General features: G+C 49.2%; 9 protein-coding genes, 14 long non-coding RNA genes, 3 other non-coding genes and 3 pseudogenes across 319 annotated transcripts, besides 180 other annotated features; 13 read left to right on the top strand and 16 right to left on the bottom strand.

Moving 5' to 3' along the window:
* Positions 3936-4826: an enhancer, noted in NCBI's record as "H3K4me1 hESC enhancer chr8:142608084-142608974 (GRCh37/hg19 assembly coordinates)". NCBI's record gives its function as "activates a minimal SCP1, AML or CMV promoter by ChIP-STARR-seq in primed H9 embryonic stem cells {active_cell/tissue: H9 hESC(primed)}" and the evidence as "EXISTENCE:reporter gene assay evidence [ECO:0000049][PMID:30033119]".
* Positions 12614-13132: an enhancer, noted in NCBI's record as "H3K4me1 hESC enhancer chr8:142599778-142600296 (GRCh37/hg19 assembly coordinates)". NCBI's record gives its function as "activates a minimal SCP1, AML or CMV promoter by ChIP-STARR-seq in primed H9 embryonic stem cells {active_cell/tissue: H9 hESC(primed)}" and the evidence as "EXISTENCE:reporter gene assay evidence [ECO:0000049][PMID:30033119]".
* Positions 19628-20441: an enhancer, noted in NCBI's record as "H3K4me1 hESC enhancer chr8:142592469-142593282 (GRCh37/hg19 assembly coordinates)". NCBI's record gives its function as "activates a minimal SCP1, AML or CMV promoter by ChIP-STARR-seq in naive H9 embryonic stem cells {active_cell/tissue: H9 hESC(naive)}" and the evidence as "EXISTENCE:reporter gene assay evidence [ECO:0000049][PMID:30033119]".
* Positions 21330-21829: an enhancer, noted in NCBI's record as "H3K4me1 hESC enhancer chr8:142591081-142591580 (GRCh37/hg19 assembly coordinates)". NCBI's record gives its function as "activates a minimal SCP1, AML or CMV promoter by ChIP-STARR-seq in naive H9 embryonic stem cells {active_cell/tissue: H9 hESC(naive)}" and the evidence as "EXISTENCE:reporter gene assay evidence [ECO:0000049][PMID:30033119]".
* Positions 24498-25487: an enhancer, noted in NCBI's record as "H3K4me1 hESC enhancer chr8:142587423-142588412 (GRCh37/hg19 assembly coordinates)". NCBI's record gives its function as "activates a minimal SCP1, AML or CMV promoter by ChIP-STARR-seq in naive H9 embryonic stem cells {active_cell/tissue: H9 hESC(naive)}" and the evidence as "EXISTENCE:reporter gene assay evidence [ECO:0000049][PMID:30033119]".
* Positions 27050-27550: an enhancer, noted in NCBI's record as "H3K4me1 hESC enhancer chr8:142585360-142585860 (GRCh37/hg19 assembly coordinates)". NCBI's record gives its function as "activates a minimal SCP1, AML or CMV promoter by ChIP-STARR-seq in primed H9 embryonic stem cells {active_cell/tissue: H9 hESC(primed)}" and the evidence as "EXISTENCE:reporter gene assay evidence [ECO:0000049][PMID:30033119]".
* Positions 41422-42413: an enhancer, noted in NCBI's record as "H3K4me1 hESC enhancer chr8:142570497-142571488 (GRCh37/hg19 assembly coordinates)". NCBI's record gives its function as "activates a minimal SCP1, AML or CMV promoter by ChIP-STARR-seq in primed H9 embryonic stem cells {active_cell/tissue: H9 hESC(primed)}" and the evidence as "EXISTENCE:reporter gene assay evidence [ECO:0000049][PMID:30033119]".
* Positions 42414-43405: an enhancer, noted in NCBI's record as "H3K4me1 hESC enhancer chr8:142569505-142570496 (GRCh37/hg19 assembly coordinates)". NCBI's record gives its function as "activates a minimal SCP1, AML or CMV promoter by ChIP-STARR-seq in primed H9 embryonic stem cells {active_cell/tissue: H9 hESC(primed)}" and the evidence as "EXISTENCE:reporter gene assay evidence [ECO:0000049][PMID:30033119]".
* Positions 45909-46171: a silencer, noted in NCBI's record as "fragment chr8:142566739-142567001 (GRCh37/hg19 assembly coordinates)". NCBI's record gives its function as "represses an EF-1alpha promoter that drives an FKBP-Casp9 reporter gene in an ReSE screen in HepG2 liver carcinoma cells {active_cell/tissue: HepG2}" and the evidence as "EXISTENCE:reporter gene assay evidence [ECO:0000049][PMID:32094911]".
* Positions 50350-50849: an enhancer, noted in NCBI's record as "H3K4me1 hESC enhancer chr8:142562061-142562560 (GRCh37/hg19 assembly coordinates)". NCBI's record gives its function as "activates a minimal SCP1, AML or CMV promoter by ChIP-STARR-seq in primed H9 embryonic stem cells {active_cell/tissue: H9 hESC(primed)}" and the evidence as "EXISTENCE:reporter gene assay evidence [ECO:0000049][PMID:30033119]".
* Positions 50850-51351: an enhancer, noted in NCBI's record as "H3K4me1 hESC enhancer chr8:142561559-142562060 (GRCh37/hg19 assembly coordinates)". NCBI's record gives its function as "activates a minimal SCP1, AML or CMV promoter by ChIP-STARR-seq in naive H9 embryonic stem cells {active_cell/tissue: H9 hESC(naive)}" and the evidence as "EXISTENCE:reporter gene assay evidence [ECO:0000049][PMID:30033119]".
* Positions 53801-54305: an enhancer, noted in NCBI's record as "H3K4me1 hESC enhancer chr8:142558605-142559109 (GRCh37/hg19 assembly coordinates)". NCBI's record gives its function as "activates a minimal SCP1, AML or CMV promoter by ChIP-STARR-seq in naive H9 embryonic stem cells {active_cell/tissue: H9 hESC(naive)}" and the evidence as "EXISTENCE:reporter gene assay evidence [ECO:0000049][PMID:30033119]".
* Positions 54306-54810: an enhancer, noted in NCBI's record as "H3K4me1 hESC enhancer chr8:142558100-142558604 (GRCh37/hg19 assembly coordinates)". NCBI's record gives its function as "activates a minimal SCP1, AML or CMV promoter by ChIP-STARR-seq in naive H9 embryonic stem cells {active_cell/tissue: H9 hESC(naive)}" and the evidence as "EXISTENCE:reporter gene assay evidence [ECO:0000049][PMID:30033119]".
* Positions 67261-67846: an enhancer, noted in NCBI's record as "H3K4me1 hESC enhancer chr8:142545064-142545649 (GRCh37/hg19 assembly coordinates)". NCBI's record gives its function as "activates a minimal SCP1, AML or CMV promoter by ChIP-STARR-seq in naive H9 embryonic stem cells {active_cell/tissue: H9 hESC(naive)}" and the evidence as "EXISTENCE:reporter gene assay evidence [ECO:0000049][PMID:30033119]".
* Positions 84081-88139, bottom strand: C8orf90 (chromosome 8 open reading frame 90). Its single transcript, NM_001395960.1, has 2 exons — positions 88035-88139; positions 84081-84594 (listed from the first exon to the last, which is right to left on the bottom strand). The coding sequence occupies exons 1-2, from the start codon at positions 88111-88113 to the stop codon at positions 84095-84097; spliced, it is 579 nt and encodes a 192-aa protein (NP_001382889.1). The 5' UTR covers positions 88114-88139; the 3' UTR covers positions 84081-84094.
* Positions 85867-86161: a silencer, noted in NCBI's record as "tiled region #1869; HepG2 Repressive non-DNase unmatched - State 19:H4K20, and K562 Repressive DNase unmatched - State 20:ReprD". NCBI's record gives its function as "represses a minimal TATA promoter and a strong SV40 promoter by Sharpr-MPRA in HepG2 and K562 cells {active_cell/tissue: HepG2 | K562}" and the evidence as "EXISTENCE:reporter gene assay evidence [ECO:0000049][PMID:27701403]".
* Positions 85924-86124: a silencer, noted in NCBI's record as "peak7193 fragment used in MPRA reporter construct". NCBI's record gives its function as "represses an SCP1 promoter by STARR-seq MPRAs in K562 erythroleukemia cells {active_cell/tissue: K562}" and the evidence as "EXISTENCE:reporter gene assay evidence [ECO:0000049][PMID:32103011]".
* Positions 88247-88541: a silencer, noted in NCBI's record as "tiled region #1454; HepG2 Repressive non-DNase unmatched - State 23:Low". NCBI's record gives its function as "represses a minimal TATA promoter and a strong SV40 promoter by Sharpr-MPRA in HepG2 cells {active_cell/tissue: HepG2}" and the evidence as "EXISTENCE:reporter gene assay evidence [ECO:0000049][PMID:27701403]".
* On the top strand, positions 88595-90201 carry LOC105375791 (uncharacterized). Of its 3 annotated transcripts, none has more exons than XR_928727.1 (3): positions 88595-88654; positions 88902-88952; positions 89261-90201. It is a non-coding gene; the product is annotated as an uncharacterized LOC105375791 (long non-coding RNA). The 3 variants fall into 3 exon arrangements; XR_001745743.1 differs by lacking the exon at positions 88595-88654 and having other exon boundaries at positions 88684-88952; positions 89261-89509; positions 89678-90201; XR_928726.1 differs by lacking the exon at positions 88595-88654 and having other exon boundaries at positions 88684-88952.
* Positions 90202-93024: 2823 nt separating this feature from the next.
* On the bottom strand, positions 93025-95491 carry LOC124902031 (uncharacterized). 2 transcript variants are annotated; one of them, XR_007061132.1, is made up of 2 exons: positions 94763-95491; positions 93025-93943 (listed from the first exon to the last, which is right to left on the bottom strand). It is a non-coding gene; the product is annotated as an uncharacterized LOC124902031 (long non-coding RNA). The 2 variants fall into 2 exon arrangements; XR_007061131.1 differs by having other exon boundaries at positions 95450-95491.
* Positions 94600-94779: a silencer, noted in NCBI's record as "silent region_19593". NCBI's record gives its function as "represses an Ori minimal core promoter by ATAC-STARR-seq in GM12878 lymphoblastoid cells {active_cell/tissue: GM12878}" and the evidence as "EXISTENCE:reporter gene assay evidence [ECO:0000049][PMID:35858748]".
* Positions 94730-95250: an enhancer, noted in NCBI's record as "H3K4me1 hESC enhancer chr8:142517660-142518180 (GRCh37/hg19 assembly coordinates)". NCBI's record gives its function as "activates a minimal SCP1, AML or CMV promoter by ChIP-STARR-seq in naive H9 embryonic stem cells {active_cell/tissue: H9 hESC(naive)}" and the evidence as "EXISTENCE:reporter gene assay evidence [ECO:0000049][PMID:30033119]".
* Positions 95492-95580: 89 nt separating the features above from the next.
* Positions 95581-168985, top strand: MROH5 (maestro heat like repeat family member 5 (gene/pseudogene)). Of its 3 annotated transcripts, NR_160399.1 has the most exons (30): positions 95581-95740; positions 106309-106490; positions 107327-107472; positions 107873-108001; positions 112534-112693; positions 114207-114259; positions 122362-122469; positions 122784-122900; positions 123484-123603; positions 124045-124191; positions 124912-125034; positions 125328-125407; positions 126663-126885; positions 128583-128678; positions 129856-129960; positions 131619-131754; positions 132047-132213; positions 135262-135411; positions 136247-136401; positions 153061-153220; positions 154722-154903; positions 161031-161174; positions 161553-161667; positions 162441-162584; positions 165948-166124; positions 166742-166897; positions 167561-167683; positions 167884-167986; positions 168185-168259; positions 168752-168985. It is a non-coding gene; the product is annotated as a maestro heat like repeat family member 5 (gene/pseudogene), transcript variant 1, non-coding (transcript).
* Positions 108202-112267: a meiotic recombination region, noted in NCBI's record as "meiotic double-strand break mapped by DNA meiotic recombinase 1 chromatin immunoprecipitation followed by single-stranded DNA enrichment and sequencing in the germ cells of some male individuals with the PRDM9 A/C genotype". NCBI's record gives the evidence for it as "EXISTENCE:chromatin immunoprecipitation-seq evidence [ECO:0000229][PMID:25395542]".
* Positions 109527-110667: a repeat instability region, noted in NCBI's record as "repeat instability region; HaeIII fragment containing the CEB42 minisatellite". NCBI's record gives the evidence for it as "EXISTENCE:restriction fragment detection evidence [ECO:0001124][PMID:10435440]".
* Positions 109594-110578: a minisatellite, noted in NCBI's record as "CEB42 (D8S358) VNTR, 41 nucleotide repeat".
* Positions 110098-110972: an enhancer, noted in NCBI's record as "OCT4-H3K27ac-H3K4me1 hESC enhancer chr8:142501938-142502812 (GRCh37/hg19 assembly coordinates)". NCBI's record gives its function as "activates a minimal SCP1, AML or CMV promoter by ChIP-STARR-seq in primed H9 embryonic stem cells {active_cell/tissue: H9 hESC(primed)}" and the evidence as "EXISTENCE:reporter gene assay evidence [ECO:0000049][PMID:30033119]".
* Positions 112061-112076: a nucleotide motif, noted in NCBI's record as "nucleotide motif; similarity to the predicted 16-mer PRDM9 C binding motif, CCNCNNTNNNCNTNNC".
* LOC105375789 (uncharacterized) lies at positions 137856-163816 on the bottom strand. Its single transcript, XR_928722.3, has 3 exons — positions 155697-163816; positions 148067-148175; positions 137856-137955 (listed from the first exon to the last, which is right to left on the bottom strand). It is a non-coding gene; the product is annotated as an uncharacterized LOC105375789 (long non-coding RNA).
* On the bottom strand, positions 142582-143793 carry HNRNPA1P38 (heterogeneous nuclear ribonucleoprotein A1 pseudogene 38; annotated as a pseudogene).
* Positions 155261-155335, bottom strand: LOC124900270 (small nucleolar RNA SNORD5). Its single transcript, XR_007061208.1, has one exon. It is a non-coding gene; the product is annotated as a small nucleolar RNA SNORD5 (small nucleolar RNA).
* Positions 164867-167690, bottom strand: LOC107983985 (Putative chemokine-related protein FP248). 2 transcript variants are annotated; one of them, NR_188164.1, is made up of 4 exons: positions 166657-167690; positions 166323-166502; positions 165290-165407; positions 164867-165100 (listed from the first exon to the last, which is right to left on the bottom strand). It is a non-coding gene; the product is annotated as a Putative chemokine-related protein FP248 (long non-coding RNA). The 2 variants fall into 2 exon arrangements; NR_188163.1 differs by having other exon boundaries at positions 166323-167690.
* Positions 168771-169459: an enhancer, noted in NCBI's record as "H3K27ac-H3K4me1 hESC enhancer chr8:142443451-142444139 (GRCh37/hg19 assembly coordinates)". NCBI's record gives its function as "activates a minimal SCP1, AML or CMV promoter by ChIP-STARR-seq in naive H9 embryonic stem cells {active_cell/tissue: H9 hESC(naive)}" and the evidence as "EXISTENCE:reporter gene assay evidence [ECO:0000049][PMID:30033119]".
* Positions 168987-169139: a silencer, noted in NCBI's record as "fragment chr8:142443771-142443923 (GRCh37/hg19 assembly coordinates)". NCBI's record gives its function as "represses an EF-1alpha promoter that drives an FKBP-Casp9 reporter gene in an ReSE screen in phorbol 12-myristate 13-acetate-treated (for megakaryocytic differentiation) K562 erythroleukemia cells {active_cell/tissue: K562(+PMA)}" and the evidence as "EXISTENCE:reporter gene assay evidence [ECO:0000049][PMID:32094911]".
* Positions 170223-171203: an enhancer, noted in NCBI's record as "H3K4me1 hESC enhancer chr8:142441707-142442687 (GRCh37/hg19 assembly coordinates)". NCBI's record gives its function as "activates a minimal SCP1, AML or CMV promoter by ChIP-STARR-seq in naive H9 embryonic stem cells {active_cell/tissue: H9 hESC(naive)}" and the evidence as "EXISTENCE:reporter gene assay evidence [ECO:0000049][PMID:30033119]".
* On the bottom strand, positions 170356-210789 carry PTP4A3 (protein tyrosine phosphatase 4A3). Of its 28 annotated transcripts, none has more exons than NM_001438242.1 (7): positions 210726-210789; positions 181200-181422; positions 180465-180629; positions 177670-177762; positions 175741-175871; positions 174986-175060; positions 170356-171883 (listed from the first exon to the last, which is right to left on the bottom strand). In NM_001438242.1, the coding sequence occupies exons 3-7, from the start codon at positions 180567-180569 to the stop codon at positions 171766-171768; spliced, it is 522 nt and encodes a 173-aa protein (NP_001425171.1). In that variant the 5' UTR covers positions 180570-180629; positions 181200-181422; positions 210726-210789; the 3' UTR covers positions 170356-171765. The 28 variants fall into 28 exon arrangements, with proteins under 28 accessions (NP_001425171.1, XP_047277244.1, XP_047277253.1 ...); XM_047421288.1 differs by lacking the exon at positions 210726-210789 and adding exons at positions 185453-185549; positions 186271-186684 and having other exon boundaries at positions 180465-181422; XM_047421297.1 differs by lacking the exon at positions 210726-210789 and adding exons at positions 185453-185549; positions 186271-186684 and having other exon boundaries at positions 180537-181422.
* Positions 186558-191563: an enhancer, noted in NCBI's record as "VISTA enhancer hs1882". NCBI's record gives its function as "enhancer in: blood vessels[8/8]" and the evidence as "EXISTENCE:transgenic organism evidence [ECO:0001131][PMID:17130149]".
* Positions 187117-188076: an enhancer, noted in NCBI's record as "H3K4me1 hESC enhancer chr8:142424834-142425793 (GRCh37/hg19 assembly coordinates)". NCBI's record gives its function as "activates a minimal SCP1, AML or CMV promoter by ChIP-STARR-seq in naive H9 embryonic stem cells {active_cell/tissue: H9 hESC(naive)}" and the evidence as "EXISTENCE:reporter gene assay evidence [ECO:0000049][PMID:30033119]".
* Positions 189997-190844: an enhancer, noted in NCBI's record as "H3K4me1 hESC enhancer chr8:142422066-142422913 (GRCh37/hg19 assembly coordinates)". NCBI's record gives its function as "activates a minimal SCP1, AML or CMV promoter by ChIP-STARR-seq in naive and primed H9 embryonic stem cells {active_cell/tissue: H9 hESC(naive and primed)}" and the evidence as "EXISTENCE:reporter gene assay evidence [ECO:0000049][PMID:30033119]".
* Positions 195003-195503: an enhancer, noted in NCBI's record as "H3K27ac hESC enhancer chr8:142417407-142417907 (GRCh37/hg19 assembly coordinates)". NCBI's record gives its function as "activates a minimal SCP1, AML or CMV promoter by ChIP-STARR-seq in primed H9 embryonic stem cells {active_cell/tissue: H9 hESC(primed)}" and the evidence as "EXISTENCE:reporter gene assay evidence [ECO:0000049][PMID:30033119]".
* Positions 199137-199900: an enhancer, noted in NCBI's record as "H3K27ac-H3K4me1 hESC enhancer chr8:142413010-142413773 (GRCh37/hg19 assembly coordinates)". NCBI's record gives its function as "activates a minimal SCP1, AML or CMV promoter by ChIP-STARR-seq in primed H9 embryonic stem cells {active_cell/tissue: H9 hESC(primed)}" and the evidence as "EXISTENCE:reporter gene assay evidence [ECO:0000049][PMID:30033119]".
* On the top strand, positions 210189-212942 carry ASTILCS (antisense transcript of PTP4A3, liver carcinoma survival associated). Its single transcript, NR_187488.1, has 2 exons — positions 210189-210402; positions 211659-212942. It is a non-coding gene; the product is annotated as an antisense transcript of PTP4A3, liver carcinoma survival associated (long non-coding RNA).
* Positions 211097-211717: an enhancer, noted in NCBI's record as "H3K27ac-H3K4me1 hESC enhancer chr8:142401193-142401813 (GRCh37/hg19 assembly coordinates)". NCBI's record gives its function as "activates a minimal SCP1, AML or CMV promoter by ChIP-STARR-seq in primed H9 embryonic stem cells {active_cell/tissue: H9 hESC(primed)}" and the evidence as "EXISTENCE:reporter gene assay evidence [ECO:0000049][PMID:30033119]".
* Positions 218070-218687: an enhancer, noted in NCBI's record as "H3K27ac-H3K4me1 hESC enhancer chr8:142394223-142394840 (GRCh37/hg19 assembly coordinates)". NCBI's record gives its function as "activates a minimal SCP1, AML or CMV promoter by ChIP-STARR-seq in naive H9 embryonic stem cells {active_cell/tissue: H9 hESC(naive)}" and the evidence as "EXISTENCE:reporter gene assay evidence [ECO:0000049][PMID:30033119]".
* LOC101928037 (uncharacterized) lies at positions 220501-228594 on the bottom strand. The gene is made up of 3 exons (XR_007061125.1): positions 228375-228594; positions 224764-224888; positions 220501-220730 (listed from the first exon to the last, which is right to left on the bottom strand). It is a non-coding gene; the product is annotated as an uncharacterized LOC101928037 (long non-coding RNA).
* Positions 225481-226255: an enhancer, noted in NCBI's record as "H3K4me1 hESC enhancer chr8:142386655-142387429 (GRCh37/hg19 assembly coordinates)". NCBI's record gives its function as "activates a minimal SCP1, AML or CMV promoter by ChIP-STARR-seq in naive H9 embryonic stem cells {active_cell/tissue: H9 hESC(naive)}" and the evidence as "EXISTENCE:reporter gene assay evidence [ECO:0000049][PMID:30033119]".
* Positions 226256-227031: an enhancer, noted in NCBI's record as "H3K27ac-H3K4me1 hESC enhancer chr8:142385879-142386654 (GRCh37/hg19 assembly coordinates)". NCBI's record gives its function as "activates a minimal SCP1, AML or CMV promoter by ChIP-STARR-seq in naive H9 embryonic stem cells {active_cell/tissue: H9 hESC(naive)}" and the evidence as "EXISTENCE:reporter gene assay evidence [ECO:0000049][PMID:30033119]".
* Positions 227032-227806: an enhancer, noted in NCBI's record as "H3K27ac-H3K4me1 hESC enhancer chr8:142385104-142385878 (GRCh37/hg19 assembly coordinates)". NCBI's record gives its function as "activates a minimal SCP1, AML or CMV promoter by ChIP-STARR-seq in naive H9 embryonic stem cells {active_cell/tissue: H9 hESC(naive)}" and the evidence as "EXISTENCE:reporter gene assay evidence [ECO:0000049][PMID:30033119]".
* Positions 229062-229685: an enhancer, noted in NCBI's record as "H3K4me1 hESC enhancer chr8:142383225-142383848 (GRCh37/hg19 assembly coordinates)". NCBI's record gives its function as "activates a minimal SCP1, AML or CMV promoter by ChIP-STARR-seq in naive H9 embryonic stem cells {active_cell/tissue: H9 hESC(naive)}" and the evidence as "EXISTENCE:reporter gene assay evidence [ECO:0000049][PMID:30033119]".
* Positions 229686-230309: an enhancer, noted in NCBI's record as "H3K4me1 hESC enhancer chr8:142382601-142383224 (GRCh37/hg19 assembly coordinates)". NCBI's record gives its function as "activates a minimal SCP1, AML or CMV promoter by ChIP-STARR-seq in naive H9 embryonic stem cells {active_cell/tissue: H9 hESC(naive)}" and the evidence as "EXISTENCE:reporter gene assay evidence [ECO:0000049][PMID:30033119]".
* Positions 233665-233847: a silencer, noted in NCBI's record as "fragment chr8:142379063-142379245 (GRCh37/hg19 assembly coordinates)". NCBI's record gives its function as "represses an EF-1alpha promoter that drives an FKBP-Casp9 reporter gene in an ReSE screen in phorbol 12-myristate 13-acetate-treated (for megakaryocytic differentiation) K562 erythroleukemia cells {active_cell/tissue: K562(+PMA)}" and the evidence as "EXISTENCE:reporter gene assay evidence [ECO:0000049][PMID:32094911]".
* Positions 234212-234761: an enhancer, noted in NCBI's record as "H3K4me1 hESC enhancer chr8:142378149-142378698 (GRCh37/hg19 assembly coordinates)". NCBI's record gives its function as "activates a minimal SCP1, AML or CMV promoter by ChIP-STARR-seq in naive H9 embryonic stem cells {active_cell/tissue: H9 hESC(naive)}" and the evidence as "EXISTENCE:reporter gene assay evidence [ECO:0000049][PMID:30033119]".
* GPR20 (G protein-coupled receptor 20) lies at positions 235524-246340 on the top strand. The gene is made up of 2 exons (NM_005293.3): positions 235524-235609; positions 244863-246340. Exon 2 carries the CDS (start codon positions 244887-244889, stop codon positions 245961-245963), a length of 1077 nt encoding a protein of 358 aa, NP_005284.2. The 5' UTR covers positions 235524-235609; positions 244863-244886; the 3' UTR covers positions 245964-246340.
* Positions 242637-243233: an enhancer, noted in NCBI's record as "H3K27ac-H3K4me1 hESC enhancer chr8:142369677-142370273 (GRCh37/hg19 assembly coordinates)". NCBI's record gives its function as "activates a minimal SCP1, AML or CMV promoter by ChIP-STARR-seq in naive H9 embryonic stem cells {active_cell/tissue: H9 hESC(naive)}" and the evidence as "EXISTENCE:reporter gene assay evidence [ECO:0000049][PMID:30033119]".
* Positions 245084-245705: an enhancer, noted in NCBI's record as "H3K27ac-H3K4me1 hESC enhancer chr8:142367205-142367826 (GRCh37/hg19 assembly coordinates)". NCBI's record gives its function as "activates a minimal SCP1, AML or CMV promoter by ChIP-STARR-seq in naive H9 embryonic stem cells {active_cell/tissue: H9 hESC(naive)}" and the evidence as "EXISTENCE:reporter gene assay evidence [ECO:0000049][PMID:30033119]".
* Positions 245706-246327: an enhancer, noted in NCBI's record as "H3K27ac-H3K4me1 hESC enhancer chr8:142366583-142367204 (GRCh37/hg19 assembly coordinates)". NCBI's record gives its function as "activates a minimal SCP1, AML or CMV promoter by ChIP-STARR-seq in naive H9 embryonic stem cells {active_cell/tissue: H9 hESC(naive)}" and the evidence as "EXISTENCE:reporter gene assay evidence [ECO:0000049][PMID:30033119]".
* Positions 250070-251049: an enhancer, noted in NCBI's record as "H3K27ac-H3K4me1 hESC enhancer chr8:142361861-142362840 (GRCh37/hg19 assembly coordinates)". NCBI's record gives its function as "activates a minimal SCP1, AML or CMV promoter by ChIP-STARR-seq in naive H9 embryonic stem cells {active_cell/tissue: H9 hESC(naive)}" and the evidence as "EXISTENCE:reporter gene assay evidence [ECO:0000049][PMID:30033119]".
* Positions 256343-256963: an enhancer, noted in NCBI's record as "H3K4me1 hESC enhancer chr8:142355946-142356566 (GRCh37/hg19 assembly coordinates)". NCBI's record gives its function as "activates a minimal SCP1, AML or CMV promoter by ChIP-STARR-seq in primed H9 embryonic stem cells {active_cell/tissue: H9 hESC(primed)}" and the evidence as "EXISTENCE:reporter gene assay evidence [ECO:0000049][PMID:30033119]".
* Positions 258189-262261, bottom strand: LINC01300 (long intergenic non-protein coding RNA 1300). The gene is made up of 4 exons (NR_024441.1): positions 262138-262261; positions 260334-260469; positions 259595-259852; positions 258189-258466 (listed from the first exon to the last, which is right to left on the bottom strand). It is a non-coding gene; the product is annotated as a long intergenic non-protein coding RNA 1300 (long non-coding RNA).
* Positions 260137-260637: an enhancer, noted in NCBI's record as "H3K4me1 hESC enhancer chr8:142352272-142352772 (GRCh37/hg19 assembly coordinates)". NCBI's record gives its function as "activates a minimal SCP1, AML or CMV promoter by ChIP-STARR-seq in primed H9 embryonic stem cells {active_cell/tissue: H9 hESC(primed)}" and the evidence as "EXISTENCE:reporter gene assay evidence [ECO:0000049][PMID:30033119]".
* Positions 263786-264080: a silencer, noted in NCBI's record as "tiled region #12881; HepG2 Repressive non-DNase unmatched - State 20:ReprD". NCBI's record gives its function as "represses a minimal TATA promoter and a strong SV40 promoter by Sharpr-MPRA in HepG2 cells {active_cell/tissue: HepG2}" and the evidence as "EXISTENCE:reporter gene assay evidence [ECO:0000049][PMID:27701403]".
* Positions 266799-267298: an enhancer, noted in NCBI's record as "H3K4me1 hESC enhancer chr8:142345611-142346110 (GRCh37/hg19 assembly coordinates)". NCBI's record gives its function as "activates a minimal SCP1, AML or CMV promoter by ChIP-STARR-seq in naive H9 embryonic stem cells {active_cell/tissue: H9 hESC(naive)}" and the evidence as "EXISTENCE:reporter gene assay evidence [ECO:0000049][PMID:30033119]".
* Positions 272632-273166: an enhancer, noted in NCBI's record as "H3K4me1 hESC enhancer chr8:142339743-142340277 (GRCh37/hg19 assembly coordinates)". NCBI's record gives its function as "activates a minimal SCP1, AML or CMV promoter by ChIP-STARR-seq in primed H9 embryonic stem cells {active_cell/tissue: H9 hESC(primed)}" and the evidence as "EXISTENCE:reporter gene assay evidence [ECO:0000049][PMID:30033119]".
* Positions 273167-273703: an enhancer, noted in NCBI's record as "H3K4me1 hESC enhancer chr8:142339206-142339742 (GRCh37/hg19 assembly coordinates)". NCBI's record gives its function as "activates a minimal SCP1, AML or CMV promoter by ChIP-STARR-seq in primed H9 embryonic stem cells {active_cell/tissue: H9 hESC(primed)}" and the evidence as "EXISTENCE:reporter gene assay evidence [ECO:0000049][PMID:30033119]".
* Positions 278284-278784: an enhancer, noted in NCBI's record as "H3K4me1 hESC enhancer chr8:142334125-142334625 (GRCh37/hg19 assembly coordinates)". NCBI's record gives its function as "activates a minimal SCP1, AML or CMV promoter by ChIP-STARR-seq in naive and primed H9 embryonic stem cells {active_cell/tissue: H9 hESC(naive and primed)}" and the evidence as "EXISTENCE:reporter gene assay evidence [ECO:0000049][PMID:30033119]".
* Positions 294287-294526: a silencer, noted in NCBI's record as "silent region_19592". NCBI's record gives its function as "represses an Ori minimal core promoter by ATAC-STARR-seq in GM12878 lymphoblastoid cells {active_cell/tissue: GM12878}" and the evidence as "EXISTENCE:reporter gene assay evidence [ECO:0000049][PMID:35858748]".
* Positions 294522-395636, top strand: SLC45A4 (solute carrier family 45 member 4). Of its 28 annotated transcripts, none has more exons than XM_047421997.1 (10): positions 296859-296945; positions 302665-303411; positions 348181-348821; positions 381045-381233; positions 382981-383160; positions 383781-384799; positions 385621-385720; positions 386840-387051; positions 387335-387407; positions 390254-390864. In XM_047421997.1, the coding sequence occupies exons 3-10, from the start codon at positions 348581-348583 to the stop codon at positions 390769-390771; spliced, it is 2532 nt and encodes an 843-aa protein (XP_047277953.1). In that variant the 5' UTR covers positions 296859-296945; positions 302665-303411; positions 348181-348580; the 3' UTR covers positions 390772-390864. The 28 variants fall into 28 exon arrangements, with proteins under 28 accessions (NP_001273575.1, XP_011515475.2, XP_011515481.1 ...); XM_047422002.1 differs by lacking the exon at positions 296859-296945 and adding an exon at positions 391113-395636 and having other exon boundaries at positions 301304-303411; positions 390254-390613; NM_001286646.2 differs by lacking the exons at positions 296859-296945; positions 302665-303411; positions 387335-387407 and adding exons at positions 294522-294714; positions 391113-395636 and having other exon boundaries at positions 390254-390613.
* Positions 294547-294646: a silencer, noted in NCBI's record as "silent region_19591". NCBI's record gives its function as "represses an Ori minimal core promoter by ATAC-STARR-seq in GM12878 lymphoblastoid cells {active_cell/tissue: GM12878}" and the evidence as "EXISTENCE:reporter gene assay evidence [ECO:0000049][PMID:35858748]".
* Positions 301319-302167: an enhancer, noted in NCBI's record as "H3K4me1 hESC enhancer chr8:142310742-142311590 (GRCh37/hg19 assembly coordinates)". NCBI's record gives its function as "activates a minimal SCP1, AML or CMV promoter by ChIP-STARR-seq in primed H9 embryonic stem cells {active_cell/tissue: H9 hESC(primed)}" and the evidence as "EXISTENCE:reporter gene assay evidence [ECO:0000049][PMID:30033119]".
* Positions 302168-303017: an enhancer, noted in NCBI's record as "H3K4me1 hESC enhancer chr8:142309892-142310741 (GRCh37/hg19 assembly coordinates)". NCBI's record gives its function as "activates a minimal SCP1, AML or CMV promoter by ChIP-STARR-seq in naive and primed H9 embryonic stem cells {active_cell/tissue: H9 hESC(naive and primed)}" and the evidence as "EXISTENCE:reporter gene assay evidence [ECO:0000049][PMID:30033119]".
* Positions 303060-303766: an enhancer, noted in NCBI's record as "H3K4me1 hESC enhancer chr8:142309143-142309849 (GRCh37/hg19 assembly coordinates)". NCBI's record gives its function as "activates a minimal SCP1, AML or CMV promoter by ChIP-STARR-seq in naive H9 embryonic stem cells {active_cell/tissue: H9 hESC(naive)}" and the evidence as "EXISTENCE:reporter gene assay evidence [ECO:0000049][PMID:30033119]".
* Positions 312423-313078: an enhancer, noted in NCBI's record as "H3K4me1 hESC enhancer chr8:142299831-142300486 (GRCh37/hg19 assembly coordinates)". NCBI's record gives its function as "activates a minimal SCP1, AML or CMV promoter by ChIP-STARR-seq in naive and primed H9 embryonic stem cells {active_cell/tissue: H9 hESC(naive and primed)}" and the evidence as "EXISTENCE:reporter gene assay evidence [ECO:0000049][PMID:30033119]".
* Positions 318740-318954: a silencer, noted in NCBI's record as "fragment chr8:142293955-142294169 (GRCh37/hg19 assembly coordinates)". NCBI's record gives its function as "represses an EF-1alpha promoter that drives an FKBP-Casp9 reporter gene in an ReSE screen in phorbol 12-myristate 13-acetate-treated (for megakaryocytic differentiation) K562 erythroleukemia cells {active_cell/tissue: K562(+PMA)}" and the evidence as "EXISTENCE:reporter gene assay evidence [ECO:0000049][PMID:32094911]".
* Positions 320202-321011: an enhancer, noted in NCBI's record as "H3K27ac-H3K4me1 hESC enhancer chr8:142291898-142292707 (GRCh37/hg19 assembly coordinates)". NCBI's record gives its function as "activates a minimal SCP1, AML or CMV promoter by ChIP-STARR-seq in naive H9 embryonic stem cells {active_cell/tissue: H9 hESC(naive)}" and the evidence as "EXISTENCE:reporter gene assay evidence [ECO:0000049][PMID:30033119]".
* Positions 323959-324768: an enhancer, noted in NCBI's record as "H3K27ac-H3K4me1 hESC enhancer chr8:142288141-142288950 (GRCh37/hg19 assembly coordinates)". NCBI's record gives its function as "activates a minimal SCP1, AML or CMV promoter by ChIP-STARR-seq in naive H9 embryonic stem cells {active_cell/tissue: H9 hESC(naive)}" and the evidence as "EXISTENCE:reporter gene assay evidence [ECO:0000049][PMID:30033119]".
* Positions 324033-324112: an enhancer, noted in NCBI's record as "active region_28054". NCBI's record gives its function as "activates an Ori minimal core promoter by ATAC-STARR-seq in GM12878 lymphoblastoid cells {active_cell/tissue: GM12878}" and the evidence as "EXISTENCE:reporter gene assay evidence [ECO:0000049][PMID:35858748]".
* Positions 324123-324192: an enhancer, noted in NCBI's record as "active region_28053". NCBI's record gives its function as "activates an Ori minimal core promoter by ATAC-STARR-seq in GM12878 lymphoblastoid cells {active_cell/tissue: GM12878}" and the evidence as "EXISTENCE:reporter gene assay evidence [ECO:0000049][PMID:35858748]".
* Positions 325793-326369: an enhancer, noted in NCBI's record as "H3K4me1 hESC enhancer chr8:142286540-142287116 (GRCh37/hg19 assembly coordinates)". NCBI's record gives its function as "activates a minimal SCP1, AML or CMV promoter by ChIP-STARR-seq in primed H9 embryonic stem cells {active_cell/tissue: H9 hESC(primed)}" and the evidence as "EXISTENCE:reporter gene assay evidence [ECO:0000049][PMID:30033119]".
* Positions 330648-331317: an enhancer, noted in NCBI's record as "H3K27ac-H3K4me1 hESC enhancer chr8:142281592-142282261 (GRCh37/hg19 assembly coordinates)". NCBI's record gives its function as "activates a minimal SCP1, AML or CMV promoter by ChIP-STARR-seq in primed H9 embryonic stem cells {active_cell/tissue: H9 hESC(primed)}" and the evidence as "EXISTENCE:reporter gene assay evidence [ECO:0000049][PMID:30033119]".
* Positions 331318-331988: an enhancer, noted in NCBI's record as "H3K27ac-H3K4me1 hESC enhancer chr8:142280921-142281591 (GRCh37/hg19 assembly coordinates)". NCBI's record gives its function as "activates a minimal SCP1, AML or CMV promoter by ChIP-STARR-seq in primed H9 embryonic stem cells {active_cell/tissue: H9 hESC(primed)}" and the evidence as "EXISTENCE:reporter gene assay evidence [ECO:0000049][PMID:30033119]".
* Positions 344037-344558: an enhancer, noted in NCBI's record as "H3K4me1 hESC enhancer chr8:142268351-142268872 (GRCh37/hg19 assembly coordinates)". NCBI's record gives its function as "activates a minimal SCP1, AML or CMV promoter by ChIP-STARR-seq in naive H9 embryonic stem cells {active_cell/tissue: H9 hESC(naive)}" and the evidence as "EXISTENCE:reporter gene assay evidence [ECO:0000049][PMID:30033119]".
* SLC45A4-AS1 (SLC45A4 antisense RNA 1) lies at positions 345993-348243 on the bottom strand. The gene is made up of 2 exons (NR_161376.1): positions 348039-348243; positions 345993-346369 (listed from the first exon to the last, which is right to left on the bottom strand). It is a non-coding gene; the product is annotated as an SLC45A4 antisense RNA 1 (long non-coding RNA).
* Positions 355813-356493: an enhancer, noted in NCBI's record as "H3K27ac-H3K4me1 hESC enhancer chr8:142256416-142257096 (GRCh37/hg19 assembly coordinates)". NCBI's record gives its function as "activates a minimal SCP1, AML or CMV promoter by ChIP-STARR-seq in naive H9 embryonic stem cells {active_cell/tissue: H9 hESC(naive)}" and the evidence as "EXISTENCE:reporter gene assay evidence [ECO:0000049][PMID:30033119]".
* Positions 357360-357529: an enhancer, noted in NCBI's record as "active region_28052". NCBI's record gives its function as "activates an Ori minimal core promoter by ATAC-STARR-seq in GM12878 lymphoblastoid cells {active_cell/tissue: GM12878}" and the evidence as "EXISTENCE:reporter gene assay evidence [ECO:0000049][PMID:35858748]".
* Positions 361445-362427: an enhancer, noted in NCBI's record as "H3K4me1 hESC enhancer chr8:142250482-142251464 (GRCh37/hg19 assembly coordinates)". NCBI's record gives its function as "activates a minimal SCP1, AML or CMV promoter by ChIP-STARR-seq in naive H9 embryonic stem cells {active_cell/tissue: H9 hESC(naive)}" and the evidence as "EXISTENCE:reporter gene assay evidence [ECO:0000049][PMID:30033119]".
* Positions 363467-364025: an enhancer, noted in NCBI's record as "H3K4me1 hESC enhancer chr8:142248884-142249442 (GRCh37/hg19 assembly coordinates)". NCBI's record gives its function as "activates a minimal SCP1, AML or CMV promoter by ChIP-STARR-seq in naive H9 embryonic stem cells {active_cell/tissue: H9 hESC(naive)}" and the evidence as "EXISTENCE:reporter gene assay evidence [ECO:0000049][PMID:30033119]".
* Positions 364026-364585: an enhancer, noted in NCBI's record as "H3K4me1 hESC enhancer chr8:142248324-142248883 (GRCh37/hg19 assembly coordinates)". NCBI's record gives its function as "activates a minimal SCP1, AML or CMV promoter by ChIP-STARR-seq in naive H9 embryonic stem cells {active_cell/tissue: H9 hESC(naive)}" and the evidence as "EXISTENCE:reporter gene assay evidence [ECO:0000049][PMID:30033119]".
* Positions 371585-372440: an enhancer, noted in NCBI's record as "H3K4me1 hESC enhancer chr8:142240469-142241324 (GRCh37/hg19 assembly coordinates)". NCBI's record gives its function as "activates a minimal SCP1, AML or CMV promoter by ChIP-STARR-seq in primed H9 embryonic stem cells {active_cell/tissue: H9 hESC(primed)}" and the evidence as "EXISTENCE:reporter gene assay evidence [ECO:0000049][PMID:30033119]".
* Positions 372441-373296: an enhancer, noted in NCBI's record as "H3K4me1 hESC enhancer chr8:142239613-142240468 (GRCh37/hg19 assembly coordinates)". NCBI's record gives its function as "activates a minimal SCP1, AML or CMV promoter by ChIP-STARR-seq in primed H9 embryonic stem cells {active_cell/tissue: H9 hESC(primed)}" and the evidence as "EXISTENCE:reporter gene assay evidence [ECO:0000049][PMID:30033119]".
* Positions 374153-375006: an enhancer, noted in NCBI's record as "H3K27ac-H3K4me1 hESC enhancer chr8:142237903-142238756 (GRCh37/hg19 assembly coordinates)". NCBI's record gives its function as "activates a minimal SCP1, AML or CMV promoter by ChIP-STARR-seq in primed H9 embryonic stem cells {active_cell/tissue: H9 hESC(primed)}" and the evidence as "EXISTENCE:reporter gene assay evidence [ECO:0000049][PMID:30033119]".
* Positions 379604-380342: an enhancer, noted in NCBI's record as "H3K27ac-H3K4me1 hESC enhancer chr8:142232567-142233305 (GRCh37/hg19 assembly coordinates)". NCBI's record gives its function as "activates a minimal SCP1, AML or CMV promoter by ChIP-STARR-seq in primed H9 embryonic stem cells {active_cell/tissue: H9 hESC(primed)}" and the evidence as "EXISTENCE:reporter gene assay evidence [ECO:0000049][PMID:30033119]".
* Positions 380343-381082: an enhancer, noted in NCBI's record as "H3K27ac-H3K4me1 hESC enhancer chr8:142231827-142232566 (GRCh37/hg19 assembly coordinates)". NCBI's record gives its function as "activates a minimal SCP1, AML or CMV promoter by ChIP-STARR-seq in primed H9 embryonic stem cells {active_cell/tissue: H9 hESC(primed)}" and the evidence as "EXISTENCE:reporter gene assay evidence [ECO:0000049][PMID:30033119]".
* Positions 383119-383654: an enhancer, noted in NCBI's record as "H3K27ac-H3K4me1 hESC enhancer chr8:142229255-142229790 (GRCh37/hg19 assembly coordinates)". NCBI's record gives its function as "activates a minimal SCP1, AML or CMV promoter by ChIP-STARR-seq in primed H9 embryonic stem cells {active_cell/tissue: H9 hESC(primed)}" and the evidence as "EXISTENCE:reporter gene assay evidence [ECO:0000049][PMID:30033119]".
* Positions 393479-393986: an enhancer, noted in NCBI's record as "H3K4me1 hESC enhancer chr8:142218923-142219430 (GRCh37/hg19 assembly coordinates)". NCBI's record gives its function as "activates a minimal SCP1, AML or CMV promoter by ChIP-STARR-seq in primed H9 embryonic stem cells {active_cell/tissue: H9 hESC(primed)}" and the evidence as "EXISTENCE:reporter gene assay evidence [ECO:0000049][PMID:30033119]".
* Positions 393987-394494: an enhancer, noted in NCBI's record as "H3K4me1 hESC enhancer chr8:142218415-142218922 (GRCh37/hg19 assembly coordinates)". NCBI's record gives its function as "activates a minimal SCP1, AML or CMV promoter by ChIP-STARR-seq in primed H9 embryonic stem cells {active_cell/tissue: H9 hESC(primed)}" and the evidence as "EXISTENCE:reporter gene assay evidence [ECO:0000049][PMID:30033119]".
* Positions 396570-396979: a silencer, noted in NCBI's record as "silent region_19590". NCBI's record gives its function as "represses an Ori minimal core promoter by ATAC-STARR-seq in GM12878 lymphoblastoid cells {active_cell/tissue: GM12878}" and the evidence as "EXISTENCE:reporter gene assay evidence [ECO:0000049][PMID:35858748]".
* LOC105375785 (uncharacterized) lies at positions 399451-404821 on the top strand. Of its 3 annotated transcripts, XR_007061124.1 has the most exons (4): positions 399451-400308; positions 403584-403673; positions 404000-404100; positions 404566-404821. It is a non-coding gene; the product is annotated as an uncharacterized LOC105375785 (long non-coding RNA). The 3 variants fall into 3 exon arrangements; XR_007061123.1 differs by having other exon boundaries at positions 403584-404100; XR_001746124.3 differs by lacking the exons at positions 399451-400308; positions 404000-404100 and having other exon boundaries at positions 402429-403673.
* A 2184-nt stretch (positions 404822-407005) lies between these two features.
* Positions 407006-474221, bottom strand: DENND3 (DENN domain containing 3). Of its 31 annotated transcripts, NR_148197.3 has the most exons (24): positions 474001-474221; positions 466019-466301; positions 464673-464788; positions 461486-461607; positions 458551-458662; positions 451857-451976; positions 450973-451191; positions 446840-446961; positions 442023-442178; positions 439381-439477; positions 437521-437624; positions 436421-436620; positions 434285-434806; positions 429069-429483; positions 427351-427610; positions 426049-426219; positions 424614-424743; positions 421956-422063; positions 417532-417671; positions 413664-413824; positions 412393-412526; positions 410361-410479; positions 410147-410284; positions 407006-408777 (listed from the first exon to the last, which is right to left on the bottom strand). NR_148197.3 is itself a non-coding variant. In XM_011516933.3 (23 exons), the coding sequence occupies exons 1-23, from the start codon at positions 474100-474102 to the stop codon at positions 409656-409658; spliced, it is 3861 nt and encodes a 1286-aa protein (XP_011515235.2). In that variant the 5' UTR covers positions 474103-474221; the 3' UTR covers positions 407006-409655. The 31 variants fall into 31 exon arrangements, 25 of the variants coding, with proteins under 25 accessions (XP_011515235.2, XP_011515236.2, NP_001339819.2 ...); XM_011516933.3 differs by lacking the exon at positions 429069-429483 and having other exon boundaries at positions 407006-409880; XM_011516934.4 differs by lacking the exon at positions 429069-429483 and having other exon boundaries at positions 407006-409056.
* Positions 409684-410184: an enhancer, noted in NCBI's record as "H3K4me1 hESC enhancer chr8:142202725-142203225 (GRCh37/hg19 assembly coordinates)". NCBI's record gives its function as "activates a minimal SCP1, AML or CMV promoter by ChIP-STARR-seq in primed H9 embryonic stem cells {active_cell/tissue: H9 hESC(primed)}" and the evidence as "EXISTENCE:reporter gene assay evidence [ECO:0000049][PMID:30033119]".
* Positions 410185-410685: an enhancer, noted in NCBI's record as "H3K4me1 hESC enhancer chr8:142202224-142202724 (GRCh37/hg19 assembly coordinates)". NCBI's record gives its function as "activates a minimal SCP1, AML or CMV promoter by ChIP-STARR-seq in primed H9 embryonic stem cells {active_cell/tissue: H9 hESC(primed)}" and the evidence as "EXISTENCE:reporter gene assay evidence [ECO:0000049][PMID:30033119]".
* Positions 417454-418408: an enhancer, noted in NCBI's record as "H3K4me1 hESC enhancer chr8:142194501-142195455 (GRCh37/hg19 assembly coordinates)". NCBI's record gives its function as "activates a minimal SCP1, AML or CMV promoter by ChIP-STARR-seq in primed H9 embryonic stem cells {active_cell/tissue: H9 hESC(primed)}" and the evidence as "EXISTENCE:reporter gene assay evidence [ECO:0000049][PMID:30033119]".
* Positions 419109-419248: an enhancer, noted in NCBI's record as "active region_28051". NCBI's record gives its function as "activates an Ori minimal core promoter by ATAC-STARR-seq in GM12878 lymphoblastoid cells {active_cell/tissue: GM12878}" and the evidence as "EXISTENCE:reporter gene assay evidence [ECO:0000049][PMID:35858748]".
* Positions 419329-419378: an enhancer, noted in NCBI's record as "active region_28050". NCBI's record gives its function as "activates an Ori minimal core promoter by ATAC-STARR-seq in GM12878 lymphoblastoid cells {active_cell/tissue: GM12878}" and the evidence as "EXISTENCE:reporter gene assay evidence [ECO:0000049][PMID:35858748]".
* Positions 420139-420248: an enhancer, noted in NCBI's record as "active region_28049". NCBI's record gives its function as "activates an Ori minimal core promoter by ATAC-STARR-seq in GM12878 lymphoblastoid cells {active_cell/tissue: GM12878}" and the evidence as "EXISTENCE:reporter gene assay evidence [ECO:0000049][PMID:35858748]".
* Positions 421222-421722: an enhancer, noted in NCBI's record as "H3K4me1 hESC enhancer chr8:142191187-142191687 (GRCh37/hg19 assembly coordinates)". NCBI's record gives its function as "activates a minimal SCP1, AML or CMV promoter by ChIP-STARR-seq in primed H9 embryonic stem cells {active_cell/tissue: H9 hESC(primed)}" and the evidence as "EXISTENCE:reporter gene assay evidence [ECO:0000049][PMID:30033119]".
* Positions 424034-424083: an enhancer, noted in NCBI's record as "active region_28048". NCBI's record gives its function as "activates an Ori minimal core promoter by ATAC-STARR-seq in GM12878 lymphoblastoid cells {active_cell/tissue: GM12878}" and the evidence as "EXISTENCE:reporter gene assay evidence [ECO:0000049][PMID:35858748]".
* Positions 424094-424183: an enhancer, noted in NCBI's record as "active region_28047". NCBI's record gives its function as "activates an Ori minimal core promoter by ATAC-STARR-seq in GM12878 lymphoblastoid cells {active_cell/tissue: GM12878}" and the evidence as "EXISTENCE:reporter gene assay evidence [ECO:0000049][PMID:35858748]".
* Positions 428893-429392: an enhancer, noted in NCBI's record as "H3K4me1 hESC enhancer chr8:142183517-142184016 (GRCh37/hg19 assembly coordinates)". NCBI's record gives its function as "activates a minimal SCP1, AML or CMV promoter by ChIP-STARR-seq in naive H9 embryonic stem cells {active_cell/tissue: H9 hESC(naive)}" and the evidence as "EXISTENCE:reporter gene assay evidence [ECO:0000049][PMID:30033119]".
* Positions 429393-429894: an enhancer, noted in NCBI's record as "H3K4me1 hESC enhancer chr8:142183015-142183516 (GRCh37/hg19 assembly coordinates)". NCBI's record gives its function as "activates a minimal SCP1, AML or CMV promoter by ChIP-STARR-seq in naive H9 embryonic stem cells {active_cell/tissue: H9 hESC(naive)}" and the evidence as "EXISTENCE:reporter gene assay evidence [ECO:0000049][PMID:30033119]".
* Positions 437866-438160: a silencer, noted in NCBI's record as "tiled region #5779; HepG2 Repressive non-DNase unmatched - State 23:Low". NCBI's record gives its function as "represses a minimal TATA promoter and a strong SV40 promoter by Sharpr-MPRA in HepG2 cells {active_cell/tissue: HepG2}" and the evidence as "EXISTENCE:reporter gene assay evidence [ECO:0000049][PMID:27701403]".
* Positions 444125-444244: an enhancer, noted in NCBI's record as "active region_28046". NCBI's record gives its function as "activates an Ori minimal core promoter by ATAC-STARR-seq in GM12878 lymphoblastoid cells {active_cell/tissue: GM12878}" and the evidence as "EXISTENCE:reporter gene assay evidence [ECO:0000049][PMID:35858748]".
* Positions 445035-445810: an enhancer, noted in NCBI's record as "H3K4me1 hESC enhancer chr8:142167099-142167874 (GRCh37/hg19 assembly coordinates)". NCBI's record gives its function as "activates a minimal SCP1, AML or CMV promoter by ChIP-STARR-seq in primed H9 embryonic stem cells {active_cell/tissue: H9 hESC(primed)}" and the evidence as "EXISTENCE:reporter gene assay evidence [ECO:0000049][PMID:30033119]".
* Positions 448111-449069: an enhancer, noted in NCBI's record as "H3K4me1 hESC enhancer chr8:142163840-142164798 (GRCh37/hg19 assembly coordinates)". NCBI's record gives its function as "activates a minimal SCP1, AML or CMV promoter by ChIP-STARR-seq in primed H9 embryonic stem cells {active_cell/tissue: H9 hESC(primed)}" and the evidence as "EXISTENCE:reporter gene assay evidence [ECO:0000049][PMID:30033119]".
* Positions 467534-468152: an enhancer, noted in NCBI's record as "H3K27ac-H3K4me1 hESC enhancer chr8:142144757-142145375 (GRCh37/hg19 assembly coordinates)". NCBI's record gives its function as "activates a minimal SCP1, AML or CMV promoter by ChIP-STARR-seq in primed H9 embryonic stem cells {active_cell/tissue: H9 hESC(primed)}" and the evidence as "EXISTENCE:reporter gene assay evidence [ECO:0000049][PMID:30033119]".
* On the top strand, positions 472669-478132 carry DENND3-AS1 (DENND3 antisense RNA 1). Of its 13 annotated transcripts, none has more exons than NR_183307.1 (3): positions 472669-472786; positions 476339-476604; positions 476952-478132. It is a non-coding gene; the product is annotated as a DENND3 antisense RNA 1 (long non-coding RNA). The 13 variants fall into 13 exon arrangements; NR_183309.1 differs by adding an exon at positions 473005-473172 and having other exon boundaries at positions 476339-478132; NR_183299.1 differs by lacking the exon at positions 472669-472786 and adding exons at positions 474500-474577; positions 475253-475271 and having other exon boundaries at positions 476339-478132.
* Positions 473130-473960: an enhancer, noted in NCBI's record as "H3K27ac-H3K4me1 hESC enhancer chr8:142138949-142139779 (GRCh37/hg19 assembly coordinates)". NCBI's record gives its function as "activates a minimal SCP1, AML or CMV promoter by ChIP-STARR-seq in primed H9 embryonic stem cells {active_cell/tissue: H9 hESC(primed)}" and the evidence as "EXISTENCE:reporter gene assay evidence [ECO:0000049][PMID:30033119]".
* Positions 473130-474675: a biological region, named in NCBI's record as "H3K27ac-H3K4me1 hESC enhancer GRCh37_chr8:142138949-142139779".
* Positions 473816-474675: a silencer, noted in NCBI's record as "silent region_19589". NCBI's record gives its function as "represses an Ori minimal core promoter by ATAC-STARR-seq in GM12878 lymphoblastoid cells {active_cell/tissue: GM12878}" and the evidence as "EXISTENCE:reporter gene assay evidence [ECO:0000049][PMID:35858748]".
* Positions 474794-475625: an enhancer, noted in NCBI's record as "H3K27ac-H3K4me1 hESC enhancer chr8:142137284-142138115 (GRCh37/hg19 assembly coordinates)". NCBI's record gives its function as "activates a minimal SCP1, AML or CMV promoter by ChIP-STARR-seq in naive H9 embryonic stem cells {active_cell/tissue: H9 hESC(naive)}" and the evidence as "EXISTENCE:reporter gene assay evidence [ECO:0000049][PMID:30033119]".
* Positions 482732-482931: an enhancer, noted in NCBI's record as "active region_28045". NCBI's record gives its function as "activates an Ori minimal core promoter by ATAC-STARR-seq in GM12878 lymphoblastoid cells {active_cell/tissue: GM12878}" and the evidence as "EXISTENCE:reporter gene assay evidence [ECO:0000049][PMID:35858748]".
* Positions 483744-484312: an enhancer, noted in NCBI's record as "H3K4me1 hESC enhancer chr8:142128597-142129165 (GRCh37/hg19 assembly coordinates)". NCBI's record gives its function as "activates a minimal SCP1, AML or CMV promoter by ChIP-STARR-seq in primed H9 embryonic stem cells {active_cell/tissue: H9 hESC(primed)}" and the evidence as "EXISTENCE:reporter gene assay evidence [ECO:0000049][PMID:30033119]".
* Positions 488648-488727: an enhancer, noted in NCBI's record as "active region_28044". NCBI's record gives its function as "activates an Ori minimal core promoter by ATAC-STARR-seq in GM12878 lymphoblastoid cells {active_cell/tissue: GM12878}" and the evidence as "EXISTENCE:reporter gene assay evidence [ECO:0000049][PMID:35858748]".
* Positions 489328-489467: an enhancer, noted in NCBI's record as "active region_28043". NCBI's record gives its function as "activates an Ori minimal core promoter by ATAC-STARR-seq in GM12878 lymphoblastoid cells {active_cell/tissue: GM12878}" and the evidence as "EXISTENCE:reporter gene assay evidence [ECO:0000049][PMID:35858748]".
* Positions 489883-490402: an enhancer, noted in NCBI's record as "H3K4me1 hESC enhancer chr8:142122507-142123026 (GRCh37/hg19 assembly coordinates)". NCBI's record gives its function as "activates a minimal SCP1, AML or CMV promoter by ChIP-STARR-seq in naive H9 embryonic stem cells {active_cell/tissue: H9 hESC(naive)}" and the evidence as "EXISTENCE:reporter gene assay evidence [ECO:0000049][PMID:30033119]".
* Positions 490403-490924: an enhancer, noted in NCBI's record as "H3K4me1 hESC enhancer chr8:142121985-142122506 (GRCh37/hg19 assembly coordinates)". NCBI's record gives its function as "activates a minimal SCP1, AML or CMV promoter by ChIP-STARR-seq in naive H9 embryonic stem cells {active_cell/tissue: H9 hESC(naive)}" and the evidence as "EXISTENCE:reporter gene assay evidence [ECO:0000049][PMID:30033119]".
* Positions 495857-496196: an enhancer, noted in NCBI's record as "active region_28042". NCBI's record gives its function as "activates an Ori minimal core promoter by ATAC-STARR-seq in GM12878 lymphoblastoid cells {active_cell/tissue: GM12878}" and the evidence as "EXISTENCE:reporter gene assay evidence [ECO:0000049][PMID:35858748]".
* Positions 497343-497890: an enhancer, noted in NCBI's record as "H3K4me1 hESC enhancer chr8:142115019-142115566 (GRCh37/hg19 assembly coordinates)". NCBI's record gives its function as "activates a minimal SCP1, AML or CMV promoter by ChIP-STARR-seq in primed H9 embryonic stem cells {active_cell/tissue: H9 hESC(primed)}" and the evidence as "EXISTENCE:reporter gene assay evidence [ECO:0000049][PMID:30033119]".
* Positions 497891-498439: an enhancer, noted in NCBI's record as "H3K4me1 hESC enhancer chr8:142114470-142115018 (GRCh37/hg19 assembly coordinates)". NCBI's record gives its function as "activates a minimal SCP1, AML or CMV promoter by ChIP-STARR-seq in primed H9 embryonic stem cells {active_cell/tissue: H9 hESC(primed)}" and the evidence as "EXISTENCE:reporter gene assay evidence [ECO:0000049][PMID:30033119]".
* Positions 506784-507783: an enhancer, noted in NCBI's record as "H3K27ac-H3K4me1 hESC enhancer chr8:142105126-142106125 (GRCh37/hg19 assembly coordinates)". NCBI's record gives its function as "activates a minimal SCP1, AML or CMV promoter by ChIP-STARR-seq in primed H9 embryonic stem cells {active_cell/tissue: H9 hESC(primed)}" and the evidence as "EXISTENCE:reporter gene assay evidence [ECO:0000049][PMID:30033119]".
* Positions 508029-508262: a silencer, noted in NCBI's record as "fragment chr8:142104647-142104880 (GRCh37/hg19 assembly coordinates)". NCBI's record gives its function as "represses an EF-1alpha promoter that drives an FKBP-Casp9 reporter gene in an ReSE screen in both phorbol 12-myristate 13-acetate-treated (for megakaryocytic differentiation) and untreated K562 erythroleukemia cells {active_cell/tissue: K562 | K562(+PMA)}" and the evidence as "EXISTENCE:reporter gene assay evidence [ECO:0000049][PMID:32094911]".
* Positions 512879-513008: an enhancer, noted in NCBI's record as "active region_28041". NCBI's record gives its function as "activates an Ori minimal core promoter by ATAC-STARR-seq in GM12878 lymphoblastoid cells {active_cell/tissue: GM12878}" and the evidence as "EXISTENCE:reporter gene assay evidence [ECO:0000049][PMID:35858748]".
* Positions 513169-513538: an enhancer, noted in NCBI's record as "active region_28040". NCBI's record gives its function as "activates an Ori minimal core promoter by ATAC-STARR-seq in GM12878 lymphoblastoid cells {active_cell/tissue: GM12878}" and the evidence as "EXISTENCE:reporter gene assay evidence [ECO:0000049][PMID:35858748]".
* Positions 515153-515653: an enhancer, noted in NCBI's record as "H3K4me1 hESC enhancer chr8:142097256-142097756 (GRCh37/hg19 assembly coordinates)". NCBI's record gives its function as "activates a minimal SCP1, AML or CMV promoter by ChIP-STARR-seq in primed H9 embryonic stem cells {active_cell/tissue: H9 hESC(primed)}" and the evidence as "EXISTENCE:reporter gene assay evidence [ECO:0000049][PMID:30033119]".
* Positions 516021-516170: an enhancer, noted in NCBI's record as "active region_28039". NCBI's record gives its function as "activates an Ori minimal core promoter by ATAC-STARR-seq in GM12878 lymphoblastoid cells {active_cell/tissue: GM12878}" and the evidence as "EXISTENCE:reporter gene assay evidence [ECO:0000049][PMID:35858748]".
* Positions 516301-516350: a silencer, noted in NCBI's record as "silent region_19588". NCBI's record gives its function as "represses an Ori minimal core promoter by ATAC-STARR-seq in GM12878 lymphoblastoid cells {active_cell/tissue: GM12878}" and the evidence as "EXISTENCE:reporter gene assay evidence [ECO:0000049][PMID:35858748]".
* Positions 516381-516450: a silencer, noted in NCBI's record as "silent region_19587". NCBI's record gives its function as "represses an Ori minimal core promoter by ATAC-STARR-seq in GM12878 lymphoblastoid cells {active_cell/tissue: GM12878}" and the evidence as "EXISTENCE:reporter gene assay evidence [ECO:0000049][PMID:35858748]".
* Positions 526884-527674: an enhancer, noted in NCBI's record as "H3K27ac-H3K4me1 hESC enhancer chr8:142085235-142086025 (GRCh37/hg19 assembly coordinates)". NCBI's record gives its function as "activates a minimal SCP1, AML or CMV promoter by ChIP-STARR-seq in naive H9 embryonic stem cells {active_cell/tissue: H9 hESC(naive)}" and the evidence as "EXISTENCE:reporter gene assay evidence [ECO:0000049][PMID:30033119]".
* Positions 527675-528465: an enhancer, noted in NCBI's record as "H3K27ac-H3K4me1 hESC enhancer chr8:142084444-142085234 (GRCh37/hg19 assembly coordinates)". NCBI's record gives its function as "activates a minimal SCP1, AML or CMV promoter by ChIP-STARR-seq in naive H9 embryonic stem cells {active_cell/tissue: H9 hESC(naive)}" and the evidence as "EXISTENCE:reporter gene assay evidence [ECO:0000049][PMID:30033119]".
* Positions 528477-529476: an enhancer, noted in NCBI's record as "H3K27ac-H3K4me1 hESC enhancer chr8:142083433-142084432 (GRCh37/hg19 assembly coordinates)". NCBI's record gives its function as "activates a minimal SCP1, AML or CMV promoter by ChIP-STARR-seq in naive H9 embryonic stem cells {active_cell/tissue: H9 hESC(naive)}" and the evidence as "EXISTENCE:reporter gene assay evidence [ECO:0000049][PMID:30033119]".
* Positions 529477-529976: an enhancer, noted in NCBI's record as "H3K27ac-H3K4me1 hESC enhancer chr8:142082933-142083432 (GRCh37/hg19 assembly coordinates)". NCBI's record gives its function as "activates a minimal SCP1, AML or CMV promoter by ChIP-STARR-seq in naive H9 embryonic stem cells {active_cell/tissue: H9 hESC(naive)}" and the evidence as "EXISTENCE:reporter gene assay evidence [ECO:0000049][PMID:30033119]".
* Positions 535203-535704: an enhancer, noted in NCBI's record as "H3K27ac hESC enhancer chr8:142077205-142077706 (GRCh37/hg19 assembly coordinates)". NCBI's record gives its function as "activates a minimal SCP1, AML or CMV promoter by ChIP-STARR-seq in primed H9 embryonic stem cells {active_cell/tissue: H9 hESC(primed)}" and the evidence as "EXISTENCE:reporter gene assay evidence [ECO:0000049][PMID:30033119]".
* Positions 540317-544553, bottom strand: LOC105375784 (uncharacterized). Its single transcript, XR_002956733.2, has 3 exons — positions 544302-544553; positions 543831-543889; positions 540317-542832 (listed from the first exon to the last, which is right to left on the bottom strand). It is a non-coding gene; the product is annotated as an uncharacterized LOC105375784 (long non-coding RNA).
* Positions 542413-543110: an enhancer, noted in NCBI's record as "H3K27ac-H3K4me1 hESC enhancer chr8:142069799-142070496 (GRCh37/hg19 assembly coordinates)". NCBI's record gives its function as "activates a minimal SCP1, AML or CMV promoter by ChIP-STARR-seq in primed H9 embryonic stem cells {active_cell/tissue: H9 hESC(primed)}" and the evidence as "EXISTENCE:reporter gene assay evidence [ECO:0000049][PMID:30033119]".
* Positions 560571-561360: an enhancer, noted in NCBI's record as "H3K4me1 hESC enhancer chr8:142051549-142052338 (GRCh37/hg19 assembly coordinates)". NCBI's record gives its function as "activates a minimal SCP1, AML or CMV promoter by ChIP-STARR-seq in naive H9 embryonic stem cells {active_cell/tissue: H9 hESC(naive)}" and the evidence as "EXISTENCE:reporter gene assay evidence [ECO:0000049][PMID:30033119]".
* Positions 563714-564338: an enhancer, noted in NCBI's record as "H3K27ac-H3K4me1 hESC enhancer chr8:142048571-142049195 (GRCh37/hg19 assembly coordinates)". NCBI's record gives its function as "activates a minimal SCP1, AML or CMV promoter by ChIP-STARR-seq in primed H9 embryonic stem cells {active_cell/tissue: H9 hESC(primed)}" and the evidence as "EXISTENCE:reporter gene assay evidence [ECO:0000049][PMID:30033119]".
* Positions 564339-564964: an enhancer, noted in NCBI's record as "H3K27ac-H3K4me1 hESC enhancer chr8:142047945-142048570 (GRCh37/hg19 assembly coordinates)". NCBI's record gives its function as "activates a minimal SCP1, AML or CMV promoter by ChIP-STARR-seq in naive H9 embryonic stem cells {active_cell/tissue: H9 hESC(naive)}" and the evidence as "EXISTENCE:reporter gene assay evidence [ECO:0000049][PMID:30033119]".
* On the top strand, positions 564773-566253 carry LOC124902030 (uncharacterized). The gene is made up of 2 exons (XR_007061121.1): positions 564773-565105; positions 565906-566253. It is a non-coding gene; the product is annotated as an uncharacterized LOC124902030 (long non-coding RNA).
* Positions 564965-565589: an enhancer, noted in NCBI's record as "H3K27ac-H3K4me1 hESC enhancer chr8:142047320-142047944 (GRCh37/hg19 assembly coordinates)". NCBI's record gives its function as "activates a minimal SCP1, AML or CMV promoter by ChIP-STARR-seq in naive and primed H9 embryonic stem cells {active_cell/tissue: H9 hESC(naive and primed)}" and the evidence as "EXISTENCE:reporter gene assay evidence [ECO:0000049][PMID:30033119]".
* Positions 566254-569914: 3661 nt separating the features above from the next.
* Positions 569915-579265, bottom strand: LOC105375783 (uncharacterized). 2 transcript variants are annotated; one of them, XR_007061120.1, is made up of 3 exons: positions 579181-579265; positions 574112-574294; positions 569915-570196 (listed from the first exon to the last, which is right to left on the bottom strand). It is a non-coding gene; the product is annotated as an uncharacterized LOC105375783 (long non-coding RNA). The 2 variants fall into 2 exon arrangements; XR_928708.3 differs by having other exon boundaries at positions 574112-574326; positions 579181-579263.
* Positions 575010-575860: an enhancer, noted in NCBI's record as "H3K27ac-H3K4me1 hESC enhancer chr8:142037049-142037899 (GRCh37/hg19 assembly coordinates)". NCBI's record gives its function as "activates a minimal SCP1, AML or CMV promoter by ChIP-STARR-seq in naive H9 embryonic stem cells {active_cell/tissue: H9 hESC(naive)}" and the evidence as "EXISTENCE:reporter gene assay evidence [ECO:0000049][PMID:30033119]".
* Positions 575010-576712: a biological region, named in NCBI's record as "H3K27ac-H3K4me1 hESC enhancers GRCh37_chr8:142036197-142037048 and GRCh37_chr8:142037049-142037899".
* Positions 575746-576040: an enhancer, noted in NCBI's record as "tiled region #11335; K562 Activating DNase unmatched - State 5:Enh". NCBI's record gives its function as "activates a minimal TATA promoter and a strong SV40 promoter by Sharpr-MPRA in K562 cells {active_cell/tissue: K562}" and the evidence as "EXISTENCE:reporter gene assay evidence [ECO:0000049][PMID:27701403]".
* Positions 575861-576712: an enhancer, noted in NCBI's record as "H3K27ac-H3K4me1 hESC enhancer chr8:142036197-142037048 (GRCh37/hg19 assembly coordinates)". NCBI's record gives its function as "activates a minimal SCP1, AML or CMV promoter by ChIP-STARR-seq in naive H9 embryonic stem cells {active_cell/tissue: H9 hESC(naive)}" and the evidence as "EXISTENCE:reporter gene assay evidence [ECO:0000049][PMID:30033119]".
* Positions 579160-579870: an enhancer, noted in NCBI's record as "H3K4me1 hESC enhancer chr8:142033039-142033749 (GRCh37/hg19 assembly coordinates)". NCBI's record gives its function as "activates a minimal SCP1, AML or CMV promoter by ChIP-STARR-seq in naive H9 embryonic stem cells {active_cell/tissue: H9 hESC(naive)}" and the evidence as "EXISTENCE:reporter gene assay evidence [ECO:0000049][PMID:30033119]".
* Positions 579871-580581: an enhancer, noted in NCBI's record as "H3K4me1 hESC enhancer chr8:142032328-142033038 (GRCh37/hg19 assembly coordinates)". NCBI's record gives its function as "activates a minimal SCP1, AML or CMV promoter by ChIP-STARR-seq in naive H9 embryonic stem cells {active_cell/tissue: H9 hESC(naive)}" and the evidence as "EXISTENCE:reporter gene assay evidence [ECO:0000049][PMID:30033119]".
* Positions 581293-582004: an enhancer, noted in NCBI's record as "H3K4me1 hESC enhancer chr8:142030905-142031616 (GRCh37/hg19 assembly coordinates)". NCBI's record gives its function as "activates a minimal SCP1, AML or CMV promoter by ChIP-STARR-seq in naive H9 embryonic stem cells {active_cell/tissue: H9 hESC(naive)}" and the evidence as "EXISTENCE:reporter gene assay evidence [ECO:0000049][PMID:30033119]".
* Positions 585611-586172: an enhancer, noted in NCBI's record as "H3K27ac-H3K4me1 hESC enhancer chr8:142026737-142027298 (GRCh37/hg19 assembly coordinates)". NCBI's record gives its function as "activates a minimal SCP1, AML or CMV promoter by ChIP-STARR-seq in naive and primed H9 embryonic stem cells {active_cell/tissue: H9 hESC(naive and primed)}" and the evidence as "EXISTENCE:reporter gene assay evidence [ECO:0000049][PMID:30033119]".
* PTK2 (protein tyrosine kinase 2) lies at positions 600731-944910 on the top strand. Of its 181 annotated transcripts, XM_047422019.1 has the most exons (38): positions 601528-601685; positions 654087-654144; positions 677061-677149; positions 681678-681996; positions 712041-712267; positions 723173-723339; positions 738411-738498; positions 756132-756211; positions 756488-756550; positions 772284-772338; positions 783790-783930; positions 784456-784533; positions 799160-799267; positions 802234-802351; positions 809426-809456; positions 813284-813336; positions 832011-832094; positions 833218-833235; positions 838520-838576; positions 840422-840442; positions 841548-841645; positions 850494-850578; positions 855950-856050; positions 858043-858158; positions 859480-859580; positions 863703-863792; positions 867355-867559; positions 885101-885212; positions 896605-896691; positions 900103-900240; positions 901788-901919; positions 916116-916178; positions 927311-927350; positions 928406-928512; positions 933075-933083; positions 934386-934541; positions 937813-937893; positions 943132-944910. In XM_047422019.1, the coding sequence occupies exons 4-38, from the start codon at positions 681897-681899 to the stop codon at positions 943342-943344; spliced, it is 3423 nt and encodes a 1140-aa protein (XP_047277975.1). In that variant the 5' UTR covers positions 601528-601685; positions 654087-654144; positions 677061-677149; positions 681678-681896; the 3' UTR covers positions 943345-944910. The 181 variants fall into 181 exon arrangements, 173 of the variants coding, with proteins under 173 accessions (NP_001339628.1, NP_001374516.1, NP_001374515.1 ...); XM_047422021.1 differs by lacking the exon at positions 654087-654144; XM_047422016.1 differs by lacking the exon at positions 681678-681996 and having other exon boundaries at positions 677061-677145.
* Positions 601094-601513: a silencer, noted in NCBI's record as "silent region_19586". NCBI's record gives its function as "represses an Ori minimal core promoter by ATAC-STARR-seq in GM12878 lymphoblastoid cells {active_cell/tissue: GM12878}" and the evidence as "EXISTENCE:reporter gene assay evidence [ECO:0000049][PMID:35858748]".
* Positions 601534-601863: a silencer, noted in NCBI's record as "silent region_19585". NCBI's record gives its function as "represses an Ori minimal core promoter by ATAC-STARR-seq in GM12878 lymphoblastoid cells {active_cell/tissue: GM12878}" and the evidence as "EXISTENCE:reporter gene assay evidence [ECO:0000049][PMID:35858748]".
* Positions 616223-616342: a silencer, noted in NCBI's record as "silent region_19584". NCBI's record gives its function as "represses an Ori minimal core promoter by ATAC-STARR-seq in GM12878 lymphoblastoid cells {active_cell/tissue: GM12878}" and the evidence as "EXISTENCE:reporter gene assay evidence [ECO:0000049][PMID:35858748]".
* Positions 625986-626510: an enhancer, noted in NCBI's record as "NANOG hESC enhancer chr8:141986399-141986923 (GRCh37/hg19 assembly coordinates)". NCBI's record gives its function as "activates a minimal SCP1, AML or CMV promoter by ChIP-STARR-seq in primed H9 embryonic stem cells {active_cell/tissue: H9 hESC(primed)}" and the evidence as "EXISTENCE:reporter gene assay evidence [ECO:0000049][PMID:30033119]".
* Positions 629406-629700: an enhancer, noted in NCBI's record as "tiled region #10587; HepG2 Activating DNase matched - State 5:Enh". NCBI's record gives its function as "activates a minimal TATA promoter and a strong SV40 promoter by Sharpr-MPRA in HepG2 cells {active_cell/tissue: HepG2}" and the evidence as "EXISTENCE:reporter gene assay evidence [ECO:0000049][PMID:27701403]".
* Positions 647574-647653: an enhancer, noted in NCBI's record as "active region_28038". NCBI's record gives its function as "activates an Ori minimal core promoter by ATAC-STARR-seq in GM12878 lymphoblastoid cells {active_cell/tissue: GM12878}" and the evidence as "EXISTENCE:reporter gene assay evidence [ECO:0000049][PMID:35858748]".
* Positions 652778-653766: an enhancer, noted in NCBI's record as "H3K4me1 hESC enhancer chr8:141959143-141960131 (GRCh37/hg19 assembly coordinates)". NCBI's record gives its function as "activates a minimal SCP1, AML or CMV promoter by ChIP-STARR-seq in primed H9 embryonic stem cells {active_cell/tissue: H9 hESC(primed)}" and the evidence as "EXISTENCE:reporter gene assay evidence [ECO:0000049][PMID:30033119]".
* Positions 653046-653340: a silencer, noted in NCBI's record as "tiled region #1764; K562 Repressive non-DNase unmatched - State 7:EnhWF". NCBI's record gives its function as "represses a minimal TATA promoter and a strong SV40 promoter by Sharpr-MPRA in K562 cells {active_cell/tissue: K562}" and the evidence as "EXISTENCE:reporter gene assay evidence [ECO:0000049][PMID:27701403]".
* RNA5SP278 (RNA, 5S ribosomal pseudogene 278) lies at positions 662147-662248 on the bottom strand (annotated as a pseudogene).
* Positions 709421-709634: a silencer, noted in NCBI's record as "fragment chr8:141903275-141903488 (GRCh37/hg19 assembly coordinates)". NCBI's record gives its function as "represses an EF-1alpha promoter that drives an FKBP-Casp9 reporter gene in an ReSE screen in K562 erythroleukemia cells {active_cell/tissue: K562}" and the evidence as "EXISTENCE:reporter gene assay evidence [ECO:0000049][PMID:32094911]".
* Positions 710326-710954: an enhancer, noted in NCBI's record as "H3K27ac hESC enhancer chr8:141901955-141902583 (GRCh37/hg19 assembly coordinates)". NCBI's record gives its function as "activates a minimal SCP1, AML or CMV promoter by ChIP-STARR-seq in naive H9 embryonic stem cells {active_cell/tissue: H9 hESC(naive)}" and the evidence as "EXISTENCE:reporter gene assay evidence [ECO:0000049][PMID:30033119]".
* Positions 710955-711585: an enhancer, noted in NCBI's record as "OCT4-NANOG-H3K27ac hESC enhancer chr8:141901324-141901954 (GRCh37/hg19 assembly coordinates)". NCBI's record gives its function as "activates a minimal SCP1, AML or CMV promoter by ChIP-STARR-seq in naive H9 embryonic stem cells {active_cell/tissue: H9 hESC(naive)}" and the evidence as "EXISTENCE:reporter gene assay evidence [ECO:0000049][PMID:30033119]".
* Positions 870157-870246, top strand: MIR151A (microRNA 151a). Its single transcript, NR_029892.1, has one exon. It is a non-coding gene; the product is annotated as a microRNA 151a (primary transcript).
* On the top strand, positions 920323-920482 carry LOC124902099 (uncharacterized; annotated as a pseudogene).
* Positions 956303-957502: an enhancer, noted in NCBI's record as "P300/CBP strongly-dependent group 1 enhancer chr8:141655407-141656606 (GRCh37/hg19 assembly coordinates)". NCBI's record gives its function as "activates an origin of replication core promoter dependent on BRD2, BRD4, P300/CBP, MED14 and CDK7 cofactors, with strong dependence on P300/CBP, by STARR-seq in HCT116 cells {active_cell/tissue: HCT116}" and the evidence as "EXISTENCE:reporter gene assay evidence [ECO:0000049][PMID:35650434]".
* AGO2 (argonaute RISC catalytic component 2) lies at positions 960497-1082654 on the top strand. 7 transcript variants are annotated; one of them, XM_047421697.1, is made up of 20 exons: positions 967177-967325; positions 996896-997013; positions 1017499-1017691; positions 1029878-1029998; positions 1040176-1040357; positions 1042300-1042436; positions 1043281-1043415; positions 1044238-1044325; positions 1045574-1045721; positions 1046524-1046643; positions 1046792-1046914; positions 1051374-1051507; positions 1053512-1053696; positions 1055183-1055342; positions 1058507-1058597; positions 1061452-1061646; positions 1063356-1063490; positions 1067241-1067342; positions 1070195-1070394; positions 1070658-1082654. In XM_047421697.1, the coding sequence occupies exons 3-20, from the start codon at positions 1017615-1017617 to the stop codon at positions 1070764-1070766; spliced, it is 2442 nt and encodes an 813-aa protein (XP_047277653.1). In that variant the 5' UTR covers positions 967177-967325; positions 996896-997013; positions 1017499-1017614; the 3' UTR covers positions 1070767-1082654. The 7 variants fall into 7 exon arrangements, with proteins under 7 accessions (XP_011515270.3, XP_047277653.1, NP_036286.2 ...); XM_011516968.3 differs by lacking the exons at positions 967177-967325; positions 996896-997013 and adding an exon at positions 960497-960617; NM_012154.5 differs by lacking the exon at positions 996896-997013.
* Positions 964527-968575, bottom strand: ERICD (E2F1-regulated inhibitor of cell death). Its single transcript, NR_170171.1, has one exon. It is a non-coding gene; the product is annotated as an E2F1-regulated inhibitor of cell death (long non-coding RNA).
* Positions 966613-967012: a silencer, noted in NCBI's record as "silent region_19583". NCBI's record gives its function as "represses an Ori minimal core promoter by ATAC-STARR-seq in GM12878 lymphoblastoid cells {active_cell/tissue: GM12878}" and the evidence as "EXISTENCE:reporter gene assay evidence [ECO:0000049][PMID:35858748]".
* Positions 967663-967832: a silencer, noted in NCBI's record as "silent region_19582". NCBI's record gives its function as "represses an Ori minimal core promoter by ATAC-STARR-seq in GM12878 lymphoblastoid cells {active_cell/tissue: GM12878}" and the evidence as "EXISTENCE:reporter gene assay evidence [ECO:0000049][PMID:35858748]".
* Positions 968172-968938: an enhancer, noted in NCBI's record as "H3K27ac-H3K4me1 hESC enhancer chr8:141643971-141644737 (GRCh37/hg19 assembly coordinates)". NCBI's record gives its function as "activates a minimal SCP1, AML or CMV promoter by ChIP-STARR-seq in naive H9 embryonic stem cells {active_cell/tissue: H9 hESC(naive)}" and the evidence as "EXISTENCE:reporter gene assay evidence [ECO:0000049][PMID:30033119]".
* Positions 968316-968365: a silencer, noted in NCBI's record as "silent region_19581". NCBI's record gives its function as "represses an Ori minimal core promoter by ATAC-STARR-seq in GM12878 lymphoblastoid cells {active_cell/tissue: GM12878}" and the evidence as "EXISTENCE:reporter gene assay evidence [ECO:0000049][PMID:35858748]".
* Positions 968939-969706: an enhancer, noted in NCBI's record as "H3K27ac-H3K4me1 hESC enhancer chr8:141643203-141643970 (GRCh37/hg19 assembly coordinates)". NCBI's record gives its function as "activates a minimal SCP1, AML or CMV promoter by ChIP-STARR-seq in naive H9 embryonic stem cells {active_cell/tissue: H9 hESC(naive)}" and the evidence as "EXISTENCE:reporter gene assay evidence [ECO:0000049][PMID:30033119]".
* Positions 971772-972272: an enhancer, noted in NCBI's record as "H3K4me1 hESC enhancer chr8:141640637-141641137 (GRCh37/hg19 assembly coordinates)". NCBI's record gives its function as "activates a minimal SCP1, AML or CMV promoter by ChIP-STARR-seq in primed H9 embryonic stem cells {active_cell/tissue: H9 hESC(primed)}" and the evidence as "EXISTENCE:reporter gene assay evidence [ECO:0000049][PMID:30033119]".
* Positions 974220-990561, top strand: LOC107986982 (MAGE-like protein 2). Its single transcript, XM_017014159.2, has 2 exons — positions 974220-979518; positions 979549-990561. Exons 1-2 carry the CDS (start codon positions 979386-979388, stop codon positions 980559-980561), a joined length of 1146 nt encoding a protein of 381 aa, XP_016869648.1. The 5' UTR covers positions 974220-979385; the 3' UTR covers positions 980562-990561.
* Positions 976688-977688: an enhancer, noted in NCBI's record as "H3K4me1 hESC enhancer chr8:141635221-141636221 (GRCh37/hg19 assembly coordinates)". NCBI's record gives its function as "activates a minimal SCP1, AML or CMV promoter by ChIP-STARR-seq in naive H9 embryonic stem cells {active_cell/tissue: H9 hESC(naive)}" and the evidence as "EXISTENCE:reporter gene assay evidence [ECO:0000049][PMID:30033119]".
* Positions 977689-978688: an enhancer, noted in NCBI's record as "H3K4me1 hESC enhancer chr8:141634221-141635220 (GRCh37/hg19 assembly coordinates)". NCBI's record gives its function as "activates a minimal SCP1, AML or CMV promoter by ChIP-STARR-seq in naive H9 embryonic stem cells {active_cell/tissue: H9 hESC(naive)}" and the evidence as "EXISTENCE:reporter gene assay evidence [ECO:0000049][PMID:30033119]".
* Positions 992871-993842: an enhancer, noted in NCBI's record as "H3K27ac-H3K4me1 hESC enhancer chr8:141619067-141620038 (GRCh37/hg19 assembly coordinates)". NCBI's record gives its function as "activates a minimal SCP1, AML or CMV promoter by ChIP-STARR-seq in naive H9 embryonic stem cells {active_cell/tissue: H9 hESC(naive)}" and the evidence as "EXISTENCE:reporter gene assay evidence [ECO:0000049][PMID:30033119]".
* Positions 1003488-1003577: an enhancer, noted in NCBI's record as "active region_28037". NCBI's record gives its function as "activates an Ori minimal core promoter by ATAC-STARR-seq in GM12878 lymphoblastoid cells {active_cell/tissue: GM12878}" and the evidence as "EXISTENCE:reporter gene assay evidence [ECO:0000049][PMID:35858748]".
* Positions 1003588-1003657: an enhancer, noted in NCBI's record as "active region_28036". NCBI's record gives its function as "activates an Ori minimal core promoter by ATAC-STARR-seq in GM12878 lymphoblastoid cells {active_cell/tissue: GM12878}" and the evidence as "EXISTENCE:reporter gene assay evidence [ECO:0000049][PMID:35858748]".
* Positions 1004817-1005319: an enhancer, noted in NCBI's record as "H3K27ac-H3K4me1 hESC enhancer chr8:141607590-141608092 (GRCh37/hg19 assembly coordinates)". NCBI's record gives its function as "activates a minimal SCP1, AML or CMV promoter by ChIP-STARR-seq in naive H9 embryonic stem cells {active_cell/tissue: H9 hESC(naive)}" and the evidence as "EXISTENCE:reporter gene assay evidence [ECO:0000049][PMID:30033119]".
* Positions 1005038-1005087: an enhancer, noted in NCBI's record as "active region_28035". NCBI's record gives its function as "activates an Ori minimal core promoter by ATAC-STARR-seq in GM12878 lymphoblastoid cells {active_cell/tissue: GM12878}" and the evidence as "EXISTENCE:reporter gene assay evidence [ECO:0000049][PMID:35858748]".
* Positions 1005668-1006007: an enhancer, noted in NCBI's record as "active region_28034". NCBI's record gives its function as "activates an Ori minimal core promoter by ATAC-STARR-seq in GM12878 lymphoblastoid cells {active_cell/tissue: GM12878}" and the evidence as "EXISTENCE:reporter gene assay evidence [ECO:0000049][PMID:35858748]".
* Positions 1008835-1009335: an enhancer, noted in NCBI's record as "H3K4me1 hESC enhancer chr8:141603574-141604074 (GRCh37/hg19 assembly coordinates)". NCBI's record gives its function as "activates a minimal SCP1, AML or CMV promoter by ChIP-STARR-seq in naive H9 embryonic stem cells {active_cell/tissue: H9 hESC(naive)}" and the evidence as "EXISTENCE:reporter gene assay evidence [ECO:0000049][PMID:30033119]".
* Positions 1008989-1009038: an enhancer, noted in NCBI's record as "active region_28033". NCBI's record gives its function as "activates an Ori minimal core promoter by ATAC-STARR-seq in GM12878 lymphoblastoid cells {active_cell/tissue: GM12878}" and the evidence as "EXISTENCE:reporter gene assay evidence [ECO:0000049][PMID:35858748]".
* Positions 1011519-1011658: an enhancer, noted in NCBI's record as "active region_28032". NCBI's record gives its function as "activates an Ori minimal core promoter by ATAC-STARR-seq in GM12878 lymphoblastoid cells {active_cell/tissue: GM12878}" and the evidence as "EXISTENCE:reporter gene assay evidence [ECO:0000049][PMID:35858748]".
* Positions 1013590-1013819: an enhancer, noted in NCBI's record as "active region_28031". NCBI's record gives its function as "activates an Ori minimal core promoter by ATAC-STARR-seq in GM12878 lymphoblastoid cells {active_cell/tissue: GM12878}" and the evidence as "EXISTENCE:reporter gene assay evidence [ECO:0000049][PMID:35858748]".
* Positions 1023072-1023171: an enhancer, noted in NCBI's record as "active region_28030". NCBI's record gives its function as "activates an Ori minimal core promoter by ATAC-STARR-seq in GM12878 lymphoblastoid cells {active_cell/tissue: GM12878}" and the evidence as "EXISTENCE:reporter gene assay evidence [ECO:0000049][PMID:35858748]".
* Positions 1034033-1034790: an enhancer, noted in NCBI's record as "H3K4me1 hESC enhancer chr8:141578119-141578876 (GRCh37/hg19 assembly coordinates)". NCBI's record gives its function as "activates a minimal SCP1, AML or CMV promoter by ChIP-STARR-seq in naive H9 embryonic stem cells {active_cell/tissue: H9 hESC(naive)}" and the evidence as "EXISTENCE:reporter gene assay evidence [ECO:0000049][PMID:30033119]".
* Positions 1042131-1043330: an enhancer, noted in NCBI's record as "MED14-independent group 3 enhancer chr8:141569579-141570778 (GRCh37/hg19 assembly coordinates)". NCBI's record gives its function as "activates an origin of replication core promoter dependent on BRD2, BRD4, P300/CBP and CDK7 cofactors, and independent of MED14, by STARR-seq in HCT116 cells {active_cell/tissue: HCT116}" and the evidence as "EXISTENCE:reporter gene assay evidence [ECO:0000049][PMID:35650434]".
* Positions 1044591-1045790: an enhancer, noted in NCBI's record as "MED14-independent group 3 enhancer chr8:141567119-141568318 (GRCh37/hg19 assembly coordinates)". NCBI's record gives its function as "activates an origin of replication core promoter dependent on BRD2, BRD4, P300/CBP and CDK7 cofactors, and independent of MED14, by STARR-seq in HCT116 cells {active_cell/tissue: HCT116}" and the evidence as "EXISTENCE:reporter gene assay evidence [ECO:0000049][PMID:35650434]".
* Positions 1052427-1052927: an enhancer, noted in NCBI's record as "H3K4me1 hESC enhancer chr8:141559982-141560482 (GRCh37/hg19 assembly coordinates)". NCBI's record gives its function as "activates a minimal SCP1, AML or CMV promoter by ChIP-STARR-seq in primed H9 embryonic stem cells {active_cell/tissue: H9 hESC(primed)}" and the evidence as "EXISTENCE:reporter gene assay evidence [ECO:0000049][PMID:30033119]".
* Positions 1057364-1058141: an enhancer, noted in NCBI's record as "H3K4me1 hESC enhancer chr8:141554768-141555545 (GRCh37/hg19 assembly coordinates)". NCBI's record gives its function as "activates a minimal SCP1, AML or CMV promoter by ChIP-STARR-seq in naive H9 embryonic stem cells {active_cell/tissue: H9 hESC(naive)}" and the evidence as "EXISTENCE:reporter gene assay evidence [ECO:0000049][PMID:30033119]".
* Positions 1074359-1074858: an enhancer, noted in NCBI's record as "H3K4me1 hESC enhancer chr8:141538051-141538550 (GRCh37/hg19 assembly coordinates)". NCBI's record gives its function as "activates a minimal SCP1, AML or CMV promoter by ChIP-STARR-seq in naive H9 embryonic stem cells {active_cell/tissue: H9 hESC(naive)}" and the evidence as "EXISTENCE:reporter gene assay evidence [ECO:0000049][PMID:30033119]".
* Positions 1074859-1075360: an enhancer, noted in NCBI's record as "H3K4me1 hESC enhancer chr8:141537549-141538050 (GRCh37/hg19 assembly coordinates)". NCBI's record gives its function as "activates a minimal SCP1, AML or CMV promoter by ChIP-STARR-seq in naive H9 embryonic stem cells {active_cell/tissue: H9 hESC(naive)}" and the evidence as "EXISTENCE:reporter gene assay evidence [ECO:0000049][PMID:30033119]".
* A 3001-nt stretch (positions 1082655-1085655) lies between the features above and the next one.
* CHRAC1 (chromatin accessibility complex subunit 1) lies at positions 1085656-1091488 on the bottom strand. 3 transcript variants are annotated; one of them, NR_040712.2, is made up of 3 exons: positions 1090785-1090814; positions 1088315-1088441; positions 1085656-1087684 (listed from the first exon to the last, which is right to left on the bottom strand). NR_040712.2 is itself a non-coding variant. In NM_017444.6 (3 exons), the coding sequence occupies exons 1-3, from the start codon at positions 1091308-1091310 to the stop codon at positions 1087563-1087565; spliced, it is 396 nt and encodes a 131-aa protein (NP_059140.1). In that variant the 5' UTR covers positions 1091311-1091488; the 3' UTR covers positions 1085656-1087562. The 3 variants fall into 3 exon arrangements, 1 of the variants encoding a protein (NP_059140.1); NM_017444.6 differs by lacking the exon at positions 1090785-1090814 and adding an exon at positions 1091164-1091488; NR_023360.3 differs by lacking the exons at positions 1088315-1088441; positions 1090785-1090814 and adding an exon at positions 1091164-1091488.
* Positions 1090426-1090735: an enhancer, noted in NCBI's record as "active region_28029". NCBI's record gives its function as "activates an Ori minimal core promoter by ATAC-STARR-seq in GM12878 lymphoblastoid cells {active_cell/tissue: GM12878}" and the evidence as "EXISTENCE:reporter gene assay evidence [ECO:0000049][PMID:35858748]".
* Positions 1090776-1091785: a silencer, noted in NCBI's record as "silent region_19580". NCBI's record gives its function as "represses an Ori minimal core promoter by ATAC-STARR-seq in GM12878 lymphoblastoid cells {active_cell/tissue: GM12878}" and the evidence as "EXISTENCE:reporter gene assay evidence [ECO:0000049][PMID:35858748]".
* Positions 1091796-1092005: an enhancer, noted in NCBI's record as "active region_28028". NCBI's record gives its function as "activates an Ori minimal core promoter by ATAC-STARR-seq in GM12878 lymphoblastoid cells {active_cell/tissue: GM12878}" and the evidence as "EXISTENCE:reporter gene assay evidence [ECO:0000049][PMID:35858748]".
* Positions 1092016-1092095: an enhancer, noted in NCBI's record as "active region_28027". NCBI's record gives its function as "activates an Ori minimal core promoter by ATAC-STARR-seq in GM12878 lymphoblastoid cells {active_cell/tissue: GM12878}" and the evidence as "EXISTENCE:reporter gene assay evidence [ECO:0000049][PMID:35858748]".
* Positions 1093963-1094143: a silencer, noted in NCBI's record as "fragment chr8:141518766-141518946 (GRCh37/hg19 assembly coordinates)". NCBI's record gives its function as "represses an EF-1alpha promoter that drives an FKBP-Casp9 reporter gene in an ReSE screen in HepG2 liver carcinoma cells {active_cell/tissue: HepG2}" and the evidence as "EXISTENCE:reporter gene assay evidence [ECO:0000049][PMID:32094911]".
* Positions 1099414-1099614: a silencer, noted in NCBI's record as "peak7190 fragment used in MPRA reporter construct". NCBI's record gives its function as "represses an SCP1 promoter by STARR-seq MPRAs in K562 erythroleukemia cells {active_cell/tissue: K562}" and the evidence as "EXISTENCE:reporter gene assay evidence [ECO:0000049][PMID:32103011]".

Raw genomic sequence — 1106938 nt, 5'->3', positions numbered from 1 at the left:
GGACCGATTCTTTCAGGAGCTGACGGTCACCCTGAGGAGACAGCTGCCTTCCAGTAAGCCACCGTTCCGAATGGGGGTGTGTCCAACGTGGCCGAATCAAACCAGACTGTCTCTGAAATTCCTTCAGGCGGGCCCACGGTGGCCTCCCCACACAGCCTGTCCACCGACCAGCCCAGCAGGGCAGGAGCTCCCAAGCTGCCCTCTGGCTGCCCCACGCCCGTCACAGGACCCTCTAGGCACGGAGATCTATAAGGCAACACCAGGGCCCTGTGTTCCCAAATCGTCTCCACCATTAACACCACTGGAGTTGCCCTTCGCTCCTCCTGGGTGTTGAGGAAGCAAAATCTGATTAAACCCCAGTGTAACACACACAGGAAAGGTACTATGTTCCCCAGCACCTCCCTCAGCTCACACGCTCTCGCTCTCACTCCTGTGCTCTGTCATCCTCTTTCTCCCCTCCTCCCTCCCTCCTCCTCCTCTCCCTCCTCCCTACCTTCAGCATAAGTGCCAGCATCAGCTGGGTATCAAAATACCGCATGAAGAAGCTAAGTGTAGATATGTAGATAATATTATATAATATCTGTACACGTACATACAGTCACATACTACGTATGACATCTTAGAGACAATCGGCAAGTAATAAGTGGGCGTTTGTCTGCACAGGCTCTCTTTGTGTTGGTGGTGGAAGCAACACAAGGCAAGTTAGCCCCAAAGTGGGGCTTAGCCAGCAAGGGTTCTTGGCTTCACCCAGGAAAGAACCCAAGGGCCAGCCAGAGGTAGAAGGGAAGAGTTTTCCTGACGCAGCAGCTCAGGTCACAGCTCCGAGGTGGCTCCTGCGGAGCAGGCTCCCCGAAGGCAGGGAGCAGCAGCCCACGGCAGTTCAGCAGTCACAGTTATACCCACTTTTAACTGCATGCAGATTAAAGGACGGTTTCTGCGGAAATGTCTAGGAAAAGGGTGGGAATTTTGGGTCTTGGGTCATCGCCATGGAAAGGGGCGGTCACTCCCAGGCACTGCCATGGCAATGGTAAACTGACAGGTGCACTGGTGGGCATGTCTCAGGGAAAGCAGCTTCCACCCGCTCCCTGTTTTAGCTAGTCCTCAGTGTGGTCCTGCCTCTGGAGTTGAGTCCTGCCTCCTACCTCAGAAGGAGGGTAGGGAAAGGCAGAGAAAGACTGTGTTTGTATCCAAACAGACCCGAATAATTCAAACAGCAGTGCTTTTTTCAGAAGGACACTCAATGAGTATCTGCTCTGAAGAATTAAATTTTTCATCTTCACCACGTCATTAAGTGAAAACAAACACATTGCTTGACAAAAACAACAGCTAAACAGCTAACACATATGTGCGTGCTGGGCTCCAGGCACGTATGATACAGCCTACCAGGTCAGTGCCATCACAACCCCACATTATAGCCAAGGAAACATGCACAGAGAGACCAAGTCCCCCAGTGCAACCCACATCCAGGCCCTGGCTCCAGGCTCCAGGTTCCATCTCAGGAGGGAGGGGCAAAGGGCAAGCAACAGGGCCAAAGGTCACTGGTGTAGGTATCCTTAGGCCAGGGGTCACTGGTGCAGTTGTCCCGGGGCCAGAGGTCACTGGTGCAGGTGTCCCGGGGCCAGAGGTCACTGGTGCAGGTGTCCCGGGGCCAGAGGTCACGGGTGCAGGTGTCTCGGGGCCAGAGGTCACTGGTGCAGGTGTCTCGGGGCCAGGGGTCACTGGTGCAGGGGTCTCGGGGCCAGGGGTCACTGGTGCAGGGGTCTCGGGGCCAGGGGTCACTGGTGCAGGTGTCTCGGGGCCAGGGGCCTGAGGTCCAGGTGTGCTATCTCTGCCCTTCTGTAGCAGTGAACTTCCGGTGGCAGTGAGGGGTAGATGGTTAAGGAATAGGAGGCCCAGAGAGGGTGCGCAAGCTGTCCAGAACCACACAGCCCAGAAGAAGTAGAGCAGGCCTGCTCACACCTGCATGTGTAGAGGGTGCCTGGCTGCAGCCAGGACCAGGACCAAGTCTCCACCACCTGCAGATGCCAGGCCAGGCTGCCCTCCCTCCTCAGGCCAGCCAGCCTCACCTGCCTTTTCCCCACCTGTGCCCCAGAGCCCCCAGCACAGCCACTTCCTCCAGCTCAGCTTGAGATTTCTCATCTCGCACTTGGGCTCCACTGGCAGCCACCCTCATGGGCCCGCCCCTGTAGCCAACCCCCAGAATAATAACATAACGGCATTCCCTGCTCAGCCAGGTATGCGATCGCTGCCTTTGTTTATTTGATATTAATGTCCATCCCCTGGCAGCCAACACCTTCGTCGGGCTCTGCTGCATTCAAAGGGAATTTATGGCTGGTGGAGAACAAGATAAGATGTGTAAGGCCTGACGTGCTGTGACCTTTCTTTTTCCTCCGAAAACCACTTGCTTAAGAAAACTCTCAGCCATCGTAAATCACCATCACTCAGGAGCACGTGGGCCCACGCTGGAAGCTCAGGGGCATTTATCATGGTTTTGGGACTTTGACAGCCCGTTCACTCTCAAGTTTACAAATTGCAGCACCTTCCCCTCTGCCACCACTCCTCCTTTAACAGAGTAAAGTTCTTCAACTGGGATCCCCTTCCCCCTCCAGCCTCTAGGTGTCACCTCCTATTTCAAGGTAGCCTCAGACATCACCTCCTCTAGGAAGCCCTCCCTGACCGCCTCCCTACGACTGAGTTTGTTCATGAGAGAGAAATCGGTGCTGTTGACAAGGTCATGGCAAGACTTTCTAATGATGATGTTCATTTCTCCAGGATCTGAGCACGCACAAAGGGATTTTCTTTCCTGTTGACCAGTCAGCATCCCATAGCCTGCCGATCCCATCCAGCCCGCTGTCTGTTTTTATAAATAAAGCTTTATTGAAACAGTCATGCATACTCATTTCTGTATTGACTGTGACTGCTTTTGCACTACAATGGCAGAGTCGAGCAGCTGCAACAGAGACCATGTGAGCCATGAAGCCTGAAATATTTACTCTCTGGGCCTTTCCAGAAAAGGCTAGCCAAGCCCTACCTTTGACCTTGACTACTCCCCATGAGTGACTGCTCTCCTTGTGAGCACCTCCCGGTGAGCTGGTGCAGAAAGAAAAGGTTCAGAAATGGTCAGAGGACCTCCCAGGGCTGCACAGCAGCACATCCTGGAGGCAGAAGGCTGGAACCCAAGCTGAGCTCTCCCAGGCCAGGCCACACTCTGCTCCCCAACAGCCCTCCTGGAGGTCTGCATGTTCGACCTTGAAGGCTGAGCTCACCTGGAGAAAGAGCCAGAAATGGGACATCCAGAGGAGGGGACAGCGTGATCATTCCAGCGGACTCCCCCGAGGCTCAGCAAGCCCAGCCCCAAGCCTGCCTCTTCTCACGTCCCAGCTTCAGGAGCAGCAGCTTACAGGCCTCAGCTGTGTGACCGCGCCACTCATTTCCTGAGACCGACCCCCTCTGCCCAGGGGAAAGCTTTCTCAGCCCAGAGTTGACCATGGGGGAGCGACCCCCAACCCCTGGCAGCCAGGCCGCATCACACATCACAGAGCACCCAAGAAGGGGGACAGAGGAAGCTTCCAGAAAACCAGCTCCAGGCTGCAGGCTCAGAGAGGGAGGAAGCCCCAGGTGGCACAGCAATGCGGTGGGCACCTGGGCTGGGGTCCTGACGGGAGCGAGAGGACACAGTCACGGGTCACTGAGGAGACTCTAAGGGAGGAGTCTCACAGAGGACGGGCAGGGCTAAGGACCCCAGCAAGGGACACCGAGTCACCTAGAGAGTGGCGGTGGCAGGAGTCGGGACCCGCCTGTGGCACAGGGGCTGGGCGGGAGAGCAGGCATTGAGACTCTGCCAGAGCCAGAGGGCAGGGTCGGCAGGGTCTAGGGGTCAGGTGGAGGAAGCCACTGCCACACAACCACAGCTGGAGCTGGCATGGCCGTGGAAAGAAACCGCAGACCTCTTTCTCCTCCCACCCCCAATCTCCTGCCAGGGCCTCCCAACGCCAAACCCAACCATGACCTAAGGGCAAGGGAGCCTGGAGGGGCGCAGTTCAAGGGCATGGCTGTGGCAACGTACCTGTGCTGTGTTCTAAGACTGGCCTTTCACCCGCCTGGTGGGGCCAGTGAGAGCTCCTGCTGTAGGGATGGAAGAGACGGAGGCCAAGGGGGAGGAGGAAGGAGGCTCTGCAGTGCTCCTGCCTCAGAGGAGAGTCCTCAGGCCGTGGAAGGTGTGAGAAGTACGAGTTCTGAGTCAGGAATAGCCACTGAGTGAGTGGGAGCTGCAACCTCTGAGGCAGTGCCTGCCAGAGAGCCCCAGGCTCATGCAGCCTGCAGCTGAAGAGCTGAGGTCAATGGAACTAGCGAGCTCCAGTAGAAGCAAGCAGACCCCCAGGAAAGTGAGGGCAGGTCAGGCCTGAATTAGGAGGCGGAGATGGGTAGGGAAGAGCCTCCCAGGCTGAAGGAACAGCCTGTGTAGAGGCCCACACGGGAGACGGCGAACACAGTCAAGAAATAGGAGGTCAGGCTCAGTGGCTCACGCCTGTAATCCCAACACTTCGGGAGGCCGAGGCAGGAGGATCCCTTGAGGCCAGGAGTTTGGGACCAGCCTGGGCAACCTGGTGACACTGTCTCTATAAAATTTTTTTTTTAATTATCTGGGTTTGGTGGCTTGTGCCTATGGTCCCAGCTACTCGGGAGCCCAGGATGTCAAGGCTGCAGTGAGCTACAATTGCACCACTGCATTCCAGCCTGGGCAACAGAGCACGACCTGTCTCTAAAGAAGGAGGCAGAGAGAGTCGAGGCTGCAGGGCTGTAGGCACTGAGCACATAGGGCATCACTGGCCCAGCAAGGAGCCGTCTCTGTCCTACGGGCAGCGGGACCCAGCCCTCCGGCTGCCTGGTGGGGACTGTGTTATGGGAGTCTGGAACAGGGCTGGGAGACCACACTCACCCACTCTGCCAGGACTCAGAGGTGTGGGGTGATGGATTGCAGGAGCTAAGAAAGAAAAGGGGGAATTGATGGTGGAGACCCCCACAAGGCCTCCTCCTTCCCCCACCCCCCGCCCCAGCCACCATGCCGGGTGTTTTCGGCCCTCTTCGGAGCAGCATCTTCTGCCAGAGTTGCCGGCATCGGAACAGGACACCATACAGCCAAATACAGCCATTAGAACAAATGCCTCTGAAAGCCTGTGCCCCCATGCTGATGAAGACAGGAAGCCACTGCCATGCCCATGGTTCCTGTCGGGGTGTATGAAGAGCCCAGAGAGGCTCCCTCCGGCCCACCCTAGTATGCACTCTGCCCCGCCCGGACCAACATGGGAGGAGAGACCCAGCCCTGGTTAAGGGAGCCCACGGTCTACGTGGGCGCCTGACACAAAAGCAAGAGTGGTGCAGACAGTCACACGTGCATTCATTCAGTGAGCGCCTACTGCGCACCGGCCCTAAAGGGGAGCAGAAGGCCGGCCTGGCTCCCACCCCACGGCCACGATTGGTCCTGCAGGGGTCAGGCACAGCTGCTCACCAACCAACGTCAAACCTCTGTGGAGGGAGCAGGCCCTGGGAGCAACTCTGATGGGGCCTGACCCAGCTGGGCAGGGGAGAGGGACTGGGAACTGCATGCCATCGGCGGGGAACAGAGCATGTGGAAGGGAGGACACAGGCCGCAGCTGGAACTGGGGATGTGGCGGTGGCGGAAGCCGGAAGGAGCCTTGCGGACCTACATGAAAGGGTTTTGTCTTTATTCCAAGAGCGAAGAGAAGCCATTGCGTGTCTGGGTTTTTGGTTTGGGCTTTTTTTTTTTTTTTGCCGGGCGGGGGTGTGCTATGATCAGCTTCACAATGTGAAGTGGGAGAGCTATTTAGGGGGAAAAATTGACAAGGCAGGGTGGTGGGTGGGGTGAGGGGAATCCAGACTCCAGGCTCAGATCCTCCATGGAAGGAGGGCCCTCCCCAAGCTGGAGGGAGAGCAGGGGAGAGAGAGAGAGAGGGAGGGAGGGAGGGAGGGGGAGATCAGGAGAGCAGCTTTGACTCGAATTAAAGGGCCCATCTCTCTTTCTCTCAGGGGAGGCACGGGGCTAAACTCTTGGGCTGCCAAAGGAGGTCTGCCAGAATGGGAGCTCCCCCAGGGCGCCCTGACCTTGTCCAGGAATCTCCTCCTCCCACTGGACAAGCCTTGGGAAGTCCTGAGGCCTGTCTGGAGCCCAACCAAGGAAGGAGACGCTAACACCCCTCCCCAGCCTCCTCCTGAGTCTTAGATGAGGGACCCCGTGAGGGGATGCGGGAATACGGTCCTCAGAAAAGCTGCCTTTGGGGACAGGACAATGGTAGGCATTCTGCCGGAATCTGTTTGTTGGAATTTTCTTAAATGCCTGGAGCTTAGGCCTTTATGAAATCTGCCTGCATATTCATGCAAATAATATGCAAATCACACCACCCCCAGATCAGCTGCAGGGAAGTGTAGCTCTTTGTCCTCCTCCCCGAGGGTCAGCTCCACCCAAGCAGCTGGGCCAGGAGGGACCTTGTCATTTGCCCTCACACACCTACAGCTGGGGAAACTGAGGCCAGGGAGAGGGATGGGCATCCCTAAGATCACCCAGCGTGCCTGGGTGGAGCAGGGCAGGAAGCCCCCAGGCTAGGTGCTTTCTAGACCCCCTGCTTCCTTCTACTTAGAGAGAATGAGCCAGGCTCCCCACTCTGGCAGGGACCCAAACAAACAATGTCTAGGATCTCACTGCTGGAAGGAGGCGTCTGCAAGAGGCTCCTAGATGCCTCTGAGAAGAAACAGTAATATTTGCTCCTAAATCTACTCCCAAGGGACATAGCTAACAATACCCTCCCCAAATCAAAGCCAGCTCCAGAAATAAAGCATCCGCCAGCCCCTGCATAGATTAAATGTCACCACAGAGAAGCGGAGGAAGAATGATTCTATGTAGAGTCGGCTGAGGGAGCTGGGTGCCGAGGGAGAGAGCGCCTCTCGCTTTCAGATAACCCCTGAAGGCCCGGCCCTGTGCCTGCTCTGGGCCGGTGCTGGGCTGGGTGCTTAGTCACCTTGAGTCTGCTCCCCACAACCAAGCAGCTCTCAGCCTCTAGCGCCATTGCTCAGGTGAGAAAACTGAGGCTTAGGGAAGTTAGTAATGCTTCAGGAAGAGCATGTGCAGGGGCCGAGATTAGAACCAGGTCTCTGGTCTTTGGCTCCCATGCGGGGATGTGCAGGAGGCTCGGATCTGCCTCTCTGAGGTTCCCCAGGCGCCTCGGAGCCAGAACACCAGGGAGACACGTGTGCTAGGGTTCAGGGCCATGGCCCCCTCTGCTCTGGAGCCTGAAGGCCCCGTGCGCTGCAGACAGGCCTACAGGATGGAACCCCAGGGGTAGATCCCACCGTGCTGGCACAGCATGGGGGGCACTGTGCAGGACCTGAGGGGCCTCTTCTAGGGAGTGGAGGCCAAGAGCAGGACTCGCAGTGAGACAACATGAGGCCATGCCCTGGCTCTGCCACTTGTGACTCACTGGGGCCTCAGTGTCCTCATCTGTAAAATGGTGTCAAAGCAGTGCTTACTGCTCAGGGCGGCCATGCGGACAGGGTGAGATCTGGGCTCTGGAACATTAGCACTAGAAAGAACCACTCATGAGTGCATGACAAGGGTTTAGGAGGGTACACGGCAGGGTGGGGAGGCTCCAAAAATGCCAGCTGTGGTGGCCGTTAGCACTCTTAGAGATGAGAAAACAGGGTCAGCAAAAGCTAACAGCTCCGGGGCCCAAGGGCTGTCTTCCTCCACAGAACTTCTCCAAGCTACACACGCAGAAACCTGTCCACACTCCCCCAGTATTTCCTAAATGGCCTCCGGGCACTTCTGGGGACAAAGGGACACTGAGGAGGGAGGCCCAGACTGGGAAGTCTGGAGCTTAGCACAGCAGATGAACACTAAAGGGAAACCTCAGACCTGGGACTTCTCCGGACACTCAGCTGACCTCTCGCCTCGTATAACAAATTACCCAGAATCTAGTGACTTCAGAAGACAACCAGGTGCTCATGAATCTGCAAGATGGGCAGGGCCCTGCAAGGATGGCTCATCTGTGCCATGAGAGCAGCTAGAGTGGTGCCGGAGGACTTCCTTTTTACGTGGCTCACTCAAGTGGCTGGCAGCTCAACCAGGGCTGTGAGCCCTGGGCCTTGGCTTTTCTCCACATGGGCCTCACCACGGGCGACTTGGGTTCCTTACAACATGGCAGCTGGGTCCTAAGTGTAAATGTCCTCTGAGAGCAAGGCAGAAGCTTACCACCTTCTGTGACCCAGCCCAAGAAGTGACCTAGCATCATCTCTGCCCTCATCACAAGGCCACTGGGGTGCAGGGGATGGGGACACAGACTCAACCTCTCTCTGGGAGGAATGGCAAAGCCACATGGCAAAAGAGCATGTGGCATGGGAAAGATTGTTGCAGCCTATTTGGAAGTGGGAAGCATCCATGGTCTCTGTCATTACGTGATGGAGTGGGAGAAACCCTCATCACCCAGCCACAGGATCTGGACCCCTGCTCCCTGTCACAGCCACCCTGACATGTCACCTTTGTCCAACACACCACAAGCCCCAGCATCCGGTCTGGCAGCAAATTCTGTTGGCTTCTCCCTCAAGGCACACCCAGGTCCCAGCCAAGTTTTTCTGTTCTCACGGCCACGGACCCCACCATAGCCATAGGTCCTGTTAAAGCCCAGGTCACACCCTGTCCCTCCCTGTGTGGCCCCTGACCCACTCAAAGTAAAACCGGATTCCACACCACAGTGCATGTCCCCTGGCTCACTCTGCTCCAGCTACACTGGGCTCCGTTCTGCTCCTGGGACCCCTGCCCGCCCCTGCCTTGGGGCCCCTGCAGCACCGTTCCCCCTGTGGGAACTGGGCTCTCCCACACCTCCTTCACGTTTCTGCTCAGAGCTCCCTGCTCAAGGAGGCTACCCAGACCCCTCTTCACCCTCAGTTCCACATCCCCCTCATTCCTCTCAGCTTTTCCTTTCTCCTCTTGTCCAGCTTGCTCTAGAAGGCCTTGATTACAATGTTTCATATGCTTTGTCACACATACACACCCCTGCACACATGCACACACACCCTCATGTGCATGAAAACACGTATGCACATGTGCACCAGAAGGTAAGCTCCACATGCCTGCTTTGTCACTCATGGCTCTGGGGATTCTGCTGATGACACACGCTGCCCCGCTGTCCCACCACCTTGCCTGTGCAGACACTGGTCCCTCAGCCTGCAGTGCCTTCTCCCAGCTCACAGTGCAAATCCCCTTCATGGTCCTGCCACATGCCTAGGACAGGGCAGGGCGCCACCCTCAGCGTGCTCCAAGGCCCTGGGTGCCCCTTCCCAGCCTGTACCTCCATGTGTGGGAGCCGTCTGGGGACCAGCTTGGGTCTCCCTGCACAATGGGGGCCCCTTGAGAACCAGACACAGGTGCCCTCAGCCACACCTGGGAGCCACGCCACCTACCTGTCCCCGTGACCAGGCGTGGCTGTGATCTCCATGCCCCCTCTTATGCCCACCCGCGGGTGTCGCCATCTTGGATGTGTGGCCACTGTGGGCCTGACCACGCTCCCTGGCAGGAGAAATTGTGACGCCTCCCGCATCTCCATGATGAATGGTGTGTTCCATACCTGGAGCTCCCGAGAGGAGGTCGCCTTGGAGGCGGCATGGCCTCCCAGGCCGGAGGGAATGAGGCTGAGATTTATGAAATGGCAAGAAGACACCAGGGGCAGGAGATTTAGGGAACGTGTGAGTCCCACAGCTCTCAACCAAAGAGGCTGGTACGAAAAGGGGGGAAAGTCCATCTCTGCAAGGAATCAGTGGCAACAGTCAATCTCAGCGCTTCCCGGGGAGAAAATAGAGCCAAGGAAGGCGGGGATGGAAAGAGGAAGGAGGGCAGTTTGATCCCTGGAATTTAAACACACGCCTCAGAGCTCAAGACTGGGCCCAAAACAGATACACACACTCAACTGAACCAAGCAACACACACCCAAGCTGAGGGAGCAACACACACCCAAGCCGAGGGAACAACACACACACACCCAGGCTGAGGGAGCACCACACACACACCCAAGCCGAGGGAACAACACACACACACCCAGGCTGAGGGAGCACCACACACACACCCAAGCTGAGAGAACAACACACACTCAGGCTGAGGGAACAACACACACACACCCAAGCTGAGGGAACAACACACACACACCCAAGCCGAGGGAACAACATGCACACACCCAAGCTGAGGGAACAACACACATACACCCAGGCTGAGGGAACAACACACACACACCCAAGCCGAGAGAACAACACACACACACCCAAGCAGAGGGAACAACACACACCAAAGCTGAGGGAACAACACACATCCAGGCTGAGGGAGCAACACACACACACCCAAGCTGAGGGAGGACCACACACCCAAGCCGAGGGAACAACACACACACCCAAGCTTAGGGAACAACACACACACACCCAAGCCGAGGGAACAACACGCGCACACCCAGGCTGAGGGAACAACATGCGCACACCCAGGCTGAGGGAACAACACACACACACCCAAGCCGAGAGAACAACACACACACACTCAGGCTAAGGGAACAACACACACACACCCCCAAGCCGAGGGAACAACACACACACACCCAAGCCGAGAGAACAACACACACACACCCAGGCTGAGGGAACAACACACACACACCCAGGCTGAGGGAACAACACACACACACCCAAGCCGAGAGAACAACACACACACACTCAGGCTAAGGGAACAACACACACACACCCAAGCTGAGAGAACAACACACACACACCCAGGCTGAGGGAACAACACACACACACCCAAGCCGAGGGAACAACACACACACACCCAAGCTGAGGGAACAACACACACCCAGGCTGAGGGAGCAACACACACCCAGGCTGAGGGAACAACACACACCCAGGCTGAGGGAACAACACACACACACCCAGGCTGAGGGAACAACACACACACACCCAAGCTGAGGGAGGATCACACACCCAAGCTGAGGGAGGATCACACACCCAAGCTGAGGGAGGACCACACGCCCAAGCTGAGGGAGGACCACACGCCCAAGCTGAGGGAACAACACACACCCAGGCTGAGGGAGCAACACACACCCAGGCTGAGGGAGCAACACACACCCAGGCTGAGGGAACAACACACACCCAGGCTGAGAGAACAACACACACCCAGGCTGAGGGAGCAACACACACCCTGGCTGAGGGAACAACACACACCCAGGCTGAGGGAGGATCACACACCCAGGCTCAGAGAACAACACACACACACCCAAGCTGAGGGAGGACCACGCGCCCAAGCTGAGGGAACTTCGACCTCTGCCCAGGTGGGAGGAGGAGGAATGAGGAACAAGGGCTGTGTCCGCCTGGGGTCCCACACAGGGCAGGCACTGAGACGCTGCCTCATTCAGGCTGCACGACCTCTGTGGGAGAGAAGTTCTGTGACCCTGTTTCACAGAAAAAGAAACTGAGGCTCCGGAAGTTCCAGGCAGAAGCATGGATGGCAGGGCTGAGACAAACCCACTTCCACACAGCACAGGGCCTCCCCCAGCACAACTCCGTGAAGGCGAAGAGTTCTCTCCCCAGTGTTGGGCAAAGTGTGCTCCATCTCCCCTCACCAGGCTCCACCACAATGGGGACGTCACCCTCCAGGGAACCTTTTCAGTGTTCCAGCATGGGGGCTTGGGAACGTGGGGGACAGTCTCCACTAATCACCAGCACTCCAGGTGAGGAGACCTCCCACCTTCACTCAGAAGGGGAGGGAGCCAGGCCTTCCAGAGGAACAGGAGCTGGAGCCGCCAACGTCCAGAACAACACTGAGTGCCCTGTAGGTCTCTAGGGGTGTTCCCTGCACTGTCCCGAGGTGTGGCCCCTGGGAAAGCTGATGGGGCTGAGGCGGTTTCCAGGGCTGAACATTCCTTGTTGTTCCCTTGCAGGGACAGCACCCTCCCTGCCTGCCCCTGCAGGCAGCCCCCCTGTGTCACCCGTACTGCAGATGCTGGGGAGGTGGAGAGAGTGTGGGGCTCGGATGGACATAGGTTCAAGTCCAGGCTGGGGCATTCCTGAGCTGTGGGGCCTTGGAAAGCTGGGTCTGCCTGCAGGAACATGAGGAGGGCGTGGAACAGATGGTACCGGTCGGCGCTGCCCCTGCCGGACTCAGGCGGCCCCCATAGCAGCCCCGCCTCTGCCTGCAGATGACCGCTGTCATTGCAAGCCCTGATCCCTGACCCAAGCCCTGGGTCCAGAGGGAGCGTGAATCAGAGTGTTTGGGATTTTAGAAGAGCGGTATGGTGCTCTCTTATCACAAAGTGCCTATCATATAACACCCTCTTGGGGCTGGGGGCTCCCACAACACAGACAGCAGTAGTTTCGCAGCAAAATCCATTCATATTCACACTGGGTGAGACAGACAGAGATCCCAGATGCATCTGTTGAGGTTGGGTGCACCGCCACACAAATTTCAAGTGGGCTGGTTTGTTCAAGCACATTTTGGGTTCATGTTGCGGATGGGGGCTGTGAACCTGCATGCACGATTTGCGGATGAGGAACCTGAAGGTCAGAGATGCTGAGTCATTCACCTAGGGTCACGCAGGCTGCAGGAGAGGGAGCCCGCACCAACCAGGTCAGGCTGTCAGTCGTAGGTCTGGCTGGCTGGCTTCAGCAATTTTGCTCACTGGCCCTGTCCAGTCTGACTCCCAGTAGGGACAGCAGGGGAAAGTGTGGGCTTCAGAGATGGACACACTAGAGGTCAAAGCCTGGCCCCGGCCCTGGAAGTTCCAGGGGTTGATTGATTTCCTGAGCCTCAACCTTCTCCTCTGCGAAATGGGAAGAATACCCACTCTAGGGGACCACTGGAGGGGTAGAGACAAGCTGTGTTGGGCATTATCAGAAGGCAAAGGCAAGGCATCCAGTAAAACTCTCCAACTCTTCAATTCTCTCCTTCTCTCTGGCACACACACACGTGCACGCGCACACTCACACGCCTGTACACACGTGTGCACACACATACACATGCACACACACGCCTGCACACACATACATACACACACACATGCACATATGCACACACATCCCTGATATGTCAAGGTTGAGAGCCATCGTCGGGAATGTGCCCAGCCTCCCGGCCCCACTGGCTGTCTGCCCTGCACAATTCCTCTAGCTCCCTGACCACTCTAGGCCCTCTTAACTTTTCTGTCGCCAGACACGGGGATCCCACCACTCCTTACCTTGAGGGACTCTGGGTCTGAGAACTTGCCTGGATCTGGCACCAGGCAGCTGACATTGACCTTCCGCTCATCCATCCTTGACTTCTACTGATTATATATTAGCAGATGTCTTCATGCCTGCCCAATTATCTTGCCCCTAGGAGCACAGTGTTCTAGGGCCCCCTATAGTTCCCCCCACCTTGCTTCTGCAATGAAGTAGAGTCCCCCACCAGCTTCTGCAAGTCTGGCACCTTCTCACCCTGTTGCTTCTGGGGGAGCCCAGTTCAATAACAGCAACTCCTGCTGTCAACAGCTAGAGAGGACAGGCATCGCCGAGCCTCTCCTCGCACAGGTGGCCCTTGTTGGGGCAGTCCTGATCACCTTGGTGAACACCTGGTGGGCTCCAGTTCCATGCAGTGAAACTCTCCCGGCAAGACCACTCCTCAAAGCTTCCTGACCCCATCCTCTGGGGCTGGGCGTGCAAGTGCTGGCCTCTCCTTCATTTAATGGAAAGCTTCCAGGAACTGCCCCAGGAGCAGAGCAGCCCGGCTGCCCAGGACCCTGGTGGGCCAAAATCCAGCCTCAGGGGAGAGCACCCCGAGACCCACGGGCTCCTTTATCTCCCTCCGTGCCCACCTCCCCGCCACTTCCAGCAGCACCTCGCCCCAGGCCTGCAGGCACCACCACCAGGCTAGCAGCTGCCCCCTCAGCAGGCCCAGCTCCTCCCTCCCATTTTGCTGGGATTTGACCCTATTGTGAGTCCAGCTGGCAGATCCAGGAAGGGGCAACACTGTCTTGCAGGTACCCACCTTACTCAGTGCCTCTAGGGCCGTGTCTGTAGAACCCCAGGGCAGGGCAGGGTGGGGAGGGGCTCAGGGTTCTCACTGCATCTCTCCAGAAATGCCCCCAGGCTCAGGGTCTGCCCCTTCCCCGTCAGGACCCAGCGGTGGTAGGAGACCCAGCTTCTGAGAACTCAGCTCCTCTCCTTCCTTCCAATTCAGTCCTGTGTGTCTTCCCAAGCCTGCTTGGCCCCTGATGCAGGGAATTAGTTCTCTTCCAATGCTTCCAAGGAGGCCCTCCGACCCCCACAATTTGTGTTAAATTGATGACTAACAGATCTGAGTGTGTCAATTTGTCTCTTGTAATCGTCAACGGCTCTTAGCCGCAGCCTCCAATTGCGCTGTCCTCATGGCCGTGGTGCCTCTCATCCCCTCCGTCCCCGCCGAGATGTGCCTCCGCTCCAGGTTCTTGTCCACCCTCCAGCTCTCTCGCCCATGTCCCCTTCCACCTGGGCTCCTCCTGGCTCACTCTGTCCATCAGGGAAGTTTCGTCTTGTCCCCTAGCCCCACTCCCAGGCTGGCACCCTCCTGGGGCAGATACAATGGCAGGACAGTGTGAGGGCCCCAGAAGCTGTCCTGCTGGTGGGGTCCTTGCTAGGACACAGCTCGCTGATCTGGGGCGGGGTTGGAGGGCTCCCTCATTCTGCCTGTAATTACACGAATATAGGGGGACAGTGGGGACTGTGGGAGCCTGCCTTCCCCTCCTCTGGCTTTCCATACACCCCAGCTTTCAAGCACATCTCTAGAGGACCCAGAGAATCATCCCATCACGGACATTAATAATGGAAGACTGCACCCGGATCATAGAATAAAATAATGAGATCACAGAAACAAGTCATGTAGTCAAAACAGAAACTGAGCCTCCCAGAATAGAATCACTGCACTTAAGTATTACCGTGGGGTTGGGTCACAAAACCACTGGACAGGCCCAGAGAAGGCTGGATCTAGAAGGACCGCAGGGGTTACTGAGTGGACACCTTCAACTTCTGGATGAAGAGACAAGAAGTGAACTGCCCAAATTCACAGTGAGTCATCACGTCCCAGGCTTCCCAGGAAGTTGCTGCTGGGAGTTGGGGAATCTCAGGGGAGGGGCACCAGCCTGCAATGAGCTATGCTCCCTTCAATCCAGCAAGTCTCCGCTGAGCAGCCCTGGAGGCCCTGCCCCACACACCGAGCAGGAAACTGGAGGCAGAGGTGTTGACTGAGGGTTCAGGCAACCGGGAGTCTGGCTAGAGCCACACCCAGTGGCACAAACACGTGGGCAGGAGTGGATAAGAGGCAGGCAAAGCCACAAGCCAGCAGGAAATTGAAGGCAGTCATGGCCACACTGGAGTCTGGTCTCGGGAGCCGGCATGCCATGGGGCTTCACGACCTCGTGCAGGAGTTTGTTGAGTGAATAAACAAGTCACCAGGATGCAGACTCTGTGAGAACAAGACACCCGCCTGCCCTGCCAACCTCTGTGTCCCCAGCCTGTGCCCAGCACAGTGTTGGTGCTCGGTTGGTATTTCTGGAGTATCTGGTGAAGAATCACAGCTAAGGCTTTTTTTAAATTGAGGCAAAATTCACATCACACAAAACCAACCATTCTGAAGTGTCCAATCCGACAACACTGAGCACATTCACGATGCTGCGCAGCCACCCCCTCTCCCTAATTCTAAAACATTTTCATCACCCCAGAGGGAAAGCCTGCACCCATGGTCAGTCCTCCACATCCCTCCCTGTGGTGCCTGGCAACCCCCTGTCTGCACTGCGCCCATCTCGGCAGATGCACCCGTCCTGGGTATCTCCTGGGTGGGATGTGAGGCCTTTTGCATCTGGCTTCCTCCCCTTTCACTAACACTTCCTAAGCACTGACCACATGGCAGGTGCTTCCTCTTTGGCTGTGGGCAGCTGTCCCCCTGCCCTCCAGTGGAGAACTGGCCCCAAGACAACATAGCAGGGCTGTGCCTTTTCTCCCCATTTTACAGACAAGGAAACTGCAAACCAAAAATAAATTTATAAGCCCCCCAACCATCTTCATGGACTTCCTCCTCATCCAGGGCACTCTAAAATTGAACCTGAAAGACTGGCTTAGGTCATGACGGGAAGCAGGGGGGTGGACACGCCTCATTATACCTCTCCGGCATTCACATCAACACAGAACTTGAGTCTGATAAGAAACATTTGCAATCTCTTTTCTCTAAAGCCTGCTACCTGGAGCCTTCATCTGCATGAAAAAAATAATTCTTCCAACCAATTGCCAATTCGAAAAATTTAAATCTACCTATGACCTTGTATTAGTCCATTTTCACACTGCTGATAAAGATGTGCCTAAGACTGGGCAATTTACAAAAGAAAGAGGTTTAATGGACTTACAGTTCCACATGGCCGGGGAGGCTTCACGATCACAGTGGAAGGCAAGGAGGAGCAAGTCACATCTTACAGGGATGGCAGCAGACAAAGAGAGAGCTTGTGTAGGGAAACTCTCATTTTTAAAACCATCAGATCTCTTGAGATTTATTCAGTATCACGAGAACAGCATGGGAAAGGTCCATCCCCATGATTCAATTATCTCCCACCAGGTCCCTCCCACAACATGTGAGGATTATGGGAGCTACAAGGTGAGATTTGGGTGGGGACACAGAGCCACACCATAACAGACCTGGAAGCCCCTGTTTCAAGTTGTTCCACCTTTCTGGATCAAAGCAGTGTATATCTTCAATGTATTTGATTGATGTCTAATGTCTCCCTAAAATGGATAAAACCAAGCTGTGCCCTGACCAGCCTGGGCACATGTTCTCCACCTCCTGAGGCTGTGTCATGGGCCATGATCACTCATATCTGGCTCAGAATAAATCTCTTCAAATATTTTACAGAGGTTGACTCTTTTCTTCAACAAAACTAGGATGCAAGGAGACTAAGACACGTGCCCGAGACCCTTCAGCCAGGGAGAGCCCAAGTCGCATGAAAACCTGCCAGACCTGGCCCTGGGGTCTGTGTCCTGGACCATGAAACTGACCCGCCTCACTCCATGACAGACTGAATGACCAGGGAGGGCTTTCTGGGGAACATGAGGCTGGGCTGAACCTTCAACAAGTGCGTGTGAAGCATCTACTATGTGTTGATCCAGGGTGAATGACCAGGGAGGGCTTTCTAGGGGACATGAGGCTGGGCTGAACCTTCAGCAAGTGTGTGTGAAGCACCTACTATGCATTGGTCCAGGGTGGGTAAGTGTGCAGTGGACTCATGTCCCCACTGTCCCCCCCACATTCGTGTAATTACAGGCAGGATAGGGGAGCCCTCGGGTATATCCATCGCGTAGACAGGTCCCCCTATGGGCCTTTCACTCCATCCACACCTTGGCTCCTCTTGCTCCTGACAGTCCCCAGCCTCGGCCTGCTGCAGTCTCTCGGGGCTTGGGGAAGACAACTCTCCCTGATTGCTGTGACCCTGAAGGATCTGAGACAGACCTCAGTCAATTTAGAAAGTTTATTTTGCCAAGATTAAGGACACACCTGTGACACAGCCTCAGGAGGTCCTGATAACATGTGCCCAAGGTGTTCAGGACACAGCTGGGTTTTATACATTTTAGGGATACGTAAGACATCAGTCAATATATGTAAGATGAACATTGGTTCAGTCCAGTCAGGCAGAGCAACTCGAAGTAAGAGGCTTCCAGGTCGCAGGTAGATAAGAGACAAGCAGTTGCATTCTTCTGAGTCTCTGATTAGCCTTTCCCTGAGTCCTTAGTGTAGCTCAGTGAATCTGCATTTTTACATAAACAATAGGGCAGAGGAAGTGCATTAGTCTGTTTTCACACTGCTAAAAAGAACTACCTGAGACTGGGTAATTTACACAGAAAAGAGGTTTCATTGACTCACAGTTCCGCAGGGCTGGGGAGGCCACAGGAAACTCACCATCATGGTGGAAGTGGAGGCAGGCACATCTTACATGGTGGCAGGAGGCGGGGAGCAGGGGAAGTGCCACACTCGAAAACCATCAGCTCTCGTGAGAACTCACTCACTATCATGAGAACAGCAAGGGAGAAATCTGCCCCATGCTCCAGTCATCTCCCTCCAGGCCCCTCCTTCATCACGTGGGGATTATAATTCAAGATGAGATTTGGGTGGGGACACAGAGCCAAATCATATCAGAAAACAATCAGATAAGTATTTGTCTCAGGTGAGCGGAGGGATGACTTTCTGTCCCATGCCTGTGAAGATAAGCTATCAGTTTACATTGGTAAAATTCAACAGAACTGCTTCATAGTAAAGATCTTGAGGTCCACAGGGAATACCCTGTGGGCAAGTGGTGAGGGAGCTGTGTAGCTTTTTTATCTTCGTAGCTGTCCTATTTAGGAATAAATCGGAGACAGGTTTGCCTCACGCAGTTCCCAGCTTGCCTTTTCCCTCTAGCTTAGTGATTTGGGGTCCTGAGATTTATTTTCCTCTCCCATTGTCATTGTCTCAGTCCGTTTGGGCTACTACACCCAAGCTCCACAGACTGCATGACCTACAAACAACAGAGATCTATTTCTTGCCATTCTGGAGGCTGGAGGCTGAGATCAGGGCACTGGCAGTGTCTGGGGAGGGACATTTCCAGGTTTCAACCCCACCTTCTCACTCAGTCCTCACACGGGACCAGGCACCTCCCTGGGGTCCCTTTTATCAGGGCGTGGTACCATTCATGAGGACAACATTCTCACGCCCCCCTCCCCTCCCATAGGCCCCACCGCCTCATACCATCACCTTCGGGGCTAGGATTTCAATGTGTGAGTTTGGGGGACACAAACATTCCATCCTTTGCACCATTTAAAGCCGCTCTGCTGCCAAGCCCACTTTCCATCTCTGGAAGCAGGACTGGCCCAGAACTGGCTTTGGCCTACAGAATACGGCAGAAGAGATGACCCCGAGCCTGGGCCTCAAGACACGGCATGAGCTTCTACCCCCCTGCCTCCCCAGACCCAGCCCCTGCCATGAGAAGCCCGCAGGGGAGCGAGCCCACCCAGCCCCACTGTCCCAGGCATGTGAGAAGGCCCAGGCCAGACCAGCAGAGCCTCCCGGCCAGCCCGTTGCTAACCACAGACTTGCCAGCAAGCCTCGCAGGTGGATTAGACCCACCCGAGGCTCGGGAGAAACCACGGCACCTTGTTGTTTTGAGCCACTAAATGGCGGGACGCTTGTTCACGCTGCTGCTATGGCAAGAGCTAGCGAGGCGGCTGGTACCGGGTGATGCTTCACCACGGCTTTCCAGAAAGCGCTCCGTGACCCCAGGCCCACCCTTCCCGACACTCACGGCTCCCTCAGAAATGCTCCTCTCAAATCTCTCACTCTCCCGGCAGCCTTTGTTGTTTCTTTTTTCTTTCTTTCTCTTTTGCAAGATGGGATCAAGGAAAGGTCTCAGACACAAAACGCAACATTTTTCTTCCATGACAGATCAGATATTGAAGGGCTCAGTGAGGAGCCCTGCTCTGGGACAACTCCATGATTAGCGCTCCAAGAGGCAGTCACAGGGAAGCAGGTGCTCTGTTCCCCTCCTGGCTCAGCAATCCCGCAGTCCTCCCGTCCCGCTCCAGGCCCAGCCAGCCTGGCTGCTTGGATCCGAGACAATAGCTTGGTCTGGAGGCGGCTCAGGGTGGGAGGGACCCAGGGACCCGGGCACCAGTACAGCAGCTGGGAATTCAGGCCCAGGGATAGGGATGGGGCACAGGACACCACCCCCATCTCACACAGGGAGATGAAGGTGGGATCCAGCATGGGGACTGGACATCCCTGAGTCCAGCTGCCCCGTTACAATGGGGGAACTGAGATCCGGGGATGGGATAGTTCTCGAGCATCTCCCAGTTCTCACAGAGCTGGGAAGAACCGAGATTCCTGCCCCAGCCTGTGCCCCTCAGCCTCACAGTGCCAGCTCACAGAGAAGGGGGAGGTGGCAGCACGCACTGATGCCCGGGGGAGCCTGGAGGCCCTGCGGAGCCCGCTGCTGCTCAGTGCGGCTCCTGGGCACAGTCACTTACCCTCCTGAAGCTGCAGCTTCCGGTCTCTGCAACCACAGGCCTCTGCGGGAGCCCACGGATGGACCCAACCCAGAGAAGGAGAGGCCAGGTCTTTTCCAAGACAGAGTCCGGGGTTCCCACATTCGAGGAAGGCAAGTGGAGGGAGCTAAGCAAACAGAGGTCTCTGCTCCCCGCGGGAAGTTAGACAAAAAGAGAACAGGAGTCAAATGCAGCTGGATTACGACCTAAGATAGCTGCTCAGCTCAGCCAAGAAAGAGCCTGGGCGCCTGCTGGCAGTCGGGGGCTGAGTGTCCAGGTGCTGGCAGGAAGGCGGCCTTTGCCCTCAGCCCACCCCCATCTTGGGGCCCAGAGCACAACAGCATGGCCAGCATTGACTGGGCCCTGGTTGAGCACTTTCTATGGATTAACTCATTTCATCCCAACCACCCCCTTATGAGGTAGCTAAGACTCAGAAACCAAGGCCCAGAGGTCCACTCACAGTCCGAGGTCACACGGCTGGAAGGTCGGAGAACCCCACGTGTACCCTTTCATCTCCGATGGCAGAGCCAGTGCTTGTAACTGTTATGGGAAGCAGCAAGGCCTGGGCTGAGGAGAGAGACGCAGGGTGACCCACCTGGGAGCGCAGAGCCCTAGGGAACCCCAGTCACGCTCTGGGGGAAGACCCAGCACAGCACAGAGCTCTCTACATCCCTCCTTGGCCTCACCCTTTCATCTCTGCCCTCTGCCCTCTGATCTCAGCCTGCCCCTTGCTGAGTCTGTCCCCTCCCTTCACTGGTCCCTCCCCTGTCTCTCCTGCCCTCTCCCTCCCTCCTGCCTCCAGCTCACCCAGGCTGAGCCTTTCCAAGGGCCGCTCAGACCAGGGACAGTGCTTTCAGGCAGTTATTCTCCGTTCCTGTGCCCGTCTTCAAGATGGAACTAAAAATACTCCTCCCTTCCTCGACATGCTGGGGGCGGGCAGGGGGCCGATGACTATGGGAAATGCCCGGCTCTGGGCCTGGCACCCAGACGGAGTCAGGCATGTCCCCTGTGCCCTCCTCAGCGCTGACTCCTGCTCCGCCTCCCAGCCTCGTGACTGCCTCGCCGAGGCGGTCTCTGTCTGTCTCTCTCTCTGTGCATCTGTCTGTATGTCTCCCCATCCCTGGGTTTCCCGCCTCTTTCTGTCTCTCTCTATCTCCCTGTCTGTCTCTCCCCAAGTTTCTCTCTGTTTCTGTCTCCCTGTCTGTCTCTTTCTCTGTCTCTCTGTATCTCCCTATTTCTCTCTCCCCAAGTTTCTCTCTGTTTCTGTCTCTCTCTCTCTGTTTCTGTCTCCCTGTCTCTGTCTCTTTCTCTGTCTCTCCATATCTCCCTGTCTCTCTCTCCCCAAGTCTCTCTCTGTCTCTCTCTGTCTCTTTCTGTCTCTCTTCCTGTCTCTCTCTCCCAGTCTCCACCTGTCTCTCTCTGTCTCCCTGTCTCTCTCGGTCTCTCTGTCTCTCTCCCAGGCTCTCTCTGTCTCTATCACTGTCTTCCTGTCTCTTTCTGACTCAACATTTTGTCCCCCACCCTCTCTCAAGGGGTGGACGGCCCAGGCCCTGCCATCAGCTCCTGAAGGGCCTGGTCCAGCTTCACCAGTGTTGCCCCAGCTGCCTCTCCCATCACTCATCACAAAGCCATGAGGGGTAGGCCTCAGGAGGCAAGAAGTGTCCGAGCCCCTTTGCCCCATGCGGAGCTTCCTGTCCACTGCACACAATCCTGAGGCTCCCAGCCCCACCGCGGCTCTGTGTCTCTGGCTCCTCCGCGGGGCTTTGGGTGGAGGGTCCTTCGGTCTTTTCGCTGTTAGTCGCAACAGCTCTGCCCTGGGGACCCTGACTCCTGACTCTCGAGGTTCCGCCCCATCTCAGTCCCATCACAGTGTTGTCAGCCGAGGGGCGCTCCCGGCTGGTGGCTCCCCCAGGCAGTGTTGTCAGCCAAGGGGCACTCCTGGCTCGCGGCTCCCCCAGGCAGGAAGGGTCTTCTTCAGTTACGATTTGATGGGTCTGCTGTGTGGGTCGGGCTGAGGCCTCCCCTTCTTCATCCTTGATGGAGAATCTTCTTCCACTACCCCCGGGGCGGGCGAAGAGACTGCAGCCGCATCTAGCTCCTTCCAGGCCCTGAGCACTTTAGAAGGGCTGCTGTGGCCTGGGGGGCTCCCAGGGAAGGGGAGACTGACTCAGGCCTGGAGGCATCCACAGAACTGTGTGGCCAGAGTGAGAAGCACTGCCCCTCAGCAAAGAATCACCTGGATTTCTTTTGGGGGAGCCCCCTTCCCTCCCTGGAGGTGCATGACAGAGGGTGACCCGGTCAGAGCACCAATGCCCCTGGCCACAGTGGCCGGCTCAGAGCCGGGCCCGTGGCGCCAGGTGGTCAAACAGAGGGATCACTGGGACTGAGAGGAAATTGCTGTGAAGATGTTTCCCGTTTGCCATGAACATCAGCCTGGCAGGAATCTGGCCAGGAGGTGAGGGCTGTCACTCCGCCTCCGCGGGAGCCCACAGATGGACCCGACCCAGAGAAGATCAAAGGAAACGAGAGAGGCTGAACGCTGCAGATACTGTTTGTGCAGTTGGAAATGAACGCTGGAAACGAACGCTGATCTTTTCAGTTACACCAGCCAATAAATATCCTTTCATGTTTAAGCCTTTTTGAGTTTCATGTTCTTCCACTCACAGCCCGAGCATCCTGGTGGTTAAGCTCTCTTTTCCAGGGGAGAGGGACACATCCCAGAACGTCCTTCCCATTTTGCACCCTTACTCCTGGCCCTCCTCCTTCTTGCAGGCAACACGACGGCATGGACAGTAGGGGTGGGCCCAGGCCACCGTGCGCTGAGCCGCATGTTGTCATGTGGCCCAGAGGTCCTGTGGGCTCTTGCACAGCCAGGCCACTGCTCCAAGCATGTATGGGGACCCCAAGACAGCCGGAGGCAGCAGAGCAGGAGCAGAGAGCCTGAGCGACAACCTGAGAGACCAGAGTCACATCAACCCCGCAGAAACCTCTCCAGGAGCCCAGGGCCCCACATGCCCCGTGGAGAAGAGAAAAGGATGCAGGGGTCTGCCATGCCTGCCTTAGGGCCTGCTGGCCTCCCACACCTGGCACTAGTGGGCCCTCGGCCCCCCGACACCTAGGTGCTGCCCCCATGTCCACACAGTCCTCTCCCCACCAAGCCGGCTGTTCTTGGAGTCCCTCGGCTTCCAGCTTCCACGCCAGGAAGCCTGCCTAAATTGTCCTGACCACGTAGCCAAGCTGACTTCCTGGACTTCCAGAGTACAGATGGACTCAGCCTGATGCTGTTACTTAACTGTGTCTGGAATGTCCGTCTCATCCCTGTAGTCACACTGTAATCTCTTTAGAGGGATTGGTAAGAAGGCATCAAGATTCAGGCTGTGAACAGAATCAGGGCTCTGTCAGTGGCCAGGATCAGGGCTCAGTATATAAGGGGATCAGTGCCCAGTCTATAACCAGGGTAACAGTTCAGCCTATGACCAGGGCTCAGTCTGTGACCAGAACCAGGACTCAGAGTGTGACCAAGGGCAAAGCTGTTTCCACAGTCCCTTCCAAGAGTGGGACATTTCTGCAAAACTGGAAGAAAATTCGGGACCAGCAGGACCTTCCAATGGCCGTGTTTTCTCTATGTCCACTGAGGGAGCAGGAGCCTGGCTCGGCCCTTCTGGCAGGGCCTCCTGACTCTCGTCCTCCTCCCTCACTCCCACCCTCCTGGATGGACCTGCCTCTTGGGCCTTGAAAAGGAGAAATGAGCTGCCAGCACCTCTCTGCCCATCTCTTCCCTGCCCATCTCTTCCCTGCCATTCCACACTGTAAGCTCCAACTCATTATTCCCCTTCCCGGCAATTGTGAGACTCTCAACCAATTCATCATGATTCCCACAAAACCCTGAGCCATCTCTGGGCTGTGGGATAAGAGGGAGGACGCTGAGGGCTCACAGGGGGTCCAGCCATGGGGGCAGCAACGCCAAGACACTGGCCCAGGATCCAGCCTGCATTGCAGCACAGAGGCCGGGTGACCGCACCTCCTGCTTCAGTTTGCAGTCTTCAGAATGGGCTGGTGGAAGGGGGTTGCTGAGGAGTGAAGGTGAGCAACCTCTCTGCTGGCTACTCCTCTCCTCCTGCCCTTGAGGGGTTGATATGACCCAGCCCCATCTGTGGGGTTTTCACCTCAGGTACCATCTGTGGGATTTTCAGCTCCAGCCCCATCTGTGGGACCCTCACCTCCAGCCCCATCTGTGGGACCCTCACCTCCAGCCCCATCTATGGGATCCTCACCTCCAGCCCCATCTGTGGGATCCTCACCTCCAGCCCCATCTGTGGGTTCCTCTCCTCCAGCCCCATCTGTGGGATTTTCACCTCCGGCCCCATCTGTGGGATCCTCATCTCTAGCCCAGCTCTCTCTTCCAGGTTACAGGTTCCAGACCAAGTGCTCCCATCTCCCAGGAGGTCCCTCAGGTACCTCAACCTTATCCTGTCCAAAGCCAAGCTGTCAGCCAGCCTTGCTAGTCACCCCCCAGGACTTCGCAGGGGAAGTGGCTTAGGCTCAGAACCAGGTTCTGACCTGGGTTGAAACCCCATTTCTTCCACTTTCCCATTGGCCGACCATGGGGAATGTCTTTGCTTCTCGGAACTTGCTTCCTTGGAGGCAGAATGGGAACAACAGTGGCTGCTTTTTGTGGTTGTGGGCATTTGAGACAATGCGTGACAAGTGTCCTACAATGCGTAGGCTGCTGGGAAATGGTGGCTGCACTGGTGGTGCCCGTGTTGCTGGAGCGTGGTGTCTGCTTGCCTCAGCCTCACCTGCATTTTGGGTTCCTGTTATGGGTCCAGGTCACAGCCACAGCATATCTGCTCAGGCCTCTTACCTGGGCACTGCCCCAGCTCCCTCCTGGGGCTCTCCAGCCCCTGCCTGCCCATGTGCCCTCCTCCAAGCAGCCTCCACCTTCCTTCTCTAAATGATCTGGCTGCAGCCCACGTGTGCCCAAGCACGGGACAGGCAGCACCACTTCCCGTAGGCCAACCCCACCTCTCAGGGGCTGGGGAGACCTCACAGCTGTCCACAGGGCTCCTTCCACCTGCAAAGAGAGAGGGGAGAATCCCCAGAGGAGGCTTCTCATTATGTCCTCCACCCGCCAGAGCCACACATCAGGGCTCTGATTGTTTTGCTTTACTGTATCTTGGCAGGGAAACAATGGGAAGACAGAGCCTCAACCTCCATTCGAATGCCAATGCCTCCAAATTCCAGGGGAGGGTTTCTGAGCACACACCCTGGACCCTGTGGCCAACCGAGGGGTATTTGGACACTGTGGGGATACAAGGCCAGTCCCAGCTCCTACTACTGCCTCAGCAACCCCAGAGAAACACCCACTCCAGAGCCAGAGAGGAGCTGTGGTCCCAAAAACGGACACTTCACAGCAGAGGCTGGTAATCCAGTGAAGAAGCTGTAGGAACCCAAAGAAAGCAGCAACCACCTGGAGAAGGTGGCCTTGGGATGGAACCAGGGAACGAGGGGCAGGGGAGGAGATGGAGTGAGACAGGCCCGGGAAGGGGTCATGGGGTGCACTTGGATTCTCCTCTTAAGAAAGAGTGGGGGCTGGGGGTGCCAGGGCCTGAGCTGGTGGAACTACAAGGTCAGGGTGATGAGATCATGAGGCTGGCAGTTTGCAGAGGACACACCAGGTCGACATCTAGGAGCTCCCCTGGCAGCCGTCTATGGTGGGGAAACTCCTGACCCTCCATGTCTGGCCCAGCCACTGGCTACGCTCCTCATACTTACCCCTCAGTCCACATTCTGCAGCCAAGCCCACGCTTTCTCTCCACTGTAGTCTCTGCTCAAAGGCCGCCTCCTCCGAGAGGCCGCCCTGACTGCCCACCCAGCCAGCAGAGCAGTCACTCAGAGACGCTTGTTCTTGACTCTCGTCACTCTGGGGCACCGTGTTCTTGTGTGTTTATTACCAGCATCCGGCAGGGCTTGGGAGCAGGAGCCGGACCACCTGTGTGCCAATGCTGGCTGTGTCCCTCCTGAGTGGTGACCCTGGAGGTCACTTGCGGTCCCCATGCCCAGGGTCCGTGTCTGTAGCACAGGCAAGCGCAGCCTCCCCTGAGAGCTGTGGTCGGGACTGAATGGGGTCAGATTCACGGAGCACTTAATGCCAGGCTGGGTGCAGAAAGTGCCCTGTGGATTTCTGTCATCTGAAATATAAACTTCAACCCTCTCTCCCAGCATGGCTGCTCTCAGGGCTGGGCCTTCTCTTGTTCACTGCTGAATCTGAAAACCTATGACAGTGTCTGGCTCACAGAAGCTCTTGGGGAATATTTCTTGAATGAGCAGACAAGCCCCAGCTCTAGGCATCCCAAGATAGCAAAGCTGTCACAGAGCTAGAAAAAGCTCCAGCCTGCCATAGTGCTGGGGACAAGGATTAGGGGTCCCCAGCATCCCAGGTCATCCCTGCCTGGGTGTACCTGGCTCCTGCAGTGAGTGGGCAGCAGTGGACCGGGGCCTTCTGAGCTGCACCCTCATCAGTCCTGGTACCCAGAACTTTGAGGGCTGGGGGATCTGCAGGCTGGGACCCCAGCAGCAGCACCGAAGCAGCCCCTGGAAGGGTTTGAACAGGGCCTGGCATCTCAGAACCATCCCTGGGTCACAGAGAGACCCCCTCCTCTCTGACAGACAGCCCAGCATGCTTGATTAACAGGGCCTTGAGCTGTTTCCTATGACGTCTGCTAAAACCTGATCATGCCCTCATTTATTCAACTCGTCAGCTTTCATCTGCCACCCACTACTCGGGCACATGGGGGGTTTTGGAAGTGAGCGCTGAGTCTTCTCCTCTCCCCAGGCATGCTTCCTGGAGGGAACCTGAAACCACTGTTGTCCCCCGAGGGCAACACGGTTCTTGGCAGGCAGGCAGGATCAGCACTGGGAGGGGCAGGGCAGGGCAGGGACCACCCGGGGCATGTGGGGCAGATGAGTACTGGCTGGCAGGGAGCCCAGAGAGCATCTAGGCCAGCCCCTCCCTGGACAGATGGGGAAACCGAGCCCTGAGGATGAGAAGCTATTGGCCCATAGTCAAAGAACTCAGTGAGCCAAGATCGTGCCATTGCACTCCAGCAGTCTGGGTGACAGAGACAGACTCCGTCTCACAAAACAGACAAACAAACAAACAAAGAGCTCACAGTGTAAATGCCAGCCCCACTCAGAAGCGAAGGACTTCAGCACCTGCCCTGAAGACAATGTGGCATTTGCCACCTGAGACGTGGGTTCATGTCCTACCACCGCCATGGTGGTGGTGGGGCTGACTGGCACCTTCAGCAAGTCACTGGATCTCAACGAGCCTCCACGTCACTCGAGAAATGCAGCTGCAAGGATACCCCCATGGCCCAGGATCAGGGATAACTAGGACAACAGATTACCCAGAGCCTGCGGCTCGGCCAGTGCCCTAGAAACACAACTGCTATTCAATCAAATGTCTGCCTGTGGGCCCTGCACCCCTCTGAGGGACAGCCCCCTCCCATGGTCTGTGCCCAGACTGGACCCCACAGGGCTGAGCCACAGGGTCTTAGCATCTCAGGCTGGGGATGGCCTGTCTCTGCAGCAGGACGTCTGTGAGTTCAGGAGACGTCAGACAGGCTGCAGGTGCTTCAAGTGCAGCCACACCAGGGCCACTTTCTGCTTTGCTGTAAAGATAAAGGTGAGAACCCATGGTGGCTGCACAGAAAAGAAAAAGCCAAGGCAGGTGGGAAAGGCCAGGCTGTTCCCTCAGCTGGAATGTCCACCTCTAGTCCCCTCAGTGCTTCAGGGTCTCACTGCAGAGCCACCTCCTCCAGGAAGCCTTCCCTAATGCAGATTTCCACCCGTCACCCGTGGACGGCATCTCTTCTCCTCCAGACTCTCTCAACACATCTGCTCCTCTTCAGTGCCTCCTCTGGGTTATTTGAAGCCTTGTGGAGCTGCTGTATGCCTTTCTGCTAATGCATAGTCTGTTCACTGTGCATTGAAGAGTCCTCTCCTCCCCTTCTCTTCCTGACAAACTCTTACTCATCCCTCAATACCCAACTCAACGCTCACCTGCAAAGGGAAGCATGCTCTGTCCTCCATGAGCTCCTGGGCTTCCCCCACCATAAGACGTCCCACTCCTGCCTGGAACTGCCTACGGAAGCTCCTCTCCCCCTGCAGGCCAAGGCATGTTCCCTGCTCATCACCTGTCATGGGTCCTAGCACACAGGAATGGCCTAATAAATGCTTGTTACATGAATGAAGGAAGGACTGGAGCCCATTGGGGCCTCTTTAGCTTCCTCCCTGGCCTGATCAGCACCAGGAGTTTGAAACTGCCCCGTGGGCCTCCCAGGTCACCACAGACAGAGCTGCGGAGATGGGCAGGGGACTGAGCGGGGGCTCAGGACTGGACACATCAAGTGACCCAAGGACTCACCGCAGCTGCCTGGGTATGAGGAGCCTGGGGGTTGTCTCCAGAAGCCCCCAGCTCAGAGGGCTCCTGAGTGCACAGTGGAGGACACAAGCAGCCGACTCTTGTGCTGCTTCCTGTCTCTCTGGAAGGAGCTCCCTGCTCTGCCCAGACAGGACCATGCTCCCTCCCCCGAGCTGTGAACCCTCTGGGGACAATCTGCAGTGTGTCCAATCCAGGGTCCACTGAGTGCCCCAAATCTGTTGCTCCTGGTTGTGTGACTTGTGACCACTTTGTACCCTCTAGGAGCCTCAATTTCCCCATCTGTGAAGGCGAGCAGACTCCAATCCCAGGTCCAGCTGAGGCTGGCAGGAGTCACTGAGGAGCATGTGAGGTGGAGTCACTCTGCGGCCATCCTCCCCGGGGGCTGCCGGCTCTGCTGCCTGCCTCTGGAATTGTTACCAGTTGAGGGTAGTTGTCCAGGTTCTTGGCGTTTTGAACAAAGAATTAGACAAAATGCACAAATAAAGCAAGGCAGCAAAAGTAAAGATTTATTTTAAATGAAAGTACACTCCACAGGGTGGCAGGACACTCAAGCAAGCAGCTCCACGGCCATCAGTTACAAAATTTTCTGGGGTTTAAATACCCTCTAGACTTTTCTCATTGGTTCACTCAAATGAAGTAGTGGCTCACAACCAGTCTGATTGGTTGCATGAGGGGACCAATCAGGATGAAGAGTAGCCCTGCAATCAGTCTGATTGGTTGTGGGAGGGGACCAATCAGAGTGAAGCATAGGCCTGTGACCAGCCTGATTGGTTGCAAGAGGGGACCAATCAGAGGTACTTTCATTTTTCAGCCGCTGTGCAGGAAAAAGAGCAACCTCTGATATCCAGTGAGTGTGAATCAGCCTTAGGTTCCCTGCATGCAGATCCTATTCTCCTACCTCAGAATCACCTCCTGGGGGCCCTGAGGACCAGAACATCTCACCAGCCTTGCTCAAGGCCATACAGGCCAGTGGGAGCTCCAGAACCAGCTCCCCCATCCTGTTCAGGCCATAGCTCAGGTTGTCTCCTGCCAGCCAAGCCCAGACCCCAGCACGCCTATGGGAGACAGTGCTGTCCTCGGGCACCTGGACCAGCCTCAGGCCTGGCACATCCTGGAAGGTGGCTCTGACAGACATCTGCTCCCACACTCGGCCTGTCCAGGGGTATTAAATGGTTGGTAAAGTTTAATACCAAAAGCGGGTTTTAAGTTGATTAAAGTTTATGACCAGTGCCAGCTCCATCATAATCACTCCAATGGCTCCTCCGCCCTCCCCGTCCCCCCCCGCCACCCCGCCCTGCACACAGCTGCATTGCTCTCAGGCCCCGTGCAGGCCACTCATCACCGAAGTGTCCCTGGCAGTCATAAAAGTACAGCCAAGAGGGCGGTGCATCGGCAGACAGAGTAAGTCATGGCCTCCCAGAGTGATTCAAAATACCCCCACTGACTGTTCCCTGGAGAAGGTGTGAAGGTCGCACCTGGAAGATGTTTGAGGAAAAGCTCTGGCATCTGCAGGTGGGGCCCGAGCAGCCTCAGAGCCCCCTTCTGCACACTGCTCTTCCTCACTGCCCCCCACCGAGGACTCAGGCTCACCCCAGCACTGAGACAGGCCCAGCAATGAGACCACCGCAGCCAGGTACCCAGAGGTTTCCCAGGAAGGTGGGCTGTGCCTCCGGGACCCTCCCTCAAGCTTTTGACAAATAGTCATGGGAAGTCCACTCAGAGCTGGGTGCGGGGGCCAGGGGATCAGACCCTGCCCGTTTCCCAGGGGAGCACCAATCCCTGTGGGCAAGGAAGACACCAAGGAAGAAAACCGGAGAGCCAAGTGTTTCAAACTTCCTTGCGTCTGCCGGCTCCGGGGCTCCAGGCATCTCTGGTGCATGTCCACAGCACTCTAATCTCAGCTCCCGGTCACACAACCCCATCCACCATCTTAACTGCCCTTCCCTCCCTCTAACAAGGACCCTTTACAAGGTATGTTTCTCCTCCCAAAATCCTCCAATTAAACACATCGGCAAACAACAGTTTTCCAAATAGCACCCCGTGCACAGGTTCCAGTGATCAGAGTGTGAACATCTCTTGGGGGGCTACTTTCAGTCCCTGACAGTGGGGAGCTGAGAGTTGAGCATGGCTGGTGGGCGCAGGAGGGCCGCTTCCCCAGCTCCTCCGCTGTCACCTCGCTGAGGCTGAGCAGCTCCCTCCATCTGGTTCCAGGAGACACCCCCTCATCATCCAGGCAGCTCTTCTTGACTGGGGCTGGGCCACTCTGCCCCCTCTGCCATGTGGTCCCAATAGCAGGGCTGAAAGTGTCTAAGGACATCCCTGGGGAGGGGCTTCTGGTTCAGGCAGCCCAAGCCTGGCTCCTTTGGGTCACCGGGTGGACAATGGATGGGAAGGCAGAGACAGAGCAGAGCGTGGGCTCCAGGAGGCAGCCCAGGAAGAAACTGGAACATGGGGCATGGGGCGTGGAGGGAAGTGTGGGAAAGGATAGTGGAAGGAGAGGTGGCCGCGGACTGGATGATGGCAGATCCAGGGCCCCTTTGTGCTTCCTGCAGATCTAGGGCTGCTGTCTACTCAGGAGCCTCCATTTCTTCACCTGCCACCAGCTGGGTAATGACACCTGCTCCAAACCACAGCTAAGAGCAGAGCTGACCATAGGCTTGGCCCTGCCAATCCACCCCCACCCCACTGGAAAGCAGACTTGGCCATAGACGACTGGGCTTGGGTGGAGGAAGCCCATGGGGTATGGAACGTGAGAACTGCCGGTCTCTAGTGTTTGGGGCAAGCGTCCCAGTGAACAGGATCCCACTGCCACTGTCCAGCCCTCACCCTGGAGAGCCAAGGCTGCTCTGCTGGGTGCTGCATGGGGCCGCCAGTGTAGACAACCAGGGCAGGTGCCATGGGAGCTGGGGACAGGCTGGCTGCCCACACTCCCCCACAAAAGCCAATAGGGTTGGGGAGGGGGGCTGTGCTGGGTATTCCTGCCACGACTGTGAGCCCTGGGTCTCAGGGGCACCCCCACCCCACTGGGGAGCCCCTGGGACCCTCAGTCCCTGACCTGAGACATGACCCCCAGGTGTCACCCACCCAGCTCCCTGCCCCCGATATGATTTGTCTGTGTTCCCCACCCAAATCTCATCTTCAGTTGTAGTTCCTATAATCCCCACATGTCGTGGGAGGGACCCAGTGGGAGGTAATTGGATCATGGGGGCGGTTACCCTCGTGCTGTTCTTGCGATGGTGAGTGAGTTCTCGCAAATCTGATGGTTTTGTAAGGGGCTTTCCCCCTTTTACTCGGCACTTCTCTCTCCTGCCACCACTTGAAGGAGGACGTGTTTGCTTCCCCTTCGGCCATGATTGTAAGTTTTCTGAGGCCTCCCCAGCCATGCTGCACTGTGAGTCAATTAAACCTCTTTCCTTTATAAGTTACCCAGTCTCGAGTATTTTTCATAGCAGTGTGAGAACAGACTAAGACACTCCTCAAGCATGAGAGTTCAAGGAGACCAGGTCCACTGTCCAGGTCTTGGCCAGGGCACAGTGGACAGTAGGAACTCAATCAGAAAGCTCCAGTCTCTTGCCTCTACCTTGTCCCCAGGTCCTGAAGCCCTTGGTGCAAGTAGGGCCTCCTGTGCACCCTGTGCCCTCCTGTGCACCCTGTGCAGCCATCAGCGTGTCACCAACAGTGCGGTGTTTATGACCAGGACCACCCAGGAGGTTTCTAATTCGGACCACAGCATACTGAGGAAACAGCTTTCTGGCTGAACTACACCTTTCCCCAAAGCCCAGCCCCCTGACCCCCGCAGGGCCGGGGAAGGGCCTGATTGTGCTTCTAGGTTACCACCCTTGCCCCTACCTAGGCCACATACAGCAGGTGGTGTCAGTAAACATCCAGCTGCCGAGGGATCAGGCAGGCCTTTATGGGCCCAGAGTAGCCCCAGCCACCCCATGTCACCTCTCCCTCCACAACTTCCCCCATGCCAAGGTCTTGGATTTTCCAGCTCAAATCATTCATCACCCACTGAGCTCAAATATCCTCCTTACAGATGAGAAGGAGCACACCTGGCCCAAGGTCACCACCAGACTCGCCGGAGGGTCCTCAGCAGTGGTGTGGCCCCAGCATCACTTTCTCATCAGCACACAGCCCACCCCCATGAACTTGAAGAGGCTTCTCTCCCAACTAGAAATGCACAGATAGAATGGGCTGAAAAAGCCAGCCTCACGCAAGGAGAGAATTTCAAGGAATCTGGAAACATAGCTAGTGAGAGCTGGAAGCTGAAGGGGTCAGGCCTACTGGGGGCGAGTCTGTCCAGGAGGCTAGGCTGGGGGACCCCTGAGCTTCCTGCATAGCCCTGAGAAGTTGCTCAGCCTCTGCAGCCTCAGCCTCCTGCAGGATGGGGTGCAGGTGGCACCTGCAGGACAGGATGCAGGTGGAGCTCCAGGGCAAGGCACTCACAGGCTGGCCTGTGATGGGTGCTGGGGGGATCCAGAGGCCCTCCCCTCTTCCTTGTGGGAACTGTATTCTTTCTGGGGGCCCTGACCCAGCAACCACAGCCAGGCCAGCACCTGGATCCAGGGGAGGGGCTTCTCCCCCTAATACTTCTCCACTCTTCCCTACACCCCACCAGGCCAGCAGACTCCAGACCACTCCACCTGGAGTGTCCCAAGGCCACTGTCCCTGAAGCCCTCCCCCACTCCTCACCTTTGTTCTGCCTGGGTGTTTCAGGTGGCTCTGCTTAGGGTTGAGGCCTCCTCACCCCAGCCTACCCCTGCCATCTCTTCCAAGGCTCTCCTGGTCCCATGGTGGGGGCAATGCAGCTGTCAGTGCAGGACAGGGAATGTGAGTCTTTTACTGCTTCACCAGATGGATGGATGAGCAGCACCACGTTCCCAAGACGGCAATCCCAAAACCCCTGTCTCGCAAAACACAAAATCCCAGGAGATGCTACGGAAGAAAGACTCTAGGTCCAAAAGATCTCAGGAAATGCTGCCTCCTACAGCCTCTGCTCTTAGAGAGTCACCACAGGCACAAGCTTGTCAAAGTCCTGCCGCAGAGGCCCCTGCTCAACTGTGTCCAACCCTGAGACCCCCAGACTCCACACACCCACAAGACTCCCAGAGCCCCAGGAGTGTGAGGGGTCCCCAGAACCCCCAACCAGGACCTAGACGACATGAGACAGGTCTGTTGGGTCAGAAACAGCGGCCCGGCGGGGTGCTGCACCGATGGACTCAGCACAAAGCGGCCTTGGTCATGGGGGCCGCAGGCTGCAGATAAAGTGCTTTGACATCCCAGGCCTCACCCCGTGCTTGGTAGCAGGGCAGGGAGCACTAGGCCCCTTTCTCAAGGAGGGGCCCAGCCCGTGGCCACAGTGCAGCCAGGAGAGGAGTTTGCCATCCCCTCTCAAAGTGCAGCCCTGGCCTCACTGAGCAAGCCACATTCTCCCCGCGGTCCTCTATACGCTGCCTCGTCCACTCCCACGTCCCTTCTTGAATCAGCATTCTGTCCATTTCCTCATGGCCTCCCCAGCCCCTCCCGCATACTGAACCTGCAAGCACCATGACTCAGCCAGGCTTCCCAGCTGCTTGGGCTTCCTGGATCTCCAAGGAGGAATGCTAGGAGAATCATTCCTTCCAGAGGTGACTCAGAGGGCAGGCTGATCCCCAAGGTTCTGCCCAGAAACAGAGAGAAAATTACAGCTGCCGCTTTATTAGGGCACATAAACATCCTGCGTGTTTGATGCCCACTGCAACCACACACTGCCATGAAGCAGGCAGGCCGTACTTCTCTCCATCTCCCCATGGGTCCCATTTGAGCCTAGCATGGCCGAGTCATCTATCTAAACAGGCCTCCCCTCTGAGACAGGTCTGTCTGGAGACCAGCCTGTCCAGGTAGCCAATCTCCAGTACTGACCAGGCTGCAAGGGCAGCAGGACTATGGCCAGAAGGAGAAAGACAAGGCAGGGTCCCCCCTGGCCAAGTCCAGCCTCGGACTGCCACCTCCAACCAACCATTCCTGAGGACTTTGATAAGCAGGCAGGTGCAAGGCACTTTCTCAAAGAGGTGCAATCTCATTTAGGGGGAAGCGTTAGTGCCGGATTCCTAGAGGAGAAAGCCATGGTTCAGAGCGTACCTTGCTGCAAGTCACACAGCCAGGAGGTGGGAGAATCAGCTACACGGTGGGCTTCTTAGGAGAAACCAGCGAGGGCTCCGTGCATAACAAACTCCCCCAGCACCACGCTGAGCACATGGCGAATGCTGAATAAACACTGCTGTGGTCACCGCGTGCCTGGCCCCACTCTCGGCACTGCTCCCACTAAGCCTTGTTTCTACCCACATTCAGCCCAGGGAGTCAGGCTATGAATTCAGGCCTTGAAGCTGAGAGAGGCTAAGGCAGGCCCTGATTCCTCCGGCAGGGGCACTTCACGCCCAGCCTGTAAGCTCAGGTCAATCTGACCCACATCCCTGCTGTAAGAGGCTGACCTAGTTCAGGAGAGGAAGTGACCTGGGGTACAGAAGACTCAGCATCCCTCTTGGAGGCCGTGACAGGGAGCTGAACAACTCTCAGGAGTGTCGTGCTGGAGATGTGGAGGCTGGCATTGTCTGTCCTCAAGGGTGGAGCTTTGCTCCTGGGGCATGGGGCCCCCATCTTCCCAGCTGCCCCCGTGCATCCTGAGCGCCTCCTGGGGCTCCCATGACAGCTGGACAGAAGCACTGAGAGGCACAGGCGAGCTTGAGGCTGGAGCCATCGGTGTGCAGGGCAGGGTCAAGAAATCCCTCTCCAAGGAGTCCCCGGGGGTTGCCACCTGGAAGATGGCACAGGTCTTGGCCAAGGGGGGGTTTCCCTTCTATTTCTCCCCACACAGACGATGCCCTCTCAGGCCCTTGAGCCGGGGCACCCCACCCACTTTCCCGCTTTGCCTGCACTCTGGCCCCCTGGCCACCTGCATAGTTGTGCTTCGGGGAGCCCTGTGGCCTGTGATGGGCAGTGAGGTGCTCTGTCCATCTCAAACCTCCCTGTGGTCTTCCAGCAGGAAGCTGGTCTTCACACCCCTGAGCTGCCTTCACGCCCAGCCCTGCCCCTCAGGGCTCCCCTTCCATCACAAATGCCCTCATCCTTTGGTGCTGTCCATGGTGCTGATTGACAGAGCGTCTCTCTTTTCAACTAAGTTTAAAACCGGCCCCAGTGTCTGTCCCTTCCTGCCCCACAGCAAGAGGCGGTGGCCTCCACAACTGCTCTCAGGAATTCTAGAATCAGGGCCTGGTAGCAGCTGTCCCCAGGATCGCTGGACCTCACATCGCAGGGCCTGACCCTCTTTACATGGTCGAAAAGGACGAGCTTGAAAGCAGGACCGCTGACCAGGCGGGGCTTTCGTCCCTCCGGGGGCAGCGTCTGCTGTGGAGTGCGGCCTGCATCTCCGTGACAGGTCGTTATCAGTGAGAGGGCATCAGAGCCTCATCATCTGATCTTCTTAGAAAGCCTTATTCTTCTGCAAAAGGACAGAGAGGTCACATTCATCTTCAAATCCCCAAAGGAGAGGCTACGACCACAGCTTTTCTGGGACAGAATCACGCAATCACCAGGCCTGACCTTGGCACCTGGGGCCATGGCAAGCTTGGAAAGAGGACCCCAGATATCCCCTCAGCACAGCCAACTAAATGCCAGGAGCTTTTGTGTATTAGGCACTTTATGTTTGTGAACTAATTGTAAACTCACAACAAACATACAAATCCTTCCACTTATAGATGGGAGGACTGAAGCTCAGAGAGGTTAGGCAACTTGTCTGAGGTTGCACAGTGGTGACTGGAACGGGGCTTGAACCCAGGCCCCAGGCTCCAATGCTCTTGGAGGTTCTCTATGGTTCTTGTCCCACTGCTGAGAACAAACACAGTGACAAACAGATTGAGAACTGACCACTCTACAGCACCCAGAATGCCACTGACAGAGCCAGAGCTGAAGGAACCTCATGCTCCCTCAGAGACAACCCCCTAGCTCAGACCACAAGGCTGCTAAGTACACCACAGGCCACCCCAAGCCAGAAGATTCCTTCACCCGCCTTCAAGGGCCCAGTATATCCTGCGCCTGAGGCCAGCAGGGATGCCTGTGTCTCTACTAGGAACAGGTAAGAATCTTTGTTTGTGAGCTGATTCAGCTTCAAAGAGATCTCTGGGGGCCAAAGAGGTGGGCCCAGGGCTTCCCAGGCAACCATGGGGAAGAAGGGGAGAGAAAGGGCAATCCCAGAAACAAGGCAGGGAAGGGCTGGGGCGGGGGACAGCAACCACAAGTCACCCAGCATGGCTGGAGCAGGGCAGCCAGGCTCTGGGATTAGAGGTTTGGGACAAACTGAGTTCAACAGACTTCACAGAGCCTGTACCAGGCTGGTAGCAGTGACTCCCCAAGAGCGGCATGGGAGAGGTTGTGGTTCCCAAATACACGTGCCCCCCTCCTTCCCCACCCTCACAGAGCAAAGTCTGGGAAACCTGAGGGGGGACTTCAGGGAGGGGCAAGGCCTGATGGGGGATAAGGCAGAGGCCCTGCCCAGCCTGTCATCCAAGGCCCTCCAAGTCCAGTCTGAGGATGAGGGCACAGGGAGCTGTGGGTGACTCCAAGGAGAAGAGGACCCTGATATGATTTCCAGAGAACAGAGAAAAACACTGCAGAGCATGGGCTGAGTGAGATGAGCTCATGGGCCTCAGATCGGGGGCAGGAAAGGGCAAGGGGAAGAGAGTCAGTCAGCCAGTGAGAGCAGCTGGAAGTCTCATGAGGCCGTGAACCCACATGCCTTTAGATGGTACAGGGCTGGTGATAGGGAGCCATTGAAGGTTTTAGAGCAGGGAGAGACGGCATCAGGGTGGAGGTTTGAGAAGCAGCATCTGATTGTGATGGGGGAAAGGTGAGGCCTGAGGCAGGGGCCTAGCGAGGGGGCTGAAGCAGCTGTCTTTGCAAAGGACTTTGAGGCCAGAGGGACTGCCCAGATTGGGGTCACACTCCAGGCAGGCCACACTGTTGTCAGGAGATGCTGGGGCTGCCTGCCAGGCAAGGCCTGGAAAGCCCTAACTGTGCACCACTGGCCCCTCAGCTGCAGCTCCTGGGGACCATTAACCTGGCCACGCAAACTCTTGAGGGGGCAGCTGGACTCAGTGGGCCAGAGTTTGGCCTCGCCATGGAAGGTCAAGAGCGAGGTGGGAGTCAGGGACCCTCTCACCCAGAAACACAAACCCCATTATTCTCCTCTGCTCCTATTTGCACCCCCTATCCTTTATGAACAGAGCTCTAGACCAAAAGCTGGGAGACCTGGGATCAAGTCCAGCCCCTTCCTGACCAACTGGGCCCCGGGTGCATCACCCAACCTTTCTGAACTGCAGTTTGCTCATCTCATGAAGAAAGGTTGCTCAGCTGCCTCAGAGCATGTGATCTTGCACCACGCCTTGAGGGTGGGAGCACTCAATAAATAACTGCTTTCCTGCTCCTGGCTCAGTCTACCCACCTGCAGAATGGGAGTAATCTCCAAGTCCAGCCTGTCTTCTCTCCTGGAAGGTGTCATCATAACTTCCAATCCATCACCACCACAGGCCTTTGCACACACCGGCCTCTCCTGCAGGAATGCCCACCTCTCCTTGTTTACCACAACAACCTGGGTTAATCTTCACAGCCCCTGAACAGAAACAGCTTTTCCTCCTCCCAGCTCCCTGGGCGCTGTGTCCCCCTCAGCCCCCATCACTGCTCTGACTACATTGGGTTTCAAGGATTTGTGCCCAGATCAGTTGCTCTAGGAACAAGGGAAAGGCATCTTTCATCCATGGTGTGTAATAGAACCTTCCAGAAGGAACGCCAAACACACCTTTGGGAGTCAGTGATTGTCCACCCCAAGAAGGGTTTCACATGTGTTACTTTATGTTGAATATTCTCTCCGATTTCCTTTTCTTAACTAGAATCTGTGCTGGGATCACACAGATCCTTCTATCAGGCTGTACTATTTTTAAATGCAAAGGATAAATTTAGAAGTTACATGTGTGTCTCATGCTAACATGGCACTCCCTGACAATATGGCCAGCACTGTTTTAAATGCTTGACTTGAATTAACTCTTTTAATCCCCCACAACAATCCTGACAGGGGAGGTATCATAACGATCTCCATCTTAGAGATGAGGAATCTGAGGCACAGAGAGATGAAGTGCCTTGCCCAAAATGGGGAAGTGAGTCCTTCCCTACTCCCCAAGGAGTAGTTACCTCACCAACTTGGCCCCCAGTTCCACAGCCCACCCCACACCTCAGCTGGCTACAGCACAGAGCTTGGGGATAGGGGGGTGGTGTTTCCTGCCACTGACCCCTCACCTGCCTGGGAGGGCCTCCAGTTCAGGGCCCATGTGGATGATTCATCCTTGGATCCCCAGGGGCTGACACAAATAGAAACTTGGTGGATACTTACAGAAGGGATGAGAGCTTGCCAGATGGATAAACTGGTGGATGGATGGATGAATGAGGTTGGAGGGGTGGATGAATGGATGGACAGACAGATGGATGGATAAATTGATTTATCTGGATGAATAAACTGGTGAATGGGTGGATGGATGAACAGATGAATTGGTGGATGGATAGATTGGATGGATGGATGGATGGATGGATGGATGGATGGATGGATGGATGGATGGGTGGATGGATGGATGCTTAGAATGAAGGATTGGATTGGGTCCAGCTGGAGTGCTACATGGGTAGGGCCAGCCCCTGCAAAGCCCTGGCACCCAGTGGGTGCTGTGTGCATGTGTGTGAGCATGTATGAGCAGGTGAGGTAGAGTAAGTGCAGGAATTAATCACACCGGCATCCCCTGGGCCCTTTATTAATCATGCAGGGATGATTTGCTCCTGCGTCTCTCATACACGGCCGTCATTTCCGTCATTAAGAGCAACATCAATCATGATGCCAGGCACGTTTCCCTGTGGGAGGCCAGCCAGGGGGCACCAGCCAGTTCCCTCAACTGGGCACCATCTTGGCCACCGCATTGGGCTGTGTCCTGGGCCCCTGTAAGCAGTGAGGAAACTGAGGTAGGGAGGGGTTTGGCTGGTGACCCCTGATGAGCAAGGCCTGGGTCTGGGTCACCCCACTGTGACCCCCATGCCTGCCTGCAGCCGGGCATGCCTGTGCATGTGTGCACACATGTGAGGTGGATGTGTGTGCGCTCATAAGCTTGTGTCAGAACACGTGGACAGGGCAGCTGCATGCCATGTGGCCTGTGCATTCACATGGGGCCCGAGCTCTCCAGGCCTGCTGCTTGGTTTAATGCTCTGCTGTTGCCGTCGTGGAATGATTAATAACTTTTTAACAATGGGCTCTGAGTTTTCATTTTGGAGTGAGCCCCAAAATTCCACGGGAGGCTACAGTCAGGGGCACCTGGTATCAAATGCCACCTACCTCAAGTAGCGTGGCCTCCTGTGGGGCACCAGCCTCTCCCGCTGTCTCTGCTGCTGAAATGGGTGCAGTGCTGTGCAGAAGAAGCCCCTAACACTCGACCAAGTTCTGGCCAGTCACAGGCTGCAGAATCAGTGTCTTCCCCTGCTTGCCACCCTCTTCACCCACCCGCTGGGCCCCGTGCACAGTCCCTGGCTCCATCAGTGTGCCAGGAGAGAGCAGTGTGTCCGGGAATAACAGATAACGCCATTAGGGAGGCAGAGCGGCTCCATCCTTCCGAGGAGAGAAATGAGGCTGTCAGGTGGCGGGGGGACCCAGGCCTCCAGGTCATGATTAACGGGATCTGGCGGCCCACACGCTGCGGCAGAGGGTGCCAGGGGATGATTGCTTACAAAATGTACCAATTACCTCCACGCCTTCCCTCCCGCCCCCGCTGCCAGGCAAATAAACACATCAGCTGCCAGCCTGCTCCAGCCTGGGCTTGGAGAGGGCCCAGCAGCCAGTGGGCATGGTGGGAGGGGCTGGAAATGTCACATTGGAGGGTGCAGGAGGAACACCCTGTCCCCACAAACCTGGGCAGCCGATGGGACAGTCAGTTGGTACAGGAGGTGGCATCATTGCCCAGGGAAATGTTTAATGTTTAAGCAGGGATACGGGAAAAGACCGAAGGCCTGCCCAAAAAGCTTCATTGAGGCCAGGCACAGTGGCTCACGCCTGTAATCCCAACACCTTGGGAGGCTAAGGCAGGAGGATCACTGGAGTCCAGGAATTTGAGGCTGCAGTGAGCTATGATTGTGCCAATGCTCTCCAGCCTGGGTGACACAGTGAGACCCTATCTCTAAAAAACAAAACAAAACCATAAAAACCTCACTGAAAGGGCTGCTGAGGCTGGGTGCACCAAGCTGTGCACACATAACAGGCAAACTCAGGGCCACTCCAGGCTTCCTGCCAGCTCTCCAGAGCCACCGGCTGTGTCCCACACGAGGTGTATGTGTCTGTGTGCTCATGCTTGTGTCTGGACATGCACTGCATGTGGCTGTGGAGGTCCACGTTCTAATGTTCGTGTATCTGCGTCCGTGTGCCTGTCGGGTTCATGGGATGCGTGTGCATATAGCCACGCCTGTGTGTGGCATATGCATCTGTGGACCTGCATCTGTGCATGTATCTGGGTCCCTGTGTGTGTGTGCTGTGTGTGTGCAAATGTGGTGTACCTACATCCATGAGTGTGCCTAGGTGTCCGTGTGTGTGTGTGTGTGTGCTGTGTGTACATATGTGGTGTATCTGCATCTGTGCATGTATCTGGGTGCCTGTGTGTGTGCTGTGTGTGTGTATGTGGTGTGCCTACATCCATGCATGTATCTGGATCCCTGTGTGTGTGCTGTGGATGCATATGAAGGCACAAGTGCACTCTCCACACCCCAGTCCAGACCAGCATGAATGGGCAAAGGGAGGTGCTGGTGAGGTCAGGAGCCTCCTCGGGGCACCTGGCCTTCATCTGGAGGACAGTGGCCAGGGTCAGACTAGAAGGAGGCTGGGAATTTTACTGCGGGAGGGCCTGGGGCAGCAGCATGGCCATCCAGGGCCTCCATGGGCACAGCCAGGAGCAGGGACACGAGCGTAGCTTGGCTCAGCCCAAGGAGGGACTTTCTCACAGGCTCACAGTGTGCACAAGGCAATGGGTTGTCCGCAAGGTGGTGAGCCTCCTGGCCCTGGAGGTGTGCAAGCAGGTTACCTCCCTTTCCAAACAAGCCTGTCATTTAGGACACTGAGAGGCTCCTCCCTTGAGGGGGATGGGCCAGAACAATGAAAGAAGCTGAGGGAGAAGAGCAAAGAGAGGCAGGGCCCCGAATCACACACGCATGCACACACACACAGGCTCGCATGCACGTGTCTGTTCACCTCCAGGCCCTAGAGACAGCCCCCAGTGACTTCATGACGTTCCGACATCGACACTGGTACATTCTCAGACACAATCTGGGCTTCTGCAGGGACAGGGAATTTACTCCCGCTGACAGACATGGAGCAAGAACCTTTCAGGTTGATGCCAATTCTGGCCTCACTGCTGCGAATTGGCCGACAGTAGGCTGGTCACACACCCTCAGTTTCCAGTCTTGGAAAACGCAATCATAGCTGCAGCCTTGGCATCAGTCCCTCCTCCCTGGAAAGCCAGTCGCCGCCCACCATCAGCCATGCCCGATATGGGCATGGACTTCTGGGTACTGCCCGGCCGACCCTCGCAGCCCCTAGTGTTACGGCTCGTGCACTCGAGTCCCTCTTCCCCTGGCTCCCTCCCTCCTCCCCTGCCCTCCATCTGGCTCCCTCCTGGGAGGAGGACAGAGGCCTCAGATTCCACCTGGGGCTGGAGGACGCTGACGGTTCAGACCCCAGAGAGCACCCTGCCCTCAGCACAGAGCCTGGCACGTGGCCACATCCAGTGCCTGCCTCCCTGTGTCCCCTGAAAGGCAGCTGTTACATTTTTGGACTCTGTCTCCACTCAAAGATGCCCCCCTTCCTGCCTCCTAGCCCGGAACCACACACCCCTGCACCCCGCCCACCCCACCCCCTCTCCTGCATTTTCAGTGCACAGCAGAGCTGGGTAGAGGCACTTGTGGCGGCCCCACAAGGATGAGGTGGCCAGTCGGCCATTCACCAGGGGTGGCCTTCCACTGTCCAGCCCCCATGCCAGCCACCAACACTGTCACAGGAAGGCCCGCTGGGCTGCATGGTGGGACCTGAGCTCACTCGGGTCATCCCCAGCTCCAGCAGACATTCCAGGCCTGGGGCATGGAGATCAAGTCTGAGGATGTCGCCCCTGACCTCCCAAGCCTGGGACTCGTGTCCTGCCAGCACCTGCTCCTGGGATCCACGTGCCTCCAAATACCCACCTCACTGGCCAGCACTTGAGTGTGTCCAACTCCAGGCCAGCTAAGAGCAAGCCCCTTAGCTCTTGCTGCCAAGTCATGACAGGAAAGTGAGCCTGCCTGGGAGCCATGCTCACACTTGCCAGGGCAGAAGGAGAGGATGCGGGGGCAGAGGTGAGGGAGTGAGGGTGTGGGGATGAGTCCCAGCCCCTGCGCCTCACGCTGAGCAGCTCTGCTGGGCTGCCTGTCCTCTCTGAGCCTCGGTCTCCACTGGCTGCTCGTGAACAGTATGCCTGTTCCCTGGCTCAGCTATGAAGGGTGTGGCCCGTTCCCTGCCCTGAACAGGAGTGACCTCTCACTGCCTCTCAGCCCAGCCAAGTCCTAACCACCCTGCGGGCCACTGCCTAGGTGTCCCCACTCCCAGGAAGCCCTCCCTGACTGGTCCTGCTGTGGCCATCTTTCCCTCTGCCAGGCACAACTTCTCTCTGCCTAATGTTCTCGGCACACAGAGGCCAGGGCCTGGGACGGAGTTGGGATTTTCATTCCAGCCTTGATCATGTGGTAAAGGTCCTGAGTAAGGCCTCTAATTTCCTGAGCCTCAGTCTCCTCATCTAGAAAATGGGGACGGTCATATCAAGAGCTTGCACTTGCTGGGCTCTCATTGCCCATCCCAGGCACCATGAAAGCCTGTGGCCTGCACTTCCCCCTTTCAGCCTCACACCAGCACTGTGGGGTGGGTACTGTTACCAACATGCTTTATGCATGGGGAGACCAGAGCTCAGAGAGGTCAAGACACCTGCCTGAGGTCACACAGCTGGTCCGTGGAGAAGCCAGGGCTCTGCTACCCAGGTCTGCCTGACCTTGCCCCACAGCCTCCATCCGATGCTCTTGCTGAGGGCACCACATGGCTGTGGAAAGGGTAAGTGAGGTGGTGAGCTCAAATGCCCTTTGAAGACCAACCTCCGGGCGACTGTCAGCTGCAATGCCTCTCTCTGGCCCCCAAGCCAGACGAGCCATCTGAGGCGCAGGACGAGGTCTCTGATCCCAGCCCCAGCCCTGCTCCCAGCACAGGGCCCAGGAAGCGAGAGGCCTTATTCAGCAGCATCACCAGCACCGCGAGAAGGTGAGAGGGGCACATGGGAGGGGTAGAGCCCATTTAGGGAGCACCTGCTAAGTGTAAATACGTCCCGACGGCTGACCTAATTTATCTCTAATGACCCCAGAAATCCTGTGCGGGAGAAATGGGACGCCCTGTGATGGTTTATTTATGTGTCAACCCGACCGGGCTAAGGGGTGGCCTGGCTTGGGGTCCAGAGAGAGGCATGACAGCAGATAGTCGCCCAGAAGTTGGTCTTTGAAGGGCATTTGTGCTCATCACATCACTTACCCTTTCCGCAGCCATGTGGTGCCGTCGGCAAGAGCATCGGATGATGGCAAGATCAGGCGGACCTGGGTAGCAGAGCCCCGGCTTCTCCACAGGCCAGCTGTGCGACCTCAGGCAGGTGGCTTGACCTCTCTGAGCTCTGGTCTCCCCTTGTATAAAACGTGTTGGGAACAGTACCCACCCCACAGTGTCAGTGTGAAACTGAAAGGGGGAAGCGCAGGCCACAGACTTGCGTGGCACCTGGGATGGGCAATGAGTGCCCAGTGCCTAGGGCATTTGTGCTCCTCGTGGACACACCTTCAACACCATGAAGAAAACATGATTTCTGGGTATATGTTTGGAAGTTAGCACTCAGGGCTCTCAGGCCTTCAGACCTGGGCTGGGCCTTACACTCTCAGCTCCCCTGGGTCCTGGGCTTACAGATGGTGGACCGTGAGATTTCTCAGGCTCCATGATGGTGTGAGCCAAACCCCCACAATAAAGCTCTCTTGATGGATCCAGCAGTCTATCTACATAACGCCTACTGGTTCTGTTTGTCTGGAGAGCCCTGACTAACATCCACCTGAAGGCAGAGAAGCCCAGGTCAGCGACATCAACAGGACATTGAGCCGTGAGCCAGCCGTGCAGGCCCACACAGGAACCTGAGTCTCACAGAGCCCCCACAGGCTGGCACGCCCACGTGGGGCAGAGCTGGGCACCCCCATGGGCAGGCTGTGCCAGAGCCCAGGATCCCCAGGGCCCTCGCACGTTGGCCGGGTGTAATCGCATCTGGTCTCAGGGCTTTATCTCCCTCCAGCACCTTGCAGCCCCTCCCCGGCAGGCCTGGCACCCGCCTCCCTCCACTTAACCCGGCACAGGCACCCCTGACTGCTCAATAGCTAGAAATGAATTTACAGCGGGGAGAGGCAGCGGTTTGTGGGTCCTGGAGATGGGACATTTATCTTGTTTGACTGTTCTTGGAATGTCAACAATAAATGCCAAGATGAACAATGAATAAAAATATTCCCAGAAATAACGGGAGAGCAGCTCTCCCCAGACAGACACATGAATGTGGGGATGGGGTCTCGGGGATTGGGCCAGTGGGAGTTCTCAGCCCAAGCGCCCCAGTGGACAGACATGCCCCTTTTATGTCCAGACCACAGGGATCTCAAAGATGAGACAGGAGGCAACGGGGTGATGGCAAGGAGGGAGGGACCCAGGAAGCCACCAGCGGAGGCAGGAGGTGCTGGATGAACCGCAGCTCTCTCACACCGCAGCTCAGCATCCGGCCTCCCTGGCTGCCCTCCAGGGTCTCCAACAGGTTTAAGTGTCAGTTTCCCAGAGCAGTGGCCAACTGGGCCACACGCCCCCAATGGGCTGCCCTCCCTTCCTGGTGTCACCCCTGTTCTGGGTTGAATCGTGCCCCCAGGCAGTTCACATCACCAGAACCTGTGAATGTGAATTTATTTGGAAATAGGGTCTATGCAGGCGTCACTAAGATGAGGTAGCGCTGGATTCATGTGAGCCCTAATCCAATAGGATGGGTCTTCATATGGAAAAGAAACTTGGGGCCAGGTGCAGTGGCTCACGCCTGTAATCCCAACATTTTGTGAGGCTGAAGCAGGCAGATACCTGAGGTCAGGAGTTCAAGACCAGCCTGGCCAACATGGTAAAACCCAAACTCTACTAAAAAAATAAAATAAAATACAAAAAAATTAGCCAGGTTTGGTAGCATGCACCTGTAGTCCCAGCTACTCAGGAGGCTGAGGCAGGAGAATCACCTGAACCTCAAAGGCAGAGAGGTTCAGTGAGCCAAGATCACACCACTGCACTCCAGCCTGGGTGACAGAGCCAGACTCTGTTTCAAAAAAAAAGAACAAAAAACATGGATGCAGGCACAGAGGGACGACAGCTGTGAGACGATGAAAGCAGACTGGGGGATGCGGCCACAAGCCAAGGAATGCCTGGCGCCACTGGCAGCTGGAAGAGGCAGGAAGGAGCCTCCCTGGGAGCCTCGGAGAGAGGGGGCCCTGCCAGCACCTGGATCTCAGGCTTCAGCCTCCAGAGCGGTGAGACAGTCCACGTTTGCAGTTTAAGGTGCCAACTTTGTGGAATTTTGTTACGGCCACCTGAAGACTATATGCCCTGCATCCCTGGCCAGCTCCCAGAGGACCTGCACCCTTCTCCCTGTCTCAAAATCTTCAGTGGGGCCTCAAATTAAGACAAAACTTCAACAGCATCCCTCCTGCACCACGGTCAAGACAACCCTGGGAGACTCAGTGGCCTGGGCCGGGCCCCCTCGCAAGCTTTGGAGGGAAACTGGCGAGATTTAAGCCTCAGCCCCACCAACACTAACTGCAGGACACTGGCCAGTGCCAAGCTCATGGAGCCTGGGGTCCTGGGCCAGCCTGCTGTGGGTAGGAGGCCCACCTGGAAGGAAACTCGAGGCAATCCCATGGAATGACCCAGGAAAAGCAGCAACTGGCAGTTCCCTGTCCCCCCAGGCTTCTGTCATTCTACCTCCTATATGGTCTCCATCAGCCTCCATTCTCTGTCCCCTCCCAAGCTTCTCTGTCCCTCCTGGCCTCAGCCCAACTCTCACCCTACACTGGGAGGGTGATTGTATTAGTCCATTTTCATACTGCTCTGAAGAAATACTCAAGATTGGGTAATTTATAAAGAAAAAGAGGTTTAATGGACTCACAGTTCCACATAGCTGGGGAGGCCTCACAATTGTGACAGAAGGCGAAGGAGGAGAAAAGGCATATCTTACATGGTGGCAGGCAAGAGAGAATCTGCAGGGAACTTCCCTTTATACCACCATCAAATCTCATGAGACTTATTCACTATCGGGAGAACAGCCCAGGAAAAACCTGACCCCATGATTCAATTACCTCCCATGACATGTGGGGATTATGGAGCTACAATTCAAGATGAGACTGGGTGGGGACACAGCAAAACCATACCAGTGATTTTTCTCTAAATGCCTGTCAAATCAAGCCACATGCCTTCCCAGGGCCCCCCAGGGCTCCACTGCTCCAGTGCCCAAGTCCCCACATCAAAGACCTTCAGCAAGAGTCCAACCCTCCTTTCTAGTCTTTCCTTTAACAAGCCTTTAACACATGGACATGCCTCCAATGCCATGCACACTCTTTCAGTATTGTGCATAGGCCTCCAACAGATGGACACACTTTCAATGGCATGGACACACCTCCAATGCAATGGACATGCCTTCAACGGGATGAATACACCTCCAACGTGATGGACATGCCTCCAACGGTGTGGATACACCTCCAACACCATGGATACACCTCCAATGCCATGAACATACCTCCAACACCATGGACACACCTTCAACACCATGACACACCTCCAACACCATGGACACACCTCCAACACCATGACATACCTCCAACACCATGGACACACCTCCAACACCATGACACACCTCCAACACCATGGACACACCTCCAACACCACGACACACCTTCAACACCATGGACACACCTTCAACACCATGAACCACCTTTAACACCATGACACACCTCCAACACCATGACACACCTTCAACATCATGACACACTTTTAACACCGTGAACATGCCTTCAATGCCATGAGAATGCCTCCAACACCATGGACACGCCTCCAACACCATGGACATGCCTTCAACAACATGGACACACCTCCAACACCACAACACATCTTTAACACCATGACACAACTTCAACACCATGGACATGCCTCCAACACTATGACACACCTTCAACACCATGAACATGCCTTCAATGCCATGGGCATGCCTGCAGTGCCATGGACTTGCCTCCAGCACCATGGACACACCTCCAACACCACGGACATGCCTCCAACACCATGGACACACCTCCAACACCACGACACACGTCCAACACCATGGACACACCTCAGCTTCTGCCCAGACAGGAGTTTCTCTCCCCTCCTGGCCCCTCTGTGGTTCCATTTTCCTCCTCCATTTCTCTCAACAAAGCTCTACCTTCCCTCTCTGCCTCCCTTCCCTGGAACCTGGAGGTCTGAAGGTGGCCACTCCTCTGCCTCGTGCCTTCTGAGCAGGCAGGTGCACAGTTCCAAGTCCAGTGAGACCTGACCACACTGGAGACCAGGCAGTGAAAGCCACCACCCCTCCTCCAAGTGCAGTGTTCAGCCTCCATTACGTCCTCTGCCTGCTTCTCTTCTTGCGTGCAGGCGCTGTCTGTCTCTCTCTTTCTCTCTCTCTCTCTCTCTCTCTCTCTCTCTCTCTCTCTCTCTCAAGTTTAAAGGCAAAATAAAAGTAATCTTAGCCAGCAGGACTAAGATTTGGGCCTTCTCTGTAGAGATGTTGGTGGCCTGGTTCTCTCTGCAGACCTGCCCGACCCTGCATAATACTTGGTGCTCAGGGCCTGAGGAGCTGTGTGATGTAATCCCTTCCTGGCCAGCAGCCCTCAGGCCCCCTGTCCCTGTGCCTGAGCTCCCTCACCTCTCCCTGCTTCTATTCCAGGAGCCTCCCCTCTCTCACTCTTCCCCCAGCCTCACCACAGCCAGGTCAGGAGTGTCTAAATTACTTATGTGTGTTTAACCATTACAACAACCAATGAGTTTGGAGTCTAATATTTTTAATCCTTATTTTTCAGATGAGGAATCAGCCTCAGGGACATTACGAGATGCAGGGTTTTGCATCCAGGTTTCTCTGTCTCCAAAGTTTGTTCTCTTAACCACCTCACCATAGGGAGTCTGATGTCCCTCTCATAAGGATGAGCCAAGCAGTGGTGGTGATGAATCGAGTGTGTCAGTTCCTGTCGTGGTATAACCATCACGCCAAAAACTAAGCAGCTTCAAGCAGTGACATTCTGTGTTCACAATCCTGAGTTGGTCGTTTGAACAGGGCTCAGCTGGGATGGGTCCTCTGCTCCACAGGATGCTGTCTGGGCTCACACGAGCCTTTGCAGTTTGCTGGCCTCACCTGCACATCTGACAGGAGCAGTGGGGATGGCTTGGCCGTGTGTGTGCCTCATATGGTGCGACGGCCCCGCTGCCACTGCTAGAATCCAGTCCCTCACTGGCCCGCTCCATCTCACATGCCAAAGACCTCAGTGCTGATAGATCGGGGAAGAGCCTGGACCTGGAGCCAAAGTCCCAAAGCCTCAGAGCAAAAAGGACCTTGGCAAAGCCCGAGGCAGCCTGCCCCATGCTACACAGGACAAGCCCAGGCTGAGAACTCAGGGGTTTGCTCAATGCACAGAGAAGCCTTGGCTCTAAGCTGGCTAGCTCTAAGCCACTTCCTCAGGACACCTCCTCCAGGAAGCCCTTCCTGATCTATCTGTCAGTTCTCAGTGCCCATCTGTGAAGAGGTAACGGTACCTGAAGGGCCAACCAGTGCCTGTCCCCTGCGTGTTCGGCCTGACAGCCTAACCTACCCAGGTCCACCCTCGGCCTGTGGGCAGGGCCGTCTCCGCTGTCCAGTGCCACTGTCCACATCTGCAAAATGCATGTGCTACCCTCCGCTGCTGGACCCCTGGCTGCTATGAGGACTCTATAAAATGAGATGAGAGATACGAAAGCTTTTTGTACAGTGATGGTGAAGACAGTGAGGAAGAGTATGATGAAGAGAGCTCTGGAAGGTTAAGCCGAGTCCCCTTGATGCCTGGGGGATGCTCCCAGCTGGGCGGCTGTTGCTGAGTCGGCATCTACCCTGCTTTGCAGCGCCTGTGTGGGCAGCTTAGCCCTAGAGTGAATATCTGGAGCATATGGAAAGATATGTGCACTGTGTGTATGTCAGCATTCACTGAGCATTCACAATTGCTCACAGGTGGGTGCACACTCACACAAACTCATGCACACACACCATTCACTATTAGACTAAAATCAGCCTACACAGATCAAGACGGCACTGGGCAGCAGGAAGTTCCACTGTTCACACTTAGCACCGCTAGCATCAGGCCAGAGTTATGAGCAAGCATTTGGGACAGGAAGCTGAGGCCAGCTGCCCTTCCAAGCTGCCCAGAGCAAGAGATGGGAGGGCTGAGGGACCCTTGGTAAGTGCTCAGGCAGTGTTTGTTGAGTGACTGAATGACTGAGTCTCCTTGAGTCCCGGTGAGCTTCAGATAGCCCAGCCAGGGCCACACGCCCTCCCTATGGACAGTAGAGCCACCATGCCACACGGGTCAAGGCACCAGTGTCCCTTCTGCCCCTAAGGAACTGGCAGGTTCGGGGGTACAGTAGGGGAATTGAGGGGTGCCTGGAGAAGCAAGGCACAGCAGGAGGGGAGGGGGCTCCTGGGGACTGTGAAAGGTGCTTTCTGCTACTGGCCCTCCACCTGTTCTGAGTAATTGTGTGCAGGGTCGCCCTCGAGCAAGGAAAATGCAAGAAGCAATTCTGTGTCTCCTGTCAAAATGGGAAGAGGTTAAGTGAATGAGTAGTGGAAGATCCAACCTGGCAACCACTTAGGTTTGGTGCTTTTTCGGAAATCGGGAAGGGCGTCTCAGTTGCTGTTCCCACAGGAGAGTAGCAGGCATCTCGCACAGCCAAGAGCTGGGCTGAGACTCTCAAGGACACTGGAGGGAGGCCCAGGGACCAGAATGAGGCAAAGAGAGGCAGAGAAACTGCTCAGAGAGGGAGGGGGAAGGAGCCAGACTTGGGGCCTCATGAGCAGGAGGTGGAGCTGGCCGGGTCTGGAAGGGATGGGGCTGGCGCTGCGTCTCCTGGCATCCCAGCTCAGGACAGCTGAGGTGGGCATGGCAGGGCCAGACTGCAGGGAAACTGGTGCCTGCAGGAGGGACATGGGCCAGGGTAGGGCGGAAGGGGATGGGGCCGAGCATGGAGGTCGGGGGGTGGGGGGCAGGCATGGCTCCACCTGCAGTTGGGGGCATGAGGGGGTCGGGGGCTCTGCCACCTCTGCTGCACTCCCTTCATGTGGCATGTAGCCACTGAGGGAGCGGGACCGACTGTGCCTCCGTGCTAGGCCTGGGTGTGCCCAGCACATAAAGGAGCAACTCTGCAGGCAGCCCCTGCTCAGGATGGCCAGGGAACTAAGGTCCTCTAGAGGGGCGCCAGCCCAGCCCCCAGACAGACCCCAGCCCACCAGGCGGAAGCGCCCCGGCCCCCAGACAGACCCCAGCCCACCAGGCGGAAGCGCCCCGGCCCCCAGAGAGACCCCAGCCCACCAGGCAGAAGCGCCCCGGCTCCCAGACAGACCCCAGCCCACCAGGCAGAAGCGCCCCGGCCCCCAGACAGACCCCAGCCCACCAGGCGGAAGCGCCCCGGCTCCCAGACAGACCCCAGCCCACCAGGCGGAAGCACCCCGGCCCCCAGAGAGACCCCTGCCCACCAGGCAGAAGCGCCCCGGCCCCCAGAGAGACCCCAGCCCACCAGGCGGAAGCGCCCCGGCTCCCAGACAGACCCCAGCCCACCAGGCGGAAGCACCCCGGCCCCCAGAGAGACCCCTGCCCACCAGGCAGAAGCGCCCCGGCTCCCAGAGAGACCCCAGCCCACCAGGCAGAAGCGCCCCGGCCCCCAGAGAGACCCCAGCCCACCAGGCAGAAGCGCCCCGGCTCCCAGACAGACCCCAGCCCACCAGGCGGAAGCGCCCCGGCCCCCAGAGAGACCCCAGCCCACCAGGCGGAAGCGCCCCGGCCCCCAGACAGACCCCAGCCCACCAGGCGGAAGCGCCCCGGCCCCCAGAGAGACCCCAGCCCACCAGGCAGAAGCGCCCCAGCCCCCAGAGAGACCCCAGCCCACCAGGCAGAAGCGCCCCGGCCCCCAGAGAGACCCCAGCCCACCAGGCGGAAGCGCCCCGGCCCCCAGAGAGACCCCAGCCCACCAGGCGGAAGCGCCCCGGCCCCCAGAGAGACCCCAGCCCACCAGGCAGAAGCGCCCCGGCTCCCAGACAGACCCCAGCCCACCAGGCAGAAGCGCCCCGGCCCCCAGAGAGACCCCAGCCCACCAGGCGGAAGCGCCCCGGCCCCCAGACAGACCCCAGCCCACCAGGCGGAAGAGCCCCGGCTCCCAGACAGACCCCAGCCCACCAGGCGGAAGCGCCCCGGCTCCCAGACAGACCCCAGCCCACCAGGCAGAAGCGCCCCGGCTCCCAGACAGACCCCTGCCCACCAGGCAGAAGCGCCCCGGCTCCCAGACAGACCCCTGCCCACCAGGCAGAAGCGCCCCGGCTCCCAGACAGACCCCTGCCCACCAGGCAGAAGCGCCCCGGCTCCCAGACAGACCCCTGCCCACCAGGCGGAAGCACCCCTGGCCCCTGCTCCCTCTGCTGCATGTGCTTTTGCGGCACTAGCCTTGCTGAGGAGTCCTTAGCCTGGAATCTGCCTGACGGTGGCCATCCTCCTCCCTGCTCACCTGGTTTGTCTTCTGATGTCCACCCCGACCCACTGGATCACCGTGCTTGGCAGATACAGGCCCAGCTCTGGGCCCGTGGGGAGCTGACGGGCCTGACTGTGAAGGGTGGCTCAGGACATGGGTTCCAGCTGGGAGTGGCCCACCCAGCACTGAGCACATGCAGGAGAGACGACGTGGAGCCCTGGGGGCAGTGACGCCTGCCGGGGACTCACAGGGTACGCCTGTGTCAGCAGGTGGTAAGGGAAAGCATCAGAAGAAGGCTGGGTGCCTGGGGCAGGATGACCCATGTCATGGGGCTGCAGAGGACAGGCCTGGGCTGCCCGTGAGGCCTGAGGACTCCTTGGGGACAGCTGGGCTGGGCCAGTCCACTGAGTGACAGGAGGAACAGTGCCCTCCACTATGAGGCCTCCTGGGCCGAGCAGAGGGGTGGAGCCTCAAGCGGGTGGGCTGGCTCAGGAAGACACCCATTGCTCCTCAGTGGCAGCTGCGGGGTACACGGGTGCTGGGACCCTGACTGCTGGGCTGGGCTGAGCTGCCTGCGGAGACAAGAGGCCCGCCGCCCAGCGACCCCAGGCTCTACCTTCTGTCCTGGAGACCCTGGTTCTGAGCCACACACCGCAGCCAAGGCCCTGGCCAGTGGTTCTGAGCCACACACCACAGCCAAGGCCACTGTGGCAAGTGGTTCGGAGCCACACACCACAGCCAAGTCCACCGTGGCCAGTGGTTCTCAGCCACACACCACAGCCAAGGCCACTGTGGCAAGTGGTTCGGAGCCACACACCGCAGCCAAGGCCACCGTGGCCAGTGGTTCTGAGCCACACACCACAGCCAAGGCCACCGTGGCCAGTGGTTCTGAGCCACACACCGCAGCCAAGGCCAACGTGGCCAGTGGCGAACAGCCTAGGACATAGAGGTGGGGGCTTTCCAGGTTGAGGCACACCCAGCCAAGCAGTAGGCCAGGGGACAAGCCAGGAAGGCAGGACTCATCCCCAAGTCCCCAGGGGCCCAGTCCAGGGAGGAAACGGAGGTACAGTCGGTCCTGCTCCCTCGGGGGCCACATGCCATAAGAAGGAAGCGCAGCAGAAGTGGCAGGGCTCCTGCCCACCTCATGCCCCCAACCGCAGGTGCAGCCAGCCGGGAAGGAAGTGAAGGCAGTGGGCCTGGGCCCCATCACCTTGGCACCCCTTCCCTGAGCAGGGCTGGGTGGCCCCGCAGGACTCTTCCTGCTGGAGCCCAGGATCCAAACCTACTCCACTCAGAGTCTGGCTACCAGCCACAGACCTGGGCCCATAGTCCCGTTTCTAGATCTCTGCCCTGCAGCTCTGAGGAAGCCTCATGCTGGAGGGTAAGGGCTGCTGAGAGCATCCCTGAGGGGCCACCTCTGAGGACCCTCGAGGGCAGTGGCGGAAGAGGTCCTGTGAGACGCCAGCCCACCTGACCCACCAGCATCCATGAGGTGCTTGTGCCTGTGAGGACAGTGCTGGCGGGCACAGAACCACAGGAGCCCCAGGCACTCTGGAAGGCCACCTTGCCAGCCTGGGGCCCTGGGAGTCTGGGGGCGGGTGACGTGCTGCTCAGGAAGCAGAAGCACAGGCAGGTAAACTGAGCCTGAACCAGCTCCTGGGTCTGCATCCCCACCCCGGCCCTCCCTGAAGCCCTGTGGGGACTCAGCTCAGACCGCCCCTGCCACCCCACGAAGGGCAGACCTGGGTGGGGAGGAGGGGGAGGAGCGTGCTGCTGGCCGGACCTAGGGTGGATGGGGTGACAGCTGGCAGAGGGAGAGTGGGCGTTCAATTCTGACCCAGAACACGGCCCGCGGAGAACCAGTTCAGGACCGCAGACAGGGGCGAGGATAATTCTGAGGCTATTTTCCTCGTCCTTCCTCCCTCCCTCTCTGGGGCACGGAGGCTGAAGCTTCCACCATTAAGCATGCCCCTGGAGCCCCTAAATCCTGCCTGCGTGTTCTCTGCCAGCTTCCACCGCCGGCTAATGTCACTGCAAAGGCATCTGGCTGGCCCCAGGGAGCACTCACCAATTGCACTCAAATGTTAAGTAAGCCCCAGGCCCGCCTCCTTCCAAATGTCACTTTCTGGAAAGATGCAATGAGCCTCGGGCCCCTCCCAGGACACAGGCAGTCAGACCTCCTGACTGCCCTTCCCAGACCCAAACCCCACCCACCATGCAGAGGCAAAGCAGGGCTCCAGGGCATGGGGATCCTCCCTGCACCTAAAGAAAACCACAGTGGTGGGCACTACGCGTTTATCAAGCACCAACAGATGCAGTGCCTCCACCAGGCTCCTTCACTGGCAATCACATTCGATTCTCACACGACCTCAACAGAAGACGATTTTCCCGATTGTACAGCTAAGGAAACAGGCTTCAAGAAGCAGAGTCATTTGCCACAGACACTGTGACCAGGAGAGTTGTACTCCCACACATTCTGTCTGCTCCTCCACTCTCCCAATGGGCTATGAGAACAGATACCATGTCCCTTCTAGGCCAAAGTCCAGAAGAGCCAGTGGCTGGCTGCAGTTTCCCCTCCCCTTCCTGCATTGCCCAGCAATATACCAAAGGTGGGTCTTTCATCACCCTGGAGCCCTGAGTGACTCTGTGGAGCAGACCCCCCAGCCTCACTCGGTCACCCCTGCCACCCTACAGAAGTCTGCATGAGCAAGAAACAGCCACTTCCACTGCCACATTGCCAAAGTTGGGAGGTGTTGGAGAAACTGAATGCATGTGGCCACATGCAGCGCTGCTCCTGCCTTAGTACCGATCATCCACCAAGCGCTCCCCAGGGCAGAGGGCCAATCCTCTGAAAACGCAGATAACCTGGAGCCCAGCTCTTGGCATGTGGACAAGTAATCCTAATATAGGTGGAGCATCCCAAATCCAAAAATCCCAAATTCAAAATGTTCCTAAGTCCAAAACTTTTTGAACACCAACGTGACATTCAAAGGAATGCTCAGTGGAGCATTTTGTACTTCAGATTTCCAGATTTGGGATGTTCAGCCAGTAAGTATAATACAAATATTTCAAAATCCAAAGAAATACAAGACACTTCTGGTCCCAAGAATTTCAGATCAGAGATGCTCAACCATGATACGAACGGCAGATGACAAAGTCGCATTGGCATAGCTTGTACGTCCAGGCAGTGTGGCAGGGATTTGTTGCATTTTGACCCATTCAATTCTGGTGACAATGCTGGCAGTGACCTTCTGCAAGGACCCAAGACCCTCAGCCTTAGGAACAGGCCACGAGTGTGGCCTAGGCAGTGGCCCTCAGCCAGGGACGGTCAGGAAGTGGTGACTGAAACATCCACGTCCCCACCCTTGGGGTAGCGCATATCTGAGCTGTGGGACCCACATCCCAGATCCCAGCCCAGCTGAGCTTCAGGTGCCACCATGGTAACTGCCTTGATAACAGACCCCTCCTCCCGAACAGCTGCTTCCTGAGACATCTCACACACCCCAAAATAAGCCACGCACACTAGATTCCTGGCTTCAGAATCTGCTTCTAAGGGAATCCAACCAAACAGAACAACCCTCTGAAGCCTCCATTTTACAGAAGGGGGAAACAAGTCATGGAGTGCAGAGTGACTAGGGCCCCACAGCCAGGGGATGGGGATGCCAGGTCCGAGCCACCACCGTTTGACCCTGGCTTCAGGCTCTGCACCTCCACAAGGCGCAAGGCCCAGCCAATGGTCAGTATGCTTACCCATCCTCTTTCCAACCTCATGAGGCCCCACGTCCTCTCTTTCCAAGCCATCCATTGAGCCCCTCAGCCGTTCATGCATCTGTGCATTTATTAGACACACACTAAGCACCACCCCATGGAGACCCTGGGCAGTCATGATGCCACCATTCACCCTCAGCAACCCTGTGCAAGGCCAGCGTGTCCTGAGGGGTGCCCTGCATCCTGGTTTCGTGGAGACTGCACAGGTGTTTAGGGAGAGAGGGATGTGGGGTCCAAAACGTTTGTAAAAGTTTGGTATAGAAAATGTTGAACACATTTTCCACAGTGAGATACCATTTCACACCCACTAACATGGCTGGAACCAAAAAGATAGACAATGACTAAGTGTTGATGAGGAGCTGGAGAAATCGAACCCCTCCGACACTGCCAGCCGAAATGTGACATGGTGCCGTCACTTTGGAAGGCTGCTGGGTACATCCTCAAACAGTTAAGGATGGCACTGCCATGTGACCCAGCAATTCCACTCCCAGGCCTATCCCCAAGAGAAAGCAAAGCCTATGTCACACAAAACCTTGTACACAGATGTTCACAGCAGCTGTATTCCTAACAGCCAAAAAGTTCAAACAGCCCACATGCTCATCAACTGATGAAAAGACAAAATGCAGTCCATCCACACAACAGAACAATGTGCCGTGGTGAGGCGGAGCGCTGCACGGTCACAGACCACAGTGTGGGCGAGCCTTCAGAGCCCTAGGAAACGGAAAGGAACCAGACAAGAAAGCCACACATGGCCTGATTCCACTCATATGAAAATGCCCAGAACAGGCAAATCCAAGGACAGAAAGTAAAACAGGGGTCGCCAGGGGCTGCCAGGGGGTATGGAAGGGGCAGGGGCTAAGAACACAGCGTTTCTCTTTGAAAGTACGAGAATGTGCCAAAATGGACTGTGGTGCTGGTGGCACGGCCCTGCGAATATGCTGCCAACCCATCGGTTGTACACTTTAAAGCTGTGAATTGTGTGGTATGTGAACTGTATCTCAATAAAACTGGTTGTTAGAAATGTTAAAGCCTTTTTCTTCAAAGTGCCCCGGTTTTCCTCTTGGTAGGCTTTCTGGGAGCCTTTCCTGGGTGGACTCTGGGGTCTGCAGATGTCCCTGGGCCCCGCTCATGATTTCACCTTGACAATTTTCTCAAGCGGTTTTCTACAAAACTGCTTCCGGAAGCTCTCAAACTGGCCTGGCTTGGAGCAGGACAGGTGACTGAGCTTCAACACCGACAACCCCTGGCTTGGAGCCGTTGTGTCTCCACAAATGGAAAGAGAGCAGCAGCCTGGCTGTGGGAGGCAGGGGACACAGCGGGCGCTTGTCACTGTATAAACAGGAAGCACAGCACTGATGCTGGCAGCCCTTATGTGGAAGGCAAAGGACCAGAGGGAAGAGGCCACACCACGGGTGATAGCCGTCTCTGCTCTGCGCGGTGCCACGTGGGGAATTTCCACCTGCATTTCCTTTGCTGGCGAGTATCAGCTCATCTTTCCCCACTGGACAGGTAAAATGAGCATGATTTCAAAAAGGGGAAAGAAAAAGAATGAGCTGGCTCCAACACGTTCAGGTTTCTTTTCCACAGCTTTGTGAAGCCAGGGCACCGCTGTTTCCACTTGGCCCTGGAAGCAGCGGGAGCCACCAGTGAGTGGGGCTGGGAATGCCGAGAGCTCTTGGGGTTGGGGGAGCCTGCTGGGTCGGGAGTGGGGGTCTAGCCCCCCGGAGCAAGGCCTGCTCCTGGGAAGGACCGCATCCCTCAGGGCCTGGGTAGGGAGGCAGGCGGACGAGCAGGTGGAAGAAGGGCCGAGTCAGGGAGGGGGCATTTCCTGGCTGATCCTCTTCATTTCTCTCCCTTTCATGACTGATTTCCGCCTCAATTGGGAGTAATTACTCTCTACTCAGCGTCATTTCTTTCCTCCATTCAAGGAGAGGAAGAAACACACCAGCATCTCTTTAGAGGGGAGGAAATTCTTTCAGACCCTACACAGCTGCTCTCTGCAGGGCGGGGAAGAAGACTTCTTCAAAGTGTCACTGTCTTTTGTCCCCTGAAAGAAGCCCCATCCTTTCTTGAGGGAGTGTGGAGGTTGGTGATCTTTACATTCCTGGGAGTCTTCAAAACCGCAGGCCTCTCTGATCTCCAAGTGGCATTTGATCTAAGACCCCCAGACTGGCAGATTGGGGAGCCGACAGCCAGCTTCTCCCCCTGTAGGAGATGAAGAGATGAGGGCAGAGATGGGCCACACTGAGCCCCTCCCACCTGACCACCTTGTCCCACCCTGAGGCCCCAGGTCAGAGGGCACAGCCTGCATCTCACAGGTGTGGAGACGGAGGCGGAGAGTTGTGCTCGGGGCTGGCAGTGCCACACTGGGGCTCTAGGGTGCCCTCTGATCCTGCAATCACAGAAAGGGGTCCCACTCCTTGGAGTCTGTCCAACAGTTCCCAGAAGCTTAAGTGTGCCGTGCACAGGGACGGACTGGGGACCATGGGTGGAATGAAATGCCCAAGGAGCTTCCAGCCCCAGAGGGAGGAAAGCAGAAATCACAGCCACACAGCTGGGCATAAGAGAGCAGCGTGCGGGAGACAGAGGGAGAGGCCTCTCTCAGGTCCCAGCCTCGGGAAGCTTCCTGGGGGTGGTGCCAGGAGGTGGGCTAGGGTCTCAAAGTGGGGACAGAGTGGAAGGACCCTGCAGCGGAAGGAATGGCAAAGGCCCAGGCATGGCAGGGGAAGGTTCAGAATGGGATGGGGGAAGAGGCTGATGGAAGCGGACACACAAGGTGGAACCAGGATCAGTGGCAGCCTGCGCCGGGGCTCAGCCCCATCTCTCCCCTCTTCCAGGAAGCCCTCCGTGAGTTTGGGGCTGAGCCTGGTGCCCTGCGCCCACCCACCCAGGGCATCCTGAGCTTTGTGTCTGCAGGGATTGAGGTTCTGTCTTCCCCGCTGGACAGAGGCCCCAGGGGGCAGTGAATTGGCCTCCCAGGCTGTCGTAGCAAATTCCCATGCACTGCGCAGCTTGAAACAATCAGAGGTTGTTTCGCTCCCTGTTGTGGAGGCCTGAAGTCCAAGATCAAAGTGTTGGCAGGGCTGGCACCTTCTGGAGGCTGTGAAGGGGGAGCTGCGCCAGGCCTCCCTCTCAGCTTTGGGGGTGGTCAGTTCCAGGCCTCCCCCCCAGCTTTTGGGATGGCCAGTGCCTGGTGTTCCTTGGCTGGGGGACGCATCGCTCTGACCTCTGCCCCCGTCATCATGCCGCCTTCTCCTGGTGCCTCCGTGTCACTGTCTTCAGGCGGCATCCTCCCCTCTCTCTGTGTCTAAATTCCCCTCTTCTCATAAGGACACCAGTCACGTTGGATTCGGACCCACCCTACTCCAGTATGGCCTCATCTGAACTTGATGACATCTGCAAAGACCGTCTTTCCAGATAAGTTCACATTCACAGGTACTGGGGTTAGGACTTCAACACGTATTTTGGGGAGGCCACAATTCAACCCGAAATAGAGAGCTTGTCTACATCGCTCGGGGGCAAGCACAAGACAGCCACATGGGGGGACCCCCACAGTACGTCTGCTGATTGAATAATGGCCCCACTCCACCACTCCCTCCTCAGGAGCATAGCTCTCAGCACCTTGGGCCAGCGTCACCCAGGCACCCAGCAGCCAACTTGAACGTCTGAGTTTTCATTTCATGGGAGCAGACAGAGAGTCAGGCTGACTGGGTCCCCACCCACAGCCTGAAGGAAAGAGACCTCCAGCAAGGGGCCAGGGCCTCCAGCCTCCACTTGTCTCGGGGGCTCCTCCCCTTGGAGGACGGGAAGGTGTGGACCCTCCAGGGAAGTGGCAGAAGCGTCCCCATTCTCAAACCTCCCTGAAAGACCTGCAGAACACAGAGCAGTTAGTGTGATTTATTAATCTGCCAGGAACTTTTCAAGATCTTAATTTGAAATTTAAAATCTGCTTAGCTGGGTAACAAAAACATCCGATGCCAGGAACGGTAAATAATTTCCCCACCCATTGGGCCTTCCATGTGCCAGCGACTGCTCTTCCTTTCTCTGAGCCGCTTGTGGCAATTTTCAACTTTTTCTCTCTGCGTTTGGAACAAGTGCCCAGTTCATCAAAGAAAGCACCAATGGTGGATTTTAGGGAAAGCCAAAGAGGGACTCCTGCCAGTGTGTGATTAGAATACAAGACGAAGGATCAAGGTAATTAATTTTTTTAACTGAATTTTTTTTTTTTTTACTTTCTCCATCAGCTCCTGCAAAGCTGTGTGAATTCTATCTGCTTATGTAAATAAAGCTTCCGGGTGATAACATTAATTAGCAGCATAAAACTTTTGCTCATCCAGCTGGAGATAGCAGGTAGTTGGGAGAGAGGATTAATTTCTATTTTAATTAGAAATTTACATTTTCGGCAGCTTGGCCTCCAGCAGTGAACAATGTCAGTGCCCAGTGACAGATTCCAGTTCCTCCCAAATGTGCTGGCTTCTGAAAGGGCACCGCAGACTTCTGCCCCCAGAGGGGCATCCCAGCCAGCATGGGGCTGGTTGATTAAAAATGAAGTGGTGGGATGAGAAGCGTCCTTCATGCAGTCGGCTGGTCCTGTGTGGGGCTGGTTCCTCCTGGGGCTGCCTGCCCACCTCCAGCCTCCAGCAGGTGGGAGTCCTCCTGGGTCCAGGCTGTCCTGGTGGGACAGGAGGGCAGAGGGGAAGCCCGGGAGGAAGAGGCTGCAGGAGTGGGGTCCCTGATACTGCCCCATCGCCAGGAAGGCCTTTGTCTTTCATGAGCTCCATGCAGGAAGAAGGCATGCAGCTGAGAGGCCAGGCCTGGCGTGTCCTCAGGGACTTTGTGTGGCAGCCACGGGTGCCTGCTCACGGACGCACCTGGCTGGCCCCACCCAGGCATAGTGAATCAGACCCCAGGCAATCCCAGTGACCTCTGGAGCCTGAGAGCCCTGGTGTAGAGAATGCAGGACCTGGCCTTGCTCCGCCTGCACACATGTGTGCTGTGCACATGTGAAGGAGAGCCACGGCTTCTGTACAATGTATGTGTCTGTGTAACACGTGTGCCCAGCATGTGAAAGGTCTGCGTGCTTCCTGGGCTGTGCATGTGGAGCACTGGCTATGACAGGAACACACAACGGACATGGAGTTTGCAAGTGTGTGTGTGTGCTGTGTGTGCATGTGGTGTGTGTGTGTGCATGTGGTGTGTGTGTGGTGTGAGTGTGGTGTGTGTGTGGTGTGAGTGTGGTGTGTGTGTGGTGTGAGTGTGGGGTGTGTGTGATGTGTGTAGGTTATGTCTGATTTATGTCCACGTGGTTTGTGTCTGTGTGGTGTGTGTGTCTGTGTGGTGTGTGTGTGTCTGTGTGGTGTGTGTGTGTCTGTGTGGTGTGTGTGTGGTGTGTGTGCATGTGTGGTGTGTGTGTAGTGTGTGTCTGTGTGGTGTGTGGTGTGTGTGTGTCTGTGTGGTGTGTGGTGTGTCTGTGTGGTGTGTGGTGTGTGTGTGTGTGTCTGTGTGGTGTGTGTGGTGTGTGTCTGTGTGGTGTGTGGTGTGTGTGTCTGTGTGATGTGTGGTGTGTGTGTCTATGTGGTGTGTGTGTCTGTGGTGTGTGTGTGGTGTGTGTGTGGTGTGTGTGTGGTGTGTGTGTCTGTGTGGTGTGGTGTGTGTGTGAAGCATGTGCGTGTGGACAGGGTTGTGTAGATTGGATCCTGCGGCAATGGAGAGAACTAAAGGAAATGACACTAAACCACAAGAGTCTCTGCCCGGCTGCTGGGAAGTGGAGCAGGCAGTTCCGCAAACCTGGAGGAGGAGGGGTTTATGAACTCAATCAAGTGCCCCAGAAATTTCTCTGTGCAAGTCCTGCCCCCCAGGACCTCAGAATGGGACCATATTGGGAGATAGGGTCTTTAAATAGGCAGTGAAGGTAAGCTGAAGTCACTGGGGTGGACCCTGATCCAGGATGTCTGGTGTCCTTATAAGAAGAGGCGATGGGGACACAGGCACACTCAGAAGGACGACCACATGAGGAAGCAGGGAGAAGGTGGCATCTGCAGGTCCCCCCAGGAGGGACACCTTGATCTGGGGTCCCACCTCCAGGACTGTGGGGACCCATCTGTGTTGTCTCGGCCACCCAGCCTGTGGTGCTTTGTACCACAGCCCCGGGAACTAACTCAGGTGCTCTCCCCAGCTTGCAAAGAAAAAGGAGACCCGGAGGAGACTCAGGGGCTGGGAGTGGAGGCCCCAGCCTCGTTCTCAGCCGACAAGGACCTGGGCGTCTCTGCTCCAGGCCACAGGGTGTTAGTGGGTAATGAGGCAGGGCCTGCTGGCCCAGATGAGGGCTGAGACTGGCAGGAAGCAGGGCCAGTCCCCGGGCAGGACTGGACACGGAGACACAGGGACAAACCAGGGTGCTTCCTGCTCCATCCTGACCTGGAGGGGCCTGTCCATGCTCCCTGTGGACACCAACAAAGACCCAGCTACCCTGTGAGCCAGGGCCACGGAGACAGTGAGAAGGTCCCCCAGGGAGCTCCTGACCCAGATGTCACCCTCAGTGAGACCAGTGAGCGAGAGAGCATGCCGGGGACGGGTCCTGGGGGCACCATGGATCTCGTGTGTGTGTGTGGAAGTGTGCACATGGACACATTTGTGTGTGCTGCCTGTGTGTGCATGTGTCTGAGTGGGTGTGGCTATGTGCGGACACGTGCCTGTGTGTGTGTGTGCATGTATTGCACTGTGTGTGCACATGTGTCTGAGAGTGTGTGTGTGTCTTCGCATTTGCATGTGCAAGAGTCCGTGTGTGCTGGTGTGCATAGTGTGCATGTGGGTGAGGGGGAACCAGGGTTCACAGCCCTCTCTGCACTTCACCGCAAGCTGGGTGACCTCAGGCAGTCATCACAGCCCTGACCCTCTCTCTCCTCATCCAAAGCAGGGGGTGGAGGCTGCCTGCCTAGAAAGGCTATCAGTGACCAAGATGATGAGTGGGGACCCCTTTTCTGTGCCTGGATCATGGGAGGAGGCCAGCGCATGTGAGGCTCCCCAGCTTCCCCGCTCAGGGCTCTCACACACAGTTTTCTCAGACACAGGAGGGTCCTGACCTCTTCTGCTGGGCACAGCCCGAGCCCAGCCTCCTCAGGGAAGCTGTCCCAACCCCCAACCATGCCAGCTCTCCCTGCTGACCCACACCTCCCCACCGCCGAGGCCCTTGCACAGGAAGCCCTCAATCCAGCCAAGATCAGTCATTCCTACAGCTCCCACACAACCATGTCTCTCCCTGTCCCGCCACCTTCAGCTCCCGCTGCCCCAGCCAAGGACTGTGTGAGGAAGCTTCTGGGGGAGAGGCCCCCTGGAGCACCACGTGGAGGGTGACTGAGAAGCTCCCTGCACCTGGGCCGGAGAAGCGGTGCTGTGGTTGATGAGCAATGCTTGCAGGGGCCTTGGGGTAGGGCACGGTGTACACACCAACCTGCAGCTCCCAAGTCCTCAGCTGGCCCTGCGCCCTTCATGACATAGCCGCACCAGCGGCCATTCAGTCACTGTTTGACTATCACCTGCTCTGCGCCAGGGGCCTTGGACGGGGGCATGGTTTGAAAACATCACACAGAACCCTTTCCTGGGAAACCGAGTCAGCGGGGAGACAGCCCAGGAACTGTCCCAGTGGGTAGCTAATCGGGTAGGGCAGGGCAGGAGAGGGACCCCACACACAGAAGTGTCAGCCAACCCTCGGCTGATGGTCAGGCGGTCGTTAATTGTCTCTCTAAAGTAATAATTGGCCACAGCCGGCGCCAGGGAAAGGCCATCTCCCAACAGATAGGAAACACCTGAAACGTGATCCGCTGCTTCCGGATAAGATCTCAGGAGCTGGGTCAAATGGTATTTCTAGTTCTAGATCCCTGAGGAATCGCCACACTGACTTCCACAATGTTTGAACTAGTTTACGGTCCCACCAACAGTGTAAAACTTAAAGTATAAAAAAAAAAAAAAAACTCAGGAGCTGGGCGACTGGGTTCAAGCATGCGCGTGCGGACAGCACATCCCAAGGGAAGCATCAGGGCAGAAGGGCTGCAAGACACTGGAAGTGTGAGGCTCTGCAGCCCCATTCAGATCCGCCACCCGTGACATACTCTGGTGCCATGTGACTCGGATTGCTGCCACTGCCACCAACAGAACCAGTGAGGGAAACACTCCCATGGGGGTGCGATGGAGGAGGCAGAGTGAGGGAAACCCTCCTGTGGGTTGCGATGGGGGAGGCAGAGAGTGAGGGAAACCCTCCTGTGGGGTGCGATGGGGGAGGCAGAGAGTGAGGGAAACGCCCCCATGGGGTGCGATGGAGGAGGCAGAGACTAAGGGAAACGCCCCCGTGGGGTGCGATGGAGGAGACAGAAGCAGTCAAGGAGCTCTGGGAAGTGCCCTGCTCCCTGGACTGGGGCTGAGATCCACCCAGCTCCTCCCTGCCACTCCCACACAGAGCCACCTGTACCTAAGCAGCAACTTTGGACATGACACCTCTCCCCGCCTGGCCTCAGTTTCCCCATCTGTGAGATGCCCCCGCCAGGCTCTGACCTGCTGGGCCTTCTTGGATCTGCCATGGTGAGGGCCGTGCTGGGCCCATCCACAACCCTACAATTGGGCAGCCTGCTGATCACAGTGTCTCCCACCCCATCCATCCGAGGACACTCTGAGCCTAAACTCAGTGACTCCTGTACCCCCTCTGCCTGACAGGCTTCCAAGACTTGACCTCCTATGTGGAAATCCTGTTTCCAAATGGCTTCTGGGGGCACCAAAAGCCAGGCTGGGAGATGCCCAGGAAGGGAGACAATCTGAAGCCACCTGAGCCCACAGGTCAGGACCATGACCCAGCCCAGGGGGAGGGCAGGGCTGATGGGGAGAGGACGCAGGAGGTTGGGTGGCCTTCGTCATGATGACAAAGACGGTGGAGGCCAGTTCCCTGTCTGCCCGACAGCCTCCTCTGCAGGGAAAAAGTGACCCTCTCATTCTCCCCTCAGCCCCACTCTGGATGAGGAGGCGGCAGAGCCGTGTCTCTCTATTGCCCAGAGAAGAGCCCCTTCTCCCACGGAAGCTGCTCTGCTCTCCACCCTGTACGCCAGCTCCCAACTGCTCTTCAACAGCCCAGGCGCGGGCACGAGGAGGACGCGTTTGACGGGAGCCCACATGTCACCCTCCCTCCCAGCCGGGCGATGCCTCTCCTACAGCTTCCCTCCAACTGACTGTCCTAATCAGGCTCCAGAGGGGAGGCTGATTGGAGCTGCGGTGGGTGGAAGCCGGGATAGACTGGAAGAAGGACTTCCCAGACTCCCAGGGAGACCCAGGAAGCAGGGGAGGGTGTGGGACCCACTACAGCACCCCCACCAACCCAGGAAGGTCTCCAGCCCTGCTCAGACCATCACAGATTCTCACCACTGAACACCCCAGCCCTGCACACCCCAGCCCTGCACCGCCCAGGCCAGCCCAGGTGGAGGCTGGATCCCGGCCCATGGTGCTCACAGGCCCCCGCCCCGGGTAGCTGGGAAGGGCGTGCGGGCTGCGTGGCCTCCCCTCCAAGCTGCCCAGGGACAGGGACGGCCAGAGGAGAGCAGCCCAGGGCCAGGATCCCGCCCAGGCGGGAGGCAGGTGGCTGCGCAGGACACCCCCATGGAGCTGTCCACCTCACCTGCCCTGTGGCTGGTCACACTGCACGGCCAATGTCCCTTCACTTGTCGGGCCCCCAGCTGGACCTGAGATCCTGGGGACAAAGCCTGACAAAGGTAACTCAACTCTGAGTCTCTGGACCCCAGAACTGGGCCCAGCCCTGAGTGGGTGCCCCGGAGCTGATGGATCCTGACAGTCATAACAGCCCACCTGTTCTCAGGCTCCAGATCCATGGCCCAGTTGGATTATCCCAACTACTCACTAAGGTGGGGTGACTACTCCTCCATCTCACAGCTGAGGACATGGACGGCACACAGAGAGATCCATTACAGGGGCCAGAAGCAGACCCAGCAGCCCGGCTCCGAGTCCATGCCACCATGCCAGTGAGGCAGAACGGGGGGTGGAGGGGGAGAGGCCTCGCCGGCCCCTCTCCAGGCAGCCTGCAGGAATGGGGGACTAGGCTAAGGGTGCCATTCCTGTGCGGCCAGCAGGGCTCGTGGCGAGGCGTCCACTCTCCGCTTGAGGATGCAGAGCTCCACAGGGCCCAGGTAAGACACCAGGGGTCCGCAGTGAGGGAAGTGAGATGAGAATTCACACCCAGCACAGTAACTGATGAATGAGCGAATGCATGAGGGGGTGAATCTGTCCCACCTGTGCCAAAGGCAGGGCCCCTCCCTTGGTGCCAGGCAGGCCAGCCCTGGCTCTACCCCTCCTCTGTGTGACCGGGCAGTCCTGAGGCCTCTCTCCCTGGGCGTCCTTATCTGGGGAGGGACAAGAGCACCTGCCTGGCAGGTCCTTTCAGAGCGACCCTGAGGACAGACAGGCAGCACCTGGCACCCAGGAGAGCCTCGGGCAGCAGCTTGGCCTGGCCCTCTCCACCCAGAGCCAACGACAGGGACCCCAGCGCACCCATGCCTCCAGCAGAGAGGCCCCCGCCCCTCCCCGCCCCTCCCCACCGCCCGCCGCCCCCACCCGAGGCAGCATATGTTCCCGGCAGGCGGATCCGTCACCAGGCTGCTATTTTTGTGCAGCATGTTCTGCTTCTGAGAGCAAATGTTTCTGCAGCTCCAGTATCCAGGGACCAGCCAGCCCTGTCCCATCCCAGCAGGGGAAGAGAGGCACTGGCCCCGAAGCTAGATTTCAGGCCCAAACACAGCCCGAAAGCCCAGGAGATGGAGGCCATGCTGAGACAGCAGCGAAGCTCCAAGGTCACTCTCCGAGTCAAGGGACGGGCTGGGCCGGGAACCCTGGACCCACACAGGCTGCCTTGGGCCCGTGTCCTGGGCTGGCTGGCCTCCACTCCACAGCCTCACAGACCCCCCCAAGTGTCCAGGCCTGAGTCGGGGAGCGGGAGGAGGAGGAGCCCCATCCCCCAGGAGTGTGGGGTCAGGCCAGCCACGGGGCTATGGAGAGCAGCCCCAGACTCCCCAGTTTGGCCAAAGTTGCAGGGAGTCCGGGGTCCATGGAGTTCTCCAGGCACAGGCTTGGGGGCAGTCACTGTCAAGCCCCTCACTCAGGAAAAGAGGGAGCGTTTCCCACCTACAGGCCGCCATGCGGCCTGCCTCAAGCCCTGACTGCCCCCTCCTCCCCAGTCCCTCTGGTCACCCACTCCTGCCTGGCACCCTGAAGAGACTCACTCCGAGTGCCCACTGCATGCCCATTGATGGGACAGAGATGACCTTCCCCCTCCCCCTCGTGCTGCCTATCCAGGCCCACCCAGAAGCTGTCTCCCCTCCTGGCTCTTCCTTCCTGCCCACCCAGCTCCGGTCCTCCCTCCATCCGTCCCATCCATCCCATCCGTCCAACTCAGTTTCCCCGGTCAGCAGCATTTGGCAACAAGGAAGCAGTTCCCATGACAACGGCCAGGAAGCCAGCTCCAGATAGGGGGTTGCCCTGAGAAACTGGCTCTGCCAAGGCCTGAGCTGCAGGCCAGGGTGGGGGTATAGCCACCTGGGTGGGAGGACCCTGTGGTGGGGTCTGAGGAGGACCAGTGGGAGGAGGGGTGCCAGGCAGCCCTAGAGGGTAAAACAGCCCAGCTGGAATCCTTCCTTGCTAGGTAACCCTGGACAGATCAGTTCCCCCAAACCTCAGTTTCCCCCTCTCAAAAACAGACACATTGGGACATATTTCATTAGGTTTGCAGGAAAATGATCATTCCCAGCAATAACTGGTGCCAGGTTTAGAACCTCTACAAATGCCAGGCACTTTACAAACACTCTTCGGTCTTCAGAGGACACCTGTGAAGAAGTTACAACCATCCCATGTTCCAGAGGAGAAGACAGCGTCCCAGGGAGAAGAATGCATTTCACTCTGTTGCCCATGCTGGAGTGCAGTAGCGTGATCTCAACTCACCACAACCTCTGCCTCCTGGGTTGAAGTGATTCTCATGCCTCAGTCTCCTGAGTAGCTGGGACTACAGGCGCCCAACCATACCCGGCTAATTTTTGGATGGATTTTTAGCACAGATGGGGTTTCACCACGTTGGCCAAGCTGGTCTCAAACTCCTGGCCTCAAGTGATCCTCCCGCCTTGGCCTCCCAAAGTGCTGGGATTACAGGCGTGAGCCACCACGCCCAGCCTCAAGGTCATGATTTAATAAAAAGTATTTTCTGTGCTTCATCAAAGACAGTCCTAGGTGAAACTGACTGTTTTGGGGCTTGGGAGTTTTGCAAGCGTGTGGCACGGCAGAACCCACGCCCGCCTTCAAGCAGCATTGGGACCACTGCGGAGATCGGTGCTTGCAGATCCGCAGCAATACTGGTCATTGCTTTTGCACCATCGGGGAAAACAGCAAGAGACACCAACATCTGAGTATTCTTGCTGAAACAATTTTGAACTTGCAGATGCCCTGAAAGTATCTTGGGAGCCCAAGCTCAGGTGCTTTGCTGGGCCCAGCCCACCCCAATCCAGCCCATCCCAATCCAGCCCACCCCATCCAGCCCACCCCAATCCAGTCCATCCAGCTGACAGCACGTCCTAATTTCTTGGCCATGTCAGGCACGTCAAAAACATTTCAACCCTGGCATGGTGGTGGGGTCTTTCCATGTCCTGCCCAGGGACCACCTCCATTGGCTGGCTCCTGGCTCCCTGCACAGCTCCATCCCAAGGCTGACTTGCCCAGTCTCCTGCGGAGCCACTCCTCTTGGGGTCCCCCTCTTGAAAAGACCCCTGCCCAAAGCTCCAGCCCTGGGATGCTGATAGCAGCCGTGCTGAGATTGAGGCTGGGGTAGAGGGGCCATCTAGAGCAGTCGCTCCCACTACCTGGCAACTTTTGCAAGTTTCTCGTGCCTTTGTCCATTCCTTCACTGAAAATTATGCAGTCTGAGGTCACCAAATGGTGGCCCTCAGTAGAAAGGAGGAGCTCCAAAACCCATACAGAGCGCCAGGCATGTGGCTAGCTGCCTTGGGGAGCTGACAATGGTGGTGTCGGTGCTACTATTCCTGTGGATACTGAGCAGAAGGAGAGGCAGCTGTCCCAGGGCACACACCGCCTGGCAGGAGACAGACACCAGCAGTCAGAGAGAAGCACGCAAGTGCTACGTCAGGGAGTCCCCTCAGGGTCCCGCGGGACACAGAGCCTACCCAGCCACTGGCCAGAGACACCATGGCCCCCAATGGTATCCAAGCTGGGACTTGAGAATCAGTAGGAATTCTCAAAGAAGAGAAAGAAGGCTGTTCCTGGTGGAGAAAACAGCAAGGGTGAATGCCTGGAGGAAGGAGGGGGCAGGGTACAGCAGGGTGCATTCCAACAACCCAAACCCATTCCAGGGGACAGTGGGAGCGGCAAGTAAGGGTCATAGATGGTGGTGCGGGGCGTCTCCATCAATGTGACCCCCACGCATCTTAGGATCTTCAGATTTCAGAATCTATTTGGTTGGGTTTGTTTTTGTTTTGTGCTCTTAGTTTTACAGATGGAGCCTTGCTCTGTTACCCATGCTAGAGTGCAGTGGCACAATCACAGCTCACTGCAGCCTTGAACTCCTGGGCTCAAGCCATGCTCCCACCTCAGCCTCCCAAGTAGCTGAGACCACAGGTGCACGCCACCACACCAAGATAATGTTTTAATTCTTTGTGAGACAAAGTCTAGGTATGTTCCCCAGGCTGGTCTTGAACTCCTGGCCTCAAGCCATCCTCCTGCCTTGGCCTCCCAAAGCTCTGGGATTACAGGCATGAGCCACTGCAGCCAGCACATCAGGGAATCTAACAGCCAACGTGCTAGGCAAATAGCTATGCAGGACACTCATTCACTCACACTCTCATTTCACAAACATGCATTCATCAACAGATGTCAACCACTCCAGTTGGAAGAAAAGATTCCCTGGAGGAAGAAGAGACCCATGAACATTCTGGGGGCGAAGGAAGGACCTAGTTCCAGGGGCCGAGTTTAGCAACACTAGCTTCTTCCTCTGAGCTTTGGGAGCTACTGAAGGTTCTTGGGCAAAGAAGGGTCCGGCGCGTCCTCTGTTCCTCAGTCAGGGTTCTCTAGAGGGACAGAACCAATAGGATAGATGTATATATAAAGGGGGGTTTAATAAGGAGAGTCAACTCACACAATCATAAGGTGAGGTCCCACAAGAGGCCGTCTGCAAGCTGAGGAGCAAGGAAGCCAGTCCAAGTTTCAAAGTCTCAGAAGTAGGGAAGCGAACAGTCCAGCCTTCAGTCTGTGGCTGAAGGTCCAAGAGTCCCAAGGCTGAAGAGCCTGGAGTGCGATGCTCGAGGGCAGGAAGCATCCAGCACGGGAGAAAGATGAAGGCCGGGAGACAGCAAGTCAGGTCCTTCCATGTTCTTCTGCCTGCCTTATTCTAGCCATGCTGGCAGCTGATTAGATGGTGCCCACGCTGAGGGTGGGTCTGCCTCTCCCAGTCCACTGGCTCAAATGTTAACCTCCTTTGGCGACACCCTCACAGACACACCCAGGAACAATACTTTGCATCCTTCGATCCAATCAAGTTGATACTCAGCATTAACCATCACGTGCAGGCTGGCATCTCTGGGATGTGACAGGCCAGTGCTTGTGAGGGTGGACAGGCACGGGACAGGCAGCCTGGGACTCAGGGGACCTGCCTTCCTGCCCCTGCTCTGAGGGGCTGTGCTGCCTCAGCAGGTCCCCGGCCTCCTCTGGCCCCCACCTCCTTTCTGGGAAGCAGCAGGTTTCACATGCGGATCGTGAGGTTCCCTCGCAGCTCTGACGCACTCTGACGCAGTAAGGGGGGAAGCGCAGGGACGTGACAGGGCTCCAGGCTCTCTGCAGTCCCCAGTCGAAAATCAGCATCACTTTTTGAAAAATGTAAGTAGAAGACTTCATAAGGAGTTAATCGCATTTATTGCTGCAGCTTATCTCCGGGCAAAAACTCACAAATATGACATTAAAATCTATAAGCAGCATGATGGTTTTATTAATTTAATATTTTCATGATTGCCACAAAATCAAAGTGGCACTGTACAACCATAAAGACGGCCAAGCCGGCCGGGCGCAGTGGCTGACGCCTGTAATCCCAGCACTCTGGGAGGCCGTGGCGGGCCGATCCCGAGGTTAGGAGACCGAGACCATCCTGGCCAACATGATGAAACCCCGTCTCTACTAAAAATGCAAAAATTAGCCGGGCGTGGTGGCGGTACCTGTAGTCCCAGCTCCTCTGGAGGCTGAGGCAGGAGAATCGTTTGAACCAGGGAGTCGGAGGTTGCAGTGAGCCGAGATCGCGCCACAGCACTCCAGCGTGGGCGACAGAGCGAGATTCTGTCTCAAAAAAAAAAAAAAAAAAAAAAAAGGCCACCCTGAGTGCCCCCAGCACTGCGCTGTCCCTGGCCAGCGGTGCTCCCTGTGAAGGGAGCGCGTGGCAGTCGCATGCCCCTCCCCCAGGCTCCCTGTGCCCCTCCCAGGCAGTTGGCCTGCTGGGGCGGGGCAGCCCCCAACCACGAGGCTCCGTGGAGCTGCCAATCACAGCAGCCTTTTGGCCCAACAGCAGCTGATTGGTCCAGGGTGTGAGCGCATGACCCAGTGTGGACCAAGCAGGGACCTTCCCTGGGAGTCTTTTGAACTGGATCTGAGAAGACGTTTCATCTTTTCCCAGTGGAGGGGCCCAGCTAAAGGAAATAGAATGAAGACAGTGTGCACAAGTGGGCAGAGGGGCTGAGGGGAAGAGTGAGCTGTCTGGGCCTGCGTCTTGGCTCTGTCCCTGGGCGCAGCTTTCACCCTCTCCCTGGAATGAGGGTGATGGGGCTGGAGCCTGGGCTGGGCTAGAGCGAAGGCAGGACGCATCCCCACCATCACCGTCTCTGTGAATGCAGCCACCTGTCCTCAAGGGGGGTGGGGTCACTCTCCGTGGGGCTTCCCCAGCACTCCCACATCCACTGGCCCTAAGGACCTGGGGCCCCTTCTGTTTGTCTGTTGCAGGCTTTCGAAGCCAATGACTCTGCAGGGCACCAGCCGTGGGACCCTGGGCAAGTCACTTCACCTCCCACAGCCCCCACTTTATCACTGTGAAAGGAAGAGACGGGTGGAGGGATCTGGTAGGAGGAGCTCCCAGCAGACACAGGACCATAGCACAAGCCCTCTCTCTCATTTCTGCAATGAGACCACAAGGTCCTCACTGGGAAAGAGGCAGGGAAGCTGTGGACAGAATGTGGAAAGGGGCATCTCCATGTCACACCTGGTGACTGGGAAGCCAAGGATCATGTCTCCGCCATCAGCAAAGGAGCCTAGCGCCGCGCCTCTGTCCCTGAGGTCCACACCATTAGTCCGGGCACACAAGGCCTTTCCTGCATGCTCAGACCCACCACATCTGCCTCCCCTTGGGGCCACCGGTGAAGGGAGCTGAGGTCTTCCGTACATGTCTAAGGGCTTAGTCTCTGAACATGATCAAGACTCAGTTCATGGCTGGGATCAGGGCTCAGATTATGACCAGGAAATGGGCTGGGTTTGCAACCAGTGTCAAGACTCAGTTAGTGCCCAGAATCAGGGTTCAGCCTATGCCTGAAGTCATGACTCAGTCTACGACCAGGGTCAGTGTTTAGTATGTGAATGAGATCAGGGCTCGGTGTGTGGCCAGGGTCAGGGCTCAAAGCTCCAAGTATGACCGGGGATAGGAGCTCAGTACATGACCAGGATTAGGCTCAATGTTCAACCAGGGTCAGGGCTCAGGCTGGGAGTGCAAAATAAGGGTTAGCAAGGTAGGAGCCATCCTGTACCCCCGCCAAGCTCCAGTACTGCGTGTGCCATCAGAGCAATGTCTGCAGAGGACAGATCCGGAGAAACTGCCTGTCGTTTCTGACAGCAAGACACACTTGTTTTGCCTGATTTTTTTCCCCTCCCCTACCCTCAGCCCAGCCAGGCAGCAGGGGAAGGTGTAATTAAAAATCAGGTTTGTTAACACGAACACGACGTACATAATATTTAAAACATCCAAGCGCCTTTAACTCAATACCAACGTGCATTTGCTCATTAAGCAGGAATTTTTTTTTATGGCAGCAACACTGCAAATAGCTCTTATTGAAATGCTCAAAACACCATCTGGTCCTTAGCTGAGCCTCCGAAGCATCGCGAAGGTGGCCTAACACGCCTGGAGACCTGGAGATTCCCAGCAGGACGGCAAGACTGACTTTCCCACCAGCTCCCCAAGCACCCTGGGGTCCCAGGTACACCTCAACTCAGCTCGCCTCACCTCAGTTCATGGCACCTCCATTTTGCAGATGAGGGTATGGAGGCTTGGAGGGAAGGAGCCACCTGCCTGGAATCACACGGCTAATAAGAGAAGAAGCCTGGGTGTGAACCTGAGTTTTTCTGACTCTGGGCCCAGGCTGTCTCCAGGGAGTGCCTAGAGGCAGGGAGGAGGACGCAGCAGGGCAGCCTCAGCATTTGGTGGACGGGAGCCAGGGTCAGGAAGGCGGTCATTGTCTTGCTGCAGGGTGTTCACCAAGAGACACCATCCCCAGGGCTAGGTGGGGTGGGGCAAGAGCCCACCCTTCAGGAGGCTTACAAGAGAGACAGGGAAAATGTTTTCAAACTGTTCCAGGAACACTTCAACAGTTCACCTGGGGCGCTCCAGCTGAGGCTGGGGAGGGGTCCTGAGTCCCCCCGGGCTGGGCGGGTGGCCTGCTGGGGTTCGGGGGCTTTTTGCCAAACCTGCTGGTTCTTGGGCTCCAGGCCTGCCAGGGCAGGGCCCTGCTGCCAGCTGAGCTGAGGGAGTTCCCACGCCCATGCAGCTCTGAGCCAGAGGAGAGGCAGAGTCAGCCCCACACAGGCCCGGGTTGGAAGCTTCCCTCAGTCTCCTCACCTTCCATGCCTCTTCCTCTGTGTTTCTCCCTGCTCTCCCCTGCTCCCTCCTCCCTCCTCTGCCCACTCCACACCATGGCAGACATCACCAATCCATCAGAGTGCATGCCTGACTGAGCCAAGAACTCACTTCAGGGTCTTTCTCAACACATCACCGGAGGAGGCCCACACCCAAGAACCAGCAGCAGCACACAGCATGAAACCTGCCTGTCATCCCCCAGTGACATGGGGCTGGAGAGGTCAGGATCCAGTTCATCCTGAGTTCTAGTTGACATCTCATGTCACCTTGGTGACCACAGAGCATTCTGCGTCTGGCCCTGTGCATCCAGGCCCATGAGACTCAACCCTGCTGGGAATAGATGAACAGAGTGGCAGTCACACAGAGTGATGGCAGGTGCTGAGACGAGCCCGGGGGATCCCCAGCCTGGAGTGTGGGGAGGATCTGGGGAGGCTTCCAGGAGGAGGTGTGCCAGCGTGAGGATGTGTGGTCAGGGACCATCTGAGCCACAGAGAGGGAGAGAGAAGGAAGAGTGGGGAGGTAAGCAGGCTCCTGGCGGGGGTGGGTAGGGGTGGGAGAACCGGAAGACTCCCCACTGTCTGGCTGCACAGATGGCAGGGCCATCTTGGGAGAGGCCCAGCGGGGGAAGCCAGTTCAGGGAGGATTGCAAGTCTCATTTTGCCTTTGGGCCATTTGTGGAGCTCAGAGGTGCATGGCCAGGAAACCACTGAAGTAGGAGCCAGAGGCTCTTGAAGGGGAGAAGGACCACAGCATTGGTCGTGAAGGGTGTGGTAGGAGTGGGCACTGGAAGCAGGGCTGGTGAGAATCGCAGTGAGACCAACCAGGAAGCAAGGCAACAAAGACAGGAGGGGCCTCAGAACACGGTGTCCTGCCTGCTGCTCCAATCCACCACGCAGCCACCGCTGTCCTTCCCAGGGGGTCCTTATGGACATAGATGAGACTTACAGTCAGAAACCCAAGCCATGTCCGAGCCGGCAGGTCCTCTGAACCCTCTCAGCCTCAGTTTCCCCCTCAGTAGAATATGCATAAAATGACAGAGCTCAAAGAGTTCCTGACACAGAGAGGGGGCAAGGCAGGCATGGGGCTTCCAGAATTACAAGAGCTTTCTATTACCCATGTACAGAAACCACAGCGAGCGCAGGCACCCAGAGACACACACACACGAGGCACTCACACACAGGTGTGCATGTGTACTGCCATCGACACATCTACACACACTAGCAAACGATGTGCACACCTGCATGCATGCACAGGTGCACACATCTACACATGTGCGAAGCATGCATGCACGTGCACCGGATACCAGCAAACATGTGCACAAGCACAGAGGGCCCAGAGCTCCGCACAGCCATTGTTCCCATGCCTCGTGTGTGGCCGCAGTCAGTATCAACAGACACAGACAGACGTGGTGTTTGATTATAAGAAAATAACAACCAGATATTCCAGGTAATAAACTGATTTATGACCTATTGCAATAAAAATGAAAATATAGAAGCAGTGTTAAACATGAACAACATGCAGAAACTCCTCTCTACCTTCCCCTCAATCTGTCCTTGGGTCCTGTGAGGGGAGCCCGGCCCAGAGCCCAAGGGATAATGTCCGTGGATAATGCCCACAGATAAAGCCTGTGGATAAAACTCAACCCCGTACCTCCTCCTACCCAGACTGCTCTCCCCACTGACCTCCTGAAAACCCTGGAGGCCGCCCACCCTGGAGATGCTGAGGACGGACAGGATCTGGCATGTGAGCTCAGCTCTGGGCCTGGGGACTTGGCACACATGGGGTGTCTTTCCCTCAGCCCCTTCCGGGCGGTAAGTGGCAGTTTTTAGAAAGTGTCAACTTATTCCCAGCTGTTGTTGCCAAAAAAAGGAAAAAAGAAAAAAACCCTCATGGTTTCAAGGAAACTCACAACAACTTCAGAGAAGCGCGTGAACATGACGGATGGACTCATCTCACAGAATACGCAGCAAAGGCCGGGGCCTCAAGTTTGTCACATGCATTTTGGAGCTGCTGGAAGTGGGCCGGGGCCGGCCAGGGACCTCTTCCGGGTCTGGCATTGTTCCTCCCCAGGCGACGCCGGGCTTCCAAAAAGGATCTGTCTTTTATGTCTCTTTATTCCCAGGAATAATGGCTCTTGACATAAACGACTCCCGCTAGCAATTATCTGTGATTAATGTTGAAGCTGGCTGCAGAAGTGGAGGAAGTTCTGTGGAGGGGGGTGGGCAACAATTGCATATTCATGGATTTGGAACCAACATGTTGAATGAGGGAGTGGGGAGCTCCCTGGGATGTTTTCCAAAGCCCTTGGCCTGGGACTGGGCACAGGGCATGAGGTAGCCAATGATCAAGGGCAGGGCTGGGTTCAGAGTGCTGAGGCCCACCCCAGGGTGGCCCCACAGTCATGGACACAGGCACCTTGGGCATCAGACCCAAGCCCTGATGACGGGGGGAGACCCGGTCAGCCCTGTGGTCTAAGCTGGGCTGGGCACACACACAGTACGCGTCTTCTTCCGTAATCCCCAGTGATCTTCTGACAGTGGTGCCCATCACCCCACTCCACAGATGAGACCAGAGCTCAGAGAAGTTGGGGGATCCAGCCAGGCCACAGGGCAGTCATTAGCAGCATGGACATTGGGACTAGAAACCTGCAGTGTCACTCTCCGCCTGCCATTGCTGTGTGCCTCAGTTTCCCCAACTGCGAAATGGGGGGATGACGGGATCCACCAGGTCTGGGGCTGGGGTGTTCTCATGCCTGCCCCTGACCTGCCATCACTCTGGAGCCAGCTGATCCACCCACCTCTCATGGGGCCCACATGAGGCCCAGAGGGTGCCTGAATGTCAGAATAGCCTGTAAGCCTCCATATGCCACATTCTCGGTGGCACAGGGCAGGGCCTGCTGGAAGCCTCCCCGCCCGGGCCTCCATCTGTCCCTGACATCCCTCCTGGGCTCAGAGAGAAGACAGGGTACCCCCGCTTCTGGATTGCATTTCAGGGCTAGGTAGCGTCCAGTAATGAAAGGGCTAGAGGGCACTCATCACTTCCCAGGAACAGCCCAGCCTTCGGGCCTGAAATGGGCCTCAGCAACTCCAGCCCCACCCCAGGGATGGGAACCCACCCAGGACCAAGAGTCAGCTGCCCCATTTTGCAAATGAGAAGCCTGAGGGCCTGCCATGATCAGGGGCTCCAAGCGCACCTCTCCAGGGGCGCTTCAAGTGCCATCAGCAGGCAGGTCCTCGCTCCTCCCCCGGCCTGTTTGCCCGCAGCGTTCGTGTACTGAGCCCACCGCCTGCCCCTGGGCACCTCGGACTCCCCAGACAGCCCCAGCAGCCCCATCTCAGTGCACAGAAACCTCACCCTTCCCGCCGCCCCGGCCCCAGCCTTGCCGTCCTGACCCTCTCTCTCTCCGAGTTTGTGTCTACCCTTCAGGAATCCCTACTGGCTCCCCCTTCCAGAGGACCCCCGAATCCACCCACTTCTCTACCGCCGCTGACACCGCCAGACCCACCCAGCAAGTGAGCTGGCAGGGCTCCTCACGACAGCCCTGAACGCCTCCTGCCTCTGCCCCCAAACCTATTTCCAGCCCATGGCGGTGAAACGATCCTTCCAGATCAGCATCTCAAACTTGCTTTCTTTATCACTGCCCCCTAACCTAAGGAACGTTTATAGGCTGTTTTTTTTTTTAATTTGCCCGCCCACCATGGAATTTTAGAACCACAGACAAATATGCGTCTGTTTATGTGCCGTGTAAGTATCTGGGCTTTCTACATAAACAGTGAGATTTCTTCATGCCCCAAGAACCAAACACTTCCCTTGGGGCTGAGACCACCCCCTTGGGAATGCTTGTTCTAATGCATGAATGAGATCATGGCATTTCTTGGCTCCAGACCCACCCAGAGGACAAGTCCGAGTTCCTTCCGTCAGGCCTGGGTCCCGGGAGCCGCCGCATCCTCCTATTCTGCCCTCGTGGGCTGGAGGCTCGGGCCTCCCTCTGGCCTCCAGATTCCTGCGCTGGTGTTCCCTCTGCCCGGGCTCCCCACCCGCAACTGTCTACCTCCACAGAGCCCTCCTTTCCCTGGGGCCTCTGCTCAGTGTGCCTTCTCAGGGAGGCCTCCCTGCCATCCAGCGGGAAAGGATGCCCCTCTCCTCCGCCCTCAGGCTTGCTTGATGCCCTCGAAGGCACTTTTCTCACTGAGATGGCACACACTCCCCCATACCCTGTGCTCCATCTTCGTTCGGGAAGGCAGGGGCTCCCACTGGGTCCCAGGCCAGAGACCCGTGTCTGAAATGCAATAGGTGACCACCTGCTGAGGGAGGAAGCTTCCTCCTGCAGGCAGAAGGACAGGAGGAAAGTGAGTCACCTTGACTCATCCTCCCTGCGCCCCCTGAAGCACGGTCACACCCCTGCCCCATCCCATTCGGGCCCCACAGCCTCCCATTTCACAGATGAGGAAACTGAGGCACAGAGGAAGAAAGCCACTCAGCCGAAGCCACACATCCACACCTGCAGACCCCAAAGGACACCTGGGCCTGCAACAGAGCTGATGACGGCACAGGAGGCAACCTGAGTGGTCACAGACGGCCCGTGCTCAGAAGGCCCCAGCTGGCTCTAGCGTGCTGCCCCTGCTGTGCCAAATCTTACTAATTTTCCCACGGTGGGCTTGCATTTCACTTCACACTGGGCCTGCACATTACACAGCCGGGCCTGCCTGCTGGATCCTGTGCTGGTCAGGAGAGGCTAGATGACACTGTAAGAAAGCCTTCCCAAACTCTCAGGGGCTGGCATCACGACGGCTCGCCTCTCACTCACACCGCAGGTCCCCCGCCTTGGGCCAGCCCAGGACTCGGGTGGTGAAGGAGCCACTGTCTTGAGCACACCCTGTGGTGGCAGACAGAAAGAGAGCTCAGAGGCTCTCACACTGGCCATAAATGCTTTGACCCAGAAGTGACAGACGTCATTGTGCCCACAACTCGTCGGCCAGCACTGGTCACCTGCTGACCTCACCCACTGCAGGAGCCAGGAGGAGCAGCGCCCCCTGCGAAGTGCCAGAGGCCAGCAGAGAAAGCGCATGATGGACTCCACGGGCCATCACACCGAGCCCGCGGCCCCGACCTTGGCGACGAGGTCTTCATCTAGGCAGCTGCCGCCCGGGTCCCAGCCCTCGTTGTCATTCCAGCCCCACACGCCTTTGCCTAGGCCAAACATCTAAAGGGGAGGGACATAGAGTAGGTCCTCACAGCAACTCAATCAATTCTCCATCGGAAATTCTCACACAATCAATTTAAGTAGCTGGTCGACATCATAACACAGTAATTAGGAACAACTTTCAACTCTGGGCTTCCTTTGAAGATAGTAATTGCAATTAATTAAACATCCTCGCTGCTCCTCAGAGTCCGTTCCCAGGAAACTGGAGCAGGGGCAAGGAGAGGGGCGTACCTGACCCCATCCCCAGCGGCCCCAGAATCAAAGGAGGAACCCGTCTCCTTTGAATATCGAAGGGTATGAAGTCTCCGGGGACAGCTGGGGAGGTGGAAAGAACCTGGCCTCCCGATTCCAGCCAACACCCCGGATTCCTGCCCTCCCTCTGGGGCTCCGCCTGCACCCAGAATGAGCAGGGCCCCAGGAGGCCCCAGCCCCTCTGCTCAGCAAGCTTATCTCCCAGATCACATTGGCCTATTCAGAAAATACTGAGCACCTCCTGCGTGCCTATCCTGGTTCTCGGAGCAGCGCCTTACGGGGAATGGAACAGGTCAAACAGCATGCCCTTGCTGTGCCCTTGGCAACTCCAGCTCCCTATCGAGGCTGGTGTGTTCTGGGCTGAGCCGAAGAGATGGCTCCAGGGAGGATAAGAGGCACCCTGCAAGGCAACTGTGTTCTCTGGACAGAGGAGGGGTGGCCAGACAAGGGAACAAGTAATAGCCACATTTACAGAACACTGCATGGGCAGGTCCCCGGCTGGTTGCACCAGCTCATCGAGGCTGTACACCAGACATGCTTCTGACTCCCGTTTTACAGGTGAGGACATGGTACCCTAGAGAGGTCAAGAGGCTTGTCCAAGGCCACACAGCTGCAAAGAGGGGGAACATGTCTGCTTCTGATTCCAGAACCCTCTGAGCACAAGGGCCAGCTGGTGCTGGGGAAAAGCTGATGGCCCCCCTTAGCCCTGGGGAAGGTGTCTGTGCCAGCCTGCATATAGGGCAGGGAGTGCGGCCCATCATGGAGAAACAGCTGCCCTCTCTCTGTTGGGCTCTCACCGTGCCAGGCTGGGATCGGGGGCATGACCAACAGTCTCTCTCATGATCCCCTCAGCAGCTCCCCAGAGGTCCTGTTGCTGTGTTCCCCCTCACAGCTGAGGACTAAGGCACGAAAATCAGCAGTGGCGGCTGAGGGCTGCCCGGTCAGTGGGTGGAGGACCCAGCACGCAAGCCAAGTTCTGTCACCTCCCAGAGCCCGTGCTGTAGCCCCTGCCCACCCCAGTGGCACCAGGGCCCAACGACACAGTGGCTGGCTCCCAAGGAAATAGCCACGGTATTTCCACATAGGCCACCGGGTTTTGTTCAGAAAAGATGGCAGAGTCTCCTGGCAGGTCAGTGGGAAGAAGCTCGGGGGTGAATTGCTGCCAACCAGAGCTGGAATCCGTGACTTTACAAAAAAGGTATTTCCCCCCACTTTCCAAAAATAATTGAAGCATCATTCTTACAATTATAATCCAGGCATTGTAAAAAAAAAAAAAAAAAAAAAAAAAAAAAAAAAAGCCAGGCAGCTGGAGGGGACCACAAATCCAGAGCAGACGGGCAAGCTGCCCCAAAATGGCAAGCCTGGGAAGGTCAGAACAATGGGGCACAAATGTGCTTTGAGCATCCCAGCAGCCATAGCAAAAAGGGCAATATGAGGGCTACCTGGCTCTCTCTGTGTGATGGAGGGAAGCAGGGAAACTGAGTCCTAGGAGGAATTGCCCAGGCTGTTGTTCAAGGGGCAATGCGGGCAGTCTGTTGTCTTGACACCCTCCCAGCCCTCCATCTGCCAGCTCCTGGAGGCAGGAAGCATCTTCCCTCCGTGAATGCCCAGCCTCAGCATCAGGCACAGCACAGAACAGATGCTGAGAAAACAGATTATCGACTCTGCTTTACACAAAAGACAGAGACTCCAGCCTGGGGTCGTTTCTGACCATGCTTTTCTGTGGGAGCAGCCGGTCTAACTGGAAGGAAGTCATGAGATTTAGCAGAAGTCAGCCCTGGAGCAAATCCCAGGGTTCATACCACTTGGCGGTGCTGGACATGGAGGTCAGCTCCCCCACTGTGGGCCACACAGTGTTCTGGACCTTATTGTCACAATCCAGCCAATGTCACCCTACCCCCTTGCCACAGATTCAGGCAATACAGGCCTAAGCCAATCAATGCATGCTACTCCCTCGGCCGCAGGGATAGTTCAGGATTGGGCACATGACCCAACCAGACCCATGGGTCATGTGAGGAGACTCCCAGGGCTTTGCAGGACATACAGCTGCTCATCTGAGACAGCTCATGGAAGCCAGTGGCCTCTGGCCTTCTCAGTGGCCAGGCAGACTGTGTAGTCAGGAGCTGCATCTACCATGTTACCACTACTGAGGAAACTAGTCTGAGGGTAGAACTGGCATCACAGAAGATTGGGCCTCCATAACAACACTGAGCCCCTGGATCAAACCTTCCCTGAAGCTCATCTTATTTCTGAATGTTCCAATTACATGAACCATTTAGTCCCTTTTGTGGTTTAAGCCAGTCAGAGCTTCAAATAACATACTGCTCCATTTGCTCCAGCTTGAAAGAGCCCTGGTTCCCATTCTTTGACCCTTGAAGCTCTGTTTCATTCCCCAGCCTTTGCCCACACGGCCCCCTTGGCCTGAAGTGTCCTCCCCAATGTCCATATAACTGGCTGCTCCTCATCCTTCCATCCTCAGCTTCAACGCCGCCTTCTCCAGGGTGACTCGCCTCTCTGACCACCCTATTTGAAGTACAGTCAGTCTCTTCATGTCCTTCACAGTACTCACTGCATTTCTTCACCGTGTTTGTTTCCTATTTGATTACTTGCCTTGGGTCTGGGTTCCCTAGACCAAGCTTCCCATGCTAGCAGTGGTGAAGGACCAAGGTTTTTGTTTCCAATCTGACACAGCCCCACACTGCTGTAAACTACTTTAAAAATAAATTTCTAGAAAAATGTAGTTTTAAAAAGCACAAAGTATAAACCCCACATTTATCTTGTTACACTCTCCAGTCATAAAATTACTCATCGAATTGTTATAAACATTTCTCAGTGGTCACTGTTAGTTGCTGTTTTCAGGGGAGCTGGATGCATACCCCACAGGTAAGCCAAACTGCCAGTGATGACAAGGAGGTAGTAGTGCTTGGTGCCACTCTCCCTGGGTGGGACAGCTCCGGGGCACGCACCACACTGTCTCCCAGGGGTCCCCCATAGGACTGACCTCCAGTGCCCACAGGGGTAACTTGCTCCCATTGCACCCTTCCTGGCTTCTTTCCCTGCCTGTCCTGCGTCCTCACTCCCTGCCTGTGTTTCCAAGGACCACGTCTCAAACAAACCACTCGCACCAAAATCCATGTTCAGGGACTGCTTCTGGGGACCCCAATTCATACGCAATATAGGATATATAGTACCTAATGTCATTACTGCTGCTGCCCCGTCAGGATTCAAACGCATGGTTATTATTGCAATGTAACTGTGCATCTGTAGAACTGAAGAAACAAGGCCCCAGGTGGGAGAAGCCTGGAGCAGGGGCTGGCGTCTCAGCTGGGGCCGGTGGCAGCAGAGGAGGGGGAGGCTGGAGATGCCTCTTCCCAGCCCAGGGTTTCCTCCTTCTCCAGAGATGACTGTTCCCATCCACAACTGCTTCTTCAGCAAAACCAGGGCTTGGAAAAACCTTTTCTCCCCATGACTGGCATGTGATAAATAACTCCTGGATTCGGGAAAAAAAGAAAAGAAAAAAAAAAAAACACCCGGATTCCACCTGCACTTGATGTGGTCTCCCCTGCACGCCTGGGTTGCAAGCTCCCAGCGTGAGACCATGGCACCTCTCCTGAAGGCCACTTGGCCTCCCTGCTTGGTGTTCTGTGGGGAGGAGGAGGAGGAGATATCGGGGTCATGCCGTCGTCCCGCCCTGCCACCAGCGGGCCCACAGCAGAGCCAGGCCTCTGGCAGGGGTTTGTCACCTGCAGAGGGAGGTGGTCCAGGGCAGAGGCCAGGTCATTGCTGGCCATGCTGGGCTCAACAGACTCTCTCAGCCCCACACGGGGGAAGCAGGAGGCAGCCCCTCCCCAAGGACCAGGAAGGGGGAGGCAGCAAGTGAGGGGCAGGTGCCTTGTGGTGCCCCCTCCTTCGCGTCTCTCTGCCCCACGCATGCTCTCCACTCCTTTCCTTTCTCTTCCTCTGTTCTGCTGCGTCGCCCCTTCTCCCGGCCCCCTCCCCATCCTGCTGCCCCCTCTATCATGGGAAACGGGAAAGCTGCCAGACTTGGTGTCTGCATGTGGCAAACTAAATCCCAGCTGTTCCCTGGAGGCATGGGGCCTTGGTATGCTGGTCTGTGGGATGGGGACGCTAGTCCCCACCGCAGAGCTGTGGGGAGGGTCCCAGGGCGTGGGCACTGAGGGTGGAGGCCCGGCCCCCCCACCCACCGTACCCGGGTCCTCCTCCCTCTGAAGAGGGCCTGCCTCCGTCACCGTTTCTACTGCGAATATGTTCACTGCACCTTCGGACCCATGCGGCTTCCCAGGCCCACCGCTGCCCGGCCTGGCCCGGTGTCCCAGTTGGGTTCCTGGTCCACCGTCCCACCGTCCCACCGCCCCCCTTCCCCGCCGGGCCCAGCCGCCCAGGCCTGTCGGAGTGTGTGCAGAAAAGCGCCGGGCGCGGGAGAGCTGGGGAAACTCTTTATTTATTCTGTTCGCTCTCGGGGCAGCGGCGGGGCCTGGGCCAGCCTGGGGGTGCCGTCGCTGGAAGCGCTGGCCTCGGGCTCCGGGAAGGCGGCGGCGGGGCCGGGCAGCAGCAGGACGAGGCCGGGCCCGGGCCCCGCGCGCGGGCGCAGCTCAGGGCCAGCCGCTCCAGGCGCCGCTTGCGCATCGCTGCCTGGGCCGTGGCGTGCAGGGGCCGCAGCAGCGCTGGGGGCGAAGCTCCGGGGCCGCGCAGCAGGAAGTCGAAGTCTGCGCGGTCGCGGGGGTCGTAGAAGAGCGGCCCGCAGGCGGGGTCGGACCCCGGCGGCCAGGCGAACGGGAAGGGCAGCGTGAAGTTCTCGGTGAGCACGCGGATGGCGAAGTCGTCCTGCTTGCCCAGCGCGCGGTAGGCGCGCCCGATGCCGCGGAAATGCGCCTCCCAGAGCTGCGCGTCCCCGCCGTAGATGTCCGGGAAGGCGGGCTCCGGGGGCGCCGCGGGACCTGCGGGCGGAGGGGACAGTGAACGCCCGGCAGGGCGGGGAGGGCCGGGAGCGGCCCGCGCAGGCGGGAGACCAGGAGGCCGGGCGCGAAGAGAGGTGGCCAGTCTGGAAGGAGCCGCCGAATGAGCTCGAAAGGCAGAGCTGGGGATGGCCAGGGCCACCTGGTGATGAGGCGAGGCCGGGCCCTGCATTTCTGAGGGAACAGCAACAGCAAACCAGGAAGAGAGGGAGGTCCTGGGTGTACGGAAGGGGATGCTCACTAAGTACTCTTTGGGCAGAGCCTTCCCGATGGCGAGGAGGCTGCAGACTTTGGCCAGCGTGACCACGTGGGGACTGAGCGAGCTTAGGATGTTGAGGTTCTCCCTGAAGACAGTGGCCAGCTTGGGGCAGGAGGTGAAGCAGTCACTCTCAGTTGAAAGTTGATCCGGCCGCTGTGCAGAGAATGGACTTTGGGGGCCCAGCTTCAAGGTCAGATCCAGGGGAGGACAAGATGAACATGAGGATGGGAAAACGCCACCTGGGGAGAGGCTGCAGGGCCAGATCGCCAGGCCTTGTAGACAGAGACAGGGAGGAGCCTGTGGGAACAGCCTGGCTCGCAGCCTGGACACAGCTGACCCTGGAATCCAGAGGGAGGTGCGGCCCCAGGAGGGAGCGGAGGTGGAAGAGGAGTTTGGTTTTGGTTCAGTCATGCCACCCTTCAGCCTATCCGTGGTCCCCAGAAGGCACCCACGTTGCTGGCCCATGGTCCACACCCTGCCCAAATCTAGGTCCTCCATTCAGGAGAGACCCCTACATTCCTTCTTTCTTTCTTTCATTCAGCAAATGTGCTTAGCTGTAGGGATACTGAAGTGAGCAAAGCAGCCATGGGACCTCACTTGGGCACACAGTCCAGGAAAGAATGTAGTCAGGTGGACACAGGAGCCAGACCAGGCAGCTGTCTGGGGATGGCCACACTGGGAGGCTAGGAAGTGGGAATGGATGAATATGACCATGAATTGTCAGATCCTTCTCCCAACACCCTTGGGAGGGGTAACAATATTCAGTCTGTTTTACTGGTGAGGATACAGACCCAGAGAAGTCATACACAGATGCCAAGCTGAAGCCCTGGGCTGGGCAATCACTTTCCACTATGCCACGCCCCCGGCTCAAGGGCCTTTTGATTAACAGTCTCTTCCCTCTGCACAAATATTCACTGAGCACCTACTGTGTGGCAGGCAGGCTCTGTTTGAGCCATTGACTACAGCCATGAGGAGCACAGACGTGGGGGTCCTTCCACCTGTCAGGGCCTGGGCTAGTCTTTCACCTTCCATGAGCCTCTGAAAATGGAGCCAACCAACCCTGTTCTGCTGCAGTTGCAGATGAGATGACATTGACCAGCCTGTTTGATCAATGGGAAGTACTTTCCTAAATCAGCACCGTGGACAGCGCCATGCTGGGGATAAGAGTGGAGCCCAGAGGCTGGAGAAGATCCGCTCACACAAGAGCCTGGACTGCTCTGCTTGTAGAGGGGTCGAGGCTGGAGATAGACACTGGGGAGATGATGTTTAAGCCACAAAACTAGATGAATCACTGAGGGAGTTGGGTTAGAAAGGGCAGAAGCGCAAGCAGAGAGCTTCGGGTCCTCCCTCCTGACCAGGTCAAGGAGATGAGGAGCCAGTGAGGGCACCAAGAGGGAGCGGGCAGTGATGGGAGCGTGGGAAGTGTGGCAGCAGGGACCTGAGCCGTGTGCTGCCGGCGCATCACATCAAATGAGTCCAAGTGACCTCGGACTTACCAGCGCAGAGGTCATTGATGACTTTTGCTAGAGCTGCTTTAGTGAAGCACTGGAAATTAAAACCCGGTGAGAGTGGGTTCAAGAGCAAAGGAGAGGGGAGAACGTGGAGGCAGCAAAGACAAATGACCTTCCTGAGGTTCGGCTCTGAATGTGGAGCAGAGAAGTAGGGCAGGAGACGGAAGGGAAGTGGGGTCAAGAGACAGGATAAATCGCAGCATGCTTTCATGCCAGTGGGAACGACCTGGGAAAGAGCGGTATCATGATGCAGGAGAAAGAGGGTGAAGAGTTGCTGGAGTGACAGCGTGAGTTGGGGGATGGAATGGGAGAAGCTGAATGCTGCCTTTGGCTGGGAGGAGGGATGGGGCATTCACAGGAGCAGGCCGGGGTGGACAGCGCCCAATGCCACAAGTACAGTGGGTGGGCACCAGCAAAGTCCTCTTCCAATGCCTTCAGCTTCTCAGGGAAGGAGGGTGCAAGGCCAGCAGCACAGTGTGAGGAGAGAGACGATGGGGGCTTAGAGGGAGAGAAGGTGCGAGGTGGTTGCTAGGTGAGGAGAGGCTGGGCAGACCAGGGAGGGCAGCGGAGCCGGCCTCCTTGCTGCTGAAGCCAAGTGCAGGCATTAGCAAGGTGGAGTTCACTCAGCTGCAGCCCACTGCAAGGGCACAGGCAAGGGTAGCAGGGAGTTGGAGCTGCCAGACTAGTACAAGAAAACAGGAGAGGGGCCAGCGAGGGGGCAGAGGCCATGGCAAAGATGTGAGGAGGGGTGGAGGAGGCCAGACAGGTGGAAGACACTGTGGGCTTCCACCTCACTAAAGGAGTGCTGGGGCTGGCCCTCGAGGGCAGGAGCTGGGGCAAGAATCCCCAGAGTGCGGTGGGGACAAGGGGACTGCAGTTTGGGTACAGTTTGTCGGGTGGGTGGCTGGGTGAGAGGACAAAATCCTTACAGGAGTCCGAGGGGCTGAGAGAAATCACCAATAGGATGACAGGAGAGCTAGGGAGAGGGCAGGGCAGGGGCCAGGGTCTTTAGGAGTGAAGGCATTGACCATGAGCAGGGTGCACGGATGGGTGGGCAGATGAGTGGGTGGAGGAGTGGGTGGATGGGTGGATGGATGGATGGATGGATGGATGGATGGATGGATGGATGGATGGATGGATGGATGGATGGATGGATGGATGGATGGATGGATGGATGCATGGATGGTTGGGTGGATGGATGGATGGGTGGGTGGGTGAATGGGTGGGTGGATGGGTGGATAGATGGGTGAGTGAATGGATGGCTGGCTGCCCCTCCCACTGCCTCTGAGATCCAGAGCTGAGTTTTAGAAGAGGCAAGGGCAGGAGAATGATCCGGAAGGGGCCCTAAAGAGTGAGAAGGACCCTGCACACCTCCAGGTCCATAGATCCAAAGGCTTCAGGAAGAGAGCCAACCCCTTCCCTGGGGACTTCAGAGCATCAGAGCATTGGGGAGCGTAGGGAGGAGAAGGACCTTTACAGGGAGGCTTTGATGCCCGCATGCCCCCATCCTGGCCCAGCCCCACTGCCACTCTCCTTCATGACCTTGGCAGAGCATCTTCTTCTGGAAGATGGGTCAGAGGGCCGCTTCCTGCTCCCACATTCTCAGAGCCCCAGGTGCCCCGTCCCCCTTCCCGTCCATTCCCCTCCCTCACCAAGTGTCTCGCCTGGAGTGGCTACAGAAGGAGGGGGCAGACCTGCTGGGCTGGGGGTCCCAGGACAAGAGGAGGCCATGCCAGCAGCCCGGGAGACAGGCTTCTGTTTACTAGGCTGCCCAGGAGACGGGGAGGGGCCTCCCAGGGGAGGACAGAACCTTGCGTTTAAAGGGCCTCCACTCAGGAGTGGGCTGGGGCTGTGGGGGAGGCTGAGTGGGGACCTGTGGGCTCAGTGGCCTCTTGCGCACTAAACTCTCTGTGGGCATCACTGCAGCCCCTCACCCAGCACCCTGCCCCTCGCCTGGACCCTGCAGGGCCACCCTCTGGGCCAGCCTCCCATCCTTAACCCTTCCCATTGCACCCAGCAACCCTCCGAGATCAATCCCCAGTCACATCTGCTCACCTGCCCTGCTCAGAGACCATGAGAACCTGGCACCCAGAGACCGCCAGCCTGTCCCCACCAGCACTCTTCCTCCTGACTCACCTCGGGTCAGCCTGGTGTCCACAGCCGCAGCCTGTGAGTGCTCTCAGGGCAGCCGAGGCCTTGATCCAGCCTCAGCTGGCCTGTCCCTCCAGACCACGGGGCTCCCACAGGCATTCCCGAAGTCTTCAGAGCCCAGGTCAGCAGTCCCCATCTTCAGCAACTCCAGTAGTCCCTATGAAGCAGGTCAGACCTTGCCTCAGCCACAAAGAGCTCATGGGGATATCAGTTCCCCCAAAGTGGGATCAAGTGCTGGTAGGGGTGGGGACATGAGACAGAGAAGGGAACAAAGCCTGGGAAGACGCATCCCAGCACAGTTTTACCGGAGATGGCCTCAGAGCTACCCCGCCTGCCCAAACAGCCGTGGGCTGCTGTATCCCCAGCAGGTGTGGCTTGTAAGGAGCCTGGCAGCCAGAGATGGCCTCAGGGAAAGAAAGGTAAGTGCTCCCAGGGGCCTGAGCTGGGGCCTGGCTCTTCACAAGGAGAACCCCAGCCACAGACTGGGATGTGATTGAGCAGTCAATGCCCCTGGTGTTTGAGTGTCACTCATGCCAGGCTCTCTGTTACCACAGCCTCTAATACAGCAGGGCTGTGACGCAGGACAGGACGGGGCTTGACTGGGGAGCAGGGGCCCCTCCCCTCTCCTGGTCTCTGTATTTTTGCACCTCCACATCTCTGTGCAGTTGCCTTGAGAGGGTGCCCTTCCCACTCTCCTCTGCAATGCAAACTCATGCTCCCCCTTCAGGTTCTGGCTCATATCACCTCCTTCAGGAAGCCCACCTGGCCTGCTCTGTACCTGAGAGCCTCCCAGGCCTGGCTGGCACCCCATCAGAAGTCATCTGTTTGGATATGGTCCCTCCATTGCCTTCCATGGGCTCCCATGTGTCCTGGTGATGACCTCAGGCTGCACATGGTCCCATGTCCAGGGCCCTGCCCCTCGGGGCCACACCCTCTGAGCAGCCCAGGCTCCAGCTCCCTCCGCTGAGATTCCTAGGTCAGTGCCAGCCTCAGACTTAGGAAGGTGGGCATGCGGGAGGCAGGGAAGGCCAGGGTTGTCATGGCAAAACCCTGTACCCATTCTGTCTTCCCACCCCCCTGAGAACCCCTCAGGACAGGCCTGGGCCATATCCTCTGGGCCAGACTTAAAGAAAGGCCTGCTCAGCCCCAGCAGGTGAGCTGGAACCCTTCTCCCCAGACAAGCCACACTCCATGCCCTCCCCCACCTCCAGCAAGGCTGGGGTGCAGCCCAGGAGACCCAGCAGAGGCTGAAGCCCAGCCCTCCAGGCACCTGTAGGCAGGAGCACACCCAGCTCTCGGACCTCAGAATCAGCCGTGGTGAGTGTGGTCCTGTATTCACATGGCCAGCATGTGTTTTCCACCTTCCTGTGCTCCGGCCAGGTGGCCCCCCGACACCAATTCTCAAGGCAGGCGCAGGTCAACTTCAGCTCAGCCTGGTGGGCTCCGGCCGAATGATGGTCCTGAATGGCAGCTCAGCTATCAATATCATTGTGTGACTACAAGAGGAAGAAACAGTTCATCCTGACATGCTCATTCTGCAGACCGCCACTGAGCACCTCCTGGGGACCAAGCCTCAGCTGGCTAGTGGCCTCTAAACCAAGCTGTATCAGTCAGGGAGACATCTAAGCTGTTGCAACAAAGCACCCCCAAATACAGTGGCTAAAACAAGACAGAACATTTGTCTCCCTCCTGCAACAGTCCAGCCACTGCAGGCTTCGAGGGCAGCTCTGCTCCATGGGGATACTCAGGAGCCCAGGCTCTTTGGCCTGTGGCTCTGCCCTCACCCAGGGGTGGGTGTCCTCATCTGCGAGGCCGAGGTGCAGCGGCACGTACCACATCCCAGCCCGGGAGGGGCAAAGGCAGTCGTGGGCTGGCAGCTTCCTATGGAGAACACAAGGAGACACTGCCCACTCCACTTCTCAAATTCCAGGGCACTGCCCACTCTACTTCTCAAATTCCAGGGCACTGCCCACTCCACTTCTCAAATTCCAGGGCACTGCCCACTCCACTTCTCAAATTCCAGGGCACTGCCCACTCCACTTCTCAAATTCCAGGGCTGAGGATTTGGTCTTGTGGTCCCCCTTGGCTGCAAGAGAGGCTGGGACATGCCATCCACTCCTGGGTGGCCATGTGCCCAGCATCTGGAGGGACAACTTCATTTGGCAGCAAGAATGAAGCCCACCCAGTGCGTCTCAGTGTGGGCTCCCCTGCAGCTGAGAGTGCGCTTCCTGGAGCTGCTGTAACTAATTAACACCATCCTGGGTTAAAGTTGCATCCCTGGGCCAAAATCAAGCCAACAGGGCTACACTCGCCCCAGAGGTTCTGGCAGGAGCCTTCCTCACCTCTGCCAAAGCTGGTGGCCGCCTCCCTCCAACCTCTGCCTCCGGGGCCACACGGCCTCCTTTCTTTCTGTAGTCAAACCTGCCTCTGCCTCCCTCTTGTAAGGCCAGACATGATTGCACTGGGGGCCACCTGGATAATAATGTCCCTAAAGATTCTTAATTTCATCCAGCTACAAAGCCCTTTTTTGCCATAAAAACTAATAAGTCCAGGTGCCAGGCATGAGAGCATTGACATTTTTGGGGCATTTCTTCTGCCTACCACGCAGACCCCAAGGCAGCAACTCAGGGCAGGCATGTTCTTAGGATGTGATCCCAGGAAACACTGTGGGGTGGGGGAGGAAGAGAGACTCAGAAGGTGGGAAGCCGGATTGGCGTTGTCAAGCACTCAGCATCCTGGAAGCCACCGGGGCTTGATCCCACTGGGTCACCCCATCGGAGGGGTAGGGCTGAGCCGTCTGTCCCCGCCCCCAAATCACGGGTCAAGGGCTGCTCCCAGGAAAGCTGGATTCCCTGGTAGCTTCAGCAGTGGCCAGAGATCCCCCCAGAGAGAAACACAGGTGATGGCAGGTGAAGAATGGGAATGACGAGAGCCTAAGTGCGGGGTGAGGGAGCAAGAGCATCTGTGCCCAGCCCACCCTCCGGTGCCTCTCTACTGTAAGCGGGAGGGCAATAGAGAGAAACCCAGAAGGAAATGCCACTGTGAAAGGGAAATTTGCAGGGAGCTCTGACAATGTCGAGGTCGGGGGGACACTCTGTGTCCATTCTGTGATCTGAGATGGCCTTTCAGGGAATGATGCTGAAGCAGGGGGTAGGCGGGCCTTAGGAGCAGCGTGTGCAAAGGCCCTGTGGCAGGAAAAGCCCCAGCCCCTGAGGACCATGAAACATCAGCCCAGGAGGCCTGTGGCTGGTGAGCAGTGAGCCGAGAGGAGGCCGAGGGCACCGGCAAGACAGAGGAGACGCAGGGGACTTGTAGGAGCCAGCCCCCTTCTCCTGCCTGGGGCCACAGCCTGACATACATTCCTCCACCATCAGCATCACCCCCTCCCCCCAGCAGCCCCCCTGCTACACACTGGCCTTTGCTGCCTCCTCCAGCAGGTCAGGAAGGCCCCACCTTCCTGAGGGACAGAGAAGGGGGCCCGGCAGAAGAAGCCTCTAGGTGGAGGCATGCAGACCCAGGCCCCGGGGGGTGGCTGCCGACGGAGGAGGGAGAGCAGGCACAGAGGAGGGAGAGCAGGCTCGGCTGGCCTCCCCAGAAAGGCCCTGGGGGGTGGCTGCTGATGGAGGAGGGAGAGCAGGCTTGGCTGGCCTCCCCAGAAAGGCCCCTCCCAGCGCTCCCCCCGCCAGGAGTTATTTTTAAAATCTCATTTTCAGAAAGCGGAGGAGAAAACCTCTTTCTTTTGCCTTTTCTCCACTCTTTTTTCTGTGAAAGCGTAGGAGGGGGTGTGGAGGAGGAGGGGAGCCCTGGAAGGAGAGGAAGAACCCCTGGGCAGTGTCCCAGCTTGGGGACCCGGGCCTGGGGCTGACCGGGGCTGCCCCACCCTGTGGACCCCAGAGCCGCCAGTGGGACCCTCCCTAGGCAATCTTGGCATAGGAAATCAACCATCTGCAGGATGGGGACCACCCAGGGCCAGGAGGTGGGCACTCTCTCTGCCCCCCTGGAGGGGCCTCAGTCCATCCCTGCTGTGCATCTGAGGGCAGCGAGGCTCAGAGAGGACAGGGACTCCCTCAGCCGGGAGCACAGAGCCCCAGCAAGAGCCCAGAGCCCCGCCAGGCCGCAGCTGCTAGGGGAGGGCCAACCTGGAGGCCCTGCAGCCCCCCTTGGGGATCCCAGTGCTGCCACTAGAGGCTGGGTCGGGTGTGCTCAGTGGTGGTTGTTTGTGGTGGGTGTTTTTGTTTTTCTGTGATAAGAACACTTAACGTGAGATCTACGCACTTAACAAACATTTAAGTGTGCAGTGCAGTTCCGTTAACTATGGGCGCAATGTGGCACGGCGGACTCCTGCAACTCATCCTCACTGAAACTTCATCCCCATTCAGCAGCAATGCCTCCTTTCCCCTTTCCCCCGACCCGCCCTGGGAACCACTATTTTACTCTCTGCTTCTGACTTTGACTATTTTAGATTCCATGTAGAAGCAGAATCAAGCAGCATTGGCCTTTCTGGGTCTGGCTTTATTGCACTTGGCATAAAATCCTCCAGGTTTATTCACGTTGTCATATATGGCAGGTTTCCTTCTTTTTAAAGGTTAATATTCCATCATGTGTCTATACCACATTTTCTTTCTTCATTCATCTGACCACAGACACTTCGGGCGTTTCCGTATCTTGGCTATCCTCAACAAAGCCACAGCGATCATGGGAGTACAGCTCTATCTTCAAGATCCTGGTGCCATTTCCTTTGGCTGTAACCCAGTAGAGGGATTGCTGGATCAGATGGCAGATCTATCTTTAGTTTTCCGAGGAACCTCCATGCTGTTTCCTATACTGGTTGCACCATTTTACATTCCCACCAACAGGGTACAAGGGCTCCCTTTCTCCACACCCCGGCCAACACTTGCCATCTTGTCTTTTTGATGCCAGCCATCCTAACAGGTGCAAGTCGGTCTCACTGTGGCTTTGATTTGCATGTCCTGGTGATAAGTGATGTCGGGTGCCTTTTTATATACCGGCTGATTATTTGTCTTCTTTGGATAAATGTCGATTCAAATCCATTGCCCACTTTTTAATTGGCTGATTTGGTTTTCTGCTATTGAGTGACAGCAGTTCCTTATATATCTTGGATGTTAACCCCTTATCAGAGAGAGGGTTTGCAAATATTCCCTCCCATTCCGTAGGCTGCCTTTTCATTTTGTTGTTTCCTTTGCTGTGCAGAAGCTTTTGAGTTTGGTGTAGTCCCACTTGTCTATTTTTGCTTTTTCGCCTGTGCTTTTGGCTTCATATCCAAAAAATCATTGCCAAGACCCATGTCAAACAGCATTTCCCCTGTTTCCCTCTAGGAGTTTTACAGCTTCAGGTCTTATGTTTACGTCTTCTGTGGGGGTGTCCACTGGTCAAACAGGGCCACTGTCTCCTGGGAAGGGAAATTCACAGAGTCAGGCCTTGGGGCAGCAGCCAGGGGAGCTGGAGGTGGGACCCAGCTGGACAAGGGGCATGGGTGTCCACCTGGCCCCTCCTGTCACCTCCAGTCAAACCACAGCCCCCACCATCCCGCCGCCCAGTCAAGCCCAGCAAGGTTGAACAAACCGCCTCGAGAATAAATGCTATGGGAGCCCAAAGAAATCAGGGTGGCTTCCCCGAGGAGGTGGCCTGGGCGGGGGTCTCCAAGGACAAATAGGAAAGGGCAAAAATGAGTTTCTCTAGGAAAGTGGGGGGCAGGGCGCATTCCAGGAGGAAGGCACTGCACAAAGCCTCAAACCTGGCTGCAGCCTAGGAACCCCGGGGAGTTGGGCAGGGACACAGAGAAGGAGCCTGGGAGGCCAGGGGGCTGCCCGGCCCTTGAGTCTGGCCCCTTCCTCATTGCAGGCGAACAGCAGGAGGGGGAACGGCCTAGGCAAAGTCTAGGTGGTGGGACCCACGTGGCGCCCTCCGGCTTCACTGCCCCCAGTGGGTAGTGCCCGCAGCCCCAGGCCTAAGGCGGTGGGATGCCAGGCACCCCTACCCATGACGCCCTTTCTGCGGGTCCCTGGCTGGAGGGAGGGTGCGGCGGGGAGGGCGCGTGGGCTGGGTGGCACGTGCGCCTCTCACAGGCCCCCCGTCCAGGCCGCGGCCCTCCTGCCGCGCGAGTCCTGCCTGGGCCCGCAGCGCCATCTGCCGGCCGCGCGGGGGCCGGGTCGCGGAGCAGGCGGCGGGGAGGGAGGGGGTGCCACTGCTCCAGGGGCCTCGTCCTCACCCTAGACTCGGGTCTGGGGACCTGAGTTTGAGGCTCATCTCCACCACTGATTGCTGTGCGACCAGCCGCTGGCTCCTGGCCCTCTCTGAGCTCCACCCCAATCCCAGGGCGGTGAGCAGGGCCAGGCCCACAGCGGCCGCTCTGACCCTCGGTCCTGCTCCAGTCTTACAGACGGGGAGGAGTGCACAGCGAGGCACGGCGAGGTTCCCGGGCACGCGGTCAGCAGAGAGGGGGCTGGATTTGATTCGGGGCAGCCTGCCCAGCCCCACAGGCTGAGCTCCCAGGCTCTCCCCGCTCCTGGTTCCTTCGGCTGGAGAGGATCCCAGAAGCGGCAAGCACCCGCACCCAGAGGGGAGCCCACCACATGGCAGGTGCTCACTCTCACGCCCAGAGGGGAGCCCAGCACCTCGCAGGTGCTCACTCTCACGCCCAGAGGGGAGCCCAGCACATCGCAGGTGCTCACTCTCACGCCCAGAGGGGAGCCCAGCGCATCGCACGTGCTCACACTCAGACCCAGAGGGGAAGTCACAGCTCCAGCCCCGGGACCTGCCACCCACACAGGGACCTGGACTTAGCAAACAAATGGCCCAAGCCGGATCATCCACGGGTCTCCCAGGAGACAACTGAGGCCCAGAGAAGGAAGGGGCAGGCCCGGGACCCCTTGAGGACCCACGTCTGAGCACGCACCCACAAACACAGGCACACACGCACACCTGCTGTCCCCACAACACAGACAGACCCTAGAAAGGATGCTGTGGACACTGGAACCATTGTGACCTCAGGGGTGAGGTCAGGCCTGCCAGGGCGGGGGAGGGCCAGTGCCGTAGACAGGGCCGGCCCACAGGCGTGAGGCCAGAGTTAGTGGTGAGCTCCTGTGGGTCTGCACTGCACCCCAACCATGGACAGGCAGTGTTCTGAAAGGCCATACAGCTGCACCCCGACGGGTAGAGTGTCGTCAGCCGTGTCCCAAAACTCCAGGTCAGCTCAACCCCAGCAGGGACCCCCTGACCCCCCCCCACCGGTACTCAGCCTCCTCATCTGTCAGGGGAGCCTCCCTGCAGGCCATCCAGGGGCCCCTGTGCTGAGGAAGGAGGGTCCTGCCCCCAGGAGCAGCCTGCAGGGGTTGGAGTGGGGATCAGGTTGGAGGAGAGGAGGTCAGGAGGGCGGAAGCTTAAACTGGAGTGAGGGCCTTGCCCACATAGCCTGCACCTGTGTGAGGGCCAGAGGGACCATGGCCTGTGTTGCCAACAGTGCCTGCAGGCTGTGTGAACGGGTCAGTGAATGGATGGACAGACCGTTCACCTGCTTCTCTGGGCCTCGGCTTCTATTCAGCAGAATTGAGATGATACCACAGCCAGAGTTTCTGCAGAGATTTAAGGGACATGAATAAAGGAAGGTTCCTCCACAGCCTTCCAGGGTCCCCAGGGAACCCCAGTGTCCCAGGAACCTGGAAAGACACAAAGGGCATCTCTACCTTCCTGTGTCTGATACGCAGGTCAGAGCTGTCTGGCCCCCAGCCCAGAGCCCTGCCCGCCCCCTCTATGGGGACTCAGAGCAGGTTCTGCTGTCCAGACACTCGTCCACCCGGGCTGGGGCCCACAGCCAAGCCATGGGTTCAGAGCAGGATTCCCTGTTGCAATCCACGCTGCCTACGGTGGCTGTTCCAGGAATGTCTTGGTACCTGCCTGTGAACTCAGGTATTTCCGGCTCTCGCAGTCCACGTTTGAATGTTGTCAGGCCTCCCTTCTCTGCCATAGCTTCTGTTGCTGCTAAGCCAAGAGTACTCCTCTGCAGATGTTTGCTAATAGTGTGTTCACATCGTTTTTCTATTTTTAAAAATGCATTTAACTCTGGAAGCCACAGGGGCTGTGATGTGGGTTTGGAGGGGCAAGGTACAGGCCTCGCTGGTGCCTGCGGCCCATGCTGTTACCACTGCTGTGCCTGGGGGAAGCCGGGCTCTAGCTCCAACGGGATCCTCACTCCCACTCCCAGAGTGGGCCCCAGCCAGGTTTGTCTGGAAGGTCACCCTTTCCAGGATCAGGGAACTGGCTAGTTTTCTGAGAGGCCACAGGAAGGAGGCGGCTTCCAGAAGGGGTAAACTGTGTCTTGACCTCTCAAGGTCAAGAGAGCAGGGTCTGAGGGCCTCCCCAGAGCTGCCCTGGCCCTGAGATGCCAGGAGATGTCAGAACACGTGATATCTAGGACGGAGGCTCTAGAGCTCTTCAGACAGCAAAGCTCAGATGTGCAGAAATGCAGCTTCTCAGGCAACTCCAACCCTCTGCTGCAGTTATGGGATGGAGAAGCCTGGTGGGTATCCTCCTACAGCCCTGGCAAAGGGACAGAAAGAAAGGAGGAGAAGGAGACATGCTCTGGGCAGAGGGGCCAGGGAAGCAGAGCCTCACAGGGTCCACCAGAAGGCATTTGGGAAGCTGGATCTGGTGTGATGATTACAGGGGACAGACTGGATCCTGGAGAGGTGGGAGGGCTGTCACAATGCCATGTCCAAGGTCAGGACAGGGCCGGTGGTGGCTCTGGATACATCACCTGCTATGAAGCTCTCCATTCATTCTGCCAGTATTTGCTGAGCACCTGCTACGTGGACCAGGTGTTCTAGGTGTCGGGGATACTGCTGGGAACAAAAGAGATAAAGACCCTGCCCTCATGCCTTACATTCCAGGTAGGGAGACCTGCCAGTGAGACCAGAAGCAGGAAAGTAAAGGATATGATGTTACAGGGCAAAAAGTGACACGGAAAAAAGAGAGGGTGGGGAGGGGGAAGTGTGGGGTGAGGATTTAAATCAGTTCTTCAAGAAGGTGACAACTGAGCAAAGACTAAAATCAGGTGAGGGACTGAGCCAGGCAGCCATCTGAAGGAACGGCATTCCCCAGACGGAAGGAGTGGCCACACAAAGGTCCAGAAGTAGATGTGCACCCGGTGGTGGGAGCACCCCACCACTGGAGTGGAATAAGCAAGGGAGAGCAGAAGGAAATAAGGGCAGAGAGACCATTTTTGTTCTTATGTGTCTTTTTTCTTTTCGATTACAGTATGATTTACAGATGACAAAATTCACTATTTTTAGTGTATAGCTTTCAAATTTTGACAAATGTATATAGTCATGGACTCACCATCACAAACAAAATATGGCGGTGGGTACAGGATGCCCAGACAACTCCATCTCCCAGACACTCCCTCCCATCCCTTTGTAGTGAACTCTCTCCAACTCCCAGTCCCAGGGAACCACTGACCTGCTCTCTGTCTGTAGTTTCACCTTTTTCAGAATGTCATAAAAATGAAATGACACCAAATGTAGCTTTTGGAATCTGGTTTCCCTCCTGGAGCATCCATGTTTTTGTGTTTATCAGTGATTCACCTCTTTTGTTGCTGAGTAGCATTACTGTGAGTGTGACATGGTTTGTTTATACATTCCCAGGGTGAGGGACATTTGGATTATTTCCATGTGGAGATAGCATAAATAAAGTCAGTATAAATGTTTGTGTATATATTTTAGTCAGTAGTCATTTCACTTGAGTGAATGCCTAGGAGCGGGTAGCTGAGCCATTTGGTAAGTGTACATTAGACTTTATTAGCAAATACCAGGCTATCTTCCAAGAGGGCTGTGCCACTGTGCATTCCCACCAGCAATGTATGGAAGCTCAGAGCTATTCTGCAACCTCACCAGCACTTGGTATTTCCAGTGTCTCTGATTTTAGCTATTTCAGTAGATGTGTAGTGATAGCCCACTGTGGTGTTAGTTGGTTTCCCTCGTGAGAAATGTTGAGTGCTTTTCAGGTGCTTCTTTGCCATCTGTCTGCCTCCTCTGATGCCTTGTCCCAGTCTCCTGCCTGTGTTTCCTTAGGCCGCTTGCGCTTTGCTTTGTTTTGTTTTGAGAGTTCTTTCTATATTCTGGAGATAGTCCTTTATCAGATATGTGATTTGCAAATACTGCCTCCAAGTCTGCAGCTTATCATTTTTTAATGCATATCCCTTAATCTAAATAAAAGAGAGGGGGACCAGGTGCAGTGGCTCATGCCTGTAATCCCAGCACTTTGGCAGGTGGAAGCAGGAGGATCATTTGAGCCCAGGAGTTCAAGACCAGCCTGAGCAATATAGAGACAACCTGCCTCTATAATAAAAAAAAAAAAAATAGGCAGACATGGTGGCATGCATCTGTAGTCCTAGCTACTTGGGAGGCTGAGGCAGGATGATCTCTTGAGCCCAGGAGTTTGAGGCTACAGTGAGTGAGCTATGATTGTGCCACTGCACTCCAGCCTAGGCAACAGATCAAGTCTCTCTCTAGAAAACAAAAATAAAATAAAGACAGAGGGGATCTCTAAAAGAAAATGATATTTATTCAGGAATGGGCATTGCAATAGTAATACGTGTGCCATAGTAAACCACATGCCTATTCAAGGCTGGGGCAAGGGTAAGTTTTTAAAGGCAAAATTAAAATGATTGATTATATAAGTTGTTCTGAAATAATAATTCTTGGCTACAAGGGTCAATAACAAGGCTGGGGTGAGTCCTAGGTTGGAAAGACAGTTTTCTGGGTAGATGACCTCACAGAAGTATTTGTGTGTGTGTGTGTAAGGTTGCAATTGGCCTTTGTGCAAGGTTGTGGGTTTTGCAGAGTCTTTTGTGATCGTTCTTGCAGTCAGGCATTTGTGCATGAGAACCATTCCTTTAAGGCTTCCTCCAGCCCCATTTATCAGAGTTTTAACACAGTGACTCCATTTTGATTCCAACATGTTTCACGTATCTTTCAAAAAGCAGAAGTTTTTAATTTTTATGAAATCAAATTTATCATTTCTTCTTTTATATAGTGCTTTTGGTGTCACATCTAAGAAATCTTTGTCTAACCCAAGATCATAAAGATTTCCTCCTATATTTTCTTCTGAAAGTTTTAGAAGTTTAGGTCTTACTTTTGGGTCTATGATCTTTTTGAGTAAATTTTTCATATGGTGTGAGGTATGGATTAGGGGTTATTTTTTGCATGTGTCTGTTCAATTATTGCAGCAACATCTGTTAATGCTTTTTTAATAGAGTTGCTCTTGCACACTTATCAAAAATCAGTTGAAGCCAGGCACAGTGGCATGCATCTATAGTCCCAACTACTCAAGAGGCTGAGGCAGGAGAATTGCTTTAGCCCAGAAGTTTGAGACTGCAGTGAGCTATGACCACACCACTGTACTCCAGCCTGAGCAACAGAGTGAGACCCTATCTCTAAACAAAACAAAACAAAAATAATCAATTGACCTTATATGTGTGGGCCTTTTTCCGGAATCCATGTTCTGTTACACATATTTATATTTATGTGCTTTTATCAATATTACATTGCCTTGATTACTATAGCTTGACAATAAGTCTTGACATTGGTAATGGTCCTCCAATTTTGTTCTTCTACAAAATCTTTTTGACTATCCTAGTTTCTTTACCTTTCCATATAAATTTTAGAAACAGCTTGTTGGTTACTACCAAAAAAAATTCTTGCTGGGGTTTTTATTGAAATTGCATTGAATATTTAGAAAAAGTTAGAGAAAATTAATATCTGAACAATATTGAGTCTTCCAATCCATGAACATGGTGTATCTATCTATTTTCTTGATTTATTTCATCAATATTTTGTAGTTTACAGTATACAGACCTTGCAATTATTGGTTAGGTTTATGCCTAAATAACTCATGATTTTTGGTGCTAGTGTACATGGTACCTTTTTTATTTCAATTCCCAATTGTTCATTGCCAGTATGTATAAATATGAATAATTTTTGTTTATTGACCTTACAATTTGCAAATTTGCTGAACTTATTTTTTAGTTCTAGTAGGCTTTTCTGTAGATTTGGAATTTCCCACTTGTATAATAATGCCTTCTACAAATAAAAATAGTTTGTTTCTTCTTTCCCAGGCTGTATGACTTTTATTCCTTTTTGTTGACTTCTTACATTGATTAAGTCCATAGTCTAATGTTGAATGAGAGAGGTAAGAGCAGACTTCTTGCCTCATTCCCAGTCATGTGGAAAAATATTCAGCCTTCCACCATAAAGTGTGATGTTAGCTGTAGGATTTTTATAGATACTCTTTATCAGGTTGAGGAATTTTTCTTAATTCCTATGTTTATTTTTGAATAGATGTTGGGTTTTACCAAATGTTTCTCTGCATCTATTGAGATCATTGTATTTTCTTTCCTTAGTCAATCTAGTGAATTACATTGACTGATTTTTCAAATATTCAATTAGCCTGGTATTCCCAGGATAAGCCCCGCTAGGAGATGATGGATAAGCATTTCTGTATACTTTAAATTGTTTTATTAAGAAAGTTTGTGTCTGTTCATGGAAGATATTAGGCTGTAGTTTTCTTTATTTCCAATATCTTTATCTGGTTTTGGTGTCAGGTTTTGCCTCATGGAAGGGTTGGGAAGTGTTCCCTCCTCTTCAATTTTCTGGAAGAGTTTGTAGTATTGGTATTATTTCTTCCTTAAACACTTGATAGAATTCAAGAATGAAGCCAACTCAGCCTAAAATTTTCTTTATGGGAAAGTTTTCAACTACACATTCGATTTTCATAATTTGGGTTATTCTTGTTATTTCATTCTTGAGTAAGCTTTGGTATTTTATGACTCTAAGAAATGTGTCTATTCCATCTATGTCACCAAATTTATTGGCATAAAGTTATTCAGACTATCCCTTCATTATTCTTTTAATGTCTGTAGAACCTGTAATGATGTACCCACTCTTACTGATGTTAATAATCTGTGTTTTTACTTTTTTGCCCTAATAAATCCTGCTAGTGGTTTATTAATGTTTTCATCTTTTCAAAAAACCTACTGGTTTCATTGATTTTTTCTATTTTTTGTTATTTTCTATTTCATTGATTTTTGCTCTTTTTTTCTTGAGTTTAATTTGCTGGTTTTTTCCTAATTTATTCAGTTATAATCTGATTTCAGACCTTCATTCTTTTCTAATACAGGTGTTTTAATGCTGCACCCCAGGGATTTTTATATGCTGTGTTTTCATTTTTCTTTTGTTCAAGATGCCTTTTACTTTCATTACCTTTTATTTCTTCTTTACCGATGGATTATTTAAAATTATGTTATTTAGTTTCCTTATACTTAGGTATTTTCCATCTATCTTTCTGTTATTGATTTCCAATTTAATTCCATGTGGTCAGAGATCATGCTTTGTTGGATCTGAATCCTTTCCAATTTGCTAAGACTTTTTATGGCACAGAATATAGTCTGCCTTGGTAAATGTACCATGTGTATTTGAAAATAAAGTTTATTCTTTTGTGGTTAGAGTTCTATAAATGTCAATTCAGTTATGTTGGTTAATAATTGTTTGAGCCTTTTATATTCTTACTGATTACCTGTCGACTTATTTTATCAATTATCAATAGATGGATGTTGACATTTTCAACTAAGATTGTTGACTTGTCTATTTTTCCTTCTAGCTCTAACTTCTTTGCTTTATGTGTTTTGAAGTTCTGTGACTAGATGCATGAATATTTAAGATTCTTATATCTCCTTGATTAATGGACCGATTCTCTTTATCCCTGTTATATTATTTACTCTAAAATATACTTTGTCTGATATTAACATAACCACACAGTTTTTTTAATATTTGTGTTAGCATGATATATCGTTTTCCATCCTTTTACTTTTGATTGATTGGTAGCTACTATATTTCAAGTGGATTTTGTATAGGCAGTGTACACTTGGCTCTTGCTTTTTTATTCAATTTGACAATCTCTGCTATTTGATTGTGGTGATTTAATCATTTATATTTAATATGACTTTTGATATGATTTGGTTTTAGTCTACCATCTTGCAATTTGTTTTCTCTTTGTCTCATCTGTTTTTATGCATTTTTTTGTCTCCTTCTGCCTTTATTTGCATTGAGTATTTTTTATGACTCCACCTTATCTCCTTTGTGGACTTGTTAGCCACACATATTTTGTCTTATGTTGTTTTAGTCATTGCTTTTGGGTTTCTTTTTTTTTTTTTTTTTTTTTTTTTTTTTTTTTTTTTTTTTTTTGAGACAGAGTCTCGGCTGTCTGCAGGCTCTGCCCCCTGGGTTTCACGCCATTCTCCTGCCTCAGCCTCCCGAGTAGCTGGGACTACAGGCACCCGCCACCTCGCCCGGCTAATTTTTTGTATTTTTAGTAGAGACAGGGTTTCACCATGTTAGCCAAGATGGTCTCGATCTCCTGACCTCGTGATCCACCCGCCTCGGCCTCCCAAAGTGCTGGGATCACAGGCGTGAGCCACCGCGCCCGGCCTGCTTTTGGGTTTCTAGTATACATGTTAGCTTATCTCGGTCTACCTTCAAGTGAAATTATAGCTTCGAGTAAAATTAAGAGTATAAGCACCTTCCAATATTTTGTTTTCATTTCCCCCTCCTGGCTTTTGTGCTATTATTGTTATATATTTTACTTCTATATTTGTTATAAACCCACAATGCATTATTATTCTTACTTTAAATTTTAAAAATAAACAAATTCTATTTACCTAAATTTTTCCCATTTGTGGTGCTTGTTATTCTTTTGTGTAGTTTCCTATTTCCATCTGTTGTCATTTTCCTTCTGTCTGGAAGACTATCTCAAACGTTTTTTGTAGTGCAGGACTCCTGGTGATAACTTCTTCTGGTTTTTGTGTACATGAAAAGTGTTTCTATATCACCTTCCGTTTTTAAAGATATTTTCTCTAGGTATGGAATTCCAGCTTGGCAGGTTGTTGTTTCATTTTGTTTTTTTCTTTCAGGGCGCTAAATTGTTGCTCACTGTCTCTCAGCTTGTACCGTTTTCAACAAGAACTGTGCTCTGATTTTTCGTTCCTTTCATGTGTCTTTTTTCTATGGCTGGTTTTAAGATTTGCTCCTATCATTGGCTTTGGGCAATATTATTTCAATGTGTCTTCATGTAGTTTTCTTTGTATTTCTTTTGCTTGGAATTCGTTGTTTCCTGGATCTGTGGATTTATCATTTTCATCAAATTTGTAAAATGTATTTGAGGTATTTCCTCAGATATGTTTTCTTTCCCCTTCCTTCTGTGGGGATGCAAATTCCACATACAAAATGCCATGTGATGCTGTCCCACAGCTCACTAACGCTCTGTTTTATTTTTTCCAGTCTTTTTTCTCTGTATGTTTCATTTTTGGATAGTTTCTGTTGCTGTGTCTCCAGGTTCACTCATCTTCGCTTCTACATTGTTTAATCTGCTGCTAAACTAGTGTATTCATAGTATGAAATGTATTCTTCATCATTTTATATTTCCCATGTCTTTCCTTACCATGCTTATGTTTTGCTCTACCATGTTGAACATGAGAAATATATCATTGACAGTAATGGCAAAAGTCGCAATTACTTTTGCACCAACCTTATAGTTATAATTGTTTTAATGTCCTTGTCTACTAATTATATCATTTCTGTGTTGGTTTCAATTAATTGATTTTTCTCCTAATTGTAGATCATATTTTTTTGCTTCTTTCCATGCCTAGCAAATTTTGATTGGATGCTAGACATTGTGAATTTTGCCTTGTTGGGTACTGGATATTCCTGTACTTTTTAAATATTCTTCAGATTTGTTCTTGAACACAATTAAATTACTTGAAAAGTTTGGTTCCTTTGAGGCTTTGATTTTAAAGCTTTAGTAGGAAGAGCCAAAGCATTGTTGTTTAGGGCAGATTTTTTTCCCCCATTACTGAGGTCATACCATTAGCACTCTACCTAATGCGCTGTGAATTACCAGGTTTTCCATTCTTGCTGATGAGAAAAGGAACTCTTCCTAGCTCTGTGTGAGTTCCAAAGATTGTTCCCTCTACTCTTTTTGGAGCTTTGTGGTTCTTTTCCCAAACGTACTGAGCTCAGATGAAGACGGGGAATGCAGGGGATCCCCTGCAAAGCCCCAGAACTCTCTCTCCTCCTTTTGCAGCTGTCTCCTGTGACTCTTCCCAGCAAACTCCAGCCACTTTGGCTCCCCAAGACTTTCACGTCCACTTCCTCCACTCAGAGAGACTACTGGGCTTTATCAGGCTTCCTCACCCTGCGCCGCAAACTGGAAACTTCCCAGGCAGCTGGCTGTGGCCATGCTGGGCTCACCGTGCTGGTTTTCCATTTTCAGAGATCTTTGTCCTGTGCTGCTGTTGTCTGATGTCTGATAATCATGGTTTTGTATATTTTTCCAATTTTTGAGTTGTTTAAGGCAGGAGGGTGAAGCTGGTCCTTGTTACACCCTCGTGGATGGAAGCATCTGTGTCTTATGTCATCTTCAGGACTTTGGGTTTTACTCTGAGTGAAATGGGAGGCATATGGGTAGATTTTGAGTGGCATGATCTGACATGCATCCCTCCCATGGTGGGACAAATGAATGGGTAAAATATTGAGAGATGAACTGTCTTCTAATGTACCACAGAATTCACTGATTTGATTTGCTGACTTTATCTCATTCATTGATGCATCCCAGGAGCCTAGAACATGTCCCACCCATAGTAGGCACCTGGGAAGTGGGTACCAAGAGTGAACAAATGAATAAGGTCAGGAAGTGGGTGGAGCAGGAGCCTGTTCCTGCCCCAGGGGCTCACTGGCAGAACTCGTGATGGGGGACAAGGCTTGGGCAGCATCCCCAAAAGGAAGGACCCAGTCTCTTTTGGCCCTTTGTGGCCACTAACACAGCCTGAGGTAGTGCTTTCCCCATATTTGCAAGAGAAGAGGAAGGAGAGGAGGAAAAGGCAGAGGCCAGCTTGGAGGAAGGAGAGGAGGAGAAGGCAGAGGCCAGCTTGGAGGAAGGAGAGGAGGAGAAGGCAGAGACCAGCTTGGAGGAAGGAGAGGAGGAGAAGGCAGAGGCCACCTTGGAGGAAGGAGAGGAGGAGAAGGCAGAGGCCAGCTTGGAGGAAGGAGAGGAGGAGAAGGCAGAGGCCAGCTTGGAGGAAGGAGAGGAGGAGAAGGCAGAGACCAGCTTGGAGGAAGGAGAGGAGGAGAAGGCAGAGGCCAGCTTGGAGGAAGGAGAGGAGGAGAAGGCAGAGGCCAGCTTGGAGGAAGGAGAGGAGGAGGAGGCAGAGGCCACCTTGGAGGAAGGAGAGGAGGCCTTCCTTGGAGGCCCCTGCATCCTCCCTTGCTCTGCTCTCACTGCTCCTGCAGCTCCCCCACTCCCCTCGGAGACTCCACCAGATGTCTGGGTGACCAAGGCAGTCTCACATGTGATCGGAATGAGATTGGCTCTCTCAAATCAAGAGCCTGAGCTAGGGATACCATACCCTGAGCCCTGCCATGTCCCACCAGCCATGTCTGTCTCAAACCCAACCTCAGAACCTGACACTTGCACGGAGGCCAGGCCGCACCAGGCCTACAGGTGATGCTGCCTACTCAACAGTGTCCTTGAGGCCTCGAGACCCCTGCCCTCCTCCCAGGGCCCAGCCAGTCCATTGAATGGAAGGACAAACACATGGAAGGATGCAGCTGAGCCCGATGGAAGTCAATGCTGCGCTCAGCACCCCCTGTACTAACGCAGAAATATACACGCACTCAGATGCCAACACCCAGGGCCCCTCCTCCATTTCAGAATCTCCCCCCCTGTCTCCACATCCATGAAGGACTCATCTTGCATGAAGGTACACCAGGACTCTGCCCGCAGGGACAGATGGTCACACCCCACCACCATCCTGCTTCACAAGTCGCAGAGCAGCCAGGCCACACTGATGCTACAGGAGCACAGGATGTTCATGGGGGAAGCCTACAGTGCAGGTGACTGCCAGCCCTGGGCTCAGACAGGCAGGGGCGGGTCGGCCCAGATGGGGTCAGGCTCCAGCAGATCCCACCATGTCCCTCCACCAAAAGCAGTCCTGAGGGTGATGGCCAGAGGGAGTCTCCACTCCAGGACCTTGAGGGTATCAAGTGGTGTGGACATAGTGAAGCTTTCAGCAAAGAACCCTGCACACCCGGCTTGGCCTCTTCATGCCTCCTGAGGCACCATCCAAAGCCCAAATGATGCCCCAGCTCACCCTACACCCCGCCCTCCGCTATCCTCCCTTTCCCTTTCACACCTCGGAACCGCAGTCCAGGCCTGGCCCCTCCCTTATTCAAACACCATTGAATGCTGGATGACTGGATGGATGGTGAAAGGATAAAAGAATGGATGGGGGGATGGAGGGATGAATTCATGAGTGGGTGGGTGAATAAATTTATGAATAGATGGATGTTGGGCAGATGGGCAGGTAGATGAATGGAAAGATAGATGAGCAGGTGGATTAGTAGATGGAAGGATGGACAGATGGAACATGTGGGTGGATGGACAGATGGCTGGATGGACAGGTGGATGAGTGGATGATGGGCGGATGGGAATATGAATGGTGAGTGAGGACGTGCTCATGCACCTGCACTCCTGCTCCTTACCTATGTTGAACTCCAGAAGGTCCATCTGGACAGTCAGGAGGTCCTGGACTTCTCATACATCCATTCCCCAGTTCTCATTTTCAGAGCACTCCTTCCATCCCCAGACCCATCCTCCTGCCTGCCGAGCCTTGCTGCCACAATGTGAGCTACCCACAGCCTGCTTACACATGCCTTCTTGCCAACCTTAGCCACCGGCTTCAAGATGCTGCAGGACATGAACAGTGCTGACCCCTTCCACTTGAAGTACATCATCAAGAAGATCAAGAACATGGCTCATGGCTCCCCCAAGCTGGTGATGGAAACCATCCACGACTACTTCATAGACAACCCAGAGGTGGGGACAGCTTGGGCCACTGGGGCAGGCACAGGGGGCAGAGGGGGAGGGTGGGACCCCAAGGTGGGCTCAAACCCTAGATCCTGCCTAGAACAGCTACATGGCTTGGGGCAAGTCTCCATTTCCTCATATGTCAAATGGGCCAAGTGGGGAGGGAGAAAAGTGGACCCGCATGCATTGACCACCCTCAGAATGCGCTCATGAGGTGGCGATCCTGACCCTCACAGGTGGGGAAACGAAGGCGTAGGGAGGCCAAGGGATTTGCCTGGAGTCATAGAACCATGAAGTGGCAGAGAGAAATGGCTCCTCTCACACCCCTCCCCATCCACGCCCCCACCCACATCTCCCACACGATCTGACCTGATCTGTCCCCAAGCCACCATTGCTCTGCCATCCACAGATCTCCAGCAGGCACAAGTTCCGGCTGTTCCAGACCCTGGAGATGGTCATCGGGGCCAGTGACGTCCTGGAGGAGACCTGGGAGAAAACTTTCACACGGCTCGCTCTGGAGAACATGACCAAGGCCACGGTGGGCCTCCCCTCCCACAGCAAGTGGGCCAACCCCCCACGGGTTCTGGGAATGCCAGCAGCTGCCCCAGGGACCCAAGTGATGCTGGGCATGCCCAGCCTTGTGGGTTACCAAGCAATTTCCATCCAGTGACTCACGTTCTTACCCCCAGCCCCTTCAGCGGGACAATCATACTTTTCCATCTCACGTTCCCATTCCAGGAAGGTGAGGCTCAAGAGAGCATTGCTTGTCTAAAGCCAAGGGGCTCGTAAGTTGGGGGGCCCTCTCCCCAAAGGAGGTCTCTCCCTGAAGCAGGCTATGGTTCCCCTCTGCACCGCCTTCCTCACCACTGCATGGCAGCTGCCTGCAGCCCAGCCTCTGGAAGGCCTGCTGTGAGTCTAACCCAGTCTGCAGGCTGTAACTCTGCCCTTGCCCTTGGCCACCTTCTGGGTTCCTGCTTGATGGAGACTTGGGGGTCTGGACCTGAACTGTCCCACCCACCCCACCCCACCCCACCTGCAGCTTGCAGTCCAAGAGCCAGCCCTAGCCGCCAACAATCTCCACTCCAAGAGTGGAGACTTGGGAGCAGGTGGCTTAGACTGACTAGGCCAGGGCAGCCCCAGGGGACACCTCAATACGCACACACACTAGGGTGCCCCACAAAGCAGGAGTAGACACCATTTACCCTCCGTGTGGTGCCGAGTCTTAATTCATGATTGTGCAGGAGGCAAAGGCCACTGAAAGGTCTTTAATACTCAAAGCTCTCCCCAAAGCAAGAGGCACAGCACACCCCACGGGGCCACACAGGCCTGTCCCAGGCGGGGGTCAGAAAGCAGACAGAGGGACCATCTGAACATGCCTTCAGGGCCATGGTGGTGGGAAGTAATGAAGTAGAGACATCTCCTAGGAGCTACGGGGACACAGGCAGGTTGAGGGCATTGTAATGGGACTTCCATACTCCCCAAAAGATGTAAGCAGCTCCAGCTGCTCACCTGGCCCTATGATTCAACAAACTCAAGGAGAGGTTATTTGGAATAACAGACATCAAACAGCCAGCACAGGGCCTACAAGCATGGTCAACACATCCTCCACACAGGGGTTTGTGGCCCCATTTACGGATGCGGAGGCTGGAGCCCAGAGCCTTAGGGACTGGCCTGCAATCACAGCCCAGCTGGTGGGTGGCAGGTGGGACATGCCCCTGTGCTCCCCCAGAGAAGTGAATGAGGCCACCCTGGGTGTGAGAGACAGCAAAATGGGAAGCAAGGGCCCTGTCTACCTATTTCTTTTTTCCACCTCATTTCTTTTTCTTTTGGAATCTTATGCATGTGTTTGTCACACTCACCACTGCGAAGTCTTTCAGGCGTCTCTGCAGTTTACAGATTGATGATCCTAGGGAGATGGGGTTGGGGAGCAGTTTCCCCGGGGAGGCAAGGGCTTCGGGACACTCTCAGGGGTGTGGTCTGGCTTCAGCCTCCCTGAGGGTGGACAAGACCCTCCTGGGGCTTCATGAGGAGGGGCCCCTGCATGGAGTCTGGCATGAATGAGGCCAGGACTGGTCTACATTTTCTGCTTCTGAACACACTGCAGCCCCGCTCCAGCCCCCAGAGTAAGTCGACACTTCTGTGGGTCCTACCCGCCCCCTGGGACACAGACAGACACTTCTGTGGGTCCTACCCACCTCCTGGGACACAGAGGGACACTTCTGTGGGTCCTACCCGCCCCCTGGGACACAGACGGACACTTCTGTGGGTCCTACCCGCCTCCTGGGACACAGAGGGACACTTCTGTGGGTCCTACCCGCCCCCTGGGACACAGACGGACACTTCTGTGGGTCCTACCCGCCCCCTGGGACACAGACGGACACTTCTGTGGGTCCTACCCGCCCCCTGGGACACAGACGGACACTTCTGTGGGTCCTACCCGCCCCCTGGGACACAGACGGACACTTCTGTGGGTCCTACCCGCCCCCTGGGACACAGACGGACACTTCTGTGGGTCCTACCCGCCCCCTGGGACACAGACGGACACTTCTGTGGGTCCTACCCGCCCCCTGGGACACAGACGGACACTTCTGTGGGTCCTACCCGCCCCCTGGGACACAGACGGACACTTCTGTGGGTCCTACCCGCCCCCTGGGACACAGACGGACACTTCTGTGGGTCCTACCCGCCCCCTGGGACACAGACGGACACTTCTGTGGGTCCTACCCGCCCCCTGGGACACAGACGGACACTTCTGTGGGTCCTACCCGCCCCCTGGGACACAGAGGGACACTTCTGTGGGTCCTACCCGCCCCCTGGGACACAGACGGACACTTCTGTGGGTCCTACCCGCCCCCTGGGACACAGACGGACACTTCTGTGGGTCCTACCCGCCCCCTGGGACACAGACGGACACTTCTGTGGGTCCTACCCGCCCCCTGGGACACAGACGGACACTTCTGTGGGTCCTACCCGCTGCCTGGGACACAGAGGGACACTTCTGTGGGTCCTACCCGCCCCCTGGGACACAGACGGACACTTCTGTGGGTCCTACCCGCCTCCTGGGACACAGACGGACACTTCTGTGGGTCCTACCCACCCCCTGGGACACAGACGGGCATCAGGCACTCTGTTACCTAGGTCAGGACCAGCCGAGTTCAGACAATCTTCCAGCCCAGCATAGAGCTTGGAGTCAGTGAGGACCGGCCTGGGCCTGCACTCCTGTTGCCCTGCTCCGGTGGGGGACTGTGTTTCCTACACCCTAAGTCTCCCCTTTCCAGATTTACTTTCTTAAACTGGAGACAGACTTCAGCTTCCTGGAGGTGCTTCTTGGGGTAGGGCTTAAGGGAAGTAAGGTTTTGAGCCTGTGCATTTCCAGAAATCTCTGGATTTGATTTCACACTGGACTGTGGGTTGGCAACCGCTGTCCATTGTCCTCTGGCCCTCGTGGCTGTTGAGGATCCAGAGCCATCCTGAACCGTAATCCTTCACACGCGACCTGATGTCTGCTGGGGAGCTCGGGCTTGTGGAGTCTTTGTCCTGCCCATTCCGCAGGAGTGGAAGTCACTCTGGGGGCAGCATTAGCCACCGCGCTTTGTGGTCACGTATCCCTTCCATCTGGCTACCTGAACCCTTGGTTCCACCGTAGAGTGACCAGGTGAGCCCACTGCTGCCACCCTCACCCAGCTACGTCAGCATCTCTCCATCTTCCCTTCTACGCTCTGAGGAGTCCCAGGGAGACGCTCACCCAGGGGCCCTGCATAAAGGTCAGGGTCCCATCCCATGGCAGTCATGCCAGGACTGGCCTGGGAAGTGAGTATTCCCGGAGTTTACGGGCCTGGCAACCCCTGGGTAGAGACACTCATCTGCCCCCTCCAGAGACTGAGCCCCCAGAGTCTTGCTGGGGTGGGAGAGGGCCAGCTCCCTTCACGTGTGCAGAGTGTGGGAGGTACATCTACGGACTCAACTACTTCTAAAACCACGTCACCTTTAGTTTCAGCCCCTCCACTGCCCCTCCAGTTCTAGAGGCTGGGAGACAAGAGACCCCCCCAACTTCAAATACTGGGGGACAGTGCCGTGTGGGTGAGCTGGCCGCTCGGCCTCTGCTCCGCTAGCCTACACGTGGTCTTCAGGCCCCTCGCCTACCTGCTTCCCACTTCCACAGTGCGGTTGCTATTGTCCTTTTTAAAAAATCTCCTAAATGTAGTGTCAGCTGAGGTAGGTTTTTTGAAAGAGCAAAATCAGATTCAATCACCATCTTCACAAGAAGCCCCCATAACCATACTTTCCATAAGTTATAAATGATATATCTATTTCATGCGATGATTCAAGCTGCATGGCACGGCTCAGACACCCCCACTTTCAGACGCCCCCAAGTGCAGACAGGCCTCCTGTTCACCTGCCTCAGAGCCACAGAAGCTGCCTTATGGCTCCCATGAAGACTGAGAAAAGAGTAGAAATCAAAATTGCAGCAAGATCTAAAGGGATACCCACACGCTTGTTAAGAAAGGTCCCAGGTGTGACCACACAGAGCCAGGCTCCGGGACCCATGTGGTTCCTTCCTGCTGAAGATGCCCCTCCACTGGACAGTGGGGGCTTGGCCAGGGTCAGGGAGGCCAGGGACCCAGTCAGCGGGGCTCTGCCCTTGAGCAGCTGACGCCCTGGCTCTCTTGGACAGGAATATAGCCTCTGCTTCTGAATTCATGGTGAAAGATGTGACATTGTCCTGAGCCGCCAGGAGCTCAGGAGGAGAGGTGATGTGGGCTGGAGGTTTCAGGATGAGTGCCCTGAACCCAGGCCTTGGAGCAGGCTCTAAGTGGGAGTGGAGGTGAAGGCAGGCACACAGCGTGAGCAAGGGCTCAGAGGTAGGGAGGAAGAGGAGGAGGTGTTCCGGCAATGGACGCAGACCAGGAAGGCCTCAGGCTCCCTCAGCCTCAGTTTTCTACCAAAAGAAACATGGGCCGTGGCCGCTGTCCTGGCCCTCAAACCAGCCCTGGCATGTGAAGACGCGAGGTCTCGTAACAAGCCGCTCTTACTCTACCTCCCGCCCTGCCTGCTCCCACCCCACCCCAGGAGCTGGAAGACATATACCAGGACGCGGCCAGCAACATGCTGGTGGCCATCTGCAGGCACTCGTGGCGGGTGGTGGCGCAGCATCTGGAGACGGAGCTCCTGACGGGCGTCTTCCCACACAGAAGCCTCCTCTACGTGATGGGCGTCCTGTCCTCCAGCGGTATGTCGGGCGCCAGTTTGCGGACAGGGTGGGGTGGGTCATGGAGAGTGATCCAAGAGGTGGCTCTGAGAGTCCACATGGGCAGGGTACAGGGGCTGCACGTCACTTGTGCACCATGAGGTAGCTTCATGCCCGGCAGCAACAGGCTGCTGCCCCGAGGACCCCCATTGCCCACCACCCCTCAGAGGGCCCAGGCCATGCTCAGGATCTCCCTGGAAAGAGCGACACCAGGCCCAGCCGTGTCAGCCCCTCTGATGGCTCACCCACTCCTACTGTCAGTATTGCAACAGCTGGACCTGGACGGAGCCAGGATGACAGAGGAGGTCCCAGGAGGTGGCCCAGGACAGGTGTGAGGCTGGCACATGGCCGGGCAACTCCACTGCCAGCTGCTGCATCTGTCTCCTCCCTTGGTCACACAAGGCAGGTGGGCATTCCTCCCCTGGAAGGTGAAGAGATGGAGCTCAGAGAGGCAGCATGGCCGACCAGGGCCACTCCCAGCCTGTCACAGCCGGCAGTGTCTGGGCCCTGCATCCACATAGCCGCGGCCTCCAAGCTGCGGGAAGTGCCGGCCTGGACAGTGGGGCCTCTGAGGACCCCAGAAGAAGGACATTCAGAGAGTTGCTGACACAAAATAGCGAACACTTACTGAGCACCTACCCATGCCAGGCCCCCAGCCACACAGAGGCGAGGGGCAGCCTTCATTCATTCACTCATTCATTCACAGCATATGCTGTTGCGCTTCCCACTGGGAGATGCAGGGCTGCCTTGAGGGCAGCTGGGGTTGCCCAGAGAGGAAAGGGACCAGTTGTCCTGGGGCCATCAAGGAGGGCTTCCTGGAGGAGGCAGCCAGTATAGGCCACATCTAGAGGGATGCGTAGGAGGGTGAGGAGGGACACTCCTTCTGCCAAGGGCCTTGAGGAAGAGTTGGTCGGCAGCCACAGTGAGGGGTGGGGTTGGGGTGTGGCAGGCCCTGTGACCTGCAGGGAGGCCCAGGCCCAGCAGGGGTGTTTGGACGCTAAGACCTGAGGGGAAGCAGGACCTGCTCGGCTTGGCCTTGCACCTCCCACCCCAGGATTAGCAGGCTGCATGGAGGTCCCTCTGCACCTGGGGGTACTGCTGAGGCTGCCAGATCCCTCCCCAAATCAGCCTTTCCCTCTGGGGTAGGTTCCAAAGTTCCGGAAAAGCTCTCCACTCTCACAATGCCTCCCTCCCAAAGGCTTATTTTCCCACTCTTGAGAGGCCATGCTTGGCAGCGCCCCTCCATTCACCATGAGTGAGCCCGAGGCCCAGAGAGGGAGCCCAGCCCGCCTGAGGCCACACAGTAAGAGCAGCTGGGCCGCAAGCCCACCCCAGCTCTCTGAACCCAGAGCCAAGCCCGGCTCACATCCCTCCAGCTCCCGCGCCCCACAGAGGTAGGGCAGGCAGAGGCCAGCAGCATCAGCCCGGGCCAGCGCTAAAGGCCGGAAGAGACGGGTGTTAGACAGGGCCCTGTGACCCATCCCTCCTCCCACAGAGGAGCTCTTCAGCCAGGAAGACAAGGCCTGCTGGGAAGAGCAACTGATCCAGGTAGGGAAGGAGCCCAGCTCCCAGCCACCAGACCTTCTGTGGGGGCAACAGGGGAGAGGCAGCAGGATGGGTGCCTGGGAGGAGGGGTAGGGGGAAGGAGGGAGGAGGAAGGGAAGGCAGAGAGAGAGAAAAGGGGAGGGGAGGGAGAAGAGAGGGTAGTGGGGAGACAGGGAGGATGAGAGGAAGGAGGGAATGTCAGGGAGGAAGGAGGGAGGAATGAGAGGGAGGGGGGAAAGGAGGAGGAGGAGGCAAGAAGAGGGGATTGAGGGGGAGGGAGGAAGATGGGGGAACAAGAGGGAGCAGGGAGGGAAGGAGGGAGGGAAGGAGGGAGGGAAGGAGGGAGGGAGGCCCCTACTCTGCAGATGAGCACACAAGTCTGGAAAAGGGAGGGGACTGCAGTCACAGGGCCAGTCACTGCAGCACTGGGATTGGGAAGGGGACCACAGTCACAGGGCCCGTCACTGCAGCACTGGGATTGGGAAGGGGACCGCAGTCACAGGGCCCGTCACTGCAGCACTGGGATTGGGGAGGGGACCACAGTCACAGGGCCCGTCACTGTAGCACTGGGATTGGGAAGGGGACTGCAGCACTGGGATTGGGAAGGGGACTGCAGCACTGGGATTCGGGAGGGGACCACAGTCACAGGGCCTGTCACTGAGGCGGTGGGATTCAAACCTCGGTCTCCACATGCCTGGCACAGAGCACATACGCAACGCACTCAGCCAGAGCTGTCACCCTGGAAGGCAGGAAGCAGGTTGGGGTGAACAGAGGGAGCCCCAGCCAAGAAACAGAGTCCGTGCAGGCCCATCCCTGAACACACACCCGAGTGAGTGAGGGGCTGACATGGCTGAGGGAAGGGACACGAGACCCCCGCCCCCTGGATCCAAGCCCATATTCAACCAATCACCACTCTGTGACCTGGGGGACCCACTTCACCTCTCGGTCCCTTAGTTTCCTCATCTGTCAAATGGGAATCCAAGCACTTCACTCAAATGGTGGGTATGACGAGTATACGAGGTAATCCGTGGAAAGCATCGGGCACCGTGCCAGTGACGCAGGAAACCCTCGCTAATGTCATTATTGTCCTATGGGAAGAGCTGTAGTGGTAGTGACAGGAGCAGCAGCGGTGGCGGCAGGAGAATACTTGGAATGGAATGGTATCCAGTAGAAATAGCACCAGCAGCAACACAAGCAATTGATAGAACAAGAAGACAAAAAGTTACGGAGGATAGAGAAAACTTGAACAATACATTAACCAAATTCGTCTAATAAAGTGCAAACAAAATATTCGCCAGGGGGTTTGGGGGGAAATGGAGATGGTTAATGGGTACAAAAAATAGGAAGGATGAATAAGATCAAGGTGACTATAGTCCATTAGTCAATTGTAGATTTTAAAATAACTGAAAGAGGCTGGGTGTGGTGGCTCACCCCTGTAATCCCAGCACTTTAGGAGGCCAAGACGAGCCCATCACTTGAGGTCAGGAGTTCGAGACCAGCCTGGCCAATATGGCGAAATCCCATCTCTACTAAAAATACAAAATTAGCCCAGCATCATGGCACATGCCTGTAATCCCAGCTACTCGGGAGGCTGATATGGGAGAATCACTTGAAACCAGGAAGCAGAGGTTGCAGTGAGCCAAGACCACGCCACTGCACTCCAGCCTGAGCAATAGAGCAAGACTCCATCTCAAAATAAAATAAAATAACTAAAAGAGGGCCGGGCACAGTGGCTCATGCCTGTAATGCCAGCACTTTGGGAGACTGAGGCCGGTGGATCTCCTGAGGTCAGGAGTTCAAGGCCAGCCTGCCCAACATGACGAAACCCCGTCTCTACTAAAAAGTACAAAAATTAGCTGGGCATGGTGGCATGCACCTGTAGTCCCAGCTACTCGAGAAGCTGAGGCAGAGAACTGCTTGAACCCTGGAGATGGAGGTTGCAATGAGCCGAGATCGTGCCATTGCACTCCAGCCTGGGCAAAAGAGTGAGACGCCGTCTTAAAAAATAATAATAAAATAAAGTAAAAGAGTATAAGTGGATTGTTTGTAACACAAAGGATAAACGCTTGAAGTGACGGATACCTTATTTACCCTAATGTGATTATTGCACATTGTACACCTGTAGCAAAATATCCCATATACCCCATAAATTTATATACGTACTATATACCCACAAAAATTAAAAATATTAAATTTTTTTTTTAATTCACCAAGATAGACCATATGCTGGGCCATATATCAAGTTTCAACAAATTTAAAACAGCTGATATCAAACAGAGTACATTCTCTGATCAAAATACAAATTAGAGTCCAAAATAAAATACATCTGGAGAAACTTCAAATCCTTGGAAATTAAACAACACATTTCTAAATAACCCATCAGTCAAAGAAGAAATCACAAGGAAAATTAGAAAATATTTTGAACTGAATGATAATGAAACGCAACATATGAAAATCAGTGGGATGCGATAAAAAGCAATATTTAGAAGGAAATTTATATTTTAATGCCTACATTAGGAAAGAAGAAAGGTATAAAGTCAATTATCTAAGCCTCTATTTTAAGAAACTAGCCAAAAAATGAGCAGATAATAAACTCAGAGTAAGTAGAAGGAAGGAATAACAAAAACTAGAGCAGAAATCAAAGAAACAAAAAGAGATAAACAGAGAATGACTAGAACCAAAAGATCAATACATTGAGCCAGATGCCATGGCTTATGCCTGTAATGCCAGCTACTCTGGAGGCTGAGGCAGATGGACTGCTTGAGGCCAGGAGTTCAAGACCAACCTGAGCAACGTAGTAAGAACCTGTCTCTAAAAAAATTTATATTAGGGTTGAATATGAGATTTAAGAAAAAAAAAACACTTCTAAAACCTAGCCAGGCATAGTAGCTTATACCTGTAGTCCAGCTACTCATGAGGCTAAAGGCAGAAGGATCACTTCAGCCCAGGAGTTCAAGGCTGCAGTGAGCTGGGATCAAACCACTGCACTACAGCCTGGACAATAGAGCAAGACCAATCTCTATTTAAAAAATGATAAATAAATAAGTAAATTGATAAACCCCCTCACTAGACTGATCAAAAAGAGAGAAAACACAAAATACCAATTTCAGAAAGGAATAAGGAACACTACACATCCCTCAGACATTAAAAATTATAATGAAATATTCAATAAATTAGATAATTTAGATTGAATAGACAAATTCTCTAAAAAACACGTTACCAAACTGACATAAGAAACAAAAAATAAATAGTCCTATATCTATTAAATAAATTGAAATCATAATTTAAAACATTCTCACTAAGAAAACTTCAAGCCCAGACACTTCACTGTGAATTCTATCAAAAAGTTAAAAAAGAAATAGTACTAATTCTATACAAATGTTTTCAAGAAAATAGAGGAGGAAGGAATAACTTCCTAAATCATTTTATGAGGGCTACACAACCCAAAGACATTACAAAAAGAGAAAGAAAACTAAAGACCAATATATTTTATGAAAATAGACTCAAAAATAGTTGTTGTTGTTTTTTTTTGAGACAGAGTATCGCTCTGTTGCTGGAGGCACATGCCAGGCTGCAGTGGCACAATATCGGCTCACTGCAACCTCTGCCTCCCGGGTTCAAGTGATTCTCCTGCCTCAGCCTCCCAAGTAGCTGGGACTACAGGCACATGCCACCACCCCCAGCTAATTTTTGTATTTTTTTCTTTTAAAGTGGAGACAGGGTTTCACCATGTTGGCCAGGATGGTCTCAATCTCTTGACCTCATGATCTGCCTGCCTCAGCCTCCCAAAGTGCTGGGATTACAGGCATGAGCCACCGCCTGCCTGAAAATAGACTCAAAAATCTTAACAATATATTAACAAATTGAATAAAAGGATAATACACCATGATCAAGGAGGGCTTATCCCAGGGACACAAGGTCAATTTAACATTTGAAAAGCAATAAGTGCAATTCAACACATTAACAGAATAAAGTAAAAAAAGTTTGGTCATATTTATAAAAAATCATGTGGAAAAAGCATCTGACAGAATTCAATACCTGTCCATGATAAAAGCTCTCAACAAACTAGGAGTAGAAGGAAACTGCCTCAATGTGACAATGGACATCTAAAGCTACAGTTAACACAATTAATGATCCAAGACCAAACACTTTCCCACTAAGATCAGGAATAAAGCAAAGGTGTCCTTTCTCTCTACTTCCACTCAACATTACACTGAAGTTGCTAGCCAATGCAATAAGGTAAGAAAAAGGAGAAGGGAAAAAAGACAGAGATTGCAATTCAAAAAGTAAAACTATCTCTTTTGTAGACATGTGACTATATACATAGAAAATCTTACAGAATCATATTTAAAATACTAGAACTAATAATTACTAATAGTTGGATGTAGCAAGATCTCAGGATACAAGATCAATATATAAAAATCAATTGAACTTCTATATACTGGTAACAAATAATTAGAAAATAAAATTTTTCTTAAAAAATGACATTTTCAGCAGCATTAAAGATATAAAAGACTCAAAGATAAATGCAACAAAATATATGCAATATTGTTTCAAAGCATTGCAAAGAGAAATTAAAACAACCCTTAAAAAGTGGAGACATACAATGTTTGTGGACAAAATGATTTAATAATGGTAAGATGTCAATTCTCCCAAAATTTATTTGTAGATTGAATGCAATGCCAATCAATCTCAGAAAACTATATTGTAGGATTAAATATAAGCTATAGAATAAATTTTTATAAAGAAATTTTAAAGAACCTAGAATAGCCAAAACAATTATGAAAAAGAAAAAAGTTGCAAGAAATTGGCTACTTGATTTCAAGACTTACTATAGGGCTACAGCAAACAAGACATGAAGCATTGGCATAGGTTAAACAGATAAATCAATTGAACAGAATAGAAAATCCAATATCAAACCATACGTAAACAGTCGATTGATTTTTTTAAAGAAAAATATATCAAAGCAGTTCAATGGGGAAAGTCTTATAAACTATTTCATATATGTAAGAAAAAAAGTGAACTTTAGTGCCTAGTTCAAACCATTCGCAAATATTAATTAGAGATGGAGCCAAAGGCTAAAATGTAAAAGGTAAAACTCAAAAGTGTCTAGAAGAAAACATGGGAGAAAATCTTGCCAGCCTTAGGGTAGCTAGATATTTCTTAGGGCTCAGAAAGTAATCATCATAAAGATTTAAAAAATGATGTTAGATTTCATCAAAATTAAAACGTTTCATCAACTGATAATGCTAAGAAAATGAAAAGGCAAGCCACAGACATGGAGAAAATACTCACAAACTGGAAAAGAGCCTATATCCAGAATAAATAAAGAACTTGTATAACTCAGTAAGCAAAAGACAAAGAGGTCAATTTCTTAAATGAGCAAAAAATCCACAACGCACCTCAGGAAGGAAGACATCTCAATGACCAATAAGCAAGTGAAAAAACGATGAGCGTCGTTAGTCCTCAGGGAAGGCTCAGTTAAAACCACAAGGAGCCGCCTCCGTGTCTCTGCCAAGGGCACACAGGTGAAACAAGGACCACAACAGACATTGGCAAGGACGCGGAGCCAGCAGAACGTTGAGGGCAGGACGGGAAAATGGCGCAACCTCTTTGGAAAACTGACATTTTCTTCTGAAGTTAACATATGACTCAGCAATCCCACTTTTCGGTATTGTACTCAAGAGATGTGAAAACATCCATACACAAAATTACTTCTACAAAAATGGTCATAGCAGCCTTATTCATTCTAGCCTCAAACTGGAAACAACCCAGACGGGCAGGATGCCGCACATCCCCCTGAAAAGATCTAAAGTCAATCATCTAAGTGTCCGTCTCAGGAAACTAGAGAAGGATCAAGTTGAACCTGAACCAGGCAAAGGAAATGAAATAATAAAAGTTAAAATAGAAAAAGAGGAGTGAACTTGCGGCACATGCAACGACATGGATGAATCTCAAAAACATGCTGAGAGAAAAAGTTCCAGACACAGAAGATCACAGACTGCCTGCTTCCAATTACATGCAATTCTAGAAAAGGCCAAACTCATCGGCAGGGAAATCAGAACAGTTTTGTAGTGAGGGAGCTTAACCAGGAAGGGGCATGAGAGAGCTTTTTGGGGTGGTGGCAAATGTTCTATATCCTGAGAGGATGTAAATTACATGGGCTGGATTCATGAGCTCTACAGTAAAGATCTGTGCACTTCATTGTGAGTTAAAATATCTCAATTTTTTAAATACTTAAAACTTTAAAAATTAAAAATTTGGGGAAGAGATGTGCTTCAAAATTCAGAATATTTTAGATTTTTTAAAAAGTAATATGATATACACACTGTATATTCCAAGAACATCCTTAGGAGGGTCTGGGCAGATGTAGAATGAAATAGATTGGCGTCCCTGCTACAGAAGCAAATAGTCACACCAGGTCCCACAAATCGCATCACGTCAGTGCAGCTCAGTGTCTGCTATCCAATCAGAAGCAAATAGTCACACCAGGTCCCACAAATCGCATCACGTCAGTGCAGCTCAGAGTCTGCTATCCAATGAGGTTGCTACAAAGCTATGGGGGAAAAATGTTTAATTTTCTGAGCTTGGGAATTTGAATTTTAGACAAGGAACTGTGGCATTGTTATATGCAGCAGTGAACAAAGACAGTAAAGGTCTGGGGGAGGGGACCTTCTGGGGGACCTCAGGGCTTCCTGGGGGGCTGGGGTTTCATGGACATTCTGCCATCACCTGTTTTGTGGGTGAGACAGCCCCCCAGGTCCCGCTGTACCCCAGTGTTTTACAAATGGCCAGGAGGAGGTCTATCCTGGGCAGACAAGCTCTTCCAGATTCTACCATAAGTGGGGGGGGGATTTCCATTCCAGGGACCAAGGGATCAATTCCAAGGAGGATGCAAATGGTCCCACCTGTGTCTTCTGCCCCACAAGATGTCCCCTCATGCTCATGGCATCACAAATTTAGTATTCCTTTAGGATAAACTTCTAGAAATGGGGTTGCTTAGGGAAATTCTGTATATTTTCAACTTTGATATTGACATTGCCTTTTAATTGAGATTGAAAAAACCTTCCAAAAATGCAGATCCAATCACCCTCCCACCAAAGGACACTTCCTTGCTGATAGTCAGTGTTTGACTGTTTGCCAATCTTAGTCAAAACATTACATTAGTTTTCATTCCTTAAGTATTAGCAAGGTTGAGTTTACAGTGTCTTCATCATGTATGTATCCCTTCATCATTTTACAGTGTCTTGTTTGTCATCTTCTTATCGATTTATAAAGTGCGGGTTGTTGATCTCTGATGTTAACCCTTGGCAATAGGCAGCAACAAAGATAAAACAAAACTTTGCTTCATCTTTCCACTTAATTTATAGTAATTTTGCTGAACCAGCTTTTTTAAATGTTTATCTTCACATTTAGCAATCTTTGCTTTTAAGGTTTTTGGGTTTGGGATCATAATTTTGGAGGTTATCACCCACCCCCAAAGAATCTTGGGATCAAAAACTTTGGAAATATTGAATCACAGAATCTGGGAACACTTGAAATTGAGAAATATTGCAGTCATCGTTATAAAATCACGTGATGTTAGGAACAGAACTTTCAGGACCTTATATTTTGAAGGGACAGTTCATTCATTCATTTGATTTCTCATTTATTGATTTATAAAATTAATGGCCTATCTGCTGTGTGCCGGGTACCATGCAGGGTGCTGGAGATCCAGCTGTGAATAACCAGACGAGGCCCTGCCCTCCTGGCACCCACCGCAGAGGAGCCACCTTCAGCTGACACTCACTAATCATCTGCTATGTTGGAGACTCCTGGGTGGTGCCCAGGACACAGTCAGGACTCCAGTCTCCAGCCTCCTGGTTTCCCAGCCTCACCTTGAACCCCTCTGCAGAAAGAATCTTCGGGAATGAGTTCCCTGTCCCTGAGAACCATAGAACAAAGAAGAGAGCTGGGCGCTGGGGACTCAAAAGAAGGGAGGGACAAGGGGGTGATGGAATCAGGGTTCAGGGTGGCCAGGGTGGGCTGGGGCAGCTAGAATCTCAGGCCCTGCTCTCAGGTAGAGGGACAGACGGCTCCAGCCCCCCATGCCCCTCTGCTGACAGATGGCCATCAAGTCAGTCCCGTTCCTGAGCACGGATGTGTGGTCCAAGGAGCTGCTGTGGACACTCACCACGCCCAGCTGGACCCAACAGGAGCAGTCCCCTGAGAAGGTGAGCCCCACCCTGCCTCCAGGAGCAGCCCCTGCCTGCCCCCTACACAGCCCCAGGGGCTCTGTCCATAGGACACCCAGGGTCCTAGAAAGAAGTTGGTGGACTTGAGGCAGGGGTGGGGCCTGGACAGCAGGACTTGAGCTGCACTCGCTGCAGCCGCAGGCAGAGGCTTGGACAGACCACAGCCGGGTGTTGCGGTGGCTGCAGGGGCCGAGGGAGGCCAAGCCAGTGTGGTCAGGGGCAGCTGCTCAGAGGAGGTGGCAGGCCACCTTGGGGGGGGTCAAGCACAGGATAAGATGCTGCCCTTCCCACAGGCCTTCCTGTTTACCTACTATGGGCTAATCCTTCAAGCTGAAAAAAATGGTGCCACGGTCAGGAGACACCTGCAAGCCCTCCTGGAAACATCCCACCAGTGGCCCAAGCAGAGGGAGGTGAGGACCCAGGCCCCACCCTGTCCCCGCCACCACCTGACCGTGACCACAGGCTGAGCCTGATGGCTGGTCTCACACCATGCCCTAATCCTGACCACAGCCTGAGCCTTCTCCTTCTTCTCACCCCAACCCCTGACCCTGGTCACAAACTAAGTTCTGACCTTGGTCTACAGTTGAACCTTGACGCTGATCACAGGCTAACCCCTGACCCCAGTTACAGCCGTGATCTCAGCCGCAGCGTAGCCCTCCTCCTCCTTCTTAAACACATCTCCTCGTTGCCACTCCGGCACAGCCTGCTCATAGCCGGCAGTGAGGGATAATGGGCCTCCAGGGATTCACCTCTGCCCCCCACGCCCCTCACTCCCCCCACCAGACCCCATAAGCCGGGTGTCCCCTGGCATGGGCTCGGTCACAGGTCCTGACAGAGTGGGGTGGTTGCTGGCTGCCCTGGGGCCCTGGATGAGCCCCAACCCCCTCTGGGGGTCCTGTTCCTCCTCAGTTTTCCCTCCTGCCAGGGGAGGAGCCGGGTCCGGTCCTGGACTTTGGGGTCCCCTGATGAGTGACCCTGATACCCGACCCACAGGGCATGGCTCTGACCTTGGGGCTGGCGGCCACACGCCACCTGGATGACGTCTGGGCCGTCCTGGACCAGTTTGGCAGGAGCAGGCCCATCAGATGGAGTCTCCCCAGCTCCTCCCCAAAGGTACTGGCTCAGGGGTCCTCAGAGACCAGCAGGGGTCTAGGACAGCAAGACCCCCACCATCTGTGAAGGTCAGCCTCTGGGGACTCCTAGGACACTACCCCGTTCACCCACCCCATTCAGGTGGGTGTGGGAGGGGCCCCCACAAGGAGGGGAAGGCAAGGGGCCTGGACCCCAGCCAGCTCCAGCAGAGACGAGCGCCCCACACACACCCCACCCTAACACCCCACCCAAACCATGGCCCTAACAAGGCCCCAGCCATCCCCCAAAGAGCCAGTCCTAGTCCCCTTGTTTTCCGACTGAGGAGATGGAGGCTCACTGCCCCTCAGGACAGACACCTGCCCCCAGGGCCCTGCTAGAGCCAGGCAACCACCTCCACAGCTCCCCAGAGGAGGGTAGGGCGGGGTGCTGACACTCCTCACCTGCCTGCCACCCCTGGGCCAGAACTCGGAGGACCTGCGCTGGAAATGGGCCAGCAGCACCATCCTCCTGGCATACGGCCAGGTGGCAGCCAAAGCCCGGGCCCACATCCTCCCGTGGGTGGACAACATCGTGTCCAGGATGGTCTTCTACTTCCACTACAGCTCTTGGGTAGGCCTCTGGCTGCCCCTGCAACATCCCAACACCTGCCCCTCCCCACCAAGACCGAGTCCCGGACCCCAGCCCAGAGCCGCCCCACCGGCCTCTCAGAGCAGAGAATTCCAGGACCTCCCAGGGCCTTGGAGCCCACCCCCATGCCCCACCCCACCCTGGAATCATGAGGAACCAGGCCCAGCTTTCTGGTGGCCCAAGATTTCGTCCGTCCATCCCACCGAAAGTTCGCTGGGCTTCATGATGCCTCTACCCTCACTTCTCCTCTTAAAGCAAACCCTGGGTTTCACTTTGCGGGTGGGGGACATGGGTACGGAGAGGCCAGGCTGACGTCCATCGTGTTATGATGACAAGCCCCTGACTCCACACCTCACACCAGTGGCCTCCAGCCCAGGTCACTGTGAGGGGCCCCGCAGGGCTGCCCCCACCCCAAAGTAGCCACATCGCTGCCCCGGGTCGCTGCTGCTGTGGCCCTGGGGCATGGGGTTGCCACATCTCAAGAGACTTACAGGCACTGTCCCAGTGTTTAAACGTTGTAAATTACAGTTTTAAAACCATGCAGCCCCACCCCTTAAGAAGCCCCCCAGGTGCGGCCTCGGTGGGTGGTCTCTGCTGTCCCCTTTCAGCCATGACCCTGCTGCCCCTTGGATCACAGCCTCACGCTCTTGCTCCCACTGCACACTCCCGCGCCCTGGGCCCTGACCCTGTCCCCCGTTGCAGGACGAGACCCTGAAGCAGAGCTTCCTCACAGCCACCCTGATGCTGATGGGTGCGGTGAGCCGGAGTGAGGGCGCCCACAGCTACGAGTTCTTCCAGACCTCTGAGCTCCTCCAGTGTCTGATGGTGTGTTCCAGGCCCTGGGTGAGGCGGGCAGCCTCCCTCAGTTTACTCCCTGCGGAAGGAGTGGGGTGGGTTTCTAGGGCATGTCCTAACCTGACTCCAGTGGCTTTGCTCTGGTGCTCTGCCCTCCTGGTGGGGCAGCTCACAGAGGCCTCTCTGGGCGGGTGAAGGGCCAGAGCGTAATCCTGCGGTTCTCGGGGATGCTGGGCACTGAGGTCTTCCCAGGGTGGGGAGACCTGGCGTCGGAAGGGGGACAGGCCAGGCCTGAGCGGCTTGGTGCCACCTGGGACTTGCAGGTTTTGATGGAGAAGGAGCCCCAGGACACTCTGTGCACGCGGAGTCGCCAGCAGGCCATGCACATCGCGTCCAGCCTCTGGTAGGCCCCCCGCCTCACACAGGGCTTCCTCAGTGCCACGCAGCAGCCTCTCCACTTGGGTTTGGAGCTGGCAGGCAGCAAGGTGGAGAGGTCAGAAATGGAGCACCATTCTGTGTGCCAGGCACCATTCTGGGGTCTGAGGACCCAGCTGTGGGACAGCAGGGAACATTCCTGTTCTCCAAGAGCTGACCCTTGGGGGATGGGGACAGACCATGAACAAACCACACATCTCAGTGACAGCTGACACTGCTGCCTGAAGGCAGATGGAGCTGGGGGAGCGAGGTGGAGGGGAGGTAAGATCTTCATGGGTTGAGGGCTACAGGAGACCCTGCAAGGAGAATTGATTAACTGAATATTGGTGGACTGGGCACCCACCACTGGCCCCAAGCTCTTCTAGGCTCCAGGATACAGCCTGAGGCTGGGTTAGTCGGCCCTAAAAGGGGACTTTTGGGCAAAGACCTGAAAGGGTGAGAGAGTAGCCCTGCAGTTTCCAGCTGAAGGGACAGCGGGTGCAAAGGCCCCGAGGCTGGCGTGCAGCAGGGTTGCTGGAGGACCCGCAGAGGGCCAGGGTGGCAGGACTGGAATGCCTGAGGGCCCCGGGAGCCACGGGGAAGGTCGTCCAGGCTACTGCAGGGCACTGGCTCTTGCCTGAGCGAGGTGGGGCCTTGGGGGAGTCACACTTGAGAAGGAATGTCTGGATCCAGTGTGGGGAGTAGATGGAGCTTCCAAGAAAAAATGGGGGACCAGTCAGGACTCCCTAGAACAATCCAGGAGAAAAGTAACAAGTGTTCTGATTAAGAGTAAGAAGTCCTTAAATGTCGAATAAATTGTGATGGTAGAGCTGTCAGGAGCTGCTGGAGGGCTGGACGCAGCTTTCGAGGGAGGGAAAAGAATGGAGAAGGTGCTGAGGCTTCGCCCAAGCAACAAGGAGGACGGCACTGCAGTCCACTGTGATGGGGCGGGCTGCAGGTGCAGCTACCCTGGGGGAATGCATCAAGATGGAGATGCTCCTTAGACAGCATCAGGGTGGCATTTAAAGCCAGGGACTGAGAGGAGAGATGGACCAGGACATCACCTGGCCAGGATGCCCCAGCTCAAGGCCCTGCAGAGGCAGGTGGGCCAGGGAGGCAGATGTGTGCACAAGAGTCTCTGTGAACAGCAGAAGGCCTGAAGTCTGCAGGGATGAAGGCAGACGCCACTCAGGGACCTCCCCAGGCCCCAGCCCCATGCTAATGGCCCTCTGTCTTCCCAACAGCAAGCTGAGGCCTCCCATAGACTTGGAAAGGAAGTCTCAGCTCCTGTCCACCTGCTTCCGCAGCGTGTTTGCCCTGCCACTGCTGGATGCCCTGGAGAAGCACACCTGCCTCTTTCTGGAGCCTCCCAACATCCAGCTGTGGCCCGTGGCTCGGGAGCGGGCAGGCTGGACGCACCAGGGCTGGGGACCCAGGGCAGTTCTTCACTGCTCTGAGCACCTACAGGTTTGCTGTGTGCTATATGCTGCAGTGTGTTTGCCCACCTGTAAAATGGGGGTGATACTAACAGGGCCAATGGTACTTAACACTTGGCGACTGAACTGAGACACTGGGTGAGCAGTGGCGTGGAGGAGCACCCTGTAAACAGTGGCGCGTGTGGCCTCCCTCCCTCCCTGCCAGTCCTGAGAGCCAGCGGGAAGAGGCTGGCAAGCCGGTGCTGCCCAGCCCTGCAGGCCTTGGCCGCCATGCTATGTGGCAGGGTCAGGTCTGAGTTTTCGCTGAGCTCCCCAGCAGCCCAAGGGAAGCGGAGAGGAGGGGAGATGAGTTCCCCAACCTTGTAGGGATCCCTGCAACACCTGGAGTGAGTCACCTTCCCTGCAGGGTGGGCTCAGTCTCACCACACAGCTACTCAGAGGTGGTGCCGTGCCCAGGCCGTGCCCAGCCCACCCTGCCACCCCAGGAGGCTGGGGGAAGGAACTCCAGGATTGCTCTCAGCACTTGGCCAGTGCCCACCCCTTCCTGGGTTCTGTTCAGTAAAAGCCACCCCTGCAGAGAGATGCCTGCCATTGCTCATGGCCACCACTGGGTACATGAGTGGCTCCTGGGCACAGTCACCGTGCCTGGCTTCGGGTGTGTCTGCGGTCCTCGGCCTGTGGCCAGAGCCAGTGTTAACTGAGCCCCTGCTAGGTGCCAGGCCCTAGATCAGTTATCTCACCTTCCCAGCAGCGGCCCCAGGGTAAAGAAATGCTCAGAGAAATGAGGCTGTCTGGTGGGAGAGGCAGGGTTTGAACCCCGACCCTACCCCCCAAGGGTGAGTCCAGGCTGGAACTAGACAGACAGACACTTAGGGTGAGGTGGTGAGAGAACGAAGGTGTCCCGGGACCAGGGCAACACAGCCCTCCAGAAGGGTGGCCCCTGGCCACACCCCAATCCCACCACAGTTCAGAATGACCCCGTTACCTGATGACACGGTGACACTGAGGCTGGCTCACCCAGGGAGTGCCACCTGGTGTCTGGGGGTCCGGCGCTGGGAGCTGGGAGCACTGAGCTGGGGTTCCTGTTGACTCCAATCCCCTGCCTGCCTCCATTCTGGCAGGTGGGGCTGACTTCATGCCATTCTCAGGTGAGGAAAGTAAGCTCAGAGAGTCAAAGTAAGTCTCCCCAGGGCACCTACTGAGTGACCAGAGCCCCAGGGCTCTGCTCCTGGTGGGCCCTTGAAGGGAGGGTAGCTGGGGGCATTTCTCTGGTCCTCTCCTTCCCTGAACGTGCCCAGTAAGCAAAGCAGTGAAGATTAGGAGCATGGCATGTAAGACCCAGAACTCAGCCCACTGCATCATTGGCAGGGCCTGGGCAAAATGAAGATGCCAGCCCCTGCTTCAAACCTAAGAACCTCCAGAGCATTCACCCAGCGCAGGGCCCTTTTCAGCCCGGGACCCTGGGACCACTCAGGGCACCCTCCTGTGAAGCTAGCCCTGCTAGGAATGAACTCGTCCGGGCCACTGAGATACCTGTGCCCTTGGGTGATCACCAGAGGCCTCCCCACCCAGTCCCCACATCTGCCAAATGGGGGCCATGGCGGCCCCCTCGCAGGCATGGTGGCAAGCCCCAGTGGTGAGCAGCCCGGCACATGCAGGAAGTAGGCGCTCCTCAAGCCCTGCGTCCACTGGGCGTGGCACTGCCTGACCACCCTTGTCTCTACACAGAGCCTGTACAGCAGGACCATGGAGGCGCTGGACTTCATGCTGCAAAGCCTCATCATGCAGAACCCCACCGCCGACGAGCTGCATTTCCTGCTGTCGGTGAGGCTGCAGGGAGGCCAGTCGGCTGGGGCCGAGGGGTCCTCAGCCTATGGCCAGACTCCAAAGGAGGGCATCTCAGAGGAGACAAGGCGGGACCTGGGGGCTTCGAGTGGTCCAGGAACCAGGAGGGGTGAGGGCCACCCGCACTTAGGGATCACAGTGGTTTGGGGCACTGGGGAGGGAGAGACAGCAGGTGGCCTGGTAGAAAGAGGGCTGATAGGCCAGGCACAGTGGCCCACGCCTGTAATCTCAACACTTTGGGAGGCCAAGGCGGGTGGACCACTTGAGGTCAGGAGTTCGAGACCAGCCTGGCTAACATGGTAAAACCCCATCTCTACTAAAAATAAAAAAAAAAAAAAAAAAATTAGTCAGGCATGGTGGTGGGCACCTATAATCCCAGCTACTCAGGAGGCTGAGGCAAGAGAATCGCTTGAACCCGGGGGATGGAGGTTGCAGTGAGCTGAGATCTCACCACTTCACTGCAGCCCGGGCAAAAGAGAGAAACTCTGTCTCAAAAAAAAAAGAAAGAAAGAGGGCTGATGAGGGTCCCGCCCTCCCCTCCTAGAGAACTTCCCCTGCAGTGTCCCCTGAAGGGTCTCCCAAACCCGCTGCCCCCACTCCCCCCCGCCCTTCCTCACCTTGTCAGGAGAGAGACCAGAGCAGGCAATGACAGTCCCGGGGCAGGCGGAAGCCCAGGGAGGGGAGGCTGGCTCTGGCTCAGAGGTCAAGCCCAGCGGGACTTCTCGCAGCCCCGGCTGAGGACTAAGGCAGCCACAGGCAGAGAAGGGAAGGGAGGGGCCCAGCAGGCAGACGGCACGCAGGGCAAAGGTGAGCAGTGCAGAGGAGCCCAGCGCGTCTTGGGGAAGTCACAGATGTGTTTCTGGGACACCACTGGGTCACAGAATCTCCAAATACCATGTACCCTCATCCTACTTCAGAGCCACTAATTATATATCTAATCATATATCAGATTTGGCTTAAAAACTATTTGACGTACCAGTCTCCAGATGGCTTTGTAAGTGCAGCAGGCAGAGCCTGGCCGAGGATGGATGGGGCCTTGGGGCGGGGGGGGGCGGGGGGGGGGGGTCAAAGCCGGTGGGCGGGGCCTGGGCCGAGTGGGCGGGGCCTGGGCCGAGGGCCCCTTAGAATCCTCTCCCTGACCCTGCCCGCCCCACAGCACCTGTACATCTGGCTGGCGTCGGAGAAGGCGCATGAGCGGCAGCGGGCTGTGCACAGCTGCATGATCCTCCTCAAATTCCTGAACCACAATGGCTACTTGGACGTGAGTACGCGGTTCGCCGGTCCCACGTCCCGCACCCGCTCTGCCGGCTGGGCCTCCTGCCCTGGATCGCAAGGGCCCAGCCAGAGCCGCCCTCCTCCCAGATCCTCCCAGGGTTCATAGGGTTCAAGGCCCCCTGGACACCCGCCTCCAGGACAGAGTGGATCCCTGAATACCCGACAGCACAGCCGGGCTCCATATTGACTGGCGGCCCAGGCAATCTCCTTGCAACTGAGGGAACAGGCAGGGAGGGGCAGGACCTGCCCGAGGCCTCACAGCTGGGATCTGAAGGCAGGTCACCCTGAACCCTGACCCCTGACCCTGGAGCTAAGCACCTGTCTATGCACCTGAGGCCTTGTACAGGTGTTTCTCCTCAACGAGCCCCAGCTTTTCACCTGTAAAGTGAATGGAAATGACCCCTCCCTAGAGCGATATGGTGGAGCTCAGATGGGGCGGAGGCCGTGAGAAGGCTGGTAAACTGTACGGCCCTGCGCCTGATTAGGGGTTCCTTGCTGCATGGAGTGGCCACCCCACCACCCTTCCGCCAGTGCAGCCCCTATCATGACATGGCTCACAGCCCTCATCTGTCGCTACTGCCCTTGAGTTGCATCAGCACATTGTCAGAGAGTGCGCTTCCGCGAGTATGAGCCCAAACCCGCATTAACTCCCTAGGCATACTCAGGGGGATGGGGAAATAAGTTCCTTGCCCTAATGCCTGGTGGCTGCCTGATCTAATGAGGGCAGGAGGCAGAAGTGCTGGAAGGAGGGGGGACTGTTCTGCCAAGGGAAAGACCCTGCACCCCTAGGAGGAGGAGGACAATTAAAGTGGCTTCAATTTACTCAAAATCCATTTCAACATCAGAGGACCGGACCAGGGTAAGGCAAGCAAGATACTCACCTTGCGCACAAAATTTACCGCAAAACAAAAAACTCTGTAATCAAGATGATTCATGTTTTCATGTAATGTTTTTAAAACTCAATTTGGCAAGCTATGGCCCATGGGCTGACCACCTGCTTTTGTAAATAAAGTTTTATTAAACCAGGACCAGGATGAGGGTAGGACAGGTGAGGTGACATGCAAAACCAGGGTCAGATCCTGACTTTACTTACAGTTTTGAGATTTTGCTCACCACAGAGTTTTTTGCACTTATTCTGATTTTTCTAAATAGTGCATTAAAATATTACTTTTCTTTTTTTTTTTTTTCTTTTTTTTGAGACGGAGTCTCGCTCTGTCGCCCAGGCTGGAGTGCAGTGGCGTGATTTCGGCTCACTGCAACCTCTGCCTCCCGGGTTCATGCCATTCTCCTGCCTCAGCCTCCCGAGTAGCTGGGACTACAGGCACCCGCTACCACACCCAGCTAATTTTTGGTATTTTTAGTAGAGCCAGGGTTTCACCGTGTTAGCCAGGATGGTCTCGATCTCCTGACCTCGTGATCTGCCCGCCTTGGCCTCCCAAAGTGCTGGGATTACAGGCGTGAGCCACCGCGCCCGGCCACCTAAAATATTACTTTTCTTGATTACTGAATGTTTTGCCCAGCCCCCAGTCCCAGCCCTGCCACACCTTTGGAGGGTCACCTCTGATGTAGGCCGTGCTGGGTGAGTGTGTGGCAGGGCTCTGCAGGGAGGTTCTGCCATCAGTGATTCCCGTAATCTTAACACAGCCAAAAGAGGACTTCAAAAGGATTGGGCAATTGGTGGGCATACTGGGGATGCTGTGCCAGGACCCAGACAGGGCCACCCAGCGCTGCAGCCTGGAAGGGGCAAGCCATCTCTACCAGCTCTTGATGTGCCACAAAAGTGAGTTCTGTGAGTTCTGAGCACCAACTTCCACCCCAGCTACAACCTCTGGCAGACCCACACCCGCACCCCTGACCTCAACCTTGCCCCAAATTTACCCCCAGACCCAACCTGGATCTGAGCCATAACCCTGTAATGGCCTCACCCTGACCCCCACCACTCTGATCCCAGTCCCCAAATTGGGCACAGGCCTGACCCTGATTACAAATGACCCTACCCTAACCCTGCCCTGTCCCAAACTAGACCCCAAGACCACCTTCGCCCTGCCCTCACCCACCCTGCCCCTGGCCAGCAGGAGAAGCTTTGCAGGCAGAATCACAGGCCCCCAAGGAGCTCTCCCAGGCCCATTCGGACGGAGCCCCACTCTGGAACAGCAGAGACCAGAAGGCCACTCCCCTGGGCCCCCAGGAGATGGCAAAGAACCACATCTTCCAGCTCTGCAGCTTCCAAGTCATCAAGGTCAAAGTCCTTAGAGTGGAGGGCAGGGCAGGGGCGTGACCAGAGCACACGACATATCTGGGGAGTGGGGAGTGGTGGGTAAATGCGCTCGCTCACTCTCTCTCATGTTGTTGAAGTGGAGCCAGGAAGGTTTGGGGAGCCAGCACACATTAGATGCCTACTTATTACCTATGCCAGGGGCTTCACAGACATTACCACATCCCTTCCTCAAGTTTTATAAACTGAATTGAACCAAATGATGAAGAAATGATGGCACAGGGCTGGTCAGTGCCCCACTGGAATTTGATCCGGCCCCAGCTACTCCAGAACCCGTGCTCTCAGCAACTGTTGCAAGCCATTGGTGTGCTGAGGCCAGTTAGAAGTTTAGTGTGGAAAACCTAAAGCCCTAGGGCCAACTCACTGTTTGTGTCCAGAAGGAAGAATACCTTACTTGGCTGCAGTTTACCCTGCAGAACCTGCCCTGAAGGCAGAGGCAGGGCCGGGAAGGAAGAGTTTCACTGAAGGGACAGCTGCTTCACCCCATGTGGTCCCTGCACACAGACCATGGGTGTCCAGCTCTGGCTCTCCCCAGACAGATGGGAGCAGTAGGATGGTGCGGATGGGAGGGTCTGCTAATCACAGAACCATCATAGAACCACAGGGCTGAGAAGGTTCCAGCTGGAAAACAGATACTTTGGGCCTAGGTTCTGGTCCCAAGTTTGCCCCTAACTCCTCATGTAGTCTTGGATACATGACATCTTTATCACCACCCCCACTGTCATCATCACCACCAGCATTATCACCACGATCATGATCACTGTCACTGTCACCACTACCACCATTATCACCACCATCACCATCACAGCCACCACCACCAGCATCACTATCACCATCATCACTACCACCACCATCACTACAAGCATCATCACCACCACTACCACCGCCACCACCACCAGCATCATCATCACCACCATCACCACCATCTCCATCACCACCAACATCATCACCACCATCATGATCACTGTCACCACCAACATTATCACCACCATCATCACCACCATCGCTATCATCACCACCACCACCATTAGTACCATCACCGCCCCCACAGTCATCACCACCAGCAACATCACCACCATCATGGTCACTGTCACCACCACCAACATTATCACCACCACCACCACCATTGCTATCACCATAAGCATCATCAACATCACTATCATCACCACCACCACCATTAGTACCATCACCACCCCCACAGTCATCACCACCAACATCATCACCACCATCATGATCACTGTAATCATCAACACCACCATCATGGTCACTGTCACCACCACCAACATTATCACCACCATCACCACCACCATCACTATCACCATAAGCATCATCACCATCACCATCATGATCACTATCACTGTCACCACCACCATCACCATAACCACCATTGCCACGACCACCACATCACCATGACTACAACCACCATCACCATCTGCATTACTATGACCCTGCACCACCATCATTATCACCACCACCACCACTTCTACCATCACTGCCACCTTTATCTCACATTTATTCCTGCCCTTGATTGAAGGGAGATGGCTCCAAAGTCTTTACCAATCCTGAGATTGTAGTATTCTGAGAATCTAACCACCATTCCAAGTTGAATTTCTTCACAAACATTCTAAATGCTAGCTTTAAGCAAAAGTTTAACATTCTAGCCAATGATTTTATTCCTCTAACAAATATTCTAGCCAGATGTGTAACATAATATTCTTTTAAAAAGTTCTTACCACAAATCTTCCACTAAAATTATTTTAACATTCTAACCATTGTGCTAATACTCTAACATTCTCACAAACACTGTATCAAAATTTTAGAATTAAAAGATTCTAATAAATATTCTAACATCCATTATTTAACACTTAATTTGATATTCTAATATACTTAGAAATGTCCTAACAGATTGCAGGCACTCCAACAAATATCCTAACATGCAAAGAAGCATTTTGCCATCCTGACATCCTTGCAAATGCCCTAATTTTCTGTCAGGCTGCTCTCCTATCCCTCCTTTAGCTTCTAACTTCCTTCGGTTCAATGCTGTGTGTCCCCACTGTGCAGAGAACCCTCTGGGAGGATGGGCGTGTTCTATCTCTGTGCTACCCAAGGTAGCCACTGGCCACAGGGAGCCATGGAGCACTTGAAATGTGGCTAGTGCTACTGCAGAACTGAATTTTTAATTGTACTTAAATTGAAATATAAATAGCTGTGTATAGCTAGTGGTACAATGCCTAAAGTCTTTCCAGAAAGTTCTACCTTTGCAGCAGTGACTGAGGCCCAGTCCCCCCTCCAGGAGGCTATAGTCTGAGGCTATGAGGCGGGGGTAACACCCATCATCTTGCATTTCTCTAGAACCCCTTCCTTACCCCTGAGCTCACGGCTGCTTGCAGAGGCGAGACCCACCTTCCTGGACCTTTAAAGCCACTCCTAGGAGGAGATGGACAGAGGGTGTCAGGGTCCTGGGACAGTGCTGCCTGTCCTGGGACAGGAGCTGGGTCCTGGCTGCACCCACCCTGACCTGCTCCAAGGCTGATGGCAGCCTACACACCCTTCTGGGACTGGGGGTTGGCCCAGGTGACCTCGAAGCTCCTTCACAGCCAGGAAGTTCACTTTCTCTTTGATAAATGCTCATAAGGAGGACTGGAGCCTGGCAGGGAGACACCCCACAGGGCTGAGGCTGGCAGATGAGGAAGCCCTATGGGCAGAGGACAGCAGAGGAGGGGAGAGGGGAGGCTGGCCTGGCCACCCAGTCCTAAGACAAGCACGGAGTGTCAGCGTGGGAAAGAGCTGGGGCCGTGGTTGGCTCTGACAGATGTGGACGTGCGCAAGTCTAGACTGCAAATCACTGACGGGTGCTTGGAACCCAGAGGAGTGGGGCTTAGGAGGCCAGATATGCTCAGAGACTTGCAAGATCCTGGGACAAAGGAGAAGGGGTAAAAGCAGAAGTGGGGAGGCGGACGCCCAGGCCCAGGGGGCCCAAGGTGATGGCCTCTCTCCACCCCCGCTGTACAGGATATCATGCAGCAGCTCACACTGGCAGAGTTGAGCGACCTCATCTGGACGGCCATCGACGGCCTGGGCTCCACCAGCCCCTTCCGCGTGCAGGCAGCCTCCGAGATGCTGCTCACAGCCGTCCAGGAGCACGGGGCCAAGCTGGAGATCGTGAGGGCGCTGGGGCTGGGCCAGGAAGGGCCAGGAAGGGCCAGGGGGCGGAGGGCGGGCCCAGCAGTCAGCATCCAGGGCTCAGGTCCTTGAGCCTGATGGGGGAGACACAGATCCCACCCTAGGAAGCAACTAGTCTGATGGTTTTGAATGAGCGAATGAATGAATGAATGAATGGCCCAAGCAAGTCCCCTGGGTCCTGGGTGGTGACTGCGGGGTCTGAGCAGCCTCTGTGTGCGGAATGGTGGGAAAGGAAGGGGACAGCACAGACCAGCCCCTCGAGGAGCTTGAGGTCTCGGGGAAAACGGACACACAGGCAGATGTTGCCTGGACAGCGTATGGGGATATGATGTGGGGGAGGAGGACCCTGCAGGGAGGTGAGGGGTGCACCCCAGAGAGAGGATGCCCAGTGCCAAGTCCTGCAAGTGGGTGAGCTCAGACAGGGAGACTGGCACTGGGCATTAGGGATGAGCAGGAGAGACCCCAAGGAGAAGGCAGGGTGCCCCAGGCACAGGGCACCCCATGTGCAAAGTGGCATGTTTAAGAATGAGATGGGAGGCAGGGGGCCTGGACCTTCCAGTGTCTACCTGGGCAGTGTGGACAGCATACAAAGACCTCAAATGCCATGCAGAACATGGCAGGACCTGTCCCCCCAAGACTGGGACTTCTCTTCAGACCAAGCATCCGGGGCAGGGCTGTGGCCCGCCACCCAGATGGCTCAGGACAGGGCCATATCTGAAGGGGCTCTGTGCTCATCAGGGTGAGACCTCCCTCTGCCTTCAGGCTCCCAGGGCAGGGCTGGGCCTCCCTGCCAGACCTCTCCCTCTCTGCACAGGTTTCCAGCATGGCCCAGGCCATCCGCCTCCGCCTGTGCTCTGTCCACATCCCGCAAGCCAAGGAAAAGACCCTGCACGCCATCACCCTGCTGGCCCGGAGCCACACCTGTGAGCTGGTGGCCACCTTCCTGAACATCTCCATCCCCTTGGACAGGTGCCTGCCCCTCTTGCCTCACTGCCCACTCCCCATCCTCTCCCCAGGCAGGGGTGGTGACCTCTGCCCTCCTGTCTGCCCCCGCCATGGCCCACAGGGACTTCTATAGGGCTGGGTGCTTGGAGGGAGCCCACATCTGTTCATCATTGCATACCTCCTGGGCGGGCACATGGGAGGCACTGCTCACTGTCTCCTGTCCTGGCTCCACATGAAACACCTGCCCCAGCCAGGCCACACTGTCACCTGATGGAGAGGCCACAGGACCCTGGGTGCTCCTGGCAAGACCCCAGCCCACACTGAAGCCTCGCCGCCCAGCAGCAAACCCCTCTGTCTCTTCTCATCTACAAACACTCTATTCTCCTTCCTGCCCCTCTACAGACCACCCCACTATATCCGCCAGAGGCCATCAAAGCCCTCTCAGGTGGGGCTGGCTTTTCTCTCACAGCCCTCAGACCCCTGGGCCTAGAGATGGGCTAGGGTCCTTGTCACTGCTCATGGCCCTTCCTTCCCAAAGTCCCAGCTCTGCCTCCCAAGTCCTCAGTCCATACCCCCTGCCACCTACCTACCATGCACCTGTCCTGGATGGCCCCTCGCTCCAGTCAGGGACACCCCCTAGCTCACTCCCCATGCCTGACTCCTGGGGGATTTCCCTGTCTTCCCCTCACCCTGACTTCTCCAGGCCTGGATCTCCTCCCTCCCAAGGACCTTGTCTTCCATCCCCCACAGCCACCCACTCCCCCGGCCATCCCTTGGTGTGACCATCACCAGCTTCAGGCACTCCCACCTTTACAGCTCGCCTCCAGACCCAGCGAGCCTTGTCCCCAGGACCTGCCGTGCACTGCCCTGCACCCCTCTTACTCCCCCTCACCTGTCCTCACTGTCACCCTCCTTCCAGCCTGGGGCACACCTGGCAGTGAGACAGTGACTCCCGCACACACACAGGTCCCTGGCCCCAGCTGCTGGCCTTGCTCCCATTTCACTGAACACTCAGAAGCCACCAGAACAGGGGTGTCATAAGCTCCCAGAGCCCAAGAGTTGTTTCCAGGAAGATGTCTAATTTCCATGTGGAAGCGCATTTGTGGTTCTGTGAATAATTTCTAGTTTTACTGCACTGTGGTCAGAGAGTGTTGTCTGTAAAGTTTTTACTTTATGAAATTTACTAATCTTTTAAATGCTTTTTGTGAATGTCCCATTGGCACTCAAGAAGGAGGTGTATTTTCTGTTGTCAGGGTGTAGAGTTTGAGATACCGGCATATCTCAGGATATTACGGGTTCGGTTCCAGGCCACCACAATAGAGCAGTCACGTGTGCCTCCGTGTTTCCCAGTGCACATAAGAGTTCTGTTTATACTATACTGTGGTCTAGTCAGTAGACAATAGCATTGTGTCTTTTCAAAGAACAATGTACTTACCTTAATTTAAAAATGCTTTAGTTCTAAAAATTGCTAATGATCATCTGAGCCTTCAGCAAGTCGGGATCCTCTTGCTGGTGGGTGGTGAGGACTGCTGACTGGTCAGGGTGGTGGCTGTTGAAGGTTCAGGTGTCTGGCAAGTTCTTAAAAATAAGACAACAATGACGTTTTAGCATCAATGGACTCTTCCTTTCCTGAAAGATTTCTCTGTACCATGTGATGCTGTTTGATAGCATTTTGCCCACAGTGAAACTTCTTTCAAATTTGGAGTCAATTCTCTCAAACCCTGCCACTGCTTTATCAGTAAGTTTATGGAATATTCTAAATCCTTTGATGTCATTTCAACAGCATCTTCACCAGGAGTAGTTTCCATCTCAGAAACCACTTTCTTAGCTCATCCATAAGAAGCAGCTCTTCATCTCTTCAAGTCTGATCATGAGATTGCAGCAATTCAGTCTTCCGGCTCCACTTCTAATTCTAGTTCTCCTGCTATTTCTACTACATCTGCAGTTACTTCCTCCACCAAAGTCTTGAGCCCCTCAAAGTCATCTGTGAGGGCTGGAATCAACTTCTTCCAAACTGCTGTTCATGTTGCTCTTTTGCCCTCCTCTCCATGAATCACAAATGTTGTTAATGGCATCTAGCATGGTGAATCCTTTCCAGAAGGTTTTCAATGTACTTTGCCCAGATGCATCAGAGAAACAACTATCTATGGCAGCTACCCTCTTGCAAAGTGTATTTCTTCAATAATAAGACTTGAAAGTCAAAATGACTCCTTGATCCACAGGCTGCAGAATGGTTGTCGTGTTCACAGGCAGGAAAACGACATCGATCGCCTTGTACATCTCCAGCAGAGCTCTTGGGTGACAGGTGCATTGTCAATATGCACTCATATTTTGAAAGGAATCTTTTAGTTCTGAGCAGTAGGTCTCATCAGCGGGCTTAAAATATTCAGTAAACCATGAAGTAAAGAGATGCACTGTCAACCAGGCTTTGTTGTTCCATGTCTAGAGCACAGGCAGAGTGGATTTAGCATCGTTCTGAAGGGCCCTAGGATTTTCAGAATGGGAAATGAGCATTGGCTTCAACTTAAAATCACCAGCTCCATTAGCCCCTAACACAAGAGTCAACCTGTCCTCTGAAGCTTTGAAGCCAGGCTTTGACTTTACCTCTCTAGCTATGGAAGTCCTAGATGGCATCTTCCAATAGAAGGTGGTTTCTTCATTGAAAATGTGTTGTTTAGTGTAGCCACCTTCATCAGTGATCTTAGCTAGATCTTCTCGATAACTTGCTGCAGCTTCTCCACCAGCACTTGCTGCTCCATCTTGCACTTTTATGCCGTGGAGATGGCTTTTTTCCTTCCACCTCACGAACCAACCTCTGCTAGCTTCAGACTTTTCTTTTACAGCTTCCTCACCTCTCTCAGCCTTCACAGGGTGGAAGAGTTAGGGCCTTGCTCTAGATTAGGCTTTGGCTTAAGAGAATGTTGTGGTTGGTTTGATCTCTTCAAACCACTAAGCAATAAGGGCTGTTTCACTTTCTTCATATGTGTGTGTCCACTGGAGTAGCACTTTTCATTTCCTTCAATAATTGTTCCTGTGCATTCACAGCTTGGCTCACTGTTTGGCAAAAGAGTCTTTGCTTTGGGCCTATCTTGGCTTTCAACATGCTTTCTTCACTGAACTTAATCATTTCTAGTTTTTGATTTAAAGTGAGAGAAATGGGACTCTTCCTTTCACTTGAACACTTACAGCCCATGTTAAGTTATTAATTGGCCTAATTTCAATGTTGTTGTGTCTTGGGGAATAGAGAGGCCCAAGGAAAGGAAGAGAGATGGGGGAACGGCCAGTGGGTGGAGCAGTCAGAACCCACAACATCTATGGATTCAGTCTGGCATCTTATATGAGTGTGGCTCATGGTGCCTTAAAACAATTACAGTAGTAACAGCAAAGATCACTGATCACAGATCACCATAACAGATTAATAATAATGAGGATGCTTAAAATACTGTGAGAATTACCAAAATATCACACAGAGGCATGAAGTGAGCACACGCTGCTGGAAAAATGGCACCAACAGACTTGCTCGACGCTGGGTTGTCACAAACCCTCAACTCGTAAAAAATGCAATATCCGCAAAGTACAATAAAGTGACGCACAGTAAAACGAGGTGTGCCTCTATATGTATAAGGTTTACCTTGATTGTGTTGTCGAGGTTTTCTACGTACTTAATTTCTGTCCTCTTGATCTGTCTTGGACTGAGTGTGTGTTAAAGTCTCACTAAAGAAACATTGGTGTGTCTCTATCTATACTTTCAATCCCTGGACTTTTACTTTGTGAAGGTGATTGCCATGTTATTTGGCACATACATAGTCATAAGTATTCTATATATTTATGAACCATGACTTTTACTATTGAGATGCCCTGCTTTGTCACACTTAATGTTTTGGGGACTTGAATTCTACTGTCTGTTCAGAATCATTAACCTGCTTTTTTATTTTTCCATTTGCCCAGTATGCATTTCTCTACTTCTTTATCTTAGCCTTTGGGAATCCCTTTGTTTTAGGTCTCCATCTTATATACAGCACAAAGTTTGTCCTGATTTGTAATCCAAATTGAAAATCTTTTGTAATAGGTGAGTGAAGCTTGTCAATATTGATGCGATTGATATGTTTGTCTGTCATGACATTTTGTAGTTGTGTGTATTTCATGACATTTGCTGTTTCTTTTTCTACAAGAGGTGCATTCTTTGCTCTTCAGCTTCAATTTTGTTTTAATCTAGGAAATGTATTTTCATCCTAGTTGTTACCTTTGTGCTCCTAACTTATTTTAATGCCCTTAGTCGCTTAGTCCCCATTTTATTATTCAGCCCTTTAACATCAGGTTTATCTTTGTGTGTGTGTGTGTGTGTGTGTGTGTGTGTGTGTGTGTGTGTGGCAGAGTCTTGCCCTGTCACCCAGGCTGGAGTGCAGTGGTGCAATCTCAGCTCAGTGCAACCTCCGCCTCCTGGGTTGAAGCAATTCCCCTGCCTCAGCCTCCCAAGTAGCTGGGATTACAGGTGTGCACCACCACGCCTGGCTGATTTTTGTATTTTTAGTAAAGACAGGCTTTTGCTATGTTGGCCAGGCTGGTGGTCTTGAACTCCTGACCTCAGGTGATCCACCCCCTCCTCGGCCTCCCAAAGTGCTGGGATTATAGGCGTGAGCCACCGTGCCCGGCCAGGTTTATCCTTTTTATTTGATACTGATGCAGGGCAGGTGAGCCACAAAGGTGGGGCTTACCCCAGGAAGGTTCTTAGCTTTGCCCAGGAAAAAATTCAAGAGCAAGCCCATGGTGTTAGACAGCAACTTTGATTGAAGCGGCCCTGCACAGCAGCAGCAGAGGCCTGCTCCTTGCAGAGCAGGGCTGCCCAGAGGAGCAGCTCAGAGGCACTTCTGCAGTTAATTATGTGCAAATTACGGGGTAGGTTATGCAGAAATTCTTAGAAAAAGGGTGGTAACTTCAGGGTCGTCAGGTCATTGCCATGGAAAGAGGTGGTAACGTCCTGGTGTAGCCATGGCAATGGTAAACTGACATGGCGCGCCAGTGGGCGTGCCTTATGGAAAGGTGCTTCTGCCCTATCCCTGTGATAGCTAGTCGTCAATTTGGTCCTGTATCCGTGTCCCACCTCCTACCCCAATACTCTTTAATTCCCACCTGTTTTCTGCACAACAATTAGTGAAATTGTTCTATTTTCCTCTTTCTGTCTCCTTCTCCCATTTTTCAGTTACATATTTGTACTTTGTCAAAACATTGAACATTCACACTCTACTGCTCTACCCTCATCTCCATACTTTGTGTTTACAGGCACACCATCAGTTCCTAGGCTGAAGTTTTCCAGTCATCTTAGTCTGAAGAAGCTCATCCTCCAAAAGATTCAGAATTCTTTAGGTTCTTTTATGTTGAAAGTTCTTTATTTGAAGAATGGTTTGGCTGGATATAAAATTCTTTGTTCACATTTTCTTTTATTATTTTTTAAATGCTGTTGCATCGTTGCCTTGCGTTGTTTTTTAAAAGTTAATGACAATAGGGGTTTTTTTGGCGTTTGTAAGTTATTTGCTCTTTTTGCCCAGAGACTTTAAGATTTTTTTGTAATCTTTGAAATCTAATCATTTAGTTAGGAAATGTCTCAGAGCTGATCATTCGGGGTTAATGTTCCCAGGCACCTGGTACCTCCTTTGATTATGTAGATTGAGATCTTTTTTTTTTTTCAAGAGAATTAAATCATTTATTGATTACACATGATAATGGATGATACACAAGCTTCATTCCCATCTATAGTTTTATCTGGTACCATTATTCAATTTACATATATTTCATAGGATGTGCCAACAATCATTTTTATAACCAATTAATTCCATGACTTTTCTTGGGCCATCCCTTTTAACGGTGAACTTCAGGTGACAACAGTAACTGTCAGTTCAACTACACCAAGGTTTCTGAAGACAATGGCATCTCCACCCAAGCAGGTTGTACATAAATTCCACATAGAACCTGGCATCACCCTGAAGGAATTCTAACTTCACACTGTTGGGGAAATTTACCAAGATGGCTTCAGAGTAGACTAACTTTACACAACACATTAAAAAAAAAAAAAGACATTTATTCAGCATCACGATCAGACTATTACATTTAGCAATCAACAGCATGGGAGCAAAAAAAAAAAAAAATCTGCATTAAAACCCTTTGTTGGAAAGCTTTACACTTTCCACAGAACAGAAACTAAAATAACCTGTTATACAATTAGTCACAAATACAGTCCTCGAGTTTTTTTGCCCATACACATGAGTATCTGCCTAAAACATGTCTTCTTTGTAGCAGCTAGGCCCTGCCACCACAGTGCTTGACCAAGTTCACAAATCTGTTGTAACCCGTAGCTTCCCTGTCACGTCTATGGCTCTCCTCTCCTGCTAAGCTTTGTTTCCTAATTAAAATCTTCTGCCACTGCCATAGCTACCGCTGCTACTGGAACCACCATAGCCACCTTGGTTTCGTGGTTTTGCGAAGTATTGGCCTCCACCACCATAGGAGCCAGAGCTTCTGCCTCCAAAGTTTCCTCCCTTCATGGGGCCAAAATTTGAAGACTCGTTGTTCTAATTGCCAAAATCATTGTAGCCTCCAAAATGGCTTCCATCATTACCAAATCCATTATAGCCATCCCCACTGCCACCATATCCACCACCACCATGGCTGCCACCAAAGCCACCATAGCCACTGAAGTTTTCTCCATGACCAAAGTTGTCATTCCAACCAAAATCACCTCCACCACCACCACCAAAGTTTCCAGAACCACTTCGACCTCTTTGGCTGGATGAAGCACTCGCCATCTCTTGCTTTGACAGGACTTTCCTAACTTCACAGCTGTGGCCATTCACAGTAGGGTATTTCTGAATGACAAGCTTATCCACAGAGTCATGGTCGTCCAAGGTTACAAAGGCAAAGCCCCTTTTCTTGCCACTGCCTCGGCCCGTCGTGATTTCAGTCACTTCAATTTTCCCAAATTGTTCAAAATAATCCCTTAGGTGATGTTCTTCTGTGTCTTCTTTAATGCCACCAACAAATATCTTTTTCACAGCTAAGTGGGCAACTGATCTTTGAGAATCCTCTCTTGAGACAGCTCTCTTTGGTTCCACAGCTCTTCCATCCACCTTGTGCGGCCTTGCATTCGTGGCTGCATCCACCTCCTCCGCAGCAGCATAGTGACAAACCCAAAACTCCCGCCGGAACGCTTGGTGTTGGAATCTCTCATTACCACACAGTCCGTGAGCATTCCCCATTGCTCAGAATGGCTCCTCAAGGCTCTCATCTGTTGTTTCAAAGCTCAACCCTCCAATGAAGAGCCTCCTCAGCTGTTCGGGCTCTTTAGGAGACTCTGACTTAGACATGACAGCAGGAAGAAGAGAGACTTTAACGATGCTTCTTCAGGGGCGTCCACGGGCAGAAGAAAAAAAAGAATTGAAATTTTTTTGAGGTTGCTATTCTTGGAAAATTTTCTTGGTTACAGTTTTAAATATTAGTCATGTTCCATTGCTGTTTTTCTTCCTCAGGGACTCCAGTAATACAAATGCTATTCCTCCTGTCTTCCATTTTCACTACTTTCCCTCTGACCCCTTTTACTCTTTCTTAAATTCACTTTCATTCTCTTGGTTGCTTTTCTTGTTTTCCTAAATGCACCTTATTAAATTATCATTTGAGTCTTATCTCTCTTGGACACCTTGTACTCTTCCTTCATTTCTGAGATAATTTTTTCATCTCATCCATTTCTTTCCTGAAGTCAATCAACTCTCTTTTCAGATCCTGTTGGATTTTTTTGTCCTTTTTTGAACTCATAATTCAAGGTAGTTTTCACATTTTTAAATGCTTATTTGAGCATATGTAATGACACGTAGAATGAATGTTGTCTTAGGGTTTTTTTCCTGCATCGTGATTTTTTCCAGGGGGAGTTCCTTATTTTGTGTGTGCTGATTTTTGTTTTCTCATTTTTTACAATAATTCTATGGATCTGTTCATTTTGTTCCTGTTCATGTTTGTGTTCTTTGCGTGTTTTATATGATTTTAAGTTCAATGGCACCCTCTTCTGTCAATACAGCAAAGTCCAGATAATTTAATAGACTGTTTGGGTGGTAAGCAAAAGGATTATGGATCCTCCAATGTTTTGGTTCCATTTCTATTGCAGGGCCATACATTTTTCCCTTTTACCTCTTTCCCTATCACCACCTAATCTCCAAAGGATACCTCTGCTTTCTTTTTTGCCCTTTCCTTTCCCAAAATCTGTGCATTTTGAAGACCGCCCTCCAAAGCAGGCAGACTTTTAAGTCACTGCTATGTGATTGGGGCTCTGACACTTGAACTTTTTTTTTTTTTTTAAGACTTAGGGTGGACTTAGTCTTCTAGAAGGTGCTTTAGGCTTTATATCAATCTCAAGCCCTGTTGCTAACTCCTCCCTTCCCTCTTTCCCCTCAGTTTCTCTCAGCCTGCCTTTATCAAAGCCTTATGGTAGAACGGGATAGGGTGGGAGCAGTAGAGATTTCATGCTAAGGTTGATACTCTTCTCTTTGTGCTTAATTTTGAAGTTTGGGAACTCTCTGAATTTGCACTGGAGTCATAGTTTTTGTGCATTTTTATTTCCCTTCTTGTTTTTCTGTTGTATCTCAAGGAAATTTTGGGAGGTGGAGGCCTAGGCAACAGGCATCGTCTTCAGCTACCTAGAAGTTTACAGTTCTATTTTATGTATTGGAATTTTTATCTTATTTCCTCAATTCTAAGAAGCATTTTTTTTTACATTTTAACATTTATGAAATCGGGGTGCATTTTTCACTGATGGTGCCTTACACCTGGATTTATATAGTTTTCTGCCAGGCACCTGGGGGCACTGTTAGTTTGAGACCACTTTCAATTTAAAAGTCTCTGCTTGAGATTTTATTGGGCCACATTGGTGTGAATTCAGGCATCCAAAGAGGTTTGGGTTCAAATCCTCAGGACATTCGTACCCCTTCCCACTTCCACCCAGTGTGCTGACTGAAGCATGACAGTTTTCTCGATTTTTCTTTCTGCAGGGCCGAGTTTTGTTTGTTTATTTCGATCACCCTTAAACCGTACATGCAGACCTTTGGGTCCCAGCTCTATGTTGGGGTCTCCTATAAGACTCCCATCTTGGCCATTTTTTCTTTCTTAGAAATACGTGAAATCATGGTGGGGTGTGTCCTAAAAGTATAAACAGAATTGTACAATATGTAGTCTTCCAATATTCTTCTGTTGTTTGGCTTGGGTGTTTGTTTGTTTGTTTGTTTGTTTGCTGAGACAAGGTCTTGCTTAGTTGCCCCGGCTGGAGTGTAGTGGTACAATCATAGCTCATTGTAACCTCAAACTCCTGGGCTCCAGTGATCCTCCCACCTTAGCCTCATGAGTAGCTAGGACTACAGGCATGCATCACCACACCTGGCTAATTTATTTTTTTTGAAGAGATGGGGTCTCATTATGTTGCCCAGGCTGATCTCAAACTCCTGGCCTCAAGCAATCCTTCCACCTTGACCTCCCAAAGCGCTGAGATTATAGGCATGAGCCACCATGCCCAGCATGTCTGGCTTATTTTTTTCCTCCAATATGATGTGTCTAAGATTCATTTTAACATGTTGTAGTTCATTCATTTTTGTTGCTGTATAGTATTCCATTTTATGAATGCCAATTATTCTTTTTACTAGAGGTCAATATTTGGGTCAATTCCTGTTTGGTACTATGGTTAGCAACGCTGCAGTGAACTTGCTTATACATGCGCCTGGATGTACATAAGCTCTCAGTTTCCACAGTGTATGCATCTAGGATGGAAATGTCTGCATCATAAAGCTATACATATATCCAACTCTAATACATAATGCAAAATGTTTCCAAAGAGCTTGTACTGATTCACACTCTCAGCAGTATTTTTTTTAGAGTTCCCGTTACTCCGCAGTTTACTAACACTTAGCATTCACTTTTTAGCCAGTAATCAAAGTTTTAGTCAGTCTGGTGGTGCTATTAATCAGTATTGTGGTATTCGTTTCCACTTTCATGATTAAATAAAGAAGTTGAACATCTTTTCATTTCTTTTTAGCCTCTTTGGTGATATGCCTATTCAAGTATCCTGCACACGTTTCTATTGTGTTGTCCGCCATTGCTAATTTCCATTCCCCTGGCTCACCCTATCTAAGGTTCATCATTACTTTGCTTTCCTTTTATTTAGTTTTATTGCACCTATACATATTCCTAAAAGTACTTTATTGTTTTTCTAATTTCATATAAATTATAATTTCATGTGAGTTATAATTTTTATACTTTCATATGAAGGGCATTCTGTTGCATATACTTGGAGATTTCCATTTGCCTAATATTACTATAGTTTTTTAGAGTTTATATTGTCTAATATTAAGTGTCTAGTCATATAATAACACCAGTTTTCTTTTGTTGATATTGCATAGTATGCCTTTTTCCAGACTTTTACTTTTGCTATTTCTACATTCTTTTGTTTTAGATGTGTCTTTTGTAAACAGCATTTAGTTGGGTTTTTATAGCCTGACGACCTTTGTCTTTAATTGAAGCATTTATTCAATTTACTTGTAATATAATTGTTTATATATTTGGGATTGAATTTACCATCTTTACTTTCTTTCCAGACCAAAAAAAAAAAAAAGAACCTTCAGAGTCTTCAACTGACTTAACACACTCTCAATTTTAATGCCCTTGTTGTTTAACTCTGTATATTTTTAAATCTCACAAGTCAATATTCATTTAGAGTTGCCCCCATTTTCACTATTTTCTTTGCTCTTAATTTCTTTTTAAGCCTCACACCCCTCACCTGAGGCCATTTTCCTCCAACCTAAAGCACATCCTTTAGAACCCCCTTTAGTTTGGGTCTGCTGTTAGCAAATGCTTTCAGTTTTTATATGAAAATGTCTTTATTTCATCTTCAATCTTGATAGACACTTCACTGGGTATAGAATTCAATATTGGCAGTTATTTTCTTTCTGCACGCCAAGCTAACATCCCACTGTCACTGGCTTCCATTGCTGCTGTTGAGAAGTCAGCTCTCAGCAGGACTGCTGCTCTTTTCATCGTGCTATGTGCTTTATCCTGTGACTGGTTTTACAGTACCCTGGTTTTTTCTGGTTTGGGAAAGTTTGTTGTTTTGTTTGTTTTTATTTGTCTGATAAGTCACCACAGTGTGTCTAGGAATGGATTTCTTTATGTTTATCCTGTCTTGAATTCCTGTTCTGGAATATTCTGGTCCTGGAAGAATCCCAGCCATTATCTCTCCACATAGTGCTTCTCCTGCATTCTCTCTCACTTTCCTTCTAGGGCACTGATTAGGCACATGTCAATATCTTACCATATCCTCTATTTCACTAGATCACTCAGAGTGCTGGGGGGAACAGATAACACACTCAAATTGGTTGAGGTGGAAAATTTAATAAAAGAGCTCTTGGACAAGGGGTAGAGTTTAATGTGACTGACAGGGGAAGGGCCAGTGCCCCAGGAAAAGTAACAATGCTGACTCATTGCCACCTTCTAGACCTAAAGGGGCAGGGAATGGGAGTGCTCCCAGAACCAAGGATGTCTATATGGCTAGACCACAGGACAGATGGACACGGCAATCCTGTGGCCACCCACAGGGAGAGACTCTGCGGTATAAATACCCTGACTTCCCTCCACTCCCACCTTCTGACCTCTTGCTAGTGCTTACCATTAGCCAAGTCAACTGGAAGCCAAAGGTCAAGAGAGCTTCTTGATGCAGTGTATACAGGTCAGCTTCCTGGGGCATGAGGCAGGATGGGGAGCAGCAGAGATTATATCTGCAGGAGCAAGCGGAAGATATTCAACACAATTTCTTACTTCCCTTCTGCTTCCCCATATTTGTGTCCCTCATTGCTGAATTCTGTCTAATTTATTTTGAGTTATCTTCTAGTTCACTAATTCTCCTTTAACCATGTCAATGTGATGTTAACGTTTTCCATTGCATTTTTTTTATTTCAGATTTGGTATTTTTTATTTCTAAAATGTCATTTTGGTTCTTTTTCTCACCTGCTCTATCACTTATAGGTTCCTAGTCCCTGAAGACATTTTTAAGCTTGTCTTTTATTTCTGTATTCATAATCAAATATTTGTTTCATAGTTCATACCTGACGATTCTAATATCTAAGTTTTCAGATCTACTTTATTTGTTATTCTTGCTGTATGTTACCGATGGAGTGTGCCTTCCTCATGTGTCTGATTATCTTTTGACTACATACTGGATGTTGTTTTTGGAAAAAAAAAATGTAGGAATGATTTGGGGCCCACAATTAAGGTATTTTCCTCCAACAAAAACAACTTGTCTTTGCTCTGCCAAGCACCTAAGGATACCTAAGGTAAGCCCGTGATTACCTTAAGCCAAATCCAGTGCTTCAGATTCCCTGGATGCCCCCATTCAATTCAAACGTGGCTGAAATTTGCTTGGGTTTTTCACACCTGCTTAGGCACCAGTCTGAAAGTGGCCAAGGGTCTCCTATGAGATTAACCATGTTGTGCAGTCTGTGAGCTTAGGTCTCTGTCCCTTCATCCCACAAGGCTGTCAGAACAAAGGATCTAATTTTCCAGAATTGTCAGATGCCCCCAAGGCATCAGTAGCTTTCCTGCTCCCAACCCCTCAGGGTCATCATATTCCCCACATGTTGGCCTTGCAGTTTCTTACAGTCTTGTCATCTCTTTAATACTCTCAGGACCCTTGTTTATGTTTTCTTTTCTTTTTGAGACAGGGTCTCACTTCATCACCCAGGCTAGAGAGCAATGGCGCAATCTCGGCTCACTGCAACCTCTGCCTCCTGGGTTGAAGCTATTCTCCTGCCTCAGCCTCCCAAGTAGCTGGAATTATAGGCATGTGCCACCACACCTAATTTTTGTATTTTTAGTAGAGATGGGGTTTCACCATGTTGGCCAGGCTGGTCTCGAACTCCTGACCTCAAGTGATCTACCCACCTCTGCCTCCCAAAGTGCTGGAATTACAGATGTGAGCCACCATGCCCAGCCTACATGTTTATATTTTCTCCAACCTTTATAGTTGTTTTCAATGGAGGAGCTGATTCAAGTAGCTTAGTGCACCCCTACTGGAGGATGAAGAAGTCTTCTCATTCCTTTTTTTAAAAAACAGATTTATTGAGATATAACTCACATACTTTACAATTTGGCCATTTAAAGTGTACAATTCAATGGGTTTGGCATATTACATTATTTTTAATGGTAGTAAAATATGTATAATATAAACTTTGTCATTTTATTCACTTTTAAGTGTATGATTCAGTGGCATTAATTATATTTGCAATTGTTGCACAGCTATCACCACTGTCTAATTCTAAAACTTTTTTATCACTCCAAACAGAAGCTGTGTAACTATTAAATAATAATTCCCCATCTTCCCCTCCCCATAGCCCTTGATAACCTCTAATCTACTTTCTGTCTTATGAATTTGGCTGTTCTCGACATTTCATGTAAGTGGAATGATATAATATTTGTCCTTTCGGGTCTGGATTCTTTCCCTCCGCCTAATGTTTTCAAGGTTCATCCATGCCGTAGCATGTATCGGAACTTCATTTCTTTTCATTGCTGAATAATAGTCCACTGCACGGGTAGGCCGCATTTTATTTATCCATTCATCTGTTGACGGACACTCGGGTTGCCTCCACCTTTGGGCCGTCATGAATAACGATGCCGTCAGCACTGGCATACCAGCATGTTCGAGACCCTTCTCTCAGTTATTTTGGGTGTGTACCTAGGAGTGAAGTTTCTGGGCCATGTGGCCGTACTATGTTTAGCTTTTTGAGGAACTGCCGTACCATTTTCCATAGCAACTACACCATTCTCTATTTTCACCAGCAAAGTACCAGGGTTTCTGTTTCTCCACATACTCACCAGCACTTGGTGTCTCTCATCTTGGGGCTGTAGCCATCCTAGGAGGTGTGAAGTGACATATTTTGATTTGTGTTCCCCTGAGCATCTCTTCATGTGCTTATTGGCCATTTGTCTATCTTTTTTGGAGAAATGCCTCTTCAAGCCCTTTCTCCACTTTGGAGTTGGGTTGTTTGTCTTTGGGTTGTGACTTGTAGCTCCCATTCCTTCTTAGACCCACATGAACCAGACTTTGTCCACTGCTGCTCCAATAAAATGGTTCTCGTCAAGGTCACCAGTAACCTCACGTCACTAGGTCCAATAGTCCATTCTCTGTCCCCACCTTATGTGACCTGTCAGCAGAATTTGACTCAGCCAGTGACTCTCTCCTCCTGGGAACGCTGCCCTCCCCGGTTCTCCTCCTACCTCCCCGGCCACTCCCGCTCAGCCTCCTCCAGTGGCTCCTCCTCATCTCCCAGATTTCATAGCCCTGAGGCCACAGGGCTGACCCCTGATCCTCCTCCTCAGCTACACTCAGTTTCACAGTGACCACCTCCATTCCCGTGGCTTCAAATATCCCCTAAATACTGACACCTCTGGCCCAGGCCTCTCCCCTAACCCCCTGACGGCAGCCCTTGGATGTCACACAGGCGTCTCCCACTGACCCAGCCAGGCCACACCCCTGGCCTCCCCCAACCTGCCCCTCCTGCAGGCTTCCCCATGTCACCGCTGGTGACTCTGTGCTCCCAGCATCTCAGGCTGGAATTCTTGATGCCATCCGACTCCTCTACACCCACATCCCATCCCCTAGGAAACCCTGCCAGCTCCACCTCTGCCTGTGTCCCGCCCCCGCTGCCACCACCCTAGTCCAGGACACCACCGGCTCTCACCTGCAGTGACTTGCCCACTTCCAGTCGCCCACCCCCCAGTCCTTGAAGAACACACGTAGGCCCATGCCACGTCTCTGCGTAAGATCCTCCAGTGGTCCCATCTCATTCAAAGCCTCCACAGCAGCCATCAAGGTCGTGCTGTGGCCCCGATGATATCACCGTCTTCCTATCCTCCTCTCCCCTCCCCACTCCACCCCAATGACACTGGCCTTTCTTTCTGTCCCCTGAACACACCAGGATTGAGCTGTCTCAGGGCTGTCTCTCTGGAAGCTTCTCTCCCCCGCATCGCTGCCTGGCTCCCTCCCGATATCCTCAGGGCTTTGCTCAAGTGCCCCCTTCTCAGGGGATGCGTCCCCGACTGCCCTGTCTGAAACCGAAGGCACCCAGACTCTCCCCCGCCCCCCACGCTGCTTTTTTCTCTCAAGCAGCACTGAGCATCCGGCACACTGCGCTTCCTGCTGTGTCCCCGTGAGGCTGTCATGCACAGGAGGCCGGGGACTCCTGCCGATTCCGCCACTACTTGGTCCCCGGGACACTGTCTGCATGCAGTGGCGCTCGGCTCACACCTGCTGACTGGGGGGCAGGCCCGCAGGCAGCAGAATAGAAACACCCACCCTCTGGGCATGCACGCTCGCTCGGGGAGAATCCTCCCGCTTAAGCCTCTTGAGGCAGGCATTGCCCACTACTCTGCGGCCAGGAATCCAAGGCTCAGAGGGGTTAAGTGACTCCCCCAAGGTCACACAGCCAGCTTGGGGCAGAGAAGGGGTCTGAGCCTAGACCCTTCTGACTCCAAAGGCCCGGCTCTTTCCGGCTAGGTGGAAACTCACAGAGTCCTCCGAGCTGTCGTGCCCACCTAGCCAAGGGTCAGATGGTCCTGGAGTGGCTTCCCCAGGGTTTTAAGGAGAGCCACCCTTGAGTCTGTCTTAAAGCAGGGGTGGGAGCGCATGGAGCCACCCTTCTGTGGTCCTCGCAGCCCCAGCCTCCTCATGCCAGGGGCCCTCCTGCCCCTCGAACCCCTTCCACCCAACACTCAGACCCTAAGACCATTTAGGGCAGTAAACAGGGCCATCATGGTCACCAGCACCTCAGGGCAACCCAGCTGTCCCTTCCTTCCCTCCAGGCCTCACCGAGCCATGCCCCATGGAACCATGGAAAGGCCACAGGACTGGACAGCCCTGGCCTCCAGGATCCCCAGTTCCAAGACAGGGCCTTGATCAGGACAGGTCTCCTCTCTCCGGTCCTTAGTGGCCCCATCTGCAAAATGGGCACTCTACAAACTGTAAAGCACTGTGCTCATGCTAGTGAGGACCCAGCTGAGGAGCTGGGCCCCAGCAAACCCGGACTAGGAGGGAGTAGTCAGGGAAGGCTTCCAGAGGGAAGTGACTTTGTGGTGAGCCCTAAGGGCTGAGGGGGAATTAGTCAGGGACAAGGAGTGCTCTAAACACCAGGCCTGCACATGTGGGGGCCCAGAGGAAGGGAAGGACAGGCAGGGGCTGGAGGTCAGAGAGCAGAGAGCTTGGAGGCCGTGACTTTGAGTGCCGGCTGGGGCTGTGGTCTACAGGACCTGGGAGCCAGGGAAGATGACAAGCAGTTGGGAGACAGGGCACATTAGGAAACCTCCAGTATGAGTGAGGAGCTGGCGGAGAGACCTTGAAAGCGGGGAGATCCAGGAGGGGGCTGGTGTGGATGTGAGACCACAGGCAGGGACCAGGGGCCTCCTGTCCAGCCCCCGCCTTGGGCCCCTCCCACACCAACCTGCAATGCTCGTATCTGCCCTGAGCCCCATCCCACTAGGGTCCAGCTCAGGGCCCAGCCTAAGTTTGCTGTTCCAGGCACCCAGGCCCTGGTGATGGTGGCCTGCTCATGTGGCTGAGCCCAGCCAGGCCTCGGTGGCAGCACTGCCCTCACATGCCCTCTCTGCCCACAGCCACACCTTCCAGCTGTGGAGGGCCCTGGGGGCTGGGCAGCCCACGAGCCACCTGGTGCTGACCACACTGCTGGCCTGTCTGCAGGAGCGACCCCTGCCCACCGGTGCCAGCGACAGCAGCCCCTGCCCCAAGGAGAAGACCTACCTGCGTTTGCTGGCTGTGAGTCTCTGCCACCGCCCCATCAAATACTGGCAGCACCTCGGGCACTCACTCTGTGCCGGGCTGTAGGGGGGCACCCCATATCCAGGCTGCAGACACCCAGTCCAGCCCCAGCCTGGAGGAAAGCCGCCCAGGGCTGACCACACAGGCCCAGCTCCCACCTCCTAGCCGAGGGCTGTGAGCTCCTGTCTGTGAATCAGGACAGTCGTGTCAGTCCCCTGGGCTGGCAAGGGAACTCACTCACTCACTGTGGGGCGGCCTCAGAGAGGGGCTTCAGGTATAGGGAAGGGTGTGGAGAGAGTTGAGAACCCTCCCCATGCTTGGGTTCTGGGGAGTCATAGATTCTAGAGGAATCTTAGAGGCTGCCCTCTGCAGCCGCCACCCCCCTGTAGGAAGCCCCTGGTTTTCCTCATAAGCCCAGCACTGCTTCCACACTCCCAGGAGCCAGGAGCTCCCCTCCTGGCATGGCCACACCTGTCCCCCTTACCTGGACCCTGATGAGGCCACAGCTGTGTTCCTGTTTAGAGCTTTCCAGGCTGAGTCCCTGCCCCAAAGGCACCCCAGCAGTGGCCCAGAGCTCACAGCAGCTCCCCTACCACCCAGAGCCCCCCAGACAAGCTGCTGCCTGCAGCAGGGGTGTGATGAGGGCTTAACAATGGCAGCCGGTGGGAGAGCACCCCCTCGGCCTGGGGATTTATCAGCTGGCCATCCCCAACAGCCCCGCCCCGGTCGGCCCTGGGCTGATGCTGCCCCCCTACCAGAGGACCACACAGCAGCATGGGTGAGACCCACCCAGGGGTAGCAGGGGAGCCTTCCCTGCACCCCACCACACCGCCAGTTCCTGCCCTCCCCCCAGTTGTCACTGCTCAGTGCTGGCCCCACCCTGAGAACATTCTGGACTGAAGGCTCCGGCAGGCACATTCGGCCTTTGGGGTTGGGGGCTGCTATCAGCTGACTCTGCCTTCCAGGGCCATGGGTTCCCCAACTCCCAGGCATCAGGCCCTGCTGTGTGCCAGCCACAGAGCTGAGGGTACCGTGAGACCACACAGCACAGGACCTTGCCTTCAAGGCAGTAGAGCAGAGGGCCCAGACGCCAGCAGCTCACCCCTTAGACAGGAGCAAAGTGCAGAGGGCAGATGGTGGCATCCAGTGTGCGGTCTGAGGGAGGCCCTGGGTCAAGGTGGAGGTCTGCAGGAGTGTAGAGCGGACAGCATCCAGGTGGACAGCTAGGGGAGGCTGGGGACCACTAGGCCATCCAGCAGCAGCGAGACCCAAGCGGTGGGTCCAGAGGGTGCAAGAGACGGCCAGGCTGAGTCTGCAGAGGCACGGGGTCAGGCCCCACAGGGAGGGACAGCATGTGGACACTTGGACTTGGTCCTGGAGAGCTTGCAGCAGGGAGGGACGAGCATGCTTGGACGTGGCTTTTGTGGGACAGTAGGTCAGAACCCCTGGTCCCGGGACCCAGGGCCTGGGAGCCTCACTCCACGCCTGCCCCCGACAGGCCATGAACATGCTGCACGAGCTGCAGTTTGCCCGGGAGTTCAAGCAGGCCGTGCAGGAGGGCTACCCCAAGCTCTTCCTGGCCCTCCTCACCCAGATGCACTATGTCTTGGAGCTGAACCTGCCCAGCGAGCCCTAGCCCAAGCAGCAGGCCCAGGAGGCGGCCGTGCCCAGCCCCCAAAGGTAAGACTAGAGCCTCCCAGGCCTCCTGGCCTGGCCAGACACACATAGGGTTCCGCAGGCATCCGAGGGCAAAGACTGTGTTAGCCTCATAGAGCACAGTAACAAAGACGCATACCCCACGGACTCAAAGCAACATCTCCCAGTGCTGGAGGCCAGAAGTCTAAAACCAAGGTGTCACCAGGGCGTGCTCCCCTGAAACCTGCGGGGGCCTTCCTCACTGCTTCCGGTTCCCAGTGTCTCATGGCCACGCTGGGTGTTCCTGGGCCTGAGGCTGCACCACGCTCATCTCTGCCCCTGTGGTCACCTGACATTCTCCCTTGTGTGCCAGTGTTTAAATTTCCTCCTTTTTTTTTCCAGCTCTGTCAGAATTAAGCTTTCGTTCATGTCTGTTGAGTGGTTCAGCAGTTGAACAGTTAAATTCAGCATCTGAATAAATTTCCCCTTCTTATAAGGATACCAATCACTGGGTTAGGGCCCCACCCTAACGACCTCAACTTGATAACATCTGCAAAGACCTTCTTTCCAAATAAGGTCACAGTCACAGGTACCGTTGGTTGACTTCAATATATCTCTTTTCGGGGGGACACAGTTCAACCCACAACAGTCATGAACCTGAGCCCCATCCATGGCCAGGGCCACAGGGGCTGTGGGCAGCACCTGCAGACAGGTGTTCGTCCCACTTACCCGTCACCTGACGGTGCTTGGCAGTAGAGATACTTAGTGTCACTGCCATACAGCGACCTCAAGGGGACAGCAGTTACCAAAAGCACCCATGCAGTGAGCCACATCTTACCCCAGTGGGTTTCCTGCGAGGACTCGAGATGAATGTCGTTGTCCCTGCTCTACAGATGAGGCAACTGAGGCTCAGAGAGGGTCAGAGGCTTCCCCTGGGCCACACAGCATGTCCATGCAGAGGCGAACTGGGCTCACCCATGGGGCAGATGCCTTTCCATGCCCTCTTGGGCATCTCATTGGTCCTCAGCACATGCTCAGGCTGACATCACGGCCAGTTGCCCGCTCCCCCGCCCACCGTATTCTGGCCTCAGTAGGGCTGCCTGCCTTCATCTTCCCTCTGCACCAGGTCATATTTCCAAAAATCCAATAAGCAAGTCTAAAAACCGCTGGGGCCAACTCTTTTCATTTGTTTGTATTATGATGTGCGTCACGCAATTTGTCAGTTTTAACAGCTCTCCCCAAGGCAAGTCACTTAAAAAAAATGCCACTTCTTCTCATCTTGCCTCCGAATTCAAATGTGCACGAAGTTCCTTTTTTATTCAGTTCAACCATGCAAAATGCATGAATCTTTCCTAATAAGCTAATAAAACCTTCTCCTCCCGGAACGTGGGAGGGTTGGGAGAAAGCCTCACCCCGTCTGCTCCTCCCCCTGCTGGAATGTTCTTCCCCCAGCCATCCTGTCTCTGCAGGCTCTGCTCACCCGCACCTCACTGAGGCCTCCCCCACCACCCTCCAAAATAGCAGCCCCTTCGGCGCCTCCCACCCTCTGCTGCTTTATTCTCGCCGCAGCCCCGCCATCAGCTACCATCTGTGATCTGCGCCTTTTACCTGCTTTACTGCCCTCACCCATAGACTGGAAGGTCCCGAAGAGCCAGAGACATCTGTCTGTCTCTCGCGGGCTCCCCATACAGCAAGGACGTCTGTCTGTCTCACTGGGGGCTCCCCATACAGCAAGGACGTCTGTCTGTCTCACTGGGGGCTCCCCATACAGCGGGAATGTCTGTCTGTCTCACTGGGGGCTCCCCATACAGCGGGAATGTCTGTCTGTCTCACTGGGGGCTCCCCATACAGCGGGAATGTCTGTCTGTCTCACTGGGACCTCCCCATGCGGCTGAGACATCTGTCTCTCGCGGGTTCCCCCACCAGCAAGGACGTCTGTCTCTCTCAGGCCCCTCATACAGCTGGGACATCTGTCTGTCTCGGGCTCCTCATACAGCTGGGACGTCTGTCTATCTCTCTTGGGCTCCCCATACAGCTGGGACGTCTGTCTATCTCTCTTGGGCTCCCCATACAGCTGGGACGTCTGTCTATCTCTCTCGGGCTCCCCATACAGCTGGGACGTCTGTCTCTCTCGGGCTCCTCATACAGCTGGGACGTCTGTCTGTCTCTTTCGGGCTCCTCATACAGCTGGGACGTCTGTCTGTCTCTCTCGGGCTCCTCATACAGCTGGGACGTCTGTCTCTCTCGGGCTCCTCATACAGCTGGGACGTCTGTCTCTCTCGGGCTCCTCATACAGCTGGGACGTCTGTCTCTCTCGGGCTCCTCATACAGCTGGGACGTCTGTCTGTCTCTTTCGGGCTCCTCATACAGCTGGGACGTCTGTCTGTCTCTCTCGGGCTCCTCATACAGCTGGGACGTCTGTCTCTCTCGGGCTCCTCATACAGCTGGGACGTCTGTCTCTCTCGGGCTCCTCATACAGCTGGGACGTCTGTCTGTCTCTCTCGGGCTCCCCATACAGCTGGGACGTCTGTCTGTCTCTCTCGGGCTCCTCATACAGCTGGGACGTCTGTCTCACTGGGGGCTCCTCATACAGCTGAGACATCTGTCTCTCGTGGGTTCCCCCACCGGCAAGGACGTGTCTCTCTCTCGGGCTCCCCATACAGCTGGGACGTCTGTCTGTCTCTCTCAGGCTCCCCATATAGCAGGGACTTCTGCCTCGCGCGGGGCCACGGGTGGTTTCTGCTCAGGCCGCTCCGGGCAGGTTCTCCTGGAGCCCTGGAGGTGGCCCCGGCAGCTCCCGCAGCCCCAAGAGAAAAAACTCTCACCACGGGCACAGTCCTGGGCTCTGATTGGCCTAGCTTTGCTCACATACCCAATCCTGAACCAATCACCTTGGCCACAGGGGCCTGTGCGGCTCTGACTGGCCAGGCCTGGCTCCCACGCCCTCCAGGGAGCGGCATGGGCCCAGGCCTCTTCGACCACCGCGAAGGGGCCCAGGCTCCGGTTGCCAAACCAGCAGCCATGCCACCCAGCACCACCACGGAGCCAGGGAGAAAGGGAGGCCTGAGAGCAGAGTGACACCCAGGTGTATCCCGGTGGCTCACGGTCTGAGGTCCCTGCCAGGCTGCTGTGGCACTGTCAAGGTGGGGACAGGGGCCCAGAAGGACAACTGGATGAGCAGTGCTGAGTAGCCACTCTCTCTGCATGCCCAAAACGGTGGGGGCGGCACAGGACACCATGGGGCAGCAGGGGAGTCTTGAGGCCTGATGGGGCCAGCCCTGGGCCTCTGAAGTTCTCATGTCCTGCTTAGATGGACAGGCCTCTGGGACCAGGAAGCAGCGAGTGGGGTTGAGCAGGGCACCCTTCCCTGGGCAGGACTGCAACAGGTGCTGCCAGGCCTGCCAGAGGGGCCTCCCTCTCCCCTGCTCCTCCACTAACAAAGCCTTTTCCTTAGAGATGTTTCCTGCGTTGGTCAGTTCTCAGCTGGGTCCTCCTCCAGCCAGTCTCCACCCTGCCCCACAAAGGAATTCTCATTGTTCTCACACGTCATCCATGTGGGCCAACTCTATTTAATTCAAATGGGCTACATCGTTTCTCTTTATTTCGAAGGCACTCATCATTCTCACCCTCATCTCATCTTCATCTTTCCCTCTGTCCCCTGGGGATTTGGGGCCAAAGGCTTGTGATCAAAAGAAGAGGAGGAACTTCACACCCATTAGGTTGGCTACTGTCCAAAAAAAAATCAGAAAATGAGTGTTGGCGAGGATGTGGAGAAATCAGAAGCCTTGTGCACTGTTGGTGGGAATGTAAAACGGTGCAGCTGCTTTGGAACAGAGTATGGAAGTTCCTCCAAAAATTAAATATAGAATTACCATATGGCCCAGGAATTCCACTAATGGGTGTACACCCAAAAGAAAGGAAAGCAGGCACCTGGGACAGATATTTGTACGCCCTGCTCACAGCAGTGTTATGATAACCAAAAGGTAGAAGCAACACAAGTGTTCATCAATGGGTGAATTAGAATAAGCAGTGTGGTCCATCCATACAATGGAATACTATTCAGCCTTGAAAAGGAAGGAAATTCTGATGCTACAACATGGATGAACCTTGAGCACATTCTGCTGAGTCAAATACTGTGTGAGTCCACCTACTTAAGGTCCATGAGTAGCCAAATCTACAGAGACAGAAAGTAGAATGCTGGGTGCCAGGGGCTGGATGGAGGGAGAATGGGGAGTTAATGTTTAATGGGGACAGAGTTTCAGTGTGGGAAGATGAGAATGTTCTGGAGATGGATGGTGGTGATGGTTGCATAATATTATGAATATGCTCAATGCCACTGACCTGTACACTTAAAACGGTAAATTGTATGAGATGTGCATTTTACCACAATTAAAAATAAAACCAGAAGAGGAGGAGGTAATGGGAGAGGGAAGAGGGTCTCATGGACCCTCAGGCTGGGGAGGAGTATGGAAAGCAGAGGGGCTTTGCCTCCTCTTTCTCAGGTGCCTTTGCCCTCTCCGGGGCCAGAGTGGGGAAAGGACGGTTGGTCGAGTATGGGGCAGGCATCACTGGGATGCCAAGTGTCCAAAGAGGCTGCAGGCAGGCAACGACGTTGAGACCAGCAGGAACGGAGGATGGTTCCTTGAGTCCACAGCGAGGCAGAGACTCAAGGGGCTCCACCTTCATCGGTCTTGGGACTGCGTATGGATTTCAGGAGACACATGTCCTTGAGCATTGCCGGGGGTCCTGGGCTGGAGGTGGTTTTGTGTTCTATGGACCTGCAGGGGAGTTGGGCATGGATTCCCAAGAATGCTGAATCAGCCCATCTTTCTGGAAGCCCTGCTGGGGCTGCAGGGACAAGGCAATCTTGAAGAACAAGCCAATACAGTGCCCAAGAAGTCACAGGACCAGAAGCTTCTGGAGTCCTCCCAGAGCAAACAAAATGCCACTCCCCCCACCAAGTCCCCTTCTTCTGAAAACCATTGTCGCATTATGGCTGAGACCAGTGACCTGGAAAATGCTGCCTTTTTTTATGACACAGCTTGGGGTGAGAGGACAAGCCAGCTGGCATTTGGATTGGCACTGTCAGAACTTTCACGGATGGCATTTCATCATTTGACACTTGGTTTTGCAAATCTGCTCAGAAACGTGCCTGGTCCAAGCTGACAGCCTCGTCCAGGCATGCTCACACATCCAGGGTGATGCACTTACACTGACCGAGCACAGGGGCCGGGCCAGGGGTGTGTGGCTGGAACAGTGAGACAGGCCAGCAAGCCAGGGCCATCTCATGTTTCATGGGCCTGCATTCTGGGGCTTTCTACCTGTGCCCCAGGGACTGCGTTCAGTGACAGTGACATCCTGTGACAGTGACATCACTGGCAGGTTTGGAGCCAGGGCCCAGCTTGACCCCACCTCTGTGCCCTTGCCCAGGCTGTGTGACAGGACTGCTCCCTCCTCTGCTGAAGGACAGCGACAGTAGAGGGCCACCTCAGGCTGGGCAGGTGAGGCACCATCCATGGTACCTGGCAACTACCAAGCACACGGTGACACCACAAGCCGTGCACTCACAAGCGAGGGCCGGTGCCGTGGGTTTCTCCGTCACTCACAAGCAAGGGCCAGTGCCGCGGGTTTCTCCGTCACTCACAAGCGAGGGCCAGTGCCGCGGGTTTCTCCGTCACTCACAAGCGAGGGCCAGTGCCGCGGGTTTCTCCATGTCCTCTGAGGGCAGGAGTCTCAGGAGTGGAGAATGGACACTTCTCTGGGCTCCGCTACGCCACACGCCCTGAGTCTCCCACGCCCTCGCCCGCTGCTACCCTCCATACTCTTGGCCCATATTTAAATGCTGCCATCCTTGAGCTGAAGGGCAGGTGCCCTTCAGCAGAGTGCCCCTCCCTAGAAGGGCACCCCCTGGTCTCCTGCCCAAGCAAGGCCCGGGGTCTGACTGGGCACATGCTGCCTCCCCATGCTCGGCCCGGCTCCGCCAATCCTGGGTCCCAGCATTTCCGCGTAAAACAGGGCAGGAGGGAGTAGCCCCAGGGGGCCTCAGTGACGCCAGGCATAGGAACCAGAACGTGCCTTTCTATCTGGGTCAGGTGGGCACCCTTCCCAGGGCAGGGGGTGGCCCAGGGGGCTGCTTGTGGCCTGAGGCAAGCCCTAAGCCCCCTCTGCTCAGCTGCAGCACGTCACTGGAGGCACTGAAGAGCCTGCTGTCCACCACGGGGCACTGGCATGACTTTGCCCACCTGGAGCTGCAGGGATCCTGGGAGCTCTTCACCACCATCCACACCTACCCGAAGGGCGTGGGCCTCCTTGCCAGGTACGGTGGGGCCAGGGCAGGTCGAGGCAGCCTGCTTCAGGCCACGCCCATCCAGGGGACTGGGTATCTGGACTGCAGTGACAGGACACGGCCCCCTGCCCCCGGTCACAGGCACACGCTCAGAGCCTGTTGATGCAGTGTCTTCCCCCGGCCCTCACCCTGGCCTGTGACCTCCTAGGGAACAAGGGCTGTGCCTGCTTCTCTGTCTCCTGCATGTCCAACCCAAGCCTGGCACGCAGTGGGCAGCCAGTGGGTGGAAAGGAAGTGGGAACGTGCCTGCCACGTTGGGACCCTCCGGGATGCCAGCCCTGATGAGATGGGTGGGGGCAGGAGGGTGGGCTCTGAGCAGTGACCACCAGCCCAGGCCCACCCCTGCAGGGCCATGGTGCAGAACCACTGCAGGCAGATCCCAGCGGTGCTGCGTCAGCTGCTGCCCAGCCTGCAGAGCCCACAGGAGCGTGAGAGGAAGGTGGCCATCCTCATCCTCACCAAGGTAGGGATGCAGGCCAGCAGAGAGCACCTCAGATGTCTGAGCCTCCTTCTCCAGCCTCCTTGACACCCCAGCAGAACCCATGCCAGAGCTCACCCTGACTGGGGAGGCTGCCCAGACGGACCCCCTCGTACTCCTGCCTTCCCACTCCCAGCCCTTGGAGGGGGGCTGCACACTTTGGGGACCTGTCTCCCCACTCGGCCCTCCCTGGCACAATCCCTGCAGAGTTGCAGGGGCACTAGGTGCAGACTCAGGCAAGTCTAGGCTCCAACTTCAGCCCTGTCCTGCCTGTGGGACTCAGGGTAAAGCCAAAGGGGAATGGGTAGAAGCAGATGCCGCTGGGTGTGGCACACTTTGCAGCTGTGAGCTCAGGCAGGGGTGGGACTGGGGCGAGGAGGGTGCTGTTTCCGTAACTGACACTAGTAGGGGAACCCAAGCGAAAGCCTCATGCCAGCTCCCACCCACCAGCTGCCTAGGCCGCCCTCCATGGGCGCTCTACCCCCAGGTGCCCCACAAGCTCGGCTCTTGATAAAAGTGAGGCCTTGCCTCGCTGTGTGACCTTAGGCAAGGCCCTTTCCCTTTCTGGGGCTCAGTTTCCCCAGCTGTACATTGAGGGGTTGAACCAGGATACTTGTTCACCAAGATACCCAGAGGGTACTGGTCAGCCTCCCTCCCTGAAACTCCCACCGGACTCCGGTCCTAGAGCCCCACCCCTCAACACAGATGCAGGCGCCTAAAAAAGAGTGACCTGCCTGCCCTCCCGGGGGCCACCTCAGTTCCTCTACAGCCCTGTCCTGCTGGAGGTGCTTCCCAAACAAGCTGCCTTGACCGTGCTGGCACAAGGCCTCCACGACCCCAGCCCTGAGGTCCGCGTGTTGAGTCTGCAGGGCCTAAGCAACATCCTCTTCCACCCAGATAAGGTAAGGGCTGTCGGGCACTGTGGCTGGTGCACACGCAACCCCACAGAACAGCCGGTGCACCGGGTGTAGGCAAGGGCCACCGGGTTGGAATCCCGGCTCTGTCACTTCAGGTGGTGTGGCTTGGGACACCTGACTCCACCTCTCTGGGCCTGTTTCCTCATCTGTAGAATGGGGCAGGTTGTGGGAGGGGTCAAAGTGTCTATTCCCCGGACACAGAGTCTCCTCCACGCCCGAAAGAGAGAGGGGCCTTGTTGCAGACCTCCAGGTGGTCACCGTGAAGCCCACCAGATGGCATCCCAGGGCTCACCCAGAGAGGACAATGCCCTCTGAGAATCTTATGAATGGGTCTCCCCAACCCATTGCTGACTTCTCCAGTCCCAACCAATTCTACCTCATCACCATAATAACCCATATCCCATCATGGACAGCTGTGGGAGAGAAAGCCTGCGATGCCGCCTTTGGGGGATCTGCCCTTACCCCAGCTACAGCCCCCCACTTAACTGACATCGCCCTTGCTGTGGGGGCCCAGGGTACCATGCAGTGGTTAAGAGTCCAGGCCCTAGACCTATCCCCGCTCCAGCACCTTCTAGCTGGCAGGCTTTGTCAGCTCTCCAGGCCTCAGTGACCACATCTGTACAACGAGAGCAGTAATAATGCCTGCCTCCTGTGGTAGGCAGGTCATGAGTGCCATGCAGAGACCGGTCCCTGGCACGTGGTCAGCCCTAGGGGCACCAGCTGGCAGCAGCAGCAAACTTCCTGCCTGGCTGACTCTGCACCCTGAAAATGCTGAGTTAGAGGCAGAAATTTTCTCACCTGATCAGGAAGTGTGGAGCCTCAGCCTCCTCTCATCCACCCCAGGGCTGCATTAAGACCCCAGAGGGAAGGCGACATGCCCAGCCCCCATTTCTGTTGCTGTTGGAGGAGGCTGTTATGAACATAAATATTTTCAGGGCTTGTGGGAGAAAACTGTCATCATGGGAAGGCAGCAGAAGGGGTCGTTTCCAAAGAGATCCCAAAGTCATTTGCCTAGCAGACTAGTTCACTGTGATTCTGTTCCAACCACAGGCCTCCACATGGTTAACAAGACTGACTTCCATCAGGGTCACAGTTGGCAAAGCTCTTTGCATTGTGCGTGATGCATAGTAGGTGCTTAATGGAAGATGGAGACTAGATAGCACTTCCTCAATGATCTGTTCATCTCTCCATCCTTCATCCATCCACCCACCCACCCATTCATCCAGCTATTCACCTACCCATCCATTCATCTCTCCATCCATGCTTCCATCCATCCACCCACCCATTCATCTTCCCATCTATCCACTGATCCCTCCATCCATCCATCCACCCACCCATCCATCTACCCATTCATCCCTCCACCCATCCATCCATCCATCTACTCACCCATTCATCCAGCTATTCACCTACCCATCCATTCATCTCTCCATCCATGCCTCCATCCATCCAACCACCCATCCAACTATTCACCTACCTATCCATCCACTCACCCATGCATCCCTCCACCCATGCCTCCATCCATCCACCCACCCATTCATTCCTCCATTCATCCCTCCATTCAACCATCGACCCACCCATTCATCTCTACCCATGGCTCCATCCATCTACTCACTCATTCACCCGTCCATTCATCCATCCATAGATCCCCCCGTCCACCCACATATCCCTCCACCCACCCACTTGTTCCTTGGGTCCTTCATCTGTGACCCATTCTTGCATTATTTATTTTGTTCATTCTTTTTATGTCTATTCATTCACCCAGTTATTCACGTTTGCTCCCTCATTCATTCATTCAGTGTTCGGTTATCTGTGCACCAAATGTTCTCTCAGGCAGGGAAATGATCAGTAGGAAGTTTCCATGTGCCTCCTCTGTACCCTGCACTGAATACAGGGAATACAGAAAGGCAAAGAAGGGCCCTGCTAGATCAGGAGGACCAGGTCCAGAGAAGAGGGAATGGTTCCCCGCCTGGCATCAGGTGGGATATGGGCAAGCAGCCACAGCAGACCAGAGGAGACAGGCCCCGAGAGCACTGCCAGCCAGGGAGGCCTGCCGGCTTGGGGATGGGAAGGCTGAACCAGGTGTGGCTGGGGCAGGCCACCCCACTCCACTCTGAGTGGAAATACGCCATGCTATGCATTTTTCTTTTCTTTTCTCACCATTTCCATTACAATTTCATTCTGTTGTCCTGCTCTGACCTGGCCAGAACCCTGGTCTTCGAACACTGGCTGCAAACATAGATGCTCAGAAAGTGTAACTGTTGAATGACTCACTTGCTGAAAATGAATTTAATATTTTCAAAGCAAACAGCTAAGAAAGCCAACAAAGCTGCTTTAAACTTGTTTAAAAGTTGTAAAAATCACCCTGGTTTGCACCCAAGTCACTGCTAAGGGGCCCAATGGCAGGAAACATCCATTGGTGGGCACACTGCTTTCTGACCATTCATCCCGATAACTCAGGAAATCACTGCAAACACGCAATCAAGTGGAGAAGACGGAACTGGCTGAAAATTAATTAAAAAAAAAAAAAAAAGACAAGTCGAATGTGTTGGCTCACACCTATAATCCCAGCACTTTGGGAGGCCAAGGCAGGTGGATTGCTCAACCCCAGGAGTTTGAGACCAGCCTAGGCAACATAGTGAGACCCCATCTCCACCCAAAAAAAAAAAATAGCCAGGTGTGGTGGCACGCACCTGTAGACCCAGCTACTCAGGAGGTTATGTTGGGAGGATTGCTTGAGCCTGGGAGGTCAAGGCTGCAGTAAGCTATGGTCACACCACTGTACTCCAGCCTGGGTGACAGTGTGAGACCCTGTCTCAAAAAAGAAAAGAGGCCACCCTGTCCAGACCACGCAGCTCCTGGTGGACAAAGCCCAGTTAGGGGCACAGCTCCCCACGGCGGGCAGGGCCAGGCCAGGACCCACAGCTCCCCACGGCGGGCAGGGCCAGGCCGGGACCCACAGCTCCCCACGGCGGGCAGGGCCAGGCCGGGACCCACAGCTCCCCACGGCGGGCAGGGCCAGGCCGGGACCCACAGCTCCCCACGGCGGGCAGGGCCAGGCCGGGACCCACAGCTCCCCACGGCGGGCAGGGCCAGGCCGGGACCCACAGCTCCCCATGGCGGGCAGGGCCAGGCCGGGACCCACAGCTCCCCACGGCGGGCAGGGCCAGGCCGGGACCCACAGCTCCCCATGGCGGGAAGGGCCAGGCCGGGACCCACAGCTCTGAATCACCACCCCCCACCCCCCCACCCAGTGCAGATGGGGTGAGGGGGTCAAGTGGGAGAACGAGGCGGGGGCATGGGGCCAGCGGGTCCTAGTGCTCTCCGCCCACCAGCCGCCACCACCCCCAGGGAAGCCTGCTCCAGGGACAGCTGCGGCCCTTGCTCGACGGCTTCTTCCAGAGCAGCGACCAGGTGATCGTGTGCATCATGGGCACCGTGTCAGACACGCTGCACCGCCTGGGCGCGCAGGGCACAGGGAGTCAGAGCCTCGGCGTTGCCATCAGCACACGCTCCTTCTTTAATGACGTGAGCACTGGGGCAGGGCGGGGCTACCTCCTGCTCACGCCCTCCAGGACCCTCCTCCCAACCCAGCTCCCTTCCTCTGCCAAAGGGGGAACCCCAAGCTGCAAGCAGGGAGGCCCAGGCCCTGGGGAGCTGCCCGCTTGTGGCCCTCGGTTGAGGTGGGCGCTGAGCAGGTGGGCTGGGTGGGCCCCTGGCGCTCACCCCTTCTCCACAGGGCTGAACTAGTTCTCACGTTCAGTCTCCAAGTGCAGTGGTCTCCGGCCCCACGACAGCCTACCCAGATTTGCTTTCTGACATGTCAGCACGGTTAGCGTGGCTGTTTTTCCTTCACTGGGGAATCTGGGGGATAGGCGCCCCTCAAATGCATTCATGAGGCCTGGGCTGCCAGGATGCAGTTGTGGGTAGAAGGGAGATGTGATTCTTACATCCTCAGGGACACCAGAGAGCCCTGTGTGAGGGGGGAGCCCCAGCCCTTCCCTTCCCCGGGAGCCGAGAGCCTGGGTGAAGGAATCCTGCAGAAAGAACTGAGTTGTACCCCTACAAGGTGTGGGGTCCCAACTTGGACCAAAGCTGGGACCCCTGGACAGGTCTGGCCGTGCCTCTGAGCCTCTGCCTTGCAGGAGCGGGACGGGATTCGGGCGGCAGCCATGGCACTGTTCGGGGACCTGGTGGCGGCCATGGCAGACAGGGAGCTGAGCGGCCTGCGGACCCAGGTGCACCAGAGCATGGTGCCCCTGCTCCTACACCTGAAGGACCAATGCCCAGCTGTCGCCACGGTCAGTGCCCACCCCAGGAAAGGCAGGTGATAGGCCTTCACCTTGGCCAGGGCTGGGACCCACAGGAGGCCAGGGTACGGGGCAGACGGATGGCAGCAGCACTGCCTGAGAGTTGGGGGAGCTCCCACGGGGCAGCAAGTGGCGGGCAGAGGGTCTGGCCATCTGCACTGGTTTCTGTGACCACAGTTGGCCTGCCCGCTCCCCCACTGCGCACACGCATGCGAGCGAGACTTGCCGTCGATGCGGCAGGACCCGGTCTTTTCTGCTCACTGCTGTGCCCCCAGTCCCTGTAACGGGGCAGGGGGTCCAGCAGCTCACAGAGCTTGTGTGAATATGGACTGTGCCCTGCCTGCCGTGGCAGCACATGCCCTGTGCACAGCCCACGAAGTCAGAGCTTGGCCTCGCGGGTCTCCCTGCCATGGGGAAAAGGATACGGGGCAACCGTGGAAGGGGCAGGGCCAGGGCCGCGGGCAGACCAGCCTGGGCTCCGGGGGGCCAGGTGCTGTTGCCAGGGTCGGGGAGGCTTGCCGAGGGGCACAAGCAGGACAGAACCAGGGAACACCCGCACAGCAGGCTGCCTCCAGTGCCCATGGAGGCCTGTGGCCTCTAGGGGAAAGGGCTCAGACATAGGCGGTGGGTGACCCTCCACGCCTGTCCCTGCAGCAGGCCAAGTTCACCTTCTACCGCTGTGCTGTGCTGCTCCGCTGGCGGCTACTGCACACCCTCTTCTGCACGCTGGCCTGGGAGAGGGGCCTCAGCGCCCGCCACTTCCTCTGGACCTGCCTGGTGAGAGGCCTGGGATCGGTGGGGAGGAACAGGGCCAGGGAGTGGGGGAGACCAGGCTTGCGGCTCCCCCATTCACTCCCGTCTCACACACAGCTGCTATAGCAGCTCCAGGGGCTGGGCAAGGCAAACTGGGGCTGGAGGACCCTGGTATGCCCAGGGCCCCCAGCCCGTCCCAGCCAGGTGTGCTCTCCTCCGGCCAGATGACCCGCAGCCAGGAGGAATTCAGCATCCACTTGTCACAGGCCCTCAGCTACCTGCACAGCCACTCCTGCCACATCAAGACCTGGGTGACACTCTTCATAGGTGGGAGGGCGAGGCCGGGCTTAAAGACCCCCAGGCCTGCCCCCACCCAAGCACCCTTGACCCTCCCTGACTCACCACCCACAAGAGAGGAAAGGGGGTGGATGAGGAGGAGCTTGGGGCTGAAGAGGGGCAGGGGTGGGCTACAGCCCCCCAGGAGACAGGGAGCCCTGAGCCACCAGCTGCCCGTCTGTTACACAGGCCACACCATCTGCTACCACCCCCAGGCCGTGTTCCAGATGCTGAATGCTGTGGACACCAACCTGCTGTTCCGCAGTAAGCAGCCCTCCCTCCAGAGCTCCCGCAGCCCGCACCCTCCCACCCCTGCCCAAGCACTCTTAAGACCCACTGCACAGACAGCAAGACTGAGGCCCCAGAAGGGAACCCCCTCCTGCCCCCCCTACCCAGCATCAGCATCAGGACAAAGACACAGGCCTCCTGGGCAGCACCCAGCCGCCATCCCACCTTCATGTCTGGAGGCTGAGGTTGGCCCTTCCCCTCCCCAGGCCCCCATCAGGGCACCTGGGGCCTAAGGCTCACACTCACTCCACAGCTGCCTCATGGCACCAACAGAACAAGGGGCTGGGGAATGGGGGTGGTGGGTTAGTGGTGGAGGGAAGCATCCCAGGCCTGGAGTCACAGGAGGTGGGGTCTGAGCTGGCCCCACCCACCACCCACCCCACCCCCCACCCCCCCAACACCTGGGCTGGAGTAAAGGGGCTGCTCCTGCGCTGGGGTCACCTCTGACCTGCTCCTCCTCTTCTGGAGCTTTTGAACATCTCAGAAGTGACCCTGAGCCCAGCATCCGGGAATTCGCCACCAGCCAGCTCTCCTTCCTCCAGAAGGTGTCGGCCAGACCCAAGCAGTGACCTCCAGCCATCCTCCCCCACCCACCGCCTTCCCCTCCCGTGTCCACCTGGTCAGCCCTGCCCCATCCGCCCCCCACAGAGCTTGGTTGCATAACGTTTTTCCATTTGAAAGAAAGATCTAGATTCAACAAAAGAAGCGTTATGCGTGTCAGCTCCCTGCCCACCACAGGCCCCTCTGCTGTGACCAAGCCAAGCCCCAGGAGACACTGGCAGGACTTGGGGACAAACTCAGGGTCAGGCCCAGGGGACAGAGACAAACTATGAAGTCTGTGAAGTGCCCTGCAGGTGGATACCCGTCCACTCCTGGAGACAGGGTCACCTTGACTGGGGCCTGAGCCCAAGCCACAGCCTGCCAGGGTCCCAGGGTCCTGGGGGCTGGGGCTGGGCAGGCACTCAAATTGAGGGCAGCCTCCGCCCAGGGTGGCCACTCAATCTTCAGTTGTCTCCATCTTGGCGCGCCACAGTGGCTGGGGGCTGACGGTCGGACGGGGTCCCCTCAGTCGGGACCCCCAGCCTCGGGCCCCCAGCGTCTCCCTCCACCCCCACCAACATCCTCCTCAGTCCATTCAGGGCTAGCAGCAGAACCAGCCAGGCCCACCCTGGACACACTGTCGCCTGAAGCAGGAGTCTTGGTTCTCTGAGCCTCAGCTGTTCCATCTGTAAAATGGGCAGTAAGACCTTTCTCCCGAGACCCTTGGAGGGATGAGTCCAGAGGCAGGTACCCTGGACTCCCAGAGAGCCACCAGGGGACCTGCCCAACCTTCGGCCTCGGCCTGGGTTTCCGCCTGGCCTGGGGTCCACACAGCTCCTGGAGAGCCCCTCCCTGCAGAGCTCTGCCTGGGGCCCCATCCCATGCTGCATCTGTCTCGGGATCCTGCCAGGCCAGCCACCATCCCACCAATGGGATAATCCAGACTGCACCCCTTTTCCCCTCCTGGCCAGCGCGGACCCCCACTCCACACTCAGCTCAGGCAGTCCTTCCACCTGGGGCATCTCCCCCACCTCCCGACGTGGTACTCTGCACTGTGCCCCCCCCAGGCCCCGCCTCCATGCCCCTGTCCCCCTGCCCCCTAACAAGGTGGAGCACACCAAGGCCCCACCTCCATGCCCCCATTTCTCCTGCCCCACGAGGTAGAGCACACCAAGGCCCCACCTCCATGCCCCCATTTCCCCTGCCCCCCAAGGTGGAGCACGCCAAGGCCCCGCCTCCATGCCCCCCATTCCCCCGTCCCCCCGGCAAGGTGGAGCACCCTGAGGCCCTGCCTCCATGCACCCTGTCCCTCAGTCCCCCCAAGGTGCAGCACCCCAAGGCCCCACCTCCATGCCCCCTGTCCCCGCCACCCCCCGAGGTGGAGCACCCCTAGCTGTAACTGGGAGGCTTACCAGCCTGTCTTCCCCCCAACCCTGCTAGACTGTGAGCCTCTTGGGGCAGGGACATGGCTACACAGGGCCAGCAGAGGTGACCCCAAAACTTGGCTGGTGGATTGAAAAAATACAGCAAACTTCACCCAACATGCATTGGATTTACTTGAGTTCCAAATGTGTTTGAGGAAAGGAGAGAATAACCATCCGGGACAGCTGTTGCCCTTTCTCCACACAGGAGCTGGGGGAGCCAGGTCTGCGGCCCCCTTAGCCATCTGTCGGTCTTGGGGGCAGGGCTGCCTGAGAAGGGGCTTTTGGGGTTTCCACATCTCCCCATCTTGTCCACTGACCTCCTCCAGCACCTGCCCCAGTCGCTCCTTGCGGGAACCTCCTGGGGCCCCAGGACGGAGACCACTCCCAGGCTCTCCACACCCTGGAGCCAGCCCTAGGCCCACCTTCCTCCCCGCTGGGGCCATGCCCTCCATGCACCCCGGCCCAGGGTGGGGCCAGCCCCCAACACAGACACTGCACCCAGGAACACATGAGCATCTGGTCCACGCCCTCCGGCGGGCCCTGGTCCAGGCCTCTCACATCCAGCCCCAGGTGCCCAGGTGGCACCCTCCCTCCCTGGGCTGATGGATGGTGACTTCCTCCACCCAAGCCACCACCTGCCCCCTTCTCTGCGCCTCGGAGCCGGAAATGTGGACACCTGGTTTGGGCAGCACAGGGACCAACCAGCCGGACACAGGCCCTGAGAAGCTGCCAAATGAATCCCAGCCCATCCTGCAGAGGACAGTGCTGGTGACCTGCCTCGCCTTCCAATGTCACAGTCCCAAGAACCGTCAACACGGCCACCCTGGCCAAGGCAGGGCTCCCACCTCGGTATCAGGACAGGACAGGGCAGGCTGGCCCCTGGGTCGGGGTGCAAGGACCCAGAGCGGCCACCAGAGGGCAGCGCAAGAGCACGCGGGAGCCCCATCCTGGGCACCAGCCCAGGATCCAGACAGCAGCCTCTGGGGCCCCCAGGCCACCAGCCCGCCCCGCCTGACGCTGTAGCCCACTCCACACACACGGCCACGGCTCCTGTTTTATTGCCTTCGGGTGTCCGGAGCACCTGACTGCCCCGGGGTCTAATAATTTAAGGTGCCGAGAACAGGTCAGGACAAGGGGTCGCAAAAGAGGGGCTGGGGGCCCAGTGGTTACAAAATATACCCCCACCCCACAACAAACAGGCTAGAGGAGACCAGCCTGGCTGGTGTGGGAGGGGGCGGGCAGAGGGCGCCCGACCCACCTCAGAGAGACAGAGCCACGGCCAGCGCCGCCAGAGGGAGTGGCGGAGACAGGAGAAAGGGCCCAGAGGCCACCCAGGGCCCGAGGGGCTCCTCGCTCCTCGGACACAAGTGCACGGAGGTGTCGGGGAGGAAAAGGCGATGTGGGGCCAGCCAAGGCCTGGAGCCCCTGCTGGGCTGGGCAGAGCAGGGCTGGGCAGGGCCTCCAGGTCCAGCCAAGGTCCTGACCTACATGACGACCAGGCCCAGCCAAGGTCCTGAGCTACATAACGCAGCACCGGGTCTTGTGCGTGTGTGGGTCTTTGAACCGCAGCCTCTGTTTGGGCCGGTATTTCTCCAGGTAGGTGAGCTGCTTGCTGTTGATGGCTCCGCGGCGCTTCCTGGGAAGAGGGGAACAGGAACAGAGATCATCCAAGGACCTGGCTCGGCCATCTCACCTGCCCCAGGGAGCTGGAATCTGAGAGTGCAGTGGGCTGGAGTAAGGCCTTGAGGCTGGCCAAGCCCCTCCTGTCCCAGGGCCTTGGCACGGCTGCTCCCAGAGTCACAGTCACCCTTTCCTGGCCCCCTGCAGCTCACCCCTGCTTGCCTTCCAAACTCACCAAAGCGCCACCTCCTCCAGGCTGACTCTGGGCTCCCTACGGCCCCCAGGCTTCCCTAGCTCGGTAGGACCCACCCCAAGGCCATGAGCAGACAACAAGGGTGGTGCCTGGGCACCTCCACCATCCAGGAAGGGGGGCCTGTGAGTAAGGGAGGGGCTGAGCCCAGAATTCCAGCCCAGCTGCGCGACCTTCCCTTACAACAGGGACCTGGGCTGCATGCTCACCCTGTCCCCACCATCCCCACCACCTGGTCCTTACAGCGGGGACCTGGGCTATGCGCTCACCCTGTCCCCGCCACCTGGTCCTTACAGCGGGGACGTGGGCTGTGCGCTTACCCTGTCCCCGCCACCGGGTCCTTACAGCGGGGACCTGGACTGTGTGCTCACCCTGTCCCCGCCACCGGGTCCTTACAGCGGGGACCCGGACTGTGTGCTCACCCTGTCCCCACCATCCCCACCACCTGGTCCTTACAGCGGGGACCTGGGCTATGCGCTCACCCTGTCCCCGCCACCTGGTCCTTACAGCGGGGACCCGGACTGTGTGCTCACCCTGTCCCCGCCACCTGGTCCTTACAGCGGAAACCTGGGCTGTACGCTCACCCTGTCCCCGCCACCTGGTCCTTACAGCGGGGACCCGGACTGTGCGCTCACCCTGTCCCCGCCACCTGGTCCTTACAGCGGGGACCCAGACTGTGCGCTCACCCTGTCCCCGCCACCTGGTCCTTACAGCGGGGACGTGGGCTGTGCGCTCACCCTGTCCCCGCCACCAGGTCCTTACAGCGGGGACCCGGACTGTGCGCTCACCCTGTCCCCGCCACCTGGTCCTTACAGCGGGGACCCGGACTGTGCGCTCACCCTGTCCCCGCCACCTGGTCCTTACAGCGGGGACCCGGACTGTGCGCTCACCCTGTCCCCGCCACCTGGTCCTTACAGCGGGGACCCGGACTGTGCGCTCACCCTGTCCCCGCCACCTGGTCCTTACAGCGGGGACCCGGACTGTGCGCTCACCCTGTCCCCGCCACCTGGTCCTTACAGCGGGGACTGGACTGTGTGCTCACCCTGTCCCCGCCACCTGGTCCTTACAGCGGGGACGTGGGCTGTGCGCTTACCCTGTCCCCGCCACCGGGTCCTTACAGCAGAAACCTGGGCTGTACACTCACCCTGCTCCCGCCACCTGGTCCTTACAGCAGGGACCTGGGCTATGTGCTCACCCTGCCCCGCCACCTGGTCCTTGACCACATGTACCTGGCTGGGGTGAACAGGAAGACTTCCTGGAGAGGATGCTGCAGCCACACCTGAGAGGCCCTGAGGTGACAGGCGTTGAGGGGCGGGGGCTGCCCACCCAGCGCCTCTGGAGGCTCATCCATCCCCACCTGCCATGACCTCAGGCGTGGCCACAGGCTGGCCCTGGCCAAGGAAGTGGGAGCAGCAGTAGCGCGAGGAGTCTCTGCCCAGCAAAGCTGCAGGTGCCCCGTGTGGCTCCACCGTGCTCGTTTCCTCGCCCAGCAGCCGGCACACTGGGGAAGGCGCAGCCCTCAGCCACGCCTCCGGGTAGGGCCCCCACCAACAGACACGCAACAGGGGCAAGAAACGCCCGTGCTGTTCTGAGTCGTTGGGGTTCAGGCCTGGCTGTTTCCGCAGCATGGCCCAACCTGTCCTGACCAGCGCAGCCTCAGGTGCGGGGAGCCACACAGCAAAAGCCACAAGGGAGAGACAAGCCCTTGCTCGGTGAGACGTGGGGTGGGGAGAGAACCCGGGGAAGGTGTGCACCCGCATGTGTGAGAGTGCATGTCATGTATGAGTGCACACGTGTGTACATGCCTGAGTGCATCCATGTGTGTCCATGTGTGCAAATACCCGCTTGTCTGTATGTGCCTGTGTTCACACACCTGCCTGTGAGTGTGTGCCTGCGTATGCCTGGGTCTGTGTGGGCACACATGTGCTTGTGAATGTGTGCCTGTATGACCCCCATGCGTGTCTGTGTGTGAGCGTGCACATCCCATGGTCCCCAGGGAGACCTGAGCACCTGCAGGCCACGCTCTCGCACAGACCCACAGGGCGGGCCACGCTCTCGCAGACCCACAGGGCGGGCCACACTCTCACACAGACCCACAGGGCCAGCTGGCATGGCTGGGAACAAGCCTGCCTCTGGGAGGAAGAGATGGCCCCACCAGCCAAGCCTGTCCGAGGAGTACCACAGGTGTGTCACACTCACGGGCACACACATGGTGGGCTGGGCAGGGGCAGGCTTCAGGTGCCGCATCCGTTCCTCCAGAGTTGGCCCTGCCATCCCGGCCAGACTCCCCCAGGACCCCCTGGGCAGTGGGCAGATGGCAGCCCTCCCCAGGGAGGCCACCAAGTGACAGGGATGGGGCAGGCGAGCTGGCCTAGAAGCCTCTAAGGAGGGCGGGGAGGGGCTGAGCTGGAGAGCTCGGGGTTGGGGGGAGGGGTGGTGAGCAGCTAGACTCAGAGTAGTCCTGAGACACTAGCCCACTGTCAGCGTCCCTGGGGGTGGACACGGTGTGGTGTGGGGTTTCAGGTTCTAGTTTTTCATGGAGGGACTGAACTGGCTGGCTCTGGGGGTCCTTCCACCCCCGTCAGGATGGCTGCGACAGAAGGAGCTCTGTCTGTGGAGGGCGGGCAGGACGGCGTGGCGGGTGGCCTCGCTGTGTCCCTGTGTGGCTGCATGGTCACTCGGGGGCTGCTGTCCCCACCCATCAGAAACACCTCAGGCTTCCCCGTTTCTGCAGCAAGGCCCAGCTTGTGCTGATCGACGCAGCCTCAGAGCGACGGAACCACACAGCCAATGCCGCCACCCTTCGTGGGCAGCCGGATCTCCCCTCCCCCAGCGCTCACAGCCCACCCCACCACCGCGGCCACTCACTGGCGGATGAACTGGATGGCGTCCTCGTACTTCATCCCGCTCTCAATAAGGGCCAGCGCCACAAGGACTGGAGCCCTGGGGGCAAACAGCAGGGCGGGGGTCATCGGAGCCTGCGCACCCCTGTCCCCTTGGCAGGGCACCTGCTGAAGATGCAGGGCACGGGGGCCCAAGGGGCCCAGAATCCCCCCTGCCTGAAGCTCCCCCATGGAGGCCACAGCCTCACAGCCCAGCCTGAGCACTGGGTCTAAATCCTGGCTCCCTCCTAGGCAACCTCTCTGTGATCTGCTGGGGGAGGGTTAAATAAGAGCTGGCGGGTGAAGTGCTAAGAGCCGGATCCATGCCTGCTATCAACTCTGCTCGCCTGGGTCTCCCTCTGCAGATGGGGGTGTCCCACTGGTCATGTCATCCGATCCCAGCTGCCATTCTTCCTCCCGTTCTCCCAGCAGGGAGTCTGAGGCCCCAGCTGTGTGTGGGGGGATCTTTGTGTCTGGAGAGGGGGACGGCAGCCCTTTCCTACACAAGATGTCAGGATGGTTTCAACCATAGCAGGAAGAAGTTGGGTTAGACTTTGGGAAGCACTTCCTCTCTGTGATGCTGGGAGAGGACCAGTCTGGGAGCCCCAGCACTAGGGGCATGGGCCTCCTGGGAAGGTCGCGTGGACGTGTGTTCAAGACCCACATCCAAAAGCGAGGCTGTCAGACCACGAGATGCCCAACCACCTGACATGGCGAGCCCTACCCCGCCCCGACACTCACCGGCCCAGGCCCGCCACGCAGTGCACAGCCACGCAGCTGCCGGGGGCCTCACAGAACTTGGCCTTCACCAGGCTCAGCCAGTCTTCCACTACCTTGCCGGGCGGGGGCGCCCCATCGTCAAACGGCCAGTCCTACGGAGGGAAGCAGACATGAGGACCCCCGGCTGAGGGAGGGTAGAGAGGCGGCTCTGGGGCTCAGGCGAGGAAAGGGAGCTCTGAGAGGCAGAGGGTGCCAGGAGCCCACTAGGGTGGGGGCAGCAGACCCAGAGGGCACACAGGAGGGGCACAGCTTGCCTATGGGCACCCCATGGTGAGTGCTTCAGACTCCTCATCATTCCCTGTACACTGCAGCTATCCCCTCCTCCAGGAAGCCTTCCTGGACCACCCCACCCCTTTCTGAATAGAGCCTGCTCCAGAGTCGCACAAATCCTAATCCCCACACCTGTCAGCCCGAGCTCTGGTTCTGGGGTCACAATCCCTCACGCCTGTGTGCCGGTGGCAGCCTGAGAGGTTTTGGGTCGGCTGGTGCAAAGGGTCTCATCCCCTGTGCTGGCATGCAAAGATGGCTGGCACATGCCACACACAGCCCAGGTGCCAGGAAGGACTGAAGACAGGGCTGTGGGGCGAGACAGGGCCCACATTTCTGAGGGCAGGACTCGAAACAGGCGGTTCCACCGGGCCCCGGCCCATTGCTCCTGGGGGTTAATTTGGTCTTGGAAGATGACCTGTGCTTCCCACTGTCCCGTCCCCCAGCGCCCTAGATCGGTGGGCAACGTGAGTCTTCCTAGGGGAGGGCCCGGGCCAGGGCGCTGCAGTAGGAGTGGACACGTTTCAGTCTTGGGAAGGCGGGTTCATGCAGGGACTGTGCCAGGCATGGGGCTGTCTGGTACCAGGGAGAGCCCGCTGGGCCCACTGAGGCAGACACACAGCCCTCGGGGGCATCTCACCCCTCCCCAGCCTCCAGGCAGGGCAACTCCTAGAGACAACCGGTGTCACGGCTACTTACGTCTGACCCCAATCCCTCCCGCTGCTGTGGAAGGGGAGGGAGGGTGTGGGCGCACCCCGTGCGAGAAGCGGGGACATGCCTTTGCCTCCCATTCTTCCAAGCAGCCTCGCTTTGAGGTGAGGAACCCAAGGCTCGGAGTGACCTGCAGGGTCGCAAGGCTGGGGAGGGCAGAGGCGGGACGCAGCCCAAGGCCTGTCTGACCCCAAACCGCCAGCGCTGCCACCATTCCAAACCGCCAAGCTGAGGTCACAAAACTGCAACCCCAGCCAAAAGCAGAGTCCTGGGATGAAAAGCAGTGACTGAGGGGTGCTCCGCACTGAGGAGACTGAGGCCCAGGCGCAGCTGGGCAGGCCTGCACCAGGGGGGCAGTCGTCCACCGGGCCGGGGGTGGACCCCCCTGGGGCTGGCTCTGGGCCTGCAGCTGCTGTGGCCCACCCCCCCAAGGATATCGCAGCAGAACCGCCCCACCCCCCGCCCAGACCTGGGTCCCCAGGGCCAAAGAAGCCGAGGAAACTGCCCAAGGGCCCTCCCCAGGAGCCTGCTGCCTGGCAACAGGGCCCCAGCCGCCCAGGCAGCAAGACTGAGATGCACCCAAGACAGGCCCAGAGGAGGGCCTGAGACAGGCAGAGGAGCCCACCCGCCACCTTGGCCGATGCACCAAGCATGTGCCACCCCTGCCTGGCGAACCGTGCTGGCCCACCCTAGAGACAGAAAGACGGGTGCGCAAGGGTGACTTTCTTGAGGTCACACGGCCCAACACCCTGGCCTTCCCTTGATGTACCCAGACACACACGTGGCCCAGGCACAGACATGCCCAGGGCTGCCACAGGAGGGGCACCAAACCCTCTGCGCAGGCCCGGAGCCCCCCGCCCCACCCTCCCCCGGTGGCAGCAGTGACTAGGGTCCCCGTGGCGCGCGCCTCACCACAACGGTGATGCCATCCTTCTCCAGCGGCGTTTTGTCATAGGTCACTTCACACACACGCACCACAGTGGTAGCCCCGTACTTCTTCAGGTCCTGGGGGTGGGAGGACGGAGGAGGCAGGGCTGGGCTGGGGCTGCAGGGCTCAGGGGGCAGGACCCACTCACCAGGGCTCCCAGGGCACAGCTGTGTCCCCCACAGTCACCCAGGACTTGGACATGTCCCCTCAGACCTCTCGGGGTGGAGCCCTGTCCCCTCAGTCCCCTGGGGCAGGGTCATGGCCCCTGAAGCCCCCAGGGAAGGGCATGTCACCCTCCAGCCAGGCAGACCCTGATGCAGTGAGGTCCACCAAGAGTGGACTTCAGGCTCCACTACTGGTCGAGGTAGTGTCTGGCTGTCGAAGAGCCTGTCCTAGGTCCCTTGGGCCACCCAGCAGAGGCAAAGGTGTCCCCACCTACATTCACGGTAACTGGCAGCTGGGACCCCAGCTGCCCAGCACACCACTCCCTCCTCTGGGGTGCTCAGGACCCCAGATCTACCAGCAAGGACATTTCTTCCAGAAAAGCTACTGGGTCCCCACAGCAGGAACTGGACTCCCCAGCCCACGTGTGAGCCCCTGCATCCGAACAGCGACCCCAGCTGAGCCGCAGGGATGGGTCCAGTTTTTAGGGTCTAAGAGGGGCGGGCATCAGCTGGGGCGCCTCAGAGCAGGGAGGGTGGGCACCGCTCAGATGGCAGCCAGGAGGAAGCTGGGCCCTGTACGCCAGCAGGGAAGCCCCACACGACCAGGGAAAAGGTGGTGGTAGTTCACAGCCAGGCCGATAGTTATACCCCCACTGCGGAGGATCCACTCCACAGGGGTCACGTGCGGGGGCTGTTCCCACCCCACCTGCTCTCGTAGCTATTTTGGGAGGGGTGAGGAATCAGCTGATGGGTCTTGCTGGTCACGGGACAGGGACCTGGAACACAGAGAGGCCAGCACCCAACTATCTGAGAATGCAGGGAGCAGGCAGGGTGCTGGGCTCTGTGGCCATGGGGTACCTCAGAGGCCCTCTGCACCCTCAGCAGAGGGAATGGCCACCCAGCCCACGGCTCAGCCCTGGCCCTGGTCACAGGCTGAGCCCTTCCTGATCCTGGTCACACACTGAGCCCTGATCCTGGTCACGTCCTGAGCCTTGATAGTCACACACCTCTGAGCCCTAATCCTGATCACGTGCTGAGCCCCCAACCCTGGTCACACATTGAGCCCTAATCCTGGTCACATACCGAGCCTTGATCTGGGTCACACACTGAGCCCTGATCCTGGTCAGACACTAAGCGTTAACCCTGGTCACAGGATGAGCCCTCCCTAACCCTGCTCACCTACTAAGCCTCAATCCTGGTCACACACTGAACCCTGATCTTGGACACACACTGAGCTTCGACCCTGGTCACATACTGAGCCCTGATCCCAGACACACACCAAACCCTGGCCCTGGTCACACACTAAGCCCTGATCCTGGTCAAACACTGAGCCCCAACCTTGGTCACATACTGAGCGCTAATCCTGGACACACACTGAGTCCCAACCTTGGTCACATACTGAGCCCTGATCCTGGACACACACTGAGCCTCAACCCTGGTCACACATTGAGCCCTGATCCCAGACACACACCGAACCCTGACCCTGGTCACACAGAGCCCTGATCCTGGTCAAACAGTGAGCCCCAACCTTGGTCACACACTGAGACCTGACCTTGGTTACAGACTTAACCCTGATCCCAGTCATATTCTGAGGCCTCACCCTGGCCACTCACCGTGCTGTTCTCGCCAATCTTTCTGTAGATGCTGCTGTTATCTCAGGGGTCTCAGCTGCGAGAGGGACAGCCATCTTCTGTAGGGCACCTGGCTCAGTGTCCAGGGTCCAGGCTCCCTGATGGCAAGGTGCCCAATGCCTCCTGCTGCTCTACAGTTCTTAATGCCCTCTCACGCCCAAATCTGTTTCATTATGACAAGACCATGATGGCTTATCTCATGTCACAGGGGAAAGGACTCAGCCATAAATGACCCTGCACACAGCTGCAGCCTCTCACACAGCCTGGCACAGTCAGAGGCTCTGTCAACGGCCCCGCACACAACTGCAGACGCTGCAAACGGCCCCAGGCCTGCAAACAGCAGGGCGTTCTGCAGAGGCCAGGCTCCTCCAGGAGGCCATGCAGGTCGCTCCAGACTCCACTCCCAAGAAAGCTTCTGTAAACGCATCTCGTCCCATCTGCCAGGGTTGCCAGCGGCAGGTATCTCTGCTGCCTCTCCAGGGCACAGTGGTCCCTCCCTCCTGTGGTCAGCGCTGACCCTTGCTCAGTCCCTCCTCACACAGAGATCTGGGCCCTGAAGCCCCTAGTCCAGCCTGGTCTAACCTGAGGCCTCATCCAGAGCCCAGCAACATCTGGGACAGCAAAGGGCTCGGGAGGGCCCCAGCCCAGGCCACGGCTGAGCACGCACAGCCTGGTCCATGTATCCCCCTGCCTCACCCCCTGCCTCTATCCACACAGCGTGGAGTCCCTCCTATCACACGCCAGCCCCCTGCAGGCCTCCCAGGGGACCCCGTTGATCCCCCAACACCCTCAACCCCAACCCCCGGGGCACCCCCATCTCCCTCCTCCAGGATCCTGTAACAGGCGACTGGGCTTTGTTCCAAGGCTGTGAGCCCTGTCTGGCCAGCCGGGGCTGGGGACCCCTCTTGCGAGGCCTGAGGGCAGCTCAGCCGGGCTTCCCAGACACCTGGGCCACCTGCCTGCCACACCTCCGTCTCCACTCACCTCAATGAAGGTGCTGAGCGTGGCGTTGGTGGGGTTGTGGGTGATGAGGAAGCGCATGTGTTTGTAGCTCACCTCCACCGGGGCCGGGCGGTTCATCCGAGCCATGGCGCCTCCCGACGGGCCCGGCAGGGCAGAAGGGACTGCAGAGAAGGCTGGGGACACGACCTGAGAAGTCCCCACACACCCCCAAAAAATGAGGAGAACGAGATCCCTGTGCTTGTCCAAGAGAAACGAGATTTAAAAACCCACCCCCATACCCCGCACAAATATTGTGCAAATACTTGGGTGTGGGGGAGGAAGCTGCCCACTGTTTGGATAATTAAAAAAGAAAACCCAACTCTTAAAAAAGAAAAGGAACAAAACAGCCCGCCGCCCCCCCCAACCCAACCAAAGTAAAGCGGGCAACTCCAAACTCCCGTCTCTCAGAGCTGGATAGTCATAAAGAGGCAAAAAATAAAAAGAACAACCAAAAAAGCTCAGCAAAGAAAACTTAAAAACTCAAAGTGAACCCGGCCGCCAAGCAGTGTCCAGAGCTGGACCCCACACCGGGGGCGCCCTCTCCACATTGGTGGATGGGCAGACAGCCCCCTTCACTCAGAGGTGGGCCCCAAGCCCCCAAGGGCCAGAGGAAGAATGAACTTGAACTGAACCAACTCCAGCTGCCTTGGGCCAGGGGTCACGGGCAGTGGCCGTGGGGACAGCGGCCTCTGACGTGTGGGGCCTGTGTCACGTTACCCCATCGGGGTACGGTGAGTCCTGGAGTGGGGCAGGGGGCTCAGGCGGTAGAGCTGGCCCCAGGCTGGGCAGCAGAGGCCATCGGCAGGCGAGGGCAATGGTGAGAGCCAGTGGCACGGGGACCCCTCAGCAGGAGGCGCGGCGACCCTGGGCGCAGCAGTGCTTAGGGCTGGGCCCCGTGGCCCACTCCATGAACCCCAGGTGGGTCCACAGCACACAGCATCTGTGGGGAAAGACGAAGGAAATGAATAGAAAGGGATCACAGGGGGCCCCGCCTCCCACAAGGGGTTCATGCCTGTCATGAGCCCACAGTCACAGGCGACACCTCTCCCAGAGCCCTCCTCCTGACCATGCTGAGAGAATGACCCTTTTGGGTCTATTTCCTTATATGGGAGCACAAGGAAGCACGGCTCCTGCCAGGACTGACCCAGGGCCCAGAGGCGACAGGGTAGCCACCACACAGCCAGCAGGGCATGACGGAGGACAGAGGGGACAGGGATTTCAGGGACACACACACCCCCGAGGACATGATGAACCCCAGCACACAGATGACAGATCCCTCTGTGGGGACAGAGGCCGAGTTCCTAAGAAGCCTGAGCCTGGCCCCTGCCCACCTGCTGTGATCTGCGGAAACTCCACCCCAGGACAGCTGCCCTCTCCTCTTCCGATTCTCAGCCACTGTGAACATCTGAGCCCAGGTGTCTCTGGGTGGCCCATCCTCAGGGAATGGGGCCCAGGCACTCGGTCAGTGCTGCCAGCACAGGGAGGTGAGGGGCCTGGCCCCACACGCGGCCGTGGGCCACCCTAATCGCCTCTTGCTTTCTGCAGAAAGTCTCCTGCCTGTCAGCAGCCCCCTGTCCACCAGTGTCCCCCCGCCACTGTGTCTCCACTGCTCACACAGGTCTCAGCCAGGCTCGGGGATAAACAGGCCAGCTCTGCCCCTCCAGGAGCTCAGGGAGGCGGGGACAGAACACGCCAATGGGCCAGCCATCAGGCACACATGCCAAGGTGGTGACAGCACAGGTGGCCAGGAGTGGGTTCACACCATGACAGGGCCCTGAAGAGGGGAGGCGGCAGGGGGGGCCACAGCAACCCAAGGCACCTCCACGCCTGCCTCTCTCCCTTTCTGGGTCTCATGACCCCAAAGCTCCCAGGCAAAGGGGTTCCAGGAGCACGCAGCCCCCTTCCCTCTCTACGGAAGGGCTGGGAGGCCTTGAGCAAGGTGCCGGCCTCTTTGTTACCCCATGAGCACGATGAGGGGTGACACAAGTGACCCAAGCTGTATTTGGGCACTGCTGCTGAGGGGTCCCCGCACTGCTGGCCCTGGCTGTGACCCAGCTGTTAGCAGACTCTCCAGCCCCCTAGACTCAACCCAAGCCCGGCCCTGTCACTACTGCCTGCTACCCAAGGAAAGGCACTTCAGGGCCCCTCGCCCAGCAGAGCCCTCCATTCCCCAACCCACCCCCTCTCACCTGTGCCCCTGCCCCAGCCCCAGCACCCCCTTCCCAGCTGCCCACCAGGCAGGCTGGGCCCTTGGAGCTTCAGCCCAGGTGCAGGTAGGGCTTGAGGCCTGGGCCCCTGGACTCAGAGGGTGGCTACCTGGGACAGTGGGCTCCTCCCTGCCTGCCCTCCACACCCTGGGTGGCAGCCAGTGCTCATGGGCTCAGAGCAGCCGCCACACCTCAGGCTCTGTCCACTGCATGGTTCTGGGAAGGTTAAAATGGGCGGTGGGTGTCAGGCGCAGTGGCTCACTCCTGTAATCCCAGCATTTTGGGAGGCCAAGGCGGGCGGATCACCTGAGGTCAGGAGTTCAAGACCAGCCTGACCAACATGGAGAAACCCCATCTCTACTAAAAATAAAAAAATAAAAAATGAGCCAGGCATGGAAGTGCATGCCTGTAATCCCAGCTACTCGGGAGGCTGAGGCAGGAGAATCGCTTGAACCCTGGAGGCAGAGGTTGCAGTGAGCCGAGATCGCTCCATTGCCCTCTAGCCTGGGCAACAAGAGCAAAACTCCGTCTCAAAAAAAAAAAAAAAAACCGGTGGTGGGGTGGGACCCCCAGAAGGAGGTAAAGGTGGAGACAAGGATACTGTCCCTGGTCCCGCCAGTCCCCACCTTGCCCGACTGGAGGGAGCACAGGCTCTGAGTGTGGGTGAGGGAAGCCACCACGTGCTAACAGCACACAAACACCTGGGTCCCTCTTGGGGCAGCAGGATGTCCCTGTGTGTGTGCACACGGGAGCCGAGCTCATGTTTACAGAAAGAAAGGAAGAAAAGCACCAGAGAAACCACAGTATTGGGCCTCTCCCTGAGGGGCTGACCAACCCCTCACACCTACAGCTGCCAGGGACCCAGGAAGACCCCACAGGCACCAGCACGTGGCCTGGACCTGCTGCCTAGTGGCCCTGCACAGGTCCTCAGGGCTGCAGGCTACTGGGAGGGAGGAGGCTCCGAACCACCCCACACTACCCCCCACTGAAGGCCTAAGGATGCCACACATCTGCCGGAATCAGGGGGTTAGCCTGGGCTACGCTCAGGGGTCACAGCCCAGGCTAGAATGGGGTTAGGGGTCCAGGGAGAGGCTGGACCAGGGTCTTGCCACACATCCCACTTGTCTCTGCAGCCTAGGGCCCCTACCCCTGCCCCAGGTGAGAGCAAAGCAATGATGCCCTGGCACCACTATGTGGCTCTGCCCTGCCTGGTGGCTGTCCCCCAAGGGAGAAAACCCCTCCATAACCACACGCCCCCAGTGAGGTCACCAGGTAGGGCCCTGAGAGCAAGGGTTAAGGATCCCCAGGGATGGGCACTGAGAACTCCCTGAAGCCAAAGCCTCAGGCTTCCCATCTGCGAAATGGGGACAGGTTGCCCCTGCCTCCATGTGTCCTGAGTCGCTACCACCCCCACCAGGCCCGCGGCCCACAGCACGGGGACCCACTGGCAGCCGTGGCCCCTCTTTCCCTCCTGCTACCTCCTTCCCTCCTGCTACCAAGCCCTGCAGAACCCTTCCCAAGATCTGGCTCAGCCTCCTCGGGCCAGCAGGCCCAGAGCCCTCAGCTATTTCTCAAGACCCTTTAAGGGAGAGTCCATCCTTGTCCCTGTTTGCGAGATGAGGAAACAAGCCAGGGAGAGGGGAGAACATTCTCCACCAGGGCCACACCAGGCGTCCAGTTAACTGGGTTCTCTCTGGCTCAAATCTAGGAGGCAGGAACAACACGCAGCGCCCTGCACAGAAGAGGAAATCGAGGTTCAGGGAGGCTACCGCCCTCCTTCCCGATGGCACAGCAGCTTAAGAAGTTTGAATCCAGCCCCCGCTTCAGACAGGGCGCCCCCTGTGATTTTGGGGGAGGAGGCTGGAGGCCCGGGGCTCAGCGGGTCTCAGGAGAAGTAAGCTGCGCCGCGGTCAGGGCTGAGGCGGGCGCTCTGGGGAGTCCCGGGGAACCAGTCGCGGGTGGGGTCGTGGTAAGGGGCGCGGCCCCCTCCCTGGGTGCCAGCGGGGCTCCCGCCCAGCCCTCCGGAGGGCGCCACCTCCTCCCCGGCGGGGCTGGGGTCCCGGAAGGCCTGGGTCCGCCGCGTCCCCACCTGCCAGGCTCACCCGCGCCGCAGGCGTCCCACCGCCTCCATACGCGCCGGCCTGGCGGTGCCCACGGTGCTGGCCCTGGGTCGGGGCGCCGCCCCTCCGCCGCGGAGCCGGCTCCAGGCGCTGCCGCCACCGCCGCCTGCGGCTATTTATAGCGCCCGGGCGTCACGTGGGGGGCGTGACCGGCGGGCGACCCGGCTGCCGGGGGCTCCCACACCTGCCGCCTAAATATAGCCGCGCCCTGCCCGGGAAACAAAGGGGCCGCGCAGGGCGGGCGCGGGGAAGAGGAAGCCCAGCCAGGAAAGGGAAGTGCGGGGCGCGGCGAGGGCCGGGGGCGCTGCCGCCCGGGACCCCTCCTTCCTCCCGCCGGCCGGCCCGGCGCCCTCTCCCGGTGCGCGCCCTCCCTAGAACCTCGGAGCTCCCCCTGGCCCCCTCATGGGGCTGCACGGGCCTGTGGGCTGGGGGTCCGGAGGGCAGGAGCCGCCGGGCCGCGCTCCTGGTGGGGAGGCCTGGACAGAGCGCGCCCAGCTTTGGAAATGGAAATGCGGCCCCGCCGTGCAGGTGCTGTCCTGCACCCTGAGGAGGAGGGCGCCCGAGTCCCTCCAGTTCAGACCCCCTGCCCAGCCCACCAGCCCCACCGCCCGGGCACTCCTCCATGAATTTACTCAGCACCCACCGTGCCAGACACTGCTGTCCCCTCACTTAATCCTCACGACCCCGCTGTGGCTGGCTACGCTGGTCTCTCCTAGCGTACTGGTGAGGAAACTGAGGCACTGCAACGAGGAACACCCTGAGGTAACACCGGCAGGCAGGATTCAGCCAGGCGGCGGGCTCCACAAACTCTGAGGCTCGGCACTGATGCCCCCTCTTCCAGGAAGCCCTCCCAGACCCTCTCAAGCAAACGCCTCCCTGCGACTCCTGGCTCTGCCTCCTGGGAGCATTGTGCCGGGAACTCATGTGCTCCCCAGACTATGAACCCCAGGGATGCAGCTGGCATCACCACCCACTCTGTGCCCGCCCTGGCCACCCAGGGCCCTCAGAGCAGGGTGGAGCGGCAAGGGTGGTACCCCCAGCACAGGGTCCCTGGAGGTGTGGCCCTGCTTGCAGCTCTCAAACAACCTGGTCCCTGCAATCTGAGGTCATCAAGGGGCCCAGCTGAGAGCACGACCCCCCCTCCCCCTGCCAGGCTCTCCCCACCCACACTTCCAGAAAACATCACCATCAGCCTGGCCCAGCTGTGCCGGCAACCCTCGCCTCCTCCCACCTCCAGGTGGGCAAGCAGGCTGGGGAGCAGAGGACAGGAGGGCTGTGCCCAGTCTGAAGGGCCCCATGGGAGCCTCCACCCAAGGGCACACCAAGCCAGGTAGCCCTGCCTGCCAGCTCATGGACCCCCAAGGGTGTGAGCTCCCTGGCAAGGGCACCCACCCACGTGGGTGCACCCAGCTCCACAGGGAGACGCTAGGCTCTGACTCCTGCCCAGTGCTCTCAGCTCACCACTTCCAGCAGCGTCTCCCTGAAGGTTGAAGGCAAGAATGGGTCAGCTTCAGGGACTCTGCCCCACCAATCTCCAACCTCAGCCACTTTCTAAGGATACCAGGCTAGACACTGCATTCCACAAGCAAGACACACACCTGCCACACTGCACTGACAAACCATAACAGCACAGAGAAGCTGAGCAACCCTTCTGAGTCACACAGCCAGAAGGCAGAAAAACCACATTTGGAGCTGGGTCTTGCTGCCCCCGAGACCCTGCTTATCCCCACCCTAGCCCTCTGGGAGAGAGGACCTCTGGGGTAAGCTGCTCCTGCCCCCCAGCCTCAGTTTTCTTATCCATAAAAGGGGTCTCAGAGTGAAAGTTCCCATCAAGCTCTGTGATGCTACAACCAGACAGAGCCCGTCGCCTCTGGCGCTACAAAAGTGGACCCCAGCATCCTCATCACCCCCACCCGGGCTCCACCCCCTTGCCTGGGGCCCTCTGGCCGGGCCTGGGAGGCACCTGCTGCAGCTGGCACAGCCCCAGGCCTTTCGGAGAAGTCTATTTATAACCAGGCAGGAGCCGTTCCTGGAATCCTCCCAGAGCGGGCCCAAGTCCGCCCATTGCTAGGGGGGCCAGGAGGGGAGACCCAAGCAGGCCAAGCCCACGCTTGATGCACTAGGACGCCTTCCCGGAGTCCTCCAGGCCCCTGCACTCGGCAGCTCCAAGGGCCCAGCCTCCTCACTGCCACATCCCCCCATGCCATCCCATCCCCTCTCCCCACCCCACCCCACACCCTCTCCCCACCCCACCCCACACCCTCTCCCCACCCCACCCCACCCCAGTCCCCACCCCACCCCATCCCCTCTCCCCGCCACGCCCCCTACCCTTCACCACCCCTGCCCCCTGCCCCCCCGCCCCGCCCCCTGCCCCCCGCCCTCCGCGCACGTCAAAAGGGCCCACCCGGAGTCATGTGGGAGGCGGGGGCGCGGGGCTGGGCACTCCCCCGAAGGATCCCGGAACGCTCCGGCTGGGGCCTCGAATAGGGACCGGGGCCGCAGGGTCCCAGGGCTGCGGCGGGCACCCTGGTCCCGGCCAGAGGGCAGGAGGGTCCCTCCAGCGCTGGCCTGGGCTCTGGGGCCCACGGGGGACAGGGCGGTCCCTAGGGCCCTGTAACAGCGGGAGCGAGCGGGAGGGGGCGGGAGGGGGATGGCGCACGGAGACCCAGGCCCTGTAGTTGGGGTGGGGAAAGACTGGGGGCTGTCCAGGGCTCCGGCCTGTCTCCCCACTGCCTGCTGCAGGCTGGGAAGAGGGTCCCAGGGCCCGTTCCTTGCCGCGCTGGAGGGAGCCTCACTGCATCCCCACCACTTCCACCTGCCCACACAGAAGGGCCCGGACCCTGCAGCCTGCCCCGGCTTCACTCCCAGGTGGCAGCCCTGGGCTCAGCAGGCCCTCACTTCATCCTGTTGTCCCCATTTCCTCCAGGAGGAAGTGCAGGGAGACAGGGGAGGCGACTCAGTGGACCCCACCCAGGCCCCCCGCCACCCACACCCAACCCCCACCCCATATACACAACTTCTAACATAGTTCCTTCCGCAGGAAGTGGGAACTCCACCAGTGGAGGAGGGGCTGTTCCTGCAGTCCAGGGCCCGGGTCACTTGCCCCTCCCCCATCAGGATGCTGCCCTAGGCCTGGTGATATCAGGAGGGGGCGGAGCCCTCGTACCTCACCCTGGAAAGGATGAGGGGGCGTCTCTCAGGCCAGCCCAGCCCCCAGGACTCTACCTCCTGGGGCAGAGAGCGGTCACTAAGAAGTCCACCCTTATCCCTGCTCCCCCCAGCCACCAAGACAGCTGCGCCATAACTCACCACCCCCTGCCTAGGCACCCGATCCACCTGTGCCAGTCTGGGGCTGCCCAACAGTCCCTACCCCCCCCCCAGTCCAGGGCTCTTCCCAAGCTCAGTGCCCGCATTCTCCTCAGCCACCTGCCCGAACCTCTCCTGCTCCTCAAGACCCCGGCCAGGTGCAGAGACTCACACACCTGCCACCAGGCTGCTGCTCCCACGTGCCCTCTGTCTGGCTGCCCTTCTCTCTCCCTACCGGGCCACCTCTTCCAGCCTCCCAGTGAGTGAACCTCCCCTGCCCCAGCCACCTTCCACCACTACAGTCCCAGAAGCCAGGTCTACCCACCAGGCTGGGCCCCCAGACCCTAGGGCCACACTCGGCCCCTTTTGATCTCCCCATGGGAGGATACAAATCTCAGGGGATTATTGTACACAAATGGCCTAATGTCCAGCGAGTGGACAGGACAGCTCCACAATGGCAGGCCAAGTCGGTGGCTCAGACAGGACTCCCAGTCCAGTGCTCATGCCTTACCTCCCAGGATGACTGAGAAGCCAGTGTGGAAACCGCCCAATGGGAAGCTCTGGCAAGCACACACACTGACCTGCATACACAGAGATGTGTGCTCACGTGCACACACACACACACACACACACGCCACAGAAACAGATGACCAGATCAGATGCCTGTGCCGGGAAGATGGGGACCCCATTGCCCCGCAGCAGTCCAGCCCCACGACGCCCACCAGAGCCTCCAGGGACACCGTGAGCCCGAATCCTCCATGTCCTCCTGTCCACACAGCATCTTTACACCAAGAGCCCTGAATCCTCCATGTCCTCCTGTCCATACCGCATCTTTCATCTTGCCTGGAAGGCCTCTGCCCAGGCTGGAAGGAGGATGGCACAGCCACACCAGCTGTGGACCAGTCACTGCCCTCCCTGCGGCAACCCTGACCCATCTTGGAACAGACACAGCTGGACTCCTGAGTGTTTCCAAAGCCATGGCGTCTGTAACATGCAGGTTCCCAGGCCACACCCAGACCAGGTGCCCCACTCACATGCGCACACGTGGCCCCACCTTGCCCTGGGCAGGAGGGAGCCGTGTTCTGACGGCCCTAACCCTCCCTGCCCCCAGCCTCCCACCCCAGAGCTCTGTTATAACACACCTGCCAGCAGCAGCTTCCGTTAAGAGCCAGTCGCTCTGGAGTACGGGGTGTTGGGTCGGAAATTGTGCGGCTCCAGGATTCCAGACAGGAGGAAGCCCACATGAAGCCTGCCCTGGCCCTGGCATTAGGCCTGCATGCCCACGGTCCTGCTGCCTTCCTCCTGGGCCCCATTTAGCCAGTGCCATGCCACCCACATCCAAGGCCCCTGAAGGCCAGTACCCAGAAGTGGGCATGGTGTCCCGGAGGGCATGGAGTTTCATTCGGAGCTCACAGCCTCTGAGAAGGAGCCTCTCCCCGCCCCAGTCCCTGAGGCCCTGCCAAGAATGCAGAGGCCCCCAGCAGGCCCAGAGGAGGCCCCTGATCTGGCCTCCCGGAGAGTTCAGGGCCTCCCTGGCACACCAGGCACAGCCCCTACCCCTTCTGTGCCACACACCAGTGGACCCTCAGCAGACACAGCTGACTCCAGGGCAGGAACCGACCCCCAAGCTCTCCAAGGGTCCGCATGGCCTGATGGTCCCTCCTGCTGGCCGGAGGAGGCTGCCCAGGAAGGTCCTCACCCACCAGCATCAGCCAGAGGCCCCAAAGTGGTCCACAACAGGGGAAGGGCATGAGGCCAGCCCTGAGCCCACTGGGCCTGGCTAAGCCTCCACCCCAGGTGCCCCCTGGGAACTGCAAAACCGTCCCGTGCATGCTGTGTGCCTCTGGGCCCCTCTCCTGAGCTCCCAGACCTTGTTAGTCACCCACACAACATGAGAATTATGAACCCATCACCAGATGAGAATACACAGGAACTGCCCCTGGCAGTGCCCACAGAGTTGTCACAGAGGCTGAGAGGGCAGGGTGGGCAGTGGGCGAGCTCGCTGTGGGAGGGCTCAAGCTAAGCCTGCTCTGCAGAAAGGATCCAGAGTTTGGCTGAATTCCATGTGCCTGCCTGGATGGAGCCAGGCCTTGGGCCCACAGGGCCTCTCCACGGAGAAGAGGCCATGGCTCCTCCTCGGGACCCCTGGACCATCCAGGGGACAGGGCCCTGAGGGCCATGAGCATGCAGCCAGCACTAGGCAGGCAGGCAGCCCCTGCTTGCTGTTCCTGGCATGCCTGACCCCAAACCCAGGAGCAGACTCACACCCCACCCAGCACCTTCACGGGAACAGGAGTTCTGCCCTCTAGCAGGGGAGCCAATCCCTCACGCCCACCCAGCCACCCATGCTCACTTGGGAGGTGGGGAGCTGGGCCGGCCTGTTCCTCCACAGTGGGACCCTGTCAGCAGGGTGTCCAGGAAGCTTGTGGTCCCTGAGGGTGGCTGGACCTTGGGGCCACTTCCACCATACCCAGACGCCCTGGACAGGGCAGCAGGCATGTACACCTCTGCTGTGTCACAGAAAAGGAAGAGCCCACGCTTAGCCACTGCCCAGCGCAGCACCCCCATATACCCATGACGCCCCTCCCTGAACCCAGTGTCCAGTCCCATGGAAGGCGGAGAAGGCCCAAGAACCCCTCTGTGTAGTGGCCTCGCGTGGTGCCCTCAGCACAGGCAATGCCCATGTCCATCCTCAGAGCAGTCCTGGAAGGCGCCCATCACCCCATTTTGTGGATGAGTAAACCGAGGCTCAGGCTGTGCAGTCAGCGAGAGCTCTGAGAGGCTGAGACAGGATTCAGGGCCTACCCAGGGTGGGCACTTTCTCTGCATTTTCTTCTTAAAACAGCCAAGCCCTACACTCCATGTCAGCCCCAGCAGGCGCGGTCACCCTGTGCTCAGTCCCTGGGATCCCTTCCTCTGTGCCACCCAGGGCCCGTGGGGTCGGGGACAGGAAGGGGGATCGAGATCATGGAGCTAGCCAGGGCCACTGGCCGAGGCTCTAGTGGACGCACGTCAGAGGGGCCTGAGGAACCGCGGGAAAGAGCTCTGACCTGGCCTCGGGAGGCCACGTCCAAAATAGCCAGCCCTGCACGGTGAGGGGACTCAGCCGGCATGCACGTAGGCCTCTTGGCCCCAAGCGCTGCCAAGCTGGCTGCGGAAGGTCACAGCTATTTCTGGGCTGGCCCGATGGTGAGACGCAGCCTGGCACCCCCAGAGCCAGTGCACACGGCGCCACTGAGGCCCAGGGGGATAGGGCTACCCCCAGGACACATGGTGGAGGGGCTGGAGGGGCCCGCAGGTTCCCCATGGTGCCTAGATCCTACTGGGGGGACCAGTGCTGATGGCCTTTCCTCTCTGAGCCAGCTCCCTCCCAAAAAGCACGTGCAGTGCTATGAGTGGATTGGTTTCATAGTCACATCACTGGCTTTTACAGGCCACCACCATATGCCAAGCCTTGTGCTGGGCACTTGGGTTGACAAAGAACCAGACCTCGTCCCTGAAACAATCAAGAGGGGGCAGAAAAAGCGGGGCTCGGCCACTGTCTTCAGCTCCTGTGACCCTGGCATACAGGAGGAGGGTGGTTTGTGGCAGGGAGGCTGCTAGGCACACACAGGTCCACCCCATGCACACAGAGGTGCCCCACGCCTTGCCAGCCCACAACGCCAGTGCTGCCAGCACTGACTCAGGCTCCATCTACCCTGGGTCTTGGCCTTCCCCATCTGACAAATGGGGAACCTGAGGCTCAGAGAGGGTGCGAGACTCAGCCAGTGACCCCGGCTCAAAGCTCAGCTCAAAGCCAAGGCAGGTGGGTTCTCTGGGGTCCAGGGGAGGGGACAGCTCCTTTCCACCCGCAAGGCCTGGCCATTGCTCAGCCCATGGCCACTGTCCTCACACAGGGCTGTGTGACCTGGTTCCCCTCCTGGCTCCCCATTGTGAGCTGTGTGATGGGTACATCCCTCAACCTCGCTGTGCCTCAGTGTGCTCATCTGTAGGATGGGTTCGCTGGAAGGCTGTCCTCTGTGCCTCAGTGTGCTCGTCTGTAGGATGGGTTCGCTGGAAGGCTGTCCTTCATGGACCTGCCCTTGGTTTTCTCCTGGGATCTGAGGGACATTATTACCCTTTCCAAGAGGCCTCGCTTGAGTCCCTGGAACACTGGCACTTTGCCAGGTACCCACAGGGGCTGTGAGGACACCGAGCGCCCCAAGAAGACCACAGTTCCCAGCAGGTGCCTCAGAACCCTCAGGGGAGCCTGCGTGGATGGGGCTTCTTCCCCGCAGGGCTTCTTAAAGCCCCTGTTCCTCCACAGATGTGGGGACCTCAGAGCCAGGCAGGTGGCCAGCAGGGCATTTCTGGAATGTTTTTGAAACCAGGCACTAGCAACAATGGTGCCTCACCGAACCCCACCTTGGCAACTCCAGATTGGGCCAGCCCCACTCCCCCAGTCTGGCTGGGAGCCTGGGGGCCGGGGCCTCCCGACTCCTGCCCGTCTGTGTGGCTGTGGGCACTTCTGTGATCCTGGGGCCTCATCCATGACACAGAACCTCAGACAGCCCAGGCCATGGCATGAGGGGGTGGCAGGCAGGCCATGTGGGCTGTGACCGCGGTGACCGTCCGCAGCAGGGGCTGGGCAGAGCCAGGCCTGGTCACCTCCCCGACCCAGGCTGTATGTCCCCATGTTCGTCACAGCCGTGGTGACAGTGGCTTGAGGGTAGCAAGTTTAGCTCCCGGCTGCAGGCATTGGCTGCCATGACAACAGCCAAGGCCAGACTGGATGCCCAGCCCAGGTGGGTGGCAGGCAGGCACTGCCCCAGGGAGTGGGCCCCCGCAGGCACCGCTGGGCACCCAGCCACGGCCCCTCGCCAGCGCAAGCAGGGCAGGAGGGGGCCTGGGTCACATGGTGCATCCTGGGAGCTGGGCACGCTGGGCAGCCTGCACTGCCCGCTTTGAGCACCTGCCCAGCTCCCAGGAGAGAAGGAGGGGAACCATCAGAACCAGCGGACCTAAGGGAGACCTGCTCTCCCAGGCATCTGAAGGCTCAGCAGGCAGGTGGGGAACACACCAGGGAGGGGCCAGAAATCCACAGGCGCTTTCCAGAGGACCTCAGCTCAGAACACATCCTGCCAGCCTAGGGGCTATGTGGAGCCCTCTGCCATCTTATGCCCTGCCTGCACAGCCCCTCAGGGGCTCTGGGCATCGCCGTGGTGCCCAGAAGGGGTGGGCAGGAGGTCGGGCCACAATCACCAGGCCTGCAGGCAGACTGGGTGCCGGGTCCACAGATGGAGGCTCCCATCCCTCCCATCCCCCTGCCCCACCAGGAGCTGCCACCAAATAGCCCTGGACCTGAAGGGTGGATCTGGGGATGGAGGGAGCTCACAGGAGCTGATCCCTACCCCGCCAGCTCCAGGGCTCAGAGACAGCCCCGGGCCAGGAACTTTGCCCTGTCTGGCAGTGCTGTGGCCAGGCCATTCACACGGGCCTGTTGGATGCTGCAGCTCCCAGGCCTCCCCTAGCAGGGCCCAGGGAGGACTCGGGAAAGGCAGCGGTGGGTCAGCACCTTGGGGACTGAGAGGCCCTCAGGCCACACTGCCTTCATGTTGGGGCCAGGGATCCCCAGGGAACCATGCAGACTGGAACCCCACCCTCCAGAATCAAATGCCCCACCAGTCCACCCAGATGAGCAAAGAAAACAGGTTATACACATCAGGGCGTGGTGACACTACACGGCAGCGTGGGTACCTCACAACCTTGTCTGTGCCTTCACTCAACTCCCCAGTGGCAAGGCACTCTGTGAGGGCCGGGGAAGGGCCTTCTCACTCTAGTCTCTAGCGCACACCAAGCTCCTGCCCTGCCCTGAGCCCTGGGTGGGTGCCAGCATCCCTCTGTTCCCCAGCAGCTGGTGACGTCCCCACAGCACTGGGAACCCGGGGGCAGGGCAACGACACTTTCACCCTATTTTACGGACTTCTGAGAGCTGCTCAGGACAGAGTCTGTGTAGGCGGGGGTGCTATCCTAATTTATTTTTTGAGATAAAATTCATAACACATGAAATCCACCATTTTAGTCTTTTTTTTTTTTTTCAGACAGAGTCTCGCTCTGTTACCCAGGCTGGAGTGCAGTGGCACGACCTCAGCTCACTGCAACCTCCGCCCCCGGGTTCAAGCAATTCTCCTGCCTCAGCCTCCCAAGTAGCTGGAATTACGGGCGCCCATGACCACAACCGGCTAATTTTTGTATTTTTAGTAGAGACAGGGTTTCGCCATGTTGGCCAGGCTGGTCCCAAACTCCTGACCTCAGGTGATCCGCCCACCTTGGCCTCCCAAAGTGCTGGGATTACAGGCGTGAGCCACCAGGCCCAGTCATTTTAGCCATCTTAAAGTGTAACCTTCAGTGTTTTTAATATATTCACAGTGCTGTGTAATCATCACCACTAATTCCAGAACACTTCCATCGCCCCCTCCCACCAGCAGTCACTCCACCCCTCCTCCCCCAGCCCCTGGCAACCACAAGTCTGCTTTCTGTCTCTGTGGACTTGCCTGTTCAGGACATTTGCTGTGAATGGCCTCACACACCACGTGGCCCTCTGCGCCTGGTTCCTTTCGCTTCTCCTGGCGTCGTAAAGGCTCAGCCACGGCGCAGCCTGAGTCTGTGCCCGCTCCACCTGTTGGCCGCCTATATTCTACTGCAGGAGTGTGCAATCTTTTGGCTTCCCTGGGCCACGCTGGAAGAATTGTTTAGGACCACACATAAAATACACTAACGCTAATGATGGCTGATGAACAACAACAACAACAAAAAACCTCATGATGTTTTAAGAAAGTTTACAAATTTGGCCAGGCACGGTGGCTCACGCCTGTCATCTTACCACTTTGGGAGGCTGAGGCAGGTGGATCACTTGAGGTCAGGAGTTTGAAACCAGCCTGGCCAACATGGCAAAACCCCATCTCTACTAAAAATACAAAAATTAGCTGGGTGTGGTGGCGGGCACCTGTAATCCCATCTACTTGGGAGGCTGAAGCAGGAGAATCACTTAAACCCAGGAGGTGGAGGTTGCAGTGAGCCAAGATCCCACCACTGCACTCCAGCCTGGGCAACAGAGTGAGACTCCATCTCAAAAAAAAAAAAAAAATAGAAAGTTTATGAATGTGTGTTGGGCCACATTCAAAGCCGTCCTGGGCCGCGCTGCTGGCTGGGCAAGCTTGTTCTACTCTGTGGGCCTGCCACATTTCGTTTATCCTCAGCTGATGGACATTTGGGTCATTTCCAGCTCTGTCTGAATTTTACCCTCAGGGACTGAGCCAGGGGGCTGTGCAAGGTTGGGAAGAGGGCTACACCTTAACCATCACCCACAACTTCTGTTCTCCCAAGACCCCATTGGGTACGGGAGGTTGAGGTCCTACCAGATGCACCCTTACAGAAGCCCCAGCTTTGTGCCCACGTGTGTGAAGGAATGGAGAGGGCAGGAGAGGGACTGGAGGTGGGGAGGCCTGAGAGTCCAGGCCAGCATGTGGACTGTGGGGACACAGGGCAGGCAGGCAGAATCCACACCTTCTAGGTTCTGTCCGGGCTGTGCCAGGCTGCCAAGGGAGGATGCTGGGCAGGTCAGGGAGGAAGAGAGGTCCCAGTGGCCAGGGGAGTTGGGGAGGGACTCTCCAGGATCCCCAGCAGAGAGGGCAAAGGGTACCTCCCAAGGGCCTGACCTCCTCCCCTGGAGAGAATCCAGAAGGTGAAGGTGGCATCAGAGATGGGCCCTAGAGGACAGGAAAGATTTCTGAGCGCATTTTTGGAAGTTCAAAGCATAACCTGCATGACCTTGCACATACAGTGGGCACAGGGCAAAGACTTATTTAATTCGCTCAGTGGGAACAGCAGGAGGCAAAGCCGGCTCAGAGGAGGATTCAGGGCGAAGTGCCTACAGCCCTTGAGAGCTGGCAAGATGGATTAAGATGGAAAGAAGAGGCGGGCTGTCGGTGGCATGCAGGCAACACAGCCGTCACCACTCGCCATCTTCTGTGCCACACAGAATCCACTTGCACCTCTACCAAAACTGTAGTTCACGCAGGATGTCAATGAGTCTGGGCCCCGTTTGATCACAAACACTGGGGTCACATATCCCCAGAGTTGGCCTAATTGGTCCAACAGAGCAGAGTGGAAGAAGTGGGCATCCAGATGGGGGCGCGGCTTGAGCAAGGGCCAGAGGCAGGAGGGCAGGACTTCCCAGGGGGACACCCCAGGGAACTGCTCTCCGGAAAGGGCGGGCTCTGGGTGGCAGCAGAAAGAGGACGGCAGGACTTCCCAGGGGAAACCCCAGGGAACTGCTCCCCGGCTTCTCAGAAGTGCTTCAGGGCACGGACAGGCCTCCACAATCCCCAGTCCAGGCACATCACAGAATCAAGTGCAAGGTGAGGAAATGGAAAGTCCCCGGAATCCCCAGATGGGGCAGGAAGCAGCCGTGGGTGGCCGACAAGTGAAATGGTGACACCTGAGCCCAGATGCCTAAAGCCACCGCCCAGAGGGGCTACCGAGGGTCACCAAGAATCTGGGATACCCATCTGGCATCCTGGGTATCCCCACCACTGCCCCCACCAGTGTCCTCGACCTAAGTCAGATCATAGCCCCCTCCGCTCAAAGCCTCCAGTGGTGCCCGCGTCACTCAGGAAAGCCAAAAATCCTTATCGCCCTAAAGGCCCCACGCGAGCTGCTCCCTGCCCTCTGACCTCCTACCACTCCCCTCTCCTCATCTGCTGTAGCCTCACCTGCCTCCCAGCTGTTCCTGCAACTTGCCAAGCACAGTCCTGCCTCCGAGCCCTTGCACTGCCTGTGCTGGAGGCCAGGAGCATGCTCTGTCCCCACATCGTCCGGTGCTGGCCCCTTCTTACCACTCGGATCTCAGGTTCAGCATCCTCCTGTTCCTCCTGCTAGCCACCGAGACCTGTCCTCTGTCCCCCACACACAGTAGGGATCATCTGTCCCCCTTCTGGCAAAGCTTGTCAGCCTCTCTCCCCACGCAGGACAAGAGACCGGCCACAGCTCCACCCTCGGCTCCCTGGTTCTCAATGGGCACCGTACACAGCAGGTGCTGGCTCAGTGGATGTGTGAACATATTCGACTGTCCTGTGAGTGGGAGTAAGGCAGAGACAAGCATCCTCAGTGATGGATGAGGATGCTGAGGATGAAGAAAGGAAGACCCGCCCGCAGCCATTCCTTCTCACCCAAGCACTCCCAGCAACACAGTGACCAGGGCATCTGTGGGTGGACCCAAAGTCACTGCTTGGGTGGTCTTGGGGAAAACTGGCTCCGACCTCAGGGACCCGGAGGTTGGGGGGCCTGGAGGAAGGAGCGTCTGCTGGGTGTCTAGCCAAAATTGCCTGGGGAGCCCCCAAGGAAGACTGGACATGCCAAGCACCCAGAAAGAACTGGGGGCCACTTCTGCATGGGGCCCACAGGATCAGGAGCCAGGCATGCAAGGCCCAAGGGACCTGGGTCCCCACAGCCTCGCTGCTCCCTCACCAGGGGGCCAAAGCCCTAAACAGTCCCAGAGAGGTCCTGCTCATTCCTGGGTCAGCCCCTGCAGCCCTGTTCGTGACTTGTCTGTCCCTGTCATGGACTGTGGGCGGCAGACAGGGAGCGTTGACTGACCCATGCCAGGTCCCCAGGATCAGGCACAGGGTCAGGCCCAAAGCAGGTGTCAGTTAATGCCGTGGGATGAGGATTTCTGGCAGTTTAAATTACTTCTTGAACACTCCTGGCAATGTAGACAGTCAGTGCCCAATGAGTGCTGCCAGTTGGTGGTACTGGCAGCCTGAGTGCCAGGCGCTGCTCCATGCCCTTTATATGTAAAGGCTGTGTGGCCCCCACAGTGGAGACAGGTAGGTGCGGGAGGGAGCTCAGAGCTGGGACAAGCTGACTCAGAGCTGCCACTCCTACTTCCCCACGCACCCCATGGCTGCCTCCTCCTGGAGGCCCTCAGGGGGTCCTTGAGGATGGAGCCCCTGCCTCTGCAGAGATGCTCTGCCCCCAAGCCTCTGCTGACTCAGTACCACCTCCCAAGGACCCGTCCATTCTGTCCATCCAAATCCCACCTCCCTGGAGGCCCATTCACCAGCCCACACTTACTGGGCACCTACTGAATACCATGGCTATACTGTGGGTGCAAGAGAGCTCACGAGGAGAAAGGCTTAGTTCCTGGCATGACAGCAAACTTGGCAGAGCAATCAGGAGCTGGACTCATGGGGGCCAGAGACCCCAGGACCCCAGGACAGGGGGAGAGAGGCCCTCAGCTGCTGGGGGGCCCTGCCCCAATGGACCCTCCAATCCTATGAGAGTCCCCTATCCTTGATCCAGTTTCTACCCCAACCCCCTGAAAGGGGGAGAGGCGCAGAGGCCCCGAAGAGGGCCCACCTTGTCCTGCACCATCCGTCAAGTACAGCAGCTCCTCAAATAACACTGTTGCTTTCAACGTGGTTTTGTGATAACGCTGACGAGAAAAAAAAATCGCTTCCCTTTCAGGGCCATTGCGTGGCATGTGCACGAGCTCCCCAGGTCTGTGTGGGTTTTCTCCCTGTCCTCCGGCTCCCCCATACCCCAGTGCTGTGCACATCCGGTGAACAGGCGTGTCGCCGTGGCCCTGGCTGAGTGGGTGTGGCTGTGCATGGGAGTGTGCCCCGAGAGGGGATGGTGTCCTGAGCAGAGTCAGGTCCCACCTTGTGCCCAGAGCTGCTGAGACAGGCTCAGCCACTCATGACCCTGCACTGGAATTAGTGGGTTGGAAAATGAATGAATAAATGAATAAAAATTATTGCAAAATAAAAATTCGTCAAATAGACATAGTCAGACGAATGCGTGGCAATACAGGAAGCCGCCACGTTTGTGATCGTTTGATTTTGAAGTGCGTGGTGGCAGGAGGAGCTCCCGACCATGGTTGCCGTGAGATGTGTGTTCCGTTACCACTCACTGGCCCACGGAAAGCTGGGGAAGCAATTCTCTTCCCTGTTTAATTCACTTTTCTTACATGTATGTGTAGCTCACATTTACTTCAGTGTTTAATGTTAGAAGTGTTTGGGGTCTTCATTGGAAGCCTGGTGACGTTTTTGTGACCAGAAATACCTGGCAGGAACTTAACTCTTATCTATCTCTATCAACTTATGGGAACACTAGTGTCCTTAAACCAATTTTCACTTAAAACTGGCATCGTTTTGCTTAAAGCCGCAGCTTCCAAGAACTTATGGATGATGTGATGTGAGGACTTACTGTACACCATGCCCAGGAAAAAAGTCTGGGGTGCCCCTGTGGCCAGCCTGGGCCCAGCCAGGCCATCTCCCCAGGCTCGGGACTCTCAGACCAGAGCCTCCCCCAGAATCCCACAACATTCTCCCATCTCAGCAGCATCAGCAACACCAGGGAGGGCAGTGCCACGGCACACACGGTGCCCAGCCTCCTTGGCCCCGCGCGAGGCCGCTGCAGCCTTCCTCTGGGGCTGCGTGCTGGTTGCATGCCCTCTTTCACTTACTATCTTGAATGAGTCAGGAAGGAGAGGCTGATGGGGCTCATCCTGGGGTTGGCCCAGGGCTCTGCGTCTCTGACCTGGGGAGCTGGCTAACCCTAAGTCCCGTCACTCCCTCCGAATCAGAGGCACCCACACCCCAGGGCTGCTGGGAGGCTGGACGGAAGAACAGCGGCCCTGGTGCACACAGGAGGTGCTTGGGACCAGCCAGGGACCCTCCTGAGACATCTATTCCTGCTCTGGACCGGCCCGCTGGCCAGGCACCCAACAAACAAGCCCCCGGGCTGCCCGCAGGCACCTGGATCCGCCAAAGGCCCGGTTCTCACGCTCACTTCCTCTTCAGGGGAGGCTGGGGATGCTTGCCAGGCCCGAAACCCCAAGACACTCTCAGGGAGGGCTTTACTCAAGACGATCATGAGTAGGCACCTTCTAAAGGGATGAGAAAGCGGAAGCAGGGGGGAGGGGTGGGGGGAAAGTGAGGAAAAAGGGGAGCAGGAGGTATGGGGGAGGGGAAGAGGGGTAGCCAGAGGCGGAAGGGCCAATCCTCAGCCTCCCCATGTGGGCGGGGGCAGGGCTGCCTGCCCCCACTCCACCCAGCTCCCGAAGGCAGGAGGCCGGGACAGGCGCGAGGCCGCCAAGAACACAGGGCGCAAGGCCCCACGGAGGTCAAAGATCCCCCTAGGGCCAGGTAGTCCCTGCTGGCAGTGTCTGTGGGAAAGGCCCTGGGCCTAGCCAGCTACACTCAGGCCTGTCAGTGGGCACTGGGGCTGCCACAAATGCCGGGGCAGCTGGACCCATCCTGTGGAGTGGAAACCCAGGCCCCTGAGCCCACTCCAGGAGGGTCCAGACCTACAGGGTTATCTGGGGGAGCCCTCCCTGAGCAGGGCGCCAGAGGGCTGGAGGAGGTGGTGGAGAGAGGGGTTCTGCAGGGCCACAAGTACCCCGACTGGTCCCATCCATGCCTTCAGCCCCTGCCAGCTGTGCCTGCCCACCTCTCCCTTCACCTGCTCCACCCACACCTTGCAGCCTCAGACCCGTCACCCAGGGCGGCCTCCAATGTTTCTAGAGGCTGCACCCTCTGCTGGCACCCCTCTCCCCAACTCCCTTCTCCTGGACACCCCAGCTGCTGCCCAGGTCTCCTCCTCCAGCCCCGACCCAGGGTGGCTTGTGTGATATCAGGGGAGGTGTGGGATCCCGGGAGCTGGAGGAATGGCCCTGGCATCACGGGGCCCCCCTGGGCTGAAGCTGGAGTGGCCTCGTCCATGCCTTGAGACTGTGAGCTTCATGGGACTGGGCCCTGCTGGGGCCACAGCGGGGGAGGGGTAGGTGACTGTGTGGATGGACAGATGGATGCGCTCGGTAAATGGTTCTGTCCATGCTCCGGCCCACGTGCTCCAGTGCCTTGGAGCCCCGCTCCACCTGCTGTTCTCTGAGCTCCCTGCCCCCGCATGCTATCCTGGGACTCCACAGCACAGACCTCTGAGCCGATGGCTGTCCTCACAGGCCCGGGGCCCCTCGGGACGGCCCTTCCGGTGACTTCCTGCCAGGGAGGCCAGGGGGAGGGGTAAACAAGGCCTCCAGATGGCTTCCTGTGGCTGGGCAGCCGTGGGAACAGCCCGGCCCAGGGAGGCTACCAAAGGAGGGGAGGGTGGGAGCAGGGGCCAGCCAGCAGCATCCGTCAGCAGAGCATCTGCTGAGATGGACCCGCTGCCCTCTCGGAGCCTCCGACATGGCCGGGGGGACGTCACACCCTGTTTACAGAGGGGGACACTGAAGCACAGGCAGGCAAGTTACCCCAGGGCCAGCCCACCAAACCCAGTGCCCTCCCCTCCACACCAGAGACTCCCGTCTCTCTGGCCTCATCTGCAAAGGAGCAGATGAGCTGGCTGGCTAGAGGTCACCTCAACGACAGGACGTGCAGATGTGCAGGTGCCAGCTTGTCTGTCTTCCATCCCAGCACTGCCACTCCCCAACTGTGCTACCTAGCAGAGTGCCAGCCTCAGACACCAGCTTCCCTCCCTGGGAAACAGGACGACCATGGCAGCTGCCACCAGGGGACCCTGAGGTTTAAGGATGTGCCCTGGGTGAGCTCCGGCTGCTGGCCCAGAAGAGGCTCGCGACGGTGCCATTAAGAGTGATGCCGTTCCGTCAGGTCCTGGGTCCCCAGGAGGAGCCTGTCCTCACCCGGCTTGCCCCTTCCTGGTGCCTCGTGCATGACTCCCTCCGTACTGTGATGCCATCTCCTCCCAAAAGCCCACCCTGACTACCTGCTTCCTGCCCCACCACGACCTCTAAGTCTTGGGGACACATGCTCCAGGGAGGGAACTGCCATCTCCTACAAGTCCTACTCACCCATGGGATTTCTCTGGGGTCAGGACCGCCCCTCTCTGCCTACTGCCATCCCCACGGGGCCAGTGTGGACCCGGGCAGCCCCCCAAGAGTTATGGGGAGGCAGGAGCTACACAGCAGCCAGGATAGGGATGAAGGGGCTGGCAGACACACAGCCGGGCACCAACAACCCTCCCATCTGACCCAGGGTTCTGCCAGCGGGCCAAGAAAGACTCACCCCGGTGCCGAGACGCACATCCTGGCTGTCCATGGCCTCACTTAGGAGAGCCCATCATGGGGGTGGGGGGATGGCTGGTTAATAAACAAGCATCTGACCAGACCCAGAGACCAGGGTCCAAGGGTGCCATCGGGAGAGGACCCCAGTCAACACCCAGGGAAATTTCAAGTGACACTGTAAAACAGCACCCGAGGCCGGCACGGTTCTTGTGAAATGAAGCAGAAGCCCAGAGCTACTGCAGCCGTGTATTTCCCAGGCTGTTTGAATTTTTATAATGAACATCACCAAATGTGTGTCTAAAACAATAACCACGTTTGCGCCTGGCACAGTGGTGGGCCGGGCACAGATGTGGGCCGGGCACAGTGGTGGGCAAGGTGCAGAGGCGGGCCAGGCGCAGAGGTGGGCCAGGCGCAGAGGCAGGCCAGGCACAGTGGTGGGCCGGGCGCAGTGGCTCACACTGTAATCCCAGCACTTTGGGAGGCTGGGGCAGGAGGATCACTTGAGTCCAGGAGAAGCAGCCCGGCTAACATGGTGAAATGCCATCTCTACAAAAAATAGCTGGGCATAGTGGCGCATGCCTGTGGTCCCAGCTACTCAGGAGGCTGAGTCAGGAGAATCGCTTGTGCCTGGGAAGCGGAGGTTTGCAGTGAGCTGAGATCGTGCCACTGTATTCCAGCCTGGACAACAGGGTGAGACTCCGTCTCAAAAAAGAGAAAACAATAACTACATGTTTGAAGCGTTGTTCAAATGTCGCCTCTCCCCCATGTGAGCTCCTTGTGGGTCCCGCAGTGCTGCCATTGCACGTCCCCAGCCTGCCCCAAGAACACAACCTGGCAGGTAGGGAAACTGAGGCACCCATGGACAGCCCTCCCCCAGGTCACAGGCCTGGAAGAGAGTAAAGGGCATGCCACCAGGACCCCGTCCATCCATTGCAGTCACCGACTCAGAAGCAAGCAGCCTGGCTCAGGTGGCTGGAGCTCAGCTGCCAGGCCTTTGTCCTGATCCCACCCATCTGCTGTGGGGGCCGGGGTCTCCCCCAGGCTCCCCATTCTCCAGACACAAAAACGGAGGCCCAGAAAGGGCAGGAGCAGGGAGAGTCGGCAGAGCCAGGGCCAGGCCTTGTAGCTCCCCAGGGCCATGCGGAGGGGACAGGGAGGCCACCGAGGGGAGGGGCAGCCGGGAGCCCCGGGCACCCCCAGGGACCCCCTGAGCTCCACACGGCAATTCCCAGCAGATGGGCCTCTGGGCAGCTGGCCAGAGGGAAGCAAAGCCCGGGAGGAAGGGCCTCTGCGGCTGACCCAGGACGGGGAGATTAAAGGAGAAGATGTTTGCCTTGGCAGGGGCCCCAGGACCAGGCGAGCCAGAGGAGGGGGCCAGCGTTCCAGGCATCAGTAGAAGATGCCAGAGTGGGGGTGCCAGGAGTAAGAGGCACCGGCTCTAGGGGCAAGGGCGGAGTGGATGAGCAGGTAAAGCACACCGTGTGCCACAGGAGGGGTGGTGACAGGGACCTGAGGCAGGCGGGCAGAAACCCTGGGTGGGGTGGCGGGGAATCCTCCGAGCCCTCCCGAGCCTCTTCCAGGAAGCCTGAGTCACAGGAGGGACCCAGGGCCAGGAGAGCAGCCGGGAGCACCGGTCCCGTGGGAAGGGGACTGAGATGGGGACAGGGACAGGGCAGGGCCACCCGTCACCTCCTCTAGCTGGGCCAGGCCTGGCTTCGAGGTCTCCGTGGCGGGTGAGGACGAGGCCGTGGGAACAGGCTCCTGCAGCTCCCCAGAGGGACTAGGGGGTGGTAGAGCTAGACAGAGTGGGTCCAGCCCATCCTGCAGAAGGGGAAACTGAGGTCCAAGAGAAAAGCCTCCTGGACAATGACGTCATCAACTGAAGTGTCCCCTGGGCAGCCCAGGCCTGGACACTGGGGAGAACAAGGCAAGAGTCTCCCCAGCCAGGCCCTGAGCACCCTCATCCGGGGGTCTTCAGGTTCCAGAGTCCAGTTCTAGCACATCCACCCTCAGCCATGGACCCGAGACCCTCCAACTCCCAGGGTTAGAGACTTCCTCTTGATGCCCTATTTCCAGGACCCCACCCCAGGGAAATCTGATCCCCGCAGGCCCTGCTCCACCTCACCACCTCACTCTAGAACATTCCCTGGTTCCTGCCACTCCATGCCCCAGGATGGGAGTCAGGGACTTGAACCCTAGTATGCTGAGTCTGGGGTGTTCCCAGACGCCCGTCTGCCCACATCAGCAACGCTGGCTCCTGCAGGGGTGCTGGAATCTCTGGGAGTTGGAGGCTGTGCCTCAAGCAGAACCAAGCAATCAGGGAGTGCTTCCCAACTTATAACCACTCAAATGGTCCAGCCTCTTATTGGCAAGTGCAGAGCAGAGACTCCAAGGGATGTTATGCCCACCTCTGAGGGTCACCTAGCAGGAGACCTGGGCCCCACTGGCCCACTCCACCCCTCATCCAGCAAATAAACCCTGAGCACTGGCTAGGCCAAGCCCTGGGCAGAAGGCACAGGGGCCCTCTTCTTGGCCATCCCAACACCACTGGGCCCTGACCACATCTTCCAGGGCCAAGGGCTCCAGCCTGGGCACCTCCAAGCAGGCCTCAGGCAGACGCCTCCCTCCCTGCTCCGCCTGCGCTGACTGTCCAGGGTCCTGCATCCAGGTCTCGGCCCGTCCAGGACTGAGCCACACACAGCGAGGCTCACACATGATAAAGGCAGGAGCCGGGCCGACCCTGGACAGAGAGCGGGCTAGTGGTGCCAAGCCCTCAGAACCAGGGGCAGCAGGAGGAGCAATGCCCAACTCAGGTCCAATTTCTGCAAAACATTTTGTTCAACTCCCTTCCAGCTCTGATGGGCAAAGATAACAGAATCTCTCTGAACTATCCAGAAAGATCACTGCCTTTTATGGACAAGAACACTGGTCCCAAAGAGGTCGAAACCAGGCTCCACAGCCACCGAGGCACTCAGGCCCCAAGGCAGGGTTCTCATGACCAATACCCGCCCCGCCACCTGCCTTGTGAGGGTCTGCAGGGGACGTGCACCCCACCTTCACCTCCTGACTCACTGGACTCCCAACTGAGGCCAGCGGGGAGCATGTGCCCAGCGTGGGGCAGCCAGGTGGCGGAGTTGTCATTGTTCTGTACTTGTGGTAGGAGCTGGGCATGGCAGAGGCCCTTCCCAGCAGGACTCCTGCCCTCTCCCACCCAACCCCAACCCAGGACAGGCCTTACAGGCAGAAGTTTCAGCCCACCCGGGGGCTCCATTCAGGTCACTGGGACCTCCTTCAGAGAGCCCCCCACTGCCTGGAGCCTGTGTGACCTCATGAAGTGACAGAGCATCAGCCTCTCATTGTACAATGGGCAGGCAGCCTGTCCTGTTGTCACAGGGACCCACCAGGATGAGGTTGGCACAGCCCTGCACACCCTGGCAGCCACCTTCCCCGAGCCCCGGCTTCCCTGCGTGTAACACAGCTCTCACTCCGGCTCCAGGAGCCGCTCTGGCCCTGAGGAGGTGGCTAGAGCCAAATTCAACACAGATCAACCTGTGTTCATCCCCCTAGCCCTCTGGGGTCTTCCAGCCTGGCTTCCTCCCTGGCCGGGAAAACAGCAAGGGAGGAGAGGCTGTGGGCTCCAGGCCCCCAGCCAGCCCGGCTACCCTCCCACAGGAGTACCTGGCTCAAGGGCAGGTCCCAGAGAGCACAGCCCAGGCTGTTTCCTTCCCTGGATCGTTCATCCACTGTGTCTGGAACCCCAGCGGGCTCAGTGCACTCAGGACCCGCACGTCAGCTTGTCGGCTCCACACATGCAGCCCCTCGGGTTATGCGTGGTCTTGTCCCACGTGAGAAGGGAACACTGAGACTCAGAAGGTGACATGACCAAGCTGGCGTGGCCAAGCTAGCCCTTCCCGAGGCCACCGTCTCCCCACCCTGTAGCCCCCATCCCCACCTCATCTCTTCCTGGCCAAATCATCAGCGGTGCCCTTTGTCCCCCGTGTGCCTGTGGTGCAGCTGCTCCACTTGGCGCCAGCTCCTCGGGGCAGGGCTCGGGACTGTCCTGTTCCCAGTGGGCCAGAGCAGGCACACAGTAGGTGCTCCAGGGCTGTGGGCTCGGTGAGAGAGGAATGCTGGACGGGCTGCCCGGGGCCAGATTCCATACCACCTGATGACCTGGAGCTGCTCACCCCACTGGCACCATCACCCAAATGACCAGCACCCTCCCCTGCCCATTTACTGACCTTTCCCCAAAAAGGAGGCATGGCCAGCGTTCAAATTCCTGCTCTCCTCCCAGCAGTGACCCTGGCACGTCACTTCTCCCCTAGGGTCCTTCCCTGGCTCTAGGGCAGGACGGTAATATGAACACTTACCCGCCAGAGGTCTCAATCCTCTAGGATGAAGGGAGTTAAAATGCATCAAGTTTTACGTATGAGTCCATCACGGTCCTGACCAATGGCACCCACAGCCCAGATAATGGGGCCGGTTCTGGCTGTACCGCAATCACCAGGCACTGCCAAGGAGCCCCACCTTCACATGGCACGGGGTTACAGTCACGGCAGGGGTGGGGGTTACACATCAGGTTAGGCCTGCTTCCTCTGAGCCAGTGGCAGGGTTGGCGGGGGCAGGTGGCCAGGACAGGGTGGGAGAGGGGAGGCAGCCCCATCTGTCCCCAGCCAGGGTGGCCCTTGGCAGGCAACAGCAATGACTGTGCTGCATTTCCACTCCTTCTAGAAGCATAAGCCCTGACATGAGGGCACCCCTACATCTGGGGAAGACACCAGGAGAGGAGCCGGGGGGCATGGGAGCACCCCTACATCCCGGGAAGATGCCAGGAGAGGAGCCAGGGGACATCCCCACTGGGTAGATGAACGGGGGCTGCAGGAGGGAGGGGTGGCCCACGCACCTACCCCGGGTAGATGAACGGGGGCTGCAGGAGGGAGGGGTGGCCCACGCACCTTCCCCAGGTAGATGAACGGGGGCTGCAGGAGGGAGGGGTGGCCCATGCACCTATCCTGGGTAGATGAACGGGGGCTGCAGGAGGGAGGGGTGGCCCACGCACCTAAGGGGAAGTGGGGGTGCACTGGGCAATGGCCCCCAGTTCCCCTCCAGGAGGAAGGTAAACCTGAGGGCCCACTCTCAGGACCCCAGCTGAGCCCTGAGCCATGTGGTCATCCCTGACCCTCAGTTCCGCTTCCAAACCAGGAGGCTGCCACTAAAGCAGCCCAAGACTGAGTGGCACGTGCCTGGCGGGAAGCGATGCCCCACCTAGGGGTCCTTAGGGCCACACCCTTGGCTGGGAGGAACAGCCTGTCCTTATTTTCTGAACTGTCTTTTGTACAACAGCCTTGGCGCAGCTCAAAGGATAAGTGAGGTTCTCAGGGTCCTGACCTGAGGCGCCCCAAGGAGGGGAGACACGCGCACACTCTCTGCCAGGTGAACGCCTACTGGGCCATCGGAACCCACAGCTCGTGCCCCACCCACACTGGCACGGGCTGTGTCCACGTAGCCCTGATCCCGCTCGGCTAAAGAGCGCAGCTCTCAGCTGCCGTAGGTAGCTGCCAGGACCCTCCACCCTCTGCTCAGGCTCCTGGGTGGAAGGAAGCACCCGTCCCTGTCCCCGTCCCACCTTGGGGAGGCCCCCCTCTCTCCAGGGAGGCTGGCCTACCCGACTGGCAGGCGTGGGGCACACTCTGGGCCGCCCCCAACCGCACACACCCAACTCGCGGGGCGCCGAAGTCAGGCGGCGGCGATGCCAACCCGACCACGTAACTGTGCGAAGTGCAGTACCTCCTCCTGCAGCCCACAGCCACTCCCACCCAACTCTGAACTGTGCAGAGAGGACGGGGCTCATCGGCCCTCGGACCTTGCCCAGGTCCCTGCCTATGGGTCCTGCGAGCCGGTCCAGGTCAGAAGGAGGGATGGGAAGTCTTTTTTACCTCACACATGTTCACCCGTGTGACCAAGCTTCACCACTGTCCTGCCAGGAAGACCTGTCATTGCTCCCATTTTACAGGTGTGGAAACGGAGGGGCAAGAAACCAAGTATCCAGCAAGACACTGGGAGGCCAGGCCCTCCTGCCTCTAGCCCAGCCTCGGGCTGCTGCACTTGCTAGGAAACACCACTGCAGGCAGGGAGGGGTGCCAGGGACCAGAGGGAGTAGGTGACAGCAAGGGCGGCCAGGGTGGAGGTGGGGAGAAACGGTGCTCTCGAGGTGAGAAAGCGCCCTGGGGTGGTCTGGGACAGTGACCATCTGGTTACAGCCTTTGGTCAGATTTGGGACCTTCATGGAACAAGGCAAGCCCAAGGTCTTGGGGGGCGAAAAATCACCACTATCTGCCAGCCCCAGGCCCAGGAGCTCCCAGCTCAGCCCCTCTGGCCAAATGCCACCTGGACACCAGCCTGGTACACTTTCCACTTAACTCACCCTTTCGCCAGGACCTGCCAACCAGGGAGAGGCCTCCCCAAGCTGTATCACCGCCATCTGGATGTAAGTCCCTAAGGAGGTCACGTGCATAGGCATTGGGCACCAGCGGACACTCTGCCCACCCTGGCGGTGAGAGGGAGGGCTCACACCAGCTTATGCCCCCCTCTCAGTCTGACTGTGTGCACCTCTGCCCAAGTCCTCAGCCAGTAAAGTCACGTCTGTGTAGCTTGGGAGTAGTTACACCACAGAAATTGGCCAATGCCAATTCAGGATTTGGTTAAGCATCTGTTAAGCATGCCCTCATGTCATCTTTGAGCCCAGCCACCCATGGTGCCTCCAAGACCTCCTCGCCATCCAAACTGCCCACTTGTCTGAGAAAGCTGCCCACCTCCCGGCCTTCCTCCTGCCTCCCATGTCCAGTGCCTGACTGCATCAGCCAGCCACCCTCACCATGTTCTGGGCTGTTACTTGGGACAGAGAGGGGACCAGCTGAGGCCCCCAGCCTTACTCCAGTGGTCAGCGCAAGCTTCCGGGAGGAGGGCAAAGGCAGAGAGGAGCAGGCAGCTGAGGAAACCACCTGGAGGCTGCATCTCATCCCCGCCTGCATTTTCTCCCATCACGCCGACTGCCTGCGGGGGCCTGTCCGCAACCTGCCCCGCTCAGCCAGCCAGCCATGCCCCATCTCCAGGTCCAGCATTGGGCCTGGCACAGAGTAAGTGCTTGGAGAACACGTTGGGGGTGTTGAGGGGTGACCAGCTCCCTAGCGGGGCTATTTGGAAACAGCCCAGGAATTCCTACACAGGGCAGCTTCTCCTCCTTCGTAACCACAGTGAGGGGGGCCGGCGTGGTGATGGGGAGATCCCCAATGCCTAATTCCACTCAGGTGACAGGTTCGGGGCCCATTTACAGCAGCTCCAACGCCCCCTTTGCAGATGGGGACAACAAGGCTCTGCTTAGCCCCGCAGGCTAGGGGCTGCACCAACTCCACCTTTGTGGGCCTCAGTCTCCTCATCTGAGAAATGGGGTTAACGAACTTCTTGGGAGGATTGCAGGAACTCAGTGAAGCACGGCTCTGCACAGGGCTGCCAGGCGGCTTCTGTCTGTGCAAGGCCACAGGCACCCTGTGTTCAGTGACCTCCTCTGGTCTGCAGCCGAGGACACTGCTCCAACCTGGGAGCAGGGCCCCCAGGGTCCACAGACTAGGTGGATGCCCAACACCCACCATCGTGTGCGGGGCACACCCCAGAGCCCGCAGGCAGAGAGAGGGGGTGCAGCACGTGCCTTTCTGTCTTGGCTGAGGGTGCCCGGGCACACACTGTGACCAGCTAGCCTGGACCTCACGCTGCCCTTGGAGCCGCTATCACAGAGGGCCAGGGAAGCCTCCCTCATAAAGGGCTTCCCTCCGGGAACCGGCAGGGTGAAACTGCTCTGCCCACTTGGAGCTAAGCATGCCACCACCCCACCCCTGGGCCACCAGCTGCCCAGGGGCGTGTCAGGAGTCACCCGTTTAATCCCTGAGGCACGTGGATCAAGGCTGCTGACCTGATTCTACCGGGGTGTGCTTGGAGGGCTGAGGCGCCGCCCGAGTCCCAACACTGGTATGGTCTGAGGCGGACTCCACCCGGCCTGAGACCTGACGCTCTGCTTTCCCCTGACCTCCACTGACATCTACGACCCGCCCTGGAGGCACGGAAGGCTGTGGGGTTCCAGCCCCCCAAACTGTGCAGCTGAGGAAAATGAGCCGTGAATGGGGGCAGAGCCAGATCCTGGGCGGGACCCTGCGCAGGATGAACTCAGGGTAGGAGGTCTCCCGCGCACCCAGAAACGGGAGCGGGTCACCCCCTTCCAGCCAGGGGTGTTCTGTGGCTCGCCTGGGGAAACAGCGGCCTCCTGAGGCTCGGCCCCGGCACGTGGCAGCCTCCAGGCCCACGTTCCCGCCGGATCGGCCGCCAGGCGCAGGGTCCCGGGACGCGCGGGCAGGGGGAAGGCGGCGGCCCTCCCGGCTGCGCGGCCCCGAAGCCGTGCCCGGAGCGGGCGGCGGGCTCGCGCGCGGACGGCCCCCCACGCGCCTCCACAAAGCGCCGCGCGCCCCCGCCCCGAGCGGGCGCGGAGGAGACTGACCTGGCGGTCCGGGCGGCGCCGGCACGACGGGTGGAGGGCTCGGGACGCGCGCGCCCTCGCGCACAGGCGCGGCCGCGGCTCCACCGGCTTAGGGCGCGCGCCGGACCCGCTGGGTCACGTGGGGGCACGGCCCAATGGGAGCGCTCCCCACGCCGCGGCCGCGCGCCCGCCGCCCCCGAGGCCGCCCCTGGGCTGGGAGGAGGCGGCTCCGGTCGCGCGGGCGGCCTCGGGGACTGACCTTGGCTCCTGTGCCTGCCGGGCGCCTAGGCCAGGTCGGCCTGGGGCAGGCGGGCGTCGGAGGGGCAGTTTTGAAGCCCGAGCGAAGAGGCAGAGGGCGGGATGCGGACGAAGCCAGGGAGTTCACGAAACTTCTGGAGTTCTCAGTTTCCCCCTAAGTCGACTGGGGCTAGGTCCCGTGCCGCCAGGCGGGCTGGCTGAGGGGATGGGCTGGGGCGACAAGACGGCAGCCGCCTGGCCCGGGTACTTGGGGTCAGACCGGCTTCGAGGCCCCCGGACCGCCGTGTTATCAGGACGGGTAGGGAGCCCACGGGACGCGTGGTGCTCAGAAGAGCGGGGAGGCGTGTGGACGGGGCCTGCCCGAGCTGCACCACCGCCTGCCTCCAGGCTGCGAGGCCCGCCCAGGCGAAGGCGGCATCTCAGCCTCTAGCCCTTGGGGACCTTGAGGACGTCCTCTTATGGGTCAGCCGTTCCTAGGGAGGCTTGTGGCTCCAGTTACTGGAAAAACCAGTGCTGGTTCACGCAGGAGGCCCCAGTACAGGGGGAAACAGAGGCAAGCTGGGGTCTCCCAGGCGGCCTCACCCACCCAGCCCTGTTCCATGCCAGTCCCTGGACCCTTGGCCCAGTCAGATGTTCAACTGCTCCAGCCCTGCCTCCACTTCCCTGAAAGATGCTTTTCCACCCATCCACCCTCAGCAGCCAGAGGGACCCCGGGAAGATGGGAGTGAGAGCTGCCTTCGTCTGCAAAAGTCTCCAGACACCACCTCACTGGTGAAGGCCAGAGACCCTAAACTGTCCCAAGACCACCTGACTGGGCTGCCTCCCTGCCACCTGGCTGCCAGCCTCTCTCAGAGCGCCTGCAAGCTATTCCTCCAACCCAGAGTTTCCTTCCCAGCTAAAGGCCTTTGCACCTGCTGTTCCTTCTGCCTGGAAGTTCACCGCAGACTATCCCAGGGCCTCCATCCTTCCCATTGCATGGTCCCCATCAGCTGCCGCCGCCTCTGAGAGCTCAGTCTCCACTGGCCATCCTGTCTCTCAGCCCACTGCACTCTCCACTCTGCCAGAAAGTCCCCCAATCAGTGACAACACAGGTCACGGTCCACACCTCACCTGGTTTGTCCCCAGTGCCCAGCATCTGGCACCGAGCAGGTGCGTGCAAATCCTGGACAGGTGGGCAAGCTGATGGTGTCCAGAGGCCCCTGGTCCTTAAGGGCAGGGGTGGGGATGGCTCAGAGGACATAACCTTGCAGACCCGGGTTCAAATCTGGGCTCCTCAGCTCATTTGGTCCTCACACAGCCCATGTTGGGAGAGCTAGTGTTCTCCCTGTTTTGCTGATGAGACACAGAGAAGGTCAGCAACTCCCGAAGATTGCCCAGCAAGTTGGGAGTAAAGCTGGTGCAATTCCCACGTTTAGCTGCTAAACAGGGTGTCCTGTACTTGGTGTGTTCAAGCAGAAATCCACACATGGGAAGGTCAAGGCAACATCCCTGGTACTCCAGCTTTGAGGTCCTAGGAAAAAGGGAACCTCCCATTAAATGCTTCTATTGCCGGGAAGTTCAGCACCTGTAAAAGCAGCCCCTTCCCGTTTCACTGTGGCTGCATTTTAATTCTTATTTTTTAAATGTTTAGCTTAAGGCCGGGCACAGTGACTCACACTATAATCCCAGCAATTTGGGAGGCTGAGGCGGGAGGATCACTTGAGCCTAGGAATTCAAGACCAGCCTAGGTAACATAGTGGGACCCTATCTCTACAAAAAATAAAAAATTAGCCAGTCATGGTGGCATGCTCCTATAGTCCCAGCTTGGAGATTGAGGTGGGAGGATCACCTGAGCCTAAGAGGACAAGGCTAGAGTAAGCCCTGATCCCGCCAGCACCCCAGCCTAAGTGAAAGAGCGAGAGCCTGTCTCAAAAAAGATAAAAAAAAAAAAAGCATTAATAAATAAATGTTTGGCTTCATCTAGCCTGAGCAGCACCAACACCCCCTGCCTGTTTCATGCTATTTTCCTCCTCTCCTGCCCAAAATCTCAGAGAGGTTTCTATCCCAGCCACCCAAATTTGCTGGGGTGAGTGGGCTCCCGAGAGGCTGGAGCCTCCTTCCTCCCCACGCTCTTACCATCCTGCAGGGAGTCGGGAGCAAAGGAGGAGGCTCCTCCATGCTGGATTCATTTCAGTTCTCAGACATTCACCGAGTGCTGACCACATGCCAGGGACTTACACCCACCCACCAAGTCCACACTGAGCCCTGCAGAGGAATCCCTGACACCCCCATTTTGCAGATTAGGAAGCAGAAGCTAAGCGAAAGCAGAATCAAGATTCAAACCCAGGCACGGTGAAACCAGAGCTGTCCAACTGCTGTGAGTGGAATGGGCCGGGCATGAACAGGCTTGGGGAGAATCCTGGGATTTCATAGCCGGAAGAGAGCTCAAAGTGATCGTGTTTTACAGAGGAGAAAACGGGGCCTCAGAGATGATGGCTGAGCCGTGAAAAGGTGGGGTCAGAAGCCAGGCCCAGTCTCCTGAATTCCAGACTCCAGAATCTCCCCCAGGATTGAGGAATGTTCCACAGAAAGAATCCCAGCTCCACCTACCCCAGTCACTGGACCTGCCCAGCCCTGGAGGCATGGCCAGGAGGAGGCCCCCGCAGGTGGGGGATTGTTGGAGAGGGATGCCAACCATGCAGGACGATCTAGACAGTGGTGAGGCCCACTGGGGCTGGCAGGATTAGCAGATTAGCTCCAAGGAGGACAAAGACGAGGTCAGCGTTAAGTGGATTTCTGGAAAGCCTCCTCCAGCCCAGCAGGGCCCTACAGGAGGGGCCCAGGCTGGGGGACCTAGATCCAGCCACGGAGGGCATGGGTGGGCTAATGGCACCAGCAGCAGCTCTTGAGCCCCCATCACTGGGCTGCACACTTTGACCTCTCCTGGCCTCAGTTTCCCCATCTATAAATGTCATAGTAATAGCTCCAACCTCACAGGGCTCTTGGGAAGACCCACAAGATGGTGGCTGTCAAGTGCTGCGTTGCTTCTGCCTGCGCAGAAGTAGATGTCTTTATGACTGTCCTTTTGAATCCTCCTCAAGCCCTGAGCGTCAAACAAAATAAAAAAGAGCTTGTTGTTCAGTGGTTAGTTAGGTAAACAGGAGCGGGGTGCAGGAGTATACATCTAGGAAGAGAGTAAGTGTGCGGAACGATGCTCTCTGGGCCACTTCACGTCCCCTCTGTTCCCTGATTTCAGTGGCAGTGGCCCATTCTGAGCGAGCTTGGACCCTCCTCCTCAGTGCCTGCCTTCCGTGTGTACCAAGCCCTGAAGGGCAGAGGAGGGCCAGCCCTCCGCAGTGTGGCAGGGCTCTGGCGGATACACCTGCCTCCCATCTGCAGAAGGACCTTCCTCAGGTGTCCGGCACACTTCTCAGGAGGTCCTGAAACCAGCTGAGACCTCCATAACACACCTGTGTTGGCTCCCTCACCTGGTCATCACAAATAAACCACCTGCACCAATGTCCCTATCTCAGGCTCTGCTATCGAGGGAACCAGCGTAAGCAGCCACGCCCCTGATGCGAAGAGGAAGCAGGGCTTGAGGGAGGCCAGGACTCGGGGGATTGGCGTGCAGGAGCTGGGAAAGTCATTTTCATTTCCCTCCTTCCCCTAGTTTCGTTAATGCAGCCACGCTACTGTGATGGTGACATTTTCATTTGTGTATTAGTTGTGCCTGTAAAACCTGCTCTCTCTCCGCGTCTGTGGTCAAGAGTTCTGAGTGGCTGGGCGGGGCGGTTCTCTGGCTGGGGTCTCATGAGATGCAGTCAGATGGCCAGGGTTCCAGACATGCAAGGGCCCGACTGCGGCTGGGGGATCCCCTTCGGAACCCTCTCACTGTCCCAGCTGGCCAGGCCATGCAGGTTATTAGCTGCTGCTTCAGAGTCTTCCTCAAGACGCCCCTCTGTAGGGATGCTTGGGTGTCCTCCCAGTGCTGGGGCTGGCCTCCCCCACAAGGAGCTACCCAGGAGAGCAAGACACGTGTGATCTGACCTCAGAGGCCACCCAGTGCCACCTCACTGTGTTCTGTGGGGCACCCAGGCCTGCCCTGACTTGGTGTGGGCAGGGTGGGGCGGCTTCCCAAGCCTGCAGCTGGTGCCACCTACAAGGATGAGGGAAGGCCACTGCAGGCTGAGCTCCGGCCCCTTGGGGGCTGGGGTGGAGGTATGGCAGTGCCTGACCTGGACTTCTGAGACCACCAGTGAGGTAGGGTGTGGGAGTTTGGTGGGACACTGAGCTGGGACCTTTGCAGCAGTGGGGCTACCCTAAGCCTGGATGCTCTAGCTGTGTCGCCCATTGGCAGCTGAAAGCGCTCCTGGCTCCCCCTGCCCCTGAGTTTGGCAAACTTTCATTGAGCACCTGTGCCAGGCATCACTGGGACCTGCAGCGGGAGCCCCCCTAGACAGTGCTGCAGCTACTGTCGTGGGGGCATCCAGGAGGCACGTCCCAGGCACTGCATCTGAGCAGGGACCTGCCGGCCAAGCGTTCTTCCTGGAGGAAAGAGGCTGGAGCTCAGCAGGCAGGAGGGGCGCCTTGGCGGAGGGAGGATGGGGGAGTCAGCAGGGACCCTGTGGCCTGGTGCTGGGGTCCCAGGCAAGAGCTAGGGTGTCTCCTGGGGATGACGGGGCCTCCCTGGGGGTGACCGTGGCCAGGTGTCCCACCACACACAGCCCTGCTGGCCTCAGCCCCATCTGGCACCTGCCATTGCACTTGTGACCCCCAGCTCCTGGAGGACCACCGTCCATAGATGCTTCCGCCAGTGAGGAGGCCGGGACACCCACGCTGCGGCATTGAGGATGCCGGGAGGGTCGGGGCAGGCAAGCTTGCGAGGAGCGGGCCTCAGGCACGCCACACGGGCGCCCCCTCGTGGGGCCTGTGGGGCAGGGCCGCTGCACTGGGTACGAGCTGGGCACAGGTCACGGGCACCACCCTCAGCCCGGTTGAATGCTCTGCTGTTGCTGTAGGGCGACGTTGAACATTTTTGAATGAGAGGCCTGCATTTCCACTTTGCCCCAGGGCCCTGAAATTCTGTATCAGGTCCTGCCTGCGGGTCCCTACCTGGCTTCCTCATCTGCTGGGATTCAGGGGATACTCCAGCAAAAAGCGTCCACATGCCAGCCCTGCAGCACCCCATTCAGGGCAAGAGGCAGAGCCGCAGCCGGGGTCTGCTCCTCACCCCACAATCCCGGTGAAGGAGGATGCGATCTGCAAGCGCGGGGCCCTCCGCTCAGTCCTTTGAGGCTGAGTGTGTTCACAGCTTGACTGAGGCTCCCGCACACATGGCATGGCCAAAGGGAGACCTCTCGTGCGTCTGATGTGCCCCCATCCTGTGGCCCATCAAGGTGGGGTCCAGCTCCGTCCTCTCTGCACTGCAGGGTCCAGCAGAGCCGGCCTGGAGCGGCTGGTGGGGAAAGTAGAACCGTGCTCCCTGTCCGCCCCAAGAGCAGGGCTTTGGGACACCACAGCTGGGTGTGGCCTCAAGGGTGGTGGAGGGATCGGGGACTCTCAGAGCAGGCCTGGCAGCTGGTGGGTGTCGGGGGCTGGCCCAGCCACCACCCCCTACTTCCATCCATGGAGACTATGGCCCTGGGAGAGGCCTCCTCAGCACCCAGGGCTCCCAGGGGTCAGGACCCTCCCCCAGAGATCAGCCTGGAAGGGCCTGTCCTTTCACCCCCACCAATGCAGGGAGAGCCTGCTCCATGAGTTGCCCCCACCAGGTCCTGAGACCCAGAGCAGAAGCCCTCCCCAGCTGCAGCCCAGACCACTGGCAAGTGGGGAGTGACAGGCTGGTCTGCAGGAAGACCCCCAGCTGGGCCTCAGCAAGCCCGCCCCTCAGTGTGACTTAGGAAAACCTGTATCTTCAGAGGGGGAGACCCCACGGGAGGTCTCCAGGGAGAGTGGGGAGTGGCCTTCCACCGGGGCCTGCCCAACCCCCCGACCCACACAGGTTCAGAACGCCGCTCTCCCCTGTACCCCTGGCCCACCAGGGACCCAGGAGTGAGGCTCCTGCCTCCTGTCCTGAAGCCCTCACGTGTACCTCTGGGCAAGGGTATTGACAGAAGGCTTTCATCCCACCTTGTTTTCTGGGGACCTCTTAGACCCTGGAGGGGCCCACAGGGCTCAGAGACCCTTGCCAAACCAGGAAAATGACACTGTTTCTGGCATTGAAGTTCCCAACCCTCAATCCAAGAACAATTTGGAGAATTTGTGATGAGGCTGTTTCTCCTGTTTTTTCCAGATTCAGTGAAGGTCCCTGAGCTGAGGACGAGAGAGGAGAGATGATGAGGAAGGCAAAGAGGAGACAGGGGGAGGAGAGCGAGGAACAGAAGGAAGAAGGGGAGGAGGGAGAAGGGAAAAAGAGGGAGGGAGGGGGAAGGGAAAGAGAGAGAGGGAGGGAGAAAGGAGGGAGGAGGTGAAGGGGAAGATGAGAAGGGGAGGAGGCAGAAGATGTTCTGGGAAGGGACAAGAGACGGGCCTGGTGCCTGGGCCCCACGCCTCCCGTTCCTCAGCAGATGAGGCCTGTTGGGAGGCTGAGGAAGGGAGATTGGTGTCCCCACAGGGAGCAGAGCAGGGCTGAATCTAGGGATGCAACAATGCAGAGGGTCCAAATGTCCCCACCAGGCCCAGAAGAGGGCGGGGGCAGCTGGCCCCACCCAGGGACCCAGGCTCAGGCAGGCTGTGCACTGCCCAGCAGCAGGGAACGTGGGGCCAGGGCCTCCATGCCTGATGTGTGCTGAGCCTGCATGCTGAGCCCTCCATGGGGAGCCTGGTGGGGGACAGAGGGCAGCCACAGAACAAGTGACCCTCCCTGGAGGTCGTGGGGCCCAAACACTGGATGCTGCCCAAGACACGGCAGGTCCAGGCTGAGGAACCTGAGGTCCCGACCCTCTCACGTGGGACAGGGCCTGCAGGAGGCAGCCTCCAGGCCCCCCGAACCTGACAACCCCTCATCCTCCTGGCGTGTGGGTCTGTCTTCTCCACTGGCCTGGGATCCATCCACAGTTGCCATCTCCCTCGTCCCCACCAGTGGGCACTCAGGGACAGGAGTTGAGTGAGGCTCCATGTGAGATGCAGGGAACACAGGCACTGGTGGGGGCAGCACAGCTTGCTGGAGTCCCAGCTTCCTGGCCGCTCTGGAGTCAAGGAAGGCTGTGGGTCTCATACCACGTCCTCAGGGCTGCTGACCACCCTCCACGGGGGCCTTTATCCCAGGAAAAATCCCTCATTCCCGGGAAGCTACCATTGCCAAAAATATGGCCTGACAGGCACCCGTCTGACAGGTGCTCCTCAAGCACCCATCCGCGGACACATGCTGAACCCATACGATGCTCTAAACGGGGCGTGCACACTGCAGCCCTCTCAGCACAGGGGCCATGCACCACCAGTTACCAGGATAATCCCTGTGGATGTCGGATTACAGCCTGCTGGGCTGGAGAAGTGGCTGCCCTCAGCAGGGCGCGTGCCTCCCCAGTCATCCCAGTCCCCCTCTGCAATGACAGAGCCCCAGGGAGCTGCAGAGAAGGGGATTTCTTCTTGCAAACAAAACCCCACAGGGAGCCCCAAGATCTAGCTCTAGTTTATTCCTCTATCCAGCAAGCATCAGTCAGACACCTTCTGCCTGCCAGGCCTGTGCCAGGACAAGGCGACACCAGACCCTGTCCTCCGGCCACATCAGGGAGGGGTTGGCGAACAAGGGAAGGAACAACAGGAAGGTGCCAGTGGAGAGGCCAGGCGCGTGCCATGGCGGTGGCAGTCCTCCTTCCTGCAGATCACCCAAAGCCAAACAGCAAGGAAATGCAGGCGCGGGGAAGCAAAGCCAGGAGCCCCTGATGCCCATGCTGTTAGCCACCCATCCACCTGGGTGCAGAAGATGCTCTCGGGGTTCACACTGAGAGACAGGCTGGAGCTGGGCGATGGCCCAAGTGAGTTCGGAACAGGCTGTGGGGCAGGGGCACTCCCACATCTCCAGCAGGGCTTAGAGAACAGGCAAAAGTGGATTCCGATCTCGGCAAGGCAGCGAGTATCCCCTCCTTGGAGGATAACCGAGCCTCTCTGGGGAACTCCTGGGGTGGTAGACGGGAGAGGAGATTTCTCACCGGAGGGGAGACCAGCCTGCTGTCCTGGGCTCGGGAGCAGCTGAAACTCCTTTTGGGGAATGCTCTTGGGAGCTGATTTATAAGGCACAGGAAGAGCCCCGTGTGGTGCAGCCCCACCCCGCTTGTGTCCAAACACAGCCTGTTGCTGTGGACACCCTCACCTCGCTCCTGGCCCAGGGAGGGGCGACTTGCCAGGGCACACAGAGCCCCCTACCAGGAGCCAGCCTGATCCCTGACCTCTGACCCTGGGAGCATGTGGGAGGTGCTGGCTGAGGAAGCAAAACTGCCAGTGTGGCGTCCATCACACTTTCCACATGTTTTAGCAGCAGGGTGTTTGTTTGTTTGTTTGTTTGTTTGTTTAAGAGACAGGGTCTGGCTCTGTTGCCCAGGCTGGAGTGCAGCGGTGCGAGCATGGCTCACTGCAGCCTTAAACTCCCGGGCTCAAGCGCTCCTCCTGCCTCAGCCTCCAGAGTAGCTAGGACTGTGGCATGTGCCTCCACAGCTGGCTTAGCAGCAGATTTTTTCTTGCAAACAAAACCTCACAGGGAGGAACTCCAGGTTAGAGAACTAGCTTATTCCTATACTAGCAAGCATCAGCCAAACACCTTCTACGTGTCAGGCCTGCACAGGACAAGGTGATACCAGGCCCCGTCCTCCGGCCACATCAGGGAGGGGTCAGTGAACAAGTCAAGGAGCGACGGGAAGATGCTGTGAGCATGGCCAGGCGCGTGCAGGGGCAGCGGCTGCTTCCCCTCCCTGCAGAACACACCACCTAAGAGAGACACTGCTCATAACTGGAGATCAGCAACATGCCCAGTTCACAGAGAGGGAAACAGAGGCACGTTGGGAGCAAGTAACTGCGGAGGGGGATCAGTTATAGAAGGAATGCAATGGGATGAGGCCCAGGTATCTACCCAAAAGAATTAAAAGCCAGGACTTGGCTGGGTGTGGTGGCTCACGCCTGTAATCCCAGCACTTTGGGAGGCCGAGGTGGGTGGATCACGAGGTCAGGGGTTCGAGACCAGCCTGACCAACATGGTGAAACCCTGTCTCTACTAAAAATACAAAAATTAGCTGGGCGTGGTGTTGGGCGCCTGTAGTCCCAGCTACTCAGGAGGCTGAGGCAGGGGAATTGCTTGAACCAGGGAGGCGGAGCTTGCATTGAGCCGAGATCGCGCCACTGCACTCCAGCCTGGGTGACAGAGCGAGACTCCATCTCAAAAAAAAAAAAAAAAAAAAAAGCCAGGACTCAAACAAAAACTTGTATGTGAACACGCGTAGCAGTGCTGTTCACAATGACCAAAGCCAGGAAACACTCAAATGTCCGTCAACCATCACTGGATGAACAGACAAAGAAAAGGTGGCACATCTCAGCAGTGGAATAGCATGCAGCCATGAAAAGGAAGGACACTCTGATCCAGGCTGCAGTGTGGACGATTCTTGAGAAAATGAGGCTGAGTGAAAGAAGCCAGACACGACAGACTGTATATCACATGATTCCATTTATACAAAATGCCCAGAGTGGGCACATCATAGAGATGAGCACAGATTGTTGGTTGCCAGGGCTCGGCGGGAGGAATGGGGTTTCCCATTTCGGGTGATGGAAATGTTTTGGAAGCAGAGGTGATGGGGCTCCACCCTGTGAATGAAGGCGGGTTGCATACTTTAACATGGTGAATTTTGTGTTATGTGCATTTTTTCCCGAATAAGAACAGGACGCCGCTGTGGAGGGGAGAGACCGCTCACGGGGACTGGATGGCCAGGAAGCCACTGCTGTGTGCCAGGCCCCTTCCAGGCTTGGGGTCATGCCCCCTCATATTAGGCATGGCCACCACCACTGACTGTGGTCCTTGGAATGCGAGTAGAAGAGATGAATGTGATGGACACTTCAGGGACAAAGCTTTTAGGAACTGGTGCCCTGTTCTTCCACTCTCCCCCACCACAGGGGACCTGAGGCCTTGTGTTGAGACAGCACCGGCTGCAGGCAATGGCGGAGCCTCTGTCATTCAGGTCCCCGAGCCACCAAGGAGCAAGAGACCCATCCCCCACCACACCGACCAGCAATTCATGGCGTGAGCGAGACCCACACCTCCATCAATAAGGCCACAGAAGAATCAGGGGTGTGTGTGGCTGCAGCAAACCCAGATGGTCCTGGCCACCCACCTGCCCTGAGGGGCCAACATTTGAGCTCGGCCCTCAATGAGGTGAGCAGTGACCGGCCTAAAGGAAGAATGCTCCTGGCCAAGGGAGGAGCAGCGCGAAGGCCCCACAGCAGATGTGTGCCTGGTGTGTTCAAGGACAGTCAGGGGCCGGCAGAACCCGCAGTGGGAGGCACAGGCTATGGGGTGAAGCACTGTGCTTCCTCATCAAGGGGTGGGAGCCCCTGACGGTTTTCAGCAGGGAGGGATGCAATCAGATGTGGGCTCTAGGAGGACACTCTGCCATGTGGACACTGGGTACTTTGAGAAGCAAGTGACAGAATCCCAGGCTTCCCAGTGAGGAAATTTAGGAACTCACATAACGGGAAGTGCAGAGGGACTGTGGGCTCCAGGACAGGGTGACCACACCCAGCTGTGCCTCTCTAAGATTTTCCCCACCATCATTCTCAGGCAGGTTCCCCTCATGCTCACAAAAAGGCTGCCTGTCTATCCGGGGACAGGAGGGAGCTCAGAACCCACAATAAGCCTCTGGTCACCTGTCATTGGCCCAAAGCTGGCTAGGCTAACCCACCCTAAACCAATCACTGGCCAGGAGGAAGGGTAGCCAATCTGTGATTGGTCAGCAGTGACAATATAAAAGCCTCACAACCCAGCCATACAGAAAAGGCTTTGGGAGCTCAGACCCTCAGAAAGCCCAGCTCCAGCACTATTCAACCACTCGCCATAACTCCCCACTGCCTATAGGGCAGAGCACAAACTCCTGAGTATGGTATTCTAGGCTCTGTGTCTCTAGATGATTTCACCCTTGCAATGACCCTGAGAAGTTAATATGATTACTCCCTTGAGAGATGAGGCAACCGAGGTATGGGGAAGTTAAGTAACGTGCCCAAGGTCACTCAGCCATCAGGTGGTGGTGGCAGGACTCACACTCAGGCAGTGGCCCAGAGCCTCCTCTGCCCACACCGCCAGCATCTGACCAGCCCCCTCCATGGACGGCCATGGTATTTCAAGCCGCTGCCTGAGGTTTTCCCTGCGGGTCCTGCCGTTCACTCCATGGCAGGCACGTTTGCTCCCTGGTCTTCACAGAAAACCAATTCGGGCGTCCCCCACTCAAAAAGCCTTCCTGGGCTCACTCCACTTAGCAGCCTGAGGCCTCGCCTCAGCACTTCCCCTGTCCTGAGTGACCTCCAAGGCCTCGCCTGTGGGAACGAGAACGAGGACGAGGCTGGGAACAGGGCGACCTGAGACACTGTGTGGAAAGGACGCCCTGAAACCCCCATGGTCCCTGCCCTGTCTCCAGCCTCCCTGCCGCACCTGCAGTTTCTGCTGATGGCCCCAGTGTAAACACACCAAGGCGCGGGGAGAAGAAGTGTCAGCCCAGCCTTAAACAAACCTGCTCAGCCGGAGATGGGGAGCAGGCTCGCAGGCAGCATGGGCTCTGGCTGGAGGGATTTGGATGGGATTTAAGCAGGACTTGGTTTACAGAGGGAAAAAATAATTATCTACAAGGCCTCGGATAAAGTAAAGCCCATTTGTTCCTGAGTGAATGAAGGAACACGTGGAAACTGACGATGTCTACCTGGGACTGGGCTCAGACAGTTACTCAATGTGAGCCCAACTGGAGGCTGGCCGTGGGAAACAAGTGGGCTGACCCCCTGTATCCACTCGAACCGGCATCTCAGTGTGTGCGCAAGAGCCAAAGGCCGGCTCAGGCACAGCCACCCTGGCAGCACATCAGAATCATGGCAGAGTCCTTAAAATGCTGTGACCGGCCGGGCACGGTGGCTCACGCCTGTAATCCCAGCACTTTGGGAGGCCGAGGCAGGCAGATCATGAGGTCAGGAGTTCGAGACCAGCCTGGCAAACATGGTGAAACCCTATCTCTACTAAAAATACAAAAATTAGCCAGGCATAGTAGCGGGCACCTGTAATTCCAGCTACTCAGGAGGCTGAGGCAGGAGAATTGCTTGAACCCTGGAGGCGGAGGTTGCAGTGAGCCAAGATCACGCCACTGCACTCCAGCCTGGGAGACAGAATGAGACTCTGTCTCGGAAAAAAAAAAAAAAAAAAGTGCTGATGACCAGGTCTCTGCCCAGACCATTAAAGTCAGCCTCCCTGGGCCAGGCCCGGATGTCTGTGTTTGATGGGAACTCCCGGTGATTCTGATGCACAGGCAGCCATGGGCACACACGGGCTCACTTGACCCCACACAGCCACGGACCAGACCCAAACCACAACTGTTGCCTCATTTACTCCTCACACGGCCCCAAACATTGCTGTCCTCACTATGCAGATGGGGAAACTGAGGCACAGGGAGGCTAAGTAACTGCTTCTGGTGGGAGGCGGTGGGGCCCGGGTTGAGATCCAAATTTGCCATCCCAAAATGTCCCCATCACCCCGTTGATGAGTCATTTTTTGTTGCCTCCTCCCTCAGATCAGGGTCCCCAGGGCAGATACTGTCCTCATCAGACCTGCAGTCCTCAAGGCTGTGTCCTGCCTCCTGACTTGCTCCACAGGCGCCTGTGGGGAAGGGGCTGTGTGCTGGCATGGGTGGTCCTGGGTCTGAGTCCGGACTCTGCCCCCTGCCAGCTAGGTGGTCGGGGGTCCGCATCCCACGCCTCTGAGCTACAACCCCTGGGCCCCTTGGTAAGGGCTGGGTCCTGGCAGGCTTCAGGGTGGGGCGGGGGCTGGTTCCTGGGTCTGGGACTCTGGGGGAGGCAGCTCTGGTGGGCAGGGAGGTGTTTCACCCCTGCCCTGCCCCTGCCCAGGTGGAGGACATGACACATTAAGTATTCCCCCGGACGGTGGACAGTGCTGGGAGGCTTCCCTCACCCTGCCTGGCAGTCCCAACCAGATGGACCCAAATGCAGAGTGAGGAAGTGCAGAGCCCATGGCCCAGCTCCCAGCAGGAAGAACACTGAGCCAGGGGCAGCCTGGCCCTGAACACTTGTGGGACTTTGGCAATTACTATGCCTCTGGGCTTCAGGTTCTTCATGGATAAATTAAGGAGTCTGGACCCAATCCAGTCGGGGCCATGTTGCCTGCTCTGCTGGTCCACTGGGCCGGTTGCCCAGAGGGCCGGGGAGGGGGTGTCCATCCAGGCTCCTGGGGAGCAAGAGCCTCATTGATTGGTGACGCCTGCCCAGGACCAGCCAGGGATGAGGCAGGCGTGCGCCAGGGCTTCTCTCCTCCTGTCACCCTGCACCCACAACCTGGGAAGGGAAGTTGGCATTAAGCTACACATTTCTGCCTCTACTGATGTACAGGCCTGATGGTGATATGCAAGTGACTGAACAATTAGAGAGCAGAGGGGTTTCTGTATTAAAATTTTTAAATAAATTAATAATAAATACAAATCAGTGGAAAGAAGAAATTAACAGTCACCTGCTTTCTCCCGCCCAGAACTAATCCTTGCTAATGTCCTGCGAGGGTTGCTTCCAGTCACTCCAGGCAACTTTTTGCTGTTCTTTAAGGAAGAAAAGGACGTATGTTTATAGAACGGCACGAGCTCACCGTAAAGATGTCAAACACGGCCAGGATGTACAAAGGTGAAGGATGAAAGCCACCGGGACGCTGCTGCCTGGAACTAACCCCACACGGTGGTGGCCGGCCCCCCGGCAGCCTTCTCTGCCAGGGTCCTGGAGAAGGACAGATAGACACATGGTCAGCTGGACAAGTGAGGCGGATCTTCCACAATCCATTTCTCTTTGGATGTTGATGGGGCTCATCTGAGGCCCATCCCAGTCTCTCTGACAGAAATCTGCCCCTGAAGGAGGGTCTGGGGCATGGGGGCAGAGAAGCCCTTCCCAACAGCTGACCTGGCTCTAACTCTCCAACTCTCAGCGTGGCTTTGGGGGCTGCCTGCCCCATCTGCACTGAACGGGGCCGGACCACACCGTGGTTCTAACCCACGTGGGTTTTCAGACCCTTCACAGTCCCAATGGACCCTCATGGCACACACATGGGCAGTTGCACACACACAAAGTCTAGGGGTTCGTGAAGCCATTGGAGCTGCCCAGGACCCCAGATCCAAAACTCTGAATCAAAGGATGTTGCCCCCCCACCCACCCCAGCTAAAGGGACGAAAGATTCTAAGAGCTTCCTCTTGGAGAATATTTTCAAATGACCTGACTGTCCACCTGTCCCACACACAGGTGTCTGGTAGAAACAGAGGCTGGACTGGTGGCCAGGACCCCAGGGTCTTTGCTGGGTCTGAGAGGGCCACACCCCCTTCCCTACCCATGACCATGCCCAGTCTGCCCACTCCCCAGACACCCACAGGCGGGACACAGCAACCATCTGCTTCTAGACACGATCCCTCAGTAGCCCATCCCCAGCTGTCCTGCCCCTGCCCGCAGTGATAGGAGGCCCCACCCAGAACTGGCCTTTAGCCGTGACTCCCGCCTGAGACCTGCTGCCCCTCCCACCACCCACCAGTGGGGTCTCTCCTCCCTCCCCTCCAGGAAGCCCCACCTGCTCCTCCACCGACCGCCAACCTTAATCCCACCTGCCACACCAAGCAGGGCCTTTGGAGACGGGGCTCCCCCAGGTCTGGCTGGGGTCTGCAGAGTTTCTCACTTGCAGCCCTTGCACCCCATGGCCGGCCCTTGTGAGGAACAGCACAAGGTGGCTCCGTGCCCTGCTGCGGGGCCACTGTCATGAAGATACTGCCGTCACCACCATCGCTATCATGACGGCCAATTGTCCCTTTGTGTTTGTGGATCTGCTACCTAGTTTCCTGCCAGGCTCAAGGCTCTCACGCCCCCCACAGAGAAGGGCCTGAGTCGCAGGGTCAGGGAAGGCGCCCAGTCTGGGCACAAGGCTCATTTCCTGAGAGCAGGGTGGGGGGCGGGGGGAGTGGGGACTGGAGCCCAGAGTCCAGCTCATCAGAGGGAACACAGGGCCCAAAATCCAGACGTTCACCATGACCCTCTTCAAAAGCAGAGGCCCGAGCAGGATGGGAACCGGGGAGCTGGCCATCCAAAAGCACCCCGGCCATGGGCAGCCACCCTGCAGCCTGAGAACGTGCTTGCCCTACCCAGCCTCCCTCACCTCTTCCCTGAGCTTCAGCCGCTCCCAGGAATGTGCCTGCCCTACCCAGGCTCCCTCACCTCTTCCTGAGCTTCGGCGGCTCCCAGCCGCCCCCACCAGCTAAGCACCTTCCGGGCCTGCTCTCTGTCCTTCTGACACGCCTCATAAGCAGGAAGTGGCCTGGGGCCCTGCACGGGCAGGCCTGCTGGATCCCAGACCCCAGCAGCTCTACTGTGAGAAAGATGTGGGGAGAGCCTGGGAGGGGATGTGGGGAGCGCCTGGGAGGGGACTTTGAGCACCTCCCTATTCCTCACTGGAAAGAGGACCGCCAACCCCACCCCGGGACAAGGCGCAGAGGTCATGAGAAATGCCCTACGTAGGGCCACCTGGTCTATGAGAGGCCTTCTTAAGGGGGCCAGAGTAGATGGGGGGTAACCTGCATCGGGTTGAGTACCCTGACTGCTGACTCCAGCCAGAGGATGAGCCCTGATCTCGCTCGCACACTGAGCCCTGATCCCGCTTATGCACTGAGCCCTGATCCCGCTCACACACTGAGCCCTGATCCTGGCCACACACTGGTCCCCTACCCTGGTCACACACTGATCCTTGGTTCTAGTCACAGCCTGAGCCCTGATCCTGGTCACACAGTGAACTCTGACCCTGGTCACAGGCTGAGCCCTGACCCAGGCCTCACACTTGACCCCCCATATGGCCCCACGAGTTGGTCAGGACAGAGTCCAATGCTCTTGACTCCAAGTGAGCCAGCTGAGGCTCTGAGCCACGAAACCCTGGCCTTGGTCAGGGGCCATGCTGGGACCTGAGCCCGGGGCTTAGACTTTGAGCCTAGTTCTCACTCCCACCTCCAAAGCACCTGAGGACCTGGCCTCAGCTGGTACCCTGGAGGAGCAGTGACAGAGTTGGAGGAGGTAGCCCCTCCTGGATCAGCACCCATGGGGCTGGAGGCAGAGAGGGTCTGTGCCCCAGACAGTGAACAACAGCCGGTAGGGGTTCAGAACTAGGCAGAGCCAGGGCTGCCAGTGGGGGCTGAGCTCCCCTGGGAGGCCTCCAGGAAGACCGCTCAGGACAGAACAGGCCGATTTTAGGGGGTAGCAGAGACAGGGAAGGTACTTCCTTAGTGAGAGACTCCATAGCTCTTGGGACAACCTCAAACTGGGCCCCACCAGCAAGGGCTGGAATTCCGATCCCAAGGAGTCCTCGTCTCAGCCCCCAGGGCAGGTCCCGGCCACCCGCTGGTCCCTTCTCCAAGTCTCAGGTTTCTCGTCTGTAAAATGCAGGAGACAATCAGGTTCACAGTGGCTTGTAGAAACTTTTGAGGCTGTGTGCATTTCAGGGTCTGGCTCAGATTTTAGAAAGACAGTGAGATGCACCTAGCGGAGGTCACATACACCCCATGGGGTCTGGGAAGCACCTCCACCACACACACTGATACTTCTGCCACGAGCCTTATTGGTATGCCCACCGGGAGGGATAAATGGATGCTGAATACCCTCGGGTTGGGTCCAGTCAGTTTACGCGGCTGAGTGAGCTTGTGTCAAACCTACCTAAATGCTTCCCTGTCTCAGAGAAGTTTGGATTTCGGGGTCCTGGGCTGGGGCCTCAGCAGAGGCACGTGAGATCTGGTCTGCAGCCCCCGCCAGGGCCCCGCCTACCCTGTTGGGACCGCCCATTGGCGGGTGCCATCCACTCCCCTTTGCTCGGTTCCCAGCGCCCTCCCCCGCTTGCCAACCGGGAGAGTTGGCACCAGCCTTCCGGAACGTAACCTACCCCGCCAACAACAGCTTCCCTCCTCCCATTCCCGCGCACTCCTCCAGGGCGGCAGGCAGTCGGCAGAGGCAGCAGGCCTCTATAAATAGTGGCCCTGACTCCTCCACCGCCTCGCTGGGGTTGTACCCCCACTGCCCAGATGGACAGACCCAGGTCGGGAAGGAGACAGGCTGGGACTTGCCCAGGGCTCCCCTGGGAGGTAGGGGTCAGCCCTGGTGAGTAGGGGAGGAACCCACTGCAGGAGGGTCTCCGCACAGGGAAATGTGAGGCTCACAGCCATGGGAGCCAGTCCGAGGCCCTGGGCTCACCTGAATGGTTCAAATCCTGGCTCCACCTCTCAGTAGCTGGGTGGTTCCTCAGAGCTTAGTTTCCTTGCTTATGACAGTGGAGGTAACATCAGCGGTCCATCCCACTGCCGCCATCCCCCAGGACCACTGCATCCCTTTCACTTACTAAGAGATGGTCTCCTGGCCCCTAGGAGGAGAGGGCAGGGTGAGCAGGTCCAGCTCTTAGGAGCCAGAATGAGATGAAGCTGCTGCAGGAAGGACTAAGGTTAGAAACGGGAAAGAACTTCCTGTTCGTAAGAGCAGTGTGTGCCACCCCGGAAGGCTCTGTGGGAAAGTTTATACAGGCAGAAAAGGGGCCCAAGTGCCTGCAATGGGGCCATGGCAGCCTGGAGCCCTGCCCTTCCCACCCATTTTTAAAATGAGTAGGCATTTGCATTTATTGAGCTTCTACTATATACCTCCCCACATGCTCAGCAACAGAAAGGAGGAAGAAACCAGCGAAACGTTGGCCGTGTCTCAGAGGAGTCAAACATTTGGCTGGAGACAAACTTGGCCCAGGAAAATCCCAGCAATTGATCCAGGCCCAGACTGCCCTCAGAATTCAGGGCTAAGACAAACCAGTCAGGGCAGGCTTCCTGGAAGAGGTGGCCTTGTGGCTAGAGGCTGGTTTGGATCCGTGGGAAAGGCCTTCTAGGTGGAGAGAACAGTGGGGCAGAGTTGTGCAGGTGGGAAGGCTCTCAGGCTTCTGCAGAGACAGTGAGGAGAGACCTTGGGGTCACATTCTCGGTCCTGAGCTTGTGACCAGTGCTTGGGAGGGCTTGTCCCAGAAACCCTGAACCCAAGCAACTTCCTAAAAGTTGTTCTCAGAGCCAGAGAGTTCAGAGCCTGGGTCTCCACGTCCTGCTCCTTAGAGGTCACCAGTTTCCCTGCCCACCGGTGCCAGATGTCCAGCCAGTAGCTTTTAGCCTGTGCTGGCCTAGGCCATTTTGGCCACTCACAGTGACCAAAGCTCATTGCTATGAGGGAAGGTGGAGGGGTTGGGCAGAGAACAGCAGCTGCCACTGCAGCGTCCCCACACGGACACTACCCCTGGACATCCATGCTCCCTGCTCCTGGGCCAACGAGGAAGCCAAGGTCAGGAGAACCCGGGTACCCGGGGCCGCTCCTCTGAGGCCTGCCGAGCAGACAGACACAGACAGACACAGCTATTCCTGTCCCAAGGGGCCATCGGGGGCTGGGAAGTGCTGAAATAGAAAGCAGGTCCCGAGCCCTGCTGGGGACGTGGCCTGTTCTTGACCTGGGTGGACTGGGCCAACTCTAGAGGGAGTTGCAGCTCAGCCCAGCCTGGCCAGTTTGTGGTGGCTGGCCTGGGCCACCCCGGGCAGGCGCCTGGGCCCAGGAGGGATCTTAGACCTCACACTCTCTCCCCTGGGGTTCCCGGGCTGTGGGGTCCTTGTCACAGTTCCCCAGGTGATGGGTTCCTGGAGCTTCCAGAGAGAAAGCTCTGGCAATTTGGGGGCTTTGTAAGGGCTGAGAGACTCCAGGCCTGGTCCCAGCTCCACCCTCCTAGCTGCATGACCTTGGGCAAGTGACTTTGCCTCTCTGAGCCTCCCTTTCCTCTTCTGAAGATGGGAACAGGATGCCCCATTATAAGATTATTTGGGGGAATTAATAGACCTGAAGTGCTTCCCCTGTGCCTGGCCCGCCAGAAGCTCTCAGTGAGCGGCAGCTGTTATAGACTTGTCTCGGTGAGCGCTGCATGTTGAGTGACTGACCTGCTAGACCAGGGGTTTCAACCCTTGGATCACATCCCAGGAGGGCTCCACGCAGCAGTGCCTCATACTCTGCCCTGTTTTGTGTTCCAGTGCCTGGGATAAGAGGTGCCAAGCAGGGCCCGCATGGCCACCACCCCCGGCCACCAAGCCTGCTGGACCTGTGCTTGCTCTGGCACCTGTGCTGATCCCACTAGAGCCCCTCCCTGGCTGGGCCAAGTGTCAGAGGAGGCTGTGGAGAGAGGGAGCAGGGCCAGGCCCCTGAGAGGGTCCCGGGGCTTCCCCTCTCCCTCTCCCTGGGGAGTCTATTGCCACAGCAGCCCCAACGTGGGTCAGACCCCAAAGGCTCGGCCGCCTCCTCAAACCCCAAGTGGAAGGTCCCGGGGTGGTGGGAGCCCAGTGGCCTGGCCTCTGAGCTCCCAGGTTCCTGCCTGACTCTTCAGGGGCCCAGCTGTGTGAGCCCGAGGGAGGGAAGGGACTTAGTCCCCTTGCTCTCTGTGAGGACCCTCACCAGGAGGTGGGCGGGATGAGAAGTGCTGGTCCAGGCACAGGCCAGGTGGAACGGGACACACGGGAAGCCCCCCACGGTGGCAATCCTCTTCCTGCTGTCTCTGCCCTGGGGGAACCCACCACTCACCCAGCACCTCCTGGGCTGGCCCTGGGTGGGCCTGGAGACCCAGATGGTGGGAACTGCACCCCTGCCCAGCTGCCAGCTGTAACCTGGCTGGCCACAAGAAGGCCAGGGCGTGAAGGGGCACCCCTGCCCAGGTGGCAGGAAGGCTGGCATGGAGCTGAGCTGCCTCGGAGCTTCGATAGCTGAAGCCCCTCTCCGGCCTTCATCTCCACATGTATAAAAGGTGGGGCCAACTTGGCGGGTTCCAAGGTCCTCTGGTCCCAGTGTTCCCCCTGAGGCCCTGCTGCCCCATTCTGTAAGCTAAGACTCAGCTAGCCCCACACGCATTCCACACTCCACACTCAGACCTCACCCCAGGCTCCTGGACCCATGGCAAGGCCAGGCAGAGCCAGTGTGAATCCTGGGAGAGCCTGCAAGGCTGGTCACCAGACCTCCTCCACCAGCAATCCCTCCCGGATTGGGTCTTAGGAGCCTGGGGCTTTCCCTCTGCTTTCTCACCAATAAGCCCCGCGCTGCTGTCCCCCGCCATTCCCTGCGGGGACCCTCCCTGGGCTCCATGGGGCTCAAGGCTGCAGCTTCTTCCGTGTGGGCCCCTTCAGCAGTACCAGCCCACACTGAGTCTCACCACCTTGTGCCAGCTGTGGCCAGGGCCACAGCCCTGCCAGACCCCATGATGAGGCAGTGTTCTGTGGGTGCCCCTTCCCACAGTCCATGAGACTGGGTTTAACAGAAGGGTACTGGGGGGCTGCAAGCCAGGCATGGTTCCAGCCAGGGTCTGCATGCCCCATTTGCTGTGTGACTTTGGACAGGCCTTCCTCCCTTTCTGGGCCTCAGTTTCCCTGTGTGTAAGAGCAGATGTTGAGACAAGATGCCCTGGGGGGAACCCTCAGTGTTGAGCAGGCATAAGGGGGTGCCTTGGGGCACCGAGGGGGCCAGCCCAGAGGGTAGCAGTCCCAGCAGCCACCCTAGGATGACTCCCTAGAGCCCCAGAGCCGCGCGCTAACTGTGCACCAGGCACAGCACCAGGTACCCTGGACGTCCCCAGTTGTGGCTGAGTTCCAGGCATTCAGCCAAGACTGGCCTGGATGATCCCGGACTCTGGGTACTTCCCCACCCACCTCTCAAAGGCTCTGCCCTGCAGGGTCTCATAGCCTGCCCTGGTTCTTCTAGCCTCCACCCCTGGAGCCCCGACATGCTCTGCTACCGTGGGGTCCGCGTCTTCCCCTCAGATAGGAGGAGGCCGCAGACTGGGCCCAGGCTGCCCCTCACTGCTGTGGGCCTTGGGGCTGGTCCTGTCCCTGTACCCCCAGCCCAGTTTCCTTGGTTCCCACTGTGGGGCTGAGCCTCCCTGTGGAGCTGTGATGTGGCCGGCAGGACCCAGCGCTTCCTGAGAGGAGGGACGCCCCTTCCCAGCCGTGAGCACAGGCCACAGGGCCAAGGCTGAGGATCAGAGCAGACAAGGGAGGCGCCAGGCTGGGCTTGAACCCAGGGCTGCACAAGGGGCCCCCACATTCCCTGGACATGCAGGCTCACCTCTCCCTGGGGCAGAGAAAGGCTCCTGCCCACCCCAGCTCAATGGCAGGTGCCTGCCCGCTACCCAGCAAGTCCAGAGTGCAGGAGAGGGCCTGTGGGCACTGGACCCCCCAGGAAGGAGCCTGCAGGTCTCCCGATCACCCCTCATCTGGAAGCTCTGCACTCCCCCTCTGCCCCTCCTCCATAGCTCTGGCCTCTCGAGTAGGTGGGAGTCCTGCAGAGCTGGCTGGCATCACCCCACCTTCGCAGGCCCCCTTGGGAGGACCTCACCCCTGGACACATGGCAGAAAACGGCTGCCAGCCTCCCGGGGCTGTTTACATCCTCGAGTGGCACCAAGACGAGGGTCTCTCAGGAGGACAGACGAGGTCTGCGGTGTCAGGCACCAGCAGGGGTGGCAGAACCCGCCTGTCACCACCATCTGCTGTTCCCCATTATCCTGAGCCCTCTCCACCCCGGGGACTGCTCAGTGGCCCGTTGTTGGCTTCATCCCTCAGGATGGGGACCCTACAGTGCCAGCACTGCCCATGATGGGCGGGGCTTGTCAGTCTTGATTGCAGCGTTATGGGATTCCCAACTGCAGCTGCCACAGCGAGAGGGCCTTGGCGTCACAGGCCAAGGGTGGAGGACAGGAGCCATGGGTCCACCTGGCTCCCATGGAGGTTCACAAGGGGCCACTTCTGCCTCCTGCCCAGGGTGGCCTGGTAGCCCTGCTGGCGGCTCATGTGGAGATATCATTGTGGCGCTTCCCTGCACCCTGTCCCTTGGGGAAGGAGGAATGGTAGGCTGCTGATGCCTCACCGCTGGCAGGGCCTCCAAGGATGCTTCCATGGGCTTGAGAGGGCTCTCCACCAGGCCCAGTTCCCTACAGTGTCTGCCCAAGGGGCCCCTCCCACCCTGCAAAGTGTGCCAGAGCCCAGGATGAGCAGTCCTGCCCTGCGAAGGGCCAGTCAGACACACCTGAAGGGGTCCTGACCCTGGGCACAGCCACTCTCTGACCTCTGACCCCTGACCCCAGTCACAGACAGCCTGGCCTGACCTGCCAGCCTGATAAAGATGACAAGGAGGAAATTGTCCCTGTGCCCTGTCTCCTCTGAGGGTTGTGGAGTGTTGGCCCTGAGCTCGGGACCCCCATCCCTGGTGTCCCCCCAAGAGGATCCCTGGGTCCTGCTGAGAAGAGTCTCCCTGGGGGAGGAGTCAGGGAGGCTGGCGTGGGCTGTGACCCCTCCCCAGGCAGTTCCCCGCTGTTTGCTGGGGGACCGTCTCTGAGATTTCTCTGAGAACAAGCCTGAGAGTGCAAGGCTGGAGCCCCAGGCCCTCAGAGGTGGGCATGAGGCCTGGCACTGGTGCGGTGACTCAGCCACCCTCGCCTGCTCAGGAAATCTGAGCCTCCTCTGGCTCCAGCCCTGCCCAATCTGGGCTGCCTCCAGGCCACCCCCACACAAAAATGACATTGCATCCACCCCCACCTTCCACAAGCCCGGTGAAACCCTGCCTGCCAGGAGCCAGTCCTGGTCCAGAGAGGTGCAAGAGGCTGGTGGCCAGAGACTCCTGTGCCTCTCTGGGCCTCAGTTTCCCCAGCTAAAACAGACACAACGATGTTCTAAAGGAGATAATTGCAGCCTGTGGGCTCAGCCCTGCAGCCGCAGGGAGGCTGCTCCAGAGTGAAGAAACCATCCTCTCCCAGAACTTTCAATGGCTCCCTGTTGCAGCACTCTGGTACCCATAGAGGCTGCTGAGACTCAGTGTAGAAGTCCCCTGCCCACTCCCAGCTTTGCTCCCCAGGAAATATTCTGATGGCCTCCTGTCCCTCTGCCCATCTGGGCTGCCTGCCTCCTGTTATACCTCCCTCTGCCCCTTCCAGGAAGCCTTCCCAGACGGCATCCCTCCCCAGCAGGCTGGGTCAGGACCCTAGGGCCCACCTACTCTCTCCTGTTGGTCTGCATTACAACCAGCCTGAGCTCGGGAAGGCCCAGCCCCTCCCTTGGGGAGCCTTCCCTGAGTCTCCGGTGTGCAGTACAACCCACTCAGCAGGGCCTCGGCACTCAGGCGGCTGGAAGGTTAAAGTGTGAGTATCAGCAGAAGCACACGGGATGGGAACAAGAGGAGATGGTGCTCTCGGCAGAGGAGACACTAACTAAATGGCCCCAACCGCTCCCCGACAACCCCCGCTGCCACCCCAGGCTGGCCACAAGGCCTCCTGGCTCTGAAGCTGTCTGGGGAGAGTGGCCCTCCAGCAGCCCTCTGGGATCAAGCCTGTTGATGAGCTCACGCTTCCTCCAGCACTGAGGTCCGGGTCCCACACGCTCTCCCCACCTGCTGGCCTGGGTCACGTCCAGGTCTTTCCCACACACCTGACCCCACATGCCACATGCCACCGGTGCATGGGTGCAAACAGAGGCCCAGATGCCAGGTGTGCAGGCTGTCGGTCATGGGTACACACAGACACAGCCAAACCCAGGACACATGCAAAACAGAGAGCCATGCAGGAACCCAGGCTTGCGTGGGCTGAAGCTACCATGCACATGCCCCCTCCCGGGAAGGAAATTGGGCTTTCGTGTGCTCCCACCTCCTGTCCCGCACACAGCACGCACAAGTGCCAGCCACCATCTCCTGGATGGTGCAGCTGAGACTCAGCCCCTCCGTGCCTCAGTTTCCCCCTCCTGCCCCCCACACAGCACACACAAGTGCCAGCCACCGTCTCCTGGATGGTGCAGCTGAGACTCAGCCCCTCTGTGCCTCAGTTTTCCCCTCCTGCCCCGCACACAGCACGCACAAGTGCCAGCCACCATCTCCTGGATGGTGCAGCTGAGACTCAGCCCCTCCGTGCCTCAGTTTCCCCCTCCTGCCCCGCACACAGCACACACAAGTGCCAGCCACTGTCTCCTGGATGGTGCAGCTGAGGCTTAGCCCCTCCGTGCCTCAGTTTCCCACCTCCTGCCCTGCACACGGCACACACAAGTGCCAGCCACCACCTCCTGGATGGTGCAGCTGAGGCTCAGCTCCTCGGTGCCTCAGTTTCCCCCTCTGTCTCCAGTGGGTGTGGGGACTCTGGTGCCCCAGGCCCCTCTGTGCCTCGGTTTCTTCTTCTGTCTCCAGTGGGTGTGGGGACTCTGGTGCCCCAGGCACCGTCCCTCAGGCTCTGAGCCTTGACTCCTCCTGGGGGCGGGGAAGGAGCCTGCCCCGCCCCCACCCTGCCTTTGCCCAAAAGGAGCCCCAAGCGCTGGCCTGACGTCAGGCCGTAGGAAGGCGAGGTCCGGGCTGCATGCAGAGCTGAGAGCTGAGGACTCCCATCTCCAGCCTGCCCGGGTGAAGCGCGGTAAGTTCCCCTGTGGGCTGGCCCCAGCCTCCCTCTCCCCAGCTTCCCTAGATAGGAGGCTCCTGAGCTGCTCCCTGCAGGGGTTCTCACCCCCAGCCAAGCAGGAGTGGGAAGGGCAGGGCAGAGAAACTGCCTCCAGATCCGGGCTGGGGAGAGCTCAGAGCAGGTCCTGCTGGACAGGGAGCCATTTCTCAGATGAGAAAACAGAGACCTGAGGGAGAACATGGGCGTGAGTTGGGCTGGCTGCATAAGGGGGAGCTGCGCTGCTAGGTGCCCACCCAACTCTGGATTTCATTCATTCACTCATTCATCCCTCCGTTCAACACTCACCGAGCATCTGCTGGGTGCCCAGAGCTGGGTCTTGGTTTCCCCACCTGGCAAGGCAGCAGGGTGGCCCACAGGCCAAGCCAGGGACAGAGTTGGGGGACCCCAGAGGCACTTGGCAGGCTCTGGGGCCTCAGCCACCACCACCCCGCAGCTGGGGCAGGGCCATGGTGAGGGCTTTGTGGGCATGGGCTCCAAGCGCCATGCTCCCTCTTCAGAGTGCCCGTCCTGCCATCCCACAGCTCAGGCCCTCTGCAGTAGCCTTGGTGCTGTCTCTACCCCTTAGGGGTGGGGAAACTGAGTCCCAGGGAAGGCTTGCTTGCCAGCCCTCAGTGTGGACCTAGAAGCTGGCTCCAGCCCCGCGAAGCTCGCACTGGGACTGCGCTGTGAGAAGGCGGCAGGACAGGGTCCCGAGGGGGCAGCGGGCTGGGAACTGGCCAGCAGCCAGGGTGCTGGCGGGGCAGACGTGGAGCAGCTGGCGACCTCGCAGGACGGGGAATGCACCCCGCAGGAGGCTGGGCCTGTCCACTTGCCCTGTCTTCTTCCTTCAACAGCTGGTCATCCTGGGTCTTCCCTCCCCTCTCCCCCCAGGACTCATCCAGTCGCTGGGCTCCAGGGCGGTCTGCTGAGTGGCCGTGGCAAGTCGCTGCCCCTCTCTGAGCCACACGGTGTGGGCCCATCAGCAAAGGCGGGGTCTGCGGCTGGAGAGCCGGGCGTGGGGGCCATGCAGTTTGGACCATTTCTGAGCAGCTCCTGGAGCCCACGGGGTGGCTTCATTGTCTTCTTGTTAAGTGGTATTAGCATCTCCTCTTTATAGATGAGGAAACTGAGGCTCAAGGAGATCAGAGGGGTATTCTAAAATCATCCACTCCATCACTCAGCAGTGACTCAGTGACTCAGAGGGGCCAGCCAAGGCCAGGGCCCCTGAGGCACTCCAGTTCAGTGAGGGAAGCACAGCGAACAGGAAAGCAGGGACATAGGGAACTGCGCGTGGCAGGGCACTGCGAAGGAAGCCAGGCGGTGCAGGCGTGCGGGGCTGTGGGCTCTGGAGGGCCTCCCTGAGGAGGGGCGTCAGGGCCCAAAGAACCTTAAGTTGATCCCCTCACCATACGTCCCAAAGCCCTCCCCACGCCCCCGGTGTCTCACAGAGCCCTGAACACAGACTCTCCTTCCCACCTCTGGCCCTTCATGCTCACTGTGCCCTTCCTGCTGCCGGGAGCGCTCTTCCCTCTGATTGTCCTGAGGCCCATCCCGGCCGTGACCAGCCACCTCCCACCCTACCCTGAGCTGTCAGCTCGGAAAGGTGGGGCCAGGTCTGCCTGGGACCCATTTGTGCCCGCAGTGCTGGGGTCTAAGTCCTGGTCTGACACCTCCAAACTGCACGGGGCTGTGTGGCCTGGGGCCTCTGATTCCCTCCACACACAGGGCTGGGTGCCGCAGAAGGCTGATCCCAGGCACTGGGACAAAGTGCCAGCAGGCAGATTGAGGCAGAGCTCAGCCCCTCCTGCACCCCAGCTGGGTGAGCCCGGACACATGACTTAGCCCCTCTGTATTGGTTCCCCACAGGCACAGTGGGGCCAGAAACACCCACCCAGGGGCATCTTGAGGGAAGTCAATAAGACCCTGGGAAGGATGAGCCCAGCGGGTGCCCTTCAGATTGTGGGATCATAGCTCTCCCCCTGGGGCAGGGGCATCCAGGGCACTAGGGCATCAGAGGGGCTCAGGGAGAGCTCTGTGGAACAATGACTGTGGGTGCCCGGAGCCTTCACCAGGTGGCACAGGGAGAGAAACAGCATTCCGGGCAGAAGGAACAGCACATGCAGAGGGAAGAGGCTGAGAGGACCAGGCTGAGGAGCTTCAGGCGGAAGGACCAGGCTGAGGCCAGGCAGGTGCACATGACAGAATGCCTGTCCCAGCAGCTCCTGGAGAGGCTGAGGTTGGGGAGGGGTTTCAGGAGCTGCTGCAGCTACGGCTATCCCAGCTAGAGGTGAGCAATGAACTCGGTGATGGGGAGGAAAGGAGGGGCTGGTGGGTGACACGCAGGACCTCCAACTGGCCATGCCCCTCCCAGAGACACCCAGCTAGAGGTGAGCAATGAACCCAATGATGGGGAGGCAGGGAGGGGCTGGCAGGTGACATGCAGGACCTCCAACTGGCTATGCCCCTCCCAGAGACACTGGTGTTTCCGTTAGAGCCGCAGTCTCAGCAAGAGGGCTCTTAGCTGGTGGAACTGAGGCAGAGTCGGGTCAGATGGGGCCCAGGTGTCCTTCCCCACAGAGCTCAGTCTGTGCCCACCAGTGACGTCTCTCTCTGCACTGGGGTGGAGGGAGCCCTGGCCTGTGGGCGTGGGGGACAGGGAGAAAGACTTGGCTTCTGGCCAGGGTCACCTGGGACTTGCTAGGTGACCTGGGGTGAGTCTGACCCCATTTGGAGAGCTCAGCAAGCACCCACCTGCCTCTTGGTGGAAGAAACGGAGGCTCAGACTTATCAAAAACAGCAGATGATATTCAAAAGCAGATGCTGTGAAACCAAGAATAATCATAAAAATAAACAGGCAGACAGTTCCCCGAATCATGGCTATTTTAGCCCTGGAAGGCCATGAGGGCCACGCCGTCTGGGGTGCAGGCTCAAGCACACACAGACCCGTGGTCACACATGCGGCCTCAGGGCCCGGAGAATCCCCTTGTGCACAAACTCCCGGTCCAGAGATGCCTAATCCAGCCCCTCTGCTCCCCAGCCCGCACTCTGCTCCACTCCGGCCTGTGCCGGGTCCTGCCAGTGGACCTGGGTCTGATTCCCAGCCCCACCAGCTCCATGCTGGGTAACCGTGAGGACACCACTCACCCCTCTGGGCCTCCGGTTCCTCATCTGTAAAACCTGGGATTGCTGTGTGGATGCAAAGCGCCCTTAGCAGGTGCTCAGAGCCCCTCTGTGGGGAAAAGGCTGGGCCCGTCCTCCACACGTCCACAGACAGCACACAGGGTCCTGAGCCAGACCCCCAGGCAGGCTCAACAGCCACCCTGGGCCATCTGCTGCCCTGGGGCCGGGGCCACTCTGCTGCCTGGTCTCACATGTGGCAGGACAGAGGCAGACAGGCTGCTGGGCAGCCAAGAGAGAACTCCCAGGTTGGTGGGGTGGGTTTGAGAGGAGCCCAGGGAAGAGAGGACATAGCCCTCCCCACCCACCGGCCAAGGACGGAGGCCGGCATGACCCTGGTGCCCCGCTGGAGGCCTCTGGGCAGGTGCCAGCACCCCAAGCCCAGGGGTCTGGCCTTCCATGGCCGGGTGCCCAGCAGAAATTCAACAAGCTGTGGGTGAGGGCAGGGAGGCAGCAGCCCCCATCAGTGCTCTGGGCATGGACTAGTGGTGTGGCCATTGGGATGGATGGAGCAGGAACCCCCAGGGAGGGGACAGGGTCAAATAGCTTCCATGCTCGATGCTCGCTCCCACCCCTTGGAAGTTCCCAGGACCGTGAGTTTCACAAAGGCTCTGAGAAGTCCTGCACTGAGCACACGTGTTGGCCCTGGCCTCTCCCCACGTGTGAGCGGGCTGGTCCACACAGGGCCCCATCCAGGTGCCAAAACCAGGAGCCTCCCGTGCTCTTATATCGCACGCCTCCCATGTTGGGGGTGTCTGCAGTATTTCTCACTTAGTCCAGCCACCCTGCCTGATTTCATTCATTCATTCAACAAATATGGTTCCCAAAGTCCCAGGTGAGGGAACTGAGGCTCCCAGTGATGAAATGATTTGCCCGAGGCCTCGAAGGTGGCGGGTGGTAGAGCTGGCCTGCAAACCAAAGACCATTGCTATCAAGAGTGGTGATGGGGCCGGGCGCAGTAGCTCACGCCTGTAATCCCAGTAGTTTGGGAGGCCAAGGTGGGCAAACCACTTGAGGCCAGGAGTTTGAGACTACCTTGGCCAACATGGTGAAACCCCATCTGTACCAAAAATACAAAAATTACCCAGGTGTGGCACGGGCACCTGTAATCCCAGCTACTCCAGAGGCTGAGGCATGAGACTCACTTGAACCCAGGAAGTGGAGGTTGCAGTGAGCCGACATTTCGCCACAGCACTCCGTCTCAAAAAAAAAAAAGAAAGAAAGAAAGAGTGGTGATGGGAGATAGAGGGTGGGAAGGAATGTAAGTGTGGACACAATGGTCAGAGTGATTAGGACGGGCTTCCGGGAGGAGGTGTCAGCCTTGCTCGGCTGGGAGGACTCATGGGTAGTGACGATGGGGCTGGGGGTGGAAGCCAATTCCAGACCAGTACCAAGACACTGGGTAGGCAGGTTTCAGAGGGGGCCAGGCCAGGTGGCATTCACCCTGAATGCCAGGTTGAGAAACCAGGCCACACCTTGCCAGCCCTGATGAGGCTTGCTCAGGGCGTTCATTCAGACAAGGGGGAAGACGGGTGCTGCTCTCTGCCAGGCCAATCTGGGTGCTGGGCTGGTGGAACAGATGGGAGCTCAGCCCCCACCCACAGCCCCGCCTCAAGATGCTCAGAGTCCAACAGGGAAGCCTGCAGCACATAGCAGCGCCGTGGGATGAACCCTGGGATTGAGGAAGCGCAGGGTGCCCTGGGAGGATGCACCAGAGAGAGGCAGCCCAGGGAGGAAGAAGGCTTCCTTAAGGAGGCAAGTCCAGGGGGAAGTCCTAAAAATGGGCATGAATAAGCCGAAAGGGAGAGAGCAGGAACAGCTTGGGGTTGGGCCTGGAGGGCGCATGGAGTGTTTAGGCCCCGCTAGTAGTTTCGCCTGCAGAAGCATCAGTCAGGTGCAGTGACTGGAGAGGCACATCCCCAGCCCTGCCCAGCAGTCCAGGCCTCAGGCCCCTCCCAGGGAGAACCCCCAACCCAGCGGCAGCCCCGCCTAGGACGGCTGTTTTGTGATGTGATACCTACGGGGAGGGCATGAGGGACATCCTCCTTCACCCTCTGCCCCCTCCCCTGGAGGAGCTCAGCGAAGCCTTGAAAGGCCGGGGCTCTGGGAGGTGTGCCCACCTGGAGGGGTGGGGGCTCTGGGGGTCTGCCCACCCGGAAGGGTGGGCCAGAAACAGAAAAGAAAGAGATGCCGCAGCACACCTGCCCCTGCCCCGCCACACCTGCAGCAGGTGCTCTGTTCAGCCAAGGCCCAAGACAGCCATGCAGGGCAGCGTGTCCGGCCATTCCCACTTCACAGGAGGAGACACTGAGGCTCAGAGAGGACCCACCCAGGTCAGAGCCCTCCCTCCAGGCTGGCGGGGGCAGTGAGTAGTGTGGGAGCTGGACCTGGTCTAGGCTGCACACCCAGGTTGGAGCAGAGCTCGCCCCCTCGCCCTCTGGGTCCCCCGCTGGCAGCTTGTCCCATACTTTCATCACTTCCTGTGTCTGAGCCCCTACTCTGGGCTGGCACATCAGGACAAGAACCCCCAGGGGAGATTCTATTTTGCCCACTCTACAGATGAGGAAACTGAGGCTCAGAGACTGTAAGGCCACATAGTCCGTTCAGAGATGGAGCCAGGCTTTGGCAGGGCCATCCAGGCCAGAGCCAGGGCTCCATGGCCACACTCCAGGTCCCTACCCTGCTGGGTCTCCACTCACTGACTCTCAGCCCTGGAGAGCAGGCCCTCGTTCCCTCTGTTCTGTCCCCAAGGAAGTACCTGTGTGTGGGTGGGGAGCAGAGCTGGCCTGGGCCAGTGGAAAAGAGAAACCTCCCAGCCCTGGCACAGCCTCCAGGCCCTGAGCCCCAACACCATGTCAGCACGATCAGGACACGGTGCCAGTCCCTGCCCATGAGACTCTGGCCAGTTGGCCCCCGCCATGGAGTCTGCTGTCTCAGACAGACCCAGGGTGCCTGCCAGGAAAGAGGGAGGAGACAGGACCATCTCCCCCACACCCAGGTTTGGCTTAGGGAAACTAGGCTTGGGGACAGGGCCCTGCCTCCCCTCTCCGGCCGGCTCTGAGGGTAAAACCATGCCTCTCCCCTCAGTCCAGGCTACCAGGGCGAGGCAGAGCTGTGGAAGGCACGAGTGACCCCATTCAGCAGATGAGGACGGCCAGCCTACTGACCAGGCCCAGGTCTCAGCTGAGGGAGTGGCAGGGCTGGACTCAAACCCGGGTCTCTGTGCTGGTGACTGCTCATCACCCGGGCCCTCCGGAGAGCAGAGTCTGTGCCTCTCCCACAGGCAGAGCCAGGCTGTCCCAGGAGGGGCGGAACCTTCTCCTTTCCCCAGGCACTCGCCAGGGAGCCACTTCCATGGGCCCCTGCAGGGTCTAGAGTCCCCGCTTGCATTCCTCCTCCTTCTGAACAAAGAGGGTGGTGAGTGGGAGCCCCAGAGAGGCCCCGTAATAATCGAATCGGGACATCCGTCGCTGTGGGAGGCAGGTGGGGGTTGACAATATGGAGACAGAGACAGCCAGACGAAGCTGGGAGAGGAGGGCAGAGACAGGGACAGAAGGTCCGGGCTGAGGGCCCAGGTCGTGGCTGGGATCAGGGCTCAGAGCGCCACAGGAATCAACGCCCATTGTGCTATTAGGATTGGGGTCAGTGTGTGACCAGGGTCAGGGCTCAGAGTGGGACAGGGATCGAGGTTCATCACATTACTGGGATCATGGCTCAGTGTGTGACCAAGATGAGGGTTCAGCTTTGTTTGAGATCAGGGTCAGACCCTTAGTGCGGGGAATCAGAGCATGCTTTGCTAGCTCCCTCTCCTCTCCGGTCTGGCCTCTGGGGTGTCCAGCACATTCTGCCCATCCCCCCAGCTCCAGAGACCGCAGAGCCCCCACATCCCTAGCCAGGACCCCAGCACCGCAGCGTTGCTGGTGAGCCTGCTGGGCTGGCCCTGGGGAGTTTTCTGGGACAGCAGAATTCCCAGGGGCCAGCATCACCCTGGGACTCACTCCCACAGGAAACGTTCTGTGTTGTTTATGATTTGTCTCTGATTGGGACACTAATATAGGCCCCGTGCAGACAAATTGGAAAAGCAAAAGGCACATAGAAAGGAATCCCAAAATACTTTTTTGGCCATGCAGTCCCTCAGTCCAGCTGCAAAGCCGCCTCGACCTTTTCTGAGAGCGTTTCATCCACAGCAGGGGAGGGACGCATCTCTTTCGGGGGGACCTTCTGGGGCTCCTGAAGCCCACAGCCCTGAGACGCCAGGTTCCCAGCCCCCATGTGCCCAGCCTCCTCTCCTCCCCTGGCTGCCTGCTGTGCCCCCAAATCCCGTCTCTGGTGGCACACCTGGGCTGAGGGAGGACAGACCTATTCATCCAACAAATGCACCCATCAATGCCCGCGTGTCAGGGCCTGGAGATAGAGAGCTTGCTTGCAGTCGGGGGGAGCTGGGAGCTGAGCCTGGGCCCTTGTGTGGTGGGGGTGGCAGGAGGGGCTGGGCACAGGCCTGGGCAGCACTTGACTCCTCCCAGCAGCCTCCAGGGTAGCACGCACCCAGGGCTGGGGTCCCAGAGGCAGAGGGCATGCTGGGTGACCTCATGCAGGCACTGACCTCTCTGACTCTGAGGAAGAAGGTGGCCGCCGACTGGAGGGACCTGGCCCTCTGAAAGCAAGAGTTCTTTTGCTGCCCTGAGCCAGGCCAGGGGCTGTTTGAAGGCAGGGCTCATTGTTCCCCAGGGGTGGGATGGGGCCACGCACTGGTCAGAGGGAGTGGCGGGGCACAGCCTGTTTACAGCAGGGGCCACCAGGAGGGGAAGGGGTAAGTGTCCTCCCTTCTCCAGCAGGTGGGGGAGGGGCGCTGTGCAGAAGAAACGGCCCACGAGCCTCCCCACCCTGCTGGCCCCAAAGACTTCTCCTTTCTCCTGAAAAAGCCAGAAATGCCCTTATTTGGAGGGTCAGCCCAGCTGTAGGGTGGGGGTAGGGCCGTTAACCCTTCATTTATAAATAGAGGGATAAATCACTGCCGAGTTAAACACGCCAGGGCAGGAACATAAACAGAGTGGGTGGCTCCGGCACAGCCCCTCGCCCGCCCCCCACCCTGGCCCCCCTGCCCAGGCCAGACGGGAGCTCGGTGTTTATTTGACTCACACTCTGGCTCCAGGCTTCAGCCCCAACCAGCCACCCCACAGGGGCCTCTGTCTCCTTTTCTGTAGTTTGGGGGGATCATAGGGGTGCCCGCCTCTCAGGGCCAGTAGGAGCCTGGGGTGCCCAGTGAGACTGGTCCTTGGCTCCCATGCAGCCCCACTGGACAGCCTAATTCCCTTTGTAAAGGTCCCTCATGAGGACCCCCATCCAGGGCATTGACCTGATGCTGGCCTAGGAGGAGGGGAGAACAGATGGGTGGTCCCGGAGGATGGGGGCCATGACGGTGGGTGTGGGGACAGGGGAGTGGGCAGGGCAGTCAGAGGTCCCCACCATGAACAAGGCTCTGTCCCAGCAGAACTGGGTCATCAGCCACCAACTCTGCTGGCGCTGCCGTGCTGACCCGCTTGCTTAGTCACCCCAGCAGCAACGCGATCCCAGTGACATGGATTAGGAAGCAGGTAGAGAGGTTAAGTGGCCTACCCGAGCAAGCACACTAGTCAGTGGCACAGCTGGGGCTGGAGCCAGGCCCTGGAACTGCACACTGGAGCCCCGTGGTCTTGCCCTTATCAGCTCTCCATCCCGAGGACAGCCCTGCACCGCACGTGTTTCCGCCTCCCCCTCGTGCCAGGACGGTCGCAGAAACCTCCGTATTTTGTCGAGTCTCCACGCTGGCAAGTGCCAGTCCTGGAATTTGAACACGCGTCTGACTCTGAAAGCCTGTGCCTTTTCTGCTGCTGTCCGAGGCTCCCTCTGGGTAGAGCCAAGGGAGCAGGCATTTGAGGCCCCAGCCAGGCGAGGGCATGGAGAAGGGGGATGCTGGGCGTGCAGGGGCAGACGGGCCAGCTGAGTTCTGGGCCTCAGGGCAGGGCTTAAGGCCAGGCTGGCGCCTGGGGTGACCTGGTCTCCTTGCTTCCAGGCCTGGGGTGTGCTGGCTGCCGTCATGCCCTCTGTGTCTCCAGCGGGGCCCTCGGCCGGGGCAGTCCCCAATGCCACCGCAGTGACAACAGTGCGGACCAATGCCAGCGGGCTGGAGGTGCCCCTGTTCCACCTGTTTGCCCGGCTGGACGAGGAGCTGCATGGCACCTTCCCAGGCCTGTGGCTGGCGCTGATGGCGGTGCACGGAGCCATCTTCCTGGCAGGGCTGGTGCTCAACGGGCTGGCGCTGTACGTCTTCTGCTGCCGCACCCGGGCCAAGACACCCTCAGTCATCTACACCATCAACCTGGTGGTGACCGATCTACTGGTAGGGCTGTCCCTGCCCACGCGCTTCGCTGTGTACTACGGCGCCAGGGGCTGCCTGCGCTGTGCCTTCCCGCACGTCCTCGGTTACTTCCTCAACATGCACTGCTCCATCCTCTTCCTCACCTGCATCTGCGTGGACCGCTACCTGGCCATCGTGCGGCCCGAAGGCTCCCGCCGCTGCCGCCAGCCTGCCTGTGCCAGGGCCGTGTGCGCCTTCGTGTGGCTGGCCGCCGGTGCCGTCACCCTGTCGGTGCTGGGCGTGACAGGCAGCCGGCCCTGCTGCCGTGTCTTTGCGCTGACTGTCCTGGAGTTCCTGCTGCCCCTGCTGGTCATCAGCGTGTTTACCGGCCGCATCATGTGTGCACTGTCGCGGCCGGGTCTGCTCCACCAGGGTCGCCAGCGCCGCGTGCGGGCCATGCAGCTCCTGCTCACGGTGCTCATCATCTTTCTCGTCTGCTTCACGCCCTTCCACGCCCGCCAAGTGGCCGTGGCGCTGTGGCCCGACATGCCACACCACACGAGCCTCGTGGTCTACCACGTGGCCGTGACCCTCAGCAGCCTCAACAGCTGCATGGACCCCATCGTCTACTGCTTCGTCACCAGTGGCTTCCAGGCCACCGTCCGAGGCCTCTTCGGCCAGCACGGAGAGCGTGAGCCCAGCAGCGGTGACGTGGTCAGCATGCACAGGAGCTCCAAGGGCTCAGGCCGTCATCACATCCTCAGTGCCGGCCCTCACGCCCTCACCCAGGCCCTGGCTAATGGGCCCGAGGCTTAGTCAGCAGGGCTCTGCCAGGGGCCGAAGGTCAGGACTCATCTGGGCATGCCAGCGTGGACACCCACCATGCCAGGGGTGGCAATCGGTTCCATCTCGATTGATTGGTGATGGCTACCCAGAGCACCGCATTGAGCGTCTAAGGCCACTGTGCTGTGGTTGATTAGCAATGTCTGCCACTGGCTCCGATGGGATGTGGTGGCCTGAATGCCGGTGATTTGCTGTTCCTGGGGTATAGCACGTCCACTGAAAACTCACAGGGGTAGCCGGGAGCTGCTCCTCACTTTGGCCAGTTTGTCTCCAGAAGGAGTTCCTCAGAAAAAAGGGCACAGTGGATTCCATTGATTAGAAGGATGAGATGAAAAAGAAAAAAGAAAAAAGGACAAAGATTATTTAGGTGCTGGGAATTCCCAAGAGAGTTAAGAAACAACCTGAATTCCCGAGAGAGCTAACAACAACAATGCTCCCTCCAACACACACACAGGAGGAAGGACAAGGACAGAAAGAAAAGGCCAGGGAGCATTCGTGTTGCATTAATGGAGGTGGGGGGGGGTGCATGTCTCTGCAAGACCCCCCCACCTGAGGCCTCCGTGAATTGCACGATAAAACGGCAGACACCCACAGGCCGCTCTGCTGTGAGCAAGCACTGTGATATCTAGGTTGACACTTGAACCCACAACAACCCACAAAGGAGACGCTACTTTTCATCCATTTCTTGGTGCTGGAGGGGTCAAGTGACACACACAGGGGCCACAGCTGGGAAATGGCAGGGTCAGAATGAAAACCAGCCCCACCTCCTCCAGTGCCCTTGCACCTCCTTCCACAGAGAGTGCACGATCATCCCAAAGCCCCCACTCTAGGAATGGCCTCAGAATGGCTCACCTGCTGCCCCAGGTAGAGGCAGTGTTCACAGCCCCATCCTATGGATAAGAAAACCAAGAACAAAGTCACGCAGCAGTGAACCCAGGCATGCCGGGTTGTGGCCACCATCTCCCCATGCAAACAGCCATTTTCCTCCCCCCGGGGGCAGAGAGGACGTGACCAGCTGCTCTGGCCCAGCTCACTATGAGTCCCCATGCCTTCACTAGGGAGGGAGCTTTTCTCTGGCTGGGGCCTCTGATCATCTCCTCAGAGCTGGACTCCAGGATTTCCTCCCACGTGCCTTCTGCCGAGCGTCCAAGCTCCCAGCCCTTTCAGGACTGGTAATGGGGAAGGGAGCCTGTGGTGAGGAAGAGGAGTGTGGGGCATCCCTGGCACTTCCGGCTCTGAGGCCCTGCCATCAGACCTGGCCATAGCCACTGAAGCAGGCGAGATGGGCTCAGGTCCTCAGGCCAGGCCTTTGGCTACAGAGAAGTCCTACACACTCAGGGTGACCGTGGCCTGTGTGGCTGGGAGCAGGAGGGGGAGGAGGAGGAAAAGGCCGGGGCTCCCCGATTCAGCTCGAGGCAGAGTCTCCTGACCCCAGTTTAGGGTCCTGGACTTTATATCCCCATGTTACAAATGAAGAAACTGAGGCTCAGAGGGAGAAAGGGGCTTGCCAAGGTCATAGAGTGAGTGCCTGAGTCATCCAAGGCCAGTATTGTCCTCACCAACCCCAGCTGTGGCCATGTGGAGCAGCTGGGGTGGGGGGCACCGGCCCAGAGGAGTCAGAGGCGTGCCCCGCAAGGTGGTGGAACTGGGAGTGCTGCCAGGGTTACTTCCTCCCTGGGTCCGGATGCCCGAGAAGCAGTGGGTATCACCATGGCCGCCAGCATTCTTGATACTTACCAGGCACCAGGCACAATTCTGGAACCTTCCCCCAGCCCCCAGCTCTCGGGTGCTGCTCAGAGAGGGGCCGTGGCTTACCAGGGATGCAGGGTTCCACAAGGCAGAGGGGCCCAGCGTTCAGGAAAGGACGTGGCTGGGGGACAGGGCTGTGCATGCAGAAAAACCCCGCTGACCACAGGTGCAGCATTCACGGCGACTTTCAGGCAAGCAGGCACCAACAGCCAGCGAGCCATCATTCCCAGGGCTGCGAGCTGGCACCCACGTGGTCACATGCCTAGAGCTGAGGAGTGAGGGGTCAGGGCTCAGGTGTCCTGCCCAGCCCAAGCCATGAGCTTCTTCCAGGCTCATGTGGCCCAGCAGTCCCTGAATGGCCTTGCTTACCTGGGACCCCTCCACCCACGCTCACAAGTCATCCAGGGCCAGGGACTCTGGACTCCATTCCTCCAGGAGCTGTGGATCCTCTTGCTCCATCTTAGGGGGCGCCCCAAGCCCCAGAGACTACCTGCCGGCTCCCACTCCCGCCCCTCAAGCAAGCTCTGCACGTGGCCTAGAGTATGACACCCCTCTGCCCTTGGTCCCGCACTGTACTGTGAAGACCTCTCCAGCCCAGGGCTGCAAGGAGGCAGGGGCCAGCGGGAAGGAGTGCTAAGATGAGGGGGAATGGCCTGGGCAAAGGTAAGGCCAAGCGCCCGCCTCGCTGGGGCCAGTGAAGGGCCTTCCATGCAGCTTCCCAGCCCCTCCCCTCCCCTACCAGTCTTCCCGGCCCCTTCCCCGCCAGTCTTCCCTGCCCCTCCTCCACCGGTGTTACGTGCCCCTCGGGCCTTTGGCCTCCCCATCAATGACCCCCAGCCTGGCTCCATTCCTGGTTGTCACTCTAATTCACGCTAAAGAGTGAATGGCTGACACTTGAGGATTGCTGTGCTTGAAGAGGCAGGGCTTGCAATTTTTCTGGAACAATCCCTTTCTTCAGGAGGAGGGGTCTCTAAGGCAGGTGAGCCAGGTCCCCTCCTTGTCCCCACATCTGAAATCCAATCATTCAACTTGGGTTCCTCGGGCCTCAGAGGCTTCTCAGACTGTAAGAGGCCGGGAGGGGAAGGACATCCTGTCCGAAGCGGCAAGTGCGTCCACTACCACTCATGCTGGAGAGGACAGGCCGCCTGTCTTCTGTGGCCAGGGACACAGGCTTGGGGCCCACCCTCAGACCTCTGAGAACTGCCTGCCAGCCCCCGATGCAGAACCCTTGATAGGCAAGCCTCAGTTTCTCCACACCCCACTCCTCTTTCTCCTCTCCTCAGCCTTACAGCTGGAGGGCAGGGGGCTGGGGAAGGGGGTCACCCCAATGCCCTGGACTGGGCCCCACAGCTCCCCCGGCTGCTTGCTTCCTTCTCCTGACGGCCGGCTCCTTCCCACTTCAGCCTCCTCTGTGGGCACCGAGGCCCAGGAGCTTCAAAAGTCAGACCAAGACTGTCCTTGGTCCCACAGGGGCAGAGGTGAGATCTGTGCGTGCCCCCTCTCCACACTCACGGGGACAGGGCGTGAGATCTTTGCGCCCCCTCCCCATGATCTCCCTTTCCAGATTTTCAAAACGCCCAAGTGACGTGAAATGGTGTGTGTATTTATATCCGACGTAAACAATCTCCTTCACGAGATGTCCTCGTCTGGAATTAAAGCTGTTTATTCTATTCTTGCCCACGACTCTGGTCCTGGGCTGGTGGGGGACATGGAGCTGGCGGAGGGTATGGAGCAGGGTGGCAGCCCTACGCACGCCCCAACTCTGTGTCCTGCGGACCAGCAGGGCTCCACAGGGAGGCAGCGGCAGTGGTTTTGTGGTTTTGTCATCCCTGCTGGGAGGCAGATTTAGGGGCCTTGAGCCCTGCCCAGCTCTGATGGGCAGGGGATGGAGGGGGCACAAGTGGCTGACTTGCCAGCAGGGTGTGGGCACAGCAGCTGGGTGGGGGGCATGGACCAGCAGAACAAGGCGCTCCATCCCTGATCCCGAACCTGCCTACCCAGGGCAAGGACGTGGAGGTGGGCGAGGCAGCCAGACCACCCACAGCCACTGAGTCCTATCATATCAGCAGAGATATGGCCTAGAGGGAGAGGGAGGGGATAGGACAGCTGGTCCAACACACCAGGGAGAGGGAGCACTGGCCTCCCTGTGGGCCTACTAAGTGCCACTGAGTGGCCCCTTCACTGAACCTGGGAGGGTGAGATGACCACCTCCATTCCTAGAGGAGAAACTTAGGCTTTGGGGGTGGTCAGGGAGGGGGCTCAAACCAGGGCCCCCAGGTGCCCAGTTCTCGGTCTCTGGTCTGGCCCAGCAGAGCTCTGGGTGGGGAGGCGCTGTCTGGGGGCTCATCACTCCCACAGTCTGGCACCCGCGGCAGCCGGAGGCGTCTGGATGTAAATATTAGGGCCTGTTTAGATTAAAGCTCCATTAATAGCAGGAAATGTCGCCTGGGTGCCTGCCCCAGCTTCCTGGAGGCCTGAAGGCATGGAGCGGGGTGGGGGTGCACTATCTGCGCTGGAGACCCCCACCGTGTGCCCTATTGGAGCTGGACACCCCCTATCTCCACACCCGCACACCCTGCTTGCCACCTGGCTTAGCAGTTCTGACTCCAGCCTCCCTGCCTCTTCACACACAGCCCCTCCTCTCTCCTTCAGGGCCTCTGCAGCCCAGCGCTCTGTGCTCCCCACCCCTCACGGGATGAGAGGGGACCCACGTGGCCACATCCGCCCACCCTCCAGAGCTGGGCCCCCACCCGAAGGGGTCTGTGCACCCAATTCACAGCGGAGAAAACTGAGGCTTAGAGACATCATGGGACCAACCCAGCGTTCCCAGGCGCCACCTCAAAAAGGAGCTGGAATTCCCCTCCCAGCCCTGCCTGACTCCAGGGTCAAGGCCACCCCCTACATCCTGACCCCCCACCAGAAAGCTGTGGGCCAGGGAGAGGGGGCAGTCAAGCTCAGCGTCTGCAGAACGTCTCTGGCTGTGGAGGGGCGGGCCCAGGTGCAGGAGGGAGTGGAGGGGTGAGTAGGAAAGGTGGGAGGAGATAGAGGGGCCGAGGGGAGGGGCTGCGGCTGGAGGGCCAGGACAGGCCTGGGGAAGTGGCTCCGCCCATGAGACCACACTCTCCTGCTCCCAGTCCTGTCCCCTGCCATTCCCTCCCCCTGGATGGTCCCTCACCCCATCTCCTCGGACCACCTGCTCCATGACTCCTGGCCCCCGCCCCACTGGCCCAGCAGCCTGTGCCCAGCCCCAGCCAGGGCCTTCCGCTTGTCAAGTCCCACCCCCTCCTCTGCCCCTACTCTTCCTGGGGCTGCCTCTTGAAACTGATTCCTCCCCACCCCCACCCCAGGACAGGCCACAAGGCCCAGCCTCACCCTCCAGACTGGACCCTGCCCCACCTTTCCTCGGCCTCACTGAGCCCTCAAGGACTCAGCACGGATGACCCCTTCACCATCCCTCGGCTAGTTCTGGGCCTCCAGGTGTGTCTACCTAACTCTCCCCTGCAGCACCTCTCCAGAACTCAGCTGGAGCTGAGGCCAGGCCCCCTGCAGAGCCCTGGGGAGTCCTGTGCTCTCGTGGCTCAGCTGCAGGGGTGCTCAGATCCTACCCCCACGTGGCCAGCCCCAGGGAGAACAGTCACGTGTTGGGCACAGGACGGGGTCACCCAGGAGGGCTCCAATGAGGAAGAGGTGCTCGACGTCATTCCCTCCTGGTCCTCTCTTTGCCCACCTGGGCCAGGAGGGACTTCTTCCAGATGACTCCCAGCTGGGCCTCTCCTGGAGGGTGTGGTGCTGGGAGCGCCAAGTGCCGCGCAGACCTGGACAGGCTGGCAGGGCCAGGGGTGTCGCACCCCCGTTTTACAGATGAGCTCACCTGCTGCAACCACACACCCTCCTGCCTAGTCCAGCTCGGCCCCTGATTCGCTGATTCCAGGTCACCTCTGAGCCTGGGCTTTGCCCCTGTAGGTGGGAGCCTAACACCAAACCGCAGGTGCCCCTCACACCCGCCCAAGGGAGGCAGCGGAGGCCTGGCTGCTCAGGGGTCCCCCGAGACCTCAGCCATGTCCCTGCCCCTCTCTGGGCCTCAGTTTCCCCATCTGTAATCCAGAGCTTAGAACAAATGGTTCCCTAGCCCTGGTGTGCGAGGCACCCACCCAGTGCCTCTGGGCCCTGCCCACCTCCTCTGCTGCCCCGGCCCTCAGCACAGCCTCTGCCTATCACGCCTGCATGGGGACGCCCTCACAAGTTGACGCCAAGGGCTGACGTGGGAAAAGCTCTTGTGTTTATAAGCCAGCCCCAGGCTCTGAGTCTGTCCTTCTCCTACAGCCCCCCAGCTTCCCAGGGCACCAGCGTGGGAGTCCTGGACAGAGAGGGGAACTCGCCCGGCACCACAACCCAGGGAGGCCTCGGGACACTCTGCTGAGATGGAGTGGGGGTGGGGCATGAACCTGGGGGGAGGAGTGGGCCAGGTGGGCTGTCACTTGTCCTGCACTGGAACATCAGGGACCCGGGTGCCTCCCTGGCGTGTCACAGCATCGAGGGGCCCCTGGGTGTCCAGCGTGCTGTCTGACCACCCGGTGAGAGCTGCCCTTCGGACTACCACTTGACCCCAAGGGCCAGTCGGGAAATGCCACATCATCTATGTGCTCACTATTTCAATGACATTATAGCATCACTGGGTTTTGGGAATCCTCGGTGTTTTACATAATGGGAGTCCACAGGCATCTTCAGCCACCAAGAGTTCCTGGGGGAACAGGCACTGACCATCTGAACCTGGTGTGCCTGGGTGGGGCTCCCAGGGGACTGGGAGGGCTGGGGCCACCACTCTCCTGGTACCTGCCCTACTGTCCATGAGAGGCTCATCCCCTCCCAAATGCATTGCACATTTTACAAACTATTCTGCTTGGAAACTCAGCAAATGAGCTACCTGTGGGGGAAGGGGGCAGCACGGGGGCCCAACACCCATCAGACTTCACATCGGGGCCAGCCTGGGGGCTGAAGGACATCGGATCCCCTGTGTACTGCAGGCATCCAGGCGGTACCAGTGGCCTGGGGTCAGGGTCCTCCACTCACCCCCACGGGTGCCCCTCTTAGTGGCCTGGTGGGGGTGCAGGGTTGAGGTCCAGGAGTCTGAATCCCCCACCTCAACCATCCTCTCCAGAACAAAGCTATGGAAGGGTTTTGGGGAGCTCCCAGAACCCTAACTCGGGAGATCACAGAGAGGCTGCCACAGCCCAACCCAGAGCAGGCCCTCCAGAATACAGCCCAGGTAACAGGATGGCCCAGCCGCCAGGCCCCTGTATCACACTAGCCCCTCAGCAAGTTACGTGTCTTTCCTAAGCCTCAGTTTCCTCCTCTGTCAAGGGGAGATTGCGGACACCCTCTGCCTTAAGGCAAGGTTGCGAGAATTAAGTGAGTGTGTGTGGATCTGTGTGTAGGCACATGTTATGCATGCCTGCGTGTCTGTGTGTCTACATGTACGCAGGCATTCATGTGTACATGCAGGAATGTGTGTGTGTGTGTGTGTGTGTGTGTGTGTGTGTGTCTCAGTCTACTTTCTGTTGCTATAACCACATGTGCAGAACACCACAAACTGGCTAATTCCTAATGACTAGGAATTAATTGGCTCAACAAATTCTGGAGGCTGGGAAGTCCAAGATGGAGGGGCCCCATGTGGTGAAGGCGAGACAGATAGAGAGACAGACAGAGACAGAGAGTGTGCCAAACTTGTCCTTTCCCAAGGAACCCACTCCCAGGATGATGAACCATTCCCTGCTTTTACCTTTTGTTGCTTTGGGGGAAAAAGAACCATTCCTGAGATAACGTATTAATCCATTCATGAGGGTGGTGCCCGCATGACTCAAACACCTCCCAGTGGCCCCTCATCCCAACACTGTCACACTGGTGATCGAGTTTCTGACATGTGAACCTAGGGGCACCCGTGCAAACTGCAGCAGTGTGCATGTGTGAGTGTGTGTGTCCATGTACCTATGTACAGTCATGCGTCACTCACTGACAAGACACATTCTGAGAAATGCATCATTAGACCATTTCCTCATTAGGGGACCGTCACAGACTGTCCTTACACAAACCCAGATGGAATGGCCTCCAGCACCCCTCGGCTCTACACCGTAGCCTTTGCTCCTAGGCTGCAAACCTGTACCGCGTGTTACTGTACTGAGTCCTGTGGGCGACTGTAACACGGTGATAAGTATGTGTGCAACTAAACAAATCCACACATAGAAAAGGTAACGCACTGTGCCACAGTGTTACGATGGCTGGGACATCACTGGGCAACAGCCATTTTTCAGCTATTTGGAATCTGACAGGACCACTGTCATATACGCAGCCCATCACTGACTGAAACGATGTTATGTGGAGCATGGTTGTATATGTGTCTGCGTATCTGTGTGTATGTACGTGTATATGTATGCGAGTCTGTGTGTACATTGTGTATGTATGTGCATGTGTATGTATGTGTATATGCATGTGAGTCTGTGTGTGTGTTTGTGAGTCTGTGTATGTATTGTATATGTGATGTGTGTATGTGCGTGTGTGTACGTACGTGTGTGTACGTGAGTCGCTGTGTGTGTCTGTGTATGCACGTGTGTGTATGTTTGTGTTTGTATGTATACGTACATGTGTGTATGTGTGTATGTGAGTCTGTATATGTGTGTGTACATGTATTTACATTTGTGAGTGTGTGTATGTACCTATGTATATGTATATGTGCATGAGTCTGTGTGTACATGAGTCTGTGTGTGTGTGTGAGTCTGTGTGTGTCTGTGTGTGTCTGTGTGTGTGTCTGTGTGTGTATGTGAATCTGTGTGTGTCTATGTGTATGTGAGTCTGTATGTGTGTGTATGAGTGTGTGTGTATGTGAGTCTGTGTGTGTATTTGAGTCTGTGTGTGTCTGTGTGTATGTGAGTCTCTGTGTATGTGAGTCTGTGTATATGTGAGTCTGTATGTGTGTGTGTCTGTGTGTATGTAAGTCTGTGTGTGTCTGTGTATGTGAGTGTGTGTGTGTATGTGAGTCTGTGTGTGTATGTATATGTGTGTGTATGTGAGTCTGTGTGTGTGTGTGAGTCTGTGTGTGTCTGTGTGTGTGTGTCTGTGTGTGTATGTGAATCTGTGTGTGTCTATGTGTATGTGAGTCTGTATGTGTGTGTATGAGTGTGTGTGTATGTGAGTCTGTGTGTGTATTTGAGTCTGTGTGTGTCTGTGAGTATGTGAGTCTGTGTATTTGAGTGTGTGTGTGTCTGTGTGTATGTGAGTCTCTGTGTATGTGAGTCTGTGTATATGTGAGTCTGTATGTGTGTGTGTGTCTGTGTGTATGTAAGTCTGTGTGTGTCTGTGTATGTGAGTCTGTGTGTGTGTGTATGTGAGTCTGTATGTGTGTGTATGTATGTGTATGTGTGTGTGTATGTGAGTCTGTGTGTGTATGTGAGTCTGTATGTGTGTGTATGTGAGTATGTGTATGTGTGTGTGTATGTGAACCCTGTCTCTTCTTTTGGTGTGTGTGTGTGTGTGTGTGTGTGTGTCCTCCCATGGTGTTTGGCACTCAATCAGTGATTGAACTGAGCTAATGAAAGGAGCAGGGCTGTCCTCTGGACAGTCCCCAGCACGTTCATTCATTAATTCAATCAACAGTTTATCTACCCACCCTGTGCCAGGTATAACTGAGGGTCTCACTCCCAACAAAACGTCTGCCTCCCCATACACACACTTACATCCATGCACCATGATCACAGTGGCCGACCCCTCCAATGGGGCTCATTCCCCTGGGGCCAACCCTATTTTCTCTGGGCTTTCCCTGGAACTTGCACACACATAGGGGTGGGCAGAGCTAAGGGGGCACATTCTGGGCCCCAGCCCAGCCTGGGCGAGCCCCTCCAGCTGGCCCCAGCCCCTCCACTGATCCGCTGGGAATGCCGGCAGGATTGAAGTGCCTGGGGCATATGACCACCAGGTGGCGCTGCTGGCCTGGGAGCTGCTGCAGAGGCACCAGGACCCTCCGACCTTCCTCTGCCGCCTGTCTCTCCAGGCGTCGTCCCCAGAGCTGAGCAATCCTGGAAGAATGCTCAGAGGATCTGTGACTTCCTGACCGGCCTGGGAGAGGTTCTCAGACTGGACCTCGTTCCAGACTGCCCCTCCCTCTAGGTCTCTTTCCCCACCTAGGGGAGGGCTTGTGCTCAGGGGTCACAGCCTCGAGAGAATGTCTGCACTCCTCCTTACCTGAGTGGCCTTGCAGGTTCCTTTGCCTTCCCAACTTGGGGACAAGTGAGGGCGTCTTCACTGTGTGCCTGCCCCATGCCAGCCTTGCAGATGGAGTGCAGATGGAGTCGGGTACAAGTGCCCTCCACCCTCCACCCTCCACCCTCCACGCACAGGCAGGCTAGCTCCTCCCTCCTCTGTATACCCGGACAGGAGGGGTTCTTATAATGCCCTCCTCCCAAGCAGAAGGAGGCTGAGGCTCAGCGAAGTGAGCCCTCACTCTGCCCGGGGCACACAGCTCGGGGCAGAGCCCACTCCTCACCTTCGCCTTCTCTCCAGGTCCCGAGGTGGTGTGCTGCCTTGCAGAGCGAAACTGTTTTCCCTGTTGTAGAGATGGGTGGGGAGCATGCAGGGAGACAGAAAATGCCCTGTCTGGAGTCACCCCAGCGAAGAGCAGTGGGGCTGGGGCTGGGCAGCTGTGTAGGGGTCAGGGGGCAGCTGGGGAGCTGCCTCTCCTTCTGGATGACAGGCTGCACTTGCACTTGTCGGGGGAGCCAAGAGCCCCCACGGCCATCCATGGTCCTCAGGTTAAAAACCTCATTCATCACCTGTGAGCCCAGAGAGGTCAGAGCCCCCCACCCCGAGTCACACAGCCTGGCAGCCGAGACCGCTGTGTGGGCAGGAGTGAGAAACCAGCCTGAGGGCTCAGATGTCCTGACAGGCAGTCCTGAGCATTGCCAACCAGATCACTGGCACCTGCCCCAAAGCCGGTGGCAAGGGAGAGAGTGCTTGGGTGTGTGTCACTCGGCGGTCTCTGGCCCCTTGGGTCAGGCAGAGGGGACAGGCCCCACCTGTAGGGACAGAGGGAGACAGTGACAGTGTCCAGTAGACCCTGGCCCGACAGCTGGGCCACGCCCCTGCCTGTGTATCCATCTGCCCCACTGTGGTTCAGCTGAGGGTGGACTGGCCTGGCAGGTGGGCACAAGGCCCGGGCCCCAGATTCCTGGAGAGGTCGGTGGGAACTCCTGTCAGGGGGCCCCAGGGAGCGGGCAGTGTGGCCACTGGGCCCTGACACCCTCTGGGGAGCCAAGGCAGGGCCAGGCCAGGGGTCTTTCCAGCCCACTCCCGCTCCCGGGCTCCGAGTCGCCTGCCAGCTGTCTCACTTCCTTCCTGTCCACTGGCCCGCAGGCCACCTGCTGCCACCTTCTCCAGCACTTGCTCTGCCTCACCCATAGGCCTTTGCTGGACTGCGGGAGGCCGGAAAGATGGAAACAACTCCAGAACCCCAGAACCTTGATTCTTTTTGTTTGTTTTTAGTTTTGAGGCAGGGTCTTGCTCTGTCGCCCAGGCTGGAGTGCAGTGGTGCAATCACAGCTCACTGCAGCCTTGACCTCCTGGGCTCAAGCGACAGCCACCCTCACCCCAATGCCCACAGTAGCTGGGACTACAGGCACATGGAACCATAGTCAGATCTTTTTTTTTTTTTTTTTTTTTTTTTTTACTTTTAGTAGAAATGGGGTCTCAACATGTTGCCCAGGCTGGTCTCCAATTCCTGGGTTCAAGGGATCCTCCTGCCTCAGCCTCCTAAAGTGCTATAATTATAGGCATGAGCCACTGTGCCTGGCTGATTCTTTAAACCAGGATTTGAAATCCTTTCTTCATATCTTGTCCCTGCAATAGCTAATAGTTCTAGAACCTTCTATCCATTCACTTCCCTCTTCCCCTGTGGCATGACCCCCACAAGTCTCTCACAGAGGAAGCCTCAGGCCACAGTGCTTACCAACGACCCCTCTAAGGGGACAAGTTGGGGGCCAGCCTGAGGGAAGGGGCTCCCACTGTGTCTGTGTGGGAGCCCTTGGGAGACGATGCTGGCCCAGCAGGGTGGGTTCTGGGCCTGTGGGGGAAGGTGGAGATGCCACACCTGAGAGCCAGCCCAGGGGTCCGTGGGGCCACAGGTGCAGGGGAAGGTGGACAGGACGAGTGGTCAGATACACTGCCCACCCCTAGGGCCTACCTGAGCCCATGCTAGGTACGTAGTGGGGCTGTGTTTGCGGGGCTGGGACCAAATCCCAGGTCCAGCCCTTGACTGTTGTGTGACCTTGGAGCAGGTGAGTTCACCTCTGTAAGCCTGTTTGCTCCTTAGTAAAACAGCCATACTCACGCTAAATTCTTGGGTGGTTGAGATGAAATTGTGGGAAAGGGACAAGGCATTCAACTTAGCACCACACACAGCCCATCTATCATTCAGCAAGCATTTATTGAGCACCTACTATAAGCCTTGGCATGGAATCAGGATGAATGAGGGACAATCCCTGCCCTCAAGGAGCCCGCAGCTGCAATCCCGGGCAGTGAGGGCCTGTCGGAAATGTAAGCTGGGCTCAACTGCCTGCTAGAGAGGTGGGGAAGGCTTTCCGGAGGAAGTGACATTTAGCTGGGTTTTGAAGGATGCGTAGGAGTTTGCATCTGGAAGGGCATCTGCTGCAGCAGGAACTGTCGGGGCAGAAGTGGAGATGCGGCTGTGTAGTGGAAGCACAGAGGCACAGGGGTCACAGGGCCTGGCCGGCTGGCAGAGGAACCTCAGGAAGGTCACCTCCCCTCTCTGGGCCGCAGTTTCCCTGTCTCTAAATGAGGATAAGCGCGCCCGCCTCCCAAATGGGACAGTGGCTGTGGCAAGCGCGGGGTGAATGCTAATGTTCCCTATTTAATTTTCCATGTTCTGTTTTGAGGCCAGTCAGGGTTATTTCTGTCCACACTCAACTATTTCCAGGCCCAGAGTCCTCCTTTCCCACAGAGGACAGCGCTGGGCCTGCCCCAGCCCACTATCTACTCCCAGGCCGTGGTGGGAGGCCAAGGGCAGGGGGCACCTGGAGAAGAAATGCAGACTCAGGATGGATCAGAGGCAGGGTGGGGACCCAGCCACCCCAGGAAGCCCAGGGCTCCAAGGGCCCCGTTTGGTGTGCCCAAGGCCGAGCAGCCCAGTTCCAAGCCCCTTTTCCAGGTGAGGTGGGACGGAGGCTCCCATGTAGTCAGGGGAAGAGAGCAGAAGCATTTACCACACCCCCCAGGACTGCCCCGCTGCTGCCCGGCCTGCCCAGGCGAGGAATCTCCCCATCCCCACAGCCACAGCCTGGTGTGCCCCACCCGGCCTCCTCCCTGTTCTCTCAGCTTCCCGGTTCCCACCATCACCCCCATTCTGGCCCAAGGGGCTGACCCTGGGGTGTGACATCAGGGAAGACAAGAGGTGGGGTTAGGGCGCTGCCTGACCTCCTACAAAACAAGCTGCCTTCCTGGTAGCCCTGGGCAGCTGGCCCAGGGATGGCCCATGGGGGCCCCGCCCTCCAGCCAGGTTACCTGCTGCTGGCCAAGAAGCTGGGGTGCTCTGGGCTGCCTCCCTGTCCCTTCTGCAAAGCCCCTGATCCCCACAACCTCTCTCCCACCCTGAGAGCCTGCCGGGGGTTCCTTCCTGGCCATCCCTGGGCTCAGCCTCCTTGTCGTGGGGCACAGGATTGGGTGGCAGGAAAGAACAGGGGGGGCTGGGGCTGGGGCACAAGGGGGGCAGGGAAGAGACACAGAGTGGAAGGTGGGGAGGGACAGGCACAGCTGGAGACGACAGTGTGTGGGGGCTCCGGGCAAACACATCTCACCTCCAGCCCGTTCTGAGCAATCCATCAGTGTGGCTGCCCCTGGAACGTGCGGGGGCACCAAGGCGGAGTTGCAGAGGCTGTTACTGATATGTGTCGTGGGGTGAGTCGGGGTGGGGGACGCATATCCCCACTCAGAACTCTGCATCGTAGATCCCATGCGTCTTGACACCTTCGTCTGCTAACATCTAGAAACCTTAGCATTTGAGAACCTTCAGATCCAAGGGTTCTGAGAGCTTAGAATTGTAGGATTTGTGAATTCTAGAAACAAAGGCAAGAAGATCACCCGTAGGGTGTCTCCTCTGCTCATGCAGCCTGGAGGGACCTCTCGGTGATCCCCGGCCGACCCCTCCCCAGCACTCAGCCCAAGAACCAGCCTCAACCACCTCCCTTCCCAGCTCAGCCTCACCTGCTGCCCAACCTGCAATACCTCCTCCCATCTCCCATCCTCAGACAGCCCATCCCTCCTGCAAGGTCCAGTCCGAAGTCGTCACCTCCCCCAGGAGGCCCACCCGTCCTCCTCAGCCCAGCCTGACTCTCAGGATCAGGCTCACCCTGCGGAGGCTGAAGCCACCAAGTCATAGTCCCAGTCCCAAGGGGAAGACAGGCCTGGAGCAGGGAGAGGTGTGGGCAAGAACACAGCCTCCGTCCCACAAAGAGGAGTTCAAACCCCCGCTCCAGCCCAAATGGCCCGGGCAGTGCCCTCACTCGTCTGCTTCAGCAGCCTCACCCGACTACTCACGATGGCTGCAGGTGGAAACTGCCCACGCATCTCTCAGCAGCTGAAAGGATGACTCCACAGTGGACGATTACTCAGGTGTAAAAAGGAGCAAAGCACTGGCACATGCGATAATGCGGAGGGACCTGAAGCCACCGTGCTAAGTGAAAGAAGCCAGACACGAAAGGCCACATGGTGCTCACACCTCCAGAGATGTCCAGAACAGGCAAAGCCAGAGACAGAGCACAGACGTGCTAGCCAGGGCTGGCTTCCTTGGAGGCTCCCAAGGAGAATCTGTTTCCCTGCCTTTCCAGCCCCTGGGGGCCCCCCTGGACTCCATGGCTATGGCGGCGGGTGCCAAGGCCCTGCAGCAGGGCACGACCACCAGGACCCATTGGGAATTGGCATCTGACTCCCTTCCACCACCCCGGGTGCCCCCACTTAGGAAGAGCCGACTCTCAGCAACTGTGCCCAGAGTGGCCTGGCCCATCAACCATGTGCCCCCTCAGCCTTCCTGCAGCCATTCAGAGACAGCAGTAAACACTCCTCCATCCCAGTGTGTGGGCCCAAAGCTGAGATCCCAGCCCAGGTCTCCCAGCTCACAGCCCTGCCCAGGGCCATCCTCCTGCTAGACGTCACCACATCAATGAGCATCTACCCCGTGCAAGGAAGAGGCCGGCGATGGGGTCCAGGTGAGGGGACAGCCAAGCCCACCAGGCGGTGGCCTTCCCTCACCTGCCCATTCTGGGCTAGGTCAGCTCTACCTGGAGCCTGAGCCCAGGCCCCTCCAGTGCCCTCTGCTGACTGCAGCAGACTGACCACCCTGGAGACCCTCCTGCCCCTGCCCCGAGACCCTCCATGCCACCCTGCCTCCAACCTCTGTCTTCTGCCCCCATTGCCCCTTCATGGTCCTGCAGGCCGCCCATGCTCTGTAAATCCAGCCCACCTGGGCACCCCGTGAGACCTCGGACCCGTCACATCCTGGTCCCTCCTCTTCCCCCACCCCCACATCCGACTGGCACTCCCTTTGGGCAGCTCCATCCGGTGGTGTCCTCTCTGAGTCCCAGGGCCTGCATCGGGTGGTGTCCTCTCTGAGTCCCAGGGCCTGGCACTCAGCAGGCCCTGGGGACATCAACCAGGGGCCCTTGAAGCTGTGTCCCTGGACACAGTTTCCCTGCCCCAAGCCCTGGCACATTCGGCCCAGGCTTGGCAAAAACTCCTTGTCCTCCAAGGACTCGGCTGCACCAGCCACTCAAATAAATTGATGTTCCCATCTCTGCTGACTCATGGATGAGAACATCGGGGCTCCTGCCAATGGCCACACACACCCCCAGCCCCACCAGGGAATAGCCCTGCACCCTGCAGGGACAATGTCATGAGCCTGAGAAGCCACCAGCTTCCCCTACTCCGTGAGCACCAAACTCCAGCCTGCTTGAGCTGTTGGGGGCCCCCTGCCTTGGCACTGTTCCTAATAGAGCCTGGGATCTTGTTTGAGCCCTACAAGGAAGCAAGGACCCCAGGCATCATCTTACAAACAAGGAAACTGAGGCTTGGGGAGGGGAGGAGCTTGTGGGTCCAAGTTCCCTGCCGGCTGTAACACTGTAGGAGTCAGAACCTGGCCAATGCCTGGAGGGGGCTTCCTTGGCCAGGGCTGAGCCTCAGGCTGCCCCCACCCCATCTCTCCCCCACTCCCATTGCATATGGAAACCAGAAAATCAATCCTAAGACCCCCAGCCAAACGAACGGACCCTCGTCTTGGCTAAGGACATTCCAAAGTGAACCTGAAAAGCGAGTTCAGGCCACGGTGGGAAGCGGGAGACGGACATACCTTGTTATCCCCCCTCCCTTTTGGAATGACTGGCAGAACAGTCTTTCAGTCTGATAATAAACATCTCCCATCCATTCTCTCTGCAGTCTGCTGCCTGGAGGCTTCATCTGCATGATGAAACCTCGGTCTGCACAACCCATTATCTTAACCCAGACATTCCTATCTACCGACAATAACTCTTTCAACCAACGGCCAATCAGAAAATCTTCGAATCCACCTATGACCTGGAAGCATCCCCGCTTCCGGTGGTTCCGCCTTTCTAGGCGTAACCAATGTACAGCTTATGTGTATTGATTGATGCCTTGTGTCCCCCTAAAATGTATGAAACCTAGCTGTGGCCCGACCACCTTGAACACATGGTCTGAGGGTCTCCTGGGGCTGTCATGGGCCCCCGGCCATTCATCTTTGGCTCAGAATAAATGTCTCAAACACTTTACGGAGTTTGACTTTTTGTTGATATATACGTCCAGGGAGGCCTCACTGCAGACTTACTGGGCCGCAGGGGCCTCAAGGACCAATATGGCCCCTCCTCTTGGAACAGACGGCCCCAAGCCAAGAGGACTTGGGGACCCTGTGGCCCAAACGGGTCATTTCACAGAATGGGAGACGGAGGCCCACACGGGGAATGGAGGAGAGCGAGGTGGAGCAAGGCCCTTCCCAGCCCTGGGCGGCCCCTTGACCCTTTTGTTCCCCCTCGCTGCCAGGCCTGTGACTGGGTGGGCCTGGGTCTGCAGCCCTACGGGGACTGGAGGGACAGCTGAGTGAGCAGAAGGTGCCTTGTGGCCAAGGCACAGAGGCGTCAGGGCCCAGCTGTGTTCAGCAGGAAGAAGGTCTGTGAGTGGAATATGGGGGTGCAGCGGGGTGGGGGGCGGCCAGCCTGCAGCTCAGATGCTGCGCTGGGGCTCCGGCCGTGACCACGCTCAGCCTCTGTGTCCTCCCCGGTAAAGTGGGAGGAATCGCCTTCCACACAGGACTCGGGGCTGGGTGAGGGCTGGGCGGCCACCACCACCTGCCCTGGGGCAGCAGGAGCTGCAAAGCCAGGCTCAAGGCCTGGGGGAAGGAACCCGGCGCTGGGTGCCCAGAGTCCAGATGAGATGGGTTTGGGGGGAAGGAACCCGGTGCTGGGCGCCCAGGGCCCACATGAGTTGGGTGTCGGAGGAAGGCAACCCCACCCAGGCCACCCCAGCCAGGGCTCAGGGACTTTGCCCACATGTTACCCTCTGGATCTTTCGGAACATTCTGCTGAATAAAAACTGGATTTAAAAAAGAGGCCAGGCACGGTGGCTCATGCTTGTAATCCTAGCACTTTGGGAGGCCAAGGTGGGCAGATCACTTGAGGTCAGGAGTTCAAGACCAGCCTGACCAACATGGTGAAAACATGTCTTTACTAAAAATACAAAAATTAGCCAGGTGTGGTGGCACATGCGTGTAATTCCAGCTACTTGGGAGGCTGAGGCAGGAGAATCACTTGAAATCTGGAGGCAGAGGTTGCAGTGAGCTGAGATTGCGCCACTGCACTCCAGCTTGGGCAACAGAGTGAGACTCCATCTCAAAAAATAATGAAAAATAAAAAAGGTATATTCTATGAAACTCTATTTGGGGTGTGATCTCGTTTTTAACAAGTATTTAAGAAGTAGGCTGGTGCAAGGTGTTTCTAAATGCTTCACAGTGTTATCTCTAGCAAACATTTCATCTGACGGTCTTTTGAATGAGGAGCTCCTGAACGTTCGGCAGAGGAGGTGGAACAGAAGAGAGAGGGCAGGCAGGGGCGTCTCCCTTCTTATCAAGGTATGACTAAGGGCACAACCTTATTTCCAAACAGAACAGTGGACAAACCGGGAAAGGGAGAGTCTGGAGAGATGAAGCGATACTATTAGTGCGGCTGACATGTCAATCACGGGGCTGGCACCGTTCACAGCTCTGAGGCTGCTGGATCTTTCCTGCCTCTCACCTCTGCTCTGCTCAGGCAAGCCTAGCCAGGCAGGGACTGGAGTTGGGGGCTGTTTTCCAGTTCACAGAGGAAGTCACAAGGCCCTAGGACACTCAGGGCCTTGGGAAAGCCAGCCAAGGACCAGAACAGATGTTTCGGCCTGACAGCACCTACTCTTGGGTTAAGCATCACCCTCGGTTTGAAAAATAGAAGTGAGGCCAGGAGTGGCTCACACCTGTAACCCCAGCACTTTGGGAAGCCAAGGCGGGCAGATCACTTGAGGTCAGGAGTTCAAGACCAGCCTGGCCAACATAGTGAAACCCTGTCTCTACTAAAAATACAAAAATTAGCCGGGCGTGGTGGCCGGCACCTGTAATCCCAGCTATTTGGGAGGCTGAGGCTGGAGAATTGCTTGAACCCAGGAGGCAGAGGTTGCAGTGGGCTGAGATTGCACCACTGCACTCCAGCCTGGGCGACAGAGCAAGACCCTGTCTCGATAAATAAATAAATAAAATTTTAAAAATAATAAAAAAAAAACAGGCTAGGCACGGTGGCTCATGCCTGTAATTCTAGCACTTTGGGAGGCCACGGTGGGCGGATCACTCAAGGTCAGGAGTTCAAAACCAGCCTGGCCAACATGGTGAAACCCTGTCTCTACTAAAAATACAAAAAATTAGCTGGGCGTGGAGGCGCACACCTGTAGTCCCAGCTACTCAGGAGGCTGAGGCAGGAGAATCTCTTGAACCTGGGAGGTGGAGGTTGCAGTGAGCTGAGATCGTGCCACTGCACTCCAGCCTGGGTGACACAGCGAGATCCCATCTTAAATAATAATAACAATAATAAAACAGAAGTGGGTAGGGCACGGTGGTTGACACATGTAATCCCAGTGCTTTGGGAGGCTGAGGCAGGCAGATCACTTGAGCCCAGGAGTTCAAGATTAGCCTGAGAAACATAGTGAGACCCCGTCTCTACAAAAATAAGTAAATAAATTAGCCAGGCATAGTGGTGCCCACCCATAGACCCAGCTACTCAGGGGCCTGAGGCGGGACGATTGCTTGAGCCTAGGAGTTCAAGACCAACCTGGGCAACATAGGAGACTTTGTCTCTATAAATAATTTTTAAAAATTAGCCAGGCCTAGTGGTACACCCCTGTAGTACCAGCTACTCAGCAGGCTGAGGCGGGAGGATTGCTGGAGCCCAGGATGTTGAGGCAGCAGTGAGCTGTGATCATGCCACCGCACTCCAGCCTGGGCAACAGAGCAAGATCCTGTCTCTAAAAAGAAAAAAAAAGAAGTATTCGTAGGAGGATCACAGAAGACCCCCAACACCCTGGTGATGTCACCCTGAAGTCCAGGAGAGCCGAGGCTGAAGTCTCGAGGGGAAGGACCCGGCCTCGATTGGGCCGCAGCCTCGGCGCTGGAGCCAGGTCTAAGACACTGCTCTCTATCACGCTGGGTTCCCCCTGCGGTGCTGCACGGCGTGGGCTGGGCACCCCCTCTGGGATCAGTTTGCTCCCTGCAGGATGACAGGGTGGGCAGGGACATGTATGGGACTCACCACCCACAGCAGGGACCCAGGTCCTTCCCCGTCTGGCTGGGGTCAGCCTGGGAGGGGCAGGGTTCCGCCTGCCTGATGCATTGCCTCCTGCTCACCACCCCCAAGCAACACTCCGGTCACTTCTTACTTCCATACCAGGTCTTCGCACTTGCTATTCCCTCTGTTTCCCATGCCTTTCCTCAGGAGAGCTCCTATGCCTCCCACACACAGCTGGGCCGCCGTGTGGTCTGGGAAGCTGTCTCTGAGCAGAGGCAGCCACTGTGCCCCAAGCCCCGTGGGCCCTCGTCCTCACCTCCATTCAGCTGTGGCCCTGCTGGATCGTCACCATCCAAGTTGATACTCTCTCCCAGGGCCCCGTGAGCCCCATCAGTGCAGGGAGTCCATCTGCTCTCTCCCGACTCCCTGCTGCACCTGGTCCAGGGTTCCCCACAGAGGAGCTACTCCATGAAGGCTCAGGGACCAAATGTGGAAGTCCCAAACATGGGCTCCAGGGAGGAGGAGAGACAGGCAGGGCCATGCGGTCAGATAGGGACAGTGAGGAAACCATTGACACGTTGATCTGTGTCACCCACATAGGAACCCTGGGGAGATGCCAGTCTCTTCTTCCCAAGCTATGGGAAGGGGAAACTGAGGCTCAGAGACACAAGAAACCTGCTGGGTTTCAGGAGTCTAACCCACCAAGGACCCCAGGATGCCTCACACCCTCCCCAACCCCACTTCCCAGCACCAGGTTGAAGACAAACTGGACTCACACCCTGGTCAAGGACTACCACCACCCGCCGCTGCCCACGTGCAGCCTCCGGTCTTCCTGCCTGGAAGCGGGCATGAGTGTGCATGTGTGCATGTCCACACAGGCATCTGCTGCACACCCACCGGCTTCCTGATCCCCTAAACAATCTGTCAGCTGTGACTGCCCATGTCCTGGCCCAGGTGCGTGCAGAAGGGTGGGATTAGGGAGGGAGCCCCGAGGGTCTGCAGGGGAGGCCGGGTCCGGGTCAGGGACACAACCAACGTGGCTGATGGGGTGGAGACGGCTCAGGCTTTGAGCAAGGACTTGGAATGTAATCCTGTGTCCAGATCCTTGTCAACAGGAGGCTTAAAACATGGGTGAAAGGATGGCACTCAAGAAAGACTGACCTGCCCCTCCAGGGCCCAGGTAGGGCACACCTGTGGGGTCAAAGCTCTGGCTTCTGGTCCAGCAAGATCCAGCTGAAGATGGTCACTAAGAGGCCTAACTTCAGAGAGCACCCTGAGCTCCCTTACCTCCTGAGCCCTGACCCTGGTCACTCCTGATACACATTGAGCCCTGACCTCAATCACAATCTGAGCCCTGGCCCTGGTCACTCCTGATACACGTTGAGCCCTGGCCTCAATCACAATCTGAGCCCTGGCCCTGGTCACTCCTGATACACGTTGAGCCCTGGCCTCAACACAATCTGAGCCCTGGCCCTGGTCACTCCTGATACACGTTGAGCCCTGGCCTCAACACAATCTGAGCCCTGGCCCTGGTCACTCCTGATACACGTTGAGCCCTGGCCTCAACACAATCTGAGCCCTGGCCCTGGTCACTCCTGATACACGTTGAGCCCTGGCCTCAACACAATCTGAGCCCTGGCCCTGGTCACTCCTGATACACGTTGAGCCCTGGCCTCAACACAATCTGAGCCCTGGCCCTGGTCACTCCTGATACACATTGAGCCCTGGCCTCAACACAATCTGAGCCCTGGCCCTGGTCACTCCTGATACACGTTGAGCCCTGGCCTCAACACAATCTGAGCCCTGGCCCTGGTCACTCCTGATACACGTTGAGCCCTGGCCTCAACACAATCTGAGCCCTGGCCCTGGTCACTCCTGATACACGTTGAGCCCTGGCCTCAACACAATCTGAGCCCTGGCCCTGGTCACTCCTGATACACGTTGAGCCCTGGCCTCAACACAATCTGAGCCCTGGCCCTGGTCACTCCTGATACACGTTGAGCCCTGGCCTCAACACAATCTGAGCCCTGGCCCTGGTCACTCCTGATACACGTTGAGCCCTGGCCTCAACACAATCTGAGCCCTGGCCCTGGTCACTCCTGATACACGTTGAGCCCTGGCCCTACCCACAGTCTCAACCAGGGGCCTTTATTGGGCAGTGCCAGTGCTCAACCAGTCCTTGAGTTGGGATTGCAGCTCCATGACCTCCTGGCCCCAGCTCCAACACCTGAGGATGTCAGAGCTGCGTCCCCTGCCTGTGAGCTGCCCCGTCTCTGGACCGCGAACCTGCAGGTCAGTAGGAGTCCTCAGGGCTGGCCCCCGTGCTCCGCACGGAGCTGGGTACCAGGTACTGGGTGGAGAGCTGCATCACGTCCGCTCCCCCCGGGCACCCAGCAGGAGGCTGGAACAAGGGACTGGAGCTGAGGGCGGCGATTTCTCTCCAGAATATTTCCCGTGCTCCTACTGTTTACCAGGATCTGAAAGACTCACAGGCCCGTGGGTTCCCCTCTCTCCCAGGCTGCGGTCTGCAGAGGAGGTGCCAGCTGTGTGGGGTGCTGGGCATTCGAGCAGTCTCGGGTGGCCGGAGGTGTCAGCCGGGCAGAGTGGACAAGAGCCATACAGACAGAAGTGCGGGGGCCCCTGGGAGACCCCAACAGTCCACGGGAGGTTGGGGCATCCAGGTGGCAGCAGGAGGGTGTGGAGGACCCAAGGCCTGGAGGACAGAGAGGGGATGGCAGCAGGCTCTGGGAGAGCAGTGGGGCTGGGACAGAGAGGGACGAGGGGATGTGCATTTGCCGGGGTCTTGGCCTCTGGTTGTGAAGCCTGTGGTCGGGTGGGGCTGGGGGTAAGGGCCTGAGCTGAGCCCCAGGGCTCTGGCTAGGAGGCTGGGAAAGCGGTGGAGGTGCTTGTGCACACGGGTGTGCATACACACACACACACACACACTGTGTTTGCACCATTGGCTCCTGGGCAGATGCTTTTCCCCACTACCATCGTAACTTCCGTTCCCCTCCACCCTGCCAGGACATCTTTTCCCAGACTTCCCACCCCCATGCCCTTGCCCCACTTTCTCCCCATCTAAATCTTCCCAAACTGCCAGCCCTCCTCCTCCAGGAAGTCCTTCCTGTCTACTCCTGCCCCTGGGCTCCCCATTTTGGCAGAGGCTGGTATGCAGTGACTGTCCCTCCCCTCCTCAGCATCCATCCAGCACCCACCGCAGCCAGACCTGTCCTGGATCCTGAGGGCTGGGGCACCTGACATGCAGACATTCCAAAGACAGGTGGCATCCTACTGCACGTGCATTTCCTCATCTAGCCCTCACACTCTGAGTGTGGACACTGAAACAGTCCTGTTATGCAATGAGGAAACTGAGGCAGGAGGCTAAGACACTTACCCTCAGTCACAGAAGGAACTTCTGTGTCTGAAAAAGACCAAAGTCCCCCCCTGCCCCGCCAGGTCTCTATAAAACATCTTTGGGAAAGGGTTTGGCTGCCTCTGTCGTGGGATTGGGGCTGTTCACGGCCTGCCTGCGGTCTCACTCACCTGAGTCCTCTGTGGGTCCCTGCACACAACCCCAGGCTTTCCTCCAGCCCCTCCTCTCACCCCTCCCCTCCAGCTCCCCTCGGCTGCTTCCTCCTCCTCTTCCCTCCCACACTCCACACTCCTGTCCATCCTCGGTGCAAAGACATGAACTTGCTTCCCACGGACCCTGATCCCATCCCCTCCGGGCCCCACCTTGACTTCTCTAGATCTTTTCCTAAATGAATTCCAGGGAAGGATTGGGAGCTGGTCTCATGGTGATGGGCTTTGCTTCCTTTGCCCAGTGCTATCACATTTCATCTTTGCAGTGACCTGGCTTCATCCAAAGTACCAGGCCCAGCCCCTCCAGCCTCACCTCCCTCCACCAGCCGCCCCTTTCTCTGGCTCCAGCCCCTCCCTCCCGCCTCCAGGCCTGCCCCAGGTACACGCTCTCCACCCATCTCCTCCTTCACCTGCTCATCCCCTGCCCTCCACAGGTCCACTGAGACGCTGCTTGTTCCGGCAGCCATCCTGACCTGCTCAGTCTCCCTGATGATCCTTTGCAGGGGCCGTTCCCTCTGCCTGCAACACCCTGTCCCACCCCCCTTCTCCGGAGGCCTGGCTGTTTGTGCATCAGCAGGGGAGATGATCCAGATGTTCCAGATGGTCCAGAAATGCCATTCTTCTGGGCTAGAAAAGAGAACTGGGTAGGAGTCTCTTCTGTGGGGCCAAACCAGGTGCCAAGCCCATGAGTCCAAGGATGGCATCTGCTCAGAGGAGGGGATTTTTCTAGTTCTCAGGAAGGGCTGTAAACCTAGAGGCGGGTGCTGGCACAGTCGCCCCGATGCCCAGGGGCACACTTCAGCCCTCCCGGCACACCCTTCCCTGCTCTGTGCCCCCCTTACTAGAGATCAGTGTAAATACTAGCCCAATTATTTATTGTCAAACTAAATAGACAGGCTCCAGACTCCGGCAGGATCTTCCCATTGAATTCTCAAGAACATATTTTTGAATTATATCTTAGTATCCCATTTGATAAGAGGACACTGAGGCTCAGAGAGGTGAAGTAACTTGCTCAAGGGCACACAGCCCATTGTGACTGAGCAGAGCTCGAATCCAGAAATGCGGAAGCCCAAGGGCAGCCTCCCTCCCGTTCTGTCAGCCGCCTGGTTTCATCCAGCATGCTTACAGGGACCTGCTGCCCCCACCTGGGTTAGGGGTGGGCTCTAAAGATGATCAGGGTGCTCCTGGCCCCATCATCACATAGGCAGGGCTCCATCCTGCTTCTGCCACAAGTTGGGTGACCTTAGGCAACCTACCTAACCTCTCTGAGCTGCTGCTTCCTTTTCTGCAAATGGGTTACTGGGATTTATCCTGCATAAACAAGACATGTAAAAAAAAAAATCAAAAGGCTCAGGACAAAGCCTGCTGCACAGAACACCCTCAGTAAGTGTCAGCTTCAGGCAACAGCTCATGACTGTGTGCTTAACGCTGGAAAATCAAGGAGTGTTATAGGACCAAAGAAATGAGGCCCCACTGGTGAGGTTTCAGGCACAGTGACAGCATTCAGGGGGGTACAGGAAGCCCCACAAAGGCCCTGAGGCCCAGGGCCCTTCCCGGCAGCAGGTCACCAGGAAGCAGGTGAAGGGGTTATGGGCCCTGAGGATAGATGACCTGTTGCTGCCCATTCTTGTGGGGGTAAAGCGCTCCCCTCCCCCCAGGGAGTTTATGGTGAGCTCCCCTTTCTGCTTGGTCCTGGCCTGAGCATCTCCCTGGCATGGTGGTACCACTGCTCTGTGCCCTGACGCCTCTGCCCAGACCTCGGCTGCAGGGCCCATGTTGCAGAGAATTACTCCCAATTCCATAGACGGTCCTGAGGCCAAGAACAGAAGCAGGTGCTGGCCCAGCACCCACCTCTTGTCTGCATCCTTTCCCAGACCCCCTTCCTTCCTCCACACACCCCGGTCATGCCCACCCCGGGGTCCTTGGCCGCACAGCCCTCAGTGTTAACCCAGGACCTAGGCCCTGAGGACTGAGCTCATGGTCTCTGCAGAGGTCCCAGCAGGCAGGCAGGCTGGACACTATTCCCGGTGACAGCTCAGAGGTCAAGCAGGTACCCCCGGCCACACGGGCACAGGAGTGAAGTCCTGCAGGCTCCCCCTCCCCTAAGCTTCCGGCCAGTGCCCCCACCCCAGCTTTGGCTGGGCCTCGAAGGCTTGGCGGAGCCCCTGCGAGATGCTGCTCCCGCGGAGGACAGGAGGAGGGCTGTCCCATTGCGGTGGGTTCACTCCCCTGCCACTTTATTTTCCCAGAAAGGCAAAAGACACCTTGGGATAGGACAGTGGGATGGAGTCTGATGTATTTGAAATTGGAAGCAAAAAACCCAGCTCCCAGGGGCTGGGAGAGAGGCCGAGGGCAGTGGGAAGGTGGGGCAGGGACACACCAGGACGCAGGAGTCTGCTGGATCATAGCCAAGTGCGTGGGGCCCACTCAACCAAGGAAGAGCAGGGGGACCCAAATTAGGAACTCCCTTGGGAGGGGAGCAAGCACTGGAGAAAGCCCAGCCTGCCCTGCTGCCCTCCGCATCCCTGCAGGCTCCTGCCCGGCTGCCCTCCACGTCCCCGCAGCCTCCTGCCTGGCTGCCCTCCGTGTCCCCGCAGGCTCCTGCCCGGCTGCCCTCCGTGTCCCCGCAGGCTTCTGCACCTCTAGCTCACACCACAGGCTGCCCAGGTGGGGACCTGAACTCGGCTCTTCTCACCCACAACCTCCTGCACCAGGGCCAGCAAATGCTGCCCCTCCTGCTGTTCCCCAGCTTAATTCCCAGCTGAAAACAGAGCAAAGGCATTGGCAAGACCAAAGCCACTTGTTTCCCAAGGACCTGGATTCTGAAGCAGGTGCCCAGGTGTACGGCCACACTGGACACCCTCTTGATCCTCCCTGGAGCTGAGCTAAGGCCAAGGGCTGGCCCCAGCCCTGGCTGCCTAGTAACTATGCCCAGAGGCCCAGCACAGAAGGCGTAGCCTGCAGAGGCGCTGGGCAGAAGGACGGAGCCCTGAAAGTGTGCAGAGGACACACTGCCTGCGGGCAAGCGAGGCTGTGGGACTAAGTGAGCAGTGCAAGGTGCACCGCCTGCCGGCAGCCCTGGGCAGGGACCCCCATCCATCTGCTATGTGCTCCCCCAAGGCCAACCAGGTGTCTCTGCTGGAGACAGTCACAGTTTGTGATCTGTTTAACTGATTAGTGTCTGCTACAGACTGCCAGCTCCAGGAGGGCAGGGTTCTGTCCTGTCCCTTCCAGCTGGACCCCCACGTCCTAGCATAGTGCCTGACGTATCACATGAGCTCGGCCCATATTTGTGAGAAGAAGAGGAAGAGGGAAGGAGAGGCAGGCACCCCAGGGCCGACACGGAGGGCAGGTTGGAGGGTCTGGGAAACTTATTCAGAAGATGGGCCTGGAGCATGAGTGAGTTAGCCTCCACAGCAGCTCAGGGTTTGAGTCCTGAGAGCAGAGTTCAGCGCAGGTGAGAAAAGGCCACATCCCAGGAATGAGGAGCTGGGCCTGACACTTTCCTACGTGGCCACGGACGGCTCTCCTTTAGGGACCACGTGCATTCGCTGCCATCTCTCTCTGGCCCTAGAAGGGACGAACACCCCGATACCTCCATTTTCACAGAGGAGCAGCGGGAGGCCCAGAGGTGAAGGTCCTCACCAGGCGTGCAGCTAGGGTCTGTTCCTAAACCTGTCCTGTGCTGCCCCAGGTGCGGACAGGGGCTGAGGCTGAAGCAGAAGCCGGCCTGCTTGCCTGCTCTGTGTTCCCTGAGAACCCTGGCTGTCTAGTGGGGGCAACCCTGGCATGCCCAGAGACCCCACGCTGTGGTGGGGGAGCCCCTCACAGGCCCAGGCGCAGGTGCATGTCCTCCCTGCCCCAGAGGCCCTCGCCTCCTGCCGCTGCTGGGGGCCGCCCTGGCTGAGCGCCCACCAAAGTGTGAAGTGCTTCCCGAGGGAGTCCATGGGGAAGCCCCAGCCCCGCCTGCTGTGGCTGCATCAAGGAGGCGGCCTTCCTTCCGGGCCCATCGCCTGGGCCTCTGGGGTCAGGCCTCGGGTCACCCTCCGGCTGGGACAGGAAGCCTGACATGAGTCTGGAGTTGGGGGTAGGGCAGGGCCGGGAGCCAGCCCAGCGGGATGGGGATGCCGGCTGTCTGGGCAGACACCGGCGGGGTCAGGGAGGAGGCTGGGGTAGGGTAGCTGCCCTGTGACCTGCCCCCCTGGGATGCCGCAGAGCCCAGGCCCGCTGCTTCCCTCCGGTGCAAGCTGGGATGGGCTGGCAGCTGAATGGAGGGCCAGGAACCCCACCACAGCTCCAGGCCAGGCACCATCATTCCTGCCCTGGAAAAGGGCCTCCTTCCAGCCTCTCTGACTCTACTCCGGCCACCACAGCCCGATGTCCACGTATGTGTCATCCAAGACTGCGGCCTGAGTCTCATCCAAGATGTCATACAAGACTGCAGCCTGTCTTCTGAGTACATGAGGTGCAGCCAGTCCGAATTGAGTTGTACGGTAAGCGTGGAATATGTCCCCACCTAGTATGAGACAGACTGTGAAATATCTCATTCATAATTTGTTATATGAATGACACGTTTAAATAATATATTGGATATATTAGGTTCCATAAAATATATTACTAAAATAATTTGCATCAAATTCTTTTTCCGTTTTCCTAACGTGGCTGATAGAAAATTAGAAATTATTCACGAGGCTGGCATGAGATTTCTAGTGGAGAGTGCTGTCTCTGTGCCGACAGAGGGAGTGTCTCCAATCTAATTCACACCAGTCCCTTCCTTGCTTAAATAAAGCCCATCAGGTCAGGGGAAAGTCTCCCATGTCCGGTGTGGACTTCTCCCAGGACTCAGTCTCACCTCTGCCCACCAACCCCACTTTCCAGCTGCCCCGTGGTGCCACATCTTCCAGCTGCCCCCGTGGTGCCACATCTTCCAGCTGCCCCTGTGGTGCCACTACTGGGCCTCTGCAAGCTGCTCCTTCTCTAGGAGTGCCCTTCCCTAACCCTGTTTCCTCCTTTGTCTAGGGATGTCTTCTGGGCTTTCACAGATGCCTGGAGTGTCACCCTTTCTTCAGTGCTCCCAAGCCCACCTCCCCTGTCCACCCCCAGCAGCCCCTGCCTCAGCCCCGCTGGCTTGGGCTCCAAGAGGCGGGGCACCGTGCCGGGGTCAGGGGATTGAGTAACTTGCCTCGGAGCATCAGTTTGCTCATCTGTGAAACAGGTGCCCCATTCACGGGACCCACATCCCAGGCAGTCACTCAGCTCAAGTGAGGTCATCTAGACAGCCCCCTCAGGGCTGCCGCACAGAAGGGAATCTTTGGCTGGAGGATTAAATGTCCAGGTCGCCAAGCTGGCCACCCTCCTGAACAGAGCTGGTGAATCTTGAAAGAAAAAGAAAAATTGTTTCCGGAGCAGCAGCCCCACACTGGGCCCAAAGGTGATCGATAAGCAGGTCTGGCCCGGCGCCTCTTAGTGCTGAGAGGGCTCCTTCACTTAGGGCAGGGCTGGCTTTCAGACCAAAGCTGGCCAGCCACCTGTTTCTGTAGGACTGCAAGCTAAAATGGTTTTTACATTTTTAAATGGTTGAAAAGAAAACTAAAGAAGGGGCCAGGTGCAGTGGCTCACACCTGTAATCCCAGTAGTTTGGGAGACTGAGGCAGGCAGATCACCTGAAGTCAGGAGTTCAAGACCAGCCTGGCCAACATGGTGAAACCCCGTCTCTACTAAAAATACAAAAATTAGCTGGGCGTGGTGATGTGAGCCTGTAATCCCAGCTACCAAGGAGGCTGAGGTGGGAGGATTGCTTGAACCTGAGAAGTGGAGGCTGCAGTGAGCCAAGATGGTGCCACTGCATCCCAGCCTGGGTGACAGAGCGAGACCCTGTCTCAAAAGACAAACAAACAAAACAAAAACCAAAGAACAAGAATATTACATGAAGTTCTGCTTTCAGTGTCCACGAATCAAGTTTCCTGGGAACTCAGCCACACCCACTCCTTTACATCTGCTGTAAGGCTGCGTGCAAACTGCAGCTGCAGAAGTGAGTCTTACAACACAGACCTCACAGCCCGCAAAGGAGAAAAGATTTACTCCCTGGGCCCTTCCCGAAAGAGTTGGCCAACCCCTGCCTTAGGTAATCCTCCAACCCCTTGGGTGGGTGCTATTGGCCAAGGGGGAAACCGAAGCACAGGGGGGCTAAGTGTGTCCCCCGAGGGCCCCGGCCTTCAGCTGTGCTCCTACCCATCATGATGCCTGGTGCCCGCCCCCATCCCCAGGACCCAGAGGTCAACTACAAGTCCTGCTTTTCCCGCCCACCTCACACCCGGTCTTGGTGTTGTCTTGTTTTGTTGGCTGTGTGCCGTGTTTAGGAATCACTCACACTCACCGGAGGCCCTCGTCTTCTGGGCGTCGCTCCGTGCCTCGCACACATCTAAACAACCTTAACAACCCCCTGTCACCTGCCGGGGCTGCCAGAACAAAGTTCCACTCGCTGGGCGGCTGAAACAACAGGCATTTATTGCCTCACAGCTCCGGAGGCCAGAAGTCTGAAATCAAGGTGTCAGCAGGCTGGGTTCTTCCGAGGGCCAGAGGGAAGGGTCCGTTCCAGGCCTGCCTCCTTGGCTTGCAGAGGGCCATCCTCTCCTTCATGTGGCACATCTGTCTCCAAATCTCCCTTTTTCCAAGGACACAGTCACATTGGATTAGGGCCACTCCAACGACCTTATTCAACTTGATTACCTCTGTGGAGACTCCCTCCAAATAAGGTCACATTCTAAGGACTTCAGTTTGAATTTGGGGAGTCACAGTTCAACCCACAACACCCCAAGAAAGAAACTCTCCACCCCATTTTACAGATGAAGAGGGCTGGGACCCCTGCTTCAAGTGGGCTGGGGGCTGTAGCCCTCCCTGGAGAAGGAGGCTCCGGGAGAAGGTGGCTCCCAGCCTGGTGGGGTGAATCAAGTTTACCAGGGCAGTTGTTGCAGCTACATTTCAAAATCTGGCCCTTGCAACAGCCTCCTCCTCCTCTGCCTCCTCCTCCTCTGCCTCCTCCTCGACTAATTGACCTCAGGCATCCACAGGGGTATCGATGTCTCTTCTCCCGGTCCCACCCCACCTGGGGAGCAGCCCTGGCACCTCCAGCCCTGCCGCCCCACCCCCGGTGGGCATATTCTCAGCTCAGCCTGCTGCTGTCTAGCCGTGTGCCCCAGCAGGCGTCTCTCTGAGCCCACCTGTGAAATGGGTGTGATGAGGCTCGAGTGAGTTCGTACCGTAGCAGGAAACCCCGAAGGAAGCCCTGAGCCCTGGAAGGAGCTTTGCGGGAAGCAAGCTGCCGGAGACCCCACCATAGGCAGTCACAGCCATCTGCTGAGCTCCGGGGTGAAAGCTGGCAAGCTGGGGAAATCTCTTTAGTGCTTAGGGCACTCCTGCAGGGCTGGACTCGCCTAACGGCGGGGTAGGCAGAGTAGGACTGGACCTCAGGCTGCCAGGCTGGACCAAAGCTTCCCCTCCTCCGCCCCTCCTTGTCCCCCCGGCCCCTCGCCCTCCCTGGCCTCCAAGTCCCCACCGTCTCCAGTAAGGCTGTCCAGACGTCTGTGTCTTGAGCTGGTCCCAGCGTCTTTGTTCCTGCTCTGGAATAGGGATGGCTGAGAAAGCATTTGGGAGGGGCGCTGCGTTTTAGTTTAGATTGGAGGGCATGGGAGCTGGGCAAGGCCGGGCGGCATCTGACTGAAGGAACAGTGTGTGCGAAGAGGCCAGAGTATGGATGACCTTTGACCCCAGGCCCTCTCTGGGTCCTTGCCCCCGCCACCCCCACCCCCGCCTTCTGTGGCTGCAGCCCTCGAGGGGGCTGGCAGCCTTAGAGGGTCTCCAGGCCTTGCTGTTTCCGCAGCGCTGCTCCTTCAGCCGGGAACGCCTTTCCATCTTTTCCGTCTGCAGAGACCCTGCCCGCCCCTTACCTCCTGGCCAGGAGTCCAGCCCCCGTGTGCCCTTCACGTCCCTGGGCCTCAGCTTCTTCATTCACAAAGTGGGCTGATCCTGTCCTTGCCGCCCCTCGTGGTGGGGGTTGGTTGTAGGGTCGGCAGAGCCCCTGGGAGTACAATCCTCTGTGAACCGCAGGTCCCATGATGTGCTATGTGTGTCGGGGCCACGGCAGGTGGGGGGCCTCAGACCCCAGCATGGCAGGCACCACGTGGCAGCTTGCTCAGCAGCCCCAGGGCCTCCGCATCCCCCGGGGGGTCGCGTAGCAGCAGCCACACCACGGGGCGCTGCTGGGGTCAATGCCGAAGGCCGGTCGGGCTCAGGACCGAGGCCGGCTGTTGTCTCTTGGTTTTTCTTCACTCTTCTGGGTTCGACATTGAGGGACTGCCACGTGCTGATGCGAGAGCCCCCTCTCGCCCCCAGAGCTCGGAGTCAGAGCTGGGGCTGTGCTTCCCGGGGTGTCATGCTAGGTGACCCAGACTGAACGCTTCTAGTTCCCCAGCAGCTTCAGGGAGCCTGAGAAGCTTCCGGAAGGAGCTCACTCTCAGGGGTGCTATGGCCTTGGGGCTGAAGAGCTTGTGTCTCATTGCTGCCGTCTCATCGCTGCCCCCTTTATGCAGGGCCTATCACCCCCTCCTGCAAGGCCTGTGGTCCCGTCGGGCTGCATTCCCTGTCATGGGTGAGGAGACTGAGGCTCGAGGCGAAGGCTCCTCCCACCCACTGTGGGCAGAGTCCTGGAAGGAGCACAGTGTTCTTGAAGGAGCCTCCAGGGATGAGCAGAGACCTTATTCAGGTGACCCCAGGATTATGGCAGATGAGTGTCCTGGAGCCACCTGAATGGGGGATCAAGACCCCCCAGCCCCACCAAGTCAGCACCTCCTATAGCAGGCTGGCCTTCCTGGAGCCTCCATGTGGCACCACTTCACCCAGGGCCACCCATTAGTCCCCTGTTCCAAGGGCCCATGAGGTGGGTACTGCTGGTGTTCCCACTATACAGGTGAGGAGACTGAAGTAGAGCCCAGTGCTTCCCAGTGGCCAAGATTGGAGCCAGGATTCCAGCCCAGCCCTGGGGCTTCTGAGCTGAGGCCCAGGCCCCTCCACCACACCCCACTCATGGCAGCGAGGGGAGGGAGGGTCCCCAGACTCCTCGACAGGAGAGATACGTGAGGCCCAGAGGAGCGCAAGGCCTTCCAGAGGGCTCCAAGCATGGCGAGGACAGACTACACCCTGGACCTGCACAGCTTCTGGTGGCTTTACCCTGGGGAGCCCACAGCCCAGGCACGAGACTTCTGGTCTTATGTCTGCTGCAGGCCGGTCAGAAAGACTCTGTGCCTTGGAAGGCCCTGGGTGGGCGGAGCAGCCATGTTTAAGGTGGGTGGGTTTTGTTCCTCGCTGGCCTGCCACAGACCAGGCTCTGGGCTGGGCACCAGGACGGGATGGACAGCCTTAGTCCCTGCAGAAGTCACCATGGCGTCATCACGGAGGCCACTGGGAGGTGGGAGCTGCGCATCAGGGTCCTCCCCTGAGAGGCGTCTGTCCACCTGATCGGTGCTGTGCGTGCAGGCGGACACTCAGGAGCCTGCACACAGGACTCGCCTGGTCAGCGAGGCCCACATTTCCAAACCCAATGGGCCCACAGGACAGTGGCAAAGAGGGTGTGGCTGGCATTCCTTGCAGAAAGGAGGGGACTCCTCGAGGGGCACCTGGAGACACATCCCAGAACAGCCGCTGGACCGAGAGCCAACAGGGCGTCTGGCACAGGCAGATGGAGCATCAGCCACTAACAGGAGGACAGGCGGGGTGGCCTTGGCTCTCAAGGACCCCCACTGGGGCCCAGGCCAGGGCAGCAGGAAGAAGGGGCTTTGGTCCAGCGCCTGGCCAGTTCCTCTTTCTCTGAAGCTGTTCAAACCCTTAGGCCCAGGGCAGACTCCCTCAGGAAGACGTGAGTGACAGACAGAAACATGTGTCAGACAAAAGGGGCAGGGGACAAAATGAAAAGCAAGACACCCTGGGGCTGGGGCATGGGACACTGAGGGACTGTGTGTGTGAGCAAAGGACAGGAGGGGTGTGTGTGTGCCTGTGCAGTGGGGCACACCCAGCGGGGCAGGATCCGTGGGCACACATAGACCAGCGGGACAGTGGCAAAAGGGGAGTATGGGACAGCCGCCGGCATGTGCATGTGGATGTGTACATGTATGTGCATGCACACGTGTGTGAGCCTGTTCACCTGCAGTCTGAGGCAGAATGTGGGCATGCCTGTGCACTCTCAAATCCCCATCTGGTGCCCCGGTGGCCCCCACTCAATGGGCTACAAATCTGTCTCATTGGCCTCAGAGAAGCGAATGCTCACAACAACCTATACCAGTGCCATGTGCTATACACATGGGGAAACTGAGACACAGAGCAGGGAAGCAGGTTGTCTGATGTCATAGCTTGCAGAGAGTGGAGGGGACTCCAACACCTGGATCCAATTGTGCCTGTGCCCTTTGACCCCACCCCAACTTGGGGCCAGGGTAGCCAGGATGCAGCCTCCAGGTGGGCCTGGGGTTCATTCATCCATGAAGCCAGCCCCTCATGGCCCTGGAACAAGGGGGCTGAGCTGTGGTGTGTGTCACCTGCTGGGCCAGCATTCAGAGCAGAATCCATGACCCTCCCGGGCCTCTGTGAGGGGAGGTCACGGCCGAATGTTGTAGATGTGGGAAGTTGGCCTCAACCCTCCATGTGATCTCCCCCAGTCACAGACCGGGCTCCCTGGACATGCCTGCCTCCCACGGTGGCTGTGCACCTGCCCTCACCCTCGAAGCTGGTGGGGCTGAGGCTTTGCCTGGAGACCCAGGAGGGTCAAGCCCAGGTCCTCAAACCCATGTTCTCTGGAGACTAAGGAGGGTATCCCAAAGGCCCAGACCCCCCACGGCTAGGGGCCCCCAGCCCAGCTGCGACCGCAGAAGTCCCTGCTCTGGGAAAGAGCAGGTGGGGAGGGCGTAGCCTGAGGGTGCTCCAGGTGTGGGGTGCCAACAGGGTCAAACCAACCTGGCAGGTTGAGCAAGAACTGGGTTAGTCTCGTTCATTTCTGTACCCCACCCCTGCAGGATGAGAGTGACCTTATTACCGGCCTTGAGGACAGCCTGGGGCAATGGACAGAGGGGCCAGGGCTCTGCCTTCCCCTAACGAGTGTCCAGGCCACTGGGCCACGCCCAGGCCCATTTATGCATCGGTAAAGGGTGATCAGAATATGGCCCTAAAATTGCAGGTGGCCTCAAATGAGCAAGGGATGAAAAGTGTTTAGCATGGAGAATGCTCCATAGATGTCAGCTGTCATTGGTCATCGAGGCTCAAATGGCATCATGGTTGTGAGAGCAATGGGGTCATACCTGTGTCAGGAACCTGAACAGGAGTTGAGTGGGGAGCAGGGGGTGAGGGGCCCCACAAATGCCTGGTCACCTCTGAACTCAGAGATGGTATACTCCCACATCCAGCCCTTTGACCAACACAAGGCTCCAGTCTTTTTATTTTGTATTTTATTTTATGTATATTTATATTTTTATTTATCTATTATTATTATATTTTGAGACAGAGTCTCACTCTGTTGCCTAGGATAGAGTATAATGGCACGATCTCTGCTCACTGCAACCTCTGCCTCCCGAGTTCAAGTGACTCTCCTGCCTCAGCCTCCCAAGTAGCTGGAATTACAGGCACCCACCTCCATGCCTGGCTAATTGTTGTACTTTTAATAGAGATGGGGTTTCACCATGTTGGCCAGGCTGGTTTCGAACTCCTGACCTCAGGTGATCCACCTGCCTTGGCCTCCCAAAGTGCTGGGATTACAGGTGTGAGCCACTGCGCCCAGGCATTTTTTGTATATTTTTATTTTATTTTTAATTTTAGTTATTTATTTACTTATTTTTGAGGTCGAGTGTTGCCATGTTGCCCAGGCTGGAGTGCAGTGGTGCGATCTTGACTCACTGCACGCTCTGCCTCCCAGGTTCACGCCATTCTCCTGCCTCAGCCTCCCGAGTAGCTGGGACTACAGGCACCCACCACCATGCCTGGCTAATTTTTTGTATTTTTAGTAAAGATGGGGTTTCACCATGTTAGACAGGATGGTCTCGAACTCCTGACCTCGTGATCCACCTGCCTCGGCCTCCCAAAGTGCTGGGATTACAGGCGTGAGCCACAGCACCCAGCCCTTAGGTATATTTTTAAATTTTTAGTACAGACAGGGGTCTCACTTTGTTGCCCAGGTTGGTCTTGAATGCCAGGACTCAAGCGATCCTCTCACCTCAGCCTCCCAGTGTGCTGGGATTACAGGCATAAGCCACCGCGCCCGGCCTTACTTTACTTCTAATTCGAGTCCTCTTGCTGGGGAAGAGGCTCCACTATTAATGACCCTGACCGCTCTTGGGATCAGCAGTCTGGACTCTATGGCTGGATGACTTTGATGTGTCACTTAACTGCTCCAGGCCTCAGTTTCCTCATCTGAGCAGAGGGAATAATGATAGCACCTGGTCCAATGAAGCAGGCTCTTAGAGGGTTGGATGAGTTGCCGTGAGAGGTGCAGGCCCTTCAACCCCACCTGCGCCCTGGCCGCTCCTGCCCTGTCAGCAGGCTCAGGTCTCCTCCTCCTCCCAGCCAGCCCCTGCACCCCAGCCCTTCCTGCTTTGGGGCCTCAGAGTTCTCCCGGGGAGGCAGCCCCCTGCCCCTCCAACAGCCCGCTCTCTCCCCAGCCCTGTCTCTGGGGATGAGTTGCAGAGGGAAGGGGTGGGAAGGAGTGAGAAGAGGAGTCAGTTTTGGAAGAATTCTCAGATGGAGAGGCCTCAAAGGAGCTGGTCGCCTGGTCCAGGCCTCGGGGTGCAGGAGTGTCAAGAAGGAAAAGATGATTCTGGAAGCTCTGTGAAGAGGTACATGGAGAGAGGGCCAGGCTGGACACCAAAGCCAAGGTCTCGGGGAGGTGGGAGCCAAGGCCATGCAGCTCTGTCCTTCCAGGCGCCCACCCACCCAGTCCCTGCACCTGCACACCCCTGCACAGATGGCAGAGCACAGGGCCTCGAGGTCCCCCAGGCAAAGCCTTCAAGCGAGATGTGGGCAGATGGGGCCTCGAGGCTGCAGGGGTTTGGCCATTCCATCAAGCTCCCAGAGGATGGCACCCACCTGGGGACTCAGCCACCAAGGTCCCCACACACCCCAACGTGCCCCGTGTTGGCTTTTGTCTTTCCAGGGCACTACCCACCCTCACCTGCTCTGCTGCCCTGGCCTCCACCCACCCTTCCGCACCCGTCCCCACCCTTCCACCCGCCATCCTTGTCTGCCTCACGCAGGTTCATTCCTTTCCATTGTCTTCCAGACTCTGGTCCACCCAAGGTGGGTGGCCTCCAGAGCAGGGAGTGCCCACCGGCTGCTAGAGCAACTACTGTCACCTGGCAGGAACTGTCACCTGGGGCCCCCTCAGAGCCCATGAAGACCCACTGTCCGATAACTGAGCCCTCTTCGCGCACAGGTGACTCCAGCTCCCAACACTTGCCAAGCACTCATCTTGGCAACCAGCCTTTGTGCCTTTGCTCAGGTGGTACCTGCTGCCTGGAATGCCCTCCTGCCCCCTTCTTCAAGTGACCCAGCCTGCAAAACCTCCTCCAGAGAGCCTTACTGAGTACCTGGGGAAGAATGCCTCCCTGGCCCTTCCTGAGCCTCTAAGTTATCTTGGTGTGTTGTACAATTGAGACCCAACTGGGCTGCCTGGGAGATGGGAGGTCATTCAGGGCTGGGACTGTGGCTAAGTGGCCCTTGAGTCTGTAGCACCTAGGACAGGTCCTGGCACAGAGAAGATGGTTCTCAAATGAAAGAGAAAGAATGATGAATGGGGCTACTGGTTCAGTGAGAAGAGACCAGGACACCCTGAGTCCACTTTAGGGCTGTGACTGTCACATGGCCCTCATGTTGAGTCCTGGCCTCAGTCAAAGACTGAGTCCTGATCCCACTCGTTACTAATCCTCATAACTGACTGTCCTGATCCACACTGAACTCTCTAGTCACATTCTGAAACCTGATCCTAGTCACAGGCTGCACTTTAACCCTGGTCACACACTGAGCCCTGATCCTGGTCACACACTGAACCCTGATCCTGGTCACACACTGAGCCCTGACCCTGGTCACACACTGAACCCTGATCCTGATCACACACTGAGCCCTGACCATGGTCACACTCTGAGCCCTGATCCTGGTCACAGATGGAGCCCTGACCCTGGTCACATGCTGAGCTCTGACCCTGGTCACATGCTGAGTCCTGACCCTGGTCACAGCATGTGACCTGGTCACACTCTAATCCCTGATCCTGGTCACACACAGAGCGCTGATCCTGTGGTTCACATTGAGCCCTGACCCTGGTCACACACTGAGCCCTGATCCTGGTCAAACTCTGAGCCCTGACCCTGGTCACACTCTGACCCCTGACCCTGGTCACACTCTGACCCCTGACCCTGGTCACACTCTGAGCCCTGATCCTCGTAGCACACTGAGTCCTGATCCTGGTCATACTCTGAGCCCTGACCCTGGTCACACGCTGAGCTCTGACCCTGGTCACATGCTGAGCCCTGACCCTGGTCACACTCTAATCCCTGATCCTGGTCACACACAGAGCCCTGATCCTGGTCATACTCTGAGCCCTGACCCTGGTCACATTCTGAGCCCTGATCCTGGTCACACACTGAACCCTGACCCTGGTCACATTCTGAGCCCTGGCCCTGGTCACACACTGAACCCTGATCCTGGTCATACATTGAGTCCTGATCCTGGTCACATGCTGAGTTCTGACCCTGGTCACATTCTGAGCCCTGATTCTGGTCACACTCTGAGCCCTGATCCTGGTCACATTCTGAGCCCTGATTCTAGTCACACTCTGAGCCCTGATCCTGGTCACACACTGAGCCCTAGCCCTGGTCACACACTGAACCCTGATCCTGGTCATACTTTGAGTCCTGATCGTGGTCACACACTGAGTTCCGACCCTGGTCACATTTTGAGCCCTGATCCTAGTCACACACAGAGCCCTGATCCTGGTCACAGACTGAGCCCTGACCTTGCTTGGACATTAATCCCTGACCCTGGTTATATGTTAAACCATGATCCTTCCCTCGACTTAGCACTGGCTCTCATTTTACCCACTAAGCCCTGATCCTATTCGCTTCCCGGCTGAGCCTGACCCTGTTGACTGAATCGTGACCCCTTTGCTATCTGCTGTGCCCCTCCCTCACTAGGTAGCCTGGAAAAGTGCTCCCAGCTCAGCTCCACCCAAATCAGAGGTGGGCCTGGGAAGTGGCTGCTCAGGCTGTGGTTAAGGAGGGTGGAGCCTCCCCTCCCACTCATGGGTTGCCGGGCAGTCTGCTGCCTCCACCCTTCTCCACTGGCCCAGGGTGGCATCAGCACAGCCACCCCCACCTCCCAGCGTGCTGTCGAGGGGCTGACCCCGGGCACTCAGCCCAAATACTCAGAGCTCCTTGGAGCCGGAGAGCCCAGTAAACACCCTGGAAAACAGGCCTCCTGGCACCACTGCCTCGGGAAATGGGGTCAGCCCTCTCTGCAGCCTGCGTTCCTGGCTCCGGACCTCAGGCACCCCGGGCAACTTCTATTGGGCTCTCCCACCACAGGGCCAGACAGTAGCAACCCTGCCATGGGCAGCTGTCTAACAGGCTGCCACCCTTGACCCAGGATGCCCTGCCGCACCCAGTCACTGTGGCCCCAGTTGCCTCTGGCTTTAGCATTGCTCTCTCCCACCTCCCTTTTTCTTTCTATTTTCTTTTGAGTCAGGGTTTCACTCCCATGGCTCAGGCTGGAGTGTAGTGGTGCAGTCTCATCTCACTGCAGCCTCAACTTCCCAGGCTCAGGTGATTCTCCCACCTCAGCCTCCCTAGTAGCTGGGACTACAAGCGCACCACTATGCCCAGCTAATTTTTTGTATTTTTAGTAGGGACAGGGTTTCACCATGTTGGCTTGTCTTGAACTTTCAGGCTCAAGTGATTTGCCCACCTCGGCTTGCCAAAGTGGTGGGATTACCACTGGCTCACTGCAGCCTCAAACTCTCGAGCTCAAGTGATCTTCCCTCCTCACTTTCTGGAGTAGCTGGGACTATAGGTGGGTGCCACCATGCCTGGCAAATTTTAAAAATTTTCTGTAGAGACAGGGTCTCACTATGTTGCCCAGGCTTCAGTTGATCTTCCCACCTTGCCCTCCCAAGTGTTGAGATTACAGGCATGAGCCACCATGCCCAGCCAAAACCACTATTTGTTAAGCGCCTGTGGGGTATTGTGTACCCACGCCTAGACCAGTGCCCAGCATGAATGGGGCCCCATTGAGGCTTTGCTGAGCCAACGAGGGCTGGCTTCACTCCCACATTTTCCCTGGCTTCTTCTCACTAGAGCCTTGGCAGTGAGGTACTAGCACCCCACTTCACAGGCGAGAAAACTGAGGCTTCAGGAGGCTTATGCAAGCTTTTACAGCCGCATCCTACTCCCAGCCCTCCAGTGATTCCGCCCTGCAGCTTCAGTGTTTACCAAGAATCCGGCCACGGCTCCTCCACTGCCAACACCCTGCCTGCAGCCATCAGCTCCCTGAATTGTCAAGAAGCTTCCCACGTCCTGTGCCCTCCAGCCACCCTCAGCAGCAGCCTGAGCCTTTTTAAAACATCGAGATCCCTGAGTCCCTCCTCTGCTCAGACCCTCCTGGGGTTCCCGTACCCCACTCGGGGGGGCTTTGCTGGCCACCTGCTATCCATAGCAACACCCTCCTTGCTCTGCCCTCTTTGTGTATTTAGTACCACCTGGTCTTCCACTATGTATTTATTGCTATGTCCTTGGATGTAACGCCCTTGAGAGCAGGGACTTTATCCGTTCTGCTTCACACTCCACGGGACCCTGACCACCTGTGCTTCTTCCAGAACGGGAGGATGCATGAATGAATGCATGCGTGCATGAACGCAGGAGTGTGTGAGCCCGTGGGTGAACAGGAAAGCATCAGAACCAGGATGCGCCTCATTTCCACTAGTTTCTCCAGGGTGTGCCGTTTCCTACAGGGCCTCCTCCTAGGGGAGGGCACATTCCTGCACCCACCTGTACCCTAGACAAGATGCAGCTGGGAGCCAGGCCAGTCACGCTCTCTCATTCACTCCTTTCTCGTCCGTTCCTTTGCAAGTTGTGAACTGTGTACCAGGGACCCAGGGACGGACAGGGTGGGCTAGAGCCCACCCACATAGTGCTCACAGTTGAGGGCAGAGGGTCGAAGGCAGCTGGTGCTGGAAGGGGGCTGGCTGGCAGGGCCAGGAGAACTGCAGCAAGGTGGCTGAGGGCAGCCCTACTGTGCCTGATCGTGGGGTAGGGGGTGTCTAACTCCCACTGAGAGATGAAGCTAACTCCTCTGCCCGTTCCCTCTCTTCCTTCAGGCCCTTCCTCAAAGTCCCCTTCAAGGGGGACTCTGCCTGCCCCCTTCCCCGCATTTCCACAGCAGCTATCGCTGGCCGGCTTACTGCATGTCACTTGCTTCCTTGCTCCTTGGCTGTCTCTCAGCTGGGATGCAGATTCCAGGAGGTGTGGCCTCCCTAGCATCTATGTCAGAGTGCCTGGAGCAGAGCAGGTGCTCAGTCAATGTTTAGTGAATGAGTGAATGAACGAATGAATGATTAGAAATCACATAGGCCAGGCTTTGGCACCCAGGTAGGTCTCAGTGAGTATTAACTACTGGTGCAGTGACACCCCAGGTGAGCTCTGGTCCTGCCCTCACCTTTTAGGCCCCCATCTGTAAGGGGAGACCAGAACTGACTCCACAGGGCTGCTCAGAGGCTCCAATGAGACTGTGGACAGGACAAGCACGTTGTAAAGTATAGGCGGTTCTTTAAATGATGATTCAGGACTTAAAGCCTAGGTGGGCCTTATTTTTGCTATGTGCTGGGGGAGGCAGGAATTATTGAGAGCTGGGGTGGTCTGGGAGGGTTTCCTGGAGGAGGACACATGGGACAGGCAGACCCAAGGGAAATGGTGGGCACTACCGGCAGGATGAGCAGTGTAAGCAAACGCAGGAAAAGGGAGAGCCAACCCAGAGGGCTTAGGAGGCTGCTGACTAAGCAGGGGCAGGGGTGGGAGTCCAGAGACGAAGCTGGGCTGAGGACCACGGCCTGGAGGGGATGTCTGGGAGGGAGGCTTACCCTGGGTTCCGCCCTGCCCTGGTGCCATCAGCAGGTGGGGCCTGCCGCAGGGGTCCTGGGTGGGGTGACCCCAGACATCACCTGCCTTTACCCTTCACTGTGAGAAGCCGTGCCAGATGCTCCACCCTGCTGGCCGCCCTGGGTGGCTGCCTCCCTGCTTCCTTTCCAGGTCACCCTGGTCATTTGGTTCATGGCTATGGCTCCAGTGCCAGCCCCTGTACTGGGCCCTGCCCCTCCTCCCCATCCTGACAGGTGGGCTAGAGATGCCAGCAGATGCAGCAACCACTCCACACTCTGACAGTCTAGGAGCCCCTGGCAGGCCCTGTGACCTTGTGGAAGGGGGCACGAGGACTCAGAGCCAGATGGCCTGGGTTCAAACCCTGGCACAGTCACTGACTCGATACGTGACCCTAGGCCAGCTACCTCCCCTCTCTGTGCCTCAGTTTCCTCTTCTAGCAGATGGGGAATCTAATGGCACCCAGCGCAGGGCTGCTGTCAACACGAGATTACTTTGATCAGGCGGGGGCCCAGCTGGCTTTGGAGCCCTGTGGTAACTGATCCGCATCATTATCTGGGCCCTGACCAGCCCAGCTGAACAAGCACTAGCCAGCCACTGCCCCACTAGGCTCTAGATCCAATTTCTCAGCCCCACCCCATATGCCCCACACACGGGCCTCAAGGAGCTCTTTAAGACCCCCATCTGGCCGCTCGAAGACGTCCCCAGGAAAGAGGTCAAGTGCTGAGGCCCTCAAACCTGGACAAAGTCGGTGTCTGATCGTGTTGACTTATTTTACAGGTTTCATTGTGGGATATAAGACAGCTACAGAGAAAGGCATCGCAGAGCTGCAAGCGTGCACATCCTGCTGCCGGGCGGGCGTGGAGCCTGTCCCAGCCCCTCACCCCTCTCGTGCTTCTGAAACCCGGCCTTTGCCCAGGGCGGGCCCATGTGGGGAAGGCCCTTCAGTGAAAACCTGCCTCAGTCTCTTCTGGGGAATCTTCAGGTTCTGCCCAGGCCTGGAGGGCCAGCGTCGTGCTGACGGCCACAGCCAGTCCTGGGCAGCTGCCCTTTCCTGGCACTGTGGTCACTGATGAGCTCTTCCTAGTCAATGACCTCCGCTGGGCCCTGCACTGTCATTTCCTCACATAATCCTCTCATACAGTCCTTTGTGCTAGAGAAACAAAGATTCTGTCCACCTCACTGATGAGGAAACTGAGGCTCAGGGAGGGGATGGGGCTCACCCAGGACACAGAAGCAGTGGAATGGCCTGGATTGCATTGAACTTCCAATGAGACACACCAGTATGGGGAGCCGTGTGGCCCCAGGTGTCCATGTGACCTGGGGTATGACCCCGAGTGGCTAAATCACTCCATCGTCAGGTAGCTGTGTGACTCCTAGCGATTGTGACCGTGGGCAATCGCATGGTTCAGGTAGCCATGAGACCCCAAGAAGCTCACGATCATAGGATGCCACATGGCCCCTTGGTGGCCATATGACACCGGGCAGCCATATGACCCCAGGAAGAGAAGCCGTGGGACCCCAGAAGCCCATTGCTCTGGAGCCAATTCAGGTACCTGGAGGTTCCGACCTGGATTCGTGTCCCGGCCCTGGGGCTGCTCTGAAAGCCCTTGGCTGCCCAGGACACTGGGCAGGCACATGGTCTTTAGGGTCTCGGGTCCCCTCCTGGGCAATTGAGATCCAAGACCTGCGGGTTGTGGACCTACTCACCTGCATCCCAGGGCTTTGGCCCCTACCCTCTGTGGAGCTCACACCCTCTTCATTTTGCCTTGGGGCTCACAGAGATTAGGTATTTTCTCCAAGGTCACACAGTAAGCTAGAACTCTGCTCCTGCGCTCTTAGCCTCACCTAAGCAGAGGCTGCTCCTGGGGAAGGGGCGGAGCAGGCGGAAGGACGCTGGCAGGGTGAGTAGACACAGCCTGAACATCAGCGCCCTAAGCACGAGAGCCAAGCGGGGCAGTGTCTTAGGAACACCTGGTGATACATGAGCGTGCTAATTGACATATTGGGGTTTTGTGAACGAGTTTGTTTAAAAACGTGTTTGTTGCTTTGAAAAGATAAAAGATTTGTGAAGGAGCACAGGAGGTGTCACTAAGGGACTGTCTGGCTGGGACACTGCTTCAGCTCATCCCCTCTCTTTCCTCCCTCTTCAGGGCCCACCTACTTGCCGCCCCCACCCCACCGCTGTGTAGGCTGTGGTCTCTGGAGAGAATCCTGTGCCTCCATTCTCTAAGGAAGCTGGGCAGGGGTTGAGGGCAGCTGGAGCACAGCAGGCCCTTGGTTAAAGGCGGGTTGTTGTTTGAATCATAGTAAAATTGGAGCCAGTTCAGGGAGGGCTTCCATATGTACCACCTCCCTCCCTTTCCTTTCAAACTGGGATCAATGGTTGTTGCTCTCGGACACTTCCTCATGGCAGGAGAGCACCAGGGACACTCCCAGAAGAGAAAATGGCAGATGCAAAGGTCTGGGGATGGGCTCAAAAGGGTGGCACGGACAGTCACCTGGTGTGACAGAGGAGAGAGCCAGGGGAGGGGGGACCTGCCAGGCCTGCCAGGAATGTGGAGCTCCTGGCGCCCGCGGGCTCTACTGGCACCCGCGGGCTCTACTGGCACCCGCATGCCTCACCAGCCCTCTAGCCTCCACCTCCGTGGGGGCTTCCTGCCCGGAAGCCCTCCTGCTTTTCCTAGGAAGAGAGGCTGCTCAGGCAAGTCACGCTACCTCTGAGCCTTGGTTTGTTCGTCTGTGCAATGGAAAGGCTGACAGAGGGCCAGGGAAGCTGAGGGCAGGGGCTGGAGAAGTCTGAGTGGCCTTCATTCCTTCTCCTTCTCTCCTGATTTACCTGTTGTGCGGAGCACCTTCTACCTCTCTCCCATGGCCCAGTGTGTTCTCCACAAGGTCCAAAGAGGGCAGTCTTGTCTTTTCAACCAAGGTAGGAGCTGTCCATACCAGGTCACCAGCTGGCCTCTGGCTCAGAGCAGGTCACAGCCTGTTTGTGGGATGTGGACGTTTTGCACCAAACAGGCTCTTTCCTCTTCATTTACGAGGCACAGAGGAGAGGAAGGGAATGATGCCCAGCAATAGTAAGATGGGTGTGTTCACGGACGTCATTCATTCATTCATTCATTCAATCAGTCAGCCTGTTCACCTAACACCTAACCAGATATGACCCAGGTATAAATCCCGGCTCTATCGCCTACCAGCTGTGCGGCTACAGGTACCAACAACCTGTGTCGCAGCTTCCTCCTCTGCAGGATGACACCCATCTCACAGGAAGGTGTGCACACATGAGCGCTGGGGATGAGAGGGGCCTGGCCCTGCTCCAAGGCATCCCCAGGTGAGGCACGGAGAAGACAAGGTTGGAACCTAAGCAGTGATGGAGGCACCACGCCCTGGACTCGTCCCAGCATCGGGGAGGTTGTCATGCTCACAAAGATGCAGGATTTGCCACAGCATTTGTGGGGCCCTTCTTAAAAGCTGTGAAGCATTTAAAGATGGCAACAGCAGAGCGCTAAGCCAAGCGTGGAGCTATTCTGAGCACTGGGTATGTGTGACTACACAGGTCACACACCCATGACAGCTAAGGGCCCAGGCACGCCTGCTTCAGAGCCAGGCCAGAGTCCGTGTCTTTCTGACCCCTGGGCAAGAGGGCTTCCCCGTATCAAGCTCTCTCCTCACAGGACTGGGGAGCCAGCCATTTAAGGAGGGGGTGGAGTGGGGCAAAGATGTGTGGGGGCCCTGAGGATTCCATTCCCCGGCTTCCATGGGCAGCTGGACAATGGGGCCACAGGCCACTGACACATATCACCCTTCTTGGTGGTGGCAGGTAATATAAGGCCCTGGCCGGGTAGGCTGGGAAGGAGTGCTGCAGGGTGGCCCTGCCACTGCCCTCTTGCATAGGCATGCACACGCACACATGCACACGCACACACACACACATGCACACACGCACATGCAAACATGCACACACATGCACACACGTATGCACACACACATATGCACACACGCATGCACACACACTTGTTGAGGTGCTTGCACAATGGGGATATATTTTTTCTTAACTTTACTCTGGTCTCTGTGTTTAACTCCAGGTTATAGAAGTAAATTAGTTGGGTTTCCACATCTCAGGCTTAGAAACTGCCTTCTAAGTTTCATTCACAAGAAACTTCATGCCTACACTTACATTCTTTTTTTTTTTTTTTGAGACAGGGTCTTGCTCTGTCATCCAGGCTGGAGCACAGTGGTGCAATCATAGCTCACTGTAGCTTTGAACTCCCAGGCTCAAGTGATCCTCCTGCCTCAGCCTTCTGAGGGCTGAGATTACAGGCATGTGCCACCACACCCAGCTAATTTTTGAATTCTTTGTAGAGATGGGGCCTAGCTATGTTGCTAGGCTGGTGCCTATACTTCTATACTTGCATTCAGTTACTCTTTTAGAGGCTTTTTTTTTTTTTTTTTTGAGATGGGGTCTCATTCTATTGCCCAGGCTGGAGCGCAGTGGTGCGATCTCAGCTTACTGCAACCTCTGCCTGCCAGGTTCAAGTGATTCTCCCGCCTCAGCCTCCCAAGTAGCTGGGCCCACAGATGCACACTGCCCCAATCAGCTAATTTTTGTATTTTTAATAGAGATGGGGTTTCGCCATGTTACCCAGGCTGGTCTAGAACTCTTGAGCTCAAGCAATCCACCCACCTCGGCCTCCCAAGGTGCTGGGATTACAGGCATGAGCCACCACCATGCCCAGCCCCAAGAAATACTTATGGAGCACCTACTACAAGGCTGATCCTAGACTGGGCTCCATGGCTACCATGGCTGGTACATACCCCACAATGCACTCCTTAAGAAGAGAGATGGGATCATGTTCCCAGCTCCAGTACTAGGACCCAGCAAAGCGTGTGGCACATAGTAGGCACACACTCAGTAGTTGGTTACTGCATGAATGACAATGAAGACAATTCAATCAATACCAGCAATTTGTGAATAAACAAAGTCTTTACCTGTTCTGTCCTCTTGATTGTATTGTCATTTTAAAAAGCATCATTTTGCTATTTTGTTTAAGCTTCAGGACAACTTGTGAACTAGGTACTATTAGAATGCTCACTTATAGAAGAGGACTCAGGGAGGTTAAGTAGGCGCCCAGGCTCACACAGTTGGCTCACAGCACACCTGGAATTGCCGCTGCCTCTATCCTTTGGCCATTGAAAGAAAAATCACCAGGGAAGCAGATGTACAGTTTGAGCACTCATGATGTGTCTGATGCTGCTTTGGACTGTCTACAGACCATTGATGTACTTACTAACCCTCTGTTGAGATACTGCATACACATGGAAAAACACACACGTCTTTTTTTTTTTTTAATAGAGATAGGGTCTTACCATGTTGCTCAGGCTGGTCTCAAACTCCTGGGCTCAAGCAATCCACCCGCTTTGGCCTTCCAAAGTGTTAGAATTACAGGCGTGAATCACCGTGCCCCACAGGCACATGCATCTTGACTGCACAGCTGGAAAAGTCATCATAAACTGAGCACACTGTAACCAGCACTCAGACCAAGACACAGAACACAGCCAGCCCCCAGACACGTCCTCTGTGCCCTGCTTCCTGGCTCTGGCACCCCTCCCTCCAAGGGTAACCACTATCCTGACTGCTACCCCCATATACACCTTCTACCACTTTATCCACATGGAAACAAATATGGCTTTTTATCCTCTGGCTTCTTTTCCTCAACATCATTTGTGAGAGTCATCCATGTTGTTGTGTGTAGTTGATTATTCACTGTCATTGCTGTCATTCCACTGTGTGAATATATCACAATTTATGTATCCATTTAACGGCTGATGAGCATTTCAGTAGTTTCCAGTTTGGGGCAATTATAAACACTGCTGCTATCAACAGAAACACAATGTTAGGTGTGTATCTAGGAGCAGAATTGCTGGGTAATCAAGGCCTTTCAAAAAGATTTTGAAAGTTGTACCACTTTGCATGTCCACCAACAGTGTCTGGCAGTTCCAGTTGCTCCATTTCCTTGTCAACACTTGATATGGTCAGATTTTCCCATTTCCGATGCTCTTGGAGGCTCTGCTCTGCACTTCACTTCTAAATTCCTTTAGCAACAGGTGAGATGGATCTTACGATTTCTATTTTACAGATGAGGACGCCAAGGTTCTGAGAAATGAAGTAATTCCTCCAAAGCAACTTAAACCCTGGCAAGGGTGCAGGGCTGCGACGTTAACAGGGTTGGCCTCAGCCCATCACATCTGTCTGTTAAAGCCGCCTCCCCAGACCTTGTCTTGATGGGGTTTCCCAGCAGTCCTGCCCTAGGGATTGTGGCCCTTCTACACGTGGGGAGAGACGGATCAGTGTCCCTGGCCAGGGCCAAGCCTGAGAGGGAGGCCCAGCCTCCAGGAAGCTCCGGGTCGGGTCTTCGTCCTGCCCCGCTCTCCAGGTTGGAGAGGGGACCCGCAGAGCGCGGGGCGTTGGGGGAGTTGGGGACGGGGGCGTGGTCCGGGACCAGGTAGGAGGTCTTCGGAGGGTGGCAGGGAGGGGAAAACAGGAGAGTTTTCTCCTGCAGCGGAGGAGGGGCTGCAGCACCTGGATGGGGCCCATGTCGCCGCGCCACGGGCAGGGGCGGAGGGGGCGGGAGGGTGCTTGCCAAGGGGCTGGGCTGCCGGGGGCCGGGGCCTCGTGGCTAGCCGGACCCCTCTGCGACAGAGTGGCGAGAGGAGCGGGGAGAGAAGGTGGGGACAGGCGGGGGCCACCTCCTGCGGCTGCAGAGAGGGATGGGGTGGATTGCGGGCCAGCGCTTTAGGGGAGAGAGGGCGGACGCTCGGTGCGGAGGGGCCGGGGCCGGGGCCGGGGCCGGGGGCGTAGCGGGAGGAGGGCGGGGGCGGGGCTGGATTATGGCTGGGGGCGGGGCCATGGCGAGACGGGGGCGGGAGCCACGGTGCGCGCGGGGGCGGGGCAGGGGCGCGGCGGGGGCGGGGCGGCCGTTCGGGGGCGGGGTGGGCGGCAGCGGAGGCCAATGAGCGCGCGCGGCGCAGACCCCGCCCCCCGAATCCCCGTCCCGCGGCGGCGGGTGCTGCATAGTCATGAGGCGCAGGGGCCGGCGCTGCGTCAGCGGAAGCGGCGCGGAGCGGCTGTTTCCGACCCGATAAAGCGGCGTTGTCTCCGCGCGCCGGCCGCAGCCTCGCAGCGCTCTCTCCGCGCCCGCGTCGCTGACTGACCGCCCGGCCGGCCGGCCGAGGGAGCAGCCCCCGCCCGGACCCGCAGCCGCCTCCCGACCCCGGTGCGCCCGGGGCTCCGCGCCCCCGTAGCCCCTGCCCGGCCCGGCCCGGCCGCCCCGCCGCCCCCGCGGCCCCGGCCGGAGGAGACAGGTGAGTGGCCTGCCGCCCGCAGCCGCCTGCCCCGCCGCCCCCTGCACCTCGCACCTGGGCGCCGGGCACCTGCAGCCTCCCCACCCCCACCTCCCGCACAGCCTCGGCCTCCAGGTCGGGTCCGCGCCGCAGCCCCAGCCCCGCACCTTCTCCGGGGGAGGGGACGTGCCCCCACCCGGCTTGCGCTGGCTCCTCAGGGCCCCCCAATTCCTTCCCGCCTCCTCTTTCCGGATTGCACCTGCCCTGGTCCCCAGCCCTGCAGCCTCCCTCATTCCCCCCACCCCGGCCCCCACCCCGGGGCGCGCGCCTTCATTTGGACCCGGCCCGCTTTCGCACCCATCAGTCCTCCCCGCCCCCAGTTCCTCGGTTTCTCTACCCAGAGAGGAGCCTGGCGCCTCTAACTCCTGGTCCTGACCCTGTCTTGTCCTTCTAACCCCTGCCTGCTATCTCTAACTTATGAGAATTCAACCAGCGATACACCACTCGCGAAGTGGCCCCCTCTCCCCTCTGTCTGGACCGGTCCTCCCAACCGAACACACTCCCTTCTTCCCCTTCTTCCCCTTCCCTTCTTCCCCTCCTTTCCCTCTGCCCAGTGCACACACGACCCTGGCAGCACTGCTAGCCAGTGTCCCCCGCCTCGGACCCCCAGCCTGCACCGCCAGACTGTGGCTCTGCCCCGGTCTCATCGGCACTGCGCTCCCTTGTGTCCCTTTGAAGATACCTTGATTTCCTGAGACCGACCTTGTCCCTGGAGGAAAGAGGCCAGGGCATCAGTTCATCCGGGCCCAGATTCCCTGCTCTGTAGAAGTCCCCGCACCTTCTGCGTCTCAGCACCCGCTGCCCCTTTCCCCTTTGCGCTTAACCCGTTCCTCCCCCAGGTATCCTGCTCTGGATTGGAGCACTTCCAGCAGCGGCTTTTCCAGCGGAGGCGGATCCACACGGGGCCCAGCCTCCTGGTTAGCTATTCAGAATGATTCTAGAAGGCGGGGGCTAGGGAGGGCTGGGAAGGGCCGCTTGACCTCCTAAGGAGCCTGAGGTGTTTGTGTCTCTCCAGTGCGGGTCACTGATGGAGTGTGGCTTCAGGTTCACAGACCTAGCCACTGACCCCCATCTGATACCTCAGCTGACTCCAGCAAAACAGGGCTTGTCGTTTTTATTACTGTTTTGGGGGCTGTCTTTTCCAGTCTATGACCCGGAGCGAGGAGGGTTTACCAGATGAGTGATTGAACTAATTGTTGTGGGGTCAGATGATTCTTGTGGGCTGGTAGATTCTGAATCGAAGCCCATTTCTGCTGGGGAAAAGCCACTGCATCTGCCCAGCATTACTGAGAGCGCCCTGCGCTTCCATTCCCCAGACGGTCTCATCCTTCCTGTGTCATTGGCAGACAGGTAGAATGTGGTAGGAATCTTATCCTTCTGTTATTTTGTGCTGGCTTTAGGAAAAAATAAGAAAACAAAAAGCTGGAGTATTGGTGTACAGGTTAGGGAGTGTAACACATGGGGATCAGAGCAGGTAACACACACTGTCCTTAAAAGAAATGTATAGTGTCCTCACTTTTCTGCTAGGTTTGAATTATTGTTAAAAGAACGAGCAGAGATTATTTAAATGCTTGGGAGAGGTTTTGCAGAAGCCACTTGATGAGAAGAGGCAGCCCTGCAGGTTCCGGGTGGAGGAGACTCAGGCGCAGTAAAGAACTCATGTGTTTCTAGAGAGAGGCTGGGGAACTAGGTCGTCTTACACATCAAGGATTTCACACCCGTTCAGGCTAATTGTTTTTGTGGCAGTGGCTGTAAAGGAAAGAAGCAAATCGTTTGAAATGTGTTTGAAATACACACTGGGTATTTAAAGGTGTGTTTTTTTGGCCCAGGTGTTCACAGGGCGGGGAGTGGGGAGGCTGCCCAGGGCCACCTCCCGGGCCTCGTGGGGGGAGTGGCCTGCTGCCCTGCCGAGATGCGTGCTGCAGCTTTGGCCCTTGTCGCATCGTGAAAGCAGATCAGAGATTGGACTGGGTGAGCTCCAAGGTGTGTGTCTTGCAGCTTGTAACACCCTCTAACTTTGCTTATTGGAGGGGGGTGGGGGAGGGGCGGAGCAAGCCTGTAAACCGGATTCTGCCTCCTTTCCGTGAGCTCTGAGATCCCGCCCCAGCCCGCCCCGCAGATCTGCAGGGAAGGAGAGGGCTGCGGCAGCGGCAGCTCCCCACTTTCCCGATGGAGGAAAGGAGCCGAGGAAGGTATTTCAGCCAATCTTGAGGTTGCTTGGTGGTGAATGGATTGTATCTGTGTTGTCAGGAGAGAGGTGGGGAGGACAGAGGAGTGCAGCGCAGGGGTTCGGGCTGTGATTGTCGTTCTGACCGTGGTGCATCCCAGTGCCCTCTCCCGCTCTTCCCGAGGGTCCTGACGCCCAGTGGCTGGCTGGGGTGGTTTGTGACCAACAGCCTTGTGGCCTGGCACCGAGTGAGGGTGACTGACAAGCACTGTAGGTGGCAGACAACCCCAAATTGCCAGTGCCCTTCTTGGGAACACCCCTGGCAGAGTCGTGTCTGTAATTTGTGGAGGCAGAATATGCTGGAAGCCGCGTTCCTGCTAATGATGGGTGAGGACTGTTCCTCGCTGGCCTCCTAGGTTCCCCAGGTTTTCATCACTGCGTGATTATGCTGACGAAGGCGCACTTAGTGAAACACCATCAGAAGGGTTGTCTCCACCTGAGCCAGGAAACAGATTTGACCAGAGGGAGCAAACCTCCCAGCCGAAGAGCAGCCTTGTAGAAAGGAAGGGGTGAGAGGACCCCAAAAGCAGGCGTCTGCAGTGGGTTTTCATGCAGAGGACCTGAGCGGCTGCACCTCCCCCACCGGCTCCTAGACAAGGTCCCCTTGTTTAGATTAGCTTAATTACCCCACCAAAATCAATGAACAAGGATCTTTTTAAATGTGAAACTTTCAAAATGTGCTTCTAGTGGCCTTTTCCCCCGAGTATCAAATGCTAAGCTTTTGTGAAATCAGGCACTTTCAGAGGACCGGGAGACCTCTTTAATGTTCGTGGAAATGAATCTTCTCTACCCTGAATCAGGAGAGGGCCTGCCGAAAGGGAAGCTTAACAGGTCATATTGTCATTTTCAACCCCTTGCCATTTGGGTGGAGGTGACAGGAGAAACAGCATAGTGTTTACGAAGTGGCCTCCTTGGCAAGTGACTTTTGGAGGAGGCATTTTAAGAAGATTAAAAACATCCACAGACTTAGAGGGCAGCCGCATAACCCACTTAGTGTTTCATATCCCTGATAGAGTGGCCCTTTGAGAGCCGTGGATGGGTTGCTGTTGTTCCCACCTCAGACGACGTGGGTGTTATTGCCCCAGGAAGACGGGACACTTGGTAGGGGTCATTTGTTGAGTGCGACTGGTTAGATTGCGGGAAATAGCACAAAACCCTGATGATGGAGAGAAGGGCTCTGAGTTCTCTTTGGCTCAGCTGCTGTGTAGCTTGGGGACTTCAGGTGAGAGGGAGAGGAAGTTCTCTCTCTCCCCCCCTTTTTTTTTTTTTTTTTGAGACAGTCTTACTCTGTCACCCAGGCTGGAGTGCAGTGGTGCGATCTTGGTTCACTGCAGCATCCACCTCCCAGGTTCAAGCGATTCTTTTGCCTCCGCCTCCCGAATAGCTAGGACTACAGGTGCACATCACCATGCCCAGATAATTTTTGTATTTTTAGTAGAAATGGGGTTTCACCATGTTGGCCAGGCTGGTCTTGAACTCCTGACCTCAAGTGATCTGCCTGCCTGGGCCTCCCGAAGTGCTGGCATTATAGTCTCTCTCCTTTGCGTGTGTGTGTGTGTGTATTTAAGAGTCAGGGGGTCTCACTGTGTTGCCCAAGCAGGTCTTGAACCCCTAGGCTCAAGTGATCCTCCTGCCCCAGCTTCCCAAGTAGCTGCTGGGTTATAGGTTCATACTACCGCAGCTGGTGGGATTTCTCTTAAGTTAGAGGGGCTGGGCTGTAGCTGCATTATTTTGAGGGTCATCCCAAGGCCCACCTTCCTGTCTAGTGAGGGCTCCAGAACACAAGTTCACTCTCAGAGTCTGTCGGGAGCCGCGGGGGGGAATAGTGCTGGGCATTTTGTCCCCAGTGCAGGAATAAGGGTGCCAGCCAGTCCAGAGTGGGATCCTGAGGCAGCTGAAGGGATTTGCGTAACCTTTCAAGTCATTGAGCTTGGCCATCTCACCCTCCCACCTCTACTGGGCCCAGGCCCCAGTGAGGGAGGTATTGTTCAGACCTGGGTCTCGGTACTTTCATCCTCCTAAACCTGTTGAAGGATTTTGCTGGCAGTGAGAGGAAACTGCATTCCTGAACTCTGGCCCAGAGGTGCTTAATTTGCTGCATTGAAAAGTCCCTTCCAACCTGGGGTTCTGTTATGCTACTTGCTCTGAGTTTTTGTAGTTTGCCCCAAGGTTTCTCTTGGGGTTCTGCCTTGAAATCCTGGAGCCATCTGAATTGACTGGCAACCAAATTTTTCCTATTTCAAAGAAAGGAAAATCTTGAGTGAAAAATGCATAGCAAACCCTTAGAATAGATAATAAAGAGGGATCAACACAGTGCTTACCTGGTCAGGTGTGGTGGTCATTATACTTTTATATATGACCCTTATTGCACAATTTTAGGAAATCACTCAGGCTGGGCACAGAGGCTCGTTCCTGCAATCCCAGCACTCTTGGAGGCTGAGGCAGGAGGATCGCTTGAGTCCAGGAGTTCCAGGCCAGCCTGAGCAACACGGCAAAACCCCACCTGTCCAAAAAAAAAAAAAAAACAAAAATTAGCCGGGCACGATGGCACGTGCCTATAGTCCCAGCACTTTAGGCGGCTGAGGCGGGCAGATTGCCTGAGCCCAGGAGTTTGAGACCAGCATGGACAACATGGCAAAACCCTGTCTCTATAAATACAAAAAAATTAGCCGGATGCGGTGTCTCACATCAGTGGTCCCAACTACTCGAGAGGCTGAGGCGGGAGGATTGCTGGAGCTCAGGAGGTCCAGGCTGCAGTGAGGGGAGATCACACCCACACTGCACTCCAGCTGGGGCAACAGAGTGAGACCCTGTCTCAAAAAAAAAAAAAAAAAAAGACATTGTAAGGCCAGAAAACAAGAAAATAAGAAAAAACAGAAAATAAGTTCCTTATCACCAACAATGTAGTCATCATTTTAGGGAAATACATTTATTCAAGAGCATGGTTTTTGGTTTGGTGTATATGGGAAGGGAATATTTTGTAAGTTTTTTGAGGGGAGGGGTTTGACATCTCCACGCTGGAGATGAAATCGCATATTAAGAGCATGTTAGACACGAGGCGAGGGGGACTGCCTGAGTATCGTAGAGGCAGCTTTTTCACTGTCAGTGATGAATGAATTAGGAATGTTTTAGAGTTACATTGCTGTCAAGCAAAGGCCTGAAAACATTTTTGCTTATGTGTTCTGTAAAATAACTTTACGCCTGCCGCGGTGGCTCATGCCTGTAATCCTAGCTCTTTGGGAGGCCAAGGTGAGTGGATCACCTGACGTCAGGAGTTCGAGACCAGCCTGGCCAACATGGCAAAACCATCTCTACTAAAAATACAAAAATTAGCCAAGTGTGGTGGTGCACGCCTATAATCCCAGCTACTTAGGAGGCTAAAGCACAAGAATGGCTTGAACCTGGGGGCAGGGGTGGGGTCGGGGGGAGGGAGGGCAGCGGGGATGGGGGTGGTGGTGGTGGTGGTGGTGATGGTGAGTGGCGTGGAGGTTGCAGTGAGCCAAGATTGCGCCACTTCACTCCAGCCTGAGCGAAAGAGCAAGCCTCTGTCTCCATCTAAAAAACAAAAAAAACTTTGAAAAACTATAGACACATTTTTAAGTTGATGTTTAAATTTTTGGTCCTAATTTGAAACAACTGCAAAAGATGCAATTTCTAGTATAATGTTGGCATTTAAAAGTAACCATTGTATTGCTTTTTAAAAAGTATCCAATGTTAAATATCCTAATGATACCTACCATCAGTCACCCTTTTAAAAAATGAACAAATTGTTCTTAACAGTCTTGACAAGGCAGTTTTTTTCTTTGTGAACTTGTATGTTTGCTCCATTTGAAAGTCTTTTCATCCCTCATTCTTTTTTTTCTTTTTTGAGACAGTGTTTCCCTCTGTCACCCAGGCTGGAGTGCAGTGGTGGGATCAGGGCTCGCTACAGCCTTGACCACCTAGGTCTATGCAATTCTCTCTCTCCAGCCTCCTGAGTAGCTGGGACCACAGGTGTATGCTATCATGCCCAGCTAGTTTTTATTTTTATTTTTTGCAGAGATGGGGTCTCACTGAGTTGCCCAGGATTTTTTTTTTTTTTTTTTTTTTTTTTTTGAGATAGGGTCTCATTCTGTCCCCCAGGCTGGAGTCCAGTGGTGAGATCATGGCTCACTGCAGCCTCGACCTCCCCGGCTCAAGTGATCCTCCCACCTCCACCCTCCAGGTAGCTGGGCTTATGCCCAGCTAATTTTTCTTTGTATTTTTGGCAGAGACAGAGTTTCACCATGTTGCCCAGGCCGGTCATGAACTCCTGGCCTCAAGCGACCCTCCCTCCTGCCTCAGGCTCCCAGAGTGCTGAGATTACAGGCATGAGCCACTGCACCCGACCTATGGACTGTTCTCCATACTTCTCTGTGACAAAAGTATATATTGCAATTTAAAACATTTCTGTGATCATTAGGCTATGTTAACATCCAGAAGAATGTTTTATGTCATTGTAATTATCAGTACAGAATTGATCACAGAAACATAAATATCATTGATCTTGATAAACAATTACTAAATGCACAAAATACACCGGAAGGAGGTCTCAAAGAGCTGGGGGGTGGGGCCCGTTTAAGGTGCCTTAATTAAAGGGATAATTGAACTGTCCCTGGTACCGGGTACATCTCTGTTGCTGGAACGTTCCCTGGGAAGAGTGCCTTCCTCTTGTCTAGGCGGGGCAGGCAGGCTGGAGGTGGGGGCTCCCTGGGCACCGGGACTTTCTCCACAGCAGCTTCTCAGGCAGTCCAGTTTTAGGCAGGCGTTTGTGGGGACCTTGCGGCTCTCTGAGTTCCCCACACCGGAGGCCCCTCAGGATGCTCCTGTGTTTGCACGGGGCGCTTGCTGTGCTGTGTTCGCACACTTGGTCCACGGGTAAGGTCCACGCCACTTCGTCGAGTCACGGGGTCCGTGCTGCTCCATGTTAAGCTTTACTATTTAATTGCCTGTTTTCTAAATGCGCAGTGTTAAAGGGCAGAAGATGAACCATTTCACGAGTAAGCACGCTGCGGCATTTTCATCTGGTTGGGCTAAAATGTAAGACAGTGGAATTGTGCCTCGGGTTAAATTTTAATTTGACAGAAAGGTGTGTTAGAAGCAGAGAAGACTGACATGGCCAGACTTTAGATTTGCTAGAGGTTTTTGCCTGGCAGGAATCTGGTCACCCTGCTCCGCCCTTCTTCCTGCACAGGGCATCGCTGTGCCTGTTCCGGAGCGAGGCAGCTGGTCTCAGGCCATCAGGTTGCCATTAGGATCAGGGCCATGGGGTGGGTTGGGAAGGTGGGCCTCTGCCCGAGAACCAGATGAGGCTGGTCCGGGGCGTTGACACTTGGCATCCCTGAGAATTTGCTCAAATCTGGAGATGCTCAAAAAGTAGAAAGATTTACTATTTTTAGCCTTTAGACCTAATGAAATTTGGTAAGAAAATCAGTTTAGTAACCAAAAAACCACCACTTCCCATCCCACTCAGAAACAGCACGCTGAGGACTGAGAGCAGTAGAACTTTGCGTTGTGTGATGGTTTTATGACATAAGAGGAGATTTGACGGACCTGGGGTCTCTGGTGTCTCCCAGCTTTGTTGGAGGAAAGCAGGCTACTCGCCCAACTCTGTGGAATCGGTAATGTGGGTCCGGCTGAAGTTTTAACCTGTCTTCTGTCCTCAGGGCTGGCCATTAGGAGTCCACTAAGAATGCGTCACTTCCAATTCGGCCATGCAGCTATTTGGGGAGGCGATGATGTCGTCAGATCATGGGGCCAGTGCCTTCATTCCAGGGATGGGTGAGGAGAAGAGCAGTTCCACGGTCGTGTTCTAGGAATCCTGCGGTTTAAACAGTGAAGAACGGGACCAGGAAGACAGGCCAGCCCCTAATTACCCCCACAGAACCGGATTAAATCACCCTGGAAAGGGGATCCTCCATTGGTCCCTTCTCCAAAGCAGCAAATCCTTATATTTTCGTGGTATTTTGGGTATTAATACTGAAATCAATGTTTCAGTCTCTTAAAAGACTTTGAGAAACGTTTTGGCTGCTGAAGAAGAACAGGTACAGCAGAGTCCAGCTGGTTCTAGAAATTCCTGCCCTAACCTGAGGCTTTACTTCAGTATGCAAATCCGCTCCCAGCCAGGAGTACTAGAATAACTGCTAGTGGTTTTTTTCGTGTTGCTTACGTAAAACGGCATTAAAAGCTTGGAGTGTGGAAGTCCTCCCCCATCAGGGCCTGCGCACCACCACCCTCTGCTGGATGAAGCCGGATCCCGGGGCTGCGGCCACGGCCGCTCTGCTGTCCCTAACCGTGCCCATTTGAAGGGCAGCTCTGATTTGGTGGCGAGAACGACACCCACAGCTCAGGTGGTCTTGTTATGGACTTGCAGCCTGGAGCTGGTGTCTCTAGTGTGACAGGTGTCTCCCTAGGTAAGCCGAAGGGAATATCAAGGCTGTTGAAAACATGTCTAGTCCACTACTGAACTATTGAGGTGTCGAGAGTGTTTTTAATTCTTAAAGGCACGGGGCTCCCCGTCCGCTTTCTCCTTCCGTAGAAACATCATGAAGCCTGGCGTCCTCGTTGTGGGTGGGGTGCAGGGAGAGTTTATAGTCCGGGCTGGGCCCTCCTTGGCTTTGTGACCTTCCAGAAGCCACCCAGTGCTCGGAGCTTCTGCTTCCGTGTGGTAACCAGGGTGTGTGAGGGGTTTCTGTCTCCAGCACTCAGTAAGCGCCTGAGAAGGGGTCACAGCAGCACTCACGCTGCTAGACAGTGCGGCATCTGCATCCGTGCCGGGCGCCCAGCTGGGACCTCTGGAGCAGCGCCTGGTGGGGGCACTGGTGAGGGAGAGGAGCCACCGGATACGGCCGGCCTAGTGCAGTTGTGGGCCACTGGGTCGCACTGCTCATCAGCTCCCCCCACCCCCCACTGAAAAGTGCCGTTTGTCTTCTGCGTGGAGAAATGCAGCAGTGCCCTCCATGCCTTGGATTCGACTTTGAGGCACCTTTGCGGTCACTCCCCATGCCAGGTAGCTGCTGCTGGAGGGGGCTCTGTGGCCAGCCCTGCTGTTGGCCCACGCAGCATGCTAGTTCCCACACCCCTCCTCCCTGGCCAAGAGCTTGGAAGGAAGGACTCCTGGCTGCCACAGGTATGGGCAGCTGTGCCCAGCTGGCACTGCCCTCTGGGTTGGCTCCCTGGCTCCTGCGGAGGTCAGGGAGGAGGTGCTGCCGCTCCAATTTGTTTCCTTGTTTCTTTCGGGTTGGCCACTTGGCTTGCTGGGTTGAGCCTTTGGTGCCCAATTTTGCCCTCTTGTTGGGCACTGTCACTAGGCTCAGACTGTGAGCTAGCAGGGGACTGGGCCTGCTGTGGTATGTTCCATTCTGGAGATGGTCCCCAGGTGGCTGCTCAGTGCCAGGCTCAAGGCAGGTGCCTGAGAAGACAGCCATCTGGCCAGGGTGATGGGGCAGGCCTGGGAACCCCGAGGAGGGCATCTGACCCATGGCTGGGTGCGGAAAACGTCTGAGCAGGTAGTCCTTGAAAGAAACAGAATGTTCTTCTTAAAAACTTCTTACTGTGGTTGTTTTGAGACATGCCTAAAAGTAGTGAAAATAGTGTAATCGTGTTATCCCCAGATTCATCACCCGTTAGCAATTCTGTTGACTCTCACTAGTCTTTGAACTGAGTTTTAAAGGACATGGCCTGTGGGATGAAGGGAAGGGCTTTGCAGAAAGAGCCTGGGGAGTGTGGACACGGGGGATGGTGGGCCAGTCGGGCTTGCCGCAGGGCTGTCGCACAGCAGGTGGGCCTCCCGGGCAGCGCTGTGGCCCACCATCCACAGCTGGAGTGAGAAGCTGGGTGAACAGTCACATGGAGAAGGTTTTTTGTTTTTTTTTTTGCAATTTTGGGTGTCATGTCCTTCTCTTTAATACTGTGGCTGTGTGTGAGAAAAATCTTGCTAACTTTTCCTGAAATGAAATGAGGTAATGTTTAAAGCTAATCAAATTTAAAATAAAATTGGAACAGTTTTTTTCAACAAGTGAACTAGCCAGTGGCAGTTTTGCTAATTCAAAAATCTATGCAAAAAGAAGAAAGCATTTTGCCATTTCCTAGATCTCTGCAAATGGAAAGTCCACAGGTGCAGGCTGTGTGTGGCATGGCCACTGGCCGGGCTGTCAGTCCCGGGTTGGTTCCTGACAGTTCGTGCCATCTCTGCAGCAGCCAGGCTGTGTGCTGATAAGGGCCCGTGGCTGGTGCCAGTTTGTGGTTGTAAAGTTCAGATAGGTTTTTGATTAAGTTTTCTGGGTCTGTGGGAGAGCCTGGAAGCCCTGTAAATGCAGGCTGTGGTTTCTGCCTGGTGATGATAGGGTTCTGGGAAATAGATTTTAAACATTTCCATGTGGATTTTCTCCTGATCCCCTCAGAGCCTTGTCCATCTGGGGATTTATTTTTGCCCACACAGTTCTGCTTCGGCTTAGCGGGCCTTAGGCGTGGACCCCAGGCCTACCTCCCCCGCCAGCATCCACTTGCCGCATTGCCAGGCAGAGTGCCCGGCGCCCACCGGGTGCCCGCCTCTTCTTGGTGGAGCCCTGTTGCATTTGGCTTTAATAACTCAGAGGGGAAGGCAGCCAGGGAGCTGCCTGTGCTTCCTGAAGCACCAAGTGGATGGTGTAGAGAAGAACCAGAGGAAGCAGTTTCTGACCCTCCTCCCAAGGCCCTCACTGGTGTTTCTGGTTCAGTGTGGCAAACCTGGGGGGGACTCAGTAACTTAGGGTGGTCAGACTGCTTCAAACACGTACCGTAGACCAGGTGGCTTTGCAACAACAAAGATTTCTTTCTCAAGTTCTGGAGGCTGGAAGGCCAAGAACAAGGCACAGGCAGGTTGGTGTCTCCTGAGGACCCATTTCTTGGTTCAAACATCGCCCCTTCTTGCTCTGTCTTCATATGATAAAGGGCGTGAGGGTCTTTCCCTCCACTTTTTTTTTTTTTTTTTTTTTGGCAATGGAGTCTCGCTGTGTCACCCAGGCTGGAGTATAGTGGCATGATCTCGGCTCACTGCAACCTCTGCCTCGTGGGTACAAGCGATTCTCCTGCCTCAGCCTCCTGAGTAGCTGGGACCACAGGTGTGCGCCACCACACCCAGCTAATTTTTGTATTTTTAATAGGGATGGGGTTTCACCATGTTGGCCAGGCTGGTCTTGAATTCCTAACCTCAGGTGATCCACCCACCCCAGCCTCCCAAAGTGCTAGGATTACTGGCGTGAGCCACCACGCCTGGCCTTCTTTTTTTTTTTAATTTTAATTTTAATTTTAATTTTTTTTTTTTTTTTTTTAAGAAATGAGGTCTTGCTCTGTCACCCAGGCTGGAGTGCAGCAGTGCAATCATAGCTCACTACAGCTTGAATTCCTGGGCTGAAGCCATCTTCCTGCCTCAGCCTCCTGAGTAGCTGGGACTACAGGCGTGTGCCACCATGCCCGGCTAATTTATTACTGTTTTTTGAAACAGGGTCTCACTCTGTTGCCCAGGCTAAAGTGCAGTGGGCAACTGCACTTCAACTCACTGCAACCTCTGCCTCCTGGATTGAAGCGATTCTCGTGCCTCAGCCTCCTGAGTAGCTGGGATTGCAGGTATGAACCACCATGTCTGGCTAATTTTTGTATTTTTAGCACGGACCAGGTTTCACTGTGTTGGCCAGGCTGGTCTCAAACTCCTGGCTTCCTGTGATCCGCCCACCACAGCCTCCCAAAGTGTTGGATTACAGGCGTCAGCCACTGTGCCCTGCTAATTTTAAATATTTTTATATAGGGAGGGTCTCACCATGTTGCCCAGGCTGGAAGCCTGTTTCCTAGGGGCCAGGCTTGGATGGTGGTCTTGTCGGGCTGACCCCGGGCTGTGGACACCTTGTCCCTTTGTGCCAGAGGGGCAAGGGCTCCAGCACCAAAGCCAGGGAGCCTCTGACCTTACGAGATGAGCTCCGCACCATCCTGGGCGGTGCAGGGCTGCTGGCTGCTGGGGCACTCAAGGCCTTCAGCCTTGAGAAGTTGTTTTTTCTCATCACGTTCACTCAACCAGGGTAACCTTCCCAGGTGCTTCCAGCCTCTGGAGACCTTTCAGACTGATGTTGGGTTCCGAGTGGTCAATCGAGGGGCCTCAGTCAGTGCTGCCGTGGGGCAGTTCAGGGAGATGGAGTTGCTTGTGGAGCCGTTTACCCTGTTTTCTGCGTCCCCCTGGGTGCTGTGTTGTGGAAGTGGGTGTTCCAGACCAGCTTCTTTGCATCTTAGATGCCTTCACGTCATTGCAGAAGGGATTTCCTTATACCTGTCCCCTGCTGAGTGCGGTAGTTCCTGATAACACTTAAACTTTCAATGTTAATAGCCCTGTGATGCGCTGTTATCTCCATTTTAAAAAGAGAGAGATCTTCATGGAGGAACTGAGCCTAACTTGAAGGTGGCGGCCCTGGGAGTTCCGCCTGGTGCCCTTGGGCTCTTCCTGCCAGGACTGGGAGGTCCTGCAGAGATTGGATCCTGGTGCCTCTCTCAGGGGCCTGGGGCAGATCTCTAATTTCTCTGAGCCCCAGGGCCCCACCCATAAAGCAGGTGTGGTCCCAGCTTCCCTCCTGCTTTCCCTTCACCCACAGGGGCTGCCTTCCCTGGCTCACATGCCTCCAGCCTGTGGCAGCTCCTCTCTGACCACACAGCGCTGCTTCCTCCTGTCCAGTGTGTGTTCTCACTTCCCTCTCTGGAATGTCCACACCCCTCTGCCAACCCAAGACAGACAGGCCTGCCCGCAGCTCTCTCCTGAAGTCCAGTGGGAGGACTGTCCCCGGAGAACCTGGGGAACCTGCTGCCCCCACTCTGCCGGGTGTGAATGCTCCATTACCTGCCAGTTCCTGACTCACTTTCCTCACCTTCGAGCTGAGGCTGCCACTTGGGAGTGCCCTGGGAGCCCCCAGAGGGTTAGATGAGGCCTAGGTTTGGCATTGGCCCTTGGTGGGCTCTGCAAGTGGTGACTTAGGAGCTGATTCCCTCCCAGGGTGCCTCCCTCCCAGGGGTCCCGCACCAACTGGGCCTGGGGCTCAGCACCGCCGCTCCCCTCTCTTGTGCTGCCCTCTGTCTTCACATGTGTGTTTCTCCTGCCATGCTGGCTGGTGGCCCCCATTTAGCATGCATGGGTTCCCCGGGACGTGGGTTGCCACGTTGAGCTCACAGCCGTTCCTGCCACAGGAGTGCTGGTGCAGTTCCACTGCTCACAGGGAACTGGCTGTGAGGGGACCGCTCTGGGGAGGCCTCATGGGGCTCCACAGTCCCAGCCTTGGACCAGCAGGGACCGTGTGTCCCAGCAAGCCTCAGGCCAGCCTTGTCCCCACTGGCCATCTGCCTGCAGTGCTACCTTGGAATTGGGTTGGTGAGGCGGGGGCTGGGGTCAGGGCTGCCTCTGCTGACCTCCTGCTCTGCTTCTAGGCAGGGGCTGGCCCCGGTGCACGTTCCCTCTGCACGCACTGGTCCCTCCCGATGCGGCTTGTTCATTCACAGCAGGCGTTGACTGAGACCTGCTTCTGTCCAGCCACCCTGACCAGTCGCTGTGGGTTTTCTCAGGTGGCACATTGTCCCCAGGAAGCTCAGGCAGGGTCCCTCGGTTGGCCCTGGGGGAGTGCTATGCTAACAGTACACAGAGACCCTGGTCCACGGAGACCCTGGTCTACAGAGATCCTGGGCCACGGACTCAGGTCCTCCTGGTCTGCAGCGTGGTGTGCCCAAGGGTCTTCTTTTTGCTCCCAGCTGGCCTGAATCCCCAAACCAGATGTCTCAACCCTTGTTCAAACCATTTTTTCTCACTTTTTCTTCTGTAGATCTTTACCGCGGATGATTTTTTTTTTTTACATTTACTTTTTTTTTTTCTTGAGATAGAGTCTCGCTCTGTTGCCCAGGCTGGAGTGCAGCGACACTATCTCGGCTCACTGCAACCTCCACCTCCAAGGTTCAAGCCATTCTTGTGCCTCAGCCTCCCAAGTAGCTGGGAGTACAGGTGTGCACCACCACGCCCAGCTGATTTTTGTACTTTTAGTAGAGACGGGGTTTCACCATGTTTGCCAGGCTGGTTTCAAACTCCCAACCTCAGGCAATCTGCCCGCCTCGGCCTCCCAAAGTGTTAGGATTACAGGCATGAGCCACTGCTCCCGGTCTGTTTCCATTTTTTGATTGCAGAGAAGTTTTGTACACAGAAAATGCATTTCCGAGCATGCCTTCCCCCTTGTCCCAACACTCTAAGCTAAGCTCAAAGGCAGACATTGCCACACTGTCTTCAGTGGAACTTTGCGGATTCCACCCTGCACTTTGTACAGTGCCATTGCCGTGCATTTTATTTTCTTTTTTTTTCTTCGAGACGGAGTCTCATTCTGTTGCCCAGGCTGGAGTGCAGTGGCGTGATCTGGGTTCACTGCAATCTCTGCCTACTGGGTTTGAGTGATTCTCTTGCCTCAGCCTCCCAAGTAGCTGGGATTACAGGCACCTGCCACCACTCCTGGCTAGTTTTTTGTATTTTTAGTAGAGATGGGGTTTCACCATGTTGGCCAGGCTGGTCTCGAACCCCTGACCTCATGATCCACCTGCCTCAGCCTCCCAAAGTGCTGGGATTACAGGTGTGAGCCACTGCGCCCGGCCGCATTTTCTTTTTCACTTTGTGGGCTTGAGGAAGCAGGTGGCTGTAGTCACAGTGAACTGCTGGCGTGCATTACGTAGGCCCACGCATCCAGCCTCAGTAGGGGGGTGGGGGAGGATGGTGCTGTCCTCGAGTCACCATGCATGTGGGTGTCCAATCCCCATTTCCGATGACTGACCTGTAATCTGGGCCCTAGGGGGTATGTAGGCCCCTTGCCTGAGTGTCCCAGAGTCAGGCATCTGCGCACTCATCTGTCCTGCAGTTTAGAGCCAGCTTCAAGGCTGATGGTTCTAGTCTTGATTTGTTAACAAGCTGATGGAGAACTTCTTAGAGCCAGCCCTTCATCAGCGTTGATAGGGTGTGGTTTTTGTCGCTGACACCTTCAGTGACCCATGAAGACTGTGTATGCCTGTGTGTGTTGTGGAGCGATGTTAGTTGCTGTGTCAGTCAGGTCCTCGTGTTACCAGGCGGCAAGTGGCACCTGCAAGGAGAGAGAGAGAGGAGGCAGTGGAAGGACTGGACCGAGGGTCGGGCAGGGCTGAGGGACACCAGCAAGGAGGGGTGAAGCCTCATGCTGCTGCTTCCACTCCAGGCCCAAGGGGCACACGGAGGGAGCTGTTACTGGAACCCCCCAAGAGAGCAGGGGTGCAGGAGCGGGCCGCAGCCTTCCGAGGAGGGACCCGAGGAGCCTGTGTGCTTGGCCAGCCTCCCGCCCTGGGCGCGTGCGGGGCTCTGTGCTCCACGGCCTCCTTGTGTGGTTCCCTGTTGGGTGGGAGCTGTGGCCATAAGTTTACGGTAACTTAGAGCCTTGGGGAGGGAGCAGAAGTCTGTGTCGGCCCACATAGCTGAGGAACCTGAGCCCAGAGTGGGCCCAGTGTGCCACGTGGCCTGAGCCCACAGCTGGATTGGCGGGCCCAGAATGCCGCGTGCCCTGGTCGGGGATGTATGCAGGTCTCCTGAGTGTGAGCCGTTTTCTCCTGTGAGAACCTGCCCCAGGTTGTGCATGGACACCCGCTTGTCTGCCGTGTGCAGCTTCGAGGCAGCTCCAGGGCGGTGAGGGGCGGGGAGTAGGGCCGTGAGGTCTGGTTTCTCTGTGCTGTGATACCTAAGTTAGCGCATGGCCTCCCAGCACCAGGCACGCAGGAGCAGCAGCTCTGAGGGCCAACGCGGTGGCCAGACCCCAGAATCTGAGGGTTGAGCGGTAGTGTCCCAGCCGCTTCTTTGAACCTAACATGCAGATGAGATGAACGTTTTATCTGGAGGACGGCCTGTGCTTTGGTTATGAAATGTGAAACCAGTATTTTGCTGTTTTTTTCTAGCTCAGTCTTTCCTTGGCTGGGTCTGTCCTGGGTTACTTTTCAAAATGCATGAGTTAACACCTATACAGAGGGTTCACAACAAGCTCACACTGCCCTGGCAAGCCACGCCAGTAACATTGACCCAGGGACTCCACTCCAGACACCACTGCTCGCCTGATTTGTTTTATTTGACAGATGCCAGTAGTTTTACCTGTAGTCGTTCATACGTTTGTCCATTCCTCTTGGATCAGTTCTAGAAAATGTGGTTTGACTGTTACTTTCTGACATCACCAAGTACGTGTTTGATGAGCTTCAGAAAATAGCTCTGTAGTGATCTGCGCTGTTACTTATAGCTTTTCCTAAACTTAGAATCTATTTTCCTTTGTTTCTATTTGCCCCCCCTTTTTTGTTTTGGTATGAACCTAAATTGCCCAACTAAATTCTGAAGTAAACTACAAAAGGGAGGACTGATTTAAAAAAAAATTATGAGAAGATAATAACCACATCACAACAAAAATTCCTTTGGCCAGTTAGATGAACGCGTGTGTGTCCCCCAGCCCTCTTTCTCCAGACTGGGCTGGTTCTCTATCTTTTCTGGGTCATGGATTCCTTTGGAGATGTGGTGAAAGCTGTAAACTTGTTCTCACAAAAATGCAAATAGATGCAATTTTGTATACAGTTTAGGGAGTGTTTTGCCAGTGCGGTGGCTCATGCCTGTAATTCCAGCACTTTGGGAGGCTGAGGTGGGTGGATCACCCCCAGCACTTTGGGAGGCCAAGGTGGGCGGATCACTTGAGGTCAGGAGTTTGAGACCAGCCTGGCCAACATGGTGAAACCCCGTCTCTACTAAAAATACAAAAATTAGCCCGGCATGGTGGCAGGCACCTGTAATCCCAGCTACTTGGAAGGCTGAGGCAGGAGAATCGCTTGAGCCCAGGAGGCGGAGGTTACAGTGAGCTGAGATCGCACCACTGCACTCCAGCCCGGGTGACAGAGTGAGACCCAGTCTCAAACAAAACAAAACAAAACAATTTAGGTGTTGTTTATGTGTGTCCAGGAAAGATCCTCCCCAGGCCCCCCCGCCACATCCCTGCAGTCTCTGGACCGTAGGGTAAGACCACACGCAGCGTGGGCTGCCTGGTCTGTCTCTGGACCCAAGGACAACGTGCTTGACCTGGTCGTTCATGGGAGCTGTGTTTGGCAGCCCTGGAGGAGGGCGGCCTGGTTTCATCCCCAGTGGAGATAAATCCCAAGGGTGGCTGTCCTCACGCCTGGGTTGTTGTGTTTCATGTCGTTGTCATGACCGAAACTGGCCGAATTTGCAGAGTGACTGGAACGCTGCCATGGTGGTGGCATGAACACCTCATATTTACTTTGTGGGGAAACATCAGGTAGTTAAAATTAGCAGTGAGCACCACGGAAAGTCAAGGTTGTCCAAAAGAATTGTGCAATGTCACATTGAGAAATGTGGCAGAGATAAGACTTGGCAGCGTTGGAGTGGCGGGTGGAATTCTCAACCCTGAGCCCAGCCTGAGTGGGAGGGCCGGGCTTGGAGCTGCGGCACTTGGGGCCTTTCTGCCGGTGCCGAGGAGTCCTGGAGAGGAGCCTGGGGTCAGATACCTGCACGTGTGGTGAGCTCACAGCCAGATGTGCACCACGCACTTAAAAAAAATAGATTCCTTTATATACAGTGCAGTGTTAGATGACCGTAGATGTAGATCATGTATAATATATACATACATACGTGTATATATTATATATGGACATGTATAATTATACATATGATGTATAATGATAGTACTGTCTAGCATAATGTAACATAATATGTTTTTTGCTTTTTACTTCTTTAAAGTTCTTTGTAGGGCGATGTCTGGGTGTTGGAGTTCTCTGCTAGCTCATTTTCCCTGCTGAGGTGAGGGACTGCATGCTTTGTAGGGGACTGAGATCTGGGATCTGAAGCTGTAGGGCTGGGGGCACCTCGCTCCAGTGTCCGGGGCCTCCAGGGCAGAGTTGGCTCTTGGTGGGCTCCTAGTGCTGAGGACTTGGAGGGTGGTGAGGCCTTGCCTTACCTGGAGTGCTCCCTGGGCTGGGCTGGAAGACCCCGGGCCATGGGCTTTCTCTAGCCCTCACTCCAGGCCTCCCTGAGCCCCCCTCTGCAGAGGCCACAGCCGCAGGGGACCCCTGAAGGTCCCTCTGGCCCCTGACCTCTTAGCTTCTCTTACTACAGGAAGCTGACCCTTTCCAGCATGGCGTCCACCGGAGTAGGAAGCCAGCTTCTCAGCAGGCCAGCCGGCTCTTCTCCGCCCAAGGAAAACCCAGTCATACCCATTTGTACAAATCGCCTCTCTGCACTCTTCAAATAAAACTGATAATTCTCAGCAATCTGTTTCCCATCTGGAGCCCTGAAAGATTAGAATCCTTGTTTGAATGCTGAGCCACGGTTGAGATAACATCTTTGTGACTCTTAGACTTCACTCCAGATGACTGTCTGTCATAGATGGAAGGGGTGAGTGAGTTAAGGGGAACTAAGGCGTGGAACTTAGGTTTTTGATCAGTGTAGGATTTAATGTCTTTCACTAAAAAGGACAAAAGTACAACCCCTGTTGGCTCCGAGTCTCCCAAGCAGCAGCCCTGTTTCTCACTCCTTCTCGAAAGTGCAGTGTGCACTCCCCCGCCATCCCCGCCTCTGCCCCTTCTGCTCTCGCCCTGGCCTCTGTGCCCACTGTTCCCTGGCACCGCCTTCTCCGATCATCCTCTTCCCCAGGCCCTGACTCCATCGCGCACCTGGCTGGTTTCATGGCCGGCTGAGGCCCTGCTTATTCCTCTGGGACCACATCTCTGCCTCTGCCTCCCTCTTGGGAGCTGGGTTCCTTTCCTGGACCTCTTTTCCCACCCACGCCGAAGGATTAGCGCCTCGATGGTACTGACTCATCTCTGACTGCAGTCCAGACTGCTCCCCAAGTTCTTCTGCTGTGCCAGCTGCCTGGCCATCTGCATTTGGACGGGGAGTCCCACAGAAAATGTGGCTGCACGGGGACTTGTGCCCCTTGCCCTCGTCTTCCTGTCATCTTTCCCAACCCAGCAGTGGCTCTGCATGAAGTAGCCAGGGCCGGCACCCTCCGTGAGTGCCCCAAGAGCATAGGTTCCATCCAGTCCCTGCTGTGTGTCCAGCACAGACCTCAGGCAGTGTGACCCCGCTCACTGCAGCTTGCTGGGCCCTGGCTGCCTCAGTCCTGCAGGACAGGACAGTGCCATAGTCAGTACACAGGTCCCTGGCTGTGTGAAGTAGGCCTGTAGGAGAAATTCCTGTGTGTAGACTAGCTGGGCTCCAGAAGATCTAACTTGGTGGGGCAAGAGAAGTGTGCTTCTCATGAGCGGTCCAACCAGGCGTGGTCCCCATCAGACACGGTCAGGGCTTTTGCCTGGAGCCTTGTCCCGTGGTGGGTCACTCTGTCGTATGTGAAAATGTGGCGTACCGATGCGCTTGCAATTTGCATTTCTCTTACTGGACGTGAGCTTGAACACCCCTAAGTGCCATTTGCATCTCCTTTTCTGTGAACTTTCTGTTTCTGGTGTTTGTGTGTTTTGCACTGAGCGGCCAGCCTTCTGCAGGTTTTGAATGAGCTGCACAAGGGCAGCCCTCGAGGCTCTGAAGGGCAGCGTGAATATGAATTCCCAGCCTGTCTTAAAAAATTTAAGACATACTCAAGCCTGTCGCCCAGGCTGGAGTGCAGTGTAGTGGCAGGATCATGGTTCATTGCAGCCTAAAACTCCTGGACTCAAGCGATCCTCCCACGTCAGCCTCCCAAAGTGCAGGGATTACAGATGTGAGCCACCACCAAAAAGGAGGCTGTTGACATGACATAGGCTTGAAAGGGGCAAGGAGGGTGGGAGAAACGTGGGGGTCGGTGCAAAGCCGTCTAGTCCCCCTCGGTGGCTGGGCGCAAGAGGGTACGAGATGGAGCTGCTCCTTCTCTGAGCCCCGTCTTCCTCCAGGTGCCCCTGGCCCGGGCCCTCCTGTGTGCTACCCTGTGGACTGTGCCCTGGGAGGTCTGAGAGCCGTCTCCTCACCGCCCCACTGAGGCCCGTCTGCAGATGCTGGAGATTCTAGCTGTTCCACCCGGCTGCCTGCTTCTGCCCAGCAGAGAGCCTGCTGTACCTTGGCAGCTCTTGAACGGGGTGGCAGGTGAAAGGAGGCACTTTTCACCTGTTATGGCCTAAAGCATTCTCTCGCTAGACTGAAAAGATGCCGCACAGAAGATCCTTTTAAGCTAAATACATGCTAGTGTTCACAGAAAAGACAGTACTCAACTGTCTGTAATTGTCCAGTCAGCCAAGGAGGCCAGAAGCCCAGCGTCCTGGCCATGGAAATGGGAAACTCCAGACTTGCCGTGAAGGGTTAACGAGGGACTTTGGGGAGAAGGCCGGTCTGTGGCAGGGGCACAGTCTGCGCTCCGTGCCCTGCGTGTGGGTTATTTCCTCTTGTGAAAACACCTGTAGTATCCAGGTGACCTCACCTATCAGAGCATCAGAGCAGCTGAGTCACGATGCTGTAGTTAGTATCCGCCGGGAGAGGTTTTCATAGCTGCGGTTATGTCTTCTGCCTGTTAAAATCAGTCTTTTGAAGAAAGCATGAGCTGTGCTGAGTTTATAGTCTGTTTATTATAGGTTGCTGCTGGGCTCTGAAGGCCTCTCTCTCATGATGATACACACACCTTCGTGTGTGGTTTTCAGTTGTAGAATGAAAGCGTGTAGAAGTGGAAGGAACCGGGAAGTGCTCTGTTCACACCCTAAGGCCTCGCACATGACCTGGAGCGGTCAGGCGACTTCCTCAAGGTCACACGGTGCTTGGTCGGCCTCAGATGTTTTCTGATAGTCTTAGGATTTGGTGATAAAAATACTAACTTGGATGAGTTCAGGAGGGAGCCCCGTGGCCGCCAGCAAGAGAACTCTGCAGCTCCTCCCCACTGCAGCTGACATTGAACTATGGAGTTATTTTGGTTGGCTTCGTTGTAAGGTTTAAAGTAGTTTGTGAAGAGCAGCTGCTTCTATTTTTCCCAAGTCTTGAACTTAACTGGGGGAAGATGGGGAAGAGGTTGGAGGCCGTGGTATGGGGTCGGTGGTGGGGAGCGGGGGGGCGGGGGGGCTGCTGCTGATAAGCGAACAAGTGGGAAAGAAGTTAAAGTTGGGGCCTTACCCATTCCTGGGGCTCCTGGCTGATAACAGGGGGTCACATTTCTGGGGGGCAGGCTCTGAAGAAAGTGTGAGTAGGAAGCAGGGTCAAATGCAGATGGGTGCAGTTACTCTTTTAAATATTCAATGGGGGAAGTACTTTTCTTGTGAAGTATAAATTCCTCGATTTGCACCTGCCCTCATCTGGAAAGGGTTTCAAGTGGTTTAAGTAGGGCGTGTGGGTAAAGGGTGCCCCGAAAGGGACCAGGAAGATACATTGGCAGGCTTCTGCGCTTACCTGGCTCTGCTTGTAACAACCGCGCATGTGAGGCCACCTCTCGGACTGAGTTTCCTGAGGGCACAGATCCCATGTCTCACGCAGGGTGGTGAGGGTGGAGGCCTTTTCTGAACATGCAGTAAACCACCACCGCCCATTCTCCTCAGCTCCCGAGGGAAGGAAGGGGTGTCACAAGCCCATACCTCACCTTCCCGAGGAGGGGCTGTGGGCACCCAGTGCCTTGGGCACCCCAAGGGCTGGAGCCAGGCCTGTCTCCCCTTGTGCCTTTTTGACTCCTCTGGGCATAGCTCACGACCAGGAAGTCCCCAGCGGAGGGGAGCCAGTGTGTCCTTGGTCCCTGCAATGCAACTGCCCACGCCTGTGGGGTCAGTAACAAGAGCCACAGAGCCACGAGGTGCCGCTCACGTCTGCCCCCACCCCAGGCAACCGCAGGCCCCTTCACGCTGCTGGTTCTCCTGAGGAACAGTGTCAAGGAGGTGCCCGGCCCTGTTCTGTTGTGAGAAGCACCACACAGGTTCCAGAGGTCTTGAGGGTGCCCTACTGGGACCATGGCTAGAACTCACGATCTCACATCTTTAGGATGCACTCGGGAAAGACTGAAAGCCAAGGATGTGTTCAGGTGCCCTCGGCCGGTCAGAAGGGGGCACGGGGCGTTTGCAGACCCCTGCCCGGTGTCGTGCTTTCCGCCGTGGGTTGTGCTCCTGCCTCTCAGTCTTGTCCTGTTGGTCCTCGTTATCCCAGGGCGGCGCTTCCCTAACTTGGGGTGCGCGTCTCTTTGGGAAATATGTTTAAACGGACGTGGCCGTGGATGTGCAGTGGGTGGAGTGCAGACCTCACAGGACTTGTAAAGATGCATTTGTTGGAGGCTGACTGCTCGTGTGCGGTTTATACCCCTGGTCTTGTCTGAAGTGGGGTCCTTCCGCAGAAAAACATGACACACCGTGACCTCGGGCCAAGTGCAAGGCCGGTCACTGTGGAGTGGGGATTCGGTAAAGATTTAGTGAAGGTCGAACCCGTGTAACTGGGGAGCACACGGGGGAACCACCTATCTTCCAACGTAGGCGAGGCCCCGTCATGGCGCAGGCCGAGGAATCTCAGCCACGGCAGTGAAGGAAGCCATGAGGCTGCGTGACCCGAGGATGGCCGCTGGGGTGCGGGCGCGTTGTGGTTCCCAGCGGACGCTCTCTGGTGGCTGCTGTTGCAGGCAGGGCAGGGCAGTGACCACGTGCTGAAGGCAGGAGCTGGCGTTTCACCCGCCCTCAGTCCGTGCTGGATCCCGCTGGGCCGCTGGAGAGGAGAAGCTGCCTGTGAGGTGGGGGAAGTCTGCTTGGGAACCAGTGGCCCCGAGCCCCACTGCCAGCTCCGGACCCTGTTCTGCTCAGGCCTCTGCTGGCTACTGGTTCCTGTCAAGCCGGCCTTGCTGGGGGGCCGAGGCCCCAGGGAGTCGGGGTGTGGGGCGGCTCTGCATGCCACGGTGGACGCTTGGGACAGAGCTCCTAAATGTCAGCCGTGGCAGGGACAGGGGCGGGGCAGGGGGCACGGGCAGCTGTTCTCTTCCACAGTCAGGCCCTGGTGGGAACACAGAAGGGCCTCCTGGGGTGCGGAGGGGCAAGGAGCCTCCTGCCCTTCAGTCCTTCTTCATGGGACCCAGGCAGACACAGGCAGGCTTTGTACTGGGGTAGGCGTTTCATCCCCCAGGAGAGCTTTGCTCTAACCAAATAAACAGAGTTACTTGGGGCCACTGGCCAAACTAGAAATATTTTGGATCTAGTGATCTTTTTCTTTGGGTCACTGTTCACCGTAGGAGGTTTTGACCTGTATTCCATTTCAGAATAGGAAGAACGGCTTATTTTTCAGAGTGGCAAATAAGGAAAAGAATGAGAGTATCTCAGAGTCTCTGTTTTCAGCGGCCCTCCTGGGAGAAACATTTTTTATAGACACCAGACGTCCTCGCCAGCCCCGCCAACTTTCCTTCCCCGGATGGCCGTGGAGTGCTGGGGGTGGCCCCTCCCTCCCGAGCTGGTGCGAGGAGAGACCCGCACTGGCTGGGGTGGGCGCTGGGCAGGTGCCCTCAAGTGCACACTGCCACCCTGGCCCTGTGGCCACCTGTTCTTTGCTCTCGAGGCCCCAGGTCCCTGTGCCCACCAGCCGAGCTCTCTTTTGGGCTGTCCTTCTTACATCCCAGACCTCAGAGTCTTCATGACTTGACGGTGGACAGTTGACCTAGATGAACGATTGATCTAGGTGGACAGTTGATCTAGGTGCGGGTGGTTTGGGGGAAGGTGACTGTCATCAAATAATCACTGAGTCATTAAGCAAATTGCATAATGTGTACATGAAAGCCAGTGGAGAAAATATATCAGCAGTCCTAGTTAAAGGAAGCTCCTGCCATTAGGATGAGCAGGAAGACTTTGCGTCTCAGGCTTCCTCAGCCTCTTTAGGTGGCATGAGCTCCACACAGCCTGATTGGGTTTGAGCAGGTGAAACTCTCCTTCCGTAGAGCTCATGTGCAGAGCTGGGCTTTGATGTCCCTAAGTGCTTTGTAACGTGCTGGTTCTGGGAGTTTTCTGTTTTCAAATGTCCAGCCATCATGGGCCCTGCTGCAGTAGGGAGCAGGGTGGAGCTGGAGGTTTCCCTTTGTAACCTGGCTGCCGTTGATTCTTCTGGGTCCACGTGGAAGTGTGGCTGGGCTGTACCCACACTGCCACTTTTCTTCTGCTCCTTCAAGCTGCCCAGCAGTCACTGTAGGAAAATCCTTGAGGCTTTGCACTTGGGTGGCTGAAAGCTGACTGACCACAGCCCGGTGGTGCCCTTTGTCCCTTGCTGCCCCCTGGGACTAGCCTAAAGCGTAGGCGGGGGTGACACCGATGTTGATGCCTGGAATTGATTTCTGGAGCGGTTGGGACATCCAGGGATGCAGTGCGAGAAGCCTTCATTGGTTCTCCTCTCTGCTGCCTTCTCCTGCCTGTCCCAGGGTGCACTGCACTGGGAGCTAGAGGTAGGCCTGGAGCTTTGGGGCTGGGAGGGAACCTTCCCAGGACGTGAGACTGTTGGGCCTGCTAGGAGGCCAGGCACTGCCACTGGTGCCCCTTAGAGAGAAGTACTGAGCGCCACCTGCTCATCTTCCTCATGTTCGCAGAGGCTGCAGTGTTCTTGAGGTGTCGTAGCCTGGGCTCCCCACAGAGTCATGCTTCAGAGGTTCCGTATCTAGCATCTAGCTCAGGACTTGAGGAATCTCATGTTCGTGAGGTTGTGGGATAGGAGAAGCAGTGATGTGACAAATTTTGGATGCAGAAAATCATAAAATCACAAACATTCCAGAGGCAGTAGGGGTGGTTTATCAGCACTTCTTTATCCCTTCAGGTTTTGCCAGAAACTTCTGCTGGCCTCTGGCACTGAGCCTCAGGCAGGATGCCGGTCTGCAGCTTTGCCGCAGGTCTGTGCACGTCTCCGCTAGGCCTCATGGCCTAGGCACGAGGCCGCGCTGACATCGTGTGACCCCTGCCCTGCATCTCTGACTCACGTGCCAGCCAGCCCCACTTCTGGGCACCCAGATGAGAAGTCACTGTGGCACTTGAGCGGGAAAGGAGCTGAGCTCAGGCCCACGGACTTGCAGCTGCCTGTTCAGGCACTGGAGGCGCACGGCAGACTCTTGCGACATCGTCCCAAATCGCGAAGGCAGTGCCAGCCCCGGGAAAGATGGTTGACTTCTTGGCATCTGTTACCTGTAGCCCAGGCCTTGGACGTTGGGTTGAAGTTTAATGTTGTGAAGTGCAAAGGGGAGGCGAGTGCAGAGTTCATGGAAAAGGGAGGACCGCATCCACGAGCTGTGCACGGGGTGGTGTGAGCTGAGCGCAGCGCGCCCTGAGTGGTGGCCTGGAGAGAGGGCAGCGATGGAGGCGGCGTGCCCTGAGCGGCGGCCTGGAGGGAGGGCAGCGATGGAGACAGAGGCTCAGAAGTGCAGTTTGGTGGAGGCGGGGCCGCCCAGCGGGTGAGCTTGACTAGTGGCTGCTTAAGTTTGTGCAGCTGCCTTCTTCAGGCTCGTTCAGAGCAGCTGGCCAGTTTTCAGGAAATTCGAGGAAACTCCATCGTGGGGCCACCTGGGAAGGCAGGAGGAGCATAGTGTCAGGTCGGCTCTGCTCACGTGTCATTGTCCTCTTTGCTGAGGGCCCCCCCTTGGCCTCCCGGGCTCTGTTTCTACCCTGCAGGTTCGAGGTTGGGCAGGATCAGCTCGGATGCTCCTTCCATCCTCGACGTCCTGAGACCCGGGCCTGCCTGTATTTCTGACGATCGTCCTACTTCCAAAGGAGGTTCCCATGCATCCTTCGATTTGCTCTGGGCTTCCCCAGATGAGGAATTGGAGGTCAATCCTGGGAGCCCCATGGCTGACCCGTGTCCTTGCCAACCATGCGTCCTGGCGTTAGGAAAGGTGCCGTGCAGCTCGGGGCAGGAGCCACCACGCGTCCTGGCGTTAGGAAAGGTGCCGTGCAGCTCCGGACGGGGGCCAGGCTTTCACTGGCTTTCTGATAACCAGTGCGAAACACTTATTAACCTAAGGTTTTCGTTTTCTAAACCAAAAATATATCCCTTTTAGTGACAACTGGGTAAAAATCCTAATGAAACCAATGATATCATCATTATTAGATGATTCTTTTATTCTTTTGAGCCATTGAAACAAAAATTAGACCATGTTCAGTAGCTGCTGCTTTTCAGCTAGATGGTCCTGTGTTTTTTGTCTCTTTCAGGCTGAGTCTGTGTATGTGCAAACACTGTCATGTATTGAACCAAGGATTTGACTCATCCTAAGGCCATTTCAGAAAGTCGCCTTAGTTGACAGTACCTTGTCTCTGAGAGCAGTCGAGGGGCCACGTGCTGCCGCGGAGCTTTAAGGCCATTAGCAACCGCTCTGTCCGTGAGAGCCTGCTGTGACAGGCACTGTGCTGTGTCGCCACCTGCCCTTTACAACACTCGCAGTGTTGCTCCCATTTACAGGTGGGGAAACTGAGGGCTGAGCCTGTCACAGTCACAGCTACTGTAGGAGACTGATTCGGAGGTTTTTTTGTTTTTTGAGATGGAGTCTTGCTCTGTCACCCAGGCTGGAGTACGGTGGCGTGATCTCAGCTCACTGCACCCTCCGCCTCCCGGGTTCAAGTGATTCTCCTACCTCAGCCTCCCAAGTAGCTGGGATTACAGGCGCCTGCCACCACACCCAGCTAATTTTTGTACTTTTAGTAGAGACAGGGTTTCACTATGTTGGCCAGGCTGGTCTCGAACTTCTGACCTCAGGTGATCCACCCGCCTCAGCCTCCCAAAGTGCTGGGATTACAGGCATGAGCCACCACACTTGGCTGAGACTGATTCAGACTTTTAAAGTCTGTTTTTCTGCACCAGGGGAACTCGTGCGATGCTGAGAGGATGCCTGGACTCCGTTGTCTTTGAGTAGGAAAATGTGCAGGAGAAGGCAGCCTGGTGTAGGACGCACAGCCCGGTCTTGCGGAGACCTCACGAGGCCCTTTTCCTTTCCCTCCCCTGGGAGAAGCAAGGTCGTGCTAAGACAGTCCTTCGGGAGGTGCCCGGACAGGGACCTGCTCTCTGCACACCCACCTGTTGGGGAGGATTCCAGTTACCTGTGCGAGTCAGGCTCTGTCCTGACAGCTTGCTTCCTGTGTGTGTGGAGCTGCACGCTGTCGCATTACACGAACAAAAACCCCCATGGTGGAGGTACGGGTGGGGCAAAAACACACCCTGCAGAGGGTGGGCCAGCCTAGCACCCACTCAGCCTGGCTGTTTGGAGTCTCAACCTGGGATTGCTGATAGCAGGGGCCCCGAGTGACCCACTGCCCTCAGAGCCGGCCTCAACACCATGTTGCAGGGGCCCCGCGTGACCCACTGCTCTCAGAGCTGGCCCCAACACCATGTTGCATTTGGTTACCCAGGTTACTTAAATGTCTTTCAAGAAAGTAAGTTGGAATCAAATCTAAGCTTGAATGCTCCTTTGTTCCCTTTTATTTCCAACAATCATCTTAAAACCTCTCCTTTTAGTTAAGTCCATTTTCCACCTATTCCTGTTTGCTGTGGGTGGCTTATCTGTTGCCAGGCGCCTGGCCATCAGGGATCCAGGAGACAGAGTCGCAGTCCCGCCCTCACGAGCCAGTGACCCCAGGACAGGGTGGGCAGGGGGCACGTGGGGCCCAGAGGATTGGTGCCCTTGCTCTGTCTCACTCACAGTGCCCAAGGTGAGTCCTGCTGCTCAGCTCGCAGGGGGCTGCATGTGGAGTGTGACACGGGGTGAGGGGCCAGCGTGGTGCTGGGTGCAAGGAGGTGCCTGGGGAGTCGAACTGATGTGCGGCAAGGCTGGAAGCAGTGCCTGGGCCCATGCCTCGCTGCCCTGTGGCCGCCGCTGCTGCCGCTGGTTCTTGCTTTAGAACTGCTGTCTTGGCAGCTTTCACTTCTCATGTAGGCGAGTCCCAAGCTAATATTTATCCTCCAAAGTATCTTAACAATGCTAGATTGCTGAGTGTTTGGGGGGAACTTTATTAATCTTTGAAAGAGTTATTGTTACATTGATAAACTGAGGCACTGTTTACAATAGCCAGATTGTGTTTGGACTTGCAGCCTTTAATTCTGCCGTTAGTTTTTGTTCGCAGATGGAATTGTTTTGGCTGTTCTTGTAAAGACTCCTTTGTCCGTGTGGGTTTTGTTTGTTGCCGGCCAGCGCGGGGCGTGTGCCAGGGAGGGCAGCCTGGCCAGGGAGGGGTGCGCGATGCACCAGGTCAGGTGTTTCCACTGCATGATTGGCAGGCTTCTCGGGAATGCGGAATTGTGTACTCGAAGCCCCCAACTTTTTATGAATTGTCGGTTTACAACTGAAGGCATCTCCTTCCAGAGGGAAAGCTGGCCTCCCTCATCAAAGACTTGCAACGTATGTGAAAGAGCAAGTGACAGACGTAAGAATGGGGGTAGAGGGCATTGAGATGTGGTCCGTGGGATTGCAGGTGTAAAGGAAAATGACACTCTTAGCCGACTTGCTCCTTCAAACAAAGTCAGCTATGAGTCTGTCCTGCGGATGTTACTTTTCAGTAAAGCCAGACTTGTCCTGGCTCCCCTCCAGAGCCGTTTCCTTCACCTGGCAGCCATCCTGGGCTTCTGAGTAGGCGGATGGGAGGCAAGGAAAGGCCGCCTGGCACGGTGGGGATAGAGCCAGGGCCCCGAGGCCACAGGGGCTCCCACGAGCATCGGCCCTTCCTTTCCAGGCTGCGTGGGGGAAGGAGGTGAGAGGAGAACCAGCAGAGCCTGGAGGTGGGTCCCGCAGAATGTGGGAGCCGTCACAGAGGTGGGGGTCTTGGGGTGAAGGCTGGAGCTGGAAGGTGTGGAAGCCAGGCCCAGCCAAGCCTGTGGAGAGAAACTGTGCCCACAGGCTGGGGGCCAAGGTGGGGGCTGGGGCTTTGCTTGTCTGGCCTTGAAGGGGACAGAGCAGGCTGAGGTGTGCTGCCCTGGAGGCTGGAGCCCTGGCCCCCAGCAGCCTGGCAGTGAAATGTGCCTGGGGGCAGTAGGGACAGAGCCCGGGGCAAAGGATGCCCCCAGCAGGTCTGAGCAGCCCTTGCTGCATCCTGCAGTGCTGCCCACTCCCTTGCGGGTGCGTCTGTGCCTTGTTGAGACGTTAGCAAGGAGCCCAGCTTCCTCTCTGGTCAGCTGATTGCATTGCATTTTTCTGCTCACTCACAGTTCCTCTATTTCCTCCACTTGCTTGCCTGTGCTGCCCGTGGGGGCTGTGGTCAGCACTCAGCTGCTGGTGGCTAGGGGGCAGAGGCCTGTCTCTCCTTCGGCTGCCCGCCCCACCTCCACTGCAGGTGCTCACCCCTGTCTCACCAGTGTCCTCGTGGGTCGGCCGCCCGCCCCGCCTCCACCACAGGTGCTCACCCCTGTCCCGCCAGTGTCCTCGTGGGTTGTGCTCACCCCTGTCCCGCCAGTGTCCTCGTGGGTCGGCCGCCCGCCCCGCTTCCACCGCAGGTGCTCACCCCTGTCCCGCTAGTGTCCTTATGGGTTGTGCTCACCCAGTCTCGCCAATGTCCTCATGGGTTTCACAGACCGAGGAGTCCCAGTTGGCTCAGTTGTTGGGTTGCACCGAGATCCCATCGGGGAAACCCACTGCCTCACGAGTGTGGCCTCAGCCCAGGCTCCCTATGTGCTGCAGGAGCTCAGCTCAGCTGCCTGGTGCTGGGGCTGTCAGAGGGCGGGGCTGCTGCTGAGGCAGGTGCAAAAGTGTAAGGGTGTGTCCTGGAACTATTCGCAGATGAGAAGTGTGCTGTATTTAAAACAGTGACTTATAAGTCGGACATGGATGTTGGCATGCATCTGTAGTCCCAGCTGCTTGGGAGGCTGAGGCCGGAGGATTGCTTGAGCCCAGGAATTTGAGGTCACCAGTGAGCTATGATTGCACCACTACATTCTAGCCTGGACCACATGGTGAGACCTTATCTCTTAAAAAATTGTTTTTTTCACTTTGTGAGGCTGAAGCAGGCGGATCACGAGGTCAGGAGATCGAGAGCATCCTGGCTAACACGGTGAAACCCCATCTCTACAAAAAAAATACAAAAAAATTAGCCGGGCGTGGTGGTGGGCGCCTGTAGTCCCAGCTACTCTGGAGGCTGAGGCAGGAGAATGGCGTGAACCCGGGAGGCGGAGCTTGCAGTGAGCCGAGATCGCCCCACTGCACTCCAGCCTGGGGGACAGAGCAAGACTCCATCTCAAAAAAAAAAATGTTTAAAGATAACACAATTTGAAGATTTTTTTTTTTAAGAGTAAAAGGGTGGACTTTTTAGTGAACTAACAGTAAAATCTAAAACATCTAAAGTACGTGAATCATGTTGATTTTATCACGTCTGTGATAAGCTTTCAGGTCTCACTATCATTTGGAGTTCACATAAAGTAAATACAGTTTATTGATGAATTTGAGGACTCCATTGTGTCCAGAGTAGCTTGGCTTAATTATTTTTCTAGGTTTAAACACTGTTGTGTGTCAGCTTCATGAACCTTTGTCCATCACTTAGCAAGGTTTTAATATTCGGGCAGGGATCAGTTGACATTTCTGAAACTGGTCTTTTTGGTAGCCCATGATGGTCCTTTCATTCCGGTCCTCGCCGGACCCGGACCTGTCTTGTGTCCCCAGATGAGGAAGATTCTGATGAAGTTCACCAGTGTCACAGGATGCAGACAAAACGATGTCTGTCCACATGTGGCCGGCGTGTGTGGCTTTGCATTGCCCGTTGCCATCGTGGCGCACCCATCTGTAGAGGGCGGCGCGGGCTCCTCACCCCTGTGCCGGGCATCCTTCAGAGCCTGGCTCGCAGGTGTCCAAGGGCTCTGCCTGCCTTCCCTTGCTGCTGGGAGCTTGCTGGAGGCGACATCCTGTGCTGGCTCACAGGCGGCCATCCGATCCTGGAGGGCAGTGCTTAGGCCGGGGGGACGTCAGCACCTAGGAATTAATGAGTTGGAAAGGTGCCCGTGATATCTTCAGCTGAGGAGCCCGCGTGAGGTGTTTGGCCTTGGAAGCCCAGCGCTGTCTGGGCCTCAGGCAGGGAGGATGCTGTAAACTACCCAGACAAGAAGTAGAGCTTCTGAGCCCGTGTGGGCCTGTAGCAGACCATGTCCTGTGGTCTCTTTCAGCCTGGAAAGAAGGGAAAAGGGCAGTCGACTCCTTTCTTCCTGGTAGGCTCAGTGCCTTGTAGTTGGGGCTGACTCATGGATACCTGTGAGTGCAGTGCTGTGCAGAGGCGTGGGCGACACTGGGGCAGAGTCCGAGTGAGGTCCCCGCCAAGGATCCTGGAGGAATGAGTAGCACCTAGGTTCCAAGAACATTTGGGAGGAACCTGCTGTTTTCCTGGGTGGGGTTATGGACCTGCCACTTTCATGCTGTTGCCAGATTGGGGAAGGCTTCTGTAGTGTTTCCGTACCAAATAGCTGGACCCACTAGCACCTCAGTGCAGTCAGCTTTTCAGACTTGCTCTCCCTACTGAGCTTCAGGAGCTGCTCGCATCGCAAACCTCTGTTGGAAGGTCTAGGCCATCTGAGATTCAGTAAGTCATCTTAAAACACTCCTGAATGTCATATCACTTACCCAGACTTGTGTGATGTTGGACAGGGAACCAGAAAATCTGTTTTTAGAGGTAACTTATTGTTTGTTTGTTTTAATTAAAAGTAAATTTGGCCAGGCAAGGTGGCTCACACTTGTAATCCCAGCAATTTGGGAGGCTGAGGAGGGAGGATCACTTAAGCCCAGGAGTTCAAGACCAGCCTGTGCAGCATAGTGAGATCCCATCTCAAAAAATCAGCTAGGTATGGTGCCATATACCTGTAGTCCTAGCTTCTTGGGAGACTGAGGTGGGAGGATTGCCTGAGCCCAGAAGGTGGAGGTTGCAGTGAGCCGTGACTGAGCCACTGCACTCCAGCCTGGGTGACACAGTAAGACCCCATCTCAAAAAAAAAAAAAAGTAAAGTTTAGGTCCTATAGGAGCAGAAAGACTCTATGAAACATGCGTAAATAACACCTTTTTATCTGCATCCGTACCTTTCTAAAGAACTCAATGTGATCATAATGTAGTTTTAACCTGCTTAAACTTAGGTAGTGGGTAAGTATATTTGCATGTCAACAAATTGTCATTCATCATGATTTTGTGATTTTGTATGTGGATATGCCATGCTTTATTTTACCAATCTTTTTTGGATATTTAAGGTTTCTTAGTGGTGTAATAAGCATTGCTCTGTAGTGTTTCATGGTTGTTGTTGTTTTTTTTTTTTGAGACAGGGGTCTCACTATATTGCCCAGGCTGGAACACGCCACCTATTCACAGGTGGAGTCATGGTTCACTGCAGCCCCGAATTCCAGGACTCAAGTGATCCTCCTGCTTCAGCCTACCGAATAGCTGGGACCACAGGAGCATGCCACCAAGCCTGGCTTCCTGTGGCTTTGTTTTCTTATGATAAGTTCTAAAGGGTAAAATTTTGGGATCAAAAGTTGTACGCATTTTAAGGTTTTTGATACATATTAACCAGGACTCCAGTTTTTAAGAAGTCATTTTTGTTGACTTCGGGACTGTCCCAATTAATTCCCTAGGAGATATTGTTCATCTTGAACGTGGCTGCTGTCCATAATCCCAAGAAAACGCTTGGTTCTGAACAGCTGACTTTTCCAGATAAATGAGGGGCTGCTCGCTGAACTATAGACTGACTTTCCTCGTCACAGAAAATGGGGGACCACGAGGTTATGGGATAACTCCTCTCTCGTAGAGGAGGGGAGATGTTTCGTGGGTTTTCAGTCGAACCGATGTGGTTGGCGGAATTCAGAGCTGGCTCCTGCCGGCGCCACGCCCCGTAGAGTTGTCCAGCCACTTCCCTGCATGAAGACAGGAGAGCACGAAGAGAAAGTGGCCGTTCTGCCCTCTCCTCTGTCTCCCATCCGCAGTGGCCCTCTGAACCGGAATGCCCCTGGGGCCCCCTTTTCCTTGTGGTGAACCCCTGTTGTGAGTTTACACAAGGGATCCACGAGGAAGTAGAAGGGTTTTGCAGAGGGCCACAGGGCATCATGAGGTACTGTTAAAAGTGTCACCTTAGCCCATGTTTTTAGTGGCTCAGCCATGCCATGTCATCCAGCAAGTAGTAGAGGTGACCCATTCTGTCCCTCGAGATGGCTGACCTTCAGCCTTAGTTTCTGGCGGAGCCCCTGGTATTGAGGAGAGTGAAGGGGAGAGGGTCCCATGGTGGTTTTGTTGTTTACTTGGTCTTAGAAAGTAGGAATAAATCTAGCCCCAGGCCAAGGCCATATGTAAGTTTTGGTCATTCACCCACATTTCACTTTTTTTTTTTTTTTTTTTTTGAGACCGAGTTTCTCTCTTGTCGCCCAGGCTGGAGTGCAATGGTGCGATCGCGGCTCACTGCAACCTCCGCCTCCCGGGTTCAAGCGATTCTCCTGCCTCAGCCTCCCGAGTACCTGGGATTACAGGTGTCTGTCACCACGCCCAGCTTATTTTTGTATTTTTAACAGAGACTGGGTTTTACCATGTTGGCCAGGCTGGTCTTGAACTCCTGACCTCGGGTGATCCACCCGCCTCAGCCTCCCAAAGTGCTGGGATTACAGGCGTGAGCTACCACACCTGGCCCAAACTTTACATTTTGTTTGTTTGAGACTGAGTCTCCCTCTGTTGCCCAGGCTGGAGCGCAGTGGCGTGATCTCGGCTCACTGTAAACTCTGTCTCCCAGGTTCACGCCATTCTCCTGCCTCAGCCTCCAGAGTAGCTGGGACTATCGGCGCCTGCCACCACGCCCAGCTATTTTTTTGTATTTTTAGTAGAGACGAGGTTTCACTGTGTTAGGCAGGATGGTCTCAATCTTCTGACCTCATGATCCACCCGCCTCGGCCTCCCAAAGTGCTGGGATTACAGGCGTGAGCCACCACGCCTGGCCCAAACTTTACGTTTTTTAAAGACAAGCTTTGACATTAACATTGCTGAAATATCCGTCATACTTCCCTTCAAACACACGGACATCGTGTGTCCTGAGTGCACACCATAACTGAAAGAGCTCCGTATCATTGGACAGTTAGCCATTTCCATTTTTCACTTTCGTAGCACGACGTTCACTATGTTCTTTTCTGCTTGAGGTTAAGTTCAGGACCTGGAAACCGCTTTGATTTGACTTGATTTTACATGGAAGAACCATCAAAAGGTCTAATTCCATCTTGGCAGTCATTAGTGGTATTCCTCAATTGTGCCCTGTCTGTGAGGTCAGTTCTTGATTATATGTGTGTGATGTGAGGGTTTCTGCTTCCATGTTTGGATACCATTTAGCTGCTTCGCGTGCTGTCAGGAACACGCGACCTGCCTCTCCCACGCTGCGGGTGACAGACTCAGTTTGTTTGTACCTGCGTTTGCTCCTAAAGTAACCGCGACTCAGAGGAGACCTAGTTTATCCTAGGGCTTATGGGCATTTCAGGTTGATACTGGCGCTTGATTTTCCTGAATTCCCAGCTGAGATTTCAGGGGATGCGCAGGCTAGAAGCATGCCACCGTTTCCATGGCAGCCAAAGCGTCCTTCGGACCCTGGCACACACACCAGGTCAGTGCTTGAGCATTTGGAAAGAAGGGCACACCCCTCATTGCCTCTTAATTAAAAATCCAAAAACCTACTCAGCTGATCATGCAAATCAAGGAGACTATATACAGGTAAGAAGGGAGATGAGCAAAACTTTGTATGTTCTAACAGAAGCTCAGTGGCGCGGAGAATATTTTCTTTTGGGGGCAGTGTGTCCTTGTTTTCATGTGATTTCCTCTTAAATGAGCTCTTCTCGCGTGTTTGCTACGTGTCGGACACTGCATCTTCTTCCTGTTGACATTTAGGTAACAGTTTGTTTTGGTAGAAGATGAAGAGGGATTCTGTTTAAAAAGGTGTCTTATTTCAAATCCTAACACCTTAACCCTTAAATTTTAGAAAGTGGAGTAATAAATGCTTTGATTCGATGCAGTATTGAGGAGTATTTACCGTCATGTAAATTGTCACTGGCCTTTGCCTGTTGAAATACACTGTTGCGTTTACTTTCTGTCTGGTGTTGTGGAGGGAAGGGGGAGAGCTTGGGGTCCTGTTGGAACTCGGCTCCAGGCAGCGCTGGCGAGGAGGCTGTTTGACCAGTGTGCCTAGGACAGCACCACTGAGGGGCAGCGGGCAGAGGGTATAGCAGGAGTAGGGGGGGTGAGGGCCTAAGGCTTGCAGGTGCCGTGTGGCAAGGGCCCCGTGGTTGGGCTGGGCTGGCAGGCTCTCCGGAAGGGTTTGGGGAGCCAGGCAGGACTCCGTGAGGTGAGGAATGGCTGGTCTGACTCTGTGTTGTAAGGTACCGCCCTGTTCACAGTACTGACAGCGGGTACTGTGGGTAAGGGTGGAAGCTGTGAAACCAGTCACGACCCTCCCGTGGTAGCCTGGGCAGGAGATGCACTGGCACAGATGTGGAGGAGAAGGTGGGAGGGGAGGTTCTGGGTGCACTGGGAGACAGAGCCCAGTCTGCGAGATCAGCCGTAGCGCGTGAGCTGGTGAACACACCACACACCACCTCCTGTTCAGATTTTGGCTTTAGTGTATTTTGGGGACTGTCCTGACCTGTGTCAGCAGGCTTCATAATCATGCTTCTAAACTGAATGAATTTCTCTGATTAGAATATGGCAACCAGGGAGATTGCATTTCCTGTCTTTATATAGTTTTGAAGATCAGGAAGATCAATGAAAATGAAAATTTTTGAAAGAGACACTTTCAGCTCAGCATGCCTGTGTGTTGCGTGCACATGTGTGGGAATGGATGTGTGTGCGCAGGTGTGTGTTGCACACGTGTGTGAATGCATGTGTGTACGCAGGTGTGTGTTGCATGCACACGTGTATGGGTGCATGTGTGTACGCAGGTGTGTTGCACACGTGTGAGTGCATGTGTGAATGCAGGTGTGTGTTGCACACGTGTGAGCGCATGTATGTGTACGCAGGTGTGTGTTGCATGCACGTGTGTGAGTGCGTGTGTGTGTGTGTACACAGGTGTGTGTTGCATGCACACGTGGTGTGTGTGTTGTGTGCACACTTGTGTATATACACTCAGTGCCTGTCCTGTGCTGTGTTGGTGCTGGGGTGGTGTCAGGAAGAGTGTTGGTGAACTGCGGACTTCCCCTGACATATGATCATATCTGTGAGAGTGGCTCTCCCCTGCCAGTTGTTTGGGGGATAGAACGGTGTCTGGTGGAGAAGAGCTGAGCTTCCCTGGCCCCTTCTGAAATGGGGTCAGGAAGGGGATCAGGAGGGGGATTACCCTGATGCCTGCTGCCTGCTCCCATTTGATCCACCCACACAGCCTCTCGAGGTAGGGGCTTGGCACCCCGTTGTCCAGCTGTGTGTGGCCTTTCTGAATGACGTGGTTCTTGGGCATCTGAGCCAGTCGCCAGCCATGTGCCCTGCCCCACAGGCCCTGGGAGTTCCTGGTAGGATCCCACAGCTGTTGGCAAGTCTGAGGTTTGCCTTTGCAGATGGAAAAATGGCTTCCAGAATTGAGTGTGGTGCCAGCCAGGAGAGCCCAGAAGCTGTGAGGTGATGCTCTAGCCTGTGGTGCAGGGGCCTTGCCACCAGCATCCTACAGTTGGCCTGTGACTTCACCGGCAGGAAGGTCATCTTCTCCAGGAAGTCTCTGGGAGCTCTTCCAGTAAGCTCAGTTTCCAGTGGATTTCCTAGCCATAATGTGTGGGGTTAGCCCCGTGTGCTGGGCGCCGGAGGCGGGCAAGCGTTCTGGCTCATCAGTAACTATGAGAACAGCATTGTCGATGTCAGTCAGAGCCTTTGTGGGAATAGTGCCATTGTAGGTCCTTTACTCTGGCTTGGCGTTAGCACCCAAGGCGCTTCATTTGCTCATTTATAGGTCCTTCTGAGTCCCTGTCTCGCCAGGCCATGCCCTCTGCCTGCCCCTGGGGTCAGGGATCTTGCCGTGGCTGGGGAGACACAAGCACGTGACTGACTAGACAGGGAGGTACGAGCTGGTCGAGCTGGTGGTGCCGTGGGGACCCAGAGGAAGTCTTGGGGTCCAGGGAGCCCCCTGGGCTGGGGGAAGGGCCCTTTGGTATGTAGAGTTTACTGCTGAGAAAGCAGGCCCAGCAAAGGGAAATGAGCTTGCACCAGGCCTCCTGGAGGTCTGGGCGAGTCTGCGAGGGTCACGCTGGCATTGGACACGGGACAGAGACTCTGTCACCCTGGCTAGAGTGCAGCGATGCGATCTTGGCTCACTGCAGCCTCCACCTCCTGGCCTCAAGCGGTTCTCCCACCTCAGTCTCCTGAGTAGCTGGGACTACAGGAGTGTGCCACCACACCTGGCTAATTTTTTTTTTTGTAAAGATGGGGTTTTGCCATGTTGTCCAGGCTGGTCTGGAACTCCTGAGCTCAGGCGATTCTCCCGCCTCAGCCTCCCAAAGTGTTAGGATTACAGGCGTTAGCTACCGCGCCGAGCCTTTTTTTTTTTTTAATGTATTTATTTATGTAGAGATGGGGTCTCGCTGTGTCGCCCAGGGTGGTCTTGAACTCCTGGCCCCAAGCAATCCTCCTTCCTCAGCCTCCCAAAGTGCTAGGATTATAGTGGTGAGCCACCGCCCCCTGGTTTTCTTTATTGATGGAGTAATTATGGGTTGGACTGGCCCCTCTGCCTTTAGCACTTAGGGATTCGTTTCTTTTAAAGACCATCTGGGTGCCTGCGCTGCGTGTGTGCTGGACCCAGAGGTAGTCCAACTGCGCTGTGCCCTCAGGGTCTGTGGGGCAGGAGGCAAGGTCTGCAAGCAGGTGTGAGAAGGGCAGGGCAAGGGTCTGGAGGAGGCGGGAGGAGACTTCAGGGCACTGTCTGGGGCTTGGGCCAGGCCGCCCCATATGGTCAGCAGAGGAGTGCGGGGAAAGACATGCTGGGGGCATGCACACTGGGCTGCCTCTGCTGTGGGGATGCCAGCCATAGACACACTGTGGCCATACGGTGTCCGCTCATTCCTGGGGGCCCTTCCAGATTTTCCTTGATTCAGTTTCTTCAAACTTAGGGTATTTTACAAACACAACACATACACATGCACAGATGTACAGACACAGACATGCAGAGATAGACACAGACATACAGACACATATAGATCCATCCAGAGATGCAGAGACAGACACACACAGACACAGACACACATACACATGCCCACACAGACATACAGACGCAGGCAGACAGACACCCCCACACACCCCCCGCACAGACACATAGGCAGACATTGATACACAGACACACCCACACACACAGACACATAGGCAGACATTGACACACAGACACACCCACACACACACCCACATAGGCAGACATCGATACACACACGCGACACAGGCAGACATCACACACACACACACACACACACACAGACACATAGGCAGACATCGACACACATACACCTGGCCTCTGCCCACTCCCCTCTGCCGCTGCAGATTCACAGCAAGCTCTAATTGAAAGGAGAGCAGAGAAGAAGGATGGATGTGTGGTCTGCTGTGCGTCCTTTTCGGTTTCTGAAGTGCCCTGACTTGTGGCACAAAATGCACAAAGACGGTTATCAGAAGACTTAAGGCACAATTAAGCTTTAGATCATTCATCTCTGAAGTGCTGGGGTGTTCTAACTGGGACACTCTTGAGGGTGAAAGCGGGGACGTAGTAGCTGCCCCGCCAGGGTGACAGCGCAGCCTGGAGCTGTCGGGTGAGGTGGAGCTCGTGGCGCTCCCTATACAGCGTATGACTCAGGAGTGGCTGCAGTGCAGACTCTTGGTCTCTGATCCAGTGGGTCTGGGGTGGAGCCCCAGAACCTGCAGTTTAGGGAAGCCCCTCCACACTGATCCACGTGAGGCGCTGAGTGTTTGGAGGATGCCAGGATGTCACATGCCTCGTTGAAACTGGTGTGAACTTTGTATTTCTTTAGCCCATGTGTCTGGGACTAGAGGCTCGTTGTATGATCAGAGGCAGCCAAGCTGGGTTTTTCCAGGTGATGCATAGCACACCCGGAGATGGGCGCCTCCACGATAGGACACTTTGTTCAGGTGTAAGCAGGTGGCACAGAAAGCTTCCCCAAGTACGCGGCAGTCAGCATGGATGCCCCTTAATTCCTTTCTCATGAAGAGTTTTGGTTTCTTCCTAACACTGGACAACCAGGGATTATCAGGAGTTTTTGATTGCCTTATTTATTTATGTAAATACAAGGACACAACATTGAAAATCAACAAACTACTTTCTAGAGCAGTTTTAGGTTCACAACAAAATTGAGAGGAAGATAACAGATTTCCCGTGTGCCCCTGCCCCCACTCCCAGCCTCCCCCAGTGTCTGTGTCGCCGGCCAGAGTGGGACATTGATTACGGTGGATGAGCCTGCAGTGGCACGTCTCTGTCACCCCAGTGCGGAGGTCACGTCAGGGTCTCCACTCTGGGTGCTGTAGCTCCAGTAGGTTGGCAAATGCATAGTGACATGCGTCTGCCATTAGAGTGCCATACAGAGTAGTTCCACTGCCCTGACACCCTCCTCAGCCTCTCTTCTTCCCCAGGCCCTGGTCACCGCTGCTTCTTTTACTGTGTGCTTGATTTTGCCTCTTCCAGAAAGTCGTCTAGTTGGAATCACGCAGTTGGTAGCCGTTTCAGAGTAGCTTCTTTCACTTAGAAATACTCATTTAAAGTGCCCGCATATCTTTTCGTGCATGGCGTCAGAGCTCATTTCCGTTTAGCGGTGAATGACATTCCATCATCTGGATGTTCCACGGTTTATTCAGTCACCTACACAAGGACGTCTTGGTTGCTTCCAAGTTTTGGCAATGACGAATAAAGCGGCTCTCACATCTGAGCACAGGTTTTTGTGTGGACATAAGTTCTCAGCTCTGTTTGGTAAATACCAAGGAACTTGGTTGCTGGGTGGCATGGTTGAAAGTATGTCTGGTTTTGTGAAAATGGGCAAACCGTCTTTCGAAGTGGTTGCTGCATTTTACATTTCTGCCAACCGTGAACGAGCGTTCCTGCTGCCCCACATCCTCACCTGCTTTTGGTGTTGTCCGTGCCCTAAGCTTTGGCCATTCTCATAGGTGTGTGGTGGCACCACAGCTACAACCCCTTGAGGACCTCGAGTGTGGAGTATCTTTCCATATGCTCATTTGCTGTCTGTGTATCATCTTTGGTGAGGTGTCTTCAGACTTTTTGCCATCTTTTCCCCCATATAGCAAAAGATCATTTATTGGCTCTTGTTCTTCCAGCTCTTTGCTTTGAAACTGAGCAGACGCTACTCTTTAAGCCTCAAAATCCAACACATCATGTGCATCCTACTTTCTGTAATAAGAATCCATCTCACACAGTGTAAAGCCTTGCCTTGCCTCAAAAATGCAATTCCCTGGCACTGTCCGGCGTCATCAAGTAGTCACAACATTCTTGCCCGCACAGGGCTTCTGTGAACTCTGCAGGCACGCATGTGCACAGCCGTACGCTCGCTGGTGAGCCTGCCTCCATCCCTCAGCGTCTCCACTCCAGTGCAGGAGCCTGGACTATTGCACTGTGTAGCCACGCAGGCCCCACGGGACACGGCAGCAGGTGGTCTGCCGGCTTCCCAGAGCTGCTGCCCCGGTATCATTCCTGAAGGACAGCAGTGAAGCTGCTGAGGCCAAGGGAAGGCCAGAGTCCAAGGAAGGCAGTGGAAGTGTCACGGAAGTCTCCTGGCTTGTGGTGAATGCAGCACTTGCTATATGCGCACACAGATTTGGCCGTTCACAGGCAGGTCACCTGCCCCGTCCTGCCAGCCCCCGCAGTTCAGGGACCTGCCCACCGCTGTCCTGGGGCTCCCTTGCTGTGTCGTGTTGCTTGACTATGTGCCTACTCTGAGTCCAGTATAGCTCAAGACAGCTTGCCAGACCAGGGTACCACAAATTGTTAGAAAATTAATACTTCATTTCCTCATTTCCAGTATCTTAATGGTAGAGTGATGGCGGACATTTGTGGGAATAAGGCACTTCAACATCTGGGCCCTCTTGTTAGATCTGTTTTGGAAATTTCCGCCCTTCCAGCACACACTGCTTGCCCCACACTTCCTGCCCAGCCAGGCATGCACTGAATACATGTGGGGAGGAACTTGTAGAAGAGCTCATTTTCTTTTCGTTGAGTTTTAAGGACTCTTTGTATATTATGGATGCCAGTCTTTTATCAGATATGTCTTTTGCGAATACTTTTACCCCGTTTGTGGCTTGTCGTCTTCTTCCCTTGACACACACTGGTTTCATGCTGGAAGTCAGTGGGATTTCCCACATGCTTTTCAGGAAATAGCCTTAGACGCAGAATTGCCAATGCTGCTGTTAGTGTTCCTCTCCGTGGCCATCTGGAGAGGCAGGAAGACACGTGCCGGCCGTGACTGGGGGAACTGCATTGGTAAAGATTGAACGGGGCCGTCCGAGGCTGATGGTGGTGGTGGGTTTGTCTGACTGTGGGTGCCCCTACTCATGCCTGTTTCTGGGTGGTGGGTGCAGAAAACACACAGCCGTTCTCATGAGCCGGCCCTCATCAGCATGTGCCGCCCACAAGCGGTGTCTGCAGCCCATGGTGTCAGGCCCATGCGTGCGTGTACATGCGCTTCGTGTGTAGGGGCTGTGAAAGGGGCAGCACACGTTTGTGGTCACCGTGCGGACGCGTGTTGTCCGGACTCGCTAGACCGCTTCCCAGGAAGCATGGCTCACGGAATTCTCCTGTCGCTGTTGAACGCTGGGACTGTGCTGTAGATCTGAAAGTTTCACCCAAGCTTGAGGTGTGTGTCAGCAGCAACTCTCCAGTTACCTTTTTGGTGAAATTTAAGTTTACAGCCAGCTTTTCCACTCAGCAAATTGTAGGAAGTCATGTGTTTTGGCATCAGTTACCCTTAAATTAGAAACAGGACAATAGAGGAAGTTGTTGATTGGAACAATTGTAGTTTCGCTTGTCTGAGTGCATCTGCGAATCATAACAAAATTGTTGTCACCGAATGCCCCGACAGTCGCTGGAACAGATTCCAAAGGGAAGCTTGCTTTTCCATGCTGGGGAAAATCTGCCCGAAAAGTTTCACTGTTCTTTTGAATATGAGATACTAGAACAGGTCACAGCTTAACTTTTGAGCTTCTCCGCATTTTAAGCAGCTGAGGCGACAGCAGCTCTCAGGGGTACAGGATTGCCTGTGCTGGGGAAGGAGGAGCGTGACCTCCCTTAAATGGGTTCAGTGTGACGTCATGCCTCAGTAGGGAGTTTTCAGCTGTGTACTAGAGAAGAATCATTTTCCTTTTTTCAGATAATGCTCTCGTGCTTATATAAAATAGTTTCCTTACAGAAAACAATTTGCTTGCTCTAAGAAAGTGACCTCACGGCTGTAGTTTGCTGGGCGTTGGACTGGTTTTATGGTATCTGATTGCCCCCGCGCAGTGTGAGAACACGCCCCGCGCTGGCACCCAGCCCCTCCCTGCACACTCCTCCCTTCTCTTCTCAGAGCTGCTTTCCTTTCATTTCTTGTGAGGCCCTAGAGATGAAGTGACTGGGGGAGGCCGTGAAGGGAAGGATTTCAAACTGCCTCAGAGTCTTCGTGTTCAGGAAATATGCACCACATGGGCCCTTGTTCCAGTCCCAGCAAGGGCTGTGGGTGAGGAGGACCAGAGGGCCTCGAGGTGTCCACTGTTGTCTCTCGGGAAATGGACCATCACATCCAAACATGTGTCCATAAACTTTGGAAATACAATCCATCTTTAAGTTGGCAGCTATGCATATTTTGGTGATGGTTTGGTAGACTTGTTAATTTGGTTATATTCTTTTTTTTGTCCATTCTCGCTCAGACAACAAAAGAATTAGATTATAAACTGAAAATATAAGAATGAATAGCCTTAATTAGATGGGAAGGAACACAGGGGCCTTTCCAGCATGATAGACGGGTTCTGTCTTGATAGGAATTTGTTGAAACTGTCTGGGTAGTACCTTCTCACTGCATGTAAATTATAGCTGACTTCATAAACAACACTTAACAGCTGTCATGATCTAGCCAGTTAGAAAACATAAGGGCAGAGGAAATCCTATTTGCAGTGACCATGACAAAGGTTAATTAGGAGAAAACAATGTGGAAGACCATGGAAGGACTGCTTTTAAGTTCTCCCCGAAGGCGTCAGGGTGGACTTGGACAGGTGCAGGAGCGCTGTTGTTCTTGGAGAGAACGACTCAGCAGCCTGAGGATATTGGCTCCCCCCAGGCTAGTTTATAACATTAATGGAATCTCAATAAAAATACCAACAAAGACTTTTTTCCCAGAGCGAATCAAAAGTTCACGTGCTCATAAAGTTCTTGGCAATAAACATGAGAGAATTATTAGGACAGCACTGATGGGGAATAAGCAGCAACATCAGGACCCTCCCCTCCCCCAGCAGAGGTCGAGATGTCCCGGCAGCCTCTCTGCCTCCCGCGGCTAGGTAGACAGGCACATGGGTGGGACAGATTGCAGCCTTGAGAAACGGAGACAAGTGCACGCCGACATTTGGTGTGTGATAAAAGAGCAGTCTCAGGGCTGGCGGTGGACTCTCAGATCAATCATACTGCAACACCCAGAGGGCCACCGGGAGATGCAAAGTGGCTCCTGACTCACACCACACTCGAGCATATGGATCCAAGGCCTCACACGGACCCACATAGTTTTCCACTGGGAGCTGTCATCTGGGTTGAACATTCAGTAGCCTGTTACATGGATTTCCTGACCGGGACATGCTCTTGCGTTCTTAAACGTATCAGAATTTGCTGGTACCTTTCCCATGGGCTGTGGACCCAGGAACCTGTCCTTCAGCCTTGGCCCTTTAACTGAAGAAATACTCAGACTGGTTCTTCTGGCACCAACCCGGAGGCCACCAGCTTTCCTTTCAGAGTGGCCAGTGCTGGGGCCGGGTCACCATGGCCTTCTCTGTGTGCTGTCCCCTGCAGTTCCACCCTCTAGATCTTTCGGTATTCATAGCCACTCCTTGACAAGGTGATAGGACCCTTAATTAATTTATTTATTTTCTTTCTTTCTCTCTCTTTTTGTTTTTATTATTATTTTTATTTTTTTTTTTTTTGAGACGGAGTCTTGCTCTGTCGCCCAGGCTGGAGTACAGTGGCGCAGTTTCGGCTCACTGCAACCTCTGCCTCCCGGGTTCAAGCAATTCTCCTGCTTCAGCCTCCCCAGTAGCTGGGATTACAGGCACATGCCACCATGCCCAGCTAATTTTTGTATTTTTTTTTTTAAGTAGAGATGGGGTTTCACCATGTTGACCAGGATGGTCTTGATCTGACGTCGTGATCTACCCGCCTCGGCCTCCCAAAATGCTGGGATTACAGGCATGAGCCACTGCGCCCGGCCATGACCCTTGATTTTCTAAGTAAACACTTAAACTTTATTTATTTATTTATTTATTTATTTTTTCACAGTTTATGTTGACTTTATTTCTTTTTTCTTCTTCTTTTTTTAAAATTTTATTATTATTATACTTTAAGTTTTAGGGTACATGTGCACAATGTGCCGGTTAGTTACATATGTATACATGTGCCATGTTGGTGTGCTGCACCCATTAACTCGTCATTTAACATTAGGTATATCTCTTCATGCTATCCCTCCCCCCTCCCCCCACCCCACAACAGTCCCCGGCGTGTGACGGTCCCCTTCCTGTGTCCATGTGTTCTCATTGTTCAATTCCCATCTATGAGTGAGAACACGTGGTGTTTGGTTTTTTGTCCTTGCGATAGTTTACTGAGAATGATGGTTTCCAGTTTCATCCATGTCCCTACAAAGGACATGAACTCATCATTTTTTATGGCTGCATAGTATTCCATGGTGTATATGTGCCACATTTTCTTAATCCAGTCTATCATTGTTGGACATTTAGGTTGGTTCCAAGTCTTTGCTATTGTGAATAGTGCTGCAATAAACATATGTGTGCATGTGTCTTTATAGCAGCATGATTTATAGTCCTTTGGGTATATACCCAGTAATGGGATGGCTGGGTCAAATGGTATTTCTAGTTCTAGATCCCTGAGGAATCGCCACACTGACTTCCACAATGGTTGAACTAGTTTACAGTCCCACCAACAGTGTAAAAGTGTTCCTATTTCTCCACATCCTCTCCAGTACCTGTTGTTTCTGACTTTTTAATGATTGCCATTCTAACTGGTGTGAGATGGTATCTCATTGTGGTTTTGATTTGCATTTCTCTGATGGCCAGTGATGATGAGCATTTTTTCATGTGTTTTTTGGCTGCATAAATGTCTTCTTTTGAGAAGTGTCTGTTCATATCCTTCACCCACTTTTTGATGGGGTTGTTTTTTTTCTTGTAAATTTGTTTGAGTTCATTGTAGATTCTGGATATTAGCCCTTTGTCAGATGAGTAGGTTGTGAAAATTTTCTCCCATTTTGTAGGTTGCCTGTTCACTCTGATGGTAGTTTCTTTTGCTGTGCAGAAGCTCTTTAGTTTAATTAGATCCCATTTGTCAATTTTGGCTTTTGTTGCCATTGCTTTTGGTGTTTTAGACATGAAGTCCTTGCCCATGCCTATGTCCTGAATGGTATTGCCTAGGTTTTCTTCTAGGGTTTTTATGGTTTTAGGTCTAACATGTAAGTCTTTAATCCATCTTGAATTAATTTTTGTATAAGGTGTAAGGAAGGGATCCAGTTTCAGCTTTCTACATATGGCTAGCCAGTTTTCCCAGCACCATTTATTAAATAGGGAATCCTTTCCCAATTTCTTGTTTTTGTCAGGTTTGTCAAAGATTAGATGGTTGTAGATATGTGGCATTGTTTCTGAGGGCTCTGTTCTGTTCCATTGATCTATATCTCTGTTTTGGTACCAGTACCATGCTGTTTTGGTTACTGTAGCCTTGTAGTATAGTTTGAAGTCAGGTAGCGTGATGCCTCCAGCTTTGTTCTTTTGGCTTAGGATGCGATGCAGGCTCTTTATTGGTTCCATATGAACTTTAAAGTAGTTTTTTCCAGTTATGTGAAGAAAGTCATTGGTAGCTTGATGGGGATGGCATTGAATCTATAAATTACCTTGGGCAGTGTGGCCATTTTCATGATATTGATTCTTCCTACCCATGAGCATGGAATGTTCTTCCATTTGTTTGTATCCTCTTTTATTTCATTGAGCAGTGGTTTGTAGTTCTCCTTGAAGAGGTCCTTCACATCCCTTGTAAGTTGGATTCCTAGGTATTTTATTCTCTTTGAAGCAATTATGAATGGGGGGTCACTCATGATTTGGCTCTCTGTTTGTCTGTTATTGGTGTATAAGAATGCTTGTGATTTTTCTACATTGATTTTGTATCCTGAGACTTTGCTGAAGTTGCTTATCAGCTTAAGGAGATTTTGGGCTGAGACGATGGGGTTTTCTAGATATACAATCATGTCATCTGCAAACAGGGACAATTTGACTTCCTCTTTTCCTAATTGAATACCCTTTATTTCCTTCTTCTGCCTAATTGCCCTGGCCAGAACTTCCAACACTATGTTGAATAGGAGTGGTGAGAGAGGGCATCCCTGTCTTGTGCCAGTTTTCAAAGGGAATGCTTCCAGTTTTTGCCCATTCAGTATGATATTGGCTGTGGGTCTGTCATAGATAGCTCTTATTTTGAGATACGTCCCATCAATACCTAATTTATTGAGAGCTTTTAGCATGAAGGGTTGTTGAATTTTGTCAAAGGCCTTTTCTGCGTCTATTGAGATAATCATGTGGTTTTTGTCTTTGGTTGTGTTTATACGCTGGATTACATTTATTGATTTGCGAGTGTTGAACCAGCCTTGCATCTCAGGGATGAAGCCCACTTGATCATGGTGGATAAGCTTTTTGATGTGCTGCTGGATTCGGTTTGCCAGTATTTTATTGAGGATTTTTGCATCAATGTTCATCAAGGATATTGGTCTAAAATTCTCTTTTTTGGTTCTGTCTCTGCCAGGCTTTGGTATCAGGATGATGCTGGCCTCATAAAATGAGTTAGGGAGGATTCCCTCTTTTTCTATTGATTGGAATAGTTTCAGAAGGAATGGTACCAGCTCCTCCTTGTACCTCTGGTAGAATTCGGTTGTGAATCCATCTGGTCCTGGACTTTTTTTGGTTGGTAAGCTATTGATTATTGCCACAATTTCGGAGCCTGTTATTGGTCTATTCAGAGATTCAACTTCTTCCTGATTTAGTCTTGGGAGGGTGTATGTGTCGAGGAATTTATCCATTTCTTCTAGATTTTCTAGTTTTAAACTTTATTTTTAAATTATTTTCTGACTTCCCCTAAAGTGCTTACAGAATCCCCAGGGCTTTGCAGAAATAAAATGTTTGGAAGCAGCAGCTGCACCAGGTGGCATCCTGCTGTGAGCTGTTGGGTGTTGTCTTCAAGATACTCACTTTAAAACTGGGTTAGTCCAATGGGTGCATATCTTTGAGGAAATTAAGGTTGGTTAACATGAGGTGATGTTGTTGTAGTGGTTAATTTAGCCTTGTTAAGATTACTGTTTGGACAGTTGCCTCAACTTTGCCTGCTCTTAGAAGCTCGGAAGCTTGCATTGGTGTTAACACCCTAGGTTGATAACATTCCTTGGATAAGTTCATGAAGGTATGAGACATTTGGTAGATTTTTGTACTTACTGCTACTTTAAACAAACTCAAGATGTCTAAAGATATTTGTTGTTTTCATCAATATAGATGCCAGTGAGGTCACCTGTGTAAAATCCGTGTACTGTGCCCCTGCCTCTGCCCTGCTTGAGGAAGGGAAGCCAGCTGTGTCCATGCGTAGACTACTTGCGTAACAGGTGACACCGGTGCCATGCTCATGCTGTTTCATGAGGACTTCAGGGACGCATAAGCCGGTGGCTGGTCACCCGGGGCACCTGGGCGTGACTTCAGCATAGCTGGTGGGGTGGGGAATGGTTTTCCAGTGCAGATACCCCATAGTAACTATCAGCTGATCAGCCTTATTCATTCATTCGCTTCATTTGTTCATTTAACAAATCTTGTCAAGCTCTTGCTGTGTGGCTGGAAACGGTGCATATGGAAGGGAAAGCCCAGGTTCAAGAAGCATGGACGTTGCCCATTGTGGACCGATGCTGGGAGATCTGGGGACAGATGAAAGCGGGGGATGAGGGTCTCTTGAGGGGGCTTCTCTCACTGCTTGGCAGGGTTTTGCCACCTACCAGTAGCTGTCATAATCCTTTGTGCAAGATGGGGATCACCCGTTCTAAAGGGGTCCAGTGAGCCCTGAGAAGAGTCTCTAAAAACAGGGTGGTTGAGCTGAAGGTGGGAAGGGCAAGAGGAGATGCACGGGAGGAGATGCAAGAGGAGATGCATGGGAAGGGCAAGGGAGATGCATGGCCGGTGGTGTGGGCAGAGCCAAGCTCAGGGGAGAGACGGAAGGGTGCAGGCTGGCGGAGAGGCAGCCTGCTCCGAAGGGTGATCCCTCGACCAATGGGCAGCACTGCCCAGGCATGGTTCTGGAGCTGGGGGGCCTGAGGTGGGGCCTGTGTGCACGGCTGAACGTGCAGCGCCATCACTGGCGGGCTGGGTCAGCAGTGTCCCAAGGCGTGAAGCCGTCTTGCTGGCCCCTCAGCCTGCTGAGCAGCGGTGTCTGGCGGCTTGCCCTGACCGTGGCCATGCGGATACTCTGGGAGTGTGGGCTAGATGCCTTTCCCACCCAGATGCTGGTCTCCCTCCTTTTCATCTTCTCTTTGGAAGGCCAACTTTACACCAGTTGTTAGAAGTTTGCTAGGAAAGCCCCAACATGTCAGAGGAACTCCAGTGAGGCAGCTGACTTTCCATGTCAAGGGAGCGCTCCTGCACCACTCTGTCCTTCTGTGGACTTGTGACTCTGTTACTAAGGACACAGGGCCTTTGCTCCCTGAGGGCTTAGTTTTTTGAAATCCTCAGCTATTCCCAGGTAAAAAGACATCTTGTTTTAGAGTCTGTTTTTTTTTTTTTTAAAAAAAAGAGGTCTCACTGTGTCTCGCAGACTGGAGTTCAATGGCATAATTGTAGCTTACTTCAGCCTTGAACTCCTGGGCTCAAACAATCCTTCTGCCTCAATCTCCTGAGTAGATGGGACTATAGGCACATACCATCACATCTGGCTAATTAAAAAATAATAATAATAATTATAGAGATGGAGTCTTGCTGTGTTGCCCAGGCTGGTCTTCAACTCCTGGGCTCAAGCGATCCTCCTGCCTCAGCCTCTGGAGTAGCTGGGATCACAGGTGTGCACCACCATGCTGTCTTTGAAAAACGGGTCTGACTGTTGCACAGGCTGAATGAGTCTTTAGCTGATCCCTGAGACCTTTTGGTGGCCATCCCTGTGGCCCCAAGGTTGGAGTCCATGCTCCATGTGAGAGGCCGATGGTTGCCTGGGGCTTTTCTCTGTGGCTCATCAGTGATTCTTATGCAACCTGCTCTTTGCAAACAAGGTGCTGAGAAATACCACTGGCTGGAGCGCAGCTGAGCTGCTTGGGAAAGGAATGGCCTGTAGCGTTGCCACCTACACTCCTGGCCTCGGGTCGTTTAAGTCAGGACTGGACAGTTTAGGTGGCACGGAGCAGAGTGAGGCTGGGGGGTGTGGGAGCCAAGCAGGGCTCCACCGTCGCCTTCTTTCCTGTTAGAGAGACTCTGGCGACTTCCTGACCCTAGGCCAGGCCGGAGGGCAGCAAACTGTGACCCAGGGGGCAGATCCAGCGCAGAGCTGGGATTTACAAGAATGACCAGCAAGCTAAGAATAGGTGTTGTGTTTTTAAAGGATTGTTAAAAAAAAAAAAAAAAAAAAAAGGAAGAAGAAACAAAAAAGGAGAATGTACAACAGAGACCATCTGTGGCCCGAAATCCCGGAAATGTTCATCATCCAGCTTTACAGAGAAAGCTTCAGTGTCTGGTCTTGTCGGTGGACTCGGAATGGAATAATCAAGGGGTGAAGCATTTTTAAAGAAAGCCGTTTTCCTATTTAGTAATAACCCTAGAACAGAGTGTCTCCCTCTGGTGCTGTTGACGTTCTGGGCCAGGGCCTTCTCTGCTGGAGGCTGTTCTGTGCACTGTGGTGAGTTGAAAGGCATCCCTGGCCTCCGCCTATAAGATGCCAGTACTGTCCCCTCCTCCCCCTGTTGTCGCAAGCAGAGATGTCTCACGTCATTGCCAAGTGTCCCTGGAGGGTGCAGAGTTGCCCCTGGCTGAGAATCACTACCTTAGAATAATTCATATATTACTTATTACAGACATTTATTGCCTAACTCTCAGCTCTTACTGGAACGACTCTTAGGAACAGAGACGGCTTCACTTCAGGCACAAGTCTCCGAGGACACTGTAATGGGACAAAGAGCCGATTGAGCAGGCATGAAGGGTCTGATGTTTATAATTAAGTCATTAGGATTTCTTAGAAAACTAATTGCTTTTGTTCCTGCCCAAAACCCAGCTGATGTTTTCAGTCTTTGCAGACATGTCTGGGTGTTACTTCTTCTCACAAAAATGACTCTTCTTACCTGGTGGAAGAAAGCAGTTAAAATCATTGACCCTATTCTGGTACAAGATTGACAGACTGAAAACAGGGAAAATCGTGAAATTTTCTGTTAGGAATGATTCCGAAAAGGTGGGGGCGGAACAAGAATAGCAGAATGTTGGTCCTTATTAAACCTGGGTGGTTTCTTACACTATTCTGTTTACTTTGCATATGTTAGAAATAGTTCTGGCTGGGTGTGGTGCCCCACGCTTGTAATCCCAGCACTTTGGGAGGCCGAAGCAGGTGGATCATGAGGTCAGGAGATCAAGACCATCCTGGCCAACATGGTGAAACCCTGTGTCTACTAAAAATACAAAAGTTAGCTGGGCGTGGTGGCATGTGCCTGTAATCCCAGCTACTCAGGAGGCTGAGGCGGGAGAATCGCTTGAAGCTGGGAGGCGGAGGTTGCAGTGAGCCGAGATCACACCACTGCACTCCAGCCTGGGCAACAGAGCGAGACTGTCTCAAAAAAAAAAAAAAGTTTCATTACACAGTTTTTTGAAAAAATATTGCAGTAAGGTGACAGTTTGGAAACTCTTGTTTTAATTGAGATGTTTCTACGGTAGAGGACATTTGGAAAACTTGAAAGAATTCTCGAGGGCTGTCGTGTGGAATCGTAGCGACGTTCAGGGGACGTAAGAAGCAAATACATAGGTAGCACCACTTGAACCTTTGGTTCTTAAGGAATTAGTAGGCATTCTGGTTTCCGCTGCAGCGTGAAAGAAGATGTAGGGAAGAGCTGGGACGTAAGAGCCAGGCGCACGGCTTCCTTCCAGAACCTCCTGTACAGCGGAGTCTTCTCCCTCCTGGGGCCCACGTGCCAGGGACCCACCTTCTCCATCAGGGCTGTGTGAGAGAGGAGCCGAGTGAAGACAGCACCTCGAGGTTTCTGGTCTCCTCTGGGGAGAAAGAGAGGAGGAGCTAATTAAGACCACCTTTGGTTCGGTGGAAAGTAATGAGAAATATTTTTGTTGAAACCAGTTGTTGGAAAAATTCTCAGTAAGGTATTGGCCCATAGACCTACCTTAATATAAACTGTGAACACCATTTAGGTGTGTTTTTAGGGGCTCTAACACTTCAGTTGAACCGAACCCCATGTCTGGAGACCTAACTCCAGAAGTCCTGAACTTGGGGTGTTCCACATCCCCGATCTTATCTTACCTGAGGAGAGATTGACCTCATTTCCTAAAACATTTCCAAGGTGGCATTTCCAGTTAGCTTATTGCTGCTTTATTGTATGTGTTTGCCCAGGTGGGGAATTTGTCACCAAGCTGGGTTTGTCACTGGAGGCAGGGTGGTGGAAAGCCGAGGGTTGGGGTGATAGGGTTCCGTAGACCCTGGGAAAGCTGCGTGTGGGTTGGGAGTCTCCGAACCCCTAGGTACTATAGTCAGAGTTTGGCACATGCGTACATTTTTTTCTGGAGAAAAGGTCTATAATTTCATTTTATTCCCAAGAGGTTTTATAACCTAAAGGCCAATACCACAGGAGTCCAGGTGCCTTTGGGTAGACTTCGAACTCCCCCCGGACAGAGAATCATGCTATGCTCATTCCACCCAGCCTCCTACTTTTCATTTTTCTTTTCTTTTTGTTTTTTTTGTTTGTTTGTTTTTGTTTTTGTTTTTTGAGACAGGGTCTCACTCTGTTGCCCAGGCTGGAGTGCAGTGGTGCGATCTCAGCTTACTGCAACTTCCACCTCCCGGGTTCAAGTGATTCTCCTGCCTCACCCTCCTGAGTAGCTGGTATTACAGGCGCCCGCCACCATGCCTGGCTAATTTTTGTATTTTTAGTAGAGATGGGCTTTCGCCATGTTGCCCAAGCAGGTCTTGAACTCCTAATCTCAGGTGATCCACCTGCTTCAGCCCCCCAATGTGCTGGGATTACAGACTTAAGCCACCGTGCCCAGCTGCTTTTTATTTTTAATTTCCACCTCTCCAGGCAGGGTCTACAGTTTCCCTTTTTGGCTGGGCACGGTGGCTCACACTTGTAAATCCTAGTGCTTTGGGAGGCCGAGGCAGGGTAGATCGCTTGAGCCCAGGAGTTGGATACCAGCCAGGTCAATGTAATGGGGACCCTAGAAAAATTAGCTGGGTGTAGTGGTGCATGCCTGTAGTCGCAGCTACTCGGGAGGATGAGGTGGGAGATCACTTGATTCCAGGAGTTTGAGGCTGCAGAGAGCCATGGTCGTGTGACCGCACTCCAGCCTGGGCAACGGAGCGAGACCTTGTCACTAACAAATTAAACTTTTTTAAACAAAAGTTTTCCCTTTTGATTCTCTTTTGCCTACCTCCCCCACTTTTCCCTTCACCTCCTTACTTCCCTTTCATGATATCTGCAGCCACAAAGGGTGTCGCCAGCTGCCTCCAGCCTGCTGGAATAGTTACGTGCTGTGGTACACAGGGTGGACGATATTGTTACTGGCCAAAGAGTGAATATTTCCAGCGTTTTTCTCTGTCTGTTCTTTGATCCTGCTTTCCTTGATTGCCCCACCTTTGTCCTTCCCCAGGATTCACTTTCGTATGAGAAAATGTTTTTCTAGAAAGTAGGTTTGGTTATTTGCACAGACGTACCCAGAGTGAGTGGCAGAGAGCTGTGTGATCTTGGGTCGGGCCCTCGGGGCACACGGCTTGCTCGGGGGTCGGGCGGCGGTCCACAGGGCCATCTGGTGGCCGTCCCCTGACTCTCTGGCCGGGTTGTTTTCCTCTTTTGCAGATCATCCAGTCACTCGATGGGGATTACCAGCGGACCACCTGTTTGTATCACCTTCCCACCTCTCTGTAGCAAGAAAAATCACTTCAGCACCTCTTCAGTAATAATGATGAAACTGGTATTAACTGAATGGCAATTATGGATTTTTAACTCTAATTCACAGTAAACCAGCAAGCCATATGTTTAAAATCCAACCAAAAATCGTTCTGTGTTGCTGCATGTCTCATACCGTTGTGAGAAGTTGTGAGATAGCCACTTGTGCAAAGAGGAATGTAAGTGTTACCTGCCCGAGGAACACAGCAGAAGCAGAAAGAGAAGACGTCTTAATTTATCATTACAGATATATGAAAGCATTATTTATATAGATAGAATATATAGATAAATACATATATTTTTGGTGGTAATGAAAATGGCTCCGCAGAATGCCGACCCGGAATCTATGCAAGTTCAAGAGTTATCCGTGCCCCTGCCGGACCCGCAGAAAGCCGGAGGCGCAGAGGCCGAGAACTGCGAGACCATCAGCGAGGGGTCCATAGACCGAATCCCCATGCGCCTGTGGGTGATGCACGGGGCGGTGATGTTTGGCAGGGAGTTCTGTTACGCCATGGAAACCGCTCTGGTCACACCAATACTGTTGCAGATTGGTAAGTCTCCTCCCCGTCTGTGCGCAGTGAACGCTGAGCGGAGTGCTAGCGGACTGGGCGTGGCTCTGATCCTCTGGAGGCAGAGGATGGTGCGTCCTGGAGAGCCCCGGGCACTGGAGTCTTTGTCTCCTCTCCCTTCAGCCTGCCCTGATGGTGGTTTTCGTCTCCTGTTTTCAGCCAGGTTTGGGGAGGAGTGATCTTCGGATGTTGACGTTGAATTACAGTTTTGGCAAAGTGGTAGCTCAGCATCTGGGGCAGAATTGGCACTGATAAGTACTGGCTCTCGGCCGGGGCTCACCTCTCCCGCTGTCCCTGCCAGGCCACAGTGAACAACGAGGCAAAGGGCAGGGTCGCCAGCACTGACAGTCACTGGCTGTGTCATGCAGGCGAATTCGGGAGCCCTTCTGTGCCACACTCTGATTCTTTGTGTGTAAAGTGATTGCATTCGCAAACCAACCCTAAGAGGGTCCCAGGTGTGCTTAGAACAGTGCCTGGCTGTGGGAGATACTGGAAGATGCTGTCATCTTATCATTGTTGCTGTTGACTTGAATCCAAGGTTATTGTGGACAGTAGATGGCTCAGAGACAGGCATTTCCAAAAGCATGGAAATTCACAGGCACGCACAGGTGGGCATGAAAACACGGAAAATCACAGACGCACAGGTGGGCATGAAAACACAGAAATTCACAGACACACGCAGGTGGGCATGAAAACACGGAAATTCACAGACACACAGGTGGGCATGAAAACACGGAAATTCACAGACACGCAGGTGGGCATGAAAACACGGAAATTCACAGACCCGCAGGTGGGCATGAAAACACGGAAATTCATAGACTTGCAGGTGGGCGTGAAAACACGGAAATTCACAGACACTCGCAGGTGGGCGTGAAAACACGGAAATTCACAGACACTCGCAGGTGGGCGTGAAAACACGGAAATTCACAGACACAGGTGGGTGTGAAAACACGGAAATTCACAGACGCACAGGTGGGTGTGAAAACACGGAAATTCGCGGACACGCACAGGTGGGCGTGAAAACACGGAAATTCACAGACACGCAGGTGGGCATGAAAACACGAAAATTCACAGACACACAGGTGGATATGAAAACAGAAATTCACAGACACGGGCAGGTGGGCATGAAAACACGGAAATTCACAGACACGCAGGTGGGCGTGAAAACACGGAAATTCACAGACGCACAGGTGGGCGTGAAAACGGAAATTCACAGACGCAGGTGGGCATGAAAACACGGAAATTCACAGACACGCAGGTGGGCGTGAAAACACGGAAATTCACAGACGCACAGGTGGGCGTGAAAACGGAAATTCACAGACGCAGGTGGGCATGAAAACACGGAAATTCACAGATGCACAGGTGGGCATGAAAACACGGAAATTCACAGACACTCGCAGGTGGGCGTGAAAACACGGAAATTCACAGACGCACAGGTGGGCGTGAAAACACGGAAATTCACAGACGCACAGGTGGGCGTGAAAACACGGAAATTCACAGACGCACAGGTGGGCGTGAAAACATGGAAATTCACAGACACGCAGGTGGGCGTGAAAACACGGAAATTCACAGACGCGCAGGTGGGCGTGAAAACACGGAAATTAACAGAGACGCACAGGTTGGCATGACCAGGCTCGCATGGGCAAGATGTGGTGTCTCTTCCAGATTACCGGGCAGCAGAGCGGGGACCCTGTAGGGAGTCCCCACTGGGAGTGTCTTGGGCCCTAAAAATTTTGTCAGAATGTTTATTTTCTTTATGACCTAAGGAAGTTTTAAAAAAATCTGTCATTTTCCAAACCCTTAGCAATATAAGGTATCTGGTAAGAGGCAGACAGTTTAGAAGCATCCGTTTTATTCTAGAATTCAACATATTGCATGGTAAAGTATTTTCAAGCCTACTTATTTTGGTTGTTTTAGGGATGTTTGTTGATACAAACATAATAAAGTGTTTCTTGTTCCGTGAGCGCTCACTCAGCCTCGCTGCAGTGCGGATCCCTCGGTTATGTGCACGGATCTGACTCCAGTGTGAAATCGTAGCATTTTCTTTGATTGTGTGTGGGGCAGCCCCGCTGGCATCAGCACTGATTTCCTGTCACCCTGCCGTGGGAGCTGATGCTGATTATTACCAAAATCACAGGAGATACTGTGTCCATCCCTCGATCTTGTCACTTAATACATTAATGAAAAAGCACTCATCTTACTTTTCCAGTGCTTCCATGATTGTATTTCAGCGTGCTTTTCCGTCTGCAATCCTGTGTCTTTTTTCATCTTTAAAAACCTTGTTTTGAGAAGGCTTCATGAGAAGGCCAGAGGACCTGGGGCTCAGACAAGGTTAGAGGACTCTTCTGGAGGGTCGGGGGCTCGGACGTAGGAGACCGGGCGCAGCTCGCACTCTTGTTCTCTCCTCTGTGTGTGATTCTGCATTTATTCTGCTTGTGCTCCTTGGGTGCCTATCATATCCTAGGGCACGGAGGGTGGACAGAACCCACATCTGTGGGCCAGGGGGCTTAGCTCTGTGGCAGGGGGGGCGCTTCGAGAAAGAAAGTGACCCGACCAGCGAGGGAAAGAAATGGGCTGGACCAGTGTGGGAAGGCCTTCATGGAGAGCAGGGCAAGGGCTCTTGGGCATCACATCCAGAGGCTGAGGGAGGGGAGACCTGGCTGTGTTCGTGGAACTGAAGAACCACTTTCGCGACTAGACCTTAGCCAGGGGGAAGTTGGGTAGCAGTTAATTTTACTAAACATTTATTTCGTCCCTTCAGTATGTGAGGACTTGGCACCGAGCTAATCATGAAAGCACTGTCATAACAAAGCTGAGGCGCTTGGAATTACCAATTGGGCACCATCCTTCAGTTTCTGGACAACGAGTTGTGGTCGTGGTGACAAATACAAAATTTAGAACCTCCGGTTCCTGAGAATAAGTTGATGTGATAAAGAGTCATTAGGAACTGCTTTTCCCTAATTTTCTCTATGGCAGATGATGTGTATTGTGGCTTTGAAAACCCTAATACTTCCACAACACCTTGGAATTTTCATACTTTATAGATGGTGAGTCTCAATTTCTATGCACGTTTCATTGTTTTGTTTTGATTATTTATTACATAAGACTTGTATAGATTTTAGATAATTTAGGAGGACAAATACAGATGCTCCTCAACTTGCAACGGGGGTATGTCCCAGTAAACCCATCGTTGAAAATACCTTGAGTCGAAAATGGATTTAACACACCTACCGCACCGCACGTCATAGTCCAGCCTCACCTTCCTTAACCATGCCCAGAACACTCACATCAGGCTGGGCACTCTGGCTCATGCCTATAATCCCAACACTTTGGGAGGCCCAGGTGGGAGGATCACTTGAGCCCAGGAGTTCCAGCTAGGGCAACATAGTGAAACTCCGTGTCTACAAAAAATAAAAAATTAGCTGGATGTGGTGGTGCACACCTGTAATCACAGCTATTTGGGAGGCTGAGGTGGGAGGATTGCTTGCGCCTGGGAGATGGAGGCTGCAGTGAGCCATGATCATCCAGCCTGAATACAGAGTAAGACACTGTCTCAAAAAAAAAAAAAACCACTCACACCAGCCTATAGTTGGGCAAAATCATGTAACACAGAGCCTATTTTATATAATAAAGTGTTGAAGATCTTGTGTAATTTATTGAATACTGTACTCAAAGTGAAAACCAGTGTGTATGAGGACTCAAGATATGGTTTCAAGTGAATGTGTATGGCTTTCACGTTAGTGTGAAGTTGAACAATCATAGGTCCCACCATCATAAGCCCAGGACCTGTCTGCGTATGTACTTTACTACACAATATATGTAGTGCATATTGAAGGTCGCTTTCCAAAGTTGTAGGGGTGTCTGTTCCATAGATTCCATATAAACCTCCAGAAATGCTGACTGAAATGGGGAGAGTTGTAGTAAGTGGTTAGGCTGTGGCAAACTGACCCTCACCAGATGAAAGTAACCTTTATTGACCCTGAGCATTACAGAGTTCACGTAAAACTGTAAGCCCTGGTCTGTGTTCAGCAGGAGAGCAGGAATCATGAATAGAAGGTATTTTTACAGGTTATAGGAACAGGGCTTTAATGAGTTTGTTCTTAGACGTGCTTAGATTGAGTCCAGACAACAAAAGGCCCAATTTATTTCTCAGAGTTTGACTGAAATGACACTTACAAGGGCAACGTAGTGACCAAAGTTTTCCCTGATCGGAGTTGGAGTTTCTTTCAAAAGTTGTCTGCTGTCCATACCCAGAGCCACAGTGCTTATGATTGGATTTGGAAATACTGTTACCTTCACTCCGGGCAGTTTGACAGTTGGCATGAGATGTCCACAGTGGTGTGGCTGCCACCATTAGGACCTAGAATATTTTCATCACCCCAGTGCTCCCAAATGCCCCCCACATCAGCCCCCGCTGCCCCCAGCCACCACCAGCCTGCCTCTGTTGTCATGGTGCTGCCTGTTCGGGAATTGATGTAACTGGAATCACACAGCGTATGGTCTGGCTCTTGTCACTTAGCATAATGCTTTTCTGATTCATCCCCGTTACTGCATGAATCAGTACTTTCTTTGCTCCTTTTCTGTGCTGACTAGTACTCCACTGAATGGACCTGCCATCATTTGTTTTCATTCATCAGGTGGTAGAGATTTGGGTGGTTTCCATTTTGGAGGCTGTGATAATAAAGCTGCTGTGAACATTCACCTGCAAGGCTCTGTGTGGATGTGTTTCATTTCTCATGAGTGGTTCACTGGGAGTGGCTTGCTGGGTCCAGTGCTTTCCAGGGTGACGGTACCATCTTGCATTCCCACTGCAGCGTAGGACAGTTCCCATTTCTCCACATCGTCGTCAATGTTTAGTGTTGTCAGTCCTTTTCAACTTCATTCATCGAAGTGGGTGTGAACCATATCTCATTGCAGCTTTAATTTGCATGTCTTTTTTTTTTTTTTTTTTTTAAGATGGGGTCTCACTCTGTCACCCAGGCTGGAGTGCCACAGCACTATCACAACTTACTGCAGCCATGACCTCCCTGGGCTCAGCTGATTCTCCCACCTCAGCCTCCCAGGTAGCTGGGACTACAGGTGTGCACCACCACGCCCATCTAATTTTTGTATTTTTTGTAGAGATGGGGTTTCACCGTATGTTGCCCAGGCTGGTTTCGAACTTCTGGGCTCAAGCCATCTGCCCACCTCAGCCTCGCCAAGTGCTGTAATTACAGATGTGAGCTACAGGCCTAGCCTGTTTTGTTTTTTTATATATTCTTACACTTTATTGAGACGAGGTTTTGCTATGTCACCCAGGCCAGTCTTGAACTCTTGGGCTTAAGTGATCCTCTTACCTTGGTCTCCCAAAGTGCTAGGATTACAGGCATGAGCCACTTTTATTTATTTATTATTATTTTTTTTTTTAAACAGGGACTCTGTTTCCCAGGCTGAAATGCAGTGGTGTGATCACAGCTCTCTGCAGCCTCAACCTTCCTGGGCTCAAGTGATCCTCCCGCCTCAGCCTCCTGAGTAGCTTGGACTGTAGGTACGCACCACCACACCTAGCTAATATTTTAAATTTTTTAGGGAGATGGAGTCTCACTATGTTGCCCTGGCTGGTCTAGAACTCCAGGGCTCAAGTGATCCTCCTGCCTGAGTCCCAGAGTGCTGGGGCTATAGGCGTGAGCCACTGTGCCAGGTTCCTTTCCATTTTCCTAATGGTATCTTTCAGAAAGCAAAAGTTTTAAATTTTGATGAAATTTGGTGTATCAAATATGTTCTTTTTTGTTCTTTTTCAATTAAGAACTCTTTGCCTGACCTGAAGTCTTTTTTAAGAGCTGGAGGTCTCACTGCATTGCCTGGGCTGGAGTGTAGTACTGTGATCGTGGCTCACTGCAGCTTCAACTCCTGGGCCTGAAGTCTTAATGATTTTCCCTTATGTTTCCTTCTAGATGCCTCAGTAGTTCTCTCACCTAGGTCTGTGATCCATTTTGAGTGAATTTTTGTATACCGTAAGAGTTGAGGGATTCCCCCTCCATCTGGCACGTGGAAATTGAGTTGTTCCAGCATCACTTGTAAAAAGCCTGTCCTTTCCCATTGAAATCCATGGCACCTCTGTTGGCATTTACTGGCTACCTATATTGTGAATCTGTTTCTAGGCACTATTCTGTTCCATTGATCTATATGTCTGTTCCTGATACAACGATTGATTGATTTCTGTAGTTTTATGGGGCATCTCGAAATTAGGAAATATGCCTACCTTTTGGAACTTGTTTTGGGCCAGGCGTAGTGACTCACACCTGTAATCCCAGCACTTTGGGAAGCCAAGGCGGGAAGATTGCTTGAACTCAGGCGTTCGAGACCATCCTAGGCAACACAGCAAGACCTCGTTTCTAAAAAAGAAAAAGAAAACTTGTTTTGGCTGTTGCAGTTCTTTCACATCTCCATATAAATTTTAGAGTTATCAATTTCTACAAAAAGCCTGCTGGATTTTTACTGGAATTGCATTGAATCTATAGAGAATTGACATCTTAATTTCGAGTCCTTCGATCCATGAACATAATATATCTTCTCAACACACTTAAGTCTTTAATTTCTCCTAGGAATGTTTCATAATTTTTAGTATGTAGGTCCGTCACATACTTAAAGTATTTCATTGTTATCATGTTATTGTAAATAGCACTGCTTTAATTTCCATTTCTGGTTGTTCATCGTTCTATAGAGTAGTATAAGTGATTTTTATATATTGACCTTATACCTTGCAATTTTGCCAAACTCACTTAGTAGTTCCAGTAACTTTTAATTGTAAGACCTGTATTGATGTTCCTTCTTTCCTGATATTGGTAATTTGATCAGCCTGGTTAAAGGTTTATCAATTTTGTTGGTCTTTTCAAAGACTATGCTTTCAGCTTCATTCGGTTTTTTCCTCTGTTGTTTATTTTCTATTTTGTTAATTTATGCTCTTATATTCATTTTGTTTTCTTCTGCTTACTTGGTTTTAATTTGCTCTTTTTCTAGTTTATTATTTTTCTATTATTAGATGGTGTCTCACTGTGTTGCCCAGGCTGGCTGGACTGAAACTCCTGGGCTCAAGCAATCCTCCTGCCTCAGCCTCCTGAGTAGCTGGGATTGCAGGTGTGCACCACCACAACTGGCTACTTCTTCTAGTTTCTTAAGGTGAAGCTTATAGCATTGGTTTTTTTATATTTTTCTTTCCTAATAAAATCATTTATTAGAAATGGTTTCATTTCTAATAAATTTGCTGTTACACAGAGGGGTCAGGGAGGAGTATAAAGAGGCTCTAAGAGACCCCTGAGATACCCTCTGTGTGACCCCGTGACCTTCACCCCTTGGCTTTCACGGCCTTGTGCAATGCCCTCCCCTTGAGTAATTCCTGTTAACCAATAGAATATGGCAGCATCGAGGGGATGTCGCCTGACGCAAACGTGTGACTCCACCTTGCTGGGAGACCCTCTCTGTTGCTGCCTTGGCCTGCACATCTTGATGAATCAAGCTGCCTTCTTGGAAAGACCCATATGGCAAATAACTGAGCAGGAGGCCTCAGCCAACACCCCCAGGGCCGAGGCTCTCAGTCCAGGAGCCTGTGAGAGGCCCCAAACCAGAGCCACCCCGCAGAGCTGTGCCTGAATTCCCGGCCGCAGGAGGTATGTGGCCGTCACTGTTGCTCGGTGCCGCTGGGTGGTGTGCAGTTTGTTACGCAGCAGCAGGAAACCAGTACACGTGCTCAGAATATTCTGTTTGTCAGACTCTTTGCACTGCTTCCCCCTGTATAACTTTGGGTACATTGGAATTTTTCCCGTTGTCTCAATCCTCATCTTGGTAGAAGGGGTACGAAGGTACTACAGAAGCAGCATGTTTGTATTGATAAATATCGCAGCAGAAACCTTAGATTGTAACTCGTTTTGAAATATCAAGCAATAGCAAGTCTGCCCTTTCTCTCTTCCCCAAAGAAAACTTTCCCTTTGAAAATCAGCAAACTGGAAGCTGTGAGAAGCAAATTAGCTCAGTCTCTGCCATCATCAGCATCAGTAGAGGAGTTGTTTGGAATCTAGGAGCAGCCAGCTAATGCCCGTGTGTGTGAGGTGGCCCTTGATGGCAGTTTCCTAAAGCAATTCAGCCTGCACCATCCTTAGCCCAGGCAGTGTGCTATCTTCTTCAGAAGTTAGTGGTGACACTGCCTGCGATGCTGCTGGCAGACAGTGCTGCTGCCCCTGGGAGGCCCCTCCCTTCCCCCTGCCCTTGACTCCTGGGCCTAAGGCTGGTCTGGGGTTGGGACACGCTGAGGGTCTGTGAGTCCCATCTAGCTCTAAGAGTCCAGCCTCCTCTGAGCGGCAGGTTGGGAGTTGTCTGCCATCAGGTGACTTTGGTGTGCTTATGATGCTGAGACCAGATTTTGGGGTCTCCTGGGAGTCCCTGATGCTCTGGGATTCTGCTGGCTGCCCCCCGGGTCAGCCCTGGGGGAGGCAAGCAGTAAAGGGGGCTCTGGGAACCCTGGACAGAAGACGTGATGGAGCGGAAGGCCCATTGTTCGTTGAGTGATGAATTAACACTTTCCTTTATGATGATGATTCAAGTCCTGTTTCTGGTTTCTCTTTCATTTCCATTATTTGCTCAAGTGACAGAGATTTCCTGTCCCTCCTCGAAACGGTGGTGGTGGAGGTAGCAGCAGCCAGCAACCCAATGTTGGCTCCTCTTGGAGAATCCAAAAATCGACCATGTTCCAAGTGTGTAGCCTTACTTATCTCAGCAGATACCAGCATCTCCTTTCTTCTGGAAACGTGTGCAGAGTTGACACATATGATGTGCTTAGAACAGAGCCTGTAATTGTTAGCTGTTATTACTGTCATTATCTTTTTCTCCACTTGGGTTCGTAGTCAGCAGCCTTGGTGGTAACTTGTCGAGGGCCTGCCTCACACTTACTGTGGAAAAGTCACTCAGTGGGGCAGTTTGCACCTCATTCATTGCACCCCACTCTAGCCCAGCCTCCACCTCCACACCGCCCCCCCCCCCCACCCACGTCTTCTTGCTGAATGCGCAGGGATGTCCTCATTTCCAAACTCAGAGGTTTTCTGGGCCCTGGTGCTGGCCCTGTCTCCCATCGCACAGGGCTGAGTGGGCCTGGTTTCCGGCTCTGCCCTCCCTCACTCTTGTCCTGTGTGTGTCCCGTCCTGAGCCCCGTCGGTGTCACACTGGACAACTCCAGGGTCTGTCACATTCAGTATGTTTGAGAGAGCAGTGCTTTCGAAAATGGTGGCATCTTGGATTTGATGAAATACAGCCCATCTCCAGGCCAGACTTGTCTCTGCAGCTGTTTACTGCTCACATCCGCCTGGCCTGGCCCCTCTGCATGCTCCCACTCAACGCACTCCACAGTGTGTGCATCTCTTCAGTGTTCACATGTGCTCCAGGACCCCCTGCAGCCCTGTCTTTCCACCCGTTGTTCCTGAAGGTTGCCCTCTCCCTCCTAGACTGTGCATCCCCTAAGGACAAGGTCCAACTCACCTTTGTTCCCATGCCCAGTGTGGAACAAAGACTTGCAGGACTGAACGAGTGACTTGCTGATGAAGGAGAAATTGACCTGCCTTGGATGCCTCATATGGCCACATGCTCCTGTCCCAGGTCAGAAGCTGATGTATTACATTCCGGAGGAGGCTGGAGGCTACTCTGCCTCCGGCCCAGGCATGGGCTGGACTCCATCTGGAGCTGCTCGCTTGGAGGAGGCACAGGGGAACCTCCTGCAGGCAGGGCAGGGAAGAGGCCTTTCAAACCCAGGTGTTACCAGTCAGCACTGTGCCCGAGACAGAACCTCCTGTGACCTCAGGACAGGCGGAGCGCACCATGAAGAATAGGGGCGCAGTCTCCCAAGTAGCCGAGTTGATTGGGAGGGCAGTTGGGTATACAGCTGACCCTTGAGCAGCTCAGGTTAGGGGTGCCAACTCCCCATACAGTCAAAAATCCATGTGTAGCTTTTGACTCCCCCTAAAACCTGACTACCAACAGCTTCCTGACTGGAAGCCTTACCAATAATATAAGCAGTCAGTTGACACATACCTTCTATATTATATGTATTATATGTTTATAGTAAAGTAACCTGAAGAAAACATAGCTAAGAAAATTATTAAGAAGAGAAATGTATTTCCTATTCATTATGTGGAAGTGGACCGTCATAAAGGCCTTCATCCTCATCTTCATGTTGAGTAGGCTGAGGAGGATCAGGAGCGGGGGTCTTGCTGTCTCGGGTGGCAGAAGCGGAAGAAAATCTGTGTAAATGGACGGTACAGTTCAAACCCACGTTGTTCAAGGGTCAACTGTATTTTAATTTATTTTTGAGACAGGGTCTCTGTCGCCCAGGCTGGAGCACAGTGGTGCGATTACGGCTCACTGCAGCCTTGACCTCCTAGGCTCAAGCCATCCTCCTGCCTCAGCCTCCCAAAGTGCTGAGATGATAGGTGTGAGCCACTGCACCCGGCCTGTATTTAAATCTTGAAAGGTTTTTGGCAAATGTCATTTCAGGTTTAGTATGGTTGATGGCAAGTGGTTTTGTTTTTCTGACAGCGGAAGGAACGGCTTTTCCTGTTCTTAAAAAGCCTTTCTAGTTTGTGGGAATGAGAGCGCCATTGACACAGATGCCACTGCGCTTCGTGCTTGCTGCGGCGGGGGGCACCTGGCGGAGCTGCTCTCGGTCACATCCCCACACCGCTGTGTAGGCTTGCTCAAACCTTGCCCTCCCTCCGACATTGGAGGACCTGCTGAGCCACATGCAGTGTCTTGGGACACAGAAGGCAGACATGGGGTCCCCCTGACTTTCTGGTGGCCCGGTGGGGAGGACAGTCATGGAAACAGGTTGCTGCAAGGTGGTGCTCAGAGGGGGACTGACAGTGTGTGGAGGGACCCCGGAGCAGGAGTAATACTCCCAACTCTAGCAGGTTTTTCTGTGGCTCCCAGCAAAGTCTTGGAGGTGGAGCTCTCTGTCACCACCCGGTAGATGGGTCCTCGCCCTGCCGGCTCCCCGCTGCACACGGGCTGGCTTAGGTTTGAAAATCCCGTCGCCTCTTGTGAGAGATTCTATAGCCTCCTACCACATTGCGTGGCCTGGGATACACATTCAGGTCCACATTCAGCTTCCCGCGGTGTTTGTATAAACCCAGGATGGTGGTAGATGGGCTCCCCCAACGTGTGGCCTCCAGTCTCGGGCCTGTGCATTGAGGTGCTCGTGGAAGACAGTATCTGCCGGCTCTCTTCCCAGCAGCCTGTGAGTGAGAGCAGGGAGTGGCAAGCTGCCTAATGGAGGAGTTTGACTCAGCGACTTGTCCAGGGTCAGTGTTGGGCTTGTTATCTGGGGCACTCACCGATGTACCACGGGAGCTGCAGCAAGCTACGAACTGAGCAACTTTGTATTCTCATGAGACCCTCAGGCTCTTTTCCCAGCACTGTCTCGCCCGTTCTTGATAATGGGGGAGTATGGTGTTCTTTCTGATACTGGAGCCCGCGTTTCTAATCACAGCACTTCCCCCACTGGTCTAAACATCCTCTGTGGGAAAACAATGTAGAATTGTCACAGCCAGGAGCCACGTTCATTCCCGCTGTGGAAGTCACTTGGGCCTGGCCTATTAGATACCTAGGTTTAAGAAATTTAAAAATCACGGTGATTCCAGTACTTATTTTATTTCTTAAATTCTATCTGTCACATGAGCTGGATTATTTAGAAGACTCTGGGCCTTTTGATCATCGTCCTGGTCATCACTCTTAGCTGTGGAGGATTTTGTTTTTCTTTCACGGTGAAGTTTGAGTCTGTGGGTTTTTATTTTCAGTTGCCAGTTGTTCCCTGTGATCTCGGCTAAATGTGCGTATAATGATGGCCACACTTGGCGGGATGCGCCTCTCTTTTCATCTCATCTGTGCAGGGAGCTTGAGGATAGGCTCCCAGCCATGAGGAGGGCTGCCTGCTCTTTTCTGTCTGACCTGGAGATTCGGGCTGTCCCGCTGTCCGTGCGAAGGCCACCATACACTCCCTTGTCTTGTCCCTGTATGCACCATGCCTTCACAGCTGCCATCTGTGTCCCGGCAGGAATGGCCCTGCCCCCACTTCTGCCTGGCCAGGATGGGACCTGAATCCTTGATTCCACACAGCCACGTCCTTTTCTGAAGGCGCTCTAGAGCAGAAGCAGTGGTCCCTCCTAGTGCTGGGGGGATTGCTGGGCTCCCAGGCCTGGGAGGAAAGGCTTGGAGGCAGTGGGGGTGCCCAGACCTCTGGCTGGCTGTGAAGGGAGAGACAGCCCACCTGTCCCCAGAGGACCCTGTCAGCACCATCCCCTGAGCAGGTCCTGCCCCACAGAGCCAGCCCACCAGCGGTTCCCAGACCTGACTCAAAAGGGAAGCTGTTTTTCTTTTTTTTTTCTTTGACTGTATTGTAATGGATGCAAAGGCACTGTTTTTAAAATATGAATTCTACTTTCTTAAATGGACAGCGCCTTCACCAAGTTCAGAGTTGAGAAGTTACCATAGGGCAGACAGCGAGGTTTCCGTCCACTCCTGTCCCGCAGCCTCCCATCTCCCTTCCCCGAAGGCAGCAACATCCCCAGCTTCTACACAGTCGCACCATAGGCAAGCGTCCTTGGACCTCGCCACTGTCCCCAGAGCAACTCTTGGAGAACAACAGTGCAGATAAAGCCTCTGGTTCTGTGTCCACCACGTTGCCGGTGAGCCGTCTGTCGCCCTTCTTGGCTGTGCTGCTGCTCCGCCTGCCCGCAGAGCCACTGCTCACCGCAGCCTGGCCGTTTGTGACGCTGTGTGTGTTATGCACTACATTTCCACACCATTTATTGAACGATGCACTTCTGGAGGAGACTTTTAAAAATATGTACATTCTTAGCCCCAGGCTGAGTCCCATAAAGGAGATGAGAGCACACCCACAAACCGGTGCCCATAGGCCCACAGCGCCCCAAAGCGGGGAGAGCGGGAGGGTGTGAAGTGGCCCCGATGTTAGTCAAGACCCAGGAAGATACTCCCCCTCCCATGGATCCGGGCGGCTGCCCCCAGCTGCCCTCACAGGACGGTCTGGAGGGGAGAGGAGGGCTTTGTCTGGGAAGCGTCCTGCAGGCCCCACTCTGCACATCCACATGCGTCTCCACTGCAGCACGGCAGGTGATGCGTGTGGTGTCTCAGAGCTAGGATCCAATCACAGTGTCGGGCAGCCGGTTTCTCATTTTACTTATTTATTTGTGAGACAGGGTCTCGCTCTGTCACCCAGGCTGGAGTGTGGTTGTGCGATCACGGCTCACTGCAACCTCTGACCTCTACCTGCCAGGCTCAAGTGATCCTTTCACCTCAACCTCCCCAAGTGCTGGGACAACAGGCACTGTCCCCACCACTGGGCCTGGCCTGTGGTCACTTTTTAAAAGCGTGTTGTGGAACCAGGCTGCTCTGGAACTCTTTGGGAGCCGACCTTTCCAAAGAGCCAGCCCCCAGTCTCTGAGTCACGCTCAGCTCCGTTGGAGCACCCCTTCCCGCTGGGATGTGTTTTTCCCATGTAGCCTTTTTCCCTCGGGAAGGAGAAGTCCAGTCTCCCCTCCTGTTGATTGTTTTCTTCTTGGTTCAGGAAGTATACTCAGGGGAAAAGGAAAATCATGTAAAAGAAAAAAGGGGCGTTCTTTTGTTGCAGTCTCAGTTTGACTCATGAGTTAGAACTGGATTAACGTGAGAGCCTAACTTCTCTCCACTCGACGAAGATCGTGAGCAATAGAACATCCGAGAATGAATAAGTGACGTCTGCAGATTTATTTGTGGGGGAAGTCAGGTTTATTCTTGTCCGTCTCAATTCAGGAGGCTGGGCGTAATGACTAAAGCTATGCTCACTTTATATCTGTCCATTTGTTTAAAACACCAGACTTTCCATTCTTCATTGTCGTTTCGTGTGAATCGAGATTCCTAGGATACGGTTTGTTGTAGCTGGAAGCTCGCCTTTTCTTCCTCTGGGAAAAGTCTACTCTTGAAAAGCCTGCCTCACACAAAACACTGGAAGTTTTAAAACATACATTAAGTGCTGGTCATTGCCCTCCACTCCCTGGGTTGTGTGGGGCCCTGACCATTCTATGCTGGGTGCTGGTGGGAGCAGGTGTGCAGAGATGACCAGGCCTCAGCCCCGCACTGAGTCACCTGCAGAGGCCATGCCCTCCAGAGCCCAGTCTCATGAGCCCAGCCCTTCTTAGGAACTCAGCGTGTTGTCTCTAAAACCGGCAGCCGTCTTATGCAACTGACCATAGCTTAGTGTTGAAATCCACCTGAAAACACATCTTTGGCAAGAATTGAGAAACACATTCCTACCACGTTCAGGTGAAAATGCACCTCATGATGCTGTGTGTGTGCGTGCGTGTGTGTGTGTGTGTGTGTGTGTGCTTTGCTCCTGCACCCTCCTGGAGTAAGCACTTACTTTGCTAAGCAGGTGACTAAGCAGTTGGTTACTTTCCTTCTGCAGGATGTATCTAACTGGGCAACTGTGTGAAACTCGGAAGCTGAGCTGTGTTGCAATTCCCTTGCCTGGGAGGTTGGCAAGTATTTTAATAGTGCACTTCTGCAGTTCAGGTACACTCGATGCCTTTCTAGGAGTTCCTCTGTGTGTAATGACACTCTGAAAGGGGTTCAGTAAACCTATTTTGTTTTGTCTGAAAACACCCACTGACCCAGGGATGTCTGTGGATAGCACGCTCTTGGTTTGTCTTCCTGTTTTGAAAAACCACACTCAGCACCTAGCTAACCCTAAACAGTTTCCTTTTTGGCAGGAATAATTCCTAAGGGGCATGTTTGCCGCAGTCACGTGGGTAACCTGGTAGGGCTTTGTCACAGCAAGCATCTGGGGACTAGAGTGAACCCTGCAGAAATTCACCGCGTGGCCCAGGCAGCAGCCCTGGCTCACAGCAGCCGGGTGGTTAATTTTCTCCATCATGCTTCTGGTCTGATGGTTCTTTCCTCCCTATACTAACTCGGATGAGCTGGAAACTGCTGTTGAGGAACCTGGGGAGACTTTACTAGAAGAGTACCTGGCACTGGGGTTTCCCAGGCGCCCTTCATAGCACCTCCCACAGTCTGGGCTTTCATGGGGCTGCGTGTCTGCAGCTCCTCAGGGCGGGGCAGCCTGCTCTGCCCCGCGCCGGCCCCCTGGCAGCTGTACTGTGGGTGCAGGCACCCCACGTCTAGCATCATGCCTGGTATTGGGGAGGGTGCTACGTAAATCTATACTCAAGGGCTCCTCAGAGTTACAAAGTGAGCAGGTCTCTGTGGGGAATGGGTGGTGGATGCTGGAAGAGGCTGGAGAGCTTGGAGCCTGCTGCCCTCCAGGGGCCAGGGGGAGATGCGGTGGTGGGGGAAGACTGTGAATGGCCACAGCTGGATAGACTCGGTGAAAAGCTGTGTGATTCCACTCATAGGAGGGCCCTGGAGGTGTCAGATTCATAGAGGCAGAAAGCAGAATGGCGGAGGCCAGGGGCTGGGGGAGGAAAGAGGAGTGCATGTTTTGTGGGGACAGAGTTTCAGTCTGGGAAGATGGCGTCGCTCTGGGGTGAGTGGTGATGGTTGCACGGCAGTCTAAGTGCGCTCACCGCCCCTGAGCTGTGCGCTCACAGGGATTAAAAAGGTCAATTCGATGTTGTGTATATTTGATCACAATAAAAATGTGAAAAAAAAAGGGGCGACTTTACAAAGCTAAAAATTGGATTCCCTGCTGACTGGAGACTTATAGCTTGATGGTGACGCAGGTCCAGGCTTGGAGCTGCGACTGCCCACTCTAGTCCAGTGGGAGAGGGTTCGGAGACTCGGGCACGCGTCTGCTGCCCAGGAGTCCTAGGCGTCCACGGAGCAGCACAGGTGGCCCGTGGCCAGCTAACCGCACACTAGAGGGAGAACCACGTATGTGGGCTGGACAGCATTCAGGAGATCTTGACCAAAATAGTTGAGAAACTTCTTGTGCAAGGATGTTTTGTTTAGACTGGGAAGCCTGGATTTCCTTGCATTTCAGATCATTGTATTTTTTAAACAATAAAATGTCAACTATGGTAATTTTTCCCAAAGAGTTACACGCCTGTTATTCTTTCGTCAAGTACTTACGGAGCACCTACCTGCTGGATGCTGGGCATTGTGCCCAGGGCTGGAGGTGAAACGGGCAGCCTGAGGCCTCCAGCTCACTTGGAGATACGAGCACGTGACCTGGCGCTCCCAGTTCGGTGAGGTGAGAAGCGTGCTGAGAGGAGACACTGGCCTGCTGAGCACTCGCTCCAGGGATCGTGGAGCGCCACTTCGGGGAAGGCATGGAGGGCGGCGGTGAGGGACACCGTGTGGCTTTGGGGTGAGGGTTGTGATTTTTGCCCTGGAGGCCCTCCAGGTCTGGAGGAGAAAGATTAGGAAGGACGGTTAAAATATGAGGCATTACCTGCTCGCTTCTAAAGGTAAGCATGGAGTACAGGGGAACAGGGCAGAGGGACACCCAGCGCAATGCAGACAGAAAGATGGGCTGGAAGCCAGGAGGCAGTGCCCCCAAGTTGCAAGGGGTCACTAGGGGTCAGTGAAGCAAGGGTGGCCCTGGGCACAATCTGGGCTGTGGTGTGGTGGGGAGACTGTGGCATGTTATGGAAGTGGTGACTAGTCTAGCATGGCAGAAGTCTGTGAGCTCAGTGCAGAGTGGTGTTTCAGGCAGGGAAGGACGACATCACAGGAGGCCTTACGTGCCACTCCAGGGAGGTGATTTACAGAGAAACCTGAGCGATTCTGCCTTTTTTCAATATTGTGCATATGAGCACTGGTAAAGTAACAGTAGTTTTTAAATCCCATATAGTAAGCAATATATCATATTTTGGCAATTTCCAAACTTACTAGATCGCTATAATTTTCAAAATCTTAGAACATGAACCATACACATTTGAATTAAGACCAAAAAAATCAATTATTTCTGCCGAAAAATGATCATTTAACAAAAGCCAAAAGGAAATTAAATATTAACAAAACAGCACAAATGTGTTTGAACTGATAGGACTGGATACCAGCTAGCTCAGGGACCGATGGAGGTTTGTGTTGATCTGTGGGCCATGTGTTAGTGCTACCCTCTGGCCAGCCCTCCGCGCCCTCATCCACTGGGCACCGCCCAGTGGCTCTCTGAGGAAGGGCGCACTGTTCTCAAGGGAATTACTCCATAAATGTTTAATATTTCCCTAAAACATGTATCAAAATAAAGTTAAATTATGGAAATAAGTGGGCTTTTTGTGAAAGTAAGTTTTAGAATAAAATGCGGCAGTTACTTTGCCATTAAAAGCAATCAGTATACAAGGTGTCCACCAGCAGGATGCTTCCCAGATGATGGTCATTTTGTCATTTAAAAAAAACGGACTATTTAGATCTTACAGAAGGATAGGTACATGTGTAACTATGTCAATAGTATGTTAATAGGATTTGTCTTTGGGTGCAGAATAGGTTGTTTGCCCCCTTTTTAAAGTGAAGCATGGACTTGGATGTGCAGACGTATTTTCTAGCTTGTGAACTATTTGGGAACATCACAGAAACATTAAATGTTGAGTTGGAAGTAACTGTTAGACACTTGATATGTGAGGATTTGGGTGTAGATGTGTTACACAATGGAAAACTTTGGGGAAACTGAGAGTTTGAGTTCCAGTTTGAAGGCAGTCAGGGCTGGGCGAGAGGGAAGATCCAGGGACGGCTTTCTCTGGACGCCTACATGTTGAGTTAAACATGGCTTGGGAAGCCAGTGCCTGGGCTTTGGTGTTAGGGACAAAAGTCCTCAGGGACAGTCGGCACTGCAGGCTCTACGCAGGCAGGGGAGAATCCAGGCACTCACTCTCATGTTTGTTTTTGTTTTTGTTTTTGAGACGGAGTCTTGCTCTGTCGCCCAGGCTGGAGTGCAGTGGCGTGATCTCGGCTCACTGCAACCTCCACCTCCCGGGTTCAAGCGATTCTCCTGCCTCAGCCTCCTGAGTAGCCGGGATTACAGGCACATACCACCACACCCGGCTAATTTTTTTATATTTTTAGTAGAGACGGGGTTTCACCATGTTGGCCAGGCTGGTCTCGAACTCCTGACCTCAGGTGATCCGCCCGCCTCAGCCTCCCGAAGTGCTGAGATTACAGGCGTGAGCCACCACGCCTGGCCAACTCTGATGTTTCGTACATTTCAGTCCAGTTGTTTATTTAACTTTTTGAACATGCACACGCTTAAATTTTTCATTCGAGAACGTGACTAATGAGAATTGCTGCCTATGTTTTGACGGCATGGTTTGTTTTGTTTTTTACCTCGGAGCAGTTTTGTGCAATGCCTGCCCCTCTCTCCCTCTTCCGTAAACCCAGGGCCTGACACCTAAGCTCTGAAACAGTTCCCCATTCTCTGCCAAGCCCAAGGCCAGCCTGGCTCCCTGTGGCTTTGTGCTTTCTTCGGATAATTCACCAGTTCTTATAAGCTTTACGTTAGAATCGTTGTGGGGTTCACAGAGGGTCTTTGGTCCTTCATATTCTCCAGAATACGAATACGTCCTCCTCGTCACCGTGACCCTTGCTAGACCATGACAGCCGAGCATGATTTAACTGCAGCCACACCGGAAGTGCACTCTACAGACACACCCGCTGTGCCCTGGGTTGAAATGCCCCTCACGGTAACCTGACGCTCATGATTTATAAATGGGGCCGCCTGTGTGTCTCATGCATTTAAATTGCTTCACCTGCATGAAGAAGGGGGGTGGCATTTGAGCAGTCAGTGCCGTTCCCTGCTGGTTTCATATCACCTGGTTTTCAGTACTGCTGCTGCTGTGGGTCGGGGGCTTCGGAGTGTGACAACCTTGGACAAGCCTTAACAAGCCAAGCCATGGCTCCTGTGGGTGGAGAGCTGAGCGTGGTCACCTGCACCTTCACTCGGAGATGAAGCAACAAACCCAGTGCTGGAGAGTCAGTTTCGGTTTGCAGAGTGCCTTCCGAGCACCTGCTAGGTAGCGGGCGCATTCCTGTCCTCGGGGAAGGCAGACCAGCGCGGGGACACACATTTAAACAGCCAGTATCATGGTCACCAAGGGGGACAGCCGTTCCAGGCTGGGGAGCAAAAGCTCACAGTGACGCAATCCCAGGAGGTCGAGTCCTGCTGGAGCCTGGCTGTGCTGGGGGGAGGGGCCAGAGCGGAACGTGGAGGTGAGCTGTGTCCAGCTTTCCTGTGCCAGTCGAGACCTCTCCAAAGCCTGTTGTCATCAGTGTAGTTATCAGGGAGGTCACCTCAGGCCACCGCCACAGCCCTGACAGGGTCTAAGGGCCCTCTCCTGGCAGCGCGCAGGAGAATATCCCACGGCAGGCAGACTGCATCAGGACCTGGGGTAGGTTCAAGCTGGCAAGTAACACTCCCTGCCCACCTCTGGACCCTTTGCTGGTGCACACGGAGTCCTGTTGGGGAAGCCAGGCCACCTGCGACCCTGTTTGGGTAGAAAGATGCTAAATGTAGTAACAGGAAAGGGAAATGTCAAAATGGGGTAGCAAATAGGGTTCAAATTGCCAGCCATGAGCAGGGAACAAACAACGGACGCCCTTCTTCCACACTGGCCAGGAAGCCCACCCCGCACCCTTCAGTCCTGGGAAGAGCCCAAGCTAGGCCCACGAGGAGGTGGCCTCTGTCTCTAGAAACCAGGGCTCCAAAGGGAAAGGTGACCTCCTTGAGGTCCTGACGGTGAATGAAGAATGTGAATTGGAGGCCAGCACTTTTCCTTCAAACCAGGCTGCCTTCCACCAGCACCAGCAGGCTAGGGCTGAGGTTTCCGAGGGACGAGATGTGAATTAGGCCTCAGTGGACATAGAGAAGAACAGTCCCCACTCCCTCAGGTGAGCGATGCAGGCCCCGATGTTGGCGACGATTCGCTAATGGTTTATGCCAACAGTGAGCTGTTCAGGATGACTCAGTTCTCATAAAAGCCTGGTGATGATGTTTACAGATTTCTGCAGATCAGGAAACGGACACTCAACAGAGCTAGTAGATGGTAGAGCTGGGATTCAGACTCGGAATTCAGCCTCCACTCAACCATGGGGCCCTAGTGCTGGCCTCTGAAGCTCAGCTCAGCCCAGAGTCAGGTCCAGCCGCAGACCTGCTGGACCTGCCTAGCCAAGGCCCTGCACCAGCAAAACGGGAAAAGCACAGCAAAACGGGTGCCACGCTCCATAGCCGTTTCCCAGGGGCCTGCCGTCTTGGGCAGAAGTGTCATAAAGGGAGATATTGTTAGAGGGTTTTTTATTTCATTTTATTATTTATTTGTTTATTGTGAGACAGTCTCACTCTGTTGCCCAGATTGCAGTGCAGTGGCGCACTCTTGGCTCACTGCAACCTCTGCCTCCCGGGTTCAAGCAATGCTTGTGCCTCAGCCTCCCAAGTAGCTGGGATTACAGGTGTCTGCCACCATGCCCGGCTAATTGTTTTCTATTTTTGCTGCAGGTGGTGGGGTTTTACCATGTTGGCCAGGCTGATCTCGAACTTCTGGCCTCAAGTGATCTGCCTCAGCCTTCTAAAGTGCTGGGATTACAGGTGTGAGCCACCGCACCTGGCTGTGTTTTTTTTAATTTTTAAATACCCAAGATCTTTATTGATAAACTGCAATAGTAACCATCAGTAAGAATTCATTTTTTCCTTAATTTCCAAAAACTTGCTAGTTTTAACTTAATAGCATTCTCAAGCCACATCTAAATCAGTGTGTGGCAGTAGGCAGGGTACAATGAACGAATGTCTGCAGCCCAGCTGTGTGCTGGAACCAGCTCATCCTGGCTCCTGAGAGCCAGCTTAAATTTTCAAGAACTTTGCGGGCTGGCCGTTAACACATCCATTGTGAAAAAAGTTACTTGCTTACAGTTGATTTAGGTTAGCAAAGTTAACGCGCACTTAGCACTTCCTAATGCCCGACTCCCTTTCGCCTTGGTGTGTCTGCCTGCTGTACCTGCGGGGCAGAGGTGCCGCTCAGCGCTGGCTGCTGCTCCTCTCCACTCCTGTTCAGCGACGTCACCTCAGCAGCTTGAGATTGGGCGGGGTGGTAGCATCTACACCATGGAAAGTGGCAACCACTGAAAGGAGACGCCAGTCCAGCCCAAGCTGGTCGTGAGCGTTCACCCGGGAGCCATTGAGTGCGTGTGTTCCCGTTGCAGCTCGCGAGCGCTCACCTGGGAGCCACTGAGTGTGTGTGTTCCCGTTGCAGCTTGTGAGTGCTCACCTGGGAGCCACTGAATGTCTGTGTTGAGCCACTGAATGTCTGTGTTCCCGTTGCAGCTGGTGAGCGCTCACCTGGGAGCCACTGAATGTCTGTGTTCCCGTTGCAGCTTGTGAGTGCTCACCTGGGAGCCACTGAGTGTGTGTTCCCATTGCAGCTCATGAGCGCTCACCTGGGAGCCGTTGAGTGTGTGTGTTCACGTTGCAGCTCCTGAGTGCTCACCTGGGAGCCACTGAGTGTGCGTTCATGTTGCAGCAGCAGCATTCCCTGTCTTCACCTGAGGCCTTGGCGTGATTGTTCCATGCTTGGGCATTTGGGGTGTTTCTGGCCATCTGTTATAATCAAAGCTACAAACAGCAGTATATAAGGGTGGCAGCTGGATTTCCCATCTGTCCCTAATTCAAACCATAAAGGCTTATAGCTGAAGGGGACATTTGCTGTCATCTTGTCCAAGCCTTGGACGTGAACCAGCCCATGGCCAAAGCATGGCGCACAGAGCAGCGGGGCTGGCGTGTGATGGATTGTTGAGGTTCCCCGGCCCCATGTGTGGGAGCCTGAGGGGGGTTCCCCCGCCCCCTCCAGTCCCTAGCATCTGTATGAGCTTAGGCAGATGATATAATCCATTGGAGGCTCAGCTTCACCCCTGAAGACCCCTTCTGTAGGCCAGCGGCAGAGGAGAGATGCAGAGCCTGAGTCGGGCACTTGGCGTGTGGGGCCTGGCCCCACTGGAATGTACTGTTCCTGCCATTTTCACTGGGCCTGGGCAGTGCTACGTGACCTGGAGCCTTGGTTACCCAGGCACTACCTTCCAGTGCCCATGGAGGGAGGAGAACCTTGGTAAAGAACTGAAGTGGGGTCTCCTGATCTCGGGCCATTTGCCCTCACCAGGCGCTGTTGAGAGGCGTCGCTGTGTACTGGGCCTTCGCGCACACAGAGCAGTCTCATGTGGCAGTAACTTCCTAGTGGGATCCATGGCTCGGTGCCGTGTGGCAAGAGTGTTTCCTACTGTGCCTGTCAATGTAGTGGGCTGGGCAGGGCCCACAGTGGCTCTGTGTCTGATGGGGGAGGGTCCCCCATGGTCCCTGGGTCTCTGCCTGCACCTTGGCTCGAGGGTTCTTTGTCTGGAAGATGCCAGGTGGCCAGGTGACCCGACCACTCGGTGTGGGTCCCGCAGTGCCAGCCGTCCGCCCACCTGCTGTTGCTGGGTGCTCCCCCACGTGGCATCCGACTCCAGGTAGCTGCGCGGCCCTCTTGGAGCAGCCCCTCCTAATGTGCCCTCTTCATCCAGTGGTGACCTTGTGATCCAAGCCTTTGACCTCGGGGACTTAGCTGGTCATCTGGTCCAGGGAGTACTAGGTTGGACCAAACCGGCCTCCTCATGGTCCTCCCCCCACCAACTTGCAGCGTGGCCTTCACGGGGACCTGCGTGTCCCAGCCCAGGCACCTTTGAGGGGTCCCTGCTGCCTCTGGCGCGAGGGGCCACACTCTCAGCCCAGAGCCAAGGCCTTCCCGGCCTGGCTGTCCCTGCCCTGTCTCCGGCGCTCCTTCCCACACTGTGCCCTTCATCCCACCCTCCGCACCCATCCTGGGACCTGCCAGGTCCTTTCTCTTCCGGGGTGACCTTAAGCCCTAGAAACGTGACCGAATGTGGCTTCTCCCACACTAGTGTTCTTTGCAGAGAGGGCCTGTCAGGTGCTGGTCTTTCCCTCCATTTTACAGGGGAGAAGAGAGAGGCCGGGCGGGGTGGGGGAAATGCCTCACTGGGTGTCACACGCTGTTGCCGCCGCCAGCACAGCGTCCCCGGAGCAGGAGGTGCTCTGCCCCAGCATCCGCATTCCTGGATCCCCGGGTGGGGCAGGCCTGGTTCCGCGTCGTTGGGGCCGTCATCAGTGCCACGTTCCCAATTTGGCTGGCAGAATGCACTCACCACGCCTGTGCCACATGCTCTCTGGCAGCATTTCTCTTCTTTTCATTTCTTCAGAAAATGGACAGTGTCAGCATTGCACTTCCCTGGGCAGGAGACTTTTCAGGTGGCTAATTCCACAGGAAGATAGTGTCAGGTATAGGTGCCGGGGCAGCGGCCGGACTGTCCCCAGACACAGCGTGCGCTCGGGCAGCAAGGCCGGGCGGCAGAGGCAGCACTGGCCTGGGCGCTGCTCCTGGCGGCCCCCCAGCCACCAGGGCCCTACCTCCCCCGCTGCTTACCCCATCCTGGAGCTGGGCACGCTTGGGGCTTCAGACCTTCACGTGGCCACCGGAGCTGCTGTCTCAGGACCCCTCTCCGGCACAGCTGTTTGTCTCCAATACAAGGACTGTCCTGTGAGTGTGCAGGGCCCTGTTGGCCGTGCTGGGAACCCTCGGCACCCATGGGTCTTTGCGGCCGCTTCCCTCTCTGCCTTCTGTCCTGAGAGGCTTTCTGATGGAAGGGCGGGGACTTCAGGAGCGGCCCTCCCTTGTTGAGATGGGGTGCTCTGACAGCACCTTTAACTTTAAAGACCTCCAGGGCCCAGCCCTGACAGCCACAGTGGGTCTTATTTGAGTCGGTGATGCAGAAACAGAGGCCTGTGCTTCTTCAGCTTCTGGGAAACCTACTTCCAAGAGTCTACTCACCGGGCCGGCTGTGTTGTGGAAAATAGTCTAATGCGGCCTCTGACATGTAATTCATTTACCGAGAGTAAGTAGACTTGCAGAGAACTTTCTTATCATCGTGTAATGGTGCTGTGGTGTTGTCCTTCCAGCATTTTGAACTCACTGCCCATGGATGTCATCAGAGCACCACGGCCTCGGGAGTGCAGGCAGGGATCTAGTGTCCAGCGCTGAGCTGTGCGCACCATGTTCTCCTTTAATCTCCATAATGCCCACCTTTCCCAGCGTGCCCCTTTACATGCAGGGCAGCACGTTCAAAGCCCAAGCTGCTCCAAAGTCCCGCAGCCAGAGTGGGGTGGGCTGCAAGCTCAGAGCCGAGCATTTCTGCTTGGAGGCCTTGTGGCCCCTGCTGTTGGCCAGGCTTTGGCTGTGAGGGAGGTGCAGGTAGGGAAGTCAGGCTCATCACCCAGTGGGTCTGTTGTCAGGGCCCACCTGGCACGCACTGGAGTGGCAGCAGGGTCTCTGCCATGGGTGCAGGCCGTGGTCTGCGGGTGCCGTCACCTGCCACGTGCTTGTTGAGAGCCTCCTAGGATGCGGTCCTGGATGGTCCCACTGCCTTGAAGCTTGTGGCCTTGACAAGGGAGTGCCTGGACACCAGGGGAGCTGCCCCTACCCGGGGAAGGCACTGGCTGGACCCTCCCCAGTGGCCGTGGCTGAGGTTCTGAGCGGGATGTGAGCCTGGTGTTTTCTAGAAGAGGAGGTAGGGTGGGGTGGGCGGTTGGAGTCTGGTGTGGAGAGGGAAGCGGTCTGGCATGGGCTGTCCAGCCAGTGGGTAGGGTAGGGTGTTGTGGGCTGCAGGCATGAGGCAGGACTTTGAGGGCCCTGGACGCCACGGCAGGTGCAAGCAGTGGGTTTTAGGTGGTCACTCTGACTGCAGGTGGCGGGTGGGTTACGGAGGATGAGGGAGGAACCAGGGGTCAGTTGGAAGCCTGCTATGCTCACAAAACTCTGCTCCTGAGAGTGCAGCTCTTTTAAGGGCACTAAGCAGTTATTGAATGTCAGGTAAGGGGGGAAGGTAAAGTACTTCAGGCAGAGGCAGCAGTGTCTTCGAAGGTCCCATGGGCGGGAGGAGCCGATGGGGAGACAAGTGTACGGCGGGGATGTGCAGCCGAGGAGGCAGCGGCACCTGGCGCCAGGTGGGCTGTGGGGCGGGTGGTGTTGGTGCCCGGGGTCCTGACAGCATGAGTGGTGGGTGACAGAGCCTTTTCTCTGAGTTAGGGGACCCCAGAGGAGGTCTAGATATGAAGCGGCACATCCAGAGATGGGTTTGGGATGTATTGAATTAGAACTTTCCTTTCTCTCTTCCAAGGCCTGGGGTAGCTGTTGGCTTCTGGAACTGATTGACCCCTGAGCTTAGCCAGGGCTGCAGGACATGGCCTGACCTGCATTTTGTGCTCTTCAGGAAGCTTCCGGAATCTCAGGCCAAAGGCCATACGGTTGTTTATACAGCTACGATAACATCACTGTGTCATCACAAAGATGTTTGCTTGTTGCAACATCTGTTTTAAAGAGCCGAGAATGGGTGGCTGTGCTGATAGGGCAGAGAGGAGCCCATGCTCCAGCTGCGGGGAGTGCCTGCCCGAGGAGCTGGCCAGTGAAGACAGGTGCCTGCCAGTGAAGACAGGTGCCCACAAGCTGGACACAGGGTCGGCCCTGAGACAGGACAGCAGCTGCGGAATGTTCCCGCTGGCTTTCTGGAGCGCCAGCGTCCTGCTTGGGTCTGGCCAGGGGCCTCTAGCCAGGCTGTTGAGGCGCCCCTCCTTGTTGAAGAGGAGAAACAGTGGCCCCCTGGGAGTTGCTGGGAGGTGCCTGGCACAGGGCGGCAGGGACAGCATCATCTATGGGGAAAGCAAGCCCAGCCTCAGGGCTGTCCCGTCCAAAGACCCTTGTGAGTCCACTGAGGTCAAATCAATGGAGTCTTCAGAAAGGTTAGAATGCTCAATTTCAAAACTGCTGCCTCCACCCAGATCACTCCATCTAAAGCTTGCGGTGAGCCACAGCCTCTCGGGCACCCAACAGCTCCACTCCACACAGCTCTCCCCTCAGGGCTCTGCCTCACCCTCTAGAAATGAGGCGCTGGGTCCTGGGTTTCAAGTTTCAATTCCTCCTCTCCTACAAAAGGCCAAAGCCCGGGAACTTATTGTCCCCGGCCCTTCAATGCCAGATTCTCCCACAGGGTTCAGAGAGCCATGGCTGGCACTCCGGGAGGGGCTGGGTGGGCCGTGGGTGTTGGAGTGGGAAGGCGGCACATGTGAGAACACTCAAGGTGCTGCTGTCCCCTCCACCCTAAATGACGGGCCGGTTTGTAGTAGGCTCAGGAAAAGCACCTGAGCTTGCCCCTCTTTTCACCCCCTCCCTATCTTCCTGTGGCTGTAGTGGTTCTGGAACATTCCTTGCAGCTGTGGGGCCCTCGCCAGCACAGAGCCTCAGTGCCGGGGGCCCAGTGCCAGTGGCCCTTCCCCTCTTGCAAGCAGGTGGCCCGAGCCCTGGGGGCCCGGCTCCCCCGGCCCAGTGTCTTTCCTGTCTGGGGCCCTTCAGAAGTGGCTCCTGACAGTGTTCCTTGACTTAAATTCATCAGAGGTCACTCAAGGATGCTAAGCCTTTCCCACGCAGGACTTGTGCTCACGAGTTTCGCCGCACTGTGGCATTTGGTCCCAGCACACAAGCGTATCTTGATGTGGAAGCTTTGTCCATTGAAAGAAAGAATGCAAGTTCCTGTTCCCATTGCGGATCTTTTGTTAAACATTTATAGGCGACTTTCCCACTCCTTGCCCTCCCCACCCCCCGCCAGTCTCCCCTCACCAGAAAGTCCCAGTTTATCACACACGGCACTGTGAACAGGAGCCGCCACACGTGACCCGAGCGTCGCCCGTGACCTCACACAGCCTGCGGCCGAGCGGTGACACAGTATTTCCTGTGAACGGAGAGCCTTCCTGGTCTCACCATTGTTGTTCAACTTTTCCCTGGGAAAAAACAAAACTTATTTACTGGGCCCAGCGTTGTGTGTGTTTGGAGCCGGGCTGGGAAATGCCCCGTCAGAGCCGTCCCAGTGGCAGCCCCCTGCTACGAACGGGGGAGACCGAGTTCTCACCGCCGGGGACGTCAGAGCAGGACCTGCGAGGCAGGGAGGCGGCAGCTGTGCCCTCCCGGGGCCGTTTTGAAGATACGATGAAAAGTGTTTATTTTTCTTGCCAAGGTGCTTAAAACAAAGGAAGCTGTCCCCTGATACTCGGGACCACTCACTCCTGCAGCCTGGCTCTGTGGGCACCCGGCAGGCGTCCCGTGGCCGTGCTGCCTCAGGTGCTGGGGACTGAGATGGAGTCGCTGACTTCCTATTGGGCTTGAGCTTTCCTTGCAGCCTGGAATTCACTTTTAGGCTGACTGGGGAGGGAAGAATGAGACAGACACTGCTGGCCCTGTCCCGGCCCCCCGGCCTGTCTCTCCATCCTCGGCCTGACCTGCTCATGGTGTCTGCGGCCTTCACCCCGTGACCACTCCCGAGGGAAGCCGCCTGCGACCCTGGCAACCCTCCTGCCTTGTGTACCCCAGTCGTGGGTCTCCTGCTCTGGCCAGATTCTGGATTCCTCCAGAGGGGACAGGCCAGCACCTGGGGTGGCGCCAGGCCCACCGAGAGGTTCAGCAGCGACAGCTGTCGTTGGGTGTAGATGCTTGGTGCCAAGGCGTGCCGCCCCTTCCAGGGAAAGCACGTGGGGCAGGGCACCTTGCGCACCAGCATTGAGAGCACCCCAGCAGGAGGCCCGTGTGCTGCTCGCCGCACTGAGCATCGTGGGTGGGAGGCACGGGCGGTGGTGCCACGGTGGGCTCTGTGTCTCCACTGATCCCCTTTGAATGTGCCAAGTGCCAGTCCCGACGTGTAGACTTGGGGTTGTCCAAGCAGAGGGGAAAGATGGAGAAAGGAAGCCCCACAGTGTCTTGTTGAGGATTGGAACGCGGGCCCTGACACCGCAGGGTGTAAAGTTAAAATCACGATGTCAGGCCATGAGGAACGGTCCAAGGCTTCCAGGCACAGTCCATGGCAGCTGTGTGGTTTGAGGGGCTGACCTGGGTCCCAAGGCAGGCCGGCCAGATGTAGGGGTGAGTTAGTGGGAGTCAGAGAGAGGCGTGGGGAGGCCTGACCTAGGGCTGGGGGCTGGCAACACAGGAGAGACCAGGGCCGGGGCCGCACGGAGGCTGGGGCAGCTGTGGGGACTATAGGAGTCAGAGCTGAGGGCAAAGGGGAGGAGGCTGGCGGGTGGAGGTGCCCAGGGAGGCCTGGGGCCGGGTCCCACCAGGCTCTGGAGGGGCCTGTGGGACAAGGGTGGAGAAGCAGCCTCCACAGGAGGACTGGGAGCCGAGGGCCTGGCCCGGGCCTAGCGGTTCCCCCCAGTGCCCTGTGCCTTCTTGTCTCCCGGGGTGAGAAGCCTCCCTTCTGGGCTGGGGACGGCTGCCTGGTCCAGGGCTGCTCCGGACCCAGCGTCTTCCCGGCTCCCAGGGTTGGCAGCACAAAGGCGGGACAGGCCTGTGCACGCAGCGCCTCCTCTAGATTAGGTGGGCTGGGTCGCACCTGCAGGTCCTCCCCACCCTCCTGACACCCAGCCAGCGCTTGGGGCAGAAACCAAGTAGGAAGGTGATGGCTGGAAGAGGGAATGCCTGGGTTTCTCTCTTGGCACCGCTTTTAACCCGACTGTTGGCCTTCGTTGACGCAACACAGGGTGGCTGAAACTTGGATAGTTAACTCCACTCTGCCTTTCTTGAAGAACCCACAGGCAGAGTTCGGGTGGAGTTAGGAGATGGGGCGGGAATTTCAAACCCTCGTGTTAAATAAAACCATGAACACTCTCAGAGGAATATAGCAGTGTAGTCTATGACACATCATTCACAGTGTCTAGGATACAACTCAATGTTATTAGACATGTTTTTTTTAAAAAAGAAAAGGCGACCGTTGCTGGAGGACGGCAGCAGTGGAGGCTGACCCACGATGATGTCGCGTGTCGCACTGGTCAGATGGGTGTGCGTAACTACACCCAAGGACAGAAAACATGCTCAGAATGGAGAGCACAGAGTCCCAGCAGAGAAATGGAAGCTACAGAAATAGAGCCAAGTGGAAATTCTAGGTCTGAAAACTACAGTATCAAAATAGAAAATGAACCAGATGGGGTTAACAGCAGATTGGAGGGGACAGAAGAGTCAGTGGACTTCATGATATGTCAACAGAAATGATCATATAGAGATTAAAGCCTGAAAAAAGAAATGAAGAATGCTCCAGGAAACAGAGGGATGATCTCAAAGGTCTGATGTCTGTCATGGGAACCCCAGAAGAAAGGAAATAGAGAATGGGATGTAAAACCTTTGCAGGGGCAGGTGCAGTGGCTCACGCCTGTCATCACAGCACTTCGGGAGGCCGAGGTGGGCAGATTGCTTGAGCTCAGAAGTTTGAGACCAGCCTGGCCAGCATGGCAAAACCCTGTCTCTACAAAAAATACAAAAATTAGCCGCCGGGTGTGGTGGTGCACACCTGTACCCAGCTACTCGAGAGGCTGAGGCACAAGAATTGCTTGAATCCAGGAGGCCGGAGGTTGCAGTGAGCTGAGATTGTGCCACGGCATTCCAGCCTGGGTGACAGCAAGACCCTGTCTCCAAAAACAAAACAAAACCAAAAAACTCACAGCTTTGAAGTAAGACGTAACGGGATGAACGGGATGTTTTCTAAACTTGGTGAAACGTATAAATCTACAAATTCATAAAGCTCCAGAAAGCCCAACCAGGATGTGTGTCCAGAAATCCCTGTCTAGGCTTGTCATTGTCAAACTGCTGAAAAGCAGCAGTAAAGAGAATCTTTAAGGCAGCCAGAGAAAAAAGGATCCATGACATACAAGGGGACACTCATGGGAATCACCACAGCCGCCCTGTCAGAAACCATGGGGTTCAGGACACAGTGGATCACATCTTCGAAGATCTGGGCTGGGAGGAATTAACCCAGAATTCTGTGTGCAGCAGAAATATTCTTCAAGAGTGTAAGTGTAATAAGGAGAGTTCAGACAGAATCCAAGAGCATTTGTCGTCAGCAGAGCCCCTCCTATTAGAAATGCTAAAAAAAAAAAAAACTACAGAAAATCCTTCAGGATTAAGCGAAGGGATATCAGATGAAAAGTCAGAGTTTTCAGAAAGGAAAGAGGACTGCTGGAAATGGTAAAGTGGTTTGGTTCAGGTCAGCTAGTGTTCGAGCCCTCTGTGGGTCACAGGTCCCATCTGGTGCCAGACTGGGGTGAGTGGTGGAGAGAGAGGAGTGAGCAGCTACGGCCCTCTGGGGGCACGGTCTCTCGTGAGTGCATGTGGGTGGCCGAGGTGGCTTCAATGCTGTGTGGAAAACGCAGGACCTGGCGTGCGCAGGGTTGGCGGGGGCCTCCTGGGTGGATGGCCCCCAAGGAGTTTGAAAAGGGACAGCAGGAGGGGTTCCCAGGCAGGGAGGTGAGAACCAGCGCGCTGCTACAGGAGGCACCGAGAGCCCTTCTGGGTGCCCAATCCAGAGGAGCCAGGACCGCACACAGGCTCCGCAGCTCTGCGAGGGGCTGCCTGGCACGGGTTTGCCGACATACATTGGTACAGTCTGCATGTGGTGGGAGTAATGACCGCTTCCCATTCTTTCTGAGGTTTTGAGTGTTGCGCCCTCTGCGTAGTTTTGATAAAGAGACTTTTCTGAGAAATAGGCTTCCTGATGGATCATTATTAACAAGGGCAGGGACTCAGTTCCGGTGAAGCTGAGGAACCCGGGTCTGCCGTGTAAACTCTCACCCATCCAGCGGACACGCGTCACATACTTCTCGTTTCCTGAAACATCAGTCCTTTCTGCTGACTCCGAGTAGGAATAAAATGTACCCTTCCTGAAGTTGTGTGCAGTGCAAAGGTCAAAGCAAACACCTTAAATCCTCGGCCGAATGCATACATGTTTTAGTGAGCACATTAGCAATAATTTTGAAAGGTGCTTCCCTCCTCCTCTGAAAATGATTTCCTCCTCCCACACAAGTTTATTTTTCTTGCTAGCTCAACACAATATTCTCAATGGCTTTTGGCAGTGTACAATGTTAGCCAGATGAGCCGCTGGCGTGCCAAGCACCTTTATTTCGTAAGGAAGTGTTTTACTGACGTATAGTATGGGGAGAGGGCACAGATCTCAAGTCCCCTGTGGGATGAATTGGCACCGCGTGACTGGAGCGTGGGACTCCCATCCAGATCAAGAACAGACACCCGACCCCGCTTCAGCCACTGCCCCCTGCCCCCTGCCAAGGGCAACCGGCACCCAAGTTCTCACAGTGGAGGGTCCTTTCCGCGCCTTTGGACATCACACGACAGGCGTCAGAGGTGCGTGGTCATCTGTGTGGCTGCTTCGCTCAGCGCTGTGAGTGGGCTCGTGCTCACGGCTGCACAAGGCGGCCGCTCGTTCCCGTGCTGTGGTGCTTGTGACTGCCGACACTGTTTGCCCGCCTGGTTGGTGATGGACACGCGGGTTTCTGTGATAGGGAGGCAGCGTGTCAACTCAGGGACAGAGTTTGAAATCAGGTAGCCCTGGGCTGGAATCCTAGCTGTGTGACCTGGGGTGGATTACTTAACCTCTCTGAGCTTCAGTTTCTCTGTCTGCAATAGGCACCATATTTCCTACCTCCCTGGGTGGTCAGGAAGGAGAATGTGAGCATGACAGGTGCCATCTGCAACCCCTTGGCTCCAGCTGGAGACACTCATGGTGCATCCCCCTGCCCCCACTCAGTGGCCACACAGAACAGCCTTTTGCTGGCTGTGGGGACCCTCTGCAGGACCCTCCATGGTACATTTTCAGCCAGTGAGGTCTAGAAGTCGTGGGCCCTTCCTGCCTCTGTGAAGCTGCAGTCACCGTCCTGCTCTTGTAGACTGTCTGGTGTCAAGGGACAGTGGCCCTGTGCCTGCCACCCTCAAAGTGGCCTTCAGCAGCCCTGAGGCCCTGGACAGCACCAGCAGTGTGGAGGGGCTCAGCCCTGTGTCCAGCCCTGGGCGGGGCGCCCTCCATGTGCCTGCACAGTCAGTGTGTGCTGCCCCTTAGGCTCGGGCCAGTGCAGGTGGAGCCCACTGGCACTCCAAGGCCTGGCTGCTTTTCTCTGGCCATCTGATGCTTACAGCTGGGGCTGGGTTGATTTCAGGTCATCTGGCCTTGCAGAAAAAGGAAAGTCTACCCCGTGGAGACAACCTGAGCAGGGGATGTGCGCATGCGTGCGTGTACACAGAGGCACCTGCCTGTCGCGGGGCTCCCAGGAAAACTGTGGCAGAGCCCGGCCAGTGCCTGCGTGTGCGACGGCCCTCGTGTCCCTTGCAGGCCTTCCGGAGCAGTACTACAGCCTCACCTGGTTCCTGAGCCCCATCCTTGGCCTCATCTTCACACCTCTCATTGGGTCTGCGAGTGACCGGTGCACCCTGAGCTGGGGCCGCCGGCGGCCCTTCATCCTCGCCCTCTGCGTTGGCGTCCTCTTTGGCGTTGCACTTTTCCTTAACGGCTCTGCCATCGGTAAGTTTCTCGGCCACACCTGGTGTCCTCACAACACAGACGGGGTCCTGGCCCTGGGTAGCTCCTCTCATTAAAAGCTGAATGGTGTTGAATATTCAGGCTGACCCTCTGTGGGCCTGGCTGGGCTGCCGGGGCCACCCTGGCGGTGACCACCCCTGGCAGCGCCGAAGCTGGCCCCATGTGGGAAAGCCGGAGGAACCTGTTCACAGGGAAACGCTTCCTGTTGTGATGGTTTGTTTTTAATGCGTATCTGACACCACGTCCTGTTTCCAGCATTCTTTCAGAAATTATCTTGTCTTTTTTTGTTCTCCTTTTCTTCGACTTGGTGTTAAAATGTCCAGAACCTGGTTTGATGTTTGTGTTTTGCCTTCTTGGTTGTTGTTTTCTTTTGAATTAAAGCAACTCTGTGTGGGAAAATAGTTTTTGCCTTGAGGGCACCCATCAAAACTGTTAAAACATTTTTCTGGCAAGAACTTTTTGAGACAGAGGAGCTTAATCTGTGTTCTGAACTAGAGGAACTTGCCCCGGGCCTGCACTGATGCGGAGGGAGCTGAGGGAGTTAAGCGGCAGGAGGAGAGGCCCCGGGACGCTTCTCAGAGCCTGAGTGGGCACTGGCCATGGGGTGGGCTTCGTCGCCAACAGGCGATGCCTCTGACTGCGTGTGGGGGTGCGGCTGCCCTGGCGCCTGCTGGGCGCGGAGCTGCCGGCCCCCTGCCTGTCCGTGTCCCTCGAGAGCAGCCCTCCCCTCCCTGCTGGAACAACGTGGCTTCCCAGGGCTGTGTCCTTGGGGGTGGTCCTGCCCAAATGTGACCCAGATGGCAGCCAGCTTGGGAGCCCCAGCCCCTCTGCCTCGGAGCCGTCGCCTGCCCGTGGTCTGAGGAGGCCAGCAAGGACCACCTGGGCAGAAAGCCCTTCTCCCGCGCCTCCCACGGACAGGTGTGTCTGTGTTCAGGCCTGGGTCCCGGGCTCTGGCCCGCAATTCCTCTAATCTTGTCAGGAGGGCACTGCTTGTCTCCCTGGTGGGAAGTGGAGACCCAAGGTGAGCCTCAGCCATCAACATTGATCTGGATTCAGGGGCAGACTCCCCTGAGGCAGGAGGGACATGGGTGGGACTGCTTTTGAGTGCCGGCAGCCCACTGCAGGAGGACTCGTAGGTGAGGTGCGGCCACTGGCATCTTTCTCTCTAGAGCCACGTCTCCTGAACCCAGGCTGCCCCGAGAACTTGTGTGCAAAGCCCCTAAAGTTTGGGGTGTCGTTTCCTTTCAGACCTAGAGCAGGCCCAGCGAGACCCCCTGCGCCTGCCTCGCGAAGCCTCATCAGTGTCCCCTGCGGGTTGTCTGTGGCATGAGCGCCTTTCCCTGTGGGCGTCTGCACTACCATGTGCGGCCTTCTTAGCGACAGTGAATTCATGCTTCCAGCACAGCAGCCGTCCTCTGATGGCCGGGGTAGAAAGGTCTATTCTTCCCCTTTCTGTTTGAAAAACATCAAGGGCGCGTAAACCCTTGGAGGTCTGATAAACAGCTAACCGAACGGGGAGAAAAACCCTGGAACCCTCAGAAGTGCGTGGAACAAAGCCCAACTCCTTTCCGCTGCCTCTGTGCCTAAGAGCCTCTCTCTTGTGCTGGAAGGCTGGCATGGTTTTGTGGCCGTGCCCCCTCCGCATGCCCCTTCCATGTGGCTGTTTGCTATCAGGCCCACCCTGGCCAGTGCTTGAGGACCTGACCGCCCTCCCGTGTGCTCTGCGCAGGTCTGGCCCTCGGCGATGTCCCCAACCGGCAGCCCATTGGCATCGTGCTCACGGTGCTGGGAGTGGTGGTCCTGGACTTCAGCGCCGATGCCACCGAGGGGCCCATCCGTGCCTATCTGCTGGACGTGGTGGACAGCGAGGAGCAGGACATGGCCCTCAACATCCACGCCTTCTCTGCCGGTAACGCTGCCGCACCAAGGCTGGGTGGCCGGGTTCCAACGTGCCCGGGCCTGGTGTGGGGAGGGGACAGGAGCCTGTGTTGTCAGCGCTGCCTCATCAGGCTGCATGGAGGGTTGAGGCAGTGGGCAGGGTCTTAGGGCTGGAAGGTAACCAGGGGCAGCCCCTCCTGACCACCAAGCACAGTGGGGCCAAGGCACTGAGGAGCTTCAAGGGGCAGGAGGCCAGGCCTGCAGAGGGTGACATGCATGCTGGCACAGTGAACCTCCCAGCCCTGCACTGACCTTGCCCTCCAGCAGGGCAGTACTCCCATCCAGGGTGAACGTGGCCAGCTCCGTATGCAGAGGGAATGCCCTTCAGTGCAGAGAGGCGCACACTTGCATCCGTCCTGGGGTAGTCTGCCCTTCATTGATCAAGGGGCAGTTCTGTCGGGTCAGAATTCTCAGACCCAGCAGCAGCTGCAGTTTCTTGTTTTGTTTTCCTACTGCTTTCTCCTTCTCCAGCCCCTGACTCCCATCATGAGGGCAGCCCCGGCCCCCTGTTAGAGGGAGAGGCCCTCCCAGAGCTTCCCCCCCTGTGGCCTGGTGCCACCGGCTCACCGGCTGCTGCTTCCTCCCACGCAGGCCTCGGCGGAGCCATCGGCTACGTGCTGGGTGGGCTGGACTGGACCCAGACCTTCCTGGGCAGCTGGTTCCGGACCCAGAACCAGGTGCTCTTCTTCTTTGCCGCCATCATCTTCACGGTGTCCGTGGCCCTGCACCTGTTCAGCATCGACGAGGAGCAGTACAGCCCGCAGCAGGAGCGCAGCGCTGAGGAGCCCGGCGCCCTGGATGGGGGCGAGCCGCACGGCGTCCCTGCCTTCCCAGACGAGGTACAGTCGGAGCACGAGCTGGCCCTGGACTACCCGGACGTGGACATCATGCGCAGCAAAAGCGACTCGGCATTGCACGTGCCGGACACCGCGCTGGACCTGGAGCCCGAGCTGCTGTTCCTGCACGACATCGAGCCCTCCATCTTCCACGACGCCTCCTACCCCGCCACCCCCCGCAGCACCAGCCAGGAGCTCGCCAAGACCAAGCTGCCCCGCCTGGCCACCTTCCTCAAGGAAGCCGCCAAGGAGGACGAGACCTTGCTGGATAATCACTTGAATGAAGCTAAAGTCCCAAACGGAAGTGGCTCCCCCACAAAAGACGCCCTCGGCGGCTACACCAGGGTGGACACGAAGCCCTCGGCCACGTCGAGCTCCATGCGGCGGCGGCGGCACGCGTTCCGCAGGCAGGCCTCCAGCACCTTCTCCTACTACGGCAAGCTTGGGTCCCACTGCTACCGCTACCGGCGCGCCAACGCCGTGGTGCTGATCAAGCCGTCGCGCAGCATGAGCGACCTGTACGACATGCAGAAGCGGCAGCGGCAGCACCGGCACCGGAACCAGAGCGGGGCCACCACCTCCAGCGGGGACACCGAGAGTGAGGAGGGGGAGGGCGAGACCACGGTGCGCCTGCTGTGGCTCTCCATGCTGAAGATGCCCAGGGAGCTGATGCGGCTGTGCCTCTGCCACCTCCTCACCTGGTTCTCTGTCATCGCCGAGGCCGTGTTCTACACCGACTTCATGGGCCAGGTCATCTTCGAAGGCGACCCCAAGGTGAGTGCTCGGCCACCGGAGCGGGGCCGCTCTCTCTGCCCACCTGCGGCTCACGGAGAAGCTCACGGGCTGGGCCGGGGGGCCTCTTCCTCGTGCCCACGCGTGTCAGGGAGGCCACACAGTGCCTCCCGTGCAGGTGAGGGACCCGCGGCAGGCAGCTGGCCCGCGCGCGCCTCTGGGAACTTGGTGGGGGCCGTCCTGGGGTCATGGGGTGGGTTGCAGTGAGGCCCGCGGTGAGCAGTCGTGAATGCTGATACTGGTGTGAACGGGGTGTCTGTTACTGTGTGTCAGACTACCCCAAAACGGCAGCTAAGATAATGGCCTGCTGTTGACCATGCCAGGCTCATTGGTGGCCCTTCTGGCCCCTGTGGTAACGGCTGGGTCACACCTGTGGCTGCGTTTGCCAGGAGAACCAAGGTGCCCTCAGCACACGCTCGGGCCTCCTGTCTCCATACGGTCCCTCCCTTTCTGGTCCAGTCTGAGCTGCTCCATGCAGTGGCTCCGAGAGGGCCACGGCAGAGGCTGCGGGAGCGTCACTTCTGCAAGTCCAGACCAGCCCAGACTGGGGACCGGGAGACACACAGAACCCTCCGCCTCTTGCCGCGGTGGCAGAGTCACGTCACAGAACATTCGTGGTCTGGGAGGCATGGAAATGCTTTACAGATAGCAACCGACTTGGGCTGGGCTCTCCTCCTGGATGGGACTTTCCTGTCACCGCTCTTAGAATGAGCAGCCGGCCAGCAGTTCCCATGGGAAATACGCTCCTGGCCTGGAGGGCCCAGCAGATGCCCTCGTCAGCCCCCGTCTCATTTCCGGAACAGGCCCCCTCGAACTCGACCGCCTGGCAAGCCTACAACGCCGGGGTCAAGATGGGCTGCTGGGGCCTGGTCATTTATGCCGCCACTGGTGCTATTTGTTCAGGTAAGAGCTCCCCAAGTCAGGTCAGCACTCGCACCCCAGAAAACTCAGTGATTAGAAATGCAGACGAGAGAATCCTGCACCTTAGAAGCTGGGGCCATCAGTCGCACTGACTTCTGGGTCCCTCAAAACAGGGCCACCCCTTGGGGAGAAGCATCGAAATTCCCATGTCCTCGTTTTAGGGAAAAGGCCGCTGTGGGCTGGCACCAGAAGCAGTGTGGTTCTGAGACCCTTTTGGGGCCTGTCCTGCCTGTGCGGTCCCATGATGCTGTCCCACGTCAATGGTGCCTCCAGACACGCTGTCCCTGGCCCCAGCACAGAGCTGGATGAAGGCCTGATGATCAGAGCAGTGGAGGAGCAGGGCCCAGCACGTTTCACCCTGAGGGATGGGGCCGGGGTGACAGGCTTCCGTCCTGCAGCGAGGCTCACCAGGAACCAGGGGTAATTGGGTCAGGGGTCTCTGAGCCGAGTGTGAATCGGGCTGGCCTGCCTGGACTCTGAACATGGGGAAGGCCAGCTTCATTTCCGCCTGAGCCAGATGTGAGGATGGCCGAAGTAAATGCCTCTTGGTCAGCAGCAGCCGGCGCATTGGTAAACGGCATTGTCACCGCTTGAACAGAGGAATTCTCAGCAGAGCACTTTCCCAGGGGAGGTGCCGTCTGAGCTGCCGCATCAGGAAGGGTGAGGGAAGAACAGAGCGGTGCCCATGAGAAAAACCAGCAAAAATGTGTGTTCCCGAGGCAGGACTGTCCACTGCTACCCACATCAGGAGAAGAAATCGTCCTGGGTGTACGGCCAGAGAAGGCCACTGAGCGGGCCCAGATTGGCCTGGCAGGGCAGGGGGCCCCTGGGAGCTGCAGGAAGGGCGGGGTTATGGGGTCTGGGACAAGGAGGGCCAATTTCTGTCTGTGGTGCTGGAGCCACTGGGCATCCCAGCGGGCCCGTGAGCTACAAATACGTGCCGGAGGCCTGTGCCAGCTGTGCCTGCCTGACCAGGTCTGGGTTCAGCTGGAAGGAGTGGAGGTCGGGGGGATGTGGGGGGCGAGGGGAGGGATGGTGGAGGGAGCCCGACAGGAGCCAGCCGCCTGCCCACTGTCCTTGTCCCTGTGCCCCTCTCTGCAGCCCTGTTACAGAAGTACTTGGACAACTACGACCTGAGCGTCAGGGTGATCTACGTGCTGGGGACGCTGGGCTTCTCTGTCGGCACAGCCGTGATGGCCATGTTTCCCAACGTCTACGTCGCCATGGTCACCATCAGCACCATGGGCATCGTCTCCATGAGCATCTCCTACTGCCCGTACGCCCTGCTGGGCCAGTACCATGACATCAAGCAGGTGCGTCCACCGTAGCCCTGAGATCTGCGCTCCAGCCTCCTGAGTGCCTTCCCTCCATACAGAGCAGAGCCCTGTGCTTCCCCGGGGGGACGTTCACGACACAGATGGCCCTCCTTCCTCTCCGGTTCTGAGATGGCCCCTTCCAAAGCCCACAGAGCCACCACCTGCCCCTGATCGGTCCCTGGCCACAAAGGGTCTTCTCCTTCAGCCGCCCCCACCCCCCTAGCACCTCCAGAGGCTTCTGGAGGCAAAAGCACTGTCCCTGCCCCTTTGGTCCCCTCAGGCCCAGTCACATTTCCCTGAGGGGGAAGCTCCAGCCCCGTGTTTTCCACTTGGATGGGAGGAAAGCCACCCAGGTATGCCTAGACTTCCTGGCGGCCACGTTTAGAAAGTGAAAAGGCCAGTGAAGGCCATTTTCATAGCATATTTATTCAACCTGGTGTATCTAAAACATTATTTCAGCATGTACTCTATATGAAAAAAGTCATCGAGATACCTTACACTCTTGCTCATCGTTGAAATTGTGTGTATGTTACATCACAGCACATCACACATGAGACGAGCTTTATCTCAAATGCTCAGTAGCCGCAGCACAGGCAGACTCTTGCCTCTTTCTGGACTTTATGCAGCTGAAACATCTGGCTTCATCCTCTAGGATTCACTCACGTGCTTGCTGGCGGCAGCACGGCCAGCCTTTTCATGTCACAGTGTATGGCCAGATGCACCCTGCTTTGTGAGCCTTTGGGTGCTTCCAGGTTGGGGCCGTCACAGGTAGCACTGCATGAACGTCCCTTGCCACAAACACCTCCTGTTGTGCCCGTGCTGTTGGCTGACAGTCTCCTTGGAGTAGTGTGGTGTGTGTGGTTTGAGGTGGGGGTTCAAGACTTTTATTTTTTTCCCTACATATGGGTGTCTGCCTAGGTCATGACCCAGCACTGCTCCCCGCCCCTCTGTGCAGTGCCACCTTTGCCATAAATTGGGCTTCCGTGTAAGCATGTGTTTCCGCTCTCTTCTCTTCCGCTAGTCTCTCTATTCTTGCACAAATGTCAACTGTCTCTCACTAGTTTTGTAATAAGTCCTGAAAACTGGTAGTAGAAATCCCTCAACTTTGTTCTTCTTCAAGATTGTCTTGGCTATTCTCAACCATTTATTTGTCATCTAAATGTTAGATTCAGCTTCTGGGCTTTTAAAATTAAAAACAAATTATATGGGTCAATTTGGGGAGAGTGAATGACTTTGTAGTATGGAACTTCCTATCCCTAAGTGTGACATACCCTTCTATTATTAATCCTCAGTGCATCAGTGTGACATGCCCTTCTATTATTAATCCTCAGCACATCTGGAGATTCTTTGGGCCATCTACTTACACAGCCACATCATCTGTGTCTAATGAGCTCCGTTTTCTCCTTCCTGATCCTTCGTACCTGTTACTTATTTTCCTTGCCTTCTTGGAATGGCTGGAACCTCCAATACTAAATATGTAGAAGTGGTGTTTGCTCTTTCAAACTCAACAGGGGAGTATTTAATATCTTACTAGGAAGTATGATGCTTTTTTTTTTTTTTTTTGGAGACAGAGTCTCGATCTGTCGCCCAGGCTGGAGTGCAGTGGTGCAATCTCGGCTCACTACAACCTCTGCCTCCTGGCTACTCAGCCTCCCGAGTAGCTGGAACTACAGGCGCCTGCCACCACACCCAGCTAATTTTTGTATTTTTAGTAGAGACGACAGTTTCACCATGTTGGCCAGGCTGGTCTCAAACTCCTGACCTCAGGTGATCCACCCGTCTCGGCCTCCCAAGGTGCTGGGATTACAGGTGGAAGCCACTGTGCCCAGCCCAGAGTATGATGCTTTAATTTGTGTTTTTCTGAGAATGTGTCCATTTCATCTGCACTTTCAAGATTATTAGCATTAAATTGTTCTCTTATGATCTAATGTGATGGAACCTATAGTGATAACACCTTTTTCCTCCCGTGTTAGTTATCTGAGACTTTATTGATTTTATTTGTGTTTCAAAGAACTTTCGGCGTCTTAGTCCTCCCTGCCACGTGTCCGCGTGCTTGCGCGTTCACTGCCGCCCTTTGCTGTCTCCTGCCTTCCGTTATGTCTTGGTTTAATTTGCTGTTGCTCATTTCTTAGTCTGATTTCCAGGCTAATATTTGCATTTAAGGTCAGTTTCCCTCCACACACACCTTTAGCTGCACCATGCAGGTTTTAATGTTGGGTTTTCTTTTAAAAGATTTTTATAATTTTCATTACGATTTCTATTTTGAACCATGAATTATTTAGAAGGACACTGATGAATTTCTGACATTTGGGCTTTTTCCAGTTGTCCTGTTGTTACTGATTTCCAGTGTGACTCCTTAATGGCCAGAGAACATACCCCATGTGGTTGCAGCCTTACAGTTAGCTGAGGCTTCCTTTGTGGCCCAGCACATCACGCGTGTTGGTAAATGTTCCGTGTACGCTTGGAAAGAATGTGGGTCCTGCACCTAGTGCCCCGTCTCTGTCTGTGAGGTCAACCTTGACATTGCTTAGCTCTTCTCTTCCTGCTTCTATTTTCTGAAAGGTAGATAACCATCTCTCACTGTGATTATGGCACACACATTTAGAGCTGCTTTGTTTTTTAGCTTCTTAGTGGACTGACCTTTTTTTCACTATCTCTAGGAAAAAGCCTTTGCAGAGATGCTAATGGTAGTAATATATGTACAGCAGTTTTCTTTTGTATCTTTGTGCAAGAAACACAAGTGAAACTGCTCACTCTTTCCGTGGGTCCAGCCTTTGTTGCACGTGGCCACCTGCAGTTATACTTTGGGAGGCATCAACCTGGGCTCACAGCACCCCTCCCCACTCAGCCCCTGCTGGAGACCACCAGGGTGAGGGGGAGCCCGCCTGGTGGAGCCTGGCCCTGCCACCTCTCCTTGAGACTGGAGGCCAGATTCCTGGGAAGCCCACGTCCCGACTGGATTGACAGAGTTGCTTCCACGCCTGCCCTCTCCTTGAGCTAGAACTTCCCACCTCTTCCGCCTGTACAGTGCTGGACAGGAGCTGGGGGATTGAGGGTGCTCAGGCAGGAGTGGTTGCCAAGAGACTCGGTGGAAGACGGGTCATGTTTCCAGGCTTGTGGGTTAATACTCACAGTTGTGAAGCACGGGTAGCAGCCACCTTCTCCAGCCGCTCACCGCCTCGTGTTTCCTCTCTTGCAGTACATCCACCACAGCCCCGGGAACTCCAAGCGAGGGTTTGGCATAGATTGTGCCATCCTGTCCTGCCAAGTGTACATCTCGCAGATCCTGGTGGCCTCTGCCCTTGGGGGCGTGGTCGACGCCGTGGGGACTGTCCGCGTCATCCCCATGGTGGCCTCTGTGGGCTCTTTCCTGGGCTTCCTGACGGCCACATTCCTGGTGATCTATCCCAACGTGTCAGAGGAGGCCAAGGAGGAGCAGAAAGGCCTGTCTTCCCCGTTGGCCGGCGAAGGCAGGGCCGGTGGGAACAGCGAAAAGCCCACCGTGCTGAAGCTCACGCGGAAGGAGGGCCTGCAGGGACCGGTGGAGACAGAGTCCGTGGTCTGAGCCGCACTCCCGTTTACACACATTCCAGTGGGCGGGTGGGCGGGCGGGCGGGCGGCGGGGCCAGGCCATGGGCGGGAGCAGAGACACCGCGGAACCCTGCAGATGCTGTGGCCGACCCGGCAGTGCGGGCCAGAGCCCCTCCGCCCCCATAGCCACAATTCAGTAGTCGTAGGGTAGGTTTGAGCTACTAAGCAAATACCACACTAACCACTTTTTCGATAATTAAAAGAATCATTTGAAATATTTTTTTTAATTGAAAAAGATATTTTAATTTCAGCTCTTTTATTCTGCAGGTGTATTATTCTGCATGTTTTTAAATGATATAAAACATTTATATAGACAATAAGCAACTTAGAAAAAATAAGATTTTGCATTTCTAAAATTATAATTGAAAACAAAATCTGACATTCTCTGCTAAGTCTTATCTGAATGCTTCAGATAATGGTAGTGTAGTCAGTGACTAAAATATTTTTATCAAATTTCCTCTCTGTAGACGCCTGCAGGTATTGACGTCTGTCAGATCTCGTCACATTGGCTGGTGCCGCAGCTGTTGGAGAGTATTTTTCTTTATGATTATTTTAGAAAAAAAATTTTCTTTTCCACAATGTGGTTCTCTTAGAAGAATGACGTATCTTCTTTTCCTCAGCGAGTTGGACACATTGTGCCCAGGGCAGCCCTGTCCTTGGGCAGCGACCGCACACCAAAGCTGGGAGGAGGCTGGTCCGGGGGGCCTGGGCAGAAGACAGTGATTTGCAGGGGTGGCTCCCAGACACCCTGCCCAGGGATGGGCTGGGCACCACCTGGGGGCGGAGCGTGAGCTCCAGACGAGCTCCTGCGTGCGCGTGTGAGTGTGTCTGCGCCCAGCCATGTGACCCCGCTCGTCCCGTCTGAAGGACTCTCCTAGGAGGCCAGGTTGCCCCTCCAGACCGCTCCCAACGTCAGGGGGAAGGAAACGTTGACTTTCACTGCACTTTGATTCGTCTCTAAACCATTTGCTGGGGATTCCTGAGAGCAGAGCTCCCAGCGGGCCCTGCCTCCCAAGTCCCGCCGCAAGGCTACCTCGGGTGTGTGGATGTGCGAGGGCCTCCCCCGCTTGCGAAGGGGACATGCGTGCTGGAACCTGTCGGAACTCCATGCCTTCCTCGCCTGCTCACCTGCTCGACGCTGGAATCGGGACAGGTGCAAAGGGACGCAGACGTCTGGGACAGCTAAGGCCCGTGTCACCGGAGGGCTCCGCACAGTCGTTCTGGTTTCAACGAATAAGCAAAACTCGGGCAAGTACTGCAGCTATTTGGAAATGTTTTCCAAACCACAGTCTCTTTAGAACTAAGCCTATTTGAAACGGTCGGTGTAGGCTTACTGAGATCAGGAGACAGGGAGGCCCCGCACATCACACAGATAAAGTCAGACAATTGTAATTAATACTTTTGCTGCCTCAAGTTGTTTTTTAAATAAAGTACTTTGAAATGCATGAGAATCATGCTGCAATATGATCATTCTAGAGCAAATATATATATACACGTATATATATTTCAAGATGAAACTAAAGCAGTTTTTAAATAAATTACTTGAATTTTCTGTGTATTTAAAGGAACGACTGTTTAATGTACTTGATGGGCCTCTGGTCTTGCCGTGTCTCCTGCCGCTGGTGGCACTTTGTAGATTGTGTGTTTGTGTCCGGGTGGCAGTTGGGTACCTGCTCACGCACGGTGTGTCTGCCAGGCCACGGTGTCCCAGGATCGCAGAGGGCTGACTTTCAAGACTTCAAGAACATTTTCTGGATGTGTGGAAACTTGAGAATGGCCTTGTGAATCTCGTGCTTGGACAGGGCAAGTCCGACTACTGAAAGTGCTGCCAGCTTTGCTGCGAGCCCTCCGGCCAGCGGGAGCCCCGTGGGCTGGGCACTGTGGCCCTTCTTCTCTGGGGGACGGCACCCCTGGCTTCCTCACCTCGGCCGGGCGTCCGTGGCAGCTCACTCTATGCAACTTGATCCTCTAGCGGCTTTAAGACTGTAGATCCCCTCTCTGAGACCTGGCTGTACTTGTCAGGATCTCGAGGCGCAGCTCCCGTCTTAGCTGGTTTCTCCGGCTTCTCGTCCTGACGACTATAAAACAGTTGGAGGCAAGAAAGCAGCGGATGTGGGGTGGCAGTGGCCTGACCCGAATCAAGATCCGACCCAAACCACACCAAATGTGGGTTCATCTGGGGGCCACCCCTTGCCTGAGGCTTCCCACCCTCATCTGAAGGCCCAGGGGCCGGATCCAGGGCTCACCAAAGCCGATTCCTCGCCAGCTGGGAGTGCAGAAGTCTCAGGGCCTGGCTGCGACTTGATTTTTAGGAGGAAGAGGGGCTTCGCAACCCCCCTCTGAATAGTGTGTTAACCCTTGAGATCCCAGCCTCGACTAATCTGAAGTAAGGACAACAAAGGCCATTCAGTGCCCTCCACATGGCCTTGCCACAGTCACTGTCAGGGTATGAACGTGCCGGAAGCCAGTGCCAGCCAGGGACAGGCGTGACTGTTGTGTGCTCCTCGGTGACAGGAGTCGGTGGCTGCACACTTTGTAGACTCGTCAAGCTGTCAGCACTTCAGGTGTTTGCAAGCAAAGCCCTTCTTAGTGTGCAGGTCAGTGTGCAGAGCCCAAATGAGGGGACCGCAGGGGCTGGGGTCCAGGGTCAGTAGAGTCGGTTTCTGGAGCTGCCTTCCTGGGAGGCAGGTGTGGGTGACCGGGGCTCTGGCGGTGCGTGTGGGCCCGGCCTGGCCACAGCGGGGACCAGGTCACGACATCTTTGGCCTCAACCCCTCCCCTGCACTGAGATTATTTCCAGATTGCACTCACTTGAAACCGTCCGTGTCGTCACCTTGTGTCTTAAGGGAAGCCGAGAAGAAGGGCAGACGGGCAGGCTGTCTTGTCTGCAAAGCGCCATTGCGCCCGCAGCTTGTGTGGGTCAGGCTGCAGCTCGGGTGTCTGTGGCTTCTAACCTTGTACCTCAGACGGATGCAGTAACAAGGCGGGGCTGGGGACGCCGGTCAGTGTCAAAGGGGAGGTGCTCTGGCTGATAGCCTTGCCCGAGAGGGACGAGGAGGCCGTGCGGGTGCCCCCTGGGGAAGCTGGCCAGCCATCCAGTGCTGAGGACGCAGCTGGAGTTGGGCTCGTGGCACCCTTGGGGTGTGGGCTGTGCAGGCTGGTGGCCTGGGTGCCTCTGCACACTGAGTGGAGTGTCAGGCAGGGTGTGTCGGTTGGTCGAGTCTTGTGTAATGTGCGCAGACCAGTTACCAAACTAGGATAATGTTGGTCTCATTTGTGGTGGTTTTGTTCCCTATACAAGTCAGCTAAGTAAAGACTCTTTTAACGAGCTTCCCCTTAACACATGGCAGAAGTTTCCAGGTGCAGGAATGCGAGCTGGCGGGAAGGGGCAGAGGCCGTGAGCTCTCAGCTGGGCCGGCCTGCCTGTGTCCCCTTTCCTGGGTCTGTCGGCAGACTGGCATCATGACGTTCCCTGGTGGCTGAAGAGCTAGCTTTGGAGTGTTGTTTTTCTCACTCTCAGGCAGGGGCCTTAGCTGGAATCCTCCAACCTGCCACTGAACACGTCAGTGCTGTGTGCTGCCTCTTGGACACCTGCCCTTGAAAGCCTCAGGCCCCTGGGAGAAGCACTCTGTCCAGTCCTGTCCCCGGGGGGGAGGCAGGGCCACTGAGCCCTCCTCAGATGGTTAGTGGCTTCCAACAGCCATCAGGAGTGTTTCTTGAATGCCCCAGGTGTGGAGGACTTGGTCTGTGACCACCTAGAACCCCAGAGCTGAACAGGAAGCCGTCCCTGCAGCAACAAGAGGGCTGGAAGGGGGAGCTGCAGGCCACCCTCGGCTCTCCCACTGCTGGGGCGGTGATGTTCGGGTGACATGTTTGAAAAATACTCTTAAAGATACCAACTGTTCCCTTATATGGCTAATGGTTTGTGCAGCCACCAGCGATGGCGGCCCCTATTAGAGACCAGGTTTGTTAAAACACCAAATATTGCTGTCCACACTAGACATTAACCGGCTTCAGAAAAGATGGACACCTTTTCCCACGCTGTTTCGCTTCTTAACTTTGGTCCAGCTTTAGCCACCACACAGCGTGTGAGGGACTGCTGCTGCGGAGTCAGCCTCGTTTGTCCCTCCGCCTCCCACCAGCACGCGCCGCTTCTGAGAGACACCAGCTCCCTGCCTCCAAGCCTGGTGCCACAGGCCTGTCGTGAGGGACCCCTGCTTCCGAGAGCTCCTGGGGGGGTTCTGCCCTTCACCACCTGGGAGAGGTGTCAGTTCAGTTCCGAGTTGAACAAGGCCCGTGCACACAGCATGTTGGGGGCCCAGCCCAAAGTTCTTGTCACCTCCTCATGCAAAGCCAGCCATCACCCTCCGGCCAGAGCTCAAGGTGGCCCCTTGGCCAGCCCCTCCTTGGGTCCTCCAGGAGGACTGAGCACCCCTCCTAGCGGCATCCCTTGCCCTCCACAGTGCTGCCAGGGGCACGTCGCTCTGTGCCGTGGACTGAGACCATCCCCTGGTGACAGAATGACCCGTTTGTTGGAAATGCCTCGTTGCCAGAGAAACTCCCCAGGCATCTCGGAACGAAACTATTTAGTTCCATTGTGAACTGGCCACGGGACAGCTTTTTATCAACTTATTAAGTTGGAGCACTGTAATCGCGCTTGCTGAGTTAGCAGTGGTGGTAAGCGTGTGTTAAACACATAATGTTACGTTTTAGGAGAGAGAGGTCGTAAGGAAGTGTCGTGTCGCTCATGACTCTCTTCTATTAGTTGGGTAACAGTGGCCTCATGTTTGTGTCTGTGTGTACACAGAGCCCTTAGGTTCTGCTCTGTTTCTTTGCCAGGTGAATGTTTGTGGCATGCGCTGCTGTCCGCGCCCCTCTGTCCTGCGCAGGGTTCAGCTGTGCGGCGCCCTGATTTCCTCCATGCACACAGAACCTCCTTGTGTCTGTTTCTCTGTTCCTCTGTGGCTGACTCAATAAACTTTTCCCTCTGACATGATGATGTGGGTGTGTCTGTCACTTCCCTGTGGCCTCCTGCCCTCTGCCTTCCTGGAGCCTGGTGGGTCTAGTGGGCTGTCTGAGGCCTGCGGAGGGGAGCTGGGCCCAAGTACCAGAGCATTTGCTTCCCAGAGGGCCGCCAGCTGGCAAATCCGGGGCCTGTCCCTGGAACCCACACACAGGCCCACTCAGGTGGGGTTGAGGCCTGGGCCTTCTGCAGGCCTGTTCTGGTGGAGCCGGGGTGGGGCCCGCGGTCTACCTCTGCTGAAGGGTCCCTGACTGTCCCTGGAGCCAGTGTCTTAAGGAGGCAGCCTGCTTGCTGTTGCTGCCAGCAGGAGGGGCCACGCTGGGCTGAGGACGGGGTGGCCCGGTGTGTGCACCTGGCTTTGGCGCCCCAGGGGACATATGGGGTCCTGGGGCGGCTGGAAGAGCGCTCCATTGACCTTCCTACAGGCAGAGTGAGTCATCTCTGTCCTCTGGCACCCCACTGAGGGCTGTGACTGGCAGTTGGCAGTGGAGGAAATGAAAGGGAGGGGACTTGCCCCGGGTTACCCAGCTGCTGGGGTTTGAATCCGGAAGCAAGTTTTCTTCAGTGGCTCTTCTGATTTGTGGGGCGTGGAAGGGGTCCCAGCAGGGCCGGGGTGTGGAGTAGAAGGGATCTGCTCAGACGAGGGAGAAAGGGACGAGGGACTTTGATAGTTGGGGGGTGTCACCACGGGGCTCCTGGATGGGACCTGCGCAGTTGGGGGCCCACGGAAGCCAGGAACCTCCGGACCTGGGGACAAGTCCCAGCTGGGCCACTCTGGCGCTGTTACCTGGGCGCCCTGCTGCAAAACGCAGGCTGATGGCCCTGTGGTGGGGACTAAAGGGATGGTCGCTGTCCTTCGGCCAGACGGGAGTGGGGCGGTGAGCCAGGGCCGCCCAGACTCTGCACCCAAGACCCCATTTGCCATCTGGGACCCTGCCTGGCGCCCTGGCTGACGCGAGCCCGCGGCATCCCCTGTCGTCCACCCGGTGCGTGCGGCCCCGCCATGTCCCGCCCCGCCGTCCCTGGCAGGGAGGGGCTGTGGAAGCCTCCGCCCACCACGGCACGCCCGGCACCCCCAGACTCGTGGCTGGGCTTTGGGAACACAGGTGGAGGCCCAGGGCGCGGAGGGCGGCGGGACCCAAAATCCAGGCGCTTCCCTCCCAGGTGGGGGAGGCAGCGAGCGAGAACAGCTTCCTGCAGGGGACGCCCGGCCACCGCGCCGCAATCCCGCCGCGGCCACAGAGACGCTCCCCGCCCCTGGACAGGCCTGAAGCAGTGGGAGCCCGAGACGCTGGGAGCCCCGCACCCCGGTGGCCGCCCGGGGCCCAGTGCCTGTGGGCGGGGAGGCGGAATCGACACCCCACCAGGACCCCCGCCCTCGGGTGGTGGGCGGCCGTGACGGCGGCGCAGGGGCCAGGGGCGTGTGTTCCCCCGCCCGCCTCACCTGGCGCGCGGGTGCCTGGCCCACCTGAGCGAGCACCAGACCTGCACCCCGCCAACCAACGCTCCCCCCGAGCGACCAGGCTAGGAGGGAACACCCGGTGCTGCGCCCCTTTCCTGGCCTTTCCCCAGGATGCTCACCAAGGATGAGCCCTGCGTGCCCAGCGGCCATCACGGGGCAAGAAGAAGTCGCCAAGACAGAGAATCAGTGACCCAGGCCTCCCAACCCGGTCTTTGTTCGTTTTTGAGACGGAGTCTCACTTTGTCACCCAGGCTGGAGTGCAATGGTGCGACCTCAGCTCACCGCAACCTCTGCCTTCCAGGTTCAAGCGATTCTCCCACCTCAGCCTCCCGAGTAGCTGGGATAATTGACGCCCGCACCCGGCTAATTTTTGTACTTTTAGTAGAGGTGGGGGGGTCTCACCATGTTGGCCAGGCTGGTCTCGAACTCCTGACTCAAGTGATCTGCCCGCCTCGGTCTCCCAAAGTGCTGGGATTACAAGCGTGAGCCACCGCGCCCGGCCCGTCTTCACATCTTTGTCTCCACACTACTAATGTTAATTTTTTTTAAACGAAATTTGAACCACTATGCAGAGTTTTGCAACCTACATTTTTTGTTGTTGTTTAGCAAAATATTTTCAACTTTCCTTGTTCCTGCATGTAGACCTACTGCATTCTGCAATAGCTGTTAGCATTCCAGGGTGTAACTTCTTTTTTCTTTTTTTTCTTTTGAGACAGGGTCTCCCTCTGTTGCCCAGGCTGGAGTGCCCAAGGTTGATCGTGGCTCACTGAAGCATCCTGGGCTCTGGCCATCTTCCCGCCTCAGCCAGTTGAGTAGCTGGGACTGAAGGTGCACGCCACCATGCCCTGCTTTGTTTCTTTTTTTTTTTTTTTTTTTGGTAGAAATAGGGTTTCCCTATGTTGCCCGGGCTGGTCTCAAACTCCTGGGCTCAAGCAGTCCTCCTGCCTCGCTCAGCCTCTCAAAGTTCTGGGATTACAGGTATGAGCCACTGTGCCTGGTCTTGTTTGCCCATTTTTAAATTGAGCTGTTCATCTTGTTACTGATTTGTAAAAACTCTATATATTTTGGATAAAAATTCTTGTCAGATATAGTATTGCAAATATTTTTTTTTCCTTAATGATATATTTTGATAAAGTCCAATTTATCCATTTTTTCTTTAGTGTTTAGCTTTTTTGTGTGTTCTCTCTAGAAAAATCTTTGCACCAAGGTGGCAAAGATGTGCTTGTTTCTAGAGCTTCTAGCTTTACATTTAGGTGGGTGAGCCACCTTGAGTTAAGTTATGTGTAGTGAGGTAAGTGTTGAGCTGCTTCCCTTTTCCATACGTTTATCCAGTCATTGCAGCACCATTTGCTGAACAGACTTTCATTACCGAATTGTCTTGGAATTTTTGTTTTTTATAGTCAACTGACTTTATGCTTGCGCATCTAGACCCTACGTTGTGTTCCATTGATTTAATTACCTATATTTATGTCAAATCCTACCGTTTTAATTATTGTAGTTTTTTAGCAAAGCATAAAGGTATATGAGTCCTCTGGCTTGAGCCATCCCACCTGGCTTGATCTTCTTTTTGAAGGTTATCTTAAATATTCTACTTTGCATTTCCATATATGTTATAATCAAATTCTCAATTTCTTTTTTAAAAATTATGTTAGCATTTTGATTGGGATTAAATTGAATCTATCAGATCAATTTGGAGATAACTAACATCTTTACAATATTTAATCTCCCAGTCCATGAAAATGGTATATCTTTTATTTCAGTCTTTAACATTTTCTCTCAGCGATGTTTTTGAGTTTTCAGTCTTTTACGTCATTCATTAAATTTATTTCTATTGAATGTTTTTTATGCTACTGTATTTTAACAGTTTACAAGTTGTTTGCTGTTAGAATATAGTAATGCAATGATTGTATATTGACCTTGTATCCAGTACCTTATAGAAAAAACTAGAAAAATATTCTAGTTTTTAAAATAGATTCTTTAGGATTTATATAAATGGCCTTGCTGTCTTCTAATAAAGATTGTTTTGCCTCTTCCAGTACAATCATCTTTTTCCCCTCAATGTTCTGCTGAACCAGTACAATGTTTATGCCCCCCCCTTTTCTCCCCCTATTGCCCTGGCTAGAATCTCTAGTACAATGTTAACAGGAAGGGGGCCCCCTCTCCCTCTCCCTCTCCCTCTCTCCCTCTCTCCCTCTCTCTCTCTCTCTCTCTCTCTCTCTCTCTCCACGGTCTCTCTCTCTCTCTCTCCCTCTCTCCCTCTCTCCCTCTCTCCCTCTCTCCCTCTCTCTCTCTCTCTCTCTCTCTCTCTCTCTCTCTCTCCCTCTCTCTCTCTCTCTCTCTCCATGGTCTCCCTCTCCCTCTCTCCACGGTCTCTCTCTCTCTCTCTCTCTCTCTCTCTCTCTCTCTCTCTCTCCCTCTCTCCCTCTCTCCCTCTCTCTCTCTCTCTCTCTCCACGGTCTCCCTCTCCCTCTCCCTCTCTCCACGGTCTCCCTCTCCCTCTCCCTCTCCCTCTCTCCACGGTCTCCCTCTCCCTCTCTTTCCACGGTCTCCCTCTGATGCCGAGCCGAGGCTGGACTGTACTGCTGCCATCTCGGCTCACTGTAACCTCCCTGCCTGATTCTCCTGCCTCAGCCTGCCGAGTGCCTGCGATTGCAGGCGCGTGCCGCCACGCCTGACTGGTTTTCGTATTTTTTTGGTGGAGACGGGGTTTCGCTGTGTTGGCTGGGCTGGTCTCCAGCTCCTGACCGCGAGTGATCCGCCAGCCTCGGCCTCCCGAGGTGCCGGGATTGCAGATGGAGTCTGGTTCACTCAGTGCTCAATGGTGCCCAGGCTGGAGTGCAGTGGCGTGATCTCGGCTCGCTGCAACCTCCACCTCCCAGCCGCCTGCCTTGGCCTCCCAAAGTGCCGAGATTGCAGCCTCTGCCCAGCCACCACCCCATCTGGGAAGTGAGGAGCGTCTCTGCCTGGCTGCCCATCGTCTGGGATGTGAGGAGCCCCTCTGCCTGGCTGCCCAGTCTGGAAAGTGAGGAGCGTCTCTGCCCGGCCGCCATCCCATCTAGGAAGTGGGGAGCGTCTCTGCCCGGCCGCCCATCGTCTGAGATGTGGGGAGCGCCTCTGCCCCGCCACCCCTTCTGGGATGTGAGGAGCGCCTCTGCCCGGCCACGACCCCGTCTGGGAGGTGAGGAGCGTCTCTGCCCAGCCACCCCGTCTGAGAAGTGAGGAGACCCTCCGCCCGGCAGCCACCCCGTCCGGGAAGGAGGTGGGGGTCAGCCCCCGCCCGGCCAGCTGCCCCACCCAGGAGGGAGTGGGGGGTCAGCCCCCGCCAGGCCAGCCGCCCCGTCCGGGAGGGAAGTGGGGGGTCAGCCCCCGCCCGGCCAGCCGCCCCGTCCGGGAGGGAGGTGGGGGTCAGCCCCCGCCAGGCCAGCCGCCCCGTCCGGGAGGGAGGTGGGGGTCAGCCCCCGCCGGGCCAGCCGCCCCGTCCGCGAGGGAGGTGGGGGGTCAGCCCCCGCCCGGCCAGCTGCCCCGTCCGGGAGGTGAGGGGCGCCTCTGCCCGGCCGCCCCTGCTGGGAAGTGAGGAGCCCCTCTGCCCGGCCACCACCCCGTCTGGGAGGTGTACCCAACAGCTCATTGAGAACGGGCCATGATGACAATGGCGGTTTTGTGGAATAGAAAAGGGGGAAAGGTGGGGAAAAGATTGAGAAATCGGATGGTTGCCGTGTCTGTGTAGAAAGAAGTAGACATGGGAGACTTTTCACTTTGTTCTGTACTAAGAAAAATTCTTCTGCCTTGGGATCCTGTTGATCTATGACCTTACCCCCAACCCTGTGCTCTCTGAAACATGTGCTGTGTCCACTCAGGGTTAAATGGATTAAGGGCGGTGCAAGATGTGCTTTGTTAAACAGATGCTTGAAGGCAGCATGCTCGTTAAGAGTCATCACCACTCCCTAATCTCAAGTACCCAGGTACACAAACACTGCGGAAGGCCGCAGGGTCCTCTGCCTAGGAAAACCAGAGACCTTTGTTCACTTGTTTATCTGCTGACCTTCCCTCCACTATTGTCCTATGACCCTGCCAAATCCCCCTCTGCGAGAAACACCCAAGAATGATCAATAAAAAAAATAAATAAATAAATAAATAAAGATTAACAAAAACTAAAACTTTGATAACAATGTTGGAGAAAGTTTAAAGAAACAGATACTTACACACTACGGTGGAAATAAATAAGGATTTGGCAATCCAAAAAAAAAAAAAAAACAGGAAGGGGGAAAGTGAATATCCCTGCCTTGTTCCCATTCTTGGGGGAAAAGCAATTAGTCTTTCACCGTTAAGTATGATGCTTGCTGTGGGTTTCTTGCAAATGCTCTTTATCAATTTGAGGAAGTTCCCTTTTTCTGCATCTATTGAGATGATCGTTATGGCTTTTCTCCATTGTTCTACTGATGTATTAAGTTACATTGATTGAGTTTTGAATGTTAAATTCACCTTGCATTTTGCAACCCCACTTGGTCACGATATATTAACCTTTAAAAATATTGCTGGTTTCGATCTGCTAATATTTTGTTTAAGAATGTTGCATCTGTGGTGGTTTTTTTGTTTTATTTTGTTTTTGTTTGTTTTGAGACGGAGTTTCGCTCTTGTTGCCCAGGCTGGAGTGCAATGGCGTGATCTTAGCTCACCGCAACCTCTGACTCCCAGGTTCAAGCAATTCTCCTGCCTCAGCCTTCCAAGTAGCTGGGATTACAGGCATGCGCCACCAATCCTGGCTCATTGTTTTTGTATTTTTAGTAGAGACAGGGCTTCTCCATGTTGGTCAGGCTGGCCTCAAACTCCCGACCTCGTGATCCGCCCGCCTCGGCCTCCCAAAGTGCTGGGATTACAGGCGTGAGCCAGCATGCCCGGCCCTTTTGTTGTTGTTGTTTAATTTAGGTTTTTAAGGAATAGGTGGTGTTTGGTTACATGGGTAAGTTCCTTGGCGGTGATTTGAGATTTTGTGTACCTTCACCCGAGCAGTGTAGACTGTACCCAATGTGTAATCTTTCATCCCTTGCCCCTCTCTCACCCTTCCCCGCCGAGTACCCAAAGTCCATTGTATCATTCTTATGCCTTTGCATCCTTGTAGCTTAGCTCCCCATATCAGTGAGAACATACGATGTTCTCTATCACTTAGAATAATGGTCTCCAATTCCATCCAGGTTGCTGTGGATACCATTATTTCATTCCTTTTTTATGGCTGAGTAGTATTCCACGATGTAAATACACCACATTTTCTTTATCCACTTGCTGATTGGTGGGCATTTGGGCTAGTTCCATATTTTTGCAATTGCGAATTGTGCTGCTATAAATATGCATGTGCAAGTGACTTTTTCATATCATGACTGATTTTCCTCTTGGTAGATACCCCAGGAATTTTGCATCTATGTTTCTGATGGAGATTGATCCATAATTTTATTTTCCTGTAAGATCTTTGTCAACTATAGGTTCATGCTGGTCTCCTAAAATGAGTTTGGAAGGGTTCTCTCCTCTTCTATTCTTCTGAAAGGGTTTCTGTAAATTCTATTATGCCATACTTAAGAGTTTGTTAGAATTAACTAGTGAAAGCAATTGAGTCTAGAGATCTCGTCTTTCTGGGAGATTTCTTCTTTCTGGGAGATTTTTGACTACAAACCAATTTCCTGTATAGACTTAAGACTCCTCAGATTTTACTCCTCCTTGTGTTGGTTTCATAAAGTTATCTTTAAGAAATTTGCATATTTTAAACTAGTTATTCATAATATCCTTGTGATGTATGTAAGATTTGTATCTCACTTCATTCCTGATACTGGAATGAAATTCGTGCATGTGTGTGTTTTTCTTGATCAGTCTTGATAGGGGTTATCAATTAGAGAACGAACTTTTGGCTTTGCTGATTGTTTTCCCTTTCATTGAGTTTTGGTCTTTATTATTACCTTCCTTTACTTATTTTATTTAAACATGCTTTTATTTTTCTATGTTCTTATGATTAAAATTTAGATAGCTGATTTGAAACCTTTCTGCTAATAGAGGCATTTAAAGTTATAATTGTTCTTAGCTACATCTCATACATTTTGGTTTTTAATTTTCTTTAAAAATGAAGAGATAGCATCTCCCTATGGCTGGTCTCGAACTCCTGGGCTCAAGGGATCCTCCTGCCTTGGCCTCCCAAAGTGCTAGGATTATAGGCATGCACCACCATGCGTGGCCTGCATCCCATACATTCGGATACATTGTGTTTTCACTATCATTCAGTTCAAAATATTTTCTAATTTCCTTTGTGTTTCTTTTTTGACTGATTGGGTTATTTTGAAGTATGTTGTTTAATTTCCCAACATAATTTTGAGATTGTTAGGCGTATTACCACTGTTGATATGCCATTCCATGTCTGTGTGGTCAGAGAACACAGTCTGTAATATTTAAATCTTGAAATTTATTTTATAGCCCAGCATGTGATCCAGCTTGATGAACATTCCATGTGCACGTGACAAGAATGGATATTCTGCTGTTGTTGGCTGTAGTGTTCTATGTCAGGTCAGGCTGGTTGACAGTGTTGTTAAATCTATATCCTTGCTAATTTTTGTTTACTTTTTCTATCATTTTCTGAGAGAAGAGTGTTAAAATCTCTATGATTGTGGATTTTGTCTGTTTTCTCCTATAGTTCTACCGTGCTTGCTTCATCTCTCTTAAATCTCTATTATTAGTTAATTCATCTTCTTGATGAATTGACCTTATTATTATGCTTTTTCTGTTTGGTTCTTGTAGTATACCATGAAGTATGTTTTGTCTGATAGCAATATAACCATACCAGCTTTTTAATACTTACTGTTGGCATAGTAAAACTTTTTCTTTGTTTTCAGACAGGGTCTCACTCTGTCACCCAGGCCGAGTGCAGTGACATGAGCACAGTTCACTGTAGCATTGACCTCCCAGGCTCAAGCGATCCTCCCACCTCAGCCCCGTGAGTAGCTGGGCCTACAGGTCCGCACCACCACATCCAGCTAATTTGTTAATGTTTTTATAGCGATGGGGGTCTCACTGTGTTGCCCAGGCTGGTCCCGAATTCCTGGGCTCAAGTGATCCTCCTGCCTCAGCTTCCCAAAGTGCTAGGATTATAGGTGTGAGCCACCACATCCAGCCTAAAACTTTTTTCATGCTTCTACTCTTATCTCATTTGTGTTTTTATATTTAAAGTGAGTCACTTGTAGACAACTTATAGTTGGGTTTCCTTTTAGACCTAGTTTGACAACCTCTGCCTTTTAGTCGGAGTGTTGCATCCATTTACACTGAACATAATTATCAGTATGGTGAGGTTGAAGTCTACCATCTTGCTACTTATTTTCTACCTGTCACATCTGGCTTTTTATTCATCTATCACTGCTTTCCTGTCTTTTTGGTGAATCTTTTTTAATATTTCATTTTGTAGCCATCCCTGTGGGGGTGTCAGTGATGCTTGGACTCCACTAACTGCACCATTGTCCTACTCCATCTCCTTTGAGCCTGCTGTCAACCTCTGCACACATGGCCTCAGCCCCTAGCCCTGGATGACCACCATTAGACCCAGCAGAACGGCAGCAGTGGTTTGCTGGCCCAGCACCTAGAGCTGCAGAATATGCTCCCTTGACCCTCAGGGAAAGATGCAGAGCTAGTGAGACTTACTCTCCTCCACCACCAAAGTGAAGGTGAGTTTACCCTCTCCCTCATCCCAGGATCCTCCCTGAATGGGCCGGGAGCTGCTGCTGACACATCTCAGGACCGCCAGCTTCAGCCCCGCTCCCAGTGCCTTGTTAACGGTGAGAGCACTAGCGGAAAGAAAGGCGGCACGTCAGGGCAAAAGCAGCTTCTGAGGGCGTCTCCAAGCCCAGCCCTGCCTCCTTGGCAGTGAGGTATGCCCGCAACCTCCACTTTGCTCTTAGTACTGGGGCCAAAGTATCCTGGGTGTAAAATGGGGATGATCCTTTCCATGCCACGGGGTCCTGAGGATCATACACAACAGTGCCCCTAAAGCGCCTGGCACAGCACCTGACCGGAGCACACGGGCAACACACAGGCAACAAACAGGAGCTGGAAGAGTTTCCTGTGGCTGCCAGAACAAACACCACAAACCAGATGTGGCGGTGGGGGGTCATGCACCCGACATTTATTTTCTCACCGTTCTGGAGGCCAGAAGTCTGAGATCCAGGTGCCGGCAGGGCCACACCCCCTCTGAGGGCTCGGGGTAAGAAGCGTCCTGGCCTCTTCCAGCTCCCTGTGGCTCCAGGATCCTGGGCTTGTGGCTGCGTCGCTCCTGCCTCTGCCTCTGTCTTCACGTGGCCTGTCCCCATGTATCTTTTCCTCTCCTCCTCAGGACATTTGTCATTGGATTTAGGGCCCACCCAGAATCCAGGAGGGGCTCATCTTCAGATCCTTAATGACATCTACAAAGACCCTTTATCTAAATAGGTCAGATTCACAGGTCCCGGCGGTTAGGACATGGACATACGTTTTTGAGGGCGCCATTCAACCCGCAACGGGAGCCATCACATTCTCATTTCTCCTTCCTTAATGTTCTCACGGGCCCAGCACACAGGCCAGGATGGAGCATTCTTTGAGGTGTTCCTGGGAGCCCAGCAACAGACTGGGTGTTCAGTGTGCCCCTGTCGGTCTCCACGTGGGCCCTGCAAGAAGGAGCCACCCCCGTTTTACGGGGGGTTCAGGGCTTGTGGCCAGATGTGCAGCTAGGCCTGGATCAGGCTCCCGTCCGGCCCCAGTGCGTCTGCCGTGCCCGTGACCCCAGGCTGTGTCTCTCAGAATCCGCCAAGATTCCAGGGCAGGTAACTGCAGAGCTCCCCCGAGTCCTGTGCACGCCTCGGCTCACACTGCAGCTCAGCAGCAGCAACGCGGGTGACAGAAACCAGCTCTGTGTCTGTGAGCCTCTGCCTCACCTTCTGGGGGATGGCACAGTATTGCTCCAAGACATGCAAACAGCTGCGGGCAGCAGAGACAGTGAGGCAACCCTGCCACACTCTCCAACCATGCCCTCCTCAGGCATGCGGAGAAAGCACCCCTTCATCTGTGCAAGGAATCCTCAAGCAGCAGACAAAATTCATGCACTGTTAATTCAGATGTTACAGTCACATCCAGTGCTAAGGGCTGTCCTTTGAAAACAGCTGAGGTAGACACATCTTCCAAGAACAAATCATAGAAATGTTACCAGGCGATTGTCTTCACAACCTCTGCATCAGTGATGGGGACTTGGGGGTAAGCTTTTGGTTGGCGTTGTGAACAGTGCCAGCTCCCTAAAGCAAGCTTGCTTTTCTGTTGTTTGAAATACTGCAGGAGAACTGAAATTCTCTTAAAATATACCGGTTTCTGGTTCAAGAGAAATACTTTTTTGCACCAATTTAATTCAGGTTTCTAAAGCCGAGGCAGGGATGGCATCACAGTCTGTTGAATGAATTCCAGCTCATTTGGGGCCTTTCCATGACAAATCATTCCTAATGGAATCTCTCCAAAGCACAGGGGAAAAAATCGAAGGCATCAAAGTGCCCTTTCCATTTCAATAAACTCCACTGGCCAGGATTCTGTTTGCATAACACAGAATAAACATGGAACCCAGGCCTGCCCAGCACATTTACTCCCTGGTTAGCACCTCTGTTCACCTGTTTTCTCTTTTATATGAGTGACCATTTCCTAAAACGCAATCAATCAATCACTGTCAAGTAAGATCTTGAAATTATCACCATGGAGAAAAGACATGAAGAGTCTGCATTAAGGTAACGTGACCGGTGCCTAGAGTGAGGAAGGAGCACGTTCAGAATGGTCCCGGGTCATTTTCAAGACCTTCCCCCCGTCACTGTTGGATGAAGTAAGGAGCCGGACATCAGTGTTTATTAAACCAGATTTATTCTCCACAAGCTGAAGATACCTGAGGTTACATGAGGACTGGCATTAAATAATTTATAAATGTATTTTTGACTGACAGACTTTTATCATAAGGATTCATGTGTTTACAAAAGCAAAATCCAACCTCTCCAGAGCTAGAAAGTGGGAAGGTGCCCGGGCTGCAAGCACAGCCTTGGGGGAGGATGAGGCCACATAATTCTCTCTGCCCACACTCTCAGAATGCCCCAAGAAGTTAGTAGCTACACAAAGCCAAGCCTTGGGGGAAAACCTGGTCCGTGGTGTGGACTCTCCAAAATGCAGACCCAACCGGAGGCCGGGCCCGCCTTTCCATCTGGAGGCACTGCAGGGCTTCTGAAAGCGGCCCATCCCAGGAGCCTGGCAAACACCCCCAGAGACCCTCAGGATGCGCCAGCCCCGGGGCTTTGTCCTGAGAAGCTGGAGCTCCGTGGCCCAGCTTGTGGATGGGTGCCCAGGGGGCAGGCCCCATGCCCTCAGCACGTGCTGACACGCTCCCTCCGGCTCCAACAACCACACCAGAACCTTCCGTAGAACATTTAAGTAATGAAGTCTCAACATTACAGTAAAAAGGTGCAAAGGGTCTCTTTTACAAATATTTATGTACAGCCAAGATCTTGTTGAGTTCAGTATAGCATGCTGCGCGTACACATACGCAGTGTGCACACGGATTCAGGGAACTGAGCGGCACACTGAAGACGAGATCACACGTGTGCACACGGATTCGGGGAACTGAGCGGCACGCTGGAAGACGAGATCACACATGATGCTATTTTACTTTTGATCCCATGTGCTTTCCTGGGCATGATATTTTAGATGGAACTTTTTCTGGTCTGTGATCTTTGGTAGAAAAAAGGTCTCTAGGATTATTATAAAAATGTTGCATCTATTAAAAAGAAAAGGGAAAAAAGACAGCTTGCCTCAGCTGGCCCAACCCCTGTCGCAAACACCTGATCGCAGGGTGGTCCCCTCCACCTGGGTAGGCCCTGTCCACCTTCTGTGATGGGAGAGAGCCCACAGTGGTTACCCGAACCACCCTTCTCAGGCCTCGCTGGAGGCCCCGGGGCTCCAGGCTCCCTGTCATGTGCTCAGCCCAGTGTTCCTCGGTGATTCGTAAGGACTGGGTGAGTGAATGAATGAAGTAAGGAAAGGTAAAACCAGAGACGTGAGGGCCACGGGTCACCTGTGACTCGGCCAAGCTGCTGGCTCCAGTGCCAGCCCCTGGTTGTGGATTCCAGAACTTTCTAGGCAACAAAGTAACCTCCCAGCAGAGGTTATCACCAACAAGACGCAGCTGCCTGCCTGAGACACACCCCAACAGGAAACACCCTTGGTGCAGTTTAACCAGGGGGCCCGAAGGCCTGAGAGAAGGTGCGTGGCCATGGGTCTCGCGGCTGGCCACACGGTAAGTGGGCTCCATGCTGAGCCTGGGCTGCTCTGCCCTGCCACCCCTCCAGGCTTCTGCTCCTGGCAGGCTCTAGGGGGCAGCCAGTCCCCACACATAGGGCACAGTTCCACTTGGCAGACTCAGCCACGTTTATTCGCCTTTCCAAATGGCGACTTTCCCCTCCTCCCTGCCCGACCCACTCAGCACGTATCTGTCCTCAGCCGAGCACAGCGTCCTCACGGTGTCCATGTGCGCCACCAGCTCCTTCTCCACGGTCTTCCTCTCGGCGTCAATCACGTAGATTTTCCCCTTGGGTGTTCCCTGCCCCAGCCCTCGGCTGCCCACCCAGACCTGCCAGGGAGAAACGGGAGGGGTCAGCAGGGAAAGAAGCCCCTCCCAAGAGCACCAGGGCTTTGCCCGGCTACCCAGAATTGACGCGTGTGCCTCCAAATCTATGTCCTTCCTGGACAGGGCCTCTGCCGCCTGAGGGTCAGGGCCGCCTGGCAGGTGCACAGGACCCTTCTCGGGCTTAGAACCTAATGGCCGAGGGGCCTCTGGGGAAGAAGACTGCACTGCGTGCTGGAAAAGTGCTGGGGTGCATCTTAAGTGTTCTCACCAAACAACAGCCACCTGTGTGAGGTGACAGATATGGTAATTAGCTTGTGATTATTTCACAATGTATACTGAAATATCACCTTGTATACCTTAGATATATATAATTTTTATTCATCAATTATACCCCAATTAAGTTATGGGGGAAAACACTAAACGAATTCCGCCCCACCCCCGCCGTGTCTCCGACTTGCTCGGGGCCTGGAAGTCCAGCTTTCCTTCCAATTTCTCCCTTTTCGGATGAGAATGTCTAACCTCTGCCTGGCCCAGCCTTGTGTTTTGGGAAGAGACAGCCTGTTCTAGCTGCGCAGGTTCACGGTGCAAGAGGGGTTGGTTCTGCCCCAGGTGGGACCCGCCCACGGCTCACCCACATCGGAGGGCTTTGGCTTCACTTGGAGATTTGGGGCTCAGAACTGACACTGGAGGGACTGGGACTTCGGGGGATGTAGTGATGGAGGGGGTGTATTTTGCATGTGGAACAGATGTGGATTTAGGGGGCCAGAGGGCAGACTGTAATGGGTTGAACAGTGTCCCCCCAAATCCATATCCTCTGAACCTCAGAATGTGAGCTTCTTTGGAAGTAGAGTCTGCAGATAGTTCAGATGTGGTCACACTGGTTAATCCAGTACGACCAGCATCCCCATAAGAGACACACACAGGGAGAGAGAGTGCCATGTGGTGCAGGCACAGGTTAGAGTGCCACGTCCACAGCCAGGGCACGCCAAGGACGGCGGCCACATGAGCGGGTGGGGGAGAGAAGGGCCTGGAGTGCACGCTCCCCCCGAGCCCCCGAGGGAAGCGGCTCTGCCGACACCTTGGTTTTGGACCTCCAGCGTCGAGAACTGTGAGAAAATTAAGTTCTGTCATTTGAAGCCATCCAGTTTGGGGGAATGCGCTGTGGAGTGCTTGGACCACACCATGAAACCAGCACATGGTGACCTGTGGGCCCGTTGGCACCAACCCTGCACGTGCCTGTTAGGAGGGGAACCCTGAGAGGCGAAGGCAGGAGGGCACGAGGGCGTGCGGCTGGCTCTCGGGAGCATGGGGATGCGGCCAGGGCAAGCGAGACCTGCCGGGGATGCTGGGGATGGCGGGCCCTCCACCCTACCTGCTTCTTCACCCGGATCATGCAGTTGATCTCAGAGCAGTCCTCGAGGGGCACCCTCTGCGGGGGCTGGGCCAGGTCCTTCAGGCTCCAGATGTAAACCTCGCTGCGTCCTGCACAGGCCGCCCACAGCTGCTCCTCCTGAAACGCAGGGCACGGTGTGGGCTATGGGCCCCGGGCCACGCACATGCTGGGCCCACAGCCCCTGCTGGGATACCTCAGGAAGGAGCTGGAAGGCCAGGAAGGAGGTACTGGTGTCTTTGAAGTTCTCCTCAATCTTCAATTCTTGATGGAGGGATCCATTCATTTTCATGACCATGATGCTGTTACCTGTGCCTGTGGAAGGAAGGAGCTAGGATGGGGCCAGGCAGTGTCATTGGCAACATAAGACGCCAGCACCAGAGCCGGCCTCACTGCTCTTTCCAGCGTGGTGATGGGGGGGATCACCACGTGCCACCTGGCGCCTGAGGAATGCACAGGTGAGGTCTACTGGGAAAAAATGCAAGCTAGAACCCTGGGTCTTTAAGAAGAAATGAGGCTCACCAGAAAACGTAAATATATGGGCAGTTTCTTAATTTTTCTTAACTTTCTTGAAAGATCATTGACTGCTTAAGCAAAAATCTTAAAGAATGTATTATTGGGAGTACCACACTTGATACTGTTGTAAGCTTCTTACCCTATCCATGAAGCAGTATCATAGTTAGTTAAGGAGGAGGGTGATCGGTTAAGGTTGCATATTGCAATTCTTAGAGCAACCACTGAAAAATAAAACAAAAATATAATGCTTAAAAACAGTAAAGAAGATTAAATTGAACATAAAAATATTCAATACAAAAGAGGGCAAGAAAGGAAGAACAGAACAAATAACAGATGAGGGGAAGAAGGACAACCGTTGGCTTGCACCCAACCACGTCGCTACCGGCCCTGAAAGTGAGCGGAACAGTGGGCAGGGGCCTGCACAGGCGCTGCTCCCAGGGAGGCGTCAGCGGGCACCGGGCACACGACAGAGTGCTCAGCACCATCAGCCATGAGGGAGCCACAGATCCAAACCACAAGACGCCACTTCACTCCCGCGGGGACGGTGTCAGTAAAAACAGGTGAGAACCAGTTTGGGTGAGGATGTGAAGAAATGAAGCCTGAGACTGCGGGTGGCGTGGAAGCTGCTGCCGCCACTTCAGAAAACAGTCTGACGGTTTTTCAAACAGTTAAGCAGAGTGAACCCAGTGCCCACTTGGGGCAGGGGAAGGATGAGCATGTTCCATATGCACACAATGGACTATTACCCTGCAAGAAGGAACGAGCTATTGATATTGATACTCAGAACGTCAGCGATGAATACTATAAACATCCTGCTGTCTGAATAAAGCCAGATACAGAAGAAGGCCTACTGTAGAGTCCATTTGTAGAAAGTTCTGTAAAAACCAAATTCAGATGACAGAACTAAGAGCACTTGTATCCCCTGAATGGCGGCACGGCCTGGAAAGGGGCACAGACGCTTTCAGCTGTGACGGAAACGCTGCGTGTCTTGATTTGTTTCATGGTTATGTAGTTTAGATGTTTGTCAAAACACAACAAACTGAGCACTTTTTGGTGAGCTTTACTATATGTGAAACACGCCTCCATTACAAAAAAGAAAACATATTCCCAGCCGTCACTCATGTAATCTGGCACATGCCGAGGAAGACCTCAAAGTGCCGGCAACTTCTGTGCTCTGGGGCGTCCAGAAATGCAGACACAGCCGCCAGGCAAAGCACCTGCTCCTCCCATCGCCCCCCTGGCAAAATCCCCAGTCTGGGTCCACGGAGAGTCCCAGGCTGCAGCTCTGTGCCAAGCAGCCGAGGGGAACAGAGCACGGGCTCGCCAGCTGCCCCCAGGTGTGGAGACGTGACGCACACAGAGGCCTCCCAGGAGGAGCAGCCATGACTCCGGGGGACACATGGGCCAGCTTCAACCCCAGAGCAGGGCACAGCAAAAGCCAAGGTGAGGGACAGGAGAGCAGTGGTGCGTCCAGGCAAGACAGGCATCCCGTCAGCCGCTGGGTAGAAAGGCAGAGGGAGGCCTGGGGAGCCCCCAGGAGCAGCAGTGCAGGTGGAGTAAAGGTTGCTGCGACCACAGAAAGGGAACCCGAGTTTAAAATAAAGACTGGAAAGGCGTGAAGCAAAGGAAAGAGGCTTTCTGCTCTCGTTCAGCATCCTTTTCCCAGAGCAGGGAGGTAGGGTGCCCGCTCTGATGGCAGGGGCCGGACTTACAGCACCACAGGCGGCCGCCGTGCAGTCTGATGGACGTCAGGCCACCTCGCGGCAGCTGGAAGCGGCTGGTCACCTGCAGTGTGCTCACATTCCACACCAGCACCATGCCGTCCATGCTGCACGAGTACACGTTGCTGGGGGCACAAAACACACACACACACCTTTAACTTGGGCCCCTGAAAACACTGTGCACATTTTAACCCAAGAGAGAACCAAGTCGCCATGAGAGAAAATGTGCTCAACACGGATAACCTGCAAACATGATAATAACATGCAAACATAATAACCTGCAAACGTAACCTGCAAACATGATAATAACATGCAAACATGCTATGAATGCAGCCACAGCCAGGCTTGGCTCAAATGTAACTGACTCGGCAGGAAAAGGCGGGTTTCTCGGGACGCCCACCTCTCCCACCACCGCGGGCCGCAGGCTCAATGAGGTGTTGTCATAGAGCCATGACATGACCATGAACTGAAATGGAACCTCGTCAGCGGTCCCCGTTCACACAAGGGACCAGGGAGCCAGCACGATCCTCAGAGCTCTCGGGTGACATGGGCTGGCTGCAGGTGCAGGCGGCTGTGGGCGGGGCTGGGCTCGAGCCTGCACCCTGCGCCACCCCTGAACCTCCTGAGCCAGCTTTGCTTCCAGACTAGCACCTCCCTACCCACCCCAACAGGGCCTGACACAGGCGCCCCCGACACTAAGTCAGGGGAAAAAGGAGTGGGGAGTGTGGCCCCTCACCCAGGGCTGGGGCTGCCTGGACCAAGTGGGCAGCCTTGTGCACTTTCCCCACCATGAGCCTCTGCTCAAGGAGACCCCACCTCCTCCTCCCGTCTCCCTGGATGCCCCGTGTCCAGTGCTGCTCCCACTGTGGGAAACAGCAGCGAACAGGCAGCCCAAGGCCAACACTGAGCACTCAGGCGATTATCAGGCGAGTCCAGGCTTCTGACACCATGGCTGGTGCACCTCTGGGAGGCTGTGCCCTCTCGGGGCTGCCCCATGCCACAGTGCCCACAGCAAGCTCAGCAGGAAGGCCGGGTGTGGTGCCTTCATCACCACGCTTGGCCCACACTGGTGTCATGGGTTCTCCGCACCCGTGAGCAGAAGCAGACCGAGGACACCACCCAGCTTTCCTCGTTCTAGATCCACTTCACTCTGTACGCCCCGCCTGGCCCCTGTGGGCACAAGACTTGGGAACCCTACCCGCTGTGCCTTCTGCCCACCCACAAGCCAAACAGTCCCTTCTCCCCAGCAGAGCTTACTGCACCTGGGTGCCTCCTGTCCGTCCTGCACAATCAAATCCGTGACACTGGAGCAGTGGGCTGTGAGCTGCTTGTTGCAGGACATGCTGTGGACGTTGATGATGTAGATGACGGAGTCTTCCGAGCCAACCCACACCTGGTTCTGGTCGGCCATCACCATGCAGTTCTAACAGGAGGCCACGGGAACGTGAGAAATCAGTCAGTCTCGATACTGGTGAAGTCATATTCTATACATTTACTGCACGTGCTGAATTAGCGGATATGGAACCACTGCTCCTAGGGGACACGCCGGCTCAGGGTCCTGGGAGCCTCTGGCCCTGACGTTGTCATCCACCCATCAGTGCATAACCTTGTTCTCCGCGTGCTCTGTTCACAGACACCTTATTGACTACGTATGATTGATTCATTAACACGAAACCCACGGCCGCCAGCACTGTCACTGCGGCCTGAACCAAGCTCATCTCACACATGCATTTTCTCTGCAAGACACGTCACCGCCTCCTTGTGCTTAGGGAGCTCCATGCTTGAGGCTTTCTTAAATGGCAAAATCACCAACGAAAAGCAAAAAATGTGAAAACTGTGGCACCAATCAGGCCGAGGAGAGGACACTTGTTGGCCCAGAAAATCCATATCAGGTGACTCAAGTTTTTCCCCCGTCTGTGCACGTGGATGTCTGTGGATCACCAAGAAAATACCACGAGTATCTGTTTTGGGAGTTACAAGTAAATATTAGCAGGTGGTCGAATTTGCAAATACGGAATCTCCAAATGATGAGACCGACTGTATGTGAACAAGCAGAACTGGCAGTGCTCCCAGTGTCTAGAGAGTGCGCTCAGGGTTTCTGTCTAAGCTAAGCAAAGTCAACATAATGATTGCTTTTAGACTCTTTGAAATCAGAATTTTTATTTTTGTTTGTTTGTTTATTTTGAGACAGAGTCTCACTCTGCCACCCAGGCTGGAGTGCAGTGGCATGATCATGGCTCACTGCAGCCTCAGCCTCCCGGCTCAAGCGATTCTCCCGCTTCAGACCCCCGAGTAGCCGGGACTACAGCCATGGGCCACCACGCCTGGCTGATGCCACCACGCCTGGCTGATGCCACCACGCCTGGCTGATGTTTGGCAGTTTTAGTAGAGATAGGGTTTCCCCACGTTGCCCAGGCTGGTCTCGAACTCCTAGACTCAAGCAATCCTCCTGCTTCGGCCCCCCAAAGTGCTGGGATTACAGGCGTGAGCCACTGCGCCCAGCCTTGAAATGCTTATAACTAAGAACGAACTGAAAAAAATTAAATTTAGAAAAATAATTTCCCTAATTTTTCCTTTTTTTGTTGTTTGGTTTAAAGCATTACTAGACTTTTGTCAATATTTTTACTGTATCATGGATCCTATTACTTTATCATCTGAGGCTCATGATTTGAATATGGGGGGAAATGATTTAGCAGGCTCTTATTACCTTCTAACATGTAAAGTTTGCTATTCAGGTATCTCAAGAGTGGTCCCACCCTCTTGGTGGTATGTATTTGAGTTCACAGTATTTGTTTTATAGCAGTTTTGCAAGCACATACTGTGCCACGGATTTTCCCACATTATTTTTAGACAAGGGAACACAGCCATCAAAACTGATACCATGGCCGGGCGCAGTGGCTCACACCTGTAATCCCAGCACTTTGGCGGGGCCGAGGCGGGAGGACTGCTTGAGCCCAGGAGTTTGAGACCAGCCTGAGCAGCACGGTGAAACCCCATCTCTACTCAAAATACAAAAATTAGCCGGGTGTGGTGGTGCGCACCTATATAGCCCCAGCTACTCGGGAGGTCCAGGCTGCAGTAAGCAGCGATTGTGCCACTACACTCCAGCCACGGGCAATGGGAGAGGGACCCTGTCAAAAAAAAAAAAATGGTACCAGCCAATGCCTAATATATACTTAGGTATATACTCCACTGGAGTGTTCTTTTCACATTAAACATGTAAAAAAAAAAAAATCCTATCATGCTCAAGGAGTAAGGCATGAGGATTTCTCAGCAGATCCCATGATGGGGTGGCTGCTTGGAGGGTGACCAGATAGGAGGAGAGTGTAGATGCGAAAATATTTTGAAAACTATAAAATGCAATTTAAATGTGAACGTCATCTGCAAATCCATGAGCAAGAACAGGAGAAACATGGACAAAGGGCGCGCAGGCCACGGTGCGGGGGAGTGTGGGGTCTCAGAGCACGGGGAGCTACTCAGCGGCCTCTCGGGCGACAGGGAAGCGCACACAGATCCGCAGGGAGGGGCAGCTCACAGCGCTGACGGGCAAACAGGGAAAATCCCCAAGAAATGATGGTCTGCAGGCAGGAGGGGCCGCTGGGGGCCTGGAGGGATGAGCAGGGCAGGAATCCCAGCTTCCACACTCAAGATACCATGGTCATGGAAGAAGCGACACACCATGGCACTGCCAAGGACACACTACTAAAAATGTATTAACAGTTGCACTTGTTTTAAAATTATCAGAAACAATTCAAACTTGCTTTAAATCAGGGGTGTGCACTCTTGTGGCTTCCCTGAGCCACAGTGGAAGAAGAATTGTCTTGGGCCACACATAAAATACACTAACATTAACGATCGCTGATGAGCTAGAAGGAAAAAGATTGCAAAAAAAACTCAACATATGTTTTAAGAAAGTTTACAAATTTGTGTTGGGCCTCATTCAAAGCCGTCCTGGGCCACGTACAGCCTGCAGGCCACAGGTTGGACAAGCTTGCTCTAAGTGAGAGGAATAATGTGTGACGAGTGGACACTGAGTTTTGCTGGGCCCTGGTCTCTGCCACCTGGCACGTGGGGACAGGTGGATAACACTGAAGTCACTGCAGAGGCAGCTGTCTCCTCTTTTGCTCCAAAAGAGACCCAGTAACCACTGTGCCACCAGGAAACACCAGGGTTCCCAGGAAACACTGCAGGTTCATTTTAAGGCCCTGGTCCCTGGGAACCTTAGTGCTGCAGTACAGGATGGAAGACATCGTTCCCAGCCTGGGCAGCGTGGCAAAACCTCATCTCTACAAAAAATACAAAATTAGCCAGGCATGGTAGCATGCACCTGTAGTCCCAGTTACTCAGGAGACCGAGGTGGATCCCTTGAGCCCAGAAGGTCGAGGCTGCAGTGAGCCATGACTGAACCACTGCACTCCAGCCTGGGCAACAGAGCAAGACCCTGTCTCAAAAAAGAAAAAAAAGAAGGAAATTGTTCCCAAAGTGTGTGAAGCCTGTAATAAGCAGGCAGAGACCACAATGGCTCCACTTCACAGAACTGACGTCGATTTTTATTATTTTATTATTATTATTATTTGTCTGTTTGAGACAGGGTATGGCTCTGTCACCCAGGCTGGAGTGCAGTGGCGCGATCTTGGCTCACTGCAGCCTCGACCTCCCAGGCTCAGCGATCCTACCACCTCAGCTTCCCAAGTAACTGGGACTACAGGCACGCTCCACCATGCCCGGCTAATTTTTGTAGTTTTTGTAGAGATGGGGTCTCACTCTGTTGCCCAGGCTGGTCTCAAACTCCTGGGCTCAAGGCAATCCACCCACCTCAGCCTCCCAAAGTGCTGAGATTAGAGGTGTGAGCCCCTGCAATCTATTTTTAGATGGGGGCCTGAAATCTGTTTTTAGATGAGAAAGTCAAAGCCATTATCTTCTCCTTCAATAAGGACGTGTAAGTAGAAGTTTGGAACAAGCTTACATTTAATTTGAAAACTCCAGGTGAAAGTTAAGACCCCCTGTTTACAGAAACCGAGTGAGGCTGTGGAATAGCTTGTATCCTACTGTCGAATATGGATGAACACACTTGGGTTTCAGAAATCACGTGAATTCAGAGGCTTCTTTCCTGACGCTTCGTGTACTCACCACTTTTGCAGTGCCCACTTTAAAGGAGTGCTGGTGGATGGTCCATGAAGAAGCATTGAACACGGTCACCTTGCCTTCGCTCAGAGCACACCATAACTTGGGGTGAGCATCTTCAACTTTTTCGGCTGGGTCAAGATGCCCTAAAGAGGAGAGCAGCACAAAACTGTTAGGAGGAAACACTTCTGCTGTAGCAGCAGGTGACTGGTGCCCTTACTCAGGTGCCTCCTGGGCCCTCCTAAGCGCCAGGCCCATGTTAGGTGCTGTACGTACAAAGACGTGCCCAGGCAGAGGCTTCCCTGCCCTCTGGGAGCTCAGAGTCAAGGGGGGCAGCTGGCTGGTGAGAGGGCCACAAAGACAGGGTCAGAGCCGCAGGCAGATGCAGAGCCGAATGCCTGTGAGCTTTGCTAAGCCAGGACCTGCCAGCTGAGTGAGCATTCACTAGAGGAAACAGCCAGGCAGAGGGAACTGGAAGAGGAGCAGGTGGACACAGAGGGAGGGAGGCAGGGAGGGAGGGCAGCTGGAGAGACGGCGGCAGGGGCCATGGTGCCCCCCACACCCTCATGTGCAGCGGGCTCCGCGTCTTTCCCAACACTTGCTGGCGTCCGTCCATCTTTTTAATTTCGGCCATTCTAAGGGTGTGGAGCTTTTGGCTTTTAAATTGTGGTTTAATTGCATTTCTCTAATTGCTAATGAGCCTGATGGCTTGAACTGGCCATCCCCATGCCCTCTTGTGGGAAGTGTCTGTTTTTCGTTCTCCCTAGTTTGTGGCTGTTATTTTTTTTTATTTTTATTTTTTTTTACTTTTTAATAGACGAGGTCTTGCCATGTTGCCCGGGCTGGAGTGCAGCAGTGTTCACAGGTGCGATCACAGCAAACCACAGGCTCCGAGTCCAGGGCTCTGGCCACCCTCCCACCTCACTGGGACCACAGGCACGCCCGGCCAGCTGTTCCGGTGTTCTGGATATGAGCCCCTAACTGACTCCATGGTGCTGTATTCATAAATTACGTATGACATATAAAAATACCATAAAGCAAAAGACTGGTGAATCTGACTACATTAAAAGCAATGATTTTAGCAGCACCCATTTTAAAGATCCTTCCCAGTCTGCAGCTTACATTTTCACCCTCTCAAAAGTGTCTTCTGTCCATTTCCTGTGGCAGGGTCTGGGGAAGAGGCTGTAGGCGCCGTGTCCGGCCATGAAGATGGCAAGAAGCCTCTGAGACAGCCCAAGAAGCAGGCCCAGGAGAGGGACAGAGATGATGAGGCTTCCAGCAGAAAGCAAAACAGACCAGAACCTCAAGGGGCCGAAAGCACAGGCCGCAGGGAGGCCCAGCCACAGCTGGAACTAAGACCCCTGGCGGAAAGCACGCTGCTCCCTCTGCCTGGGCGGTGGCGGCCTGGACTCCACTCCTGTTTCAACACCTGCACCCCCGCCAGGACAGCTTTTGCCATCTTCAGCTAGAGTGAGCGTTGCCCTGGAGCCTGTTGCACTTTCAAGCATAAACTTTTCTTTTTTTTTTTAAATTAAAAAAAAAAAAAAACAAAACAAAAAACTGACAGTGTCACCGGACGTCTTCAGTGGCTTCTCACCCGTCATTCCCACCTGAGCCTGCCAGAGGGCGCTCTTTGGTCTTCTACCCTCAATTTTGTGTCACCGTGAATTAAACCAGCTCATTTGAAAGGAGGAAAAAAAAAGTGTCTTCTTTTTAAAATCATTGCTTTTGGCCAGTTGTGGTGGCTCACGCCTCTAACCCAGCGCTTTGGAGTCCAAAACCGGCAGACTGCTCAAGCTCAGGAGTTCAAGACCAGCCTGAGCAATACGGCAAAACTCCATCTCTACAAAAAAAAAAAAAAAAAATACAAAAATTGGCTGGGCATAGTGGTGTGCACCTGCAGTCCAGCTAATCAGGAGGCCGAGGGCGGAGGATCGCTAGAGCCCAGGAGGCAGAGGTTGCAGTGAGGTGTGATCGCGCCACTGCACCTGGGTGACAGAGTCAGACCCTGTCTCAGAAAAAATAAAAATAATAAAGTCATTGCTTTTAATATAGTCAAATTCAACATTCTTTTCCTTTATGGTATTTTATATATAATTTATGCATTTTTTTCTTTACCATAAAGTCATGAAAATATTCTTCTACCCTATCACCTAGAAGTCTGCTTGCTTTCATTGTTCACATTTGCCTTTTACCACCGCGTTGAGGTTTCGGCCCCCTTGGGCCTGACCGCAGGGCAGTGTGAAGGGGCGAGGTTTCACCTTTCCCCTGAGGATATTCAAGCGACCCCCCGCCCTGCAGTGCTGCCTCCGTCCTGAGTCCAGAAGGGCAGGCCTCCCGGTCTTTCTGGGGTGCGATTCCAGTGGTCTGTTGCTCCCATGGGTGAGACACTGCCGTCTCTGAGAGGCACGCTCCCCATGGGCAGAGCCTGAGCTGACCTGTGGCCTGGCCTCAGGGCTGGTTCTCCTAACTCCTAGGAACCTGTCGGAGACCCAGCCCCAAGCTAATGGGAATAACAAGACTCCCCCTTCTTGATGGGGCCTGACCCCACCTCTTGTCCCTGCAATCTCACAAGGCTTGCAAAAGCCCTGCTCGGCTACCAGCTTCTCGGCCACCCCTTCCAGAATCGGCAGCCACAGGAAAAGGCGGTTTCCCCATTCCCCACGGCTGCTTTGCACGCTCTCTGCAGGCCTTCGAGATGCTCCTGGAGGGGAAGCCGCCTGAACTCCTCGCCCGTCACAACAGGAAGCTCAGAGTGAGTTTCATTTCAGGGAAACCAACCGGGACCTAAAAATACCATGTATTCAAATGCCACGGTCAAAGTATCTTGGTCTGTGGAGTCATCTCTGGCGAAGTCAGCACAGAGCCTGGCTTAGACACATCAGGTAGGGCTCACGCGGGGCGGCCCTGATGACGCTGCCTGCTCACTCAGCCAGGGTCTATCGCGTTCCTGGGTTTCTTGGCCTGCCATGAAGAGAGAAAAACTCTCTTATGGGGAAATCGCTTCACACACAGCTTCTCTGCCCACCTGAAGCATGAGCTCCGTGTGTGAATGGCCAGGTGCTCTGTGAAGCCGCGGACATGGCCTGTGAGAGGGGGTGACACCTACATCTGCATCCCTGACACCTACGGCTGACACCTGCAGACGCAGATGCAACAAACAAAGTGACAATTTTAAAAATCCCTTCTGGGCTGGCGCAGTGGCTCACACCTGTAATCCCAGCGCTTCGGGAGGCCAAGGTGGAGAGGTATCGCTTGAGCCCAGGAGTTCGAGATCAGCCTAGGCAACATGGCGAAACCCCGTCTCTACACAAAATTTTTAAAATCACCTGGTTTCGGTGGCACGTGCCTGGATTTGGTGGTACAAGCCGATGGTCCCAGCTACCCAGGAGGCTGAGGCAAGAGGATCGCTTGAATCCAGGAGGTTGAGGCTGCAATGAGCCATGATTGCACCAACTACACTCCAGCCTGGGCAACAGAGCAAGACCCTGACTCAAAAAAATAAAAAATACACAAAAAATACAAATCTTTTCTGCCGAGAACTGTATTCCTTTGTTTTCCACACTGTAAACCCTCAGCATAAGCTTCCCTGCTGCACTGTCCATAAGCCAAAATTAAATAAAAGTATTTTCCACAGTTTCAACGTGCGACATGACAGCCATCTTTTTTTATACCAAGACTCTTGGCCGCGCCCATTTCCTTCTCCTGCCACCACCCTGATGCGGCGTGCAGGGTCCCAGGAAAGCCAAGCACAGGAGGCAGGTGCAGCCGCACCCAGCGGAGAAGAGGGACTGGCAGGCACTCAGGGCCGCTCAGGGCCACACAGACTCCTTGTCATTCCAGTTCCTATGACAACAAATATCTGAGGCGCCATCACCTTATCACCATGACAAGAGGATCCCATTAAGAGCTTCTGCGGAAACGATGTGAGCAAGAGTGCTTTAGAAAGTGCCAGTGTGTTAGCCAGACATGGTGGCGGGTGCCTGGGGTCCCAGCTACTCGGGAGGCTGAGGCAGGAGAATCACTTGAATCCAGGAGTTGGAGGATGCAGTGAGCCAAGATTCACCACTGCACTCCAGCCTGGGTGACAGAGCAAGACTCCGTCTCAAAAAAAGAAAGAGCTAGCGTGACCGTCGACTGCTCTAGAAGGTGAGGGACGGCAGCCCTGGGGCGGGAGCTCAAGTGCTGGCCCCAATTCCATCTCCCGTGGGCTCTCTGGCTCCAGTCACCGTGAGGCTGAGTCCGTGGAGCGGTCGTGCCAGCTGCACACCTGTCACTCAGCACTTCACCTCAGAAAGCAACAGGCACCTTGTCCCCACTTATCCCGTGACACTGGCTCCCCTTTCACTTCAGGGCTGACCCTGAACCCAAACCTAAGCGCATCAGATTGGCTGAAAACTGGCAGCGAGGCGCGGGCAGAGGGGCCTTACCTGGAGTGTAGAGCAGCACGTCCACCGCTTGTGGGAACGCCTCCCCCGCCGAGGGGTTGATTTTATGCTTCAGTGTTTCCAGGGTTGTCTCCGGAAGCGTCATGGGCACTGAAAGACAAGACACTTGGAGTGTTACTGTTGCAGCCTCAAGGAAACAGACGCGATGCAACGGCCTCACGCACTCTGATTTCTGCAGAATATCAGCTTGCAGGTAAAACTTCCTAATTTGTGAAGACGAAGGTCTCTTGGACCCGGGGCACTGAAAGAAAGCCATGCACCCTCGGCCTCCTTTCCTGGTTGTCACCTGGTGTGCGAGTGAGTGGCCAGGCGCATCCCCCACCTGTGTCCACACCACACCTCCATGCCCCTATGCCTCGAGCTGCCTTTGTTTAAACACAGCCTTCTTCTCTGCTCCTGAGCCATCCCTTGTGATCTCTAGCTACACCCAAACATGACACAGTGCCCAGCAAAGCGGAGATATAAAATTCTCCTCAATAACGAAGCCCTCCCAAGATGAAACCCAGAGACCTAACCCATGAGCGCGGTTTCCCAGCCTAGAACCAGGGGCGTGTTGGGCTGGATAATCCTGGCTGTGGGCGAATGCCCAGCATCCTGTGTGCCATGGGATGTGGAGCATCATGAGATGCCAGTAGCACCTCACACACAACCACAGATATCTCCAGGTGCTGTCAAAATGCCTCTCCGCAGTGAGGGGGTGCAACATCGCCCCCCGTTCAAAACCACTGCTCCTCAGGATATCCTAATGCTCCTCTTGCTATCCAATCCAACCCATGTTTCCAGGCAAAACCTAAAGCGGCCTCCTGCCTGGAGGCCCCCGGGCACAGCCTGCTCTGACACGGCTCCTCATTGCTGCCCGGAGGCCCCTGGGACCAGCCTGTTCTGCGGTCCCTCCTGCCAGCCCCTGCGGGCGCCTCGACCTCCTGCGTCCAGGACTCCCTCAGTCCCTGCCGTCCAGGGCCTGCCCCTTAAGTGCTTCTCTTCCATCATTTTGTTACTGTCATAGCAACCTGATGAGATTGGTCCCGTTATCCCCATTTTGAAAAAAGAAAGATGAAGAAACCGACACACGTCGACATCCGTGATCAAATGAAGATCACACTGTCAGCAAGGGGTCGACCAGGACTCCGCACGAGGCTGGCGGGCTACACCGGGCTGCGGTGAAAGCCAACTGGCCGCGGCCAACGCCTCTTCAGCTCCTGCCTCGGACTATGACATCTTCGGGTATTATTTAATTCCGTACAGTCTGAGACCTTCCATCATGAGTTGGCCATAAGCTACTAAATTAAGCTCAGGCTCATGTGTCCTGAGCTTTACACATGGGAAAATGTTTCCGGATTTGTAACGAGGGAGCGGGAGCCAGCGCACCACACCAAGTGACACCAGCATGGCGGCTCCTCGTCTGCCGTCATGCGCTGATAACAGAGGCGTTAGAAGGCTTTCCTGTAAACGCCCGACAGAGATTAGGCATGAGTTTGGAATGAGATCAACAGCTGAAGTAGGGGGTTTGTTTGATTTTGCTCCCAAGGAAAAAGAAAAGAGCAATCAATGTCTGGTTCCAGGACTGTCAGACAAAAGCTCCTTCAAGCCACTCAGCTGGCCTTGCAGGAACACAGGCACCTGAGCCCGGCTGCTGCTGCAGCTCAAGGTCCCTCTGGGTCACGTGGGAGAGGGATTCTGTACCCAGAAAGTGGCAGAGGTCCTGCAGTTGGTGACAGATGCCACAAAGAGAGCAAACTGTGCCCAAGGAAATAAACACGTAAGTGAGGTTTGTTCCTAATTCTGCGACTTTTTAAAAAGCCAGAGTCCCCTAGATCTACGCCCAAGGGAAATGAAAACAGATGTGCACACCAGAGCTTACACATGAATGCTCACAGCAGCCACAACACAGAGGCCACGCCAGTGCTCACTCACTGATGAAGGGACAGACCAAACGTCCTTCACCCAAACGGTGTCTATCACTCAGTCACAAGAAGACCAGAAAACCCTAGGCTTGAAGATCACCTTTCACAAGAAAAAAATGGGAGTCCAGCACCAGCCTCTATGGCTTCCAGAATGCGAGAGCCAGATGCAAATCTACAGGACAGTCAGAGGATTCCTGTCTGGGGAAGCTGACCCAATCAAGAAAAAAGCGGATCCTGACGTGCAGGGCCTCTCCTCACTCATGCAGCGGTGAAGCCCGTCAGTCAACAGGCCAGCTGTGTAGACGTTCCCAGCTTCTCAGCAGGTGTGTTCCTAACTGCAAGTCCCAGACACCCGCTCCCCACCAGTCAGAGATTCCAGGAGCCGCTCCACAACCTCCCACAGGTTTCTAGTCTGCTTCAGCCAGCCAGAGGAAAGGCTGTTGTTTGTAATTACGAATCACCACAAATGCTTGCAGTGTACATTGCAATGCTATCCAGACATTAAAACGACGAGGTGCCTCAATTGGATGCGCAAGGGGCTCCAAGGTGCACTGTGCAGTGAAGGAAGGAAAGATGCCGGATAAGGTGTGCGACTCGAGAGTAAATTACAAATATAAAAGAAAAAACTGGGGGAGCTGGGCTCGGTTCTACTTGATAAAACAGACATCGACCAGATAAAATCACTTAAGGCGTGTAATCAGGACAATGATCCACGCTAAGAACGGGCTTATCTTACTTTCGTTACTCATCTTATCAAAGTAGGATAACTTGGAGGCAGCGTAGATGGCGCCTGGTGACTGCAGTGTGCCCACGACGGCGTCCATCAGCAAGACGTTGGTCAGCGCCTGCTGGACGTAGTGAGGGTCCTACAACAGAAACACGTGCGTTTCAAAACAGCAAGAATCACTAAGATCAGTTCACCGGAGACCTTGTTGCAACACACAGGACAATCCTTCCAAAATGCCTTTTTCCAAAGTGACATGAAGAGTTTAGATCACGGATGAATTTGGATTTTATGTCATATATTTCTTCTCTTACTTAAGACAAATATTGATTGTTTATACCAGGGCTCAGCCAGTGTTTTCTAGAAGGGGCTAGGCAGGAGGCATTTCAAGCTTTGTGGCCAGTCTCAGCTGAGATCACCCACTGCCTGCCACTGCGGCATGGGAGCACCGAGGGACATTTCATAAACAAACAGGCAGGACTGTGTTCCAATAAAACTTTACTTACAAAGACAGTCCACTGGCCCACGGGCTTTGGTTTGACTATGCTGGTTTATGCTATGTAAACCAGTGGGTATAGCATCAGATGGCTAGTCTAAAAGCCACAGGGCACTGGAATCTTAGAAAGGACCCAGTCCCCCTCTGCCCTGTGACCGGGAACTTCCTGTAATAACAGCAACCCTCCCGCTGTGGCCCCATCTGTTCCTCCTAGCACTGCCACTGTAGTGGGTGCCATCGTCCCCGGCATTTCTCTGAGGATTAGTGGGGCTACACACCTCTTCATAACCTGGTGAACTGTTCCCTTTCTGTGAGTTCCGCGTTCATGGTCTTTGCCCATTTTCTAAGGCGTCTTCCTGTCTTGTGCCACCCTTGAGCAGCGTGGATGCCTCCTCTACACACCACCGGCCCATGGTTCCCTTCATTACTATGCAATTGTCATTTGATATCATCAAAGCTATCAATTTGGCCCAAAGTAAATTAAGGTACAACAATCCCTAGAAAAATCATCTCAACCCTGTGGAAGGAAAGCAGTACTGCCCCTGCCGAATTCCAAATCCTGTGACTGTGAAGAGTCGCTCAGAGCAGGGAAGCCCAAAACACCCAACTCCGGCCTGCGGGTGTGGACAGCACCAGCACCGTCCGCCCCCGGGAGGCCCCACTCTCTGGGATGTCGCCAGTCTGGAGCGGGCAGTGGGGCACCCACACCTGCCCAGACCGCCCTGCGTTTTCTCATCATGCTCTTCCGTAGCACCGTGAGGCCTCTCGCTGGGTCACACAGACCACATCTTCAATGCTTCTGTCAAGATGGTGTCCGACAAACTTACTCTGCTTAAGACACTCAGACCCGAGCCCGAGCACTCACAGCTGAGGACTGCCACAGGACCCACAGGTGGCGAGAGGCCCCTGAGGCAGCCACAGCAAAGGGCAGAGGGGACCCGCGTCTCCCACCTTGTGGTCATCGGCCAGCTTCTTCCCAGCCCACATCTCCTTCACCATCAGGTGCCAAAGGTCACACTCGGTTTTCAGGTTGGCTTCGAAGACTTCTTTCTTGGACGCCACTCTGATTTTTAAAGTGGGTATTCTCCGAAGTAGAAATGTAGTAGTGGTTCTCCTGACCTCCTGCAGAGGCAGAAAAGAAAAGTTAGGAATGTCACACTCAGAGAACACGTGGATTCACCAGAGACAGAGGCAGAGCGGGCTCTGGAATGAAGAGGCAGATGGGCTGCAGGCACGCATCCTGCTGGCATGTGGAAGGCAGGGCCCCGGGTGAGGGGCAGTGTTCCCATGGACGGCAGGTAGGATTCACCTGCGGTGCGGCACCTACACCCACCCACACAGCTGGGCTCGCCCAGTGTCCGAAGGCAGCGCATTCTTTCACATCCTTAAATACTTCTCTCTCCCTCTTTTTGTTTTTTTTTTTTTGTTTTGTTTTTGTTTTTTTTTACTTCCATCTCCCTTTCCTTATATTTATTTACATTTCTTTGGAATTCTAGAAGGAAGTCTGGAAAAGCAGGTGTGGAAAAAAGCATAAACTGAAGGCCAACAGCAAGAGGGGGATCTACTGGCCGAGCATTTACTATGGGCTGCGGCTGTGGCTTGACTGCCTTTCTGGCTTCTATGACCACTCAGCAGGTGATCACATAAAACATTTGTGTATCTGACATGCCTCTTACAGTCCCCTTAAATCTGGGAAAACAACTATAAGGCGTAAGAGGAATCAGGATGAAATTCAGATTTCCTCGACAGGGAAAATGACTACCTTTAGAATATAATGTTAAAACTGTTTGAAGATTTTTTAATTGTTATAAAATAAGCTTGTTATGTTTTATATGAACCAGGTCCGACTGTGACTAGAAAATGTGAGCTACTGTAGCTCACCGTGGCTGGCACATGGCAGTTTCTCAGTAAACATCTCATGGATGAACGAAGGCGTCCTACTGTCCCTAATGAGAATGTCAGCCCACATTCTTACTTCCTGCCTCCCAGATGCAAGTCAGCTGTGACAGAGAATCAGTTACCATTCTAAGCATGCTCCATATGCAAACTATTCAATCTCCACCACCCACTGAGAAGGTATCAGCCTTATTCCTACTTTACAGATGAGCAAACTGAGGGACAGGAAGGCATTCGGTCTGCAGAAGGGCTGCAGCTGGTACTTGGCATGGCTGGCAGACTGCTCAGGGCCCACTCCAGCCATCTGTCTCCTAAACACAGGTGGGGTCTGGCGCCGTCTGCCTGTGCTGTCCTTACCTCTATATTTCTGAAGGTGGAAATCTCCAAGTAGCCTGGCCTTCCTTCGGTTAGGAGGAACAGGCGCTTCTGGGTCATGGCGATCTTGCCAACGCCTAGGTTTGTCTTGACGGAGCTGGACAACTTACACACACACTCGTTTTTATCCAGGTGTTCCATCACCAGCCACGGCAGACTGACCTCCTGGGCTTCTGCTTCCGTCTCCTTCCAGCAGTTGTAGAAATCTTTGAATGTTTCTGGGTCGATTTGTTTCTCCTGTCCTTAGTTTGATAAGAAGAAAAGAGAGGTATCTTACAGCCACATACCTCGGGAGCCCCAAGGGCTTCTCCATGACCTGAAGAAACCGCACACTACCGGAACCCGGCAGCAGGTGGCGCCAGCACTCAGGGCGCTGGATGGAAACTGCCTAGAAGGTTTCCCAGGGCCTTCCCTGCAGCCCAGGTGTGTCCAGCTGTCAAGGGAGGGGCACACGATCTAGGCTGAGCCCGCAGCCCTTTCCAGCCGCCCGCTCTGGGATGGCCACGGGACCTGCTTCAGGTAGTCACAGCAACTCTTACCTTTGGGTAGGAAAGTCCTTCCGGACAAGGACACTCTTCTAATGGGGGCAAAGACCTTCCTCATCACTAGAACTGCTGGCCACTGTCTTGGGGTCACAAGGGGAGCTAGTCCTAGGATGAAGCTAACGCCGGGAAGGTTGGATCCTTAGCGCCGCTGCCCTGCCACTGGGTCGGCCTCTCCTGTAACTGGCCCGACCTCCACACTCTTTGGTTACCAGCAAATCATTGACTTTTGTTGTCTGCAACTGAAATCACCTCCGCTGATGAGAAGCAGTAACCTTCCCACGAGGCCAGCACTCACGGGCTCTGGAGTCAGAGGAGCCTGAGCCTGAAGCCCGCTTCACGACCTTTCACAGAGACTCCTGGCAAGTCGCGGAACGAACCTGCTTATCTGTCAGCGGGAGATGGGACGACCCCTCGGAAATCCCAAGTCCCTGCCGGCAGGTCCTGCCAACTCAAGCCCCTAGCCTGCCTGCTCGGCTCTGCCTCCACCCAGTGTCCCTCTCTCTGTCCCCTGACGTGCAGCAAGTCCCCCTCAGTTCTGCACAGGAAAACCCTCCTCAGTGGCTCCTGCCTTCAGAGCCACCCGCACTCACAGCCTGCTTTGCGTGGCACTCAGAGCCACTTTTCTCAAATGCAGAGAGGAGTTCCCGCTCCCATGTTTAACACTCAGGGCTGCTTCTGTATACCACAGCCACATTCTTCCAAGATTGGGCCCCACCTACCCACCCCACAGCCCAGCCGTACCAAGCATGCTCCCAAACAGGTCGTGTTGTTACACGCACACACACACTCATCCTGCCTGCTCACACCAGGAAACTCCTACCCATCCCTCAACACCCAGGTAGGCATGCCCACGCACGCCTTCCCCGATAAGGCAGAGACATCCTGGCCAGGCCACTGCTGAGCTGCACACCTGCTTCCCTTATGGCACTGCTGTATCCAGCAACACTTGCTACACCCCAAGAACCAGAATCCACTCTATATGGGGTCCCACTGAATCCTTACAGCCACCTTATGAGGTGGCTCATTCAAAAGGGGAAACTGAGACACAGAGAGGAAAGCCCTTTGCCAGCAGACCTGGGCCGTGAGGCTGGGCAGACGGTCTGCCCAGAGCTGGGGTATGCCTTCCCTGCTGGTCGCTGCTTGAAAGGGGAGTACCTGTGACCTCAGATCCTCAGATCCTCAGATCCCGAGTCTGAAACAGCAAAAGACGTGGCTAATGGTCCAGCTCCGCCACGCCCTGTTCCGATTCCATACCAAAGCGTCAACAGCGATGCCTGTCTAGGGAATCCGCTATCATGGCCACAGTTGAGTCCAGGACGACTGAGTCGTCACGGCAGCAACTAAAAGACGACCGCCACAGGAAGGAAGTCGGCGCTGTCACAGGCTCAGGAGGAAATTTCCTCATCTCTTACATCTCACTTCCGAGTCACAGGCACTGCCGGCCCTGCAGGGGTGAGCTGAGCGGGAAGGCAGGCTTCAGCACGCGGCGCAGGCACCAGGTGGTTATGCGAAAATCTCCACCAGGTGGCGGGATTCCCGATGAATTATTCTTTTGGCCCGTCGGTATTTTCTAGTCACCAGATCCAAACAGAAGAGAAATATGCACCAGTAAGGGTCTCTGTAGGCCTAGTGCAATTGTTCCAAAGAAGTCACAGAAGAAGACAAAGGAGGATGCTGTGGCCCAGTGGGCGGGGCCTGTCAGGCCAGGTCTCTGCAGCCCCTGTGCTGGGCAGCAAGGTCATCTGTGAGGTCGCGAAGAGCATGGGGGTCCTCTCCTGACTCTGTACCTAAGATTGTTTGCCAGAGTCTCCCTTCCGTTTTAGAAATAGCACCCAATGCAGCCACCTCCGCCTCTGACTGGGGTGCCTCAGCCACCTCCGCCTCTGACTGGGGTGCCTCAGCCTACACTTCCCAGGGGTTCTGAGTTGCTGGATTTATTTTAGTTTTTATTTTATGTATTTCTTTCTTTTTTTTTTTTTAAATTTAGAGACAGGGTCTTGCTCTGTCACCCAGGCTGGAGTGCAGTGGCGTGATCATAGCTCACTGCAGCCTCGAATTCCTGGGCTCAAGCCATCCTCTAGCCTGGGCCTCTTGAAATGTTAGGATCACAGGCGTGAGCCAAGGCACAGACTCTGGGTTTAAGGCAGAAGCACTTGTTACATGAATCACATCACATAAAGCAATCTTTTGGTCAGGTGGCCAGGCGAGGAGAGGCCCAAGAAACAGGAAAAGGAGAGCAAGTGAGAGTGAATCGGCGAAGCCATCACCTAATGAAGGAGCCAGACACCCTGAGTGTGGAGCCCCAGCCATGGGTCCTGCCCCTTGCGCCGCTCAGGGCAAATCTTCTTGCTGCCTGGTCCACAGCAGTTACTGGGGGGCTTGGCAGGGTGAAGTGTGTGTCACCAGAGCCTGACACAGCTTCTTCTCACAGATAACAGCGCTGACCTCAGTGTGAGGGCGCTCAGGGCTCTAGAAAACCCCAACCAAGGGAGGAGCAGCAACACCAAAGAAGTCCCATCAGGCAAGAAGCAACACTCACCGCAGCTGCCACCAGTGCTCAGCCAGCCTGTGGACACTACGCCACCAGCACTGCAGCAGAACAAGACAGTGCATGCCCAAAGTCACTGTGCAAACCCACCACCGTGCACACCCACAGACACTGTGCACACCCACGGCCACTGTGCACATCCACTGTGCACACCTACCACAGTGTACACCCACACTGTGCACGCCCACAGTCACTATGCACACCCACTGTGCATGCCCACCACCGTGCACGCCCACCACCGTGCACACCCACCACCACTGCGCACACCCACCCTATGCAGCGTGCCCACCACTATGCTCACCCAAGACACTGTGCACACCCACAGACACCGATATGCACACCCACTGTGCACGGCCACCACCATGCACACCCACTGTTCACACCTACCACAGTGCACACCCAGACACTGCACACCACCACCATGCACACCCTCGGCCACTGTGCACACCCACTGTGCATGCCCATCACCATGCACACCAACAGCGTGCACATCTAGGCACTGTGCACGCCTACCACAGTGCACACCCACGGCCACTGTGCACGCCCAGCACCGTGCACACCCACTACTTTGCACACCCATGGCCGCTGTGCACACCTATGGCTACTACGCACACCCACAGCCACTGTGCACACACACCAACACTGCACACTTATGACCACTGTGCACATCTGTGGACACCAGGCACACTCATGAGCCCATGTGATCCACAGCAGCTGTCATGCACGCAGTTGTTGCACACGCCCACGTAGACACAATGCCCAGTCCTCATTTGTCTCCAGTTTCACACAAACACCAGCCGTTAACCTCTCTCTCGTCACCCACACGCCTCCAATACAACTGTTCCTGCTCAGCTAGGTGGCGTGCAGGCAACGTCACCATTGGAGCTGCCCATGGACGTCTTGCTTCTGCACGGCCATGCTGGAGGTGGCAGACATGTCAGCGTCCCTGGGGAAGGCCACCTCACGGGCAGCTGCAACAGGGAGCATATTGGCCTTGCACTGTTAATAGCATATTTTGCCATTAAAGTATGTAATGATGAAATTGCAATATATTTTTCAATAAAATCTCTGATGTATTCTTATATCACATAAATTTGTCCAAAGATGGTGACATTGAGCTCTGACCAAACCTTGTTGTTTTTTTTAACAAATGCCCATTTGGCCAAAACATGTATTAGGTGCTGCTTTACATTGGTAACTTCAGGCTCACATATCCCAGAATCAAGACCATTTCCTAACCTAATCGGCAACGTAAGCAAGGCCAAAGTGACAACAGGGCCACTGATGGCATTATCACAAGCAGCCAGGTCTGCTGGACAGGGCCCACGCACCCTTCCCGGGCTCCCTTGCAACTGGGCGGCCACATGACACGATTCTGCCCAATGAGAGGAAACAGAAGGCACTGTGTGGCGGGGGTGGGGGTGCCTCAAAAGATGGACGGACCCTGCTCTTGCGGTGCTGATGCCCACGGGCTGGCTCGTGACCGGGAGACAGCAGGCCGCTCCAGGCCACAGAGGAGTGACAGAAGGAGCTGGCGCTAGATGACACGGAGGAGCCTCCATGCATGCCCTGGACTCCTGTCATGTGAGAGACAGTCACCCCCAGTGGGATTCAGCCCCTGCCCTGCCCCCCAGGTGGCTCCTGGGTGGTGCTCATCATCCGCAGGAGCTCGATGGAAGTGGGGCCCACCCCGCCCTGCCTGGCTGGTGCAGCATCTCAGCGTCCCCGAAGCACGGCACAGGGAGTGACCACAGAGCATCTGAGCTCACCCTCATCGGACTCCACAACTGGGACCAGTGAGGCCACGATCTGATGGCTTCTGAGCTCACCCTTATCAGACTCAACAACAGGGATCAGTGAGCGCACAATCTGATGGCTTCACCACGCAGGGAGAGGTACAGCGCGCGCACACACGCACACTCGCACACATATACACACATACACATTTTCACACCCACACACATTCATATACACACATACACACTCATACACACACTCGGCCATGACATCCCTCAGAGCCCACGGGCACGATAAGCAAGGAAACTGCATTCCGCAGCGCTTGTTTCACAGCCGGAAGAGAGACCTGCCGGGCCTCTGTCACCAGGACAGCTTTTCCCAAGGGCCTGAAGAGCCCTACACATCCCTAAGGAAAGGACAAGCAGCCCAAGATAAAAATGGGCAAAGACCATGACAACACAGCTCACAGAAAAGAAACCAGAACTGCTTCCAAGCACGTGCACTGTTTGTGACGTCAGTGTGGCATCCTTGCAGGCTCACAACGGGCGAGAGTCGAGACTGAGGAATGTGTGCTGCCTGGGAGCATGGAGGCGCGGCCCCCGCCAAGCCCGACTGACGGTTCTCACATCTCAAAGCAGGCCTTGGGTACACATCTCAGAGGAACTGACCCACACATACTCCAGGAAACAGGTGCGACACCACTGATGGTGAAACAGGTGGACAAATGGTGCCCACACACTACATACAGCACAGGCAGTGGTTGAAGTGAATGAACCCAACGGATGTGGAGCAACACAGATACGTCTTGAAAACACCATGAGTAAAACAGCACGTGCAAACTCAGACATACGGTGTGACAATTCCCATTCTCCCATTTTTGTGTTTAAACTCACGACCACTAGGTACCGCGTCAGGTGCATCCATTTGTAGTAAATGCATAAAAACATGGCCAGAAAAGAAAGCTCCAGCTTCGGACAGTGGCTCCCTCTGGGGAGGGAGGGAGAGAGGCACACGGAGCCCCCGCTGGGTCTAAGCACAAGCCCACTGCACTCCATGGGAAACGCAGCAGGTGTTAGTCTGGGCGCAGGACCCTGGCATTTGTCCCACGTCCCCGCTTTTGCATGTGTCTGCAGCATTTCAGCCGAGGCCATGGTTCTGTGCAGATGCTGAGCAATTCTCCCGGACAAGGAGCGTCTTCATCTCCCATCAGCAATTCTAGGTCCCTTCCACCCACACAGAGCGCAGCTCAGAGCCCAGCCTGGAGACAGGCTGTGTAAGATCTCAGGACAGGCACATTGCCTAAGGGCCCCGCCAACCACACCCGTTCCCAGGTAAGTGCCCAGGGCAACTGTAAAGACCACGGTGCTGCAGCGGTCTTGCCTGCCACCTGCTGGCGGCTTACCTCACCACTGCTGTTACCTGACCACTGTCGTTAAGCATTTAAAATATATAGGGTCAGGCGCGGTGGCTCACGCCTGTAATCCCAGCACTTTGGGGGGCCAAGACAGGTGGATCACCTTGAGGTCAGGAGTTTGAGACCAGCCTGGCCAACATGGTGAAACCCTGTCTCTACAAAAATACAAAAATTAGCTGGGTGTGGAGGCGCATGCCTATAATCCCAGCTACTCAGGAGGTTAAGACAGGAGAATCACTTGAACCCAGGAGGCAGAGGTTGCAGTGAGCCAAGATCGTGCCATTGTACTCCAACCTGGGAGACAGAGCAAGACTCCATCTCATAAATAAAGTAAAATAAAATATATGGGCCCAACGCAGAGGCTCACTCTTGTAATCTCAGCACTTAGGGAGGCCGAGGTGGGTGGATCACTTGAGCCCAGGAGTTCGAGACCAGCCTGGGCAACATACTGAAACCCTGTCTCTACAAAAAATACTAAAATTAGCCGGGCACGGTGTCGCGTACCTGTAGTCTAGTCCCAGCTACTCGGGAGGCTGAGGTGGGAGGACTGCTTGAGCCCAGGAGGTGGAGGTTGCAGTGAGCTGTGATTGCCAGTCCACTCCAGCCTGGGCGACAGAGCCAGACCCTGTCTCTAAATAATAAAATCTGTGATGGTGCCAGGCCTCCTCTTACCTACAGTCAAGGCCTCGAACAGCCGGTGTATGATGCTGGCGTCCTTCACGATCCCTGACTCCTGGACCCGCTTCATGAAGTCGCCCAGCTGCATGTGCTTCTTGGGCAGCTTGAACTTCTTCACGTGGTCGTCCAGCTTCGAGGCCTCGTGCGGCTTGTCCAGGATCTCGCTGATGAGCCTCATCAGCTCCGGCGCCTGCTCAGCCCCCTCCCACTCAGGGGCAGACATGGATTCCACCGTCCTCTTCACCAAATCAGTGGGAAAGATCCGTATGTCTGTTTTATACAGATTCTGGAAGTCCAAGAGGGCGTTCAGCAGCTGTCCCTGCATCAGATAAACGAGCCCTCGGAGGTACAAATAGCGGGCCAGGAGCAGAGAGTTATCGGGGGCCAGAAAGCACATGGCCTCGCTCAGCATGGAGACAAAGTGGGCATGGTATGCCTGCACGCACTTGCTCTCCAGCGGAAAGTGGATTTCGGGAATCTTGAATGTATACGGGGACTTCGGCGTGACATTCAGAACTAAAACATTCAGGGGGAAAAGGAGACCATTAGCACAGACCTTCCAAATGAACACGTGTCCCTGTCACATCATCTTGTCAAGGACAATGTTTCTCTGGATGCAAAATAAAATGAGAATGGGTGTGCTCCCTCCAGAAAGCTCCACACACCCACCCCCCTGGGAGGCATGAGAGAACCCTCACTTTGCTTCCATGGTACCCCAAGGAGAATAGCAGCTAGCATTCACTGAACAATTTGGTTTGCTACAACTAGTAATACTACTGAGGTATCGGGTACTGAGGCTTTATTTGAGGATGAAGCTAATAGCCTAAGCCAAGATGTACCTGCTAGGCAGGATGAAGCCCTTTAGAACCATTGTTTCATTTACCTTAAAGACAACTCAGGACAGGGGTATTATTACTATAGTCCCGTTCTACAGATGCGGAAACCGAGGCTTCCACAGCCTGGGTTACTTGTCCCAGGTACACAGCGACTAAGTGCCTGAGCCACACTTCAACCAGGTGTGTGTCTCACACCAACTCCTTCTATAGATGTTACCTAAGGGCCCTCCAGGAGCTAGGCACCAACTGGGTGCTGGGTTTCCTCTTCTCCCAGGAGCTCCAGAGGACCAAGAGAGCAGGAGGAGGGTCATGGGGGCTCCAGGGGAAGGTTCCGAGGGCAGGGAAAGCGGAGCATGCTCCCAGGGTGAGTGGGCACAGGGCACCTGCCAGCGGCAGACTGACAGATGTTCAGAAGAGGAACTGCAGAACCAGGGAGGTGAAGCTGCCTGCCCAGGGTCACACAGCCAGGGGCAGAAGGCTCGGACCCCACAGTGGCCTCCAGAATGTTCGCTCTGAGCTCCAGCGCTCAGCCGATAAAGACAACGTGGTCTGTCATTCATGCGCACTGCCCCTGCTAGACCATAGCCCTCGGGGTCATCAAGGTGTCACTCGTGCAGCTCCTGGGGTCCCAGCACAGTGATCAGGAGGAGCCACATGGTACTTGCTGCCTGGGCCCGAGACAGCAGCAGCAGGTGCCCTGGGGGTCAAGGCCCCGGCCTCCCGACAGTTTCTCCCATTCACTAGGGACAGGACGTACCTCCCCAAGAAGGCGCGAGGCTGGGCTTGGCCTCTCCATGCAGTCCCATCTCTGTGGAAATGTCCCAACCACAGTCAAGCCCCCTCCCCATCCCTGGCCCTGCTCACTTTAGCCCTGGCCCTGGAATGCCAGCTCCACGAGGGCAGGGGCACTGGGCTCCTTCACAGCTCCGGCTCTAGAAAGTGCCTGGTGCGCTCCCTGCCTCCTATCACACGTGTGGATGTGTAAATATGTATTTATACACATGCAATCCACACATACAGAGACAGGCACAGCCTACACCTGTGAAGGATGCCGAACCATGCCGAGCCCCCGTTATCTTTAGCGGTGACACTGGGTGGCAGAAAATACAGACGAGAAATAATTTTCTAGAAGGCATACCTTGGCAAAATGAATATTCTAAACATTTCAAATAACTCAGCTGCTAAAACAAGCCCACTCGTCTCTCCTGAAACAAGTCCCAGTTTTGCTCAATGACTTGCAGGTGCAGGAATGGTGGGACCGACACACAGCACCACAGTGGGGGGCAGCCCTCACCTGCGCTGCTGCCCCTACAGCCTGCGGTGTCCGTCAGCCGGAGCGAGGAGTTCCTGGGTGCCAGCTCAGGCATGGCAATGTCCTGCAGGTTGGGCATGCTGACCACCATGCGCCTGTGGGTGACATGCAGGTGCGAGGACTTCCGGGAGGCTCTTTTCTCAACGGTCGGTCTCCTTGGACTTAGAAGCATTCCATTTATTCTGGGGTACGAAAAAGCAACGCGTTAGTTTATAGACACAATAATGATTGAAGAATAAGCCTAAACTAAGCATTTTTCCCAGTGTGATGAAGAGCACATGACACTCTTGGACACCAGTGGAAAACAGACTGGTAAGAACATGTTGCCCAAATCTCACCAAGTGCAGCCTCAGGGGGACCCAGACACAAGCCCAGAAGAAACCAGCATAAGCCAACAGGGGCCCTGACTGCAGCAGACACATGTTGGAGGGGGCTCAGGAAGAGAGCAAGGAAGAGATGGAAAACAGCAGGCTTTGAGGATGGGGGGAGGTGGGAAGAGAGAAAGGAGATGAGAGAGAGCAGCACCGAGGAAGACGCAAGGGCCACAAACCACGGGGAGCATGCTAACATCGGGCACGTTTCAAGTGTTCCCTCAAGAAGTAGAAACAGGCCAGGAGTGGTGGCTCATGCCTGTAATCCCAGCACTTTGGGAGGCTGAGGTGGGTGGATCACCTGAGGTCAGGAGTTCAAGACCAGCCTGGCCAACATGGCGAAACCCCATCTTTACAAAAATACAAAAATTAGCCGGGCATGATGGTGGGTGCCTGTAATCCCAGCTACTCAGGAGGCTGAGGCAGGAGAATTGCTTGAACCCAGGAGGCGGAGGTTGCAGTGAGCGGAGATTGAGCTACTGCACTCCAGCCTGGGCAACAAGAGCGAGACTCCGTCTCAAAAAAAAAAAAAAAAAGAAGAAGTAGAAACATGGAGAGAAGAGCTTCCTAGCTGTCGCCCAGTTCATCATGAGTTTCTAAGCACAAGGTATTTCCCATTGACTTTCTCATTTACTCATTCGAATAAAACTGAGGTCCTTGAACACTGTGATTCCTAAAGAGCTGCAGATCCAAAACACAACAGTGAAGCACCTGTCCTCCTCCGACTGGGTGTCGAGGTCCATCTGAGCAAAGGCGTCCATCCTCCTATTGAGCCGGGCTTTAAGAAAAGAATGGAACATGTAGGTGTCTAAGACCTGGAAAAGAGAGAGGGGCTGGTCACTGGGCTGTGCCGACTCCCCAGGTCCCTGCTCCAAAGCCCCTGAGCCTTCCTGGCACAGAACTGGGCATCACCACTCACACCCAGTGGATATTGACTGAGTGAATGAACTCGAGGGTTTTCTGCTCTTCCTCATTCACACAGGAGAAGAAATGGCTGCCATACATTCACACACTGGGTCCCACATACCCACCCCATGAACAAAAGAGTATTTCATCATAGCTACAAGAGGTGGACACAAGCTTCTGGCCATAAGGCAGTAGACAAGGCTCAGACATATCCTCCTGACATAAACTATGAGGAAACTCGATAAAAAAGAGGAAACGACTGTTTTCAGATGCTGGACGAGAGGCAGGCTCGTGGCTGGCGCAGCTCCAGCACTGAGGGCATGGAGGGAGCTCACAGAGGCTGAGGCAGCTGGAAGCCTCGGGCAGGGCTCTGGAGAGGAGGGAATGATACAGGGAGCTCCCGGAGCCTGCATCAGGGTCTCCCTAAGCCTTTGCTGAATACCCCGCTGCCCAGTCATAGGGCGAAACCGCATCAAACCAAAGAACGACTGGGAAGCTGTAAGCAAAACAACTCTCCAAGCTCACAGGGCAGAGAGCCAGTCACGCTCCCAACAGCCAAGGCGGAGGGCCCTGGCTGACCCCTCAGCCATTCAGGAGACACCCGGGGCAGGGTACGTCACTTAGCAGATGGGTTAGGCTATAAACCAACCCTAGAGAAAGGCTGTTCTCGGCCCACCCCAAAGCTGTAAAAACAAACCCCCAAAGGATCAAGGGGCTCTTCAGGCAGCTTCAATCGCCTGCCAGGGCAAAGCCCCCAAGGTGATTATTTTTTTGTAATAGTCACAAATGGAAACAACCCCAATGCTCAGTAGCAGGTGGACAGAAGAACAAAGCGCACTCTGTCCCAACCACGGGACATTCCTAGCAAAAAAAGGAGCCGCCGCTGAGACACACAGTAGCCCAGCTCGGTCCGAGGCAGGAGGCTGAGGGAGAGAGGCAGACAGAGCGCAGACCGCAGGACTGCACAGCGCAAGACTCTGAGATGGGCCAGCCGTCTACGGGGATGCACACAGGTAGAGTTGCCAGGACCTGGGGAGGGATGGGGCAGACTGGAGCCATGGAAATGTTCTATGTCCAGGTTGAGGAAGTGGTGATACAGATATGTACATTTGTCAAAATCCATCAAACCACACACTTAAAATGGCCATATTTTAAGTAAATTATACTTTTTTTTTTTTTTTTTTTTTGAGACGGAGTCTTGCTCTGTCGCCCAGGCTGGAATATAGTGACACCATCTTGGCTCACAGCAACCTCCACCCCCTGGGTTCAAGCAATTCTCCTGCCTTAGCCTCCTGAGTAGCTGGGATTACAGGCGTGCACTACCACACCCAGCTAATTTTTGTATTTTTAGTAGAGATGGGATTTCACCATGTTGGCCAGGCTGGTCTCGAACTCCTGACCTCAGGTGATCTGCCCGCCTCGGCCTCCCAAAGTGCTGGGATTACAGGCATGAGCCACTGTGCCTGGCCACAAGTAAATTATACTCTTAAAAAGCTGATTTTTTTAAAAAAGAGGGAGAGCCACATGGTCAAAAGGAACCATGCTAAAACAAACTTTTTGGAAAAGTTGATACACTTGAGAACACTTATTTTGAAAAGTATTTAAATACAGAAAAGGATAATGGATTGAACACACACAGGCACACCCAAATCCCACAGCTCTCACCTGCTTATAAAACTGATGGTCCCCTGGAGCCCTGGTTTTGAGAAATTCTTCACTATTAAAGACTCTGTGTTCATAGTTTAAATGATTCTTTACATCCCTAACAAAGAGAAAGAGAGTCTGAGTGCTAAAACTTTCTTAAATACATGAAAAATATACCACTTTTAGTAGCAGAGAAATGGTTAGAAGAGATACGAACTTTGAAAAAGCCATGTTCTTCAGAAAGATTCTTGATTACCAAAATGATACGATGTGGATGTATTTTGTGGTCAAGCATAAATTTCCCCCAGCTAGAACGAAAGTACAGGAGGCAGTGTTCCTGTTCTCACCTTCCTCCAGCCCACTAGTTCCTTATGCAAATTAAGACACAAAAGTCAGTTGCGGTCCACACACATGAAACTGAGTTCAGGGTGGGGAGCCCAGAGGGGCAGCCAGACTCTCCAAGTGCTGACCAGCTCGGCCGCCAGCCTTCCCGGACAAGTCACTTCACCTCTGTGTTTGTTTGTCTGTTTGTTTGTTTAGACGGGGTCTTGCTCTATGGCCCAGGCTGGAGTGCAGTGGCACAATCTTGGCTCACTGCAACCTCCACCTCCCAGGTTCAAGTGATTCTTCTGCCTCAGCCTCCCGAGTAGCTGGGACTACAGGTACACACCACCATGCCTGGCTAATTTTTATATTTTTAGTAGAGATGGGGTTTCACCATGTTGGCCCTCAGGTGATCCACCCACCTCGGCCTCCCAAAGTGCTGGGATTACAGGCGTGAGCCACCGAGCCCGGCCCACTTCACCTCTTTGTACCCGGTTTCCTCAGATCATGTTACAAACTCGCGATTTTAGCACATGATCTCCCAGATCTAAAGTAATATATAAATAGAATGAATAACCTTACAGGGCATACTTAGTACGTAATGTGTTCAGTGTTTTCTTGGAGAGAATAAATTATTTCATCTAGGGGAAATAAAGTTTTATCATATGTAATCATATTTTCTGCCTCTTTTTTTTAAAGAGCCGGGATCTTGCTATGTTGCCCAGGCTGGTCTCAAACTTCTAGGCTCAAGGGATCCTCCCACCTCAGCCTCTGGAGTGGCTGGGACTATTCTGCTTTTCTGTCAACTCATTGAGTTTGTAAAATATTAAGAAATTAAAAAAAAATTGTTCATAAGATATTTCATCTTCAAAGAACAAAAGGAAAACAACATATTTAGGACCCCACTAATTATGCCTCTTTGAGCAGAGATAATATCACATGTCTGTAATACACCATCCCATTTTTTCCTAATAAATTATTCGCTTTATGCAAACAAATACATCAAAAGAATAGGCCATTCAGGCTGGGCGCTATGGCTCACACCTGTAATCCCAGCACTTTGGGTGGTCGAGGCAGGAGGATCACCTGAGGTCAGGAGTTGGAGACTAGCCTGGTAAACATGGTGAAGCCCTGTCTCTACTAAAAATAGAAAAAATTAGTTAGGCGTGGTGGTGGCAGGCGCCTGCAGTCCCAGCTACTTCAGAGGCCGAGGCAGGAGAATTGCTTAAACTTGGGAGGCGGCAGTTGCAGTGAGCCCAGATGGCGTCACTGCATTCCAGGCTGGGTGACAGAGTGAGACTCCATCTCAAAAAAAAAAAAAAAAAAAAGGCCACTCAAATTTCCATTTTGAAATAATCACGCAGAGTACGATCAAGCCAGCAGGCTCTGTGCTAACCACCTCCCAAAGCGGAAGGCCCCTCAAGAACAGAGGAGGCCAGCATCGGGGGTGCCTCCTTCACTGCTGGACTCAGGGAGCAACCAGCAAGAAGGAGAGGAAGAACACTGCCAGAGAAAAGGAGAAAGGGTGGGAGAAGCCCAAAGGCTTTTGCATTAAAAAGTACTTATCTATGAAGCTATCATTTTTGCCATACATTCCTTAAGTGACTGCCTATTTAGGCCAGAAATAGCAACTCAATACCTGTACTGTATCACACTGAAATAAACACACTTGACTTGTCCACTTAACCAATTCCAGCTCAGGTGCTGGGGAAGCAATAGCATGCAGGAGGTAGCTAATGCTGTAATTAGTGGAATGAGGAGAAAGAAAACTTGCTAACAGGCACATCTTGAGTGCCCCACCCGTCCTGTGGCTCTCCCATAGATGGTTTCATGATCTAGCTTATGAGTCACATCAAAATGGCCTGTCTGTCCCTCACTAGCCCCTGGATGCAGGCCTCTCGGGACAGAGCCCTCCACGGACTGAGCCAGAGCCCGGAGCCAGCACAGGCCAGAGTGACAGGTGCTCCCTGCAGGTTTATCAGATTTGCGTCTTCCTAGAGGGCTGTCCCAAAACAGCCACCTGCAGGGGGTCACCAGGAGAGGGCGTTAGTAAGGTAGTAAGGCACAGTCACCAGCAGGAGAAGCTGTTAGGAAGGCAGTCACCAGCAGGAGAGGGTGTTAGGAAGGCACAGGCAAGGTCAGAATCAAAAGAACAAACTCCCTGTAACTGCTGATTGTTACAGTCACAAGAAAAGCTTTGGCAGGGGGCGGGGACCACTCATGTTTGCCAGGCAAATGGTACTAATGGCCTGCCCTCTGGGGCGGGGTGCACGATCCCCATAGAATGGATGGCTGGCTGGTTACCTCCTCATGGACACTGGGAATGTTCTCTCACGTACCTGAAGATGCTCACGAGCAGCTGCAGGGTGGTCTGCTGTATCTGGCAGTTGAGTTTCTGCTGCCAGGACCGCCGGTGGGCTCGGCCCTCCTTCAGGTCTGTGCTGGAGAGGAGGTGGGCGGCGTGCAGCTCATGGTGGAGCTGGAGGCTCTGCACCCTGGAAGGAGGCAGACCGAAGCTAGCTCAGCCCCAGCAGCACTGGCCACGGCCGCTCACCAGCACACAGCCCACCAGGTAAATGAACACTTCACAGACACAAATACCGATCAATAATTTGAGGGGCGGGTGGTCATTAAAGTACATCACTGGGGCTGGACGCGGTGGCTCACGCCTGTAATCCCAGCACTTTGGGAGGCCGAGGTGGGTGGATCACCTGAGGTCAGGGAGTTCAAGACCAGCCTGGCCAACATGGTGAAACCCATTCTCTACTAAAAATACAAAAATTAGCCAGGCATGGTGGCAGGCACCTGTAATCCCAGCTACTCGGGAGGCTGAGCCAGGAGAATCGCTTGAACCTGGGAGGTGGAGGTTGTAGTGAGCCGAGATAGTGCCGCTGCACTCTAGCCTAGGCAACAGGAGCGAAACTCTGTCTTAAAAAAAAAAAAAAAAAAATACATCGCTGGAAGACTGGAAGAGTGGATTCACCTCCACACATGGACTCACATGGGCCTCGACTTGGACTATGCACACTTCACCCAGGCCAGCTCATTCCTGTCCTGCCACTGCAGTGAGGGCACTCCCCCTTCTAGGTCACCAAAGGCTTCCAGGTCAGGCTGCCTCTTGACGGGTCACTCATGGCTGCCTAGAAGGGACAGTCACAGCTCCCCCATGGCTTCCCCTCTGTACTTCCTGCCCAGGCAGGATCAGATGCCCCTCTGTGCCCTGCAACAAACGTCCCGGGTGTCACCACTCTTGGCCCACCAGGAGATGGCCAAAGGCTCACCCCAGAGGGCCTCACTCAGGGACAGGAACTCACAGATATCTGTCAACCCTGAGCCACCATGAGATTGGACCCCTGGCCTTCCCAACACCACTAAAGGCTGCATGTCTAGAGGGACGTTAGAAATATACAAAATAAACAGAACCAACGCATATCTGGTCACACATATTTCTTGAGCACCTACTGTATGCCATACACTGATCTGTGTGCTAGGGATGGGTGGTGGACACAGGCCAAGCCCCTGCCTGCGTGGCACTTCCATGTGAGTGGGAGGAAGTAGGAAAAGAGACAAATCAAGAAAACAGGAGATAATGAGGACATCAGGCAGAAACGCACATCACAGCGATGGGCTAGAGAGACACGGCAGTCAGACTGAGCGGGCAGAGAAGAGTTCTCCCAGGAGACGACCTGGAACCGGAGATGTGACAGGAAGACACAGACGGGGGACTTGATGGACCCAGTGCGGCCCAGCATGGTAGGGGGAGTGGGAGTGTGGGCCAGGTCAGCATGGCCGGCAGGAGCCAATCTTCTCTGTGATGGGAAGGGTGCACTGGCCACAGGCCCCTGCCGCTGCCTGACCCTCCTGGAGGCAGGGACAGGAAAAGGGAAGAACGGGATTCTGGGTGGAGTGGCCCACCAGGGGATGGTAGCAGGCAGGCACGCGGTGCCAGGGCCAGGACCAGGGTTCTCTCCAAACGTGCTGAGCAGCAGCTGCTGAGGGGCCAGCCCAGCCCTGGCTGACCAGACTCACAGGACTTGGGCAACTACCCTTGCCTAGATGGGTCTCAAGAACTGTGATGTTTACCAGCACCAAACTGGCCTTTCATCTGAAAGAACACGCAGAATGCCAGGGAAAGAAATTTTGATGACTTTCCTCATGTAAAAAGGGCTATGATGCCACCTGGAGTGGCAGCTTCTCTTACTGCATCTTCTGGTGCAGGGACAGTGGGGTCTGAAGGAGATGGCCATCCCCTCTCCCGGAACCCCATGCCTCCCTCACCCAAGCACGCAGCCAGCATAGCCCTGAGCTGGCGACCCTACCCCTGCTGCCCAGGGAGAGAGCGACTTCCATCAGAGATGAAGACAGCAGTGAAGAGAGTGACCAAGAGCCAAGGGTGCTGGGGAAAGCTGGGCAAGGAGGGGGCTGCCCCGTCCCTCCCAGCCACACGCTCACGTGCAGAGAGATGCATATTGTACTCCAGAGCCCCTTGAGCAGGCACCCCAACGACACCGCAGCCCACAACCTGTATCATGAGCTCAGAGGCCTCTTATAGACAGGTCACCCATGGCACAGGGATTAGCTTGTGTTTACAAAAGAGTCTCCAAAAATGAGGCTGTGGGAGACACGACATCCTGCATCCCCATTCTGGGGGATCTAGCCAAAGCGGGGCCCAGCCTCCGTATCGTGTGTGTTTCTATTCCGGAATTCTAACAAGAAGATGAGGATGCAGGCAGAATCCTACCTTCCTGGGAATGCTCAGAGCTTCAACACAGTCTCACAAAGCTCAGTTCTATTACAGAATGTCACGCTCTAAAAGTCAAGGAAGCAGCTGTGGCTTACCAGAAAGTAACTGAGATGATTGGGAAAGCACGTGTCTCCTTCAAAGTTCGCGCAGAGGACAGTTGCCAACAGAACAGCTGCTCAGGTGCCCTTGGCTGGGGAGGAGAGCCCAGCGATTCCACAGCCCAAGCAAGCAGAAACCAGCCTTGCCTGTGCAGGACCATCGCTTGGCTTTAAGGCCTTAGGGAATTTTTTAAGATGCAAGAACAATAATAAAGGTAGTTCTCCGACTGGGCGCGGTGGCTCACGCCTGTAATCTGAGCACTCTGGGAGGCCCAGGCAGGTGGATCACCTGAGGTCAGGAGTTCGAGACCAGCCTGGCCAACATGGTGAAACCCTGTCTCTACTGAAAACACAAAAATTAGTCGGGCATGGTCACAGATGCCTGTAATCCCGGCTACTCCGGAGGCTGAGGCAGGAGAATCGCTTGAACCTGGAAGGCGGAGGTTGCAGTGAGCCAAGATCACGCCACTGCACCCCAGCCTGGGTGACAGAGCAAGACCCTGTCTCCAAAAAAAAAAAAAAAAAGAGGTAGTTTTCCTAAACATTTTTCAGAAACCTTCCAGGTAGAAGGAATAATCCACACCAAGGTAAGAGTCAGAAATCAGAAAAGCCAGGTGAAAGGCCAGGCCAGAAACCGCCCTCCTCCTTCCCACTCCTCCCAATGCAGACAAAGGAAGGCGAAGAGAAGAAAGGTGATGGCTGACTGAAATCCAGACTGCATCACAGGCTTCACCAGAAGCAAGTACAGCCCGGCTGTTTGCAAAAAGCCTAAGCGCTCCCCTCCCTCCAGCGTCACCTCCACGACCGCACTCAGGGCCTGGCTGCAGTTGGACCCACAGGTTGTGAGGACTCAAGAGCAGGATCTCTCCTCCTGCTATCATTTTATAAAATGCTGAAGGGAAAAATGAGCTCCGCAGAGCAACCCCGAGGGAGCCCTGGCACTGAAGCTGAGTCACTGCTTGGGGCACACCCAACACCTCCGTCCTGACGTAATTAGCAATTACACCTCCTCTCACCCTCCCCTGACCAAAGTCCCTGCCAAGCCTTTGCACCTCGACAGAGACCTCAGAGCCCCAAAGCATGAAATATTATTTGACACTTGTTGGAAAAAGTTTGCTGACGCCTGATCTAAGCCAATGAGGTTGAGTAACAGAGATGAAAGAAAACATAAACTATAAAACGGTGTGAAAAAATTAAGTGCCAGGCCGGGCACAGTGGTTCATGCCTGTAATCCTAGCACTTTGGGAGGCTGAGGTAGGCAGATTACAAGGTCAGGAGTTCAAGACCAGCCTGGCCAACATAGTGAAACCCATCTCCACTAAAAATACAAAAAATTAGCCAGACGTGGAGGTGCAATCCCAGCTACTCGGGAGGCTGAGGCAGGAGAATCGCTTGAACCCAGAAGGCAGAGGTTGCAGTGAGCCAAAATTGCGCCACTGCACTCCAGCCTGGGCAACAGTGCGAGACTCCATCTCAAAAAAAAAAAAAAAAAAGGAAAGAAAAAGAAAAGATAAAGTGCCAATACAGTGGCGGGAGTGAAAGAAATGGACAACTTCTAGCTCGGACAGAATGCGTCATGCCCATCAGAACCCAGCAGACAAACTCAAGGGGCAGGGGCCATGGCTGTCCTGTCATTAGTACACAGGCACTGCCCAATTCCGGGTATACGACGGGTATGCAATACACATCTAGTGAATGAATGAATGAATGAATGAGTGAATGAATGAATGAATGGATAGGGAACTTCAAGGATCACAGGCACAGGATCCTGGGGCACAGCACAGAGGTTGAGTAGGTTTCCTCTCAAGAGACAGGATGTGACTGTCTCTTGACTTGAAGTAACATTCAGACAAGATTGGAATAAAGACAAATCACTTTCATTTCAAAATATTCATGGCCAGGTGCGGTGGCTCACACCTGTAATCCCAGCACTTTGGGAAGCCAAGGTGGGCAGATCACTTGAGGTCAGGAGTTTAAGACCAGCCTGGCCAACATGGTGAAAACTGAAAATACAAAAATTAGCCAGGCATGGTGGTGGGCGCCTGTAATCCCAGCTACTTGGGAGGCTGAGGCAGGAGAATCGCTTGAACGTGGGAGGCAGAGGTTGCAGTGAGCCGAGATTGCGCCACTGCACTCCAGCCTGAACAACAAGAGTGAGACTCAATCTCAGAAAACAAAATTCACAAATAATTTCCAAACTATAATATATAAAACATCTATCAGTTATATAAAATTGGAAAAGATACTCGAAGTGGCAAATACAGAATCTGAACAAAGACGGTCTGAAATTCATACCATTAATGTTTCCCGTTACCTCTGAATAAACGTCTGGGCTGCCAGGAGGGGGACATCAGGAATGTCCACGTTATCGTCCGTGGACTTGGAGTAGGTGATGCTCCCATGATCAATATTTATCAGAACTAAACCGTCGGCTTCCTAGAAAACAAGGAATCATCTGTAAAGATTGATAAAAGAATTTCGGAATTTGTATACCTCTTTGAAAACACATAAATATGTTTTGAGTTCACTAAGACAGTGTCATCATTAATTAAATGACCCTCTTTAAAATGCACACATAGGCCGGGTGCAGTGACTCATACCTGTAATCCCAGCACTTTGAGAGGTCAAGGCAGGCAGACTGCTTGAGCCCAGGAGTTTGAGACCAGCCTGAACAACACAGTGAGACCCTGTCTCTACAAAAAATTTAAAAGAAATTAGCCAGGTGTGGTAGCACATGCCTATGGTCCCAGCTACTTGGGAGGCTGAGGCAGGAGGATCCCTTGAGCCCAGGAGGTTGAGGCCGCAGTGAGCCGAGATCACACCACTGCACGGAAGCCTGGGCAACAGAGCAAGACCCTGTCTCAAAAAATAATAATAATAATAAAATAAAATAAATGCACACATAGCCTCATATTTTCTACACAAAAATCTAGTATATATCATGAGCTATGTTAATGGGCTAAATTTGATTAAATATGCCTTTCTCTTATTTTTCTTAATTGTGGTAAAATAAACATAAACTGTGTCAACGTAACCAATGTTAAGCGTGCAGCTCGACAGTGTAAGTGCATTCGAGTGGTTGTGCAAGCATCTCCCCCAGCCATCCCCAGAATGTTTTCATCATCCCAAAACTGAGACTCACTATCCAGCACAGCTCCCAGCCTCCCCTCCACAAGCCCACTAATCTGCTTTCTGTCTCCATGAATTTGACTCCTCTAGGGACCTCAAATGAGTGGATTCACGAACAGCATTTGTTCTTTTGGGACTGGCCTATTTCACTCCACGTTGATGTCTGTGAGGCTCACCCATCTGAGGCATGTGTCAGAACATCCTTGCTTCTTCAGCCTGAATAGTCCATTATTTGGAAAGACCACATTTTGCTTACCCATATGCCTTTCTCTTTCAGTGAAGATTCCAACACAGGCTGGGTGCAGTGGCTCATGCCTGTAATCCCAACACTTTGGGAGGCCGAGGTGGGTGGATCACCTGAGATCAGGAGTTTGAGACCAGCCTGGCCAACATGGTGAAACCTCGTCTCTACTAAAAATACAAAAATTACCCAGGCATGGTGGCGTGTGCCTGCAATCCCAGCTACTCAGGAGGCTGAGGCAGGAGAATCGCTTGAACCCAGGAGGCGGAGGTTGCAGTGAGCTGAGATCGTGCCATTGCACTCCAGCCTGGGCAACAAGAGCGAAACTCCATCTCACAAAAAAAAAAAAGAAAAAAAAAAGATTCCAATACATGTTGTTGACAAGGTTTCTCCTACCCTGGAACAAACACTGCATGTACTGCTTTTTGGGAGTCTTGGAGGGAGCATTCCAGAACTCCAGTGAGGGCACCACCAACCTCCAACATCCACTGTGTTGGCTCAGCTCCCCAGCCAGCTCCGCCCCTCCAAGCACCAGAGCATGGGCAGGGGCCTGGGCTAAGAGACCGCGTAGCCCTGGAATATTTGAGATATGCACATGATGACTTGGAGAGGCTCCTGTGACAGAGTACACAAATACTGAGTCACGCACCCGAGCCCTGCACTTCAACAGCCCCGGAATGCAATGCCAGGTTCCTGGGGAAGGCCCCGACTCCCCGGCTCTCATTCTGGGCCCCGCCCTTTGGAGTGCAGTTCAGGTGGCTACATGAAATATGTGCAAACACATTCTTGGCCTCAAAACCTTACAAGGCAAATACACAAAACGCTAAAGCAGCGAGGCACACAGCCGGTCCCGTGGATGTGTTAACGCCCAGCGTCTTTGGGAGACACAAGTGTTTGGTGGAGGCGCATAGGGTCACTGCCAGCTCCTTCCTGCAGATCCCACCGCCAGCCACAAAACACAAAAACAAAACACCCAAACAAATCCAGAAGAGCAGCTGCCTCTCCTGAAATCTTTCCCAACAGGTGAGTGCCTCAAAGGTGTCCCCCACTGCTGACTGGAACTGCTAGGTGAACATGTGGAAGAAAGTTGTCCTCCTAAAAGAGCCTGAAACACAATTTTGTTCCCCTAATGACTAAAAAAAGAAACAACTTTAAACTTCACAACACAGCTTATTTTCTCCTCGTCTGCGAGGCGGGATGGATGACGCTTTTCCGTTCCTTCCACAGAGGTCTGCCTGGCCTTTTCCTGAAGTGTGTTTTCCCCAGTGAGTCACTCGCCTTGGCAGGAACACACAAGCACTGTTCTCCCCCGCAGCGGGGACCCTGGCCGGGCCCAGCCAACGGGCCCTTCCCAACACTTGTGGGGGAAGCATCTGGACCCTGGGATTTGCTTTAAAACGCTCCGGGAAAAGCGGGGCTGGGGGTGACTGCGAAGCTGGCAACAGGCTGAGGACTGTGAGGGGCGCATGACACACGCTGTGTTCTTCTATTTTTGTGCACACTTAGAAATTTTCAAAATGGAGCAAGGCGTGGTGGCTCACGCCTGTAATCCCAGCACTTTGGAAGGCCAAGGTGGGCGGATCACTTGAGGCCAGGAATTTGAAACCAGCCTGGGCAACATGGTGAAACCCCATCACTACTAAAAATACAAAAATTAGCCAGGTGTGGTGGCACATGCCTGTAGTCCCAGCTACTCGGGAGGCTGAGACAGGAGAATCGCTTGAACCCGGGAGGCATTGGTTGCCATGAGCCGAGATCACGCCATTGCACTCCAGCCTGGGCAACAGAGCGAGACTCTGTCTCAAAAAAAAAAAAAAAAAAAGAAAGATATTGTTCAAAATGGAAAGTTAAATGTAAACCGACCCTGTACAAACCACCAATAACACAGGAAAAGATGCCCAATATCATTCGTCACCAGGGAAATGCACATCAAACCACAGTGAGATACCAGCTCCTCCTCACCGGGTCGGGGGCAGGGCTGCAATTCAAATGGCAGACAACAACCAGCGCTGGCGCGGACGTTAGGAGAAGCTAGAACCCTCGTACTGCTGGTGGGAGTGTAAAACGGCACGGCCGCTTTGCGAAAACAGCTTAGCAGTTCCTCAAAGGGTTAAACAAAGAGCTGCCTTATGACCCAGCAATTCCACTCCTAGGGACACACCCGAGAGAAACGAAAGCACATATCCACACAAAAACTTGCACACAAGTGTTCAGAGCAGCCAAAAGGTGGAAACAACCCACACGGTCATCACTGAACAGTGTGATGAAGATTTTATCACGACGACCTCATTGTGAGTGGATGGACAAAACTCGGTCTATTTATACAATGAAACCCTAGTCAGCAATAAAAATAAAGGGCTGAGAGATGCTACCACGTGGAGGAGTCTCAAAGCCATGACGTGAAGTGGAAGGAGCCAGATGGAAGGATAGCGCATGGAGCAACTCTGTTCCCACGAGAGGTCCAGAACCGGCAAACCCAGAGAAAAAGCGCATGGGTGTGGCTGTCAGGCCCTGGGGGCTGACTGCTAATGTGTGATGAAAATTTCCCTTCTAAAATTGGACGGCGGATGATTGCACAACTCTATAAATATCCTAAAACCCACTGATTCATACATTTTAATTGGGTAAACTTTGAGGTATGTAAATTGTATCTCAATAAAGCTATTTTTAAAAACCAAACCCAGTCCACCTCCTGGCATCATTGCAATATTTAGCACAAATCCATCAGCTCACCAACTAAAAACATGCTGTGTCAGATTCACAGAGGGGTCACAACAGTACCATCTATGAGCACCTGCTGCAGGCCCAGTGCTGGCTACTGCCTCACTCGGCCCTCACCGGGACAATGAGGTGGGCACACTCACTGTCCTGTCTCCACTAGGAGACTAAGGGGTCCCGGCTTCATCACAGGACAATGACACAGTGAGTGAACAGCCACTTCTCACGGTACCCGTGACCTCTCTGCGGCACACAGACCCCGCCTTCACCGCGGAGCACTTTCAGACGCATCTTCCCATGTGTCCCCGTGATGGACTCACAGGAATTTAGCATTCCAAGTCAAAGGTTCGCTACCTAACCTTGCTGACTTCTTCGAAGTGGTCGAGATGGCAGCCCATCAGGAAGGACGTGGGGGCCATGACGAAATCCAGCATCTGGTCCGACAGGATGGGCACGAAGGGGTGCTGCCACTGCAGCGGATACAGGTAGGCCATGAAGCACTCAGTGACCAGCGTCAGCAGAGCCCAGTCCGAGGAGAAGAAGACGATCCGCTGTTCCGTCAGGATGCATGTCAGGATCTGAGGGGAGAACCCGCCGCACTGAGTACATGCTTTTAAAAAAAAAAAAAATACAGACAGGGTCTCGCTGTGTTGCCCAGCCCAGGCTGGAGTGCAGTGGTGTGATCATAGCTCACTGCAGCCTCGAACTCCTGGGCTTAAGCAATCCTCCCACCTTGGCCTCCCAAGCAGATGGGACCACAGCAACGTGCCTCCACATCCAGCTCATTGTAAAATTTTTCTGTGGAGACAAGGTCTCCCTATGTTGCTCAGGCTGTTCTCAAACTCCTGGCCTCAAGCAATCCTTCCACTTCGCCTCCCAAAGTACTGGGATTACAGGCATGAGCCACCGCACCCGGCCCATGTACACACTTCTGATTCAGTACAATAAAGAGAAAATGCTCATAAACACACCACCCAACCAAACCAGACTGACTGCGGGCTCTTCCCTGGTCCCTCAGCTCCATCTGCCAAACAAAAGCCACCTGAGACTCTGCAAAGGGTGCCATTTGCAAATATCATGCACTGTAGGGAACATTGGCTTTAAAAAATAATAATAAACATTTCGAGTATACCAGTCGGTGCATTGTGGAATAAACTCGCATCTTCATCATCTCTGATCGTTGCTCTGATGCCCCACTAAGGCAGGGAGCACAAGACGCGCTCGCCGGGGCGGGGCCGCGTACCTGTAGCACCTTCTCAGGCCTGAAGCACAGCAAGGGCAGGTGAAGGTCCAGGTCCAGGATGGGGCTTTCGGGGTCTGCTCGGGCAGGTAACACAATCTGGAGCGACTTCATGTTAAATACCTACGACAACCAGTTCCCGTCATTAGTTCAGAGAGCTGCTCCGGGCAGAGGCTGACGTGCACTACTGTCACTATTTCGGTGCCCAGGGCATCAGAGTTAGAAAACATTTCTGAAGACACAGGCTGCCACGTTAAATTCTGCAGAATAACCAAACGGTCTAGAGATATACAGAACTGCCGATAAAGGCTCAAACATAAATTAAGTACTTAATGTCTTTTTCTAAGTAAGCCAAAATTCCTTAAGCTCTAATTAATCAGCAAACTACTCATTGTCTAGACAGAGATAAACTACAGGACAGATATTTGTCCCAATTAACACAAATTCTAAATCAAGCATGTTCAAATTATTCTTAGGTATTACATATTCTTTTTAGTTAGTGTATGCTATGAACTCTCTTTTAATAGCTTTGACAATTTAATAGTCAAAGCTCCTTCAAGACATGTGCATTTCAAATTTTAAGAAAGACGTTTTTCTAAATGTATTACTTTGAAGTCACACTTCAGTTCAAATTCTGTATTCACAGAATGGCTACTGAGACACGGCTGGACCTGGCGGAGGAAATCCAGAGGAGAAGGTTCAGTTCCTTCACTGAGGGAGGGCTTCTGAGCCTGCCAGGAAATGGGCTGCAAACAGCGAGTTCCTGCCACCCGGGTGCTGGCACGTGGGAGGCCCTCAGGAAATGCTGGGTGCCCAGCTCGGCACCCAAAGCTCCAGGAAACGAGCGTAATGGACGGATCTAAGTGTAAGCAAAGCACAGGGAAACAGAAAGGAGAGACATGATCAGAGCAGACAGCTGAGACTCCATCAAGGGAACACCTGGGAGGGTAAGAAATCAAGCGAAGCAGGGAGCCGGGGGGAGAAAACAGGTCACAAACAAGGTCTCCCGTGGCCCTGCTTTCTCCCAGTCTCCCAAGTCTGTATTCTAAGCATGCCTGCACACGAGAAACTGAAAACAAGAAAAGGTGGTAATTTCTTGGTGGTGGGGACACCAGCGTTGCTTCCTAACAAGACGCAGGTCCTTGAATAACATCGTTTTGTTATAATGTTGATGAGAAAAAGGAATCGCGTCCCAGCGGGGGACACCTTCACATTCTCCTCATGCCCGTGCCCGGCTAGGTTTTCTCCAGGTCCTCCTGAAGCCCAACCGGCACATATGGACAGGTCCCCGTGTGAGCAAGTGTGGGAGAGCGTGGGATTGGCCCTGCCATGGGACAGCATCCGGCCAGGGCTGGTTCCCGCCTTGGCCCTAAGCTGCCGGGATGGCCTCCGTCCACCCTCAACCCTGAACTGCAATAAGCAGGTAAATGATGTTCCTCCTTACTTTAATTAATTGTTCTTAAATGTGTGTACAGCTCCCATTTACTTCAATGTTTAATATCAGAAGTGCTTTGGGTCTTTATTTAGAAGTTTGGTGATTTTTTATGACCAGTAGTATGCCATAGGAACTTAACTCTTGTCTGCATCAATTAGTTTATGGTGAAATTGATTTTGTGACCCAGGGCTTAATGTTGCAGTTTCTGAGAACCTGCCAGCCACGCTGAGGACCTACTGTGCTTGGGTCTCTTTGCTTTCTTGTTACCAATTTGTGTACAGAAGCAAGCCATGTTAAAAATAAGGCAAATTCGGCCGGGTGTGGTGGCTCATGCCTATAATCCCAGCACTTTGGGAGGCTGAGGCGGGCGGATCACCTGAGGTCAGGAGTTCAAGACCAGCCTGATCAACATGGAGAAACCTTGTCTCTACTAAAAATACAAAATTAGCCAGGCATGGTGGTACATGCCTGTAATCCCAGCTACTCGGGAGGTTGAGGCAGGAAAATCGCCTAAACCCAGGAGGTAGAGGTTGCGGTGAGCCGAGACTGTGCCATTGCACTCCAGCCTGGGCAACAAGAGCGAAACTCCTCTCAAAAAAAAAAAAAGGCAGATTCATTTATGTGAATAAAGTTCTTTATGTAAAAGAAAAGAAATCAAAGTTAAATTATCCAAGTTGTGGCACAGTATTAATAATTGTCAACTTTACATGAAACATTTTCAATATTTCAAAAAACAAATGTGCCGACCAGCTATCCAATTAAAGATTAAAAAAAAAAATACAAATGCTAATCACTCCACCAGCCTTTGGTTGGTCTCGGGTGCATGCTAGAGATTTTCCAGCATATAATATTCATACTCTCTGAAGTGGGCTGTTATTTCACCCACTCCATAGATGAACAGACTGAGGAGAGAGATATTTAAGGTAAACAGTTTCCAAATCTCAGCTTGATTTGAGCCCCAGGAAAGAACAGGTGTCACATACAAAGCAACATAGAAAATGACTCAGATACGGTACAAGAGAAGAATGTGTGTGTGTGTGAGATTTTGCACACCCAATTAAGCCAAAGATTTGCAAAGCAAGTAAAATCAGTCCCGCTGGAGGGCAAGAAAAGGCAGGTGAGCGCAGAGTGGGGCTGTTTCTAGTCTTTGCCCTGCTCCGGCTGTTGGTCCATGCACCATCAGAGGAAGGGGGCTGAACGGGAACCAGGGAATCAAGGCACAGGGCATGGCTCTGTCCTCTACCCCCTGTGCCATGGGGCCCCCTCCCTCCTCCCTCCTTTCCACCAGCATAGATCAGAGATAACCCGGACCAGAAGTAATGAGGAACGCACACACACGCATTCAAAACACAAGACCCATCTCACTACTGCTCTCGAAAACAGCCTCTAAGCTTGCAGTGGGTTCTAGAAAATATGGCTGGGTTGGCTCCTGCATCAGATGAGAACCTTGGCCTACACTGACCTCTTGGATTTATTCAAAACAATAAACACTCATGTATGACATTCCCTAAAACAGATCACAAGCATTATACCAACTTAGAGCCAGTAGCTAATTAGACTTGGTATGGGAGAGCTGCACTGAGTCAAGCCCGATACAGACTGAGTCACTCATTCAGACACACGCACGGGACGCAGATCAGCAGGCACTGACTGGCTAACACAGCAATCCGAGGCATCCCTGCACACGCTCGCCCACCACACAGCTCACTGCTGGGCAGCTCTGTGCGGGCCCGGCTGTGAGCTCTGGATATGCGGTGCTGGGTGTGGCCTCTACCTTCGTGCAGCTCAGAGTCTGATGGGGGAGACGAACATTAAACAAAAACACATGCACAGAAGCCCTAATTACAAACTGTGCCGTGCCCTGCGGGATGAGAACTGGGTGCTATCGGAGAGACGGGGAGTGGGGGTCACTCAGAGAAGACGATCCGAAGACCTGACCGCTGAGAGTGACCAGAGATGAGCCACAGCTGGCCACAAGAAAATGGAGGAAACAGTGTTTGTGGAAACAGCGTGTGCAAGGGCCCTGTGGCGGCACCTTCAGGGAATGGACAGGAGTCCAGTGAGGCCAGACATCAGCACGCTGGGGGAGTGGCATAAAACAGAGCTGGACAGTGAGACAGGGTCCAGGCTGCAGGACTGAGGAAGGTAGACGGTGAGAAACTGTTGTGGGGCTTGGGGAAGAGAAGCAAAGCCCAATATCCACATGTTAATAATCTCTGCAGCCACTGTGCAGAGGACAAATGGAAGGGTGGAGAATGAACCAAAGCAGACAGGCCAGTGGTCCCCAAGTCACGCAGCGGGGAGCAGCTGGTGACCCAGAGTGAAGTGGCAGCAAGGAAATGGGCAAACTGGAAAGGAACACTGAAGGTAGTCCGGCGAGGCTGAGTGATGGACGGAATGGGTGAGGGAAGAGCAGGCCAGCGGCAACCCTCAGTCACCTTCCTCACGGGTGCGTCGAGATGAAGGAGCCGAGAGTCATCGGGCCAGGAGACCCGGAGCAGCGCTGGGAGTGCTACGCACGCATTCCTTATGTTCAAAGGCCGAGTGCAGCTCATTACTGCTGACCCTGAAACTGCTCTCAAGTCAGAGGTCTGGCTCTGTTCACGGATCTCACAGGCCCTCAGTAAATACTTGCTGCGTTTACAGAACAAGAACATAAACTTTGATGATTTCACTGCACATACTGTTGACAAGAAAATGCCAACTATCCACATAAAACACGCGGCCGATAAACATGCCCTACAAAGGCTTCTGGGAGCAGAGCTGACAGAGACGGGTGGCCTGCTGCGTATCTGGACTGGAATGCACCGGCAGGATTTTCCACCCAGCAGACTGCTGGGGTTGGGGTAATGTTAAAAACGCACATTTTAAGTTCACAATCATGTGTCTTTTGATACAAGAAACTTATTTTTTCCATTGTCAGTAAAGAAAAATGTAGAAGATCAAGATTAATACGTATAATCTTTCAGAGGACTAGCACAATGAAACTGAATCGACATTTACTAAACATTTTGAGACGTTTGACGGGTGTCTATTAAAGGAAAAAATAAAAAGCAGCATCCTAAGTACAGTTAAAATTAGTTTGGAACATGCTGAGTCAAACAGGTTTCTTCACATAGCTGAGCAACCTGACATGTTTCTCAACAAACAAAAGGGGAAGGTGGCCAGCCACATCTCCAGCTTCACTTAACCCCAAACCCTGTGTCTTGAAATCGCCAATAACATCTCTCAGAAAAAAAACCAGCCTGGGAAATGTTTGCCTGTTCATTAAGTAACACAGCACTACATCTAAGAGTAACAAAAAATATAAAACCAGTTACTTCTCATTAATCACACTGTACAAGAGAAAACACTAACAAATGAAATACAATATCCAGGGCGGGCGCGGTGGCTCACGCTGTAATCCCAGCACTTCGGGAGGCCGAGGCGGGGAGATCACGAGGTCAGGAGATCGAGACCACCCTGGCTAACAAGGTGAAACCCCATCTCTACTAAAAATACAAAAAATTAGCCAGCGTGGTGGCACGCGCCTGTAATCCCAGCTACTCTGGAGGCTGAGGCAAGAGAATGTCTTGAACCCAGGAGGCAGAGCTTGCAGTGAGCCAAGATCACGCCACTGTGCTCCAGCCTGGGTAACAGAGCAAGACTCCGCCTCAAAAAAAAAAAAATACATATATATATATATATATATATATATATATATATATATATATATATAATATTCAATATTAAAGACAAATAAACAAATAAATGAAAAATCTGTAATTTGAATAAATTCTTCTATAAAAGGATTCAGGTTTCCATGTATTATCTGCATAGGGAGCTATGAACTGACATGCTAACCACTGAAGTGCCACGACATATCACTAGCTCTGTTTATCACAGCCCACTCTGCAAAACTCAAGTCTAAATATTTAACTTTTCACCTTTAGGAAGAGTATATAAAATGTTCCCATAAGGACCTTGAGAAACATAATTTAAGCACAGTGTTAATGGAAAAACCAAACTCTATCAAATATTTTAAAGGGGTTTATTCTGAGTGACCGTGGCCTAGGGAACAGTCTAAAGAGTGGTCCCCAGAGGGCCGGGTTACAGTTTGGTTTTATGCATTTTACAGAGACAGGAGTGACAGGCAAAGACATACATCAGTCCATGGAAGGTTGAGGTTGGTTTGGCCCAAAAAGGTGAGGCATCTCAAAGAGGAAGGAGGGTATAAGTCATAGGTGGGTTTCAGGGATTCTTTACTTGGCAATTGGTTGAGAAAGATGAGCTACTGTCTAAAGATCTGAAGTCAGTGGGAAAGAAGGCCTGAGTCAAGATAAGGGGGTGTGCGGCTGAGGCCCTTGCTACATAAATGAAGCCTCACAGGTGGCAGCCCTCAGAGAGAAGAGATGGTGAATGTCTCTTTTCACACTTTAAAGGTGTCAGGCTCTCAGTTCATCTCTCCTAGATCTGGCAAAGGCCTAGGAAGGCAGGCCTGGCTGCATGAATAGATTCTCTACAGATGCAAATTTCCCCCACAAAAGACAGCTTTGCAGTGCCATTTCAAAATATGTCAAAGAAACATATTTGCAGTAAAATACTTTGATTTTCTTCAGGGTCTGCTATCTGTCATGGATGCTATACCAGAGTCAGGTTGGAAAGTAAGCTACATTATACCTGTTTAAGGAGCTCTTATGGTTTGTAGGGAGTGACTTAACCCTTGCTTTGTGTGACCTTAGGTTTTGTTCATAATTTGGAATCTTATGGCCACAGAGAGTCTGTTCTGTCGGTCTTAGGATCTCCATTTTAACCTAATGCTGGTCAGCTGTGCCTAAACTCCAAAAGGGAGCGGGCATAACAAGGCGTGTCTGACCTTCCTTCCTGTCATGGCCGGGAATTTCATTTTTAAGGTTTTTCTAGGGTCCCGTTGGCCAAGAGGGAACCTGTTCAGTCAGTAGGGAGGCTTAGGATTTTCGTTTTAGTTTACAACCCTATACACAAACACCCCATACACTCACGCAAGAGGGAGAGGGTATAACCAGGCGTGTCTGACCTCCCTTCCATTCTGGCCAGTCATTCTGTTTTTTGGGTTTCTCTGGGGTCCCCTTGGCCAAAAGGGGGTCCAGTCAGTCAGCTGTGGGGAGGCGGGGGGGTTAGGATGTTATTTTAGGTTTACAACAGCTAGAACTTCAGAAATAGTTGTGAGCATTTACATTATCTTCAACATCTTACTTTTACTATTTGCAAAGAAAAAACAATATAATTTCAGATATACTTTACCAAATGGAGCGGTCCAGGTGGCGGGCTGGGTATTAAAGACAGCTTCGCAGCGAAATCTTTTATATGACTGTCCACTTCAAAATCTTTACAGGGCTTCAGAAGAGCCAATAAACTGAAATTCGAAACACAAAACTCAAACCGCAAAATAAAGATGAGAACGCAGTTGTCATCGTTAGCGTTTCTAATCACACTGGAATCTCCCCAGCGTCTGCAGCAGCAGCTCCAGGACCTTTCACCAAAAGCAAAGTCACCAAGCTGCTGGGTGACAGCAGAGTGGCCCCAGGTCTGCGGTAGTGCCTGACAGGTGGCACAAAGGGAGGTATATTTTGGAAGGGGAAGTCCTGGTCATGCTCTGTTTCCTCATCTGGGTGCTAGTTACATGTGTGTGTTCAATTTGTGGGAAATCACTGGAATTTGTGCGTTTGTCTGTACGTGTGTTTTACCTCGGTAAGGAATAAAAGAACAAACACCTGGAAGGAGAGTGCTTGAGAAAGTCTGTCTCCAAAATGGACTCTGACTTTTAAAGTACTGTATACAATTTAAAACTATAAGAGGGGTGGGTGCGGTGGCTCACACTGGTATTCCCAGCACCTTGGGAGTCCAAGGTGGGAGAATCACTTGAGGCCAGGAGTTCAAGGCCAGCCTGCGCAAGATAGTGAGACCCCCGTCTCTACAAAAAATTTAAAAATTATCCTGGTGTGGTGGTGTGCGCCTGTAGTCCCAGCTACCTGGGAGACAGAGCTGGGAGGATCACTTGAGCCCGGGAGTTTGAGGATGCAGTGAGCTATGATAGCGGCACTGCACCGCAGCCTCAGTGGCAGTGAGACCTTGTCTCTCAAAAAAATTTGTAAATGAAAATTAAAATACCCAATGTAAATGACGAGTTAATGGGTGCAGCACACCAACATGGCACATGTATACATACGTAACAAACCTGCACGTTGTGCACATGTACCCTAGAACTTAAAGTATAATAAAAAAAAATTTAAAAAAAACTACCCATACTCTGATTCCCAAAACACAACTAAATATATTCTTGCCCATTTTTTGTCCACGTGGAGACATATTTTGCATATTATCACACTAACAGAACCGATTTTTTTAAAACTACAAATTCGTGTTGTCATACGGCAATTTGAATTTCTGTCGTTTGCCTCTTCTGGCTGTATTCTGTTTCTGTATTTCGCCCCTTCTAGTTCTGATCACACAGCAATGGGCAATGAGAAAGAAAGAAGCATGAAAATGAACACATTTTCAAGTTAAATATGTGTTTGCTTTAATGTCTAGCAGGAGGATATCTGTTGCCAATCACACTATGAAAGGTCAGTTGCTGAATAAACACACATAACATCGACCAGGAGGCGGAGAAAACACCTCCTTTCTTCCTGTCTTCCAAGGGCATGTGTCTGGCGACCACCCATTCATTTCAGCAAACAAAAGGTGGAAATAACCATCTACATTTTACAGAAGAGGAAACTAGAGATTAGTGAAAACGCTGTTTACCTTCAAGTAATGAAGATCATCAGTTAGTGAATAAAAGGGGACCATGTACAGGCTTGGCATTCTGTCACTTCCTGGGCGCTGGTGACAGACAGTCAACAAACATGCATGTGCTCAATTCACCTGCTCATTGGCTACGACCAAGTCACCTCTCTGTTCTCAACGATATTTTATGTCTATGGCAATAAAATGTAGGCTAGACCCAAACTATGTCCAAAAGCCAGTTATATTTTAAGAAGTAAACCACTAAAGTGCTGGGATTTGAATTACGAGTCATTGATTTGAACAGTAAGGTTCCTGCTCACTCTCCATGGGGCTCGTCCCTCTGGTCAAGGCAGAAGGTCTCAAATGACTGTGCTTTGCAAGAAGCAAGAACAGCACCAATTCAGCGATTTGCCGTGGCTCATTCTCCAGCATGATGACACAAAAGGGAACTGTTGTTAACTGCTTTCTCCTCGGCCTTTAATCAAACAAATATAAATTCTCAGACTGTAACTTTATGAGACTCAAAAGAAACGGCTCCGTGCACAAGTGCCCACTGGGACTGACCATGTCTGAACTTGGGCTACAGCCCCCAACATCACAAAAGCATCCTTTGATAATGAGAGCCCACTGGGTTCTATACGATGTCTTTCTGATTTTTCAAAAGTTCTTTACGTCCTCAGCCTTTCTACTCACCATCAGCAGGGAGACAGTTACAGATTCTACAAAACAAGATGACAGGGTCCTGCTCTGTAACCTAGGCTGGAGTGTGGTGGTGCAATCACAGCTCACTGCAGCCTTGAACTCCTAGGCTTAAGCCATCCTCCTGCGTTAGCCTTCCCAGTAGCTGGGACTACAGGCACACACCACCATGCCCAACTAGTTTTTAAATTGTTTTTTAGAGACAGGGTATTGCTATGTTCCCTAGGCTTGTCTCAAACCCCTCGGCTCAAGCAGTCCTCCCATCTTAGTCTCCCAATATGCTGGGATTACAGGTGTGAGCCACCACACCCAGCCAAGGTCATCTTTAAAATGTCAATAAAACTCATTGGAACAAACAGCAGCCTCCTAATATTCTCAGCTAGGAAAAGAGTTTTTCCTAATATATGCCTTTTTGTGAAAAACTAAACAAAATGAAAATCCTGAACATCAACCTTACTTCCGACAGTGTGGCTTCATCCCTTTCCTACCATGCCATTACCGTATGTTACCAGTCACAGAGAGGAGCGCCCGCTGCCACACCCCCTGCCCACTGCCCCCAGCCTTAAGCAACAGCCTAAGAGGCACAGAGAACTGCCCCTCCTACTGCCCCCAGCGCCCGGTCCCCCGGCTCACCAGGAGAGGAACAGAGAGCTGCCCCCCCACCACCTCCAGCCCCCTGGTCCCTTGGCTCACCTGGAGAGGCACAAAGAGCTGCCCCCTACCACCCCTGGCCCCCGGTGCCCCAGCTCACCAGGAAAGGCAGTCCTTGAGGGAGTTGTAATAGGGAAACCTGGAGACCACGCACACCGCGAAGGGCACGAAGCAGCCAGGACACTCCCGGTGCGTTTTGCCATTGTAGAAACAGTACTCATCCTACATGAAAAGCAACAGCGACATGGTCACCTCCCCACCTTGGCAATTCCAGTATCTGTTTCCAACTGGGTCACGTTTCAGCACACAGCAAGCTGAGAGTCCACCATCCCCACCCCTGCAACGCGTCCAAGCCAGCACCGGCCCTCCGGTCGAAGTCTACGGGGTCCCTATTTGGTGCTTGCACCATTTGAGGTGCTGAGGCTATAAAGAGAGCAAGATGCATTCCTGCCCCAGAGAAGCTGACAGCCTTGAGATAAAAAGGAACACACGATTAGAACACAGTAAGACCCAAGACACACAAAGGACTCTGCTTTACAAGGGGAGAAAATGCAGGGGCCACGCACAGGAAGCGGCACCCACACGTGCCCAGGAGGACGGAGCAGGAGAGGCCTCAGCCTGTGTGGGAGCCACGGCCGCAGGGTTCTAGAAGGCCCAGCACACTGTGGAACTTACAAGTGGCAAAGTATTTGGGGCTCACCAACTGGGGAAGTGTTGTTAGTTTGGGGTTTTTTGTAGGGATGGAAGGGCATGATGATAGCTTCAGTGTGAGAACTTGCTGAATTTAGGGTACTTATAAGATATCCAGGTAAAGGGAGACATCAGGAAACAGTCAGCTACATCATTTGTCTATCTAACAAAATTTAATAAACATCCACTTTTCTAGGGTCAGTCTACTCAAGTTCCAACCCTGCCTGCTCTGTCATCTCAGGCAGGTCTTTTAACCTCTCTCTGCCACCATTTCCTCATCTGTCATCTCCCAACCTCATTCGTTGTGGTTAGGATTAAATGAATGACTACACAAAGTGCTTACGTCATGCCTGGTGCTGAGCTGCTCACACGCGCGCGTGGCTGCTGCTGCTACTGTTACAGTAGCCCGGGAGGAGCTGGAGCTACCCAGACACAATATGGTTCCCACCCTCAAGTCACGTAGTGTCGGTGGAAAGGCAGAGGAGAGTGTATGAGAGGGGCTGGGGCTGTGTTATCAATAGAACGATAGTTGGGGGCTGGACATGTAGCTCACACCTGTCATCCCAACACTTTTGGAGGCTGAGGCAGGATTCCAGTAGTTCAAGATCAGCATGGGCAACATAGCAAGACCTCATCTCTACAAAAAATAAGAAAAATTAGCCGGGCATGGTGGTGCACACCTGTGGTCCCAGCTACTCAGGAGGCTGAGGTGGGAGAATCACTTGAGCTAGCCCTGGAGTTCAAGGCTGCAGTGAGCCGTGATCACACCGCTGCACTAAAGCCTGGGTGACACAGCGAGACTGTCTCAAAAAAAAAAAAGAAAGAAAAAAACGATAGATATAGCGTCATCCGGATACATAGTGAAGAAGGAGAGATGAGTGCTGTGGGACCTGGGGATACCCCGAAACTACACAGCTGCTGGGAAGGCAGGAGCAGGACCAGGCATGCCCACGCCAGGCCGGCACACTGGGAACAGTGGCATCTGCTGTACTCATGCAAACCAGAGGGACTGCTCCTTTTTTTAATATGTATTATATTTAATGATAACGAAAACAACATGCGCATTGCTCCTGGTAAGTGTTATTTCACAAGCAAACTCCCAAGGTGCTTTTCTGAAAGATCCAACATCGTGGATCCTTTCTCATCTGGAACACTGGCTACGTGGAGGGGCACCTTCCTCTCATCCCTCCATTAACATAACCCTGGAAGAAAGGCCTGGGGCTGCTGGCAGCCAGGTCACAGAGGCGGACGCTGGTCCCCTGCATGCACCGCCCGAGAGCTGACCTTGGTTCTGCTCTTGGCACACTGTGAAAATGACCTCTCCCAGAAACCTAAGATTATGCATTCAGAGCATCAAGTAGTACGCTTTGCTCCTGCATATTCATTAAGAACATCCGGGCCTGTCTGTGCTGCCCCATGAGCTTACAGGGACAGAATCCATGTGATTATACCTCACGCCTCCCAACACTCAATGTCACATGTGTAAGCACGCTTCTACCAACAAAAACACGTGTCCCGGGCTCCGAGGGAATCCAGGCCAGCCATTTCTCTCGACTGCATGGAACTCACAGACTTCCCTTCATGGCACCAGGGCACCTAAATTAAGGCTCCGGCTCGCTTTTTGCTTCGGGAAACCCTCTGGACGTGTGCAGCAGGTCACCCTGCACCTTTGGATACATCGTTTCCCCTACGAGTTCCCCAAAGGCCCACTGATTCACACACACGGCCCTACCCAGACAACACTCCCAATATGTGTGACAGATGTAATGTGTTGTAAAGTCTAAACGCCAGTCGCTCACACCAAAGACAAAAGGCGGAAACAACCCACAGGTCCATCGACGGATACACGGAGAAATAAAATGTGGTCCATCCAAACGATGGAATGTCACTCGCCATAAAAGGCCACGGGGCACTGGCACACGCGCCCATGCACATGAACATCAAAACATGCTGAGGGAAAGAAGTCAGACAAGCAGGCCACATGCTGTATGAGTCCACTTACACGAAGTGTCCAGAATACATACATCCAGAGACAGAAAGGGGATTAGCCGGCCGGGCGCAGCGCTCACACCTGTAATCCCAGCACTTTGGGAGGCTGAGGCGGGTGGATCACCTGAGGTCAGGAGTTCGAAACCAGCCCGGCCAACATGGTGAAACCCCGTCTCCACTAAAAACACAAAAATTAGCTGGGCATGGTGGTGGGCACCTGTAATCCCAGCTACTCGGGAGGCTGAGGCAGGAGAACCACTTGAACCCAGGAGAAGGAGGTTGCAGTGAGCTGAGATGGTGCCACTGCACTCCAGCCTGGATGACAGAGCAAGACTCCATCTCAATAAAAAAAAAAAGCAAGCAGATTAGCCATCGCCAGGCAGGAAGGGGAAGCAGGACTGAAGGCTTAATGGTATGGGGTTTTCAGGGATGATGAAAGCGTTTTGGACCTAGACATTGGTGGTGGTTGCACAATGCTGTGAATGTACTTAATGTTACGGAACTGCACACTTTAAAATGGTTAGAATGGTGAATGTTGTGTTATGTGTATTTCACCATAATAAAAAATCTAAACCCAATTTCAGAGGGGAGTAACGGGAACCACCTACATGCAGGGGCCGGTAGTACTGGGCCACCACGCCATAGGTCCTATTCCCGCAGACATCGGTCAGCACCAGGAAGTGGACGCAATCCTCCTTAGGTTCAGTGGCCACGCACACACCCCCTGCAGGCAGAAAGAGACAGAGAAGAATCCTGTTCTTGCCAAGTGGCCTGGGTTACCCACGAGCTGATTTCTTCACAGTGTTTAGGACACACCTCCACAGTTAGCAGTGGTGGTGCCTTCATGTCCAAGGCGGGTTCATTCTTCCGATCACGCCTCCGGCCGTCTATCCTCCCTGAGTCCCTCCCCACACAGCAATTTCTTTACAAGCTCTCAAGCACCTGCCAGCCAGTGGCAGTGCTTGCTGGGCACAGCCGCCCACCTGGCGCCTGTCCCAGGTTTATAATCCCTGTGACCAGGAAATAGCACCAAGTTCTGAGGTGGGTGCTTATGCTAGGTGCTTCGTCTGAGTTTCCTACCTCGGCCATTTTAACATTCCTGAAGACCACAGGAAAAATAACGCCCCAAAATGCAAGCTCACCTGTTAACTGGAACTGGCGAGCCTGGGGACTAAGTGCAGGCCTGTGCTTCTTGCCCCAGTGAAACGGAAAACGGGAGGTGGAAGGGAGAGGCTCAGGCACACTGGGGGTGGAACCGCTGCAGATGAACTGGATGTATTTTTAATCCATCTGCCAACCACTGCAAGACTTCATTTTAAGTCAAAGGGGAAAAGCCTTGAATGCACCAGGAACAAATGGTTTTACCTGGAAGTTCATGCAGACTCCCTTCCAGGACTCAATTCTCCAAAACACCGGGACCACACGCAATGATTTACATTTCCTTCAGCTTTAAAATCCCCAAGGTAGGTCGAGCACGGTGGCTCACGCCTGTAATCCCAGCACTTTGGGAGGCTAAGGCAGGTGGATCACTTGAGGCCAAGAGTTCAAGACCAGCCTGGCCAACATGGTGAAACCCCATTTCTACTAAAGACACAAAAGTTAGCCAGGCGTGGTGGTTGGCACCTGTAATCCCAGCTACTTGAGAGGCTGACGCAGAAGAATCACTTGAACCCAGGAGGCAGAGGATGAAGTGAAAGGAGATTGTGCCACTGAACTCCAGCCTGAGTGACAGAGTGACGCTCCGTCTCAAAAAAGTAAATAAATAAATAAATAAATATAAAAAATTAAAAAAATCCCCAAGATTAAGAAAACTAAATCCCACAAGAGGAGGCAGTGAGGGGTCCCTGGCTCTGCCGCTCACGTCACTTCCCTCTGCCTGTGGGTTTCTGGGAATAGACCACTCTGGGTGGCCGGCAGCAGGAGGCGCCCAGTGGTGCCCACCTCCTAGACATACCTGGGAAGCACAGCTGCGGCAGGGTGAGGAGGTCCACGCCGCCCGGGACGGCGACATCCTCAGGCTCTGGCGCTCTGGGGGGCCCCGGGAGGCCCTTCCACTGCTCTGGTCTGGGCTTCTCTCTCTTCTTTCTCAAGGAGCGCATCCGGGTTTTACCGAGAGTGCCGCAGTTGGCACCGGCCATTTGACTGTCCTCTTTACTGATAAAAGGAGGCACGAAAATGGACAGGACCTCTGGATCAAGAAGAGCAGAAAGATGTTTGACTCCCTTTTTATAAGCAACCTAAAAAAGGGAAAAATAAGAGTTACTGCCACAGCCTCAGCTCTTGTTCGAGGGTATCCTTTCTGTCTGAGCTTCACTGCTTGTTTTTCTCCTCCCCTCGGTGCCCATAAACACTGGCGCCTCAGGCTCCTAACAGTAAAGGGCTCCTGGGAAGCTTCTTTTAGGAACCTGCCAGGCCCTATGTTCAGGGAAGCCACGTAGACTCGCAGAGCCTGGCTCTTCAGCTGTGGACATGGACAGCAGGACCTCACCTCCTTCCTATAAAGCACTGCCGTCCAGGCTGCGGACTGGGATCCACAGACCTGAGTTCAAGTCCTGGCTGTGCCTCCACCTCCTGACAGCAAGCTTCTTTGTCCCTCCAAGCTTCCCTTTAAGCGGCGAGTACAGGGAATAACAGAGACAATGTGGGTCCGGTACTCAGCCCAGCGGGGCTGCCAGGAGCCTATGGATATACTGTTCAGCCCTCCCTGGGTGGGGGCAGGCTCTGTATATTGTCAAACCCCACACATACACATTTACCAGGGCCACGCCCTCCACACCCCCACGTGGGCCAGTGCTGCCTCCTTTCTACCACACTGATCTGGGAGGACGCATGGAGTGAGAAACAGCACTGGTGGGTACAGATGAGACATGTGCCCTTCCTCGGCTGACCAAACAGTCCCTCAAATCAATAAAAGGGGGGCATTTGGCCTGAATTCTTCTCAACTTTAACTTGGCATAATTTTTATTTTTGCCTTTTTTCTTCCCATTCTTTCCTAAAATAATACAAAGCACATGGGCCATCCCTTCAATCTCTCTTCCATGTTACTACTATGCCCAATACAGCTCCTAGTACAGAGCTAGGACAAAACAAATACTGCTGCCCGGCTGATTTCAGATCTTTCCAAGGTGGACACCCTGCAGTCTGCGAGCAAGAAGGAAGTGGTTCTGGTACTAAACTAGCCCGAAACAGCAAAGCTTGAAGCAAGGGGCCCTGGGTACCCAAGGCATGGAGAGACAGGAGGTGGCCAAAGGCAGGTAGTCAAGGGTCTTTAAGGGACCCTAGAAAGGACAGCATTGCCGGGTGCAGTGGCTCACGCCTGTGATCCCAGCACTTTGGGAGGCCAAAGCGGGAGGACTGCTTGAGCCCAGGAGTTCAAGGCCAGCCTGGGCAACAAAATGAGACCTCGTCTCTACAAAAAATAAAAAAATTAGCCAGGCATAGTGGCACATGCCTGTGGTCCCAGCTACACAGGAGGCTAAGGCAGGAAGATCGCCTGAGCCCAGGAGGTTGAGGCTGCAGTGAGCTGTGATCACACCACTGCGCTCCGGCCTGGGTGAAAGAGCAAGACCTGGTCTCAAAAAAAAAAAAAAAAAGAAAGAAAGAAAGAAAGAGCTGGGCGCGGTGGCTCATGCCTGTAATCCCAGCACTTTGGGAAGCCGAGGCGGGCAGATCACGAGGTCAGATCGAGACCATCCTGGCTAACACAGTGAAACCCCGTCTCTACTAAAAATACAAAAAAATTAGCCGGGCTTGGTGGCGCATGCCTGCAGTCCCAGCTACTCGGCCGGGCGGGGGGCTGAGGCAGGAGAATGGCATGAACCCAGGAGGCGGAGCTTGCAGTGAGCCGAGATCTCACCACTGCAGTCCAGCCTGCGCGACAGAGCAAGACTCCGTAAGGAAGAAAGGAGATAGCACTGCCATCCAGAGAAATGGGACCTTGGCTGACAGAAAACGCACAGCCAACACTCAACATTCCAATAAGACACAGCAGTGACAAAAGGGGAGTCTTACGCTGGAAGAAATTTCAACAACGGCAGCAGTTTCCATCAGTAAGCACACTCTGATCTCTATATGACGATTTGCACGCTACATCACTCAAATTCGGTCAACAATTGCTTTACATTTGGAGAAAAAAATGTATCAGTAGGAACCAGGACAAAACATGGGAAATCCGACTGGGAGCGGTGGCTTACGCTTGTAATCTCAGCACTTTGGGAGGCAGATCACGAGGTCAGGAGATCGACACCACAGTGAAACCCTGTCTCTACTAAAAATACAAAAAATTAGCCGGGCATGGTGGCGGGCGCCTGTAGTCCCAGCTACTCGGAGAGGCTGAGGCAGGAGAATGGCGTGAACCCGGGAGGCGGAGCTTGCAGTGAGCCGAGATCACACCACTGCACTCCAGCCTGGGCAACAGAGCGAGACTGTCTCAAAAAAAAAATAAAATAAAAATAAAAAATAAAAAATATGGGAAATCCATATTATTTTATAACTTAAAAGCTCTAGTGTAGCATGCACGAAAAGTCCATTTCCTCAATTACATGTCACTTTCTCTAAAACTTTCCCATCAGAATGGACAGTTCTGACCCAACTAATGGTGCACATTCAAGGCAGCATATGAGATGAGTGAGCAGCCCTCCTCCTGGATCCTGGAACTGTCTTGATCTCGCCTCCCTTCTGGTTTCCCTTGGTCTGATGGCTCCTCTCTGGCCCCTACAGACCCTTCTCAGTCCTGCTCACAGGTTGCGACTCCCAGGCCTGGGTCCTTCGCACCATCCTCCTGAAGGACCTCAGCACTCACAGCCCAAAGTCCTATTCCCAGCCCACACCTCTTTCCAGTCCCAGGCTTCCCCTGACTGCCTCCTGCCACCCCCACTGCACCTCTGGGGTCCCTTAAACTTACGGTCTCAAAAATTAAGCTTCTGCTAGTTTCCAAAAAGCCTGATCTCCCACCTGTGTTCTCCTCTGCAACAAACACAGTGCAGTTCGGGTCTTCAGAGCTGGTACTCCAGCCCCTCGGGCCCCAGCCCCACCATGCCCCACCTGCAGACCTACACCTCAGCCACTGGTCCTGGAGAGCCTCTCCATCAGCTCGATGCTGCCCCGCTGCACCATGTTTCCACACCAAGCACCTGCAAGACCCGTGGCTCCAGGCAGGTAGCAAGTAACCAGAAGCAAAGCCTTGGAGGTTTCTGTCAGGAGAAGGAGGAAGATGCTGCCTCCCACCCAGCCCAGGGCTCCCCACTAGCATCTGTGTCCACTCTCCCAACGAGGGACGTCCCTGTCTGACCGCAAACCAGATACTTTGTGGCCCCAACCCAGCCTTGAAGCATCACAGCCCCATCCCCACATTGAAGAAAGCAAAGAGTGTTTGTTTCGCCACATCATGATACTGTATCTTCCCACGTGTCATACGTGGGCATGAGTCAGGACAGTGCACCCCTGAGCAGCAGGCCAGCTCGCTCCCTAAGCCAGGATGCCCCCAAAGCCAAGCAAAACTAAACTCCCTGGGGTTCTCAGAACACACAGCACCTCTGCAATGACCCTGCTCTTCCATGGGCTCAGGCCCCAGCCCCTCGCTGCTCCACCTGCACGGGGGCAGACCCTCCACCCCCCACGCTCACTGCAGAAGGTCTCTGCCACCCCGCAGCCAGGACCACAGGCTCCTCCAGGCCTCCACCTCCCAGCTCATCACCCCCTGGAGCATCTCGGCCCTGCCCAGTGGTATTTTACCACCTTCCATTTGAGGGGATGCGGTGGAGCAGAGATTGTGTTGTATTCCTCTCTGTCCCCACATTTAGCAGAGAAGATGACTGAGGCGATATCGTTCCTCATTCACACTCCTGGCACCTGGTGATCTCTTAGAGGCATGCTCAGCCTGGACTGAACACTGGTGATCACACTAGACTCAACACCCCACCTGTCATTCCTCTAGTTATCTCTAGTCACTTATAATGATGTGCCCCAGATCCGATCAACTTGGCATTCAGTAGTTCACCATACACCTGTTTTTTCTCAGAATGAAATCTCTGTTGTCTTTTCTCAATGGACAAGCAATACAATCTCATTTTTAAAAATAACAATATAGAGGCCAGGCACAGTGGCTCACGCCTGTAATCCCAGCACTTTGGGAGGCTGAGGCAGGTAGATCACCTGAGGTCAGGAGTTCAAGACTAGCCTGATCAACATGGAGAAACCCCCTCTCTACTAAAAATACAAAATTAGCCAGGCATAGTCGTACATGCCTGTAATCCCAGCTACTCGGGAGGCTCAGACAGGAGAATCGCTTGAACCTGGGAGGCAGAGGTTGCAGTGAGCCGAGATGGCACCATTGTACTCCAGCCTGGGCAACAAGCGTGAAACTCCATCCCCCACAAAAAAAAATAATAAATATAGAAATAATAAAGGAGCTAATAGAAAGGGACGGCCCTCCCATAATTCCATGACACACTTTGCACAGGGTGGATACATCCTTCCCATTTTATGCCTTTTTGTGCATTTTATACATTTTAATGCATGTATAAACGTATAATTTTGTTTCATAAATGTAGTCATCCTACATAACAGGTTCCATTAGCTGTTTTAACTACTTCATGTGGCTGACCTCCCTGTTTACAACCGTACAGTATCACAATATCACAGCATGTGTCAACTCAGTCATGTATTGACCCAGCCTCCTCCTGAGAGATGTGTGGGTGGTTCTCAAGTCTTCACCACACTGAACAGAGCGGTGACACACACTTGCACGCACCCAGTTCTTTCCCTAGAATAAATTCCTAAAAATGGAAGTCTTGGCACAAGAGTGTTCCAAGGTTACTTGGTGATACAGGTTGTGGCTGCCCTGAACAACCAGACCCCGCCACCACCGAGACGCTAGTCACCTCTGCCAGTCTGCTGCAGGAGGTGAGGTCATTTCCCATTCTTCTGTCCCAGGTGCTGACTTATTAAACCCCTACCCAATAACCATCATTTTGGTTTTTAAAACTGCTAATTCAAAAGTAAAAACCAGAACACTCTAATTTACTTGAGTCACAGGTTAATTTCTAAGTTAGAGTACACAGTGGAATTCATCTTCACTATAGGATTGGCCATTATTAAGGGAATAAAACAGAAATTAATCAATTTTTTTATTGCTCTCCAACTGTTTAGTTAGAATTAAATGAAATTTTAAACCCAGTTTCTTAGCTCACTGGCCACACTACAAGCTCAGTGACCACATGTGGCCAGTGGCTATTGTACTGCACGGTGCAAAGAGAGGACACGAACTGCCATCACCCAGGAAGGCCAGCTGGCCAGTGCTGTTCTGAAACTGAAAGTCAGGACGATGTCCACCAAAAGCCATAAAAATGGAGCTTCACACGCAAGAATTATGCGGGTGACCTGTACTACGCAAGGTACTCAGAACACTTTCTACTCCTGTGTGATGGATTTATAATGGATCCTGTCACACCTATGTCTAGTCTCCATAGCAACCAATAATGGGGTTGGGGAGGGCTCTATAGTAAAGGGGTGGAGGGGAATGTAACTAACCACAGTAACTAACATTAGCCTGCATTCTCAAAGTCTCGGTCACCATTCCTAAAAAAACAAACACTACTCCCCCTTCTAGGAAATGAAACAAAAGGGCCCTCCACTATCCAACATGAAGCTGGATATTCCTCATACCTCCGGACCTCTGTTTTCCTGTGTCATCAAGAAGGAATGCCTGGGCCACAGAGAAATGGGGATTTGTAAAAGTCAAGGTAAAAATTATTTAAAAGCGGCCAGGTGCGGTGGCTCACACCTATAATCCCAACACTTTGGGAGGCCGAGGCGGGCAGATCGTGAGGTCAGGAGTTTGAGACCAGCCTGACCAACGTGGTGAAACCCTGTCTCTACTAAAAATACAAAAATTAGCTGGGCATGGTGGCACACGCCTGTAATCCCAGCTACTTAGGAGGCTGAGGCAGGAGAATTGCTTGAACTCAGGAGGCGGAGATTGCAGTGAGCCGAGATTGCACCATGGCACTCCATCCTGGGCAACAGAGCAAAACTCTGTCTCAAAAAAAAAAAAATATATTTAAAAGCCTTGGACATTCAAAATAGAACCGCCGAAAAAACATCTAAATAAATAAAATCATATGTTTGGTTAACTATAACATTAATATTGACCTTAAAAGTAGGATGGCTCCAAGAAATGGAATCCATCCCCTAACGCTCCTTATTTTCTTAGTCCTTCACTACTTTTCTCTCCACCCTTTGCCAAACCCCTAACAGAATCAAAAGACAGAGTAAAGAGGACAAAGTTAAGCATGCACAGTAGCAGACTGTCCATACTCTCACTTGACCTGGGAACATGAAAATGTTGCAGCGTGTTTAGTTCAGGAATGCACCACTGGCCAGGCGCAGTGGCTCACGCCTGTAATCCCAGCACTTTGAAAGGCTGAGGCGGGAGGATCACTTGAGCTCAGGAATTGGAGATGAGTCTGGGCAACACAGTGAGACCTCCTCTCTATTATTAACATAATAATAATAATAAAGAAATTGAAAAAAAGAAAGCACCACTGCAAATATTCCAGTTGATTCGCCCTGCCCTCAAAAGACATGTGTCACACCAAGCAACTAACACCCATGTTGTAACTGCCCCAGAGGAAAGACGTTCAACGGCTGAGGAGACCACAGCGGCAACTAGGTCACTTCCTATTCGAAGAAAAAGGAGGAGATGCCATCTGGCAAATTCGAGGTAGGGAGACAAATCAATCGATGACGTTGCGAGGAGACAGAGGTCAAACGGGATCTACTGACATGACAGGGCGTTGAAGGGAAGGAAAAGTTGAGGGAAACGAGGAAACTATTTCCATAGGAGAATGCTTTTTCACTGAAGTCGAAACTGGCTTGGTACTGACGCCCAGCAGGGGAAACTCCCCGGACACTCACAGACATTCATCTGGTTACTTGCAGGAACATCTGCCTTTCCTGGTGACACCCTCTGCCCTGCAGTCTTCATTTTCCCTGGATAGCCCAGCGTCATTTAAATACTCAGAAGCCTCTCTGCCTTTCTATGCTGTTGTCTGCAAAGAGATGAACGGACCTGTGCAGACGGCTGGCCAGTGACGCCGGGATCTCTAGGTAACATGACCCAGTCACGGTGTCACAGACAGGCGGACCAGGAGGAAACCAGAGACACAGATGGATTCCAGGGAAAGCCAGCGTTACAGAATTAAGAAAAGCTGGGGAAGAAAAAGGAAAACGAGAATTTCCAAAACTGCCGCTTTCCCAGCAGAAGGGAGATGAAGTTGTCACTTTGGCTGCGAGGGTGCAGAGATGGAGGAAGGGTTGGGGGTGGGGGTGGTACCGCAAGGGAGAAAAATAGCTATAGGCTTCATCGCAAAGGGGTTCATGCAGAATACGCGAGGCCGGCGGCTAACTCTAAGATTGCTCTCTCGTTATTCTGTGCCTGGTGCAAAACCCACTACTCAGGGGACAACACATCCCAGCATAAAGAATGAAATCATTTCAGCAGCGAGGGCTGGGCCCGCTAGACCGTGAGGCTCCGGCGGCTTCCGCCCGTTGTCTGGTGCACCCCACCTTCAGAAGCACCTGCCCAAGATGGGAGCGACTGAAGAGAGAGGCCCCAGAGACTCTCCGAGGGGCGGCACCCCCAGATTCCCGGCCGGCGGACCAAGTTCGCAGCTCTCAAAAGACATGTCTCACACCAAGGGCCCCGGGCGGGGAGAGGAGAGAAGAGGGGAGGGGAGCAGGGCGCTGCTCCAGGGCACCTGCCTGAGCTCGGGCGCGATCCCCGGCCACAGGCGCGCGGGGTCACCGCCGGGGGACCGGGACTCAGCCCTCGGAAAGTCCGCGCCAACCCACAGGGCACCCGGGCGCCCGCTCTCCGACTGCTGTCCCGGCTGCCGACTCGTGGCCCACGTCCGCCTCAGTTTCCCCGCCCCTCACCTGCTCGAGACTTCGGAGACTGTCCCGGGGGGCGCCCAGCAGCGCGCAGAGCTCCAGCAGCCCCGAGGGCAGCGACAAGTGCGGCGACGCGGCCTCCGCCATGGCTGCCCGCCGCCCGCCGCCAGTACCGCACTCGGGCGCCTCAGCCGCGCAGTCGCCCGCAGACCCCTGGGGACCAGCCGCGCCGCCTGGGGGCCGGGGGCGCTGCGAGCGCCGTCTGCGGGGCGGGGCTGGAGGCGGGGCCTGGAGGGGCGGGGCCCGAGCCGAGGCGGGGCCTGGAGAGCCCCAGAGGATACCGCGGGGAGACAGAGTTTGGGGGCGGGGCTTGACTGGGCGGGGAGGTTCTGGGCGGGGCCTGGAGTGGCGTGCCCGGCCCTAGGGACCGGGACTTGGGGGCGGGGCCGGTCCTAGGGCGGGTGCTGCTGGAGACCCGCGCGCGGTCGTCATTTCCTAACCCGCCTGCGGGCCCTGGCGCGTGCGCGGCGTCGGAGCAAGCGGCCCCTTCCTTCGGCCCCGCCCAGCCCCGCCGGCCGCCCGCTCCCTGGGGAACCGAGGGAGGAATGGGCGGGGTCCTCAGGTGCCCGGCGACGTCATCCAGCCCCCAAGGCTCCAGGACGCAAAGGGTCCCCTGATCTGGCAGTCCCTGGACCTACCCTGGAGAGCGTGGGGGGACAAAGGCCGGACGCGCCGCCCGCTGCCGCCTCCAGGAAGCCCTCCCTTGCCAGGACAGTGGAGTTGGCCGGGTGTGGACAGCAGGAAGGGCCGGCGGGAAGGGGGGGTGGAAAGAGCCACTCCTGGTTAATAACTCTGCGGGGTTAACCTAGGGCCGGCCATACTCAAGTACGGACTTGAGTAAAATTCAGCAGGAAAAGGAGCAGGGTGGGCGCCGCTAGAGGGAGGCTTCAGGACTGAGGGTCAGAGGCCCAAGGCCTGGCAGGGCCCTTCCCTGGTCAGCTCCAGGCTTGGCCTGATGCCCGGTGGGCCACGGGCCTCTTCCAGCCTCAGGCTGACCCCAGAGAAAGAGGACAGCCCACAAGCCCGGGAGGCCGGCTTGCTGCCTGGTCATTGCTGCAGAGCCTGGAGGGGGCCTGCGCTCAGTCCCCGCTGACCGTCCCCTCCCTTGACCCTGCCATAGCCATCTGTGTAACCCAGGGGAAATTATTCCAAAGGGACTTCCACTTCTGATAATCTATGATTCTATTTTCTAAAAAACAAAACTCTAAAATGCTTAATGTCAAACATCTGTCATCAGCTGAACAGGAAAAGGAACAGTAAGTACAAAGCAAGGCAACATCAGAAAAGGGAGCCCTGAGGAATTTCTCCCTCCTTCCCTGAGCCGGGTGAGGCCGTGACTGCAGCCTGACTCACAGGTTTTATTTCACTTATTAACCTAAAGATGGTGAGGATCTGCTGGTTCTCCCCCAGGCCTGGAGGCTGCCTACCATCGGTGGCTCTCATCGGTGAGCTGAGGCCACAGTTGTTATAGTCTCTGACTTCAAAAGAAAGACCGATTTCATGAACAATTGCCTGTCTCTCTCGACGGTGGCCTCGGTTTTTTGTTGTTGTTTTTCTGTTTGTTTTTGAGACAGAGTTTTGCTCTTGTAGCCCAGGCTGGAGTGCAGTGGCATGATCTCAGCTCACTGCAACCTCTGCCTCCCAGGTTCAAGCGATTCTCCTGCCTCAGCCTCCAGAGTAGCTGGGATTACAGGCGCCCACCACCACACCTGGCTACTTTTTGTATTTTTAGTAGAGATGGGGTTTCACCATGTTGGCCAAGCTGGTCTCAAACTCCTGACCTTAGGTGATCCACCCGCCTTGGCCTCCCAAAGTGCTGGGATTACAGGCATGAGCCACCACACCCAGCCTTGGTGGCCTCATTTTTAGCAGCCTCTGCAAAGCACACAGCCTGAATCCGTCACCTAGAGTCCCCAGCATGCAGGAGAGGCGCTCTCAACCCGGGCTGGAGCCATGAGCCACTCCCTGAGGGCACACAGGGCCTGAGTCTGGCTCCTGTGTGTTGCTGTGTGACAGGTGAGCTCAACAGCCCTAAGCCGTGACTTCCTGAGGGGCAGTGGTCAAGATCCAAGGGAGGTAAACACATGGCAGCTCTTGCCACCAGGACCCAGTAAGGCTCACGCGAGAGCAGGTCTCTGCTGTCCCTTTATCACCAAGAGGCCAAATGCTTTAAGGAAGAGAGCTCCAGCAGTGCACAGAGCTTGCAATCCACTCCTTTATGCCCCCTTTTCCTCCTCCTTAAAACCAGATAATTGGGCCAGATGACCTCTGAGGGGCTCCCAGTTCTGCACTTTTTAATACGCTCCCGTCTCTCATGCCACAGGTCCTTCCAAAGTGCCTACGGAAAGCTTTGTCCCATCCTTGAAAAATTGCTAATGGGTTTGGAGATACGAGGTGGAGATGACTAGCAATCAAACTCAAAGGTGGAAGTCACATCGAGGCAGATGAGCAGATGAGGGGACCTAGAGAAGAAGAGAGGTGCAAGGAGAGCCCAGCCAGCAGGAACATCTGCCCCAGTAGGCAGCACTGCCCCACATCAGAGTCGAGGAAAGCAAAGCTCGGATTGGATAAAAGAAACTTGCAAACACGGTCAGTGCTTACTGCATGTGGGCTCAGAGCACGTTACCCTCCTTCCCTGCATGTTCCTGTGAAACGGGTTTACTGCTCTAACTCTCAGGGACACTGTGAAGACCAAACGAGAAAATAGAAACAAACATAATTTATAAACCATAAAGTACTGACACCAAAAGAGGGGCGAGCACAGCATTGTGAATGTGCTGGTACTAAATGGTTTGTTTTAAGATGATTTTATGGTGTGTGAATTTCACTTGAATAAATTTTTTTAATGGAGTTCATGGGGACGCTGCAGGATGTCAATTAACTTTGGACATTTTAGCAGCGCTTTAGGTGTTAAAATTATTTTTTAAAAAATACAGGATGAAGGGAAAAGCTTCATGACATTGGATTTGGCAGTGATTCCTTGGATATGACCCCAAAAGCACAGATAACGAAAGAAAAAATAGTTAAATTGTCTTCATCAAAATTAAAACTTTTGTACATCAAAGAACTCTTTCAAAAGAGTGAAAAAGTCACAGAATAAGAGAAAATCATATACCTGATAAAGAATTAATATTCAGAGCCAGATGCAGTGGCTCATGCCTGTAATCCCAGCACTTTGGGAGGCCAAGGCAGGCAGATCACTTGAGATCAGGAGTTCGAGACAAGCCTGGCTAAAATGGTGAAACCCCAGCTCTACTAAAAATACAAAAATTAGCCAGGCGTGGTGGCGTGCACCTGGAATCCCAGCTATTCGGGAGGCTGAGGCAGGAGAATCGCTTGAACTCAGAAGGCAGAGGTTGCAGTGAGCCAAGATCACACCACTGCACTCCAGCCTGGGCGACAAAGTGAGACTCCATCTCAAAAAAACAAAACAAAACAAAACAAAACAAAGAGTTACTATTCAGAATATATTAAGAATTCCTACAACTCAACAACAAAAAAAAATCCAACCCAATTAAAAAATGGGCAACAGACCCAAATAGACATTTCTTAGAAGACACACAAATGGCCAATAAGCTCATGAAAACATGTTTAACATCACTAATCATTAGGGAAATGCAAATCAAAGCTAAAATGAGATACCACGTCACACTCATTAGGTGTTATTTTTTAAAAATAACACAACAACAAAAAATAAGAAATGTGGGCGAGGATGTGAAGAAATTGAAACCCTTGTGGACTGTTGTTGGGGATGTAAAATGGCGCAGCTGCTGGGGAAAACAGTATGGGAGTTCCTCACAAAACTAAACAGAATTGCCAAACGACCCAGCGATCCTGCCTCTGACATATACTGGAAAGAACTGAAATAAGGCGCTGGAACAGACACTTGTAACCCATGTTCACAGCTGAGCCAAAAGGTGGGAGTAACCCAAATGTCCATCAGTGGATGAATACTGGCAATAAAAGCTGTGTCTGGAGGCCACTCCGTTTCACACAGCTCTCCACACGGGTGAGGGCACAGCCTTCTCGTCTCTTTCCTATGCTGCATCTTCAGAGCTAGCTATGATATGATATGATGTGATATGTACATATCGAATATACATGTTTTACATGCAAATGCAACCAGTTTATTGAGGGCTTGATGGGGGATATGGGAGTTGCGGGGGAGAATGGTCTTGTATTTCCAATTTAAAAATAACAACAACAAAACGGGACAGAAGTGCAAGACTTTTAGTGTTCTCTAGAGCAATGTCACTCTGTCCCTAGACGAATGGTAGGAGCGGGACATGTTCATATGTCCTCGAGGTGTGACCGCACATGGGCACACAGTAGCCCAAAGCATATCCCAGCCGGGAGCAGTTCCTTTTATGGGGCCGCCTGGGCAGGATCCAAGGTGCTGGGTTTGAAACAAAAAGGAGTGACTCTGTCCCACACCAAGTAACACCAAACCTCACTGACCTCAGTTTTCTTATCTGTAAAAAGAGCAATGCGGGGGCTGGCTCAGTGGCTCATGCCTGTAATCCCAGCACTTTGAGAGGCCGAGACAGGTGGATCACCTGAGGTCAAGAGTTCGAGACCAGCCTGGCCAACATGGTGAAACCCCGTCTCTACAAAAGTACAAAATTTAGCCGGGCATGGTGGCACATGCCTGTAATCCCAGCTACTCAGGAGGCTGAGGCAGGAGAATTGCTTGAACCCAGGGGGCGGAAGTTGCAGTGAGCCAAGATCGCACCACTGCACTCCAGCCTGGGTGACACAGTGAAACTCCATCTCAAAAAAAAAAAAATTTTTTTTTAGATTTAAAAAAGCAATGCCTACCTTGCAAGGCTGCTGGGAAAATCAAATATGCCAATAGATGTGAACAAGCCCCGTGTAGAGAATGGAAAGCTGCCTGCCTATTATATTAGAGCTGTTTGGACAGACTAGGGAGCTCTCCTACCTGCATTAAAGGTCAAACTCTGGGACATCTACGAGACCCACCACAGTCTGGCCTCAAATAAGTGCTCCCGCCGCACCCCTCCCAAACAACTATGAATCACTCACTGTCCCCCTAAACGTGCCCTTCCCTGCGGGCTGCCCAGGACACACTTTTCCTACTCAGTCTGAAACCCACCTACTTGTCCTTCCAGGTCTTGTTCAAACAGCACCTTCAGGGAAGCCCTCCCTTCCCTCACCCCCAGCTCCCCCAGTGAAAACTGGGGGTCCCCTCTAAACCCCAGAACCCTCCACCCTGCATTCCAGGCGCTTCATTCTCAATGGCCTGGTGCAAATCCTGACCCAATAGTGGTAAGTATTTGACCCTGCACAATGCGTGGAGTGTCACAGAGACCATGGTCGCTGATAAAGGTGCAATCGGCGTTGCCCTCTGCTGTCATCATTCACAAGAATTCTCCTCAAGGGCCAGTCTCCCAGCCTGATGGTGAGTGAGGAGCAGGTGAGGTTGACACACATACCCCAGAGTGCACAGCCCTGAACGTCCACACATGGCAAACACACAATCCCGTGTGTGGTATTTGGATGCACTCTACCTTGTTACAACTGGAGTTCAAATATTTGGATTATGTATTCCTCGCAAAAACTTTGAAGTGGAGTTAGCTGGATCTCCATGCTATGATACATGCTAAGCTTCAGCCTTTCTGGGAAAGCATAATCACGTCTCCGTAAGCAAAGAAAAACATGAGCCTGAATGAGCAGCTTTCTCCAGGAGCGACATGATGGGGACACCATACTGCCATAGTGCAAGTCACATGCAAACACTTCCAAATCCAACCCCTGCTCTCACTAGCCCTGTGACCTCGGAAGTCCCTTAACCTCCTGAGCCGTGGTTTCCCCATTTCTTTTGAGATGTTTATTGAGCACCTGCTATATGCTTGGTCCTATGATAATGGCTAAGAACACAGAAGAATAAAATAAAACTACAGACCTTCCTGCCACAAAAAGCTCACAGTGCAGAAAATGAGTGTTCAGTGGAGAGAGGGAAGCAGAGATTGCCCTGGAAATGGAGAAGCAGGACCCCTGACCCAGCAGGGGATTCAGGTAAGAGGAGAACACAGAAAATCAACCATGAAAGGGGAAGAGGCATTTTCTGGGGGTACAAAGGCACAGAGGGCAAGACAGGCTCAGCAGCGGGAACAGCACTGCCAGAGGCGAGGCTGCAGGAATAGCACTGTGTGTGCAGAGGCCACCACAGCAACGCTTGGATACTGCCGAGAAGTGTCTGTTTCATGCTCGTTGCTCTGCCCAGTCCCTGAAGCAGTGCCCAGCGCATGCAGGTGCTCTGTACACACCGAGGGGAGCAGTGGAGAGGGCCAGTGGGCTGGCGTCTGTCCTGGGGTAGTAGGAGGCTAGGAGGACTTTGACAAGGGAGAAAAGGGTCCAGACTGGTATTTGAGCCAGGGGACCCCGGCTGCAGGGAGAGGCAGGAAAGTGCACGTGAATACTGCAAACTCCAGGCAAAGGCAGAGGATCCAAACAGGCCATGAGGGGAGCAGCAGGAAGAGGGGCAGGAGGCAAGTCAGGAGCACTGGGATGGGGCGGCGGTGGGGAGGGGGCCGGGGCCATCCACGTCTCAATTCCCTAACTCCACAGATGAAATTCAGCTCCCATTCCACCACTGCAGCTTTGACCCCACCGTAATCCAGTGGTTTGTGGGCCTGTCCTCCCGTGGATCTGTCCATTCCCTGAGGGCAGGGCCTATAGCTGAGATGCTCCTGCTGTGTCCCCAGAGCTGCACAGAGCAGGTCCCCACTTATGTGAGGAGAGCCCAGGAGCACCAGGCTGGCAGGGGCAGGGGCAGGCGGGGTGTGGAGGAGCCCCGGGGGGGTTGGTTTGGGACAGGTTGACCTTGCAGGACTGTGGACATCTAAATGGGCCATCCTGAAAGTGGTGTGTGCCTCTGTGCTTGTGCACGTGTGTCGTGTGTAGTGTGTAGTGTGTCGTGTGTGTGTTTAGCAACTGTGTGCTATCACGTTTAGGCCTGAGCCTTTCTCCCCTCTCTTGTGCTGGGAAGGGAGGGAGAATTGTAGAGAAAGCCAGAACACAGATACAATGGGGCTGTTGCCGCAGGCTCTGGGGAGTAGATACCAGAGAACAAACCCTTCACCATCCACAGTGAGAACGGTCACGTGATGGGGTCCCAGCAAACAGCACAGGTGCTGTGGACATCACCGTTAACCATGCCACAGGTGGGCCGCCTGGTCAAATGCCCCTGGCCTGCTCAGGCAGCCCCCTCCTGTCCCAATCAGCTATAAACCCATTTGTGAAAAGTTGGTTTTCCTTTAAAATATGAATAACTGAGAGGAAGTCATGTGTTGTCGAACACTAACTGTCTGGGCTCAGGTTAGATGGTGCAACCTCTACCCACCAAGTTCACGTGCAGACAGCGCAAGTTCTGAGCTCAGTGTCTCGTGGGGCTTTGGAGGGTGCAACGGCAGCTCTCAACACTGGCCACCAGTAAGACCCATGTGGAAGGTTTGGACAAACCCCTATGGCCAGGTCCTGCCTCAACTGCTCAGAACATCTAGGGGGCTGGGGTGTGGGCAGCTGAGGATCCAGCGGCGCCCCCAGGTGACTCGGATGTGCAGCCAGGCACCGCTGCTGGGCTAATGCTGTATTTTGTCATTTGTGAAACGAAAGTAATAGCACTTCCTCCTGAATGAGGAAAACATTTAGCTCCCCTCCATAAACACTTATTGCATGCCTACTCTGTGCTGATTCCCATAGCGCCTACCGCTGCTGGCACACAGTGGGGCTGAACACACGTGGTGAGTTCGGTCCTGCACTGACCTGGACCTGGCTCAGCACCTACAGCCTGGGTGACCCTGGGCCCCTTCCCTGAGCCCTGTGGACGAATGTTCCCATCACCTGGCCCTGTGGCTGACACACAAAGTGACGGGAGTACCATGAGTATTTGACGAATAAAAGCATAAAGGCTAAATTCCACTGTCCGCTGATCATGGTCCACCTGTGCAATGGGCCGCCAGTCGGCAGAGATTCGCTAACCCCACATGGAGTACAACACACACCGTGATCCCACTTAACAAAGTCCAGGAGCAGACAAAGCACACGTAAATAAGAAAACCACACAGAGGATCACCGCGGGGTGCACACCACGTGCAGGGTGCTGTACTCCCTGGGGGGGCCCTGGGGCCATCTTAGTGGCGCCCTGTTCCTTCAGCTGGTGGGACAGGGCTGTTCATGTTATAGTTATTAGATATAGTCTTTGCAAATATGAAATATTTTATCAGAAAAGAAAAACAAGTGAATTATCTCATCTCTTTCTGGAATTCTACTGTGTCTAAAACAAATTGCCCAACTTCAGATATCAAGCAACTATCCTAGAATCTAGAAAATGCCAGACTGAGGAAGAATGATAAAAAGATGGGAAAGGGGCGTGTTCTCTGGCTTCCTTTGTTGCCCCACAGCCTGGAGGCCTGATGGTGAGAAGGGCCTTCCACTCGGGGCTGTCCCCACTCTCAGCAACGCCTGCTCTGAATGGCCCCTAAGAAGCCATTGAAGAAAATTCAGCCGGGCACGGTGGCTCATGCCTGTAATCCCAGCACTTTGGGAGCCTGAGGCAGGCAGATCACCTGAGGTCAGGAGTTCAAGACCAACCTGGCCAACATGGTAAAACCCCCATCTCTACTAAAAATACAAAAGCTAGCCAGGTGTGGTGGTGGGCGCCTGTAATCCCAGCTACTCGGGAGGCTGAGGCAGGAGAATTGCTTGAACCCAGGAGGCGGAGATTGCAGTGAGCCAAGACTGTACTACTGCACTCCAGCCTGGGCGACAGAGCGAGACTCAGTCTAAAAAAAAAGGAAATTCTAGGAAGCCAGGGCTGAGGAAGGATGTCGGGAACGTGTTGCTCCTGCTGGCAGCTCAGAGCTGCATGGCCGAGCAGCCACACTCACTTGTGACATTCTCTTCCTCCTGGGTATGAAGAAAGACAGGAAGCTGTGGTCTGGCTGCCCCTGTGTGCTTGGTCAGGGAGGAAGGGGACAGATGTGAGAACTATCTTAACCCATCCGGACTGGGAATCAAGACAAACAAAAATAGACAACTGACAGTAAATAGGCAGAAAGGGGGAAGTCAGGTACAAACGCCACTCACCCAGGGCCCAGGAGGGAAGCTTGGACCTCCCAAGGTTATTCAAAGGCACTCTCTGCACCTGCTGCCTGCTGCTCTGAATGCCCTGCCCTCTCGTACTCCATGGCCAACTCCAACTTGTCTTACGTCGGCTCAGATACAGATACCAACTACCCCAGGAAGGCCTCTCTCCCCTGCCCCCTACTTCCTCCATCCAGGCTGTGGTGCCCCTACGCCTCTCAGGGCCTCCTCATGTTGCTTCTGACCATGACCATGTGGGGGACAAACCCGTGTCCTTCGTGCCTCTCCACAGCCCTGCCTTTGGGCCTCCAACTATGAACCAACCTGACCCCTCCCTTGTCCCCACTCTGGAGCCACCGCCCAGCCCCCGCACATGGGCACTTCTCATGAGGTCCCCATGGGAAGGGCACTGGCACTGGAGGAAGAAGGTCCCGGGAACGAGCCCCGCTCCACCCTTCCCCAGCTGTAGGGCAGGGAAGTGGCCGCACAAACCTCGAGGGGCTGTCATGCAGAACAGGGTGATGGGCAGGGCCTGCTGTGGGGTGGCACTCAGTGACTGCCAGGCACCCCCTGCTCCCCTGGCCTCAGGCTTTCCCCTGGTCAAAACCCGCTGGTTCTCTGCAAGGCAGGGCAAGGGCAGACATGGCGAGGGGCCACCCTAGTGGTGGTGACGATGGCTGCCAGTGGCTCATCTACCTGAAACTGGAGGCATTCCGCATGTGTGCACATTCTCTTACCAATCTTCTCAGCAACCCTATAAACCCTGTCACCCCATTTCACAGATCAGGCACCTGAGGCTCAGCCAGTTCAGCCACATGGCCAGGAGCACACAGCAGTGAGCACGGGAGCAGAGGTGTGCACCTGGGAAGATCCAACACCAAAGCCCAGGCGCCAGCCACTCCGAGGAGGAACTGCTTCTCCAGGTGGGGCCAGAGCCTTCCCAGGCTGGACTTCCACCCCCGTCCCCCGAATAGGCCCTGCCCACCCTGCCCTGTCACCCCTGCTGCAGGTGGTTCTAAAGTTTGCTTGGGGCTGGGCACGGTGGCTCATGCCTGTCATCCCAGCACTTTGGGAGTGGGTGGATCACAAGGTCAGGAGATGGAGACCATCCTGGCCAACATGGTGAAACCCTGTCTCTACTAAAATATAGAAAAATTAGCCAGGTATGGTGGCCTGTGCCTGTAGTCCCAGCTACTCATGAGACTGAGGCAGGGGAATCGTTTGAACCTGGGAGGCAGAGGTTGCAGTGAGCCAAGATCGCACCACCGCACTCCAGCCTGACGACACAGAGAGATTCCGCCTCAAAAAAAAAAAAAAAAAAAAAATATGGGTGACAAGACCTCCCATGCTGGAATCTTATAATTAGAAGAGATTTAAAACCATCTGGCCAAACTCAGTCAACTCTAACTCCCCTGGGCCCAGCGAAAGTTCAGAGCCGCTTCCTGCGATTCATTCTCACAGCTCTTTGTGAACACCCCAGTAGGGCCCCAGTGGTGTAGGTGCCGGGACTGACCGGTGGCTTCCCTGTCTCACTGCACCCAGGGCAGAGGCTTCTGCTGGGTCCTGAGTGCAGTGTCCAGCAAGGAGGCTTGGAGAGGACGCAGGGGCTCCCGGTCATCCAACGCCCAGATGGGGCTCAGGAATGCAGACAGCACCTGCAGGGCCAGGCTGGAAAAGCCACGTCCCCTCTGCCTTGAGCAGGAAAAATGCCTTCCCAAGAGCAGGGGCCGCATCTTCTGAGGGTTCCCAAATCCCCCAGCCTCCAGGAGCCCGTGCAGGCCAGCCCCCAGCAGGGCACACTTTTTCCCAGCAGCCCAGGAGGGGTGTCTGCTGCCCACCCCACAGGGCAGGGCATGACCTCCTGGAGGTGCTGGCCCAGCTAGCAGGTGGTGAGGTTGGAGGCCAACCAGGGGCCGCAGGCCTTGACCACAGGCACCTCCCTGACCCCTGGGCCTGGCTCAGGCCGGAGCATTACCCCAACTCTCCCACCCCCTTTCAGCCCTCTTCTCCAAACCCAAAGCCAGCGGGCCCCCAGGTGGAGGCAGGGCAGAGGCCTGGAGGCCAGCCACTGCCCAGCCCTGTCACTCCTCTCCCATCTGGCCATGGGCGGAGCCACCGACAGCCATCACCCAGGGATGTGTGTGTGTGTGTGTGAGAGAGAAAGAGAGACAGAAAGAGAGGGAGAGGGAGACAGGAAGAAGGAAAGAGTCAGGGAGAGAGAGGGAGACAAAGAGAGGGAGATAGCACAGTCTGTGGCTCCGTGGTGGGAGATGCCAGGCAAGGGGGGCCCTCCTGGACATGGGTCACCTCTGATTCCCCACTCACCCTTGACCCACTGAGACGTCGTTTTCAAGCACCTGGAATCTTTCCAAGAACTACACACACAGATCTTCACGGCGCCACCAGGAAAAGGAAGGAGCCGCACCTCCTCCCCCTCGCATCTGGGAACCCTTCCCTGGGCAGAGGGAGGAGGCAGCAGGCCCCATCCCATCAAATCATGCGGAAAAGCCTGGCGGGGAGAGTTGGCTAAGGGTGGATTTGTTTAAAAACAGCAAAGGCCTTGGGCCCCGGGTTTTTGCACCTGTGGGCTCCAGGCAGCAGTTTCTGTTTCAGGAGCTCTCCCGCTCCCAATGGGGAATCAGACCCAGAGGAGAGGGGTGATGAGCCCATGTTCTCTGGGCCCACACTGCTGACTGCACTGACACCCAGGCTGGGAATCTTCTCCCCTGCAGGTGGGGATGCCACAGGCTCCTCCACTCCCCATTCCCACCTTCTTCCACTCACTCCAACTCCCCCAGAATAGAGGGTCCCAGGAACCTGCAGGTGGCTCAGCAGCTCTCCTCCCAAACCCAGCTGCTCAGCCTCCACCTCCAGCTGTCCCCCACAGCCCTCACCCCTCCTGTGCTCCTCTCCCGCCCACCTTACCCACTGGACAGACTGGTCGTCCCGGGGTCTCAGGTCAGCACCATCAGCACAGATTCTATTGACAGTGGAACTAGTGCCTTCCCAGTGCACACCCCACCCTCTTGGGCCGCACCTGCGAGCTGGGGCCAGGGCATCCCCTCGGCTTCACGCTGTCCCCTACCCCAGCACTAGATTGGGGAACCACATCTCTGTGCCAGCCAGCAGTGTGGTGGGGGACAATAAGGTCAGGGGTCAGACCACCTCCCACGGTGACCCCTGAGCCCTGAGGCATGTCCTCGTGGACTCCACCCCTCCTGGGGCTCAGCATCCTAAGCCCAGACCCATCTCCTTCCCAAAACCTGCTCCCCGCAGAAAGAGGCCACAGGTCGGCAACCACAGCTGCCACCCTGGCTGACAGAGCCAGACACCTGGGTCAGCCCAGCCTCCTTGTGCCACTGCTGGACACTGGCCACCGGCCCAGTCTTCCCTTTCCCCACCGCAGATGAGCCCCTGCCTCTCAGGCCTGACAACTCTACATCCCTGCATCAGCCCAGGTCCTCGGGGAAGCCAACACTGAGACAGGATTAAACAGGCAGGAGCCGCATGACAGGCACCTGTGGGATAACCTGGGGATGGAGCTGGGGGCTGGGAGAGCCCTCGGAAGCTGGGAGGGAGTGAAGTGCCCCAATGTCCAAGTCTACCCAGAAACCCCGAATGTGACCTTATTTGGAAATAAGGTCTCTGCAGACGTAATGAGCTAAGTGAAGATGAGGTCATCCTGGAATAGGGTGGGCTTCCGATCCAATGGCTCCTTATAAGAGGAGAAGCCACCCAGAGACACACAGGGGAGACGAAGGCCGAAATTGGGAACATGCACAAACCAAGGGACACCGAGGATTTCCAGCCACCACCAGGAGAGGCAGGCAGCCTCCCCTCCCCCAGCCTGAGGGGAAGCCTGGCCCGCCCACCTTGGCTTTGCACTCGCCGCCCCGCCCCCCACATGCCCATCGCTGGGGAGGCAGGGGCTCAGTGCATCGTCTGTATTCAAAGCATCGTTTCAAGGAACCAGTGAGCAAATGAACTCAAATGTGTCCTGCTATTGTGTTGTTGCTACATGAACCTCAGCAGGGCCATGTGTTCATTCAGCAGCTGCTGGGACCCCTTGGCCAGTACCTGCACCAGGCTCCAGAAAGCAAAGAAAAGCAGCAAGTCCCCGGGGCCAAGGGCCAGGTCCAGAAGAGGAGCCCCACCCAGCCAGGTGCAGGGTGCAGGTGAGGCTCCCACAGCCCCGGTGCCTCCCCGTGGACTCGCGCTCACGGTCCTGCCCTCCCAGAGCTTGGGAGATGGCGGGGGTCTCTCCATCCTGCTTTCCTCTCCACCCTGCTGGTCTGAGCACCGGGGGCCTGCTGCTGCCCTTTGCTCCCTCTCCCATCCCCACTGCCACAGCCTTGGCACCCTCCTGCTCCCAGTCACCACAGTGCCACCCCCCACCCTGATGGAATAGCCTCTGGGCACAGGGCTCTGGATTACTCTAGTTCTGTGCTGCCAACACGGGAAACCAGCCACACAGGATGTGTCCCAATGGAGCTGTGCTGTGGGTGTGAATACATACGACGTCAAGGGTTTGGCAGGAAAAAGAACAGAAAGTACCTGGCTGTTCATTTATGGATTGATCACATGTTGACATGATAATACTTTCAATATAGTGATTAGTAAAATATTGTAGGAAAATAAATTTCACCAGCTTCTTTTTAGTTGTTTTTGTTGTTGTTGGTTTTTTTTTTTTTTTTTTTTATGGAGTCTCACTCTATTGCCCAGGCTGGAGTGCAGTGGTATGATCTTGGCTCACTGCAATCTCTGCCTCCCAGATTCAAGTGAGTCTCCTGCCTCAGCCTCCCGAGTAGCTAGGACTACAGGTGCCCACCACCACACCCGGCTAATTTTTGTATTTTTAGTAGAGACTGGGTTTCACCATGTTGGCCAGACTGGTCACGAACTCCTCAGCTCAAGTGATCCACCTGCCTTGGCCTCCCAAAGTGCTGAGATTACAGATATGAGCCACCATGCCTGGCCTCTTTTTACTTTTTAAAATGTGGTTTCTAAAATTACATCTGTGCCTTGAATTCTATTTATTTTTTTAAAACAATTTTATTTCTAATCATTATGAGTACCTGTACTTATATATGTATATGTGACATAGATGTGTGACACATAATGATCGCATGAGGGCAATTGGGGTGTCCGTCACCTCAAGCACGCATCATTTCTTTGTGTTAGTAAAATTCCAGTTCAACTCTTTTAGCTATTTTAAAATATACAATAAATTATTGTTGACTGTCTTCACCCTGTTGTGCTATCAAATACTAGATCTTATTTATTCTAACGATAGTTTTATACCCATTAACCATGCCCGTCCTGCAACTCTTCCCAGCCTCTGGTAACCATCCTTCTATTCTCCGTCCCATGCATTCAGTTGTTTTCATTTTTAGCTCTCACATATGAGTGAGAACATGCAAAATTTGTCTTTCTTCACCTGGCTTATTTCACTCAACATGTTGACCTTCAGTTCCACCCAAGTTGTTGCAAATGACAGGATTTCAACGGATTCTATTTCTTTTGGACAGCGCTAGTCCACTTGTAATGAGTCTCTTGAAAAGGAGTCTAGAAGGCACCTCACCTCACATTAACTGAGCACCTGTAAGTCAGGGATGTGGAGACACGGCAGCCAGGGTCCTGCCTTCTGGGACCTCCCAAGGGGCCAGGTGACCTGCTCCAGGCTACACTCCAAGGCCAACGAGGGTGCAGGTTTTAGAAGCGGGTCTTGAGGCTTGCTAAGCATGGGTGTTGGTCTTTCCTTCTCAGAGAGGCTGGCGTTCTGCCATGACCGACAGAGAGAAGCAAGGTGTTTGGAGCAAACCCAGCTCTGGGCTGAATCCCGCCTGGGTGATCTTCAAGTACCACTGCCTTTCTCTACGTTAAAGGGGAGTGGTCGTCCCAAGGGTCACAGAAGGGGACCAGTGTGGGTGACACGCCTACATGATGCTGACACTCCAAAGCCTCTCCAGTCATGGGCCCCAACTCCATCCCACCCTGCCCAAAACCCAGACATTGGAGGAAGATTTACAAAAAGGGCTTCTATGGTTTTGTATTTACTATGGGGTTTTTCTTACAATCATCTTACAATTACTATGGGGTTTTTCTTGCAATCATTTTCTTACAATAGCCCCTTACAAAGGGGACTATTTTTCTTAGCCACTTTTTAAAGACATGTAAATGAAGTGCTGAGTCAATCTGTAATTCTACTTTCCCTTAATGTGAAATCTTTCTTTAGACTAAAACTTGCTTATGTAAAAGAAGCTTTACTGAAATAAACCATGTGCTTCTCATGACCCAATCATTCCACAAGTCTTTTTAACCTCCAAACTGATCAGAAAGGCTGTTCTTGTCACCTCACCACGCTGGCCACAGTTTGGTGACAGATACTGAGTCCGCTGTTTAGTTTTCCCGAAAGTGTTTTATTCTCACCCTGGTTTTTGCTACCTTATCACACGAGTTAAGCACCTCCTCTTGCTGCATTAATGTCCAGTTTTAATCTTCCCAACTGGCTCATACATGAGACACCTGGCAAGTGTGTAATTGATTATTCTAATTGGAAACAAACACCCAGAGAAACATATAAAGGATGCATGCCGGGAAGCACACGGCTTCCTCACTGTCTGCAAAACTCTGCAGAGCTCTTTAACGCTGGTTTACGGAGAGGCCTGCATATTGACGACAGCCGCACTCATTGGGTTTTAGAGCTGTCTACACCTTCTCCATTATTTAATCCTCACCATACTTCAAGAGGGAAGAGCAAGCATGCCCATTTGACACAGAGAGAATGGGGGGTCCCAGCTAGCCAGCAGGTCCCGCTCACTAGGGGCCCGCTTCATCCCGGGGACTCTGAACAGGCTTCTCCCGTCGCCTCCAGGCTCCCGTTAGTCTTGCTTCAGAAGAAGTCCTGCTCAGAGGCACCCCGAAGTCCTGATCAGAGGCACCCCACAGCAGGTCTGCAGCTGGGAGTCCAGCCCCCATGTCCACATCCCTGGAGAGGCCTGGTGCCCTGCCGCGTGCAGCAGAAAGAAGCATTAGTGCTCTGCCCTGAAGCCTCGTTCCCCACACTTGCCGCCACAGTCCAGCCTTGGAGCATCTTTGTGGCCATGACCTCTTGGGCCGATCCCCCGTCTGCCTCCTAGTGATGGCTACGGGTGATCACCCCAGGCAGCCCTCCTCCCCAGCCTGGCCTGGTGGAGCCCTCTTTGGACCCTGCTAGGGTCTTGGCTTGACCCCAGCTCTCCCGCTGAGCTGAGGCTATAGCCACAGGGAGCCGGCCGTGCCTCTCTGGTAGCACTTTCCTGGCCGGGCAGCCACATGCTGGCCTAGGGGCCCAGGCCCTACTGATCTCTCCTCCTCCAGGAAGCAGCTCTCAGCGCAGACCCAGCCCAGAAGAAGGCTGGAGGTGCCACCTGACCCCCTCAGCCTCCGCTCTGTCCTCTGCCCTGGCCCCTGCATCTGGCAGTGCCTCCCAGTTTCCCTACCCTGGCGAAGCACGTGGATTGTCAGGCACCTCCCCTGCTTAATGATTCTCCTGCCTCAGCTTAGGATTCTCCAGTGGCTCCCAGTGCCCTCAAGACGTGCTGCAGCCCCACGGCAGATTCAAGGCCCTCCACAGGGCAACGTGTTCCGTCGAGATCCCTGCCAGCCCCTCTGCACATTCCCAACTCCCACCCAAGATAACCTTGGCTACGTCTAATTCTCCAGCCCTTCCTTGCCTTTGCCCAGGTGCTCCTCTGCTCCTTCCCCACCTGCCCCATGCAGCGGCTCCTCCTGACTCACCTGTGCAGGTGCTCCCTTGCCACTGCCCTCTCCCCGTGCACACACTGCTTTGTAACTACGGAACAACTACTGCAACTCAGAACAGGATGTCAAGTCCAGGTCCAGGAATGGCGGCCATGCAGGCATGGGGCTAGACCCTGGAGGCACAAGGATGGACGAGGCAGGGTCTCTCTACTCATGAGGGGCTTAACTGCTTGTCCAACAGACAGGTGCAGAAACAGTCCATCCCAACAGAATTCCCCAACGACAGCCCCAGAATGCCACAGAAACAGTCCGTCCCAACAGAATTTCCCAACTATGGCCCCAGAATGCTGCAGAAACAGTTTGTCCCAACAGAATTCCCCAAGGACAGCCCCAGAAGGCCACAGAAACAGTCCGTCCCAACAGAATTCCCCAAGGACAGCCCCAGAAGGCCACAGAAACAGTCCGTCCCAACAGAATTCCCCAACAACGGCCCCAGAACACAAGGGCGTTGGAGCCATGCTGTGGGAGGAGGGGCTCAGGAAGTCTTCCTGTGGAGGAGGCCGTGTGGGCAGAAGCTGGAGTGGCCAGCATCCTGGTTTCCCTGGGGCTGTCCCAGGTCTAGCACTAACAGCTCTGCTTCCCAGGAAGTCGCTCAGTCCCAGGCAAACTGGGACGGTCGGTCACCGTAGCAGAGCCAGGTGGCAGCCTCTTCGTGGTTCAGAGGCAGAACCGACAGGCAAGCAGCGTGGGGCCCTCAGGAAGGGCTTGTTATTAGCAGCCGATCCACTGAAATCCCGAAGGACCCCAAAGCTGGGTGCCCCCACCCTATTCTGCATACCCACTGGCCCGTCCTCCCTGACCCTACACATGGGCCCCAATAGCCTCGAAGTCTCTGTAGAATGTGTTCAGGTGTGGCCCACCTGAGAAGCAGGTTCAGGGCCCAGGGTGATGGTCTTGCATGAGTGAATGAATGAATTATTAAGTGAACAAAGGAATGAACACATGGCTCCTACTTTCTCTTTTTATTTTTTCTTTTTTTTTTTGGAGACAGAGTCTCCGTCTGTTGCCCAAGCTGGAGTGCTGCGGCGCGAAATCAGTTCACTGTAACCTCCACCTACTGGGTTCAAGGGATTCTCTTGCCTCAGCCTCCCCAGTAGCTGGGATTACAGGCGCTCACCACTGTGCCTGGCTAATTTTTTGTTTTTGTTTTTGTTTTTACTAGAGACAGGGTTTCACCATGTTGGCCAGGCTGGTCCCAAACTGCTGATCTCAAGTGATCTGCCCACCTCTGCCTCCCAAAGTGCTGGGATTATAGGCATGAGCCACTGTGCCCGGCCCTCCTTTCTCTTCAAAGACATTTTGCAAATAAAGGGCAGAGCTGGGGGGTCGTTCTTACCGTACACATGCACCCCTCCCACGACAGAAGCAAATTTTCATTTAATTCTGCCCTTGCCCTCCTTCTATTCTCAACATGCGATGGTCCTGCCTCACTCAGAGGAGAAGCAGGAGTGTGGGTCCCTTGCTCACAGCTGTATCCACAGCGTCTGGATCAGCCCCGGGAGCGGAATGGGGGCTCGTGAGAATTCCTGGGACCACGGCTGAAGGAATCCCCTCAAATCCTCAAGAAGAGCCACGGGATTCCCCTCTCAACCCAACCCTACAGATTTGCCCCACCCTGACCAGAATGACTCCAGGGGGCCCTGCACGCCTCTCGGCTGGAATGAGAGACAGACACGTGGCCTGCGTGGACGGCGTTGCCCGCAGGGGACATAGTGAGAATAGCATCAGGACAACAAAGCTGATGCGGGGCCTAATAGCTCAGGAAGTTGGTGCTATTGATAAGCAATTACCTATTTTAAAGATACATATATATATTTTTGAGATGGAGTCTCACTCTGTCGCCCAGGCTGGAGTGCAGTGGCACACTCTCAGCTCACTGCAACCTCCGCCTCCTAGTGGTTCGAGTGATTCTCCTGCCTCAGCCTCCTGAGTAGCTGGGATTTCAGGCACCCGCCACCACGCCTGGCTATTTTTTGTATTTGTGGTAGAAATGGGGTTTTGCCATGTTGGCCAGGCTGGTCTCGAATTCCTGACCTCAGGTGATCCCCCCATCTCAGCTTCCCAAAGTGCTGGGATTACAGGTGTGAGCCACTGCACCCAGCCATATATATATATATTTATATATATTTATATATATATATTTTTTTTATTTTTATTTTTATTTTTTTTTTGGAGACAGGGTCCTGCTCTGTGGCCCAAGCTGGAGTGCAGTGGTGTGATTACAGCTCACTACAGCCTCAACCTCCTGGGCACAAGTGATCCTCCCACCTCAGCCCCCCAAGTGGCAGGGACCGCAAGAGCATACCACCATGCCAGCTAATTTTTGCATTAGCCTCAAAAAGGAAGGAAATTCTGGTACGTGCTGCAACAAGACGGAAGCTTGAGGACACGGCGCTCTGTGAAAGAAACCAGTTAGGAAAGAGCAGATGCTGTGGGATTCCACTCACCTGAGTCCCTAGAGACAGTGAGAAGCGTGGTGGGAGCCGGGGCCTGGGGGAGGGGAATGGGGAGCCAGTGTTTCGTGGGGATGGAGTTTCAGCCGGGGAAGATGAAGCCGTTCTGGAGGTGATGGTGGTGATGGTCATACGATGTTATGAATGTGCTTAATGCCACTGAACTGCACACTTAAAAGTGGTAAACATGGCCGGGCGCGGTGGCCTGGCCAACATGGTGAAACCTCGTCTCTACTAAAAATACAAAAATTATCCGGGCATGGTGGTAGGCACCTGTAGTCCCAGCTACTGGGGAGCCTGAGGCAGGAGAATCGCTTGAACCAGGAAGGTGGAGGTTGCAGTGACCCAGCGGAGTTTTAGGGTCCCAGACAGCCCATGTTCCCAGCACTGCCACCTTCTTGCTGGCGGGCGCTGCCAGGACAGCCTCACAGCCAAGGGCAAGGATGGGTTTGTGCCCCCAAAACCCACCCAAGGTGGGCAGATGGGCTGGCAGGATCAGCTCTGCCCTCTAATGGGTTCCCGTGAGGAGAGACCCCAAGCACATCCCCACTTCATTGTTTAAAACTTTTTTTTTTTGAGACAGTATCTGTTGCCCAGGATGGCTAGAATGCAGCAGTGCCATTGCAGCCCACTGCAGCCTCGACTTCCCTGGCTCAAGTGATCCTCCTGCCTCAGCCTCCCAATTAGCTGGGACTACAGGTGAGCGTCACCACACCCAGCTAATTTTTTCTATTCTTTGCAGAGACAGGGTCTCCCTATGTTGCCCAGGCTGGTCTTGAACTCCTGGGCTCAAACAGTCCTCCTGCTTCAGCCTCCCAGTGTTGTGATTACAGTCATGAGCCACCGCACCCAGCCAAAACTTATTTTTATTACCCAAGTAATACACATTCATTGTAGAAAAAATGGAAAATACATATAAACAATTGGCAAAACAAACAGCAATCACCTATAATCCCAGCACCCAGAGAATTTATCATTAACACCATGTATGACCCAGATTTGTGCAGAGAAGTGCATATCAGCATTTTTAGAGGCTGACTTCATACTCATATCTCCAGAGTCCATGTGTCTCCTGCTATGACATTGACAAGGACGAAAAAGAACGTGGAGAATGTGAGGAACAGGGCCTGATGGATTCCAGTAGGGGAGGGCCCTGGTAGCCTCCCGAGGGAAGGCGTGATGTAACACAAGTGGCTTGACCTTGACCTTACACCTTCACTGTTGGAATTTACCCTAAAAACAACTGACCAGGCACAAGAAGGTGCCGTTGTGGATGAGCCATGCCAGTGGCCACATCCACGTGATGAGCATGATGCTGCTACCAAACAGAGGTGTGGAATCTATGTTCATGAAACATGGGAGGTGCGAGCAGATTCATGGTTTTCAAAACATTGGTTCTTCAATGGGTGAAACACAGAGCTGCCATCAGTCCCAGCAGTCCCACAGCGGGCACCTCACACACCCAAAAGAGCTGCAGGCATTTCACACACCCAAAAGAGCTGCAGGCATCACACACCCAAAAGAGCTGCAGGCATCTTACACACCCAGAAGAGCTGCAGGCATCTCACACCCAGAAGAGCCACAGGCATCTCACACCCAAAAGAGCTGCAGGCATCTCTCACACCCAGAAGAGCTGCAGGCATCTCACACCCAAAAGAGCTGCAGGCATCACACACACCCAAAAGAGCTGCAGGCATCTCACACCCAAAAGAGCTGCAGGCATCACACACACCCAAAAGAGCTGCAGGCATCTCACACCCAAAAGAGCTGCAGGCATCACACACACCCAAAAGAGCTGCAGGCATCTCACACCCAAAAGAGCTGCAGGCATCACACACACCCAGAAGAGCTGCAGGCATCTCACACCCAAAAGAGCTGCAGGCATCACACACACCCAGAAGAGCTGCAGCCATCACACACACCCAAAAGAGCTGCAGGCATCTCTCACACCCAAAAGAGCTGCAGGCATCACACACACACAGAAGAGCTGCAGGCATCTCTCACACCCAAAAGAGCCGCAGGCATCTCACACCCAAAAGAGCCGCAGGCATCTCATACACCCAGAAGACCTGCAGGCATCTCACACCCAGAAGACCTGCAGGCATCTCATACCCGAAAGAGCTGCAGGCATCTCACACACCCAAAAGAACTGCAGACATCACACACACCCAAAAGAGCTGCAGGCATCTCTCACAGTCAAAAGAGCTGCAGGCATCTCTCACACTCAAAAGAGCTGCAGGCATCACACACACTCAAAAGAGCTACAGGCATCTCACACCCAAAAGAGTTGCAGGCATCTCTCACACCCAAAAGAGCTGAAACTGGTCTTCAGATACTTGTACAGGAACATTTATAGCAGCATTATTTATGATGGCCACGATGTGGAAACTACCCAAGTTTCCATCAACAGATAAATGAACACATGAAATCGGGTATCTCCATACAGTGGGGTTGTAGTCAGCCCTGTGAAGGAATGAAGGGCTGACTCACGCTACAACGTGGGTGAACCTGGAAAACACCATGGCCAGTGAAAGAAGCCAGCCACAAATGCCCGCACCTTGCATGCCTCCATTTATAGGAGACATCCAGGATAGACAGAGAAAAGAGATAGAAAGTAGATTGGGGGTTGCCAGGAGCTAGGGGGAAGGAGGAGTGAGAGGTGACTGCTGGCGGGCTTGGGGTCCCCTTCGGGGGTGATGGAGCTGTCTTGGAACCGGATAGAGGTGGCAATAGAAGTTAGTGAGTGCAGTAAGTGCTACTGAACTGTGTACGTCAAAATGGTTGATGGTGAATTTTGTTATGTGAACTTTTCCCCAGTTGAATAAAACACTGAGTTTTCCTTTTAAAAAAAACTCTGAGTGGTGCTGTAAGGCCTCGCTTCTCAAAGTGAGGTCTGAGGACCAGCAGTGTCTCATCAGCCCAAGCCGGTCAAAAATGCAGAACCCCAGGTTCCACCCAACCTCCCCTGCCGTGGTCGTGTGGACACACCCTCCAGTCTGAGAGGCTGTTTAGCGGGGCACAGCTCAAGAGGAAGGGCTGTGCTAGATCCATCTTGGGGGTCCCAGCTCCCCATGTATCCCTCCTCAAAAGCTCACACCCCAACTCCTGCAGGCTACACTGGATCTGTTTGGGGAGACCCTGCTCCTCCCACATCCCCTCACTCCTGCAGCCGCGGTCACAGCTGATTGGACCAGCGGTGGTGTCTGACTGGGGTCCCTGGAACCTGCGCTGGGTGTCCTGGATCATCAAGGTGGGCTCCGTCTCTCTCTGGGATCTGGCCCAGGAGACCCCTGGGAAGCTGGGCTGGGAGCAAAGGAGGAGAAGAGCTGCTGCTCAAGGGGAGGAGCCACTGCTGGGGGCCAGGGCCCTACGGGCACCTCCAGCCACTCACTCGTCCCTCCTGCAGCCTTAGGTTCAACAAAGTATGGACAGTGTCTGGAAACAGGATTGGATGAAAGGGCTGATCTAATGTGAATAGACAGCAGGGAAACCCAGTGGGGCCTGTCCGTCAGGATTCTTCCCAGAAGGGCGTGGGGCAGGACCCTCTCTACAATGGGGGTCTTAGGACCTACAGTCAAATGAGGTAGTCAGATCATTTCTTTAGGGCCAGTTTTTACACAGAAAGGCAGAGAGAAAGTTTGCATCATATTTTTAGGTTTTATAGCTGCCTTTGGGAGAAAGGGGTTCTGGATTCCAGGACCTGCCTTGGGGAAGAGGGATTCTAGTCTCTGGTTGGCCTTGTGGGAGAATGAGTCTGAGACAGGAGGGCAGGAAAAGGTCAGAAAAAAACTTCTTTTTTTTTTTGAGACAGGATCTCCCTCTGTCACCCAGGCTGGAGTGCAATGGTGCAATCAGGACTCACTGTAGCCTCGACCTCCTGGGCTCAAGCAATCCTCCCAACTCAGCCTTCCGAGTAGCTGGGACCACAGGCACACCACCATGCCTGGCTCATTTCTTTTATTATCATTTTTTATAGAGATGGGGGCCTCACTATGTTGCCCAGGCTGGGCTCCAACTCCTGACCTCAAGTGATTCTTCTACCTCAGCCTCCCAAAATGCTGGGATAACAGGTGTGAGCCACCACACTCAGCCAACTTTAGCTTTTGAGGCTGCTTCTGAGTCCCTCATTTTGGGGTATTGTTTTCTGAGCTCCAACAAAGGTCAACCTCCCAAGGCCCCTGGGGCTGCAGGAGATGAGGGGCCCTGAGTGGGGTGGAGGTGGACAGGCTCAGGGCCAGGCTGACTCGGCTCGCACAGGGGCTCTGTATCACCCTAGGCTGGGCACCTTTCTGGCCTCCGCAGCCTCACCTGAATAATGGGCAGAAAGAGGCCAACCTCGCAGGGAATTGGGAACACGAGCAACCTCCACAGGGACTGTCCTCAACACAGCAGGGCCTGCAAGGGAGCCGCTGCCCCAGTCCAGGCAGCACCTGCCATGGAGCCCTGGGGGTGGAGCCTGCTGTTATCGGCGCTTCTCTCCAGAGGCTCAGCAGGAAGTGGGGAGGTTAAACGACCACAAGGAGTCAGGGCTGCTATGCCAAGAGGCCTCCACTGCCACGGCCACGCTCCCCGGGCCAGGACCCTGGGGCCTCACAACAGCCAAGCACCAGCACCCAGAGGAAATCAGCGAAGAGGCCGGGCACCTGTGTTCCATCCCCTCTCTCGCTGGGCCTTGGCCCCACATCCACCGCCAGGCACTCCCTGAGGTTGGAGCTGTGTCTTTCATCCCCATCCCCAGGACCAGCCCAGGGGAGGTGCCAGTAGGACTCAGGAAGACAGTGCAGAGCTCCCTGAAAAATCGGGAACAGATGATCCTCGGCACAGCGAACACAAGCTCAACTCAATGGTGAACAAGCTCCGAGTCGCTCAGTGTCACCCTGTGTACTTGAAAGCATTTGATTCTCTTATGCTGCACTGAATACAGCCTTGGCCAGGTTAGGCGGGAGAGGGAGGAAGCAAGATTAGGAAAGACTTCACTGAGGAGTCACTGTTTGGCTGGGGTCTTGAAGGTTGAATAGGAGTTTTCCAGGGGATGAAAGGAGAGAGAGGGGGACAGGCATGGTGGCTCACGCCTGTAATCCCAGCACTTTGGGAGGCCAAGTTGGGAGGATTACTGAGTCCAGGAGTTCAAGGCCAGTCTGGGCAACATGGTGGAACCCTGTCTTTACAAAAAAAGAAGAAAAGAAACTACAAAAATTAGCCAGCCGTGGTGGCACACACCTATAGTTCCAGCTACTCAGGATGCTGAGGTGGGAGAATCAATTGAAACTGAGAGGCTACAGTGGGCTGTGACGGCACCCTGCACTGCAGCCTGGGTGACAGAGAAAGATCCTATCTCAACTATAACAACAAAACAAACCAAAAAACAAAAACAAGAAAATAAAGAGAGGCAACTTCAGAAGAAAGAAAAGCCTCTGTCAGCTCATTCTCCAAAATGCGGTCCGGAGCGGCCCAGCAGCCTCCATCTCACCCGGGTCTCAGGGTCTCCGGCCTCCCCGAGGCCCCGCGGCATCACGTTAACAATGCCCGGGTGATGCGTGTACATGTGGAGGTTTGGGAGGCACGGACCGATCAGTTATTCAGCAAATACTTTCAGGGGGCGCCTGTCAGGCCCCAGGTGAGGCACTGAGGGCCCAGACAGGAGCAGGCTCCGGACGCTGCAGGGGCCCAGCCTGATGGGGAGGAGGGCAGGGCTGCCCCGAGTGGGCATATGCTTCTCTAGGTCTCCAAAGGGGAGTTGGTGTCCACGCAAGAGGGTCAGGTTGAGGACACTCTAGGTGCCTGGCAGAGGCATGTGGGTGGGCAAGCCTGGTTTACTCGGGGACCTGCAAATGGCTGGCCTGGAGGGGGATGACATGAGGACAGGGTGGGCTGGGACATGCTGGGAGTGCAGGACTCTGCCACCCAAAGGGCATGTGGACCCAAGCCCGGAGGAGAACTCTGCCGCTCAGCAGTGACGGCCTGGTAGCTGTGCAGACACAGGTGAGGTCCTGCCAGGGGTGCCCTTGGCCACCTCTGAGCCACTTGCACTGCAGGGACAGCTCCTGGCACACCAATAACTTCACCCCAGCACCGAGTCTCGGCCTCTCCAGCTGAGGGTTGACTTAGTGACATCTCAGGAGCTGGCTCAGCCTAGCCCTGGGCAGCAACAACGTGCAAGGGCCTCAGGCCCCCAGGGGCAGCCTCAACCAGTGAGGGATAGAAACCCCCGAAGCACCCAAGGGGTCCTCAGAGGGTCCCGAGGGGTGACCTTGGTGATGTTCATTTCTGTCACTCACAACTTAAGGAGATCTACATGAGAAACCGGCTGCCACCTCCAAGCTGTGCCCAGCAAGGTGGTGGAGGAACCCTGCCCGGTGAGTTCTGCCAGCCTGGTGCCTTTTCAGGAAGGGGCATGGGGAGGAGCAGTGGCACCGGGCAGAAGCCTGGGCCAGCTCTGCCCACCGAGCGCTGAGCCTGGACAGGGCTGCCGGCTTTGCTCCCAGGCCGCTGTTCTTTCCCCCCTCCCCGGTCCTAACTCCTGCACCCACCAGGAGCACTGAAGGGGCCTGGCTGGTGAACATGTCCCAGGAAAAGCATGGAAAAGAAGGCAGGAGGAAACTTTAGCCTCAGAGCCTGCGCCAGCAGGGCTTATATTGAGCAGCCCTCGTAGCAACCCTCAGAGTGGGGAGAACAGTCCTCATTTCTGAGATGAGAACACTGAGGCCCAGGGAAGGGACACAACCTGCCCTGGTCCGAAACCTGGTTCCTCCAGCTTCACGGCGGGAGCTGAGCTACTGCCCCAAAATATTTACAGCCAGGGTCGTGGTGACTGCGAGAACTGGAAGCTGTCCCATCACCTAACAGTGGGTGTGGCCGGGGAGTGAGTGAAAGGCACGGGAATCCATCAGTGGCTCCGGGGTAAGGACGCGACCCCTGCCGCGCTGGAAAACCCATGCGCCAAAGAACTGGATGGGGAAAAGTGGGCCCTGAACCCAGTTTCACCCCAATGCGGCCGTTCACAGGGACACGGATGGGTCATCAGAGTATCACGGCCGTGAGTGTTCCATCCCAGCGCCCGGGGCACTGTCCCCACGCGCTGCCCCTGGATGTCCAGCTCCCCAAACCAGGCTTGGGTCTTCCCAGAAATAGCCTTGCCCCATCTCACTCTTTCACTCATCTCCCCTGTGAAATGTGCCTGTTTTGAGTCCTGTTCATGGGGACAGCTCTGATAGTCATGAAAATCCCAATAGGCATGCTATAGTGCTTCTTCTTCTATTATTATTATTTGAGATGGAGTGTCACTCTGTCGCCCAGGCTGGAGTACAGTGGTGCGATCTCCGGTCACTGCAACCTCTGCCTCCCGGGTTCAAGCAATTCTCGTGCCTCAGCCTCCCAAGTAGCTGTGATTACAGGCGCCCGCCACCATGCCCAGTTAATTTTTGTATTTTTAGTAGAGACAGTGTTTCACCATGTTGGCCAGGCTGGTCTCGAAATCTTGACCTCAGGTGATCCGCCGCCTCAGCCTCCAAAAGTGCTGGGATTACAGGCATGAGACACAACGCCAGGCCAGTAGTGCTTCATTTTTATCATGCACGTGCAGACTCGTTATAAGCTCACTTGACCCTAATAAAAACCCTGTGATGGGCAAGGCAGAGGCTGCCCATCTTAGCCTGGGTTCCCCAGAAGCCCACTGTGAGTCAGGATCCCAGATGCAAGCTGTTTATTTGGGAAGTGATCCCCGGGAGCAGTGGGAGGGCAGTGGGGAAGGGCACGGAGAAGGGGGAAGCCACAGGGTTGTGTTCATGATACAATGACCACCTGCCTGCTTTGCCCAGACCAGAGAGTTTTCTGGGATGTGGGACTTTGGATGCTAAAACTGAGACCCTCCTAGACAAGCCAGGGCGGCTAGTCTCCCTGGTTCGTGGGCAGAGCTGTCCTGTGAGCAGCTGGCCTCCATCTGCTGGGGCTCTCGGGCGGATGCTGCAGAGCTGGCCTCAGAGCTGCCCCCCACAAGGAGTGAGGGAGCTGGGGTGTTTATCCTCCATGACCCGCGGCCACATGAAGAGCGGCTCCTGGGCGCAGCTCCCTGGCACGTGCACTCTGTCCTCCAGGGGCTGCTGGAGAGCATTCCTCCGGCCAGACACAGCCCTCAGGCAGAACCACGTGGCACAAGAGGGGATCATAAATGTCAAGTGGGCGTTGTGGGAGGGGGCATCTGTCATTCTTGCTTCTTCATGGTCTCCATTGAACGGGCAGGGAAACAAGCTGTGAGAGCTCACAGTCGTGGAACTGGGCCGGGGCTCCAAAACCCTCACCCTGACACTATTCTGGGCTACTTACAAATAATTTTGTTACAGTCATTTTGTCAAATCTATTATAATTTAATTTCCTCTCCAATATTCAGATCATGGTTTTTTCTCCTTTTTAAAATATGATTACAGTGAATAAACACCTTGATGACAATGATTCATTTCCCAAGTCGCTCTGTGAGGAGAGTCTGCCCGACACTCCTGGTCTCATGCCGGTATCCATGCTCCCCTTCCTCTCTGTGAACAGAACCCTTCTATTACTGCGGATGGTAACATGCTCAGCGAAACCAATGACATTTGCCAGCCTCCCTGGAAAACAGGAATGAGCAAGCTGCCACTGGTGACGCCTCCAGGAAAGTTCTTGTGCACTACACTCTTCCTTCTTTCTCTTTCCTGCTCCCTGGAGTTGAGATGTGATGGCTGGATCTTCAGCAGCCAATCTGTACCACAAGGTGATAAGGATGGCAGAATAGAAAAAGAGAAGGTGCCTGGGTCTCTGGTGACCATGGAACTCTCCTAGCCGTACACTATGTAGTTCCAGATTTTTTAATGTGAGAGAAACCAGCTTTTATGTTGTTTGAGGTTTTCTGTTATATGTTGTCTACTCTAATCCTAGTGGCTGCAGAAGGTATAACTCTTATCTCTATCTTATAAAATTTGACATTAAGCATCTACTATGGGCCAGGCTCCAAGCTGAGCTATTTACATATACAGTGTGATCTTGTGGAAAAGAAAAAAAAAAAGAAATAAGGGTCTCTGCCCCTGGTCCCTGGCATATAGCTCCTGAAACCCTTGTAATCTCGGGACTCTAAGAGTGCCTTTTGTGTGCTTATGAGACGGCTGATGCCTTGGGACTCCTGGATCACCTCAGGATGGGGCACTGGTTGAGGGTGGATCACCTGAGATCAGGAGTTCGAGACCAGCCTGGCCAACATGGTGAAACCCCCTCTCTACTAAAAACACAAAAAATTAGCTGTGTGTGGTGGCGAGTGCCTGTAATCCCAGGAACTCAGGAGGCTGAGGCAGGAGAATCACTTGAACTCAGCAGGCAGAGGTTGCAGTGAACCGAGATGGCACCACTGCACTCCAGCCTGGGTGACAGGGCGAGACTCCGTCTCAAAAAAAAAAAGAAGCAACCAAGCTTGTCCAACTCACGGCTCAGGACAGCTTTGAATGCAACCCAACACAAAGTAAATCCAACAAAGTAAATTTTTAAACTTTCTTAAAACATTATGAGATTTTGTGATTTTTTTTTTTTTTTTTAGCTCATAAACTATCATTCGTGTTAGTGTATTTTATGTGTGGCCCAAGACAATTCTTCTTCTTCCAGTGTGGCCCAGGGAAGCCAAAAGATTGGGCACCCCTGGAGTAGACAGTTGGGTATTTCAGCCCCAATCCCGCTTCTCTGGGGAGTGAAGTCGGGGCAGAAGGCTGTGTTGATCACTGATGGCCAATGATGTAATCAGTCATGCCTACTTAAGGAAGCCCCTCAAAACCTCAAAAGGACACGGTTCAGGGAGCCCCCAGATAGCTGAACACACACAAGTGCCTGGAGGTGGTGCTGGGAGGGCCTGGAAGCTCCACGCCCCTCCCCGTGCCTGCCCACACGTCTCCCCCACCTGCTGTGCATCCGCACCTTCGTCACCGCCTGTGTCATAAATGGGTAAACGCGGCTCAGAGTGTCCCTGAGTTCTGTGAGCCGCTCCAGCAATCCATCAGACCCGAGGAGGGGGTCGTGGGAACCCTGATTCATGGCAGGTCGGTCAGAAGCACAGGCCACACCTAAGGCTTGCGACTGGCATCAGAAGTGGAGGCTGTCACGTGAGACTGAGCCCTCCAGGTGGATGGTGTTGGAATTGAATTAAATGAGAGGACACCTGTTGGTATCAGCTAGGGAGAAGAATTGCTTGCTGGTGGACAGAAATCCCCACACACATTTTGATGAAGTATTCCGTGCTGAGTGGTAAATGATGTGTCTGAGAGTAGGAAAAAACCTGTTTGTTTTTTAATTCCAGATGCTGTCTTATTAATTCTCACAGCAGCTCTGGGGGTAGGTTTCATCATCCCTTTTTTTTTTTTTTTTTTTTCGCTCTGTTGCCCAGGCTGGAGTGCAGTGGCGCGATCTCGGCTCACTGCAAGCTCCGCCTCCTGGGTTCACGCCATTCTCCTGCCTCAGCCTCCCGAGTAGCTGGGACTACAGGCACCCGCCACCACGCCCAGCTAAGTTTTTGTATTTTTAGTAGAGACAGGGTTTCACCGTGTTAGCCAGGATGGTCTCGATCCCCTGACCTCGTGATCCACCCGCCTTGGCCTCCCAAAGTGCTGGGATTACAGGCGTGAGCCACCGTGCCTGGCCTCATCATCCCATTTTCTAGGGGAGGAGGCTGAGGTCAGGGAGGTAACACGGCTTGCCCGAGTCAGTAGCCAGGCCAGAACAGAAGGCCTCCTGACTCTGGTGTCCTTCCTGTCCTGGCCCAGCCACTCCAAAGGAGAAGAAGCTAGTGAAGGAAATGTTCTCTGCAATGGGACAGTGAGGAACAATTTGGGAGTAAGCAGGGCTTTCTGGCTCCCCTAAAGCTGCAGTGCCAGAACCTGTCTGTTCACAATGTCAACCAATCACCTGTTAAACGTTTAAACACTTAAACCCTCGGGGACTCAGTTTTCTCATCTGTAAAGTGGGTGGGGTGGGGGTGAGCTGCTGTCAGCCATCAAGACACCCCCAGCTCACCTCTGTGATTCTAGCAGTGTCCTCTCACCTGTTTTGTTTGTTTTTAAAACAATTCCATTAAAAAGTGAGCAAAGGATCTAAATAGACAAATAGACATCTCTCAGAAGAAGACACACAATGGCCAACAGGTATATGAAAAAAATGCTCAACATCACTATCATCAGGGAAATGCAAATCAAAACTGCAATGTGATATCATCTCACCCCAGCCAGAATGGCTGTTATTAAAAAGGCAAAAAATAACAGATGCTGGCAAGGATGTGGACAGAAAGGGATTCATCCACTGGTTGGTGGGAGCATAAATTAGTACAGCCATTATGGAAAACAGTAAGGAGATTTCTCAAAAAACTGAAAGTAGAACTACAAACCATCCAGCAATCCCACTACCAGGTATTTAAAGGAAAGAAAATCCATCTATTAAAGGGATGCTTGCACCCGCATAAACATCAACTGCAGCACTATTCACAACAGCAAAGATACGGACTCAACCGGAGTGTCACCAACAGATGAAAAGATAAAGAAAGGGCGGTATATTTACACAATGGAATATTATCCAGCCATAAAATGAGAATAAAATCCTGTCATTTGCAGCAACGTGGATGGAACTGGAGGTCACTGTGTTAAGTGAAATAAGCCAGGCACAGAAAGACAAATGTGGCACGTTCTCACTCGTACATGGGAGCCAAAAAAAGTGGATCTCATGAAGGTGGAGAGTAGAATGTTGGTTAACAGAGGCTGGGAAGGGAAAGGAGGGTGGGGGAATGAAGAGAGGTTGGCTAACGGTACAAACATACAGTTAGATAGGAGGAATAAGTTCTAACGTTGGATAGCAGAGTAGGGTGACTCTGGTTAACAACTACTGTATATTTCAAAATAGCTAGAAGAGAAGACTTGAAGTGTATCCAACACATACAAATGATGCATACTCAATGCTGGGCGCCAGTGGCTCATGCCTGTAATCCCAACACTTTGAGATGCTGAGGTGGGTGGATCACTTGAGGTCAGGAGTTCGAGACCAGCCTGGCCAGCATGGCAAAACCCCTTCTCTACAAAAAATACAAAGGGCATGATGGCAGGCACCTGTAATCCCAGCTACTCAGGAGGCAGAGGCAGGTGAGGCTCTTGAACCCAGGAGGCCGAGGCTGCAATGAGCCAAGATTGCACCATTGCATTCCAGCCTGGGCGACAGAGTGAGACTCCATCTCAAAAATAACAACAAAAAAAGGCCGAGTGCAGTGGCTCACGCCTGTAATCCCAGCACTTTGGGAGGCTGAGGCAGGTGGATCACGAGGTCAGGAGATCCAGACCATCCTGGCTAACACGGTGAAACCCCGTCTCTACTAAAAATACAAAAAATTAGCCGGGTGTGGTGGTGGGCGCCTGTAGTCCCAGCTACTCGGGAAGCTGAGGCAGGAGAATGGCGTGAACCCAGGAGGCAGAGCTTGCAGTGAGCTGAGATCGGGCCACTGCACTCCAACCTGGGCGACAGAGCGAGACTCCTTCTAAAAAATAAAAAATAAAAATAAAAATAAAAAATTCCCTTTCCTCCCCAACAAGGAGGGCAACATCAGAAGTGCTACCTGAGCCCCTGTACAGGCTGGGAGGGAAATATTTCTGTAGTTTGAGAACCTTCTGGATCAGGCAGGAGGCCTGTGGAAGCGAAAGAGGAAGCGTCCTTCTGTTTACCTCCCTCTGGTGGCGTCACACTTCCTTGCTTTGTGCATAACCTGCAGGCCGGCGGCCCACCCGTCCCCTGGGAGCACCTGGCTGGCTCAGAGGTCTCTGCAAAGCAGCGCAGAGCAGGCTTTGGCTGCTCCCCCAGAAGCAGGAGCCACTCCTCTGGAGCCCGTGGTGCTCTCACAAGCGTGTCTTTAGTCCGGCCACCCTTGGCAACGGCGGCACAGAGGTCAGCCATCAGTGGCCAGCACATCCCACGGGGTGTTCCTCGGTGCAGGAGAATCAGGGGTGGCTGCAGCCAGGTCTCGGAGTCCTCCGAGAGGGCAGGGAATTCCAGAAGGCACAGGTTCCAGCCCCAGTGCCTGGTTTGAGAACAGTGTCTTAAACAATAGAATTCTTTGTTTCAAAGAACGTTTTAGGCAAATCCAAGTGAAGCTGGGTGGGCGTGGGAGCTCAACCTTCCACGTCCCCTCCTCCTGCCCCTGGGACTTATAGAGGAACTCAGGGCCTTGGAAACATGGGGCTCCCAGGTCTGGAGCAGTGGGGCCTCCCTGCAGTCTCTCTTGAAACGGTTGATGGTAGCCACAAGGGTCATGAGAGTAGCAGTTCCCAGGATGTTCCGCTACGTACTCCACACCCGTCCTCTGGTTCACTCTGTCCAGGGTGCCCTGGGATGCAGGCTGACCATGTCACCCACCCCTCTGGCCTCTGCCCCTACCTGTGGGGTTTACAGAACTCAGTGGAGTGGCATAGACGCCGCAGGTGCTCAGAAAGGACACATGAGAGAAAGCTCTTAGGACAACGCAGGGGCTTAATAATGACATGCTCAAACGAGGGTCCCATCTACCCTGGGAGTAAGGACATCTGAGTTCTGGTCTGGCTCTGTCCATAACTAGCCTGGAACCCCCACCCCAGGGCCTCAGTCTCCCCACCAGTGAAATAAGAGCCTGCCCATGGGGCTCTGCGGGCCCTCCCGGCGCTGACACTGCAGCTCTGCCACCGTCAGACGCAGCTGGCTGGGCCGAGTAGCAGCCTGGGCCCGGGAAGGGCTGCTTCTGCCCTCCGTGTGGCTGTGGGCAAGGCACTTCCCTCCCAGCCCCAGGTTCCTCCTCGGTCTGGGGAGGGTGTGATCACGTGGTCAGACACCATCAGGCCTGGGACCATCCCGCACCCCGGCTCTGGCCACAGCCAGGGTCACAGGAACTCTCGAGAGAAGGAGCTCCAGCTGGGACAGCAGGCAGGTCTGCAGGAAGGCCCGAGGTCAGGCTGTGAGACCCAGGGTAAGGCTGGGCAGGAAGCAGACTCCTGTGAGGACCTCAGGCAGTGGCCATGCTGGCCTCTCACAGAACTAACACCTAAGGGCAGGAGGGAGCGTCTGCAAAGCTCAGACCCTCCAGGGAGTTTCAGGCTTTTCTCCATTTCTAATCTGTGCGTGGTTCTCGGATCCAGCAGTTCTCAGCTGGGGGAAATTTTGGGCCAGGTGCGGTGGCTCACACCTGTAATCCCAGTGCTTTGGGAGGCCGAGGCAGGCTGATCGCTTGAGGTCAGGAGTTCAAGAGCAGCCTGGCCAACATGGTGAAACCCCGTCTCTACTAAAAATACAAAAATTAGCTGGGCATGGTGGCAGGGGCCTGTAATCCCAGCTACTCGGGAGGCTGAAGCAGGAGACTTGCTTGAACCCTAGGGGCAGAGGTTGCAGTGAGCCGAGATCACACGACCGCACTCCAGCCCGGGCAAGAATGAGACTCCATCTCAAAAAAAAAAAAAAAAAAAAAAAATCAACTGGGGTAAATTTTGTTCCCAGGGAACATTTGGCAATTTCTCGAAATGCTTTTGATTGTCACAACTGTTCGGGGTCTGGGGGTGCCAAGTGGCATCAAATGCGTGGAGGCCTGGGATGTTGCTCAGCACCCTGCAGTGCACGGAACGGCCCCTCACCAGAGAATGATCCCCAGATGTCAATGTCAAGGTTGTGAAACCCTGGTCTACCCCAAATCCCGTCCACTCTCCGAAGCCCTGCTCCGATTCCACCTCCTCCAGGAAGACATCCCTGGTCCCCAGTGAGTCGTTAGTGACTCCATTGGCCTTGTATCAGGTTTTCTGATATTCTCATTATTTGTGGTAGCAGCACAGCTCTCATTTCTCACCTTTTCACGCAGCCTCAGAGAAACATACAAAACATGTGTGCACCTTAGTGATTATCACAAAGTGAATTCTTTTGAACCGCCTTCCAGGCCAAGAAAGAGAACTTTGTTGCCCCTGAGTCCCCTGAGGTACAATAACAGCCCTGCCTGCTGTTAAGCAACCAGTGTCCTAACTTTTAGGGAAATAGCCTCGTTGTGGGTTTTGTTTTACAGGCTTATCACCCAACCATCCTTCTCTAGATAATGTAGTTTAATCTTGACGTGGTAGACCATTTTTTTTTTTTTTGAGACTGAGTCTCACTTTGTCAGCCAGGCTGAAGTGCAGTGGCGCAATCTCAGCTCACTGCAACCTCCACCTCCCCGGTTCAAGCAATTCTCCTGCCTCAGCCTTCCAAGTAGCTAGGATTACAGGCGCACACCACCATGCCTGGCTAATTTTTGTATTTTTAGTAGATGTGGGGTTTCACCATGTTGACCAGGCTGGTCATAAACTCCTGACCTCAAGTGATCCACCCCCCCTTGGCCTCCCAAAGTGCTGGGATTACAGGCGTGAGCCACCACGCCCAGCCTTGTAGACATTTTTGACGTGCCTTTTGATAAGTCTCTAGTCACCTGCAGGCTGCGCCTCCCTCCCTGTCTTTTCCTCGCCGTTTCCTGCAGCCCGCATTGTGTTGCTTCAGGTTCACTCTGCTGTTTGACACCCTCCTCTGTCCTCTACGTTCTCTGCAAATTGGCAGCTGGGTCCAGAAGCTCCGTCAGGCTCCTGTTCAGTCCCTTGGCGAGCCCAAAGGTTGCCTTGTGTTCCCACTGCAGGGCACGGGAAGGCCAGCTTGTCTCTCCCCTGGTGACGTCAGTAGCTCTTGATGCTCCAGGCCCAGGCCCATTAATTCATCAGGGGCTGCAATGATGCAATTCTGACTCTAATGTTCCTGTTTTAGTTATTCTGTGGCACCCTCTTAGAAAGAGATGCTTCTTCTCATCTGCTGCTGGCTACCCAGTGGCACAGTTCAAATAAGAAATGGGGCTGGGCCAGCCATAGTGGCTCATGCCTGTAATCCCAACCCTTTGGGAGCCAAGGCAGGTGAATCACCTAAGGTCAGGAGTTCAAGACCAGCCTGGCCAATATGGCGAAACCCTGTCTCTACTAAAAATACAAAAATTAGCCAGGCGTGATAGCATGCACCTCTAGTCTCAGCTACTCAGGAGGCCGAGGCAGGAGGATCACTTGAACTGGGGAGGTGGAGGTTGCAGTGAGCTGAGATTGTGCCACTGTGCTCCAGTCTGGATGACAGAACAAAACTCCATTTCAAAAAAGAGAAAAAAGAAATGCACCTTCTCTTCTTTACCAGTTTTGGGAGAGTGACTTAGTTCCCTCTCACCTTCCACCATGGAACAATCAAGGTTTTCTTATTTAATAACACTACAAACACTTGGATTTAAACATATTTGAGGTCGCACGGGTGGCTCCCGCCTGTAATCCCAGCACTGTGGGAGGCCGAGGCGGGCAGATCACCTGAGGTCAGGAGTTCGAGACCAGCCTGGACAAAATGGTGAAACCTTGTCTCTACTAAAAATACAAAAAAATTAATTAGGCATGGTGGTGCACACCTGTAATCCCAGCTGCTTGGGAGGCTGAGGCAGGAGAATTGCTTGAACCCAGGAGGCAAAGGTTGCGGTGACCCAAGATCGTGCCACTGGACTCCAGCCTGGGCGAAAGAGCAAGACTCCGTCTCAAAATAAATAAATAAATAAACAAACAAACATTTGAAAGCTTCAATCAATGGCAATGACTATCCTTTTCCAAGCTCAAATGGTTTGATCTTTGCCCAGTGGATGCCTCTTAAGTTGGCGGCAGAAGCCTTGGAGGTGGCCCTGGTGGCTTTGACGGTTTCGTGCTATGCAATGTGTCAGGGTGGCTCCACTCATCTTGCATATTTCCTGCTCCAGACCTAGAATCAGCCATTGCTCCAAAAAGCCCTGGTTTCTTGCTGTAGGAGTTTGTATTTCAAGACCACAGTGTGGATTCTAGGGATGCTCATTGCTACTGGGTTGGTCTTTTTTTTCCTTTAAGACCTTTACAGTGGACAGAGCTAGGAAATATACCAACATTTTTTTAAAACATAAAAGGGCCTCATGAGTTCAAACTAATATTTCCAATTAGAATTCAGGACTAGAGTTTTGACTTAAACCCTACTATATTACATTTGCCATCTTCTTTCTTCCACACTTAGAATTCTGCTTCTCAGGAAAATGAATGTACACTGTCTCTCATAGTTGTTTATTTGCTCTTTTCCACTTTACACACTCAATGGTCTTAGAATAACAATAGTAAAATCCTAATGACAACCACCACTACTGCTACTAATACTCTACCAGCATTACTGAAAACAATTACATTGTTCTCATATGCTCTCCCCATTCTCCACCCAGTTTCCTTATCCCATCTGTATCTACACGGTCAGAAAATGTAGCCATCACACGCAAAACATAGGTCCTAATAAGGGAAAAGGAGTGAGGCTGGCAAAAAAAAAAAAAACTCAGATAAGCTATAAGTCTGCCTTTCTTCTTGATCCAGAACACATAGCCCTCCTGCACAAATAACTCACAACCTTCCCACACCTGACTCATCACCAGACCCTTGGCTGATAGAAAAATGCAAGTTAGCTCGCTGCAACCTTGGTGTTAGCGATACTTCACATGGCCCACTCCAGCACACAGCACGAGCACCGTCCTGCGAAATCCCCAGCAAGCCTCTGTCTCCTGGCAGTCAGCTCCTCTCTTGCTGATCTGCCCATTGCACCCTTGCAACGTCTTTCTTTTCTTTCTTTCTTTCTCTCTGTCTCTCTTTCTCTCTTTCTCTGTTTCTCTCCTTCTCTCCTTCTTTCCTTCTTTCTTTCGACAGAGTCTCACTGTCACCCAGGCTGGAGTGCAACAGTGCGATCTCGGATCACTGCAACATCCACCTCCCAGGTTCAAGTGATTCTTCTGCCTCAGCCTCCTGAGTAGATGAGACTACAGCCATGCACCACCATACCTGGCTAATTTTTTTGTATTTTTAGTAGAGACGGGGTTTCACCATGTTGCCCAAGCTGGTCTCAAACTCCTGACCTCAGGTAATCTGCCCACCTTGGCCTCCTAAAGTGCTAGGATTACAGGCGTGAGCCACTGCATCCTACCTTTTTTTTTTTTTTTTTTTTTTTGAGACGGAGTCTCGCTCTGTCGCCCAGGCTGGAGTGCAGTGGCGGGATCTCGGCTCACTGCAAGCTCCGCCTCCCGGGTTCACGTCATTCTCCTGCCTCAGCCTGCCAAGTAGCTGGGACTACAGGCGCCCGCCACTACGCCCGGCTAATTTTTTGTATTTTTAGTAGAGACGGGGTTTCACCGTTTTAGCCGGGATGGTCTCGATCTCCTGACCTCGTGATCCGCCCGCCTCGGCCTCCCAAAGTGCTGGGATTACAGGCGTGAGCCACCTACCTTTCATACTTCAATAAATCTGCCTTTCTTTACCTACAACTGTCTTGGTAAATTCCTTTACTTCCAGTGACACTGGCCCCAAGTAGTCGCTATCCAAGACACTATACTCTCCTTTTCAGCCTTGGTTTAGCCTTGGTTCCTTATCTAGTGCTTCCATTGAGGACTCTATTGGTTGCCTGAAGGTCATTCTCTGATAGGCTCCTTGGGCCCCTCAGACCCTGAGAACATTATTTCCTGAGTCCTTTGGGGCTGCTTTTTGTTTGTGCCTTTTATACTCCAAAGTCTGTTTTGCTGGGTGCATAGTACTTGGCTCACATTTTCTCTCGAGTATTTTAAGTACAGTATGTTTCTCCTTTTTCTTCTGGCAGAACGTGTTGTGGTTGAAAAGTCGCACGACAATCTAATTTTTATTTTAGTATAAGTCCCTCACTCTTTTAACCTGGACTCAAGGATTTTTTTTTTTTTTTTAGATTGGTAATTTTACTAGAACATGTTTTGATGTTGGTTACCCTGGGTCTGTCTTCTCAAATACATGGTGTACTCTTTCAATATGTAGTTCCAAATCTTTTTGTTTTAGGGAAGTTTTCTGAAGGTACAGATGTTTGTATTTATTCTGTTCTTTCCCTAGGGTCATCTCATGGGAAGAGATGTTAGTCTTGTCAAATGTTTTGTCACTGCCTAACTTGGGACCTCACTGTTCCTAGATGTCACCTCCTGCTGCTCCTGGCTCAGGGAAGGCAGCTTAGTCTCTCGGCAGAGCAGGCCACAGCCCCCAACACCCAGGCCAGCCCCCCAGCCAGCTGCTCCTGCAGCCAGACACCTCATTGTCCAACCACTGCCTGCGTCTGTGGGTCTACCTCACCCCCATCCAACATCCACAGGGCAGCCAGAGCCCCCAGGTCTCCCACCATGGTAAGAACACACCCAGCCCTAGAGGGGCAGGCAAGGCTCCCTGGGGGCACACCCTTGTCTCTATCTTCTTGTCTCCATCTTCCTCTCGTCTCCGTCTTCCTCTTGTCTTCTGGTCAGGTCAGTGCTGTTGCTGTGAGCGGGTTGAGGCTCTTGAGATGTGAACCACTGTGGGTTTCCCCCGGACTTCCTGCTACCCACAACCCTTCCCCCATCTGGGGTGAGTGGCCCGGGAAAGGGGTGGCAGAGCGATTCACGAAGAACAGAGGGGCTGAAATCGAGGCGGCAGCAGCAGAAACCCAGGCTCTGGCCATGCCCTGCCTGCCACCCAAGCCCACAGGGAGGGTGATACGAGGACAGACAGAGAGCCGGCCCCACCTCACTTTAGGCCAAGTCCCTTTCCAGGGTGGGGTGGGAATGACAGAAGCTCAGAAAAGTTTGGGGGAACTGAGAGAGAGGGGACTGGAAAGCCCTTTCCTTCACCTTCACTCCAGCCCGAGGCAGCCTCCCAGGCACACACATCTAGAGTGGCAGAGCGCATGTCCCCAGGGGCCCGAGGGTGTGCAGCTTTGGGCGGACCCACAGGGGCCTGTCTGTTAGACACAGGGCCCACAGCCATTTCCTGCATGGCGTGACGCCCAGAGACAGACGGAACTGGGGCCACCCGACCAGGTGTCAACACTCAGGGTCAGAGGCCCCAGCTCCATGCCAACCCCACAGCCTGGACTAGGACAGACTCCCAGGACAAGAGGAGGCCCCAGAGGAACTGAGAATAAGCTGGATAGTTAGGAACAAGCTGGCCACGACCCACATCACATTCAGCCCTAGAGCCACGTGCAGCATCGGGTACGGAGCGGGAGCTGATCAATGCTTTCAGAACTGGAAATCCCAAGTCATGTGAACAGAAGAATAGGTGCACTCTGTTTGACTAGTCAGGAAGCCAAGGAACTTGCCCAGTCACCCAGCAAGAACATGGGGACGCTGGGGTCTGAGCCGGGTATTCTCTGAGGCCTGAGCCCAGCCCACCACCCACCCATCACAAGCCATGCTGAGTGCTAAGTTGGCCCCAGCCTGGCTCCTGGCTGGTCTGGGCAGGCCACCACGGCCCTGGGGCTGCAAGAAGGTGTCGGGCTAATCCCCAGGGAGGGCACTCATCTGGGAGGGAGGCCTGGGCAACTCACGGAGCCAGGGGGTAGAATTGAGGCCTGAGCAAAGGCTATGCGGCTCAGCTTTGGAGTGTCTTCAAGAGAGAAGGATGCACCCCCTGCCGCAGAGCAGACCCTCCCAGCCCATCCACCCCACATGTACCCAGAAGAGGAGGAGCTTCTCAAACTGGTTCCCCAGGGCCTGGCCTGGCCCGGGGCCCTAGCTGTCCACCCCTCTGGCCTGAGCCAGGTTTGATTTCCTGCTACTTTGGAGGGGAGGGGTCCCGAGGCACCTAGGCCCCTGCCACTCTGAATGCAAGTGCAGTGGCTGCCAGAAGCCACTCATCCATTCACCGATTCCAGTTGTGCCCCTGTTATATGTCAGGCACTGTTCCGGGTGAAGAGGGCGGCAGAGAGCGCGCTGGCAAGCTGGCCTCATGGAGCTGGCATTCTAGTGAGGGAGTCAGACACCAAGTGAGAGGTGACATTGAGAACACAGCTAAATTGACACAGTGCCAGGTATTGTTCTAAGTGTTTTGTTCATGTCACTTAATTGTCACAGCACCCATGACATAGATATATTGCTGTCTCCACTTGCAGATGGGGAGGCCGAGACACAGAAGAGTGAACCTGAGGAGTCTGCGGCCAGAGTCCATGTTAAATACGTGAAATGGAGAGGGTATCAGATGTGGGAGTGCAGAGCAGACAAGGAAAGCAGTAGCAGGAGAGAAGCGCATGTGTCTCTGTGCGCACGTGTGTGTGTACGTGCATGTATCTGTGTGTACAGGTGTGTGTGTGTGTGCATGTGTATGGGTGTACATGTGTATATCTGCATGTACCTGTGTGCAAGCATGTGTGTACTGTATGTGTGTATGCGTAGGTTGTGTGCATGTGTGTCTGTCTGCATGTATGCATATGTGCGTCTATGAGAGGGTGCATGTGTGGCTATGTGTGTATATCTGTGTGTGTGTCTGTGTGGGCCTTGCGGGAGGTTGGTCACCATTTCTTCAGTCTTGTGGGTATACTGCTCTCTGGAGGGGGCTCTCCCGGGCACTTGAGGTGGGCTCTGTGTCTCCATTATGTGATGTGACCAGGGCCACAGAAACCAGGCTCCCTGTGCCCACGCCCACCCACTCCAGACCTGGAGAAGGGAGGTGGCACGCACAAGGGTGCACACGGCTAGAAGCCTTACCAAGCAGATGGATGCAGAGATGGCTCATTCATTCATTCTCCTAGACAACGTGGCAGGCAATGCACTGAGTTCTGAGGAAGGACCGGGGGAAGGAACCGTATTGCTGGGGACACGTTCAAATCCCAGCTCTGCCACTGCAGCTGAGAACTGAAGGACTGCAGGCCTCCCTTGGAAAGTTGCCCTGGGGATGGGGAGCCGTCGGGCTGTGAAGCACACACCCACCCACCTCCTGCTGCCACACAACCTCACGCCCCCTTTCCTGACTTCTTTTCACCCCGTCTGGGCCTGACAGGCTCAGTCCTGTCACTCCTGCCCTCCAAAGTCCAGGGGAGCTTTGTCCATAGGGCCGACTGCTCTCCCCACATTCACCCCTGCTGGGGCTGGACAGACAACTGGGGCTGTCTGCCAGAAAAGGCAGGCCCTGTGTTCTATAGAGGCACTGGGCCACAGAGGCAGGAGTGGGCTTGAGAAACGGTGCTCCTCGCACAGGCAAAGATGGGAAGGCCCCAGGATAGGGCACTGGGGCCCACAGAGGGACTGTGACCTCACAGGTGGCCATGCCTGAGACTTGCCCTAGCAGCTGGGTGTCTGCTCCTGACAGGATATGGGGTTGCGCCTGGACAGAGTTGATGAGACACATGGACAAATAAGACACATGGAAGAAGTGCCCGGAGGCACACTGCGTTGAGCGCAGACACTACCAGTGTAGACAGCCACACTGTGACGCGTTGTTGAATGGGGTGAATAGATGAAACCTCAGGTCCCAGGTCCCTCCGTCTCTGTATGGATTTGTTTTGCTACTGCCGTTCCCCAGGGCCCCCCAGTGCCTGGCACACAGCAGGTGCCCGATACATACATGCCAAACGAATAAGGAAATGGGCAAATGAGAAGGTGTGATGGGAAGGACTCATGCTGCCAGGTGGCAGGGAGGTTCTGGGTGACTTTTTCTTTTTTCTGATTTTTAAATGGCTTTGTAATAACTACAGTATATATAACTTCTAATATGAGAAAAAAGTTATTTCAATGTTTTGAAATAACCACACAGCGAGGGTAGCCACAGGGACATGAAGGGGCTTTTGGCCAGAAGCAGCCCTGTGACTCCCTCACAGTCACAGTGACCAATGTGGCATCCACACACGGCTGCGACGTGGACGTGGCCCAGGAACCACTGGCGCCGAGGGCTGGGCTGGGACTTTCTTTCCTTTTCTCAGTTCCTCCATGGCTGTCATGTTCCTGGGTGATCAATCATATTCAGGAAGGAAGGCGGGGTGGGGGTGCCCCCTGTGCAGGGGGAGTCAGCCACGGAGGTGGGGGTCGGGGCCGTGAGGCTGTGAGGGCTCCAGAGCCCGGGCTGCTCACTTCACTTCTTGGAGCCCCCATTTTCCCACCTGTAAAATGGGGTGCTGACGCAGACCCCTGGTGGTTATGAGAAGTGGCTGCTGCCGGCTCGACACTACTGTGTGCCTGGGAGGCCTCTTTCCTTCCCTTTCCCTGCCCTGCTGCTCACAGGGTTGAGCAAGACTGCTTATGCTGGTTTGCTGCCCCCAATCTCAGAACCCACAGTGGCTGCACATGGCAAGGCTGGTTCCCACCCCACTCATCACTGAGCGCCACGGCCCTGCTGCGGGCACCTCGCCCCTCTGTAACATGGGATCAGTAATGCCCATCCCTTGAGCCCCTTGAGATGAGTGGCTATGCTCAGAGGGCCCTCTGGCCCCAGCCCCACCCTCCCTCGTGGGGACCTGCACTTTCTCTGGCAGATTCCTCTACTGCGCCTGGCCACAAATATGATCTTGATAAATAACTCATCTTCATCTTACTGAAGGGACTTAGGGCAGAGATCTAGTTTACAACATGGTCCCCACAGTGTCTGACTCTAGTAGACTTCAAAAAATAACTGTTGGATGGATGCATCAAAAGGTAGACAGGTAGATGCAGGTGGGTGAACCGGAGAATGAAGGATAGGTGAGTGGCTGGTGTGAGTTTCAGTCACCTCCTTACAGCTTGCTAATGGCAGAACTGGCAAGGGTCCCACTTCAAGTCCAGACACTCAACCGCTTCTCTGAAAGAGGTCTGTGCTGCCTTTCACTCACACCCAACAACACATCTGCGTTCACTGGATCTGCACGTCAGGGACCCCCACAATCGCACACGTCAGGGACCCCCACAATCGCACCACTCTCCGGATTCCTCCCTTGGGATCCACCCCAGGAGGTTCCAGCACCTCCGACCTAGGCACATGTTTAATTTCTCCCTCCAGACATTGGCAAGGTCAGCGTCACGGACCTGGAGCACATGGCATCACACAGAGCTTCACTCAAAGGGCCCCACGTTGGTTTAATGTTCTGCTGTCACCACCATGGAATTATCAATAATTTATCTTTTTTAACATAGCCATATCGTGAAACAGATGATTTTATCTTTAAACTCGTGTTTTGTAAGTGAAGTTCAATGGGACAGCGTCAGGGTGTGTGAGCAGAGGAGACCTGTGTAATCCAAGTGTCCGGGTCCTTGCCGCCCTGTCCACATTCAGCGTTCACCGTGTCCTATGAGCACAGAATTCTGGTGGGGCTGACGTACCTGGGACGTCTGAGATCCGGGTTCCTATGGGGTGTTGGCAGAATGCACGAGCCCCAGAGGTGACAGTGGGTTTAGATTTGTGCAGCCTTTCCATTGTCCTGTAAGATCGAAATACACGTGCCTGTACGAACTGTGCACTACCCATGTGCCATTGTGGCGCGTTAGTGCACAAGTGAGACGCTCTGCGCCTAAGACGGCATCGCACCGTAAAATGATGAGCCCAACAATTCATGCGAATGACTCGACTGCTTGTTTTTCCTTTACTTAGAATGACATTAATTACCAAACTTAAAGAACCACAGCAAGTCAGGAGGAAGGAAGGGAATGGGAGGAGCCGGTGCTGAGCCCCTCAGGCCGAGTCTGGGCCCTCCCGGGGCCGCAGGAGGACCCCTGGTGTCACCGCACTTTCGCAGAAAGACCCCTGGTGGTGTCCACGGGCATTCCTGTGTTGGCTCATTCATTCATTCAGCCAGTCACCCGCAGCACGCACCGCCCACCTTCAGCGTGGCCTGGGACAGGACACCGAGGGGTTCCAGGTAGGGATCAAGCTGGGGAGGGCACTGCAGGTCACAACGGCAGGTGAAGGCGAGGAGGAGACACAGCCGGGCCCACGAACAGGGTGAGAAGAGCTTCCTGTCACTAGCAGGGACAGCGCAAGGGGGACACTGCGAGCAGGAGGTCCCTTCTCTTCCCGTGCCTCAGGGTCCCCAGAAGGAAGCTAAGTGCCTGGCTCCGGCTCTGAAGTCCCGGGGGCCGGCTCGCCTTCCCAGCAGCAGAGAACTCCGCGGAGAGGGCGCGCGCCCCCTAGCGGGCCCGGGGAAGAAGCCGGGCCGGTCCCAGCCTCCGCTCCCTTGCATACGCCTCTCCGCCAGCCTCTCTGGGGAGGGGAGGATGCCTAGCAGGTCGTGGTCTCAGCTGAAGCTTCAGGAGGGAGCTAAGCCTGACCCTGTAGGGGACTCTGCAGGGTGAGCTTGTGGCAGCAGGGCTTTCCTTACCCCCACTGCTAGTGGTTGGCTGAGGGCTGCCCTGGGAGATCTGAATTCCCAGCTACTTCTGACTCTGCATGTACAGACAAAGCAGAATCTGGTAGTCCAAGATCAGTCCTTCAGATAAAAGCTTCAGGCTCCAGCCCTCTAGAGGAAGCACACCCAGGTCAGGGGAAGGATGCACACCCACCCGCACGGTCTCTGTGCACAGGTGCACAACTGGGGCTCAGTACGGAGAATGCACACGGGACTTGCTTGCCTGTGTACAAACTGTCGCTGGACACACTGGGAGTCTGACATCAGTGGCTGCCTCTGGGGAGGCCCCAGGAAGCTGGGCAAGTCACTCTTCTGTACTCTTTTTAACTCTGCACGACAGATAACTTCTACCTACTCAAAAAATGTTATCACATTAAAAGCCAATCTTGCCACATTCATGGATCAGAAGGCTTACTAGTGTTACAATGGCAATAACTCAACAAATCGACATATGGATTCTGCGGAGTCAAAATCTATCAAAACCTCCCCTGACAATCTTGGCAGAAATTGACAAGCTGAAACTGAAGTTCATACAGAAATACAAGGGAACCATAATAACCAAAACAATCCTGAAAAAAGAATAAAATTAGAGAAGTCACACTGCTTCATTTCAAAACATACTACAAAGCTATGGTAATCAAGATTGTGTGGTACTAGCGTAAAGATAGATGAATGGAATAGAATTGAAAGTCTAGAATAAGCCCTTACATTTATGGTCAGTTGATATTTGACAGGGTGTCAAGACAATTCAGTTGGGGGTGGGGAGAAATGGTCTTTTTAACAAATGGTGCTGGGACAGCTAAATATCCACATATAAATGGATGAAGTTGGACTGCTCCCTTACACCACTGTGAAACTGATATATGGGATTTCATCCACGGTTCCTGACTTGTAACCCCCATAGCCCTTGCTATAATCTTTCGTTATAATGTTGGGGCACTTTAGGCCTCAGGAGCAGGCTGCAGAAAGCAGAATCTCTCTGACCTCCTTCTGTTTTCCTTTTATATGCCCAAGGCAGGACTCTAATCAGATTGTGGGCCAAAAGACCCTCATTCAGCCAGGTGCGGTGGCTCATGCCTGTAATCCCAGCACTTTGGGAGGCCGAGGCAAGTGGATCATCTGAGCTCAGGAGTTCAAGAGCAGCCTGGCCAACATGGTGAAACCCTGTCTCTACTAAAAATACAAAACTTAGCCAGGCATGGTGGCAGGTGCCTGTATTCCCAGCTACTCGGGAGGCTGAGGCAGGAGAATTGCTTGAACCCAGGAGGCAGAGGTTGCAGTGAGCCGAGATCGCGCCATTGTACTCCAGCCTGGGCAACAGAGACTCCATCTCAAAAAACAAAAACAAAAACAAAAAAAACCAGACCAGGGCGCAGTGGCTCATGCCTGTAATCCCAGCACTTTGGGAGGCTGAGGCAGGTGGATCACGAGGTCAGGAGATCGAGACCATCCTGGCTAACATGGTAAAACCCTGTCTCTACTAAAAAATACCCAAAAAATTAACCAGATGTGGTGGCGGGCACCTGTAGTCCCAGCTACTCCGGAGGCTGAGGCAGGAGAATGGCGTGAACCCGGGAGGCGGAGCTTGCAGTGAGCCGAGATCGCGCCACTGCACTCCAGCCTGGGCGACAGAGTGAGACTCCGTCTAAACACACACACACATACACACAACCTCATTCCAGAAAGGGTCCTGCCCCATACTCTGGAGGAAGGAATGCTACACAGAGGAGCCAAGAGAGGCCAGAACAGACAGGCCTTGCTGGGTTCAAATCATGTTCTTTCTGTCCAGTCACATTCCTACATGGTTGTTGATCGTGCCGATGTGAAGAAGCCTCCATAAACCCCCAAAAGGATGGGTTCGGGGCTTCCAGATGGCTGAACAGGTCCCTGGAGGGTGGTGCACCCAGGGAGGATGTGGAAGCCCCTCACCTCTTCCCTATGCCTTACTTGAGGCATCTTTTTTTTTTTTGAGACAGGCTCTATTGCCTAGACTGGAATGCAGTGGTGTGACCACAGCTCACTGTAGCCTCGACCTCCTGGGATCGAGCAATCCTCTCACTTCAGCCTCCAGAATAGCTGGAACTATAGGTGGACATCACCACATCAGGCTAATTTTTTACTTTCTGTAGACATGGGGTATTGCGATGTTGCCCAGGTTGGTATCAAACTCCTGGCCTCAAGTGATCCTCCCGTCTCAGCCTCCCAAAATGCTGGGATTCCAGGCGGGAGCCACCACACCCGGCCAGAGCATCTCTTCATCTGTATCCTTTGTAGTTTCCTTTATAACAAACCAATAAATGTAAGTAAATGTTTTCCTGAGTTCTGTGAGCAGCTCCAGCAAGTTAAGCAAACCCAAAGAGGGGGTCGTGAGTGACCCAACCAGAAGCCGGTCAGTCAGAAGTTCCCAAGGCCCAGGCTCGTGACTAGTGTCTGAAGCAGGGGGGAGTTTTGGAGACGGAGCCCCCAACCTGTGGGATCTGATGCTGTTTCCAGGTAGTGTCAGAACTGAAGAAGAGGACCCCCAGCTGGTGTTTGCTACAGAATTGATTGCTCGCTTACTGGGGAGGAGAAACCCCCACATATTTTGGGGTCAAAGAAGTCTTCTGTGTTGATTATTGTAGTTTTGGTGTGAGAGCAGAAGAAAAGCACATTTGAAAGGTTATTTTAAACAATCATATACAAAAATTAGCTAAATGTGGATCAAAGACCTAAACATAAGAGCTAAAACTATAAAATTCTTAGAAGAAAATACAGGAGTAAATAGATCATCACCGGTCAGACACGGTGCATGGTGGCTCACGCCTATATCCTAGCACCTAGGGAGGCAGAGGCAGGAGGATAGTTTGAGCTCAGGAATTCAAGACCAGCCTGGACAATATAGCAAGACCCCATTCTCTTTTTTTAAATTTTCTATTTTTTGAGACAGACTCTCACTCTGTCGCCCAGGCTGTAGGGCAGTGGCATAATCTCGCCTCACTGCAACCCTTGGCTCCTGGGCTCAAGCGATTCTCCTGCCTCAGTCTCCCAAGTAGCTGGGATTACAGGCACCTGCCACCATGCCCGGCTAATTTTTGTATTTTTAGTAGAGACAGGGTTTCGCCATGTTGGCCAGGCTGCTCTCCAACTCCTGACCTCAGGTGATCCACCCGCCCATAAGCCACCACGCCCAGCCAAGACCCCATTCTTGATTTAAAAAATAATAAAAGTAGCCGGGTGTGGTGGCTCACACCTGTAATCCCAACACTCTGGGAGGCCAAGGCAGGCAGATCACCTGTGGTCGGGAGTTTGAGACCAGCCTGACAAACATGGAGAAACCCCATCTCTATTAAAAACACAAAATTAGCCAGGCATGGTGGCGCATGCCTGTAATCCCAGCTACTCGGGAGGCTGAGGCAGGAGAATCACTTAAACCTGGGAGGCAGAGGTTGCGGTGAGCCAAGATCATGCCATTGCACTCCAGCCTGGGCAACAAGAGCAAAACTCCATCTCAAAAACAAAAAAAAAATTTTTTTAAGTAAAAATAAATAAATACAATTCATCATGACCTTGGATTAGGAATGGTTTCTTCGCTATGACATCAAAAGCACAGGCAACAAGAGGGGAAAAAATAGATAAGATAGGTGGCTTTCATTAAAAGTAAAAACTATTGTTCTTCAGAGGATTCATTAAGAAGTGAAAAGATGAACCACCGAATGGGAAAGAATATTTGCAAATCCTGCATCTGAGAAAGGATGTGAATCCAGAACATATAAAGAACTCTTACCACCTAAAAATGAAAAGGCTAATAATCCAATTCAAAAATGGGCCAAGGATGGAAAAAGACATTCATCTCTTCAAAGAAGATACACAAACAGCAAACAGCACGTGAAAAGACGTTCAACGTTATTGGCCATCAGAGAAAGGCAACCAAAACTAAAATGAGAGGCCACTTGTTTCGGTCTGTTTAGGCCACGGGGTGGCTGAAACAACAGAAATTTATTTCTTTACTGTTCTGGAGTCTGGCAATCCTGAGATCAAGGTCCCATCAGGGTTGGTTTCTCACGAAGCCTCTCTTCCAGGCTTACAGACAGCTGCCTTCTCACTACGTCCTCACATGATAAGAGAAAGAGAGAAAAATCTGGCATCTCTTCCTCCTCTTCTAAGGATGCCAGTCCTCTCGGATCAGGGCCCCACTCTCCTGACCTCCTTTACCTTTAATTACCCCCTTAAGGCCCTGTCTCCAAATACAGTCACTTTGGGGACTACGGCTTCAACACATGAATTTTGGGGAACACAATTCAGTCGATAACACGGCTCACACCCACTAGGTCGCTTACTCAAAAACACAATGACAAGTATCATAGAGGGTATGGAGGAATCGGAACCCTTGGACCTGCTGGTGGGAATGCGAAACGGCACGGCCCCTTTGGAAAACAGTCTGGTAAGTTCCTCAGTCAAACGCAGGGTTTCCATATGACCTAGCAATTCCACACACAGGCTTAAAAGAATTAAAAACATGTCAACACAACACACACGTACACAGATGCCCACAGCAGCATTGTTCGTAACAGCCAAAGTGTGGGAACAGCCCAAATGCCTGTCAACTCATGAACGGATCCACACAATGGAACATTCTCTAGCAGTAGAGAGGAAGTACTGACACACACTACGCAGCCTCCAGGGGAGGGACCGGGAAAACACACCGAGCGAAAGAAGCCAGACACAAAGGGCACACACACTTTGCATAATTCCATTTACATGAAATGGTCCAGAGAAGGCAAGTCATAGAGACAGAAAATAGATCCATGGTTGTTTAGGGTTGAGGATGATGGGGGAATTGGGAGGTTACTGCTTTTTTTTTTTTTTTTTTTTTTTTTTTTGAGGTGATGAAAATGTCCTGGCCAGGTGTGGTGGCTCACGCCTGTAGTCCCAGTGCTTTGGGAGGCCAGGCTGGGCGGATCACCTGAGGTCAGGAGTTCAAGACCAGCCTTGCCAACACAGTGAAACCTCGTCTGAAACCCTGTCTCTACTAAAAATACGAAAATTAGCCGGGCATGGTGGGGGGCACCTGTAATCGCAGCTAATTGGGAGGCTGAGACAGAAGAATCGCTTGAACTCGGGAGGCTGAGGTTGCAGTGAGCCGAGATCGCACCATTGCATTCCAGCCTGCGTAACGAGAGTGAAACTCCATCTCAAAAAAAAAAAAAAAGAAAAAGAAAAAAGAAAAATGTTCTAAAATTGATCATGGTGATGGTTGCACAAATCTGTGAATACACTAAAAATCGACGTACACTTTAAATAGGTGAACTGGATAGTATATGAATTCTGTCTCAATAAAGCTCTTCCAAAACAAACCAAAACGTAACAAAACCAGTCTTGGGAGGAGGGTTTAATTCAGCTGCAGGCTGTGAGGACGGCTGGAGCTGGGCTCAAATCTCAGCTCTCCACTAACCACCTGTGCCCCCTGGAGCTGACTGCTTCACTTTGTGAACGTGGGTTTCCTCCTCTGTGACCTGGAGCCAGTAACATCGCCAGCTCCGGGGCTGTCAGAGGGGTTAAGGCAGATGAGGCAAGAGACTGTCTCACAAGAAGGCTGCCCCCCAATCCGGGCTCAACCCTGGGGCCGTGGAGTGCCGTAAGACCTCTCCAGCCTCCTAGCTGACGCCCCACCCCGCAAAACACCTGACACAGGATGCAGGTCCCAGGGTCTTTGGGACCCTCTGTGACCACCCCACTTACGTCTCCAGCCCCTGCACTCACCAGCTTCCCAAATGTGAATAAGTCTCCCCAACTTCCACGACTTTACTGTTGTAGGTGGAATTGCGGCCCCCCAAAGATATGCTCAAGCCTGAAGCCCCAGTACCTGTGGATGGGACCTTACTGGGAAACAGGGTCTTTGCAGATGTCATTCAGTTAAGAAGAGGCCATGCTGGATTAGGGTGGGCCCCAAACCCAGTGGCTGGGGTCCTTATAAGAAGAGGTAAGTTTGCAAAGAGAGACGCAGGAGAAGGCCAGGTGAGGATGGAGGCAGAGATTGGAGTCATGTGTCTACGGAGCCAAGGAAGGCCAACTATGGTTGGCAACCACCAGAAACTAGGAAGAGGCAGGGAAGGATCCTGCCCTGGAGACTTCAGAGAGCATGGCCCTGCCCACACCTGGATTTTAGACTTCCATCCTCCAGCACCATGAGAATAAACTCCTGGTGTTCTAAGCCGCCCAGCTTGTGGTGCTTGGTCATGCAGCCCTGGGAGACAAATTCACTGACCTGTTCCCACTGTATCCGGAATTGGTGGGTTCTTGGTCTCACTGACTTCAAGAATGAAGCCGCATACCCTCGCGGTGTGTTACAGTTCTTAAAGTTGGCGTGTCTGGAGTTTGCTCCTTCTGATGTTCGGATGTGTTCGGAGTTTCTTCCTTCTGGTGGGTTCGCGGTCTCGCTGGCTCAGGAGTGAAGCTGCAGACCTTCGCAGTGAGTGTTACAGCTCCTAAGGCAGCGCGTCTGGAGTTGCTCATTTCTCCTGGTGGGTTCATGGTCTCGCTGGCTTCAGGAGTGAAGGTGCAGACTTTCCCAGTGAGTGTTACAGCTCATAAAGGCAGTGTGGACCCAAAGAGTGAGCAGCAGCAAGTTTTATCACAAAGAGCGAAAGAACAATACTTTCACAGCGTCGAACTGAACCCAAGCAGGTTGCCACTGCTCGCTCTGGCAGCCTGCTTTTATTCTCTTATCTGGCCCCCACCCACATCCTGCTGATTGGTCCATTTTACAGAGAGACTTGTGGTCTGTTTTGACAGGGTGCTGATTGGTGCGTTTACAATCCCTGAGCTAGACACAAAGGTTCTCCACTTCCCCACTAGATTAGCTAGATACAGAGTGTCCACACAGAGGTTCTCCAAGTCCCCACTAGAGTAGCCAGATACAGAGTGTCGATTGGTGCATTCACAAACCCTGAGCTAGACACAGGGTGCTGATTGGTGTGTTTACAAACCTTGAGCTAGATACAGAGTGCTGATTGGTGTATTTACAATCCCTTAGCTAGACATAAAGGTTCTCCAAGTCCCCACCAGAGTAACTAGATACAGAGTGCCAATTGGTGCATTCACAAACCTTGAGCTAGACACAGGGTGCTGATTGGTGTATTTACAATCCCCTAGCTAGACATAAAGATTCTTCAAGTCCCCACCAGACTCAGGAGCCCAGCTGGCTTCACCCAGTGGATCCCGCACCGGGGCTGCAGGTGGAGCTGCCTTCCAGTCCTGCGCCCTGCACCGGCACTCCTCAGCCCTTGGGCAGTGGATGGGACTGGGCGCTGTGGAACAGGGGGCGGCACTCGTCAGGGAGGCTCGGGCCGCACAGGAGCCCACCGCGGTGGAGAGGCTCAGACATGGCAGGCTGCAGGTCCCCAGCCCTGCCCCACAGGAGGCAGCTAAGGCCAACGAGAAGTCGAGCACAGCAGCTGCTGGCCCAGGTGCTAAGCCCCTCACTGCCCAGGGCCGGCAGGGCCGGCTGGACACTCCGAGTGCAGGGCCCACTGAGCCCACGCCCACCCGGAACTCACACTGGCCCGCAAGCACCGCGTGCAGCCCTGGTTCCCGCCGGCGCCTCTCCCTCCACACCTCTCCACAAGCTGAGGGAGGCGGCTCTGGCCTTGGCCAGCCCAGAAAGGGGCTCCCACAGTGCAGCGGCAGGCTGAAGGGCTCCTCAAGCGCGGCCAGAGTGAGCGCCAAGGCCGAGGAGGCGCCGAGAGCAAGCGAGGGCTGTGAGGGCTGCTAGCACGCTGTCACCTCTCACCACCACAACGCCACTACCATTTACCTTCCCCTGTCCCAGTACTGCCCCATTCTTCCAGGTCCATGTCAAAAGCCTTCTCTTCCTCCAGGAAGCCTTCCCCAGGTGTCCTCCTTCCTCCTCCCCCTCCCATTGCCACCTCTGCAAGAGTCTGCTCCTGCCCCCAACATCCCATAGCACCCTGTACCCGACTATAAAATGTATCACATTCTGCTCTAACGTGAAATATGCCAGGTGACCTTCTTAAAGGGGTTCCAAAGATGCTTCCTTCCTGGAAGGAAAGGGATTTTGAAGGATGAGTAAGAGTTTGCCAATTGGCCAAAAGTTTGATGGCTTTGTCCTGGTCAGTGAGTTTATTTATTTACTTATGTATGTATTCATTCAATAAGTATTTGTTGAGTAACTTTTGCACTGACTTGTTCCTCAGAATGTGGCCCCTGGGGGCAGGATAGCACCTCATGGATCTCTGGCCACACCCCTAACCACCATGCTTACCCCTCCCGCCCAAGAGCTCCTGGCAGCTCTGGGTCAGCCTCAGCCTGAATTTATGCTTAGCCAAGGTTTGTGAATCAAGGGTGTTTTCTAAGTGTGTGTGGCAGGAGGAAGAGGACAGAGGGCCTCCTGGGTTAGAGAAAATGGAGGCCCCTCTGTGTTGAAAAGCACACGGGCTGGTCAGACAGTCCCGATTCCAAATCCTTGCTCTGCTCCTTTCCAGCCGCGTGGCCTGGCAAGGTCTAAGGCCTGCTGCTTCTGTGCAATGGGGACGCGGGAGGCATCCCCGCTGGGCCTTGGAGCCCCTCCCGCAGTAACTAGTGCTGGCCAGCAGGGGGCGCAGTCGACACCGCCCCACCATCCCCCACCCACCTTCCTCGGGGCACAGGCCGGGCTGAATTCCAGGCGGCGTTAAAGCCAGTGCCTCTCTGCCCACAGGCCCCCAGCAAAGCTCCGAGAGGCTAGTGGCCGGCCAAGAAGGAGGAAGGAGGGTGGTGAGGCCTGCAGGCGCCAGATCACGGGAGCCGCTGGTGGTCTGAACGCAGGGGAGCCACGGGGTCTGGTGTGCGTCTCGAACTTTCTCTTAGGCGGTGGGGTGGAGAGGGGCCTGATGGGCAGGAAGGCCTGTGAGGAGGCCAGCGCCATCTCCAGGGGCAGCCCCAGAAGGCTCAGGACTCCAGGCTGCTGCGGCCAGGCTCCTCAGCCCGGCCTTTCTCAGTGGCCAGCGACAGAAACCCGCACAGGGTATGCGGTGGGAGGACCCAAGGCCTGCCATGCAGCTGCCTGGAGGACGCTGGAACCAGGGCTGGGAGAGCTGTGGGACTCCTGTCTGGCTCTCCTGTGTGCTCTTCTCAGCCTCGTGGCCTCCTTCCTCTCTCCTGCAGATGGTCTCTCTCCATGGGTAGTAAGCGTGGCCCCTGACATCTCCCAAGCCTTGTGTAAAAGTCTCAGGGAGGGAAGTCAGGGGCCCCTCTCAGGCAGATACCCACCCCAGACCATTAGTCTGTGCCTGGGGACAGTCAGGCAGCAGCATGGAGTGCCTGGGAGCCATCTGGATGGGGCAGGGATACACAGCTGCCAGAAGAAAGGAGCCACATCAGACCTCTGCAGCCAGCAGACCCCGGCCGTCCCGGCCTCGCGGACACCTGCTTTCCAAATAGGGACTTCCCCTAGTTTACACAAAGGTCTGTGCGATGGCCCAGACAGCTGGACGAGTCAGGCCCAGGCACACAATTCCCAGCGTGAGCCCACGTGTCTTCCCGAAGACCCAGTGCAGGAGGGCTTGGAGGCATCCTGAAGATCTAGGTTCAAGTCCTGGCTCTGTCACTAAGGTAGACTAAAGATGGCCACACATTCTTTAGCATCCTTTCGTTGAGAGGCAGGACCTGTGTCTGCTTGGCCAACAACATATGGCAGCAGTGATGTACTTCTGGACCTGGGCTTGGAGAGAAGGGCAGTTCCTGTCTCTAGGCCGCTTGCTCTTGGAATCCGGCTGCTGCAGCGTGAGGAAACCCAGGAAGGCGCCTCCAGCCCACAGAGAGCTCCCAGCACACAGCCTCAGAGAGCTCCCAACACACCACCGGCTCCAGCCAGCAGGCCAAGGGGGTGGCCCCGCTCCGAGGTGGCTACCTCGGCTCACGGAGCTGCCCTAGCAGATGCCACAGAGCACAGCCACACTATCCTCGCCAAGTCCTCCCCAGTCTACAGATTTGGGAACAAAACAAAGTGATTTATGAAATGCTTTAAGTGACTGAGTTTGTTACACAATCAGTACTAGAACCCTTATCATGAAAATGACCCTGGGCAAAATAGTCAAGTTCTGTGAAACATGTTTCCTCATGCAAAAGTGGACAGAGTCTCCGCCTTACAGGATTCCAGCACAGGGAAAGCACCTAACACAGCACAGGACGGGGACAGCCCCCATCCACCTCTGTGTCCCCAGCACGCAGTAGCTGAGAGGAGTTGAAACAAATGGCCCTGGATTGTGTTTCTTTGGGAGCCCCCACTTCTGAGTCCCCTCCTCTGGGGATCCCAGTCCCCCACTTGCCTGGCCTGTGCCCCACGCACTCTCTCCCAGATGGGCTACACAGCTGCCAGCATGCATGCCAGCTCGGAGTGCCCTGCGGGAGCTGCACATCAGCTCAGCCTCCGTGCACCAAGGCTTTTCAAGGGGGCCGAGTGCCCACCTGGCGCCTGCACCCTGCTAATGGGCCTCCCTACCTGGCATGTGCCCTGCCCCTCCCTGCGTGGCCTAACCCCCTGGGGCTGCAGGCAGGAGCTGGGGGTTTATGACCAGATGAAGGCTTTGGGGTTCAGTGTTGTCCAGCCTGGTCCCTCAGGCTTCGGGGGAGGCAGGGATCCCATCAGGGAGCCGTGATCAGTCAGCACCCAGCCCAGCTCCATTTCTCAACTTGATGCAGGAAGTCAGTTGGGAGGTTTACAGAAGCCTGAATCAATTTTCTTCTCAAGGTAAAGCACACACACACACACACACACACACACTCTCTCTCTCTCTCTCTCTCTCTCTCTCTCCCCGCTGGGGAAGGCAGGCAGGCAGGAAGAAGCCAAAGAATAAATAATGGTACTTTGTAATCCAAGCCACAAGCAGATGGCCGGGGAAGGCCAGGAGTTCTCTGCACAAGGCCCCTGCCCCAATACAGCGCGACCCTTGCCAAGGTCACAGCCTGGGAGGGACAGAACAGAGAGTAGACGCCCAGATGTCAGAGTAAGGGGGCCCCCTTACTGGGCCCAGGATGAGGCCTGCTCTGACTGTAATCTTTCTGAATCTCTTATGATGGAGACAGAGACACACAGTTTGTTACACTGTAACCACGCCCTTTCCTGGGGCTGAGGCAGCCTCACGTGCCAGCTGGGGCCAGGTAGGCTGCAGGAGTTGGGGAGTGCCTTGGTGTCAGGGAAAGCAGGGCAGGAGGGTGAAGGGGATCAGAACAAGCAGTCTCAGTGTGGGGCCAGCACCTGCAGGGGCCCAGAGGTCACTGTGAAAGGACACTCGGGCTGCAGGCAGGCAGGGCTGTTTTTAACCCTGTGCCTTTCCTGCTGTGTGTCCTTCGGGAAGTCACTCACCCTCTCTGTACTGCAGTAGCCTGGCCTGTGAAATGAGCCACAGCTGCTCCTCACAGGGGCATGGGTGACTGTGTGTGCACCTAACTGCCCCGAGGGCTTCCCCCGTAGTCACCACCCTGCCTCAGGGTTCTTAAGCCTGCCTGGACTGCAGGGGGAGGGGGCTCCCCTCTGGACCCCCCTGTGGACTCAGGCCCAGGCCTTGCTCGCCGGGGCTTTTTTCCAGTTGTGTCTGTCATGATCCCAGCAGGAAACAGATAACACACGCCAACGATCCTCAGGCAGGTGTTCAGCAGAAGGGCCGTTGACAGGTCTGAGAGCTGGGTTAAGAGAACCAACAAGGGAGGTAGCACCCCAGAAACAAAGACCACCCAAGGTCACCCAGGCAGTCAACCGGGAGTCTGTGTGGGACTGCACTTGATGTGTCACACCTGTAACTCCGGCACTTGAGAGGCCGAAGCAGGAGAATCGCTTGAGCCCAGGAGTTTGAGACCAGGCTGGCCAACACGGTGAAACTCTTGTCTCTGCAAAAAATACAAAAATTAGCTGGGCATGGTGGTGCGTGCCTGTAGTCCCAGCTACCCAGGAGGCTGAGGTGGGAAGATCACTTGAGCCCAGGAGGCTGACACTACAGTGAGCCATGATCACACCATTGCACTCCAGCCTGGGGAACAGAGTGAGACCTTGTCTAAAAAAAAAAAAAAACAAAAAAAAAAAAACAAAAAAAAACAAAAAAAAAACAACGATCAACAGATGCTTTTCACATAACAATTTTTTCTAAAATTGTTGAGGAAACACCCTGGCTGTCTGGGCATCCACTCACACACCACAGCCATAGCGTGCAGGGAGGGCCCTCTAGTAATGACTTCCGGGCTGGCTATAAAAAATAAGTGTGGGCCAGGCACGGTGGCTCACGCCTGTAATCCCAGCACTTTGGGAGTCCGAGGTGGGCGGATCACAAAGTCAGGAGATTGAGACCATCCTGGGTAACACGGTGAACCACCATCTCTACTAAAAATACAAAAAATTAGCCGGGCGTGGTGGCGGACGCCTGTAGTCCCAGCTACTCAGGAGGCTGAGACGGGAGAATGGCATGAACCCGGGAGGTGGAGCTTGCAGTGAGCTGAGATTGCGCCACTGCACTCCAGCCTGGGCGAGAGAGTGAGACTCTGTCTCAAAAAAAAGAAAAAAAGAAAAGAAATAAGAAATAAGTGTAGCCAGGTGTGTAGAAGAGCCCAGCACGGTCTGGCAGGAGGCACTCTGCAGATGTACTCAACACAGAGCCACCCAGGGCCTTGCACACAGCAGGTGCTTACTATGTGCAGATAAAATGAATGGGCAGATCCATCACTGAGGTGCAAAGGAGAGAGAAAGGTGGTGCTATGGACTGAATTATGTCCACCCTAAATGCAGATGTTGGAGCCCGGACCCCCAGTATGACTGTGCTTGGAGTAAGGAAGTCATTAAGGTTGAATGAGTCCCGGGGGTAGGGCCCTGCTCTGATAGGATTCACGTTCTTATAGAAAGAGAGCTCCTGGCCAGGCACCGTGGCTCACGCCTGAAATCCCAGCACTTTGGGAGGCTGAGGCAGGATCACCTGAAGTCAAGAGTTCGAGACCAACCTGGCCAACATGGCGAAACCCCATCTCTACTAAAAATATAGAAATTAGCCGGGCGTGGTGGCCCACGCCTGTACTCCCAGATACGTGGGAGGCTGAGGAGGGAGGATCACTTGAACCAAGGAGGTAGAGGTTGCAGTGAGCCGAGATTTTGCTACTGCACTCCAGCCTAGGCAACAGAGTAAGACTGTGTCTCAAAAAAAAAAAAAAAAAAAAAAGAGAGAGAGCCCCTCGCCCTCTGCCAAGTGAGGACACAGTGAGAAGGTGGCCAACTGCAAGCCAAGAAGCGGGTCCTCACAGAATCAGCGGCACCTTGATTTTGGACTCCTGGCCTCCGCGTCAGGGAGGAATAAATTTCAGTTGTTTCAGCTGTCCAGTCTGTGGGATTTTGCCGTGGCAGCCTGATCTGACATAGGTGAGAAGGCCATGGCGGAAGAGCCAAGGACAGGTGCATATTCTTTTCCTTATGTTGTTTGTACAAATGACCACAGAGCTGGTGGCAGAAGTGCCTCACATCTACTGTCTTACAGTTCTGGAGGTCAGGGGTCTGAAATCAGCTCCACTGGCCAAAATCAATGTGTCGGCAAGGCCTCCTCCAGAAGCTCCAGGGGAACATCTGTTTCTTCAGCTCTTCCAGCTTCTAGAGTTGCATCCCTTTCATTTCTCGGCTCCCGGCCCCTTCTTCCATCCTAAAGTCAGCAGGGTGGCCTCTTGCCTCAGTGGCCTCAATGCCCTCTTCTGTTTCAAGTCTCCCTTTACTTCCCTCTTTTTTTTTTTTTTTTTTTTTTTTTTTTGAGACAGAGTCTTGCTCTGTCACCCTGGCTGGAGTGCAGTGGTGCGTTCTCAGCTCGCTGCCACCTCCACCTCCTGGGTTCAAGTGATTCCCCTGCCTCAGCCTCTGGAGTAGCTGGAATTACAGGTGTGTGCCACCACGCCCAGCTAATTTTTGTATTTTTAGTAGAGATGGGTTTTTGCCATGTTGGCCAGGCTGGTCTGGAACTCCTGACCACTGCACCTGGCCAGTCAGCTCTTTTTGAAAGCTCTCAAACACAGAAGGGCTGATTACAGCAGAGCATTATGGAACAATGTGGCCTGACTCCCTTCTGAGGAGACCTCCATCCAGCTCCTGACTTCCTGCTCTGGCACATAGGCTGGGGGTCCAGCGTGTGGAAGTCCTAGGTTCCTTTGTGTCACAGGTTTCAGTAGCGGAGAAGGCACTGGGTCGGGTTGGCCTCCTTGCCAGACCCTAGGGGTGGAAACTGATTCCCATCATCAAGGCAAGAAAACCGGAGAGATTACAGAAGGCATTTTAATACATCTGCAGAATTAAACAGACAAAAAAGACAAGAAGGAAATGAAGGAATTGACTGATAGAATCATGTCGCTGTTTAGTGGGGAATTGTTCTTACATCCATCGATTAGCTGCAAACATGTCTTATATACTCGACCAAAACAAAAACTTGGCCAGATTTTAAAAAGCAGAGATTTTATAGAACACTTCTCTGATCATAGTCTAATAACATGAGGAATTAAAAAAAAAAAAAGATGACCAACAGCCTAACAACTTGGAAATTAAGAAACATTCTGGCCAGGCAAGGTGGCTCATGCTTGTAATTCCAGTACTTTGTGGGGCTGAGGCAGGAGGATTGCTTGAGGCCAGGTGTTTGAGACCAGCCCAGGCAGCATAGTGGGACTGTCTCTGCAAAATAATTTTAAAAATTTAGCCAGGTATGGTGGTGCATACCTGTAGTCCCAGCTACTCAGGCGGGGGTGGGTGGTTGAGGCGGGAGGATTACTTGAGCCCAGGAGTTGGCGAGTAGCCTGGGCAACATAGTGAGACCCCGTCTCAAACAGCAACAATGACAACAAGGCTTCTGAGGCTGCATATTCAGGCTCAGTGGAAAAAGTGCTGTAGCTCTTCACAGATGACAGCCATAGACCAAAGAGTGGTGGTCCCGTGGCCATGTGTACACTGCAGTAAGCTGAATAATCAATAACAATAAATAATCATACTAGATATCATGGCCCCCAGAGATACCCAGGTCCGCATCCCTGAAACCTGTGGAGGTTACCTTAGAAGGCAAAAGTCTTTGCAGATGGGATTAAGTTAGGGACCCTGAGATGGAGAGATTACCCTGGAGTATCTGGATGGGCCCTAAGTGTAATCAGGAATGTGATTATAAGGGAAGTCGCCCGGTCGCAGTGTTTCATGTCTGTAATCTCAGCACTTTGGGAGGCTGAGGTGTGCAGATCACTTGAGTCCCAGAGTTCAAGACCAGCATAGCGAGACCCTGTCTCTGGAAAAATATATACATGTATAAAACTTTGCTGGGCATGGTAGCATGCACCTGTAGTCCTAGCTACTTGGGAGGCTAAGGTGGGAGGATCACCTGAGCTTGGGGAGGTCAAGGCTGCGGTGAACCTTGATCACATCACTGCACTTCAGCGTGGGTGACAGAGTAAGACCCTGTCTCAAAAAAAAAAAAAGGAGCTGACTGCCCTTGGGGACTAGGGGCACTGGGACCGCTGGAAGAGAGAGTGGCAGGTAAAGTCATAGGCCTGAGCCTATCCAGAGTCCACGGCCTGGGCACAGCATCTGCCACGTGGATGCCACGGACACACGGGTCTCCCCGGGACAACTACAGTAATAAGAGCTGTACCGTGGTCTTCGCATGTAAGAGTTGAGAAGACAAGCAGAAAGAGATGAAATAAAGTGCCCAAAACCAGCACTGCCAGAAGAGCTGGGACCCACACCCAATCCTGGCTGTGTGACCTCGGACAAATTGCCGAACCTCCCTGTGTTCTGGTTTCCTGATCCATAAGATGGGCTTACTAATGGTGCCTGCTATGGTCTGAATGTGTCCGCCCAAATTCTTATGTTGCAACATAACCAGCAATGCCATAGCATTAACAGGTGGGGCCTTTGGGAGGTGATTAGGTCATGAGGGTGGAGCCCTTGAGAATGGGATTAGTGACCTTATATGAGAGGCACAAGGGAGCCGTTCATGCCTTTTTCCCTTCTGTTCCACCATAGGAGGACAGTGTTCATCTTCCTAGAAAAGATGCAGCAACAGGGCTCCATCTTGAAGCAGAGAAAACAGTCCTCACCAGACACGAATCTGCCGGCACCATGAGTTTGGATATCCCAGCCTCCAGAACTGTAAGAAATAAGTTTCTACGGTTTATAAATCACCCAGGCTGTGGCATTTTGTTATAGCAGCACAGATCAAGACAGCGGCCTCCTCAGAGGGTGGCTGCAAGTGTTAAATGCGAGATAATTCCTGTGAAGCACTTAGGACAACAGCATCCACAGTTACCTCCACAGGTTTATGTCCCCCCCATCCCGTTCCCCAGGAAGGAGCACACAGCGGCCCAGAGCCCAGCCTAGGGCACACAGAGTTCTGGGCACGCCTGGGCCCCTCTCTCTCAACACCCCCCTTAATCCAGGCCACAGTGGCCTCTTGCCCAGTGAAGTGGTGGGGGATGCCCTGCCCCTCCTCCCCTAGGGACAGAGAGGTCAGTCAGAGGCCTCCCATCTCCAGGCCCAACAGGCCAAACCCTCAGTAGCTGTCGGCATAGCCAGGAGCCCTGGAACCCCTAATTCCCTGAGAGAAAGGACCCCCCAACCCTGACCTGGCCCTTTCCTGCAGGATATCGCCAAGAGACCCGAGAGGCTGCAGCCCAGGCTGCTGGGGACAAGGTTTTTCCAAATCCACTTCTGGATCTAGGGGCTGACAAAGCACATCCATTGTTCTGATTTTATTTATATTCAACATGTGCTGAGAATGAATTGTTCTCAACAATATGGGGTGAAGGAAATGTCCGATTTCTGAAAGCCTCCTTTACAAGGCTGATGGGAAATTCAGTGCAGTCATTCCAGGACCGCTGCTTCCCCCAGTGACCCCTCAGGGCCCAGTTGTGCCCACATGGGCACCTGCAGTTCCTCAGCTCCTGGGCTGGGCCCAGGCACCCTTGCAGGATCCTGGCCACAGTGAGGAACCAGGTGCCAGGGGCCACATCCTGAGGGTCATCTGCCACCTGCCAGGCACCTGAGGCAGGCACTGGGCCCACAGCTCTGCCTCCCTCCCGAGCCAGTGAGGAGCTCTCAGAACTTCCCTCTGTCCCACCTGCCCCACTCCAGAGTGAACCCCTTTAAGGTCCGAGTACTTCCCCCTCCTTCCTGTGGATGGGGAGACAAGGGGCTAATACCAGCTGGTTTTTGTCTTCCTAAGATACAAATCCACAGGTACAAGTCCCTTTTGTGTTTAAAATACAAAAGAAGAAAAGAGAGCAAAAGTAAAGATCAGGCATTGAGCTCTTTGGATGTTTGAAGTCTAGAAGTAGGAGTGGCTGGGAGATAGTAGTTATCCTAGTATTAGTCAGGGGCCTACAGAGACTGACCAATAGGAGATGGATGGGTGAATGGATGGACAGACGGATGGAAAGACAGACAGACAGACGGAGAGATGAATGGATGGGTAGATTGATGCATGTATAGATGGTTGGATGGGTGGGTGGATGGACGGATGGATGGATGGACAGAGGGATGGATGGATGGATAGACAGACAGATGGACAGATGGATACATGAATGGGTAGATGGGTAGATGGATGGATTGATAGATGATTGATTGATTCATTGATTGATGGATGGGCAGATGGATGGATGGGTGGATGGACAGATTGATGGATAGATGGATGGACAGACAGACGGACAGATGGATAGATGGATAGATGGGTAGATGGATGGATGGATTGATAGATGATTGATTGATTCATTGATTAATGGATAGACGGATGGATGGATGGATGGAGATATAGAGAGGTAAGAGAGGGGATTTTTGAGGGGAGCTGGCGCACTCCATCATGGAGGCTGAGAAGTCCCACCACAATTGCCTCCACAAGCGGGAGAACTCTGCCGGCAGCAGAGTTCAGTCCAAGTCTGAAAGGCTCAGAACACAGGAAGCCAATGCTGTAACTCTCAGTCCAAGACCAAAGGCCTGAGAAGCCATGGAACCACTGGTACAAGTCTTAGAGCCTGGAATTCTGATATCCAAGGGCAGAAGGAGAGAGTCCCAGCCCCAGGAGGGAGAGAGGCATTCACTCTTTGTCTCCTTTTTTGTGCTGTCTGGGCCCCCAGTCAACTGGATGGTGCCTACACTCACTGGGGACGGATCTTCCCTACTCGGTCTCCTCTGGAAGCAGCTGCACAGACACACCCAGGAGCCACTCTTCACCAATTCTCTAGATGCTCCTCAATCCAGTCCTGTTGATGCCTACGATTAACCCTCATAGTCCACATGTGCTGGGCCTGCTATCTCTCCCCAGCCAGTGGGGGCCTGACTAGGCCAGGGTTGGGTCCAGCTAAGTAGCCTGGGGGAAGTCTGGGGAAGGGACTGGCATGAAGTCTGGGGACACATGCCCCAGGTTAGCAACCCAGAGGGGTCAAGTTCAAGGCTCAGGCAGAAAGTTCAAAACCAGGTTGATGGGCCAGGTGCGGTGGCTCACGCCTGTAATCCTAGCACTTTGGGAGGCCGAGGCAGGAGGATCACTTGAGGTTAGGAGTTTGAGTCCAGCCTGGCCAACATAGTGAAACACCGTCTCTACTAAAAATACAAAAGTTAGCTGGGTGCGATGGCACATGCCTGTAATCCCAGCTACTCAGGAGGCTAAGGCAGAAGAATCCCTTGAACCCAAGAGGTGAAGGTTGCAGTGAGCCGAGATCACTCCACTGCACTCCAGCTTGGGTAACAGAATGAGATTCCGTCTCAAAATAAAAAACAAAACAAAAAAAAAACCAACCAACAAACAAAAAACCCAGGTTGATGGAATATGGAAGATAGATGCCAGGCAGGGAGCAGGGAACCCCGACAGGCTGGGGCTAGGATGCCAGCAAGCTGAGGAGAGTGGCTTGGAGACCCTGCCCACACAGAGATGGATGCCACTGCAGGTTGGCAGGGGTCTGGTGGGACCTCCCTTCCGCCCTGTGCCCCAATTGGCCAGCCAGGCCCTGTTTGCCACACATTTCCCAGGGCTGGATTCTGGTACCACCCTTCCCTGCCTTGTCATATGGTCCCCACTCAAGTCCCATCTGGGTTCTGGCCATAATCCCAAAAGACACAATCCCAAACACTATAATTCCAAATGTTAAATCCTAACAGAGTAAAATCTCTAAAATCTAAAATCCACAAAGTCACAAATCCCGAAAGATCAAAAATCCTGAAAATATAATTCTGGAAAAAAATAATTTTTCAAAGTTATTTAAAAAATGTATTTACATTTTTAACAGGAGATTTACATGAGAAACATAAAAACATGACAGAACACTTCATAGGCCATTTTATACAATGAAATAGGCAAAAATGACATACATATATTTGCAAGCATAAACAGGTATGCTAGCAGCAATCATGAGGGTATGACAGTTATGAGCAGACAAAAAAGTGAAAGGTATAAGCACACATCACTGTGGCTGGTAATTAAGCATGGCTGGTAATTGTATGCACTCAGCTTTATAACTGCGGTCATCTGAAATACCCTGACGGACAACCTAAGTCTTTCACAAGATCTATCAAAAACCATGATGGGGCTGGGCGCAGTGGCTCACACACACACCTGTAATCCCAGCACGTTGGGAGGCCGAGGCAAGCAGACCATTTGAGGTCAGGAGTTCGAGACCAGCCTGACCAACATGGTGAAACCCCATCTCTATTAAAATACAAAAATTAGCTGGGCGTGGTGGCGGGCACCTGTAATCTCAGCTTCTCGTGAGGCTGAGGCAGGAGATTCGCTTGAACCCAGGAGGCAGAGGTTGCAGTGAGCGAGATCACGCCATCGCACTCCAGCCTGGATGACAGAGTAAGACTCTGTCTCAAAAAAATAAAAAGAAAAATTTTAAAAACCATGATGGGTCATGACAGCCTAGGCAGTCACCCAAAAAGCCGAGCTCTGAAGAAATTTTACCTTTCACACGTACAGTCATACATAAAGTGCACCTGTTCGTTTACTGAGGAAGTTTCGATGTTTTTCCATACATGTCCAATGCTTACACACACAGTCAGCATATGGTAATGCAGCTCCATGGAGTCAAATTTCTAATGTCCAAGGCAGCAGAGGAGAAGTCCCAGCTCTCAGAAAGAGACCAATTCGGGCCAGGCACAGTGGTTCAGGCCTGTAATCCCAGCACTTTGGGAGGTTGAGGCGGGAGGATCACTTGAGGTCAGGAGTTCAAGACCAGTCTGGTTAACAGGGCAAAATCCCATTTCTACTGAAAAAAAAAATGCAAAAATTAGCTGGGCATGGTGGCGGGCACCTGTAATCCCAGCTACTCAGGAGGCTGAGGCAGGAGAATCGCTTGAACCTGGGAGGCGGAGGTCACAGACAGCCAAGATCATGCCACTGCACTCCAGCCTGGGCAAAAGAGCGAGACTCCGTCTCAAACAAACAAACAAAAAAAGAGACAATTTGCCTTCTTACTTTGTTCTCTCAGGCCCCTGGCCAATTACATGGTGCCCACCAACAGTGAGGGGAGAGCTTCCCCACCTAATCCATCTAGACTCACTCACCAACCGCTTCTGGAAGCACCTTCACAGAAACACCCAAATTTCTTTTTTTTTTTTTCTTTTGAGACAGGGTCTCACTCTGTTGCCCAGACAGTAGCACGATCCCAGCTCACTGCAGCGTTTGACTTCCTGAGCTCAAATGATCCTTCCTCCTCAGCCTTGACCTCCTGGGCTGAAATGATCCTTCCTTCTCAGCCTCCCAAGTAGCTGGGACCACAGGTGTGCACCATTATGCCAGGCTAATTTTTGTATTTTTTAATTTTTTTAATTTTTTTTTTTTAGAGATGGGGTTTCACCATGTTGTCTAGGCTGGTCTCAAACTCCTAAACTCCAGTGATTTGCCCACTTCAGCCTCTCAAAGTGCTGGGATCACAGGCATGTGCCACCGTACCTGGCCCACGCCCAGATTCCTTAATCCAGCCAAGTCAACACCTGAAATAAAGTCCGCAAATCCACCCATTGTCAACTCGGCACCCATACACGTCTCCTTAAACCATGCTATTTCCAAATAAAGACAATAACAAGGCACTAGCTCGCCTAACTTGATGCAGTGAACATGGTGCAACTATCTCGTGTACAACCGAAAACGCACTGATCCTTTCCTCAGAATTTGGCTTTCAAGATTTCAACATTCAAGATTTTAACCTCTTGGAATTGTGATTTGGGGGATTTAGACTTTGGAGATTTTGACCTTTTGGGGTTTCAGTGTTTGGGATCACGGCATCGGGATTGTGTCTTTGGGATTATGATCAGCACCCGTCCCATCTACCTGAGTCCGTCCCTTGGAACCAGCTGGAACTGGACTTGCTGCATCCCCATTTGGGGGAATCATGACAGAGCCCACCAGCCTATCGTTTGTCCTCTCCCACCCATCATCCATCCACCTACTCCTCCATGAAATCTAACCCAGCAACTTTTGTCCTTGGTCATAATCCTTTATTCTTACTGTGTTGCCCAGATGTAAATTGGTTCAAAAAGTACAACTTGCCCACTCACTCCTTTATCCATCTACCACCCACCTGCCCACCTATCCAGCCACCCACCCACTTGTCTGCCTATCTATGTATTCACCATTCCTCCTCTACCTATCTATCCACAATGATCCCCTCCCCCATCTGTCTATCTACCTATTCGCCTATCCATCACCTCCCTACCTGCCTATCCACCCACCTATTCACTTATCCACCCAGCCAGAGATCCATGATCCCTCCACTTCCCCATCCAACTATCCATTATCACCACCCATCCTTCCATCCTCTCTCCATCCAGTCATCCATCCATCCATCCCACCATCCCCCCACCTACCTTGCCAGCAATCTCATTCCTTCTTTCATCAAAAGCCCTGAGCAGCTACTGTGTGGCGAACCTTGTTCCTAGGGGCTAGTGATATATAGAGATAATTAAGAAGCCTACACTCAACAGCAGGGAAGAGGAAACTCACATACATGAGCCATGGCAGTGCAGTGTGGCGACAGCATGAATGAATAGGCAGATGTCCAGGCTGCAGTGGCCGAGAGGAGGCACCAGCCTCTTTTTGTGGGGACACTGGGAATGTTTCTCAGATGATGGCACATTTGGGCTTCAACTGATGCACGGGTGGGCATGCCCCAGGGAGTGAGGGGACAAGCAGGTGCAAAGGTGTACAGGTGTGACGGTTTCCTAGCTGGGAAGATGTTCTCGGCTGGAAGGTGTGAGTGGCAGCTGCAGAGGGATTGGGCTGGGCAGGTAGGCTAAGGTCAGACTGCATAGGACTATGAACTTGGCCATGAGGGTCTAGTCAGCTCCTGGGAAGCAGCCAGACCCACGGAACTACTGAGACTACACCTTACCCCAGCGGCCCTCCTCCTCCCATCACTGCCCTGCCATGCCTCCCTCTGCCTGTCTGCACTAGCCTCTCACCCAGCCCCTGTCCTGTCCTGGCCTCCACCTCCACTTCTCGACACCCCCAACACCAACCACTTGGAGCCCCTGATAGTCCCCAAAGTCTGCCTCACCTTGTCTTCCCACGTGCTGTCCCACATCCTGGGGCACACGCCTTTGCTCTTGTTCTGAACCAAACTCCTTGACACCCACCGTAAATGACACCTCTGTCCCCTGCCCACCCTCAAGGGCAGTGGGCATTCCCACCCCACCCATCCAACTTGCCTGTATCTTGAACAGACCTCCACTGTCATTTTATCACCAGTGTCTGTCAAAGGGCCTGCGTCTCCTGATGGGTTGGAGACCCTGGAGGCAGGAACAGGGCCTTGTCCACCTCTGCAAACCTGGTGTTTAACTTGGTTCCCAGTATACAGCAGGTGCTCAATAGGTGCATGTTATGTAAAGTGAACAAATGAATGATGGAAAATAACTTTCAGCCTTGTAACCTGGAAGGCCTTATGTTAGCCTTAGCCGATTGTGAAATCTGAGCCCCCGAGGCCGTCAGAGTCCACTTGTGAGTGAGGATCCCTGGGAGGAAAACGACTGGGAACATTAGAGTAAACAGGCAAATTAAAAAACAAAACAAAATATTCTGCATAAAATGGAGCCATCACAGGTCAGGATCACCCTTTGAGCTCCCAAGGTTTGACCCAAGAAAACAATGCTTGGAATTGCGGTCAGGTGGGTTTAAAATCCATTTGCTGTGTATCAGCTGCGTGACCCTGGCAAGCCACTTGGCCTCTCTGAACTCAGTCTCCCCATCCGTCAAGTGGGTCCAAAAAAGAAGCATGAGGCCCTGCTGTGTGGCCCCAGGTATATGCACCAGGCTCACCCTGCCCTGCCCAGCTGGCATGCAGACCGGTGCCAGGGCCCCTTCTCAGCTTCCCTGAAAGTCCACAGGCCTTCCCAGGCCTGCAGTTTAAATGAGGCTCCCTCGGTTTTCTCTCTACGTGGCGCAGAAGGGCACCGTCTATCAAGCACTTCCCTCGTGACAGGCACGGAGCCAACGTTCCCGTTTGATTCTTCTCATCTCCATAAGGGAGGCAATGATGCCATCCACAGGGGACAGGGACACCCGGAGCGGTGAACGTACTGCTGAGGTCGCTCGGTCAGTAACTGGTGGAGACTTAGACACGAGGTGTCTGACTCCAGAGCCCCTGGCGGCCCAGAACCGAGATCTTGGCTGACTTTGGAACCACCGAGAGCTGCACAAACGCCGATGCTTGGGACCCCCAGATTCGATTTCACGGCCCGGGCTGCTGTCTTGACCGGGATTTTCCACACTCCATGGGTGATGGGCAGTGGGAGGGACGCTGCCCTCTGTCGTCTCTGCACACAGACCTCTGGTGGTGGGGGTGAGTCCTGTGCATCGTTCTGTCTGTCTACAAGTTCCACGTCCACTCTGTCCCCTGCTGCCCACCGACTGGGTCAGGGCCCCTTTGTAGGATCCTTGGAACCCTCCACTTTCACTTAAGGCTGGTCCGGCTTCCCCCTGAGGCTGCCCAAGAAGGCCTTAGGATGGGTTGATGGTGTCCCCGCCGTGTCCACTCAGGACCCCAGAATGGGACCTTATTTGGAAATGGAGATTTTGTAGACGTAATGAGTTAAGATGAGGCCATGCTGGATGAGAGTGGGTCCTAATCCAATGGCTGCTGTGCTTCTAAGCAGCAGCAAGGACACAGAAACACGCAGGGAAGGCCACGTGCAGACCGGGGCAGAGACCAGAGGGAGGCAGCCACGAGCCCAGCAGTGCGTGGAGCCACCAGAAGCTGGAAGAGGCAAAGAAGCTTCCCCCAGAGACTTCAGAGCGGGCAGGGCCCTGCCGGCACCTTCATCTCAGATTTCCGGCGTCCAGGGCTGCAAGAGATAAATTCTGTTGTTTTAAGCCGGTTTGTGGCAGTTTCTTAATGACAACCCTGGGAAACAAATATGGGGCTCATCCCCCCATTTCCTGCTCTGGTGGAGTTCTAGAAACAGCAAAAGCCCTGGAGCTTTGGGGGTGCGCTTGTGCAGGGGCGGCTGTGAGGACCTGCCGCCCAGCCCTCCGGCTTCAGGGGCTGCGGGACCCAGCTGCCATCCTGCCTCCCACGGGGGCTCCTGGCTGGAAACTGGGTGCAGTGGGGCCACCGAGGCAGGCCCGGTCCTGAGAGGTGCAGGCCGACTCTGAGGGGCCACTTAGGCTCAAGGACTCCTGATGGCCTTGCCAAACCTTCTGGACTCGGGACCACCCAGGATGCTCCTGCAGCCCCCTCCCTCCCCCTAAAAATGTTTCCGAGGAGCTAACCACTATGGGTCTGGCCCCTTGGGACTCCTCCCAGCCACCGCCCCACCCGTATGGCCATCCCCACAAAACAGATGCCCAAACTGAGGCTCGGAGAGGGGAATCGACTCGCCCAGGGCCACAGAGCTGCCCTCCACCCCCAGCCCGCCCCCACCGTCAGATCAGCAGTTCTCAGAGGCCTGTTGCCATGGTGCTGGAGGGAGGAGCAGATTCCTGAGCTACATCCAAAAATACACACCAGCTCCTTCCTCCCTCCTGACTTCCCTTCTCCCAACCAATGTCAAAGCCTCCTTTTGTGCAGTCTGAGGTCCAGGGCCGCTTCCTCCCAAAACAGCCAAGGAGCAACCAGCTGGGGGAGCCCCGACTTCCTGGGCTAATGGCTCCAGACCCCGCAGGGGCCCCTCACCACCCACCGACGAGAAACCACTGGTGGTTCCCAGAGCAGGCAGGTTTTTTCCTGCCTCTGTGCCTTCCCACATGCAGTTCCTTCAACCAGAATGCCCTTCCTCATCCTTCAGGTCCCAGCTCCAGCTTCGAGTCCACTGGGAAACCTTCCCGGAGGCTCTGCACCTACCTCCAGCACAGCCATTTTCTTGTTGTACCATGGGGTTGTTGGCAGGCCTGATGCTCTCACTGGGATGTGAGGAAGGAAGGGGGAGAAAGAGGGAGCTGATGAGATGTAAGTCCCTGCGGTTATCCTTCCACATTCACACAGATCCCAGGCATGCTGGTCCTTCTCATCGTTGCACCCACATCTCCCGGCACAGATCTCAGCCCTTTGCAGCCTAGCAGGTTCCTGACCAATGACGGGCTCCTCCCTAGGGGTCCCAGCTCACTCAGCTCTGTTCTCCAAGGGTCCAGAGTGGGTGCTTGGGGAATGCGTGGAGTGAATGAATGAACACCAGGCTCTCTCCAGGCTAAGGGGCTTTTCTGAGGCATGCATTCACCCCGACCTCTCCAGGACTCCGCATGGGAAGGCCCACCTCAAAGCCTGCATCACAGGGTGGGCTTGAGGTGGAAGAGGGAACGAAGCAGGAATATTTACCAAGGTCCTGAGCTGCGTGTGCACAGCCTGTTCCTCAGTCAGCCCTCATGACCACCCTGGCAGCAAGGATGAAGAGTAACAAGTAAGAGACTGATGAAGAGACTGCAGGTCAGAGAGGTGAAGTCACTGGCAACAGTCAGACTCTGCTGCTGTGGAGCCGACCTGACTGGTGCTGGCCACCCGGGCATAGAGGAAGGGGCACAGACAGCTCTGAGAGGGACCTGGGGCTGAAGGACACATAAGATCTCAGCCACAGGTCACTGAGAGCTGCCCGTGGTGGCCCCAGCTCAAGTGGGGGGAGAAACCGGTCAGACCTGTCAGGTTCCCAAAACTTTCCACTAAAAACCAGTCTCCCCGGCAGAGGTTACCTCTGAAACAGAAGGGGACTGTGGGCGGGGAGTGAAGAACTGGCAGCTTTTACTTTGCACAATTCCATAACGATTTGAATTTTTACCAAGAGCACAGATTATATATATTTTTTTAATAAAAAGAAAATTAACAGCTGACTACCCGAGCTCTCCACCTTCTCTGGAGCCTTTGGCCCTCGAGGGCAGGTGTGGCAAAGACACAGTGATTCTGTCTTCCACCTGCCCTCAACCAATCTGCACTTCCTACTAGCTAGGCCCCGCACCCAAAGTTGCAGTTTGGTTATTTATTCATTTGCTCATTCACTCCGTCACTACTCTGTGCCAGACCTTGCTCTGGGTACTATACAGGGAGTCAGGCCCCTGCCCTCGAAAAGTTGCCAGTCTAGTAGGGAGTCAGACATGAGAACCACATGGCACAAAACAAAGTGGAAAGCACTGAAAATGAATGTGAGGTAGGAGTGTGGCTGTGGGAGCAATCAGGGAGGGCTGCACAGAGGAGGTGACCTTTGAGTAGTGCCTTGGAATGTGAATAGGAGTTTGCCACAAGGAAAGTTGCTGGGGAGAAGATGTTCTGGACAGCAAGGAGAGTGTGAGCAAAAATGTGGGTGTGACCCAGGCATCAGGAGTTTAGGGCAAATGGAACATGGGGTGTGGGGTCTGGGATTGGGGCAAGGGATCAGGCTGGAGATGAAGATGCAAGCCAAAATCTCAAGGTACCTGAATGACCAACAAAGGACTTGGAGTTTTTCCTTTGGGCCAATGACTTTGAACTTGCTCGCTGAGGCAGGGCTTTTGGTTTTGGGTTCCGATCCAGTAGGCCAGGGTGGGACTGACACCCACACTCTGGAAAAGCTCCCCAGCAGATTCTGATGGCAGGGTGTCCACTGCTGCAGTTGGGACTGTTATAAATGCAAAAGCGGGAAGTGACAGGGTCCAGCTGTAGCCTCGGTGTGAGGACACAGTGCCCCAGTCCTGGAGGGCCGCCGTGGGGCTGAGCTAGGGTGGGACTGGTCTGGGGTAGGGCTGTGGGGCAGAGAGAAGGGGGTGGGCTTGGAAATATGGTAGAAGTGAACATGGCGGGGACCCCCAATGTCTGGTTGGGGACAAGGCAGGGACAGGTGACTGAGGCAAAGGTCCTCGTGCCCAGCACTGAGCCCTTGGCCCTCCCACGGGGCAGCTCAAAGGAGCCACTAATGACCCCAGAAGTATTGCTTCAGAACACCTTTTGCTGGGTGGCTGCAGGATGGAGGTCTCCTCCTGTGGGGAGCAGCTCGCCTCATGAGCTCCCCGGTCCCTGCACATTTCTGGTTAGGAGGGGCCACAGGAGCCGCTCCCGTAGATTTGGAGGGAGGAGGTGAAAGTGGCAGCAGCAGTTTGTCGCTCATACATGTCGCTGCTGATCTGCCTGCCGCCTCCCTGGCGTGAGGCAGTGGCGGGCCACAACTGGCCCACCTTTCCCTTGTCCCATTCTTGTGCCAGGTGTGTTTAGCTGTGTGACAGAGGCCAGGCTCAAGCAGGGCGCCCACACCACCCAGGTCACTGGCAGACACGGGTTTCAGCCTACGCCGCTGGCTCCAGCTCATACCTGTGGTTCCGGCTTGTTCTCCCTCTCGCCCATGTGTCCTCCCTCGTCCCTCCCTGCCTACCTGTCCTGTGGACCCAGAGCTTCAGCGAGACTCAGGATGGCAGCTATCTAGGGACCACAGGCTGCCCCCACCACCGAGCACGTGCCTATTCACAGACACCCATTCCATGGGGTCTGCTTCTTGGTTTGAGTCCTGACCTGTGGCCTCTCCCGCTTCCACAAAGCATAGCTGAAGTCCCTGACCCGGTCGGGGGGCACAGTTGGAGACCTCCTTCCTACCCCAACGCATATGACATGCACACAGTGAGCTGTGGGAAGGTAAACAGAAGCTCGGCTTGGTATTTCCTGGCTCACCAAGTAATGAACATTGCCACTGGTGGAGTCCCTGTTGGGGTCCTCGGAGCACCCCCTAACTGCCCTACCATGAGGTGGTAAACAGCTATATCTTCAGAAGGGTAAACCGAGGCTCACAAAAGTGAGCTGCCTGAGGCCGCAGGGATGAGGGACAGAGCTGGGAGTTAAACCCAGGTCATCGGACTTCAAGACCCTCTGCTTCAGACCACACAGCCAGCTCTCTGGAGCGCCAGTGGGGGGCTCATTCTCCCCAGGCCCCCTACTCATCCACTCCACATACCTTCCTGTGCCTGGCCCTGCTGCACGGGCTGCGGGGGGATAATGCAAAAGTGCTGGGTCATGCCTGGCCCTGCTGCACGGCGGGGTGGGGGGGATGCAAAAGTGCTGAGTCGTGTTTTGGGGTGTCTGTCTCCAAAGGCAGCAACGAAGGTGTACCCCGAGCTCCTCGGCTCCAACCCCTGCCTACGTCTTTCCTTCCCTCTGTGCGGCCTGGGCGGGAACAGCAAGTCTGGGCATGAGGCAGCCCCAGGTTCACATCTAGGCCACCCCACTGACGGGTGGGGTCTCGGGCAGATGCGTACTTCTCGGCCTCAGTTGAGGAGAGGACCACCCCCCTCAAGAGATCGGTGAAGATCCTGAGTGTGGGGCTCTGGGCGCAGGGCGGGGCACAGAACTGGGGCCTGAGAGAAGCCCACTCCCTTCCCGCAGTCCAGGCACCCTCTGCCTCAACCTACTGGAGCCAGCTTACCGGGGGTTTGCCACACCTGCCGGCCTTGTCTGCTGCCAATTAGGAAGCAAGGTAATTACACGGTGATTGCAGACGTGTGCTTCCACTTCTTAATGAGCTGTGAGTGCTCAGGCAGAAAGGGCAGCAAGGGCTCCATTCTCTGAGACTCGAGGGCTGGGCAAGCTGCAGGGCCCTGAGGGCCAAGCTGGAGCAGCAGCTTTCAAGCTTTCTAATCCCATTGGTGGCTGAATACATTCTACAAACAATGCCTTATATGGACACCCAGCATCAAAATAGGTGAAACCTGGGCTACCTTGGTGGAAGGGGAGTGTGGAAGGGGGGCTGGCAGAAGAGTCCAGAGTCCCATTTGCCCCAAGAAATGGGGTCTGGGGTGGTCTTGGCAGGGCACTCAGGGTAATCAGAACAGAGGGGGACCTCGAGGGAGAGCGGCCCAGCAGCCACTCTTCACCAATTGGCATTGGCATGGAAGGATTTCATTATCTTTTTTTTTTTTTTTTTGAGACGGAGTCTCACTCTGTCACCAGGGCTGGAGTGCAGTGGTGCAATCTCAGCTCACTGAAACCTCCGCCTCCCGGGTTCAAGCGATTCTCCTGCCTCAGCCTCCCGAGTAGCTGGGATTACAGGCACCCGCCACTATACCCAGCTAAATTTTTTTTTTTTTTGTATTTTTAGTAGAGACAGAGTTTCACCATGTTGGCCGGTCTGGTCTCGAACTCCTGACCTCGTAATTAGCCCGCCTCGGCCTCCCAAAATGCTGGGATTACAGATGTGAGCCATCGCACCTGGCCAGGATTTCATTATCTTAAGAACTGTATGTTCACACCAGTGTGGCAGGGCCAGTTAACTCAGCTTTCACAGCAAGAAGTCAGTCTATACAAATCAAAGTAGAAATGAATCCTTGAAAAAAGTCATAATGACTTCAACCTGTTAATGTTTTCACAGTTTCTTTTCTTAAACTTAGAGGAATGTTTTTGGGACACTATGTCTCATATAGAAGAAATATTTATGTGAATCCAATAACTCCATTGACTTCCCTTTTACTTCCTTCTGTTAAATTCAAGTAAAATTAAATTTAAAAGAGTATCCAAAATCTGGCTAGGCACAGTGGCTCGGGCCTGTAATCCCAGCACTTTGGGAGGCAGGGATGGGTGAATCACCTGAGGTCAGGATTTCGAGGCCATCCTGGCCAACATGGTAAAACCCTGTCTCTACTGAAAATACAAAAACTAGCCGGGTGTGGTGGTGTGCACCTGTAGTCCCAGCTACTCGGGAGGCTAAGGCAGGATAATCACTTGAACCTGGGAAGTGGAGGGTGCAGTGAGCCAAGATCACACCACTGCACTCCAGCCTGGGCAACAGAGCGAGGCTCTGTCTCAAAAAAAAAAAAAAAATAGTATCCAAAATCTGATCCTTCTGGTTTTGTAAAAGTATTTCTGCCCATCTGTTCCTTCATCCATCCTGTTTGTGTATTTGCAGATAGAGGTGTCCAAAATAATGTTCACCAAATATTAATGGTTATCTCTGGCTGGTGGGATTTGGGTTTTTTTTTAACTTCTAACTTTGGGATTTTCAGCATGTTTTGATTTCAGTATATGTAATGAATAGGTATCACTTTTATTCTTGAAAATTTTAATTTTTATGGACTATTTTTGGCTTGAGTTAAAAAATTATGGCCAGGAGCAGTGGCTCACATCTGTAATCCCAGCACTTTGGGAGGCCGAGGTGGGCGGATCACGAGGTCAGGAGATCGAGACCATCGTGGCTAACACCGTGAAACCCCGTCTCTACTAAAAATACAAAAAAAAAAAAAATTAGCCGGATGTGGCAGCAGGTGCCTGGAGTCCCAGCTACCCAGGAGGCTGAGGCAGGAGAATGGCGTGAACCCGGGAGGCGGAGCTTGCAGTGAGCCAAGATCATACCACTGCACTCCAGCCTGGGTGACAGAGTGAGACTCCATCTCAAAATAATAATAATAATAACAATAATTATAATGATTTTTTAAAACAACAAATTCTGATAATTTTTCTTATGGAGCACTACTGGAAGAAAACATATTAAGACTGTTGACCAGAATTGATTCTGGAAGTATTGAAATGATGGATGTTTGCTATTTCTTACTTTTACTTTTTTTTTTTGGTCTTTTTAACATTTCTAAAAGCAAGAAAAAACAATTTTACTTTTAAAATAAGGGGAAAAATAAATCATGGAGATTGTGAAACAAAACCAGCTGACATAACAGCTTGGCGATGAATTATTCATTCAACAAATATTTATTAAACAACTTGATGTCAGGTTCCAATGTTCACTGTCATTTTATGGCTTTAGGTTTTTGGTTACTACACTCTAAAGCTTTATTTTCTCTTTTCTTGTATATTTTCCCTGCAATTATCATATGTTGCCATTAGATGACAGTAAGCATATCAGTACATATTCTGGGACATGCATGCTTTGGCTGATGTCTCCGCTAAGACTTTCAGTGAAGCCACCTGTTACAGATTTATGAGTTCTCATTGATAACACATGCTTTTGTTGTTATACCATCTAACAATGTTTTCTTTTTAACTTGGGAACATTATAATTCATAACATAATCATGGCTGCTCAACTCTTGTCTTCCTCAAATAAATGCTTCAGACACAAGTCAAACCCATGATACAACAAACAAATGCAATGCGTCTGCACAGAGGCAGAATGGCCAAAGACAAAACACCTCGGCTTTGGAAGTGGATAGATCTCAGTTCAAATCCTGACTCTATCACTCACTTCCTTCATCATCTGAATCAAACTTCTTCACCTCTTTTGGCCTCAGTATCATTTATCTGCTGGGGACTTAATGGTGCGCACACTGCAGGATTGTTTTAAGATTGTCGTGAAATGGTATAGGTAAATAAATCAGGAAATAGCAGTTCTTATTATTCCTGTTGCCATTTTCACCTAGAAAATGCCTAGACATTCTTGAAGACCCATGTCTTAGTCCACTGGGGCTGCTGTAACAAAAATACCATAGACTGGATGGCTTAAACAACAATGATTTATTTCTCTCAGTTCTGGAGGCTGGGAAGTCCAAGATCAAGGTGCCAGTGGATCCAGTGTCTGGTGAGAGCTTACTTCCTAGTGCAAAGGTGGCAGAAGCCAGGATCATCTCTCCTGTGTCTCTTCTTATAAGGACACTAATCCCATTCAGGAAAGCTCTTCTCTCTTCTAAAGGCCCCACCTTCTAAAATCATCACATTGGGATTAGGATTTCAACATAGGAATTTTGGGGGTCCACACATTCAGTCCATAGCAAGCCAGCTCAAATAGCTCCTCCTCAGTGAAGCCTCCATTCACGTTCCTAGCAAAAGTTAGTTGCTGACTCCTCTGTCCTGTATTACACTCCTTAACCTATTAGGCTGTCAGTGTTTGCTTTATATCTTTTGAGGCTGTGTTATCAGGTGAATGCAGATTTGGGGTTTTATATCTTACTGTTAGAATGACCATTTTTTTCTTTTGAAATATCTCTTTATCTCCTAAGGTCAATTTTGTCTGATAATAGTTTACACCAGTTGCCTCCTTTCTTTCTTCTTTCTCTGTGTGTGTGTGTGCACATGCATATATGCACATATGTATGTGTGCGTGTATGTTTGCATGCATAGTATATTTTATTCATCCTTTTACTTTCAATTTTTCTGTATCCTTATACTTCAGATGCATCTCTTGAAAATAGCAAATAGTTGGGGTGGTGGTGTTTTCTTTTAAACCGGCCTGGCAGGCCAGGCACGGTGGCTCACACCGGTAATCCCAGCACTCTGGGAGGCCAAGGCATGTGGATCACATGAGGTCAGGAGTTCGAGAAAAACCTGGCCAACATGGCAAAACCCTGTCTCTACTAAAAATAAAAGAAAATAGCTGGGCGTGGTGGCATGCACCTGTAATTCCAGCTACTTGGGAGGCTGAGGCAGGAGAATCGCTTGAACCTGGGAGGCAGAGGTTGCAGTGAGCCCAGATAGCACCACTGTACTCAAGCCTGGGTGACAGATTGAGACTCCATCTCAAAAAAAGTGAAAAAGCCCGGAAATCTTTGTCTTTTTACTGGTTCATTTACATTTAATGCAATTACTGATATTTTTGGGTTTAAATTTACCATATGGCTATTTGTTTTCTATTTGTCTTGCAGAGTCTCGCTCTGTCGCCCAGGCTGGAATGCAGTGGTGCGATCTCAGCTTACTGCAATCTCCACCTTCCGGGTTCAATCGATTTTCCTGCCTCAGCCTCCCAAGTAGCTGGGACCACAGGTGCATGCCAGCACGCCCGGCTAATTTTTTGTATTTTTAGTAGAGACGGGTTCATCATATTAGCAAGGATGGTCTCGATCTTCTGACCTTGTGATCTGCCTGCCTCGGCCTCCCAAAGTGGTGGGATTACAGGCGTGAGCCACCGGGCCTGTCCTCTACATTCCTTTATCCCCCTTTCTTGCCCTTTTACTTGGTTATTTAAACATCTTTTGTTATTCTATTTCTCCCTTTATCAGATTAGTTATGCATCCTATTATTTATCTTTTGATGGTTATTCTAGGAGTTACAACATGCACCTTGAGTTTTAAGACATTACCATAACTTTTTAAAATCATTTATCACTTCCCAGATAATATGAGAATGTTGAAATTTAACTCCATGCACCCCTTTCCTAACTTTTGTACTGTTATTAATTCTTTTTATTCTATGTATGTTTTAAATCCCGTAAGATGTTACTGTCATTGTTAGAAACAGTTAATATTCACTTAGTTTTATCTATATATTTACTTTTTTGGACACTATTTCTTTTAGCATTATTACTTTCATCTGGGATAATTTTCCTTCTGCCTTCTTTAGTGTTTCTTCTAATGTGGACCTGCTGGTGACAAATCCTGACAGCTTTGGTTTATCTAAAAATATCCTTATTTCTTGTTCATTTTCAACTGCATTTTAGCTTAGTTTGAATTCTAGATTTGCAGTCGTTTTCTTTTTAAGAGATGGGGTCTCACTCTGTCTCCCAGGTGGGAGTGCAGTGGCATGATCATAGCTTACAGCAGCCTCAAACTCCTGGGCTCAATCCATCTCCCAGCCTCAGCCTCCCAAGTAGCTGGGACTGCAGTTATGTACCACCACACCCATCCTCCCATCCCTTTTTTTTTTTTTTTTGGAGCGAGATGGGGTCTTGCTATATTGTCCAGGCTATGGCAGTGGCTTTCTTTCAGCACTTTGAAGATACCCTACCATTATTTTCCATCTCCATGATCTCTTCTGAGAAGTCAGCTCTTGGTTCTATTATTGCTTTGTTTAAAATCTTCTTTGCTAGCTGTTTTGAAGACTTTCTCTTTGACTTCATTTTTCACTAGTTTGGCAATGACATGCTTCACTGTGACCTTTTTTTTTTTTTTTTTTTTTGAGATGGAGTCTCGCTCTGTCACCCAGGCTGGAGTGCAGTGGTGCGATCTCGGCTCACTGCAAGCTCCACCTCCCGGGTTCACACCATTCTCCTGCCTCAGCCTCCCAAGTAGCTAGGACTACAGGCGTCCGCCATCACACCCGGCTAATTTTTTGTATTTTTAGTGGAGACGGGATTTCACCGTGTTAGCCATGTTGGTCTCAATCTCCCAACCTCATGATCCGCCCACCTCGGCCTCCCAAATTGCTGGGATTACAGGCGTGAGCCACCCACTGTGACCTTCTTTTTATCCACCTTGTTTGAAATTAAGAGTTTCTTTCATTTGTGGCTTGATGTCTTGTTAATTTGGAAATGCTCAGCCTCAGACATTATTTCTTTCTTTCTTTCTTTTAGAGACAGAGTCTCACTCTGTTGCTCAGTCCGGAGTACAGTGGCACCCTCATAGCTCACTGCAGCCTGGAACTCCTGGACTCAAGTGATCTTCTGACTACGGCCTCCAAAGTAGCTGGGACTATGGGACTACAGGCACAGGCCACTGCACCTAGCTAATTAAAAAAAAAAAATTAATAGAGGCAGCTCTCTTAAAAGAGAGCCTTGTTGTCCAGGCTTGTCTTGAACTCCTGGCTTCAAGCAATCCTCCTGCCTCAGCCTCCCAAAATCCTGGGATTATAGGCATGAGCCACCATGGCCAGCCACAGCCATTATTTCTTCAAATATTGGTTCTGGCTTACTCTCTCCTTTTCTTCTGGGACTGTAATTAACATATGTTAAACTTTTTCACAATGCTTCATATTTCCCTGATGTTTTTGTCTATATTTTTCATCCTATTTATTCTTCCCATGCTTCAGTGTGAACATTTCTGCTCACCTAGATTCTACTTCATTAATCCTCTTTTCTACTGTGCCTAATCTGTTGTTAAATCCGTATATTGAGCTATTGGTTTTAGTTGTTATATTTTTTAGTTCTACAACTTCTATTTGGTTCGTTTTTTTTTTTTTTTTTTTGAGACAGAGTCTCACTCTTGTCGCCCAGGCTAGAGTACAGTGGCGTGATCTCGGCTCACTGCAACCTCTGCCTCCCGGGTTCAAGTGATTCTTCTGCCTCAGCCTCCTGAGTAGCTGGGATTACAGGTGCCTGCCACCACACCCGGTTAATTTTTGTACTTTTAGTAGAGATGGGGTTTCTCCAAGTTGGCCAGGCTGGTCTCGAACTCCTGACCTCAGGTGATCCGCCTGCCTCGGCCTCCCAAAGTGCTGGGATTACAGGCATGAGCCACCGTGTCCGGCCTACTTGGTTCTTTTTATAAGTTCCAGTTTTTGAAAACTCTCCATCTTGATATCTATATGTTAAACATTAATCACAGTATTTTCAAATCCAATATTGTGGGTTATTTTTCATTATCTGGGTTTGGTTTGGTTTTTTCCTCTTGCTTTTCTTTCATTGGCTCTGTTTGATGATATGCCTGGTAATTTTCTTTCTTTCTTTCTTTCTTTCTTTTTTTGAGACGGAGTCTCGCTCTCTCGCCCACACTGGAGTGCAGTGGCGTGATCTCGGCTCACTGCAACCTCCACCTCCAGGGTTCAAGCAATTCTCTGCCTCAGCCTCCCGAGTAGCTGTGATTATAGGTGCCTGCCATCGTGCCTGGCTAATTTTTGTATTTTTAGTACAGACAGGGTTTCACCATCTTGGCCAGGCTGGTCTTAAACTCCTGGTCTCGTGATCCACCCACCTCGGCCTCCAAAAGTGCTGGGATTACAGGCGTGAGCTACCGTCCCCGGCCTATGCCTGGTAATTTTCTATTGAACATCAGATTCTGTCTTTAAAAAAATCACAGAAGCTCTGGAGGATTTTATCTTCCCACAGAAATGGTTTAATTTTCTTCTTGCTGGCAGTTAGAGTTAGGAGAGATTACTTGGTGTAAACTAGGAAATGAGAGAAACTGAGGCTGAATTTCAGACTTTGTGAGGATTGACCTTAATCCTAGGGCATAGTTTATGTTTATTTTGAGGTTGGACACATATACCTCATGATTTGGAGGCACAATGTATGTTCACCGTGATGATAAGAGAACCAAGCATGTGTGATAAGAACACAGATCACAAGATTAAATCTGGCAGGGGAATCCAGGAAGGCTTACTGGAGGAGGTACCCATAAACTGGCCTTTGTGCCAGTTAGGATTTTAGTCTGCTACATGTATCAGCAACGCATCCTAGTGGCTTAACCATTAAGGATTCATCTTTCTTGTGAAACAAGAAGCCTGGGCTGGAGCAGCCATTTGAGATGCAGTGTTTACAGGAGTCTCCAAAGAAAACCAGGGCTGTTTACAGGCCGATTTTCCTTCAATAGCTCTGAACTTCCATTTTTTTCCCATGGCATCTTGAGACTACTGAAACTTCAGCTTATTCTCTCAGCAACCACTTTTTTGGGGGGTTTTTTGGCCTCTTCCCTGTGAGCACCTCAGGATTCAGCAAACATCATGAGGGCAATAGCTGCATAGGATGCCAGGCTCTCTCCTCCTTTTGAGACGGAGTCTCGCTCTGTCACCCAGGCTGGAGTGCAGTGGCATGATCTCGGCTCACTGCAACCTCCGCCTCTCAGGTTCAAGCAATTCCCTGCCTCAGCCTCCCGAGTAGCTGGGACTACAGGCACCCGCCACCACACCCAGCTAATTTTTGTAGTTTTAGTAGAGACGGGGTTTCACTATGTTGGCCAGGCTGGTCTCGAACTCCCGACCTCAGGTGATCCAACCGCCTCGGCCTCCCGAAGTGCTGGGATTACAGGTGTGAGCCACTGCACCCGGCCTGCTCTCTCCTCTTTAGTCTCCTTTTCTCAGAGTTCTTCAACCCCAGGAGCCTTGGGAGCCATGAACTCCAGTGGTTGTCTCTCCAGCTCTAGGAAGCTGCAGAAGCTGCGATGCTCCACATTGGAACACACCCTGAGGTGGAAAGCGATGGAGGTCTGTCTGACTTTATCATGTTCCCCTTTCTAGGGTCTTGACCCCCCCAATTGCAATTTACGCTACAAAGCTCTCCGATCAATTTTTCTTTCTTTCTTTCTTTCTTTCTTTTTTGAGATGGAGTCTCGCCTTGTTGCCCAGGCTGAAGTGCAGAGGTACAATCTCAGCTCACTGCAACCTCCGCTTCCCTAGTTCAAGTGATTCTCCTGCCTCAGTCTCTTGAGTAGCTGGGATTACAGGCGTCTGCCACTACGCCTGGCTAATTTTTTGTATTTTTAGTAGAGACGGGGTTTCGCCATGTTGGCCAGGCTGGTCTTGAACGCCTGACCTCAGGTGATCCACCCACCTCGGCCTCCCCAAGTGCTGGGATTACAAGCGTGAGCCACCATGCCCGGCCACCAATCGATTTCATTTTGCAATGTTTCCAGGCTTCATAATTGTCTTCTGCATGAGAGTTGGCTTGCTATGAGCTACTCCAGCATAGCTGGCAGCAGAAATTACGACACAATGTTGTAAATGCCTGTGCACCCGACTGGACGTCAGTGCCTCAAGGACAGGGACTGAGTTCCCTTCCCTTGGTATGGACATTGCTGCCACCAGGAAGGCTCTTCTCATCTCAAGTCTGGGTTAGGCACCCTGGTCTGCACCTGCAGCTCCACACGGTGTCCCTCACTGTAACACGCCTTCCACTAACTGCCATTGCTCTTCTACCAGTAAGCCTCCCTTCTGAACACGGGCAACCTGAGGGCAGGCAGGAGCTGTGAGCAAATGCATGCTGAACAAAGGCCGACTCGGGGCTTTACTCAGCACCAACTCCCCCAGTTCCTGAAGACCACAGGCTACTGAGAGCAAAAAGAAGCAAGCATCAGGGCAGAGAGGGCATTGAGTAACGAGGGAACCATACCAGCCTTTTAGATCCTTATGAATGACTCTCGGAAACGTCTCAGGACATCCTGGCCGGCACCCACTGGCTGCTCCAGCTTTGACAAAGCTACTCAGGAATGCCCAGGCTTAAGGGGCTCACTAACCTCACATGCAAGAGGGAGAGCTGGCAAGCTTGTACCTGTGTGTCCAGCCTCCACGTAGGCCTGCACAGACACAGGCAGGGAGCGCCTTTAGAGGACACCGTGGATGTGCCACCTGGGGACAATGGGGCCTTCTGCATCTGCAATACCATGGTAATAGGTAACATGTACTCGGCACTTTGTCACTCATTCTGCTCAAGTAATCTCATTGGCATCTCCTGGGTGTTGGCAAAATGATTCTCTCTGAGTTACACATAGGAGAATGAGGCCCAGAGAGTGTCATGACTGGCCACATATAAATTGGTAGAGCTGGGTTGGACCTAGGCAGCCTGACTCCAAGCCCGTAGGCATGGCCACCAGGTTTTGCCACCTCCTAGTGCGCCTGCAGAAAAGGTTCTGAAGTCCTCCTATCTGGGGCTGCATTTCTGAAAATGTCAGCTCTTGGTTTGTGGCTCTGAGCCACCCCTGCTAACAGCCCCCTCACTGATCTCTTTGCTGCCAGCTCCCCGCCCCTCAATTTCCGCCACACTGCCGCTGGAATCTCACCAAGCCACTCCTCGGTGTGGTCAGGGGCTCTCAACATGGAATCAGCCTGAGCTGCTTCTTCTTTTTCTTTGAGACAAGATCTCACTCTGTTGCCCAAGCTGGAATACAGTGGCGCGATCTCAGCTCACTACAACCTCCGCCTCCTAGGCTCAAGCGATCCTCCTGCCTCAGCCTCCTCAGTATCTGGGACCACAGGCACAGGCTACTATGCCAGGCTATTTTTCTTTTTTTGTATTTTGGTAGAGATGAGGTTTCATTATGGTGCCCAGGCTGGTCTCAAACTCCTGAACTCAAGCAATCTACCCACCTTGGCTTCCCAAAGTTCTGGGATTACAATCTGAGTTTTCTCTGTTGTTGTTGTTATTGTTTTTTGAGACAGAGTTTTGCTCTTGTTGCCCAGGCTGGAGTGCAGTGGCACGATCTTGGCTCACCATAACCTCCGCCTCCCGAGTTCAGGTGATTCTCCTGCTTCAGTCTCGTGAGTACCTGGGATTACAGGCATGCACCACCACGCCCAGCTAATTTTGTATTTTTAGTAGAGACGGGGTTTCTCCATGTTGGTCAGGCTGGTCACGAACTCCTGACCTCAGGTAATCCACCTGCCTCGGCCTCCCAAAGTGCCGGGATTACAGGCGTGAGCCACTGTGCCCGGCCACAACCCGAGCTTCTTAAGGCCTTCACGATCAAGCTCATTATTTATCCCCCATTATAATCACCACCTCCTCATGGCAACACACACATGCATGCCTGCACACCCTCATACACCTATGTGTATGCACACATAGACACGTGTGTGCATACGTGACTACGTGTTGTGTGTGCACATGTATAGGTGCAGGTGGGCACATGGGCACACACAACCATACACAGAAATGTTACATCCCTCTGACCAGAGTGAACCACCTCCTGTTTCCATGGAGCCTGCACTTCCCCACCCACTGCCTCGCTGTGGGCTCTCCCCGCACCTGTTGCCTGCTGGGTTCCTACCCAGCTAAAAAGATGAGGCAGACACTGCCCAGTGCCCTCCCAATATCCTTACTAAGCTCTGACTTTGTTCTGCCATGCTCAGGTCAAAAATCTCTTTTGCCGTAAGGAGTGGCCTTGGGGCCTAGCTCAAAAGCCCACCAACTCAGCCAGTGTGAGCCTGGCTGACTTTTTGCTTTTCAACCCTTACCCTTTCCTCCTTCCCTCCTGGGCTGTAAGCCCAAAGCCTAGAAATAGAGCTGCCATGTCGCAGCATGAGGACAAGCACCACGCTCTACAGAGGGTAGAGTGGGAAGCTGGAAGGAGCCGCATCCTTCACAGCCTTCTCGAGTGGCTGCTGCGGCCCTGGACTGCCTCCCTCCAGGCTTCTTGCTTTGTGAGAACAGTAAGTCTCTAATGGGCAAGCCGCTATGGATAGTTGCTGGCATATGTAGCTGGCTGAAATCCTAATTGGCAGAAAGACCAGTTCACAGGACACCTCCCCCAGTAAGCCTTCCTGGATTCCCCTGCCAGATTTATCTGGTGCTCTGTATTCTTATCACACATGGTGAATTATGTCATCATCGCAGTTAATGTACATTGTGACTCCAGATCATTAGATTCACCTGTCCTTCACTCACAATCAAATGTAAATTTCCTAGGACAGGTCCATCTCACTTGCCCAGCTATCCCACATACGTCTTAGCCTAGTGCCTGCCAAGATGTCTCTGTACAATGTTGAAGACAGAACAGAGGCATCACTCATGGAGCCCGGGTTCACGTCCTGGCCACCATGACCCAGCTCTGTGATGCTGAGTTACCTGTGTAAGCTGCTGTTTCTCCATCTATAAAACTACAACCATTCATCTCCTAGGTATTGCAATGTTCAAATGAGTTCATCCATATGAATAAGATTTGGAGACAGAAAAGCTGCACTGTACAAAATGGAAATTATCATCAACGTCACTGTCTGGTAAGGGCTGCTGAATCAGAGCCTTGTCATTCACTTAGGACCACAAATAGCAACACACACACACACACGATACACACACACAAACCACACACACAGGCATGGACAAATCTCTTAAGCCAAAGCAACTTGAACTTCCCTTGGAGGCCACCCAAACCAACCTTAACCACAAGATAGTTCAAGCTTGATGACATGGTGCTGATTTGAGAACTAGTTGGACTTCTATATGTTGTTTTCTTTGGACCACATGTGGTGTCATCACTGTATATTTTAGCATGTGGAGTCCCTGCTCCCTCACACTGAGACACAGGGGAGGCCTTTATATGGCTTCACAAGTGAGAGAGCTGGACATAAAAAAAATCTTTCCAGCCAGGCATGGTGGCTCACCCCTGTAATCCCAGCACTTTGGGAGGCTGAGGCGGGTGGATCACGAGGTCAAGAGTTGGAGACCAGCTTGGCCAACATGGTGAAACCCAGTCTCTACTAAAAATACAAAAATTAGCGGGCATGGTGGTGTGCGCCTGTAATCCCAGCTACCGGGAGGCTGAGGCAAGAGAATTGCTTGAACCTGGGAGGAGGAGGTTGCAGTGAGCTGAGATTGAGCCACTGCACTCCAGCCTGGGAGACAGAGCAAGACGCAGTCTCAGAACAAAACAAAAAACAAAAGAAAACAAAAACCCTTCCAACCAAGGCTGTCTAACTTGAGGTTTGGAGAGACACCCTGGCCCCTCCCAGTGCCTGCAGCAAGCAGAAAGCCCCTACTCCAGGCCTGCAACCGGGCCTGGCAGGGGCAAGAAAACCCAGCCTGGCTCAGGGCTGGCTCGAGGTAGGCAACCAGGGGGCTGAACCCAGGGTCAGAGGGTCCCAGGCCTCTCTCCCTCATGGTTCAGAAACAGTACCCAGGTTGCTCGTTCATTCAACAGACATTGCATGAGCACCAACTGGGTGTCAGGCCCTGGGCTCAGCTCAGGGAGTACAGGCTAGGGAAGGAATAGAAAAGAGACAAACATCTTCTGGGCACCCTCCTTGGGCCGTGCACTGTATTGGATAATTTCAAGAATTTCAGGCCGGGCGCGGTGGCTCACGCCTGTAATCCCAGCACTTTGGGAGGCCGAGGCGAGCAGATCACAAAGTCAGGAGATTGAGACCATCCTGGCTAACACAATGAAACCCTGTCTCTACTAAAAATACAAAAAATTAGCCCGGCGTGGTGGTGGGCGACTGTAGTCCCAGCTACTTGGGAGGCTGAGGCAGGAGAATGGCGTGAGCCCGGGAAGCAGAGCTTGCAGTGAGCCAAGATCACGCCACTGCAATCCAGCCTGGGTGACAGAGAGAGACTCCGTCTCAAAAACACAAGAACAAAAAAAAGAATTTCATTCAATTCCTGCACTGTAATCCCAGCTACTCGGGAGGCTACCCTTTGAGGCATTTGCTTATTTTAAATAGGTGTGAACAACTTTACCGGCTTAAGATACAAATAACATCGATTTTAAATATTAAAATTACTCTTACTGGAGCCTCCCAGATCAGCAGGAAGGCCACCCTATCTCTCTCTGTCTTTCTCTTTCTCTGTTTCTCTCTCTCTTCCCTTCCTTCCTGCCTTCCTCTCTCTCTCACTTTCCCTCCTTCTTGCCTCCTGTTTAGAGAGAGGAGAAGCTCAGAGCGGCCTTTTTGTGGGCCTGGGTTTCGCCTGCCAATGCTCTGCCACACACCTACCATATGGTCGGGTGCCACCCTTGCTCAGAGGTGTGATCCTGCACATCTGGCCCGGCAGCAGCTTCTTGTGAATGCGGTTGGGGGTTGGGCAAAGAAGGTCATCCCCAGGGCCACAGCCATACCACAGGGCTGGGCTCGCTCCCTTTAACAATGAGGGTTAGCCTGAGGCCCTGCACAGACCACAGTTACTCTTCAGGGCATGTAACTCAGCACCATACACCTTGCCAGGGTGAGTAGGAGTCAGGCCCCACCTCTCTCCACATCCACTTTGTTCCTCTCATGCCCTGACATGCTCATTAGCAGGAAATCCAACATCTCCATCTTAGGGCCTCTGCCCTCCTTGACTGTCGCAGAACAAACAACAGGTGCTGTGTTCTAGGGGCCAGTTCCCATTTGGGTCTGAATTTCCCAACAGCAAATGCACGGAGAGACAGCTGGGGTGTTCCTATTACTCCCAATAAAAAAGAGAAAATGGGACTAAGAGGGACGAAGCGACCAGATAAGCCACACGGCTGGGAAGCAGCAAGACCAAGAGGCAAGCCTGGGTCTGCCAGACTCCAAGTGGGGACTCTCTCCTACTTCACTGCTGTCCCAGTGTGGGGTCCCACCTATCAGAGCTGAGACAAGAGACAACTACTACTTTGTCTTGGAGATGACACTAGTACTGTCAGGACAGTGGGAAGGTGTGACAGGGACAGGGGTGAGAGAAGTAAAGGGTGCCCTAATGTGCAGGTGATCTCTGTGGACAACAGGGGACAACCAGGGCTCAAACCCACAGGCACTCAGGGAGTGTAGACTACACATAGAATGGCCTCACTGAAGGCCGAGGGAGCTGGGGCATTTATCCACCAACTTCTGTCCCTCACTGGTTGAGGGCGCTTCTGGGGGAGTGTGAACCGCTCAGGACTTCCTGCATGCCCTGCCCCAGGGCCTGCCAGCTTCTGCAGCTAGAAAAGGCCTCAGGTGGCCGGGCGCAGTGGCTCACACCTGTAATCCCAGCACTTTGGGAGGCCAAGGCAGGCGGATCACCTGAAGTCAGGCGTTTGAGACCAGCCTGACCAATATGATGAAACCCCATCTCTATTAAAAGTACAAAAATTAGCCGGGCGTGGTGGCATGTGCCTGTAGTCCCAGCTACTCAGGAGGCTGAGACAGGGGAATCGCTTGAACCCAGGAAGCGGAGGTTGCAGTGAGACAAGATTGCGCCATTGCACTCCAGCCTGGGCAACAAGAGTGAAACTCTGTCTCAAAAAAAAAGAAAAGGCCCCAGGCAGAGACAACCCTGCAATAACCTCCTAATCGCCTTCCATCAGGGTACAGGAAGGGCCAAGCAGTGGGAAATCCAGGAGCAGACACTGGTGTTGGGCATGAGAGTGGCATGATTCAGGAGGATGTGTACAGGCAGCTGCTAGCCAGGCACAGGGCTGGCCATAGAGCAGGACTCTTTAGGGGACGGCAAGGGGGCAACCTGGGGGCAAAACTCCAGGCTCAGAGAGGATTTGAGGGATCTGGGTGGAGCCAGCTGGATGGCAGGAGTCGGGAGGGCTGTGTTTTTTCCTGGCCAGGAGACCCGGTGGGTGGGGTGCATTGGAGCAGAGAAGGATGGGCTGTGGGGCCTTGACCAAGCCGAGCACAGATCATGTCCCAAGGGCAGAGCCAGGAGAATCCAGGGCAAGTCCTGAGTGCTAGGATGAGACCCCATATTGGTTAAGACATTTCTCCAAAGAAGATGTGCGAGTGGCCAAAAAACACAAAAAAGATGCTCAGCATCATTAGTCATCAGGGAAATGCAAACCAAATCCACAGTGAGATGCCAGGTCGGGCCCATTAGGAAGGCTACTATCAAAGGAGAAAAGTGAGTGCTGGCTAGGATGTAGGGAAACTGGAATCTCTGCCAGGCCAAGTGGCTCACGCCTGTAATTCCAGAACCTTGGGAGGCTGAGGTGGGTAGATCCCTTGAGCTGAGGAGTTCAAGACCAGCCTGGGCAACATGGTGAGACCCCATCTCTACTAAAAATACAAAAAAGATAGCTGGCCGTAGTGATGCACACCTGTGGTCCCAGCTACTCAGGAGGCTGAGTTGAGAGGCCTGCTTGAGCCTCAGAGGTCGAGGCTGCAGTGAGCTGTGATTGCACCACTGCGCTTGAGCCTGGGTGACAGAGCGAGACCCTGTCTCAAAAAAGAGAAAGAAATTCGAATCTTTGTGCACTGTTGCAGGGAGTGGCAGGTGGTGTGGCTGCTGTGGAAAGCAGTACGGTGGTTCCTCAAAAACTCAAAATAGAACTACCATATGATCCAGCAACCCCGCTTCTTGGTTCATATCCCACAAAACTGAAAAAGGGACTCTCACAGATATTTGCACACCCATGTTCATGGCAGCATAATTCACAATAGCGCAAAGGTGGAAGCAACCCAGGTTTCCATCTACAGATGAATGGATCAACAAAATGTAGAATATATCAAACAAAACATGATTCAGCCTTAAAAAGTATGAAAATTCTGTCCACGCTACCACATGAATGAACCTTGAGGACATTATGCTTTTGAATTAAGCCGGCTAGGAAAGGACAGATGCTGTATGAGTCCACTCACATGAGGTGCCTGGAGGAGTCACATTCTTGGAGACAGAAAGCAGAACAGTGGGTGCCAGGGACTGTGGAGAGGAAGGAAGGGGAGTTAGTGTTTAAAGTGGGGATGGAGTTTCAGTTTGGGAAGATGAAATCGTTCTGGAAATGGATGGTGGCGATGTGCGTACAACACCAGGAATGTACTTAATGCCACTGAAATGTACACCTAAAAATGATGAAGATGGTAAATTTTACGTTACACATATTTTACCACAGTTAAAACAACAACTGTAATTGTTTTATTATTTTTCACAATCCCTGTGGGTGATGAGTTTGGGAAGGGCTTGGTTGGGGATTCTGGTTGGTTCTGGATGGTTCTGGGTGGTTTTGGCTTGAGGTCTTTCATCACACTCTTACCTCCTTGAAGGCAGGAACCAAGTCATAGTTATCTAACTGACTAACTGGCTCTTCCAGCCTGGGGGGCCTCTGGGAGCACTCAGACCCTGGACAGCCAGGCAGCAGAGGGGTTCAGGAGCCCAAGGCCCACTGCCAAGAAGGAAGTGCCAAACAATAGCCCCCAAGAGGCCTGCCACTCTCACAGCCAGATTTGCACTTCCAGGGACAAAGGAGATTTCCTCTGTAGGAAATGATACCTGAGGGAGGGCTTCCTGCGGGAGCAAGCCAAGAAGGGGCTGGGGAGGAGGAGAGCAGCGGGGAAGTGAGCTCTGGATACTCACGTCCCTGGTTCTGGGCACAAAGCCAGCCCACAGGCCACTAAGGGCCTGGCATATTCTACATGAGTCAGGCTCTGAGCCTGGAGGTCAGCGGCCAGGGGATTAGGGTCATGAAAACACTCCTTTAAACCCCGGCTCCCCGTGTACCCGCTGTGTGACATACAGCCCTCTCTGTAAAAGGGGGACAATGATGAATTCAGTGTTCACTGGGCATCTAGGCACTGAGGATAGGATTGCAAGACCCAGACCCAGGCTTGCCCTCAGGTACTTCACTGCCTTCCTAGGGAAAACCAACAAAAATAAACCAGCAGAGGCAAATAAAAACAAAACACCATGAAATCCGAGTGTGGGGTATTTGAAGGTGTTGATTCATCTCACCCCCTCACCTCTGCAATTGGAATTAATTAGGAAACAGAATCAGCAGGTGGTAAGGGCTGAAGTGTCAGCTCCGTGCTGGAAATGTGAAGCTGCTGGAGTTGTTCTGACTCATAACCAGATGGGCTCTTGCTCCTTCCTCCTGAATTAAACATAACCATCCCAGGAAGGGGCCGAGCAGGGCCAAACAGGGGCGGTGCCCACTAGGGGAGAGCTGGCCACGGGGAGCCATCCCAAGGGCCACAGGCAGGCTGGGCTTCCCGGACTCCTCAGACTCCCTCTCCCCAGGGAGTGACGGGGAGGGACCAGTGCTGTTCTGCCCCCACCCGTGGAGTCAGCCTGCCTCCAAGGAAACCCGAGGAGGGGGCAGAGGCGTCCCTATGGCAGTAACAAATGTCCTGAAGGACCCAAATAGAGGCTGAGATCTAGAGTGACGGGCTAGGGCAGGTGGTAACCAAGCCAGGAATGGGACGAGATGCCAGAACCAGCAGGTGGGTGGGTTTCTGGGTGTGTGTGTGTGTGGAGGGGTCTTTTCCAGAAAGATGGACTGCCAAGTGCACAGACAGAGGAGGAGACCCTGGTGAAGTCCCGGCCCAGAGCTCATCTCCATTGCGAGGGGCCTCAGGAAAGGGCGCCTTCCCAGCCGCTTCCCTGTCACCCTCTGCTTGGAGCTTGGAGCCAGGCCAAGGGGGAGGCCAGGAAGAGGAGTGCAGGGGAAACGGGGAGAAGGGGGGAAGACTGAGAACTACTTACTCAGGACCAGTCAGAGGGAGGGAGGGGAAGATGAAGGCTGGAAGCAGAGGGGCAAACGGTGGAGGCTCCACAGGTGGGGGTGAAGCTGGGGTGGAAGATGCGCCTGTCCCCAGGAGCTCTTGGTCTTGCTGCCAACTGACTGGGTGTAGTCGGTGGCTCACTCCGGGAATCCCAGCACTTTGGGAGGCTGAGGCGAGTGGGTCACGGGAGGTCAGGAGTTCGAGACCAGCCTGGTCATCACGGCCCCATCTCTACAAAAAAATACAAAAATTAGCTGGGCATGATGGTGCACGCCTGTAGTCCCAGCCACTTAGGAGGCTGAGGCACGAGAATCATTTGAACCTGCGAGGTGGGCAACAGAGCAAGACTCTTTCTCAAAAAAAAAAAAAAGAGGGAGCACGGGTAGCTGTGGAGTGATGGGTGGGCTCTTTGTAGGGCCCTCCCATCTCTGCAGTTGCAGAGCAGCCAGCTGTCCTCCCAGGTGAGGTGGGGTCCGATCATTGTCCCCATGTGTAACAGTCTGAATTGTGTCCCCCAGGAGATCTGTTCAAGTCCTAACCCCTTGGTTCCTGTAAATGTGACCTTATTTGGAAAAAGGTCTTTGCAGATGCAAGTGAAGGATCTTGAGCTGACATCATCCTGGCTTTAGGGTGAGCCTTAAATCCAATGATCGGCGTCCATATAAGAAGTGGGAAGACAGAGAGGGAAAGCCATGTGAAGGTGGAGGCAGGACAAGCCAAGGAATGCCAGGAGCTGCCAGGAGCCACCAGGAGCAGGAAGAAGTGGGGAGGATCCTGCCCCAGAGCCTTTGGCGGCAGCGGCCCTGCCGGCACCTGGACATTTGGCCTCCAGAACTGGAAGAATAAATTTCTGTTGTTTGAAGACACCCTGTTGGTGGTCATTTGTTACAAGAGCTTTGAAAACAAATATACCACAATAGCCCTTCCACGATCCTGCAAGCCTGCAAGCAGGTGACAGAAACGTAGGTCTCCTTGGCACCCCCATCCCATGGAGCTTGGCCAGCCACGGGGGCAGCATGTGGGAGGAGGCAAGGCAAACATATTCTAAAGGTGGCGCTCACCCTGGCTGGGCTGGAGGCTGATGAAGCTTCAGCCTGTGCTCCTGAGACAGCGGAGGCTCTCCCGGGCCCAGAGACCTGCAGACCTCAAGGGGAAGCAATCTCAGCGAAAGTGCTGCCTGCGGTCCGCGGTCAGGCAAGGAGGAAGTGGTGAGCGCGGCAGGAGCTCAAGGCCGGGACATGGGGGTGTGCCCAGCGAAGCGAACAGCAAAGGTGAATTTGCCGGGATGCTGATAAAGCTTACGTTTCTGCGCCCCCTCTAAAGCCCTGTACCTGCTTTTGTAGTTTTTTCTGGAAGGGGATGCCCCTCAGTTGTATCAGCATCGGATCCCACAAACCCTGGATCCCTCCCTGCTAACACCAGGGCCACAAGAGCACATCGCGCATGCAGAGCCAATTGTGTTGATGTTTTCTCAGGTTTTCTGTTGTCTGACCATCCAGCCAACCAGTTTTTTTATGCAGTCGTTCATCCAGCCCTCTACACAGCCAACCAATCTCCATGATTGAGTCTCTGCCACGGGACATACTCCCTGCTCTCAAGAGACTCATGCTTCGAGGCGGGGGAAAGGGGGCATAAATAAGAAGCAATTAAACTGGCTCTGCCATGAGGAGTGGGGGCAAGAGGTGAGCTGAAGGGAAGAACAGTGGAGGGAATGATTGCCTCAATCTGGAGGTCAGAACCGCCCTACCACGGAGATGACCTGAGTTTTGAAGGATGCGTAGAAGTCACCATCAGACAAGAGGGAGGGCAGCTCAGGCAGGGGAACAGCAGGGGCAAAGGTGTGGGACAGCACTGGGCACTTGGGGACTCACTGTGACTCAGCCTGTGACTCAGCCCTCCTGTGGCACCAGGGCTGCTGGATGGAAAGGGAAGAGCAGGGAAGGCCAGAGCCAGGCAGTGGGGAGCGAGGGCAGGAGGGGAGATGGGAAAGAGGGCCTCACGGAGTGTGCTGGTTTCCTGTGGCTGCCGTAACAAAGCACCATACACATGCGGGCTGAAAACAGCAGAAATGTATTGTTTTAGAGTTCTGGAGACTGAAGCCTGAAATCAAGGTGTTGCAGGGCCAGGCTCTAAGGGCAGAACCTTCCTGCCTCTTCCAGCTTCTGGTTTCAATCTTCAGCGTTCCTTGGCTTTCAGCTGCCCCACTCCAATCTCTGCCTCCAGTGTGGTGTTCCTGTGGGTCTCTCGTACCTCTTCTTATAAAGACACTCAGATAAGTTTAGGCCCCCCAATTGAGCCTAACGCGATTGCATCTACAAAGACCCTATTTCCAAATAAGGTCCTATTCACGGTTACTGGGAGCTGGAGCTTCAACAGATCTTTTGGGAAGACACAATTCAACTCACGACAGGGAGGAAGAATTGCGAGTACTTGCTACTGCTGTGATGCCGTGGAGTGAGCAGAAAGGTGAGGAGTTCCTGGGTTTAGGAGGAAGTTGGGATCCACACATGCTGACGTGGATGGCCCTGGTCAGGAGCTGAGGCCTCTAAGATGAGCTGGGCATGGTCGGTGGCTTACAGGGGCTCCTGGTCAAGCAGGGAGGCAGGAAGGAGCCCAGCCCTGCCAGGCACAGAGATGAGCATGTCTTGGGGACACAGGGCAGGGGCAGAAGTGGCCTGAGGGGGCAGCGCAGGCCCCAGAGAAGTACCTGTAGACTCGAGCCAAAAATGCTGTCATCGTCTCTGACTGATGGCTCCCGGGTGTGCCCATCCAGCCTGGCCTCTCCTGAGCACCTGGCTCCCGTGTGTATCCACCAGCTCAGTCCTCTCTGTCCCATCAAGCTCCGCACACCCTCAGCCAAATCCACCAGCCTCGCTTTCCAAAACAGCTCTTCCTGTCTTCCACCCTGGCCTCTTCAAGAAGGGCCCTCCCCGAAGTCCCTCAACCTGCCCTTGAGGGTGGCCTTCCCACAACTCCCCCAGCCTCCGCCTCCACCTAAGCCTTACTTTCACTTGTTCCCAGGGTCACCCAAAGCTTCCAAGGATTTAGGCAGCAAGTAAAAGAAAACAATCCTTGGTCTGGGCGTGGTGGCTCACGCCTGTAATCCCAGCACTTTTGGAGGCCGAGGCGGGTGGATCACGAGGTCAGGAGATCGAGACCATCCTGGCTAACATGGTGAAACCCCATCTCTACTAAAAATACAAAAAAATTAGCCGGGCGTCGTGGCGGGCGCCTGTAGTCCCAGCTACTCTGGAGGCTGAGGCAGGAGAATAGCGTGAATCCGGGAGGCGGAGCTTGCAGTGAGCCAAGATGGCACTGCACTCCAGCCTGGGTGACAGAGCAAGACTCCATCTCAAAAAAAAAAAGAAAACAATCCTTCCCAGCCAGTCTGCCTCTGCCCGGCCTCCAGCAAGCTCCAAGCTGGTGCGTGTTTTCTCAACTTTCTTTAAAACAAAGGTATAGTTATCCTTTGATATCTGTGGGGGGATTGATTCCAGGACCCCCACAGATACTAAAATCCAAGGATGTTCAAGTTGCTTACATAAATTGGAGTATTACTTGCATACAACCTATGCACATTCTCCCGTACACTTCAAATCATCTCTAGATTACTTATAATACCTAATATAATGAAAATGCTATGGAAATAGTTGTTATACTGTATTTTGAAATTGTGTATTATTTTTATTGTTTTATTGTTATTTTTCATTGTGGATTTTTTTCCCCCAAATATTTTCAATCCACAGTTGGTAGAACCCAACCCACAAATCCCCGCAGATATGGAGGGCCAACAGTAATCGCCGTACCTCCTCCTAAGTTTGTTACAAAGAGTAAGTGAGAAAATACATATGAAGGATTTGGCACAGTTCCTACCAGATGTTATCACTGTTATTATAAGAACAAAAGGAGACCCATGGAAACTCAAGACCCAGAGGGTTAAATTTATTGGGGCCTTTGATGGAACTATTCACAAATCTTTGGCCGGATGTAGTGGATCATGCCTATAATCCCACAAGTTTGGGATACAAAAGCAGGAGGATGGCTTGAGCTCAGGAGTTTGAGGCCAGGCAACATGCCAAAACCCTGTCTCTACAAAAAATTAAAAATTAGCCGGGCATGATAGTGCACGCCTATAGTCCCAGCTACTAGGGAGGCTGAGGCAGGAGGATGGCTTGAGCCCAGGAGGTCGAGGCTGCAGTGAGCCATGTTTGCACCACTGCACTCCAGCCTGGGTGACAGGGGAAGACCCTGTCTCAAAAAAAGCAAAAAAAATATATATATATATACACACAATGTTTTGCCTTGGGGAAGGTAAACTTCTAAAAGATTGTTGGACTTGAAAATGGAAGCATAGATATAAACTAACTGGGCCGTTTTTTCTATGGAGAGCTCCTCCCCTATGGACGGTCTAAATTTCCTATTACTGAAATCTACCATGCCCACTCACTCAAACCTAGTCCCCCCTTTTTCTTCATTGTGTCATCATCTCAGTCACATTGGGGCAGAAAAATGCACACTTTAAAGGGATTTCACATGTGCCCAATGTTTATTCTTATGTCACTTAAATGTCGCCTCTGCTATGTACAAAAGCCTGGTTGAGATGAGCACTTAGAACGGGCAACATTTGGAGGGTTTGGCCTCACAGATGGTCAACACTCTGGGTTGGCAAATTCCAGTCTGGCTTTCTTTGCTGTTGTCACGGAGTTGCTGTTGCCATGGCATTTGTGTGTGTGAGGGAGACGATCCTGCATCTCGTCAGCTTCTGGAACACTCACCCAGAGCCTCGGAACAAGGTGGTGGGAAGACTGTCTGCAGAGAGAATAAAGGAGCGTGGGAAGGAGTCGTTCTGGGCTCTCGCACCCTGTGTTAATAGCAGCTGGGGAAGAGGAAGGGGTGCCTCTGTCATCTCTAAACCAGAAGAGATGGATTGAGGCATCGTGCAAATGTGGACAAGGGTGACGGCAAGGCATGCTGGGGTCTCAGCAGCACAGGCCAGTGAGGCAGGGGATGTCAGATGGAGGGCCTTCTACTGGCTTTGTGCCTGCCCCTCCCCTGCATCAGCCAGCTCCCCATTCAACAGCCCAGGTCACATTTTGAAAAGATAAATTGCATCATTCCACTGTTCAAAACGCCTCGGTGGCCTCCAGTCACCCTCAAAATAGAATCTGAGCTCCCTTCTTGGCCTACAGAGCACCACGTGATCTGAACTCCACTTCTGAGCTTTCCTTGATTCTTTCCTCTGGCTTCCCTCATGGCCCTCCACCGCGGTGGAGCTTCCTTCTGCTGTCCCTCACATTTGGCAGGTTCATTTCCTCCTCAGGGCCTTTGCACGGGCAGTTTCTTTCTGGAAGGCTATTTGTTCAGGTTTTCACAGGAGGGCTTCTCCTTGTCATTCAGATCTCAGGTCCAATGTCACCTCTCAGAGAGCGCCTCACCCCATGTGAAATGCACAAGTACAGATCACGCCTCAGACCCACTACATTTTCTTCATGTCACTCAGAGCTATGATCTGTTACTTGTTTGTTGCCTGTCTCTCCTAATAGAACAAAAGCCCAGTGAGGGCAGAGGTTTGCCTGTTTCCCAAGAACCTAAATCAGTGTATGGCACATAGAGAAGCCAGCATTTGTTGATGGATTCTGAATGAATAAGTGACCAGCAGCATTGGAACCCATGGTCTCCTTTCCTCAAAGCCAGTGCCCTTAACCCTGGAATAAATGAGGTGCAAAGCCTGGGAAGGCACTTCTCAGCCCCCTGAGGAGGGGCAGACAATACCACAGAAGTCCTCAGCCACAGACACCATTCCAAGGAGACTCTATTTCTAAGGATCGGTTCTTTGATGGTTAGTTGGTTAAAAACATCACACTGTGTCAAATGAAAAGAGACTCATCTAGAATCCTGCTATGGTCTGAATGTGTCCCCCCGAAAGCATGTGTTGGAAACTTAATCCTCGAGGCAACAGTTTTGGGAGGTGGGGCCTAATGGGAGGTGTTTCGGTTACAAAGGCTCTATTCTCATTAATAGATCAATGCCAGATCTAAAAGGACTTGAGGCTGTGAGTTCCATCTCTTGTTCTCTCTCACCCTCTTGCCTTCCACCATGGGGTGATACAAGAATGCCCTCGACAGATGCTAGCACTTTGATACTGGATTTCCCACCCTCCAAAGCTGAAAAATAAATTTCTTTCCTTTATAAATTATGCAGTCTGTGGTATTCTGTTATAGCCACATAAAATGGATTATGACAAATCCTGATCTTGTTCTTGACAGTAGATCCCAAATTGTAAGCTTCTCCCCGTAACAGACCATCAGATGGTCTGTTATTCCTGAGATCTGATCCTTGTCATTCAGATCTCAGGTCCAATGTCACCATCCCCATCGCTTCCTCATTATATGCCCAGCAAATGTGTAACTTGGTGCCTGACTGCACCTGCTCCTGTTCCCCTGTCACGCTTCTCCACTGCCCAGACTTTGGAGCTTAGGTTCTGGCCATGTCTCATGTCAACACTAGGCTGCCTGGACCCTGGAGAGCTGGGGCATCCTGTAGACAGAACCCCAAATCTACAGAAGCTGGTCTGTTTACACTGGGGGTGCTCAAACGAGGGCTGGGATCCAGGAAGCTGTACTTTAACATGCAACCCAGATGCCTCATTCAGGTGAGCAAAACTGCCATCGCCCCAAGCAGCACCACTCACCTGCTGGCCACAGAAAAGCTTAGAAAGTGGATGGGGTTCCAAGCAGAGGACCAGCTTCCCAGAAACTGATAATGGAAAACAGAAAGTACAAAACCATGCCAGGGGAGGAGAGGGTGGAGGTGTCTGCTCAGATCCAAGGATTGGATGCGGAGTGGAAAATTCCAGAAAAGGGGAGATGAGGTGGCAGAAAGGGTGGGGCAAGGAAGGAAGAGAGGGTCCAGGATGGAGCTGTCTGTACTGGATAGGAGTGTCTCAGCTAAAGCTATGCACCAGGAAGACGTAAATTCTCATGCTTAGAGGTGTACCCATTTCTTCCATGCCTCCGGTTTACCAGCTGCCATGCTAATTCCTTCACCTGTGTCGTCTCATTCAACCCTTGCATCACTGCTGAGAGATCAGTGTTATTGCTAATCCTATCTACTAGACAGGAAAACTGAAGAGCAGAGGGTAAACAATATGTCTAAGGGTTCCTAAGGGAGTAAATGTGAGAGTCAAGATTCCACTCCACGTCCATCCGATTTACAAATTCATGCAATTCACAGGTTTTCTTCTCACTCCCCATCCCAACAAATAATGCCACCAGGAGACAAGAATGAACAAGACAAGATTCCCACCTTCAAGGAATCATGGATCCAGCACTGGTGGCAGGGCACATACCCAGAAATATAGAGGACATGTGAGATTGCAGGGGCAGGACAGTGTCTGGCCTGGGCTGTGCCCTTCAGCTTCCAAGACAAAGTGCCCGTGAGGCAGATGAAGTCCACGTGCAGGTTGCTCAGGGACCGCCTCCACTCCACGGGTGCTCAGATCAAGGCCGCAGATGGCTGATTTACTCGAACAGCCTGCTGGGCTTTGCAATCTGGCTTCCCCAACATTGTGCTCGGTTCTAGAAACTGCAGCCCACAGACAGCAAGGTCACTTGGCTCATGGATGCGCTGCCCCAGCTGGACCTTGTATCCCCGGGCCGTGGGCTGCGAGACAGGGAGAGGGTCGGCGGCTCAGGGCAGCGAGCCTTGGTGGTGGCGTCACCACAGAGACACTGGGGGACACCTGGGGCAGCAGCGGTGACCTGCAGAAGGGACAGAATGGCTCCCGGGCAATCCTCGGCCCCACCACACCAGACTCACAGGTGCTTGGCTGTCTCATGATGTGAGCAGCTTGCCCTGGCTTTGAGGGGAATCTGAAGAGCCTGACCCTGGAGCTTTCTTTTGAACCTCCCGGGTTCAAGCGATTCTCCTGCCTCCACCTCCCAAGTAGCTGGGATTACAAGTGCACACCACCACGCCCAGCTAATTTTTTTTTTTTTAGTAGAGACAAGGTTTCGCCATTTGGGCCAGGCTGGCCTTGAACTCCTGACCTCAGGTGATCCACCCACCTCGGCCTCCTAAAGTGCTGGGATAGAGGCGTGAGCCACCATGCCAGCCTGGAGCTTTCTTTTTAAATACAGAACAAAATCTTGGCTGGAGGCCCTTTACTGCTGAGCTTGCATATTTATCTGTGTGTAAATCAAACCCAACAAGACCACCAGTGAAGTGTAACTGTGACATCTGACGTGAAGGAAGGACGCACTTTCCATCAACCGCTCATGCCTCCTTGTTCTTGTTGCCTCCACATGATGCGGATGACTAAACAGGTCACTGGAGCTGCCATTTAATTTGCGAGGAAAACATTAACTCCACCTTTTTACTTTTCAGCTCTAAAAGACAAGCATTTATATCCCGATTCAGATCAAATGTGTAAAAGTCTCTTCCTGGTCTCAGAATTCATTTCTTTGTTTCTCAGAGATCACAGTTATGGCCCTTCTATGTGCAGGCTTCTGTGCAAAGTGCTGGGAAGCGTTTAAATGAAGGGAAAGCAAGGAATGCTTGGATGACCTCATCATCAAATATTAATAGCAATCATGTAATGAGTTTCTATTAGGCATCATCTTTATTTCATGTAATCCTCTTAAGAACTTTATAGTAACATGCATTTGGCTGCAGATAACAGAAAACCCAACCCTCTGGCTTAACCAAGAGGAGATCATTTCTTACCTAACAAGTTCTCCAGAGATCAGCATTCCAGGACTGGTGTAGTGACTCAACAACCTTGTGAGAGACCGGACCCAGATTCTTACTGCCTTTCCATTCTGCCGTCTGTGGTGTGCTGGCTTTTGTTATCATGCTGGTTGCTTTGAGGTCACAAGATGACAACTCCATCTCCAACCCCAGCTTCATCTGATAAATAAGAACAATGTCCACAGGCACCACTAGCAGCAAAGAGATTTTGGAGGAGCATGTCAGGTGGGCACATTACCATCCCACACAAAATTAGGATGTGTTGGTAGTGAAGAAGGGGAGAATGGACCCTGGGAGAGAAACCAGCAGTTTCAGCCGAACTATACGATGGATATGATCTTCCTCTTACAAATGAAGCTCAGTGGCTGGGGGCGGTGGCTCACGCCTGTAATCCCAGCACTTTGGGAGGCCGAGGCAGGTGGATCACAAGGTCAGGAGTTCGAGACCAGCCTGGCCAATATGGTGGAACCCCGTCATTACTAAAAATACAAAAATTAGCTGGGTGTGGTGGTGGGTGCCTATAGTCCCAGCTGCTCCGGAGGCTGAGGCAGAAGAATCTCTTGAACCCGGGAGGCGGAGGTTGCAGTGAACTGAGATCGGGCTACTGCACTCCAGCCTGAGCCACAGAGCGAGACTCCATCTCAAAAAAAAAAAAAATTTTCTAGTCAGTTTCTACTACTGTCTTGAAGCTACTCTAAATGGCGTCCAGGAAATAAATATTACTGATTTAAGACTGTGCCTCTAATAAATGAATGAATATATATTTAACAACCTGCCTGCAATACTGGCCTCACAGACTTTTACATAGCTGGCTCATTCTTGTCATTCTGGGCTTTGCTCAAAAGTTATCTTTTCAAAGAGGCCTTTCCTGACCTCCACTGAGTCCCTCACCATTACAAGGTTCTATTTTGTTTTCTTATAGCACGTTGTAGTGTCTGAAATGATCTACACACTCTCCATTAGTATGTATGTAACACGTATGTATCTCCACAACCAGTTCAGTTCCTGGATCATTGTAGGCACTAATAATATTGGATGCATAAATTAATGAATTGATATGTTCTCAAATCATGGTAAGGTTTCAGAGCAGGTCAGTTGCAGAGAGATTTGCCCACTCCTTTGTGACCCCAGGAAAGTCACCTAGCACAATGCCCTAACCTAGTCTGTAAAATGAGCATAGTGATAATTATCCAGAGACGGTAGCTTGAAAGCATCTACAGAGTCCTGGCACCGGGCTCAGCCAGCCCATTCTTCCTTTACTGGGAGAAGCCGAGTCAGCTGAGCCATGGTATTGCTTCACTCTGGGGGTACCCACAGTTCCCAGCAATGGTGGAGCATCTGAAGGCACCAAGATGGGCAGTGAGGTTGACAGGGGCCATGGGATGGAATCAGTGAGGGGCTTGCCTGGGGGAGAGGGGCTGGGAGGTGAGTTGGGGCTAGGTCTCCCCAACCTGTTCCCTGTCCTCCCTCCTGGCCTTGTCTCCCTCTGCTGCTCTGTGCTTACTGGGTCCCCCGTGTTGCCAGGATCTGGGCCAGGACTGAGACACAGGAGAGCTAGGAGACTCCTGGCAAGGACAGGAAGCATGGTAGAGGCCCTGGGCCTGGCTCATCCTGGGCTGTCTTGCCCCCTGTGGGCAGCAGGCCTTCTTTGATTCAGTGCTTTGTGGTGACTCAGCGTCTCTCCATCTCCCCCCAGAGCTCCTGCTGCCATCAGCCAGCTCAGAGCTTAGGCTTACTCACAACTGGGTTTCCAACACCTCCTGCTTACTCAGGTTTTCCTCTCACTTACTCATAACCTTATCTCTCCCATGGCCGTCCTGGCTCCTGCTGCCTCAGGGCTTGCTGTGTTTCCTTTTAGCTCCAGCTCCCACCACCAACTCTGGATTCTTTCCACATCTCCCAGTCCCAGTGAATGAGACAGATCAGCTGGCCAGTTGTCCTGGCTTGGGCAGCTTCTCAGGTGCAGCCAGGTCGACAGCATGACCAGCCCACGAGCTCGTCTCTGAGGGTGAGCTGCTCACTCCACTTTGGTGGGGTCTGGGGCCATCTGCTTGAGGAGCACCTAAGATAGTTTCCCTTGGAAGGGAAGGCATTTGCGGGCCGCACCATGGATGTGTCTGGTACATCCCCTCTAACCTGCCTGATGCTGTAATCAACACCTTGATCTCCCACAAGCACCCCTTGCCTGCCCAGCCTCTCAGCACCTCTGCCCATTTGCCACCTTCTGCCTGGAGTGCGCTGCTGCTCTGCCATCCCAGCTCAGATGCCACCTCCTCAGTGGGATCCTCCCAGACCACCACAGTCAAATGGCACCTTTCCCTTCTTAGGGCCACTACATCCCTTTGTCCTGCTTCTTTGGGAGTATCTCATGACACTTTGACTTGTAATCATTTGTGTAATGGTCCCCCAAAGATGTCTGCACCCTAATCCTTCTGCCCTGTGAATATGTGTCCTTACGTGGCAAAAGGGACTTTGCAGATGTGATTAAATTATGGATCTTGAGATGGGAATATCACCCCAGAATATCTAGTGGGCCCAATATAACCAAATGGGTTTTTTGGTTTCTTTTTATTTGTTTGTTTGTTTTTGAGACGGAGTCTTGCTCTGTCACCCAGGCTGGAGTGCAGTGGCGCGATCTTGGCTCACTGCAAGCTCCGCCTCCCAGGTTCACGCCATTCTCCTGCCTCAGCCTCTGGAGTAGCTGGGACTACAGGCGGCCGCCACTATGCCTGGCTAATTTTTTTTTTTGTATGTTTAGTAGAGATGGGGTTTCACTATATTAGCCAGGATAGTCTTGATCTCCTGACCTCATGATCCACCCGCCTCGGCCTCCCAAAGTGCTGGGATTACAGATGTGAAACACTGCGCCCAGCCTGGTTTTTGTTTTTTATTGAGACAGAGTCTCGCTCTGTCGCCCAGGCTGGAGTGCAGTGGCACAATTTTGGCTCACTGGAACCTCCGCCACCTGGGTTCAATTCTCATGCCTCAGCTTCCCGAGTACCTGGGACTACAGGTGCCCACCACCACACCAGGCTAATTTTTTTGTACTTTGAGTAGAGACGAGGTTTCACCATGTTGGCCAGGCTGGTCTCGAACTCCTGACCTCAGGTGATCCACCCACCTCGGCCTCCCAAAGTACTGAAATTACAGGTGTGAACCACCACTCACGGCCTCAAAAGGGTTCTTCCAAGAGGGAGGCAAGAAGGTCAGAGTCAGAAAAGGAGGTGCAGTGACATGCAGAGGTTGGAGTGATTCATTCTGAAGGTGGAAGAAGGAGCCACGAGCCAAGGAATATGGGCAACCTCTGGGAGCTGGGGAAAGCAAGGCAACAGATTCTTGCCTGGAGCCTCTGGAAGGAACACAGCCCGGGCAACACGTTGGTTTTAGCCCATGAGACCCATATTGGACTTCTGGCCTCCAGAACTGTAGGACAAGGAATTTGAGTTGTTTTAAGCCTCTGAGTTTGTGGTAATTTGTTACAGCAGCAATGGGAAACATACAATTAGCTTATGTAGAATTGTTCCTATACTAGAATATTGGCTTCTTCAAGGAAGGGGCTGCGTCTTACACATCTTTGCACATCTTTGTACACATTTTAAAAATATCTACTGATCACATTATTCTGTTAGCTATTAACTGTATCAACCATTCATTCAGCACCCTTTTTCTACCTTGCTCTGAGCTTCTCCCACTAGAACAGTGTTGGGAGGAAACATTTTCTAGAGGACGGGAAAACATCTTCCCTGGACCATCAGCATCAGTCCATCCCTCCATACCTTTTGGTGTGTGTGTGTGTGTGTGTGTGTGTGTGTGTGTGTGTGTTTAGGGACAGGGTCTCTGTCACCCAGGCTGGAATACAATGGCACAATTATAGCTCACTGCAGCCTCAAACTCCTGGACTCAAGCAATCCACCCATGTCAGCCTCCCAAAGCACTGGCACGAGCCACCACACCTGGCCCATATTTTTATGATAGCATAAAACAATTCTTTTTACCATACAATTCTCATGTATTGTAAGGAAATTTTATAAAATTTCAAGGAATATCTTGCTTCAAGCAAGTCATTTTGGCCTCCATTTCAGGCCACGGGACAAGGTTTGAGAACTAGCCAAAAGATAAGATCTAAACTTTTGCGGCTTGCGTGCCAAGGCCATGCAATCTAAACCTGTCCCCTCCAGAGTCCTCAGTGGCCTTCCCTGACACAAAGCCTCTGCACTTGGCCTGTCCAATGCCAGGATTCTACCAACATCAAAACAGTTCCATGTTAGCAAATGTTTTCCCTCCAGCCTAGGGAGACTTTTCCAGCCCTGGGCCAGCCCTGCTCCTTCTGAAAGATTCGGCACAGTTGCCATATCCCCTAGGAAATGCCCTCCTGCAAGCAGAGGTCAATGGATGGTGGCTCCAAGCAGAGGCTGAGAATGTTGATGGTTTGAGCTATACCATCTCTATGCCAAACTGTTGCCCCATGGAGAAGCAAGAGGCCTCAGAAGAGCTCTCCCCTTCTGCTGTGGACAGTACCGAGCAGAGTTTAAGGTTGTGGCTTCTCAATATTGTCCCAGCCACATGGTGCCAGCTACAAAATTTGTGGAACTCAATGCAAAGCAAAAATGTGGCACTCCTTGGCTGGGCGCAGTGGCTCACACCTGTAATCCCAGCACTTTGGGAGGCTGAGGCAGGCAGATCACTTGAGATCAGGAGTTCAAGACCAGCCTGGCCAACACGGCAAAATCCCATCTCTACTAAAAATACAAAAATTAGCTGGGTGTGGTGGTGGGTGCCTGTAATCCCAGCTACTCAGGTGGCTGAGGCAGGAGAATTGCTTGAATCTGGGAGATGGATTCAGTGAGCTGAGATCACACCACTGCACTCCAGCCTGGGAGACAGAGTGAGATCCTGTCTCAAAATAAAAAGGAAGTGTGACACTCCAGTAGGAGGGGGAAAGGGGAAAAATGGAAACTATCTCCCCTTGCATGGTCATCACCCCAACCCATGGTGAAGGACAACCCCCAAAAGATGCACCCTCAGTACCCAGACATGTTTGGTACCTGGCTCAGAGGTAGGTGCCATGCTGCTGCCAGCCAAGGATGGGGACAGCCACTGCGGTGCCCCACCCCAGACACTGTGGGAGGCAGTGTTGCCACCACTACAGGTGAGCATAGGAAGAATGAGCTGGGCATGCCCAGGGCACCGGGACTAACACAGGGAGACAGGGAGGGGACGGGGTGGGGCCATGTGTGAGCTGAGGCTCCAAGCCCCGGTGTGTGCTCCATTTTCTTATCAGACTTTGCTTCCACAACACAGATTCAAGGATACAATTATTAAGAATTTCAAGTTGGTGACTGCAGAGGGTTAACCCCCAATCACAGGTCCCCCTTCTGAACATGAGGCCTTCTGTGACTGCAGTGGTCACATGCTCCAGAAGCCAGTCCTACAGGCACACTCTGCTCCATCTGCCAGACACAGCAGCCTGGGCCTGGCCGCCCACTTCCCGCAGACGTGGCCCTGCCCATCCGTCAGGATGGCAGCTCTGGGTCAGGCCCCAGCCAGTCTCCAGCAGTGCTCACAATAGTCTCTGGGAGGGCTTGTCCAGCACATTCTGGGCGGCCAGCATTTTCTTGGGCCATAATGGCCCCAAGAAAACAACCGAGAAGTCCAGGCCCTTGTCAGAAATACTTCTTTTTTTTTTTGTCTGTTGTTTTCCTGAGAGGGAGTCTCACTCTGTTGCCCAGGCTAGAGTACGGTGGCGTCATCTTGGCTCACTGCCACCTCTGCCTCCTGGGTTCAAGTGATTCTCATGCGTCAGCCTCCCAAGTAGCGGGGATTACAGACATGCGCCACCACGCCCAGCTAATTTTTGTATTTTTAGTAGAGATGGGGTTTCACCATGTTGGCCAGGCTGGTCTCGAACTCCTGACCTCCAGTGATCTGCTTGCCTTGGCCTCCCAAAGTGCTGAGATGACAGGCATGAGACACCACGCCCGGCCAGAAATACTTCTCTTATCCCCTACCCCATCGGCCTGATGCCATGCCACCCCACACACCAGGTCCCCAGCTGCACCCTTCACACTGACAAGAATCTCAACAGAGAGCTGTTCACGTGCCCGCAGGCCCCCTCCCCAGATGGAGAAACCAGTTCAGAGCTTCAAGGCGACACAGCTGGAGAGAGGGTGAGCTGGGCCACACCCTGAGCTGGAGCTGTCAGACCTGGAAAGCTGTGCTGCTATCGGGCCCTTCCCCCGTCTCGGCATTTGCAAGGCCAGGCCCAGCTTCCTTCCTGGATGAGCTGTTGCTATTTTCCCCCCTGCCATATGTACCTGTTCACTGAATTTACATTAACTATTCAAGAGCAAAATGAGCACGTGCTTCTGAATAGCTAGCACATCTCCATGTGCCTAAGACTGCTCTTCCGACACAGTTTCCTGTAAGGCAGGCAGCAGTCCTGGGCCCACTGCTCAGCCTTTGCCTCCCTGTCTTTGGTTAGTAGCTACATTTCCCCCCTTTCCTCTTTTGGTATGTTTCCCTGTGCTTATTAGATTTCTTCGCAGTGGCTCATGTATTTTCATGTCCAGTTAGTAATTTCTGCCTCCAGGAGGGCTGACCAGGACGGAGCCGCCCCCACACTCCCTGCAGCCTCTCGGGCCTTACCCGTCCTGCCGGTGGTCACCCTGATCTGCACTGATGGGAGGGCCAGACGAGCCCCAGAGCTCCAGGAAGCACAAACTCCTTATCTATTTCCTCCCAGCCATTGTTTTGTCTTAAAATAGGAGTACAACACTAATATATTTTGCAGGCCGGCGTGCTTGGTGGATGGAGTAAATGTTACGGAATGCACTGACAGGGGCCATGGGAGGGCTGCAGCAGTGGGAAAGACAGGGACTTCGGAGCTGTGTTACCTGGGTTCCAAACCTGGCTCTGCACCTATCAGCTGTGGGCTCCTGGGCCAGTTACCCAATCTGGGCCTCAGTGTTCTCATCTGTAAAATGGAAGTAACAGGAGTAACTACCTCATAGGGTTGCTGGGAAGTTTAAATGGGTTAAGACTGGTAAAGCAATCGCAATGGGGCCTGGCACATAGAAGTGTTATACAAGCGTTTGCTAGATAATTGACACTTTCCTCCTTCCCTTTTGCGATCTGGACCAAATGAGAAGGAAATTGGAGATCTGAAGATCAGCTTTATCACCGTTTGGGCTGAATTTGAGAAGAAGGCTTGACTCACAGCCACACTCATACACCCCCATAAGAATTCAGCATGCCTCCTGCTGCAGGCTTGCTGGGGATTGTTGTGGAAGCTCCCTGTGTCCCCCTCACCCTCCACCAAGGCTGGCAACCTGAGGACAGGGCAGGCTGGTAAGGGAAAGGGCCGATGGGGCTGAGCATGCCCAGTGCCGACGCCCAGTCTCAGGGTTCCCAGATCAGACAAGCTGGTCCCCCAAAAAGATGGCACAGGAGAGGTCAGAGCAATGCTCCCCTTCGCTCACACTTGGGAGTTTGAGAACAGTTGGGGAGCATTCCCATCTACCGAGGACTACTAACGATGGTCACGTATCAAACACCCGCTGTGAATGGCACACATGGGTCTTGTTGCTCTTCATAACAGTTCTACCAGGAAGCACCACCCTTCTAATTCTTCAGACAAAGCCATCAAGACTCACAAAAGTTAGGTGACTTGCCCAAGGTCACACACAAGGAAACAGCAGAGCTAAGATGGCTGTCTGATACTTTTTTTTTTTTTTTTTCGAGAGGGAGTCTCACTCTGTTGCCCAGGCCCACCCCCTCCTGGGTTCAAGCGATTCTCCTGCCTCAGCCTCCCAAGTAGCAGGGATTACAGGCGTGCGCCACAACGCCTGGCTAATTTTTGTATTTTTAGTAGAGACGGGGTTTCGCCATGTTGTCCAGGCTGGTCTCAAACCCCTGACCTCAGGTGATCGACCCACCTTGGCCTCCCAAGGTGCTGGGATTACAGGCGTGAGCCATGGCACCCTGCCAGCTGCCTGGAGTTCTAAGACGTGTGCTCTCCCCCACCCCACCCTAACCCTGGTTCCACGTGAGTAAAGTGCGGATTCACCATCGTTCTGGGAAGAGAAAGCAGAGTTTGGTAACAGGCAGTGAGTACTGTCCCTTTCCTGTGGGAGAGAAAACGCTCTGGGCATTGACGCTCTGTCCAGGATCGAGACACGACGTGGTGAAGGTGGTGGCGCACACCCGCCGTCTCTTCTCTTAAACGTGTCCCAGCAGCGGCTGGGGAGCGGGTGTCCTTACGGGGCTACACATGGGCTTCTAAGGGGGCGTGGCAGATGAGAGAGACAGAGACCCTACCACTGAGTCCCGCGGGCCCAGGCTCCCAGGTTCTGCCTCTGAGACCCAGGCATGACATGGCGTGACTGTCGCTGTCCTAAGGGGAGTACCAGAAAGAGCAGGAACAGAGAGTAAGGACCTCTGGAATCTCTCAGGGACACGTCGTGACTCACCAGGTGGACAGGCTCAGAGCAGGCACGCCGAGCAGTAGGGCCAGCACACAGAAGGCCTGAGAGGAGGGATCAGTCATGTGATTTGGGTGCAAGCAACAGAAACGAACTCTGGCTGACTTTAGCTCAAAAGGGATGCCTTGGACAGATGTAGATAGGTTAGCTCTCACAGTGAAAGGGAGGGCCAAGAACTAGGCTTCAGGTAGCCCAGGAACTAGGGCAGCCCTGCGTGGGTGGCCTTTGCCTGGTGGGCCTGGCTTCTTCACCTTTTCGGAGGTGATGAGGAGCCACCGAGGGTCTGAACAGGAGTTTGTGCTCTTGGAGCATGGCTTGTGGGGAGCAAGAGGCCATTCTGGGAAACTATTACCATAACACCCAACAGAAGGGAAGAAAGCCTGACCTAGAACAGCACCGATAAAGAAGGAGATCATGGGGGGATGGGCTAGAAAAGATTGAGGAGGTAGAATGGACAGGGACTGGTAGCTGATTGGAAGAAGGGAATGGGGGCAGAGAGAAGAGCTGGGGGAGGTTCTGGGTGGGGGTACAGGTTCCAGGAGCAGGAGCAGCCTGGTGGAAGAGGGGAGGCCTTCTCTTTGGGGTATGTTGAGCATGTTGAGCTTGAGACACCAGCTGGACCTCTGGGTCTGGAACTCTGGGCAGAGATGTGGCCCAAGGTCCAGATTTGGGAGCCATCAGGGCAGGGTGACCAAGGAGACTGCATGAGAATCATCAGAAGTGCAGGAAGCCCAGAAGGAGGGGAGAAAAGCTGGGCCTGGGGCCACGCCCTCATCACTCCTTGCCCCTCGAGGCCCGGCACCTCCTCAGTCCTGACCCCTGAAGCTCACACTGTGGTCTGCACAGGCCTCTGGGCTCTGCTGGCACCTGGTGAATGCTCTACTGGAGCCTAAGTGACCTCTGCTTCTTTGCTCTTCCAGGGCATGCAGCCTAGCACTCAGCCTATAGTAGGTGCTCAGTGAATACCTGTACCTGGACTTAATTGGAGGGAGACAGCAGGGTGCAGTAGGTGCTATCTGTATGCCAGAACTCATGCATCTTCAGGGATGACCTGGAGGGTGGTGTCCACAGCTGGGCACGCTTTCTGCCTCCCAACCCTTTAAGGCAAACAACTATGTTTATTTGAACAAGAAACCTCGACTTGGCATATCCGTGAACAGAAAGGGAATATAGGCTGACACATCCCTTCCAGCTCTCAAATCCTATGTTCTTTTGAGAAATACAAACAAATCCACACATTTCAGTACAGGCCACCCACTCCCACCAAAGGAGGATTCCGAAGGGTGATGAGTACACAGTGTTCTGGCTGGGTTTGAGATCAAATTCTTGCCTTACAACCCCTCATTCACCGGCACCTTGTGCCTGCCATGATCCTAACTCAGCATCCTTTGATCCCAACACCCTTGTCAAGGGTGCCTTGGCCAGGCCTGCTTCTCACAGAATGATCTGGGGCTCTGGTCTCATCTACATGAAATCTCAGCTGGTTCGTAACACCAAGTGCCTTGCAATTTGTTTGTCTTCAAAATCTGCTGGCTACTATAAGTCACTCTGTTGGAGGCAGGGAATTTTCCCAAAGCGTTGTGTTAAAACAGGCAAAATGATTTATTTGCTGAGCACCCACTGCCAGCTTTGCACTTCTTGTGCAAACAAGGCTTCATCCTTGCCCACGGAGAGAGCTGTCGGTGGGGACCGCTAATGGCCTGTCACAGGCTAAATGTCACCCTTTTGTGAGTTCATAGTTGACAGACCAGGAAAGTGAGGCTGAAGAGGGCAAACCGGCTTATGACTCCCAGCTCTGTATTCTTGTATTCTTTCCTCCAAGGCAAAGAAAAGCCTGCGATGGCTTTTCACCAAAAACCAGAGAGCTGCTGCTTTTCCTGTCTCTGAGGCATAGATTGCATTTCCACCCCACTGAGTCACCTGGGTTTTTTCTAGGTGGAGATGGCAATTACCAACCATGGCAAACCCAGAGTTACTAGGCCCCTGGTGGAGGTGGTTCTGGGCTGCAAACAAGTCTCAATTTTAGAAAGCTTAAGTCCTTCTTATCCTAAGGAGTTTACAGGTTAGGCAAGTCAAGAAATATAAAACAGCGGGGTGCAGCAGCTCACGTCTGTAATCCCAGCGCTTTGGGAGGCTGAGGTGGAAGGATCACTTGAGGCCAGGAGTTTGATACCAGCCTGGCCAACATAGTGAAACCCTGTCTCTACTAAAAAATACAAAAAAAAATTAGCTGGGCGTGGTGGCGGCACCAGTAGTCTCAGTTACTCAGGAGGCTGAGGCATGAGAATCTCTTGAACCTGGGAGGCAGAGGTTGCAGTGAGCTGAGATCACGCCAGTCACTCAACAAACACTGAATTCAGAATGTGGTAATCTACATTCTTAGCCAGGTTCTGCCCAGATCTCCTGCATTCCCCACGTGCCTCTGTGCTGATTTGCTGAATGCCACAAGTGAGTCATTTACCTTGCTATGCCTCAGTTTCCAACTTAGTATGATCATACTGGTTAGAAACACTGTAAGAAAGACTAGATATCATCTGCAGAGTGTTACTGTCTTTGGGGGGTTGGGTGCCAGGCATGTCATGCTGGGTGCAAATGACAGTTAAGAAAAATAAAAACATTCCCTGCCTTTAGGAACGCCCAGGGTAGAACCTAGGGGTGGGGAGGGGGCAAGAGAATAATTAAAACAAAGGATGACAGAGCTAGACATGGGGACTCTTTGGGAGCATAGAGCACAGCATTGCACCCAGACTGGGGAACCTGAGCTGGGGGCTTCCTGGAGGAAGTGACAACTGAGCAGAGTTGAGAAAGATGGGTGAGGAGGGCGGGCCAGGCCTAGGAATGGGCCAAGGGCCTTTGTTGCAGCGGGAGCAGCTTGAGCAGAGGCAGAAGAGCTGAGAGGGGTGGGAGATGACTTTGAGGGGTGGAGCTGAGAGTTTATGGGGGCTGGAGGAGGCGGCTAAAGCAGTGGGTAGAGGCCAGATTCAGAAGGGCCTCAGGGACCAGGGGAGTGGGCACTGGCACCCGCATGGGCTGCTGCTGAATGAGGGTTGAGTCGGTTCCAACCTGGTAACGGGAGCATGGGGACAGGATAGAGGGAGCCGAGCTAAGGAGCAATCGCCGATGGTTTCAGACCTGCCTGCGGAAAACTGCAGGGATGCCGGATCCAGCGTGAGATCATCCACACTCTCAGTTGGATTCTGCCTAGAACTCCAGTGCCCACACGGCTCTGGTGTTTATTTGCTGGATACTACAATTGAGTCACTTGCCTTGCTTCATTCAGTCTCCCCCTTTGGGTGACCATCCTGGTTACCAACACTGTTGACAAGTGATATGGTTTGGATCTGTGTCCCCATCCAAATCTCATATTGAAATGTAATCCCCAATGCTGGAGGTGGGGCCTGGTGGGAGGTGACTAGATCATGGGGGCGGTTTCTAATGGCTTAGCACTATTCCCTAGTGCTGTCTCCTGATTGAGTTCTCAGGAGATCTAGTTGTTTAAAGTTGTGTAGCATCTCCCCCCACCCTTGCTCCTGCTCCAGGCATGTAAGACGGCCTGCTTCCCCTTTGCCTTCCACCATGACTGTAAGTTTCCTGAAGCCTCTCCAGAAGCAGAAGCCACTTTGCTTCCTTACAGCCTGCAGAATCGGTATCTCTTTATAGCAATGCGAGAATGGCCTCATACAACAAGGATGCTGTGGGAACTAGGCGATGCGTCTGCCGAGTGTTAGGGTGTTCAGGGGAGTGGGTGCAGACTTTTCCCCTGTCATTTATTGGTAGCTCTGGTGCTCATGAACTCCTCCCAGCCCCGCTGCTAAACTATGTGCAGTGTTTGTGGGTTGTCACACACATTAATTATCTGGTGAAGGTTATAAACGACCACTTGCTTTAGCTAGATAACTTTCAAGAAAAGGGCTTAATCACTGTCACAGTTAAATGCAATAGCATAAAGCTGGAGAAGATGAGAAGGAAAATTGCTCAAGCTAAAGAAAAAATGACATTTCAGAAGAAGCAGCAGAAGTAGAGATGAAGACCAATTGTAATTTAAAGTGACAACAAGCCAGATGACATAATTGCTGGCTTCTGGGTTGTTTCATGTTAGAAGGAGGCAGGTACACACCAAGCCAGACAAGAGAACCTAGGGCAGGGGAGAAAAGGTTTGACCCTAGGCAGTCTCTTAACCTTGCTGTGCCTCAGTTTTCTAATCTATAAAATGAAATAATAATAACATCTAATACGTAAGTGACAATGAGAGAATGTGAACTCACATGCCTGAGATCTAATAGGTGCTCAAAGACTGTAGTCATGATCATTGAGATTCATGGCAGAGGAAACAAAAAGTAGGCACAGAATTAATCGGTGCTTAGAATGAATTTCATTTTGCTGGTCTAAGGTGGAGCTTTGTTTTAAATGGCCCTGTCTTATTTGTTTCCAAATCATGACAGTGTCATCTTATCAAATGAGATGGCATGTGGACAGACAATGGTATGCTTATAAATTAACAACAGGCTCTTGGTGGGGGGGAATCCTGATTTATGGTGTTTGTCAGTTTCCATAGTGTAAATATTTCCACCATGACCAATTTCAGGCTATCAATGTGACATTACTGAATGCAGAGTTGGGAAGAAGGAGGCATAGTAGCTCATTATTACGCAGTTTTATTCCCACCATATAGATAACCATAGACAAGAGCATAGGTAAGAGTACTTGTAGTAAAATAATTAGGGAGTGCCGAATTGTAAATATTTTTTACCTTCTTTTTTTTTTTTTTTTTTTTGAGACAGAGTCTCTCTCCGTTGCCCAGGCCCAGGCTGGAGTGCAGTGGTGCAACCTCAGCTCACTGCAACCTCTGCCTCCTGCGTTCAAGAGATTCTCCTGCCTCAGCCTCCGAAGTAGTTGTGATTACAGGCACCCGCCACCATGCCCAGCTAATTTTTGTATTTTTGATAGAGATGGGGTTTCACCATGTTGGCCAGGCTGGTCTCAAACTCCTGACCTCAAGTGATCTGCCTGCCTCGGCCTCCCAAAGTGCTAGGATTACAGGCGTGAGCCACCATGCCTGGCCACCTTTGTTTTTAATAGAATTTATTGTTTAAAAATGTCGGTGTTTAACAGTCGGGTCTCATGAGTCACCATAGCTAGCTCCAACACTTACCGCTTCATGCAGAGTACCTGGTGTGGAGGGCGGTACACAGTAAGAGCTCAATGTATGTCCATCCCTTTTCTCCAGCTCTGACATCATCTCACCGGCTATGAGGTGGGAGAAAAAGAGAGAAGAGGGGAACGACAGTGGAAGAAAATGCAAGAGGAACCACGGTAAGATGGAGCATGAGCTCAGTCTGGAAGGTTCTGGACCCTTCAGAGATGGAGAATTTCTATAAAATGAACTAAAGTGTGGATCCATGGGGGATGCTTGTCTCTTGTGGCTGCCTTACACCAACCCTCTTCCACCAGTATGAGACTCCCAGGGAGCGGACAGGACTCTTCCTCCCACTATAGAAACCCAGCAAGGATTCTCCTGCTCTCTCCTGGCAGCCAGGGCGTGGAACTACACCAGCCGATTGAATGCACCTAGGTGGAAGTTTCATTCTTGAGCAGTGATAGGAAGACAAGATCACTGAAAGAAGAGATTCCTGGGCGGGCATGGTGACTCATGCCTGTAATCTCAGCACTTTGGGAGGCCGAGGCAGGCAGATCACTTGAGGTCAGGAATTCGAGACCAGTCTGACCAACATGATGAAACCCCGTCTCTACTAAAAATACAAAAATTAGCTGGGGGTGGTGGTGCATGGCCTGTAGTCCCTGCTACTCAGGAGGCTGAGGCAGGAGAATCGCTTGAACCTGGGAGGTGGAGGTTGCACATGCCTGTAGTCCCTGCTACTCGGGAGGCTGAGGCAGGAGAATCGCTTGAACCTGGGAAGTGGAGGTTGCAGTGAGCTGAGATCGCATCACTGCACTCCAGCCTGGGTGAAAGAGTGAGCCTCTGTCTCAAAAAAAAAAAAAAAAGACCAGATTCCAGGTGGTATATGTGGCAGGGCAGGGGTTCTTCTAGAAGGTCCCCAATCTCCTGCTCCTCAGTTTCCCTTTGACTCACTGAGTACCCCCTGGCATCCTTCTGTGGCAGATCCTCCTGGGTGCTTCCTTAATTTCATTCTCTCCAATTTTTTTTTCTAATTTGTGATTTGCTGGCTAAAAGACTTCATTTCCCATCCTCTCTTAAAGCTGGTGTGGCCGTGTGAGCGGCTTCCTGCTTAAGGAATGTATACAAGAGCATTAGGTAGAGCCTTCGGGAAAGTGCAATTTGGCTCCTCCTCCTTCTTCCTTCCTGCTGCATGGAACGTGGAAGCAATGGCCGGAGCTCTAGCAGCCATCCTAGATCTTGAGATGATCTTGAGAATGGAAGTCATGTTTGGTGGAGCAAAAGCACAGAGTCTGGGGCTCTGATACACTAATGGAGCCTCCAGATCAGTTCTCTTCTTTCTGCCTCTGGGTTTTGTGTGACAGAATTAACCCCTGTATTTTCCCTATTGTAGTTGGGACTCTTAACCACAGCTGAAGCTAATCCTACTGATACACCTTCCAGTAAACCTCTTCTTGGGTTGGTTTCTGTAGCTAGCAGCCTTACTGACTCACATTCCATTTGTTCTCTCCTCCACAATCTCAAGCCCCACATTCTGGCAGGCCAAGTCTGGCCTGCCTTGTTAATGACCCAGCCAAGCCTGCCCTCCTCCCCAAAGGACATGTCATCTCACACTCCTGTGTCTCTACACATGCTGTGCCTTCTGCCAGGGATGTCCTTCCCTGACCTTGTCTACTTTTAACACTCAATGCAAACATCACCTCTGCAGCAATATGGCTTGGATGGCTTTGTGTCATAATTCCCCACCAGCCTGTGAGCAACCTGGGGTTTAGCATGCTGTGCAGCGATTCCTGGGGCTCAACACATGTGGCTTGAATGAGGGAATGAACATTATAGTCATGCGAGGCGATCTCAAGTGTTATAACTAGATCCATCAATCTCTTGCCCAGGCCTGCTGCCTACCTGGCTGTTTTCACGCATGGAAGAGATTTCTGTGCGTCACTGTGGCTCATTTCCTGCCATGAGGCACTGCTGTCCCTCATCCATTCCAAACACTGGTTCGATTTTGAATGGATGATGTGAGGCTTGAAGGTGTTTGGGACATTAACAATGTCCCTAAAAGCAACAGAATAAAGTAATGGATTATTACTCAAAGCAAAATAAATAAGTATCCATCCCTACTGATATAAATGACTGAACAAATCAACAAATATGGGAGAAGACAAATCTCTTATGCAGAAGAATCCCAAATTATTTATGTGGATACCCCGCCCTCACGGTGGGGGAGCATCACTCTTCATTCGTGAAGTATGGCTGCACATAGTGGCTTCTTCCAAAAGTGTACAGTTTTCAAGGGAGGGTGAGGAGGGTCACTATAAGTTGGAGAAACCTGACAGACACTACTTAGTGAACTAGGTCAACACCAACAGTCACAATTCAGGTCGATAGTATGTGCCCTTGATAAGATATGAGAATAATGGCATTTACTTCGGTGGTCCTCCTCCTGATAACCTATAATTCCAGACTTTCAATGGAAAAAATCAGACAGATTCCAATGGTGGCTCATCCTACAATAACATCCAACCAGTAGTCCTTGACACTGTCAAAAAAAAAACAACAAGAAAATTCTGCTGGGTGCAGTAGCATGCACCTGTAGTCCTAGCTACTTGAGAGGCTGAAGTGAGTGGATCCCTTGAGCCCAGGATTTCAAGGCTAGCCTAGGCCAGTTGCAGTGGCTCACGCCTGTAATCCCAACACTTTGGGAGGCCAAAGCGGGCAGATCACCTGAGGTCAGGAGTTCCAGACCAGCCTGACTAACATGGTGAAACCCTATCTCTACTAAAATTAGAAAAATGAGTTGGGTGTGGTGGTGCACACCTGTAGCTACTCAGGAGGCTGAGGCATGAGAATCACTTGAACCCAAGAGGCGGAGGTTACAGTGAGCCAAGATCACACCACTGCACTCCAGCCTGGGTGACAGAGTGAGACTGTTTCAAAAAAAAAAAAAAAAAAAAAAAAGCTAGCTTAAGCAACATAGCAAGACCTCATCTCTCTCTCTCCTTTTTTTTTTTCTTTTTTTTTTGAGACAGAGTCTCATTCTTGCCCAGGTTGGAGTGCGGTAGTGAGATCTCGGCTCACTGCAACCTCCACCTCTCAGGTTCAAGCGATTCTCTTGCTTCAGCCTCCCGAGTAGCTAGAATTACAGGTGTGTGTCACCACGCCTAGCTAATTTTTGTATTTTTAGTAGAGATGGGGTTTCACTATGTTGCCCAGGCTGGTCTTGAACTCCTGACCTCAGGTGATCCACCTGCCTTGTCCTCCCAAAGTACTGGGATTACAGGTGTGAGCCACCGCACTGGGCCTCATCTCTTAAATAAATAAATAAATAAAACGAGGAAATTCTGAGAAGTGGTCAACGCCAAGAAGAGACTTAGGAGACATGATGATTGAATGTCATATGGTGTCCTGGATGGGATCCTGGGACCGAAAAAATACGTTCGGTAAAAATGAAGGAAATACGAATTAATTATCGACTTTTGTTAATAATAATGTATCAATATTTGTTAATTAATTGTAACAAATGTATTTTACTAATGTAAGATGTTAATAATAGGGGAAATTGGTGTGGAGTATATGGGATCTCTGTACCATCATCTTGATTTTTGTGTAAATCTAAAACTTTTCTGAAAAGGTCTATTAAAAAGAAAAAATAATGTTCTCAAGACACTTGGGAGAGAAACAACAATAATAACATCTATTATTAATTGGGGGGCCCATAACTTCATATATGTTGCCAATTATCCTTTTTTATTTTTATTTTTTTCATTTTAACTGTTGTACAATATTTACCTCAGTCAATGATCTGCAGCAACTGTATGGGTAGGTGTCTCTATCAGTCAGGGTCATTTGTTAGCAATACAGGTAAACTCTGGCCAATTCAAGATAACCAGAAAGCGGAGGACACAGCACAATCCTAGAACTGAGGGACAGCAGCCAGGCAGCCCGGCCAGCTCTGCAGGAGCCATGCTGGTTCTCATGCGGGAGCTTGGGAGCACTGTCTCATGGAAATGCCTCCGTTCTGGTTGCCTTTTCTCTCTGAGACTCCAGAGTGGCATTTCTGGGAGAAAGTCAATGGCCCAGGAAGCTGGGTACCAACCTTGCCAACATCTCAAGTTGGGCCCACCCTTAGCCACCCTACTGGGCCCATGAAATGTAGGTGAGGCGTGTTCCTCAGGGAAGAGCGGGGTTCTATTACCAGAATAATGAGGCGAGGAGGGGATCTCCAGTATCCCTTCTCTTTCTACTGGCAACAAGCCCCCTTCCACTTCATGTCCCTGTGTTTTGGGTTGACTCTACCTCCAGTTTCAGGCCAGGCATAGAACCCGAGCCCGGCCAATCAAAGCCAAGGAGACTTTGGCTTCAGTTGCTGGAAAAGGCGCAGGCTTTTCTATATGGGAGGGACAGGATGGAAACTGTGTGGAGGGGGGCATTTTGTCATCACAAGGGGAGAGCTATGTGAGACTTGAATGTAAGGCTAAGAGATGGAGTGAAAGTCCTCAACAGATATGCCTCGGTCAGCCTGACTCTGACTCTGAAGTTTCAAGAGTGAGTCAGTTCCCTTTTTTTTATTTTTTGTAAAAATGTATGATTCAACGATTTGTAGTATATTTAGAGTTATGCAACCATCACCATTATCTCATTTAGCATGATATTCACGTTGCACATGGCAGTTGAAGGATATTTTGAAACATTCAACCATTGTCTTTGGATTTGCATACTGTATATGCAAAAGTTGTGTATATTATATGCAGGTATACAGATTTTGTACATGCAAAAGTTGTGTACATTATATACAGGTAGAAGTAACATGTGAAGAATGACACCAATTCTTGACATTGCTGACTAGAAAAATATTAAATATGAGAATGCAAATAATTTTGTTAAAATTTAAGCAAGATTTAATTATAATTTTGACATAAAATTTAAAAATTTCAACTATATTTAAATTTGATATAAAATTAATATATTTTGATATAAAATTAATATATTCGATATTAATTAATTATAGTTTGTACTTTTCATTTAATAGAAGATTTGGAATAGAAATACAGCCATAGAAGCAAACAGTTGTTTTGTAAACATATATGAAAATATTAATTTTTTATTGTTCACGTTACTATTTTGGTGAAAGCATATTCAAATATGTACATTTTGAACAGAATCAAGTCTTTTTTATTTTTTATGTTTTTTTTGTGTGTGCGTGTGTGACAGAGTCTCGCTCTGTCACCCAGGCTGGAGTTCAGTGGCGCAACCTTGGCTCACTGCAAGCTCCGCCTCCCAGGTTCACGCCATTCTCCTGCCTCAGCCTCCCGAGTGGCTGGGACTACAGGCGCCCGCCACCACGCCCGGCTAATTTTTTGTATTTTTAGTACAGACTGGGTTTCACCGTGTTAGCCAGGATGGTCTCGATTGCCTGACCTTGTGATCCGCCCACCTCGGCCTCCCAAAGTGTTGGGATTACGGGCGTGAGCCGTCGCACCCAGCTATTTTTTACGTTTTTAACTTTTTTCTTGAGATACGGCCTCACTTTGTTGTCCAGGCTGGAGTGTGGTGGTGCAATCTTTGCTCACTGCAGCCTCAACCTCCTGGGCTCAAGCGATTCTCCCACCTCAGCCCCCCGAGGAGCTGAGACTACAGGCATGTGCCACTATGTCATGCTAATTTTTGTATTTTTTGTAGAGACAGGGTTTTGCCATGTTGCCCAGACTGGTCTGGAACTCCTGAGCTCAATCGATCCGCCCTCCTCGACCTCCCAAAGCGCTGAAGATTACAGGCGTGAGCCACTGCACCTGGCCCAAGTCTTTTGTTAATCTTTCATTTATTTATTTTTTATTATTTTTTGAGATGGAGTTTCCCTCTTGTTGCCCAGGCTGGAGTGCAATGGTGCGATCTCGGCTCACCACAACCTCCGCCTCCCGGATTCAAATGATTCTCCTGACTCAGCCTCCCAAGTAGCTGGGATTACAGGCATGTGCCAACATGCCCGCCTGGCTAATTTTGTATTTTTACTAGAGATGGGGTTTCTCCATATTGGTCAGACTGGTCTCGAACTCCCAACTTCAGGTGATCTGCCTGCCTTGGCCTCCCAAAGTGCTGGGATTCCAGGCATGAGCCACAGCCCCCGGCCTTGTTAATCTTTTGAATTAATGCTGCCCACAGTTTGTTGCATGGAACTACAGCTGCTCTGCACACTGTTATCAACTCACAGCGGGAGAAGTACAGAGATTAAGAGTTTTAGAAACTTTCAAAGCAATTTGACAGAGTTGTTTTGAATCTAATAACAAAAATTGGCTCATGCCTGAAATTCCAGTACTTTGGGAGGCCGAAGTGGGAGGATCACTTGAGCCCAGGAGTTTGAGACTAGCCTGGGCAACAGAGCAAGACTCCATCTCTACAAAAAACAGAAAAAAAATTGGCTGAGTGTGGTGGCACATGCTGGTGTCCCAGCTAATCAGGAGGCCAGGGCAAGAGGATTGCTTGAGCCCAGGAGGTCAAGGCTGCAGTGAGCCATGATCATACCATTGCATTGCAGCCTGGGAAACAGGGCGAGACCCTGTCTCAAAAAAAAAAAAAAATTTAGGCTTGTGTTTAGTATGTCTTTACTATTTATTTATTTATTTCTCTGAGACAGGGTCTCTCTCTGTCGCCCAGGCTGGAGTGCAGTGGCGTGATCCTGGCTCACTGCAACCTCTGCCTTCTGGGTTCAAGTGATTCTCCTGCCTCAGCCTCCTGAGTAGCTGGGACTACAGGTGCATGCCACCACGCCCAGCTAATTTTTGTATTTTTGGTAGAGATGGAATTTCGCCATATTGTCCAGGCTTGTCTCGAACTCCTGACCTCAGGTGATACACCCACCTTGGCCTCCCAAAGTGCTGGGATTACAGGCATGAGCCACTGCACCTGGCCAGTATTTACTTTTTTAATTCTTCATTTCTAATTTTTAATTACATTTTACAAGAGTATGAGTCCACACAACATGAAAAGAAAGAACTGCTCCACACTACAGACAGTTTGAGAAGCATTGCTTTAGATCATTGAGAATTAGTACAAGTTAGGTGGGGTCTGGTGGCTCACACCTGTAATCCCACCACCTGGAGAGGCCGAGGTGAGACGATGGCTTGCGCTCAAGAGTTCGAGACTAGCCTGGACAACATGGCAAAACCCCATCTCTACAAAAGATACAAACACACACCTGCAGCCCCAGCTACTCGGGAGGCTGAGGTGGGAGGATCACTTGAGCCCAGGAGGCAGAGGTTGCAGTGAGCTGAGATTGTGCCACTGCACTCCAGCCTGGATGACAGAGCGAGATCCCATCTCCAAAACAAACAAACAAACAACCCCGAAAATACAAAAATGGAGCTCAGAAAAAACAAACAAACAAAAAACAAAGCTGAGAAGAAGAAAGAAATGGGAACTCTTCTGAGTGGCAGTCTGTTTAAATTTTACAAACTGGAAACAATGGAAGCCTTCTGTTGAACATAATTCCAACACAATTTGCAAGATTTGCAAAGAGGACATTTCTTTAATGAGGAGTTAATACTAACCAAAACAATAAAAAAGATCAAGAAAGGGAATTTTAGGCTGGGCATGGTGGCTCACACCTGTAATCCTAGCACTTTGGGAGGCAGAGGCGGGCAGATCACCTTAAGTCAGGAGTTAGAGACCAGCCTGGACAACATGATGAGACCCCATCTCTACTAAAATAGTACAAAAATTAGCTGGGCATGGTCGTGCATGCCTGTAATCCCAGCTACTTGGGAGGCTGAGGAGGCATGAGAATCACTTGAACCCGGGAGGCAGAGGTTGCAATAGGCCAAAATTGCGCCCCTGCACTCCAGCCTGGGCAACAGAGCGAGACTCTGTCTCAAAAAAAAAAAAGAAAAAGAAAGGGAATTTTATCAGTTCCATGACTGGAATCGGTTTGATGGCATCCCTGCAACTTCATGGTCTTTATAAAGTGAAGAATTTATGGCAGGGAGAAGCCCTGTGGGCCTCACCTAGACTCTCTTCCTAGTAGCCCTCAGGGCAGGCACGAAGACACAAGCCTGTTCCAGCAGGTGCTGTGGTGCTGTGAGCACCGTTTCAGAGCCAGACAAGCTGGGTTTGAATCCTGACTCTGCCCCTTACTTGCTGGGTAGACTGGAGCTGGATAGCCATCACCTTGTGGACTCAATTTACCCATCTGTAAAACATGCTTAGTAATACTTATCTAAGGCAGTTGTGAAAAGTAAAGGAGATAATGAATGATTTGGGGCAGAATTCCCCAGAAAATGTGAACACTTTTTCCCTCTAAAGGCTGTTGTAGGGACAGTAGCAGGTACAGAGTACTCGTTAGCTCTGGATGAACTGTGACTGGAGCCTTTGCTACCAGATCCAGAACAAAGGTGTATCTCAGGTCAGGAGGGTGGGGGATTGTCCCTGGCCTAGACCTGCTGAGCCTTGTGGAGGGGAGGATTTTCCTTCACACACAGTATTTTGAAGGAGGGGATGTGGGGGTGGGAGTGGGCTTCAGGCCCAGGCCAGGGAGCAGTATCCCTGGGACAGATCCCCACGGTGAGGTCCTGCTCTAGGCAGCTCAGCCTCCAGACAGGGCTTGCTCACTTCCACTCGGGGGAACTTGTGGGCACTGAGTATGGGTGAGACCTAGAAGAGGCCCTGTTACTGCCTCTTGTGCCACAGAGCCCTGGAACACCCTGGTGGGGTAAAGTGGGGGAGATCTATGTGAGCAGGAGGGGCTGGGATGCTCCCCAACCTAGGAAGAGTTGTTCCCACTTCCTCACAGGAGATGGGCACCCACTGCGGGAGCCCTCTTCCCCCTATCTCTGCATTCCTACATTACGTGTCTATGGAAAGTGAAATTTCAACTTGTAGTAAAACCTGCATAGAGGCCAGGCGTGGTGGCTCACGCCTCTAATCCCAGCACTTTGGGAGGCTGAGGCGGGAGGATTATTTGAGGTCAGGAGTTCAAGACCAGCCTGGCCAACATAGTGAAACCCTATCTCTACTAAAACTACAAAAATTAGCCGGGCGTGGTGGCGGGCACATGTAATCCCAGCTACTTGAGAGGCTGAGGCATGAGAATCGCTTGAACCCAGGAGGCGGAGATTGCAGTGAGCTGAGATTGTGCCACTGCATACCAGCCTGGGCAATAGAATGAGACTCAGTCTCAAAAAAAAAAAAAACAAAAAACAAAAAACAAAAAACAAAAAACCTCCATAGCCTAATTATCTTGTGAGCCCAGAATGTTCCTGAATCGTGACCACGGATTTGTTTTGCTCACTCCTGGGCAAGCTGTAAGTGGTGACTCTGTGGCCTCGGCAGAGGGCAAGGGCCCATTTGACTTTATACGGGACAGAATTTGGAGGTGAGAATCTGTCTTCAGCCCCCTCCTCTACCCCTGCTTTCCTTCTGGATGTCTTCCCTAGGGGCATCCCCTGCCCCTGACTTCTGCTCTTCCACTTTACAGAGGAGGAAACTGAGACTCTGGGAGGTTGAGCAGCCTGCTTGGAGCCATGGGGTTGTCACGTGGGGAGCTGGGATTGGAGGCCAGGTCTGTCAGACCCTTTCTCCATTCCGCCACTCTCCATATTCTTGAGGCCCAGCATGCCCTGGCGATGTAAGAGGCCCATAGCTCCCAGAAGCACATCTTACTGGATCAAAAATTACCCCAGGCACCTGTCCCCTGGGTCTCACTTTCTCTCATCCCAGCTTCTCCAGACAGATCTGCAGGGTGGTCAGCTGTGATGTGGGCAGGAACCTGGGCTTCAGTGTCTCTTCAGTGATATCAGCTTCCACGCCCCCATGACTGTGCATCCACCCCTGGCCTTAATGTGTGTTTCTGCTTCTCCAGCGTGAGTGAGCCCCTCCTGGGAGGGAGCCCTTAGCCGACCAGGGAGGTGGGGGGCTTTTCAAGGGGGAACTGCTCCCAGGCTCACTGCAGCTGCTCTGCCAACACACAGGAAGCTCTTCCTGAAAGCTTCCCACGCAAGGTCAGCGCTCACCCCATCTGGTGCAGTGCAGGAAGGGGAGAAGCCAAATTGTGTTCTCTGTTTGGTTTTTTTTTTTTTTTTTGTATGGGATATGAGTGCATCAGAGACTGCGCTGGGGAGAGGAAGGAGCACAGGCTTTGCAGTTGGACAGATGCAGCCTTGAATTCCAGCCCTGCTATCTGACTCATTGCTGCTGCTACTTCTTCTTTTTTTTTTTTTTTTTTCTGAGCAGTAGTTTTCTTTTCCTTTTTTTTTTTTTTTTTTTTTTTGAGATGGAGTCTTGCTTCTTCACCCAGGCTGGAGTGCAATGGCCCAACCTCAGCTCACTGTAACCTCCGCCTCCTGGGTTCGAGCAATTCTCCTGCCTCAGCCTCCCAAGTAGCTGGGATTACAGGCACGTGCCAGCACACCCGGCTAATTTTTGTATTTTTAGTAGAGACAGGGTTTCACTGTGGTTGGCCAGGCTGGTATCGATCTCCTGACCTCAAGTGATCCGCCCGCCTCGGCCTCCCAAAGTGCTGGGATTATAGGCGTGAGACACTGCGCCCAGCTGTCTGAGCAGTAGTTTTCAAATTTATAAAATGGAGGTGCCGATAATAGCGTCTACATCACAGGGTTGCTATGAGGTCTGGAGACAGCGTATTCAGGTTCTGACCCACAGAGACTGAGAGAAGTCAGCCTTCCTTGACTCTGTGCTCTGGTGGTCCTTTGCATACCCCTCCATCATCATGCAAATTATTAGTAATCGATAAAGCAATGCTATAGTCGATCAATAACACTTATATATGCTAAGCACCCTGCTGTTTTATGAGAATGGTTTGTTTCCTCTACAACCTAATTTTTTTTTTTGAGATGGAGTCTTGCTCTGTCACCCAGGCTGGAGTGCAGTGGCGCCATCTCCACCCACTGCAAGCTCTGCCTCCCGGGTTCACGCCGTTCTCCTGCCTCAGCCTCCCGAATAGCCGGGACTACAGGCGCCCGCCACCACGCTGGCTAATTTTTTTGTATTTTTAGTAGAGACGGGGTTTCACCTTGTTAGCCAGGATGGTCTCAATCTCCTGACCTCATGATCCACCCGCCTTGGCCTCCCACAGTGCTGGGATTACAGGTGTGAGCCACCGTGCCCGGCCTCTCTACAGCCTAATTCTAATGTACATCCTTTAGAGCCTCCATTTCACAGATGAGAAATTGAGGCTCAGAGACATTATACAACCTTCACAGGTTTATTGGTGAATGGTTAAACTTAAGCCTGGGTCTGTGCCAATGTTCATCTTACTCCTAAACCTGAGTTCTCAGGCACCACAAAGTGTGCCCAAGAGGTAAGACAAGCCACTGTTTCCTAGGTTTGTCCCTTTTCCCGTTTGTATCTCTGTTTGCCCTTCTCCTTTGCATCACTTCTTCCCGCCGTTTTCTGATTTCTTCTTTTACTAAGCATAATAATAACCAAAGCTGCCCTTCAAGAACGTCAATTTCAAATGTATCGTGGCAGAGTCCAGGAAACAATATTGTGTAACACACTACCCTAAAACCTAAAGGCTTAAAACCACATGTATTTTATTGGCTCACAATTCTGTGGTTTGGCAATTTGGGTTGGATTCAGCTGGGCAGTTCTTCCATCAGTCTCTCCAGGTCTTATGTATGCTTCACAGGGGCTGGGTGGTCTAGTACAGCTCACTCACATGTCTGGAGGTGGCACCTTGTTGGCCAGGGTGCCTCAGTTCTCTTCCACACGGCCTCCTCGTGAGGCTAGCTTGGGCTTAAGGGGGGAAAATGAAAGCAGCATGGCCTCTTGAGGCCTAGGCTTGGAATTTGTACAATGTCACTTGTGACACATCCCATTGGTCAAAGCAAGTTACAAGATCCCATCCACATTCAAGGGGTGAATAAATTCCACCTCTTCTTGGGAAAAGTGTCAAAGAATTGATGGCCATTTTTAGTCTACTATGCTAAGTGCAGCCCCTTCCCCCAAAGTTATCCTTAATGCAGTCCCTTTGTGCCTCCACTCTCCTCTTTTAATTCCCATGCTTTTCTTATCCTTTTAATAATAAGCTCTCACTTCACATCACCCAAAGCTTCGTTCATTCACTTGACAAATACTTACTGTGTGCCAGGACCTATTAGTGAACAAAACAAAGCCCGTGCTCTAATGAATCTAAGATTCTAGTGGAGAGAGCGGACAATCAAGAAATAAACAAGAACACAGTGTTGGGCTATGGTGAACAATAGGTGCTTTGGAGAACAACAGAGCAGACTAAGTGCGGACTGTGTGTGAGGATAGCAGGGCAGTGGGTGGTTCCTATTATATGAAGTGGTCGGCTGTATCAATGAGGTGATATATAAGCAGGGTATTGAACGAAGTGAGGAGCAAGAAGTTCCAGGCAGAGCAAATAGCACGCGCAAAGGCCTGAGGCTGGCATGGAGAGGCAATTCCTTACAATTTCATATGTAGTAAAAAGTAACAAAACCCAGAAAAACACCAACCTTAATACATCTCATTAAAGAACAATACAACCCAAACATTTAAATATGGTAAAATCTTGATAAGCAAAAGCTTTTTATTTTACTTCATTTTTACTTTTATAAAAGCTCCTAATGCAATGACGTGTGTCACCTCTCTGGGCTTCAGGGTGTTCACCTTTCAAAAGGCCTCGGTGCCTGTCTGTCCTGCTTCCTGGCTTGTGGTTAGCATCAAAATGACACCATAAAAATGAAAGTTGCAGCCTTGAGGGTTCTTCTGGTTTCATTTCCGACCACAAGGTTGCCAGAGTGACTTTTTTTTTTTTTTAAATAACACAAATCAGTTATCACTTCCTGCTTAAAGCCCTCCAAAGGTTCCCTGTTGCCTAAAGAATAAACTCCAGGCACCTAAGCAAGCCCCACGCAGCCGTCTGCATTTTTCAATCCCTCCAACCTCGCCTTTTGCTATTTCCCCCACCCCACCTACGGCACGTTCCGGTCATAACCAACTAGCTCCTCGCTGAAACTGGCTCACACCGCGGAAGCCCGGGTCGGTGTCGGGGCGAGCCTTCCCTCCTTTTCCTGGAGCCCGTCTCAGGTCTGTAGCCCTCGGGAGGGATTGCAGGGCTCGTTCCCTGCTGGCGTTCATTTAGGTAACCTGTCTACCTCCAGTGGACTTCTAAGTCCCTTTCATGATTTTTCATCTTCCAAAATCAAATAATGGCCCAGCCCAACTTAGCTATAATGCCATGAAAAGAATCTCTGAGCCTCAGTTTCCTTGTCTGCAAAAAGGGCCCAGGAACCGCTCGTTAGGGTCGGTGTGGTGCCTGGAGAGTGCACTGCAAGGCCCGGGGCCCGCAGCGGGTGCCCGACAGCGGGCGTCCAACTCTGGGGGCGGGGCCGCAGGGCCGCTCAGGAGGGAGGTTCTCCAGAGGGGACCCCTTCGGGATTTGGGGGCAGGGAAGGAGATGGGGAGGACTTTCCCGAAGTCCGTCTAATCCCGCTGGCGGAGAGCGAGGCAGGTGGGACCCCAGGATGTCCGCTCGGCGGGGCGACCCCGGCCACCCCCGAGACCAGGGCTTTCCTCGTCCGGCCGCCACGCCCGCGCGCAGCCTCGGGCCACCCCGAAACCCCGGCGCGGTCACTACAGGACAAATTACGCGAGCAGAGCCTAGCGGCGCGCTGGGCATGCGCGGGGGCGGCGCGCATGCCCAGTCCCCCCGAGAGGCGGGAACTCCGGACTGAGACCGGGTCGGGCGTGCGCTGCCGAGAGAGGACGCGCGCCTCAGCCGGCTGCCGCGCACGCGCGCGGGCCCGCGCCGACGCAGCACGGCCTCGAGGGCGCGAGCCCGCGCCGCCGCCGCCGCCGCCGGTCCCGGACCACTGTGAGCCCGCGGCGTGAGGCGTGGGAGGAAGCGCGGCTGCTGTCGCCCAGCGCCGCCCCGTCGTCGTCTGCCTTCGCTTCACGGCGCCGAGCCGCGGTCCGAGTGAGTGCGGGGCGCCGGGCGCGGGGCGCGGGTCGGGGGCTGGGCGGGCTCCTTCTGTGCAGCGGTCGTGGGCTGGGCCGCGGCCCTGAGGGCGGAGGGGCAGAGCGGGGCCGCCCAACCAGTCCCGGGGCGGATGCGGCGGAGACCGGCCCCTCCCGCGCCCCCGGCCCGGGTTCTGGGAGGAGGGGAGGCCGGTGGCCGTGAGGAGGTTGGGGGCCCTCGCGGAGGCCGAGAGGCTTAAGGAGGTCAGGGGGCGCGCTGGGAGGCGGGGGTTCGGGGCGCTGGGTGGTCGGGAGGCTTGGGGAAGACTGGGAGGCTGAGGGACGTGGGGAGGCCGGGAGCTCGAGGAGGTCGGGGGTTTTGGGGGCGCGCGGGGAGGCCAAGGGGTTCGGGGAAGACAGAAAGGCTGGGGGACGTGGGGAGTCCGGGAGACGTGAGGAGGAAGGGGGGGGCGGCTTTCGAAAAGGCCGGGCGCGCGGAGAGGCCGAGGGGCCTGAGGAAGACGAGGAGGCCGGGGCTCTGGGGGCGCGCAGGGCGGACAGAGGCGCGGGGAGGACGGGCCGGCCTCCGCCGGAGCGGACCCAATGCCTGAAAAACAAAAGGGGAGAGGCAGGAGGAGGAAGAGGGAAATCGCAGGGACGTCGGCAGGGTTCGCCCGGACGCGAGAGGGAGGCTCGCGACGGCCCGACCTCCGTCCCCCGGGCGCGGCCTCGCGGGCAGCCAAGGGTGGGCTCCGAGCGGCCTGCCGGTGCCCGAGCCCCAAGCCCGCCGTGTCCCCGAACGCAAACCCTCAAGTTTGGTAGAGCCCCGTGGGCTTCTTGGCGGGAGCCCTGGAGCCCTCACTGAAGTCCTCACTGGAGTCATTGTGCTTCCCAAGTTTTCTCCTCTTCCCCGCCCCCAGCCCCCGACTCTGCCGCGGTGGCTTAGGCGCAACTGTTTGCCGAATTTCTCTCTGGGTTCCTTGTGTAGCGGCATCCTGTTCTTTCTTAGAAGAAGGGGTGTGTGTGTGTGTGTGTGTGTGTGTGTGTGTGTGTGTGAATTGGTTTCATTTAATTGCAGAATTTTGTAGCTAAATTCAGTGAGGGTAAAGTTTCTTTTTTTTTTTTTTTCCGAGTCATTTCAACAGTGTCTCATTCTTGCATAGTTAGCCTGCAGCTGGGTTTTTGGCAATGAGACTAAGATAATAGTAATATTGTAGTAATTATGGGAACTGGTTATACATTCAAGCTGAAAGCTGAAGGCAGTGCAAGAGTTTGGGGATTTGTATTTAAGACTTAACCATCGCTAGGATTTTTACTTAGAATGTAAACGTTTTCATGGCTGGAAAAACAGACCAGTACTATTTGAAATGAAATACCAGAGCCTCAACCTTAATATTTTATTTGGGAAACGGGTAATGAAAATGATGTCTTCGAGAGTTGAGCACTCCGTCCCATATTTGAAAACTTATGAGCAGTGCGATGCAAGCACACGGATGAACTAGTTACAAGACACATAAAAGTAAACTAGCATTCAACGTATTTTTGTTGGGGTACAGTATAGATAATATTTTCATCCAGTTATACTAGCCAATTAATTAGAAAAGCCCTATGATATTCAAACAAGGAACATTTTAAGGATGTTTGTGTCCCAATATCTTTGTGTTTTGTATTTGTGGTTATCCTTGGTGGGGAAAAACAGGCTGAACCTACCATCATTTTGAACCTTCTTGTTTATTAAACTGCAGAAACAACAAGATCAATATTACAAGGTTTTCCTTTAAAGAATTTCAGGTCACTATCAAATAATCTAGTTTAATAATGAACACAGGCACAGATTATTTAAAACACATGCTTCCTTTATAAGGGAGCCGACAATCACCTAAGACTTCAGTGTAGACGCTGATTAGAAGGACCCATACATCATTCAGTGGTGATGCATCAAGAAGCAAGTCATTGGTTAAATAAAGACATGGAAATCAAAACTCCATGTTTACGGTTTGGGGCAAAGAATACTGGGGCAAACTCTGAGAGGAGATGGGACTTAAAAAGCCTTATTATTTGAGGCTGGAAGCCCATTGAAAGTGAATAATGTTAGATTAGGAGTGAAGTTCCATGAATCCAGCAGTGAAATTGTGAGGAGGCAGTGAGGATCATTAAAACGTTTTATACTAAAATGTTTTCTGAAAAGCACCATGCTTCTTGATGGAAATTACATAACTTACTCCCTCAGTCCTCAAAATCATGTTCTCCAGCTAGTCAGATAACTGTTCTTTCTAGGGAGTTGGAGAAATTGTCTAAGAAAATAGTTTTTTTTTTTTTTTTTTTGAGACGGAGTCTCACCCTGTGGCCCAGGCTGGAGTGCAGTGGTGCGATCTCGGCTCACTGCAAGCTCCACTGCCCGGGTTCATGCCATTCTCCTGCTTCAGCCTCCCAAGTAGCTGGGACTACAGGCGCCCGCCACCACGCCCGGCTAATTTTTTGTATTTTTTAGTAGAGACGGGGTTTCGCCGTGTTAGCCAGGGTGGTCTCGATCTCCTGACCTCATGATCCGCCCACCTTGGCCTCCCAAAGTGCTGGGATTACAGGCGTGAGCCACTGCGCCTGGCCTGAAGATCCTGTTGTTTTAAAGGTAGCCTCTTTAAAAAAAAAAGATTAGGTCCTGTAGATGAAATTATTTATATTGTATTCTATAATGTAAAAAATAATTTTGAAAACTGTCCTTTCCTGAATGTTGATTTGAGTTAGAGAGGTAGGATCTTAGTTCATATCTCTAAAGGTTATGGAAACCTTTTTCCCCTTGTATTTTATGATGTCTTAATTTTTAGAAAATAATTAAAATTATCTTGAGTTACAAAAGATGCATTTCAAAGTGTTTATAAAGTTTCAGTTTTGAAATTTAACATTTTCAGTTTAGGCATTCTAAACTGATGTAGATTTAGACCTAGATCAATTCTTGTTTTAAATTTCAGTAACATTAAAAGTTATACTGTTTGTATCATATTTGAAGTGAATTTTTCTTTTTTGCTGGTGAAAAACATCTGAGAAGTTTAGTTCCTGTAGTATAGGCATATCTTGGTCTGTTTCTAGACCACTGCGATAAAATGAGTCACACAAATTGGTTTCCCAGTGCATATAAAAGTTAGGTTTACACTATAGTAAGTGTGCAGTAACATGTCTAAAAAAGCAATGTACATTTCTTTTTTTTGAGACAAGGTCTTGTTCTGTCACCCAGGCTGGAGTGCAGTGGTGCAATCATAGCTCACTGCAACCTGGTCCTCCTGGGCTCAAGTGATCCTCCCACCTCAGCCTCCTGAGTAGCTGGCACTATACGTGCATACCACTACTCCCAGCTAATTTTTACATTTTTCGTAGAGATGGGGTCTCCCTATGTTGCACAAGTTGGTCGTGAACTCCTGGGCTCAAGTGATCCTCCCACCTTGGCCTCCCAAAGTGCTGGGATTACAGGCATGAGTCACTGTGCCCAGCTAATGTACATGACGTAGTCAAATACTGTTGATCATCTGAGCCTTCAGCAAGTCATAATCTTTTTGCTGGTGGATGGTCTTCCCTCAGTGGTGATGGCTGCTGACAAATCAGGGTGGTGGTTGCTGAAGGCTGAGATGTCAGGCAGTTTCTTAAAATAAGACAACAATTAGGTTTGCCACATCAGTTGGCTCGTTCTTTCATTAAAGATTTCTCCAGAGTATGTGATGCTATTTGAAAGCATTTTATCCACAGTAGAACTTCTTTCAAAATTGGACTCAATACTCCTAAACACTGCCATTGCTTTATCAATCAGTGTATGCAATATTCTAGATCCTTTGTTGTCATTTCAACAATGTTCACAGCATCTTCACCAGGGGTAGATTCCATTTCAGGAAACCACTTTCTTTGCTCATCCCTAAGAAGGAACTCCTTATCCGTTCAAGTTTTATCATGAGATTGCAGCAATTCAGTCACATCATCAGGTTCCACTTCTAATTCTAGTTCTCTTGCTATTTCTACCATATCTGCATTTACTTTCTCTACTGAAGTCGTGAATCCCTCAGAGTTATCCATGACGGTTGGAAGCAAGTTCTTCCAAACTCCTGTTCATAATGCTATTTTCACCTCCTCCAATGTGTCATGAATGTTAATGGCATCTAGAATGGTGAATCCTTTCCAGCATGTTTTCTATGTACTTAGCCCAGATCTATCAGAGGAATCACTATCTATGGCAGCTATACCCTTATGAAATATATTTAAGACTTAAAAGTCAAAATGTCTTCTTAATCTATGGGCTGTAGAATGGATGTGGTGTTAACAAGCATGAAAACCTCATTGATCTCTTTGTACATCTCTCTCAGAGCTCTTGGACAACAGGTACTTGGCCAATGAACAGTAATATTTTGATAGGAATCTTTTTCTGAGCAGTAGATCTCAACAGTGGGCTTAAAATATTCAGTAAAACATGCTGTAAACAGATATGCTATCATCCAGGCTTTGTTATTCCATTTGTAGAGCACAGGCAGAGTAGAATTAGCATCGTTCTTAAGGACCCTGGGATTTTCAGAATGGGAAACGAGCATTGGCTTCAACTTGAGATCACCAGCTGCCTTAGCCCCTAACGAGAGTCAGCCCATCCTTTGAAGCTTTAAAGCCAGGCATTGGCTTCATCTCTCTGGCTATGAAAGTCCTAGATGGCATCTTCCAATAGAAGGTGGTTTCTTCATTTAAAATGTGTTTAGTGTAGCCACCTTCATCAGTGATCTTAGCTAGATCTTCTCGATAACTTGCTGCAGCTTCTCCACCAGCACTTGCTGCTTCATCTTGCACTTTTATGCTGTGGAGATGGCTTTTTTCCTTCCACCTCACGAACCAACCTCTGCTAGCTTCCAGCTTTTCTGTAGCTTCCTCACATCAATTTACAGAATTGAAGAGGAGGAGCTTTCTCTGAATTAGGCCTTGTTAGGCCTTGGGTCAAGGGAATGTTATGGCTGGCTTGATCTATCTGGACCACTAAAACTTTCTCCATATCAACAATAAGGCTGTTTTCTTTTCCTTTGTTTTGTTTTGTTTTGTTTTGTTTTAAGAGACACAGTCTCACTCTGTCACCCAGTGGCGCGATCTTGGCTGACTGCACCCTCCGCCTCACGGGTTGAAGTGGTTCTCGGGTGTCGGCCTACTGAGTAGCTGGGATTACAGGTGTGAGCCACTGCACCCGGCTAAGGCTGTTTTACTTTCTTATCATTTGCGTGTTCACTGAAGTAGCACTTTTAATTTCCTTCAATAACTTTTCCTTTGCATTCACAACTTGGCTGTTTGGCACAGGAGGCCTCGCTTTTGGCCTATCTTTTTTATTTTATTTTATTTTATTTATTTATTTTGAGACAGAGTCTCGCTTTGTGCCCCAGGCTGGAGTGCAGTGATGCAATGTTGGCTCACTGAAACCTTCTGCCTCCTGAGTAGCTGGGACTACAGGCATGCACCACCATGGCCAGCTACTTTTGTTTGTTTGTTTTTTTAGTAGAGACGGGGTTTTGCCGTGTTCCGCAGGCTGTTCTCAAACTCCTGAGCTCAGGCAATCCGCCCACCTTTTCCCAAAGTGCTAGGATTACAGGCATCACCACTGTGCCCGGCCCTATCTTGGTTTTTGACGTTTTTTCTCACTAAGCGTAATCATTTCTAGCTTTCGATTTAAAGTGAGATAGGCGGGACTCTTCCTTTCACTTGAACACTTTGAGGCCATTATAGAGTTTCTTTTCTTTTTTTTTTTTTTTTTTGAGACGGAGTCTTGCTCTGTCGCCAGGCTGGAGTGCAGTGGTGCGATCTCGGCTCACTGCAACCTCTGCCTCCCAGGTTCAAGCGATTCGCCTGCGTCAGCCTCTGGAGTAGCTGGGACTACAGGCACGTGCCACCATGCCTGGCTAATTTTTTGTATTTTTAGTTGAGACAGGGTTTCATCATCATGTTGGCCAGGATGGTCTTGATCTCCTTATCTTGTGATCCACCCACCTCGGCCTCCCAAAGTGCTGGGATTATAGGAGTGAGCCACGTGCCCGTCCTTTTTTTTTTTTTTTTGAGACAGAGTTTCACTCTTGTTGCCCAGGATGGAGTGCAATGGCGAGATCTCAGCTCACCACAGCCTTTGCCTCCCAGTTCAGGCGATTCTCCTGACTCAACCTCCTGAGTAGCTGGGATTACAGGCATGTACCACCACACCAGGCTAATTTTGTATTTTTAGTAGAGATGGGGTTTCTCCATGTTGGTCAGGTTGGTCTTGAACTCCTGACCTCAGATGATCCTCCCACTTCGGCCCATTATAGAATTAGTAATTGTTCTAATTGCAGTATTTTTGTATCTCAGGGAATAGCAGGCCACAGGAGAGGGAGGAGAGCAGAAGAGACAGGGGCCCAGTAAGTGGAATAGTGGGAATGCACATGTTTATAGAGTAAATGTGTATCTCATGTGGGTACAGGTCATGGTCCCCCCAAAACAACTACAGTAGTAACATCGAAGACCACTGATCATAGGCCAGGTGCAGTGGTTCACATCTGTAATCCATTGTTTTGGGAGGATTGCTTGAGGCCAGGAGTTCAAGATCAGCCTGGGCAACATAGTGAGACCCTGCCTCTAAAAATAAAAAGAGATCCCTGTTCACAGATCACCACAACAGATGTAATAATAATGAGAAAGTTTGAAATATTGTGAGAATTACCAAAATGTAGCACAGAGACTCAAAGTGAGCACATGCTGTTGAATAAATGGCACTGATGACTTGCTCGATGCAGGGTTGCTGCAAATCTTAAGTTTTTAAAAACTTTTTAGTAAATGCTGTTAATTGTAGCTTGATTTGCATAAATACTCTAATGAAATGGTTTGTAGACAAAAGCAGGAAATAGTTGTTTTTGCCTTAGTGGCACTGTCCTCCCCCTTAGCAGTTGGAAGCCTCAGAGAGACACTAGTAGCATCACTACAAAGTTTACATGTTTTTAAGAACATGAAAGTATTTCCTTACAATGTTTAATTAAATTTTATTTAATTGAAATCCTACCCGAATCTTACTGATATACATTTTCTTTACTATAAATTCACTTTTTTCAGAAACAGATAAATGACAAAAATCATACCTTTGGGTGGGGTGCGGTAACTCACACCTGTAATTCCACCACTTTGGGAAGCCGAGGTGGACAGATCGCTTGAGCCCAGGAGTTTGTGACCAGCCTGGGCAACATGGCAAAACTTGGTCTCTACAAGAGATGCAAAAATTAGATGAATGTGGTGGCGTGTGCCTGTAGTCCCAGCTACCTGGGAAGCTGAGGTGGGAGGATCACTTGAGTCTGGGAGGTCGAGGCTGCAGTGAGCTGAGATTGCACCATTGCACTCCAGCCTGGGCGACATAGTGAGACTCTGTCTCAAAAAAGAAAAAAAAGTCATGTTTGTGGGTTATCTGTGCCTAGGGTCTCTTTTTTGCCCTCATATTCTTATTAAAATTCCTGCATTTTGGGTTTGGATTCTGCTGTGAACTGTAGGTGCTTGTTGTGTCTGTGTCTCTCTTGACCAAAACACTATATGTTTGTCTTTGTTGGTCCAATGAAAGAGCTTAACAGTTTTATGTGTTACATATTTTGTAGTAAAATGTGTGTTGTCTTGTGAGAATGTAAGCTCCACGAGGGCATAAACTTTGTTTTATACATTATTGAATCACCAGTGTCTTACACAGTAATATTTATTGAATGAGTAAATGAAAGAACCCAGGTGTATTGATTATTGGAGAACTGTTACTTGCATCAGCCAGGTGTTTACTGTTTTGTTTGCCCTGGTAAAGAACGTCACTTAAAAATCACATAGGGGCCAGGCACGGTGGCGCATGCCTGTAATTCCAGCACTTTGGGAGGCAGAGGCCAGCGGATCATCTGAGCTCAGACTCACATAGGGCTTGATACCAGGGAAGAACTTGGAGTTATCTTTTTCACCTTTGTCTACTGTATTTAAAATTACTACTATCAGACTTGGGCCAGGAAAAAAATATTGCTCTGCTCTTTCATAATTTTGGAACTTTTTTTCTAGAAATCAATCTTGTAGGAATTGATTGGGACTCATCCTAAGTTCTGAAGACATGGAAAATTGTTTGAGGTGACACAAAATGATGGAAGTTTTTATTACTGATCCAGAAGCTCTAATGTACCTTTTGCTAATCAACTGGATTAATTGGATGCTTTACAAAGGTTTAACATTATGCCCCTAAACCATTTAAAAGAACAAACGTCTTCTTAATGTTGAAGTGTGAGTTATGCACTGTGCCGCTCATCCTTGACCTTGTTCAGAGTCTTTTGCTGCTGTGCTGCTGTTCAGATAAAACATTTTGAAAGTGACAGTTCAAAATACATTCACTCAGGTAATGGAAGTCAACATTTGGGTACAGAATCTCTCCCTGAGATTTTGCAGTTTGCCTCTCAGTGAATTCCACCATAGTCTTGCTATAGTGTGAGGGGGTAACTCATTCACACTGTTCACGCACACGTTCCAGTAAGCTCCAGGGGCTTTCAGTGGTTTTCAGAGTAGTGACGGAATTGTAGCATCACTATCATCTAGAAACTTGCTAGAAATGCAAGTGCTGAGGCCCTACCTCTGGCCTCTTGAATCAAACACTGAGGGTGGTGTTCAGCAAGCTTTTTTATTTTGTTTTGTTTTTGAGACGGAGTCTTGCTCTGTGGCACAGGCTGGAGTGCAGTGGCACTTTCTCAGCTCACTGCAACCTCTACCTCTAGGGTTCAAGCAATTCTCCTGCTTCTGCCTCCCAAGTAACTGGGACTACAGGGGTATGCCACCACGCCCAGCTAATTTTTGTATTTTTTTTTTTTTTTTTTTCCGAGATGAAGTCTCACTCTGTTGCCCAGGCTGGAGGGCAGTGGCGCAGTCTTGGCTCACTGCAACCTCTGCCTCTCGGGTTCAAGCAATTCTCCTGCCTCAGCCTCTTGAGTAGCTATGATTACAGGCGCACACCACCACACCCGGCCAATTTTTGTATTTTTGGTAGAGACGGGGTTTCACCATGTTGGCCAGGCTGGTCTCAAACTCCTGACCTCAGGTGATCTGCCCACCTCTGCCTCCCAAAGTGCTGAGATTATGGGCATGAGCCACTGTGCCTGGCCTGTTGTTTCATTTTTTTTTGTTTTGTTTTTCTTTGAGACCGGGTCTTGCTGGAGTGCGCGATCACAGCTCACTGCGGCTTCGACCTCCCAGCCTCAGGTGATCCTCCTGAGTAGCTGGGACTACAGGCGCATGCCACTACGCCTAGCTGATTTTTGCATACTTTGTAGAGACGGGTATTTACCATGTTGCCAGGGCTGGTCTTGAATTCCTGGGCTCAAGCAGTTCTCCCACCTTGGCCTTCTGAAGTGTTGGGGTTACAGGCATGAGCCACCATGCCTGGCCTCGCAAGGTTTTTAAACTTGCCATCTTGGTGCTTTGATGCATGCTAATGTTTGTGAACCACTGCTTTAGGGTGTTTTGAAAGAAATGCAAGTCATAGGAGGCAAAAATTAGTCTTAATTTGAGGTATGTGTATGTTGTCTTCTTGACCACTTAGATTTGCTAAGGAGATTGCCCTCACTTCAGGAATCTAAATATGTTTTTTAGGATTTTCAAAATCTTGGAAAGATCTCAAAACTGCTTTTGTTAGGGATTTTGAATGTTTTATGCTAATACTGATTAATTATTTTTAATCTTGGTTTGGAATTTGAATGAACAATTTTACATTGAAATAGCAGTTTGTATGGCTCCTGGACTTGTGGCTTTTGGCAAATATCAGGAGAGTGTGTGTACATGTTGGTGCTTAAGGCACAAGCTCCCTGGTGGTTTTGTTTTGGTGCTGAAAAATTGGCTAGCATATAATAACAGGGTCAGGGTGATTGCCAAGTCTTGGGGTAACTAATGAAGCTGTATTGTGTGAATTGATTTTTATTCCTGGTGTTGAATTATTGCCTAAATTCAATACATTCTTTTGCCTTTTGCTCTTTTCTCCTAAGAAAAGGGTAAATAAAAATTAGACAGTCCACAAGGATGAAGTTGGTGATGTCGCTTAAATCTGTTATATCTTATGCAGAATTAGACGCATAACTTGGCAGACAGAATGTTGTGAGCTCAGAGATGAGGATTCTGTATTATCTGTTAGGTATCTTTGAGTCCCCCACAGCTTGATCATAATATCATTATAGGTGGTCAGTAAATAATGTAAGGAGTGAAAAAGAGTCTCCCGTCCATTCTCTGGGTTTTCAGCATGTTGATAATTGAGGAATATAGATATGTGAAAGCCCCGTAAAGAGTTTCAGGAAAGATCAAATATCTGAAGGGAGGCAATTAGAAAGACTAAAATGACTTTATTGTATAGTCTTTGTTGTAAAGGGTATTTAAGTATATGAAAGTTAACAAGATAGAGAAGAAGAGTAGGGATAAACAAAATTAAAATAATGTAATCTAAAAACAATGAGAAGGATGTTTCCACATGAATTTCCTACTGTGATCTTTCACTCAACTGTGCAGCTCAATGAAAGCAAAAATAATAGAAATGAGATGGTGGGAAAATCGACCTGGAACAATTTCTTCTTGAGACAATTTGTTGGCCTGGCATGTTGACTCACGCCTGTAACCCCAGCACTTTGGGAGGCCAGGGTGGGAGGATCACTTGAGCCCAGGAGTTTGAGACTAGCCTGGTCAACATGGTGAGATCTTGTCTCTCCCAAAGAATATAATAATAATAATTAGCCAGGTGTGGTGGTACATGCCTATAGTCCCAGCTATTCAGGAGGATGAGGTGGGAGGACTGCTTGTGCCTGGGAGGTCAAGTCTACAGTGAGCCATGATCACACCACTACACTCCAACCTGGGTGACAGAGGGAGACCCTGTCTCAAAATAAAAAAAAAAAAAAATTGGTCAAGGAGAGTTAAAGTTATAACTTATAGTCAGTTATATTCTGCGATGACCATTAAATGTACTTTTAAGAGTGCTTGGCCTGTAGTAGCTTTTCAGGAAATGTTAGTAAATAAGTGATTCTTCTGTTACTTGTCACTAAAAGGTTAGGCTCCAATCATTGACCATTTTCTCTGGTTACTTCAGCACTGTTTCCTCTTCTCTGCTCTTATAACCTGTCTCCCCTCTGCACCCCTTTTGATGGTTTATATAGTGTACCGCCTTGTGGTTTTAAATACTCTTTTTCTGATTATAATGAGGTTGCTCTTTTTTTTTTTTTTTGAGACAAAGAGTTTTGCTCTTGTTGCCCAGACTGGAGTGCACTGGTGCAACCTCGGCTCACCGCAACCTCCGCCTCCTGGGTTCAAGCGATTCTCCTGCCTCAACCTCCTGAGTAGCTGGGATTACAGGCATGCACCATCACACCCGGCTAATTTTGTATTTTTAGTAGAGATGAGGTTTCTGTATGTTGGTCAGGTTGGTCCCGAATTCCTCTCCTTAGGTGATCCGCCCGCCTCGGCCTCCCAAAGTGCTGGGATTACAGGTGTGAGCCACCGTGCCCAGCCGAGGTTGCACTTTTTAAAATAAATTTGCTGGCCGTTTGCATTTACTGTTTTGCCAAGTGCCTGTATTTTTCTATTAGGTCTTCTTTTTTTTTTTTTAAATTCATTAATTTGTAGCTTCTGTATATATTCAGAATCCAAGTCCTTTGTTGGTTTATATATCTTGCCAGTGTCTCCTGCTTTGTGGCATGCGGTTTCACTGAGTCTCAGTAGTTTTTTTGTTTGTTTGTTTTTTTGAGATAGGGTCTTGCTTTGTTTCCCAGGCTGGAGTGCAGTGGTGCAGTCATAGCTCGCTGCAGCCTCCTACTCTTGGGCTCAAGCAATCCTCCTCCCTCAGCCTCCTGAGTAGCTGGGAATACAGGTGTATCACCCTGCTGGCTAATTTTAAATTTTTTTTTTTTTTTTTTTTTTTTTTTTAGAGACAGGGTCTTCCTATGTTGCCCAGGCTAGTCTCAAACTCCTGAGCTCAACCAGTCCTCCCGCCTTTGCTTCCCAAAGTGTTGGAATTACAAGTGTGAGCCGCTGTGCCCAGCCTCAAAAGTGTTTTTTGGATAAACAGAAGTTAAGTTTAATGTAGTCCAGTTTATCAGTCTTTTCCTTTATAGTTCCTCCTTTTTTTTGTCTTCCCCACCCTGAGGCTGTGAAGTAATTCCTCTGTTATTTTCTAAATGTTTAATAATTTTGCATTTTATCTTTAACTGTATAATTCACTTGGAATAGATTTTGGTGTATAGTATAAGGAAGGGATTAAATCAACTTCATTTTAATATGTGGACATCTAGTTATCCCAACACCATTTATTGAAAAGAGTATCTTTTTCCCTACTTCTCTGCAGCGCCACCTTTGTTGTAAATCACTTGTCCGTATACGTGTGTGTCTTTTTTTTTTTTTTTTTTTTTTTGGGATGGAGTCTTGCTCTGCAACCCAGGCTGGAGTGCAGTGGCACGATCTTGGCTCACTGCAGGCTCCGCCTCCCGGGTTCACGCCATTCTCCTGCCTCAGCCTCCCGAATAGCTGGGGCTACGGGCGCCCACCACCATGCCCTGCTATTTTTTTGTATTTTCAGTAGAGATGGAGTTTTACTGTGTTAGCCAGGATGGTCTCCATCTCCTGACCTTGTGATCCGCCTGCCTTGGCCTCCCAAAGTGCTGGGATTACAGGCATGAGCCACCATGCCCAGCCATGTGGGTGTCTTGTAGACTCTGTGTTTTTAGATTCTTTGATTCCACAAGCACTAAGCTGTCTAAGTTATTATAGCTTTATAATAAGTCTTATCTCATTGTGGAACCCTTCCTACTTGTCTCTTCTTCAAGAGTACCTTGGCTGTTCTTGACCTTTTGCAGATCAATATATGTTTTAGAATTACTTGTCAACTTCTAAAATAATTCTTCCAGATGTTGTTTGGGATTACATTGAAGGTCTACATCTATTCGTGGAGAACTGGATTATTATAGATCTCTGAATATTTTTGTACAAGGCTTTGTATGGGTGTAGACTTTCATATCTCTTGGGAATGGTTGGACTAGGACTGGAATGGCTGAATCATATGGTAGGTGTATGTTTAACTTTTTTTTTTTTTTTTTTTGAGACAGGGTCTCACTCTGTTGTCCAGGCTGGAGTGCAGTGGTGTGATCACTGCTCACTGCAGCCTCAACCTCCCAGGCTCAAGTGATCCTCTGACCTCAGTCGCTGGAGTAGCTGGAACTACAGGCACTCACCATCACACATGGCTAATTAAAAAAACATTTTTGTAGAGACGAGGTCTAGTCATGTTTCGCAGGCTGGTGTCAAACTCCTGTGCTCAAGCAATCCTCCAGTCTTGGCATTCCAAAGTGCTGGGGTCATAGGAGTGAGCCACGTCACCTGGCCTGTTGAAATTCTTAAAGTGCCAAACTATCTTCTAGATTTGTACCATTTTGCATTCCCACCAGCAGTGGATGAGAGTTCTGGTTGCTCTGCATCATTAGGGCAACACTCGTTATTGTCAGTCTTGTACATTTTAGCCATTTTAATTCAGTGTGTAATGGAATTTCATTGTGGTTTTAATTTGCGTTTCCCAAATGACTGATAGTGTTGAGCATCTTCTTATATGGTTATTTGCCATCCGCATATCTCTGTGTTTAAATCTTTTATGCATTTTAAAGTTGTTAGCTGGGCACCGTGGCTGATGCCTATAATCCCAGCACTTTGGGAGGCCGAGGCAGGTGGATCACTTAAGGTCAAGAGTTGGAGACCAGCCTGGCCAACATGACGAAAACCCATCTCTACTAAAAATACAAAAATTAGCTGGGCATGGTGGCGGACGCTTGTAATTCCAGCTACTCAGGAGGCTGAGACGGGAGAATTGCTTGAACCTGGGCGGCAGAGGTTGCAGTCAGCCGAGATTGTGTCACTGCACTCCAGCCTGGGAGACAGAATGAGACTCTGTCTTAGAAAATTTTAAAAAAAGGTGTTTTTTTCCTCCATTTTTTTGGGTTTTGAGAGTTCTCTATATGTTCTGGATATAAATTGTTTATCAGATACATACTATATTTTTCTCCCAGGTTATGGCTGGCTTTTTCATTTTCTTAACAGTGGCTTGAAGAGCATAAATTATACGTTTTGATGATGTCCCATTTATGAGTTTGTTGCTTTACGGGTTGTGTTTTTGTGTATGTGTCATATTTAAGAGTTGCCAAATCCTAGGCCACAAAGGTTTTTCTGATTTTTTTCTCCTAGAAGTTTTAGATTTTACTTTTAGGTTTATGATTTAATTTTCATTTATGGTATAAGATTTGGATCCAAATGATTTGTAGGATTCTTTTGAGGCCTGGAATGAGGGTCGCTTCCTCCAGAGAACACTTACTTTTGCGTCAGCCAGTGTGGGATCTCCTTAAACCGAATTCAAGGCTTGAGATTGTTTGGACCCCTCATAGCTCTAGTTCTGCTGGATAGTTGGTTCATTACTGGTTTACTCTCTGGAGGTGTGTAGCCTTTTGGGTTCTTGCTTACTGTAGTGGGGTTTTGGGTTATATGTTTTGGAGGACCCAGTCTTTTATTCCTGTCTCCCCCTCTCTGCACTGTCTTAAAAATGAAAGTTGAGACTTTTCAGAATTGGCAAGTGCACTGAGGGCAGAGGTAGTTTCTGTGCTTATCTCTTTGACTTCCTGGTTTCACTTCAATTTTTGCCTGTTATTTATTTCTTGTCTTGTCAGGTTGTGGTTGCTTTTAAGATTATAAAAATATTCTGTCCATATTTTCTTTTAGTCTTTTTCAGAAGGAGGGTTGGACCAAATAACATTGCTTGAAATTAAGAAGCCAAAACGCGTTCTTTTTTATTTCACTCCAGAGTCTAGACCTGAACCTGATGTTTGATATGGTAACTGCTAGCCACATGTGGCCAATTAAATTGAAATTAATTACAGTTAAGCGAAGTTGAAAGGCCCATTCCTCAGTTACACTAGTCCCATTTCAAGTGCTCATTAGCCACATGTGGCTAGTGGCTACTACATTGGGCAGCGCTGGTATAGAACATTTTCATCATTGCAGAAAGTTCTAGTGGATAGATATGGCTTGACTATCAAAACCTCATCAGGGACTTGCACTGGTACGTGGATCTGCATTTGAAAACCACTAATATGGGTATCCTTGCTGTTTAAAGTTTGAATTTTTTGGAATCTATATAGCTAGACAGATGATTGAGTTCCTTTAATAGACTTACTGTGAAATCTATCCCTAAGGTACAGTGTAGATTCTTAGACTGATTTAGGTGGTGAAATGTGAATCTGTGGCACACTGAGTAGATAACTATTAAGTATTGATATTTTAACTTACAAATATGTCAGTTTTAACTGAGAAATTTTGTGAAAGCATTTATTATATGTTGATCTGTGTCTTAGACCCAGTGTCTCCCATTGCACTTGCCCTGCCATCCCTGCCCTTAGGCAGTCATAGTGCTGTGCAAAGTTGCAGGGCACTGTGGGGTTCTGGCGGGGGTGTCACAGCACCCACTCTTGAGGGAACAATGGGAATTAGCCAGGTGGGGAGAGGAATTAGCCAAGTGGAGAGGGGAAGGATGGGGGAAAAGGTTCTAGGGAGAAGAAAAACATGGGCAAAAGCCTGGATGTTGATGAGAACCGTGTGGAGATTGGTTTGAAGCATCTTAAATTTGATTTCTAGTATCAAGAGAGGTAGCTGAAACCATAGATTTTTAAAAATGTCATGAGGCCAGGCACAGTGACTCAATGCCTGTAATTCGAGCACTTTGGGAGGCCTGGGCGGGAGGATCACTTGAGTCTAGGAGTTTGAGACCAGCCTGGGGATCATAGTGAGACCTTGTCCCTACAAAAATTTAACAAAATTAGTTGGGCATGGTGGTGCATACCTGTAGTCCCAGGTACTCAGGAGGCTGAGGTGGGAGTATTGCTTGAGCCCGGAAGGTTGAGGCTGCAGTGAGTTATGATCATGCCACTGCACTCTAGCCTGAGTGACAGACTGAAACCCGCATCTCACAAAAATAAAAAAATAAAAAAAGAAGATGAAAAGCTATGTCAGGATATTCTGTCCATTTGCACAGTATTTCCTATTAACTGGTAATATAATGTTATTACAGTTGTGTTGGGATCTCTCATTCTAGCTCACAGAGTACCAATCTTTTGATTATGTGTCCACAGTTGTTAGGGTCAGAGGACATGCCTGAAGTAGTCCCAGCTGTCCCTTTCTGCCAATTTAACCGTGCACTAGATTCATGCTTGGTAGTTCCTGGGCACATTTCAAGGAACTCGGGGGATGTTGAGTGGAGTCATTCCCTTATTGTCTATTACTCTAGGAGGAGGAAGGGTTCAGATAAGTCAGTAAGTTGAGCTGTGGTTTAGGCTCTGTACAAGAGGGGCGGTAAAGATGAAGGAGTGGGACTGAGGATGGGTGTGGAGGAAAGGTTAGGGCCACTTTTCATCGCCACCTGGGGTAGCTTGCCAGCACATGTTTACCTTTGGTTTGGGATCACAGCAAGCAGAAGAGATGAAAGCTCCCTTTAACCGTTCTAGGATATGTATTTGAATTGGAGAAACTACCTCAAAATAGAGTGTGTGCAGGCACTATATGAAGGCTTCTCAGCGTTTAAGTGCATACATGCCACCCAGGGATCTCGTTATATTTTAAGTTCCAATTCAGTCTGTCTGGGAAGGGCTCAGACTTGCATTTTTCCTAAGTTCCCAGGTGATGCCAGGGCTGGTGGTCTGTGGACCATACTTGGAGTAGCTAGGCATTGGTTTTCAAAGTGTGGGTTGCAAGGTGGCACTGAGTCTTAGTTTGAAAGTTGAATAACCACTGTTGATTGCGGTAGTTAAGGGCATGGAGTTGGGGTCAGAATCCTGGCTCTATGATCTTGGGCTTGTTTGTTAAGTTTTCTAATCTCTATTTCCTTGTGTGGCATGTGATTGTACTACATGATTATGTAATGCTTAGTCTTTTTTTTTTGTTTTTTTTTGAGACAGAGTCTTGCTGTGTCACCCAGGCTGCCAGGCTGGAGTGGAGTGGCATGATCTCGGCTGACTGCAACCTCTGCCTCCCAGGTTCAAGCAATTGCCCTGCCTCAGCCTCCCGAATAGCTGGGATTACAGGCACATGCCACCACACCCGGCTGATATTTGTATTTTTAGTAGAGACGGGGTTTTACCGTCTTGGCCAGGCTGGTCTTGAACTCCTGACTTCAGGTGATCCACCCACCTTGGCCTCCCAAAGTGTTGGGATTACAGGCCTGAGCCACCGTGCCCGGCAGTGCTTGGTCTTATTAAACGCTTTATGAAAGGTAACAGTTATTAAAAGTAAATGTTTACATTAAAAGTTTGCCAGTTTTCAAAGTGCTGAGTCTTCCCTGCATCTTTGCTCAGTTTGTAAAATTGCACCTCCCTCCCTCCCTCCCTTCTTCTCTCCCTCCCTCCTTCCCTCCTTCCTCCTTTCCTTCCTTCCTTCTTCCTTCCTTCCTTCCTTCACTTCCCTCTCTCTAGGACAGTGATGAACCAGCCTTCTTGTACTGGAGGAATACACCATCCGTCTTCATAAAGACTGGCAGGCACATGGACAAGTTTACCAGTTATAATGCTTTTCTTACACATTAAAGAAGTAGGTGTTTGTATTGGGGCTTCAACAAGGACTTGGAAAACTTTAAGATAATACAACTACATAGTATTCCTTTAGGTGAATATCGTTTCAGTTTCTCAGATCATTGATGAAAGCCTTAACAAAGATTTTTTTTTTTTTTTTTTTTTTGAGATGGAGTCTTACTCTGTTGCCCAGGCTGAAGTGCATGATCTTGGCTCACTGCAACCTTCACCTCCTGGGTTCAAGCAATTCTCCTGCCTCAGCCTTCCGAGTAGCTGGGATTACAGGCACCTGTCACCATGTGTGGCTAATTTTTGCATTTTTAGTAGAGACAGGGTTTTGCTCTGTTGGCCAGGCTGGTCTCAAACTCCTGACCTCAGAAGATCCGCCTGCCTTGGCCTCCCAAAGTGCTGGGATTGCAGGTGTGAGCCACCACACCCGGCCTAGATTTTAAAATAAGCATCTGTTTGTTTCTTTTTTTAGTTGCCACTAGTAAGGATGATGGAAAACTATATTTTGTACTAAGGATTTTGAAAGATAGAATTCTTTCAAGTGAGAATTCTGTGACTTTTCTGTTAAATGCGTATTTAATAACTAAAAATACAAAGCTTCAATGTGAAAACCTTGTAGAAGTTTTCAAACATATACAGAAACAATGTTGTAATGAATTCCCTGTTTATTCATTACCACTTTCAGCCATGGTTATTATTTAATAAGTATTGTTAACTCTTTAAAGGTACTGGTTCATACTTAAAAGTTGTGAAGTAACTTGCTTCTGAAAACGTACGCTAACATTGGACAACTCCTGCTAAAATGTGACATAATTCATGATGCATTTCTTTAAAAAAGATAGGGAAGGAATTGAATATAGCTCTGCTGCTTTTCTAAGGTTCTTCTGTGAGTGGGTGATGCAGCTGACTGTCCTGTGTCTTTCTTTCTTTCTTTTTTTTTGGAGATTGAGTCTTGCTCAGTTGCCCAGGCTGGAGTACAGTGGTGCTATCTCGGCTCACTGCAACCTCCGCCTCCCGGGTTCAAGCGATTCTCCTGCCTCAGTCTCCTGAGTAGCTGGGATTACAGGCACCCGCCACCATGTCTGGCTAATTTCTGTATTTTTAGTAGAGATGGGGTTTCACCATGTTGGTCAGGCTGGTCTCGAACTCCTGACCTTGTGATCTGCCCGCCTCAGCCTCCCAAAGTGTTGGGATTACAGGCGGGAGCCTCCGCACCCAGCCCCCGTATCTATCTTAATGATGCAGTGTGTATCTATCTTAATGATCCAATGTGTATCTTAATGATCCAGTGAGCTAAGCAAGGCGGTGGGGACTCTCCACAGACTTGGAGCCTTTAGTTGGAAGGTTCTTTTCTTAAAACTGTACTTGAATCAAAATAAACTGTAGCTTGCTATGCTTTGCTGTATTGGTTTAATGTTCCTGATAGCAGTACATGTCTGTTTTTAACTGAGTCATTTTTTTTTTTTTTTTTTTATTGAGTTGGTGAAGCGTGGAGCTTTAATAGAGCAATATTTATGAAAGAAATATGCTAATCTTTTTCAAAAAATGATTAAACTGAAGAAATACAAAAGAATATGTGTAAAATATAAGGTAGAGATAATCTCTACCTTCTTCAAGAATGCTCTGAGCTCTGAGAACCTGGAGGAAGGACACCCAAGTCAGCCTTGGTTAAGTCCCTAGTTATGCCCTAGGTCAGGGGCTAGCAGACTTTCTTCGTGAAGGGCTAGACAGTAAACATTCTAGGCTTTGCAGGCCACCTGTGACCTCTCACAAGTACTCAGCTCTGCTGTACAGTGCTACAGCATCCATGGGCTGTATGTAAAGGAATGAGCTGGCTGTGTCTAGTAAAACTTTAGACACTGAAATCTGAATTTTCTATAATTTTCACATGCCGTGAAACATTGTTTTAGTTTCTTTAACCATATACGATGTAAAACCATTTTTAGCTCACAGGTTGTACAAAAACAAGTGGGGCCACATTGGCCTGTGGGTCATAGTTTGCTGTTCTCGTGTAGAGGGTGATAACAAAGCAAACTCCTAGGTACCTCCTGCCCAGCTTCAACAGTGGGATTTTCCCATGCCCTTGAAAGGCCAGTGTGTGTTCCCTGATCACATACCCTTCCCTCCTGCCCCACAGGTTCTGTCCCATCCCACTCCCACCCCTCACACCGGTGCCACTCTGTAAGTGAAGCCTTAAGTCACCTCTCCTGAAGACATCCTTCCTTGGCCCCGCTCAGTGTTTCATTTCTTTTCAAGCCCTTTTCACCATCTGTTACTGTTTGTATTTTACTTACTTTTTAGTTTCTTTCTCTCTTGGTGGTGACATAAAGTCTGAGGGCAAAATGTTTCTCTGTTCCCTGTTGAATCCCTGACATTTAAAACAGTGGTCATTGAATGATATTGTTTTTTTCCATTTCTTTTTCTTTTCTTTTTTTTTTTTTCCAGAGCAGGAGTGGAAGTTTATTAAAAAGCTTTAGAGGCTGGGTGCGGTGGCTCATGCCTGTAATCCCAGCACTTTGGGAGGCCGAGGTGGGCGGATCACGAGGTGAAGAGTTCGAGACCAGCCTGGCTAACATAATGAAACCCCAGCTGTACTAAAGATACAAAAAAAAAAAAAAAATTAGCTGGCCATGGTGGCGGGCACCTGTAATCCTGGCTACTCAGGAGGCTGAGGCAGGAGAATCGTTTGAACCTGGGAGGTGGAGGTTGCAGTGAGCCAAGATTGCGCCACTGCACACCAACCCAGGCGACAGTGTGAGACTCTGTCTCAAAAAAAAAAAAAAAAGCTTTAGAGCCGGAAAGAGGAAAAGTAGACTTGGAAGAGTCCCAGGCAGGCGACTTGAAGGACAAGTACCTGTTTTTGCCATTTCTTCGTGTTTTGTCTGTTTTGAACTTTATTTTATTTTTTATATTTTTGAGATGAAGTCTCGCTCTGTCGCCCAGGCTGAAGTGCAGTGGCGTGACCTCAGCTCACTGCAACCTCCGCCTCCCGGGTTCACACCATTCTCTTGCCTCAGCCTCCTGAGTAGCTGGGACTACAGGCGCCCACCACCATGCCCGGCTAATTTTTTCTATTTTTAGTAGAGACGGGGTTTCACCATGTTAGCCAGGATGGTCTCGATCTCCTGACCTCGTGATCCAATCCGCCTGCTTCGGCCTCCCAAAGTGCTGGGATTACAGGCGTGAGCCACCGTGCCCGGCCGAACTTTATACTAAGGGTATCATGCTATATGTCTTTATATGACTTGATTTTCTTTTTTCCTCCCATCCTGCACTCTGATTTTAAAACTTAGGTGCTGTATGATAGTTTTCATTCATTTTCACTGTTGTGTAATCTAGCCTACAATTGATGGGCAGTTGGTTTGCTTGCAGTCTCTTGCTGTACTGCAAACACTGCCACACAAATGTGAACACTCTTATTGCTCATAGACATGGATGTGCATAGCCTATGTATCTAGGAGTGTGATTGCTGAGTTATAGGGCTGGCCAGTCTTCAACCTGACTAGTTACTGCCAAATTGCTTCCCAAAGTAGTTATACCAATTTATATCACCACTAATATAATGACTCCTTGTATTAGTTTGTTTTCACGCTACTGATAAAGACATATCCGAGACTGGGTAATTTAGAAAGGAAAGAGATTTAATTGACTTACATTCCACATGGCTGGGGAGGCCCCACAATCATGGTAGGAGGCAAGGAGGAGCAAAGTCACATTGTACATGGATGGCAGCAGTCAAGAGAGCTTGTATAAGGGAACTCCCCCTTATAAAACCATCAGATCTCATGAAACTTAGTATCACGAGAACATCACGGGAAAGAGCCCGCCTTATGATTCAGTTACCTCCCACCGGTCCCTGCCACAACACATAGGAATTGTGGGAGCTACAATTCAAGATGAGATTTGGGTGGGGACACAGCCAAACTGTATCACTCCTGTTGTTCCACATCCTTGTCTGTAGTTTATTTTGTCTGACTTTTTCAGTTTTGTCATTTTGGAGGTTGTGTCATATCTTATTGTGGCTTTAATTTGAACTTCCCTTATTAGTAATGATGTTGAGCCACTTTTAATATATTTGCTATCTGTTTTGTCTTCTGTGAAGGACCTATTAAGTTTCTGGCCTTTTTTTTTTTTTAATTGACTTGTAGCTGTTCTTTCTATGTGTGGATTGCAATCCTTTATCATTATGTGTTGTGAATATTTTCTTCCAGTTTGTGGTTTGTTTTTTTTACCTGTGAGGTGTCTTGGAGCTAAAGTTCTTTTTTTTTTTCTTTTTTTTAATACTTTAAGGTTTAGGGTACATGTGCACAACGTGCAGGTTTGTTACATATGTATACATGTGCCATGTTGGTGTGCTGCACCCATTAACTTGTCATTTAACATTAAGTATATCTCCTAATGCTATCCCTCCCCCCTCCCCCCACCCCACAACAGGCCCCGGTGTGTGATGTTCCCCTTCCTGTGTCCATGTGTTCTCATTGTTCAATTCCCACATATGAGTGAGAACATGGGGTGTTTGGTTTTTTTGTCCTTGCGATAGTTTGCTGAGAATGATGGTTTCCAGCTTCATCCATGTCCCTACAAAGGACATGAACTCATCCTTTTTTATGGCTGCATAGTATTCCATGGTGTATGTGTGCCACATTATCTTAATCCAGTCTATCACTGATGGACATTTGGGTTGGTTCCAAGTCTCTGCTGTTGTGAATAGTGCCGCAATAAACATGTGTGCATGTGTCTTTATAGCAGCATGATTTATAGTCCTTTGGGTATATACCCAGTAATGGGATGGCTGGGTCAAATGGTATTTCTGGTTCTAGATCCCTGAGGAATCACCACACTGACTTCCACAATGGTTGAACTAGTTTACAGTCCCACCAACAGTGTAAAAGTGTTCCTATTTCTCCACATCCTCTCCAGCACCTGTTGTTTCCTGACTTTTTAATGATTGCCATTCTAACTGGTGTGAGATGGTATCTCATTGTGGTTTTGATTTGCATTTCTCTGATGGCCAGTGATGATGAGCATTTTTTCATGTGTCTCTTGGCTGCATAAATGTCTTCTTTTGAGAAGTGTCTGTTCATATCCTTTGCCCACTTGTTGATGGGGTCATTTGATTTTTTTCTTGTAAATTTGTTTGAGTTCATTGTAGATTCTGGATATTAGCCCTTTGTCAGATGAGTAGATTGCAAAAATTTTCTCCCATTCTGTAGGTTGCCTGTTCACTCTGATGATAGTTTCTTTTGCTGTGCAGAAGCTCTTTAATTTAATTAGATCCCATTTGTCTGTTTTGGCTTTTGTTGCCATTGCTTTTGGTGTTTTAGACATGAAGTCCTTGCCCATGCCTATGTCCTGAATGGTATTGCCTAGGTTTTCTTCTAGGGTTTTTATGGTTTTAGGTCTAACATTTAAGTCTTTAATCCATGTTGAGTTAATTTTTGTATAAGGTGTAAGGAAGGGATCCAGATTCAGCTTTCTACATATGGCTAGCCAGTTTTCCCAGCACCATTTATTAAATAGGGAATCCTTTCCCCATTTCTTGTTTTTGTCAGATTTGTCAAAGATCAGATAGTTGTAGATATGCATGCGGCATTATTTCTGAGGGCTCTGTTCTGTTCCATTGATCTATATCTCTGATTTGGTACCAGTACCATGCTGTTTTGGTTACTGTAGGGAACTAAAGTTCTTAATTTTAATGTCATAAGCTTTATTTCTTTTTTCCTTTATGATGAGTACTTTTTATTGTTTTGATTTTTTTAAGGAATCTCTCTTTATCCAAGGGCTAAGTTTTGATGTGAAGTATTTTTATTTAGTTCATAAAGCATTTATTATTATTATTTTGAGGCAAAGTCTCATTCTGTCACTTAGGCTGGAGTCCAGTTGGACGATCACAGCTCACTGCAGTATTTTTTTTTTTTTGGACAGTCTTGCTCTGTCGCCCAGGCTGGAGGGGAGTGGTGCTGTCTCGTCTCACTGCAACCTCCGCCTCCTGGGTGCAAGCAGTTCTCCTGCCTCAGCCTCCTGAGTAGCTGGGACTACAGGTGTGCACCACCATGCCCAGCTATTTTTTGTATTTTTAGTAGAGATGGGGTTTCACCGTGTTGGCCAGGATGGTCTCGATCTCCTGACCTCGTGATCTGCCCACTTTGGCCTCCCAAAGTGCTGGGATTACAGACGTGAGCTACCGCGCCCATGCTGCACACTGCAGTCTTGACCTCCCAGGTTCAAGCGATCCTCCTGCTTCAGCCTTCTGAGTTTCTGGGACTAGCAGGTGTACACATTACCACACCTGGCTAATTTTTAAATTTTCTTTAGAGATAGGGTCCCACTATGTTGCCAAACTTGGTCTCTAGCTCCTGGGCTTAAGCAGTCTTCCCGCCTTGGCCTCCCAAAGTGCTGGATTTACAGGCAGGAGCCACCACACCTGGCCCATAAAGCATTTATTGTTCTATTTAATAAAGAAGTTTAATATTTAGACATATTTTGTAAATTCTACTGATTCCTTTGATGATTCATGATTTATTTTAAAGTGTTTGATAAATTACAAACAAATGAGCTTTTTTTCATTGTATCTTGTGACATTTCTAGAATTGGATTGTAGTCAGAAAATGTGTTCTGTATGTTACCAATTCTTTGAAATTAATGTTGTCTTAAATAGACCTATATTGTAGTAGAATTTGGCTAAAATCTTGGTCTCAACTCAGAAACTTTTAGGTACCTAGCCACTTAAACTCCAGCTATGCCTAAGTTATACCTTAGTTATGAAAAAAAGATTAGACTAACATTATTAGGCTTTTTAAAAAGTTAATAGAGTTTCTATTTTCTGCCTCTGGAAACACTTGTGTTGTTTTCTGGCTGAAGTTGAGGTGTTAATGTACATTATCAGCTTTTGGATTCTGTTCTACCCAAACTGAAGCTTAAAGACAAGTGACTGCCTCAACTGCCAGTTTGTTTTAGCTTAGCTGACAGGCAAGGAGTTCATGCTGTGACTGCAGCTGCTTTCCTTTCAGTGGCATTTGTTAATTAAGCTGTTTAATTTTGTGTTGCTTTCCCAAGGACTGATTCTTAAGGAAAAGAGAAAATTTTTAGCTTGTGGTTATTCTGGGACCTTTTAGCCTAGTGTTTATTTTGGGTGTCCATTTCATTTTTTTCTCCCCAGAAAGTAGCATTAACTTGAAAATTATCAGTTAAATAGTGGCTCAGAAATTAAATTTTATCTGTCTCCTGAATCTCAGGCATTAGTAATTGAAGTGTCTAGGTATTGTGATTTTTGTAGAGAGGTATTGTGTAAGTGTCTAGATATTGTAGTTGTGTAGTCTGTTTAAGAGAAAATGCATTTTATCTAAGAAACAAGACCCAACTTCAAATATTGGCTCTGCCTTTAGTCATGTGACTTTTGGCAAGTTAGTTTCTGTGCTTCTCAAGTCCTTATTTATAAAGTGTAGTTTTTATGGTCTTAGCCTTTGAGGTTATATGTGCAGTTACTGTGTAGAGTGGTATACAAATGTAAGGTGCTAATGTTGTTAATAGTATCTTTAACAGACGTAAGTAGTGTTTTACTACTAAAGGCACAGGTCCTTTCCATTTAATGTGATTTCACCAGTTCTTGAGCTGGTTCATTCAGTTAATTCATTTGTTCGCCATTTAAAAAATACTGTTTTGTGCCTGGTACGGTATTAAGCCCTGAAGGTATAGACTTGAGGGGGAGTGAGACTGTTATAGTTCCCTGGCATGCAGCATGATGTGTGCAGTTGTCTCTTAGCGTGCTCAGGCAATCTGGAGGGCAAGTCCCTTGTGATGCCCAACCTCAGGGGTCGGCAGACTTCCCCTCTTAAAGGCCGGAGAGTAGAAACTTCAGCCTTCGGGGGTCGCATATACACATACAGCCTATCGCATTTCCTCTAATTTTTTCTTCCTTTCTTCCCCCTCCCCCCTCTCCTCAACGCTTTAATAATGTAAAAATCATTCTTAGTCCAGGAACCATGTAAAAACTGGCTGTGGACTAGATGTGGTGACCTCTTTGTAAAGTATTTTTCAGCGGAAGATGGGAAGTGGATTCCACTCATGTGCAAAGGCATGGAGGTGTGAGAGGCTGGGGTTTTGTGGAACTGAATATTTTTATCACATGTGGAGAAATAGGTTGGGTCGGGTAGAGAAGGATATGCAGTCGATACTGGGCAGGATCAAAGCAGTTTGCACTTGATTCTGATATAAATTTTTTACATCCTAGGGCAGCAAGAACAGATTTAGATGGTAGGAGGATGACTGGACTAGAGGCACAAGATCAGTAAGGAAGGTAGTAATCCACATTAGAAGGGGAAAAGTCACCCAACCTTTGTCATTAAGGAAATGGCTCACCTGCTGTTATTTAGTAAAGTGAGAGGGATAAAGTTCAGAGGTCGAATTTAGTAACATACAGTCTATTTAATAATAGACTGTATGTTCTTTTAATTATGTTGTACATATAAATGAAGGACTTAAGGGCACAACTGAGGAAATGGAGAGTAGGGATTGATGTGAAGCCTGTTTCTGAGTTCATCTACAGGCGTGACTAAGTAAGTGAAATGGCAAGGCTGAGAGAGAAGGAATCCAGCGTAATTCCAGGATGGCTTCCAGATTTTTTCTTTGGTGATGAGTTCATGAAGATCTTTTTGCTCTTAATTTTTTTTTTCCTGGAATATCTTAGTGATTGCTTTGATGAGGGAACATTGTCTCTTAGGTCCATGAACCCCTGAAATTCTAAGCAGAATTGTGTGTGTATGTGAGCTGTTTTTCCCTGGGGAGAGAATTCTAGAGCTTTCATCACATTATCAGAAAGGAGTCCAACCAAAAGGAGGAATCACTTTTTGTTAGATTGTACACATCTGGTGTACTCTAAAGGTTTGTGTTGGCAAGGGAAACATCATCCCAATCACAGGATTTTTACTTTAAATGTAATGCATCTCAAACTGCCAAGTAAAATGCAAACACATGCAACTGTTTTCTAAGTTGAACTGTATCAACCAGCAATTGGAATGTTTTTCCCTAGTTTCTCCTCCTTTCCGAAAGACAGAATAAGACACATTTTTGGTACATAAAAAGCGAGCTGGAGACTGACGGGCATGGAATGCTTCAACATGCTATGAACATTAGAGAAAGCTAAAGTTTGTAGAGTATTAACGTATCTTAGTATTCATGTGGCTATGAGAGATGGTGTCACTTTTAGGTAGGATACACCAGTACCATAAATGAGTGTAGTTTCCTCAGTTGGATTAGAAATGTGTAAATAGTGAGTTGTAAGACAATCCCTAAATCGTGCTGTCATGATGAGCCCTTAGTTGAGCAAAGCAGGAGAAGCAGGGTGGCCGCCGAGCAGTTGTTGAGATATGAGCATCAGGCAGATTCGTATTGTGTTCTGGAGTCTGCACTGGATTGGTTCATACTTGATGTCAGCATTATTACATGTAATTTAGGGATTACAGACTACAGATAATAGCAGTCCCTGCAGAGATTTGATGAACTTGGTAAGCTGCTCCATATGGAGCAGAGAGAACTTAAGAGAGTGAAAATGGGGCAATCTGTAAGAAAGTTTCTTCTTTCCTGTTGAGAAAAATTGTGACTTCTATTAAAGGCAAAGTGTGATGGGGCAAAGATATAAGAAATGATGGAATCTAGCAGTGGCATAGAAGTCAAAAGTGAAAACCTAGACTGGTTAAGATATCACTCTCAGAATTTCACGCTGGGGCTAATTGTAATTCCAAGGTAGGAAAAAAGCTTTGAATCTACTTTGCCTAGGTCATGGCAAAGTTTAGGTGGCAAGTTTTGTTTTCTGTTTGGAAAAAATAGTATTGGATCCTAAGGAATTGCCTTGAGAAATCAGATAGCAGAAATAACTTAGTTTAAGTGCATGTTGTCAACATGTGGGTTAATTTTAAACAGTACATGGTTGATTATGTGGTTGGCAAAGAGCTGATGTCTTTGATTTACATCTATCCTATGAGTTTGCCTTTTTGACCATTTTATTGGAAAGCAAACTTTTCTGCTGCTTTTTTTTTTTACGTGTGTGTGTATGTGTGCCCCTTTTACTCTTTGCTTTACGTAATCTAGAATTTTAGGGGTATATCTAAATTTAGGATCCAAAGCTTTTACTTTAGAGATGAGTAAGTAAATAACCCAGAAAAGTCAAATGACCATTTGATGGAGAATCATAGGTGAGCTTACTCTCCAGCCCCATCCAAAGGTCAAGCCTGGTGTTTGCTGTGGGTCAGGGTCCCCAGGTAAACAAAGACAGCTTTATCGGACGAGCTTCCAAGAGCTTAAAGATTACCTCCCAGGATCTGGGCAAAGGGCCAAACTTTTCTTTGAGCAAGGCGGTTAATCCTTTACTGCATAAGCCCTAGCAAAGCAAATTATTATTTCTGTCATTACTAGGGAGTTCAAGAAATTATTATTGCTCCTAGATATAAGATATGTTGTAACCACATACAGTAACATTTACCACGAAACTGAAAAATTAGAATTTCTACACACAGGTGAGGATGTCTCCAGAAGTGTGTCATACTTGACATCTGTTCTAACATTTCTATCAGGGATTTGAATAAAGAACAGGAGTCACACTGGGAGACAGTTCATTTTTAGAATTTTAGATTTTTAAAATATTTTGACAGGTGGTAATGAAGTGGTAAAATCCATAGGGTGAAATTTGTCAGCAATAAATGTAAAATGGCAGACTTAGTTTAAAAGGAAAAGCAACTGAGAAAGCTAAAGCTGGACAAAACGTGTCTTAACTCTACCAGTGTGCGGAAGACCTGGGAATCTAGTTGACTAAAACAAGGATCGGTGAACTTTTTTGTAAAGGGGCAGATAGTGAATATTTTAGGTTTTGCAGATGAATAGGCAAAACAAGAATATTATGTAGGTATTTAAATAATGAGAGAAAACAAATTTCCACAAATTTTCATCGACTGAATTCAAAATATAAAAACAGTAATTGAGGCTGGGCACAGTGGCTCGTGCCTGTAATCCCAGCACTTTGGGAGGCGGAGGGAGGCAGATCACTTGAGGTCAGGAGTTAAAGACCAGCCTGGCCAACATGGTGAAACCCCGTTTCTGCTAAAAATACAGAAACTTGCCAGGCGTGGTGGCGTGCGCCTGTAGTTGCAGCTACTCGGGAGGCCGAGGCAGGTGAATCACTTGAACCTGGGAGGTGGAGGTTGCAGTGAGCCGAGATCATGCCACTGTACTCCAGCCTGGGTGACAGAATGAGACTCCATCTAAAAAAAATTAACAATTATTTATTAATTAAAATAATAAAAACAATTGAGCATAATTAAAAAAATACAGGTCTAATGAGAGGAATGGATTTTTTTTTAGGGGAGGAGGTGGATAACATTTGGCTAAATTAGAGTTTGAACTTAGTGTTTGCTATTATCAACATCAATTACAAGTGTTCATCTCTTAATGCTAATCTGCAAGGAGATTTTACATATTTTATCTTTGAAAAATGTCTTAATCCTGACAGGATACATCGAAATACTGATAGCAGTTCAGGAGCATATTCATTGCTTAGAAGGCATTTATAGAATTCTATTAGATTCTCCTTGATAATTGCCTTCTAGCATGTTATTGCATTGCAGATTAATCACTTCCTATTGGTGGTTAGATGGAAGCACCTCAATTGCACAGTTAAATGGATTTTGAAATATGTAAATTTTCTTTGTACTTGCATCGGAGTTTGAAAAATGCTACTGGAATGTAGTTTGAACCCAGAAAATATATCCACTGCAAATTTGCACAGAATTGAAATCTTGCTTTTTGTTTTAACTTTCACATACGAGAAGTATATAAAGAAGCTTAATGCAACTTGTGATTCAAATGTTAGCTGTCATTGAAATGACTTTACTACAGTATAAATTCCTCATATAAGTACTGTTTTCCTTTGTAAACTTAAATTGAATCCATTAAGAAACATCAAGTCTGTAGAAAAAATTGATTGCAGAGCTATTCAGTGTTTGGTAACAGTGTTAACTGAAGGAGGCTCTTTTAGAAAAATTTGAGTCTTGACTCTAAGGTCATAAAGTTAGAATAAAACCTACCACTGTCCATTTAACTGCTGTGTGGTAGGCCAAGTCAAGATACTCAGTTTCTATTTCTGACAAATTCAAGGAACTGACAATGGTTAAGTCTACAAGAGCTAATGAAGTTCACTGTGGATGCTACTGGTCCAATAACACCTGACAGATTTAAATACTTTCTACATAGTACTTGCTGATGAATAACCATAATACTTTCATAATTTTTGTAAATTTGTGCAGCAAATCATTTGTCTGCTCCCCATATATTTTTACTATCACCAGTTATTATCATGCATCTTAGTAGATTCCACTTCAGATTGTACTAAATTAGTGTTTTCTCAGCTTTGAAAATATTATTTGTAGTTCCACACAGACTATTCTTAGAGACTAATTTTTTAGTTACTTCAAGGTTGGCATTGACTCCTTGAATAAACAGTTGAGCAACGTCAACAACCAAGGAAAATCATTCAAAAATATTTGCCTTTTTTTGACTGACATTGATGTTGTTATCAGTATCCTCAACTCTTTGAGCAACTGTTCTTATTGAAAAGCTTATAGTCTTAAGCAAGTTTTTTGTTTTTTGGTTTTTTTTTTTGACATATTTCTTTGTCTGTTGTAGTCAGACATGTTGTAGTCAGACAACTTAACATGGTTAAGTTATCCACATAAGATGGAGAGCCATTTAGGGTTTTGAGCAGAGAAGTGATGACATCTGATTGAGATTTGACTTCATCTGCAATCAGATTGAGATTTGACTTCATCTGCAATGTTGAGGATAGGCACCAGAGCAGCAAGGTTAGAAGCAGGGGACCTGTCAGGTGGCTGTTGAGTTCATTTGAGTGAATGGTGATGATGGCACAAGTCGTGGTGATGGTGGAGGATGTGGAGCAAAGTGGACAGTTTCTTGGCAGATTTGCCAGGAAGAGCTGACATTATTTGCTGACAAGGTTGAACATGGAGTGTGAGGAATAAAAGAGACAAGGATGACATCCATTGTTTTTTGGCCTGGACAACTGGAAGGAGAGAGTTGCCAAGAACTGACATAGAGAAGAGTGTGTAAAGAAGGTTTGGAGGAGAAAGATCAATATCTGAGCTTTGAAATGTCTCTTGGACATTTTTATTCGCTTAACTGATGTTTCACTTCTCTGAGGATCTAGAAGCTGGTCCCCAGCATAGTGTATCCATGAGGAATTGTTCAGGAAAAGAGAAGCTGCTCTAGACACTTTTTTAAATACACAGGATTATAGTCCTTCACTACTGTTGGAAGGGTTGGAGAATTGAAGGTCCAGGAAGCAGCTGTTCACAGTGTGTACTTCCCAGGAGCTCATCTGAGATGGGCAGAGGTCTCAGAATTGAAGCCTCTGCTGCTGTGGTTGAAGTGGATGGTTCTTGGAGTTTCTCCGAAGCTGCTGGGAATTCCTAGTAGGAGCTGCTCTATCTAGGTCTTAGTTTCAGAAGTAGGTCAGTTATTTTTTTCTCCCAGCACATCAGCCTACAGCTGCCTCCAGAGGGTAGTGTGCTCTTTTATCTTACCAGTCTTGCACGAGTTGCCCTTATTAGTTGACTCTAACCCTGAGTTGTAGCAGGAAGGGGTTTGTAGGAAATGTAGTTCTGGCTTCCCTATGTCACACAGGTGAATATAGAAGGTGGTAATGATGCAGAATTGACAACAGTCTAGCACAACAACCAGGCAACTGGATTTTCAAGTTGGGATTTTGGAAGAAATCTGAGCTACAGTTAGCATAAAGGTAGCTTTTAAAGTGAGCTTGCCTAGGAGGTGAGCATAAATAAGAGAAAGGACAGAGTCTTGGGGAACTCTAGAATTGACAAGTTTGCAAGAAGAGGAAGAACAGCTGTAGAGACTGGAAAGAAACCACCTGTGAGGTAAGAAGAAAACCAGGAGAAGATGGTGTCCTGGAAAGCAAGAGAAGGGAAGCAGGAATAATTACCTGTCAGTTGCAGCTGACAGAGGAAGTAATATCTAAGTATTGACCATTGGATTTAGCAGTATTGAGGTCATTGGTAATCTTGGATAGAGAAGTTCTGGTGGAGAGGTGAGATAAAGGGAAGATAATTAGTGATAGCAAGTATATTGTGTGTGTGCTTGTTTATAGGATTATTTGTATAATAGCTGTTTTAAAGTCTTTGTGAGATAATTCTGACCTTTGTGTCATCTCAGTATTGGCTTGTCTTGATTTTCTTTTTCTATGGGAATTGAGGTTTTCCTGGTTCCTCCTGTGCAGAGTAAGTTTGGATTGTATCCCCGACTTTTTGGATGTTATGTTAGGAGGAGACTCTGGGTCTTGTTTAAATATGCTGATGTGGTGGTGGTTTGAATTCTATTCCTCCCTCATCCACCTGCTACTGTTTACTTTTCAGAGTCCTCAAATAGCTTCTGCAGTTACTCTGTTCAGGCTTTCTAGTTGCTTTCAAGAGGAGTGACAGGGTGCAATGTGCTTATTTTTCCTTATCTAAACCTGAAGCTGTTCACTTCGCAAACTGCTTCTGTTACTCAGGTAATGGTCACCAGTTTCAGCTGGGCCATGATGCTCAAATGATTTTGCGTCCCTGATCAGTTACCTCTTCCAGCCCCCATAGGAGTTGCTGCTCGAATTATTTCTTGAATTTGGCTTATAGATAGATCCTTTTTTTGGTGTCTGTTCCCATAGTTTCTTTTGGTGTTTTTCTCAGGTAGACAACATGGCCCTTACCATATATCATGATAGCCATTAGTTTTCTCAAGTATGATAGAAGAGTTGTCTTGTGTTGAATGTATTGACTATGCCTATTGATTAGTTTAAGTAGAATAATGTCTCTTTGACATTTTAAGCCTTTCACACAATATAATTTTGTGGGGATATTTTTTACAATGCAGAATAGAACAGCGGTGAAGAGCACAAGCTGTAGACAGATTTTTGCTTTGCATTCATATCTGATCCTTGCTCCCTGTATGATGTTGACCAAGCTCCTTAAACTCTCTAATCTGTTTTTTCTCTTCTGTTTAGTAGAGATTATTGTGAATTGTAACTCTTTTGTAAATGTGATATATAGTTCTTAGTGCTTGGCTAGTCATATAAATAATTAAAAACGATTTTTTTTTTGGGCAGGATCAACTCGATGTTCATAAGTACAGTTCCTAACAGTGTAGTTATTTCTACTGTGGGAATTTAAGGGCTAATCTTCATCATTCCCTGATTTATATTGATCTAAAAACTGGAAAACAGTTTATATTCGTCATTTGCTATGCATACAAAATGGGCAAGTTATTACTGTTAATATTGGTTTTTAAAATTCAATAATTTTACAGCCTCTTTTAGGGTATTGGTTTAGTCAGTAGCTTAGTACCAGTTAGATGGCAAACCGTGTACTAAGCATCAGTGCAGAGATAGTGAATGAGACACAGTATTCCCACCTTTGAGCAGTGCCAGTCTAGTATTAGAATATTTTTGGCTAAAAAATTATTTTGAAGCATAAAGAAGCTTTTGTTTGCTCTGGTGATTTTCATAACATATTCACATTCTTAATGTATTTTTGGTTTTTCAGAAAGTTACTTCTGGCCTGTGTTCTTTCAGAATATAGGTTGCAGCTTGTGTTAAGTGCAGGAACTATTGATAGACTGAGTTTAGAAGAAGGGAAAATTGGTATAAAGTGGTTGTGTATTTTGAACATTGGGGAGCTTCATAGATGAGTTAAATTGTTAGGATATGGATTAAGAAATGTTGGGTTAGGCCAGGCGCGGTGGCTCACGTCTGTAATCCCAGCACTTTGGGAGGCCGAGGCGGGCAGATCACGAGGTCAGGAGTTGGAGACCAGCCTGGCCAACATGGTGAAACCCTGTCTCTACTAAAAATACAAAATTAGCTGGGCGTGGTGGCAGGCCTCTGTAATCCTAGCCACTCGGGAGGCTGAGGCAGGAGAATTGCTTGAACCTGGGAGGTGGAGGTTGCAGTGAGCCGAGATTGCACCGCTGCACTCCAGCCTGCATGACAGAGAGAGACTCCGTCTCAAAAAAAAAAAAAAAAAGAAAGAAAGAAAGAAAGAAATACTGGGTTTGAGCCTTATTTAGCACTTAGCATCAAACAGACATTTTCTTTTCCAGGGGCTCATCCTACTTGTTTAATTCCAGCCAGATAACTTATAATTTGTCAATATGTCATATTGAACATTACTCAGCTGTGGTAAGAACTTTCTGTCATGCTTGCTTTGGAAAGCCCAGATCATGTTTATTGTTTTAACAATATTACGTGGTTAATTTGGGAAGCAAGAATAGCAGCATGATTTTGAGTGCTGATAAACCAGTATTTGAATTCCTGGTCTCTCCCTTCTTTGCTGTGTGACCCTGGAAAACTTAGTAACTTCTTTAAGTCTGTTTCCTTGTATGTAAAGTGGAAACAATTATAGTAACCAGTTAGGGCTGTGAGGAGTAATGAGCTAATATAGACACTCCACACACATGAAGCTGCTATTGTTATGATCAGGATTGTTATTTGGAGGTAGTGAGAAAAGAATGATAGAAGGCTGGCCAAGTTGGATTGTGCATTGAAATGAGAACATTGAAAGCAAGGTGGTGAAAGGAAATATTCTACGTGATAATGAAGCACAGATTTAGTGTGGTATGGAAAATTTTAGTTTGTAGGTTAAAAGGGAAAAGGGTTCAGAGCAGCCCAAGCATCTATTTATACCTATCTTAAAATACACTCATTCATGCACAAAGGGTAGGGAATATCCATCTTAAAATATCTTCAGAGTTGAGAATGTGGAGATAAACATGTATATCATTGTATAATAAGCCAACTTTAATTTTTCTTTATCCATCTGGAGAAAAAGAATTTAAGACTTTTAATTTTATAATTTGAGAAATAGCTACTTTATACTCTGAGCTAGTTCAGATTTTTATACTTATATTTTATCAGTTTCATAGTTACAAATAGATTTCTGTTCTTAGTAAAGATGGATTAAATCATGGAATAAGAAGAGTTAGGATTCAACATGCATTAAATTGCCTGTTGCTAAAACAGGATTCAACATGCATTAAGTTGCCTGTTGCTAAAACAGTAAGTGGGCAGTAAGCCTAGTCTTGATAGAATGGAGGCTTGTAACTTGCTTAAATTCTCCTTTAACTACATAGAATAAAACATAAAGCAAAAAGCGGTTATCAGAATGTGGCTGAGGTACTCAATGCCAGTGTATCCATTCATTTATTCATTAAGTCATTCATGCATCATATAAATGTTTATCGATAATCATGCGCTCTAGATGCTGTTTTAGATAATGGTGCATACTGTTGGGTATACAATGGTGAACAAAAAGTAGATGTGGGGAGTAACTGGGATGGTTTGTCTTCATATTTAATGAAGAGAAGAAAGCCAGTTCCAAGAGTGTCAGAATAATTCAACAAGTGATGTTTTTAGGTTTACACTCCTAATAGAAAGGCAGGAAAGGCAGAGTGCATGGAAAGAAGAAATGCTTCCAACTGCAACCAACTGGAGCTTTTCTGACCTTTACTTTGGTTTTAATTAATAGTGCTTAAGTTGTTTACCTGGTGTTTAGGTCCTGAGGCTGCAGAGCTGAAAGAGGTTGTCACTGTCCCTAGAATCTTTCTCTTTTTGAGATGGAGTCTTGCTCTGTCACCCAGGCTGGAGTGCAGTGGCGCGTTCTTGGCTCACTGCAACCCCTTCCTCCTGGATTCGAGTGATTCTCCTGTCTCAGCCTCCCAAGTAGCTGGGATTCCAGGTGTGTGCCACCATGCCTGGCTAATTTTTGTATTTTTAGTAGAGACGGGGTTTTGCCATGTTGGCCAGGCTGGTCTCGAACTCCTGATCTCAGGTGATCCACCTGCCCTAGCCTCCCAAAGTGCTGGAATTACAGGCGTGAGCCACCACGCCTGGCCTAGAATATTGTTGTTTACTTGGAGGAGGAAGAGACTGACAGAAAAGGCAAAATTTTAATGGCCTCTCTAGTAAGCTTCACCACAAGATTCCTTTGGGGTAGGGTCATGTCTCTGGTACCGTGCATGTCCAATACCTTGTGCAGTGCATGGCTTGTGTCTGTCACTGAATAACCTATATTGAGTGAAGAAATGCTGTGGAGTGCAGGAGAGGGGCATCTAACCTGGGGTGAGACAGAACAGCCCCTACCACATGTACATCAAGTTAAGCAATGGGAAGAAGATCTAGGTAGAAGGAGCAGCAGATGGCATAGAGATGTGAGAGAAAGTACAAGTTGCTCTGTAAACTGACAATAGTTTAGTTTTGCCAGAGTGTAGGATTCATAAGAGACAGTGCTGAGAGACTTTAGACTAGAGAGTTAGACTTGGCTTGACAAGTAAGGGTCATAATAAAGAGTTTGGATTTTGTTTTCTTTAAAAGTAATAGTGTTTTTTTCTAAACAATAGAAATCAGGTTTCCTAATGCCCAGGCCGACACTCTTCATATTACATGATGCATGCAATGTCAAAAAAGGATTATTAGGTCTTAGTTTCCATATCCGTTCATGATAGCAGGACCATCAAAATTCTGTAAAGCCATTGGTGAATGTTCTGTCTTTTGGAGAGAAAGAGGATATAGGATAAATACCTTTTTTCTTGGGAGCAAAGAATATGTAGTTGAAACTCATTAAGGGCAAGCAAGGTCTGAGTGTCTTTGAATTTTTGTTCCTGGAATGATGCCAGGAATGTATAGCAGATCTCTGTACATGAATAAATGAAAAAACCTTTCTTTGCATTTGCATATACTGTTGCTAGCATTATACTTGGTTCTGAAAAGTAATAGTTAAATGAGAAATGGTCTCAGTGGCACATGCCTGTGATCCTAGCACTTTGGGAGGCGGAGAGAGGCCAAGACGGGTGGATCTCTTGAGTCCAGGAGTTTGAGACCAGCCTGGGTAATATAGTGAGACTCCCCTCTCTACCAAAAAAAAAAAAAAAAAAAAAAAAAAATTACCTGGGGCTGGGGGTGGTGCCCACCTGTGGTCCCAACTACTTGGGAGACCGATGTAGGAGAATCGCATGAGCCTGGGAGGTTGAGACTGCAGTGAGCTTGATCGCATTGCCACAATCCAGCCTGGATGACAGAGTGAGACCCTATCTCCAGAAAAAAAAAAAGAAATTAGCTGGCGCGTGATGGTGTGGCTGAGGGAGGCTCAGGTGGGAGGATTGCTTGAGCTCAGGTGTCTGAGACTACAGTGAGCTAGGCTCTCCTCACTGCACTCCAGCCTGGAAGATAGAGCAAGACCCTGTCTCTTAAAAAACAGGCAAATTATTGATTATAGTTCAGTGGGCTAAATCCTGTGGTAGAAACATTCATGCATAGGGTGGTGCATCCACATCAGTCTTAGGTGGGAGGAGGGTCATGGAAGGCAGATTTTTGGTTGCACTTGAACTGAACTTTGAAGGATGATTAGGAGTAAGCTGGGTGGGGGAAGGGAAGAACCTACCAGGCAGAAGGACTGGCATAAGTAAAGGCTTGTTTGTAAGAAGTAGCATGGCACATTAAGGGAAGTTGAGGTTGTTCAGTATGACCCTACCGTAGAAAAGGAATGAGCAAGTGATGGAAAATGAGATAGGAAGCTAGTGGTTTGGTTCTGTTCTTTCTCTCCTTCTCCCTCTTAACCCCCTAACCCCCCTCAAGTTCTCCTCTTCCCTGTTCCCCCTGGAATATTCTATTTGGAATGGGATGATGAGAAATATTTTGAGGAGGAAGAGGTAAAGGCTTAGAAGGTATGCTTTGATGCCCCAGATAAATGTCAGCAGAATAGGGAACACAGTTGGAAAATTGCTTTTCAAAGCAAAGAATTTCTAATATCCCTCAAAGTAATGAGAGCTGTTGAAGACTTTTGAGCGGTTGACATAATTTGTTTTAGGAAAGGTCACTCAGGTAGGTACTGGTGAAGAAGTTGAATTGAAGGGGGCACTGTAATAAAGAAAGTAGATCAGTTAGGAGGTTTTGTTTTGTTTTTGTTTTTGCAACACTGTAACTTGAATTAAATGGATGGCCATAGAATTGGAGAGCAGGGATCTTAGGGGTGAGAGATAAGTGAGGTGAAAGAGTTAGATTGGGCAACTGGTCATGGTTAAGGGCAGGATTTTTGGGGTCAGACACCTGAATTTGATTCTTAGCTTGGCTTTTTATTATTATGTGACTTTGGAAAATTAGATAACCTTCTAAATCTGAACTTCCGGAAATGTGTAACAGGAATAATTCCTTGAGAGGTTATTTTGAGGACTGAGTACTCCTAAGACTCTTAGCACAGAGTATAGCTCGTGGAAAGAATTAGTTAAGAGGAGATGCTATTATAAGCTGTTCATTGTTATAGGGTATATATTTATAGGAGGAAGAACATATATAGGCTGTATTAGAGGGAGAGGCAAGGCCTTAAGGTTCGTGCGTGTTGGTATCAGTGGTCTGTTACAGGGCTGAGGAAACTATAGCACGTGGGCCAAATCTGCTTTTGTAAATATGTATTTATTGGGATGCATTCAAATTGTTTATATATTGTCTATGGCTGCTTTTGCACTGCAAAGGGAATGTACTTAACACAAAGAATAGGGTCCCCAGGAGAGCACTTAAAGGGCAAGCAGAGGAAGCCTAGGTAGGTTGGGTTGGGGGGGGGGACCTACAAGGGCCAGGAAGTTTGTAGGATTGCCATGAGTGAGGAGTGTCACTAATGCTGGGAAAGGAGGGTGGACATTCTGTGGTTTTTTTTTTTGAGGGAGTCTCGCTCTGTCACCCAGGCTGGGGTGCAGTGGCGTGATCTCAGCTCACTGCAAGCTCCGCCTCCCCGATTCACGCCATTCTCTGCCTCAGCCTCCCGAGTAGCTGGGATTAGCCACCACGCCCGGCTAATTTTTTGTATTTTTAGTAGGTTTCACTGTGTTAGCCAGGATGGTCTCGATCTCCTCACCTCATGATCTACACGCCTCGGCCTCCCACAGTGCTGGGATTACAGGTGTGATGACTGTAGAGTATGCTCGAGCTGTGTGTCCTATACAGGAGGCCCCTCAGGCCCCTCACAGAGTATGTGTGTTTGTAGTAGGCATAGTATACTGATAGAGCTTTTGGCATTGCTGGATGCTTGTACACAGTTTTCTTTAGCTCTTTACTATGGGACTGCTGTCTTCATTGCCACACAAAACAGCAAGAATTTGTTGAAATGAGTAAAAATAACCACATAATTTTTTTCCCTCCCTCCCTCCCTTCCTCCCTCCCTTCCTCCCTCCCTTCTTCCCTTCCTCCCTTCCTTTCTTCCTTCCTTTTTTTTTTTTTTTAAATTTTGAGACAGAGTCTTGCTCTGTTGCCCAGGCAGTGGTGTGATCTCAGCTCACTACAACCTCCACCTCCCGGATTCAAGCGATTCCCCTGTCTCAGCCTCCTGAGTAGCTCCTGGCTAATTTTTGTATTTTTTTTAGTAGAGACGGGGTTTTGCCATGTTGGCCAGGCTGGTCTTGAACTCCTGGCCTCATGTGATCCACCTGTCTCTGCCTGGGATTACAGGCATGAGCCACCACACCAGGCCCAGATATTTTTGAGTTTAAAGATACTAACTCAATAAATTGCAAAAGAGGAGGCAGTTTTCCTAAAACACCACCACTCCAGTTGGGTTGTATGGTTGAAGGGATAAACCTCTAAATGAAATCTTTAAAAGAATTAAACCTATAAAAGAAACCTTTGCTTTCTTTTATCTAAAATTTCCTTACCAGGCTTAAATCATTGCCTTTTAAAAAATGTGTACTATAAGTACTTTTTGTTAGGTGAGCTCTCTAGTATTAACTTGGTGAGACTGATTTGTAGTACCAAATCTTTTTTTTTTTTTCTTTTTTCTTTTTGAGATGGAGTCTCGCTGTGTCGCTCAGGCTGGAGACCAGTGGCGCGACCTTGGCTCACTGCAACCTCCACCTCCCAGGTTCACGCCATTCTCCTGCCTCAGCCTCCCAAGTAGCTGGGACTACAGGTGCCCGCCACCACGCCCGGCTAATTTTTTTGTATTTTTAGTAGAGACAGGGTTTCACTGTGTTAGCCAGGACGGTCTCGATCTCCTGACCTTGTGATCCACTCTCCTTGGCCTCCAAAAGTGCTGGGATTACAGGTGTGAGCCACCACGCTCGGCCTGTAGTACCAAATCTTAAAGGAAACTTTGCATTTGGAATTTGAAGTTTATCTGGAGATTTGGTATGGTTGCTGAGTTATTTTTAGGATTAGATACATTTCTTGGAAATAGCAAATGTAATAACAAATTGTGTGGCTATATAGTTGGCTGTTTGATACCATCCATAAGCTTAGCAAAGTGTGGTGTAGTTATTTGCCTGTCTTCGAGGGAAATAAATGTAAAAGGCATGTATAACTTGCTCACAGTGCCCAAACTTGCTCTAGTGATAGAACTAGGACTGGAATTCAGGTTTCTTGAATTTGATTTCAGATGTCTTTTCTATATATCTGCTGCTTTTCTGACTTTAAAGTACATTTCCAAGGAAAAGTGCTCTTTATCTATAAAGTACTTTTTTATTTTTGAGACAGAGTTTCGCTCTTGTTGCCTAGGCTGGATTGCAGTGGTGTGATCTTGGCTCACTGCAACCTCCGCCTCCCAGGTTCAAGTGATTCTCCTGCCTCAGCCTCCCGAGTGGCTGGGATTACAGGCATGCGCCACCACGCCTGGCTAATTTTGTGTTTTTAGTAGTGACAGAGTTTTACCATGTTGGTCGGGTTGGTCTTAACTCCTGACCTCAGGTGATCTGCCCGCCTTGGCCTCCGAAAGTGCTGGGATTACAAGAGTGAGCCACCGCGCCCAGCCTATATGATACGTTAAATACAAGATTTGTGAAGTGTTGATTCTGTATGTGGCAATGAACAATTTTGGTAGTTCACCTGATAAGTCATTCAGTATGAGATCATGCTTTCTTTACAGCCTGGTGTAAAACCATTGATGGATTCATCCTAGTTTATCTTGCCTTGATTACTTATTCTTTTTTTAAGGGTTAAAATGGGCCAGCCGCGGTGGCTCATACCTGTAATCCCAACACTGGGAGGCCGAGGTGGGCGTATCATTTGAGGTCAGGAATTTGAGACCAGCCTGGCCAACATGGTGAAACCCCGTCTCTACTAAAAATACAAAAATTAGCTGGATGTGGTGGTGCATGCCTGTAATCATGTAGCGCATGCCAGCTACTTGGGAGGCTGAGCAGGAGAATTGCTTGAACCTGGGAGGTGGAGGTTGCAGTGAGCCGAGATCGTGCCATTGCGCTCCAGCCTGGGTGACAGAGTGAGACTCCGTCTCAAAAAAAAAAAAAAAAAAAAAAAAAAAAAGTTTAAAATTGCATTTACAATGTGTTTTTTTCCTTCTAATACAATATATGTTCATTGTAGAACATTTAAAAAAATACTGTATACAAAAAATAATTGCTGGTGAATTGTATCTCTCAGGGATAACCACAGGTAGGTTTTTTTTGTTGTTGTTGGATTTTTTTTTTTTTCTTTTTGAGACAGAGTCTCACTGTTTGCCCAGTGTGGAGTGCAGTGGTGTGACCAGGCTCATTGCAGCCTTGACCTCACAGGCTCAAGCAGATCCTCCCACCTCAGCCTTTCAAGTAGCGAGGACCAAAGGCATGTGCCACCATGCCCAGCTAATTTATTTTTTGTTGGAAAAGGAGGGTGGTGGGGGGCAGGCAAGGGGGAGTCTCTCTGTGTTGCCCAGGCTGGTCTTGAACTCCTGGGCTCAGGCTGTCCTCCAACCTTGGCCTCCCAAAGTGCTAGAATTACAGGCATGAGCTGCTATACGTGGGCCACAGGTAAGATTGTAAAAGATCCATTTAGGCCTTCTTTATCCCTTGGTGATACTCATATATCTTTTTGAAAATCAAAAACGTAGATATAAGTATATAGATTATATATAAAAGTCCACCATTTCTGAGGGGAACGGATCACTCTTACACTACTTTTTTTTTTTTTTTTTTTTGAGACAGAGTCTTGCTGTGTCGCCCAGGCTGGAGTGCAGTGTCGTGATCTCCGCTCACTGCAAGCTCCGCCTCCTGGGTTCACGCCATTCTCTTACCTCAGCCTCCCAAGTGGCTGGGACTACAGGCACCCGCCACCATGCGTGGCTAATTTTTTTTTTTTTTTGTATTTTTAGTAGAGACGGGGTTTCACTGTGTTAGCCAGGATGGTCTCAATCTCCTGACCTCATGATCCGCCCTCCTTGGCCTCCCAAAGTGCTGGGATTACAGGCGTGAGCCACTGCGCCCGGCCTACTTTTGTTTAAAAAATATATGTGTGTGTAACCACATTCAGGTAAAAAATTATTGCCAGCCTTTTACTCCCTTTTCCATCATCTTGACTTCTGTGACAGTCATTTCCATTAAAAAAAAAATTTTACTCCCTATTATGTGTCTTTAAACATTAGGATTAGCTTTTGTATAGTTTTAAACTTTATAGGAATAGAATTATACTGTATATATTCTTTTGTGACAATTGATCTGTGACAAATTGACATTGTAGAGCAACGGGGAAGAGACACTTTTTCAATAAATGGTGCTGGGTCATTTGAGTATCCATATAGGGAAAAATAATAATTTGCTTCACACAATAAAAAATAATTTCAAGTGGATTTATAGATATGAAAAGATTAAATAAAACTGGTATAACGGTGTTTAATAGAAATATATTGTGAGCCACATGTGATTTTAAATTTTTCTAGAAGCTAAATTTAGGAAAAACAGATAAATTAATATTTTGTATTTAACCCAGTAATGCTCAAATACATTTTAATGTGCAAGTAATTTAAACATTATTAGTATATTTTATTTTGGGGGGCAAGGATACTATAGTTTTAGCAATTCAGTGTGTATTTTACACTTACGTCTCAGTGTGGCCTAGTTACATTTCAAGTGCTCCTTAGCACGTGACTAGTGGGTACTGTGTTGGAGAGCATAGTTTTGGAGGATTATGATGGATAACATCTTATTATCTCTGGACACAAAAAGCAACCATAAAAGAAAAATCGATGAGTTATGCTACATTAAAGTTAGGACATCATATTCCTCAAAAGACATTATTAGGCTTGGCATGGTGGCTTCTGTAATCCCAGCACTTTGGGAGGCCACAGCAGGAGGATTGCTTGAGTCTAGGAGTTCAAGACCAGCCTGGGTAACATAGTGGGACCCTGTCTCTACAAAAAATTAAAAAAAAGAAATTAGCTGGGTATGGTGGCACAGACCTGTTAGTCCCAGCTACTCAGGAGGCTGAGACAGGAGGATTGCTTGAGCCCAGTAGGTTGGTGCTGCAGTGAGGCATGATCACACCACTGTACTCTGGCCTGGGTGACAGAGTGAGACACTATCTCAAAAACAAAAAATTAGTAGGAGAGTGAAAGGCAAATTACAGAGTGGGAGAAGATATTGGTAAATCATAGTTCTAACAGTTTGCATAAAAAATATGTAACATGTCAAGAAAAAGGTAGTTAACTCATTAGCAGGATGGACAAGAGACTTTGCTATTTCATGAGAGATAAATGAAATAAAATCTATCACTGTGGATTTGTCTTTTTCTTTTTGTAATTCTGTTTTTGATTTTTATATATGAGTTGCTTAACGACAGGAAATGCATTAGGTGATTTCATTGTACAAATGTCATAGAGTGTACTCAGCAAATTTAGATGGTAGCCTACTGCATGCCTGGGCTATATAGTATAGCCTATTGCTCCTAGACTGCAAAATTGTACAGCATGTTACTGTACAGAATATTGTAGGCAGTTGTAACACAGTGGTAAGTGTGTGTGTATCTAAACATAGAAAAGGTACAATAAGAATATGATATAAAAGATTAAAAAATATACCTGTATAGGGCACTTACATGCATGAATGGAATGGAGCTTGCAGGACTGAACGCTGCTCTGGGTGAGTCAGTGAGTGTGTGGTGAGTGAATGTGAAGGCCTAAATTATCACTGTACGCTACTGTAGATTTTATAAATACTGTACACTTAGGCTGTACACTAAGTTTATAAAAAATATTTTTCTTCAGTAATAACCGTAGCTTACTATAACTTTATAAACTTTTAAATGTTTTTAAACTTATGACTATTTTGTAATAACACTTAGCTTACAACAGAGGCACATTGTACAGCAGTACAATGTGAGCCCCTTCCCGGGCTCAAGTGATCCTCCCACCTCAGCTTCCCAAGTAGCTGAGACTACATGCGTGTGCCACCATGCCCAGCTAATTTTTTCTGTAGAGATAGGGTTTCACCATGTTGCCCAGGCTGGTCTCAAACTTCTAGACTCAAGCAATCCATCTGCCTCGGCCTCCCAAAGTGCCAAGATGATAGAAGCGAGGCACTGCACCTAGCCAATATTTTCTTTATATCCATATTCTATGAGCTTTTCTGTATTTTTTTAAAATTTTAATTTATCATTTCATTTGTTTGTTTGTTTGTTTTTGTGATGGAGTTTTGCTCTTGTTGCCCAGGCTGGAGTGCAATGGCATCATCTCGGCTCACTGCAACCTCTGCCTCCTGGGTTCAAGTGATTCTCCTGCCTCAGCCTCTCAAGTAGCTGGGACTACAGGCATGTGTCACCATGCCCGGCTAATTTTATATTTTTAGTAGAGACAGGGTTTCTCCATGTTGGTCAGGCTGGCCTTGAACTTCTGACCTCAGGTGATCCACCCACAGCCTCCCAAAGTGCTGGGATTACAGGTGTGAGCCACGGTGCCCAGCCTAATTTAAGGTTTTTAAACTTTTTTGTTAAAATGAAGACACAAATACACACATTAGGGTAGACCCACACAAGGTCAGGATCATCAATATCAATATCTTCCACCTTTGTATCTTGTCCCACTGGAAAGTCTTTAGGGGCAATAACACACATGGAGCTGTTATCGCCTAGGTTAACAGTGCCTTCTGGAATACCTCCCAAAGGACCTGCCTGAGCTGTTTTACAGTTGTCCTTTTTAAATAAGTAGAAGGCGTGTACTCTACAATGATAATTAAAAGTGCACAATAAATAAGCCAGTAACATAATTGTTTATCAAGTGTTAGGTACTGTACATAATCGTATGTGCTAGACTTTTATACGACTGGCAGCACAGTAGGTCTGTTTTCCCCAGCTTCACTAAAACGCGTGAGTAATGTATTATTTCCCCCAAGTGGCTTTTTTATTCCTTCCCCGCTTCCCCACCCTCCCGTGTTGTTCTCTGTCTTTTGTGTTACAGAATTTTCTCACATGTCTGGTATTAATTTCCTTGTGGTGAATAAAAAATTCTTTGGAAGCTTTAGCAAGTGGGTTCAGCCTTTTGACTCTGACTTTTGCATCAGGATATTCTGGATGGCCCATTTGTTGGGAAATCCCCAGCATTGGTATCTTTAGATCTTTCTTCTTAGACGTATCAGGTTCCTGCAGGGTAAAGACCTGACTATCTGAAGTTTGAGAGGAAAGTGCATAGGGCGTAGTGGAGGAGCTGAAATGTGTGTTCAGTGACTAGATCGACCTCTGTTTTGTACAGTTGGGCAGGGTGACTTCTGTCTAAGGATGCTCTCCTTTTCCAGAGAGCCCCCAGTCTTCTGTCATGGTTGGGGAGTCCCACGAAGGCATGGTGTTGAGGCTTTAGCTGCATCGTAGATAGTCTTCACCTAACCTCCATCATCCTTTATGCCTCCACCTTCTTTACCCCTTGTTCTGTCTGCATTTAGTGCTGCCAGTTCTGAACCTTCTTCCGACATGGCTGTGGAAATGGAATTGGTTCTTAGTGTTTTTGGCTGCTGGCTTGGTCTGGCTGCATTGGGCCTGCTGAGTCATTTGCTATGCTTCCGATCTTTTATCGTTCATTTCCCCCAAGTTTTTCTGTTTTCCTGTTTGTTCGGTTTCTATCTTCAGTGTTAGAGGCTTTTCTTATAGCTTCAAAAATTCAGTTACTTTTTCTTTCATTTCTCCCTGTCCTGTGGGTTTGGTTTTTAAATTTATCTTTTTAATATGTCTGTATTAGTTTGTTCTCACACTGCTAATAAAGACATACTTGGGACTGGGTAATTTATAAAGGAAAGAGGTTCAATTGACTTCACAGTCCCACATGGCTGGGGAGACCTTACAATCATGGCAGAAAGCGAAGGGGAAGCAAGACATATCTTACACACGGCAGCAGGCAAGAGAGAGTGTGTGCAGGGGAACTCCCCTATATAAAACCCTCAGATCTTGTGAGACTTATTTGCTATCATGAGAAGAACACGGGAAAGACCTGCCCCCATGATTCAGTTACCTCCCAGCAGGTCCCTCCCACAACACATGGGAATTATGGGAGCTACAATTCAAGATTTGAGTGGGGACACAGCCAAACCATATCTGTGTCTTTTGTATAATTTTAGTGGAAGTGAAATAGATGTGTATATTCTGTTTGCCATCTTCCTCTGAATTTGTTAGCTAACTTTGTGTCAGATTAATTATGCCTGTTGATGTTTTAATGGTTCTTAGTTATTTCATGTATATTTCCTTCAACTAAAATACGGGTTTGAAGACAGGCCTTTTCCAAATTTGTTATTCTTCATTCAAGGTCCAGTACAGTAAGTATGGTAAGCAGTGAAGAAGCTAACTGTAAGGTGGACAGTACAATAAAGCCTTGAAAAAAACTAGTGAAATAATGGTGGTTATATATATATATAGTCTTTCAGGTTCTCTCTGACTGCAATGGAAAGAGGAAAGAGAAATTAGAAGTATTTTTTTAAATTGTCATTTGATTTCTTCAGAGTTATTGTGGGCTTCTGAACTGTGAGTATAATTCTCTTGCTATACTTGTGTCTTGAGATTTTTGGTTTTGTTTTTTCTTTCACCTGTCTTAGTGTCTCTTTGATGTACAATAGAAATAAACAAAAGGTAGTTGATTTTGCAGAGTGGGTGAGGGAAGAAATATAAATTGTTTAGTGCCTATTATGTGTAGATACTTTATATATTTTTTTCTGAGACAGGTAGTATAATAATGGTTAATAACGTGCTTAGAATACTGTCTGGTACATTATAAACACTCTGAGTTACAATTACTAATTGAATCCTCACAATAACTTTATAAGCAAGGTTTACTGTTCTTCCCTATTTCACATTTGCATAAACCAAAATACAGAGAGGTTAAAGGATACTAAGTTACGGCCGGACACAGTGGCTCATGCTTGTAATCCCAGCACTTTGGGAGGCCGAGACAGGAGGATTGCTTGAGTTCAGGAGTTTGAGACCAAGTGGCTGGGTGCGGTGGCTCATGCCTGTAATCACAGCACTTTGTGGGGTTGAGGCAGGCAGATCACTTGAGGTCAGGAGTTCGAGACCAGCCTGGCCAACATGGCAAAACCCCATCTCTGCTAAACAGACAAAAATTAGCCAGACGTGATGTTGCATCCAGCTGTTGTAATCCCAGCTACTCGGGAGGCTGAGGCAGGAGAATTCCTTGAACCTCCACAGGAGGAGGTGGAGGTTACAGTGAGCCGAGATCGTGCCACTGCACTCCAGCCTGGGTGACAGAGCAAGACCCTGTTTCAAAAAAAAAAAAAAATTCAGACCAGCCTGGGTAACAACAAGACCTTGTCTCTGAAAATAAAACAAAAAACAAAAATTGTCAGGTGTGGTAATGCATGCCTGGATCACGGGAATTTGAGGCTGCAGTGAGCCAGGATCGTTCCACTGTACTCCAGCCTGAGTGACAGAGCAAGAGTCCATCTCAAAAAAAAGATTACTAAATTAGTAGATGGCAAAGCTGGGATTCAGATTCATTCTGGCTTCACAGTGTTGTGCTCTTGACTGGTAGAGCAGCTCCCTCCCCCCAGTCTGTGGTTTTGCTTTTTGTAGGTTCAGTTACCCAATGTTAGCTGCAGTCCAGAAATACTAAATAGAAGATTCCAGAAGTAAACAATTTATAAGTTTTAAATTGTGCGGCATTCTGAGTAGCCTGATGAAATCTCATGCACCCTGATCTGTCCCGCCCTATCCCACCTGGGATGTGAATTGTCCCTTTGTCCAGCATATCCACCACACTGTGTATGCTGCCCGCCTGTTAGTCACTTAGTAGCCATCTGAGTTAGGTCAGCTGTCAAGGAATGACAGTGCTTGTGTTCAAGTAACCCTTAGTTTATTTCATCATGGCCCCCAAACGGAGGGGTAGTAGTGATGCTGGCATATTGTTATAATTGTTCTATTTTATTATGTTATTCTTGTTAATGTCTTACAGTCCCTAATTTATAAATTAAACCTTATTGTAGGTATGTATGTATAGGAAAAACATAGTATATATAGCGCCAAGTACTGTCCCTAGTTTCAGGCATCTACTGGGGGGGACTAGGAGCATATCCCCTGCAGATAAGTGGGAATAGCTGTATCTTATTCTCATGGGTTCTAGATTCAGATATTGGTTTAGCTAGGTATTATATTTCCTAACTCCTTAATTTTAATCAAATTATTTAACCTATTGAAAGTCAATTTTTTTTAATCTGACAAAGGGGATTATTATAGAATCTCCCTTATGGGGTTATTGCGAAGATGCTGTGAGATATGCGTAAGGTGTTCACTCAAAATTGTTAGCAATGATTATTTGGTGCCATTTTTCTCATTTTAATTAGCAGAAAACGGAGCCCTAGAGAGATTATATTACTTGTAATTTGTCAGTTTGTAACTTGTAGATCTTGGTGCATGTTTCACAGTTTAGAAATCGTACAATTGAGGGTAATCCTACTTTGTCTTGTTTCCAAAGATTGCTCTTTCTTCTAAGTCTGGTGGTAAATGGAGGACAGATAGGTTCATAGAGTATTTATAAATCTCTTTTGTGGGCATTTTGTTTATGTTGTTACAGTACATATCTCATAAACTTGGACTTCATGGAGTCAGAATTCATGATAATTTATAGCTGTATTGAATTTGACTTTCGCAAGTGTTTTTGGAGTATGGGCCTAGGATTATTTTTTAATTTCCACATGAGTGTCAGTTCACATCTTTCTTTGTTCTCTTTTCTCCCCCAAATCTATTTCTAGGTGTTAGTGAAGGGAAATTATGTCATACAGTTTCCATTTCTTTGCAAGGCCTAGAAGTCTGGGTCCTGTGTCCCCCTGTCCTTCATAGGCTAAGGGAGAGGAGCCTATTCTGTCCCTTGTGCTGTGCCAGATGTGATTGTTACAGTGTGAGAAGGTCACAGCCCCTCTATTTGTGTTCCCCTATTTCCTTCCCCCGTCCATATTGTACCTTTCTTCCTATAACAGTGCATTCTGTTTATTTGGGTGTGAGTCTGTGTGTGAGGGCAGTTTTGTTATTTCATCTCTGCTTAACCCGCAGTTAACTTGCACTAAATGCTGAATTAGGACTGTTTAACGCCTGTCACAAAATAAGTTCTCTTTTCTTAGTAGATCTGAGCAAAAGAAAGAATACCAACTGTAACTTTTCAGCAACATTAGCTGTAAAAATATTTCCTCTTGGTATAGCACAAGACAGTTCCATAGCAGAAATACAAAACTTACATTCTTAGTGTAATGTGCTGGGAAACGAAAGTCTAAAGAGAGGTGAGATGACAAACCAGCTATTTGTGACCCAAGAGCCATCTCATTGGCTCATTGGAACTTAAAAAAAAAAATTTTTTTTTTTTTAATTTTTCTTTGCAGATAGAGTCTTGCTCCATCACCCAGGCTGGAGTGCAGTGGTATGATCATAGCTCACTGTAGCTTCTGAACTCCTGGGCTCAAATGATGCGCCCATTTCAGTCTCCCAAGTAGCTGGAACTATAGGCACATGCTACCATGCGTGGCTAATTAAAAAAATTTTTTTGTAGAGATGAATCTTCCTTTGTTTCCCAAGCTGGTCTCAAACTCCTGGCTTCAAATGATTCTCCCACCTCAGCCTTCCAGAATGCTGGGATTATAGGCATAAGCCACTGCTCCTGGCCTCATTGGAACTTTTTAGCTATAGGACAAAATCTACCCATCTTGGTTTGTCCTTTTAAAATCATTTGAAAATATATAAACCCAGGAAAATAACCTCATAACCAGTGTTCCTGTAATTCCCCCCCACCGCAAATTCTGGACAGATGGTCAGTCCATATGTGTAAGTCTGGCTTCCAATCCATTGAATTTCATGATGTAATGCTGAGATATAGGTCCCTTATTTCACAGAGTTCCCCTTCGTAAGTCCGTTGGGCCATTTGAGCTCCTGCAGTATGGATCTGGTTGCGAAGCAGCTAGCTTTGGCGGAGTTGGTTCTTGGTCCTTGCCTTGTTTTTAAGTGACACATTGGAAGACAGAAATTTGGGAAGGAAGTATTTTAGAACCAGAACTCTAGGCAAGCAAAGGAAAGTTTGGGAGGAATTGAGTTGCTGGGATATATATGGAGATAATTTTCAGGGTTAATGTGGCATGGGAAGGTGATGGACAGAAAGGAAGGCCTCCCTGAGACCCTTCTGCAAAATCTCGTATTTGTGAATACAAGCATCTTTTATAGCATATGGGCAGATGAGCACAGCTGAGATAGATTGGACTCTGAGGTTCTGGGAGTGTTGACTTAAAAAAATATATATATTATTTATATTATTAGGTACCTCCTAATATGTAGTGATCCCTCCATATCTGTGGGGGATTGGTTCCAGGATTCCCCCAAGATACCAAAATCTATGGAGCCTGTCTCTTATATAAAATAGTGCAATATTTGCATATAACCTATGTATGTCCTCTCATATACAGTTAACCCCTGAACAGTGCGGGGGTGAGGGGTGCCCATCCCCTTTGCAGTTGAAAATTTGTGTATAACTTTTGACTCCCCAAAACCTAACTACTAATAGTGTCACAGGATCTTTGGGATGCCGCTTCACCAGCCAGAAATCACGGTGGCTGGTGGCACCTTCTGCCTGAGTATTGCCCATGCCCACTGGGCTTGTTCGCCTACTCGGCTTGGCATGCTGTGCTTGGCTCACACTACAAGCCTGGATCCCACACCTGCCAAGGGCGAGCCAGGCGCAGAGCTGTGAGGGGTGTGTGGGTGTGTGAGCATGTGGTCCAGCCACCTTGCACAGCCAGCTGCTGTAGCGGGGTGGGCAGCTCCAGGCACTGGCACAGGTGCCAGTTCTGTGCAAGGCTGCAGCTGGACCAGATGTACTGCATGCAGCCTCTGCTGTGGAAACCCGCATCTGGATGAGGGGAACGAGGTGGCGCCCAGAAGAGTGGAGATGCCAGGAACTGCAAAGCCCCAAAGAGGGTGTCATAGCCCTGGCTCGGGGATTCTCCTCTGCTCGTTGCTCACAACATGGCAAGCAGGAGGCCGTGTTTTAGTCCTGTTTGTGTTATAGCTCTTTCAGTCCCTGCATTTGGCAGGTCTCGAGTTCTTATCCAGTGTCCAGGAAGAATGAGGTACATGGACAACTGGAGGATGAGCAAGGTGGAGAGGGGCTTCATTGAGCAGCAGAACAGCTCTCAGGAGACCCAAAGTGGGTAGCTCCTTTCCACAGGCAGGTTGTCCTGGTGAGTTGAAGAGACCCAAAGTGGGTAGCTCCTTCCTGCAGCTGGTAGTGCTAACATCTCTCTGAGTCTGGGGTTTTTATGGGCTCAGAAGGGAGGAAGTGCGTACTGATTGGGCCATGGGCAGGCCCGGAAAAAGCACCATAAGTTCTCACTCCAGGCTGTAGACTCCACCCGTAACTGGTGGCCTGGCTCCCGGGCTTCAAGGCTGTCCCTGGCTTGAAGGTGGAATTTCATGGGGGACCTGCCCCTTTCTATCCAGGAGCCTTTCTGCCTTCTCCCACCATCAACAAGCCATCCATGGCACCTAGGCTGTTCATGACGAGGTGTGCCTGCAGGCCCACACTGAGCCACCCTCAGCTCCCCCTTGGCCTCCCTCCCGTGCTTGTCAGTGCCCAAAGTCTGGAGTGGGCCAGGGCGGCAGGGGGCTGGTGTGTCAGCGCTGCCTCGAGCATGTGCATACTCGGCCAGGTTGTGACAGACTCAGGCTCAGCCACAACTTTGCTCTGCCCTGGAGTGGGCTGGGGAGAGGCCAGGAGCCTGTGAGGGCGGGGGGGCTTCCCGGACCCCTAAGAACGCAGGGATGCCCAGCTCCGGAGCCGAGGCTAGGAGGCTGCAGCTGTACCTGGGAATGTGGGGCTCCTGCCCCGCCAACTCAGTAGGGGGTTGGGATTTCCACCTGTTCCCACCTCCTGCCAGCCCCACTGCAGCCTGTGTCTTGGCAGCAGCCCCTCCAGACTGGCTTCCACTGCTATCAGTACTGTAGACTGGAAGCCTTATTGAGAATATAAACAGTTGATTAACACGTTTTGTATATGTATTATATACTGTATTTTTACAACAGAGTAAACTAGAGAAAAAATATTAAGAAGATCATAAGAAATATTAAGAAATATAGAAATATTAAGAAATATTAAGAAAATATACTTATTAAATGGAAGTGGATCTTCATAAACATCTTCATTCTCATTGTCTTCATGTTGAGTAGGCTGAGGAGGAGGAGGAGGAAGAAGAGGGGTTGGTCTTGCTGTCTCGGGTGGCAAAAGTGGAAGGGGAGGCAGGAGAGGCAGGCACACTCAGTGTAACTATTATTGAAAAAAAATCCCCCTATACGTGGACCTGTACCATTCAAATCCATGTTGTTCAAGGGTCAACTGTACTTTAAATCATCTCTAGATTGCTTATATTGCCGAATACAATGTAAATCCTTTGCAAATAGTTGTTATACTGTATTATTTGGGGGATAATGACAAGAAAAGCATCAGTACATGCTTGGTATAGATGCAGTCATTCATTTTTTTCCTCAAATATTTTAGATCCATGGTTGGTTGAATCTGGATGTGGAACCCGCTGACGTGGATGGCTGACTGTATTGTATGTTAAACTTTATCATTTGTGACTTCTCTGTTTTAAATGACCTGTTGATTTTCTGATTTGGGATATAAAGGTTTAGCTTATTTATGTTATTCCCCATATCTCTTCCTGCATTACTTATTGTTAAATAGTTGATATGTGTATTTTTCTTTTAGAAGTCTTCTGTTGTAATTTTACCAATATCTTTCCTTTGCTTGGGTTATTGATTCATGTCAATATCTTGATTCCTTTTAAGATAAAGATAGTATTGCCCTAAATATTGACCCTTCCCCCCAGTTCCAGCATGTCTCCCTGTTCTGCCTCATATTTTGTTTTTGTTATTTCTTTTATGTTGGGATTTTTACATTTGTATTTTATCTGCAACTACAAGTGTTCTGGGGACTGCTCATGGGTTGAACTCTAAAACTAGTTTATTATTTTTAATTTTAAGTTTTCTTGAGCTTTCCCAGCTTAGCTTTCTTTCAAGGCCAGTTTTTCTCTTTGTTTTCTCCGGTATTTGTTTCTTTTTCATGAAGGTGGTATTCCCTGTATGTCTGATGATCCTTTATTGTCTGTAAGTGTATAGGGAAGCAGGACTAGCTACTTTTCGGAGTTAGATTTAGCCCCTGGTAGGAATTCAGAACTGAAGTACTTTGCTTCAGCATGCTTTTAGTCTGTGGGCCCCTAAATAACAAAATAAAGGAGAGTTTTACTGTAAGGTTGTTAACACCTATACCAGAAACCTTTGCTTTATTTTCTAGAGAAATAGCCCCTTGGGATTTTTAAAAAATTATTATTATTATTATTTTTTGTCCGAGGGTAAATGCTGAGTTAGCCTGGGCACAACTAGTCAGTTAAACCCTGTTTTCACCCCTGGCTATTAACATCAGCCCTCCCCAATACCTCATGGCCAGGCCCAAAGCCTCATCAAGATTCACTTGAGTTTTGTCTCTGTTTTACACATCACTGTGCGTGTAGCTCCTCTTTAATAGCTAGATATTTGTTGAATTCTCATCTTTTGGTGGCTCTTCCCTTCCTCTTATTTACCTTTAAAAAAAAAAACTTGCATACTTCAGTTTCATTGAAGTCTTCACAGGAATAAAACTCATTACTCTACCACCTTGAAGTTGAAACCACTGAGGATTTTAGGAGGTGGGGTGGCATGTTGATCTGTAGGGTGAGGATTTTAAGTGGTGGAGTGATATGTTGGTTTGCTGTGTGGCTAGTTTTAGAGTTAGATGAGCTCGAGTTCAGACTTTGGTGCTGCCACTTTTAGCTGTGGAACTTTGGTCAAAACATTTTATTTTTCTTATCCTCAGTTTCCTCATTTATTGAACAAATATTTATTGAGACATTGTTTGTAGCATGATGATGTGGGGATAGTTGAGGTAGTTCTTTTATAATGCCTTCTGTATTTCTCTAAAGTAGGATTTGAAGTCATCTCCTAAGAAGGAGTGGAAAAAGCAATGCTGGGGTTGGAGATTTGATGATAGTGGAGGAGGTTTGAAATAGGGATAGTGAGGACAGAGCCAAGCAGGGGTGGAGAAGGCTTGCCTAGGAGTGTTGTGGTTCAACTGAGATTGGTGACAGTTAAATTAGAATGTACGAATTTTTTTAGTTAATGATGTTTTGTCTGGTGCTGGCTCTCAGCAGTCCAGGTGTAGTCTGGTATAAGTTGTCCTAATATTTGTATTGAATCATGAAATGGACTTTTTTCCAGGCTTGTTTATTGGAAGGACAGTGGGAGTTAGTAATATTGGTCAAAGATTGGTTTGAACTATGACTTTACAATTCAGGAAATGTTTGTTGAACTTTTACTAAGTGCTTGGCATGGTTCTAATTGCTTTAGATAGATGTATCAGTAGACCAAACAGAGTCTGTATAGTGTAGGGAAGCAGATAATAAAAAAATAATAAGCAAATGAGTACATTATGTAATGTACTGGAAGGTGGGACGTGGGATGAGAAAAAAGTAATGCCATAGTATGAGTGAATTTGAGGTCTAAATAGGGTAGTCATAATAAGCCTCACTGCAAAAGTGAGATTTGAGCTAAATACAAAGGAGATGGGTGTATTCATGCGGGAAACCACAGGCTCCTGTCCGGTCTTCCATCTGCTTCCCAGAAGCAACGGAAATAATCTGTTTTAGGTGTTGATTTTAGCTTTTACATTCTTGTTTCCTAATAGTATTTGTTTACTAGTCATTGCTCCATCAATTTTAGAAAAAGTTATATACTGAACTCCTATCATGGTAGGTAGGGATTTTCTCTCTCTTACGTGGTCTTTCCTCTCCCCCATCTTCCTCGTGTAGTTCTAGAACAGTTTTTGTTTAGATCCGTATTTTCGTTTTTAATTATTTTGACTTTTAAACATAACTCAGTATTGAGCCAATTGAAGTAGTATGGTTGCATTTCTTGTTCAGCTTTGTTTTTCTTGTTTTCTTGGACTGAAAATTGCAGTTGTCCCTCTTGTTTGCTTAATATTCTTAGGTCTGGCTAAGGTTTCCTACTCTGACAGCTCTGTAAGTAGGGCCTCTCAATTAGTTTCCATGCAGTCAAGTGTATTCATTTTGTCTTCACCCCCTAGACACACCCCTCCTGGAGCTTTCCTTCTCCTTTTCCCTGCTTCAGTCTAGAGAGGTTGCTCTCTAGACCTGCTGTAAATGGTACCAGGGTGGAGAAACCTGTGGTACCAGCAAAAATAAGGCGAGAACAGGTAAGACAGGTGAGTAGAAAATACTGATTGAAAAAACTGATGGGAAGGACAGAGGAGGAATGGAGATGATGTCTTCTTGGGGAATTGTGTTAAGGAGAAACTAGAGTTGAGGAAGAGCATTCTAGGTAGTGAAAATGGTGCCAGAAAAAGCATGGAGATGGAAGTGATCTTTTATTTTTTGGTGACTTGAAAAGCCTGTGTTGTGTTACCTTCTTAGATTATATGTATATTAACTTATTGACTTTGCCCTGAAGAGCTTTTAAAAAAGTTTAAATGGGAATTGTGACAATCAGGCCCTGAGGAGCTTTAAAAAAGTTTAAATGGGAATTGTGACAATCAGAATGTTAAACATTGATATATTTTTTGTTTTGTTTTTTTTTGAGAAATAAAGGTCTCATTTTGTCACCCAGGCTGTAGTACAGTGAGTGGCATGTTCATAGCTTACTGTAACCTTAAACTCCTGGGTTCAAATGATCCTCCTGCCTCAACCTCCCAAGTAGCTGAGACCACAGGTGCACACCACTGTGCCTGGCTAATTTTTAAAATTTTTTGTGGAGGAAGGCTCTCACTATGCTGCCCAGGCTAATCTCAAACTCCTGGGCTCAAGTGATCCTCCTGCCTTGGCATCCCAGAGTGCTGGGATTACAGGCATGAGCCATAGTGTCCAGCCTTGATGGTAAATTATTAATGTCCTAAAACCTGAACATAGGATATATCAGGAACACTTGAATTCAAGTGATAACCTTAAACTGTTGATTTTATATATTGATTTACGGAAAAATCTTTACGCATTGGTTACAAAAACTTAATAATCTTGGCATCTAACTATCCAAGCCAATTCATCAGTGCAGGAATGAGTGCTGTAGTACCACTTCAGTTTTCAGGCAAGAACAAGATGAACGACAACAGGAAATTTAAGAAGCTGCTCCGTGTTTGGCCAAATTGGAGAGAGGGCAAGCAGGGAAGTTGGAAAAATGTCATTGAGGCATGTAAGCACAACTTTCGTCTATATGGCGTAGCTATATAGAGAAAATTAAGCCAACAATAATGAGATACTGAAAAACCAAGAGATGAGTACCTTTCTAAAAGAAGCATTGCTCAGTTTGAAATGCTGAAGCAAAATGCTAAGAAATAAGGTTCACAAGTGGTCTTCATGATTGCAAACTCTAGAGTACTTTTTGTGTAAATGCATGGGACTTCTCATGGATGGTCAGGCCGTTATGTTCAGTGGGTGCGCTGTACACAAATATTACTTGCCGGCTGAAGCTTTGACTTTTTACTCAGTTTTGTGAAGAGCACATCCTTCTGGTCTTTATTTGCACTGTGATTCAGGAGTCGCGGCTGAAGGAAATAGTCATAAATCGTAATCGCTGTCATGTGTCAGTCATTGTGTTAATTCAAATCTTAATTCTTTACAGCAGCTCAGTAAGGTTTTGATTACTATTCTCATTTTACAGATGAGAAACTGGGCTTAGAGAAGTTAAGAAGACAGTCCAAGATTCCTCGTGGCAGTATCAAGTTCTCCATTTCCTTACAGTAAAGCTTAGGCCTTAAGGTTAACCACAGTGCACAATTGGGAGTCATACATTTAACAGAGAGAAGAATAGTGCCACCTACTGAATTGCCAGTGACCCTTTCCCCTCTAGTATTGTACTTCCTTTTAAAATGTATCAGTCGTGTTAAAATGCAGTATTTCTGCAAAGCCTTGCAAATTTCTTAATCATCTGTGTTGCTGGCTTATACTGAGGGAAGAGTGTAGTTTCATAAAATACTCGTCAAAACAGGGAAAATTTTGATTTCCTGATTCTGAAAGTGGGCAGGCAACTTTGCATAGGATCTTACCTTCAGAGAAAGGAAGAGACGGGGATGAGTGTTTTTTCTTTCAATCCGTCTTTGCATATCATAGTGTTGTGAGTTGGGGTGGCAAGTAGGCAGTTTAGATTTTTACCCAGTACTCATGAATTCCAAATGGTTTAACAAAATATACAAACACTTCAGCATTTTTTCTTTGATAAACTGTCTGATTAAAAAAGATAGGTGTCTCAATAAAAATTTCAATGAAAAAGTGGCCAAAAGATTTGGACAGACATTTCATCCATTTCATATGAATGAGAGTAAGCACACAAAAAGATGTTCCACATTAGTAGTCGTTAGGAAATGTAAATTACAACCACACGAGATATCATTGCAACCCTATTAGAATGGCTGATGTTAAAAACCAAAAAGAAGGTGACAGTGCCACATGACAAGAATGTGAGACAGTTAGTACTCTCCTGCTTTGCTGGTGGAAGTGCAAAATGTTATGATTGCTAAAGAAATCAGTTTGGCACTTTCTTATGAAGTTGAACATAGACTTGTCACCCAACCCAGCAGTCCTACTTCTAAATATTTACTCAAGAGAAATGAAAACATTTTCTTACAATGACCTCTATGTGAACATTTATAGCAGCTTTATTCGTAATCACTGGAGACAGCTCAAATATCCATCAGTTGGTAAATGGATAAACAGATTTTGGTACACCTATACAATGGAATCCTATACAGCAATAAAAAGGAACTAACTGCTGACGCACCTAACAAAATGGGCAGATCTTCAAAGCAGTCTACTAAGTGAAAACACTAAACTCCATATAACTGTGATTTCATTTATATAACATTTTGGTAAGTCAAATCTGTAAGAACAGAAATAAAATCAGTGGTTGCCTGGGGCGGAAGAGAGAATTGAGTATAAAAGAGCATGGGGGCACTTCTTGGGGTGATGGAAATAGTCTGTGTCTTCAGCGTGGTGGTGGTTACACAGACCCACTTGTATTAGGCTGTTCTTGCGTTGGTATAAAGAAATACCCAAGACTGGGTAATTTGTAAAGAAAAGAGGTTTAATCGGCTCACTGTTCTGCGGGCTGTACAGGAAACATGGCACCGGCTTCCAGGGAGGCGTCGGAGAGCTTTTACTCATGATGGAAGGTGAAGTGGGAGCAGATGCGTCACATGGCAAGAGAGAACAAGAGAGAGAGTGGGAGGTGCCATACACTTTTAAACAACCAGATCTCACATGAACTCGCTTGTCACCAAGGGAATGGCACTAAGCCATTCATGAGGAATACGCCCCCGTGATCCAAACACCTCCTACCAGGCTGCACTTCCAACACTGGGGACTACATTTCAACATGAGATTTGGCTGGGAAACAGATCCAGTCCTTATCACCATCCACCTGATGTTTTTATTGTGCACGTTATGCCTCAAGAAATAAAACTTTAAAGAGAAGAAAAAGTGACTTATATGCAAACAGATATTATCCATATACTCTTGCACACATATATGCGCGCACACACACACACACACACGCACGCACTCATTAGAGCTCAAATTTTCTTTCCAGCTGGATCAACATTTATTTGTCTGGATTAGGTACCACCAAAGTTGAAGTGAAGTAGATTTCAGTGTAGACACTGCTTTTGAAAACAGTCTTGAAGTCCTTGATTCATTTATGTAATCTGATTTATTTGTGGCCTAAAGGCTTTATATTTGTCTTTGTATAATGAGATTGTATATTATAAAGGTCATATAATTAGCAGAAATAAAAGATGTTTAAAAGTTATTTTAGTATTTGTTGCTCAAGTTCTTGTAGCTCTGGAGAAAAATAGTTTTATCAGCGTTATAAATAAAAATGCTATTTCTTATATTGATGAAACTATGCAGTCTTCAGCTCCATCTTTTAGTTAATAGTTAATGAGCTATAATGGTAGGGTACATTTATGTTTTAAACTGCTAGAATTAAGAATGTACATAGTAAGTCTAGGTGCAGAGGTTCATGCCTGTAATCCCAACCCTTTGGGAGGCTGAGGTGGGAGGATCGCTTGAGCCCAGGAGTTTGAACAACATGGCAACACCTCATCTCTACAAAAAATTTTAAAATTAGCCAGGTGTGGTGGCACATGCCTGTGGTCCCAGCTACTCGGGAGGCTGAGGCGGGAGAATTGCTTGAACCTGGGGGTGGTCAAGCTGCAGTGAGCTATGTTCACCCCACTGCACTGCAGCCTGGACGACAGAGCAAGTCCCTCTCTCAATAAAACAAACAAACAAACAAACAAACAAAAAGTTAGCTGGGCGTGGTGGTGCGTGCCTGTAGTCCCAGGTACTTGGGAGACTGAGGTGGGAGGATCGCCTGAGCCTGAGGGGTCGAGGCTGCATTGAGCTGAGATCATGCCACTGCATCCCAGCGTAGGTGACAAAAGTGAGACCCTGTCTCCAAAAAAAAAATAGAGTTGCTCATTACTACTTTGTGGTACTTGTTGATGTCCTGTGGAGCAGCCATTTAGCATTTTTTTTCCCAATAAACTCTTGGTTAAAAAGCCACAACAGTGAGTAGGAGTGGAATCAAAGTAGAAAGTTGTATGTTCTAATTTTCGTTTAAAAATCAGTTTATTTTAAATGATGAGCTCATCATTTTACGATCTTCAGGATATACTATAATGTGTGGCACTAATAGAATCAGTGATAGAATAAGGTGCATTACAGTAGGGCTTCCTAAGTTGCTTTTTGTTTATTTAATGCATATGCTCTTCTGTGTCTTGAGACACTGTCTCCAGCAGATGAGACCTGTTTATTACAGCCTCTGCAGAGAACTATTTGTGTGTTGATCACACAGTAAATATCTAATGGTAGCCTCTTTGACATTTGGTGTTTGGGAACAGGAGGGAGATTGCTGATTGTTCTGCTTTTTATATTTTATTGTCTCACTCCATCCCTGTATTTTTCTCTGGGAATGTCTTCATTAACTTAACCCTGGTTTTGAAGGCTTAAAAGTGTGCTGGTACGCTTTTTAGAATTGGTGACAGTTCCGGTTGGTGTAGCCCAGGTGGCAGTCATTCATGGTTCACTTGTCATTGCATGAACTTGGGATAGCTGTTCATATTGTGTTCATTTCAGTTGAATTTATGTGTGTGATTGTTGTATTACACATGTTGAATTTATTTTTTTTTAATTAAAAAAATTTTTTTTGAGATGGAGTTTCGCTCTTGTCACCCAGGCTGGAATGCAATGGTGTGGTCTCAGCTCACTGCAACCACTGCCTCCTGGGTTCAAGCAATTCTCCTGCCTCAGCCTCCCAAGTAGCGCAGGTACTCACCACCATGCCCGGCTAATTTTTGTATTTTTAGTAGAGACAGGGTTTTACCATGTTGTCCAGGCTGGTCTTGAACTCCTGATCTCAGGTGATCTGCCTGCCTCAGCCTCCCAAAGTGCTGGGATTACAGGCGTGAGCCACTGTGCCCGGCCATGTTCATATTAAAAAAACAATTTTATTTTAAGCCTACAGCACCCAGTATTTTCAGGCAGCCTCCCAATCCCAATACTACTAACCAGGCCCCACGCTGCTTAGCTTTTGAGATTGGATGGCATGGCTGTAGACCATGGTCATATTTTGGCAAGTGATGTCCCTTATAGCAGTTCTTACCCTTGATACAGGATCCTGTCTGGAATCACTTGTAATATATAGTCATGACTCTTTAGTCTTTTTTTTTTGAGACAGAGTCTCGCTTTGTCACCCAGACTGGAGTGCAGTGGCACTATCTCATCTCACTGCAAGCTCCGTTTCCCGGGTTCAGGCCTGCCTGAGTCTCTCAAGTGGCGCCATCCACACCTGGCCAATTTTTTTGTTTCACTATTTTGGCCAGGCTGGTCTCGAACTCCTGGCTTCAGGTGATCCACCCGCCTCGGCCTCCCAAATGCAAAGTAGTGTTTCTTTCCTGATGTACAGGATGTTGTGTTTTTCATCATGAACATAACTGTTAATCCCAAGTTCTTCAAGCAAAAGTCTGTATTTATTACTTGCCCATCCTATCAGGGATATGTTAGGATATGTCAATACGAACAGTAAGTGTAGCTGGAGCTAGTGATGAGTGAATGTGAATCAAGAAAAGTAAATGGATTTATTCTTTCATTCGACACAGTTGAGTGCCTTCCGTGGGCCAGGCCCCGTGCTCTACTCTGTTCTTCTGTTCATTTTTCCCCACTCATCTTTCAGATGATTCCTTGGTGATTTGGAGTTGTTTTTGGCACTTCGCCTAGATTTTGATGTAAATTTTAGTAACTCAGTCTCTCCCTTTTAAAAGGTATCTTTCTTTCTTAATTTGTGACATCGAGATTATCACTAATAAATAGTTAATGCCAGAGCAGGACAAATATCAAAATAATTTTTCATTGTATAAGCCTTTTGCGAAATGATTTACCATAAAGTGAATAAATGTGTACATACTACCTAGTTTTTATCTCCTAGTGACAACAGCTTTGAAATAAAAAAAATCCTGGTAGAATAATGGTGTTTGGGTATATGTATGACATAGGTGACCTAGAATGAGGGACTAGATGTGACTTCTAGGCCACATGGCCAGAATGGTATGTAATATTTGACTGTGGAAGATTTGTGCAACCCCAAATGATAATTTTATTCTGGGCCTGTAGGGTTGATGAAGGCTACCTGTTGGATTTGTGTGGAAACTGGATCCTAAATCTATCATCTTTTGATGGACTAGGGGCAGATGAGACTTGATCATTGTTAGAGCTGAACTTGCAGTATATAGAGCTGAACTTGTATAGTACACATATCAATAGCAGTGATAGATGTGGGAAAACTTTGATCACTTATGTATGCTTGTCATTAATTTTTTTGCAATTTCTTGAATGAAAAATTTTGAACTAGTAAACATTTAAAAATAAAATGTATAGTTTTTTCGAATCTGGCTTTAAATGTTTAGAATAAGTCTCTGGATTTAAAGGTTAGGATATACTTTTATTCATTAGATGATAAAGTTTATTGTGTATGCATCTGGAAGATTGTTCAGACTGTTGAAGAAGATGTATCCTTTGTTTGCCCCCAGCCCTTTCCTTTTCTTCCCCAACCCTACTTTTATTCACGTAAGAAGATGGAAGAGGGGAGGAAAGCAGGGTGTGACTTTTTATGCAAAAATATTCTTTTTTCAAAAAAAAAAATACTGAGAATGGGGTCTTACTGTATTGCCCAGTCTGGATTTGAACTCTTGGGCTCAAGCGATCCTCCTGCCTTAGCCTCCTGAGTAGTTGACATTACAGGCATGCACCACCACACCTAGGTAAAATATTTTGATTATGAAAACGAGTCAGTTTATAAGTGGATTTTATTGAGAAGAAGAGGATAACAAAGCTTGGTCAAATGTTTGCATGGCATTTGTACAGTAATCATGATGGCTGTTTTTATTTTAGGACATACTGTGGCTGCTGCCAGACATTTACCCAAGGGGTGGTGCGGAGTTGTTTCCTCAGCTGAAGCTCTTTGTTTTGTACCACTGAGCTGAGGCTGGAGTTGCCCCCAAAGCAGTGGCAGGGCAGTTCCCACAAGGGAGTGCTCCAGATTATCCTGAGATGGGGCTGGTTGGGATTCTAAAGAAAGAAGTACTAAACACCAGGGTGATCAGTCTAGAGCATTTATTGGGGAAACTTACAGAGGATTGCGACAATCCTTGTGACAGACAGCAAAAAGGAGTGGGGCGGTGTTCTCTCTAGGTATGTCTGCAGCAAGGGGATTAAGGTGTGGAGTTTTTATGAGAGTTTGAGGAATTTGTCTCAGGTCTAGGGCTAGTTTCTTTTAGTGTTTTGTGCAGCAACTTAGATACCTTTATCAATGCCTGGGAATGTTTAAGGCTCCATACTGAGTTCAAGCTTGCTAGGGAAAACCTGCACGTGGCTGGGTCACAGAGCGGTCAAAGCACTCTGGTATTTGGTCAGGACATAGAATGAAAGCACAGGGAACAGGACAGCCCTACACTAGTGGACTTAGTGATGGACGCCTTCTATTTGCATCGTCTCTCTTTGCATGAGGGGAGACAAAGATACTCTCGATTTTGTACTGTGAATTGTGTTAGATGTGAAGAGGAGGTTGTGTTGTCTTCTTAGATAACTGTTAGAATAATGTAGAGATCAACTAAGTTTGAGGATACAAAAAGTGAGATTGTACTGAGTATATTTTTCAACAGAAGAAATAATTTTGGTCATGTTCTTTTTGTTTTATTTGTAAGAGATGGGGTGTTGCTATGTTGCCTGGGCTGGACTCAAACTCCTGGACTCTGGTGATCCTCCTGCCTCAGCCTCCCAAGTAGCTGGGACTACAGACGTGCAGCCACTGCCACTATGTCCAACTGAATCATATTCTATATGGAAAGATTACATTGTAGTAAATATGTGTTGTACTTTTGTGGTCACATTAAAAATATGTAAATGTATTTGATGTATTTTGGGACTAGGAATATGCAGTTACATTAAACCCTGTATGTAGTAATGCCATTATTTTTGTTTTCTTTCCAATTTTTGTTAGATTAAATCAGATTTGTTTTTTTGTGTTTTTTTTTTTTTTATTGTTTACTTAAAGATGGCATTTGATTTCCTTAAACTTGGGAGATACATACTAGCAAATGCCTGTAGTCAAAGGTGGTTCCTGGGTAATTCAAGGGTGCCAATTAGAGTATACTTTAAGCCACGTGTAATTATGTCCAGGCTTTATATATACTTAGAGCATAAAAATAAACTTTCATTCTCTCATATTTAAGTCCATTTTATATAGACAAATTCATGGCATAACTTTATTTTCAGAAAAATCAGGTGTGGAAATACTTAAAACCACAGCTGAAGTAAATTATAATTTCCTCAGGAAGTAAGTATAAAAGTATGCAATAACGATTATAAAAAGAAAATTTAAATTCTTTAACATATTTTTTGCAGTTTCTTGCCCTCCATCACTTATTTTAAAAAATGGATGTTCTTAAAAATGTGCAAATTAGGTGTATATTTTAATGACACCTGTACTACAGGAGATCCATGTTTCTGTATTACATTAATATAAATCTTATTTGTCTAGGATCAGAAATCAAATGCTTTTAGTTGTTGCTGTTAATTATCTTTACATCTGTTTTTGATGTTTAGCTTTCCTGTTTGTGAGTAAACTACTTTATTAGCTATTAAGATGCATGGAAAGGCCGTATCCCAAAAGAGCAGTAGTCATTATAATAGCTTTATGTAATTAACTGAAAGCAGTATTTTTCTCTAAAAGGTTATCATCTTAGAAAGTTAAAAAAAAAAGATGTTCTCTAGAATATCCTTTGTCCTATTGGACTGATGAGCTGCAGATAATGGTAATTTTTATATTTAAAACTATTGTGGGACTTAAGTTTAAAATTTTATGTAGTATTTCAAGTTGTAACTTTGCCATGCTTAAAAATCATAGCAACCAAAGTGTCTGATGTGATGTGTGCTGTGACACATTCGGAGATGGCTCTTTAATTTGCTGGTGGAGGTGTGAAGGTTAAGGAGGTCCAGTTTTTGAATTGGTTACAGATTGTTTCTGAGGTAGATCAAGATCTGATCTTTTTTTTTTTTAGGGCAACTAAAGATGCCCCTGAAACATAACAACAGCATTGGTCGGGTGCAGTGAGTCAGGAAGGCCCCCATATTTGCATCCCAGGTAGAAAATGGGCCTAACAAGTTGTTCTTTTTGCTTTTAGTTGAAGTGTCTTTTATTATAGTGGCCCCTCCTCCTGTGTTTTACCTTATACCTTGTTGTAGACTTCGTGAGCGCTCAGTACATTGCTGAGAATTTAGGATGACGTTGATTTATCTATACAGTACATGTTTGTCTTCTCTTGACCTCTTTAGGTGATGTAGATGTGTAAAATTTACAGTGTTCATTGATCCTGCTTCTTGTTTTCCCACAATTGATTTTATTAGTTAAAAAGATTGAATTCACAAAACTAGAAGGTTCTGACCTACTTAATTTTTTTAATTTTAGAGACAGAGTTTTACTCCAGCTCAGGCTGGAGGGCAATAGCACTATCATAGCTCACTTGTAGCCAAGCAATCCTCCTGTCTCAGCCTCCTGAGTAGCCGGGACTACAGATGCATGCCACCATGCCTGGCTTATTTTTAAAAATTTTCCTTTTGGAGAGATGGGGTTTCACTTTGTTGCCTAGGCTCTGATCTACTCTTAAAAGATGAGGACAGGCCGGGTGTGGTGGCTTACACCTGTAATCCCAGCACTTTGGGAGGTTGAGGCGGGTGGATCACAAGGTCAACACGGTGAAACCCTGTGTCTCCTAAAAATACAAAAAATTAGCCAGGTGTGGTGGCGGATGCCTGTAGTCCCAGCTACTCAGGAGCCTGAGGCAGGAGAGTGGCATGAACCCAGGAGGAGCTTGCAGTGAGCCGAGGCAAAGAGCGAGACTCTGTCTCAAAAAAAAAAAAAAAGATGAGGACATACTGAGCATTGAGATTACATGAACAGCGCATTAGGAAAAAAACTTTCATTTTATTGGTTTCAAATAACAGAGTGAATCTCAGATAGAGGTCTTTGCAAGCCAGTTTGGCATTGGACTCAGCTTTGAACCCCTCCCCGTCTTCCCTTGTCTCTAGTATAGGATAACCCCGTTTATATTCAGGCGAGGTACTAATAACTTTCTTCTGGGAGGACCTGTCTACAGTTGATGGGTCCTGAGGCCAGAGAACCATGGATACATCGCAGCCTAGGTGTTATTTATGCTCTCTAAGAATCTGTCAGGATAAGTCACTCTGAGGCATAGGTGCTTACCTCTGGACCTGGGGTGCTTGCCTTCAGTGAATTGTAATCCTGATTCTTGATTCCTTCTTGAGTTGTTGATATGAATCATTTTTTCTTTTCCACAGTAGCTCCTGCTATAATATGCTCTGGGGCCCTGGGACATTTCATGGGTGTAAAGTAGCTTTTTTCCTTCTGTTTGGTTCTATCGTTTATGGACAGTTTGTCTAATAGATATAAAATAAACATTTATATGTTGTTGAAAAGTTGTTCCTATCTCCCCCTTTCTTTAATGCTCTCATAGTTCTAATTAGCTATACACATTTAACAATTGTGATAATACTTTTAACCTCTGATTGACAACTTACTTAAGATCATGTGTCACTTGTTAATGTTGTAATTGCAGTGCTGATTCAAACTTCAAAATGGAGTTTTTTATGTCCTCCTTTTCTGCATAAACACAGTAACAGTCTAATCTCTCTAACTCCATTTTGATATCTCTTTCTTTTCCCTACAGAAAAGAAAACATCTTGCTAGAGAGAGATCAATAGAGAGTTGTTTTCAGAAGTGAACTTTATATGCAGAAAATAGGAATAAGTCTATAACAACAGATGGTCAGAAAATTTCATCACTGTCATAGCAGAGGCTTAGCAGAATATAACTTGATAAACACTACTTGTTTAAAACTTTTGAGGCCGTTTAGCAGGAACATTGGGGAGGTGTTATTTCTCATGGGTGGTTTAGATCTCTTAGAGCGTTCTGGGCCATTGTGAGGTCTTGTGCATTTGTTCTGAGTCAGATGGGAAGCCACTGGAGGATCTTGAGCAGAGGCGTGACGTAAATTTTAAGAAACTTGTTGGGATGGTTGTGTTCTAAAGTTAAGGAATCAAGGATGATGTCAAGGTATTTTCATTAGCAGCTAGGAGAATGGAGTTGCTAATTTCAAAAAAAAAATTTATTTTTTTATTTTTTAGAGACAAAGTCTCCTTATGTTGCTCAGGATGCTAGAGTGCAGTGGCTATTCACAGGTGTGATCATGGTATGCTGACAGCCTCAGACTCCTGTCCTTAAGCTGTCCTCCTGCCTCAGCCTCCTGAGTAGCTGGGACTACAGGCGCATGACACTGACCCCAGTGCTATTTACTGATTTGGGGAAATCTGTTTCAGGATTAGGTTTTGAGGGGAAAGCCAAGGGTTTATCTTCAATTTCTTATAATTGTAAACAAGATTTTAGACCAATGATTTATTAGATATATGATTTCTTTTCTGTAATGTTTATAGTTCATTTAGGAATTTTAGTTATTTATTTGTGTTTCTTTTTCTTTCTTGGTTGATCTTCTAGAACTTGTTGTTTCTGAATACCAACTGGTGGCTTTTATTTGTTAAAGGTATTTTTTTTTGTCCTTTAGCTCTATGTCATTTATTTTATATTTATCGGCTCCTTTTCCTTATCTTCCTCGTGTGTGGCACTTTAATCTTTGTCTTGTAAGACTTGAAAATCTCTACTCACTGCCTTTAGAGGCTTTGTGTCTTTTTTTTTAAATTGACGTATAATTCTCATACTATACAATGAGTACAATCACCACCATCAATTTTAGAAATTTCCCTCACCCCAAAAGAAAACCCCATACCCACCAGGAGTCACTCTTTATTCCTTATCTTCAGCCCAAGGAAACCACTAACCTACTTTCTTATAGATTTGCCTATTCTGGACATTTTATATAAAAGGAATCAGGCTGTATGTGGTCTCTTGTGGCTTCTAACACTTGGCATAATGTTTTCAAGGTTCATCCATGTTGTAGCATGTATCAGTACTTCATTCCTTTTCATTGCAGAATAATATTTGACAATAAATACACCTTTATACAGTAAGAATACTAATGCTCTAGGATTTAGCGTTCCAAAACCTTGCCTGATTTTTCTGTCTTCTGGCAGCAGTTTTCTGTGAATGCACAGCCTAGATTCTCCACCTGCTTCTTCTTCTCAGAATTGGTAAATACATACCAAAGGTAAAAGTAAATGCAAAAGATCAGCTGAACTTCTGTGGTTTTGAAGTTTTTTAGCCCCTCCTGTTCTTGCTGTCTTCAAACAGATGATTTTTATATTTTATGCAGTTCTTCTGTTTTTTTCTAAAGGAAATGCTCTTCTATTGCCAGCTGTTGCATCTGTCTTGGATTTAGAAATCTCAAGTCTTTTTTTTTTTTTTCATTACTGTTGTTAGAGATCCTGGTTTTAAAAAGTCAGGGGGCCATGTGCGGTGGCTCACACCTATAATCCCAGCACTTTGGAAGGCTGAGGTGGTTAGATCATCGGAGGTCAGGAGTTCAAGACCAGCCTGGCCAACATGGTGAAACCCCATCTCTACTGAAAATACAAAATTAGCCGGGTGTGGTGGCACACACCTGTAATCCCAGCTACTTGGGAGGCTGAGGCAGGAGAATCACTTGAACCCAGGAAGCAGAGGTTACAGTGAGCCGAGATTGCCCCACTGCACTCTAGCCTGGGCGACAGAGCAAGACTTCATCTCAAAAAAAGGGGAAGGAAGACTCTTAGTAAGCTAGCTGTATACAAACCCCCGTCTTGTTTGTCTTCTGTTGTACCCTGATGAGGCAGTTGATTTTAGTCTCTGCTGCTGTTAGTCAGGATCCTTGGACAGAAAAAGAGTGAATGAATACATTATTTCTGCTGTATCATAGAAGATGCAAATATCCATAATTTATTGATTTTGCTAACAAGTTTTTATATGGCATGCTTCCTTTGAAATTCAGACATTTTATGAATTCAAGAGTTTGCTGGTCCAGTGTAAAAATTACATTGTAATTATTTCAATTAAACTAGATATGGCTTTGACAGTTTTGCTTACTGTAGTTCTGGTCCCTGAAAAAAGAAATGGTGGCTCACATCTGTAATCCCAGCACTTTGGGAGGCTGATGCGGGTGGATCACTGGAGGTCAGGAGTTCGAGACTGGCCTGGCCAAGATGGTGAAACCCCCTCTCTACTAAAAAATACAAAAATAAACTGGGTGTGGTGGTGGGCGCCTGTGATCCCAGCTACTTGGGAGGCTGAGACATGAGAATTGCTTGAACCTGGGAGGTGGTGGTTGCAGTGAGCCAAGATTGCACTACTGCACTCCAGCCTGGGCAACAGACTTTATCTCAAAAAAAGAAAAAAAAGAAATGTTAAATATCTTTATTCTTAGAGTGAAACTTTAAAAATTGCGTGATTATGTTTAACATGCATTGAGCAGAAACATTTCTAGTTTCACAAACCCCTGAGAGTCATGTGGTTGAGGAGAATGGGGTCAGTGGGGGAAAGAGTAGAATGTGGAAATGGATCTTTGGACAGTGCCAGCAGGACTAGGCTGAGGCATTTGTCTTGACATAATATCTAAAGAGTCACCAAAACCCTCAGTAATTAAGATAAACAATAATTTAATGCAGCTTTTTTTTTTTTTTTTTTTTTTTTTTGAGACTGGGTCTCTGTCGCCCAGGCTGGAGTGCAGTGGCCCAATCATGGCTCATTATAGCCTCCACCTTCTGGGCTCAAACAGCCCTCCCACCTCAGCCTCCCAGGCTGGGACTATAGGTGTGTGCCACCACAACCAGCTATTTTAAAATTTTTTTGTAGAGATGGGGGTCTCACTATGTTGCCTAGGCTGGTCTCGAACTCCTGGGCTCAAGTGATCCTCCTGCCTTGGCCTCCCAAAGTGCTGGGTTTACAGGCATGAGTCATCACGCCTGGCCTACAGTATTTTTAAGAATCAAAAATTTATGCAAGAAAATCTATAGTGAACAATATACTTTTATTTTTATTTAAAAATTTTTTTTAAAACCACAAGGTCTTGTTCTGTCACCTAGGCTGATGTGCATTGGCACAATCATGGCTCATTGCAGCCTCAGCCTCCTCCGTCTCAAGCAATCCTCCCACCTCAGCCTCCTGAGCAGCTGGGACTACAGGCAGGCACCACCATGCCCAGCTAATTGTTTGGTATTTTTTTATAGAGTTGGGGTTTCATCTTGTTGCCTAGGCTGAAGATATATTTTAAAGTAAGTTTTAAGAAGGTATAGAAGAGTATGTAGAACACATTATATTGGTGTAATGCAAAAGAAACTGTATTTGCATATGTGCATTCTTGTATATGCATGGAACACCTCCAGAAGGTTACACAAACAATTAGGAACAGTGATTCTATCTAGAGAGAATGTGATGGAAAGAAAATAGGGTGAAGGGGGGGTGATGTTTATGGTTCATTGCATATCCATGTGAATTTTGTACCATGTATTTAATAATTTTCTCTTTTTCTTTTTCTTTTTTTTTTTTTTTTTGAGACAGAGTCTCGCTCTGCCGCGCAGGCTGGAGTGCAGTGGTGTGATCTCGGCTTACTGCAACCTTTGCCTTCTGGGTTCAAGCAATTGTGCCTCAGCCTCCTGAGTAGCTGGAGTTACAGGTGTATGCCACCACACCCTGCTAATTTTTGTATTTTTGGTAGAAGTGGGGTTTCACCATGTTACTCAGGCTGGTCTTGAACTTCTGGCCTCAAGTGATCTGCCCACCTCAGCCTCTCAAAGTGCTGGGATTACAGATGTGAGTCACTGCTCCTGGCCTGTATTTTCTTTTTTTCCAATTAATCTTACAGCAAATATACCATGCAGGTGTGTTTTCTGATCAAAAGAATAAATGTAAAAAGCAAATATTTTAAAGAAACAATATCCAGTAAAGTCCTCAGTACTTAGAAATGAAATACCTTTCTAAATAATACATGAGTCTAAAATCAAAAGAGAAATTAGAAAATGTTTCAAAATTAGAAAGTTATTTGAAACAGAATAGTAAAAATATAACATCAGTCTTTATTATGCAGCTTGAAAGAGTACATAAGAGGGAACTTTATAACTTTAAGTGCTTATATAACTGAAAGGAAAAAAGCATCAGTTGTCTATGTTTTTACCTTAAGAAGCTACAAAAACCAAAAATAATGAGAAGTAAAGAGAGATCAGGAGAGTGTGGCACATTGGAACATAGGACAGAAGATAAAGGAGTTTTAAAGTATCTATTTATCTTGAAATCCTTGCAATTTAGGACTGGGAGCTGCCTTATTTTTTTGATATGTTTCTGTTTTTGTTGTTAATGAGTATTTTCCAATGTCAGTGAAAAATTTTCAGACACAACATTTAAAAATAGTCATTCATTTTGGTGTTCCGAGGTTTATTTATTCATTCCCCTTCTATCAAACATGTAGGCTGTTAACAGTGTTTCAGTATTACAAATAAACATATTATAAGCCTCAAACTGCCTTAAAACTGAGAGGAGATTTATTGGAGGTTTAGTAGACCAGTCTACCAGAAGTTAGACTTCTGGGTACTCAGATTTGTTTGCTTGTCTTCTGATGGTCTGTCAACTCCTTATGGGATGGGACTCTGTCCAATTATTTTGGGATCCCTACTGCTTAATTTATTGCCTATGCACAGAAGAGGCAGACAGTAATGATGCACTTACAGTGACATGGAGCCTTTGTTATGGGCGCTCTCAAAGCCCTTTATGCTTGTAATGTTTAATTATCATAACTGAAAAATACATACCATTTTAAACTTTATTTAACCGACGAGAAACTAAGTTATGGAGAGAAAGTTAAAAAAAAAAAGTGCCAGGGTCACATATCTAATACCATGTGGCAGAGTTTAAGTTTTAGGATACTTGAAATAAACTGAATGGACCTTTAAATTTAGGGTGATGGAAAAGATGATTTGGGCTTTGGAGTTGCATGCGGCTTTGACATTTTACTTTTACAGTCTAATTGTATCACAAGTCCTTACTTGTGTATGTGAGCCTCAGTTTTCTTTTTCTTGAAAATGATGATATTAGTAATTACCTCCAAGTTTATTAGGGGGACACATTTTAAAACACACACACATAAAGCCACCTTGTACAGGGCTGGAACAATATAAGCCCTTAGTCAGTGATTGGTTATTGTCTCTTTTTCCTGTCTCTTTCGCTTTAGACTTGTTCTTAAACTCTCAAAGCTTTTCTCTTCATTTATAAAAGTAAACATAATTATATTTGCAGATTTGTTGTAAAATATAAATGAGATTTACTCTTTAAAAATGGTTTTAACATTTTTTAAGTTAAAAAATTGTGGCCGGGCGCGGTGGCTCACGCCTGTAATCCCAGCACTTTGGGAGGCCGAGGCGGGCGGATCACGAGGTCAGGAGATCGAGACCATCCCGGCTAAAATGGTGAAACCCCGTCTCTACTAAAAATACAAAAAATTAGCCGGGCGTAGTGGCGGGCGCCTGTAGTCCCAGCTACTTGGGAGGCTGAGGCAGGAGAATGGCGTGAACCCGGGAGGCGGAGCTTGCAGTGAGCCGAGATCCCGCCACTGCACTCCAGCCTGGGCGACAGAGCGAGACTCCGTCTCAAAAAAAAAAAAAAAAAAAAAAAAAATTGTGATAAAAATAAATTTTAAAAAATGTGAAATTTGACATTTACCAGTTTTTAAGTGTACTTACTGTTCCAGTAGTATTAAGTATATTACATTTTTGTGAAACAGATCTCTAGAATTTTTTTCATCTTGAAACTATGAAGCTCTATGCCCATAAAGCAGCTTCTCTCCTTCCAGCCTCATCCTCTGGAAACCACCATTCTACTACCTACTTCCATAAATTTGACTACATTCGATATGTTATATAAGTGTAATCATGTTATTTATTCTTTTGTGACTGGCTTATTTCACTTAGCATAATGTCCTCAAGGTTCAGCATGTGTTAGAATTTCTTTCCTTTTCAAGGCTGAATAATATTTCATTGAATTTATATACCACATGTTGTTTATTTGTGGATGAACACCTGGGTTACTTCTACCTTTTGGCTATTGTGAATAATGCTGCTATGAATATGGGTGTTTGAATATCTCTTGCAGAACCTGATTTCAGTTCCTTGGTTTATACCCAGAAGTGGGATTATTGAATCTTTATGGTGGTCCTAGTTTTAATATTTTTAGGACCACCCATGTTGTTTTCCATAGCAGTTGTACCATTTTACATTCCCACCAACAATACACAAGGGTTTCGATTTCTTCATATCCTTGCCAAACCTTATTTTCTATTTTTTAAAAAAGTAGCAGCTATTATAATGGGTGTTAGGTTGGTTTTAACATTTTTTAATGATACAAATTTTTAGATAGAATTAGCAAAGTGACTCCTGAAATTTCTTGGTAAGCTGGAATAACAACCATTCATGCCAGCATGACAAAACCAAAAGCATACGGGAGGGAAATTGACAAAAAAGGCCAACTACTATGTAGCTCCGTTTGGAAAGAAGAAAAGCTGTCTTATTTATGTCTGTTGCTTGGAATATAGATATGATGAGGGATAGATCCACACTAGCTGCTACTGATATTATATATATACATATATATATATATATATTTTTTTTTTTTTTTTTTCTTTTTTTTTTTTTTTTTCTTTTTGAGATGGAGTTTTGCTCTTGTTGCCCAGGCTGGACAATCTCGGCTCATTGCAACCAGGTTCAAGCGATTCTCCTGCCTCAGCCTCCCAAGTAGCTGGGATTACAAGCATGTGCCACCACGCGCGGCCAATTTTTTGTATTTAGTACAGATGGGGTTTTACCATGTTGGTCGGGGTGGTCTTGAACTCCTGATCTCAGGTCATCCACCTGCCTTGGCCTCCCAAAGTGTTGGGATTACAGGCATGAGCCACCTCGCCTGGCCTGATACAGAGTATGGAGTCTGTAGTAATGGTTAGCTTTTTCAGGCCATCATGAGGGATAAATTTAAAATGTATATTGTTGATTTTTCACTTTTAGCTGAGAAATGCAGGTTGTAGAAGGGATTTACATTCACCACAAGGGGTCCTCCTGACACCATCAGACCCCCAGGCCAGTATTAATATGTCTGTGACTGCAAAGCCCAATTTCTGACAAGTAACCCAGAGCCTTTACAGCCTGATCAGTGGTTTTCTCTGTTTCAGTTAGCTTGGAAAGTTAACCTAACTTGGAAAGACACAATAGCTTGACACTGTTGCTATTTGTTAAATAAGGTGAGCAGTCAAACTGTGGATAAATTGCATTTATAGGGTAAAAAAAATTGATGGTGATGAAATAAGTTGCATGTGTGTATATACATTTTCCATAAAATAAAAGTTCTATGTTTGTTTTGGGCAATGTTAGCGTTAAGTAACTACTGGATTGCCTTTTGATGTTTGCATTATTATGGTCAGTATAAGCAATAAAAAAAACTCTGTTTTATAACATATATGGATAGATTGAACACTTTGAACTTCTTCTTCTGTCCTGTGTTGTCATGCTTCTACCACTGCATCTGAAAAACTAATGCAGCATCTTACAGATTTCAGGAGCCTTTAAGAAAAAAGCAATTACAGCAGTTAACCTCTCAGCAGTTTCTAAATCTGGAATTTAGCTTTGATCTCTGTATATATGTCAAAACAGAAATAAGAAATTATCATTAATTAGAGTCCGTAAAAATACTACTTAGATTAATAAGGTCAGGGTTTTGTTGTCTTTGCCTTTTTAGATAATGAAATAGTTTTTATGCCATTAATTTTAGAGGTACTTGAGAATACACATTTTATTGTCTTATCCAATTGGCAGAAATATTAAATAAGATTTTCATGGTAAGAGTTGCATTTTCCCATCTATTTTTTGTATTTCACTGTTGCTTAATTTAGTGGTTATAGTTATTTTCTGGTGACTTTGATACATCTGTCAAGTACCAGCCACGTGTCTAGCAGGTAGTGTGATGACTTTTATCTGAATTCATATTGGGGCAGGATTACTGACACTAGAGGACTATCACATGAGCCTCATGATTTGGTGAATTAGGGTGTTGCATGGGGATAAGAGCAGCTTATTTGTCCCATATTCTTTGCTGTGTTTCTTCTCTTCCTTTCTTTGTCCCATTGGTCCTCACTGTGATTCATTTACCCTTTGTAGGCCTGTTTCCAGACTCTTCTCTGGAAACCTTTGTAGCATCTGGAGGTAGGTGATACTATAGGTGGTGGTTTAACTGTGTCATCTGGCTGGTGTCCAAGTGCCTGATGCATATCCCAGCTCTGCACCTGACCAGTTAGTTTTAATATTAGATATGTTACTTAATTTCTCTGTTCCTCAGTTTGTTCATGTGTCATACATGGATTGTAATATCATCTATGTTATTGGTTATTTAAAGTATTAATTGAGAAAATAGATGTAAAGCACTGCAGCAAATTGGTGAAGTACATGGACTCTGTAGCCAGACTGCATGAGTTTGATTTCCAGCTTTGCAATTCAGAAGTTCTGCGATATTGTGAATTTAAGTTACCTGGCCTCTCTGTGCTTCGATTTCTTCATTGGTAAAATGGGGATAACAGTATCTACCCCATGGGTAGTTTGTTGTGATAGGTAGATGAGTCATCATTTTTAAAGTACTTGGAAGAAGGCTTGGCACAGAGTTAGCATCTACCTGGTATCATCATGTCAAAATTATATTTTCATTATTATTAGCATTGCTATTACGCTATTTCATGACTGGCAAGTAGTACTCAGTAAGTGATAGGTATTGTTATTGTTACTGTCCTCATTTTGCTGATGAAGAAACTGAAGTTCAGGATTTTGAAATGATTTTCTTTGTCTCACAGGCAGAACTGGGGCTCCCTTGCATCTTCCAGTTACAAATTCAGTGCCTTCTGCAGTTTCCCCAGAGCTCCTCAAGAATAACGGAAGGGAGGTATAGTAATGGTTAAGAAACTTTGCAAAGAAAGTGAATAATGCCAGTACTGTCACCTTTTGGAACTTGTTGGTATTTCCTGTTGTCTGTCTTTGGAAGGTGATTAGATTTATTATGACTAATATTTCTTTGATTTTAACCAAGTCATAATTTTTGTGGATAGACTAAAATTTTTGAAAAATTGTTTTCGTGGTGGAAACAGCAAGACAAAATGACAGGAATGGTAATTAGTAATCTTACTGGAAATGAGCGCAGTATGAGATACCTGACATTCTAAAGTTAGGATATATTGTAATTATCAAGTGCTAATTGGAGGAACCATATTGTAAAACTGTCGAAGTTATTTAAATCTGTAACTCCCTGATTAATGCAAACATAAAAGAGTTGAAAGATGATATATTTAGAAGTATGCATGTATAATATGAATAATAATTTTTTTTTACATTCCTCCTGTTGACTGGCATAAAAGCATTTATTAGTGCTTTACTTTGCCAAGTAGTGCTGCCTTGGTGTTTGGTATTCCTTAAGAGAGACAAAATTATGACAATTATATGAGAAATGTGAAAGTTAGGCTGGTATTTTGTGAACTGCTTTTGGTGACATTTACAAGTAGTACATTTCCTAATAGTTCATTCCCAGGGACCTTCTCATATATGGCCAGGGTTTTGTAGCTAAGTCAGATTGGACAAAATTGTACATCATATGAAGGGGTTTAGAGTTCTCTCTTATGCTTACTGATCTTGCTTATAACATTTTTTGCAACCCTAATGATTTTATCTAATCTCACACACTATTTTCATTTGTGCTCTATTAAAATTTGCGGTGAAAGTTTTAATAGTATCAGTACTAAAATTATGTGATTTATTTTTTTATGTGGGGTGGGAAGAAGCAGTTTACATGATTTTCCTAGACTTTATGTCCATTTTTCTCTTCTCATATTCTTGAGAAAGCAAAGTTTTCATAATGTTTAGTTCACTTATTCATTCAATAAGTATGTACTAAGCCTTCATACTGTACTGAGATCTGGAAGTGAAGCAGTGCCCAGACAGCCATACTGTCACTGACGTCCAGCATATACATATACCTTCTCTGTGACCATAGCCTTGAAAAGAAAACAAATTCTCTTTGCCGTCTTCTCATTACTTAGAGGTGATAGGAGGGTGGTGGAATATGGCCTACACTTCAGTAAGGCCCTGGAGACAATATGTACAGAACAGACAGAATTTCCTTCTGTCACGGAGCTTGCATTGTAGTGGGGGTAGCCAAACAATAAACTGAATGTTGAAGTAAATCATGAGGTGTTTTAGAAGGTATAAGTGCTGTGGGAATAAAATGAAGCAGGGAGAGCAGATGGGCCATGCAGTTTCAGACAGGGTGGTCTGGATAGGCCTTGTTGAGTAGGCGACATTTGAGCATAGATGTGGCAGGGGAAAGGGAGCAAGCCATGTGGATAACGCGGGGGCAAGAGTGTCCCACATAGAGGGACAGGCAGTGCAGAGTCCCTGACGTGGGCAGGGAGTGGCAAGGAGGTCAGTGTGGTTGTGCCAAGGAAACTAGGGGATCCTTGGCGATAGAGGGGAGCCATATCACGCACGGCCTTACAGACTGTGCTAAGTATGTAGGTGCTGAATCTGGGAAAGTTGGAGAACTGTTGATGAGTTTTAAGCAGAGGAGTAAAATTGTGTGATTGATGTTTTGGAAGGATCAGTGCACAACTCAGAAGGGTTGTGAATAGAGTGTAGGGCGGTGAGAGCTGGAGCAGAGAGACCAGGTAGGAGGCCTATGGCTGTAATCCAGGCAGCCTGGGCCGGGGTGAGGCCAGGAGATGTGGTGAGAAATACATGTATTCTGGTTATATCTGGAAGGTAAAGATAAGAGTTTACTTTTCAAGTAGGATTTACCAGAATTGCTTTAAAATATGCCAGTACTAAAAGAGGTTGGTGTAAAGGTCACAGAACTTTTAAATAAGTGGTTGGCTTTTATATTAGTATGTAGAATTCATAAATAAGGGAATATAGAGGACTGCTTACGCTTTTTCACTTATGTTGCCATTAACTGTAGTCTGTTTCTGTTCTTTTCAAGATGTCACTGGATTAGGAATTTAAAAGCATAGTTTGTCTTTAATATTTAGCAGGAAGAAAATAATAAAACTCTGTATCACCAAACTAGCCAGTACTTGCCTCATTTTGCAGCTCTTTGACCTTGGGCAAGTTGCTTGGCCTCTCTGAACTTCATTTTCATCTTCTATGAAAATAGGGAAGTAGCTGCTTCACTGAGATTGTGTTATGGGTTAAATGCAGTTATTTTATATACAGCTATAGTTGCTTGATAAAAGGTATAGGTTATTATTAGCAGTATCACCTGTATCCTCTTCAGCTCTTCTCTGTGGCATGAGTTGGTTCCTAACATTTCCATAGCTGCTGTTTCAATCTGGTCTCTACTTAGTCACCTTGGTCTCTGGCCTGGAGAATTTATGCTCTTTCATATCTTAACATCTTCCTATACTCTCAAGATCTTGCACATTAGGAGATGATATTTGGATATTGAAATAAATTATGAAGTAGTTGCAGGGGTAGGAGAGAAAGCCCCCATCTACTGGTCACTTTAAAGTCACAGAAACCAGGTTCATCCCTCTCCCTCATTCTCTCCATCACTTTTCTTGTTTGTCCTCTCATCCTCTCTGTCACTGCGACTGCATTAGCTCCAGTCACCACCACCCTGTGCTTACACCACTCTCTCTCCTGCTCACCTGGTCCTGTGGCAGGTGTTCAGTCTGACTAAAAAATCCTTCCTGTGGTAGGGTGGTGTGCTGTGGTGTGAAGACCCTGGCATCGTAGATGACCGAGTGGGCTTGGTAACTCCTGTACCTCTTCCTAGTCTATGACCCTGTCTTTAGTCTTAGTGCTCTCATTTTTAAAAGAATTGTAATACCAAGTTTGTTTAAAAGATGTGAAAATTAGTTGTAATCAGTACTTAGTGTGTAGAATATAATTGTAGGTTACTAATGAAGGTAGCTTTTATTTTGTAACTTTTGAGAGCCGTAAGTTCCAAGATGGACTCAGTGTGCTTGGATTATTTGTACAGTCCATTAGTCGATGGCTCAGATTAAACTCCAGTCCGTTCTCACAGGAGTGTGTCAGATATGCTTGCTGGTGGATGTGCTCTTATCCTTCCCATCATGACAGTGGTCCTTTACAGTCTTGGTCTCTTAGTATAATGGTGGAGGCTGGGGATATTTTTTCATGTATTCTAGTTGATCTAGTTGCTTGTTTCCTCTGTTCTTTTCCTAGCTTGCTCATGTTTTTCTGGAGCCCCTTTCTTCCCAGTGTTCCCTGGGGTCAGAGTTCATGCTGGTGAATGATATGTTTTCAGTGGAGCATAGAAGAGGTCACTTGAACTCTGGCTACTATTAGGAGCCTGAAAGTAAACCTAGAGACAAAGCCATCATCAAGAGTAGCATGTTAGAAATGAAACAACTGTCCTGGGGCATCACTGGACACAAATAAGCCTCTTGTTCTCCTCAGCCTTTGTTAAGCTATTGTTTTCAGAAGTTAGTGACTTCATAAACAAAGCCTCGGTCATTTTCACTGTTAAGTAAAATACTTGATTTTTGATTGGTTTATACAAATGTACTACTAACAAAATTACCCACATTTAGGAAAGCTAGAACTGTAGAGTCTCAGTGTGTCTTATGTACATTCGGAGAACAAAGGCACCAGGAGCCTAGTTACTAATTATCTTACTGCTAAAGTGGAATGTGTTCAGACAGCTAAATTTTTGAGATGACCTTGACTGTCTCACAGTTTGAATGGAAAAACTAAGTAGCTCTGCATTTTAAAAAGTTGCTAGTACAGATTGTAAGGGTGTTTTCTGTCTGTCTTCTTTAGTATGAGTTTATTACTCACTTATGTTTTGAAACGAAGAAAGGAAATCATGCCTCTTGGATACCTCAATATTCCCTAAGCTAATGTTAAAGAATGTGGCTACCTCAAATTCTTGATTTTATGTTTTCGAGAGAGTTTTTAAAATTTATACACTTACTATGACAGTACCAACCAGGAAAAATATTTTACAGCAAAAATATTTGGGTACCTATAGACATAGAGACATAGATAGATCAGGAATTTTTTTCCAGAAAGGATTTTTATTTCATCAAAGTAATTATTTTAACTCTAAGGTCATAAAGAATTAGGTTAGTAAAATGACAAAGGCATGACTTTGAAAACAAAAAAGGTTTGAGAAGCCATCTACAGACATGATCTGGGTCAGACTTGATTTGCAGCTTACTCAATTTTAGAATCGGTTGTCAGTTTTGTAAACAGAAGACTGCTGGATGAATTGAACAGAAGGGTGAGATTAGCATATTAATAAGTTACTGGCTACTGGCCTTCTTTTTCTCCTCCCTCTTTTCCCTCCCTCTTTCTCCTTCCCTGAATGAATCTAGGAACACAGAGCCATGGGGTCACATTACTAAGCTGGTTTCATTCTGTTCAGTAGCTTGATCTAGCCAGGATGGTCTGTGTTTCAGATTGCGGAAGCATGAGAAGATTCTGTAACTGAGAGGCATTCTTCAAGCTGCTGGAAAATATTACAGAAGGAACACCTTCCAAATTTTGCTTCAAGCTCTGAAAAAAGGAGCACACAGGGGAACCTTAGTCTTGCTTGTGGATCGAAGCAAATACTATCACAGCGAGGAACTGGGACTTTGTGTGCAGACTCCTGGCTTGATCTTTATAGGATTGGGTGTATGTTGTTGGAACTGGCAGGCCAAGAGGCCCTGAAACCAGCAGGTGCCATCTATATGGAGAAAAGCGGATGTAGTCCATTTCCAGTGTGTTGGGCTAAAGGTATAAATAACTTAAAAATATGTTCCGTTTTATTTGAATTCATGCTTTTGCACCGAAAAGGTAGATAAATGTTTTTCAGAATTTATTTCAATATATTTACAGTTAAATTTAAGGAAAAATGGAAATAGATTTGGTATGGGTTTACAGCTATTACATAAAACCAATTAGATAGCTTTTCAAATAGCAAATGAAAATATTTTTTATGGAAATGAATTTTAAGTGCATTAAGCTATCTTTTAATGCTCTGTCCTATGTCTCAATAGTTTTATTTTTTTCTTTTAAGACATCTGTATTCTGTAATATGGAAGTTTTTAAGGAATAAAGAGGAATTTTAACTTAAACAGGGTTGTAGGAAATAAGAGTAACATGTATTTTCTTATTTTAAAAATTAGTTTTCTTTACTCACTGTAAAGATTGTATATTCAATTTGAAACTCGGTATTATTGTAAGGTGGGCTTAGGAATACCATACATAAACAATTTTCTTCTTTAATGTTGTTAGGGTTTTTGTTCACATAAAAATGTAAATATAAAATAATAGCATTTTCATTGTAACATTCAAGACAGTATTTGGGAAACATATTTAGAAGTTAAAAATGCTATGTAATTGGTGCTTGACTAAAAGCAAATCAGCTGTTTTGCTTAGAGTAGTAGAAATATTTAAGTTAGGAAATAAAGTTCTTAATGAAGAATATAATAAATATTTTTTGTTATTATTTCTAATATATTTAAATGTCATGTTACTCCCTTAGGAAAGATTTTTAAAAGGAGGAAGCTGCACTGTTGTAAAAGGCTGCAGTTTTATGAGTAGAGGTATAGACTGATTGATTTTAGTTTTCAGGGTAAAAATTTTAGTACCACTGGGTACTAAACCAAGTTAGCACCAAACTACAGTTTCACCATTAAAATCGCTTTTATTTAGTTGTTGCTGACATCTATTGATTCTTTCCTAGGCTTTTAAACATTTACAAAACGTGATATTAGAACTATTTTAGTATTCATTTTGTTCACTTGATTATGTAATTAGATACTCAGAGTAAATATTTTGCTGAGTTAAATTTACACTCTTGGATTTTAAAGGGCTTTGGGAATGGGAACTTTTTAAAATTTTAGTTTCTGAGCATCAGAAATGTATAGTATAAGTGAGTGTGACTAATAGTGTTCAGAGCCAAAGAATTCTATACTTCTTGAAAATTTTGGTCTTTTCCTGGATTTGCTGGGGTTCGTTTGCATATTGCCACCTCCATTGTATGATAACATTGTGTTAGCACTGATGATTAACACTAAGGCTCTGATTTCCTTCACAAAGCCTAAGCTGTATTCAAGATCTACACATCCAGTACCAACAGAATATTAAATTATCAGCTACTGGATTTCTTTTTATTCAGTGTGACTTTAAAACCGTGAACTTTGGAAGAAAAGAGATTATAGTGTTTTTGCTCACCCCAAAGTGATTGATGGAAACAACTTATTTTTCAATTAAGTTTGCTGGCTGTCAGAGCAAATGAGTACAACTATTTTTAACTGAAATATGCATTATGATAGAGGTTAGGGTTGGGTGAGAGGGAACAGAGCTCACACGTATAAAAGATGGGAAAAGGTAGGGATAGTGTTAAGGGTCAGAATCAGTTTCATATGTAGGGCTGCAGCAAGCCATCTCCTCATATACATGGTTTTGCTTTCCAGTTGTTCAGAGGAGGTTCTGACAAAACCTGGGAGCTGTCATCCTGTTCCTTCCTGGTGCTGCACACACTGCTTCCATTGTGATTGCCCAGTGTGTAACTATCTTAGTAAACTTCCTCTCTCTCCCCTCATGTTACTCTTGTACCAGGACAGGGAGGCAGGAAACCTTGTTGTTATGCTGGTTAATTTTTATCTGTGTGATAAGGACAAAGATGTTGGTGTATAGGAATTGGCTGAATTGGTTATATTCAAGTATAAAAGTTACAACTTGTAGATAAAGACACAGTGAAAAGCTCAAATCCAAAGAATATACAAATCTCTATCTGCAGTTAGACATTCTAAACCACACATTTGATTTTATCAGTCACATTAACCTCAAAAAGCACAGCAGTGTCCCAATTTAAGAAGACACATAAAATACCAGGACAAGCTAAAAATAATAGAGCAGACTATATTTATATACCTTGAACTGAAACCTTTAAGGTACCCTTAAAGCCTTCTGGGGTGTTTGAACCAAGCTCACTGTGCGGTTGAATTTGGTGTAAAGAATCCACCTTAGGTCCCATCCAAGGAAGATTATATTTTAAAGTATTAAAAAGGACTTTGTTTTAACATGGGTTCAACTACATCATGATTTTCTAGGTTTAAAGACAGTTTTGATTCAGAATATTGAATTAAATGTAAATGTTCACAGTGGTATTTTAGGTTGCAAGACTATCAAATGCAGAAAGCCCTGTTTGGGAAGTTATTTGATTATACCAGTTTTTACATTATTTATTTCATGTTTTTGAAAGGCTAGGAAGGACTAAAGAGTGTCAGATATTTGGTTGTTAAATCCTGATCTGATCTCTTGATTTCTCCAGCTTTGGGCCGTTGTCCTTTTGCTCATTAATAGCACAATTATTTTGGCTTTTCAGTGCCTCAAACACCCCGAACTCTTCCTCTCAGGCGTTTATACCTTCTGTTGCACCTTCCTAGAACCATCATCTCTGCATTCTCTGACTAGCCAACTCCTACTTAACCTTTTCGGTCTCAGCTTAAATGAGCTCGATGAGGAAGCAGGTGTCTTCATCTTTTGCTCACTGCCATATGCTTGGCACATACTAGGTGTTTGTTAAATATTTGTTGAATGAATCAATGACTAGTGTGCACAGAAAAATACCTAAGAGTAGAATGCATGGTACTGACATTAAAATGCAAAAATTACTGTGGGAATCTCACTCCAGTGCTCTCATTCCTGTCAGTCTAAACCAAGTTTTCTCTAGTGTCCCCTCCTATATCCTTTTCTTCTGGTCTTGTATAGCACTTACTGTGATTTGTCATTATATATTTTACTTTTTTGGATTTCTGTCTTCTATTAGACTGTAAACTTCACAGACATAATGTCAGTTTTTTTTCTTCTTGACAAATAGTTGACATAAATGATTATTACTTTAATGAATGAATAAATTCTTTGTAGGGTTAGATTTGATTTTAAAAGGCTCTTTCAGAGCTAAAATCTTGTGATTAATACAGTGTTTTGTAGGTAAATCTAGTTTTAGGATCATTCAGCTGTCAGAAATAAATCTTCCATGTCAAACTTTTGGCCATTCTAATTTCATTGAGTTTGTGTTTTCTTTTTTCTCTTAGAGTAAAAGTATTTATCCAGGGTTTAACATAGCACTCTGCCCATAGTGGGTGGCTAATAAATGAATGAATGCTTTCCTTTTTCCTTTCCTTTTTCCTCTCCTCTCCTCTCATCTGCCCTCCCCTGCCCTCCCCTCCCCTCTCCTGTCCTTTCCTGTCCTTTCCTGGCAGAGTCTTGCTCTGTCGCCCAGGCTGGTTCAAGCAGTTCTGCCTCAGCCTCCCAAGTAGCTGGGATTACAAACGTGCACCACCAAGCCTGGCTAATTGTTGTATTTTCGGTAGAGACAGGGTTTCACCATGTTGGCCAGGCTGGTCTCGAACTCCTGACCTCAAGTAATCCACCCACCTCGGCCTCCCAAAGTGCTAGGATTACAGGTGTGAGCCACCACACCTGGTCAATTTTACAGTTTCTTTCTGCTTTACCTCAAATCATGGCATTTTAAAAGAGAGCTGTGCTTCTTATAGTAATAGCTAAAATTTATTCAGAAATACTACATGCCATGCTGTGTTCTGTGCATTAAACATGCACAAAAAACATACATGTTATTCCATTCTCACAAATGTTTGTAAGCTCTCTGAGATAGGAAATATCATTATCCCCATTTTCCAGATGCGATAATTGAGGTACTGAGAGATTAAATAACTTGGCAATTGTTGCTCAGCTAAAATAAAAGGCAGAGCAAGATTCTGAACAGTGGGAATCTAACTGCAGTGCCTGTATTCTTAATCAATATGCCGTACACACCCAAATAGAAAAATGGTAGGATCATAACGGAATTTTCTTTTTTGTGTAATTTTTGCATTTTGATATATGTACCATGTCTTCTACTCTCAGATGTTTGCGTACTATTCATTCATTCATTCCACAGATATTTAATGAGAACCAAGTAAGTAAGTAAATTGGTTAGTGTGATAGAAGGTGTTAAGTGTTACAGTGAAGGTGAGGTCAGATGACAGTCTTATATAGAATGTCTATGTGTAGACTGCATTGAAAAGGTGCATTTTATTGAAGACCTGAAGGAAATATGGGAGTTAGCCAAGTGGATACTTGGGAAAAGAAAGTTCCAAGTTGATTGTATAGGTAGAGCAAAGGCTCTTGCTGGGAAAATGGCATTGTGGCTGGAACAGAGTGAATACGGGGTTATGGCTATCTTTCCAGTTCTTCGTGCCTACGAGGTGGTGGTTTAACCAGAGACACAGGCATGGGTTAAAAGTGAGGCCCACTAGAAACAAGCCACAGTTTGCCGATCTATCCTAATCCACATTCCTTAAAAATAGCTCCATGAGAGGAGTGAATCAGCCTTTAAATATCCTCCTGTGGGAAACACATGCCTCATTCTGGTTCTCTCAACAGATGTCTTAACAGAAAGACTGGTGAACTCTCCCTTTTCATTTCTATTTTTGAATATTAGTAACATCAACTCATCCACAAACATAAGGCAGTGGGTATTAAACTTTTTCTCATATTCTTTTTCTGGTCCTCATTATTAGTATTTGGGGAAGAGACTGCTAGTTTTGCCCAATTTTTTCCTCTTTGTATGTAATTTTAGAGCTGTCAGTGGATAGGTTTCTTGTTTGTTTGTTTGTTTGTTTGTTTGTTTTTTGAGACCGAGTTTTGCTCTTGTCACCAGACTGGAGTGCAGTGGCGTGATCTTGGCTCCCTGCAACCTCCACCTCCCAGGTTCAAGTGATTCTCCTGCCTCAGCCTCCCAAGTAGCTGGGATTACAGGAACCCACCACCACAGCCTGCAAATTTTTTAATTTTTTTTTTTAGTAGAGACGGGTTTTATCATGTTGGCCAGGCTGGTCTTGACCTCCTGACCTCAGGTGATCTGCCTGCCTTGGCCTCCCAAAGTGCTGGGATTACAGGCGTGAGCCACCGTGCCCGGCCTGGATATGGGGTTTTTGCCCAAATATGACCTTCTAAGTGAAGGAGAATAACAGCATGCCCCATATTATGCTTATTGACTGGGTCTTCCATGTGTTTAGCATTCCCACTCCCAGCCTCCTAAGTGTCCTGGTTTGGGCAATAAATTATATGGGAACCCTAAAATGTGTCCTCCTTTGATCACCCTATGTATGTATGTATGTGTGTACCTATGTATGTATGTGGCTTGGTCTTGCTGTGTCATCTGGTCTGGTCTCAAACTCCTAGGCTCAAGCAATCCTCCCACCTTGGCCTCACAAAGTCTAGGATTACAGGTGTGTGCCACCACACCCAGCCCGATCAAACAATTTAAAATGGACTCATCCTCCTGCCATCACTGTACCCCCATCCCTGTTCTGTCTTTTCTATTTGCTCTTAACCACTATCTAACATACCTGACGGTTTATTTATTTACTTCTTTGGTTTAGCTGCTGTCCCTCAGTGAAATGTACACCCCATGAGACAAGGGAATCCTATCTGTCCTGCTCATTGCTGCATTCCCAGTGCCTAAGACGTAGTAGACTTTTTTTTTTTTTTTTTTTTTTGAGTTGGAGTTTCGTTCTTGTTGCCCAGGCTGGAGTGCAATGGCGTGATCTCGGCTCACCGCAACCTCTGCCTCCCGGGTTCAAGCGATTCTCCTGCCTCAGCCTCCCGAGTAGCTGGGATTACAGGCATGCACCACTATGCCCGGCTAATTTTGTGTTTTTAGTAGAGATAAGACCTCCATATTGGTCAGGCTGGTCTCAAACTTCCAACCTCATGTGATCCACTCGCCTCGGCCTCTCAGAGTGCTGGAATTATAGATGTGAGCCACCACTCCTGGCTGGTAGACTCTTACTTTAAACGGATAAATGAATTAAATCTTGTCTTCTGGGAGCAACAGAGGTTTCAGTCGTTAGAAGCAAATGAGAGAGTGATGGAGATTTTTGTGGAAATTAAAAAAACACTTGTTCTACGAAGAAGGGAACAACAGACACTGGGATTTACTTGAGGGTGGAGGGAGGAAGGAGAGAAGCAAAAAAAAAAACTCTTGGGTGCTAGGCTTAATACCTGGATGGTGAAATAATCTGTACAACAAACCCTCGTGATACAAGTTTACCTTTATAACAAACCTTCATGTGTACCCCTGAACCTAAAATAAAAGATTAAAAAAAAAAAACCCAAAACTTGGTTCTTTAAGGGTTAGTGATGCTGATTTTTGTAAAGTGTTCACAAATCTTTGATTTCAGATTCATCTATAATTGTTTAAACTGCAAGGAATTTATTGTAAATTCAATGGTTTTCTGTATTTTTTTTAACAGTTTTCAGTTAGAGAAAAATCTAACTTTAAAACAGTTATCCCTGAATATTTTAATTTTGCATTTGAACATTATTTGCATACATTTTTATAATGTCATTGATTCGTAGCTCACATAATTTTAGAGTTGGATTTAGGTGTATATTAACTTCTTTACCTAGAAAAGTAAACTAAAATACATTTGTATTTTTATTTTATATTATACCTTTCTTAAAAACTGTATAAAATGAGTCATTTTAAGTGTTTTATAGAAGTTTGACGTTGAACCCAATGATTAGTAAATTTTTTCTTTGACTAAAACAGTAATGAAATCTTTGGTTCATTTGGTGATACCTTTGGTTGATTTTCCACGTTCTTATTCTCATAGATTTTGGTTATTTCTTTGTTATTGATTACAGTGTTCAACTGAATTTGTTGGCTTGTGGATAGGAAGTCTCAGCAGTTTATAAGTTGAATTAATATATTTTCCTTTTTTAAATATTGGGGCAGTGTTGAATCTATGGATTGATTTGGGAGAATTGACTTATGAACAATATTGAACAATACAGTAATGAACATTGTATATCCAGTTATTTAAGTCTTGTTTAATTTTTCTAAGCAATGTGTGATAGATCTTAATGTGGTGGTCTGGGTGTTTTTTGATGATATTGTAAATAATAATTTTTGGCTTTTAAGTTTAATTTTCTGGCTGGACTCAGTGGCTCACACCTGTAATCCCAGCACTTTGGGAGGCTGAGCTGGGCAGATTGCGTAAGGCCAGGAGTTCGAGACCAGCCTGGCCAACATGGTGAAACCCTGTCTTTACTAAAAATACAAAAATTAGCTGGGTGTAGTGGCGTGTACTTGTAGACCCAGCTACTCAGGAGGCTGAGGCACAAGAATCACTTGAACCTGGGAGGTTGAGGTTGCAATGAGCAAAGATTGCACCATTGCACTCCAGCCTGGGCAACAGAGTGAGACTCTGTCAAAAAAAAAAAAAAAAAAGTTTAATTTTACAATTCTTGGCCTAGTATATAGAAATAGATTGTCCTATTAGTTTATCTTTTGGCCTTATTATAAATTCGCTTATTAGTTCTGGTGATCTGAGTATAGAAAATCAAAATAAATCTGTTAATGTGTTACTGGCAAATAAAAATAGTTTTCTTTTCTGACCTTTATATCTTCATCTATGTCTTTGCCTTGACCAGGACCTCTATTATAGTGTTGAGAAATGGTGAGAGGAGACAGATTTCCCCTTTTTTCCCCCTTAGGGAGAACATGTTCAGTGTTAAGTTTGTTAACTCTAGTTTTGTCTGTTTTGTTTTTGTGGATATCCTTTTTCTTTTTTCTTTTTTTTGAGACAGAGTCTTGCTCTGTCGCCCAGGCTGGAGTGCAGTGGCACGATCTCGGCTCACTGCAACCTCCGCCTCCCAGGTTCAAGCTATTCTCCTGCCTCAGCCTCCCGAGTAACTGGGACTACCAAGCTCGTCTAATTTTTGTATTTTTGGTATAGACAAAGTTTCACCATACTGGCCAGGCTGGTCTCGAACTCCTGATGTTGTGATCCGCCCGCCTCGGCCTCCCAAAGTGTTGGGGTTACAGGCATGAGCCACTGTGCCCAGCTGATATCCTTTTTCAAATTGAAAAAGGTTCCTTTCAATTCTTAGGTTTCTGAGAGGTTTTTTTTCTTTTTTTTATTATTATGAGAGGGTGTTGATTTTTGTCGAATGCTTTTTCTGCATCTATTCAGTTGCTCATATGAGTTTTTCTGTTTTAATTTTTATAATGTGATGAATTATAGTGTTTAAAATTTGTATTTATCTTTATTTTTTGAGAAATGAGGTCTTGCTGTTAATACGTTGCCCAGGCTGATCTCAAGCTCCTGGGCTCAAGAAGTCCTGCTGCCTCAGCCTCCTGAGTACCTGACAGGCACGAGCCACTGTACTCAAGTATGAATTTTTTTTTAATGTTAAAACAACCTGCATTGCTGAGATAAACCCCACTTTATCATGACATATTATCCTGATTTTTTTGTTTTTTTGTTTTTTTTTTCTTTTATAGAGACAGAGTGTTACTCTGTTGTCCAGGCTAGAATGCAGTGTCATAATCATAGCTCACTGTATCCTTGAAGTCCTGGGCTCAAGCAGTCCTCCTGCCTCAGCCTCCTGAGTAGCTGGGACTACAGGTGCGTGCCACCATACCTGGCTAATTTTAAAATTTTGGTTATTTCTTTGTAGAGCCAAGGTCTCGTTTTGTTGCCTAGGCTGTTCTTGAACTTCTTGCCTCAGAAGATCCTCCTGCCTCAGGCTCCCAAAGTGCTTGTATTATAGGCATGAGTCACCGCGCCTGGCCTATTCTATTTTGATATAGCTAAATTTGATAATACTTTGTGCAGATTATTTGTATCTATGTTTATGAGGGATATCTGTTTGTAATTTTTTTCCTTGTAATCGTTTTATCAGGTTTTCTTATCAAGGTACTGGTGTTCTAATAAAATAAGTTGGAAAATGTTCCCTTTTTACGTTTATGTATATGATTAATTATGTAAAGTTTAAGAAAAACATTATAGTGATAGCAATAGTAGCCCTTTCGGTGGGGTAGTATTAATTAGAAAGGGACATGAAGATAAAACATTGATGGAAATGTTCTGTGTCTTGGTCTAGGGTGGTAGTCATAAGGATGGAGATAAATGTACACACATATGTATGTATGTGTATTTTAAAAGTCATTGAGCTGTTCACTTTAGGATTTGTGTATTTTATAAATTATACTATTAAAATCAGACTATCAATGTGTCTCCCACTTAACATTGCATTTCTGAAAATCAAGCATTTTTCTATTTTGCAAAGGGAAAATTATATACATCAGCAGAAAACATTAAACCAGTTTCTTAAAAAAACAGTGAAAAGACTAGATGTGAACAAAATCTAAAATGTAAGATTGAAAAGATTTAAAACATGGTTTCCTGATTACCAGACAATATGGTTAACAGTTGTATGTGGAAAATGTGCCGGCTCTTCACTAAATATTACAATGTATGATAAAACAATATACCATGAAATAAAATTGCCAGAAAAAAAAGGCAGACAAAAACCTACAATAAAAAAGAAAGTGCTGGGTGCTGTGGCTCACGCCTGTAATCCCAGTGCTTTGGGAGGCTGAGGTGGGTGGATTGCTTGAGCTCAGGAGTTTGAGACCAGCCTGAGCAATATGGCAAGACTCCGGCTTTACAAAAAATACAAAAAAAAAAAAAAAATTTAGCTGGGCATAGTGGTGCGACACTTGTAGTTCCAGCTACTTGGAAGCCTGAGGTGGGAGAATTGCTTGAGTCAAGGAGGTTGAGGCTGCGGTGAGCCGTGATTACCCCACTGCACTCCAGCCTGGGCGACAGAGCAAGACCCTGTGTCAAACAAACCTATAATTATGAAGTGGGATTTGAGGCCTTTAGAAAGTTGGGGAAGGAGGTAAAGAGCTTGAAGCAGTCTGTGTAATTGGTCAGGGAATGGGGCAGATGGTTTTGGAGAGAATGGGGCAATTCAGGCCAAGAAGTTACTGAGATGTCCAGTCACTTCATGTGACTATAGAGCTGGGAAGATTTCATGATGTTCTTTCAGTGATTGATGATTTAGAGTAGGAAAATGGGAAATTAGAGCTTTGTTTACATCCCCATTCGCTGTATTCTTAATTTCTTTGTTTGGGGTTATAGGAAGCATTAGGGTATCTGTAGAAGAAAGACTTCTATAGCAGTCACTTTCAAGGGTTGGAGTCCCTTAATATTCTGATTTTTGGCCTCCTTTTCAAACTGTGATTATGAGACCCTACAGATTAAGTCCTACAAATTTTACTTGGATTGTAACTTGAGACTTTTCCATACATACTTTTGTTTAAAATTATGTACGAAGTTTTGAAGATACAAATTTATATTGGCCAAAAACTGTTATATTGAGAGATGTGTGTAGTCTTTCATATTAAAAAAAAAGGCAAGGGAAAAATCCAGAACCTTGTTAACCAGGGAGGGAGATGTTCTGTGGGTGATGCTAGAGTGTTGTATTTCCTTCAAGGTCTGTTTTGTTACCTCCCCCACTCTTTTATTTTTCTAAGAAACAAAATACTGTTAGAATATCATATATGTTAATACTGCTTTTTGACTGTGAAAATCTTACTGTTTTGTAAAATTGGCAGAATCAATGAGATGGTAACAGCCCCTGACTATTGTATATTCTTATTTTAACTTTTATGTAACTTCATAATGGAGTTGTATACTCATGATAGATTTTCAGTTTAGAAAAAAACCCATATTTTTTTTAATAGGACAAGCTTTAGGAGAAATTTTTAAAGGAAGATTTGTGTCTAATTTGGTTATTGGATTATGAATACATTTCAAATATACCAGATGTTACCATAGTAAGGTTAGTTATCTTTTGTTTCCTTTTTTGACAAGCATTCATAAAGATATGAGGGGTAACAGGAAAGATGTTGATTAGGACTAAGTAATGATCCATGGGAAGGTCTCAGTGGATTTCTGTTTAAAGAATATTCCTACTTTGAACTCCCCTTTTCTTGGCCTTAGAAAATTCAGTTCATCCTTCTTTAACAACTGTTATTGTCTGTTGAATGCTAACTTTGTTTCATGTATCTTGGTAAACACTTTATATTTATTATTTCAACTCCCACTTTACAGGTATGGAACCTGTGGTGACTTAAGAGTTGTATAATTGTGAGAGCTAAGCACAGTCCTTGTTATTAAATGACAGGTACTGCTCCTCTTGAAGATCTTGTTCAGATGTCACCATCTATAAAGCTTTTCATGATATGTGCTAGTTCTGTAAAATTTCTAACCTTCTCCAGTTGTAGGCTCAAATATTAGATTGGGCTTGCTTTAAAATTTTATTTTGGGGATTTAGGTGAAGTTTTAGCTGTCCTGTAATCTATAGGGTCTTACTCATGGAAAGTACGTAATGGCTCAAGGTAGAGATAATTTAGTCTTGAAATTCTGAGGGATATACTTAACCACTTAAAGTCTTCAAAGCCATAAGAGTTGAAATGCTGTTGTAATAAATTATTATCCTTACTGTGGGTTGTCTGCGTATAGTTTCACCCCTCCCCTTCCCTTCCCCTTCCCCTTCCCTTCCAACAGAGTCTCGCTGTGTTGCCCAGGCTGGAGTGCAGTGGCCCAATCTCGACTCACTGCAACCTCTGCCTCCTGCCTCAGCCTCCCAAGTAGCTGGGATTACAGGCACATGCCACCAAACCCAGATAATTTTTGTATTTTTAGTAGAGACAGGGTTTCACCATGTTGGCCAGGCTGGTCTCAAACTCCTGACATCCCAGAGTGCTGGGATTACAGGCGTGAGCCACTGTGCCCGGCCCAGTTTCATGTATTTTATTATGGAAAAATTCTGGTAAAACATGGTATATTGAATGCATTCTTATACTCAAAATTGAGAATTAAGTGAAATTTGGCATGTTTTCTCTCTCCTTGGCTTCTGGAATCCTGGCAAGAGACTGAAGTGTTCTTTTCCGTGGAAACTGGTCTTAGCAAAGGGCTCGATTTGGACATCAGGAGAATTGGCCCCTTCTGAGGGGCTGTCATATGGTTTGGCTGTGTCCCCCCCCAAATCTTATCTTGAATTCCCACAGGCACAGTGGATTTAGCATCATTCTTAAGGGCCTTAGGATTTGCAGAATGGGAAATGAGTGTTGGCTTCAACTTAAAATCACCAGCTGCATTAGCCCCTAATGAGAGACAGCCTGTCCTCTGAAGCTTTGAAGCTAAGCATTGACTTCACCTCTAGCTGTCAAAGTCCTAGATGGCATCTTCTAATAAAAGACTCTTTCTTCTTCATTGTGTCATTTAGTGTAGCCACATTAATCAGTGATGTTAGCTAGATCTTTTGGACAACTTGGTGCAGCTTCTCCACCAGCACTTGCTGCTTCATCTTGTACTTTTATGCTGTGGAGATGGCTTTTTTCCTTCAACCTTATGAACCAACCTCTGCTAGCTTCAGGCTTTCCTTCTGTAGCTACCTTACCTCAATTTATAGAACTGAAGATGAGCTTGCTCTGGATTAGTCTTTGGCTTAAGGGAATGTTGTGACTGGTTTGATCTATCCAGACCACCAAAACCTTCTCAGTTTCAGCAATAAGGCTGTTCTGCTTTCTTATCATTTGTGTGTTCAGTGGAGTAGCATTTGTATTTCCTTCAGTGACTTTTCCTTTGCATTCACAACTTGGCTTTTTGGCACAAGAAGCCTAGCTTTTGGCTTGTTTCAGCTTTTGACATGCTTTCTTCACTAGGCTTAATCATTTCTAGCGTTTGATTTAAAGTGAGAGGAATGGGACTGTTCGTTTCACTTGAACGCTTAGAGGCCATTGTAGGGTTATTAATTGGCCTAATTTCAGTATTATTGTGTCTCTGAATAGGGAGGCCTTAGGAGAGGTGGGAGAGATGAGGCAGCAGCGGGTTGGTGGAGCAGTTAGGACACACACGTATCAACTAAGCTCGCTCTCTTAACGTGGGTGCCATTTGTGGCACCCCAAGACAGTTACAATAGAAATATCAAATATCATGAATCAGCATCACAGAAATAATAATAATGAAAAAGTTGGAAATAATTGTGAGCATTACCAAAATGTAGCACATTTGGTAAAGTGGGCATATGCTGTTGGGAAAATGATGCCCATAGACTCGCTCGATGCAGGGTTGCCACAAACCCTTTGTTTTTTGTTGTTGTTGTTTTTGTTTTAAAAAAAAGGCAGTTGGATGAATTATCAATTTCTATGATTGCTGGGGAAGGCAAATTATACAGGGCTAGGGAAGAAGGTACAAGTTGAGTATCCCTGATCTGAAAATCTGAAATTCGATATGCTCCCAAATACTCAGCTTTTTTGAGCGCCGATATGATGTTCAACGGAAACTTGTTGGAGCATTGCAGATGTTGTATTTTCTTATTTGGGATGTTCAACCAGTGAGTATAATGCAAATATTCCAAAATCTGAAAAAGTATGAAATCTGAAACTCTTCTGGTCCTAAACATTTAGGTTAGGGATACTCACTCATAGTAGAGAAGAAGGCAGAAAGGACTAGAGTGGTTATTCAACAGTTTAGTAGGTTGAACCAGCACAAGATAAAGCAAGCATGTGTTGGAATGTCTAATATAAATTTTTTCGCTAGGACCAGTTGGAATATCCGATTGCGTCCTCTTCATTTGGTAAATCAGATTGAGCATCTGTCTTCACAGTACTGAAAATAGTGGAAACAGTGAGATCTGCTTGTTGTGTCTTCACTGGTATTCTTAGTATAGGCTTCAATCTTAATAACTGTGAGTTTCTTAAGACATTGTGTCAGGTAACTCATTTCATTGATTTACTTGTTATTGGTATGTAAATATTGTACTTATTTTTGAGGTATACGTGATACCTGTATACAATATGTGATGATCAAATCAGGGTAATTAGGATATCATCTCCAACACTTTTCTTTCCTTTGTGTTGGGAACATTACAATTCTCATTTTAAAATATGCAATAAATTATTAACTGTGATTTTCTTGCTGTACTATCAAATACTAGAACTTATTCCTTCTAACTATATTTTTGTACCCCTTAACCTACTTCTATTTATGCCCTGTACCCTTTCCCTTCCCAGCCTCTGGTAACCACCACTCTACTCTATACTTCCATGGGATTCACTTTTTTTAGCTCCTAACTGTGAATGAGAACATGCCATATTTGTCTTTCTGTGCCTGGCTTATTTCACTTAAGGTAATGACCTCTGGTTCCATTCATGTTGCTGCAGCTGACAAGATTTCATTCTTCTGTTGCTGAATAATATTCCATTGTGTATATATACCACATTGTCCATGTGGATTCCATATCTTGGCTGTTGTGAATAGGGCTGTAATAAGAATGGGGATGCAGATATCACTTCAATATACTGATTTCCTTTCTTTTGAATATGTATTCAGTATTGGGATTGCTGGATCATATATTCTATTTTTGTTTTTTTATAATGGCTATACTACTTTACATTCCTACCAACAGAGTGTGGAAGCATTCCTCTTTCTCTGCATCCTTGCCAGCACTTGTTATTTTTTGTCTTTTTTATAATAGGTATTACAACTGAGGTGAGATGGTATCTCATTGTGGTTTTAATTTGTATTTTCCTGATGATAGTAGTGTTGAGCATTTTTTCCATATACCTATTGGCCTTTTGTATGTCTTCTATTGAGAAATGTCTTTCAGATCTTGTGCCCATTTTTAAAACAGGATTATTTATCCTTTTGAGGTTTTTTTTTTTAGAGACAGGATCTGGCATGTTGTGTCTTCATTCTCATTGGTTTCAAATAACTTACTTATTTCTGCCTTCATTTCTTATTTACCCAGTAGTCATTCAGGAGGAGCAAGTTGTTCAGTTTCCATGTAGTTGTGCAGTTTTGAGTTTTCTTAATCCTGAGTTCCAATTTGATTGCACTGTGGTCTGAGAGACTGTTATGATTTCCATTCTTTTGCATTTGCTGAGGAGTATTTTACTTTCAATTATGTTGTCAACTTTAGAATAAGTGTGATGTGCTGAGAAGAATGTATATTCTGTTGATCTGGGGTGGAGAGTTCTGTAGATGTCTATTAGGTCCGCTTGGTCCAGAGCTGAGTTCAAGTCCTGAATATCCGTGTTTATCTTCTGTCTTGTTGATCTGTCTAATATTGACAGTGGGGTGTTAAAGTCTCCCGCTATTATTGTGTGGAAGTCTAAGTCTCTTTGTAGGTCTCTAAGAACTTTATGAATCTGGGTGCTCCTGTATTGGGTGCATATATATATTTAAGATAGTTAGCTCTTCTTGTTGCATTGATCTCTTTACCATTATATAATGCCCTTCTTTGTCTTTTTTGATCTTTGTTGGTTTAAAGTCTGTTTTATCAGAGACTAGGATTGCAACCTCTGCTTTTTTTTTTGCTTTCCATGTGCTTGGTAAATATTCCTCCATCCCTTTATTTTGAGCCTGTGTGTGTCTTTGCACATGACATGGGTCTCCCAAATACAGCACTCCGATGAGTCTTGACTCTTTATCCAGTTTGCCAGTCTGTGTCTTTTAATTGGGATATTTAGCACACTTACATTTAAAGTTAATCTGGGACACAGCTAAAGCAGTGTTTAGAGGGAAATTTATAGCACTAAATGTCCATAAGAGAAAGCAGGAAAGATCTAAAATCGACACCCTAGCATGACAATTAAAAGAACTAGAGAAGGAAGAGCAAACACATTCAAATGCTAGCAGAAGACAAGAAATAACTAAGATTAGAGCAGAACTGAAGGAGATAGAGATACAAAAAAACTTTCAAAAATCAATGAATCCAGGAGCTGGTTTTTTGAAAAGATTAACAAAATAGACCGCTAGCCAGACGAATAAAGAAGAAAAGAGAGAAGAATCAAAGAGACACAATAAAAAATGATAAAGGGGATATCACCACTGATCCCACAGAAATACAAACTACCATTAGAAAATACTAGAAACACCTCTATGCAAATAAACTAGAAAATCTAGAAGAAATGGATACATTCCTGGACACATACACCCTCCCAAGACTAAATCAGGAAGAAGTCAAATCCCTGAATGGACCAATAACAAGTTCTGAAATTGAGGCAGTAATTAATAGCCTACCAACCAAAAAAAAGCCCAGGACCAGACAGATTCACAGCTGAATTCTACCAGAGGTACAAAGAAGAGCTGGTACAATTCCTTTTGAAACTATTCCAAGCAATAGAAAAAGAGGGACTCTTCCCTAACTCATTTTATGAGGTCAGCATCATCTTGATACCAAAATTTGGCAGACACACAAGAAAAAAAGAAAATTTCAGGCCGATATGCCTGATGAACATCGATGCGAAAATCCTCAATAAAATGCTGGCAAACCCAATCCAGCAGCACATGAAAAAGCATATCCACCACTATCAAGTCGGCTTCATCCCTCGGATGCAAGGCTTGTTCAACAAACGCAAATCAATAAACATAATCCATCACATAAACAGAACCAATGACAAAAACCATGATTATCAATAGATGCAGAAAAGGCCTTCAATAAAATTCAACACCCCTTCATGTTAAAAACTCTCAATAAAGTACGTATTGATGGAACGTATCTCAAAATAATAAGAGCTATTTATGACAAACCCACAGCTAATACCATACTGAATGGGCAAAAGCTGGATGCATTCCCTTTGAAAACTGGCACAAGACAAGGATGCCGTCTCTCACCACTCCTATTCAACATAGTATTGGAAGTTCTGGCCAGGGCAGTCAGGCTAGAGAAAGAAAGAAAGAAAGGATATTCAAATAGGAAGAGAGGAAGTCAAAATTGTCTCTGTTTGTGGATGACATGATTGTATATTTAGAAAACCCCATCATCTTAGCCCAAAATCTCCTTAAGCTGATAAGCAACTTCAGCAAAATCTCAGGGTTCAAAATCAATGTGCAAAAATTACAAGCATTCCTATACACCAATAATAGAGAGCCAAATCATGAGTGAACTCCCATTCACAATTGCTATAAAGAGAATAAAATACCTAGGAATACATCTTACAAGGGATGTGAAGGACCTCTTCAAGGAGAACTACAAACCACTGCTCATGGAAATAAGAGAGGACACAAACAAATGGAAAAACATTCCATGCTCATGGGTAGGAAGAATCAATATTGTGAAAATGGCCATACTGCCCAAAGTAATTTATAGATTCGATGCTGTCCCCATGAAGCTCCCATTGACTTTCTTCACAGAATTAGAAAAAACTACTTTAAATTTCATACGGAACCAAAAAAGAGCCCGCATAGCCAACTCAATCCTAAGCAAAAAGAACAAAGCTAGAGGCATCATGCTACCTGACTTCAACCTATCCTACAAGGCTACAGTATCCCAAACAGCATGGCAGTGGTACCAAAACAGATATTATGGTACTGGTACCAAAACAGATAGACCAGTGGAACAGAACAGAGGCCTCAGAAATAACGCCATACATCTACAACCATCTGATCTTTGACAAACCTGACAAAAACAAGCAATGGGGGAAAGGATTCCCTATTTAATAAATGGTGCTGGGAAAACTGGCTAGCCATATGTAGAAAACTGAAACTGGACCCCTTCCTTACACCTTATACAAAAATTAACTCAAGATGGATTAAAGACTTAAACGTAAGACCTAAAACCATAAAAACCCTGGAAGAAAACCTAGGCAATACCATTCAGGACATAGGCATGGGCAAAGACTTCATGACTAAAACAACAGAAGCAATGGCAACAAAAGCCAAATTGACAAATGGCATCTAATTAAACTAAAGAGCTTCTGCATGGCAAAAAAAAAAAAAAAAAAAAAAAAAAAAAAAAAAACAACTCTCATCAGAGTGAACAGGCAACCTACAGAATGGGAGAAAATTTTTGTAATCTGTCTATCTGACTAAGGGCTAATATCCAGAATCTTCAAAGAACTTAAATTTACAAGAAAAAAACAACCCCACCAAAAAGTGGGCGAAGGATATGAACAGACACTTCTCAAGAAGACATTTATGTGGCCAATAAACATATGAAAAAAAGCTCATCATCACTGGTCATTAGAGACATGCAAAGCAAAACCACAGTGAAATACCATCTCACACCAGTTAGAATGGCAATCATTAAAAATTCAGGAAACAACAGAAGCTGGAGAGGATGTGGAGAAATAGGAACGCTTTTACACTGTTGGTGGGAGTGTAAATTAGTTCAACCATTGTGGAAGACAGTGTGGCAATTCCTCAAGGATCTAGAACCAGAAATACCATTTGACCCAGCAATCCCATTATTGGGTATATACCCAAAGGATTATAAATCATTCTATAAAGACACATGCACATGTATGTTTATTGCAACACTGTTCACAGTAGCAAAGACTTGGAACCAACCCAGATGTCCATCAGTGATAGACTGGATAAAGAAAATATGGTGGCTGGGCACGGTGGCTCACGCCTGTAATCCCAGTACTTTTGGAGGCCGAGGCGTGTGGATCGCCTGATGTCAGGAGTTTGAGACCAGCCCTGGCCAACATGGCAAAACCCCATCTTTACTAAAAATACAAAAATTAGCTGGGCGTGGTGGCGTGCGCCTGTAATCCCAGCTACCCAGGAGGCTGAGGCAGGAGAATCACTGGAACCCGGGGGTCAGAGGCTGCAGTGAGCCAAGATTGTGCCGCTGCACTCCAGACTGGGTGACAGAGCAAGACTCCATCTCCAAAAAAAAAAAAAAATGTGGCACATATACACCATGGAATACTCTGTAGCCATAAAAAAGGATGAGTTGATGTCCTTTGCAGGGACGTGGATGAAGCTGGAAACCATCATTCTTGGCAAACTAACACAGGAACAGAAAACCAAACACTGCATGTTCTCACTCATAAGTGGGAGTTGAACAATGACAACACATGGACACAGGGAGGGGAACATCACACACCGGGGCCTGTCGCAGGATTGTTGGGGGTAGGGGAGGGATAGCGTTATGAGAAATATTCCTAATGTAGATGACGGGTTGATGGGTGCAGCAAACCACCATGGCATGTGTATACCTACATAACAAACCTGCACGTTCTGCACATATATCCCAGAACTTAAAAGTATTTAAAAAAAAAAAAAAAAAGACAGGATCTTGCTTTCTTGCCCAAGCTGGAGTTCATTGAGCATGATTTTAGCTCATTGTACCTCCAACTCCTTCTATTGAGTTTTCTAAGCTCTTTATAGATTCTGGTTATTAATCCGTTGTCAGATGGGTAGGTGCAAATACTTTCTCCCATTCTTTGTGTTGTCTTTTTACTTTGTTAATTGTGTCTTTTGCTCTGCAGAGGCTTTTTATCTTGATGTAATCCCATTTGTCTTATTTTTGCTTTAGTTGCCTGTATTTTTGAGGTCTTAAGTTGAAAAATCCTTGTCGAGATCAGTGTCCAGAAGTGTTTCCCCAGTATTTTCTTACAGTAATTCCATAGTTTCAGGTCTTAGAGTTGAGTCTTTAATTCCATGTGGATTTGCTATTTTGTGTATGGTGAGAGAGAGAGAGAGAGAGATGTAATTTCATTCTCCTGCATACAGTTATCCAGTTTTCTCGGCACCAGGTATTAAAGGAACTATCATTTCCCCACTGCATGATCTTGGAGGTTGGAGGCTTTGTCAAAAATGAATTGGTTGTAAATGTATGGATTTATATTTGAGATCTCCATTCTGTTTCATTGCCCTGTGTGTTTTTATGCCTGTACCATGCTGATTTGGTTACTATAGCTTATTGTAATTTTTGAAGTCAGGTAGTGTAATGTCTCCAGCTTTGTTCTTTTTGCTCAGGATTGCTTTGGCTATTCAGGGTCTTTTGTGGTTCCATATAAATTTTAGGATTTTTTTTTTCCTATTTCTGCGAAGAATGTCATTGGTATTTTGATAGGGATTCCATTGAATCTGTAAATTGCTTTGGGTATTGTTGTCATTTTAACAATATTAATTTTTCCAATCCTTTAACATGAAATATTTTTCAACTTGTGTATGTGTGTCCTCTTCAATTTCTTCCTTTTTTTTCTCTCTTTTTGAGACAGTCTCACTTTGTCACCCAGGCTGGAATGCAGTGGCACGATCTCGGCTCACTGCATCCCCCACCTCCCGGGTTCAAGCTGTTCTGATGGCTCAGCTTCTCGAGTAGCTGGGATTACAGGCATGTGATACCATGCCTGGCAAATTTTTGTAATTTTAGTAGAGATGGGGTTTCGCCATGTTGGTGAGGCTGGTCATGAACTCCTGGCCTCTAGTGATACGCCTGCCTTGACCTCCCAAAGTGCTGGGATTACAGGCATGAGCCACCACACCCAGCCCCTCTTCAATTTCTTTCACCAATGTTTTATAGTTTTCCTTATGTTGATCATTTACTTCTTTGGTTAAATTGACTCCTAGGTATTTGATATTTTTTGTAGCTGTTGTAAATGTGATTGCTTTCTTGATTTATTTTATACATTGTTCGTTGTTGGTGTATATAAATGCTACTTCTTTTCATATGTTGGTTTTTGCATCCTGCTACTTTACTGAATTTATCAGTTCTTAAAGCTTTTTGGTGAAGTCTTTGGGTTATAAGATCATGTCATCTGTCAACGAAACTAATTTGACATCTTCCTTGTCGATTCGGGTGCCTTTTATTTCTCTTGTCTAATTGCTCTGGCCAGGACTTTCAGTACTATGTTGAATAAAAGTGGTGAGAGTGGGCATCCTTGTATTGTTTCAGATCGCAGAGGAAAGGCCTTCACATTTTCCCTCAGCTCGATGTTAGTTTGTGGATTTGTCATATATGGCCTTTTATTATTTTGAGATATATTCCTTCTGTACCCTATTTTTTGGGAATTTTTATCATGAAGAGATGTTGAATTTTATCAAATGCTTTTTCTTCATCTATTGAGATGAGACCATATGGTTTTTTCTTCTTTGTTCTGTTAATGTGATATATCACATTTATTGATTTGCATATGTTGAACTCTCCTTGCATCTCTGGGATGAATCCTACTTAATCATGGTAATTGATCTTTTGAATGTGTTGTTTAATTCAGTTTGCTAGTATTTTGTTGAGGATATTTGTGTTTACGTTCCTCAGTGATATTGGCCTGTAGTTTTCTTTTTTTGTTGCATTGTTGTCTGGTTTTGTTGTAAAGGTAATACTGCCCTTGTAAAATGATTTTGGAAATATTCTCCCCTCTTCAATATTTTTGAGTAGAAGAGTTTGCAGTAGAATTGGTATTACTTCTTAAAATGTTTTTTGTAAAATTCATCAATTGGCTTATTGAGGTTTTCTTGTTTCTTCATGATTCAATCTTGATAGGTTGTATGTGTCCAAGAATTTATCAATTTATTCCAGCTTTTCAAATTTGTTAGCAAATGTTGTTCACAATAGTCTCTGTAAGAGTCTTTGTATTTCTGTAGTAATCAGTATAGTGGCTGAGTTCCAAGAAAACCGAGGGAATCTTGGTCAACTCTTTTTGGTTTATTTTTCTTTTGGTAATTGCCTTTTATTTCCTAGCCTAGAAAGTCCCTTAGCCAGAGTCAGAAGCCCACCCAGATTCAAGGAGAGGGAATACAGATTCCACTTATTAACAGAAAGTGTATCAAAGTTACATTGGAAAAAGGGCATATTAAACATTAAGTAATTTCATGTTAGCTGCTTTGTCTAGTAAAATCAGGAAATTTAGGTTAGACTTTTTATGGGAAAATAAACTCAAGCGTTATAGAAAATACCAAAATGATGGAGAAGATAACTTTTATACCAGTTTAGTTTAAGGAGTCACTTTAACTAGAAATATTACCCAGATTCTTAAAGCTCTTCAAGTTAGGTCATAATTTCTTTTGATTTAGCTGTCTCAATTTGCATTCCTTTGCTTATTCTCTCATGTTCTAACAGTGAGCTACTCTTCTTTCAACACCCTCCCTCACCACTCTCCCTCCCCTTTACAGCTTCAGCAAATGTCTCAAGTTTTATTAAAGGGTCAGTGTACTTTAAGCATAATGAGGTAGTTATCTTGGTGGGATCTTAACATGTACAGTAATTATAAATGAGGGAATTCTGGAGTAAAGAGTAGGGTGTTTATTATGTTCGTTGCATTTTTTTCCCTTTTTTGTATGTGCTGCATTATGTAGCATTTACATCAGGTTGTGGGTTGAACCTTGGAGCTTAACTCCAGAGGTTAGTAACACTTTTTTCTTCACATCTGGACTTGGAACTGCCCTATTTCTTCAAGAGGAGAAGAAACAGTTAGGCACTGAGAACCCTTGATATGTTTCCTATGTTAATTAAAGGGAGACCTAAAGTTGTAGACAGCTGAGCAGCAATTATTGACATTCCATCTTCTCTCCCATTCCAGTCCACATTTGCTCTCTTGCCTACAGTGATTTAAACTGGGCAGCCTGGCTGAGCCAGGACTCAGTAAAGTGTAGTCAGCAGACTAATGTTGGTGCAGATGAATGTTGGTGCTGGAACTGTTTAACAGCCTAGGACAAGATAAGGAAATTTGGTGTAAGCATCTAGACACCTTACAGCAATTTGATAGTAATTTTATGTCGATTGATTCTAATGATGGAAATTTTGTGCTTGGCTTAGGTATGTCTTTTTTTAAAAAAACTTCTTTTTTCTAGAAATTCCTTTTCATTGTATTTTACAAAAGTATTGGTCTGTGATAGGTTGGAAATTTAAACTGGTTCTTCATCACAGATGATTTGAAAAGTACTGGCCTAAGCCACGTAAAAACAGTTTTTGGTTTTAAAATCTTTTCATTTCTGCCTTGATAATTTATTGAAAAAGATATTATGTAGTGCGCAAAAGTGGCAGATCTCTGTGAATAATTAATCTTGAAAAGTTTTTAAAAATGTAATTGGCCGCAGAAACAGAAGGGCTACAATAACAAAGCCCTGTTAAAAGATTACCTTTCCATGGTGAGGGGGTAAAAGACTTTTTTCATTTAGAGACACACAAAGAATTGGCAGCCCCAGCTGTTCAACTTTAGCCATGGATCAGAAGCAAATACAGAACCACACAAACAACACAGGGAAGTCTGTTAATTGGTAGAAACAGAATAGTCATTGTAGCAGAAAGCAACTCTTGGGACTTGTCATTCTATAGTTGAGGCCATTCTTTGAACTGACCAAACCGTGATGAGTGCCCAAAGAGGTGACCCAGATGCCAGGATCTCAGAACCCTCAAGACCAACAAAAACATGAAGACACGTGAATGCCACCAACAGGGTACTTGGGAGGTTAACAGCATCAGACACAGACCTTCCCGGAGAGAGCTGAAGAAGGCCTGATGGCAAATATATTGCATATTTGAGAATTTATAGCACAGATCAGATTTTGACAAGCAGATAAAACATTAAAGTGTAAAACAAAATAACATTCCTTTTTTTTTTCTTTTGGTAAGTTCTGAAAGGATAGGAGCAAAATCACATTCTATAATGGAAAACTGCTTCATTCTGGTAACATTGTAACAAAAGTTTATCTTTAAAAAAATGTTTTGGCCTATTTTTTGAAGACCTATTTATGAAGGCCTGTTTATGGAGAATCTCACCATTGATTTTTGGGCCACATAGGTATATTTGGATTGTGTGGTATTTTTGGTTTAGCTTCTCCCCCGACATACTCCGTATTTATTCCAAGTAGTGTTTTTTCATTGCTAGCATATCTTTTCTTCTGATGACTTGTGAGGTGTAATCTTTTCTTCCAGGAAGCAGTTGATACTATGAATTTAGTTGTCTTTATCTTCTAATTTGGGCTTCAAAAGAGTTAGCTAAAATGATCAGAAGTATAGTTGTTGTTTTACTATCCAGCAGTCTTGTTACATTTATTTATTTATTCCAGCAGTTTATTTGTAGATTCTTTTAGATTTTCTTCATAATCTATGCATAATTATAGTTTTACTTACATAGTTTATGAATAATGATAGTTTTGTTTGTTCTTTCCCAATGTTTATGTTTTACCCACCCCCCCCCCCCGTTTTTTTGGGGGGAAGGGGGGGCGTCTATGGTACTTGGCAGTGACTTCCAGAACAATGCTGTACGCAAGTGGTAATGGTGGGCATCCATGTCTTATTTCCAGTTTGGGGAGGGGAAGTTTTTTTCCCACTAGTATTTACATTTCATGTAGATACTCTTTGTCAGATATATGAAATCTCATCCTATTTCTAGTTTGCTGCGAGTTTTTATCATGAATGGTTGGTAAATTTTATCATATGTGTTTTCTGCATGTATCGAGGTAGCTGGCTCTTCTTTCTGAAAATGTGGTGAATTACACTGATTGCTTTTTGAATGAATACCTTTCTTCTATTCCTAGAATAAACTTTTGGTCATGATACATTATTCCTTTAAAATATTGCTGGATTATACTTGTTAAGATTTTTGCATCTGTGTTTATAAGAAAGGTAGACTTTTATCGTTTCTCATCCTGTTCTGTCAGGTTTTGATATCACTGTTCTGCAGGTGTCATAAAACAAGTTGGGAAATGATCTGTATCTGTTTTCTGGAAGAATTTGTGTAAGATTAATATTTCTTAATTTGTTGAAAGAAATAAAATGTTCCTTTGTGGGGAGAATTTTAGATGGACTATTTTAAATAGAACAGTCTAGTTTCATTTTACATTGTTTCATTTTGCTGTGTTGTGTTTTGCAAGGAATTGTGCTTATCTAAATTTTCAAATTCATTGGCATAGTTATTAATAATCCCTTATTGTATTACTCATTATCTCTTACCTCTTATTATATTCTCTTCTTCATTTTTGATGTTGCTAGTTTTTCTTGACTCATTTTATCTTTGATTAGTCTTAGAGAGGTGTATCAATTTTGTTTTTTAAAAGAGTAACTTTTAATTTTGTTCTGCTTTTAAGTTGTCCTTTTAAATATGCATTCTTTTTTAATTAAATTTTTATTGGTACATAGTAGGTATATATATATTTATGGGGTACATGAGACGTTTTGATATAGGCATACAGTGCATAATAATCACATCAGGCTAAATGGGGTATCCATCACCTCAAACATTTATCTTTTTTTGGTGTTACAAACATTCTAATTATACTCTTAGTTCTTTTTAAATGTACATTTTTATTGACCATAATGCCTAGTTGTGCTACCAAATACTAGCTCTTACGCATTCTATTTTTCTGTGCATTAACCATCCCCCCTTCACAGATGTGTATTCTTAGAGATACTCAACCTTCGCTTCTAATACATGAATTTAAATACGTAATTTTTTTTTTTTTTTAAAGGAGACAGGGTTGTGCTCTGTTGCTCAGGCTGGAGTGCAGTGGTGCAGTCATAACTTGCTGCAGCCTTGAGCTCTGGGGCTTAAGCAGTCCTCCTGCCTCAGCCTCCCAAGGAGCTGGGACTACAGGCACACACCACCATGCCCAGCTGATTTTTTTAAATTATTTTGTAGGGGTCTCACAAGCCCAGGCAGGTCTTGAACTCCTGGCCTCAAGCTGTCCTCCCATCTCAGCCTCCAAAAGTGCTGGGATTACAGGCGTGATTCACTGTGCCCTGCCAAATGTATAGATTTTACTCTAAGTATAGCTCTGTCTACATTCACAGTTTTGATATTTCTTTTCACTGTACCATTTAATTCAAAATACTTTGAGTTTCTTTTTGACTTAAAGGGTTAGTTGAAATACATTGCTTAATTTCCTGACAATGGAACATTTTCTAGTTATTTTGTAATTGTTGTCTAGCCTAATGCTAGACACAGAATATACTCTGAATAATTTTAGTCCCTTGATATTTATTGAATCTTTCTCTTTCACTCAGTGTATGGGCAACTTCAGAAAATATTTCTTGTGTGCTTGCAAAGATTATGTATTATCCTATTAGGTATAGTGTCAGTTTCTATGTCAATTAGATCAGATTTGTTAATCGTGCTCTTCAGATCTTCTATAGCGTACCAAAAGTTATAAGGGTGTATTCATGTATACTCAGAAGTGCCACCCCACACCACATCCTCCATTCCTGTACTTTCCATCTTGGTCACACCTCTCCCATGTGTAACCAGTCTCAATGGACTCCCATTTCTACTTTGTGGGGTTATTTTGCACATATGAGCAGATACATTTATATTTTCCTATTTTCCCCCTTTTATTCAAAAGGTATACTGTGGCCGTGATTTGCACTTTGGGTTTTTAACTTAATAAATCCTGGAATTCATACTTAGTCAATTATAGGGCTCTTCTTCTTTCCTTTTGTTTTTCCCCCAGCAGATTCATAGTACTCCATTATAGGAATGTACCATAGTTTACTCTATTAGTCTCCCATGAATGGGCATTTAGGTGTTTCCTAATACTTTGTAAGGCTGCAGTGAATAACCTTATGCATATGTATTTTCATGTTGTTGTTAAGTATATCTCTTCACTTGGGACGATTGTAACAAAATACATAAACTGGGTGGCTTATAAACAACAGAAACTTATTTCTCACTGGTCTAGAGGCTGGAAGTCCTAGATCAGAGTGATAGCATGGTGGAGTTCTGGTGAGGGCCCTTTTTTTCCAGTTTTCAGACTGTGGACTTAGATCCTCAGGCATATCTCTGGAGAGCAGAGAGAGGAAGCATGCTCTTGGACTTTCACAAGGGCACTAATCCCATTCATGAGGGCCTCACCATTATGACCTTATCTAGTTCAGATTCCCTCCAAAAGACCCTACCTTGTAATAGCATCACATTGGGGGGAGTATGGTATCAACTTATGAATTTTGGGAGCACACAGACATTTAGTTGGTAACAGTATATCTTTGGCATAAATTCCTAGAAGTGGAATTGCTGGATCAGAAGACACATGTAGTTTTGTTATTGTCAAATTCCCCTTTATACATACTATAGAAAATTCACATTCCCATCAGCAGTGTATGAGAGTTCTGTTTCCCCACATCCTTACCAAATGACAGGGTACTGCTATGACCTTTTTAAAAAAATTATTTGACAGTTGTTTATATATTTATATTTTCACAGAGGTAAAATTCCCATAACATAAAATTCACCATTTTAACAACTTCAAAGTGTGCAATTGAGTGTTTTTTAGTATATTCAACCATCACCATGATCTAAATTCAGACCATTTCTCTCATCCCCAAAAGAAACTCCTTATCTATTAGCAGTCCTTCCCAACTCTGCCCTACCCCCAGCCACTGGCAGCCAGTAATCTACTTTCTTCTGTATAGATTTGCATATTCCTTCATATAAGTGGAATCACAATTTGTGGTCTTTCACGTCTGGTTTCCTTGTAGTATAATGTTCTCAAGGTTCCTCCATGTTGCGGCATGTATCAGTGCTTCGTTTCTTTTTATGCTGAACAATATTTCATTGTTGGGCATACCACATTTTGTTAATCTGTTTATCCATTGATGGATGTGGATATTTGGGTTATTATCACTTTTCGGTATTGTGGATAATGCTGCTGTGACCATTCACATGTGAGGGTGTTTCATTTTGTTTTATGTCAGGGTCTCTTTCTGTCGCCCAAGCTGGAGTACAATGGCATGATCACAGCTACTGCAGCCTCGACCTCCTGGACTCAAGCAATCCTCGGCCTCCCAAGTAGCTGGGAGTACAGGCACATGCCACCATGCCCAGTTAATTTTTATAGAGATGGGGTTTCGCCATGTTGCCCAGGCTGGTCTTGAACTCCTGACCTCAAGCAGTCCTCCTGCCTCAGTCTCCCAAAGTGCTGGGATTACAGGCATGAGCCACTATGCCCAGCCATGAGTTTTTATTTGGACATACATTTTCAGTTCTTTTGGGCATATGTCTACCTAGAAATGGAATGGTTGGTTCATGTGGTAACTCCATGTTTAACCTTTTGAGGAACTGCCAAACTATTTTCATAGTAGTTGCACCATTTTATACTCTTCCAGCAATGTAGGAAGGTTTCAGTTTCTTCACATCCTTGCCTACACTTGGTATATCTTTTTAATTAATTGTCTGGATTGTCTCTTGCATTCTTTTCTATCATTTCCCCCCTCATTTTAAAAGAATTTCTGTATATATATAGGGTATTAGCTTTTTACTGTGATACATGGTACATATGTTTTTCTTTTGTGTTTTTGGCATCTTTTGACTTGGTTTATAATTTTTTTCCTTTTACTGTGCTGTTATACCATTTTTTTTTTTAACTAATTGGAGAATGATTTGGATGAAAAAGGTATTATTTATGCTTTGTTTGATACCAACAGAGGGTTGGCTCTTTTCTTTGCTGGACAGATAGTGGGGAGTTGACAGGGTCTGGCTCTGTCGCCCTGGCTGGAAAGCAGTGGCACGATCTCGGCTCACTGTAGCCTTCCCCTCTTGGGCTCAAGTGATCCTCCCCCCTCAGCCTCCCAAGTAGCTGGGACCACAAGCATGCGCCACGACTCCTGGCTCTTTATTGTAATTTTTTTGTAGAGATGGGTTTTGCCAAGTTGGCTAGGCTGGTCTTGAACCTTTGGGCTCAAGCAATCTGCCTGCCTCAGCCTCCCAAAGTGTTGGGATTATAGGCATGAGCATCTATGCCTGGCTGGATCTGTGGTTTTGTGTGTGTGTGTGTTTGTTCGTTTGTTTGTTTTGAGACAGTCTCACTCTGTGGTCCAGGCTGAAGTGCAGCAATGCAGTCACAGCTCACTATAGCCTCAACCTCCTGGGCTCAAGCTATCCTCCCACCTTAGCCTCCTGAGTAGCTGGGACTACAGGAACACGCTACCACGCCCAAGCTAATTTTTGTATTTTTTAGTAGAGACAAGGTCTTGTCATGTTGCCCAGACTGGTCTCAAACTCCTGGACTCAAGCAGTCTTCCCGCCTCAGCCTTCCAAAGTGCTGGGATTACAGGCATGAGCAGCCATACCTGGCCTGCCACGATGGATCTGAGCAGGAATTGTACTCCAGGTTTACAAAGCTCCCTTTGCTTCTGCACCCAGCTGTTCTCACTGCAAGCCTGGGGATGTCCTAACACTATTCTGGTTTATTCCTGAAGTCTTATTCCTGTTTCCTAAACCCTTTCACTGTTTTGAGAGGCTCCTTCTCAGCTTGGGTTCAGGATTCCGTAACTGTCTTCAGGAGACAACCTGCAGAGTGTTTGACACAGTCTCCACCCTTCCTTCTCACCAGAATCCAAGATTTGATCCCTTGCTGCCGAAAGCTCTGCTGGTTTCTCTCCCATTCGTAGCCTTTTCTTGTCTCTTCAGGCTCTGAAGGGCTCAGAATTGGCAAATGCCCTGTGGGAAAAAGCAGCCAGCTGTTAAGTATCATTTCCTGTCTTCATCTGTGTCACTCATTGTCTTGGTTGCCTCAGAATATCTTTGTCTCTGAGCCCTTCAAACATTGTTTGAGTTAAAAAGATTTTTAATCTGGATTTTCATGTTTCTCGATGGGTGTTTAGGCTTGTGCAGGCTATTTCTTCAAACTCAAATAGAAGTCCTTTATCGCACTTAAAAATTTTAATTGTGCATGCTTTTTTCGTTTTGTTTTCAGTTGCTGTCTGTCTGATTCTCCTGTTAACAATGAATTGGTTAAGCCAGGGACCTTATTTTAATTATAGTGTTTTTAATCACCAATGCCTAGTATATATAATGAATACTCATTGAATTTGTATTATATGAAGAAAGAACTTTTCTCTTAGGTAAAAGTTTTCAAAAGCAGGGAGCAAATTAACAAATTTGGCTTTGCTATGAGATTTTCCAACAAATTTAAAGGCTATGATTAAAAAAGGGGTGGGGGTGGGGGTATTACATTGTTTGTAGATACTTTTTGACACAGCTGAAATTGGAGTCCTGGCCTTTTAATAATTTTTTTTTAACAAATATTTATTCTGTAAATCAGGTCCTACTCTGGGTATGGGGAGAGACAGCTATTATTTTAGTGGATTAGGTCTCTATTCTCCTCAGACTCCTTCCGCATATAACATATCAAGAGAGAGTATAGGACATTTGATATAAACAACATATCACATTGTAATTGGTAGATTTCAAGTATTATACACAAAAAATTATTTTGTTCTTTTAACAGAATATGACAGATACCTAGCATCTAGCAAAATAATGGCAGCTGCTTACCTTGACCCCAACTTGAATCACACACCAAATTCGAGTACTAAGACTCACCTGGGTACTGGTATGGAACGTTCTCCTGGTGCAATGGAGCGAGTATTAAAGGTCTTTCATTATTTTGAAAGCAATAGTGAGCCAACCACCTGGGCCAGTATTATCAGGCATGGAGATGCTACTGATGTCAGGGTAAGTACGTTTTTCCATGAGACATCTTTAATGTTTATTTAGGTTAAAATGTAATGGCATGTATGAAAAAAGATAGTGTAATAATTTTTATTTAACTTATCGGGGACTTTTCATATTACAGAAATGCTATTTTTAATTATAAGATTTATTAGTTAATATGTGACTGACCAGCGTTCTAATTGTTGTAAAGTTTCTTAGAAAAATAATGACTGAATCATATTTTAGTCATAAAATACCATTGACTTATTTTTCCCTTCTAGGTTTTTTTTTTTTTTAACTCTTGGATGAGTACTAGGCAACAATGCAACTAAAATAGCCTCTAACAGTCATGAAATAAACTACTTTTCTAGAAAGTGTAATTTGGAAGGTATTTGCATGACTTCAGATAGGATAATTTCCTTTAAAACTCTTGAACATATGCTGTGTGTCAGGCACTGTGCTAGGTTCTGAAGATGTAAAAGGTCCCTGTGAAGTCCTTGATCTTACAGCTTAGAGCCTGTAGAGGGAGAGACATCATGAATGTGATTATAGTACAGTGTAGAAGTGCTTCACGGGAGGTTGTTGTGGAAGCTTGGAGGAATAATACCTTTTAAACGTAGAAGTTAGTACTGGAAAGGATTTCCTTTGGGTCTGGGAAGGTGAGGAAAGATAGTGATACAGAATTGTGGGAGAAGAGCATGCTAGGCAAAGGTAACTACATCTTTCTGAAGGTGGGGAATGAAAAGGTAGCACTGTGATTTCAGAAAGCTGAGTTCAGTATTTAAATGTTCAGTATTTGCTTTGATGAAGTGTTAAATACCTCCTCTTTCTTACCCTCTCCACCTAGTCTATATTCATCTTTAAGGAGAAGTTTCCAGTGACAAGGAAGTTTAGATACGTCTTTTTTCTTTTCTTTTCTTTCTTTTTTTTTTTTACAATAAGTAAATTAATTAATTTGCTACTCTCTAACTTACATGCCCTTATTATTTTTAACCAAAGCAAAGGGATTGGTAGAATTTAGATTTAAGGCCAACAGGTCGGGCATGGTGGTCCATGCCTGTAATCCCAGCACTTTGGGAGGCCAAGGTGGGCAGGTCACTTGAGGTCAGGAGTTTGAGAGCAGCCTGGCCAACATGGCGAAACCCCATCTCTACAAAAAATACAAAATTAGCCAGGTGTGGTGTCACATGCCTATAGTCCCAGCTACTCAGGAGGCTGAGACAGGAGAAACACTTGAACCCAGGAGGCAGAGGTTGCAGTGAGCTGAGATCGTGCCACTGCACTCTAGCCTGGGCAACAAAGTGAGACTGTCTCAAAAGAAAAAAAAGAAAAAAAAGATTTAAGGCTAAAGTCTTGTATATAAATTTTACATAATTTTTTGTTACCTCTAAATTTTAATATTAGCAAACTATTCAAATGGATTAATTATTAAAAATATGATAGCCTCTTTTTTTTTACAAACTCTTTATGAAGCTGGTTAGCTTTTTTGCGTTTTCTGTTTTTTTTCTACTTCTGTGTTTTACTTTTAACTTTATAAAACACTGTCATTTGGTAGAAAGGCCTGCAATGAGCATCCTGCCATAAGGTTTATCAGATAATTCATACTGGAAAAAAACCTTGTAGATGTAACTTTATGTAAGGCTTTTAGTGTATGTTCTAGTCTTTGTAGATTTCAGATACAGTGAATGAGGAAACTCTCCAATAAAACCATTGTATCAGCCCTAATGAACTCTAGGGCATTCATACAGGAGGGAAACCTTTCAAAGATTATGAATTTGACAAGACATTTAGCAAAAATGTTCAAGACTTACATCAGAAGACTCACCTAGGAAAGATTTTAACAGATGTGCCATGGTTTTAGTATCAAACTTTCTGCATGTAAGGGGATTACTACCATAGAGTCAGTGTCACTGCAGGCATGTTAGCCTTTAGCCAATGTTAAAAACTTCCTAGTCATACATTCATATTGTGAAGAAAAATTTACATCAGATACAAATGTATAAGTTATCAGAACTCATTTAGCAAACTTGTGAAGATCAATCTGATCAAATCTATGTGGCCACAAACAACGTGTTTTATTTCACAGTAATTGGCAAATTATCAGTCAGTGATTTTCAGATTGAGGCAGAAAAATCACAGTTGGCATTGAATTCACCATAGCCCTTTCCTGGGATAGCATGAGGTTCTCATGATACTGAGTCACTGTAATGGAAGATTGGATATTATTCATAACCAACTTCCATTGAATGCTTTAATGCTATAACATTTGAAAATGCAATATCATAATTGTAAATTAATGAGTGGATTTGTACATCTGAACAAAGGGACTGAACAACATAAGAGGTATCAGACAAAGGAACATTATGGATACAGAGTATTGTCAGGAAAGAGAAAAATGGAAGAAACATGACAGCATTTGAAGGCCTGATGACCTTAGAACAGGAAGTGGGGATTGTAGGATTTAGATTTAAGGATTAGATTAGTAAAGAATCCAAGTATAATTACTTGTCAGAAAGAAACTGACCATTGAATAGCATCAAAGGGGATGCCACACAACTATTTTCTGAAATGATACGGCTTATTGTTATTCAGGTACTGAATAACTCGATTCAGTCTTAAACTCATTATAGCTACGTTGCCCATTATCGTAGCCATGTGCAGTTGTTGAGCACTTGAATGTGGCTAGTCTGAATTGACATGTGCTATAGTATAAAAATATATACCACATTTCAAAGAGTAAGAAAACAGAATAAAATATATCAATGTGTTATGATTACATGTTAAATGATAATACTTTTGATATAGTAGGTTAACTGAACTATATTACTGAAATTGAATTTACCTGTTTGTTTTTATTTTATTTTTTTACTGTGACTACTAGAAATTTTAAAATTACTTATGTGGCTTGCATTATATTTCTGCTGGACAGTGGTGTTCTGTAGAAAGCAAATTCTCAGAAAGACTGCTTGGTTCAGAAAAAACAAAACTTTTTGAGGAGTTTAAAGATTTGTTTTCACCAAGAATATCTGGATTTTTGTAACATTTCATTATAGAGCCTTTATCATGCTTCAGTTAATAAGTATTAGTGCTTTTACAATTATGTGTGCTAATTGTATGTTAATTAATGTTTGATTGTTGAAAAGATTTGCAAGATTTCACAGTTTATAGGCAAAATCCATTACAGCAACAGTAGTAAAATGATACTCATTGAAGTGATCTGGAGATCTTGGGTACAGGCTTCTTGGCCTTGGACATGATTTTTCTGTAGATGTGAAACCATTACTGGCTTATGTGTGAAGCACCTCAGTATGAGGAAGTGGTGGGGATCTGTGAGAGGGTCACACAAGCACTCTCCATCTACGTAGCCAGCCTCAACCTGTGGACCTCCCCAGGTACTGCCAAAATCAGGTACACCTTGTCAGTCCAGTTATTATTACAAAATCGCACTGACAAGCTGGTATATTCTGCCCCCCAAACAGCTCAGGGTCCCATGATCACAAACATCACTTATCTTGGCCATAGCTTTGGCCAAGTGTCAGTACCGTGCTTCAGGCAGCTCTAGAGATAAGTGTGGGGTCAATCTAGAACAGCCAAGAGAAACCCAGGCTGTACAATGTTGAATAAGACCAGTCATCTAGAAACATGGCAGTGATAATTCAGAAAAATAATGACATAAAATTCCAAATTCTACCAGAGAAATTCCCTACTTAGGAGAAAGAATGACGTTTACACCAGACTTTTCATCAGCAATGCTGGATGCAAGAAGACATTGGAACAGTATCTTCAAAGGGCTCAGGGAAAATAACATGTACTTTAGAAGTCTATATCAGATAAATTATTAATCAAGATAATGTGAAATGAAGGTATCTGCAGAGAAGTAGTGACATAGAAAGCTAATAGCATGGGCTCTCTTTGAAAAAACAATTAGATGATATAATGCAGCGTGGAAAAAAGTTGAGCCCATAAGAAAATACTGTAGCAGGATGCAAGAGACAGTGGTCCATTGTCATACTTGCTGCCTTGTATGCTGTCTTGTACCTCTCTTAATGTCCCCGTAGTCTCTTGAATCTACCACCATGATTTAATCCAACCTTCTGCCTATTCTCCACCTGTCGCCATCCTGTGATTGGTTACATTCTAGATTTGCAACCTTAGTGCTACCCAGCTGTCATGCTCTATCCCCCCATCTTGTTCTCTCCTAGACAACCATTTCATACCTCGTCCACTTTCTTCAACCTGCAGTACTTGGAAAAGTCCACACATTTCTATATCTTCCCTTTCCCCAACATTTGTACCTCACTTCTCTGTCTTTACACTTCTTGCTACAAAATAACCATCCAGTGCTCCAGTCAAAGGGTTACCTCATCTTTTAGTTACTCAGATCCATTTGCAATCGTCTTTTATTCCTCTTTTGCTCTCAAGCCATATCGAATACATTAGCTAATCCTGTCCACATTATCTTCAAAAATATATCCAGAACCTACCCATTTCATATTGCCTCCACTGCTACCCCTTTCTTTGAGCTCTTCTTCAGTAGCTGCCTTAAAATGTCTCTTCCATACATTATGGCATGGTATCCTAACTGACATCTTGTTTCCCTACTTGCTCTCCTTAGTCTGTTGACAACCCAGCAGCCAGAATGATCCTGGAGAGATGAAAGCCAGAGCACTTCACTCCTCCACTCAGAACCCGGTTTCATTTAGTCAACATGCACGTCCTTTGAGAGTCTCACCCATCTCCCCCATCCTGTCCCATCATGCCCTGTCACCTCTGTCCTAGTCACTCACTTTTTCTTTCTGCTTCCTGTTTCTCTAACATACTAATCACCGAATCAGTGATTTGCTTAAATCCCCCCAAGAGCTCCCCATTTCTCCCAGACTAAAAGCCAGATTCCTTTTGTGGCCTACAAGGACCTACGGGATGTGGCTCCTTGCTTGTTCTCACCCTGCCCTTACTAACTCTGCCTGCCAGGGCATGCCAGTCTAAGAATGCTCCCTTATGCCTCACCATTGCTGTTTTTCTGTCACTATTTTATTTTCTTCAGATCATTATTATTGACATCGTCTTGTACTTGATTTGTTTGCTCATTTATTAGCTGTTTTCTTCCCCAACTTCTTAAGTTCTGTGACATCAGGGATCTTTGTACTTCATGGTATTATTGCCAATGTCTTTAACAGTGTCTAGCAGGCAAACAGCCAAGTGCTCAGTAGGTATAGGTACTTTTGTTGAATGACTATATGGCATCCAAGGTGAAATGGAATATTTCTGAGAGAAATATGTTAGGAACATTGACCACAGAAGTAGAAAGCCTTAATTGACAAATAACCACAAAGATATTGATTTGATAGCCAAAGATTATACCTATTCAAAGCCATACCCCACTTTACTGATATCTCTGTACCTAGCTTATTTTTTAAAAAGACATTACAAGGACTAGAACAAATAATTTCATGCCCATACACCAGGCAAGTACTGGGCAAATACTGTATGATGCTGCTTAAGATTACACCACCATTGAGTACTTGGACAGTATTCTTATCCCATTCAAAACCCCTTAAAATTTTTCTGACTGGTACATTGAACTTTTCTAAATAAATAGCATATCCTCAGGTTTCAGTACTAGTCATGAGTCAGTAGGGAATGGTTGGTAAATCTGAATCTGTAATAGTAAATGGAAAAAAATCAGTTCATGTAGTTTGTTAAAATATAGGTGTGTTGGGTTGGATTAATACTAATTACTGTTACCAAGCTGGTAGTGGGAAGACTGGTAATGGGAAGTAACGTTGTGTTCAATTTAAAATCATCCTTCTGATAGGAATGGGAAAATGTACAGTGATTTGGGATTCTGCAAGAACAAACTATGCTATAAACAACTGGTATCTGTAGGGGAAGGGAATTCTTCAGGGAGTTTTCCCTGAGTTTGGCCATAGGTAGGTGCCTGGAGGACTTTTCAGAGCAGTCCAACGGTCTTCAGTGTTTATTGTTAGGTGTCATCACTGGACACTTTGTGTGTGTTAGAAGTGTAAGCTGTTCTCTCTGACAGAGGAGCAGGTGAATGTATGTTTAAAAACATTTAAAAACAATTGATTATTAATAACAATCAATTGAACATTGATTGTTACGGATTCAAATAGTTTTGATTCTAGAAAGGACTATGGAGGTCTTAGAAAATTAAACTCTTCCTTTACAGGATGGAAAGTATCATCTAGGAAGAAAGCTAGAAAGGAAAGCTTTAAGAAAAAGCATAAAAGCCATGTTAAAGAGGAGAACCTAAGCTAACAGAGCACGAGGAAGAAAAAATTTTGAATTCAAAATCCTGAGAGATAGTGATTGAGGTAGTGATTTCCCATAGGTAGAATGTTGGCTCCTAAAGATGCCTACATCCTAATCCCCAGAACCTGTGCAGATGTCCCCTTACGTGGCCAGAGGGACTTGTAGGCGTGATGAAGGCTACAGACCTTAAGGTGGGGAGATCATGAGTCCTTCACTGCAGCAGGCCTTTTCTTAACCGTGGTCAGTGGGAGGTGAATATGAAAGAAGGATCAGATGCAACGTTGAGGGAAGAAGACGACCATGAGCCAAGGAGTGCAGTGCCCTGTAGAAGCTGGAAAAGACAAGCTAAGAGCCTCCAGAAAACAGCACATCCCTGCTGACGTCTTTATTTTAGGCCAGTGAGACCCATTTCATACTTGTGATCTACAAAACTAAAAGATAATGCACTTGTTGTGTTTTAAGCTCCCAAGTTTGTGGTGATTTATTACAGAGGTAATAGGGAACTAATACAGTGACTGTGGACCACCAAGATAAAAAAGTACATTCTTTGTCTTGGAAGACTTTTAGAAGGACTCCTAGTTTATGACTGGACCAAGAGGAGGAAACGTACTAGGTGTTGGAGAACAGGATTTGAATTTCTGGATCTTTCTTTTTGATAACCCAATGATGAAAGCCTCCAAGAAGAATGGTAGGAATCCCTTGGTTTTCTAAAGCTGAAGAGTATCTGAAAGAGAAACACAATGAGAAAAAGAAACACTATACTATAGAAGAATCAGTAATGATGATTATATTTGGTAATTCTTAGGAAGCAGTAAGGAGATAAACAGTGTCAACAATGTGTGTTGCTTCAGATATCTCTTCTAGTAATAAATCTGAAAATTAAGTGTGAGACTATAGCTAAAAATATAAAATATCCCTTTTTGTCCCCTCCTCCCCACAAACCACTTAATACTCATTTGCACATGTTCATTGTCATGTCTTTCTCCTGTGAGACTCTTTAAGACTTCTGAGGGTCAGAATTGCATCTTAACCGTTATTGTGTCACTAGCATCATGCATGTAGTAGGCACTTCAGATGTTCATGAATAAATGAATGAACAGTTTATGAAAGAATGAACATGGAGGAAAGAGTCACATGACCTATTTCGAACAGTGGTGAAGGTCATTTGTTTGAAAGTACTGTCTAAAAGGTAAGTGGCTAAATGGAACCAAGCAAAATAATAAAAACTTTCAGAAATGAACAAAAGTATAGCCTCATCTCACTAGTGAGTAATCAGGGAAATTAAACCATCATAACAACAGTAAAATACCTGTGGAAGTTTTTTTGGTCATTAAATTGATCATCATAAGATTAATTTTATTCATTAATGTGAGATAAATGATACTCTGTAACATTATGCATCAAGTATAATTGGTATAGTTTTGTTGATGGCCAGGAAGTTTGGTTGTGCTTATCAAAATGTTTCAGTTAAAGGAAATTTTGTCTGTTTCTATGCAGTGGTCATAAATACCTTTGATGACAGCTAGAAGGATGTTCATAGCAGTATTTTTATTTACACCTTCCTTTCTCCCTCAGAACAAGGAAATCTTTATTCATCAGTAGTAAAATGACCTTGCACATTTAATGTTATGTTCCTGATAAGATACAGGCATGATGTGAACACTGGCTTTTATTTTAACCTTGAAAAGAATTCTTTTACCATGAATGTCTACTATGAGAATTTAATCAGAAAAGTTGTGTATTTCTGACACTTGGGTTATGAGAGACAGGTTTCAGAGTAGCCAATTATTGTTTTGTATTTCATAGGACCAGATAGATGTGTCTTCAAAGTCACGATGAGAAATTTAAATTTAATTCTGGTACCTTTAGTGGCATATTAAAAACCCATGTCCTATTATCCTTTTAGAGACAGTCATTTTTATTCTAAATGTACGTGTGTGTGATATGAAAATGGGGCACTTCCATATGGCAGCACTGTAGGGTTGGTTGAGTTTACATTCCTCACTAAATACGTAGTTCTCAGAATTATTTGTTGAGTTATCCAGACCAGATATTTAGTTCTCAAAATTACTTAAGTTACTGAGTATATGCATTTAGCACCACATATTTAAGCACTTTGTATATTTATAATGTTTGCCACTATCCAGAGAAATTTATAAGGGTGCTAGAGAATGAGCAGTAGGACAGAGTACGATATGGATGCGTAATGAGAAAGCAAAAAATGAAACAGAAGGTAATATCTGTGTGTTTATTGCTTTTCACTGTTTCATGGAGAGTGAAAGTTGAAAGCTGGTTTGCTCATGAGGTACTACTGTATGCAAAGGCTGTGTCACTCAGATCCACACTTTGAAGTCACTCTGAGTCTCTTCAGGCAGCATGATCAAGTGAATGGAATAAGATTCTCTCTCTTACGTGAAACTCCAAGACAGAAACCTGCCTTTCCCTAACAGATACCACAGTTCTGGGCTAAGCCTCTTTGAGACTGGTTTGCTGCAGGTCTCCTATATGTGTGCTGTGAGTTCAGCAGAGATGAAGTGACTTTTTCATGGGGTCACTACAGAAGGCAACTGGAGAAGCTGGGCTTTTTCTTAGGATGTGAATGGTGACAATTATGAGAAATGATTTGTGTTCCTTACTGCCTTATATTCAACATCAGGTTATGGAAGGTTAGTAGACCAAGTGACCTGAGGCAGATGGCTAGAGACCACTGTAGACACTGATCGCAGCTCTAACAAGAGAGAGCCGCCTCTTGAATTGGTAGTAGCAGTGAGCTGTGGAGCAAGGAGACTTACTGACCTGTGGTTTACCAAGGATAACTGGTGTTGGTGCGTACTGGGTGTTGATCTGGCAGAGCTGGACAGGGAACCAGGAGCTTTTGTGGGAATTTCACAGAGGTGCTAGCTTCCATCCTTTATAGTTCATGGATTTGTGTGTTGGCAAGAAGCTGCAGAAGTCACTTCTGAGAGAATTGTTAAAAGGTGCTCCTTCCTTTAGGCAAGTTCCCCACCCCAGAGCACAAGGTTTAAAGACTAGAACGTGGACTCTTTTCACCCTCAGCTGGATATCCTTGTGTAGGTAGGGTACTGTCATTTACAGTGGCCCTGTCAGGAATTCTGGGCTTGGATCAAAAAGCCAGGAAGGACATTTTATGCCTCTGTCAGTTCCACATAGGAGTCTGTAGGCTGCAAACATCCTTCCTGTCCTGATGAGAATTCATCATCTTTATGAACCTGTCTTTGACTCTTCCAGCCTGGTCCTCTGTTGATGCTTTCTCTCTTGATACCATGTTTACTCCTTTCCTTTGTCCCTCTCTCTGCCACTTCCTGTGCTTGGTAAACAACTTTGTACCTGGGATTGAGTTGTCTGAAAGAGAGATTGACTCTACCACTTCATTCACTCAGTGCCCTGGGAGGTCTGCCACATGCCAGGTACCAGTATGGGGAGCACAGCACAGCAGCACACATCCTCAGTGTGCATATACTGGGTTTTGGACAGTTTTTGTATATGGTACATGTTACGATTTATCTTTGCTTATGGAGAAGGCTGGGGATAATATCCTTTATCATGATCAGCAGCATTGTGCTGTAATAAAGCAATACTTGATGAGTGCAGGAACTTTTTTGTATGTCTTAACAAGTTGTATTATAGCTTCAATTAATTGCTAATTTTAAAAAGCAGTGATTATTTTCTTTCATAGACATTTTTCATTTTAATATCAGCATCATTTAAAAAAAAACTTGTCTTATCACCTAAAAGATTGAGAAGGTCACAGTTGGTTGTAATTTGCATACCCTCGTGTAAAGGACAGCAAATGGTTCTGTCATGTTCCCAAATGAGTCTTCCATACATGCTGCCCACTTAACAACATATTCTCTCATGGCCCTCATACCTAGGTAGGTACAGGGCAAGAGTCAGTTCTAACACTTAACCTGTCCATTGCTCCAGGAGAAATTTCACCATCTCTAGGGAACATTCCCTGATGACCTCATTCAAAGGTGACCTTCTCTGAACTCAAGGGAACACATGTTAGAGGCATTAGATTTGGGAGTATTTAAGATTGCTTCATAATAATTTTTAAAGAGCAAGTAATAATAAACTGATTAGGCCCGAATTCAAAGAACTTTTCATGTATTTCCAGTGTCACCAGAAACGTAGCCTTAACTGTGTGTTCCTGAATGTATGTTTTTTTAAAAAAATGATTATGAATGTTGCAGCCTGGTCTTGAACAGTATGATCTCCCTGTTTTTGAAAGTATAACCCCTCCTTGGGTCTGGACCTTAGAAAGTAGTAACTGAAAGATAGCTGGTGTGCTTTGACAGGTTGGGGGGTGATGACAGTGGAATTGCAGAAATGTGTTTTTAAGTTTACATGCCTTGTTAATAAAGAAAGGAGAGAATCTCTTTATGTTTTCTTTTCTAAAACTTCTCCTTGTTCTTGAAAATACTATTTCAGAAACAAAGATTCCTAAGTAATTTATTTAACTTGATATTCTCATACCAAAGATTTCTGATAATTGACTAAAAGAAATGAACATTGCATTACTTTTTAGCATATAGTTTTTTTTTTGTTTTGTTTTTGTTTTGTTTTGGTTTTTTTTTTTTTTTTTTTTTTTTTCAGTTTATAACAGTCATTCTTGTGGGGGGTATGTTTTAGGGCATCATTCAGAAGATAGTGGACAGTCACAAAGTAAAGCATGTGGCCTGCTATGGATTCCGCCTCAGTCACCTGCGGTCAGAGGAGGTTCACTGGCTTCACGTGGATATGGGCGTCTCCAGTGTGAGGGAGAAGTATGAGCTTGCTCACCCACCAGAGGAGTGGAAGTAAGATACAAACCTGCTTTGGTGTGATGCACACTTGATTTCTTTTGCTTTTTAAAAACATGCACAAGATAACAAATGTATATGTTTAATTTTCACACTGCTTGTCATTACAACTCTGGTATAAATAAAATTCGTTAGTAATTATTAACGAATGATCTCTTCTAGACCTCTAGTCTAGCTTTTGGGTATTATTAATTATACTTTGAGCCATCTGATTTCCGTTTTCTGTGATGGTCTTTTGCTAGCTAATTTCTCATCAGTGCTACTTTGTTTCAACCTTTGCTCCCAATAAAACTCAAATCATATATATATGTGTGTGTGTATGTATATATATATAATGTTTTCATCCCTTGTCATCCTTTTATGTAGCAGGAGTTGCTGTCACTCCTAAATACCTTATTAATGGGCTACATAGCTTGTTTTATTATGCCCTGTAATCTAGAGCGCACCTACAAAGAGTGAGTGTATATTTGATATTCACATGCAACGTTAAAATTAGGACGTAATCTCTTAATGACTCCTGTTGAAATGTTAAGGAAAATAAAATTATTTCAGGGCAAATTAAAAGAATTCCCTATAATTGTTCTTTTTCTGGTCTCCCCTACTAATTTTTTTTTTTTTTTTTTACTACTAAGCAACTCAAGATGTTACTAGGAAATTGTACATCTAAAATACATTTGTGAGAGGTATAACTTGTAAAAATGGGCTTCTTTCACTAGGGTTCTAATTTTTATAGGCAATGCTACAGAAATAAAGATAATTGTAGGCTGAAGAGTGCATTCAAAGGGTCAGTAACTTTGAAGGATCTAGATTGATTAGGGTAGACATTTTAAAAGACAAACATGTTAAGGTGAATAATTTTTTTTTTTTCTTTTTTGAGACAGAGTCTCGCCCTGTCACCCAGGCTGCAGTACGGTGGCATGAACATGGCTCACTGCAGCCTCTTGGGCTCAAGCGATTCTCCCACTTCAGCTTCTTGAGTAGCTGGGACTGTAGGCACAGACCGCCACGCCCAGCTAATTTTTGTATTGTTTACAGAGCTGGGGTTTCAGCATGTTGCCCAGACAGATCTCAAACTCCTGGGCTCAAACAGTCTGCCCACCTTGGCCTCCCAAAGTGTTGGGATTACAGGTGTGAGCCACCATGCCCAGCCTGAATAAATCTTATGTTGAATAAAACCCTACGCCAGTTACAGAGTTCATCAAAGAAATATAGCTGTATTTTCAAATTTGTCAGGTAGCTGGTACCAAGCTAACAAAATACTCCTTGAGAATATAGTTTCATTGGTTCACATCAATGGCTAGAGAAGATTTGACTTCCAACTATTTAGTCAATTAAGCAAGTGAGCATTCCAAAACAAAGGATATGTAAAAGTTAGATAAAAATACCTGCAGGGTTTTTGTGTTGTTTTGTTTTTTGAGATGGTCATCTTGCTGTGTTGCTTGGGCTGGTCTTGAACTCCCCTACTCAGGTGATCCTCCTGTGTCAAGGTACTTTTATTTAACACAAGTCTATTATCTTGGTTTATATGGACATGTCAGATGCAGACTTTGTTATAATGAAATCCTTAGTGCTCAATAAAATGGTCATTGAATCTAAATCTCTTAGTAGATTGTTGTTGTTCTTTTAAGCCAATTTATTTACTTTGTTTCAAGTAAAATTGAATAGGCACTGCTTTACTGACTGGGTCTTGAATCCTCAAAAGGAAGAAAAATTTAGGTGGGGTTATATAGAATTTCTCACAGATTGACCCTACTAGATGAAAGGGTGATCGGGATACTACTGCTCATAATAATACTAATGATGATGATGATGATGACATTGATGCCTTGTCGTCATAAGTGGCTGAGCCAGGGACTCTGCCATCTGTATGCTGCTTACACCAGATAACTTAAATATACATTTCATTTAACTGTCCCCAAACCCTAGGAGTTAGAGACTATCGTTCTTATTTTACACATGAAAACAAAATTGATAAACTTGTAGTTACATAGTTTGTGACACAGCTTTGATTCGAACTTAGCTGTCTGGCTTCATAGTACAGGTTTTAAAAATTAGATTGCCTATCTCAATATGGGAATAATGTTGTCTTAAATACTCTGAAAATGTAGCTAGGCTTTTAAGATTAGTGAAAGTTGGCTAGGTGTGGTGGCCCACATCTGCAATCCCAGCACTTTGAGAGGCTGAGGCAGGCAAATCACTTGAGTTCAGGAGTTCGAGACCAGGCTGGCCAACATGAGTGAAACCCTGTCTCTACTAAAAATACAAAAATTAGCCAGGCGTGGTGGCGGGTGCCTGTACTCCCAGCTACATTGGAGGCTGAGGCAGGAGAATTGCTTGAACCTGGGAGGCGGAGGTTGCAGTGAGCCGAGATCATGCCATTGCACTGCAGCCTGGGTGACAGAGTAAGACTCTGTCTCAAAAAAAAAAAAAAAAAAAAAAAAAGGATTAGTGAAAGTTACATGCATAGTAGGTAGAGATGATGACAGAAGAAAATGTGACAGATAAACTGATGAGGTATTTTCAAGAGTTATGAGGGTTAATACTGATGGTTCTGTATATTTAAAAGGGGAGGAATTTAAGTGTCAGTAAGGAAAAGGAGACTATCAAAAATAACCAAGAGAATTTGGATAGTCCAAATAGAAGTTGTAGAAATCACAGGATTGATAAAATAGCAGATTAGACATAGCTGAAAAATTAGTAAACAAGAGAAAAAATTTTCCAGAACATACCACGGAGAGATGAAAAGATGGAAAATGTGAATGCAAGTCTATGTAACATGAAGAATGATGTCAACCCATTTCTAACAGAAACTCAAGAAGAATAGAATAAAAAAGAATGGAGAAGAGGAGGAGATAATCCCAAGAGATAATGGTTGAGAATATTTTATAATCAATGAATGACATGAGCCTTCAAATACAGGATTAACAAAATCCCAAATAGAGTCAATAAAACTAAACTGATGCATTGGCAGATTGTATTAATAGTAAAATATTGTTGTACCAGAGAACAAGACAGGATGACACCCAGAGAAAAATTCAGACTTTTCAACAACAATAATAGATGCCAAGAAAATAGTGGGATAATATGTTCAAAGTAGTGAGGAAAGTAGCTGGCAACCTGTTTTTGTTTGCCCAGTTAAATTGCCATTCAAGAACAGGGTGAGATAAAGACATTTTCCTTAGAGGATTTGCCACCAAAGGAACCTCTTACAAAAACACCTTAGGAAAAACGAAAATCATCTCTGAAGGGGAGGGTCTCGGATGCAAGATGGAAAAAATTGGGTAGATCTAAATATGCATTGGCCCCATGAAACAAGATAGTAACTGATTTTTAATTTGAAGAACGCACACATAAAACATAAGCAGAAAGGGAACAAAGTATATCAGACAAATAGTAACCAAGGGGAAAAGGATTATACCCTGTTAATATCGTATGAAAAAAATTTTAAACATCTTTTAAAGCATCATTAGGGATATAGAAGGCAATTACAATACAAGCTATTATCACCAAGAATTTAATAAATATTCCTTACTTAGCTTTCTGGATACCAAACTGCTTTGGTTTTCCTTCATTGACCATTCATAGCCTTTCTGAACTGTTTGGCCTTTAAATGTTAGGGTGCTCCAGTAACCTGTTTTCTTCTCTTTCTAGTCTCCCTACACCTGCCTTGGGCATTAAATCATACATTTGATTGGATGGAGGCAGGGAAACTGAGAAACAAATTAGTGGAATAACCCAGGCAAAAATCCTAAAAGATGGTGCAGTAGGGGAATAATAATAGAAGTTGTGAGAAACAGTTGTACAGGATTGTATTTTTAAGGAGGGAGCTGATGGGATTTGCTGATGTATCTCTTAGAATGTAAGCCATCCAATTATATTTATAAATCATTTGGGCTCAGAAACTTCCAGTAGCTTCTCATCACACTCAGAGCAAACTCTGGAGTTTCTGATGACCTCACAGTCCTTATCTCCTTCTGCTCTTCCTCTTCCTCCTCCACTCTGGTGACATCAGTCCTTTTGATTTCAGTTTTCCTTCCATTAAATTCTTTAATATATTTTAGAGTTCTTTCCATAAATACTCAAGTTGGGATCTGATGTGATGGTTTCTTCTCTATTGCCAGACTTTTTAATTGTTGAATAATATGGCCCTTCATCTTAATTAACGCTTTCTTTGTCTCACCTCCCTTTTTTCCTTTATCGTTTACAACTTTTCACTTTCTCAACTCTAGCTCCCTGGCTTTCTTATTGGGGCCTTTGAACTTGGTGTGACTCTGCTGAGTATGTTCTGCCTTTTCTAGGCATGGCTTGGACCTCCTCATTCCAGGAATGTGCTTGAATGTTACTGCTTTCCTGTGGTCTCCTACTGGCTACCTAAAGAGCCCACTGCCTACCTGAAGCTCCTTGTGATTTTTCATCAGCTCATATACTCTGTTAATTTTTTACAGACCTCTGAAGACTGATATTATATATGTGTTGTTTATCTTTCTCAGGGACTTTGTTTTCTTCACTCCTCTATTCCTGGTTCTAGTCATGCCTGGTATACAATAGGCACCCAATAAGCAATATTTGAATGAAAACTGACTAAATAATATATTGATAATGCATGTGTAAAAGAAGCCCAGAAGCAAAGTAATTTGATGGTTTAGAAACTTGTTTTCAGCTAGGAACCAAACAATATTAGCTTAAGTTAATAACAGTATTACCATATTAACACATGTTGTTTACTGTGTGTCAGACATTTGATGTAGTTCATCAAAATTAATTTCTATTATGATAGTCTTATCATGTAGGTACTCTCTTTTTGCCATTTTGCTTGTGAGAAAGCCATACTTTGGAAAGGCTTAATAACTTTTCCTGGAGATCATATGGCTTAAATGGGTGGTATACTAGAAATTGAATCCAAACACTCAGCTGTTTCTTCTCTACTCCTGTATTAGATATGTAAATACAAGAAGCTGAACATGACAAATTTTTTTCTGTCACCTGCAGACATCTAAGTTCATAGGTGGGTATGTGAGGGCAGCTGCAGTTCTGGCTTTAATTCTGAGAAGTAAGATCTCTAGTCAAATGAAAGTGCTAGGACTCAGCAATATAATTGGGTATAAATTTTGATTTCCATGACGTTTTTGGACATAGCTTGTTCTTTTGTGCTATCTGCTATAGAGTCTATTCATACTGTTGAATAAACCTGAAATACAGACTTGTTCACTTGGTCTTCACTCTTCAAACAGCTTGGTAAGCTAGCTTGCAGCACACGTATTTGGTCATAACTGTCTCAGGCAGGATGACCTTAGAGAGCTCTTTGTCATGACATGTCACTGGGAGAAAGGAAGAGCTGGATTGATAAATGGCTATCCATGTAGGAAGAAGAGCAACAACAACATTGGATACTACCTCAATACACAAATCTATGAGATGTACAAGTAGTGAAACATCACATGCAAAACTGTAAAAAAATAAGTTTAGTGGGAAGTATAGTTGAATGTATCTCTGGCCCTGGGATAGGAAGATTTTCTTAAGAGCTCCAAAACGTTCACTATAAAAAGAAAGGCTGGCAAATTCTACTGTACTAAGATTAGGACATTCCGCAAAAGATATATTTTGAAAGTACAAGAACAAGTTGCAAAGTGGGAGAAGATATTTGTAACACATGCAGTCAACAAAGGGTGGTGGTAAGAGTTCTGATCAATATAAAAATTGCTGACTGGGCACTGTGGCTCATGCCTGTAATCCCAGCACTTTTGGAGGCCAAGGTGGGCGAATCACCTGAGGTCAAGAGTTCGAGACCAGCCTGACTAACGTGGTGAAACCCCCGCCTCTACTAAAAATACAAAAATTACCAGGCGTCATGGCGGACGTCTGTAATCCCAGCTACTGGGGAAGCTGAAGCAGGAGAATCGCTTGAACCTGGGAGGTAGAGGTTGCAGTGAGCCGAGATCGTGCCACTCCACTCCAGCCTAGGCGACAGAGCGAGACTCCGTCTCAAAAACAGAAAAAAAAAAAATTGCAGACACTTCAGTAATAGATACACAAGAGACATGAAGATGTTATCATAAAAGAGAAAATAAGTTTGGCCAATTAACATAGAAGGCACTGTCAACTTCATTATTGATCAGGGAAATGCAAATCGATACCTTAGTGAAACTCTACCTCCAGTTGGCAAAAAGTCAGCTGTCTGACACTCTCTGTAGCTGGAGAGGCTGTGGACCTGACAGTCTTTTACCTGCACTGCTAGGGAGAATGTTTTAATAAATTGGTGAAACCACCTGGGAAACCAGCTTGGCATTCTCTTGAATGTCAAGTGATTACATGCCCTACCATCCTGCAGTTCCCTTTCAAGTTCTCTCTTTCAGAGACTCTAGCTCTAGTTTCTATACTAGGCTATAACTGCAATAATGTTCATGGCATAAGCAGTGACAAGTCACTTGGGGATTATTCACACAGTAGAATGTCACACAAGTTGAAATGAATGAACTACAGGTACAAGTAACAATATGAATGAAACTTAGCTGTATAACATCATGTGACAAAGTAAGTCCTAGCACAACTTTGTGAGTACGCTAAATACTACTGAATTTCACACCTTAAAATGGTTAATATTTTATGTTAATTTTACCTCAATTAAAAAAGTCCTGGAATATGACATACAGCATGACACTTTTTATAAAGTAAAAAGTGAAAAAACCTAACGAGATTGTTGGGAACACATGTTAAGACCATATGGAACATGTAAATAAGGGAATGGTAAATTCCTTCAGAAGTCACTGGAAGGCCCAGAGCCGTGGCAGGGGTAGCCACCAGCTCTTCCCAATCCCCACAGGCTCCAGGGGAACTTCTGTTGACCATTAGGGTCTGAGGCTGAGTTTGAAAATCACTCCTGAAGTGTGCATGTGCACCCCAGCCTGTCCCCAGCGCTTCCCCAGTCAGTCCAGGGGCAGGTGGGAGCTTACCTGTTTCTAGGATGCTGGGAGAGCCCAGTTAAGTAGGTAGTATTTGTTAGGAGCTTGAGTCAGGCAAAAATGTTTAATCAATTTTGTATTTATTCACTTATGGTCAACATATTGATTGTATAATGTAGGCTATAAAGTATACATAAAAGTAGAAAATTTAAAAGCATGCAGCGGGCCAGGCGTGGTGGCTCACACCTGTAATCCCAGCACTTTGGGAGGCTGAGGCAGGTGGATCACTTGAGACTGTGAGTTCAAGACCAGCCTGGCCAACATGGTGAAACCCCGTCGCTACCAAAAGTACAAAAATTAGCCAGGCATGGTGGTGCACACGTGTAATCCCAGCTACTTGAGGGGCTGAGGCTGGAGAATCGCTTGAACCTGGGAGGTGGAGGTTGCAGTGAGCTGAGATAGTGTCACTGAGTAGCTGGGACTACATCCTTACGCCACAACACCTGGCTAATTTTTTGTATTTTAGTAGAGACAGGGTTTCACCATGTTGGCCAGGATGGTCTTGATCTCCTGACCTCATGATCTGCCCACCTTGGCCTCCCAAAGTGCTGGGATTATAGGTGTGAGCCACTGTGCCTGGCCTAGTATGGTTTATTTTTTTAAAGAAAATCTTGGTTAAATAGTTGTTTTGAGACAAGGTCTTGCCTTGTTAAACAGGCTGGAGTGCAGTGGTATGATCATAGCTCGCTGTAGCCTTAAACTCCTGGGTTCAAGTAGTCCTCCTTTCTTAGCCTCCCAGTTACCTAGGACTAGAGGTGTTTGCCATCACACTCAACTAATTTTTAAAATAATTTGTTTGTACAGACAAGGTCTCATTGTGTACTGGGATCATAGGCGCATGCCATCACGGTTGGCTGATTTTATTTTATTTTAGTAGAGACAAGGTCTTGATATGTTACCCAGGCTGATCTCAAGCTCCTGGGCTGAAGCAGTCCTCCTGCCTTTGTCTCCTAAAGTACTGAGATTACAGGCATGAGCCACCATGCCCCACTTCTGATTCAAAGGTCTTATTTCAGGTTTTATTTTGTTATTGCTTTTAATGGTTGTCATAGCTAAAAGTATTCTTGACAAAGATATGCATAATTAAATAGAAGGGGTACCAGTATCTTTGTGTGCTTAATGATGATACTGATTTTTCATTGCCAGTCACCAATTATGTAAACATTTGTTGAAATTTGGTCAATAAATTTCCATATTCCATGATCATTCCTTTCAGTATAATTGATTTTGAAATATATTTTCATATTTTAACATCAGATTTTTTTATTTAGTGGAGAAATTTTGAAATGTTAGAAAATTTTGTTTTCAGATTTTTTATGAGCAGTGCATCCACTCCTTTTTGGTGACAAAGTTATAAATTGATGGAAATAGTTTAGACTTCAAAATGGTCTGTCCATAACATGACAGCATGCTTTTCTTTGTTGTTTTTAATTTTAATCAGGATTAACATTTTGGCCAAATAATTCTTTGTTGTAGGGAGCTTTTGTATATGTTGTATGGCTTCTACCCACTAAATGATAGGAGCCCACCACCCCACCCTCTTCAGTTGTAACAGGCAAAAATGTGTCCAGTTACTGCCAGTTGTCCCCTAGGGGAAACAGGAAGGGGGCAGAATCTCCCAAGGTTCAGAACTACTGCTCTAAAATATAACCAAAAGTTGTTAAAAATCTCCAAAAATTATTCTTAATTTCATAAACTATCCCATTAGTATTCAAATTTTAACTTGTTTATTAAATATCATGACAAAATTTTTAAAGATAAATTATTTGAATTAGGATCCAAATTAGGTGTGCCCTTTGTCTTTTAAGTCTTTGTAATCTATAACATCTTTATATCCAGTTTCTCCCCTTTGCTTGCAGTTTGTTAAGGAAGCTGTGTTGCTTGTCCTACAGGTTTCCCCTCATCTGGATTTTGTCCGTGACATCTGTGTCCATTGTCTTTGATGCCTTCTGATGTCTTCTCTGCAAAGCCTTTGTGTCATCTTTACTAAGTTAATTCTTACTCTATAATATATTGCTATTATGTGGGTTATATTTTATTATTTCTGTTTACCACTTATTTCTAAATTGAGCACTTAGCTCACTTGTTTTCATTCATTCATGTTTACTGATAAATGTATTTTACTATAAATGGTCATTTTAGTTGTGTCTATGTCTCACAACTTTGTTAGATAGTGTTTTATTATCAATCAGTGTTTTGATATTTGTTTCAAGATTTTTGGAAGAAACCAAGGGGTGATTAAGTGTATTGTTTAGGTTTCTGCCATATGTGCTTATAAAAGAAAAGATTATTGGTTATTGATTTTATTTTGTTGCATTATAGGAAGCATAACAATTTTATGGTGTTGACTTTTTTTAACTATGTTGAGATGATTCTTTGTGCCTTAGTACTTAGTTGATGTTTTCATTCCTTTTGAAAAGAAGGTATGTTCTGTTATTATAAAGAGGGCGGGTGTGTTTGTGTACATTTTTTCAAGCTTATCGTCATGTTATTTGAAGATTATATTGTTCATACTTTGCTTGAAAAGTGACATTTAATGTATTTAATTGTATATATTATACACATATATGTTTTGCTACATGCTCATCTCAAAGAAAGTATTCAACTGTAATTGTCGATTTACTTTTTTTTTTTAGTAATTCTGTCTTGTGATTCTTTATGATTTTAAGGCTATGTTGTTAAGTACATATAAGTTCATGATTATAATATCTTCATCTATTCTTTCTGTTACCAGTACCTAGTGCCCCTCTTTCTTTGTTTATGTGTTTCCTATCAGCAACATATTTATTGTCTTTGTGTATGAATTGATGAATTGTAGCCCATTAAATTAGAGGTGTGCCCATTCCCAATTTCATTCTCTATTCTTTGCTTCCGGAGGTAACTGATATCCTGACTTTTGTCATAATCATTTTTTTGCTTAAAAAAAAAAGGTTTTACTACTTATGTATTGTCCAAGTCTGACATCGTGATCATTCATTATCTGAATCAGAAAAAAGTGGCTTTATGATGCTGTTAAGGGAAAGCTGTGCTGATCAGTCACAGTCTCCCTGAGCAGAACACACTACTGATTCTATACAAGGTTTTTGGAAGTATGAAGTTGAGAAGCTGGCCAACTTTCAGAGGTGGAAATGGGTTGGCATCAATTTTAGATGTATGGTTACCCAAGTTAGACTGTTCATCTTTAGAAGCATGTTCTTTAGAGTTAGTTCCTGTTTGGCTAAATTAAAGAAGAAGCTGCCAGTCAGTTAGTTGACTTGCAGATGCGTGTTCATTGAGGCAAGATATCAGGCGCTTTAAAATTAGTTTCAAGTGGGTCTGTGGCTGTACAACTCATATTTATTGACCAAGCTGATTTAAAACTGGTTTTGTGTGTGTATGGGTTGGGGGGGCGGGGGCGGGTGTTTGTCACCACAGCTACAAAAGGGTCAGTCTTGTATATGTGGGAATTTAAAAATTCTCAATATAATATCAAAAGTTGCAAAATAGTACACAGAAATCCTGTGTACCCTTCAGCCAGTTTCCCTAAATATTAAAATCTTAAATAATATAGCTAGTAAAACCAGGAGATTAACATTGATACAGTCCTAGTAACAAATCTATATGACTTATTCACATTTCCCAATTATTCCACTTACCGTTCCTTTTCTGGTTGAGGATCAATTCAGAATACCACATTACGGTCATGTCTCCTTAAGTCTTCTCTAATCTGAGACAGTTCCTTAATCTGTGTCATTATGACCTTTACATTTTTGAAGAATACTCACTGGTTATTTGTATTGTGTTCTTCAATTTGAGTTTGGTATTGTTTTTATGATTAAGGTTTTGCGTTTTTGGCAAAACGGCTGCAGTCAAGATGTCATACCTTTCTCATTGCATTGTATCAGGAAGTCCATAATGATGGCACAACTTAATTTACAGGTGGTTCTAACTTGGATCATTTGGTTAAGGTAATGGAAGCCAGGTTTCTCCACTACAAGGTTACTGTTTCCCCTTTATAATTAAGAAATATCTTCTGGGAAGATACATAGATACTGCAACATTCTGTTTCTCACTTTCACCCACTGATCTTAGCATTCATTGATGATTCTGTCTTGCAGTGATTATTACTGTAATTTTTGCTAAATGATAAATTTCTATTTCCATTCTTCCCTTTTTTAAAAAAATTGGAAGTCTATTGTAAGAACAGACTGTTCACACCACATTTTTTTTATGAGGGCATCTGTGTTGTGTGAAGTTAATGCTTTGTTTACTTCACTAAACACGGACTAGCTAGCTAACCCTTCTCAGTATCAGGACTATCATATTCTTAATCTAGCTCAGCTTTTCAAAAACATACCCTCTCCCTCCTTATCCTCAGTTGGTTACTTTTGGGTGTCTTAGTGCTCATATTTGGTGGTAAGACTGAGGAAGCTGGATGACAATGGCATGAATAGGAATATATTGCCTAAGAGTAGGAACGAAAGAATGATTTTATTTGGGGCATAGTATTTAGCTGCTGTTGGGAATCCATGGAGAGGCGTATAGCAGGGAAGTGGAAATATGTATCAGGATGCAACTAGACTCTTAAAATGGCAAACAGACATGTAAAGAAACTGACGAGTTTCGTGTAAGAGCAGAGTGGGGATGTCAGCTCTAGTGGGGCACGAGAACATGGTGTCAGGCATTGCAGTTTAAGGACTGAGGAAAGTTTCAGTAGAGTTTTGTGTGAAATATGCTAGACTGTAGTGTGTTGAAGCAGGGAACAAAGTTCTTTTTAACTTTCGTTTTAGGTTCAAGGGTACATGGGCAGATTTGTTACATAGGTAAACTACGTGTCACAGGGGTTTGGTTTACAGATTATTTCATCAACCAGGTATTTTTCTGATCCTCTCCCTCCTCCCATCCACCACTCTTGTTAGTCCCCAGTGTCTTAATTCCTGCTTTATGTGGATGTGTTCTCATTGTTTAGCTCCCACCAAAATTCTTAACATGATCTAAAGGCCTTGTCTAACTTCACATAAGCAGGCTTGAGTTAAGTTCTTTTCTGTTTTTAAGACATAGGTGCCTTTTCTTCGTATCATTGTGCCTTTAAATATTCATGCATGTTCTTGCTGGAGAGGAATCCCATGCCTACCTCTAAATAGCTGTGGGATCTAGGGAAGATTATGTAATTCCCTAAAATTCTCTTGCCAATCTGTGAACATAAGGTGAATATTAACCTGGCTATTATTTCTCACCCAGAATCTTGCTGTCTCCTCCTAGTCTCCCTCCTTCTTCCTTTGGTCCCCATTGTCTCTTCTGCATGGTGTATACCCTAATCATGAAAAATGAAAACCCTGTGATGTCATTTCTCTGTGCACAGCATGCCATTGACTTGCTTTCTCATTGAGAAAGAACCCGACTATCATGACTTGGTAAGGGTCTGTGTGAAGCTTCATTTCTACTCACTGCCCTCATGCAGCCTGCCCCAGCTACACTTGCCTTCCCAAGCATCCTCCAGCTGCAGGGCCTTTTCATAGTCTGTTCCACCTGACTAGAACACTTTTTCTCTGCATATAACTGTATAACTCCCTTCCTCATCTCCTTTATTTAGATCTTTGTTCAGATATCATCATATCAGAGTGTCCATCATTGACTACCCTTTATAAAAATAATACTTAATCATTTGTTATTCCCCTTTGATTTGTTTTTATGACATTGACTGCCATCTCACATATATTTGTGTATTTGCTGTCTGACTTCTGCCACAAAAATGCAAACTTTTTGGGAGTTAGCACTTTGCCTGTTATTCACTGTTGAATTTCCAACCACTCCAACTGTACCTGAGACATGATCTGTGCTGGAATAAACAGTTATCGAGTTATCACTAACAATAAACCTTAGAAACCATTTATTATGATATGCCAGTGACTGTTCTGGGTGTTTTGTGTTTACTGACTCATTTATTTCTTGTAACATCCTTATAAGGAAATTGAGGCACAGAGAAGTGATAGCTGACAGTGAATAAGTGGCATGGCCCAAATTCAGGCATAGGTGATCTTTATCTAGAGCCCATGTTCCTTATGCTTCTCTAAAAAGAAATCATCTGTGTAAAATGCTCGTCACAATTCCTGTCATACACTAAATGGACAGAAAATGTTAGTTGATGATCACCAGCAGCATCAGAATGCTGGATGTTAAGAGAATGGATGTGGAGCCAGGCTGCCCATTGTTTCATGTTGAACCTTTTTCCTTATCTTTAATATGGGAGCTTCCCCCAACCAAAAAAATAAATAAATAAAATGGGAGTCCCATTAATACCAAAAGCCTCCTTGGACCTGTTTGAATCGTTGACTGGAACTGATAACTTTTTGCTGAGCATTTTTTTTTAGTCTGCAGAATGCGAATAATTATACCTTTCTCCTCTGATTATTAAATTGATTAAGAGAAATAGTGCCCAGGCCAGATGTGGTGGCTCACACGCCTGTAATCTCAGCACTTCGGGAGGCCAAGGCAGGCGGATTTGTTGAACTGACTCAGGAGTTCGAGACCAGACTGGGCAACATGGCAAAACCCCAGCCCTACTAAAAATACAAAAGTTAGCCAGCCATGGTGGCAGGTGTCTGTAGCCCCAGCTACTTGAGAGGCTGAGGTGGGAGGATCGCTTGAGCCCGGGGAGGCGGAGGTTGCAGTGAGCCGAGATTGTGCCACTGCACTGCAGCCTGGGCAACAAAGCCAGACCCTGTCTCAAAAAAAGAGAGAGAAATAGTTCACATAAAGTAGTTACGTGCCTGGTAAATCCTAAGTTGAAAATAAATGAAATCTGTTATACTTACATAATAACCCAATGTAGAATATCTACAGTAAGTTATTGAACTCTGTCTGAGAGTAAAAGTGAAATGAAACCGAATTGTTTGGCAATTTTGTATTTTAATAAGATGGACATTTATAAGTCTTAGCAGAACTTGCGTATGTGTACCAAACTTTGCTTCCTCAAAAGATTGCATTGAAATTTTATTGAGTGGTTAAAAAAAAATACCATTAAGCCACAGAATGGAAGAGGATATTCACTATGTCTAACAAAGGCCTCAAATCTAGAATATATAAAGAACACCTACAAATCAATAGGTGGTGAAGGAGAAAAGCTAGACCATTTAGTCGGAAAACAAGGACAAAAACTTGAACATGGCCAGGGGTGGAGGCTCACGCCTATAATCCCAGCACTTTGGGAGGCCAAGGTGGAAGGATCCCTTGAGACCAGGAGTTCAAGACCAGCCTGGGCAGCATAGTGAGACCCTCTCTCTACAAAAAATAAAAAACTCAACAAGCACTTCACAAAAGAGGATAGTCAAAATGACCAAAAAGCATGTGAAAGTATTCACTTTCATTACTTACCAAAGAAATGCCAATTAAAATCACCATGCACTATCACAGTATGCCAATCAGAGTGAGTAAAACAAAAAAGTTAGAAAATGCCAAGTGGAGGCAAAGATATAGAGGAACTGGAACACCCCCATGCTGTTGGTGGGAGTTTGACTTGTTACAACCTCTTTGGCATGCTGTTTGATAATATCTACTAAAGCTAATGGATGTATTTGTTATCCAGTGCTCCTAGGTATATATGCAACCGAAATGTGTACATACGTTTACCAGAAGACATTTATAAAAGTGTTCATATGGGTAGAGCCACACATACACATAAAGAGAGAATGAGAAAGATAAAGAGCATTCTGGTGATGTTGGTTTGTTTTATCCATTCTTAAAGCTTAGCTTTCTGAACAAGTAAGAGTACATACTGTGCAGTTCCACTGATAAAAATTTAGACGTGGGAAGTCGTGGAAGATGTTAGAAGTCAGGGCAGTTCTTCCCCTGAGCAGTGGTGGAGAATGACCCATGGGTTGGAAGGACTTCTGGGCCTCTTACTATGCTCTGTTTCCTTGAATCACTGAGCTGTAGCACATTTATGATATGTGCTCTTTTTTTGTGCTAAAATGTTTAAAAATTACATTTAAAGATTAATTGATGATAGCTTTTATTTGAAATCATCTTTCAGAGTAATTAGGAATGCTATACTCACAATATTATAATTGTAGACTGTAAATTGAGAAAATGACTGATTTCTAATTGTTCTGTTTTGTGAATTATTTTTAGATATGAATTGAGAATTCGTTATTTGCCAAAAGGATTTCTAAACCAGTTTACTGAAGATAAGCCAACTTTGAATTTCTTCTATCAACAGGTATTAGAGACTGCTTTCATATACTTTTTTGTTTGTTTCTTTGAATCCTATTTATTGCATATTTTTATTTTCAAATTTGATTAAAGCTCACGTTTGGAGGAATAGAAATTTGTTGCTGAATGGCAATAAGAATCTTTTAACCAATAAGAAATTATTAATTTTTTTGTTCTTTGTGAGCTTTTGTATACTTGAGCAAATCTTAAAAGATAACTTCTATTATATGGAGACAGTAGGTCTACAATCATTTCTTGAGCTTTAATTTAAATACAATTATTATGCCTGAATAGCAATGAATTTGTCATAGGTAGAGATTGTTGCAGAGCCAACTATACCCATATAAAATTGATCTGCTTTGCTTTTTACCCCGTAAGGCATTAGATAGACAATAAATACATGTAAGGTAAAATGCCAAAAATGCTAATAAACATCAGAAAGACATTTGTACATATAATTTTGTCATTAAATGTACTTGGTAATTTTTTTTGCTTTAATAAAAATATTTATTAACTAACTATTCTGGACCGGGAATGCAGAAATAAATCGCATAATCCACACCTTTAAATTCTTCTGTCTAGTGGAGGATTCCTGTCATCAGTTGCTTTGTGTTTGAGCCTTTGCTGTTAGTAAGCACAAATGACGTGACTGTGCATAGAAGAGTCTGCTGACCCAGTATAGATTTGGTATTGAGATGGCTCCACTGAAAAGCATCATTTGAGGAGTCTTCAACTTTGTAGAAAAGGAAGAGTTGTGTTTTCTAGACAAGAACACGGAGGGGAGAGAGAAAATGTGGTGCAGTCTTAGCTAAAATAGTTCATAACATTTTGGTGAGAGAGGGACCACAAACATTATGTAAACAGGGGTTTAGGTTTTCTCCTGCAGATATTGGGAGCCATTTAAAAACGTTAGTTAGCAAATGCCGTAACCAGAATTTTTTTTTTTGAGACCACTCTGATTAGATGGCAGTATCAGGGATAGATTGAATTTTTAAAAGGTTGCAAGCATGTTTAGAGGCTCTTCAATCATTCTGGCAAGAAATTAAATAAAAGTGAAAGTATATTATAATAAGCAAATTTAGTGGATGGATTTGATAGGACCCAGAGATTGAACTAAAACAGAATATGAAAATAAGGAAGAAAAAGGCTTATTATGTAAGTCTAGGCACTTACTGCCATGAAAGAGCAATGGTGGATTAGATTCAAAAGAAGGAGGTAAGAAGGTAAGTTGTTCTATATTTTTCTATGTGAGATAATGATAGATGTTACCATTTAAAAGATTCAAGCTGAGAGAGTAGGAAGCTAAGGAAGTTTCCAGCTGTTGGCGGGGGTGTGTCTGTTTTCATCTTGTCTGTGAAGAAGTAGTCACATAGGAGATAGGTTGGGGCCTGCTGCTTTACCTAACACCTTTTTGGCACCAGCGACTGGTTTTGAGGAGGACAGTTTTTCTACAGACCAGGGCCACAGGGTGTGGCAGGGTGGGGTGTGGGGGAATGATTTCGGGATGAAACTGTTTGACCTCAGATCATCAGGCCTTAGGTTCTCATAAGGAATGCGCAACCTAGATCCCTCACACGTGCACCTCACAACAGGGTTTGCGCTCCTATGAAAATCTTATGCCACTGCTTATCTGACAGGAGGCAGAGCTCAGGCGGTAATGCTCGCTTGCCCACAGCTCACCTCCTGCTGTGTGGCCTGGTTCCTAATAGGCTACTAACTGGTACTGATCCATGGCCCAGGGTTTGGGGAACCTTGAGGTAAGGGATTGGTGACAAGTTTTGAGGGTTTACGATAATACAGAGTTGAATATGAAAGGGAGTTAAGTTGGTAAAATGGAAAGATTAAGAAGGCGTTTTTAGATTCCAGCTGAGCTTATTGGAAGCCTACTCATTGCAAAAATAATTTTCATCTTACAGACTGGTTCTCATGTATTATTACATCTCATCCTTTAGGAATCTGTTGAACTTCATATTTTGGCGAAGGAGATAACAAGAGAGTTTAAATAACTCATGTTTATTTAGCATTTTTCTCTTGGTATGTGATCTGTGTCACTACTTGTATTACTTCTTTGAAAAAAAATTCTACCCACCGAGGAAATACATGGGTACTTTAGTAACATTGATTTCCAGAATGCATAATACAGGCTTAAGTGACTCCTTTTTATAATTTCTAGGCTAACCTAAAAGTCTGCAACTTTTTTGTTCCTAGTTCACACTGTTACTAGGTTGTCCTACTTTTTCTTTGTTGGAAGACTTTCCTATATGATAAAGTGAGTACTGCACATACCAATGTATCCCAGATTTTCTTTTACTAATAGGATATATTTTATGGTAGTCTATAGAATTCAGTTCAGCGGTCTTTATAAAACCCAAGAGAAAGCTAAATGTAATGAACCTATTAAAAATTCAGTCTATCCCTGATACTGCCATCCAGTCAGAGTGGTCTAAAAAAAATTCTGATCAAGGCATTCACTAAGTATAGTTAAGTGTTAATGAAATTTCGCTTAAAGGAATATGCAGTGAATACAGTCGTGTGCTTGTTCTGTATATAATAGCTCTGTGATTTTAGGTACCTCTGAGTCTCTTTGTGCTTAATTGTTTCATATACTAAAATATAGATATGGAATAACTATTGTATAGGACTGTTAAGTTCATTATATGAGATAAAATTGTCTGCCATATAATTGCCCAGTGATATTTTGAATTTCAGTCTGTAGACAGTAACAGACTTAGAGGATTCAGCATTTGCCATTTGCATATCACCATACAAGTGTGAGCTGCACATTATGGGATGGTACATAGCTTGCCTTTTCCTTCCTATGTGCACTCTGTAGAGCCTTTCAGCTCCTCCACCCCACTCTTTGCTGTCATTCATTTCTACAGTTTCTCTTCTTGTCTTTTTAATTTTTAAAAATCTGTTAAATTATATGGTACATTTTAATATTTTTAAAAATTTTATTTTATTTTTATAGAGACAGGGTCTTGCTCTGTTGCCCAGTCTGGAGTGTAGTGGCATGATTATACCTCACTGCAGCCTTGAACTTCTGGGCTCAAGCAATCGCCCTGCCTCAGCCTCCTGAGTAGTTGGGACTACAGGTGCGTGCCATGATGCCTCGCTAATTTTTAAAAAGTCTTTTGTAGAGATGGGGGTCTTGCTATGTTACCCACCCAAGCTGGTCTCAAATTCCTGTCCTGAAGCAGTCCTTCCGCCCTGGCCTCCCAAAGTGCTGGGAGTATAGGCATGAGCCACCATGCTTGGCATGGCACACTTTTAGAAAGTTCAAAAAATAATTCTAAAACATTACTTAAATTATCTCTATTCTAATAATCACTTTCATTTTGTGTATCCTTTTGTAATAGTTTATCAAGTACATACATTTTAAAAGAAAGTATAGTCATGGTCACATTCCTTTCCCATTGGTGATTGGCAATGTCGTTGTTTTTCCGTGCTAGTATTTCAGGCTCAAGTAATGGTAATTGGAGGAAGTTAAAGGTGGTACCAAAGTCATAAAAAGGGAAGGGAGGAAGAAAGAAAATACTATGATTGTCTGGGTGCGGTGGCTAACGCCTGTGATCCCAGCACTTTGGGAGGCCGAGGCGGGTGGATCACCTGAGGTCAGGAGTTCGAGACCAGCCTTGGCCAACATGGCAAAACTCCGTCTCTACTAAAAATAAAAAGATTAGCAGAGCATGGTGGTACACACCTGTATCCCAGCTACTGAGGAGCTGGGGCAGGAGAATAGCTTGAATCCAGGAGGCAAAGGTTGCAGTGAGCCAAGATCATGCCACTGCACTCCAGCCTGGGCGACAGAGCAAGGCCCTGTCTCAACAAAAACAAAATACTATGATTTGTCAAAATGCATGAATTGGCCAGTATACCAAAAGCCTTGAGTATGTTCACGTCCTCCAGTTTGTTGGGTGACCCTGTTGACTGCCATCTTTACCGTAAGTAAAAAACAGTTGAAACGTTGGCAGTTCCCTATGATTGGACCTAATAATTCTACTTTTATGAATTTATTCAAAAGAAATAAGATTTACACATGTATGCATACATGTACAAGGGTGCTTATAAGCATATTACAGTAACAAGAAAGAAATTAGAGGCGTTGCAGATGTCTTTCAACAGGTTAGTTGTACTGAGTTTCAAATTTATGTATCCCTCATTAACAGGGAGGTACAACTGTTCATGGATGTGGAAGGTATTAACAGCATTAAATGCTGTTGTTTAAAACAGGCCATGTATAAAACCTGTATAATTTTCGTTTATGTGGGAAAAAAATGCATATTTTTAAATTTTAGCCTGATCTGGCAAGAAAGTTTTGAATATACTATGAGTTTTTATTGCTGGTTTGGTAAGTAATTATATATTTGACTTCTCCTGGTAAAGTCTCAATGCAGAATCTGCCCTGCTACATGCTTCGCAATTCCAGAACTGTTATAAGTGATCCATATATTGTCCTGCACAGGCAGCACCCAACTTGGGAAAGGGTTTAATTCCAAAGTTGCAAAATCAGTTTGGAATCCAGAGGTTTCTGCTATTTAAACACACATGTCGGGGGTGGGCGGGAGGGGGGGCACAGATAAATCAGTAATTGTCCTCATCAGCTTTCTATAGCCAGCGTATATTTATCTGAGAATGCAGCTGAAACGTTACGTAAGTATTGTGTGTGAGAACCTTCACTGAAGTGTGAGATAAATTAGTCACTTTATAATGGCCTCAGAATTTGATGATACGCATTCTCTAACCTTTAAAGTCTTTAATATTTGATGCAAACATTTAAGATGGATACATATATACATAACATACTTCCACTGAATTCTAGGCTAAATCAGTGATTTTTATGGGGCTCAGAATTTGATGACATTGATAATTTTTAATTCTGTAGATTCTATAATATCTGATATATGTTTATTCTTTTATAAGGTGTGATAATTGATGATAAAATGAATACCCATGACCCTACTGCTCAGATGAAAAGAACATCCTGATACTTCCCTGTCCCATGTTCCTGTGGCCCACCTCACTGTACACACTGCCCTTTCACTCCACTCAGTGTACCATTATCCTGAATTTTGTATTTATCATTCCCATGCTTGCTTTTGTTTGCCAGTTGTCATGCTTTACAACATGTTTTTATTCTTCAGTTCTACCCTTAAGGTAAAAGCTGACCTTAAGTTCTCCCATAGACTTCTCTATTCCTGTCATTAGCTTGAGTATTTTCTGTTTTGTTTTGTTTCCCAGCTCACGTAAGCATTCAAGAAGATTTTAAAAAAATAATTTGTTCAGCGGTTTTAGTTGCTTTCAGCTAGGTGGTTGGTCAGGACATTCAGTATACCTTGTTGGTATAAATGGAAAAGTGATCATCCGTGGATTTAATAATTTATCTCTTTTGGCTCATTTTGAAAATAATTTTGCATTGTAGTCAAGAGACTGTGGCTCATTTGATACTAATTGTTTAAGTTCCGTATGGACTTGTTTCATCACCTTGCACATATTTAGATATTGTTAAGGTTCCAGTTTTGCTTGAGTGGAATGTGTCTTCTGTAATTGTTTGGCACAGGCTCAATAAATAGCCATTATTTCAAGATTTTTAATTGTGTTATTTAGATCCATTTTTCTAATGTTCTTTTTTTCTCCTGCTTGAAAAATAGTATTGCTGGGTACACAAATCAGGGTAGGCATTTTCTGTCAGTATTTTGATGGTTATTTCCTACTGTCTTTAATTGTTTATTTGCTGTTGAGAACTCAGCTCTCATTTTTTCTTTCTGTGTAGGTGACCTGTCTTTTCTGTCTGGATGGCTTGAAGATCCTTTTTTCTCTTTGGTTTTTACAGCTTCATTACAAACGAGTCGTGGATTTTCTTTTTTTCTTTCTTTCTTTCTTTTTTTTTTTCTGCCCTTGCTTGATCTGTGTCATGCTACATGTACCTCTAGGGGGTCATGTCGTTTTCATCATTTCTGGAAATCTCTTAGTTGTTGTCTATTCTGATATGACCTTTTCTTAGTTTTTTGTTATTTCTTCTGGGATTTTGGGTTAGATCTATGTTAGAACTCCTCAGTCTCTCCATATGTGTTAGCTTGTTTTTCATGTTTTTAATTTCTTGTCTTTCTAAAGGATACATAATTCAGGTCAGTCTAGTCTGGCAGATTACCAGCTCTCCTCAACCGTGACCAGTTTTATGTTTGGTGCATTTGTTGATTTTTTTGCTTATGATTTAAAAAAAGTTTTTTAAATTGCCAGGCCACTTTGTATGGCCCTTATTATTTGCTAATCTATCTGCCTTTTATTAATATTTCTTTTACCATTTCATATGTAATGAATGTCTCTATTCTGAATGTGAATTATAGCATCTGAAGTCCTTGGGCTCTTCACGTTTGTTGTTGGTGGCTTTCACAGTGACTTTTTTCCTTGTGTGTGAGTTCTGAACTCTTGTTTTGTTGAACTTCACATGTGGAAATCTTGAGGGCCTACCTAGTTTGGGGATTCTTTCCTCTAAAGGTTTGTATTTGTTTGCTTGGAAACAAGTTACTACCAAATGGAGACCCTTTGAGTAGATTTTGAAGACACCGCCTTACTACATGAATCTCAAGATAAGCTCTCTCACTTGGCGGAAGTAAGGAGAAGTGGTCAGTCCTCAGCCAGCTGAGAGCATACATGTCCTCTGTTCCTGTATCTTACAGCCCATGGCTTCTACTAGGATCTTAGCTTGTATTTGTTCTTATTTCGTCCCTCTGCCCCATTTTCCTTTACCTTCTTGTGACCCCAGTAATGTAAGAATAATTGTTATAATGCATCCAGAATCTGGTCCTGGTTTATATAGCAGGTCCCTTTAGCAATACTGTTGGAATCCTAAGTCATTGAATTGTTATGATGCTTAATTGCCTTTCCACACTTGGATTTGATACAAAGGCCCCTTGTAGAAGGGAGCTTGGAGATTCGAGGAGCTGATAAAAAGCCAGTGTGACTGGAGGGCAGGGTGAGAGATGAGACAGTAAGGGATGGCTTGAGATGCCCTTTTCAGTCATCTGACCTTGATTGTGAAGACACTGAGAAGCCAGAGAAAGTTAAGTGCAAAGGGATGACAGAGTTCAGATCCAGGTTGCAAAAAATGTCATTCTCACTGTTCTGCTAATAGTATATAAGAAGGTAAAGGCCACTATGTGGAGACTTAAACTGGCGTCAACAAGCTTCATGGCTGAGTGTGATCACTCTGATCAATGGCTTAACTTTAACTGTGGGGAAATTATTTCTCTGTGCCTCAAAATTTTATTTTTTCTACGACATTGTATTATGAAACTTCAGATGTACTGCAGTGTTGAAAGAATTTTATAATGAACACCAGCATACCCACCACTTAGATTCTACCATTAACGTTTGTTATGCTTCCTTTATCACATAACTGTTTTTATCTCTCCATCCCTTTAGCCATTAATCCATCTTAAATTTTCATACATTTCAAAGTAAGTTTCAAGTGTCAGCACACTTCAACATAAGTATCGTTAACCTAGAATTCAGTATTCAATTATGGTTTTTGTTTTGATTTATACACAGTTAAATATATAAATATTAAGTATACATTTATTGAGTTTTCACAGATACATACACCAGAATAATCTGAATGCCTCTGGAATGTAGAATATGACCATCACCCCAGGAAGTTTCCCACTGACCCTTCCCAGTCAATCCTTGCCCCCAGTCATTGCCCCAAGCAACCATTGCTCCTGTGTTTTTCCCACCGTAGTTTAGTTTTGCATGTTTTAGAATTTCTTATAAACAGATTATGTAGTGCGTATTTTTATGTGAAGTTTCTTTTCTCATGTTTTTGAGATTTCAGTAGTTTTCTTGTTGAGTAGTATTCTGTTATATAAATATATCGTAGTGTATTTATCCATTTTTCTGTTGATGAACATCTGGACTGTTTTGTTTTGTTTTGTTTTGTTTTGTTTTGTTTTTTACTATTATTGAGATGACTGGGAACATTCTTTGGCAAGCATTTTTGTGAACATGGGCTGGGACTTTCATGTTAAATGAAATTTGTATCTACCCTTTGATCCTTTACAGTTGTGTGATTTTATATTTCCTCCAGTAATGTATGAGAGTTCTGGTTGCTCTGCATTCTATCCAACATTTGATGTTGTCATTGTTTTGTTTTAGCCTTTTGACTAGGTGGGTATGTGGTTGAATCGTGGTGGTTTTTATGTTCACTTCTCTGGGTACCAACTAATAATCATTGTTTATGTTGTTTATTCTTCCATGTGCATATTGAATGTTAGTAGGTCTCCTTTTTTGAAAATCTGCTTAAACCTTTTTGTACAATATGTATTGTAAAATCGTACGCTTTTTCTTCCCAATTTTTTTTAAATTGTGGTAGAACACACACTTACCATCATAAAATTTACCATCTTAACCATTTTTAAGTGTGCAGTTCAGCAGTGCTACATACATTCATAATATTGCACAACCATCCCCACCATCCTTCTCTGTAACTCTTTTCATTTTATAAAACTGAAAGTCTATAGACAATATTTCCCCATTTGTCCTCCTTGCAGCCCCTGGCAACCACCATTCTACTTTCTGTCTCTATGATTTTAAAATGTAGGACTTTTCATGTACCTTGTATACTAGTCCTTTGTCATGTTATGTTTTGCTAGTATTTTCTCTGAGTCTGTGGCTTGTCTGTTCATTTTCTTAACTGATCTTAGGTTTTCTTTTTTTGTTTTTTTTGAGACAGAGTCTTGCTCTGTTGTCCAGGCTGGAGTGTGGTGGCGTGATCTTGGCTCACTGCAACCTCCGCCTCCTGGGTTCAGGCGATTCTCCTGCCTCAGCCTCCTGAGTAGCTGGGACTACAGTCGCCCGCCACCATACCTGGCTAATTTTTTGTATTTTTAGTAGAGATGGGGTTTCAGCATGTTGGCCAGGATGGTCTCAATCTCCTGACCTCGTGATCCACCCGCCTCGGCCTCCCAAAGTGCTGGGATTACTGACGTGAGCCACCACACGTGGCGACCCCCCCCTTTTTTTTTAAGTCTAGAAAATGGGCAGAGGGGATTGTTGTGAGTCTTCAGTGAAACAGCATATCAAAGCTCTTAGAAATGTCTGGCACATAGTGAACACACTCCTTAGTGTTCTCTTTTAATTTCTATGTAAATGAATCAGTATTTTTAATGGGGCCAGATGCAGTGGCTCATGCCTGGAATCTCAGCCCTTTGGGAAGCTGAGGCTGAAGGACCACTTGTGCTTGAGTTTGGGCTGCAGTGAGAAATGGTTGTGCCACTGTACTCCAGCCTGGGTGACAGAGCAAGACCCAGTTTCTAAAAATACATATATTTTATACATACATATATATATTTGGTTTAGCCAGTGCAGAAATAAAATAATTATGTTTAAATTATTTCTACCACCACCCCATCCCATGAAAAGAAGAGAGGGAGGGAAATAGATTACAATAAACTCCCCTAATTTTATTATTTCTCATTCTGAAAATTCATCCAAGTCCATTTTGGGTGGGGTCATGAGGAAAACACTGATGAGTGTTTGAGCGTTATATTACTAGTTAGACATAATTATTAAGGATGCACATAGCTTCATTAAAAGATGGCCTAAATGTAACTACCAATGTGAAAATTTCAATGACTTACTAAATATTTTGACCTATTTGTGAATATTCTGAAATATATTAATTAGCACATTCTAAAAATAAATTAGAATCTTGTTATAACAGTATTCACTGTTATAACAGTATATAGAGCAGGAATTTATAAAAATGAGTTTGACAATAAAGCTAATGACTCATGAGGAAGCAGGAACAGTTTGTTTTACCCCGGAATCAAATTTTTTTCTTTACCGTGTAACGTTTATTTTTTCTCTCACAACTTTCATTTGTTAAAGTTATAAGTATTTCATTGGCAACTTTTTGCAAATGATGGTGGCTGTTAGTTTGAAGGCCAGTGTCCATGTTTAGTCAAGAAGTCATATTAATCTGCATTGAGGATGCTGAACTTGTATAGAAATCTTTTAGCACTGTTGAAATGTTCAGCTCTTCAGATGCCTGAGCCTGATACGAGTTTGTCATTGTTTACTCCTACAGATGTTTTAAGACTTAGAATGAGTATGTCCACCCATTAACTTTTAAATGACATTAAATAATCAGTGGTTTCCTTGACAAAAGGAGTTGCAATAGGAAGTTGAAGAAAATACTGAGTCTAAAACTGTAACTTAACTCTATGGTATAGAATCTAAACTTAACTATAGGAACATGTGAGGTGCCAGGGCATACTTATTTCTTATTGGTCACCTTCCTTTTATTTTTATTCCAGTTTTCTTTTGTAGTTTTACAAGTTTTCAGATAATTGTGTCATTAGAAATTGACTTCCTTCTCTATATTTTCTTGGCCTTAAAGCTGTCGTTAAGATACATTTTGAAATTGCAGGTCTAAGAGGTAAAACTTAGTTTAAGCCTGGCATTCTCAGTATAGGAATTATCAGCTGCCCTTTTCCAGACAGAAGCTAAAATGTAATGTAGTCTAACTCTCTTATTAGAAGGTTTATTTTCTGTGGTTTGAAGATTTAATTGTGTACATTTCTTCTCCCTTTTTCACTCTTGTATATTTTTGATAATTGAAGGAGAAGCACTCATGGTTAATAAAGGGTGTGACACTCATGCACACGTGTGTTTACTGTGGCACTATTCACAACAGCAGAGACTTGGAACCAACCCAAATGTCCATCAGTGATAGACTGGATTAAGAAAATGTGGCACATATACACCATGGAATACTATGCAGCCATAAAAAAGGATGAGTTCATGTCCTTTGTAGGGACATGGATGAAGCTGGAAACCATCATTCTCAGCAAACTATCACAAGGACAGAAAACCAAACACCACATGTTCTCCCTCGTAGGTGGGAATTGAACAATGAGAACACTTGGACACAGGGCAGGGAACATCACACACTGGGGCCTGTCGTGGGGTGGGGGGAGGGGGGAGGGATAGCATTAGGATATATACGTAATGTAAATGACAAGTTAATGGGTGCAGCACACCAACATGGCAGATGTATACATATGTAACAAACCTGCATATTGTGCACATGTACCCTAAAACTTAAAGTATTAAAAAAAAAAAAGAGTGTGACATCATATGCAAAGGTTTGCCAAGCAGAGACTCTGGCCTGAGCTTGAGTGTTTAAGGTGTGTGTTGGAGGTCAGTCTCATAGGCATACAACGCCTACGTGACTGACCTCATTTATTCACTTTCCAGACCCTAGAGAGAAAACAGGTGTTTACCATCAAAACAGTGTGTGCATAAATTATCTGGTTCAAATTGGTGGCCAGTTTTTTCACCAGTTGGTGGTCAAATTGTGGCCGTCTTCAGGTATGCAGAAGCACTCTTATCAGACAGAACATTTCAGGGGTTTAGTTTCTAAGAGACTAAGGGCCAGCCCTAAAAATATGCCTTTCGTGGGAATGAACAGGATTTGAGCATCCCAGACCTGCCGCTGAGTTAACATTTTCCTGTATAACTTGCCTTTTCTTTCCTGGAATTAGGTTACTTCTGCTCAGTCTTCAGCTCTTAATTTAAATGGTGCTTTCCACGTAAAGCCTTCCATTTACCTGTGCATAGTACCCGTACATTTCCCATACAACATATACACATTTTAAAATACAAAATTTGTTTTATTGAGGTATAATTTACATACAATAAAATAATTTAAGTATGCAGTTTAGTGAGTTTTGACAATTGTATACAGTCCAGTAATTACCACTTCAGTCATGATATAATACAATATAGGAATAAGGAAATTGATACTGGCAGAATACTGTTAACTAGACTGCAAACCTAATTTAGATTTCACTAATGTTTACACACATTCAAGTGTGTGTGTGTGTGTAATTCTGTGCAGTTTTATCACAGGTGCAAATGTATGTAATCATCATAATCAAGATACAGAACTATCCTATGGACACAAAGAAAATCCCTGTTGCTTTATTAGTCACATGCTGTCCCATCCCTAACTCTAGCAAGCACTGATCTGTTGTTTATACGTTATATTTAACTGTCGTTAATCTGTTGTACCTACCAACAGGGTGTGCATTCAGTGAGAGCAAATAAGAAGTCTGTCTTCTTCACCGTTGTATCCACCACACAGTAGGGCATGGGTTTTAGGTGCTCAGTTTATTATCTTCGGGAATTTAATATTGAGAATTGACTTTTAATCCTAATGCCCTGATATTCAAAACTTTTAGATGAGATTTATTAGAAGATGTCATGAAAAAAATCCAAGAAATAAAGCAAATTTTTGAAGTTTGAGAAATCAGATTGTGTGTGTGCACACACATGTATGTGTGCATGTGCTCCCACCCAAGTACACACACGGGCACACACACACTCAACATCAAATGTTCTTTTAAAAGATTGCTATGCAGTTAGATTCATTTACTACCTTTTTTTTTTTTTTTTTGAGATAAAGTCTCTCTCTGTCACCCACGCTGGAAAGCAGTGGCATGATCTCGGCTCACTGCAACCTCTGCCTCCCGGGTTCAAGCGATTCTCCTTCTTCAGCCTCCCGTGTAGCTGGGACTACAGGTGCACACCACCATGTCTGCCTAATTTTTGTATTTATAGTAGAGAGATGTTTTTGCCATGTTGACCAGCCTGGTCTTGAACTCCTGAGCTCAAGCGATCCACCTGCCTTGGCCTCCCAAAGTACTGGGATTACAGGTGTGAGCCACCATGCCTGGCCCCTTCATTTACTTTTAATAAAATTTGGGGTTACTTAACCATTATAAATGGACAACAAAAAGAGATAATGGAAACATTTGTTGTCATATAGCTTTATGGTCTATCCTCAATAGAACATCCAAAGTAATTATTTTTAAATGAAAATTTACCATTACCTTTGTGTAAGTTCCATGTTTGTTTTATTCACTATAATATCCTGGCGCATGATAGTCATTTTATAAACATTTGATAAATCAATGAATGTGTAACTGTTAAATACTATGTTAAATGACATTGAACTGTTTAAAAGTATATAACTCATTAAGGTAGCGTAATTGTTCATTTGTATATTTTTATAGCTTAGGTATGAAAGAGGAAAAATTAAGTTAGTATTAATTTGGAGCTGCCATTGAGTTCCTTCTGTATACAAAATACTTCACAGTATCTGACAAAAACTCAGTCAGCTAGGCTCTAAGAGTAAAATTACTTGCTTTTGGTCACCCAGCTAGTAAGTAAACCTAGTCAGTTTTTTCTTTGTCTGCCCTCTGCCCCATCCTCTTTCTTTGCTACCAAGGTCATTTGAGTCCAACTGATAAATTTGTGTAGCTGTTAGAATATTCAAAAGAGACCACAATAAAACACAAAATCTCATGTGGTAGCCAAATCATTGAGTTGACATATGCAATACATTATGGAGTAATTTAGCATCAATATTTTCTGTTACAAAATGTGAACAGTTTTTATATTAAAACCTGTGCTTCATTCATTCTATTGCAGAGTATGATGAAGGAACTCCTTGATACAAATACAATACTTGCACAAAGAAAGAAGTCCAAATCCATCCTAGTTTTTTTTTCTTTTTCTTTTTTGAGATGGAGTCTCGCTCTGTCGCCCAGGCTGGAGTGCAGTGACACGATCACGGCTCACTGCAAGCTCCGCCTCCCGCGTTCACGCCATTCTCTTGCCTCAGCCTCCCAAGTAGCTGGGACTACAGGTGCCTGCCACCACGCCCGGATAATTTTTTTTTTTTTTTTTTTAGTAGAGATGGGGTTTCACTATGTTAGCCAGGGTGGTCTCGATATCCTGACCTCGTGATCTACCCGCCTTGGCCTCCCAGAGTGCTGGGATTACAGACATAAGCCACCGCGCCTGGCCCGTCGTAGTTTTTTTTTGAGACGAAGTCTCACTGTTGGCCCCCAGGCTGGAGTGCAATGGCACGATCTTGGCTCTCTGCAACCTCCGCCTCCTGGGTTCAAGCAATTCTCCCGCCTTAGCCTCCCGAGTACCTGGGATTATAGGTGCCTGCCACCATGCCCAGCTAATTTTTGTATTTTTAGTAGAGACGGGGTTTCACCATGTTGGCCAGGCTGGTCTCGAACTCCTGACCTCAGGTGATCCACCCACCTCGGCCTCCCAAAGTGCTGGGATTACAGGCGTGAGCCACTGTGCCTAGCCAACAAATTAATTTTTAAAAACCAACTTTCAGAAGTCTTTTTTTTTGGAAGGATCTTGCAAATTTCCTGGACCTGGGTATAATCCACAATAGAAAAAGAGAGTACAACACAGTGCCAGTGTTCCAATACCTCAGGAGATGCATATGAATCTATTGTGGTTGATACTGGGGATGCAAGGGTAAATGAGAGGTGGTTCCTATTTGTTAATCTTCATTCTAGTAGAGAATGACTGCACTGTGAAAGAGTTGACAAGTAGTAGGTACAAACTAAAGCTGGAGTTTTCGGGGTTGATACATCTGGATTTTGAATCCTGACTTTAATACGTGTTCAACACGAAGTTAAGTTTTCTGATCTTTATATATAATAGGACTAATAAACTCTACCTTGAAGAATTATTGTAAAGATCAGAAATATACGTAAAATGCTTAGCGTAGTAACTGGTCCCTGGTGGATACTCCTTAAGTAGGATTATTATCTACTGCTATCATTTTGATCAATCTTTTAGGCTTTTTCTGAGGCTATAAAATGGGGATGATAATAGTACCCACCTCACAGTGATGTTCTGATGATTAAATGAGATATTACATGTAAATCTGCTTGACATGGTGCTAGGTATATATACTTTATAGAAACCTAAATGCTTGATCAGTTTGGTTTCACAAATGATAGCAATTCTGCTGGGAGTTAGTGGAAGACAGGTGGTCAAGAAGTGTTTTATAAGGGATATGAACAAAGTGTGTACATAATTCTGAGTCTTGAAGCCCAGCCTCAGGATGTGGCCGTGCCCAGTGGCTTGAGAGAACACTCTCTAGAGCCTAGATGACAGGGAGCATTGAGACACTGAATAGAGTTTGCTTTCTCTCTGGCAGCAGAGGGGAAGCTGCTTTGGGGCTTGAGGGGAGGACACGGGTCTGTGGTGATGCCTTATTCTATCTCAGATCTATACTCTTTGCAGAATACTTTGATCACATCGGGCCACAAATAGATTTCAGTGTGTGATCATGCAGCTCTGATAATCGAGATTAAAGCTATAGGAAAAACAACTCTCAGAACTTTGAACTCATTCTCATAAATGAGATTTTTTAAATGAAGATTATTATAATTTCCCCCTTTTTCATTTTTACAATGCGAATTTGGTTTTGATGATGAAATATAGCATTTGATTATTTTTTCTACCTGTGAATAGTGTTTAAAAATTGTGGCAATTAATCTTCAAGATTAATTGAATTTGGTAATGGTGCATTTTCCTCATCATGTAATTGGTGGTCTGCAGTAGTTCCTCTGAAATCTGCATCAGACAACTAAAAGCCACTGAATGTTTCCATCAGAGTAACGGTGGTATTTTTCTGCCTATCTAAATACCTATCTTGGTTTAATTCTTGCGCCTTTATTTTTGTGCTCGATAATAAACCTACTTATGATGCAAAACAGGTTTTAAATTGAGACTTATTTTTTGTTTTGTAGAAACAAGAGCTTCTACTATTTGTAGAAGTTAAACGAATAGTTCTAGACCTAAAGCTTTTTACTTAACTGAATGAATTAATTCAGTTCCGGTTGGTCAGTCTTGAGTGCCTGCTTTGTGGAAGGAGTAGAAACTCTTGTTCCTTGTAAAGGAGGGAAAATATATATGGAAAATAACATTTATGTACCCACCCTCCAGTTTGATGACTGTTTGTTCATTCGTTTATGCATTCATTCAATAAATATTTATTGAGCACCCAGCCTTAGATGCTAATGCAGAAAATAAAGAAAGGTTTTGAGACGAATAGTCCTTAGATCAGTAATAGCACATAGTTGTCCACTGCTGGTTGAGGGAATGTTTCTCCTACTTTAAGAGAAAATAATGAGTAAATGTTCATACTTTTTTAGTGCATATTAGGTTATAAATTCCTGGTAGGTTAAAGAGAGTATGCTCATCTGATGTGTTTTATCTTCTCTGTAACAAAGAGATATGGCAGGCTTACTGGAGGAAGTATGAAATCAGTGAATTGTAGCGCTTCCTAGGCATGCATTGTTCAATTTCCAGATAGTTTTAACTGGCCATTTGAGATTTGTCTTCATGAGTTGAAAGTGGAGTTTATACTATGATTTCTCCAGCTGCTCATCTAAACATGAAGAGGATGAGTGGGTAGGTTCAACGTGGCTTGGGTTTACCAAGCAATTCAGACAGAGGGATAATGGGAGACAGGGGAGCTGGTTGTCTTTGCAAGGGACGGTCATAATGAGGAACCATCCAGTATGAAGTAGACAAAGATTGGTGTGGAGTGAGAGATGAGTTAACTGGGGGTGGGACTCTTTGAACAAATGGGCTAGCAGGCTAGGAGGCAGTCATTGAAGAACAGGATGTTTGAAAATTTTTTTAGGGTAGAAGTCAAGACACTTTTTATATAAAGGGTCAGAGTAAATAGTTTAGACTTTCAGGAACGAGGCAAAATGCAGGGTATTATGAAAGTACAGAACAAGAAAGAAGACAAATTTCCACAAATTTTTGTGTTGATAAAATTCATAATATAATAATTGAGCATGGTTTTCTTGTAACACAGGTGTACTGCTGAAGAGAATGGGATGCGTCTTGGAGGAGGGGTGGATAACATTTCATGTGAAGTTCAAAATGGGTACTCTCATCAAAATCAATTGCAGATTTTAATCTTTTCAGGCTAATCTACAAGGAAATTGTACACATTTCGTCTTTGAAAATGTGTTCACAGTGACAGTTACTTGCACGTATTGATATCACTCTTATCGGCTTTTAAAATTGAGTTGATTCATTGTTTAGAAGGCATTTCAAGAATTCCATTAGATTCTTCTCTTTACTTTAGACTTTAAGCTTGTATTACTTTGCAGATTAATCACTTAAAATTGATGGTTAGATGAAAACATCTGAGCTGCACAGTTAAATGGATTTTGAAGTACGTAAATCCTTTGCCTTTTCACTGGAGTCCAAAATATGCTGCTGGAACTGTAGTTTGAGGTCAGAAAATACATCTGCAAATTTTTGTAGAAATGGAAATTTCCCTTCTTGTTTTTACTTTTGACAGCATGGGAAAGGTGTGGAGCATCTGAAGGTTATTATGATTCAGACCCTATTCGTTGTTTCTTAATGTCCCATTTAAGTGGTCATATATGAGCTTTTCTTAATAGGAGACCATTTTATTTCTTTAATTATTTTTTGGTATAACTCACGTTTATATCTTTAACATCAGGCATAATTACCGACACAATGTAAACTATATGAAAGGTACTGAAGAAACATTTATTTATATCTTTAACATCAAGCATAATTACCGACACAATGTAAACTATATGAAAGGTACTCAGGAAACATTTATTTATATCTTTAACATCAAGCGTAATTACCGACATAATGTAAACTATATGAAAGGTACTCAGGAAACATTTATTGAATGCATATATCTAATATTTTTCTTTTAAAACAGTGTTGTTTTTCCCATTCCTTTTGTTGTAGGTGAAGAGCGATTATATGTTAGAGATAGCTGATCAAGTGGACCAGGAAATTGCTTTGAAGTTGGGTTGTCTAGAAATACGGTAAGATGATAACTATACATTGCGGCCTTTATTTATCAATTTTTTAATTATTTTTGAATATTTTCCAGGTATTTTCCTTTTCTTCATAAGGATTATCAGTGAAATACTGAATAAAATTTGAGTAAATTATGAACTATTGGTTTGGTGCAAAAGTAATTGCATTTGTTGCTGTTAATTTTTGTTTATTATTCAGATGCCTCTCCCCCAGTTTTTATCACTTAACAACACAAACATTCCTTATATATACATATAAATGTATGTCTTCCCTGATTTTAGGCGATCATACTGGGAGATGCGGGGCAATGCACTAGAAAAGAAGTCTAACTATGAAGTATTAGAGTAAGTATTGTACTTACAATCTATACCTGCAAATATGCAGAACTAAATTCTTAGTTTATTTTAAAATTAAATACTGATTCTGAAACACTGCTATTTCTAAAATTTTATATCCAGAAGAGGAAAAGGACAGAATCCTTGATGACATTAATTGTGTTAATAAACATTTAGATTTGTTGATAGATGTCTTAAAGCTAACATTGTATATGGCCCATTAACATACACTTTGTGTAGATTTAATCATTGCAAGATGATATTTTTTTCTAATTTATATTGAATTCTACAGCTGCCTATAAATTGCTTATAAATTATTATTCATGTTCTCTGTATAAGTTACTACAGATTGTTTTGCACAAATAGAGATACGGAAGTTACTGCTCATGTATCAGAAAAATCTAGAATAACTAGAAATTTTTCCAATAATGAAATTAATGTGTGCATCAGACTGTTATATTAGATTGTATTAAATTAACCCAACGTGGAGTTTATGTCGTGGGAGGCTAGAAACCCTATACTTCATCTTTTTCATAATTAATTCAGCAAAAGATAACTGAACACTGAGTCCTTTGTAGCTAAGTGCCAGAGATTCGGAAATAAAACAAAATTTTAACCCCCAGGAAGCATTCCACTAAAAGGAAGACTCTCAGACAAGTAAGCAAAATTATAACATAATGTGCTAGAAACTAAAGTGGAAGTATCAGCTGGGTGTTTACAGGAGAATGGTACTTGATGTGTGAGGTGTTTTCACATGGAGATGTTATTTAACCTAAGTCTTAAAGAATGAGTGATTCACAAAGTGTAGATATGTGGGGTTTGTTGCATGGGAGCCAGGAAGCCAGTCAAGAGGATAAATCAGCATTTGCAAAGGCACAGAAACATGGACCATCAGGCAAAGGTTAGGAAACTGAGTTGGTTGGGGGTAGATAGAATACCATTCTTATGAGGGAGAGAGGGGTATGTATACAGGGACCAGGTCATTACCTATCTAGTACATTCTTCAAAGAGTCTGGACTTGGCCTTTGATCATCGCTGACTCATCATTTCAAGCAGGACAATTATATGATGAGATTCGCAATTTAGAATTCCATATTTGTGAGATTAGAATTTCATTAAAGAAGATTGAAAATGGTAGCAAGGAGCCAGGAAGCTGTTGTACCTTTCTTGTCCATGTGAGAATGATGAGGCTGTGAGACAGAAGGAAGCAGTGGCCATGGAGACACGGGCTAGCAGAGGTAGAGTCTGACTGGAGGCTGATTACATTTGAATTAGGGACAGGGAGGAACCCAAGGAGTCTCTTGGTTTTCTGTCGTGGGCCACTATGGATACCAGTCACAGAAAAGGAGTGTGCTTGAGGAGAAAGAAGACAAGTTACTCGGAGCATGTTGATTTTTAGTTCTATGGGAACATTCATGTTTTTTAAAATGAAAAAGGAAAGATAAATGTTGGTTTATTTCACTGTTATGAAATGACAAATACCAGTAGCATTAAAAAAAGTCTCTTATGGTACCCTGTGCTTAGATCTTGGTTTCTAGTACCATTCTTCAGTGGAAGGCACCAGAGCTGCTTGGAAAAATGCAGTTTGAGGGAGAGGAGGAATAATACACGGGTGAGCCCTAGAGCAGCTTGTAGTGCCAGAAAGAAGGAAGTGCTCAAAAAGCAAAACGATGGGGCTGTGTCAAAGGATGAATGAGCCAGTGGAAAGAGTTCCCAGTGACAAAAGCTGGAACAATTCGAGCAACAAATTAAGTTACATAGTATTAGATTGTAACCCAAAGTATAAATTAAATACCCATGAGTCCATAGTAATATAGATACTTGAATAAATAAATAAAGGAGCAGTGACAAATTTCCTCTATAGAAAAATTCCAAATAATTTATGTAAATACCCTCTCTCAAAGGAGGTGGAGCATAAAACCCACCTCTAACGTATGAGCTACATTTAGTGGCTTGTTTCTAAAGAGTATAATAAGGAAAGGAAGTGTGGGGAAAAAGTAATTTTACAGTGAAGAAACCTGACAGGCATGACCTTAGCCAGGTGGTCAAAGTCAACATCACCAGTGATCAGTCATGTTGATAGTGTGCAACCATAATGTAATGTGTTGAGAAAGGCACTTTACCTCTGTGGCCTTCCTCATAATAAAAACCCATAACCACAGTCTAATCACGAGAAAAAACATCAAACAAATCCCTCTTCAGGGACATTTTACAAAGTACCTAACCAGTACTCCTCAAAACTGTCAAGGTCATGAAGGAAACAGTGGAAGTCAGAGAAACTCACATATCCAGGAGTTGCCTAAAGAAACAGGATGATTACAGGTAATGTGGTGTCCTCCATATGATGTTGGAACAGAAAAATGATAGGGGAAGAAAACTGATGAAATCTGAGTAAAGTATAGAGTTTGTTAATCATAATATATCCATACTGGTTTATTATTTGTGACAAATGTACCAAAGTAATGCAAGATATTAATAGTAGGGGGACCTGGGTGTGGACTATACAGGATACTCTCTTTGTAACTCTTTTGTAAATCTAAAACTATTGTAAAATAAAAGGCCTATCTAAAAAAAACCTGATGGGAGAATTGAGGTCAGCAAGTAGTTAGAGATGATCTAAGAAGGTACAATAGATGGCAAATAGTTAATGTGAAGTCAAGAAAGGAGTGCTAGTTGAGTGGCCTGGCTGAGTTACAGAGAGAGGACTCCAGGAACACATGTGATCATCTTTCAGGGTCACTGTGGAAGCCTACTCTAGTATAGTGGCTGGGGAAAAAGAATAATGTGAATTGTATTCTACCCTATCTGTATGTGAGGCCAAGATAGGAAAATGAAATGGTAACTGAAAGATAGAGTCTATGTGAGAACCAGAGGTATACAAAGGAATGAAGAGAGCCAGACATACTGTCAAAAGGATACAGAGTTACAGGAAGAGAGATACTTGAAAGAAATTTCCATGAATAATACATTGACATATTTTTAACAGCCAAAACAGTTAAAGAAAGAAAAGCAGGTTGTCTGTCAAGGTGAATTAGTGAATGGTATGTTTGGAGAGAAGAATTTTAAGTTCAAGATCTGTTTGAAATGAGAGTCAAATTTTGCACTGAAGTTAGTGTAAATTTGGCTTATTTCTGGAAATTACAGAACTTCAGATGATCAGAGAAGAGGTGAATAGAAGAGGACAACTTAGGGCTTTAACCAGTGTTAAAGGCTTTCAAAACCTTACGCAGTTTTTGTCAGGGGTCAGTGAAATGGAGAACATGAGAATTGCTATACATAAGGGCTTGTGATTATTATTACTTGAAACAGGAGAGCTAGACACAGCATAAGTTTGTAAATTAGATCCTTCTTAGAGGATTGCATGGAAAGTTGAATGATCTATTGTTTTGATATGGCTGTTTCATCTTAGTTAATTTATATGTGTGATATTTAAAGTAAGTAAATATGATAGTTAAAAGAAAGAGGAATCTTTAGTTTATTGTAGTTCTAGGATGCTATTGTGCTTATTTTGCTGTCCCCTCTTTCTAAATTCCTGTGCTTTTGCTCCACTGTAGTGATTCGTTGCAGTTATACAACTTGTGTGAATTCAGCACCCTATCTCCATATAAGTAGATTAGTTGAGTGACCTCTTGAAGCAGAATATCTGGGTTCAAGTCCTTATCGCACCTTGACTATTCTATTTGCCAAATTTTATTAGTAAGCTCTTGGTGTCTGTTTCCAAACGTGTAAAATGGGGATAATGGTGATACCTACCTATATATGAGATTGTCGTAAGGAGTTAGATGAGATAATTTATGTCAAGAGCTTAATACCTCTTGTACCCAACACTGAATAAATGTGGACTATAATTATGATTATTATCCATGGGAGATATTGATTGTCAATCAGGATAAAAACCAAACTGTAGAGTTTCTTTAAAGAGCATTAAGAAAAAAAAATAGAAAACAATGTTATTGTTCATCTGTTGATTTAATTTTGAGCCCTTTTAAAATGATTTTTAATTTATTTATTTTCAAAGGTAATAATACATTCTAGTTAGAGAAAAAGTGAAACTACAGTGTCAAATAAGAAAATTTCTTCAACTCCTCTCACTGATAACCACCATCATAGTTTTAATAAATATCCTTATAGCTCTCTGTTTTAACACTTGTGTGCACATTCAATGCATAGTTTTAATATAAGTGGAATAATCCTATATGCATCTTGCTTTTTTTATTCAACTTTATGTTTAATAGATCTTTCCATGTGACTAAATAAAAATATACATTAGTATACTAGTCCACCCAATGAGTATATAATGCTACATACATTTAAACAGCCACATAATAGTGGACATTCAGTTCAGGTTAATAACAATGTAAGGCATGGTGCCATTTTTTGTTCATTTTTGCCTATATGATAGGCAACAGATGATAACTTGCTTTATATTAGTTTGATTACTGGTGATATTAAACCTCTTCACATATATGGCCATTTTTAAGTTTTTTTTGTAAATTAACTATATTTTAAATAAGCTTTTCTAATATATTTTTTCTTTATTAATTTTAAGCAGTCTTTGTCATGTTAACACATCTTGTAATGTTAGTTCTGTATTTTCTTTCCCAGCTCGTCATTTTCTTTCAACTATGTGTATATGGCTCTCATCATTACAGAAGTTTGTCTTTCTTTAATGTAGTAAAATCGTATTTTCATTTTGGTTTTTGAGTTTTAAGATCCGATTTTTAAAAAGGCATTCCAGAACTTAAGATTGTTAAATGTTTGTTTTGAAACTTTTGTGTATTCATTTCTGTTTTTACATTTTCAAATGTGTGGATTTTAAAAATATTTTCTTTTTAAATTAACTTTTGGCTTAATGACATTATGCTCAGATAGCGTGGTCTGTGTGATAAGAGCTTCTCAACTTTTATGGAGACTTCTTTTGTGGACCCTAGAATAAGATCATTTTCCCCTAGTGTTTTATCATGAAAAAGTTTCAAAAATACAAATAAGTTGAGAGACTTGTTCAGTGAGCATCTGTGTGTCTATTACCTGAATGCTACAGTTATTAACATTTTGTTGTATTTGCTTTGTGTGATCAGTTTTTATAAATGTTTTAGTGTGATTCAAAAAATGCACTTCCTAATCAAGCTTGTTAACATACCCATCTGTGATAATGACTTTGCCAATTTCTTCCTATAAGTCTATTAATTTTTCCTTGATATTTTGAGGCGCTTTTATTTAAACATACGAACAATATACCTTCTTGGTAAATTGAATTTTGCATCATTATGTAGTGATCTTCTCTATGCCTGATAATTTGTTGTTGTTGTTCTGAAATCTGTTTTGCTTTCTTTAGGTTAGCCTTGACCTGGTTTATACTTTTCATTTCTTCACTTTCAACTTCTCTGTGTCCTTATACTTTCAGGTGTGTCTTTTAAAAATGTCATAGTGCTGGATTTCTTAAATCCAGTTTGCTAAGTGTTTCTTTGAACTGACAGGTTTAGTACATCTGTATTTCTTAGGATGCGTGATATATTGGACTCGCTTTTATTATTTATTTCCGGTGTCCTAGAAATAAGCTGTGTGTGAGTGCATGTGCTGTGTATTTCTTAGTTGGTATTCTTATTCCACATTTTCTTCTGTAATTACGTTGAAATTTATAAACATCTCTACTCTTTCATTAGTTACCCTTACATTTAACCTTCTATATTAACCAACTCCAGATTTTAAACTTATCTAACCCTCTCTTAAACAATACAAGGACCTTTAAACACCTTAACTCTCCCCATCTTCTTCCAACTTACACATCATTTTTTCCTGTTATTTTAGTTATATCTTTTCAAAATTGAAACTCCAAATATTAGACATTATTATTATTTTATACAGTTATTATTTTTGGCTTTCCCTACATGTATATGATTTTATTTCTTAAACATCCTATATTGGGCCAGGTGCAGTGGCTCATAACCTATAATCCCAGCACACTGGGAGGCCAGGGTAGGAAGATGGCTTGACCAGCACGGATAGCATAGCGAGACCTCATCTCTACAAATAATTATAAAAATTAGCCAGGCGCGGTGGCACGCAGCTGTGGTCTCACCTAGTCGGGAGGCTGAGGCTGGAGGATTGCTTGAGCCCAGCTTGTTGTGGCTGCAGTGAGCTATGATCATGCCACTGCACTCCAGCCTGGGCAACAGAGGAAGACCTTGCTTAAAATAACCATTTTTGTATCTCAGACCACCCTTCTGGTATGCTTTTCCTTTTATTCCAAATATATTGTTCTGCTCATTGTTTTTTTCTCAACACTGTAAAGATACTCTGTTATGACAAGAAATGTCTGTTGACATTTCTTTATGGTTGCTCTTTCTTTTAAGGTCCTTTTCCTACTTTTCATCTTTTCTAGTTTTATTCATGTCTTGTGCTTCGATTTCTTTTTATAAATCCAGTTGGAATAAGACATACTTCTCAATTCTGTAGATTCATGTTTTTCATCTGGAAAATATATGCCACTATCTCTTTAATAATCAACAGATATATTTCTGATCTTTGCTGTCTCTTACATTTTTCGTGTTTTCTATCTCTCTGTCTCTCTGGATTCTCTCTTTTTTGGGGGAGATATTTCTTTGGATTTGTCTTATAATTCTTTAATTCTCTTAAGTAGTATCTTTATGCCATACGTTGTTCATTGTTTTTTTCATTCTACCACTTATATTTTTTCATTTCTAGACATTCCATTTCATGTGATGTAATCTTCTTCATGCTTGGTAACCTCTGGTATGCCCATCTGTGGTGTTTGTGCCGTTTATTTCTTCAAGTTTTTATGCATAGCTGTTTTCTGTTCTGTATTTGACAATAACCTTGAGGTACTGGGGTGTCTCAATCTGCTGTTACTCTGACTCTCACTCAGGCCACCAAAGTGGCTTGGATTAGAGGCTGGTGGCCCTAGACTGGGCAAGCTGAGTTCCAGGGGGCTTTGTTTACACTGCTGCGGCTTCTGGCAAGAGCCAGGAAATGATGCCACTTCCGCCTTCGTCAGGTCCAACCTCAGTGCCCAAGCGCCGGGTTCATCATCCCCACCTTGCAGGTACCGTCGGTCCAGAAACCCAAAAACAGTTTCCCTTCTGCCTGTCGTGCTTTGTGTTAGTGTGTGTGTGCTGGGGGCGTCCTAGAAACCGGCATGTTTATCACCCTGTTGCCTAAACATTCTTCATTGTAGCTCAATCTGTTTCCAACATTAGTTTCCCTTTTACTTTTACTTATAAGTTTTTTTTTTGTTTTTTTTTTTGAGACGGAGTCTCACTCTGTGCCCAGGCTGGAGTGCAGTGGCGCGATCTCGGCTCACTGCAAGCTCCGCCTCCTGGGTTCACACCATTCTCCTGCCTCAGCCTCCTTAGTAGCTGGGACTACAGGTGCCCGCCACCATGCCCAGCTAATTTTTTGTATTTTTAGTAGAGACGGGATTTCACCATGTTAGCCAGGATGGTCTCGATCTCCTGACCTTGTGATCCGCCCGCCTCGGCCTCCCAAAGTGCTGGGCTTACAAGCGTGAGCCACCGCGCCCGGCCTAGAAGTTTTTAATATGTAGTTTTTGATAATAAAATTCTGTTTTTAAATCTGTCTCTTTTTAAAAAATTTCACCCTTGTTCTTGAAAGGTAGCTTAACAGATGCTGGTCAAGCAATCTTCCCACTTTGGCCTCCCAATGTGCTGAGATTATAGGTATGAGTCACCATATCTGGCCCGATAATAGCTTAACAGAGAAAATGTAACTATTAACCTGGTTACATTTTATATAATAAAGATACTTAACAATATTGCATTTGGCCATTGTAAAGGCTGATGCCAGTGCTTTAGGAGTGGCCTGGCTGAGAGGATGTGCAGGGACTCGCATGCACACACCATGGCTGTTCTACCACAGGAGCAACTGGGAACCCCAGCAGCTCTCTCAAGGAGTGTGTTGGCATTTCTTTTTCCTATTGGTTTTGGCTAGTAACTTGGAGCCATTTAGAAATTTATATTTCTTCGGTACAGAAAGGAATTATACATGAATACAGAATACTGCTTGTTTCTTATTAGTTCATTTCATGGTTCTCTTTTTCCTTTCTAATAAGAAAACTCATGATATGTTCCACATAATTTATTAGATTCCGGCAGGAATTTTAAAGTCAAACTCAGTTGTTTACAGCCTAATGCACAATGCCCTTTCAGCTTTACTGTACTTTTTTTTTTGAGATGGAGTCTTGCTCTGTTGCCCAGGCTGGAGTGCAGTGGCGTGACCTCGGCTTGCAGCAACCTCCTCCTCCTGGATTCAAGCAATTCTCCTGCCTCAGCCTCCTAAGTAGCTGGGATTGCAGGTGCCCACCACTGTGCCCGGCTAATTTTTTTTGTATTTTTAGTAGAGATGGGGTTTTACCATGTTGGCCAGGCTGATTTTGAACTCCTGACCTCAAGTGATCAGCCCGCATCGGCCTTCTAAAGTGCTAGGATTACAGGTGTAAGCCACCGTGCCCAGCTGCTTTACTGTATTTCTAAATGACTTTTTTTGTTTTTGTTTGTTTGTTTGAGACAGAGTCTCTCTCTGTTGCCCAGGCTAGAGTGCAGTGGCATGATCTCAGCCCAGTGTAACCTCCACCTCCCAGGTGCAAGTGATTCTCCTACCTCAGCCACCCAAGTATCAGGGATTACAGGTGTGCACCACCACGCCCAGCTAATTTTTTTATTTTTAGTAGCGATGGGGTTTCATCATGTTGGCCAGGCTGGTCTTGAATGCCTGACCTCAAGTGATCCACCCGCGTTGGCCTCCCAAAGTGCTGGGATTACAGGTGTGAGTCACCACGCCCAGCCATAAATAACTATTTTGAGTTATACTAGTACTACTACTACCACTAAGGCATAGTTTCTGAGAGTGTGACAAATACATCTAGAAGCTTAAGGGTTTTTTCTTTAAACCAACTAGAGAGTTCATCAGTCTTTCTTTTCATGTCTTTCCAATCTAGGAAGAACCAAGGTACTTTTTTTGTAGGCAAAGGAAAAGTATAAGACACTGAAGTCCCCCAACCCCTGTCCCTGGTACGTTACTTCCTGTGGGCTCACACAACAGGGAACAACTGGAGTGCAAAACAGACAAGACTTTTATTTACATCATTTGTAAATAAGAGGTGAGGAGGAGAGAAGGCAGCTACCAAAGGAGGTCAAATGTTTTAAGAAAAATGTTTTTCGTTAGCCTTTAAAAGTACATTGCTGATATTGACAAACCAATACAGTGTTAAAATTAGGATTTCTAATATGGCATTAGAGAAGGAAGACTCTTATTTTCCAGTAATTATTCCCCAAATTAGAGAACTATAATGTGAAATTATTTTAAATGAACCATCTAACTTTTCATTTCTGCTTGATTCCTTATTAAGTGGTTTGCCTTTTTTTAGAAATTTGTTTTTAATCATCTTTGCATTTAGTATATTTTGCTATAGTGGTTTGTATAGTTGTTTCTCTTCACTATGGAGAATGTGAGCTGCATTCTGTTGTGCGGGGAATGTATTCCCCACACATTATATAGTATCTGATATCTGTAAGATATTCCATAGGTATTTCTAGAATGGATAAATTTGTGGTTTAAAATTAGCTGAGCTTAGTTATCGCTGTACTTGTTTTCATTTTTCTTGTCAACAGTAGTCAATTGCATCCTTTAGCTACTTATAATAAATATCAAAGAAGGAGGTGCTGGTAGATTTGGCAGGAATTGATGGTTGCCTCACTGAGACAGAAGTTTATTTCTCTTATATAAAAGAAGTGATAGACAATCAGTGTTTCTCAGTCATTGGGGCTACAGGTTACTTTAATTTTACCATTTTGTAATCCATAGCCACCTCATAGCCTAAGAGGCTGCTGAACATCACTCATCACCACGTATGTATTCTAGTCCCCAGGAAGGAGGAAGAGATGGGCATTCTCTTTTTCTTTTCAAGGACACAAACGTGTATACAGTAAGTCTTCACTTAACATCAATAGGTTCCTGGAAACTATAAGTGAAACGACATAAAGTGAAACCAGTTTTACCGTGGGCTAATTGATATAAACAAGAGTTAAGTTCTTGTGGAATGTTTCTCGTCACAAAAACATCCCCAGCTTCTAAGTAGAGACCCAAAACACTTCTAATATTAAACATTGGAATAAATGTAAGCATACATTTTAAAAAGTCTGATTAAAAAAAAAACCAGATAATTATTTACCCAGTTATTCCAGTTCAGGGTCGTGGGTGGCTGGACCCTATCCCAGCAGCTCAGGATGCAGGTCAGGAGCCAGCCTTGGACAGGATGCCATTCTCGTCACAGGGAGTACTCACTCCCCCAACCCCATACTCACTCATCCTGGGACAATTCAGACACACCAGTTCCCCTAACATGCACATCTTTGGGATGTGGGAGGAAAGTGGAGTAACCATAGAAACCCCACACAGACACAGGGAGAACATGCACACTCCATATAGTGGCCCAGCTGGGAATCAATTTTTTTTCTCATCAACACTATAATGAAACAACATTACATAATAATGACATTATTTATGAACCTGCTGTTTAATACTTTCCCTTAGAGGGACATAGGAGAAAACATAGTCGCATAGCCATACCTGCTACAGAAGAGACTGGGGAAGGCAGCACTTTACCTGGCCAAAAGACAACTTCATCCCCAGGATGAAGGGGAGAATGTCATTAAGAAACAGCAATCTCTGTTGCAGTTAGATAATTTTAACATTTGTCTGTTAAGAAGCTTGAGTATAATTTAGAGGTGAAAGTACCACCATACTATTTCTAAATTAAATATACTCAATTCTGACAGTTTTGGAGAAAGAGTAAGAGTTACTACATGGAAATGCCTATTTAAGTTATATTTGAAGTTAGTTTTGGCTGCATTTTTGCCTGGGTTTTAAGTATTTGAGGGATTATGTTCACAAAATATTAAACAGGGTCAACAGACAAGAATCTTCTCAGAAATATTGCCAGAAGAGAAATAAATTTATCCTTGACTTAAAAATGTGCTTATAATAAGCTTAGTTTCTTTTTAATATGTAAAGAAAGTTGATTCCCATCTGAGGCTTCTAAAAGCCAGCTGTGTTATGAATTTGTGGATATGAATACACGTGCAGGATAAGGCCACAGGCTGGGACTAGATGGGCACCTAGAGGATTCATCTCAGTGAGTGGGGAATGCTGATGGCAGTCAGCTGGTGCAGGTGGGGAGAGGCCCTCCTACACAGCCTCTTTTCCTGCAGCATTCTGGATGGCCACTGTGGTGTGAAAGGAGGAATATGAGGAGGTGCATAGTCATCATGCAGGAATGTGGGAGGGCAGAGCTCTCTAAGGATTTTCCAAAAATGCTAAATGGCAACAGGAATCAGTGGAGTGTTAAATGGGATTCTGAGGTTTAGCAAAAGAGAAAGAAGACCATATCAGTCAGCAGTGTTCTAAATCTTTCACTTAAAGGATAGAGGTCAGTTAAACATTAAGAGAGTTCTGTTTAAAATTGGCCAGAAAAACCTTAAATCTCGATGGCTAAGTGTATTGGTTTTAAACTCTTATCTTATAGTACCTTTCACACTGTGTTGTAGTTAGTTGTTTATGTAATTATCTCACTTAAGAAAAGGAAACATATTAGCGATTTTTCTATCCCATGATCTGTTATAGTGCCTAGTATGTCATATGGTCTCAGTGAGGGAGTAAATGAATACAGCCTCTCTTTTCTTTGTAGCTTCAAATCTAAATGATTTGAATCTTAGTGAATAGATCATAGAAACCGTTTTTGTTAGTCCTGAGAGAGAAGTAGGAAAGGTAATACTTAGAAGCCCTCTGCTATGTATATACAAGCAGTCCCAACGAAAGGCTTCTTAACATACAGCTGTCTCCTGTGAGATCTGCTGCCTTCTGCATTGTCATGGTAGAGCTCTCTCCTCATGCCTCTATACCTTCTTTCCCCAGTCTTTCTGAGCAAGGCAAGAACCTTGAGTGGTTGTCCCTGTGGTAACTCTGCACCTATTCCCAGTGCTCATGCATTTCACCCATCCCTGTGCTTACTGAGGAGCCTTTGGGCCCACAGCACCAAGCCCTAGAGAATGAGGGTGGCTGAAGTCCTAGATTCATTGCTCTGGCCCAGCCCCACCCATTGCAGCTTTCTGCGACAATGGAACTGTTCTGTGACTGCCCCACCTAGTTTGGTAGCCTCTAGCCACATGGGACTGCTCATCACTTGAAATGTGATGAGCATTGCAGTTGGGAACAGAATTTTTAATTTAATTCAACTAATGTAAGTATAAATAGCTACATATCACTAGCGGTTGTATATTGGACAACACAGTTCTAACCTAATATTAGTGTCTTGTCATCTGTGTATGGGTTCAAGAGGTTTCTCTGAACTGATGTGGGAATCTAATAAACTGATGCTTGGGTTTGGGAATTGGGGTTTGGCAATATTCTAAAAGCTTCATGTGAGTTAGTTTTTTATTACATGAGTTTAAATGCATTTAGGACATATCCTTTGACAGTTAATATAGTAAGGAATTATTGTATGATAAAGGTTAGTAATTATATTTTGTTGATGATGTGTAAGTTGTATTTGTTGTTTTATTCGCATACAGGACAGTTGTGTAGAGTTTGGGCTCAAAGAAGGTTTTTACGCCACTTGAGGCAAAACTACTGCTGATTAGAGTGCACATTGTAAACCAGTCCCAAACACACAGATCATGGAGAGAGGCGACCTCATATTAAAAATGGGACAGCCTACAAGTCCCTGTTTGGTTTCCTAAGGCTTTAAATTTAGATATCTATAATAGGCTTTCCCTAAAAACTTTGAACATAGTACCTTAGGTGGGCTCAGAGTCCTCTATCACAAAACCTGAAGTAGTTTGATTTCGAGATTAAATTAAAATGTGTTAAAGGCAGCGTTGCAGAATTTTTACCATGACCTTGTGTACTTGAGCCTCATTTTTATTTTCTCAACTGCCAGGTATCAAAAAAGTTCTAACATATGGACAAACGTTACAAATTCATTATTAGTCAAAAGAAGTTTAAGAAAACCTAAACTGTATATATGCTAATTATTAGCCTTCAGGTTTCTTTTTTTTTTAATGGAGTTGTCTTCACCTTTGAAGTAAAAGCAATACCTAGTATTCGTCTTTATTTTCAAAAAACATATGCTTCCTTTCATTTTTCTTGAATCATACAACACTTTTGGTTTATCTTTAACTTTCTTATTTGTGACAGCAATGAATATGGTAAGTTCTTTAGTTATGCCTGGCTCTGAGAAAAATAGATGTGTAGCTGGGTTGATTAATAGCAGTTGACAGCCACACAGTGGCGGAGAGGATATTCCCTGCCCTGGTCTTTCCCTCACCCAAATACTGACGTGTGTGTTGCCTTCTTGAAACATGGCCAGTTGCCTTCTTGAAATCCCTACTAGAAGGGCGTGCACGTACACCTTGCCCATGGGTCTGTTTTAGGCCCTCACATGTCTAAAACAGAACTGTTGATGCCCACCCACCTTTCTGTTCTCGGTGCGTAGCTTCAGCATTCCCTCACACCTCATGTCCAGTCACTCATCCCTGTTGCCTCTTTGTCCACAGTAGCCCCTCAATCTCACCACTTCTCACCGCTTCTCCTGTCCACCAGCAAACCTCAGGTCAGGCCATGCCTCCCTCTGCAGTAAACAGTGAGACACAGGGCATGTGGACCAGAAGCTGTCCAGACAGCAGTGCTTTCTTCTAAGGCAGAACAGAAACTGCCCCCTTCACATTCCAGGAACTTCATAAACAGTCTTACTTAAACCTCAGCACCACTGCATGGTAGTAGGAGTTCACATCCCCACTTTACAAGTAACCGGAGGTTCGCAGGTGTTAACAGCAAGTCTGTCCTATGGCAGAGCCAAGATTCAAATTAAGAACTCTCTGAGGCTGGGCGCAGTGGCTCATGCCTGTAATCCCAGCGCTTTGGGAGGCTGAAGCGGGCAGATCACTTGAGGTCAGGAGTTCGAGACCAGCCTGGCCAACATGGTGAGACCCCATCTCTACTAAAAATACAAAAAATAGCTGGGCGTGGTAGTGCAGGCCTGTAAACCCAGCTACTTGGGATACTGAGGCACGAGAATCGCTCGAAGCCTGGGAGGCAGAGGGTGCAGTGAGCTGAGATTGGCTACTGCACTCTGGCCTGGGTGACAAAGCGAGACTCAGTCTCAAAAAAACAAACACTCTGATATGAAAATAAATGCTTGCTGTTAAGGAATAGTGGCTTGAAAATGTAGATAGAGGCAGAAATCCTCAAGAATACTGCCTTGTAGATTCCAGAGTGTGTCTTTTGTGTACTAATTTTGCTACTTTTCCGTAGTGATTGGCATAAAAATTCTTAAAATGCAAAGACCCTGTGTTTTTAGGAGGCAAAATGAAAAGGAGGAACTTGTGTGGATTCTTTTCCCCCCTTCATATCCAACTGTCAAAATAGATAATGATGGTTTTGTAAAGGTAAGGAAGGGAAGTTACAAACAAAAGTGGCTAGAGACAGAAATGTAAAACCAGTAGTTAAATGAATTAACTGATGGGTAAAACCAGAAAGTAGTATATCATAGAAGCTGAGAGAGAATTATAGGATGTAATGAACATAATATCAGAATAAGAAAGAATGAGAACTGAGACCAGTTTCGAATTTACCAGAGGAGGAATTCATTGGCTTAGGAACTACTAGCAGTTAGATTATAGAATAAGGGATTTAAAATGTTTGAATATAGTATCAACCAAATAAACTGACATGATGTCTCTGGTTTTGTTTATAACGTCAGCTAACTTAACAGTTACGGATGAAGAAGTCATCCCTGTTTCTTGATACTTTATATTCAGTTTATTATATGTGATATAGTATGTGATTCTGAAAAGATACCTGTATTTCCCTTTTCTCCTTGATCCTTTTATGTGTTTCCTGACGTTCCTTAATGTCGTCAGAGGCATTATTTCACATTGCTAGCACACGAGTGACACCTAGTGGCCAAAACATCTGAGTAAGTTAGTAACCAAAGTACTAGGAAAAGAATCAGCTATTCTTTCCAACCTATTTTCTTGGCCAGAGCGTTGAGGTTCTTGATAATAATGATCAATTTAATTTTGTTGCCTGACTTAAAGAACATTGCTGCGATTTCCAGCATTTCCATAAATTCACCTTTTTTACCTAGGGCATAAATTTATCTGTTTGTTTTTTCCTAATGTGAAACTGAGACAAGTGAATGAGTCACTTAATCAAAAAAGTCTATTTTTAAAAATAGTCAACTTTTAGGATAAACCTAAGGGATTTATTTCTGTAACTTCTCGGGTATATCCTGAATCATTTACTAATCAGGCTAGCTATTTTCTCTACAAATACAGTATTACCCAGTTGGAAGTGATGTTTATAACCTTCAAGAAATATCTGAAAAAGGACAGTTTTTAATACACTATAATTTACAAAGAGGGAATATTTTAGAAGAGTTTTCAACAATAAAGGTAAAAAAAGAAAAAACCAAAAGGATTTCTATTTAAACCAACTTGTATTCATGTTTCCAGTACATATCTAGAAAATGATTTGTCCCATCCTTCCTGTGAATATACTGGTAAATTAAAGCATTATTATACTTGTTTCCTTCCTAAATAATATATGGAAGGATAAATAATTTACAGTGCTTTTATGTTCTTGCAAGTTTGTCATATTAATTGATTTGGTGGTGTTATTTGTTAATACGCTTCTTTTTATATTTCAGAAAAGATGTTGGTTTAAAGCGATTTTTTCCTAAGAGTTTACTGGATTCTGTCAAGGTAATTAGAGTCTCCTTTATCATAATAAAATAACAAAATTATGCCAAGACCTTTTCCCCAGTGGTAAATTGCTTTTGGGAAAGTAAAATGTAGTTTCCTTCCTTACATGTAAAATATATAATTTAAAAAGCTGACATTTATTCTAGTCACATTAATGGCAAATAGGTTTTTAGTATAGCTTTCTCCCATAAAACATGGTTTTACTTCTTAATTGTGTTTGATACTCTGCTAAGCATAAAACTAAAAAAGTTATGTGCACAGTTATTCCTGTCATCTAGGTCTTCACAGGCTAAAATATTTTGACATGCAGAAGAAAAGGAGCAATATGTAAAATAATCGTGGTGGTGGAATCATTAATATTGTGTGTGTGTGTGTGTGTGTGTGTGTATGTGTGTGCGTGCATGTTAGTGCATTTTGAAGGTCTGTCTTTTGTTTCAACCCTTTGGATGCTTCCCCGCATTAGTAGCTTTGGCAGAGCCTCAGTTCTTATCCTTCCCATATCCAGCGTGGAGAGCACCTTGGAGTGAGGTGGGAGGACTCTGAATGTGTGATTCCCCCAGCTAATCCAGAGCACACATCAAGATTTTCAAGCGCAGCAGGGGATACAAACTTTAGGGTTAAGGCAGAGTCTGGCTCAGATGAGCTCTGCCATTTTCTAGCCTCAGGGTCTTGGGCCTGGTTTCTTATTTCTACAATGAAGAAAATAGTATTTTGTAGGGTTGATGTGAATATTTAACAGATTAGTAAATATATTACTTACCACAGTACCTGTCACATAGCAACAGTGGATGTTACTGCTCTTACTTTTTATTTTTCAAAGATCTTATTCTACATCCCATCAGCTGAAGCCCAAGCAGGAGAAGATACTCATTATGAGAAAATGTAGCTAACTTTGGATAAGTTATTTCATCTTTTGGTATTTCAGTTTACACATCCGTAAAATGGGGATAAAATCCATTTCTAACACGAGATTAATAAGAGGATTAAATCTTAGAAAGACCAAAAGAGAGAGAACTGTCGACGTCATGTTGATTATCATTGGGCCGGAGTGTTGGTATAATTTATCAGATGCAATCTGTGACAAAAGCTCTGTATTCAGATATCTGGGTCCTGCTCTCTGTCAAACCCATCCAGAATAGGACTGTAAGGATTAGTCACTGTTTCCCTGAGTCCAGAAAGTAACAGTATCCCTTCCTCTCTCACATAGCTTCTTGATAATCTAATGGGAAAAATAGATATAAAGGTGTTGGCTTTAAAACACAATGCATTCTAGAAATGCAATAAGACGTGCATTTAAGAATAGTACAGGAAAAATATACTCTTTATTTCAGGCTCTCTTTCTAGTGATGCTGCTCGACTTTTTCAGTGTTCATTCAAGTTTCCTGATCTATTAGTGAAATACTACAGTGAATTATTAGGGAACAGAGCATACTCCATTTAGTGTGGTTGAGGCCAGGACTACAGATCGAGACACTGTCCCAGTCTACAAGTAGCCCACAGACCATTGGCATGAGTGGGTTGAGTCAGATTTGAAAGAGAACAAAGAGTTTTAAATGAAGTTTGGCACAGTGGAAGGGGAATGAGAGAGAATGACACAATTGTGTCCTTCGAGAGAGTTATTAGGTGTGGGTGGCCCATACTCTTGCAGTTGGGAGAATGGGAGATTCAGTTTGACCTGGAATGTTTTTGGTGTGGGAGCCGAGAAGGCATGGGAAGACCCTTAAGTGGAAGGGATGCTGCTGTGTGTAAACCTGCTGGGTGCTGCAGTGAGGAGGATAGTGGAGACATTCAAACAAGTGTAAGCTACAGTTTTAGTGAATTTACATTGCTGTTGGATAGAAGAGTACTCTACCCAATGTTCTGTTGATGGTTATGTCACATTAGTAGTATTGGTCAGGGGTTTTCAGTTGTGAAGCACTGGTTTATGAAGCCTCAGAATTATTGCAAAGTCTCCTTAAATCTGTATGTGTATAAACAATTAGGAAAAGAGTGACTGTTGTCATTTAGGAGTCCAATACATTCTAGATTTTTAAAGGATCCCCATATTCAAAACGGAACCACAGGTACAGGTCACAGGTGCCATGGTGTGAGTGTAGCCAGAGTGAGACAGGTGCCCAAAGAGGTTCGGTAGAGGACTGGCCCTGTCTCCTCCATGACTGGTCCTTCTGAACCTCTGCTTCAATGTTCCCTCTCCTACTCTTTTCTCACCACGCAAAGTGGAAATGGCAAAATACTCCCTTCAATCTTGGGACCCTGTTTAGTATCTTAATTTTTAATTCTACTTTCTCTTTTTTTTTTTTTTTGTTGAGACAGAGTCTTGCTCCATCGCCCATGCTGGAGTGCAGTGGCGTGATCTCGACTCGCTGCAACCTCCTCCTCCCGGTTCAAGCAATTCTTCTGCCTCAGTCTCCCAAATAGCTGGGACTACAGGTGCCTGCCACCACACCTGGCTAATTTTTTTATTTTTAGTAGAGATGGGGTTTCACTGTGTTGGTTGGGCTGGTCTCGAACGCCTGAGCTCAAGTGATCCACCCACCTTGGCCTCCCAAAGTGCTGGGATTACAGGCGTGAGCCACTGTGCCTGGCCTCAATTTTTAATTATGTAGTTTGTTACTTGTTTGTATTTTATCTGCCTTCCTCCGCTATATTTTAAGATTGTTGAGGGCAAAGACAATATCTGTTGCTGTCTCCACTCTACACCCTTTGTTTGACATTGTACCTGGCACGTAGTAACATTTGGTAAATCCTACTTAATGAATAACAGCAATATGATGAGTAAAATAAGGGGAGACACTTTCTGAACACTGAGTACAATGTGAACAAAAGGTGTGAAGACAGGATAAGACTTTAGAAGATAGTAGAATTGAAAAGCTAGAAAGTTTCTTTCCTTGGTTATGCCTTCCCTACTGCTCTCCATCCCCACCCCCCTAAAAAAAACCCTCCTCTGCAGGAAATTTGTGCAGGTATCTTAAGATATGTTTCCAGGCTATCGTTTAGGCTTCCATTGCCCTGGCCTTTGCTGCTGATGCCCATGTGCTTTTTTTCCTGCCATCTTGAGCTGTACCTGGGTATCAGATAACTCCTGGTGGCCAGAGAGGGCTCACACCCTAGAAACAGCGAGCCCTGATAGCCAGAGAGGGCTCACACCCTAGAAACAGCGAGCCCTCTCTGTTTCTAGGCTGTCTAGGAAACAGAGGTCAGACAGGAAAGGGGGTTTTGGTTGAGTAGAGTCAATATGGGATCATTGTGGGCAGTCACTTGGTGTGGGCTTAAATGCTGAGGTAGGAGTTGAGGGGGATTGGGGACTCATTGCAGAGTGTGTAGAGTATGCAGAGAGTGCAGAGTGTGCAGTATGATCTCTTTTTGGATTCTAGAATATAAATTTGACAGCAACATGGAGCACAGATTGAAAGCAAAAAGAACCAAGAAGACTTGGGAGGTGATTAAGGAAGATGAGATGTGCAATGATCAAGGCCTGGATGGAATGGCTTCTGTAAGAATGGGAGGGAAGGATGACTAGAGGGACTTGAGAAAACTTCTTTTCCTTTTTTTTAGAGACAGGGTCTCACTCCGTCGCCCAGGCTGGAGTGCATTGGCGCGATCTTGGCTCACTGCAGCCTCGGCCACTCAGGTTCAAGCAATTCTCCTGCCTTAGCCACCTGAGTAGCTGGGATTACAGGCATGGACCACCATGCCCAGCTAATTTTTGTATTTTTTTCTGTAGAGACACGGTTTTACCATGTTGCCCTGGCTGGTCTCAAACTCCTGACTTAAGCCATCCACCCGCCTCCGCCTCCCAAAGTGCTGGGATTACGGATGTGAACCATCACACCCAGTCCAGAAAACCAAATAACAGATGTGCTTTTTGAGCAATTCAATTGCTGCTGATTTTGATGTAAATAGAATTAATTTTTAGCTACTGTTAGCTATGGATTCATCAGATTTATGGAGTGGCTCATAAATACGGTTCTTAGAACTGGTTTCTCACATGCCCTTTTTAATAAGGGAATCACTGTAATTTTGTGTACCCAATAGTGTGTATTTGGCTTAGGAATTCATAACCTTAGCCCAAGGTTTTTTCACATTTGACATAAATTCTTTGGACATTGCACTGATTGCCATGAAACTTCTATGGAATATGGTACCAACATATGCTCATGGGGGTAACAACTATAATACAAATTAGGTGGTGTCTAGACAGTCCCTTCTTCAAAGCTATTGCCAGTGAAACTTCAGCTAGCTAGAAATTCACACCAGTTTCTTGTTTCTTCTGAAATAGCTCTATAGAATGGCTAAGTCAGTTAACATTGGCTTTTCCATAAACAGGCTACATTTGTTTCTCCAAAAATCATTTTGTTTTACCTGATTTTTTTTCCCTTTCTATTTATATTCGTAGAAGATTATTTATAATTAACATTCACATTGAATTGTTGAAAGATTGTTTTATTATCTTTAGTGAAACTTGGATTAGCTATGTTTTATGCCAAAAATGGAATCTGGGATATATGTGCCTCAATTACTAAGAATAATTTGCAAGTATTTTAATTTCCGTCTCGTTGATGTTAGTAGTTTTAAAGACACATTTAAAAATTCACTGTACCAGTAAAACTGTCAAACCCAAATTGAGGGACATTCTACAGAATTCTGATGATTACTCTTGAAAAATATCAAGGTCATGAAAGATAAGACCCAGAAGCTGTTTAACAGCTGGAGGAGGCTGAGGAGACAAGATGTGTAAATGCAGTGTGGAATCCGGAGCAGTGAAAGGACATTAGTGGACAACTAGTGAAACTGGAGTCACTTCTGTAGTTCAGTGAATGTTGTCCTACCAGTGGGTACCAAGGGTGCTCCCCATACTGGCATTACAACTCTACTCTGAGCTTAAATTAGGCAGCAAGTCAAAATAGGCAAATTTTAATTTATTGCAATATAATGCACAGTAGAAACCTAATTTCAGAACTAGAAATGTTAAGAGATCAATAGTTATCAGTTTTTTTAGTATCTGATTCTCAAGTAATAATGTGGTTTCCTAGAATACTACCAGGAACACATGATTTTATTCTTGGAGAAAATAGTCATTATTTTCATTTCTAGGATGAGCAGATGACTATTTTAAGCTTAATATTTTCACCAAGCACAGAAATGCATATCTTGGTACGATGTTCAGCAGTGAATTCCTGTTATCTGCTGTATGCCAGGACCTGAGTTGGGGATGCTGGGTGGGGAGTGAAACCTGGCCTCTGCTTACAGAGCTTATCATCTGATGTGGGTCCTGTAGATAGGAGTAAGAAGAGGCTCTCTTCACGCGCTGTTAATGTATCTGCATTTAAAGCATTTGGTGTTTGGGTTGAGAAGTTATTCCTTAAAAACTCTCTTATTGCAGATTTTCCTTGGCATTGCCTTACAACCTTTGCATCTGGGAAGTCCTAGGAATCTATTGTTGCTAGCAGCATCTGATAATCATTAGGTTGACTAATAGGAAGTTATTTTTGTAGCTCAACATGGATGAATAGCAGCAGTTTCTTATGGTTCATCCTAGCAATACCACTTCATTTTGAAGAAGTATCACATTCTTAGTAAATTTATCACTATATGTAAATTGGTTTAAAATAAAATAGTGTGCGTAGATGCCTTGTTTCCAAAATCCAGGTTAACACAAGCAGGTGTTCAAACTTGAAATGCAATGAGAACAGTCTTGTTTACTTAAACAAGTTCTGCAAGTGTATTGATTAATATCCAGAGATTCTACACAGATTTTGTGGAATTTTGTTCCCCACTGAGTAATTAGGAAAGAACTAATGCTTTCTAAGATATCCTTTTCGTAAAAACTGATTTTGGAGTTTCAGACAGCAGAGATTTTCTAGTTTCTGTCCAGCACTGAACACCATAGGTTTGGAACTCACAGTCCTCATTGGCAGTCGCATTTAAGTACAGACCATAAGAACTTGGGTATATTCCTGCCAAAGGCGCCAACAGTTTTAGTTGGTGGAGAATGAGAGAGTTGTTTCTGTGTCCATAGGAAACTAACTCTGAATGATATCGTTTTCCTTTACTCCAGCTGCTTGAGCTTACTGGTTTGTTGTGTTGTTTGTTGCTCTCACTTCTTGGGTCTCAGCTTGTTAATGTGTAGGATGAGCAAGGTAACACCGCCTACAGAAAAAGCAGCATGTTTTCCCACATTCAGCTGAATGAGACAAATACAGTAAAATTGGAGTCCAGATTGTCTCTTAACATTGCATAGTTATTACTTTCAAACACATTTGCCCCAGTTACTTGGAAATTTTCCAGCAGATTAAATTATCGGGGAGAGCAGTTGAGTTCTTTACCACCACACACATTCCATGTCTAAGAGTTTGGGATGAGAAAATGAGGATCAAACCAAATTGACTCACTTTATTTAGCAAAGGGTTGATGGCTTCAATCCCTGTTGTAGAAGAACAGCACACAACTTCTTTTTAAGATTCTTAGTCATCAGATGCTGAGAAATAAGAGGCCAAGAGAAACAAGGAGGGCTTGAATTTAAAGGAGGCAGAGGGTAGAGAGTTGTTGGGTTACATTTGAAGAATGTTACGGGCGTAAAGTCTAACAGGACTTAGCTACTGGTCTAATGTGGGAGGAGGAAGAAGAAAATACAGGGCCTGGCCTCAGATTTCTGTCCCATACACTTAAGTGCTGTCTAGTGCTACTAGTCAAGAGACAATATTGAAGCAGAATCTGAACTGGGTGGGACTGCCCGTGATGCATTCAGCTGTGTAAGTAGTGAACTAGAAGTGCCTGGAGACTATGGGGGTCAAAGGGAAGGGGTATAGGAAAGAGTAAGTTCAGAGTGATAGAGTTGCAACCAAGTTAGATGTATATGTTAGGGTCCAGTCGGGTAGGGCCAATAAGCCACCACGGCTGAAATCTCAGTGCTCTTAGTGGCAGGTTTTAGATGTCTGTGAGAAACTGCAGTGGAACTGTCAGGTAGGCAGGTGTGTATATATATATATGCATTTTAACCTCAAGAGCAGATTCTGTTTCCTCGACTTCTATCTCCGTTACTTCATAGAATGTTTTAGGTTAATTTTAAAAAGCATTGAACAAATGAGCAGGTGTCAGTATATTATAATATTGCCAATAATTTATATATAAACCAGCAGCTGGTTGGGAATTAGGTACAAAGTAGAGAATTGACTTTTTTTCTGTACCTATTTTACATAATTTTTGATCACTGCATGTCAGTATTTACCTGAGTTGAAATATTCCTCTTAGAGTCATGAATGAATATACCAACATTTGGTTAATGTTAATAGAAATGTTTTGTCATTGTGTTCTGGTCCCTGTGTTCAGTTGACAACTGTTCCTTGCAACTGCTACCATATTCCAATTTATTGTATCATACACTTAAAGAGATTTTTTTATATTCCAGGGCTTTTGCTGGACTTATTTTCTATTAATACTTGTAGATGGGAGACATTTCTTACACTCAGAGCATTTGTACATTGAGGCAGCATGTTCTATGATAGAAGTTTGAAACTAAAGAAATCTGAACTGTCTTCCCACTTACTTACTAGAAAGTGAAACCTAATTTATCACAGGATAGAACTAGATTTTATTCATCCATATTATCTGTTTGAGAGTTTGCCAGAATCCAAGTTGTTATGGCAGAGACATGTAATTATTCATTGTAAAAGCACATCATTGAGTTTCAGCTGCGGGCTATACTCTTTTCTTTGGGGTAACAAGGCAGTGCATGCTCCCTTATCACCAACGTGGATCTTATATAAGTGCCATGTCTAAAAATACATTCAAAGCAGTATGAGACCCATAGGGATGTGGTGGTTGTTTCTTCCTGGTTTCTTCTATCAAGCAGAGCATCTTAGAAAAGGAGGTGTTTGAATTGGTCTCATAGCAAGTAAAAAGAAATCAAGTAGTTCTGGATTAGAATCACAATTCTTGTACCCCCTCGTTGTTACCTAATGTTTCAGTCTCTGTTTGCTCAGTAATATATGAAAAATAGTATCTCCCTTGCAAGGGTCATTGTGAAGACTTTGTTTATTTCCACGGAAGGGCCTACAGATGTCTTTTCTGGTATCATTTTTTGGTAGTGTGTGTGTGTTTGTGTGTGTGTGTGTGTGTGTGAATCAGCGCCTAATAGCACTATATGCACAGAATTATACTGTTCCTCCTGTAGCCATGAATGAAGATCAGAATGCTCTTTTTCCAGCTGTACTCTGAATTTATTGAGAATAGATACCTGTTCTGATTATGCAGTGTATGCCAAGTGCCAAGCACAGAGTAGAATTTCCTTAGTGGATTTGTTCTAGGTCCAGAGTGTAGCGGGCCTGCTTCTTAGAGACTGCTTTATATTCAGCAAAGTCCCAAGGTACTATATTGTTAATTTATAAGGAGAAAAACATCATGTAGGTGGCTACAAGCAGTACTCAAATCTCCATGTCCAATCTGCATGCTCTGTTGTAGAGTCTGTCCTACATAGGTGATCATAAGCAGAGAATGTTTAGAAAGCCTGGAGTCAAACCAAGAATATGCTTTTCGGACTTTTGTTTATAGAGCATCTGAGGCTGACCACCTCACTTTCCATGTGATACATTTTATAGTCAAGCCTTGCTAACCTTGAACCCATTTTATTGCTCTTCAGTTTAAGTTCTGTGAAGCTGTAATTAATCCTTTTCAAAACAGCTATAATTCTCTTATTCCACTCTGTCATACTCACCTGTCAAAACCTCAGCCCTGGTTAAAACCAACTATTGGTCAGCTTACTTAGCTTTGGCCTTCTCTTTTGTCTTCATTTTATTTGCAGGTGCCATCTAGTCCCATGTATTTAAATACTTCAGCTGGTGGCTCTGAAATTTCTAGCAACAGTGCTGCCCTCTCCTGAGCTCCAGACTTAGATCCAAATGTCTCCTTGATGGTTCATGTTGGAAGACTTCAAGGTCAAACACATGTACAGGGTTAACATGACTTTATTTTTTTCACCAAGCCTGCCTCTTATGTTTGCCTGTTTGTTCCATCTAAAACTCTACTTTTCCTGGATTCTTTACTTTCCAGTTGTCTTGCATATGATCATCCAAATGTCCCAAAAGTGCCCATTTCTCTTCTTCACCACTACCTTGGGGTCCATGCCACTAGTGTTTTCTTGCTTGATCTGTTACAGTGACCTGACTGGTCTTTCTGCTTTCACTCCTACACACTCCCCCAACCCTCTGTGTGCAAGAGCAGAGCGAGCTTTTTAAAATAAAAGTCACATGCCTTAGGTAATCCTCCCATGTTCCACTATCTTGGCTCATTGAATTCCTGTCTTCAGGAATCTTGTCCTCTGCCTTACCTCAACCTCTCACTCTGGTCTTATTCATTTCCAGTAATCGAACCCCCTCCCTAATTGTGTGTATCCTTCTCTCTGACCATAGCTCCTGTCTTTCCAGCTCACTTTCTGTAGTATCCCAGATCCAGTAATCCTTGGATCCTACTAGGACCTTCAAGCCACTACAGACAGGCTATTACCTCCATGACCCCACCAAAGTATGCCATGCCCTCCTAGTTTACGGTGTACCTGACTTAGCAGCCACACCTCAACCTGGGCCCCTGGCTGCTCCCCATGTCCCTGACCCACTGAGATTAGCAGGTCACCTAATCCATCTTCCCTGTCTGCTGGGCCAGCCAGGACCTCCCCTTGAACTCCACTGGGCCCTTACTGGCCTGCTTGACAGCTCCACTTGGATTTCTGGTATTCTTCTGGCATTCTTTCTGACCTTTACCCACCAAACTGCTCCTCTCACAATTTCTGCCATTTCAGTTTAATGGCAACTCTTAATTATTAGCATATCCTGTTGGTTCTATGTTTAAAGTAAATCCATTGGAGTCCAGTTACTCTGGAAAAAAAAAAAAAAAAGAAGAAGAAAGAAAGGTAGGGTCTGACTACTTGACTACTTCTCACCCTCTTTCTGGTTCTGTACTTGTGCCATCTGTCTCCTCCTGCCTGGATTATTTGGGTTGCCCTGACTTGGTCTCTCCTGCTCCTTTCATACTGTTCACAACACAGTGGCCAGAGTATCCCTGTTAAAACATAATTCAGGCCGGGTGCGGTGGCTCATGCCTATAATCCCAGCACTTTCGGAGGCTGAGGCGGGTGGATCTCTTGAGGTCAGGAGTTCAAGACCAGCCTGGCCAACATGATGAAACCCTGTCTCTACTAAATATACAAAAATTAGCCAGGTGTGGTGGTGCACACCTGTAATCCCAGCTACTCAGGGAGGCTGGGGCAGGAGAATCGCTTGAGCCTGGGAGGCAGAGGTTGCAGTGAGCCGAGGTTGCGCCACCGCACTCCAGTCTGGGCGACAGAGTGAGACCCTATTTAAAAAAAAAAAAAAAAAAAAAAAAAAAAAAAAAAAAAAAAAACCAAAGTCAGATAAAGTCACTCCTCTTCTCAAAGTCTCCTGAGGGCTTGGCATCTCATCAGAGTCAAAGCCAACTTGTTAACTATGGCCTACATTCTCTTGCCCCTCTTCATTAGACCTCATCACATTCCCTTTATCCATGGCCTTCTCAGACTGCTTCACACACCAAGGACTGGGGGTTTGCTGCTTGGAAAGCATTTACCTCTGCTATGCAGATTTCCATGTGTTTAAGTAGAAAACTCAAATAAGCGAAAAAGGACTGGAAGACCACCTATCATCTTACTTCATGAAAAAAGCAAAAGCATCGTTGCTTTATCTCCTTCATGGGTACATTGCTGTGTGCTCACCAGGACCCACACGTGTGCTCTTGCCTTTTAAAGGCATCTGTACTCCATGCTGACTGTTTTGTCATCTTTTTTCATGTAACAATGTAATATGGGTTTTAATGCCAGTAGATTAGTTCTCCAAAACAGTTCTTGAGGCTGCATAGAATGTTGGTTGAGAAGATAGATACACCATAGTTTACGTAACCAGGCTCTCTATTACTGTAAACAGTTCTGCAGTGAATCTTTTTGTTCCTGAATCTTTGCATGTATCTCTAATCATTTCTAAAGAATAATGTCCTGGAATTTTATTTTATGGATAAGCATTGTGGTTTTTTTAAAGTTTTTGATTTGTGCTTTCCTTCAGAAAGATATACTGTTTTTTTCCCTCCTAACAGTGGAATGTGCAAGTACCTTTATACCTTTGGCCTGGTGTTTTCTGAGTCATGTGCACATATAGTACAAACTTCTGTTTAAGAAATAAAACTCTATATATGAACTTTACAGTTAAAAATGGTTAAGATGGTGAATTTTGTGTTATATGCATTTTGCCACAATTAAAAGAATAAAGCTTTGATAAATACATTTATAGTTATTTGACAAGTATACTTTTTGGCAGTAATTTGAATGTAGGTGTTAGTAAGTAGTTGGTAGGAAAGAAATCTTACCATTATTGTTGTGGTCTTTACTCATTGCTGATTTTTACAAGATGTTTTGGTAATTTTGTCATGCAGGCCAAAACACTAAGAAAACTGATCCAACAAACATTTAGACAATTTGCCAACCTTAATAGAGAAGAAAGTATTCTGAAATTCTTTGAGATCCTGTCTCCAGTCTACAGATTTGATAAGGAATGCTTCAAGTGTGCTCTTGGTGTAAGTATGGGAATATGGGAAATAGTGGGCTAGTTTGATTTTACTTTTTCTTGTCTCTTGCTGTATATCTAAATTTCTGATGAAAAAATGCTAACTTGTCCCATTTTTTTCAATAAAATGATATTTTTTCATTTTACCATGTGAAAAATAGAAAAAGAAAATAATTAATGTGAGAATAAAATCACCTTTTTAAAAACAGCATGCCTAGCTTCATAATTAGGTTTTTAAAATTTTATCCCTGTGATTTGTTAATTGTTCTCTAAGGGCTAGTTTACCTATTTAGATAATCATCCCAGAGAAACCCTTGGCATCAGGCATGCTGGAATAAGCACAGTGCACTTTGTGCAGGCTTAACACATCCTGGGTCAATGAAGTTATAAATATTTTATCTTATTTGGTTAGATAGATTAATAGCAAACCAAACCAGCCCCTGCTTTGGTCCTTTAACATATCCACGGCTCTTTATCTAAAGTATTTCTTTTTTCCTTCTGCCACCTCTGTTCTCACTTGTTTCACCTTCAAAAGTCAAGCTGGATTATTTCAGTGGAACTGGCAATCGGCCCAGAAGAAGGAATCAGTTACCTAACGGACAAGGGCTGCAATGTAAGTCTGCTCTGACCTTTCGGGAACTTGGCGTTACACAAAGAAGAATCAAATTAAGGAAATGGGGCATTCTTTTGGAAAAGATCATTTTACAATTAAATTTTCCTATTGCACTGCATTTATTGTTCAGTGGAGTGGGGGACAAGTAAGAGAAAGTCTAGGTGCTGTTGAAATACCTCGGAATTACTTAGTTTTGGAAGGAAAGGAATCATACAAACCTAACATGTGTTAGTGAGACCTGAATGGGGTTGTTACTGTTTATCTGGAGAAGTTTTAAATACTAATTTTTAAAATTAAGTTCTGAATGATTTGGGTATATTTGTACTGGCATCTTACCCTTTGAAACAGCCTCTTCAGGTTATTTCCAGGAAAAAAAAAAATTATACATTCACAATTCTCTTGAAAGCCTTATTAACCTTATTTACCTCGAAGAAAAAATGTCCATCAGATGGAAACTCACACTTCTACCCCACACCTCACTTCTTTTGTTATCTTCCTAGCAGAAGTGCTGACCATTTCCTGTGTGATCCTCATTCTTCCAACAAGTATTATTGAGAACCTGCTTGGTGCCAGGCAGTCTAGAGGTTTGAGATACAATAAGGAACAAAACAGAAGTCCTTTGTCTTTATGTAGCTTATAGTTGAGTGCACAAAATAAATATGGAATACATCTGTGTCATACAACAATAAGTACCGAGATGAAAAGTAGAACAGTGTGAGGGTGGGTGTACTGAGAAGGGCATGCTCCCATTTAGATGAGTGTTCAGGGAACATGATTCTAGGGGCTTCTTCTCAGGCCTTGCACTAGTAACATTTCTTTTCCACTTAACATAGTGTAGTGATTTGAACTTTTTACTTAATTTATTCATACCTTGACCTGTACATATAATTTCCTATACATATATAAATGTGCCAAACCGTGTCTGACCTGCTTTTTTCCAAGTGTACTCTGGTTTCCATTCCCACTCTGCTCAGCTCCTGCCTCTACCATTCTTTTCTCTTCAGCCTTCTCTGTAACCCCCCACCCCCTGCCCATACTTAACATGTAAGTGATTTAGTAATCTTCTGTGTTTTTCCTCATATTCCTGTTTTGTTATTCAGAAAAGGGGTCATCATCAGGCACACTGTCCTACTTGGTTATTTCACTCTGTGAACCTGGTAGAAATTTTTTCAAGCCCCGCCTTTCTTTGCCCCTTCCTCCCTGGGGGCCAGATGGGATTCTGTGAAGGGCAATTACTTTGCTTTTAGATTTCTGCCCCAAGACAATGACATAATAAATACTCCTTTATATATAATCTATGTACTACTGCTTTTTCTCCTTGTGGAAGAGATTTCCAAGGATGGAACTGCAGGGTTCGTTTCAAATAGTTGTAATTTTAAAAGAAGCTGTTGGATTGCTTTTCAGAAAAGCTAGGAAACTTCATATTGTCACTGGCAGTGTGTGAGAGTACTATTTTCGCACTCATTGGATGGCAGTTTTAATAGCTCTTTTAATTTTTCCATTTTAATAGATACAAAGTTATTCTTGTAACTTTTTTGCTCACTTAGATGTAAAGCAAGGACCTAGTAACTTTAAACATATTTTCATGTCTTGACTGTTTTTCTTCTCACCTCTGTGAATTAACTGCTCATATCATGTACTTTGCCTATTTTACCAACACAATTGTCCTTTTAAATTAATAAGTCCCTTTACACATCAAGGAAATCAGTGTGTTTTCCTGTTACCTTTTTTATGATTTTTTTCCCCAAATCTCTTGTTGGCTGTTGACTTTAAACAGACCGGCCTCCCTTGTCCCACATCCTAAGGATGACCACTGTCCTGACTTCTGCCATCACTGATTAAATCTCATTAAATGCTGCTGTGTCAGCTGGATATTCACAGAGGAAAACAGAATAAATTTTTGTGAAATTTTGTGAAAGTGCTTTTTTTTTGATATTGTGTTTCAGGACTTCTTTTATACCCTTCAATAAGATCTCAATCTTTTTCAGATAGGTCTTCCATATTAAACCAATTCATAAGTATTTTATAGTTTTGGGCCTTATGTTGAATGACTTTTTGGGGTTTTTCTTGCCACTTACAATTTAAAATTTATATTGTGAGCATAGAAGATATTCTTGATTATTGTTTAACATACAGTCTGCAACCTTATTATTGATTGAACAGGTTTTTTATTAGAATTTTGGATTTTATAAGTGTATAATAATGTAATCAGCAAAAGAATAATTTTACCTTTCCCCACATACAATTTTTTCCTTCAGTCACAAGAAGCTCAAAGATCATGTTTAATAACAGGGCAGTAGACAATATTCCTATTTTGTTTTAGATTTTAATTTATCAATTAAAAGTGTGTCATTATTTGGGATTGTTTTTATTGTTGAGTTTTAATAACATGTCTTTAATATTTTTATCTTTTGCTTAGAGTTTTATGAGTAGCTCCTAAATTTAATCAAAGACCCTTTTAGCATCTATTGATATGATCCTTTTTCTCCTTTATCATTATAGTAGATTATATTAATAGTTATGATAATATTGAGCCAATTAATAATATACAATATTCTTTTAAAATATTGAGTTATATTTGTAGAATTTTTGCAACTATTTGTGAGATTAATCTAGACTTTTTTATGTTAACTTTATTAGACATGGTGTTAAAGTTATATTAATTTCATTAGGTGAATTGGAATCTTTCAGTGATTTTTTTTTAAAAAAACTTTTTAAGCTCAGGGGTACATGGGCAGATTTGTTATCTAGGTAACCTCGTGTCACACAGTTTATCATACAGATTACTTTGTCACCCAGGTATTAATCCTAGTACTGATTAGTTATTTTTCCCAATCCCCTCCCCACTTTTACCCTCCACCCTCTGGTAGGCCCCAGTGTCTGTTGTTGCCCTCTGTGTGTCCTTGTGTTCTCATCTTTTAGCTTCCCTTATAAGTGGGAGCTAAAAGATGCAGTATTTAGTTTTCTATTCCTGTGTTATTTTGCTAAAGATAATGGCCTCCAGCTCCATCCATGTTCCTGCAAAGAACATGATCTCATTCTTTTTTTTTTTTGGCTGCATAATATTCCATGGTGTGCATGTACCACATTTTCTTTATCCAGTCTACCATCGATGGGCATTTAGGTTGATTCCATGTCTTGGCTATTGTGAATAGTGCTGCATTAGACGTACATGTATATGTGTCTTTATAAAAGAACAATTTGGCCGGGCGCGGTGGCTCACACCTGTAATCCCAGCACTTTGGGAGGCCAAGGTGGGCGGATCACGAGGTCAGGAGATGGAGACCATCCTGGCTAACACGGTGAAACCCTGTCCCTACTAAAAATACAAAAAATCAGCTGGGCGTGGTGGCATGCGCCTGTAGTCCCAGCTACTCAGGAGGCTGAGGCAGGAGAATGGCATCAACCCGGGAGGCGGAGCTTGCAGTGAGCCGAGATTTCGTCATTGCACTCCAGCCTGGGCAACAGAGCGAGACTCCGTCTCAAAAAAAAAAAAAAAAGAACAATTTATATTCCTTTGGGTATATAGCCAGTAATGGGATTGCTGGGTTGTATGGTACTTCTGTTTGTAGGTGTTGAGGAATTGCTACACTGTCTTATTATTTTATGTATTATTGTGAGGTACATTCCTTCAATGCCTAGTTCATTGAGGTGTTTTAACATGAAGAGATGTTGAATTTTATTGAAAGCCTTTTCTGCATCTGTCAAGATGATCCTGTGGTTTTTGTTTTTAGTTCTGTTTATGTGATGAATCACATTTATTGATTTGCATATGTTGACCCAGCCTTGCATCCCAGGAATAAAGCCTACTTGATCATGGTGGATTAGCTTTTTGATGTGCCACTGCTGGGTTTGGTTTGCTAATATTTTGTTGAGGATTTTTGCATCTATGTTCATCAATAATATTGGCCTGACATTTTCTATTTTTGTTGTGTCTCTGCCAGGTTTTGGTATCAGAATAATTCTGGCTTCATAGAATGAGTTAGAGAGGAGTCCCTCCTTTTCAGTTTATTGGAATAGTTTTAGTAAGAATGGTACCAGCTCATCTGTATACGTCTGGTAGAATTTGGCTGTGAATCCATGTGGTGCTGGGCTTTATTGGGTTGGTAGGCTATTTATTACGGATTCAATTTCAGAGCTCATTATTGGTCACTTCAGGGCTTCAGTTTCTTCCTGGCTCAGTCTTGGGAGGGTTTATATGCCCAGGAATTTATCCATAACTTCTAGATTTTCTGGTTTATGTGCATAGAGGTGTTCCTAAGATTCTCTGATAGTTATTTGTATTTCTGTGGGGTTGGTGGTAACATCCCCCTTTTCATTTCTAGTTGTGTTTACTTAGGTCTTCTCTCTTCTTTATTAATCTGGGTAGTGGTCTATTTTATTAATTTTTTTTTAAAAAAACAACTCTTGGTTTTGGTTTAGCAACAGGCAGGAATGGTTTTTCCATCTCACTCTCCTTCAATTCATCCTGGTTTTGGTTAGTTCTTTTCTTCTTCTAGTTTTGGGGTTGGTTTGCTCTTCTTCTAGTTTGGGGTTGGTTCTCTAGTTCTTTTTTGTGATCTTAAGTTGTTAAACTGAGATCTAACTTTTCGATGTGGGCATTTAGTGCTACAAATTTACCTGTTAACACTGCCTTACCTGTGTCCCAGAGATTCTGGTACATTGTGTCTTGGTTCTCATTCATTTCAAAGCACTTCTTGATTTCTGCCTTAATTTCATTATTTACACAAAAGTCATTTGGGAGCAGTTTATTCGATTTCCATGTAATTGTGTGGTTTTGAGCAAATTTCTCAGTCATGATTTTTAACTTGGCCGTGCTGTGCTCCGAGAGAATGTTTATTATGATTTCAGTTCTTTTGCATTTGCTGAGTACTACAAATTTACCTCTTTACACTGCCTTACCTGTGTCCCAGAGATTCTGGTACATTGTGTCTTGGTTCTCATTCATTTCAAAGCACTTCTTGATTTCTGCCTTAATTTCATTATTTACCCAAAAGTCATTCGGGAGCAGTTTATTCAATTTCCATATAATTGTGTGGTTTTGGGCAAATTTCTTAGTCATGATTTCTAATTTGGCCATGCTGTGCTCTGAGGGAATGGTTATTATGATTTCAGTTCTTTTGCATTTGCTAAACGGTGTTTTGTGTTCAATTATATAATTGATTTTAGAGTATGTGCCGTATGGTGATGAGATGAATGTGTATTTTGTTGCTTTGGGGTGGAGAGTTCTATAGATGTCTGTCAGGTCCATTTGATCCAATGTTGAATTCAAATCATGAATATGTTTGTTAATTTCCATCTCAGTGATCTACGTAATATTGTCAGTGGGGTGTTAAAGTCTCCCACTATTATTGTGTAGGAGTCTAAGTCTCTTTGAAGGTCTCTAAGAATCTGGCTTATTAATAATGAGTGCTGCTGTTTGGTTTTTTTATATATTTAGGATAGTTAGGCCTTCTCGTTGGATTGAACCCTTTACCATTATGTAATGCCCTTCTTTGTCTTTTTTAACTGAGTTGGTTTAAAGTCTGTTTTGTCTGAAATTAAGATTGTAACCCCTGTTTTTTTCTGTTTTCCATTTGAATGATGGATTTTTCTCCATTCCTTTATTTTGAGCCTATGTGTGTCATTGCATGTGAGATAGGTATTTTGAAGACAGCATACCAATGAATCTTGGTTCTTTATCCAGCTCTGTGTCTTTTAATGGGGGCATTTAGCCCATTAACATTCAAGGTTAGTATTGATATGTGTGGATTTGATCCTGCCATCATGGTGTTAGCTTGTTATTAGGCAAACTTGTTTGTGTGTTTGCTTTATAGTGTCACTGGTCTGTGTTTTTGTGATGGTTGGTAACGGTCTTTCCTTTCCATATTTAGTGCTCCTTTCAGGAGCTCTTGTAAGGCAGGTCTCATGGTAACAAATTTCTTCAGCATTTGCTTGTCTGAAAAGGATCCTATATCTCCTTTATTTATGAAGCTTAGTTTGGCTGGAATTATAAAATTTCAGGTTGGAATTTCTTCCAGAATGTTGAATGTTGGCCCCCAATCTCTTTTGGCTTGTAGAGTTTCTACTGAGAGGTCTGCTGTTTATCTGATGGGCCTTCCTTTGCAGGTGACCTGGCCCTTCTAGTTTCCTTTAACATTTTTTCTTTCATTTCCACCTTGAAGAATTTCATGATGATGTGTCTTGGGAATGATCTTCTCGTGTAGTATCTTACTCTGCCTTTCCTAAATTTGAATGTTGACTTCTCTAGCTAGGTTGGGGAACTTTTCATAGATCATATCCTGATACATGTTTTCCAAGTTGCTTACACTCTCCCCAGCTCTTTCAGGGACACCAGTGAGACATAGATTTGGTCTCTTTACATAATCCCGTATTTCACAGAGGCTTTCTTCATTCCTTTTCATTCTTTTTTCTCTATTCTTTTCTGACTCCTATTTCAGAAAGACAGCTTTCAAGCTCTGAAATTCTTTCCTCAACTTGGTCTGTTAGGCTATTAATACTTACGGTTGCATTATGAAATCTTTGTAGTGTGCTTTTCAGCGCCATCAGGTTGATTATGTTCTTTTCTATTCTGGCTATTTTTTCTCTCAGCTCCTGTATTGTTTTATTGTGATTCTTAGCTTCCTTGGATTGGGTTTCAGTGTACTCCTACATCTCAATGATCTTCATTCCTATCCATGTTCTGAATTCTATTTCTGTCATTTCAGCCATCTCAACCCAGTTCAGAACCCTTGCTGGAGAGGTGGTGCGGTCATTTAGAGGAAAGAAGGCACTCTGGCTTTTTGAGTTGTTAGATTTCTTGCAGTGGTTCTTTCCATCTTTTGGGCCAACGTTTCTTCAACCTTTGAAGTTGCTGACCTTTGTATTTTTGCTTGTTTGTTTGTTTATCCTATTTGATGACCTTGAGGGTTTGATTGTGGTAAGGTGGACTCAACTGACTGGCTGCATTTCTGGAATATTTTAGGGGACCAGTGCCCAGCCCCCAACTCCTGGACTGTGTGCTCTAATTCTGGGAGACTGGTATTGGGCTGCAACTTTGTTCTCTGGCTCCTGGAGGTTAGGAATCCACTGCACTTGTGGAGTGTTGGGGGTAGGGGTGCTCCCAGACCACTGGTCACTACACTCCAATGGGTGGTGTCAGCCAAAGCATTTCACAGTGTGGTGGCATAGGATCCGCCCTTGTTTCCATGTGCCAGCAGCAGTGGCAGCACACTGGGATGCACGCTCATCAGCCCGGCAGGTTGCTAGTGGGTACTGGGGTGCCTGTCTCCATTTGAGCATTCACTACAGTGGCAGTAGCAGCACGGTTTGGGTGGGGGGTTGCCTGTTGGCAACTGTGCAGCATTGGTGCTGGTGGTGGTGGTAGCACAGGGTTGGGTTGCTGGCAGGCCCAGGTCTGTGTGTGCACCCTGTGCACTGTAAGCATAGGTGTTTGCTGTGGGTAGGGGAGAATCTGCTATTCTCTGTGCCTGCTTTCACTCTTGGGATAATGTTGACATAAGCATGGGGTGCTGGCAGTGGGGACAGGGCTGGTTGGCTCTGTGCCTGCCAAGGCTCCGACTGAGGTGGCTGTCAGGCATGGGTGAGTTTTGGGGTTGCGTGCACATGTGCACTGGTGAGGCACGGAAGGCAATACCTGCCTGCGTACACAGGTGCCAGCAAAACTCTGTTGGGAATTGCTGTGGGCTAGAGGAACCTGCAGTGTGAGGAAGGAGCGGGTGGGCTGGTGTGTGGCAATGGAGGCTGCCCCGTGGGAGCTCTCTGCTGGTCAGAAGCGGTCAGCCACTGCAGGGGCTATGATGTGGGCCCCAGGGCACCCAAGGCTACCCTGCAAGCAGGCTCGTTCAGGCTGGGACCCCAGGAGAAGCCAGAAGCCCAAGGGGTGCTCAGGTCAGACTAACCCCCTTCTGATAGGTAAGCCCACCCTGCAGAGTTCAGGTCCAACAGTTCCCCTAGGGCTAAAGTCTCTTATGGGAGCAAGTCAGGGCTTCCCTGGCCATGTTCCACTACAGACGCTCCTGCACCAAACCCTCTGGGCTCCACCTCAGCTGGCTGCAATCCCTAGCACTTCTCTAAGCAGCTCTCCCTGCCACCTCAAGTGTCCGTAGTAGTTGAGGGGCCCCCTGCTCGGATTTAAGAGGCCTGTAGTGAGAGCAGGTTGCTCCTTGCCAGTTCCACTCACCCATTCCCCCAGGGTAATTGTGGGCCAGGAATGAGTCTTGGTGTGTGGTAGCCTCTTGCAGGGTTCCCAGCTTCCTCCCCCTTCAGCCCAGCTTCTGTGTCTTTCCTTCATCCATTCTCAGTGCCTTCCCTCTCTCTGGTGATTTTTAATGGCCTGAAATATTTTAATTCAAATTGGAATTGCATGTTGTTTAAAGACTAGGTAGAACTGATCTACGTAACAACATGATGCCTTTTTAAACGGCAGGTGTTTATCTTTTTAATCACTTCAAAAGTAATAGATCTTTTTTGAGACACGGTCTCACCCTGTCACCCAGGCTGGAATTCAGTGGCACGATCAAGGCTTACTGCAACCTCTGCCATCTGGGCTCAAGCAGTTCTCCTGCCTCAGTCTCCCAAGTAGCTGGGACTACAGGTACACACCATTACACTCGGCTAATTTTTGTATTTTTTTGTAGAGAGGGGGTTTTGCCATGTTGCCCAAGCTGGTCTCAAACTCCTGGGTTCAAGTAATCTGCCCACCCCAGCCTCCCAAAGTGCTGAGATTACAGGCGTGAACCACTGTGCCTGGCCTAATAGTAATCGATCTATCCACATTTTCCACTTGTGTCGGCTTTGGTAATTTAGCATATTATCCATTTCTCTACATTTTCATCTTGCTGCCATAGAGTTGCCTCTCATAGATCTGTTAAAATCTTTCCAGTAACTTTGTCTCTATATTCCTGTTTCATGCCTAAGCTCTTTTGATTTGGCTCTTTTTCAGACTTGTAAAGGTCTGTCTATTCTAATTGTTTTTTGAAGGACAAGTTTAGTGATGTATTGCAGCAGTACTATTCATTTTCATTGATTTCAGTATTTTTCTTCATTCTGTTTTTGTAGTATCTTCATTATTTTTGTCTTTTTTATTGTGCTCTTCCCTTTTAAGTGCATCTTTAAAATGTATTCTTGTTTACTTTGGAGGCCATTTTCTTCTTGCACAACTTTTAATATGTCTTACCTTTCTAGGTATGTGGTATTCTTCTTTCCATTGTATTTCTGTATACTCATTTGAAGTTTTATCTTTGGCCAGGCACCGTGGCTCATGCCTGTAATCCCAGCACTTTGGAAGGCTGAGGCAGGTGGATCACCTGAGGTCAGAAGTTTGAGACCAGCCTGGCCAACATGGCAAAACCCCGTCTCTACTAAAAATACAAAAATTAGCCAGGCGTGGTGGCGCCTATAGTCCCAGCTACTTCAGGACACCGAGGCAGGAGAATCGCTTGAACCCGGGAGGTGGAGATTGCAGTGAGCTGAGATCACACCACTGCACTCCATGCTGGACGACAGAGTGAGACTCCATCTCAAAAAAAAAAAAAAAAAAAACAAGAACAAAAATTTTATTTTTATTTCTCTTTTTCATTATAGCATTATTTAGAAGAATATTACTTAAGTTTCAAGTAGCCCTGGGGTTTTATCTCATTTTTATTTCTATGAGCATATTATGAGCCAAAAATTTCATATTGGCTTATGAGCAGGTAATATGATTTTTAAATGTTAACTGTTTCACAGTTGTTAAGATCTTCTTTATGGCCAAGCGTATGATTTTTATAAATGTTCCTTGAAAATATATGTTTTCCTTTTGAGTTTATAAGGACCTCTGTGCCTATGAAATAAGAGGTATTAGTTATATAAAGTAGAAGAAAGCAAGATTGGAGCAATCAGGATAGAGCCCCCAGAAGATTCCTTGCACTGCACTTCTCACATTTCTGCCTGCCACACTCCTCCTCCTCATTTGTTCTGCCTCCCATGGGTGAACTTCATGTTCCTGAATGAGACCAACCCTCTGCTATGTAATGGCTTCTATCCCATCTTACCTGTTCATGGTAATTCTTCAGTTCTGCCCACTCTTTCCTGTAGCAGCAGACATTTCTAACATACTGGATTGTTCCTGTCAGCATAGAAAAATGTATAGTTTCTCCCATCCTAAAATCCCCTCTTTTAGCCCTGTGTCCCTCTCTCTCCCTGGTACCTCATGTTTTCGTGTCATTTATTGCAAAACTTCTTGACAGATTATCTAACTGCATTGTCTTTAATTCTTCCCACTCCCTCTTCAACCTGCTTCAACCAGGCCTTTCCTGCCTACTACCATTACACTACCACCGTCCACCCCTCAATGCCTTGCCAATGATGACAGTGATCCTCCTGTAGATAAGCCCACTGGGTAATTCTGAGTCCTCATCTACTTTACTTGACTTCTCCAGTGCTGTCCAACAGCAATACGATGTAAGCCTCATAGGTGATTTAAAATTTTATAGTAACCACATTTAAAAAGATAAAAAGATAGGTGCAATTAATTTTAATATATTTTATTTGATCCAGTATATCCAATGTATCATCATTTCAAGATATAGTCAGTGTAAGAATTCTTGAGACTTTATCTTATTTTTATCATTCCAAGTTTTTGAAATCTGGCATGCATTGTACCCTACCAGCATATCTCAGCCTGGAGGAGCCACATACCACTGGGTGCTCCATAGCTGTGTGTGGCTTCCTGCCACCAGTTGAACAGCACATCTCAGATTCTCCTTCTCAAGTGCTCTTTCCCTCTCTTTTTGCCCTTGTAATGACCACTTACATGCCTATCTTGAGTGTTACCTTAGTCAGTTTGCTTATATATTGTGTGCAGCTGCCTTGTGCTAGGTGGTAGGCTAGATTCTGCTGGTGCAGTACTGTATCTGAATGTAATATACCTAGTCTTAAGCTCGTGTTGCTCAAGTCTTGTTCTCTTTTTCGCAGTGAAACTTTTTCTGAGGCTTTATTTCCTCCCTCCTCTCCTTTCCAATAAATTAGATATTTTTATACAGCACCGTGTATTGCTTTGTTATAGTCCTTATCACAGTTGTAATGGTTTACTTGTGTAATGTTTGTTTAATGTCTGGATTCATGTTATCCTTGTTTGCTGCTGTATATCTGATACTTGGAACACAGTCTAGCACCTAATAACTTCTCATACTTCATTCACTTACATGCCAGGCATGGCCCTGCTTCCTTGTAATCTGGTGGTGGACAAGGTGGACATGATACTCCCATCCTCATGGGGCTTTCCTTCTAGTTATAAAATAGAATATAAAGAAGAAAATAAGCAATATAAATAATGGGATTGTGCTAAAGGGCTATAGTAGGGTGGCGTGAGAGAGTATCTGAGTGTTTGATTTAGAGTAGGTGGGCAGTGCCAGCCCCTCTTAACCCTGTTCTCTTTATAACAGATGTTTTAAATTATCTTTTGCTATCCTGAAATTAAAATTACAGAGCATGTTATTCCCCTACTCAAATAATTTTTTAAAATCTCTATCAATATCTTAAAGTTTAGCACAATACATTGGAAGGCACTCTAGTCAGACGCACCTACTTAGTAAGGACTTTTAATTGGAGGGAGAACAATCAGAAGCCACTCCATACAAGTGGTGTAGGAAAGTGATAGGGAAAAGTTATGTGACTGACCTTGGGGAATAATGCCAGAGTGAGGCAGAAAAACAATTTTAAAAAATATAATTTCCATAACCTAGATGTCTTACTGTGCCTTCGAATTTTTTTTTTAATTATGAGATAGCAATAACAAGGACTAATTGAGATAGTATTCCTCATTTCATGTGTCACCACCAACATAATGATGTTCAGCTCTCGGTCTGTTGGAAGGCGCCTCCGACATCCTCTGTTACGTACGTGCATGCAGTAGCTACAGATGCAAACTGATACAGGTGCATTTTGTCACTGACCAAAATAACTATAGCAAGTCTTGCCCTTGGTGGTGTCATTCTCCAAAATGGTGAGGAACTCTTAATAAAACTTCAAAAACAGCATAGTATAGGATTCCCTTGCATTACGCGTAAGTTGCATTCCTGGAAAGTTCAATGCAGAGCATACTTTGTGGTTTTAAACAGACTTTGTTTCTAGAGTCAGATTTTTCAGTGACATAAATACACACCAGGACATTTGAAAGCCGTCGAGGATGCAGGACAATTTTTTATTGTGCAGGAATTACCCATGCTTCATGTGACATCTAGCAGCCTTGGTTATAAAAACAACCCACCCCCTGAAATGGTTCTACCCCAACGAAACTAGAGCACATATCATCAAGACAAGATCATGACAGTAAATTAGGTCAGAGAGGCAGGCAGGGGTCAAATCATGTAGACAGTTTGCTCATAGAAATCATGCTATGTAAATCATGCAAGTTATGATGCTTTGTATTGTACCTTTTTAAGCAGAGGAGTGATATGATCTGGCTTTCAGGTAGGGACATTATATAGTAGCATGGATGAAGGGAAACTAGGAAAAATGGCAGGACTCTAAGCAGAATATCATATGGTGGCCTGGACTATAGTGACAACTGTGAAGATGGGAAGTAAACACATGAATTCTGGATGTTTGGAGCTGAAGTTGCCAGGACTTGTGGAGAGGTTGGATAATGGGGAAAGGGAGAAGAATCAGTGAGAATGCCTTTTTTTTTTGGCTCAGGAATCTTGTTGAATATGATCTTTTTTTTCTCTTCTTTTTTTTTTTTTTGAGACAGAGTTTTGCTCTGTGCAGAGTGTAATGGCATGATCTCAGCTCACTGCAACCTCTGACTCCCTGGTTCAAGTGATTCTCCTGCCTCAGCCTCCTGAGTAGCTGCAATTACAGGCACATGCCACCATGCCCAGCTAATTTTTGTATTTTTAGTAGTGACGGGGTTTCACCATGTTGGCCAGGGTGGTCTCAATCTCCTGACCTCGTGATCCACCCGCCTCATCCTACCAAAGTGCAGGGATTACAGGCATGAGCCACCACACCCGGCCAAATATGATGCTTTTTATTGAAGTCAAGAAGCCTGGAGGAAGAACATGTTTTGAGGGAGTACCCTTTTAACTATGTTGTTAGTAATCTCTTGCAGACATCCATGTGGTAGTATGATATAGGGAGCTGGATGCATGAGTCTGAGTTCCAGGGAGATGACAGGGCTGGAGATGGTACTTAACGCCCCAGGACTGTATGGTATTTGTTTTGCCATGGCAGAACTAGGGGGAATAACAGGGCCCACCCAGCACAGAGCCCTGCAGCCCTTTCACATTTGTAGATTGAGTAGGGGAGAAGCCAGTAAAAAGAACTGGGAAAGAGAGACCAGTGAGGTGGAAGAAACCCCAAAAGGGCAGGATGTCCCAGAGGATAAGTGGGAAGAATATGCAGAGGGGCTGTGGGACATGCTATGAGAAGCCTGGGACCAGAGAATGGAGGGCTGCCTGTGGCCTCCCGGGGAAAGGCAGGAGCCCTGCAAAACACATGTCTCTACAAACGGCGCAGGAAGATGCTTTGCTGGGAAGGGCAGCCCAGTGTGAACCTCTTTCTGAACAATTCCAACTCCGTTCTAGTGGCATCATCTGTTCGCCATGCAATGGGAAGGGGCATTAGCTGACAGAGTGGCCTTAACCAAGCAAATTGTTTTGAAGAAATGTATAGGAATCTTCACATGCAAAATGATCATCCTCATGAGATGCTAGAAGGATGGAAGATTCATGTATCTTTTATATGTATTTTTTTGAAGAAGGGTCTCACTGAGTTGCCCAAGCTAGAGTGCAGTGGCGCAGACTCAGCCTCCTGAGTAGCTGGGTCTACAGGCACAGACCACCATGCCTGGTTATTTTTTTTTTTCTTTTGGTAGAGAAAGGGTCTCACTATGTTGCCCAGGCTGCTTGAACTCCTGGCCTCAAGGGATCATCCCACCTCAGCCCCTCAAAGTGCTGGGATTATGGATGTGAACCATTGCTCCCAACTCTATCTTTTTTTCTTTTTAAGAAGGAGAGTGTTTATTAATTTGTGCAGCAGTAATAGAAGAAAAAGAAAAAAAAAAAGAAGAAGCCAAAGTTTATGCTACTTAGGAAAATGACCATAGACTCTCCTGGCATGGCTTAAGAGGTTATTCTGTATTGGGAAGGGCCCTTTGGGTACCTACTGTCTCCCTAGCTACAGATCTCCAGTTAGTTTCAGAACTTACTCTAGCCCAGGGTGCATGGGGATTAATCCCAGATCCCCTCTTTCTTTGGGAATGGGAGTAGAATGTTCTCTTTGACTAAGAATTCCATAAGATTCCTCCCAGGCTGGCAAACGAGTCAGGCCAAAGGTTGCTTCAACTTCCCTCCCTCCTTTATCTTCTGTTCTCTCTCAGTGGTAACTGTACTCTCACTCATCCAACTCATGTATGGGTCTCCTCAGCACATCACAGAGAGCAGACCTGTACCTGACCTTGAAGTGCAGGAGACAGTCTCATGGCTGCTCCCCTGGGGCAGCATGGAGAATCTGTTTTTTTCCCCAGACCTCCAGTCTTAGGGAGGATGTCTTCAGGACAACGAGGATTTCACAGAACATTTACAGACTCTGTGAAATGAGTTTTTTATCCGTAGTCTAAAGATTTTACCTTTCCTTTTTATAGCCCACACATCTTGCTGACTTCACTCAAGTGCAAACCATTCAGTATTCAAACAGTGAAGACAAGGACAGAAAAGGAATGCTACAACTAAAAATAGCAGGTGCACCCGAGGTAAGGAACTGTTACGTTCATCATTAAGGGAAAATGGTTAAATAGGGATGTTTTAGAATTGTTGACTTTTTTATGAAAAGGATGAAGTTTTTATGGATCATCAGAATCACAACTTTCTTATATATAGAAAGGGTTACATTAGAAACAATAATGATTAAATGTCCCCAAGAATAGGACAGGAGACAGATTTAAAAATCATCCAAGAACGTTATTGTAAAGATAATGATGATTAAAGATTATCATCAGGCCAGGCGCGGTGGCCCACACCTGTAATCCCAGCACTTTGGGAGGCCAAGGCAGGCGGATCACTTGAGGCCAGGGTTCACATGGTGAAACCCTGTCTCTATTAAAAATACAAAGATAAGCCAGGCATGGTGGTGCACACCTGTAATCCCAGCTACTTGCGAGGCTGAGGCACAAGAATCTCTTGAACCCAGGAGGCAGAGGTTGCAGTGAGCTGAGATGACACAACTGCACTCCAGCCTGGGTGACAGAGCAAGACCGTGTCTCAAAAAAAAAAAAAAAAAAAAAAAAAAAGATTGTCATCAAGTACCAAGGAAATTAACTTCTTGGAATTATATGTACAGTCATGTTTTGCTTAACAACAGGTACGTTCAGAGAAATGCCTAATTCCCTGATTTCTTTGTTGTGCAAACATCACAGACTGTTCTTACACAAACCTAAGATGGTTGTAGCCTACTGTACACCTAGGCTATACAATATAGCCTGTTGCCCTAAGCTACAAACCTGTGTAGCATGCTACTATACTGAATACTTTAGGCAATTGTAACACAATGGTATTTGTATCTCTAAATATATGTAAACATAGAAAAGGCACAGTAAAAATACAGTATAGAAGATAAAAAATGTTACACCTGCATAGAGCCCTTACCATGAGTGGAGCTTGCAGGATTGGAAGCTGCTGTGGGTGAGTCAGTGAGTGAAGGATGAATGTGAAGATCTACGACATTACTGTGCACTGCTGTAGACTATAAACACTGTACACACCATATACTTAAATTTATTTTTAAAACCTTTTTCAGTAGTAAACATTAGCTTACAGTAACTTTTATATTTTATAAACTGATTTTTTTCGGCTTTTTTGACTCTTGTAATAACAATTAATTTTAAATATATTGTACAGCTGTACAAAAAATTTTCTTTTTTTACATACTTATTCTGTAAGCTTTTTTCTAGTTTTAAAATGATTTTCTGTGTTTTTTACTTTTTCAGCTTTTTTGTTAAAAAGTAAGACACAAACATACACGCTAGCCTAGGCCTACACAGGGTCAAGAGTATCCATATCACCATCTTCTACCTCCACATCTTGTCCCACTGGGAGGTCTTCAGGGGCCGTAACACACATGAAACTGTCATCTCCTATGAGAACAGTGCCACTTTCTGGAATACTTTCTAGAAGCCCTGCCTGAGGCTGTTTTACATTTAACTTTTTTTTTTTAAATAAGTAGAAGTACATTCTAATTAAAAAAAAAATAGTAAATACATAAACCAGTAACATAGTCATTATCCAGTATTATGTGCTGTACATAATCGTATGTGCTATACTTTTATAAGACTGGCAGCACAGTAGATTTTTTTTACACCAGCTTCACCATAAACATGAGCATTACAACTTCAGGATGGCTACGGCATACCTAGCAATAGGAATTCTTAGCTCTATTATATAAATCTTATGGAACCACCATTGTATATGCGGACCATCATTGACCAAAATGTTGTTATGTGGTGCATTGACTATATATACTGTAAACTGAGTTAATTTCCACACTGTGTTGTCCATGATATTCTCTGGGTAGAAATTATTATGTGATTATAATAGTTATTATTATATGATTATAATAATTATAACAGCAGCAGTACCTGATACTGGGCACATGCTACCTGTGGTTCTTTACGCAGAAGCCAAGAGAAGCTGTGTCATTGTCACAACCAAGGAAGTAGATACTTTGATATACTTTGGTTAACCCCATTCTGTAGCTGAGGAAACTGAGGCATGAGAGGTTGGCCACATCAAGTAATTGACAAGAGATGGGGTTCATACCCAAACAGTCTGGATCCAAAGCCTGTGTTCTTAATCAACAGGCAACAGTGATTTAAAACAAGTGGCATGAGAAAGAGCCATTTGGCAAATACTACCTAATGTGGTCCTTTCTGCAAGATGGACAAAATACACTCGTGTATGAAAGGATCTGGACAGTCTGGTGGCACACACGGTTGTGCTGGTGTGTAAAGCATGTTTTTTGAAGCTCATCTGTTTCCATCAGCACACCAGGATTCTTTGGTCTGTTAACGGCCAGTTCTCTGGGTAGCTTTATTTGCAGCACTCCTCACTTAGGCTGATGCCTCGTCACTCTTCTGCCCTGTGATTCTGTGAGTTTGGTGACATCTGAGGGCTCTAGGAACTCTTGTTGATTCTGGAGATTAAGCAAATATTACCAAACAATATCAAATTTTATATTGGAAAGAGAATGATTTCTAAGCCCTTGGGCGAACATGCTATATGTGCTAAAAATAATGAAATTTTATTAATTTTCTTTTACATTAGAAATTATGATGGATGGTTGATAAAAAATTTACTCCACATTAGTTTCTGATAGAAGTCATACTTTAACTTACTGATTGTCTAAATTCTTCCCTTAACTGGAGTATGCCAGAGGGGCCAGACACTCTGAAGGAAAATACTTTTTTCATCTCTTTTGATTCTAGAAAGTGAGCCCCAGTTTAAGTGATTTTTCTGTTTTCATCTGGGTTTGCATTTGTCACATATTCTAGGAATAATGTCCTTAAATATCAGATTTCCTTTCTCAAATCTCATGACAAATCTTGTTTCATTCCCACTCTTCTCTGTTTTCAAGTGTATAGAGATGTCTGATGTCATAGCACAGCTGTCCTTTGCTTACTGGGAAGAACAATGAAGTCTGTTTTCTTGATCTTTTCTCCGTTAGCCTCTGACAGTGACGGCACCATCCCTAACCATTGCGGAGAATATGGCTGACCTAATAGATGGGTACTGCCGGCTGGTGAATGGAACCTCGCAGTCATTTATCATCAGACCTCAGAAAGGTGAGGTGCTGTTTCTGAGCATTCCCAATTGCGCTTCTACCAAATATTTAGCTGTGCTTGCCCCTAACAGCCTGTTATCCTCTTTTAGGTAACTGTAAAAATGAAGACCAAATGAATAATTCAGCTCAGTATAATCTGAGGACTTATTTTTCTAGGGATGGTGATCCGTTTCACACCTTCCACAAGCCAAGAGCTGGGTTTGAATAGAGCCTAAAAAAAACATTGTCTGTGTTTTGAGCTACCTACTTAGAGGATTTTCTAAATTGCCATTACTATTTTTAAATACATTAGTATTTTTAAAATTTTGGGTTTAAATAAAATTCTGGGTTTAAAAAAAGGAATCCGTTATAACTCACTATAAATAAAGTGTCCTTTCTACTTTTTCTTATATATCTCAAAAGCTTAGAGCATTCAAAGAAGAAAGTACAGTCTAAGTCATGATGTTAAAAAATCAAAGATTAGAATGAATAAATATCCTAGAAACGTCACTATAAAAGCGGTGTGGAGTTTTTGCAAGCATATAATGAGGAATGCTTTTGAGGATTTGGATTTCTGAAAGAATCAAATGAAAATATTCCCAGCAGGATAATAGCATACATAGTGTGAAGCAGGGAAAGACTGAGTTTGGGAATTATGGGACTTAAGTTCAAATCATGAGTCCTCTGTGACACCATCTATAAATTACTTTTCTGAGCCTCAGTTCTGTCATCTGGTCAAACACGAAGAACAGTAACTGTCTTCTATGGTATTAGGAGGATAAAGGACTTATTTATAGGCTTGGAACTATGCCTGGCACACTTGATGCTCCTAGATTTTAGTTGTATTGTTGTTCCTGTTGTTGCTACTAGTTGAGTCTGATCTTGACACTGTATCAGCCTAGACTTTGAGATACCTCATCTGTAAAAGAATGATACCTATTTTGTAGGGTTGTTAGACACCTCCCAAGGAGTAACTGTAAAGCAGCTCACGCTGTGGAAGTGGGGACTCTGAATGTGGGTTTTGCCAATACCCCTTCTAGCACTCACCTCAGTGACTAGGATGATTATAGAGGAAAAAAAGTCCTGAAGTGCTGTGTGGAGTGCATTCAAGTCAGCAGAATTGTATTAAACAGCGATGAGGATAGAGAAAAGGCCAAAGGTCAAGTGAAGCAGATAGAAACGCAGAGGATCCAGCCTTGCCCAGCAGGGAAGTGCTCTGTTTACAAAGCAGTTTGAGGAAGGCATGGTGTTTGCATGGGAGGTACATGTGAGTGTTGTGTGTTTTATAGAGAGGAGTCATTGGACCCTTTATTTATGTATCTCAAAAGAGGTAACTGATGGTGCTGTGCCCTGAAAACAGCAGCTGAAGCCATGAGCCTTCGCTAAGTAAACATAAATCTGTGTGATTCCAGGACATGGCTTTTCTAAAGGAAAAGTGTTTTCCCACGGTGATCACACCAATAAGCCTATTCATATATTTTTCCTAAGTTTTCTTTGTATAAAATAGAGTAATGAAGTTGCTTTCAGAAATCTCTACAGTTACTCTCAGTTAAAGCCTTTGCAGCTATAGGTCTTGATTTTTCACTTTGTGCTTTATTTTTTATTTTTATTTTTGACGTTTTCTTCTTCCAGTGTCGCACTTTATACTTTAAACAGGAGTATATGCCTTACAAATATTATTTAAATGTTTTCAGATAATTTCTTTACATAAAGATAGTAATTTAGGAAAAATGTTAAATGTAATAGATTGCCCATTTCCTTTTTAGTGAATAATTTTTCATCTTTTATCTTCAGTTTACCAAAAGGTCCTTGACATACACATTTAAAAATAACATTCGGATGTCAGGCATTAAATGAGCCTTCCATGTTTAAAACGTAAACATCTTCCTGTGTTGATTTCACTATTAGCTAGCGTTTTTTGCTCTCTAGGGAGAAACATTTGGATATCAAACATGAAATGCGATGCTTTTTAAGCTCTTTGTTCATATGAAAAGAGCATTAATGAAAATGCTTGTCATGAAAAGCTAGATAGGGCATTGGTTGTTTCCAATTTTATATTGTCTTTATAAAATGAATTATTAAACTTGGTAATTTTCTTATTCTCAATCATAGCATGTTTATGTATTATATAACTATTTCATCATAGATCCCTAAGGTGAAGATACATTGCCTAGTTAAAATAATATTAAAGTCAAACATCTTTAGTGGATTATAGTCAAAAATACATGTGAACACAGCACATGTACATTTTTTAATTGAGATTTTTTAAGAGTTCAAATGTTAAACATGTTTCTGCAACTCTAATGTACCGTTTTCCTGGAAACATGCTTTAAATAATAATTATATATGCCCATCTGTCTTCTCTAGATCATAAACTACTTATACATGTATACATGTATATGCATAACATAGCATGACAGTAATAAGTGATCAGTACATTCTACATGTGAATTGGGTGTGCCCAGATGCATTTTGTTAGTTCTTTGATCTACCATAGTTACTTTGGATTTATAAAGTGCTTTTAAAAGGGATGTTACCTTGTCATAGTGGCTCATGTCTGTAATTCCAGCTACACAGGAGAATCCCTGAGGCCAGGAATCTGAGACCATCCTGGGCCACATAGCAAGACTGTATCTAAAAAAAATAAATTAATTTTAAAAAATAAAAATAAAAGGTGATTTTCCTGGGGAGAACATAGTAAGAGCCACAAGCCAAATTGTCCTGGACTGCATTCCACCACAGTCTGCATAACCTTGGCCCTTTCTGTAGGGCATTATCTAACCTACACCTTACCTGAAAGAAAGTATACAATCAATTTTGCAGTGTTAGTAAAATTCTGTAGTAACATTTTTTCAGAGGAAAGTGTATAGTGTAATATAGAGTTGTAATTACATAATTGTAAGTAGGTTTTCTGTGTATAGAATGATGGTGAATACTGTGCATTTCAAGGGAGGGAGTGAATGCTTCTAAGCATGGCATAAATTCCAGAAGACATAAAAATAGAACTGTTACATTTAATTACATAATTAAAACACTTATGTGCTGCTGAAGCGACACAATTACATAATTAAAACGTTTCGTTTAGTACAAGGTAACATTTTTAAAGCTATGATGACAGGGGAAAATATTATGACACATATAATAAATAATTAAAATTTCTCATTTTTCAAGTGTTCTTCCAGCTCATTCAGTAAAAGACAACCTAGTATAAAAAAGAGGAATGTACACACAAATGTCCAGTGAATATATGGATACAGTGATATATTTCATTTTATGTTTATTACATTGATTAAAGAAACCTGATAACCACCACTGGCAAGACTTCTGGAGAATGCCAGAATGACTCATGATTGTGTCATTGTAAATTGGTACATTTTCAGAAGACAGTTTAGGAGTACTCTGCCCATTTGTCTGCCTCCTGGAAATCAGTCATACAAACCACTGACCTGAGGAGGATATTCACTATTGCAGTGTTTATAATAGCAAAAAATGAGCAAAAATTAATAAATGAGGGAGTATGCATACATGATGTAATACTATGCAGCTGTTTAAAAAAATAGCTCTATTAATGTATTAAAAACCTACATGTAAATGTGTGTGTGTGTGTGTATCTCCAAACTTGTGTATTTATAAGCATTAAAAAGTCTGGTAAGTTAAGTCACCAATTTCAGTTAATGAACACTTCTAAGAAGAATGGAAGTACATTTGAACAAAAACATTAACTCCCAGAATTAGACATTTTAGGTAGTGAGTCCTTAGGGTTTTCTTAAATGCTGCTTCTACTGATGGTGTCTGTTGCCATTTTTCTGTATTCCATTACTCTGTTTATAAAAATATTCTCTCAGAATCCTTCTGTTGTTTATCTCCTTCTTTACAGCTGCCTTTCTACCCATGCCCAGCTACTTAGAAAGTCTCCTGTTAGGCAAAAATATAATAATGGATTCCTTTTTCTTTCAGGAAATAGAAATTTCAACAGAATACAAACAGAAATCACACTAATGTGTCATTTGAAAGGCTATATTATTAACAATTTGGGTGTGAGTAAGGTGGTGGTGCTGGTGGTGGGAGGTGGTCATGTTCATGGGATAATAAACGTAACTATCAGGACTTTTCAGTTACTCTAAATTTGGTCTTCCTGGTGTGACTTGGTTATTTTGCTTGAAATAGATGTTCAAAATGTCAACAAGTGATGGCTTGCAGTTTGGCTTGAATTCCTATGATGTGCAGTGAGTTGTATATATGCAGTGTTAAGCCTCACAACTATCTCTGCAAATCAGAAGAATTAAACAGTTTTTCAGAAAGAGTAACACGGGGTCCTAGGTTGATTTATTTCTTTCTTTACCAAACAGTGGTCGGACAGTCTCCCGAGTGCCAGATACTCTGCTAGATATTAGGGATGCCTTTGGGCAGCTTAAGTCTTACCGTAACCTTAGGCAGGTTAAATAGTCTGTAGAGAAGTATATGTGGCAAATGCTCTGTGGATGCAGCAGAAACATAGAGGATGCCGCTCAATGCAAACTGAGGTATTCCAGGAAGGGCTCTCTGCCGGAAATAGAACTTGAATTGAGCTTTGAAATATTGAGGAATGTTTCTACCTGAATGAAGGAAGAGCACATTTCAAGGCATGTGTGGTATGTTCAGGGGAATACAATGTGCAGTAGTATAGAATCAGGGAATAGTGACGAGTAATACTGAAAAGGCAGATTGGCCAGACCAAACACTGCATGCTTTCAACATGTAGTTGTTGAGCTCCTTCCATTTTCCAGGCACAGTTCTAGGATAGAGGATGTAGCAGCAAACAAAACAGACAGGGTTGTGCATGCATGGAAATTTCATGTAGGTGAGGACATACGTGCGATAAACAGAGTAAATTAATAGAGAAAATAAATACTGTAGCATATAATATATCAAATGATGTTGAGCTGTATCGAGAAAAATAAGACAGGGAAGAAAGTAAGGGATACAATTTTAAGTAAGGTTGTCAGGGAAGGTCCCACTGAGAGAGTCGCACCTGAAGGGGTGGAAAACAGAACCTACAAGGATATCTGGCTATTCCCTATTGAAGGCTGGGGAGTGCTAGGAAGCATGCCTGGAACAGCAGAGACCCAGGTCACTAGAATGCCTAAGGGGGTGATCCCAGGGCCAGTGGCTGGTCAGGATGTAAAGGCATTGTAAGGGCTTTGGCTTGTACTCAAGTGATTTGGGAAGCCATTGGAGGGTGTGAAGAGAGGAGTAATGTGATCTGGTTTATGTTCTAGAATAAGTACTCTGGCTGCTGTGCTGAGAATAGACCATGGTAGGTTGGCCTGGGTACAGATAAAGTAGAGGGACCAATCAGGAGGCTATTACCATGATGTAGGCAAGTGATGTTTGGGTCAGGGGTTCTGGAATGACAGTGACAAGTAAGAGGACTTTGGATAGAGTTGGACAGTAAAGCCTTGCATTTGCTGCACTGGGTATGGATTGGGGAGCAGCAAGGCCCTGTGATGACTGCTGGTTCCACCTGAACAATGGGAAGTATGCAGGTGCACCCACCAGGACTCAGTTTTGAATATCAGCAAGTCCCAGCAACCTTCAGACATCCAGAGGGAGGTGTCATGTAGACAAGTTCAGGTCAGGGGAGAGGTCCAAGCTAGAGGTATGCATTTGGAGCTGCAAAGTGTGGGTGGTATTTGACGCTTTGAAACTGTATGAGGTTACCAAGGAAGTGAGGTTAAGAGATACAGGTGTGAGCACTGGGTTCTCTAATCTTCATCAGGCCAGGGAGATAAGGAAGAACCAATAAAGAAGACGAAGAGGTGCCATGAGAGGGCAGAAGAAAACCAAGAGAATATAGTACAAGGTTCGGGAGGCCCAGGGTGGGAAGCTCTCAGAAGGACAGAGTGATTAGCTGTGTTAAGTGCTAACTGTAAATGAACAATTGGGCTTAGCAAGGCAGATGTCATTGGAGATGTTCAAAAAGTATTTTCCGTGTATGGGGGTGGGGGGGAACTGATTAGAATGAATTCAAGGGCAAAAGTAAGGAGAGGAACCGTGGACAGCAAGTGTGACTACACGAGTGGTGTTACCAAGGAGCTGCCTAGAAGGGCACCAGAGTGGTGAGTGGTAGATGGGTGCCTCCTCAGCCTCCCATACCACCCCACAGACACGATACAAAGATGACAGCCAGAGCAGTGTTTGTGTGCTGAGAGAAGTGAAGCAGTGCTTTGTAAATTAAGCTGGGGTGTTTAAATCTCATCCTGAAAGTTTTTGAGAGACACTAAAATGTTAAGCATAATAACTTGCTTGATTGATGAATTGGTAATTTGGGAAGATTATTCTGAAATAATTTAGCTCAGATGGATTAGAAGACAGGACCAATTAGGGGGCTGTTACATTAATTCAGATTAAAGAGGTTAAACCAGGGAGGGCTCCATGTTTCCTGGTTTGCGAAATGAAGGCTGAGGGAAAGAAAGCGTTTCCCTCACCATTGAACGAAGTCCTCAGCTTCACTGTGGTCAGGCCGGCATGAGCCAGTCACTGTGTCCTGCTCAGCAAAAAGGGAGCTCACCCTGAACTGTGGTAGATAGCTGCCTGGCTCACCTTCCAGCCAGCTGTGTGCACGGCTCCTTTAGATGACAGCTCCAGGACTTGCCTTCTCTCATACATTCATTCCGTTGGCAGCCATGCACACCTGTAGAATTGTTTTCCTTCTGTTTCTCTGTGCTTCCTGCACAGGTTTTTCTGTTGTTACTAGTGAGTAGTTTTATCAAAGTGCAGAATGCCTGGTCCTTTGACAAGGAGTGTTGACTAATCATAAGAAACCCTTCATCTTTTAGTCTCCTGCAAACGAAGTCTTTCACCAACTTAGCATCTTAGTTCTTTATTATGATTAGGCAGTACCCTTTAAACAATTGTATCTAATACTCAGTTTATGTTTGTTATAAATATTGAAAATAAAACCATGAGAACCTAAGGTAGACAGTGTAGCAACTTTCTTTAAAGGGTCATTGCTGGAATACCAGTATAGGCCTCATCCTTCCTCCCTGATTCTAGGCACCATCTTTTCAAAAGGAGTGAAAAGAGCCTTATGCATCTCTTTTCTTTTTCCCCGCAGAAGGTGAACGGGCTTTGCCATCAATACCAAAGTAAGTACTGCTTTTTTTGTACTGTTATTTTGTTTTGTTGGAAAGTTTAAGGAAATTTCTATGCTTTATTATTCATTTTCCTAAAAAAATTAAATTCAATATACATGATCAAGGAACTAGGAAACAATTCTAGAAAGAAATCAAGTCAGTTTTAAATTTTATTAAGTATTTAGGCTTAATCAAAAGGTTTTAATTTTTCCTTTAAGTTCTATGGGGGAGCTAAAGAATAATCATAATGTTGAGAGCCTGTTGTTAAACATTTGCTTCATATGTTATTGCTAATCTTTACAAGAACCTGAAAATATGTGGCATTCTGGCTATTTTACAAGTATGAAAATTAAAGAGAAATAATTTATGTTAATTTTCTTGTTTATTTCCTAATTTTATAGTGGGCATGTTGATCTACAAAACTAAAAGAATCGAATAGTAATACCAAAAGAACTTATATAATTTTATATTCTCAGCCAATTTGCTAGGAACTGGGGACTAAGATATGAATGTTAAAATCTAAACAATCAGATACATAGGTAAACACACAGTTATAGCTGTGTGGTAAGTGCTTTCAGAGATATTTACACTTTCCAAGACACTGAAGAAGAACAGTGAGCCTAAGAGGCCACTGGAATAGAGAGGGTGAGGCCTGGGCTTTGTTCTGTCCCTCTCCTTCTTCTCCATAGCCAGTCCCTTACTATTTCCTCCAGTTCCATGTTCTAAATGGATCCATCTGCTTCACTGCCTTCCCACTGTGTCTCCCCCGTGTTTAGCTATCTGGGCTACCCAAGTACACTTCTGTGTTGGGGTTCCCCAAGATCTAGGAGTCACAGGACTCAGCTATGATGTATTACAGCAAATGGATACAAAGCAGAATCAGCAAAGGATGAAGGTGCATGGGGTGAAGTCCAGGGAAAACCAGATGCAAGCTTCCAAGGGTCCCTTCCCAATGGAGGCCACAGGACACTCTGAATTCCCCAGCAATGGATTGTGACGACCTGTGTGAAATGTTGCCTACTGAGAAAGCTCATTAGAGACTTGGTGCCTAGGGTTTTTATTGAGGGTTCTTTTTACATGCACTCTGTGCCTGGCATGCATCCAAATACCAGACTCCCAGAAGGAAAGCAAGAGTTCAGCATAAACCACATTTTTTGTACAAACATTTTAGGCATAGTGTACCATACCTGTCAGGGGATGGTGGCAACTCTGCGAAAATCCAAGTTCCCAGATAGCAGGCAAGGGACAATCATGTAAGGTCAGTCACAGGCCTGCTACATTAACTCTTTTCTGTGTACTTCTACTAAATCAGTCTCTGTCCAGTTTTGCTCCTTAGCCTGTCCGTGCTCTGTGCTACAGCTTGAGGAAGCTTTCCTAATTAAATATCTTACATGACCTACTCTTGCTCTTAGGATACTTTGCAATATTCTTAACCTAGCTTGCAGGAGCCCGTGTGATTGTTTCCTGCTCACTTCTCTAACCTTGGTTTTTGTCACTCCTCATACTATTCTTCAAGTACATTTACCTTTTTTTCAATTCCAGGAGCAAACATCCTGTCTTTTGCCTGAAGGCCTTTGCCAATATTCTGTCTTTGCATGATCCACTCTTCTTCCAACCCCCTTTTCGTTGCTAAGCCTAACTCATCTTCTAGGTCGCATTCTACATCACTTCCTGTAGAAACCTCATTGACCCACCCCCAAGCCAGGAGAGCATCCCCATCATGTTTTCCTGTAATAGTTTCTAGTTATTAATTACCAGAGTCCTAAACATGGGCTTTTAACTTGTCTACCCTCCCCAGCCAACCTGGCAAGTTGCTGACAGCCAGGGTCATATGCAGTACTGTGGGCCTCACACAGGCAAGGTCTGCATGTGGCTAGTGCACCTCTAGCTTTGGACAGTGCACTCTACAGCATCAGCAGTGTCTGATAGAGGTTCATTTGGGGTCATATCAGGGCAGGAACTGATGTTTATTTAGAGTACCTTTAGTTGTGGGAAGTTAAGGGATAATTTTGGATTAAAATCAAAGCTGGGCAATGTGGCATGTTCCTGTGGTTCTGAGGCTGAGGCAGGAGGATCACTGAAGCCCGGGGGTTTGAGGCTGTGGTGTACTATGATCATGCCTGTGAATAGCAACCACACTCGAGTCTGGGTGACTTCGTGAGACTCCACCCCATTTCTTAAAACACAGACACACACACACATAGAGGAATCATGAACATAGGTATGAAAGTGAGTGAGGAAGGTAGTACATTGCAAGTGTTAACAGATAAAGGAAACTAAATAAATGAAGCAAACTTTACAAGAGTGGAATTTCCACAAACCTTATAGCAGCAGGACACCATTATTGCTGTTGATCAGATAAGAGCTGAAATCCAAGCTATCGTGAGAAAGTTGCTTAGCAACAGCATACATAATTGTGGCGCAGACAAGGGAAAACCCCAGTGTTTTGGCAGCACAACAGGGAAGGAAATGATGTAATTTATTGATTTAAAATGTGTGTCCTCTGACTGCCCAATAAATATAGTTCAAAGATAAGTTGTGATAAATCATGTAGCGCAATGGAAGAGAAAGTAATGAGTTGTTAGAAAACAACTTTGATTAAATTTTTATACTAAAGATATAAAATTTCAAATATTTGGAGAATTCTGTAAAAGGAACACAAGTCTATGGCTGTTTGCTGTGATTATTATAGAGATTATACAGTTTCACATTAAATAGTTGTAGTGCTTCGAAACGATGTACAAGTTGAGCATTTCTAATCTGGAACTTCAAAGTTCAAAATGCTCCAAAATTGGAAACTTTTTGAGGACCAACATGTTGCAGCAAGTGGAAACTTCCACACCTGACCTCATGTGACCTCATGTGTAACAGGTTGCAGTCAAATATTTGTTTCATGAACAAAGTTATTTAAAATATTGTATGAAATTACTTTTGGGTTACATGTATAAGGTGTATATGAAACATAAACAGATTTCACGTTTAGACTTGGGTCCTATCCCCTAGATTCCTCATTTTGTATATGCAGACATTCCAAAATCCAAAAAATCTGACATTGGAAACACTCTTGTTCCAAGCATTGTGGATAAGAGATATTCAACCTATACTGTTTTAAATGTCAATATTTCATCTGGAAAAGGTTTTCTCTTATAAAAAGATCAGGTAACTTTGACATCTAAAGACTGTGTGGCTCCTTTTTTCCCTGTGTTTTGTGCTTTCCAAAAGTTTTTTACCAATTTTTTAAACGGCACCAAGACTTTTGGCCAAAATTTTATTTTTTGTGGGTAAATATGTAAAACTAGTGTTAAACCATGTCATGAAGCAAGTAGCAAGATACATTGAGATTACTTTTTTAAGTATGTAGGTAATAGTACATATTAATGTATTGCTTGATAATTTTTTATGTGCCATAAATTTGAGAAAGACCAGTCATACTGTAGTATTTCATATTATGTTTTAGAGAGCAAAATCCACTTCCAGGTGTATGTTTTTTTTCTCATAACTTTAGGGGCAATCCTTTAGTGTGTAGCATTTAAATTTATATTTTTATATTTTTATTTAACCCATTCATACCAGATTAAATTGTATTGCATTGTTTTAAATTATTGTCAAGAGTATCTTTCTCAGAACAGTTCAACATTCCTTCAGTTGTGTATTTTAATTTGTGATCTTTAAAGCATTAAAGCAGCCTGGCTATTTTAATAGTAGAATCCAATTTTTAAAGAAATCACGTATCTAAAATTTTGTCTTCCTCATCCAAGGCAGTTCCCCACTTGATGAGGCCGAGTTGCGGGGTCCTGGGGAAATTGCAGGGCTTACAGCTTTGCTCTTGTCTGTCACAGGTTGGCCAACAGCGAAAAGCAAGGCATGCGGACACACGCCGTCTCTGTGTCAGGTAAGGGGCTCTAGGTAGCAGACCTCGAAAAGCACTCTCATGGGGTAAGACGATCATAGATGTCTATTTTTAGTATAATTGCTTCGTTCTAGAATAGCTTATGAAAATAAGCATTCTGGCTATCCAAATTTGCATAATTTTACCATCATTAAATAGTTTTAAGTATGGCTCATAGTTTTTTTTTTTTTTTTTTAAGATGGGACATAGATAAAATACCAGATCACTCAGCAAGTTGTATAGAATTCCAAATTATTTTTGGGTTTTAATATCATGTTAATCTTATCCAGAATGAAGTTGCCATTATAATTTATCTTGCAATTCAGTAGAATATACTTTGCATATTTATTTTAAGAAGTTCAGGAAATGTGAGACATTTTAAAACAATTTTTGTCTTTCACAATATGGTGTTTGAGTATTGCTTTTTAAAAAATATAGTTAAGATTCTGGCATGAGCATTGTCTTAACTATTTGCTGGTGCAATTAAGTGTGTTGTACTTTCCTTGGTATGTTTCAAAATAGATATGCCTTTTTTCCCATTTAAAAATGTGGGAAATAAAGGAAAGGGGGAGGATGAGAAAGCATCTTCTGTGGGCCCATTTGATATCTTAAAATACATATACCATCTGTATATGCACATATATACATACGTAACCATATACACACATATGTAATTTGTTCTTATATATGTGCATACATATATGTTACATTTCTGAAATAATAGTTTCCTTTTAACTTTAGCATCTCACTTAGAAAAGACCCAATTCCTGTTTATTTTGAATCAGTTTTTTTTGAGACAGAGTCTCACTCTGTCGCCCAGGCTGGAGTGCAGTGGCGCGATCTCAGCTCACTGCAACCTCTGCTTCCCAGGTTCAAGGAGTTCCCCTGCCTCAGCCTCCCGAGTAGCTGGGATTACAGGTGCCTACCACCACACCCTGCTCACTTTTGTATTTTTAATAGAGACAGGGTTTTGCCATATTGGCCAGGCTGGTCTCAAACTCCTGACCTCAGATGATCCGCCTGCCTCGGCCTCCCAAAGTGCCAGGAATTATAGGCGTGAGCCACTGGGCCTGGCTTCCTTGTTTGTTTGTTTTTTTAATGGTGCACAAATGTCCCATAAGCCCTTACTCAAGAAGTATTTTTGCTTGTATTTGTACACTTGGCAGAGATACTCAATAAAGGTGAATGATGTGTTATACTGTCAAAGTACTACTGCTTGAGAAATCATTGCTCACTTCCTAACTAAGTAGAGAGAAGGTTGGAATGCTAGAGCTGGTCTTATGGAAGCTTCGGGGTTGCCAGCATGTTCTCAGGTAAACAGTTAATCATCCTTATAAGCTTAATCGTGACTTCTTGGAGTAGCCCTAGTTTCCAGTAGTGACACTGGGGCAGTAAACAGCACTCAGCATTTGCATTTGTTCAGTCTGTAGTGGGTACAGAGAATTGGCAAACTTGCCAGGCCCTCACGGAGTTTGTAATCTAGTTGGAGAGAGAAAGACCACCACACATGCTACAGTCACAGGAGTCTGGAGGAGGGAGCAACTGCTGGGCATCAAAGGATGTTCTGCAGGATGTTCTGTAGAGTAGGTGAGATTTGAGCAGGGCTTTGAATAACTCGCAGGCCCTTTGGTCCGTCTTCTTGCCAAACTGTAAAGCAGCTTTTGGGATGAGCCCCGGGGACTGCCCTTTTGGTGCTTGCCACACACTGTCTCCACAGTCTCCCCAGGCTTGATCAAGAGAGAAGGGAAATGTCCCATTATGTTAATAAGGACTATTCCTGGCATCTGTCTTTGGGTAACAAAGTAATGAAATGTAATAAAATAGGCCCCAGCAGTGCCTTCAAATCTTGTTCCTCCTGTTTTACTAATCTCTTTTAATCAATACTCTCCATTCAAGGTTTAAACCTCAGATGTGTCTTTTAGCAGCTGGTCATCACCAAACTTGGATTTTACTTCTTCCAGCCAACCCCCACTTTATGATCTCAGTGTTTTCTTCTTATTTCAGAACCCCATTAAGAGGAATAAAGTTAGCTGGCATTTTATGAGTACTGTGTTCCAGGCTCAGGTTTAAGTTCTATGTTCTTGTACATGTATCATCTCATTTAGTCCTTACAACAAAGGGCCTATAAGATAGTTTTCTTGTTGTAAAGCTGAGGAGACTATGTTCCAGAGAGGCTAAATAATTTGTCCAAGGTTACATAGCTGCTAAAATCTGGAGTCATTATTCAAACTCTAATGTCTGGCTTTAACACCCCCCTGAATTACTTGTGATCGTGCTTTCATTTTTTCTTCCTAGGTATTCCGTAACTAGGAGTTCATACTTCAGTACCTTCTCCATGCTCTTAGATTGCTACCATGTTGATTTAAATAGGCAGTTCTCTGGTCAGAAACTTTTAGTAATCATTTAGTATCCATCAGATGAAGTTTGGGCTCCTCAGCTTAGCCCTCCAAGACCTTTCATTATCTGCCCACCACCCACTTCTCCAGTCTTCCCTCACCTCCTCATCTACATTGTTTTTTAGCCAAAAAAAAGTTGGTGGCTGTGGCTCTCCCATCCTCCTTATCTCTGTTGTTCTGCTTGAGCTGTTCCATCCAGACTTGCTCTTTTCATCATTACATATAAAAATAGTTTCACTTTCAGAGTTAGTGATACTTCAATATATGACTATCACTTAGGTGATTTACAAATCCAAGCAAAGAATAAGTGGTGTCCAGTGGATATTTAATGACATGGCATTAATTGTTCGGAGTCCTGTTTGTCCTTAGTCATTCCCCTACTGCTTGCTTACTTAGGTGGAACCAGAGAAACAAGTGTGGTATATTTCTTTTCTTTTCTTGCCTGCCGGCCCTCCCTCCCTTCTTCCTCCCATCCTTTTTTCCTTCTGTCATCCTGACATTCAATGGTGTGATATGTTTCTATCTTCCACAAAACCATAAAACCTAAAAACTGATAAGCCTAGCTGGCCAGGAACCAGTACATTGCACTTAGCCCCAGAGCTGGTAATTCACATTTCTAGGGACATCTTTGTTAAGCCGATACCTAGAAAAACGGTAATCTTACTAAATCCCAGGGTTATTTCTTACCTGCCAACCTGGAAACACCGTACTATGTGGGATGTAGTGCTGACACACCAAGGTAGAGGCCCTACTGCTCCTGGATCCTTGTGAAATTCTGCATGTGCTTCTCCACAGTAAGCGTGTTCAGTGTCTAGGATAGTGGGGTGAGGCTGCAGTCAACTGTATGCCAGCTGCAATTACTTGTTTTTCTGTCATACGATACTTCATTTAACCCCTAACAAGCCCTGCGGGATTGAAGAGACCTCAGTTTTACATTTCTGTTTTACATTAATCCGGCCAACAGATAGTTCTTGAGTGCCTGCAGCGTGCTGAGCACTATTCTAGATACTGGAGTCTGCTAGAAAACAAAGCCACGTCCCTCCCTTTATAGAGTTTACATTCTTGGTGAAAGAGTCAAACCATAGATAGTGAATTAAAATAAAGCAGATGAATTGAGAGCAACAGGAAAGTTATTTAAAATTGTGTTTCTGTATGACAGTAAACCTGCACATGTATTAACTCGTGTGGGATTGTAAAGCCCTTCATAATTGTTAAATATTATTTAATCCCACAGTGGCCTTGCAAGGTATTTATTATCTCTCCATTTCACAGATATGAAGAATTAAATTCAGAAAGGTAAACAAACTTATTCAGTGTCACACAGCTTGAAAATGATGGCACTAGGATCGGAACTCAGGTCATTATTACCCTCTAGGCTCTATTGCCTGTCATGAGCAATTTGAGAGAGTTTGCTCCCCTGTACTGATGAACTGTTACACTCCCAAGTGTCAATGAAGATGGAGAGTCTTCATGGGATTTGTCTGGCTCTCCCATTTTTCTTCACAACCAAAGAGTTCTTACCTGACCCAAGTCTGGGTTCATATGTCAGTACCTCATAGAAAGCTTTCCTGAGTACTTTAAGAAGATCTGGACTCTTCCTCCTCAGAGCTCTATAGTGCACTGTACATTTCTCTCTTATGCATAGTCCTAAAATAAATGTCATTGTGTTTTAGAAACCATCTTGTCCACAAAACCATGAACCCATTGCATGTAAAGACATGTTCTGTTTATCTCTTTATTGTCTGGGATATAAGTTTTGTAATTGTTTTTAAATAAATCCATGAATTCCTGAGTAAGGTATGGAGGTGTGCTGGGTCTTAGAGGAATGCATTCTGGGTAGCGGGAACCGACAGCAGAAAGGCAGGAATATTTGGACCGACCAGTGTCACTGGGGCTCTCAAGGGATTACCTGTAAGCTTGTCACTGTAAATTGTTCTTGATTTTTTCCTAGGAATCATTATAAATGGTTCTAGATTCCTTCCTAGGAGATGTTGGGCAGGGGTAGAGAGGATAACCAACAGAAAAAGCGAGGATCTAGATAACTTTAGGACAGTTTGTCGCTCTTTGTGGGTCTCTCTTGTTGGCAAATAAAGCAATATCCTTACATTCCGGAGAGAAGATACCAGGTACTTTTTCATATTTTGTTGCAAAATAAAGGTAGTTATTGGATCACCTTCAGTAAGATTGCAGTGACAGTTGATGTTGAATATATGAACAGTGTATCTTTGAAATTCACACAGTATTTCTCTACAAAAATAAGTGTAAGATTAACAGAGATTTATAAAAATATCTAACAGAACAACATGTGTCCCTGCCTGTATTGTTCTGAGAACCTGTAGAAGTCTTTTTTTTAAGCCTAATTATTAAGTTATAAGGAAACTTGTGCTTGTTGTGGAGCTCGGGTACAACTTGGAACATATCTGAAAGTCAGGTGCTGCAGTCTATCATAAGGGACCTGTAAGTATGCTGAAAGAGGAGGTGTGGCCTCTGTGGGGAGGGAGTGCTTAACCAATGGTTGTGTGGGTTAAAATTACCCTAGAAATCAGGTATTTCCAAATCAATGAGTAAAGCTGTATTTTAAATATTTTGAAGGTATAAACTTGGGGGTTTTGTTTGGTGGATTATTGTGTTTGGGTTTTTTTTTCTTTTTCTTTTCTAAAATAACGAAGCCCTTGATCAAGCAGTAAAACCTTAATTATGACCAGAAGTACAAGATAACACATGATAGTAATACCATTGCATTATGCACATGGCTCTTGTTACATGTTTGGACTACACATGTGGCACTAGAGATAATACAAGTTTTCTCATTTGTATCTCTGTCATGTACACCAATGCAGTGATCTTTTTCAAATGCTTGGTTTGATTGTCTCTAAGCCCTTCATGCTAAAGGGCAATTATACTACTTTGTGATAGTTTTTTTCCCCCCACTTTGTCACCCAGGCTGGAATGCAGTGGTGTGATCTTGGCTCACTGCAACCTCCGCCTCCCAGGTTCAAGCCTCCTGCCTCTGCCTCTGCCTCCCGAGTAGGTGGGACTACAGTTGTGCACCACCACGCCTAGCTAGTTTTTGTATTTTTAGTAGAGATGGGGTTTCACAACGTTGGCCAGGCTGATCTCGAAGTCTTGACCTCAGGTGATCCACCCACCTCGGCCTTCCAAAGTGCTGGAATTAAAATTAGTCGTGAGCCACCACGCCTGGCCCTTTGTGATACTTTTTCAGTATTTGTTGCAATTTAAATAAATTTTTAATTTTCTAACATTATTTTGGTTCAGTTGTTTATCATGCAACATAATTTCCTTTATTCAAGATTACTTTTAGGTTTTTCAGGTTAGTGACTGGAAATTATTCTGAACTATTAAAACATTTAATGAAATAAATGTTATTTGTATTTTGTATTAAGCTGCTTCATTACAAATTCTAAAACAGCTCACTTGTATATGCAAAGGTGGTTTGTAAACTGTAAAGTTCTATAAAATATAAGGTGGTATAGTCTATAATAATTACTGCATTTTATCTCTTTCTGTGTGGTCTCTGATACACTAGATTTGTTACCTATTCATGACTATGCCACTTATAAATACAGGTAGTTATTTACATATGCATGTGTCTTAGAGATCATGCCTGGCCCATCCACAGGCATCATTTTGTTTAAACCTCATGAGAGTCTTCGTAATATTTTCACTTTACACATAAAGAAATAAAGACACTCGGAGCTGAAGTGGTTTGGCCAAGTTCACATAGCTAGTAAGTAATAGCCTGATGGAAATCTTGATCTTGGACTAGAAGGTTTGTTCTCTTTACATTAGACCATATTGACTCATTTCTTTCTTTTTTCTGGAGACATGGTCTCCCTCTGTCACCCAGGCTGGATTGCAGTGGCTTGATCTCAGCTCACTGCAGCTCAACCTCCTGGGCTCAAGTGATCCTCCTGCCTTAGCTTCCCAAGTAGCTGGGACTACAGGTGTGCGCCACCATGCCCAGCAAATTTTTGTATTTTTTTTGTAGAGACGGGGTCTCCCTATGTTGCCCAGGCTGGTCTCAAACTCCTGGGCTCAAGCGACCTGCCTGCCTCTGCCTCCGAAAGTGCTGGGATTACAGGTGTGAGCCACTGCACCTAGCCTATGTTGACTCATTTCTAAAGCTTGATAATATAAATGTGTGGAAGGAAATAATACTTTGAAAGAGTTTGCGTGTGATTCCATTAAGGTTTTTTCCCCTCATTTATTAGGAATAGGATAGTGCTGACTCAGTTCCAACTCTCAGAAGTGTGCCCTGTATTCAAGTTTGAAAAAGGTTCTTCTGTCTAGTTTTACACTCTAGTTTCAATTTTGATAATGCTGTGGGTTTCCAAGGTAGTCTCTATCTGTTGCTGAAAGCTTGATTTAAATGCTAGCTTTTAGGAATTAAAAGGGGAAAGAAAAGAAAAAAAAAAACCTTGCCCTAATTTGAGAGCATTGTCACCTATTATATAAGTAGTTCATTTTTTTCCCTACCAAATCTACGGGACACTGAAAAAATTAAAAAGTAAAACTAAATTTAGGCCAGGCACAGTGCCTCACGCCTGTAGTCCTAGCACTTTGGAAGGCCAAGGCAGGCAGATTACTTGAGCCCAAGAGTTTGAGACCAGCCTGGGCAACATGGTGAAACCCTGTCTCTACAAAAACTGTAGCCAGGCGTGGAGGCGTGTGCCCATAGTCCCAGCTACTCAGAAGGCTGAGGTAGGAGGATCTCTTGACCCTGGGATTTGGAGGTTGCAGTGAGCTGAGATCACCCCACTGTACTCCATTCTGGGTGACAAAGAGAGGACCCTGTCCCCCCCCCCAAAAAAAAAAACAACCAAATTTTAAAAGATAAATTCATTTTTGTAAATTATATGCTTTGTGACATAATTTAATCAAATTAATGCTACTAATAATTTTTATGTGCACAAAGTAGTAGGTATTGAATGTTATTGATCTGTTCCTAGTACCTGGCTCACTGGAAATTATTCTGGTAGTCAGTCTGGTATTAGGAGAGACTCCAAACCACTGAGAAGCGTACAGTTGTCACTGACTTCATATGGATAGACTGGCTGATCGTGTTGTGCATGAATAAGGAAGTGAACAATCAAAATAGCCCAGCTGTGCTGCCTTCTTTCCGATAGCCCTCCCTCTCCCACCATTACATCATTCGAACTCCCTTTGCCACTGTTGAGATCGGGGTGTTCTTCGTAGTCATACCGTTTCTTCTCTGGGTTCTAAAGCAGTTGAAAAGAATACTTGGAGGTCATATAGGTTTTGAAATATCAGCATCGTATGTTGTAAAGAAGTATCCTGAAAAAGGACCCGGAACCACTCCTTCACCCTTGAGCTGAACTCGTCTCAGCTGCAGGCAGTGCAGACAGTGCAGACAGAAACTCACAGACCTCCCTGGCAAGGGGTAGCCTGAGGCACTTTCAAATTTTTAAAAAGGCCAAATGAAAAGCTGAGCAATAATGAGTACAACAAAAATTTAAAGTGGATTTTTGTTTTTATAAACTCTTCCCAGCCCACAGAAATCCAGCTCAGTCTTATAAATTTTGTTTCCAGAAGAGAGTATTCCCATCTTCTCCCAAGCAGCCCCCACGCTATAAAGGGGAAAAGACTATATGAGAGTATTAGAAACAAAAATGTATTTTTGTCTTTATAAAATAAATGCTTCACAGTTGGCAGTATTGGGTATACTTGGCTTATGAACCATCTTGATCCTCTGGCGAAACTTATTAACAATAATTAATAAACTTCTCAATCTTTTTAAAAAAATATATTATTAAAACACAAAAAGCCCAAGTATCATCATCTTACCAAATATAAAATAAATATTGCTAACATCAAAAGGCCCAGTTATTTTTTTCTTTGCAGAAAATAATTTTAAAGGGAATGCTTGAAAGTTTAAAATATAAATTCTAGAGTTTGACCTCAAGTCTTCCCCCACCCCGTTTGTAGCTTATAGCTATACAATAATTGTGGATTAAAATCAAACTGCATGAGTCAAGACAAAATATTTTTGATGCCTTTACAAAGAGGAGACCATGGAAATGAATAAATATTAAGTACCTACTATGCTTTTGAATTTTGAGTTTTTAAAACTTTTTATGGAAAATTTCAAGCATATACAGAAAAGAGAGAATAGAATTGTATCATGATTTTTCGTATCATCATCACCCAGATTCAGCAACTAAAAACTTCTGGCCAATTTTATTTCACCTCTGCCTCTGTCCACTTACATACACACATAATCCCTATTGGTTATTCTAAAGCAAATCGAAGGCATATTTCACCTGTAACTATTCCTAAAAGATGAGACTTTTTTTACAAAACATTATCAGCTATCCAGTCAGTGTTCAAATATCCCTGATTGTCCCATTTTCATATGTGGTTTCGTCTAAACAAGAATCAGACAAGAAGTACTTTGTGAATTTGCTTGAGTATCTCCTGTATGTGTCAGCTAGACCTTGTTGGTTGATTGTTACTAGTTGCAATTACTCTGTTGAAGAAATTGTGTCCCTTGTCCTATTCTCATATTCTGGATTAGGCTGATTACATCTCTGTGATGCTGTCTTGTTTAACCTATTCTTTTCTGGCCCGTTTATTTCCCATCAGCTGCTTGTTAGAACCTAAAGAAGTTTGATCCAGTTTGGGCTTGATTCCCCCCCTCCCCACAACAAGAATACTTCTTAGGTGATGTACATCTGGTTGTTCTTTGTGATGTTAAGACTAATCAATGGGTTTAGGTCCCATCACTCTCTGATCCATACATGAGAACGTTCCCATGAGCATTTCACCTAATAGTTTTAGCAGCTGTTGACATTAATGCTTAGATTTCATCAGAGGCCACAAAATGGCACCCTGTGAATCCTGTCATTTCTTCTCCCTTTGTTTAGCTGGAATGCTTCTAGAGACAGCGTTCCCTCACCAGCTGCTTCATTACCCTCGGGAGCAGGCTTCTCCTGGGAAGACAGGAACTGCCTTTTTCTTTTCCTTTATTTACCAGTTTTTAAAATAGTAAATTATACCTTGCTAGTCAGATGTCATTCTTTGAGATTTTCTTTTTAAAATATCAGTATGAATTTGTGTGTTTTTCACATTGTTGGAATAGGAGGTTCCCCCATGACCACCCCAGGTTGGATGATTACTGGGAAACCTGTTTGCTGGAACACAGAGTTCGGTAGTGTTCAGCTTTGTCAGCACCACACCCTCATGCCCAAGGAGAAGAATAGAATTGAGAGGTATGGTCAAAGGAAAATATCGCCTTACTTATGTAACTAGAAATAAAAAGGAAAATGCTGATCCAGTTGGACTAATCTCATTATGCTCTTTATCCCTATTCATACCTGTTCCTCCAGAAGCCCCAGACTCCCTTGTTGCTGGCATACCCTCTGCATACCCTCTGTTTTGTCTTTATTGCTCAGTTTCCCCCAACTTCTAAAACACTACACCTCTGTCTTCTGGGACTTCTCTATATATTCCTCTTTGTCACCTTCCTCTAACTAAAACTCTGGAGGGCACTGATACCCCTTGGTGCCTCTGTAACCCTACTGATGGTGTCTGAGAACCATGGTAGCACTAGGACTGGAGATGAGGTAAGGGTGCCCTGATTCTCATTGCCCCTTCCAGACTACTCTCCCTCAAAAACATGAGCTTTGAATCTCACATATCAGAACAAGGCTGTCCTATGTTCCTCAAAGTTCTGAGCACCCAGTTCACTGTCAGTGCTCCAGCATCCCCCATCGTAGTTTGGGAGGATTTCAATATTCATGGTAGGCAATTCCTCCAGCATGTCTTCTTTTTTTTTTTTTCTTTTTTTTTTTTTTCCATCGCCCAGGCTGGAGTGCAGTGGTGGGATTTCGGCTCACTGCAACCTCTGCCTCCCAGTTTCAAGCTATTCTCCTGCCTCAGCCTCCCGAGTAGCTGGGATTACAGGTGTGCGCCACCACACTCAGCTAATTTTTTTTATTTTTAGTAGCGACGGGGTTTCACCATGTTGACCAGGCTGGTCTCAAACTCCTGACCTCAAGTGATCTGCCCTCCTTGGCCTCCCAAAGTGCTGGGATTACAGGTGTGACCCACTGTGCCCAGCCCCAGCACCTCTTCTCTCCATTCTTCCAGTGGTGCTGTCTGCTATTTCTCTTTCCTGTGAGACCTACACTTTATCTACAACTATAACTCTCCTATAATTTCAATTTTAAGAAAACCCTCTCTGACTGCCACCTCCAATTTTTCTAGCTTGTCCTTGATCCCATCCCCATTCTGCTGTCTACATCACATTTTTTTGTCTTCTCTGGTTTCTTAACAAGCCTAAAACCCCTGATCAATAATTGTATCCTTCCCTGGCCTACATCCCCATCATCTCTGCCCTACTCGTTTGTTTGGTTTTAACTCACTTGGCCAAGTTAAAGCCAGCTCGTTCTGTCCCATGTCTGCTGTAGCACAACTGAACCGTAAAGCGAATAGCACAACCACATTGCTTTGGTCTTGCTTTCAATTCCATCTCACAGCCACTTTGAACCTTTCCTTAAACCTCCAGCATTTGCCAGCCATAAGTGCTGCCTGCCTTGATCTCACAATAGATGACTTGTCCTCACCCAGTTAGATCTACTACTTTTTTTGAGACAGAGCCCCTCTCTGTCACCCAGGCTGGAGTGCAGTGGTGCGATCTCGGCTTACTGCAATCTCCGCTTCCCGGGTTCAAGCAGTTCTTGTGCCTTAGCCTCCTGAGTAGCTGGAACTACAGATGCCTGGCTAATTTTTGTATTTTCGATAGAGACAGTATTTCTCCATGTTAGCTGGTCTCAAACTCCTGGCCTCAAGTGGTCCATGTGCCTCAGCCTCCCAAAGTGCTGGGATTACAGGCATGAGCCACCAGGCCCAGCCCAATTAAGTCTAATTTGTTACCAGTCTACCCTCTATCACTTGTTACCTGGTCAGGAATTTTCCCTGCTCTACTACTGTTAGTTTTTTTTCCCAACGTGCAGCAAGCCAATCATTGTGGCAACAGGTTTTGCCAAAGGGGAAAGATCTCATTCCCAAGGCTGCCGTGTGAGGAGATGAGAGAACAAATGTCAAATATGCCTCTCCAAAGATGAAGTTTTAGGGATATTTATGGGATAGAGGAGCAGGGCAGTTGAAGGCATGGGAAAAAGTGATTGGGTATAAGGAAAAGTGAGTTAATAAGTGATCTGCCCACACATAGTCAGGCTTCCTGACTCTTCATAGAACGCGTGTTCAGAAAATGGTAGCATTACCCTGATCTGAGGGAAGAGTTTTCAGCTCTCTGATGTCATATGGTCATCTCTCCTGCATTGGCATAAGCCCATTTGAAGGATTGGTGGCCTCAAGCTGCTTGAGCGGGACAAGAGCTGCCCCCTACTTCCTGAAAAACAACTTAAAGCACCCATTACTGCAGTGACCTACAGGAAGCTAATGGGAGTTTAGTTATGGATTGTCTGGCTATTTGACTTGCTAGTGGGAGTTTTTAGATCTAAGCGACTAAAAGCAACTGATATCATTTGGATATTTGTCCCTGCCCAAATCTCATGTTGAAATGTAATCCCCAGTTTTGGAGGTGGGGCCTGGTGGATGGTGCTTGAATCATGAGGCAGATCCCTTATGAATGGCGTGGGCCGTTCCTTTGGTGATGAGTGAGCTCTGGCTCTTAGTTCACATTAGAACCTGGTCCTTTGAAGTATGTGGCTTTTCCCCACCCCACCCCTTGCTCTTGCTTTTGCTGTGTGATGTGCCTGCTCCCTCTTCACCTTCTGCCATGATTGTAAGCTTCCTGAGGCCTCCCCAGAAGCCAAAAAGATGTCAGCACCATGCTTTCCATGAAGCTGGCAGAACTGTGAACCAATTAAAACGTCTTTTCTTTATAAATTACCCAGTCTCCGGTATTTCTTGATAGCAATACAATAATGGCCTAATACAGCAAACAAGGCAGGTTAAGTTTGGCAGGCTTAATCAGGTTAGCTCTGGTTTCATTAGCACATCACCCACTGTGGTTTCCCCGCCTTAGTAGCCCCCTTCTGACATCACTGGTCCGCTTATGATAGAAGAACTCTTTATGTGAGTTATTGCGATTCAGTGTTGCTCCTTATTGAAATTGCCCTGCTTTTGCTTCCAGAATACCATATTCTTCCTACTTCACTCATTATTCAGCACTTCGCGCCTGAGGATCCCAGGACTCAGTTCTTCTGACACTTTGTGTCAGCCACAGTCACACCCTTGGGGATCTCATTGTGTTTCATGACTTAATTATGCTGCTGACTCTCAGATTGTTATCTTAGTTTTTCAGACTTCTTTCTTGAACTCCAGACCCGTGGCCACTATGTTCTCGCCATGTGGAATCTGATGTCTCATAAGCATTTCAGACTTAATATACTCAAAAGGAACTGATATTCACGCCAAGCCTGCTTCTCTCCCCTTCTCCACTCACTAAATGGCACTACTTTCCTTCTGGCTGGTCAGATTATCCTTGGGGTTATTTTTGATGCTATTCTTTGTTTTCTTCTCCCATATCCAATCTATTAACAAATCCAAATTGCTCCTGCAAATAAACTCTGTACTTATATTAATTTTGCCTAAGTTTTTTCCTTTAGGGTTTACACTGGGAATATATTTAGAAGACCAAGTCATAGATTGAAGTTGTCCTATATAGGTACTCTGATTAGCAGCAATTACAAGTGGATTTGTAAAGGAAAAAAGAACAGACAGTTCTTAAATTGTTTACCAAAAATTGGCATTAAAATAATGTAACTATTGGCCAGGTATGGTGGCTCACACCTTTAATGCCAGCTCTTTGAGAGGCCGAGGCGGGCGGATCACCTGAGGTCAGAAATTCCAGACCAGCCTGGCCAACATGGTGAAACCTGTCTCTATTAAAAATATAAAAATTAACCAGGTGTGGTGGCGGATGCCTGTAATCCCAGCCACTGGGGAGGCTTAGGCACGAGAATCACTTGAACCTGGGAGCCGGAGGTTATAGTAAGCAAGATCACGCCACTGCACTCCAGCCTGGATGGACACAGCAAGACTCTCTCAATGAGAATAATAATAATAATAAACTATTGATTGTCCATTGTTCTTTATATCACAGATTCCAGGAATGTGAAGATAATATTTTAGTGGTTTAGGTGCAGGGGCGAAGATACCCTTAAAAATGGTAATTTCCTTTATAGGTGTAAATTTCTCTGACAGAGGATTTCAAAATAAGCAGCTAAATGTCAGAAAGTTGTATTTTGGAGACTGATTTATTTTGATAGGTGTCCTTTTCAACTTAGCTTGTTTTTTAATTAGATTACTGACTTCAAGTTGGAGCCCTTTAATGAACTGGGCAAATAAAGCATTTGCAGTTTTCAGGGCCTAGTATTTAAATATTTGAAAAGCAGGCATAGCTGGAAGGCCCAGCATAAAAATCAAGGGCCTGGTATGGTGGCTCACACCTATAGTCCCAGCACTTCAGGGAGGCCGAGGCAGGCAGATTTCTTGAGCCCAGGAGTTAGAGACCAGCATGGGCAACATAGCAAAACCCCGTCTTAAAAAAAATCAAGGACCCCACTTTTTGTTTTTGTTTTTTTTTAAGGCAGGGTCTCACTCCGTTGTCCAGACTGGAGTGCAGTGGCGTGATCTTGGCTCACTGCAACCTCCATCTCCCGGGCTCAAACAGTTCTCACACCTCACCCTCCCAAGTAGCTATGACTACAAGCACACACCACCACGCCTGACTAGCTTTTGTATTTTTGTAAAGAGAGTATTTTGCCATGTTTCCCAGGCTGGTCTCCCAACTCCAGAGCTCAGGTGATCTGCCCACCTCTGCCTCCCCTAGTGCTGGGATTACAGGCATGAGCCACCATGCCTGGTTCCCACTTTTACATTGAATCCTGGTTCCCCCGAAAGAGGGAAATACCATGGTGTTACCTGAAAGGAGTTCTGATCCAGACCCCAAGAGAGGGTTCTTGGATCTGGCTGAAGAAAGAAGTTGAGGCAAATCCATAGGGTAAAATGAAAGCAAAGGAATAAAAGAATGGCTACTCCATAGGCAGAGCAGCAGTGTGGGCTGCTGGACTAAGGATACTTACAGTTATTTCTTGATTATATTCTAAACAAGGGGTGGATTATTAGTGAGTTTTCTGGGAAAGAGGTGGGCAATTCCCAGAACTGAGGGTTCCTCCCCTTTTTAGACCATACAGAGTAACTTCCTGACCTTGCCATGGCATTTGTAAACTGTCCTGGCATTGGTGGGAGTGTCTTTTAGCATGCTAATGCATTATAATTAGCATATAGTAAGCAGTGAAGATGACTGGAGGTCACTTTTGTCACCATCTTGGTTTTGGTGGGTTTTGGCCAGCATCTTTACCACAAGCTGTTTTATCAGCAAGGTCTTTATTATGACTTGTATCTTCTATCAACCTCCTGTCTCATCCTGTGACTTAGAATTCCTGACCTCTTGGGAACGCAGCCCAGTAGGTCTCAGTCTTATTTTACCGAGCCCCTATTCAAGATGGAGTTGTTCTGGGTCGGATGCCTCTGATAATAGGACCACGCTACACAATGTTCCACAGTGTTCCATGCTGGAGAGACACTCCTGTGATGCTGATGGGTGACCCAACACCAATCAGCCCATTCTGCCATCTTCCATAGGAGTCTTACCCGTTGGTGGTGAGTGTTTCCTTAGCCTCCAAGTGTTCAAACTGCTTTTCTTATCTAAATGTGTAGAGAAGTAAGTAGCCCTCTGCAGTTATAACCATTCACTGTGACCACTGTCAGCCACTCCAAAACTGCAGCTTTTGCTGGTGACTTGCCAATTGATCACACATTGCCACACATACAAAGTTCAAGTTCTCCCTCACAGTATGGAGTAATCCCTGTACCGCAAAAGCCAAAGAGAACAAGTAACTCAGTACAAAAGAGAGCAGAGAATGAGAAGAGTGACATCGTCTGTCATTTTTCAAAGGCTTCCTGGGAGCCTTCTAAAAGGGAATAGGTAGGATTGCAGTAAGCTAGTTGAGACTGAGGTAAATCTGAACCAGCGTAATCACATAGAAAGTTGGACTGGTGAGAAAGGAAAAGCTGCTCAGAGCAGCCTGAGGTATGTGAGGTCTGCAAAATTTATCAGTCCCAGAGAGGCAGGAGTATGGGGCTTCAGTCATGCCCTCCTCACCCCTATCCTGCACCCGGGCCCGGAGCAATTGTTGAAAGGCATTTTTTTCTTGACTAGTGGCCTTACCCATTATCTTCACATTCCTAGAATTTGTGAAACAATGTAGGAACTCTCTCTTTTCCTTTAAAAGGAAACAATATTCTGAATGACTCTTGACATCATTTAGAATAAAAGCCAGTGCCCTTACCAGGAGCTAAGAGGTCTTAGACACTCTGGGACCTCACTGAGTGCATCTCAGTGCCACCTCCCCCTTCCCACTCCCAACTCTTCATCCACCTCACCTGACCTCCCTGCTGCTCCTCAGCACGTGTTCACACTGACCTCTGCAGAGCCAAGGCCTGTGTGTGTGCTGCCTGGCCTCCCCTGATGTGTGCATGGCCCTTTCCCTCTCCTCCTGGAAGTCTTTGCAGATGACTCCCTCCATAATCACCATATTTAAAATGGTAGCCCCACTTGAAAATATTCCTTCTGCTGGTTTTTCCCTAGCACTTACATGTTGACATGCCATAAAATTTACTTATTTTATCTTCCTTCTCCCTTACTAGAACGTAAGCTCAATAATTTGAAAGTTTGGGTTTCTATTTTGTTCACTGTTCTAACTCCAGCACCTACATGGTATGCCTAGTTTATGGCAGGTGTTCAATAATTAAAATGATTATCTTGAATACAATAAAAGTCCTAATCCTTTTTGTTTTTGTTTTTATGATGTGTGATAATATTCTTGGTATTACTCAAAAAGAGTTGTACTTTTTTAAAAAATTCACTTTTTAAGTTAGTATAAAGAATATTCAGTCCAGTTTAGAAATGAACAGTAGAAAAGTAAGAAGAGCTAGCACTTGTGGAGTGGTCACTCTGTTCTGGGTGCCCAGAGAATCCCATGGAATCCTTTCCCAACCTCCTTAATGGAGGTAGCTTCTGTTATAACCCCATTTTACAATAAGAAAACTAAGCAACAGAAGTTGAGCAGTGTATCCAAGGTCAGAATGAATAATTGAGCCAGTATTTGAATCCAAACTGTCTGGCCCCAGAGCTAGTGTTCCATATATCTTTTATTTTTCTGTAACTTTACGCTTGGAGAATAGTTGTAAGAATAGTAACGTGATGTCTCATATGTTCTTTCCTCCATTTCACTATATTTATATTTTGGCTCACTTGCTTTATCACTCTATGGGTTTTTTGTTGTTGTTGTTGTTGTTAGTTTTTTCCTTGAACCATGTGAAAACAAGTTACAGACATGGTGCTGCTTATAAACATTTCAGTGTGTGTTTAAGACCAAAGATATCATCTTATGTGATCAGAGTATAATTATCAAAATCAGGAAATTTAATACTGAAGAAATGCTCTTATCCGCAGTCTAAATTATTTCATACCAGTAATGTTCCGTATCGCTGTTGCTTCCTGATCTTTCCCTTCCCCAGCCTCCAGTCCAGAATTCATCCTGCATCACACAGTGCATCCAGTTGTCAGGCCCATCTTGGCGAGACAGGGTCTCCCTCTGTCGCCAGGCTGGAGTTCAGAGGCTCTGCTTCTGTGGTCCAGGCTCTACCTCCTGGCTCCAGCAGTCCTCCCAACTCAGCCTCCTCAATAGCTGGGCCCACGGGTACGTGACTCCACACCTGGCTAATTTTTGAATTTTTTTGTAGAGACAGGGTCTTGCTATGTTACACAGGCTGGCAGGCCCATCTTCTTAACTGAGAGACCAGTTTATGCTTTCCTCTAGGGCCATCATATACAAAGTCCAGAAATTTAGTGTGTGTAAAGGTAGCTTTTAAGTCAAGCAATAAGATGAAATTGTCAGTAAATGTTACTGGGATCGGCCGGGCGCGGTGGCTTATGCCTGTAATCACAACACTTTGGGAGGCCAGTGTGCGCAGATCACCTGAGGTCAGGAATTTGAGACCAACCTAGCCAACATGGTGAAACCCTGACTCTACTAAAAAAAAAAAAAATACAAAAATTAGCTGGGCTTGGTAGCAGGCGCCTGTAATCCCAGCTACGCGGGAGGCTGAAGCAGGAGAATCGCTTGAACCCGGAGGCAGAGGTTGCAGTGAGCCAAGATCGTGCCATTGCACTCCAGCTTGGGGGAGAAGAGCGAGACTTTGTCTCAAAAAAAAAAAAAAAAAATGTTAATAGGATCAAAGCATACCGTTTGAAAAATATTACTGAAGTGTACATTTCTGTTCTCATTTCTGTTGCTAATATATTGACAATGTCAATAAGATTGTTACCATCTTGATGGGCAAACAGTCCTGACCCTTGTTCTTGGGTCCATACTTCTGATCTTTCTTTATGATACCCCGTGAGTATGCAGTTAAATGTTGATGTTACCTGTGTCTGTCATTTGTTAATGACTGCTGCATCTTAAAGGGCTACATCCCTGCATCCCTGGCTTTGACTTCACTTTCACACTTGTCCACTATTGCCATTACCATACTGCAGTTGCTGCTTATTTTCTCATTTTGCTATATGCTTCTGGAGAGCTGAGATGTGTTTTATCGATCCAGCTTTTTGACTCTAAAATGAGCTTTGAGTACATGAATGAGTGAGCAAATGAATCCGTAATGCTAGTAGAGGTTTTGCAACCTGTGTTTTCAAAGATCCTCATCGCCAGTTTTTATGTTAAGGTAATTTATGTAAAGTATATAACTCAAGAGCTGTGAGTGTGTCTTTGCTAATGATTTGGGGAAAGTTGTTCGTAAAACTCTTTCACAAATGAAGATCTGCTATTTTTCTGCTATGGTTGAATGTTAAATGTTCACAAGAGTCTTGAATTATTTATTGGTCTTTGTTTTTTCCTGTGACTGTTGTCATTTGGAAAAATATCTGAATATTCAACTGGCTGGCTCTACAGAGCTGGGAGATTCTTACGTCTTGTTTCTGTATCAAGTGCTAATCTACAGGAAATTAAATTTAAAAATATTAGTATGTTTTTTAAAACTCAAGTCAATCATAGTAAGAAATAAGGCATGCCAATAGTCAAAATAAAAGCATTGCAATTTTGTATCTGTTTTTATAGATAAGCCTTTAAATGTAACAAAAGTTGTCTTTTGTATTGAAATAATTTGTTTCTATTTTTCTCTTTCCCCTCTTGCCTCTTTATAAAGGAGTCAGTCACTGCCAACATAAAGTTAAGAAAGCTAGGCGCTTTCTCCCTTTGGTCTTCTGTTCCCATGATCCTCCTTCTACGGGTACTGCACTCATATTTGCACAGGCTCTCCTATTAACCAGAGCACTCCAGAGAAACTAACTCTAACCTGATGCTTATAGATTATCCTGAACAGATCATAGCTTTATTGAATATTAGTGTATGTGCTGTTCATTGTTCAGAAGCAATAAGGGGATTGGGGTGGGGGCAAGGTTTTATGTCACTGTTTTTGGGTTACTCTCTTGAATACAAGATTTTTTGTTTGCCTGTTTGCTGGTTTTTAAATGCATGACAGGGCAAGAAGTCGCTTCTCAGTTTCATTTGTGTTGTTTGAGTGTTTTCCCACAGAGGTCAGCAGGATCACACTTTTTGCATCATGGATTTCCTAATATAGCATGCAACTGAATGAAGGAGAATGGCCAAAGTGACTCCCTAGTTGTCTGCTTTTCATGCTTTGGGGACAGATATTTAGGGCTGCTGCATAGTAGAGGCAGCTATGCCATTTGGAGCATTTTCTAGGAAAGCAAAGATTATTTATAATAATTGAAACAGTAATTTCTCCAGACTATTCAAAACAAAATTTATTCTGTGCAAACTTAAATGGGAACCTTCGTTGTCAGCAGAGCTTCAAGTACTGCACTCCCCACAGTTTATAGTAGTGGGCCTGGCCTATGTCTACCTTATAATATTTAAATCCCACTGGCTTATTGGAATGGGCTTGCTGAGGGCTTATTCTCTTCTTGTAACTAAACATACAGATTAATGACTAGTTTGTTTGCATTTTTATCTGAGGGGACACAAGTTCCCTTTGAGGAAGGTAGAAACCATTTTTAAAATTTAATTGTAAGAGGCAGTCAAATTAACTTTGCTTAGTGTGGCAGAATCCAGTTTACACTCTGTAATACTTTAGCTGTGTAACTTCATGTAATACATTGACAGCTTTAAACTTAGCATTATGCCCTCAAATTCAAGTAAACATACTACCACTACAGTCTTTCTTTATCTTTTGAATTAAACCCTGGGGGGTAATTGTTTTTTATTTTTCTTACACTTTGGTTTACTTGTCATTTTAATAGTGTTTTCCCCTCTCTTCCCTCTTCTCCTTCCTATGTCTCCCTCCCTCTGTTCCCTACTTCCCTTTCTTTGCATGCCACCCGGATCTGCAGATGAAATTAGTGGGGACGGTAATATTTATTTTCACATTTGTGTTACTGCTATGAGATAATTATTTATGAAAATAAATATAGTTTAGTATTTAATGAAAGGCAAAATGTGCTTTTGATCCAACAGAACCAAGTACAAAATGGTATGCAAAATATTTTAAAAATTGCTTAGGGCTTTGGCATGGAAAGGATAACTATCAATTTCTTAATCACATTTTAGTGGTAAGTTTGAGTTGTATGTATTCCTAGTAAATTTCCTAGATTTCATTATTAAAACTTTGAGAGTTCTTAAAAAATGTCAAAAGCAAAATTAGTAACACTTGAAAGCTGTAAATGGTAGCGGTCCATACACTCTGTTTCCCAAGTGTGGTATCTGTGTGATAATTCTTAGTTTGGGAATGAGATAGTAGAAAGGAAAGAATGAAAAATGATTTTAAAGACTCACAGAAACTAACGGAATTAGGGAAATATCAGCAATAATGATAATTGGTTTTTCAAATAGTTGATAGCACTTAAGGTAGAAATTTAAAAATTTTAAATCACATTCTATGTCTTACATTTCCCATCTACTTCATATACTGCTTGCATGAAACTTTATCCTCCTTTATACTAAAGGAGTAAGATTTTATAAACTAAAATTAAGAAGGAATTGTATTTTTTTCCTCCTGATTAAATGAAAGAATGCTTTTACTGAAGATTTCACCTATGTTCATTTTTGTAATAGGATAGAGATATTGATAACGAGTATAACGAGCTAAGCAGTTTCAGTAAAAGGTCTTAAAAGTGCGTGTTTTTCACAGGATTTGAGGTCAGAGATTTGAGCTTCATTTTTAGATTAATTCTGTGATAATAATCAATTAGCAGCTGCAATTCATCTAGAGCTTTCTGCATGTGACACTTTACTGACTTGATTCCTAATTCTCACAGCAGTCATTCAGAATATCACTGGGTATTGTCCTCACTGTTTTGCAGGTGAGGAAAGTGATAATCAGAGGATTAAGAGAGACTCTAAGGCTGCTAGAGGCAAGTGGTCAGGTCTTAGGCTCCAGCCTTGCCCTTTTTCCACTGCCCCATCCAGTCAGCAGCTGACTAGCTGAGGGATTACAAGCAAATTGCTTCATCTCTTGGGTCTTCATCTGGGAAAGGTCTCAAGTGGTTGTTGTGAGGATTACTCTGTAAGCATCAAAATTTAGATAAATGTCTGCAAACACTTGTATGTATTTTCCCACCTATGAATTTCTCAATACTATGAATTAGCCAGGGCAAGTGTACTTAACCCATTTTACAGGTGAATAAGCTGAGCCTTAAGGGTAGTCACTTGGTCTTGGTCAGTAAGGCCCATGGACCAAATATGGCCCACCTGTTTTTGTATGCTACCGTTTCTTGCCTGTGAAATAGGGATGGTGATCATAGTACAACTTCAAATAATTTTGCTGAGGATTAAATGACAATATATGTAATTATTTACAACAGCATCTAGTATATGGTAAGCTCCCAATAATATGATTAGTAGTCAATGTCATTATTAAATATAGAATGCAGACCTAGCTTCATTTGTGCCCAGGCCTTTGAACTTGTTTCCTTTTTTCTTTGTATTTTCCTTATCTTTTGAATTAACCCTTGGGGGGTAATTTTTCTGTTTTCCTTAAACTATGTTACACTAACATGTGGAGGGCCCAGGAAGTTTCAGACTGTACTCCAATTTTTAGGGCCCTTGAATATGTAAAAATACCTATCATATCAGTGTAATACTATCTTAACAATCCTAAAAACCAGGAAAGAAAAGCAAAATACAGCCAAATCAATGTCAAGAATTCTTGGGAAGGCTGGGTGCAGTGGCTCCTGCCTGTATTCTCAGCATTCTGGGATTACACTTGAGTCCAGGAGTTTGAGACCAGCGTGGGCAACATGGCAAAACCTCATCTCTACAAAAGGTACAAGAAATTAGCAGGCATGGCGGCGCGTGCCTGTAGTTCCAGCTATTTGGGAGGCTGAGTTGGGAGGATCACTTGAGCCCAGGAGGTGAAGGCTGCAGTGAGTCAAGATTGCACCACTGTACTCCACCCTAGGCGACAGAGCAAGAACCTGTCTTCAAAAAAAAAGGAATTCTTAGAAATATACACCAGATATTACCATACATATGAAACTCATATATAGAGGGTTATAAACTTTTGCAGATCATTTACCTGCAACATTGTTGATTTTACTCCATGAATTCTCTATTCACATTGCATCATAGTACACACACCTGCAACCCAAATATAAGTAATTCCTAGACAGCTTTGATACATCCCCAGAGATTTTATGTACAATTCATCCAGCTAAAAAAAAAAAAGAAAGAAATTTACAGGTTTTCTCTTGTGATTGTATGAATTAATTGAAATGTATGCAACATGATATTTTCCACAATGTGTGCTAGCCTGATATATATTAGCCTATTTATTTTACTCCTTCACAATTATTTTAGAGGTTGGTATCTCTACTGAGGATTTTATAAAATGAGACAGTCCTTGAAGGACTGCTGTCAAACCAAAAAGATTGGCTGAGAGTATCAGCACACAGGAATCCTAAATCCTCAACTGCCAGGTCCCTTTCAGAGAGCCCTCAGAAGAAGCAAAACAATCAGAGGAGTTACTGTTGCTTGATGATCTGTTATGTGTAGGGCACATCTCAACTTTCTGTCATGTCTCCTGTAATCCTCATAACAGTGCTACAAGGCAGATGATGTTATTTTACCCACGAGGGCACAGCTGAAGCATTGCCAGGTGAAGTGACTTTCCAAAGCTCAAGCAGTTTTCCCCAAATGGGCTTGTGTATTTTGTCACGTGTATTGCAGCTCTACCATTCACTTCTGTGCTGCCTCACACAGATTAAATCCTTTGCCTCAGTTTCTTAGGGGTATAGCGTTCCTTTACTGATTGTTGCAGTGCATTCATTCTTTTGGTTTAGCATGTGTTTCTTGAGGGACCTTCTCTGTGCTAGACACTGTTTTAGCTGCTGAGGACACAGTGTTGAGCAAGATACGTGAAGGTTCCACTCTGGTGGCTGTTCCATTCTAGAGAGGTGGGCATACAGTTCACAGGAAACAAAATTATATCAGGTTGTTATAGGTAATGAGGAAAATGAGTCAGGGAACATGATTAAGAACAGTGGGATGGGGGCAAATTAGTCTGAGGAGAGGTCTCTGAATAGGTGGCTAAAACCAGAATTGGCTCTAGGCCAGCATAAGCTTTGGTGCATGGTAAAGCCCTCAGTTGGAGGTCACTGCCACTGGTGTTAGCAGCAGCTTTATGCCCTTCTTCATTAAGGCAGTAGACACCTGTCACCTGATAGACTTGGGCTTCTGAACAGGCTTTTAATGAACTTTGCAGCCATATGAAGCTGTGGTGACAAGTGCAAAACATCTGCTTCGTAACACCATGAGCTACGTGCAGGGTTGTAGAGACTTTTCAGCAGTTTGGATAACAGGGCAGCTGGGGAAGGGAAGCAGAGGTGCAGAGTTTGAGTGGCTCTCCCAAAATCCTGCTGCAGCAGGGCCAATTCATGTGCTTTACTCCTAAAGGCACGTGCTTTATATGAAAGGAAGCAGTGAGGGTGCTAGGGCTGTTGTGTGGAAAGACAGCTTTAGTTGCATTCATTTTCTGAGGAGAGTATCACAAAGTTGAGCGTGTTAAACTATGGAATCAAAAGAGAAATGATTGCAAATGGCCATTTGTGTGGCTTCTGTTGCCTTAGCTGTTAGAGTAGATTCCTCCCCTGCTTAGTCTTTTTTGTTGCAAGTGTGTTAGCAGCTTCCTTCCGTCCCCAAATTTTCTTTCACAGGGTGTTTTGATAAGCCATCTTACACAGAAGCAGAGCTATAGGCCTACAGATGCCAATTTACTGTTCTTAGTATTTGCTGAAAACAGATTAAGAGGGAGAATACAGAAATAAAAGAATGTATGATTTGGAGTCTATTAAAACTTTTTTAATCTTTTAAGTATTCTTATAAACGTATAAGAATAATATAGATTATCTGCCTGTCATATAGGACTTAGGAATAGTTTACAGATAATAACTGTCTTAAAGAGAATTGATTTATTGGTGTTATAATCTGCTTCCCCAACTTTTTTTTTTACTGTAATCACTTTTAATGATGATTACATAATAAGAAGTGAATTCTTCCACTTGTAGATTTGATCTCAGTCATTACCATAGATGTGGAATGATTGATATCCCAGTGACTGTAAACCATATATATTCTCTATTTGCTTTGAATTCTGTACCTTTAATATCTGAATGCAGTAATAAGGCGTCACAGAAGAAAGAACTTGTAGCTTTTCGTTTCATTGGTGTTAAACAAGGATGCTAGGTCAAAGTATCAAAATAGAGCTCCTTGGAAATGATGCATCACAAAGTCCTGTCCCTGCTTTACTGACTCACAAGAATGGCCCAGCAGTTAAAATCCTTATACATGGAGCAGCTGAAGATTTTCGTTTTTCTAGAAAGAGAAAAAAGACAAGGCTGAAGTGATTTTTTCAGTATAGGTGTTACCACATGAGTGACTGTTTTCTTCAGATGGGTATTTTTAAATTTCCCATTAATATAGTGGTGGACTTTTAAGTTGGTGTATTACCCAAAAAGAGTAGGTAGATACATTGGAACTTCTTGACGTGATCTCAAAAAACCTCATTGTAATATGCTGCTTATTCTCCTTTTTTTCTTTGTAGATCTGCCCTTTTGACATTAATGCCTAAAATATCTGAGTTTAAAAGTTAGGAAACAAATTCCTGTTGCATTTCTCAACCCTGAGCAAATGGAATGAATTAGCACAGTTAATCTCAAAAATTAGGTACCATTTATTTTCTAAAGGTTCCGTTCAGATTATGCTGTCAAGTCTAATTGTTAATAAAATCAGATACCGTGTTTTATAGATACCAGTCTTATTTGGAGAAAGCCCAGTAGACAACTGTAGTTTTAAACATGTATTTGGTGTAGTTGAGGAAGAGCTTTGCGGTTGGTAGATTGGTTAATTTGAAGCATATACATAGTTGTTTCATGTCGTTCTGTTTTTTACAAGGGCTTTCTGTGTTAGCCCTGTTTGCTCTCCGATAAACAAGTCTGTGTATTATAACGTATTGGACAATGATGTCACTTTTATTTCCATAAATGACTCATGTGTGAGCAAAATTTGAGTAATAGTGTTTTAAGAATATTTCAGCGTAGTAGAGGATTTAAGCAGATCGCTTTGCCTACTTTAATTATATGAAATACCAGGAGGTCAGATGTTTAACCTCTTTCAACATATCTGTTTCTTTTCCTGCAGAAACAGATGATTATGCTGAGATTATAGATGAAGAAGATACTTACACCATGCCCTCAAGTAAGTAAACTTCTGATTTTGTTCTTGCTCAGACTTGACAGATGCCTCCTTGCATTTAAAAGTTATTGATACTTACTGTCTTTTTAGAGCCATTTTTAATACTTCCTTGGATGCTGAACAGAAATATTCTTTTCAACCTTTACCATTCTATATTACTTACATATGCCCACTCTAAGGTCAGAAGCCTAAAACTCAAATATCTGTAATAATTTTTAGTTACAGGATTTTTGTAATCTTGTTTTCTGACTCTATCATAATAGAACCTTTATTGATTAGGGTATTTTCTGTCTGTAGAAAATTAGTATTATTGGTTAAGTATATATGTGAATGTGTGTGTATATACACACACAATATATATATCCATATATGTATAATACACATACATACACACACGTATACCCATACTTTCACACACATATATTCAAAAATTTGCATTTTCCCCCTTTAAATTGTTTATTCTTTGTTGCCATTGACTAACCAATACAAATAGCTCATAACCATCGTCAGTTTGTACACCTCAGGGATGGGAGGTGTGGGGAGAGAAACAGAACTCTTAAAGGACCTTCATACAGCCTGGAAATGTCAAGATTCTGCTTCTCTCTGTGATGTGCAGCTTGTTGATTAAGGAAAATCTTGAAGCCCCAGGTCTCATGTTGGAGTGTATAGTCTCCAGATCTTGAATTAGATAAACTCTTGAAATTTCATTTGCAAAAAGAAATTTATTTCTTAATTTCATTTTCTTATTTTTTTAATGTTCCAGACAGTACTGACTTGAGTATAAAAAAAAAAATTAAACCTGCCTTTTAAAGAGTCTTCAGAAGTCTTAGAAATTAACTCAAAATCTGAATGTCCTGATTTCAGTAGAGCTATATATATTTGTAAAATAAATGTTATAGGTGCCTTATTCTATAGTATAAATATTCTTGTAAATATTCTTGTTTGGATTTTCTGTATACATTGAGGAAGCATTACCGGAATGAAGAGAAACAACCCAGTGTTGCCTTTCAAGTGTGCATTGTGCCCTGTGGGCCCATGTCCCCTTTCAGGAGCTTCTTGACTAGAGAGTTACTCGAAAGAGGCCAGAGCTGAAACTTGTGTGTACATTTTGATTGCCAGTATCAGTTTGGAAAAATGTTTAAACTTAGGTTTAACTTTTTGGCATGGTGGCGCACATCTGTAATCTCAGCACTTTGGGAGACAGAGGCAGGAGAATTGTTTGAGTCTAAGAGTACGTTACCAACCTAGGTGACATAACAAGATCCTGTCTCTACCAAAAACAAAATAAATTAGGCAGGCGTGGTAGCATGCACCTGTTGTTTCAGCTACTCAGGAGGCTGAGGTGTGAGGATTGTTTGAGCCTGTGAGGTCGAGGCTGCAGTGAGCCCTGATTGCACAACTGCACTTTGGCCTGGGCAACAGAGTGAGACCCTGTCTCAGAAAAACAAAAAAAGAAAAAAAAAACACCAAAACACTTGTTTACTTTTTTAATTAGCCATATAGACACTTGTACATTCCTGCAGATAATCCAGTTTTTATTTGTATATTTATTATTTATAGTTGAGCAGTAAATGTCCAACATGGCTTTCATCCATACCTGACAAAAATAAGTTACAGGAACTTGATGAGATAGGAACTTAAAAGCATTGTTTAACTAACATTGAGTTAACTTGAAGATATTTAGTTTTTACTTGTATTTAGTTCTTTAAAATTCATATTTGTGCTTAAAATATTTTAAAAATTAAGTATTGTTGAAATATTCTCTTCAAGTTTGTGTTGTTAACCTAATTGCTGTTAGTTATTTCTAAGCAAGGTCTTCAATTTTTTTCTCTCTTAATTGCAATACAGAAAGCTATGGAATAGATGAAGGTAACAGGATTCCTTTAAATTAACTGCATTTGCTTGCAATTGCAACCTGTGGAGTGATATGGGATGTTTCAGTTTTTGGTTAACTTATTTTTAAACTATTTGTCATTGGTTTACTTATACTGTTAAATCAATGGAACTACTAGCTAAAGTGATTTTAAAGAGGAAAATAACTGTCTAAATTTTGGGTTGAATGTTCTGTGTTGTTTATAATTTGATAAACCAGGGAGAACATGTAAAAATATTTGGCTCTTGGTGTATTTCATTGGTGATTACACTACTGGAATATATATGCAATAACCTATGGAGATGAGTTTCTTACCTGAAATAAATCAAAATACCAAGTAGTAAATGGGTTATAATTGAATCTATTACATTCTTAATGGGCATTTTCTTTCCATGTGCCTCAAAAACCTACTGAATAATCGATTTTGTATATTACAATAACAGTATATTAATTTGAGGCACATGGTCTCAAAAGTATATTTATGATTTATAATGTTGATACATCCAACCTTGATTCTGAGTCATCTAACTTTGAAATTAGTTTTAAGAAACTACCTCTTTAAACTCTTTTAGCTCCATGAGTAATGTAGAGATAGGATTATCATAAAGTGGAAAACTCTTAAACTTTCAAAACATAAAGTTTACTTATGACATAATTTTATGTTGCTTCCATATTTACAAACTGTAGTTATTTGTAAAATAATTGCTTTAATAACTGTGCTTTTATAGCCTTCATATATTAATACCTAAACTAATAGTTCTTAATAGTTAAGCATATAATTTAATAGTTGGGGCAATTATTTAGAAAACTATCAAATAGATATAAAATAAATCGGAAATTTAAAAACTCCTAGGAACAACATGAAAAATATCTACCTTTAGTAGAACTCATTGTTTCAGTAGTTCTTCTAATACCATAACTAATTACATGAATTCCTGTTAAAATATTGTTTAAGAGAATTCCACTGTGTTTAAAGCATTTTCATAGATTGATGTGCCACAGATGAAATTTTACTTATGGATGATCAAGAAATACGTCAAGTGTTATTTCTACATTTGGAATATTTTACTTAAGTATTGATGTGTGAATTATGTTTTACAGCCAGGGATTATGAGATTCAAAGAGAAAGAATAGAACTTGGACGATGTATTGGAGAAGGCCAATTTGGAGATGTACATCAAGGCATTTATATGAGTCCAGTAAGTCTTTTAAGACTACCAAACAACTAGACTAATTTTGACTATTTAAGTTTAAATTGCTTTTGTTTGTCTTCATGAGTCCTTAGTTCTTCTAGGTATTAATATTTACGGGTGTCTTTTATAAAGCTCTTCATAAATGTCAGCTTATACTTGGCGTATTCAGAAACCAAAAAATGGCAACATTAGCTCCTACAAGGCTGGGCCTGTCTTTTATTCATTTTAATCTTTCAGCCTTTGTCATCAGTAACAGTTTTTATAGGTGACTGTTCTTTGGATGGAATTAGCAAATCAGATGAGAGTCAGAAACAGCCAGTATACCTATTTACCTGCATTTTTGAGAAAGAAATGTTAATTTGCCCCAGTTTACCCTCCAAAAAAGATGAATAAATTTTAAAAATGATTGCTTTAATAATAGCTTAATGAAGTATCATTTGCTTACTATGAAGTTCACTCTTTTGAAGTGTACAATTCAGTGCTTTTCAGTGTATTCACAAAGTTGTGCAGCTATCACCACTGTCAATTGGAACGTTTTCTTCACCTCAAAAAGAAACTTTATACCCATTAGCAGCAGTTACTTCCCATTCCACCCTTCCCCAGCCTTTGGCAGCCACTCATCCACTTTCTGTATCTATAGATTTGTATATTCTGGACATTTTGTATAAATGAAACATATAATATATGGATTTTTTATTATCAGCTTCTGCTTAGCATAATATTTTTAAGGTTCATCCATGTTGCGGTATGTGTTAGTACTTCATTCCTTTTTATTGCCAAATAATACTCTTTTGTATAGATATAGACCACCTTTTGTTTATCCTTTCATCAGTTGATGAATATTTGGGTTGTTTCCACTTTTTGACTATTAAAATGTTTCTGTGAACATTCATATATGAGTTTTTCTGTGGATATATATATATATGTTTTGTTTTGTTTTGTTTTTTGGTGAGACGGAGTCTTGCTCTGTCGCCAGGCTGGAGTGCAGTGGTGTCTTCTCAGCTCACTGCAACCTCCGCCTTCCAGGTTCAAGTGATTCTTCTGCCTCAGCCTCCTGAGCAGCTGGGACTACAGGCGCGCTCCACCACGCCCAGCTAATTTTTGTTTTTTTAGTAGAGACGGGGTTTCACCATGTTGGCCAGGATGGTCTCGATCTCTTGACCTTGTGATCCGCCTGCCTCGGCCTCCCAAAGTGCTGGGATTACAGGTGTGAGCCATCGTGCCCGGCCCTGGATTTATGTTTTTAGTTCTCTTTTGTATATGCCTATTAGTGGAATTGCTTCATCATATGGTAACTATTGTTTGTGTGTGTGTGTGTGTGTGGGTGAGAGAGAGAGTCTTGCTCTGTCAGTCAGGCTGGAGTGCAGTGACGCAATCATGGCTCACCGTGGCCTCGACTTTCTGAACTCAAGTTATCCTCCCTCGTAACTAGGACTACAGGCAAGTGCCACCACACATAGCTAATTTAATTTTTTTTGTAGAGACAGCGTCTCTCTACATTTTCCAAGCTAGTCTCAAACTTCTGGACTCAGGTGATCCTCCTGTCTTGACCTCCCAAAGTGCTGGGATTGCAGGCATGAGCCACTGAGCCAGCCAACTTTTTCTTTCTTTCTTTCTTTTTTTTTTTTTTTTTTTTTTTTAGGACAGGGTCTTACTCTGTCACCAAGGGAGTACAGTGGTACAATCATGGCTCTCTGCAGCCTCAACCTCCCAGGCTCAAGTGGTCCTCCCACCTCAGCCTACCAAGTAGCTGGGACTACAAGTGTGTGCCATCATTCCCAGCTAATTATTTTATTTTTTTTAGAGACAGGGTCCCATGATGTTGCCCAGGCTGGAATGTTTAACTTTTTGATGAACTGCCAAAATGATTTCCAACACAGCTGTACCATTTTATATTACTAGCAGCAGCGTATAAGACTGCAGATCTCCACATCTTCACCAACATTTGTTATTGCATGTCTTTTTAAATTAGATTGGTGATTTTTTAAATGACACTTTAGACTAATAGTACAATCATGTGCCGTGTGTAAAGATGGGGATACTTTCTGACAAATGCATCGTTAGGCGATTTCATGATCGTGCAAACGTTACACGGTATACTTACGCAAACTTAGATGGTCTAGCCTACTACACATCTAGGCTATATAATATAGCCTGTTGCTCCTAGGCTACAAACGTGTATGGCATGTTACTGTATTGAATACTGTGGGCAGTTGTAGCACATGGTATTTGCATATCTAAATATAGAAAAAGTACTGTAAAAATACAGTATAAAGTATAAAATAACGGTACACTCATATAGGGCACTTACCATGAATGGAGTTTGCAGGACTAGGAGTTACTCTGGGTGAGTAAATGTGAAGGCCTGGATTATGACTACACTACTATAGGCTATAAACACTGTACGCTTTGGCTACGTTAAATTTATCTTAAAAACTTTTCTTAATACTAAATTAACCTTAGCTTATTGTAACCTTTTTACATCATGAACCTTTTAAGCTTTTTTCTATTTAAATTTTTTTAATTTTTTAAACTTTTTTCTTAACTAAGACACAAACACATACATTAGGCTAGGCCTACACAGTGTTGAGATCATCCACATCACTGTCTTCGACCTCCACACCTTGTCCCACTGGAAGGTCCTCAGAGGCAGTAATGTGCATGGAGATGTCATCTCCTAGGGCAACAATGCCTCCTTCTGGATACCTGCGAAAGGCCCTGCTTGAGGCTGTTTTACAGTTAACTAGTTTTTGTTTTGTTTTGTTTTGTTTTATAAGTAGAAGGGGCTGGTGCTGTGGCTTATGACTGTAATCTCAGCACTTTGGAGACTGAGGCAGGAAGATCACTCGAACCCAGGAGTTCAATACCAGCCTGGGCAACTTAGTAAGACCCTGTCTCAAACAAAATTTTAAAAATTAACCTGGCCTGGTGGTGCACACCTGTAGTCTCAGCTACTTGGGAGGCTGAGGAAAGATCATTTGAGCCCAGGAGGTCAAGGCTGCAATAAGTCTTGTTCACACCACTGCACTCCAGCCTGGACAACAGAGTGAGACTCTGCCTCTAAAAAATAAATAAGTAGGAGTACACTCTAAGATAACAATTAAAAGTGTAGTATATTAGAAAAAAAGAAAAACAAAGTATAGTAAATACACAAAACCTGTAACATAGTCGTTTATTATCATTATCATGTATTAATCACTATACATAATTGTATGTACTATACTTTTATATGACTGGCAGTACGGTAAATTTGTTTACACCAGCATCACCATGATCACATAAGAAATTTGATTTCTGTCATGTCACTAGGCAGTAGGAATTTTTCAGCTTCTTTATAATCTTATGAGACCACTATAGTATATGTGGTCCATCATTGACCAAAATGTTACTTTGTGGCACATGACATGCTTGCTCAAGAAACTGTCTTTGAACTAGAATAGTAGCAGGTGAACAGAGATGGCTCTAATAAAGTTACAATAACAGAGAAAATTGACTCTTATTTTATACCCCTGCTTGGAAACTGCAAATGACCATTTTTTTCTTCAGTAACTCCATGTTTATGCATTTTTAATGTCCTTTACACGTGTACTAGTGATGCTCTGAGCATTACTTTTATAACCCAAAAGTTATAAAAGGGTTTTTTTTAATCAAAGATAACAGATAATTGCCACCAGTAAACTAACCAAATTAGTTCACTTTTGGAAGCCTTTACTCTTGTGCTTATATCAAATTGTATAATTTGTTGTATATTTTTTGCTGTTTTTTACTCCTTTTTCAATTTTTTTTAACTATGGGTGTATTGTCTATATTCCACAGTCTCTTAACTCTGCCCTTTGAGGCAAAGTAGAGTAGAAGGAGCAATGGATGCAAATTTAGTGAAAAAGAAACAAACAGACAAATTTAGATCTGGCTCTGCCTCAGTTTGAGATTGGGGGAGATAAGGTGACTACATTACTGGAATGTAACTAAATTATCTCTGAGCTTCCTATAATCTCCAAAATTCCTGATAGGTAAGCATTCTAAAGTTCCCAGAGTACCATGACTTAAACACAGGTAATAGCAGGGTTAGTGGACTTTATTTCATTCACTTTTAAAATACGTAATCCATTTTAGTTGTGAAAATACAAGATAATTTTTTAAAATAGCCATAATCTAAATTTACTTTTTTCTTTTTTTTTTTTTGAGACGGAGTATCGCTCTGTTGCCCAGGCCAGAGTGCAGTGGCGCCATGTCAGCTCACTGCAAGCTCCGCCTCCCGGGTTCACGCCATTCTCCTGCCTCAGCCTCCCGAGTAGCTGGGACTACAAGCGCCCACCACCACGCCCGGCTAATTTTTTGTATTTTTAGTAGAGATGGGATTTCAACGGGTTAGCCAGGATGGTGTCGATCTCCTGACCTCGTGATCCACCTGCCTCTGCCTCCCAAAGTGCTGGGATTACAGGCGTGAGCCACCGCGCCCCGCCTTTTTTTTTTTTTTTTGAGACAGAGTTTCCCTCTTGTTGCCCATGCTGGAGTGCAATGGTGCAATCTCAGTTCACCACAACCTCCCGGGTTCAAGCGATTCTCCTGCCTCAGCCTCCCAAGTAGCTGGGATTACAGGCAGGTGCCACCACACCCGGCTAATTTTGTATTTTTAGTAGAGATGGGGTTTCTTCACGTTGTTCAGGCTGGTCTTGAACCCCTGACTTCAGGTGATCCGCCCATCTCGGCCTCCTGAAGTGCTGGGATTACAGGTGTGAGCCGCTGCGCCCGGCCCATAATCTAATGTTTACTAAATGTTTGTTGAATGAATTCCAGTCCCCAAGGATTCACATTTTGTTAAATATCTTTTTCTTTTTTTTTTTTTTTGAGATGGAGCCTTGCTCTGTTGCTCAGGCTGGAGTGCAGTGATGTGATCTCCAATCACTGCAACCTCTGCCTCCCGGGTTCAGGCGATTCTCCTGCCTCAGCCTCCCAACTAGCTGGGATTACAGGCACACACCATCACACCCGGCTAGTTTTTGTATTTTTAGTAGAGACAGGGTTTCACCATGTTGCTAGGCTGGTCTAAACTCCTGACCTCCAGGGACCCACCTGCCCCGGCCTCCCAGTGTGCTGGGATTACAGATGTGAGCCACCATGCCCGGCCTGTTGAATTTCTTTCTTGTGTATATTGTATATGTTTGTTTTGTTTTTAATGTGGGAGTCTAATTTTATAGTGCAAAGCAGTCTGTTCATTTCTCTTAAGTTTCTATTATAAATCCTTTTTCTAGAACATGTTCTTTAGTATTCTGTAAAATCAAATAATATTTTATCAAGCATTCTTGATGATTGGTCAAAATGTAACGTGGCATAAATTTCATGGGCAAGGACCAACCATTGGATACTTTATTTAAGGTTCAGTTAATTCTTTGAGCAATTTTGTAATCATTTTCTGCTCTGTGACAGCTACTGTTTCTAGGTGGTGGGGGGATATAACTTAATTCTACCCAAGGCACAAGTTGACAGGCAAAAAAGACGTACGCTAAATCCCAAGAGGGTCTGAGAAAAACAATGCATGGAAAATGGGAGGTCAAGATGCTGTTCCACATGGGATGCTCAGAAAGAACTTCTGACAAGACGTGTTAGCAGAGCTTTGAAGTAAGACAGGGAGTGGAGCTTGAGCATTCTCATGGGGAAGCCTGTTCTAGGCAGAAGGAACAGCCAGTGCAAAGGCCATGAGGCGGGGCAGGACAGTACACCACCAGGAGGACGGTGTGGCCGCGGAGTAGAGGGATAGGAAACAAAGGGAAGGCAAAAGGAAACCTTTTGGAGACTAGGAGAGCCACCAGGGGACATGTGTGGGGCCATGTGAACCTTGAGGTAAGAATTTTGACCTTCATTCTGAGAGTCAGTAAACATGAAGTTTATCTGATTGGCACACATTTTTTTCTTTATTAGGCAAGATTATCAGGCTTGTTTTTTCTTTCCTTCAAGCACCTGCTGATCACTGGCACATTCTCTCATTATTATTCGCAGCCTTAAAATCCGTTATTAAATCTAATTTTCTCTTAATTCATCCTAGAATAGCTTTTTTCTACATTTATTTGTTAAGATATTTTAAACGTCTACTAGCTGTTATTAATTCAGAGCCTAATCTTGCATCCCTTGTCTAGGCATAGTGGCCACAAGGTGGTATTTTCATTGAACAATGAAAAACTTCTCTTTTCCCTAAATATTGCCTGTATTTTACGAAGATTTTAAAAATCTATTTTGAGTAATTACCAATTAGTAACTTTTTAGTTTTTAGAAAAAACCCTTTGCACACGTTCTGGTCTTACTTACTTTGAACTGACCCATTCTCCAGCAGTCCGATCTCTGTAACTGGCCCTTCTAACAGTTCAGCATTCCCTAGACCTCTGCTGTCCACTTTAGGGGCCACTAGCCGCATGTCCTATTCGCCAAACCGAAGGCTGAGCCTCATAATCTGCTCATGTTGGCATTTTGTATATTTGCCAGCTATGGAATCTTACACTTAGCATTCATTTGAAACCCTAGGTCTTTAAAGAGCAGTATTTTGTTTGCATTTCCTTAGACTGTCTTAATAAAGCACCATGTTTACTGAGTATTTGATTAGTTGACAGGATTAATGATGGTTTTAAGGTCTTATCAAAGATTTTGTTGCTCTGATCGTCTATAAAATGGACATTTTCGGTCAGTTTTACAGTATACCAGCCATACAGTTTTCTCGTATACCTGTTACTTGCAGCCAGCCTCATATTTAGCTAGAAAAAGAATTCATGGTCATGGTCCTAAAGAAGTACACAGTCTAATTAAGGAAGACAAGACTGACTCATTCAAAGCAAAGTGGTTATATTTTAGCACAGATACGGTTAATGATTCTAAGGTTGTAAACTCAAACATTTAGTAGATAGGGTATTCTGTGCTCTTGTTCACATTCTGTGTGAGCCAACTACTCTGTCCTCCAAGGACCACGTCACCATTACCACCTGAACCCCTTCCTTGAGGCATCTGGCACATGGGCATGCCTCCTCTGGAGGTGAAGAAAGGGAATGCAGTCCCTGAGTCGATGATACAGTTCTCTTACCATTCAGATTTCTCTTGTTTGAAAATGTTTTATTTCCTGGAAACACATAGTATACAACTAGTGTGAAGTCTAAAATAAATAAAGGTATTTAAGGTATTTTGAAAGTATGCGACAGCTAACTTGTTAAGCAAAACACAATTTAAGGTATTTTTAAAATATGACACATCTAACTTATTAATGAACATCTTCATTTAAAAGAAATATATTAATAGCATTAATTAATTCTGCAGATCTTTACTGAGCATATAGTATGCATCAGTGCTATACTAATGGGGATTTTTTGACAAAACAGGCAAGTTACTTGCTGTCTTGAAACTTACATTTTAGTGATGGAGAATAGACAGTAGTTATGTAAATGACAATATTATCTCTGTGTTATGTATAATTATAATATATAAAATGATATAATGTGAAAGACAATAGTAAGTGTGCATAATGACTTTTTGGCTTTCAGAGCAACACATTTTCTTGGTTTGTCTCCTGCCTTCCTGGTCACCCCTTCTCAGTCTCCTTTGACATTTTCCACTCTTGTCCCTGACCTCTTCATGTTGGAGAGCTTCAAAGCACAGTCCTTGGACCTCTCTCATCTCCCTTGGTGATTTCGTCCAGTCACATGGGCTAGGCTACTTCTGGATTTCTATGTCCAGTTCAGATTTCTTTCTTGAACGCCAGTCACAGTATCCTGCTGGTCACTTCACCTGTGTGACTTGGCTATCTTACTGACATCTCAAGCTTATTACATCCCAGGCCGAGCTTCTGATCTTCCCCTTCCATCTTGTCAGTTTTTCTGGTCAAAAACCTGAACTTGACTCTCTCACACCTGCATCATGAGCCACCTTTGCCCTAGCTTCAGAGTATAACCAGAATCTCAGCCCTTCTCTCCACCTCCACTGCTACCATGTTTGTCCAAGCCACCATCACCTGTCACCTGTCACCTGGGGTACTGTGGTAGCCACCCGCAGAACTCCCTGTGTCTCTAACCTTGCCTCTCTGCAGCCATTTCTCAGTACCACAGCAGAATGCTCCTTCAAAATTTTGGGTCAGGCCATGGTACTCCAATGTCCAAACCCTACCTTGGCTCTCCATTTCACTTGAGTAAAAGTCGCATCTTTCTATTGGCCTTGAAGGCCCTGTGTGGTCTGGCCCCTCCGTTCCTCTCTGACTCTGTCATCTTCACCCTCCTACCTTCCACCCTCTGTGCCAGCCTCACTGGCTTGCTCATGTTCCTTGAGCACGCTATACACTGTTCCCTGCTGTTTCTTAGCCAGCTCCCTCTCCTCCCTCCTTTAGTTTTTTTGCTCTTGTCTCATCTGCTCAGTGAGGTCCCCCTCATACAGCAGCCTCCATCCCTGTCTCCATATCCTGATCTGCTCTCTCCCTTTTCTGTAACACGGTTACCTTCTAACATACTATGTAATTAATTCTTTATTTATTATCTGTGTTCCTCACTGGAGTGTAAGTGTGACAGGTACAGGGACTGCTGCCTCTGCTGTTCATCAGTGTATCCCAAGCACTTAGAATAGTACCAGCCACATGGTGTATCTCTAACACATGTTTGTAGATGAATGAATAAATGATTTGCTGTAATGTTTCACGTGCATGACCATTTTTCTCAGGGGATTTTATACTGAGTGTTTTTAAGTATCCCTCTCATTCTTGAGATTTTGCCGTTCTGATTCTGTCTGGTCCATAACCCACATAGTTGCAAAACAGACAGGTTTTCATGAATCAATTAATATAGCAAACCTTTTTGCATGTGTGTGTGATTCTATAATTTCCCTAACACAGGAGAATCCAGCTTTGGCGGTTGCAATTAAAACATGTAAAAACTGTACTTCGGACAGCGTGAGAGAGAAATTTCTTCAAGAAGCCTGTAAGTGTCTAGAAATTTCTGTGGAACTCCATTTGACTTTCTATCTGTGAAATCCAAACTGTCTCTGAAGAAATAAGAAAAATAGTGTTTTGACTTTTAGGAGACAACTATGTTTATTATTTTGCCTTGCAAATTAATGTCTAAATTTGTACAAGCACCTATCTACAGATTTTTCCAGGTAAACCATCATGTTTTATGTGTAAAGGTAGATTGATGTGCATTTACTTTATACTTTGGTACTTAGGCCATTACACATCTTTGCACTGGAATTGGTGCAGATATATAAGTGATCCTAATGTTGATGCTGCCCAGACCCCAGGAATGCAGAGGTGAGCATGACACACACAGTCCCTGCCCTGATGGAGCTCATAGACTAGTGAAGGAATAGGGCTCTATGACCATTCCCCTTGTCCTGCTACAAAATCAGAACAAATCACCCAGGCTGGGCACGGTAGCTCACGCTTGTAATCCTAGCACTTTGGGAGGCCAAGGCAGGCAGATCACCTGAGGTCAGGAGTTTGAGACCAGTCTGGCCAACATGGTGAAACAGTCTTCTACTAAAAATACAAAAAATTAGCCGTGCATAGTGGCACGCACCTGTAGTCCCAGCTACTCAGGAGACTGAGGCAGGAGAATAGCTTGAACCCCAGAGAGGGAGGTTGCAGTAAGCCGAGATAGCAACACTGCACTTCAGCCTGGGCAATAGAGCAATCTCTGCCTCAAAAAAAAAAAAGAAAGAAAGAAAAAGAACAAATCACCCAAAAGGAGGCCAGGTGTGGTGGCTCACACGTGTAATCCCAGTACTTTGGGAGGCCGAGGTGAGAGGATTGCTTGAGACCAGCCTGGGCAACATGGTGAAACCCCGTCTCTATGAAAAAATTTAAAAATTAAAAAAATTAGCTGGGCATGGTGGCGCATGCCTGTAGTCCCTGCTACTTAGGAAGCTGAGATGGGAGGATCACTTGAGCCTGGGAGGCCCATGTAGCAGTGAGCTAAGATCGTGCCATTGCACTCCAGCCTAAGTGACTGAATGAGACCCTGTCTCCAAAAAACAAAAGAAAAGAAAACTTCACGCAAGAAGAGACCTCAGGAAAGGACTCTTCTGACGGCTTCCCAGGTGACTTTAGCTAGAAACACTTATCTTTTTTTTTTTGAGGCAGTGTCTGTCTCGGGTCTCGCTGTGTCACCTCCTGGACTCAAGGGATCCTCCCATCTCGGGGCTGCAAATACCTGGTACTACAGATGGGCGCCACCACATCCAGCTAATTTTTTGTATTTTTGTTTGGTTGGTTGGTTTTTTTGTTTTTGTTTTTGTTTTGTGGAGAGACAGGTTTTTGCTGTTTCCCAGGCTATTCTAAAGTTCTAGGCTCTGCCTGCATCAGCCTCCCAGGGAGCTGGGATTACAGGCGTGAGCCACTGTGCCCAGCCCTTAGAAATAATTTTCTCCACCTCCATTCCTCTGACTCTTGGTTTGTGCCTCCTCTGAAGAAGCTTCCTTGAGTGAGCTCTGCATGAATAGGTCTTCTTTCCCAAATGTAAGCTCTTAAAGAGCAAGGATCTTGTCCACATCAAGCTCTTCCTTACCTGCCCTCAAGCGGTGATGTTCCTCTTCCTCCTTTCCTATGGTTTGCCTCTTCTCATGCTTCAGGCCCCAGCTTAAACATTACCTCCAATAGAGAACCTTTTTCTGACCACCATATTTAAAGTCTCCCCTTACTATTTTTTGTCACACAAGACTAGTTCTTTTTCTTCCTAATGATTCCTAATTAAAGCTACATTGTTTACAAGTGATTATTGCCTGTCTCTTCCTCTCTTCCTCTAGGCCTTAAGCTCCCTGGGGATAAGGACCATGTTTGTTTCGCTCACCACTCCATACTCAGTGTCCTGCACAGTACTTGACACCTAGAGAACACCTGGTAGATGTTTGTCATTCTGGTGTCCTTCATTATATGTGCATCAAATGAATGCCTTCTGTTTTCCATTGTAATAAATACCACCCAACAGTCCAATAAATTAATAATTCATAGAGTAAGCCATGTGGTGACTACATTAATTAAGTCTTAGTACATCCTTAATCCTATTCCTGAAACTTTGACTTAAGTACAAGAGAAGGCCTGGCCAATGACTTCTGTCTTGACTAGTTCATTTCTGCATAGCACCTAGGCCAAGAAAACAGACCACATCAGTCATCATCACCCAACACCATATCTGCCTTACCTTTGCTGGTATTCTTGTGCATTTTATATTTTCAAAAATGAAAATTTTAAAAATTGGTTATCTTTTCCTAAAATTCTGAACAGTTACTATGTTGTGATTTTGTAGGACTTTGGAATTGTCATTACAAAAATCAGTTATATAGTTTTATAGGAGTAGTCAAGTCGGACTAATTGTTTTCTTCTCTGAGAGGTTACTCAGCAGTTATTTCAGGGAAATGTGATAGATGTAGTGTATCTAAACTTCTGTAGGGCTTTACCAGGCTATATATAAGAGAAAAAATATGGCCTCGATCAGGAATTGTTAAACTTTTTCTTTAAAGGGCCATATAGTACATATTTTAGGTTCTGCAGACTATGCAGCCCCTGTCCCAAGTATTCAGCTCTGTCATTGTACATCCACAGACAGGACAGAAAAGAATGAGCAAGAATATGTTCCAGTAAAACTTTATTTACAAAAGCAGATGGCAGCCCCTGGGCCTTAGCTTTCTGCCCCAGATGGGTAAATAACAAGGGAAACTATTCTATGTGTTGATTTTTAGTTCAGTTTGGGTAGAGTTTCCTAGTGGCCACAAGACTCTCTTAGCCTTGTGCTGTTTTGTGTTTCTAATAATTACTTCTGAGGAAATATGAAAGGCTTGATAATTATATGTGAGAATAACATAAAACCAAAAGTTATAATAAATAGTTACTTACAGTAAATTGAAAGTACGGTTGTGAATATGCTGGGTGCCTGAGTGTTTATCCAAAAATATCATGGTATAAGCAATGAACTGAATGTGACAAGGTGAGATTTAATTATATGTTTTGGATTATGTGCTGGGTGTTTACATTATATGGGTTTTTGTTGGTGATGTTTGTTGAAAAAAACTACCAGGTCCTGTTCTTGGAATATGAGGGAAAACTTGTAAAACACATAAGTGAGCTAGACAGAACACCCACTAATATTGTTTTGCCCATTTCAAAGTCTTTCACAGTTTTTTCTCACAATGGGCGATACCAGCTATTCTGTAACATGTTGGCAGTATTACATGTTGATCGTATTTTTAAAATTACTTCTGTTATTCTAATTTCCTTGCTTGGCATCAGAATTATTTTTCCCCATTTTTATAGTCTGTGAAATCAGGTGTTTTTGGACCCACTGGACCAGGTCACCTTTAAAATCACTTCCAGTTTTGAGATCCTATAGTTCTGTGAAGTCTGTCCTGTGTCTTACTAATCCTAGTATACTGTACAAGTAACCTTCTTAGCCCTGATACTAGAAATTATAAATGCATACACCTTAACATACATGTTCACACACAGATATGTATGTCTATATGCAGTGCCCTCTTGGTCATCTTGGCTCAATTAGGCGGTCAAACTCATGTTACTGCCATAGGCCACATTTAGCATCAGACTCTCCTGAGAGTAGTAGTACAGGACCATAAACAAAGTATGCCAAAAAAGGCAGCAGCTGGCATTTCTCTCATGTGAAAGTCCTCACGGCTGTCCTGGAAACTTTTTTTTTTTTTTTTTTTTTGAGACAGAGTCTCAGTCTGTCGCCCAGGCTGGATGGAGTGCAGTGACGCAATCCCGGCTCACTGCAGCATCTGCCTCCCAGGCTCAAGTGAGTCTGCTGCCTCAGCCTCCTGAGTAGCTGGGACTACAGGCACACACCACCACGCCCAGCTAATTCTGTATTTTTAGTAAAGATGGGGTTTCACCATGTTGGCCAGGCTGGTCTCAAACTCCTGACCTCAGGTGATCGGCCCACCTCGGCCTCCCAAAGTGCTGGGATTACAGGCGTGAGCCACCATGCCCAGTAGAAAGTCTTTTATAGGGCCCTGAAAGCAACCAGTTAAATTTAAGAGGACAGGACCACAGTGGTGGATGCAGGAACCATTTATGTCTAAGATAGAAATCCTTTGTGAGTGCCCCATGGGTTGTGGCTTCCAGGGCCTTGCAAGGAACACACCCAGTTACCATAGTCTCCACACTCAGGGCAGCTTCTAGCTATAGCTTTCCACCAGGTATTTTTAATCCCATTTCACCTCCTCCCCCAGCAATTCACCAGTCAGGAGTGATTTTTACTGTAAAGATGGTTGCTTAGTAAATGAATTACACACTCCTACTTACCAGATTTCTAGAGGAAAACCTAGGAAGCTACCCCAAGGTCACATATGTCCATAGGAAAAAAGAAATGGTTGTCGTCGTCTTTCTTCTCCTTCACTTCCTCCTCCTCCCTTCCTCCCCCTCTTCCTCCTTCCTTCCTCCTCCTTCCTTCCTCCCCCTCCTCCTACTTCCTTCCTCCCCCTCCTCCCTTCCTCCCCCTCCTCCTCCCTCCTCCTCCTCCCCTTCCTTCTCCCCTTCCTCCCCCTCCTCTTCCTCCTCCCCCTTCCTCTCCCCTTCCTCCTCTTCCTCTTCAGCCTCCCCTTCCTTCTCCTCCTCCTCTTCCCCCTCCCCTTCCTCCTCCTCCCGTTCCCCCTCCTCTTCTTCCCCCTCCTCGTCCCCCTCCTCTTCCTCCTCCTCTTCCTCCTCCTCTTCCCCCTCCTCTTCCCCCTCCTCTTCCTCCTCCTCCTCCTCTTCCCCCCCCCTTTCTTCTCCTCCTCCTCCCCTTCCTTCTTTCTTCCTCTTCCCCCCTGCCACATATGCAGAAGGAAAGAAGGATTTTTCTTAGAGGTTACCTTACACCTCAATAGTAGGACATACCTTTTTGTGCCAATTTATGCCCATTTGTGAGCTGAACTGACCTGTGGAATTGAGTTTTAAAGTTCCCCTATTGCCAGCCTTATGTCTTAATTGAATTCATCTTCAGAGAAGCTGAAAGAGTTTTCAAAAGAATAACTAGGCCGGGTGCGGTGGCTCACGCCTGTAATCCCAGCACTTTGGGAGGCCAAGGCGGGTAGATCATGAGGTCAAGAGATCGAGACCATCCTGGCCAACATGGTGAAATCCCATCTCTACTAAAAATACAAAAAATTAGCCGGGCGTGGTGGTGGGCGCCTGTAGTCCCAGCTACTCGGGAGGCTGAGGCAGGAGAATCACTTGAACCCAGGAGGTGGAGGTTGCAATGAGTCGAGATTGTACCACTGCACTCCAGCCTGGTGACAGAATGAGACTCCGTCTAAAAAAAAAAAAAAAAAAGAAAGAATAACTATGGAGAACTTTTTTCCTAGTAACAATGCGTCAGTTTGACCATCCTCATATTGTGAAGCTGATTGGAGTCATCACAGAGAATCCTGTCTGGATAATCATGGAGCTGTGCACACTTGGAGAGGTACTGTGATCCCCAAATCTTACCTTCTGGACTCAGCGTTTGATATCTTTTGCTTAAGAAAGGAAAATATAAACAGTTTATATCTTGGATTTTCAGGAGAGTTCTGATTTAGGATGTATGTCATTATGGTTTTGGTTCAGAGAATATGGGTATAAATATCTTCATCATTAAATTCCCAAAGCATCCCCTTATGCAGTACTGGCAGCAATATCTTCCCCAGCCAAGTACTTTATCAGGATTGGTAGCCGCAGATGGCCAAATGTTTGGTTTTATTTTTTCTCTCTGGTGCCATTGCCTAAAAAACTAGCCCAGTGATCTGAGGATGAAGCAATCTTAATGGAGTTTGGGTAAATTAATGCTAAATTTAGGTAAGTCTAAACATTTCCTTTATCTTTTTGGGAATTCACTTTGTAGCATCTCATTTTTTGAGAGACAAAGTCTCCCTCTGTTGCCCAGGCTGGAGTGTAGTAGCATAACCACAGCTCACTGCAGCCTCGACCTCCTGGGCTCAAGCGATCTCCCACCTCAACTTCCCGAGTTGCTGGGACTACAGGTGCATGCCACCATGCCTGACTAATTTTTTAATTCTTTATAGAGACGGGGTTTCACTATGTTGCCTAGGCTGGTCTTGAGCTCCTTGGCTCAAGTGATCCGCCTGCCTCGGCCTCGCAAAGTGTTCTGATTACCTGGCTAGTAATACCTTTTAAACCAACTTATTTAAATCACAGTTTCTTTTTTCTTTTTTCTTTTTTTTTTTTTTGAGACAGAGTCTCGCTCTGTCGCCCAAGCTGGAGTGCAATGGCGCGATCTCAGCCCATTACAACCTCCGCCTCCCAGGTTCAAGCACTACTCTTGCCTCAGCCTCCTGAGTATCTGGGACTACAGGCACGTGCTGCCAGGCCCAGCTAATTTTCGCATTTTTAATGGAGACAGGGTTTCACCATGTTGGCCAGGCTGGTCTCGAACCCCTGACCTCCAGTGATCTGCCTGCCTTGGCCTTCCAAAGTGCTGGGATTACAGGTGTGAGCCATCGTGCATGGCCGTACTTTCTTTTAAAAATGTGAGTAATTGAGTGAATAGCTCTCTCACTTTCTCCAGAATACAGAAACAAATCAGTGCATCACCAACACTTGGAAACTCATTAAACAAGTTCTTGTGCCCCATCCCAGGCCTGCTGAATCAAACACTGGGCCGGGGGAGCATTGTGTGATTTCATCAGCTGAACATCTCTTCCTCCTCCACCAAATCAAATGGAGTGCTTATGTATAATTTCTTGTTCACGGTACTTTTCTGCTTTTGCTTTTGGAGAGTTTGCTAATTCTTCCGGCTCAAAAAATATGGCTAAATATTTCTCTCATCAATTATTTAGAATTAGGGTATTAATTGTGTCTGCCTTTCTTTGCCATGTCAGCATTTACCTCTATTAATGGTGTCAGTGGTAGCATGAACAAGTAAGTACATTGTGATAAATACCCAACATGACTGTTCTGTGCTTCTGCATCCAAAACTTCATGGGGAAGGAAATAAGAGGGGAGATTCCTTCTTGTCCCTGCTTTCTCCGCATTACATTATCCTCATACCTTCGCAGAGCCACAGTAAGGTTTGAAGTGGAGATAACTGACTGTGTATTAGCCTTGTTTGGATAGTAACTAGATCTTTTTTCTTCCAGTTGTTATTATTATTTAGCAATAATTTGTACTGTGCTTTTGTTCATTCCATTGAAGCTTATCTTTCTATATTTTTTAAGAAATTTGTCGTTAGTCAAAAATATTTTAATTTCATGATAGGATTTCAAATAAAAAATAATCTGAATCCAGAGTTTAAATGTTTCATTTATTATGCTTTATTAGAAGAGACTTGAAGCCATTCTAATATTATTAAAAATGCATTGAAAACAGCATTATTGTTGAATGTAGCTTTTTTGCTTTTGATTTCGATTCACTGCCACTAATTCTTTTTTTTTTTTTTTTCTTTTGGTCATTGTTCCAAAAGCTGAGGTCATTTTTGCAAGTAAGGAAATACAGTTTGGATCTAGCATCTTTGATCCTGTATGCCTATCAGCTTAGTACAGCTCTTGCATATCTAGAGAGCAAAAGATTTGTACACAGGTAAGATACAGTCATAAAGCTGTTAAGTTCCCTTCTGAAAAGTAGTGATCAAGAAACAGGGACCCATTTGGACCGTCTTTGGACCCTTTTGGATCCAGGGTCCCCTTTGGTACAGTTTTGTACCAATTCTACAAAATTGTATTCTGTATACCATTGGAATCTATTGTACACAGTTAATAGCAAGTCATGCTGCATTATGTCCTATCAGAGTGAGATGCCATGGCTTGTTAATACACATTTACAGGATTTTTACACACGTGGAGTTTAAAACATTGTGATACTTTCAGGTCACTTATTCCCTACACAAACACTATAGAGAACCTGTACTTGGCAGCAGAGCAGTGAACATGTGGAAGTGGTCTCTAAAACAAATATTGTCCTGGAACTCTCCAGGACAACACAACCTTATGAGTGACATCTGTTGGCATTCTGTGGAATTTCTGTTTATAGCCTGAGTCTCTGTTTGAATGCAAGTAAAGACCCTTAAAATTTGTTTGCCAAGTATCATATTAGAATTGGTGTTTTTGTTATCCGGCATTAATACAAACTTCATCCAAAAAAAAAAAAAAGAAATAGGCCGGGCGCGGTGGCTCATAGCTGTAGTCCCAGCACTTTGGGAGGCCGAAGCGGGCAGATCACAAGATCAGGAGATCGAGAACATCCTGGCTAACATGGTGAAACACCATCTCTACTAAAAATACAAAAAATTAGCTGGGCATGGTGGCGGGCGCCTGTAGTCCCAGCTACTCGGGAGGCTGAGGCAGGAGAATGGTGTGAACCCAGGAGGCGGAGCTTGCAGTAAGCCGAGATCGTGCCACTGCCCTCCAGCCTGGGCAACAGAGCGAGACTCTGTCTCAAAAAAAAAAAAAAAGAAAAGAAAAACTAAGCATCTAAAAAAATAAGCTGCATCAGCAAAATCATTTACAAGTTTTCAGAAGGCAACTTTTATTTAATGATATCTCTTTAGTAATGGCAGTGTTATAGGCCCCAGTTGTATATCACTGTCAGTTAATGCCGTTGGTAGTATGGTTTTATGAACAGTAATAAGGATTTTCATTATTTTAGAATGTACTTTGCCATCATTCAGAATAATCATTGTATTAATGGGTAAATATCTGGCAAAAAGAATATATATGAAGTAAATTTTGTGTGTGTGTATATATGAGATTTATTATATATATCCTATAATAAATATCATATAATCTGCTCGCATTGTATATAAGCTGTCTTTCAAAGTGCCTATTGGTATGTCTTTATATATGAGCTTGTATGTTTGTTTTTCTTATTTTAAGTCTTATTGTCTCAAATTCTTCTTTATCAGGGACATTGCTGCTCGGAATGTTCTGGTGTCCTCAAATGATTGTGTAAAATTAGGAGACTTTGGATTATCCCGATATATGGAAGATAGTACTTACTACAAAGGTAAGAAATCAGAGTAGTACCTAAGAAATAGGCTTGGAATCTTTAACGTATTTCTAAAAACAGTATGTTCTAATATGCTCACCTGATCTTTGACAGAGATATAAAATCAACTAAATGGAGGAAGCGACAGCCTTCTCAGCAATGGTGCTGGAGCAGTTGGACATCCTTAGGCAAAAAATAGACCTCAGTTTAAACCTCTGAATTCCATTTCAGATTAACTCAGAATGGATTATAGACTGCATTACAAAATAATAAATTTTTAGAAAAAAACACGAGTAAATATTTAGCATCTAGGGCTAGGCCAGGGATCCTTAGACTTGACACCAGAAACAAGGATTCATAAAAGGAAAAAGTTGATAAACTGAACCTGATAAAAATTATAAATTTTTGTTCTGCCAAAGACCCTGTTAAAAGGATGAAAAGAGAAGCTACAGAGTAGAAGATTCGTGCCAGCCACACGTATCTGACAAAGCTATTATCTAGAATATAAAAGGAACTCTTAAAACTTAGTAAAAATGACACAAAGAATGCACTTAGAAATGGGCAAAAAAATAGGAAGAGACATTTCATTGAAGAGGATATATGGATTGCACATAAGCATGTGAAGATGCAGATGTTCCACATCTGTGTCCATTAGGAAAATGCAAATTAAGAACACAATGGGATTACAGTACATACCTGTCAGTTGTTAAAATAAAGAATATGCTGGCAAAGATGCAGAGAAACTAAATTGCTGCTGGGAATGTAAAATGGTAGAGGCATTCTGGAAGAAAGTTTGGCAAATTCTTTAAAAATTAAGCATACAAGTGTTATATGACCCAGGAGTTGCACGTCTGGACATTTCTTCTGAAGAAACGAAAACTTGTACACAAAACCATACTCAAATGTTCATTGCAGTTGTATTTGTAATAGCCAGAAATTCAAATCAGCTCCAATGTCTTTCAATCAGTAGACACACCATCATCTTACACCAGATGCGGCTGGTTGTATTGATTGCCTCAGTGAAGGGGATCTGACTGAAAAATATGCAGGCTGCTAACTCCAGCACCTTGGATCTATTAGTTTGGTGGGATTTTTGTTTGTTTGCTTGTTTTGAGACAAGGTCTCACATTGTCACTCAGGCTGGAGTGCAGTGGCGCAAACATGGCTCATTACAGTCTCGACCTCCTGAGCTCAAGCATTCCACCCACCTTAGCCTCCCAAATTGCTGGTACTACGGGCGTGCGCCACCATGCCTGGCTAATTTTTTGTAGAGATGGAGTTTTGCCGTGTTGCCTAGGCTGGTCTTTGATCAAACTCCTGGGCTGAAGCTATTCTCCTGCCTCCGCCTCACAAAGTGCTGGGATTTCAGGCATGAACCATCATGTCCAGCCTCCATTAGTTTTTTTAACTGAAATCTAGCTCATGTCAGTTGTGTTTAATTTTGCCAATCTTGGAATCACATTGAATTGGTTCTTCAAATTGTTACTGAACTAATATTTTACTGAATAATGTTTTCATATTCCTAGAACTTTAGCTAAGGTTTAGATAAATCCATATTGTGCTATTAATACTACTAATTATGACTACCATTTTACAAAGGCCAGTTTCTTTCTTAGGGTATTTGATTTTTATATGGCAACAAAATGAGCCCAGATTTTTACAAGCAAAGCTAGTCTGTTATTTTAATCTTATAACTATTCTCTTTCCATATGTCTTCTGTATATTATTGCCTGTCACTATTTTATTTTTTAAATTCATTTTTAATTTTTATTTATTATTATTATTTTTTTTTTGAGACAGAGTCTCACTCTGTCGCCCAGGCTGGAGTGCAGTGGCGCTATCTGGGCTCACTGCAAGCTCCACCTCCCAAGTTCACGCCATTCTCCTGCCGCAGCCTCCTGAGTAGCTGGGACTACAGGTGCCCACCACCACGCCCGGCTAATTTTTTGTATTTTTAGTAGAGATGGAGTTTCACTGTGTGTGTTAGCCAGGATGGTCTCAATCTCCTGACCTCATGATCCGCCCACCTCAGCCTCCCAAAGTGCTGGGATTACAGGCGTCAGCCACTGCGCCTGGCCTAATTTTTTAAATTAAAACATTTTTTAAGACAGGGTCTCGTTCTGTCGTCCAGGCTGGAGTGCAGTGGCATGAGCACAAGTCACTGCAGCCTCAACCTCCTGGGCTCAAGTCATCCTCCTGCCTCAGCCTCCTGAGTAGCTGGGACCACAGGCACACACCACCATGCCCAGCTAATTTTTTGATTTTTTTGTAGAGATGAGATCTCACTTTGTTGCCTAGATTGGTCTTGAACTCATGGGCTCAAGCGATCTTCCCACCTTGGCCTCCCAAAGTGCTGGGATTACAGGCATGAGCCACTGTGCCCAGCTACCTGTCACTATTTTTAAATGATCCTTTGATATATGAAAAGAAAATCAATTGTTTATTCATTTTAATTGTTTAGTCATTTAACTTTAAAAAGACGAAGTCAACTTTTCATTATTTCTAAATACATTTTATATCCAGCTTCAATCTTAACTGTCCCAAGTCCTAGAATTCCAATAAAGAGCTAAATTCCAAGTAGTATGATGTCCAAATTTTCATATCATTTGAACAACATTTTAAACAGGCAGTTGACAAATTCACACAGATATCTTCTCAGAAAGGTTAATAAGTGTACATTCCATTAGGCTATAGAAATAAGTACAAACTCCAAAAGGTTAGAGATTCTTCAAAATGCTCCTCTTTCTAGGAATTCTGATAGTCTTCAGAGGCAACTCATTGCTTACAGAAGAAAGTCCAGACCCTTGACATGCTGGCAGAGCCCAGCCGCTCATGCTCCATGCTCTTCTGAATCAGGGTGCTGTTCCTGTGCCCTGCTTCCTTGACCAACCCCTTCTCCTCTTATATCCTCTCCCTGCAGCCTTCCCTGGTCATCCTCTCAGTCATTAGTTCCTCTCTACTTTCAGGACACTTGGCATGTATTCACTATCTGTGTTACACCTTGTACCAAATTTGAGTATACTTCTGTCTGCCTTTTAGAATGAGCATTCCTTGAAAAAAAGGACTCGGGATTGTTCATCTTGAGAACTCAGCAGTTGAGGAAATGTTTACTAAGGTTTTGAGTGGTTTGCCTTTGTGGCACAAAGAAAACGTTTAGGCCTGAAAAGGGAGCTGATTTCAGGCTTCCCTAGAGAAGTCCTTCTTATCCCATTGCCCCTTCCTGCTCTTCACATGCCTGATTATTTGTGTAGTCTGCGCTGATGCATTCACCTAGTGGCTAACATGTTTGTAATTCCCAAAATCAATACTCAAGGTGCTTTCATAGTCATTTGAGGACATGCACAAAGCAACAAAAAAATTGAGTATTCCCTAATACCCACATATGCAGCTGAGGTTCAGCAAGGCCGCAGTCTCTCCCTCCTGTCGCAGCCAGAGGAGGGAAGACAGGGTCAGGGCTGGGAGGGGACGGCACAGGGCAGAGCCAGCAGCTCAGGCTCTGGTGGTTGGAGAGGTTTGAATCCCAACTCTGGCACCTGTTAGTGGGGCAGCCTTGGGCAAGTCACTTAACACATCTGAGCCTCCTTTTCTAAAGGAAATGGAACCTATCAGAATGAGTTGTTTTATGAGTGAAGATTGTAATCTATGTGAGATACGAATATATGTGTACATATTTCTCCTGAGAGCAGGGGTTCTGTGTTTGCAACAACTTTATATAACATAACTACCACCAGTGAGGATCGACTATATATTATTTATTATTAGCAGGACATGTGTATAGCGAGCATTCTAACCTACAGATAAGGATCTCTTCTGTAAATTGTGAAATCTTATATACCAGAGCTGCACCTAATACCTGCACCTAAACCCCTGGTAAACCGAGGTTTGCTCTCCCTCCCTGTTCTTTGCCTCTCTATAGAGGGAAGGACATTGGTATTTTATTTATCTACCATCTAACCATTCCTCACCCCTAAGTGACCTCGAAACACCAAGGAAATGAAAAGTAGTTCTCCCAAATAAATGGAAGCCTCAAGGGTTCAAATAGTTAAAGCTTTTTCCTTTGATACTGAAAATCTCAGCTAGCTCTGTTAGATTCTTAAGCAGATAACAAGGAAAATTTATTTTCTAAAATTAATCTTCTAGCTTCCAAAGGAAAATTGCCTATTAAATGGATGGCTCCAGAGTCAATCAATTTTCGACGTTTTACCTCAGCTAGTGACGTATGGATGTTTGGTGAGTACTCTTAAAAGTTTTGTATTCTTTAAAAATTATATTTCATATGTTATACAAAAAAAAATTATCTCTTTTTGGAATATGTAGGTTGATTTGCCTTCCCTAACCTGATCATCTCCTCATCAGACTTCTTTTGATTCATTTGACAGTAAATAGCCTGACATCTACTGTGCATCAGCTTCTGGGCACAGCTTCTGTAAGGGTCCACAGTTCTAATTGCCCAGCTCCTTCCATCACTCTTCCTTTTTGTTCCCCTTTGCTGTCTCTTCTTTCCTCACAGGGGGATATTTTGCTTATTTCCTTCTTTCTTTTCTCTCTCTCCCTTTGCCATCTCATTCGTTCCTTTCATATGAATGACATTAAACAGTAAACACTTGGCCCCTCCAACCCGGAAGTATCTAAAATTCTACCTTGTCTCTTTATTCTGGAGTCCAGCCTCCTTCCTGACCTATCTCAAGACTTGGAAGTTTGATCCTTTGTCTTCTGTAGCTTCTGCTTTTTTGATAATCTCATTTGTTCCTCCTCACCTGCTGCAAGGTCATCATTCTCCTGCTCTATGGTTATTGCAGTTCCTTCTAGCTGGTGTAGAAGTGTGGCTCTCATTTATTCTTTGCTACTTATTTAAACTACTTTATCCAAATTTTTAAATTACTCACTATTTTTAACATGAATGGCACTTCCCTCCACTCTACTCTCCATTTTTCTTGGTGTTATTCCTTCTACCCAGAATACCTTATCCTGATACCTTCTTCTTCCAGTTGAAATCCTACCTAACCCTCAAGGTCCACCTTAAATGTCCTTGAAGGCTTCTTCCTTTCTTTACCTTTCCTACACTTTCTCTCTTTGTCATACCACTCATGTTGATCCTGTGAATAGACTTGTGGACATGTTATCTCTGCTACATTAGAAACTACTTTGGAGGAGATGCCCTGTTAAGATTATGTACCTTTTTTCTCCTATAAATAAAAATAACTTGATCCAGTATGTGTTCTTATTTTTTTCTTCTGTTTACTTACTGTTGATTCTTAATTATCATTTAATGCCCCCATAGATAACTAGGTAAAGGAAAGAACTTTCAAATAGAACAGGATATGGCATGACATGATTAGAAAAAGCTCTGAAGTCCAGTTGATGTGTGTTCAAATCCCAAGGCCTTGATTATTATCTGTGTGATCCACAGAGCAAGTAACTTATCCTTTCAGAGAAATTTCATGTTTCAAAACTTCTAAGATGCCTATTTTTTTACATGTTAACATTTCTGGAACTGGAGTGTATCTTAAAATCAGTGGCATTTTACAGTTGGTAATAATTGGAAGCATTATTTTAATGTAGTTGTCCTTGCTTTCCACTCAAGTAGAGTTTGTTTTGTTAATATTGTTGTTACTGTAATGTCTGAATGACTTTAAAAGAACTCTTTTGGTAAGAATAAAATAAAAATTCTAAGAGGGAAGAAAGAATTGTATCATACTTTAGTTTTCAACATTCTCCTCCCTTTTTTGGTCTTATAAACTAATAAAGTTTCCTAGAATCAGTAGATGTGATTTTTGTCAAATGTGGTAAAATGCAGTGTTTAAAGAAACATAAGGTTACTGTGAGGATTAAGGGTAATATATGAGACTGGGCACGGTGGCTCATGCCTGTAATGCTAGTACTTTGGGAGGCCAAGGAGGGAGGATCACTTCAATCCAGGAGTTCAAGACCAGCCTGGACAACTTAGCAAGACCCCATCTCTACAAAAAATACAAAAATTAGCTGGTTTGGGTGGCGCATGCCGATAGTTTCAGCTACTCAGGAGGCTGAGGTGGGAGGATCACTTGAGCCTGGGTAGTGGAGGCTGCAATGAGCTGTGATGGAGGCTTTGTCTCAAAAATATATATATTTGTAAAATTTCTAAGAAGTGTGCCAGGAACACATTAAGTTCTCAAGAAATTATATCCAGTGTTGCTACTACTGATAATATTGTTGTAACTTCTGGTGAGAAAAGCAGCACTAAGGCATTTTTTTTGTCAGATACTCTTTACTTTGAAATTCTTGGATTCTTGGCTAAGTTCAGAATCTAATTCACATCAAGATGATAATATGCTTTGCTTCTTTTGAGGCAGATTTCATTCTAGGTTCTAAAGATGCAAAAATAAAGTCACAGTTCCTTTCTTCAAGTCATCAATTGTACATTGTTTTGTGATAGAAGTAGACTTGAAATGACAAAAACTTTTCCCAGAGGAAAAGCATTATAAAGAACTACATTACAAATGTACCTACAAAGAAGAGAGCTTGTGAGGAAGGTAAAGGGATGTTTTTGGCGTGTTCCACAGGTAGCAAGAAGCCCAGAATAGCCAGGCGCAGAGCAGTGATGATAAGGCACTAGGAGAAAACATCCATCCTTTACGCCACCAGTTCTTTCCATTTCCTTTACATTGCATTATATGTTCATTGCCAGTTTTAGGTTTCTTGTTTGTTTTAAAGGTGAATTTTTAAATTTTTTTTTTTTTTGAATTTTAGATTCAGAGGGTCCATGTGCAGGTTTGTTACATGGATATATTGCACAGTCCTGAGGTTTGGGCTTCAGTTGAACCTATCACCCAAATAGTGAACATAGTACCCAATGGGTACTTTTTCAACCATTACCCACCTCCTTCCCTCCCTGCTGTTTTATTCCCTGCTGTCTGTTGTTCCCATCTTCATGTCCATATGTATCCAGGGTTTAGATCCCACTTACAAGTGAGAACATGCAGTGTTTGGCTTTCTGTTTCTGCATTAATGCACTTTGGATAAATGGCTTTCAGTTGTTTCCACGGTGCTGCCAAGGACATGATTTCATTCTTTTATGCCTGCATAGTATTCCGTGGCATATATGTACTACATTTTCTTTATCCCATCTTAAAGGTGAATTTTTAAGGATTATTCAGAAGATACTAAGAAAGTATTGGATTTCCCAAGGGTAGAGTGCAAGTAAACTTTTTGAGGTCACACTGTGGCATTTATAGACAAGACGACTTGAAGCCCAAAGAAGTTCCACATCTTTCCTGGGGGAAAACAGTGACCAGTCCATGAATAAACCAGATAATGGTGCCTTTATGCACTCTAGACAAGAAGAGGCCAACCTTGTTAAGGGAAGCATTTTAAGGAATCTGAGTTTTCCAAAAGCGTAAGACTTATCCTAGGATTTTCTTTATTGGACCTCAGGTCAGCTGCTCTAATTATAAATAGATGAGACCAAAGTGGGGCGGATTAAAATTCAGCATTTTTTGAACTACTGCATTAAGCCACGAAGTACCACTGTAGCTAGTGGGTGATTTTCTAATAGAGGATTTCTAGAGAAAAAATAAACCTCTGAGAAAAATTACAGCATTTTTCTTGATAATAATTTAACATTTCATTATTTACATCATGTTAAATCGTTAGGTTATTTTATACTAGAGTTAATATAATGCTGCTTTGGTAGATAATTTGCCCATTACCTCCCAGCTGGTACTCGAGTGCCTAGAAGAACAATGTTCCTGGAACCTGGGAGTTACATTCTTCATACTGAGCTCACTGTTGTGTTTTCATTCCCACTTGACAGGTGTGTGTATGTGGGAGATACTGATGCATGGTGTGAAGCCTTTTCAAGGAGTGAAGAACAATGATGTAATCGGTCGAATTGAAAATGGGGAAAGATTACCAATGCCTCCAAATTGTCCTCCTACCCTCTACAGCCTTATGACGAAATGCTGGGCCTATGACCCCAGCAGGCGGCCCAGGTTTACTGAACTTAAAGCTCAGCTCAGGTAGGAGTTGGCGGGAGAGAGGGCCTGGGGGTGGGGGCAGATTATGCTGCTTCTCCTCCTTGCAGTAATAGCATTTTAAGGTCATTATATCAGTATGTCTAAGGCCGAACTATTTTTCGTTCAAATGCAATTACTTTTAAAATTGATTTGCATTTCTTTGTACCTTGCTAGAGTCTTAAGTAAATTATATCTTTAAAATTTTAATAAAGCTCCAATTATGGTCAAATCTCTCTCCCCTAGCTTCTGACTTAGCATGGCTTACAAGACCCGTAATAACTTAGTCCCGGCTTTCCTCACTAATCTCATCTAACACAACCCTCCATCTCTGTCTCCCTCACACTTTGTGATCCAGCAATACCTACTTATAATTCTCCTAACACAGCTCACTGCGTTTTCACATGCTGTCTTCACTCCCAGAAATCCCTTTCCTGACCTTTGCCACCTATAAACTTTTATTCAGTTTTCAGAACCCAGCTCAGATGTTACCTGCTTCAGGAAGGCTTCCTAATCAACCCTGCCCCGAAAGAGAGAATTACTCCTTTGCCACCTTTTGAATACTTCTGTTTTTATATTTAAAACATCCATTGCTTGTTCAGGTGCCATTTTGTGGCTACTACTTTGTGCCAGGTACTGTTAAACCCCTGGAGGAAGCACGCAGGGACATTAGTGTGCTGAATCCCTCAGAGAAGCATGTGCATACTCTACCCTGTTGCCTGGCCTGGAGAGGTTCTTGTTCGCTTGTGCATGTCCCCAGCTACACTCAGAGCTCTTGACGGGCATCATTGTGTCTTACTGATTTCTGTAGCCCCAATGCCAAGCTTAGAACCTGGCACCATATAAGTGCTCAATAAACATTTGTTGAATTGAATTGAATTGGAGTCTAGAATGAGACTTAATACTGTAATAAACAAGATACTGTAATATAACACATAGGCATGAGAAGCTTTATTATATAAACAATACCATGGTTCAGTGTGTGCTGTGTCACCTGTTTTCACACTTGGGGACTTCCTCCATTTTATGTGAGTTTTTATGGGTTTGTTTTTCATGCTGTATTTTAGTCTTTTTCCTAAAAATCATCAACTGCAGGGTCCAGGCCTTTCACCATCTAGCCCAGCCTTCTCACCACATGTTCAAGCTGTTCAACCTGCTAGACAGGATTCCTTTTAAGGAGAGTATTTCAAAGAAGAATTAAGACCTATAGGTAGAAGCACAAAGGATTCATCCAGTCTGAAAATGTTTGCTAAGCACCTTTGTTATTCTAAGCTAGGTTCTGTGGGTCCAACAGTGAACAAGACCCAATCCCTGCCCCCAGAGAGTTTAAAGTCTGGTGGAGGAGACCGAGGTATCACTGGTTATTACAATACAGTGAGCCCCACATTGGAAAGACCAGCCACGCTCTTGGTCTCCGTCCCCATAACTCTCACACACCGGCCTGGTTCTACTTTTCAAGGCCCCATAGAACAACCCTACTCTGCCTTTCACACGATAGGCCTTCAGGGTAATTCTAAACAGCTTCCTTACCTCCTCTTAGTTTCTTCAAGCCAAAAATCTTCAGTTCCTTAATTAATTCTCATATAACTTAACTGCCTATTCTCTCACCTTTACAGCTGGCTTTTGGACATGCTTTATTGCATGTTGTTTTGCTCCTATTTGTTCCTCCTTGATCTTTCCTCAGGATTTGACAGATTCTGTCCTTGGCATTGTTCCTCTCTGATACCAGTTCTATCACCCCACCTCCCTGGCATCTCTTTCTACCTCATTGACTTGCCATCTCTCCACCTTTACCATGAATATTAACCAAATTTCTGTTTTCAGCCTCTTATTTTCTCCCATTTTCTCTCATTACTCTTCCCAGGATGTCTGACCCATTCACATGGCTTTGCTGCTTACCTCTGTCTGTCTATAGTTCTGGTCCTGCCCTTTTCTCAAGTCCCAAACCTACATTTTAAATTGCTGGCTGGGCATCATGTTTATCCAGAAAGCAAGCTGTTACATTCTCTTCTATGCCAGCCCTTCCTCCTCACTTCCTCCAGGTTGGAATAGTGCCTTTATCTTCGGCACCATCTTGGAGTCATGCTTCACTCCTTGTGCCTGCCCCCCACCCTCCATCCCACGCTCTTTTCCCATCTGTCTGGCATGACCAGCTTAGTCAATCTTCCTGAAATGTCACTGGAAAAATAACTCCCCTGGTCAAAACAACTTTCAGTGGGGTTTTGTCACCTTTTATGTTTGGGTAAAGGCTTCCACAGTAACATTTAGGCCTCATTTCATTATGGCCTGAGATTGTCTTCTCATCCCTTTCACACACAGTAGCTAAACTAACCCTCCTGTCAGCCCAGAATGCCTCCTTCTTCATTTGGGGAGATCTTACCCATCTTTCTCGGCTTCTTTCACGCACTGGGTCTTCTGTGACTTCACAGCTGACTAGCCTTCACCCTCTGAGTCTCCAAAGCTCTTTGTTCTTCTTGTCAGGCTTACCCTATGCTGCTATAGATGGCTGCAACCCGTGTTCAATTCAGTTCGATAAACACTGTTGAGCACCTACAGTAGCTGAGCCTGGTGCTAGTCACTGGGGCAAAGATGACTAAAACACTTTTCCTGCCCTCGAGGAGCTCACAGTCTAGTATGTCTCATCCCCTACTAGACTGAAGCTCCTTGAGGACAGGGATGGTCATACTCACCTCGGTGTTGCCCAAACCTCCAGGCCAGTAGCCTAGCTAGCTAGATACAGGAAGAGTCACCCAGGCACTGAATTCAAGGCTTAGAACATATGAGTGATTCTTAATACTAAGGAATGCTCCACTGAGGTAAATTATCTCCAAAAAGTATCCAATACATATTTTTAGAACTACATATAATTACTTTAAATAGGTACCTGTAGTATAATTTATGGATATCTTCTTATATACTACTAGCACAGGTAGTTGAGCATTCATTCATTCTGCATTGTTCTGTTTTAGAAATGGTGTTTAACTTTGCGTTTTGAACATATACAATTAGGCTACCAAATAGGCCACCATTTTATATTATAAAATGTCACTATATAATATAATTGCTTACTTGGACATTTGCATATAACAGTGTATCACAATAACTAAATAGGTTATTAATTTTTTTCAAAATTTTTATTATTTCCAAGATTTTAACAAAGAAATAATAAGTTTGGATAGCCCTTTGGTCGTTAAAATTATGGTAGTTAAAAATGTTTCCCAAATCCCATTCTTCTTCTTGACCTCGAAAGAATTCTCCTTCCCTACCTTGAAAGAATATTTGCAAGTAGACTCAAATTACTGTGGGATTCCCCTCATCTTTAACTGGAGTGTATGCGTGTGTATTTTATTTTGTTGAGGCGGGGTCTCCTCTGTTGCCCAGGCTAGAGTGCGGTGGCACCATCTCTGCTGCCTGCAACCTCCACCTCCCATGCTCAAGTGATTCTCCCACCTTAGCCTCCTGAGTAGCTGGGACTACAGGCATGCACACCACACCACCACACCCAGCTAATTTTTTGTATTTTTGGTAGAGATGGGGTTTTGCCATGTTGCCCAGGCTGGTCTCAAACTCCTGAGCTCAAGCAATCCACCCACCTTGGCCTTTCAAAGTACTGAGATTACAGGCATGAGCCACCATGCCCAGCCTTGTATATTTGTTTTTGACTATATTAGTTGAGAAGTGATTTTTGGTATGGAACATGTTGGGCAAACTCATAGGAAAATCACCTTGGTCCTACTTTGATGAGGTGATGTCTGTGACTCAAGGAACCTGTCCTTCCTACATCCTGTTTACTTATTCATAGGTATGAATTCATTGAGAAGTAGAATGAGATTAACCTGCCAGTGGCCTATTATCAAGTATAAAAAATTCCTCAATAGGAATACTTTCAATTGATCAACAGTGAAATTTTCTTATAATGCGTACTCTAGCATTTTTGTGCTTTATGACTGTCAGGTTATAAGAGCGCACCAAATATTTTTTGAGTGAAAAATCATTTAGCCGGGCGCAGTGGCTCAAGCCTGTAATCCCAGCAGTTTGGGAGGCCGAGGCAGGTGGATCACCTGAGGTCAGGAGCTCGAGACAAACCTGGCCAACATGGTGAAACCCCGTCTCTACTAAAAATACAAAAATTAGCCCGGCGTGGTGGCAGGCACCTGTAATCCCAGGTATTCAAGAGGCTGAGGCAAGAGAGTCGCTTGAACCTGGGGAGGCAGAGGTTGCAGTGAGCCGGTATTGCGCCATTGCACTCCAGCCCGGGAGACAAGAGTGAGACTTTGTCTCAAAAAAAAAAGGGGGGGGGGGGTTTAATTTAATTCCTGGTTACTTCAGTTAATTCTTTGTTAGGTACTATGACAGGGAAACCATAATAAACAGCTTTATTATTTGCCTTTTTGCAGGTATGTTCAAAAATAATATGTCCCAACAGTACTCTTCTTGACTAAGGTGTTGGTACCACTATTTTAAAAAAGAACATCAGCTTTATCTCATATTAGAAAAATATTTTAGGTTAATGTTAAAATTCTTAAATATATTTTAGGCAAATTAGGGCAGTAAACACAATTATCACTTTAAAATTTTGTGTTATGATTTTTGTATATTTTAAAACTTTTTATTGATGTTTAATAAACACACCAAGAAGTGACAGCTTACTGGATTTCCACCAGTTGGATACAGTCTGTCACCAGCAACCAAAATGAAAATACTACCAGCACCCCAGAAATCTTCCACATGCCCCTTTCTAATCACTGTTCACCCTCCAAGGGTAACCTCTATCTTGACCATAGATTGGTTCTGCCTGTTTTTGAACATGATGTAAATGGTATCAGTCAGTACTTACTTTATATATATAATTTATTTTACTCAACAGTTTGTGGGATTAATCCATGTTATTCGTGTAGTTATACTCAATTCTCATTGTTATATAGTGTTCCATTTGTGAATATCCTATAGTTTATTCCACTGTTGGTGGAAATTTGTATACTTCTAATTTGGGGCTATCAAGAATATTGCTCTGTGAAGTAGAGAGGATATAGTAAGTGTTGTGTAAACAGATTTACCTGAGGCTTTATGTTCTAAAGAACACCAGTCTCAAGTATCACCTTGGAAAGCAGTCCATGATTTTGAACTGGTCTTCTATCATTGAGCTCTTTAGGAATATTTTTAGAACCAGTACCATGTGCATTGATAGCAAGTCTCCATCCTCTGCAGTTAGCTCTTCTAGTTATAACATTGAAATAACTAGTAGTTATAGAGCAATGTCTGTTGGCAGGCATTGTGCCATGAACTTTTATACACTATTTCATCTTAATCCTCACAGTCCTGGGGCATACTACGTATAGGTAGTATCTTCATCGTTAGTTTACGATGATGAGGAGACTGAAACTGTGTGGTTAGGCACCTGATAGAAGGACACAGAGCTGGAATTCAAGCTAGGTCCACCTGAGTCCAGAGCTTGAGCTATAAGCTGTCATGCTCTACTGACTGCCTTGATGTTTATTGGCTAGAAGTCATTAAGTGTGCCTGCCATCTTATGATTTGGACTGGTGAGCAGGTTGTTAATATTGGTTAGTTAAAAAGGAAAAAGAAAGGAAAAAAATACTATTACAGAGAATTCCTGCAGCTTGTTTTCTTACATTGTTTGAGTATCAACCAAAGTCCTTAAAAGGAATGGCAGCATCACTAGCAGATGCACAGAGGCCCTACCCACGGGCTTTGAGGGGGACATGGCTTCCTTTTGTACTTTCAAAGTATTTTCTTACTGGTTTTACTTGTTTCATTGGCATATTTTGAGTGTGTTGTATTTTGCTTCTGTGGAACACAATAATTTCACATACAGTGGGGAGCCGATTTGGAAGTTTTGAACAAGTCACCCAGAGTTGACTTCAAGCAAATCAGAGCCAAGCCATGACACGGTGTCATCCAGAGAGCCTGCTGGGAACCGCTTGTATATAGAGCTTTCACTCCAGCTGGGGGGTGTTGGGAGTTTTTGTTTGGAGTTTTTGTTTTTGATTTTGTGCGTGCGTGTTTTTTTGGTTTTCAGTTTTTAGTTATTTGTCTTAACCATGTGCTGTCATGTTTTGCTTCTTAACTTTATCAAACAAAACCAGCCTTTGGGAGAGTGTTTGGTCAGGGTTATAGCTTAGCTCAGCATGGGTGCAGACAGATTTTCTTACTTTTTTTTTCATATCGCTTCTCAGTATCATACCTAAGTGAAGCTGCAAGGCATCTAAGGAACACAAACTATTTCAGTTGATCTGTGAGACTGCCAGTTCAAGCTATTATAGCAACACCTTGAGAGTAAATGGACATGTGTGCGTGTATCAATTTTTCAAAGAATGTTTAAAAGATTATGTGGCCTTGGGCAAGTTACTAAGCCTCCCTTGTAAGAGCAGGATCACAAATACTACCCATATTCTCAAGATTAAATAAATAATCTGGCCGGGTGCAGTGGCTCACGCTTGTAATCTCAGCATTTTGGGAGGCCAAGGCAGGTGGATCACCTGAGGTCAGGAGTTCAAGACCAGCCTGGCCAACATGGTAAAACCCCGCCTCTACTAAAAATACAAAAAAATAGCCGGGCGTGGTGGCAGATGCCTGTGAATCCCAGCTACTCAGGAGGCTAAGGCAGGAGAATCGCATGAACCCAGGAGGCAGAGGTTGCAGTGAGCCGAGATCGTGCCACTGCACTCCAGCCTGGGTAACAAGAGTGAAACTCTGTCTCAAACAAACATATAAATAAATAATCCATGTCCATTGCTCATGGTAAGCACACACACTGTGTTAGCTAATTTAGAAGTAGGTAGTAGTAACAACAGAGATTTTCCTGAAAATCCAGAAGGGACCTGGTGATCTTAGAGTACAGAAGAGTTACCAGTTATAGTTAGACATCCTTAAAAATATATAGTTATTTGTATTTAATTTTAAGGTAACCAGTAACAGAATCGTGCAAAATTATGAGCTTTGGAATGACAGATCTCACTTTGAATCCTGGCCCCACCACTTAATATCCTTGGGGAACATCTTTAACTTTTCTTTTTCTACTTTTTTTTTTTTTTTTGAGACGGAGTCTCACACTGTCATCTAGGCTGGTGTGCTGTGGCGCAGTCTTCTGCTCACTGCAACCACCACCTCCCTGCTTCAAGCAATTCTCTTGCCTCACCCTGCCGAGTAGCTGAGATTACAGGCGCGCACCACTGTGCTGGGCTACTTTTTTTTGTATTTTTAGTAGAGACAGGGTTTCGCCATGTTGGCCAGGCTGGTCCTGAACTCCTCACCTCAAGTGATCAACCCTCCTGGGCCTCCCAAAGTGCTGGGATTACAGGTGTGAGCCACCGCGCCCGGCCGTCTTTCTCTACTTTTCTAAAAAGTGTAGTACTCTTTCTACTCAGTAGCTACTTTCTAGGGTTCTTGTGAGATTTGAATGAGTATTAACTATTCTTATTATTCAGATAATAAGAATACCAAGATACTTGTTATCAAAATACCAAGCACATCTTTTTGATGTTTTATAGATGTATTATAGAGATATGAATTTTAAAATATTAATCTGTGAACAGCATCTTAAACATGTTTAACCTGTTTTGGATTCTTCCCTTATCCCACAACACGAACTTTAAATTAGAAGTTCTAGGTTTGATTAATGACATGAAATTGCTTGTACTACTGTGTTTTTTTTAAGCGATTTTGTATTTGCTTCCAAAATTCCTTTCAAAGGTGGTGTCTAAATTCCTCCTTAGTCATTATACCAGTATTTTTTTTTTTTTTTGCATTGCTATCCTATTGGGTCTAGATATTATCTAGAAGACTAAGCTGTTTCACAATTATAGCTACGTACAGTTAAAATGTTCACAGCATGTGAACTTCAGGAGTTTTTTGTTTGTGTTCTGTTTTGGCCCGCAGTCTTCCCAGTGATAAAAAACAAACTGCAAATCTGAATTTAATAGGAATTTAATGTAAAACGTAAATTGTTTCTACTGAAAATTATTCTTAGCTGCTTCATATCTAACAATAATTCTTACCCCTTTTTGGTTCTCACCCACACGTCCCTATCATAGTTCTGTCTTTGCACAATTTGCCAAAGTGCACAATTTGGCACTTTGAAACCAATAACTTAACATCCACCTCTCTTTCTCTGCCTTAACCTTTTTCTCAAACTTGCATTTTAGCAATACCTTTTGTATTATGTTTTCAGTGCTTGCTCTGGGAATTACAGTATACATCTTAACTTTTCATAGTTTAGTTAGAGTTAATCATTGTACTTCATATAAAATGTAGAAACTTTGCCAGCAGGAATGTCCATTTACCACCACCACCTTGGTCCATTATGCTGAAATTGTCATGTATGTTACATTCACATATGCCATTAACCCCACAAAATTAGTTTATGATTTTTATCTTAAATACCATTTTAAATAAAGTAAGCAAACTCACTCTTCTATATTTAACTTCGTACAGTGCTCCATTCTTCTTGAAGAGCTTATTTCCATTTGGTTTCCCATCAGATGAATAATTTTTTTTAGCATTTCTTGTGGTGCAGATCAGTTGGTGGTGAATTCTATTAGTTTTATATTATCTAAAAATGAGTTGAACTTAACTTTGTTGATAGGAATTTTGGGTTGACAGAGTTGTAATTTTTTTTTTCCCCAGCACCTTAAAGATGTTCTTTTACTGTCTTCTGCCCTGTTATGTTTAATGAGAAGTCACTGGCCATACAATTGTTACTTTGTATGCAGTGTGTGTTTTTCTCTGGCAGCTTCCATGATTTTCTTTCTTTGATTTTTCAGCAATTTAAGTAGGATGTGCTTGGGTGTGGTTTTCTTAATGTCAGTTGTGTTTAGGATTTGCTGAGCCTCTTGAATCTATAAACATATCTTTTATAAAATTTAGAAAAACTTAGATCATTGTTTCTTCAGATACATTTTTCTGTTCTATTTTCCCTCTCTTCTGAGATTCCAGTCGCACGTGTGTTAAGACTTCTGATGGTGTCCTTCAGGCTGAGTCCCAGAAGCTCTCGTTGTCACCTTCTCTTCCCCTTCCTCTTCCTCCTCTCCCCATTCCTGACCTTCCCCGCTTCAGATTGAATCATTTTTACTGACTTACCTTCAGGTACCCTAACTCCTTTTCTGTCATCCCCATCCTACTGATCACTTCATCCAATGGAGATTTTATTTCATATACTGTATTTTTTGGTAATAGAATTTTTGTTTGCTTCTTTTTTTTGTATTCTGTTTCTCTGCTGACATTTCCTATCGTTTCATCCATTATGAATAAATTTTCTTTTATACCCTTGAATATAATAGCTTCTTTTAAATCCTTGCTGATTTCAACATCTGAGTCATCTTTAGAATCAGCCTCCTTTAATTTTTTTTCCTCTTGAGAATGGGTCACATTTTTATGGGTTTTTTTTTTTTTTGTATATCAAGGAATGTTAGATTATATCCTAGACATTGTGGCTGATGGGTAGGTAGCAGAGCCTCTTTCCGCTGTGAGCAGCAGTGCAAATCTCTGTTCCATTATTTTAGCCTTAGCTGGGCTGCTTGGAGTCTGCACTGTGTGTGCATGATTCTAGGATCAGCAGAGATGTGTGCAGAATATATACTCAGAATTTGAAGCACTCCTTCTCTGCCTGTCTTCATTCTGGGATTTCTCCCTTCACTTTTTTCCGATTACCTTTTTGCTAGCTATAATTGCTCCAAACTCATTTCTCTGGTTATTCAAGCCAGTAACACTGGCGCCTGCCTTCTCACTAATGGCCACTGAAAAGTGGGGACCCACCCAGTGCCGTTCTCTTCCTTCTCATGACAGCTCCCTCCAGAATCTGGCTGCCTATGGTTGCTCTCCCATGCTGTCACAGTTGTTTCTTATATCCAGAGTATACAGTTCCTGTCTGCAAGAGGGTTGGTCAAATAAGAGCTACTCACACGTAGCAGAAACAGAAAAAGGTGTCAACATTTTAAAGTAACATTTGCGGTGGCTCATGCCTGTAATCTCAGCAACTCAGGAGGCTGAGATGGGAGGATCACATGAGCCCAGGAGGCCAAGGCTGCAGTGAGCCGTGATCGAGCCACTGCACTCCAGCCTGGGTGACAGAGCAAAACCCCAATTCAAAAAATAGAAAAAAATAAAGGTACAGTCTTAGTGGATATCAGGGTTTTTTTAAAAATAATTTTGAGATCGATACAGCACAATAACCAAACAAAAGACTTTATTTACTGCAGTTGGAGAAGCAATGAGAGAAATATGATTTCAATATATCCATGAAGCTGGATTTCCAGTCCACCTGGAGACTAAAGGCCATAATCTCCAGCATCACTGCTTAAGAGAAAAGAGAAAAAGAGCAGAGGCATAAGCAGTAATGCTGTGATCATGGCCTTTAGCTACTAGGTCAGCTACTTCCAGGTATGCCATCCCTAGCTTCATCTCAAACCTCAGACTTGTTTTCTGCAAAGACGGTAGGGTTTTGTTTGGTTTTGTTTTGTTTTTAAAAGGCCAATTCCATTCCTTTGTGGTGAAGCAGCGTTGACTAATTATAAGAAATCATGTTTCAAAACTGGTATTCCCATGAACTTGCCAAAACAAGCCAGTTCCCGCTTGACTTTTTTCCCTTCAAATTTATTGCTGTTCTCTCTCTGGGTGTTTTCTAGATTAACTTAAATAACTGCAAACCCAGACTGATTTTATATCCAAAGCAAATTTTATGATCAGGATCATAAAACAGATCCTTAGTTTTACATGATTCCTTTAAGTATCAAAATCCAATCTTTTTTAAAAAGTTTTTCTTCCCATATTTAATAAAGCAAAAAGTATTTATTACATTTAAAAGGAGAAATGTTTTGTATTTGCAAAGAGAAAAGTTAGTAGTACAGTCAGTCTCAGGGAAAATATTACAGAAATGAAGACAAAAACACAGTTCTTTCCTAGTGGTAAATGAGGCAGGTAAAATACAGAGCTAATTAACGTTTACTTAGAAGTTTACTAATTTTTTATTAATACATATGTTGTTTTTCCATTCTAACAATAGTTAGGGTAGACTGTGATTTTTACTTGTAAATGACAAAACAGGTTCAAGTAGGCAGGATCTCCTCTGGAATTGCATAACTCACCAGAGAAGCAGCTTGTTTATCTATCTGTTGCTTCTTCTGGGACAGCTTGAAGAAAAACACTCAGAATCAATTGGCCTTTTCTACTTCTGAAAATTGCCTTTGTTGGAGCTGTATTTTTGTGTCTTAGCTGTCCATACTGGAAATGAAGGACTACTTTCTTGCTCACCATCAAGTTGTATAGGGAATGTTGCAGGCCAAAAGAAGAAAATCAGAGCAACTGTTTTTATGTCCTTTTACTGTGAACTGATCACTTCAATGATTTTATTTTAAAGTAAGAGAAGTAAAAAATAAAACTAACACTAAATAAAGTACTCCTTTCCCCGCTTCAGGATTCTGTTCCTCAGTGGTGCACGTGGATCAATAAAGTGTAATTATCATTGTGCTAATGTTTGTTAAATGACAAGTCTCAGCTTTCATTGTTCCATCTATTTGCAAGTTTGAGACTTGGAAACCACCATTCTGGGAAAAAACATGAGGGCTCATTTGTTGCCAGTTCACATTAGGCAGCTAAGAGCTTTCAGATGGAATGTATTGCTACTAAAAATATTTATAGTTTGGGAAAATATGCTTCAGTTTGACCTCCTTGATACTCTGCACATTCTAGTTTGTTACTGTGGATTCTTCAGCAGCTGTAAAGAGAAAAGTTCAGTACTGTCTCCTTGTGCCCTCCTACTCCATCTATGGACTAGTCTTCCCATTGTAAAAACAGATATTTTTTATGAGTTATTTATATTCTTGGTTCCTCTGAGCAGCAAATTATGGTTTCTCAGAAACGTTTTGACAGGCTATTTTGGGTATGAGAATGAAGTAGTGAGATTGAAGGAACTTGCTTCCCAGTTGTCATTATGTTCTTTGAGGAACAACTCGGATGTTTAATTAAATATCAAAGTGTCTATAATATGCAAGTGATACTTAGCTTACAAGAGAAATTAGATTCATGTCTGACAACTGTAGGGAGTTTACAAGCTAAATTCCACAACATGGCAATATGTGATTAAGGGCTGAAATGAAACATTCAGGCAGTAAATTCAGTGGGTCAGAGAATAGGGGAAGTGTGTGTAGGTAGAAATATCAGGGCAGATGGAGCCTGAGAGAGTCTTCTTGTGGCAAGGGACTCCACAGGGTCCTTTTAGAGATGCTTGGGGAAAACAGTAAGTAGCCTTAAGATCAGAGTGGCCCATTTCACAAAACAATCTGTGTGAAATAACATTGCCTGATGAGAACCCATTTAAAACTGAGTTCCCGTTGCCTTGAAGAATATGTCCCACTTAGCCTTCTCTTAGCTTGCCTTTATTTTAATTATTTGAAGGAGTAGAAGAAAAGACACTTGTTTTCCCCAATTTTTTTTCTTGATTTTTATGGACTTTTTACCTGTTTAAAACTAAAACTTTTACAAACTCTGACTGAGGGTGTGGTGTTTATTTTAAGGGTGAGGCAATAGAGAGCAGGGCACTGTAAAACCACTAACCAGGGATGTGCTTCTCTCTCAGGCCAGCTAGGCCTTCTTTGCTCCTGGTCTCTGACTGGTCTCCTGCTCCCAGTGACCATTCGCAGGTCCTTTCCTGTTTGGCCAGTTGAGAGAACAGGGGCTGGGCATGGTGGCTCACATCTGTAATCCCAATACTTTGAGAGGCTGAGGTGGGAGGATCACTCCAGCCCAGGAGTTCAAGACCAGCCTGGGTAACACAGTGAGATTTTTATTTATTATTTAATTGTTACAAAAAATAAAAAAGAATCAACCAGGCCTGGTGATGCACCTGTAGTCCCAGCTACTCGGAGGGCTGAGGTGGGAGGATTATTTGAGTCCAGGAATGATCGTGCCACTGAACTCCAGCCTAGGCTACAGAGTTAGACCCTGTCTCAAAAAAAGAAAAAAGAAATTGGCCAGGCACAGTGGATCACACCTATAATCCCAGCACTTTGGGAGGCCAGGGCAGGGGGATCACTTGAGCCCAGGAGTTTGAGACCAGCCTGAGCAATAATAGCGAAACCCTGTCTCTTTAAAAATAAAAATAAATTTAAAAAGAACAGGAAGCTTGGTAATGTGCTCTTCTTCACTAGTCAGTAGACCTGCTCCACTGATAGGGCTTTATTCATCCATTTACCTGTCATTTATTAATTCCTATTATGTTTCAGGGTCTGTGCTAATTCTGAGCATTTGAAAATGGGCCTTCAGGTAACAACTTTTGGCCTAATGGGAGCAAAAGTCAAACAAACAGATATTTACAATGCCTTTTGGCAAGAGTTAAGAGCAAGTTAGGCACTAGTTTCTTTGGAAGAGAATAAGGAGAGTAATGTAACTTAGCCTAAAGGGAGGAGGGAGCTTCAGGGAAGATTTTTCTGGAGGAACTACTATTTGACACTTGAAATACAAGTAGGAGTTGGCCAGAGAAAGAAGAGAAAGGTGTTCCAGGCAAGAGACACAACATAAAGAGGCATGGGAGAGCATAATGACTTCGGAGAACTTGCCAGGACATAAAGGAAGAAGGTGTATAGGTGAGGAAAAAGGGAAGTGAAGCGAGATTAATCACTTCACTTTTAAAAGCAATGGTAGTTCCCGCCATGTGTGCACATGCCCTAGCTCTAAAAAAAAAAATACATATTTTTAACTCCTTTAGCAGCCTTTTGAGGTATGGATTTACTGGTGTTTTATGATCTAGAAAGTTAAGATATACCTTCCCACATTTTCATTGGTAAATTCTCAGGACTGGGTGAAGCTATATTACCTCATACCAAAGTATCAACTCCTATTCCTTATAGTTGTAACATCTTTACATTTGTCAAGTTCAAAGACATTGTATATCAGTGACTGTTTTAGCAGGCATATTCTTGATCTGTTGGTTTGATTGATAGCCAGTCTTAGTAGTTGTATTGCTAACACTTCATAGGTGATTAGATGGATTTGTAAAAAGACATGGTTGCTCCTTTGTATCTCAAGCTCTACTTGGATATTAACTCATTTGAAATACTTGCACAGGCATATGGTGTAAGCCTGTAGTCCCAGTTACTCTGGAACGCAGGAGTTCAGGACCAGCCTGAGCAACTTAGTACCATTCCATCTCTTTTAAAAAAAAAAAAATAAAGAAAGAAAGGTAGGAGGCCAGGCATGGTGGCTCATGCCTATAATCCCAGCACTTTGGAAGGCCAAGGCGGGCGGATCACTTGAGGTCAGGAGTTTGAGAGCAGCCTGGCCAACATGGTAAAACCCCATCTCTACTAAAAATACAAAAAATTAGCCAGGCATGGTGGCACATGCACCTGTGGTCCCAGCTACTTGGGAGGCTGAGGCAGGAGAATCGCTTGAACCTGGGAGGTAGAGGTTGCAGTGAGCTGAGATCGTGCCACTGCACTTCAGCCTATGCAACAGAGCAAGACTCCGCCCCAAAAACAAGAAAGAAAGAAAGAAAAAGACTTAGAGCTCTTTGTGGGAATGGTAGCCATTAGTTACACAGGATATTATCTGATGGGGAATTTCTAATAGTTCCTTCTATTTTTTAAAAGCTTCTTGCATTTCAGAGCTCGTCACATAGGTTGTCTAATTTTCATTTAGATATTCGCAACAACCCTTCAAGATAGGTAGTTAGGGAGGTACCCCATTTTGTGGATGAGGCTTGGAGGGACAGAGTTGTCCATGGTCATCTAACCTGTCTATGGTAGAATTTAAACCTGATGTCAGTGTGACTCAAACTCCTTGAGTTTGATTGAGCCTTGCTGTTTTCCCATCCGGTTTTTTTTTTAACCACTAATGATCCCTGAATTTACTCAGCTTAGTTAAACATCTAATAGATCATGATAATGCATGTATTTTATCTATATGCAGTATTTGTTCATTTAGCAAATATTTAAGTGTCAGCTATGTGCCAGGCACTGTTTCAAAGTATAACAGAAGGTGTTTTTTTAAGTCATAAATTAAAATAAATAAGGAAAATTGAAATATAAAGGTATTTATTTTCACATAAGAAATGGACAGAAAGCATTGCTGTGCTTTGGTCATGTAATGCTCGTTACATTTCCAAAAGCACACAAACATTATGTGCTTGGTGTGAGTCTGTAACTGTGACCTGCTGAGATGCTGTGACTCTTCCTCCCAAACCACCCCCAGTGCCTGGGACAGTGTCCTCTCCCGCTTAGTTCTGCAGCTAGAACGTACCAGGCCGAGCTCTTCTCTAGTGCTCATCACAACATTTGTGTCCTGTTTCAGGGTGTTTGTTGTTGTTGTTGTTGTTGTTGTTGTTTTTGATTTTTTTTTTTTTTTTTTTTTTTTTTTGGTGAGACAAGTCTCACTCTGTCACCCAGGCTGGAGTGCAGTGGTGCTATCTTGGCTCACTGCAGCCTCCACCTCCCGGACTCAAGCGATCCCACCTCAGCATCCCAGAATGCTGGGATTACAGGCATAAGCCAACTTGCCTGGCCCTGTTTCAAGGTTTTGAGTTTTCTTTTCTGTTAGAGCACCTCAAAGACCTCGTCACGTGCATCTTGCACAGAGCAAGTTAGCAAAGTTAACAAATACTTGCTGAATGAGCAGCCCTCAAGTAAATGCCATCAGAAATACCCACTGATGACAACTAACGCTTATAGCAGATGCTCTCATAGCCATGATCTCCCTTAATCCTCCCAGCAGCGGAGGGGAGCGCTCTTCTGATTGGAGGGGCAGGGCAGAGAGAGTGGCCCTCTCAGGACCCCTCTGCTCCTTCCCCAGACCTGGCCCCAAACTTCCCTGCACCACTCACCAGGACTCACCTGGGCCTGGCACATGGGACCAGGTTCCCAACAGTGCTGGCACCCAGTGAGCATCTTGCCTGTCTGTCAAGGCTGCTGCAGAATTCTTAAATACTGTGAAGAGTTTTGTGGTGTTTGCTCAGCCATGATCATCTAACTGGAGCAAGAAAGAAACCAAAATCGTATCTTGAGAATGGAGTGGGACTTTTGATTAAAAGCTTTTATGTAAAATGCTTATGTGATTTTGGGGGTTTTTTTTTGAGGTGGAGTCTCATTCTGTTGCCCAGGCTGGAGTACAGTGGCGTGATCTCAGCTCACCCCAACCTCCGCCTCCTGGGTTCAAGGGATTCTCCTGCCTCAGCCTCCCGAGTAGCTGGAACTACAGGCACGCGCCACCACACCGGGCTAATTTTTGTATTTTTAGTAGAGGTGGGGTTTCACTATGTTGGCCAGGCTGGTCTTGAACTCCTGACCTCGTGATCTGCCCACCTTGGACTCCCAAAGTGCTGGGATTACAGGCGTGAGCCACCATGCCCGGTCCTGATGTGATCATTTCTTGAGGCAGACATTCCCTTTTGTTTTGGGGATGAAAAACGTCTTAACATCTGTAGTGATGGTTTGCTGACTTGGGGCAGTTATGAAATACATTTTGTCTCTTTTCCTGACTCAGAAGGTGACTGTGTAAGTTGAGTTGTGTGAGAAACAGCACATTCTAGCCTCCAGCCAAGCAGGAATGTCTTTTTAAACAGTTGAGCAAATTCCCAGATTAGAAAGTCTGGTGCACTGATGTCACTCTTTCCTGAGTAATTTTTGGGTGGTTGTTTACTGCACACTATCTACCAGGAGCCTAGAAACTTTGAATGAGTGTCATTATTAGAACTCTAGAGTTGTAGGAATGTAGGAAGAGCTGTTTGCCACAGTTAGGACGAGGGTTTCAAACTGTCTGCTGAGCCCTGGGGCATCTGCGTGGAATGGGAAACTAGCAAAGTCTCGCTTTGGCTGCATTCTGAGGGGTTTATGTGATGGCAAACAGCCAAGATGAAGAAGCTGCCTAGCAGTCGCTGCAGCGGCTGCAGCGTTATGTGGGACTTCAGATAGCTTCTGAGTAGTCAAGCAGTGGTAAGTAGCAGTGTTACCAACTTATGGGGTTTCCAGCTTAAAGCAAGTAGTATTTTCAGAAGCACTTGTAAATACTGTTGTGTTTTTGCTTATTTTCCTGATCAGATAAAGCACTGGTTAAGCTGAACGATAGGAAGATTGTATTGAGCAATTTAGGGAGATTATTGGCCAGATTGCTAATTGATCACGTAAGTGCTGGCGTGATCACATTAGGTGTGAAAAGAATCTGTCCTCAGACATGTATATGCTTGATAAAGTGCTGCGTGGGATTTCTCAGAGGAATTCTGTTCTGCTCAAGATAAACTTTGGCATGCAAACATTTCATCTTGGCCCATCCTTCATTTTCTGCAACCTCTTTTTCTTACCAGCTGTCTTTTTCTTACCTATGGCTGTGCTTTAAATGGACTTGCCCATTTGGACCAAGGCTATTCTAGAATCATTTCGTGGAGAGTTAGAAACCTGATCCTTCTTTCCCCTGTGTATAGGATCCTTTATTGTTATCATCTACTGTTAGCCAACTGGTGTTCCTTAGATAACTCAGGGTGGGGTCTAGTGTGTGCTAACTCTGGGTTGTCAGCTCCCCTAAGACAATGTGTTGTCTCTCTAGCACAATCCTGGAGGAAGAGAAGGCTCAGCAAGAAGAGCGCATGAGGATGGAGTCCAGAAGACAGGCCACAGTGTCCTGGGACTCCGGAGGGTCTGATGAAGCACCGCCCAAGGTAGCTACAGTCCCCACCCCAACTTTGGGGTTACTCTTACTAACTTTCAAGATTTACAGTTAGGCAGCTGTTTTCTATGAGGAGAAAGTCAAATATCAGGTTATTCTAAGAGTAATAGTTATAACACCAACTAATTGTTTCCTTTTTGCTCGTCTTCTCGTATTACCCTCATGTGCACTCACTTTCCTCATTTGTATTTCAAGTAGGGGCTCTTTGAAGCCATGAGCAGTTGGACAGATGTCATCTTAAAATGCTTTTCCTATGCTGCCCTAACTTGGAGGAGGTTTTTCCTTTGTTGATTGTCAGAGATCTCCCTAATGATCAAGTCTGGATTAAAATACCAGACTAGGTCACAGATGCTTTGCATTTTGCTTTATTTAAAAATGAGTCTGTCTCTACCTGACCATATTCCTTTGTTTTGTTTGTTGAGAACTCTGCACATTTTTTGCCTTTTTCTTTCGTAGCTGGTGGCTGGGTTGTTTGTTGGGAAAGAGAGCACATTGCAGTTGCTTTTGTTTCCTTAATAAGATCTTCCGGCAGCATCCTTAGACCTTACTTGCCCGCTTATGTTCTTATCCTTTACTGGTGCCCTCTCCTGCCTCGGAGAGGTCAGCCCAGGCCTTTTACAGTTGCTGGGCCATGCCATGGCTGGGGGTTTTAGCCAGAGTAACACTTGCCCTAGATTAATAAGTCTTTATATACCATTGGCTTTTGACAGGATGCTATTTTCACACACTGGGTTACTTGCCATGAATACTCCAGTTCTGTTCTTTTTCTCAAAAGTTAAAAGATAATAGGATTTTTTGTAGTTAGTAGTTATTAACTACCACCATTTGATATTTGACTAGTTAAAAAATATATTAAGAAACTTTGACAATTATTTTCTTTATGAAAAGTGTTCAGAAACCTGATAAGACAAAGTACTATTTAAATATACCAATTTTTTTATCTTGAAGGCTGAAAACTTTTACTTTCTTGGTCATCATTTTGAGCTCTGTAACAGTAAACGTACACTGAAAGTGAAAATAAGTGATTAACACAATTATGCAGAAGTTTAGAGACAGAGGGTGCCTCAGACCAGCCCCCTCTACAGAGAGAAGGACCGAGGCCCAGAGAAGAAACACATACCTGTCTGATGGATGTTACATTGAACGAGGCAGTGAGAACACCTGTCGTTTCTCTGTCATTCCCAGCTTAACAACAACAGGAAATCCTTAGTTACCCACAGAAAAAACTAGCACGTACCCCGCATCCCAGCATCTGAGGCCCTTCATGTTCTGTTTACAAGTTTGCCTATTTTTAAATTTGTTTACTACTGCAGAATAGTCCAGTACTGAGAGTCGGGAGAATCTCATCATTAACTTCTCAGGCCTTGAAGTCAAGTGGATTCATTCACATGGGGGTCTGCTATTTACATTCTGATGACTGAGCAAGTCACCTACCTACTCCAAATCTCACATTCCTTATTTACAAAATGACTATTTGTATTCCCTACCTCTTGGGTGGGGATGTTAAGAAGATAATTCACTGTACAGCACTTTATTTAGTACACAGAAGTGCAAAGTAACATAAGTATTTGGTAATGAGCACCAAAGAATGCAACACTTCCCTAAAACTCACAGGATTAAATCAACTCTTCATCTACACATTTTTCTATATCCCAATCTGTTGGATTTTTAGTGAGTTTAATATGACTAATTTTCCAAATTAGGTTCATGGGCAGTGGTGATGAGGCTTCTTGGCTTCTTTTTTGGTTTCAGAGTACAAAGACTAGATTGGCTTAAATATTTAAATATCCTTACACTTTTTTTTTTAAAAGATATTTTCAAAATATATATTTTGAGATTCTTTTCTATAAGCAGATTGCTGCACTCTACACAAAGGTTTATTTGTTAAGTAAACAGATGAGGAAACTATAGCCCACTGTGTTTTTGTTAGTTTTATTGAAACACAGTTTTATTGGAACACACTCATTTATTTGTATATTATCCACAGCTGCTTTCACCCTACACAGGCATAAATGAGCAGTTGTGGCAGAGACAGTATAGCCTACACAATTTAAAATATTTACTCTTTGACCTTTAAAGAAAAGATTTGGCAACCCCCAGATTAAAAGTTTTAATGGCGGCCGGGCATGGTGGCTCACCCCTGTAATCCCAGCACTTTGGGAGGCCGAGGCGAGCAGATCACCTGAGGTCAGGAATTCGAGACCAGCCTGGCCAACATGGTGAAACCCCGTCTCTACTAATATACAAAAATCAGCCAGCCATGGTGGCCGGCACCTGTAATCCCAGCTACTCAGGAGGCTGAGGCAAGATAATTGCTTGAACTCAGGAGGCAGAGATTGCAGTGAGCCGAGATCACGCCACTGCACTCTAGTTTGGGCGATAAAGTGAGACTCTCTCAAAAAAAAAAAAAAAAAAAAAAAAAAAAAAAAAAAAACGGTTTTAATGGCTAGAAAATCATCTAAAGTAGCATAGATATACAGATGCTTGATGATTATTAACAAATACTAATATGTTAATTGTTGAACTTTCATGCCAATCAGAATCAAGTCCTGTATGCAGTTTTTACCTTCTCAGTGTCCATCGTTAGAATCAAATTCTGCTTCTATGGTCACAGTATTTAGCACGTCTAAAATGAGTCTGTGATTTCCAAGATGGTAGGCCAGTATTTCCTCACTTCCTATACTTTGTGAAGTGAGAATTCAGTAGATTCTGGTGAGTTTTCATAATTCTGCTTGTGATATATTAGAATAAGTAAGTCTTACTTAGATTTTTTTTTTTTTTTTTTTTTTTTTTGAGACAGAGCCTTGCTCTATTGCCCGGGCTGGAGTGCAGTGGCGCAATCTTGGCTCATTGCAACCTCTGCCTCCTGGGTTCAAGCAATTGTCCTGCCTCAGGCCCCTGAGTAACTGGGATTACAGGCACCTGCCACCATGCCTGGCTAATTTTTGTATTTTTAGTACAGACAGGGTTTCACCATGTTGGCCAGGCTGGTCTCAAACTCCTGATCTCAGGTGATCTGCCCGCCTCAGCCTCCCAAAGTGCTGGGGTTTCAGGTGTGAACCACCACGCCCGGCTGTCTTACTTAGATTTTTTTTTTTTATTTCTTCCTTCCTTCCTTTCTTTCTTTTTTTTTTAAATAAAGATGGGGTCTTACTATGTTGCCCAAGCTCTCTTGAGCTGCTGGGCTTAAACAATCCCTTTGCTTCGGCCTCCAGAGCCACTTAGATTTCTGAAATTTAGATAGGATCTCAGGCTTCTGTAGATAAATTTTGTGTTATTAATACTAATATAGAAAAATTTTAATGTAGCTTAATTAGTTTTATAAGTGAAAAGTTTTGTAAGTTTTATAGGTGAAAAGTCTTTCTCTTTCCCAATCAAGATTCAAAATTAAGTTCACTTACAGGCCGGGTGTGGTGACTCACACCTATAATTGCGGTGCTTTGGGAGACTGAGGTAGGGGGATCACTTGAGCCCAGGAATTGGAGACCGGCCTGGGCAACAGGATGAGACTGTCTTTACAGAAAAATTTAAAAATTAGCCAAATTTAGTGGCGTGTGCCTGTGGTCCTAGCTACTCAGTGGACTGAGGCAGGAGGATCGTTTGAGCCCAGGAGGTCTAGGCTGCATGGAGAGTCATGTTTGCACCTTTGCATTCCAGCCTGGGCAACAGAACAAGGCCTTGTCTCAAAAAAATAAATCAATAATGAAATTTTAATTTTTTTTAAAGCTTACTTAGTTAATAGTAAAAGCATTATAACCACAAAGCCAATTATTAAGAATATGTATGGATCACTTCATCATACTTAATACCAATTTTTTCATATAATAATAATATTTAGAGAACTTTCCCTGAGACAAGCCCTGCATGGGAGTGTCCCATTAAATGCTCATTTTCATCTGTGCCTGTTGCTTTCCTGCAGATTCCCATTGGATCAATAGAGTGCCTCAGGATAAAAGTATCCTAGAACAGCCATTCTCAAAGTGTAGTCCTTGGACCTCTGTAGGTCCCCGTGACCATTCCAAAGGTCCGTGACATCAGAACTCATCTGATAATTATGTTAAGATATTATTTGCCTGAGGCAGGTGGATCACTTGAGGCCAGGAGTTCGAGACCAGCCTGGCCAACATGGCAAAACCCCGTTTCAACTAAAAATACAAAAATTAGCTAAGCAAGTTGGTGCCTGCACTTGTAGTCCCAGCTACCCAGGAGGCTGAGGCACAAGAATCACTTGAACCCAGGAGGCACAGGTTGCACTGAGCTGAGATCGCGCCACTGCACTCCAGCCTGGGAGACAGAGCAAGACTCTGTCTCAAAAAACAAAAGGATGTTATTTGCCTTTTCCGCTAATAGAGCTGCTGACACCTTAGCACAAATCAGGGCAGTGGGATGAAATTGTACTAGTCATCACTGTGTTCTTCACCCCTGTGCTCACACAAAAAGAAAAAAATGCTGTTTTACAGAAGAATGGCCTTGATGAAGCAGTGAAAAATATCTGATGTGAAGACATGGGAAGGGCATGTTAGCCCTGCTGCTGCACACCTAGACACGATGTCTTATCTTGAGGAAAGCACTATACAGTTGAGTTGCAAAGCTGGACTAAACACTTTTTTTCATGGAAGACCAGCTTTACTTGAAAGAACAGCTGGCAGACATACTGTTCAGAGTTGCATATTTGGTAGACATTTTCTCAAAAGAGAAAGAGGTGAGGCTGTGACTTTGAAGAAAACAACTGTTTGTTACCGGTATAAAATTCGAGTTTTCAAGCAAAAATTAGAATTTTGAAAAACTTATTACCGTGATCTTGACAGCTTTCTAAATTCTTAGACTGTTATAGTAAGCTCAGGATGGTATTAACATGTGATATTTTAAAAATATATGTTGTTTACTGAAATGTGTTAACATTGGGAGGATCTCTATAGCTCAGTAAATCAGTATCTTCCAAATGACCTACACAGGATGTTAAAAATCACACATGAGTAGAAGTTCCATTGAAAGTACAAGATAAATAGTGGATTTTTTTCTCCTTTTTTCCCCCCTTAATTCTATGGATTTTAATGTAACAGATGATACCATTGTAAATTCCACATTGCAACTCACCTTTAAGAAGCTACCACTTGCATTTTGGTGTCAAATCAAAAAACAATACCACAGTTGTGCCCAGAATCTACCAAAATACTCCTCCCTTTTCCAGTTGTACAGCTGTATGAGTTTACTTTTTTTCCCCTCATATATTGCAACAAAACAGAACATCGTAAGACTGCAGAAACAGATATGAGAACCTGCTGCCTTCTGTTAAGCCTAACATTAAAGCAGATTTACATCAGTGTAGATGTACATGTGTCCTTCTTCTCAGTTTGGTTTGTTTGGTTTTGAAAAAGTAGGTTTTTTTTTTTTAGTATGTGATGAGCTTATTCTTAAGTGAATTAATAAATACTTTTTAGTATCTGTTTTAATTTCTAACAGTATGAGTGTTGGTAGTTACATTCCAAATAAACAAAAACTCTTAGAGTCCTCAGTAATTTTTAAGACTGTAAAGGGGTCCTGAAAATGATTAAATGTTTGAGAATAACTGCCTCAGAACATTGTTCTTCAACCCTAATCAAACCCAGCACGGCATTTATATAAAAAATGATTTTATAATGTCCCATTTGCTAATCCTGAAATAAAATACATAGGTAATAGAATGACTTAGCAATTTCAAAATATCAATGGAGGAATACTAGTGTTTGGAGACCTAACTATACAGGAGAAATAAAAGGAAAGTCATTTTTTATAACATTATGCATGCATGTATAAAGCACTCAGATCTGATGACATTGGGAGACACGGTGGCATAGCCAGATCCTTACACCTGTTTGTGGACTCACCATGAATACAGCAGTGACAAAGCAGACCCCCACAGCTATAACTGATAGGAATTTCATTGGTCTTGGTGATGTCATTTTCTAGAATGGTAAGAAAATCTTGGTAAAGTTTAAATGAAACAAAATAAAATTGCCCATCAGTATACACAGTAGTTGCTGTTCTGGAAAGTTCAGTGCCTCATAAACTATACAAAATATCTATACAAACTATACAAAATATATAAAGCAGAATTCATTCTGTGTTCAAGTGACAGGGATTTTATTGTTGCTGTTGTTTTACTTACATAAAATTGAGAGAAACAGCAGAAAGTCCTGCGGGGGCCGGGCATGGTGGCTCACGCCTGTAACCCCAGCACTTTGGGCAGCCAAGATGAGCTGATCACTTGAGGCCAGTAGTTCGAGACCAGCCTGGGCAACATGGCGAAACCCTGTCTGTACTAAAAATACAAAAATTAGCCAGGTGTGGTGGTATGCACCTATAATCCCAGCTATTTGGGAGGCTGAGGCACGAGAATCGCTTAAACTCAGGAGGCAGAGGTTGCAGCGAGCCGAGATCACGCCACTGCACTCTAGCCTGGGCGACAGAACAAGACTCCATCTCAAAAAATAAAAATATAAAAATTAGCTGGGTGTGATTGCACATGCCTGTAATCCCAGCTACTTGGGAGTCTGAGGCATGAGAATCACTCAAACTCGGGAGGCAGAGGTTGCAGTGAGCCGAGATCGTGCCACTGCACTCCAGCCTAGGCGACAGAGCGTGACTGTCTCAAAACAAAAGAAAGAAGTCCCGCGGGATATGAAACAAATCCTGCTGTTCAGGCCTGTCCTTCTCATTGCCAGAAATCTCACATGCTGACCTCTACCTTAATGCCAATTGTGTGATCATGGAAAGCACCCTCACTAATACAGTTCTGCCTTGATATCTGCAAGGGATGGAGATTCAAATCCACAGATGCATAAATTCCTTATATAAAATAGCACAGAATTGCATATAACCTACATACCTCTTCCAGTATACTTATTTTTGTTGTTGTTGTTGGCTTGTTCTGTTTTTTGAGACAGAGTCTCACTCTGTTGCCCAGGCTGCAGTGCCATGGTGCGATCTCGGCTCACCGCAACCTCTACCTCCCGGGTTCAAGCTATTCTCACTCCTCAGCCTCCCAAGTAGCTGGGATTACAGGAGTGTGCCACCACGCCTGGCTAATTTTTTTGTATTTTTAGTAAAGACAGGGTTTCACCATGTTGACCAGGCTGGTCTCAAACTCCTGACCTCAGGTGATCTGCCCACCACGGCCTCCCAAAGTCTTGAACCATCACGCCCGGCCCATCTTCCCATCTTTCAGTATACTTTAAATTATTTTAAATATAGATACAGATTTTTTTTTTTTTTTTTTTTGAGACAAGGTCTCGCTCTGTTGCCCAGGCTGGAGTGCAGTGATATGATCTCAGGTCACTGCAACCTCCACTTCCTGGGCTTAAGTGATTCTCCAGCCTCTGCCTCCTGAGTAGCTGGGACTATAGGTGCAAGCCACCATTGCCCAGCTGATTTTCATATTTTTTGAAATATGAAAATCTTCTCATATTTTTTTCACCGTGTTGCCTAGGCTGGTCTCAAACTCCTGAGCTCAAAGCAATCTGCCTGCCTCAGCCTTCCAAAGTGCTGAGATTACAGACATGAGCCACTGCACCCGGCTTACATAGTTATTATACTTATCTTTTTGTTTGTATTATTTTTTATTGTTGTTTTTTGTTTTTTTCCTGTATGTTTTCAATCTGCAATTGGTTGAATCTATGGATGCTGGGCCTTTGGATATGGAGGGCTGACTGTACCCTAAATGCTTCTGAAGGAACAGTGCCATCCAGTTGAGGACCTCTGGTTTAGAATACCAGTGTCTTCCTTTCTCTCCTTCCTCATTAGGGAGAATTTCAGCAAAACTTCCCTGTTCCATATTTTGCTTCATTAAAATCCAAGTTTCTGTCTTGGAGGAGGAAGTGTCATGACCTTGCTAACTCATCGTACTTACCAGCAGTTGACACTTTTGGACTCATATGAAAGCCATTTTCAAAGATCTTGACATATATTAACATATTTAATCTTCACGGCAGCTCCAGGAGGTAGCTGCTGGTTATTGTACTCCTTTTATCATTGACAATAGGGAGACACAGAGAGCTGAAGCACCCTAACTGTGAACACTGACAGTCTGGCTCAAAGCCTGCCCTCTTGACCACCATGCTAACCTCTGATTTGTAGAGAACAGAAGTAGAGCTATTTTACCAATACATTTGCACTCTCCATGGCTGTTGGTTAGCAACATTTGATTTTGTGTTGTCCTTTGTGCAAATATTTTGTCTATCATAAAACATATTTTCAACTTTTTACCTTTTATTTTTATTTTGAAATGGAACCTTGTGTTATCATTTGCTACCCAGTTAAGTCTTTGCATCACTGTGAGATATTTTACATTGGTTTTGCCATTCTCTGATCTATTTGTTTTGTATGTTCCTTTTTATTTGGTGAGTCAGAAGTATGCTTGTCATAGAATAGCATCATGGCACAGTAGATTTTGGAGTCATGCAGTTCCACCATTACCACCTATATGCCCCTATTTAAATTGCCCAATTTATTTGAGACTGTAAAATAGGGGTTATAATATTGCTTCATAGCAATGTGGTGATCAAAATTATCAAATTGTATGTAAAGTAGGTAGTTCAGTACACACAGAATACACAGTAAATTGTAACTTTTTTTTTTTTTTTGCCTGAATTTATCAAGAGTACATCACTGTGCAACTGTCAGCTCTGTTTATTGTTCTGGTCCCTGGCTCTGCCTCCTTCCATTCTTGGACTCCAAGAGCATTTGATTCAGAAAACCCTTTCCCCTGCAACCATCATTAATGCGTATATATTAACACATATCTTTAAAACAAGTACCAAGGTAGCCGAACTCTTTTTTTTAACCTCTTTTAATTCAGCACAACCACTTTGTAGAACACACTTTGGAAATTGCCACCCTAGCACACACAGTAGAGAAAAGCCTAGAATGCTCTCTTTATACCCTTTTCCTGTTTGGGGTGTTTTTGGGGGAATTCATGTTGTTATTTAGTTAAGTTTAGAGTAGACTCTTTCTGGAACACTGTTTGAAACGTGACAGGGTTAAGCCAAAAGGAAGGATTTTTCACCCTCAGGAATTTAACAGCTCATAATAGCAGGGCTAGAGCAAGTGCAAAAGTACCTGCAACCGAAGGTAGGGTGTGAAAAAGGCCTCCTTAGGAGAGCAGAGGACATATGTTTATGTTAGGCTGGCAAAATCACGAGCTGTTGCGTGAAAGAAGTAACATCTAAAAGACTGAAAGGATCAGAAGTATACTACAGATGGAAGGAGGAGACATTCCAGGCAGAGGGGACAGTATAAGCAAAACTGAGGGGGAAATGAGACAGATTTTAGAGACCAAAACATACTCCGGACCTAACTAGAGCAAAGCACGTGTTCACCCAGCACTGTGGGAGAGAGAGACAGACACTAAGGCGTTTTCTTTCCTAAGCTTGTTGGAACTTAAATCTATTTCCTTTTATTCTGTACTTAATTTGGCTAGACAGTAATGGGTTTCCACCTTGTTAAACCCCCCAAGTTTTAAAAGACTTTATTGACTTCTTTCAGACTTCTGTTTCAGACTAAATTGTTCTTTCACTATGAACTTTGAATTCATTTATCCCACAAACAAAATGAGAATTTAAGACCTGGAAGTGACTTTAGAGATCCTGTAGCTCACCCCCATCTTATGGGTGAGGAACTAGAAGCCAGTCAGTTTCGTCACTTGATCACAGTCACGCAACCGGGAAGTAGTCAAACAATAGAACACAAGTGCCTTCTCTCCAGGTCCCAGACTACTGGACAGAGAGCATTTGGGTCCCTCAGGCTCAGAATATTCAGTATCCCATTTTGTTATTAATGATACTTTAATAGCTTTATTAAGATACAATTTACATACCATACAATTTATCCATTGAAAGTGTGCAGTTCGGCTGGGCACAGTGGTTCACTCCTGTAGTCCCAGCACTGTGGGAGGCTGAGGCAGGCAGATCACTTAAGACCAGGAGTTCAAGACCAGCCTGGCCAACATGGCAAAACCCCATCTCTACTGTAAATACAAAAATTAGCCTGGTGAGGTGCCGCTGCCTGTAATCCCAGCTACTTGAGAGGCTGAGGCACGAGAATCACTCAAACCCGGGAGGCAGTGGTTGCAGTGAGCCGGGATTATACCTTGCACTCCAGCCTATACGGCAGTCTCAACTCAAATAAATAAATTGTACAATTCGATGTTTTTTTAGTATATTCAGAGTTGTGCAACCATCGCCACAACCAGTTTTAGGACTTTTGTTTTGTTTTTAGTAGAGACGGGGTCTCACCGTGTGATCCACCTCGGCCTCCCAAAGTGCTGGGATTATAGGCGTGAGCCATAGCGCCCAGCCTATAACATTTTTATCACCCCCAAAATGAAATCCTTCACCCATTAGCAGTCATTCCCCATCTCCTCCTCCTTCCAACCCCTGGCAACCACTTATGTACTTGCTATCTATATTAATCTTTCCTATTCTAGATATTTCATTAAAGAAATCATATGTTCTTTGTGACTGGCTTTTTTCACTTAGAATGTTTCAAAAATTCATCCATGTTGTAGCATGTGTCAGTATTTTATTCCCTTTAATTACAAATAATGTCCCTTTCGTAGGTATACAGCATTTTGTTTATCCAGTTATATCAGTTGACGGACATGGACTGTTCCCCCTTTTTATCTATTGTGAATAATGCTGTTAAGAACATTCATGTACATGTTTGTGTTTACTTAATTTGTTTTTTTCAAAGGTACAGTCTTGCTACGTTGCCCAGGCTGGCCTCTAATTCCTCGGCTCAAGCAACTCTCTCACTTTAGCCTCCTGAGTAGCTGATCTACATGTTTTTGTGTGGATATATATTTTCATGTCTCTGGACTTTACATATACCTGAAAGTAGAATTGCTGGATCATATACTAATTCTTTATTTAATTTTTAAGGAATAGCCATACTGTCTTCCATAGTGACTACACCATTTTACATTCCCAACAGACTGGCCTGATTGGTTTTCAACTCCTGGCCTCAAAGGATCCGCCCACCCCAGCCTCCCAAAGTGCTGGGATTACAGGCATGAGCTACCATGCCCTGCCCAAGATATACTCTTAAGTTTTCTTCTAAGAATCTTAGTTTTTAACTTTTACATTTAGACCTGTACCTGTAATTCATTTTGAGTTAATTTTTGTGCATGTGGGAGGAAGAGGTCAGACTTCAGTTTTTCACATGTAGCTATCCAGTTGCCACAGCATCATTTGTTGAAAAGACTGTTCTTTCCCTATTGAAATGTCTTAGCATCTTTTTATCATTCTTTTCAAGTAAGCTCTATTAGGAAAATGTCTTTTTCGATTCATAAAGTACAGGTTTGTCAAAATCAAAAGGTTCATTCATATGATGCTCTCTTGATTTTACAGCCCAGCAGACCGGGTTATCCCAGTCCGAGGTCCAGCGAAGGATTTTATCCCAGCCCACAGCACATGGTACAAACCAATCATTACCAGGTATGCCAGTCATTACAGATATAAACTGTGTTATTTTATTATTTAGCGCTTTTGGGGTAGAGCGGTACATTGTGCATATTTTTATTTATGTACTTATGAGTATGATTTGGCCGATAGAAAGCTGAGAAAGTGGTTACCCTAATCATTGAATGATGTTGTCTTGACACCCCACGCAGAAGGCGTTTGTTTTTCACTCCATCTTCGAGTGGGCAGGACCAGGGCCTGCTGCCATTCTTAGGCACGTTTTCATCCACTTGCTGTGGTAAAGGGCAAGGTGAAGCCAGTGGGCACACACACTGCAGAGGGAGTACTGAACTGGACAGTTTTTATGGAAGGCAAGAACAAAATTCAAAATTAACAGAACCCAGATGAAATACCATATGGACAAGTGTGAAAAGTGTTAGATTTATAGATAGATATCCTGTGCAAATTAGAAAAAATTATCCTTCAAAGAAAAGGACTTGACACAAAGTAAACAATTCATTTGTTTTTGAGAAAAAGTTATTAACTTTTACTGGGGTATACCTTACAATGCACAGGTCTTTGTTCCGAGAGGTGCATACCCCAGTGCATCCCATCCTCACTTCAGGATATAGAGCGTGTCTGTGACCCCGGCAGTTCCTTTGTGCCCCTTCCCATCAGGCACCTCCTGCCCCAGGAGCAACCATTCTTCTCACTTCTAGTATCAGAGGTTTCTGCCTGTTCTAGAATTTTATATAAATAGATCATATAGAGTGTGCTTTTTAGGGCTTATCTTTTTTTACTCGTAATGTCTGTAGAAGTCAGAGTCCTATTGAAGGTGTCAGTACTTAACCTTTCCTACTTCCTTCACAGAGTTGTTGAAAGCGTGGTTTAAATTAAGGCCTCTTGGGTCAAAATGGGCAAAAAATCTTAACTATTGGTACTTAACTGTCAGTAATAAGGGAGAATGTAAGCACTTTCTTATTGGAAAAGATATGTCAGTGGTAGTTTAGAACAGCAAATTTTAGCCTCTTTATCTAGCCGCCAGATTCTAATGTCTAATTCTGGAGCCCAAGAATAGCTTATTGTTAACAAGCAGCCTCAGTAGGTTCTGAGGCAGATGACTCAGACCTGTGTTTTGGGAGACACTGTTCTGAGATGGCCACTTGCCTGGCAGAGTCAAGAGTGAATCATTTGAGTTTTCGAGGGCACCTGTCTGTTCATTCAGCAAGGTTGCACTGAATGTTCATCTACTCTGCCTGGTACTATTCTAGGGACTGGGAATATGAAGACAAATAAAGTACTCTTTTTTCTCATGGAAGGAGCTCACAGGGCCCTTTGTCAGTTTGGATTACTACCATTTCCATAAGTGAAGAAGCCAAAACCCTGACCCAGCACAAGGGTCAGAGCAATGGGAAGTACGTAGGTGGCCTAAAGAAAGAAACCCCACCTCTATGATTGCTGAGAGACCCTGACCTCTGGCAGACAAGCAGATGGGCCCCAGGGGAACAGCCCGAGTCTGTGCCTGGCTGGTATGGAAAGTGAACTGGCCCTGAGTGGGAATTGAATACCAGCATTGTTTTGAGAAAACATGCAGCACCTGCTTAATGAGACAAGCTGTTAGCAGAGAGACAGTTCTCTTTGTGTCCCAGCAGGCCTGGTCTGCGGCACTGTCAAGATTTGAAACTCTAGTACGTGTTTGTTAGTGGCTGTCTGTCACCAGTGCAGTGGAAGCCCCTGAGAGTGGGGACTTGTCTCTAAGGGCTTAGAACGGTGTGTAAAAATGAGTAAATAGAGAATTAAGTAAAACATTGATTTTTTTCATTGAACTAATGTATGATTAACCTTTCCCAAGCCCAAATTCTCCTCTCTTGTAAATGAGACCAACTATGAGACATTTCCTGATGTTACTTCATTTTTAGCCTAAAGTGATCCTTCTACATGGTTACTATTATGTAGAAAACTGCCTTAGACCATTTTAAACCTCCTTGTTGTGAAAATTCCTAAATGTTTTCTGGCAATAATACATCCCTTTTCACCAGAAATCTTGATAGAGCATTTTGCATTTAGTAGCAGTTTTTATTATTATTTTCATTCAAATAAACTGTGAGAACTAACTATATGTCTTACTTGAAGATTCATTAATTTCATATTGTCCATATGAAATTTTGGTATAAATTAATGCCTAGAGACCTAATAAATGCACAAAACCTTTGTTGAAGGATGTGTTGATATTTGGAAATACGGTTTTGGCTGTGCTTTATCTCACTAAAAAATTAACTGACAACACCCACCATACAACACTAGCCTAATGAGGTGTGGAAACCAATACTGATTCTGTTCTCTTTCTCTTGATTGAGAGAAGGAACCATGTAAAGAAACCCATCTTATTTTCCCTCTGCCTTGAAATTTTTCTCTATGTCCAACTGAATGTCTTCTCTCTGCCTTAGTCATCATTGTTAGAACTTAAAGGTACGACTTACCCTACCATCAGCTCCCAGGTCATTAGAGGACAAACATTTGGGGGATTTTTTGTGTATTTTTGTTGTTGTTGTTATTCTTGTTGGGGGATAGTGGTTGTTGGGCAGGAAAGGGGATTTCTAGAGCAAAGTATGGCACAGACATTTTTGTGGCTTCCTGTTGCTTTTGCATCCAAGGATGGCCTGCCCTCATTATTTTAGTAAATGTGAAATTCCAAAGAAACAGTTTCTTGTTTTCTAGTATATATTTGCACTAGCTCTCTAATGCAGCCATAACAAATGTCCTTTCTTGAGATTTTAGCTGAGAGTCCATTTCCTTGCCTTATCAGCTTCTACAGGGCACCTACATGCCTTGGCTCATGGTCCCCTTACTCCATGTTCTGAAACCAGAAGTTTTTATTTTCTTTTTTTTTTTGAGACGGAGTCTCTCTCTGTCACCCAGGCTGGAGTGCAATGGCCCGATCTCGGCTCACTGCAAGCTCCGCCTCCCGGGTTCATTCTCCTGCCTTAGCCTCCCAATTAGCTGGGACTACAGGCTACTCCTGACCTTGTGATCCGCCTGCCTCGGCCTCCCAAAGTGCTAGGATTACAGGCTAGAGCCACCGTGCCTGGCCCAGAGCCAGCAGTACTAACTCTCTCTGACCCTTCTTCAGTGGTCCCATTGTCCCTCCCTCCTCTTATGCTTCCCTCTTGCACTTTTAAGGACCCTTGTAATTACACTGGACTCACTCAGATATCCCAGATACCCTCCCATCCCAAGGTCCTTGACTTATAACCACATCTGCAAAGTCTCTTTTGCCACGTAAGGAAACATATTCACATGTTCAAGGGATTAGAACATGGGTATCTTTGGGGGGCCATAATTCTGCCTACCACAATATTCTCTGTAATTTTAGTTTCCTTTGTGTGTGAAGCAGAACTGTGCAGATGTTATAGTTGAACATTACCTTGCCTCCTTACTCATTCACAGGTTTCTGGCTACCCTGGTTCACATGGAATCACAGCCATGGCTGGCAGCATCTATCCAGGTCAGGCATCTCTTTTGGACCAAACAGATTCATGGAATCATAGACCTCAGGAGATAGCAATGTGGCAGCCCAATGTGGAGGTAAATCGGGTGTCTTGGGCTTCAGTTTGTTAACTTATAAAGCATGGCAAAGCTGGGCATGGTGGCTTACACTTGTAATCCTAGCACTTTTGGGAGGCTGAAGTAGGAGGATTGCTTGAGCCCCAGAGTTTGAAACCAGACTGGGCAACATAGCGAGACCCTGTCTCTACAAAAAATAGAAAATTAGTCACGTATGGTGGTATGTGCCTGTAGTCCCAGCTACTCGGGATGCTGGGGTGAGAGGATCATTTGAGCCTAGGAAGTCGAGACTGCAGTGAGCCGAGATCATGCCACTGCACTCCAGCCTGGGCAACAGAGCAAGAGCTTGTCTCAAAAAAAAAAAAAAAGGTAATAAATAAAGCATGGCCTAAGGTACCTTTTATTTCTAAATCCTAAGATTTATTGATTTTAATGACTTTTTTTTTTTTTTTTTTTTTTTTTGGAGACAGAGTCTTACTCTGTCTCCCAGGCTGGAGTGCAGTGGCACGATCTTGGCTTACTGCAACCTCCGCCTCCCACGTTCAAGCAATTCTCCCGCCTCAGCCTCCAGAGCAGCTTGGATTACAAGTGCGAGCCACCACGCCCAGTTAATTTTTGTATTTTTTAGTAGAGACAGAGTTTCACCATGTTGGCCAGGCTGGTCTCGAACTTCTGACTTCAAGTGATCCACCCACCTCACCCTCCCAAAGTGCTGGGGTTGCAGGCTTGAGCCACCACACCCGGTCATATTTTAATGACTTAATTCAAAGATCAGGATACCCCATCTACTCAAATGCTTTCAGGTTTAATGAACTTTTTTTAACTAAAAGAACCCAGGGAGAAATACTAAAATCTTTAGTCCATTTATTTGAAAGGCAAAGCCCTAAGTGGACTATCGTCAGCATGTACATGAGGCCAACGAAGAAACAGGAAGACAGAGCATTCAGTTCTTTGGACCATGTTAATTTTTACTAAATTTTCTTGGTAAAACCAAGAACTACTCCTATAGTTTAAAAATTTATTTGACCTAGGTACAGTAACACAACCCATAGTTGCATCTACTCAGGAGGCTGAGGTGGGTAGATAACTTGAGCCTAGGAGTTTGAGGCCAGCCTGGGCAACATAGCAAGACCCCATCTCATTAAAAAGACAAAAAATTACTTATTTGAATGAAAGAGCATCTATAGTTGTCTGCTATTTATGTTCTTTTATTTAATATTTAATACTCTGTAATATGTATTGTATTTCAGCCTTCTATTACTTCTAGATTGTTTCTACTTTTTTACTATAAGTAACAATGTATTCTTTGCACATATCTTGTGTTATTTCTTTAAAATAGACCCTTACAAGTGAATCTGTGAGCTAAAGGATTGCATACTTTTTAAAGATGCTTGATGCACATTAAATTGCCCCCTACAGAAAAGTTATTCCCACAAGCACAGTATGAGAGATCCTGTTTCTCATACTTGCTGTTTTGCTTATCTTTTCTTGAAAGACACATAAAACAAGGTAAGAGCATAGGAATAGACTTATGAGACTGAATATGCTGTTTTCAACCCTTCTTCCAGGACTCTACAGTATTGGACCTGCGAGGGATTGGGCAAGTGTTGCCAACCCATCTGATGGAAGAGCGTCTAATCCGACAGCAACAGGAAATGGAAGAAGATCAGCGCTGGCTGGAAAAAGAGGAAAGATTTCTGGTAATTGTGTTTCTGAAAGGCTTCTTTGACTTTTTAAGCCCTGTTAGAGTCTACTATATTGCAAATTATTGCAAAATGTTATCTTTCAAAGCAGGAGAGTTAGTTTTACAACTACTTCTTAAAACTTGGAATAGGCCAGGCATGGTGGCCTATTTGGGAGGCTGAGGCAAGCAGATCACCTGAGGTCAGGAGTTCGAGACCAGCCTGGCCAACATGGTGAAACCCTGTCTCTACTAAAAATACAAAAAGTAGCCGGGTGCATGCCTGTAATCCCAGCTACTTGGGAGGCTGAGGCAGGAGAATCGCCTGAACCCAGGAGGTGGAGGTTGCAGTGAGCCGAGATCATGCCATTGCATTCCAGCCTGGGCGACGAGTGAAACTCCATCTCAAAAAAAAAAAAAAACTACTTGAAATAATATGGCTGGATGTGGTGGTTAATGCCTAAAATCCCAGTGCTTTGGGAGGCCAAGGCAGGAGGATCACTTGAGCCCAGGAGTTCAAGACCAGCCTGGGCAACACAGCAAGACCCTGTCTCTACAAAAAATAAAAAAAAAAATTAGCCAGGCATTGTGGCTCACACCTGTAGTCCCAAATATTTGAGAGGCTAAGACTGAGTCCAGGAGTTCTAGATTACGGTAAGCTATGATTGTGCCACTGCCCTCTAATAGATCCAGAATCCTATATCCAAAACCCTTAAGGGCCATGTGTGTTTCAGAATTCAGTATTTTTTAAATACTAAAAAGTTAGTGTAGTATGCTGAACATTATACATTATTTAAGACTCTAATAGCATCCCAGAGTTAAAACCACTAGTGTTTCTGCAGCAGAATGCAAATAATCACATTAACAGTTAAATGAAGATTATAAGATGCTTCATCGGTTCAGGTTTTACTACCATATTAGTTTGTTTCAAACATAAAAAACACACTTAACATTTTCAGCACTTTTTAGGTTTTGGAAATGAGGATAGAGGAATGTGGACCTGTCCATTTATTATCTTCATTTTAACAGAACAGGAAATAGAGATCTAGAGAGACCCTGGGCCACAGAGCAAGACTCTGTCTCCTAAGGAAAAAAAAAAAACTTGCAATAATGGGTTATTTGCTTTTTTAATTATCTTTTAGGGATAAATTTCTCTAAAATTTTAGTAGTGTCATTATGGGCTCAGAAATATGAGCATTTGTTTGGTTTTTGCATTACCACATTGTTTACCCAGAAACAACTCCTGCTTCCATGTCAGCTTACGTATAAACTATTGCATCTTGCTACTGCAGGCTGTATAACAAGACAGCTAAGATTTGCCTTCCTGGCATTTATGACTGATGTGAACCTCCTCCCGGATGTGTCTGGACATATGCATGGGAAATGTCTTCTTTCAGGCAACCCTTATTGAAAACCACTTCAGAAGTCCCTTGGGGACAGAGAGGAAGTGGTGGGACAGAGCAATCTCTGTATGTTACTTGACACAAAGGTCCTTTTAGACTCCTGGTCCCTGTTGCCAAGCAGTTCTATGCCCTCAGCCTCAGAACTAAGGACTGTGAGAACCCATTCCCCACTCTCCTTGAACCCAGAATAGCTATTTCAATCTTCCTGTAGTTGCCTCAATCGTATTATGGCTGAAAGAAGCCAGGATTCATAATTTTGAGCCAGTAACTTTACCTGGTCTCTCATGCTTTGTATCATTAAACATTCACTGACACTAACTTTGTGTTAAATTTAACTAATTTAGAATTTCGAAAGCATAGGATAAAACTTTCCTTCTGAATTAAAGCAAATCTTGAGATTGTAAGGCAGATGGGAAAAAAAAATTGTTATTTTTGGCCTGGCACGGTGGATCACACCTGTAATCCATCCCAGCACTTTGGGAGGCCAAGGTGGGCAGATCACTTGAGGCCAGGAGTTCGAGACCAGCCTAGCCCACATGGTGAAACCCCGTCTCTACTAAAAAAAAAAAAAAAAAAAAAAAATACAAAAATTAGGCAGGTGCAGTGGCTCATGCCTATAATCCCAGCACTTCGGGAGGCTGAGGCGGGCTGATCACTTGAGGTCAGAAGTTCGAGACCAGCCTGGCCAATGTGGCAAAACCCCATCTGTACTAAAAATACAAAAATTAGCCAGATGTGGTGATGCATGCCTGTAATCCCAGCTATTCAGGAGGCTGAGGCAGAAGAATTACTTGAACCCAGGAGGCGGAGGTTGCAGTGAGCCAAGATGGCGCAGTGTACTCCAGCCTGGGTGACAGAGTGAAACTCCGTCTCAAAAAAACAAAAATTAGCCAGGCATGGTGGCACACACCTGTAGTCCCAGCTATTCAGGAGGTTGAGGCATGAGAATTGCTTGAACCCAGGAGGTGGTGGTTGCAGTGAGCCAAGATGGTACCACTGCACTCCAGCCTGGGTGACAGAGTCAGACTCTGTCTGGAAAAAAAGAAAAAATATGTTATTATTTACTACCACTAATCTGAGTGAATTAATTTGGATATTATATCTATTCTAAGAACATATCTACTGTTCTCTAGTCCTACATTTTAAACCTATTTTTTGTCTAGATAGCCTCTTTTACCAGACAGAATTGATTTGTGTTTTTAAAAGTAGATATTATAAATTCTCCAAACTAGAGTTCTTGTATTTCAGTCCCACGTATGACTGCATTTGGACAAAGGGTTTGCTACCAAATGTTGTGGTACTGCTGTGATGTTGCTCTGACAAAGAAGAACATAAGGAAGAGCAGAAGAGGACCCTGTGTGTCACTAGGGGGACTTGGGGGAGGCAGCAGAGTATAGATAGCATTTGAGCCAAAGCTTAAAGGAGAAATTGGAATTTTTAGGGCAGACAGGCTCAGGAAATACATTCCAGGAAGAGCGAAGAGTGCGGGTAATGACATGGAGTCAAAAGGCTATATTCCAGCCAGGCACAGTGACTATAATCTCAGCTTCTCGGCAGGTTGAGGCAGGGAGATCGCTTAAGTCTAGGAGTTTGAGACTAGCCTGGGCTTAGCAAGACCCTGTGGCAAAAAAAAAAAAAAAAAAAAAAAAAAAAACAGTAAACCCTAAAGGGAGGAGGATCAAGTACCCAGAATTCCTACAATATATTATCTAAAATGTCTAATCTCCAACAAAAAATTACAAGACATACAAAGGAACAGAAATATATATGAATGATAGACAAAAGAAAAAAAGACTGTTCTGGCTGGGCACAGTGGCTCATGCCTGTAACCCCAGCACTTTGAGAGGCAGAGGTCAGGAGTTCGAGACCGGCCTGGCCAACATGGTGAAACCCCATCTGTACTGAAATACAAAACTGGCATGCCTATAATCCAGGCTACTTGGGAGGCTGAGGCAGGAGAATCGTTTGAACCCGGGAGGCGGAGGTTGCAGTAAGCCAAGATCGTGCCACTGCACTCCAGCCTGGGCAACAGAGCAAGACTCCGTTTAAAAACACACACACACACACACACACACACACACACACACACAAACCGTATTCTAAGAACTTCCTGTAGCTAGATGTGAGCAAAGCAGAGCATGTTTGTGGGGAAATGGAAAATACTTCTCACTATGTGGTGTTTTTTTTTTTGTTTGTTTTTGTTTTTAACTTAATAACCATGTAATTGGAGCATCTTCATTTGGTCCTAAACCTGTCTGTTGGGTAACCTCTGAGATAGTTTGCCTGGTGCTAAACTTGGAGGCCATGATGGCATCGAGGCACTTTCCCACTCAAGTACCTTTCCTTTTTTTTTTTTTTTTTTTTTTTTTCCCGGAAACAGGGTCTCACACTGTCACCCAGGGTAAAGTGCAGTGGCACAATCACGGCTCACTCCAGCCTTGACCTCCTGGGCTCAATCTGTCCTCCCACCTCAGCCTCCCAAGTAGCTGGGACTACAGTCACGCACCACCACGCCCAGCTAATTTTTGTATTTTTGGTAGAGTTTCATCATGTTGGCCAGGCTGGAACAAGTACCTTTCTTAATGCCTGTGAGATGGTATTGTATTTTTCTCTTTGCTTGTTTTCCTTACTTAGACTGAGCACCCCATGAGTGCAGAGACCATGGACCATGTCTTTCCTATTCCCCATTCAGTCCACCATGCCGAGCATATGGAAAGCTGTCAGTGTTGACTGATTAAATGAAAGTTTCTTTTTTCTCTTTTATGAGTTTATTTTTTTCTTTTTGTAAATGAGTGTTTTTTAACTCATGCCTTTTCTCATGCTGCTGTGTCTGCCTGGAATGCTCAGGGAATCTGCCTGAGGAACACCTTTTTGTCTTTAAAGATTATTTTTGTGTCATCTCAAGGACGACACATTCCCTACACCAGGGTTTCTCAGCCTGGGCATTGTTGACCTCTGGGGCTGGGTAATTCTTTGTTGTAGGAGGCTGTCCTATGAATAGTAGGAGTTCTTAGCAACATCCCTGGCCTCTACCCACAAGGTGCCAGAGAACCTTACTGAGCGCCAAGCGTGAAGCTTGAATTAACTTATTTTATTATGATGTGCACTACTGCGTTCTCTCCCCCAACCCCCTGCACTCTCACACATGCTCACTCTCACTCTCTTTCTCTAATAAAACGTAAGTTCCTTAAGGGCAACAACTGTGACTTAACTGCCTTTATCCTGCTTCATTTTTCTTCTAATGTTTCTCACTGTATGACAATGTCTCACTTGTTTTCCTGTCTCCTCCACTAAAGTGTAAGCATCACAAAGATGGGAACTTTCTTTATTCAGCACTCTCCCCCAGCTCCCATCGTACCGTTTGTTCAGCAGTAATAAGGCTCAGCCAGCATTTATTAAGCGAATGAATGAATGTACCACCGTACAGTGTTAAGCATCTAAACGTTAGAGGCCCAGAGGAAGGAGGAGTCCCGGACAGGAATCATAGCATTGGTGTCACTGTTTTTCATCTAAATGAAAAATAAAAACAAGTCATACATGAACCCTGGGGAAGTAGATATTATAATTATTTTAGAAATGAATAAATTAAAATTTAATATACATAAAAGTCACAGGGGACCTTTTAAAATTCAGTTCCCCAGGACTAGAGAACTGCAGTGGATCTGGAGAGGCCAAGGACCTAGAGAGATAACAAGCACCCCAGTTGATTGTTGAGACGTGGTCCCAAGGTCACTCTCTGATTACTTAGGCTTGGCAATGCTTTTCAAGATTTGAAGCAGATGGCATCTCAGAAAGATCACCTTAGGGCTGGGCACTGTGGCTCATGCCTGTAATCCCAGTACTTTGGGAGGCTGAGGCGGATGGATCATCTGAGGTCAGGAGTTCAAGACCAACATGGCCAAACCCCATCTCTACTAAAAATACAAAAATTAGCCAGGCGTGGTGGCACTCTCCTGTAATCCCAGCTACTCAGGAGGCTGCAGCAGCAGAATTGCTTGAACCCAAGAGGCAGACGTTGCAGTGAGCTGAGATTGTTCCACTACACTCCAGCCTGGGTGACAGAGTGAGACTCTGTCTCAAAAAAAAAAAAAAAATAGGACCACCTTAGCGTTGCTTGCTGACTGATGGCTCAGAAGGCAAGATAGGAAATGCAGAGATCCAATAGGAAGTTGAGTGGTCATTCAAATAAATGACAGCAGGGTCTAAGCTGGAAGAGGCAAAGTGGGAAGGAGCAGAGAAGACGGACTTAAAAGGGACAAGATTTGGTGAATTGGTATAGGAGGTCAAGAGGAAGGAAGAATCCGGGACAGGAATCATAGCATTGGTGTCACCAAAAATAACATTGTGCTACCAAATGAAATAAAATTCAGAATGAGGAGTCCATGTCAGGGAAACATGATGATGCCAGGTTTGGACATTTGGGATATGCAAATGGGAATGCAGAGGAGGCAGCTGGATATAGGGCATAGAGCCCAGAGGAGGTGGTCTGCGCTGGAGATGCAGATTTTTAGACAGCCGCATGGAAAGCTTGGTGCACTGGGAATAACGCCTGGTGCGGTGTAGTGTGAGGGCCACCCTGACCCTCTGTCAGTTGGAAGGTAGTGTGTGTCGGTTGTAGAAGCTCTCGTGACACTGTCAAGTGGTGATGGTGGCAGCTAGGTCTCTGGTTATGAGCACACGTGCTTTATGGTCCTTAATTTGGTGAAGAGACTCTAACAATGGTAATTATATCTCGTTGTGGTCCTTTTTATGCTGTGTATGTGTAAAAATTACTGTTGGTTTCCATGGTATCTGCTATTTACAAGCTTGTTTCTGGGTCTTGGCCTTTGGCATGAGCTAGGCCCAGAGCTATTGGTCTGTGTCCTTGCAACCACCAGGCCAGGCCGCTGCACCTACTTTTAGGTTAATCAGGTCATTGTTGAAGCTGTGTGTCAGAAGTCTTTCTCTCCTGTTAGGCCAAGGAAACTTCCAATACAGGGCTTCTCAGACTGCATGGAAGGGCCAGTTTGTATCTTTCTTTCTAAACCGTTGCAGACCAATACTCTTGTAAAATAAAATTTCAAAATCATTGACTAGAAAAAGACATAAAAATATAAGCCAGACTTTTTTGACAGCCCAAAAATTACTGTTTCAAATTGCTATAAAAATGTCTAAAGATGCTTACCAGGCCGGGTGCGGTGGCTCACACCTGTAATCCCAGCATTTTGGGAGGCCGAGGCAGACGGATCACGAGGTCAGGAGATCGAGACCATCCTGGCTAACATGGTGAAACCCCGTCTCTACTAAAAAATACAAAAAATTAGCTGGGCGTAGTGGCAGGTGCCTGTAGTCCCAGCTACTCAGGAGGCTAAGGCAGGAGAATGGCGTGAACCCAGGAGGCGGAGCTTGCAGTGAGCCGAGATCGCGCCACTGCACTCCAGCCTGGGCGACAGAGCGAGACTCCATCTCAAAAAAAAAAAAAAAAGAAAAGAAAAGAAAAAAAGATGCTTAGCTTCTGTTTTCATCTTCATAAACTGGTTCATTCCTAGACCCACCCAGGCCTACTGCTCTGGCCCTGCCATTTACTTCAGTAAGGTCAGCTGTGCACCCTATTAGATAAGTTCTGTTCTTGTTTGAAAAATTAACTTGCTTTGTCAGTAGTATTACCCAAATTTTAGATGTCAGAAGACATCTGTTTTGACATCTGTTTTCAGAGATCACATCATCACATCATTTTTTATGGTTGCTACTGCTAGTCACATCTCTTACTTTTTGAGTACTTCAGTGGGTCAGGAGTCCCTCCTCTGGATCTCTGCATTATCTCAACAACCCTGCACAGAATGTGTTTTATGATAGCAGCCCGGATGCTCTTGCCCAAGGTCACATGGCCCCACAGCAGATACTCTGTACTATACCTAGTGCTCCTTTTTTTTTTTTTTTTTTTTTTTTTTTTTTTTTTTTTTAATTGAGACAAAGTCTCACTCTGTGGCCCTGGCTGGAGTGCAGTGGCACAATACTAGTTCACTGCATCCCTAACCTCCTGGGCTCAAGTCATCCTCCTGCCTCAGCCTCCTTCCAGAGTAGCTGCGACTACGGGCATATGCTACCAAGCCTGGCTAATTTTGTTACTTTTTTTTATAGAGATAGGGTCTCACTTTGTTGTCCATGCTGGTCTCAAACTCCTGGGCTCAAGCAGTTCTCCCACCATGGCTTCACAAAATGTTGGGATTACAGGCGTGAGTCACCACGCCTGGCCCCACACTCCCTTTTCTTGTTCCCAGATCAGATACTGTCCTTTCTGAAATAGTTCTGTGCCTGCAAATATACTCTGAAAGCTGTCCTACAAAGTGAGTGCCAGAGATTGCTGGCAACCTTAGTTAGAACCTCAGTTGGTTGAAAGAGCTTTCTTTCCCATTGGGCATTGCTTAAAAATAGAGTAACTTTGCAACTTGCTTTTTTTTTTTATTACTGCATGCACAATAATTTTCTAATGTGATACTATGCTTAAAACAGGATTTTAATTTTAAATGAGAAAGCCCTATCTATATAAAGCCTACTTTGTGTTTTGAGAAAGAAATATGTGAGCATTTTTCCCTCACATAGCAGATCCAGTCAGTCTGAATGAAAGATGAATGCCGAGACGGGGAACTAAAGAGCAGTGGCAAGAGGCTGTCTGTCTGAAGCCAGGCTGCTGTCCCTGCTTCTGCTACGCAGCAAGGCCAACAGCTCTCCTATTTTTTCCCTCATACCAGATTCCAGATTTGAAAGCAATACAGTATAGTGAAAGGAGAAAAGACTGAGCTATAAACCTTAAATTTGAAGTTTTCTAGAGCCATACCCACATGAAAGTAGAGACTGTAGCTAAGCCGAACTGTTTTTTTTTTTTGGCTTGTTTGTTTTTGTTTGTTTTGAGACGAAGTCTTACTCTTGTCCCCCAGGCTGGAGTGAAATGGCGCAATCTTGGCACACTGCAACCTCCGCCTCCCGGGTTTAAGCGATTCTCCTGCTTCAGCCTCCCGACTAGCTGGGACTGCAGGTGCCTGCCACCATGCCCGGCTAATTTTTGTATTTTTAGTAGAGATGGGGTTTCACCATGTTGGCCAGGCTGGTCTTGAACTCCTGACCTCAGGTGATCCACCCACCTCGGCCTCCCATAGTGCTGGGATTACAGGTGTTAGCCACTGCACCTGGCTGAGAATCTATTCTTTCTGATTGGCTGTCTTTGGCTGTATTGCTCTTCAGTTCCCAATAGGCACTCATCTTTCATTCAGGAGGTCCGTGTATGCTCTATGAAAAGAAAAAGCTCAAGTATTTATTTCATTCACAGAACACAAGTAGATTTTATATGGATAAGCCTTTCTCATTTTAAAATTAAAATCCTGTCTTTAGGAAAATACCACATTAGGGAATTATGCATTAAAGAAAGTCATTTCATGAAATGTATATGGAAATAAAAATAGATTAATTCATGTAAACACATGAAACAATACCTTATTCTATAGGCAAAAATATGAGTTGCATTTTTTGTTTAAGTAAAACAGTAAATATTTCCTGCCTGTAGAAGGTTCTTATTATCTGTTGACTGATTGAAGCCCACCTCCACTGTTTAAGAGCTGTGTTACCCCAAGCAACTAAATCTTTCTAAGTCAAGTTCCTCGTCTATAACATATCTCTTGTGCCTTGGATATTAATTGAAGCATTCCTTCAGCAAATATTTACTACACATCTATGTGCACAATGCTGCCAGGCACTTCTTTCATTCTGATAATGACTGACTGAGGTATTATTCTGCCTATTTTACAGGTGAGGAACTGGGCCTAGAGAGGTTATATGCCTTGTCCAAAGAGGCATGGACAATCAGTTCACTAGAAAAATGCACAGGGCATTCATTTCCTCCACCTGTTTGTCCGGTGTTCTAGCAGGTAACAGAGACGCAGCGGTGAGGCAGACAGCTTCATAGCCTCTGTCTTCATGGAACTTAGCATCTCATGATAAGAAACAAAAATGGTCAACTATTTGGGGAAAGGGAGGAGGAGAGGAGCAAATTACAACAATATATTATACAGTATTTTCTTTATGAATTGGTTGAGAGTTTTAAAATGATAATACAGTGGTGTTAGGGTACAGTGAGAGAAATGCTATCACATATTGCTACATAGATGAAAATCAGGACAGCCTTGAGCAGTTTGGAAACTTATACCAAGATTTTTCAAATGTTCAAACTCTTTGACTTAGTAATTCCTTTCTTAGAAATCTGCTCCAGAGACAGGAAGATCACTTGAGCACAGGAGTTTAAGACCAGCCTGGATAACATAGTGAGACCCCCCACCCCCAACCATCTCTAAAAGAAGAAGAAAAGAAATCTGTCCCAGGGAAATAATCAGGGACTTAGTCAAAGATTTGTATACAAAGGTGTTCATCTACAGCCTATTTATGAGGGATTTTGAAAATGACCCTAATATCCAACAATAAAAGAACTATTTATTTTAACTCTTGTGTGGCACCAACTTAGTACTTTGCAAATATTAACTCATTTCATCCTCCTAACAATCCTATGTGTTGGTTACAATTACTGTTCCATTTTAGAAATGAAGAAATTGAGGCCCAGGTCACACAGCTTGTAAGGACTGGATCCTCATTAGAACCCAGGCCACCTGGTGCCACAGCTCCCACCCTTCACTACCATTGTCTATTTTATGATGATAATCATGCAGTGGAACGTTGTGCAGCCTTAAACATTGTTTTGTCAGTTTGCCCTATATAAATGTTATGTGAAGGCTGTAGAATCATATGTTGTGGTTCCATGTTTGTAAACATACATTTACACCACAGTATTAACTAATGATAATTACTTTTACATTTTAATTACTCCATAATAACTAATGATAATTACTTCCAAATGGTAAGGTTGAGTGATTTGTAATTTTTTCATCTATTTTTGCAGTATCTTAATTTTTCTACAGTAAGTGCATGTTTCTTTTGTTAGATTATTGACAAATGAGGTATACAATATTTTAAAATAACCAAAATCATGTAACTATTAAATGACCACATCGTAAGTTGGGCCTGGTGGGTCTTTTGTTTTCTTAGACTATAGCTCTAACTGGGCGTGGTGGCGTGCATGTATAGTCCCAGCTACTCCAGAAACTGAGGCGGATGATTGCTTGAGGCCAGGAGTTCGAGGCTGTAATGCACTATGATTGTGCCTGTGAATAGTCGCTGCACTCTGACCTGGGCGGCAGATCAAGACCCTGTCTCTTAAAAATAGAAACTGTTGGCCTGGCGCGGTGGCTCACGCCTGTAATCCCAGCACTTTGGGAGGCCGAGGCGGGCAGATCATGAGGTCAGGTGATCGAGACCATCCTGGCTAACCCAGTGAAACCCCATCTCTACTGAAAATACAAAAAATTAGCCGGGCGTGGTGGCGGACGCCTGTAGTCCCAGCTACTCAGAAGGCTGAGGCAGGAGAATGGCATGAACCCGGGAGGCAGAGCTTGCAGTGAGCTGAGGTCATGCCACTGCACTCCAGCCTGGGAGACAGAGGGAGACTCCATCTCAAAAAAATAAATAAATAAAAAATGAAAATAAAAACTTGTCCTTTCTGCTACAGTAGAGTCAAACCTAATCACCTCCACTCTCTGTTTAGAGCCCTTCAACAGAACCCCTAAGCAGAACCAGCTCCCAGCTGGTCCCTCAAGTGAATGGGCAGAAGAGGAAAGGATAGTTTCAGAGTTTTTTAAAGTTACAAGAATGGTACAAAGAATTCCCATGTTCCCTTTACCTAGAGTCTCCAGTTGTTAACATTTGACCTCATTTGCTTTGCATATTTGTACATACCATTTTTTCTGAACCATTTGGAAGTAAATACCAGATATCCTGCTTTTTAACTCTTAAATAGTTCAATGTGAATTTCCTAAAAATAAGGATGTTCTCTTAAATAACCATAGCTGAGTTAACCAATGTCAGGAAATTAACAATAATACAATACTGTTAGCTAATCAATGGACTATTCATATTTTACCAGTTGTCCACAGAATGCCCTTTCTAGAAAAAAGTCCTGGATCATGAGTTATATTTAGTTATCACATCTCTTGAGTTTCCTTTAAGCTTGAACAGTTCCTGGGTCTTCCCGAAATCTTTCCTGACCTTGATATTTACATTGAGTAATGTTCTGTGAATTGTCAACCTGGAGTCTCGTCTTCTCAGGTACTTTTTCTCAAAGTCCATTGTGTTTTGGAATATTTTTTCTTAAGCATATCTGGGATGTTTGGGCCCCACAAAGCTGCCTCTTCATTCAGGCAGTGGCAGAACCTCAGCATTCCATGGAATAGGATCTGTGAGTTCTGCTACATGGAATAGGACCTCCCCAGTGAGTTCCCCTTCAGTTGCCAGTTGGAATCAATGTATTACGTGTGTTTGCTTGGTTTCCTTTCTGTCTATTCATGTCTATCTTACCTGTCAGAGAAGATTCTATCCTAGAAGTCAGGAACTACCTACCTCTGAATTTTCTCTTGAGCTATATTTCACACCCAGCCACAGCTGTCTATATCTAATGGGATAGTCCTCTCTGGTAAAAAACACAGCATACTTTCTGCCATAGTCGCCAACTGCATGCCTCTAGGTTTGACTTCCCCTGTATGGGCATTAGTTATATATATCACATCTGCAGTAAGAATTCATTTTTTAAATTATTGTTCCTTGATATTATAGTACATATAAACACAGTACAATGTTTTAAGTTATGCTCTTCAGAGTTCAGAAATATTTATTCTGAACTTTTCTGGTTTACTCATTGAGAGAGTTCTAACAGAGCAGAGTCTTGCTTAGTCACCCAGGCTGTAGTGCAGTGGTACAATGGTAGCTCACTACAGCCTCAAACTCCTGGGCTCAAACCATCGCCCCACCTCAGCCTCTCCAGTAGCTGGGACTCAGGCACACACCACCATTCCCAGCTAATTGTTAAAATTTTTTTCTTTGTAGAGATGAGTTCTCACTATGTTGCCCAGGCTGGTCTTGATATCCTGGCCTCAAAGGGTCCTCCCACCTCAGCCTCCCAGATAAGGTGAAATTGCAGGCACACACCACCACACCCAACGCTACATTTGAGGATTTAGGTCATTTTTCATCTATATTTAACTATTGCTTTTAAATGAATATTTTTACGTGAAAGGGAACATGTTTTTTTATATAGTAGCATGGAGGTTAATTCAGTCAACACTGATGTGTTGAGTGCGCACCAACCAGGAACTGTGCCAGGCACTAGGGATATGGGGCTGATATACATGAGCTGTTTTGTAATTCTGTTGAATGAACAGATAAGTAAGTTGTGACTTTTGCCCTCTTTGCTTACTGTCTGCTACTGCTGTCAGGGCTGTCTATTCTGTTTCAGGATGCCTCTGATTATTAGAATGTTTTTCCATAAGTGATCCAAAATCTGCCCTAAATTCAGGGACAACACACAAGTTTCACCTTTTCCCATATGGAATCCCTGAGGACTGTTAACAACAATCAGCCAGAGCCCCCTTTTAGTGATTAGCCATCAGGAGCTCCTTTACCCACTTCCTGGTAGGAGCTGTTCTCAGACCTCAGCCAGCTACCTCCAGGCACTGTGCCTGGGAGGGAAGGAAAGGGGGAAGGGAGGAAGAAGGCAAAGGACAGTGCAGGGCCCCTGCCCTGGAAAGTTTGTTTTTACCTCTGAGCCATCAGAGGATCACTCTTACCTTAATGGTGGCCGTGTCCTTCACCAACTTCCTACTACACCCTGGCACCCACGACTGACCCCGCTTTGATTAGAGATAGTTAAGACAGAGACAAAAAGCCTAGTAGGAACTGATACAATGAAAAGGGTTTGGGCTACAGCACTGGAATTGGAATTGGAAAAGAAGGGAGAGGTGAAGCTCATTTCTCCATCCCCCACCCAACAAGTGCTTGCAGATGGTGTGCTCAGTGGCAGGCTCAGGTGTGGGAAATAGGAGATACACAGACGAATCAGACATCAAGATGCTCCATCTCTAATGAGGGAAGTAATTATGCCTGATAGGTGCCAACATAGAGGTATCTGTAAGGCACAGGCTAAGAAGCGACCAGCTCTGCTTGAAGAGGGAAATATGCTGCCAAGAAAGGGTGTCTGGCTCAGCCTTGAAGAGTGAACAGAAGTTTTCCGGGAAGAAGTATGTGGCCAGTGTTCACGGGCAAAGGGGAGGCAGGAGCCACTGTGGTAGAAGGCCCGTAACCCATACTGCGGGAGCACGGGGTTGTTTTCATGAGGAAAAGCCTTTCTGCCCTGTTCCTTCACCATAAAGGCACGTAGCCTACTTCGTTTATTCTGATATTGGTGAAATTTCCGTACTATTATTTACGTAAAATCTAGATTTCTCTGTTTGGTTTCTATATTCTAGATGCAGTGTGGGAAAACAGTCTTGTAATTGAACTCATTTGCTACTTTGGCAAGACAGCTAAATCCGTATAAGCCATATTCTGTCAGAAAGCCGCAAGTAATGCCTGATATTTTTATCCTGGGGTTGCGGGTATCTCAGTGAAGAAGAAAGCCATCTGTGCTACTTGGAATAGAGGTAAAGTGCAGGTTCTCCAGCACTGGGTGGGCCAGTGCAGGTACCAGTCTGTAAGGTGTGCGTGTGTGGAGAGGAATGCAGTTCTTCCCAAGGCAGCCAACCTTCATTTATCATCACTGGAATTTTTTTGAAACGGGGGAACTTTCAACTCTTCTTATTCAGAGGACAATTGTGTTAAAAAGGAAGGAATTTAATACAGAATCTGTCAAAAATTTTCAAATCAAAAATGAAATTGTTTTGATTTTGTTTTAATTTCTTCAGAAACCTGATGTGAGACTCTCTCGAGGCAGTATTGACAGGGAGGATGGAAGTCTTCAGGGTCCGGTAAGCCTGAGTTTTCAGCAGGATTTGATTTCCAGTTCTCCTGTGCGTGGACCATCAGTGTTTATGTCACAATATATCCAAGTTTACTAATATTTGTAATAGGGAACAGAATATTCTATAAAGTTAACATTTTAAGATTATGAAAATCTATGATGTACAGCCTAGAATTTTTATTCAGATACAGAAGTTTTCTGCACTATTATTGATAAAGGCTTTTTTTTTTAACTTTTATTTTAGTTTCAGGGGTACATGTACAGATGTGTTATATAAGGAAATCGCATGTTGCAAGGGTTTGTTATACAGGTCATTTGGCACCCAGGTGATAAGCATAATACCTGATAGGTAGTGTTTTGATCCTCACCCTCCTCTCACCCTCCTCCCACCCTCCACCCTCAAGTGGGCCCCGGAGTCTGTTGTTCCCTTCATTGTGTCCGTGTGTACTGAGTGTTTAGCTCCCCTTTATAAGTGAGAACATGTGGTATTGGTTTTCTGTTCCTGCATTAGTTCACTTAAGATAATGATAATGACCTCTAGCTCCACCCATGTTGCTGCAGAGGAAATGATCTCATTCTTTTTGTGGCTACATAGTATTCCATAGTGTATACATACCACATTTTCTTTATCCAGTCTATCATTGATGGGTATTGAGGTTGATTCCATGACCTTGTTATTGTGAACAGTGCTGTGATGAATATAAGCATGCATGTGTCTTTATGGTAGAAAGATTTATATTCCTTTGGGTGTGTACCCAATAAGGGGATTGCTGGGTCAAATGCTACTTCTGTTTTAAGTTCTGAGACATCGCCAAATTGCTTTCCACAGTGACCGAAGTAATTTACATTCCCACCAGCAGTGTCTTAAGTGTTCTATTTCTCCACAACCTTGCATCTGTTAATTTTTTGACTTTTTAATAATAGACATTCTGACTGGTGTGAGATGGCATCTCATTGTGGTTTTGATTTGCTTTTCTCTAATGATTAGTGATATTGGGCATTTTTTCATATGCTTGTTGGCCATGTTTATGTCATCTTTTGAAAAGTGTCTGTTCATGTCCTTTGCCCACTTTTTAATGGGGCTGTTTGGTTTTACTTGTTCATTTGCTTTAAGTTCCTTATAGATGCTGGATATTAGACCTTTGTCAGATGCACAGTTTGCAAATATTTTCTCCCATTCTGTGAGTTGTTTATTCTGCTCTTAGTTCCTTTTGCTGTAAAGAAGCTCTTTAGTTTAATTAGGTCCCATTTGTAATTTTGTGTTTGTTGCAGTTGCTTTTGGTGTCCTCGTCATGAAATCTTTGCAAGGGCCTATGTCCAGAATAGTATTTCCTGGGTTTTCTTCAAGGGTTTTTATAGTTCTAGGTTTTACATTTACGTCTTTAATCCGTCTTGAGTTGATTTTTGTATATGGTGTAAGGAAGGGTCCCAGTTTTATTCTTTGGCGTATGGCTAGCTGGTTGTCTCAGCACCATTTATTGAATAGGGAGTCCTTTCCCCATTGCTTGTTTTTGCCAACATTGTCAAAGATGAGATGGTTGTAGGTATGAAGTTTTATTTCTAGGCTCTGTATTCTGTTCTATTGGTCTGTGTGTCTGTTTTTGTACCAGTACCATGATGTTTTGGTTACTATAGCCTTGTAGTATAGTTTGAAGTCATGTAATGTAAAGTCCTCAGCTTTGTTCTTTTTGCTTAGGATTGCTTTGACTATTCAGGCTCTTTTTTGGTTCCATATGAATTTTAGAATAGCTTTTTCTAATTCTGTAAAGCATGTTATTGGTAGTTTGATAGGTACAACATTGAATCTGTAAAGCTTTGGGCGGTATGACCATTGGGCGGTACGACCATACTTTGGGCGGTATGACCATTATAACAATATCAGTTCTTCCTATCCATGAGCATGGAATGTTTTTCCATTTGTTCGTGTCATCTCTGATTTCTTTCAGCAGTGTTTTGTAATTCTTATTGTAGAGATCTTTCACCTCCCTGGTTAGCTATATTCCTGGGTATTTTGTGTGTGTGGCTGTTGTAAATGGGATTGCATTCTTGATTCGGCACTCAACTGGATGTTGTTGGTGTAGAGAAATGCTACTGATTTTTGTACATTGATTTTGTACCCTGAAACTTTGCTGAAGTTGTTTATCACAGGAGTCCCCATCTTCCTGGGCCGCAGACTGGTATTGGTCCATAGTCTGTTAGGAACTGGGCCACACAGCAGGAGGTGAATGGCGGGCTAGCCCGCATTAATGCCTGAGCTCTTCCTCCTGTCAGATCAGTGGCAGCATTAGATTCTCGTAGGCATGTGAACCCTATTGTGAACTGCGCATGTGAGAGATCTAGATTGCACACTCCTTATGAGACTCTAATGCCTGATGATCTGAGATGGGACAGTTTCATCCCAAAACCATCCCCCACCCCATCCCCTGAGTCCGTGGAAAAATTGTCTTCCACGAAACCTGTCCCTGGTGCCAAAATGATTGGGGACTGCTCGTTTATCAGATCTAGGAGCTTTTGGGCCAAGACTATGGCGTTTTCTGTGTATAAAATCACATCATCTACAAACACAGAAGTTTGATCTCTTCTCTTCCTATTTGGATGCCTTTTATTTCTTTGTTTTGCCTGATTGCTCTGCCTAGGACTTCCAGCACTAATGTTGAATAGATATGGTAAGAGTGGGCATCCTGGTCTTGTTTCAGTTCTTCAGGGGAGTGCTTCCAGCCTTTGCCCATTCATTCAATATGATATTGGCTGTGGGTTTGTCATAGATGGCTCTTATTATTTTGAGTTATGTTCCTTCATTACCTAGTTTTTTGAGGGTTTTTAACATGAAGTGAGGTTGAATTTTATTGGAAGCTTTTTTTTTTTTCATCTATTGAGATAATCCTGTAGTTTTTTTTAGTTCTGTTTATGTGATGAATCACATTTAATTGATTTTCATATGTTGAACCAACCTTGCATCCCAGGGGTGAAGCCTACTTGTTTGTGGTGGATTAGCTTTTTGTTGTGCTGCTGCTGGATTCGTTTTGCCAGTATTATGTTGAGGAATTTTGTATCTATGTTCATCAGGGATATTGGCCTGAAGTTTTCTTTTTTTGTTGTTTCTGCCAGGTTTGGGACTCAGAATGATTCTGGCCTCATAGAATGAGTTAGAGAGGAGTACCTCCTCCTCAATTTTTTGGAGTGGTTTTAGTAAGAGTGCTACCAGCTCATCTTTGTACATCTGTTAAAATTCAACTGTGAAGCCATCTGGTCCTGGGCTTTTGGTGGTTGATAGGCTATCTATTACTGATTCAATTTCAGAGCTCATTATTGGTCTGTTCAGGGATTCGCTTTCTTCCTGGCTCAGTCTTGGGAATGTGTATGTGTCCAGGAATTCATCCATATCTTCTAGATTTTCTAGTTCATGTGCATAGAGTTGTTCATAATGTTCTATGATAGTTCTATGTATTTTTCTGTGGGGTTGGTGGTAATGTCCCCTTTGTCGTTGCTGATTGTATTTTTTTCGATCTTCTCTCTTTTTTTAATTAGTCTAGCTAGTGATCAGTCATTCTTATGTATTCTTTCAAATAACCAATTTCTGGTTTCATTTATCTTTTGCATGGTTTTTCATGTCTCAGTTCCATTTAGTTCAGCTCTGATTTTGGGTATCTCTTGTTTTCTGTTAGCTTTGGGGTTGATTTGCTCTTGTTTTTCTAGTTACTCAAGGTGTGATGTCAGGTTATTAATTTGAGATCTTTTTAACTTTTTGTTGTAGATGTTTAGCACTATAAACTTTCTTCTTAACACTGCCTTAGCTGTGTTCAAGAGATTCTAGTGTGTTGTATCTTTGTACTTATTAGTTTCAAAGAATTTCTTGATTTCTGCCTTACCCAGAAGTCATTCAGGAGCAGGTTAATTTCCACGTAATCATATGGTTTTGAACAATCTTCTTAGTACTGATTCTGTTTTTATTGTGCTGTGGTCCTAGAGTGTGGTTGGTGTGATTTCGGTTTTTTTTTTTTTTTAATTAGCTATAGAATTGTTTTATAGCCAATTGTGTGGTTTATTTTAGAGTATGTACCATGTGCAGATGAGAAGCATTTATATTCTGTTGTTTAATAAAGGCCTTTTAGTAATAAGCCAAACTCTTTGTGACCTAAAGAAATATGTACATCACTTCTCAGCCTTTTGGCTAAGATCAAGTGAAGAAATATATACACATATTAGCCGTTGTTAACACACGCTGTCATTTGCTAAATTTTTTGTTGTTGTTGTTTTCGTTTTTGTTTTGAGACAGGGTCTTGCTCTGTCACCCAGAGCTGGAGTACAGTGGCGTGATAACCTCCGCCTCCCAGTTTCAAGCGATTCTTGTGCCTCAGCCTCCTGAGTAGCTAGGACTACAGGCACGTGCCACCACGTCCATCTAATTTTTGAATTTTTAGTAAAGACAGGGTTTCACAATGTTGGCCAGGCTGGTCTCAAACTCCTGACTTCAAGTGATCCACCTGGCCCATTTGCTAAATTTTTATGCTCTTACTACATGGTTGTAAAAGTCTCCAGAATCACAGAAAATTTGTTCAAGCAATATTTTTTTCTTCTGGATGTAGCAGGGGGAGAATGCCTGAAATTCTCTTTAAAGAACTAGCTTATGATTATTCCAATTATATTTAACCTATTTATGCCTAGTGTTCCATTATTGGAACGCTAAGCTTGTGAGAGTTATTTATATCCTACTGCTTAAGGTCATCGCCAGTGTCTGATTTTTCCACACCAAAAAATTTGCAACCTCCAGCATAAATAGGTTAAAGCCTGCTAGAAATAGGACTTATTTTCACACCAATTCCCAGTCCTTCCTAACGTTTTAGGACCAACTGCTTTTTTTTGAGACGGAGTCTCGCTCTGTGGCCCAGGCTGGAGTGCAGTGGCGCGATCTCGGCTCACGGCAAGCTCCACCTCCCGGGTTCACACCATTCTCCTGCCTCAGCCTCCCGAGTAGCTGCGACTACAGGCGCCCGCCACCACGCCCGGCTAATTTTTTGTATTTTTAGTAGAGACGGTGTTTCACTGTGTTAGCCGGGATGGTCTCGATCTCCTGACTTCGTGATCCCCCCCTGCCCGCCTCCGCCTCCCAAAGTGCTGGGATTCCAGGCGTGAGCCACCGCGCCCGGCCAACTGCTTGTTACACATTAGTTTCTTCAACATAAGGAAGCAGCCAGTTTGGGGTTGGTTGGCTCTTGTTTTTCCAGTTCCTCAGGGCGTGATGTTAGGTTATTAATTTGAGTAATTTGAGATCTTTTTTTTTTTTTTGAGACGGAGTCTCGCGCTGTCACCTAGGCTGGAGTGCAGTGGCAGGATCTCGGCTCACTGCATCTTCTGCTTACCGGGCTCAAGAGATTCTCCTGCCTCAGCCTCCCAAGTAGCTGGGATTACAGCCACCTGCCTAATTTTTGTATTTTTAGTAGAGACGGGGTTTCACCATGTTGGCCAGGCTCGTCTTGAACTCCTGACCTCCAGTGATCCACTCGCCTTGGCCTCCCAAAGTGCTGGGATTACAGGCGTGAGCAACCGCGCCCAGCTGAATTTAAGATCTTCTTAATCTTACTAATTTGAGCAAACCAACGCCAAATTTCCATCAGCAGATGTCTGTTTAAGTTAAATGCAGATTTCCTTAAACATTTGCTGTGCCTGTCAGGTAGCAGACTTACGGAGTTAAAGTTTTACCCTAATAAGGGTGAAACTACTGAGTTGACTTCTAGTCACAGGTGTGTATGCAACTGTCAACACTTACCTTAAAATCTTGCAAACATTTTTTCTATATAAAATAGCACCCAGTCGGGCACAGTGGCTGACATTCTTTAGTTCACGAGCAAGAAGGTTGCATTATCAGCCATTTAACATTCCCATACACTGAGCTCCTTCCTTGTATTGAAGAGACAAATGCATAAAAAGCAGTTGGTCCTAAATTGTTAAGAAGGAGTGAGAATCGGTGTGAAAATAAGTCCTATTCAAGATACTAGCTATTTAGAACGTTGCTAATAGGAAATTTGTTAGATAAGGAAAATTCTTTGTGTTCCAGTGTGTGGCCCACAGAAGGTACTCAGAAAAAAATGTAAATTTGTTAATCAAACCTGGATAGAAGGATTATGCAGAACTGCTTTATTAATAAGAACTTGTGGCCAGGAGCGGTGGATCACCTGAGGTCAGGAGTTCGAGACCAGCCTGGCCAACATGGTAAAACCCCGTCTCTACTAAAAATACAAAAAAGTTAGCCGGGCGTGGTAGCGGGTACCTGTAATCCCAGCTACTCAGAAGGCTGAGGCAGGAGAATCGCTTGAACCTGGGAGGCGGAGGTTGCAGTAAGCCGAGATTGTGCCATTGGACTCCAGCCTGAGCCAAAAGAGCAAAACTCTGTCTTAGAAAAAAAGAACTTCTAAGACAATCAGATGACACATGATGGGCCCAACTAAGATCTCAGTTTGCTTTGTGCCAGGTGGAGGCAATAGTAAGAGTGCTTAGTGCTAACTGAGGTCCTGGCTTAGTACTACAAGGTACTGTGTCGCATCACTCTTGACACATCGGGTACTGTCGTCATCCACATTTCACAAATGAGTAGACCAGGACTCAGAGAAAACTTGCCTAAGTGCCCCCATTTATGCACCGGTAGCCAGCCTTGCTCAACAGACTTCACTGCCTTCCTGGGGACTGTTAACACGCTATGACCATTTGATTTTTTTCCCTTTTGTGCTTTCCTAAAGATGATAATTTGGTTTTGGCCCCATTTTGTGAAACACTCCAGCTTTAACACTTTTAGAAATGTGCCACGGCTTCAGGGAGAACCCTTTGACTAGAAAGCCGTGTAGATTATAAATGGATGTGAACTAGTTAGTAAACATTAATAACTGCCTAGTGGAAAATTGATCCCATCAGTGTGCATAAAAGGTAAACTTTTATTTAGACTTTAATACACAGGTTGACAGCATGTTCATTTTGTGATGACAACCCAGTTGTCTTATTAGGTAAGTGTTATTAGCCTCAGTTTACAAATTGAAAAACCAAAGCCCCTAACAGCTCTGCAGCTTTTCCAAAGTAAACAGCTGGTTCCGCACAGAACCATGCACGAGGCCTAGCTCCACACACTCATACTGTCAGACTTCTGAAGCAGAGTCTCTCCTTTTCTGTACCTGAGTACCCGAGCAGGTTGTACGTGAGCACACATTGGCTAGATTACTCCAGGATGTTCTGAGAATAGGATTTTCTAGTTCATTAAACTTTCTTGTTACCCGAGTATCAACCAGAAAGTTCTTTGTATTTTTAAACCTTTTAAAATGAGCATGGGGCCAGGCGCGGTGGCTCACGCCTGTAATCACAGTATTTTGGGAGGCCGAGGCGAGCAGATCACCTGAGGTCAGGAGTTCAAGACCAGCCTGGCCCACATAGTGAAACCCTGTCTCTACTAAAAATACAAAAATTACCCAGGCGTGGTGGTGCACACCTATAATCCCAGCTACTTGGGAGGCTGAGGCAGGAGAATCACTTGAACCTGGGAGGCAGAGGTTGCAGTGAGCCAAGATCACACCACTGCACTCCAGCCTGGGCGACAGAGCAAGAGTCCGTCTCAAAAAAAAAAAAAAAAAAAAAAAAAAAAAAAAAAAAAAACATGGGGAGCACTCAGCTGGCCGTGAGCTGGCTGACTGGAAACAGGCACCACATAAATTTAAAAATTTTTTAAATTAAAAAAAAAAGGGCATGGATTTTATTGCCTGAAGCAGTGAGTACAGCACAGCCAGTAGACATTGTCTGTTGTTAAAGTATTGGCCCGTTTCCACCATTCCCTGCCCTCACGCCTCTCTATCTGCCCTGACCACCTTGCTGTTCCTCACACATTCGGTTTGCCCTACTGGACTCCTCCCTCTCGAAGCTACTCTTCTCCCGGGTTGCTACAAGGCTTCCCTTTCAGGGATCACTTTCTTAGAAGGCCTGACCTTCCTACTTAAAACTGCAGCTTTGGTCTGGAGTAGTGGCTCACACCTGTAATCCCAGCACTTGGGGAGGCCAAGATGGGTGGATCGCTTGAGCTCAAGAGCTTGAAACCAGCCTGGGTAATATGGCAAAACCTTGTCTCTACAAGAAATATAAAAACTAGCCAGGTGTGATGGCATGCACCTGTGGTCCCAGCTCCCAGCTACTCAAAAGGCTGAGGCAGGAGCATCACTTGAGCCCAGGAAGTCGAGTCTACAGTGAACAAAGATCATGCCACAGCACTGCAGCCCAGGTGACAGAGTAATACCCTGTCTCAGAAAAATAAAAATAAGGGCCAGGCGCAGTGGCTCACGCCTGTAATCCCAACACTTTGGGAGGCCCAGGTGGGTGGATCACTTGAGGTCGGGAGTTTGAGACCAGCCTGGCCAACATGGTGAAACCCCGTTTTTACCAAAAATACAAAAACATAGCCAGGCATCGTGGCGGGCGTTTGTAATCCCAGCTACTCAGGAGGCTGAGGCAGGAGAATCACTTGAACCTGGGCTGCAGAGGTTGCAGTGAGCCAAGATTGTGCCACTACACTCCAGCCTGGGCGACAGAGTGAGACTCAGTCACTCACTTAATCAATCAACCAATACCAAAAAACGTGTAGTTCCTCTCCTTCTATCCCAGCCATCTCCTTTCTTTGTGGGACACAGCTTCTCCTAACAGAACACAGAATATACTAATACATGTTCATTGTTTATTACCTGTCTCCTTCCACTGCATTGTTAGCTGTTTGCTCCCCAGGCAGGATCTTTGTTTTATACCTAGAACAGTGCTAGAACAAAGCGGATGTTCAATAACTGTTCATTGAACAAATGAATGATATGATAGTGATATATGAAGTAGAAAGCACTACACAAAAATAAGTTGATATGGTATCATTCTTCATACCTTCAAGCTCTGAGACTTTTTGCAAGTCTTTAAAATCAGAGGTGTTAAATGACATGTTGAAAACAACTTGATTGTGTGAGGGAGGAACAATTTTAATTTTGTGTGCTATTTTTTATAGCACTTGTATTGTAAAGAAGTGGATCTCTTTTCAATAGAAAGTAAAGTGTCTTAGGTTATATCTATTAGCCAGTTCATTATTTTAAAGTAAGCAAGAAAAGTCTTTCTTTTCAAAAGTAGAAAATAGTTCCAAAAAGATTTTTTTCCAGGTAGTTAGCCTCAGAAAGACTATTTTAAGTGCAGTTTCAGGTATGACAACTTGAAGGAGAACTGGTGTTAAGTGAAACTTTATCCTGTACCTGGGACAGAAGTTCTGGGCTGTGGTTTGGCTTCTCTGGCTTGGCCTAGAACTGATGGAGGTATAACAACAGGTCCTGACACACACAGTGCTTTGGGGGTGATGACAATGTAGGCCCATGGGAATCTACACACCCAGTGCTACCAAGCCCCTTTCCATCATTTTTCTGGTTGTACCTGTTTTTGTGATAAGGATAGTTGGGAGGCCAGGCAGGAGAGGATGCAGACACTGGGAAGTCCTGGGATTTTAAACCCTTTAGAGGTCAACTGGAGACATCCATATAAGAAAATTTCAAATTTTTTTTATTTGTATAAATTTAAGGTGTATAAGTGCAGTTTTTTTACATGGATATATTGCATAGTGGTGAAGTCTGGGCTTTTAGTATAACCATCACACAAATAGTGTACATTATACCCATTAAGTCATTTTTTTTTTTTTTTTTTTTGAGATGGAGTCTCCCTCTGTTGTTGCCCAGGCTGAAGTGCAGTGACGTGATCTCGGCTCACTGCAATTTCCGCCCCCACCAGGTTCAAGCAATTCTCCCGCCTCAGGCCTCCCAAGTAGCTGGGATTACGGGCACACACCACCACACCTGGCTATTTTTTTTTTTTTTTTTTTTTTTTAAAGTAGAGACGGGGTTTCACCATGTTAGCCAGGATGGTCTCAACCTCCTGACCTTGTGATCCACCCGCCTCAGCCTCCCAAAGTGCTGGGATTACAGGCGTGAGCCACTGCACCTGGCGCCATTAAGTAATGTCTTAACGCTGTTCCCCCCGCCCCCACCGACCGCGGCAACTCTTCGAAGTCCCCAGTGACTATTCCACATTCTTACGTATGTGTATACGCATTATTTAGCTCCAACTTATGAGAACATGCAGGATTTGATTTTCTGTTTGTAAGTTGTTTCACCTAAGATAATGGCCTACACATTACTGCATCCATCCCCACTGCTGCAAAAGACAGGAATATATATATTAATTAATTAATTAATTAATTAATTAATTAATTTTTTTGAGACAGAGTCTTGCTCTGTTGCCCAGGCTGGAGTGCAGTAGCACGATCTTGGCTCACTGCAACCTCTGCCTCCTGGGTTCAAGCTGTCCTCCTGCCTCAACCTCCCAGGTAACTGGGATTACACCCACGTACCACCACGCCCAGCTAATTTTTGTGTTTTTAGTAGAGACAGGGTTTTGCCATGTTGGCCAGGCTGGTCTTGAACTCCTGACCTAAGGTTATCGCCCATTTTGACCTCCCAGAGTGCTGGGATTACAGGCATGAGCCACTGTGCCCAGCCAATTGTATTCTTTTTTGTGGTTAAATAGTATTCCACTGTATACATATACCACATTTTTTTAATCCAGACATTCATTGATGGACACTTAGGTTGATTCTGTATCTTGGATATTGGGAGTAGTGCCATGATAAACATAGCAGTGCAGGTATCTTTTTGATACAATGATTTGTTTTCCTTTGGGCGTATATGCAGTCATGGGATTGCTGGATCGAATGGTAGTTCTATTTTGAGTTCTTTGATAAGTAGTTCTATTTTGAGTTTTTCTAGTTCATTTTCCATAGAGGTTGTACTAATTTACATTCTCCTCAGCTGTGTAAGAACATTTTAAATGGGTTATGACCACTGTGTTTGTGGTTCCAGAGTGTCCCATGCTTGCTTCTCTCACAGCCCTTTCCACACATGCTATTGGCATCATTTGCTTATTTGCCTGATCCCCCACCCCAACTGAGACCTTATGCAGAACCCTGTTTTGTTCATTTTGATACACTAGAATCTAGCCTAGAAGTTCAAGGGGGTGGATAGACAGGGTGGGTGAGAGAGGTCATTGCCCAAGTGTATATACCAGTGCATTGACTGAACTTTTCTTTTCCCACAGATTGGAAACCAACATATATATCAGCCTGTGGGTAAACCAGGTAAAGAAGAAAAGAATTGGGCGGAAAGAAGTTAGTTTAATTTGATGAAAGCAGGTTTTGAATGTATATAGTGTCGTAGCTTTGGAATACCCTCATGGTTAATTTTTCCTCTACAGACCACAGCAAGTACGATGTTTACCACATTCAGCTCATTACTAGAGTATTGGGAAAAAGAATTTGTTGGTATAATGCATCAGAAATACCTCCTTAGGGTTGCAGTGAGCCGAGATCACGCCACTGCACTCCAGCCTGGGTGACAGAGCAACACTCGGTCTCAAAAAAAAAAAAAAAGAAAGAAATGCCTCCTTAGAATGCAAGATTAGTGTCTTTTGTAAGAACAGCAGTAGGCATTTATTTAGCAGTGGTTTCTTTCTCTTTCCTTTTTTTTTTTTTGGATACAGAGTCTCACTCTGTCACCCAGGCTGGAGTGTAGTGGTGTGAGCTCACTGCAACCTCCACCTCCCGGGTTCAAGCAATTCTCCTGCCTCAGCCTCCCGAGTAGCTGGGACTATGGTGCACACCACCATGCCTGGCTAATTTTTTTTTCTTTTCTTTTCTTTTTTTTTTTTAATTTTACTAGAGATGGGGTTTCATCGTGTTGCCCAGGCTGGTCTTGAACTCCTGAGGTCAGGCATCCGCCCGCCTCAGCCTCCCAAAGTGCTAGGGATTACAGGCGTGAGCCACTGTGCTCAGCCTTCTTTCTCTTTTTTTTATTTTTTTGAGACGGAGTTTTGTTCTTGTTGCCTAGGCTAGAGTGCAATGGCACGATCTCAACTCACCGCAACCTCCACCTCCTGGGTTCAAGCGATTCTCCTGCCTCAGCCTCCTGAGTAGCTGGGATTACAGGCATGTGCCACCACACCCGGCTAATTTTGTATTTTTAGTAGAGATGGGGTTTCTCCATGTTGGTCAGGCTGATCTCGAATTCCTGACCTCAGGTGATCTGCCCGCTTCAGCCTCCCAAAGTGCTGAGATTATAGGCATGAGCCACTGCCCCCAGCCTCTTAATCTTTCTTAACGCACATGACTTAATGGGAATCATTCTCTCTCACCAGATCCTGCAGCTCCACCAAAGAAACCGCCTCGCCCTGGAGCTCCCGGTCATCTGGGAAGCCTTGCCAGCCTCAGCAGCCCTGCTGACAGCTACAACGAGGGTGTCAAGGTGGGCATCTGAGCCTGTGCAGCACCTTCTGCTTGCAGGATTTGTGGTGTCCCCTAGTTCTCAGTTGATGTGTTCATGTCATAGAGTGGAGTTGGTGCTGAAAATAGAACAGTGCAGAGTGGAACTGCAGTGAGACCCAGGAGTCAATTGGTCTGGTTCTGAACCCCTCTGAGAGTCAGGGAAAAGCTTTATGCAAACATTTTCTTTTCCATTTTCCTCTCAGTGTAATAGATTTTAGGAATTCAGTCAGATTCTGATTTTCTACATACATCTTCCTCTGATCAGACAGAATGTTTTCTTTAGAACAAAGTGCCAAGATTGTTTCTGGTTTTAAAAATTAATTAAACCAGGATGCTTGGGGTAAGTGAGGACTTTTTGTAGGAGTTTATAAGTGTGGCTTCATGGAAGACTTATTTATTTTCCATTTAAAGTTAGAATTGGGTTTGTAAAAGCAATGTATGCTGAGTAGAGCCATCCTCAAACCAAGGGGAGTGTTTGACTCAGGCACAAACAACCACAAGCTTCTGAGTTTGGCAGTCAGAAGTCAGGTGCAGCCTGCCCCGAGGGGTGCCAGCTGGAACTGTTGGCGCCTGTGACTCTCCTGGGTCCCCACCAGCCCTCACCGAGTGCTGGAGCCACTAGAGCAGCAGCCCTCCTCCCTGAGAGATCTGACGGAGGAGGCTCTTCTTTTCTAGCCTGTGTCCTGTAAGGAGATGGGATCTTTTTACTTTCCACTTAAAATGACAAATTACCTCTCAAAATAGACGCTATTTCTCAATTGTCATATACCTTTTATTCACATTTTAATATCTCTAAAATTGGGATGGTGTTTTGGTTTAATTGGCAGCATTTTTTTTTCTTAGTGGTTCATTAAAAAATGGTGCATCTTGAGCTAGGTGTGGTGGCTCATGCCTGTAATCCCAGCATTTCGGGAGGCCAAGACGGGCGGATCACAAGGTCAGGAGTTCAAGACCAGCCTGGCCAACATGGTGAAACCCCGTCTCTACTAAAAATACAAAGAAATTAGCTGGGCGTGGTGGTGCATGTCTGCAATCCCAGCTACTCAGGTGGCTGAGGCAGGAGAATCACTTGAACCCAGGAGGTGGAGGTTGCAATGAGTCAAGATCATGCCATTGCACTCCAGCCTGGGCGACAGAGCAAGATTCCGTCTCGAGGTTAAAAAAAAAAAAAAGGATGCATCTTATAGTGGAAGACATCTTAAAATCCGAAAAATGTCATATCAGGTTAAGATAAACTTTGCTTTACCAATAACCACCATTTATTGACTGTCATCCCTTTACCAAGTTCTGTGGCAGTCCTTTTTCATGTATTATCAGTTCTCATGTGAACCTCACAGGACTGGTGGTGGTATCATTTCTCAGTTGACCAAGGCTCACAGAGATTAAGCAGTTTGTTCAAGGTTACACAGCCTCCACATAGCTGAGCTGTGCTTGGCCGCAGGCTTGGCTGAGCACATACTTGACTCAAAGGCACTCGCCTCCAAAGCTGAAGCTTCGTTAGATGTAGATACATTGTTGTCTTCTCAGAGTCATCAGAAAGTTAGTCCAGGGTAAGAAAAAATGTCATCTCCAGGCCCAGAGGGATAGCCTGCAGCTTAGAGGGCACAGGTTTGCCAGTGTTCATTGAGGAGGTGACCAGAGGGTGAATGGGCAGCCACTGGCACAAACTAGCCTGCTCTCTGTGGCCAAGCCTGCCCTCTGTGGCCATAGTGAAAGTACCAACTGGGCTAGGGATGCCTCTGCCCTTAGGGTTGGTGCCCAGAGTTCATGCCAGTGGCTTTTAAGTGCCTGGGAATCAGGAACTTCCTCAGTTCACCAGGCCTCCAAGCCCCAGGATGCCTCCTGACAGTTCTGTTAAAGACACACTGAGTCTTCTCCAAGGAAAATTGAGGAAGGACACACCCTTCCCAATATTGGCTTCTTTCAATAAATTTCTAAAAAGGAGCCAGACATGGTGGCGCACCTCTATGACTATAGTCCCAGCTACTCGGGAGGCTGAGGAAGGAGGATCACTTCAGCCCAGAAGTTTGAATCTGGCCTGCGCAACATAGTGAGACCCCATCTCTTTAAAAAAAGAAAAGGGGACAGAATGAGATTAATGAATTATTTATTTTCATAAGCCAAAAGAACAGACTTTCAAAATGGCTTGTATTACAATGAAAAACCAACTTTACAGGTAGATCGGTACCACCTTAGAATTCTGACATCATTATGAAACATCTTTCACAGCTGGAATAACATAATGAATACATACAATTAGGATAGGGTATGAAGCAAATTGAAATCTTGAAAATAATATGTGTACTTAAAATATATTAAGTAAAGATTCCCGCCCCCCGCCCCCCTGAGACAGAGTCTCACTCTGTTGCCCAGGCTGGAGTGCAGTGGTGCGATCTTGGCTCACTGCAAGCTCCGCCTCCCGGGTTCACGCCATTCTCCTGCCTCATCATCCCAAGTAGCTGGGACTACAGGCACCCGCCACCAGGCCCATCTAATTTTTTTTTTTTTTTTTTTTTTTGGGTATTTTTAGTAGAGACGGGGTTTCACCGTGTTAGCCAGGATGGTCTTGATCTCCTGACCTTGTGATCCGCCCGCCTCGGCCTCCCAAAGTGCTGGGATTACAGGCATGAGCCACCGCACCCGACCTAAGTAGATTTTTAAATAACATGAAATATACACCTCTGTTTCTTCATTGTCTGCTTGGTAGAGGTCATTGAATCCATCCTAAAAGAACAGTATTGTTCTAATACTGCAATGCAGCTAGGCACAGTGGCTCACGCCTGTAATTCCAACACTGAGAGGCCAAGGCAAGTGGATTGCTTGAGACCAAGAGTACCAGACCAGCCTGGCCAACATGGCAAAACCCTGTCTCTACTAAAAATACAAACATTAGCTGTGCATAGTAGTGTGACCCTATAATTCCAGCTGCTCAGGGGGCTGAGGCACAAGAATCGCTGGAATCCAGGAGGCGGTGGTTGTGGTGAGCTGAGATCACACTACTGCACTCCAGCCTGGGCGACAGAGCGAGATTCTGCCTAAAAAAAACTAATACTAAAATATTTACTTTTATGTATAACTAAAATAATTCATCCAAATAACAGCCAAAATCAGTCTCAATTTTTCCTAGGTAGCACTGCATTTTGGTTCTTAACTGAGTCTTTAAGCATCAACCTAAGTGGTTGGAATTGGCTACATCTATAGAGGGTTTATCAACTGCCTGCCAAGGAGCTTCCAAGTTGTCAAGCTCCAGAAAATAGAAAACCATTAGGATGTCTTTCCAAACAGCTTTCCCTTCTGGAATGTCACTGTGAATGGTCCCTAGAAGCATTATGACAGTGCCCCTCTACCACAATAATTGGGCAAAGGGTAAAGTAGAAAGGAACAGAAGCTTTAAACAGGTGACAACCTCCCTAGAATTACAGAATTGTCTATTTCTTCTTGATGAAACACCCTGTGGCCCCCTCCTCAAGAAGCCCTGTTGATGTAGTTTGAACTGGTACATCCTATGAAGTTAAACAGAAGACCACACTGTGACTCTCAGTGCAGAAAATAAAATACAGGAAGTCATCTCTTGGAAATGGTGTGGTTATAGTAGGATAGCGCCCTGGCTTGAGCTTTAGAGAAAACACATTAAATAAAACTGTTCAGTTTCAAGTAGTAGAACCTAATCATAAGAATCAGCTCAAAAAAGGGGTTTCTGTTCTACTTTTGTTTTTTGTTTTTAAAATAAGCTCCCAATGTGTGTGTGTGTGTGTGTGTGTGTGTGTGTGTGTGTGTGTGTGTGTGTGTTGTTGTTTTTTTTTTTTTTTTTTTTTTTTTTTGAGACACAGTGTCGCTCTGTCACCCAGGCTGGAGTACAGTGGCACAATCTCAGCTCACTGCAACCTCTGCCTCCGAGGTTCAAATGACTCTCCTGCCTCAGCCTCCCGAGTAGCTGGGATTACAGGGATGCACTACCATTACCCTGCTAATTTTTGTATTTTTAGTAGAGACAGGGTTTGACCATGTTGGCCAGGCTGGGCCTAATATCTTTAAACTCAGCCCCAAGTCAGGAATCTTTATGATAGCATTATGGCTAGATGATGAAGTGGATCTCAAGGATATTGAGGGGCCGGGCTCAGGAATTGAGGCTGCTGCAGTTTCTCCTGAATCTATGAGAATTCAGATGGGCACTTTTCAGTAATTAAAACCATATGTCCTCCTCCTCCTTTCTTTTTGAAGAGCTCTCATTCTGTTGACCTTGCACTGCTGCTGGATTGTTCCTCGGGCTTTGCATGTTCCCTGCATTTGTTTTGTAACTGAGCATGGTGCATGGCAGACCTCTCTATGCAGTATGCTGGGGCAGTGAGCAGGTGGCACAGTAGCCACACCCTGGCAACAGTGAGTGAGAGCTGGTGGGCAGGCTTGGAAACTAGCTCCTTTTTGTTCTGCTCATGTGTTTTTATGGGGGATTTGTCTTATGCCTTTATTAATATTGTTTTTCTTTTTTCCCTTTCTCTGATAAATTCCTTTAACTTTTCCTCACCTTCCGTTCGACAATAGCCATGGAGGGTAAGCACATCGTGTCTTTGTGTGTCTGTCCAGCTCTCTCTATCACACCCGGCTCTCTGCATGTAACTTTGGACTGGAAAGCAGGAAGCCCAAGTGGGAGGGCACTTCGGCCTGCTTTGTCACCTCTCATGACTGACAGATGCCAAAAGCAGTGTTTATATATGCAAAAGAATGAGACATGTACATCTTTGCAGTAAATGAATTATTCTTGTGCTTTTCTATCTCATACCCAGACTTTTGGAACAACCAAGAATTAATCTGTTCCAGATTACTTAGGCAAAAGCACCCAAGGGTTCAGAAATGGGAACTTATATTTAGACTGAGCACTGGCATCAGGTTCATGATTAAACTATATGTACTACAAGTTGGTCTTTTTTAAAAAGTGTATATATATATATATATATATATATATATATATATATATACCATTTTATGCTGGTGTAATTCTAACCAGTTGGAATTTTTAAATACTGCTGAAGATTTCCCAAAGGCCCTCATGTTATTCCACCATCAGTACTCAAGTTATCTTAGTAACATTTGTTGATGTCTCTTCTGTGCCCAGGCCCTAGGTAGACATTGTTACATCTTTGGCCTCATCTTCCCTGATCACAGTTGCCCGGGTGAGAGAGCTGAGGCTTTATAAGCGTAGGCCCAGGTGCTTTCCAGCAGTCAGCACAGAGCTGGCTGAAACCGGGGTCTTGAGCAGAGAGGCTCCTAGCGACACCACTGCTGCTTTGACTTCAGTCACGACCTGCAAACAGATGCTATCCCCTTAAAGTGCATTCATATGTCAGCTTTTTATAATTGTACAAAGAACATGTTTCCATTAGGCGGCTGAGGGCAGCTAAGCTGAGCCATACCGTTTTCACTGCAGAATTCAAACTAAGTGGAAATCCTTATAGTCTTCATGTAGAATGTTTGACTCTTTAGCCAAATAGGTAATTTTGTCTAAAATTCAGTAAATTCCCAGATGGATTATTATCTTGTGGTAAATGATTTTGGGGTGAGGGGACATTGAATCAGGTCTCTGAAAGAATCTGGGGTTTTTAGTATAATATGTATGATTCCATCTCATTTCCTTTAACTGAGCTCAAAGTTAGAAAGAAAATACTGCCTAATTTGTCACTTGGAGGAATTACTTTACTGTCATTCTCAATCTGAACTATATCCCGCACACACAAGAAAATCAATGACCTTCTGCAATCTGCTTTGATCTCTTGTAAAGACCCTCTCTAGCTTGATTGTGGTGATCTCACGCCATCTGCTGGAGAGCAGAAAAATGACTGGCTTCTGTGTTGTCAGCTTCAGCCCCAGGAAATCAGCCCCCCTCCTACTGCCAACCTGGACCGGTCGAATGATAAGGTGTACGAGAATGTGACGGGCCTGGTGAAAGCTGTCATCGAGATGTCCAGTAAAATCCAGCCAGCCCCACCAGAGGAGTATGTCCCTATGGTGAAGGTAAAATAGAGTCATTTTGTGTACTGGCAAAAATGTTCTTGTTTCCTGTAAGCTGTGGTGCCAGTTGATAGATGTCTCTAGGTCCCCCCGCCCCACCAAAGTCAGAACTGATGCTTTAGAAGCTCTTCACGAAAGCACCATACAGTGACAATGTTAGTGAGAACTGCAGTTATTCTGAATTGCCGTTCCTATCTTGTTTTCTTCTGTCAGTAAACACTAGGATGGGAGTGTCTTGAAGCAGTACACTCTTTTAATAATTACCACTCACACATAAAGTCTGCAGTGAAAGAGAAAGCTGCAAAAGTATGCTTACAGTATGATGCCATTTATGTAAACTTGAAAAACATGCAAAATAATCCTGTGTAAGACTTAGGGAGATGTGGTTACGTTGTTGGAGTGCAAAGACAAGTAGAGGAATGATCATTATCAAATTCAGATCCCGCACCTGTAAGGAGGAGCCAGCTGAAGAAAGGTACATTGGGAGGATTTATCTGTGTTGTTTTTCTTAAGCTAAGGGTTGGGTATGTGGGTGTTCATTGAATTTTCTTTTAAAAAGAGTAAAAATAAATAAAAATATCATGCCAGTAAACTAATGTTTTCCAAATTGTGTTCAGTGGAGTGGGATCCTAGCAGGCAGTGACAGGTGTCCTGTGTAAAAGGACACTAGGGGCTGAGTGTGGTGGCTCATGCCCATAATCCCAGAACTTTGGGAGGCTGAGGCAGGCAGATCACTTGAGGTCAGAAGTTCAAGACCAGCTTGGCCAACATGGTGAAACCCCATCTCTTTAAAAAAAAAAAAAAAGAGAGAGAGAGAGAGAAAGAAAGAGGACACTAGGTCCAAGGAAAGTCAGCAATGGCTCCTTTTAAAGAGTACAGACTGGCATGTTGGTTGCACAGGGGTGTCCTCCAGTTCACAGAGTGTGGTCGAAATTTGCTCTAAGCCAGTATTTCTGAAACATACTCGAACATACTTTTTTTTCACTATAGTAAAATACACGTAACATAAACTACCATCTTAACCATTTTTAAGCATACATTTCAGAAGCATTAGGTACATTCACAATGTTGTGCCACCATCAGCACCATCCACTTCCATAACCCTTCCCTTGCAAAACTGAAACTGTGCATTTGAAACAACCCTCCTCTTTTCCCCTCCCCCAGCCCCTGGCAACCTCCATCCTACTTGCTATCTCTATGAATTGACTACCCTAGGTACCGCTTATAAGTGGAATCATACTGTATTTGTCTTTTTGTGATGGATTTATTTCACTCAGCATAGTATCTCAGAGTTCATCCATGTTGTAGCATGTGTCAGAATTTTCTTCCTTTTTAGGGCAGAGTGATATTCCACTGTATGTTCACACCACATTTTGTTTATTTACTGAACCATCACAGGGTACTTGGGTTGCTTCCACCTTTCAGTTATCATGAAGAATGCTGCTAGGAACATGGATATACAAATATCTTTTTGAGACCCTGCTTTCACTTCTTTTGAGTGTATACTCAGAATTGCTGGATCACTGATAATTCTATTTTTAATTTTTTGAGGAGCCACCATTCTGTTTTTCACAGCGGCTGCACCATCTTACATTCCCTCCAACAGCACACAAGGGTTCCAGTTTCTCCATATTCTCACCAAAACGTGTTATTTTCTGGGGGGTTATTTTGAAGCTTGGGGTTTTGTGTGTGTGTTTTAAAAAATAATTGTCATCCTAATGGATGTGAAGTGTATCTAAGTGTGATTTTGATTTGCATACAGGTCTTGAACATCTGTTTGCTTTTTGAGCGTTTGTGTATCTTTTTTGGAAAAATGTCAAGTTTTTTTTTTCTTTTTTGGCCTGTTTTTTAAATCATACTGTATTTTGTTGTTGAGTTATAGAATCCTACAATTGTTGTTGTTGGGTTTTTTGTTTTGTTTTGTTTGAGATGGAGTCTCATTCTGTCACCCAGGCTCCCAGGCTGGAGTGCAATGGCACGATCTTGGTTCACTGCAACCCCTGCCTCCCAGGTTCAAGCAATTCTGCTGCCTCAGCTTCCCGAGTAGCTGGGACTACAGGCATGCACCACCACACCTGGCTTATTTTTGTATTTTTAGTAGAGACGGGGTTTCACCCTGTTGGCCAAGCTGGTCTCAAACTCCTGACCTCAGGTGATCTGCCTGCCTCGGCCTCCCAAAGTCCTGGGATTACAGGCATGAGCCACTGCGCCTGGCCCCTACAACTGTTTTTTAGTATACCTATTAGCAATCTTTGCAACAGCTTCTTATAAACCATCAATGTGGAAAAAGCTGCTTGAAAGTTGTAATGTTTCATGGAAAGCACAGTTAATCCATTCTGGTTCACTTTTTTAAAGTGTATCCACATAACAGTTTTAACCAAAGTTCTTAAGGAGGAACTTGCATGAACCCACAGCCAAGTTTAAACAACTCAACAGTAGGTGAAACCATTCAGAATTTTGTACATACTAAGATTTTATATGGTGATTTTATAGACACTATTTTTTTAACCGTTTTACTTTGGCCAAATGACGTTCTTTTTGTATGTTGATCCAATTATAAGTAACTATCATTTTCTTACTGGTTTTATTCATATTACATGTAATTTGATGTCTTAGTCATTACATTATTTGGTCCTCATAAGTATGACAGTAATGAAAATTTGAAGTTTAAAATTATTTGTTTTAAATCATAGTTAGACCCTTTTTGCTGCAACTCGGAAGTGGCAGGGAGGAGTGTTTCTGCTCAGTGTGCCTAATAGATGAAGCCTGAGATTCAGAACGGGGTCCAAAGCAAGGCTGCCCCCTTGCATCCGGGGCAGTGGTGTCATCTCTGGCCAGCCTCATGAGGTGTTTGAAAGTACCTGGGTGAGAACACATTTGGTGAACACACTTGGGGAAAGGTGCTACTATTTATCCTAACCTGTGTTGGCAGGGTTGGCAGTTGGAGCCAGGAGGGTGGTATAATCTGCTTGGAAGCAGTAGATGAGAAAAAAAAAAATCCTGCTTTCCACCCTCAGCATCTGTGTGACTTTTCTTACATGAACTTCTGGTCTTCAACTCACTCCTTAGGGTATTAGAGCAATGAACAGTCAGATCTAAATCTTTTGGGAGAAAAAGGAGCCTCATAACTTACAAGATAGGGCTAAGCACTGAGAAAAAGAAATACAGAAATTTGCCTTGAAACTTGTGGAAAGGAAATAAAAAAATATATAACTGAAAAGCATAAAAATCCTTTGTGTGTGTTCTAATATTGGTTGTGATTCTTGTCTGTTAGGAAGTCGGCTTGGCCCTGAGGACATTATTGGCCACTGTGGATGAGACCATTCCCCTCCTACCAGCCAGCACCCACCGAGAGGTAGGGCACAATCTTCCCCTTGCAGCCCTCTGTGACAGCACTGGGCAGGGACACATTCAGGGATGCCTGTGGTGCTGAAGGCCGCTCCTCAGTCTGTGGCCAGCAGAGACATCAACTGCCCTACAAGCGATGACCTTCCCTCTAACACTGGCCCCAACCAGGACGGGGCTGTTCATTCTAGGGCATAGGGGTGGTGTGGAGCAGTGGCCACTCAAATTCCAGATCCTGGGTCTTCCTGCTGCTAGTCCACTGCAGAGCCACTATGCAAGGTCCTCATCTGAGCTACAAGTGGCTCTGAGCAGTGGATGAGGAAGGCACATGGGAAACTGCTGCTGGTGCCATGAACCTAAAAGGTAGAAGAATGCTGATATGAATGGGGCGGGCATTGTGCATGGTCTGCTTCCTCGAATTCTCCTTAAAAATAGTTGAGCTTGCAAATGATCCTGGTTTTCCATTTCAAGTAGTAATATAAAAAATTTCTTTTAGGCCAGGCATGGTAGCTCACGCCCGTAATCCCAACACATTGGGAGGCCAAGGCAGGAGGATGGCTTGAGGCCTGGATTTCAAGACAACATAGTGAGACCCTATCTCTACCAAAAAATTAATAAATAAAATTATTGTCTTAAAAAATTCCAGGCCAGGCGCAGTGGCTCACGCCTGTAATCTGAGCACTTTGGGAGGCTGAGGCGGACAGATCACGAGGTCAAGAGATCGAGACCATCCTGGCCAACATGATGAAACTCCATCTCTACTAAAAATACAAAAAGTAGCTAGGCATGGTGGCACGCGCCTATAGTCCCAGCTACTTGGGAGGCTGAGACAGGAGAATGACTTGAACCCGGGAGGTGGAGGTTGCAGTGAGCCGAGATCGTGCCATTGCACTCCAGCCTGCAACAGAGTGAGACTCCATCTGAAAAAAAAAATCATTTTAAATTAATGAATGTCTTTAAGAAGCTTCTTAAGGGCTGAGTGTGGTGGCTCACCTCTGTAATCCCAACACTTTGGGCGGCCGAGACAAGAGGATGGCTTAAAGCCAGTTTATGACCAGCCTGGGCAACAAAGCGAGACTCTGTCTCTACAAAAAATTTTTAAAAATTAGCTGTGTGCAGTAGCTACTCAGGAGGCTGAAGCAGGATGATCGCTTGAGCCCAGGAGTTTCAGGCTACAGTGAGCTAGGATCAAGCCACCATACTCCATCCTGGGTGACAGAGCAAACCCTGTTTCAAAAAAAAAAGTTTTAAGGAATAAAAGTTGACCCAAAATACTGTAGCCCAGCAACAACTATCATTTTTGCTACCTTTTGGCAATTTTGTTTCAATTATATGACTAACAAATGAAAGGAAGCACCTGCATTTGTTTTAGTGTCTTTGAGCCTAGGGTGTACATTCTGTGGTTGGGATTGACAAACGCATGTGGGATGCGTCCCCACTACAGAGTCCAGGATCTGCAGGCTTCAGCCTTGCTCCCTGCTGACTCCAGCTGCCTGCTTTTCTCATTTCTAGGGAAGCATGGGCAGTTCTTCATCCCAGCACACACTTTTTGTTTGTCCTTTTTATTTTGAAATCATTTCAGATTTATATGAAAGTTAAAAGATTAATAGAGAGAACTCCCAACTTTCCTTTGAGTTTCACAGCCTTTTAACATGTCAGCACATTGTCACCTTGCTCCATTGTCTATGTGTGTACACACATCACTTCCTGCTGTCGAGCAGCTTGAGAATGGCTGTGTATCTCATGCCCTCTTCCCCTTTAAGATTTCCATTTATATTTCTCATAACAAGGCCATTGTCCTACATAACCACCACACAATCACCACATTCTGGAACTTTAACATGATGTAATGCACTGTCCCACTCTGCAGGGCACGTTCCAGGGTCGTCGGTTGTCTCTGTAGCACTTTTCCGTCGCCTGTGAGAGCCAGACCAGGATTACACTTTGCACGTGGTGTTGCTTTCTTCAGCCTCCTTTCATCTGAAACAGCTCCTCAGCCTTTTTTTATCTTTCATGACATTGACATTTTTGACAAACATAGGCTCAGTGATTTTATAGAGTATTCTTAAAGTTGGATTGAGGGATATCCTATAAACATTTGTTTCTTCCTGATGAGATTGAGATTTTGCATCTCCAGTCAGGAATACAACATAAATAATGCTGAATCCTTCTCAGCATCATACCCAGAGACATACGATGTCCAGGGGATGTTCCAGTTGACCAACTGGACATTGACTTCTGAAGGACGGTTGGACACAACTCCTGTTGGTGATTCCTTTGTAAGTGGCATTGATTCATATGCATAAACCCTTTAACTTGTTTTTGAGAAGGCCTGTGACTGGTGCTGTAGTGTAACTTCACATCCCAACCAAATGGGGTTCTCTCACTTACCTGCTTCACCGGGCCTCTGGCTTTCCATGACAAGCCTCAGTTTTGCCCCAAAGTGGAGAAGTTCCATATGCTAGAGGCAAGAAAATGGTGTCCTACCAAGTGGATATTTTAGTGGGACTATTTGTCAACACCTACTCTAGTTGATAAAGTCTAAAGTAATCTTTTCATCTCCCCTGATTCCAATACACAAATTGCTCTCCTGTATACAGTATTTTTTAATTATTAATTTTTTTTTTTTTGAGACAGGGTCTGTCTCTGTCACCCAGGCTGGAATGCAGTGACTCCATCACAGCTCACTATAACCTCCAACTCCTGAGCTCAAGTGATCTTCCTGCCTCCGCCTCCCAAGTAGCTGGGATTACAGTTGTATACCACCACGCCCAGCTAATTCTTTATTTTTTTGTAGAGACAGTGTCTTACTGTGTTGCCCAAGCTGGTCTCAAATTCCTGCTTCAAGCCATCCTCCTACCTCGGTCTCCCAAAGTGCTGGGGTTACAGGCGTGAGCCACCACACCTGGCCTTAAATCATTTTTGAAAAGAAGAGGAGCCTGTCTTTGATCCTGCATCTGCCTTTCACTGTCCTCATGCCTCCTCCTGTCCCCATTGTACTTCCTGAAAGAGCAGCCCATCCCTGATGGGGCCACCTCCTCACATGGCAGCTGCACTCAGCGCCAGCTCAGAGCATTCCAGTGCTCCAGCTGTTTGGAACTCTCTCTGCTGTAACAGCCCTTCAAGGTCTCCTAATTGCCAGAGCCCCTGCTTTCCCCTCAGTCCTAACTCCCCCTTGAGACCCCCTGCTCTGGCCCAGAGCTTCCTCACTCACTCCTCTCCTGCCAAGACCTCTGCTCAGGCTTTTGTTCCCTGCCACCCTTGAGTGTGGTCATCTCCCAAAGTGCTACCCACTTGTTTTATTAAAAAATACTTTTTCACTCTGGTAGTTCTTCTCATTCTCATAGATTCAAGTATTTGATGCCTCCCAAATCTGTGTTGATTTTATAGAACCCCGCCCTGAGCTCTGATCTCCAACTGTCTGCCATTGGCAAGAACGGTCTGCTTTCCTTGTTTGCTTCCACAGTCAGTGACAACACCATGCACTTGCATGTCTGTTCCCAATCCCCTACACACATGCAAACAACCACACACCTTCCATCTCTCATCAGGTCTCAGGTTGGTCCGTTCACCTGCACATCCACCATCACCTCTCCTCTGAAGATGGCCTCTTAGATGGTTTATCTGCCTCTTGTCTGTTCCCCTGCCCTTCCATTCAGCCTCCACATTGCCGCCAAGAGCCATCTTTCTAGAATATCTCTCTAGATTTTGTCATTCTCCTTCTTAAAAATCTCTTATCCCTCTTGCCAAGTCCTGCCAAATAAAGATCAACTAGGTGTGGCTTTCACAGTTGAAGCCAGCCTACTTTTACAGTATAGGCCAAATTCAGACAAATTCTCTCTGTGAAGTCTTTCTGACCCTCTCTGAGACAGAATGCATTGCTGTCTTATCTATGTACTTTTCTACTACGTGATTTATTCCAGTGTATTATAGGGTCCTGTGTATGCTTTTCCCATTGTAGACTGCGGGTAAAAACAGGTCTTCCTCCTTGTATCCAAGCACCAAGTGTCTCGTACATAATAGGTGCTCCATAATTGATAAAAGAGCAAATGGATAAGTCACCACTGGTTGAAGAAACAGATAAGAAGGATCATGAGACTCTCCCATGCAAAGCATTCGAACCCTGTAGGACAGCATTTTGTGTTCATTAGCTGCTTCCACCATTGCTGCCCTGACTTAATGTGTGCGGGGGGAGGGGCGTACATAATGGTCTGGCTCTGTCACCCAGGCTGGAGTGCAATGGCACGATCTTGGCTCACTACAACCTCTGTCTTCCAGGCTCAAGCCGTCCTCCCACGTCAGCCTCCTGAGTAGCTTGGAATACAGGTGCACACCACCATACTCAGCTAACTTTTTGTATTTTTTTGTAGAGATGGGGTTTCACCATGTTGCCCAGGCTGGCCTCAAACTTTTGAGCTCAAGCCGTCAGCCTGCCTCCGCCGCCCAAAGTGCTGAAATTGTACAGGAGTGAGCCACTGCGCCCTGCCACCATCCTTAAACCATTTTTTGTATAGCCAAGGAAGGTCTTGAAATAGAGTTGGCATAGTAGAAAGCATAAGACCAGAAGTCAGAACTGAGGCTTTTGTCCTGGCTTGGAGACTAAAGAGCTGTGTGGCCTTCAGCACATCTTACTGTATCTCAGTTGTCCACTCTAATGTGAAAGTGTTTGGAATAGATGATCTCTGAAGTTCTGTCAGATTCTGTGGTTCTATTATGAAACAAAAGCCCTGCCAGTCACTGAGATTAATAAAGTCTAAACAGCGCAAATGGAGACGAAGTTAGTCATGGTGTCAGGGAAGGCTTTGAATGGAAGGAACAAGATGCTGGATCTGCATGTGTGAATCGGCATGCACAAACAGGCACACTATAATAGCTGAATTTCTAAAGTAAGTAAAAAAAATGTTTAAATGCATGAATGTAGTGTGGGAAGTTAAAATAAGAAAAAAAAAATTTAAAGATTGATTTTTACATCCTATTGCTCCTAAGGAAGATTTATTTACAGGAAATAAAGTTTTCTTCTCATGGAGGCACTGAAAGAAAGGCTCATAAAAATTCCCTGAAAAGTTCATTGGTGCAGGGCTTGGTGGCATGTGCCTGTGTTCCCAGCTAGTGGGAAGGCTGAGGCAGGAAGATTCCTTGAGCCCAGGAGTTTGAGGCAAGCTTGGACAACACAGTAAGAACATCTCTCTAAAAAAGAAAAAAAAAAATCACTGAAAACAGTTCTCCTGACCTATCTCTTGTCTTTCAGATTGAGATGGCACAGAAGCTATTGAACTCTGACCTGGGTGAGCTCATCAACAAGATGAAACTGGCCCAGCAGTATGTCATGACCAGCCTCCAGCAAGAGTACAAAAAGCAAATGCTGACTGCTGCTCACGCCCTGGCTGTGGATGCCAAAAACTTACTCGATGTCATTGACCAAGCAAGACTGAAAATGCTTGGGCAGACGAGACCACACTGAGCCTCCCCTAGGAGCACGTCTTGCTACCCTCTTTTGAAGATGTTCTCTAGCCTTCCACCAGCAGCGAGGAATTAACCCTGTGTCCTCAGTCGCCAGCACTTACAGCTCCAACTTTTTTGAATGACCATCTGGTTGAAAAATCTTTCTCATATAAGTTTAACCACACTTTGATTTGGGTTCATTTTTTGTTTTGTTTTTTTCAATCATGATATTCAGAAAAATCCAGGATCCAAAATGTGGCGTTTTTCTAAGAATGAAAATTATATGTAAGCTTTTAAGCATCATGAAGAACAATTTATGTTCACATTAAGATACGTTCTAAAGGGGGATGGCCAAGGGGTGACATCTTAATTCCTAAACTACCTTAGCTGCATAGTGGAAGAGGAGAGCATGAAGCAAAGAATTCCAGGAAACCCAAGAGGCTGAGAATTCTTTTGTCTACCATAGAATTATTATCCAGACTGGAATTTTTGTTTGTTAGAACACCCTTCAGTTGCAATATGCTAATCCCACTTTACAAAGAATATAAAAGCTATATTTTGAAGACTTGAGTTATTTCAGAAAAAACTACAGCCCTTTTTGTCTTACCTGCCTTTTACTTTCGTGTGGATATGTGAAGCATTGGGTCGGGAACTAGCTGTAGAACACAACTAAAAACTCATGTCTTTTTTCACAGAATAATGTGCCAGTTTTTTGTAGCAATGTTATTTCTCTTGGAAGCAGAAATGCTTTGTACCAGAGCACCTCCAAACTGCATTGAGGAGAAGTTCCAGAACCATCCCCTTTTTCCATTTTTATATAATTTATAAAGAAAGATTAAAGCCATGTTGACTATTTTACAGCCACTGGAGTTAACTAACCCTTCCTTGTATCTGTCTTCCCAGGAGAGAATGAAGCAAAACAGGAATTTGGTTTTCTTTTGATGTCCAGTTACACCATCCATTCTGTTAATTTTGAAAAAATATACCCTCCCTTTAGTTTGTTGGGGGATATAAATTATTCTCAGGAAGAATATAATGAACTGTACAGTTACTTTGACCTATTAAAAAGGTGTTACCAGTAAAGTTCTTGTTGTAATATCCTTTCTTTTGGTTCTGTTTCTTCAGATGGCTTTTCAGGTGACTTGTCAGATAAGATAACATACAAGAGAGTTCCCAATAATTATCAGGAAGCCTCTCACTAATTAGTTTCTTTTTTTTTATTTAATCTTCTAAACAAGTCAAGGATGTTACCACAGAAGGGTAGCGTGGCGTAAGTTAACCTTTTCATTCCATCGTCACCTATTAAATGCAGAGCTCAGGATGGAAGTAGCAATGGTCTTCAATGAAAGAACCTTCCCCTGCGCAGGGTCTCACTATTCCGCTAACTCGGACTCAAAGCATAATTCACTTGTCAAGGAAATTGTTAGCATTTCCCAGGCCCACCCTAGTCTTGCTAGAATCTCTGTGAGCCACAGAGCAGGGAGCAAATAGAACTGAGATCTCCAGCACTAGGGACTCAGACTCCAAAGGGAGGGATTTGAGTGAATTTTTTCCAGGTAAATACATGCTCTTATGTGCAAAAGCAGCTTCATCTTTGGATCTGTGACAGTTACTTCATCTGAAGCAAATGTCAAGGGAATGCCATCCTTGTGAGTTTTTTCTAATTTTTGGCATTCTTGAGTCTCTTACATTTCCATTTCCTCATGTTTGAAGTGGTGACTGTGAGAGTGAGCTAAGTCCAGTGTAAATGGTAAAGTGCTCTACATACCTTGTAAGGAACTTTGATGTTGGACCTGTCCAGTGTACTCTCAGAGGTTTAGGAGCATCCGTGGCCTTCACCCACTAGAAACCAGTAGCACTCCCACCAAGCCGTGACAACCAACCTGTCTGCAGACATTGCCAAAGGTTCCCAGGGGAAGGAGGGACAGAACCATTGCAAGTTGAGAACCACTGTTTGAGATAAGAGTTTACCTGCAGTTAGCCGGGCGTGGTGGCTCACGCCTGTAATCCCAGCACTTTGGGAGGCTGAGGCAGGCGGGTCACGAGGTCCATCCTGGCTAACACGGTGAAACCCCATCTCTACTAAAAATACAAAAAATTAGCCAGGCGTGGTGGCGGGCGCCTGTAGTCCCAGCTACTCGGGACGCTGAGGCAGGAGAATGGCGTGAACCCGGGAGGCGGAGCTTACAGTGAGCGGAGATCGCGCTACTGCACTCCAGCGTGGGCAACAGCATGACTCCGTCTCAAAAAAAAAAAAGTTTACCTGCAGTTAATACATTTTGCCTCATGGTCTCACTTCTTAGGAACACCTAGAATTGCGGGTAAGTTTCACATCTTCCTATAAACCAAAGAAAATTTTGGTTTTTAGAGCAGGTGGAGAGACAGACGTTGCATCAGTGCATGGGCCAGAGGTCAGAGGTCAAGCGCAGCCACCAGAGTTGAGCAGAGGCAGTTCACATCCCATGAACTTAGTGGCCTGGAGGGCTATCAGGACCATGAGGTGACTTCCATTACAAGACAAAATGGGGAATTTCAAATCTAAAGACCCAGAGAAAAGTTCATTTGAAACTAAAAGTGTTCAAATTACTCAGCTTCCTTATACTACCTCAGTAACAGCTGCTTAATGAGACAAACCATACATGCAGCACCTGAAAACCTGTCCAAGTTAGCTGGGAGAAGTGTTCACAATCTCATCATTTTTCTCCTATTTTTTATTCTCCATTATTAAAGAGTAGGTAGAGAAAAGGGCACACAAATGTAGAGCTTACTGAACTTTTCCCAAAGGAATGTCCTCTTGTAACTACACCCAGGGTCAGAGAATAGTAACATCACCCCAGAGGTCCTGGGGCTCCCTCCCGCACTGCTCCCCAAGAAGGGCAATCACCACCCTGCTTTTAATCAACTTGAGTAGGATTTAACTTGCATACAATAAGAGCCACTGAATAAACAGCTCAATTTTTTTCAAATGTATACGACCAGTTAGTGACCAGTGTGAGGAAGATGAGAAAGAGCCAGCACTTGGGAAGTGCCTTCATACCTCTGGAGGGCAGGTCCCTGTTTCTCCTTTGTAACCTCTAGTGTGGTCTCCATCGCTAGAAATGGCTTCTTACACTTCAGATTGCTTCTAGAACTACACCATATATACTCTCATTTCTGGCTGCTTTCACTACGAGTGATGTTTTTGAATATCCATGTTGTGTGTATCTGAAGTTCATTCCTTTTTATTTCTGATAATACTCCATGGTAAGAATATATTGCTGCGTATTTCCCTGTTCACCTGTTGATGAATGGGACATTGGGTGGTTTTCAGTTTCTATTAGAAATAAAACTGGGGACGGTGTTTCCATTCCTCCTGGGCAAGTAAACTCTGCAGGAAAGTTCTGGAACATCTGGTAAGTGTATGCTTACCTTTATTAAAAACTGCCAAACTGGTTTCCAGTGACGTTATACCATTTTCATGGATGGACATTCCAGTTGCTCCACATTGTCACCAATGCTTGGTAGTGTCAGTCGTTTTTATCCTCCATACCTAATGAGGTTGAGCGTTTTGTTTTGTTTTGTTTTGTTTTTTCTATACTTAGCCACTTATATATGTTTTTGTGAAGCATCTGCTCAGATATTTTGCATTTTTAAGAAAACTGTTTATCATGTTGTTGTGGAGTAATGGGTGTTCTTACACACTGGATATCAGTCTTTGGTCAGATACTTGTTTTCTAGGTATTTTCTCTCATCCTGGGGCTTGACTATTCATCTTGTTAACTGTACCTCCCCGTATTTTTATCTGAAAAATTGGCAGAGGGGTTGTTATGATTGGGATTTCATTGAGTTTATAGATTGGTTTGGGGAGTATAGATGTCTTAGAAATTGAGTCTTCAGAAACATGAACTTCTTTTTTAAAAAGAAGATCTTGGCCAGGTGCAGTGGCTCACACTTACAATCCCAGCACTTTGGGAGGTCAAGGCAGGCAGATCACCTGAGGTCAGGTCAGGAGTTCGAGACCAGCCTGGCCAACATAGTGAAACCCCATCTCTACTAAAAATACAAAAATTAGCCAGGTGTGGTGGCACATGCCTATAGTCCCAGCTACTCAGGAGACTGAGGCAGGAGAATCACTTGAACTCAGGAGGCGGGAGGTTGCAATGAGCCGAGATCAGGCCACTGCACTCCAGCCTGGGTGACAGAGCGAGACTCCATCTCAAAAATAATAATAATAAGAAGGAGATTTTTAGCCAGGTGTGGTGGTGTGCGCCTGTAGTCCCAGCTACTCTGGAGGCTGAAGTGGGAGGATCACTTGAGCCCAGGAGGTTGAGACTCCAGTGAGCTGTGATCACGACTGCACTCCAGCCTGAGTGACAGAGTGAGACGCTGTCTCTTTTAAAAAAATTTAAAAATACTGCTTGTTTTGGCAGCGCATATACTAAAATTGGAACGATACAGAGAAGATTAGCTTTTAAAAACTTTTTAAAGGCTGGGCGTGGTGGCTTATGCCTGTAATGTCAGCACTTTGGGAGGCCGAGGCAGGCGGATCACCTGAGGTCAGGAGTTTGAGACCAGCCTGGCCAACATAGTGAAACCCTCTCTCTACTAAAAATATAAAAATTAGCTGGGCGTGGTCGACCTCCGCCTCCCAGGTTCAAGTGATTCTCCTGCTTCAGCCTCCTGAGTAGCTGGGATTACAATCATCCGCCACCACGCCCAGCTAAATTTTGTAATTTTAGTAGAGGTGGGGTTGGCCAGGCTGGTCTCGAACTCCTGACCTCAAATGATCTGCCTGCCTCTTCCTCCCGAAGTGCTGGTATTACAGGCATGAGCCACCACGCCCGGTCTCAGTCAACTGTCTTAATGCAAAGGGATCCTTAAAACCTTTTGAAGACACTACCAGTTTACATTTTTTTAATAACTCGTGACCAGAAACTTCAAGATCATTAAGGTTACAGTTTCCCTGTTTTTAATTTAAAAATTTTATAGAGAAGATGGTTTCTGCTTGAAATATGAACACTTTTTGAAATATGAGTGCTTTTATTCATAATGTAATTACAACATTTATATATACACGTTTAATACTAGAGTACACTACCTTTAAACCAAAGGATTTTAAAATGTAAGACCAGGCGCAGTGGCTCACACCTGTAATCCCAGCACTTTGGGAGGCCGTGGCGGGTGGATCACCAGAGGTCAGGAGTTCGAGACCAGCCTGGCCAACATGGCGAAACCCCATCTCTACTAAAAATACAAAATTAGCCAGGTGTGGTGGCACATGCCTGTAATCCCAACTACTAGTTGGGGCTGAGGCAGGAGAATTGCTTTACCCTGGCGGCAGAGGTTGCAGTGAGCTGAGATCGGGCCACTGCACTCCAGCCTGGGCAACAGAGCAAGACTCCATCTCAAAAAAAATAAAATGTGAATACTTTCTCTCCCCTTTTTAAAAACAATTGGAAATCACCTTATTCAAAGGGAGCTCATTAAAAGATTGAGTCCCCAGCGACTGATTTTTTGAACCCCCCTTACTTGCCAGCCCAGGTCACTGAGTATAATTTACAACTTAGCTCTCTATCAGCGTACTGGAAGTTTCTGTTCTTCCATCCTGGAGTGTTCTTAAAAGCCAGCACTTCTAACATTTTAGTAAGAGTTTTGACTTGTGTTCAAAGTCTTTGAGACCCATAATTTCACATTTCTAGCTGTCACTAGAAACGAGTCAAGAAGCTCAACTGAATCCGAAAGGCTTTACAGGCTCAGGTGCCAGTTTCCTCTGGAGGTCGGCCAACCCCAGTTATCATGTGCATCTTTCTGTGCCACTGCTGGAATGCAGTCAGCTTGCACAACGGTAAGGATCTGTTGGCAAGGGTTATAGATTCTACATGTTTATTTAAATGCTGCTTTGAGTTATAAGGGGTCATCTTTAAGTTAGGGACATCTTTAACAATAACTTTTGCCCCTGCCTGTGAGATTACACGCTACAGCTACTGTGCACCGAGAATTCAGTACTAGTTCAGGTCAGGCACACGGCTGCACGTGTAATCCCAGCACCTTTGGAGGCCGAGGCAGGCAAATCACCTGAGATCAGGAGCTCAAGAACAGCCTGGCCAGCAGGGTGAAACCCCGTCTCTACTAAAAATACAAAAATTAGCCAGGCAGGGTGGCAGGTGCTTGTAGTCCCAGCTACTCGGGAGACTGAAGCAGGAGAATCGCTTGAACCTGAGAGGTGGAGGTTGCAGTGAGAAAAGATCATGCCACTGCACTCTAGCCTGGGCAACAGAGCGAGACTCCATCTCAAAAAAAAAAAAAAAAGCCAGGTGTGGTGGTGTGTGCCTGTGGTCCCAGCTATGTGGGAGGCTGAAGTGGGAGGATCACTTGAACCCCAGGGGTGGAGGCTTCAGTGAGCCGTGAGTGTGCCATTGCACTTCAGCCTGGGTGACAGAGCGAGACCCTGTCTCAAAACAACAACCACGGTTTATTATATACAGGGGTCATACAGTACAGCTAACTATGCACTGCAGATTGTACACCAGCTAACCGCACCAGAGATTGAGTATTACAGATTATTATATACTAGGGTTATACATTGCAACTGACTAGGTACCATGGGTTGCACACTACAAAGTGTAGGAGTCAGAGGGTGGAGACCATTCTAGCCTATTAAGGTCAAAGTTCCAGAACAAAATGAGAAGCTGTAGGTAATGCCTGAGGCCTGGAAGGAAGTGTGGATTTGGCCATAGTAGGAGTGGAGATGGGCTGAGGTTGGGATGAGAAGAGCCGGGGAGGTTGTGGGAAGACCCATGCTTGGTGTTTTTGTGGTCCACTGAAGTATAAAGGACGCTGTCAGCAGCAGCCTCTAGTTCAACTCACACCACCTGAGTGGTACGATGCTTATCCCTGGTTCACAGGTGAAGAAACAGTTACACAGTAATCTGACAGCCACGTAGTGAGTAGGTAGGTGCCAGAACTGGGTTGGAAGCTGGGTCGGCCTCATGTTTAGGACTGTAACATAACCACTAGGCCAAATGCCTCTCCCAGATTCTCCCCAGGGATGAAGACCCCACATATTACATTTTGAAACGATCTGATACCTGACAATATCAGAATTGCCATATTTGGTTGGGTTTCCCATCCACACAACCCAGTAAAATCAAAGCTCAATGCCAAAGTAAAAAGGCACTGGTGATGTGCCCCAGAGGTCTTTCGTCCAGGTCTAACCTTTTGCAGATGAGTGGACATGCTGGAATGACGAGCCCAGAGGGCTCTGATCTCCACCTAAAGTGACACATCCTTTGTCCTTTAGTTGTCCCTCATGTTCTCTCTCAATGACAACAGCTAATACTGAGTTCACGTGTGCCAGGCACTGTCCTCTAACAGTGACCCACTAAGGCAGGAGGGTTTAATCTCTTCACTTGGAAATGGGGGTTTGGGAGTTTAAATTCTTAGGTCACCTTGGCGCTGGAACCCAGCCCCCAGGTGTCCTGGCTTTCAGGCTTTGACCAGGTTCAGCAATGACCAGGTGTAGCAATAAGGAGGGCTGTGTGCGTTGTTTAAAACTTTTGAATCATGCCTGGCTTTAATTTGTTATCTTTCTGCAAACAAACAGGCCGGGCATGGTGGCTGACACCTGTAATTCCAGCTACTCGAGAGGCTGAGGCAAGAGGATCACTTCAGGCCAGGAGTTTGAGACCAGCCTGGACAACATAGCGAGACCTTGTTCCTACTAAAAACTAAAAAATTGGCTGGGCGCCGTGGCTCACGCCTGTAATCCCAGCACTTCGGGAGGCCGGGGCAGGCGGATCACAAGGTCAGGAGTTCGAGACCAGCCTAGTCAATATGGTGAAACCCCGTCTCTACTAAAAATACAAAAATTAGCCGAGTGTGGTGGTGCGCGCCTGTAGTCCCAGCTACTTGGGAGGCTGAAGCAGGGAAATCACTTGAACCTGGGAGGCGGAGGTTGCAGTGAGCCAAGATCGTGCCACTGCACTCCAGTGTGGTGGACAGAACAAGACTCCATCTGAAAAAAAAAAAAAAAAAAAAAACCTAAAAAATTAAGTGGGCATGGGGGTACATGTCTGTAGTCCCAGCTACTCAGGAGGCTAAGGCAAGAGGATTGCTTGAGCCCAGGAGTTCAAGTTTACAGTGAGCTATGATCACCCACTGCACTCCAGCCTGGGTGACAGAACAAGATCCTGTCTCTTTAAAAATAATAATTTTTGAAATGTAACTGGAGTGTTGTCTCGGACTATCATATTTTTCAAGATCTACTGGATAAAACCCAGATAAAACTTCTGTCCAATATCATACTGGGTGGGTATTGATTAGTGAAGTAATTAAAACTGATTTTTTTAAATCACTTTAATATGCTGTATTAAAATGCTGTAACTTTGGTCAATCCTCATCTTATTTCATCTTATCAAGTGCTTCATATTTTCCACTCCTAACAGCAAAAAGTAAAAATGATATGTGAACGTCCAGAGTGATTGTGTGTATGTATATATATGTGTGTGTGTGTGTTTATATATATATATACATACACACAAATATATATACACGTTTTCTTTAAAAAAAAAAAAAAAGTGAGGCCCTCCTTTGCAGAGTGATTGTTTTTTAAGCAGTGTGTGACTTTCTGTTTCTTTACATTCATAAGAAAATCTGGTCATGATATGTAACAACATGGATGGAGTTACTTCTGATTTTTATATTTGATTCTCATTTAATAAATCCCCAAAGCCAAAAAAAATCATTATACGTGCTCACATACATTTACCAAATGAATATCATGCTTTCTATCGTACTCCTTGCTTCGTAACTTACTACTCTAAGCACACATTATACTGTATTATTACAAATTATGTTAAAGTGGATACAGTATGATTTATTTTCTTGCTCTTGTAACATGGTAAAATAGATACATTAATTATATCTTATCATTTTAATCTTGACTGCGTTTAGTAATCTATCTTACAAATATATTCTTTATTTCTCAGTGGCTTCTATAATAATCCTGGAAATGTGTATTAGCACGTTTATTTGAATTGAAAAATGAAGTCACCTGACAGAGAGTCTATTTGGCTTTCTTGTTTGACAAGGGGGACGGGCTCTGCAAATCAGATATCAGATGCCATATTTTTCCATAAATTGAATAAGCTAAATCTACAGTTACAACTTTGACAAAAATGTATTAATATTTAAAGAGTAATATAACTTTTATTTAAAAAACATTTTATTGCAGCCGGACGTGGTGACTCAACCCTGTAATCCCAGCACTTTGGGAGGCCGAGGCGGGCAGATCACCTGAGTTCAGGAGTTCAAGACCAGCCTGGCCAACATGGTGAAATCCCGTCTCTACCAAAAATACGAAAGTTAGCCGGGTGTGGTGGCGGGTGCCTGTAGTCCCAGCTACTCCAAAGGCTGAGGAAGGAGAATCGCTTGAACCCGGGAGGTGGAGGTTGCAATGAGCAGAGATTGCGCCACTGCACTCCAGCCTGGAGTGAGACTCTGTCTCAAAAAAAAAAAAAAAAAAAATTTGACCAGGTGCAGTGGCTTACACCTGTAATCCCAGCACTTTGGGAGGCCGAGGCAGGTGGATCACGAGGTTAGGGGTTCAAGACCAGCCTAGCCAAGATGATGAAACCTCGTCTCTACTAAAAATACAGAAATTAGCCAGGTGCGTGGTGGCAGGCGCCTGTAATCCCAGCTACTCGAGAGGCTGAGGCAAGAGAATCGCTTGAACCGGGGTCGGGGCGGAAGTTGCAGTGAGCCGAGATCGTACCACTGCACTCCAGCCTGGGCAACAGAGTGAGACTCTGTGTCAAAAAATACATATATTTATTGGCAAAGATATAAGTGAATTAACTCCGACAGAGTGAGACTCCTCAACAAAAATTTATTGGCAAAGATGTAAATGATACAACAGTATTTTTATGTTCCTCACACCTTACTGAACATATTAGGTTAAACTTGATCCTTTTAAATTAATATTAGATATCAGCCTCAGAAAATTCTTTTTGTTTTTGTTGAGGTAAATGTACATACAGTGAAATGCACAGTTTAATGAATTTTAACAAATGCATACACCTGTGTAACCATCACTCAAATTGAGATATAGAACATACTCATGGGGAGTTCCCAGCCTATAGGCAAACACTGTTCTGATTTCCAACAGCATAGATTAGTTTTTGTCTGTTCTTGAATTCATATCAACTGAGCATACAGTGTGTGCTTTTTTGTGTCTAGCTTCTTTCACTTAACACAATGTTTTTGGGATGCATCCATGTGGTGTGTTTGTTGTTTTCTTTGTTTTGTTTTGTTTGAGATGGAGTCTCACTCTGTAGCCCAGGCTGGAGTGCAGTGGCATGATCTCAGCTCACTGCAACCTCTGCCTCTTGGGTTCAAGTGATTCTCCTGCCTCAGTCTCCCCAGTAGCTGGGATTACAGGCACCTGCCACTGCACCTGGCTATTTTTGGTAGTTTTAGTAGAGACAGAGTTTCACCATGTTGGCCAGGCTGGTCTTGAACTCCTGACCTTGTGATCCACTCGCCTCGGCCTCCCAAAGTGCTGGGATTACAGGCATGAGCACCGCACCTGGCCTGTAATTTTTTTTTAATTGCTGAATAGTATTCTATTGGGTACATAGACTACAGTTCGTTTACCATTCTCCTATTGATAGATATCTGATTGTTTCCAGTTCGGGGCTTAATGAATAAAGTGGCTATAAACATTTGCATACAAGTCTTTTTGGGTAGGTATGTTTTTATTTCTTTTCTCTCTTTTTTTTTTTTTTTTTTTTTTTTTTCCTGAGACAGGGTCTCACCCTGTCACCCAGGCTGGAATGCAGTGGCACGATCCGAGCTCACTGCAGCCAGGCATCCTCTTGTCTCAGCCCCCTAAAATGTTGGGATTACAGGCATGACCCACTACAACTGGCCAACTGTTTGCTTTTATGAAGGTCTGTTCAAATCTTTTGGCTATTTTTTTAAATTATTTAATTTATTGAGACAGGGTCTCATTCTGTCACCCAGGCTGGCGTGCAGTGGTTCAATCATGGCTCACTGCCAGCTCCACTTCCTGGGCTCAGGTGATTCTCCCACCTCAGCCTCCCCAGTAACTGGGACTGCAGGCATGCACCACCACATCCGGCTCATTTTTGTATTTTTTGTAGAGATGCAGTTTTGCCATGTCACCCAGGCTATTACTCATTTTTTAAAAATTATTTTATGTATTTATTTATTTATTTTACAGCAAGTCTCACTGTGTTGTCCAGGCTGGTCTTGAACTGCTGAGCTCAAACAATCCTCTTACTTCAGCCTCCCAAGTAGCTGGGATTATAGGCGTGAGCCACTCCACGTGGCCTTTTGCTGGTTTTTAAAAATCAAGTTTTTTACTTTATTATTGATTTGTAGTCATTCTTTATATATTCTGGATATAAGTCCTTTGTCAGCTGTATGTATTGCAAATATTCTCTCTCAGTCCGTGGCTTGTCTTTTTATTTTCTTAACAGTATCTTTTGATGAGCAATAGTTCTTAATTTGAATGAAGTTCTAATTAATACTTTTTAAAATACTTAGTGCTTTTTGCATCTTCTCTAAGACATCTTTGCCTGCCCCAAGGTTGCATGATATTTACCATATTTTCCTCTAAAAGCTATATAGCATTAATTTTTAAGGTTGTTTGTTTGTTCATTTGTTTTTGAGACAAGGTGCCACTCTGTCACCTAGGTTGGAGCGCAGTGGTGCATTCTCAGCTCACTGCAGCTTCGACCCCTCAAGCTCAAGCGATCCTCCTACCTCAGCCTCCCGAGCTCGAGCGATCCTCCCTCAGCCTCCCGAGCTCGAGCGATCCTCCTACCTCAGCCTCCCGAGCTCGAGCGATCCTCCTACCTCAGCCTCCCGAGCTCAGGCGATCCTCCTACCTCAGCCTCCCAAGTAACTGGGACTTTCTTTTCCCTTTTTTTTTTTCCTTCTTGAGACAGGGTCTCACTCTGTCACCAAGCCGGAGTGCAGTAGCATAATCAGAGCTCACTGCAGCCATGAACTACTAGGATCTAGGTGTATGCCACCAAGCCCGTCTAATTTTTATATTTTCTATAGAGATGAGGTTTTGCCACGTTGCCAGGCTGGTCTTGAACTTCTGGGCTCAAGCAATCCTCCTGCCTGGGCCTCCCAAAGTGCTGGGATTACAGGCATAAGCTACTACGCCCCGCCATATTAGTTTTATATTTAGGTCTATGATTTATTTTGAATTAGTGTGAAGGATGTGAGGTAGATGTTGAAGTTCATTATTTTCCATACGGAAATCCAATTATTCCAGCACCATTTGTTGAAAAAAATCTTTCTCCATTGTCTTGCCTTGGTACCTTGGTCAAAAACCTATTGGCCATTTATGTGTGGATTTATTTCTAGACTTGCTATTCTGTTCCACTGTTCTCATCTGTTCTTATGTCTATGCCACATTGTCTTGATTACTGCAGCCTTATAATGACTCCTGAAACCAAGCGTAGTCAGTCTTGAAAGTGGCTATTGCAAATCATCCAATTTTGTTCTTTTTCTCCAAGATACTTATTTTTGGCTCTTCTAACTCACTTGCAGTTACATTTACATTTTGGCACCAATTTGTCAACTTCCACGTTTTAAAAGGCCCCTTGGGGATTTTGACTCAGCTTCTGCTGTGTAACAACACGTGTTCCCCTCACTCCACCTCTGTGCATTAGCTGGCGCAGCTGCGTGTGGCTGGGAGGCTCTGCCTCCAGATGGACCTGGCTTCACATGCCCTCAGCGACCAGGCTGAGGAAGATGCAGGGAGGAAGGTTTCTCTAGGCCACCTGGCTGAGACCAACCTGGCAACCAGACGGGGCAACTGCATGTAAGCCTCTGAGGGCAGGACTGCTGACATCCTGTCGACCGTTGACAGTCACACGGTTGAGCTCAGCGCCACTGGGGTAAGAAATCAACTGTAAAGGGCAAGGGAGCGATGACTTTTGGATGGTAATCTCATCTATCACACCTTTCTGTAGACACCCAGACTCAATTAGGGTCACAAAAGATCCTTTTTTTTTTTTTTTTTTTGAGATGGAGTCTCGCTCTGTCGCCCAGGCTGGAGTGCAGTGGCGCGATCTTGGCTCACTGCAAGCTCCGCCTCCTGGGTTCACACCATTCTCCTGCCTCAGCCTCCCAAGTAGCTGGGACTACAGGCACCTGCCACCACACCCGGCTAATTTTTTGTATTTTCAGTACAGACGGGGTTTTACTGTGTTAGCCAGGCTTGTCTCGAACTCCTGACCTCAACTGATCCGCCCGCCTCAGCCTCCCAAAGTGCTGGGATTACAGGCGTGAGCCACCGCGCCCGGCCACAAAAGAACCTTTTGAAAGCCAGGTGACTTCAGTTGTAGCTTCCATCACCCTGAGGCAGGATGGCTGAGTCGCCAGCTGTGGGTTCTCACCCAGGACTGTCGGTAGGAGAGCAGCATGCGAGTTCTGGAGGATATCCTGGGAGGGGTCAGAGCACTGAGTCACTGTAACAGAATTTCCTTCCATTCTCACCCACGCTTCCTGGGACCGCAGCTGTAAGCACTGACATTCACAAACATGGGGAACGGGAAAAGAATTGTTGAAGAGCCCTGACTCCAGCAATGGGTCATCCGGTTCTTCCTGAGTCTGGGAATTAGAAAAAGAAAAGTCCACTATTTTCCTTAAGAGATTATTTCCAACAAAAATGTATGACTAATGAGTGACACTTTCATGACTAATAATTATTATTCAAACTTTGTAATATATTTGTGTTTGATTAGTTGTGTTCTGACAGTTGTAATGATAAGTAAGCCCAGAAGAATGTTTTCTAACACTTGGTCTCACAGGAAATAAAAATTTCAGATTTCAATTTATATATACTTTTTGTTGTAGACAAGTATATAGCATAATCAATAAGATTTTCAAACATAAAAATATCTCCTTAGGATAAAAATATGTGGAAGAATTAAAATGGAAAATGGGTCCTGTGAGGAAAAGAGTGATGTGAAATATTAAAGAAGAGGTGGCTCAGGTACAGTCAGCCCTCCATGCCCTCAGAGTCAACCAACTGTGGATGGAAAATGTAGTCAGGCCTATGATGGTTATCTCTGTACTGAAGGTGTACAGACATTTTTCTTGTCATTATTCTCTAAACAATACAGTATGATTATTTACTACATGGCATTTTACATTGTGTTAGGTATTAGAAGTAATCTAGGCCAGGTGCGGTGGCTCACGCCTGTAATCCCAGCAATTTGGGAGGCTGAGGTGGGCGGATCATGAGGTCAAGAGATTGAGACCATCCTGGCCAACGTGGTGAAACTCCATCTGTACTAAAAATACAAAGATTAGCCGGGCACGGTGGCGCGCGCCTGTAGTCCCAGCTACTCGGGAGGCTGAGGCAGGAGAATCGATTGAACCTGGGAGGCAGAGGTTGCAGTGAGCCGAGATCGCACCACTGCACTCCAGCCTGGCAATACAGCAGGATTCCATCTCAAAAAAAAAAAAAAAAAAAAGTAATCTAGAGATGATTTAAAGCATATGGGAGGATGTGCGTAGGCTCTATGCAAATACCGCACCATTTTACATCAGGGACTTGAGCTGTGCATTTTAGTATCCACTGGGGGTCCTGGAACCAATCCCCCACAAATATAGAGGGACAACTACACTGTTTTGAATGGATTATATAAGATATCAAATCGATATGGTATTTTTCTGTTCCATCTGGTTACATTTTTTTAAGTGAGATGACAGTTTTATTTTTAAGTGTCAATATTTACAATGTTCCAGAAGTTATGTTCTTTGTAACTATTTAAACTTACATAATATTTTAGGTGTCAACTTAATGTGTAAGGGGGGTAAAAAAACATTTAAAATGACATTTGGGGGTATGTAAACAAAACTGTTTGAAGACTGCCCATGCCGAGTGCATTCATTGTATGGTGGAGTCAGAAGAAACCCAGAGATCAGCTACAGGCTCCCTGGTGTCATCGTGCCACTGTACCTGTTGGGACCAAGCTGCTGGGTTTCCAGCTTGGCTGTGGGATCCCTCTGCCTCAGTTTCTCATCATAGGATGAGGGTATGTGCTCTGAGGCTTGAATGAGTAAATACTCATGCAGTGCCTAGAACAGGTACTTGGGCCAAGGAAGCGCACTGTGCCATTGTCTGCCTTTTGATGGAAATGCATCTCTTAGGAGGCAGTGCAGGATCCCATGGGCTCTTAGGTAATCTTCCCATGGACCCATGCCGAGTTCTGCTTCTTCAGGAAACACAGAACAAGACTCTTCCCTTCTCTATATGTGAGCTCAATGAGAGTATATTAGTCCACTGTGGGCTGCTGTAACAAAATACCATAGACTGGGCAGCTTACGACCAACAGAAATGTATTTCTCGTAGTTCTGGAGTCTGCAAAGTCCAAGATCAAGGCACCAGCAGATTCAGTGTCTGCTGAGGGCCTCCTTCCTGGTCCACAGATGACAGCTTCTCCCTGTATCCTCATATGGTAGAAGGGGCAAGGCAGTTCTCTGAGACCTCTTTTTTTATTTTTATTCTTTTTAGAAATGGAGTCTTGTACTGTCACCCAGGCTGGAGTGCAGTGGTGTGATATAGCTTATTATAACCTTGAACTCCTGGGCTCAAGAGATCCTCCTACCTCAGCATCCCAAGTAGTTGGAACCACAGGTGCGCCCACTGCAATGGGCTTTTTTTTTTTTTCCCCCAAGACAGAGTCTCACTCTGTCACCCAGGCTGGAGTGCAATGGGGGCAATCTTGGCTCACTGCAACCTCTGCCTCCTGGGTTCAAGCGATTCTCCTGCCTCAGCCTCCCAAGTAGCTGGGATTACAAGCCTGCACCACCACACTGGGCTAATTTTTGTATTTTTGGTAGAGACAGGGTTTCACCACGTTGGCCAGGCTGGTCTCAAACTCCTGACCTCAGGTGATCCACCTGCCTCGGCCTCCCAAAGTGTTGGGATTACAGGCATGAGTCACCGGCTAATTTTTTTTTCAAGACAAAGAGACTTGGCCATGCATGGTGGCTCATGCCTGTAATCTCAGCACTTGGGAGGCCGAGGCAGGTGGATCACTGGAAGCCAGGAGTTTGAGACCAACCTAGGCAACATGGCAAAAACCCATCTCTACTAAAAATACAAAAATTAGCCAGGTGTGGTGGTGCACTCAGCTACTCAGGAGGCTGAGACATGAGACTTGCTTGAACCCAGGAGGCAGAGGCTGCAGTGAGCTGCTGAGATCACACCACTGCACTCCAGTCTGGGTAACAGGGAGATTATGTCTAAAAAAAAAAAAAAAAAAAAAAAAAGAGGGAGTCTCGCATTGTTGCCCATGCTGGTTTCAAACTCCTATTCTCAAGCAATTCTCCTGCCTTGGCCTCTTGAGTAGCTGGGATTACAGGTCCCAGCCACTGCACCAGCCAAACAAGGCCTCTTTTATTTTATGTGTTTATATTTCTTTTTTGAGAAAGGGTCTTGCTCTGTCACCCATGCTGGGGTGCAATGGCATGATTTCAGCTCACTGCAACTTCCATCTCCTAGGCTCAAGCGATTCTCCCACCTCAGCCTCCCAAGTAGCTGGGAGTATAGTTGTGTGCCACCATGCCTGGCTAATTTTTGTATTTTTTGTAGAGATGGAGTCTTGCCATGTTGGCCAGGCTGGCCTCAAACTCCTGAGCTCAAGTGATCCACTAACAGGGCTTCTTTTATAAGGGTGTTAATCCCAATTGAGAGGGTTCCATCCTCATGAAATAAGCACCTCCTAAGGGCCTCACCTAATACCATCACCTTTCATGTTAAGATTTCAACATATGCATTTTGTGGGGGGAAACACACACTTAGATGATGGCAAAAAGTTTGAAACAGTGACTTCTCCCACCCACTGCCTGAAATTGTCCTGTTATGTGATTAGACTGTATCCCCATGCTTCTCAATTCTGATGGCCCTCTTCCATGTGCAATGCCGCAGGGAAATGCAGGCTCTTGAAACAGAGGAACTTAGGAGAGTGTTGGGATGTTATGTACAGAGTATCCACTAAGGAACCAGGCCCTCATCAGGAACGGAACATATGTGCTCTCATTGTTGGTCACAATCAGCCATGTTCCCAATAAGGAGGCCACACCCATCTCAGTGGGCTCACAGGGTATCCAGGACTGGGTTCCAGAGCTGCACACTCCACCCGCTGCCTCTTCAGAGAAGCGGGGCATCTACCTTCCTTAGGCTAGTGTTGGCGGAACACAAACACAAAGCACGATGTCAGTGCCGTGCCGCTCCCTGTCTCCCCAGCGTCCCAATCCGTGAGTATGCTGTCTCCCTCCATTGTGAAATTCTCAGTCATGTTTCACAGATTTCTGTGCAGAGGTTTTGTACATCTTTATTTTCATTTGTTCTTCTGTTTTCAACTTTTCTTTTTTCCTTTCTTTTTTTTTCCTTTTTCTTTTTTTTAGTCTTTTTGAGACGGTCTCTGTTGACCAGGCTGACGTACAGTGGCGTGATCACAGTTCACTGCTGCCTTGACTGCCCAGGCTCAAGCCATCCTCTTGCCTCAGCCTCCCAATTAGCTGAGACTATAGGTATGTGCCACTGTGCCCAGCCTCATTCTATTTAAATTTTACTTTTAGGCCAGGCCTGATGGCTCATGCCTGTAAGCCCGGCACTTTGGAAGGCCAAGGTGGGTGGATCATCTGAGGCCAGCCTGGCCATCATGGCAAAACCCCGTCTCTACTAAAAATACAAAAATTAGCCAGGCGTGGTTGTGCACGCCTGCAATCCCAGCTACTCGGGGGGCTGAGGCACGAGAATTGCTCAAACCCGGGAGGCGGAGGTTGCAGTGAGCCAAGATCATGCCACTGCACTCCAGCCCAGGTGACAGAGTGAGAATCTGTCTCAAAAATAAATAAATTTTTATTTTTAATTGTCATTAGTATATAGAATTATGGTTAATTTTAAAATATTGGTCTTACAGCCAAAATCTTTGCTAAACAATGTATCAGTATATTATTTCAAAGAAACATGATACTAGGTAAGAATGATAGTATAAAGGAGTCATTGTGGAAAGCTAAAAATTGACACTTGTTTACATCATTATATACTTGGCTTCTTTGACAATTTTTACTTAATGTTTCTCCTCCTATGAAAGATAGGTTGCTGTTTTGTGTGTGTGTGTGTGTGTGTGTGTGTGTGTGTGTGTGTGTTTTGAGACAGCGTCTTGCTCTATCACCCAGACTAGAGCGCAGTGGTACAATCACAGCTCACTGCATCCTCAGCCTCCCTGAGGGCTTAGGTGATCTCCTACCTTAGCCTCCTGAGTAGCTGGGACTACAAGCACACAATCATGTCCCACTAATTTTTGTATTTTTTGTAGAGATAGGGTCCCACTCTGTTGCCCACACTGATCTCAAACTGTGCTCAAGACACCTGCCCACCTCAGCCTCCCAAAGTGCTGGGATTACAGGTGTAAGCCACCATCTTTAGTGAAAGATAGCTTTTATTTATCTCTTTTAACTCCAGAAAATGCTACAAGCTGGATACACCACATCCACACAAATCTCCCAAGGACTTTGTAGAAGATGCATTGGGATGAATTTGTAACTCTTGACCTTAAACAATTTGTGGCAGCATCTCTCATGTGCTCTGGGTGGTCTTCACATCATGCTTAGGAACACCAGCTGGGCCAGGCGTGGTGGCTCACGCCTGTAATCCTAGCACTTTGGGAGGCCAAGGCGGGCGGATCACAAGGTCAGGAGTTCGAGACCAGCCTGGCCAATATGGTGAAACCCCGTCTCTACTACAAATACAAAAAATTAGCTGGGCATGGTGGCGCATGCCAGTACTCCTAGCTACTCAGGAGGCTGAGGTAGGAGAATCGCTTGAACCCGGGAGGTGGAGGTTGCAGTGAGCTGGGATTGCACCACTGGCACTCTAGCCTGTGCAACAGAGCGAGACTCCATCTCAAAAAAAAAAGAAACACCAGCTGTCCTCAGGCTGGGGCAAAGGAAGGCAAGGGCACCCACACCTCATAGGTGAGACACCATCCTTTGAAGAGGAACTAGATTCAGAGTTAAATTTAGGGGGCTGTAAGTAAGTGTGCCAGACTAAAAAGCAGAGATCAATGCCTGCCTGAAAAAAATACAGTTTGAAAAGAAAAAAAATAATAAAACAAACAAAAAGAATGCAGTTTGGCTGTGCATGGTGGCTCACGCCTGTAATCCCAGCACTTCGGGAGGCCAAGGCAGACAGATCACTTGAGGTCAGGAGCTCAAGACAAGCCTGGCCAACATGATGAAACCCCATCTCTACTAAAAATACAAAAAATTAGCCGGGTGTGGTGGCATGCGCCTGTAATCCCAGCTGCTGGGGAGGCTGAGGCAGGAGAATCACTCGAACCCAGGAGGCGAAGGCTGCAATGAGCCGAGATGGCACCACTGCTCTCCAGCCTAGGAGACAGAGCAAGGCACTGTCTTAAAATTAAAAATTAAAAAAAAATGGCAACTTGAGAGGAAACAGAGGGCCAAAATGAAGTACCTCTTGTCTAGAGATGGTTACCTGAAGAAGCAGAAGGTGTGGCCTGTATTCAGACACGCTCACCAGTCAAGGGAACACCACATCCAGGCCCCTCCACCCTATCCTGCAAAGGGGGCCCAGCTGGCAGACCCAGTGGAGGATGGCACTGGCAGATTTTAAAGAGGTTATCATGGCCTGTTTTTGTTTTGTTTCTGAAACAGGGTCTCACTCTGTCACCCAGGCTGGAATGCAGTGGCACAGTTATAGCTCACTGCAGCCTCGACCTCCTGGGCTCAAGCAATCCTCCCACCTCAGTCTCCTGAGTAGCTGGGACTACAGATGTGTGCCACCATGTTCAGCTAATTTTTTTTTATTTTGTAGCGATGGGGTCCCCAGGCTGGTCTGGAACTCGTGGCCTCAAGCAATCCTCTCACCTTGACCTCCCAAAGCACTGAGACTTTGGGCACAAACCACTGCATATGGCCTGCTTAGTTTTTTTTTTTTTTCAGATGGAGTTTCGCTCTGTCCTCCAGGTTGGAGTGCAGTGGCACAATCTCGGCTCACTGCGACCTCCGCCTCCCAGGTTCAAGTGATTCTCCTGCCTCAGCCTCCCGAGTAGCTGGGACTACAGGCGCGTGCCACCACAACCAGCTAATTTTTTGTATTTTTAGTAGAGACAGGGTTTCACCGTGTTAGCCAGGATGGTCTCTATCTCCTGACCTCGTGATCCACCTGCCTTGGCCTCCCAAAGTGCTAGGATTACAGGCGTGAGCCACCTGCTTAGTTTTTAATTAAAAAACAAAACAAAACAAAAAACCAGTCTGGGCATAGTGTCTCACACTTGTAGTCCCAGCACTTTGGGGGCTGAGGCTGGTGGATCACTTGAGCCCAGGAATTTGAAACCAGCCTGGACAATATGGTGAAACATCATCTCTACAAAGATTAGCTGAGCCTGGTGGGATACTCTTGTAGTCCTAGTAACTTGGGAGGCTGAGGTAGGAGGATTATTTAAGTCCAGGAGGCTGCAGTGAGCTATGATTGCACCACTGCACTCCAGCATGGGCAATAGAGTGAGACCCTGTCTAGAAAAATACAAAAACAAAAAAAATAAGGTCAGGTGTAGTGGCTCATGCCTGTAATCCCAGCACTTTGAGGAGGCCAAGGTGGGAGGATCACTTGGGCCAAGCAGTTCAAGACCAACCTGAGCAACACAGTGAGACCTGTCTCTACAAAAGTTTTTAAAAATTAGCCAGGCATGGTGGCATGCACCTGTGGTCCCAGCTGCTCAGGAGGCTGAGGTGGGAGGATCACTTGAGCCTGGGAAGTCAAGGCTGCAATGAGCTGTGTTTTCGCCACTACACTTTCACTTTGGTGATCCTGTCTCAAAGTATATATTACTCAAAGAATCATAGACTATTAGAGCTGGAAGGGATCATAGAAGACCTCTACCTCTGTGTTTCCTAAATTATGCTCCACGGAACCTTGAGGTACCTCGTGAAAAAAGGGTTCTGTGGCTAAATGGGTTTGGGACAGGTTGCATACTGTCTCATGCCCTCCTTCCTCTTTGTAGAAGCATGATTCTTCTCACCTTGCTACAGGCTCTGAGAAGGCCTGCAGACAATAAACTTATTTATCATTGTTTGATCCAGTGCTTCCCAATTTACTTGACTTCCCAAAGCTGCTTTAATCATGTGCAGAACATGTTTTAGGAACAAATGATTTATTCCATTGCCTGCATTTTAGTCTTGAAGAAACAAAGTGCCCCCAAAGCCGAGGGCTTTGTCAGCCCTGTGGCCTCAGGAGCTTTCTCTGTACTTCCCCTCACCCCTTCTTTCTCTCTCATGGGGAGCTGGTGCTTTAGACTGAGTGCACCCAGTGTGCAGAGCTGCAGGCCAGGCTGCTGCAAATGTCCCTGGCTGTGATTAGAGCCCACGGTCTTATCAAAGCATCAGGATCCTAAAACACAGAGGAAGGAATTGTATCAGGGAGAAGCACTGGGTCCAGAAGACCCAGAGTCGGCTGAGTCACCATCCGGGTGTGGGACGTGGGTCTGGGGGACAGAGCAGCAAGGGCTGGAGACATGTCACAGCAAGCACCGAGACGCACAGTCAGATGAGTTAAGCAGGTTCACTAATGGCAGGAGAGGTAACAGGCAGAGGGGACTGCAGTTCTCAGCTCCGTTGGGTGGTGGATCTGTTAGCCATGCTGAGTGAGGGACACCAGAAGAAAAGCAGGTTGGGAGGAGGGTAGGGATGGGGCTGCAGGAAGCGGGCTGAATTCCTGAACACAGGTGTGGAGGGTAGAGACCTGCAGAGAATGGGCTTATCTAGGAAAAGAGCAGAGGGAACCCCGTGCCCCAGAGGGCGAACCCAGTGACTGCATGGGCCCTGGGGATAGAGATGGGGCAGGCAGCAATGGCACCCCTCCGCCAGCAGAGGGCCACGGTGTCCGCCATCCAAAGAGAAGTGACACAATGAAGCCCTCAGAGACATTATCTTGCCTTCTGGAACGAAATCCTTGCAACAAAGTTCCCCAACACAGCGCTCAAAGGAGCTGAAGGCGGGCTGAGGGCAGCCAGTGATGACAGAGCCTTCTGGGCCTTTGCTGAGGCGTGCAGTCGCTGACAGCAGGGCAGTTGGGCCTCAGGGATTTCGGGCCAAAACGAGTTTTGGGGATATGTGAAGGAGACAGGGGCAGAGAGAGAGGGTGGGCATCTGCGAACTGGGAAGATTGATGAGGTTGCATGGTTCATAAATAGGAAAGTGGTAACATTCATGATTATTTAAAAATTTCCGTGAAATACTACAGTAAAGGTACAGAAAAGCATATAAAGTAAAAGTGCAGTTTAAGGGATGGCTGCCAAAGGGCACCATTGCAGGAAGGAACAGGCCTGGCACCCCCAAATCCCCCAGGGGCCCTGCTGTGGTCACAGCCCTCTCACCCCCAGCTGTATCCACCATTCTGACACTTAGAGTAAGCACCTTCTTGCCCTTCTGTCAATTATTTACTACTTAATGATGCTTCCCTAAAGAATGCAGTTTAATTTTGCCTGTTTTGGAATTTTTGTGAATGGCTAGATTCCATCCTGTGAATATGAGCACACTGTTTCTCCATCCTGCTCTCCGTGGGTATTCAGTGCCATGCAGTCCAAGCGGTGATGAAGAATGCCATGCACACTCCTACCCAGGTTTCCTGGTGTTCATTACTACACATTTCAGGAGCACGTTTTGTATCGGCAACTTGGTGAAGACTGATGTCCTTTTGAGTTTTCGGAGGAAGTGCTGGTTCTCCTGCCCTTCTTCAGGGCTGTCCTCCGAGACTGCAGAGAACTAGTGACCACCCTGCTGGCTGCGGAGCTCCTGTCAGTCAGAACTCCTGTTTATTCTCCGCCCGGAACAGGGCCTTGCACCCATATGCAGACAGCCGATGCCACGGGGTGAAGGAATGCTCCGGGAAATCTGGGAAAAGGCGACCAGGCACTTTAGATTGTGGGTCAACCTCTGCCTTCTAATCCTCCATCACTTAGGGGAGAAAGGAGGTAGCCACAGGCTGGCTTTTCCAGGAAAGCCTCCGAAAACCAGACGGACCCAGAGGGACCGGACAGAAACGCTCGGAGGTGCACGACGGTCCGAGCAGGCCCCTGACTGCTGGAATGGGCGTGTCCGCTGATCTGATCCCTGATACCAGCTACAGTTTACTAAAAACTTCTTAGATTTTCTCAGTGCTTTAAACGGATTATCTGGGTTCTGGGGCCGCGCCGGGAGGTGGCGGTGTGGTCCTGCGCGAGCGGCCGGCCGCGTTCAAGTTCAAGCTCCGGGCTGGGAGGGAGCTTCCCGACCTCCGTGTTTCTGTAGTAACTTAAAGAGCCAGGCTGGGGGCCGAGGGGCTGAGGGTGGGAGGGTTCTGCGCCCCCCACCGGGGGGCGGCGGGGAAAGCGGGGGCGCGTGGCCTCCCCTCCGGCTCCGGCGGCACAGCCGGGGGGCCCGGCTCCTCCCCGTCGGGAAGACGCGGCTTCTCTGGGTGGCAGTGAAGGGTCCCCGGGGCCGCGCCCGCCCCCGCGCCACACGGGCCGCGCCGCCCTCGGCCCTCGTCCCCGCTCCCGCCCGCGGTTCCCACCGCCCGGCGAGGTCTCCGGGCCCCTCCCCGGGTCCCCGCCCCAGGCCCCGCCAGACCCGGCGCCGCCGCCGCCGCCGCCGCGGACCCCGCCCGCGCGCCCAGCCCCGCTCCCCCCGCGAGCGCGCTCCCGCCGCCGGCCTCGCCTCCCCTCCCCCTCCCTCCTCCTTCCTCCCCCGCCCCTCCCGCTCCCGCTCCCGCCGCCGCCTCCGCCCGCCGCCCCGGCCGCGTCGGGTAAACCTGTTTGGCGAGGCGGCCGCGCCGGGGCGGATCGTGCGGCCGGCGGCTCCCTCGCGGCTCGCGGCGTCGGGGCCCGTGGCGCGCGCGCGGCCGCCCCTCGGCCCCGGAGCCCCTCGGCGGCGCCACCATGTACTCGGGAGCCGGCCCCGGTGAGTCCTGGCGCTCGGGGCGCCCGCCCGGCCGTTCGCGCGCTCCTGCCCGTGGTTGGCGGGCCCGGCGCGGGCGGCAGGGGCCGGGGATCGGGGGGCCGCGGGGTCGGGGCGGCGGGGGCCGGGGGCGGGCGAGCCGGGGCCGCGCTTGGGGGCTCGAGGAGCGGCGGCGGCGGGGCCGAGCCGGCCGTTTTCTCGGCCCCGCGTTGGACGCGCAGCCCCGGCCTCCTCGGCCCCCGCGAGTCGTCGGGGCGCCCCGCGCGGCCTGGGCCCCTCCCGCGCCTCGGGCCCGCGTCCCAGCGTCCTCGCATCCCCCGCCCGGGGCCCGCGGGCTGGGGCCGGGGCCGAGGCGGCCGCCGCGTGTAGGCCCGAGGCCCGGAGCGCCCCGCTTGGCCCGGCCTCGCTGCCCGGGCGGGGATGGGGGCGCCGCAGCCCGGCCCGGCCTGACCCTGAGCGCCTGAGCGGGTGGAGGCCGGGTCGGGGCGCCCGGCTCGGGGCGCGCACGGGCGGGAGGGGAGGGGGCTGCGCCGGTCCCGACCCCAGCCGCGGTGAGTCTGTGGCGCGCTCCGTTGTGGCCCTTCTTGTTGCCGGCACTTCTTCGGCCCCTTTTCCCAAGGAAAGTCTGGAAATGCTGAATTTTGGCCAATTCCTGTAGTTAGGGCTGTCGCCTGGAAAGGGGAGGACGCGGCTCCCCGGAACCCTCAAACTGCGTGCGCGGCTCGTTCTCATTCCAGACACGCCGGCCTCCCCATTCAAGTGCTAATTCCTTTTACAATTTCCTAGGAGAGGTGAGGCGAGGTGGATTCCTGTAGCACCCCTTGTTGCTAGTCGGCCTTTCTCTGGAAAAGTTCTAAAAAACTTAAAGCGGTAACGCGTTGTTTTTCTTTTTAAATGCAGAGTAGAAGGCGGTCTCCTTGGTGGGCCAAAAAAACGGTCAGGTGTTCTCCTGCTTTTGGCGTGCTCCCACCGGGCACGTGGCTCCTGGCTCTCTCGGCCGGCCTGGCCGCTGGGACGGGGCACCGCCTGCTCCCCTTTGTCCGCTGGGCCCCAGCCGGGCCGCAGGCGGCGCAGGCCCCGCCGGGCTCTGGGCTTATGTTTACCCGGCCGGGCGAGGAGGCTCGCATTCCCGATGCTGCCCTCGTTGCTGCAGACCGGCCCCAAATTGTGGGGTCCGGAAGGCCCCCTGGCCCACCTTGGTCCGTTGATGGTGGCCCCCACTGCTGGAGCTGTTGGCTCTGTGCCTTGCGAATGTCGCGTCTTTTTTCTGATGTCATTTAGAAAGCTTCAACAAGGCGGAGTCTGACCAACTTTTCAACCCCTGAGGGCCATCAGCAGTTTGAAGAATGATTTTCCCCCTCCACCTGGGAGGGGCCGCAGTCCTGGAGCAGGTGCTGGCCTCTAGAGGCCTTGGGTGGCCAGGCCCCCTCTTGGGAAAGGACCGGGCATCCCCTTGTGAGTTGGGACCTTCCAGCTCCTCTTTGTAGAGGAACCCAGCTTATGGGACTGACAGCACTACATTTTTTCAGGTTATCGGTTTTAAAAGTTGGAGGCCCAGAAAAAGTGAAGAGGCTTTAAGGAAGGTCAAGCTTTCTGTGTTGTGTTTTGCGTGTTACTTAATTCACTCCACTTGCTGAGGTTGGTGGTGTTTGTGAAGACAGACAGCCGAGGCTCACAGAGGTTGAGAACTTCACCAAGGTCACACAGCAGTGAGTGAGTATCAGGACAATCGGTCCGACTTCCGAGCTGGTTCTCTGGGTGCCTTCCTCAGGGCAGTCCCTTTCAAGCCCTATAACCCAGACCCACAGTAAGAAGTCTCTGTTAGGGCTGGACTGGACCAGCACCTGCCCGCATACTTGTCATTGACAGCGGGGCTTCAGGAAGCCACCCCAGCTCACTGCTGTACTGTGTGCACTGCCCCGGGATGCTGTCTTGTCGATTTCATTTTTCAGCGTACCTTGGCCCTCATGATCCACAGGCTCGTTTCTGTCACTCGCTGCTTTTTGGAGATTGTTGCCTTGGTGTGGGCCTGGTAGGGAGTGGACCCTCTGGAACAGGACAGTGGTTGAAAGAATAAATGTGTCTGCAGGATAATTCATAGCTAATGGCAGGATGGGAATGAACCCAAGTTTCAGGTTGTACAAACGTGCTGTAATTATAAGTCTGTGGTGCAGTTCCATTTTATGCTACACATTAAGGCTTTTAATTTTGTGTAAAAGGAATTTTTGGAATAGTCTTCATTGAGACTCTTTTTAATCTTATACTTTCTAATTTAGAATTATAAGACATTCAATTTGAATTATAGAAAAATTACATTGGGAGGCCAAGGCGGGCGGATCACGAGGTCAAGAGATCGAGACCATCCTGGCCAACATCATGAAACCCCGTCTCTACTAAAAATACAAAAATTAGCTGGGCGTGGTGGTGCACGCCTGTAGTCCCAGCTACTCGGGAGGCTGAGGCAGGAGAATCGCTTGAACCCTTGAGGCAGAGGTTGCAGTGAGCCAAGATTGCGCCACTGCACTCCAGCCTGGGGACAGAGTGAGACTTGGAGACTCCATCTCAAGAAAAAAAAAAAAAAGAAAAGAAAAATTACAAATAGTTTTGCTACTTCCAATTGTAACACCCTTATTAGGCAACTTACTAATTTAAAAAGCAGTTCACAATAGCTCTACATTATACCAATCACAAACAAATGCTGTGACGTATGTGAATGCTATTTAGAATCTGAAGTTAGAAATGTTACTATTTTTTCGTTTTTTGAACTGAGTTAGTTGTTTAAGATGGGTGGATTCTCCAATGACCTTGAACCTTCACTGATGAACAAATTAGTTTTTTGGTTTTTTAACCATTTAAAGGTCTTGATCTGTGTCTAGTGATTGCCTGCCCCCAGGATATTGTCTCTTATGGTTTTGCTACACTTTCAAGCTCCCGTGTGTTACACCCCTCGCAGATTTGCCACAAAGTAACCTCTGTGACATCTAAGACTTGACAGTTGTCTAAATAGGATTGTGACTTTGAGAAGAGCTGAACTTCACTGTGGTTTATAGAGCCATTTAACTCCTCCTGCCCCCTCTCCCCCTTCCCTCAGTGGTCCCCATGAAGGTATGGCCACTTCTCCCAATACTGGTGCCCATCTGCCATGGCAGGATATCACCCTCTACCCGTGGGGCAGTTGACATGGCCGAGGCCATCGCGGCATGGCTGGGTATTTGTGCAGAGTCCCCCTTGGGTCTTTGATAAACCTTGGGGAATAATTTAAGTAAGTGCATAGGAAAAAAAGATGTAAACGCTTCCAAACTCCTAAACCCTGTGCAATTTGAAGAAGCAGAATTATTTTTTAACTTCTAGTTTCCATGTCAAAAGTTTCCACAATGCCAGTTGGGCTTATTCTCTGTGTGTTGTACAGTGAATGCTCTCCTGTAATGGTCCAGTCTCATAAAATGTGGTTTTGTTTCACGAATCGTTACTGTGAATCTTCAAAACATAACATTTGAGTTTTAAAAATAGTTAATATTGTGAAATAATTGAAAAGACATAAAAGTAGAGTGACTCATTTAATACCCCTCCATTTATCCATTAGGAAGCTTTAGCAGTCATCAGGGTTCTCCACATTTGCTTCAAATATGCCCCTTTTCTTTGTGGACGTTTTCCAAAGTGAATTGCAGACCTGTCATTTTACCTCGATATTTAAATATGCGTGTCTAAAGCAATGGAGACGTTTTGAACATACCCCAGTGCCGTTATGACAGTTAACAGTCTGTGATCAATTTCTCTCATATTCTCAGAAGTGTGTTTCCAGTTGGGTGCTTTGGATCCTGAATTTTAACCAAAGTTCACACACACATTTGGGTCTCTGCCTTCCGCCTCTAAAGCTAGCCCACCCTCTCTCTTCTCCCTGCATTTGACTTGTTATATTTACGTCTTCTTTTTTTTCTTTTTTTTTTTTTTGAGACGGAGTCTCGCTCTGTCACCCAGGCTGAAGTGCAGTGGTACCATCTTGGCTCACTGCAACCTCCTCCTCCTCCCGGGTTCAAGCGATTCTCCTGCCTCAGCCTCCTGAGGAGCTGGGACTAAGCCACCATGTCCGGCTAATTTTCGTATTTTTGGTAGAGATGGGGTTTCACCATGTTGGCCAAGCTGGTCTCAAACTCCCAACCTCAGGTGATCTACCTGCCTCGGCCTCCCAAAGTGCTGGGATTATAGGCGTGAGCCACCACGCCCGGCCTACGTCTTTTAAAATCTCTTTTCTTCAGAGCATTCGTGCCTCCCCTCCCCCTCCGTTTTTTCTTTAATGGTTTTAGAAAGAGCCCCATTGCTCAAAATTTTTGTTTTTTGGGCTCCGTTTTGTTGAGGGGGGCTGTTTGGAGACCCAGTTGCTCATGGTTTTAATTCTGACACATTTAAGTGGTGTTTTGTTTTGTTTGTTTCTGAGGGTTGGGGTTGTTCTCTGTTGCCCAAGCTGGAGTGCAGTTACACAGTCATGGCTCACTGCGGCCTCAAACTCCTGGGCACAAGCCGCCCTCCCACCTCAGCCTCCCTAGTAGCTGAGACTGCAGACATGTGCCACCATGCCCAGCGAAGGTGTTTTACTTTTTTAGAGATGGAGTCCTGACATGTTGCCCAGGCTGTTACGCAGAGTGTTGGGGCAGGTCCCTTTGCATCTTGAGTTTTCAGTTGCAGCAGAATCCTTTTTGTGGTCCTCTTTCAGCAGAAGCGACACTGTATGACCTATGGCAAATACGGAAGATAACTGGAGGCTCTTGTGCAGTTTATCTCTTACAGTTATTTCAAATAAGAGGGATTCTTTTCTCCCCAGTGTTGGGTTGGGAATGGCTCCCTCTTTCACATATCTCTGCCCTTATCGTTTGTGGCCAGCTCTGTGCTGCCTGTGGTTGCTCTCTCCTCCTCACTGGGGATCTGCTGGCCCACGCCACACATTGAGAGCCCCAAGCCTGCTGCTGCGGTCAGGGGCCTGCACTTGTTCGCTGTAGCCACTATTCTAATTTTTTCCTCCAAAAGTTTAGGAACTTGAAACCACTCTTTGTTCTTGGTCCTTTACACGTTGTGACCAAATCGCCAGGCCCTCCCAGTTTCTGTCTCCATAGAGCTGCACCCAGGGTGAGGAGACACTTAGCATTTGTGCTGGGAGCTTCCTCCAGGGCAGTGGGCACCTGTAAGCTTTCCCTGGTACGAAAGGCAGACACAAGAACTGTCCGTGCAAAGCAGGGTGGACGGGCGGCCTCTCAGATTCAATGCGTTTTTAAAATCTGGGGCTTGTGTGTAGCTTAAAGATGAACAGGCTGGAACATTTTAAACTTGGTTCACCCCTGATGGCACTGCACTTCCTGAAATCCTCAGAAAATCTGATGGGCGTGAGTGTGGTGTCATTGAGGTTGCCAGTAGTTCTTTCCAAAGGGTGCTGACGCGTGTCCCCGTTGTGAGCTGGGAGAAGCAGGGTGTGGGAGGTGGGCCAGGCCTCCCTGGGTCTGCCAGGAACCGGGCTGTGTGGGTTGGATCAGGAACTGGAAGCCCCACCTCTCTCCTCTCCTCTCCCCTCCGCTCCCCTCCCCTCGCCTCCGCTCCCCTCCCCTCCCCTCCTCTTCCCCCTGCTCCCCTCCCCTCCCCTCTCCTCTTTTCTTTTCTTTTTTTGACAGGGTCTCACTCTCATGGCCCAGGCTGGAGTGCAGTGGCACAGTCATGGCTCACTGCAGCCTCAACCTCCCCGGGCTCCGGAGCTCCACCTCAGCCCTTTTGGGCAGCCTCCCAGGTAGACTGCAGCTGTGGACCACCGTGCCTAGCTAAGTTTGTGGAGAGACGGGGTTTCCCTGTGTTGCCCGGGCTGTTCTGGAGCTCCTGGATTCAAGTGACCCACCTGCCGCAGCCTCCCAAAGTGCTGGGGTTACAAGTGTGAGCCACTGCGCCCGGCCCCCTCCTTTTTCATCTTCTCACTGTCATCGAGATGGACAGACAGGAGTCTGGTCAGAACTGCAGCCCCGTCCGCATCTCCTCGTGTGGTCTCAGTTTTCTCGCCTGTTAAGTGGGGACTTTGGCCTGGATGACTAGCATCCTCTCCAACCTTACTTCCCCCATACAGTGACTTTTCTGCCTTCCCACCTGGCCCCGGGCACGGGCGCCTGCGCTGAAGGGAAGCAGCACATTCCCCACGAATCCTTAGTCTTCATACAGTGACCCAGGACAGAAGAGAAGGTGCTGGAGGCCTGCAGTGACAGCCGGAGCCGAGGTCACACATTGGCTGGCAGAGCCTGGCCCCTACTGTTTCGTGCAGTGTTTCTCTTCCTGTTTGATCTGTCAAAAAAGTCCGTGGCCCCAGAGTCGCGCGTTTATTATTAGTTTTTAGAATTTTTAAAAATTTATTTATTTATTTATTTATTTTGAGACAGAGTCTCTCTCTGTTGCCCAGTCTGGAGGGCAGTGGCGCAATGTCGACCCACTGCAACCTCCGCCTCCCAGGTTCAAGTGATTCTTGTGCCTCAGCCTCCTGAGTAGCTGGGACTACTGGCATGTGCCACTATATACCCAAATTTTTTTTTTGTATTTTTAGTAGACATGGGATTTTGCCATGTTGCCCAGACTGGTCTCGAACTCCTGAGCTCAGGTGATCCACGGTGGCTCAGCCTCCCAAAGTGCTGGGATTACAGGTGTGAGCCACCGCGCCCGGCCTATTATTATTATTGTTGTTGTTGCTGCTATTATTATTTTGAGGTGGGGTCTCACTCTGTTGCCCAGGCTAGAGTGCAGTGGCACAGTCATGGCTCACTGCAGCCCTGACTTCACGGGTTCAAACCTCCCACCTCCACCTCCCAAGAAGCTGGGACTATTTTTTGTAGAGATGGAGGTCTCCCTATGTTGCCCAGGCTGGTCTCACTCCTGGCCTCAAGTAATCCTCCTGCCTTGGCCTCCCAAGGTGCTGGGATTACAGGTGTGAGCCACCACACCCAGCACAGAGTTGAGCATTTCTCAGAAGCATCTGTGCTGCTTAACACTGCAGAATATTATGCAGATGCACAGGGAATAAAAAATATCTGCAGGTACACACACGCACACAGGTATGTAACACACACACACGCACACACACACGTGCCTGCAGCTCCACGTGCCTGGCTCCCTGGTGGGGCTGCCGTCCTCCTCATTCCTGGGGCCTCACACACGTGGGTGTTCGTTCCCTGGGGAAGCAAAAGTGGCTCAGGAGGCAGTGCATCTGGCAGCCCCAGTAAGGCAGTGGGTCAGGGCAGGCTGGGCCGAGCTCTGGGGTGGGGCCTGCCCACAGCTGGTGCTCAGTCAGTGGGCGCTGCGGCCGGGGGAGCAGGAATCACAGAATTACCTGAAAGCTTCTTCCGGTCTCTGCCCTGAAGACCTAGGAAGCTGATTTCACAGATGTCCCAGGTGATTGCCCATTAGGCCAGGTTTGGGACCCCCTGGTTTTGGGATAAGGGTGGGGAGAGGAGGTAGAAGCCCTCGAGCAGCTCCAGGGAGCATCCTCCTGGGAGTGGAATTGAGGGAGGGAGGAGCCCATGCCAGAAACCTGGAGGACAGCCCCGAGACAGTGGGGGCAGCAGCCCTGGGGGGTGCATCTGTGGGAGATCGCGTGTTGGGTGTCCCACAGTGGACTTTGTGGTGGTCTCCTTTACTGATGAAGCGTGGAGCTCTGACAAGTGACCGCCATGCTTGTGTGGGGTGCCGCCTGTGGTTCCATGTTGCTGTGAACACAGCTAGTCCACTACCAGACGGAAGGGGACTTCTGAAGGTGATTACTGGGGCTTCAGTAAATGCAATGCAAATCGGCCAATACCTGTTTTTAAGGACCTATATCCCAAAACAAACACAACTGCAGCAAGGCTTAGAAACAGCCAGACTCAGGAGCCCAGGCGGCCCCTAACCCGAATCTCTTACTGTAATTGACATCCATCTTGGGAAAATCCTACTGGGGCAGTAACTCAGGGCAATGTTGTTGTTTTCCACGTCATTTCTGAGTGTTTCAGCTCTGTTTTGTCCTTAGAGAGTTAGTGTACTCTGCTGCCAGAAGGCAGCCACTAGAAACTTTCATCTTGCAGCTGCACATAAAAAGATCAAAAACTGAAGTTCATAGGTCATAACCATTTGAGATGTTTGTCAGGTTTGCCTTATTGAGTAAAATAATAGAACTGTTGTGAGTTTGTCTTTCCAACATCATGTTGACTTGTTGGAGGAGTTTGCATCAGCACTCTTGTTCCGACGGTTGGAGGACTCGAGGGTGCTTTGCCCTGTTTCTTTTTGGCTTTGATAGTGAAAGGATCCTCCCGTGGGACCCACATTCCCAGGCTTCTCTGGTGTCTTGCTCTAAGTGAGCTTATGCAGGGCGGGAAGGTGGCGGGCACTGGATATAAATGGGGAGTTCTTTAGCCCCTGCTTTGGGGTGGGTGTCTGAGTCCCAGTTATGATTGACGGGATGATCAGTGTCCTGTGTGTGTGGCGCCTGGTGTGCTCAGAGACCTGGACACCATTCTGGTCTGAGCACAGCCCCATGCTCGTGTGCAGGCTGAGCAGTGGGAATGAGAAGCCCAGGGAGGCCCTGAGGGATGGCGGCCTCCCTGCCCCTCAGGCTGGCAAGCCGGGGCATCATTTGTTTTATGTTTTTTTGCAGGGACAAAGGAATTAATAGAGTAACACGGGTAAAAAATGCAGAGAAAGCAAAGGAAGATGCCAAGAGTGATGAGAGGGGTGACTTGGAACAAATCTGTGTGTGGAGGTGTCTGAGCTCTTGGGAGTGGCTGGGGGCTCATGTGACGTTGCAGGATGCCCGCCTCAGCATAACAGCACCCTGAGCGCAGGCTCAGGTCAGGCCCACCTCACTGGAATCCTGGCCACGTGATGGGTGTCTCACCTCACCTCTCTGAACCTCAGTCTCCTCTTCGTACAGAGTGAAAACCTCGTCCTCATGGTGGTGGTGCTTTGATCAGAGGAGATGATGCGGGCGACCTGCAGTTGTGTCCCACATGCAGGGCCCTCAGAAGGTCCCTCTGATGGTGACTGTTACTCCCGCCGTGATGGGGGCGTTACTCTGCCTGGCAGTAGGGCGGGCGTTCCTCCTCCCTTTGATCCCCTTTGTTGACCTCTGGGTCTTTACTTTGCAAGCAGGGAGGGATAAGAAAACATTTAAAAAGGCTTATCTCTGATAAATAACACTCATCTGTCTGGTGTCCACAGCGGCCTTGAGAGGCTCGGGCCAGGGACACAGAAGATGGCCTGTGTCGCTCAGAACTCACCTCTATACAGACCCAGGTGCGCCGGACCCCGACAGCTCTTGGGGACCTTCCTTGCCCGCTCGTAGACAGGAGCGACGCCGAAAGGGCGCCAGCTGTGCCCCCCCGGGCCATGAACCCAGCTGAAGCCGGTGGAACTAGAAGGCCACGTGCTGCCCATGGCTTTGCCGTGGTGGCTCGAGTGGCCCTATTGGTGACTGGGGCAGGGGGGCCTTGCTGGGCGCACCTTGGTCCCTGTGCGTGCTGCTGCTTCGTGAAGTATGCAGTTTGCCAGATGCTAAAGCGCGTGCCTCACTGTAAGAACGGTCACATTAGGTGTGGATGGATTCTCAGTGCTGAGACGCTCACTCATCACACCTTAACTTCGCTGTTGGCCCTGGAAGCTTTTTGGGGGGTGGTCCCTGTTCTGTGCAGCTCCCCTGAGGAGTGCAGAGCATTCTCCTGGAATGTTCTGAAACATTTGAGGGTGACCCTGTGGACATAGCCTGGCCATTCCAGGACTGGCAGGTGAACACAGGATCTGGTCGGGGATGCGCATGGTAGAGTCGGCGGGAACTCTGGTTGGACTCCCTCTGGGAAGCTTTGCAAAGGATATGCCATTGGAAGGAGCCAGGCCGGGGGTGAGGCCCGTTCATGGTGTGTGATTGAGGAGAGGGCTTGGGGGCAGCATCAAAACAGGACTCACCAGTGAGCCAGGTGTAAAGCACCCCCTGGATACGAGGGATGAAAGACCATGGTTGAGCAGGGTCAGGGGCTGGGGCTGGGGAGGGGCGAGTTGCCTGGTGGTCAGCACAGGCCCACCAAGAAAGAGTAGGACTGGACAGGGGTCAGTGGCTCACGCCTGAAATCCCAGCACTTCGGGAGGCCAAGGCGGGCGGATCACCTGAGGTCAGGAGTTTGAGGCCAGCCTGGCTAACGTGGTGAAAACCCGTCTCTACTAAAAATACAAAAATTAGCCGGGCATGGTGGCAGGCGCCTGTAATTCCAGCTACCCAGGAGGTGGAGGTTGGAGCGAGCTGAGATCGCGCCACTGCACTCCAGCAAAGGAGGGATGCAGCCAGGGCCCAGGTGCAGGCTGAGGGCAGGGAGATCAATACCAGGGACGTGCAGCAGGGACTGAGCAGAGGAGGGACGCCAGCTGACTTAGTCTTTAAAAGGATCCCTGTGGCCACTGTGTTAGAAACAGACCAAGAGGGTGGGGTGGAAGCAGGGAGGCCTTCCTGGAGGAGGCTGCTGGGATGGTCCCAGTGGAGGGCATGCTCTGGAGCAAGGGGGCCGTTGGAAGGAGCGGGATGGGGGTGTGTGCCATGCACTATCCCCCGCCTCCAGCATGGTCTGTCTGTGGTTGATGCTGCTTCTCTTTGAGCCTCGTCCCGTTTCCCGTTTCTCATTGCAGATCCCAGTGGCATCGTCTTGTTGACAGATGTTTCAGAAGATGTCACCACATGACATGGGTGTGTGTCTGTCTTCCTCTGTGCTCCTTATATGCCCCGCATAGTGTCCGGCATCCGAAGTCCAACCCTTCCTCCCAGCCGGGGAGCACACGGTGCCAGAGTTGCCCGTTGCTCACTGGTGTGGATGTTCGCAGTTGGTGGCCTCGGAATGCGAGGACCAGAGCCTCCTCCTGAGCCCCCAGCCTTGCTGTTAGTTGGGGACGCTGGCTGCTCAGTGCTGCCGTCTCCCGCAGCTGCATCTCCTGGGTGTAGCCCGGCGTGCCCTCTGTTCCGAGTGTCTTTCTTGCAGATTGGTGGCCGGAGCTGGAGGGGTGTTTGGATGCAGGCTCTCCAAGTTTGGGTTTGTTCTGCCACTGTCCATCCCTGTCCAGGGTGAGGTGGTCACTGCCACGCACGCCGGCTCTGTGCCCTGAGGTGCGTGCAGTGTGGACGTTCTGGCTCCACTTCTACAAATGGGGACTCGCCCTGCTTGGCTGTTTGGGGTGTGCTTGAAGGCAGGGGGCAAGGCTGGCCCAGGTGGGCTGCCTCCCAGAGTGAGGCAGGGCTCCAGAGGGGGCAGAGCCGGGTGACCCAGTCGAGACCTGCTGGGTGGGGGCTCTTCGGAGCTGGCCTGAGGACAGTGGGTGCCACCCATGCAAGCCAGTGTGAGTGTCTGTTATGGACAAGCTTGGTTCCAGAAACCCAGGAGGGGACGGTCCATCGCGCTCGCCCTGCACCTTCCTGGCTCCCCGTGCATCTCGCCCTATGGTGGGCTCTCCTGTCCTGTCTCCATCACCCACTGTGACCTCCTTGCCCCGGGATCATCTTGGTTCCCTTGTGTCTATGCAGTGTTCGCCATGTGTCTTCTTTAACTCACTAAAGGCTTACTGCCTTTAGTCATTTCTTTGTTTAAGAGTTAAATCTGCATGTTGAAACTCGCTTACCCTTTTGAAAAGTTCTGCAGCCATCCCGCCCTGGGGCCTCTTTTTCTTGTGGTTTGTGGCTCGGTGGCAAGTGGCCTCCCAGGGCTGTGTTTGGGATGGGAGATGACGTCTGTGGCCTGGCAGGGGTGATGATGGTGGCCATTATGGAGGGAGGGGCCATGGGGCTGCATCCATAGCACTGATGGAGACAGGTAACAGGTGTGCACGGGAGGGAAGCATGGCCACATCAGGGGGCACGCAGCAAGACGGCACCCTCCGCTCCCACCAGCCCTGCCCTTCTGGATGTTGCTAGGTCCAGGTGTGACCCGTGTCCAGCCGGGGGCCTGACTGCTGACTGGCTGCTGGAGGCTGACTGCCTCCCTGTGTGCCCTCAGGAGACAGGCCAAGGCTGGAGTGCCGGGGGACGTGTGGCAGTGACATCGGATGAACCATTGTAAGATGAACAATTCAGTGGCGTGTAGCGCATTCACAGTGTGGTGCAGCCATCATCGCTGTCTACTTCCAAACCGCTTCATTCCCCCAAGAGGAGACCCCATGTGCATTATTCCCCCAAGAGGAGACCCTATGTGCATTATTCCCCCAAGAGGAGACCCCATGTGCATTATTCCCCCAAGAGGAGACCCCATGTGGATTATTACCCCAAGAGGAGACCCCATGTGCATTATTCCCCCAAGAGGAGACCCCATGTGGATTATTCCCCCAAGAGGAGACCCCATGTGCATTATTCCCCCAAGAGGAGACCCCATGTGCATTATTCCCCCAAGAGGAGACCCCATGTGCATTATTCCCCCAAGAGGAGACCCCATGTGCATTATTCCCCCAAGAGGAGACCCCATGTGCATTATTCCCCCAAGAGGAGACCCCATGTGCATTATTCCCCCAAGAGGAGACCCCATGTGCATTATTCCCCCAAGAGGAGACCCCATGTGCATTATTCCCCCAAGAGGAGACCCCATGTGCATTATTCCCCCAAGAGGAGACCCCATGTGCATTATTCCCCCAAGAGGAGACCCCATGTGCATTATTCCCCCAAGAGGAGACCCCATGTGCATTATTCCCCCAAGAGGAGACCCCATGTGCATTATTCCCCCAAGAGGAGACCCCATGTGCATTATTCCCCCAAGAGGAGACCCCATGTGCATTATTCCCCCAAGAGGAGACCCCATGTGCATTATTCCCCCAAGAGGAGACCCCATGTGGATTATTCCCCCAAGAGGAGACCCCATGTGGATTATTCCCCCGAGAGGAGACCCCATGTGCATTATTCCCCCGAGAGGAGACCCCATGTGCATTATTCCCCCGAGAGGAGACCCCATGTGCATTATTCCCCCGAGAGGAGACCCCATGTGCATTATTCCCCCGAGAGGAGACCCCATGTGCATTATTCCCCCGAGAGGAGACCCCATGTGCATTATTCCCCCGAGAGGAGACCCCATGTGCATTATTCCCCCGAGAGGAGACCCCATGTGCATTATTCCCCCGAGAGGAGACCCCATGTGCATTATTCCCCCGAGAGGAGACCCCATGTGCATTATTCCCCCAAGAGGAGACCCCATGTGCATTATTCCCCCAAGAGGAGACCCCATGTGGATTAAGTAGTCACCCCCATTCGCTCCCACCCAGCCCCTGGGAACTACCCATCTGCGTTCCGTCTCACTGGATTGACCTGTTCCGAGTATGTTCTATAGATGAAGCCACACAGCCAGTGAACTCTTGTGTCTCCTTCTTTCACTCGGCATGTCTTCACGGTTCACACGGCAGCATCAGTGTTTCATTTCTTTTTGTCATCAAGTATCCGAGTGTATGGATATGTCCCAGTTCATCTACGATTTGGCTTGTTTCCACCTTTTGACTATTGTAAATAGTGCTGCTGTGAGCATTTGTGTACAAGTTTTCCTGTGGACGTGTGTGTTCATTTCTCATGGGCTAGGTGAGATGGTCACTCTGTGTTTAACTTTTTGAGGGCCCACTTAGCTGTTGTACAGTGGCTGCACCGTTTCCATTCCCGCCAGCAGTTCACGAAGGGTTCAGTTTCTCCGCGTCCTCATCAACACTTGTTACTATCCTCTGAACCTTTTAGAAAGTGAACCATACTAAACCATTTCTAGCAGATTAGTTGCCAGGATGGAAAAAAATGTTAGATTTAAGATGTTTTGCCCAGATCACCTAATAGATATTAGATGTGTTCATTTCTTCATGCCAGAGTGTACAGCATACTTGGAACCTGGATGACTAAATGAACGTAATAAAGGTGAACATCATTGAACAAGGCCGAAAAGGGAGTCCGGTACCCAGACTCCATCCTGGATGCCTCATATGTCAAAGAAGCTTGTTCTTTGAGTCAGTGTTGAGTGACAGCTATGTGCTGGGGTCATGCCCGTGACTGGGGACAATGGTGAATGGACACAGTCTTGGCTTCTGCCTTGCGAGCTCACGGTCTGAGTCATGAACACAGATGTGAGTCTGTGAGCAGTCACTCACAAATCCATGGAAAATGGCAGGTGTCTCCAGTGCAAGCAAGTGCTTGGTCCAGTAGGAGGGGCAGGAAAGTGGCCTGGAGCATGGGGTGTCGGGGACTGCTGCGGCCAGAGGCTGCCAGGGAACGGCCATCATCATCCAGCCCAAGGAGGGGCAAGTGTGGGAGACAGGCAGGCCCACCGGCTGCAGGGTGGAAAACGATTGGCAGGTGGCTTGGAGATCATCAGAAATGGCACCTGTGAGGGCAACTGTGGGTGGAGAGATGGAGCAAATGTGGCGTGAGGGAGAGGCTGCTGCCCATAGAACTTCTGCTCCTTTGGCATGGATGGGCACAATTCAGGAGGCAGGGAGATCGCTTGAACCCAGGGGTCCAGGCTGCAGTGAGCTGTGATCATGCCATTGCACTCCAGCCTGGGTGATGGAGCGGGACCCTGTCTCTTTTTTAAAAAGAAAAGGAGACCAGATTTACGTTGAATTTGCAAACTTTGAGAAAAATTTTTTTTTTCTTTTTCTTGGGGACAGGGTCTTACTCTGACAACCAAGCTGGCTTGCAGTGGCACAATCTCAGCTCAGTGCAGCCTCTGCCTCCCTTGCTCAAACGATCCTCCTGCCTCAGCCTCCCACAGATGCATGCCACCATGCCTGGCTAATTTTTTTGTATTTTTTGTAGAGACAGGGTCTCTCCATGTTAGCCTGGGCTGGTCTCAAACTCCTGAGCTCAAAGTGATTTGCCTGCCTCAGCCTCCTAAAGTGCTGGGATTACAGGCATGAGCCACCGTGCCCGGCCGAGAAGAAGTTTTAAAGGGCTTTTTATTGTGGAAAAATTCAAATGTACATAAAAGTGGAGGAGAAGATATAAGGAACACTCATGTGGCCATCACTCATCCTGTCCTCCTCTCCTGCTCCGCACCCTCCATAGTTTGAGTCATATCATTTCATTCATAAATATTCTCTTACCATTTTACTTGACAATGATTTTAGGCTTACAGAAAAGTGGCCAGAGTAGTGCAGGGCTCCTATAGTTGGCTTCCCCTGTTGCCATCATCTCGTCTGATCGTAGGGCAGGTTAGCATTGCTACAGGCCTCTTACCCGGCCTACAGCTCTTAGGCACATCTGTCCATTTGACTAATGGCCATTTTCTGGATAGTCCATGCTCACTTCTGGAGCCCCCTCCCACCCAGGCTCCCACATGGCCGGTGCTGTTGCCTGAAGGCCCCTCTTCCTCCTGACGTGGGACCCCTTCAGGTAGCCCCGCATCTTTTCAGCGTGCCCCTTCACATTCTGACTGTTCCTCTCCTGGAACCTGCAAGATGCTCTGGGATCCTTGTATTTTTCCTGCACCAGCCCGTTTCATCCCTGAGCTTCTGTTATTTTATTGGAGGATGGTGCTAGAAACACAGGTCTGGATGCAGGCAGGAGACACACGCGTCCACACTAGCATGCGTGTGTACACACATCTACATGTGCTTATCCCCCGCGTTCATGTTAAAAACCATGGGATCATACCGGTGTTTCAGATTCACATCCACCCCAGCAGGGTTTCTCGCCTCCCCCATTGCTTATAACCTTAGCAGGTGTTGAGAACCCTGGCGCTCACTGTCCACAGTGAGTTTGCTTATTCGTTGAAACCTAGCGTGCCTGTAGAGTGTGGAGAGTTGCCGGCCCGCACCCCTGCGAGACACAGACTTTCTGACCGCAGCCCTCATGTGTGTGGCTCTTCTTGTCCTTGGCCTTACAGTGCAGTCGGATCGCTGCTTTCCAGAGTTGCCTGGGGGTAGGTCCCTCCTCTTCTGTGCTCTGCGGCGCAGTGAGCGGCCTTTGCCTCAGGCCTCCCGCGGCTTCCTTAAGCCTCTGGCCTGCCCGGTCCCTGGCGCCAGGTCTGTTTTCCCTGCTCCCTTCTCTCTGATCCTGCTTTGGTCTGAGCCGTGCCTCTGGGCCCCAGCATTGCTGGGCCGCATTGTCGTTTTATTTCTCTTGTGTCGTTGCGTCTAGTGTAAGACATTCAGTGGATCATTGTGGATGGTCATTAGTGGTCCAGAGTGGAAAGTGAGGTCGTTGTTGGTGGTGTACTTACAGTGCCTGTTAGGGAGCTGTTCCTGGTGTTGCCCGTGAATATTAGACTTGCTCCCGAGCCTGCGCCACAGCCCATCCCTAGCGACTTGGCGACAGTGGCTGCCAGGTGCGGGTGGCTGTGTCTTGTATACACTGTGTGGGCAGCCCAGGGCCAGGGGCCTCCTCCTTCCATGGCAGCCTCTGTCTGCATCACAGAGATAAGGCCGCGGCTGCCACCAGGATAAGGAGCCAGCAGCTGCTCTCGGAGGAGCCGCCCTGACCCCTCCCCATCATGCCGCCGTGGGGTTTCCATGCAGAATTTTCCTTGGGCAGAGTTGCTTTTTGATTCTAGTTTTTAAAAAAACTGTTCTTTCCATCATGATAAAAAGAAAGACATGCTCATTTCAAATAGTTTAGGAGATGTGGAAGTAAAAAGAAAAAAAAAACCACCTGTAATATTACTCACAAGAAATATGTTTTCTTTTCTTTTCTTTTTTTTTTGAGACAAGGTCTCACTCACCCAGGCTGGAGTGCAGTAATACAATCACGGCTCACTGCAGCCTTGGCCTCAGGAGACCCTCCCACCTCAGCCTCCCAGGTAGCTGGGACTGCAGGTGCACCCCGCCACCCTGGCTGATTTTTTGTGTTTTTTGTAGAGACGGGTTTTCACCATGTTGCCCAGGCTCACACATTTCTATACATGGGTGGACAGTTGGGATCAGCCACATTTATGATTTTCTGTCTTTCCTTTTCACTTAATGTCTTCAGCAGTTCTGAGTGCTGTTAATTTGGGGGAAGCATATTTGTATATTTACAATAGTTCTGGGTTTTTTAAGGTCTTGCTTTGTCACCCAGGCTGGAGTGCAGTGGCACAGTCACAGCTAACTGTAGCCTCAACTTCCTGAATTCAAGTGTTTCTCCTGCCTTGGCCTCCCAAAGTGCTGAGATTATACGTGTGAGCCATTACCCTTGGCCAACTTTTTTTTTTTTTTTTCCTGAGACGGAGTCTTGCTCTGTTGCCTAGGCTAGAGTGCAGTGGCACGATCTCGGCTCACTGCAACCTCTGCCACCTGGGTTCAAGCGATTCTCCTGCCTTAGCCTCCCAAGTAGCTGGGATTACAGGCGCCCACCACTGTGCCAGGCTAATTTTTTATTTTTAGTAGAGACGGGGTTTCACCGTGTTGGCAGGGTTTCACCGTGTTGGCCAGGCTGGTCTCGAACTCCTGACCTCGTGATCTGCCCGTCTAGGCCTCCCAAAGTGCTGGGATTACAGGCGTGAGCCACCATGCCTGGCCCAACTTTTTTTTTTTGTAGACGGTCTCACTCTGTTGCCCAGGCTGGAGTGCAGTGGTGCAATCACGGCTCACAGCAGCCTCAACCTCCCAGGCTCGAGCAATCCTGCCACCTCTTGAGTAGCTGGGACTACAGGTGTGTGCCACCACACCTGGCTTTTTTATTTTTTAGTAGAGACAGGGTCTCACTATGTTGTCCAGGCTGCTCTCAAACGCCTGGGCTCAAGCAGTCCTGCCACCTCAGCTTCCTAAAGTGCTGGGATCACAGGCCTGAGCCACCATGCCCAGCATCCAACAATTTTTAAAGTAAAAGGATGATGGCAGCACACAGATCAGAGGGTGGGCTCCTGTGGGACAGGGTCACGCCCACGGGTGGCTGTGCTCAGTTCTTGATTATCCTCCACCTACCAGCTGCGTGACCGACATTGGTGTCATCAAAACTCTTCATTTGGGCATAAGAGTGGTGTTTCTCGGCCAGGCGCAGTGGCTTACGTCTGTAATCCCAGCACTTTGGGAGGCTGAGGCAGGTGGATCACTTGAGGTCAGGAGTTCAAGACCAGCCTGGCCAACATGGTGAAACCCCGTCTCTACTAAAAATACAAAAAAATAGCTGGGCATGGTGGCAGTTGCCTGTAGTCCCAGCTATTCAGGAGGCTGAGGCAGGAGGGTCACTTAAACCCTGGAGGTGGAGGTTGAAGTGAGCTGAGATCTGCACCCCAGCCTGGGCGACAGAGCGAGACTCCATCTCGAAAAAAAAAAAGAGTGGTGCTTCTCTCACAGGGTCACTGAGATTGAACAGGTCAATGCGCCCGAGAGCCTGGTGTACAGCAGGTGCTCGCGTTAGCTGCTAGTTGTGTTGTTGTTGTTTCTCTTACATATATGCTTAGAACACCCTCTTTTTCAGAGTGCTTCCTTACAGGGTCTGACAAGGTGTGTGGGGATGAGGGGGGTCCACTCTCTCACTGCCAGAGGCTGGACCTGCTCCTGCTGCATCTCCGATCCAGCATCGTTGCTTGCAGAGAGCAGAGCTGCAGGAAGCATTTGGTGGAGGGTGCGCGGGGGTGGAGAGCGGGGCCAGGGATGGACAGGCTGCCTGGTGAAAACACGCAGGGCTCCGCTGGACGCAGTCAGTGCTGATGTGTGTCTCTTTCCTGAGGGCCACTTACAGATGTTCCTTGTAAATCCACCTGTGCTCAGCCCCTGCTGGGTGGAGGCTGTACCCCAAGGCCGAGTGAGGTGGGGGCAGTGAGCTCTCTCCCCCTGAGGCTCTCCTGTTCTGTGAGCCTGGTATTGGGCAGTTCTAGGGGCTCTGGCACCGAGGCCCTGGACTCCCACCCAGGCCCTGCCCACTGCTGCTGCCCCTGTGTCAGCTCCTCCTCTGTAAAATGGGATAATAATAGTGATTGCCATCATTAATTCTTATAAATAATACCCATGTGCTAATATGAAATTATGTATCATAACCATCAGAATATGACCATAATGCATTGTATTTTATTATAATTTAGTTATGAGCAATTGTTGATTATAATTCATTGCAATTATTATCAATAAGTGATTGTGTTAATTACATAATAGTTACTAGAGTTAATAATTGTTGTCGTTGTCATAATTAGTAACGGGATTACACTGTGGGAGTGAAGTGAATTAATGCATGGCAAATCTTCCTTGTGCATAGGAAGCCGTTGGTGCCTGCGGCTCGCTGTTGCGATAATGGCTGTGTAAGTGGGTGGCGGGGCTGTCATCGGTCCTTTGAGGAGTGAGCCTCTCCTGTAGGAATCTCAAAATGATGCTTCAGTAAGTTTGTGCTGGTGCTGCCTGGATAAAGCAGGGTACAGATGGGATGGCGGTTAGGGTTCCCTGAGGAGTCTCGTCTGGCACAGACTATGGGGTGTGGGAGCCTCACGGGCTTGGTTACAAGGGTTCTTGTACAAGAATGTGGAAGACTCAGTGCAAACCTTGTTCTGAGGAAGGCACATGCTCTGAGGGTGAGCCTGTTGGCTTAGGGCTCGCTGATGACAGGGTACGCATTGATTCAGATGAATGATATCAGAAAGCATGTTTCTTACAAAATGCCCTCAGAATGGGAACAGATATCTTTTGTTCTTTTAAGTGACTTTGCAGGTATTTGGTCCCATTGTTTGCTTGGATATTGTCAAAGTTTGTTTTCTAAACAAAGCCCCAGAGAGACAGAGCAAACACATGAGTGCTCCAACTCAATAGTGTGTTTAATTCAGAACAGACCGTGGGCAGGATCTGTGGCGAAGCCGCGTGGAGAGCTGCCACAGGCATGAGCAAGCAAGAGGGTGGTCCGGTTCCGAAAAGCAAAACCACCTTGAGCGTGGTAAAAGTTTCATTTAACTGTGGCTGCCCCCTAAACATCGGCTGTAGTGGACAGAAGCCACCATTTCCTACCTGATGTCAGCCACTTCTATTCTGTCCCTGAAGTGTCAGCTCCTGGCCAGGCGGTGGGGCAGGCCCCACTTCATGCTGGTTCTGTGGCTTTGAACTCACGAGCCTGCCACCCTTCAGAGGGCTCTGAGCGGGCTGTGTGCCGGGCGAGAACACTGCCTGGGCCGGGGCCACTGTGGCATGAGAAGGGCCGCCTGGGGGCCCGGGGCCTAGAGCAGGTGGGCAAGGAGTGGGTGCTGACTATGTCTGCTCTGGGCCTTCGGCGCTGAGTCTTACAGGCCTGGCCAGGGGGCTGTCTCCATTATTTCACTCCATTTTTGTTTATTTTATTTTGGTTTGCTTTGTTTATAATATTTTATTTTGAGACAGGATCTTACTCTGTTGCCTGGGCTGGAGTGGAGTGGCACGATCTCGGCTCACTGCAGCCTTGACTTCCTGGGCACAAGGGATCCTCCCATCTCAGCCTCCCAAAGTGCCGGGATTACAGACATGAGTCACTGCACCAGCCTGCTTTTGTTTATTTCAAAAGTGGAACGTTTTAAATGCTGTGTTTGGCAAATCAGGACTCATAAAACAGTTAGTGGAATTGTGCTGTGGATAATGAATATGTGAATGGTGGTGTTGGCAGGGAGTGGTCCCAGGCTTGTATGTGATGAAAAGATGTTACCAAGAGTCACACAGATGAAGTCTGAGGCTCCAGGAGTGACTTGAGCGGTTAGAGTGAGTTCTCATGACTTCAGTAACAGCAGCAGCAGCAGTTACCGAGGGCACGGCGAATGCTGAGTGCCAGGTGCTTGCAAAGGGCTTTAGGCGGTCATGACTCTGTGGGTCCTGCCATCCTCCCGTTTTGGAAGTGAGGAGACTGGGGCACAGAGGGGTTCAGGTCACGCAGCAGTAAGTACTGGATCCTGGATTCAGACCTGGTGGTGCCTCCAGGTTCTAGAACCTTGACTCGTGTGGCTCCTGGTCTGGTTGTTGGACCCCAGGCCCGGAAGGACGCCTTAGTAGAGTGTGGGCTGCATTGTCACTGCAACAGGTTGCTGAAGACATGAGGAGAGTAGCTTGCATTCCTTTGCCATAATTATGCAAACGTGCAGGACTTTTAGGGGACCTCTCTGAAATAGAGCAAACTTCATTAGGGAATCAAAGGAAAAGATTGGCTCAGAATTTAGTGGGTTTGGATTTCCCAGTGTTTTCATTAAAGAATTGGTTTAATGTGTTTTTCTTAGGACACTGTTTTGAATAAATGAATATTGACTTGAGTCCTGCCTTTGCTTTTGTTTTGTTTTGAGACGGAGTCTCACTCTGTCTCCTAGGCTGGAGTGCAGTGGCACGATCTCGGCTCACTGCAACCTCTACCTCCCGGTTTCAAGCAGTTCTCCTGCCTCTGCCTCCCGAGTAGCTGGGACTACTACAAGCACACGCCACGCCCAGTTAATTTTGTATTTTTAGTAGAGACAGGGTTTCACCATGTTAGCCAGGATGGTCTTGAACTCCTGACCTGAGAGATGATCCGCCCGCCTTGGCCTCCCAAAGTGCTGGAATTACAGGCGTGAGCCACCGTGTCTGGCCTTTTTTTTTTTTTTTTTTTTTTTTTGAGACAGGGTCTTGCTCTGTTGCCCAGGCTGGAGTGCGTTGGGGATGATCATGGTTCACTGCAGTTTCAACCTCCTGCACTCAAGCGATCTCACTTCAGCCTCCTGAGTAGCTGGGATCACAGGCATGCACCACTACATCCGGCTACTTTAAAAATTTTTGTTGTGGAGACGAGGTCTCTCTGTGTTGCCCAGGCTGGTCTCAAGCCCCAGGGGTCAAGTGACCCTCCTGCCTCGGCTTCCCTAAGTGCTGGGATTATAGGTGTGAGCTACCATGCCTGGCCAGCTGTTCTTTATAGTGTGATAGAAACCAGACCCGAATTTCTGCAGTGGTCTTGTGGATAGAGTTCCATTTGTCGCCGATTCTGCCAGTATTACCGTTATTCCTGAAGAAACCTCAGGCAGGGCTGCTGTGTTTTTAAGAAAATACTCTAGATGACAATCCACTCCTGGAAAGGGACATTCAGACGGCAGCTCTTCAGCTGTTTTTGGTTGGGACCTCTTTACATTCTTAAGTTATTGAGAACCCCGAAGACCATTTGTTTATGTGGGTTATATCTGTTGTATTACAAATTAAAACAGGAGTTTAAAAAACATTTGATACAACAACATGTCATTATATTAAATATGTATTCATATAAATGTTTTTATGAAAGATAATTTCTTCTAAAACAAAATATAATGAGAAGAGTGGCGTAGTTTTACATTTTTCCTAAATCTCCTTAAGGTCTGCCTTAATAGAAAGCATCAGCTGGCTTCTGCATTCTGTCGACAGGGATATGTTGGGGTTTTTTTGTTTTTTGTTGCTGTTGTTTTTTGAGACGGAGTCTTGCTCTGTCGCCCAGGCTGGAGTGCAGTGGCGCTATCTCGGCTCACTGCAAGCTCCGCCTCCCGGGTTCACGCCATTCTCCTGCCTCAGCCTCCCGAGTAGCTGGGACTACGGGCGTCTGCCACCACACCTGGCTAATTATTTTGTATTTTTAGTGGAGACGGGGTTTCACCGTGTTAGCCAGGATGGTGTCGATCTCCTGACCTCGTGATCTGCCCACCTCGGCCTCCCAAAGTGCTGGGATTAAAGACGCGAGCCACCATGCCTGGCCAGGGATATGTTGTTTTGGTTGAAGTATAAAAAAAAAAATCTGGCCTCATGCAGCTATGTAGCTGGAAGGGAGGGTTGTTGTTGTAGCCTTTTCAGATAATTATGGGTATTTGTTGCTACTACACCAAAACTCGAAAAACAGTAGTTTCATTTTGTTTTTTTTGAGACCGAGTTTTTTGGGTCTTGTTGCCCAGGCTGGAGTGCAGTGGCGCAGTCTCGGCTCACTGCAACCTCCGCCTCCTGGGTTCAAGCGATTCTCCTGCCTCAACCTCCGAGTAGCTGGGATTACAGCCACCACACCCGGCTAATTTTATATTTATAGCAGAGATGGGGTTTCACCATGTTGGCCAAGCTGGTCTCAAACTCCTCGTGTGATCCACCTACCTCAGCCTCCCAAAGTGCTGAGATTACAGGCGTGAGCCACCACACCCAGCCAGAAAAAGCAATAGTTTCTTGAAAGTCAGGTGCAGTGTAGAATCCGCAGCTGTAGAACTGCAGCCCGAATGGATCCTGTCTCCCATGTGTTTTGTCCATCATGCACCAGGCATTTGGAACACACTAGCTCACAGAGTTACACGGGCCTTCCAGCAGTGACACATTTAATCACACAGATCATCAAAACATCCCATTCACGAACACTGCTGAACTAACCAGAAGTCTTTTTTTTTTTTTTTTTTTTTTTTTTTTTTTTTTTTTTTGAGACAGAGTCTCGCTCTTGGCCAGGCCGGAGTGCAGTGGCACAATCTCAGCTCACTGCAACCTCCGCCTCTCAGGTTCAAGCGATTCTCCTGCCTCAGCCTCCCGAGTAGCTGGGACGACAGGCGCCCGCCACTGCTCCCGGCTAATTTTTTGTATTTTTAGTAGAGACGGGGTTTCACCGTGTTAGCCAGGATGGTCTCGATCTCCTGACCTCGTGATCGCCCGCCTCGGCCTCCCAAAGTGCTGGGATTACAGGCGTGAGCCACCGCGCCCGGTCGAACTCACCAGAAGTCTTTTAAGTATTTGGAAGCTTGAAGCTCATGGTGGTGAATATGTTTTCCACGATTATAATTTTTATGTTAAAGCTTGAATTTTACGATTGCAACAGACACCATCAGCCATTTTCTTTGAAGTGCAGGTCACTAGGTCTGCTTGGAGAAGACATCTGCCCGGCACCCTACTCGAGGTCACAGCTCGAAAGGCCACACTCAAGTGCCTCTCCTTGGGGTAGCCTCACACTTAGGGGTATGTGGGTATGTGCACCCCCCACTTCCTCATACAGAACATTCAAAAGGCTTAAGAGACCAGGCACGGCCAGGCACAGTGGCTCACGCCTGTAATCCCAGCACTTTGGGAGGCCGAGGTGGGCGGATCACCTGAGGTCAGGAGTTTGAGACCAGCCTGGCCAACATGGTGAAACCTCGTCTCTACTAAAAATACAAAAATTAGCCCGGTGTGGTGGTGGGCGCCTGTAATCCCAGCTACTTGGGAGGCTGAGGGAGGAGAATCGCTTCAACCTGGGAGGCAGAGGTTGCAGTGAATTGAGATCGTGCCACTGTACTCCAGCCTGGGCAACAGAGCGAGTCTCCATATCAAGAAAAAAAAAAAACAAAGGCTTAAGAGTCAATGTGGAATAAACTTGATGCTTTTTGCTGCTTTCTGCAGGAGTTTTAAGGTAGGCTGGCTTCGTCCCCGTGCTGTGCACGTGCTGTGGTGGTGAGTCCAGCGTCTGAGGGTACTGCCTGCCATCGCCGCCTTGCACTGTGCAGATGCACCTGCAGTTTCACCTTAGCCACCGGAGCAAATGTCAGCACAGGGAAAACACAAGCCGCTCTGGCCCTGGGGACCTCCCTGAAGCTCCCCGGACCACACTTAGAGAACCGCTAAGTCAGAAGACTCCTAACTCCTGTTCTGTTTAACTCTCGAATGATCTGCATGCGCGCGTGTCTACTTAATCCCAGAGTGTTTCGGAGAGATGTTCCACTTTAATTAAATTGTATCATGATTTACACACATGTTTGAATAAAACCACCCAAGAAGAGCATCTGATTTGGAATCTAAAATCTCATCTGCATGGAGTGGCCGCCTGGCTGAGTCTGTGAGAGATTTGGGGGACTGTGTGTTTTTTTCAAAGTCTTTGGATGGACTGTTGCTTTGAGCATATGGGGGGGTTGGCCATGGGCAGGACAGGGGCTCCCAACCCCTCTGGTGCAGAGACAGTGGGGCCCAGGGGCCTGTCGCCTTCAGGAACCAGCCTAGGCTGGGCCCGTGTTCTCTTTTGGGCTGTGGGTATGGGAGCCGGGCTCCCTGCTCATGGTGAAAATAGGCCGCTTTCAGGAGCGCTGTCTTCGGAGGGTTGGAATTCTCTTTGTGCTTTTTGTGGAGAAGTTTTTAAGTTATTCCGTTATTAAGAAAGCCTCTGGCCAGGCACGGTGGCCCACGCCTGTAATCCCAGCACTTTGGGAGGCTGAGGTGGGTGGATCACCTGAGGTCAGGAGTTCAATACCAGCCTGGTCAACATGGTGAAACCCCATCTCTACTGAAAATACAAACAATTAGCTGGGCATGGTGGTGGGCACCTGTAATCCCAGCTACTCGGGAGGCTGAGGCAGAAGTGCTTGAGCCCGGGAAGCAGAGGTTGCAGTGAGCCAAGATTGTGTTCCTCCCTTTCCTGATCTCTTGTCTTTGCCGTCTGTCTTTGGTTTTTGGTTTTGGGGGTGTTTGTTTTTGTTTCTTGAGACAGGATCTCGCTCTGTCACCCAGGCTGGAGTGCAGTGGCTGATCATAGCCCACTGCAGCCTCAACATCCCTGGCTCAAGCAATCCTCCTGCCTCAGCCTCTCAAGTAGCTGGGATTACGGGTGTGCACCACCATACCTGGCTTTTCTTTTTTTTTTTTTTTTTTTTTTTTTAGAGTCAAGGTCTTGCTGTATTTCCCAGGCTGGTTTTGAATTCCCAGGCTCAAACCATCATCCTGCCTTGGGCTCCCACCGTGCTGGGATTATAGGTGTGAGCCCCCATGCCTGGTCGATGTAGTCTTTTTCCGTGCCGGGATTACAGGTGTGAGCCCCCGTGCCTGGCCATTGTAGTCTGTCTTTTTCTGTGCCGGGATTACAGGTGTGAGCCCCCGTGCCTGGCTGTTGTAGTCTGTCTTTTGTCTTTTTCCGGGCAGTCATTCAGTTGTTTGTACAGTTGATGTCTTGAGCACCTGCTCTGTGCTGGGCCTTCTTCTAGATGCTGAAGAGAAAGCAGCAACCAAAACAGACCATTCCTGTCCTCAGGGAGCTTATGACTGGGGGGATGGGATGGGCAGACAGACTCAGGAGGAAGTGCAGGGTGTGTGCAGTTGGGGTGTTAGGGAGGCCTCATTGAGATGGCAGATTCCTGAGGGAGTGAGGCCGCAGCTGTAGCAGAGGAAGAATTGATGACGAGGCCGGTGCGGGAGCAGTGCACGGGGTGATGGGCGGGCCGCCGTGCCGACCTGCTGTGGCCACACTCCTACTTGCAGAGTCTCAAGGTTGCCAGCTGTTTAGACCATACAGGCTGACCCCCAAGCGTGGGCTGGAGCCCCTGTGATCTCCGCAGGCCACCCGGCAGGCCACTGCCCGCCCACCGCTCTGCCGGGTGTGATGCCCATCCTAGGTTCCCCGTTTCTGCTCGTGGAAATTCCTTCTTTCCAAGATTGGCTCAAAACGGGTTTCTTATGGAACTTTGCCAAATAGCTGAGGATCCCGCAGTCCTCTCTGCAGCCGCTCAGCACTTGGCTCACGCTGGCTTTTCCTTTCCCTTCTGGTGATGTACACAAGCCCGTGGCCCCCAGGGAAGGGCTGGGAGGCCCTGAGGCGGCATCCTGCTCCCCCGCTGAGGCCCCTGGCACAGCTGAGCCTCCAAGAGATGCTTACCAGATCTGCAGACATTTTTCGGGGTCCCATGGGTGTTAGGCCTGGGGAGGCAGTGACCCACCGGTGGAACTGAGGCAGTGGGTGGGGAGGGCCTGTGGCCTATGTGGGAGGAGCAGGACCTCACCATGGGCCCCTACACAGTTGCAGATTCTTGCAAGGGGTACCCCATCACCCCGCGGGGCTGATTCAGGTATCCAGACATTACCAGGATGCTGTTCTATGACCCTTGCTGCCCTGGAGCAGCTGGAAAGTAATAGGTCTCGCAGGGACACCCCTCACTGCTTTCGTCTGATGCAGGACGTTTAAGGGGTGCTGGATCAGTGGCCCCAAACTGCAGGTGCTTGGCCTGCGCAGTGGAGGTTGGGGAATGGCACTTCCCCGTGGATTGTCCTGGCTGGTGCCCGCCCAGGTGGCATGCGGTGCTGCCAGCCATGACCTTCCCTCAGCCTGGACCTGCTCCGTCCACGGTGTCTGCTCAGGTCCCCGCCCCGGTCCCTGCTTGCTTGACGCCTGCCTGCCGGCTGCGGGCAGCTCAGGGCCCTGAATAGCGCTGGGAGGGGGCATGGGGCCGGCGAAGCAGAGGAGCTGCAGACCTGTCTGTTGGGCTCTCCACGGACAATTGTGGAGAAAACAGTAGAGGGTGACGTGGCTGATGTCCTTGGGACTGTGGTGATTTGCACAGAGAAGGAGACCAGGGAAAGTGGCCACTGCGCTGCCAGAGCTCTGCAGATTTGCTGCCTGCCCTGGGGATGTGACAGGAGACCGGAGCGTGCTGGAGGGGAGAGAAGGCAGAATGGCAGCGTAAAAAGTGCCAAGTGTAACATCCACCTCCGACAGGTTATCTCTGCCTGTCTCATGCTAATGTCTGAAAACAACAGCTTTGGTTTCTCCAGACAGAGCTCACAAGCCCATATCACCACTCTGTGTTTAGGAGTGGCGGTTAAAGATCTAAAGAACCTGTTGTTGCTGAGAATTCATTCATTCAATGTGTTCTTCACCAAAGGCCACAGGGGAAGGTATCAGTTCCTCCAGGGGGAGCATAAAGGAGCTCAGTGCTGAGCAGATTCATTGATTATTGATTAGATCTTCCATATGTTTGTAAAATATGCGGAACAAAACGGACCGGTTTAAAGTACATAACTCAACTGCGTTAAGTCCATCATGATGTTGGGCGCGCATCACTCCATCTAGGTCCAGACGTTTCCATCGCCTGGAACAGAAGCCCTGTGCTCCATGAGCAGCTGCTTCCTATGGCCCCCTCCCACCCCCTGGCAGCCACCACTCTGTGCTCCATCTCCACAGAATGGCCTGTTCTGGATGTTGCATGTTCCTGAGGTTATACATGCGGACTTTTGTGTCTGGCTTCTTTCGCCTAACAATGCTCTAAAGGTTCATCCATGTCATAGCAGGTGCCAGTGCCCCATTCCTTTTCATGGGTGTGTAATATTCCACTGTCCTGATAGAACACATTTTTATCCATTCGTCAGTGACATTTGTTTTTTTCCATACGTGTGTGTGTGTGTATATATATATATATATATATATATATATATATATATATATATATATATATATATATAATTTTTCTTTAAGAGGTGGGGGTGAGACGGGGTCTCACTAGGTTGCCCAGCTGGAGTGCAGAAGCTATTCACAGGTACAGTCATAGCACACTACAGCCTCAAATTCTTGGATTCAGGCAGTCCTCCTGCCTCAGCCTCCTGAGTAGCTGGGACTTCATGTGGACACCATTGCAACTGGCTCATTTTTAAATTATAGAATTTTTTTTTTTTAAATGGAGTTTCACTCTTGTTGCCCAGGTTGGAGTGCAATGACATGATCTCGGGTCACTGCAACCTCCGCCTCCTGGCTTCAAGCGATTCTCCTGCCTCAGCCTCCTGAGTAGCTGCGGTTACAAGCATGCACCACCACGCCCAGCTAATTTCGTATTTTTAGTAGAGACGGGGTTTCTCCATGTTGGTCAGGCTGGTCTCCAACTCCCGACCTCAGGTGATCCACCCACCTCGGCCTCCCAAAGTGCTGAGATTACAGGCGTGAGCCACCATGCCTGGCCTTAAATTATAGAATTTATTATTATTATTATTTTGAGGCAGTCTTGCTCTGTCACCCAGGCTGGAGTACAGTGGTGTGATCTCGGCTCACCACAACCTCCGTCTCCCAGGTTCAAGCAATTCTCCTGTCTCAGCCTCCCAAGGAGCTAGGAATACAGGCACACGCCACCACGACCGGCTAATTTTTGTATTTTTAGTAGAGACGGGGTTTTGCCATGTTGGTCAGGCTGGTCTCCAACTCCTGACCTCGGGTGATCTGCCCACCTCGGCCTCCCAAAGTGTTGGGATTACAGGCATGAGCCACCGCGCCCAGCCAATTATAGAATTTTTAATTTGCTACGCTTCCAAGCCTTGCCAAGATGATAACTTTGTGTGTAACTTTGTCAGAATGTATAGGCTTAGTTTGGCTGTTCTTTTCACATTGTGCTGAAGGCATCAACTTTTGGAGAATGTTTAGTGAGTCCTTAATGCTGTGGAGAGGTTCTTGGAAACTGCGTTTTTAAGCAAAACAAAGTACATCAGGTTCTTGAATAATGTTGTTTTGTTATGATGTTGATTAGGAAAAAAATGGATTTGTTAAACATCATGTCACTTAAACTTGCTGTTTCCAAGAACTGCCAACAGTGTTAAGTGAACTGCATGCTCCTCGCTTGCTCTCGCAGTAGGTGGGGCCTCCATGCTCCTGCCTGCAAGTTCTTCCTGCGCTGGAAATGGGTGGAGGCATCTCCCTGGGTCCCCTCCTTAGGCATCAGAACCTACTTGGTTTCTTCAGACAAATTAAAATGTCATCGATGCCCTGGAAGGATATACTTCAGTGGTATTTCTTGGCATATTTAATTATGGAAAAAATCTTACCTTACTTATAGTAGACCTTTCTAAGTTGCAAATATTTTACTGTGAGCATGATTGATTTATAATTACGAAAAAGCAACTTAGTCTGCATAATTTGTTGATAGCACTGGTCATGTTGAGTATATTTGGAGCCTCGAAGGCATGGAATATTGAGCAGAGTGCGGAAAATAAAGCGGTTTTTGACACCGTGCTTCATTTTGCAGGTACTAACTGACTTGTCCATTTGCTAAGCTTCATCCCACCGGGCAATTTTCCTGCACAGCAGCTGTTACAGTCCCATTCTCACCTGGCCCCTGGGCCAGTTCGGAAGCCTCTGAGCAGGTTTGTAGCTTTCTCCTCCCTTCCTGCAGAGTGCCCTTAATTTAGCTTCATCAGCCACTTGTCATCATTCCTTTTCTTGTCCAAGTTTATAGTCAAGAGCAATGGCTGGGAACTAGAGCTACCCCTGGACCAGCGGGTGGGGTCTTCATCAGCTGGGTCCCAGCATGGCTTCTGACCTACCGCTGGGCACCCCTGCGAGAGCTGCAGACCCTCCCCTAGAAGACAGCAGTGGTGGCCTTGCGCAGCCTCAGACACACCTGGCCTGGTATCCCCGTGCGTCCTCCCTACCCCAGAGCCCTGCACCCCCGTCTGTGTTCAGCCCAGGCTGGGTTATCCCATTTCACTTTGGTCATTCCTTCATTTGCTGATATTTTTTTTAAGCTTTAGAAAATACTTTTAAGGGCGGGTGCATTGGCTCACACCTGTAATCGCGGCACGTTGGGAAGCTGACGCAGGCAGATTGCTTAAGCTCAGGAGTTCAAGTCCAGCCTGGGCAACATGGTGAAACCCTGTCTCTACCGAAAATACAAAAAAATTAGCCGGGCATGGTGGTGCACACCTGTGCTCCTAGCTACTCAGGAGGCTGAGGTGGGAAGATTGCTTGAGCCCGGGAGGCGGAAGTTGCAGGCAGCTGAGATTGTACACTGCATTCCAGCTTCAGTAAGAGAGGAAGACCCCACCTCAAAAAGAAGAAAAAAAACTTGTATTTTTTTTCAAATATGTATGAAAGGAAAGAAAGTCTAACGTATCCGCCATAGCCAGTCTTATTTCCTTACCTGAATATTTTGAAGCAAATCCCACATAGTGCACGTTTATGCAGAGATACTTAAGTGTATGTCTCTGAAAGATGAGGAGTCTTTTAAAAAACTGAATCACAGTTCCATGACCCATGATAAATGGCCATTCCTTGATGGCACCAAATACAGTCACGGGTTTTCCCAGTTGTCTTGAAAATGCCTTTTTTTTTTTTGAGATGGAGTCTCGCTCTGTCGCCCAGGCTGGAGTGCAGTGGCGCGACCTCGGCTCACTGCAAGCTCCACCTCCCAGGTTCACTCCATTCTCCTGCCTCAGCCCCCCATGTAGCTGGGACTACAGGCACCCGCCACCACGCCCGGCTAACTTTTTTGTATTTTTAGTAGAGACGGGGTTTCACCGTGTTGGCCAGTATGGTCTCTATCTCCTGACCTCATGATACACCCATCTCGGCCTCACAAAGTGCTGGAATGACAGGCATGAGCCACCGCACCCGGCCTAATTTTTGTATTTTTAGTAGAGATGAGGTTTCACCATGTTGGCCAGGCTGGTCTTGAACTCCTGACCTCATGATCCACCCATCTCTGCCTCCCAAAGTGCTGGGATTACAGGCGTGAGCCACCGCGCCCAGCCAAAAATGCCTTTTTATTGTTGCTGTGTTTGAATCGGTATTTGTATACACATAATTAGCCGTTAATTTCAACATACCTAAGCATTTTCGCTTATGTAATTTTCAAGTTCTTGAACATGAACTCCCAGCTAGATGAAAGGTGCCACTGAGCAGAGACCAGCGTGGTGCTTCTAACTTTCCGACAGTACACAGCACGCTGCACTCATTCTGATGAGTTTGAGAATATATCTGCTCCATCGCGTCGTTTCCCTGGTGCGCCTCAAGGTCTTGTGGCCTACAGCAGCATTTCGTACTGTGTCTGAGCCTCCGGGGCTGCTGGGGCTGCATGACCCAGAGGGACATCTGGTCAGAGGCCAACTTAGCCTCTCGGCCACCTTGGCTAGGGCCTTTCATGGGCCTGGATGATGGGACCACTCCATGCAGCTCCTTCACCCTGAGGGAGGGGCAGCTCATCCCCGGGAGGCAGGAGTCCCAGCAGAGGGCACAGCAGAAGCAGCTGGCACCTTTGCAAGCCCTGAGGGATGCGGAACAGTCATGCCTGTGCCATTTGCCAGGCAAGGCACATGGCTGATGTGGAGTCTGTGGAAGAGGCCGCACAGTTGCAGGGTGGAGGGTGAAGACACAAGGAGGCCCCCAGCCCAGTCCGCCACAGCAGCGTGGGGCTGGAGCAAGCCCCTCTTGAGGGAGTCTGTTAAATCCGGCCCCAGTGGAGCTCAGACACAGCTGCAGCGCGGATGAGCCTCAAGGACAGCATGCCACATGAGGGGGGCCAGGCACAGAGGGTCACGTGCGTGGCTCCACCTCTGGAAATGTCTAGAACAGGCAGAGCCATTGAGACAGAATGCAGGTGCGTGTGCCAAGGCCTGGGCTTTGGAGGAAACGGGGTGTGATGGCTTAGCGGGCACGTGGCTTCTTTTGGGGGTGACGAAGGTGCCCAGGAATTGGGTGGTTGTGTTGGTTACACAACAGTGTGGATGTGCGAAAGGCCACCTCAGTGTGCACTGGAAAATGGCTACGGTGGTAAATTTATCTGAATTTTAACAAGAAGAAAACAACCTGGCCCTGGATCCCTCCTCCCTTGCACACTTATCATCCCAGCTCCGCAAACACAGCCCGGTGTGGAGGCACCACGCACTCCGCTTTGAGGTGTGTGTTTTTGGCTGACAGACTTCCCGATGAGATCTGGGATTCCATCGTCTGCTGAGCCGGGTCCACAGGGCCAGATTAGACCCCATCTTTAATCTCCGCCACGCCGCCGTGGGGGCCTGAGTCAACCCGCACCATCCGAGGCTCCCACCAATTCTGGGCTGGTCTCTGAAGTTGGGGCCAGCAGCAGGCCTGCCTTTCGGATAGCAAATAATAGAAAGAAATCCATAATTATGTCATATAAAAGATGCGGCCAGAACACTGCACGTGGCACGGCCTGTGATCCAAAATGCGTGCAGGCATCGTCGTTAACTTTTCTTCAGTCCTCTGAGGAAGTAGAATACCATTTCGATTTGTTTTAAACTGTGAGCTCGTCTCTCTTCAGGAAGGAAATTGATCAAAGAAGCAAACACTCCTGGATATTTTGTCTGCTTGATTTTCAGCAATTTACTCCTAATTAATTATTCTGACTAGGAAAAAAATGGTACCTCTCCAGGATGCCAGTGTTTAGAATTGACATTTCAAATAGCTGGTTGGACAAATTGGAGAAATTTTCTGATTTCTGTCATTTGTTAAATTTGCTTTTAAGTATCCCTCAGGGAGCTGTATTCATTCCAAGTGCGGGGAATTAAAGTTGAATCTCCATGCAATTGAATTAGCCTGAGCCACAGGGATGGGCTGCAGAAGCCTGCTGAAGCTTACAGGGAGATTTTACTTAAAGCTAAAGCTTATTTCACGGAGTCTGTTCTGACGGTTTTCTAACGCCACCGTGATGTACAGTTTACTGTTTTATTAACATTGGAACAGTACTTCTTTTCACAATGTACAGTGATTGTAATTTAAGATAAATGTGGGAGTATTCTTATACCTAAGGAAATGCTGAGTCGAAATGCTGGATTTCTAAATATATCACTGGGGAGAGGACAGTTTTTTCCCTTTATAATGACAGTGTTGCCAACATGACCTTATAGCTATGTAGGCTGGGGATATTTTGATATGCAGTAGGAAAATGTCACAGAAGAGATAACATCAATAGAGGCTAAATTTTCCCTTCATGATATTTATTTTTAACATCTATTCTACTCTGTTAAAAAATAAGGACCCTCATGTGTTCATGTGGAAAACATAGTGACTAGGGAGAGAGGGATGTGCTCATTGCGATGGATGAAGTTCTTAAAACAAATACATGCAAACGCAGTGGTTCTTGGAGGAATCCAAGCCCTGTAGAAGCTTATTTTTCCTTCATGTAAATTTCCAGGGCTGTGTGGGCTTAGCTGCTCTGCTCCATGCAGCTATTCAGGGATTCAGGCTGCAGGGCATCTTCAACCCAAAGGGGAAAGACCGTGGAGGAGGAGGCTGTGAGGTTTCTGTGTGCTGGCCCGCCGCTGACCTGCCTATCACGTAAACCCACCAAAGCAGGGTGCCTTAACCTAGGGGTAGAAAATATTTGGGGGGAGAAAAGCAATAAAAAATATTCTAAAATTTTAAAGTACAGTATAATAACTATTTACATAGTGTTTGTTTTAGGTATTATAAGTAATCTAGAGCTGATACAAGGTAGATAGGAGGATGTGTTCAGGTTCTAGGCAAACACCAAGAGATGACTCTAGCTGGCAGACACATGCTCTGTTGCTCCAGAAAAAGAAGCAACCAGGCTGGGGCAGACAGCCCAGACTGCCATGGTTGCGGAGCAAAGGGAAAATCAGAACCTACCTGGAGACCATTCACCATATGGTTCACATCCATCAGCCTAGCACTTGCCAGGCATGATTCTAAGCCCTGGGGTAGACCAGGGGGGCAGAAACAGAGACATTTCTCTTTGGGGTGTGCCTAGTGCAGGGAGTACTGGAGATGTAGTGTGCCAGGTGGCAAGCGCTGTTGAGGCGAGCACAGCGGCGGGGGGGTGCTGGGGCTGCTGGGGGCATGCACCGTTTTTAACAAGCCAGTCAGCAGTCTCTAAGGAGGTGACATTGAACAAAGACCTGAAGGAGGTGAGTGGGTGAGCAAACCGCAGGGATTTGAGGAAAGAGTAGACAGGAAGTGCAAAGGCCCTGGGGCAGGAGCGCATTGGGTGCCTTGTGGCCGGACAGCCTCGGAACCCGTGGGAACCTGGCTGTCTCCAGGTGCAGATGAGATGCCACTGGGGAACTTGAGAGTGGAGGGATGACCCAGTCGCCCTTCCTGGTATCTCTGGCTGCTGTGTGGACACAGGGGGCCCTGGTAGGCACTGTGAAGTGATCCAGCTGGGAGAAGATGATGGCTGTGGCCTGCACACAAATGGTGGAGGTGAAGTGGACAGATTTAGACACAATTCGAATTCGGGTTTTTTTTTTTTGAGACGGAGCCTCACTCTGTTGCCCAGGCTGGTGTGCAGTGGTGTGATCTCGGCTCACTGCAACCTCCACCTCCCCGTCAATCCTACGGGGTCTTGGTGACCCACTCACTGGGGTTTGAAGGAGGCAGAGCAGAGAGAGGGGACATAGGACGGACGTGGCGCCAGCAGACATGGAGGCCTCTTTCCAGAAGGATGTAATTCTCCTCCGAATGGGAAAACAGAGAGCGTGTTTTGGATTTTTTTTTTTTTTTGACACGGAGTTTCGCTCTTGTTGCCCAGACTGGAGTGCAGTGGTGCAATCTCGGCTCACTGCAACCACTGCCTCCCAGGTTCAAGCAATTCTCCTGCCTCAGCCTCCCAAGTAGCTGGGATTACAGGCATGCGCCACCACGCCCGGCTAATTTTGTATTTGTAGTAGAGATGGTGTTTCTCCATGTTGGTCAGGCTGGTCTCGAACTCCCGACCTCAGGTGATCTGCCCGCCTCGGCTTCCCAAAATGCTGGGATTACAGGCGTGAGCCACCGCGCCCGGCCTGTGTTTTGGATCTGTAGACCCCATGACGCTGACTCCTCCGTGTGCTGCAGGAGTCTGAACAGAGGCCACAGTTAACACAAGGCTGGGAAGCAGAGGCCTCGCCAAGTGCAGGAGTAATTAAAGGACACATCTTTCGAGTAGACTTCATACATGTCCCACTTTTGTGCCTTACAGCTTTTGTTGTTTGTAAATGACATCTTTGTAAAAAATAACTTTTCTAATCGTTGCTCACACATAGGAATGCATTGTGGTTCAGCAAGCTGGCTGGATTCTTTCTGGCTCTAACAGTGTGCCTGCCAAGGCGTCTCATCTTCACAGAGGCTGTCACGTCGTCTGCATGTGTCTTTGTGTCCATTTGCCTTTTAAATCATGAGAGGGCAGGGCACAGTGGCTCATGCCTGTAATCCCAGCACTTTGGGAGGCTGAGAGATCCAGATCACTTGAGGTCAGGATTTCAAGACCAGCTTGGCCAACACGGTGAAACCCCATCTCTGCGAAAAATACAAAAATCAGCCAGGTGTGATGGTGGGTGCCTGTAATCCCAGCTATTCTGGAGGCCGAGGCAGGAGGATCGCTTGAACCCGGAAGGCAGAGGTTGCAGTGAGCCGAGATTGCGCCCCTGTACTCTAGCCTGGGGACAGACTGAGAACCTTGTCTCGGGGAAAAACAAACAAAAAAATCGTGAGAGGGTCTTGATTTCCAGACAGGTGAAGAGATGTAGATCATATAAGGGTTGTCTGCACATCAGGCACCTCATTTAGAGAGATGGCTTTGAGCACCCCGGGTGAGCGTGTGAAATTTCTCACTTAGGTGATGGCCTGGACCCCATAGGTAGTGTAAATTCAAAACGCAAACCTGGGAGTGTCGGACCTGGAGCTGCAGGTTTTAGGGGGTTGGGGGCATTCACAGGCCCTCCTGCTTTTCTTCTTTCAGCTCTGACTGCTCTTGGGCAGGCTTCGTCTTCATCATCACAAAAGACGTTGAACCCTTGGAATCCAACAGACTTTGTTTCAGATTCCAGCACGCGTTTTTCTGCTGTGGCCTGAGTGGTTACTTTGGCTTCCCCCGTCTCATGTATGAAACGAGCCGGTGATAATCCTGGTCACAGGATTTTGCGTTCTGGTTAAGAAACCACAGCGACGCCACCACATAACGGACGCTCAGCGCACATCTCTTTTAGATGCTGGCCTGTCAGTGGGATGGCAGAAACTATTCAGATGTGGTGACGATTCTGCTTTGGGGACTGCTTCCCAAGCGGGTGCATCCTGCCGGATTTTAACACTGCTGGGCATTGTGAGTGGTGGCAAGATGAGGAGGCCAACCCTGTAGTCACTGGGCTCCAGGTCTGCCTGTGAGCTGCGGAGGGCAGGGTAGAGTGGCCTCAGCGTGAGCAGCAGGATGGGAGCCTCGAGGGAGAGCTGGGTTTGGAGAAAGTGGCCTCTGTTGTCGCGTTTCTGTCATTGAGCAGATTGAGCAAAAGCAGAGGCAGGAAAACGCATGGGGAGGCTGGTGGTGCGAGCCCACGGTAGCCATGAGTCCTGCAAGGAGGTGTCTGGGTTTGGGCCCTGAAAACTTTGGAGAAGAGGTGGGTCTGCTGTACAATTGTCTTGTGCCATTTAAGGTAATTCTGCCCTGTTGGGGCAGGTGTAGCTCCAGTTTTCAGAGGAGGAAACGGGGTTGGGGAGTGGCAGGCAGAGGAAGCAGCAGGCCAGAGTCCCAGAGCAGATGGAGAGCAGCCAGCACGCGCTTCCTCCTGGTGGGGCTCAGACAGGGCTTGGCACCAGGGCTGTCGGGCAAGCGGGAGGAAGAGCTGCGGCTCCGGGGTGCGGTGCTGCCGCGCAGAGTGGACCGGTGATCCTACGGCACCGTGGGCTTGTACGCACAGGGAAATGGAGGCACTCCCAGAGGAGCTGAGTGTCAGGCCTGGCACAGGTTGGAGAAGAGCTAGGCATTCTCCTGGTAAAACCGTAGGAAAGATGGCTGCGAAGCAGGAGAGATGCAAACTCTCTCTGGGTAGAAATGTCAGCAGCATTTGGTTTTCCTCAAGTAACGGAACGCAAACGTCTGCTTCCTGTTGAGTCCTGCTGCCTTTGCCGAAGAGAATTCTTTTTGGTGCTGTGGCTTTAGAACACCTGGATAAAGCCCTGGAAGTTGTTCTCCAGCACAGAACACGCCGTCTCGGGGTTCAGACATCTTCCCATACGGGTCGTGGACGCTCTTGTGGGTGTCTGTTTCCTGACCCCGAGGTCGGCAGTGGCTGAGCTGCTGTGTGGGACCCCAGTCCCTCTTGCTGTCCTGCCTCATCTCCTCCTTTCTCACCCTCCTGGGTTAGATCTTGTACAATAGTAAGCTCAGTGTTCGACCTGGCACCTAGAAAGGAGAGCTGTGCGCCCTACAGCCCAGCATGGGGCCCCGCCAAGCATCTGCTGGCACTGGCACTGGCATCTACTGTGAGGCCCCTGGTGGGCAGGGTCATCTCTTGGTCCTCCCAGGTGGCAGATGACGCAACAGCCCGGTGATGAGTGGAACAGGCGTGTGCGTTTCAGCAGATGAGCAGGAGATGTTGATGGATTTTGCTGCCTCGCTGATAAAAATAGACATTTATTCTTTTCAAGACAGGCAGAAAGGCTAAGATGTGTTATAACCCTGTGGGACGGAACTCAGATGGCAGTTTTTCATTTTTGATGTCTTTTTTTTTTTTCTTGATTCCTTTTCTCTTAAAATTAGGCCTCAGAAGCTAATCCTGTAGATCAGGCTGAAGCTGACAGGAGTGAGGCTGAAGCTGACAGGAGTGAGCCTGAGATTTCTGAATGCTCATTTATTTCTCCTTCCATCCTCAAGATTCAGGCTTGAAGCCAGGAGGCCATCCCCCAGGAAAGGGCCCCTCACTCAGGCAGGGAGGCCTGGGGCGGGGGGGGGGGGGTGGGGGGGCCACCCAGCCCCCATCGGTGTCCGTGGCTGCTGCCAGAAACGGAGTCAGAGAAAGTAATGTCAGCCAGACTTCAACTCCAGCTGGGTGTGAGCACCTTATGCCACCGCTGCCCACGCTGCCCTGCATCCGTGCTGCGCTGCGTTGGCACTGGAGAGGCTGGGAGGCTCTGGGAATTGGAATCCCTGGCTGTGCTTGCCGGAAAGGGTGTATGTAAATGAGGCGGTTTTCCTGCCACCTCTGCAGATGATTCAGCCCAGCAAGTGTGAAGAGGGAGGGAACGTCCCTGCCAGAGCTGGGACACAGTGCAGGGGCGTGGTTATAAATGAACGAAACAGCTCTTCTGCTGAGTTTTTTTTTCTTCTATACAGTTCCTCTGTGAGTTCCCTTTAACCATGACGTAAAACCCATTTTGTGGCTTTAGTCTTCTATTTCAAACAACATGTTCACCAGCAACGGTGCAGAACAGTGGGACGCACTCTGGGGCCAGGGTGCCTGTCTGCACCTTGGCTGGCTGGCACCCTCAGGCAGGTCCCCCTGGGCTGGTGGGCACCAGGGGAGTTCTCCCGGACAGGGTTGTGTCTCGCAGGATGAGACAGCGGTCACGACGACACAGCAGCCATGCGATGACGTGGGCCCGTCCCCCACCCCGGCCACTTGCCTCTCCCCTGCTGCTCCACCGACTCCTCCCAGCCTGCAGGTGACCCGGACGTGCTGCCTCACCTGTAGATGCCACTTTGTTCATCTGTGAGACTACGCTGGGAAAATGGGCTCACTGCAGATCTTGCATTGGGTACTTTTTAAATCTCTCTGGGCATCTGTTAAATGGCATAATGACTATCTGTGCTTACATCTTAAGCTTCTATTTTGCTTTTTTGTTTGTTTGAGATGGAGTTTTGCTCTTGTTGCCCAGGCTGGAGTGCAATGGTGCCATCTCAGCTCACTGCAACCTCCGCCTCCAGGGTTCAGGTGATTATCCCATCTCAGCCTCCCGAGTAGCTGGAATTACAGGCATGCGCCACCGTGCCCGGCTAATTTTGTATTTTTAGTAGAGACGGGGTTTCACCATGTTGGTCAGGCTGGTCTCGAACTCCCGACCTCAGATGGTCTACCCGCCTTGGCCTCCCAAAATGCTGGGATTACAGGGCATGAGCCACCACACCCAGCCAGCTTCTGTTTTCTTTAACTTAGGGATATATCAGAGAAAAATAGAATGATGTATCCAATATTCATCCTTCTCCCAGAGTTTGTTCATTTTTTAAAAATAATTTAGTTTTAAATAACAAATATAATAAACCTACTTAAAAAATACAGAAGCACAGGCCATGTGCAGTGGCTCACGCTGTAATCCCAACACTTTGGGAGGCCGAGGCAGGAGGATCGCTTGAACCCAAGAGTTTGAGACCAGTCTGGACAACACAGGAGGGCTCCATCTCTATAATATGTGTGTATGTGTGTGTGTGTATATATATATAATATATATATTATATAATATATATAATTTATATATATTATATATAAAATATATATTATATAATTTATATACATAATATATATTATATAATACATAATATATATAATTATATATTATATAATATACAATTGTATATAATATAAATATAATATATACAATTGTATATAATATAAATATAATATATACAATTGTATATAATATAATTGTATATACAATTGTATATAATATAATTGTATATACAATTATATATAATATATAACATTTACATATTATATAATATAATATTTATATATAATTATATATATTTTATATGCCAGGCTATATATATAATATATATAGCCTGGCATATAAATAATATATATATAATATATATATATATTATATATATAGCCTGGCATGATGGCACACGCCTGTAGTCCCAGCTATTTGGGAGGCTGGGACAGGAGGATCACTTGAGCCCTATGATCGCACCACTGCACTTCAGCTTCGGCAACAGAGTGAGATTCTGTCTCATAAGATAAAATAATAAATAAAATAAGATATAAAACGAATAAATAGAAGCATAGAGAAGAGTGGAAAGACTATAGCTTGACCACTCAGGAATAATCACGATAAATATTTTGTTTTATAATTCTTCCTTAAGTTTTCCCTTTCATACCCCAAATGTGTATGTGTGCATAATATAGGACAGATGGGATTGCATCAAACACCATTCTGAAGCTTTTTCCCACTTACAAGTACATGGAGCTCTTGCCGTGTGATCAATGGAGAAGCAGTGTCACTGAACTGTCCTCACAGTTCATTTAACCCATTTTCTCCTGATGGACCTTTCAGTCCTTCTCAGTCTTTTCGTGTGTAGACGCCTGGGTATTTCCTTAGGACAAATGCCTAGGTGTTGAGTTACCAGATCAAAAGGCTTGTAATTTTAAAAGCCTTCTGAAACAAGCTTGAAATCTCCCCACATGGATGGGAGTGGCCATTTTTTCTCATGCACTATCCAGTCATATCCCTCACCATTTCCTGTTGGAGTTTTTGATTTCATTAGTTTATATAAACTCTGTATATGTACGTTTATACCTTTAGGTTTGTGTATTTATGATGTCATAAAAATTTCCCAGTTTGTCATGCAATTAGAGAAATACACACACACACACACACACACACACACAGTTTTTTTCTTTCCGTCGAGACGGGTTCTCACTGTGTCAGCCAGGCTGGAGGGCAGAGGTGTGATCTCGGATCACTGCAGCCTTGACCTCCCCAGGCTCAAGTGATCCTCCCATCTCAGCACCCCCGAGTAGCTGGGACTACAGAGGCATGCCACCATGACTGGCTAATTTTCTATTTATTTTTATTTTTTATTTTTTTTTGTACAGATGGGATTTTGCCATGTTTCCCAGGCTAGTCTCGAACTTGTGGCCTCAAGTGATCCACCTGCCCCGGCCTCCCAAAGTGCTGAGATTACAGGTGTTAGACACCACACCCAGCCAAAAATCATCCTTTTGCAACCTCTTTTTGGTTCTAAGAAAGAGGGCCGGGCACGGTGGCTCATGCCTGTAATCCCAGAAAGAGCATTCCCACCCCAAAACTATAAAAGGTTATTAAATTTTAAAATATTTCTGTGGATATTTTTGTTCCATTTAAAAATACTATCTATTTACAGTTTCTATTTGAAATTTATTTTGTAATAGGATGTGAGAGGGAGCTCACCTTATTTTTTTCCTTCAAATATTCAGAAAATTGTTCCGACTGAGTTATTTCTCTCCTGTCCCCTTAACTGGCAAGCCCCCTCCAGCCAACCCGAGTGCTGCCAGTGGCTTGCCTGCCCATTCAGGGAGATGGTGATGGTTTTCCTCCCTGCCCTCTTCTGAAGACGAGCGCCCTGAGAGCAGGAGTAGGAGGTGCTCAGGCAGTGTAGGGTGAGTGGCATCGTGCGTTGAGGTAGAGTTTAGGAAACCCTTAGTGCAGGGCTTGGCACCGGCAGACCTCACTGGTGGGCAGGTATTCCTGTGCTCGCAGATGGAACTGAGTGAACCTGGTGAGGATGGATTGTCACGCATTTGGTTCCTCCAGCTCCTTTTGTTTGATTTAAGCATAGTTGTTATCGATTCAAGGCAGCGTGGCTTGGTGGCAAGGCTTGTGTGCTCTGGTAGCCGTGAGTGCTGTGTGTGAATCCCAGCTCTGCCTGTCAGACACCTCGGACCACATCTGTAGGATGGGGATCCTGCCTGCCTTGCCCGTGGTAAGGATTAAAGGAGCTGATTTGCCTGAAGGGGTCTGCATTGTACCTGACACAATGGTGGTGGCCATTGCTTCTTCAATTATGGGAACTTATGTTAAAAAGGGAAGTAAACATTTTATGTAAATATTGAGAAAAGTACTAGGTATCTAGGATGAATCAGTTACTGTAAAAGGGCACAAAGTTTTTTTTTTTTTTTTTTTTTAACTTTCCTAGCTGCTTAGCACAGATACGAGGCATGAGGGTGGCAGATCAGTGTATGTCGGCCGGGCACAGTGGCTCACACCTGTAATCCCAGCACTTTGGGAGGCCGAGGCGGGTGGATCACCTGAGGTCAGGAGTTTGAGACCAGCCTGGCCAACATGGTGAAACCCCGTCCCTACTAAAAATACAAGCATTAGCTGGGTATGGTGATGCACGCCTGTAATCCCAGCTACTCGGGAGGCTGAGGTGGGAGAATCACTTGAACCCAGGAGGCAGAGGTTGCAGTGAGCTGAGATCACGCCACTGCACTCCAGCCTGGGCGGCAGCGAGACTCCATCTCAAAAAAAAAGTTTTGGTCTATTTTTATTGATACGTAATAGGTGTATATATTTTCAGGGAACATACATGTGTTAGGTAGGTCAGATTCTTGTATGTTTTGGGTGAAAAAAGGATTCAGTTTGGAGAACAAGACTCTTTCTGAAGTACAAGAGATGTCACATGGACCCTCATCAGGGCGGTCAGCTGATTTGATGGCTGATGTTGGTGGAGGGGCAAACTGGAAATCACAGTCCTAGCCCTGTGGTCTGCTGCCCAGGTGCCCTGGCTGTCACCTCACCCCATGGAGCTCCTGGCTCCTCAGCTGTGCAATGAAGACAAGTCCAAGAGCGAGGACATGAGAAGAGACAAGAATGTGCTGGAAGTCTTGTACTGGAGTAATGTTGATGCTGGAGAAATGTTGGCTTCTTAGTTGAAACAGGCTGGGTGCTGTGGTGCATGCCTGGAATCTCAGCACTTTGGGAGGCCAAGGCAGGAGGATCACTTGAGGCCAGGAGTTTGAGACCAGCCTGGGTGACATAGCAAGACCCCTGTCTCTACTAAAAAGGATAAAATATAAAATAAACAAACAAACAGTAAAGACTATTTGTAAAAGGTAGAGTAATAGCCTTCCTATGGATACCTTATGGTTTTGTCCTAAAAACACTTGGGATTGAGTCATAAACCCATAAGGCATTTTTACTAAGAGTTGGTGTAACAAGAAGATATTCTTTTATTCATCTGTGTATTCATTCAGTCAACAGTTGCACAAAAACAGACACAGTCCTTGCTATATTGCAGTGCCTACATTCTAGTGGGAGAGGCAGATACAGAGTCGGAATCACAAAAGAAATCTAGAGTTGAAACCAGAAAAGGCTGTAGAGAAGAGTCAGAGAAATGTACGCATAAGGCATTCTTCATGTCTCCACTGAGAGGTGTCAGGCTTCGAGCAGCCCTGGACCAGCGTGCGGGTCTGTCTTGGTAGGGCCGGTGGTTGAGATGCTGTGGTCTCATCAGTTGCCCCGATTGGGGAATGTTTCTGTAGGAGATAACTTACATTTTACCAGTATTCCTTTAATTCCTCTTTGTCTTTATTATAGTATTTTTTTTTTTTTTGAGACAGAGTTTTGCTCTTGTTGCTCAGGCAGGAGTACAAGGGTGCGATCTCAGTTCACTGCAACCTTCACCTCCCGGGTTCAAGTGATTCTCCTGCCTCAGCCTCCCAAATAGCTGGGACTGCAGGTGCCTGCCACCATGCCTGGCTAATTTTTGTATTTTTAGTAGAGATGAGGTTTCACCATGTTGGTCAGGTTGGCCTTGAACTCCTGACCTCAGGTGATCCACCTGCCTCAGCCTCCCAAAGTGCTGAGATTACAGGCTTGAGCCACTGTGCCTGGCCTTATTACAGTATTTCTAATATTGTTCAGTAAAGACAGATGGTGGATCAAAGAGGATGTTTTTGACTTGTGAGGAAAAATGTATTCATAATTTATGGGGAAAAGTTTTCTTCGTAAAGATCACAGGGGTGGCTTTCAGGACCATTTCTCAAAGAGATAATGGTGGTTGCAGTTTCAGGTTGAACCACAAACATTTATTTTAAAAAACCCCAACAGGAAATTCCGTGTTGATGGTTAGTCATCTGCGGGAGCTTAGGTGTTTGTTTATAGTCAGTCCTAGACTGTACGGGTGTGTCATGCTCTTCCTGTGCACGCTGTATTGCTCACTAAAATAAGGTTAACATATTTTCAGGCTATTACTCATTAAACCAAAAGAGGGGAGCAAGTGGTTTAGGGATGATCATCAGTCTGATCTGGAGGCGCAGGCTGCCTGTGTCGGCCTCAGCGCAGCGTTCCAGTCTTCCCTGGGGGAGTTCTCCCTGCTGTCCTTGCCCAGCACCTTCTACAGCCCCTGCCTTTGGGGTGACTGCTCCCCTGCTCACGTTGCCTCCCATGGCCCATTCTTTTGGTGTTGCCAAGAACCAGGCTGAGACAGGTTGGAAATGCTCCAATAATTTCTACTCAGGGAGAACAGAAACGAAAGCCTTCCAGGAACCGCGCCTGCAGAACACAGAAGTGCTCAACAGAAGTGCGAAGATGCTGCTGAGGACAGCTCCGCTGCCCCCGCTGTGAGGACTGCCCCCACCCGGGGCTGCACCCAGAGCTGCACCCAGAGCTTCCTTCCCTCCTTCATTCCGACCCAGCCTTCCCATGGGCCCAAGGGAGTGAAGGCAAAAGCTCCTTCTCAGCGTGTGGATGCAGCCAGGGAGCAGTGGTGGATGGCTACATCCTGTGTCCCCATGCCCACAGGAGGAGGGGTAGGGGCCATTTCCTAAGCTGGGACCCATGAGGTCCTGAGGCTGCAGCAGGATCTGTCCCCAGGGCAAAGGGGCCCTAGGGCTCTGGTTGATGGCCAGCATTCCCCAGAACGTATTCTCTGAGCCTGTGCACCAGCTCCCCGTTGCCACACTGAGACCCCCTTGGTGGCATCAGCTGGCTCCTGAGACGATGCCCCTGGTTCCGAGGAGCACTGATGCAGTGGCTCCTGCTCAGGGCTGGAGGGTGCACTCTTCCTTCCTGATGCAGAGCTCTGGCTAGAGGCAGGAGCAGCCTCCCCTGTGGAGGTGGGTGACCGGTGGCCAGCGAGGTGGGTTCTGTTGACTCCCTTCCACCGTGGGGCATGTTTGTGCCTCCGCTTCCTCGGCGTCTGTTTTCGGACAGGTTTTGTGGCCAGAAACCTGGGACCCCCATCTGTGCCTCTGCTTCCTTGGTATCCGTATTTGGATGGGTTCTGTGGCCAGGGACCTGGGACCCCCATCTGTGCCTCCGCTTCCTCGGCGTCCGTGTTTGGGCAGCTTCTGTGGCCAGGGACCTGGGACCCCCAAAGTGCGAGGGTTCCTTTTCCTCCCCGTCTTGTCACATTTGACTTTTGGTGTGTCCTCACAGATCTGGGGGGCTCCAGAGCCCCTGTCGAGGTCAGTTTGCCCCAGTTTGGGAGTCAGACCGGGGGGAGGGGGTAGAACGCATCAGCTGGGGACCCAGCTCCAGCCATCCCTGCACAGCTGTGACGCCTGGGCCAGACGCGTCTCTGTGAACGTGGGCTGGGTGAGGCTTTGACTTCGGCTCACCGTGGGCTCATTGGTGGCCCGGGCCTGGCATGGGAGACAGCATACAGTTGTCTGCACTCCGGCTGACAGGAGCAGATGTTCCGACTGCATTCCCAGCACACATTCTGAGACCGTCTCTGTCCATTTCACCAAAAAAGCTGCCATGACTGTGTTTAGCGTCAACTTGGGTGGCCATAAGGGAGGCTTGCTTGTGTAGACAACAGGTGAGTTGTCACCCTCGTGTCCTGATTTTAGCAGGAGAGTACAGCTTGATAGCATCTACTCTCTGGTCTGTACTCACTGAGCCATCACTCCGTCCTGTTCTGCGGCTCGTGCTGATGGCACGGATCTCGGTGGCTGCTGTGCCATTGCCTGGCCAGGGCATCCTGTCCTGGCATCACAGAGACCATATCTGCACCTGGCTTGGCCCAGGGTATGGCACAGAAGTGTTTAGCAGCCCTGAGCTATCCTTCTCACTTTCTTTGGCCTGCACGTTTTCTGGCTGATGCCCAGTGTAATGAATGCAGAGTTCTAGGAGGACCATCGGGAAGCATGGCTTTGAATAATGACTCACTTTGGAGCTCTGGAAACAGCTTTGCATGTCATTTGGGTGGCAGATGTTTAACCGTTTACATCCCCTGATTCATGGGTGCTGAGCACTGGGCCGGCTTCCTAGGAGACAGCCCTGGGCCCCTGTGCCAGCCTCACAGCGAGGCTGCCACCCAAGCTCAGGTGGCAGCTGCGCAGCCTATGGGTGCTGACCCGGGCCTGTGGTTCACCCGCCGGTAGCCAAAGCGGCTTCACGGAAGAGCTGGGCTATTCATTTATTTAATGACTCTGAATTTCTGCAGCTGCTCTCCCCGCCTCAGGGTACACGTCTGCGGGGAATCCTGGCAGGCCTGCACTTTATTCTTCATGCACCAACTTTCCCCCATCCCTGTCCCTTACTTAGATGGCCCTCAGGGCAGGTGGCACAGAGTCTGCTCCACATCCCTCCCTGAAAAGTCGGGGAGGAGCCAACTCCGAAAGGAGTTTCTTCAGGGGACCGCCTGCTCCTGCAGGAGGCTCGCCTGCCGCCCACCTCTGCTGACGTCCGCTGTGTATACTGAAATTTTTTGTTCCCTGTGACCCAGTTGCTCACACAGGAAGCCGATTACTCATTCACTATTTTTCCCTTTCACTGTGTGAGATGCGGCTCTAAAAATGGAATCTTAAACAAATGTGCTGAGTGATGCCGATTCAGTGAACACGGCACGGCTGTGTACATGACGCTGCGCTGGGTTCCGGGCCTTGCCCTCCGAACTCGCTCTCTAAGGAATGGGTATGGCCTTAAGTGCAGAGGGCCCGCCAGCCCTGGGCCCCGGGGAGCCATCGCCCCTCCCAGGAGCAGCTGAGGTCCCTTCCAACCACAGGTACACCTTACTTTATTGCCCTGCACAAAGAATGTATGCTTTTTTCCTTCCTTCCTTCCCTCCCTCCCTCCTTTCCTCCTTCCTTCCCTTCCTCCTTTCCTCCCTCCCTCCCTCCCTCCCTCTCTCCCTGCCTCCCTTCTTTACTCCCTCCCTCCTTCCCTCACAAATGGAATGTTTGTAGTAGCCTGAGGAACTCTTTTGGCGCCATTCTTCCAGTAACATGTGCTCACTTAGTGTCTCTGTCAGCATTTTTTAAGCAATAAAGTATTTTTAAATTAAGATATGTACATTATTTACACACTGCTATTACACACTTGGTAGACTACAGTATAGTGCAAACAACTTTTGTATGCACTGGGACACCAAAGCATTGGTGTGACCTGCTTTATTGTGGCAATCTGGAACCGAGCCTGCAGTGTGACTGAGGTGCGCTGTGCTAGAATCCTGGGATTCCTGAATGAAAGGATTTGCCTTTCTGTTCCCAAAGGTTTCAACCTTCAATGCAGAGACAAGACTAACACTTATGGAAGCAACTGAAAGCCCATTTAAAGCCCATTTAAAATAAGACTGGGTAGGACATGTGGCAGGGCGTGCCACCTGTGGCCTGGGGAGGAGGTGCCCATGGGGTGTCTGGAGAGAGCGTCCACGGAGAGGTGGAACCTCGATTACTCCTTGGAGCATCCTTGGAGGATGGAGGAGATGGGGGAGGATGGCTGCTTCCAGTGGGCCTGGAAGTAGTGGGGAGGTGAGGTCGAGTCTTGGATGCAGGCCAGGGATTTGGGACTCGGCTGTTGGACAGGCAGTGGGAGCCAGGACCTGCTCCGTGAATGCCAGTGTGGTGGCATCTTCTTGGTGAAGGCATCCCAGATGTCTCCTCCTTGTGGGCTTTCGTTTCTTTAACAGAGAGCACATGGAGAGCGCATCCCTAGGTGGTGTTAGAATTCCCTTTTGGAACCATCCGTGTCAAATGTGACAAGTGCGTATGTGGCCCATCCGTGTCTTGTGGCCTCTTGTACATGTGGTCCACACCTTGGTGCATTATTCACCTGTCGGGGCCAGGGGCTCACAGCCCAGGGTGGGCATCCAGTGCCCTTCTTGTCATCCCCATCTTCCTCGTGCATGGGGGTTGTGTCTGCACACTTCTGCTCTGTCTCCTCTTGCACGCTTTGGCTTTGATCCTCCAGCTTGTATCTGCAGCTTACACGTGGGACTCCCTGTGAGTGATCAGAGTGGATTTCAGGCACCCCAAGGTCTAAGGCCTGCAGAGGCGTCCTTGGCAGTGGAGTTGCCTTCCTGAAGGTACGGGAAGGTGGACCTTCCCTGGCCCCTCTGCCTGGAAAACTTTTACATCTTTAACTTGTAATTTTATATTCCACGTGCCTTCACGTGAAGTATCAGTATTTTCATTATTGAAAGCTAGAAGCAAGAAAGAACTATCTTAGGAAATTGCATGTTTTATGAATTACCGCTGTGTTTTCCCATTGCCTTTATTCACAGGGGTTAGTACCAGGCTGCGTGCAGGTTTCCCGCCTCCCATGCCAGGTGTTGCAGAGGAGGTAGTCTCGGGGAAGGCTTCTTAGGAGAAATAGGGTCAGCCTGAGCCCTGGGCTCGAGCTGCGTCTGTGCCTGGACTCTGCTTGGGGGCCCGGTGGAGGGGCCTGGTTTGGAGCCGGCCCAGCAGCTTTGCTTCACCTGCAAGTAGCTCGTGTTCCAGCCCAAAACCTTCTTGCAGCCAGCGGTGTGCCCCTTTGTGGTATGGTTGTGAGGCTCGGTTAAGTAACTGCATGAGCACCTTGTAAGCTGGGAGTCACCGAAGGACAGTGACTCTCCTCCCCGAGAGGAGCGTGCCCGACCCTGAAATCGAGATTGGCCACAGGGCCAGATTCCCGGGCTCTGTCCTAGACGTTTCCTGGGAGCCGTCTCACTGGGTGGTTGGAGCCACCTGAGAACAGGGCCACGTGTTGGCAAGTGCTTTGTTCTACTCCGGTGTGGCGTAGAGAGAAGCTCAGTCGGTCCTCAGGGGAGTGGCTGTCTCCACTGAACCCACCTGGACTGTGATGTCCACTCCCTGTCACGGTCAGGGTCCTTGCTGGGAAGGATCTTGGTGAGCTGCTGAGCTTATGAAAAGTCATCAGACGTCATCCTGTGGATGACTGACACCTGGAAACTGTCCCTGGTGGCAGCATGGGTGCTGCTTGAGGACTCAGTTTGTTTGTTTGTTTTGTTTATTTATTTAGAGATGGAGTCTCGCTCTGTCACCCAGGCTGGAGTGCAGTGGCATGATCTCGGCTCACTGCAACCTCCGCGTTCAAGCGGTTCTCCTGCCTCAGCCTCCTGAGTAGCTGGGACTACAGGCACGTGCCACCACATCCAGATAATTTTTGTATTTTTAGTAGAGATAGGGTTTCACCATGTTGGCCAGGCTGGTCTCAAACTCCTGACCTCAGGTAATCTACCCGCCTCAGCCTCCCAAAGTGCTGGGATTATAGGTGTGAGCCACTGCACCCAGCCTGACTTTATTTTTGTAGCCTTGGCCCAGGGCATGGTGCCCAGCCCACAGGGGCACCCGCTGAGTGCCATTGAAGGGTGGAGTGTCATGGAAGTCTGTAGATGTGTCATCTATGAAGTCATGGCGACTTGGTGGAAGGCCATGCTGCCATAACCATTTCCAAATGGTGTAACTCAGTGAGTTTAATAACCTTGAAAGCATGTTAGTTTTCTCATAGGAAACAAACAAACAAAAAAGCAAATAATTCAAGGAGTCTCTGAGTTTTTCTAGGTCAGAAATACAGTAAGAACAGCTCATATTATTTTTAGTAGAGTTCTTTTTCTTTCCAGTGAATGTCAATAGGGATTGAAGTACATGTGATTTTTTTTAAATGGAGAAGGGTTGTCTTTTTTTTAAACAGACATTTGAGTGAAAATTGAAAGCGTTCTATTATTGAAAAATGTTTATTTTTCTAAATCTACATTTTGAACTTTACTAATATGGAGCCACTGAAAACTTGAGTTGGGATGAAGTTTCTGCCGCTTATGCATAGTAAAAAGCGCTTCCTGAGTAAACGAGCGGTTTAAGCAGCAGCAAGGGAGGGGCACCGCCTTGACACTTTTGGGCTCTTTGCCTTGTCTCCCGTGCTAGTAATTCATGCTGCCTCATCTCTCCAGTGTCTGAGACAGGAAGAAAGAACAGGAATGGACATAGCAAGTTTGATCACCAATGAGTTGTTATGATACATTTTAAGTACATTATTGGCTTGACGTTGAGACGCCTCCTCTGTGGAATGCAATATTGGCCTGGACGTGAATGGAAACAGCAGAGGGGGGCATATAGTGGCTTGGGGCCGCGGGATGGGAAGGGCCGCAGAGCAAGCCTGCTCCCCCGTTAATGGGTGTTCTCTCTGCCATTCCAGCACTTGCACCTCCTGCGCCGCCGCCCCCCATCCAAGGATATGCCTTCAAGCCTCCACCTAGACCCGACTTTGGGACCTCCGGGAGAACAATCAAATTACAGGCCAATTTCTTCGAAATGGACATCCCCAAAATTGACATCTATCATTATGAATTGGATATCAAGCCAGAGAAGTGCCCGAGGAGAGTTAACAGGTATTACGTTTCATCCTTCATGACCTGTGTAAGTGGTCTGCGCGGACAGACACGGCATTTAAACTAATCAACTCTGAAATTCTCAGCAGATCCATCTGGGTTTTTTCCAGAACGTTTCAGCTGCATTTGCTTTTCAAAAACAGTTTTTCAGAGTCAAACCTACGGATTGAAAAAAATATATATATAAATATATACCAAGTTTTTGTATTGAGACACAGTTTCAGGATAGTGAAATACATACATCGTAAATGCACAACTGGAAGAATTTCGACAAATGTATATACTGATCACCCTAGAAAGTTGCCTCATACCCTCTTCCGGTTACCCCCAGCCCCTAAAGTCACGGCATTCTGATGTGTGTCACATAGATTAGTTTCCAGGTCTGTATAGTGACACACCCTCAATCCCGACTGCTTTTACTCAGCAGAATTTATGAGACCCACCTGCGCCGTTGTGTGTATTTGTAGCTTATTTTTATTGCTAAATACTCTATTGCCTATTTCGTAGTCTGTTTTTCATCTTCCTTTTAAACACATGGGCAGTCTAGGCTGTGGCCATTATGAATAAGACTGCTGTGAACGTTCTTGTTGAAGTTCTTTTTGTGGAGGTGTTTTCGTCTCTCTTAAATAAATACCTAGGAGTAGAATTGCTGGGCCGAAGGGCAGCTGTGTGTTTAGCTGCATGTGAACCTGCCAAATAAATGGTGTTCCCATGCTCCCATCACGTTTTCCTCCCGTCAGCTCCGCTGAGTGTTTCCAAGGCCACCCACCCCCACCAGCACGCGGTGTGGTCAGGCGTGTTTTTTTGTGTGTTTCGGTGGGTGAGTAGTGGTTTCTCATTGTGGTTAATTTTCATTTCTCTGGTACCTGATGAGCTGAGCATCTTTCCATGTGTTTATATATTATTTTCATCGATTAAGTGATATATTATTTCCAGCAAAGTGTTGAAGTATTTTGCCTGTTTTGTTTTTTTTTTTTTTTTTACTGAGTTTCTTGTCTTTTTGTTATTGATCCGTGAGAGTTTTTAGTATATTCTAGATGTACATTGCATTTGTAAGCATCCTCCGGAGCGACAGAACCAATAGGATAGAGATACAGTCATGTACCGCATGACAACGTTTGGCCAGTGACAGACACATATACCACCGTGGTCCCAAAAGATTGTAAGGGAGCTGAAATCATAGCCCACGTAACGTAGTAGAGCAATGCGCTACCCTTTCTGAGTTTAGATTTTTTTATTTTTTCTTTTGAGATGGAGTCTTGCTCTGTCACCCTGGAGTCCAGTGGCATGAACTCAGTTCACTGTAGTCTCCACCTCCTGGGTTCAAGTGATTCTCCTGCCTCATCCTCCCAAGTAGCTGGGATTACAGGCACCTGCCACCACACCTGGCTAATTTTTTGTATTTTTAGTAGAGACAGGATTTCACCATATTGGCCAGGCTACTCTTGAACTCCTGACCTCAAGTGATCTGCCTGCTTCAGCCTCTCAGAGTGCTGGGATTACAGGCATGAGCCACTGGGCCCGACCTAGGTATATGTAGATGTACACATCCTTACCATGGTGTTACAATTGCCTGCCGTGTTCAGCAGTCGTGTGCTGTACAGGTTTGTGGCCTAGGTGTGTGGTAGACTCTACCTCCTGGGTATATGTAAATATACTCTATGATGTTCACACTGCAATGAAATTGCCTGAGTGAATTTCTCAGGCCATATCCCCATGGTTAAGCCACGCATGACTGTACATATATCTATAGATATGAGAGGGGATTTATTAGGGGAATTGGCTCACATGATTGTAGAGGCTAAGATGTCCCACAGCAGGCCATTTACAAGCTGGAGACCCTGGAGTGTCAGTAGCGGGGCTCAGGCCAAGTCTGAAAGCCTTATAATCAGGGAAGCCAAAGACCTGGAACCCACAGGGCTGCTGCTATAAGTCCTAGAGCCCAAAGGCCAAGGGAGCCTGAAGTTCTGATGTCCGAGGCAGGAGGAAGACAGTGCCCCAGCCCCAGGAGGGAGAGAAGAAATCACTCTTTCTCTCCTTTTTTTCTGTCTGTGTCCCCAGCTGATTGGATGGCACTACCCACACTGGGGGCAGATCCCCACCTGGTCCCTGACTAACACGCAGTCTCCTCTGGAAGCAGCCACACAGACATGCCCAGAAGTCAAGCTTTACCAGTTCTCTGGATTATTCTTTAATCTAGACACATTGGCACCTAAAAATCAGCATCATACAAGTCTATACTGGGAATATTTTCTCCTAGTCCAAAGTTTGTCATCTCACCTTCCTGTTGGTGTCTTTCTTTTAATGAGTAGAACTTTTTAGTTTTGTTGAAGTCCAATTTATAAATTTTTAAAAATAGCTGTTACATAGTGTATTCTCTCTAGGAAATTTTTGCCTACCTAGGGATCATAAAGATATTCTCCTGTTTTTATTTTAGAATTATAGTTTTTGCTTGCATATTTAGTCCACGATCCATCTTGAATTAATTTTTATGTATGTTGTGAGGTAAGGGTCTGTTGAAAATACTTTTCTTTCCCCACTGATTTACCTGTTGACCTTTAAAAAAAATAATTTGATTGTACAGGTTGAGTATCCCTTACTGAAAATGCTTAGGACTAGAAGTGTTTCAAGTTTTCATTTATTTATTTATTTATTTGAATTTTGGAATATTTCCGTTACGCTTACCAGTTGAGCATTGCAGATCTGAAAACCTGACACCCAAAATGCTCCAATGAGCATTTCCTTTGAGCGTCATGTTGGTGCTCATAAAGTTTCAGATTTTGGAGCATTTTGGATTTGGGGTTTTCAGATTAGGGGTGCTCAACCTGTATATGTGGGTGGATCTATTTCTGGATTCTCTTCTGTGTTGTCTTTAGGCCAGGAACTCTTGGTCATTTTAACTATAGTTAAGTGGTAAGGCTTGAAATCCGATTAAATAATTCCTCCAAATTTGTTGTTCTTTACAATTGTTTTAGCTATTCTAGATCTATTGCTTTTCCAAGTATATAGAATAATAAATATAAATAACTTATCAATTTCTGCTAGAAAGCCCCTTTGAATTTTTTATTGTGGTCACTATGAATCTAAAGTATGCTATGTTCTTGGATGCTATTATAAATGGTTGTGTAAATTTTTCTTTTCCTGGAATGGTGGGGAGTGACTGCTGTTGAGTATAGTGTTGATTTTGGGGGTGGTAAAAATGTTCTAAGCCATGGTGATGGTTGCAGAACTCTGAATATGCTAAGAGAGAGAATGTCTGGGGACTTAGTTCTCATATCTGTAAAACTAAACAGTTGGATTCACTCAACATGTCCAGAGTATGTTGAGAGTTCTATGAGGTTCTTTAAATATGCACTTACTAAAACCATGTATTTCTGAACAAAAACTATGTGCACCACTGGGTTAAGCAGCTTTCTTTACTAAAGGTCTTCCTAGATCTTTTAGTATATCTCACTGCTGTGTGGCTCTCCATCAGTGGGACTGCTGGTTTGTTTTTGCGTTTCCCTGGGATAGAACCCTGTGTGAATCTGTGATTTAGGGGGTACTCCTAGAACCAGAATGAGAGCATAAAGCAGTATACACATTTCCTTTTTTTTTTTAGAGACAGGATCTTGCTCTGTTGCCCAGGTTGGAGTGCAGTGGCATGATCTGGGCTCACTGCAACCTTCACCTCCTGGGTTCAAGCGATTCTCGTGCCTCAGCTACCCGTCCGGAGTAGCTGGGATTGCAGGCATGCGCCACCACACCCGGCTAATTTTGCATTTTTAGTAGAGACTGGGTTTCACCATGTTGCTCAGGCTGGTCTCAAACTCCTGGCGTCTTGTGATCTGCCTGCCTTGGCCTCTCAAAGTGCTAGAATTACAGGCGTGAGCCTGTTTAGTAGAGACAGGGTTTCACCATGTTGCCCAGGCTGGTCTCAAACTCCTGGCCTCAAGCAGTCTGCTCACCTTGGCCTCCCAAAGTGCTGGGATTACAGGTGTGAGCCACTGTGCCTGGCCCACATTTTCTGGGCTGTTGACTGGTGCGGTAGCAGGGGGGCCCTTAGGCCATCGACCACAGTACACAAGCAGCTTTCTTTTACGAAACTAGGCATGGCCAAGGCTTCGTTATCTGACACCAGAAAGAAGCTGAGGGTGATGAGAACGTGATGTCTTTCCAGGACTGTGCTACTACACTCCTGTGGTTTCGCCTGCCAGGCTCAGGTCACGCAGTTGGTAAGCAGCAAATGCAGGGCAAGAGCTGCATGCACAGGGCCAAGGCCAACCTGCTAGGCTATGAGCAAGCTTGAGAGTGGCTGCCTAGACGGAGGAACCTTTAGGCCCTATCTCAAAATTATAATCAATCAAAACAGCATAGGAAAATGTCAGAAGTAAAATGTTTGTGCTCACAAGACCTGTGTGGGAGCCCTGGCCTACCTCCTGCCTCCTCCCATGACCCACCTTCCTGAGACCCCCCGCTCACACATCAGTTGCAGTGCCCTGGGGGTGCAGTGGTGGCTGAGGCAGACATGGCTCCTGTCCCCAGTGGGGAGGTGGATGGTGCTCATGGTCAGCGCCGCTGGAGGGGAGCTCCGAGTGGAAAGGGAGACGAAGGTGGGGCCCTGAGCCCATCATGAGTCTGGGCTCCTCCGTCGTGCTGCTCAGCATCTCCTTCCCATTTCTCTTACCACACTGCAGCCTCTGTGAGAGCAAGGATGGCGTCTTAGTCGTGAGTTCCCAAAACCTTGTACAATGCCCCGGGTAGATGTTTAATGAGTCCAACACAGAGGCTTTATCCAAGGCCATGAGAAAAATGCCCTTGCACCTCAGTTACCTCTGTGACATTCTGACAACTACACAGTGAAGCAGCCTCAGTGCCCTCAGGCCCTGCAGTATAGTCCACCCCTTTCCCGGGGCTGCCGGGGTGGGGTTTGGTGCAAGCAAGACCCTTCCTCCCAGGAGCGTCCCGTACAGCTGTGGGCACCAAGGTGGCTGCACAACACAGCCAGTCTTGAGCCAGCCCCGAGAAAGAATGGGGGCAAGGCCCACACGACCTAAGCCTTGCTGAAGTCACGTGGGCCTTGCCCCCATGCTCTGTTCCGAGAAGCACGGGTGGGCTGCGAGGAGGAGGTGGGCTCCTCTCCCTTCCCCTGCCCCTCTTCCTCCTTGTTCGTCTTGAGCTCCGTCAAGTGGCCCCAGAAGAACCAGCAGATGCGATGGCCCTGTGCCTGTGGAGCAGGGGGCCAGGCAGCATGGCTGTGTCACACTCAGCCTTGCGCCTAGAGCTCTGTGACTCTGGGCATGAGCCACTCACGGGAATGCAGGTGGACCCTGCCTGTTTACAAGACAGTCTGGTGCGGGTATTGCAGGTATTAAAGCAGAAACATCGTGTACCCTCTGACCCACCCGTTCTCCTTCTCAGTCTCTATATCTCAAGGAGATGTATAGGATGACTACTCTGAAAAAAAAAAAAGAACAACAAAAGACACCATCTAAGTATCAGTAGGAAGTGGTGGGTTAGAGGAGTGCGCTGGGGCATGCAGTGTGGTGCTTAGCAGGAGTGGAATGGGGCTCCCAGGCTGACCTCCAAGCTCAGAAACACAGGCAACTAAGTAGCAAGTGGTTAGGTGGTAACACTAAGGCACATGATTACCGTGTCTGTAGTTCTAGACCTAGTGGCGACATTGTATACAGTTAGGAGGAAAGATCCCAAAGACACAGAGTAGGAAAATGGGCGCCTCAGAAGTGTGGGTTTGATACCATGTGTATAAAAATAATAAAACAATGTATTTCTGGATAGCTGTGTGTTTATGTGAAAGCATAGGTTTGAAAAGGATAAGGTTACTTCTTAGAATGGGGATTGAAATGAGTGGGTACTGTAAACAGACTTTTAGCTTTTTGTTTTTTTTTTTCTTTTTGAAACAGTGTCTCCCTCTGTTACCCAGGCTGGAGTGCAGTGACGCAGTGATGGCTCACTGCAACCTCAACCTCCCGAGGTCAAGCAATCCTTCCACCTCAGCCTCCCAAGTAGCTGGGACCACAGGCGCGCACCACCACACTCCACTAATTTTTAAATACGTTGTAGAGATGGGGTCTCTCTGTGTTGCCCAGGCTGGGACTTTTAGCTTTATCGTTATGTGAAACTTTTGGTGAGAATGTATTAAGGCAAAAGCTGTGTAATTAGAAATTAATGAAAGGATGACATTTGTAAAAGAGGGAACCTCTCAGAATTATGACAAAAGGGCAAACAGGCAAACGGGGCAGACACTTGCTTCTCGGCATTAGCAACACGCTCCGGCTTCTGCAAGGCGGCCCCGGCCCCGTGCGGGGTGCTGCTTGGCGCTGCCCTTTCCCTGGGTGGCGACTGAAGAGGGAGCTGTCCCCACTAAGAACTTGGCAGAACGAGCACTAACAGCTTGGCCGTGGTTCTCCTTTTCCTTCGTTTCAACATGGGTCACTCTCTTAGAGGCTGGGGCCCCACTGGTGGACGGAATGCATGCAAATGAACTCCTGGGCTGTCATCTTTTTTGGGAGGTCAAGGGCAAGCCTGAGACCTGGGTGGCCAGCAGAGCTGGCTCTGCAGAAGCAGGGACGCTTGCTCACTTTCCAGTGCCTGCGCCGGCTCGAAACGAAGGACCAGATTCAGGGACTCCGCGAGCAGGGTCCCCAGGTGGCTCCGTGGGCTGGCTGGGAAGTTAGTGCCTCACAGGTACAGTTTCACTTTGGGGAAGTGAAAATCATTTGTGGACAGAGGGTGGTGATGGTCGCACAACAGCATGGACACACTCAATGCCGCTGAACTGAACACTTAGTTGAAATGGTCAATTTTATGTTATCTGTATTTTATCACAGTTTTACAAAGAAAGAAAATTAACTGCCAAATACGTGGTCATGTGTGTTTGAGGAGGGAAGGGACCCCCCGTGTTAGAATTAGGCAGCAAGGTGCCATCCTGCTGCCACAGCCACGAGGTCCAGTTTCTCTGCTTTACACAAGATCGGCCCCTCCTCACCCTCGGCACTGGGCCCCGAGGCATGGGGGCTGCGAGCCGGTGGCCAGGGATGCTCTCTCTGGGCGGCGGAGGCCTGAGTGGTGGCCAGGATTGTCTGCCAGCCGACTCCACGGGTGTGCATTGTAGCCCCTCAGGGCACTGCCTCACTGGCATGACCGAACAGCCTCCTTCTCTTGAGAGATCCGCCCAGCCCAAGCCGCACGCCGTGCTGGGTGTGCAGGATGAGCTGGACCTGACCCCGCCTCCAGGGGCCTGCAGGACCGTCAGTGAGCGGAGTGATCATGCCGAGTGCTGGATGGGGCTCGGAACAGTGAATGTTCATCCAGAGGAGTGTCTCCAGTAGTGGGGCTCGGTTGTATTTCCTTGAATCCTGGGTGTGTGTGGTTGCCTGCCATAAGTCATTGAGAAGTGTGTCCTGCCCTCTGTCTCCTGCCACCCCCATCCCTGGGCCTGTTTCTGGGCTCTGGACTCTGGGCTCTGTCCCGAGCTCTCTGCCTGCCCCAGCGCCATGGCCTCCCTCCAGCTGCTCCTCCTCAAGAATACCTGCCAGCCTTTGTCCTCAGATTTCTACTTCTATTTTAGGATGAGTTTGTTAAATCCTATCAAATAAAAATACATCCCTCTCTGGATTTTTACTGAAATTACCTTTATGTAGGCCTATGATCTTTAAAAAAGGTATACACTCCTGTAAGAACCACCACAATCAATAGGACATGCTAACAACCCCAAAGCACCTGCCCCATTGCAGTTAAGTGTGTTGTCCCTTGCCCCAAGGCAAACACAGACCTGCATTCTGTCAGTGTAGATTGTTTTTGCCTGTCAAAGGGTTTCCTATACGTGGAATCATTATCATTGTATACCTGTTCCTCCTGGTGGCTGGCTTCGTTCCCCAGGCATGTTTCTTTTTTTTTTTTTTTTTTTTTGAGATGGAGTCTTGCTCTGTCGCCCAGGCTGGAGTGCAGTGATGTGATCTCGGCTCACTGCAAGCTCCGCCTCCCGGGTTCACGCCATTCTCGTGCCTCAGCCTCCCGAGTAGCTGGGACTACAGGTGCCCGCCACCACGTCCAGCTAATTTTTTGTATTTTTAAGTAGAGACAGGGTTTCATTGTGTTAGCCAGGGTGGTCTCGATCTCCTGATCTCGTGATCCACCTGCTTCGGCCTCCCAAAGTGTTGGGATTACAGGTGTGAGCCATCGCGCCTGGCCCGCCAAGCGTGTTTCTAAGACACCCGTCGTGTTGCGTGTAGCGGTGGATTCAAGTATTGCATTGTGCGGGTGTGGCATCATGGGTTTGTCCACTCATCAGCTGATGGACATTGATTTGAATTGTTTCCAGTCTGGAGCTGTTATACACATTTGTATGCAAATGTTTGCGTGGATGTGTGTTTTCATTTTTCTTGTGTCAGAAGTTGCTAGACAGGGTGGTAAATAGACACTGAAACCACACTTTTTCCCCAAAGCAGTTGCATCAGCCTCGTAGAAGAGAGCATTTCCCTCCGCCTTCACCAGCTCTTGGTATTGTTACCCTGTCTGATTTTAGCCTTTCTGCTGGATGTCTGTGGCTTCATTTCCATTTCCCTAAAGCCGAGTGATGAACACCCTTTGATGTGCTTACCCGCCATTTGTGTATCCTCTTCTGCCATGTGTCTGGTCAAATATTTTGCTCATTGAAGTTGGATTATCTTCTTACTGAGTTGTAAGAATTTTCCTAAATACATTATGCATACAAGTTCTTTGTTAGATGTGTGTCTTTGTGATTATGGAATATTTCCTCCCAGTTGATTGCTCATCTTTTTGTTTTTGTTTGTTTGTTTTTGAGATAGAGTCTCACTCTGTCATGCCCAGGCTGGAGTGCAGTGGCACAATCTCGGCTCACTGCAACCTCTGCCTCCTGGGTTCAAACGATTCTCCCGCCTCAGTCTCCCAAGTTGCTGGGATTACAGGTACCCACCACTACACCCAGCTAATTTTTTGTATTTTTAGTAGAGACGGGGTTTCACCATATTGGCCAGGCTGGTCTCAAACTCCTGATCCCAAGTGATCCGCCTGCCTCCCAAAGTGCTGAGATTATAGGCGTGAGCCACCGCGCCTGGCCTTGTCTTTTCATTTTTATAATGGTGCCTCTCTCTCTCTTTTTTTTAAGAGATGGGTGAAAGTTATTAATTTTAATGGAGCCTAGTTTATGAATTTTTCCTTTAGGGACATTTCTTAGAAATTTTTGTCTATCCCAAGTTTTAGGAACGTTTTTATCTTATGTTTTCTTCTAGGCATTTCTCAGTTATAGCTTTTAGGTTTATAACCTGTTTCATGTTAATTAATTTTATAATGTTAAATACAACCTTTTGTTTCTGGTATCGACTGAACTTTGACATGATGATTTATTTTTGAACATGTTGCTAGATTCAGCTTGTTAATGTCTTGTTCCTGCTTCTGTTTGTAAGTGATTGGCCCATGATTTCTTAGTACTCTTCCTGTCTGGTTTCAACCTAAAGGTTTTGCTAGCCTCATGAAATGAGTCAGGGTGTGTGCCATCTTACTCTGTTCAGGTCAGGTTTGAATTAGGCCAGAATGATTTGTTCTTTGAATGTGAGTAGAACCCACCTTCCCCTCCAATGGAGCCATCTGCACCTCAAGTTGATTGTGCAGTCCTGGCCAGGGAGATGAGGGCCTCCGAAGGTTGGGGACCCTTTGTAATGTTTGGAGAGTGCAGAGGAATGAGCTGTCCTCTTGCGAGAGCTGCAGGGCATCCCTTGTCTTGGGCAGCCCAGAGCAGGTCAGGGAGGTGCCAGGTGAGATTGTGCCCTGGCTGCCAGGGAGGTGCCAGGTGAGATTGTGCCCTGGCTGCCAGGGAGGTGCCAGGTGAGATTGTGCCCTGGCTGCCAGGGAGGTGCCAGGGGAGATTGTGCCGTGGCTGCCAGGTAGGCATGGCAGGGATGGATGCCAGGGCCATGCTGACGGCCTTCGGGGCTGTTCCCTGCCCAGGCTGGATCTCCCAGCACTGTCAGAGGCGGGTGCAGCTTGGTGGAGCCCTCAAAGATGTCACTGAGAGGCTCTGGGCATCTGCCACGGGCACTCCCCAGACCGCAGGTGTTGAGGGCAGGTTAGCTGGATCCCTGAGACCCTCTTCCTGTGGCTGTTGGAGGTGGACCAAGCAAAGCCATTCTGAATAAGGAAAGCCCTCCAGGCCAGCTTGCCTCGACTTTTGGGAAAGGAATGGAAGGAGTTGGCAGGTTCTTGCTTCCTGAGAGATGACTGAGGCTCTGCCCAAGAGAAAGACCATTCTAGCCACGCTCCAATCCCACCTCCCTTCAGAAGTCTGTCAGTGACTCCCCCGCCCCCACCTTACCCTGCTGGTGGACTCCTCTCTCGCTCTTTACCACATCCCCTGAGCTGGCATTTCCTGGTAAAAAATCAAGATGTTAAGCACCCCATGGGCCTCTGCATTTCCCTCACATGGGCCTTTGTGGGCAGGCAGGGACCCCAGCTCTTCATATTTGCACTTTATCAGGCGTAGTGTGCGAGGGCAGGCATTTAGTGAGTTGGGTCAAAATGCCTCAGAACCCCCCTGAGCTGGGCACAGTGACTCATGCCGGTACTCCCAGCACTTTAGGAGGCAAAGGCAGGAGGATTGCCTGAGCCCAGGAGTTCGAGACCAGCCTGAGCAACATAAGGGAGGCCCCATCTCTACAAAAAAATTTAAAAATTAACTGGGCATAGTGGCCTGGGCGTGTAGTTCCGGCCGCTTGGGAGGCTGGGATGGGAGGATTGCCTCTGCCCGGGAGGTCAAGGCTGCAGTGAGCAGTAATCATGCCAGTGTACTCCAGTGATAGAGCGAGACTCTGTCTCTAATAAAATAAAATAAAACAAGCACCTGAAATGCCAGGAGAGTACTATGCCAAGCTGGTACCTCTTTGGAACAGAGCTGAAGGCCAGCAGGAGGTTTGCAGAGTGTGTTTCTGGAGGCCTCTCTGTCACGGTGGGGAAGTGGGGGTTGGGGGGTGGAGGGTGGGGGTCGTGGATCTCTGCTCATGGAGCCCTGCAGAGCAGCTCCCTTGCATCTAGCAGCCTTCTGCCATTGGAATGCCTGAGCCCCCAACACCAAAACCCCAGTCTCTCCCAGCAGCAAGCATCCGTCTCATACCATGGCTCTGCAAGTGGGCTGAGGTTTGGCTGGGCCCCTGGGTCAGGCTGGACTGGAGGGGTAGCAGCACCCGGGACTCATTCTTCTGGCAATCAGAGGAGCACAGAAGGCCAAGCCAGTCTCACAAACCCCTTGACTGGGGCTACAGAGCAAATCCTAGTGGCCACAGCAAGGCCCACAGCCGAGCTGAGCCACACCTGTCAGTCTGTGTGCACAGTGGGTAGCTGTGCAGAGGCATGGGCGCCTGACCCTACCTCCATGGAACACAAATGTCACAAGCTCTGTTCTTCTCGTCAGTGCCTTCACAGAGCTCCGGAGGTTCTGGAAGTGTCTGTCATCTGCTGTATGTGGCATATAAAGTGCCCAGCGCGTATCAGGTTCTCCCGTGTTTCACTAAAATGCACAAGCACAAACCCACTCATGGGTCTAGTTTGCTTCTTTATAGAAGTTGGAAGTCATGTTGCCCAAAGGAGCCACAGGTCTTGCAAAATTGCTTTAAAAATAGCATCAGAGGGCTGGGTGCGGTGGCTCACGCCTGTAATTCCAGCATTTGGGAGGCCAAGGCGGGTGGATCACTTGAGGTTGGGAGTTTGAGACCAGCCCGGCCAACATGATGAAACCTTGTATCTACTAAAAAAAAAAAAATACAAAAAATTAGCCAAGTGTGGTGGCGGGCACCTGTAATCCTAGCTACTTGGGAGGCTGAGGCAGGAGAATCACTTGAACCCAGGAGGCGTAGATTGCAGTGAGCCAAGATCGTGCCACTGCACTCCAGCCCGGGCAACAAGAGCGAAACTCCGTCTCAAAAAAAAAAGAAAAAATTAGCCGGGCGTGGTGGCGTTAATCCCAGCTACTTGTGAGGTTAAGGGAGGAGAATTGCTTGAACCCAGGAGGCAGAGGTTGCAGTGAGCTGAGATCACGCCATTGCACTCCAGCCTGGGCCACAAGAGCAAGACTCCATCTCAAAAAAAAAAAAAAAAATAGCGTCAGAAAAATGTCCTTGTATGCCATTTTCTCCATTTTATTGACATTTTGCCCGACTTTTGTCTTTGTTTCAGGGAAATCGTGGAACACATGGTCCAGCACTTTAAAACACAGATCTTTGGGGATCGGAAGCCCGTGTTTGACGGCAGGAAGAATCTATACACAGCCATGCCCCTTCCGATTGGGAGGGACAAGGTAAGCTCGCCGGGATGCCCTTGGTGGAGTAACATACGGTGAAGTAAAGCTCACACATGTTGTAAAGTCTGTCATGCCTGTTCTCATACACGAAACTATTTCACTGAGGAGGAGAGAGCAGTTCACTGCCACATGCTTCGTCCTGAGATCCATAAAAACTACCTTCTCTGTGTTGTGGCTTTCAGTGATGGGGGTTTAACTTGTCTAGGTCCAGACACGGATATCGAGAACTTGCTGAAACCACCAAACTTTAAGTACAAAGTACACATGCTAAACACAAGCCACAAACCACCGCCAGACAAGAGCTTAGAGTAAGCACCAGTATTATAAAGACCTACAGAGGCCAAGGCAGGAAGATGGCTTGAGCTGAGGAGTTCAAGGCTGAAGTGAGCTATCTCAGTGCGCCACGAATTCCATCCTGGGTGACAGAATGAGACTCCATCTCCACAAGAAGACCTATGGAAAATTACGTTCATATAGGGGTATGTGAGAGAGAGACATGGCAGTGAGGCCCAGTTAACATTCTGCTCTAGCCAGTGACTCATCTGAAATTAGAATGATGGTGATTAGTCAACCCGGAGGGAGGGGGTGTATTAAAATGTCACCTTCTTTTATTACCTTTAGCCTTATCGTGGCTTTATTTAAAAAGTAATAAAATTTCTGCCCAGAAGTTGTCACTTCTTGAGAATATCTTTCAACAAATGTGCTGCTGCAGAGTGATACGGGTGTTATTCGTAAGTAGAAGAAGAGCAGAAACCCGGCTCAGAAATAATCTTTACAGGCCGGGCGCGGTGGCTCACACCTGTAACCCCAGCACTTTGGGAGGCCGAGGTGGGCGGATCACAAGATCAGGAGTTCGAGACCAGCCTGGCCAGTATGGTGAAACCCCGTCTCTACTAAAAATATAAAAATTAGCTAGGTGCCTGTAATCCCACCTACTTGGGAAGCTAAGGCAGGAAAATCGCTTGAACCTGGGAGGCGAAGGTTATGGTGAGCTGATATCGTGCCACTGCACTCCAACCTGGGCAACAGAGTGAGACTCAGTCTCAAAAAAATAAAAAATAATCTTTACACATACTTTAAGAAGCAAACACATCAGAAACCAGGAGTTTAACAACTATGAGAATGAAAGGCTGATTCCCTCTGGGAACAACATACACAGTTTGCTTTTTAAACCCTGAGTTCCTGAGAAAGAAGCCAGCTCCGTATGCAAAGGGTCTCAAGTTGCTGTCAGGGATGTCTGTTTTAGTGGGAGAGCAAGTGGCCTGCAAGCAGCTCTCTCTACAGACGTTCAGTCTTCTTCCTTTTGCTTTTGAGACAGGGTCTGGCTCTGTCGCCCAGGCTGGAAAGCAATGGTGCAATCACGCTTGCTGTAGCCTTCAATTTCCAGGCTCAAGCGATCCTCCCACGTCAGCCTCCAGAGTGGCTGGTTTTTCATTTTGATGATAATCTTGAAATGAATAAGCTCCTTTCAGCCTTTCTGGATGGTCAGCAGGGCCCAGCAATCTCAGTGCCCAGTGATGCTCCTTCACCTTATCACGCTCTGACAAAGGGAGAACGTGCTGTGACTGAGCAGAGACCGAGTTACGATATAGGGCTCTGCATAAAGCGATCTCATGGTTCTAAGAGGGGCAGTGGTCTGTGCGTTGTCACTGCCAGCCCAGGGTGATAGACGTTGGTTTTCCCAAGAGGAGCAAGTCCTAGACCAAATGCACATCAGTCAAGCACGATCACCCCTTGCAAACTAGTGTGCTGTGGAGCTGAAATGTAGTCATTTTAAAGTTCTGTGCTTAATTTGCATTTGTTTTTACTTATAGTTTTATAAGAAAGAAAAGCATAAGGAGTTTGTGCACAGTTTTGTCTGTATATGTTTATATTTACACACAAGGCGGGCATCAGGGTAGTTTTTCTGAAAAGGGGCTGAGGGCGTCTATATGGTATTTGATATTTAAATTTGAGACCTGTCATTGTGGAAATTAACTGTGCACAAACTCTGGGGTAAAACTAGATATGGGTGTGAGGCCTGGCTCCACCCTTCCTGTGGTGGGACCTGGGGCACCTCAACTGGCCAAGCCTCAACTGCCTCACCTGTAAAACGGAGAGATGGCAATAAAAACTACTTCCCAGGGGCTTTGTGAGACTTCAGTGAGCATGTACATCCCCGTCCGGTGCCTGTGCCCCACGGTCCTGGGTGGTGCATCTCCCACCAGCCCTAGCCGGTGCCTGTGCTGCTGGCCCCATGCCACATGTTGAGTAGCGAGAGTTTAAAATTCTTTGTTTAAGGCTAGGTGCAGTGGCTCATGCCTGTAATCCCAGCAATTTGGGAGGCCGAGGCAGGCGGATCACTTGAGGCCAGGAGTACGAGACCAGCCTGGCCAACATGACTAAATCCCGTCTGTACTAAAAATACAAAAAAAAAATAGCCAAGCATAGGGGCACACGCCTATAGTCACAGCTACTTGGGAGGCTGAAGCATGAGAATCACTCGAACCCGGGAGATGGAGGTTGCAGTGAGCCAAGATCACACCATTGCACTCCAGCCTTGGGCAACAAGAGCAAAACTCCATCTCCAAAACAAAGGAAAAAAGAAAAGCTCATGTCCCAGAGAGCATAGAGAACCTACTCAAAGCCACTGTGTTCGGTTAGCATGGGGGTACCCCGGCTGCAGACCACGCTCCTCCCACTGGTTTGGGGGTTCTGTAGGATCTCTGCAGGGTGCAGAAATTAACCTTCTGTGTGAGAGCCTGCGTAAGGCGGTGTCCCATGTCCATCTTCTCGCATCGTGTCCCAGTGTCGTCTTTGGGTTTTGTCTTTTTTCTGTGAAGTACTTTTTCGTGCCTCACTTGTGGTAAGAGCGGAATCGTTCTGATGCTCCATTACCCTGGAGGCTCGTGGGGACTCTGGCGGCTCTGGTCCAGGCCTCTGCACAGGGGGCCCGTGTCACATCGCCCTTACACACGAAGCTCCTAAATCTCCTACTGCAATGTTAGCCTGCCTGCCTTCATCCCAGCCCCTGTGTGGAAAGAGAGACGAGTTCTCCCAGGCCCGGGAGACGCTGGGACCGCCCAGCCTCACTCCTTCACCTCCCAGAACTGGAGGTGGAGACAGGAAACTATACAAGTTGATCAGCATTTTGGGTTGAACTCCTGGGTTCTTCTTTGAAGGCATGATTTGTGTCGTCTGGTCTTCTTGGCTCTGGGTCCAGCTCCATGCCTGCCCTTGTTGGGTCCCATGGAAGGTCTGCAGCTCCCTGGAGCTTCTCTGCTCAGTTGAATAGAAAATTTAGGAAGGTGGCCAGAAGGAGCACTGTTTAGGAACATATGGAGACAACTATAAACTCCCTAAATAACAAAAGACAAGTGGCTTTGGCCTGGAAGGGATTTGGGTGGTGGAAGATGAACCTGAGAATTTATTCCCACATCTCACTGAATGATCAAATTGAGCGTCTGGGTTGACACGGTCTAGGAGTGGTGGTGGACAGCACCGGTGTCTCCTTCCCAGAAGGAAGTTAGGGCAGACCCACAGCTCAGAACAATAGCAGACCCTGCCTGGAAGCAGTGTACCTTGGGAGAAGACAGCCACGCACAGAGTTCACTGTTGAAGGACATGGTAGTTCGGCACTCCTGCCTGTCCGCCTCTCTGTGCAGCTCAGCCATGCCATGGCCACAGGAGTGCCGGGCTGTTGCCTGCTGACCTGGGATGGGGGTGTCTGGCAGCAAGGGAGGCCAAGGGCTCCCAAGGCAGTGAAGCTTCTGCACCTGAAGGCTTGGGGAGAGAAGGCGGGCGGGGGCGAGGAGAGGCCTAGGAAGCCATGGGGGGCTCCGCTTGGGCAGTGTGCGGCAGGGAGCCTGCCCAGCCTGGGCCTGGCGCAAGCATCTTTGGGGCTGACCTGCAACCTCTCAGGGCCAAGGGTCCCCTCGAATGAGCCAGGTGCTTTGACCCAAGCCCACCCCAATACAAGCTGGTCAGGAGGTGGTGCCGAGCCCTAACCGAGCAGCCACTCCCTGTACCTGCTCTGTCATCTGCCAGGTGACTTTGAATTCCCACTACACTTTGCAGACATGATGGGTGGGACTGGTTTTGGTGCTGAGGTCTTTTGGGGGTCAGTGATCTGCCTTTCGAGAGCTGCTGCCCTACAGAGTCACAGGATGCCTTTAGACCTCAGCACCTGGCACATTTCAACAAGACATGAACTGCACGGCCCCTCCTGGCAGGGGCATGTGGCACGCAGCCTGGCAGCTGTCTCTCGGCCTGGGCTCGGCAGGCATAGCGGGTGTGGTCGCTCTTCCTGCCGCCCCAGGGAGGCCCCGTCCAGGTCAGGATCCTCGTGGCCAGCCAGACATGCCACGCCTGCAGTGCCTCCCTCGCTCCCTCCTCAGCAGCAGTGGACAGGGAGGCCGTGGGCTCAGCCAGGGCCATAGCCAAGCTGAGTGCAGGAACAGCCTTTTGAAAGGCAGCTGCGCCTCTGTGCCTTTTCCCTGGCTTCATACACAGTTTCTTTGTGCTCTCTCTTTTTTTTTTTTTCCCCCAGACATGGTCTCGCTCTGTCACCCAGGCTAGAGTGCAGTAGCACGATGTCAGCTCACTGTAACCTCCACCTCCCAGGCTCAAGTGAGCCTCCCACCTCAGCCTCCTGAGTAGCTGGGACTACAGGCATGTGCCACCATGCCCGGCTAATTTTCTTTTCTTTTTTTTTTTTTTTTTTTTTGTATTTTTAGTAGAGACGGGGTTTTACCATGTTGGTCAGGCTGGTCTCAAACTCCTGACCTTGTGATCCACCTGCCTGGGCCTCCCAAAGTGCTGAGATTACAGGTGTGAGCCACTGTGCCCCGCCACTAATTTTCTTTTTGTAGGGACAGAGTTTTGCCACATTGCCCGGGCTGGTCTGCAACTCCTGAGCTCAAGCGATCCAGCCCGCCTCGGCCTCCCACGGTACTGGGATTACAGGCGTGAGCCCCAGGCTGGCCTCTTTGCATTCTTTAGAGTGCTGTTTTCCCTTTGTTGCTGAGTTGTGTGACGACCCCAAAGAGGAATCACCCCATGACAGTCCTACTTCTCTCGCCCTGAGGATTTCCGGACAGGGAGGCCAGCCTGCGGGTTTGGCTTGTCTGGGGAGATTGGATGTCACAGGTGCCTCGCCGTGCTCCAGGCCTTGGATCGAGTCCTGGGCTGACATTTTCTATTATCCATGTTCAGAAAATGGCAGTTGGGCCACTCCCAGATTGTAGCGCTGCAACACAATTGGCACCAGTGCCCTGTGAGGTGGGCGGGGCCACCTGCTTGTCCCCTTGTGTGCAGGAAGCCAACGGAGCCACCTGCCCGAGGTTAGAACACGGGAGGCAGCAGGGCTGGGAGTGACCTTCAGATGTCATGTCATTGGGACCGAGCGCTTTGGGCTGTTGAGAGGCGGCAGTGTCTCGGGTGTGGACCACCTGCTGCTGGCAGCCCAGACGCACACGGTGCCTGTCCCTTGGAGAGCCATGTGCCTCCTGCCCTCGTGGCGTGATGGCCGTCGTAAAATCTCCATGCAGCCCTAAGCTGCCACACACGAGCACCAGCCAGCCACTGTGGACGTGGGATGGGCAGATAGTTACAGAGCCCGGGGTGACTCTGCTGTCCTTTCTCTGCAGGCCAAGCGGAGGCTGGACTGAAATACATTTACAAATTAGAATGTATTTTGCTGTGGGAAAATAGACCCCTTGCCATTGCCCCTCGGTGTTGACTACAGAGGTTTTTGAAAGGTGGCATTGACAGGCATCCGATCCGTGCCAGGGCACAGCACTGTAGGCTGGATGCCGAGTGCTGTTGCCGCAGATGTACTCGGGCCTAAAGTACCTCCTGGCTGGGGCGTGTGTGAGCTGGAAATGCACGCGCTCTCCCACTCCCAAGCTCACTCCACTTGCACGCCGTGACCTGGACGTGCTGTTTCTGGACAAGGGGAATGGCACTCCCTTCTCAGCGACCGGCTACTCCTGTTGGGACCCAGTAGCTGCCAGTCCGTACTGGAATTGTCCCCCCATGCCCAGCCAAGCCACTGGTCCTGGGCCCATAGAGACTCTGTCTCCCTTTCTGGAGTCAGACAGTTTGACAGGGGCACTCGCCCCTCTGCTTCCTGCCACCTGGCCCGGGGCGCCTCAGTCAGCCCCTCCAGATCTGTTTCTTTAACTGAGAGCGGGACACCTTCCCCCCCCCCAAAAAAAAAAAAAAAAGAAAGTAAAGGGGGGAACCAGTGAGTGCAGGAATGTCTGCCATGTTGCCAGTGTTATGCCAAATGTGCATTTTCAGTTACTGTTACTTGTGTGTGACTTATTTAGAATTTTATTATGAAGTAGCACTAATGAAAAAGAAATATATGTACAGTTGGCCTTTGAACAACAAAAAGGTTAATGGTGCTGTATTAGCCAATTTTCATGCTGTTGATAAAGACTGGGCAATTTACAAAAGAAAAAGTTTAATTGGACATACAGTTCCATGTGGCTAGGGAAGCATCACAGTCATGGTGGAGGACAAAAGGCACTTCTTACATGGCGGCAGCAAGAGAGAATGACGAAGAAGCAAAAGCAGAAACCACTGATAAACCAATTGGATCACTGTCACAAGAATAGCACGGGAAAGACCAGCCCCCATGATTCAGTCACCTTCCTGGATTCCTACCACAACATGTGGGAATTCTAGGAGATACAATTCAAGTGAGATTTGGGTGGGGACATAGCCAAACATAACAGGCGCTGATTCCCCATGCAGTCAAAAATTCATTCATAACTTTTTTTTTTTTTTTGAAACAATTTCTCTGTTACCCAGGCTGGAGAGCAATGGCACAATCACAGCTCACTATAGCCTTGACTTCCCTGGGCTCAAGCGATCCTCCTATCTCAGCCTCCTGAGTAACTGGGAGCACAGAGATGGGGTCTCCCTATATTGCCTAGGCTGGTCTCCAACTCTGGACTCAAACCATCCTCCCACCTCAGCCACCCAAAGAGCTGGGATTATAGGCGTGAACCACTGCACCTAGCTATGTATGACTTTTGACTCCCCCAAAACGTAAACTACTACTAATAGTCTGTTGTTGACCAGAAGCCTTACCAATAACATAAACTGTAAATTAACACATATTTTATAGGTTACATGTATTATATAGTTTATTCTTCTTCTTCTTCTTTTTTTTTTTTTGAGACAGAGTCTCACTCTGATCCCCAGGGCTGGAGTGCAGTGGTGCTGTCTCGGCTCACTGCAACCTTCACCTCCTGGGTTCAAATGATTCTCCTGCCTCAGCCTCCCAGGTAGCTGGGATTAAGGCGCCCACCACCATACCCGACTAATTTTTGTATTTTTTTGTTTTTTGTTTTTTGGTTTTTGGGTTTTTTTTTTTTTTTGAGACAGAGTCTTGCTCTGTCGCCCAGGCTGGAGTGCAGTGGCGCGATCTCGGCTCACTGCAACCTCTGCCTCCCAGGTTCATGCCATTCTCCTGCCTCAGCCTCCCCAGTAGCTGGGACTACAGGCGCCCGCCACCACGCCCGGCTAATTTTTTGTATTTTTAGTAGAGACAGGATTTCACCATGTTAGCCAGGATGGTCTCGATCTCCTGATCTCGTGATCCCCCCACCTCAGCCTCCCAAAGTGCTGGGATTACAGGTGTGAGCCACCGTGCCTGGCTTTTGTTTTGTTTTGTTGAGTTTTTTTGAGATAGCGTTTCACTCTTGTCGCCCAAGCTGGAGTATGGTGCGATCTCGGCTCACTGCAACCTCTGCCTCCCAGGTTTAAGCGATTCTCCTGCCCCAGCCTCCCAAGTAGCTGGGATTATAGGCACGTGCCACCATACCCAGCTAGTTTTTTTGTATTTTTAGTAGAGACGAGGTTTCACTATGGGCCGGGGTGGTCTCGAACTCCTGACCTCGTGATCCACCCGCCTTGGCCTCCCAAAGTGCTGGGATTACAGGTGTGAGCCACTGCGCCCAGCTGGTCTTGTTCCTTTTTATGGCTGCATATTATTCCACAGTGTATGATATTGTTACAGCTAGTTTTTGTATTTTTAGTAGAGATGGGGTTTTGCCACATTGGCCAGGCTGGTCTTGAACTCCTGACCTTAGGTGATCCATCTGCCTCAGCCTCCCAAAGTGCTGGGATTACAGGCATGAGCCACTGTGCCTGGCCCTATATAGTTTATTCTTACATGCTTAAGCTGGAGGAAAGTTATTTAAGAAATCATAAGGTAAAGAAAATATGTCTACTTTTCATTAAGTGGAAGTGGATTATTATAAAGGATCCCCTCTGTCTTCATGCTGAGGAGAGAAAGGAGGAGCTTGGTCTTGCTATCTCAGGGGTAACAGAGGCTGAAGGAAATCCATATATAACTCCGCTTGCGTAGTTCCAACCCATGTTGTGCAAGGGCCAGCTATGTACATTTATTTAAAGAGTGGTATTAAACCACATCCTGTACCCCCAACCCAGGCCCAGCTGTTCCCTCCTCCCACCCTGAAATCCCCCATGGGCGAAGCCTTGATTGCGTCCCCCCACCGCCACCCCCTCCGCTGTCCTGATGAGTTGAGTGAAGCTGGCCCTTTCCTCTGTTGGTTTCCTCAGCTGTGCTGCATCCCCTGTGCGTATGGCTCTGATGTCTGGAAGGAATCGTGCTGCGGCGCCCTTCTGTGGCTTGCTGCTTTTCTTGCTATTCGATGTTTGAAGTCTATCCGGCTGGAAGGATTCGATCCTTTTTCCCTGCCCTCATCTTTTGCAGATGGTCCTCGGGGCGCGGCCAGTTTGGGGCCATCGGGCACAACAGTGCTCTGAGGGCTCGTGGGCGTCTGCCAGAGCCAGCCCAGGCCCAGGTGGAAAGGGTGTGTACCTGGGACCCAGGTGTGCAGGTGACGCCCGCAGAGTCTGGTCGTAGCTCCGTGAGGTTCAAACAAGGTGTGGCAAGAGGCCAGGCCCTGGGCGACAAGGATGAGCAGATGGGAGCTGGGCATGGGCATGGCGGGCAGTGGGCGAGCGAGCAAATGTGCCTGGTGCCACCAAACAACACTGGACCTGGGCATGCTGGCACACTGGGGTTTGTGGTCCTGAATCAGGGAGGGCACCTCAGGTGCACAGAGCAGAGGCAGCAGGCCCTGGGCAGGCTAGGAGAGGCCGGTGCTGAAGACCTGGGACCCTGGCATCACACATGGAGTGGGAAGGCCTTCGGGGTCCAGATCCCGTCTCTGCCCTTTCATGGCTTTGTGGCCTTGGGTTATTTTTTTAAGTCTGGGTTTCTGTGGTTTCATGGATAAAAAGTGGTGAGTCGGCCAGGCACAATGGCTCACGCTTGTACTCCTAGCACTTTGAGAGGCCAAGGTGGGAGGATCCCTTGAGCCCAGGAGTTCAAAACCAGCACAGGTAACATGGTGAAGCTCCATCTCTACCAAATTAAAAATTAAAAAATTAGCCGAGTTTGGTGGCGTGTGCCTGTAGTTCCAGCTACTTGGAAGGCCAAGGCGAAAGGATCCCTTGAGCCTAAGAGGTCAAGGTCGAAGTGAGCCAATACTGCACCACTGCACTCCAGCCTGGGCCACAGTGAGACCCTGTCTCAACAAAAGTGGCGAATGAATTTTCCCTTGCTGGGGTCACTGGGCATGTGAGGATAACATATATACCATCTGTAACCTGTCACATCGGTGTTCCTCAGACACTGGGAAGCATGATTAGCAAATAGCAAAGTTGCTTCACGCGTCACCTGAGTGGGCTCGTGTGTGTCCACATATTTGGAGGTATGAGGGCCAGATCGCGATTCAACTGTGGGTTCTGAGTAGCGGAGTGGGGCTTGCAGGTGACGGCAGCATGATCTGGCGTTAGGTGCAACCCATAGGTGAGGGACGGGGCGATTCAGAGACTGGGAGGAGAGAGGTAGTGAGTTCATTGTTTGGGGGTGAAACGAGGATACGTTTTCGACCACTGTGAGTACACCAGCCACTGCCACATGTGGCTCTGTACATTTAAATTCATCAAAAGTAAGTGAATAAAGTTTAAAATTCAGTTCCTTGGTCATATTTCAAGTGCTCCATAGCCACATGTGGCTAGTGGTTGGCTAGAGGCCTGGGCGGGGACTTCCTCACCCAGGAGTGTCTGGAAGCCAACCACTGCCAGGCTGCGTCCTCCCTGGGGCTTCGCAGGAGGGAGTAACCTTGTGTGCCTTGGATCCTCGCAGGTGGAGCTGGAGGTCACGCTGCCAGGAGAAGGCAAGGATCGCATCTTCAAGGTGTCCATCAAGTGGGTGTCCTGCGTGAGCTTGCAGGCGTTACACGATGCACTTTCAGGGCGGCTGCCCAGCGTCCCTTTTGAGACGATCCAGGCCCTGGACGTGGTCATGAGGCACTTGCCATCCATGAGGTGAGGGCGCCACACGGGACCAAGGGCGGGGGACTCCCCTGCAGCTCCGAGGGCCCCCCGCAGGGTCTGAAATCTGTCCGAGGAACGGCTCATTCTTGGATCCAGGGTGGGAGTGGTCACGTGGGTTTTCTGTGATGAAGATAACACAAATGGTGCTAAGGTGGAAACAGTGTTAATATAAACATAAGTCACCAGCATTTTCGGCCTGGCCCGGAACGTTGGCCTCCCTATTTGTGTGCACGCTGGTGCCTTCGTGTTCCGCGCAGCCCTCTGCACCCAGCACTTTTCTGCTCATCTCTTGCCCTTGGGACTCGTGATAGGAGAGTAATGCTGTGTTCCCAGTTTCGTGCTGCATGCATGTCTGCAACTCTAGGGACCATCACCGCTGCTTTTTGTGACTGTTGGGGACGTCCTTTTTCTCAGGATTACTCTTTTACCACAAATGGCCACACTTGCGATTGCTGGGAGAGGGTGTAGGGGAGCAGTTGAAGGACTCACAAGCTGCCCGGTTGCTGGGCAGAGGGTTGCACTAATTTCCTGAGTGGCCCGCTGTTGCAGGAGCAAGGCCAGCTCAGCGCGTCAGCCCTCAGCACACCTGCCCTCACACTGGTGCCCGGGAACAAGTTGAGTTTTCAAGTTTCATCTCTTTCGAACCAAAGCCGAAACCAAAACAAACCCCACAGTGACAAACCCCAGGACTGACCAAAGCTTTAAGATTCCAGGAGAGAGTTGGGGCTTCCCTCATAGAAGAGAAGGTGCTTTGAGGCCATGTGTAAGATTTTTAGAAGGGACCATGGTGTTCTCAGTCTTCAGGCATGGGAGGAGGTGACCAAATACAGGACAGGCTGTCACTCCCGGCAGGAACACACCTTCCCCCACGTGTAATCTGTCTCTGCTTTGAACTATCGGTGGAGGAAGGCCGTAGGTACGTGGAGAAACACTCTAGGAGGATGGTTGCCAAAATGGCATCTACCTTGTTAATAGAGTTGCAGAAATGACTGTGATTCTTTTCCGAATTCCTTTGGATTACTTACATTAATTTTATAATCAGGGAGGAAACTGCTGTTTTCATTCTGGGAAAAGAAGAGCAGTAGAGGCGGGATTATTAGCACGTCTCAGGTGGAAAGTGAAAGGGCCGTGTAGGTGATTAGATCAGCGCAGCCCACAAGTAGGGAGCATCGAGGCTCACAGCGTGTTTTCCCTTCAGAATCATTAGTGACGGCGCCTCCCGGGCCACCAGACCCCACGGTGCCCGTGCAGCAGGTGAGGCTGCTGTGCTGGAGAATGCGTCTGCTTCAGTCGAGTAGCTCCAGCCGGGTCAGCGCAGCATCCCTAGCAGGCCCGGAAGAGGTTGTGAAGCCCTCACGCTGGCCCTTCCACCTCCTACGGGGGAGCCCACAGCGGGCAGCTCCGGGGCCTCGGAGCCTACCTGGGGAGCCCACGGCTAAAGGAGCCGGCAGATGCTGGGTCATGCGTGGACAGCCACTGGCCAGAAGCAACACGTCTCCCCACGGCTGGGGCTGGGCCTGGCTGGGGCTGGCACTTGGCAGGTGCCCAATTCTATCTGCGCTTGGGGACACAGGCCCCAAGAGGTGAAGAGTAGACAGTGAGGACAGTAAGGCGAGGCAAAGCCAGGACAGGGAGTCTGGACCAGAAACACGCCAGGTCCTGGGGGCTTGTGATCCACCTGTGCGGTGTCTTTAAACGTCTTTCACCATCCCCCAGTGAGGCCACGGGTCCCCCAGCCTGCTGCTGTCACAGTGTCCCACACAGCAGGCCATGCACACAGGCTGGAGTGCCGTGTGGTAAACGTGGATTTAAAAGGAGGGGAAACGGAACTCTGATGAGGGTGTGGTGGGCGCAGGCGAAGCCCACCCAGAGGCAGCTGTTCCTTCCGGAAGACACATCTGACGGGAGGCGGGGTGGGGTCTCTTGGTTCCAGGTACACCCCCGTGGGCCGCTCCTTCTTCACCGCGTCCGAAGGCTGCTCTAACCCTCTTGGCGGGGGCCGAGAAGTGTGGTTTGGCTTCCATCAGTCCGTCCGGCCTTCTCTCTGGAAAATGATGCTGAATATTGATGGTAAGCAGCGCCCTGGGGTCTTCACTGCAGGGCAGGGTTGGGCATGGGCTGGGGGGTCAGGACCCCGGTCGGGGGGTGGCATGTGGCCAGCTCCACGCATGGCCTCTGTCAGAGCCAGCGCCGCTGCGTGACACCTGGCTGGTCTCACCTGCAGTGTTGGGTGGGTTACGGCAGTGGCTCTCAGGCCAGCGTGAAGCCACGAGATGGTCGCACCCTCAGAGGCTGTGGTCAGGGGCTGAGGCGGGCCTGAGGATCCGGGGCTTCCTTGCTGCTGGCCTCCTGTAGGCCTGGGTTTGACTGTAGCCTGGGTGTGGCCTGTCCCTCTCTTGGGAGGCTTAGTCGCTGCTCTGTGCAGGACATCCGCTGCCCTCTCTGTGAAAAAGACGAGAGTGAAGGCCAGCGAAAAGGATCTGTCTTCTCATTTGGGAGCTGATTATTATGAAAAGCTCTAGAAAGCAATGAGAATTTGATCTTGCTCAGTTATACATTTATTGAAAAAGAACTACATAAAAGGAAATGGTGAATTTCAGAAATATCTACACCAGACGGTAACCAGAAAATCCTACAACACTGGCTTCATTCTCGGAGGGTGACTTTAGTCTTTAACTAATCAGCCAGCTCCTTTCTGTCACCCTGACCAGAGGGAGGCCAGCAGCTAGGGCCTGGGCTTGTCACTGCTGGCCTGCCCGTGTCTGGGCCTGAGGCTAGCCTCAGTAGGGAGTGAGAACCCCGGCCGGGTGTCCCCACCATGGCTGGCCTGGCCTATGAGGCCCCTCCAGGACTATGGGCCCGTCCAGCAGCCCCACAGTCATGCTTAGGCCTTTGCCTCTTTTCTCGCCTACAGTGTCAGCAACAGCGTTTTACAAGGCACAGCCAGTAATCGAGTTTGTTTGTGAAGTTTTGGATTTTAAAAGTATTGAAGAACAACAAAAACCTCTGACAGATTCCCAAAGGGTAAAGTTTACCAAAGAAATTAAAGGTAATGAACTGTCCCAGCACACCTGGCTGAGGGCTGGGAGGCCCCTTCCCGGTCCGCCTCCGGGACCGCATTTTGCAGTTCTGGTTCTTGTGCGCATTTGGGGAGGTGGGGGTGGCAGAATGTAGCCATCAGATGAGGTAGCATGGAGATGAGTTAGATCCATTTCCCAGAGCGGGAGTGGGGGTTTCCTAAATAAATACAACCCCATGGGGTGAGGATGAGGTTGGGGAGTCAGTCACGTCTGAGTCATGATCTCAGGACTAGAAGCAGCAGCGTGGCTGTGATCAGCATTTCCTAACGCTGGAACCTAGGATGCGTTTTCTTTTGTCTTCATTTAATCCTTACACAGCCCGGCAGGTGTCTGTACCCAGTCAGCCTGCTTTCTACTCCAAGAAACTCAGATTGGGGGGGGTCTAGGACTTACCCGGGGTCCTTCTGCCCATCAGCAACAGAATGGGGGGCCCACCCCTGGCTCCACAAGCCCTGCCCGCTGAACCCGTCCTTTTGGAAGGCCATTTGCAGGGCCATCCACCGTACCCCGTGTTATCACGATGACCCATGGGGGGCGCAGAACAGCACGAGGGTGGACACCCCATGCTCTAAGCTGAGCCTCCCCTCCACCACGTGGTACTCTTGTAGGTGAGACGGACCCGGCTGGGGTGGCCTGGGGGTGACCTGTGGGTCACCCTCCCTAGGGGAGCCCTGCAGCCCCCCATAACTTGGGTCCCCAGCCACATTCCTATGAAAACTGATTCTCGCAAGTGGCGCCTGCACTCAGGTCGGGACAGCCCCGATGCCGATGCCTGTGTTCTGTGTCCCCAGGTCTAAAGGTGGAGATAACGCACTGTGGGCAGATGAAGAGGAAGTACCGCGTCTGCAATGTGACCCGGCGGCCCGCCAGTCACCAAACGTAACACGCCCTTCCTTTCAGACTCTCTTGGCTGGGGCCCCCACTGTCACTCCGACGGGCACACTCTGGAGCCATGATTCTGTGCCCATTCTCCAGAAAGGACCATTTCATGCTGTTTTTCAATCCCAAAATTGTCCCTTACATGGCTCAGTAGATTCCAGACTTCACCTAAGAAAATAAACTCAGATCATGAAATTCCCCCTGGGTGCTAGAAGGGCCGGCCCAGGCTCTCTCTCCCTCTTCCTTCCTGAGCCTCACAGAGGAGAGAAGGGTCTTTTGTGTTCATTGTCCCATCCTTAGTGCTGGAGGTGGCGGGTCTGTGGCCCTGACCCACGCCCCCTTCCCTGGGCCAGTCCGCGTGTCCCATCATTACGGCAAGAGCACGGTTTGGTACGCAGGCCGGAGTGGGGGGTGAGAGTGCACCGCTGTCCTGGGTTGTACTGGTGTTTCTTTGCGGGAGGAGGTGATAGATTTGGCCCCTGTGCCCCAGTTAATGTCTCCCAGGCCGGTAGGGTTCGTTTATTTCATGGATCATTCCATGGAAAGTGCCAGGCCTGTTGCCAGGCACTGGAGGTACCAAGATGCCCGTGGCTGAGGGAGCAGAAGGACGAGAGGGCCTGTGGCCTGGCAGAGGCTGCAGATGGCCCGGCAGTCTGGATTGGGGGAAGGGGTCTGTGCAGTAGAAACTGAGCCACGTGGCCCTTTGCCCTGCACTAGCAGCCCCCGTGCCCTCATCCCCACACAGAGGCCAACCCTTCCTGTGCCTGTGGGCCTCCCCCTCACTCACCCATACTGCACCCAGGCGTCTCCTGCCGTCACCGTGCGGCCGGAACCGGCCTGGCCTGCTTTCCTCGTCCTGTCCTGGGGGCTTCAGGCCTTCTGGGCACCGGGAGCGCGCGGCACGTAAAAGGCTTCCAGGGTCACCACGGTCTGCTGGAAGACGCGCAGGCCTTTCTGGTCGTGCCCATTCGTCCTGACTCCTTTACACACACTGTGACGTTGTGGATAATTTATGAGTAATGATGCATGTAGGTATTTTTTGTTTCCCAACTCCAGAAACAAAATGAGAATTTAGGGGCTCAGAAACATTCCAGATAACCCAAAGCACATGACATGGTTTTCACTCCCGGAAGTGCTCTGAATGTTTGCTCCTCACACGTCACCCTAAAAAGCAAACGCAAATGAAAAGCAGCGCAGGGGAAGGGGCTCCGGGATGCCCTCGGCCTGAACAGCCCCTTTGCTCCTCAGATTCCCGCTGCAGCAGGAGAGCGGGCAGACGGTGGAGTGCACGGTGGCCCAGTATTTCAAGGACAGGCACAAGTTGGTTCTGCGCTACCCCCACCTCCCATGTTTACAAGTCGGACAGGAGCAGAAACACACCTACCTTCCCCTGGAGGCAAGTCACCCTCTTCCTGTGTGTCTCTGGGGGCTTGGGAGGGCGGCGTCCCAGGCTGGGGCATGCAGCTTCGAGAAACCGCCGAGGCCCCAGTCAGATACAAATGGCACTGCCTCTGCTGCTGCAGGAATGCGGGTGGGTTAATGGGCTTTGTTACACCTCGGTTTTGCCTTCAGTAGAATGGGGTCTGCAGCTCTCTTGTGGGATTGGTGTGAACCTTGCCTGAGGTTGTGTGTAACGTGTCCAGCAGGCCCCGCAGCGCGAGGCAGGTGCTCCGTCACTGCACCGTTGCGTCATTCACTCTCCTCTAACATCACGACTCTTTGAAAAATCCTTGCCTTGGGAAAGGATCAAATTCCGACCCTGAGCCATGTGCTGTAACTCTTCCCTTGGTGTTTAGATCCTGTCATTCAGGTAGGGCTGGGCAGCTCCAGCACCTCGTCCCACAGGTAGACGTCTTTCGCACCTGCAGCTGCTTTCACGCCCGCAGCCACCGAAGACTGGAGAGAGCCCAGAAGTGCCGGTGTCAGGACACAGCCCCGCTCACCTGGTGGGCTGGGCACAGAGGCCGTGGGGTCTCTGTGTTCGCGTGACGTGGGGTTTACTTAACAGGCATTTCTGTTGTGAAGCGGAAGGCCGTGGAGCAGCCCCCACAGCAGACACCTGCACAGCACTTCATAGCCCAGGGATGAGGCAGAGACGGTCCCAAGCAGAGCCAGGCCACCAGCCCCTGAGCCCCCTGCCTGCTCCCCTGGTCACTCCAGTGCGGCACTGACGGCCTGTCTCTACGTCCTCTTCACAGGTCTGTAACATTGTGGCAGGACAAAGATGTATTAAAAAATTAACGGACAATCAGACCTCAACCATGATCAGAGCGACTGCTAGGTCGGCGCCCGATCGGCAAGAAGAGATTAGCAAATTGGTGAGTGTCAGTCCCGGGCAGGGCTGCCCTGTGGAATCCAGTCCGGTTGCCCTGGCACAGAAACCTCTGATGCTTGGAACGGACGCAGCTGCTAGAGAGATGGGAGGCCTCCACCCACTCCGTGCGTTTTCTTGTTTCCCTTTGCCAGATGCGAAGTGCAAGTTTCAACACAGATCCATACGTCCGTGAATTTGGAATCATGGTCAAAGATGAGATGACAGACGTGACTGGGCGGGTGCTGCAGCCGCCCTCCATCCTCTACGGGGGCAGGGTACGTGTGGGGCGGCGGGGAACGTGTGGCTGCGGGGCATGTCTCTGCCCTGCGACCCCTCTCAGGTTCTGAGCTATCGCCCGCGGTGTAGACTGTGTTCCATGCAGGAGAATCCTTTCTACTCCCGGCTGAGCCTGTAAAAGACGTGAGATTTCATAAAGGAATGGCTTTCCTTGGTCCTTTTTAAAGTTTTTCAGAATTATCCTTAATGTTTTCAGAAGATAATTTTTATTATCCCATGAAAGTTTAGAGAGCACCATTCTGTGTGTGACAGACACTCACCGAGGGTCGAATTATTTCCCAGAAGGCTGTACTGCTTTTCTATTCTTTAACTTTTGCTTTGGGGATGTTTGGTAACAGTTTTTTGTCCTTGCTAATTTAACTTCTGGTTTTGTTTGTTTTGAGGCAGGGTCTTGCTCTGTCACCCGAGCTAGAAGGCAGTGGCATGACCTGACTATAGGTCACTGCAGCCTCTAACTCCCGGGCTCAAACAAATCTCTCGCCTCAGCCTCCCAAGTAGCTGGGAATACAGGTGTGAGCCACTGTGTCCAGCCCTTAACTTCTCCTTTTTATCAGTGTGTAACCAAAGGTGTCCTGAACACTGAGCCCTCCAGGGTCTCCTCTCATTTCCTCCTGGGCTCGCTTGCATACCACGGTTGCAAGCATACCATGTCTGATGGGAGGGCCCAGAGGTGACCATGCTGGAAGGGACACCAGGGCTCTGCAGGGTCTTAGTGTCAGAGGTCACTGACTTTCTTAAGCACCTGGCATCTGTGTAAGAGTCTGCCTAACCTTTTACACCCTAGTTTCTACCTAATGGAATTTTATTCTCATCCTCAAGACCTGTAGCGAGGTTTTGGTTTGTTTTTTGTTTGTTTGTTTGTTTTTCTTGTCTTATTTTAAAATATGGGTTCTGAGCTGGGCGCAGTGAGTGGTTCACATCTGTAATCCCAGCACTTCGGGAGGCTGAGACGGGTGGATCGCTTGAGGTCAGGAGTTTGAGACCAGAAACCCTGTCTCTACTAAAAATACAAAAATTAGCCTGGAGTGGTGGTGCGCACCTGTAGTCCCGGCTTCTCAGGAGGATGAGGCAGGAGAATCCCTTGAACCCGGGAGGTGGAGGTTGCAGTGAGCTGAGATCACACCACTGCACTCAAGCCTGGGCGAAAGAGCAAGACTTGTCTCAAAAAATAAAAAATACTTAAAAAAAACAGTTCTGTTTTTTAAATGTTTCAGAATTCAGAAGATACAAAAGAATTAAAGGAAAAAGTATCTTTTTTCCCAGTTCTCAGTTGCCCTCTCAAGAAGCAGTTGGTGTTCCTTCTCCTTTGTAAAATCACCCAGGGATGATTCACCCCTTTTTGTGAAAATAATAGCATTACCTATATTTCTGTGCCTCGCTGTTTTCTAGCTAACATTTCCTTAGAGCTCACTGAGAGGCTGCTGGCCGTTCTGTGTTGCTGTTCGTGTGTGTCTTGTCCTCTAGCACTGCTGCGTGGCACCCCATCACGTGGGGGGGTCTGTGTCCCTGGTGGTGGGCATGGCCACTGCTTGTCTCTCTGAAGGGAGTCTGAGCAGGGCCCTTCAGCCCCTCCTTGGCTCGCTTGTCCCCCGAGGCCCCAGATGCTGTATAAACACAGCCCAAGCCCAGGAGGAAGAGCCCGTGATCCCCCTTCATGAGTTGGGGAGGAGACGCCCCGGGAGGGCAAGAGGAGTGCCTGGCCCCTGTGCGGGGATGGGGCTTTTGAACCCAGCACCGCTTCACAGCCCTGCTGGCTTCTGTTCCCTCGGGCTTCAGCTGTTAGCAAGGGCAGTGGTTGTCTGAAAAACAGAAGAGCTTGTGTAAGCCAACGTTGCAAAAATCTCAAGAGTGTAGGGATTAAGAGAGCTTGTAGGCTGGGTGCTGCGGCTCATGCCTGTAATCCCAGCACTTTGGGAGGCCAAGGCAGGAGGATCACCTGAGGTCAGGAGTTCGAGACCAGCCTCCGGTCAACATGGCGAAACCCTATCTCTACTAAAAAATACAAAAATTAGCTGGGCATGGTGGCATGCGCCTGTAATCCCAGCTACTCGGGAGACTGAGGCAGGAGAACCACTTGAACCTGGGAGGCAGAGGTTGCAGTGAGCCGAGATTGTGCCACTTTACTCCAGCCTGGGCAACAGAGTGAGACACTGTCTCAAAAAAAAGGCCAGGCATGGTGGCTCACACTTGTAATCCCAGCACTTTGGGAGGCTGAGGCAGGCAGATCACCTGAGGTCAGGAATTCGAGACCAGCCTGACCAACATGGAGAAATCCCGTCTCTACTAAAAATACAAAATTAGCTGGGTGTGGTGGCCTATGCCTGTAATCCCAGCTACTCGGGAGGCTGAGTCAGGAGAATCGCTTGAACCCAGGAGGCAGAGGTTGCGGTGAGCCAAGATCGTGCCATTGCACTCCAGCCTGGGCAACAAGAGCGAAACTCCGTCTCAAAAAAAAAAAAAAACAAAAAACAAAAAACTTGTAACTTGTTTGAGGCAGAGTGTTTCTCTGTTGCCCTGGCTCCAGTGCAGTGACGCGGTCATAGCTCACTACAGCCCTGACCTTCCGGGCTCAAGCGTTCCTCCCACCTCAGCCTCTCGAATTGCTGGGACCACAGCCACACCACCACACCCAGCTAGGTTTTTAATGTTTTGTAGAGACGAGGTCTCACTATGTTACCCAGGCTCATCTTGAACTCCTGGGCTCAAGCAGTCCTCCCACCTCAGCTGGGATTACAGGTGTAAGCCACTGCACCTGACTGAGCGTGTAATGCTTCTGTTAATACATGAATACATTTTTCCAGATCTCTAAAACATTATAATGTGAGGAAACATTCCTGTCCCCTACTCTACCTACCCCTGGTCCATTGTTAGTGCAAAAAAACAAAATATCCCTCAGAAAGCAATGTGTACAGCAGGAGTTCTCGACCAGGGATGATTTTGCCCCCCAGGGGACATCTGGCAGTGTCTGGAGACATTTTTTATTGTCACAACTTGGGGGTGAGTGGGATCGCCTACAGGGCACAGGACAGCCCCGTAACAAAGAATCATTGAGCTTCGGATGTCAGTTGTGCCGAGGTTGAGAAGCACCTGTATAGTAAGAGTGTGTGTGTGTGTGTGTGTGTGTGTGTGTGTGCGCGCGCGCGCGTGCATGTGCGTGTGTTCATGTGCATGTGAGTGCATGCGTGTGTGTGTGTGTGTGCACTCCCTGTCTGGAGCCCCAGGCTGTCTGTGAGACTCTTGCACACAGGGAGGCTGGTGGGAACAGGCAGTAGTTATAAAAATATAGGAAACAAAGCATTTGTTTCTATCACGTGTCTGATTTCTACAGCAGGCTTGTATTTTGTACGAAAGATGCTTCCTGCTAAAAAAAACAAAAACCTCTCCAGAGTAAATGACGGCAGCCCAGGCACAGCCGCATCCTTTAGCAATGCCCCCAGGCCTAGGAGTGCCTGTCCCTCCCACACGGGACCCTTCCTGGCCCACCCTTCCCTTGAGAATCACTTGAAGCCAGTTCAGAGATTCCTTAGGTGACAGTGCTCAGGGCTGGCTGAGAGCTGGCTGAGAGCTGACAGCGCATTTGCACAGCCCGCCTTTCTCTTCTCAAGTGGAAGTAGCTCCCGTTTCCGACACAGCTGCAGGCAGTGGCATGCTGAGTGGAAAAAGCTATGGGCTCAGTCCCAGCTCTGATCTCCCCTTCCCACATCATTGGTGATAGAGGAGGGGAAATGAGGGAAAGCTCTGTATAGAACAGGAGGCCTTCCTGTAGCATGGCAAGGCCTGTAGCATGGCAAGGCACTTCTCTTCCTCCAGGCTGCTCATGAGGTTGGATGGAGCTTTGGGCCTCCCTCCTCCTGGCTTAGCTCCCATCTGTCTGTTCATTACTTACCCATCCATCCTCCATCTAACTCCATCCATCCATCCATTCATCCATTCATCCATCTCTCCATCTCTCCATCCACCTACCTACCTTATCCACTCATCAGCCATCCACCCACCCACCTTATCCACCCATCAACCATTTACCCATTCACCTTATGCACCCATCAGCCATCCACCCACCCACTTTATCCACCCATCAACCATCCACCCACCCATCTTATCCACCGATCATCAACGGACCACCCACCTACCTTATCCACCGATCAACCATCCACCCACCCATCAACTATCCACCGACCCATCAACCATCCACCCACCCATCAACCATCCACCCACCCATCAACCATCCACCCACCCATCTTCCACCAGCCCATCCATCTACCGATCCTGTCAGTTGTCTGCATCACTAGGCAGGTCAGAGACAGGAGACAACACAAAAGTTCTTTCCCTGAGAAGCAGTTGTTGGTCAGGGGGACCAACAGTGAGAGTGACAAAGTCTAAGGTTGAAGGAATATGTTTTCCATTTTTTTCTCACCCTGAACCTTTTGCCATTTGCAGAATAAAGCTATTGCGACCCCTGTCCAGGGCGTCTGGGACATGCGGAACAAGCAGTTCCACACGGGCATCGAGATCAAGGTGTGGGCCATTGCGTGCTTCGCCCCCCAGCGCCAGTGCACGGAAGTCCATCTGAAGTAAGCCCCCCACAGGCAGAGGCTCCGGCCTGGGGGTGCTGCCCGATGGGCAGCTCAAGTGACCACTTGCAGGGCTGACTCTGGTTGGGGTGGGGGTGAGGGTGCTGGTATGGGTTTTGATGTCAGGGTTCATCAGCCTTTCCCTGTCACGTACCATTGGCCGGGCCAGGGCAAGACATGCTGGCCCCATTGGTGCCCCTCTCACTCCTGGGACCCACCCTCGCAGTGAGCATGGAGAAGTAACGCAGACCGTAGACAAAACCAAACAGGATCTGAAGGAAATTTATAAGTAGGGGCAAAAGAGAGAATTGGATTCAATGAACTACAGTTATTTTAAAAAATAATAATTTGGCTCCATATTTGTGTAAATTAGAAGGAGAAAATGAAGACAGAATCAGGAAGAGATGGGTCGGGCACAGTGGCTCATGCCTGTAATCCCCAGCACTTTGGGAGGCTGAGGCAGAAGGATCACTTGAGGTCAGGAGTTTGAGACCAGCCCATCTCTACGAAAAATAGAAAAATTAGCCAAGCGTGGTGGTGCACCTGTAGTCCCAGCTACTCAGGGCACTGAGGCTGGAGAATCGCTTGAACCCGGGAGGTGGAGGTTGCAGTGAGCCTAGATCACACCATTGCACTCCACCCTGGGTGAAAAAGCAAGACCCCATCTCAAGAAAAAAAATAGGAAGAGAAGGTGAAATAGAGAGGTGGAGAGGCTGGGAGTGTTATCTTCCTTCCCAGACAAGAGGAGTGATTAAGAGGAGAGAAGTGTTGGTTCAGGTCTCTGCCACCTGCCCAGGTGAGTACCAGGCCCTCTAGGAGGCCCAAGTGCTGTGGAAGGGCCTGCCCTCACCCAGGATGCTCGCCTCGGCCAGCACAGCCGTGCCAGGTACGGGCCCAGCGGGACTGTGTTGGGAGCACACAGCAGGGTGGCTCGTGCCTTTGTGCCAGACTTCAAAGGGAACATAAAGTCTTTGCTTCCCCGCTCTGTGGGGGCAGCAGGGGAGAACTCCAGCCTGTGAGGTGTAGCCGGTCCCTTAACAGTTCCAGCAAGGGCTGACTGCGAACCAGCATGGCCCTCAGAGCTGACGTCTTGCTGGCGAGTGGCCATCTGTCCTTCTGAGGCCACCTTGTGTCCACACTGCTGGCAGAGGAGGTGGAAGCCTAGAGAGGGGGTTTGGGAAGCAAGCTGAAGTAGGTTAGTTCTGAACACAGGGTCGCCTCCTGCCCCTTCTTTTGTCCTTGGCCCCTTCCTTCACTTTGGCCTGGAGCTGAAGATATGGGTGGACACACACGTGTTTCTTGACCTGATCTAATGTACAGGAAATTGGACACTGGCTGGGTTGGAGTGCCGTGTCCTCGCCCTTATTGTAGAAGGTGACATGATTCTTAGTCTTCGGCTTAAAATAGAAGCCGCTGCCCTGCCTCCCACCCCGCCCCAGCTTCACAAGGCTAGCCGTTGCCAGCTGCTGCCACTCCTCAGGCTGCGGGCTGCTGTTTTCTCTCGTGATGATGTCATACAGTCCAAGTTATGCCCATCAGAACTACTGGGGGAAAAGATCCAAAAGGACAGTGAGCTGAAAACCTCCCTCACTCTGACAGTGCCTGGCCTGCACGTGGGGAGAGCTTCACAAGAGCTCCAGGCGCTGCTCAGCAGCTTTACGGGGACAGCATCGCATCACTGCCCTGGGGCCGCCACAGCCGCGAGGCAGCGTGAGCGCGGTTTAAAGGCTGCTGTGTTACGGTGGCAAGTTAGCCGCATGTGACTTTTGAGTGCACTTACATGTTACATGTATGTTTAGCACACTTAACCTTTCTCATGAGTTAGTATGTGTTAGGAGATGTAGCTCTGAATTCTGGCCTCATTCAGGACTTTAAGAACAATTTTGACCTCAATGAAAGTGCTTTGGGCTTTGTAAAAATGACGCCCTTGTGTTAGAGCCTCTGGTCGGCCTGAGTTCTCTGCCATTCCCAGTGCCCGGTAGTGAACGGAGCCTTCTCCTGCAGGTCCTTCACAGAGCAGCTCAGAAAGATCTCGAGAGACGCCGGCATGCCCATCCAGGGCCAGCCGTGCTTCTGCAAATACGCGCAGGGGGCGGACAGCGTGGAGCCCATGTTCCGGCACCTGAAGAACACGTATGCGGGCCTGCAGCTGGTGGTGGTCATCCTGCCCGGCAAGACGCCCGTGTACGGTAGGTGTGGGCGCTCCCGCTGGCTGTGGGGAGCCGTCGTGGTCTCCGTGGGTGTTTGTTCCTGCCTAAGCCCCTCTGTGTTTCTGCTGCACTGAGAAAGGTGCTCCTTTTGGGCCTTTCAGGAGGCTGAGGAAGAAGAGGTGGCTTGTCATCACTGCCACTTCTGATCACTGTGTTCAGGGCCTCCCCGTCGTCCTGTATGATGCCATGGTCCTGGGCAGTCAGCACCCTCGGGTGGCACAGGCCTTGGCACATGGGTGGGCACCCCGCCCATCATACAGCATGCGTGTTGGCTGGATGGGGGAACGTTTGTTTAACGCACAGAGCGTTGCACCAGGGTCACCTCCTGCCCGGGACTCAGCCTATGTGTAACCACTCTGTGCCCACCTCAGAATTTTGTGGAGTTTCGCCAAAGTCCATGCCAGGGGGTCACCCACAGGGCCCCACGCTGAGCCACAGACAGATTATTGACATGTAAAAACCACACTTCTCTCAGTTCAACATCCCAAAAAAAGAAGGGAAGAAAAAGCTGTTGGTGTTGACATCCTGCTAACACTGTCCCAGGGTCACCATTTCCCCACACCTGCCCAGGGAGCAGCTGACCAGTTGCTTCATGAAAGAGACCAGGAATAGCGGGGGGTGGGTCCGTGGAGCTCTTTGATGTCAGGTCTACATCTGCCAAGGATTTGGAGGGTGCCAGTGTTTTTATTTTTAACCACCCAAGCATTTGCTTACAGCCAGGGCGCCGTGGTGTGAGTGACCCTCCTTTTTTTCTTTTCCTTTTTTTTTTTTTTTTTTTAGACAAGGGCTGGCTCTGTCTCCTAGCCTGGAGTGCAGTGGTGTGATTTTGGCTCACTGCAATCTCTGCCTCCTGAGTTCAAGCAATTCTCCTGCCTCAGCCTCCCGAGTAGCTGGGATTACAGGCACACACTGCCATGCCCGGCTAATTTTTATATTATTAGTAGAGACAGGGTTTTGCCATGTTGGCCAGGCTGGTCTTGAACTCCTGACCTCAGCTGATCCGCCCGCCATGGCCTCCCAGAGTCCTGGGATTACAGGTGTGAGCCACCGCGCCCGGCCAGTGTAAGTGGCCTTCCTAAGCAGGGAGCCAAGTCCTTTCTTTTAGTTGGGCTCTTTCTCTCCTGCCCTGGGGCCCTAGGTGAGGCATTTAAATCGTTTTGTTGATAAATTGGAGGGATGAGATAGACTCACTCAACTTCCCTTCCTGAGGGAGGGAAAGCCTGGCCTGGGCGAGGCGGGCACAGCCGTGCTGGAGTCTGGACTCCAAGGAGCTTGGCGTCCCCCTCGGGACCAGGGACCCTCTTCTATCACCGACCTCGGACAGAGGGGGACACGCAAAGCTCAGCACAGCTGCCATGGCTGCACTTGCCAGATGGGGGCAAGAGGGCTGGTGGCAGCTGCTGCTCTCGGGGCCAGCTGAGGAAGGGGCGCCGGCAGAGCTGTGTGTGCCTCTCATGTCCCTTAGCCGAGGTCAAGCGCGTGGGAGACACGGTGCTGGGGATGGCCACGCAGTGCGTGCAGATGAAGAACGTGCAGAGGACCACGCCACAGACCCTGTCCAACCTCTGCCTGAAGATCAACGTCAAGCTGGGAGGCGTGAACAACATCCTGCTGCCCCAGGGCAGGTGAGGCCCGGCCCCTTTACCTCCGCCTGCGGACCAGGGCACAGTGGGACGCTTGGCAGGGTGGGGTGCAGTATGCAGGGGGCAGGGGGGCAGGGTCCCTTCACCTGGGCCCAGCACCGTCCTGGCCACAGCAGAGCAAAGATGTCAGACATAGATCTGGCTGCTCACGCTCTGCTGGGGACCAGGGGCGTCTGCAGGAGTTTGAGCACTGTGGCCGGGTTTCCAGACAGAGAAATTTGTGCCTCGAATCCCAGTGGGCAAGGCAGAGCAGGGCATGCCTTGGATGGCCAGGAGATGGAGATGGGCTTCCCTGGCTCAGCAGCAGCAGCAGCTACCGTGTGGACCAGGGCCCTCTACCATGCTTCCCACACCAGGCTAGTCATGGATGCTGCGTCGTGCTGGGACTTTAGACTGAAAAGCTCCTCATGGGAGCACACTGTTGGCAGCTCCCAGGCCAGGACAGGATATGTGGCCAAGCGCTGGCCACCTGCCGGTCTCAGAGGCCCAGGGCTGACCGCCGGGGACGGGGGTTGGGGGTGATGGAGCTGCACCCTCCTCTGGCACCTCCTGACTGGCTGAGCATCCAGGTATTCCAGGGCAGGGCCAGGGTTTGCTTCTTCCCCTCCTCCAAAGCCACCAACCTGTGATGTAGGCAAGAAAGACGTCTCCACACAATGACAGGCATCTTTGCCAACCCTGGCAGTTGTCTTAACATTTGGACGACAACAACGGAGAATACGTAGAATCAGATTATTTGTGCGTTTGGGCAGGAGGGAACTGGAGGCCATAGGCAGCCCCTGTGGCGTGGATCTGTTGGAGCTCCCAGTCACAGTGGGGCTCAGCTGATAAAGCCATCCTAAGCCAGGCAGTGCGCTAAATCTGCATCACTGGCACGCCGTCACAGAGTTAAGAATCCTAAATCGAACTGCCTTAAGGCAGTGACCCTCTGTATTTGGAAAGTGGGCGGTGGTGAGCCCCTGCTGTGTGCACAGGCCTGTGCTTGGCCACCACAGTGTCCTCACACCTGAGCAGCTCTTGAACCCCAGCGGGGCTCGTTCCCGAGTGTCCTACTCAGCAGGACTGATTGGGGCCAGGAATTTCCACCCCTAGCAAGTGGACGGACACAGTGCCGATGCTGCCACATGGGGGACCAGGTTTTGAGAGCTACCGAGTTACACGCACCCAGAAACAGTCCGTTGAATTCATCAGGGAGCGGGATAATAACATGGGAAGAACCTGGATTCCGAGTGGAACGGCTGTGAGCGTGGGGTGCGGGCTCTGCAGTGAAACAGGTTCATGGGAATGAGCGAAGACCAATCCAGAGCTGGCTGGGAACTGAAAGTGCTGTTCCTCAGTCAACAGGTTCTGTATTTATTGAGTACCTACTGTGTGCAGGGAGTTTGGGCCATAAGTGGGCAGCACCGGGCCGGAAGTCCTGGTGGAGGCACCCAGGTCATGAGCCCATCGTACAGGCGGCAGGTGCACAGCAGAGCCATGAGAGGACCATGAGAGCAGACAAGAGACAGGCCCTCCCACGTGCTGCCTGGGGAATGCTGGGGAATGAAGGCTCCCTCTGGTGAGCTGGGGTGAGCTGGGGCCGTCGGAGGCACCCGACAGTGTGGCCACCTCTGGCTCCGTGAAGCCGAGAGGGGCTGGTGGCCTCGGCCACGCCAGGGCAGGGGCACAGAGTGGGAGCATCTAGACTTTGAGATGTTTTGAAGATAGAGCCCTGGGACTTGCTGGCAGGTGGGATTGGGCTGTGTGTGAAGGAAAAATCAAGGCCCTTGGCCTGGGCTGCAGGAGAGACCCCGTCATCATTAGACGGGGAGGCTGTTGGGAGGGTGAGCACTGGGCGTGGATGAACTGGCCCCCACAGCGTCTGCAGGTCATTTGAGTGCAGCTGATGAGTGGACGGTGGGAGCCAGGAGGCTGGCATCAGGGGAGACAGGATCCAGGAATCCTTAGCAGACAGGTGGTATTCCAAGCCCTGGGCCCTAGAGAAGGCTGGAGTTCAAGGCCTGGAGAGGGAGGAACCAGCAGCGGAGATGGGAGAGGCTGGGGCAGGGAGGCCGGCCGCAGGGCCCTAGGCACCAAGGGAAGTGTGTCCTGCAGCGGGCCAGACGCAGCGAGGCCTGAGGCTCGGCCATGGGTCTGGGTGATGCAGAGCTCATCGGTGACCTTGGGGAGAGGAGCCCTGTTGCTGTGGCCGTGAGAAGTCTGACTAGAAGGGGCCTGGGAGCCAGCGCAAGCAGTGATGGGTTCGGCTGAGTCGGAGCTCTGCCGCAAGGCAGGCGATGGGAGTGAGAGGATGTGGGCGGAGAGTGAGTCACAGGCATGCAGGGAAATGGATGCGGGGAGAGGGCAGCAGAGGCGAGGGCCTCATGTACCTGGTTTCCAACAGGCAGGGCTGGCAGAACGGCCACTTCTGATGCTTCCTGATGTTGCCTGCAGCAGCCGAGCAAGGCTGGGTGGGGTGTGCGGCGGTGCACTCTCAACCCGGGAGGAAGGTGCTGTCACCACCTCCGCCTTTCCCCGGAGAGCCCGAGGCCCACATGCCTGTCCTTGCCCCTGTGCGTGCTGCCTCCCAGGGAAGTCCCCACTGGGATATACTCAGGGTCTGAAAGTTCTCCATGGGGTGGTTTTGCTGCCAGGGGACGCGTGGTCATGTCTGGAGACATGTTGGGGTGTCAGGCTTGATGGAGTGCTACTGGCATCCAGTGAGTGGAGGCCTCTCAGCGTCTGCCCATGCTGGGGACAGCCCCCTACCCCAACAAAGAGCGAGCTGGCCCCAGGCATTGGTGGTGCTAAGGGTGGCGGTGAGAAACCCTGGCGTGGGTGTGGCTGCAGAGGGAGTAGAGGGTAGAAGGGTGAGCCCTCCTGGGCCTGGGCCTGAGCCCCAGCCTCAACAGCTGTCAGCTCCTGGCCCATCTGGTCTGGAGTACACTCCACCCAAGCCCCCCAACCCGTGGCTATTCTGAAGCAGATTTCAGACCTTGTGTCATTTAATCTGCAGGGTTTTTAGTATTCCGGTTAAAAGATAAGGATTCTTTTCAAAAGCATTACCATGATACACTGACCACCTCCAAAAGGTGATGGTGGCACCTACTAGCGTCAGAGGTCCAGGCGTGTCTCACCGTGGCCCCTGACGCCACTCCTCTCCGCAGGCCGCCGGTGTTCCAGCAGCCCGTCATCTTTCTGGGAGCAGACGTCACTCACCCCCCCGCCGGGGATGGGAAGAAGCCCTCCATTGCCGCCGTGAGTGTCAGCGCTTCCCCATGGGTCTTCCATTGACAACATGCAGGACGCTGTCGAAGTCCCACTGTCACAGCGTGGCCAGGGGTCCTTCCTGAAAGGCATGGGGTCTCACTAAGCTGCGGTAGGGACGGCCGGGGTCTTGTGGGAGAGAGGTGTCTGGAGGGGACACTAGAATGACACAAAATAAGTTCTAAGAAGCAGTCAGAGGTGGGGCATAGGGGCTCATGCCTATCCAGCCCTTTGGGAGGTCTGAAGGGCAAGGAGGCCCCCTTGCACATGGCCTGACTGGCGGGTGGTAGCCTAGGGTGTGATGACGCCTGTGCCCCCACAGCATGAGAACTCCGGCCTTGGACACAGCCCCGAACCCCAGACAGGCCCGTGCTGCTTCTGTTTTCTTGTTTCTCTTGCACAATGAGCTTAATGTTTCAGAACTTTCTTGGGTGTAAAATGAGGAAACAAATGTTGACCTCATGGGAGAATTAGGAAATGATGTCGTTAAGCCCCTGGCACGGTGCCTGGCACATAGTAGATGCTCAGAAAATGCTTACATTCCAGCCTGGGCAACATGGCGAACGCCCATCTCTACAAAAATAGCTGGGGGTGGTGGCGTGCGCCTGTAGTTCCTGCTACCTAGGAGGCTGAGGTGAGAGGATTGCCAGAGCACAGGAGGTCGAGGCTGCAGTGAGAAGAGATTGCGCCGCTGCACTCCAGCCTGGCCAACAAAGTGAGATTTTCTCTCAAAAAAGAAAAAGAAAATGCTACCATTATTATTTCATTAGTTGGGAGAGAATATGGAGCAAGAGAATCTATCTGGGACGCAAGGAAGCCATTCGAGCTGCCCCAGGTGGAAGAAAAGCAACATGATATGTGCTCTGGTGTTATTCAGGGCACACTTCCTTTAAGGAAATTCACATGCATCAACTAATTCTTGCCACTTGGCCCGATAATCACAACCCCACCACTCCCACGCATATACCGCTGCTCACTTTGCTGAGTCGTTTTTTTGTTGTTGTTGTTGTTTTGTGGGTTTTTTTTTGTTGTTTCTATTTTTGTTTTTTGTTTTGTTTTGTTTTGTTTTGTGAGACAGAGTAACTGTCACCCGGGCTGGATTGCAGTGGTGCGATCTCAGCTCACTGCAACCTTTGCCTCCCAGGTTCAAGCAATTCTCCCACCTCAGCCTCCCGAGTAGCTGGGATTACAGGCACCTGTCATCATGGCTGGCTAAATTTTGTATTTTATAGAGATGGGGTTTCACCGTGTTGGCCAGGCTGGTCTTGAACTCCTGACCTCAGGTGATCCACCTGCTTCAACCTCCCAAAGTGCTGGGATGACAGGCGTGAGCCACTGCACCTGGCCATGCTGAGCCATTTTCAGCCCTTTCCTCTGATGGGGAAGCACCGCATGGCTGTCACCGAGCCACAGCTGGGCACCAGTGTGCCCAGGAGGGAGCCAGGGCACAGAGGGGACCCCCCGAGGGTCCTGCAGCTGGGGAAAGCCCGCAGCACAGCGGGCTGGCGCCCTCCCCTGTCCCCACCTCACCTGGTCCCCGTTAGCTTTGTTTTTTTCTGTACAAATGTTATGAAGCATTCAACTATATCTTGGGCTTTTGGAGCCTTAGGCTGGTTTTTTTTTTTTTTTTCAAGTTTTCAGGAACAGAGAAATCTGTGTGTTTATCCCCTATCCCCACAATTCTCAATCAATAGGAACAGATTTCTGTTTATGTTAATGTATTTCTGTTTATACCAACTGGAAACATTACAGAGTTTATTTATTTTTCTCTTGGTTTAAGAGAAAAATTATAGCCCAAGGCAGGACAAAGGACGTGGAATAGTGGGAGAATTAACTGGGAAAGAACTTGTTCTGTAAGGATTTACGAAGAAGGAGGCAGATTGCCAAGAAGCAGTTCCTATTTTTCAGTGACATGAGAGGTTTTATTTCCATCAGTGTTTTTTCAAAATTTAAGGACCTTTCCTTCCGCAGCCAGAGGGTGGAGCGACACGTGGGGATCTACCCGGTTCCCTCCATGGGCTGGGCCACCTCATCCCTCACGCTCCCTTGGCCCCCGACAGAGAACCGCAGAGCCGTGCTAGGCTCTCTCTGTCTGCCCTCTTCATGGCTGGCACCTTCCGGTGGCTGCTTGCATGGCTGGTGTGCCTTCGGGGATGCTGTTGATGTGCTTGTAGTTTCTTTGGAAGAAATAGGGACACCCCCACCCATTGCCTTCTTTGGACTGATTAATTCAGCCACATCTGATCCCAAGCAGAGGATAGTTCTAATCTGTTTTTCTGTTTTTGTTTTTGTTTTTGTTTTTGAGATAGAGTCTCACTCTGTTGCCCAGGCTGGAGTGCGTGGTGTGATCTCGGCTCACTGTAACCTCCGCCTCCTGGGTTCAAGCAGTTTTCCTGCCTCAGCCTCCCGAGTAGCTAGGATTACAGGCACGCACCACCATGCCCAGCTCATTTTTATATTTTTAGTAGAGACAGGGTTTTACCATGTTGGCCAGGCTGGTCTCAAACTCCTGACCTCAGGTGATCCGCCCATCTCGGCCTCCAAAGTGCTGGGATTACAGGTGTGAGCCACTGCACCCGGCCTGTTTTGTTTTGTTTTGTTTTGTTTTGTTTAAACTATGTAACTTGGCAAACTTTTGTACTTCAGTACGTATTTACGAACACTATTGCCAGACACCAAAAGCCTAAAGGCTGAGTTCACACCCAGCCAGCCATTGTCACTTGACAGTGACATGAGTTCCAGGGTGGGGACACTTCTCGTCCCCATCTTCCCGAGAGTCCAGGCACATGCCCAGGAAAGGAAAGTTTTGGGAACCCCTGACCACACTCACTGCCTGTTCCTGCAGGTGGTGGGCAGCATGGACGCCCACCCCAATCGCTACTGCGCCACCGTGCGCGTGCAGCAGCACCGGCAGGAGATCATACAAGACCTGGCCGCCATGGTCCGCGAGCTCCTCATCCAGTTCTACAAGTCCACGCGCTTCAAGCCCACCCGCATCATCTTCTACCGCGACGGTGTCTCTGAAGGCCAGTTCCAGCAGGTGGGCGCCTCTTGGAACCTTCCCTCCCCTTCTCTGGGGTCTGTAATTCACCTGTTTGTGCAGCAGAACCACGCTCGATGAATGGCAAGAATGATGTGGCTCTCATTCGGCCCCAAGGCTGATCTGGTCACACCATGGAAGGGGGTCCAGGGGAGGAGATGGGACACGGGGCTGTCGAGACCCTAACACATGACACTGAGGCAGGACAGAGGGAGGGGAGGAGGGGCGGGTATGGGCCTGGGGACCAAGAGATGGGGGAGAGACGCTTGAGTTCCGCTGACTTGCAGAGCAGAGCTCCATCTGGGGGCTTCCCGAGGGCCTGGCTTTGCCTTGCAGGCTGTGGAGAGCTGTCGGGTGTCCCTGCGAGGCGGGGAGCTCATTGCGTCTGGGGACGCCTGTCTGCAGTGTGAGAGGTGTGGAGGCAGGGCCAGAAGGATGGATAGGTGGCAGCTCTGTTGAAGGTAGGGTCGCCAGGACGCGGCCACTGTCTGGATGTAGAGAGAGGGACGGCCACAATGGGTCACTGCTGAGTCTGGACAGGCAGGGAAGCCATCACAGAGGGGTGAGGGGAGTTTCGTTGCTGTCTTTGGTTGAGAGCACACGCAGCACCCCCAGATCAAGGTGACCTGTGGGCAGGAATGAGTCCATCTTGGCCTGGAACCCGGGCGATGGGTGCCCTGAATGTTTCTCCCGTTGGCTAGAGCCGATTCCTCCCCACCCCTCGCCATGCCACACGGTCGCTTCCTTGGGAGGTGTTAGCAAGAAAAGCAGAAGAAAGCGGCCCCAGGCATGTTGGGGGAGGAGCCCCACCCAGTGGGGTGGGAAGACATCCTCCGTGGCTGCCCCAGGAGCTTAGGAACTCCCCGGCCTTGATCAGGAGGCGGGATGGCACGCAGCCCAGCCTCCCCCATTTGCCTTCCCAGTCCAGAGCGGAAGCAGAGCTCGTTCCCGAGACCCATGGCCTCCTGGGAGGACAGAATGGATACACCTTGACCGGCCAGCACTTCTGGCTGGAGCCTGCCTGAGCTGCTTTGTTTTTTGTGTGTTTTTTGTTTTGTTTTTTTGTTTGTTTTTTTTGAGAAAGACTCTCGCTGTCTCCAGTCTGGAGTGCAGTGGCAGGATCTCGGCTCACTGCAACCTCCACCTCCCGGGTTCAAGCAGTTCTCCTGCCTCTGCCTCCGGAGTAGCTGGGATTACGACAGGTGCCCACCACCACGCCCAGTTAATTTTTGTATTTTTAGTAGAAATGGGGTTTCACCATGTTGGCCAGGATGATCTCGATCTCTTGATCTTGTGATCCGCCCAACTCGGCCTCCCAAAGTCCTGGGATTACAGGCATGAGCCACTGCGCCCAGCCCAAAGCCTGCCCTGAGCTTCTGCAGGAGCTTGGCCTCTGCATGTGCCTTCTCAGCGCAGAGCCCAGCCTGCATCCCTGGCGTTGGCTGCGCCCCTTGCACACACACAACCTCCTGGGCCCTCCAGGGGAAGTGTTCTTCCCATTCCTGAGTGCCAAGCCCCCGCTTCCTGCATCCAGTCCTCCCTGCAGAGAGGATGGTTTCTGCCCCCGTGTTTTCACCTCCCCGTGAACACACTCATTGTCTCTCAGAATCACCACGGCTGGGTGTTCTCAACCCAGAACCCGCACGTGGGACCGTTGCTCACATGCACTACCATCTTTAAGCACAACCTCCTCCCTCCCGTACCCCTAGGTTCTCCACCACGAGTTGCTGGCCATCCGTGAGGCCTGTATCAAGCTAGAAAAAGACTACCAGCCCGGGATCACCTTCATCGTGGTGCAGAAGAGGCACCACACCCGGCTCTTCTGCACTGACAAGAACGAGCGGGTGAGTTTCTGCATGACTCCAGGCAGGGGGCACGGTTCTCCCCTCAGCCCCACACCCCGAGCACACTCACAAGAGAACCTGCTGGCCACAGTGCCGCTGTCCCAGGCTCTAGGGTGACTCTGTCCTCTAAGGGGCTTCATGGGGACCCAGGTTTAGACACTAGAGAAGGCTGTCCTTGATTTGGTGAAGCTTTTTTGTTGTTGTTTTGGAGGGTTTTAAGATGGGGTCTGGCTCTGTCACCCAGGCTAGAGTGCAGTGGTGCGATCATAGCTTACTGCAGCCTCTATCTCCTGGGCTCAAGTGATCTTCCCACGTCAGCCTCCCTGGTAGCTAGGACTAAGGCATGCACCACCACACCTGGTTAATTTTTTTTTTATTTTTTGTAGAGACAGGGTCTCACTATTTTGTCCAAGCTGGTCTTAAACTCCTGGGCTTAAGCCATCCTCTTGCCTTGGCCTGCCAAAGTGCTGGCATTACAGGTGTGAACCACTGCGCCCCACCAAAAAGTCTTAATTTATAAATCCCACAGGCCTAGGCTAGGTCTAGGCACAAGATGTCACTTATCTAATAGATTACCAAAAGAGGTGGCTCTGAAAAAGTCCCAGTTAGAAACCACAGCATGGAGCTGTGCAGTCGTAAGAATTGGCAGAGTGGTGCAAACTCGGACCCTCCCGGCAGGTCCCTGTGGCAGGGCTGGAAGGTGGTGCTGAGGAGGGGAGGAGAGGTGGCGGCGTTGAAGCGCCATGGTACATCTCATAGGTGTTCCGGAAGGGGAATGAGGAGGAGCAGGAGTTGTAGATAGAAGAGCTGAGAATTCTCCACAGCTGACGAAAGGCAGGAGACCCAGGTTAAAAGTGTTTTCCGTATTCCTAGTAGGATAAGTAAAAAGAAACTCACACCTGTCCACGTTGTCCTACCTGCATAACATCAAGGTAGCTGCCTAAGGAAAGAGACCTGCCCAGAAAGGAGGCCTTGGACTGAACCAGGAGACCTTGACCTGGTCAAGGGAGGACCGGAAGGCAGAGGGTTATCATCTACTTGGCACCCAGGAAAGAATACTTCAGAGTGTTAGACTCCCTACAGGCACGGCTGTGCAAGGACACAGGGAAGGTTTACTGTGCAAATGGAAGGTGAAACAGAAGTTAAGCATCACAGTGAGGAAAAAGGATATTTTATCACAGTAAAAGGAATCATTCACCAGGCCAGGCACGGTGGCTCACGCCTGTAATCCTGGCACTTTGGGAGGCCGAGGCAGGTGGGTCACCTGAGGTCAGGAGACCGAGACCAGCCTGGCCAACATGGCGAAACCCCATCTCTACTAAAAATACATAAAATTACCCAGGCGTGGTGGCGGGCGCCTGTAGTCCCAGGTACTCGGGAGGCTGAGGCAAGAGAATTGCTTAAACCTGGGAGGCAGAGGTTGCAGTGAGCCAACATTTTGCTACTGCACTCCCGCCTGGGGGGCAGAGTGAGACTATCTCAAAAAAGAAAAACAATACCCAAAAATAAATAAGTAGAATGATTCACCAAAAAGATACAGCAACTAATGAGCTTGAATGTACCTAACACCAAATTATGTAAAGAAAAAAAAAGTAAAGCAAAAACTAACAGCATTTTAAGGAGAAATTGATGAACACGCCATCAAAGGTGGATATTTTTACACAGCTCTTATTATACTGTTTCCAGACAAAAATGAAAAACTAAGGAAAAAAAATTGGGGCCAGGCGTAGTGACTCACGCCTGTAATCCCACCACTTTGGGAGGCCAAGGTAGGTGGATCGTATTAGTCCAAGAGTTCAAGACTAGCCTGAGCAACAAAGTGAAACCCCATCTCGAAAAGAAATTTAAAAATTAGTTGTGTATGGTAGCATACGCCTATGGTCCCAGCTACTCAGGAGGCTGAGGCAGGAGACTTACTTGAGCTCAGGAGGCTGAGGCTGCAATGAGCTGTGATTGCACCACTGCACTCCGACCTGTCTTAAAAAAAAAAAAAGAAAAGAAACCCTGAAAATTGGAAGAGTGAAATGAACAAGCCAAGCCAGGTCTAATAGCTAGATAGAATCTTCCCTACAAATAGCTGAGTTCACACGGAAGGGTTATAAAAGTTCTACCAGGACAAAGGAAGTCTCGGGAGCTTTCCAAACTTCAGTCTCAAGCCATATTTTTTAAATCATTATACAATTAAATTTTAAATCAACAGTAGAAACGAAGTGGAAGAATGTTTTCAACTTTCAATTCACTGCTGAGTAGCTCATGCATTAAACATGTAACAAGAATAGAAATCACAAAGTACTCAGAAGCTAACACAATCGAGAATGTCCTGTCAAGCCTTATGCAATGCAGCTGAAACAGTGCCGTCTGTAGATTCAGATGAATTTGTTGTACAACAAGAAAGAGGGCCATAAAAGAAGCCTAAAGACATAGGAAGGATGGGAATAAGAGACCTCAGTCCCCAGGAGTCAAGGGAAGGCTGAGGCACTCATGGCCTTGGGTGTCTTCCCCTGTCCCCCTTCCTCCCCGCTGCAGCCCCCAGATCTCTGTTGCCAGGAGGCAGGAGGGCTCGGAAGTCAGCTTGCTCCTGGTGACACCTACACGCCACTTCTCCATCCTAGAATGGAAAATAATTGAGGTAGAAACTGAAGAAGAAATAAAGCAGATGAACAAAATCCAAACCTACTTTGAAAAGAGATATTAGGGCCGGATGCGCTGGCTCATGCCTGTAATCCCAGCACTTTGGGAGGCCGAGGCAGGCAGATCATGAGGTCAGGAGTTCAAGACCAGCCTGACCAACATAGTGAAACCCCGTCTCTACTAAAAATACAAAAATTAGCCGGCCGTGGTGGCACATGCCTGTAGTCCCAGCCACTCGGGAGGCCGAGGCAGGAGAATCGCTTGAACCTGGGAGGCAGAGGTTGCAGTGAGCCGAGACTGCGCCATTGTGCTCCAGCCTGGGTGGCAAAGCAAGACTCCATCTCAAAAAAAAAAAAAAAAAATTGCAAAGAAGGGAACACACTGGAGATTCTTTTTTGTATGTATATTTAAAATGTGTACAACTAGAAAACATTCATCAGGGACCTTGCTAAATGCTGGAGCAGGGCTTGTGGGGTGGGGGTTTGCTGCTGGCGTGGCCATGCCTGCATCTTGGCTGACTTTTTGGTCCATGCTTGTGACCTTGTAATTAAACCATTGAATGGTTATATGTACCGCCCCTGGCCTCTGGGACAGTCTCTGATGGAGCCGCCCTGCTCTCTCAGGTGCTGGGCGCAAGCTACCGGCAAAGCACAGGCACTCCTGACAGCGTTCAGAGCCTCCCAGCGCCTCTGCCTGGAGCGCCGGTGTGCTTGTGCTTGGATGATGGCTTGTCCGCAGCCAGTCACCTGGTTTAGCTTTAGATGTGTACGTTGGTGACAGTTTCCATCTTGACCTCAAATCAAAATAGCACCAACAGTATCGAGGGACTCTTAAGGCATCAGAGGCACGTTCTGCAGTGAAAAGACTGCATTTAACTCATGGGCCTTCATGAGAGTTGGCGGAAAATAACCCCAGCCCACATGGAACATTAATTCATTTAACCTGGTGGTCAGCAGTTGTTAAATTTTATGTAACACTATCCTACCGAGGACCTGTATTAGCCAATTTAAAAACTTCAAAATAGGGCACCCTGGCCAGCGGGCGGCGCGGCTGCCTGGCCCGCCTGCTTGGCTCTGCCGGTCCCTGGCCGTGTCTAACGAGATGCCTGTGTTGCCGAAGGTTGGGAAAAGTGGAAACATTCCAGCAGGCACGACTGTGGACACGAAAATCACCCACCCCACCGAGTTCGACTTCTACCTGTGTAGTCACGCTGGCATCCAGGTAAGGCCGGGAGTCCCCTTCGGACAGAGTCTTGGCCGTCTGCCGTGTCATCCCCACATTCAGCAAACACTTGCACTCTGGCTGGCACGTGGGATGTGGTGTGAGGGGCCCACACAGGCAGTACCAGGGAACCGGGGAGCCCAGGCTGTGCCAGGCGCTGGGGTGGGGAGAGGGGCCTGGGGGGTGGGTCAGCATGAGCCTCCCAGAAAAAGGAAGTCCCATTTGGTAGGGCTGAGGAGCAGGGAGCACCAAGGGCCTTGGGGAGCCAGGGGTGTGGTGTGGCTGGAGCTTGGTGAGGTCTGAGCAGGATTGAGGCGCTGGGGCTGCCATGGGGTGGAAGCTGGAAGGCCACTGGGCAGCTGCTGCAGGGGCCGCATGGGGCAGACTTGGCGTCGATTCACGAGCACTTGGCGCAGTCAGCCTTGCCGTCCCCTCGCGCAATCACTGGCCAGGGCCAGGCTCCAGCCAAGGACTGGGTGCTCAGAGAAGGTGGCCATGGTGTTGGTTACCACCTTGAGGCTCTCCTGGGTTCCTTCATGAGGGGACCCCCATCTGACCCAAGGCGATTCTTGGGAGCACTGACAGGAGCAGGAGCACCACGTCCGTGGTAGGAGCTGCCCCTCCCCAGCTCTGCAGAGCCTCGCCCGGGGGACAGGAGGAACCTTAGTCACGTGCCGTCCCTGCCTGCAGAGAGCTTGATCAGAGGGGCTTTTGGTTTTTCAAAGTATAAGTAAGGACTTGAATATCCCTTCCTAAAGGATTTGAACCCTAGAGTTTGAGGATTTGCTATGAACTTTGTACGTACCTTTAATATTCCATTGGAAATATTTTAAAATGTCACATTGTTCACATGCCTGACAGAGAAGGAATGGGGGCTAGGGAACCGTGGCCTGTGGGCCGGGTCCAGCCTGCAGCCCGGGAGCTGAGAGTGGGTTTTGCTGTTTGAAGGGTTGTTGAGAAGCAGGCGATGGAGTGCGTGCAGGGTTTGTGGCACTTCCTGGTGCAAAGTGCCTGTCCCAGTGTTGGCTTGCTTTGCCAGGGCTGGTGAGATGGGCCTGGGGCCATGCCCTGCCTGCGTGTGCCCTCTGTTCAGTCTTCCCTTCTAGTCGGGGAGCCTCACCCACCAGGGCCTCCTGGGCATGTTTCCTGGGCAAACTCTTCTCCCTGAACTTTCTACCCAAAATCTTTCTAACGGGGGATGCTTCTCTGGTGAGCTATTTATGGCCCAAGGCTGCCACTGCTGCTGTGTCCTTAGCAGTCCCATGGAGACAGATGCCCTCACTCCCCTGGGCCCCTGTGACAGCCACCAGTCACACGCCAGGAAAGGGGTGCCGGAGCATGTGCGGTGGAGCATCAGGGACGAACGTTCCGCTGCCCACCAGCACCAGGGGCCTCGGCACAGGGCTAGACACAGAGCAGGTGGCAGGGACTGTGCTGGACAGGTTGTTGTCAGAAGGGCCTGCGAGGCTGGCAGGTGGAGCAGGCAGTGAGGCGGGCAGGCAGGCAGAGGTGGCAGAGAGGCCTGCAGTCAGCAGCTGGTGCTGCTTTCATTTCAAAGGATCTCCAACCGCAGGAGGTGTGTAAAATGGTACTCACGTTCACACTCTCACTTCTACAATGTTACTGCTAATGTGTAATTTTTTGTTGTTGTTTTTTTTTTTTAGACGGAGTCTCACTCTGTCGCCCAGGCTGGAGTGCAGTGGCGTGTACTCAGCTCACTGCAGCCTCTGCCTCCCGGGTTCCAGCGATTCTCATGCCTCAGCCTCCTGGGTAGCTGGGATTACAGGCGTACGCAACCACACATGGCTAATTTTTGTACTTTTAGTAGAGATGGTGTTTTGCCATGTTGGCCAGGCTGGTCTCAAACTCCTGACCTCAGGTGTTCTGCCCGCCTCGGCCTCCCAAAATGCTGGGATTACAGGCATGATCCACTGCACCTGGCCTAATGTGTAACTTTTATTAGAGGTCTTTTTCTTGCCATTATAAATCAATTATATAAAATGTAAGATACACAAATGGCACTGTCCTTGTTACGTCCACTTTCAATATTGCTTTATATCTTTTTTTTTTTTTTTTTTGGAGACGGAGTCTCACTCTGTCCCCTAGGCTGGAGTGCAGTGGCACAATCTCGGCTCACTGCAAGCTCTGCCTCCCAGGTTCATGCCATTCTCTGGCCTCAGCCTCCCAAGTAGCTGGGACTACAGATGCCCGCCACCACGCCTGGCTAATTTTTTGTATTTTTAGTAGAGACAGGGTTTCACCGTGTTAGCCAGGATGGTCTCGATCTCCTGACCTTGTGATCTGCCCGCCTCGGCCTCCCAAAGTGCTGGGATTACAGGTGTGAGCCACCGGGCCCAGCCTGCTTTATATCTTTGATATGATTTTTCTGTGTGTAAATAAATGTATACAGTTTTACAAATATGGGGCCATTTACTATATGTAGTTATGATGCTTTTTTTTTTTTTTTGAGACAGAGGAGTCTCTCTCTGTTGCCCAGGCTGGAGTGCAGTGGCGTGATCTCGGCTCACCGCAACCTCTACCTCACGGGTTCAAGTGATTCTCCTGCCTCAGTCTCCCAAGTAGCTGGGACTACAGGCGCATGCCACAATTGTCTAGCTAATTTTTTTGTATTTTTAGTAGAGATGGGGTTTCACTATGTTGGCCAGGCTGGACTCGAACTCCTGACCGCGTGATCTGCCCGCCTTGGCCTCCCAAAGTGCTGGGATTACAGGCGTGAGCCTCCGTGTCCAGACTATGATGCATTTTTAATAATACAAATATAAATCTTCTCCACAGTATCCTTTTAAAGATTTTATGCGAGTCCAACTGTCTAATCTTCTGATCTGCTTTAGGGGACAAGCAGGCCTTCGCACTATCACGTCCTCTGGGACGACAATCGTTTCTCCTCTGATGAGCTGCAGATCCTAACCTACCAGCTGTGTCACACCTACGTGCGCTGCACACGCTCCGTGTCCATCCCAGCGCCAGCATACTACGCTCACCTGGTGGCCTTCCGGGCCAGGTACCACCTGGTGGATAAGGAACATGACAGGTGAGTGGCATGCCTGGCTGGAGGTCACAGCAGGGGTGGTTTTTGCCACGGGTATTGGCAGCTGCTTTTCTGGAAGGGGAAGGGGCAGGGCCCCAGCGGCTGGAGCCGGCACCCCAGAAGGCCTGTTAATGGCACGGCCGTCAGCGTGGGACTCTTCCCTCTCCCAGGTTCCCGCCATGCCATCCCGACTTAGTGATCGACGCACTGCCTCATCGTGCATTAAGGCTGCACATTCTCATTCTCTCTCTCTCTCATCCCTGCAGTGCTGAAGGAAGCCATACCTCTGGGCAGAGTAACGGGCGAGACCACCAAGCACTGGCCAAGGCGGTCCAGGTTCACCAAGACACTCTGCGCACCATGTACTTTGCTTGACATGTTTTAGTGTTTAGCGATTGTGTACCGAGTGGGATTCACGAGACCAGCTACACTCAGACCAACAGATGGCCAGCCCTTCCGTGACAGCCAGCATCGAACATGAGACGTCATTGATTTTATTAGATTCTCCGTTTTCCAGAATGCCTTCCGTCCCAGATTTCAAACTTGGATTTTGAACTGCAGACCTGTATGAGAACCCAATGTCATAGGAAATATGGTTTGCTAAAATCTATAAGCTGCTTATTAAAACAGAGTCCCGTGTGTCCTAAAAATCTCCTAAAACCAGTCTATGAACTCAGGGCTTTAAAACATTTTTAATTTATTTGGTCATTCAATTTACTTGTTTTTAATACATGATTCTCTATGAAATTGATGGGCTCAAACTAGCTGTGAATCTTCTGAGAGTGAAAGCAACACAAAACACAAGTGTGGTTTTAAAGCCTTGAACATTCTGATGTTGTCACTAAAGTTGATTTCCAGGCGATGCTCGTGTGCCCCTGGCGTGGCTCACCCAAGTTCCTCGACTGAGGGCCGGTGGCCATGCAGAGGCGTCCGCAGGTGCCGTGTTCTGCCAGCACCGCCCTTCACCCGGCCTGAACTAAGGAGCAGTGGCAGAAGGTGGGCCCCGTGTGTTTACAGCATTTCCAGGTCCAGAGAGGTTGGCAGACAAGTGCCATTTTAATAAAAAATGTATTTAAAAAAAGAAAAAAGACAATATACTGACAGTCTAATCATCAGATTTGTCCTATAGGACTGTGACATTTATTTTCCAAAGTTTTTAAAGAATACGGGTCTGTGGTGATAAATACAGTACAATCCTTTTTCACTGTTATGTCTTTAATGTAAGAGAAGAATATATATATCTGGTTTGCAGTATTAATGTGATAGATAGATGCTGTTTTTTCATTTTATTGACTATGGGGTGCTTCTGTGATCTGTTTGGCATATCAAGAGTGTTTTGGAGCCTGGAGATGGGACCGCCTCTCAGTTCTTAGTGCTTAAGGACAGGAATATGCAATTGACTTAATGTGACAGCAACCCGCTTCCCCCGTGGAGACTGTGCAGCGTGTACCCATGGGAGGGACGGATGTGCCCTCCGCGCCGCTCGCCACCCTCCCTGCCGCCTCATCCCCGTGTGTCACTCACTCAGCTGATGAAGCACAAGTGGAAATTATTTATTCTTGCATTGCTGGGAAACATTGATGTGTGGGGACTCACTCCTCTCCGTGTGCTCTTTTGTCAGATGACTTCCATAGATCTATGCACTGAGATTCGTAGAAAGCTGTTGGTGGTGGCTCTGCTGGGCGTGAGGCCGTCGGTCACAGCGAAGGAGCTTGCCTGGCCCTGGGAGGCCCAAGGATAGCAGGGCCAGCAGAGGGCATGGGCCGTTCTTCTGGGGTTTGCATTTGGGGCCCCAGACTTGGGTTTGCCAATCTAGAAACTGTTGCACTAAGAGTGACACCACGGACGATTTTGAAGGCTAACAACAGACAACTCTGTTTGTGCTGAGTGGGCTTTTTGTCTCTGTACACAGTTTTAGTAAGACTCAAATCCATGTTCCGTGTAGAGGCGTCAGGAAGGAGGCGAGCCTCCCCTAGTGCTGCTGTGCGCTCCGTAGGTCCCCTCTTCCTGCTGCTGTTCCCTCCCCGGCCCTGCGCGACACTTACCTCGGCACTGTGGTGGGGTGGGGTGCCAAAGGAGCTGCCTCCTGCTCAGCGGCACCCCCCCCCCCACCTTTGTGCTCAGCTGCTTTGGAGGCAGCAGGAGGGGCAGCAAGCCGCAGGTCGGGGGTCTCCCGATACCTCGCCTGGATATTGGCGGCAATGACAAAGGGATGACTATTATTTGTGAAGATGTGTACTCAGAGTGGTGTGTGTGTGTGTGCATGCGTGTGTCCCTGTGTGTGAGTGTCTTATTAATGGCATTAGTCTCTTCTGGCTGTATTTTTTTTTAATCTTTTTAAATGACAGAAGCTCCCACTCTAAGAAATGGCAGTTCCTTTTGTTTTAGTGGCAAGTGGCACTTTCTCCTGTTTTCAGAAGGATACAGACATGCTCGTAGCTTAAATTAATGGATGCATTCAAGCTAAGGAGGGAATCTTGTGACTAATAACTTTTCAAATCTGAAATTAGATTAGTTTCCAGCCATTTTTACAATCATCTGGAACCATGTGTCTCAAAGGTGTGTTTCTTCCACCTGCGTCAGGCTGTCTGGGGGATGGCGGTTCTTGTTTAACATGCAGATTTGTGGGCCTGCTGCCACCTCCTGCGTGCGGTACTTCAGGGATGGCCAGGGCATCTGTGTCTAAGCGATGGCCTGCAGCCCTGGGCTCCCTGGGGTCTGAGGACCCAGCTCTGGTGGCACCCAGCAGGGAGGAGGTGCTTCCTGAGCAGATGCCTGAGACAGACTGGGCTGGCAGAAAAGTAGGACTACAATTTTTGTTTTTTTTAATCATTTTGAAGGAAAACTTTCATTTTTAGTGGGCCAGAGTACTTCGAAAAGGGTACTTTTTTATAGCCCTATGCTTGTTTTATAAAACTTTTAATACTAAAAACATTAATAGACCAAACATCTCCAGCTGGGTCAGCTGCACACCTTTGTACATGTCTGATGATTCAGAGTTTAAATGGCTGTAGTTACAATTTCTCAGGTAAACAATTGTTTTCTCAAATTTTTACCAATCCCTGCATTATTAGGATAAATTTTGAGACAGTGTAAAAACCTCAAAGTACAGTAGGGTAAGTCCCAGCCCTGTTCACGTGAAAGCCAGAGGTGGCCCTTCCCCGGCATCTGATCGTCTGATCATGTGGGTGCCTGGGGCCTTGCCACCCTTCCCTGTCCACTGCTGCCCCCCTGGGCCTGTCAAGATTTGAGGGGTGCCCACTCGCTGGCTTTGTCCCCATCCCACTGTTAAGTAAGGTGTGCCTTGCTTTAAGCAAACTGAATGTGAAAATTATGTGTAGAAGTCTGGGTTTGTTTAAAAGAAAAACTGGGATTTTATCTCATCTCTTTAAAAGAGGTCTCCCAATTCGATTTCTGTACTGGGACTCTTCCTGGTGTGTTTTTACATGTTCACTTTTTAAAAACATTGATGTACTCCCATCCTTTTACCACTACCCTATCACATTTGACAAGTTCTTGCTGTAATGACGACGCAATTAACGAACACCAGGGGAGCGGTGGAAAGCTGCCCTCGTGTGTGAGCCCTTCGGTGACGCAAAGCCACCGTCCTGTTGTTTTGTGTGTCCTAAGCTCAGATTTTCCTGGTTTGGATAAATTTTGTAAAACTGGGCATAGCTGTACTTTTAGAAAGGGATCGTTTTCCTTAAGTTTTGGTTTTCTCTGGTTCAAGCAGTCTTTACATGCAGCCTTTTGATTGCACATCAGGGTCTCCCTTTTCTTTTCCAGATGATGTTGCTTTTCGGTGGTGGTCTCACACTCCTTTGAATGAATGTTTGCACTCTAGAACCACAAACGATGCGTGACCATTGTACAGCTTGCCCAAGAGGGAACTGTTGGAAGCAGGCAGTGACCTCCACGCTGTTTGTTTGAGGCTGACCTAAACTGCTATCACTAATGTTTACCCCCGTGACGGAGTGCCCATTAGAACAGATCATGTCAGTTCAGTTCCTGTAGTGGGGTTAGTAGGTGGGGGGTTTTATTGTTGTTGTTATTTGTTACTTTTATTGCTGTTAAATGCAAATATTGCTATTTATTTTTTCCTTTCTGCTCTGGTTTGGTTTGGCCGACACAGATATTCCAGTGCATGTGGTACCTAATGGATATGATAGAAATTATTTCCCCAACTTTTATAAATTGCCTAATGTTTACCTTCAAGTTTGCTGGATGATTTATTTTTGAAAGCCACAAATGTGATTTTTCTGGATGAATTGTTTTTCTTATATATGCAGCAATGTAATTTTACATTGATCTGCGGGGTGGTTTAAATTTTATTTTTACAAGGCAGTTTTTCAGTCAAATTATATATTTGATACAATACGCTAGGATAGACCGGCCACACGTCAGGCAGCCGGGACACCGGAGTGTCCCCAGGAGGCCTTTGGGGCTGGGGTGGCCCGTGGCTTGTTCCCTGCGCCTCTGGGAACTGGATGAGTCCTTCGGCGGGACTGTGACCCGCTGGACAGTTAAAAGGATTTTTCATGGGCATTTTCCTACACATAAGGCAGTTCCATTAGGAGGAGCTTTAGAAGTCGACATAATCCAGACAGTGGACAATCCCAGTGGCCCAGACAAGCCATACGACATTTTCCTGTGACCTCTCTCTGACCCATCTCTCACGCTCATGAGAAAAGGAATGTACAATAAATAGAAACAGAAACTTCCTCAGTGCTCATGCGCCTCACTTGCAGAACGTGAGTATTTCATTTATGTTTGAAGCCCTTCCCCAAAGTGACCGAGGAGTTGCACTCTAGCTGCCGTGCCAGCAGTCTCGTCTGCTGTGACGCTTCTCGGTGCGGATGCAGTGCACCTGTGACTTTGTCATGGGGGTGCCCCTGTTACACACACACACGCTGACTCTTTTTTATGAGGAAAATCTTCGACTCAAAATAATTGCACTGATTTTTTGACAACTTCTTTTTACGATGTCCCACTTCGCATCTGCTGTACTTGTTTGAGATGATTGTAAATAGATTTGTGGTAGGAGAAGTGACATGAATGCAACACGTGGCTCTGTTGTGGAGACACTGCCTCGTATTCAGTATTATGTGTTAAAGTTGTGTGGACTTAACTCTGTTCCGCCCTTTAGCTTCGTGTCTGTTGACCATTTATGAAGGACAAGTTCGCCTCATTTTCTTTTTCTTCTGAAGGGAAGTTCTAGATCGGTTACTAGGAGAACATGGTCTCTTGGTGCCTGATGATTTAGTCCTAAGCAGACTCGTTGCAGTCTTGTGAACACTGTTGTGGTCTGTTTGATTCCTCGTCGCTTACCGTGGCTCTCCAAAGCATGGTCTTTGAGTTCCACCCAGCCTGGGACAGTCCAGACGGGAGGCATCTGCTCCGCCTGCTACTAGGACGCAAGGGCCTCCTTGCATCTCTGTGGTCAGAGTCATCTTAAAGCCATGAGGTTACTGTCGTGTCAAAGCTGTCATTTGTGCCCGTTATTTTGCTGGAGTAGCAGCGTGTGCTGTAGCCCCCGTGTGTCACTCTGTGGTCAGGCTACCCTGTGTCACACCCAGCAAGAAGTTTTTCAGCCCCAGACCAGTCTGTGTGTGTGTCCGAGTCACACCAGTGCCATTACGGTGCCCTCGCTTATGCTTCTTTCAGTATGTTTTGCCATGTTATTGTCTAAAGTGAATGTATTGGCTTAGCCAAATCACTACAGAAGGTGGTTCCTAAATACCTTTTAGTTTAAAAAAAAATGCAGATAAAGGCTACCTCTGAATTCTCAATAGATTCATCATGTTTGCTCTTAAGTGTAGCTGTCCACACTGAAAACAGCCAATATGTTGCCTGAATAAACTGAATTGTGAACATCTATCTGTTCAGTTCTGGCTTGAAAATGTGTGTGCCATACTGTGACCCACGGGCAGCCCCTCCTCCTCTACTGTGTCAGGTGGACCAGGGTCACCTCTGTTCTGCGCAGCTTTGAGATTCTAGGATTCTACGGCCGGCACGAATGGCATGGGAGGGTTCTCTGCACGGGACGGCATAACGGCATGCCATCCTTCAGGCTGGCAGGAGCCTGCGCAGGTGTGGCAAAATCTTGAAACAGCCTGTGTCCTGCCTGGCTTTTCACTTTCCTATTTAATATAAGAAAGCACTTTTTTTTCTGCTTTACCTACAAATGGGTTGAAAATGGCCTCCTCTGTCCTCTCCTCTCTTTTATACACTCTGTAAAATCACAAAGGTGCTTCAACACCGACTGTCATGCAAATAATACATTTAAAATAGTTGCATGGTTTCAAAGACAATGCAGACGTAATTGGCCTTTGACTTTGGGACCTCGGGTTACTCTCACTCCCTACTGCAAAACAAACTAAGGGTTGAAAGCAAAGCATTCTGTTCAAATCCAGGGCCCTTTGTTTGAAAAGAACACAGGGCCCACAGCTGGTGTTTTGAAGTAGAAGTTCCCACTAGTGGCGCAGTGGACCGTCTGATGCAGACTTGCAGGAAGTCGGTCCTGGGAGGCTCTGAACACCCCTCCCTGTGATTAACCACTTTGCTGTCAGAAATGTCATTTTCCCATACACTGTGCTGTGGGCCCGGGGCCTCCTTCGCTTCTTTCTTTGGGTTCCATATGTTGCCCGATCTTGAGGTTAGCGCTCGCCCCAATTTCTCCATGAGTTTACTCTGAGTTGACAGGCGATGATCTGACAGTTGGAGGTGTCTGGGTGTTTGGAGGTGGCCCCGTTCTCATGTTGGCTGCTCATCAGACATTGAGTTTGGCCCCGGCGGTTCTACTACGTCACTACCTGGAAGCAATTGCCTTTAACACTCTGCTGTTTGGGGTTTCGATGCTTTTTATGCTGCGTTGCGTGCTTTCATTCCGGAAGAGCTAAGTGTCCTTTGCAGTCTCTCTGAGAATGTTTTGTAATTCTGCCGCCACGCTGTTCTGTGCGGACCGACCTCAAGAGGCTTGGGCCCCCGTGGGTGTCCCACTGCCTGCCGGCCCAGGGTACAGGCTGCTTGGGTCCGCTGGGCTGGCCTTGGGCTGTCAGAATCTGGTCCAGGGTGTTTCGAGGGGACACTGCACAGCCGCTCGCCCCTCGACTCAGTCATGGGAGCTGCAGCACGCAGATCCACCGCAAGCTTCCTGCACGCGCATCTCCGGAATGCTGCGCTGGGCCCTCCCACCATCTTCGCGTTTGTGAGAATTTACTCAGAAGTGAGAGAACTGAAGATTCCTGGTGCTTTTGTTAACACGTTTCTATCTTATTGGTTGGTGTGGAAATGTTAGATGTGTTGTTAGGTTTTTAAATGCTGTGGGTGGTATGATTAAAGGGTTAAGTCCTCACCTCAGCCCCCAGCCCCCTTTTGGGGGGTAGGAAGAGGCTGAGTTATCTCCTATTTAAAACCTCCTTGGATTTAAGTAGTTCAGAGTTAAAGCTAAAACACCAAATATTAACTCTTTCCCCCAAGTGTCTCCAGGAACTGGACGTTGGGGCCATTCTTATTCAGTTCTTTCTGTAGCTCCAAGGTCCTTAAAATGAGTGAGTTGATCCCAAGAACACCCCACAGCACCAACCAGCAGGGCACAGTGCAAGCGACTTCATAGATCGGGGTGCTCGTGTAGGGGTCCGGGGCTCCTTTGAACTCTGGGAGTTGTGTGCGCAGTCTTGGGTGGGAGACGGCAGGTCCCTCTGTCCCAAGAAGCTGGTGGTGCCAAGGCCTTCCTCTGTCTCCATCAGTGCCAGCCTGATCGCGTTCTGGAAGACCCAGTCTCAGACTCTGTGCCTTTAAAGTCCGGTCCTCAGTGTCCTTTCAGAATCATGTTGGGGCTGCGTTTCTCTGGGGAACTAAGCCTGTGCCATTCCACAAGGCAGGCGTGGACCTCCAGCCTTGGAAGCTTTCTTTCCGCTCCTCAGCCCCTGACTTGTAAACTGTGATGCCATGCAGTCTGGAGCCGCGGGGGACGCACTCGGTCTCATTGCGGAAAACACTTGGTTCCAGTCGTGTGGTTTCTCCCATACCCTGACCAAGTCCACCTCTGCCAGGATTGCAGGAGATTGGTGCAAGACCCATCTCTTATGCATTGACCATGACCATCAGCAAAGCCTGGTGGTCTTGTTCTCATAGTCACTCGAGAAGAATATTTATTGTAATGGAAGTAGATTTTTTAAAAAAGGAATTGGAATCATGTCTTTGTAGAATGTGTGTGTGTGAAGTCCTCAGCTGTAAGGTGCTATTCAGTCCTGTGACCCTTATTTTGGAATGCTCTTCATTACTGTTGCTCTGTTTTGTGACTTCCTGGGAAACCGCTTACTTTGGTGTGGTGTCACCTTGAGCTGTGCACATAGGACACCAGTTTTGACTTAACCTAACAGGCAGTTTTTATCTCTAGCTTTTTCAAGCCAGGTATTGAGCAGTTTCTTGGCCAATGGCCTGAGAAACCACCTGTCCCTGTCAAGGGGTGATTTTATTGGTTTTAAGTGGGGAAGTAATCCCATGTACTTATTTCTTAAATACCTAGGAAGTTCTTCTTGGTGGCTCCTCTTGGCCCTCCCCTCTTTCTCCCCCAACCCACCATCCTGCAAGGCAAGGAATGGCCTCTCCCTCCACAGAGGCAACGGCTGCAGAGGGAGCACTGTGGCTGCCATCCCAGTTCCTCTTCAAAGCCAAACAGACACGCGTGACTCAAATCCTACAGTATGGAGGGTGGCGTTGCATTGAAATTCCAGGCCTGAGTTTGATAGTGGATTTTAATGTAGTTGTTAAAGGTATGAATTCATGTTTTATAACTGTAGAGGCAAGCAAGTTTTTATTTTTTAAAAAGTTTTGAGAGAATAATTTATAAGTTTCTGTGCAGCAAAGTGGCTAATTACTCATTAAATACAGGAAAAGAATGTAGTATCTAAATCCAGCTTTTTCTTACCTCTGGTACACTTCAGATTACTTACCTAATACATATTGAGGGCTTTTAACCCTTAGTTTTATCAATTTTTCTAGTTTTATTTTATTTTTATAAAATAATTGAAAAAGAACCAAAAATGAATTCAGAAGTTCCATAGATGGATTTTTGCCCCTTCTTAATTTTCTCCCACAATGAAAACATTTTAGAAGACATTTTGAATCAAAATGTATTATGACCATTGAAAGTTCTCTATTTTCTAAGAAGCTGAGCAGCTCCAAGGGCCTCGTTTCAGGTGGTACTCTATGTATTGTCTGTGGGCTTGTTTCTACCTGTACAGTGGAACCATGTGACCATGTCTTGTGCTTGCAATATAGAAACCATGCAGTGCTGTTTTGTGAATTGGCAGTTTCTGTATAAACTCTTATTTATATACATTGGCCTCTCTGTATGATTTTCCATTTGCTACATGAATTGTAAAATTAATTATAAAATTATAGTACCTGCTAAATACAATTCTGAGGCTTCATGTCATTGTCTTTAGTTGAATACCATGCTGTGTGTCTTGAAGATGTCCACGCTTGCATGATGCTAGGTGGCAATGCCACTTTAAATTAAGCCTTAATCAGATGTTAAATTTGTGAGTTTCAGAGTATGCAAAAATATTAGGCAGAGTGAGTGTAAACTGTTCAGATCAAGATGCTGTATCATAATTCAAGTTATTTTTTTCTGGAGTTAAAGGGAAGCATTCAGTGATACACCTCTCTCTCTCTCTCTCTCTCTCCCCCTCTCCCCCCTCCCCCTCCCTCTCTCTGTCTCTGTCTCTGTCTCTCTCTCTCTCTCTTGTCTAGCTTGGCTATGGCCATAGCTTGATGAAAATGGACCATTGTGCATTTCTGTGACAGTCAAAAAGACCTGTTCTAAAAGTCTTGCGACTTTTTCAGGGTTTTTTTTTTTTTTCATGTTTCTTTTTTTTTTTCCCCTCCAGTCTGAGATTTCTGTGTGGCTGATGGAGAGTGTGATTTGGGCGTAGGTCTTATTTGCAAACCTGCTCATGTTCTAAGCTTTCTTCAGGTAGTACCACCTGTCATCGCTTCTGCATATGATTTAAATGGATTTTTGTTTTTATAAAAGTATCATAAATTTAGAGATAAAATGGAGGGGACCCAGCTTTCTTTACAATGTGGATCTACCTCAGTTAAACAGTTGGGTGCTATTACTAAGTCTGTCAAATTAAATTGGAAAAAGTAACCAAACAGTGAGATACAACTCCACATGAAACTTGAAATTGTAATTTCCGTTTATTTAATGATATTTTTATTTATTTGTGCCTTTTATGTTGAACCCCAATGCATTGAAAAAATTCAGTATGAAACAGTACATATTTTATTTATATTACAGGTGGGAGAAAAGTCCAATTGGTCATGGAATTTGATAGACTTTTCCCCAGCCAACTGCTACAGTGTATTATAATCCCGACTGCCCCCCTGTGAAAAGAAAAAAAAAAATGTCCAAGAGCAAATTTAACATTTTACAAACAATAAAGTCCAAACTCCTCTATGCACATATTTATAGCTTATCACTTCATTTTCTGTGCCAGTGAAGGGGTGGCCAGAAAAAAAATCCCAAGTACCCTCATCATTGCTTTTCTAGCCATTCATGCCCCCTCTTCCTCTGGCACATTTTCTAAGAGTTTATTTCATAAGCAGCAAACGGACTGTTGTCGATTTCATCTCTCCTGACCTACCTGGTGGAGGTGCTAATGGCCATGGACAGAAAGGGGCGAGCCAGAGCTCGTGGCTTTGTGGAGGCAGAGGCCTGCATTCAGCAGCGGCCCTGTGTGCCTGTAAGTTAGGAAGGCTTTCTGACAGGTAAGAAAATGAGATAGGTTGATGACTTACCATGCTTTTATATTTGGCAGTTTACAATTCTAGACTTTTCCTACTATGGCGATCTTTTTTTACTTAATTCTTTGGAGGTAACAATATTTTGGAGTCTTAAGAATTTGATTTTATACCAATAAGAAATAAAAATTAGGGATCTTTCCTGTAGTATATAGTTTTACTATTTTAAAGAGATCTCTGAATTTTACAAGAGAACCAACATTCCTTAATGGCAGAACTTTGAAAGTTGATTTGGGAGGCTTTTTGCTGCAGGATCTCAAAAATAGAGAGAGAGATGATTCTACTTAAATGTTTTTAATTTTCTAACTTCCATCAGGTTGATACTTAAGCTCTATTTTGTAAAGAGTAAATCATCCTTTAGTATGCTGCATAAGATGATCAGCATTCTTGCACTTTCTCAGTAATAAGACGTGCCGGGCAATTGGCTCCCCAGGACGCATTGTGTTTTTAACCTAACGAGAGGACTTTGGGGCAGGTGATTAAATTTATATAGGTACCTCAAGAAAAAGAACCTGAATATGCTGCATTTTCTTTCTTTAGCTTTTACATGTAGCATTTTGTTTTGCTTTTGTTATTTTTGTTTTGATATATGCTTTTTGGACCCCAATAGACTGTTGAAAGAAATTTAAAAATTACTCTTGTAGGGATATAGTATCCTTAAAAAATAAAAATTTAAAAAAATTTAAAAAAATTGCTGCAATATCTGGCTCGAAGGTTGCCCTATATTAGAATAATACTTTAGCCAAATACACCTGAGGAGGCAGACACTGTGTTTATAAGCAGACAATAATGTTCTGAATCCTTCCTGTTCATGCTGCTTTCTTAATTCATTTCTCCATGTCATCAAGAGGTTGGATAACTTATTTCTAAGCTCAAGGTTAAAAATCATGTCACCTTTTTTTTTTTCCCCCAACACAGACCTCAGAAAAATTGCGATTGAGGAAGTAGCATGATCCTAAATGTGTTGCTGAAATCAGGCAGCCCGAGCCTCTGGTCTCTCCAGAGAGCCCGTCTTCACATTTCTCTATTCCTCAGCACTCACCCGAAACTGAACAGATGGGGAGTGGTCTTGATTGTCAAGATAAAACTGGTGAAGAAAGCTAAATGCTGAGAAACTGAGCATCTATTGTCGTGTTTAAGCTTAGCTGGGTCCTTTCTAGTTTGTTTTTACAGCTTACTAGGTGAAGTAGTTTGCACTATTTTTGCAATAAATTCATGGAAAACCTAACAGTTACTTGTTTTGTTTCTTACTGTGTGTATATAAACTAATACTAAAAGTTTGGCATAGTGTTTTTTCACCTCCTTACATAACCCCTAACATGCACAGAATGCTGTAAATCTGATAAAATATGATGTGAATGATATTTTATAAAGTTATTTTGTATGGTGTCAATTTTGTTTTGCCTCATAGTATGTCAGCAAAAAATTAAATAAAAGTCCTCCTATTTACAGCTGCCTCTTCCAAAAATCTTCAATTCCTCACCTACTTCTTTAGGCACTTCCTTCTGCACAGGTTATGATTCCAGCTCCCGAGGCAGAAGCGTGCCTTCAGGGATGGAAGTCCAGAGCCCTGTTCCACAAACAGAGGGCTGTTCCTTGAAGAATGTACTTGGCAGAGCTGGGCATTACCCGAGGATTTGGGTTTGGGGGATGAGAACCACAGGCATGAGTTGGACTAGTGGGAGCAGCCATGGTGTGTCGGATAGTTGGCTCTTTCTGCTCCTGCAGCATGAGAAAGGATCAAGAAGCCATTCAGCTAAGCCCGTCACAAGCAAAGTCCTGAGTTCCGTGTTGAGTGTGGGAACCTGAGCTGGCACCGTCCTGGTTCGCGGCCTGGCCAGCCACTTTGCTACTCTGTCCCGGCTAGGTTTACGCACATTGGCTACTCTCAAATCCCTGGTGGCCTCACCCTGACTGGGCTGTTTTTGACTTCTGCTGTCTATACTGAGATGACGACGTGCTGGGAAAGGAAAAGGGGGCTTTTCCTTTTTTTTTTTCTTTTTTGAGATGGAGTCTCACTTTGTCACCCAGGCTGGAGTACAGTGGTGCAATCTCAGCTTACTGCAACCTCTGCCTCCTGGGTTCAAGCGATTCTCCCACCTAAGCCTCCCGAGTAGCTGGGACTACGGGCCTGCACCACCACCATGCCCGGCTAACTTTTGTATTTTACTAGAGACAGGGTTTCATCATGTTGGCCAGGCTGATCTTGAACTCCTGACCTCAGGTGATCTGCCCCCCCTCGGCCTCCCAAAGTGCTGGGATGACAGGCGTGAGCCACCGTGCCCGGCCAGGCTTTTCCTTTTCTTAAGAAAGCCCCCAAATGGCAGCAGATCCCTAGGCTGTACATCACTGCTGAGGCAGGCCAAGATTTTGTCCTTATTTCAGGTTTCCAAATTTTAAGAACAATGTTACAGAAAAATGTGAAAATTCAGATAAAGAGCTATCTCTAGTCACGACACATAGGTAATTAACCTTAACATTCTGATCTATCTTGTTCCGCAGTCTTATTTTTTTAAACAAAAATCAAGATTTACTTTTTTCTTAATGTATCTAGAACCCTTTACTACTTCTTAGTATACAAAGCACCTCTGTGCCCACTGGCCCTGGGACATGGTAGTCAAAACCGGAAGAATACACAGAAACTCATCTACAGCAATATACTCACTTGATATGGCCTTTGTTATATTCTCGCTATTTCACCATCATTTACTGAATGGCCAGAAGCAGTAATGGTTTAACACTTGCAAGCGAGAGCAAAAGATTCATCTTCATAAAATCATTTTGATAATCTGACAGCAGTATGCAAGGTGGAAAGAGGAAAGGCTGTAGGCACTGTGAGGAAACCACTTAGGAAGCTACTGTAACAACCTGGCACCCGGTTCAAGGAGGAACTGAAAGGGTGAGTGTTCCCTGAATGATCGGATCTCAAACACTTATGGTGCCTTAAGAATGCTTCAGGCTGGGTGCAGTGATTCATGCCTGTAATCCCAGCACTTTCAGAGGCCGAGGTGGGTGGATCACTTGAGGTCAGGAGTTCAAGACGAGCCTGGCCAGCAAGGTAAAACCCCATCTCTACTAAGAATACAAAAATTAGCCGGGCATGGTGGCACACACCTGTAATCCCAGCTACTCGAGAGGCTGAGGCAGGAGAATCACTTGAACCTGGGAGGTGGAGGTTGCAGTGAGCCGAGATCGTGCCATTGCACTCCAGCCTGGGTGACAGAGCAAGACTCAGTCTCGAAAAAAAAAAAAAAAGATGCTATTAAGAGAATGAAAAGTGACTGGGAGAAAATGTTTGCAAATCTCCTATCAGGCAAATAACTTGTATTAAGAATATATAAATCTCTCAAAACTCAACAAAAACTGACATGAATTTTTGTAGGAGCTGCAGAGCCACTGGAACTCACTACTGGTGGGACTGCAAAATGGCACAGCCACTTTGGAAAACAGTTTGGCAGTTTCTTCTTATAAACGTCTGTATCGCATTCCACTCATAAGCATATACCCAAGTAAAATGAAATCCCGTGTTCACACAAAACCTGTACACAGGCCATGCACAGTGGCTCACACCTGTAATCCCAGCGCTTTGGGAGGCTGAGGTGGGCGGGTCACTTGGTTGAGCTCAGGAGTTCGAAACCAGCCTGGCCAACATGGCAAAAATCCATCTCCACTAAAAATACAAAAATTTGCCAGGTGTGGTGGTGGGCGCCTGTAATCCTAGCTACTCAGGAGGCTGAGGCAGGAGGATGGCTTGAACCTAGATAGGAGAAGTTGCAGTGAGCCAAGACTGCGCCACTGCACACCGCCCTGGGCAGCAGAGTTTGCGAGACTCCATCTCAAAAAACACAAACAAAAACCCTGTACACAAATACTTATAGGGCTTTATTAATTATAGTCATCAAGGCCAGGTGTGGTGGCTTATGCCTATAATCCCATCACTGGGAGGCCGAGGTGGGCGGATCATTTGATGTCGGGAGTTCGAGACCAGCCTGGCCAACATGGTGAAACCCCATCTCTACTAAAAGTACAAAAAAATGAGCCAAGTGTGGTGACGCCGTGCCCGTAATCCCAGCTACTCAGGAGGCTGAGACCCAAGAATCGCTTGAACCCAGGAGGCGGAAGTTGCAGTAAGCCATGATCATGCCACTGCACTCCAGCCTGGGTGACAGAGTGAGACCCTGTCAAAAAAAAAAAAAAAAAAAATTACAATCATCAAAACTAGAAACAATCTAAATGGGTAATTATCCATATACCTGGAAAATGGATAAACAGATACATCCATACAATGGAATCCTACTCAGCAATATAAAGGAATGGACTGCTGATACCTGTGACAACACGGATGAATCTCAAATGCATTCTGCTAAACAGAACAACTGCAGACTCAAATGCTACATACTGAATGATTCCATTTATATGACATTCTGGAAAAGACAGGCCACCAAACTGGTCTGTAAGCCAAATCAAGTCATTTTTTAATGGCACATAAGCTAGCAAGTATTTACATTATTAAATGGTTGGAGAAAACAGTATTTCATGACACATGAAAATTACACAAAACTCAAGTTTCAGTTTGCAGAAATAAAGCTCTATTGAAACACAGCCACCTGCATTCCTTCATCTAGTAATTACCTGGCTGCTTTCGTGCTACAACAGCTGAGTTCAGCAGCAGCAACAGAGACTATAAAAGCCCACAAAGCTTGAACTATTTACTGCATGGCCCTTTCCAGAAAAAAATTTGATGACACCTGGTATAGGGACAGAGAATAGCTTGACGGTTGCCACGGTAAAAGGTGGGGAAGGAGCTGACCACAGGGAATTTACTGGAGGGTGATATAGCTGTTAATTGTGGTGGTGGTAGTGACTTGACTGCATTTGCCAAAACTCAGAACTGTACACCAAAAAGTAGATTTTAAAATATTTTATTTTAAAATAAATGTCAATGAACAAGAGGGACAGAAAACACCAGTGGTTGCTAGGGGGCAGGAGAAGAGAGGAACAGAGGAACAGAGGGGAATGTCCTGGGTGGCAGAACTGTCCTATCGATTGGTTACAAAACCATGCATTTGTCAAAATTCACAGACTAGACACTAAAAAGGGTGATTTTACTGAATGTAAATTATAAACTTTTTCATTTTTAAAAAAGAGATAATGAAGGCCAGGCATGGTGGCTCACGCCTGTAATCCCGGCGGCACTTTGGGAGGCTGAGGCAGGTGGATCAGTTGAGGTTAGGAGTTTGAGACAAGCCTGGCCAACATGGTGAACCCCGTCTCTACTAAAAAATACAAAAATAGGTTGGGCATGGTGGCACACGCCTGTAATCCCAGCTACTCAGGAGGATGAGGCAGGAGAATCACTTGAACCTGGGAGGCGGAGGTTGCAGTGAGCTGAGACAGCGCCACCGCAATCCAGCCTGGGCAACTGAGTGAGAATCTGTCTTTAAAAAAAAAAAAAAAAAGATAATGAAATGAGAGGAGCCAAACATTTACCCTAAGTGGAAAAAAAAAATTGGGCTTATGATAGGTTTTCTCTTATAGACAGTAAAAAGAAGTGCCAGGAATTTAAAGCAAAGAACAGTAAGATGAGAGAGATCTCCAATATACAAAATGTTTCAAAATTTTTTTTTAGTACAACATGCTTATACAAGAGGTAAGACTTATTTTTGTATTTGATTTGATAATTTGACTTGGAATTTTTCTGTGGGAATAAAAGTGTTAGAATGCTTATTTTTAAATTTCTCAAAATTTGCAGGCAGTAAGCAAGGCCTTAAAGCCATAGAGGGCTCTAAAACTAGTTCCATAAAGCATTTTACTGTAAAAATATGTACAGATCTTTAATAGAAAAGTATATTTCTTTACAGTAGAAAAATATCTGAACAGTCAACTTTTCTTAAGACAAAAATTCAAATGTAACATACTACCTAAACTATAAATTTAGCTAAAACTGAATCGAGCTGTTTATAAGAACTGATTCCAAAATATACATATATGAATTTACATAACCGATATGTAGAAGCTCTTCAAAATCGACTGTAAATTGAAAAGTTAAAATTGGCCTTGCCTCTGCAGTTTGGAGCTGCAATGGCTGCCAGTATCGGCTGTTTTCTTGGTGCCTGAGCTGCAGGGTGGGCCTGTCGAGGAGGGGCTGCTGTCTGGGTCGCTTTCCCTCTGGCTGTCTGTGGCGTAGGTACATGAGGTGCTCAATCTCGGCCTGGAAAGAATACCTCGAAAGAATACCACACACTGGAACTCTGTGAAGAAGTGAAGACGCTAAAAGCGGGCAGTGCTGTGTTTACTTAGAGACAGTGGAGTGGGTCCAGGGCTGTCCTCGCCAGGCTGGTTTTTAAAGCACTTTTGGTTTAGGAGTCAGCTTCATCATGGTCACTTTCATTATCATTGTCATTCTCCTCATCTTCTTCCCTCTTTTCCTCTTTAAGCATTTTCAGGTATTTACTAGCTAAAATCTTCTTTGGTAATATATCTTAAAAACATAAAGCGTACATCAGCAATTGGTTATGGTAGACTATGAACACAGCAATGCACATTTCAAAATGTACTAGTTCCTGCTTTGACCTCTATAAGAGGTTCCAAAACAAGATGAAATTCAGGCTGCATTTCTGGGTAAAATATCAAAGAAACTAGCATTGTCTCCTAACGAACGCTATAGGCCTCTTTCCAGTCCAATGAGTACAAACCATGGTGTCTCTATGAGCTGCTTTTATGAGCAACCCTGCCCGACTACCTGAGATAGCCTAGGCTAGCCCCAGGGTAGACTTAAGCTCTAACTACGGCCATGTAGACCCACCCTGAGTTTTCCCTTCAGTGGCAGGCAGGGTCCCTGTAGAGAGTAAAGGACTGCCCAGCATACGCGGCCAACCAACATCTTGTGAATGTTGTTGGCTTCACTATTGTTCTAGGTGGACCACATGACAAACACATTCAAACAGAGAAGACTAAAAGTATCTTCCTGTGACAACTCATAGTACTTTGCGGCTTGGAAAAAGTAGCAAAAAGTCTAATTTTCCGTGAGAGCAGAAGGGAGGCAAGGGGTGGGGAAAGAGCTATTGATTACTAATCATTTTTTAACCAGAATGTTTCAAAGACTAAGTACCTGCAAGAAACTGAAAAGTTTCTGATTGCTGTGCAGTGTTTGCTAAATCACTGTAAGTCAGTACTTTCTTTTCCTTTCCACTGCCGTGTCTGTAGGAATAGGTGGCTAGGCATTGAACAAAGAGCTCCTAGAACAAAATGAAAAATGCAAATGAAAGGTGTGCTTTGAAAATGTACCACAGAAATTAATTTTTAAAATTACATTGTTGATTCCTTAATTAGGCTTAAAAGTATATTAAGACTTCAGATTCTCTTGGTTTCTCAAATTAAATTACAAGAAATCACTGGGGAGGCCAGGCGTGGTGGCTCACGCTGGTAATACTAACACTTTGGGAGGCTGAGGCAGGCGGCTCACTTGAGGTCAGGAGTTTGAGACCAGACTGGCCAACATAGTGAAACCCCATCTCTATTAAAAATACAAAAATTAGCTGGGCATGGTGGCGGGTGCCTGTAATCCCAGCCAGCGGGAGGCTGAGGCAGGCGAATCGCCTGAACCTGGGAGGTGGAGGTTGGAGATTGCAGCACTCTGGCCTGGGTGATCAAGCAAGACTCCGTCTCAAAAAAAAAAAAAAAAAAAAAAAAAGAAATCACTGGGGAAAAGAAAAACATGAGGTCAGAAAGAAAGCAAAGCCAGTATCAAAATTGGCGGAGAAGCAGGCATTTTCCAGAGGCTTATTTTAGATGTCTAACTTACGAAAAAGATGAATCGTAACTGTTTAATGACCAACCTCTAGAGTAAAAGAAAGAAGCGGCCGGGAGCTGTGGCTCAGGCCTGTAATCCCAGCACTTTGGGAGGCCAAGGACGGCGGACCAAGGATGGTCAGGAGATCGAGACCATCCTGGCTAACACGGTGAAACCCCGTCTCTACTAAAAATAAAATAAAAAAAAAAAACAAAATTAGCCGGGCATGGTGGCGGCTGTAGTCCCAGCTACTCGGGAGGCTGAGGCAGGAGAATGGCGTAAGCCCGGGAGGCGGAGCTTGCAGTGAGCCGAGATCGCGCCACTGCACTCCAGCCTGGGCGACAGAGCGAGACTCCGTCTCAAAAAAAAAGAAAAAAAAATAGAAAGTAGCAAAAAGCCATTCAAAAATTCTATTTGGCTCAGGAATACCTTTTTAGTCTTCTATTTGCATACACTGTTTCTAAGGTGGTTCACCTACAACTATAGTGACCACAGCTTACATTTTGCCAAAACTTTTCTATTCTAGGAACTGACATACAACCCTCAGACCTAATGAAACAACCGGAACTGATCTTCTCCCTCCTGCATCCCAGTTCTTATAGCAGGGCCAAGTCTTCATTTTTACAGAGGCTGAACTGAGCCTCTTTCTCAAGGTTTTGACTTTAATGCATCTAGTTCAGTTAATAAGGGATGAGAAAGACGGGCGTGATGGTTCACGCCTGTAATCCCAGCACTTTGGGAGGCTGAGGCAGACGGATCACCTGAGGTCAGGAGTTCAAGACCAACTTGGGCAACATGGTGAAACCCTGTCTCTACCAAAAAATACAAAAATTAGCCGAGTGTGATGGCAGGCACCTGTAATCCCAGCTACTCAGGAGGCTGAGGCAGGAGAATCATCTGAACCCGCGAGGCAGAGGTTGCAGTGAGCAAGACAGTGCCACCGCACTCCAGCCTGGGAAACTCCATCTCAAAAAATAAAATAACGGGTCAGAAGTGCCTGCATAAATCCTCATTCCTTAATACCAATAGAATGAAATTGTATAGGAAAATACAAATGTCCCCAGATGAAATGCTGAATATGCAATTATTTCCCTGGGCTCTAGGAAAACATGGCTCTGACATAAAGCGGGCAAGAAACCTGTAATTTCCCACTTCCCTTAGTTCTAGTCCAACACTGCAGGGACATCATATACTTAACTACAAGTAGGGACTGGAAAATAGAATCCAAGACAAGCTAAAGCATTTAACTGTGTAGCTGAAACATGGCCCAGTGTCAGAACAGGAAAACATCTGGCCTAACACTATCGAGACGCAATTTTTTTAAAAAAAGACAAAATTATCTATTTTGCACCCAGGAGGATGCTAAGCAGGCTGTAAAACTTAAGTTCCCCGGACTTCCTTAAATTCTGGTTGGGGAATGTGCTGCCTCTTAGACGAGGGGCCCCAGCTGTGGCGGGCGGGAGGGCTCGAAAGCCTCGGACCGCTGGAGCTGGCACCGCACGCGCGGGAAAAGAGCCTCGAGTCGCGGGTGAAGCGCCCGGCTGCCCCTCCCACGGGACACTGGAGGAGTTAGGGCCCTCAAAGCACGAAGCAGTCCAGTGACAAGAAAAAGGCAGGCCGGGAGTAGGGAGTCGCGGGTGAAAGAGCCCCCAAAGAACCCAAATGAGAAGAGCGCCACTAGGCGCCGACGCCCACGGGTAGGGCCGGAAACTGAGCGCCGCACGCGAGGGAGGACGTGAGCGCACAGGTGGGAGGGACGAAAGGCGCGCAGAGGAACGCGGGAGCTTACGGGTTTGCCGAATGGAAGCGCGAGAGAAACGGCGGGAGGACAGTGGGGTGGGCGGGGCGAAGGTGCGCACGGAAGGAAGGGGCGGGCGGAGCGAAGGAAGGCGACAAAGGGCGGGAGAGGCGCGCGGTAGGCGAGGCGAAGAAACTGGAGAACGTGAGGGAGCGGCGAGGGGTGGGCGGGGCGAAGACGCGCGAGAAAGTGTGGGGGCGCGCGGGCACCGAAGCGCGCGCCGGCGTGGGACGGGGACAGCGGGGCGCGCGCGAGCCCGGCAAGAGCAGCCGGCGGCGCGCGGGCCTAAGGGGACTGGGCAGTGCCCAGAGCCCGGCGGGGCGGGGCGCGAGGGGTAAGGGCGGCCCACACCCCCGCCCTGCCCCCTCACCGTGGCCTTGGCCGTGAGCACCAACGCCTCCTGGTTGATGCTGGACACCTCGGGGGAGCTCTTCATGATGACCCGGATGCGGGATAGAGGCAGCGAGATGAGCCGCTGCTCCCCGCCCTTGTCTTTACCCACGACCACGTCCGCCATCTTCCCGCCCGTCGCGCGGGTGCCCGCAGCCGGCGGGCCCGACCGCGAAGTGGCTGCCCTGCCCGGCCAGCTGGTGGGTACGGGGAGCCGCGCCCGCTGCCCCGTGGGAGTTGTAGTGTGGGGAGGCGAGGCCGCGAGGCCGGGAGCGGCCCGTCCGGGAAACTACGAGCTCCGTGAGGCCTCGCGCCCCCGATCTGCGCATGCGCCGACGCTCGGACACCGCCCCCGAGTGCGAGGCCCGGCGCGGAACCGGCAGCCGAGAGCCTGGCGGGGGCGGGGCGCACCGCGCCGCTCCCGGGAGTCTCCGGGCTGCGGTCGCGGAATACGACTTTGATCCGCGGGTGAGGGCTCTGTGAATGGGCAAGCAAAGCCCTCTGACTCCGGGCCTCGTGGCTGGGTGCTGTGTGTTAAGCGCCTGCGCTGTACTAGGACCGGGCGTGCCGCCGTCGGCAAAAAGTGACGCTTTCTTGAAGCACAAAGTCCAGGGGGGACGACCAAGCGGACAGCGGATGCGTCCTGCGCCGGTAGCCAGGCGACCGGTGGAAGAGCAGAGTCCAGCGCGGGCGATGCGGCGGGGCCAGGCTTGCTGCGCCGCGGGGTGATTGGGAGAAGAGCCTTCCTGCGGGGTGGAGGACGAAGAGCTGCCCTGAGGAGGTCCCGGAGTCTGGTGGGAACGGCCTCTTCGGGACTGCTCCGAGAGACGGTGTGCAGAGCCTGGCGTGCTCGCCGAGGTCTGACAGGCAGCCCGGGGCTAGGTCCTGTTGGATTTTTTTTTCTAAGGAAAATGGGAAGTGGTGGTAGGGTTTGAGCAGTGGAGTCCCGGGCAGTTTTAAAAGGATCCCTGCAGCTGCCGGCTGGGAGGGCGTGGGTGCGCGTAAGGCCGGAATCACAGAGACCAGGTAGAAGATGATTACGAGAACCCAGGAACGTGGCCCTCAGGAGGCCGGCAGTACCAAGGGGACAGCAGCTGGGAGGAGAGAGGCAGGAGATGGTCAGGGGCCAGACCAGGGAAGGCCGCGGAGACCGCAGAATTCGCTCTGAATGAGTGGGGAGGCCCTTGGAAGAGTAAGGGGTCCAACTTAACTTTTTTTTTTTTTTTTTTTTTTGACACAGAGTCTCGCTCTGTCGCCAGGCTGGAGTGCAGTGCGATCTCGGCTCACTGCAACCTCCAACACCCCGATTCAAGCAATTCTCCTGCCTCAGCCTCCTGAGTAGCTGGGATTATAGGCACGCGCCACCCAGCTAATTTTTTGTATTTTTAGTAGAGACGGGTTTTCACCATGTTGGCCAGGATGGTCTCGATCTCCTGACCTCGTGATCCGCCCGCCTCGGCCTACCAGAGTGCTGCGATTACAGGCGTAAGCCACCGCGCCTGGCCACCAACTTAACTTCTGCCAGGATCATGGGAAGTGGTAGGGTTTGGGGTCTGATTTCAAGAGGGAGCTGCTGTGGAGTATCAGCACAGCTTACTGAGATATCAGAAAGGCCTTGGTAAAGAGCCCTTTACTGAGACAGGGAGCACATTTTGGCAGAGGTTTGAATTGGAGCGTGTTAAGTGTAGTGTCTTCTTCACCACTGTGACGTGAGGTCCTGGCGCAAATAATTGAGCACAGAAATACATGTCAGGCATTGCTAGGCACAAGGGTACAGCCAGTGAGCAGGGCTGCCATGGTCCCTGCCCTCTTAGAGCTGACCTTCAGGTCTGAGGGAGACTGAAAAATAAGTAAGAATACCTCCAGCCGGGCGCTTTGGCTCACGCCTGTAATCCCAGCACTTTGGGAGGCCAAGGTGGGTGGATCACCTGAGGTCAAGAGTTCGAGACCAGCCCAACCAATATAGTCAAACCCCATCTCTACTGAAATTATTAAAATTAGCTGGGCGTGGTGGTGGGCACCTGTAATGCCAGCTACTCGGGAGGCTGAGGCAGGAGAATCGCTGGAACCCAGGAGGCAGAGGTTACAGTGATCCGGGATCGCGCCACTGCACTCCAGCAGCCTGGGCGACAGAGGGAGACTCCATCTCAAAAAAAAAAAAAAAAAAAAAATACACCTCCAATGCTGAAAGCTACGAAGGAAACAAAACCATGTGCGAGTGATAGGGCAGCCCCTCTGGGAAGTGACATTTGTGCCCAGATCTGAAGAAAGAAAAGGAGCCACTCATACAGAAAGACTGAGACAAGATGAGCTTTCGGGACAAGTCAGGCTCTAGGGAGAACACCTGACGAGGAAAATGCCTGGGCAGTTTGAGGAACTGAAAAGCCAGTGTGTCTGGAGCTTAGTGAGGGAGGCAGAGAGCACGGGAGGTGTGGTTACCAAGGTAGGTGGGACCGGCTCTGGCCCTGGGTAAAAAGTTTGACTTTCATTCCAAGAGTAATGGAAAATAATGAAGAATTTTGAACTCGAGGTGGTGCATGCCTGTAATCCCAGCACTTTGGGAGGCTGAAGCAGGCAGATCGCTTGAGCCCAGGAGTTTGAGATTAGCCCGGGCAGCATAACAGGGCAGCATCTCTACAAAAATTTTATTTTTGGCCGGGCGCGGTGGCTCACACCTGTAATCCCAGCACTTTGGGAGGCCGAGGGGGGGCAGATCTCCTGAGGTCAGGAGTTCGAGACCAGCCTGACCAACATGGCGAAACCCCGTCTCTACTAAAAATACAAAAAATTAGCCGGGCATGGTGGCACGCGCCTGTAATCCCAGCTACTTAGGAGGCTGAGGCAGGAGAATCGCTTGAACCCGGGAGGCGGAGGTTGCAGTGAGCCAAGATCACGCCACTTGCACTCCAGCCTGGGCAACAAGAGAGAAACTCCATCTCAAAAACAAACAAATCCAGACCAGCCTGGCTAACATGGCAAAACCCCCTCTCTACTAAAAATAGAAAAATTGGCTGGGCATGGTGGTAAGCACCTGTAATCTCAGCTGCATTGGCGGCTGAGGCAGGAGAATCACTTGAACTCAGAAGGTGGAGGTTGCAGTGAGCACAGATCACACCACTGCACTCCAGCCTGGGCAACAGAGCAAGACTCTCAAAAAAAAAAAGTTTTGAAGGGAGCAGATCCACTTTAAAAGCTCACACTGGTTCTTGAGTGATGACCAAATGGCACTGTGCCTTATGCAGAGCCGACTCCTGGCAGTTTGCACAGGCTGGAGGTGGAGCTGCAGACTCCCTCTCCCTCTCGGCCTTGCCTCTGTAAATGGGAAAGCCGTTGACATTCACAAAAGAGGGGCAGGGAACTGCTACACAAGAGCAGCTACACAAGAGGGTCCTTTGGTCCACACAGGAAACAAGCCATAGTGATGACATATTTTGAAGCTGTTAGATGTTTTGTTTCCCTAGCTGGCTATTATTTTTGTATGGCTTGTCTTTCTCTTTTGAGTATGTGTGAGAACAGGATGGGTTAACATTAGGGAAGAGCACAGAAGAGGAAGGAAGGAAAGAAGGAAGGGAGGGAGGGAAAGGAGAGAGAATAGGGATGAGAAGCTCAGCTTGTAGAATTGGCAGGTGATGTTTGCAGTCATTAATCATTTGAGAAGTAGAGAGAGAAGCCAAGCAGGAAATCTTCATACTGGAAAAGAAGTGCTCACCATTAAAAAAAAAAAAAAAAAAAATCCAGTGTGGTTCACAGCTGTAATCCCATCACTTGGAGGCTGAGGCAGGAGAAATACGTGAAGCCAGGAGTTTGAGACCAGCCTGGGCAATATAACAAGACCCACATCTCTACAAAGAGAAAAAAAATGTAAAAAAAAGAAGCTTTAAACCTAAGACGGCAGAATTCAAGACTGTTGTCCTTGAGAACTTCCTGGCTCTGGAAAAAGCTCAGTGAGTTAGTCTCATCCTGTCGTTAGCTCTGTTTTTTAGGGGCTCACTTTGTCTTCACGACAGTACCTTGCACCATTCTCATGGGTATCCCAGGGTGGTGCAAGGCAGTTTTCTGCACTTCCCAGAATGCCCTGTCAGCTGGCTTCTGGGTAGGTTCTGCAAATTGGAGGCCCCTGTGAAAGATCGCTGTGGGGTGGGAGGAAGAAGCTTTATCTGCCTGCTGGCTGCAGGGTAGAGGACTGCAGTGGGGTTATAGGGATCACCACCTGCACATGTGGAGCTTTGAGCGGCTTCACTCTAAGTTTCTGCTCAACAGTGGCAGCCCTGGAGTCCTTCGGGGGCGAGTGTGGGCTCCTGGGCTCCAGGCCAGGGGCAGTCCCAGCTTCCTGATCTCGAGGTAGCGTCTCCTCCCTTTTGCTCCATAGCACCTCGCCCTTCTCAGTGACGTGCCTCCTTCTCAGTCATGCGCCTCCAGCTCTAACAATGTCCTTGAAAACAATTCTTGACCATGCGCCGTGGCTCACGCCTGTAATCCCAACACTTTGGGAGTCTGAGGCAGGCGGATCACTTGAGGTCAGGAGTTTGAGACCAGCCTGGCCAACATGTAATCCCAGCTACTCCCTCCACTTGATTTGTGTTCCTTGAAGAAATTTGCATAATCCCTGTATCTGGTTGGCAGATAGCAGAGATGTAGCCTCAGTCTTTCCTTTAAAAATTTTGCTTTAGGCAGGGCGCGGTGGCTCACACCTATAATCCCAGCACGTTGGGAGGCCAAGGTGGGCAGATCATGAGAGCAGGAATTTGAGATCGGCCTAGCCAATATGGTGAAACCCCGTCTCTACTAAAAATATAAAAATTAGCTGGGCGTGGTGGCACAAGCCTGTAATCCCAGCTATTTGGGAGGCTGAGGCAGGAGAATCGCTTGAATCCAGGAGGCAGAGGTTGAGATGAGCCGAGATCACGCTATTGCACTCCAGCCTGGGCAACAGAGGGATACTCCATCTCAAAAAAAATTTTTTGCTTTAGGGCCAATCGTGGTGACACACGCTTGTAATTCTGGCACTTTGAGAGGCCGAGGCAGGTGGATAATTTGAGGTCAGGGGTTCGAGAGCAGACTGGCCATGATGGTGAAATCCCATCTCTACTAAAAATACAAAAAAAGCCAGGTATGGTGGCATACGCCTGTAATCCCAGCTACTCGGGAGGCTGAAGCAGGAGAATCACTTGAACCCGGGAGGTTTAGGTGGCATTGAGCCGAGATTGCACCACTGCACTCCAGCCTGGGTGACAGAGCGAGACTCCATCTCAAAAAAAAAAAAAAGGGCCGGACGCGGTGGCTCACGCCTTTAATCCCAGCACTTTGGAAGGCCGAGGCGGGTGGATCACCTGAGGTCAGGAGTTCAAGACCAGCCTGGTCAACATGGTGAAACCCCGTCTCTACTAAAAACATTAAAAAATTAGCCGGGCATGGTAGTGGGCGCCTGTAATACCAGCTACTGAGGAGGCTGAGGCAGGAGAATTGCTTGAACCCAGGAGACAGAGGTTGCAGTGACCTGAGATTGTGCCACTACACTCCAGCCTGGGCAACAAAGCAAGACTCTGTCTTAAACAAACAAAAAGCCCAGTGTGGTGGTGTATATTTGTGGTCCTAGCTACTTTGAAGGCTGAGGTGGGAGGATTGCTTGAGTACAACATGTAGAGGCTGCAGTGAGCTGTGATTGTGCCACTGCACCCCAGTGTGGGTGACAGAGCAAGACCCTGTCTCAAAATAATAAAATTAACATTCATTAACAATAATGTTAATATATATGTTAATGTATATGTTAATCGTAATGTTTATATTTTACCATGATAAAAACATTTTAAAATCATATATCAACTCTTGCCGTTCTCCTGTTGAAAACTCTCCAATGACTTCCCACTCCATCATCCTGTGGGATGGGTCCACCATGCTGGACCACAAGGCTCTGCACAATGCGGCTCCCACCAGCCTCTCCCCTTGGCCCAGATTGCTTCCTCCTACCCCTTTCTCTAGCTGCCAGGCCCCCCAACCCCCGCATGGAGCCCTTCAGCAGCTCTGTGAGCTCCCTGCCTGTTGGCAGCCATCACAGCAACGGGCTCTGGTGTGCCCCTTGTTATCCCTGTATTCAGGCCATTATCTGTAATGACAGCCTGGCATAATTTTATTTTCACAATTTGTATAATTATATTCTATTGAGCTAAATGATCATTATAATCATTATTAAATATTTATTAAGCACTTCTAGCTGTGCAAACATAATAAGATGTGGCCTCAGCTCTTAAAATCTTTCTTCCTAATTCCAACCCAAATTCATTTCAACTTAACCAATCTTCCTTCTTGGAGAAGGAGGGAACTTCGGCGTTTTGTCTGGGTTTCCATGCCCGAGCTTATAGGAGCTTCTTAGCAATGCTGTGGAGCAGATGCTATTGACTTCAGTTTACAGATAAGGAAACAATCAGACTGAGGAAGCTAGTATTAATAAGTAGCAGAGATTAAGATTTGCCTGTGGTTCTTTTTTACACAAAGCCTCTCCCACTCCTTTCATGCACTGTTAGCCAAGTTTACTAGAATAGGCAACTTCCTTTTTAAAAAATCCTGTTTACATTTTAGGTGCCAAACACTGTGCTAATCCAGTGGGGGAAACATATGCTCAAAAAGATCACTCTGAGACCAGGCATGGTGGCTCATGCCTGTAATCCCAAGCCTTTGGGAGGATGAGGTCTGAGGACTGCTTGAGGCCAGGAGTTTGAGATGAGCCTGGGCAACATAGTAAGGCCCCTTCTGTACAAAAAATTTAAAAACTAGCCAGGCCTGGTGGCATGTGACTACAGGCTGCAGTAAGCTATGATCGTGCCACTGCACTCCAGCCTGGGTGACAGAATGAGACCCTGTCTCTAAAAACAAAACAAAACTCAAGCAGTATCCTAAGTCAGGGTCCAAGCAGTAATGGAAATGGGTGAAGCTGACAGGCGAGTGATAGAGAATGGAGGGGTCTGTAGCAAACGTGACGACTCTGGCTTACCTAAGAGGGCAGCCAATTTTGCCATGAGGCAATGTGGGATCAGTGAGTGCTGTTCCAGTCTTCAATTTCGATTTATAAGTAAAATCTCCAATATTTTATATGTTGGCAACTTTGGCATTCCTTTCCTTAAACCTCACTGCCACCCCGCACCCCAATTCATTTCAGTAGGGATCAGATAGCCAACATCCTTATAAAATCAAAAGTATACAGGCCGGGTGCAGTGGCTCACACCTATAATCCCAGCACTTTGGGAGGCCGAGGCAGGCGGATCACGAGGTCAGGAGATCGAGACCATCCTGGCTAACATGGTGAAACCCCGTCTCTACTAAAAATACAAAAAAAAAATTAGCCGGGCGTGGTGGCAGGCGCCTGTAGTCTTAGCTACTTGGGAGGCTGAGGCAGGAGAATGTTGTGAACCCGGGAGGCGGAGCTTGCAGTGAGCTGAGATCACGCCACTGCACTCCAGCCTGGGTGACAGAGCGAGACTCCATATCCCAAAAGAAAAAAAAAAAAAAGATACAAATCTTAATTGGCATAAACCAGTCCTAGTAATATCATGCCCTTTGGCCAGTCGTTGGTCACAGGGTGAGCTAATGACCCAACTCTGACAAATTACATGTAAGAGGAATACTGCTAAAAAGATATTTTCGGCCAGGCGTGGGGGCTCACACCTGTAATCCCAGTACTTTGGGAGGCCGAGGCGGGCAGATCACTTGAGGTCAGGAGTTTGAGACCAGCCTTGGCAACATGGTGAAACCCCATTTCTACTAAAAATACAAAAATTAGCCGGGCATGCTGGTGGGTACCTGTAATCTCAGCTACTCGGGAGGCTGAGGCACAAGAGTCACTTGAACCCAAGAGGCACAGGTTGCAGTGAACCAAGATCATGCCACGGCACTCCAGCCTGGGCGATACAGTGAGACTCAGTCTCAAAAAAAAAAAAAAAAAAAAGAGTATCTTTTCTTCAGTAAAAAGACAAAGCTGTTTGGGTGCAGTGGCTCACACCTGTAAGGAGAATTGCTTGAACCCAGGAGGTAGAGGTTGTAGTGAGCTGAAATCATACCACTGCACTCCAGCCTGGGCGACAGAGCAAGACACTGTCTCAAAAAAAAAAAAAAAAAAAAAAGACAAAGCCTTGAGGGCTGAGGAAGAAATGTGGAAACTGCCCTTTCCCTTTGTTCTTGTCTAATGCAGTCACAAAGTCTGGAGCAGTAGCAGCCATTTTTCAACCATGAGGCAGTAAGCATGAAGCCTAAAACCAGCATGCCAAGAAGGACAAAGCAGAAAGACTGAAATCTCTAAGGCCCTTGCAGACACCCTTACTGCATCAGTTCCAGACTTGGCTCCCATAGCTCCAGATGTGGCCATGGCCACTGTATATGTAAGCTTGATGGAATAAGCACTAATGCGGCACCTTAGAGCTGCTGGAAAAGAGACCAATGGACATGTACGAATGGGGGATCCTGCCATTTGCCGAGTAAAGGCCTCCTGTGTAGAAGGTGTCCTTTGATAAGCATTCACATGGAATACAAATCTCCACTCATCTCTCCCCAATCCAAAAGGTTCATCCACACCCCCTCTCCAGACCTTCTTGTCTTTCTGTCTCCAAACATGTTCTTTCCAAGTTTCTGAACCTTCAAAGTGTTAGTGACTGTCCGTGAACTGGAGTAGACCCAACCCTTCTGGCTTTCTTGCTTGCTTTTTTTTTTTTTTTTTTTTTGAGATGGAGTTTTGTTCTTGTTGCTCAGGCTGGAGTGCAATGGCGCGATCTCGGCTCACCACAACCTCCGCCTCCCGAGTTCAAGCAATTCTCCTGCCTCAGCCTCCTGAATAGCTGGGATCACAGGCGTGCGCCACCACGCCCGGCTAATTTTGTATTTTTAGTAGAGACGGGGTTTCTCCATGTTGGTCAGGCTGGTCTCAAACTCCTGACCTCAGGTGATCCACCTGCCTCGGCCTCCCAAAGTGCTGGGATTACAGGTGTGAGCCACCGCACCCAGCCCACTTCCCTGTTGATTCTGTCTCTCTGGAAGAACCCTCACTAATAAACTTTACTTGACCTTCAAAATAATAATGCTCAAAAGACACCCTCATTTGGGGTGCCAGAGTCTGGCATTTGTTCTCTACCAGTGCCTGGTAGCAAATCTGAAGCTGTGTAATGCTTAAATGGAGAATAGTCATTTTCAGAGGAGGGTATATCTTTGCTCTAAACCCCTTGGAGTCTGTGCTGTGACTTTTATTTTTTATTTTTTTTTTTGAGACAGAGTCTTGCTCTTGTTGCCCAGGCTGGAGTGCAATGGCGTGATCTCGGCTCACTGCAACCTCCGCCTCTTGGGTTCAAGTGGTTCTCCTGCCCCAGCCTCCTGAGTAGCTGGGATTATAGGCACCCACCACCACACGCAGCTAATTTTTTGTATTTTTTAGTAAAGACTTTAAAGACATTTCAATTTCACCATGCTGGCCAGGCTGGTCTTCAACTCCTGACCTTAGGTGATCCACCGCACCTTGGCCTCCCAAAGTGCTGGGATTACAGGAGTGAGCCACTGCACCCAGCCTGTGCTGTGACTCTTATACTGGTCCCTGCCAGAACTTACAGGAGCATGACCTGTCACGGACAACCTGAGCACCACTGGATCTGCAGGGTTATCTGTCAAATGGGTCGGAGCAGCATACTCAAATGTGGTCGCTATTATCTCTAAAAGTCAAGGAAAGCCAGCAGTGCAGGACACTCAAATCCAGACGTCATTCCACTAGCTAAGCTAAGCAAACAGTTGGAGCTATCCCAGCTGTCGAAGCTAACACGCTGCATTTAGACTCTCTTGCAAGTCAGCTGTGTTGGTAACTAGAGGCTCTGGATTGACACATTAGAATCCACTCCCATACATTCCCCAGGTTTTGGCTGGTAAAAATTGATTGATATCCCATAATTCCTTCAGCATGTGAACTTCTCCCAAATCAGGTGTTTTGTTTTGTTTTGTTTTGTTTTGTTTTGTTTTGTTTTGTTTTGTTTTGTTTGGAGACAGAGTCTCACTCAGTAGCCCAGGCTGGAGTACAGTGACATGATCTCAGCTCACTGCAAACTCTGCCTCCCAGGTTCAAGTGATTCTTATGCCTCAGCCTCCCGAGTAGCTGGGATTACAGGCATGTGCCACCACGCCCAGCTAATTTTTATAATTTTAGTAGAGACGGGGTTTTGCCATGTTGGCCAGGCTGGTCTTGACATCCTGGCCTCAAAAGATCCACCCACCTCGGTCTCCCAGAGTTCTGGGATTACAGGCGTGAGCCACCACGCGTGGCCTATAGTAAGTTTTGAAATCAGGAAGTGTGATTCCTCCAGCTTTGTTCTTTTTCAAGATAGTTTTAGCTATTTGGGGTCCCTTGAATTTTAGGATGGATTTTTCTATTTCTGTAGAAAACACTGTTGGCTGATATATTATTTTAACTTAGGGTGTAGTAATCATGCTGGCTGTGGTGGCTCACGCCTGTAATCTCAGCACTGTGGGAGGCTGAAGCAGGCGGATCATCAGAGGCCAGGAGTTCGAGACCAGCCTGGTCAACATGGTGAAACCCCTTCTCTACTAAAAAAAAAAAAAAATATATATATATATATATATACACAGACACACACACACACACACAAATTAGCGGGGCGTGGTGGCATGCGCCTGTAATCCCAGCTTCTGGGGAGGCTGAGGCAGGAGAATCGCTCGAACCCAGGAGGTAGAGGTTACAGCGAGCTGAGATCGCACCATTGCACTTCAGCCTGGGTGACAAGAGCAAAACTCCATCTCAAAAACAAAAAAAGAATGACGCCTTAGTTTGGGGTTAGAGCAAATGGTGCTGCCTATTTCTGGGATGGGGAAGACAAGAAGGAATAGAGTTGGGGACAGAGGTATCAAGAGTTATTTGAGGGCACAGAAGTCCAAGATGGCTATAAGACAGTCAGGTGGGAAGGTCAGTGGAGGCTCAGGGGGGACATGCAGGCTGGGATAGAAATGTGAGCATCCCCAGATAGGTGGCCTGTAGGGCCATGAGCCTGGTAGGGTGACTGAGCGAGGAGAATAGCCGGAGAAGGGGAGGTCCAAGGACCCAGACCCACCTGGTTATTTCACATTTGGGGCCAGACTGGCTTTGTTTACCATTGATCTGAGCATGAAAATCAAGTGAAAATCAAAAGGAAGCCAGGAGCCACGCCTCCTCCGTGACTGCGGATCCTGGGCCAATGTTTCGCTGCTGCAGTGAGACCCCTGACTTTGTGTGGGCAGTGGGACCAACTGGGCATGTGCAGTGATCAGTTGCTAAATATTGGCACTCTCATTAGCCTTGGGATCTGGAAACCTCCATCCACCAGACACAGCCCATTTCCAGCTCACCCGCTCTCCACACTAGGACTCTGAACACCCTTTCTTCATGCCTCTTCTCCTTCCTAACTGCCTGCCTGCTCCAGCAGGCCTCAGGCCACTTCTTTTTTGTGTGCCACCACACCCAGTGGTGTATTTAAAATAACAAAAGCTGGAGGAACATGGTGGCACCTACCTATAATCCCAACACTTTGGGAGTCTGAGGCAGGAGGATCACTTAAGCCCAGAAGTTCAAGACCAGCCTGGGAAACATGTTGAGACCTCAACTCTAAAAAGTTTTTAAAATTAGCCAGATGTGGCCAGCATCATCCTGATACCAAAGCCGGGCAGAGACACAACCAAACAAGAGAACTTTAGACCAATATCCTTGATGAACATTGATGCAAAAATCCTCAATAAAATACTGGCAAACAGAATCCAGCAGCACATCAAAAGCTTATCCACTATGATCAAGTGGGCTTCATCCCTGGGATGCAAGGCTGGTTCAATATATGCAAATCAATAAATGTAATCCAGAATATAAACAGAACCAAAGACAAAAACCACATGATTATCTCAATAGATGCAGAAAAGGCCTTTGACAAAATTCAACAACCCTTCATGCTAAAAACTCTCAATAAATTAGGTATTGATGGGACGTATCTCAAAATAATAAGAGCTATCTATGACAAACCCACAGCCAATATCATACTGAATGGGCAAAAACTGGAAGCATTCCCTTTGAAAACTGGCACAAGACAGGGATGCCCTCTCTCACCACTCCTATTCAACATAGTGTTGGAAGTTCTGGCCAGGGCAATTAGGCAGGAGAAGGAAATAAAGGGTATTCAATTAGGAAAAGAGGAAGCCAAATTGTCCCTGTTTGCAGAAGACATGATTGTATATCTAGAAAACCCCATTGTCTCAGCCCAAAATCTCCTTAAGCTGATAAGCAACTTCAGCAAAGTCTCAGGATACAAAATCAATGTACAAAAATCACAAGCATTCTTATACACCAATAACAGACAAACAGAGAGCCAAATCATGTGTGAACTCCCATTCACAATTGCTTCAAAGAGAATAAAATACCTAGGAATCCAACTTACAAGGGACGTGAAGGACCTCTTCAAGGAGAGCTACAAACCACTGCTCAATGAAATAAAAGAGGATACAAACAAATGGAAGAACATTCCATGCTCATGGGTAGGAAGAATCAATATCGTGAAAATGGCCATACTGCCCAAGGTAATTTATAGATTCAATGCCATCCCCATCAAGCTACCAATGACTTTCTTCACAGAATTGGAGAAAACTACTTTAAAGTTCATATGGAACCAAAAAAGAGCCCGCATCGCCAAGTCAATCCTAAGCCAAAAGAACAAAGCTGGAGGCATCACGCTACCTGACTTCAAACTATACTACAAGGCTACAGTAACCAAAACAGCATGGTACTGGTACCAAAACAGAGATATAGATCAATGGAACAGAACAGAGCCCTCAGAAATAATGCCGCATATCTACAACTATCTGATCTTTGACAAACCTGAGAAAAACAAGCAATGCGGAAAGGACTGCCTATTTAATAAATGGTGCTGGGAAAACTGGCTAGCCATATGTAGAAAGCTGAAACAGGATCCCTTCCTTATACCTTATACAAAAATCAATTCAAGATGGATTAAAGACTTAAACGTTAGACCTAAAACCATAAAAACCCTAGAAGAAAACCTAGGCATTACCATTCAGGACATAGGCATGGGCAAGGACTTCATGACTAAAACACCAAAAGCAATGGCAACAAAAGCCAAAATTGACAAATGGGATCTAATTAAACCAAAGAGCTTCTGCACAGCCAAAGAAACTACCATCAGAGTGAACAGGCAACCTACAGAATGGGAGAAAATTTTCGCAATCTACTCATCTGACAAAGGGCTAATATCCAGAATCTACAATGAACTCAAACAAATTTACAAGAAAAAAACAACCCCATCAAAAAGTGGGCAAAGGACATGAACAGACACTTCTCAAAAGAAGACATTTATGCAGCCAAAAGACACATGAAAAAATGCTCACCATCACTGGCCATCAGAGAAATGCAAATCAAAACCACAATGAGATACCATCTCACACCAGTTAGAATGGCGATCATTAAAAAGTCAGGAAACATCAGGTGCTGGAGAGGATGTGGAGAATAGGAACACTTTTACACTGTTGGTGAGACTGTAAACTAGTTCAACCATTGTGGAAGTCAGTGTGGTGATTCCTCAGGGATCTAGAACTAGAAATACCATTTGACCCAGCCATCCCATTACTGGGTATATACCCAAAGGACTATAAATCATGCTGCTATAAAGACACATGCACACATATGTTTATTGCAGCACTATTCACAATAGCAAAGACTTGGAACCAACCCAAATGTCCAACAATGATAGACTGGATTAAGAAAATGTGGCACATATACACCATGGAATACTATGCAGCCATAAAAAATGATGAGTTCATGTCCTTTGTAGGGACATGGATGAAATTGCAAATCATCATTCTCAGTAAACTGTCGCAAGAACAAAAAAACCAAACACCGCATATTCTCACTCATAGGTGGGAATTGAACAATGAGAACACATGGACACAGGAAGGGGAACATCACACTCTGGGGACTGTTGTGGGGTTGGGGGAGGGAGGAGGGATAGCATTAGGAGATATACCTAATGCTAAATGACAAGTTAATGGGTGCAGCACACCAGCATGGCACATGTATACATACGTAACTAACCGGCACATTGTGCACATGTACCCTAAAACTTAAAGTATAATAAAAAACAAACAAACAAAAAAAACACTGAAAAAAAAATTAGCCAGATATGGTGCTGGGCACCTATAATCCCAACTACTTGGGAGGCTAGGGTGGGAGGATCACTTGAGCCAGGAGTCTGAGGCTGCAGTGAGCTGTGATTGCACCCCTGAACTCTAGCCTGGGTGACAGAGCAAGACCCTGTCTCTAAAAAACAAACAAACAAAACAAAACAAAACAAAAAGGCTGGTCTCAGTGGCTCACACCTGTAATCTCAGCACTTTGGGAGGCCGAGGCAGGTGGATCACCTGAGGTCAGGAGTTCGAGACCAGCCTGGCCAACATGGTGAAACCCTGTCTCTTAAAAATACAAAAATTAGCCAGGCGTGGTGGCAGGCGCCTGTAATCCCAGCTATTCGGGAGGCTGAGGCAGGAGAATCACTTGAACCTGGGAGATGGATGTTGCAGTGAGCCGAGATGGCGCCATTGCACTCCAGCCTGGGCAACAAGAATGAGACTCCGTCTCAAAAAAAAATAGAATGGGCACCCACAGTGGCCAGCACTGGGCCAGGAGCCAGGATGTACGCTCTACAAGACTCATGATGCAGTGGTACCCCATGTTAGAGAGTGAGGTGTGGCCCCAACTGCTGCCCTCACACACTGCTGGTGGCAATGCTATATGTTCCAAACACTTTGGAAAATAGGTTACAGTTCTTAAAAAGCTAAACATCCTCTTACCATGGGAGCCAGCTTACTCCCATAAATTACTTTATTTACATAAAGTAAATAACTTTACTTCTGTTATTTACCCAAAGAAACAAACAGGTATGTCCACACAAGATTGTCCCTGAATGTTCATTTCAGCTTTATTCATGATAACTATGGGTGGAAACAACTCAAACACCCATGAGCAGAGAGACTGTTCACAAACCATGGCACATCCCTGCATGGAACACCAACAGTGGGAGAAGCAACGGGTACACACAGTCGCCTGGATGACTCAGAAGCACTGTGCCGAGGCAAGCCAGACAGAAGCGCACTTCCTGCAGGACCGCGTTACATGAAATTCTAGATCAGGCTGAGCACGTTCACAGTGACAGGAAACAGACCCCCGGTTGCCTGCCAGGGTGGGGATGGGGCTGACTGCCAAGGGGCAGGGTGGAAATGTCTCTATTTTGATTGTGAAAGTGGTTATAAGGGTGTATACACTTGTCAAAACTCATTACATTGTACACTTAAAAGGGATGCCTTTTACTCTATGAAATTATGTCATAATGAAGTTGATTTAAAAGAAAAGGCCCTGTTGGCCGGGCGCGGTGGCTCACGCCTGTAATCCCAGCACTTTGGGAGGCTGAGGCGGGTGGATCATGAGGTCAGGAGATCGAGACCATCCTGGCTAACATGGTGAAACCCCATCTCTACTAAAAATACAAAAAATTAGCCGGGTGTGGTGGCGGGCCCCTATAGTCCCAGCTACTCGAGAGGCTGAGGCAGGAGAATTGCCTGAACCTGGGAGGCAGAGGTTGCAGTGAGACGAGGTTGCACCACTGCATTCCAGCCTGGGCGACAGAGCAAGACTCCATCTCAAAAAAAAAAAGAAAAAAGAAAAAAGAAAGGCCCTGTCACTGCTCTCATGG

The sequence above is a fragment of the Homo sapiens genome, chromosome 8 (assembly GCF_000001405.40).
Source record: "Homo sapiens chromosome 8, GRCh38.p14 Primary Assembly".
Classification (NCBI taxonomy): Eukaryota; Metazoa; Chordata; class Mammalia; order Primates; family Hominidae; genus Homo; species Homo sapiens.
The sequence above is the reverse complement of the archived record's forward strand: the minus strand, read 5'-3'. Positions and strand labels throughout refer to the sequence as shown.

Excerpts from the sequence above, each read along its gene's own strand:
- C8orf90 (NM_001395960.1), bottom strand. The coding sequence starts at position 88,113 with ATGGCCTCCTCTTGTCCTGGGACCCCCAGCCCAGCAGGTCTGCCCCCT. Across the intron at positions 84,595-88,034 it reads CACTCCAGGCGAGACACTTG|GTCCCGCGGCGCCCCCGGAG; the intron begins GTGAGGGAGGGG and ends CTCCGCCCGCAG.
- PTP4A3 (NM_032611.3), bottom strand. The coding sequence starts at position 180,569 with ATGGCTCGGATGAACCGCCCGGCCCCGGTGGAGGTGAGCTACAAACAC. Across the intron at positions 177,763-180,464 it reads CGCTCAGCACCTTCATTGAG|GACCTGAAGAAGTACGGGGC; the intron begins GTGAGTGGAGAC and ends TCCCACCCCCAG. Across the intron at positions 171,884-174,985 it reads GCCATCCAGTTCATCCGCCA|GAAGCGCCGCGGAGCCATCA; the intron begins GTGAGTGGCCGC and ends CCCTCTTCCCAG.
- GPR20 (NM_005293.3), top strand. The coding sequence starts at position 244,887 with ATGCCCTCTGTGTCTCCAGCGGGGCCCTCGGCCGGGGCAGTCCCCAAT.
- SLC45A4 (XM_011517173.3), top strand. The coding sequence starts at position 348,581 with ATGAAAATGGCTCCGCAGAATGCCGACCCGGAATCTATGCAAGTTCAA. Across the intron at positions 387,052-387,334 it reads AGTACCATGACATCAAGCAG|GCCCAGTCACATTTCCCTGA; the intron begins GTGCGTCCACCG and ends TGGTCCCCTCAG. Across the intron at positions 387,408-390,253 it reads ATGGGAGGAAAGCCACCCAG|TACATCCACCACAGCCCCGG; the intron begins GTATGCCTAGAC and ends CCTCTCTTGCAG.
- DENND3 (NM_001362798.2), bottom strand. The coding sequence starts at position 474,102 with ATGGCGGAGGCCGCGTCGCCGCACTTGTCGCTGCCCTCGGGGCTGCTG. Across the intron at positions 461,608-464,672 it reads AGTACTACCGGCCCCTGCAT|GATGAGTACTGTTTCTACAA; the intron begins GTAGGTGGTTCC and ends CTTTTCATGTAG. Across the intron at positions 410,480-412,392 it reads CGGCGGCCGCCTGTGGTGCT|GCACAGGTAACAGCATCATG; the intron begins GTAAGTCCGGCC and ends TTCCTTCCACAG.
- PTK2 (XM_047422016.1), top strand. The coding sequence starts at position 654,109 with ATGTGGAACCCGCTGACGTGGATGGCTGACTGTATT. Across the intron at positions 677,146-712,040 it reads CTCCTCAAGAATAACGGAAG|AATATGACAGATACCTAGCA; the intron begins GGAGGTATAGTA and ends TTCTTTTAACAG. Across the intron at positions 885,213-896,604 it reads CTGATGAAGCACCGCCCAAG|CCCAGCAGACCGGGTTATCC; the intron begins GTAGCTACAGTC and ends TTGATTTTACAG.
- LOC107986982 (XM_017014159.2), top strand. The coding sequence starts at position 979,386 with ATGAACCATTGTAAGATGAACAATTCAGTGGCGTGTAGCGCATTCACA. Across the intron at positions 979,519-979,548 it reads GTGCATTATTCCCCCAAGAG|GAGACCCCATGTGCATTATT; the intron begins GAGACCCTATGT and ends TTCCCCCAAGAG.
- AGO2 (XM_011516965.3), top strand. The coding sequence starts at position 1,006,071 with ATGCCACTTTGTTCATCTGTGAGACTACGCTGGGAAAATGGGCTCACT. Across the intron at positions 1,006,135-1,017,498 it reads CACTGCAGATCTTGCATTGG|CACTTGCACCTCCTGCGCCG; the intron begins GTACTTTTTAAA and ends CTGCCATTCCAG. Across the intron at positions 1,040,358-1,042,299 it reads AGGCACTTGCCATCCATGAG|GTACACCCCCGTGGGCCGCT; the intron begins GTGAGGGCGCCA and ends TCTTGGTTCCAG.
- CHRAC1 (NM_017444.6), bottom strand. The coding sequence starts at position 1,091,310 with ATGGCGGACGTGGTCGTGGGTAAAGACAAGGGCGGGGAGCAGCGGCTC. Across the intron at positions 1,088,442-1,091,163 it reads TGCTCACGGCCAAGGCCACG|GAGCTCTTTGTTCAATGCCT; the intron begins GTGAGGGGGCAG and ends ATTTTGTTCTAG. Across the intron at positions 1,087,685-1,088,314 it reads AACTTTTCAGTTTCTTGCAG|ATATATTACCAAAGAAGATT; the intron begins GTACTTAGTCTT and ends TATGTTTTTAAG.